The 1,153,433-nt window shown below is 36.6% G+C and overlaps 1 protein-coding gene, 1 long non-coding RNA gene and 3 pseudogenes across 13 annotated transcripts; 2 read left to right on the plus strand and 3 right to left on the minus strand.

The window, feature by feature from the left end:
* The first annotated feature begins 58,383 nt into the window (after positions 1-58,383).
* LOC144339499 (uncharacterized) lies at positions 58,384-153,761 on the plus strand. Its single transcript, XR_013414504.1, has 5 exons — positions 58,384-58,586; positions 60,026-60,141; positions 145,461-145,523; positions 151,689-151,759; positions 153,622-153,761. It is a non-coding gene; the product is annotated as an uncharacterized LOC144339499 (long non-coding RNA).
* Positions 125,620-871,697, minus strand: RBMS3 (RNA binding motif single stranded interacting protein 3). 12 transcript variants are annotated; one of them, XM_077994133.1, is made up of 15 exons: positions 870,984-871,697; positions 721,607-721,776; positions 669,867-669,925; positions 571,803-571,894; positions 417,502-417,659; positions 394,250-394,329; positions 283,815-283,921; positions 262,490-262,536; positions 249,270-249,366; positions 246,961-247,011; positions 210,712-210,822; positions 157,413-157,574; positions 154,145-154,225; positions 150,944-151,071; positions 125,620-132,178 (listed from the first exon to the last, which is right to left on the minus strand). In XM_077994133.1, exons 1-15 carry the CDS (start codon positions 871,056-871,058, stop codon positions 132,172-132,174), a joined length of 1,425 nt encoding a protein of 474 aa, XP_077850259.1. In that variant the 5' UTR covers positions 871,059-871,697; the 3' UTR covers positions 125,620-132,171. The 12 variants fall into 12 exon arrangements, with proteins under 12 accessions (XP_077850259.1, XP_014987822.1, XP_077850258.1 ...); XM_015132336.3 differs by lacking the exon at positions 157,413-157,574 and adding an exon at positions 202,686-202,733; XM_077994132.1 differs by having other exon boundaries at positions 721,607-721,779.
* Positions 151,091-154,130, minus strand: LOC106997150 (uncharacterized; annotated as a pseudogene).
* On the plus strand, positions 836,972-837,362 carry LOC702961 (small ribosomal subunit protein eS24 pseudogene; annotated as a pseudogene).
* A 205,643-nt stretch (positions 871,698-1,077,340) lies between the features above and the next one.
* On the minus strand, positions 1,077,341-1,078,558 carry LOC100429489 (mesoderm-specific transcript protein pseudogene; annotated as a pseudogene).
* Positions 1,078,559-1,153,433: the final 74,875 nt, after the last annotated feature.

Genomic DNA, 1,153,433 nt, shown 5'->3' on the forward strand with positions numbered 1-1,153,433 from the left:
CAGAATCAAATGTCACATTTTATAAATTATTTCCTCTTCTCACATTTCAAAAAATTTAATAGCACATTCTTGTTCCGGGGAAACAACCAAAGCACTCACATACTTACCGCGATGGTTAGGCTAGCTTTGTTTGAAATATGATGTCCCAAAATAGGCATATGCTTTTTCCAACCCTCTAGAAGTGAGCCTGGCTTCCCCTGAAATCTGAGCGTCCACACCAATGACTTTATGGATAGATTCTTTTGGCTCCTAATCTTTCCACTCATAGTTTTCCTCCTGAATACAATGCCCTGAGCTTAACAAGCTCCTTTTAGATTAGTAGCAACAAAACTGGGACTACGGTGAAACACTATCCTTAGACAAAAATGTTTAAGGGGATGCCAAAAAATAGCCAAGTAATCAAGGTAGGTAATATTGTGATTCAATATTTTAAACAATTAAATTGACAAACTATGGCTCGCTGCCTGTTTTGTAAATAAAGTCTTATTGGTCCCAATATTCTTCTTTGTCTTGCCTCTTGGGTACTGCCCACTGCAGCACCAGCAGCTTTATCAGACATATCCTAAATGTCCTCTTCCTAGTAATTGGAAATATAGTTTTCAATAAACTAACTTAAAAAATCTTTAACTTATAGCATACAATATTTGAAGAAAATCAAATATTTCACATTAATTCTCTGGATTATTAAAAATTTAGAAGGAATATTTAAACTTATGATGTCTTTTAATGAAATTCATCTGAAAGATAGAATGACCCCAGTGGTAAAAATATTACATTAATTCCAATCTTGAATGTTGTCTAAAATCTGATCCATCATTTTTCTGCTGTGAAGGAAATGCAAGAGGTATCAGATTTGATAGCATTTCTACCTAAGGGGCAGAAAAAGTAAATTATCTACAAAGAAAGAATGGATTCAAACTCAGTCTTGAGATACCTCAACATATCAGTAAATGATCTTAAAATCCATTCAATCATCAAACTAGAAACTTTGATGCTGTTGTTCATTTTTCCTTTTTGGTTTCAATTGGCCATAATCAATTGGTTGCTGAATTATTTTAATTACATTCCTCAGAGACCTTTGGATTTGCCTTTTATCCTTTCTAACCCTTTTTTTTTCTTACTATTATTTTGAGACAGAATCTCAGTCCGTCGCCCAGGCTTGAGTGCATAGGCGTGCAGCTCACTGCAGCCTCAGCCTCCCAGGTTCAAGTGATTCTCCTGCCTCAGCCTCCCGAGTAGCTGGGATTACAGGCACATGCTACCACGCCTGGGTAATTTTTGTATTTTTACTAGAGGTGAGGTTTCACCATGTTTTCTAGGCTGGTTTCAAACTCCTGACCTCAGGTGATCTGCCTACCTCAGCCTCCCAAAGTGCTGGGATTACAGGCATGAGCCACCATGTCTGGCTCATATCCTTTCTACTCCTATCACCAACACTCACCTGTGCTGCTCTTCAATAATCTAGATTCTTCCAATTCCAATTCATTCTCCACATTGCTGTCAGAGAAATCCCTCTAAAATAAAGCTCCAGTCACTTCATTTCACAACTTTAAAACTTTATAAAACTTTCTGTGATGGGCTAAATGCACAGTATTTAGTTTAGTGCTAATCAGACTGCCTAGCCTTATCTTCCACTGTTTCCTATATACCTGCTACAGCCATGTTGCACTGTTTGCTGAAGACATTGAGAAATACGTACTCTCTGAAGTCATGAATCTCAAAAAATATATAAGCCTGCTATAACTTGGGGTTTTGTTCGTTTTTATAGAAAGAGAGTCTGAGTCTAAAGCCAAATGCAAAAATAAAACTCAAGAAATAGATAGATGGAGATAAAGATGGAAATGGAAATAGAGGTAGAAAAGTGGGGAAAAGAGGGCAGTATGAGAGCTTACAGGATGATGTGACACTAGGATGTAGCCATGTCTGAACTAGTTCACCTCTAGATATAAATATCTAGATCTTTATGCAAATTTAGTTTTTACAATAAATTCATTCTCCTTGTATAGACTAACTTGAGTTGCATTTTTGAGGTTTGCAACTAAAAGACTCTTAAACAATACTAATAAAAATCGAATTCTGGTGCTGTTCATTATTATAAAATTGGTATCTGTGGTTTTCTAGTTTCTAGTTGAGATTAGCCAAAATGAAGAGCAGACAATGAGCATTAGTAGGGGCAGGAGATGGAGACAAGGAAATACCCATAATTAAAGACAGGCAAATAGTTTTTTTTTTTCTATGAAGAATTTTCATTTTCTGATTGGCTCACATTTTAGAATTGTCCAAATAAACTAGACATCTACACTTACACATATATAAAGTTAAAAAGGCATGCATTATATGTACATAACACAATGAAAACAAAACAAAAGAATATGTGTTTTTCAGAGCTGGTGACTTCCGGAAGAAACTCATATTGTACTGGAAGAAACTAATATTGTCAGGTGTGGGCTGAAGGTAAAGGACAAGAAAGGATTTATCTTGATTACTGTTCTTCTAGTTAAGTTTTTGCTGAGTGTCACAATGACCTTCCCAACGCAGATGCTCACAAGCTGCCAGCTTCTCAACATCTGTTACTATTGCTACTTTGAAAATTTAGAAAATCAATGTACAGCTGGACTCTGCATTTATTATGGTCACAAATGGAATCTCCAAAGCCAATGGGGTTGATTTTGTCTAATGATTCAACCCAGAGAAATATATGCCTTAGGCCATTTGCTCCAGCCTGCACTATTAGGAAGTGTGAGATGACCTTGGATTTTTGATCCCCTCTAACTTGCTGGCCACAGCAAAAGCACTCATGGCAATCAACAGGAGTTATTTAAATCATATATTTCTCCTTATTTTAATAACTTTATTCTTTTATGCATCATTATTAACTGCTTGAAAATCACATGTTGTTATCTGAAAAAGGCAAGTCTTGTCAAAAATTAACCTGCAAATTGACCACAGCTAATTTACTAACAAAAATCAAAGGCTGGTGGCATACTTTTAAAATAAAAAAGTAGGCCTAGTGATGATGTTTGGCCAAATGTTCTTGTATAAAACTTTTGTTATATTTGTGGACTTTCCATCACTGTTAACATTTCATCAGGAAAGGAAATGAGGTGCTTTCGTTTTGGGCATCCACAACTCAAAGCAGCAATCTCTAAAAAGCAAAACACAATTTCATTCATGAACAGAACATTCTTTTCTCATCAACAAATTGGTAATGCAGGCAGGATGCTGGCTGTCCTAACGCTACTGGGGCATGGACTTTGGCAACAACTGTCTGCAAGTGAGCCTGTGGACATGCTGAGGGTCACCCTTACTTATCTTTTTCTCTTAATTTCACTCCCATACCTCTCATTAAGATAAGAAGTCTCACCACTCCTACACGTGGCTTTCTCAGCAGCTTTCTGGCCTGTGCACTAGTTGGGTTGATTTATGATTTAATTTTATGGATGATATCACACAATTATCTCCAGATGGAATAACCAGGATGAAGAGCTGCCAACCAACATTAGCAATGAAGCAGGTTCATCCAGCACCAGCCATTTCTTCACTGTAATTATTTTTTGTTTTGACTTCATAAATTTGTCCAGAGACACTGGGTGTTCTTTTTCAGCAGGGCCCCATTTGTCTAATTCAAATGAGATTATCTCACCCTGTTCCCCACATTTCCCCATATTTTTCTTATCATTTTGCATCCAACAGAGAGACTCATAAATTATGATTTGTGGAGCTAAAAATATACAAAATCTAATCTGCCCAATTTATGATGCACTAACAGAGTCATCTTGATGAACTGTGAATCTTGAAGTTTTGATTTAGGCCAGTACTTAGACAAGAGGGAAGAAGCAAAGGAGAAGCAGAGTTGGTGATCTCCCCTCATCACTGAAATCACCTCAATAAAACTTGCCAAATTAAAGCCAGAAACGTACGACCAGTTGTAATGACTGGATATGTTCCATTCACTGAGCATTCAATTGGTATGTGATCTGTGATACTGAAGGACGTTTGTTCTTTTTTTTTAATGGTACACTGAAGAGTTATGATGGATCAACTTGACCAAGTGTTCTCCATCTTTATTCTTTCCTCCTATGCATAAGAAAATTGCATGCTTTATTCTAGCCAAAATTCATAATAGAAGCCTATGAGAGCATCTTAACCACAAAGATCCCTTAGTTGAATGTTGGTATTTACAAAAATGATAACACAAAACTACAACAGCAAAACATACTTCTGAAGCTCTGGACACTTGCCTATTTAGTTATTCAATAAATACCAATTGTTATGCCAGACTATTTTTATGCTTGTAGGCTTTAGCCAAAGAACAATGTAACTCTATTATAGTATCTAAAGCAGGGAAGAGGAAGCAGTGAAGAAGGACATAATTAGATCTTACACGCTGTGGGTTATGGAGAAATAACTGGACTAGAGAGAGGTTCTCTAAGGGTGGCTCTTGAACCAAGCCCTTCAGCATTGCCTGTGAGCTTGTTAGAAATGTATATTCTGAGCCCCATCCCAGACCTATTGAATCAGAAACTCTGGGTAGGGATGACTACTTTGTACTTTAACAAGCCCTCCAGGTGCTGTACACTCACTGGAGCGTGGCAAGAGTGGCTGTGGAGGATTTCAGATGAACATCCTTATTAAGTAAGATACAGCTAACCCTTAAACACAGGTTTGAACTGTGAGTCCACTTGTCCATGAACTCCTTTCTCTCTGCCACCTCTGAAACAGAAAGACCAACCCCTTCTCCTTCCCCTTCTCCTCAGGCTGCTCAAGTGAAAATGATGAGAATGAAGACTGTTATAAGGATCTACTTTTAGTGAATACATAGTAAATATATTTTTTTCTTCCTTACAATTTTTTTTTCTTTTTTTTTTTTTTTAAGAGACAGGGTCTCCTTATGTTACCCAGGTTGGATTTAAACTCCTGAACCCCTGCCTGAGCTCAAGCAATTCTCCCTCTTTTGCCTCCTGAGTAGTTAGGATTACAGGTGCAGTCATTGAACCCAGCTTTATCATTTTCTTAACAACATTTTTTTCTCTAGATTACTTTATTGTAAGAGTATAATATATAATGCACATAACATACACAATATATGTTAACTGTTTATATTATTGATAAACCATTCTGATCAATAACAGGCTATTACTAGTTAAGATTTGGGGAAGTCAAAAGTTACACACAAATTTTTGACTGCCTAGGAAATCAGCACCACCAGCCCCTGAGTTGTTCAAGAACCAACTGTACAGTCATATCTTGCTTAAAGATGGGGATACATTCTGAGAAATGCATCACTAAGCAATTTTGTTCTTGTGTAAACATCATAGAGTACACTTACACAAACTTAGATTGCATAGCCTACTACACCCTACAGTCTATGGTGTAGCTTATTGCTTGTAGTCTACAAACTTGTACATCATGTTACTGTGCTGAATACTGTAGACAGTTGTAACACAAAGGTAGGTGTGTATCTAAACATAGAAAGGGTATAGTAAAAATATGGTGTTACAATCTTATGAGCCCATCAATGTATATTCAGTCTGTCATTGAAACATCATTAACCTATGTATGGCTGTAATTCGCTTTGTTTTGGAGTTGGGAGAGCTACAAAACCTTAAAAAGTTAACTTAGAAAACTTTAATTTTCTTGAAAAATAAATTATCTTAACTGTAGGGCAAAAGGAAATCCAAAGAATTATCCCCACTTGACATGGCAAAATTTCACCAAAAGCAGGCAAGATCGATAGTATTTTAACTGCAAGGTTTTACCATAGTCTTTTGAACTACTCTATGCCTCCAATTGTGAGTGTGATGATAGTAACTGTTGTAATTTTTAAATTATGAAATAATGCTGATCAATCCAGTATATAATGATAGCTCAATATGTTTTAGTTCTCTCCACTTAGTCCATTTAATAATAATCCTTAGTCTCATACCACTTAGCTTCTTTCCATGTACAGATTCTACCTACAGTGTTAGTGTGGTGTCACGGGAGAGTTGTTCAAAAGCAGATATGGGTCAGAGTTTGCTGTGCATGATATTTATTAAGGATCAACACCTATGAGAGGAAGTAGACAGCAGCAGAATTGGGAAGAGGATAAAGTTGGACTATACTGAAGGTCCAATAATGTCTTAGCTGATCAGGCAAGAAACACAGAAATAAATATTACTCACCAGAGTTGTCCCATGGTCAAAATGGCTATACTTTTATATCCCCACTTCACTCATCATTGAATCTAGAACTGTACTGGGAACTGTGTGACCTTGAGTAGGACAGCTGTCTGCTGCAGAGGTAGACCATAAAGTTGATGTCAGTTGAAGGCTTCTGCTGAGGTTAATATCCACAGCTGGAAAGCAAGCCCTTTCTTGAAATGAGATGTGGGCAGTACAGCTTCATGACCACCATATGTGAGTTCAAATCCTCACTTTACTGGTTACTACCTGTGTCACCAGTAATAATAATAATAATAGCCAACTCTTATCAAGCTTCACTATGTTCCAGGCACGGTTTCCAAGTGCTTTATATCTCTTACACACAATAGCCCTATGAGGTATGTATTATAAGTTTGCTCTTTTGTAAAGAAGCACGAAGAAGATAAGTAACTTGCCACAAGGTCACATAGTTAATAAATGGCAGAGCCAATTTTCAAACTTTGCCTAATTTAACTTTAGAGCTTGCAGTCTGTTGTAAATATCTAAATCTAGTTGCCTCACTTGTAAAATACACTTGATATTGAGAATTTAATTTAGATAATTCATCACCATTGTTTGAACGTTACTGTCCCTCTAAATTTCGGGTTGAAACTTAATCTCTAATGCAACAGCATTAACAGGAGGGGCTTTTAGAGGCGATTATGTAATGGGGGCTCTTTCCTTGTGAATGGGATTAAGAACCTTATAGAAGAGGTTTCACACAGTGTTTGGCCTCTTTTTGCTTTTCTGCCTTCATCCATGTGAGATCATGGTGTTCAAGGCATCATCGTGGATTAAGAGAACAGGCCCACTAGACACCAAACCTGCTGGAACCTTGATCTTAAACTTCCCAGGCTCTAGATCTGTGAGAAATAAATTTCTGTTATTTACAAGTTACCCAACATATGGTATTTTGTTATAGCAACACAAATGGACTAAGATACCTATGCAAAACATCTAGCACACTGTGTCAATTAGAACTAATGGTTATTATGAAAATGAAAGTTACAAATTAGAAAAGTTAAGTCATGTATTTTTCTTTTCTTTTCTTTTTTCTTTTTTTTTTTTTTGATGTAGTTTCGCTCTTGTCACCCAGGCTGGAGTGCAATGGCGTGATCTTGGCTCACTGCAACATCCGCCTCCTGGGTTCAAGCAATTCTCCTGCCTCCTGCCTCAGCCTCCCAAGTAGCTGGGATTATAGGCATGTGCCACCACGCCCAGCACAGTTTTGTATTTTTAGCAGAGACAGGGTTTCACCATGTTGGCCAGGCTGGTCTCAAACTTCTGATCTCAGGTGATCCACCCACCTCGACCTCCCAAAGTGCTGGGATTACAAGCATGAGCCACTGTGCCCAGCTGTCATGCATTTTCAATAGGAGAGATATTGCCACTATTAGAAAACAGTTGGATCTTGTGGGACAAACATTATTTCCTTTTTCCTGGTATTAGGGGGAAAGTATTAAGTCATTCATCATTATATTATGTTAGCTGTGGGTTTTTAAATTTCAGACTCAATCTCTTTATACTTTATGGTCTATTCAGGTTTTCTATTTCTCCTCAAGTCAATTTTGGCAGTTTGTGTGTGTGTGTGTGTGTTTTTGTTTTGTTTTGTTTTGGTTTTTTCCCTGAATATGTCTGTTCATCCAGGCTATCTTATTTGTTGGAATATACTTATTCTAATGTTCCCTTAAAATCGTTTTTATTTCTGTAGGATCAGCAGTAATGTCCAGGATTTCACTTTTAATTTTAATGGTTTGAGTCTTTTCTTTTGACCAGTATAGCTAAAGGTTTGTCAATTTTGTTTTTTTCAATTAAAAATTTTTTAGTTGTATTGAATTTACCCATTGATCTTTTAAATTCTGTATTTTATTAATTTTCATACTAATCATTATTATTTTCTTCCTCTTATTTGGTTGGGTTTTCTGTGCTCTGTCTTTATACTTCTTAGAGTGAAGGTTTAGATTCCTGATTGGAGAACTTTCTTCTTTCTTTAAATACAAGTATTTGCTCCTCAAATTTTCCTTCTAAGCACTATTTTAGCTGCATTGCATATGTGTTGGTATGGTTCAGTTTTTATTCATCTCTAAGTATTTTATAATGTCCTTGTGATTTTCTTCCTTTGGTCCATTAATTATTTAGGAATATTATTTAATTTACACAAATCGATTAATTTCTCTAATTTCTTTTGGTTAATTATTTGTAATTTTATTTCATTATGATTAAAAAGCAAACTTGTATGATTTCAAACTTTTTGAAATTATTGAGGTTTCTTTTATGGCTTAACATCTGATAATTTGGTCCCTACAAGAAAACATTCCATATGCACTGGGGAAAACAGTGTATCTGCTGTTGTGTGTAAAGCTTTTTTACAGGTATCTACTGGTTTGTAGTATTCTCAAGTCTTCTGTTTCCTTGTAGATCTTCCACCTATTTGTTTTATCTATTATTGAAAGTGAGGTAATTGACTCTTCACCTATTATTGTTGAGTTGTCTATTTTTCCTTTTAATTCTGTCAGGTGTTGCTTCTCGTATTTTGGACTTCTGTTATTACCTTCATACATGTAATAACATTTTTCTAACGGGTTCATTATTTTATCATTAAAAGATGCCCTTTGTGTTTGGTAGCAATTTTTGCCTTAATGTCTATTTGTCTGATAGTATCATTGATGCTCCAGCTCTTTTTTGGATATTGCATGATAGGTCTTTTCCATTCTTCTATTTTTTAACTTATTTATATCTTTGAATTTAAAATGTGCCTCTTGTAGATAGCATATAGCTTGATCATATTTTTTTTTTTGGTATTACCCATTCCGCTGATCCATCCTCTTTCATTAGACTGCTTAATACATTTAGATTTAATGTTCTTATTGATGCTGTAATATTTATATCTGCCATTTGGCTATGTATTTTTACATTTTTTGTCTCCTTTTCTTCTATTTCTTTTTTAATTTCTTTTACTACATTTTGAAGTTATTTTTCTCATAATTGTTTGGGGACTATAATGAGCATCCCAACAACTTAATTTAAATTAATACCAACTTAATTTCAATAATATAGAAATATATCTTCATTTCTCCACCTTATTTGTGCTATTACTGCCATACAAATTATATCTCTATTTTAGCCCCATCATCAGAGTTTTATAGTTATTACTGTATGCAGTTGTCTTAAAATCAGATAGTAAAAAGTTTCCTTTACATTGTCTTTTATATTTACTGGATTTTTTCCTTTACTGATGCTTCTTTTTAGTTTGTATGTATTCAAATTATTGTCTAAGGCCTTTTATTTCAGCCTGAAAGACTCCTTTCATATATTTTGCAGGGCAGGCCTACTAATGGTGAATATACTCAGTTTGTATTCATTTGAGAATATTAATTTCTCTTTCATTTTTGAAAGTAGTTTTGTTAGATATAGAATTTGAGGTTGACAGTGTTTTATTTCAGCATTTTGAATATGCATCACATTGTATTCCTTCTAATGAGAAATCAACTGTTAATCTTATTGACAATCCCTTTTATGTAATGGGTGGGTTCTCTCTTTCTGCTTTCATGATTCTCAATTTGTCCTTTGCTTACGTGGTGTATTATGATATTTCTAGGTGTCACCCTCTTTCAATTTATCCTACTGCACACATTTGAATGTGCAGATGAATTTTTTTCATGAAATTTGGGAAGGTTTCAGTGATTATATCTTCAAACTTTTTTTTGAATATTATTTTTCTCATCTTGTGGTACTCCTATTTTGCATAGGTTAGTACACGTGATGATGTCCCATAGACTTTTTAGGTGTTGTTTATGTTTCTTCATTCTTTTTTCCTTATGTTTCTCTGATGGCATCATCTCAATTGACCTATTTTAAAGTTCACTGATTCTGTCTTCTAACTGCTAAACTCTACTGTTGAACCCCTCTAGTTATTTTTAAATTTTAGTTATTGTACTTTTCAACTCCAGAAGTTTTATTGGTTCTTTTAATAATTTCTAGCTCTTTATTAATGTTTCTTATTTGGTAAGATATTATTCTCATACTTTTCTTTAGTTCTTTATACATGATTTCTTTATTATCATTATTATTATTACACTTCAAATTCAAGGATTCATGTGCAGAACCTGCAGATTTGTTACTTAGGTATACACGTGTCAAGGTGGTTTGCTGCACCCATCAACCCACCATCTACATTAGGTATTTCTCCTAATGCTATTCCTTCCCTAGCCCCCTACCCCTCTACAGGCTCCAGTGTATGATATTCCCCTCCCTGTGTCCATGTGTTCTTGTTGTTCAATTCCTACGTATGGGTGAGAACATGCAATGTTTGGATTTTCTGTTCTTGTGTTAGTTTGCTGAGAATGATAGTGTCAAGCTTCATCCAGGTCCCTGCAAAGCACATGAACTCATCCTTTTTTATAGCTGCATAGTATTCCATGGTATATATGTGCTACATTTTCCTTATCCAGTCTATCATTGATGGACATTTGGGTTGGTTCCAAGTCTTTGAGATTGTGAATAGTGCTGCAAAAACGTATGTGTGCATGTGTCTTTATAGTAGAATGATTTATAATTCTTTGGGTATATACCCAGTAATGGGATTGCTGGGTCAAATGGTATGTCTGGTTCTAGATCCTTGAGGAATCACCACACTGTATTCCACAATGGTTGCACTAATTTACACTCCCATCAATAGTGTAAAAGTTTTCCTATTTCTCTACATCCTCTCCAGCATCTGTTGTTTCCTGACTTTTTAATGATTGCCATTCTAACTGGCATGAGATGGTATCTCATTGTAGTTTTGATTTGCATTTCTCTAATGACCAGTTATTATGAGCTTTTTTTCATATGTTTTTTGGCCACATAAACATCTTCTTTTGAGAATTGTCTGTTCATACCCTTTGTCCACTTTTTGATGTTTTGGTTTTTTTTTATTATTATTCCTTGTAAATTTGTTTAAGTTCCTTGTAGATTCTGGAGATTAGCCCTTTGTCAGGTGGATAGAGTGCAAATTTTTTTTTTCCATTCTATAGGTTTCCTGTTCACTCTGATGATAGTTTCTTTTGCTGTGCAGAAGCTTTTTAGTTTAATTAGATCCCATTTGTCAACTTTAGCTTTTGTTGCCATTGCTTTTGGTGTTTTAGTCATGAAGTCTTTGCCCATGCCTATGTCCTGAATGGTATTGCCTAGGTTTTCTTCTAGGGTTTTTATGGTTTAAAATCTTACGTTTAAGTTTTTAATCCATCTTGAGTTAATTATATATGATTTCTTTTAGTTATTTGAACATGTTCATAATAGCTAATTTAAAGTATTTATCTACCAGATTCAAAATCTAGGCTTCCTAGAAGATAATTTCTATTGACTACTATTTTTACGTGTGTGTATAGGAGATAATTTTATGTTTCTTTACATGCCTCTAATTTATTGTGAATCATATAGGTGGCATGGTCACGGTAGAATGAACCCAGACTTATTTTTCTCCAAGTATGCTTTCTTAGTTGATAACTGGATATTTTAATAATATAATATTGTCATTGTGTTGTTGCTTCTCCTCATTTAGTGACTTTTTATTTGTTTTTGTTGTTGTTGTTGTTGTTTGTTTAATGCCTTTCCAGAAGTAATTCTATAAAGTTTGTTCTCTTTTTTAGGTATGGCCACTGAGTTCTCTTCTCAGTTTTTCACTTGCCAACTAATTATTAGACAAAACTTTTCTTAAATGTTTTTAACTAAGTCTCTCAGCATTTTCCCAGGGACTCTGAGTGTGTCGGAGCATGCTTTCAATGCTCTAGCAGGCGGTTTAACACATTATCTTATCCTTCATTTTTTGCTTGCATAGAGCCTCAAGCTGAGAGATTAGGTCTTCTCTGATCTTTCCGGGAGTGTGCACAGACCTGTGCATTCAAACTGGTTTTCATGTCCTAGTTAATGTCAGAAATTTTCAAAAGCCCCAGTGGAAATTTTATTTCATAGTTTTTTCTTTTAAGCTTTTGTTTAACCTCTTTTTTGCCCTTACTGTCTTCACTACCCCAGTCAACTGCAATTTAAACAATTGCTGCTGATTTTTTAAACAAATACTTTAACAAAAGCTCTTCATCACTGAGTGAACCTTGAGTTGAGTCAAACAAGTACAAGTCCCAAGAGTAGACGTTTCTAGAGAGGTGGCAGGCAGGTTAAATACTGACAATTCTCTGGAGTTGGGGCTTCTTGGAGAGCTCCATTCCCATTCTGTTTCTACCAATTGATTTTTGTCCTGGTCGTGGTTGTCATTGTCCTATTTATTCCCATGTCTAGTAATTTTCTATTGGATGTTAGACACTAAATATTGTATTGTTAAATGTCTATGTTTTTATGTGTTGATTGAAAGCATGTTGAGTTTTGTTTGGCATGCAGTTATATTTCTTGCAGATCACTTTAGTCATTTCAAGTTTTGTTTGTTTGTTTGTTTGTTTGTTTTTTAGCTTCGTTAGCATATGTCTCAGTAGGCTTTACTTCAGGGTTACTTTAGCTCATCTAGTAATGTATAACCTTTCTGGGGTTTCTACTGAATGCCTCAGGCATTCATTGAAGTCTCTCTAGTCTGACTAGTTAGAGCTCAAACGTCTTTTAGCCCTAATGAACTTTGAAGATTGCTCAGCTTTCATATTCCTTTTTCTTTGTCCAGCCTTATAGATTCTTGGCTCATGCAAGTACAGCTATGTATTCAGATAAAGAAAAGCCCTATGCAAATCTCTGTAACTCTCTTTTGCACTCTGTCACAAATTTCAGTTACCTCAATTTTCCCTGATTGATTTCTTCCTCTTCAATTCCACGAGATTTTTATGTTAAATTTTGTTTACCTTTCCTTCCACCATTGTCCAGAAAGTGTCTCACAGAGTCAAGGTAAATTATAGGTCTCACATCATTTCTTTCCCTTTATTTAGAAATCACAGTCTGTATTGTCAGTTTTCTAATACCTGAAAATAGTCATCTTCCCTTTTGCCCCCCAGTTTTCTAGTTATTTATGGTGAGAAAACCAGTTCAGTTTCGGTTGTCTCATCATGGCTGTTGGCAGAAACCTCTCTGGATGCCTTTTGACATCCTGTCAAGGAGAACCTTACTAAGTTATTATAGGTCATGGTACCTTCTTTCCAATCTGTGGTAGGAGAATGGTTACCTCCTGGTGGGGTAGAATACTAAAATGAAAAATCCTACGACAAATTAATAACAAGCAAAAATCAAAGTTGTATGTCAAATTTGCTTCAAAGGAATAGATTCTAAGAAGATAAACTCAAAATTTTCTTTTTTATAAAAAAGAAAGGAGGTAGTAAAGAAATGTCTAGTTAAAAAATTTTAACTTCTGTCTAACATTTTGCAATACAAACAGGTACTTAACTCCCCTGAAGAAATTGTAATCTTATTAAGTCTATCAGAAAATTGCTTATTTTCTCAGAAATGCTCATTACTTTCCAGAAGAAGATAATATGTTATATTAGTTAACATACTTCTACTTTACACTTTGAACAGTTTTTTTTCTTGATTATAATCCTCACTTCCTTAAAACCAGTGTCATAGCTGTGGGAAGGAAAATGAAGCCTGGGGCAAGCAACGGTGATACCCTTCATTTCAATACTAAAGCAACTCTGTGGTCATCCCCAACCTCAAAAGTTCCAACATGTATACTATGATTCTGCTGAATTTCAGAGAAGGGATAGCAAAATGACTGGTATGTCTCCAGTGACAACCCAATTTGGTATACTGGAAGCAGATGAGACATGGCAGTTCCAGTACTTAGTGGTTCTAGGCTGTCCTCTAGCTGCAATTAGAGAAAAAGCTTATTTCTATCTTCTGATGCCTTGACAGCCCCTGGTGCAGAGATCCAACTTCACCTAGTGGGGATAGATCACACTTACATTAATTCAGCTTCTCAGGTTTTAATATCCTTACCTTTCTTGCAAAGAAGACTTTAGTGACTAGATATAGATAATAGGGAAGGAGGAAGAGAAAAGGAAAATAACACAAGATAGTAGGTATGATGAAAATTGAACTTCAAGTGACTGTACACTCATTATCTCAAAATTCTGTCCTGGCTCACTTTTAAAATTCCTATTCATGAAATAAAGCATATTTAAATTTGCTTCAATATTTTTTTTTTGAGACTGAGTCTCACCCTGTCACTCAGGCTGGAGGGCAGTGGCACGGTCTCTGCTAACTGCAACCTCCACCTCTCAGGTTCAAGTGATTCTCATGCCTCAGCCTCCCAAGTAGCTGGGATTACAAGCATGCACCACTACACCCAGCTGATTTTTATATTTTTTGCAGAGATGGGGTTTTGCTGTTTTGACCAACCTGGTCTCGAACTCTTGGCCTCAAGGGATCCACCTGCGTTGACCTCCCAAAGTGCAGTGATTACAGGTGTGAGCCACCATGCCGGGCTCCTTCACTGATTAGTTGTTATAATAAATTTGTATACGGTACATTGTAGCCAAAAAGAAAGAGTCTATTTGTCCTATATATTGAAAGGGAGATATATTCCAAGATTTCTGCCTTCTGTGTTTTGTGAAAAGAGAAGTAGCAGCAATATTTTCATTCTACTAATTTAAAAGTGAAAAGTTCCCATTCCAGTAAGTTAATCACAGGTAGGAACAAGTAGTCTGACGGAAATCATTAGTGAAAGCATCCACTAGCTAACTGCTGAAAGTATCTAGCACCAGATAATTAACTGGTGCAGAAATGACTGTATAGGTTCAACGAAAAAGAAAAAAGGTAAAGGTCCTCATGCCCAAATCAGGAAGACTGTCAGGAAAATTCATGCCATAATAGCAGGATTTTTCAACCTCAGCACTACTGAGATTCGGGGCTAAATGATTCCTTATGACTAGGGGTGAGGCGGTTGAGGGAGATGGAATTTTTAGGAGACTGTCCTGTGCATTATAAGATGTTTAGCAGCATTCTGGGCCTCTATGCATTAGATGCCAGCCGAACATCACCCTTACCAAATGTGGCAATTAAAACACCTCTAGACATTGCCCAACATCCCCTAGAGGAAGCAAAATTACCTGTGTTTGAGAACCACTTTTCTATACAAAGAGGAGTATCAAACATGGGACGCCAAGGCAGGTGGATCACCTGAGGTCAGGAGTTCGAGACCAACCTAGCCAACATGGCAAAACCCCATCTCTACTAAAAATACAAAAAATAGCCGGACATGGTGGTGCATGCCTATAATCCCAGCTACTCGGGAGGCTGAAGCAGGAGAATTGCTTGAACCTGGGAGGCGGAGGTTGCAGTGAGCAGAAATCGCACCACTGCACTTCAGTCTGATCAACAGAGAGAGATTCTGTCTCAAAAATAAATAAATAAATAGCAAATGTCACTTTTTTCCCCATTTATTAGTCTGCTAGGGCTGCCAGAACAAAATACCATGGACTAAGTGGCTTAAATGACAGAAACCTATTTTCTCACAGTTCCAGAGGCAGGAAATCCAAAATCACGGTGTCAGCATGTTTGGTTTCTTCTAAGGCTTCTCTTCTTGGCTTGCAGATGGCCTCTGCTGTGAACTGAATATTTGCATTTCCCCAAAATTCATATGTTGAAGCCTAAATTCTCAATGTGGTCACATTTGGAGGTGTGGATTTGGGAAGTAATTAGGTCATGATGGTGGAGTCCTCGTGAATGGGATTAGTACCCTTATAAGAAAAGACGTGAGTGATATTGATCTCTCTCTCAGCCACATGAGGATAAAATGAGAAAGCAGCTATCTGTAAGCCAGGAAGAATACTCTCACCAGACACCAGATCCAACAGCACCTTGATCTTGGACTTCCTGGCTTCTAGAACTGTGAGAAATAAATTTCTATTGTTTGGAACACCAAGTTTATGGTAATCTGTTAGCAACCTGAACTTACTGAGACAACTGCTTTCTTTCAGTGTCCTCACATGGCCTTTTCTCTGTTTACACACATACCTGGTGACTCTCACTGTGGGTGCCACAGATCAGCACATCAAACAAAGGCATATGCTAAAGCACAGAAGGGATCAAATAAACACAGTAAGTCCAATCTCTTTTTAAATTTACATCAGTCAGATTGGGTTAGAGTTCACTCTTAATTATCCCTTTAAAGCCCTCTTCAAATACAGTCACATTCTGAGGTACTGGAGGTTATGACTTCAACATGTAAATCTGAAGTGATAGAATTCAGTCCATAATACTCCCCTACCTTGGACAGTCAAGTATTATTTGGGGATGGTGGTAGAAAGTAATTCAATTTCTGGAAAAGAACAGAAAGTTAGTTTGAGAAAGCTAGAATTAGAGGCTTTTTTTCCTCAACCCACCTTCCCCTACCCAATCCTTCACCTCTGTGGCATAGCCAACTAATAAATGCTTCATTATCTAAATCTGTCTTAATTATAGATCCAATTTTCACATTGATTGTGACAGAATCAGTGGGAGACTTGGTTATCCAGAGATACTCACTCATTCTAGGTCCTGCTAATATATTCTTTTTCTTGCAGTTTATACTGACAAAATGAGAACACTGTTTTTACAAATCTTTACAGCAATTTGGGAATGTCAATCTAAAGAGTAGGAAATTAGGTTTGGTTATGAAGAGTGTTTTAAACTTGACTTTTTACAATTTTATTTTTAAAAATTCCAAACCATCTCTCCTTTAGGCAACAGATTTTCTTATATTAATTTTTCAATGTACATATATATGTGTGTAATATATATTTTAATATATATAATTGATGATATCAATTCATTATATATATGTATTAAAATATATACTGCTACTTAGATCTTTTATTAGTTTTCCGTACTTGGTAGCACTTTGCAAAGTATCACCTTGCCGAGAAAAGTCAAAGAAAATAAAAGTTTTAGGTGATGAATTTCATTCAGTGTAGAAAAAAGTGATGGCTATTTGGTTGTTGTTGCTCTGAATTACATCCGGTAACTCTGGTAAACAAAACACTGAAATATGTTCTAAGTGAAATTTTGAATACAATGTAGATTAGATGGAAAGGAGTAGCCAAATTGTTTTGGCTAATAAAGATTCCAAGATTGCAAAGGACTTTATAAATAACAAATAAATATAAGACCCCTTAATGTTGCAGTTTGTTTTAAAGTTTGACCTAAACAATGGGTATGTCAAAGTGTTATCAGTATAATTAGAGATTTAATTCTTGTCTTTATATTTTTCTCAGTTAACCATTTTAAATAATAAGTCCACATTAATTTCACAATCAGAAAACAGTTAAACATCCTCCATAAATATTTGTAATGGCTATGCCAGATTGGCTTTCAACAAGAATCTCATATCCCTTCTCATCTGCTTCAGTGTAATACAGAGCCTGACTAGCCATAAGTTGCATTTCTCTGACTCTTTTGTAGCTCCAAATCTTTTGTAGCTCCAAATAATTAGGCTCAACCTAAATTAGCAGGAAGTGGCTTAATATAGAGAATTAAGTTAAATTTAAAAATGGCAGAAGGGCTCAGGCCTTTGGCTGTGCCATGAATACCTCTTAGAACAACAATATGGAATTAGCCCACAGAGAAGCTATAACTCCACATAAAATGCATTTAGACTCATTTCCATGAGATTTGGAATACAAAAGTAAGGCAGCACATGGTTGGAATGATGTTGGGTTTTTCTGCAACAGCGTCAACATTCGTTGTCTTTGTGGGTGTCAAGAGGCAAGGCATAGAACATTTGTTTCTTTCCCCAGTAGATATCTAGAAGGCTTGGCATGTCTCCAAAGACATGGCAGTGGCTTCCTGACCCCTGGAACCTGGCCAAATGAGTTTGCATCTTGAGCTCACACTCCCAATTGGTAGCTTTCTGTTGAGAGTTATAGCTTCTATGTGGGCTAATCCCACAATGTTGTTCTAAGGGGGATTCATGGCACAGCCAAAGGCCCGAGCCCCTCTGCCAATTTTTTATTTAACTTAATTCTCTATATGAAGTCACTTCCTGCTTAACATAGCCAGAGAGCCTTATATTTTGTGCAAATGAAGGCCAATGTACTAAAAACTGTAGTATACCATTTTAAATAGTCAATTTATAACTCTTTGTTAGGTTGTTGTAAGTAAATGATACTGAAGAGAAGCAAAAGAGATCTTAGTCCTTGTTTCTTTTTTATTTCCCTAATGAGTGATCTGATTGTCTTACGAGCAGTTAAAATGCAAAGCACAATGCATGTTTGCAGTTAAAATAAACCAAATTCTGATCATAGTTATTAAGAAGGCTGCACTGGCACAAATGGTATATAAGATCAACATTTAGGGGTTTTCACAGCTGGAGGTAAGGACAGGGGGATTAAAAGTTAGAAAGAAAACTGACAGAATGACTGTAAAAAGTGGAGGAAAGGGAGCAGTCAAAGATGAATCAGGTTTTGCACTTGAGAGTCTGTGAGAATACTGATGTCTTGAAAGGAATGAAAAATGAAAAAAAGCCATGCAGTTGGGTTTGTGATGAAGATAATAAGCCCAGATTTAAACACATAAAGCACAGGTTTTGTTAAAGGGGATAGATGTTTCCAGTAGGGTAGTGGAAAAAATTGAGCTTATTGGAAATATTACCCAGGAGATTAATCATAGAATTATCCAACTAAACCAAAGTGATAAGATGAAGAACCAGGATTTTTGAAAAAGAGAGAAGGGGAGGAGGCCACAGATCAGCACATCAAACAAAAGTGCATCCTAAAGCGCAGAGGAGATCAAAGAAACACAGTAAGTCCAAGCAAGTAAAAGTGGGCAGGGGTGACTGAAAATCTAAGTGTGGGAATACTAGGCTCAAGCAAGGACATTTCTTTCACAAGAACCTTGGTGCATTTGTCCACGCCAGGAGCCTTCAGGAGCTGGGCCAAAAATGGACAAGGTGCAAGATATCTAGAAGAAAATGCCAGTAAGCAATTGACAATGGCTGGGTCTTTAGAGAGTGGTTAAGGCTACAGATTTGGATGTTGGGGCCATTCCTATTGAGGTAATAGTTGACATCACTGATGGTGACACACAGGGAGAAAAAAGTGTGCCTTCACAATAATGGGATGATAGTGGAAAAATCAGCTAAATGAAACTTAAAGAGAAGATGGTGAAAGATAAAAAAAGACAAACAGAGCAGTACTATTTACTGCACAAAGAGAGGCAGAACTACAAGTGGCTAAGTGTGGTTGACAGCATCAAGTGCTGTTGAAAAGTGGAAGACGGGATTGTTAAGTGACCATTGAACATAGTTAACCAAAAGGTCATTTGTCACTGATGACCTTCACGAAGAGAATTTCATGAATATAGCCTGAGTAAATAAAAAAGCCAAGATATTAAGGAAGTTACAGATGGTATTATGAGAGGCTATTTTGGGCTTCCAGCTTAATCAGGAGGGAGAGATGAAAAGTCCAAGCTATTCTTGTTCATATTTCTTTGTAATTGATGTCTTAGACTCCTGCATTTTTCTTCAATACTTTTTGTCTTAGAATAATTGACTTCACCTTTCTCTTTGTACAAAGGTAAAACTAATGCATTTAAAAATAGCATCCATTCTATTGAACGTGGGCAGGAGGTAGAAGACACAAAGAATACCATTTCTGCCAAATGATAAAATAACTTGGATCTTTCGGTGCTTATAGAGTACACATCCCAAGATGCCAAGAGCTGAAGAGGTGATAATGAAAGGTAGCTTCAAGGGCTAAAAGAGTTAAGAGCAAGCTTAGAGTGTCAGACTGATTTTTCCCTTTAAAGATCTTTCATTTTCCTATCCAACAATATAAATTTTTGTGTTAGTGGAGAGTGGAGGAGAATGAAGTTGGCAAAAGACTATCAACTTTCGAGTCAGAGAGTACTTTATATTTCCTATACAACCATGTCTAGAACATCCATTTGAGGCTGGCCAGGGACACGCAATACCCCAGCTCTCATAAGTTTCCCTCAGGCAACATAAAATCAGACCAATTATTAGACAATGTAAACCAGACTAGTCTTTAAGTTACCTAAGTTACCATGGCAACATAGTACTATGAAAATGGGTACTGAATAGGGAGCCCTTTAAGAGGTAATATTGGGAACTCAGGGTCAACGTGAAAATATGTATCTCTATGTATGTGTACATATAATATGTCTATAGGGATATGTGTATATAGACATGTTCTGCCTTGAACATTCTTCCTCCAGACCTCCACAAAATTGACTTCTTCTCTTCACTCAGGTTCTACCTTAAATGTAACCTCCTCAATGGGGTTTTCTCTAAGAATCCCATGTAAAGTAGCTCCACTACTCCTGCCTGTGTGCCTAATGTCATTCCTCATGACATTACCCTATTTTCTTCAAAGCATTTATCACTTTTTTAAATTATCTTGTTCATTTTTAAAAATGTATAGCCTTTTTCCTTCTTCATTTCCAGTGTTTATAACAGTGTCTGGAATATAGTAATTGATCAAAAAATAATTCTTAAATGAATACTCCTAAATTGTAACAAAAATTACCTCTTCAGAAAGATAAGAGGACACTGAGGGGAGTTAAGGAAATAGTCTCTTTAGAATAGAAGAAAATGAAATATCCTATAGATAAAAACAAGATATTGAAGATGAAAGAAAGAAAAAGCAGGTGTCTGATGGAGTGATAATTAGAGGATTGATTTAACTTTGGAAAAAAGGAACAACTTTTTTAGTTAGAGGAACCAGTGAGAAGGAGGGTTGAATAAGAAGAGATTAGATAAAGCTTTAGGGGGAAAGAAGTAAATTACTAAAGAAGCATTAAGAAAGAGGGAGGCTGAATATTAGAGAAATTTTATTTTCTTCTTTTAAAATTTTTTTTATTATACTTTAAGTTCTGGGACACATGTGCAGAATGTGCAGGTTTGCTACATAGCTGTAAATGTGCAATGGTGGTTTGCTGCACCCATCAACCCGCCATCTAGGTGTTAAGCCCCGCATGCATTAGGTATTTGTCCTAATGCTTTCCCTTCCCTTGCCCCTCACCCAGCAACAGAACCCAGCGTGTGATATTCCCCTCCCCATGTCTACATGTTCTCATTGTTCAACTCTCACTTATGAGTGAGAATTTGTGGTGTTTGGTTTTCTGTTCCTGTGTTAGTTTGCTGAGAATGATAGTTTCCAGCTTCAACCATGTCCCTGCAAAGGACATGAACTCTTTCTTTTTTATGGCTGTATAGTATTCCATGGTGTATATGTGCTACATTTTCCTTATCCAGTCTATCATTGATGGGCATTTGGTCAGTTCCAAGTCTTTCCTATTATGAATAGTGCTGCAAGAAACATATGTGTGCATGTGTTTTTATAGTAGAATGATTTATAACCCTTTGGAAATATACCCAGTAATGGAATTGCTGGATCAAATCGTATTTCTGGTTCTAAATCCTTAAGAAATAACCACACTGTCTTCCACAATGGCTGAACTAATTTATACTCCCACCAACAGTGTAAAAGCATTCCTATTTCTCTACATCTTCTCCAGCATCTGCTGTTTCCTGACTTTTAATGGTTGCCATTCTAACTGGCACAAGATGCTATCTCATTGTGGTTTTGATTTTCATTTCTCTAGTGACCAGTGATGATGAGCTTTTTTTCATACGTTTGTTGGCCACATGAATGTCTTCTTTTGAGTAGGGTCTGTTTATATCCTTCACTCACTTTTTGATGGGGTTGTTTGTTTTTTTCTTGTAAATTTGTTTACATTCTTTATAGATTCTGGATAACAGCCCTTTGCCAGATGGATAGATTGCAAAAATTTTCTTCCATCCTGTGGGTTGCCTGTTCACTCTGATAATAGTTTCTTTTGCTGTGCAGAAGCTCTTTCATTTAATTAGATCCCATTTGTTGATTTTGGCTTTTGTTGTGATTGCTTTTGGTGTTTTAGTCATGAAGTCTTTGCCCATGCCTATGTCCTAAATTGTATTGCTTAGGTTTTCTTCTAGGGTTTTTATGGTTTTAGGTTTTATATTTAAGTCTTTAATTCATCTTGAGTTAATTGTTGTATAAAGTGTAAGGAAGGGATCCCGTTTCAATTTTCTGCATATGGCTAGCCAGTTTTCCCAGCACCATTTATTAAATAGGGAATTTTTTCCCCATTGCTTATTTTTGTCAGGTCTGTCAAAGATCAGATGGTTGTAGATGTGTGGTGTTATTTCTGTGGCCTCTGTTCTGTTCCATTGGTCTATATATCTGTTTTGGTACCAGTACCATGCTGTTTTGGTTACTGCAGGCTTGTAGTATAGTTTGAAGTCAGGTAGCATGATAACTCCAGCTTTGTTCTTTTTGCTTAAGATTGTCTTGGCTATACAGGCTCTTTTTAAGAAACTCACTTAAAACCACACAACTACATGGAAACTGAACAACCTGCTCCTGAATGACTACTAGGTAAATAATGAAATTAAGGCAGAAATAAGTAAGTTTTTTGAAACCAATGCAAACAGACACAACATACCAGAATCTCTGGGACACAGCTAAAGCAGTGTTAAGAGGGAAATTTATAGCACTAAATGCCCACATCAGAAAGCAGGAGTGATCTAAAATCAACACTCTAACATCACAGTTAAAAGAACTAGTGAAGCAAGAGCAAACAAATTCAAAAGCTAGCAGAAGACAATAAATAACTAAATTAGAGAAGTAAGGTTTTTTGAAAAAACCCTAAAAAAAAATCAATGAATCCAGGAGCCGGTTTTTTGAAAAGATTAACAAAATAGACAGACTGCTAGCCAGACTAATAAAGAAGAAAAGAGAGGAGAATCATATAGACACCATAAAAAAATGATAAAGGGGATATCACCACTGATCTCACAGAAGTGCACTCTACCATCAGAGAATACTATAAACACCTCTGTGCAAATGAACTAGAAAATCTAGAAGAAGTGGATTAATTCCTGGACACACACACCCTCCCAAGACTAAACCAGTAAGAAGTTGAATCCCAGAATAGACCAATAACAATTTCTGAAATTGAGGCAGTAATTAATAGCCTACCAACCAAAAAAAGCCCAGGACCAGATGGATTCACAGCTGAATTCTACCAGAGGTACAAACAGGAGCTGGTACCTTTCATTCCGAAACTATTCCAAACAATAGAAAAAAGAGGGACTCCTTTCTAACTCATTTTATGAGGCCGGCATCATCATGATACCAAAGCCTGGCAGAGACACAGCAAAAAAAGAAAATTTCAGTCCAACATCCCTGAATGAACATCAATGCAAAAGTCCTCAATAAAATACTGGCAAACCGAATCCAGCAGTACATCAAAAAGCTTATGTACCACAATCAAGTCAGCTTCATCCCTGGGATGAAAGGCTGATTCAACATACATAAATCAATAAATGTAATCCATCACATAAACAGAACCAATGACAAAGATCACATGATTATCTCAATAGATGCAGAAAATGCCTTCAGTAAAATTTAACACCCTTTCATGCTAAAAACACTCAATTAACTAAGTAGTGATGGAACATATCTCAAAATAATAAGAGCTATTTATGACAAACCCATAGCCAATATCATACTGAATAGGCAAAAGCTGGAACATTCCTTTTGAAACGGACACAAGACAAGGATGCCCTCTCTCACCACTCCTATTCAACATAGTATCGGAAGTTCTGACCATGGCAATCAGGCAAAAGAAAAAAATAAAGGGTACTCAAATAGGAAGACTCAAATTGTCTCTGTTTGCAACGACATGATTGTATATTTAGAAAACCCCATTGTCTCAGCCCAAAAACTCCTCAAGCTGATTAGCAACTTCAGCAAGGTCTCGGAAAACTAATGTGCAAAAATCACTAGGATTTCTGTACACCAATAATAGAGAGCCAAATCATGAGTGAACTCCCATTCACAATGGCTATAAAGAAAATAAAATACTTAGGAATGCAACTTACCGGGGAACGTGAAGGACCTCTTCGAGAGAGAGAGAGCAAGAATGGAACAGCACCTGGAAAAGCTGAAGGCACTCAACACTAGCCTGGGAAAGCAGCCAAGGAGGCAGTACAGCTCAGAGCCACAGAGGCTGAGCTGCCCCAGGCCTTGGGAACCTACCCAGTACATCAGTATGCCCTGAATGTGAGTCATGAAGTCAAAGGAGATTATGTTGGAGTTTTACATTTTAATGAATGTCCTGCTGGGTTTCAGACTTGCATGGGGCCTGTGGCCCCTTCATTATGGCAAATGTCTCCCATTTGGAATGGGAACATTTACCCAATGCCTGTATTCCCATTGTATCTAGGAAGTAACTAAATTGCCTTTGATTTTACAGGGTCATAGGCAGAAGGGACTTGCCTTGTCTCAGATGAGACTTTGGACTTGGACTTTTGAGTTAATGCTGAAATGAGTTAAGACTTTGGGGGACTGTTGGGAAGGCATGATTGCATTTTGAAATGTGAGGAGGACATGAGATTTTGAAGGGGCCAGGGACAGAATGATATGGTTTGGCTCTGTGTCCCCATCTAAATCTCATCTTAAATTTTAATCTCCACATATCAAGGGAGGGACCCAATGGGAGATAATTGGATCATGGGGGCAGTTTCCCCCATGCTCTTATTGTGATAGTGAGTTCTCACACGATCTGATAGTTTAAAAGTGTTTGGCAGTTTCCCCCTTGCTCTGTCTCTCTCTCTCCTGCTGTTGTGTGAGATATGCCTTGTTTCCCCTTCATCCTCTACCACTATTGTATTCCCACAGGCCTCCCCAGCCATGCGGTACAGTAAATCAATTAAATCTCTTTCCTTTATAAATTACGCAGTCTCAGGTAGTTCTAAAGCAGTGTAAAAACAGACTAATACATAAGGTCTCTCTAAACACCACCAAGAGCACCAGGATAGGATTCTGAATAGTAGCGAATGTGTATCCATGGTCCTGATTGGTAACTTAAGACTTGATGCACACTCGGCAGTTTCCCTGTCCTTCCCAAGTGCCGCAGCCTCCATCCTGCGACTTTTATTCCTTACATCAGTGGTTCCCAAAAGGTTGGGGACCAGGGACAAGTTTCATGGAAAATAATTTTTCTACAGATCCCAGGCAGGGATGGTTTTGGGATAAACCGTTCCACCTGAGATCGTCAGGCATTAGTTATATTCTCATATGGAGTGCACAACCTAGATCCCTCGCACACACAGTTCATAATAGGGTTCGTGCTTCCATGAGAATCTAATACTACTGCTGATCTGACAGGAGGTAGAGCTCAGGTGGTAATGCTTGCTCACCTGCCACTCACCTCCTGTGGCTCAGTTCCTAACAGGTCATGGACTGACACCAGTTCATAGCCCAGGGGTTGGGAATACCTGCCTTATATTATTCCATACATACATTATTCCATACATGTAGATTTGTCTTTCACATTTTAAGGCCCTAGAGAAGCATATTTATAATTTATAAAGTTCTGACAACCCTCTACATTCCCCACACCCATAGTTCTAGAGAATGTTTTACACCTATTTTTTCTAATGGAATATATCCATCTAATAAACGGTAAGTGCATCAAAGGCCTTTGCTCTCCCTATCTGGTGATGCCAAACTGCAAGGGAATATTTCCACATTGACAGAGGGCGAGACTGTCCCTTCATACTATCATCATCTTTAAAGATGCCTAAGTTCCTAATTCCATTAGTCAAAGGTATATACAGGGTTAAGAGAAATGAGCAGGGAATCTTGCAGTTTCCCCAGGGTTGTTAACACTGTAGAGCTATTACCTAAGGTGCAAGGGAAAGGAGAAGTTTTCAGATTACAAAAAGAGTATCAACTCTCTACCAGAAGCTATGACCTTCACTAGAAAGCCACAATCACTCCACTGCAACAGAGCAGAGAGAGAGCCAGACTGACACAGAACCTGACACTCTCTAATCTTCTGCTAGTGTCTGAACACCTGCATTAGTCCATTTTGTGTTGCTACAAAGAAATACCTAACACTGAGTAATTTATAAAGGAAAGAGATTTATTTGGCTCATAGTTCTGCAGGCTGTATAAGCATGGCACCAGCATCTGTTTGGCTTCCGGTGAGACCTCAGGAAGCTTTTACTCATGGCAGAAGGTGAAGAGGAAGCAGGTGTGTCACATGGCAAGAGACAAAGCAAGAGAGAAGGGATCAAGAAAGAAAAGGAACATGCCAGACTCTTTAAACAACCAAATCTCATGTAAACTAATAGAGTGGGAACTCACTTATCACCAAGGGGATGGCACCAAGCCATGCATTAAGGATTTGCCCCCATGACCCAAACACCTCCCACTAGGTTCCACCTCTAATATTGGGGATATTTCAACATGAAATCCAGAGGGGACAAATATCTAAGATATCTAACACCCAACTAGGACACGTAAGTCAAAGGAGCTGTAGATGCATGCACCATTCAGGTCAGCTTCTTTGGGCAAATGACAAGATGGAGAAGAGTGAAGAGAGGACCTGGAGGGGTAAATTGAAAATTTTCTAGCATGCCCTTGCTCCATTAAGGGGCACTTATGTGTGTCCTGGACTAGAAAGAAAGGTATTTCCATGGAATGAACAAGAGTAATCCAAATGGGATGACTGACAGGTGGGGCTTACTAATGCTGAGTATGGGAGGGGAGAGGGATGCAAAGGGCAACTCAGCTTCCTCAGTATCAGGTCAGTGCTTATTCTGGGTTTCTCAGTCTCAAGTTCTCCTCTCCAAATGATCCTTCCCTCCTTCCTCTTTTTTAGCACCATTGTTTTCACTCATCTTTGAGAAAAGGAAACAAGCCTGCAACCAAATTTGTATGTCTTTCACTGTAGCCAGTAGTTTGTGGCTCAATCATTGAGTATTTTTTAGTCTTCATTCAAATTTCACAGTAGGTAGCCTAGGTCTACTACAACAGGGTCTTAGGGCACATAAAAAGGAATTCGTAGGCAGTGTTGGGGTGAGGAAAAATAAACTAAAACTTCAGTGTGCAACCATCCACATAAATTTTTATAGTAAGAGTAACAAAAATACGTTCGTGCTATTGAATGTAGAGGACAGAGGGAAGCATGCAAGGTGAATATGTGTTTTATGACCCCCATGAGACTCCTGAAATGTGATTTTTAAAAAAGAGTGCTTGCCCCTCATGTCTATTAGCAGCTATGCATGAAGGTAAGAAGACAGGAACATTTTGTTTTACCTTCAAAATTTCCAGTATGATAACTTATATTCAGAATTAAAGCTGAAAATAAAACTAAAAGTAAAATAAAATCTTGATCTTTTAATACTGGAAATGTACTTTGTATTTATAAATGTGAAAAATGACCATGAAAATGATTCTCTGATTCGTGCAGCATTAGTGTGGAGAGTAAGCAGTCCCACGCGTTGCTGAGTATTAGTATGCCCTATTCTGTTAACTCAGAGCCCAGGGGTATACTAAAGTCAACATCTGGTTTAAGCCAGGCCTATCTGTCTGATTTTCCCCTTCAGCTAATCTGAACTACCCTTTATTTCACCACCACTCTTTGCTCATACACTCTTCCCTTCTTAGGAATTCTACTCCTTCAAGATTTCGTACACATTTCTTTCACATATTTTCACAATGCCAATGCTATAAATTGTGTTTGTGATCCACACTGGAAGAAAAATGTTCTACATCTTTATATTGAAGGCAGTGTCTGATGAGACTCTCCTTGACAGCTAAGACTCCAGGCACACAGTCTAGAATAGGGATACTCAAGTTGCAGTGCAGTGACCATAACGTTTGCATCACCTGCAACCTGATTAGAGAAGCAAATTCATAGGTCCTACTTGCAGTGACTGTAGAAGAGGTTTGAGGATAATTTATAGTGATCCGTTTTACATGTCACTTAACTCCAGAGGACATTCTCAACTGAGATACCTACTTAAAAGATTTTTTTAACTTTTTTTTTTTTTTTAAGATGGAATCTCACTGTGTCACCCAGGCTGGAGTATAGTGTCATGATCTTGGCTTACTTCAACCTCTGCTTCCCAGGTTTAAGCAGTTCTTCTACCTCAGCCTCCCAAGTAGCTGGGATTTTAGGCTCCCGCCACCAGCCTGGCTGATTTTTGTATTTTTAGTAGAGACCGGGTTTCACTATGTCAGCCAGGCTGGTCTCGAACTCCTGACCTCAAGTGATCCACCCGACTCGGCCTCCCAAAGTGTTAGGATTACAGGTGTGACCCACCATGCCTGGCCTTTTTTTTTTTTTTTTTTTTTTTTTGCTATTTAATACCTACTCTCAAATAAAATTTGCTGCCCAGCATACAGTCCAGTGAAGGGATTAGTAATTTCAATGTGGCTTGCCCTGGACCCCAGTAAAATCAGTCTGACTTGTTGTTTTTGTTGTTTCCCAATTTGATCAGCAATTAATGATACAGAAAATACACATAGATCATAGAATGTTCAAGTTAAAAAGTCTATTAGAATTTCCATTTGAGGATTCTGAAATACAAAAGTCATGCAAAATGATTTTGCTAACATTACTTAGTGTGAACACAAGTAAGTATTATTGTAATCAAGATAGTCCTCATAACAACTATACTATTATTCTATTTCACAGATAAACACAGGGAGGGTAACTTATTTAAGGTATATCATGAGTAAATACTTTAAATGACACTCAAGCCTTGGCAGTCTGACTCTAAAGTTTCCAGTCTTAATCATTATATTATATCAGACAGGCAGGTTTCAGGTTTCTTCCTACTATTGCTGCGGTATTTTCTAAACACTGAAGTCAAAATGACCAAAAATCTAAATTTGCAGAGTGGGGTCACCACTTTAGCTTAAGTTGTGCCCAATGCTGTAATACAGACATATTTAGCCACATGGAGCCGACTTATGTGGCAAATCTGACTAAAGCTATACTATGTGTGGTAGTTTTTCAGGGTGGAAGAATAGAGATGGGCAGTTTGCTAAAGAGAAAGGGTTGGGAGTACAATATGGTCTTTCTTCAGAAACATGTTGTACCTGAAAGAGAGAGCTGACATAATTTAAAGATGATATTATAATGAGTGACTTTGTGATGCACTTGGACATAGACAGTGCTGTTTCATGTTTAAGCAAAAAAGTTAATTCCCAGTCACTGTCTTCATGGATCTTCTCTGGGTAATTCTTTTTTCTCTCACATTTAAGTTTGATAATAAATGTGGGAACAGTGGCATTCTCCTGATTCTGCCCGGGTTGCTATTTAGCCTTGGCACCTCACAGGTTTTCACAATGTTATTCTCAACAATTCGCAGCTCTTTGGAGATGGCAAGCTTTACATGGTTATTTTTGGAGCCCATGGACATCCTAGTAGGCACTGGTGATCTTAGGAGTGATGAGGTATCTTCGAAGGAAGAACAGCACAGCAGGTGATATGTGACAGAGAAGACTTTTATTGGCTCACTTGGATACTGGATGAGGACTCTTGGAAAGATTTGGGATCTTATTTTCAAGGTATTAAAGATCTTTGGATCAGTTAGGATTCAGTCAAGAAAACAAAATCACTCTGTATCCTAACTACAGCAGGTTCTTGAATAATGTTTCATTCAACATCATTTCACTGTAATGTTGATTGGAAAAAAAGTTAATTCCCAGCCAAGGCCACTGTCTGCATCGATTTTCTCTGGGAAATTCTTTTTTCTCTCACACCTCAAAGATGTGCATATTAAGTGAAATAGCCTGTCCAAATTGTCCCAGTCTGAGTGTGTGTGTGTGTGTGTGTGTGTGTGTGTGTGTATGTACCCTGCAGAGTATAGGCATCCTGTCCAGGGCTGGTTCCCGCCTTGTGATCTGAGCTGCTGGAATAGGATCCAGCCACCTGTGACTCTGAACTGGAATAAGTAGACTGGGAAATAAATGAATAAATATAAATTATTATCCAATATTAATTTGTTAAGTCTAGATAATCACACAAATTTACAATAAACGATGCAGTACAAAAGCATTCAGCGAGCTCATCTTATTTGTAATTGTTTATTTTTGAACTGTGTGGTGGTAGGAGGTGCTCTTTACAATTTTTGACTTGCAAATATTTATTCCTTGATTTAATGCACTGCCACTCTGAACACCACCACTCACTGATTCACCAAAAAGTAAATAATTATCTTTCTTGTTTTATTCATCTTTCTTAAATGTATGTATATCTCACATTTATTTCAACGTTTACTATTAGAAGCGTTTTGGGTCTTAATTTATGAGTTCGGTGATTTTTGGTGACCAGAAATCTGCCATAGGAACTTAACCCTTTTTGATATCAATTAGCCTATGGTAAAACTGGTTTCATTATATGTTGTTTCACTTAAAGTCACAGTTTGCAAGGATCTCACTTATGCACATTAGTGAGGGCTTCCTGTATAACAGATTTAGTATAGGATCGGGGACCTATGTGACAGTTAGAAAAGTGGCAGTGTCAGAGAAACTACTATGGAAGACCAGGGGAGCTGCCATCAAAGGCAGAGAAATTGATGCTGAAGACTTCAGACTGAAGTACCCAATTCGATTCTTCAAAATTTGCCTGGAGGCTGCTACAACTCTCGAGAATCATTAAGAAGCTCCCACCATCTGCTTTTTCTGAAAAGTGGGTCATATTTTGGAGTTACCAGAAAGCTGCTGTGAAACTCTCGTCTTCCTAGACATCTGGCTCTACTTGCCTCCAGAAAATAATGATTACTGCTTTGCGTTCACTTTTCAAATCAGACACCAGCTCTTTTCATTGTCAAACACCAGTCTGGAACCATACGTGGAGGAAGATTCTGAGAAATATAATTCCCAGCCTTAGAGTACGGTGGCGGTAGTGCCAAATTGACAGCAAATAATCTAGTTTATGACTGTGACTGCAGTAGGAGCAAACCCAAAAAAATCGTTAATTATTGTTAACATGATGCCAATCCTAAAATGTCTGGAAGAAACCAAACCAAAGCAGCACACATATAGAACAACAACAACAAAAAGAAGTTAAATAGTCTTGCTCTTAACTAGTAATGATAATAGTATATGTCAGCAGTAGAATAAAAGATTTATATGTAGAGGTAAATGCACAAATAATTTTGAAATTGATCAACATTTTAGAAAAAAAAATACTATGCAAGTGCAAAAATGACCGCCAAGGATTAGACATTAGGTTGAGTATAAAAAATAGGAATCTAACTTTAACTTTCAGAATGTGCATGAAAACAAGGCATACATATTGACTGGACAGATGCCAAAGAAAGTGTAAAATGAAACTCCTATCCATTGACTGAATAGTCATTTGAAAGTAGCCATGTGATAAGAATAAATTATTCTCATAGTTTTTGATGAATACTGAAAAGAATAAGGTTACTTCACGAAGCAAATCCCTAGTTTAAAAACAAAATTTCTCAGAACCAAGAAGATAACGTTTAAGTTTAATGGCTAAAATGTTTTCCATTTTAAGCTTTAGAATCAATTCCAATATGGTTGGGAAATAACCTATATTTTAAAATACTATTAATGTTTGTATTTATTGTCTTCATCTTTGTGTGTAATTGCATATTTTACTGACTTTCTATCTCCACTCTCATATTTGTTTCAAGTCAGTTCTACTCTTTGTACCAACCTCATGTTTGTTTCAAGTCAATTCTACTCTTTGTACCACTCTTGGATGGGTATCTGTCACCTTCTTCTAATAGCAATATATGCTATTTCATGGGCAAAATGGAATTGGAAATGGTTACTCTTGAAAAAAGAAAATGCAAAACCCAAAACACATGCAGCTGTCTTACATAGCCTGCTTGGGTATGCAAGTGATCAAAATGCAGAGTTCTTATTGTTTCAGATCCATAGGTCTTTAGCAGACGGGCTTGGGAAACATGCTCCTCATGAATAATGTAAGAAAATATTCAATATTAAACATTAAAAAAACAGCTACCACTTATGAAGTTCATACAATAGATTGGGTATAGTTCTATAAGCTCCCATGTGACAAACTTCCCTTTGAGATAAGGGCTGTTGTCATGATTCCTATTTCACAGAGTAGGAAACTTCAGATAGAGGATTGATGGAACATGCTCAAAATTACAGAGCTGGGGAGTTGAAGAGTCATGATGCATGGATGCAAACCAAAGCCTTGGACAATAAATACAAACTCATGCATTTGAACTCCACAGCCTGCACTATTCACCATCATTCTATCCTACTTCTCAAAAGAAATAAAATCAAATTAAAATGCTTATAAGAGACAAGGCCAGGGACAGCACAAAATAGAGAAATAACTTCGATTTTCTCTATTACTTATTGCTTTACATTTTGCCTTTAAGACAATGATCTTTTGGTTTGTTTATGAGTTTTTAATTGCTCCTATACATTTTATCAAAAAGACTATATTTCCTTCAACTAATTTCTTTGCACTTTTGTTGGAAAATCAGTTGGCCATTTTTGTTTGTGTCTTTTTATGAGATTTCTATCCTGTCCAATTGATCTATGGCATCGATCTTTCCACTAATATCATAGACTTGGTAACTGTCACCCTCCTACTTTATTTTTGTTGTCAATATTTCATTAGCTATTCTAAAATAGCTGTGCCCTTTCATATATGCACTTTACAATGATCTTGTCTGTCTAGAAAAAAAAATCTTGCTGGTATTTTGAGAGAAATTGCACTAAACCTAAATTTGCACTAAATTTGGGAAGGATTGACATCTTTACTATTTTGAGTCCTCCAGTCCATGAATATGATGCATTCTCTTCTTTGGTTTCTTTTAACAACATTTTGTAATTTTCAGCATACAGAACCTGAACATTTTAAAGTATGTGCCTGAGTGTTTCATTTTCTTTGAGATGATTACCAATAGTGTTATGTTTTTAATTTCAGTTTCTACATGTTCATTCTTGGTATATAAAATGTGATTACATTGTGTGTGTTGATGCTGTATTTGCAAACCTTGCTGACCTTACCAGTTCTAGAGTTTTGAGAGTTGTATGTTTCTTGGGGTTTTCTATGTAGACAACCATATCGTCTGCAAATAGGGACAGTTTTATTTTCTTCCAATCAGTATGCTTTTTTTCCCCTTATTGCAGGGGCTAGAAGTATGAGTACTATATTGAATAAATGGCGACAGCAGAAATCATTGCCTTGTTCCTAATTTTAGGTGAAAACAGCAGTCTGTCACTATTAAATATGATCCTAACTGAAGGGATTTTGTAGATGCCCTCTATCAAGTTAAGGTAATTCTCTTCTATTCCTAACTTGCTGAGAGGTTTTTTTTGTTTGTTTGTTTTGTTTTGTTTTGTTTTTTATTTTGCTTTTTAAAATCAGGAATGGAATTCAAATTCTGCCTAATGCTTTTTCTGTGTCAATTGATATGATTACACAATGTTCTTCTTAGCCTGTTGATATGATGAATTACATTGATTGATTTCAAATATTGACACAGTTTGCATGCTTGAAAAAAATTCTACTTAGAAATGATGTATAATTCTTTATATTCATTATTGGATTCAGTTTGCTGAAGTTGAAGGTTTTTGTCGAAGATTTTTAATCTAAGTTCTGAGGAGATATTGGTCTGTATTATTCACTTTTTGTAAACTCTTTGTGTGGTTTTGGTCTAAGGCAATAATGACCTCCTTAAAGAGCATTGGGAAGTGTTATTCTCTCTTCTGTTTTCGGGAGGAGACTGTATAAAATTGTTTTTAACTCTATTTTAAATATTTTGTGGAATTCTCCAGTTAAACTCCTGGGCCTGGAGATTTACTTTATGGGAGTTGTATATTGATTTTTAGTTTGAGGATTTGATATAAATGTGGTAATAAATATGGAGTGTAACACATAAGTAGCAATTTGCTCAATAGGGTGGTGTAGCAGGTGTGTTAGCAAATCACCTCATTTCTTTTGGACCTTTATACCATTTCTCTGCAGAGATGCCTGTCTTCCAATGGCCAGAACCTGCATCTTTGTTAGCAGGCTGTGCTGAAATCCGGATAGCTCACATGTAAGGTTGATAGGAAGGACTGAGAATTAAATCTCCCCTTGACCCCAAGCCTTTAACTAAAAACTGACAAGTACAGGAACATAAATACCCCAGTTTCCCTGCCCTTCACTAGGTAATGCTGAGGAGTATATTTTGCATCACTTCTAGAGTTTTTCTGCAGGATTAGGCTCCAATTATCCATTACAGAAATCAGCGTTATAATACCCCTTTATTGTTTGCCTTTCCTCTACCTAGCTCTCTACCCCTCACCTACTTGTGTTTCTTACACTTGCCAATAAACTGCCAGGACTCAAATCTTTGCTTCGGAGTTTGCTTTGGGAGACATCCAACATAAACATTTAATATCATATATGAGTATCCTATGCATATGGAACATGGTGATTGAAAATTGATACCATAAATTGCAAATCAGAAAATGCTATAAAGGGAAAAATATGGAATTTATACTTAGAGCCTATATTTAGGTCCTCTGTGTGTGCGTGTGTGTGTGTGTGTGTGTGTGTGTGCATGAGTTATGCACAAATGATAATTCTATGAGGTGCATTAAAAGTAAATTTAGTGGAAATAAGTGTGCTATTTCAAGCCACATTTAAATGGAACAGGATTCCAGGGTTCCAATCATGCTCTTGGCTGCCTGTAGGAACTTTTGTTCACGTCCTAGGGTGGAAATTTACTGAACGTAAGCTAAAATTTCTCCAGAGCCCTTCCTTTCCTTAAATAACATAGGAAAACCAAAACAACAACAAAAGTACTAGTGAATAGCACCAGTGGAAAGGCAAACATGACTACTATTTTTAAAGTATGAGATGATAATTTTGTGCAATAAAATTACATCAGTTATAAACTGAATATTTGGTATGCAACTTGGGTATTTTCCTTAACGAAAAGCAGAAAATTTTGTGCTTGTTAAGTGAAAGTATGAATAAACATTAAAAATCTTTGAATGGTTCCCTTCTTGGCACTCTTAAATACAAAGGGATCATGGGTACTTTTCTGGAATAATATGGAATTTTGAAGTTTGGATCAAGAATAAAGGTGACAGCTGTAATTTTTAGGGCTGATGAGACAATTCCAGGGGAGATGCTAACATATAGAATGGGTTAACATTCCAAATAGTTGTTAATCTGAAGAGCCAATGCTGGGAAGATAAATATAACATGAAAACAAATGAAAAAAGACTTTGGCCAGGCGCGGTGGCTCAAGCCTGTAATCCCAGCACTTTGGGAGGCCGAGACGGGCGGATCACGAGGTCAGGAGATCGAGACCATCCTGGCTAACACGGTGAAACCCCGTCTCTACTAAAAAATACAAAAAACTAGCCGGGCGAGGTGGCGGACGCCTGTAGTCCCAGCTACTCGGGAGGCTGAGGCAGGAGAATGGCGTAAACCCGGGAGGCGGAGCTTGCAGTGAGCTGAGATCCGGCCACTGCACTCCAGCCTGGGCGACAGAGCGAGACTCCGTCTCAAAAAAAAAAGAAAAAAAAAAGAAAAAAAAAAAAAAAGAAAAAAGACTTTGGAAACCAGATGACAGGGAGAAATAAGGAGCATAATATGGAGCTTGGATCAATGCCTGACTCTATGCTTCAAGGAGAGACGACATCTTTATCTAAATGCCTATAGACTCAGTATTGGGTGCGGATAGAGTGGTGAATGTGGATAATCTTCAGGAGCATTTTGTTTGTTTGAAATGCATGCAAATATTCATAAATACTGATCTATTTCCTCTTACAACCTGGACCTAGATCCGTTTAACATGTTTCAACTATGTCTTTTCTTATTACCTCAGCCCCTTGTAACCTAGATTCTTTTGCAAGAATATTTTGGGATTCTTATCTTGTTTCATTAAGGGCAAAACGTTGAGAGAAAACATCAGAAAAGGATTCTTACACTCTTAATACCTGGTATGTGAAATAATTAGATACAATTTTTTAATACATAGCAAAATGACTTTGGAAAAAACTATTGAGATAAAAATTGCAAATTTGGCCAGCTAGAAGTCCACCTGCCTGTATGATTTCAGGAGACCCTTGCCTCAAATGTCATGCTAATTCTATGACAGTGGTTTCTTTCTTCTAACTGAAGAGCTTTGGGATCTTCAATATAAATTGAATTTTTCATTAGTATGAACTTCAACACTACAATGGGATTGTACACATATTAACTAAATGATCCTCAAAATAGCTCGATGAAGTGGGTCCAATGAATTCTCCTTAATCTTTTATTACAGGTTAAAGAAAAGTAACTTATCAAGGAATTTTATTTTAAAATGCAAATATCCCTGGGAATCAGTGCTATAGTATAACTTAGAAAGAAAAGAATACTGACCAGGTGCCTACCTGAAATGAAGGTGAGAAAAGAATAGGACATGGAGAATGAGAAGGTGCTAGAAAGCAAACTTTTTTGTATTTTATAATTTGGCTAGGACCTTCCCTGAGTGAAATCTAGTGCTTCAAGGCATGACCACACTTAAAACACAAACGCTTCCATTGTAAACTGCTCAAAGCATCTCTCCAGATTGCCTGTTCATGCCATCCAAAGTTTCGAAAAAGAGGAAGAAGAAAAATTGTTTTTCTCTCCCTTAAATGTCTGTGGTATTTGGCCTTGTTGTTTAATTCAATTACTGTAGAAGGCTTGCTTTCTCCACCTAGTGGCCAGAAAACAGAAGATTTTTATCTATGGAGATGAAAGGAAGCAAGAAAGGGCAACAGAATATGTAGAGTAATAGCAACTATAACTTGTTGAGTATTTGTGCAGGTGCTGTGATAAGTGCTTTACATATGTTACCAATCCCCACACCCTGGGAGACAGGAATTATCATCCCACCTTACTAAAGCAAAGAAAAATCAAGTGATGCCCAGGTTCACATAGTTTGAATACAGCCAGAAATTTAACCTAAGTGTATGACTTCAAAGCCAGTTCTCATCTGCATTAATAAATTTGCTTTCTGGAACACATGGATGCTAGGCATTCGGTGATCTTTTTTGAAAATAAAGTCATATGATACAATGATCACCAAGCTTAAAGACAAGTCCAAATAGAGTGAGAAGAGGACCTAGGACTGAGCATTAAGGAACTCCAATGTAGCGGTGTGTGTGTGTGAGTCTAAGGGGAAGTCTGGTTCCTTATTTCAAAGTAATATTTTGTCACTTTTCATTATTAAGCAGTTGTCCTATTGATTCCACTTTCTCTTATTTGTCTTCCAAACATAATACCTCAATGGAAAAAATAGTTAAAACCAGTAAACCACACATTACAGACCTAACAGATTTCACAGAAACCTCTCCAAAGCAGTTATAAGATATGGAGCATATAGATTGCAGAGAATAAGAGAGGAGAGAAAAGAGAGAGAGAGAGAGAGAGAGAGAAGAAAAGAAAGAAAGGAAGAAAGAAAAAAGACAGAAAGAAAGAAAGAAAGAAAGAAAGAAAGAAAGAAAGAAAGAAAGAAAGAAAGAAAGAAAGAAAAGGAAAGGAAAGGAAAGGAAAGGAAAAGAAAGAGAAAGAAAAAGAAAGAGAAAGAAAAAGAAAGAAAAGGAAAGGAAAAGAAAGAGCAAGAAAGAAAAAAGAAAGAAAGAAAGAAAGAGAAAGAAAGAGAGAAAGAAAGAAAGAAAGAAAGAAAGAAAGAAAGAAAGAAAGAAAGAAAGAGAAAGAGAGAGAGAGAGAGGGAGGGAGGGAGGGAGGGAGGGAGGGAGGGAAAGAAAGAAAAGAAAAGAGAAAAGAAAAAGGAAGGAAGGAAGGAAGGAAGGAAGGAAGGAAGGAAGGAAGGAAGGAAGGAAGGAAAAAAAGGAAAAAGCTTACAGTCAGATAGGGTGGCCAGTGTTCCCTACCTCCAAAAAAGCTAAATTCCAAAAAGTAAAATGTTTTAAATTGTACCTGTACTGTGTAAGACTATTCCAGTACTTGCTCTGATACTAAGCAAAATGAGATGGCACATTTGGAAGTGGTTGCTTCAGATTCAGGAACGGTGATGAGATGAGTTTCATTTGTTCTAATCATTGCCCAAAACTTTTATTTTTCCTTAATGGAACACAGGACATATGATCCATTCTGTGAGTAAGTAGAGAGATAAATAAAAAGAGAACCAAAGTTTCTCTCTCTATCCTGGTCATGTTTCACTGATTTGTTTAGCTTCTAAAACTAACTAGCTAGCTGATAAAAAATAAAATAAAATTATGACCTAAGGTATATCTAAGCTGAAAACCTGAAATACACTTCTCCCTCTGCCGCACAGATCCTTCTGGAATTACTTTTTTTGGTTAGTGTTTGATACAAAACAATGGGGTTTCTCATGGCAAAGACTTTCCTTGAGCTAGATTAGCTCTCAGTAAAATATACCAAATCCAAGTATTTCATCTTAAGGCCAGTGGTCCTTAAAGTGTGGTCCAGGACCATCAGTATCAGCAACTTCTGGAAACTAATTAGAAAGGCAAATTCTCAGGCCCTGCCTCAGGCGAAGTGAAATGGAAACTCCTGGGTTGAGGCCCAGCAGTTTTTGTTTTAACAAGCCCTCTAGGTGATTCTGATACCTGTTAAGGTTTAGGAATTACTGTATTAGGTAGTAATGTTATCTTCTACAAGAGAAGAGCAAGGTCTAGTAATGACAAATGGCATAAAAGAATACATCATTTTCCCAACATTTTAAGATGACATTAGTACTCCAGAAATCAGATGCAATCCTGGAGAGAAGAAAACACAAATTGATTGTGATTAACTTTCCACCAAAATGTGCCAGGTAAAATTGGTGCTTAAAATAAAATTTAAATTGAGTTTGAGAAAAAGAAAATATTGTTTCCTGCATGTCTGGTTTTGTGGATTGAGATTGTGCCTGCCACACTATAGTGCCTCTCCTATTTACTGGTTATTAAGACTGCTGAGCCCTGTAAATTGTTGTTAAATCATTGCAAATCCCTTCCTGTTACTGCAAAAACATATTCTTTAAATCAATTTACAAAACAAGGTATAAATCTGATGATAAGTGACATGATCATTAGGAATGCATATCATGGTAACATAAGAACTGCCATTTCATTAAAAAAACATCTAATTTTGAACCACAAATCTTTGCAGGACTCACGTTGTCACTGTAACCATGCTTCCCTTATCATTCCACCCTAGATATAACTGACATTTTCTTAAGTATGGAGAAGATATAATAATTTCCCATTTTTACATGCTAATGCAATTATACACATTTTTCAATACAATAAAATATAGAGATGTTAAGTTGATTAGACAGAATTCACCTTCCTTCCCCCAAGCCCTAACCACAGAACAGAGAAGCCTTAGACAAGTGTCTGAAAACTCCTCAGTAATCTCGTTCATTGGAAGTACTTCGCATCATAAAAATTTCAATAATAACTCACAATTTTATGTAGTGTTTTATAGTACCTAGAGTTTTTTCCATATATTTTCTCATTTTCTCATTTAATCCATACAAAAGTCCTGCTCACAGGAGCATTTTCAATCTCATCATCCACATTTTCAAATGAGAAATCTATTATTTGGATAATTTGTCAGTTTCTTCTCTAAGACTGCAAAGTTAATGGAGGCAGAGCCAAGCACTCCTTAGAGAGAATGAGTTTCCATTGGAATATTCTATTCTTCACAGGTTGAGTACATGGGTCAACATTCCAAGTGTTCCAGTTGCCTCCAACTACACAACAAACCACCACAAATTTCGTGATATAAAACAGCAGCAATTACTTGTCAGTGTCATTTCTCATGGTTCTGGAGTTTGTTTGGGCTCAGACAAGAGGTTCTTACTGAAGGTCTTTTGTGTTAGGATCCATCACAATGACTGACACTGGACTTATCTTGAAGGCTTCTTCACTTGCATATCTGGTAACTGAGCTGGAAAGTTTTAAACAGATGGAGACCAGAATAGAATAGCTTGGTCTTCTCTGGCGTCTCTCTATCTCTATGAGATCTCTACTCTTGAGCATGGTGGCTTCACGGTTGCCAGACTTCTTATGGTTGCCAGACTTCTTACAGGATGCCTCCATACTCCAAATGTGTATGTCTCAGACAGAAAGTTAGACAGGCAGAACTATAGGCACCTTTTATAACCTAGCCTCTGAAGTCACTGAGTGCCATTTCCTCCATTTTATATTTATTAGACAAATGATAATAATATCAGCTCATATTAAAGAGGATAAAAATTAGACTGCTATGTCTTGATGGGAGGAGTGTCAAAGAATTTACAGACACCTGTGGAAGCAAGCTGTTTGGATGCATAAATCCAAAATGGACCAAATCATTGATTAAGACTTTATATTAATCATGTATATACTTTCTTGATCCCAATTAGCCAGGTTATTACCCTTCTCCTCCCACAAAGGAGACTTCAAGTTTATGCTCCAGAGAAGTTAGGTTAGAGATGCTATGGATTTGGGAACATAGAAGAGCAGAGGATGGATGTGAAACATAAGATGAAAAACTTAAGTATTAAGAGACCTGAGCCTATATTGAGACAGGATAGTTCCCTTGACACCTTAGTGGGAATCATGAAGGGGAAGCTCATTTACTCAGCCAGCAGTACTCAAACCCCTTGCAGGAGCGGAGCATGCAGGTGAGTGGATGCAGGAGCCAGGGCCAGTGGCTTTGGACACCAGCAGGAATGAACCCCATACCAGCCCATGGCAGTGTCTAGGGGTTGCCCACAACTTCTGGAGCTTTAGAAGGTGTGTGTTACAGCATGCACTTTTAGCTTTGCCATTTGCAGATGGTTTAAGTGTTAAACCACTCAGTGGAGAGTCAGTGTGATAGCCTCTTGCACCTGCACCTGGGTCCTTGTCCAGTGCCCAAGAGGAATGATGTCACACAGCCTTGAAGGTTGGTGAATATGGAGATTTTATTGAGCAGTGGAAGTGGCTCTCAGTGGGATGGGAAACTGCAAAGGGGATGGATTGAGAAGGCAGTCTTCTCCTGGAGTTTGGCCCTCCCCCAGCCAAACTCCTCTCCAACCATCCCTGACTGAACTCCTCTCTGACCACAGTCTCTGATGTCCAACTGCTTCTCCTCTTGACATTCAGTCGCTTCTCTCTCCTGTCCTTCTCTGCCATGCCACTCTGCTCCTCTGCCAGCGGAGCTTGGGTTTTTATGGGTACAGGGTAGAGGGTGGGGCAGGCCAGACTGGTTTCTGAAAAGGCAACGTTCAGGCAGGAAAACAGGGATGTGAAGTTCTCATTTGGGGACACAGGTCCAGGTTTGAGGGTGGAGCCCTTGCCAGGGACCACACCCTGCATTTCCCTGCCTCCTGTCTGTATCAATATTACTAGTTGATAAGTACACTACATCCCATTTCCACCAAGGCAAGAGCTGGATGTATTTTCTCCAGAAAAAGAGAAGCCCCTGAGCAAAGATCTTCAGACACTGACTTTTGAATGTCTTTCAGTCAAGAGCTGATCCATGAGCAATCACCTTGTCTTGCAGCCCATCTCTGCATGCAGTGCTTTTTAGTGCCTGGAACTTAGGTATTAATGACAATTAACCATTTGAAGAAAGTCTCTGACAGAGAGGAAATCAAAAGTAAACAGAAACAGAGAGCTATAAACTATCCAGAGCTCAGATCTACTACATGCTAGGCAGTTTTCAAGGAGCACCAAAAGCTGCCTATCTCTTATTCTTGCAGTAAACTTGTAAATAGCCACTATACTATCGCCATTTAATAACGGGCCTGAGGCACAGGGTTTGAAATGATTGACCCACAGTCACTCAATGCAAAGAAGTCAAAGCCATTTCCAGGACTTATAGCCCCTCCCCTGGATACTCTGTGAATTCTAGTTTTACAACCCTGTCCCATGCCCACCTTTCCTGAAGTGATTATATCTTTGAAATAATTAGTACATTATGTAGTGTTTCCTGTTTCCTAATTGCCTGTACATGTCTGTATACAACGTTGAGTGCAAGTAAGGTTTTTCCAGTTTAATTTGCTATTCTTTTGCAATAGTCTATCACTTTACTTCTTTAATGGAACCAGGTTGCAAAAGATACTATTTTCTCAGCTTCCCAGGAAAATCTGGCCCTGAGGTTTTATTTAATTAACCTTAGCCATTGTATGCAGATAACAACCTCCATTTTAATAAGAGAATAACAAAAAGAAGTCCTTTGGGAAGTGAAGATAGGTAAGTGGCAAAACATTTGCCATTTTTCCCCCTAGGAAAAAATAGACCTTACTCTTCACTGGTTGGAGGAAAAAAAATTAAAAGAGAGAAAAAAAAAAATCTTTGTGGCTGGAAGTTGCATTTCCATTTAGCAGATGTCTCTCTTCTGAATAATTTCAGGAACTGGAGAAGGATCCCCTACAGGAAGTAATTAAAACTTGGCAGTAGTGAAACATGTAGACTTTTAAAACTCCAAACCAGAATTATCAGTCATATCTCTTGGAAATGTTATGAGATAAAGTTTAAGATTCACGATCAGCACACACCTACAGTGAACTCATTTTTAATAAATGTGCCAAGAACATATACTAGGGAAAAGACAGTCTCTTCAATAAATGGTTCTGGGAAAACAGAATATCCATATGCAGAAGAATAAAACTAAACTTCTGTCTCTTATCATATATAAAAATCAAGTTAGAATGGGTTAAAAACTTAAATTTAAGACCTCAATCTATGAAACAACTACAAGAAAACAATGGGGAAACTCTCCAGGACATTGATCTGGGCAAAAATTTCTTGAGTAATACCCCACAAACACAGGCAACCAAGGCAAAATGAACAAATGAGATCACATCAAGTTATAAAGCTTCTGCACTACAAAGGAAATAATCAACAAAGTGAAGAGAGATCCACAGAATGGGAGAAAATATTTGTGTACTACCCATCTGACAAGGGATTAATAACCACAATTTATAATAAGCTCTAACAACTCTATAAGAAAAACAATCTAATAATCTGATTGTAAAATGGTCAAGAGATTTGAATAGGCATTTCCTGAAGGAAAACATACAAATGGCAAACAGGCATATGAAAAGATGCTCAACATCTGTATTAGTTCGTTTTCACAGTGCTGATAAAGACATACCCAAGACTGAGCAATTTACAAAAGAAGGAGGTTTAATTGGACTCACAGTTCTGTGCGGCTGTGGAAGCCTCACAATCATGGTGGAAGGCAAGGAGGAGCAAGTCACATTTTACATGGATAGCGGCAGCCAAAAAATGAGAGCTTGTGCAGGGTAACTCCTCTTTTTAAAACCATCAGAACTCGTGAGACTTATTTGCTATCACAATAGCACAAGAAAGACCTGTCCCCATGATTCAATTAGCTTCCACTGGATCCCTCTTATGACATATGGAAATTGTGGGAGTTACAGTTCAAGATGGGATTTGGGTGGGGACAGCCAAACCATATCAATATCATTGATCATCAGAGAAATACAATCAGAAATACAACTAGGTATCACACCCAGTTAAAATGGCTTATATCTAAAAAACAGGCAATATCAAATGCTAGAGAGGATGTGGAGAAAAGGGAATCCTTGTACACTGTTGGTGGGAATGTAAATTAGTACAATCACTATGGAGAACAGTTTGGAGGTTCCTCAAAAAACTAAAAATAGAGCTACCATATGATCCAGCAATGCTACTGCTGAGTACATACCCCAAAGAAAGGAAATCAGTATATGGAAGAGATATCTGCACTCCTGTGTTTGTTACAGCACTATTCACAATAGCCAAAATTTGGAAGCAACATAAGTGTCCATCAATAGATGAATGGATAAAGAAAATGTGATACTTCTACACAATGGAGTACTATTCAGCCATAAAAAGGAATGTGATTCTGTTATTTGCAATAACATGGATGGAACCAGAGGTCATTATGTTCAGTGAAATAAATCAGGCACAGAAAGACAAACATCTCATGTTCTTACTTATTTGTGGGATCTAAAAATCAAAACAATTGAACACATGGAGATAGTTAAAAGGTAGTTACCAAAGGCTGGGAAGGGTAATGGGGCAGTTGACAGGAAATGAGGTTAGTGAATGGGCAGAAAAAAAAAAAAAGAAAGAATGAGCAAGACCTAGTATTTTGTAGCACAACAGGGTGAGTATAGTCAATAATAATTTAATTGTACATTTTGAAATAACTAAAAGAATATAATTGTTTGTAACACAAAGGATAAATGCTTGAGGGAATGGATACCTCATTTTTTGCAACATAATTATTACACATTGCATGCCTATATCAAAATATCTTATGTACCCCATAAATTTATACACCTACTATGTAACCACAAAATTTAAAATTAAAAATTAAAGACAGATTCACTCTCCATTGAAGACAATCAACAATGAACTTGGCTCTCTCTGGGATCCTGAAAAAAAAAAGTGTTTTTGAGAAATGTTTATTGTTTTAACGGCTCTAAGGAAAAATAATTTCAGTTATGATTATTTTAAGGTCTTTTTGTTTTTATTGTTGTTTGTTTTTTGTTTTGAGACAGAGTTTCGCTGCATTGCCCAGGCTAGAGGGCAGTGGCATGATCTCGGCTCACTGCAACCTCTACCTCCCATTACAAATGATTTTCCTGCCTCAGTGTTACAAAAGCTGGGATTACAGGCATGTACTACCATGCCTGTCTAATTTTTTTGTATTTATAGTAGACTGGGTTTCACCATGTGGGCCAGGCTGATCTTGAACTCCTGGCCTTAAGTGATCCACTTGCCTTGGCCTCCCAAAGTGCTGGGATGACAGGTATGAGCTACTGCACCTGGCCTCAGTTATTAGTTTTAATCATATATATGTAAGCTCAATTGTATTTATTCTCTTAATTATTAGGGAGAGTAAGTGCCTTCCAGTTTAGAATTGTGTGATCATAGTACTGGACAGAACTGTCTCAAGATAGAACCAAGATTGAAATAAAACTTTAGGAATCCAGCCCCTCCACCCCACCTAAATAATTTCTTGCCTTTCTGTAGCACTTTGTAATTTATCAGATGCTTTTGCCACTATTACCTGTATTGATCCTCAAAATAATCTTGTGAGTTTTATCTAGAACAGTGCCAAATTAGTTAAGGATCAAAGAAAAAACTTTCACCTAGTTTTGGATTGTCAGATTTAGCAAATAAAAATATAAGATAATCAGTTAAATTTAAATTTCTGATAAATGATCAATATATTTAGTATAATTGTGTCCCATGTAATATTTGGGATTCATTTATTTTAAAAAGTGCTTTTATTTATTGTTTTTCTGAAGCTCAATTTTAACTAGGCATCCTGTATTCATTTGGCAACCCTAAGTTGGTACCATGGGCAGATGTGCAGAAGATATAAAAAAAGAAAATATTTGTCCAGTAATTTAGTGAAGGGCCCCTTCTTCATTGTTCACTACTTTGATTAAGTTTGAAGGCTACACATGGCTAAGATCAGTCAATCAAAGGACTTTATCATCCTGGCCAGAATGATTGCTCAGTGATAAGCATGTGACTCAAACTGGACCAATGGATACAGTCCCAGGAAGTTTAGTGAAAATATTGAGGAGATTATCTTTTCTCACGAGATTGGTAATGTCAGGACAATGTGAGAAACAGTGTGTTTGTGAGATTATTTGAGCCTCTGGTTCCAGCTGCACTTGAAATCAGGTACACTTCTAGGTATTTAAATCTCTTGCAACCAACAGATTTCTAATTAACATTCTGAGATATGTGAATTTGTTGGGAGAAAAGCTGAGTGTTGTGAGAGCAGCTGAGGCAGGACTTGCATGTCTGACATAATGTAAAAGAGTCTTGGAACATGTCTGTGGTCCAGGGTCTAAAACCCCTTATGGACTTTGGAACACCATGCTCTGTGCTAAAGGGTGGAAGGCTACTCTGACACACCATAATCTAAGTTCAGGGCATAAAATCCCTCATGGCTTGGATAGAGTCAAGGGCTTGCGGCCTCTGGAATGTGTCTAGACTTGCTGGCTCCTTGCTCGCCCATGATCGATTGTATCTTGAGTTAAAAGAACCTGCTCTCCATTATCTCAAATAGCAGAGCAAATGCTAAACAGTCACAGCTGTAAATCATGTGCTTAATACAACGCTCCCTTAGGACCCCCACTTTCTCACCACCTATTTCTTTGCTGGATTACCAATAAATAGTGTGGGCTCTCAGAGCTTGGGGCCTTCATAGTGCTGATTGCTGCATTCACAATCCTTTAGCTAGACACAGAAGTTCTCCACATCCCCACCCAACTCAGGAGCCCAGCTGACTTCACCTAAAAAACGGAATTTATGTGAATAGACATTTCTCCAAAGAGTGCATACAAATGGCCAGCAGTATATTAAAAGATGCTCAACATTACTAATCGTGGGGAAATGCAAATCAAAACCATGATGAGATGTTATGTTGAAAAGAGTTAACCAGCTTGGCTTAGGCAGACACTAAGGGCAGGGTCCCCAGAGAACCTCAGACTTACCCCACAAATATTTAAACCAGACATTTTTTGTATAAGGGAACTTGCACAGGAGACTTGCTTCAACATGCCCACAGTGGAAAATTCTGTTCCTTAATTCATGCACAGTAAGGGAAATAAATCAACGTGGAGCATCTCAGTCTATGAATCGGCGTGCACATGGGAAGGGTTGGGTGGAGCCACCAGGAATTCACGCCTTAAGCCCGGGTATTCAACTGTGAAGGGGGCAGCTGACTTTCAGGCCCCCTCTCTTTGCTGAGAGCATTCCTTTTGCATAATAAATTCTACTCCATTCACTCTCTGGGGTCCACACATCTAATTTTTCCTGGTCATGAGACAAGAACCCAGATCCAGCTGAGCTAAAGGAGCAAAATGTTCTGCATCATTTTGTTGGCTATATGGGGAACCTGAGGAAGGGTAAGTAAAAGGTGGACTCCCAAAAATCTCTGACTTTCGTTGCTGAACCTTCTCATCCTCAGACTTTTTCTCTAAACAGATGGAGCACTGGGCTCCTGTTAGCCAATTAATAACGAAGGGGACGGCTGCAGAGGCTGCCATCCACCCCCGTCACACTCGGAGGTTAATATGGGCCTCATCCCAATCCAGTCTTTTCTATGACATTTTTCTTCCTCCTTTTGGAGTTGTTACCTGTCTTTTCTTTTACAATATTGGGGGTGTTATTGCAAACTGCAGCGATATTAAGAGGTAGAAAGAGTCTTTGGCCCAGCCATCAGATATGCAATTTAGAACGACGTGATTTCCGTCTGTTCTTAAGCCTGTTCCCCTCCACTCCAGGCTGGGGTGCATGGCCCTGTCTGCCTCATGTGCATGCAGACCCCAAAGGCCACACAGCACAGGAATGAGCCTCAGCAGCCGCCCCAGCCCTGGGCGGTCTCCAGGGCCAAGGGTCCCATGCAGCTGATTGGCCAGTGTTTCCCACTTGTCTTCCCCTCCCACCACATGCCCGCAGAGTCTCTCTTCCCCTGGCCAAGCCAAAAGGAGAGTACAGCAATCAAGAGTTTCTCTCCCTGTTTGAGGAATTTATTTGTATAGAGCTAGAGGTTTTTCCCTAGGCACCGTTTCTGCCCCACACATAAAGCTGTTTTATTTTCCTTTTCTCTGTTATTTATTTCTCTGTTACTTATTTTCCATTTCTCTGTTAACACAGACCTGCGAATACAGGGAGTTTTCTATGTGAGAGGTTTTTTGTTGTTGTTGTTTTTTCCTTTTGGAAGGTGTCTTGCAAGGCCAAGACCCCAATTCACAGGACTCCCTTTTCTCTCCTTTATGAGGAGGGCCACGTGGGACTTAAGCAGTCCATGAACTCTCCTGAAGCACATTTTTTTGCCACAAACTCAATTCCAGGCTTTGCGTTGAAGCCCTAGGAGGGAAAACTGGATCTAAGGGATACAGACGCAGGCAACAACAGAAGAAAAGGAGCACAGCACAGGTGAGCATGACTATTTCCTGCTGATTAGCCACCCCACCCCCAACCCCCCAGTCAGTTTCATGGATAGAGGTCATGCGAGTGTCCGTGGTATAGACAAGGTCTAGGGAAATGAAGGGTTGCTAACAGCAGGGAGGAGGCGGCACGTGGGTAAATGTAGGTATTTCCCAGCCCCAAGGCCTCCCTGTTAACATGGGTGAAAATCTGCGTTGGCACCCACAGCTGGTACCCCACCAAGGTCGCTGGGACTCAGGGATATAAGGATTGAAGAAAAAAGGTGGACATCTATTCTTCTCTCCCTCACGTACCTCATGTATTCTCTGGGAAGCAAAAGGAACTAGGGAGGCCTTGTTCCCCTCTTTCTAGATGGGTTACCAGTCATCTTCAGTCTGTATTTCTCTGGAATGACTCTTGAATCACTGGGATTCCTTTGAAAGAAAAAAAAAAAAAACCATGTTCTTTCTACTTTTTCCTCCTCTGTCCTCTCTTCGCGGATGGTAATTGTGTCCTCATATCACAGGACACTCCCCTTGGATGCATCCCCCAAACTGGAAAACCTTAAGGACATTATCCTAAGTGAAATAAGTCAGACACAGAAAGACAAATACTGCATGATTCCATTTATATGCAGTACCTAAAATTGTCAAACTTACAGAATCAGAAATTAGAATGGTGGTTTCCAGGGGCTGTGGGAGGGGAAACAAGGAGAGTTGTCTTACAATGAGTATAGTTTCTGTTATACAAGCTGAATAAGTTCTAGAGACCCAATCTATAACATAGTGCCTCTAGCTAACATTACTGTATTATGCACTGAAAAAAATGGTTAAGAGACGGCCAGGCACGGTGGCTCACGCCTGTGATCCCAGCACTTTGGGAGGCCGAGGTGGGCGGATCACGAGGTCAGGAGATCGAGACCATCCTGGCTAACACAGTGAAACCCCGTCTCTACTAAAAAATACAAAAAATTAGCCAGGCATTGTGGCAGGCGCCTGCAGTCCCAGCTACTCCGGAGGCTGAGCCAGGAGAATGGCGTGAACCCGGGAGGCGGACCTTGCAGTGAGCCAAGATCATGCGACTATATTCCAGCCTGTGCAACAGTAGTGCGGGACTCCGCCTCAAAAAAAAAAAAAAAAAAAAAGGTTAAGAGAGTTGATCTCAGGAAAATGGGAGGTGGCAGCAGGAGAAATCTTTTAGAGGTGATAGGTATGTTTAGTACTTGATTGTGGCGATGATTTCACAGGGGTATGCATATTGTCAAACCCATTAAATTTTATACGTTAAATATCTGCAGTTTTGTGTATTAATTACCCCCCCAAAAGCTATTAAAAATGAATAAATTAAAGTAGGAAAAGCTGAGGAGAGAGGGAAATGGAGACTTGCTGTTCAATGGTGTAAAATTTCAGTCATGCAAATGAAAAAGTTTAGAGATCTGCTGTACAGTATTATGTTTATAGTTAACAATTCTGTACTATTCACTTAAAAATTGTGGAAAGCATGTATCTCATGTTACAAGGGTTTTTTTTTTCATAACCACAATAAAAGAAATAAAAAGAAAAAAAGGAACTTACAAAGGTTACGAGCTCTCACAACCCCATCTCAAGAAGTTCTGTGAACAAGGTCTGTAATATATCAAAGATAGAAGCCTCCATCAGTGATAATCCAACTAAATTGTTTGAGAAGAGATGAGTAACAGAACTTTGGCATTTAAAAACATAAAAGGTAGAGAGAGTTTGTGGACTCTGAATAGAGTGGAGAGTTGGCTGAAGGAAGATGGCAGGAAGGGACAGAGTTCTATAATGGAAAAAAGTAGATGGATCCTGAGCCCATCTGGTTGATATAATTCTGGCTTTCCTAATGGCCCCCCAAAATTTGAGGGCCAGTGAGCAGGAAAAAAACATATCCTATTACTGCCCCAGTTTCTTAGACTCAGAAATGGCAAAAAATCCAAATGTAAAGAAGCACAAATCATAGTGAAAAAATAAGGACTACACTTGTGCACTGAATTTGGCAATAACTTTTATATCAGCTGCCAATATTTAGTGTCCTTCAACCCTTAGATATTCCCCATCTCAAAAATATTTTGTGTCCTGGAAAGAACAAACCCTGTCAGCTCCCTAATTCAATTTTACATTCAATTAGATGCCCACAAGTAAGTGTTGTTTCAGACTTCATCTTACTGTTTGTGTATTTGGGTCCAACATGCCAGCGGTAGATGAAGAGTAGCTACATTGTTACAGAAGAAAAGTAAAAACCAGGAAGTGTTTATAAAGTAACTATTATTAGAAGCAACTCAATCCAATTATTTACTGTCTACTTAGACTAGTTCTTAAACATCTACCTCACTAGGATGAATTCTGGAGTGTCCTGAAACCATTTAACCTCAAAGAGTCCTGCTTTTGGGTAAGCCAGTTTGCCAAAATTATGATAATTTTAACTGATTTCCTTTAGCTTCCAAATAACTGTTTTATGGATCTATATTTTCTAACGAAATTTTAGATATAAGATAGAGTAAACCTATTTTGAAATTATAAAATTATGATAACTTTCACCATTCTTCATAGATCTGAAATTTGTACTTCATTAATCTGTTAAGTTATTGTATTCCATGATTCCTCCTAATGATTTCTGTGAGTCAAAATCCAATCTAGTCTTATTAAGTTTTCCCTGGAAGATGTGAGAAGAGGAGAAAATTATTTATTAGGGGTTTGAGTCAACTTGGACGTCCAGGGAATTTTTTTTTTCCCTCGTAGGAGCATACGGAATTAAGACTTTGCTTCCTCATTCACAATGGAGTTATGCCACTATCATTGTGCCATTTCCTGAAACATATGCGGCATATCTTTCCTGAAAAATGTTACATAATATCAGCAAATATCCTGCCTAAAGTATATTTGCATAAAACTATTTGCTTGAGCTTTTTGATACATTAGGGAATCATATTTTAATTACAGAAAAAGAAGTTATAATTCTACTTCACTGTAGGCTCCTACAATTTCTGCTCGAAACAGGCCCTCCTTTTGCTGCATTTGCTGAAAGCGTTCCATAGTGTATTTGGACACAGTCCCATATTTAATCCTAATCACTGGGTAGAAGGTGCCAGCCCTGGGCTTCAGGACCACATAAAGAATTGAAGAAGCCCCCTTGAAACCAAGTGCAAGAGGCAGAAGGACTAATGTCTGGATATTGCTTTTCATTGCATTTAATAAGGAATAAAAGGCTTGGACTGCCCTCTGCTCTTTGTTTTCCCACAATTTCCATCTTACTGTTATTAAAGGAAACAAAGCACAGTCTAAAAAGTTATGATTTGCCAACTGCTAACTGCTAGATCTCTCATGAGAGCATATATAATCCTTTCTATAGGAGAAGTGTACAAGTCCCCTTAGGAAGTCAGCATTGAAAGTCACTCTGATAGGGACAAGAGGCAGAGAAATTCTAGACAGAGAGGAGCGGGGAGGAGAAAAGAAGTAGCCAGACGTCTGAGAGAAGCAGCTTGACTTCAGAGGGACAGCTTGATGGCAGGACTTTGGAGAAAAGCCTTGCCAGGAGTGGCCAGACTCCAGGGGAAGACAACGTTCTCACTCTATCCCGTTCTCAGCTCCCTTTCCTGATGAAAGCCACTTTCAGTGGCAATAAATATCCTCCATATTCACTACCTTTCAATTCCTTCATGTGACCTGATTCTCCTGGACACTGAACAAGAGCTTGGGAGCCACGGGTACAGACGCTTTAGTCATTTAATTCTTAAGCCCTCTGCAGATGGCAAAGCTAAAAGGGCACTGTAACACATGCTCTCTGGGGCTCCAAGTGTCACAGGTACACCTCTAGGCGCTGCCATGGGACTGCACTGAGCTCTGCTCCTGCTGGTGCCCAGAAGTAGTAGTCCCAGCTCCTGAACCTGCTCACCTGTGTGCTCTCCCTCCCGCAAGGGGTTAAGGGCTACAGGCTGAGTAAGTAAAGTGCCCCTTTTGCAAGGCCCGTTAAGGGGTCAGGGAAATTTTTCTGTTTCAACTCCACATGGAGTTGACTCTTACTTATGGTCCAGTGAAGAAGCAACTACACGCCTAATAAAGACAATAGGAATTCAATGCAGCCCATTAGGGACATTGGAGCTACCATCATTAGCTAGCTGAAACTTCCTAGGTTGCTTTTAAGTTTTCTTCTTCACTCTGATTCTAGTACTGAAATTTTCAGTTTTTCCTTCCTTGTATTGAACTTTCATGTTTCCACTCTCAGGGAAATGATAGCAGATTGAGAACTATTTATAGAAAGTAGGTTGAGAAAATAGACTTGTGCAGAAAGGTGTAAGCGTATCAAGTCAATGCATTTTCAAACTTTAAAAGAAGGGCACATTTGACTAGGCACACTGGTGCATGTCTGTAATCCCAGCACTTTGGGAGGCCAAGGTGGGTAGTTCACTTGAGCCCAGGAGTTTGAGACCAGCCTGGGCAACATGGTGAAACGCTGCCTCCACATAAAAGACAAAAATTAGCCAGATGTGGTGGTGTATGCCTGTAGTCCCAGCTACTCAGGAGGCTGAGGTGGGAGGATCACCTGAGCCTGGGAGGTTGAGGTTGCAGTGAGCCAAGATCGTGCCACTGCACTCCAGCCTAAGTGACAGAATGAAATCCTGTGAAGAAGAGGAAGAAGAAGAAGAAGAGGAAGAGGAGGAAGAGGAAGAGGAAGAGGAAGAGGAAGAAGAAGAAGAAGGAGAAGGAGAAGGAGAAGGAGAAGGGGAAGGGGAAGGGGAAGGGGAAGGGGAAGGGGAAGGGGGAAGGGGAAGTAGGGCACTTTTTTTTTTGAGATGGAGTCTTGCTCTGTTGCCAGGCTGGAGTGCAGTGGCACGTTTCAGCTCACTGCAACCTCTGCCTCCCAAGTTCAAGTGATTCCCTGCCTTGGCCTCCTGTGTAGCTGGGACTACAAGCATGCGCGACCACGCTCAGCTAATTTTTTGTATTTTAGTAGAGACAGGATAGGAGGGCACATTTTTAAGAAGAAAACTTTGAACACATTGAATGATGCTCTTCACTTCTAGGACATTTTAAGATTTATAGTGAGCTCATTGAGTATAAACATAGCTCTATGTAAATCAACATAAGGTCACAAACTGTGAAGTCAAAAGTATCCGAGACAGGTCTCAATCAATTTAGAAAGTCTTTTTTGCCAAGGTTGAGAATGTACCCATGACACACTGCCTCAGCAGTTGCTTACCACATGTGCCCAAGGTGCTCAGGGCACACCTTGGTTTTACACATTTTAGGGAGACATGAGACATCAATCAATATGTGTAAGATGTATATTGATTTGGTCCAAAAAGTCAGGACAACTCAAAGTGGGGGCTTCCAGGTCACAGGTAGATAAGAAACAAGAGGTTGCATTCCTTTAGGTTTTTGATCAGCCTTTCACTGAATTCACATTTTACATGTCAGGCTGTGGGTAGAGGAATAGGTATTTATGCCCTAGTCTGGCTCAGTGAATCTGCGTTTTTACATAAATAATAGGGCAGAGGAAGGAACGAGATATGCATTTGTCTCAGGTGAGCAGAGGGATTAGTTTTATTTCTGTCTGTCCTTTGTCCCATACCTGTGAAGATAAGCTATTAATTTATACTGTCAGTGTAAAATTCAACAGAACTGTTTTATGGTAAAGATTTTGTGGGCAAATTGTGAGGGCAAATTGTGAGAGAGGTATATAGTTTGTTTTTTGTTTGTTAGTTTTAATCTTTAGAGCTATCTTATTTAGGAATAAAATGGGAGGCAGGTTTACCTGATGTAGTTCCAGCTTGACTTTTTCCTTTGGCTTAGTGATTTGGGGGTCCTGAAATTTATTTTCCTTTCACAATAGATAAGCTCTATCTGATTTTCTTCTTTAAAACTTTACTAGCAGATTTATTCAATGCAAACTCTTGCACACTGATGAAATTTAGAGTTGAGAGACTGCAGATTAACATTCAGAAAATTATTCTGTATGATAAAAGAGACACTAACTGGTTAATTTCAAACTTGACAAGTCTATGATTGCCTAGTACTTCTCAGGATGCCTGTGTGTTTCTACTAATTCGTAAACATGGTAGAACCTGGGCCAGAATGTGGGAGGAAAAAAATGATCTATTCTAACAGTTTCTAACTATCCAATCTTCTTTGAGAGAAAGGCTTCAAGAACCTAGTGTCAATTTTGTAAATTCAAAGAGTAGGCAAAAACATATATTGTAACTGAGAGTGTCGACAAGAAAAGAGTCAAATTCTGTAAAATATTTGAAGAGATTTACTCTGAGCCAAATATGAGTGATCATCACCCATGACACAGCCCTCAGGAAGTCCTGAGAACATGTACCCAAAGTGGTCGGGGTGCAGCTTGGTTTTATACATGTTAGGGAGGCATGAAACATCAAATACATTTGAGAAATACATTGCTTTGGTCCAGAAAGGCAGGGTAATTCAAAATGGGGGTCTTCCAGGCTACAGGTAAATTTAAACATTTTCTGGTTGACAATTGGTTGAATTTGTCTAAAGACCTGGGATCAATGGAAAGGAAATATTTAGGTGAAGATGAAAGATTGTGGAGACCTCAGGGTTCTTTTGAAGTCTCATAGTGGCTGCCCTTAGAGACAGTATATGACAAATGTTCCCTATTCAGACCTTTAAAAGGTTCTAGACTCTCAGTTAATCTCTTCAGGATTGGGAAGGCCAGGAAGAAAAAGATCTAGCTATGTTAATAGAGATTCTTTACAGTGCAAGCCTATTTCAAAATATGGTAAAGAAACATGTTTGGGGGTAAAATATTTTGATTTTCTCCTTTGTCACATGTTATCCAGAGGCAGATTGGAAAGTAAGTCATGATCTGTATGGTTAAATAAAACTGACTGATAGAATTTATGGTTTGTAAGGCATGACTTCCCAGACCCTTTAGGAATGTGGGCAAGATAAGAAAAAATCAGAGCTTAGTCATCTGGACTACCCCCATTTTTCTAAGAGATAGTTTATTTTCTCTCTCTCTTTTTCCTCCTTTACCCCACTTCCTACTTAGCCCTTCAGAAATGCAAATACAGCCTTTTACCTCCCCTTCACCAGACATTCCCTATAGGGCAAGTTCTAACTATGTGCTTAGGAGCCACAGAAAAGAACTCTCGGCCAGCAGGAGGTTTCCTGAAGAGATTAACCGTCTATTTATAATCCAAAGTCTACCTGCCCGAGAGGAAGAGGAAAGTGTCAGCAGAACCAGCTGGGTAGATAAGGCACCAAGCTAACATGTGGACCCCTCATCTGCTCACCCCCCCGACCCCCGTGGGCAGTTCATGTTAGGTCCCCTTTAAAATTGCTCACTTTCGGCCCAGCGCAGTGGCTGACGCCTGTAATCTCAGCACTTTGGGAGGCCGAAGCGGGTGGATCGCCTGAGGTCGGGAGTTTGAGACGAGCCTGACCAACATGGAGAAACCCCATGTCTACTAAAAATACAAAAAAATTAGCTGGGCGTTGTGGCTCATGCCTGTAATCCCAGCTCTTTGGGAGGCTGAGGCAGGAGAATCACTTGAACCCGGGAGACAGCGGTTGCAGTGAGCGGAGATCCGGCCACTGCACTCCAGCCTAGACAACAAGAGCGAAACTCCATCTCAAAAAAAAAAAAAAAAAAAAAAAAAAAGCTCACTTTCTGCTTCGAAAGTGCAGTGGTACCCTTAAAGGCAGGAAACCTGTACTTCTTCTCCCGAGCTAACTTTGAAATAAGAAGTCATTTTCTTTAGAACAGACCCTGCTCTTGTTAATTGAACTGTGTAAGTGGCGAGTGACTGAACCAGCATTTCAGTTCCCTCTTCCCAGGACCAAAACTATTTCTCTGAATATATTGCCATATTGTTCCCTTGACCATTATATCCAGGGAGCTCTTATATGCAACGATTGTCACTTGGCAGAAATGAAGGATTGCGAATGAACAAAAAGTAAAAGAAGAAAGAAAAAAGAAAATCGTTGAAGGGAGAAGTAGAAAAATCTCTAAAATCTGGGGAACCATTAGAAAGTAGACTACATGACTGTCAAAGTCAAAGACTGACAAGTCAAGGAGTCACTTGGTCAAGGTTTAGGTGAAAGTGGAACTAGGCCGGGCGCGGTGGCTCAAGCCTGTAATCCCAGCACTTTGGGAGGCCGAGACGGGTGGATCACGAGGTCAGGAGATCGAGACCATCCTGGCTAACACGGTGAAACCCCGTCTCTACTAAAAAAAATACAAAAAACTAGCCGGGCGAGGTGGCGGGCGCCTGTAGTCCCAGCTACTCGGGAGGCTGAGGCAGGAGAATGGCGTAAACCCGGGAGGCGGAGCTTGCAGTGAGCTGAGATCCGGCCACTGCACTCCAGCCTGGGCGACAGAGTGAGACTCCGTCTCAAAAAAAAAAAAAAAAAAGAAAGTGGAACTAAAAAATGAGTTGGAGATGGTGAAAATATAATCTATTCTCATTTTGCTGAATTCTTACTTGGTTTCTTAATTAGAACCAACAAGGGATGAATGTTGCTGTTTCTTCTAGATCTATATTAACATAAAGATACTTCTGGGCTGGACACAGTGGCTCATGCCTGTAACCCCAGCACTTTGGGAGGCTGAGGCGGGTGGATTGCTTGAGCCCAGGTGTTTGAGACCAGCCTGGGCAACATAGTGAGACCCCCATCTCTGCAAAAAATACAAAAATAAAAATTAGCCAGGTGTGGTGGCACATGTCTATAGTCCCAGCTACTCAGGAGGCTGAAGTGGGAGGATTGTTTGAGAGTTGGAGGTTGCAGTGGGGTATGACCATACCACTGTACTCCAGCCTGGATGTGAGAGTGAGATCCTGTCTCAAAAAACAACGACAACAACAACAACAACAAACTCTGGTGTTCTGCCTAAGGGCATACAAAAACTTGGAGATTCCCTACAGAATTGTTTCTCCAGTTCTTTCTGGTGAGGCAGTGCTGGGATAACAGGGAACTGCACACTGGATAATAGGCTTACACTCTCATTTAGTGCTGCCCCTTCAGTGGCCGCCCGGAATTGGGTATCTCAGCAAGCAGAAACCAACAGAAAAGGTAAAAAACAAACTGTGTTTGGGGATGATGGTATAACACAGTCATATTGCCCTAGGCTCTCTTGTCCCTTTAAAAGAACACTATCTCCATGGCATCTACCATTTGGAGGGCACTCATCAATGTAGTTTTATAATGTGCTATTTTATTTTAATAGTCAGCCTAAATTGACTATTCAAACACAACAGCACATTAAGATTATTGCTGCACTGCTAGGGGAAAAACAAAGAAGAAAAAGGACAAAGAAAAACATGTTCTGGCAGTTGGCAGAAAGCATGTCAATCCGGTAACAGAAGCTGCGACAGAGCACAAGTGAAATATCTCTGCTTCTGTTAAGGAATAACATGCAAAAAGAGTAGTCTTCTGAATCTAACACGTTGATAAATAGATGGCTCTGATCCTATCAGAAAAAATTCAACCAAGTAGTCACACTTTGGAACTGAAATACAGAGAGCTACATAGGGGGAAGAAGAGGATGAGTGAAAGATAAAAATAAAAGAAACTCATAGCTCATTCTGAAGTCAGAGAAAACCCTTAATTAATCGGCTTTGGTTCTTGTGGTTCTTCGTTCTGATTTGAATAGTAAAACCTGGTCCTTCTGTGAGACACAAACCACTCATCTGTATAGAAAAGCCAGTTCCTTTCTCAAGTTCCTAAGTTCTGGTGCCTGAAAATAACTAGACCTTCTCCGGTCACCCACACACAACTCAGCCTTAACCAGTTGCCTGCTGGATAGGGCTTTTGCCCCTTTCCTCATCCCTCTGAAATATTTAGAGGATCGCAAGAGGAGGCGAGTTTAAGAGAGATTTTTTTCCAATCTCAGGGAAATCCTAGCCTTGATTTCTGTGCCAGGCAAAATTCCAATTTCTTCAGGGAAGACTGAATTTTTTGAGTCTGAAATAGCACTGTGGAAGAAATCTTAATATCTGATTTCTCACCTAAGATCTTCTAAAAACTAGTTATTCAACATTTTAAAAGCATGTGCACTTTGACATACCAATTCCACTTCTAGGAATTTATTCCTCAAGCATTCTTTCACACATGTACAAAATATCATTTGGACAATATTAAATGCTACACTTTAGGAAGAGCTAGAGTTTGTAAACAAGAAAATTTTAGCAATATGGGACTAGCTAAATAAGTTCTGGTACATCCATATGTTGAAATATTATGCAGCCAGTAAAGTGAATAAAGCTACTCCATACACAAGTGCCGGGTGTGTCCTGCAGACCCTGGCGGACTGATGAAATGAGTACTCAAACACAGGTGTGCAGCATAAGAACAACTAGGTGACTGCCTGGCTCTAGTGACCAAAGATCAGCCCCAAGAAGCTGGAGCTGCTTGCTTTTACTCAGTGCAGGCGCAATGCTGAAAACCTGGAGCAAACGCAACCTGTAGGTAATTAACATTTATTGTTCCCCTTTCAGGGAACGTCTCGTGCATGGGCGTGGATGATCAAAGGTCAGTTCCTGGTCAATATAAATAAACAAGCCTGTTTAAGATAAATTTCCCTACACTCCCTTGTACTTACTCCTTGCCCTCTGCCTCAGAGTTATAGGACAGTTGTTTTCAGCTATTCTCCCCCAGGGCTTTGCAAAACCTGACCTTTCAGAAGGTTTGCGTCCTTTCCCTATAGCTTTTCCCACCACTCTGATCCACCACATCACAAGAAATATTATTACATGGGAAAGTTAAAGTGCCAAACAGTGAGTATCTTATAGTCCCTAGCATTTACGTTTGGATAATTATTTGTGGGAAAACACACACAAGAAACTAGTAATAGTGATTGTCTCTAGGGAAAACAATGTGTATGTTTTATGTTTCAGACTTGCTATGTTTTGAATACTTCATACTATTTAAAAATACAGTAAAAACATGAAATAGAGTAAAATGATCACGGTATTACTCAAAATCACTGACTATGAAAGTAACTAAGATGATAGATATGTTATTCTGTTTCACTGTAGTAGCCATTTTACTATGTACATGTATCCTATAACATGTTGTGAACTTCAAATATATACAATAAAATTTATTTTAAATTTAGATAAGTAATATTTTTATGTATGTATATCCATATATAGATTTTATATGATTATGAATATAAGAAACTAACACAAATTAGCCTAAACACAGCTTGAGGATGGTGTGGGGGGATGAGTAAACAGAGACAAGCATAGGAAGGGAAAAGTAAACCAAGACGGAGAGAAAGAGAGAAAGTGTATACTTAAAATTTTTTTCGCATTTATTCTATGAACACTTTTTTTGGTTAAAAAATGTAGTTTATGTGCATATATGTCTAAAGAAATTGGAAAAAAAAAGTTTGATCTATAGCTAATGGCTGGTATGAATGTCCATCCTTGATAAACTGTTGTTTTTTTTTTAAGTTTGCCAAAGTGAAAAACAGTATTTTTGAATTTTGTGAAAACCACCAAGCAAAAACTTATTTGTATGTGTGTATACATATGTCACCAGCATGCATACATATATACATACATAGATATGTGTATATATATGTACACACATATATATGTACACATGTGTGTGTATATATACCATTTTATTTAAAAAGGGTGAAATTACATAGTTTTCTTAATCTGGGAAGTGATATTTTCCTTCTTGTGACTTCAAAAATTTTGCCAAATCAAATGACCATAGATAAACCTGTTCTTCCCAAAAACGAGATTAAAATGGAAGACAGGTGCTGTTAACTGCCTTGTTTGGTGGTTAAGAGCAGCAGATTTTAGAGTAAAGCAAATTTGTGTTTTAATCTGATATTTACCACTTACATGGTAGGTGACCTTGATAGAGCTGAGTTATTTTATATCTCTAAACTTTAGTTTCCTCATTTATATAAATAAGGAAAATACTATTCCTTCATATACGTGTATATAAGTACACACATATATATGTACACATGTATATATATGTGTGTGTGTATATATATGTATGTATCCTGGCTATTACTTTTAAGGATGAAAGAATGAAAAAATACACATACTCAGCCATTGCTAGTGATCTTTTCAGTAGAATGTCATTGGAGAGAAGGATGGATGAAAGAGGTGATTAGCTTTGCCCTTGAATATCTTTGGTTCACTTGTTATAAACAAGAGTCTATGCCTTTCTTTTTGTGTGTTTGAGACAGGGTCTCATTCTGTTGCCCAGGCTGGAGCGCAGTGCAGTGGCGTGATCACAGCTCAGTGAAGCCTCGACCTCCCCGACTCAACAGATCCTCCCACCTCAGCCTCAAAAGTGGCCTAGGTAAGACAATTTTTTTTTTCTTTTGGAGATGGGGATCTCATTACATTGCTCAAGTTGGCCTTGTTACTCTTGGGCTCAAGCAATCCTCCTGCCTCAGTCTCTTGAGTAGGTGGGACTATAGGTACATGCCATCCTGTTTGGCTGATTTCTAAAATCACTTCCAACAATTACCTTACGATTGTATTCTATTTCTTAAAATTAGCAAAAGAAGAACATTGGGATTTTAATAGAATATGCATTTGTCTCTGTTTGTCCTGATGTGGTTATTCGAAGCACGTGCAGTTGGTGATGGTGGTTTTGAGTGAGCATTAGCATCAGAATGCTCTCAAATTCATCAGAATTTTGTGAATATATCAAAATTCCTTTTAAGGGTAAGTACACCAATATCCAAGAGTTCTTGTGGGTGGTCTGCCACTTTTTCTGCCCTCTAAAATGCTTTTCTATCATTAATATCTAGAAATGATTACATCAGACAAAAATGTTTTACTAGGTTACTCCAAGTGGATTGTATTTTATTTAAAAAGGGTGAAATTATATAGATTTCTGAATCTGGGAACTGATATTTTCCTTCTTATGACTTCATAAATTTCGCCAAATCAAATGACCATAGATAAACCTGTTCTTCCAAAAAATGAGATTAAAATGGAAGACAGGTGCTATTAACTGCCTTTTTGGTGGTTAAGAGCAGAGGATTTTAGAATAAAGCAAATTTGTGTTTTAATCTGATATTTACCACTTACATGGTAGGTGACCTTGATAGAACTGAGTTATTTTATAACTCTAAACTTTAGTTTCCTCATTTATATGAATGAGGAAAATACTATTCCTTCATAGAATTGTCATTAGGATTCCATGATATAATATATGTAAGTCACAGGAAGATTAACTGAACTCAAAGTGCTGCTATTGTTATTATTGACTACTACCACTGCTCTTGCTACAATTGTAGTCATTATAGTCCATGTTATATAACTTTGTAAATTTTAATTTACGAAGAAAATACTAGAAAAACTCAAATTTTCTAGTATTTTTAACAAATATATCTTTATTACATAATATAGTCATTTAGTAGGGCATATAAATCTGACTATAAATGTTTTCTATATAAGCTGATGAATTCATGAGTATCTGTGCTATTCGTATTACCATATAAATAATAAAATATTCTAGAAAATTTACTGTTTATTATAAAAAAGATACTACACATATATTATACTGTATTCTTATATTGTATATTTATATGAGAGAATGAGAGATGGGGAAATTGACCTGCCCTAGGTTGCTTTTTCTCTGCCAGAGTCATCTTTCCCAGCCCCCATAGTTGCTGCTATCTACTTATTCTTCACACACTTGAATTTAAAAGAGAGATGGAGAAGGGAGGGAGGGAAAAAGGGAGGAAAACAAGAAGGGAGGGAGGCAGGGAGGAAGGAAGGAAGGAAAAATAAATATCGGCAAAAGTCAACATGTTTGGGCAGATAGTGATTTAAGTTGCTCTGAACTTCAGGTCTCAGAAACGTGGATCCCTGAAGGAAAGTGTGAGTAAAACGGGGGAATTTAGGATGAGCCTTGAGCTCTCTATCCCACAACACAAATGCTGCTGATGCACCTTTTACAGCAGATGGAGGAAAGCAGGGGCCTATTGGCATATTGATGTCATTGTCTACCAGTCTGATCTGCTCAGCCTTGACAAGCTGTTAACACCTAGCAGGAGGAAGTATCAAGCATGCAGGCTGACTGTTCCACTGTTACTTCAGTTGGAATCTGGGTTGGCCAGATTATTTAAGAGCTGCAACAACCAGGGTTTGGCACGATGTGTCTAGGCCTAGTTGGGGCAGAAGTAGGAGAAGGATGGGAGTGACAGTCAAGAGTCACTGAAAGGGCAGAGGGAAGCCTTGCAGATTTGGCTCATTTTCCAATTTCAGAAAGAAATTACCCTACATATTTTTTTGGCCTGAAATTTGATAAGGTAATTTTTTTAGAACTGAAAGTAAGTCTCAGAAATTAAAAATATAAAAATCCAAGATTTAATTTTTATTCATAGGTAATAGTAAAACAATATTCAAGATTATGATTATCTGCCAATCAATATATAGTGCTTCAAGTTCAAAATTATTTCTAGGTGCATCATCACCTATGATATTCATTACCCTTCTATTATACATTAGTTCCCCTTACAGAAGTAGAAATTGAGGTTCAGATTATGCATGAGACTCAAAGTCATTATGCAGTAACTTCAAAATGAGGATGCTAAGAAACTAAGATCAAGAAGATATAATAATAATACAACTTATAGGACATTAAAAAGTTACTTCCTGCTCTGTTTCTTTGGTTGAATTCCCCCAGAAGCAGAGTCTGAGAGAAGGATTTAAGCACAAGCAGTTTATTTGGAAAGAGATTGTTGGAAGACATTTCTCCACAGGCATCTCACATTTCTATACATCTTGTGAGCCGAGCCACTGTCTTTCATCTGGACTATCTTTTCAAGGTTGTTTATATAGCAAACAACCTTGGGAGACAGAGATAATGTCTCCCTTCACAGAGCAAGAATGCCTTTGATTTATTTTGGTTTGGCTTGTCTTTTTACTTTCCAATATAGTAAAGATGTCTCACTTTGAAGTGAAGGTTCATCTCCTATAACATGACCCGAGTGTGCAGGTGTCACCTGGTTTTCTTGGTGTCACACTGTGAGGATTGGGGCTTGGAAAACAAGCTCGTGCACTAATGCTCTGGTCACTGTTATTGCTGTAATACATCCCTTTGTATCTGACCCAGGAATCTCGTATCTTTTACCAGCTTCCATGATATTGTGCTAAGCTAATTATTACCTTGCAAGTAGAGTAAAATCTGATACCCTTCATAGTCTTGCAGTGACCCCAGGAGGCACCAGTAGGGGAGTATGAAAGTAGGACATAGAAGGAAAGCAAGCCCATAAGGATGAGCACATGCTATGGGAAACTGAAGGCTGGAACTTTGGAAGACAGCATAGACCATGCCTCAGCTATCCCCAACCAAGGAGTAAGGGGACTAGGGCATTTATTCAGCAACATCCATCAGTCATTGGTTGAGTGCTGCTCCAGATAGTTACCTCTGTCTTATCTGGCCTGTGGTGTGTGTTGGTGTTTGTGCGTGTATGTGTGTGAATGTGTGTGTGTGTGCATGCGCCACCAGGGTACAGAGGCCAGAGAAAGCCCTTAGGAATACAGTGACAGGTAGAAGCTGTTGGTTAGCTATTCATGGGAATGATGAATGTGGAGGTGACAAAGAACGGGTACCAACATCACCTGCTCTCCTTTGGCCCAAGTGGTTTTCTTCAATTTCTAGGCCTCAACTTCCCTCTAACATTCTTACATATCTTTAAAGGTGTGTTTCTCATTGTCTGTCTTATAGCTCAGCCAAGTTTTGATGGGCACAAAGTTAGACAAAGAGTTACTGAGTTAGGCTATTTAATGTCTTTCGCTTAAGGTTTCTTGGATAAGGGATTCTTGCCTAGAAGGAGTTTAATATTTTGACCCTGAGCCAGGAAGAGTGATGAGATGAACTCTTGATGTCATGTTAGCATTTTAAGTTAGTAAATTATTGCTCCTTTAAAAAGTGTTTCATCCTAGGAAAAAAAAATGATTCCTGATAGAGTGTGCTGATATTAAGAACCTTCCAAAGACAAGCTGCTTTCACTGGGCTGTATTCTTGCCACCTTGTGGTTGGCTCTATGGATCAGATTCACAGTTCTTCTATTGACTGGTGTAGTGTGTCCTTATAGTTTCTATAATGGTTTCTGAGTCTTACAACCCATGCACCACAAACAGAAGTTTACACAATGACAAGATACAATATCTATTTCTCACTCCCTCTGAAGATATCAGTAGGCAGGAAATGCAGAATGCATTTATTCAGTCAGTTTTAATTTACTCAACAAGTATGTATTGTGTGTCTCCTATATGCACAACATTGAGTCCTGGAGATTCAGTGGTAGACAAAACAAGGCAAAATGAAACAAAATAGGACTATATATGATCTCTGACCCTCTGGGGCTTACATTCTAGTAGAAAAGGCATGTTCATCAAAATTTATAAAAAGTTTACAAAATTATGACTCTGATATGTGCTATAAAGGAGAAATTGAGAGCCTATAGTGGGGGAAGGGGGGAAGGAGAACTGGGAGATGAGGGAAAGCATCTTCAATAAAGTGCATAATGGATATAGACTTCCAACTAACTTTATGAAACATGAAACAAATATGTTCCAAAAATTTGGAACCCAAATAGTAAAACAGCTTTTTTTTTTTTTCAAATAAAACTGTTTTGTGTTGCATATACTTGCAATATTATAAAAATGTCTAGGCTATCTAGATTTTTGTGTTGCATATACTTGCAATATTAGAAAATCTAGGCTATCTCTTGTATTAGTTTCTTATTGCTACTATAATGAATTACAAAAAAGCCACTTAGTGGATTATTAAAACAATACAAATTTATCATCTTGAAGTTCTGGAGGCCAGGGGTCCACAGTAGGCCAGCAGGACTGTGTTCCTTTGGAGACTCTGGAGAAGAATCTGTTTCCTTGCCTTTTCCAGATTCAAGAGGGTGCCTGCATTCCTTGGCTTGTGGTCCTGCATCACTCTGACCTCTGCTTCCATGATCATATCTCATTCTCTGAGTCTGATTCTCATAAATGGCCTAGCACAGTCTTCTATTCTTCTTCTCGTTTTGTGCCACTTTTGTTTCTTCGCTGGTGACGGGGTTGGTGAAGAAGAGATATGGTACAGATGCAGCTTACTTGTGAGGTACATTGATAACCTAGTAGTTTCTGAAATACTTCTACGTCCAAAAGCAAACCTTGACTCTTCTCTAGGGCATTTTTGTGGGTATCTACATCTCACAGTTTGGCTTTTTCTAGATGACTAATTAACACCGACACCTATCCCAGCCACTGAATTGTTATGGCCCACTCCTTTAGCAGCTCCTCATGGACAGACTTGCTTCTAAGACACTCCAAGTTTAGTTATTCTCTGAGATCCACATCAGGCCTTCAGGAAGGAAACACACATCCTTGACTCATCAAACTCCGTAAGTACAGGCTCTTCCCACAGCAACCGTGCCTCTTAATTCTACAGCCCAGAAGGACACTCTGCCCATCCTCTCAGATATAGATATTTCACTCATAAGCTATCAGCCATTACATTCCACAATCTCTACGGAATATCAGGTTAAGTGAGTAGTTCCCTCAAAGTTTCTGATCAGTTGGCTTATGATAAGAGGAAATACCTCACCTTCTACAACAATGGTCTCTCTCTAAAGGAATCTTCTAATTTTCCAAATTGCTAATGAATTATTAGCCTTTTTCTCATATAACTTGGAGGACCAATATTGGCATAACTACCTATTTAAAAATACAAGTTTATTAAGATACATTTTATATACCATTAAAATGTACCCATTTGAAAGTTATAGTAATCAACCTTGTAACCACCACCAGAGTTGCAGTATAGAATATTTCCATGCTCCAAAATTTCTCTCATGCCCCTTGTCAATTAATCCCCAGTCTACTTAACCCCATTCTCTTAACCACAGGCAACCACTAATCTGCTTTCTATCATATTTGATTACCCAGTCTAGAATTTCATATACATGGGATCATGGGATATATATTTTTTGTTGTCTGCCTTCTGTTCCTAAAGATAATGCTTCTGAGAATTATTTTGCTTAGCTTTGTTTTGTTGTGTTTTTCAGTAGTTTGTTCACTTTTTAATTGCTGAATAGTTTTCCATTTTACTGATACACCACAGTTTGTTTATCCATTCACATGTTGATGTATATTTAGTTTGTTTTCAGTTTTGGGCTATTATGAACAAAGCTGCTGTGAACATTTGCATAATAGTCTATGTATGGGCACATGTTTTCATTTTTTTAGATAAATATCCAGGAGAGAAATTGCTAGGCCATAGGTTAAGTGTATTTTAATTTTTAAAGAAATTTCCAGTTTTCCAAACAAATGGTATAGCTAGCTTATGACTTCTCCAATTTACAGGTGCTGCAGAGATGGCTTAGTGTTTTACTTTCTAATGTGGGGTTGCTTAGCCACTATTATTCTTAATTCGAGGACTTTAGATGATACTCTGAAATAACAGAAACATTTCTATTTAACTAACATATGAAATGCTTAATTTAACTTTCTTCCTATACAATACCAGACTGAAATATTTGAGAGGGCAAGAACTATGTCTTATTTCTTCTTTGTTCTTTGAGACACAGTACCTGGCCACATAGTAAGTTTAAAAAAAAAAAGAAAAACAATTGAAATAAAAGCTAGTACCTTTGAGGATACTGCCCAAATGCTAAAACTATAATTATTTTAGTTATTTCTTTCATTGTCTATAATTTAATAATTCAGACTTGAAGTTAGTAAAATCCGTAAACCCAAGTAAAAAAAACGGCAGTGCTGTATATTCACCATTTCCTCTCTGGCTAGCTGTAAGAAATATTTTCAGTTCCCAAGCAGAGTAAAATAACAAGGCAAAAGGGAAAAGAAAGAACAGTCATCAAAGGCACATTTTTTTTTCCCCTCTATTCCTATCTTCTGGGCCTCTGAGGCTGAACCTTGAGTTTGAACATGTATTAAAATTGGCATGAAGCCATTTTCCTCCCAGGCTGTAATTTCAGAAAGCCTTGTCTGGGAAGAAATGACCTTTCAGCTACTTCAAAAGCAGTTCCTCCCTAACACCCTATGATGTCAGGGCTGACTGGGACTGTGGCAGGGCTCTCAATTAAAAGCATGACTTCTAAATAGTGTCTCATCATGTCACCTCAGGCTTGTGATGGTGACCTCTGTGGCCGGAGGGACAAATTGTGGCTACACAGGAGTCAAAGTTAGAGTCATGAGTTTGGAAATGAATAAAAAAATGAAAAGGAGAATACCACCACTTTTAGTGGAGGAGTTTTTCAGAATATGAAATGCAGGCAGCTCTGAATATACCTAGAGTACTCCAATTGGCTTCACACAAGTGGTAGCTAGCTTGTGCTGGGTTCTACTTCCCAAGCCTTGTCCTGCAGCTCTCTGATCCAAAGGGCATTTTGCCTTTTGAAGATCAAAGGCAACCTTGGGAATATGTCTTTATTTTTTCCCTCAGCCCACTTTCTCTTATTCAGTCTTCTCTGATTATATTTCATCTAACATTCTCATGCATCCTTTGGGCTTTAGAATAAAGTGAGGAAAGGTGGTTCCTGAGGAAACAGAAAGTCTTGTCACAAATTGATCCATCTAGATAAGCCATCCATTATCCTGTTTTGACAGTTCTAGTCAAATGCAGTTATTTAGTGTTCTATCACATGTAACACTGACAGATGTATGGCCCTCAATAGCCTTCTCATTAAAAAAAAAAGAAACAAAGAAAAAAACAGGAGATGCTTTTATCTTACAAATGTGGTACGGCGAATTCTGACCACTTATACAAGTGCATAAAGTCCCCTTGGAGAAATACTGAAAGGTTATATCACTCTATTCAGATGTCTAACTTTCAGATCTGTGGCTTAACACATGCCCATACAAAGGCTTGTATACAGATATCGAATTCAGTGAACTTTGCAAAGAAAATTGGTTAACATGTTAATTTAAACAAACAAACAAAACACACTTCATTTTAACCTCAGACTGTGCCCTGCATTCTAGCAGTGTTAAAGAATCGGGTCAAGGTCGGGCGTGGTGGCTCACGCCTGTAATCCCAGCACTTTGGGAGGCCGAGACGGGTGGATCACGAGGTCAGGAGATCGAGACCATCCTGGCTAACACGGTGAAACCCCATCTCTACTAAAAAATACAAAAAACTAGCCGGGCGAGGTGGCGGGCACCTGTAGTCCCAGCTACTCGGGAGGCTGAGGCAGGAGAATGGCGTGAACCCGGGAGGCGGAGCTTGCAGTGAGCCGAGATGGCGCCACTGCGCTCCAGCCTGGGCGACAGAGCGAGACTCCGTCTCAAAAAAAAAAAAAAAAAAAAAAAAAAAAAAGAATCGGGTCAAAAAATTAAACTATTTTTAACCGAATCTGACCTCAGGGTAGGAAAGAGTGAAAAATTAAAAGCAATGGAAGTAAGCACAAATAGCAAGATGAATTATAATAGATAAGACTACAAGCAACCGTAAAATTTTGTGTGAAAGGCTACAAGAAATAGTAGAAAGCTATTAATAAGGATTGTGGTAAATGTGAATGTGCTAAAATGGCAGGGTATCATATTAATTTTATAAAAACAAGTTGCATATAGGCTAATGAAACTCTATGTATGCTAACGAAATATATGCATACATACCTGTGTTGTTGGTGATGTATATCGTATATATCCTGGGCTTTTATATGTTAACACAATCATGGCAGCTGCAAATTTATCTAATTTATATATTTATGTATAAGATTCTGGAATAAGTTTAATTATATAAAATTAGTCTGATGGATGCAACCAACCTCGATATTTAGACACATTGTTTTAAGGGTTTTACTATAAAACCTTATAAAGGCTTTCAGAATACTAACTCAAATACCTATGTGTTTCCATAGGACAAACTTCTAGAAGTGGAATTGCTTGGCATAAACTTCTGTACATTGTAAAATGCTTCCTGTGTACTCTCCAAAATAACTTCTACCAGTATGGAGCAAGAGTACAATCCCACCAGTAAGGCATAGTTATAATTCCCCAAAACCTCGCCCCCAATCCATTGTGAATATAAGGTATTTCCTCATTTTATTATAAGTTTTAATTGGGACTTGTGAAAGCAAATGTGCGTATAGATATACTTTGCCCATTTTCATTTGGTGTTTTAAATATTTTTTTTTTTTAACTGTGTATGTTAAGAATTTAGTTGGCTTCAATTAAAAGACTCTCCATCATACAGTGCCTTAAATAAAAAGATTTTATTTTTCTCATATTAAAAGAAGTTGACACTCAAGCTGCTTCTCTCTTTCTACACATCCATCACAGTTTTTAGGCTCTTGCTTACTGTTGTAAATTGGCTGTGGCAGTATTATAAATGTACTCCAGCTAAAAAGAATGGGAAGGACAAAAAGCATGTGCCTGCCGACTTTGCACCATTTTGAGGTCCCACCCAGGGACTTCTACTCACTTCCTATTGGTCAGAACTATGTCACATGACAACTCTCCTCTGAAAAAGAGGCTGGAAAATAAAACCAGATGCACATATTACCTCCTAGCAACCACAAAATAGATAAATAAATAAAACCAAGTCTCCCATGATAAGAAAAGAAAGACCATGAATATTGGATTGGCCACCAGTCATGTCAGTCACAATTTCGAAATGTGTTTGCTTTTTGAAAATAGGCTTTGTCTCATTTTAAATGCTATTTATTGTTTTATTAACATATATTAAAATTTACATTTTTACTTTTATTATTGCTATCAAATTTGAAGATCTTTTTACTTAGAATTTTTTTTTCTCTCCCATTGTGCCCTTATGTTTCTGTGTAGTTATATTTGTATTGTTCACCATATTTCTGCTTTTTTTCCACTTCTATGTACCTCCCCTTAACATGGTAGGATTGTACCTCCCCTTAACCTTGAGTGAAGTCTGTGACTTAGTCTGGTCAGTAAATTCTAAATAGAAGTTTATTTTCAATCTTACATATATACATGTCTATTTTCCCACCTTTAATCTTTACTTGTATATCTAGTCATGATACTATCCACTTATGCTGAAATAACAACCCCCAAATCCCAGTGCTTTAAAACTACAAAGGCTTATTTCCCCCTCATACTGATTGCCTGAGGTGGACTAGTTGGTCATTCTTCTCTATAAAATTGTTCACCAGCTCTTAGCAATTTCCCATCTGAAGTGACTCGAATACCTTGCACTGTCATTTCATTGGCCAAAGCAAGTCCCCTGATCATACTCAACTTCTTGAAGAGGTAGGGAAATGTGATTCCACTATACACAGAAGACAGAGAGTAGTTGCCAGAAATTAGCAAATAAAAATACAGGATTTCCAGTTAAATTTGAATTTCATATAAATAAATAAATTTTAGAATAAATGTGCCCTGTGCAATATTTCAGGCATACTTACACCTAAGCAATTAGTTTTTTGTCTGAAATTCAAGTTTAACTGGATATCCTTGATTTTATCTGTGAACTCTTAACAGAATTATAACTATTTAGTGAAAATCACTAGTGACTACCATAGCCTCTCTTTCTCCATTTCTCTATGGCTTAAGGAAGAAACCTTGTGCTTTTCTCTGCCTTCACCGATTAAGGTTTTTGTGGCATTCCCATCAAGTATGTTTCTTTAGGAAGTCTTGTGTTTCTTACTCCTTTCACTAATAAATAAATTTTATTGAATTTTAATGTTTTTCATTGCCTTCATGACAGTTTTAAATTGAGAGTCATTTTCATGTAACAATTATAGAAATTTTTAAATTCTGATTTTTTTCCTTTTTTGTGCTCAACTTTTTCAGATATAGCATCTAATGATTATAGTAATTTCTATTCTCATTTTGGGAGAATACCAATTGCAGGTTTTTCTCTAGTTTTTCTCATTTTTATTCTAGTATCTCTTTTATAGTACTAATAAATTTGCTTTGATTCATTAGCTTTACATTAATTTAATCACCATTCATTAAATTATTTATTAAACATAGTTTTTATTTTTTTAACTTTTATTTTTGGTGATACATATGAAGGTTTTTTATATAGATAAGCATGGGTCACGGGGGTTTGTTGTACATATTATTTCATCACCCAGGTATTTAGCTCAGTACCTAATAGTTATCTTTTCTGCTGCTCTCCCTCCTCTCTTCCCCCACAAGTGGACCCCAGTATCTGTTATTTCCTTCATGGTGTTCACTTATAGCTCCCACTTATAAGTGAGAACATGCAGTATTTGGGTTTCTTTTCCTGTGTTAGTTTGCTAATGATGATAGCCTCCAGCTTCATCCACGTTCCCATAAAAGACATGATTTCGTTCTTTTTTGTGGCTGCGTAATATTTCATGGTGTATATGTACCATGTTTTCTTTATCCATTCTGACATTGATGGGCATTTAGATTGATTTCATTTCTTTGTTATTGTGAGTAGTGCTGCAATGAAAATCCACATGCATGTATCTTTACGGTAGAATGGTTTCTAGTCCTCTGGGTGTATACCCAGTAATGGGATTGCTGAGTTGAATGGTAGTTCTGCTTTTAGCTCTTTGAGGAATCGCCATATTATTTTCCACAATGATTGAACTAATTTGCACTTCCATCAACAGTATGTAAGTAATCTTTTATCTCTGCAACCTCGCCAGCATCTGTTATTTTTTTTTTACTTTTTAATAATTGCCAATCTGACTGGTGTAAGATGGTATCTCACTGTGGTTTTAATTTGCATTTCTCTAATGATCAGTGATACTGAGCTTTTTTTCGTATGTTTGTTAGAAGAATGTATGTCTTTTTTTGAGAAGTGTCTGTTCATGTCCTTTGTCCACTTTTTTTTTTTTTCCTGAAACGAAGTCTCGCTCTGCCACCCAGGCTGGAGTGCAGTGGCACGATCTCTGCTCACTGCAACCTCCGTCTCCCGGGTTCAAGTGATTGATTCTCCTGCCTCAGTTCCCTGAGTAGCTGGACTATGTGCCTGCCACCATGACCGGCTAATTTTTTGTATTTTTAGTAGAGACAGGGTTTCACCATGTTAGCCAGGATGGTCTTGATCTCCTGACCTCGTGATCCGCCCCCCTCAGCCTCTCAAAGTGCTGGGATTACAGGCAGGAGCCACCGTTCCCAGCCTTTGTCCACATTTTAATGGGGTTGTTTTTCCCTTGTAAATTCGTTTATATTCCTTATAGATGCTGAATGTTAGGCCTTTGTCAGATGAATAATTTGCAAATATTAACTTAAACATAGTTTTAAAATGTCTGACCTTTCTTTTGTCACTCATTCATTCTTATAGAGAAAGATTTGTGGTATTTCTGTTTGGTTGGTTTTTGGCATTGGGATTAGAAGTGGGTTTTATGAGAGATAAAGGGATCATTTAAAAAAATCATTTAGTAAATATGGATAAAAATAGATGTTTACTATTAATAGGCTTTGCTTTTGTTCCACAAGTAGAGGTAGAGGAAGGAATCAGAGAGGTATTTTTATTTTTGTTTGTTTGTCTTGATCTGGCAGCAGAAAATTTTTCTGCAGAACCCTTCTTTCATTGTGTGTTGGCAGCCCTGAATTAGGCAACTCAACCCTGTTTCCCTGGCATGCTGCCCTTTCCTGAAGGCAACTGTGGCACTTCTATTGGTGCCATATACAAATACAGTATGTACCATCCTGGTCCCTGATTCCTCTAGCCTTGGAAACCTGTAGCATGTCCCAGGGCCGGTTGAGATTGACATGTCTCTCACTCACTTTCCTCCTCACACTCCACCTCATTTCTAGGCATGCTTGCCACAAATTAGGAATGACAAAGCTTTCAGTTCAGTATTCTTCCAGTTACCATCTGCAAGCAGGAGGTAGGCCACAAATCCGTTTTTTTCTTTCAAGTTAGCGTCATTTGAATCAGAGGTGGATTTGGGGGGTCATCAAGCTTTATAGAAGGCTAGAGATACATCATTATGGGACAAAAATATCACTGAAAACATTAAATAAAAAAAGAAAATAGCATTTACTCATATTTCCCTTGGGGAGATGAATCTGGATGTTGAGAAAGAATACTTCGATGATCTGGTTGAAGTAGGGATTAAGTGCACAAGGAACCTACTCATGTCAGACAAGATCACCACGACAGGTCCTGGCATGGTGGGAGCTCCTATTCACTGTTGGACAGGATGTTCAAGTTGGAAGATGGGGAGACTAAGACTCCATATTGCCCCTCATTAGCTCTCCAATCCCCTGCCCCTTTCAGACAACCCCTCATGTCCTTTATATATAAATGCTTATCAGATATTAAAGAATATGGCATCGAAGGGGCACCAAATAACCAACTTCTGAAAGGTTATCAGGTGTTTTGGTCTGCCCCTTATCTGCATTCTGTATTGCAAGAGTTCCTTAAAGTTTCTGGCCTGTGGCTGAGACCATTTCTCTAGTTACCAGGGCTGTTACAGTCTCCCAGATCTTCTGTTTTTATATTCACATGGAGTTTCAGTGGATATCTGAAGATTTAAGCATATGATTTTTTAGGTTGCCACAATATTTGGATACATCTATTTCCAAGTTTTAAAAATCTTGGCTTTCAAAAGAATCTTGACTTTCAGATATAAAACTTCACACACTTTTCTGATCATAAAATAAGTTTGTGTAGTTAAGCTGAACTTCTAAGGATGTGATATAGCTGAGAAGTTTTATGCGGGTGGTCAGTATCTTAGGCAGAAGTTTTAGGTGTGACTTGACTTTGGTGTTCCCATATATTTTATGCTCTATCACAAAGGTTTAAAATCACCCAAGGTGGTATGATTTCAGAGTTGGTTTTAATATCAAGTGCACCAAAAGCACCCAGAGAGAGATAATGCTATACAACAACAACAACAGCACAAAAATCCATTGGAATGGATCTGTGACAATTGCATGATTAATACAAACGCTGGAGGTTTGCCATCAGTAAATTTCCTACAGCATTTAATCACTTTTCAAGTTAAATAAACTCAAACCACGTTTGAATTTTCTGATACGTGTACATATCAAAGAGTCACACAGTTTGAATTTTTCTCAGAGCCCTTATTGTCACAGCTGTACTCAGGATAACTTTGTCCATGGTTACATCCCATCATCCCTTGTTGTATGCCTTTCACTCTTTTGTCATGTAAACTGCTATGGTGTGAATGTTTGTGATCCCTCCAAAGTTCATGTTGAAACTGAGTCATCAATGTGATAGTATTAAGAGATGAATGGACTCTTCACAAGGTGATTAAGACATGAAGGTGGAACCCACTTGAATAAGATTAGTAACTTTATAAAAGGGCCAGAGAGAATAAGCTAGACCCCCTTTTGCCCTTTTCCATCCCTTCTGCCATCCGAGGGTACTGTTCAATTTCTCTGGAGGACACGGAGTTCAAGGTGTCATCTTGGAAGCAGAGACTCCAGACACTGAACTCGTCAGCACTTTGATCTCGGACATCCCAGTCTCCAGATCTGTGAGAAACAAATGTATGTTCTTTATAAATTACCTAGTCCTCAGATGTCTTTTTATAGCAGCAGGAATGCTAATACATTGACCCTTCTGTCATGTCCTCAGGAGCCTTTCTTCCTCTGGGTGGGGGCTGTGCTGTGCTTTGGGTGCCATGAGACCTGGCAGACTCAGCTCATGCCCCTTCTCTAGGCAATTTGTCCCCCATTGTGCTAAAGGGCAGCTTCACCCAGCCTCCCCTGCTTTAAAGAAGCTGCTGCCTTTTTCACATCTGAGGGCTCACATAATGGGTAGCACTGATTCACCCAGTGGGAAGATTGAGAGAACACCCTGGAGGGGAGGTCGATAAGAGGACACAGGAGCCTTCTAGCTTCATTTAACCTTCTCTCAAAAATTAGGAGCAAATTTCTCCCTACTAGAAGCAATGCGTTTGAGGTGACAGTTTTAGATATGATAAGATTGTCTTTTGAATGTTAACACAACAAAAGGTCATTGTTGAAGGCTTCCTAAAATAGAAAAGTTTGTATGTGAATGGTAGGGGATAATGAAAGAAATTCATATTATAATAAAAGTTAAAAGACAAATATGAATAATAGTTTTTACAAAGTTATTTGTTCTCATTAATACATCTAAGCATTAAAGATCTGAAATTATCAGGTTATTAGCACCTCAAGGGAATGAATTATGCCTCAGGAAATTCAATTAATAAACAAGCCCCCTGGGTATATTTAGACTTTATTAAAAATACACATACATGTATTAGGTATCAAGTGCAGAATAAAGCAGACTCTCAGATCTAATATATCATAAAAAATGTACACTACTTTTGAAGAAAGGAAATTAAAACACACATATACACAACACATTTGGGAGCTTGAAACTAGTGTCTTTTATTTGACGTTAAATCTTTGATTGATATGTTTATTCTTTTATCATTTCTCCCTAACTTGCACCTTTTTAGCATTCCTTCTCTGAGAGGGAACTGATTGCAGAATACATCATCTTTTACTTAGTCATACAATCCAGAAATTTAGGAATTAGTCTAGACTCTAAGCTATCCTTCCTTCTTCCTTTAGTCAGTTACCAAAGCTTGCCTATTTTAGTTACAAACAGCTGTCAAATCCACCCATCACATCTTCTCCTCTGTCGTCTTTGTTCAGTTCTGTTTCAGTCTTTGTTCAGATGATCAACAAAAATCTTAAGTGACCTCTTTGCTTTCAGTTTTGCTCCATTCAAGGTCAATGTCATTTACATGTGATAGCCAATTACTCTTCTAAAACAAAATGTGGTTTTTTCCTCTGCCTTAAGCCTTTAAATAGCTTCTTACTGGCACACAGAGATAACAAACTTCTGACACTGCAACATGGTTTGACCCCTCCAAGCTTTCCCATCTGATATGGTTTGACTCTTTGTCCTCAACCAAATCTCATCTTGAATTGTACTCCCATAAATCCCATGCATTGTGGGAGGGACCTGGTGGTAGATAATTGAATCATGGGGCAATTTCCCCCATACTGTTCTCATGGTAGTGAATAAGTCTCACAAGATCTGATGGTTTGAAAAGGGAAAACCCATTTCACTTGGCTCTCATTCTCTCTTCCTTTTGCCTGCTGCCATCCATGTAAGACATGACTTGCTCCTCCTTGCCTTCTGCCATGATTTGTGATAGCCATGTGGAACTGTAAGTCCATTAAACTTCTTTTTCTTCCCAGTCTTGGGTATGTCTTTATCAACTGTGAAAACAGGCTAACACAGTAAATTGGTACCAGCAGAGTAGGGTGTTGCTGAAAAGATACCCAAAAATATGGAAGCAACTTTGGAACTGCATAACAGGCAGAGGTTGGAACAGAAGGGCTCAGAAGAAGACAGGAAATGCAGGAATGTTTAGAACTTCCTAGAGACTTGTTGAATGGCTTTGTCAAAAATTCTTATAGTGATATAATAATAAAGTCCAGGCTGTGGTGGTCTCAGATGGAGATGAGGAACTTGTTGGGAACTGGAGCAAAGGTGACTCTTGTTATGTTTTAGCAAAGAGACTGGTGGCATTTTGCCCCTGCCACAGAGATTTGTGGAACTTTGAACTTGAGGGAGATGATTTAGGGTATCTGGTGGAAGAAATTTTGAAGCAGCAAAACCTTTAAGAGGTGTCTTGGATGCTGTTAAAGGCATTCAGTTTTATAAGGGAAGCAGAGCATAAAAGTTTGGAAAGTTTGCAGCCTAACAATATGATAGAAAAGAAAATCACATTTTCTGATGAGAAATTCAAGCAGGCTGCAGAAATTTGCATAAGTAACAAGCTGAATGTTAATCCTCAAGACAATGGGGAAAATGTCTCCAGCACTTGTCAGAGGTCTTCACAACAGCCCCTCCCATCATGGGCTTGGAGGCCTAGGAAGAAAAAATGGTTTCATGTGTCAGGCCCTGGGTCCCCGTGCTGTGTGAAGCCTAGGGACTTGGCTTCATGTGCCCTGTGTCCCAATCTCTCCAGCCACGGCTGAAAGGGGCCAACGTAGAGCTTGGGCCACAGCTTCAGAGGGTGTAAGCCTCAAGCCTTGGCAGCTTCCACGTGGTGTTGAGCCATTGAATGCACAGAAGTCAAGAATTGAGTTTTGGAAACTTCCACCTAGATTTTAGAAGATATATGGAAACACCTGGATGCCCAGGCAGAAGTTTGCTGTAGGGGCAGGGTCCTCATGGAGAACCTCTGGTGGGGCAGTGCAGAAGAGAAATGTGGGGTGGGAGCCCCCACACAGAGTCCCTGCTGTGTTACCACCTAGTGGAGCTGTGAGAAGAGGGCCACCATCCTCCAGACCCCAGAATGATAGATCCATGGAGAGCTTGCATTGTCTACCTGGAAAAGCTGCAGACACTCAATGCCAGCCAGTGAAAGCACCCGGTAGGGAGTCTGTACCTTGCAAAACCCCAGGGGTGGAGCTGCCCAAGACCATGGGAATGCACCTCCTGCATCAGTGTTACCTGGATATGAGACATGGAGTCAAAGGAGATCATTTTGGACCTTTAAGATTTCACTGTGCTGCTAGGTTTTGGACTTGTATGGGGCCTGTGACCCCTTTATTTTGGTCAATTCCTCCCATTTGGAATGGCTGTATCTACCCAATGCCTGTACCCCCATTGTATCTAGGAAGTAACTAACTTGCTTTTGATTTTACAGGATTATAGGCAGAAGGGACTTGCCTTGTCTCAGATGAGACTTTGGACTGTGGACTTTTGAGTTAATGCTGAAATGAGTTTAGGGGATGATTGGGAAGGCACGATTGGTTTTGAAATGTGAGGACATGAGATTTGGGAGGGGATCTGGGGCAGAATGATATGGTATGGCTCTGTCCCCACCCAAATCTCATCTTGAATTGTACTCTCATAATTCCCATGCATTGTGGGAGGGACCCAGTGGGAGATAATTGAAACATGGGGGTGGTTTCCCCCATACCATTCTCATGATAGTGAACAAGTCTCACGAGATCTGATGGCTTGATAAGGGGAAACTCGTTTCACTTGGCTCTCATTCTCTCTTCTCTTTGCAATGCCACCATCCATTAAGACAAGGCTTGCTCCTCCTTGCCTTCTGCCATGATTGTGAGGCCTCCCTAGCTACGCAGAACTGTAAGTCCATTAAACTTCTTTTCCTTCCCAGTTTCAGGTATGTCTTTATCAACAGCATGAAAACAGGCTAACACACCATCTCGACTCTCATTACCACTCACTTGCGGTATTTACTCACATGATGCTTGACTGATTTAAGTTGCCTATATGTATTTTATTCTCACACAGATCTTGCTCCTTTACCTGGGTAGGTCCTACTCACTCTACCCATATGAAGCAATGTCTCCAGCAGGAGTTCTTCCCAGATTTCCTCCAGACTGGGTTAGAATCCTTTCTTTATAGCCTCCAAAAGCACTATGTGATTCTCTCTCTCATAGTAGCTGTCTTACTATAGCAGATCAATATACTTTCATTGGTAGATTCAAGGTTAGGGTTAACATTTTATTCCTCTTTAAACCCCTGGATATAACACCAAGCCTGGCATATTGAAAAAACTCATTAATTTATGGCTTTGCACTAGCTGTTCACTCCGCCTTTATTGGTTTCCCCCAGTAGCTGCATGGCTCCCCCACTCACTTTCTTCACATTGTTGCTCATCTGTTACCTTCTCAATGAGACCAACCCTGACAGAGAGAAAGGGACTGATATAAATCCAGTTGTAATCTAACCCCAAAGCTTAAACACATAAGGTGAACAAGAAAAATTCTATGTGATCTCACTTATAAATATCTTTAAATATACTAATAAAATCCTAATAGCAGAGCAAAGGAGTAATTCATTCTGAACTATAGAAATGCAAAAATATATTATCTTTAAAGCATAATAGATAATATCATCTAATACAATTTTCAAAATTCTATTATCTCGAGAGATTCCAGAAAAGAGTCGTTTAAATTTAACTCTAATTCCATATAAAAATAATTAATAAATCATAAAATAATTGAATTAATTAGCCTGATGAAGATTTTGGCAAATCAATAGGCAATATCATACTTGAAGGTAAAACATTAGTGATAATTTCAATAAAGCCATAATGAAGGCAAAGATATGAAATATTGTTTATATATATACATATATATATAATATAGAGAGAGATAGGATCTTGCTATGTTGCCCAAGCTGGAATGCAGTGGCCAGTCAGTCATGATCGTAGTGATCATAGTGAACTACAGGTTTAAATTCCTGGGCTCAAGGAATCCTCCTGCCTTAGACTCCCAAGTAGCTGGGACTACAGCTGCATGCCACCACACGTGGCTTCATTAATATTTTTAATGTTCTGGCAATTATAACCAAAACAATAGCTAATGTAATCAAAATAAAAATTATAATTGGAAGATAAAATATTAGAGACTATAATGTTGAATATATAACATTTATTGAGTCAATTGGGAGGGTTGAAAAATAAAGATTCAGAAGCATATGTAAATATCAACAAATATATTAAATTGTCCTTAAATACCAAAAATAAATCAGTAGAAAATGTAATAGAAAATAATTGTGTCAAAATAGCAACAAAATGTAAAATAGTTAAAAATAGTTGCAGCCAATGTGTGCTAGACTTTTATGGAAAAAAAAAAGTGTAAAAAATATATCACAGAAATGTTAAAAAGTGAAGGGACTATCATTTTTTGAAAGATCAAAAATTATGTGTCAATATTATTCTTAGAATGTTAATTATTTTTAAATGTATTTATATGACATAATATCACTTAGAAGATATTTTGGAACTTGAAAGTATAATTCTAATTCTACTCCAGAAAAATTAGAGACAAATGAGAATGGCTATGTTTAAAAAATGAACTCTTAAGGATTTATATTTAACAGGATATGGCCATTAAAGTATCTTACAAAGTTTTAATAATGAAATGTCAGAAGCATTGAGAGGATTTATGAAACAAAATAATACCACTTAGATACAGTTGCTAATATACACAAGAAGTTAATACACAGTAAATAAGGTATATATATTGGCATGAAAGAGATTTATTTAGTAAATATATTTCAGAATATTGATTGTGATGCTAGTAAAAAAAAAAAGCAAAACAATTAAAATTGACAGTACAACACAAAAATTTAGATACCTTATATCAAAATAATAAGTAATAAAAAGCAAAATATTTAAAATCAGTCATGAAAAGTATAATGTATATATGGCTATTTAATTTACCTCTACAGAATAAAGGATACAGTAAAGTTAAAAGCAATAGAAAAAAATTAAAAAATAAAAATATCCTGATTTGAATGTTAAAAAGTAAATAGCTTATCAAAGAAGTCATAAAGTTACAAATTAATAACAAAAATGTATAGTAAATAAGCCACAGAAATCTTAACATAATTAATAGAGAAAAAGCTCATACCAACCACAAAATTATGGTAAATTGAAATAAAAGTAATTTTGCAAATAGTGCTGCATAACTGCCAATAAAATACAGACTGGTTCATCTCAATGGTGATCAAATAAATCTAAATTAAAATACAATTTTTGCTTATTAGTAAAAATGAAAACATTTTAAAATGCAGCTTCAGTAGGCCATCATTGAAATATGCACCCTCATATATAACTGAGAGTAGAAAATTACGTACTCTTTTTGAAAAGCAAGTAAAATATCCCTACCCCCTGACTTGGTCATTTCCCTTTTAGAAAAATCTACCCTAAGGAAATAATCTGACATAGAGATAGAGATTTATCTGTTGCTTATAACAGTGAAAATTTAGCAATAACCTAATTGTTTAACCTTGGGGAAACAGCTAAGAAAATTATGATGCATCCATATAATAGAATATTCTATACAGAGGTCACAAAGTCAAAATGAACAGAGACCAGTCAGTTAATATAAGTGAGAAAAACAGGGAGATGAAAGAAAACCTTACAGACAAACCAATACTTGATCTACATTAGAGGCTGCCATTCAGCTCTAAGTATCAATAAGTTTTTTGAGAGGATCCAGGCGCTTTTTTCTATAATTTCCTATTTTTTTTCAGCAGCTGGAAATCTGGATTAGTTAATGTTAACTCAATCAACTTTTACATTACTGGCAACGAATTTAAACTTTATGTCTATAAACAAAGCAAGTCTGCCGGCCCCATGTAATGCATGGAAGATTGCTTTAAATCTTTTGTTGTACAACTATTAAAATTAATTTTCATGGAAATCTTATTTATTTTGAAACATGGGGGATTGCCCATAATATAATAAACAGGAGATTTAAAATTTGAAGGCTGAAAACTGCCTCCAGACAAGAATAGTGTTTATTTTGGTCATCCTTGCCTGCCCAATATCCAGCACAAAGTCTGATACAGAGCAAGGAGCTGCTCAGCAAACATGCAAATGACTGTTGTCAGATGGAAATACTAAGTCAGCTGTAAACAAAAATGCATAAACTGACAGAAACTATATCAATATGCCAACATTAATTGCTTCTCGTTTTCCTTACTTGAAAGGAAAATATTAGATTCATTTTATTCATTGGTATTTCATTCATTCATTTCATAAACATTTATTGAGGACCCAGAATTTACTGGGGAATGTTCTCAATAATGGAGATACAGAAGTTAAAAAAAAAAACAAAAATTCCTGCTTTATGAAACTTGTATTCTAATTAGGGACAACGTGCAATAAACAGTGTAAATAAATAAACTGTATAGTATGTTTCGTACGAAGTGAGAAGACATAAGAAGTAAATGCCTTAACATTTGAACTTGAGATTTGTTTTAATCAGGTATGTTACGACACACAGACGTGAAGTGATTCCCATAGAGTAAGTTTCTGCTCACAGATACTGAAAACAGGAGACACGGCACACCATGCTGGGCCACATGTAAGGGCACCAAGGGAAGTCAGTGGGCAGAAGGGCTGAGAGACAGTCAGTCATAGGCTACAACCTTTATTGGGGTTTCAGAGGGAAAGGTGAGGTAGGGCAGGGTAAACACCTTTGGATTGCCTAGTTTGTATAACGCAGGTGGGCTTTGCGGCATAAGGTCTGTCCCTAGCTGACTTGGACCTGACCCTGGGTTGATTGAGGGGAGAGGCCTAGGTACGTAAGAGCTCGATAAAGGAGATGGTTAGGGCTGCGGACTCTGGATTGGTTAGTTTGCTTATGAAAGTTGTGCTCACTGAAAAGCCTTTTGCTATCCCTTAGAATTGGCTACCTCTGGGAGGGCAGTCTCTCCCTAATTAGTGACAATAGAAATGCCAGAACACCAAGAATAAAGAAAATAAATACAATGAAGACAGTAAAATATAGCAAAGAAAGGGGATAAAGAATGTTGGAGTGAGTGGGCTGGAATTTTAGACAGGAATGCCAGGATAGGCCTCACTGAGAAGATGAAAAATTGTGTGAAGACATGAAGTTGGAGAGGGAGTGACCCATTTGAATATCAAAGAAAAGTTCTTTCTAGGCAGAAGGAACTGCAAGTGCAAAGGCATTGATGTGGGAATGTGTCTGGCCATTTGGAGGAATAGCAAGTAGGACAGAATGACTGGATCTACATAAGTGCATGAGGGAAGTTGAAGGAAATAAGTCAGAGATATAATGGGGTGAGGCATAGAGGGGAGAAGAGTGAGCAAGGACTATAGGCTCTTGTAAGCCATTTTAAGGATTTTGACTTTTAGCTAACTGAATCCAAAAATGTGCTTATATGTAATAAATAATGGCCAAGTATGGCTTATTCCAGGAACATGAAGATGATAAAAGTTAGAAAATACCTTAATTTACTACATTAATAGACCAAAATGACAAAAGAGAGGGTATTATTTCATTTGATTCAGAAAAAAAAGCACTTGATGGAATTTAGTACATATTTAAAACATTGGAAAAGAATCCTAGGAAACTATGATTAGAAGGAAACTTTCTTCACTTTATAGAGGTCATGTACCAAAAATTTATAGTACACTACTCCTAGCAAAAGACCTTAAGTACATTCTCGTTAAAATTGAGAATGAAATTAGTATGCTCATTGTCACTATTAATGCTTAACATGGTCCTGGAAGTCCTGGACAAGAGTATAACAAAAGAAAAAAAAAAAAGTAGTAAACTTTTAAATAGAAGAAATAAAATTGTCATTATTTATGGAACTATTATCTGCCTTAAAACATTAAAAAAGAATTATTGAATCTAATAAGAAAGTTCAGTGAAACTGTCATGAACAAGATTAAAAAAACAAATTACTTACATAGAGAACATGAAGCAATACTTATATGGAGAATGTTTTAAATATCTAATCAGGCTACAAGAATACAATGGGAATCACTGGGTAGATGGTCATTATTACCCTTGGCTAAGACAACCTAATATTATAAAAATCTCAATTATACTTAACCTGTAAATTCAGTGCAATACCAAACATTTATTTGTATTTTGTTTGTGACTTAATATATTCATTTTAAAATTTACATGACTGAATAAATATCCACCATCCACCACGACTACATTCATTTTAACTTAGAGAAAAGAGGAATTATTTTCTTGACTGGATATTAAGATATATATATTTAAAACAATGCGGTATTGATGGGGGATAAAAGGCAAACTGGCCATTGAAAAGAACAAAAATGTAAAAGGCAGATATATAGGGTTATGAAAATTTGATATACAATAAAAATGGAACCACCAAATCAAGGAGGAAAGTATAGATTACATATGAGTCCATTTTGACACTGCTATAAAAAAAAAAAAATACCTGAGACTAAGTAATTTATAAACAAAGGAGGTTTAATTAACTCACATTCAATGTCTCCGGGCCGGGTGGCTCAGGAAACTTATAATCATGACAGAAGGGGAAACAGGAATATCTTACATAGTGGCAGGCAAGAGAGAGCTTGTGAGAGCAGGAAAAACTGCCTTATAAAACCATCAGATCTTGCGAGAACTCAGTCACGAGAATAGCACGGGGGGAACTGCTCCCATGATCCAATCACCTCCCACCTAGTCTCTTCCTCCACGCACAGGGATTGTGGGGATTACAATATGTGATGAGATTCGGACAGGGACACAGAGTCAAACCACATCATATTACTTGGGAAAAGTCCCTCAAAATCAAGAAAAAATGAAACTTTTCCCTGCATATCACTATATATAAAGGAGATCACAGGTAACTAAAGACCTAAATGTGAAAAATAAATCTATAAGCTTCATGGAGGAAAATAAAAATATAATTGCAAACTACAGGGAAGTAGTAATTCTTAAACATAACTTCAAGTGTACACACCACAGAGCAAAAAAAAAAAAAAAGAATTATACAAAAATTAAGAATTTCTTTTAAAAAACTGGTATCTTGGATAAAGTTAATAAATAAGTGACAGGTGAGAAATAATTTGCAATTGTTTAAAACCGCCAAGAAATTAGTATCTAGAATATAAAAAGAACTCTTACAAAATCAAAAAGACAGAAAAACCAAGAGAAAAATTGGCAATGGTTATGAATAAACAGTTTAACAAAAAGGAAATCAAATATTAAACATATGAAGTCATATTTTAAATAATTGCTAATCAGAAAATGAAAGTTAAACCACAATGAGATATTGCTTTACATCATTAGCCTGACAGAAAGCTGAATAACACTGAGCATTGGTGAGAATATGCACTTCTTGCACACTGCTGGTGGGAATGTAGACTGTTGCAGCCATTGTGGAGTGTGTGGTCTGTCATCAGTAAAGCAATCAAGAAAATGCATATTCACCTTACCATCTAGAAATTTCACTCCTTAACATATATTAGGGAAATCAGTGCTAGTCATCAAGTATTTCTGTGTCTCAATCTCCTAGACACATGGTAAGATTGCACTGATATGTTCTTCCATCTTTCAAGATAGATGTGGCCATGTGATTTACTTTGGTCAATGAAATGTGAATAGAGATGTGTTCTCTCACTACTGTTGCAGTGATAATGGAAACGATATGTTAAGATGGAGTCTCTATCAACCTGGGTCCTTGGGTGGTTACAATGAGCATATTCTCTACATTAGTTAAGACCTATCTTGGATCTCCAGGATGAGTGAAAAATAAACTTTTATTGTGTTAAGCCACTGAAATTATGAGGTTATTTGTTCTTGCAGCACAATTTGTAACTGATACAGTATTCCAAGGAATGTTTTATATAGGCACATCTTATGACCTGAATATGTATCTCCTCCAAATTCAAATCTCGAAGTCCTACTCCTCATTGTGGCTATATTTGGGGATAGGGCTTTTGGTAGGATTTCTCTCTCTCTCAATATATGCACAGAGGAAGGCACATAGGAGGACATGGTTAGAAGGTGGCCATTTACAAGTCAGGAAGAGATCCCTCACCAGGAACCAAACTGGCTAGCATTTTCATCTTGGAGTTTTAGCCTCTAGAACAGTGAGGGGGGAGAAAAAAAAAAGTATCTATTATTTAAACCATCCACTCTGTGCTAGTTTGTTATGGCAGACCTACCTAACTAATACAGTGCATAAGGTGGTATGTATAAGGGTGCTTTTTGTTGTTGTTGTTTTGTTTGTTTGTTTGTTTTGGAGGTTTTTAATAGTTGTGAGGAGCTGGAAGCAATCTGAGCCTCTGTTATTGACTAAATTATGACCCTGCCTTCAAATTAGTATATTTGAAGTTCTAACCCTCAGTACTTTAGAACATGACTGTATTTGGACATAGGACCTTTAAAAAGGTGAGTAAGGTTAAATGAGGCAATAGTATTGGCATCCTTATCAAAAGAGACACCAGCTAGTTCTTTCGCACTCTGTGTGCAAGCACCAAGGAAAGGCCATGTGAGTACACAGCAAGAAGGTGGCCATCTGCAACCCAAAGGAAATTCCTTTCCCAGACATCACCTTTCTGCCATCTTGATTTTGAACTTACAGCCTCCAGAACAGTGAGAAATAAATTGCTGTTGTTTAAGCTGCCCCATCTGTGATATTTTGGTTATAGAACCATGAGTAGATAAATACAACCTCCATCCTTGGGAGAACAGGCAGGTAAAATATGGTGGTGCAAAATCCCAAGTACTAATCCATCTTACTTAGGGAATTTTTCTTGGCTGTGCTATAACCACTTGATTCCCCTGGGAGTATCAGGTTTTCTTGTTATTTGTACTACCAACCCTTACTGCAACCATATCAAAATTCTTCCTCTGGAATTTTTTTTAAATGAGGAGTTAGATATGACATAAATTAGCACAGCTCTGGTACTAGTCTAAAAGGAAGGAGAATAAAAGAAACTGGAATTCAAAAAAAAATCAAAGATGAGAAGCAGAAAGAAAGTTTTGCTGTTATTTAATTTCTTAGTTCCAGGTGTTTCTGAGATCAGTTACGTTTTGCTCCACTTGCAGCTTGATTTTTAAGCCAGATATTAATACATCTCCTCCTTGAGATTCAGCCATATAAAATCAACTTTCTTTTATTTGGAATCAAAATAATATAACTCTTAAACAAGACTTCTTCAGGTTTTCTAGATTCTTCACATCTGAAAGTTTTAAGAACAGAACCTAAGACTTAGAGAACCCCAGCTGGTTCTCAGCACACAGAAGTTATTCTGCAAGGAGCAAATATACCTATGCTTGGAAAAGCTGCTATAAAAAATGAGACTTTTGTCTCTGACTTTGGAATCAGCACAGTACGAAAACACTTTAGAAACGCTAAAGCATTTTACAGTTGCATTGTGCAGGATAATTCTTTGGTTTACCTGTCAGCTACAGTAAGCCACTGAAATGCAAGTTTCCTCTAGTGCTATTAAATTGCTCCATATAATTCATAAGGTATGCTGTGGTATAATCTACCTGCACATAAGGGAAAAAAGTATCTCTCTCAAACAAACATAACACTTTCCAGGAGGGAGGGAGGGAGGGTGGTGACACGGTCAGGCTGAAAGCTGAGACATGATCACATGAAATTGCCTGTACAGGAAACACCTAAGACTTGCTGTAGTGCCCTGACCCTGACTTCAGATTTTAGAGGATCATTCTAGAAATCTCTGAGTGACATTTTGAAAATATGGCTGTAGTGTTTCATTCTCTTCCAAGTTCTTGATCATTCTTTTCTCTACCAAAGAGCAGACTTGATGCATCCTCCTGAGCCACTAGAATATTTCTAAGATAGACAGTAGTTCTGGAGGTTAACTTTTTTAGATACAAATTACTTGATAAAGAAACTCATTATCCTTAGTCTCAACTCACATGAAATCCTGAGGGTCCATCCTGAGCCATCTGAAGGTTCAGATATGTCAGTGTTGGTTTCACCTTTTGATTTAAACAGTACCTTATCCCATTCCTACAGTGAAATAGCTAAAATCTGCTATAGTGATGAAATGAATTGTTTTCGTGCTACTCATCATATATGTTATTCAGTGCCAGCAATAATTATGCCTCACAATTTTTTCCTTAGAATCTCAGAACTCAATAAAAACACTCATTTAGTACTTAATAAGTAGATAGCACCTAATTAGTTTTAATATCTCGAATGCTTTGGAGGAAAGGAGGCTTATTAGTAGGAATTTCTAAACATATATTAAGCCTTCTAATGCCCCTGTAAGTGCTATAAATGTTTTAACATTTTAGTACAAATGCTGAGAGAGAGTTACTTGCCATACCATCAGACATAAGTTAGTAAAGATGAGAGTGAATTATAATTTTCAATCCATTTCTTTCACTGCAGAACTCCATAGAATTCCTTTTAATGGTGGACAAAGTAGCACAATGCAACTTCTAGGATTGTTACGTGATTTGAATCAGATGCAATGCCTTTTATTTTGTGTCCCTGTTGCGGTTTTTCTATTATTACAATGGAAAATATGACAGTTCAATGCAGAAATGTTTTCAATCTAAAGTAAAACACATGCAGAAGCATCAGGACTGAATTCACAGTTCTGTTAATAAACATCACTGACAGAGTATCTTAGCTTAGTTAGCAAGTCAAACTTCTGTGACATTAAGGTATGTGCAAATCTGAAAAAGCCTTCAGCATTTCCACACAAGTCTGCAAGATTTAGGATTACAGCAGGCTGAATTTTTCTGAAGGCATTTCCCAGGTATAATGACATGCTGGCACATTCAAAGCACATTTTTCTAGGCAGGTATTTACTTAACTGCTATTTAATTCACCTTCAGACATAAAGTTCCCTCAAGTCAAAATGAAATTACTCAATAGCCGCAGACCAATCCATGAGACTTATTCCCAAAAATATAACCCAAACACAGCACCTCTTGTCACTGACAGAAGTTTAGAGAGAAGGGAAACAAACAAGTGACTAGCCCTTCTCTTTCTCTTCTGTTAAATAACATTACTTTCATGATCCTTTTTCTTGAGATTCATCCAATGGTGACCTTACAACCAATGCTATCAGCCAATTTCTGCGTACTTAAAAAACGCACCAACTATGCTCTCTTACAGTATTGTGACTCCAGTTGAACTTTTTAAATGTATTATGAAACACTTAGAGGTATCAGGAATAATATAGTCACCATGCTGCTTCACAAAGAAAATGCTAATACAGTTAAAGTCCTGTGTGTATTTCTATCCCATTTCCTCCCCAACGCCTTTCTCCCAGGAATAATCACTATATTAAAATTGGCATTTTATTGTTTCTCTGCATGTATTATTTGAGATTCATTCATACAGATATGGATTGTATTAATGTCACTGCAGTACTGCATTCCACTGCATTAAGATACCATATTTTATGTATTCAATGTTCTGTTGATTGACATTGGAATTATTCCCATTAGGAGCTATTAAGACCAATGCTGCAAAATGCCTACATGTACATGTCTGCTCAGGTATACGAGCAAGAGTTACTTTACAGTATATAATATCTAGGTTATGCACAGTCTGCAACTTCCTTCGATTATGATGCACTTCCTCAAAAGGTTGTACCAAGAGTCTCTGTACTTAAGAGCTTCGGTTTTAAGTAATATTTACAGAGTAATAAAATGTTTAATTTTCTAGTAAACTTAGTATCATCAAGCGTTTTAATTTTGCCAACACTAATAAAGTGGAGTAATTTTTCATGTTTATGGACCATTGTCTTCCCTTTGTAAATAGTTGTTCACCTCTTTTGTTCATTTTTCTTTTTATTATTGATTTATAAGCATTATTTACATATTATAGATTCTAAAAATATATAGTACTGATTGGACCATGAATATGGAGGGCTTTAATAGGGAAATTGCCCCCACAGTATATTTATTTAAATATCTAAAGTGGTTTTATGTAGTGAAAAGAATGTTTGGGTTTTTCTTTTAAGATATAAATTCATGATAGATATATAGTAAATTAAGTAAACACCGGGAAAAAGAAAAACTTGAGCAAGAACACAATCAGTGTACTTAAGAACCTCAGTTTTAAGTAATTACAGCATAATAAAATGCAAATATCATTATGCATTTAACCAAAATGAGTGGCATAATTTTATTGTCAAGTAAGTTTGTGTGGGGAAATAGGATGTAATAAAACTAAATTCTCATTTTATATAGCAGGAAGTCAGTAGATAATATATACAATTTTTAAAAAAATGAATTGCATGCCACTTAAAAAGATGGAGAAAAACACATCAATAATAAGTTACTAAAATACTCGAAAGCATTTGCCTGTAAGAAGTAGAATAGAAATAGGCAGGAATGAGACAGGGAACTATTGGTTTTCACTACAAATGCAGTGTTAATAATCAACTTTTAAAAGTTATACATGTATTACTTTGATATAAATAAAAATAAAATTTAAAATTTTAGATATACCTATCTATAAAATTTAGAATTTTAGGTATATCTATCTATAGGCATATAAATATATTATAAACACAAACATAAAAATAACATAGGATCCCATGAAACAAATGTTTAATAGTGCTTACATAGGGTATCAAAGTTGTAATTGACTTTTATTTTCTAGTTAATACTTTTCTGAGTTTTCCAATATTTCTAAAATATGCATATATTTATTTTTCTAGTTACTACTTTTCTGAGTTTTCCAATATTTCTAATATATGTATATATTTATTTCCTAGCACAATATTGGTGCTATTGAAGGAAATAATTAAAAAGAACATGATTATCCTTCAAAGGGTGTAGGAAATGGACTTCAAATGATGGGAGGGGAGTCCAAAAGCAAAGAACAATTAGGAAATCATGAAGGCCTGAACTAGAGCGTGTCCATGGTAAAAAGTTCAAATTAACATGTTTCAATGAGAAACTTAATGTGGGGAAAGTTTGAAGCATAAATTTTGAAAGCCTTTAAATTTTCTGCTTTGGGCAAACTGGTGTTCCCATTCACTGAGATAGGCAATTTGTCTTGCCGAGCAAGAGATACTAAATCCTTTATTACACTGCAATAGTTGGAATGGTTTAACTGCTGTAACTAACAATTGCAATTCTAAGTGGCCTAACACAACTTGACTCTTCTTTCCAGCAAAATCTGGTGCAAATGTTTCTGGGTGGTGAACCCTGTGACACTATCGTTTTTAATGCTGTCAGGGAAGAGAAAGAGCTTGGGTGATCACACAGACCATGATAGGGATGATACACAGAAGTGATCTGTGTTGATTCTCACCACATCCCATTAGCCCTGTGTCTATCATACAGCCTGCATAACTGCAAGGAAAACTGGCAGATGTCTAGTAAAATACAAATGTGAAGCAAAAGTTTAGGTGGACACATAGCATTTTCTCCACTCCAGACCTCCAAGTGGGGAAATTCAGGAGTCAGAAATGTGCAGCTGAATTAGAAATATGAACCAGAGTAAAGGTTCAATAATTTCATTACTTAAATGGTAGTTGAAGTCGGGATTAGGTGATTTAAGGGGTACATAGACTAAGAAAGACTTGGCATGGAACCCAAGAAAATGTATAAACATGAAAAGGAGGAAGGAAGAGGCAGGGAGGAAACAACCAGAGACAGAAAGTTAAATCAGACGAGAGAATTAGTGAAAGAAGAAACTCTGTGATGCCAGATGTTAGAGAAAGGCAAATCGAATTTGGACAGGAAGGCTTTTCTATGTTGACCTTGGCAACTAGAAAGTCATTGGTAGCTTTCACATACAAGGATTAAGTAGGTTTGGAAGCAGGAATCAATCACTGGGGGTTGTGGAGAAAGTGGGAAATGAGAAGTATGAATAACATCTCTTTCAAATCCTTAAATACTTTGAAGGGCAGGAGGGGGAGAGAGGAATTAGAAGAGTAGGGATGAATGGGTGATGGAGAACTCCATATATTTACTTAGTAACCATTTCATTTCCTATTTATATTAGTCAGAAATACTTAATTACCAAATAGATTCTGATCAGTGTAAGCACACTGGTTTTCTATAATTCCTATACAAAAGAAAATACTGCTTTACTCAGACCGAATGCCCATACCTAGAGTTTTCAATTATTAATTACAACTTGTCAATTCTATTTATTATTTATATTAATTTGGGGCTCCAGTTTGAGAGGCTGTGTTCCCCATTAAATTGCTCAAACATGTATTTGGCAGGTGGGAATTCTCATAAAATTAAATTTCATAAGGGGAGGATTGAGGCTTTGTAGAAAATGTAAAATAGTGTAGCATTGGGCAGGATTAGAATAAGAAAAACACTATGTTATGGGAAAGGGGAGGGGAGCCACAAGAAAAATTATGTTTGCTAATGAAATAATTAAATGCTCTGTGGAATATCCATTTAGTTATATATTTAAATGGCTTAATAATTTTTTTAAATTATAAAATACTTGTTTTTCTTATATTCCTTTGTTTCTGCTTTTTTGGTAGGAACATTTATTTAACATTGGGACTTACTCTCTTAACAAATTTTAGTAATTTCTTAATTGCTATAGAAAAATAGAAACAATTAGGATAACTATCCAGAGTCTCCGGGAAGGTGGGAGGGCCTTTTCAGGCCTTCAATGACCACTCAGCCTCAAAGCTGTGTTGTCTGTGAGACAGTGTTAGATACAAGATCATGTTGTTATCCAAAGTGATTGTGGGAACTATATTAAACTAGGGGAGAGGCTTAAACTGTTTAAGAGTATTTGCTTCTTTCTTCCTGCACCCCTTGGTATAGGATTCATCAGTTCATAAGCCTGAAAGCTATCTCTTGGTAAGCCTAAAAAGTCAGAGCCTGGAATTCTGGTACCTTTGTTCCTCCTAATTGTGTCTCCCTAGCAGTACCAGTGCAGACGTCAATGACCACAGGCTAGGAAACTCACTTAATACTTTGCAGCAGCTTACCAAGAGGAAACGGGGAGGGAAATCACATTTTCACATGAGAAATTATGATCAGCTGTGATCCTCTGTCAGCCCATGAATTTCAACTGGTGCTGCATTTTCAGATTTACGGTTTCAGTCCTAATCAGTCTATGGAAAGCAGCCGTGGGGGTTATACTTCACAAGCAAGTTTGGCTTACTGAACGCTCAAAGGAGACTGCAAGCGAGCTTTCAGCTGATAAAATTTGCCCCTCAGAGTACAAAGGGAATATAAGTAAATCTGTCTTTATAGGCTCAGTGTTTGAAGCAAACTAAAGGATAGCTTGCGAGCATTTGATTGTCAGAGATTTGAGGCAAAGCCTGGATTTTCAATAGGTGACGGGCTGGGGCATCAAGAGGGTAGGAATTTCTCAAAGTCCTACTGAGTTGGAAATGGATGGACACATTTTATTTCTAGTGCTAAGAAACATCTGGAGGGGAAAGCCTTGCTTCTTGTAGTTTCCTTGAATATTAGAACCTATTCTACAGAAACCACAAATTCCCAATACTTTTCCCAGATGAACCCCAACAGGCAAAATTTTAGGTGGACTTTGTCATGGAGTTACCGTATCTAAAACAGCTTTCCATTACCCGACTTGGAAATAAATACCCATGTGGAAGTGTACATATACATAAAAGATTAAGCTACTGTTTCCATTTTGTTTTTGTTTTCCATCTGGGGGTAAAAATGTCAGAAGAGTCTAGTCAAATTAATGTGTTTAAAATAAATCCTACCTTATTAAAAATGAATAATACTCATTGTTGACGTTAGAAATCTCTCCATGTTACAAAAATGCAAAGCCTAGAAGTAGCTGCTTTAAATTACTGCGTTTGTATACCCAGACCCACAGGCATGCTTGCTGGATTGTAGTCTGTGGTGCCCTCTGGTGGAACAGAATCACTGTCGTGTCCCTTAATCCTTAAAACCAAGTGTCAATTTTCAAAGAAATCTAGATTCACTTTAGACAGATGTGTCCTAGGATTTGAAAGACTTCCATGAAGTGTAAAGTCAGCTGTTTTGGGGTTTGTGTGTATGTGTGTGTTGTTTTGCTTTTTCTATGAATAGAAAGTCCCCTATTTTTGAGTACTTATCCTATGTTGATTTGTTCAGAATTTGAGGCTTCCATAGATATATTTTTGAGGTATGCTTAAAAAAAATTATTAAAAAGAATCCCTTTAATTCCCAATTCCATAGTCTTAGAAGTAGTAACACTTCTTTTTTTTTTTTTTTTTTTTGAGACGGAGTCTCGCTCTGTCACCCAGGCTGGAGTGCGGTGGCGAGATCTCAGCTCACTGCAAGCTCCGCCTCCCGGGTTCACGCCATTCTCCTGCCTCAGCCTCCCGAGTAGCTGGGACTACAGGCGCCCGCCACCTCGCCTGGCTAGTTTTTTGTATTTTTTAGTAGAGACGGGGTTTCACCGTGTTAGCCAGGATGGTCTCCATCTCCTGACCTCGTGATCCGCCCGTCTCGGCCTCCCAAAGTGCTGGGATTACAGGCGTGAGCCACCGCGCCCGGCCAGAAGTAGTAACACTTCTAAACTTTGTTATTGATAACTTAGTCTTATGACTTGTTTGGTGTTTTTAACCAAAGAATCTAACATTTACTACCAATAAGAGAAATGCCTACTTAAATGGAATCATTGGAAATGATGTTGTACAAACAAGTAAAATAATGCCACCAAAAATGAGACCTCTTGTGAATGCAAGCTTGATTTGCAGCATGTTTGCCCATTTTCACAATCATTGTAGGTTTGGGCCCTATTAATACTGTGAATGGGAGTTCATTCATGATTTGGCTCTCTGCTTGTCAGTTGTTGGTATATAGGAATGCTTATGATTTTTGCACATTGACTTTGTATCCTGAGACTATGCTGAATTTGCTTCAGGCTTGGGAAGGTGTACATATCCAGAAATGTGTCCATTTTTTTTCTAGACTTTCGAGTTTATTTGCATAAAGATGTTTACAGTATTCTCTGATGGTTGTTTGTATTTCTGAGGATCAGTGGTGATATCACCTTTATCATTTTTTATTTTGTCTATTTGGTTCTTCTCCTTTGTTAGTCTAGCAGCCTATCTATTTTATTTATTTTCAAAAAAACAGCTCCTGGATTTGTTGATTTTTTGGAAGGGTTTTTTTGTGTCTCTGTCTCCTCAGTTCCACTCTGATCTTGGTTATTTCTTGTCTTCTGCTAGCTTTGGGGTTTGTTTACTGTTGGTTCTCTAGTTCTTTTAGTTATGATGTTAGAGTGTCAGTTTGAGTTCTTTCTAGCATTTTGATGTGGGCATTTAATGTTACAAATTTCCTGCTTAACATTGCTTTAGCGGCATCCCAAAGATTCTGGCATGTTGTCTCCTTGTTCTCATTAATTTCAAGGAACTTCTTGATTTCTGCCTTAATTTCATTATTTACCCAGAAGTCTTTGAGGAACAGCTTGCTGAATTTCCACGTAGTTGTGTGGTTTTGAGTGAGTTTCTTAATCTTGAGTTCTAATTTGGTTATACTGTGGTCTGAGAGACTGTTCTTGTGATTTCAGTTCTTTGGCATTTGCTGTGTTTTAATTCTAGGTATGTGAACAATTTTAGAGTAAGTGCCATGTGGTGCCGACCTAGGAATACAGGTAACAAGGGAAGAGAGCCTCTTCAAGGAGAACTACAAGCCACTGTTCAAGGAAATCAGACGAAACAAACAAATGGAAAAACATTCCATATTCATGAATAGGAAGAATCAATATCGTGAAAATGGCCATACTCCCCAAAGTAATTTATAGATTCAATGCTATTCCCATTAAACTACCATTGACATTCTTCACGTTATTAGAAAAAGAACTATTTAAAAATTCATACAGAATCAAAAAAGAGCCTGTGTAGCCTAGACAATCCTAAGCAAAAAACAAAACTGTAGGCATCACATTACTCAACTTCAAAAATATACTACAAGACTATAGTAACCAAAATAGCGTGGTACTGGTACAAAAACAGACACATAGACCAATGAAACAGAATAGAGAATGCATTTATAAGACTGCACATCTACAACCATCTGATCTTTGACAAACCTGACAAAAACAAGCAATGGGGAAAGGATTCCTTACTTAATAAATGATGCTGGGAGAATTGGGTAGCCATATGCAGAAAATTGGAACTGGACCCTTTCCTTACACCTTATACAAAAATTAACTCAAGATGGATTAGACTTAAATGTAAAACCTAAAACTATAAAAACCCTAGAAGAAAATCTAGGCAATAACACTGAGGACATAGGCACGGGCAAAGATTTCATGATGAAGACATGCAATTGCAAAAAAGATGCAAATTGCAACAAAAGCGAAAATTGACAAATAAAATTTAATTAAACTATTTTTTTGTTGTTGTTGTCATTATTTTGAGATGGAGCTTTGCTCTGTCACCCAGGCTGGAGTGCAGTGGTACAATCTTGGCTCACTGCAACTTCTGCCTCTCAGGTTCAAGCAATTCTCCTGCTTCAGCCTCCCAAGTAGCTGGGATAACAGGTGCCCGCCACGACGCCTGGCTCATTTTTGTATTATTGGTAGAGATGAGGTTTCACCATGTTGGCTGGGCTGGTCTCAAATTTCTGACTTCGGGTGATCTACCTGCCTTGGCCTCCCAAATTTCTGGAATTACAGGCATGAGCCACTGTACCTGACTATGATCTAATTAAAGTAAAAAGCTTTTGCACAGCAAAAGAAACTAACAAATTAAACAGACAACCTACAGAATTGGATAAAATTTTTGCAATCTATCTATTTGACAAAGGTCTAATATCCAGCATCTATAAGGAACTTAAACAAATGTACAAGAAAAAAAGCAAACAACTCAATTAAAAAGTGGGCAAAGTACATGAGCAGACACTTCTCAAAAGAAGACATACATGTGGCCAAAAAACATGATAAAAAGTTCAACATCACTGATTATTAGAGAAATGTAAATCAAAATTACAATGAGATACCATCTCACACCAGTCAGAATGGCAATTAAAAAGTCAAGAAACATCATATGCTGGCGAGGCTGTGGAGAAATAGGAATGCTTTTACACTGTTGGTGGGAATGTAAATTAATTCAACTATTGTCAAAGACAGTGTGGCAATTCCTCAAGGTCCTATAACCAGAAACAGCATTTGATCCAGCAATCCTGTTACTGGGTATATACCCCAAGAAATATAAATCCTTCTATTACAAAGATACATGCACAGGTATGTTCCTTGCAGCACTATTCATAGTAGCAAAGACATGAAATCAATCCAAATGCCCATCAATGATAGATTAGATAAAGAAAATGTGGAACATATACACCATGGAATACTATGCAGCTATATAAAGGAATGAGATCATGTCCTCTGCAGGGACACGGATGGAGCTGGAACCCACTATCCTCAGCAAACTAGTGTAGAAACAGAAGACCAAACACTGCATGTTCTCGCTTATAAGTGGGAGCTGAACAATGAGAACACATGGACACAGGGAGGGGAGCAACACACACTGGGGTCTCTTGCAGGGGTGTGTGGCGAAAGGGAGAGCATCAGAAAAAATAGTTAATACATGCTGGGCTTAAAACCTAGGTGATAGGTGCAGCAAACCACCATGGCACACATTTACCTATGTAACAAATCTTTGCATCCTGCACATGTACCCCAGAACTTAAAATGAAATAAAATAAAATATATAAAAAATATTAGTGGCCAGGCATGGTGGCTCACACCTGTAATCCCAGCACTTTGGGAGGTCAAGGCAGGCAGATCATGAGGTCAGGATATCGAGACCATCCTGGCTAATACGGTGAAACCCTGTCTCTGCTAAAAATTCAAAAACAATTAGCCAGGTGTGGTGGTGGGCACCTGTAGTCCCAGCTATTGGGAGGCTGAGGCAGGAGAATGGCGTGAACCCAGGAGGCAGAGCTTGCAGTTAGCCGAGATCGCGCCACTGCACTCCAGCCTGGAGGACAGAGTGAGACTCCATCTCAAAAAAATATATATATATATATACACACACACACACACATATATATATATAATATATATATATATCAGTAACACTGGTTTCCTTCTTTTTTTCTCAAAAGCAAAGACAAGCTTTAGGAAAATAGAATGTATGTTTCTACACCAAAAGTCACTCATGCTTCTTTATAAAATGTCACCTCTAAAACACAGTTGAAGAAAACACCCCTTTATGATTCCCAACTTGAGAAAATTGCCAACTTTCCAAAATGTTTGAATCTTATCAGAAGAGATTCCACAGAACATGACACTCTGAATCAGAAATGCAAAATGTGCTTTTGAGAGTGACAATAATAAAAAAGCTTAGCCAAACAAAATTGGACATATTTGAAGACAACAATGGAAAAAACAAAACACAAGAAACAAACTTTGCCTCCGACAACCAAAAGCTTTAATAAGATGCACTAGTTGAGGGAGAAATGAAAAATTGTCTTAGGGATCTGGACACATAACCTGAGGCCCAGAGAGATGTAGTATCCTGGTCACGTTCTCTAAGTGGAGCAACCACTGTGACCTATGGAACCCAGGTCTGATTTTAAAGTTTGAGTGCTTCCATTCTGCCAGGATTTCTCCCCATGAGGCAAAGAGCTGGGTCCTATCTGAATAAGCAGGTGTGCATGAGCCCCTGTCTACAAATGTGAATGTGCATGTTCCCATTGTTCACGTTTTAATGTATGTGCATGAAAGGACATTTCCAACCAATACAGGCGTGTTTTGAGACAGTAGAACATGGTTCTGAGAAGCCTGAGTACAAAGTAAGGGCTTACTCACTGAACAGGTTGTTGGTTTTACCTTCCTAGTAAGACCATCCTGCCAAGCAACTATCATGCCAATGACAGCACTGTGGTCACATGAGAAGGTCTAATGACACTAAACTTTCCAATTTTACAACCTAATCCACTTTTACCCATTCTATTCTTACCCAGGAACATTGTGGTTATAATATGGGTTCCAATTTTCTCCAGAAACAAAAGAGTCTGATTATATGTTCACAAGAATCCAGTCTCCATAATGATCAGTGTCATTTCATTCAATAAATTAGCCTTTTCATTTTGTATCAATTTGTTCATTCACTCACATGTTCAAAAATTATTTATTGGTCTTGGCCTACAGAGAACAGCCAAAAAATTATTTATTGGGAGATTTCCAGTTTCCCTCAGGATAATGCTACTTGAATACAAATGTTTCTGCTTTACTTAACAAACCCATACAGAGCATTTAGAAAAGAGAGAGAAATTACAATCCATGCCTATAGCATCACAAGGAAAGAAAACATATTACAACCTAATATGTTTGACTCTTCGCCCTGGCATGGGCTTCTCAGGTAATTGTACATAAACTTTTATGTACATAAACTTTTATGTACAATTACCTGAGAAGCCCATGCCAGGGCGAAGAGTCAAACATATTACACACAGAAGAAGTAGATGCAACTGGGAAAAACGAACATCATCATCATCATCATCATCATCATCATCATCATCTCTGTCTCTCTGTGTCTCTGTAATCACTCTGGAGAAGCCAGCTGCCATGTTCTGAGGACACTCAAGCAACCCTATGAAGAAGCCTACATGAAGAGGAACTGAGATCTCCAGCTAACATCCAGAGAACAGAGGTCTCCTGCCAACAGCTTGGAAGAGAATCCCTCAGCCATAGTCAAGCCTTTAAGTGACTGCGGCCCTGGCTGACATCTCATTGCCACCTCATGAGAGGCCCTGAGCCAAAACCTCCCCCTTAAACTGCTTTCAAGTTCCTTTCCCACAGGAACTGTGATATAATAGATGTTTCTTGCTTTAAGCCACCCAATTCAGGATGATTTGTTATACAGCAGTAGATGGTAACTAATGTAGGGCGGGTTAAATGGAAAGGATTTGGATGTGCCTTTGACCAAAAGTATTCGTCTTGTGAAAGTAATGCTTTCTGGAAGAGATGAGCTATCTTAATACGGAAAGTCTTCCCTTGGAGGCTTGGCAGTGAAGGGAAAGAACAAAGCAAGTTTATAAATTAAGGGTCTAAAAGAAACAGATGAAAATTACAAAATCAGAACACACAGCCCTCTTCTATTTTATAAATACTACATTTAACAACCTGCATTTCACTGTGCCAACCAAAAAGTACATTCTTGAACTAAGAAACCTAATAAACCACCTAAATCCCAGACTCCTAACACAGAAACTCATGCTATTATTCACCCAGGAAAATTTAGGACATTTAAAAGCAAACAGAAAATGGCAAGCAATAGCCATATAAAGCTACTGTAAGAAGAAAACAGAATATGAACATCAAAACTCCTCGGCTAATGAAAATTACGTCCCCTGCATAAGAAACCATAAAATGGAAAACTTGTAAAACAGTACTCTGATATAGATTAAATATCTTTAAACGAACACTTGCAAATATGAAAGACCTTAAATTAGACAAAACTTCAGACTAGAAATGGGCCAAAATAGGAAGATGTGATATGAGTGTTGACCAATCCTAGGAAGTAAATCGAAGAAACATTCAATATTATCTCAGAAATAAAGACTAACATGACAAGGCTGAACGCAGTGGTCCATGCCTGTAATCCCAGTACTTTGGGAGGACAAGATGGGTGGATCACTTGAGGTCAGGAGTTCTAGACCAGCCTGGCCACCATGGCAAAACCTCATCTCTACTAAAAATACAAAAAACTAGCCAGGCGTGATGGCTGTTGCCTGTAGTTCCAGCTACTTAGGAGGCCGAGGCACAAGAGTTGCTTGAAGGGAGGCAGAGGTTTCAGTGAGCCAAGATCGCGCCACTGCACTCCAGCCTGGGTGACAGAGCCCGACCTTGTCTCCAAAAGGGAGAAAAAAAGGACAAAATGACAAATATCTTAGACAGTGAAGTATCAACTAAAATAGAAAAGACATTAAGGAGAGGAAAGAAGCAGACAAGAAAAAGAAAGAGTGATAAAGTGATACAGAAGATAGGCAGAAGATCCAATAAAAACAATGAAACAAACTAATATTTAAAACTGTTACTATTTAAAACTATAATCAAAGAAAACTTTCCAGAAGTAGAAAATCTCAATCTATTTATTGAAAGGGGTCACTATATCTAGGGAATCAAGGTTGAGACACATCCTAGAGAACAGACCTACAGGCTTTAATGCTATAGAAATAAAAAAATCGATTACTCCAGAATAAAAAGACCACATTTCTCTCTCTCTCTCTCTCTTTCTCTCTCTCTCTCTCTCTCTCCTTTCTTTTCTCCTTCCTTCCTTTCTTCCTTCCTGACTCCTTCCTTCCTGACTCCTTCCTTCCTTTCCTCTTTTCTTTTTTCTTTTCTGTCTTCCTTTCCCTTCCTTTCCTTTATCCTTCCTTCCTTCCTTCCCTCCTTCCCTCTCTCTCCCTTCCTTCCTTCTTTCCTCTTTCTTTCCCTTGTCTTTCTTTCTCTTTCTCTCTCTTTTTCTTTTCTTTCTTTCTTTTTCTTTCTCTTTCTCCTTCCTTCCTTCCTTCCTTCCTTCCTTCCTTCCTTCCTTCCTTCCTTCCTTCCTTCCTTTCTTCCTTTCTTCCTTTCTTTCTTTCTTTCTTTCTTTCTTTCTTTCTTTCTTTCTTTCTTTCTTTCTTTCTCTCTCTCTCTCTCTCTCTTTCTCTCTTTCTCTCTTTCTTCTTTCTTTCCTTCCTTATTTCTTTCTTTCTCCTTCCTTCCTTCCTCCCTCCCTTTCTCTCTTCCACTCTCTCTCTCTTTTTCTCTCTCTTTTCCTTCCTTCCTTCCTTCCCTCCCCCACTCCCTCCCTCCCTCCCTCCCTCCCACTATGTTACCCAGCCTGGTTTCAAATTCCTGAGCTATAGTGATCTTCGTGCCCCAGCTCCCAAAGTGCTAGGATTATAAGCAGGAGCCACCATGCTGTGCCAAAAAGACCACATTTCTTATGAAACATAAGATCAGTAGGATCTTGATAGTAATAAGCAAAATAAAGAATAGCGGTGTAAGAAATTTCAATAAATTCAAGGAAAATATATATGACTCACCATTTTACATCCAGACAACTGTCTTTCAAGTATTGAAACTGCAGAAAAGCAAATTTAAATATTCAAGAACTTGAGGGATATTATACTTCAGACCCTTTCTTGAAGGGTGGAACAAAGGAAGACCTTCATCGGATGGGGATATGGCAAGAAAAACCTGAACAGAAGGAGTAAGCATTGGCTAGACATTTTTTAAGATTTAGCAATAAAACAAAAGTGAAGACAAAGGAGGAAGAAGAGTACATAAGGTTATGTGACCTGATCAAGTAGAAATAAACTTAGAAGAAAGGGGAAAATTGAATAAATGTACTGGTTGCTGAATGGGTAACTTGTGGGAGCCAAAGGATAATATTTAGATTTCATAAATCAAATAGTAGAGTACATAAGATGAAAATATAATGATAATGATGTTAATACTAATAATAAAGTGTTTATTTCTACCAACGATTAGATATCATCAATAACAGTTTATTGTTTTTTGTTATTATCGTTACTTTATTTAGCCACATAGTATTTTGAAATAATAAAAATTGAGTGCCTTTAAACAGGACATATACCCTCCAGTTCCCACTGGGTCTGCACTTCTGTAATGTCACTTATTCACATTACCTGCTGAGTCCATGAAGGCATTTTAGTTGAGGCCATGGGGATATTTTATATATAGTGAACAAAATACATGCAGATTCTGATTCAAGAAGCTGACACATCTGTCTGTATCTGATTAGCATTCATGATCCTGATAAAATTTGAGGCACTGGGAAAGTGAGTTCCTACCTATGAAAGCCTGAGGTGGAAGCCTGAGGAGGAAGGATTTTGAAGAATTTGCTAAGGTGAACTGAATACTACTTCATTCAGTCAGCCTTCCTTGGCAACACCATATATGTAGATATCCGTATTTCCAATGGTGCTTTTAAGCCTCTTTGATTATGGTGGATTGAGATATAATATTATCTTAATGTATAAAAAGGTAATTTTATTATTTATCATGAAGCCGGGAAAAAAATGCTTTTGTAGTGTGATGCCAAAAGAGAGTAACAAAATCTTCATAAATAATTTTTCTAAACAAGGAATTATAGGTGACCTACCTACTATATAAAGTAGGATGTTATGAGAAATTCTATATATTTAGATGAGGACACAGCCAATAATTATGCCAAATTCTAAAATAATGGGTTAAATACACATACATCAACTAAAGGAATAAGTAATGTGCTTTGATGAGGGGGTAAAAATTCTTAACGTGTGCTGCAAGTAAGTTGAATGAGCTTAGATAATTTATTAAAATAAATCTTGAAGGTCAAGATACCAGATTCCTCTTGTATCCCTCTTACCTCCATCCCCTCAGCTTCATCTCTGATGTCCACTGTGGCTTTTGCCTAGTTCCATATGAAATTTAACTCATCTTGCTCTCCTAGCAGCTCACTCTTAAGTGTGTGTAGCACATCTTTTGCTTTTCGACGGAGGGTTTCTCTTCTTGGCATGCCTGGAAGTACACAGGAGTTAGTACACCCTAGGGCAACCTTCAGTGGGTACTGGAATTGATAAATGTTTCTCTTTGGGGATCATCTGGTGGGAAATTCTGAAAGTTGTTTGGGAAGCTCCTCAGAAGATCTGTTTATACGAAGTTGCCCGTGTTGTTTACCAATTCAATAGCACACCCCTTTTTTCTCCTTCTTTTACACGTTCTCTGGTCCTGTTTCTAGGAATCAACTCCAAATATAACTACCTACACACCAGACCTTGTTACTAGATTTTTGGAGATTCAGATGAGGCCAGTCATCTAGCAAAATATAGTCTAGTGATTATGGAAACCAGTATTGAAACTTCTCAAAAAAACAAAATACAATTACCATATGATCCAACAATCTCGCTGTTGGGTATCTATCCAAAAGAAAGGAAATTGTATGAAGAGAGATCTTCATTCTCATGTTTATTGCAGCACTATTCACAATAACCAACATATGAAATCAACCTAAATGTCCATCAACAAATGAACAAATAAAAAAAAAGTGTCATATATACACAATGAAATATTATTCAGCCATAAAAAAGAATTGAATCTTGTCATTCTCAGCAACATATATAGAACTGGAGGTCATTAAGTTAAGTTTAATAAGCAGGTGGAGAGAGACAGATATCTCATATTCTCCCTCAGATGTGGAGTCTAAAAAAGTGGATCTCATGGAGGTATAAAGTAGAACTGTGGTTACCAGAGGCTGGAAAGGGAAGGGAGAAGGGAGGAGAAAGACAAGTTAGTGAATGGGGATGAAAATACAATTAGATAGAAGGAATAAGTTCTAGTATTTGATAGTACAGTAGGAAAATTATAGTTAACCATAATTTGTTATATATTTCAAAATAGCTAGAGGGATTGTAATGTTCCCACATAAAGATAAATGTTTGTAGTGATGAATATCCCAGTTACCTTGCTTAGATCATTACATACATGATTATTGTATATCTGTATGAAAATATCACATGTACCCCCAAAATAGGTACAACTACCCTATATCAACTGAAAAAAAATATTTTTAGGTCCATCCTCCCTTATAAGTGGGAGAGAAGAACTTCCTTTGCTTTGTTGATAATTGTATCCTAAATGCCTTAGGCTACTTATTGTTGCAATTTTTTTTTTTTTTTTTTTTTTTGAGATGGAGTCTTGCTCTATTGCCCAGGCTGGAGTGCAGTGGTGCGATCTTGGCTGACTGCAAGCTCCGTCTCCTGGGTTCACGCCGTTCTCCTGCCTCAGTCTCCTGAGTAGCTGGGACTACAGGTGCCCACCACCATGCCTGGCTAATTTTTTGTATTTTTTTTTAGTAGACACGGGGTTTCACTGTGTTAGCCAGGATGTTGTCGATCTCCTGAACTCGTGATCCACCCGCTTCGGCCTCCCAAAGTGCTGGGATTATAGGCGTAAGCCACCGCACTCGGCCTTTTTGTTGCATTCTTAATGACCTACCTGTAATAAGCAGCCTTGAATCTCTGATTCTCAACACATGCAATTCTCTCTTTTGAGTACAGTGATTCCTACATGAGCATGCATAACAAAATTATTTGTGGAGCCTTATGAAAATTCATCATCCTGAACTTTATCCTAAAACTATAGTGTTAGAATTTCCTGAGCTTCTTCTGATATTCAGCCATGATTTATAATCATTGGTCTAGAGAGCCCAATCTACTCTCCTGTCTTTGTCCACCACCATCATTTATCCATTTAATTATAACTTATTAACCTTCGACTATGTATCAGGCACTGTGCTAGGAACTGGGGATAAGATAATAACTAGAACTGGGTCCATTTGGGCATCCTAAACTTCTCTTGGTGTATAGCCATACTACCCTGAATGCACCTGATCTTGTCTGAGCTTATCTTGGATGTCACTGTCTCTATAAACCCCTTACCAGACACTTTTACTACCATGAGCTTTAACTTTCCATTCCCTCTGCCCATAATTAGGGGTCTCATTCTTGATTCTTCCCCAATAACTAGGATTCACCTTGCCACAAAATTTGCTGCATTGCACTGAAATGATTTACAATTCTGTTGATTCTCCTCTACTCTGAACTCTCCAAGTACAGCAATTGTATTCATTATTATGATATTTTTGGTAATGTTAAAAGGAAAAAAGGGAGGGATGGAGAAAAAGGAGGAAGGGAAATAGTCAGGAAAGCACATTTACTATTATGCATGTCCATGACATCATCCTTAAACTTGGCCCTTTGCAGAATGCTTTAATTCAGATAGAAAGGAAACGAAAATAAATATTATGTGTTTGCAGGTTGGGCGCTCTCATATTTAATTCTCTCAGCAATCTTGTCTTAGACATATTATCATTTCCATTTTGAAGATAAGTAACCAGAGATTCAAAAGGATTAAGCGTCTTCCTCAAGGTGTCACTTACTTCTTAGTAAATGGAGGATCTGGGGTTTGAACCCAAGGCTCCCAATGAGAAAAAGGCTGAGTTTTTACTGGCCTTGCATATTCAGACTGCTGCAGTGTATGTCTGTTTGTAGACTTTCACCTCCGCTGAAACTTCTCAAAGGCAGAAATAACATTTGTTTCATCATTTCCAGTATAAGAGTCAGTGTTTAACAAAGTTACCATCAGGAGAGGAATAAATTCTTCAAGGGACTGTTCGTCTGTTTCTTTTGATTTTGGGCATTAAAGATCTTGGTAGTCCTGCTAGAAATTTTCCATCAAGGTTATTCTCCAAGTTCTTGTGGATGACTTTGAAATTTAAATGTTCCCATCATCTTCCAGAATGAAGGCTGAGGTTAAAAAGGCATATTTCATTTTTTCTCCTTTTCCCCATGGCCTTCAATGTCTTTTTTTTTCTCACCATTATCCTTTCCCTCATCTGTGATATATCTGAAAAATGTTTTACTTATATCTTCAGCTGGCTCTCCTCTTCCCATTTCTCTGTTCTTTAAGCTTCTAAAGCTGCATCTTCCCTGTGGAACTCATGCCAAATATAATTATCCTGCACTGTTTGGGAAAGGCTTAGATTCTTTTCATAGGTTGTTTCTTTAGCCTTAATAAGTACAGACACTTACTAGCTGGCCACAATTTCATTCTTCCCTCTGTGGGTTGCATTTCTTTGCTCACTAATGTGTAAATCATAGATTTCTCTAATTACACACTGTTGCCTTTTCTTTTCGTCTCAGAGCTTGAAAATTAGTACGGGGCTGGGACCCTAATAGAAATGTCTAGAATGGTTTCTTCACACACATTTGGGGATGCTACAGGGACAGAGTAAATTTAGCTTCAATGTGTGTGTTTGGATGTGTGGTTGACTGCACTGAATGTTCAGTTTGTCTGATTCTGAGGTTAAGAACACAACAGCTAGTGTTTAAGGAAAACATGTCTCAAGAACCTCAGCCTTGCAAAGTCAAAACTATAAATTCAAATGAACTAATTAAATGTTCAGTAAACACTAAAGTAATTTTGCCATTTTTCTCATGTCTCCTAATGATCTAACTCTGAAATTAACAATCTTTGTGTTTCTGGTAAAAAAGCTGGAACTGTTATTTACTTGATAATAAATTTATTTGAATCTACTATAGTAATTATTTGAACCAGTTTGTGTATGGAGAAACATACAAAGTTGATTATAATTAGAGTTATTTTTGAAATTCTTCTGAGTGAAAACTCAAAACACACTGTATCCTCCTATCCTTGTAACTCAAAGTGTAGTCTTGGGTCCAGCAGCCTTGGAGCCAGAATCTCAGGACATAGCTATCCACCACAGCCCAGACCTACGGAATTATAATTTGCACTTTTAACAAGATCTGGTAATCCTGTACACGTTAAAAGTTGAGAAACATTGTTCATTATCATGGATCCCTCCAAAATACTTCACTTTGAAATACATGGATAGTTCAACCAAAGTGCTTTAAGAAGAAAAATAAAAAAGGTAGCTAGGTAGCATGGATGTAAAACCAGCCATAGAGAGAATTCAAGTTCTGAACAGTTTCTCAGCCAATTTGCTTTGTTCTTGTAAGGGGTACTTCTTAAGGCTATTAATCATATTATCACATGTTTCTGTTGCACAGTATTTCTACTGGCTAAAACTTATTTCAAAGAGGATTATAGGGTTGAGGAAGAGAACACCACCACACAAAAGGAGGTAGTCATTAGAACCAATTACAGTATTTCAAGAAGTGAGGATAAAGTCATGTAGAGATGGGAACTTTTACTACCAAATATTTAGATTTCCAGCTTACATATTTCATGTATTTTACTATATGGATAATGATTTCCTTCTCCTTTGTAAGGAAACATCAGAAATACATCAGATACAATCTTTTATTCTCCTTTAAGAGCTGCTCTGAGTGACTAGTTTGCCATATTAATTTTGTCCTTTTCAAGCTAGCGGTGTTTTGAGCATGTGAACTGCTTTGGCAATGACTAAACAGTGGCTAAAATGGTAAAGGATAACTTGCTTATGAATAGCAGTGTGCCATACTGGGTCTTCCTACTTATTTCCTTATTTCTGAAATAGAATGTAGAAAACAAAGACAACCAAAAAATCCCACAAATTTAGCAGTATTGCAAATGACCAGAAAATATTTATCAGCACATTAAAAAAAAATTCAAGCTCTCTGCTCATTACCCTGAGTAATAGCACAAAGGTGAGATACACCAAAAGAATCGATCACTAAAATTTACCAGGTGATTGGACAGAATGCAATAGATGGACGGCATCTCTCATTGGAAACCTCTTAATCATCTTGTTCTTCCTTCCGATTTGCAGGCAGTTATTTCTGATCGAAAGAAGTCAGTGTGTGGAGTTGGATAAACAACTCAGTAAACGTGGTAGAAGTCTTTAATTCATACTTCTGTTGTACCCTTGTCAGGTGACTTTATTCCAAGTAGCTATTCTTTCGATATTGATTTAAGAAGGAACACTGTTAAACTCACATGCATGGAAAATACTAGTGAGAAAATTTTGTAACCAAGTTGAATAAATTTGTAATAGTTGGGAAATAGAATTTAAAAGCATGGCCATGTAGCTCACTTTCATCCTTTAAGGTTATTTTAAAAAAATGGCCATGTAGGAGCGAAAAGGTAATACTTTCTACTGTCCTTCATGAGGCTTATGGCTAATACTCCTATAACAAAAGACAGATTAGTAAGAGAACTACAAAATAATTATTTAACAAAATTTTACATGAAACAGAAACTTTCAGGAATGACTCAAAGACTCAGGGAAAACTGTGTATATTTATGCTTTGGTGGTGTAAAGAATGCACGGTTTTGTAGAGAGAAATGTGATTGTATAAAAACAATGTGATCTATTAGTTATGACCGAGAGGGGAAATTCAGCAAGGCCTGTTTATGCAGATTCTTCTTGGCTTCTTGGTGTAGCATTTCTTTCCCTCCCCAACCCAGCTCTGTGGCAGCACCCCTTTGGAACTAGGGTATTATGACCTATTTTGAGACAAGGTTGGTCAGAAAATTCCTGTATTAGTCCATTTTCATACTGCTATAAAGAACTGCCTGAGACTGGGTAGTTTATAGAAGAAAGAGGTTTAATTGATTCACAGTTCAGCATGCCTGGGGAACCCTCAGAAAACTCGCAATTGATGGTGGGAAGCAAAGGGGAAGCAAGAAACCTTCTTCACAAGGTAGCAGGAAGAAGAACCCAGTGAGGAAGAAAAGCACCTTATAAAACCATCAGGTTTTGTGAGAACTCACTCCGTATCACGAGAATAGCATGGGGGAAAACACCCCTATGATTCAATTACCTCCACCTGGTCTCTCCCTTAACACAGGGGAATTATGGTAATTATGGGGATGGCAATTCAAGATGAGATTTGGGTGGGGACAGAAAGCCTAACCATATCAATTCCTTTACAACCATGCTTCACACAGAACGACAGGAAAAATCAGAGTGAGCTTCTTGTTTCTGAGACCCCCACCAGTCTCCTTTAGGTCAAAATACTTAGTTGTAATGTTTTCTGAGACACAGCAGTTGCCAATTCTTTGATACTCCTCCCATTCAATGATAAGGTCTGTGTTTCTGAGTGGACTTGTGACTCTTGTAATCAATAGAATACATTAGAAGCAATGCTGTATGACTTTTAAAAGTCTGAAACAATGAATCTACTTCCACTTTGTTCTTGGAGCACTGAACAGATCTGTAAGAGGTTCAACTACCCTGAGGCTGCCACACTGTTAGGAAGCTGTGTCATACAGTTAAGCCAACATGTAGGTAGCCTGGTCATCAGCCTGGTCTTTAAATCCTCCCAGCTCAGGCCCTTCAAGTCTTCCCAGTTGAGGTCCCAGGCAACCTAAAATAGAGATGAGCCATTTCTGTTGTTCCCTTCCTGAATTCCTGACTGACACGATCAATGAGCATAATAAAATGGTTGTTTTGAGCCACTGATTTTTAAGGTGAATTGCCTCATAGCAATAGTAATGAAAATAACCTCTTTCTGTGTCTCCACCCATTTCCCCAAGGTCCAGAGTTCTATGATATAAATTATTTTTCAAAGCAATAGCTGAAAATATGTAGATTTTTTTCTATGAATAGTACCTTAAATTGTATCCAATCTGGATTTCCTCCAAATTGAGTAATTTCCACAGAGCCATATTTTGATACTACCTATATTATTATCAATTCATGATTTTCTTTCAATTCTCTTGATTATCTTTGCCTTATTTTAAGTGACAGTGGCCATGATGGAATCTTGATGCTAAGTTCTATTTTTCTAAAATGAATATTCATAAATATAAGAAACATACTTATCAGTGTATCACCAAATAACATGTTGTATACTAATAGTGTAACATGTATCCCAGTTTTGAAAATAATGATCTGATACAAACCTTCTGTTGGACAGACAACTCCATCTGACCTAGACTAATTATGCTCTGGGCTCTTTCCATTTCTAAGACCGAAGAATAAAAAGCATTCTACTGTTCTGCCAACTTCTTCTTGTTTTGACTGTTGCTCCAAAAGTACTTATTGTCTTTTATACTTTGTGCAAATTTATGCATTTTATTTATTTTATACTTTATGCAAAGTTATGCATTTTATTCATTTTATTTTTATACCTTGCCCTCCTCAAATACAATAGAGTTTACTTCCAATGGTAACTACTCCCTTAACTATTGACTTTGGTCTTCACAAACTTCTTCCTCTTGAAACCTATTAAAAAGGAAATAAGGCAGAAGGGATGCCTGGAACACATGCCTGTATGTATGAATAATGTAGTGGATATATCATATCAAAAAATGATGTTGTAGGCTGGGCGCGGTGGCTCACGCCTGTAATCCCAGCACTTTGGGAGGCCGAGGAGGGCGGGTCACAAGGTCAGGAGATCAAGGCCATCCTGGCTAACACGGTGAAACCCTGTCTCTACCAAAAATGCAAAAAAATTAGCCAGGCGTGCTAGTAGGCACTTGTAGTCCTCTGGAGGCTGAGGCAGGAAAATGGCATGAACCCGGGAGGCGGAGCTTGCGGTGAACTGAGATGGCGCCACTGCACTCCAGCCTGGGCGACAGAGCGAGACTCCATCACAAAAAAAGAAAAAAGAAAAGAAAAAAAAGATATTGTAGTATAGGGCTTCTCAAACTGTGGTATTGAGGCAGGTGCCAGCCAGTGGGTGAAACGTTTGTTACTGTCCTATGGGAAGATTACAAAATTTGAGAATTGGCATTTTTAAACTTTATAATTGAATGTCAGTTGAATCTAATAATAGTTAAAAATAGGGAGCTTAAACTGTGTGTCTGTTTAATTTAATTTCATCTAGCAAGTTTTTGTTGTGTTTTACAAAAGTATTGGTTTGTGACAGACTGGAAGTTAAAGCAAAAATAAATGATTATCACAGATCGTTTGAGAAGCACTTGTATAGAAAAACTAAATCGAATATAAAATCTTATTTTAAAAAGGACTCAGTAAATTGTAAGAGTATCATCTCAATTTTTCAATGATATAATTTATAGATATTCTGGGAAAAAGGTGGAAAGAAGCATATTCACTAACATAACCAGTATTCTAGCGTTAATTGTTGCTGTGTGGTAGGGACATGACCCAAAAATGCGTATCATAACCAGTAAGTTATTTAAAAAGTAAATGAAAATATTTGTTTTCCTACTGATTGTCTTACTCTTTTTGCTCTGCCCCAAACTCTGTCAGAATTTCAGCACTTGAAAAAATGAACACCACTGTCTCTCAACAACTTTTACCAATTGCTTTTGACTGAATTAATTTTATAAGACAGCTTTCAATTAAATCCAACATTGCTGGAACATAATGTTTTAAAACATTTAGGCAAAGCATAGTAAGACTTTAAAACAGAACTAGAAACATGTTTTGTCATGGCTTGATCCTAGATTACCTACATTTCTGCTTAACAGATGCAATAAAGCATAGTGACTGCTAAAATGCTCTTGTCTGCTTTCAGTAATAACCAAAGTGATTCTCATAGATCAAATGGGCTCATTAGATACTGAGACATGGAAACACACTCACACATAATTGGTATTCCACTTTGTAGCCATTATCTACATGATGTAATGTTGCTGAAGAAATAATGGGATTTGAAGCCGAATTTGAAGTTTGAGTTTGAATGACAATTCTTTCGTTGCTCCTACCTCCATGGTTGTTTCAAGAATCAGATATTAATTATGTTAAGAGTCTGAATAAATACTTTGTTATTTGATATGTAGGGTTTAAAGTGATCTATAAGATTTTGCTTATAACATTATAAATGGACTTACACAGAGGTAACTAATCTCCTGAATCTGCTATTCCATTACATAAAGGCCAGCTTGTGGTTGAGATGTATGGATGCCATTGCTAGTTTAGGAATATGTTTCTGACAAAAAGAAGATTTTCTTCTTAAAGTCACTACTCACCCCACTTGCAGTTTGGCTCTACACCAACCCATCATAGCCATATTCAATAATATTGCTCTATCTCTTCTTAAAACTCACTTCTCTCTTATTTTCTGTAACACTGTGTTTCTCCATCTAGCTATAAACAATTTTTTCTCAGCATCTTTTATTAGTTCCTTCTACTTTATCAAGAATTTCTTTGGATTATCACTGTTTTTCTTTGGCCCAATTTTATGTTCACTCTCCCCTCTCTCCCTGAGCCATCTTATTAACTTTCATGATATTAGCTACCAGCTATAACCTAATGACTTACACTTTTCTGACTTCAATCTTGATTTCTTTTCAAACTTTGACTTATGTATACAACTGAAAGTTAAATCATCTCATGTAAATGTTTCACCAAGAGTTCCAACTCGAAATGTCTCATACTGACCTCGTTAACTTCTACCACAAAAGCTGTTTCTCTTCCACTAATTCTGTCTCATTTTTTGAACCATTATATCCTCAATTACTCTAATCAAAACCTAGAGAATCTCTTCCAGTGGTTCCCCGTTTTCTAAATTCTATATCCATTCAACTACTGAATACTTCTAACTTAATATCTCTACTTATCACCTTGTATTACATAAAAAGCAACCGGAAAATCTCAGTGGCCGGCCACTGTAGGCATTTGTTCTCATTTGTATGGTTCTAGGGGGTGACTGTGGTTTTGCTGATTTAGGCCAGACCTATCAGGGATGCTCTGCTTCAGACTGCGAGGCAACTAGGTTTGACCTCAGACCAAGTGTGAGATTCAGGTGTATTCCCATCCTCCTGGAAGTAGAAGCTACCTAAAGTATGTTTTGTGGTGATAAATTCAAGAGTGTTAATTGCACACTCACATTTCAAACCTCTGTTTATAACAAGTCTACTCATATCCCATTGTCCAAAGAAAATAGTTAAGCCCAAAGACAAGGGGTGGAAAATATACTCTGCCTCTACTGCAAGGGACAGTGTTACAAGGCAAATGCTGTGGGTGTGTAATTCCAAAACAGGGAGAGAACAAAGAATTAGAGACTTATGACCCAATCTACCACAATATCTTAAGTATTTCTTATCTCTATCCTTTGTCCCCATTCTAAAAGTTACGTTCCCATTTCATTGCTGATTATCTCTACACAAACTTTGAAGTGTCATCCTCTCTGGTCTCCCACCAACCTAAACCCATCTTCTATAGAGCAGCCAGAGCACTCAACAGAACACACAATTCAGACAATGTAACTTGCCTCATTATAGTTCTTCAGAGGCTCCCCATTGCTCACTGAATAAAATCCAAGCTCCTCAGCAATGCATCCAGTGTTCTCCAGTGCACATTCCTGCCCTTCTCTGCAGACCCATCTCCCCCAACTCCTCCCTTTACTTCGTGCATCAGGATTAATGAAATACAGATAGTTGTCTCTGTGCTGCAGTTCCACAAGTTACCACACCCTTCTACTATTGTTCACATTGTTCCTTCTCTTGAAACATTCGTTTTTCTCCTTATTCACCAGGCAAATTCTTGCTTGTCCTATAAGACCTAGCTCACACCTTGTCTCTGTGGTGAGTCTTGGGATATCCTCAGGCTGGCTAGTGCTCCATTATAGACCTTACTATGTTTTGTTCAGTGGATTGATCCAAAGTTATTTCTTTTCCAGCATACCCCCAAAAACGCTTTCAGGAGTCCATGAACATGAGTAGAAAAAAAATATATTGCTTTATTCTTACTAACATCCAACAGAAATTTAACATTTCCTTTAATGACAATTGTAAACAACAAACCACAGTACTATTTAGAGTGCTTTATCATCAACAGAAATTACAAATCATTTTATATCACACTACAATTTTTGTAGATAATTCAAAATTTCATGTCAATAAATCTTATATACAGCATTAATAAAGAAGTTCATTTATTACTACATCAATAAATTTACAATATTTTAATTTTTTCAATATAACTTCTGTATTTTATTCCCATGAATTTTGATTCTATAAAGATTTCTAAAGTATTACCAAATGCCAAAGAGAGCCCTGACACTCAGAAAACCAAGAACCCTGAATAATGCTTCTCTGTTGGCAGTTTGACAATTTCATTGCAAGGAGTACTGGAGAGTTCAAAAGTCTGATGGATATCTGAGTCAAAAATATTCACCTCTTTCTTTTGAAATGTTTTCATTAGTGTTTGTATTTTCTTGTTTGTATGTGTGTTTATTTGGAAGAGTAACACATTCACAAAATAATGCAAAAGATGTGAAAAGTATATACTAAAAAAATTTCCTTTGAACACTAGCTCCCCTACCTCCATCCATAAACCAGTGTGATGACTTCCTTGTATCTGTTTCCAGAGAGATTCTATCACTGTACAAGCAGATTCTGTGTGTGGGTATGGATATGTATAAACATAAATGGAAAAACATAAAATATATCAAAACACACATACACACACACAGATTTTTGTTTTTTGTAACTCAGCTGATTGGTATACCAGACATTGTTCTTCACATTTTATTTTATTGAATACTCTTTTTTCTTATTTATTTTTCCATAGGTTATTACAGGTGGTGTTTGGTTACATGAGTAAGTTCTTTATTGGTGATTTGTGAGATTTTGGTGCACACATCACCCAAGTGCATCCATCCCCCAAGTGTATACTGCACCCCATTTGTAGTCTTTTGTCCCTCGCCTCCCTCCCACTCTTCCCTTCAACTCTCCCAAGTCCATTGTATCATTCTTATGCCTTTGCATCCTCATAGCTTAGCCCCCACATATCAGTCAGAACATACAGTGTTTAGTTTTCCATTCTTGAGTTACTTCACTTAGAGCAATAGTCTCCAATCTCATCCAGGTTACTGCGAGTACTGTTAAATTCATTTCTTTTTATGGCTGAGTAGTCAGATACTAACTGTCTCTGATCTGTTCTAAATTACTGTTGTATGTCAAAATAAGAACTTCTTGACATTCAACTTCAGTTGTTGTTTTCCTCATTTAAGGAAAATAAATTTGTAATCAAACTAAGAATTTAAAAATTAAGTATAACTCACCACATACTATCTCAAGTACAATTTGATTGATTGATTGATTGATTGATCGATCCTGAAATCCTCCACAAAAACCTGAGTGTCCTGGCCATTCAATGTAAGTAGCTTAAAGTAAATAACATGAGGCAGTCTTCTGGGTATTGCTAATGGATACTACTTTTTTAGTTAAATATTTTAAAGTGCAGCTCCTAAAAAGTGAATTGTCCATCATTACTCAATACTATCGTTTATGATATTTTTATTTTTTAATTAATTAAATCCAGAGGTGGTTTATAGTACATCTATTCTAGGGAATTTAATGTGATGTTTAAAACAGTGCAGTTGAAAATAATATAGTGAGTGTTCACAATGTAAGTGAAAAAATGACACATACTGTCATAGTATAAGTCTATGCATATAGGATTGCATGTAGAATTACATAGAGAAAACAAGAGTTAAACAAATTTCTCTGTTGTGTAGTTATGATAGGTATTTATTTTCTTCTATAAGTCAGTTTGCATTTTCCAAATTTTCTATAATCATTATGAACAATCAGAATAATTAGGAAAAAAATTAAAGAAATCAACAAAAATCCAAACTGAGAGAGCTAAAGACATGAAGACAGAAAGGCAATGAACCAGAGGAAAAAATAAATAAGGACTTTACAAAATAGCTAAATACAGATGAAAAAAAAGAAAGCTAATAAGAAACTCATTCAAAACGCCGACTTTTCTAGCAGCCAAGCCTGGGTGCAATTCACGAAATAAGACATAGAGAAGTGTTAAAAGAAGAATAGATATTTCAGCTGTGTACCGCAATAGGCAAGCATCACCCAGGAAACAGTATGTCTAACACAGACACAAATTCAAGAGCTAGGGTTTGTGGCATACAGGGGACCGGGACTCACCATTGCAGACAAATTTTCATGTGAGGAATGTACACATGCAGCTCAAGAGGGAGAAGGCAGAGCCTGGGAGGTGAGCACACATTGCCAGCTTCAGCATTTACCTCCTAGCTGTCCTCCAGAGCGGATGGGGAGGAGGAAAGTTGAAGGAGGAGGCAAAAGGTCAGAGTTTGCAAACAAAAGAACAGAAGGACAAAAACATCAAGGAGTACTAAAGATGTCATTTTTTTTTTTTTTTGAAATAAACAATGAATTAAGTAGTAATAGCCCAAAATAGAAGAGATATTTTAGGCATCCTGTAAGACGGGAAAGACTCTTATAATGTTTCAAAATTATAAGAATGCTTCAGAAGAAATACATAGAATGACATTCTTATCCATTCTTTTTAAGTTAAATAGAGACTTCTTTTCCATTCTCCACCGTGGATTAACAGTAATGTCTACCACCTAGAAAATCAGGTATCTTCTCTGAGCCTCAGTGTTCCCATCTGTATAAAAGAAAAATAAATCCCTGCTCTACTAACCATATGTACTAGAGAATATGAAAGTTACAGACCTATCATGATTTTGGAATTTGTTCACTGCTATAAAAAAAGGGTTATTAATTTCTCTTATCAGTAGCAAAAGGACACAGATGTCTTTTTATTTTTTGCTGCACTGGGTCCAGCTGATTCAAAGTGGACCTCATACCTAAGCACCTAGCCACTTGCCATACTTTTTGATGTTTCAGAGCAGAACCAGGTTCGCTTTCTTCACAGTTTTCACTCCTTTGTCAGATACTGAAACAACTGTCTTTTGTTGGTTCTCTTCCTCCATAATTAACTGGAATGAAAAAAACAAAAAAACAAAAAAATAAGTCTTAATCTAATCAGAAGCCCTAAAGAGTGAAAAGATTTAGAGAAGTAGTGTCTGAGAAAAATCCAACTTGCTGTGGGTCAAGTAATATAATCTTTGTGAACACGACTCCCTATTCACTTTTCAACCAGGGTCTATCTGGTATCTCAAAAAGGTTACCTTTCTAACCCTCTGAAAATGGTTGCTGAGCTAAACCACTATGTATTGATGTAGTTTCCTTGTACTCTTGACTTCAGCGGAATCTTTTAATAAAATAATAGCATTCAATGTTTGCTGAGCACTTACCGTATGCCAGTTACCCTTATAAATGTTTTACATGTATTTATTTCACTCACAAAAACTCATATGAGACAGATACTATTAGTTTACTTATTTTAGAGATGAGGAAAACAGGGTTTATAAAGTTAATAATGGAGAGCTGAAAATTAAACACAGGTTGCCTGATTTGAAAGACTGTACTTTTTACTGCTGGGCTCTACCTCTGCTACAGTAGTAGAGAGGGGCTTGGGGGGAGTTATTACCCCCTGGATGCCCTGTTTTTAATTACACTTAATATTTTTAGGTATATTTCCTGTTTAGAAGTGTAGTAGATATATTGCTCATGAATATGGATGCCTATGTATAAAGATTGTTAAAGTTTTAATGTTTTGTACTGTACAAAATACATTTACCTTGGTAAATAACCTAACTGAATATCAGACAAGGGAGTTGTCAAAAATGTCGAGAGTCTTAGAGGAATAAAATGTCTCTGCAGTGTTAGGTGCAAGTAACAGCAGAGTCTAGAGTGGAGAGGTGAAGGAAGTATGCCCCAATTGCTGTTGGAAAAGTCCTCATTAGTCAAAAAACTTCTGGTTTTTACCTTACTTTTCCTGCCATGATGACTTCCAATGCAGTAGCTAAGTGTAGCAAGAAAATCATCTCAATTCTGATAGGCCCTTTCCTATCAGAATTGTTGGCTACTGTCTTCCTAGACCAGTTCACTCTCGGGGGATCCTGACTTCACCAATGCTGAAGTAAGACAATGGAGAGCTAGAAAACATGGTGCTCTTTGTCCCGTCTTTCCTTTTGTTTTGAGGGTCTGGAAAGATCAAAGTACCAGTGAGGAAATAACAAAACGGCTAATACAGGAGTGAAAAGTCTTTCTTTTTGTTGGTTCCTAGTTAGCCTCAGAGTAAAATGTCTTATTTAAGGAAATTTGGTTAGGATTTTGAAATTAAAACTTCACATAATCAAGAATTCTAGTTTCAGCTCAGATATGTAGAATGATAGAGAGCTCCATGCTTACAACATTGAAAATGTTGGACAGGTTGCAAATTTGATGACTTTTCTTGAGGCCATCAGAAAGCTGAGGTCACAGGGCAACCCACTATAGTAAAATCTGAGAAAAGAGGTATCTCCTGAGAAAAACAGGTCCTGAGTAAGCATTTGCTTGCTTGCAGCAGTTTCTGTGCATGTCTTATTGCATGGCAGAGGCACCTGACAGTCATAACTGAATCATACTCTGAGAATGACCTTATGGTCTAAGAAGCATGTTGCTTTAGAGTTCTGAGTCAAGGAATCAGAAAGTGACCAGCCCTGAAATTCACTCCTTATCTATGAAGGAACCTGTGGCCCAACTCTTGGAACACCTGTGGTCCAAGGAAGAGAGGCCCTTTGTTTTTGGGGTAAGTGAAGATTGCTAGGTGAAGGGTGTGATCTGAAAATGCTATATAAACTGCATGCTTTCTACAAGCAGTAGTGGTCTTCCTATTCAGTCCACTGCCACTGAACCACACCATATGTCAGTCCCCCCAGTAAACCCTATGTCTCCTTCACTGACTCTGGTTCTTTGGCCTCTTGGACATGGTGCCATCTCCACTGGAGTCAGTAGGAGTCCAGCACGGCACTTATGTATTAGCTTCCCATGGCTGTCATAGCAAACTACCACAAGCTAGGTGCCTTAAAACAACAGAAATTTATTTTCTCACAGTTCTTGATTTTCAGGCCAGAATGCTGAAATCAAGGTGTCCCAGAGCCATGTTCCCTCTGAGGTTCTAGGAAAGAATCTGTTCCACTCCTCTCTTTCAGCTTCTGGCTGCTTCTGGCAATCCTTGGCATCCCTTGGCTTGCAGCTTCATCTCTCCAGTTGCTGCCTTGGTTCCCACATGGCTGTCTTCCTTCTGTGTGTGTGTGTGTGTGTGCATATGTGTCCAAGTTTTCCTCTTTTTACAAGGACAGCAGTCATATCGGATTTAGGGCCCACGCTAATCTCTCATCTCATTTTAACTTGATTACATCTCCAAAGACCTTATTTCCAAATAAGGTCACATTAGCAGCTTCTGGAGGTTACATCTTAGACATATCTTTTTTGAGTGGGTCTGGGGAGAGATACCATTCAGCCTAGTATACCATATAAGTTGAGGGTAATATGATTCCCCTAAACATTCTGAATGAGTTGCAAAAGACAGCCTGTGGGCTGGTGTGAGAATGTAGAGCCCAGGGAGTCTGCAAATATAACAGAATATGCTTCCTCTTGCAGGCTTTTCCTCCAAAACCCTACCAGGAAAATTGGAGAGGAATCTCCAGAAAGAGACAGAGAGAACGTGAGAAAGAGAAAGTGTAGCACTTGCTGGAGAAGAGAAGCAAAAGCCTCTGCCCAAAATATCACCCAGACCCACCTCCCTTGTGAGGGAGAAGAGTGACAAAGCAACAACAAGAAAACCCTGATGTTAATCCTTAGGAAGGGAAGAGTAAAACAAAAACCACTGCCTAAGGGCATTGTTGGAAGCTTTTTGCAGCCGCGGAGAGGGAACAGGAAAAAATATAAAAAGAAAAAGAGAAGCCTCCATGCGTGGGGCAGAGACAGGAATCCATGCTAGGACCAGCACTGCAGCAGGAAGGAGAGACAGAGATCTTGCAAAAGTCAAATCCCTGGTACCCAGACTCAGGCGTATCAGAACCTCAAAGAACTCACTCTTCTTACCAAAATATCTAAAATATATTAATAAATTTGATACCTATATATATATGTGTGTGTGTGTATATATATACATATGTGTATATATATGTATACATACATATACACACACACACATATATATCCTTTTTTTTTTTTTTTTTGGAAACAGAGTCTCACTCTATCACACAGGCTGGAGTGCAGTGGTACCATCTTGGCTCACAGCGACGTCCACTGCCCGGACTTGGGTGATTCTCATGCCTCAGCCTCCCAAGTAACTGGGACTACAGGTGTGTGCCACCACACCCAGGTAATTTTTGTATTTTTGTAAAGACAGGTTTTCGTCATGTTGGCCAGGCTGGTCTCCAACTCCTGAACTCAAATGATCCACCTCCACTCTGACTCCCAAAGTTCTGGGATTATAGGCATGAGCCACTGTGCCTGGCCAGAATGCGTATTTTAATAGAAACTCTGCAGAGGGTTCACCAAAGTAGTAGGTTTTATGTTAGTTTTACAAAGGCTTTGATTCCTGCTTGCAGGACCACAATGGCAAAAGGATGTATGTATGGTAATCCCACCACCCCAAATGCTATGTAAACCCCAAAGCACTTACCTGGGAAGTAGCATAAAGAGACCTGGTTGATCACTGACCTGAAAGATTCAGTGTCAGGAAAGAAAGAAAGTGATGGCAAAATCTAAGTAAGAAAGCCCCAAGCAATTTAAAATTATAATCAGAAGTCAAAGTAGTTGTCATTTCAGTCGGTGGGTGTGCATTTAATATATTCCATATGCTGTGCTTTTGTGTAAACAATGGTATATTGGCAACTTCTAGGTCTGGGGGGTCTCCTATTGAAGTCTGGAATCAGCTGTCCCATGTCAATTACTGTCTGAATAAGCGGACAATAAATGACATGCCGCCAAACCTTAAATGAAGCCTTACAACCAATCTTTCCTTAGGACTCAGCAATTGCTTTTAAGTATGGTTGACTTGAGCTCAGGAATTTGAGACCAGCCTGGGCAACATGGTGAAACCCCATGTCTACAAAAAATTAGCCAGGCATGGTGGTGCACGCTTGTTGTCCCAGCTACTCAGGAGGCTGACATGGGAGGATCACCTGAGCCCAGGAGGTAGAGGTTGCAGTGAGCTGTGATTGTGTCACTGCCTTCCAGCCTGGACAACAGAGTGACATCCTGTCTCAAAAAATAATAAAATAAAATACAATAGAATGAACATGGTTAATATTCTGTCATGGACATTTAGTTTAGGACTTTTGCTAAGCTATAAGGCATGTTAAACATTGAAGAGATGGTAGAAAGAAATTGTCTGATCTCTGAAACTGAGGGTCTTTAAAATTTGGGTAATATAGCTATGTGTGTAATTTTCAGAGGAATAATAGATATCTTGGGGTTTCAAACACAAGCAAAGTTGTTCTCTCTTCATGTATAACACCTATATTCTCATGAAAGCACACCGGCTTACATTTATGTAAAGTAAAATTCAGACAAAAGTCATTCCAGCATTTTAGAGTTCAAGATAGAGTTACCTTTGGAAGAGGGGTTTGCATAACGACTGAAACAGAGCATGAGAGAGTGGTATCTTTTTGGTTGCGAATAATATTCTGTTTCTTGGTTATTCTTGTGTGTTCAGCTTATGGACAACATTGCGTTGATCATTCATGGTATGTTGTTGTTTGTTTATTATCTTACTACATTTTAGCAAAAAGTAAAAGTTGAAACCAAAAACAAACAGGAAACAAATAAACCATAAGACAAGAGGGATGGGAGATCATGGCAGCAGGCAAAGAAGCAGAGCTATGTATATATCTCACAGCCACTATCTTATACTCATTAGACTTGTTTCAGGTGTTTTAGAGGCCAGACCTTATTACATTTTCTAGTAGAAAGAGTTTGTCTTAGAAATATTTGTTTGATGCAACCTACCTATTGGTGTGACTATATTGACATTGTCCACTTCTTGGGATAAACATGCCACATCAACTCAAGGTCTAAAGAAGATTCTGCCCCTAGTTCTTCAATCTTGTATCAGTTCACAATGTATAGTAGTCTTCTCAAATTGTTAACACCTGCCCCCTTCCATCAGTAGCTGCCTTTAGATGATATGCCAATATGTAGGAAGTTCCAAGAAGGTAGAGCGTGTCTGGTGATTGGATGATAATACAGGATTATCATTCAAAATCATGGGTGAATTTAGCTCAACCAGCAGCTATGTTTCTGTGTTCTCTTGTTCTTGTGGCCTGGAAGCTGGTGGTTTCAAGCCTGGCATTTGTGTCCTCCAGAATGTGAGCAGCATTGCAAAGTAGCTAAGTGTCACCTTGATTCTACCATTTCCTCTTTTCATCTTCTTAGATCTTAATCTTGTCTTCAACTCTCAGGAGTTACCCTCACAAAAACATCTCTAAATAGAAACTTCAGAACTAAACAGTTAAAATTATGCATAACATTTGATTGATGATAATTTTAGAGCATTTACACATGATATATGTATTGCCTGTTTTATCATCATAATCATTCTGAGAAATAAAAGGTATGTATGCATTTTGAAACATAAAAAAACCTGACATTCAGAAACAAAGAAAAAATGTTTTGCAGATAACATACCTAAAGTCAAAATCCAAGCTCTTTCACTGCTTGCCTGGTATTTTTTCTAAATTTTTGTTATCTATCTCCAAGAATAAAGTTATAATGGTGAAACACCAGGTAATAGAAAAGTTATTTTGGACAAACAGTTAATTCCTTCAAACCCTATGAGTAGATTCAGCATTGTTAGGAGAAAAATCATTGGCTTTTGTACCTGGCTGATCCTGTGTGTGGATTTTGTCTGTACCATGAAAACATGGCCAAGTCCTATAACTTTGAAAAGTTATGTCCAACTTACAATGGCATATTCCACTCTCCTTGCTGTCAAAAGAATTAGATGTCCCAGATCACTTAGGAAAAAGATAACAGACACTCTGTTAAGGGGCTGAACTAGGGAATAAGCAGCAGCAAGGGTTAAACATATTTCCCACAAAACTCTCTGATCTTGGCCGGGCGCGGTGGCTCACGCCTGTAATCCCAGCACTTTGGGAGGCCGAGGCGGGCGGATCACAAGGTCAGGAAATCGAGACCACGGTGAAACCCTGTCTCTACTAAAAATTACAAAAAATTAGCCGGGCGCGGTTGTGGGCGCCTGTAGTCCCAGCTACTCGGGAGGCTGAGGCAGGAGAATGGCGTGAACCCGGGAGGCGGAGCTTGCAGTGAGCCGACATCGCGCCACTGCACTCCAGCCTGGGTGACAGAGCGAGACTCCGTCTCAAAAAAAAAAAAAAAACAAAAAACTCTCTGATCTTATTTCACACCAAAATGTCATAAATGTCTGGTACTTACTAGAATACAATACCTTACAAACAAGAATGCCTACTCTCTTTTGGCATCATTATTTATGGAGGGTCCATATGCTAGAAACTGTTGAACAAATGAGTCAATGAAAAGTTAAACCTATCTATTTGGTAGACAAGTACTTTCCTTCCAAAGTAAATCAGACAGGCTCAAATACAGAGAAGGTTGAAAGAGCAAGTTATTTCTGGAACAGAAAATGTGAATTTTGTTGAGTTTTGTCACTAAGATGATTAGAATGAGTGTCCGATGCCCTTCTTCTATAGAAATCACAAATCCCAGGCCAAGTGAGGCAAACTATTAAAAAAAAAAAAATTGCTGATTAAAAACAAACAAGTAAGCAAACACACAAACAAACAACCGCCTTCCCCATTGGCATGTCCCAAAGCCATTTCAGAAGAAATTTTTGAAGCCAGGGGTTGAGAATTTGAATCTGTTTTTAAAGTACTCTCTAGCCCTTCCTAAGTATAGGTCCATGAGTAGGTTGTCCAACTCTCCAAGCCTCATCTGGGAAATGGGGAGAATTTTCCAACCCCTACCTCAGAGCCCTCTTGTGAAAGTTGTATGAACTCAAGTATGTGAGGGCACGTGGTGCAACTCCTGGCACAGAGTGAGTGTCCAGGTAATGATGATCCTCTTTCTCTTACAGCCTTATCTCACATTACTGGTTTTGTGTAGGAATAGAGAATCTGGGATTTGGGTTTGGAATCCACCAGAGACTAATACAGCAGCGCCACCTGGTGACCATTTTACCACAATAGTAACCTAACAACGTCCTAAAGGTCATGGGTGAGAAAGCTATCTCCCTTTGTTTCTGAAGATTTAAATAAAAATACAGTCTCTTGATATATTAGAGAGACTTTTATCATTATAGTAAGTGTCACTCCTTAAAAAAATCCAGAAATAATCAAATTCTCAGAGATTAAGTTTGAGTTATATTGTTTTTCATTCTACTGCCTTTGGAAAGCAGCTAAATATTATCTTCATCAGCATTGATTAAAAAAGGCGTAATGGAACATAAACCTTGTTAGAACTATTGAGAATTGACAGTTCACTCAGTTCTTCTTGGAGAAAATAAATTATTAGTAAAAAATGCATAGATATGAGGTCAGAAAACCATGATTATTTTATGTACAAGGGTCACCATAATAAATGTAGTGTTTCTTCATTTCCTAGTCTTCATTCTCTTGTGTTCGTTCCTTGTAACCAAGGGTTTTTCAGCAGAAACCTCTAGGTACATTTTAGGAAATTCCAAAATGTCTTGCAATTAGAAACAAAATTTTTGTGCATATTGGGTGGTGGTGCAGTACTATTGTTTTTTAATCCTAAACAAATAAACAAAAAAGAATTTCAGCTCTAAGAAAGCTTTGATAGAACATGGGTGTGGTGTTCTGAATGTTTATGTCTCCCGAAAATTCATACATTGAAATACCCCTAAGGTGATGGTATGAAAAAGTGGGGCTTTTCTGACATGATTAGCTCATGAGAACTCTGCCCTCATAAATGGAATTAGTGCCCTTATGGAAAAGGCCTGTGAGAACTTGTTTGGCCCTTCAGCCTTGTGAAGATACATAGAAAGTACAATCTATGAGGAACAGGCTCTCATCAGACCCCAAAACTGCTGGTGCCTTGATCTTGGACTTTCCAGCTTCCAAAACCGTAAGCAATGAATTTCTGTTGCTTATAAATTACCCAACCCAAGGCATTTTGTTATAACAGCCTAAACAGAACAAAGGCATTGGGTAAAACTAAGTTCAAGATCTTTGTTCCTTGCTTATTTTCTTAAACTATCCAATAAATCCATTCTTCCAGTTTTCTCTTCTGCCAGTACAGTGTGAACTGATGTTCAGAAAGGGAAAATGTATATATACAACATATTCTTAGAGCCTGGGCACCGGTTGTAGAGCTTTCTCCACACCCTCCCCTGGGTGCATGTATTCTAAAGCAAGAAGGTGCTGTGTGGGAAATCACCTTGATGTAGTGGTAGCTTCCAACTACACTATTATGCAGATTATACTAGAAGTCATAGAACAGAAAGACTCACAGACCAATAAAGATGCCAGAAGCACAGGGCTTATTAAATCAATTTTAAACCCGAGAAAAGAAACAAGGTGAAAGTCATGGGATAGGTTGACTCATTGAGGGTAAAGTGTGAGAGGGGTGGAAGGATCACAGTAGCTGAATGTTCTGCAATGTTGGTATATACACTCCTTTTCCCTCTGCCACATCATCCTTCTCCAGTGGTGGTGTGTTATACCAGAGTTGGGGTTTGAGCAATGAAAGAGGGGGCCAATGGAACATTCTTACTCTCTCCAAGACAATCAGGGGCAAACCACTGAAATTCACCATTTAGGTTGATGAGCTGGTATGGGTACCAGAATGGAAGTCAACAAAGAGTGAGCAAATTAAGACCTAATGGATAGTGAATGCTTAATTTTCTCATATATATCTAGTGTATCACATATAGTGTTTTCTTGGTCTTTCTTTCCCCTTCTATTTTTGTTCACACTCACATGCTCTACTTAGTTTTTCTGTCTTAAGGGTCGCTTTGTTGTTTAACACATCATAGGAATTTCATGTATCCCTTTGTTTTCCTGTCTTCTACAGTAGAATGGAATATTTTTGAACAACACAGCAAATGACTATTGCAGAACAGGATATTATTGGCTGTTAAATATGAGCTCCAAGTTTGCTTGGATGACTCTGGCCCAGAAAAAGAGAGTTTCTTTTTATGTGCTTAGCACAGTCTTCTGTAACTTGAGGAACAGACACTTCTGATTTTGGTTGACCTGGATTTAATCCTTGCAGGGGTACAAGCCATAGGTGTCAAATGAAACTGGCCTTCATCCAAGATTCATCAAGTAGTTGGCAGATGTTAGGCATGTTTGGAGATAGGAGTTCTGTGGTCTCTAAATCCCTAACCTTGAGAATGAGGAAGCTTGTGGGAGTCCCTGGGAAGACCTAAATGGTCCTCTCTTTCTAAATTCCCCCAAACAGTGCCTTTCTCAGGTCCCCTTGGCCTGTATTGAATGTTCCCTCCTCTCTCATTTTTTGTTAGCTGAGATGATTCTTTAAAAAATTCCAGCACTGTTCCAGATTAAAGGTGGACACCACTCCTTCCTAACAGCCCTCCTCCCCCAACCAGTCTCTGGATGAGTGCAGAAAAACACAACAGCCCTACTCAATTGATTTTATTTTCATTTTTTATTGAAAGCTTCATCAAAGAAAACAAGTTTAAACCTAACATCCACTGATCTACAGAAAGCCCAAGGGATGGGGGAGATAGTTGCTAATTTGACTGTGGTACAGATGAAGAAATTAAAAATAAAACCAGAAACACCTTAGAATTACAGAAGTTTCCATGACAGTCAGAGACAGCAGTACAAAAATGCTCTTAAATAAAGTTCAAAATTGAATGATGTTTCAGAAGTTCCATGAAGTTGAATAAGGACTGAAACAAGGGTTTTAAAAGAAGCTGTGTCCCATTTTTTTTTAGACACTGAATATCTCATAGCAGATACTACTACATATATTTTTTTAAATTAAGATTCCATTTTGTTTTCTTCTTCTTTTGAAATAAATGGAAGCATCTGTGTCCAGAATAGAGAAAACTTTTTCAAGTGTCTCTTTGAAATAATTTTTACAGTTCCTGAAAAGCAGGGAATAACTCATTTTTTAAAATATATATGAAGAGATAACATATTTGAGGGAGGAGGAAAGAACATCTTTCTCAATAACCTAGACCAGAGGGTTTGAAACAAAATATAACATTAAAGTTACATTTTGGACATTATTTAAATTTGATGTGATCATAAAAATATCCATGGGAGTGTCAAAGTCATTCAGCCTTAATACAGTAATGCAGTCAAAATAGAACGAAAACAGTGCAATAGTTTTGGTCAAAGATTAAAAAATATGAATATGACTGTGCCAAGAGCTACCATTATACTCTCTTTGCAGAAATTGTGTGGATCCATGCTACTGGTTCATATTTAGTGGAGTGAAGGAACCAAAAATAACTTTCTTTTGAGGGAAGCCGAATTCTTTGCTATGATTTTTTTTCCTGTATATTCTGCAAGAATACAGCCAACTCTCAATTATTTCTGGTAGATAGGAAAAGACATTATAGATAATCAAAATTTATGACATATAATGTACTGACATTAATTTTACCAATGATTTCAAACTCCCTTAAGAAATTAATACTTTATAAGAAATAAAACAATCAATTCTTATTTCCAATTGTTTGTCCCACCCTCAGAGTGACATGCTAATAAAAGGAAACAGAGCCCAAGGCCTACACATTGAAAAGAAAAAACAAAACACACCCACAAAGTAGATAATTAGCCCTTCAAAAATTGAGAGTGATTGTATTTATGCACAACTCAGAAATTGGGGCAGTAGTAAGAAAAGCTCAAGTATGACTCAGTGGCCTAGTGGTTCTTCCTGCAGATCCAAGCTTGACTGCACCTTTCCTTCAGCTTTAAAGCTTTCTGAGTGGAAGAAAATTTTCTTGATATATTATTTTGCCTCACAAAAATAAACAGAAATGAATATTGAAAGACATTCATCCCTTTTTTGCTACAGAGAGTATATCTACATGTTAGAGTATAAAGCCAATGATAAATTAATCTGGAGTGAACTCTTGTCTCTCACATCATACAAGGTCTTTGGGGTCACTTGGGGATTTAGCGTTTAGTTTTTGTACTTTCCTGAACGCTATGTAATCTGCAAAGGACAGCCATGACCAAGAGCATTTGGGATTAAAGGACCAATTTCATACTTAAGAATGTTTGGTAGGAAATGTTAAACTTGAGTCAGACCCAACTGTCTTCCAATGCCACAGTGGATGTCATTTGTAAAACAAATTGATTCATTAATGAAATCCCATTATCACTTGCCACAGGAAGGGTAGAGTGTACAGAATCAATGAGCCTGTTTAAATTCTGTCAATCCCTCAGATTGAAGTGAGAGGCTGTCAGTCCCAGTAAGGTCAAAATTTTGAAGCATGCCAGCTACAATAACATGAAAGACAAAATCTCATCCTTTACTTTTTACTGAAGACAAAGTAATATAGATCAAGGTTCTATGACATGTTAAAGCTTTATTATAGTGCATGATTCCTCAAAGGTGCTGAATGTTATACATGTACATAAATATTGTCCCTTTACTTGACTTCAAATCATATAAAAAACATGTATTACTGAAACCCACTTGAGAATTTCTCTCTGCTTATCAGCTCATCTGCAGTGGTTCATGCACTCAAAGAATGAAAATGAATTGCCAAATGTATTTTAATCTCCTATTAACATCATAATCTGTCTAGACAGCCTATTGAAACTTCTCCTCAATCGTGAAGATGACTGCAAGAGTCCTAATTAAATCAAATTTCACTTTTCATTAATAGGGGTTTTAGGCCACTGTAAAAAAAAATAAATAAATAAAAATAGGTATTTAGCAAATATCCCAATTATTTAAATAAAGAGGTTTTTTTTTGGGGGGGGGAAACAATTACTTTTCTGGGGTCATACATAAATTGAAAATAGTTTTTAAAGCACTTTGCAAGGGATCCAAAGATGTATTTTTAGGCATAGTAAAATAAAGTGAACTTCATGCTTTAAACAGCCTTCTTCGGTTGTCAGTCTTATATGTCTAATGGGAGAGCTTTTAACACCATGCAGTTTTTCATTAGAAGGGGGTGGAAGTGAGTCATATGCTTTCAAATGTGACAGATCTGCTAAGGTCACAGGAAGAAGTAATTCAAGTGAAATATGGAGGTAACATTCTGAAATGTTGAAATCTACCAAGGAAACAAACTAATCCTCGCAAAACTAAGGTAAGGATTTTTTTAAGAGTACTGTGACATTTGCAATATTCAAAACATGTCAGCATTCAAGGACAAACAGTCATCAGCACCTGCCAGTATTACCTTCAGTTCACTTGGGCTCATTATGTTGTCTTTAGAAGACATGGCCACGTATTGGGGAGCTCCCAGTTATCATGCACACTTTGCCTCCCTTGACAACGCCTTATCATTATTGAAAGAAAACTCACTCTTGCACTGACCATGAAACTAGCATTTACATGAGACAGTGTTTCTCTCATTTGGATTGTGGCTTTAGTTTGTTTCCTCATGTTTAAGCTAAATCTTGGCATTAAAGTCAAAAGGAAAAATGGAAACATCCAAATAAATGCTTGAAAATCTGGTGGACCAGAATGCATGGAAAATTAACTTCAACTTAAAAAAAAAAAATTATAGTCCTAACTAGGATGGGTGACAAAGACCCTATCTCAAAAAAAAAAAAAAAGAAAAAAAGAAAAAAAAATCACTACAATATATTTTGTTGATTAAATTTGAATTCTGCTGTCTGTATATATTGAAAACTTATTTTGGTTTATTATCACACAATGTAATGCTGCTTACCTGTTGATGCTTTTTTTTTTTCTCCCAGACTTGGCTCTTCAAAACAAGTCTTAGGTAAGACAACGGACAAAGCAGGGCAAATTTGAGTATGTGCCATTGTTTTCCTTCTATTTTTTTTTCTTTTTGGTTTGAAAACATATATTTTATAGAATGGCATGATATAAACTATCCAAACACAAAACACACATGAACACATCAAATGACAGGTCATTTCCTCTTGCAGAAAGTGGCTTAAAAAATTGATATTGAAATTTCATAGTTGAAAAAAATATTTCTGAATGTACAAATAAAGCAGCAGTTTTGAATAGAAACAGGAAGTTACCTAGGCACATTCATTAGCCACATGGTAGCTACCTCTTAGCCTCATTGTTGATTGTGTAAATGAGACTTTCTTTGTATCACATTAATACATGTTTTTGGTTATTTTTTCACAGAAATGAAAGAAAGTATATTAGTTTCATATTCAAATGAATTATGCCCAGGATAATCCTTATTTATACAAAGAGTTTAGAGAGTGAAAAAGAGAAACAGAAAATATGGTTCCCATATATGTCTTTTTGTACCCCAAAAAACTTTGGGGCCCACTTTTCAAAGATAAAAACTTCAGTGCCACCTTTATAATGCATGGGAAACTGAAGGATGGAACAAAAGATAGTATAAATCTAGCATTTTCTCTAAAGCATGAAAAACCATAATGGTGGGTGTGACCAGTTGGAATTTCTCTGTAACACACACTACATTTTCTTGGATACACGTTGTCTCCATTGTGACCATAAATATATGGAGTCATTCTCTGATTTGAGCTTCCAATTCATGGGGTTGCAAATAAGAGAACCAGAGTTTATATAAATAGTGGAATACTGACAATTTCACATGAGTCAACCTTATTACTCATGTTGACATAATGGGAATATGATTTATCTTTAAAACTTTTTAGTTTTTAAAAAGCCTACCCTGTTTTATAGTACACTTAAATACATTTCCCTGCTTCTTTTGGACTAAGACAGGCTCCTGTGACTTAGTTTGCGAAAAAGAGTTTCACCTATTTGATTCAAAGGATTCATTCAGAAAGCAATCTAGTGAATGGTTCACCTAACAAAATTCTATTCCATTGTCCTTAATTTCAGGTAAAACTGTAAAGGTTGAACACATATCTCATGAATTAAAAATGTAGATATATTTTACAGGTGGGTCAATTTAATTCCTTTTTGACAAAGTTTTGCATCATTCTAAATGCAAGTATTCCTCCTTGGTTTACATGATTGATCATACCTAATTCTTTTGGTTCTTTAATTATTGATATAAATCATACTGTTTCTTGATTGTCAACTAGCATTTTAAGGACTTCCCTAAACTCCACTAATAGAATTCTCATTCTTATTGGGCCTACATGCCTCAAAGAATTAAACTGAAAGAAAAAGTTCTTTCGGCAACACCAAGATATGAAAATACAATGAAAAGAGGCAAAAAGAAGATACCCCCTACCCATTTGCAAAACCAAGGTGTCTATTCATGGTAGGTGATAACAAAGACAGAGGTGAGAAGACAAAACCCAGAGGTGTGGTAATTTAGAGGGAAGACTATTGTTACAAATACAATGAGACCTTTCCAGGAGACCACTCACTGTTTCACAGAATATCACTAAGTTTTTTGACAAGTGACCTTTCAGACCAGGTTCAGAAAGTATCTTTAGCTGAAAATTCATACAAAGAATATTCAACCTGTTAAATAAGCATCTTGGTTTACTAGTGGCCATCAGTACAGGTTTCACTATTCAAGACAGCTAATGAGAAACCAGAAAAGCTCACAGAATTTAAAGCCACTTGGCTCTATCAATCAGTTGATACCCAGAACTGTTCATGCTGAAACTGCTAAACACAGCAGGTACAAGCTTCTGCTATCAATGAATATACATTTAAAGAAAAGAAAGACAACTCCCCCCACCCTCTTTTTTTGCACTATGTAAAACACCAGTGGAAGGTAGTTTAAACACAACAAAGTAAGAACTGGTCCGGCCATGTCGGTCAAATAAATTTTTTTTTGTTTTTTTTTTTTTAAAAGAAAAGAAATGAAAAACAACCTCTATCTTCTGGACTGTAATAGGGTGTCACTTCATCTTTGGTATAAAATAGGCCATCCATAGGCTGAATTTGATCACAACTAGGAAAGACTACAGAAATTGTCAACAATTTCTCTATCTATTGCTTTTTTTTTTGTTTTTTTTTTTTGCACTTTTTGACCATAAGCTCCTATCTACTTAAGTTTTTTTTTTTTTTTTTTAATGCTCTTAAGCTAGGTTTTGCAATGTGACAAGCAAAGCTGACTAAAAACTTTGTAAAGCTCATAAAAAAGACTGCAGATAAAAAGCACTAATGCTTTTGCTAGCGATCACGCTTTGTAAATTAAAAAAATCTGCATTCTGCCCCCCAAACACGCATTATTTCTAATGCAGTTGTTTTTAAACCAACATTAATAACTTTACTGTAAAATGTTTTAGCCTTTGAGAATGATTCATGTCAACACTTAAGACAAAGTTCATGAAAAGTCCCAGCATTTTTCCAATTCTTGCAGTTGCCATGGTTTCTTTTATCAACAAATTTTCTTCAAATGAAGAAAAACATTTTCATTTAAACTGTACAGTTTTTTTTCACCCTAAAAACTCAGTCTTAAACTTCTGTGCCAGTTAAAGCCAGCACAATATTTCAATTCTTTCTTGATTTTTGTTTTTAACAAGACGTTGACAGCTTGCCTCGAGAGCCTTTGACGTCCTTAAAATTAAGGCAATTAAGATTCAAGATAAACCTTACCTAAATATTTCTAAGAAAAAATAAAATAAAAAAAACCCACTAGATTTAAACAAGAAGGGAAAAAGAGAAAGTAGCTTAATTGTTGAGGAAGACCATTTGGTTCCATTTCTATTGCCCGCCTCTTGACATTAGGTTTTCTGTTTTAAAAAAAAAAAAGTATCTACACCTTCAGGAAAATTCTGAATTCAATTCAAATGTTCATCCACATAAAATATCAACCTTCAATGTTTTGTTTTGTTTTGTAGTGGTTTTTTGTTTTTGTTTTTTTTTCCTCTTCTGGAATATTTTTCTGTAGTTAAAAAAAAATGATGGCAAAAATAAATTGTCAGACCACATGAAGACCATTTGCACAGCACATAAAAACTGTTTTCATTGGGTAAGGTATAAAACTAAAAAAAAAAAAAAAAAAAAGCATTCCATTGACGTCTGTGCAAACTGGAAGCCAACTTCTTGTTCAATGAAGTTTCTTCATTCAAGGCAAAGATTCAGACGGACATTCTTCAGTCCTGTTTATGGTCTGTGAAAACAATTGAATAAGAGTGGTCATTAAAGTAACTTTGAAATCACCTTCTGTGCCCTTTTCCAATGAGGCAGCTTTAAAAGATACCAAGCTTTCAATATAACATAGTCACAAAAGCATCATAACATCATACTGAGTCTATGAGATTGTCAAATTCTGCCACTTTCACTTAAATACAGATTTGGGCCAGAGAGTTTGTTTACATTAAAAATCAAGGTTAATAGCTTACGTTGTAGCTCCTTACAGATCCTTTGAATAATTCTGTTCCTTCAAAACTACTGTAGGAATCATCACTAATTCCAGCAACATATATGAGATTCTTTACTCTGCACCCAAAATAACTGGGTTGTATGTTATCTCGTGGTATTCATCACGTACATTTACACAAGGCTTATTGCCTGAGGAAATAAGTGAGACAGTTAAGAGGCCAATGCAGTTTTGTTCTTTTTCTCTTCCCCTTCTCTTTTGTTCATTCCCTCTGTCAAGATTATAAGTTTGTGACAGCAGGAACTATATTTTACTTATACCTTTTGCCTTTTAGGCAGAGTGGTATATCCACAATAGGTGTTTAACTAGAAAAATATCATTTTACTACATGCCACTTTGCTTAGCTCATTTCGAATAGACTTCTGCTACTGCCCTTTCTACGTTGCAAGGTTAACCTTCCAGCAAGATGACTTTACTCTTAGCTCTTTTGCCCACAGATTAGAAGTTTGTAAAATCACTTCAGAGTTGTGCTATAGAAAGAAGGACCTTTATATTATCTGTAAGTCACATTTAGCTGAAAGCCTTTTTGTTCAGGGTATCGGATGACAGCAAAAAGTTATGCAAGTTCTTCTGATGCACAGTTGCTTAATTTAGTAAATATGACTCAGTGTTACTATGTGTAGTTTTACAGATTGTTTACTATACAAGATGCATGACTGAGGGAGTGGGGCCTAAATTTCAGCCCATTGTCTGTTCCCCAAGGTATGTACCCTGGAGGAGAGCTGTAACCCCAGTTCACAGTGCTTTAAACTGTGTAATGTGTAGCTTGAGACGGCCCAGAAAGGACATAGTTTCCTAATTTGCAAAAAGCCATCATATGAGCCAGCTTATGCTATTAGGAACCTGATTAATTTCTTCCTAAAATCATGTGAGGAAAGCTACCAGTTGATATATCGAATATTCAATTTTTATCAATAGGTTAAGTCCCTAAAAATATATTTCTGTGTTATATGAGGAAGTGAGATATCTTTTAAGAAGCAAAGCAATTACAATTTTCATACTGTAGCAACAATAAGAAAAATTTTATTAGCGGTAGTCATGGGAACCATGGTCTATATGTTAACTATCTCTAGCTTTGCACACTATAGACTTGCTCCATTTATCTCTAAAAATCTACATTACTATGGGAACAAATTTTTTTTCTTGGTTATATAGCTGTGAGTTGGGGGGTGGTGGGGGGAGAATCTGTTCTTTGTTCCCACTCCCATCTTCTACTCTGATATTATTGTGTACTGAACGGAAAATGCCTAAAACACCATGAATCTCTTTAGCAGCTGCTCAGTGAATGATGTCTTCTTCAGTGAACTACAGTGCATAGAAGACCTGATCCATCAAGCTCAAGTACTTGATTCACTGGTCTCAGAAGCATTGATATTTATGAGCTAGGCTGGAAGTACTTTAGGTTTTATAACTGTACACAAATGCTTCCAATAGCCCTCTCCCATAATTTGCTTGCTTCTTAAAGTGGCCCCATTGCCACATGAAAACAAATGATGGCAAATAGATGGTTGTACTTGACAAGTTCATGTTTGCTAGCTGAAGTTTGAAGGAAAAAGGATCTTGCCATTGAATAGAACTGAATTCACTCCTGCCCATCTCCTCTGTCCTGGAATAAATGTGAATGTGCACATTTACATAATACTTATGGATTGCACTGAAATTCATAAAAATAGAAGGGTTCTAATTTTTTTTTTAGGCTGGGATCTTTGGCAACAAGAACATGTTAAGTTGGACATTTTAGAAATAAAATGGGGTACAACTTGAAAACAGGAATTCATGTGAAGAAATAATGAGTATGGAAATCATTTGCAAACTGTAAAACACAGTGCACAATGTATTATTATAATATATTACAATACGTAAAATGTTGTATTATTCACAAGTGTAAAGGACATAATTTGCTCATCATTAATATACTGACAATGTATAGAAATTTGGTATTCATGGCAGTTCAGGTAGCCAGAGAAGATTTGAAGTATAAAAAGAACTTGCAATACCAGCGTTGAAATGAGGGCCTTTTAAAGTCAGAGTAAATGTGGTAGAGTAGGAATTTCACTGAATTTAAGAATACAGAGGCATTTTGAATCCTCTTATCACTCCTCCTCCCTCAAAAAAACAAAACAAAACAAAAAAAATAGGCACAGTGGATAGATTGGAACGTAACAAACCATAATCTTAGAAATCCGTTTTAGAGCAGGAGGAAGTCTCAGAGATAGCCAAATGAAGCAATATTTTCCAGAATAATTCCTGACAGACTAGCTTCATGTAATGCTATGTAAAAAGTGGGATTCTGTGATCCCGATTGTAGAAAAAGTCACAGTACATTCCCACTACTGGCTAAATTAAAGAAGTAGTTAGGGTACCCAAAAAGAAGGGCATGAATATTTTTAAAAAATTGTTCTTGAAAGAATATCATCTTTTACATAGGTATCCAAATTACAACATGTAGATGAAACTTTGTGAGACATCTTTAATCATTTAATTTATCTTTTCTTTTTTTAAATTATACTTTCAGTTCTGGGGTACATGTGCAGAATGTACAGGTTTGTTACATAGGTGTATACATGCCATGGTGATTTGCAGCACCCATCGTCTACATTAGGTATTTCTCCTAATGCTATACCTTCCCTAGCCCCCCACCCCCTGACAGGTCCCAGTGTGTGTGATGCTCCCACCCCCCAGTGTCCATGTTCTCATTGTTCAGCCCCCACTTATGAATGAGAACACATGGTGTTTGGTTTTCTGTTCTTGTGTTAGTTTGCTGGGAATGATGCTTTCCAGCTTCATCCATGACCCTCCAAAGGACATGAACTCATCTTTTTCTATGGCTACATAGTATTCCATGGTATATATGTGCCACATTTTGTTTATCCAGTCTATCATTGATGGGCATTTGGGTTGGTTCCAAGTCTTTGCTATTGTGAACAGTGCCACAGTAAACATACGTGTGCATGTGTCTTTATAGTAGAATGATTTATAATCCTTTGGGTATATACCCAGCAATGGGATTGCTGGGTCAAATTGTATTTCTGGTTCTAGATCCTTGAGGAATCACCACACAGTCTTCCACAATGGTTGAACTAATTTACACTCCCACCAACAATGTAAAAGCATTCCTATTTTTCCACATCCTCTCCAGCATCTGTTGTTTCCTGACTTTTTAATGAACGCCATTCTAACTGGTGTGAGATGGTATCTCATTGTGGTTTTGATTTGCATTTCTCTAATGACAAGTGATGATGAGCTTTTTTTTATGTTTGTTGGCTGCATAAATGTCTTCTTTTGAGAAGTGTCTGTTCACATCCTTTGTCCACTTTTTGATGGGGTTGTGTTTTTTCTGGTAAATTTATTCAAGTTCTTTGTGGATTCGGGATATTAGACCTTTGTCAGATGGATAGATTGCAAAAATTTTCTCCCATTCTGTATGTTGCCTGTTCACCCTGATGATAGTTTCTTGTGCTATGCAGAAGTTCTTTAGTTTAATCAGATCCCATTTGTCTAGTTTGGCTTTTGTTGCCATTGTTTTTGGTATTTTAATCACGAAGTTTTTGCCCATGCCTATGACCTGATTTTCTTCTAGAGTTTTTATGGTTTTAGGTCTTATGTTTAAGTCTTTAATCCATCTTGAGTTAATTTTTGTATAAGGTGTAAGGAAGGGATCCAGTTTCAGCATTTTGCATATGGTTAGCCACTTTTCCCAATATCATTTATTAAATAGAGAATCCTTTCCCCATTGCTTGTTTTTATCAGTTTTGTAAAAGATCAGATGGTTGTAGATGTGTGGTGTTATTTCTGAGGCCTCTGTTCTGTTCCATTGGTCTATATATCTGTTTTGGTACCAGTACCATGCTATTTTGGTTATGTAGCCTTGTAGTATAGTCTGAAATCAGGTAGCATGATGTCTCCAGCTTTGTTCTTTTTGCTTAGGATTGTCTTGGCTATGCGGGCTCTTTTTTGGTTTCATATGAAATTTAAAGTAGTTTTTTCCAATTCTATGAAGAAAGTCAATGGTAGCTTGATGGGGATAGCATTAAATCTATAAATTACTTTGGGCAGTATGGCCATTTTCACATGATTATTTCAATAGATGCAGTAAAGGCCTTCAACAAAGTTCAACAGCCCTTCATGCTAAAAACTCTTAATAAACTAGGTATTAATGGAATGTATCTCAAAATAATAAGAGCTATTTATGACATACCCACACCCAGTATCATTCTGAATGGGCAAACCTGGAAGCACTTCCTTTGAAAACTGACACAAGACAAGGATGCCCTCTCTCACCATTCCTATTCAACATAGTATTGGACGTTCTGGCCAGAGCAATCAGGAAAGAGAAATAAATAAAGGGCATTCAATCAGGAAAAGAGGAATTCAAATTCTGTTTGCAGATGACATGATTGCATATTTAGAAAAGTCCATCATCTCAGCCCAAAATCTCCTTAAGCTGATAAGCAACTTCAGCAAAGTCTCAGGATACAAAATCAAGGTGCAAAAATCAAAAGCATTCCTATACGCCAGTAACAGGCAAACAGAGCCAAATCATGGGCGAATTTCCATTCACAATTGCTACAAAGAGAATAGAACACCTAGGAATACAACTTACAGGAGATATGAAGGATATCTTCAGGGAGAACAACAAACCACTGCTCAAAGAATAACAGAGGACACAAACAAATGAAAAAACATTCCATGCTCATGGATAGGAAGAATTAATTTGATTTTTAAAAATCTTGGAGGCCAGGCATGGTGGCTCATGCCTGTAACCCTAGCACTTTGGGAGGCCAATGCAGGAGGATTGCTTGAGGCCAGGAGTTTGAGATAAGCCTGGCTAACATCACAAAATCCCATCTCTAATAAAAATACAAAAATTAGCTGGGCATGGTGGTGTATGCCTGTAATTCCAGTTACTCAGGAGGCTGAGGCAGGAAAATTGCTTGAACCGGGGAGGTGGAGGTTGCAGTGAGCTGAGATCACGCCACTACACTCCAGCCTGAGTGACAGAGTGAGACTCTGGCATGTGCTGTCTGTCTGTCTGTCTGTCTCTCTCTCTCTACATATATATTTTTTAAATATATACATATATAATATATAGATATATAATATATATACTATATATAATATATAGATATATAATATATATACTATATATAATATATATATAATTTAATTAAAACAATAATTTTAAAAAGCCTCTTAGAATTCCCTGAGAGGAAGGCATCACACACCCTAATCTTTCTGAAAGTAAAACATTTGCTGTATTTATCTGACGCTCCAGGAGGTCATGTCAATTAGTATTTTTATGACTTTGAAAAATAATGAAACAAGCAAACTATTTCACTTAGTTTAAACCAGTGTATCCCAACATAATTTGACCAGAAAGTACTTCCCCACCCCAACTCCAGGGCACAGTGACAAATCCTCCCTCAGCACTAGAGACCTAATTAACACTCTTTGGAGAACACTGATGTAATCCTCCCACTGTAGAGAAGAGTAAAATGAGGCTCCAAAGGGCTGAGTGATAACTAGGAAGTGGTAAAGGTGGAATCTGAACCAAGGACTTCTGATTCCACATATTACAATTTAACTTTGATTGAAGACATACTTTTCAGATCTAGCTATTTTTAAGGTTTCCTACATAGCACAAAGGAAAACGGATAACTTGGGTGGGAATTGGAATGCTCATAGAATTTCCAAAATAAACCACAGTTATTTCCTCCCTCTCTGATTAGAACCTGGAATCCTTTTGCATTACTGGCCTCTTTTGATTATTATTTTAATGGTTTTTGGAGTACAAGTGGTTTTGGTTACATGAATAAATTATATAGTGATGAATTCTTAGATTTTGGTGTACTTGTCACCTGAGCAGTAAACACGATGCCCTATATGTAGTCTTTTATCCCTCAAGTAGCCTCTTTTAACAATGGGGGAAAGAAAACTCCATAAATACTAAAATGTGAAGTCCTTTGATTTACCTTGAAATGTGGAATTTGGAATATTAAATATTTGTCAACATATATCCCAAATATAGTCCCTTAATCCATAGGCACATCATTTATATTTCTCAAACTCTTCCTTTAAACCATCTGTTGTGAAGTGTGTACTTTACAATGTCTTTAGGGTAGACAATTGTGATGTTAATTGTATGTATAATGGGTTAAGCTACTTTTCAGGAACACTGGCTGCCCTAATCAGAATTTCACACCCCACAGGAGGTCAGCTAGCATTTAATGAGAAAGGCCAGAGGTTTGTACAAGTACTTAAAGCTATTGTATCTCAATTAACATAATGATTGTTAGAAATGGGCTGCCTGATGAAAGTAGTAGCGTGTTAATTAGCATAATGATGCTGGAAATGAGCTGCCATTTGTGAAACTTGGAGTATTTAAGATAATGTGGATTGGTTACATTATTTTAGACATATTCTACACTTTACAAGAAAAGGGAAGGATACAATAAAATGTGTGGAAAAATCAGGCAAAGTAGCGATGCCTAATCATAGCTACTTGGGAGGCTGAGGAGGAAGGATCACTTGAAACCAAGAGTTCTAGGTTGTAGTGAGCAACTTGTAGGTTGATTGGACAACTTGCACCGCTGCACTTCAGACTAGGTGACAGAGTGAGACCCTGTCTATAATTTTTTTCAATAAAAAAGCTTTAAAAATATTAAAAATGTGGGGAAATTTGTAGCATATGACTAACTTTAGGACGTTGTTTGAGCTTGATCTCAAAATTGGACTGTCGTTGAATAATTTTCTGGTGGCTTCTGTAAGGATAACATCACCCTACCTCTAGAAAATGGTCAAATCTAACCTGAGTGAATTTTTCATGTAAGATAGGGTCAGGTTATTTCTAAAAACAGAACTGGGAATTCAAGTATACAGAGCAAACTGTATAAATTGTGTTGTGGCTACTTTCTAATCAATGCTTGTTACATATTTTCAAAGTGCCTCCGTGGGCGCTCTTGCATCCCTCAAACTTTTCCCAGTGATGGTTATCAATGAAAAGAAACCCAGTTTTTATGACCCAAATGCTAAGCTGAATTACCAATGTCTTCCTTGAATGATTGTGAAGAATCTCATGTCTTACTGTGGCTAAAATTGATACAAACTTAGAGTCACATTAATTATTCCTGTTTACAAATTTACAGGAGTGATTGCCATCCACAAATTTATTTTATTTAGATTATTCATTTGGTTTCATTCAATTTTGTGATGCTATTGTTGTTTTAAGTCAAAAACTTCTAGCACTTTGTATCATATCAAAGAAGAGAATATAAGTAGGACCTGTTAAAATTTTCTCCAGGTTTAATGTCCATAGGGCAAGGTAAGTGGTTTTCACATGCCACACTTTTCACATGTCACACCATTGAAATATTTTATGTTCCAAGTTACATTCACAATAATTAGATTCCTTGTCTTTCTCCAAAAATCAGGCCTTCCTGGGCTTTTAGCTCATCTGCCTCTGTTAATGGCATCAATAACTTCATTGTTTTGCTTGGAATTTTTAAGTCTTGTTTTTTTCTTTCTTTTTCTTTGGTCTCTCCCTATTCGGCTTCCCTACCTCACCATCATACCCACTACCATCATACTTCAGACCTTTACCTCCTCCTGTGTGAATAATTGAAATAATAGGACTGGGGATTTTCAATGCTTCCAAGTGCCTTGTCTACTTCAGCAGGAATAGCAGTCCTAGAACAAAGAAAATGCTGTCCAAGCACCGCAGTATGACACATGATACTAGAATCTGGGTCAATTCTGCCTTTTCATACTGTTCTATTAGTCTGTCTCATTTCTCAGAGAAATACTCTGAGCTTTCCCATCTATGCACTTTGGTCAAACTGTTATTCTGCCTAGAACATTGCTTTTTCCCATAAGACCTACATCCAGTTGCCAAAACTTCCATTAGTGTTTATCCAGCCAGAAAAGAAAAATGATGTGCATTCTATCACTACAGTACTTTTGAGGAGAGTTCTTTACATTTTCTTCATTGTAGTACATGGATAGCTAGATATAGATATGGATATAGATAATTCACATGTAGATCTAAATCATGTACTGGATTGTAAGCCTTGGAGGGCAGGGATCCTGTCTCCTAGTACAGTACCTGGCATGATGCTGGTACTACAAGTGAAGTTGGACCTGCGTATGGAGGTGATGGGGAGACTGTCACCAGAATCTGTTAGAGGCAGAGATGCTCTTTTTGGATCAGGCAAAACACCTGCTTCCCCACCACATCATACAATGACCAGGCAAAGGTACCTTACACCTAGTAGGGACAGCCTTGAGTGAGAAGAACGCACTTCACTGGAGGTTCACAAATGGAAGCAACTAAAGCTTCTTTAATCAGGCAGGGAGAGAAGGAGATTCTGGACAGTTGCAAGAAGGGGAAAAATTTGCATTCTGAAATTTCCGAAATCCATCCTTGAAACATGCTCCTCTTTACCAAGCATCCATTGGTAATAGAGTCATTAATGTTTAAATCAAATCATGTCATTCCTGTTTTTTTAAAGACTTCCAAAAGTTTCCTAGCTCACTTAGAATATAACAAAGTATAATCACTGGACCCAAAGCCAAGTAGCCAAGGGCCAAAGACTCTATAACAGCTGGCCTGTTTGACTCATCTCCTGTTACTTTCCCCTCTAGTTCAGAACATTCATGCCTCAGGTGGCCCCTCAGGGCCTCTGAACTTCCTGTTTCATCTACTTAAAATAATTTTTCTCCCAATTTCTCCATGATTAGCTTCTAATTATCTTGCAGATCTGAAGGCTATATAGACAGGCTTCCCTTGATCCCTAATCTTAGGTATGCGGTCACTTTGCATCAAAATAATCTTTTAAAATAATCTGCTTTGTAGCTCTCTTTTTGATTATTTTCTGATTGATCCATTGATTCTAAGTCTACTACTAGAAGGAAACTCCAAGAGAGTGCGGGAGGCATCGGCTTCTTTCATTAGTCTTTCCCCAGCACCTAGAATGCTGCCTGTCACATAGTAGGTGCTCAATCATTAATTGTTGGATAAATGAAATGTTTTTTTTTCCCCATTTATCCAGACATCATTAAACTGTTAGCTTGGTTCTGGAATCATTCATTTCCTTATTGTGTTTTGGCACAACCAAAGCCAGTTTCACCTACTCACTGAGTCTGGAGAGGTGTTTCTGGCAAACAGTATATTCATGAGAATTTTCTTAAAGAAACAAATAGGAGAGACTTATTATAAAAACTTTGCTCCAAGATCTGTGGTCAGCAATCCGGAGACCCAGGAGAGCCAATATGGATAGCGTAGTTCCACTTGAGTCTGACAGCCTGAGAACCAGGAAAGCTCACGATATGAATTCAAGTCCCAGAGCTGGCAGGCTCAAACCCAAGAAAAGCCAATGTTTGAGTTCAAATCCAAAGGCAGGAAAAGACCAATGTTCTTGCTTAATCAGTCAGCTAGGAGTTTTCTTTTATTCAGAGGAGGCTCAACTTTTTGTTCTGTTCAGGCCTTCTGTTCAGGTCCTAACAGGACAAGGACCTCCCACACTGGGGAGGACCACCTGCTTTACTCAGTCCACTGATTCAAATGTTAATCTCATCCAAAAGCAGCCTCACAGACATACCCAGAAATAATGTTTGACTGACTATATGAGTATGCCATGTTCCAGTCAAATTGACACATAAAATTAACTATCACAAGTGAACTTCTTGTCAACTTGGCGTTCATATGCATCTTCACAAACCATATTTAATCTTTAAAGACAATAACAAGGACGTGATTCATTATAACATGACACAATTATGCTACATATGACTGAAAACACACTAACCCCTTTCACAGAAATAGAGGTAAAGTCTTTGAGTGACGTTTACTCTCCTCTTTGATATTCTGTAACTTAAATACTGATGTAAAATGAACAATACTTAAATACTATGATATGAAGTCAATATACAATTATACATAAGAGAGTAAGAAAAGATATTTGCTTAATATATATGTTAATATATAAACATACACACACAAATGTATTCATGAAAAGGTAAGGAGATATTGATGGCAATTACAGTCTTTATTGCTGTAGCTGGTTATAGCTGATATTTAAAATAATCTTCTTTCACTATCCATTCTATGTTCCCTTTGCCTTCAGCAAGTACTTCAGCTGGTCATGCTTCTTTGGTGGGGTGACCCAAACCTCCATTCCTGAACAATCTAGGCCATTGGATTGAGTAGTCCTGTTTGGATTGTGTTGTAATTTTCCATTTACCTTAATCACAGGGCATGGTAATACTAAGAGACACACTGAGGGATCTCCTGTATTCCAGATATTCCCTTCCTTACCTCCATGGTAGAGTAGTAGTCCAATTTCCCTTTGTTAGTCAGCATTAATCACTCCAGCCAGCACAGTAACTCCCTTATTTGCTTGTTGATTTGGAAACATGAGGAGTCCAAAGTGGCTGAGCGGCAGTATTAACTTCTATTTCAGTAGAATTATTGTTGTCTCTCCTGGTGGAAGCATTCCTCCCTTAGCAACTGAGGTCTCTTGCCAGCAGAACATAATGTCATGGGTACAGGAAGCAAAAATTTTGCTGGTGAGTCACTAAGGGTATTAGTGAGTGGTGCCCCTCTCATTTTTACCTTTTAATTGCTGGACCCATGAAACCTGGCTATAGGAGAACAGCACCATGTATATATTGGGTACTCATTCGAAGCACATACATACAGCCTTTCAGAAATCCTTCACCCATCCCTGCATAGTATTGCCAGTTAGCTAGCATTGTAATTGAGTCTTCAAAAGGACATTCCACTGTCGTCAAGCCAGCTGCTTCATGGTGGTGGGGAACATAGCAAGATCAGTGAATTCTATGAGCGTAGCCCATTGCCATGCCTTATTTGCTGTGAAATGAGTTCCTTGATCAGAAGCAATGTCATGTAGAATAACATGATGGTGGATAAAGCATTCTTTAAGTTCACTGATGGTAGTTTTGGCAGAAACATGTATAGGAAAGGCAATTCCACATCCAAAGTCAGTTTGTTGTCTAGCAAGAATAAGATATTGCCCCTTTCATGATGGAAGTAGTTCAATGTAATCATCCTAGTACCAGTTAGCTGGCTGATCACCTCAGGGAATGGTGCCATATCAGGGATATGTTGCTGGCAGATTGGGCACTCAGCAATGCCTATGCCAGGTTTTCCTTGGTGAACAAAAGTCCATGTTGCTCATCTCACTCATAATCTTCATCTCCGTAACCATGGCCATTTTGTTCATGAGTCCATTGGACAATGACAGGAATGGCTGAGGAAAGAGGCTGACTCATATTCACAGACACATATTCATCTTATATCTTGATTATGAAAATTCTCTGTGGAGGTGATCCTATGATGGACATTTACATGGACTATCAACATCTTCTATTTATTATTCATAAGATTTTCACATACCTTTTCCACAAATGTCTTTGTCGCCAATTTCCCAATCACGTTCTTTCCAAGTCCCTGACCATCCAATCAAACTCTTGGATATAGCCCATCATTAAGTATATAATCATACTTCTGGCCATTTTTCCTTTCAAGCAAAGTGAACAGCCAGATGCACTGATATAAGTTCTACTCGATGAAAGGATTTCACTTCACCAATGTCCTTCACGAATGGCCCAGAAAGAGACTACAGTGCCTCAGCTGCCCACTGTTGGTTGTACCTGCATATCATGCAGAGCCACCTATAAGCTAGGCCTGAAGAGGCAGGATAGCGGGAGTGGGAAACATGGATATTTGGGCCACTTTTGCATGTAGCTTTCTGTGCCTTCAGGGTCTGCTCAAGCCTCATCATGTATATACCACTTCCATGTCCATCTTTATGGCTTGGTGAGTCAGATAACACCCAGTTCATGACAGGTAGCTCAGTTCACATGGTAACTTGATTGTGCATAGTTAAGTGTTCAGTTTCTGTTGAGGCCCAGTAGCAAGCCAAGAGCTATTTCTCAAAAGGAAAGTAGTTATTGATAGAGATGGCAAGGCTTTGCTCCAAAATCCTAAGGGCCTTCACTGCAGTTTACCTATAAGAGCCTGTCAGAACCTCCAAACAGCATCCCTATTTGCAACTGACACTTCAAACACCATTGGATCTCCTGAATTATATGACTCAAGCGACAGAGCAGCTTCCATCACAGCCTGGACCTGTTGTGAAACCTTCTCTTATTCTGAGTCCCATTTAAAACTAGCAGTTCTTTGTGTCACTCAATAGATGAGTGAGAGTCACATACCCATATACTGCCTCTAAAATCCAAAGAAGCCACTCAGCATTGTGCTTTTTTTGGTGATAGGAGATACTAGATGCAACAAGATTAAACTTATATTTCATCCTTAGGGATGTATTTTCACAAACCTACCACACTGGACCTCTAGAAATCACTGACAGAAGTTCCTTGAATTTTTGTTGAATTTATTTACCAATCTCAGACACACAAATGCTCTACTAATAAATCTAGAGTAGTTATTACTTCTTGCTCATTAAGTCTAATCAGCATAGTGTCATGAATATAATGGGTCAGTATGATATCCTGTGGAAGGGAGAGACGATCAAGATCCATGCAAACTAAATTACGGCCTAGGCTAATATACTCCTGAGGTAGGATATTGGAGGTATATTGGTGGCCTTGAAAGTTGAAAACTGTTTCTGGTGGGTCTTATTGACAGTAATGGAGAAACAAAGGAATGTGCCAGATCAACACATGCCTAACAGGTTCCAAGGGGTGTGTTAATTTGCACAAGCAATGAAACCACATTTGATACAGCCACTGTCATTGAAATCGCCACCTGGGTATGTGATACTGTTTGGCTCTGTGTCTCCACCCAAATCTCATCTTGAATTGTACTTCCATAATTTCCATGTGTTGTGGGAGGCACCCAGTGAGAGAGAATTTGAATCGTGGGGGTGGTTTCCTCCATACTGTTGTCATGGTAGTGAATGGACCTCATGAGATCTGATGGTTTTATCTGGGGTTTCCGCTTTCACATCTTCTTGATTTTCTCTTGTTGCAGCCATATAAGAACTGCCTTTCACCTCCCGCCATGATTCTGAGGCCTCCCCAGCCATGTGGAACTGTAAGTCCAATTAATCCTTTTTTTATACCCAGTCTCGGGTATGTCTTTATCGGCAGCATGAAAACAGACTAATGCAATATGCTTACAATAACCTACTGTCCTTCTCTAAGTTCCATCTGTCTTTTGCACAGACTAAATGGGCAAGTTAAATGGAGTTATAATGGAAAGCGACACTGCATGTTTCAAGTTCTTGATAGTAGCACTAATTTTTGCAGTCCTCTGGAAATGCATTATTGAATTTGGTTTACTACTTTCCTATGTAGAAGCAGTTCCTGTGTCTTCCATTTTGCCTGTTCCACCATAAAGGTCCTTATTCTGCAAGTGAGGGAACCAATGTGGGGACTCTGCAAGTTACTGAGCATTCTAGAACTAAAGAAACAACCACAAGATAGGCTTGGGGATTAATGGAATCCACTGTGAGAAGGACCTGAGCTAAAACTCCATTGATCACCTGACGTCTGTATGTCTATACTCTGGTGCACTATGGTGCCATTTTAGGTCTCTTGGAATTAATGTCAGTTGTCCAATAGACTCTGAAAGATCTGATTTTTTTTTTCTTTTCTTTGGCCAGAGGCAATAGGTCCCTTTTGGGAAGGCTGAGAGAAAAATTAACAGTATACATCTTTGATAGTTTATCAGTGTCTTTCTTTGAGGAAACCCAATCTCCTTTTCAGTCAATGGATTCTGGGTCTGTAAACTGGCTCAAGTCTGGGAATTGATTGAAATGCCATGAATCTCTCTCTCTCTATGATTCAAGTTAGACATTTATTCACCTGACCTGGAACTTTTCTGCTTATATAAGCCAAATAAGAATTTGGCAGACTTTCTATGTATTTCACTTCTAGGAACACCACAATCAACCAGCCAATGTCATAAGTCTGCATGAGCCACACAATTCTGATTGCTGTTTTAACTCTTTTGTCCTCTACAGTAACCATGCCACCCTCACTTTTGGTGATGGAATGTTGCCACCTGGCTCCAGTCACTCAGGGTCCAATCACTCTAATTGCATTTAGGTTTCCCAATTCAGTGACTATAGTTCCCACTGTAAGTTCTGGGCTACAGAGAAGAGCAATTACAGAGTTATTCAAGGATGCCAAGGCTCCCCTCACACATGTATTTCTTACAGTTGTGGTGAAATGTCTTCTGGTAGGTGAGTAGATCTTAAATGATAAACCCACTCTAATATTAAAATCTCTCTAAGCCTTTGAATCTCTTCCTGTAGGGCTAGCATTTCCAACTAGCTCACTGTGGGTCATCTCTTGACCCATGTTTTAGTCAACCAGCTAAGCTAAGCTATTAGAGTCTTTATAACTTCTTGAGTTGCAACATTAATTGCAGAATCTATGCTTAGTGAGCCCATGTCAATTACTTTGGGCTGATCCAACGTTATGTTCCATTATTATCTCACACCCTTGATATCCATTTCCACACATGTTCCATGAATTTCTGTCTATATAAAGTAAAAAAATCTAAGTAGTTCTTCTGAAGTGTAGTGCACCTCCTTATAGGTGATATTTTGCATCTCACCTTTAAGGGCTTGCTAGACTTGAGCCTAGTTATAGATCTAAAAGTGAAGAGGGGTGGCGGAGGTGAGTCCTAAGAGGACTCAGCTTTGTCTTACATGACAACTGACTCAGAGGAGGCCATTCCAGTTTTTTCAGGCAATGCAGGGTTAAAAATCACTCCCAATTGTAGTGGAGAAGCCACTGTCACTGGGCATGGGGAGGCTTCTTCCACTGGCAAAGAATACTCATCATATTTAGGGACTCACTGTCCCCAGCTTGATTAGATATTTTCCCCCATATATCCATGACAATTACAAGATCCCACTCTTTCCCAATCAATGCCTTCACTTTAACAGGAGATACTCAGGAAATTAGGAGTTCAACCTCTATTGTAACTCAGCCTGTCATAGGATGAGATTCTGGGTTTGATTTTCAGCAATCTTAGCCATGTGGCTCCAGGAAATAAAGGGCTTTTTCAAGGCAGCCATAGAAGCCTTCAAGTCATTTATACTGTGTTTAAGCTGAAAATTGAATCCCTGAATGCATCTTCTTCTTTCCCCACTATGTCTAGTGACATTAGGAGCAATCAGACAATCATATTCATTAATTTCACAAAAATGTTTGAAAATGTCATATACATAGTCACCCATCTCCTTGCTTCTTATAAATGGTTGATTAGGAGTATCTAATTGAGATATTTTGCATATTTCCATTGCCAGATCATGTCATGGAATATAAATGCTCTCTTTGCTACTAGAAATAGTCATTAGTTTTAAACCTAATCAGATCAGAAAACCAATTTCAGAAGTTACTGTCTGTGTGCATGTACATATATATATACACACACATACACATATGAGAGAGGGAGAAAGAGGAGAGATACAGAGATTTTAAAAAATAAACTGGCTTGCACAATTATTAAGACTGAGAAATCTGATGATCTGCAATGACCTTCAGTTGGCAGACTGGAGACCCAGGAGAGTTAATAGTGTAATTCTAGTTTGAGTCTGAGAACTGAAAGAGTTGGTGTAAATTCTAGTTCTATAGCTGGCAGGCTCAAGATCTAAGAAGAGCCAATATTTTTGTTCAAGTCCAAAGGCAGGAAAAGACCAGTGTTCTAGCTCTAGCAGTCAAGCTGCAGGAGTTCCTTCTTACTCATTCATGAGAAGTTCAATCTTTTTGCTCTATTAAGGGCTTCAACTGATTGGATAGAAGCCTTCCACAGGGGGGAGGAAAATCTGCTTTAACTGATTCAAATATTAATCTCATCCAAAATCACCTTCACAGACATACCCAGAAATATTGTTTGGCCAAATATCTGGGCACCCTGTGGCTCAGTCAAACAGTCACATAAAATTTCCCATTATCCACAGTATTTCTCATCTCCCACCAATGTCTCTTGCTATGCTTTACACGTAGCCAACATCTGCTTCTTTTCTCACATATAACCCATTGACCAGGCTGAAAAAAAAATTTCAATATGCTTGGACTGGAGTTCCAGAGTCTACCACAGTATTAGTTTTGCACATAAAAGTGATTCACACAGTAAATTAATAACATGCTGCTTTACTCAGTAACAATCTTTTCTGAAAGTCATTATTGATATTAATAATGGCAATCGTAATACCTTATATCTGTAAGGTTAAGTCATATTCTGAGCAAATTTAATTTGTAAAGCTGACTTTAGATCTGAACCACACATAATTGCTTTGATGAATCTAATAAACAACGTATATTGAGGTTTAAAAGTGACAAAGATTCTCTTCTTGCTCAACTTTTAGTCAGGCATGTCTGAGTCCCCATCTTGAGTAGGCATAGACTTTTGCCCCCATTCTTGTCAGTTCTTTATAGTCTAGTTTTAGCAAGAATCTTACTAAGTTTAAAGAGAATAGCCTATGGTTGATATGACCACCCTCAATATCTGATCACTTTTCTCATCCCCTACATTTGATGTTATCATTCCTTGCTCTGCCTTCAGCAAAAAGCCTGTCAAGTTAGTTTAGCAGTAATTCTCCTGTTCTTGATGTCTTCTCTTAGTAATTCTCCACTCACTGACCCCCTCACTCGGCTTGTTGGCTACAAATCCCCAGGTGTCTTTGCTGTATTCTGAATTGAGCATGTTCTCTCTTCCCCTATTGCAATCATTTTAATACCTATTTTTTAATTTAATTTTATTTTTTTTGAGATGGAGTCTCACTCTGTTGCCCAGGCTGGAGTGCAGTGGCACGATCTCTGCTCACTGCAAGCTCCACCTCCCAGGTTCATGCCATTCTCCTGCCTCAGCCCCACCAAGTAGCTGGGACTACAGGTGCCTACCACCATGCCCAGCTAAGTTTTCTGTATTTTTAGTAGAGATGGGGTTTCATCATGTTAGCCAGGATGGTCTCTATCTCCTGACCTCATGATCCGCCCGCTTTGGCTTCCCATAGTGCTGGGATTATAGGTGTGAGCCACCATGCCCAGCCTAATACCTATAGTTCTTAATGGCAAAAACCACAATTACTTTTGTAGCAACCTAATAAATAAAGTATTTCTTAATGTTTTAACAAATATCAGAATAAACTTTTTCTTTAAGAAGAAAATTTATTATCTTAAATAATGGAGCAGCACTCTGTAGATAGGCAGGATTTGTCTAGGGATTCTCTATTGATCAGGGATTTTATTGCTATCTACAAAGTTGAATAGTTTGCATGCCAAGACACCTGTATAAAGACTTTCCTTTTGTAAATTGTTTTGGTTTCAATAAACAGCCCTCAAACTTTACGAAAGTTTGCCAAATGTTTACTCAACACAAAGCCAAATGTACTTTGCATTATGGGTGATTTAAGGATTTTCAAGAGTAATTCTGAAAATCCTTGCCAATTTTATTCCTGAATAAGACCATATTTTCTATTACTTAATATCTTAATACCCTTTTTCATGGACATTTAACTGTGTATTCAAAGCAACCCTACAAGGGGGAGTGTTGCTGTCTTCATTTAAGAGTAAGGAGACCGAGACTAAAATGCAGGCTCTCTATTCAGTTTCAGGTTAGGAATAGTATAATTTTTCCAATAATAAATATGGTAGATTTTTTTAAATGGCTGCAATGCCTCTCTCTATATCAAGCAATTTCAAAGTGAACTGCTACAATGACTGTTTGGCCAAGTGACTTGCTTTGGCTAATGACATATTAGAAAATTAGCTATAGGCCGGGCGCGGTGGCTCAAGCCTGTAATCCCAGCACTTTGGGAGGCCGAGACGGGCGGATCACAAGGTCAGGAGATCGAGACCATCCTGGCGAACCTGGTGAAACCCCGTCTCTACTAAAAAATACAAAAAACTAGCCGGGCGAGGTGGCTGGCGCCTGTAGTCCCAGCTACTCGGGAGGCTGAGGCAGGAGAATGGCGTGAACCCGGGAGGCGGAGCTTGCAGTGAGCTGAGATCCAGCCACTGCACTCCAGCCTGGGTGACAGAGCGAGACCTCGTCTCAAAAAAAAAAAAAAAAAAAAAAAAAAAAAAAAAAAAAAGAAAATTAGCTATAAACAGAATTGAAGAGTGCTTGTACATTTGGGCTTGTTCTTTACTATTCTTGAAATTCTGAGATTTCCATGTGAATTAGCCTGCTGGAGGATCAGAAGCATATGGCCCGGTCACTTCCATCACACATCCAACAGCTAGCAACACCCAGAAGCAGAGACGCATAGATAATCAGCAGCTGTTCCTAGATGTTTCATTCCTCTCAAGATCAGAAGAACCATCCACCCAAAGTTAGCCCAAATTTCAAACCCACATAATCATGAGCTAAATAAATGCTTGTTGCTAAGTTTGGGATGGTTTGTATTTCATCAAAAGCTAACAGATACAACATTGAGAGAGTGATGTCAAGATGGCTGATCTCAAGGAAAAGAGCTTAGCACAGCCCAGACTTACTTAGACTGTTGGTAAGAATATGCAGGTGCATGTTCGTTGGATGTGTCCACTGCTATCTGTTGCTGCTGACCACTGGTGTCCTGGGATGAAGGTGCCACTGTCTGGGGAGAGGTATCAGCAACAACACCCTAAGGAGGCAAATAAGAACATAAAAGCCTTACTTGCAGCAAAGGGCCCTCTCTAGATAGGCGGTAAGTACCCCTCTTCTATTTGGCTTAAGTAGAGATGCTCTCAGCTACATGAAGTCACAATAGGTACTCAGAGGACACCCAGAGAGCACATTTAGATAAGGGCTAAGTAATTCACCCTAATGTGGCACCAAGAAACTTTGCCATTAGAAGTTGTTGAAGTAGTTAAGTGGTCAGAAAATAATTTTGCCTATACTTGGAACTTTTAAACCAGGTTTGCACATTTATCCACAAGAAATAATTTATGCTCATTCAGGATTCTTACAAAAACTTGTATGTTCAAACATTATTTTCCTGGCATATTTTACCGTATCATGTCTATATCCTTTGGGATAATAATGGAAACTGATCTTAATAAAAATATACATCAAAGTTTGGAAATCTTTTCAAAGGATGCTATTAAGTAGGTTTTCTCTTCAGTAATTTGTTTTGTTTTGCTTTGTTTTCTCGTATATGAACTGAAAGTCACCAAGAAGTTTTAAGAAAACAACAAAAAAACTTGTCCTTAATTTTGGTTTGCTTTTCCTTCACCCTTTCTATTTTTTTGTTTCTCACAGATGCTGGCAAGAGTGAATTTCTGGAATTCGTCACAATCAAGAATATAATTTTGGATTCCAGAGAGACATAGGTGATTTTATTTGGTTGTTAGGTGATTGTATTTGGTTGTTACTAGGCCTAAGAAGAGCACCTATCTTGATAAATTTTCCTGGTTTTATTTGTAGTCCTGGATACCTGCAGTGATGTCAAGTAATCTGTCACTGAGATTCCCTAAATTTCTTCTTTAGAATTTGAAAATTCTCTCTATATTTATTCAATATTTTCTTTCCTAATTCACTACTTGCTATTATTTATTTTTTGACACCTCCTACTACCTTTACTTTATAGATATTGATAAATGTTCAATAAGTGTTTTAATTAATGCTTTTCCTTATAATCACTGGTTCAAGGCAATGTATCAGTATATTTATATTTTTCTCAGTGAAATATTTCTTTTTAATCCCTAAATATAACTATAATTAGACTGTTTCCAATAAGCCACACTGTTAAATGTCTCAATCATCAAAATGGTCAAATTTTATATATAAGTATATGTTTTTCGTGTACACAGAAATGAAAATATGTGGCAGAAGTTTACACTTAAAGTGCCTATTTTCTCATGGCATAGGTGCTTTTTGATAGCTAAATATAGCAAAGAACATGGAATTTAATCATATATTCTTGAAATTCTGAAAAGACAAAACTGTTTAAGATTTGAGACCTATAGGTCTGGAACACATGAAAGATTTAACAATTGGAACTCCTTGATTTCCTAAGCTACATAACAGTGCCCTGTTAACTTGGTATGAACAAACATTTGTCACACACCAAAACCAGAAAACATTTGAGAAGATCCAATTTAGTCTGTAAAGGTCTCCCTCAATCTCAGAGATTGAGAGTCTTGGTGGATTTTTATGTGGAGTGGTACCAACATAGCAGTTGCTTGCCAACAAATGGAGTAGCAAAGACATCAACTGCAGAGGATTCCCAGCTGATGAGAAGGAATGCAGGTGACCATAATGCACATGTGCATCAGGAGAGGGGAAAGAAGGGCAGTCAAAAAGTAATGGCTAGAACCAGAGCAAAGAATATACATACCTAACTGTTTTACCACCATCTGCATAGCTCTGTACCCTCTCCATTTCTATGTGGTTTATGGCTCTGTCCAGTAGAATGATGTGTAGAGGGCATAGATTTATCCCAATGGAAAGAGAGAATGAATGCAGCAAAACTTCCATTAAGGACAAGCTGACATCATCATTCATGATATTCACAGCAATAAGAGTTGTACAACTTCTTTCTTGTCTGTAAGAAGCTGCAAGCCTGTGCAGGTTCATCACCTAGAGCAATGATTTCTAGTCTTTGGGTACATATTTTAAAAATATGATGTTCACAGTGGCTCATGCCTGTAATCCCAGCACTTTGGGTGGCCGAGGCGGGTGGATCACCTGAGGTCAGGAGTTCAAGACCAGCCTGGCCAACCTGGTGAAACCTCGTCTCTACTAAAAATACAAAAAACAAAACAACAACAAAAAAAACTAGTGGAGCGTGGTGGTGGGCACCTGTAATCCCAGCTACTTGGGAGGCTGAGGCAGGAAAATCACTTGAACCTGGGAGGTGGAGGTTGCAGTGAGCTGAGATTGTGTCATTGTACTCCAGCTTAGGCAACAGAGTGAGACTCTGTCTCAAAAAAAAAAAAAAAAATGTTCAGTCTATACTCCAGTCAAATTCATAATCTGTGGGAATAAGACCCAGGAATCAATATTTTTTAAAGCTCTCCAAATAATTTCAATGTGCAGAAAAGTTTGAGAACCAGTGCATTAGTGCAGTGTCTCTCAAATTTTTAATGTGCATTTGGATCACTGAGTGATCATCTTAAAATGCAAATTCAGATGCAGTAGGTCTGGATAGTATCTAAGAGCCGACATTTCTTTTCTTTCTTCCTTCTGACAGAGTCTCCCTGTTTCACCCAGGCTGGTCTCGAACTTCTGGTCTCAAGAGATCCTCCTGTCTCAGCCTCTCAAGTAGCTAGGATTACAGGTGCATGCCATCATGCCCAGCAAGTCTGCATTTCTAACAAGCTCTCAAAGGATACCAATGATGCTGGTCTAGGAACCACTCTTTGAGGAACAAGGCATTAAAGAACTAGTTCATTCACATAGTTGCAAACTTTTTTCCTTTTGTAAGTATTTGTGATTAAAATTGTTGGAGTTGTGATTTGGTTTCTAGAATTTTCTCTAAATATGAAAGAGACTCCCATCAAGAGACTCCCGTCGTGCCTCTGTAGCAGATGACCTCATTGCATGTGCAAAGCAAAACACAACCACATTCAAGTAAATGTTTATACTTTCATATACTGAATGTTAGAGTAGCACAAAAATTGCAAGTGAGGATTCCTACGGTTATGGGGGGACTACAGTGTATGCGACTGAGATTTATTTATTCTAACCTCTTTATTCGACAGAGATAGACTTACTTCAATAGAAACAGCTGTCGGAGGCACAGGCGTGTACTGGGGAATGTAGGTCCCTTGCATAGGAGCAGCAGCAGTCATATACTAGAGAGAATCAAAGAAAAATGCATGTGAACTTTGAGCTGCAACCAGTGAGCAAATTAAATACCACATGAGACTGCTTTGGCTGTGGGGCCCATAGCCAGTGTGTATTTTTTTTCCAACTCAATTTTCACTAAAAATAAGGCAGCTCCTCTCAGTATTGAAAGGCCTTTCTTACTAAATTTAGCACCCACATTAGCCCTACCTCTTAATTATCGATATGAGTTAATTCACCCCCATTTCCTCACTTTGTCCTTTTATACATTCTAAATAAGATCTCAAACATTTCACATCTAAACACAAACTCCAGGAGAGTAGGGATGATGTCTCGTTTTTACTATCTTTTATTGCTAGCACCTATCACACAGTAGGCTCTCAACAAGTATTTGTTGAATGAATGATCATATAAATTGTTAGTAATATTATTTTTTGAATTTAAAAAAGCAAAGTAATGCAATAGCTATGTGATACATTCGCATTACTGGCAAATGTCATTTTTTCATTTTTGCATCACTTTTTTAAATATAAAAGAGTATTACAGATAATATTGAAGTCTCTATTGTTCCCTTCTCCCATTTCATTCTCGTATCACTGTTAAAATTTCGTTTCCAATACCTTTAATCCACCAAATTTTTCTTATTGCGATGAATAATGAAGCCTAATCATTGTTTGTTAAGTTGTAGTAGTCAATAAATTGTGTATTGAGGATAAGTTGTATTTTTGCAATGAAGAAAGGGAGCCCCACTAAAACTACATGTTCAGTTACATAAGCATAAAGTATGACCCATATTCATAACACACATATCCACCCTGCAAATTCAAAGTTCTACTCTTCAAGAATTGAATTTCCTATGGAATCAAAACATCAAAACTGGAATCATCAAATGAATTCAAGGTTTCTCAATTCATAATTTTTTGTAGAAAATCAAAACCTCCTTATTCTAAATTTGCTGAGATCAAATACTAAGTTCATGTATAAATATGAAAAAGCTAAATTACTGTTTTGTGTATGTGTATGTTACTATATTCAGTATTTAAGAGACATACTGATTCTGAATCAAGGAAAGCATCTGAACACTAGTCCATCTTTTCTTTCTTGCTGTTGGAGTGCAGTGGCGTGATCTTGGCTCACTGAAAGCTCTGCCTCCAGGGTTCAAGCGATTCTCACGCTTCAGCCTCCCAAGTAGCTGGGAGTGCAGGTGTGTGCCACCACACCTGGTTAACGTTTGTATTTTTAGTAGAGACAGGGTTTTGCCATATTGGCCAAGCTGGTCTCAAACTCCTGGCCTCAAGTGATCCACCTGCCTCGGCCTCCCAGAGTGCTGGGATTACAGCCGTGCCCTACTGCGCCCAGCCGGCATCTGCCTTTTCAACAAGATTACTCTATAGAGTATGTTGTAGATAACAGTTCCCTGGCCATTTCAGGTAGATAACTTGCCTCTTATATAGGTTCTAAATATCCTTTAATTTAGCACTTTTTACAATATATTCCTTGGAACACTAGCTATACTGAAAGTAAAGCTTTCTGTGTTCCAATGTATTTAAGCAATGCTGCATAACATATCTTCTTCTTGATACTGACATCTGATTAAACTCTGAGAAATCATGTTTTACAGAAGCAGCCTATTTAAAGGGGATAAACTAGTATTTCTAAAACGTGTGTTTTGATTTTTGGTATCATTTATTAGTTTTGCTTAAAATTAAGAAATATACTCTGGAAAATGTTTAATTGAATTTCAAAAATCTAGCAGTTTTATAGCAAGTGAGAATATATTTTTATCAACCACAAATTTAATTAAGTTCAGAACTGATACATTTGTGGTTCATGTTCTACCCTTTGGTCATGGTATTCCAAGGTTTACTATATACTAGTAAAAGGATAAACCCTCACCTATTTGAGTATTTCCTGTTCTAAAGTAATTCTAAACTTTGCAACTTGCCCAGTAAGTTATGTACATCCTTTGCATAAGAGGATGTCACTAGCACCCTCTGTAGAATACTACTGGGATCCATCCCCACTCCACTCTCTCTATCTCTAAGAAGAAATACTGTGAATTAGAGGTCATTAGAAACATGACTTGTGGCCGTATACAGCAATGTTCACTAGTTCACATGAGTATCTATTCCATGATTTGGACTTTCCTTGCCACACTGTAGTTCCTAGGTAGTATGGTTAAAAAGAAGCACTGGGGGTGGCTGGAAAGACAGATGAATAGGAACAGCTCTCGTCTGCATCTCCCAGCAAGATCAATGCAGAAGGCAGGTGATTTCTGTATTTTCAACTGAGGTACCCAGCCTATCTCACTAGGACTGGTTAGACAGTGGGTGCAGCCCAAGGAAGGCGAGCTGAAGCAGGGTGGGGCATCGCCTCACCCAGGAAGTATAAGGGGTTGGGGAACTCTCTCCCCTAGCCAAGGGAAGCCCTGAGGGACTGTGCTGTAAGGAACATGCATTCTGGCCCAGATACTATGCTTTTCTCACAGTCTTCACAACCGGCAAACCAGGAGATTCTCTCGGGTGCCTACACCACTAGGACCCTGGGTTTCGAGCACAAAACTGGGCAGCCATTTGGGCAGACACCGAGCTAGCTGCAGTTTTTTTTTTTTTTTTCATACCCCAGTGGCACCTGGAATGCCAGCGAGACAAACCATTTACTCCCCTGGAAAGGGGGCTGAAGCCAGGGTGCCACCCTCACGGAGCCCAGCAAGCTAAGGTCCACCGGCTTAAATTCTTGTTGCCAGCACAGCAGTCTGAAGTTCACTTGGGATGCTGGAGCTTGGTGGGGAGAGGGACGTCTGCCATTACTGAGGCTTGAGTAGGCAGTTTTCCCCTCGCAGTGTAAACAAAGCTGCTGGGATGTTCAAACTGGGTGGAGTCCACAGCAGTTTTGCAAAGTCACTGTAGCCAGACTGCCTTTCTAGATTCCTCCTCTCTGGGCAGAGCATCTCTGAAAGAAAGGCAGTAGCCCCAGTTAGGGGTTATAGATAAAACTCCCATCTCCCTGGGACAGGGGACAGAGCACCTGTGGGTATGGGCAGCTGTGGGTGCAGTTTCAGCAGACTTAAATACTCCTGTCTGCTGGTTCTGAAGAGAGCAGCTGATCTCCCAGGATGGTGCTTGAGCTCTGCTAAGGGACAGACTGCCTCCTCAAGTGGGTCCCTGACCCCCGTGCCTCCTGACTTGGGAGTACCTCTGAACAGGGATCGACAGACACCTCATACAGGAGACCTCCAGCTGGCATCTGGCGGGTGCCCCTCTGGGACGAAGCTTCCAGAGGAAGGAACAGGCAGCAATATTTGCTGTTCTGCAGCCTCCGCTGGTCATACTCAGGCAAACAGGGACTCGAGCAGACCTGCAGCAGAGGGGCTTGACTGTTAAAAGGAAAACTAACAGAAAGGAATAGCATCAACATCAACAAAAAGGACGTCCATACAAAAACCCCATCTGAAGGTCACCAGCATCAAAGACTGAAGGTAGCTAAATCCATGAATTTGAGGAAAAACCATTTCCAAAAAGGCTGAAAATTCCAAAAACTGGAATGCCTCTTCTTCTCCAAAGAATCACAACTCTGCACCAGTGAGAGAACAAAACAGGACGGAGAATGAGTTTGATGACTTGACAGAAGTGGACTTCAGAAGGTGGGTAATAGCAAACTTCTCTGAGCTAAAGGAGCATATTCTAACACCATGAAAGGAAGCTAAGAACCTTGAAAAAAGGCTAGAGGAATTGCTGACTAGAATAACCAGTTTAGAAAAGAATATAAATGACCTGATGGAGCTGAAAAACACAGCACGGGAACTTCATGAAGCATAGACAAGTATCATTAGCCAAATTGATCAAGTGGAAGAAAGGATATAAGAGATTGAAGATCAACTTAACGAAATAAAGCATGAAGACAAGATTAGAGAAAAAAGAATGAAAAGGAATGAACAAAGCCTCCAAGAAATATGGGACTATGTGAAAAGACCAGACCAATGTTTGATTGGTGTACTGGAAAGTGACGGAGAGAATGGAACGAAGTTGTAAAACACTCTTCAGGATACTATCCAGGACAACTTCTCCAACCTAGCAAGACAGGCCAACATTCAAATTCAGGAAATACAGAGAACACCACAATGATATTCCTGAAGAAGAGCAACCCCAAGACATATATTCATCAGATTCACCAAGGTTAAAATGAAGAAAAAAATGTTAAGGGCAGCCAGAGAGAAAGGTCTGGTTACTCACAAAGGGAAGCCCATCAGACTAACAGCAGATGTCTCTGAAGAAACCCTACAAGCCAGAAGAGAGTGGTGGCCAATATTCAACCTTCTTAAAAGAATTTTCAACCCAGAATTTCATACCCAGCCAAACTAAGCTTCATAAGCAAAGGAGAAATAAAATCCTTTACGGACAAGCAAATGCTGAGGGATTTTGTCACCATCAAGTCTGCCTTACAAGAGCTCCTGAAGGAAGCACTAAATATGGAAAGGAAAAACTGGCACCAGCCATGGAAAACCATACCAAATTGTAAAGACCATCAACACTATGAAAAAACTGCAACTAATGAGGAAAATAACCAGCTAGCATCATAATGACAGGATCAAATTCACACATAACAATATTAACCTTCAATGTAAATAAGCTAAATGCCCCAATTAAAAGACATGAAGTGGGAAATTGGATAAAGAGTCAGACCCATCGGCGTGCTATATTCAGGAGACCCATCTCACATATAAAGACACATACAGGCTCAAAATAAAGGGATGGAGGAATGTTTACCAAGCAAACAAAGCCAAAAAAAAAAAAAAAAAAAAAAAAAAAAAAAAAAAAAAAGAAAGAAAAAGAAGAAAAGAAAAAAAAAAAAAAGCAGGGGTTGCAATCCTAGTCTCTGATAAAACAGACTTTAAAACAACAAAGATCAAAAAAGACAAAGAAGGGCATTACATAGTGGTAAAGGGATCAATGCAACAAGAAGAGCTAATTTCCTAAATATATATGCACCCAATACATGAGCACCCAGATTACTAAAGCAAGTTCTTAGAGACCTACAAAGAGACTCAGACTCCCACACCATAATGGCGGGAGACTTTAACACCCCACTGTCAATATTAGATCAACGAGACAGAAAATTAACAGGGATATTTAGGACTTGAACTCAGCTCTGGACCAAGTGGGCCTAATAGACGTCTACAGAACTCTCCCCCCAAATCCAACAGAATATACATTCTTCTCAGCACCCCATCACACTTATTCTAAAATGGACCACATATTTGGAAGTAAAACACTCCTCAGCAAATGCAAAAGAATGGGAGTAATAACAGTCTCTCAGACCACAGTGCAATCAAATTAGAACTCAGGATGAAGAAACTCACTCAAAACTGCACAACTACATGGAAACTGAACAACTTGCTCCCGAATGACTACTGGGTAAATAATGAAATTAAGGCAGAAATAAGTAACTTCTTTGAACCAATGAGAAAAAAGACACAATGTACCAGAATCTCTGGGACACAGCTAAAGCAGTGTTTAGAGGGAAAGTGATAGCACTAACTGCCCACAGGATAAAGCAGGAAAGATCTAAAATCGACACCTTAACATCACAATTGAAAGAACTAAAGAAGCAAGAGCACACAAATTAAAAAGTTAGCAGAAGACAAGAAATAACTAAGATCAGCAGAACTGAAAGAGATAGAGAGATAGAGACACAAAAAACCCTTCAAAAAAATCAATGAATCTGGGAACTGTTTTTTTGAAAAGATTAACAAAATAGACCACTAGCCAGACTAATGAAGAGAGAATAATCAAATAGACACAATAAAAAATGATAAAGGGGATATTACCACTGATCCCACGGAAATACAAACTACAATCAGATAATACCATAAACACCTCTATGCAAATAAACTAGAAAATCTAGAAGAAATGGATAAACTCCTGGACACATACACCCTCCCAAGATTAAACCTGGAAGAAGTCGAGTCCCTGAATAGACCAACAGCAAGTTCTGAAATTGAGGCAGTAATTGATAGCCTACCAACAGAAAAGGTCCAGGACCAGATGAATTCACAGCTGAATTCTACCAGAGGTACAAAGAGGAGCTGATACCATTCCTTCTGAAACTATTCCAAACAATAGAAAAAGAGGGAATCCTCCCTAACTCATTTTATGAGGCCAGCATCATCCTGATAGCAAAACCTGGCAGAGACACAACAAAAAAATGAAAATTTCGGGCCAATATGCCTGATGAACATCGATGCAAAAATCCTCAATAAAATACTGGCAAACCAAATCCAGCAGCACATTAAAAAGCTTATCCACCACGATCAAATTAGCTTCATCCCTGGGATGCAAGGCTGGTTCAACATACAGAAATCAATAAATGTAAGCCATCACATAAACAGAACCAATGACAAAAACCACATGATTATCTCAATAGATGCAGAAAAGGTCTTTGACAAAATTCAACAGCCCTTCAAGCTAAAAACTCTCAATAAACTAGGTATTGATGGAACATATCAAAATAATAGTTATTTATGACAAACCCACACTCAATGTCATACTGAATGGGCAAAAGCTGGAAGCATTCCCTTTGAAAACAGGCACAAGACAAGGATGCCCTCTCTCACCACTCCTATTCAACATAGTATTGGAAGTTCTGGTCAGGGCAATCAGGCAAGAGAAAGAAATAAAGGGCATTCAGTTAGGAAGAGGGGAAGTTCAATTGTCTCTGTTTGCAGATGACATGATTGTATATTTAGAAAACCCCATCATCTCAGCCCAAAATATCCTTAAGCTGATGAGCAACTTCAGCACAGTCTCAGGATACAAAATCGATGTGCAACTATCACAAGCATTTCTATACACCAATAATAGACAGACAAGAGAGCCAAATCATGAGTGAACTTCCATTCACAATTGCTACAAAGAGAATAAAGTACTTAGGAATACAACTTACAAGGGATGTGCAGGACCACTTCGAGGAAAACTACAAACCACTGCTCAAGGAAATGAGAGAGGACAAAAACAAATGGAAAAAACATTCCATGCTCATGCATAGTAAGAATCAACATTGTGAAAATAGACATACTGCCCAAAGTAATTTATAGATTCAATGCTATTCCCATTAAGCTACCACTGACTTTCTTCACAGAATTAGAAAAACTATTTTAAATTTCATATAGAACCAAAAAAGAGCCTGTATAGCCAAGACAATCTTAAGCAAAAAGAACAAAGCAGGAGGCATCACAATACCTGACTTCAAACTACACTACAAGGCTACAGTAACCAAACAGCATGGTACTGGTACCAAAACAGATATATAGACCAATGGAACAGAAGAGAGGCCACAGAAATGTGCCACACATCTACAACTGTCTGATCTTTGACAAACCTGACAAAAACAAGCAATGGGGAAAGGATTCCTTATTTAATAAATGGTGTTGGGAAAACTGGCTAGCCATAGGCAGAAAACTGAAACTGGACCCCTTACTTACACCTTATACAAAAATTAACTCAAGATGGATTAAAGACTTAAATGTAAGACATAAAGCCTTAAAAACCCTAGAAGAAAACCTAGGCAGTATCATCCAGGACATAGGCATGGGCCAAGACTTCAAGACTAAAATGCCAAAAGCAATGGCAACAAATGCCAAAATTGACAAATGGAATCTAATTAAACTAAAGAGCTTCTGCACAGCAAAAGAAACTATCATCAGAGTCAACAGGCAACCTACAGAATGGGAGCAAATTTTTGCAATCTATCCATCTGACCAAGGGCTAATATCCAGAATCTACAAGTAACTTAAACAAATTTACAAGAAAAAGACAACTTTATCAAAAAGTGAGTGAAGGATATGAATACACACTTCTCAAAAGAAGACATTTATGTGGCCAACAAACACGAAAATAAAAGCTCATCATCGCCATCATTTGAGAAATACAAATCAAAACCACAATGACATATCACCTCATGCCAGTTAGACTGGTGATCATTAACAAGTCATTAAACAACAGATGCTGGAGAGGATGTGGAGAAATAGGAACACTTTACACTGTTGGTGGGAGTGTAAATTAGTTCAACCATTGCAGAAGACAGTGTGGCAATTCCTCAGGGATCTAGAACCAGAAATACCATTTGACCCAGCGATCCCATTACTGGGTATATACCCAAAGGATTATAAATCATTCTACTGTAAAGACATATACACACACGTTTATTGTAGCACTGTTCACAATAACAAAGACTTGGAACCAACCCAAACGACCATCAATGATAGACTGGATAAAGAAAATGTGGCACATATACACCATGGAATACTATGCAGCCATAAAAAGAATGAGTTCATGTCCTTTGCAGGGACATGGATAAAGCTGGAAACCATCATTCTCAGCAAACTAACACAAGAACAGAAAACTAAACACCACATATTCTCACTCACAAGTGGGAGTTGAACAATGAGAACACCTGGGCCCAGGGAGGGGAACATCATACAGTGGAGCCTGTAGAGGGGTAGGGGGCTAGGGAAAGGATAACATTAGGAGAAATACCTAACGTAGATGATGGGTTGATGAGTGCAGCAAACCACCATGGCATGTATATGCCTATGTAACAAACCTGCACTTCCTGTACATGTATCCCAGAACATAATAATAATAATAAAGTAGCATTTTAGGTGAATCTTAGCTAAACTTCTTCAAATGACACTTGAGTTATTTAAAACTCCATCTGCATTTTGTTTTAGTAAAACGGAATCAGAGTATCTTTACTTCTTTCATCACATTCAATAAAGTTGTAAACATGACCAAAACTGAACTGCCTGTCATGCAATTCATACTCAAATTCTCTTCAGAACAACAGAGTCAAGCAAAATGCTTTATCTATTTTACAGATGGAGAAATATAGATTCTTACATAATGAAGATAAGCCCCAGTTTTGTTGTTTTTTTCTTTCCTTGTTTTCTTTTTGTTTTAGAGGCAGTCTTGCTCATGTGGCCCAGGCTGTTGTACAGTGGTACAATCATAGCTCACTGTAACCTCCAACTACTGGGCTCAAGTGATCCTCCAGCCTCACTCTCCCAAGTAACTGGGACTATATGCATGTGCCACCATGCCTAAATAAGTTTTTTCCTTTTATTTTTAATTTTGTAGAGACAGGGTCTTGCCCAGACTGGTCTTGAACTCCTGGCCTCAAGGATCCTCTGGCCTCTGCCTCCCAAAATGCTGAGATTACATGTGTGAGCCACCATGCCAGGCCCCCAGTTCTTCTAACCTACTATTCAGCACACTTTTCAGTCTACTTCATTATTTTTGAAGTAAACAAGGTCTTAAGATCTTCCTTCTGATAATTTCTATGTAATATAGATTTTAACTTGTTTTAATGGCCTTTAATAATTTAAGTAAGAAATATAGAAATATGTGCCATTGATAATTTTAGTTTTTTTTTTCCATACTTTTTTTTTTTTAACCTTCACTTTATAGTCAGACAACCTAATTTTCTTCTAGGCGAGCTACCTTATATACTTGGTAACTTATTTTTATGTTTCTTTTCTTAAAATAACCAGTAGAGATTTAATAGTATAATTGAGATTAGCTCAGTTCAATGTGTTATATGTGTGGGTATGTTTTAATGAAAAAAAATCTTTCCACTTTTCTTTTGTCACAGAAAACCTAACAGAACTTTAAAAAGTTGAAAATTAAGAACAGGTTATTTTAAACTAGTCAGTGCTATGGAGTTTTATGTCCCTTAAGACTATTATCTCTGGATAAAAATTTTTGTATTACAGTTCTTCTGTGGTAGACATATACTTTCTAAGGTAAATCCTCAAGAAGTGACAGTCTTGTGAAATTAGGAACAAGTGTTTACAGGAATTGGTTATAGCTATGTGTAAGTTCAATTCCCAGCCTTAGGTAATTGGTGACAAATAACTCTGAACTTTCTCTGCAAACTCATAGCTTGATTTTCTTCAGAGCACAGACGAACTACAGTCAGACTTAATAATACCGCCTGCACAAACGTGGGTTAGATCTGGGTGCCTCAGAGACTGCTTTCCTTTCATATAGTTAATAAATGGCAGAGGACTAAGAGAACAACCTGTGATAATCACTTCTGCCCTTTTAACTTGATAAATTCTCATAGATTACTTATTAAAACCACAACAAGAATAGATGTATATCCTTAAGCTATTTTTGTTTTACTAGAGCCTCACAAAAGCTAGAACATATCTGCCATAATTATTTCATGAACACAAGTTTTTTATTTTGTACTTTTCGGATATAGGGGCTAATGGGGACCACAGTACAATGAGATGACATATATTAATCCATACAATATTTCGTTGTATATTCACCAATGCTGTAAGTAGCAGCTTGAACTTATAGCATTAATGAATATATACATATATATATATTTGATAAACAGCTGGATGATTTTTACATATTCTGAAAACATTAGATTTTCACATGTGAATGTGTAGGAGCACTGAATAACCATTTTCAAACCCACAGAATAAATTCCAGACTCCATCCCTTGTTCCAAAAAGTCTAGACACTGCATCACCATGATGTGGCATGAAGAAAAAAAAAATTGTAAAACTGGAACGGAACCGTGTTTTTGCCTATTTTGGTTGGGACAAATGGTTTCCATTAATGTGGAATCATTGATTATTTCTGTGGAAACAAACAAAACCCCAAATTATTAGTTCTAGACTTAACACTCTTTTCCTCCACTAAAGCAAAACAAAACAAACATATTTTACATATTTCCTGTGAGGAAACTTTTCATTTTAATTATTTGTAGAGCCAGGGAGGGGCGAGGAAGTTCCTGCATTTCAATATTTGAAATTTCAGTTTTTGGAATTTCCTAAAATAATTGATCAAACTCATTTGAAGTTATCATTGTACCATTTAGATTTTAAATTGGTGCTTCCAGTCCTTGCCATAAAATTCATGAAGCTGGTTAACAAATTTCAGAAAGGAGAGTTTTTCAGGTCGTATCAAACCCAGAAAGTCAATGAGAACAATAGATTTGGAAAGTTGTAAAAATGCACCTCTGAAAGGAAGTCGAGTAGAAGAAAACAAAGATTGTGGGGGAGGCAGAGCAAGATGGCTGAATAGGAACAGCTCCAGTCTCCAGCTCCCAGCCTGAGCGACACAGAAGACGGGTGATTTCTGCATTTTCAACTGAGGTACTGGGTTCATCTCACTAGGGAGTGCCGGACAATCGGTGCTGGTCAGCTGCTGCAGCCCGACCAGCAAGAGCTGAAGCAGGGCGAGGCATCACCTCACCTGGGAAGTGCAAGGGGGAAGGGAATCCCTTTTCCTAGCCAGGGGAACTGAGACACACAACACCTGGAAAATCAGGTAACTCTCACCCCAATACTGCGCTTTACCAAGGGTCTTAGCAAAGGGCACACCAGGAGATTATATCCCACACCTGGCCGGGAGGGTCCCATGCCCCCAGAGCCTCCCTCATTGCTAGCACAGCAGTCTGTTATCTAACGGCAAGGCAGCAGCGAGGCTGGGGGAGGGGCACCCGCCACTGCTGAGGCTTAAGTAGGTAAACAAAGCCACTGGGAAGCTGGAACTGGGTGGAGCCCACAGCAGCTCAAGGAGGCCTGCCTGTCTCTGTAGACTCCACCTCTGGGGACAGGGCACAGCTAAACATAAAAAAAAAGCCACAGAAACCTCTGCAGATGCAAACGACCCTATCTGACAGCTTTGAAGAGAGCAGTGGATCTCTCAACACAGAGGTTGAGATCTGAGGATGGACAGACTGCCTGCTCAAGTGGGTCCCTGACCCCTGAGTAGCCTCACTGGGAGACATCCCCCACTAGGGGCAGACCGACACCCCACACCTCACACGGCGGAGTACACCCCTGAGACGAAGCTTCCAAAGCAAGAATCAGACAGGTACACTCGCTGTTCAGAAATATTCTATCTTCTGCAGCCTCTGCTGCTGATACCCAGGCAAACAGGGTCTGGAGTGGACCTCAAGCAATCTCCAACAGATCTACAGCTGAGAGTCCTGACTGTTAGAAGGAAAACTAACAAACAGGAAGGACACGCACACCAAAACTCCATCAGTACATCACCATCATCAAAGACCAAAGGCAGATAAAACCACAAAGATGGGGAAAAAGCAGGACAGAAAAGCTGGAAATTCAAAAAATAAGAGCGTGTCTCCCCCTCCAAAGGAACGCAGCTCATCGCCAGCAACAGATCAAAGCTGTACAGAGAATGACTTTGATGAGTTGAGAGAAGAAGGCTTCAGTCCATCAAACTTCTCAGAGCTAAAGGAGGAATTACGTACCCAGTACAAAGAAACTAAAAATCTTGAAAAAAGAATGGAAAATGGATAACTAGAATAATCAATGCAGAGAGAGCCATAAACGAACTGACAGAGATAAAAACCATGACACGAGAAATACATGACAAATGCACAAGCTTCAGTAACCGACTCGATCAACTGGAAGAAAGAGTATCAGCGATTGAGGATCAAATGAATGTAATGAAGCGAGAAGAGAAGTCTAAAGAAAAAAAAGGAAAAAGAAATGAACAAAGACTTCAAGAAGTATGGGATTATGTGAAAAGACCAAATCTATGTCTGATTGGGGTGCCTGAAAGTGAGGGGGAAAATGGAACCGAGTTGGAAAACACTCTTCAGGATATCATCCAGGAGAACTTCCCCAACCTAGTAAGACAGGCCAACATTCAAATTCAGGAAACACAGAGAACGCCACAAAGATAGTCCTCAAGAAGAGCAACTCCAAGACACATAATTGTCAGATTCACCAAAGTTGAAATGAAGGAAAAACTGTTAAGGGCAGCCAGAGAGAAAGGTCGGGTTGCCCACAAAGGGAAGCCCATCAGACTAACAGCAGATCTCTCGGCAGAAACTCTACAAGCCAGAAGAGAGTGGGGGCCAATATTCAACATTCTTAAAGAAAAGAATTTTCAACCCGGAATTTCATATCCAGCCAAATTAAGTTTCATAAGTGAAGGAGAAATAAAATCCTTTACAGATAAGCAAATGCTTAGAGATTTTGTCACCACCAGGCCTGCCTTACAAGAGACCCTGAAGGAAGCACTGAACATAGAAAGGAACAACCAGTACCAGCCATTGCAAACACATGCCAAACTGTAAAGACCATCGATGCTAGGAAGAAACTGCATCAACTAATGAGCAAAATAACCAGTTAATATCATAATGACAGGATCAAGTTCACACATAACAATATTAACCTTAAATGTAAATGGACTAAATGGTCCAATTAAAAGACACAGACTGGCAAATTGGATAAAGAGTCAAGACCCATCAGTTTGCTATATTCAGGAGACACATCTCACATGCAGAGACACACATAGGCTCAAAATAAAGGAATGGAGGAATATCTACCAAGCAAATGGAGAACAAAAAAAAAAAAAAAAAAAAAAAAGCAGGGGTTGCAATTCTAGTCTCTGATAAAACAGACTTTAAACCATCAAAGATCAAAAGAGACAAAGAAGGCCATTACATAATGGTAAAGGGATCAATTCAACAGTAAGAGCTAACTATCCTAAATATACATGCACCCAATACAGGAGCACCCAGATTCATAAAGCAAGTCCTTAGAGACTTACAAAGAGACTTAGACTCCCATACAATAATAATGGGAGACTTCAACACCCCACTGTCAACATTAGACAGATCAATGAGACAGAAAGTTAACAAGGATATCTAGGAATTGAACTCATCTCTGCAGCAAGCAGACCTAATAAACATCTACAGAACTCTCCACCCCAAATCAACAGAATATGCATTCTTCTCAGCATCACATCACACTTATTCCAAAATTGACCACATAATTGGAAGTAAAGCACTCCTCAGCAAATGTAAAAGAACAGAAATTATAACAAACTGTCTCTTAGACCACAGTGCAATCAAACTAGAACTCAGGACTAAGAAACTCAACAAAACAGCTCAACTACATGGAAACTGAACAACCTGCTCCTGAATGACTACTGGCTACGTAATGAAATGAAGGCAGAAATAAAGATGTTCTTTGAAACCAATGAGAACAAAGATACAACATACCAGAATCTCTGGGACACATTTAAAGCAGTGTGTACAGGGAAATTTATAGCACTAAATGCCCACAAGAGAAAGCTGGAAAGATCTAAAATTGACAGTCTAACATCACAGTTAAAAGAACTAGAGAAGCAAGAGCAAACACATTCAAAAGCTAGCAGAAGGCAAGAAATAACTAAGATCAGCAGAACTGAAAGAGATAGAGACACAAAAAACCCTCCAAAAAATCAATGAATCCAGGAGTTGGTTTTTTGCAAAGATCAACAAAATTGATAGACCACTAGCAAGACTAATAAAGAAGAAAAGAGAGAAGAATCAAATAGATGCAATAAAAAATGATAAAGGGGATATCACCACCGACCCCACAGAAATACAAACTACCATCAGAGATTACTATAAACACCTCTACGCAAATAAACTAGAAAATCTAGAAGAAATGGATAATTTCCGGGACACTTACACTCTCCCAAGACTAAACCAGGAAGAAGTTGAATCCCTGAATAGACCAATAGCAGGCTCTGAAATTGAGGCAATAATTAATAGCCTACCAACCAAAAAAAGTCCAGGACCAGATGGATTCACAGCTGAATTCTACCAGAGGTACAAGGAGGAACTGGTACCATTCCTTCTGAAACTATTCCAATCAATAGAAAAAGAGGGAATCCTCCCTAACTCATTTTATGAGGCCAACATCATCCTGATACCAAAGCCTGGCAGAGACACAACAAAAAAAAAAAGAGAATCTTAGACCAATATCCCTGATGAATATCGATGCAAAAATCCTCAATAAAATACTGGCAAACCAAATCCAGCAGCACATCAAAAAGCTTATCAACCATTATGGAAAACAGTATGGCAATTCCTCAAGGATCTAGAACTAGAAGTACCATATGACCCAGCCATCCCATTACTGGGTATATACCCAAAGGATTAGAAATCATGCTGCTATAAAGACACATGCACACATATGTTCATTGTGGCACTATTCACAATAGCAAAGACTTGGAATCAACCCAAATGTCCATCAGTGACAGACTGGATTAAGAAAATGTGGCACATATACACCATGGAATACTATGCAGCCATCAAAAAGGATGAGTTTGTGTCCTTTGTAGGGACCTGGATGCAGTTGGAAACCATCATTCTCAGCAAACTATCGCAAGAACAGAAAACCAAACACCGCATGTTCTCACTCATAGGTGAGAACTGAACAATGAGATCACTTGGACTCAGGAAGGGGAACATCACATACCAGGGTCTATTATGGGGAGTGAGGAGGGGTGAGGGATTGCATTGGGAGTTATACCTGATGTAAATGATGAGTTGATGGGTGCTGACGAGTTGATGGGTGCAGCACACCAACATGGCACAAGTATATATATGTAACAAACCTGCACATTATGCACATGTACCCTAGAACTTAAAGTATAATAATAATAAAAACCAAAAACAAACAAAAATAGAAAACAAAGATTGTGCTAGATGATGCTAACAGCATGCCATATGAATTACTTTCTAAAAGCATGTAGTTCAAAATTCTTTTTATCAAAGGGAACTTGGGGATATAGGGAATAAACTGAGTTATGATTTGTCAGAGTTAAGTGCGTAGCTGAAGGAGAGGAGCAGTATTATCTCAAGTAGAGGTATTTCACACTTTTGAGGGTCACATTTTTAGACGTGCACAATTCTATTATTTCTGAATTGAGGCACAATGTCTGAACTTGGGTTGGAAAAGTGATACCATTTCACATGCTTGCTTTGACTAATTAATTAGTAATATCTGCCTCAAGTGAAATTCTAAGAATGCTTTATATGTCATCATTTCACTCAAGGGATGACAGACCACACACAGAGAGGAGGAGATCTCGAGATATTTTCCTTGAGTGTAGGGTGTCCCTACTAGGGCATGGCAAGGATGGACTCCTACCTGGCCCCCTACTGCTGAGTTCTTCCTATATTCTTTCTACTTCTGTCAGTGGAATGTATAATGGATAATGAACTAGATCTCCATCCAGACTAGTAACAGTGTATGCATTCATAATGCTTTATATGAATTTTAGTATATAAAGGAAGCTATTTACTTAAGGTACGAATATAGAAATAACAAAGTAAACAGTTACAAGTATGAAATAATTATCCAGGAGATGAATACAGAGCAGGATAAACTTCTACTGGGAGTGAAAGTACTTGAAGAAGGAAGAAGGCCAGTTAGTGGGCTTGACAGGTATATTATTCCATTCAGTCTCCCAGAATATCACTAAACATAACCCACAGAGAACTGTACGTTAAACTATTAAAAAAAGAAATACAGAGAATTATTGTATTCAGGAGTGAGGGTCATTTGCTAATGGCCTACAAAATTGTATCTCTGTATGTCAACAAGAGACAATTAAAATGAAAATTCAATACTATATATATAGCATCAAAAAAAAAAAAAAACAAAATAGAAGCATGAGAAAAGACAATGAAAACTTCTATACTACAAATTAGAAAATCTTAATGAAAGAAATATAAGACCTCAATATATGCAGAGATATACCACATTCCTCAATTAGAAGACTCAGTACTGTTAAAGTGTTCATTTTCCCTACAAACTGCAATCCCAATAGAAATTCAAGCAGATTTCTTAGTAGAAATAAACAAGCCCTTTATGAAATGTGTATGGAAATACAAAGGACTTAGAATGTGGAAGAAAATTCTGCAGGCAAAAAATCAAAGTTGAAGGATGTATACTACTAGATATCAATAGTTACTGAAAAGTCATGGTAATTAAGATAGTGTGCTTAGTGTTGTATTGCAAGGATAGAAAAATAGACGAATGGAATAGAGAGACTACAAGGAATCTCACTATATGATTTCTTAGAACTGCATGTGAATCTACAATGATCTCAATAAAAAACTTTATTAAAAAACAAGACAATGAAAAATTTAAATATATATAGTTGATATAAATGGTCAATATGCATAGCTAAACATGATTGATCTCACTCATTGGTCATTAGGAAAATATAAGTTAAAAATATTATGATATAACACCCTACTCCAACACAGCTGGCAAAAATGAAAAAGGCTCACAATACCAACTGCTATAAAATTCACTAGGGAATTTTAGTAAGGATGTGGACAATAGGAACTCCCATATACTGCCAGTGGGAGTTTAAATTGTAAAATTGTTTGGCATTACCAATTAAGCAGAACATTTGCAGAACTCATGACCAAGCAATTACACTCCTATGGATGTATGCAACAGAAATTCTTACAAATATACACCAAAAGATAAGTATAACATATTTAAACTAAAATTATTTATAATGATTCTAAGCTGGAAGTTGTCTAAATATCATCTACAGTAGAGTTAATTGTAACATATGCTTATTGTATAAAATATAAAACAGGGAGAAACAAAGTACTGTATGGATGGGTCTCACCATGTTGCATTTTAAATGTTTTACACTGTATTATTCCATTTTTTTAAAGCTTAAAAACAAGACAAATCTTTGGTGATAGAACTTAGGATTTTTTATACTTTTGTGGGGATAAGAAAAGGGCAAGAATATAAGGGAGGTTTCTGTGATAAAACCCTTTTATATGTTGATGTGGATGATGGATCCGTGCGTGTTTACACTTTGTAAAATTTATTGAGCTGTACATTTGTGAATTGTGTATTTTTTCTGTACATATGTTATACTTCAGTAAAAGAGTATTTAAAAAAACTGACAGAAAACAAAAAAGAATGATTTTATATGAGAACGGGGCAATTTATTCATTCAAAAGGATATAATTAATAGATTCAGATGTGAAAAGATTGGGAGATTTGTAAGGTACCAATGTTCTCTTTTCATCATTTCTATATTTGAAACACGTTGTGAGGTGAAAATGAAAGGTGGTGGGTTTGGCAGTCAGAGAGAAGGTATAAAATGATTGTCTTGAAGAGCGGGGGAGTGAATGGACCAGGGTTATGTAATAAGATTTCTAGGAAGTGTTCAGGTAACATTTAAGTTGTGGTCACAAAATCAAGGTAAAGCCCATCAACATAGTGGCATTTTACTCTAGCCATATCCAGCTGTTCTAAAGAATGGAGCAGTCTGAGAATGGAATGCAAGTGAGATCCAAGTTTTACTGGAAGAAGATGGTGGAAGAAGAGTTAGCCAGGGTAGGTGAGGCACAGGAAAGACAGTGATTACCATCTTTTACTATGGAATCTAAGTTAGAGATGGATGTGAGAAAATGAAGAGGGAAAAATACTGAAAGAGGGGGCAACAATAAACAGAAAAGCAGGCTTAGTAGTGTCAAAGAACTGTTGCCATAGAGTCATGAAAGAAGTGTGTGGAAGGAAGGAGGGGGTCATCAGAATGTGGTATGCGTGAAATGGAATGCTTAAAATTGAGATTTAGAGTGAGCACAGTAATTGCTAATGATAAATTCTAGGATAGAATAGAGAAAGGTCACCAGAAATAAGGAGCTCAGGAAACTGAGAGGCCAAAGTGCTGTTTTGTTAAATTCCGATAAAGGATACACACACCGAATTCATTTACTAGCAATATTTAGTCAGAAATGTTTAAACCCCTATTATATGCCAAGTATTGTGTTGAGAAACCATATACTATAGCATTAAAGCATAGATTGGGTAGTAGGACATGATAAAGCCAGAAAAAAACTGGTTTAGTTACTAACACATTGGGTATCCTGGGGATACCCAATTCTCCTTGTTAATCTTATATATATAAAGCTATTTAATTTTAGGTATTATTTATTATTGCCAATCTTACATTCACCATAGTACCCAGGAACCAAGTAGATAATCAAATTCCTGCAAATTAGATCTTTTGTATTATTACTACTTTCTTCTGTTAGTGTTTCTATTTCACATTTGAATTTCTTGTCTGCTCATACCCTCTTCAGTGTTCCTTAACATTCTGTTTTCTTTTTGCCAGGTTAGCCTGGTTTGTGAATAATAAAAAATTTAGAAGTGCCTGTAAAGTGGTGATTTCCTTAAATAAGAGACTCTGTTAAGGTCAAACCAACATTTATTATCAGTCTTTAAATTTGAAATAATCAATAATAAATTAGTTTAACTGGCCTGACTGATCTATTATCTAGTTAGTTCTTTTAGAAACTAATATGAACACATAAACAACTAATGTCCTTAGCCTCTTTAGATTCATTTAATTTTGTCTGTTGGGTAGGACTGCTTCTTTACTTTGGAAACGAAAGAACTGAGGGACTTTTTCAAAAAGACAAAAGAACGAAGAAATTCTCAATGTGCCTGGAAGCTTTGTTGTTTTCTATTTAAGTTCTGTGACTAACGCATTAGATTGGGCTTGGTAAAGATGCTTTAGCCAAAGAGAAAGGGAACTTATTCAGTCTGCCACACACAGAGTAAATTCCATTTCCACACAAAACATTTCCTTTTGATGGTCTCCAGCCCACACATCGTGAATGTCAGTCATCCCAGTGGACTCAAGTAAATGATGCAACTTAACAAGAGAAAATGTTGAAGGTATTCCTTAATGTTTTCTGAAACAGACCTCAGTCTCTACAAGGGTCAAGGATATAATTTTTTTAAATGTGTTTTTTGGTCAGGAGATTTTCAGAGACAGGACTTGACTTCCTCAACTATTTAGAATATTCATATTAGAGGTTGCTCCAAGATGGGTGGGAAGCAAATGAAGACAGGGAGAAAATGGAGGGAAGAAAGGAAGAGGCAGCAACATTCTAAATAAACAGAAAGTAACAGAAAACAAAAAGTTGGAAACTGCAACAAATAGGGCATAAAGCTATTTGATTAAAATACCTCTAGGCACTGTGCATATTTAGAGGGAAACAATTAAATGGTACTACTCCCTATCCATGTGAGTACAATTTTGGCAATATAAAAACAAAATGAAAAAGTCTCTGCAAGCACTCTTTTTTCCAAGACTGTGAGGAATTCAAAATAAAGAACCAAAAGCAAAAAAATAGAAAGGAGAACTGGGAGGAAATCGACCCTCTGGTGCCAGAGTCCAGATTCCACTCCTTGCCAAAGGAATTGAAGAATAGCTAGTTTGATGAGAACTGTCAAACAATGGAGAAGAAAAGTATGTAATTGTGGGGTAAATTTTATTCCACTCCCATTCAATTCTTAGAATCGTTGTGACCTACATCATCTCACTTATGTTTGGCTATTCCCAAATCCACTTACTCACAGTTAAGAGCACTTTCTTCCCAGCCTCCTTCTTCTGTGCCTTGTTTCCACTGTGTTCAAACTTTTTTTTTAATCCACCTATAACACAAATCCAAAACCTGTCTCTCAAGCTGAGTCCAAATACTAAATTTCTGTATGATGCCTTGCTTCAGCCCCTCATTGGGAAATGGTAACTATCTCTTATGACATCTAACAGCTTTTTCTCTGTCCCTCTGCTAAAGCTCTTACCAGTCAAACCATGCAAACTAGAAAGACCATGCCTAATTCATTATGGTTGGTAGTTAATACATATTTGTTGAATGAATGAATGAATTAATGAATGAATGAATGAGTGAATGAATAAGCACTCTGGGTAAAAAGCTTAAGGTTTTCAAGGAGAACATAAAAAATTAAGGGAGAAAAAAGTCAGCTAAAAAAGTAGGCTTCTTTTTTTAAATGGAATAATTAAGGGCTAGAATTAAAGGAAAAACATTAAAATTAAGAGAAAAGGAACTCTGAACCAGTAAAAAGTATTGTCCTACACCTAATCTATTTGAGAAGAAACTGGAGCCACTTATGAAACAATTTAAAATTAAACAAACAAACAAACAAACCAAGTGTATTAGGACAAAAAGAAGCAGGATACCAAATGTATAAGTAAGATCTTCCATCATAGGAAGCTCTTGATAACATGGGGTGGTGGAGTACTCTGTTAAAAGGCATTCTGAAGTGAGGCCAAGGCTGAAATCAATGGTAATGAAATAATGTAGTTTTGAGGAGGTGAGAAGAGATGAGTATTGGGCCAGCATCGACAAGTGAGTCCAAGGGAGGAGGCAGTTATAAAGTGGGGAATGGGAGAATCTTGTGTTTCTAAGAAAGATGGGAAGAGAGAAAACCCTGGAGAAGCTGGAGAAGTGAGTCCAAGAGAGGAGGCAGTTATAAAGCATGGAATTGGAGCATCTTGTGTTTCTAAGAAAGATGGGAAGAGAGAAAACCTGAAGGAGCTGGTGGGAAGAGGGAGGAAAGAGGAGCCCATGAGTGGTATGAGCCTGAAATTACACTTTGGTGAAGCTATTAAAGGGCATTTAAACCACAGAGATGTATCTTTATATTCTAGTTAAAATTATTGGAATGGTCAGTATGTTTCCATTCCTGAACATACCCCAAATCTTCATTAATGTGACTCTGAGTGGGATTTTTATGAGAAATTGAAAAGAGAATAAATTTTACATCAAAATCAACGTAGAATAAAGAGAGCAAATAAGAGTGATTATAATGCCCTCTAAAACTCAAATACATGTTGCATTAAGCTTTGGACTTCTAAAGGGTATGGAATTGGGGATTTCAGACAATCATCTGGTTTCAAAATATTGAGAGACCCAGATATGTCTCGGTTACATTCTTTTTTTTTTTTTTGAGACGGAGTCTTTGCTCTGTCACCCAGGCTGGAGTGCAGTGGTGCGAACTCGGCTCACTACAAGCTCCGCCTCCTGGGTTTCAGCCATTCTCCTGCCTCAGCCTCCCGAGTAGCTGGGACTACAGGCGCCCGCCACCGCGCCCGGCTAGTTTTTTGTACTTTTAGTAGAGACGAGGTTTCACCGTGTTAGCCAGGATGGTCTCGATCTCCTGACCTTGTGATCCGCCCGTCTCGGCCTCCCAAAGTGCTGGGATTACAGGCGTGAGCCACCGCGCCCGGCCGGTTACATTCTTAAACAAAGAAAATAAATTGGATATAATCAACTCAAAAGGGCAAATCTTAATATTTCCCATTCATTGGAAAAATATGATATAAAGGGTCTGAACATTAAGAGAGGGATGTAAGATTTAGCTTCGAAAAGGAATAAAACTAATGAAATCAATAAGCAAACCAGAAGTGCACATTATTGGGTGGTAGCAAAGAAGAAGGCAGTCAAAGTCAAACAAAAAGCAAAAGCAATATAGATATCATATTACTCTTCATTTTTATCTCTGAATTTTCTTGATCTGGTCTCACCTAGTTTCTTGGTCCTTGAATGCTATATCCTAGAAAACATGAGTTTCTGTTTAGGGCCTGGGAACACTCCTTCACTAACTCACAGGCAACGATGGACACTTTTGTCCAAAAATGTTAACTACATATTTTTCTAGAGTTTTGCCCAATGAAGTCATGTTTCCTATATATTATATAAAATTTTTATTGAAAACCAATTATATTTAAAATGCTATAAGTTTTAAAGTGGTAGATATAAACTAACATCCTCTTTAATGAATTTCATACACACAGAAAATAAAAATATGTGGGTTTGAATTTCCTAAAAATACTCTTATGTCTTATCTCAAGGATATTTATAAAATAACATAAATTTTAAAAAAGGAATCAATGACTTAAGGTCAAAAGTAAAAATCAATAAAGTTGTACATGTACACTACAGACAGAAGGATATGAAGAATGATGATAAGGGTGAACTTCTATTTGTGTTTTTTTCTTACGACTCAGCATTCATTTCCTATTCTCCATGATAATCCACATTTCTTTTGAAAATCCTATGACCCCATTTGTGATGGGCCCTACAGTTAGTGTATCCTGATGATTTGTTCAGAAATAAATGAAAATAACCCTATCAGAGCCAATGAAACTTGATGTTTACTTGAGCTACAAAGGAAAACATTCTCTTTTCCATACAGAGACATCTGGAAATGACCTATTCTCTTCCCTATCATGGTGTAGTGTAAGCATGTGGGTCAGCGACTCTGCTACCATGATAGAGAGGACATAGATTTGTCAGATATGAGAATATGGGATGTGAAGATAAATGCAAATGAATATAAAGGAAAAAAACATGTAGTGATATCATTTGAGGCAGCTCTTGCTATGGCTTTTTATATACGTGAATCAATCCATTTCTTTTAAAATTAAACCATTTTGTGCTGGGTGTTTAACTGTTCTCTGTGGTTGGGGAGATCACATGAATTTAGAAGGGTAAATTAAGCAAAAGACAAAATCAGTTAAAAAGAAATACGCAACATTGTCAACTCGGGTAGAATTATCCAAAATCGTTATCAGACCAGGGATAACTTTAGAGCCTTGTCTATTAGGCATTTAATCTTCCTTTTTCCTGTCTATCAGACTCAATTGCTAATAGAACCTTCTCCAACATTGATACTTGACTATCCATTTAAAATGTTTATCCAAATCCAATTTGCCTAATTACTTTAATTATTTTCACCACTATCTATAACTTAAAACTTTTCATGATTAAGAGACTCTAATTAAGCACAAGTTTTTGAGATCTCTTAGGACAGCTATATGGAGAATGACCACTATCACTCTGCGTCTGTCTTACAATTAAATATCCATCACAGCGCCTGAAATTCCATCACTAGGGTCAAATCTTAATGCATTCAGGGATCATGGTGGACAGAAGGCAGAACTAGATTGCAGCTCCAGACAGAGCAGCATGCGGAGATTTGCACTGTGAATTTTAGCTCTAGATCGACTCCAAGAACAAACCAGCAATCATGAGAGGACCCACAGACCCTCTGAAGGAAGCAGACTCCTCCTGCAGGACCCAGGAGGCACCCCAAATACTGTGAGTGCTCCAACTGAGGAAATGGGAACGGGACACCCTCCTCTCCTGAACACACACCCCCACTGGAGAAGCTGAAGGTCTGTTTGTGGGAGAAGTTTCTGACTTTACCTGGAGCTGAGTCAAGCTAGAGAGCTGAGCTGAGTGAAATACAGGAATAGAGGAAGCAGCAGAAAGGCCCTGGGAGCTCACTGGGTCCTCAAGCAGCCCATTCCTGCCTGGCACCACAGGGATCCTGCAGGAGGGTGGCCAGAGGAGCAGGGGCTAAAGCTCCACTGGGAGAAGGAATTCTCTATCTGAAATTTGTAACAGTTTGAATGGGGAGAGAAACCCCGTGGCCAGAACTCAGGGGAGGGCATGAATCTGGTTAGCCGGCTTCACAGGGGGAAGATCTAAAGCCCTTTTCTTTTGCAGCTGGGAGGCAGAAAGCCTCGAGCAAGTTTGCAAACCTGTCTCATCCTCCACCTGGAAACAGGGGTGGGGAGGAGGGAGGGTGTGCAACCGTGGGAGTGAGCCCTGCCCTCTGGGATATCAAAACCTCTGGGATACAGCTAAGTAGTGCTAAGAGGAAAGATCAAGCCCTAAATGCCTACATCAAAAAGTCTGAAATAGCACAAACTGACATTCTATGGTCACACCTTACAGAACTAGAGAAAGAAGAACAAACTAAACCCCAACTCAGGAGAAGAAAGAAAATAACCAAGATCAGAGCAGAACTAAATGAAATTAAAACAAAACACAGAAATACAAAAGATAAATGAAACAAAAATCTGGTTCTTTGAAAAGATAAATAAAAGTAATAGACCATTAGTAAGATTAACCAAGAAAAGAAGAGAGAAAATCCAAATAACTTCACTAAGAAATGAAACAGGACTATTACAACTGATACCACTGAAATACAGAAGACCATTCAAGGCTACTGTGAACACATTTACATACATTAACTAGAAAACCTAGAAAAGATGGATAAATTTCTGGAAAAATACAACCCTTCTAGCTTAAATCAGGAAGAATTAGATGCCCTGAACAGACCAGTGACAAGCAGCAAGATTGAAACGGCAATTAAAAAATTATGAAGACCAAAAAAGTCCAGGCTGGGCTCAGTGGCTCACGCCTGTAATCCCAGCACTTTGGGAGGCTGAGGCAGGCAGATCACAAGGTCAGGAGATTGAGACCCTCCTGGCTAACATGGTGAAATCCCGTCTCTATTAAAAATACAAAAAATTAGCCAGACATGGTGGCACACACCTGTAGTTCAAGCTACTCAGGAGGCTGAGGCAGGAGGATCACTTGAACTCAGGAGGCAGAGGCTCCAGTGAGGCCAGATTGTGCCACTGCACTCCAGTCTGGCGACAGAGCGAGACTCTGTCTCAACAACAACAACAACAACAACAACAACAACAAGTCCAGGACCAGACGGATTCACAGAAGATTTCTACCAGACATTCAAAGAAGAATTGGTACCAATCCTTTTGACACTATTCCACAAGATAGAGAAAGAAGGAACCCTCCTTAATTCATGCTATGAAGACAGCATCACCCCCTAGTACCAAAACCAGGAAAGGACACAACCAAAAAAGAAAACTACAGACTGATATCCTTGATGAACATAGATGCTAAAATCTTTAGCAAAATACTAGCTAACTGAATCCAACAACGTATCGAGAAGATAATCCACCATGATCTAGTGGATTTCCTACCAGGGATGCAAGGATGGTTTAACATACACAAGTCAATAAATGTGATACACCACATAAACAGAACTAAAAACAAAAATCATGTGGTCATCTCAATACATGAAGAAAAAGCATTTGACAAAATCCAGCATCCCTTTATGATTAAAACCCTCAGTAAAATTGGCATACAAAGGACATACCTTAATGTAATAAAAGCCATGTATGACAAACTCACAGCCAACATAATATTGAATGGGGAAAAGTTGAAAGCATTCCTCTGAGAACTGGAACAAGACAAGGATTACCACTCCCACCACTCCTCTTCAACGTAGTACTGGAAGTACTGGCCAGAGCAATCAGATGAAAGAAATAAATAAAGGGCAGCCAAATCAGTAAAGAAGAGGTCAAACTGTCCCTGTTCGCTGACAATATGATTATTTACCTTGAAAACCCCAAGGACGCCTCCAGAAAACTCCTAGAACTGATCAAAGATTACAAGGTTAATGTACAAAAATCAGTAGCTCTTCTACACACCGACAGCAACCAAGTGGAGAATCAAATCAAGAACTCAACCCCTAGCTGGAAAAAAAAAAAAAAAAAAAAAAAAAAAAAAAGAACTTAGGAATATACCTAACAAAGGAGTTGAAAGACCTCTACAAGCCAAACTACAAAATATTACTGAAAGAAAGCATAGATGACACAAATGGAAACACATCCCCATGCTTATGGATGGGTAGAATCAATATTGTGAAAATGACCATACTGCCAAAAGCAATATTCAGATTCCACACAATCCCCATCACAATACCACCATCGTTTTCATGGAGTTAGAAAAAACAATTCTAAAATTCATACGGAACCAAGAAAGAGCCCATATAGCCAAAGCAAGGCTAAGCAAAAAGAACAAAATCTGGAGGTATCACACTACCTGATTTTAAACTATAAGGCCATAATCATCAAAACAGCATGGTACTGGTGTAAAAATCGGCACATAGACCAATGGAACAGAATAGAGAACTCAAAAAATAAACCCAAATGCTTACAGCCAATTGATCTTTGACAAAGCAAACAAAAACATAAAATGGGGAAAGGACACCCTTTTCAACAAATGGTGCTGGGATAATTGGTAGCCACGTGTAGGAGAATGAAACTGGATCCTCATCTCTCACCTTATGCAAAAATCAACTCAAGATGCATTAAGCACTTAAACCTAAGACCTGAAATTATAAAAATTCTAGAAGAACATTGGAAAAACCCTTCTAGACATTGGCTTAGGCAAGGATTTCATGACCAAGAATCCAAAAGCAAATGCAATAAAAACAAAGATAAAGTGTTGGGACATAATTAAACTAAAATGCTTTTGCACCGAAAAAGGAACAGTCAGCAGAGTAAACAGACAACCCACAGAGTGGGAGAAAATCTTCACAATCTATACATCTGACAAAGGACTGATATCCAGAATCTACAATGAACTCAAATCAGTAAGAAAAAAACAAATAGTCACATAAAAACGTGGGCCAAGGACACGAATAGACAATTCTCAAAAGAAGGTATACAAACGGTCAGCAACCATATGAAAAAATGTTCAACATCACTAATGATCAGGGAAATGCAAATCAAAACCACAATGTGATACCACCTTACTCTTGCAAGAATGGCCATAATCAAAAAATAAAAAAAAAAATAGTAACTGTTGGCATGGGTGCAGTAATCCACTGCTGGTAGGAATGTAAACTAGTAAAGCTGCTATGGAAAACAGTGTGGAGATTCCTTAAAGAACTAAAAGTAGAACTACCTTGATCCAGCAATCCCACTATTGGGTATCTACCGAGAGACAAAAAATAATAATTATTATTCAAAAAGGATACTTGCACATGCTTGTTTACGGCAGCACAATTCACAACTGTAAAATCATGGAACCAACCCAAATGCCCATCAATCATCAAAGTGGATAAAGAAACTGTAGTATAATAATGAATGAATTAACAGCATTTGCAGTGACCTGGATGAGATTGGAGACTATTATTCTAAGTGAAGTAACTCAAGAATGGAAAAGCAAACATCGTATATTCTCACTGATGTGTGGGAGCTAAACTATGAGGACAAAAAGGCATAAGAATGATATAATCGACTTTGGGGAAGTGGGGGGAAGACTGGGAGGGGGATGAGGGATAAAAGACTAAAATATGGTGCAGTGTATACTGCTAGGGTGATAGATGCACCAAAATTTCACAAATCACCACTAAAGAACTTACGCACGTAACCAAATACCACCTGTACTTCAATAACTTATGGAAAAATAAAATAAAATTAAGAAAATTAAAAAGAAATGTTAATGCATTCAGAAATTAGTATTTTACCATACAATTGGCCCCCAAGAAGGAGTTGGGAGAATCCTGAGAAAAGTTTACCAGTTAGTTTTCATGAAGGAAAGAAGAAACTGTAGACCAGAACTGATTAGATAGGCTCCAGAGCTATAAAGTTCAGGAAAAAAAAAAGTTTTTAGAAAAGTCCAGGAGAATATAAAATGGTGAATGAGTATAATAGAAAGGGGATATTGGATAGTCCCAGACTAACCAGTTTGTTTGAGCTTATCCTGCACATGCCGCTAGATCTAATGTATCCTGGTACTGTATATCCTCTATCATACCACTCTACTATCTTACCTGATTGGATTTCCCTTTCCAGTGATAATAAATGTTGCAGTCCTCTACATACCATTCATTTAATCCTTCTGCTCTGTTAATTTTTGAAGACTGACATTTTAAAACTAAATTTCATATGGTGCTTGTGATCCAAATACCCTATTTCTATTAGATACTTCACATAATTTCTGAAGTCTTATGTTATACTTCACACATTATTTTAAATATCAAATATGACAACAAAGTATAATAAGATCTGATATAACTGGGTTTTTAATAAGCATTTCAGAAACACACTTCATGGTGGATTCCTTTTAATCTCTATTTTCTGAATTATATTACAGAAAATAGATGTGTTCCAATAAAAAAAATCCAATAAACTTTTTTTACATGTGTTCTACATACAATGAAATCTGAGTAAACAAATTTGAAATGTGATGAAATAAGCCAAGCTAAATAGGTTTTCAGTTTTTCTTGGAGGTGTGAATTACTTATTTTCTTGTCCTCCTTCATTCTTTACACCCATTTTCTTTCTTTATATACTCAGTCTTTAATGTACTTGGTTTTTTTAGAGGGGTGCAGCCTAGTTCTGTTACCTAGGCTGGAGTATGGTGGTGGGATCTTGGCTCACTGCAACCTCTCCCTCCAGGGTTCAGATGATTCTCCCACCTCAGCCTCCAAGTAGCTGGGATTATAAGCATGTACCACCACACCCAACTAATTTTTGTACTTTTAGTGAAGACGGGGGGTTCACCATGTTACCCAGGCTGGTCTCAAACTCCTGACTTCAAGTGATCCACCTGCCTCGGCCTCCCACAGTGCTAGCATTACAGGCATGAGCCACCAAGCCTGGCCAATGCAAAAATGTTTATTGTGATTCTCTAAGTGTTTGTAAGAAGACAAAAACAGTCTGCTATATTTCCCAAAGGTGGTAAATCTTAGAAGTTTTTTGTTTGTTTAAGTACAACACTAATATCTCATAAGACTGAGAGGAATCCTTTAGGATCCTTTCAAACTTGGCTTTACATTGTAATCACCTGGGAAGATTTAATAAACTACTGATGCTTGGATCCACCCACAGATATGCTGATTTAATTGGCCTGGACTGTGGCCTGGGCATTGGGGCATTTAATGCTCACATGGTGATTTTACTAGGCTACAAAATTTCAGATCTCTTACTCTAGGGAATGTTTGGGAAATGATGTTTAAATATGTTCCGAAGGAAATCTATATGACCAAAAGGTAAATCAAATTTAAGTTATAAATTTGTGTTGAGTATTTTGCATTTTGATCATTTTTCCATGGGATTTTATCTTGCATTCTGAACAGGAAAGTAAAACAGGAAAAAAAAAAAAAATCCCCAAAGTAACTGGAAGCAATTGTGAAGGGCACAGGGGAAACAGAACTGGACGCAGTGTGAAGGGCACAGGAGATAAGTAAATATATGCACAATAAAATCTATTTCCAGTTCTATGTAGGATTTATTCTACAGGCACTGAGAGAAAAATAGAAAAAAAAAAGGAGCTGTCCTCATTAGCTGTGAGTCAAAGTGAATCAGTAGTCAAGGTAGGTTAACTTGACTGTGACATTTGGGCCTCAGTTGAGAAATTTATTTCTGGTTTTATATATTTTATAAATACAAACAGTAAGTAAAATCAGGATTACATGCTTTCAGTAATGAAAAGAGTCTTAATATCAAAGCACAATGTAATCCTCTTAGCTGGTATTGACACCAGTGGAAAATAAAGAGGGCCAATTTAGTTACTGCCCTAATTAGTAGAGGTTGAAAGGATCATGCTAGGGAGGCAGACGCTTGTTGGCATGGTATTATATATACATGAGTCTTGACCCATATTAAAAACAGCTTTAACTCAGTAAAACCTATATAAAGTAACCATGTAGAAACACTAGGATTTCATACCCATACACCCCACCTCAGTGCAGTTATGTTTATAAACCATTGTGGCTCCCTCCTCTTCAGACCAAGAGATGAAGACTGAGCTATCATGCTGGTTTTAGACCTCTAGAATTCTAAAAGTTATAACCAACTATTCCACAGTGGATACACACACTATGCAAAGGTGCTGATCGTTGGATTTCATTTTTTCTAGGACTTCCTATATATATCATTTTATCCTGGTAGTTTTTAGTATACTTGATAAACTCAAATAGGGATTTATTTATTTCTCTCCAAGGGGGACCAATACACTCATTTCCAACCTAAGTGAAATTATGTCAGTCTTTAAAAAAAGTCATGCAAAAGGAAGGAAATCATAAAAGAAAGACGTATATATATATAAAATAATTCTGGAAGGAAGGAGTTTGATAAAGGATAATTAACATTCTACACAAGACTAAAATGTCTACTGTCAGTTTAATTCCCTCCTGGTAAGATTTTGCTGTGTCCCTACCCAAATCTCCTCTTGAATTGCAGTTCCCATAATCCCCACATGTTGTGGGAGGGACCTGGTGGGAAGTAATTGAATCATGGGGGCAGTTACCTTCATGCTGTTCTCAGGATAGTGAGTGAGTTCTCATAAGATCTGATGGTTTTATAAGGGTTTTTTTCCTTCTTTCCTTGGCACTTCTTCTCCCTTCCGCCATATGAAGGATATATTTCCTTCACCTTCTACCATATTGTTGTAAGTTTCCCGAGACCTCTCCAGTCCTGCAGAACTGTGAGTGAATTAAACCTGTTTCCTTTATAAACTACCCAGTCTCGGGTAGTTCTTCATAGCAGCATGAGAACAGACTAGTATAGTAAATTGGTACCGCGTAATGGGGTGCTGCTGTAAAGATACCTGAATATGTGGAAGCAACTCTGGAACTGGGTAACACGTAGAGGGTGGAACAGTTTGGAGGGTTCAGAAGAAGACAGGAAGATGTGGGAAACTTTGGAACTTCCTAGAGACTTGTTGGATGGTTTTGACCAAAATGCTGATGTGATATGGACAATGAAGTCCAGCCTGAGGTGGTCTCAGAGATGAGAAATTTCTTGGGAACTGGAACAAAGGTGACTCTTGCCATGCCTTAGCAAAGAGACTGGAGGCATTTTGCCCCTGCCCTAGAGATCTGTGGAACTATGATCTTAAGAGAGATGATTTGGGTATCTGGCAGAAGAAATTTCTAGGCCACAAAACATTCAAGAGGTGATACAGCATAAAAGTTTGGAAAATTTGCATCCTGACAATGCAATAGGAAAGAAAAATTCATTTTCAGGGAGAAATTCAAGCTGGCTGCAGAAAATTGCATAAGTAATGAGGAGCTGTTAATCATCAGGACAATGGGAAAAATGTCTCCAGGGCATGTCAGAGGTCTTCAGAGCAGCCCCTCTCATCATAGGACCAGAAGCCAAGGAGGAAAAATATTTTCCTGAACCAGGTCCAGGGTCCCTTTGCTGTGTGCAGCCTAGGGACTTGATGACCTCTGTGCTAGCTGCTCCAGCCATGGCTAAAAAGGGGCCAAGGTACAGCTTAGGCCATGGCTTCAGAGAGTGCAAGCACCAAGCCTTGGTAGCTTCCACGTGGTGTTGAGCCTGCAGGTGCACAGAAGTCAAGAACTGAGGTTTGAGAATCTCTGCCTAGATTTCACAGGATGCATGGAAAAATATGGATGTCCAAGCAGAAGTTTGCTGTAGGGACAGAGAACTCTTATGGAGAACCTCTGCTAGGGCAGTGCGGAAGGGCAATATAGGGTGTGAGTTCCCACACAGAGTCCCCCCTTGGCACTGCCTAGTGGAGCTGTGAAAAGAGGGACGCTGTCTTCTAGACCTCAGAATGGTAGATCCACCAACAGCTTGCACTGTGTACCTGGAAAAGCCACAGGCACTCAATGCCAGTCTCTGTGAAAGCAATTGGAAGGGGAGCTGTTCCCTGCAAAGCCACAGGGTGAAGTTGCCCAAGGCCATGGGAGCCCACTTCTTGCTCTGCGTCCCTGGATGTGAGACATGGAGTCAAAGGAGATCATTTTGGAACTTTAAGGTTTGACTGCCCCGCTGGATTTTGGACTTTCACGGGGCCTATAGTCCTTTGGTTTGGCCAATTTCTCCCATTTGGAATGAGTATATTTACCCAATTCCTGTACCTCCATTGTATCCAGGAAATATCTAACTTGGATTTGATTTTATAGGCTTATAGGTAGAAGGAATTTGCCTTGTCTCAGATAAGACTTTGGTCTTGGACTTGTGGGTTAATGCTGGAATTAGCTAAGACTTTGGAGGACTTATGGAAAGGCATGATTGTGTTTTGAATTGTAAGGACATGAGATTTGGGAGGGGCCAGGGTGAAATAATATGGTTTGGGTATGTCCCCACCCAAATCTCATCTTGAATTGTAGTTTCCATAATCCCCACATGTTGTGTGAAGGATCTGGTAGGACATAATTGAATCATGGGGGCAGTTTCTCCTGTGCTGTTCTTGTGATAGTGAGTTCTCATGAGATATGATGGTTTTATAAGGAGCTTTTCCCACTTTGCTTGACACTTCTTGCTGCTGCCATGTGAAGAAGGACGTGTTTGCTTCCCCTTCCACCATGATTGTGAATTTCCTGAGGCCTCCCGAGTTCCGCAGAACTCTAAGTCAATTAAACCTCTTTCTTTACAAATTACTCAGTCTTGAGTAATTCTTCATAGCAGCATGAGAATGAACTAATATACCTCCCACTGTTTTAATCATTTTATCCTTTCCCTATTCACACACAGCCAATGTTTGTGATTTGCTGATTGGCTTAAGTGGTTCTCAATCTCATCATCAGAGTCATGCACCAGAGTCACCTGGAGGGCTTTTTAAAAATAAGATTGTTCCACCTCTACCCTCACCCCCTGCCCAACCCTCTTGGGTTCAGTAGATCTGGGTCAAGGCCTGAGAATCTGTATGTCTAACAAGCTCATAGGACATGCTGTGCTGCTAGACTGGGACCACAGTTTGAGAACTATTGGTTTAAAAAATTGAAAATGCTAAGTCAAAAACCTGGAATCTTGTGATGTGGGAAAGATTAAATATCTATTATGACTATGCCAATATCTCATCTGACTCTCGTAGTATATCTCTGTCGGTACTGTCATTATCTTCTTTACAGACAATAAGGCAGCTTTAGAGAACCCATACACAGAGTCCATTCAAGAGCTGGGATTTAAATGCTCATCTTCTTCAAAACTTGTATTCATTCTTTCACCATATGCTGCCTGCTCAGCATTGAGATGAGATGAAGTACTTCTATTGAGCTGTCAAATTCTCATGTCTTCTCATTATGTCTGGCCACTCAGGAATGGACTATGGTGAGAAAGAGGTAATGAAGGGAACCCACTGCAGAAATGAACACAAAAGCTGAACTTTCATGCCTTATTTAACAAGAATGCATCAGCTATATTGCCTACTTTAATACTCAGTTTTTAACACACAAATTACTGATTCTAGAATAAGGCCTGTGAAGTTGATGTACTTTCCTTTATCCAAATAACAGCATTTCACTCTTGGTGAGATTCCTAAGAAAAGTTATTTTAGGAACTGGGCCCTATACACATGTAGACACTTTAGCATCACATTAATTTAATTCTTCAAATGAACTTAAAGTCTAAATGGCTTGGTTGATAAGCACAAATGCCAGTAGTGTGAGTTTTAATGCTAACAGGCACCTTATAAAGCTAAGGCTAATATAATTCAATTGAGTTTAGAGGATTAAAAAAACTCTCAAATTTTGCCTAAACTAGCCAAGTTCAAGGGTATCAATCAAACATACTTTCCTGAAGGAATTAAAGTAACAGGGGAGATTTTTCTGCATGAATGCTAAAGGAATTTAAAAAATACCTAGAATGACTGCTTACTTTACATTTATATCCACTTTTATAATGAGAAAAATCACAGGGAAAAACATTTCTTTGAGAGTAAGGAATTCAAGAAACTGAAATCCACAGACAGGAACAATCAAAAAGAAAGGCTTTCAAAAGATTAATTGATATTTTATCCCTTTGAATACCTAATCTGCAAGAATTTTCAATGTCATTTAGAAAACATTAAATTCCTTGCAGACTGTCTGGGAAAATTAGGACAAAACAAATGAGAAGGAAAGAGGGGAAGAGAGCGAACTTTTCTGCTAGATGAAAGGGTGCCTTGTTTGATCATGGCTGAAAATTCTGTTTAAGGAAAACCAGCTCTATGTACACAGGCTGACTGCATTTTTTCAGTAAGCTCTCGATGTAATAGTGTATCACTAACAGACCGAATATGGTGCTATTCCATCTCATTAATGAAAAAGAACTAAAAGACTTCAGTTGTTCTGATTACCATTAACCATGATGGTGAGGCACCTGATGTGTGTCCAGAGAATCTGTAAAAGGCATAACATAGGCTATTGCAGAATCTATTTAAAAAAATTAAAATAAAGCAAAGATGCGATGTCATTGGGACCAGTGTATGTTTGCAATGGTGTACATATGAGGGATCTTGGCAATAAAAAGGGTAAAAAAGTACTTTCACAAGGTGACACTGGGGAATCAATTATGATGATGTTAGTAAGATAAATGAATATGATGGCTATCTAGGGAAAATAATTAAGAAAAGGAAACCTTTCTGATAAGTAACATTGCTGAAGGGGATTCATATTTCTAATAGACACATTGTAGATTTCCACCAATATTTTAAATTATTTCATATAAGAATAATTTTCCAATTATTCTACTGTCTCCAAATCCTTTCACATCCTCCCACCTCCATTTTCTTGTCATGAGTTTTTCCTATCCCGTTCAGAAAGCTCTCTATACTTAGTTGTTCATTCACATTTCCAGACTTCTTGGGAATTCTGAGTCTATTTTCCTCTTGTTATTTTAATCTTTTGAGGAGAAAGTTAGGATTATGTAGAATGTGTGTCTAGCAAATCAGCATTTTAACATATAGGTATCATTTATTCAATCAACAAATATTTATAATAAACACCTACCATGGGCCAGATGTTGCTGGATTATGGAGAAATAAGGTAAATATGAGTAGTCCTTGCTCTAAGAGTTTATAGCCTTTACTCTAGAGGGGAGAAACGATAAATAAACTGGAAATGGTGATTCAGTGTGCTAAATGTTACAATAAAGATATTCCCAGACATCTAAGGGGATAGAAAACTCTAAGACAAGACAAAAGGATAAGGGAGCCTTCCAAGAAGAAGAAAACATTTGAGACAATTGCTGTGAAACAAGCCAGCATTAGCAGGTTGAAGAGTAAAGGAAACACATTCTAGATAGAGGATTTGTTCATGTTTATCTATTCCCACTTACGCAAAGACCCTGCAGGCTAGTCCCATCCCAGAAACTGAAAGCAGTTCATTATGGCGGGAGAACAGAAGTAGGAAGAGATGAATGTGAAAAAGGAGGCATCAGGATCATGAAGGGCCTTGTTGCACAGGCTAAAGACTGAGGATTATGTCCTGAAAACTGTGAAAGGATTTCAAACATGTCATGTTTGTTTCAGAAAGGTAGATCTGGGGCTGTAGAGAAAATGAATTGAGTGGAAAGAAGGCTTGAATCAGTGAGACCAGTTAGATGGATATTCTGCTAGTCCTGCCAAGGGATAGCAGTTACCTAGAGTAACTTTCTAGAAAAGATACTTTTAAATTTTAGAACTGTGAGAGAAAATTCAGGCATCTGATTAGCCTAGTATTACCTTCCCTCGCTTTTTTCCTCCACATTTATTAAGAGTAAAAGCCAACATTGAAGTACATAATTGAGGATGAGTTCTTACTTAAAGATTTATTTATATCAAAATTTGAGCTTTAATACCATAAGGGATAAAACGAATGGCAGAGGCCTTGATCTCCAAACCTCCAGGAACTTATAATCTAAAGGTAGGTTGGAGAGAAGATAGTGAGGAATGTGCAAATATCTCACATAAGGTGGAATTCATCAGGTGCTAACAGAGAACTTTGAGAGTTTTCAAAATAAAGTGTGAAAATTGGACAGAAACTCACAGAAGAGATAGATCATTAACGATGGGTAAGATTCAATCCACGGAGATGGCAGGTGTGGCAGGGAAGAAATTCCAGGTGGAAAGTGAGCATGAGCAAAGACAAGAAAGCAAGCACTTTCTGCTAAACACATCCTACAGATAACTGTGACTAGTGAAAGAAGAGTCATGAAGTGGATAGAAAGAAAACTAGTTGGGAAAGTAGCTTGAAGATTATACTGTGGCAGGCCTTGAACACAAGGCTGATGAGTTCTTCTTAATTCTCGTAGCATTTGAGTTGTGGCTCTTGACAAAGAAAAATAATACACTTCTATTTATTTAATTATAATACATTTATTTAATATATTTATTTAATTTAATTTTATTTATTTAATTTATTTAATATTTATTTAATATATTTATTTAATTATAATACACTTCTATTTATTTAATTATAGTCCACCTTGCTGCTCAAAACTATTTAAGGCAGCTTCCAAGGTTGTATAAAATATTGCAGTGTGAAATAAGTGAGAAAAATGAGGTGAAGAGAAAGAGAGTAAGATGAAGTCAGCAAACAGGCTTATTAAATAAATGCTATTAAAACGTTATCAGAGTTAGTTAGCAATGATTTATACAAGTCGCTGTGTCCATTAGGTAAGAAAATAAGCTAGGTGCATTGAAGAATGATTCCTAATATGGAAGGAAGAGAGATGTTTCTCCTGTGAATCTGAAAGAAGCAGACACTATGCAGTCTAATGAACAACAGCCTTAATATAGCAAAGCAAGTTTCCAAGGGCTATTTATTATAGTGTCCTTCAAACATAAACAAATGGTACTGTGCCAAGGCATACTTCATGCAGAGCTGTTTCTCAGGGGTCCAGTGGAATGCAGTCATGCAGGTAAAACAGTTTTTTTTTTTTTAAAGCTTGATCCAAGGATCTAACTTAGAATATCCAAGGAAAATGGATATACTGCATAAGATCCAAATATTTCTCCAAAAATATCATTTCTCTTAGTCAAGGTTCTGAAAGGTATGAGTGGCAGTGACTTTGAAATTGTTATGCTTCTTGAAAAGTACTTGGAATGTAGCTTTCTTTGCTGCTGGGTACACACAGGTCCATATGTTTAAACTGTCAGCTGAAATTGGCATTGGATGATAGTCTCGAATGGAAGAAGTGAAGAAGAAGGAGAACCCACTGACTCCTTTCAACACATATACCCCTTCACTTTGAGGTTAGCTGCAGGAAGGGCAATATTCCAGTTAGAAAAATTTTAGGTCTTCTCTTATGCAGAGACCAACTAGCAACTATCATCATATTGTGGTTCTGCGGTATGACATAGTCGTTACACCTGCCTCCCTGTAGAACAATCTCCGTAAGCTAACTACAGCTTTGAGTAGTATTACATTTCTGGTATATACTGGTTACGAGTTTGAGGGCTGGTGTTAGAAAAGATGACTTTAGATTCAGAAATCTGATCTGTATCCTACTTTCTGGCAGTGATCAGATGGTAGGAATAGTTATCTACTAAGGTAACTCCTAATTGTTCTATTAACAAATTCTTGCAGATAAAATTTGTTAAACGTTAATCTTAAAATTTATTCAAGAATGTGTGTGAAGGATGAATAGGAAAGAGAAGTGCTAGGTGTTGACACCAAAACAATACTGAAATAATAAAACTAGAATGTAATAAGAACCCAGCCTGGACCTGGGTAATAGAATGGAATGGGTATAGCAGATTCAAAATACATTGTAGAAATAGAATCTACATGAAAAAGGAAGATTGCATGTGGCATAGAGTGCACCAAAACACCTCTGAGGTTTTAAGCAACATTGGCTGAAAGAAAAATAACTCACCAATTTGTAAAAAATTTCCTATCCTATTCCAAGCTTAGTATAACATTAAATCATATGGCTCTAACCCCAAAGAGAAGAGCTATACTCTAAGCTACTGTCAAAGACTCTTAACAATCTTAAACTTGTAGCTACACTTAAAAAATTTTGGCTTAGAGAAAGAATGCTTATAGAGGTTTGCTTGAACCCTAGGGAAGTCTGCAGAAGAAACTGGATTGAGAAGAAAGATTATGAGACTGGAATTGTGAATAAGAAGTTCGAATTATAAACGGGCCAGGTAAGAGTGGATGGGGATATCTAGGAAGTAGTTGGAAACATTGGCATGAAAATCAATCAAAATAGATGACTGGATTTAGCAATATAGATTTGGAGGTCATCTACATAAAAGTTAAAAGTGAGGAAGCACATGATGTCATTGAGGAAAAAAAATGAAGAAAAGCAAAGTGTTGTAAGACCAGCACCATGAGAATCTTGAGGCAGAAAGGATCTACACATTTCATTAAGCATAGGGAAAATCATCATTGAATAAATATGTATTGAAGAAGGTGCATCTGGGATAGAGGGCAATCAATGCTATAAGACCATAAAAACAGATTGAGAAAGATGAAATCAAGAACCTAGAAGGAAGAGTTAACACTGACAAAAAGAGGACTATGGCTTGACAAAAGAGGAAGATAGAAAGAAGGGAAAAATGAAGAAACAAACATTTGAAGATCAGATAAAATGTGGTACTGATCTTCTCATAAAGAAAGAGTCACTTTTTATCATAAATGGCAAGACTCGTGTTTGGAACTTAAGAAGGTGAAAAAGGTTAAAACAGCTGAAGGAGCATAAATATGAGTGTGGGTGCAGCTGAGCCTATAAAGAACCAATTTGCAGAGGACAAAGAAACTCCCTGTGGAATGATTGTGACAATCAAATGTTACAAATCAATCCACGTAAAGCACTCAGTGCCTAGAACATAGTATGTATGTGATGAATACTATGTGATGAATAAAACACCATTTTGCCTTCTCTCATGTTTGCATTTATATTTCATCAAGGACATTTAATATTCTGCTATATTTTTGTTAGGCAATATTATAATTGCCCTTGAGATAAGGAAAGAATTTATGGAAATCTTTCAAATTACCTTTAATTAGCTGGTAGCTCTTTGCAAGGTCATAGCATTTCTAACTAAACAATTTTCGAAGATTATCAACAATTATCAGACAAGGCCACTCAGGACTGTGGTGGATAAAAGAGAGACAGGTACATTCTGCAAACCAAAACAATCAAACATCCTTTTTTTGTCTAACATTAATGATGGCTGCATCTTTGCCAGTGACAACTCCAGCCTGTCTTTCTTCCTCCCAACTACTAAATAACACTTAAGACACACAATCATTCAATTGCCCCTCATTTCCAGATATCACTCAATGCAGAATAAATGATCACTTCTTCACGCCCTTCCCTAAGTCATATTACACGAGCTCCAATTCTGTAATAAGCCCTTCCAGATTTCCTTTTCTGAGATGTTCCATGGTTCAGCTGGTATAGATTCTCTCTTGTTTCAGCAAGCTAATTAACTTAAGTATGTTTGACTATAGTTGACCTTTGGTTTTCTTTGGCTAGTAGGCTTCAACCCTCCAGAACAAATATCTCAAAAATCTCAATAATTTTTACCAAATCTTCATTTTTATTTGCTAAAGTAACTGCTCAATTATGAATGAAATTCATATTTCCTGGATCTGGAGTCCTTTGCATTCCCATATCAGAGTCTCTTGGGCAGACTGCTAGACTCAGAGCAGGCACATAAAGTTGCCGGATAAAACATAATATACTGATATATTCCACATGATCAAAATAAATAAAACTTAGTGGTAGAAAAGAAGGAAGAATAAATAATATCTTGGGTGGCAAAAGCACTTAGAAGTTATATCAGCTTGATTGGGTAAGTATAAGTATTTTGTAATTATAGCTCAGGGAAACAAACTACCTTCAATGGCAGATTTCATTTTAAGCAGAAAAGAAAAAAAAAAAAAAAAAGAAAAAGAAAAAAGTGTATACAGTAGCAGTTTAATTTGCAGAAGTTCGACATAATATGTAATTAAAAGTGTATTATATATGGTCCCCTTTCGAATATGTCATACCAATTCTGTAAACCACAAGGGCCTTGATATCTCACATAATATAAACTGGGAAGATTTTAGGTTGTTACAATTGCTGCATGCAAGAAACACAATATATCATTTGAAATGCGATTCCAATATGAAAAATGGCATTAACAATCGGTTATAGAAATGTTGATCTTCTGGTAGGTGGAAAGTGGATTTACATAAAATTTAATGACTTTAGATTATAGAATCACTCAAAAATTCTGCCAATTCTATATAGAGATATAATGTCTCTCTTAATCTTGCCCTAAATGCCATAATGTAGAGATGTGATGAGCGGAGGTGGAGAAAATGTTAGCGGTTACCACTGCTACCGCTATCATCCATATAATCACCACACTCATCATCATCATCTTTATTTTCATTTTCATACAGTCATGTTTTTCTGGTACATAAATGTCTCCTTAAAAGTGTTGCCATTTCAAAGACTGTTACTAAAGTTTTAATAAATTATAAGTGTAGCAAAGCAATATTTCAAAAAGTTTAGGAAATAGAAATTGAAAACATATATGATAATTTTATGCATTTCTTTCTAGATTTTTTCATGTGTATGTTTTAGACCTCAAAATCATAACAATTGTTCACTTTTGTCATCTTTTCACTGTGCATTATAAACATTATTTTTCATGTTGTAATCAAATATTTATATTTCTCATACTAATTCACCTAATATCATAATAGTTGGCCAATAAGAAAGATAACATAATTAACTCTCTATTTCTTTTATTTTTAGATATTGAGTTTGGAAACTATTTCAAAAGACCCCTTTCTTTGGATCAGTTAATCTAATATGGCAAATATAAGATCAGTGATTCTTCAAAAAGTCCTAACACTTTCCTGAATGCAAAGAAAGGAAGCAGAAAGGAAGCTTCAATTATTTAATATCGATCATGAGTCACTCCCTTACTAGGTATTTTGGACATATCTTTTCAATTAATCCTTGTATTGTTGTGTATACATAAAGAGGTAATAGATTATCTACTCTCTACTCTTAAGGAGGGAAAAAGTAAGCTTCAGAAAATTTAGGTAACTCTAATTGTTAAATAATTATTAAATAATATGACCCAGAAGTCACATACACCCTGTGAATTCTAAAAATCATTTTGATTTTTTCTACCATACTTTTTCCTGTTCAAAATTGCATGTGTGAGAATGAAAACAAACAGTTTCTGGTGGTAAATTTTTAGATAAGATGATCACATAATCAAAATCATCTTTCATTTTGTCTTTCCCCTAACATGTTTAGCACACAAACTTCCCTTAGCACAACAGTATTTATTTATTTAGTTTTTGCTAAAGGAATTAGAAGCTTTGTACTTCAATGTTGAATTTGTGAAAGATTTACAAAATCAAGCCCTGCTTTAAGAAGCACAATTAAAAATACCAGCAAATCAACAAACAGTTAAAAGCAATAGAGAGAACATGCTACCAGGAACATTTGCAATATACTCCATCTAATTCCAACTATTCTGAAAACCAAGGCCAAGGGGAAATAGATTAAGCTTGGTATTTTACATTGTCAGCTAAAAATAAATATATTCGTTCATCTGGAGAGAGAGATGTGCTGAGACACTGAACTCAAGGATCTATTAATCATTTGCTTCTTTATATAAAAGACGTTGGGTAAAATAACAGACAATTATGTTTGCTGTGGCTTCTCAAAAGGCTGGTAACATTGTTTAAATGTTCGTGTAATGTATCACTGCTCTAAGAAAGAAGAGGTTAAAACGTTACATTTTAACTGAGAGAAAACATTTCAATAGGGATGTCCAATTACATGGTTCAGGCATTTTGCATTCTGATAAACTAATTTAACATAGAGTCTAGAGAACTGTTAACATGTTTGTTAGGCAGGATCTCTCCAGAATCAGATGTCGCTGGCATGCCTCTGGCAAGGGCTGAATCATGCATAGTCAATTCATGACTATATTCTCTGACAGGCTCCTCAAGTGCCCACTGTGTGCTGTTGATTTAAAAAGGGAACCATGTGATTTCAGTAACAGATGTGTGGATTCCTGCACATGCAATTAGCTTACTTTAGAGTCCATTGTTGTCTTGAAAGTGCTCTGCTGCATACTATGTAAGGCTCTGCCCTTTTGTAGACGACTGAGGCACTAAGTGATGCTGTGTGCTGCTGCTGTGGGATGCTTTAAGTCAGTCGCTGCCACTCACTGAAAGAGTCTACTGCAGAAAGCATTTTGAGAAGCTGCCTTTTGATTTGATGTGTGTGCTGCATCACCAAGCGTTGTCTTTCTCTGACCTTGCCACAGAGGGTAGTCCTATCTCCGGCCATCCCAGGCTTGCCGTGTGTAGTGTTTGGCTTTTAGACAAGACCAGGAAAGCTTTCACTTATGATCGGATTGCAAAGCAGCACACAGTACTCAGGGAAGCAGTTACCCAGGGGGAAACAGAATAGCTAAAATACTGGTAGATCGAGAGTAATTTCAGTGTACACTAATCAACAACCACAACAGTAACAGAGAAACCACCTCAGGTGGTGTGACAAAGATGTCAAATATATTTTACTACAAATCTTTTGAGATGATATATTTCTCACCTTTTCTCTAAATTTCTAAAAGTATAGGATTCTAAAGGCTGCCAAGAGGATATTAAACAGAATATATGTTTGATTTTCCTGGTTTTGGTGATCCCCTGTTGCTGCTGTAAGTCCTAGAAGACCAATATATAATGAAAAATTTTAAAAATTAATACAATATAAAAATAAACACTCTTAAAGGGTTTTAGTATGTCACTACCATAATCAATTATTCTGTACACACTTTTATGAAATAAAAAAGCTGAAAAATGCTAATTTTAAGGGCACTTCATACGTATTATAAAGAATATCAGTGATAGTATTTAGTTTGGAATACTTATAAAAATAAATTGACTAGAGAGAGCAGGGGTAGGTAAACTATAGCCCACAGACCAAATCCAGCTTGCTGCATATTTTTGCATATAAAGCTTTAATGAAATATAGCCATGCTCACTTATTTGCACATGGCTTGTGTCTGCTTTCACGCCACAGTGGCAGAGTTGAATAGTATGACACAGACTATATGGCTTGCAAAGCATAAAATATTTACTATCTGGACCTTTACAGGAAATGCTTGCTGGATTAGAAGATAAGGCATAGAATTTTACACTCACCTAACCCATCCTTTGAAAAAACAAACAACGAAAACAAAAAAACAACCTGGGCTAAATAACAGTTATGTTTACATATTAATCCAATCTAGTTTCTTACTTTAATACATAAATAACAATTATGGTCCCACAGGAAAAGTCTTAATGATTCAATTTTTATAATTTAGCAAACAAAATAAATGCACCAGCAGGAACACAATAACTCAGCGTGCACATGCCTATTCGTCAAATACTTGCACAAATATCATGTAAAAAGTCCCGCTCTGCAGACCACTCTTATGATATCTGTCATGTACTATGTTATGTGACAGTTCTGTATATCCTTTGACTATGTTAGAATCTTTGTTCTTTCGGGGCAAGAAATGGATCTACCCTTAGTTTTTTGTAGCACTGTAGGTGCTCTGTAAATATTAGTTGAATAAATGAAGAATAAGTGGAGCAAAGAATCTAAGAACTTATTACAAAGAAAAAAATCAATTCATTAAAGAAAGGTAGTTTTGTAGTCAATATAAATGCACAGTATTTGAGCAAAAAAAAAATGAAATTGATTTTCATGTGTGGCTTGTGGGAAACATAACAATGTGTCAGGTCCTTTACAATAAATACAATTTAATGGCTAATTGTTCCTAATTGGAGGTACTAATGGACTTAATTTTTAATTAAAAGATGGAAATTATTTGTAATTAGCTCATGGAATCTATGAAAACCAATGTCGCTTAGAGTTTGAAAGATGGTCTTGTTCTTGTTCTTTGAAGCAGCTAAAATACTGTGCCTCTCCCTCCTCTGGATAATAGAGGATAGTTTAACACAATAATTCTCACCGAAGATGCAGCATAAAAAATAGGCTTCAATTACATCTTTGCTTGGACATCACAAATTCCAAATGAATGAGGCTTTCCAATGCCAACTTAGATTGCTGAAACAAAAACAATGTGAGAGACTGCATGCTGTTCATAACAGTGAATTTTGTCTTAATTGCATCAAGTACTCCAGTGAAGCACTTTATTCGTAGAGCACAGCTCCATGGTTAGAAATCAGAGATTTAAAAACTTCTTATTGGACCAGTATATTGTGATTTATGCAAACTTTTTCTGTGAAATCTCATCATGAAGTTGTACTGATAACACTATTTCAGCCTATTTCAGCTGGTGCATAAAAGGTTAGAGCAAAGAATGAAAATGCTCCACAAGTTCTACAGGTTCTTTTCAGTGTATTTTTCAGGCCCCGTTTTTCTCTTCTTTTTTATTCTCTTGTTTTTCAAACCTAGGTTCAAATTCTGAACTCAAAGCTCTTTAGAAAAAGAGGATAGATTTTGATTCTCCTTTAGTTCTCTGGTGATAGTAGTCTTTTGCTTGATTTCATGCTGATGTCATTCAAGGAAATTAAGCTCAAAACAACTGAAATAAAAATTTGACTACAAATTATCTTCAGTTTTCATAAGTGTTTCATAAAACCCAACCATGTATAGAAAATGGTATTTTACTATGCCTTTACATATTTTTTCACTAACATTTGCTTAAGAGAGAAGGAGTTTTAAAGGAGTTATAGTTGTTACGGAAAAGAAATACTAAAAAGAGAATAGATTCCTGATTTGGTGTGAAAATGTAGAGGGCAGTTTCAGCCTTCTGTCTTCTCTCCTTGAAATGAGCTAGGTAAGGCCTCGCAGAGATGTAGGCAAGAAGAGGTGACTCCAGGGAAATAAATCAGAGGTGCTTCTGTTTCCCAAGCTTCCTTCTTTCTTTTGAACATCACCACTTTTGCTTTAACTCTTTCTTCCCAGATTATTATTACTTTTAAGGCATATTCATTGTTGAAGCTTAAATATTTACCTCAGATTCTTCCTAAGTAAAATATTCTTGAGCCTTGTATAATGTATTAATGGCAAAGAACAAACAAAACAAAATTAAAATATGCAAAAATACCCTCACTTCATTCATCACTTTTTATGTTCACATTAATTAACTCCCTTAACTTCTGTCACTTTCACCTCAAATTCACCGTGGTCACCTGCTCCCATGATTCAAACTTTGTCAAGAAATAGTTCATTATCCAAAATCTTAAATCCAACTATTTTACTAACTACATTGTACATCTCATTAAAACTGCTTATCTCTATATTTTGTTTTCTATCTCTCATCCACCACTGCCTTCTTTTTTCTTCCTTCTTTGTTTTTCCTTAAATCCAGTTTGCCACTCAACTACTTTCTTGCCAATGTCATAATTGCACACTCTCCTTTTCCTCACTTCACCTAGTAAATACTAACCCTGCATTAATTCACCTGTCTGCCTTCTTGGCTACTGATTACGACCGCAGAAAATCAAATATCCTCACAGATTAATCACACAAATACATAGTCCATAGCTTCAAATGAACCCCCACTGCTACCCCTCAAAATTCTATGGATTGTTAGTTGGCCTTCTCATGCCATAGTTTTCCAAATCTCTGTTCTTCTTAAATCCTTACTATGTGCCATCTCTCACTCACTCTCAGAAGTTGACATCACTTAATACTACACAGAAAACCAAATAGTATTTGTCTTCCTGAGGATTTCAAATATTCTTTCTAGATTCTTGATTCTCTGTACTTTATGCATTCAACATCACAAATAACAACACAAATAAATGTTGTTATTAATGTTATAACAGTCTATTATACCATAGTAAGTGGTATAATTATTTATATATATATATATATATATATATATATATATATTTTTTTTTTTTTTTTTCTTTGAGACGGCGTCTTGCTCTGTCGCCCAGGCTGGAGTGCAGTGGTGCCATCTCAGCTCACTGCAAGCTCCGCTTCCCGGGTTCACGCCATTCTCCTTCCTCAGCCTCCCGAGTAGCTGGGACTACAGGCACCCGCCACCTTGCCCGGCTAGTTTTTTGTATTTTTAATAGAGACGGGGTTTCACCGTGTTAGCTGGGATGGTCTCCATCTCCTGACCTCGTGATCCGCCCGCCTCGGCCTCCCAAAGTGCCGGGATTACAGGCATGAGCCACCGCACCCGGACAAAAATATATATTTTACTCAGGGGTCTATTTTCTGTTCATCTTTGTGTCCCCAGTACTTTTGTGTAGTGTCTAGCACTCAGAAGTTGTTCAATAAATGTTGAAATATTGATTGAATGAAATTAAGTTATGTATCTGTAAATTATCAAGCAGATATCTCAGCTTCAATAAATTAAAGCAATTTAGTTGGATTCTACACTGGCAAATGATTATTTGTTCTGTCCAATATTGACATATTGGAAGATTTTAGAAGGAGATATTACAATGCTATTTCCTGTTTCACTTTCCTGATGTGGCCAAGGGGTGAGAAAAACATATTCAATTTCTGAAAAGTCATTGAAGTTGTCCTACCAGCCAATTAACAAGCATTTTGGAAAGGCAAATCTATTTCTATTTAGATGTAGATCAAAGAAGTCTGTGAAACTTATTTCAAACTATCAATTAAATCTTACAAGGGAAAATAACTGTGAAATCTCCCAAATTTCATATTAACTCTATATTGGGTCCCTTCCTTTTTACTCCACTGCTGGGAACCTAGGATGATTTTTTATTATAAATACAATATATCATATCTAATCTTTTTAACTGTTCCATGTGATTTTTATGTCTTCCTGCTCCAGACCACACAAAATTTTCAGATTAAGTTTCTTAAAGCATTGCTTTTATCAAGTCGCTCATCTGCTCTACAACTTTCAGTGGCCTTGTGTATGCAATCAGGTGAGAACTCCTGAGCCTAGATTTTTAGCCAGATCTTCTGCCTCAATCGACTTACGTAGAGCCGGACCTATGACTGACATCTGATAAGTACTTTTAATGATTTGCTTGCTTTCTCCATTATGTTCTTGAAAGTAAAATCAGGAAACCTAGTTGAAGGTAAGTTCCAGTTTGTGTCTTTTATTTTTATGAATATTGGTAAATTATCAAGAGTAGATGTATCTTGTTAATCAAAAGTACCATGTATGAAATACTGTCTCTTCCCAGGGGCCCTAAACCCTAAATGAAATTGGCATGTTAAGATATGACAGGAAATACACTTTGGGAAAAACTAAGTGATATTTTCATTAGTGGCAATCTACTGTAGAGACCTTGAAGAGGACCAAAAGCCATTATTTTTCCTCAATGGGACATTATTAATTGAAGTTTAAAGATGAGTATTCAGCCAGGAACATAACTAAATAAGGCTATAAAAATTAAAAAAGAATTACCCTTCAGATGCTGGGTGAAGCAAACAGGTGGCTAAAAGCAAGATTTCCCCTGCTTGAAAACCACCATCAGGTTGCCAGATTCAACTGCTCCATGGGGTCTTTCAGTCTATTTCTGACCTTTGATTCTTCTTCTGTCTTCCCAATGCATTTTTGTCTTTGTATTTTATGACCTTGCTGTCTGACATGTCAAAGAATCAAAGAATCAAAGAATTCATGCTCTTCAGATTGCCAGTATTTAATTAAAAATTAACTGAAATAAAAAATTGTGCCCATTTTTCTCTTTGCAAGAAGTCAAAATTCAAAATTAAAATGAAAGCACAAGAGGATCTGTGCAGTTCAAAATAAAAATCCACCTCTTTACATAGACATATCCTATGACATACTGCACTACTAAATTTCATGAAACAACTTAAATACTGCTAATTAAAACCCTCAAGACACTAACATATTTTCCAATCAACCTCTGCCACTTTGTTGTATAAATGGAATAATGGCAGCTTTTCTTTCAATATCCGGAAGAATCATTTTGGGAACAAATCTGAAGTTTTGATTCATTCAACAAACAATTATATTGAGCACATACTATGTGTCAGACCCTATGCAGGGTGCTGAGCAAGCAAATGGGATGATTTTCCAATCTAGAAGAATTCTGGTCTCTAAAGCAGTGCTTCTCAAACTATTTTTTTTTTTTTTTTATTAACCTGTGCCCTCTTTTGCTATACATAAAATTATTTTCCCAGTTTTCAGGAATTTGATGACCGTGTCTAACACTGAGAATCACTGATACACAGAACACAGACTCTATCTTCTGTGTATCCTTGACAGACAAAATGGCTTTGAGTTTTTACTTTCTATTTAAAATGCAACACATTTATTTTCGAGACTTATAACAGAATTACAATATTAAGTTTATGTTTCTGAACTACACAGGCCCCCTTCCAAACTGGAATTCAAATTTCCTGCACCCACCTCTGTTGAGAATCACTGCTTTAAAGAATTTGGGAAAAAACCAGGCAACCTCCATCTCTCCCCTCCAATCCAGTCTTAAAAGAATGAGAATTTTCCTACCTGACACAACAGCTGGTGGAGTATCATAATCCTGTCTTGGGATTGAATCTTTGAATGAAAAGAGCATGAGAAAGAATGCAATGAAGTACAAAAGAAAATAAAATAGAATCAGCCCTAACGCGTGGAAGAGTCCGCTGTGTGTCATATGGTTGCCTGACCCCCCTGCCTTAGAGCAGTAAAGGCATTATGATTCCTCATTTGCATTTGATACCATGGTCCCTATTACCACAATACTGTACATGTGATTAGGTCCCGTTAGACTTGCTGGGACAGTACAGTTTGTACTGAAACATTGGCATCTTCCACAGCCTGTTTGGTACCTCCCTTAGGGAATCAATATAAACATTTTACCCTCTCTGGCTGACAAAAGAGTTCTACAAGGCAGCCCATCTAGAGGGGGCCCAGAGCATGATATCAAACAAAGTCCTGGAGAACAAAAGAAAGAACTAAAATTTAAAAGAGAAAAATAAAAAATTTGTACATTCTCATATTCTATGGAGGCTACCACATTTTGAAGGCAAATTTCATTATGTATCACTCAGCTCCAGCTCTGATCCCAGTGGTTGTCAGTGAGGCAGAGCAGAGGGTGCTTTCGCCTCAGGGCCAAAAAGCTTTATGTGTTGTAACTGTGGGAGCAGAGATACACAGAACAGAATCTATTGAACATGATGGTTATCTTTATCCCAAGTCTCCTAGCACTGAAGGTGTCAAATTCTAGATAAAGCTTAATTAAACTACATGGCAATCATTTCAAAATTAGGGGTTACATGGGACAAAATATATCTGCTTTTTAAAGATGAAAAAAGAGCTTTTGACTCACTGGAATTTCTTTAGCCAGGGATCTTAAAAAGGAGATTGCCATATGGCATAGGCCTAGGGTCCCCTTCTAAAAATGGAAAATTCTAATTTTGCCCCCACTCCCCTTGGAGGGGTAAACTCTAAAAGAAACTTGATATTGTTTAGATTCAAATCAACTGCCAACACATGGTTAAAGAGATGCTCTTGTGTGACTCTTATTCCATTTATATGACCTTTATTAAAAGCAAAAATCCCAAATTTTCTTTTTCAACCCATGTGACAACTTTTGGATTATCACGTATTTCTCACTTTCATCTCCTTGCCACAAAAGGTTAATCACTCTCTCCTGAGTAAATGGCATGTGAGAAGACAGATTAGAACTTGAACATTGCAAGGCACTTTGAGCAACAAAAGCAAACATGATCAAAAGATTCAAATGCAAATAAACCAGACACATGAGTTATTTTGTTTCTTGCAACAGGTACCTGAACTACTGAGTTGATTATAATCCCCAAATCTAGAATAATTAGAATAATTTTTAAAGTTTTTCCAAATTTTTAAATAATAGTAGTAATTCCTAGTACCTTTTGAAAAATTGCAATCACACATTACCACTCCAAACCAAAAAAAAAAAAAAAAAAAAAAAAAGTTAATTATTGGACCATGCTACTAGTCATTTTCCAAGAATATATTTATAACATTTTAAAATAAATAATAAAAGCCAATAATGTTTATTGCTGAATAGCTGGATAATGTAGAAAAGCAAAATGATTAAAATAGACGTTACTCCTAATCCTATCACTTGGAAATAGCCACACTTGTTTTATATTTCTCTGTGGCCTGATAATACTTCTTTATAGTTGATATTGAACTCCGCACATGCAAATTTACCCCCCCCCCCTTCTCTCTCTTTCTTTTGACAGGGTTTCACTCTGTCATTCAGGCTGAAATGCAGTGGCACAATCATAGCTTACTGTAACCTCAAACTCCTGGGCTTTATTTATCTTCCTGCTTCCGCCTCCTCAGTAGTTACATTATAGGGCACACAATAATGTAATGCCTAGCTAATTTTCAATTTTTTTTTTTATTGTGATGGGGTCTTGCTACGTTATCTAGGATGGTCTCCAACTCCTGACCTCAAGCAATCCTCCTGCCTCAGCTTCCCAAAGTGCTGTGGTAATAGGCATGAACCACCACAGCCTGCCTTACTTCCAATTTTTTAAAATTTAACATTATAAATCAACTTTTTCCTAATTAACACTCTTATGATTTCATGCTGCATTACGTTCTGGTTTATGGATGGATTATGACATATTTAATTATTCTTCTTTGTTAGACATTATAAAGAGCACTGTGTCAAGTATTTTTGAGGTATAATTACTTTTCTGATATTTTAGAATATTTCCATAGACGAGCTTCTCAAAACTGTAACTTCTTTTTAGTCAGTATAAATGTTTTGAAGTATCTCAATTGACTACCTTGCTATCCAACTGGTACTTACACAAACTGAGATTCCTATCATCAAGTAATCAATGCTAGAGAACACTTATTTTCCTACACCTTCATTAGCAATTTGTACTGCATTTTGATAGCTTTATTTGATGGGATATATGTACATGTATATTTGATTACTGTTTGTTTCTTTGATTATAATTTTTGTACATGTTCCTTGGCATTCTATTTACTCTTTTATCAACTATCTGTTCATGTTCTTTGGCATTTTATCTATTGAGGCTTTTTTACTATGGCGGTAACTTATTTGAATTCCGAATTCATTTTTTTAAACAACAAAAGTGTAATATTTACAAATACACACTCATAGCACTAGACTTACATTTAATGCCAGTTCATTTATTGTTTCTAAGACTCCCTTCAAAAGTCTTTCATTTTACAGTAAGGCTAAACCAATTTTTTAAAACTATTACCTTTTTAGACATATTTTCTGTTTTGTATTTGAGTGTTTTAAATTAATTAATATTTTTTCTTGAAAAACTATTTTAGGAGATGTACTCATTACCATTTATGATACAGTTTCCTGAATCAGAGTCCATTTAACATCCTGTTAGCTTTTAAAAAATTTGTCTTAATATTTATATTCATACCTAATAACAGAAAAAAGAACAATATCTAAACAAACTGAATAATTGAGGATTTTCACCTGATACCAACAAAATTTCAGAGCAGTAAAGGAGTGGTGTGACTGAAAAATGCTAGAGAACTGTGGGGACAGATGGAGTACAATTACAAGGTTATTTTTGTGAGTGACTATGGTTACACTGTGGAAATCAATGATCACAAATCATCAGTGACTTGGAGAACACAAACCAAACTGCAGATACAAAACCTGCAGAACAAAAACTTTTTATTTCTTCCAACAGATTCTGGTGACATTGTAAGCCGCTGGTGACCAGCAACTGAACAAATGAAAAGGAGATAAGACACTTGTAAAACAAGATTGTCATGCAATTTGGAGGTTCTCATAACACAGTAAAATCTCCAGTGGTTTCTGCTAAAGCTTATAATAAAGTGATAAGACGTTATGGATAATGGGGCTTTGGTTCCATCGAGGGAATACTGTGACAAAAATATAAACAAAAGTAGAAAAGCTATGAAAATCCTTCAGGGTCAGCAGAGCCCTGAAATAAAACAGTTACACTGCTTGCATAAAATGCATTATTTTTTGAGGCCTGCAGATTCTGTCTAGCTTAAAATAGAGAATTGAACAATAAACATTTGAGGTGGCAAATTGTAGAGAAAGGTTAATTAAACTACATGGCATTCATTTCAAAATTTGAGGTCATGGGAGACAATGATATCGTCTTTTATGAAAAGGAAAAAGAGGTTTTGGCCCAATACAATTCCTTTAGCCAGGGACTTTAAAAGGAAGAGTGGGACTAAGCCTGTGTTCAAGATCCCCCTTCTAAAAATGGAAAATTCTAATACAGCTACAACTTCCGTCAGCCCTGATCGTTTCCTACTCTAGATTATTCACTGGGTCACTCTCTGCTCTGCCCTTGGAACCTATCTGTTTCTAGAGTTTGGAATCCTATCTTAATCTTGACTTGTCACTGTTCACACCTTGTTTTGCAGAATTTCTGTGAGCTCAGATGTCTGAAATCCTCTGAAATGTTTCAGTTAGGAGAGAGACACAGTCAGATAGTTTTAGATTGACTACTTGTGACAACAGGGTAGAGAATGGATTGGAGCAAACTGAAATTTAAAGCTTGAAGAACAGTTAGGAAACTATTACAATTAATCAAATGAGTCCCAGGGCAGAGACTCCAGAAATGTGGAAGAAAGAATGTATTTGACCAATGTCTATGAGAGAAAACCAGTGGGACTTGAAAAGTAATTGTGTATGGTGGTGAGGGAGAAGGAAAAGCTCTCGCTCGGGACTTAGGTGTATGGTTTGGCTACAGGGAAAATGGTCATGTCATTGGTTTGCAGGGAAATGGAGCAGAAACATACAAGAAGAAGAGGTTTCAGTTGGAACGAAGCTCTGGAAAGCTCATGAGATTAGTTTGGGTCATGCTGACTTTGCGATGTCTGAGGGAGATTTCCATGGAGATACTTAACAAGTAGTTGGATAAATGAGTCTAAAATTCTTAGATGAGGTTAGCATTGGGGACTGAGATTTAGAGTCAACATGGAAGCCAGGGCTTACAACCATGAGAGTGAATCAGATTGCTTACGAAAATCATGTGGCATAAGTATGTTACAAACGAAGCTCTGGCTTACCAATCTGTGCAGGAAGAGAAGAAGGAGTGGCCAGAGAGGTTTGAGGAGAACCAGAAAAACCTTGGGCAGGAGTCACAAACTGGGAGTTCTTGGGACAAACTGGGCCCAATATTTAAATATAGAGGAATTTCAAATCAAAATCAAGAATTCAGCTTATCTTTAAAAGTTGGAAAGTGAGACCACCCTGGGTCTGTATGTCCATGTGGCAATAGCCATCACAATAGCTGTACTACTGATGGAGTAGTGGCTGTCCTCTTCAGACAAGGCATCCTTATTTCAGGCTGCCAAAGGCACCACCTCTCACTTCTATTTGCCCAAAACTCAGGCAGAGATAGTATTATTATTGTACGGAAAATACATCTTATCTAAAATATAATCTCCAATGTCATATATGTGTATATGGTATGAGTATGTTTATGATATAGGCAAATATTTAAAAATTGATTATGTATTTCCAAGGGTTTTTGCTTGAACTTGATCCACTTCATTCATTAATATGACTTGGCTGGACTCTACTGGCTTTTGAGTTTGCTACCTTAAAAGACTATGTTAGCAGCCAAAGAAATGGAGACGTTAAAGAAATTATTTATAACAAGTGAAATAGTGCCGGTAAGTGAGTTATACCATGGATTTTACAGTGTGCTACATCACTTCTGGCTACCTAAACTAGACTCCCACCAGTTAGAAGCCACTGGAGGTGAAGGGTATGAGCAGCTCATTTGAGAAGCACATACTGGGTATCACACTGTATAAGGAATGCTGCATATTGTCATTTCATTAACACTCACAACATCTCTGGGATGCAAGCATTATGTTTCCCATTTTGTAAAATGAGAAAGCAAAAGTTCTGAGAGGTTAAGTAACCCGCCTAAACATGCAGAGCTAATAAGGGAGCAAAGCCAGGTTTCGAACTCAAGTTTAAAAACAAAGCTGACTGATCTTTCCATTATGCCAGGATTCCTCCCCATCAATGAAAATGTTGGAAAGATGCAATAAGGTAGAAAAATCTGATTTTACAAAATCATCCTCAACTGGATAATAGTCACTCCAAATGCCAATCAAAATTCAGATAAAAAGAATCTATGAAGTCATATCAAAGAATTAGAGTGACAGTCTAAGAAAACAAAGTAACAGTATTCTGGACACCAACGACACTTAATTATATTTTGTTAAATGAATCAACAAAGTAATTCTGTTTTCTCTCTACCTCTTCAGAACCTTACTAAATTTTACACTTTTCCATAACATCAAGTAACACAAATATTATAATGTATCTAAACATTTAGTGCGAATGTAAAGGATGAAAAGAAAAAAAGCTAGTGGAAATTTGATGTGAATAATAAACCACATACTTAAAACTTTTACTCTCTAAGAAAGAGAGTGTTATATATTATTATTGAATTATTTGGCTATTACCAGCTGCCTAAAAGTCGTGGTCCCTTACAAATGTGCTCTTGTTGAAATGCTCAAATACAAAATCATAATATATGTTATTGATTCAATAACTATTATAATTCTGAGTCTGTTCTGTGTCTTTTAGCTTATTTTTTAATTCCCTAAAGGATTCAGTCATACACTTAGTTAACTAGCTCTTATATTTCTACTAGTTTGCAAACTTAAATTTTAGCAAGTCAATTGGCTTTACTTCTGAACCAAATAAGTAAAAATTATAAAGAGTTTCTATGTTTTGCATTATAATTCTCTCTTTAGTCAGATTCCAGATTGTTAGTCAATACAGTAAAATTACATTACATCACTCATTCAGAATTTACGATCACTGAAGGACACAAAGGCTGATATGGAAGGAAATCTACAATGTATTAATAAAAATAAAAAACTGCAGGCCTTCTGATACTATTCCTAGGACCTGCTTATTAGTAACACACAAAATAATTACAAATAATCCTTTGATAAAAGCAATATAGTATTTCTTCAAACTGTATCTCCATGATGAAAATTAGCTGTACCACAGCATACAGTGAAATATATCTTAGACATGACTTCTAAAAGTGTAGGTCAGAAACCTAAGAGATCATTTGATCCAGCCCAAGCATTCAGACAGGTAAGGTACCATCAACTGCTTTTTACAGGTTCTGCAACTTTATGTTACTAAAACTAAAATTTCTTTATTGAAATAATGTGGCTCTTTCCATTAAAGTATACTGACTTTCTTCCTATTTAGGACAGATTTGTGAGGCCTCAGTGGACATGACAGTGGACATGACAGAAACTTCTTATATTCTTAAAAGTCCATGAGTCAACAGGATTTATTTGGCAAGCAAGCCATTGCTATGGGGTAAAATTCCTGATACACAGCTAGTGTGCATATTGTACGTAGATATTTGGAGAAGAAGTCAGCCTAATTGAAGAATCACAGAGGTGGTAACTGTAAGACATATAGGTTTACAAATATAGAATTGGATATTCAAAGGGCCCCATATATGATCAAGTTCAATACTTCAACTAGATAGAGAAAAAAGTTCAGACTAGAGATATTATTTTCCCCAAAATTGACAGAAACAACAGTTTTATATCTAGGATATCTCAAGTTTTATATCTAGGATTTCTGACTCCTAGTCCAGTGCTCTTTCTACAATATTTAAGCTACCTCAGTCAAAAAAATGTATTTTAATTTCTATGTTTTATTAAATGACAAGATTATCTGCACTAACATTTGCCAAAATAAAACTGTTACTGAAGGTGTCACATGAGTGGTTAGGTTTCATGGTTTCATTGTTCTCTGTAATGGCAACTAATGAAGTTTCAGTATTCTAGATTGTATTAGGCTTTTGCCTCCTTGAACATTTGGGGAATTATCTTTTAAAAAAAAAACGAAGTTTTTCCCATGATTTAAAATGCCTCATTGATATAAAATCCAGGCTGCAATAGGCATTTTTCAGCACACTTTTGTTCTGAGGAGAAAGAAGGCTAGTCAAAAATATCATAACCTATAAGAAAAAATCAAGCACATTAGGTTCCCTTCCTTGTTTTCAACATTATCTATATCAACATATCAAAAAGAAGGATTAAAATAACTCGATTATAGCTCAATTACTCAATTACTCTTTATTGATTGAATAGTATCAGTCATAGGTATGGCCCCTCACTTGTGTATAACCTGGTAATAATCTCGTGGCTGAGCTGGTAAACAGCTGGTAAGAGAAAACCAGGATTGAGTATATTAAGTCACAGGGTCTAGATTTGCAAAAGGACACCTTTCCAAAAACAGACATTATATCTGGTACATTGAAACATAAAAAACAAGAAGTAACTGAATGACACAATAGAACTTTAGTCTTGCCACTGTGAGTACATCTGCCCGGGAATTGAACATACATGCAGAATGCAGCTTATTCATACTGAAACCTGAAAGGTGTGTTAGTCAGTGAATATGGTACAGACACAGTTTCACTGATAATGCCAGTAAAAATGGAGAATATCACATCTGATCCAAAAAGTTCAATGAAACAAAACAATCTCTTCAACTCACCGTTCCTGTTGTGCCCAATGAAAGGTGATTCATCTGCTGTGTCAGGGGGCCCATCATGTTGGTTGGTTGCATTGACATGGGATGGTCCATGGTTGGTGTAATCACAGCACCCTACAAGCATATACAAGGTCCATTTGAAAACATATCCTACAAGGAAGGAGACTTCTTACAAATAAACACAGTAAACTGTAAATGTGTGAACATCAAATATTTTTACTTTTTTACTAAAAAGGCTAAATTCAACTGTATGTAATTTTTATGTCCATTCATGTCATTTTGTGCTTGTCTGAATAGATGCCATTAACAACTTCCTTTCTTCTGAGGTAATTTACCTGTGATGTACCTAAAATATGTCACTTACATTTTCATTTTTTGAGGTAGAATGTATTGAAAGAAATCATCTATACCCTCTCGCCCATTATTCTAAATATAAACTTCTCTGACTGAAAAATATGAACATTAGTGGAAATTCTCTAATTTTCTTGTTATTTGATAAGACTTGGTTTATGTCATTTATCTATTATTTATTAATACATAGATAATTCTTAGTCACCCCAATGCAATCTACTGCTAAGAGGGATAATGCTGACCCACATGGGTTTCTGAACTAGATCTCTTTGAAGGACATATTAAAATCTATCATTGATAATCTAAAAATCAAAATTACTATTTCCCATTTGTTTTTCCCCTAACCTTTTGACCTGTTTTCTATCTATCCATATTTTAGACACAAGACAGAATGCCAAACTCTGTTAAAGCTGGTCAAATTTTTATGTCTATCCACAATTTTTTTAAAAAAAGTGTTAACTTTTAAATCAGATGTTAAGAAAAGTGGATGTCTATAATATGTTTTTTGATTTATTATCATTGTTGGGGATAAAAGAAATTACAGACATTTTAAAAAACTTCCATCCATATGCAAAGTGTCCTATGGTGAGTGAAGAATGGAGCTAAGTCATTTTATCCTTCCCTTTCTCTTTCTCTACTCTGGTACTTTCCTTGTAGTAATTAACTTGGAGAATGAAAAAATATTTTTAAAAAGCAAACTTAAAAATCTAGAATTGGATGGAATCTTTGAGAGTATATAATTTCAATGTTTATTTAAAGATTATGATAAAAGTAGAAACATGTTTTATAACAATCCATTTAAATACCCAGTTATGATAAAATGATTATATATCTGCATAAATTATTTCCCTAAACATTATTTTTCTCACCGGACAGATGCATGGAGATGGCCAGATCTTGGCACCCAAACTAATTACACACAGCAAGTGCTTCCTAAAATGCTTTTGCTCAAACTAAGCAATTCTTCCTGGTATTATCAAAATTCAACTTCCTGACTACATCTGTAAAAAAGATCAGGCTATCGCTCTGCCTTCCCTATGGGCTCCTCCCCATTAACTTTCAGAGATAATAGAAATTGAGCCAAATATTTGGAAATGCTTGATACACAGGGCCAGCTTTGTTCACAAAGACATTTAGACTTTTCAGTAGGAATCAATCATAAAACATGTATGTTATTTTAAAGGTCTATAGCTTGTAAATATACACAATTGTGCATTTGTGTCGTTTGAATTTCTCGATGCTTCTGTGAATTGTCATTCATCAGGATGCCTCTTAAATGAGAAACATAAGATAAGCTTTTACTAATTATAATTCAGAGACACAGCACTTTTCTTTCTGCTGCCTGAATCTTTTTAACAAAAGCATCTTTATTGTTTTCCTTTTTTAAACAAATACTTACTGGCCTTCATTTCAGGTATTTGTTGTGCCAGACCAGAAGTAAACACTTTAAGAAGAACTAGGGTTCTTCTTAAATCACCTAGGGATAAATTATAGAATAACCTCAGAGTTAAGATGGAAGTCCTGAAGCATTTCTTTTCAACCAAAAAGTGGCACTTTGACAACATTCTAATGCTTAGCAGGTGCGAGACTTCAATTCTCTTCTTGAACTCAAGACAGGTTATCATTTTAGAATATTTGCCCCTAGACATTCCAACATGCAGCGAAACTGTCACAATCCCAGAAACACCTCAATTCTAAACAGCTTGCTCTAGCCACAAAAAGGATCATTCATGTAAATCAGAGATAAAAACCAAATTGTGTTTGGTAAAGATACTTTCTTCTCAATGCCCTGGAGGTTGTCTCATTCCCCAGGGGTGTGTTTTGTTTTTAAAGGCAATATGCAAATGAGGTAGGTGAGCATGTGACAGAACAATCAAAAGTCATGCAAGATGAGAAGGATGGAATGCCTACACTTGGAATGAGTTTTGGAAGAATTGTCTGGTCTCTTTGAGAATCTTTTCTTTGAAAGCAGTGTTTGGGGACTCATTTGATTACAGATGTCACAGAGTGAGTGCTGCTTCTGTGTATAAACCAGAAACCTGACAATCAAAGGAAAGAGTAAGAAGGGATTTATCATTATTTGGAATTGTAAATAGCAACATTAGGCACAGAGTGGAAAATAATGTAAGGAGACCAGTTACTGCACATAAATGAACAGTTATTTCTAAGCAGATCAGTTACTGCACATACATAAAAAATAAAATAAGCATTCTTGGGGGAGGATATGTAAGAATGTAGAGTCTTATTCACATTCAATAAAAATATTCAGTGAAAAAAATCCTACAAATTATTAAGAATACAAATTTTTTAATCTTAAGGGAATGGAAGAAATGTACAGTCAGGGAGCAAACTGGAAGTAACTAGTAGGAACTCCTGGGAGAAATGAATTTTCTTAATGATACTTTATCTGAGACAGACAACTTAAAGAGGTTTAGTGTTGGTTATCTACAGCAAAGGGGGTGTTTGTCAGCCACTTTGCTTAGTAAAAACTACAGAATCTCTTTTGTATTGTGTATTACATGAATAAATAAATACAAAAGAAGAAAAGGAAAGCCTTATGGTTAGTTTGGCAAAGCCAGTACCCGCAACCTTAACTTTGACTTACTAAATGAACTGTCAAATCCACTCCAACTCAATACATTTAAGCCATAGGCTGAAGAGTGTTTGTGACAGATGTTGCCAACACATTAAGCATAACTTTGTTTACTTGAGATGCATAGGATGTGGTGTCTGATAGAGTTCACTTGGCAAGTGGCAAAGCAAGAATAAACTGATTTTTCATTTTAGCCATCTCTGGATGTCTGGGTTTGCTCAATGTTTAAGCTGCAAAGAAAAATATTGTATAATGCTATAATTCCACTAAAAAACACAATGACCAAACAGCTGATGGAAACGTCTGGTCCTTTCTAGCCACTGCCTTTGCAAAACAAAACTGCTCCCACTCAAGAGACAAAGGGTGGATCTGGTTGCCCTAGTTCTGAAATAAACAATTTCAACAGTAATTTGGGTAAAGTTTCCAAAGATCATCATGTGCGGCGTAAATATATCTGACCCAAGGCCAGAAAAGCATCTGTGTTGTTAACCTTCTGCCAATGCTTGAAAGAAATTTGAAGTCTTTGAAAGTTCCATATTTTAATTTCCCAACTGAAATACAAAACCACTGGCAAATCAGGGAAAAAGCACGTGTGGTTTCTCTCCCATCTAGAGCACACGTCACTGGCTTAGCACCTACATTAATCCCAGATGAAGAACCACAATAAGAAGAATTAGCTGCATTAATATTCCTGTGATAGTATTCTAGCTCAGTGCCACCCCAACTATGGTTTGTGGATCAGTAGCAGCAGTAGACAAAAATTAGATTCTCTGGGATTCAGCCCTTGAAATCTGTGTTTTAGCAAGCTCTCCAGGTGACTCTGATATACCCTAAAGTTTAAGAAGTTTGCTCTGTCTAAAAACTGCTACTGTATAAAGCCAGTGTTACAGTTCTTACACGCAAACAAGTGACTTTATTTTATTTATGCTGTTTCTCAATTATTTGTTTGAATTGTCTTTTTACAGGACATGGTCTTTTATGTGATAATCACAATACATCTTGTTAAAAACATTCAAAGGGGCTAAGCCTGCATTTTGATGGGCTGACCTAGAAATATTACCTGAATAATCACACCATATAATCACTGAATAAGTGTGATGACCTGACACGCTTCAGTTTGATGAGTTTGGCTTGTGTTATAACACATTGGGAATCCTTCTTATTTGGACTCTTATTAGCCTTGTATTTGAACTCATAGAAATGGAGAAGTAAAAATAAAATTATTTGGATATAAGTGAAAATAAAGAAAAAACAGCATCCCTTTTTTTCTCATCTTATCTAAATGCCTCACGTCAAAATGTCTGTGATCTGTATTATACTATTGCCCACAGTGATTCACACAAAAGTATATATGAATTTTTAAAAGGTGGTTTTAAGTAACGATTTCATTATTTTATTCATCTATCTGATTTTTGCCAGTTTTTAATATTCGTAGAATAAATATCTAATAGAAACAGAGATCTCATAATATAAATGGCATGAAGGTAGCTTAACTTGAGGAATAGCTGTCCAAACGCAGTGTTCTGCAATATTAGCGTGCAACATTCCTTGTCTTATAGTATATGTAGGGATGTCTAATTTCTTTCATTTGTTGATATCAGTAGTTTTGTTTTGTTTTCATGAGGGTTCAGGGTTTAAGAAAGGCTTTTGTGGGGAGAAAAAAACAAAAGGAGTAAGAAATGTCCCTAATTCTTAGAAACAATCATTAATCCTTGTCTACCTCCATAGATAAATTTCCAACCAATATGGTGGTACAGTCTGACTTTTAAAAATTATGTTTGAAACCCAAAAGCTGTGGCAAAGGTGGTAGCCTTTAACTTTGTAAGGATTTGACAAATGCTGGAGGTATGGGAAATGATAAATTACATGGTAAGCCAGAAGCCACACTGCCCCTAGAACTTCATTTTAGCACTTAATCTCTCCCTCCCCTTTATTATTCTCTACTTGCTTCTTTCCACATTACTTCTTTCAAGAGGGAAGACATTATGTTTACACAACTTTTGTAATCTCTACAAATAGGAACTGCATGCAGTAAGTACTCAAAAACAGTTTTTGTAAATTAATTTTATGTATCACTACCACTCATTTTCAGTTCAATGACAAATGGTAAATATTTACGAATATTTCTGATTTTGTTTATTCTAAAAGGGTTGAAATTATGTTGTTTTGTTCACCACTGTCTAGTGTCTATAGTGCTGTTTATAGTAGGAGGTATATAATATATGCTTCATAAGTGTTCACCGAAAGAATGATGAAAGAATAAAACTTCCAATCAAAAAGGAGTTAGAAATGTTATTTTGAGATTGCTAGTTAAAATGGATCATTCCAAACTCCTGAGAAAACTTGTTCTCCCAAGGGGCAGTTCAGTTTTAAAACCATAGTTTAACTCACACATGTGCATTTATGATATCTTCAATTACCATCCCCTTAAAGATGAAATCCAAAATTTGCTTGATGTAAAACGTTTGACTAATGCTATATAAGATATATATGTATACATATATATATTAGAATAAAAAGTATGTCCATATGTACATATGTCATTGGTTCTCAACCAGGAGTGATTTTGCAATGTCTGGTAATATTTTTGGTTATCATAACTGCAGAGGTGCACTATTAGCACCTAGGGGGTAGTGGTTGTTGATGTTGCTATACAACCTACAACACAGAGAACAGTTACCCAAGACAAATAATTGCCCAGCAAACCCAGGATTCATGCTAGGGTTCAGAAACCCTAGCACTAATACATACACATATCCATAAACTCCATTTATACAAAGTAAGGAAGAATTTGAAAGGCAGTAACTAGAGAAATGACACAAAGTATTCATCTACAGTCTCTTCCCTACAACTAATAGTACATTTTAGATCTATGGCAAGATTATGGTTATAATATACACCAATTTCCCAAATTCTATAATTGTGCAATGAAAGGAAACAGGACTGTGTCATGACTTCCAATTGCTTTATAATTATTTTTGATTGCCAACTTATTTTGCTATTTATTTTGGAAATGGGGCAAACTAGAGCTGGGTTTTTCTTTCCAATGCTTGGACAGGATTAGACTAATTGGCATGATATTTGGACTACTACATGGAGATATATAGTTATGGGCTAGGGGTATAATATTTAGAAGACATTTTCCATTGCTATATAAATGTTGAAGAGATATGTGCATGTACATAGATTTCCCAATGACAGAATATCTATTAATTATAAACATAGGGTTTTTTTCCTTGTACTCTTAATGAAACTTTTAATTTCAGGTTGATTTTTGATTCAGTTACTAGTAACTGGAAGTATTATTTTTGAAGTCATAATATTAACAGACACTAAAGCCAAATTAGTTTTAGCCATGGAAGTCCCTTTAAAAGAATCCTAATTATATACTATGCCTATTCAACTGTGAATAATGGTTTCAATTATTGGTTAAGTACCTATTAATATAATAGTGTCATTTTGAATGAGAATATAAAGTAAATATGTCACATTGAAGTATTTCTTACCAAAGCAGGTACATAATTAGGATTCTCAATAATGCTTTATTTTAATCCTTTAGACATTTGTGCCTAAAACTACAGAAACATGTTTATCAGTAGCTTTTGGTGTTTTCAGTAGCTTCTTTAGAATCCTAAAAGAGCGAGGTGGCTTTTAAATATATTGCATTATTGAGGGAGAGTTGAAAATTTGAGATTTTGAGGACCCTGTGGTCAAATGATTTTGCTGACTGAATATACAATAGGACACTTAATTATTTTGTCATTAAACTTGTACACTTGATTATAGAATTGATCCTGTTAAGATTATATATTTCTTACACAGATGGGTTACTATATTTTTTCCTTTTATTTTTCTACTTAAGGAGATCCTAGCTGCTGAGTCAATGGAAATATTGTTTAGAGAAAGCTCCCAGGCCACTTCAGAAGGACCTTACAGCTTCAATGACAAAGAGTGAACTTGTGTTCATCAGCTTCTGATTCCAATCGCATAACTAATGAGGAGCTTTCAGCTGGGGGTGTCTACCACTCACAGATATGTGTGTCATAAAAATCCATGTGTTGTGGTGTAGATGATGTGAAAAAATGAGACTATTTGTATGAAAAAATTAATGGCATAACCATAGTCCTTTGTCTTCGCTTTGCAGGGCCCCCGTGGTATATAGCTTTCCTACACAGATGTATTGCATGCTCCAAAATGTATTTAAAGGAATCAAAAACAACACAAGACAAAAAAATTAAAGACAAAAGACTATTAAGCTATGACACTTAAAAATGAACTGATTAATCGAACATATTTCAGCTCCTTCTATACTTTAAGATAGAAAACCATTGATCTCTACCCACCAAATATTTCATAATAGAAAATTATATTTGAAATATTGAGATTAGCTAATAATTTTTTCTACCTTAAAAACTATATATATATATATATATATATATATATATATAGTTTGAAGATGAGCAGACCAGTTTCTCCTTATGTTTTGTTCTGAGTGGGGATATAAGGGAAACAGTGTTAAATGACCTCCTTTCCCAAAGTGTAACCTAGAGATGAGTTAGTATTTCATAGTGGAAATGTCCTTTTTAAGACACTGGTACTGTTAAGTCAATGGCTATTCTACATTAAATGTGTTGGAGGAGTGTAAGGGTAGATAGGACAGTTCAGTGACAGACAAGACATTTTTTCTATTCCCGCTTGTCTTATTGAGAAACCAGTTAGAGTGAATGAGTCGTAGGGTCGCCCAAAAGCATGTGCTTTCTACTGTTTCAGCATTATCCCTGTTCAAAAGAGTCTTCTACAAGTAGGTCTGGGATGGCCTTGTTAGCATAGCACACATCATCTATGAGGATCACATAGCTTTCAATTTACTTTTCTAGCCTGATCCCCAGCCCATACACATGAAGCCTCTCTTTCCACCACACTGTATTCCTCATCATTCTCTGGCCCATCTTACCTCTTACCCTTGCTGTCTTGGCCTGCACTGCTAGGCTTCTACAGCAGTTTGCATGTGTCCTCTAAGATTCTTATCAAATAATACATTCTGGGGGAACATCTCCTATGACTGACCCAGGCTACTGGTCACTTGCTCCTCTCTTCTCCCATAACATTCTGCACACACTTCAATCATGATCAAACTTTATTTCTTTCCTGAATCCTACATTCACTGGTATCATTTGCAATACCTTATGTATTTATTTTTTAATGGTTCTGAGCTCAGCACAGTGTCCGTCATAAAACAGGTGCTTAGTTAATGGTGCTAAATGACTGAGTGAGTGAATGGCACTTGCTCACCAGCCAGGTCTCTGAGGACTTGAACGGTGTGTGAAACAATAACAGCCCCTCCTTGCTCAACCTGGACAAGAAGATTCAATGGAAATAACAGAAGCATTCTCTGGCCAAAAAGATGGACTTAAAAGATCCATTCATACATTTCCTCTACTTTCCTTTAACAATATCTCAGTCTGACCACTGCCAGCTTGACCTTCTCATCATTTAGTATGAAAATCCCAGGGCTTCTGAGAGCCACACTCCACCCAAGGAAGTTTAACATTGGGGTTCACGGCATGATTTCCACTCTGTGGAAGAATTATTTATGCTCAGTTAAATGCTGCAAAATGTTCGGTACGTATTACAGCCAAATGTACCGCCACAAATGTAGGTTAAGGTTTTTTAAATTAGGACTTCGTTATGCCATGAACTGTTTCAGTAGCCATGTATCTGCCTAAGATTCTTGTCAAACCTTGTCATGTGATAAGAAATGCTTTATTCATTTGTACAGCAATCACTTTGTATACCTCCAAACACATTTTCAACTTACGGAAGTTTCAAGCATACATCACATGCAATATTCAGGCCAGCCTTCTTCCAAATGATAAGGCAAACAGGGTTCCCAGCAGAAGTCTGAATATTTATGGGCCTCATCGTTTGTTTGGTAAAATGTTTATCTGGCTTTAACTAGCACTCAGGACTGTGAGCTGTCATAAAGCTTCTCATTAAAAACTTCTCCTTACTGACAAATAGACTGAAAGACCCGGTTGCAAATCCTTTTCAAGGTCTTGTAAGATCCTATTGGTGAATTGGCCTGGAAAATCATTGCTCCAACCACAGGGGTGATCAAGAGGAAAAGCTGTCTGTTATCTTACTTATGGCCATAGTTTATAGTGCAAGTTGCCTAAATATGTCACAAGGCACCTCAATTTTGGCTATTACTGGGAAAGCAGCTATTCCTTGTCCTGCAATTTGCTGCAAAAAGCACTTTATTTTGTGGTCCCTCAGAGAATATTTCTTTTCTCCTTTAAGATATTTTTAGGAATTTGCCTGGGTAGGGCTGGCAACTTAACTAGCTCTAAGGATACAGATGTGAAGTCACGACCCTATTAAAGAACTAATTTACTCCTTTTAAAGCACACTTTCTATTAGTATTATTATTGCTAACATGCTTCAAACTCAGTGTATACCCTATTGATGACATGTTCTGTAGTCTAATGCTGAGACAAAATATGTCTTGGTATAACAGGCATATTTTAAGATTAAAACTTATACATTAGCATCCAAACAAGTTACATTCTGAGGCCTTCAAGATTTCAATTAATATATTTAAAACTGTCCAGCTGTGATAAAAGACAGCTTTATCTTGTTATCCTTCAGTGTCCTATTTGCTTCAGGATTTATGCAAGATACTTAGTTACATGTTTTATTCCACCTCGATTTTATTGCCATTTCTCCTAAGCAGTAATACTAGATGAGTAATTTTATTTTTTTTGTTGTTGTTGTTTAATAGAATGTTCTTAAACTCTACTACCTTGTTTCTCAAAGTATGGCCTGGGACTGGATACTATCATCAGGGAGCTTCGTACAGAATCTCAGGTCAACCCCAGCCCCACTAAATTAGAGCCTGCGCCAGCTGAGTTATATTCACGATAAGCTTTGGAAAGCTTAGCTCTACATTTGGTCAGGGCTCTGAATGAATTTTCTATTGCATTGCTTCTAAAAAGATTCTTGGCTTTGACTCTCAATCATTTTGTTAAGTCCTTTGTTTGTTCTTGCTTGAGAGCCAGATAGCTTGGAATAATATTAGTAATATTAATATGACTCCTTGTTATAATCACAAACAACTAGTAATATTTAGTATAGTTCCTCAATCATCTCCATAGGATTTCTGCCTTTACCCATAAAATCTCCTTTAACAAAAAAATTCCCTTTCTTTTCCTATGACATATTTTCATGGCAACCTTCACACTGAAACCTCCATTCTTTCCAAATAACGTCATCTGCTTCACCAATGAGTTAGAAATAGCTATGACAGCCAAGCATTAGAAGAGATGGTATATGCTGTGTAAAATAGTAAGAGTTAGTAGAGAAATATTTTGGTTAGCTCAAGATACATACCATAAAAATAAGGTGTTAGAAGTAAAATTCCCAAATATTCCTGCCTGTTAAGACTTGATTAATCAAAAGTGCTACAATAAGTTTAAAAATTAAAGTTTTAAAAAAGTATTTCTTGCCTTGGTGTTTCTTCTGAACTCGTGATCCAAATTTCCAACTACTGACTGAATCCCATGTACCTCAAAACTACTATGTCCCACTCTGAATGTTGTCTTCCTCTTTCATTCTCAGAGTATATTCTTTCTTCTCTGCTTGATTCTCGGAATAACAAACAAACTGCCAAGTCATCTTGATTGTTTCCTTCTCCCTCATCAGCCATAACAACTCAGTCAGGAGTCAAGTCTTGTCAGAACGACATCATAAATTCCTTTACATCTGTTTTTTTCTCTCTCTCTCTCTCTCTCTTTTTTTTCCCTGAGACGGAGTTTTGCTCTTGTTGCCCAGACTGGAGTTCAATGATACGATCTCGACTCACTGTAACCTCCACCTCCCAGGTTAAAGCCATTCTCCTGCCTCAGCCTCCTGAGTAGCTGGGATTACAGGCATGCGCCAACACGCCCGGCTAATTTTGCATTTTTAGTAGAGACGGAGTTTTTCCATGTTGGTCAGGATGGTCTTGAACTCCCGACCTCAGGTGATCTGCCCACCTCAGCTTCCCAAAGTGCTGGGATTACAGGCATAAGCCACCGTGCCCGGCACTGTTCTTTCTTTAAGATCTCTTATTTTGACCAATCCAGTTACTTGTGGTGAACCTCTGCCATTCATGGATGCAGAAATTTATTTTTTAATACTCTTCAGATGTCATTAGTTCCCCCTAATGTGAATCCTACCTCTTCAATGTAGAATTGAATTAAAAAAAAAGAGAAAACCCTTCTAAAAACATTCCCTACACCCTTTTGCTGCTAGATATAGATTTGTGACTTCTGCTAATCAAAAGTACCTGCAAGGAAATTAGAGTTGAAAGACTAATAACAAATGAGCAAGGAATGTGACATCCATTTTGCTGGTGGGGTGGTGGAAAAGTAGCAAAATTTCAAAGTGTGCAGCAATGGCAGCAATTTCCTTACCAGAGCAGAGTGGAATGGTTTGGGGGACAGCAGTGACAGTGCTACCCCTTTGGTCATGTAACAGGGTATATATAAAATTGTATTGTGCAAGAATATTCAGCATTTATTTGCTATCACCTTTATCTGTTGCAAAGATTTCTTTTTCTATAGCAACTATATGAAATAAAAGTATGTGAATTTTATTGTTTTTAATTTATTTTCAAAGGCAAATGGGGTGGGAAATCAAACTTATATCAAAAATAGTTCACTAAGATATCTTTATTTTTCCTCACTGCTCCTTTAACAGAAACAAATAGGACTTTATGTCTACTAACTGGAATTCACTTTGAAATATTTATCATTATGTGGCCTTGATGACACAGCATTTTTATATTACCTTACAAAACTTCTGTAAAAAAATAACATGGGGATGCAAATACATTGAAGAAACTTACTGCAAAAACACGTTTTCTGACCTCAGCCTCCAGCCAAAATTATACTGATGTATTAAAGTTATCCAGGAGAAAATTATTCAGAACCAGTTTTTTTTTTCTGACATTATTTTTTCCTAGCACTCCCTTCCTTTTCTCATAGATTATACATGGGATAGGCAAGGAAATGAATGGTCAGCAGAATCTGGCGTTTTGACAACTGTCAGAGATTTTTAACATATACTTTTGCTTTACTGCATGCAAGAGCAAGCCTGAAGCCATCTGCCTACCAACAACACATCTTTCATTCCCATTATAGAGACAGAACCCCCCACCTCATCATTAAAACACAATCTTCAAAGGCACGTTGTTTTTGCTTATCCCTATTGTGACAGATGTTTTATATCATCTATCCCCATGTGCTAGTTTATCTGTGATGGACTGCCCACTCTTTGCAGCCAGCTGTGGAAATAACTCCATTGTCAACTGTGGTCACTCTCATTCCATTCCTGTGACTTCACTGAAGACCACATCCAACAGCAAGAAAAACAAACAGCCCTGATCACTTCCTTGAAAACATGTTCAGGGCAGGAGGTAGAGGCTGTCTCTAAACAAGCTCTCTTTATGATGTATGTTACAAGGGAGAGGCAATCTTATTTGAAACCCTCACGTGTCATCGAGTTAGCCAATGGAGGTGATCCCTAAATTAAGGAATAATGAAGCAATAGCATCTGTGGGCATGATTCAGGTGAAAACATCTCGTTGATTCAGTACCACTTCAATTAGTTTGAGTATGCATCAATCATTTCCTTTTCATTGTATAAAGTTCCCACGAGGAAATATTTACACCACCAGCTTATCCAACTTTTTGAAATACTGTGAAAAGACTATAACTATATTGTTTTAAATGGATAGACAATCAATGTGAATTCTCTGTGGTAGAATAATACCCTGATATTAGGATATATTTTTAGAAACAAAAATTGATCTGTTTTTAAAGAAGTCTATCTTAGCTGGCTTGAAATTGATAAAGCAATACTTTTAGTAGTAAGAATTGTGTCAACTTGAAATATTGAGGGGGGTACTCAAATTATAGTACATATACCAAACTGTCTGCAATGTTAGAGCCTTCATAACTTTTTAAAAGATATTTTGGTACTGTACAGTGTTTAGAATAAAGAATATTCATTAATTCATTCATTCACGAATGCTGAGCTTCTATTATATCTTGCTGTGAAATAAATTAGAGTTAACTTACAGTTAAATAACTTTAACAAGCTATAATAGAGTAAGTTTCAAAAATGCAATATAAAGTAATCAAAGAGATTACAATTTTCCACAAAAGTAAACATCATTGGAGATGCCATGTCATCTTCTGTCTTTTTTTAGTCTAACATATTCACTGGGTGATGCTACTACCATTCAACTGCTAGAGTCACAGTTGAGTCCCAAGACTTGCATCTCCCACTGTAAGTTAAGGGACTGTCTATGTTGAGCAAGCCTGGATGTGTTGCTTCAGCAGGAGGCTCTAGGTCCCCAGGAATAAGCCTGAGATTACCGATCATCAAGCTCAAAAACAGACTGTAGGAAGGAAATAGCTCTAAAATATGATGAAGACTTGTAGACCCACCAGATCGCATCTAAAAACATGGCTCAAGTGTCATCTTAGTAATCAAGAACAAAAATACCTTTATCGAGACCCTGAAATCTCAAGGCATGGATGGCTCATCTCTGAAGAGTTGGCTATAATTACATTTCGGTAATACCTGTTGTTATCACAGCTCATTATGGGGAGAGCCCTCTTTCTCCTTAGCTCTGACCAATGCCAGTTTTCAACCCACTGGTTAATTGACTGGTAATATTTTATTGTGTCATTCTTCCTGACAATTTTTCCTGTACCCTGCCCCCACCCCCCCACCACTCCCCCACCCAACCCCAGCCCCGCCAAACACTCTGTCAGTTGATAGCTTTTAGCATTTGCATGGCAATGGGATAGGAAATTCAGCTAACCCACATATTCTGAGTGGCTATTTTGACTATAGTGGGTATTTTATAAAGGGTTAAAAAAAACTAAACCAGGCACAGTGGCTTATGTCTGTAATCCCAGCAATTTGGGAGGCCAAGGCAGGCAGATCACCTGAGGTCAGGAGTTCATGACCAGCCTGGCCAACATGGAGAAACCCCGTCTCTATAAAAATACAAAATTAGCCAGGTGTGGTGGCGGGTGCCTGTAATCCCAGCTATTTGGGAGGCTGAGGCAGGAGAATCACTTGAACCTGGGAGGCGGAGGTTGCAGTGAGCCGAGATCGCGCCACTGCACTGCAGCCTGGGCAACAAGAACGAAACTCCATCTCAAAACAACCACAACAACAACAATAACAAAAAGTCAAATTATAATTCCATGATTTCTTCATAGGCTAGACCCAACAAATATTAATATCCAAAGACCTCAGTGTAAGACCTTCCTTTTAAAATGTATTTTTTACACAGCACCCCCAAATGTACACAATTCAAACTTAATTAAAAATAATAAAACTTCCTTGGTTTATAATCATAGCTGAGTTTTTTTTTTTTTTTTTTTTTTGAGACGGAGTCTCGCGCCCGGCTAGTTTTTTGTATTTTTAGTAGAGACGGGGTTTCACCATGTTAGCCAGGATGGTCTCGATCTCCTGACCTCGTGATCTGCCCACCTCGGCCTCCCAAAGTGCTGGGATTACAGGCATGAGCCACTGAGCCTGGCCTGAGGTTTTTAAGATAATTATTTTATGTATCTTCATTACGGGCCTTAATGAATCAGGAAATTGTTGTTAAAGTTAAAAAAATTATATTCCAAGGATATATCCAAATATGAAATGATGATTTCACCCCATCCTAGTGATACAGCTGTAGTGTGAACTCAGATGGGTAAATCATCTTTTTAGGATATTGTTTTTTGGATGAAGGTAGTAGTGTGCAAAAATTTCAGAAAAATAGAACACTTTTTATTTACCTATGGCTTTGGAAAACAACCATAAAATGCGGTGCTTAGTTTGGCATTCTTTTAAACATTTACATTGTGAAGAACAGTAATCATACTTTCCAATTTACTCATATTACAAAATTTCTAGCAGTCAAAGAATAAATGAGCTTCTCAGCTTTTCAGTTTATAGACATAAGAGGAGTAGGAAATCTGCTGGACAATTTCAAATGTCAAAACTTATCAGCACAAGTGAATGGCAATTCACATTTCATTTTATTTGGTCTCAGTCACCTTTCTTGATCTGGTTTGATTATAATCCCACGTGGCTAATTTTCAGCAGGTCTGTGAGGACCTTGCTTCTTATTACTGCCATGCATGACCTTTCCCTTGAGTCAGACCTCCAATAAGTAGTCATGGGTCAGTTTTTCCCTAAGTACGTTAAAAAAAAAAAAAAAAAAAAAGTAGAGAAATCAATAATGGAACAACTGGCTTTTCTAAAGGGTTCTGGAGTTAATACTCTAAAATCATATTATATCCACCAAATTATTTCATAATTATTTTCCTTAAAATCTGGGTGTAGGAAGAAGCAAAGAGATCATCAGGTGAACAACGTGGGAGCAAAGCTTGTGAATGAAGTGACAGAAAAGTTGACAATGTACAATGCTGAAAGCAGCAGGAGCAGCTGTCTCAGGCAGTGATGGCATTATGCAACCAGGGCTGCATAATTTTATAGGAAAATGGAACCTGCAGCTAGAATTCCTGCCCCTTGAATGTAGTTCAAGGCAGGATTCCCTAGGCCTGCACCTTGAAGGCATCCCAGGTATTAAAACAAAGATTGTCCAAGATAGAGAGGTTATTAAACACATGTATGTTTTGGTTATAATTACTAAGAGACAAGGATTTACACTGAAAATAGAGAGGGACAGCTGACAAAAATTAAAACTGGGATTAGCAAATGGAGCAATGATTGACTTCACAAAGTTCACATGAAGCAAGCATATACACACTTGTATGAGATAGAAGTGAGGTCTGCATGCATTGAAGTTCCACAGCTCGAACAGCTGCATTTCTCCCCCAGGAAAGCTTAATTTCTCTATTTTCGTTTATGCGAAATTCTTTTTGGCTCTTTATTTCACCTGTACATCTCTGACTTTCTGGAAAAGATGCCGTAGTCCCCCATGCCATGGATGGATAATTCAATATTGAGATTATTTTTCAACGGGAATGGTCTGGTACCTATCTTTTTCTTTCATCTAGTGAGTCAGTAGCTGGTCAATAAAATCCACTGGATTTGTTCCTGTAGTGTTATAATGTCTGTGTTTAGCAAATTATTCACAATGCCATTACATAAATGCAGGATTATAAGCAAAACTTCCTAAGTAGTTTTAAAATTTAATTAGGAAAAACTCTTTAAAAGAGTAGGAAATATTCCACCTTTATTAAAAATTGTTTTCTCATTTAAAAAATAATTCGAAGAAAATAAAAAGAAAAAAGATAATACTTTTTGCTTGTTTTTATAACTGTTTTTAGTTTTACAAGTAGATAATATCTAATATAAGGAAAATGAAAAAATATTACCTTAGAAGAAACTATTCATTTTGGGTTTGATTCAGAGGTCTTTGATCTTTTAGATTTAATATGTAGGATTTTGAAAAAAAGCCTCCTCTTAAAAAATTAAATAAAAATGTTGTATAATGCCCAAAATTAATTATATGCTGCAATAAACCATCTTACGTGTAGAAATTGAAAAGAATGTTAGCATATAGTTTTAGATACTTTCATATAATTTTCTCATAGCTATCTAATCTACTTTTTATGAAGTGCAAACAGTGTCATTAATTTGATAACCTGAAATAGCGCTACAATATTTATAATATTAAGGTGGATCTTATTCAATGATTATGAACATTACAAATAAAGCGTATTTACCTCAGACATATCACCCAGCATAACATAACTTTGAGACAAAAAGAATTAAATTATGGTACATTTAGATGCATGTGCCTGTCAGAATCAAAGCTTTTAACTAACTTTAGGACAGAAAGAATTAAATTATGATACTATTTGGATGAACGTGCCTGTCAAAATCAAAGCTTTTAGCTAAAACATAAAACTCCTTTCCACTTAAGGTATAATGATAGGATGGCTAAAATATTAAAAAATATCTTACTTTATATGCTAATGTAATTGGCATTAAAGAACATAGATAACATACTAATATTTTGTGTTCCATATACAGAAGAACCCAATCATAATTTTTTATTAATCTGCCAACTTGATTTACTCTAGGTTAAATTATGTAACCTGAAATATCAAAATTTAATGAAAAAATCAAACCAGATATAATGAAACAGAGTTGGTGTTAACTGAATTGAAACATACCTGTCCCAGCTCTGCCACTAACTTGTGTGATATTAGTAATGTCAATTAACCTCTCTGAGTTTCACTTCCTTCATCTGTAAATACATTATCCTATTACATTCAGGTTTATCTTTTGTGATAGCGTATATAATATTATATAATTGCCTCATGAAAAGACAGAGTGAAGGACTTCTCTGAACCCTGAATAAGTAGGAAATTATTTCAAAGTATAGAAGACTCCAAACCCAAAAGACCGATGAACTTCTTGCTGATGCCTGGAATTTTCTAGAAGGTTCACAAACGTTTTGTTACAAAGTAATAGGAAAAATATTGCACACACTTAAGTCTACTGATAACCTCATTTACCCCAAGATGCTAATAACTAGATCAAATTTTTCAGGAGAAGTTTTGGGAGAAGCACCCACTGTTAGTTTAGTGGGAGTTGACGGTTGTTTTCTGCCTCCAATGACCCTCTCTAAGAGGATCCTACCAAATGCATGCACAAACACACACACGCATGAGATTAGAGTCCCATGAATCTTTGTTCAATAGAATGTATGGCCAGTTTAATTTCTTATTCCTTAAAATACCGATTTGATTTATTTCTCTCTTTCCCAATACACTGGAAGTTTCATAAAGACAGGGACTATACGTAATGTATACTCCAATTAAATTTCTGAATATGGTGCAGCACATATCTGGCACATAGTGGGTTCTCTTTAAATGTTGTTTACATGAAAAAGCAAGAGAGAAAGAATGACCTTTTGGAATATCTAAGTGTCTTGAAGGAAGGACATCACCAAGTGGGAAGAAAAGATGTTGAAAATAATGGCTGGGGTTCTTAAAGACCAATCACAGCTGCTTGATATTTTTACCAAAATCTGGCTCCAAATATTTAACATAATTTGCCGTTGCATTTTTACTTTTTAAATTATTTTTCCCCTGCTGGAAGATACCTTCCATGAAAAGGGGATCTTTTTTTTGGTTTGGTTTTGTATTCGAACTGAATACAGAATGGTAGTGCCTGGCCATAGCAAACACCCAAAAAATGTTTGTTGAATGAACAGAGGAATGAATTACTCTGGTTTCATTTTTCCAATAAGTCACTAACTTCAGAGCAATTTAACATTTTCAGTGTTAAGGGAAAAAACTGGCAAAGAATATGAACTTTTTCATTTTTGTCATTCTTCCAAGGTCCAGGCAACAGAAATGTTCTTGATTCTGCTGAAAACATTTCAGGAATGAATTAATTACATGATAATTATCATTTGCAGCTCTTTAAAATTCTTTCAGAGGATTTTTAAATACCTTGAGATTAATAAAATTTAAAACAAAATTTTCTTCCCCTAAGGAATCTTTAATTTTCAAATACACATACATTTTTCTGGAAATACAACCCACATGTTTCTTATTCTCTTATAACATACATTTTTCTGGAAATACAACCCACATGATTTTGGTTCTCCTTTTGCAGTATTCCATCACAATACTGGCTAGACTGATATGATCATTAACAGCCTGCTGTAGGACAAATATGTGCTTCCCCTGAACAGCCAATAAGTAAGTTTTCTAATAAAAGCAATACAAGGAATATCTAGCTGATTTCAGATTGACTCGAAATCCTAGTTCTAATGACTTTTAAACAATTCAAAATGGGGAAAAAAGCATATTCTCTTTCGTGGATATTCACTGGAGATTATTAAACTTAACAAATTAAAGAAGAGAAGATATAATTTAAGCAATAATATGAGGTAATTTAGTAATTGTCTAATAAATTGAATCTGTAGAGCACCAAAAGTAAAAGGAGAGAGGGAAAGAGAGAAAGACTTATCAGAGAGTACAGGGATATGAGTAAAAGTAGATGGGCTTTCCTCCTTGCATAATTTTGACTCTGCTAGGAAACCAAAGCTGTAATCACAATTTATTTCATTTTCTAAGACAGTTATAAGATGAAATTGTGTGAGCCAGAACATTTCTCATCATATGCCTGACCATGTGTAATAGAAATGGACATGATCAAATGGTTGGACCATTCTGATTTACGTGAGACTGTCTATAACTTCCTAAGCAAGAGTGATTGCAGTAACAGGGCTGCCTTCTGAATTATTACAAATCAGAAATACAGGGAACACATCCTCGTCCATCTCAAGAGAAAAGACTAAAGCTACATGCTTTTGCGTTAGAAGTTTGTTCCAGGTGCAGAGTTAAGTTTCTTGCTTCTTTGTTAGAATTACAAAAGTGAAAAAGTGACAAATTCCTTGATACTGGTTCAGATGTCAGTAATTAGATAGCACAGATTAAAGGTTTATATTTGAAATGTTTAATCCTTTTGTATCACAGGTAATATTCCACTAAAAGGACTTCCTGCTGATTGTCTGTCAATGAATCCTCACTCTTGACAATTTCGGGCTGAACTTTATATTTAGAAAAAGACGCGAAAGAAAGTTAAATCTTGGAGCCACAATCCAATTTGTAAACATTTGTCTGGAGATACGGTTATACTGTTATGGATTCTGAAGAAACTTACTTTAAACTTCTGTGATTTAAAATGTCAAATAGAACAGAGAAAAAAACACTAACAAAAAGCATGTATAAAATATTCAGGGCATGGAAAAACCCCACAGGAAAACATGATGTTCTTCAATAATTTAGCTCTCACATCCCCCTTTTTCAAGTTGGCCATTTGAAACACACTGGAATTAGTGAGTCACTCTGAGCTCATACTTCTATGATCAGTAAAAGTGGTTCTCATTACCAGCGTCAACCAGAACGTTAGAGAAAAATACAGCGTAAAGGCCAAAGATGGGATTATCCAATCCAACAAAGCCTGAAATCATCTATTCTTGTCAATAAAGTGAAAGAAATGGATTGTTTTTAAGAAACACTCTATTCTAAAAGCAGTGGGAACCCTCCAGTGATAATAGTGTAGGGTTTATAAATCCCTACGTTCACAATGACTAACAATGAGATACATATATCTAAACTATAAGATAAACAAACAGGACTTTTAAAATTTTCTTAGAGGCTTGACAAAAGAGCTTATTGCTTTCTTGGTTTTTACTAGGCAGAGGCTTGTTGCTGTGCTTTTCAAATTTTGTTGTTCTTCCATTAGCTGGGCTAGTGGCTATGGAAGAAAGACAATTTATTTATTTTTTATTTTTTTATGCTATTTTGTTGTTGTTGTTGTTATACTTTAAGTCCTAGGGTACATGTGCACAACGTGCAGGTTTGTTACATATGTATACCTGTACCATGTTGGTGTGCTGCACCCAGTAACTCATCATTTACATTAGGTATATCTCCTAATGCTATCCTTCCCCCCCACCCCCTCCCCACAATAGGCCCCGGTGTGTGACGTTCCCCTTCCTGTGTCCAAGTGTTCTCATTTTTCAACTCCCACCTATGAGTGAGAACATGCAGTGTTTGGTTTCCTGTTCTTGCTATAATTTGCTGAGAATGATGGTTTCCAGCTGCATCCATGTCCCTACAAAGGACACGAACTCATCCTTTTTTATGGCTGCATAGTATTCCATGGTGTATATGTGCCACATTTTCTTAATCCAGTCTATCATTGATGGACATTTGGGTTGATTCCAAGTCTTTGCTATTGTGAATAGTGCCGCAATAAACATACGTGTGCATGTGTCTTTATAGCAGCATGATTTCTAATCCTTTGGGTGTACACCCAGTAATGGGATGGCTGGGTCAAATGGTATTTCTAGTTCTAGATCCTTGAGGGATTGCCACACTGTCTTCCACAATGGTTGAACTAGTTTACAGTCCCACCAACAGTGTAAAAGCGTTCCTATTTCTTCACATCCTCTCCAGCACCTGTTGTTTCCTGACTTTTTAATGATTGCCATTCTAACTGGCATGAGATGGTATCTCATTGTGGTTTTGATTTGCATTTCTCTGATGGCCAGTGATGATGAGCATTTTTTCATGTGTCTGTTGGCTGCGTAAATGTCTTGGAAAAAAGACAATAAAAAAAAAGTTTTCCTGAAATGTTATGCAAAATAGAAATGAAACAGCTTTTCATGGATATACAGGACAATTTCTGAAACATTTACATCAACTGCTAGACCTCATTGGGGGCTCCTAAGATTTCTTCTAATTTGAAGTATCTATCTCTATTTCCTAACTTATCACTGTGGTCAGTTCCCTAAGAGGAAACATCAAGTGCATATACATTTAATTAATTCAAAAAGACATAGTTAATACAATACATAATTAGCCACAACATTATAGGTATAAGAAAAAGCACAATTGGGTTGCTAAACAACCTTGTTTATAAGGGGCATATGCAAGCATTTAATTTAGTACATACAAGAGTAGTAAATTTAAGGTAACCTCATATGCACAATATTTTACATTTTTAAGTCTAAGAGCTATTGCATAGATCAAGCATGGTAATTACTATGAAAAGTAAGCGAATTGCTAGAAATCTCATCTGTTCTCTCCAACCAGAATAAATGACTCATGAGTCTATTACTACCCTTCTTGGGTGGCAAACCTGTATTTTGAGGTACATATTGGAAATCTTTTATCTGGCCTTGAAAAGTCAACATGCCCAAAAGGAACTACATATCCCTGATCCGGAACTTATGCCTTCTTTTACGCATCCTAATTCAGTTTAATGACACGACTTTCTACCTAGCCACCTAGGCTAAAATTTCCTAGAGTTAGTTTTGACCCATGCATCCACCATATTCTCTTCCTTTCTAAATAATACCACAAATCTCAACAGTGTTCAGTCTTTAAATGTAACTCTGAATTAACCTCATATAAACACACATTTGTATTACATGTATATGTCAGTCTTTTGGTTAAAGAATATCTATAATGGAGGTCAGCTTTCAGCATACATGGACAGTAATGTGTATGTAGTATCCATCAATCATTTATCAGTTTATGCCATGTATAATATAAACTCTTCCTTGAAATAAATTTCACATATTCATCTCAAAAAGTTAGGTTATTTTGGAGTGTGATATCCAAATCTGAGTATTTAGACATGTATCATGTAACACAAACTTGGAAGCATAATGATTTTTCAGTATTGATTGAAAATACTTAGAGATACAAGACAAAGAAGATAAAAGCCTTTATTGGAAAGTAAAATTGATTTTTAATATAGAACATTGTTATGCAGAAATGGTTCTACTGTGTATTGATTAAGAACCTTTTAAGGACAACTCTTTGATAAAAGGTTTCTCTTCTCAATGGAAGTTTTAAGGTTATTATTCAGAACCTAAGTTGATAATTAGCTTGATTTTCTCTGTGCTAAATAAGAAAAGAAAGCCAAGAGCACAATGTTCTTTTTAACATAGATGAGGACTAATCCTCTTTCTTGGAATTTGCTTTCAGTTTTCTCAGCTTGTTTCTACTATTTCTCCTCAATTATGTGCAATGAATTTATACTTATGTTAAGTGATATAAAAGGGAACAAGTACCACTCTAATTTGTAAAATATTATACATAAACAGTGTGATGCCAACTGAACTATTTGTATGTCTTCCTAGGTCAGCAGAAAGATGTTTTCTCTGCTGATAATGTAGTTTTTCTGTCATTTCTCAAGTGCAGATTTCAGAGTCAGCTGAACATATTGAGTAATTACTGCAAGATAGAGTGGTTTGATATCAGCTTTATCTGATGCTGAATCATCAATTTATGCAGACACTTTTAAATTCTCATGGTCCACATCAAATAGTTCTATTCTATCAGTTCCGTTTCCTACCATGGAGTACATTTTACACCTGACTCATCTTAGCAAGTGCATCAGAGTCTAGTACTGCTAAAAGCATGAGCACTTTATGAGCCACCTAGTGATGATAGCCAAGAAGTCTTATGCCTGCCCTCAATATTTTAGGTGAAATTTGCCTCTCAAGCACCCAACAGCACAGAACTACTAGATCCCAGTTGTGTACATGGTTGGGCTCCTGTGAGAGTTTTGAAGACATTTATTAAGGAAAATTCTGGCACAAACTAAACAATCTTGCCATCTTTTCCATGAGAGGTAAAATAGCCTGTACCTAGATGGTACTATAAATCAGATGGTATCAATTTAATAACATCCTGACTCAGACTAAATAAATTTAAACACCAAAAAAGCCACATGTCAGCCAATTGGATTTACTGAGTCGTTCTTATATCAAGATAGCTCATAAGAAACTTACATATCTCAAGAATATTAATTTAGTTGCCCTATACATTTCTTCACAAAATTGAAAGTTAACACGTGCTTGGCTTTTATTGAGAGTTAATAGAAGAAATGTCTACAAGAAAATGTTTCTCTCTACAGATGTAACTGTCAATTAAGACATTACACTGAATAACAACAGTTGTTTCAGCTGACATAAACAAATCTGCAACTGAAAAGGAATTAGAATACCACATGATGAACATAAGAGAACTTTTCCTAAATTGTTTTTAACAAACCTACTTACTGGCAATGACAAGATTTAATGATCAAACTTACAAAGACAAATTTAATATTAGCATCATTTTCCCTAGTAAGTTGGGTTTGGTTTCAGAGAAGATGCACGTCTTTAATTTCCACAGAAACCTTTGTCAGTATCCTTGTCTAACAGCACCTGGAAGCTTGTGTTTTAATATTTGCCAATGCGGAAATAGTCTATAAAGTGTAACCTATTCTCAAATATTGATTTAGAATAAAATAAAAAAGGGAGAAATATTGTGAACTATATGGAATAAACTCTCAAATAATAAAATTATACTGTAGTTGGGAAAGAAGAACTAGTTGCATGTCCCAGGATATCTATTACCTATATTCTCTCTGACTACCCATCCATCCACACATCCCTGTATCCATCCTTCCCTCCATCCATTCATCCACCACCTATCCACCCATTCTATCTATCTATCTATCTATCTATCTATCTATCTATCTATCTATCTATCTATCTATCTATCTATCTGTCTGTCTGTCTGTCTGTCTGTCTATCTATTTATCAATCATGTATGTATTTCTCTATTTTTCTGTCTATCATGTGAATATAACCTGATGAACTTGCTTTACTTGTATGATTAATAAATTATCTCTGAAAATTATTCCCAAAGAAGAAATTTTTAAAATGTCCCAGTCTAAGATGGCATCAATGGAAAAGGCCTCCCAAAGTAATTTCATCGCATGGAAAAAAGAAACTCATGTAGACATATAAGTTCCAGTATTTTTCCTTAGGGTCTCTATCATCTTACTTTATTGTTTGAATAACTTAGCAATGAAGCATTTGTTGACAGTGAAATGATGAGACACTAAGCATTCTTGGGGGTTCTGAGGAGAGTAGCAATCTCACTTTCACCTGGGGTATTCAGAGAATTAGAACTAATTAGCCTTGTGCAGAGGCTATAATGATTACTTTATGATACCCAAGTAATATCAATAACATTCCCTGCATATTACACTCAACTCTGAGTGGAGAGCTTGTGAAAGGGCACATTGGATATTGGTGAGGATACTTTGCCAAGAGATGCAAGCAGATCTCTAGGAGAAGATGCCATGTTTAATGGAATATAGGACAACAGCCCTAATTCATGAATAAGTGATACTTTCTGTGGCAGAACTGTTGAAGGGCACACAAATGTCATGCATATGCCCCTGTGTTAGAGGCACCTGGTACCCTGTAAAAATAGCTTGCTTTCTCTTAGATGTTCACCAGCTGTAGCACATGGTGGATAGGACCAAAACCATGCCTACAATCTACTGTTCACTTTGCTCAGAGCACCCTTCCTTCCTGACACCCAACACTTGCTGGTCTAAAAAATTCCTCTTTATTTTTCAAAACCAAGTTCAGGAGTTACCTCCTCTGTGAAGCCTCGTTCTTATTCCTCTACTCCCTCCACAATGAGTAACTTCCTCCTCTTTACTGCTTATAGACTTTTACATACCTTAATTGTTAACCGTAGATGAACATATTAGAATTATTTGTTTTGTGACAGAGAGTCTTATTGGGAGGGAAACCAATTGTTCTAAAACAAGGAGAAAAATGTAAGTTTAATTCCTATCTTTGGTAAGTTTCTTCTTAGGCAGTAGAAAAGTTTAAAGGCACTTTACTTGTATTTGTGTTATCATTTTGAAAAATATAACTCTAAAGTGCATAATTCTTTAAGGAAACCTGATTAATCCATACACACCATACACAAACACACACACGAAAATTATATACATGTACCTATACATATATATATGTATACGTATAGTTTTTCCCTTTCCATTAACTACTTCCCTCCCTTGTACACCCTAATTGGTTGACCTATGAAACTCAAGCCTCAAGCTAATCAACACCATTAACCATGATCCTAAATCGCAGACATAGCACCTAGGTAGAAATGACTAGGTTCTCTAGAACTAATCTAGTGAAGTCAAAATTCAGAGTAAAATAAAGTATCCCAATGACATACTGAGCAGTAAGAAATCAAAAATAGTATCTTTTGATATTTGAGAATACTCTCAATATTTGAACCCATTTAATGATCACCTATTTAATGAATACCCAAATACTTCACATAACTGTTAAAAGTTTTAAATATATTTGGACATTTTGTTCCAATGTGCGATGAAAGAACAAATAGTTCCATGGACTATCTGTACTCTCATCCTAAATCCTTCAGTGATTTCCATGAGTAGTTTCTGTTACCCTGGTAACATTTATAAAATAAATGATTTACCCTACCTCTATATGATTGTGTTGCCCTGGTAACTTGCTGCTTTCTAGAAAGTCTGTCAGGGACTTTATTTTAGCTGCATATTTTCTTTTTCTAGGAAATAAGAATTTAATAGATTGGATATTTAACATTATTTCTATTTGAATTATATTTAATATGTTGAATAGCTATTAAGGAAGTAATATTATCTACATCTTTATGAAGGAACTGGCAAAGCAGTGATACTCTGCTTTACTAATGATGAAGTAATGAAGAAATTCTAAATACTATCCAAGGACACATTGGAGATCATGTATGATTGAAATTTTGCTTCTTAGCAGCTGTCAGTTGTGTCATGTGAAGAATGCTGTGCCTGCCGTTCTAAAAAGTAATACATTGTATCTTGAGATATTCTTTCATTTTAAAGGTTGTTAGTAAAATAACATAAAACCACGTGCAGAAAGATAAGTCACATGCACACATACCACACACATGCACCCATATACTCCCATAGTAACAGAGCTAGAATACTTCAGTTGGGGCAATTTTTATGTTACTGGGTATGGAAACAGTGGCCATCTATTAATAGATGAATCCCTATGTACTCTGGAGATGTGTTGGTGCCTAGCACTTGGCAGCTTCCAACCACCATATCTGAGAATTTAAAAAATGTATTAAAGCATATTTTTGTATTTCAAAAGATTCTAGACTCACCACTGCCCCTAGACACTCCTGTGCTTAGGATGCAGGGATCTCAGACAGCAGGAAGCTTTCAGGAACTCTACTTGGAAGATAAACATTACCTCCAAAATTATTTAGGAATATAAAATGACTTTATATACAAAGACTTTGCATAATGGCATTTCATAACGTGGCAGAATTTATTTTTTCTATTTATAATTGATTCATACATTACTCCACTGCATATTATTACTTTTACACACACATCAGTGACATAACTTACTCTTTCTGTTTTACATTTTTCAAAGTACACCTAAATTCTAAACAATAGTACTGGGATTGTTAAGCTAATAAAAAATGTGTAGGAAAGTCTGCCAGATTTGACTGCATGAAAGTTGTACTTCAATACGTAGCAATTTAACTTTCCAACCAAATATTTCCCTCATTCTCTAATATAAACATTTCACTTAAGGCAGGCTATTTGCCTCCCACCGTAGTCCCCTTTGAAATAACTTGAGACTCTCCTCCCATACTTTTTGTGGATTATTTTCACTTAAGATATTCTCCTTTTTACATTTTAGCCCCACAAACATCACCCATCCTTTAAGGTCATGTTTCTGTCATTGTTCTTCCCTGTTCTTCACTGTTCACAGAGGCCTCCTCATTTTTAAGGTTACATAATTACCAAAATTTTGACAAATTTTCAACTGTACCTTTTAATTAAATTATCCTGAGCATATAATGTTTTTCTACAATTATATTGCAAGTCTTGAGGACAAATTATTTCTTGTTTTCTCTCCTCCATTTCCAACAATATCTAGAAAAATATCATACACATATTTGATGCTCAGGAATATTTGTTTTTATTATTTGTTGATTATTTTTTCATTGAACCCAATTTTCTCAATTTTATAAGATGAGGAGTCAAAGATTGGTATAGCTAGGGGATAAAGGGAAGAAAGACTGAATCGAGTGAGTATGTGAGGAAAATAGTCCTCAAGTTTTATGACAATGAAGGGCATTAAAAATTCTATACATTCTTAAAAATTACAAATTATTGATTTACAACTTGCTCATACCTAACAATTCCTTATTAGGCAGTTGGCAACTGATTATTTTTACTTGTACTATGTTTAACTTAAGAACTATATGACCTATGATCTAAATATCAACAACTAGTCATGGAGCAAAAGATAATGCTAACTTTGTTAAGACCATGGCATTTCACAATCCAATTGATTTGGTCATTCAACAACATGACTATCAACTATGCAACAATCAGATAGAGTTCTTCATGATCATACATGGTATTAACACATGCTTTTTTTTTTTTTTATTTTGAGACAGGGTCTTGTTCTGTTGCTCAGGCTGGAGTATGGTGGTGTGATCTTGGCTTACTGTAGCCTTGAGCTTCTGGCCTCAAACAATCCTCCCACCTCAACTTCCCAAGCAGCTGGGACTAAAGGCATGCACCACCATGCCTGGCTAATTTTTTGTACTTTTTGCAGAGACAAGGTTTTGCCATGTTGCCCAAGTTGGTCTCAAACTCCTGAGTTCAAGCAATCTGCCTGCCTTGGCCTCTCCAAGTGCTGGGGTTACAGTCTTGAGTCATTGCACCGGGCCAACCTTAACAAATTCTTAAATAGAGTATAAAGTTTTAGTCTCCTGAGAACATGTCTGGCTGGAGTAATAGATTATTTTTTAAACAGGATTTGGTAAAATAAATGCATCTCTTTCCCAAAATTAAGACAGTCTTGCATATAAAGATTTTATAATCTTCAAAAAGAGATTTTTTCAATGCTACTTAAAATTTTTCTGTAACTAGAGAAAAAGGAATTATTCCAAATTAACTTTATGAAGGCTTTGTTAATTGAATATTCAAACCTGACAAAAATGGCTTACTAATTTTATTAATAAAAACTGATGCCAAAATAATAAACTATTAACAAGTATAATCCAGAAGTATATTTTTAAGAGGGATATATCATAACCAAATGGAGTTGATGACAGAATGATTCTACCTTAGGAAAATATTAAAAATTATAATACAATTAATTACAAACATATTAATACAATAAAATTGGCAAAAGGAAAATAATATCTATAGTTTCAAAAAAAAACTTTGATTAAGTTCAACATCTATACCTGAATTAAAAAATAATTCATAGTGGCATTTCCATTATGATAAGAAATAAGTCAAAGGATACATTCCAAAGCCATTTGGCTGGAAAATGAATTATGAAATATAAATATTTAAAATCAGGTACAAAATTATATTATTTTTGATGACCTGGAAAAGCTGAGAATGAATTAAATATTCTATTGAAAACAACGAAGGAATTCAGAAAGATAGCAGGTTATAAAAATGGTTTCATATATGAGATAGAAGAAAAGGATAAACAGCATCATGAAGACTCAACCAAACATTTCACAAGAGTGGGATACATGGTAGGTCAGCTAACCATGAACCGGAAGGGGAAAAAGACTGCCAGATTAAAAGAGCCTTAAATGACCCAATAACCAAATATAATATGTGGTCACTGATTGCTTCCTGGATTGGGTAAACCAGTATAAATAACATTTTTGCTCAACTGGGAAAATTTGATTAGAGTTGATAAAAAATTTCTCAACTGAGAAAAATGGAAAATATTCGCTGAAAATAGCACATATTGTGTGATATCCTTTGACTGATATCATTGTGGTAAATGGTATATACACATACATGTGATATATATATAAAGGGTATATTGTGTGCATGTGTGTTTGTAGATGTAGATAAGTTGGTAGATATTGATATAAATACAGAAAAACATCTGGAAACATATAACATTAGATATTAACTGCAGTAATCTTTCCATAAGAGGAAATGGGTATTTTATATGCATATTTTAACTTATGTACATATTCTAAATTTTAGCAATACTTTTGAACAATTAATAGATTTTTTAAATTAAATGATTAAATGAATAAAACTAGTATGTACATTTTTATACAGCAAAGTGATCAATGAGAAAATATATTAAATTTTTATAACTACCAGGCTGAAGAATATTTATTTCATGTGTTAGAAAATTTACACATTAGAAATAAGTTTTGTGTCCTCATGAATGGATTAATGTTGCCATGGAATTAGATTTGTGGGAATAGCTTTGTTATAAAAGGAAGCTCGCTCTGGCTCTCTTGTTTTTGCCTTCTTGCCAGGTGATGTCTTCTGCTATGTTATGACATAACAAGATGGCCCTCACTGGCTGCCTATGTCAAGCTCTTGGACTTTCCATCCTCCAGAATTGTGAGCTATATAAACTTATTTTCTTTATAAATTACACAGTCTGTGTTATTTTGTTATAGCCACAGCAAAAACGAAGACATATAATAACAAAAATACTAAGATGCCAAAGAAAACATTAAACAATGTCTAGAACATATATGGAGGAAACCTGATACTCTATGAAGTGATCCAAAATACATAAAAGAATTCTTGGGTAGATGAAAAGTTCTTTTTCTTGTATAGAAAAATTCAGTGTTGTAAATATGTCATATTCTTAAATTTCTCATAAGTCAATATATAATTTGAAATTTTAGTACATTTTTAACTTGATACAATGCATTAAAGTTCATCTGAAAATGTAAAGGAGCTAGAAACATTTTTGAGAAACAATTAAAAAAAAATTGTGGACACGTCCTATCAGTTTATAAGGCAAGCTTCCCCAACATGCAGCCCACTGGCTGCATGCAGCCCACAACGGCTTTGAATGTGACCCCACACACTCAAATTAAAATATTATGAGATTTGTTTTATTTTATTTTATATTTTAGCTCAACAGGTATCATTAATGTTAGTGTATTTTATGTGTGGCCTAAGACAATTTTTCTTCCACTGTGGTCCAGGGAAGCCAAAATATTGGACACTCCTGATTAAGGTATTGTAAGTTATAGTAATCAAAATAGAGTAATGGTCAAAACAAACAGATAAGCAGGACAGAATAGAGTCTGGAAACAGACCCAAAGATAAAAAGATTTTTTTATGTGATAAATATTGGCATAAAATTTATATCAGAGGAGGAAATACAGATGGCTTATTTGGTAAAATGTGTTATGTAATTGGTTATACATTTGGGGGAAAAAACATGAAACTTTGGATCTTAATCTCATCTCATGCTATAAAAGAAACTTCAAAAGACACAACATTTTTAAGCAAAATTTACTATAAACACAGTAAGAAAACATATGGCATTTAAAATCTATAGTAAGTAAGGTATTTTACATGGAATACAGATGCTCTAAAGCAGGGGTTGTCAAAATGTAGTCTGTGGGTCAAATGTGGCCATACCTATTTCTGTAAATAAAGTTTTATTGGAACTCAAGCCACACCCATTAATTATGTATTGTCTATGGATGCTTTCACAATAAACCATAGAATTGAGTAGGGGTGACACAGACCATATAGCTCAGAAAACAGAAAATATTTACTGTTTGGCTTTTTACAGAAAAAGTTTGCTGACCCTTGTTCTAAAAGAAAGACTGATACATTTGAATACATAAATACTAAAAATCTGCATGGCAAATATTATACAATTAAAATTTAAACTGAGAGAATATTTAAACTATCTATGACACTGTAAACTTACTAATTGTAATAAGATCTTTTATAAATAAGAAAGGATCAATACCTCAAAAGAAAACTAAGCAAAGCAAACCAACTTGAAGTTCAGAAGTAAAGAAAATAAAATCAGTCAATAAGCATGTGAAAATCAACTCAACTCAGAGGATTCAGAAATGAAAGTAAAGTATCAGTGAGACATTTACCACATTAACAAAATGTCTAAAACTTGAGATCACCTGCTTTTAACTGAGGTTGTGGAGAAAAAGAAACTGCTATCTAAAATGCAGTTTGACAATAATATATATCAAATTTTAAAATGTAAATATCTTTTGTGTCAGCAACTTATCCGATAGATGTTTTCTCACTAGGGCGTAATATTACAGTCTTGAGTTTTCAAGAAATTACACCTTTTGGTGCATCTATACAATAGTGGATAATGGAGCTGTTATCAAAGTTGATATAGATCTATATGAGACTCACATTTATTGACATCCAGATCATTTAATTATTGAGGAAAAATAAAGCAAATTGTAATACAATATTTGTAGAATAATATTGTTTCCATATTAAAAATACACATTTACACACATGCAAATATATACTTTCATATGCACATAAAATTGACTGGATAGAAATACCTGATTTTGTTGACAAGGTTTATTTCTGGAGAATAGAAATGATGAATGAAGGGATCCTAGGAGGAAAATCTTTTATACTCTATACACTTCTTTTGAATTATAAGCCTTGCATTTCATTGTTTAAAGTTATTTTACTGAAGTCGCCTGAGATTATATTTAAAAAATTACTGTAAAATTTTGAAGTTATATTTAACAATAGCCAAGCCAAGACTATTTTCTACAGTAATTAGGGCAAATTTGGTGATAACGCCTTCTCAAAACACACTCCTACAAATTTGAAGGACACAACTCTAAAACTAGCCCTTAGGCCTTACATGTTTAAGGGCAAAGAATGACCAAATTAAGTATTCTGGGGTTTCTTAAACAGTCTGGTTGTAGAGAAGCAGTTTACATTTGCTCTTTAGCTGAAAAATCAGGGTTTATTAATCATAACAATTTCAATTTTTTATTTGCTTGCAACTTTTTTTGTCATTTGTTGCCATGGCAACAAATCATGTATTGATTCAATAAGGGCATCTTGCATTTCTTAGAATACTGTAATTAGATAACCAATTTGTAATTAAGTCAAAATGAAAACTGACCTTTCTCCTTGAGGTGATATAACACTAACCATATCAAGAACAGAAGATTTATGCTTCAAATGAACTTAAATAAAGTTTAAGAAAGTGGAACGCTGCTTCCTCTTGAAAACTATCATCTTTTCTCCTTGTCAGTAATACAGACATAATAAAATATCCAATGTATTGGAACACAGGAATTTCAATTGTGTATTCATATGACATTCCAATGTAACATACTGCTCTGTAGAGTAGATATTTGGTGCAATCCATCAACTATTAAAATTCTGTCAGTGCAGTGGTGAGATTTCAGCATGCAGTACAGACGTCTGTGCTGAGAAGCAGAAACAAATAACCAACTACATCGACAAAGTCAGCATTTTTACTTCTCAGCAAAAAGGGAATTCCTAATTTAGTCTAACAGTGCTGTCTTCTCAGAGTCTGTTCAGGTGAACAACAAAAGGCAAACAGAAATGCTCTTGCTTCCCTACATGGGGTGTGACAGCTTTCCAGGAGATCCAATAAGTTCCCAGGGTCCACTGAAAGAAATCTCTTTTCTTTCCAAAACACCAGAATTATAATCCACGCAGGGAGATGTCTATCCTTTCTTCCCAGAGTATTTTTTTCTAAATCTACAAGCACATTACTTAGAAAAGTAAATGTCCAAAGAAATAAACTTAAACGGCAAACTGTAGAAATGATATGCTTATGTTTTCTGTTCTTCTTTCATGCCTCTACTGTTCCCTTTCGTTCTCGGTGCTATTTCATTTCTCTCTTACCAACTGTTACCCCTCCAGTTGACGTATTCATCCTCCCTGGCAAAGAGATCAAGGACATTGTGCTCTATTTTAGAACTTTAAGGAAGCGCTGTTTTCAAATACAAACTAGATTGAGACATTAGAGCCCTTCAAGTCAAGCCTGAGAGAGAACCCAAAGGGCTTCTAGCCTAGGCAATACATCTTCAACTCAGGAGTCAGTATACGTGCTTGGTGATAGGGGAGGTATATTCCTGTACAATAAAACCTCCTGCATGAAATTATCATAAAGTGAGGAAAGAGAAAATGTGATAGAGAAGAAAACTTGCAAGCAAATTGGAATTATGGGCAATATATTTGAGACGTAGATTTTGACACCTTGAATTTATTTGTAAAGTAGTCTACAGTTACCGAAAAAATGAGATTCTCAATGGGCATTTTTTTTTAAGTTTTAGGTGTTGAATCTTTAGAAAGTAAGTGAAATAAGTACGAATGTAAGCAATTTGTCTTGTTTATAGCCACAGAGTCTCTCTCCACCAAACTCATTAGCAAAGTAAGGTAATTAGCACTATGAATGTGGTAGAAGTAGATGATTCTCAACAAAGTTGCTTATTTTTAGCTTTCTGCTTATAACAGCACTCATTTGATAAAATTGGGATAATTTAAAGCATAATGAGAAGTTTACTAATATAATTAAATAACAATTTATTGAGTGCTCTTTATCAGAAATTATTTTAAGAGCTTTAATGCCTTATGTCATTTAATGAACAAAACATAATTATTTATGTATTATTATGTTCATGTTACACACGAGAAAACTGTGTCTCAGAAAGTTTACGTAAATAACTCAGTACCCCCTTGCTAAGAAGGGTTTCCTATCCTAATGAGCTCAAACAAGAATCCATGCTGTTAATCGTCAAGTTCCTTATTAATTCTTCTCAGATTCAGATTTTTGATTTGTAGTCTAAGATAGCTTAAATATTTTTATATTTTAGTATCATAGGGTGATTTACCCTCACTTTGATGATAAAATTAAAGCCAGTTGGGTAAAGTTACTTATGTAATATGGACAGCCAACAAGATTATTACAGGGCAATGATTGATGGTACAAACTCTGTGTTTCCATGACAGTGTTTCGCCCTTTTCTCCATCTAAAAGATAGCAAAGTGGTGGGTGGCCCAGTCACTTCTATTTTTCCAGGAATCCACCCCAGCCATAAACATTACAGTTAAACCTAGTGGCCTAAGCTCAAGCATGATGCATAATCTAGTCATGGGAAGAGATATGATATCAGCTCTGAGTAGTAGCCACAGCAAGGAAAATCTAAAGGGACAAATTAAAGTACACACACATGCACACATACACTAATAATACACGCACAGAAATAATACATGCAAACATGAGGCTGAAGCTGTACTGGGGTGCAAAAGGAGGTACTTGAAAAACTTTGTAAAAGTCTTGAGTGACAGCTGAAATAAAGTCCCATACAACCATCTTCCCTGCCCCTAATAGATCTAGAAGTACTGAAGAATCTTACATAGTTTGATATCTGGTAAAATATTCAGATTTTGCCAGATGTGCACTCATTTTGGCCACAAAGAGATGATGTTAAAACTCAATAAGAGGGCTAAGTTAGCATTAGTGCTTTATGGATGAACACATTTTTGAGAAGGTGGTTGTTTCCTTCCAGAAAGTCTCCTCTTGAGAACTTGGCAGCACTTCTTTCCTTCTCCTCTGTTGGCTTAGTCTTTGCTATCCTATGTATTGGTTTGGCAGCACATACTGAATTTTGCCTTATGACTTGTACAGAAAAGTGTAGCCTGGATTTGTTGCATATGATTTATAGAACATAGACTAGATGAACTCAGAAAGCCCTGAAGGTGTGTAAATAATGGTAAATAAAGGGCTTTGCAAAATATGGTACAAAGTTCTGCTGTGGTAAACTACATATATTTTATTCTTTAAATAAAAAACCATCCAAATGTTTGGAGCAACATGAAAAGTTCCTTATTTAAAAAAATAAAATGGACACAGCTGAAATATGAAAGCAGATTCTCTAATTTTTTGAGTCCAGGAAATGAATGCCTATGTGTTTAGCTCCCTGGTCTTTACTATATACTAACTTATTTACATTTATCTTCTAAAGGGGTTAAAATTTAGCACTGCTTCTTCCTTGTATAATGAACATGTGCAATAATAATGAGGACAATGATAATAATAATGCACAGCATGTATACTTTTTTACATTGTCTTTACATATGATCTCTCATTTGATCCTCACAAAAGCACTATAAGGTATATAGTGTCAGAAAAGGAAACAAATGCACCGAGAGCATACCCAGAAGATTCACCAGAGACCTTGTCACACAACTTCCAGTCTAGGGCTCTTTCTCCTGCCTCACACTCTCACGAGTGTGTTGCTTTTGAAATCTCTATCTCACACTTCTATAGAGCTAGAAAACCTGGAAGACCTAGGCAAAGATAAACGCAATCATTAGCCTTCAGTCTAGATTCTAATGTACTACGTCATGCTTTTCACTTGGAATTGATGTAATATTGTGCCATAAAATGGGAAATCTAGCAAGTAGAAAATAGAGTTTGAATATTTTGCAGAGAGAAAATTTCCACTAAAGAAAAAGAGAACTGCTATAGTTAATTAACATGAAAATATTTACACTCCTTGCCATCTATCTATATAACTTCATCTATTAGCAGACAACTACCTTCATATTTGAAATATATTGCTTCAAGTCAAAATTTGTCTATGATACTCCAAATTGTCCCTAAAGCATATCAGACTGTGGCCAAAGAGAGAAAAGCATATCAGAAAGAGAAGGGAAACAAAGAGTTTCCTTGTAGAATAAATTTAATTGTCCGGAGTTCTGAGTTCCTACATAAAGCAGAAATTCCTCATGCATAAGAAATGGTAGACTCAGCTTGAATGGCTGATTGCTATTTCCTCTAATAAAGTTTCCACACACTCTCTCTCTCTCACTCTCTTGTTTTGTCACCCTCTCTCTTTATCTAATTCTATGTCTATGTCGATCTCTAGCTATCTATCGTACATGCTTTTGTAGAATTTCAGGAACAGCTTTTTATCTGGAGAATATGGCTGCCTGAAAGAGTTACATAATATAACAAAAGCTTTACCCCAAAGCTTCTATGCATTCCAAAAGCTTGTACTTGGATAATAGAAATATTAGCCTCAGGTGACTGAGAACACTTACTGTTGGTTGCATAACGTATGGCGGATGAGGCATCCATGAAGTACTCTGGACCTATGCATCAAACAGCATTTATTAGCACAAAGCAATCATAGAGAGAACTTGGTTCTTGTGTTCAGTGGAGTCACACTAGGTCATAAGAAAGTGGAGTCCACCTGACTTTACAGTTAATTCGTGCTCAAAACCAAGGGTAAGATAAGAAGGCAATTCTTGGACTTGATTAAATTGGTCACTGAAACAAGGTAAAAGGTAAAGCAACTTCCTATATCAATGGAGCTGACTTCAGTGCCCACATAGCCCAGGCTGGGTCTTGGAGCATATTTTGAGGTTGACGTTGAAGGCTAAAGTTTTAGGAGGCCTCAGAGACCATTTGAAGATCAGCTCTCAGGGATGTCATGGCAAGTAATGAAGGAAGCAAGAGTTGACTGCTAAGACTTTCTCTTTTTCTGTCATCTGTTGTAACTTCGAATGCTCAAGTGATCCCATTTTAGAAATATGTTCAAGTGGTAAAAGTTGTGGTAAGAGCTAAAGAGATAAACCAAAAATTTGGGGCAATTATTTTGGTTTAACCCAAGTTAAACACGTTTGTAATTATTTCCTCTCCTGGTAATTGGTATAACAAATAAAAATGAGATGTCAGCCAGCCAACTATTCTTAAATGTGCCACGTGTCAGCCAAATGAAAAAGTCAGCCCATATAAGCTGAATGTCACATGGAGAACTCAGAAGATTTTTTTTTTGTATACTCACACACACAGAATTGCCAAAGCACTTTGGACTGAAAAAACCTGGTGAAAGGTAAGCATCAACAACATAGATCATTGCTGCAATCTCTTCTTTTGAGAAAAGGGAGCTAGAGTTAAATTCCACTTATGAGCCCTCCCAAGTAAAATCGCTCTTCAGTGAATATTTTATTCATGTCACCAAAGTGCTCTACACTGTGGCTTAATGGGTGGTCTTGGCTGGAACAGAGGCCATGATTAGAAAAAAAAAAAAAAAAGAAAAAGGAAACACACACACACACACACACACACACACACACACACACACACACACATTACAACCAGGCAGGCCTGCAGGAAGAACAAAAACTGAACAGCACCTGCACATAGCCTCATGGGTCCCAAGGAAAGGCAATTAAGAAATCAGCCATTCAGAGACCCTCTAATGTAATTCAAATGAAAAATCTATTCCATTTGCCCACGGATATGTTTCAAGAATCTGAGTGCAGAAAAAGAAAGAAAATGATCTGCTTCAGGGGGAATCAGTTAAGGAAAAGTGCACATAGTCTTAAGTTTGATTCTCTGACAGCCGGGATATCCTGAATTGAAGTATATAGTGACTGAACAAGGCAAAACTTCACTGAATTAGTAGCAGTCAGCAGCATTACAGTTTTACCCATTATATAACATCCACCCCCACCAGCTGCAAAATTCAAGAAGCACATGCATACACACGCTTGCATTCTCTCTTTCTCCCTCCAAACTTTTCAGAAATGACACTAGACACTTTCTACATGCAGCATATATATAGGCATTTTCTAATTAGAATTGGAAGAACTGTTTGAAGAACAGTATTAGGTAGAGAGGAGATTAATATCACATACGTAATAACTCAGAGGAATAAAATAAAGGATATTGTTAGAGGGAGAAATGTGACTATTTTAATCCACCTATGTACTTGGAATTAACTGGCTAGAATATCTAGTTGATGACACACATTGAGTCTCAGACTTTCCAGCATTTCAACATGCGGAACCCCTGAGGTCTCTTTTGGTCTCTCTTGAACTGAGAATGAAATAACAGCAGGGAATAGGAACAACTTTTTACCACTTTGATAATTTCTTCTGTTTCTTGGGAAGCAGGATTTAACATCTATCTATGGAGCTTTACCAGGACAACCATGACAAAATGAGATGACAGTGACAAAATATCCTGGAGTGAGTGAAGGAATTGCTAGAAATGTGCTTTTAGAAAAGACACAATAGGGAACATGAACAACCAAAATAACAGACAACAAACAAACTAATTTCCCAGTGGTGACAGAGCTGTATTAAGGTTGGTTGGAAAGTAGCATAATCATGAAAACTCAGCAGGAAGAATGAAAAGCATACTGGATTTTATTATCCAGTGAATTGATGCAAACAGGCTCTTGAAAGTATAGACTAACTAATAACTTGAGTATTATTACATTAAGATGTGATTAAAGTGTATGAGAAATGTTTTCTTTTCATTCTACTGTGTCCTTTTTGCCTCTAAATAGTGTATTACTGCAAGAAAGATATCTCCTAAGGTGCAGGTAAATCGGACATACCTGGTATGTGGAGACAGGGGAAGCAGCAATGAATGGCGTGATAGATGTCTGTGGAATCATGCGGTTGGTTGCAATACTGTACGGTGAAGAATAAAATCTGCAAACAGAAAACAAAAAAAAAGAAGATTCACGAAGTTGCTACATGCCTGGCCTCTAATCAAATGCTCTCAAGTACCTATGGGAAAGACATATTTCCACCCGCATGTTTTTCCACCAACCATTAACAGGAATGTCCAGATTTACACTATTTGAATCCACTAAGAGAAATAAGTAGCTCTGAATGAAATGACCTGGAGTCATCTTATAAAATTAGCTGCACAAAATCTTCCTTATGCCAGGTAAGTTTAATACTGTCTCCAAACCAGCAGGAGGAGAGAAGCTGAGTGTTGTTTAAAAGGCTTTGAAAGAAAGTCAAAATGAAAGCACCAAGCTTTACAAAAGTGACTGATGTTACAGATACAGGAACTGCATCTGTGTCTTCAGTCAGGAAATAAAGACCAGTTCCTAGAAAGTTATGGATATTTTGTGTTAGGCATAGGTCCATGCCCTCATGCAGAAAATACTTTCTCCATGAAAAGAGAAGCAACAGGACAATTGGAATTGAGGTTGGAATAGGAATGCTTTCTGGATTACGTCAAGGCACTGGCAGAGACACTGACGACTATATGATACGCTCCTATAGACTCTGTAAAAACATTGAATGTTCTAGTACTCCAGAGCTCTTCACTGAACGATTGTAGAATGCTACAAGATCAGGAATTCACAAATCAGAGGAGGGATGATTCTTCTGGAGACCTATTAAAGGGTAGCTTTTGGATATGAAAATCAGTGAAATGTCCATTTCTGCCATACTATACTGTCGAGTCCATGAGTTATCGAATGCTCAAATCCTTCAGCAGAATTTTAAATTGTGTTTCCCCCGTGTCTTACTGGTAAGTGAAAGGCTAGAGTGACCAGTCACAGAACAGACAAAACCAGGTTGCCTGAGATGGAGTATGTCAGCGATGTGAGGATAGGTTGGAAAAATGCATGTGAGAAGTAACGGTATAATTCGTTCACTTTATTGTACTTTCAGCAAAACTCAATTAGTATGGTTTATTTTTCTAATAGTATGACTGAGCTTGGAATCTGTGAGACAAAGATTTCATCCAACCTCAGGGGTCACTGATATTTTAAATAGAGATTTTCATGAGTTGCCTTTCTAAGAAAGCATCTCACGAGACTCCCATTAAATATGGGAGGACTTGAATTCAAGGTTGTCAGGATTCAAGGAATAAATTCTTTAAGCTTATTTTGTATAAAAGTCTTCAAGCAAAGATATAGTCTTAAATGTACTTAAATTATAGTCTTAAATGTACTTTAACTCTTAACAATGATTTGATAAGATCATACTCTTTTGGGTAAAAAACATAGTGTAGATGAAAAAAATTATCCCATCATACATTACATTCTTACTATCCATACTCACCAGACCCATAAATTTATAGTTGTGATGTTTAAAAGAAGCCACTGACTATACACCTGATAGAATGACAAAAAGAGATAATGCAAAGTTTTTTGCTTTTAAAGACAATACTAACAGCTGACAAGGATGCAGAGAAAGTGGAATTCTCATTCAATGTTACTGGGAAAGCAAAACATTACACCCATTTTGGAAAACAGCTTTGCAGTTTCTTTTAAAACTGAACATATACATTCCCTATGGCCCAGCAGTCCCATTTCTCCATACTAACCAAAATTAAATAAAAATTTTGTTTATGGAAAAACTTTAATCCAAATGTTTATAGAGACTATTCATGCTTGCCCCAAACTGGAAACAACCCAAATGTCCTTCCTCTGAATTAATAATCAAATTGTGGCACATCCATACAATGGAACACAACTTAGTAATAAAAGGAAAATAACTACTGAAACATTCACCGTGAGGAATCTCAAGTAAATTTTGCTAAATGGAAGAAGTCAGACTCAAAGGGGTATATACTATGTGATTTCATTTATATCACACTAGGGAAAAGGCAAAAATATAGAGGGGTGGAGGAAGGGGTTGATTCCAAATGAGCACGAGGGAATTTGAGGAGGGGAGATACCTGTTCTACATCTTGATTGTGGTGGCGGTTACATGATTGTATGTATTTGTCAGAATCATCAAACTGTACACTAAAGAGAGTGAATATACTGTATGTAAATTATATCTAATAAATCTGATTTTTTTAAAAAGAATTACTATGTAAGAAAACACTCATCTTTTCATTTAAAAAAATTATTCAACATTTACTATATCTAACAAAGATGGGTAAGATTGTAAAATATCCCTCTGAGTTTCTTTATTTAGTCACTTAAATTGTACCATATTTAGGTATTAATCAGCCTAAAGCTCTCCATAGACTTTCCATTGCCATGAAAACAAATGTTCAGTCCTTGCACTGGCTAGCACAATCAGGCTATTGCCTACTTCTCTGATATTGTTTTCTTAGCCTTTTCTCCGTAGCGGACTAGGATTCAACCAAACTACTTTCTGTCCTGTGATCTCATCATTCTCACTGTCGTCTCTACACTGAACTTGCAGTTCTTTCTACCTAAAATGCTCGCTTCTTCAACATTTTATAAGGCTGTCTCTTTTTCATTTCTGGTCTCACTCCACTGTCCCTTTTTCAGAGAGGATTATAGCTAAATTAGCAACTGCCATGTCTACCCCAATTGTTTTCTATCCCCTTCTCCTGATTTATTTGTATAGTTCTCTTATCACTATCTGAAGTGGTAATTTAAAAAATTCTTTTTATATATTATGGACTGAATGTTTGTGATCCCCTAAATTTACATACTGAAGCTCTAACTCCTTCTGTGGCTGTATTTGAAGATGGGGTGTCTAAGGAAGTAATTGGGGTTAAATGAGGAGATAAGGGTGGAGCCTTAATGAAATAGAATTAGTGTTCCTTTAAGAGGATACATCAGACAGCTCACTCAGGCTCTCTCACATGCACACACTGAGGAAAGGCCATGTAAGGACATAACAAGCCCCGGGAGTTTGAGACCAGTGTGAGCAACATGGTGAGACCCCGTCTCTACAAAAATACAAAAATTAGTTGGGCATGGTGGTGCATATCTGTATTCCCTTCTACTTGGGAGGTGAAGTGGGAAGATAATTTAAGTTCAGAAGATCGAAGCTGCAGTGAGCCGTGATTGTGCTATCACACTCCAGCCTGGACAAAAGTGAGATCTTTTCTCAAAAAACAAACAAACAAACAAACAAAAAAGATGGCAGCCATCTACAATCCAGGAGAAGAGAGCCCTTACCAGAATCAGCTACACTGATCTTGAATTTCTACCATTCAGAACTGAGGAAAGATAAATTTTTGTTGTTTAAGCGGCCAAATCAATCAAGCCACTTTGTTATGGCAGCCTGAACTGACAAATACAATGTATTGACTATTTCTCATTCTAGAATGTCAGGTCCAAGGGGGCTGAGTGTATATCAGTATGGTTGCCTAGAACAGAGCCTGGGAGATAGTAGATACTTGGTAACTCTACGTTGAATGAATGAATAAATGCAGAGCAGCTTGTGGAATTCAGCAGTGATTATCATACAGGAAGGGCAATGCCATGGTGGCGGGACCATAGGAGAAAGGTCCCTGAAAGAGGTAGGAAGCTGAGGAATGACAGCCCGGAGAAGATGGTCCAACACCATGTATTAAATGCTAAGAGGAAGCTTAAATAATGTACCTACTTTCTAAGCATGCAGGGGCATTAGAAACTAGAAAAATAACAAAAACAAAAAAACAAACAGTCCTTTTCTATGAAAATCACGGTTTGCATTTGAAAATTCTTCTAAGTCTTCTCCTTGACAATCTTATTTGTGAGGCACTGAACAGCATTTGAGGCTCATAATGACACGTGAGGCATCCAAGGCCACTCAACAAACAGCCCTCCTTATACACCGTGCAGTGGTTTAACTTCTGGTAGAAATCCAGGTTCAGCCTCTTGTACAGACAAAGCAAACCACACATTACATTTTAGCATGGCTGGTCTATTTTGTAAAATGCGCCAATTGGAGTATTAAAAATGAAAGCAATAAAGATTGGATTGACAGGCAAAGTTTACAGGAAATTCTATGGGGAAAACAGAGAACAGAAACATAAAGAAAGCAGCCAAGTAAACTGATACTAGCAAAAGGAACCCTTGGGGGAAAATTTAATGCATTTTTGTTCTATCTGCTCTAATCCTATCCATCAAACAAGAATTACATTTCATACTTCCCAGCAAATTCCAATACTGCCACTCAACTCAGAGAGTCATTTAGAACTGAAAATGTTCTGGGAAGAACGGACTCGGCATGCCGTCTTGATCTCCTAATTCTAGTATTCTGAAATAAGCTCTTCTCAAGTCCAACTATACACCCTGTTTAAACCATGACAGGAGAGGCTACCATTGCATCTGAGGCTTAGAGGTACCATATCTAAAGAAAATACACGAGGCCAGACTCTAAGGAGGGAACTACAGAATGTGTTTCCAAATCTCTCAGCTTTTTCTCAGTCCCTGCCATGGTCAGGGTTTGAAAACATTTTCACACAGGCATCACATTAAAAAAAAATAAAAATAAATAAATACTTCAAGCAGAGATGTTATGCTATTGGGGAACTTTCTAGGCAGAATAACAAAATGAGGTAATTCAAAACATGTGAATTAATGTTTTTGTATTTGGTAATATATGCACTATTCATTACGCCTTGCAAATGTTACAGAAAATGGGAATGAGTTGTTTAACAAGTTATTTTCCTGGTAAAAGTTTACTTCTTCACGAAGATTCACGTGGCATTATGTATATACCAAGTGCCTCTTTTACACTTAACCCACTGGTTCTAAGCTACAGGTGATTTTGCTCTCCAGCAGACATTTGGCAATGACTGGAGACATTTTTTGTTGTCACAACTGGAGCAGAGTGGGGAGCTACTGGCATCTAGTGAGTAAAGGCCTGGGATGCTGCTACACATGCTACAATGCATAGAACAGCTCCTACGGCAAACATTTTCTAGTCCTGAATGGCAGTAACATCAAGATTGCGATACCCTGCTTAAGCACATGAGCATGAGCTAGTTACTTCTGGGGAGGTTTCTTTTACATGAGCAAAAGATTAAATACCAAAGTGGATAAGAGACGTAAACTAAGTGTGATCCACGGAAGTCTAAGCTAGTCTTTGAAAAACTTAATATTTTCAAGGAATGCAAAGAATTACTTGGTTCTTTGGCATTAAAGGCAAGTGTCCTCCAGAAATCCAGAAAATGCAAATCTAGGTCACTAATAGGACATTATTTTGCCTGCAGAAAAGTCATCTTCAGGGGATTTGGCAGTCAGTAGCAATATGGTAAAATCTTACTTCACTGACAATAAAAATAACATGAATATATCAATAACCCCAGGGTAGATTTTTTTTTTTTTTTTTACTGTACAAAAAACAAATCCTATTTATGCATTGAAATAAACAGCACTGGCTTGTGTTTCATGTCCACAGGCAATATTGTTAGGGCTAGAACCATGAATACTATCCTCAGGGTAACATAATAGTACAAGATTAATAAGTTATTGGTCATTTTTATTGTCATACCAACGTATCCTTCACATTAGATTCCTTTCCTAGTATAATAAGATAAGGTTTCCATATTGCTTAATATCAAATGCCCATATAAAGCAGCCAGCAAACCAATGCTGTACAAAACATTCTTTTTCACATCTCCCCCAAGAATATATTGTATTCAAATAAAACAATCCAAGAGGCTTTTACACAGCAGCTCTCAATGAAAAGGGCATAGGAAAGATGAGATTTTGAATATGGGAGGGAATATTTCCCACTTCCCCTGTTCATCTTTGAAAGGATAGAATTTCATATTGGATTGCTAAAAGAGTAATAGGGCAATAGTGAAAACAAATTACAGAGTTTTACCAGATAGTTCTAAGAGAATGGACATTTTTGTTCTTGTAAGTTAGCCTATAGTAAAAAGTGCTAAGATTTTTACTTTTCTGTTGTGACTCAGACACTTCTTCACTCTACCCTTCAGAGTCCTAGATAAAAGTGATATTAATCTAATTTTTTAAGTGATAACTTGGATAGATTCAGGCAGATGACAGAACTGACATTTTCTACTGCCTAAAATGCAAACAGCACAGATTCACCATAGTGTAGTTATGAAATGTTTGTTCTTCCTTACCTAACAATCAAGCTAACTTCGGGAGTCTTTATTTCAGTTTCATGTTTCTGTATTAATGTGAAAGTTATGAGATTCAGGCCATGTAACTCTTTACATAATTTAACCTACTAGCTACAACTCAGACACATACTTGCTTAAGGTACTCAAAAATCCCTATGGCTTAGTTTACAGCTAGAGGATTCCATAGGATCACAAAATACGTCGGTCAGCTAGGATGTGGCACCTCTCCAAGAGGAAAAGCTCATGTCAGTGCACTATCAAGAAGCCTTCCCAATTCCTCTTCAGAACACAATTGCCTTTCCTGCACGGTCCTACGGAAATAATTTGCTTTTTCTTTTTGAAAAAATATAAAAAGGCAAACATTAAAAGACAAGTTTCCCTCTCACCCTATTTCCCACTATTCCGTTGGCCCTCCCCAGATAATCACCATCATGCTTTCTTGTGTACTCCTTCAGAAACATTTTATACATACAAAAGTTAATATAGACATATATCTTATAGTACTTTGTGCTTTAATCATAATAGTTTTGCATTCTATCTGATAGTAGACTTGTATATATGTCCATTGTTCCTAATATGATGTGAACATTTTCTTTTTTCTAATTTTAAACTGTAGTATAGATAGAAAGTTGAAAAAAATGTGTTAAGCTTATTGAACTCAAGTGAATCAGCATTAAGCAATTTTGAACAATATTAACTGGATTGGAATAAGTTTCAACTACATCTTTGGATACCCTGTGTTCTATGTAAAATGGGACCAGGCTCTTCTCTACAGTAATATTTACCTTTCTGTTAAGTTACTTATCTCTAAGTTAGATTTGCTGGCTAAATTGAATACAGCAATGGGAATGAGGAATAATATACTTTATTATGGACACTTATGTTAGGCTCCTTGGTATGCTAACTAAGTTGTTTAAATCAGCTTCCACATCTCTAAGAGGCATGTCCCAATGTTAACTCAAGAAACAGTATGTTGAGAAACTATTTGTGTGACATCTCACACGCATAGAAATGTTGGTTCTACTGGTGTCCTACTATTGGGAATGTTACCATATAAAGGTAATGAAACCAAAGATAAGCAAAACCCTTTAAAAATAATTTCTATAATGAAGTATCAAATAAATAAGATTAATTAGCTACAATTCTCCTATTTCTTTAATTTCTGAATTAAACTTTCTATGTTCTTATTGCCAACAACACAATGGATAGCCAAGGCTTCCAAAATTCCATTCTTCACTCAAGACAGAGAAACTCATGGGCAGTTTGGCTGCTTTGGGTGAAACTAGAGGTAATATTTTAGGAGAATTAGGTTAATATGTTATATGGGGAAAGACTGACTTGATGGCTGGGGACGAAGATGGTTTCCCTGAGGTCAACTTGCTGGAGCCAAGCAGATGTCATCTGTCACATTTCCTAGTCCTGATTTAGCATTCACAATACTGAGTTAAACAGTCTATGAAAATGAATAAGATATGGTGCCTATCTTCACTGAGTTATATTCTAGCAGAGAACTATTATAGATATGGGTATCAAGAACTACATAATAAAAAAGACTAATTGTCAAACCTATCATGGTAATGCCAAACATAGGGCAACAATAATGTCAACATTTACATTGATCATTATCTTGTACCACACCAGGTTGGTTCCTTTAATCTTTACAAAGCTTTATGAAAAGGTGCTGATATTATTATCTTTATTTCACAGAGGAAGAAACTAAAGTATGGACAATGGATCCATGATCACACATCTGGTAAATGACAGAGTTTGAATGCATCCCTGGGCAGGATGATTCTGAAGTTTTCACTCTTAACCATTGCTTAAACTGTTTTTCTTATGACGAATAGCATAACTAGTTTTGCCTGGTATGATTTAATGATGTTCTTGAAATGAAGACAGTACTTTAAAAAAGTGTATTATACTTTTTTTAAAAAGTATGTTATTATGTAGTTACTGATACCCATATCTATATGGTGTGTGTAAATGTGTATGTGTGTGGTGGTGGGGTCATGGAGAGTGAGTTTTACCATATGGGAACTCAGGCAGAGAGAATTCCACGTTCAACAAGACACAGAGGTACAAAGTAGCATGGGATGTTCCAAGAATCACAGACAGTCCAGTTCAGTGGCAGTAACCAAATTATGAAGTTCTATTTGTACTATCTGGGGGAGTTTGAGTGTTGTTCTGTAGTTAGTAAAGGCCACGTAATACTTTAAGCCAAGTAGGCAGGTGATTTCTGTAGTTACATTTGCTTAAAAATTATTCAAAAATCAATGTGAAAATTGTTTGTTGGGGGAGGTATGTTAAAGGGAGTAAAAAGCTTAGTATAGGTAGGAAATGGTAATTGAAGAAATTCAACCAGTGGCAAGGAGGAAGGGCTGGGTTGAGAATACACATCAGATATAGATTGCACAAATCTTAATGACTAGTTTTATTGTGAAGAATGTAGGATAAGAAAGAGCCCGGAGGAGTGGAGATCATACCCTAATGGCTTTAGAGAGAATTTAAAACAAAGGAAAACAAAATTTGATATGTGTGTTTTGTTTGAATTTCTGTAGTTTGTATTACAATATATTGATGAGGATAATGATCTCAGTTTGGGACAAAGACATAGTAGCAATACCTAGTAAGCTAAAACCACAGGTCATTGATCTCTGAAGCTAGTTACACACTTGAAGTATAGACTCGGGAGTCTTACTTTCCTGAAAGCAAGAGAGGTAGACGAGAGCAACTAGAAGAAAGAAGGTGAGAAGAGACCAAACCCTGAGTAAGATTAGTAAAAGTGGGTAGGGATATTTGTTGCACAGGAAGTACTGAAGAGAGGGACTGGTGCTATCATTAGCAGCAAGACAAGAAAATAAAGTGAGGAAAGATAATATGCCTACTTTCAATGGACTAAAATTATTTATTATATGATATTAGATATATGAGATTAGATAATATAATATGAGATAATATAATAGTATATAAAATCTCTTGATTTGGATATCTTCAGCAGCTTAACTGTTTGTTTCTTGAGGAAAATAATATTCATTGTTGTAAATATCTAAGTGGGTAATGGCAGAGGGTGAACCATTTTTGCAACTCTTCAAATAGTTTAAAGGATACAATGTTATAGTGTTAATGTAAGGTATAGAGACATTTCATATTTCAGGTGATTTAAGGTTGACAGATGTACCTGTAGCAACCCCAATAGGATCCAGGGGTGGTAACCTGAAATGTCAGGTGGAGACTTTGAGGAAAAAAGAGAAATGTTCACTGTGTTCTAGGCTGTCCTCGCTGCCTTGAACATTGCACTGCCCAAAGTTCACTTTGGATTTCTCAGATTAGGAGTTGAAACCTCGATTTATTTTCTATTGTCGATTTGTAATAATTAAAGGTTTTTGGAAAATTATGTCTTTGGAGAATTTTAAACTGTTCATTAGAGAATGATTGATTAAAGTCATGCATAAGAAATTATCATTCCCTAACTTCAGTTCTACATTTACCACTGACTCTTGATCTTTTTTTGTCTTAACGAATCTTAGTTTGTCTTAGTGAGACTTCGTGAGTCTTAGTGAGACATTAATCAGGCATGTTTGAAATTGAGCATATCATCTCCATTAGTCCATTTTCATACCGCTATAAAGAACCGCCTGAGACTGGGTAATTTATAAAGGAAAGAGGTTTAATCGACTCACAGTTCAGCACGGCTGGAGAGGCCTCAGGAAATGTACAATCATGGCAGAAGGGGAAGGGGAAGCAAGACAACTTATCCACAAAGCAGCAGGAAGGGATGAGTGCCAAGCAAAGGGGGATGAGCCTCTTATAAAACCATCAGATCTTGTGAGAACTCACTATCATGAGAATAGCATGGGGGAAACCACCCTCATGATTCAATTACCTCCACCTGGTTTCTCTCTTGATACATGGGGATTATGAAGATGACAATTCAATATGAGATTTGGGTGGGGACATAAAGCCTAACCATATCATCATCTATCTTCACTTTATTTCCTTGTCTTTCTGCTGATAGTACAGGTTCACTTTCGTTTCTCTCTTTTGCCATCAAATATAACATCCAGTTTAGTTGGTCATTACATGTTGTCAGGGCTCAGCTCAAGGCATCACTTGTTTAGAGAAGTTTTAACCACTCAAGCAAGACTAGACCATTCATAACACCCTACAATTCACCACTGGGTGTTTATGGTATATAAGTAATAAAATACTTTTAACGTTGATTTCCTTTGCTACAATGTAGATGAGTAAAGACTGGTTGTGTCTTATTCACCAGTATGTCCCCAGCCCTTGATGGATAACCCTGAATGTAGGATTGTTTGGTGGCCACTTGCTTAATGCATGATTGGAAAGTTTCTTCAGGTTGTCTCTCCTTTTGGTTTCTTTCTTCCATTCATACATGGGCCACTCTAGAACAAACTCTTACACTTCTATAACTGGACTATTTTAATATCCTCTTAATGATGCTTCCTACTAAGAGGATTTTCCTGCTCCAATATAGTCTTCATTATTTATATCGCACCACTCTGTTGCTAAAAAAGAAACAATAATTACTTCCCAGGCTTAGGAAGTAAAAACTAAATACTTGAACTTCCAAATCTGGCACCAAAAAAACGCTCTAAACTTATAAAACTCCTTCACAAGAAACTTTCACCCCAGTAAAACTTGTTGGATTGTTAATCTCTACAAACTCCACTTCCCTTCATACCAGTCCACTTTCTCAATAAGCATTTTTCCTTATGTCTATCCTTGATAAACTAAGTCATCCTGGATAACCTATGTCAAATCTCATTGCTTCCCTATAGCCTTCCCTTTGTCCTAGCTGGACAAAGACAGCAGGCTCTATTTGTGTTACAGACTGGCATTTGATTCCCAGCTCTGCCTCGGACTACATGGCCTCATTTTCTTATCTGAAAGTGCGATATTAACACTCACCCAAAAGGAATATGATATAAATAAATGAAAGAATTCATATAAGGTATTTTGATATGACTTTTTGATTTTGCTTCAGAATCATCCAGTTGTAAAATACATTTTGGGGCAACTGAACAAAGTTGAAAAATAATCTGGATAATAGATGATATTTTGAAATTACTACTGATTTTATTTTATGTGACAATATTTTTATCATGTGACTAACGTCTTTAGTTTTGAAGACGTAGGAAGTTAGAAATATTATGTTTAAATTTTACTGTGATATGATCCAGCAAAAAGTATCAATATTTCTAATTAAAAATGCTTAACATCATTTTAATTTAATAATTGACTACATAATTGTGTATAAAAGTTAATTGTTATTTTATTTATATCCTTAACAATCTAAGCTTTATAAATGCAAAAACAAGTTATGTCTGGGTCAATGCTGCATCTCCAATCCTTGGCAAAGAGCCTTGGGCAACAAGATACTTTTTACAAGTAGATACATAGATAAATACTATAGACAGGTAGATATGTAGATATATACATAATACATACTATAGATAGGTAGATACATATGTATATATAACACACACCTGCATACATATGCATGCATGTAAAATATTCTAAAATATGAATACTTATTGAATCTAATTAGTGGGCATACAGGTATTTTTTGAACTATTGTTTCTATTTTCCTTTGTATAAATTTCCAATATAAATTTCTAATTGTAATCACATGTATTCATTTGAAACTATATGCCACTAAATTACAAATATAAAGTACTTTGCACATAATATGTGTTCAAGAAATGTCATTCCTTTCCATTATAACATCTATTTTCAGTCACTATCACACTATAGAATGCCTTATTTTTTACTTTCTGAGTTCATTATTTATCTCCAACTATATAATATAATTCTAGAGGACTTTCTTCTCCATATCTTTACTTCTTTCTACACACCAAGTTTATAGCACCTTGTTGGAAATAAGTAAATGCCTATTGGATATATGAAAAGGTATCCTTAATTTTCACTTCTAGAGGGAAATTTTAATCAACTCAAGGACAAAGGACTATAACTCCTACCCTAGTGTACCATTAATTTTTACTTTTTCATGGATGAGTAGACTGTGAGCCTCTTGAAGGAAAGGGTCTCATATCATACATGTTTTTTAATCTATAGAACATAGTATTGTGCCTGGGATACTTACTGGGTGTTTGTTGAATGACTGGATGTATGACTGCCTGAATGAATAATATAAGAATAAGAGGTAATTATTTAAATACTTTCAATATTGCACAGATTTTCTTTAGAGGCATTTGACAAAATAGAAAATGAAGTTTAATTCATTCTACCCTCTATGTTGATCTTCAATGAAGTCTTCATACCGAGAATGAAAGACAGACTACTGAAAGCCATGGAGATACCAAAATAAAAGACAGTGAAAAGAAATAAGCAAACAACCAAAAAATAATTATTGGCATATACAAGACAGCCTAAGCAAAGATATTAGGAAGTAAGAAGAAAGTTTCAACGAAAGATATTTAGAAGTCACAGAATTTTAGAGATGCCACACCATGTAGTTTCACACTTCTTTTTCAGAGGAGGAAGTTTAAGCTATATGACTTGTTCTAAGTAGGTGGATACAAATTTCCAGATTCTTATTAAAATGAAGATGCAGTCACCTGAGTTACTAACTTGACTTTCCTCCATTATCATTTCCCTGATCACTAGAAAGAAAGAATAAATTGACTTGGGCACACAACAAAAAGTGTTTGAAAGCTAACTCTAGAGTTATTATTCTCTCTGTCTAGCTTAACCTGTTCTCCAAAGACAGAGAAAGAGGGAGGGAGACAGAGAGGAAGGGAGGGAAGGAGAGAGAGACAGAACAGGGTTTAATGTGGGCAGAGGCATTGTGAGAATGGGAGATCAGAAAAAATTATACGAAGAAAAAAATTACAATGATGAAAAATGCTTGGTTTAAAGTTTGTGTTTAAGGATGTAAAACAAAAGCAAAACGAATTTGAACATTTTTCTTTGGTGTTGATTCAGAGCTCAAAAATCTATTCACAATTAAAACAGAGAAAAATGTGATCTACTTACCCATTCTGTATGGCAGCTGTGGGGTCATAGGTCAAAGCCATGCCAGCCTATATATAGGACAAAGAGGGAAGAAAACAAATCTTAACGTTTTTATTGTGGTGCCCAAAACATTTAGTACACACAAAGACTCTTATCATTACTTTCCATGATTTAAGTTTGTTTTCTTCTGTATATATCTCTATCCTTACTGCCAAGACTAGCATTTTTACTATCCACAAACCAGAATATACCAGTGAGTTGGGAGTTTATGTTATATATTCAGACATACCAAGAAACAATGCAGCTTGGAGATTTCCATTTTTATTTCTTAAAACATCCACTGTCTAACCTCACTTTCTTATAATTTCACACTATTGTCAAGAACACCTATTGTACGTCTCATGGCATGATAAAAAAGTAAGAACGAATCCTGCAGTTAGGATAAAAATAAAAGCTACTTAAAATGCATTCAATTTTAAAGAAGGAAATGTTTAAAAAAGTATTTATTTAAAAATAGACCATATGCCTAAAGGGTGTGTAGGTAATGACTCCAGAGTGCTTGTTCGATATATTGCTATTTCTTATCTTAACAAGAGTGATAGAAAGGGGAGGTCATTTACATATGATGAAAATTCTAGAACACATGGCTAATAAGGAGGTAGTTTTGTTTTGTTTTTAGGAATAAGACCACCTCAGAAAAAGTACACTTCTTTATAACTGGACATAGTTTCTGAAAAGAATATAATCTTCATGAGTGCTGATTCACAGTCTACCTTGTTCCTTCATGTACATCATCACATTTGATCCTCACAACAATCCTATGAAGTAGGCAAGAGGAGTATTTTCTCCATTTTATAGATGAAGACACTGAAGCTTGGAAAGGTCAAGTGACTTGCTCAAGGTCACATATTTGGAGGCAGAACCAGATTTCAACCCGTCTTCTGATATGGGCTCCTTTCCATTCCTTGGCTATGACATTGGCCCAATAATTAAATTAGACCTGAGTATCATATCCAACAATATGGGGACAGTTTCTCTGTGGCCATATGGGCATGCTATCCTTTGTTTACCAGGACTGTCAACATGGTTAATACTTACAAAGCTTACAATGTTGAATGGAATTTAAAACTGTCCAGGTTACCTTTAGGGTGGATTTTTTTTTTCTTTTTTCAAATTTAAAACTGAATTAGATCAACATCAATGTCCTGGCTTTGATAGTGTACTATAATTACTTAAAATATAAAAATTGGGAGAAACTTAGCAAAAGGTAAACAGGATATCACTGTACATTTATTTTGTAACTTCTGGTGAGTCTATAAATTCTCCAAAATAAAAAGTTAGAAAAAAAGTGGATGAGCTATGAAGACTTTTGTAAAGGATAAGAAACCATAGACATTTTAAAGAAAACAAAATACCTTTCCTGTTTGAGTTTTTTCATTTTTTTATTTTTCCATTGAGGTTGAGGATGGTTTTCTTGTTGGGCTCATTGAATTCTTCAAATTTAGCTTATAAATGACATGAAAATTCTCAATCTTCTAACAGAAGGCCTGATGTACAGTATAGCCTGCTGTTTTCAGCTTAGATTGCATGCATTCTTTCCATAAATAATAAATTTTAAATTATTATGAAGATTGGTATAAGGAACAAAAGTGTAGAGCCATATATGAACGGAATTGGTATAAAGGGATTGGTATAAATTGAAACGGAGTTCGCAAACAGAATTGAAATGACTGTCAGAAGTTAACAGAGGTGCACCGAGAACACATGTTTAATGATAACTGCGTGACCTCTTTAAATTTAAGAATCTCATTCATGTTAAAGAAATATGCAACTGATAATATGACAAGCTGGAGGACTGAGAAATGAGAAGAGAATACAACAACAGAAATGAAAAAAGGGATTTTGTTTTTTGGAAGAGGCAAAAAGATAGTGGTGTGAAGATGAACAGAGATTCTAAATTTAAATTCTTCCCAGGGATGAAGCCTCTGCCACATGACCGGCTCGAGGTTGGCCATAGGCTGAACACAGAATGGAGCTGTCCAGGGCTTAGCTGAAACTCTCTGGTCTCAGGAACTGGAAAGGGCAGTTGTAAAAGCTGTCCATTTGGAATTAGATTTCCCTCTTAGGAACACTAAGTTTCTCTCCCCTAATTTATCCAAGATGTGGCACTGCAGGTAGAATAAAACAGGTGGGCTTTATATTCAATAGAGATATTATTAGTGAATGAGAGATTTAGGATGATAGTCGTATCTTCAGTCTACTAATTATCTCAAATCATTTAAGTCCTGGGGACTTATAGGAAGCCTTCCCTAGTCAACTGCACATTTACTTCTTTTTCCTTGTACTTATTTTCCTACGGTGCTCAGAGAGACCAATGCTATCCAGCCCCTCCTGAATTATGAACTGTCTTGAACATTCACTTTTTATGTCATGCTTATTTGTTCTGGCCACTTAAGAATTTTTTCTTGCATTTTACTTGAATTCCTCATAGATTCTAGCTAACCAAACAATTCTAGCTAGGAATACAGTAATTATCAATAAACTCTCTTTATTCAACACACATTTGTTAAGGAAAAAATCCTACGTTGACCTCTTTCTTCATCTTAAACCCCCATCCTATCTTTCAGAAGATGGAAAGGAATTGACATCAGTAGGGTGCAGTGGAAATCATATGTTTTGAAATCAGACAGACCTGAGTTCAAGTTCTAGCTCTGTTACCTTGCAACAGTGTGACTTTGGGCAAATTATTTAACCTATTTGAGCCTCAGTTTCCTCAACTGTTAAACAGTTTAATAATACCTACCTCAACAGATTGTTGTGAAATTTAAAAGAGATTATGTTTGTAAAGCGCCCAGCACAGTGCCTGGAGACAAGACACATACGTAAATATTATAATACAAAGCAATATGTGCCATATGCTTTATGAGTGGTATGGATGGGGTGCAGATGAGAGAGGCTGGGGGTGAACAGATAAGGCATGTAGAGAAGTACAGGTGAGCAGAACCTAAAAGATGAGGAGTATTTCCACAGATGGAGATGAGAAGTCAAGGCCAGCTCAGCCAAAAGAAATACTATGAAAAAAAGTATATAAATAAAAATGGAAAAGTGAGTGAGCTATTTTCAGTAGAACATGTGGAGGGGAGAGTGGGAAATAAGACTCCAAAGGTAAGGACGGAGGATCTTGATTGCCCAGCTCCTCTTGCGGAGCGACTGAGTATTTTTGAGCAGGGATGTTATATACTCAAAGAGTGATTGGGGAACAGGAGTTAGCATGAGCGCCCTGGAAAACACAGGGTAAATCCAGAGGAATGAGCAACTAGAGTAGGTACCTTGGGAGAAAAAGGTGGGAAGAATCTAAGGTGAGATTTTCATTGCAAAAGGGTAGGTAATGAACACAAGATTCACCTACTTCATGATTTTGCCTAGGGACAGTCCTGTCTCTGAGTACCTTTGGCAAGAGGAGACAACAAGAGATAGTGTCAGGTCATATGCATTTGGAACATTGTGGGTAACAGCACGGCATGAGTTAAACAAAGGGTTGTTTGAACTTAACCCATTGGCTGAATATAATAGCACAATAACTAACACTTGGATACACCTGGTTTCCACTTCATGTGTAACAGATTGTTGAGTCATAATTCTAATATGGTCTTAATGCAAATTTTGCATTCAATTTCCTTTTGTCTCTTTCCACAAAAGAAAAAAGGAAATCGATTTTGCTGCTCTGTCAAGCTACCTTTATACTAAGCTAGAACCATGAAATCATCATTATATAATCACTAAATATTATGGCATGTTTACAAACTCAAGAGTCACACAAAAAGTAAAATACCTTGGAACAAAATGAAAATGTCACACCACGTATGTAGAAAAGTGATGCTTAATCATGTCACTTACTTTTAAAAAGGAGTTATTAGATTCAGAAATATTTTCCATGTTTCAGGTACATTATTTGTATATTGGAGACATTCATAGTTTATTTAAAATAAAATGGGGCATTTTTGTCATTTTCAACAACAGTTAAGTTTTAATTTACTATTTCAGCCATATTAGGACATTTCTAGGTCTTCCAGACAGGATTTTTACTATGGGACCTAAATATTTTAGAAGACAATATTTTCAATGGTATATTGCAATAAATAGGGGATTTTTACTTTTAACAAATACATCTTTATTTTTAATAAATTCACTGAGACAAATCAGTTGACTTAGGAGATAGCTATTTGATATTCATAACTGTAAATGATTAGGTTATATCAGGAGGTAATAATGATGGAAATACTGCTTAAAGAGTACACATTAGGGACCAGGCATTGCTACTTCAGAAAGATTCCCTAGACTGCAATGCTTAGTCTTACTTGAGGAGCAGAGAATCATTGACGACAACAAAGCCAATATGATGATGGCCTGAATGACTTTTTTTTTTTTTTTTTTAACCATTGTTGAAAGTATTTTTAGACTGCAAAATAAATGGGGATCAAAAAATTGGGAGCAGCAAAATTTATACAAACCGATACAGACTGCAGTTCCTGTACAAATAAAACATTGATATTTTAGCCTAATATTTCTCCTTTTCTGAAGGTCTGGCCTCATACATAATTGGGTAAATTACAAACAAATAATTATAAAGATTTCTCATCTTGTACAATCAGAATTAAAACAACACTTTAATAAATGTATAGAAAATGTTGAATATTTTATTAAATATTGTATACTGAATTAGCACAAGTTGAGTTCAAGAAGCTAATAAAAACAAATATAATATTGTTTTCTGGATGTTATATTTAAAGTGTTTATTTCTTGCAGTGAATTTTGACAATATTTACAACTGTTCACCGGTTATGATTAAAATTCAATAAAAATAAGTTGATTAAAAATTATGTATAAAAAGGGGCTTAACATTATGACTTATAAACAGCTAGGTACTGCTGCTGAAGTAAAATTTCACTTAACTTTGCTCATATTTATTTGATAGTATTTCTATTTAGAAAGCTTTAGTGAACAAGTCATGATACAAAATTATGTGTATAATATGTATTGAAAGCAAATATTTTAAAGATTGCTGACTAGAAATAAAACTAAAAATGAATTTCAACAAGATGTTAAAATACTGGGGTATATAACTATAACATGTATGGTTTTTTTTCCTTTAATGCATTGTTTTGACTTGTTTTTATTTTTACTTTAAATATTTTAGAGACAGGGTCTCACTCTGTGTTGCTCAGGTTGGAGTACAATATAGCTCACTGTAACTTCAAACTCCTGGGCTCTAGCAATCCTCCCGCCTCAGCCTCCTCAGTAGCTGGGACTAGAGGTGTGCACCATTAATCCCAGCTAATTTTATTAAAAAATTTTTTTTGTAGATATGGGGTATCACTGTGTTACTCAACTTGTTTTCAAATTCCTGGCCTCAAGTAATCCTCCCGCCTTTGCCTCCCAAAGCACTGGAATTACAGGCATGACTTTTGAGTTTTAAAAGTTGTATGTAATAATATTTCCATAATGTGGGGTGAGGGAATCCTTTAATTTATAATATGTCTTCTATGACTTGTCTTAAAATTTTTAAGAGGAAAAAAGGGCATATCATTTATGAAAGTAATATAGGTCGGAGGCCTGATTCAGAAGTAAGCTTGAAAATGTCAGGGTGCATTTAGCTTTGCTGGGTCAGTTGAATACAGAAGTAGGACGGAATGGGATTGCTACAACCAGAAGGGTCAAGGTGAGAAAGGGAAGGAGGTCAGTAATAAGGAAAGAAAATTCTGGGGAAATGATACAGTGTTTCTAGTAGTGGAAACCAGTAAGAATTCAGAAATTCAAATGGCTACACAATGGCTGAGAAATTGAGGGTCTCATATGTGATACTAAAAGTGTATATGTCTAAGATATTCAGAGAAACCAATAAAAATCATCAATGATCAGAAACCTACTAGATCATGGGTCTCCAACCCTGGAGCCGCAAACTAGTAGCCATCCGTGGCCTGTTAGGAACCGGGCTGCACAGCAGGAAGAGCAGCAGGCAAGCAAGCATTACCGCCTGAGATCCGCTTCCTGTCATTTCAGAGGGGCATTCGATTCTCATTGGATTGGGAACCCTATTGTGAACTGCACATTACGGGGATATAGGTTGCATACTTCTTTTGAGAATCTAACTAATGCCTGATGATCTGAGGTGGAAGAGTTTCATCCTGAAACCATCCCCCTCCCCAACACCCCTGTCAATGGAAAAATTGTCTTCTACAAAACCAGTCCCTAATGCCTAAAATGATGAGGACCACTTTACTAGATGGCCAACATTAATTGGTCAGAGAAAGAGTTTTTAACTTTCTTCCTGTTAAGGGAGAAACTAATCTTGGAAAAAATATGCCCAGAGCAAAACTGAGGGCAATTTATTAGTTCAGTTGCTGAAAGGGGATATGAGCAGATCACCTTCTGACCTTCATCAGAGTCAAGTGGTAGAATTTTACTGGGGAACAACTCTGGCACAGTCAGGGAACTACTGAATGGTTTGTTTCTACCGGGAGAGGCAGTCAACCATGTACAGTAGTTATCTACTCTCACCTGCTAAAGGGATGCTCCTTAGGCTACTGTGCAGTTATTTGCTCTCTTGAAGAGAAGATGAACCACAAATAAGATCATAAATAGAGCAATTCCCAAGGTCTATGCAGTCTGAGGTAAGAGGTAAGTAAAATATGGGCTAATGGTTCCATAAAAGGTTCCAACCAACCTGTGAAATGGCCCACACTATACTCTTTAATTTTCATAATTTCTGAATCCAAGGAATACTTTGATTCCAAATAATAATTACATTCATTTGCATCATCTGATGAGTGTATATTTCTGCTTTGGTTTCTGTGATCCTCTCCCCTTATTTTGTTCTGACCTCTCAGAAAGCAATTTCTTCTTTACTGTTACTTGACCCAACTGCTTATGAGATGCCAGAGTGCTCAGGGCCAGGGTTTTATCTCTCTCCTTTACTGCAATACAGTGGTGACATTCACTTTCTTATCCCAACTATTATTTATTTCCTGGTGACTCCCAAATGTTTGTCTCAAACTCAAGTTTCTATCCTGAATTCCAGAAACATATCATCAAGTTTAACTAGTAAGTTCAATGCATGATTACTGTCTTCTTACAAGTTATGATTTCTTGTTTGGGTGTTTATGAATATATTTTGGTATAACATCTTATCCTATATTCTCTTAAAACCTCTTTCCAATCCATCAGTCACACCACTGTGTTACAAGAATTGCTCTTGAGAGAGGCAAATCTGACCACATTATGGTCCTCCTTTCAGCGGCATCCTATTACTTTGAGATAAAATCTGGCCCACAGAAATCTCATGATCAAGTGCCTTTGTACCTATTGGTCTCCACGTCTTTTATTTTTTCACCTCTAGACTTCACCCTTTACCAAACTTAGACATACATTCACCTTGCCCTGGAGCATTACCCTTGGACCTTTGCAAGGGTGGCTTTTGGCTGCAAACTTTCCATCACTGTCTGTGGGAATATTTCTATTCTATTCTTTCAGCTTCAGACAAGATATCATAGACTCTTAAAGCCAGCTCTTTCTCCAGGTGGCATTAAAGGCATTAACTATTGCCTTTGTCCCGCTCCCACGACCCAGTGTGGAAGCTAATATGACCATGCTTTGCCATGTGTGTCTCCCAACTAGTCACACTCATCTTGATATCTCCTCTTTCTAGCCCAGTGTTTGGGACATTGCAGAGGCTCAATACATGTTAGTTAAATGAATTAATACATGAATAAATCACCTAAAGAAATGTTTGCATTTGAACTTTAAATTTTTATTTGAAAATAGTTTAAACTTTTTTCCATTTTGTTAGTAAAATTTACTTTGGAAAAGCTTCAGTTGGACTCAGCTGAACATTTAAAGATAATTTTTTCAGCTTTTGATTGGTCAAAGAGATAGGAGGAAGCGAGTTTAGTACAGAAATTGCTAAGAGACCTTCCTGATGATGTGGGCTCAAACCAAATTACAGGCGGGAACCTAGGAGGAATTAGAAGAAGCTGAAAACCTGGAGGCCCTTCTTCATGAAATTACTGGCCTAGAATCAGGATAAGAGAAAACCTATTAAAAGTCACTTTGACAGCTTCAATAAGTTTTACAAAAATCAAGCAAATACCATGCAGGGAATTTATCACTTTAAATTCAGCAAAACAGTCAGAGAACAGAGAAAATTAACTTCTTTATGTTTGAGAAAAGAACATCAAAGGAGTCTTAATATTGTTATTTACATGCACTATGTCATCACAATCTTTCTTCTTTTTGGCTTTTGCTAACATAGTACTATCAGGCAGAATTTTTCCCTATATAGCAATCAAGAAGGACAAGATAGGAAGATGCCATCAGAACTAATACTGGAAGCCTGAGAAAGCCTATGGCACAGAAAATGCTAGGCTAAAGAAGAAGCAGAAGAAAAGTGTAATATGATATAGTCAGCTAAAGTTCTCAGAATCTTGGAGAAAAAATGTTTTAATCTGAGTTTGTCATTAAAACCAAAGTTAAATTAATTAATTGATACCATAAAAAGACAAGACAGTGTTATCATATTTTATGTAGGTTCACCTGTTTTTATCTCAATTTAAATGGCTGAATTTCATAGATTCCAAGACACAGGTTTTATTTTTTTTCACATTTTAATATCTGTGAAGTTGGGATTTACATGATAATTGATAGCATTTTATAGTATGTCAAGTTCCTTTTCTTTTATTAGTGGTATTTAAAGTAATATTTCATCTTTAATCAATGGTGTCTTATAGTCAATGATGTAGTACCTATACTGTGAAATCCCACCATAATATGGTTAAGTAGGATGAAAAATATACAATGTTGAGATTGCTACTAAGATGAGTCTGTGTGGCTAGACAGAGGAAAGTTCCAGGAATTTGGCTAATTGACCCATATTCTTCCAGGTTCCAGTTATAGTTTGATGTTACCTGGAGGTTGTAAACAGTTGCTTAAACATTGATGGGGATAATTCTGAATCTTGTGGCAGGATGGGATGGCCAGGACACTACCAACAACTCCAGAAATCTACCAGTTGGTAGGTGCCACATGTAGTTGTCTTGATCCGTGGAGAATGGGTCAGGAGGCCCAATCAGGGTACAAAGATATTTATCGTCAACTTTTCCACTTGTAATTGCTTGCTGTAATCTTCCCAGCCTTAAGCCCTTCCTAAATTTCCCACTGCTAACCCTGCCCAAGAACATAAGTATGTTATACTACTCTATTCCTTGAGAACATAGGCTAGGCAGAGGACTGAAGCTCATCACCAATTACATTAATCCAAACTTACACTATTACAGGGATTTACATGACTTACTTTTTATCCTTAGTGATCATAGGTTAGTAAATATTGGGCCTAGTACCTTTAAAATAAAACACTTAACTAAATAAGAAAGTTTTCATGCTGAGTTACTGAGAATTCAAGTTCTTGTGCCAAAAGAAAGAATTATTTTAAGATTAGAAGGTCCATTAACCTTGAGCTTGCTCTCTAAATTGCAGATAAGGCATATAAAATAAATACAACCATATCTGGTGTGCTAAGTACGAAAACCAACTTGCAAGTGCTAACATGCATCATAATGGCAAAAAACTCTTTGCAAGATCACATATGTAAAAAATCTCCTTCAGTTTAAGGTTAAAAAGACCATTTGCAGAACCTGGCAATGTTGGTAGATATATCTTGATTTTTTTCAAGGTCATCTTAAACAAAAATTGGGACAACTAATTACCAAGCACTGTGATATAAACAAATAAAATAGTGATAAACTATGTAGATAATGCCCTTACCTTGGAAAATGGTCTAAAATGTTCTGAGCCTAGATAGTATTACCACATTTTCCAAATAATTCTTTAGATATACCATTTTCTAGGAATTGTGCTTCAGTTTCTCCTTATTTTTATCTCTAGTGGTTTAATTCTATGTCTCCGAAATATCAAGATTCCACTGTTCAGTATTGTAAAATTCAATTGCACCCCATATGCCTTCAAAGCTAATAGAAATGTTGTGTTCCCAGACTGCATTGTCAAGTTTTCATATTTATAAGAAGAATGCTGACTGGTGACTGGTCAAGTATTTAATGAGCTGGATGCACCATTAAGAGCAGATTCAACTAAAGACAAAGGGGCTATTTTACTGAGTGTGTCTTCTGTCCCTCACTTCTAAGAATGTCCCAAATCACATACTTTACATTAGCATTAGTAACAGCTAGTGACAGCCAAAAAAAAAAAAGAAAGCCATGATCAAGTAGGCTTCATTGCTGGCATGCAGGGTTGGTTCAACATATGAAAACTAACAAGTGCAATTAATCACATAAACAGAACTAAAGACAAAAAACACTTGATTATCTCAAATGATGCAGAAAAGAATTTCAATAAATTTCAACATCCTTTCATCTTAAAAACTCTCATTAAACAAGGTTTTGAAGGAACATAGCCCAAAATAATAAGAGTCATCTATGAAAAACCCATAGTCAACATCATACTGAATGGGCAAAAGCTGGAGGCATTCTTATTAAAAACCAGTACCAGACAAGGATGCCCTCTCTCAGTGCTTCTATTCAACACAGTATTGGAAGTCCTAGTCAGATCAATCAGGCAAGAGAAATAAATAAAGGGCATCCAAATAGGAAGAGAAGTCAAACTATCCCTGTTTGCAGACAACATGATTCTACATCTAAAATATCCCATAGTCTCAGCCCAAAAGCTCCTTCAGCTGATAAACAACTTCAGCAGAGTTTCAGGATACAAAATCAATGTACAAAAATTACTAGCATTCCTATACAGCAATTGCAGCCAAGTCGAGAGCCAAATCAGGAAGGCAATCCCATTCACGATTGCCACAAAAAGAATACAATACCTAGAAATACAGCTAACTAGGGAGGTGAAGGATCTTTACGATGGAAATTACAAAACACTGTGCAAATAAATCACAGAAGACACAAACAGATAGAAAAATATCCCATGTTCATGGATAGGAAGACTCAATATCATTAAAAGCAATTTCAATGCTATTCCTTTCAAGCTACTAATGACATTATTCACAGAACTAGAAAAAGAAAAACTATTTTAAAATTCGTATGAAACAAAAAAAAGAGCCTGAATAGCCAAGGAAATCGTAAGCAAGAAGAACAAAGTTAGAAGCATCATGTTACCTGACTTCAAACTACACTACAGGGCTATAGTAACCAAAACAGCATGATGCTGCTAGAAAAACACGCACATAGACCAATGGAACAGAATAGAGAGCCCAGAAACAAGGTCGCATACCTATGACCATTTGATCTTCAGCAAAGCTGACAAAAGCAATGTGGAAAAGACCCCCTATTCAATAAATGGTGTTCGGATAACCGGCTCACCATATGCAGAAAATTGAAGCTGGACCCCCTCCCTTACATCATGTATAAAAATAAACTCAAGACGAATTAAAGACTTGAATGTAAAACCAAAAAATATAAAAACCCTGAAAGATAACCCAGGCAATACCATCATGTACATAGGAATGGGCAAAAATGTCATGACAAAGATATCAAAAGCAATCACAACAAAAGCAAAAATTGACAAATGGGAGCCAACTAAACTTAAGAGCTTCTGCACAGAAGAAAAAAAGATCAACAGAGCAAACAGACAACCTACAGAATGGGAGAAACTATTTGCAAACTATGCATCTGACAAAGGTCTAATATTGAGCATCTATAAAGAACTTAAATTTACAAGAATAAACCAAACAACCCCATTAACAAGTGAGCAAAAGACATGAACAGACAATTTTCAAAAGAAGACATACATGTGGCCAATAAGCATATGAAGAAAAGCTCACCATCACTGATCATTAAAGAAATGCAAATCAAAACCACAATGAGATATCATCTAACACCAGTCAGAATGGCTATTACTAAAAAGTCAAAATATAGCAGATGCTGGTGAGGTTTCAGAGAAAAGGGAACACTTATAAACTGTTGGTGGGAGTGTAAGTTGGTTCAACCATTGTGAGAAGTAGTATTCCTCAAAGAGCTAAAAGTAGAACTACCATTTGACCCAGCAATCCCATTGCTGGGTATATACCCAGATGAATATAAATCATTCTACCACGAAGACACATGTATGCAAATGTTCATTTTTGCACTATTCACAATAGCAAAGACATGGAATCTACCTAAATGCCCATCAATAACAAATTGGATAAAGAAAATGTGATACATATACACTATGGAATACTATGTAGTTCAAAAGGAGAATGAGATCTTGTCTTTTGCGGGAACATGGATAGAGCTGGAGACCATTGTCCTTTGCAAACTTATGCTGGAACAGAAAACCTAATACCAGATGGTCTTACTTACAAGTGGAAGCTAAATGATCAGAATTCATGAACACACAGAAAAGAACAACAGACACTGGGTTCTACTTGAGGGTGGAGGCTGGGATGAGAGAGAGGAGCAGAAAGAGTTACTATTGGGTACTAGGCTTAATACCTGGGTAGTGAAATGGTCTGTACAACAAACCCGTGTGACAGGAGCAAACAAAATAACATTTTATAAATTGCATCAATAACATTATTTGTAAGGACACTAAAAATTCAAAACTCTAAAAATTACACAGAAGAATTTAGTAATATCATCCTTCATGTCTCAATTAGGATGTGGAAGCTGAAAGGTCATGTATATTCAGCACTATGGAGATAGTAAATTCGATAAGCCACTAGCTGTGCATCAGAATGCTGCTTCTGTCAAAGGCAAGTGCTATGAACCACAGTGGAAAGTACTTGAACATGAGGAATCCTTCTCATAGCCACCGAGGTTGCATAAGCACCTCTGGTATCCAAAATTTATTGTCATTATTTGCCAGAATAAGTAAGTTAATAATTCATTTCTTTCTCTTTGAAAATATTGACCATTTAACAGTTCTCATTTGTAGCTCAATCTTTGTTGATTTCTAGCAATAATTCATGTTTTTGTTTTACTTTTCTTTTTTCTTCTTCTTTTATCCTTTTATCCAAGCCATTCTCTTCCTGCTAGCTCTTTCGGTTTTTATGATTACATGACCTTCAAAGGAAAATTGGCTAGAAACTTGAAAACCACATAACATTCCAGTACTAAATAATGTTTTATGATTTGGAATGTGATCTTACAAAAATATTAATATAATGTGGGTCAAAGTTAAAATATATTATTTTCTACTTGCTTTTTAAAATGTGTTTTATAATCTAAGTAAAAATATAGTGGACAGAATATATTGGTAGCACATTTTTTTTTCAAATAAATGTATCATTAAAAAAATTCCTGTTCGGAAAATAAACTGACATGCCATTTAACTGAAAATCAAGGAATTAAAGCATACTAGTCATAGAAACTCCTAGCAAAGCTGGTTTTGAGATTTAAAAACTTTGAGTTGTGGTGATAATGTAATAGTTTAAATAAGTTACTATATAAGCACTTATCATTTGCCAGGCACTGTGTTTTACTTTTGTTACCTCTATGAATCCTTCTGGTCACTAAATATGCATTTTGAACCATTCTCAGTCTGCTGGCGAGGAATCAGAAACTTAAGGACTTTGAAAAACCTGCCCAGCATTGTCATAGTATTGTTACTCGGCTCAGAGGTTGTGGATTTGTGACTGGAATTGAGAGTGTGCTCTCTTAATCACTATAGTGCCTAGATAATTGTGAAGATAAGCACACAATACTGAGCACATCACAGATGGTGACACACTCAGTTCCTTAAAATTCATAAAGAATAACTTTTCTCAATGAGTGTATCAGACTACTCAGCATTCATGAACCATTCACACCCCAAAGCTCCAGCTTCTTCTCTAACTATCATTCTCTCTGTGCCACTCAGCACCCTGGGACATAGAGGCGTCTGCTGGCCCAGTGACAAGGTGAAGCTTTTCAACATTAGGAAACATTTCCTGTTTGTAAATGCACATACAGCAATTTCTTAGTTACCCACCCTGAAAATCAGACAAAGAATCAGTTCATATTTAGTAACAAGAGGAATATACACTGATGGTCTTGTGTCTGCTACTATAGTTCTTGTTATTTTTATCATTACTTTGACTTTCGTTTTCTTTTACAGTTGCATAGATATGAAGCCATTTACTGCTAATGATTTCATTCCTACAACACTAAATTATATTGTACTCCACTTTTGATCTCCTACTCTGCAGACAGAGAAGATCTTTGCCATTTTAAGCTCCAAGGGAGAAGGGAATCTGTCTGTCTTACACCACGTCCATACTACCAGACCTATGCCTCCCACATAATGGACACTCAATAAGTCCTTATTGATGACTGAATACTTTTTGCTTAAGTTGCTTCTTCTTTAATATTGTCTTTAAAACAAACTCTTTCAAATATAATTCTTCTCTTAAAAAGAATATTTCTGTAAAAAGTAGTCATACATGGCCGGGCATGGTGGCTCATGCCTGTAATACCAGCACTTTGGGAGGCCGAGGCAAGTAGATCACCTGAGGTCAGGAGTTCGAGACCAGGCTGGTCAACAAGGCAAAACCCTGTCTCTACTAAAAGTACAAAGATTAGCCAGGCATGGTGGCGGGCACCTGTAATCCCAGCTACTCAGGAGGCTGAGGCTGGGGAATTGCTTGAACCCAGGAGGCAGAGGTTGTAGTAAGCTGAGATTGTGCCACTGTACCCCAGCCTCGGCGACCAGAGTGAGACTCCATCTCAAAAAAAAAAAAAAAAAAAAAGTAGTCATACACTAAGAAGGTAAGAAAGCAAATAGGGAACCCAGGGGTATTAAAAGGGCTCTCACTAAGAATGTGCATTTCCAATGTGCATTCAGGGCGGGGGTTTCCTCATGCGTATTGAGGTGCACATCCTCACACATTGTCAGTGCATAACGCAAATTATTACTCAATAAGGGAACAAATGCCTGTGATAACAATAATACTGATGACAATGATGGTGATAAAGACATGGTTGTAATTCACAATTGTGATGCCAAATCTGTAAGTATTCACTATCCTTCAAAAAACAAACAGAACTAGAATGTATCCCTCAAGGAATGTTTACTCATCTAGAATTTAAATATGGGATCTAACTGTTGTATCATTTATATGGCTATCTGCCTACTTAGGAATCTGAAAAGACATCTTTGTTTTAATCATAAATGAATTTAGTCAGAATAAATAATTACACCCAAAGCATTGAGGCACAATGGGGAGGAAACTGGCTGTTTGGAATCAGGTTTTCTCAACTTCGCCTGCATTTGGCTATGGACCCCAAACAGCCTGACAATCCCATTCTCCCACATGACCTTTGCTGGCCTTCATTCACTTACTGGCACTGAAGAGAATTTTTATTAATAGTAGGTCTGAATGGGTAAGAGTTATAAAACTTCACAGCACAGGGGAAGTTTTCATTCATCACTGTAAAGAAGTTGATATCAAGTCTGAAAATAGACAACATATTATCTGGGTTATAGATCATAACAAATCACTTAGTGTAAGCTGGCTGCGATGAAACTGATAACAGCTTTCAGCTCACTAGTAGCAGATTTTGTGAGTGCATTAACGGGACCTACTAATTTAAGGAACTTAAACTACTCTATGTCAGAATATTATATCCCTTAAAAGTTTTCAAACTAACATTTCCAGGCAGGATCACAAGCACTGAACTATCCCATGCGGTGACATTCACATCTAGTTTGAGTGAATGGTGCCCTTAATATTGTGCAATGCACATACTGTACTCCTGTACCCAGAAGACTGTGATTTGGGGAAATAAAAATGCATTTAAATAAAATATCTTTAAGAATTACTATATCATCATACCTAACCTAAAACTTACTCTTTAATTAGAAATAGGTAAAGAATTCCAATTTTTTTTTTTTTTTTTTGAGATGCAGTCTCGCTCTATCACCCAGGCTGGAGTGCAGTGGCGCTATCTCAGCTCACTGCAAGCTTCTCCCGGGTTCACGCCATTCTCCTGCCTCAGCCTTCTGAGTAGATGGGACTACAGGCGCCCACCAACACACCTGGCTAATTTTTTGTATTTTTCGTAGAGTCGGGGTTTCACCATGTTAGCCAGAATGGTCTCAATCCCCTGACCAGGTGATCTGCCTGCCTCGGCCTCCCAAAATGCTGGGATTACAGGCGTGAGCCACCATGCCCAGCCAAGAATTCGAAATCTTAATATTCGTAGAATGCATCTCCAGAAATCTTATGTGATTTTCTCTTCAACATAACCTGTAAACTATTTCTGGCAACCTGAGTGTTGATTGTTAACGATATCACATTAGTTCCACTAGTTCATTTTCATGTTGAGGCTATGAAAATAATCTTGTTAAATGTTTCTATAGTAAGGAAAAAATCTCTTCAGAGCATCAGATGGAGAGAAAACGTTTAGTATTAGTCATTACTTTTAAACTGACTCCAGCAGAGAACTGTAAACAAGATAAAGGAAAGAAATGTCACTTTATTGATTTTTGTTTTTATCATAACACATTGGCATTTTTTCACTAGACATCTGAGTACTTTACTGGGTTACTTCTTGTTCACTTTCCATGTCTCTTGTTTGTGTCCATAGCCAAAACATCATTTCTGGGAAGTACAATTCCCAAAGCAATTGCTGTCAATGGCATTTACTAACTCAATTAATAGAGCTTGGGAAGATTTTGTGAAAGCTAGATTAGAGTTTTCGAGCCAGTGTGAAGTGGTTGGTTGATATTTGCCCTACTTAAGGATAAAACACCAGCATAAAAATTTGGTGAAACAGCACCATATTCTGGAATTTGAAACTTAGCATTTATCTACATTTGAAAATTCTTAAGGAAACCCAAAGACTACCCACAACCAAAGTTAACATAAAGCATTTTTTAAAATTTAAGTGTCTCTCATCATACTGTAAACATATCCATTCTTTGATTTAATCCAATCATCTTTACAACATAGTTCAATAAAGGTTGCAAAAACAGGCATATCACAAGTTCACATGTGTGTCTGTTTATGTGTTGTGACGGTATATTGGTAGTGGTTGAAGAAGTGAATGAATCAATGAATGCATGAGTAAATGTCTATTTTAGTTTACAACTATCTTTACTGGGGCACTAAGTTACCATCAATCAAATTTTGATCTGACCATCTCGAAAATTCTGCAGCTATTTGCTTTTGGATCAGCTGTTATTATTTGTGGTATAAAGTACAATTTGGTGACTTTTTGGTAGTCATTGGAAAAGTCTTCTTTGGGAACACAGAAAAAAGCAACGGGAGTTCCTGATATATTTTTGAACTGAATTGAAACATTCCTGATTCCACACCACTCCACCAATCATTTGGGAGAGCACAAACCTGGTTGATGCAGACAGTATTTTGCCTAAAGTAAGAAAGAGCCTCAGATGTATAGAATATCTGGCCAACACAATGTTACCAGGGGCCATCAGGGACACTGTGATGATTAAGTTAGATTAATTCTGAGATAGGGATGACATTAAACATATTTTGCCACCAATAGGTCATAAACACTGGCCAATCAGAATTTAAATGCACAAGTAGGATTTGGGAGAACTCCTGCTGTGCCAGCCAGAACCCCATTCTTGCTGGATCATGATGATCCTGGAGGAGCCACTGGAGAGGAAGGGGAAGTGGAGTTGCACTGATGGCCTAGGGACAGTGTCTACTTACCAAATGATAAGATATATTTTAATATGCCAACAAGTTGCATGGCCCTGCTAGTATATGGAAGTTGAAAATCAGCCCTGCCCTTGGCTTCAGCTTCTTTAGGACGGTGGTTCTCAAAGGGTGGCCTAAAGACACCAAGAATTCCTAAGATCATCTTAGGAGATCTATAGGGTTCTCCCTTTTTAAATGACTTATCTAGATGAAGGTAGATTTTTCTCTATATGTTTAAAGCAAGACAGTGTATAGCAAAAGAGAGAATGCTGAAGTACATGCACAAATCTGGCCATTTTTTACTGAGTCAGACATTAAGTGACTTGTAAAAATATAAAAGTGCACCATTTTTCCCAAAAAATTGCCTCTGTTTTAAAAAAGTATATTTTAATAAAGTATACTATTTTTATCAGCACAAAATGAGTTAATTTGTTATTATTTATTTTGTTGTGAGTAATAAATTTTTTAAGAGTGTAAAGGGATCCAGAGACCAAGAGTTTGAGAACTGCTGCTTAAGGAAATAAAACAATAAGAACTGTAGAACACCAAGGAGGAAGAGCCTAATAGCCCCAATCCCTCGATCATTTTACTCAGAGTTCCAATTGTCACTTGAAAGATTCGTTAATAATTTAAAAATATCCTTGTGTTTTTCACTTATGCAGAACATGGTCACTAGCATATATTTATATTTCAAAATCTTGCTAATTTATACTAATTTCTGTGTATAAAGTTTTCTGTATTAGATTTTTTTTCATAAAGAAATGCATTTATCCAAACATTGCTAATAAATTTTTTATCAAAATGCCATGAGGAAAAAACAGCTTTAAACAATAAATTAAAAATTTAATTAGTCTATTAATTGGCATGCTTATGGTATGTCTAAAATGCTTGTAATCTATTGGTTTTGTATCCTAAGAATTTCATCAGAAATCCCTTTCACATGACCATTTTTACTTGTCTTTTAGGAGAGAGGAAAAGTAAACATTAACCTCAGTCTGTGCAATTATCTTCAATTCCACAGCAGCATCATCTAAACTACCATCTTTCATTTTATCTAAGACAAGGATTGAAAGGTGTACCATTGTTTCATATATCAAAACAAACAAGCAAAAACAAACACCCCAAATGATCTCTTTATAAAGTTGGTATGCCAACCTTAGTATAATGGTAAATGAAAAACAAAAGTACCCATTAAAAACAGACACCAAAGAAAGTTACTTGTCTCAATCATGACACTGAATGAAGGAAGGGGTTAAAAAAATCCTCCTTTAAGAATCTGACCCAGATCCTGGCTTTGGTTAGTGTTTTTATTTATGAAACCAGTGTGGTCAAAGACCTTAACCAGAGAATGTAGGTAGTGCCCCCAAGTGACTAACAGAAGCAAATGCATTTTATCTTGTAAAATGCCACTTAGTATAAGAGAACCAATTTCAGAAGCTTTAAAGTGTGGCAAACAACAACAAAGGCATGTGTCTTAGGATCAAATACAGTAACCAGAATTGCCTGGCATATAAAATTAATTAAATATTGCTTATATAGGATTAATGTGTATCATGACATACTTTATCAACATGCTACTATACTTTAGCAAGTAAAATGCAAGGGGGAAATGGAAGCAAAAAATATATAAAATGACGGACACAGTTATCCAACACTCTTCGGGTATCTACTTCTAAGACCACAATCAAAGTGTACAAATTAATATGTGCATCCCCAAAACAAGAAATTCGATAAGCATGTTTCTAGGGCATGCTATTTCTCTGCCTAATCTATTTTCTCTTAATGTGTATATATATTTGAAATATATTTTACTGGTCACAGATAAATTATATTACAGTCCCTTGATTTTCATAGATCAACAGGAAAATTTATAGCTCTTAAAAATAAACTTTTGAAAACAAAGATTAGGAATATACCTTTAAAACCTATGTTTAAATTATAAGGTGCTCTGGGTCCTAAACTTCACTCCACAATGCTTCCACACCATAGTATATATCGCATTTATCATGCTTTGAAGCAAAGTCTTAGATTCTATATACAGTAGCCAGGTGGCAGCTGTAACTCTCTATATTTTGTCTTTATTGATTCCATTTTCAAGAAATGTACACTGAGGTGAAATGTCTTGCTGCAATTGCCATCTATTGTATGAAGGTAATATTATAGTTCCTTAAGGAGACAGAAACTGAAACTTCTGTCATAAATGCCAAGTTGCTAATTGAGTCTTGGGGCTTTATGATGATAATCTGTGACCCAAAGATATCTCTAATTAGCAGGCGTTTTATCCAACCAAATTTTAAAATGTCAAATGAGTCTTTCTAGATTATGGCTGTTTGGTAGGGGACATGTGATAATGAGTACTATCAGGCATCAGTTGTCTTCTGTGGCCAATAGGGTTATCTGCTGATGCACTGGACTCCATGCTGAAAACACATGGATCACTCCCTCCACCTCCTTTTGAGAACATAATATCCACTGCCTTTCTAAAGTTGAGAATATTAAAACTCTTGTATTTTTTTTATTAGTTTTTGAGGCCCAATGATGATTCTGTTTTTCATGTCTTAATGTAATGAGTTACAGTTTACATAGTACTTGAACACAACTATAACCTTTAAGAGGAGTTTTGAGACCTGCATGGAAACACTCAAAACAAAAAATGGCCTTAGAAACAGAAACTTAAAAAAGGCTAAAGGATTTGCTGAGAAAAATTCCAGCCTCCTTTCTTTCTTACCACTGTTCTGTCAGTATTCAAAGTGTAAAATGCTGCATCAAGTACAATGCTTCTTAAACGACAAATGGATGAAGTAGGTGCTTTGAATGAAATACTAAATAAAGCTCTTCTGTTGAAATTATGGCCTTGATACAAAATGGCATTTATTCAAGTCATTCAAACAACTCTATTCCATTTCACAAATAATGAAAAGACCTCATGGAAGCTCAGGCGCCTTTTCCTTGTCTTCTTAAAAAAAAGTAACAAAAAGAACACATTCCTAAGTGGCATTGGATCCATAAGCTGGCTTATCTACCAATTTGTATTGAGGGTAAATGGATAGTGAGCTGTTCAGTACTTTTCCTTCTTCTTGTTGTGAAAAGCAAAATGCTGTATGTATTTTTTCTTCCTCCCTTTTGACCAATAGACAATATCTTATTATATATATATATATACACACACACACACACACATGTACATATATATGTATAACAGATATCAAAACATTTATGAACATATGGGAATATGCATAAATATACATACATGTGCAAGTAAATCATCTCAATAGCAGGATGAAAAACAACCAAATTTTACCTGCCTGTTTCAAAACACAAACATTCAACTCTCCCTACTGATGTCACTGAAAATATTTTGTTAAGTAATTATACCCTCATTTTATAGCTATCATACAGATAGAAATCAAATCTTTGTAGATAAGTATTTCAGTGAGTTCCTTTCAGGTTCAAGTTTGGTCAAAGACAGAAGACTTGCTATCGTGCAGAACTGAGGTTAATTTTGCAGTCCTCTACTCCTTCTCAATAATTTCATCTAGAACACATTAACATGAGGCTGCTCATTTGCCCCTTTGAAGACACTGGGTATTCTATGGGACCCAATTTCATCATGGCACCATACGTCTGCCTTGCCACCTTCTGAGGGATATCTACTGCCAAATTTCAGAACAAATGTTGTCAGTTAGGACTCACCTCTCCTTCCCTGGGCCAAGGCCTCCCATTCTGGGTATATTTGCTTTGATTCTGTCGCTTCTTTTGTCCTCCATCAGCAAATTTGCACAGCAAAGGCTCACTGGGGGCTGGGAAGATAAGAAACCAATTCTACATTAACAAGTTCCCCTTCAAAAATAAGTGATTATGTGAGTCACAGTAGTGCTTTGTAATGAATATCGTTTGAAGTAACATCTTGCTTCTGAAGAGATATTTGGCCCCCTTTTAGTCTCAGCTCTGTTGGCCGCTGTTCTAACTAACTGGGCTTCAAAAAAGTACTGGCAGATCATAAAAGAATAGAACAAATATTGTTGAAAAAATAATCAGTTGAAGCAGAATGTGAAATTTGCTTTAGAATTAAAGAGGCACGCACCGACCCTTCAAGTAATGTCAGAAACATGTTCATAATCGGTATTTATATGTGGATAAATATTTCTTCCTCAAAGCAACCATGTTTGCACTGTAGAAACTGAAGCATTCAATTTTGGAAAGAGATGATTAGGAGCTTCTTTCTCAAAAGAGAGACATTTTGCTAACCGCAATCAAATTAGCTTTTTAAAAATTAGTCCTCTGTAATTTCTAAATGGCTAGGAGCTGATGCTCCACCCAACCCTCTTCACTCCAATTTTCCAGTAAAATCTAATCAGAATCCCGGAGAGAACAATTATTAGAATGTTAAGTGAACCCGCATGATAAAAAATATAGCCAAAGGATATGGCTGTAACTTGTGAGTCCCGGATTGCTAGAGGTGGTCCTACATGACTCAGGTAAACGTATTTCCCAAGAGAAAGTGACCAAAACTGATGTCTGAACTCCTCTTCCAACAATTACATTGGAAAATGACAATCTTTTAAAACCCAACAGGGCAAAATTATTCTTTGAGAACTGATGTTCTCCTTCACATCCCTGCTTTACTGGGAAATTGCTGCTTGTTATCACATAAATATATTTTTAAATGAATGAATACAATGAAAGCCAAAGTGGTCTGACCAACTTGGTTAATACATCAATGTGGCTGGGAAGGTTAATTTCTTAGTTTATCTGCTTGAATTAACCAGATATTAATTTGTCAGTTTATAGTCTGAAAACCAAAATGACCACCCTGCACAACTGTTACTCGTTAGGAAAAGTGTGTTTTACTAAAGATTAGTTATACTAAAGGCCCTAATTCTTGACCAATCCCTGTGTCCTTGCCTTTTGCTCTATAATATCGTGGAGCCCTCTCACTCTGACTCTAGATCTGACCCCATGTGATTGCTTTGGCCAGTAGGATGTTAGCAAATGAGACATGAGCAGAAGCTTGAAATGGGTTTAAGTTTTGGGAGTTGCTTTTTTTGCCCCTCTGCATGGCTATGTGAACACGCCCAGGTTAGCCTGCTGGAGGATGAGATGCGAATAAAGATGTGTCATCCTTAACATCCTAACATTCCAGCCAAAGCCGTACTAGATCATCCAATGCCAGCCACCACCCAGACATGTGAACCCGTACATCCAAGATCAGTAGTGGTACAGAGTTAACTTGCAGTTAACAACAGAAAAAAATATATAAGCCCAGATGATATAAATTGAGCCCACCACACAAACATGTAAGCTAAAGAAATCTTTATTGTTTCATGCCACTAAGATGTTATAATTGATATGCTGCATTATTGTCTTGTTAGATAACTGGCACAGCTTCCCCAACATCCATTTTTCCCCATTCCCACCCCAGCTAGATTGCTTGCATTTAACTTACCTGGTAAAGTTAAACATTTTTAAGGAATTAATGAGAATTCTAAAATTGTTTCCAAAATCAACAGTGGAAAAAGAGTACAATCAAACAGGTACCTACAAATAAATATTTGAAAATCATTTGGCTCTAAGGGGCAGTCATATTTTGTCAAATCCTTTTTAGCTCACTCTTTATTAGCAGCAACTCTGTTTATCAGTACTGGAGGAAACGGCTCAAAGAGAGAAGGGTCGCCGTTGCCCAAGAGAAATAAAAAGCAAAATGTCATTCCTGCCGTATACAGAGCACACAGTTCTGTATAGAGAGAGCACTCAATAAATATCGTTGCCACACTGAACACAAGTGGTTTTTCACACTGACTGCTCTGATGAGCCTCTGAATTCAGTGACTTGGGTGAAGCCAGGAAAATCACACGACAGAAAAACTGCATCATGGAATGTCTGTAGATAGTCACTGCCTTTATGTTAGAAGTACTGTAAATTCTGATTCCTGATTATTTATGTTAGAAGTACTTTAAATTCTGAGTCCAGATGAAAAACCTAAATGCTAAATGCAATCATTGTATCCCAATATTATCTAACATAATTTCCTGTGAGATTTCAAAACTATATATCACATGTAAAATCCTCCTTCTCTATATTTTCTCTCTTGCCATTTTAAAGGTTCAAGTACATATAGCTATTAAAATGGGATAGTCATGCTAACATATGAGTTCATCACTGTCAGTGGTACAAATTTCTCACAAGAGGTAAATCTAGAAGCACTTTACATTTCTTGCTGTAAAGAAAGTGGTTCCGGTTTCTTGTGAGGAGGGATGGCAGCTTTGTGTGCCTCTGTTAGGTAAGAAATTTTCCTAGCAACTACATTCACAGACACACACATAACACTCACAGGTAAGTTTTTTTGTTTGTTTGTTTTTAACAAACAACTTTATTGAGTCAACTGACATAAAATAAACTGTACATATTCCCAGTATACAATTTGTCAGTGCTGATATACGCATATGCCTATGTGACCATCACCATTGTCAAGATAATGTACATACACATCACCCTTAACAGTCAGAAGCTTCTTCCTACTCAAATATAGTCTTTTTGTTTTAACCAAGGAATGTTATCCAAGCAGAGGACTTTTTTTTTTTTTTTTTTTTTTTTTTTTTTTTTTTTTTTTTTTTTTTTAGTATTTGGTGTTAATAATAGGCTAAAGTTTATCAAGCACTTCCATTTTATATAGATCATTCATTTAATCTTCACTACAACTCTATGAGGCAACTAATTTTTTCCCTATTTTACCAGTGAAGGAACTGATATTCAGAATGGTTTAGTGGCTTGTGGCAGGTCACACACCTGGGATTTAAACCTAAGTAGCAGCTAAACCACTAAGTGCAGTTGTACCAATACTGAATTAGAAATCAGGCTTTATCTGCTAAGTATCATCCTTGAGGAAAAAACTATCTTGTTATATCTATTTGCACTGTGTCCAAATAAGCAGAATTGGCCCATACATAAGAACTTTTGTGTCCAGATTTATTTTTAAGTCCTACAGTCCATGCATGATGGGGCATCAGTGACCCAATATGGCATGAGATTGAATTTGTCCTCTTGGATGTCTGATTCATAGGTGAGGAGCATGTTTTCACTCCCTTCCTTAGTCCCATTGCCAGTTTTCCCTTAATATCATAATGCTTCTGTTAACATCAGATTTCTATTTAAAAAAAGACCAACTTGCTTATTTTGTTCTTAAAACCTTCCCTGATAATTTCCAGATTTTTATTCTGCCTTAAGACTATAAGAACACATTGAACAGTGGCTACAGAAAATTCTGGGTTTCTTTTTCAAGTTGTAAATGGTAATCAAGTATTTTTAAGTTTTACCTTTTATATATCTTTGGGTAATGGTTTTTATGAAACATATGTCTACTCTCTGAATCAGGGTTGTTTATTGTCCCCTAATCATGGTTCTTATAAGGTTTATAGGATAGTCCCTGGTTCTAATAGTCTAGAATATGACTTCTCTTTAGGTAGTTTCTATAGGATCATATTTCCATAGGCTTTATCACATACTTTGGGGGCACTTAATTGTTAAGGGTACCAGCTTCCTGGGTTTGAAGTCTGGCTCCCTTACTTACTAGCTACAAGATACTAGGCGCATTTCCTTCCTTCCTTCCTTCCTTCCTTCCTTCCTTCCTTCCTTCCTTCCTTCCTTCCTTCCCTCCCTCCCTCCCTCCCTCCCTCCCTCCCTCCCTCCTTCCTTCCTTCCTTCCTTCCTTCCTTCCTTCCTTCCTTCCTTCCTTCCTTCCTTCCTTCCTCTCTTTCTCTTTCTCTCTCTCTTCTTTTCTTTTCTCTTTTCTTTTCTTTCCTCCCTCCCTCCCTCCCTCCCTCCCTCCCTCCCTCCCTCCCTCCCTCCCTCCCTTCCTTCCTTCCTTCCTTCCTTCCTTCCTTCCTTCCTTCCTTCCTTCCTTCCTTCCTTCCTTCCTTCTACATTTCTGTAACTCATTTTTCTTATGTATAAAATGGGGAAAATAATGTTAAATACTTCATAGAACTGATGTGAAAGTTTTTTTTTTAAAGAATATTGTATCTAAATAAATACTGAATCCATTTGCTGCAAAGATTATGATCGATTAGAATCTCTGTCAGCCACTTTCCAGTTATCAACTGTGAAACCTGGTCATGTGTCAGTGTCAGAGAGTTTGGAACGTTTAAGCTTTATTTTCATCAGCTCTGTCCATTTTAACTCCATAGAGGCTTCGTCAACATACAGAACTTGCAACTATCTTCAACAACAACTGAAAGATGTGTTCATGGAAAAGATCTGTGTTTCTAAAATGGTTCCTGTTTGGATAGCTTGTCATTGGGTCATCTGGTCACTACAGCACTAGGTCCCTTTCCTGAGTCATTGCCAGGAGTTGGCTTTCATTATCTCCTGAGTATGAGGCATGTTATGTTATTATTATCTGCGTTAACCTCCATTTGCCTGTGATGAATGATCCCTGTTCCTTTGCTGTTGTTTCTGATCATTAGTACTATTACTATTATTTCGCCACTCAATTGCAAAAGCTCTATTGGCAGTTTAAATCCATCAGGGTTGTATTTTACTACTAGAAAAACTATTGAGCCATCTACATAGTAATAGATTTCACTGGGGTTTCCCTTTTTCAGGTCCCATGTTAAAATGTTAAATAATTACTGTTGCTAAAGCTAAGTTCCAGAAAATCTTTCCTCATTAAAAGAGACCATCTCTACCTTTCATTACCTCTCCCTAAAACAATTACATACATATAATTACGTACCTATAATTACATATCCAAAAAGGCAGGTCTTTCCCAATTCCCTTATTTAAACACTTATATTAAATAAATAAAACAAAATGCTCTAAATGAGTTATTTACACCAATATTTCTTCTACCGACTGGCATAAAAAAATTTAGCAGAGGCCTCACTTAAACAAATATTACCAAATAACAATGCTCTAGATTGCCAAGGATCAAATATATAAAGAGTATGAGATTCTGGATTTTGAGCCTACCTTATAATTTTCCCTTATTTTAAAGAGACCTTTCAAATAATTATTTTTGACACTAAGAAAAAATTTAAAAGTCATACGGTGAGATTTTCTTAGCTTTCAACTAAGATCTCTTTGTGAACTGTCTTCATAAATTTTACAATTTTTTAAAGTTCTCAAATATTAGCCACTCTGATACTTGGGGATCTGCATAAGCGTTAGGCTATGAATATTGATAATGACCTATTTATATTTACTGACATTGCTAAGTTAAAACATCTGATTGTATTAATTTTAAGATGATTATATATTGTTAATTTTAACATGATTATAATGGAAGACAGATACAGCCACAATGTTTTACTAGATACATTTTTAAAAACACCAGAAATACATTTTCAAATGTGCTATTTCAAAAACAAAGAATATATTTTCATATTATCCTTAAATTTCAGGAGTCAAATTCAGATTAATTTCCCAAAGAGAAATATTTCATTGAGAGTGGCAGAGAAAACATTAGTAGAATAGGTGAACTAAAATTCACATAATCATCTAGTTCTCTTCCTAAATGCCTTTAAGATAAAATTCAAATTCCTTGATTAGAAAATAAGAATTTATCCCCTGCATCATATCTTTATTAGTATCCTTCCATCCCTGAATAGTTTACAGTTCTGTCACTTCCTTTTTTTTTTTTCCAGACAGAGTCTTGCTCTGTCACCCAGGCTGGAGTGCAGTGGCTTGATCTTGGATCTCAGCTCACTGCAATCTGCGCCTCCCGGGTTCAAGTTATTCTCCTGCCTCAGCCTCCTGAGTAGCTGGGACTCAGCTACAAACTACTACATATGCCACCACACCCAGCTAATTTCACTCTCGTCACTTCTAAGTGCAGTTCTTTCCTGCCTGGAATTTCTTTTCCCAACTGCCCCCACCACACATGCACACACACACCCCTCCACCTGGCAAATGACAAGGAAGCCCTCTTTGACTCCCAGCTCAGAGTGATATGATCTGGTGTGTATTTGGCCAACTTTCACAGGTTGAATGCTGTTTCTCTTTGTGTTAAATAAATCCTTTGACAGGATTAATTTATTTCCAGGTCTGAGGGTAGAAAGTGATCATAGGAGAGGTTGGAGTGAAGTTTGCCATGTCTGTATTATGTGTGCAATGTGTGTGTGTGTGTGTACACTGTTAACAGCATTTTGAACTTAGTTATAGATAATACATGAAAGTGATGTTACTCACAGCAAGGTCAATGAACCCAGAAGCAACGGAATCATCACCTGGGAGCTTGTTAGAAATGTAGACTCTTGGGCCCCTTTCTAGACCAACTACATCAAAATCTGTATTTTAACCAGATCCCCAGGTGATTTCTGTGTATGTTAAGATTGGAGAAGAACTGTTTTGGTTATGACTGGCTCCATAACTGAAAGAGGAATGCATGTTAAATGTTAAACATGAAATGCTCTGAATAATTAGAAACTTCAGTAGCACAAAAATATTATATTGCTTACAATTTCCTATTTGCAGGATTATGGTGCCAATTACTTTCGTTTAGTCTCTTTTAACAGTAGTTAAAATAGAGACTAAATGAAGAAGAGGCCTTTGTGGAAGTGAGATGCCATTATAAGCCACAGACTTTAATGTTCTAGAAGACATTATGGTCTATCATGCAAATGGGGAGTATTTAAAATATAATTATAACAATGCACGGCAATAAAGTTGCACAGCAATTATGAAGGAGTAATTACTGTTTGCTTGCTTAGTGGAGTATTTCTAGTCTTCCAAACTTTGTATTAAACATGCAACATACAATGCATAAACTGATGTAATGATCGGATGGCTTATAGGATTTGGTGTTTTAAGCAAGCAAACAAAACAATGACAAAGATTTTGCTTACCAAAATTAAGGTATGATAATTTATTTTGATTTTCTGTTTACAATTTAAAATACATGCAGTTTGATAAGTCACTAAAATGTTCTTTAATATGTTATTGATGAGAAGATATTGACATCTAAGATATCAACAGCAGAATTCCTACTTTCCTTAGAGAAGTTGAACATTTTTAATTTTAACAATCAATTTATTTAAGCTATTCTAGTGTTTGTATTGGACTGTGGTCACGGTTTTAAATATTTGTTTATTACTATAACATTACTGGTCTGGTAATTTAACTATTAAATTTAAATATTCCTCATTTCAGATAGGTTACCAATCTAACTTCAAGAAAAAATAAGAGTGGGAGGAGCTGGGTGGGAAAGAAAAGAGAATGAAAACAGATGCAGTTTATTCGAGGTGAGTTTATAAAATCTTAGTAAAATAGTAGACAAAATAAAGGACTTTAAAAAAGAATCTCAATAATTAAAAGTTAAAATGTTATAAATGTTTGATCCAGGAGATACCTTTAAGGAAAAATTGTGAGGTTGTAAATTATATCTCATTTAAAAAAATGAAACAAATGATCACAAGGTCAGGAGATCGAGACCATCCTGGCTAACACTGTGAAACCCCATCTCCACTAAAAAAGTACATTTAAAAAAAAAAAAAAAATTAGCCGGGCGTGGTGGCGAGAGCCTGCAGTCCCAGCTACTCGGAAGGCTGAGGCAGGAGAATGGGGTAAACCCGGGAGGCGGAGCTTGCAATGAGCCGAGACCGCGCCACTGCACTCCAGCCTGGGCGACAGAGTGAGACTCTGTCTCAAAAACAAAAACAAAAACAAAAAACAAACAACAACAACAACAAAAAAAAAAAACAAATGAAACCTCTCCCTAAACTATTCCTGTGATATTCTGGGTGACTTGCACATTAAAAAGCTGTTCATACTAATGGTGCAAACATTATACTAATAGAAGGATGATAATGAAACTCAGTAGCATTTTTAACCCAGTCAATCTTTTCTTTATTTTTTAACCCACACGTATTCAATACCAAATAATACTGGCACTACTCTAAACTTTGCTTCTGGCAAAGTGGTCACAGTCTAGAAGGGGAGAAAGCCAAGTAAAAGGAAAACTGAAGATTACAATGGTTGCTATAATAGAAATATAGATAGGCATTTGTGGAGCATAGAATGGATGTCAACCTCCAGCACTACAGTCATAGAATCTCCTCTAGCTTAGAAATCACGTCCAATTCCACAGTTTGAAACAATAGTTTACATATATGCCCCACCTCCCACCCCATGCCAACTGCCAAATTATGAACTAGCACATGGAAAACAAGTCAACTGTCACTTACTCTGGATAAAAAGTTTTAATCAAATGTTTGTTAAATGAAAATATAAATAAGAAAGGTGGATGCAATGCTAAGATTTAGTCAAAATGCTTTAAGAACGTCTGGGGCCGGCCGGGCGCAGTGGCTCACGCCTATAATCCCAGCACTTTGGGAGGCCGAGGCGGGCGGATCACACGTCAGGAGATCGAGACCATCCTGGCTAACATGGTGAAACCCCATCTCTACCAAAAACACAAAAAAATTAGCCGGGCGTTGTGGCAGGCGCCTGTAGTCCCAGCTACTCGGCAGGAGAATGGAGTGAACCCGGGAGGCGGAGGTTGCAGTGAGTCGAGAGATCACACCACTGCACTCCAGCCTGGACGACAGATAGAGACTCCACCTCAAAAAACAAAAACAACAACAACAAAAAACGTCTGGGGCTATCTAGACCTGATATTGAGAACTGGTAGCCTTGCAACAAGGAATTAGAACTCCTTTTGTACTTGCTCCAACACTCCACAGTCCTTCCAAATGCAGACAGAATAGTTTATACTGATTTGGAACAAAAAATATTTATGGAAAAATGCTAGAAATAAGCATCTGAAGCTAACTGTATGCTGGAACCCATGCCTTTAATTATTTTCACTTATCCCAAAACACTATTTTTTGTTATATCCAGGAAGGTCTTGAAGAATAAGGCCTCTGAAATGTTTGCAAAAGGTTTTGTTAGAAAACGTCCACTTTCTTTTCCACGTGTGCCCCGTGCAGGATAGACTTCTGATGCCTACCAGAGTGTGTACGTGTGTACGTGTATGTGTATGCCACCGTGCATATGTATGTTTGTATTTATTTCTAGATATAGACTGGCAAGCTTTCAATGGAAACCATAATTTACATGGCAAAAATTACTTGAAGGTTACAACACAGAATTATTATATTTTGGAGTTAGAAAACCTGCATATGGCAAAGGAAGCTATTTGGTTACATTTTCTTTTGACTCTTAGCATCCTGCTTAGTATTTAATTATGTTTTGTGTGCAATAATAAGTGAGGCGTAGCTAGGTACGTAATTCTGAGTTGTAATAAAATCCCATGCTGAGTGGTGTATAGATCCTGTTTGCCGTATAACTGTAAACTTTACCTAATTCAAACTCTTAATTTTGTCAATAAGGAAAATAAAAATAAAAGTTTAATGAATTACTTGCTAATTTGTGGTATTTGGTGACAAAGTTACGATCATTTCTTTTGATTTTTAAGTGAACGCTTTCTCCAACTGCTTACTTTCTACCCTCTTTACCATCAGAAGGAATAGGGAATGAAGTTTGAGCAGTTCTTATGCCTGACTTTATCATTTTGGAATGGGGCAAAAAGATTGAGTACTCACAAAAATATAATTACAGTGGTTCTCTGGGCCAGGTTAGAATTAGAACCAAAAGCTAGGAAACCAGTTAGATCTCCTAAAAGTGTGTATGCTGCCCCTCTAATAATGGCTTGTTTTAAAGGAATAAACAAAACAAATCATCTGGATTATATTTATAAGTGTCAGGCTCATGTTTATGCCTATCATTTAGTCCAAAAACTGGTGAGGGAATATAAACTTAAAAGAGGAAATAAATAAAAAATAGCGTACATTGAAAAAATGTAATTTTCATGCACATGCCTAATTTTATCCCTCAGTAATGGATTACTGCTTATATTTGATATTATATATGTAATTCTCTACTATGTGAAATAGACTTACAAGAAAATGCCCCATAGTTATGATAAAAGCAGAGAACAGCTATTTGACTGAAACAACATAGAGGAAATCACCTTTTGACAATTGCATTATGGCCTAAATTGTGATCTCTAGATCTCCTCTCTGTTTTAAAGATTAAAACACCATTGTTTAAAAAAATTGTAACAATTCTCTGATAATTCCTTTCGTATATAAAAGGATGGTTCTAAAAGGAGCAACCATGCCCCCATAAGGGGAATAATGTAATGCTATTGTTTCAAGTGGAAAAAGTTAATGTTTCAAGTGGATGGCACACAAAGTTTTCACTGACAGTTAAATTTAGTTCGCTTTTTGGGGAAAAGGCTGGAACATTATCAGTGCTGAATGAAGGCAATGTTTTGACACCAAGAAATTGGAAAGTACCAGCACTTCCAAGAAGTATCAGTTGATTGATGTAGCAACAGACTAGCGAAACTTGTGTGGCTAGAAGGCAAAGCACCAAGGAAAAAGTTTCTAAGATGAAGCAGCTTTGAAATTAGAAGAATCTTATTTACTGACGAAGATAAACTGTTTCTGATCCTGACTCATTCCTCCCTTCTCCTTGGCTCCAGAGTATTCCTCTTTCCTCTGACAGAGCTCTTTGCATACTGTATTTTATATTTATAGATTACGATGTGCTATATATAAGTTGAAATTTTTTATTAGAAAGAGGTAGAGGAAAAATATCGCTATAATCTTACAGTGAACATACGCCTTTGATATTAGAAACGAATTAAAAGATGGAAAAAGGACATGTAAAAAGTTAGTAAATTCAAACTATAGAAAGGTTAAAAATAAAAATACTTCTTTAAAATCCCCCACCTTTTATGATTTCTTTCAAAAATGCGTAACTATATACATCTACTCTTTTGTTTATCTAGTTCTTTTTTTTAATTTCAAAGACAGTAGCATTGCTTAGTATGTTGGTTTTGTTTACCTTAATTGTATATGAAGAATTTTCCATATTAGCCCATATATCATGAAATGCTGCTTAGTATTGTGGCATAATTATGATGTATCATAATTTATAAATGTTCATCAATAGGGGATGAGCTAAATCTCATTAATCTTCCATAATGCATTTCCATGTTCCTCTCCGCTATTATGAGAATTTGATTTGATTGAGGTCAGGAGCTGGGCCCTATTCACCATTGCCTAGTGTCTACCTCACTGGTCCTGCAGAGTGGCTGAGGGTAATATACATGTCAATATCCTTTGAACAAATTATTAAATAAATGTACACAGACAGACAAAATAACTTCTTAATATTACTTCTATAATGAAATGTAAAGTAGTTGGAGAGCAGGGGTACAACCTTTTTTTTTTTAACAAAAAAAGTGCGTAGAGTCCCCACATTTCCACATGTAAATATAATTAGTCAAGCTACTTGAAAAAGAAAAAAAAAATAACAAGAAAGAATTCCAAGTCATAATCCCAGGTGTAACTCTGATTTCAAGTGAAACTCATGTTAACCACCCTAGGAAAAAACAAAAGGGGGACCCGGCAGGAGTAGGGGTGGGGGAAGACAGGGAGGAATATTTTAATGTAAAACATCAGGATCCTTTCTAATAGAGCATTCACTTAGGATTTTCTACCAAGGAAGCAAATACATGCTCACTCTTAGACTGAACTCCAACTCAGGTCAAGAAAACACATCTCAATTTCCCTCATGCTGTTCCTAAATATATATTTCCTGTGCTAGAGGCTGAAAGAATTCCCAGGATGCAGTGAACTCAGTTAGTAGAAATAAATACAATTCTGGTTTCAAAGTGAAAGCTATATGTTACAATGCAGGTATGACTTAACAAGGCTAGAGGCATCAGCTAGAATGAGAACCTTGCTTTCAGTAGGTAAAATATTTACAGGGGTAATGACCTGAGATGGTGTTTTTCCTAATTCAAGAGTCAAGGTACTGAAATTGTGACAATTTGAAGAGTGCTCTCATGTAACCTGAATCACATACTAATCAATACAATATAAATTTAATCCAGGTCCTAGAAACTGAGTTTTTCAAGGAGGTGTTAAAGACCATTTGTGCTGTAAACATCTATGGATAAATCAATCTAAGCAATCATAAAAAATAATAAATAACTTGTAAGCGTCGCCTATGAAGTTTAGTATAAAAACAATGAATACAAATGACTATAAAATACAATACCTACCCTTCTGTGCTATAGAAACAAAGAGATAAACTAGTTTAGTGCTAGACTACCCCAGGGGAAGGTTGAATAGCTGTCCAGAAATTCATATTTTTCTTAGATAGGTACCAATTTCTCCACTGGGAGTGAGCACTGAAGGTATCTTACATGGTTTCAAATTGTCAATAGATGTTTCTAAAGTGTAAATTTTACTTTAATTGCCCATATGCCCACCTATAGGATAACATCCAAACTCTTTAACACAAAAGGCCATCCAATGTCATGATCTAAATGAATGCATCTCACTTTCCACATACAGCACTTCTCAAAAAGGGTTCAGACCGTTCACACTCTCCCAGATTTGCTTACGCTGCTCCTTCTGTCTGAACTGGCTTCTCTCTTTTCCCACTTAATCACTTCCATAAAATATTTCCTGACTGCTTTTCCCACTTCACTAAATTGCCATAAAATAACTTATTATTAATTAATTTTTAATACATTAATTCAACTTATTTATTCACCCTTGCCTGAAATTCATTCAAAATTCATTTGAAACATGGGGCTATATATCAGGTGTTGTGCTATTCATGAAAGACTAAGTAATGAATAAAATAGAAAAAGTCCTAGTTCTTAAAGAATATTCTTTCTGATAGCAAAGCAGACATTAAATATTTTTTAAATTATAAGTCAATTTCATTTATTCTTATATGAGTCTATTATACACACTTCTCATTTGGCATCTGTGAAACACCTCAGCTCACTCATTTATTTATATACTTTTTTTTTTTTTTTTTACAATTTAAATGTCTCTCGAGTGTAGGGTTTCTGCATTATTTATCTTTGTCTCCCCCAAGTATAATGTAGTTCCTAGAATGCAGTAGATTATACACATACATGCACACATGCATGCACATGCACAATTTTAGCAAGCTTATGTATTTTCCAGGGTGGAAGGTACCCTGACAACTGTCCTATGGCTTAACAACAGCAGAGTACCCTCTCAGCTGAATCAGCCAAGACTGAACTTAATTCAGTCCCACGTTGGATATATCTGTCAGGCTTTTAAAATATCTGCACAAAGAGTCTCTAAATTTCTTAATAAAGCATTTAATATTTAATAAGTCTCTCAGGAAGGCTTTCTTACCTAAAATAGGCACTGGAAATCTTTCCCCTATTTTTTAAAAGATCACAGCAAATTTGTCTAGTCATATGTGGTACATATTCTAAATATAGTAATTGCAGGTTGGCAATATATTCATATTTTTACCTAAAATAATCATAATCAAACAAGTAGATATTTTGTAATAAACATAAAGTGTATTTTTGGCATATAATGATTAGATATGAAACATGTAGAAGCAGTTAAATTTAACCATCTAGAAATCTGTAAAAGCTTTCCTTATAGGAAAAAAGTCATATTTGATATAATTTTCATAAATTAAGTTTAGTCAAGGATTTGATATATATGATCCTTTTACTGATAAAAGACTTAATTTTTCACATCTCAGTTTCACCACTTACTCATTGTAAAAGCAGATCAGCAACTTAAAATTTCCCTAACAGAATTATATGACCTTACACTGAACACTTAATCCCAAATCTGGCATAGAGTAGCATGTAGTAAGTATTTGTTGAAAGAATTAAAGATTGGGAGTAACTTGAAGTGTTACATAAGGTAAGCAGGGGAATAACTTTTATGAACCATGGAAAGATACAAAACAAATATTAGATATTATTAATATTATTGAGGCACATGTAGAAATTATTGTTTTTAGGGTCATTTTTCTGGAACCATGCCTCTCATTTTATTCCCAGCATAGAAATAGGACAGTCAATTAAAAATAGACCTAAACTCTGCAGGCATCACAGTGATGCATTTTAGGATTGATGAGAGTTCAAAGGCTCTATTTTGGACTATAAAACTTAAAGTGATAAGGAGAGCTTTCTTTTTCTATGGATTATGATCTGTTTAACCAGGGTTAACTTTGTGAAAGGACTTAAATATGCTACATTACTATAAAGTTCTCTGATTTGTTTCACTCTTATAGACAAAGCCCATGAGAGACACTGTCAAATTTGCCAGGTAATATAAAGGGCGAAGTAAAACCATTCTTTACTTTTTCGGTTTTGGATTATCTCAAAGAAAGTTAGCTAACAATCAAGTCAACATCTACCTTCCTTTCTCTATGGCCAGGAAACAAAACAATCCTCCAACCAGAGTTGGTGAACTGTTCCTAATTTAATAATGGACATATCCTGAGACCTTTAGCAGAGGAGAGAGAAGGTCTCCTGAGGGTGTCTCAAATCTAGAATTAATTAACTGCTTCCTCATTTGAGAATTTGATTCTGAAGAAACTGACTTTATGTGGTCAGGAGGGAGAACCCTTTTCCTTTTTCAAAATTTGAGAACAGATGTGTCAGAATGTGCCCCTGCTTGTTATATATACAAATAGTTAGAAAGTAAATTTTAACTTAAGATACAATGTAAATTTTAATTTCTAAAAAGCAGATGAACTTGGAAAATTACATAGTAACCAATTTTAAGTTTTTTAAATTTAATTTTTATTTTAAGTTCAGGGGTACATGTGCAGGTTTGTTACATAGGTAAACTTGTGTCATGGGGGTTGGTTGTGCAGATTATTTCATCACCCAGGTATTAAGCCTAGTACCCATTAGTTATTTTTCCTAATCGTCTCCCTCCTCCCACTGTCCACTCTCTGAGAGGCCCCAGTGTGTTGTTCCTTTCTATGTATCCATGTGTTCTCACCATTTAGCTCCCACTTATAAGTGAGAACATGTGGTATTTGATTTTCTGTTTCATTACTTTTCTAAGGATAATAACCTCCAGCTCCATCCATGTTCCTGAAAAGGACATGATCTTTTTCTTGTTTATGTCTGCATGGTATTCCATGGTGTATCTGTACCACATTCTCTTTATCTAATCTGTCATTGATGGGCATTTAGATTGATTCCATGACTTTGCTATTGTGAATAGTGCTGCAGTGAACATACACATGCATGTTTCTTTATAATACAAAAATTTAGATTCCTTTGGGTATATACCTAGGAATGGGATTGCTGGGTTGAATGGTATTACTATTCGTAGGTCTTTGAAGAATTGCCACACTGTTTTCCACAATGGTTGAACTAACTTACACTCCCACCAACAGTTTATAAGTGTTCCCTTTTCTCTGCAACCTTGCCAGTATCTGCTATATTTTGACTTTTTAGTAATAGCCATTCTGACTGGTGTGAGATAATATCTCATTGTGGTTTTAATTTGCATTTCTCTAATGATCAGTGATGATGAGCTTTTCTTCATATGTTTGAATTGGCTAGATGTATGTCTTCTTTTGAAAAGTGTCTATTCATGTCCTTTGCCCACTTGTTAATGGGATTGTTTTATTCTTGTAAATTTGTTTAAGTTTCTTAAAGATGCTCAATATTAGACCTTTGTCAGATGCATAGTTTGCAATATTTTCTCCTATTCTGTAGGTTGTCTGTTTACCCTATTGATAGTCTCTTTTGCTGGGCAGAAGCTCTTAATTTTGAATTAGATTTCCCATTTGTCAACTTTTCCTTTTGTTTCAATTGCTTTCAGCATCTTCATCATGAAATCTTTGCCCATTCCTATTTTCAGAATGGCATTTCCTAGGTTGTCTTCGAGGTTTTACATTTAAGTCTTTAATCCATCTTGAGTTAATTTTTGTATATGTTGTAAGGAAGGGGTTCAGTTTCAATTTTCTGCATATGGCAAAGCTAGTTATCAAAACATCATTTATTGAATAAAGAGTCCTTTTCCCATTGCTTGTTTTTGTCAGCTTTGCTGAAGATTAGATAGTTGTAGGTGTGCGGCCTTATTTCTGGGCTCTGTTCTGTCCCATTGGCCTATGTGTCTATTTTTGTACAAGTACCATGCTGTTTTGGTTACTGTAGCTATGTAGTATAGTTTGAAGTCAGGTAGTGTGATTCCTCCACTTTGTTCTTTTTGCTTATGATTGCCTTGGTTATTCGGGTTCCTTTTTTGTTACACATGCATCTTAAAATAGTTTTTTCTAGTTCTGTTCCTCATAGGAGATTTTAATTCTGAGGAAACTGGCTTTATGTGGTCAGGAGGAAGAATCCCCTGCCTTTCTCAACATATGAGAACAGATTTATCAGAATATGGCCCTGCTTGGTATATATAAAAATAGATAGTAAATTGCAATTTAAGATCTGATATGAATTATAAATTCTAAGAAGCAGATTCACTTTTTAAAGGCAAATTGCATAGTTATCAATTTTTAAATGAAGCTTCCTTTGTGTTTGATATTGTGGTAGATGCTTTAATGTGTTCACATTTATTCCACAAAACTACCTGTTTTTGAGTTGAAACCCATTTTGAGATGGAAACAATCCTAAAGATGAGAGAGTTTAAGTAACTTAAGTATACCCAGCTAATAAGTGTCAGAAGCAGTATATAATCGCAGGTCTTGATATTCCATAGTTCATTCCCTACTGCTTCCTGGATCAAACAATCTCCGCCTCCTTATTTACCACAGTCTTCAGTGATTGCAGCCTGTTCTGAACAGTAACAGAAGAGCACTTACCATGTGCCAGGCATTATTCTAAATCCCACAGAACTAGATTAAGGAATGTTGCTGTCATGGAAATTATACTTTAGTAAAAAGGACAGCCAAAAGGCAAATAAACATATAAATACAATTTCAATTGTGAAGTGCTAAAAAAAGATAAGGTAACATAAGGAGCCGAGACTGACAGGAGAGGAGGTAATATCTTAGATACAGTAATCTGGAAATATCTCAGTGAAGTTCTAAAAGAAAGGAGGGAGCAATCTTTGGAAATATGAGGAAGAAAAGTGTGTAGGCAAAAGGTTAGAAGTACAAAATGTCTTGAGGTTAGTGTGTACTCAACTCTTTGGAAAAACGCCAATGAATGAAAAAGGGAGAGGGTGGTTGGAGAGGAGATAAGTGAACTAGTAGAGATCCTTTTTCGATCCCTTTCCTGTTAGAGTGGCAGGACCTCTAAAGGCTAGCAGGATGCCTGAGGAGAAAGGTGCAACTCAAGGGATGAGAATCAGATTTCAAGGTCTAGCTGTTCCTAATCAAACAGAGGTACTTTCATTACCAAACCTAAAGATCTGGGTTTTATTTGTTTGTAAAGACAGCAAATCCCTACATGTTTTCATATTTAAAAGAGGATGTTGGAGGAGAGACAATCTAAGATTCTTCATTCTAAGAATAAATAAACAGCATCCTTACACATGTGTCTCCCAACTTCCCAGCGAAAATGGAGAACAGGATAGAAATTTCCTTCAATTATACTCAAAGGAGCCCAGAAAACTAAAAAAAAAAAAAAAATTAATTAATTTCAAAAAATATCAGAGTGTCAGTGGAAGAAGCGATGGCAATAGGAAAATAAAGAGATTCCTTTGTGGGCATTCTGTCTTGTAACTTCAGTGAATATTAACCAAGTAGACTGAATATATTGAAGGTTATGTAACCTCAATAAAGATGGCCTCCTTCATGGTCCTGTCTTATCATGGAGTCAAGTGTAAAGAGAAACAATTAAGAAGCATTAAAAAGTTATTCAATCTACCCTAGTAGCTTAAAGAAACTAAAAGAATAGCAAGAAGTTCCCACTAATAAGCTCTTTTCTCTCTTTTTCACTTTTTCTGCATATCCCCTCCGCCCCAGGATTACTTCTCAGTCTCCACAGAAACTTGTCTTTGTACCCCCATGCCTTGTGCTCTAAGATCCAGTCTAATCTCTTGCCAGCAGCCTTCCAAAAGGGAAGATTGCCAGTCTGTCCCAGCTCCTTGCAAATCTTCACCTCTGCCTACCTCGTATCTTTACCAGAAATGCAAAAGGCAGGTAGGCATATTCTTTGTAAAGCAAGAAAGAAATAAGACTGTAAATATTCAGGCATTCATAAGTTTTCTCTGACATAATTGGCATGTTTATTGATTACTCCTCCAGTGTCTGAGCTGATGCTTCTAAATCTTTAAATGAAATGGAATCAAGGAAATTTTCTGTAACATAGGTGAGGTGCATTCTCATTCAGCATTGTTATGAAAATGGCCATCAAAATGGAAATGCATTGTAGAATGCTTCTTGCTGTTAAAATATTTACGTAAATTCAAGTTCTTCACTTATGTTTGTTGATTTTGTTCTTTTAACATTATTGGACCTTCCCCATTTGTTTGATAACTATATCAAACAAGTTAGTATATAAAAATCTAAATTTGAAAGAGAATGTGCAGCATTACCTGATTAACCCAAATACTACAGTTGACAAAAACAAACCTTTAGTTGGCCTGTTTTTTTGTTTTTTGTTTTTTTCTTTTTTTTAATTGGAACAGAGTCTCACTCTGTCACCCAGGCTGGAGTGCAGTGGCATAATCTCAGCTCACTGCAACCTCCGCCCCCTGGGTTCAAGCGATTCTCCTGCCTCAGCCTCCCAAGTAGCTGGAATTACAGGCACCTGCCACCGTGCCTGGTTAAGTTTTGTATTTTTAGTAGAGATGGGGTTTCACCATGTTGGCCAGGCTGGTCTTGAACTCCGGACCTTGTGATCCACCTGCCTCAGTCTCCTAAAGTGCTGGGATTACAGATGGGAGCCACTGTGCTCGACCTTGGCCTCCTTTTAAATGTGAAATACATGCACACACACACACACACACACACACATTCCTTTGGTGGGGGGGGTGGAGTGGTGTATTTGTATGGGCGTAAGTATGTGTAAAAGACAATATTCAAAAATGGAATAGACCTGAGTGTATATCTGATGTTATTTTAGTAGTATTAAAGAAAAAAAAATTAAGGTCTCTAAGGGGCTGCAAAGATATTAATAAACAAAAAATATCCTTTCTGATTTTACAAAAGATCTAGAAAATTATCTAGAAAATGGTTCCAGTTGCACTTCAAGGAGCAAATTCTAGCACTCACAATGTGAAATTGAACAATATCCAAAAATGGTAGCATCATTTTCTTTTTCTCTCTATGTAGGTTTTAGTTTGTCCCCATATGCTTTTGAGCCTAACTTATTAATAACAAAAAACTCTCTTAAAAGTCATTTAAAAACAAAACAAAAAACCTGCTCAATCATCTCTGGATGGTTGCTTTCACATATTTATTTTTTTTAAATAATGTCTCTATATGGAAATTTTCACACACACAGATGCAGAGGGAATAGCATAATGAATCTCCATATTCTCACCATGTAGTTTCCATATGTATTCATGGTTTGTCCATATTGTTTGATCCAACATCCCTGCCCTTTTTGGCTGAAGCATTTTAAAGTGATTCACAGATATGCGAAGATTTAAAAATAAAAGCCTTAGATTATTGTTTAACCCCCTGGACTTTTTTGTTGGATTCCCCAAGTTTTATAGTTGCTCTAGAAACAATAGTTATCCCTGGACAAAATGTAAAGCATATCATAACTATATACATAAGCTTCAAGTGAAAGAAAAGACAAAATAGAGACCTCTGGATTAATGCTAAATATGAATTATGAAGGAGTAAGGGAGTATGTGACAGCTAAATGGCATAGTTCATACAGCACAGGCATAGGAAGAAAAATGACTTATGGCAGATTGGAGAAAGATCCTGTAAATGCATCTATGCCTGACTGTCCAGGTGTGCTGGCTGACTGCTGTGTGAGACCTCACATAGACTGCCTTTGAAGGGAAGAACTTCTGTGAGCGCTCTTACCCTCTTTCTTTAAATGGCCAACAGAAACTGAGATACAATACAACAATTAATTCCTTCATTCAGAGACATTGGGGGATATCTAGAAAAAAGGTGAACAAAGAGTTGGCTCTATTCTGTATTGAGAATGGGTGTTCCAGCACTACACAAAATACAAAGGGGAAAGCCCACATCCCCTTGTGTAGGTTCACAGTGTTTCATTTAAAACACAAAACTAGAGCGGCCCAGATTTATCCCTTATCCCCTTTACTGGATTTAACAGAATGACTAGTCTGGCTGCCTCACGAGAAAAATAATTTTAAATGAGTTATTGATACCTCACTTTACCTGCATTATGTCACTGACTCAAGACTTAATATAGAAAATTATAGATCTTGGCCTAGGGTAATTTTAATCTTTGCCCATAATAACAGACCTTTAGCTGCCAAAGGCAAGGGCTTTGTGTGCTGAAATTGGAACTCTGACTCTGGGTTACAACTAGCAAGCACAAAGAAAGATTCCAGAACTTGGGAGTTAATATCTCCTTGCAGAAGTTGCATATAAACAAAAGTGCATCACATTAACTATCCACACAATGTACCTCTTGTACAACATGATGTCTTAGATCAGGAAAGAAGACAATATAAACTATTTTATTGGACATTATTGAAAACAAAAAAGGCACATTTAGTTCATCGTTCTAAAAAGCTTCATTCATTTATGTCTCCCAAGCAGGTTTTCCCAAGGCTGTGTCATGTAAATAACTTGCCTGAAATGACACATGTATTTACTCTTCATTACCTTATTATCTTGTGTCATGCAATATGGCCCCTTGCATCTTTGACTTCTTCCTGGGTACTATATCAGATGGTCATGGATGTGCTAGAATGCAACAAACTACTTAATTAATTAAAAATTTCACTCTAATGTTTTATTTCATTAGGGGAAGAAAAAAATCACAACACAGTTCTTTTTAAAACAAGGAAGCTATACAAACCTATTATTAGTAAGAACTACTTTGTTCTTGGCTAATCAATTCATTTGGGCTTTGGATGAATTGTCAATGAAATATTTTTGTTTTGTTTTTGACTCTGAAGTAAAATTTATCTTCCCGGATTTATAAGCTTATCTTTGTAAATTCTATCACATGTTTTTTAGAGAGTATTTATGAGCTTCTAAACTAAGAAGCTTTAAACTTTCTTGCAGCAGAGCACCTAAAAGAAAATATATTGATTCATCACATTACTGAATAGCATTCATAACAAGCAGTCATTCAAAAATAGGTATAATCTAAACTAAAATTATTGTATTATTTGAAAGGCCAAAAGATTTGCATGTGACTGACAGTTAAATGTTTAAGAGGTATCTGGAAATAACAGATGCAAAGTATGTCTCTTGATATCCCAAAGGAAGCCCATTCTTTGCCCAGTCTTCATCTCAGTACCATCCACCCAGTTGCTGAAGCCCTAAATCTAGTCTTTTTTCAGCTCTAAACTCTTACCTACCTTCTTCAAAATATATTAACTCTATCTTCAAAATATATCCCAAATCTTCCACTTCTGTCCATATCCCCCCACCAAATAATTCATTCAAACTTAACACCATCGCTTTTCAGAATTCTGCAATGGTCCCTTTTATAAAGGAACCATTCTTTATAAAGATCATTCTTCCATACACAGTCAGAATGATCTTTCAAAGCAAAAATCAGATCACATCCCTCTCCTGTTTGAAAACCTTCAATAGTTCCACATCAAACATTGAAAAAAAAATCAAACTTTTTTTCATAGACAAAAAGGTCACTACTTATCTACACAGTCTCATTTCTAACAACTCCGACTATTGCTCACTTTGGCTTTAATTACATTTGAACTAGTTAAAGTGTTCTTGCTTTGGAGCCTTTGCACTTGGAATTCCCTCTGCCAGAAAGGAAATCTTTCCTCTCAAATATCTTTACATCATTTATATCTCAGCTGAAACGTTGCTTCTTCAGAAAAGAGATTTCTGACTATCAAAATGTAAGTCTTAACCAGTCAGTCTTAATCAAATCCTCCTTTTGAAATATATTCATAGGAATTATTAGAACCAGAAATTACATAGCATATTTATATGTTCCAGATTTTTGCCTCATTTACTCTTCACTGCTCCAGAATTCAAATATTATGGGAATTCAAAATACTCATGTATTTTGTCCATTGTTTATCCGTAACCTCTAGAAAACAGTAGATACCTAATAAATACCTATCAAATGAATGATGAATAATTATAATATATTTGTCACAAATAGGAAAATCAATATTTTATTAGTTTATACATGTTAATATAAATGAAGAAATCTCAACACTGTTATAATAAAAACACACATATATAGGCATTTAATTGGGTTTAACCAATTGATAGATAAAATGAATTTAAATGCATGGTAGCAATGAAACTACCATATTTTCAGAGGGCTTACTAAATGGCAGCTCTTTATTTCATTTGGGCATTGTAACACTCCAATGAGGGGAGACCTATTTTTACAATGGAGATTCAGAGAGTTTTAAAAGTTTGCCTAAAGTCATAGAGTTAGTGTCAGATTCTTAACTATCAACTTGCCCTCCCTTTAAAATAATCATAGCGATGGTGAAAAAGACAACATTTATTGAGGTATTTTATGAGCCAGGCATCTTGCTAAGCATTTTAGATGTTGTAGGAAGGACTGTGCTTACCAGTAACCATGTTCCCAGTCTTTCCTTATAAACATAAGCCTCCGTGGCCTATAAACTACCAAATGTGACAAGTGTTACTTCTGAGCTAAGCCTTCAAGGCTGGTGTTCTCCTTTCATCTCTGATCTCCTGCCATCATGTCCTCAGAGGGCTGCAATTTCTACAGAAGCTGTGGTCTCCTTTTCACAAGATTCTGAATAACTGTGTGCAGCAGAGACAACAGCATCCTAACTTCATAATATGAACAAAGAATAACACTTTTTAATTGTTAAGCAACTAAGATTTGAAGACTTATTAGCACAATATGATCTATCTTATTTAGACTAATGCAGACACAATACCTCATTTAATTCCTTAAATTCTTCAGTAAAGGTACAGTATTACCTGCATTTCGTGGATTATATAAATAAGTCAGTGATTTGAAATAACTTACTCAAATCATATAATTAGTAAATGGATGGAAATGCTGGATTGTTTGAATCAAAAGTCTGAACCTTCCACTGAAGACTGTGTGCAGTTCCATTAATGGGATTAACTTCTTTCGAGAAAACACATTTACATTATTCAGTGGTGATATTAATCATACTGCTTTATGTTGCATAACCTCCTGGAGAAAGTTTAGATTAGAGGAAAGCAAAAAGTCTTATTATCTTATCAGGAAATATGACCAAATTACACATTAGGTAATGGCAACCTTTCCGTACTCTGTGTTCTCTAACAAACCTTAAATACAGTACTCTAATAGCTGATTTTGAGACTTTATTGACTAGCCTAGTCATAACTGCTTCATAATTTGTAACTCCCCACTGCTCTTCATTTTATCAGAATCATGGATTGTGCAGGTCCCCATGGGAACAGATTATAGGCAAAAACAAAACCAAACAAAAAAACAAAGCTTTCTCAGCCCACCTCGTAAAACTGTTGAGTTATTTTACAATTAGAATAATATTTATATAACCAAGGAATTTGTACCACATCTATTTGCACTCTTCCACTCTTCTTGATAGAGACAGAACTTCTATCAAAAGCAAAGAATGCAAAACTACATATTTTAATACAAACCAAAGAAAAAATGTAGAAAATGTTTCAGTCAACAGTTTTTCTTATCTCCCAGATGTATAATTATACTGTGAACAGACTAACCGAAAGCAACCAGCAACCTTTCTCCTCTCCTCTCCTCTCCTCTCCTCTCCTCTCCTCTCCTCTCCTCTCCTCCCCTTCCCTCCCCGCTCCTCCCTCCCTCCCTTCTTTCTCTCTTTCTCTCTCTTTCTCTCTTTCTCTTTCTCTCTTTCTCTCTTTCTCCCCTCCCCTCCCCTCCCCTCCCCTCCCCTCCCCTCCCCTCCCCTTCCCTTCCCTTCCTTTCTTTCTTGTCTCATTCTGTCACCCAGGCTGGAGTGCAGTAGAGCAATCTGGGCTCATTGCAATCTCTGCCCCCTTCCCGGTTCAAGTGATTCTTGTGCCTCAGCCTCCCGAGTAGCTGGGATTACAGGTGCACATCACAACACCTGGCTAATTTTTGTATTTTTAGTAGATATGGGGTTTTACTATGTTGCCTAGGCTGGACTTGAACCACTAGGCTCAAGCAGTCTACCCCTTGTGGTCTCCCCAAGTGTTGGGATTACAGGTGTGAGCCACTGCTCCTAGCTGAAAGCAACTTTTAATATTTGGCTCTGTATTCCCCAGATAAACAATAGCAGATACAGTTCATTTTCCACTAATGAAGGAACAAAACCCTGGTTAATGTCCATGGCTTGTTAAATTTTTTGTATGTCATGGCAAAGGATTTTGATTATAGATTATAAGCAGAGAAATATACCTTAGTGGCTACTGGAATAAACAAATGCAAGCTAAATATATACCCATGAATTTCATTTCAATAGTGTCAGTGTTTTAAGATCACACCTATACTGGTGACCATAGAAATCACTGGAATCTGGCATTGCTTATCTATATGACCCACTATCTCTAGATTTTAAACTCTACCTAATATTACTTTCCAGTAAAGAGATAAAGTTCTGTAAGGATCAAGTTCAATGAAAAATTGTCTTCTAAAAATATGCAACATATTTTCATTTGACTGTATTTACATTCTTGTGACAAAAACAGAAAAGACCTTGAGTTAATAGAAGTTCACAATATACATTATATAAAGAGTAAAATCCAATCCACTATGGCAAAGGGGTTGAACTTGAACGTATCATTCAATTTAAGTGCTAAGCACTATCATAGATGCTTGATTCTGTAACCAATATCTAATGGCATGGAATACAGAAAAAAATTGGAGAAAAAGAGGTATATTAGTTTCCTATGGCTGCTGCAACAAATTTCTACAAAGTCAGTGGCTTAAAGCAATACAAATTTATTCTCTTACTTTTGTGGAGGTCAGAATTCTGAAATTAAAATATCAGTAGGGCCGTGTTCCTTCTGGAGGCTTTAGGTGAGCATATACTTCCTTGCCTTTTCAGGTTCTAGAAGCTGTTACATTCATTGGCTTGCAGCCTCTTCCTCACATCACTATGATCTCTTTCTTCATCATCATATCTACTGATAACTCTGATCTTCTTGTTTCCCTCTTATAAGGACCCTAACAATTACACTTGGCTCATCTGAAAGAATCAGGGTAATCTTCTCATCTAAAGATTCTTAACTTAATCACATCTCCTAAGTAAGGCAAGATATTCACATATTCTGGAGATTAGGACATGGACATCTCTGGGCTGCAATTATCTAGCCTACCACTGGGGAAAAGGAAATGAAAGACAAGGCAAAAAAGACAGAAGACTTGCAAGCATTGGTGTAGATAATAATAATACTAATTACTGTTATTCATTCATTCAATAAATGCTTATTGAGCCATTAAATCATATCATATGAGGTCTTGTATGTGGTAGAAACACTCTGAAAAGATGAGCTCAAATTAGTTACATGGCCACGTATTCAAATGTTTATGGCCTGTCTATATCCGGATGCTCAGAGTGAGTACTGATAAATGAACTGTATTCTAAAGAAAACTTCAATGACAAGTTTTAAAAGTAGCTTTCTTTGCTTACTCAGTTTATCCAAAATGTAAGAAAAACATTTTTCAAAATCGATTTGGTCCCAGGATGCAATTAACAATTACAATAATGCGAATGGTGCACTGAAAACAGCAACTTTAAAATAATATGCTCAAAAATGTTTTAACTTAGGAATATCATTTTACTGGACAAAGATGTAAAATATTGCAAAAATTAGTTGATGGTAAAAGTGTAACTCAAGTCTAAGAACAGTCATTCTAAGGGGAGAACATTTTCTCCTTGTGGAGATCTTCATTTTTTGCAATCATTAGCAAAAATAAGAAAAGAAGACACTAAGTGGTTGGATGAAAAAGGCAAGTAATTACTAAGGTCTTCTCTTTTACGCCTACGGGAAAATTAGACTTGGTTTTCAGATTGTGTCTCTTCTTCCTAACAAGAAAATGGAAATGCTTATGAAAGTAGAACAAATTTTGCCTCAGGACAATTTCAGGAATTATTATAATTTTTGAATTCATCTATTTTGATAGATTACTCCAATTATAGAAAACATAATTTCCTGATGAGCTTTTTGAAACCAGAGAATAGTCTCAAAAGATCTCTATATCTAAAAGCATTAATTCCAGTAAACAGAGGTGGAGATAGGAGTGTTTAATTAATGTCACTGCTAATTATTGTTATTCATTCATTCAGCTAATACCTATTGAACTATTAAATTATATCGAATAAGGTGCAGTACATGGTAGACACACTCTACGAAGGTGAATGTAAACTAGCTACACTGGTCATGTATTCAAAAGCTTATGACCTGTCTATATCTGGATGTCCAGAGTTAATACTGGGACACAAATCATATTCTGAACAAACTTCAATGACAAGTTTTAAAATAGTTTTGTTTATTCAGTTCCTCTCATTTTACTGTTCCTTAAGTAATAAAGAATGTAGAAGAGAGGCATAGTCTATGAAATGTGTACATTATTAACATTCCAAGTCATTATATTGAGAATGGTCTATTGAAAATAGTAAATGTACTGATTAAGAAAAAATATTTGTGAGGCACACAACAAATCGAGGGCTAATTTGGTTAACATACAGAGTGTTAACAAGTCAATATGTAAAAATACACAACCCAAGAGAAAAATAATCAAAAAACTGGAACCACAGGTAAATGATGAAAGAGATATAATTGAACAATACATGCATGTAAAATGATCAAACTCATTAATAAAGAGGAAAATCATAAAACAAAATCATGACACTGTCTAACTTTTAGATTGGCAGGGCCTATAAATTTATACTTTCCTAGTATTTTAAAGAGCCGGGAAACAAGAGTTTGTATTGTTTTGGTGAAATTAAACATTTACAGAATCTTTTCCTTAGGAGGTCAATACATCATACTTTAAAATATGCTTAACTTTTAACCCTGCACTTCACTCTTAAGTTTCCATCATATACATAAATCCATGCACGGGAGCAAATATATTTTATAAGGATATTCATTGCAACATTGTAACAGAAAAAAACCTCAAAGCAATACAAACATTCATTTGCAGAGCAGTTTATATAAATATGATATATCCATTAAAATGGAATACTATCTAGGTACAAAAATAAAATATATCTACCATATGCCAGCAGTTCTCAAAGTGTGGTCTGAGGACCTTCAGGTATCTCTGAGACCATTTCGAGTGGTTCACAAGGTCAAAATTGTTCCATAAAAATACTAAGATGTTATTGGTCTTCTTTTACTCTTTCAAAAATCCTCATTCTTCACAGGTAGAATGAAGTTCTTTTAGAGTCTACGTGATATGTGATACAGGAAATGCAGAAGGAGATAAGAAAATTTAGCTACATTCTATTACGCCAAGCATTAAAGAAATCTTCAAAAATGTAAAATAAGCCCACCTTTCTCACAAATATTTTCATTTGTTTAGAAAATATGGTTGTTTTTAATAAAATGTTGTTTTAATTGATTTTCAATGCTTTTGTTATCTTTTAAGTAAATTTTTCATGTAACTTTTAATTGTCATTTTAACTTTCTAATATGGCAAACGTTGACATGTAAAACCAACATAAACAATAATTTTTTGGTGTTCTTGATAATTTTAAGACTGTAAAGGAGACCTGAGAACAAAAGTTTGAAACTCTGACCTCAACCAATATACTGTTGCCCCATAGAGATCTCCAATCTAATCTTCTTTCCCTTACAGTTTCATATTAAAAGTACAGATATACAGGAGAAAGAGAAATGGAGAAGGACAGAAAAAAGGAAAAAACCCTCAGACAAATGGAAGCTATAGAGAAGTAAGAAGTATTCCTGCATAATCCTCATTTCCTGCATATCGAATAGTCATAGGTAACTGGTATAAATGCTGTAGACAAAATTATTATAATAAGATTATTGAAAATCTTTGAAGATTTTTTTGGCAATTTTTTGCATTTCATGTTTAGTATATGTCCATTATTTTAGCATTTCAAACAATTTTTTCTAAGTAATAATTATTTTATAATATCTGCAAAGCACAGAACACACCGGAAGAAATCTGTATCTCTACTGCTGAGACCAATGACTACTACCATTTTGGTGTATTTGTTCTTAGTTTTTAATTATAACTGAGTCATTTATAAAGTAAAAATGAGTTCATTTTTATGACTTTTTAGGTAACATTTTATAAACATCTCAATATTATTCTAATTATTATTTTATTATTATTTTCTCTTTTTTTTCCTGAGGACTATTGATGATAATCAAATTCCAGTTCCATCTTTAAAAGCTTCCTCATTAATAATTTTAGATGTCTACCTCTATGAAACTTCATAGGAGTTTAACATTATTTTAAGGAAAATAACTAAAAGCATAAAAAGAAGGGGGTCTCCTTTTTTAAGGGAAGTTGCAACACTTTAAGCAAAATATTGGCAGCAGATGTTTGTAGCTGTGGTTCTAAAACAACAGAAGTTTTCCTGACTATGAGGGCCACAGCAGGGAAGTCATGAAACTGAGGGAATAAATGATTAGACCAAATGTCACTGCTGTCAGGAAATTCTTTGGGAAGTGACAGAAACCTCTCAGAAATTTAGAAGTGTTCCCTGCACCACACAGGAAGAAAACCATCTGTGCATTTCAGCATCAGGGGCCAGTTAAAATAATTATTGGCTGTCACCAAATTAATGGCTACAGATGAAGACTAGAGCTACCTTGAAAACGGTATTAATAATCCACTCGTTATGGTTGACACTGTAGTTCTGGAATGAAAGACAATTCTTCACTTTAGTAAGAACTTACCCCGTAATGAGGAGGATTCACAAAAGATAATTCCAACAGAAGCTGTCCCCCTGGCAGCCTCTATAAGAATGTTCATTAACATAAACTAGTGAATTTCAAATACTCATCTTTGATCATATCTATATTGTGAGAGCCACCTGATGGTGACCTAATCTCACGGAATTTATCAACCTATTTTCCAGATTGTCATACTAAACAAAAATATTACAATTGACAATAGAAATATAAACTTGATACTAATGGACACGTATACTATTTGCATTCAGGTTTTTCAGTAAATAAATGCTATTACTGCATAAAACAAAGATTAATAAATTACCAATTTGAAGTAACAAATAATTGACCAAATCAGATTTATCAAATATCCATCACTTAAAACCCTCCAGCGTTAAATGTGCGACAAATGTCAGATAAAAATATGATCTTATGGCATAAAATAAATCAAAACACTGCGAAAAAGTGGGACATTCACAATGTAATGTTTCTTATTATTATCAGTTAGACTGAAGATTTTCCATTTTAATACTTTTCTTTGAAATATCCTATTCAGGTGGGCCAAAATTAATATAAATTGAAGAACATATTGTTGCTTAAGGCACAAGTGTTCTCATCATAATCAAAGTGTTATGAATGAATAATGAATATATTTGTAGTAGAAAATATTGGTTTTATTTATTTATTTTATCTATTTTTGGACAGGGTCTCACTCTATCACTCAGGCTAGAGTGCAATGGCACAATCATGTAATTATCCCAAGTAATTATCCCATCCTGGCCCTCTCAGTAGGTGGGATTTCAGGTGCACACCATCACAGCTGGCTTTTTTCTTTTGTAGAGATGAGGTCTCACTATGTTGCCCAGGCTGGTTGTGAACTCATAGGTTCAACAATCCTCCCAGTGATGCTCCCATTTTGGTCCCCCAAAGTAGTGCGATTACAGGCATGACCCACCACACCTACCCAGTTTTATTTTATTTTTTAAGTAGTCTATTTCAGTATTTAAGCATTCAGAAGGAATAATTAGACTTAACGGCTACCAAAAACTTAATCTGTAACATAAGCTTAGAAAATGACAATTTGACACCTTTCACACATCATAAGGAAACATGTGGAAAGCAGTACCAGGGCTCTGTAGCATTTTTCTGTGTTTATAACTTAGAAGACCTCTGGGAGTATGAAGGAATGCACAAATACATCATTTAAAAGAACATGACTCAGCCAGCCAGAACACATGACCATTAAGACATAAAATCAACAAATCATACCACATTCCTCATCAAGGTTCACAGCTAGGCTAATAAACATATATATGATATATATATCTATATATATTAGATATATATATATATGCTAATTTGATCTTTGTGTCTAAAGTTACTGTTACCATTAATTAATGGAATTAATTAAATGCATGAGCAGCTCATGCCAGACTTTGAAGGGGGTACAAACTTTTATCCAACTCTGATTCTGATATTGATTCCTAGCTTATAGGTAAGGAGAAAACAGGGCTAAAGTTTGGGAAGTTTGACTACTTTTACCAAATAGTACAAAAACCAGGTTAAATGTTCTAAATGTATAACAATTATAACTAAAGTGTGAAGAAAAGCAAAGAAATTAAATATCCATCCCAGGACACAAGGAAAATAATTCACAGTTAAACTAGACTAAGTATAAGATTTTAACAAATAGAATAAACAACAATATTAGGCGTTTAAAAATATTATTCTATGCTCACTAAAGTATAGGTATCCATTTATTCAGCAGACTCATAATTATTATGGTTTTGGAGGAGAATCACCTGTGTTGGAACAATCATTTAAGTATCAAGACAAAAAATTACTCAAGTCGTTTACAACAATGATGATTGACCCCATGTTACAGTGTAATCAAAACTATCATTTGAGTGCAGCACCATTTAGACTGGGTTAGGCATTATGGCAAAGACTAGACTTGAAAGGTCATTTATCTTGCTTCTGCATCCACTGAATAGTAAGGTCACCATCTGGAGGTCATGAGAGGACAAAGATGGGCAAATTGTCCAGACCAAAATGTATAAGCTAGTTTTTGTCCTATACATAAGTTAAACATTAGAGGTTTCCTCCTCACCCCAGCTTTACTGAGGTATAATTAATAAGTAAAATCATATATATTTAAGGTGTAAAATGTGATGTTTTCAGATATAGTGAAATGATTACCACAGTCAAGCTAATTAACATACATCTCTCACATCGTTATATTTTATTGTGTGTGTTGTAAGGATATAAAAGATCTACATTCTCAGCAAATTTCAAGTATCCAATATATTATTATCAACTATAGTCACCATATGTATATAAAGTCTGCAGAACTTATTCATCTTATACTTACAAGTTTGTTCCCTTTGATCAACATCTACCCATTTTCCCCATTTCTATACCCCTGGTAACGATCCTTCTGGCTCTGTTTCTATGAGTTCAACTTTTCTAGATTCCATGTGTAAGTGAGGTGCTGCAGTATATGTTTTTCTGTGTTTGGCTTGCACCCCAGTGATAAATAGCACTTGATCATAGTGTATGATCCGTTTAACGTGCTGTTAAATTTGGTTCACTAGTATTTTGTTGAGGAGTTTTACAACTATGTTTATCAGAGATACTGACCTGAAATTTTCTATTCTTATGGTGTCCTTGTCGGGCTTTCCTATCAGGGTAATGACAGCCTAGTAAAATGAGTTTGGACCTACATCATCCTCTTTTAATTTTTTGCAAGAGTTTGAAAATAATAGCTATTAATTATTCTTGAAATGTTTGGTATAATTCTCCAGTGAAGCCATTAGGTCATGGGTTTTTCTTTGTTGAGAGATTTTCCATTAATGATTGAATCTCCGTCATTGTTATTGGTCTATTCAGATTTTCTGTTTCATCATGATTCACTCTTTGTAGGTTGTTTGTTTCTAGGATTTTTTTTCTATTCTAGGCAGTCTAATTTGTTGCCATATAATTGTTTATAGTAGCTTCTTATGATCCCTTTATTTCTGTGGTGTCAGTTCTAATTTCTCCTCTTTTATTTCTGATCGTATTTATTTAAATCTTCAGCACTTTTTTTCTTAGTGTAGTGAAAGTTTCAATTTTGTTTATCTTTTTTTAAAAAAAGCAATTCTTAGTTTTGTTGATCTTTTCTATTGGTTTCTTGGTCTCAAATTTCATTTATTTCTTCTCTTATCTTTATTATCTCCTTCCTTTTACTAAATTTGGGCTTAGTTTGTTATGTTTCTAGTTCATTGAAATGTAAAGTTAGGTTGTTTATTTGAGATGTCTTTTTGTTTTTCATGTAGGCATTTATCACTCTAAACTTTTCCCTTAGAAATGATTGTGTTGCATCCCATACATTTTTGTATGTTGTGTTTCCATTTTCTTTTGGCTCAATATTTTTTTATTTATCTTTTAATTTTTTTGACCCATTGATTTTTCAGAAATGTATTATTTAATTTTCACATATTTGTAAATTTTCCAGTATACTTCCTGTTATTGATCTCTAGTTTTATACTACTGTAGGTCAAAAATATGCTTAATATGATTACAATCTTTTAAAACTTGTTAACACTTGCTTTGTGGATTAACATATGATCTATTCAGTAGAATGCTTTGTGTATGTTTGAGAAGAATGTGCGTTCAGTTACTTTTGGATGAAGTCTTTTGTATGTCTGCTAGGTTCATTTATTCTAAAATATAGTTAAAGTCCAATGTTTTCTTATTGATTTTCTGTCTGGATGATCTATTCGTTATTGAGAGTTGGGTATTGAAGTTCCCTACTATTATTGCATTGCTCTCTATTTCTGCATTTATTTCTGTTAATATTTGCTTAATACATTTAGGTGCTTTAATAGTGGGTGCATATAAATTTACAATTGTTATGTTCTCTTGATGAACTGACTATTTTATCATTATATAATGACCTTTATTGTTTCTTTTTTCCAGTTTTTACTTAAAAGTCTATTTTGTCTGATAGAAATATAGCTACTCCTGCTATTTTTGGTTTCAGCTTGCATGGAATATCTTTTTCCACCCCTGTACTTTCAGTCTACGAGTGTCCTTAAAGCTGAAGTGAGTTTCTTGATAGTAGTATTTAGTTGTATCTTGTTTTAATCCATTTGGCCACTCTATGCATATTTAGATTGGAAACTTTAATTCAGTTGCCTTTAAAGAAATTGTTAATAGGTAAAGGCTTACTATTGCCCTTTCGTCAATTGTTTTCTGGCCCTTTTGTAGATCCTCTGGTTCTTTCTTCTTTCTTGCTATCTTCCTTTGTTAACTGATGCTTTTATATAGTGGTATGCTTTGATTTATTTCTCTTTATTTTTTGTGTATCTACTATAAGAGTTTGCTTCATGATTACCTTTAGGCTTACATAGTACATCTTGTAGTTATAACAATCTATTTTACATATATTACTTTGATTGCATACAAAAATTTTACACTGCTGCCCACCCAATTTTATGTTTTTATTGTTATAATTTACATCATTTTATATTATTCATCTATTAACAGGTTATTATAGCTATGGTTATTTTAAATAGTTTTGTTTTTTAACCTTTGTACTAGAGTCATAAGTAATTAACACACTACCATTACAATATTGGAGTATTATGTCTTTACTGGTGAGTTTTATGTTTTTATTGGTTTTCATGTTACTAATTAACATACTTTCCTTTCAGCTTGCAGAACTCCCTTTACCATTTCTTGTAAGGCAAGTATAGTGGCAGCGAACTTCCTCAACTTTCATTTATTTATTTATTTTTGTCTGAGAAAGTCTTTATCTCTCCATTTCTGAAGGACAGCTTTGCCAAGTAATTTATTTTTGTTTTGCAATTTTTTTCCAGCACTTTGACTATGTCATTCTACTCTGTGCTGGCCTGCAAGATTTTTGCTGACAAAAACCTATTTCTTGTCTAATAGTCTCATGCAGGCTCTCTTGTATGTGATAAGCATGTTTTTTTCTTGATGCATTCAAAATTCTCTTTGTCTTTGATTTTTGACAATTTGATTTTAATGTGTCGTAGTGAGTCTTCTTTGGGGAAACCTGTATGGGGGCTTTTAATCTTCATACACCTGGGTGTTCACATCTCTCTCCAGATTTGAAAACATTTCAGCCATTATTTCTTTAAACAAGAATTCTCTCCCTTTTCTGTCTCTTCTTCTGGAGCTCCCATACAGTGAACATTTGCTTTTTTGATATCGTTCCATAAATGCTGTAGGCTTTGTTCATTTGTTTTCATTGTTTTTTTCTTTTTTATCTCTAATGTAATATTTTCAAATGATATATCTTCAAGTTCACAGATCATTACTGCTTGATCAAGGCAGCTGATGACACTCTATTGCAATTTTCACTTTATTCATGCATTCTTCAGCTCCAGAATTTCTGTTGGTTTCTCTCATAATTTCTATATCTTTATTGAACTTTTTATTTTGCTTGTGTATTCTTTTTTCTGATATCATTTAGTTGTTTTTCTGTGTTTTCTTGTAGCACATTCAATTCACTTAATGAATTGTTTCCTTAAAACAATTATTTTGAAGGCAATTTGTCAGGCAATTTATAGATCTTAATTTTTTTGGTGGGCTCATTACTGGAATATTATTGTGCTCCTTTGATGGTATCATATTTCTTGATTATTTAATGTTCTTTGAAGTTTCACATTGCTGTATTCTCATTTGAAGAAGAGTTATCTCCTCCAGTTTTAATCCTTCACCAATCAACCCAGCCAGAGATTCTGAGCTCTCTTAGATTCAGCTAGTACACTTAGACATTTTCCATGGATGCATCTGCTCCACGTCACTTGTTCCCTCTTAGGGAGAAATTCTTAAGACTGTATGCTGTCTCTCAATCCCACAAAGCCAGGACAGGTTCTGATAATCTCCCACTTGTGTTCTCTGTGGCCGTGCCCTGAAATGTTCAAGTTCATATCCCTTCTCTCAATCATGCAGAGTCATGTTTGCTGTCTCAGTGAGACACTTGCTCTTGCTGTCCACAGTGGTATACCAAGGGAGTTGGCTTGGAGGGGGCTTGAGGTGCATGGAGCACTTGTGGTGCCCATGAGCTAGTTGAGGAGGATCCACAGCCAAGGCATCCTAAGTAGTTCATGGGTGGACTTCCTGGCAGAGTCTGTAGAGTGATTAGTAGGGTCTATAGCCTCCATTTCCTGTTCCCAGCTTCTTCCAACCACTCAGTCATGCTAATTACCTCAGTATCCTGGGTGGGGCTAGAAACAAGTGGATGTCTTGGGCAGCATCCCATATGGCTAGGGGAACTGGACACTTACTGACTACTTTCTTGTTTTTCCGTATGGGAAAAATTGCAGACTGAGGGAGCCTCTCTTATCTCTGAGCTATGCCTGGTAAAGGGGTGACATGGGTAAAGTGAAACCATTCTTCTTATTTTCTTCAATACATCTGTCCTTGGATACCTTTTGCTCCAACAGTGAACTGGGACATTTCTGCTAGATGCCCAGACTCCCACAAAGGTACTCTCATCCATTGGCAGTTATCAAAATGAATGCTTTTGTGGGATATTATGGTAGTATGTTTCTGTTCCACCATCTTGCTCTAATTATTAGTGCTTCATAGATTTATTGCCTAGACATTAGTTTGGTATAAGAGAAAGAGTTTCCATCAGACAAAAAGGGACCACACGTCCTTTCTCTTTCCACCTCTTTCTTTGTGTGTGTCTTTCTTTCAGTATAAATGTACTGATTGCATTTTTTAGAACATTTGTTTAGTCAAAGTATTAAATTCATTATGTGCATTATCTAATTTAATCTTTACAAACATCTTGTGATGTATATTTTGTTACTATTTCTATTTTACAGCTGGTTCAATAATTTTTTAAAACACAAAGGAATAGTATAGAGGGAAATAAAGGAAAAGAGGACAGTATTACAATGGAATAAGTCATTTCAGCCCTACTAAGGTTATGATGATCACACACCAAAGCTGATTTGAGATAACCTTTATCTTATATAAAAATTGCATCTTATTACATCAATTCTCCCGTTAATTTTTTTATTTAAGATAAATGTCTACCCTCAGAAATTTAGGGTGAATAAAAAATGTGTTAACACTATTAACAAATCCTATAGAACTTAAAATCTTAGAAAAACAAGAGGAAAAATCAATCTAACAGCTTTTGGTAAACCAGGACCTTATATAAAATTATGAAGAAAACTCCTGTAACAGATTGCTAAACATTTCTGCTTTTCTTTGGTAAAAGTATTTGATGAATTTTGAAATATTTGTTTTAACTTCCATGTCAGCAAATACTGAGTGATTTGTAATAGTTAATTACAGTAACTATATGATTGAGTTTTCATATAATTATTTTCCTTTTCTTGGGTTTTACATTTCCTTATATTAAAAATTCTTACTGTACATTTATCTTGAATTATGGATCATTCAGTATTATTTTTGAGACATAAATTCAGAATTTTTAGAGCTTAAAAATGCTTTGCACATTATTTTTTCCTTCATTTTTATTTTGTAGCCAAGAACACTGAGAGGCAAAGAGGTTCCACCATGTGGGACAATGACCAAGTTAACTTTAAAAAGAAAAGCAGGGCTGGAACCCACACTCTTAACTCCTACTCAGTCCTCAAAAGGAGAATTTGATCAGCATATTATGAGCAAACAAATACACTAGTGTTTCCTTTACTCATTCATCTTTGGCACTATTCAACCTGTAGTAAGAGTTAAAGTAAAAAGCATATAGTAGCCATACTTTAGTTCCTATGTATATGAAAGTTGTTTAAAATCCACTCTGAGTAAAGTTTCAGGCAGTCAAAAGTTCTCACAGAAGATCTGTTATTTTAAATATGATATTTTTTTTTCTCAGATCCCTGAAGAACTAGATACTTAAACATTGTTTGGTACAAGGTCATTGCGTTACTGAAATGACTTTAACTTAGCATTAATCAACTTAGCACCTCTGTATATCCCTTCTGTAAGGAAGGACATAGAAATCTGGAATCTACGGTCACATTAATTCTTACTTGTCCACACTTATTGAGGTAACAGTCTAGTACCCTGTGCTTCTATTTTCTGTTGGGTGTTTAAGATCAAATGGTGTTAAAAACATTGCTGGAAATGAATGCACAAGTGGCAAAGGTTCTGAACTGCAATTTGTGAGCTAAAAAACTTGCTTTTGTATTTGATGCATTCACCAGAATAAAATAAAAGAGAATAAAACTTCTACTGTCTGAGTAGAAGTTAAATTTACAGAAATAAAAATGAAAGAGTCAAAAAACCATGGTTTTTAGTTAAGTACTAAAATTATCAACGGAAAGTCTCTAGGGGGCTTTCCAGGCCTGTATCTCTATATTACATACATACCCATTCTATGTATTGTTCTCTGTCAAAGCTTTACTCATAACCACAATCAAAAGGACACATATTTTGAGATTTCTTTCTTTTGTTTTACTGTGCTGGTAAGAGCCTGCCCTGCAACAGTATTCTGTTGGTTGTCTGCTTGATATCTGCTCCAAAATAAAGTTTTTCTATGCACAAACTAAAATGTTCTGTTCTGAATTAAACCTTGACTTTATTTTTATGATCACCAATATGTTTAGTCAAATTGTTTTAAAATTAAATTTTTAATATAGTAAAACATACCTTTTCAACTTGTCCCCAGCACAATTTTATCAAAAATGTCTCAAGGGAGAAGTAACAAGTGGAGGAAAAATAATACTACCTCCCACTAAAAATATCTGCAATATGTAATTAGCTGATAAACATATAGAAATGTAGCCCAAAGAAACAGAACAGCTTGCTAACAAAATAGTATTCTCTTTAACTGAAATAACAAGGCTTTCGCAAACAGCTCCAAAATAAGGCAAACTTTGTTTTTTTATTAATTCCCTTGAACAAAGTAGTGAGTAGGGATAGAGGGACAGGAAGTGCCATAATAATTCTGCGAGTTTTAGCCAAATATGCTACAGATCTATGCATGAGAAATGGGACTGGAATGCAGTGTAAATAGATAATTTCTCTTAGCAGAGGCATTCTCCTCTTGATAGTCCTTTCTAGTCTGCTGTAAGACCATTGAAAAACATTGTCATACCTGCATTCTGACTTATTGCCTGACATTGAAATAGGGAAAGTGATAGGAATTTTTATAAAATCTTTGTCAGACTCAAAGTTTCATCAGCATCAACTCTAGGCAGAATATAAATATTTTAAAAAGTACATGCTCAATGGTTGGATAAAACAGGTTTTTAAAAAATTTCCCACTGTCTCCTCCCCCATTCTACTTCAGCTATTTCACAATATTGCACTATATATTGAAGATAAAAGAAGACTGTTGTGTTGGGAGCTCTGGAGAAGTGAAATAGAAGATTTAAGTTAGGTGAGAGAAAGAGAAGAAATGCCACCAGAGAGATAGAAAATATATCTATTTTTATAATAGCAGTGTGTTCAGTGAGTTGTACATCAAGACATGAGTAAAGAAATTCCAAGTGAACATTGTAGTCTAAGAAACTCACTTGTTGTCCTGTGCGGTGGCTCACGCCTGTAATCCCAGCAATTTGGGAGACCAAGGTGGGTGGATTACCTGAGGTCAGGAGTTTGAGATCAGCCTGACCAATATGGTGAAACCCTGTCTACACTAAAATTACAAAAATTAGCCGGGCATTGTGGCATGCCCCTGTAGTCCACTATTCAGGAGGCTGAGGCAGGAGAATCGCTTGAACCTGGGAGGCAGAGGTTGCAGTGAGCCGAGATCATGCCACCACACTCCAGCCTGGGTGACAGAGTGAGATTCTGTCTCAAAAAAAAAGGAAACAAAATCACTTGCTAACAGCAGGCTGGATGCCAAAGACACACATCTCCTCACCCTTCTTTCTACTATATGGGTTATTACTGAACACACAGTTATCTTTAGAATGGGAAGAAAAACAAATGCTTAAGTATGTAAATTGATTGCCAGGAATGCAAATATTTCCATTCTGCTTTGCTAAGGCCATTAAAAACACACACAATGGAAAAAAGAAATCGCTACTTTTTTACAAATTAATTTTCCATCTCTAGATTGTACAGTTTCCAATCCAACATCTGTTACCTTTGTTAGTCTGTGATCTGCCAAATATTGTTCTTTTTAATACCCATCTAGAGAAATGTGAAATTCATAATTTTAACTCTTTGAATGCAATAAAAATTTTAAAATATATATTTCTTATTTAAGGAACTAGGTAATGTTAGGAACAATGTTGATAATCCACTTGTAGAAAAGATATGTATATATGTGTTCTGTCCTTTTACATCACACAGGATTTGGGAAAAAATAGAAGAAAATATGCTTGGTGCATTGTTTTTTATGTTCTAAGTTACTTAATGCTAAACACTTTCAGAAGAGTAAATGTGCATATCAACTGAGCAGTACACATAAGTGACCTGAACGAATATTGTCAAGTGGTTTCTTTATGTTAAAACAAAATAAAGAATAATGTAATACTAACGAAAAGGTTCAAGTTGAAGGTACATATCTAAAAAAGGGGAAGGGAAGAGTCACCACAGGGGGAGAGGAGTCTATGGTACAGTGGCAACTCAGGGCTTCTTGGGATATAGGGCCAGTGAAATTTTCTGTGGCTGAAAAGTGATTTCCAGGAGAGCACGGCTAATAGATTTAGGTTGGCAGCTGAACAGTTGTGTGCTATGCTATTCCTCCATTCTCTCTGTCTCTCTCTCCCAGACACACATACACACACAAACACACACACAAACATACACACACACACACGCACAAAGTCAAGTGTCTTACTGAAGCAAAAACATATGAACTGAGCTACTCTTGAGAAATCAAGGGTAATAACAAGGGGGAACCAGAGAAATGACTCAATTGTGTTTGGATGCTGTGAGGTTACCATCAAGTGAAGCATTTACTATGATCCACGAGATTTAACAGAGACACAATCTTATTTCTTATTATTTCATTTATATATGACTTTTCCTATCATCTTTTTGGTCTGTTTTATGTAACCTACCATCTTGTTGACTCTCAGTTCTATGGATTACCTTGTAAATAGGCTAAGTTTGGATTCATTCATTCATTGTTTTTCTTAGGTAACTTACTTGTTCCTGCTACATGCAAGAGGCAGCGTGATATTTAAATAATGTATCACCTGTATTTCTGGTTCTAAGGAGCTTACTCAGGCTACTCTAATAGACATAACACAACATGGAATTGAGGGACAGTCTCTGATTCTAAGTCAGAATTCAGAGTTTCAGCCCTGGTTCAGTTGGCAACAAAGAAGTCATGAGATATAAATAACTGGTTAATCTGGGTGTATATTTATGAAACAAAGGGGGAAGATTAGATAAAACGAAAAAATCCTGGAGATCAAAAATTTTTATAATTCCAGGATATTTCTTCAAAGTAATATAGATATGAGAGAAAACAAGGCAATAATTGTCACAAGAAAGCCACTGACCATTGACACAGGGATCACCATCCTCACAGTCATATGGCCCTGAAAGAGCCATTGCATTAAAAAATTTCATTAACCTATTAGTTGTCTTTGCTGCAAATTATTTCTGCTAAACATGACTGATGGCAGCTCAAATTAGAATGCATCCATAAGTGTCTTCTAAGGGACGTACAGGGGACTTCTGAAATCTGTTCCTGTATGGAGGATTCTTCAGCAATTCAGAAAGGATAGCTAGGTTCTAGCCCCCACAACCACATAGCAGAGTTATCATCTCAGATCAGGCACTTAACCTCTCATAAATAAACACACTAGTTAACTTGCTGGAATGTATGTGGCTTACTGGAGGTCTATTTTAAGTCCACATTCTGTGAGTCTTAAATCATGCAATTCCCCCTTTGCCCCCGCTTCAAGCCTTGTACAACCAAACAACTAGGTAAAGATGTGTGACCCATCTTGGTACTCTAGAAATGTGTCATCTCATTATTTTATCATTTACAATTTTTCCCCACTAACTTCTAATTCTTGTGACTATTACTATTGCATAGTAGAGAAAAACAAATTTTAGAAAAGTGAAAGGATTGCACACTCAAATAAGCATTAAAGTATAAGTAGTCACCAAAATGGGCAACATGGAGGTGATCCAAGGAGAAATATTGATCCAGGGCTATGATCTAAGAAATGTAGGTGATTTCAAGAAACTGAAAAAGTTAAGTAATTAGATTATCTCCTGGAGCATCCAGAAAAGAATGCAGCCCTGGTGACAGTCCCGTGAGGGCCACTGCAGGCTTTTAACCTAAGGGATTGTTGGATATTAAGATTACATCGTTTTAAGCCACCCAGTTTGTGGTAGTTTGTTACACCAATAGAAGACTAATACAGTGGCTAACCAGAATATATAGTCAAAAGTTAAAAATGACACAAGAGTTGTATGTGAAATTAGGGACAGATTCTAACAGATGGGGATGAGAAGAGAAGTGTTCATGGAAGAAGCATAATTAATGTGGTACTGAAGGATATGTTGAATTTTGTCTTACAGAAATACATAAAAAAGGATATTTCAGGTAAAAAATGGTGTGTGTAAAGACTGCATGTGAGGAAGCATGAGATTTTATAGTGAACAATGACTGTAGGAGACTCGTGGTTTATAATGGCGTAAGTTACAAGCAGCATTTTAAGTAATGTTATTAATGTAAATTAAAATATCTATAGTAATAACTAAAACTAAAATTCATTTTCATAGCCATCTAATCATTGATATATATGCCATCAGTATATAACACTGACAAGCCACTTGGAGACTTAATGACTCTATTGACTCATACCAAAATGGAAAAAGAGCATTTATCTTTCAAAAGCTTTCAAAGGAATCATTTATAATCATGACAAGTATAAGAATAAGAAAATGGAAAGTAACATAAAAAGAAACACTGCATGTTTACTACATGTAGAAGACATAGTGCTTTCTAAACACTTTCTTATTTATTCTCCGAATTCCTTGACATAGATTTGATTATTAATATCATCTATAAGTTAGTATTAGTGCCTAATCTTAGAATAGTTAAGTAAATGACCTAGGTCTTGCAAATGAGTGGCAGAGCTGGGATTTGAATTTTGGGGAAGCAAGTTCTTAACCAGTGTATTAGTCTGTTCTCACACTGCTAATAAAGACATACCCAACACTGGGTAATTTATAAAGGAAGGAGGTTTAATTGACTCACGATTCCATATGGCTGGGGAAGCCTCACAATCATGGCAGATGGCGAAGGAGAAGCAAAGTCATGTCTTACATGGTGGCAGGCAAGACAGCATGTGTGGGAACTCCCCATTATAAAACCATCAGATCTCACGAGACTTATTCACTATCACAAGAATAGCATGGGAAAACCGACCCTCATACTTCAACTACCTCTCACCAGGTTCCTCCCACAATACATGGGGATTATGGGAGCTACAATTTAAGATGAGATTTGGGTGGAGACACAGCTGAACAATATCAACCAGTTAATATCTCTCATTGCAACACATACAAAACGAATAACTGCCAGGCACAGTGGCTTACACCTGTAATCCCAGCACCTTGGGAGACTGAGGCAGGTGGATAACCTGAGGTCAGGAGTTCAAGACGAGTCTGGCCAACATGGTGAAACCTTGTCTCTACTAAAAATAGAAAAAATTAGCCAGGCATGGTGGTGGTTGCCTGTAATCCCAGCTACTTGGGAGGCTGAGGCAGGAGAATTGCTTGAAGCTGGGAGGTGGATGTTGCAGCGAGCTGAGATCACACCACTGTACTCCAGCCTGGGCAACAAGAATGAAACTGTTTCAAAAAAAAAAAAAGGAATGATGATATAGTTTATCTTAATTTTAAGAACAGTTTGAAGACTTTGGGGCAATGAATAATGTCTTCATTTACTATCTTCCAAATGAATAAAAGATTAATAATTGAATTTCAGAAAAACCCAAGGGATAATAAAAAATGCTCTATATAAAATTAATCATACATTATTTGATGTAAATTTTTAATTTCTTGGTTCACTAGCAATCAGTAGTAGCTATATTTATAAAAACAAATACAGCATTACCTTTTTAAAATTAGTGTACTTTTTTCCTGTATGTTTTCTGAGCTAGATTTAATTGCGATTTATTATATAGGGTTACAACTGGAAACTGATTTCCAAGTTTGTACACATATAACCCTCACCATCAGTAGATGTGTTGACATTAACTTCCATCAGGGATAAAATTTCTGATGCTTAAATTGCTGTGAAGTGGTTATAATAAAGAAAAGAATTGGTGAGCATAACTCACCCTGATTAGGATCTGGATTTTATTGGAAAAACAATGGGAAGTTGAGTACAGACTGAAACAAAGGAGTTGTGATCTGATTTGTATTTTTTAAAAGATGTGACTCTTTTATAAAGACCAGTGTCTTAGTTCATTTTAACTGCTATAACAATAAACTGGATGACTTATAAACAACAGAAATTTATTTCTTGTGGTTATTGAGGCTGGGAAGTCCAAGATGGAGGCACTAGCAGATTCAGCGTCTGGTGAGGCCCACTTTCTCACAGATGGCAGCATCTCACAGGGTCATCATATGGGGGAAAGGCAAATAAGCTCCCTCAGAACTCTTTGGTAAGGACATTAATCCCTTTCGTGCATGCTCCACCCTCATGTCCAATTCACCTTCCAAAGGCCCTGCATCTTAATACCATTACCTTGGAGGTTAGGATTTCAACACATGAATTTGGCGTGGGGTGGGGTTGCAGGGGGTACATAAACATTAAAACCATAGCAACTAGATTAAATATAACCAAGAATGGATGTGGGGAGATTATGGAGGCAAAGCCATTAATGGCTAAATTTTCTTTTTAAATAGAAAATGTCAAGTATTATCAAGAATGTGGGGAAACTGGAACTCTCATGTGTTGCTGATGGGAATAAAAATAAGCACAACTAAACCCCTCCGGTAGAAAACTTTCTGGTAAAATCTATTAAAGGTATATTTGCATGCCTTATGACCAAGCAGTTTCATTCCTAGGTATAAAATAACTATTCTCAACATTTTCATTTCATTCCTAGGTATAAAATTCCCAAATAAACACATGTGTTCACCTAAAGACATGTTCTAGAACTGTACTGTCCAATATAGTAGCCACTAACCAAATATGACTACTTAATAAAAATTAGCTAAAATTAAAAGTTTATTTCCTCAGCCACACTAGCAACAGATTTCCAGAGGTCAAAAGCCACGTGCAGCTAAAAGCCACTATTATGGTGGTGCATATTAAGAACATTTCTGTCATTGTAGGAAGTTCTATTGCACTATGCTGTTTTTAAATGTTTTATAGTAGCATTGTTAGTAATGGACAAATGTTAGAAATGACCTAAATGTCTGTCAACAGATTGTAATATATTCACTCAAAATGATACTACACAGCTATGAGAATGAATAATCTACATCTACCAGAATTAGTAGGGTGAATCTCACAAAGATATTTTTGAGTGAAATAAGTTAGTCATAAAAGAGTACAGATTTTTCCAAATTATATAAGGTACCAAAAAGATAAAACCCATTTATTTTGTTAAAAGTCAAGATAGTGGCTATCCATGGTAGTTAGAGGGGTAACGACTGGGGAAGAAAATGAGGAGGTCATTGGGTGGGGGGTATAGGACTGTGTTCAGCTTAGGAAAATGTGTCTTACTGTATATTTACAGTATGCAGATTTTTCTCTATATACACAATGTTAAACTTTAATAAAAGTAATTTTTAAAGTTAAGCTGCAACACAAATTTTAAATGTGAGTTTAAAAATGTTAACATTCATTATCTCCTCAATGCTAGAAAAAGTGAAGTATTTAGTTTCCCGAACTAAGCAAAAAATTACAATGAAATCCTCCAAGTATCACGCTTTACTAAGCATTCCTTTCAAACTTTTTAAAATAGAACGTGCAATGTGCTTATGAAACACTGGAGGATTTTAGAATATTTCTTAGCACTAACCCTACCACCTTCCACCAGAAAAGATCTCTCAAATGTAATATGGCAGCCATGACACCATCATAGGTAGACATGAACAGTGATATTAATGAAGGCCTGCTAAGGTTGCCCAATGTAACACAGCAAATCAGTAATGGGAAATCAAATCAAATCCATATCATCTCCATGCACTCTCTCTAGTATATTGCTTTACCTTTCTACTCTGAAATTTTGGCCCTAAAGCCAATAATTTATGGCATAAATTGTCATTGGATACATTGAAATATGTAGACACATCAAATAGAGAGTGGAGTGTTGGAGAGAAACTCAATCTAAAGCCAAAATTAATCGAAGTGTCTCTGGATCTGACATTGCTAGAAGAAACATTACTGTGACTATCAATTTATTCCACCAATAAAGTGCAGTGTAATATGTTTTAATGCACTTTCTTTAGGTCTGCAATGCAAGTTTGATTTGTTTTTCCCAGAAGCAATTTACTTTTAAATTCCAAAGCCTTAGACGTCATTGAAGAATGTTTTGGACTACTTAATCATGGCAACAGGGATTAAACTGGGAAACTGGCAGAAATAGTCTGTTTAAAATTAGGCATTCACTGGTCTGAAGGAAGTGAGAAATAAAGTTCTCAAATACTTGCAGTCACACACTCAGACTCAGGAAGTGGTGAATGACACAGAGTGTTCTGAAGGATAAAGTGTGTCGGAGCAAACGTGAAAAAAAGAGGAGCACCTGCCACTGTGATGAAAAGCACACAAGAAAGCTTTAGCTCAGTGTTTTAGGATTACCATCCCGGTGCAGTTTGCAAAATTAAAATCATATATTTGAGTTTGAAGTAATGACCCAATTAATGAACATATGATGAAAAAATAATGCTCCCTAGGAATTAGTGACTTAGTTGAATTTTGAGAAGAAGAGCTAGACATATTTTATTTCTGGTCACTTCTTTTCAGATTTCTGTTTTCTAATGACAGAAAGAAACACTGGATATACTTTCCATCAGAATGTGATGTGGCTAGAAGCAAGCAGAAAGAAACAATGGCAAGAACTTAATGATATTCTGAAAACATATTTTCTTCTGGCACTCTGATATCAAAAACCTAAAAGGAGACTTAGTTGTTAGCCTACCTTTCAGCTTCTTAAATATTAAAATGTTCCTATCATTCGGATCTCCTGAAATTCTTCTGTTGCACTTTCCAGAGAATAATTGTATAGGAAACCATTCCAATATTCTGACTTCATAACATAAAAAGTGTTATAGTCTTTCACAGGTGGTTTGCTTAGTTTGTGATTGCAAAAACATGAGTTAGTTGAAGGCAGAAATTGTGCCTAAATATACATGCTTTCTTTCTAAGTCTATGAATGTCAACTTTGCTTTGCATAAGTCAGTATTAAGTGACTACTGTCCCACTTTGTTTCGGGGATCATGTAAAAAACCCTGATTCCTGTCCAGTAGCATTGTAGACTATTTCCAGGGGTAGAAATAAGCCTGAAATAAGACTGAAATAATCAGGAGGTCCAGGAGCTTACTCAAGATAGAGTCCATGATTATGAATTAAAGAGGTAAATACAAAATGCTGGGACAAAGGAAAGTAGGTAAAGTTGTAGAAAATAAATCAAGAAACTTCACAACCCAAGCAAAATTTTATATAAATAAAAGAAAAATCGAATTGTATCTGGATGCTTATATGAAAACTTACTCTAAAAATGTATTATATTGATAGATATGTATACTCGGCTGTATGGATAATGAATTCCATTTGGGCAGAAAAACAATAAGGGGATATATGAACTTGGATTTCACATTTGCAGTTCTATAGGAAGCCAGTGTATTCCACTCATAAAACAGGACGATTCTAGGCAATCAATATCTCTAGTAGAGGGTTGAAGAATCTGATAATAATGGTTGCATCCCAGGAGGGAAACTGGAGCAAGGTAAGTTTGTTTATTGAGACAGGATCTTGCCATATTGCCCAGGTTGGTCACAATCTTCTGGGCTCAAGCAATCCTCCCGCCACCTCAGTCTCCAGCCTCCTGATAGCTGGGTTTTAGGCACCTGCTACCATGCCCAGAGAGAATTACTTTTTACTATGGACTTTCTTGTATTCTTGGAATTTTCTAGTACCATGTGCATTAATCAGTTTGCAAAGTAACACTTTGAACTGTCTATCCAATGGCAGTTTACCTGAGTAAAGGGAAAAGGACTTTGAATGATATAATCTTGCAAAGCAAAGCCGAATTAGTGACAGAAAATATCTTAGGGCAAAAGGGGATACTTGTATTCTGAGTTTATAAATAGTTAAGTTTGAATAAAATGAACACTATCCTTTGAATTATCTGGTTTGAGCACAAGAGGAAAATATAAACAAAGTTAAGACATATAAAATAGCATTTGATTGAACTACCAGAAAAATTAACATGGAATCTATCAAATAGATTTAATCCTCTAATAGAGGATTTGATATAATTAATAGATTAAATCTATCAATCCTCGAATAGAAAAAGCCTGTGTTTTATAATCACAAAGGATTCAATTTATTTTTTGGCAACATTTCAGTTAAATAAATAGACCATAGTATTTAAATTTACCATTTCTGCCACCTATTTTTTTTTTTTTTTTTTTTGAGAAGAAGTCTCGCTCTGTCACCCAGGCTGCAGTGCAGTGTCTCGATCTCAGCTTATTGCAATCTCCACCTCCCAGGTTCAAGCGATGTCTCAGCTTCCTGAGTAGCTGGGACTACAGGCACGCACCACCACACCCAGCTAATTTTTGTATTTTTAGTAGAGACAGGATATCACCATGTTGGCCAGGCAGGCCTCAAACTCCTGAACTCAAGTGATCCACCTGCATTGTCCTCCCAAAGTGCTGGGTTTACAGAAATGGACCACTGCACCTGGCCTCACCTAATGTTTTATATAAGTAGTAGATATAAAAACAGTGGTGTCAACACTTTAATTCTGTTAGCTGATCTCAGCGATCCATGATTTTCATATACTAGAAAATGTTTTTTGAGCAGCTAATTTAGACACAGGGAATCTGGTAAGTACCCTGAATGTCAATACAGTACCACAGAGAATCTTCTGCGTATACACACAGAAAGAGAAGTTGAAGGACAACCCTTGCCACATTGCTGATAGTGGTGAAAAATGGGGGATGAAATAACTGCCCATAATTAAAAGATTAGATAAATAAATGATTTTACGTAGCATGTGAAATGAAGAGGCTAGATCCATCTGTAAATCTCAAAACCATGATATTCAATTAAAAATTTGCTAAAATATATTTTGATGCTATTTAAAAAATTTAAAAATACCCCTGCTAATACAACACATCAAGAATTGGTAAATGATGGCTTGTGGTCCAAATCTGGTCTGTCATCTGTTTATGTAAATAAAATTTTCTTGGAATACAGCCACCTCTATTTATTTACACCTTATTTATTGCTGCTTTTTATTGCCACCAGAGAAGAGCTGAGTAACTGTCATAGAGAGGTTATGACCCACAAAACCTAAAACATTTACTAGTTGGCCCTTTAAGTAAAAGTTTGCAGACCTCTGTAATACATGGCTATGGATATGTAATGAAATAACCTGCAAGGACAGGATATACACTACTTCAGAAGAGTAGTTGGCTACCTCTGTAGAAGGATGAAAAGATTAAAATACTTGATGTTTCACTTAATGTCATGAGTCTAGGAACATAATAAAAGTCCCTGACATATTTTTTATCTTGTTGGGTGGCAATGGAATGTATTCTTTTTCTTAATTTTCCAAAAATTTTCTGGGTCTAGAAAACTACTTCTTAAGAAATATTTAATGCCATTTTACAGCCCACTTCTTTGCATTTTAGTTATGTGGGTTTTCTACAGTAAAACTCAGCATTCATGCTTTTGAGAAAGGCAAAAGCAGCTACCATGGAGATAATAACTTTCATTGAATTACAGAGTTCAGCATAACTAATTTATGCTTATTCAACATTAGGTCAAATAAGGAGCCACATTATACATTTTCAGGAGACATGAAGTAAATAAAAGGCATACTGATTTTTATTTTACTAATAAAATGGGATGCCTGAAGAAATTAACCAATACTATGGTATGTTGGTTGATTAATAAATGGTGCATAGTAAATAAGTGTTTTTCTTATGTCAGTTCAGTTTCTGTGGAGGAAATCAAGGTCACATTGGAAGTTTTATAGTATTCATAAATATATAAAACTTTTCACAACATTTATGTTTAAAGATTATCATCATCAACAATAAAACATTTTATAAGGACATTGTTGATAACAATGTGTAAGCCTGAATTATTGAGAAATTCTATCAGTAGGGTCAAGCAATATCAAAGGTGAACTAAAAAAATTATATAAATTATTAAGTGAGAACTAATAGAAAAAAGATACACATCGACAAAAATATTTAAAAAAAACATAGTCTCACAGCTTTGAAAAAAATAACAGAATATTTTACTTATTAAACAAGAAAAATTTTATACTAGTAATTAAATGAAAGAAGAAAAAATAATGCTGTATACTGTCAGTAGAAGAGAAAAGTTATACAGCTTCTTAGGTCATTTACTAGTTATTGATTGAAGTTAAGATTTTCAGTGAAAAATACAGAACTTGAATATTAAATAAGCTTCTCATATTTAGACAACACAAAGTCAAATGTAACATTGATTAAGTACATATATTTCTCATTATACCTATATTCATTTATATATCTTTGTATATATAAATCTAAATTAGAAGATTGCTGAAACATAGTGTTAAGGACATAGTGTTAAGGACAACTTGTTATAAAAACATCTGACCTAACATAGAGTATAGCATACAGCAGGTGGCAATCAATCTTCAATAAGCCATGGAACAAATGAATGAATGCATGATTATATTGGTGGTTCAATAATAGATTAACTGTAGAAGGACTACTGAAGTAGACTGTTGAATCTACAATGGCTCTTTCTGCTTGTTTTATTTTTAATATTCTACTTCTTTTCAAAAATTATTTCCAATTGTTTATCATTTTTCCCTATCAGCCCACAAAGGCAAAGTTTCTGCTAGGAATACAATATTCCAAAATGGAAGGTGACATTGTATTAATAAACCTACTTTCTGTATTAAGCGTGCTGAGCAAAAGCATTTCCTTTTTCTGATATTTTCTTTTCCAAATGTATGTTGACATCTACTTTCAGATTCAATCAGAAATAATCAAATTCTAAGAAAACACACAATTACTAAATTCAATTTATGGCTTTCAAAAACGTGCCTTTAGAAAATTTGGAAATGCGGCCGTGTGCAGTGGTCATGCCTGTAATCCAGCACTTTGGGAGACTGAGGCGGGCGGATCGCCTGAGGTCAGGAGTTCGAGACCAGACTGGCCAACATGGTAAAACTCTGTCTCTGTTAAAAATACAAAAAATTAGCTAGGCATGGTGGTGGACGCCTATAATCCCAGTTACTCGGGACGCTGAGACAGGAGAATCGCTTGAACCCAGGTGGTGGTGGTTGCAGTGAGAGGAGTTTGCAGTGAGCCAAGATTGTGTTATTGCACTCCAGCCTGGGTGACAGAGTGAGACTTTGTCTCGAAAAAAATATATATTAAAAATAAATACAAGAAAATTTTGAAAATGCAACCCATTTTAATTTTTAAAAAAGAATAATAGATAACTAATTAGATGCATTTTATATATACTTCTTTCTTTCTTTCTTTTTTGAGATGGAGTCTCCCTCTGTCACCTAGGCTGGAGTGCAATGGTTCGATCTGGCTCCCTGCAACCTCTGCCTCCCGGGTTCAAATGATTCTCCTGCCTCAGCCTCCCGTGTAGCTGGGATTACAGGTGTGCACCACCATGCCCGGCTAACTTTTTGTATCTTTACTAGAGATGGGGTATCACCATGTTGGCCAGGCTGGTCTCAAACTCCTGACCTCGTGATCCACCTGCCTGGGCCTACCAAAGTGCTGGAATTACAGTCGTGAGCCGCCGCTCCTGGCCTATCTATTTTTAATCTACTTAGATGCCAATTGGGATCAAGCATGTCTTAAGTACTCTGTGCTAATTGTTTTGACTCAAAAAAGTTTTCTGTGTTTGAAAATGACTATTTTCCATGGGTCATTTTTTTTTGTGCAAAAAGGAAAAGAACTGCGCATTATAAGCATCGATAATAATATTTTTATATTAAAGGGTTTCTAAGCACCAGAAGAACCTTTGATTTCTGGACTTGGCTGCATTGAACTTCAACAGAGCAAATAACAATCAAAGGAAGAATGCTTAGAGGTTGTGCCAATTAACCACAAAAAGTTGGTTTTATATCCAAATGATAATAATAGCACAAGCTGGCTGAAATGTTCACCAGCATCTGTGTTGTGTTTCTCTTGGGCATACAACCAGATTACATTTCCCAGCTCACCTGCATGTAGGGGAGTGGGTCATATGATGGAGTTCTGTCCAGTGAAATATGTGTGTGTGTGGAGTGTGTGTGTGTGTGTGTCTGTCTGTGTGTGCGTGCACGGGGTGATGCACATGACTTTTTGGTTTTGCTAATCAGGCAGTCTTCTGTGTTTTATCTCTTCCTTTGCCTGCAAACTGGAAAGAAGAGGGTCCAGTAAAAGACTCAAGAGGCCCTTAAAGAGGTCGAACCATATGTCAGAAAGGTCTGAATTCCTGCATGTAGGTGTGAATTAGAATCCATACTCCCTACACATCCACCAAACTGGACTATGAAATTACGAAAAAATAATGTTTACTGAGAAATGGCAAGTAGCCAATAATTGCTACAGTAACAGCTAATATACTACTCAATTCAACCCTCACAACCCTCTCTTCTTTTTTTTTTCTTTTTCTTTTTTTTTTTTTAATTTCAATAGTTTTTGGAGTACAGGTGGTTTTCTGTTACGTGGATAAGTTCTTCAGCGGTGATTTCTGAGAGTTTGGTGCACCCATCACCCAAGCAGTGTACACTGCACCCAATGTGTAGTCTTTTATTCCTTGCCCTCTCCCACCCTTCTCCCTCCTTGAGTCCTTGAAGTCTCATATTGAAGTCTTATATCATTTTTATGCCTTTGCATCCTCATAGCTTAGCTCCCACTTATAAGTGAGAACAAATGATATTTGGTTTTCCATTCCTGAGCTACTTCACTTAGAATAATAGCCTCCAGCTGCATTCCAGTTGCTGCAAAAGACTGAGTATTATTCCATAGTGTATACATACCACATTTTCTTTACTAACTTGTTGACAACCCCCTGTTCTTAATTTTAATTTTAACCCTATTATAAGAAAGACAGAGTATTTTTTATAATACTCAGCATGACTGAGTATTATTCCATGGTGAGTATTTTTTTTTTATGGCTAAGTATTATTCTATGGTACATATATACCACATTTTCTTTAATCACTTTTTGACAACCCCCTGTTCTTAATTTTAATTTTAACCCTATTATAAAGAAGAATAAACTGAGTTGTAGAGGGATTGCCTTCAACTTCTAACCAGATGTTACTCCAGAGCCCATACTCTTAAACATTATAGTATATTGTTTACTAGGGTGAAATGTGAAAGCTAAGAGAAAGGAAAATGAGATATAACTATGGGTTTAAGTCTTTAAAGTTCTAAAAGAGATGACTATAAACAATAATTGCTGCAGGGTAGCTGACATGGGTGATATCTAAGGTTTTGGGTGTGCATGGAAGCTAGAGTGCAGGTATGAAACTTAGAAATGTTGGAATTATCTAAAATGACCAGTGTTAATGCTGGTTCTTGCATCTAAAGTAAAGTGGCAAACAAATGTGCTCTTATCTTGTGCTGCAGTTGAAGATGAGACACCAGGTCCCTTCAGAATGTTCTAGGGAGAGGGGAAATGAAGGTAAGCTAATATTCAATCAATTGTGCCTGGATGACCTTCTTTGTCATTACAAGGGTGTTGTTCCCCTCCTCCTCAGGATGTCTTTTTCCAAACATCAGTTCTGCCAAGTGATATATCCCCTTAGATTTTTCAAGGAAACACTCATTTTGAAGCTTTATATCTTGCAAGGAAGAATAGGAAACAGAGAGCTGTGTGTTAAATATCTGTCTTCCTAAATTAGTGATAGCTATTTTCCAAGCTCTTACTGTTCCCTAGAAAGTGATCCATAAAAGATGGAAAATGAGATATCAATTTTGAAGCTCTGCACAGCACACCATAGTTTTCTGAGGGACCAGTACTTTCTAGAAAAACATCACAACTCATGCCTTTTTGGAGCTATTTTGCCAAGAATATTATAGAAATGCTATTTTTATGTGAACAAAGTGTTCCAGAATTGGTTGTAAAATATTTACCATATTATGCCTTAGGCATGTACGATGACCCATAAAATATTGAAAAAAAGAATGACCTTAAGAATTTATCCTAAGCAATGAATTAAGGACCTATGAAAAGGTATGTGTCTCACAGCCTTATTCATAATACTGAAAATTAGAAACATCATTTATGTTTAATAAAAGGGTATTAGTTAAATATCATGGCAAATGAAACATTAAAATGCCTATACTGATATACAGAAGTTCATGATACACTACTGGATGAAAATAACAGGCAGTATAGCAATATATAATATCATTTTATATATGCATATGTACATGTACATCTGTGATATGCACACACAGATGCACATATGATTAGCAAGCTGAAAAATCAATACTCAAAGTATAATGACAATGCAATTTATTTATATGTTCTACCATCTCATTGAACTTTATTCATGGAATGGAGACATCATCTTCCCATACACCGAGAAGACATCAGCAAATGCATGCTCTAGACTTTCCTGGTTACTGTCAGGAAAAAGAAAAACTCTTTCTCACTTTTAGTAATAAAACTATTTTCATTTTAATACTTCAAATGCAAATTCCAAGTAATAGTCAAACCTTTGCATCTAACCGAGCTTTAAATATGCTTTCCAGTCCAAGTTTTAGGTGGGCAGACTGGATTCCAACACAGCATCAGTCTCCTGCTTTTGCAACCAAAATAGTTGGTCAGTCTTACCTAACCCTCTAGATTTTGGGAAACAGGGCAGAGCAAGTGCTTTTAGCTTTTTTGAATCTAAGTCAAGTACCAATACCCAGAGTCTTCCAACAAGAGGACAAACATATCAATGCACTCAGTGAGGGTCTCTTTAGAAATAGGAACACTTTTACACTGTTGGTGGGATTGTAAACTAGTTCAACCATTATGGAAAACAGTATGGCGATTCCTCAAGGATCTAGAACTAGATGTACCATATGACCCAGCCATCCCATTACTGGGTATATACCCAAAGGATTATAAATTATGCTGCTATAAAGACACATGCACACGTATGTTTATTGCAGCACTATTCACAATAGCAAAGACTTGGAATCAACCCAAATGTCCATCAGTGACAGATTGGATTAAGAAAATGTGGCACATATACACCATGGAATACTATGCAGCCATCAAAAAGGATGAGTTTGTGTCCTTTGTAGGGACATGGATGCAGCTGGAAACCATCATTCTTAGCAATCTATCACAAGAACAGAAAACCAAACACCGCATGTTCTCACTCATAGGTGGGAACTGAACAATGAGATCACTTGACTCAGGAAGGGGAACATCACACACAGGGGCCTGTCATGGGGAGGGGGGAGGGGGAGGGATTGCATTGGGAGTTATACCTGATGTAAATGACAAGTTGATGGGTGCAGCACACCAACATGGCACAAGTATACATATGTAACAAACCTGCACGTTATGCACATGTACCCTACAACTTAAAGTATAATAATAATAAATAAATTAAAAAAATAAAAAAATAAAAAATAAATAAATAAATAAATAAATAAATAAATAAAACTCTCCTCACTAAGCCTTTCCTTAAAGGTAGGAGTGGAGGTTGTGGGAGGGGAAAGATTCACAGGTAATCCCTCCCTCCCAAGATATCTTTTAACCAATCCCTCCCTTCTCTTTTCTCTACGACCTATTCTTACATTTCTAATTTACGTAAGGGGTTTGTATCCAAAAATGTTATCACATTCTTGGAACCATTTTCACTGTAATTCCATGTGTTAGGGAGGGGAGGACATCTGACTCACACTCAGTTTGTATCCTAACTGTCCTGTCAAATATCTCAGTGGAACTTGAAACCCCACTTTAAGAAATTCCACGTTAACATCTTATGTCTATTTCTATCATAAAATATGGACTTACAACCAAGTACCAAACATGACTTTTTCTATTGCACAGGGATTGACATGTAGGGCCCAAATCTGGGGACAAAATGTATAGTGTCATACGCATTCATAAAAAGGCCAAGCTCTTCCACAAGTTCCTAAGAAATGGCAGAACATACCCTCAGCAGTCACCAGCAACCATGGTTAGCTCCTCAACCTAACTCCAAATCAATGCAGGAAGTCTGGGGAAGTGAGGGAAAAAAAAAAAAAAAAAAAAAAGAACATTTTTGAGGTCACTCATCTTTATCCTAATGGACAAAAGATTTAGGAGTAACTTTGAGAAACAGACACGGAGATTTGAATCACTGGTTGGACATCTGCTTAGTGTGGGCATTTGATTGTCTGAGCAATGTGTAATTTAGTGGGAGAGAAAAAATAACTGGATGGAAGAACGGGAGAGAGGGAAGAAGTTTTGAAGCAGCCTCATGCCTTCTCTTCGGCATGGTAAAGATACATGCGTTTCCTATTAGTCCTTAGAATGTAGACTCCATGAGAGCAAGGGTTTGTTTGTGGCTTTGCGCTAATGAATCTCAAGAACCTAGAATAGAACCAAGCTCATAGAAGTTGCTCAAAATATTTGTAGAATAAATGTAGTTAGCATCACAGAAGAGAGCCAGTCTGGGCTGTCCTGCTGTACACCAATCAAGAAGGCTGCTCACTGGACAGCTGCCAGAGGCTGTGTGGGCTTCCAGGCATGCCCCAGGATGGTAGCTGGGCCAGTACAGGTGGACCTGGAGATAACTCTTGCAGGTCATGGAACTGTGAAGTGGAGCAGCTCCAAAAGACCACACTAGAGAGCCCCAAGGAGAGCCCCAATCTTTAGCGATTACCTGAAGATTACACCACCACAGAGAGAGAGAAAAAAATGCCCTCATGTTCCTAGGGACTGAAAATATTTGCCTTTCTTCCATCTTTTTTACCCTAACCCCAGTGCCACAGGATTTAGACTTGAATTTAGACTTAAGAGAAAGAATTATCCTGGGATCAGATGCCGCAAACTATTCGATAATGCAATTTTATGGAGACAATGTTCATTATCAAAGAAATGAGTTTGGGAAAATATACATACCTCAAAAGTAAGTAATAGGCTTCTCTACTAGGAGAGACTTTGTTATTACTTTGGTGTATTTTCTATTGGATTCTAAAAAATAAATCAATATTAGTATGTTCTAAAAACTAAATGTAACAAAAAAAAAACTCAGTATATCATGAGCCTGTTACTTGGAAAAAAGCTTTCAAGACTGTTAAGAGAAATATAATTACTTTAATTATTACTATGGCCTTATTCTAGAATAAAAATGTGTGGAAACACACATACACACATATGCATATGTGTACGTGTGTTTATATGTGCATTTGAAATGTCATCTGGAAGGAGATTCTTCAAATGCCAAATAGGTCCAAGGTAGTTTGAAGATTTCAACCATCCATTAATTAGAAATAAGCTGCACTGACATATAAGTATCTAATGCTCCCTGCATAATACATAATTCGTTTAATTTTTAAGTTAGAAATAAAAAAAATTATAACTGGAGATGTAGAGAATGTTGTTAGAGCTTAAAAGGTCACCTACCTCTAATTAGACATTACTCATCATGTCTCTTGTTCTTATCCACCTAAATTATTTTCTAAGATCACTGTTTTTTTTTAAAGGAAACATTGTGTCAAATTATAATAAAGATGAAAATAATTACTTCTATTAACCAAGCATATACCATAATGAAGGAACCATGCTATTTCTTTAGATTTCTAGCCATAATGACCTATTTAAATTGAAAACGATGCTTCCTTGATAAGAATACAAGCAAATTCCTTCACACGCCATGTCAATATCATAGTAAAATGAAGTAAAACAAAATTTGAAAATATCTAATCAATGAAAAGAAAATTTAAGGACCATGATGGTGGGGAAGTAGTGATAGAATTTTTACTTGAAACAGGTGTTTCTTAAGCACTTTTTTTCCTTCCTCTAAAATTCCTAAACTGAAAGTTTTTTTCTTCATACATGAGAAAGCATGTCAGCCTAAACTGCTGTCTTCACAGGAAATGTCAGTCTATACTGTTAATCATTACAGTCATCAAACCTTAGAGAGAATTGCTCAGAAACAGGTACTTTCTCCTAATTCCTAAAAAAATATGTGAGAAGATAGGGACAGCCTAGCAAGAGCAAAAGATGTAAGCTCTGAAATAAACTATTTGCCTTCTATTAAAGCAAACAAACAAAAAACAAACATTTATCAATCAAATATATGATAAAATTTAAGTTTAGTAATGAAAATTGCATTGGCAGAAGTATTCACATAGTTGAAGACCCTGTTACTAATATATCAATGATTTATTGTCTCACCTAGAATAAAAAGGTATACACACATGTGCATGCGCAAATGCTCAGTTGGTTTAACATGCACACACATAGAGACTGCCCATGATAAAAGAAACAAAAGTAAACTTAGGTATTTTAAAAGGATCTTTTTTTCCCCTCTGATCATAGTGCTGTCAGTGAAAACATAACTCATACTTCAAATAATTTCTATGTAGTTGTAGTCCTTATTATAATAAGGAAAGCAAAATAACAAGAATGAAATTCTCCAATGAACTTTTAAAAAAGGATTTTTAGATAAATTATTAATTTCGCATAACATGTCATTAAACTCTTAAAATCTGAGATCACAACAATTCTTTTGTGATTTAAGTTTTATTTTATTTTCTCCATTGACTGTTACAAAATAAAAGCAAATCGCTGGGCGTGATGGCTTACGCCTGTAATCCCAGCACTTTGGGAGGCCAAGGTGGGTGGATCACGAGGTCAGGAGATCGAGACCATCCTGGCTAACACAGTGAAACCCCGTCTCTACTAAAAATACAAAAAATTAGCCGGGTGTGGTGGCGGGCGCCTATAGTTCCAGCTACTCAGGAGACTGAGGCAGGAGAATGGCATGAACCTGGGAGGAAGAGCTTGCAGTGAGCCAAGATCACGCCAGTGCACTCCAGCCTGGGTGACAGAGCCAGACTCCGTCTCAAAAAAAAAGAAACGCAAATCAGTACTAACTAGATATTGGGATAATTTCATATTTAAGGAAAAATAAGGAGAATACACATTTAGATTTCTTTTCCATCACTGTGGCAAATCACATTTAGGATCAATGTTTCCTCACTAGTCATTTTTCCTTATTGTCCTTAACTGAACATAATTCAGCAGGAGTTCCTACAATATCTTTTGAAATAAAGTCTAAACTTTATTAAAATATCAGGATTGCTATTATCATTATAATTCTTTTCAAGCCACGGTATCCAATGGACAGATTCTACCCATTTCTAGGGCTTTTCTTATTCTTTTATCTCTTTATAATTTATAATTCTTAAAACAATTGAGCAGGTCTAAGTGACAATCAAGGAGGTGACAGGGTGGAGCATACTGTAATATTTTAAGAGTGATGGTCAACCAGATGTTAAATTATTTAGCCCATTCTTAGAGTGATGCTGGAGTAGGAGATCAATAGTATTCTTGGGTACTTTCCTATATATCTGATCAGAAGATCTACTCCAGGTATTATGTAAAATCCTTCCCGCCAGGGAGGAAATGAGTGTGTTACACAATAACCTCAGCAATGCATCCTTATTTTACCACTCTGTTTCAAATTGCGAAATCCTTTGGCATTTTCCTTTTCATTTGTCACTTGGCTTTAGAAGGTGAGAGATTTGCTACAGCACATTCCATTGTGTGGTTCACAATATTAGTTCTACATTAGATACATTAATAGGCAAAAAAAAAAAGAGAAGAAGCCAAATTGGGTATAAATAATTAAATCTGTAAAAGGTCAGTGAGCAAATAGCAGGAAGGAGAAAGGCTGTAGAAGTTATGCGGCTTTGATGCTTAGCTACAGAAGTATTAAAATATGAATATTATCTGCTGGCATAGCTAACAGGAAAAAATGAATAACAAAAAGGGTCCCAAGTAGCATGTGATCCTGAAGCATGGTGATAACCGAATGGTGACCTGTTAACTGCTTTGAGTAAATAATGAGAGTTAAATGCCATAAACCATGGATTACTATACTCTACAGTAAACCTGGTGTTGGAGCAGTAATTCACCCAATCAATGTGGTATGTGGGTTACGACAGCTTTGACTCAAGTGTTGTTAATATTAAATTAGGAAAACTGCACTTGGTTTTGCATATAAAGACAATTTCACTTATGAAGGGGAAAAAATGAAATTTCAGGTTAGGATGGAGGAAAAAAAAAGAGGAAGAAAATAATTAGAATTTAGAATAAGAAATTACTATTTTCCATTGCCCAAATATAGTTAGATATTGCACACACACACACACACACACACTCCTTCACATAGTACTTTTTAATGTTTTAGTATTTTATTTTTACAATGGGATTGAGCTTCATCTCATGATCTACACTTGCTTATTTTACATAACAATATGCTGGAGAACATCTTTCCAAGTCACCATATCACCATCTCATTTCTTTTTAAATATCTGTGTAGTACTCCATTGTATACTGAAAAATTTTAAAAATCATTTGCTCATTGAAAGACATCTGAGTTATAATACCAGTTTTTTATATTACTAACAATGCTGCAGTGAGTATCTTTGTACAAACATCTGTATGTACAGGTGCTATGATTTCTGTGGGACAGAACTCTGCATATAAGATTGTTGGGTCAAGAGGTTATGCATATTTTAAATTTTAATACACGGTGCAAAATCACCCTCCAATAAGATGTTCTGTCTTGGCAGTAATCATATTTCTTTTGTTTATTAATGTATGAGAATTCCTGCTTCATTCTGAAAAGGATTTGGAAAAGCTTAGAGGCTAGATTTATGCAGAGAAGAAAAAGACAGTTGCTTAGTTAGTGAGACAGTGACATTTTTGTCGCGTTGCAATGTGAAAAGCAATCTTGATACTGACAGTTTTATGTTCTTACTATTTTGTTACAGGTATTTTCACTTGTTTTCTTTTTCCTTTGAACCTGTTACAGCCCAGTCATGTTATTTGTTTCTCTATTTCTAAAAGATTTCCTGCTTAATTGTCTATTTGTAAATTGAAGCATATATTTTCACAGGCAACCAACTTACAGATTAATAATGCATATAGTCAAAGTAGATGAGTTTTGACATTTGAAAGTAAATACAGATGTTCAGGACTCAGATGTTCATAATATTGGAAAAAATCTATTGCAACAACATGGCAAAAGAATCCCAATCCTTTTTGAAAAAGCAACTGCAAATAGTTAATTTGTGAAAAATAATAGACCTGAAAAGCATAGCTCCTTGATCAACATTCCATACTCAACAAATAATATTCAGTAGGTGCTGTAAGAAATAGAATTCATGACATACTTGAATAAAGCGAGAGAGAATTTACCACAGTCCAGAAACCTGACATTACCTTGTAATAATTATTAATGAGCCATTATATAATAGGCTGGATTCTACGAACGGACATAGTGAAGAGACTAAAGCAACCTTTATCTTCCTAGTTTTCTTTGCTACATAAAATTTGCATTTTATTTGTAGACTCTGTGCTCGTTTTTGAGTGTGAGGCTTACTCAAGCAGATTTAAAAATTGTGCTGGCTTTCTTCACTATCCATCAAAACTCCATCAGTTGATATGGTCAATAGGAAGTGCAAAATAATCCTAAATTTGCAGCGCAATTTTGCACAAAATATGGTACATTTTAAAACACAGTTTTGTGCATAAGTTTTGATTATCTATCAGATCAGACTACCTGTGTCTAGGTTCTTTTTCATTGGATTAGACAATCAAGGGGAGAGCTCATAGCTGAAGCATTTTGTCATTTAGCTGATTTGAAATACTTGCACAGTGACATAGTGATATAAAAATGATAATAAATAAATGAGTGGTTAAAATGATTTCTGTTCTTCTAAACTATTTTTACTTTTTGTCTGGGTTCTTTTTCTGAGGTTCTAGTTTTACCTACAGGGTTTGAGTTCTCTGAGAAGGGAAATATGGTTCATGCATCAAATAGGTTTTAAACAATCAATTATGCTCTGGAATGAAAAAGAACAAGCTACTTTTCATTCTTCTCATATATTTTGAACAAAAATTAGTGTGGAAAACACAAAATAGTACAGTAAAAATATGTTATACAGTATTAAAAATGGCACACCTGTATAGGGTACTTACCAGGAATGCAGCTTGCATAACTGAAAGTTGTTCCAGGTTAGTCGGTGGGTGGGTGGTGAGTGAATGTGAAGGCTTAGAACATTGCTGTATACTACTGTATACTTAGGCTGCATTTACTTTATAAAACATATTTTTCTTTCTTTAACAATAAACTTAGCTTACTGTAACTTTTTTAGCTTATAAACTTCAATCTTTTTAAATTTTGACTCTTTTGTAATCACACTTAGCTTAAAACACAAACATATTGTACAGCTTTACAAAAAATAATTCTTTCTTAATATCCTTATTCCATAAGTGGTTTTCTATTTTTAAAATTATTATCTATACTGCTTAAACTTTTTTGTTAAAAACTAAGACACAAATATGCATATTGCCCTAGGCCTACACAGGGTCAGGATCAGCAACATCACTGTCTTTGCTCTCCACATCTTGTCTAATTGGAAGATCTTCAGGGCCAATAACATACATAAAGCTGTCATCTCTTATGATAACAATGCCTTCTTCTGAAATACTTCCCTAAAGACTTGCTTGAGGCTATTTACAATCACCCGTCTTTTCTATAAGTACAACAAGGGCACTCTCAAATAATCATAAGAAGTATAGCATAGAAAATATATAAACCATTAATGCAGTCATTTATTATCATGATCAAGTATTCTGTACTATACGTAATTGTATTGCTATACTTTTATATGACTGTAAGTCCAGTAGATTTGTTCACACCAGCATCACCAATAACATGTAAGTAGAGAATTGTGCTAGGACATTAGGATGGCTACAATGTTACTAGACAATAGAAATGTTTCAGCTCCATTATAATATGAGACCACCATGATATACACAGTCCATCATTAACCAAGAGGTCATTATACAATACATGATTAAACTTAGAAATCTAACCTTATTCAAACATAGAACAGATAATTTAACAAATACTAGTAGTAGTAGTTTCAGAACACGGAATTAAACTAATTCAGTACATATCACTCGGAATTTCAACAGAATTTTCACACACACACACACACACACACACACACACACACACACACCCAGATTCTTTGCCCAGAAAGCATGGTAAACTGTGGTAAGCTATGTTATTGATTAAACCATTTAAAGCAACTGGTATCTTTATTTATACGTAAGAAAAAAATCACAGATTCATTTTGTCATTTAAGGCATTATGCAAATTGAAGTTTCATTTATGCTCTGAATGTGAACAAACTGACTTTTTGACAAGGAAGAAATCAGAAATAGAGTGAAATTTCGAAGAACAACTAGCCTATGTCTAGTTTCCAGAAATAAACAGGAAGATAGGACAACATTTTTTAAAAACATACACAGCTCAGAGTGTTAGAAGTATAAGCTTTGTGTCGTAAAATCAGATTTTATCATTTCTTAAGAGTATTAAAACAGTAGAGTTGAATCTCAATGATTGGCACATAGTATATATAATTTTTAGCCTCTGTTATCAATGTTAAAATACATACTGGGTTCTTTTTAGCCATTTACCAAGCTCTAGGTGCCTTTGAGTTACTTGGCATGTAGGATTAAAGCAAATAGGATCTAAGTTTAGATATTATAAAGCTAATTATACATTATTTGGGCCTGTTTTGTGATTCTGTTTTCCTCCGTTAATCTCCCTAATATCATCTTCTAAACCAATGGCTTCTACACTGACATTTATGTATATATTTCACTTGTCAGCATTTTTTTCTTTTAGTTTTATATCAAACATGAATATGCCTAAACCACTTTGAAGAGAAAGAACACAAAGAATTTCAGTCTTACATTTTTTTGAGAGCAGCAGTTAAAATACCAAGTTTTGTCAAATCTGCTTTCATGAAGTGATTTACATGCAACCTGGTGGTCCTGGGAAAATGACTTAACTTGGTATAAATTTCCTTATCTGTGATGCTGGATTTGGATTAGGAGTTCTCTAATGATTTTGTATGAATTTTATAAAATACCAGAAGCAGTTTAGAAAAAAATACAGATAGAATAAAATAGCCTACATTGCACTCTGGATGCATAAAATATTGCCAAATTAAATGTGATTAAATTCTTTATAATTACTCATTTGATAATTATTACAATAATTGCAGTTTCTTGAGAATATACCATACCAGTAACTTGCTCTCAAGTGATTTAAAAATGTTTCTTATTCTTCACTTGCAATTTTTCTGTAGCTTGAGATTGTTTAAATGTGTGTGTGTATATTTGTGTCTATATTTCAACACACATTATACATTTTACATATCTAATGTATTACATATAATAGTACACATATAATATATAGTGTAATTGACAGGTGACAACATGCTAGCAGCCCTCACTCTCCGCGCCTCCTCAGCTTCAGCGTCCATTCTGGTGGCGCTTGAGGAACCCTTCAGCCTTCCATGGCACTATGGGAGGCCCTCTCTGGGTTGGCCGAGGCCGAAGCCGGCTCCCTCTGCTTGCGGGGAGGTGTGGCGGGAGAGGCGCGGGCGGGAACCGGGGCTGCCCGTGCTCTCATGGGCCAGCGCAAGTTCTGGGTGGGTGTGTGCTCGGCGGCCCCACACTCGGAGTGGCCAGCCAGCACAGCTGACCCTGGGCAGTGAGGGGCTTAGCACCTGGGCCAGCAGCTGCAGAGGGTGCACCAGGTCCCCCAGCAGTGCTGGCCAGCCCAGGCTATGCTTGAATTCTCGCTGGGCCTCAGCTGCCTCCCCACCGGGCAGGGCTCAGGACCTGCAGCCTGCTATGCCTGAAACCACCCCGGACCCCCCGCCCGCAGTGGGCTCCCTCGCACGGACTGAGCCTCCCCGATGAGTGCCGTCCCCTGCTCCACTGCTCCAAGGCGCCTGGTCCCATCAATTGCCCAAAGGCTGAGGAGTGTGGGTGCACTGCACGGGTCGGGCAGGCAGCTCTGCCTGCGGCCCTGGTGCGGATCCACTAGGTGAAGCCAGCTGAGCTCCTGGGTCTAGTGCAAACTTGGAGAAGCTTTATCTCTAGCTAAGAGATTGTAAATACACCAATCAGTACCCTGTGTCTAGCTCAAGGTTTATAAATACACCAATCAGTACTCTGTATCTCGCTAACCTAGTGGGGACTTGGAGAACTTTTCTGTCTAGCACTCTGTCTAGCTAAAGGATTGTAAACACACCAATCAGCACTCTGTGTCTAGCTCAGGGTTTGTAAATACACCAATCAGTACTCTGCATCTAGCTAACCTAGTAGGGACTTCCAGAACTTTTCTGTCTAGCACTCTATGTCTAGCTCAGGGATTGTAAATGCACCAATCAGCACTCTGTCAAAATGGACCAATCAGCACTCTGTCAAAACGGACCAATCAGCTCTCTGTAAAATGGACCAATTAGCTCTCTGTAAAATGAACCAATTAGCTCTCTGCAAAATGGACGAATCAGCAGGATGTGGGTGGGGCCAGATAAGAGAATAAAAGCAGGCTTCCCTGGCCCAGCCAGCAGCCATCTGCTGGAGTCATTTTCCAGTGGTGGGAAGCTGTGTGTTTTAGTTTTTTACAGTAAAGTTTGTTGCTGCTTACTGTTTAGATCTATGCTACCTTGATGAGCTGTAATACTAAGTGAGCTGTCACACAAACTGGGGAAGTCTGCAGCTTCACTTCTGAAGCCAGTGAGACCAAGAACCCACCAGAAGTAAGAAACTGGATGCGTTTGAATACCGGAAGCAAGAAACTCCAGATTACCATCTTTAAGAACTGTAAGGGAACAAACTCCAGACTACCATCTTTAAGAATTGTAACACTCACCACGAGGGTCCGTGGCTTCATTCTTGAAGTCAGTGAGACCAAGAACCCAACAATTTGACATATTACACCTGTATATTATGTAAAATGTGTGTTCATAAAATACATCTTTTGGCTTTATTCTTTTAAACACTACAACCAGTTTGCAAACTAGTAAGGTAGGTGACAGGTGCTCCAATGAATTCTAGCTTTTGTCTTTTAACACCCCTTTGTCCACAAATTTCCTCTTAATGGAAACTATTTGTGTTATGCTGTGATGGGGATGGGCAGAAGCAGGGTATTCTATTTTGCCATTTAGGTAATGTTTTGTATTCAGTATTTTGAAATTTTCATGAAGCAGTTTCAGAGTCACTATTTAATTTCAACCTAAAAAATAATGCAAGAAACATAAGCATAGCAGTAGGTTATTACCATACATTGTACAGGTGAAAATACGAATTTTCTGAAGTCTCTAAGGAAAATGGCAGAATGAAACTACAACTTACGTTTTCTGATTCCATATAACTAGTGAAAAGGGAAGGGGGTGTGGCAGGATGTTGGCTATGTCATTTATTCTCCCTGAGCCTCAGCTTCTTCATTTGCCCAAGATGGACATTACTCTTTTGCCTTTACGGGCTGAGAGTATCAAATAGAATCGCATCAGAGAGCTATAGTAGTGGGGCTTTCTGATAAAGCCATTCGTCATATTTTCAGAAAGTCAGCCTCCTTTCTTGTCCTGTCACTTCCAACTCCCTGGGCTCAATCAAGAGTCTGTGTTTTCAGTATTCACCATTCAGAGTGCTGCATCTTAAGGGCAGAAAGGGTCTTGTAGTAAGGATAAAATGTATGAACATACACATACCCATTTGATAAATGTTACAACTGCACTGGATGCTAATTTTTTCATTTATATCAGACTGCCCTAACTCTACTAGGCCACCAATCACCTGTCCCTCTTCTCTGTCAGAATTTTAGCCACAGCCAAACTTACTTTTAACTAGATACTGACATGCAAGTCTAGACTAAAAGTAAAATAAGTAGCATGTTACAAATAGGGCATAAACAAATTGGGCATATAAGCTAAAATAAGTTGCTTTATTTCATTGACATGTGGGCACATGCTATTTGTCAGGGGCAAACAATGTTCTTTGGACAATCCACGTTAAAATGATCATGGGTTATATGTAAGTAAGTATTGTGCTAGTCTAGAACTTTTAAAACGCCGCTATCAAAACAATCAAATAATTGAGCATATATATATATATTTTTTCTGCTGTAAGAACCGGGGTTATGTTATACAAACAATAGATACATTTATCCATACCCTTGGTCTAAAGGTCAGCTTTGCTGTTCATATAATATGAGAAACAGTAGAAAGTCTTCGAAGAATCCATAGAAGAAAGACTGTGGTTGGTGGTATTGACTTTGTCACTGCCTGGTCAGATAGATAAACAGCAGTATGTGAGCAAATAGCCCATAAAGTAGATTCCTGGGCTGATCCTTAATCTGATATTCCTAAGGGCTCCTGGTTTATACTCAGACTTGCTGTCAGGTTTTAACAATAGAGTAAGAGTGTTACAGGGGTACAAAAACACCAGAAAAAATAAGCACACTTTCCAGGCCTAAACATCCATGATGCAAAATATCCACAATGCATATTGTCTTTCAAATGATAGTTTGGGAGTTTCAAAAAAAGAAAAGGGAAGATGTTGGAAGCTGTGGACAACTTAATCCTAAAAGTCAATAAATATTACAGCAGCTCCCATTTATTGAATATACATATATGCTATAATTCTCACAACAACCCCAAAATGTAGGTACGAATGGCCTGATTTTATGGATCAGGAAATTAAGATGAAAGAGCTGGTAAAGAGAAGTGGTATAATTTGAACCCACGCCAGTCTTTAAGGCCTAGCGTCTTCCCACTTATGCTTTGTAAGGCATGAGAAAAAGAGCAGAAATTTCTATAAGGCCACCATATTTTACTGTGTCATAAAATAAATACAGTGAGAAGGAATTTGCTTTCGAATGTTTTTTCTTTTATGGCACAGAAAAACTTAGCTTATAAATGAGGAAGAAAAAATAAATGAAATATTTGGATTTTCTTTCACAAGCCAGGAAGTTAAGATTAAGAGCAATGATTTTGGCCAGGCGCGGTGGCTTGCGCCTTTAATCACAGCACTTTGGGAGGCCAATGCAGGCAGATCATTTGCGGTCAGGAGTTCGAGACCAGCCTGGCCAACGTGGTGAAATGCCATCTCTACCAAAAATACAAAAATTAGCCAGGCATGGTGGTAGGCGCCTGTAACCCTAGCTACTCAGGAGGCTGAGGCAGGAGAATTGCTTGAGCCCAGGAGACAGAGGTTGCAGTGAGCAGAGATCACACCACTGCATTCCAGCCTGGGCAACAGAGTGAGACTTTGTCTCAAAGAAAAAAAAAAAAAAAAAGATTCTTCAAGTTTGGTACTAGTAACACAGTTAAACCACAGTGGAGTTTCCTAGTAACCTGGAACTGACCTCCATTCCTGTTTCAACATAAGAAACATTACAGTTTTGGCTTTTGATATGGCTTTAAATAAATAATGTAAAACTTCTTCATACTACCCTATAGTAGCATATTAACTTACACTGCCTTTCAATAGTACAACTGTTATGACCCACTTTATTTATTCTGGTTACGGGTGTGTGTGTGTGCACACACACTTGAGCACATGTGCTCATGTGCTCATGAGGGAAGGGAACAGGTGGGGAAGCAAGCAGTGAGATACTAGGTATGTAGTTTCAGGTAATTTTTCTCCTGACAAAAGGGTCACATGAACTGAGAAAATTTGACAAATCATATAAAAGAGCAAAATATTGTGATATGGAAAAAACGTGTGTTCTCAGAGACTGGTTTCTATAAAGTAAGACGTCAACCAGTCACCATTAAAAGAAAAGGTTTTGTTTTGCTTTGTTTTTACACTTTACTTTTCAAAAAAAAAAAAAAGTACACTATTGAATAAACAGAAATTGTTCTGGATCCTCAGGGAAAAAAATACTACAGAGTTCTAAAACTGCATTGCTATGATTAGTTATTAATATAAAATTGTATATAATAATATAGTTCTTGTATATAACCTTTGAAATTTGATGATTTTATGATGTATAGCCTTTTTTCTAATAAGTAGCAATAGTGACAATTGTCAAATATTGTGACAAAGTCTTACATAGAAAATATCTCATAAATTATTTTATATTTGGTTCTATGTCATTCAAACTTTATGTGTAAGACATATGAATATGTTTTTTCCAATAACATATTTATAGAAAGCAAGTTTCCTTAAAGGGAATACTTAATACTGTGTCTTTAACTGCTAAACTCTTTTCTCTCATCCTCTCTCCTCTTGTCTCCACCCCTTCCCTCCTCTCCCTTCCTGACTTAAGACATAACCATAAAAATGGAGGAGGGGGAAATGCTATAATGGTAAAAAAAAATATTAACGCCTTTCTGAAAACCATTTAGATAATCAGTTAACAGAGTTCAAAAGGGCAGGGAGTGAATAAAACTGAATATTTTTCCCTGCACTGCATCAGACCAGCACAAATTGATTAATTTTCAAGAAGTTAAAACTGATTAGTATTCTCTGTGTTGGCTTTGATTCCTAAATGCCATTCAGTATACGTGGTGCATCTATTATGTGATGTGAGCAGAGGGAGCTAAAATGGACAAACACTGACTATAAATCTTGTTGAAGTTGTCCATGAGGAACAAAGGCTGTGGGAAAAGAGTATCAAAATATATCAGCTAACTTTTCCCACCTATTTTCTGATATAACTAAAGCTCCCAATGGGCCAGAGGCTGTGGAGATGCCTTTATACCATCATTGTAGGAGCAAATAGACAGAGACAGCTAGATATAAATCACAAGGAGTAACAAAATTTTAGGATTGGCTTTCTAACAGCTTTCATTTTTGTTTTCATCAATGTAAATTTTATATGTAAAAGACTGTAGATTGTTTTAATGAAGTGTATACTTTAAATGTATTAAAATGAATTATTCAGGGACACAGCAGGAAAGCAACAGATGTACCCATCTGAGGGGGGTCATGCTTAGTTTCATTTGATGAATATTTGTTTTGTTGCTTTGAAAAATTAATGCAATGAAATATTTAAAATGAATAAGAACGTTTTAAATTGACTTGGAGAAAAAGTGTTCCCTTCCAGGATTTCTTTTTTGGTGTTGTGCCATTGGCATTAAGGAGAATAGTATTACCATTGTGTGTTTTGATGTGTTAAAAAAAAAGTTGCAGGGAATATTTACTAGGTGTAAATATTTGATTACTCATCATGCATGGAGAAATCACATTTAAAGACAAGTTTTCAAATGTGGGAAATCTCAAGCATATCCTGTCACTCAGACAACTCAGAAAAAAGTGAAAGGCTTGACCGTTTGGAAACTTTGATGATTTGGTGGAGGAAGATAGAGGATTATGTAATACTTGAATTGCTTTGACCATCTGTGTTAGAAGTTTCTTCAATGGCCTTCTTATCTTGTAGCTTAGTTTAGCATTAAGTCAACTCCATTTATGGATGATTGAGAGGCATTGACCATTATTTCCTAAGTGAGATTTGGCTGCTGTCACTGGTAAATCAATGACATTGCTTAAGACTGCCTGTGAAATAGTTGCTAATATTTAAAGAAGTTGAAGAAAAAGAATAACTTCGTATCCTCAACATTAAGATTAGATTGTACAATCCCTTGTGATTACTTAAAAAAAAAAAAAAAAAAAAAAAAGCAGAGGTTACAAATCGTGCCAATTGATGTTGCAAAAAGAACTTGGGTGTATAAAATGATTTCGAAGATCCAAATGATGTACTAATTAAATCCAGAGTCATCAAAAATTCTACTGTTGCAACAATATCTGACAATATGTATTTGATAGATGTGGTTATTATGGGTACAGACACCGAATTGCATCACTATGTCATTTGGTCAGTTTAGTTTCAAATAGGCTTAGGTGAGGGTTCTATAAAACTTAACCTTCTTAAAATTTTTGCTAAATTCTTTGGTGAAAAGCATAATATGCCAAAAACAACAGTGTTAGCACATTTCCAATTCTGGGAAAAACCTCATATTCCATTCTGTATATGCTATAGAGTTAGTTGTTGTGTTTGTTTTTTTGCCAGTAAAGTAAAAGAAGAGACAAAATTGATTTCAGGACAATTTTGACACAGCCCTCTGCCTCTTCTTTCCTTCCTTTCTCTCTGCCACCTTTGTCATCCTTTCTCCTTCTCTTTCTTTCTCCCTTTCTCTTTTTCTCCTCTTCTTTCCTTTCTTTCCCCCTCCCTCCCCTTCCTTCCTTCCTTCCTTCCTTCCTTCCTTCCTTCCTTCCTTCCTTCCTTCCTTCCTTCCTTCCTTCCTTCCTCTGTGTCACACCTTGGTAATTATCACAATATTTCAAGCTTTATTATTATTATTTTATCTGTGATGGTAATCTGTGATCTATAATATTTATGTTTTGTGGCACCATGAATAGCACCCATTTAAGACAGCAAACTGAATTGATAAATGTATGTTCTGACTCTTCCTGACCAGACGTTCCCCCATCTCTTTCTTTCTCCTCAGGCCTCACCATTTCCTGAGATACAACAGGATTGAAATTAGGCCAATTAACAACCCTACAATGACCTCTAAGTGTTCAGGTGAAAGAAAGAATTGCCTGTCTTTCACTTGAAACCTGAAAACTGAATTGGTAAGTAGTTTAAACAAAAATAAATGATTTTGACTCATTAGATTATAATACCCATACCTACCAAATGCCCTCTATTTACATAAATATTGCATTAGCATTTACTATATCACTTCTGGGAGTATTAATCTATCAATCACACCGAATATCATCCCTACTATGCCTAGAAGGAATAATATTATCATTATTCATTATAAATACCCTCACAGCTTTAAATATACACTTCCTTCTAGCAAATATTAGCTAGGAATAATTAAGCTTAGTCTGAAAGACATGTCAAAGGTTGAGATAGTCTGAAAGCTAGGCCTTTGTACCAGTTAGCCAAGCTGTTAATGCAAAAGAAAAGTTCTTGATGAAAATTTAAAATGCAACTGCAGCGAACACATGAATGATAAGAAAGCAAAACCACCTTATTGCTGATCTGGAGAAAGTTTTAGTGGTCTGGATAGAAGATCAAACTAGCTACATTTCTTAATGCCAAAGCCTAGTCCAGAGCAAGATCTTAACTCTATCCAATTCTACGAAGGCTAGGAGAGGTGAGAGAAAGCTGCCGGAAAAAAGTTGGAAACTAGCAGTTTGCTTCATGAGGTTTTAGGAGACAAGCTGTTTCTATAACATAAAACTGCAAAGTGAAGAAACGTGCTGATGCAGAAGCTGCAGCAAGTTATCTAAAAGATCTAGCTAAGATAATTTATGAAGGTGGCTACACTAAACAATAGATTTTCAATATAGATGAAATATCCTTATATTGGAAGAAGATGCATCTAGGACTTTGCCAGTTAGAGAAGAGAAGTCAATGCCTGGCCTCAAAACTTCAAAGGACAGGCTGACTCTCTCGTTAGCTGCTAATGGAGTGGTGACTTTAAATTAAAGCCAATGTGACCAGGCTCGGTGGCTCAATCCTGTAATCCCAGCACTTTGGGTGGCTGAGGCGGACAGATCACGAGGTCAGGAGGTCGAGACCATCCTGGCCAACATGATGAAACCCCGTCTCTATTAAAAGTACAAAAAATTAGCCCGGTGTGGTGGGGTGTGCCTGTAGTCCCAGCTACTCTGGAGGCCGAGGCAGGAGAATTGCCTGAACCCAGGAGGTGGAGGTTGCAGTGAGCTGAGATCATGCCACTTCACTCCAGCCTGGGTGACAAAGTAAGACTCCATCTAAAAAAAAAAAAAAGATTCCTTTCAAAATATTACTTCTCATTAATTATGCACCTGGGTCACCCAAGAGCATTGATGGAGATGTACAAAAAGATTAATGTTGTTTTCAGGCCTGCTAACACAACATCCATTCTGCAGCCCATGGATCAAGAGTAATTTTTACTTTCAAGTCTTATAATTTTAGAAATATATTTCATAATGCTATAGCTGTCATAGATAGTGATTCCTCTGATAGATCTTGGAAAATTACATTTAAACCCTTCTGGAAGGAATTCACCATTCTAGATGCCATTAATAACATTTGTCATTTATGAAAGAAGATCAAAATATCCACATTAACAGGAGTTCGGAAGAAGGTGTTTAAACACTCATGGATGACTTTAAAGGGTTCAAGACTTCAGTGAAGGAAGTCACTACAGATGTGGTAAAAACAGCAAGAGAACTAGAAGTGGAGCATGGGGCTGGGCATGGTAGCTCAGGCCTGTAATCTCAGTACTTTGGAAGGCAGAGGCAGGAGGATCACTTGAAGCCAGGAATTTGAGACAAGGCTGGTCAACTAAGTGAGACCCTGTCTATAAAAACAAACAAACAAACAAACAAGAATAACAAAAAATGAGGCAGACATGTTGTCACTTGCCTATAGTCCTAGCTATTCAGCAGGCTGAGTTGAGAGGACTGCTTGAGCCCAGGAGTTTGAGGCTGTAGTGTGTTACGATCACGCCCCTGCACTCCAGCCAGAGCAACACAGTGAGACTCTGTCTCTGAAAAAAAAAAAAAAAAAGAAAAAGAAAAAAGAAGAAAAAACAAAGAAAAGAAAAAAAGAAAGAAGAAGGAGGAGAAGAAGGAGGAGGAGAAGGAGGAGGAGAAGTGGTGGTAGTGGTGCAGCCTAAAGATGTGACCAAATTGATGTAATGGTCAAACTTCAATGGATCAGGAGTTGTTTCTCATGGATAAACAAAGAAAGTGATTTATTAAGATGGAAATCTAGTGTTAAAAATGCTGTGAACATTGTTGAAATGACAGCAGAAGATTTAGAATACTACATAAACTTAGTTGATAAAGCAGCAGCAGAGTTTGAGAAGATTGACTCCAGTTCTGAAAGAAGTTTCACTGTGGGTAAAATGCTATCAAACAGCATCTCAGGCTGCAGATAAATCTTTTGTGAAAAGGAGTCAATTCATCTGCCAAACTTCATTGTTTTCTCATTTTAGATAATTGTCACAGCCACCCCAACCTTCAGCACCCGCCACCCTGATTACTCTGCACCCATCTACATCAACACAAGACCATCTACCAGTAAAAATATTATTACTTGCTAAAGACTCAGATAATTAGCACTTTTAGCAACAAAGTATATTTTAATTAATGAATATACATGTTTTTAGGCACAATGCTATTGCTCACTTAATAAGTTACAGTATAGTGCACACGTAACTTTTATATGCACTGGGAAACCAAAATATTATTGAGATTCACTTTATTGTGATATTTGCTTTATTGCAGTAGTCTGGAACTGAACCTACAATATCTCTGAGGTATGCTTATACATTGGTCATCCTTTACTATTGAATCATACAGAGTTATATGATTTGTTCATATCCATTTCCTACCCCTCTGGAATCAACCAGCATAGGAACTGTGTTTTATTCAAAATAGGCTGGTACACTGTAGCTACTAAATCTATTTAATTCCCTTTCATAAAATTCTATTCCTATTTTTCAATTAATCAGTGAATTGATGTGTCATCCTAATATTCCTTCCTGCTAACAATGCATAGAATTTTGGAAATGGACCTTTACGAGTCATCTTGTTGTCCCCTTCCCTCCTTCCTCCCAGTTTACAGAGGAGAAAGATGAGTCCAAGATATTTTAAGAAATATACTCAAGGTTAAATTTCTGTATTATGGACTCAAATCTAATTCTACTGCCATTTATCAGTTAATTAATTCAACAAACATTTGTTGAGCTTATGTGTGATATACGATATTAGGCTAGAGATATAACAATGAACGAAACTACGTTCTGGATTTCATAAAGTTGATGCTCTGGTGTGGGGAAATGGAAATTAATTAGTAAACAAATCAGTTAGTTATCCACTTAAATAACGAGAAGAAAATAATGCTCTATTTTGTCTTGCTACTCATGTATGTAGTTAACCAGGAAAATGCAAAGATACATTTTAAATATGTACTCAGCCTCGAGGTTTTCAGAGGTGGAGTATATCTCTGATGCACATCCAAGACTGAGCACGAATTTCCCAGGGTTACTGGCTTCCACTTTCTGTGAGAGCATATATACACATCTGTGATTTCTGTCCTCTCCCAGGAAATCCTGGATTGCTAACAAGCACTTACAAAAGAGAGAGAAAGTTACCAGCCATGCAGTTTTGTTCAGCTTCCTTCTTGTGCCCTTTCCTAATCCCCATCAAACAACAGCTGAGATAATGGAAGAGGCAAGGAGAGAAGTACTTCCTATGATAACACACATGAAGCCTACGGAATCTGATGGGGTCTGGTAATAGCAAAACTGAAAATGCCCATGTCAGCAAACAACCTACAGCTTCAAAAAATAGTACTGATGAGTTGAGAATGGGAATCATAGAGTTATGCTACCATAACACACATGCGTTTTAAAGGAAGACCTGCAAGAAAGAAATTGAATTTGTTAGATTATTTCTCCCAACCCTTTAGCAAATTGTTTTGTCCTGTGTCCTATTCTTTATCACCTGTGGATAGCTGTGTACCGGGCACATGACCATGTGTACATTCACAAAATGAATCTCCTACACTTGACGATTCAAGACAGTCAAAGGTCTCTTCAGAGGCCAGCAGAGCTTGACAGGTCCATGATTCACTTATGGTCTCAAATTGTTATAAAGTCATGTGCCTGAAAGTCCATTTACATTCATGATTCAAGGTCCATATCATGTGTGGTTTGTTTGTTTGTTTGTTTGAGATGGAGTCTTGCTCTGTCACCCAGACTGGAGTGCAGTGACGCGATCTTGGCTCACTGCAAGCTCAGCCTCCAGGGTTCATGCCATTCTCCTGCCTCAGCCTCCTGAGTAGCTGGGACTACAGGCGCCCGCCATCATGCCCGGCTAATTTTTTGTATTTTTAGTAGAGATGTGGTTTCACTGTGTTAGCCAGGATGGTCTCAATCTCCTGACCTCGTGATCCGCCCGCCTCGGCCTCCCAAAGTGCTGGGATTACAGGCGTGAGCCATCGTGCACGGCCATCATGTGGTTTTAACATGCTTCCCTGTGGAGAGAGCTAAGGAACAACTGAGAAGAATTGTGTCAGTAGGAACAGTCCATCAACAAAATCTCAGGGTCCAATGGTGTATTAGGTTGTTTATGCATTACTGTAAAGAAATACCTGAGGCTGGGCAATTTATAAGAAAAGAGGTTTAATTGGCTCACGGTCTTGCAGGCTGCACCAGCATAACTCTAGCAACTGCTTCTGGTGAGGGACTCAGGACACTTACAATCATGACAGAAGACAAAGGGGAAGCAGGCATGTCCCATGGCAAGAATAGGAGCAAGAGAGTGAGGAGGCAGATGCCTTCTAACCAATCCGATTTTATATGAACTTAGAGTGAGAACTCATTTATTATTGTTAGGATAGCACCAAGCGATTCATGAGAGATCCACTTCCATGACCCAAACACCTCCCAGCAAGCTCCACCTCCAGCATTGGGAATTACATTTCAACATGAGATTTGGAGGAGGCAAACATCCAAACCATATCAAACAGGATTCCACATTCACTAGGAAAGACCAAAGAATGACCATACATCTCTGAACAAGCATGTAAGTCACATCAGTGAAACTAAGCTTCATAGAATGCAATGTGCGCATGATTCTCATCTGATTACCAGCTTAGTTAAAGATACAACTGGCTAAAAGAGAGTTGGAGTTGACCATGTTTATAATGAGTCAAAACTGTTTTTATTAAGCTCTTCAAAATGGAATACATTTCTTGAATAAGATCAGGCATCATTATCCATCTTAAATTAGAGAGGATATTGTTTGGAGAAATGGATGCTATATAAAATTACTTTTTTTAGCAATAGAAAATGTGACATGCTGTTTTATTATTCACTGATTTCATAATTCACTTAATAAATATTAAATAAACCCAAATTATCATCTAAGAATCATTCAGGTTCTTAGTATACAGAAGTGAAAAAAAAAAAATTACAAAGAGTCTTAACTTCCCCAAAGGCTAACATTCTAACATTCTAGGCAGAATTATGTAGCTTAGTAGGTTTCTCTTTTTGCTTTTTTTTTTTTTTTTTTTTGAGATGGAGTCTCACTCCGTCACCCAGACTGAAGTGCAATGGTGCAATCTTGGCTCATTGCAGCCTCCACTTCCCGGGTTCAACAAATTCTCTTGCCTCAGCCTCCTAAGTAACTGGGATTACAGGTGCACACCACCACACCCAGCTAATTTTTTTTTTTTTGTATTTTTAGTAGAGTCAGGGTTTCACCACATTGGCCAGACTGCTCTTGAACTCCTGACCTCAAGTGACCCCCCCCCCTTGGCCTCCCAAAGTGCTGGGATTACAGGCATGAGCCACCGCACCCAGCCAGCTTTTCCTTCGAGGAAGTTCAATTATAGTTCATTTCCAGTCTTAACTTAGATGTCATGCCCATGCTCTACCAAAAGTTTAATGTTCCTTTTCACTACTTTTCTTTATTGCTTTGCTTTGGTTCCATTTATCCATATGTTTTGTTTTATCTGTGATTAAGTAAACTCAAATCTATTTTTGTTAAAACTGGAAGTTGGTGAGCTATAAATGATTATTTAATTAAGGAGTAAATAAGAGAAAAATAAACAGCATTTTTGCTCCCTCTTTTCCTGTTTCATTTGGCCAGGCTTTGATTCTCCTGTAAGATCTCAGCTGATATCAAATCCTGGCCCAGTCACTTATTAAGTGTTTGTGGCAAATACTTGAAATTCTGTAGAATTCTTTAAACTTTTAATCAGAAATGACAAAATTAAGTTGTAGGTTTGTGGGAACAAGATGTAATGTTCCACAAGCACTTAGAACAGTACTTGGCATCATTGGTGTTTTATCAATGTCTGTTCCATTTAACTCCCTCTTTCTCTATCCTATTTTAGTGAGCAATAGTTATTACAAAAGGGAGATAAAAAATACGCAGTGATGCTCACATGTAGCAAGCCAAAGTGGGCTTTCTATCATAAGAGCCTTTGGGTATGCTGTTGATCGTGTAAGAAGATATTCTGAGTTTCACAATATTTTGAGTCTCTAAACCCACCATTTAAAGTAGTAGGTTGCCTGTACTTTTTTACAGTTATGAAGACCTCTATTTAATTGGTCTTAAACTGAGTATATATTGCATATATGTTGCATTTATTGACAATTTACAATAAGCCAGTGGCTATGGGCTCACATGCCCATAGCTCATTGGATTCTCAGGAGAAATCTCTGGGGTAGGTGTTATTACTCCCATGACGCAAAGAAAGTACTTTGCCCAGGGTTCCACGGCTGTGTATCTGGTGGCACTATGGTCGAAATTCGAGGTTTAGTGCCAGTGACTACCTTCTTAGCTACTAACTAGTACCACTAGTACTAGTATCAAACTGAGGCAAATATATTGAAACTGTGCTTGCTTAAGCTCCTGACAAATATGTTGCTTGTTTGGGTTAGGTTACAGATTAAGAAGAAATACAACCACAGCTTCTACTGGGAGTTCCAGCCATGTTTGAATTCATGCAGGTCTTCCCCACAGCTACATCCAGACCTCCATTTAGAAGTGAGCCTAAACTGCTCATGGAAGTTACTCTACCCATTGTCAGGCAATCCTGGCTTAAGAGTCATGCCGGCATTACAGATAGACAGCACGGTGAGGAGGTTAAGTACAGTTCTTAGAAACATTTTGGTAAAATGAATCCTGTTTGAGATATATGTTTAATATGCACTAATTGATTGAATAATCATAACTCTGGTCTTGTCACCTTGAGGAGTGCTTGGGAGAGTAGTAGTATTTATTTATTTATTGTTGGTTTCTGAAAGCTCTTCTTCACATAAGACTTCATCACCATCCCTGGAGATGACAATCAGTTATTGAGAGTCCTTCTGTTTCCCCTTATACCACCCTTCGCCCAACCAAAATAAATCAAAATAAGTGACTTTTCAATCCTCTCAAATAGTTCCTCACCATTAATGTAGAAAATATGTTCTCCAGATAATTCTTTTTTATTTTTCAAAAAAAGTTTCTTTTTTATTTTTTATTTCCTTAAGGGATTTAAAAAATAATTTGCCTTCCATGTGACAGTAGAAAGTTTTTTTTTTTTTCAGAGAAAACTTTGTAGATGGCCTGAAATTCCCGTGGGGCCCCCTCAGACAGATGGATGGTGAAATCAAGCCCCATCTGCATCTGGGGCTTAGCATAGTGCTTGGTGCAAACAAGAGGCTCCAAAAGGTAGCTGTTGGATGGGTGAGAATGTTGAATGTGCCTTGAAGGAGTAGAAGAGTTTGTCCTCAAACATCAGTGTGCAGGCTAGTGCTTCTCTTGCTGCTTCTTTCTGATCTATGTTTATGGTAAATTAGAGGAGCAATGTGGCCAATACTGAAGTCTAGTCAATCTTATTAACTGTGTTCACAACAAATAAGGCTCTTGCATCTCTTCCTAGGAAGGAAAGTGTCCTCAACACACCACAAAACAAATAAAAAACAATAAGTAAGTGTCTCTGATGCTAATAAGCCCTTCTTTGTGTTTTATCAAAAATGTGAACCTGAAATCTAAATCTTATTGAAAATATATTTAACAAAATTTTTATTTTCTATATTTTTTAACTTTAATTTTAAGTTCAGGGGTACAAGTGCATAAGTAAACTTGTGTCATGGAGGTTTGTTGCATCATCCAGGTTTTAAACCTAGTACCCATTAGTTATTTTCCTGATCCTCCCCCTCCTCCCACCCTCCACCTCTCAAAAGTCCCCAGTATGTGTTGTTCCCTTCTATGTGTCCATGTGTTCTCATCATTTAACTCCCACGTATAAGTGAGAGCATGCAGCATTTGGTTTTCTGTTCCTGTGTTAGTTTGCTAAGGCTAATAGCCTCCAGGTTCACCATGGAATACTATGCAGCCATAAACGAGAATGAGATCACATCCTTTGCATGAATAAAAAATTAGTATTTACTGAGCATTTGCCCTATGCAAGTGTTTTACTGGATCTTTATATTGATTATTTTATTTAACCTTCAGTTTCATCTCCAGAAAACTTTTTTGATCACTTAATCTAAAGTAGACTGCATCTTATTCTTTTTCATCAAATCCTATTGTTTTCCTTTATAGAATTATCAAAATATATAACTATTTATTTACAGAACATTCCATTATCAATTGTCTTCCACCCTAACACTAAGCTTCACAATCCAGGGATCATAACAATTTTGTCTGTTATTGTATTTTCAGGGCCTCACATTCTGCCATGTTCATGGTAGAGATTGAATAAATATTTGCTGAGCAAAGGAATAAATTACAGCATAGAGGGGTAGTTTCACACAAGTCATTTTCCTAAGTACTGTCTTTTTTAAAAAAATTGCCTCATCTACTCTATAAAATAATTAGGGGTGCTAACAAAAATCGCTATACTCCACTCCAAAAGTCTTCATTGCAGAGTTTAGGACATACTAAAGCAAGGTCGAAGTAAATCAGTGATGTTGACCTATATTTGTGATGATAATGATGGTGATAAATATTGCTATGGCAAATATTTACTGAATACTTAACATGTGGTTGCTCTTTTTTAAAGGCTTTACATATATGACCTTATTTAACTTAATAATCCTATGAGGTAGATGCCTTCATTGTTCTTATTATATAGATGAGAATGCTGAGTCAAAGAGAGGGTAAGTCACTTGCTCCAGGTCATACAGCTAGTATGTGGTACAGAGGGGATTCTGATCTAGACAGTCTGGCTCCGGAGTTCATGATGTCTTTTTTTAAGATCAGCCCAAGATGCAACAATATGTCCACATTTTGGTAGATGACAAGACTAGAAAATTCAGTGAGTTTCAGAGGATTAAGCCAAAGAATGAAGGACACTGCATTTCAAAGTAAGAACTTCATACAGAACATGGACAATAATGAGACATATTTGAACTCCCTTTGCTACGAGGTGAAATGCAGTTTGGATTAGTACCTATTTTTTGATAACTGGAATTGAGACGATAAAAAATGAATGATAATTATGGACTGATGCAGGGAACCAATGTTTGGATATTGGTTTTTATCCACTTTCTCTCCTTTTTAACCCTCTGTCACTTTTAGATAGGAAAATATCAGAAACACAAAAAGACATCATAGTGTTATACAGTGAACAGTTGTGATTTTATAAAAATGAATTCTGGTCCCATGTACCTATGTTTTTATTTTAATAAATGATTTAAAGGTCAAGATCATAGATGTTTCCAGTTAACCTAAAAACATATGATAAACTACAATATAATTTAAAAAGCAAATTTGGAGATTAAGATTTGTCATTATGTTTCATTAAAAAAATGGTCATTTTAGAAAAATAAGTAAGTTGGTAATAATGATTAAATGTAAGAATAACCATTATAAGATAGTGGCAATTCAAGTTTTTTTTTTTATTTTATGCTCATGAAGTTGCAATACAAATGCAAAATTTATTGGCAGATATTGTCACTGCTTTGTTGTTGGAAATCTCTACCGAGATATCCACAAACTAGCTTTTAGTGAACACTGCCAGGATGTTCTACGAGAGGAAGAGGTCCTGTCTTGGTTTTCATAGCTGAATACGATCAAGTTTAGGGACAGAGGAGAGTTTTAGTCACTTAATGATGGGTTTCACCACACTATGTGTAAGGTAACAAAATCCTCTACTCCTAATGATAAACAGTAAAATCTATTCCTTATACACTTGTTTGAGTTCAAAGCCATCTTTCAAAAAGGAATTTTCTAGAAGGAAAGAAAAATAGATGAAAACAACACTGGGCAAAGCTATTTGAATAACAAATACCAGCTAAAGCACACCACTGTTTGTTCTTTTTATCATTTGCTGTTGTTGTTTTTTAATGACATCCTGAAACTCAAAAGATGATAGATAAGAGGCTTTTAAGTGTCATTTCAACATATTTGGTCAGTTACTTTCATTGTGGAACATGGAATTTCTATTAAAACAGTAATACATAAAAAATAGGATTGACTGCAAGGCTTGAAGATGAGATCAATGCAGGAAATGGAAATGCATTTCTATGAGGCAGCATTTACATAATACCTATCTTCTAAAGAAATCAATGTTATTCACCTGTTCACCCCACTTACGCATGAGAGCCTCTTTAAAAAACAAAAACAAAAATAAACGGACTTCTAAAAGCAAGATGTGTTACAAGACTTCTTAAACCTACTGGTATAGAGGAATAGGTGCACCTTCTATCAGGGTTGAGATATGAGCCCATCTCCCACCAAATCTAACACTCAAGGCAGGGGAGAAGTCAAAGCTAAACAAATAGAATGGGTCTGCAGAGTGCAGTATCAGGGGACATTCACCAAAAAGAATTAAAAACTTTGAAATGCAAATGTAAATCAAATTTGTATTTTAAAGATCATGCTAACTGGGAAATTGTTTTCAATATCAAAGTACGAATACTCTTCTATTGAAACTTTAAAAATCTCAGTATTTTAAACTTCAAAATCCCTATAACTGACTCAAAAAGCAAGAAAATGAGGGCAGATACAAAAAAAGGAGTCTTTTTGAAAATTAACACATTTTCCTGAATGTTTAGTCTCTTCCTGTAAAACACTTAGTAAATCACAATACCAGAGAAATGAAAGGTGGAGGGAGTATTGGCTGGGTCATTTTAGAGAATCTGTGACATCTGTGTAGGCTTAGTCCCAATAGCATACTTCTGAGAGCGTTGATATTCACAGAAAACCATCAAGACAGGATATTCTAATGACTATACAAGGTCTATGGTTACACATTACTCATGAATGAATCATGCTCTTTGAAAATTCATAGTACTGAACCACACAAAATATATTAATACCATCTACACTAAGTGAAAATGAATTGTGTAACCAAATACTCATAATGGCCTGCTATACTTTACAAAAGATGCCTCACAAAATTGAGTGCTATCATGTGAGTGCTAAGTATGAGATCTAACCTTTATAGCGCAATTGTATCTTGTTTTAATATAACGTTTTAAATTTCACATACTACTTTTTTACCTATATTTTAGAATAGATTTTTAAAGTAGTGCTTGAAATATTGAGCAAAAGTATTTTCTCTATGTCAGTGCAGAAGAGAGCTGTATTTACTTCTGTAAAATGTGTTTATCATCAGAGAAAAATGGAAAGGGATCTCCAGATGTTTGGATTGTCTTGGCTAAAATCACCTGTAAACATTCAAAAAGTTATCAGATAATGTAACACCTTCTGTCTTTAAGATTTTGAGTTGTGAGAGATAGAACATTGATAGCAATGCCTGTGAAGTGGAAGTGATTTAAGCCACACTTCTGGGGTAGTAAGAAACCATTTTAGAACATCTGGCTATAATTTGAAATGACTGCCAGATGACGTCATAGTTTTCCTTTGGTTACAAGCGTTCAAAGTTGAAAGTGTCCTCCAGAAAATGATATTTCCCTCTCACTTCGAATTATGGATGCACAAATCATCAAATGCCCATATATGCAGGGGGCAGGCAAAATATAAATTCTAAAGTCATTATAAAACAGATAAGCAAAAAAGCCAGAGATGTTATTTAAAAGAAGAGGAATGATGGGTGGTTGTGGGAATAACTCCCTCAAATATTCAAACATTATGTGAAATACTGATTATCAAAGATAATAACACATGATTTGACTAGTAGGTCAATTAAGACAATTGAAATTTCAGGGAAATAAAAAACACACATGGTGATTTCATAGAAGAAAATGTAACATTTGGATTCCATGCAAAGAATGTATTATTCAGTAGTAGAACAACTGACTAACCATGAGGAAATTTTAAAAATTTAAATTAAAGCTGATTTCTCCATCTTACAACTAATGCTAAAATAAATTCTAGATGGCTTAAAAATTAGAGAAAAAATCAGTTACATTTTAATATTCTCAGTATGGGCATTTTATATATATATATATATATATATATATATGAATGAGATATTCAGATTTTAAAAAAGGATAAATATGTCTATCACCATTCACTATGTTTCTCTTTTGCCATTCAAGTTTTTAAAGGACGTTATTTTAAATCATCTAAATGGCAAAAAAAAAAAAAAAATCATGAATGAAGTCAAAAGGTAAATAACTTATCAACTTTCATGTGATAAAGTTCTTGGAAATTAGGTTTTAAAAGGCCTAATTCAGTTGAAAAAATGGGCAAAGAATATGAACAATAGAGTTCAAGAACAGGAAGTATTAAAGGTCTAAACACATGAAAAAATGTTCAATCTTAGGTCACATTTCTCTTATTAATTTTAAGACTACAATGTGGTAAACTTTTCACCTATTATATTAGCTAGGAAAAAGATTCATAACCATTATTTTGGCCAGGGTGTTGGGATACAGGACTTTTCACGCTGGCTAGTGTGGGTGTGACTTAGGATAACCTATGGGGAAAATAATTTGGCAACAGTTATCAAAATTAAATAAGCATATACTATATTGCCTAGCAAGTGCAATTTATATATTTTCTTGTAGATAAGCTTGTATCAATGAGAAAAAAGATACAAACATTTAATTTTCATTTTTGTATTATTCACAGTAAATAAAGATTGGAAACAACCTAGATCTCTGTAAGTAAGGAAATGTTTGAACATTTAAATAAAAAATATTGTACCTATATTCAATGGAATACTATATGGCCATCAAACGTAATGTGACAGCTTTTCTTGTACCATTAAGAATGAACTTTAGGCCTGGCACGGTGGCTCATGCCTGTAATCCCTGCACTTTGGGAGGCTGAGGCGGTCAGATCACAAGGTCAGGAGATCAAGATCATCCTGGCTAACACAGTGAAACCCCATCTCTAGTAAAAATACAAAAAATTAGCTGGGCGTGGTGGTGGGCGCCTGTAGTACCAGCTACTTGAGATGGTGGGGCAGGAGAATCACTTGAACCAGGGAGGCGGATGTAGCAGTGAGCCAAGCTCGCACCACTGCACTCCTGCCTGCGATTTTAATTACCACTAAAATTACAAATTTTTAATTACCATTTTTTTCAAAAAAAAAAAAAAAAAAAAGAACTCCAAAGTACATTGCTAAGTGAAACAGACAAGGTTTAGAGAAGAGTGTGTACTTGCCACTATTGGAGTGAAAATATAAACATATGTTTGGGATTCAGAAACAGTCTCTGGACACAAGGAATGTTGACAATAGCTTTTCGATGGAGAAACTTGGTTGGGTGGCTGTATCACAGGAAAGAAAAAGTATTTTTCACTGTGAAGCTTTTGAATTTTTAAATAATTGTACATATTACCAACTCAAAATATAAAATAAATCAAATGTACATTAGAAGAATCCATCATAATGAAGTTTAAAATTTCCCAGGAAAAATAAATGACTAAATATTTTAATATTTTAATTTTTTTTATTTCAGTAGGTTATGGGGGAACAGATGGTGTTTGGTTACATGAATAAGTTCTTTAATGATGATTTCCGAGATTTTGGTGCACCCATGACCCTAGCAGCATATGCTGTACTCAATGTGTGGCCTTTTATCTCTTGCCACCACCAACCCTTTCCCCTGAGTCCCCAAAGTCCAATGTGTAATTCTTATGTGTTTGCATCCTCATAACTTAGCTCCCACATATGAGAATATACAATGGTTGGTTTTCCATTCCTGAGTTACTTAGAATAATAGTCTCCAATTCCATCCAGGTTGCTGTAAATGCCATTACTTCATTTTTTTTTTATGGCTGAGTAGTATTCCACGATGTATATATACCACATTTTCTTTATCTACTCATTGATTGATGGGCATTTGGGCTGGTTCTGTATTTTTGCAATGGCAAATTTTGCTGCTATAAATATGCATGTGCAAGTATTTTTTTTGTGTGTAATGACTTCTTTTCCTCTGGGTAAATATGTAGCAGGGGGATTGCTAGATTAAATGGTACATCTACTTTTAGTTCTTTAAGGAATCTCCACACTGTTTACCATACTGATTGCACTAGTTTACATTCCCACCAACAATGTAAAAGTGTTCCCTTTTTACCAAACCCACACCAACATCTATTTTTTTTTTTAATGTTTTTGATTATGGCCATTCTTGTAGGAGTGAGGTGGTATCACTTTGTGGTTTTAATTGGCATTTCCCTGATAATTAGTGATGCTGAGTATTTTTCCATTTGCTTGTTGGCCATTTGTGTATCTTCTTTTAAGAATTGTCTATGCATGTCCTTAGCCCACTTTTTGATGGGGTTGTTTCTTTCTTGCTGATTGGAATTATTTTAGATTCTGGATATTAGTCCTTTTTAAGATGTATGAAGATTTTCTCCCACTCTGTGAGTTATCTGTTAACTCTGCTCATTATTTCTTTTCCTGTGCAGAAGCTTTTTAGTTTAATTAAATCCCATTTATTTATTTTTATTTTTGTTGCATTTGCTTTCGAGTTCTTGGTCATAAAGTGTTTACCTAAGCCAATGTCTAGAAGGGATTTTTCTGATGTTATCTTCTAGAATCTTTATGGTTTCAGCTCTAATATCTAAGTCTTTAATCCATCTTGAGTTGATTTTTGTATAAGGTAAGAGATGAGGATCCAGTTTCATTCTTCTACATGTGACTTGCCAATTATCCCAGAACCATTTGTGAATAGGGTGCCCTTTCCCCACTTTATGTTTTCATTTGCCTTGTTGAAGATCAGTTGGCTGTAAATATTTGTCTTATTTCTGAGTTCTCTATTCTGTTCCATTGGTCTATATGTCTATTTTTATCACAGTACCATGCTGTTTTTGTGACTATGGCCTTGTAGTATAGTTTGAAGTCACGTAATGTGATGCCTCCAGATTTGTTCTTTTTGTTTAGTCTTACTTTGGCTAATGGGCTCATTTATGGTTCCATATGAATTTTAGGATTTTTTTTTCTGGTTCTATGAGGAATAATGATGGTATTAAGATGGGAATTGCATTGAATTTTTAGATTGCCTTTGGCAGTATGGTCATTTTCACAATATTGATTCTACCCATCCACAAGCATGGGATGTGTTTTCATTTGTTTGTGTTGTCTATGATTTCTTTCAGCAGTGTTTTGTAGCTTTCCTTGCAGAAGTCTTTCATGTTCTTGGTTAGGTATGTTTTTAAGTATTGGTTTATTTATTTATTTATTTATTTATTTATTTTTTATTTATTTATTTTTTTTTGCAGCTATTGTGAAAAGGGTTGAGTTCCTCATTTAATTTTCAGCTTCTCACTGTTGATGTATAGCAGAGATACAGATTTGTGTACATTAATTTTGTATCCTGAAACTTTGCTGAATTATTTTATCAGTTCTAGTACCTCTGTGGGTGAGTCTTTAGGGTTTTCTAGGTACACAATCATATCTTCAGCAAACAGTAACAGTTTGACTTCCTCTTTATTGATTCCGATGGCCTTATTTCTTTCTCCTGTTTGATTGCTGTGGCGACCACCTCCAGTACTATCTATGTTCAACAGAAGTGGTAAAACTGGGAATCCGTCTCTTGTTCCAGTTCTCAGGGGGAATCCTTTCAAGTTTTCTCCGTTCAGTATAATGTTGGCTGTGGGTTTGTCATAGATGGCTTTTATTACCTTAAGGTATGTCCCTCTGTGCCAGTTTTGCTGAGGGTTTAATCATAAAGAAATGCTGGATTTTTTCAAATGCTTTTTCTGCATCTATTGAGGTGATCATGTGATTTTTGTTTTTAATTCTGTTATATGATACTATATTATGTTCTACTGTGTTTATAGTATAGTTTGAAGTCACGTAATGTGATGCCTCCAGATTTGTTCTTTTTGCTTAGTCTTGCTTTGGCTTAGTGGACTCTTGTTTGGTTCCATATGAATGTTAGGATTTTTTTTCTAGTTCTGTGAAGAATAATATGGTATTAAGATGAGAATTGCATTGAATTTTTAGATTGCATATGTTAAACCATCCTTATATCCCTGGTGTGAAACCCACTTGATAATGGTGGATTATCTTTTTGATAAGCTGCTGGATTCAGTTTGCTAGTATTTTGTTGAGGAATTTTGCATTTATGTTCATCAGGAATATTGGTCTGTTGTTTTCTTTTTTTTGCTATGTCCTTCCCTGGTTTTGGTATTATGGTGATACTGGCCTTATAGAATGATTTAGGGAAGATTCTCTCTTTCTCTATCTTTTGGAATATTGTCAATAGGACTGGTACCAATTCTTCTTTGAATGTCTGATAAAATTCAGTTGTGAATCCATGTGGTCCTGGACTTTTTTTTGGTGGCAATTTTAAAATTACCATTTCAATCTCACTGCTTGTTCGGAGATTCTATATCTTCATGGTTTATTCTAGAAGGGTTGTCTATTTTCAGGAATTTATCCATCTCCTTTAGATTTTCCAGTTTATGCATGTAAAGGTGCTCTTAGTAGCCTTGAATAATCTTTTGTATTTCTTTTGTATCAGTTGTAATATCTCCCATTTTGTTTCTTAATGAGGTTATTTGGATTTGCTCTCTTCTTTTCTTGGTTAATTTTGCTAATGGTCTATCAATTTTAGTTATTGTTTCAAAAAATGAGCTTTTTGTTTTATCTTTTTATATTTTTTGTTTCAAATTCATTTAGTTCGGCTCTGATCTTTGTTATTTACTTTCTTCTGTTGGGCATGGGTTTGCATTGTTATTATTTCTCCAGTTCTGTAAGGTGTGACCTTAGATTGTCTATTTGTGATCTTTCAGACTCTTTGATGTAGGCATTTAATGCTATGAACTTTCCTCTTAGCACCACTTTTAGTGTATCCCAGAGGTTTTGATAGGTTGTGTTACTATTATCATTCAGTTCAAAGAATTTTTAAATTTTCTTCTTCATTTCATTGTTGACCCCATGATCATTCAGGAGCAGGTGATTTAATATTCATGTAATTGCATGGTTTTGAGGGTTCCTTTTGTAGTTGATTTCCAACTGTATTCCACTGTGGTCTGAAAGACTACTTGATATAATTTCAATTGCCTTAAATGCATTGAGACTTGTTTTGTGGCCTATCATATGGTCTATCTTGGAGAATGTTCCATGTGCTGATGAGTAGAATGTATATTCTGCAGTTGTTGGGTAGAATGTTCTGAAAATATCTGTTAAATCCATTTGTTGTAGGGTATAGATTAAGTCCATTGTTTCTTTGTTGACTTTCTGTCTTGATGACCTGTCTAGTGCTGTCAGTGGAGTATTAAAGTCCCTACTATTATTGTGTTGCCTTCTATCTCATTTCTTAGATCTAGTAGTAATTGTTTTATAAATTTGTTTTATAAATTGTTTTATAAAACACTAAAGTTTTATAAAGCTTTAGTGTTAGGTGCATATACATTTAAAATTGTGATATTTTCCTGTTGGACTAGTCCTTCTATCATTACATAATGTTCCTCTTTGTCTTTTTTAACTGCTGCTGCTTTTAAGTTTGTTTCATCTGATGTAAGCATAGCTACTCCTGCTCACTTTTGGTGTTCATTTGCATGGAATATAATTTTCCATCCCTTTACCGTAAATTTATGTGAGGCCTTATGTGTTAGATGAATCTCTTGAAGACAGCAGAAACTTGGCTGGTGAATCTTTATCCATTCTGCCATTCTGTATCTTTTAAGTGGAACATTTAGGCCACCTACATTCAATGTTAGCATTGGAATGTGAGGTACTATTCTATTCATCATATATTTGTTGACTAAATACGTTTTTTATTATGTTATTGTTATATAGGTCCTGTGAGATTTATGCTTTATGGGGGTTCTATTTTTGTGTATTTTTTTTTTCTTTTTTTTTTGAGACGGAGTCTTGCTCTGTCGCCCAGGCTGGAGTGCAGTGGCACGATCTCGGCTCACTGCAAGCTCTGCCTCCCAGGTTCACATCATTCTCCTGCCTCAGCCTCCTGAGTAGCTGAGACTACAGGTGCCCGCCACCACACCTGGCTAATTTTTTATATTTTTAGTAGAGATGGTGTTTCACCATGTTAGCCAGGATGGTCTCGATCTCCTGACCTCGTGATTTGCCCTCCTCAGCCTCCCAAAGTGCTGGTATTACAGGCTTGAGCCACCGTGCCCAGCCTTTGGTGTATTTTTGAGGGATTATGTCAAGATTTAGAGCTCCTTTTAACAGTTCCTGTAGTGCTGGCTTGGTAGTGACAAATTCTCTCAGTATTGGTTTTTTCTGGAAAAGACTGTATCTTTCCTTCATTTATGAAACTTAGTTTTGCTGGAACCAAAATTCTTGGCTGATCATTGTTTTGTTTAAGGATGCTAAAAATAGGACCCCAATCCCTTTTAGCTGGTAGGGTTTCTGCTGAGAGATCTGCTGTTAATCTGATAGGTTTTCCTTTATAGGTTACCTGATGCTTTTGCCTCACAGCTCTTAAGACTCTTTCCTTTGTCTTGACTTTAGATAACCTGATGACAGTGTGCCTAGGTGATGATCTTTTTGTGATGAATTTTCCAGGTGTTCTTTGAGCTTCTTGCATTTGGGGTGTCTAGATCTCTAGCAAGGCCAGAAAGTTTTCCTGGATTATTCCCTCAAATGTGTTTTCAAAATTTTTAGGTTTCTCTTCTTCCTTGGGAACACCAATTATTCTTAGGTTTAGACATTTAACATAGTCTCTTACAACATAGTCCCAAACTTCTGGGAGGCTTAGTTCATTTTTTTAAATGATTTTTTCTTTGTCTTTGATGGATTGGGTTAATTCGAAAGCTTGGTCTTCAAGCTCTGAATTTCTTTCTTCTACTTGGTCTATTCTATTGCTGAGACTTTCCAGTGCATTTTGCATTTCTCTAAGTGTGTCCTTGATTTCTAGAATTTGTTATTGCTTTTTATTTATGCTGTCTATGTCACTGAAGAATTTTCTTTCATATCCTGTAACATGTTTTTGATTTCTTTAAGTTGGACTTCACCTTTCTCTGGTGCCTCCTTGATTAGCTTAATAATCAACCTTCTGAATTCTATTTTTGGCAATTCAGAGATTTGGTCTTGGTTTGGATTCATTGCTGGTGAGGTGATATGATCTTTTGGGGGTGTTAAAGAAACTTGTTTTGTCATATTACCAAAATTGTCTTTCTCGTTGCTTCTCATTTGGGTAGACTACGTAAGAGGTAAGATCTGGGATTCAATGACTGTTGTTCAGATTCTTTTGTCCCACAGGATGCTCCCTTAATGTGGTGCTCTCCTCCTACCCCTAGGAAGGGGACTTCCAGACAGCCAAATATAGTGATTGTTATTGCTCTCTTGTATCTAGCCACCCAGCAGGAACTCCCAGGCTCTGAGCTAGTACTGAGGAGTGTCTGCACAAAGTCTTGTGATATGATCCATCTTCAGGTCTTGTAGCCCTGGATACCAGCACCTGCTCTGGTGGAGGTAGCAGGGGAGTGAAGTGGACTCTGAAAGGGTCCTTGCTTGTGTTTTTGTTTAGTGTACTGGTTTTGTGTTGGTTGGTCTCCAGCTAGGAGGCGGAGCTTTCAAGAGCGCATCAGCTATGGTCCTATAAGGAGGATACGAACTTGCCCTAGGGACACCTGGTTAAGTATTCAGACTTCTCAGGCAGTGTGCAGGACCACAGAGACCCCAAGAGATTATGACCTTTGTCTTTGGCTCCCAGGGTGAGTAGAGAAAGTCCACCAGGTGGGGGCAGGGATAGGCATGTCTGAACTCAGTCTTTCCTTGGGTAAGACTTGCTGCAGCTGCTGTGGGAGATGAGAGTATGGTTCCCAATCCTATGGAGTTATATTCCCAGGGGATTGTGGCTGCCTATGCTGAGCCATACAGGTCACCAGGGAAGTGGGGGAAAACTGGCAGTCACAGGCCTCAACCCTCTCCCACGCAGCCCATAGTCCTAAAGGCTGATCTCACTCCCACTGTCCCCTGAAAACAGCACTGAGTCTATTTCCAGGCAGCCAGTGACCAGGGCTGATAACTTGCCCTAGACCACTAGCCTCACCACTTAGAAAGCAAGCAGACTCATAGTTTTTCGGTATCTTGGGGAGCCTGCAGCAGTGATCCGATTTCAACATTTCAAAATTTAATTATATAAGAGGTAGTATTAGCAGGAATCAATGATCAGACAATGAGTTTCTCAGGTATTTCATAATATTCAGGATCCGATCCTGATTAATAATACCAAAAGTTTTATAAAACATTGATTTAGCACTAAAAGTGGACATTTTTATCATATTCAATTTCCAAAAACTAATAGCAATCAAAATATTCAACTGGAGAATAAAATGCAGTATAAAACCATTTAATGAAATACTATTGAGCAATAAAATGGAACAAACTAATGATACATACAACTGTGTGGATGAATTGTAAATACCTTATGCTAAGTGAAGGAAGGCAGACTTAGAAGGCTACACATTGTTTGATTTCATTTACATAAACATTTTGGAAAAGAGAAAACTATAAGGATGGAAGACAAAGAAATGGTTTCCAATGATTAAGGGTGGGAGGGAGGGCTTGACCACAATGGGGAAGCAAAAGGGAGATTTTAAGAACTGTTCTATATCTTAATATAGTATCTTAAGAATATATCATTTACATTTTGGAAAAAAATATGACAAAATAATTTTGAAGTAGATCTGGATAATGAAAACAGCAAGAACAGCTAAACAATAAAAAATCAAACTGCAAGAAAAATTTAGAGCAGGGACTTGTTCTTTGAGATAAGATTTATTATAAGGATTTGTAAGTTCTTACACAAAGCAAGCACACATATTACAGGTAAGTAAGTGGTATAAGCATGTATTATAGGAAAAAGTGATATCAAAGAATGTGAAAAGAATAGATTAATTTTTAAGTGCAGATAGGAGACTGGTTTTTGGGAAAAATAATCAGTTTAGATAGTTATTTGATACCAAATATACTAAAGAGTTAAATGTAGAGAAAAAGCAAAAGATAAAGAAATGAATATTAATGAAATCTCTTACATTTGAAATGAGTTTTTAAAAAGATACACTGGAAAAGTTTATTTCACATAAAAAGTAAACTATTATTTTTAAGAAATAGAAGTAAAAGTTAAAGAGCAATCAAGATAAAACACAAATGATAAATGCAATAGAGAAATGTTTAATATTCTCAATATATAAAGCATGTAGTCAAACCATAAGATTCACTTAAATTTATTTATTTTTTTGTAATCTGAGTGAATAAAACTTAAGTCAAGCAGTTTCAAATCAAAACTAACTAGACTAAACCAGCTCCATCTAGTTATAATCAATTCAGAGGGCTCAGGGGCATATCTGGTCCCCTTAACCTGTTTATTATCAGCAAAAACTAGTTCTCATCAATTTAAAGTCAAGCATATAGGATTAAACTTGTACTATATCAAGATGTCTCAAAAAGCATCAACCTATTTCTGCTTGGAAACATCTTTCATCTTTATCTTCGAATTTCAGTAAAAATGGATGCTTCTCCAGAATATTCCTTGATTCCTCTCCTTCATGCAGGATTTATCAATCCCTCCCTTTTACTGCCATTATTACTCCCTTTATTATAATTATTCCATTATATGCTTAGCCCTTATACTGAAAATGTTTTTCTATGTCTACCAGATATTCAAAGATACTTGTTTATTGAATTAAAAACAAAGCTAACTCAAATGTCTACAAGTGTAAAGGACATCAAAGTATCATAAGAAAAGCTAGGCTCTAAAGTATACAATCTTTTTGTGCCTTTGATCAGTAACCTGTTGTATCTTCCATGATATTAAGATTTGGGGTTTTGTATATATGTATATATATGTGTACATATGTGTGTGAATATATATGTACACACACATATGTACACATATATACACACACAATATATATACACACATATATATACACATATATTTCATCTTAACCTAGGATTGCTGAGATTGTTTTTATCCCAGTAGATGTGACTTTCTTATATGACTTTAAAATTTGCAGCTTCCTTGTAACCACAGAAGGAACTCTGTTGAGGTCTTTTGAATTAGATACCTGTGGTAATTGTTTTTTTAAGTGGTACTTTTCACCCTAGAAACAATACTGATAGCAAGACACTTTCTCTCCAGCATCTCAGAAATTCAAGGAATAAAAAGCATTATCAGATCTCACTCAGTGTCCATGGCTTCTTTGGCCCAAAGAAAGGATACTATACAGATAGAGAAAATATGGGTCTGACATTCCTCTAATTGGAGCTTTTTAATAGTATGCCTTTTCTTCGAGACTTAGCTCTTAAGCTTTATATACATACATGTATGTATATATGTAAACACATATATATATACACACACACATACAAAAGAGCATCATTTTACAGCTAAGTTTTCAAAGAAAGATTGTTTCTCTAAAGGGAGTTTCTATAAATAGGCTACCTTTCCTTTAAAACAAAAGAATCACTTATTAAACATCAGTGTTAAAACCAAGTTCATGGCTTGGGTTAAAGGGATGGCTCCATATTTGCATTCTGAAAATCAGAATGAGTGTTGAAGTATGAAACTGAATCTCAAGGAGGAATCTTTGATCAGACTAAAGAAATAATGTATTTAACCCAATACAGGATATTAATATTCATTCTATGTATCATATAGGGAAGAAGGTTGGTCCTCCAAGTGTGGTAATGGAGGGAAGTGACACTCGGTTTCTTGCTGTTTGTTTCTCCTATAGTATATCCCCTCTCCATCAAAAGAAAGACCTATGACATAGCAGTACAATGTTAACACCTAAGTAGCACTTAATATTTACCAGAAACATTCCAGTTGCTCTATGTAGTTTAATGTATTTAATCCATAGCCGATCTTGCAACACTAGTACAGAAGAGACTATGGTTATACCCATTTTACCAAAGGGGAAATTGAGGAACACAGAGGTTAAGTAACTGCTCATGGTCCCATATCTAATAAGGTGACAGAACTAAATCCTGGGGTCAATCAGCCCATTTACTACTGACTAGTATGTATGTATGCATCAAAGCAATTTATACACATCATGTAAAATGCAGCCTCCTCATCTGCAAGATGGAACAGTTTCTTTTTTCCTAAGGGTGTTTGAGAAATAAATTTAAAAATCTGTAAAATACTAAATACAAAATTTGACAGATAGTAATTCCCCAATCCCCTTGCAAAAAAAAAAAAAAGTTTATTGATAAGATTGGGAAGAGGGTATCAGAAACATTTCCTGGCCCTAACTATATCTCTTAGTAGATATTGGTGTGAAGAAGCGAAATTGAAATAATGATATACAAAGAGTAACAAGAGAACAAGAGAAACAGGCAGACAGAAGACAAAAAGACACATATGCAGAAAGTAGGAAATGCTTAAACCCTGAAATTAAAAAATGAAATTTAAAGAAAGAAATTTTCTTCTTTGCTGAAGCCAAAAGAGTATAGGGCGTAAAATAATTCTACTGAATCCAGCACTAATAGATTTCTGTGCCAAACTTAACTGAGGTAGCAAGAGATTACAAATGTAAATTAAACAGCTTGACGGAAATTGTCTGAATGAACAAGAGGCAAAGGTCAAGGGGAGATATCAGTGCTATTGATAAAGGACTTCACTAAGCCATCAGAGATAAAGGGTATAAGTATTTATTTGAACAACACTTCAAATCAATGTAAAGGTTAATGAATCCATTCTCCTGGTGGCGCAGGGCTCTACAATCCCAGTGTACTACAAGGACAGGACCTGAAGGAAACTTTGGGAAAAGAGAAACCTCTGAGAAGACAAAAACTATGTTTTCAAATGATTTTAATTGGAAAAAAGAATCTAATTGTTGTTGTAGAACTAATTGTAACAACCAACAGGATGTTTGGTATTCCAACACATTTATTTTATATTCCTTTTGCGTTTAATGTCCATAGGTCATTACTCTTTAAAAAATTTAATATGGAGAAAGTAGCAATAGAAAGCGGGAAGCAGAATGGAAAGATAATTTAATCTTTATGAAAATGAAAAGGGTTCTTGTGCTTTTAAACATTGTCTTCCATTTGAAAGAAGGCTTTGAGGTTTAAGTGTTTTAAAATGTACCCCAAAAGTATTATACCATATATTTCTATGTGGAATCATCATAGTTGATGGTTTCTGCATTCACTTTATAAGCATTTACTAACAAAATGCATTATTAAGAGAGAATTAAGGCAATATTAGAAAATCACACTAGAATAATATGCTCAACTTTTAAAATTCAATTCAGTGTGTCTATATTAAACATCATATGTTTAAATGGTAGGTATTGGAGGAGATAAAGAATAAAAAACGCATAATTCTGCCATCCAGTGCGATAAGGTAAGCATACAACAGTTGTTAAATGAGGCTACATGTCACAAATAGACACCCAGTATAGGAGAAAAGCATTTAATGCTGTACCGTGAGAGTTAAGGAAAGGGGAGTTGGAAATCAGGAAAATCTGCATGAAAAGTGTAGTTGAACAGACTTTCTTTGGGAAATAAGAGCGAAACAAGGGGAATACGGGCCCTGGGAACTAGAGGTGCAATGATATCCTGGGAAAACATTACAATAAGTTCGGGATCATACAAATTTGTGTATGACTACATTAACACAGCTGCCATGGTCCTATAAAAAAATAGGACCAGTGTTTATGAGTCTGAGAATTACGAGAGCAAATTCAAGGTAAATATTTTTCTGCTGCTATACTCTTTCCAATTATCTCAGAAAACTTTCAACCTCTAACATGGACATGTATAATTTACTGGATACCATTCTAGAATGAGCTATGATAACTGCACAAAAGGCTAAAAATGGAAGGGTAGTCCTTACCTAGTTGCAAAGGATGTGTACCTTATATACCCCATGTACGAGATAATGCTCATCAATGATGTCATTCAGAGACTTCAACTATTAAATTATACTTCTAGCCTAGAAGGTGGATGTTGATGAAATAATTCTCATGAGGTTAATAGATGCCTCTAATACTATCTACCATTTGCTGCCAGAATTCTTTGTGGAGCTGTATAAAATCTCTCAATTAATTCAGAAACACTTGTAAAGGAGATATTGTTAACATCAAATGGAACAATTAGGTTCTCTGAGGAACCTGGCAAGATGCTAAATAACTTGTTCAAGTTAAAAAGCAAAGAGGAGACAGCATCATAAGTGAAACCAAAGTCCATCTGATTCCAAAGGCAAAGGTGGTATTCTCTGTAACATGTTATTTCTGAAATTAAGTTCATAAACGGCAAAGGGGATCCTGGCCGTGAGGATCTCATAGAAAGCACATCATAAGCTGGACGAATGGTGTTCCTTTCTTTTCTTTTCTTTTCTTTTTTTTTTTTTTTTTTTTTTTGAGATGGAGTCTTGCTCTGTCACCCAGGCTGGAGTGCAGTGGCCAGATCTGAGCTCATTGCAAGCTCCGCCTCCCGGGTTTACGCCATTCTCCTGCCTCAGCCTCCCGAGTAGCTGGGACTACAGGCGCCCGCCACCTCGTCCGGCTAGTTTTTTTTGTATTTTTTAGTAGAGGAGGGGTTTCACTGTGTTAGCCAGGATGGTCTCGATCTCCTGACCTCGTGATCCTCCCATCTCGGCCTCCCAAAGTGCCGGGATTACAGGCTTGAGCCACCGCGCCCGACCTGATGTTCTTTTCCTTAACATCATATAGGTAGAGCAAAGATGTAAAATACTTGTCTTTGGGATATGAGAAATGAAGGGGCTGTTAAACGATGTAAGCAAATATTGAGTTGTGTCCTTTAAAAATAAATTATATGAGAATTTTACCTTAAATTCTTTCATCTATTACATGGATTCATTCAGATAAAATTACAACTAGTTACAAAAGGTGACTAGAGAATTACTTTCCTTAGAGATCGTTCAAATTAGGTGAAGATGCAATAATCTTAATGAAATCATGATTATGTGACTCTATAATAGGAGACTTTAATTTCTGAAAAATTTTTAAAGAGTTTATGTGAACACTAATAATATACAGGGTTCAATTAGTTGCATGGTAGTGTTTAAATATATTATTATTATTATTAATCATGTACTACAACTAGCAAACCTGGAAGGCCGTATTTAAGATATGTATTAAGTGAAGTCCGGATGTAAGATGAACATTATCTGAAATTAGCAGCGACTAAAAGAAGCAACACAGAACAGTTCTTACCATGATAACATAGCTGCCATGTGGCATCTGTGGTTAGCTTTCTGCCTCCTAGATGTTAGTCTTAAACTCTCCCTAAATTTTGGCAGACTCATTCACATGCCACTTACAAATTCACGTAATTCCATCCCCACAACTGCAGCACGCCACACATGCTGCTTAAATACGTTGTCTTAATAAAACATTCACATATTCTGTCAAACAATATGCTAGTTGCTAATAAAAATGAGAATGCAAATGTTCAGAAGACTAACCATTGCTTCTACATTTAAAAAATAAAACAAAATACTCACTATAGGCACCTGAATGCTTCTTAAAAAATAAATAAAAAATAAAAACTGGTAGCACGCATTTAATTGAAATTAATTAATTTATTTATTTATTTATTTATTTGAGACAGAGTCTCGCTCTGTCGCCTAGGCTGGAGTGCAGTGGTGCCATCTCGGCTCACTGCAAGCTCCGCCTCCTGGGTTCATGCCATTCTCCTGCCTCAGTCTCCCAAGTAGCTGGGACTACAGGCTCCCGCCACCACGCCCAGCTAATTTTTTGTATTTTTAGTAGAGACGGGGTTTCACCGTGTTAGCCAGGATTGTCTTGATCTCCTGACCTCGTGATCCGCCTGCCTCGGCCTCCCAAAGTGCTGGGATTACAGGCGTGAGCTCCTGGCCTGAAATTTAGTTTTCAATTGCTCCATTGAAACTAGCTTTCTAGAACATACATAGGTTCTCAAAATAAGACCAAAAAAAGTGAGAGCATATTTTAAGCTCCGCCTTTATCTTGGTTATCTTTCTTCATCTTTTCTAAGATGAAGGGCTTGAATTTGTTCTATATGGGCAGTTTTCAATGTTTGATTTTTGTTTTTGTCTCAGGGCCTCTTTACACTCTGAAAAATTATTGAAGATTCCCCAAAACTTGTTTAGACAGGTTATATTTATTGACGCTTGCCATTAAAAAATAAAATAAGTAGATGTTTATTTATTTTAAAATAATACTAGTTCTGTTCCATATTGACATAAATCATATATTTTTATTTAAAAATATTATTTCCAGAAGCAAAATAAAAAAGAGAAGAATGGCTTTGTCATTTCTGGCTTAATAGAAGACAGCTGGATTCTAATATTTGCTTCCATATTCCATCTTTTGCCACATCTGAAATCATGTAGCCCCTGGAAAACTCCACTTAACATTCATGAGAGAATCAGAGTGAAAAAGGCAAATAAATGAATTAGTATTATGAGAAAAATATTTTTGACCTTGTAGACCACCAGAAAGGATCTTAGGGACCTCCAGCAGTCTCTGTAACACCCTTTGTAGCGAGCTCACTATACCATCTTAAAACGATTATGTGTAAAAACATATTAGTTTCGGCCGGGCGCGGTGGCTCAAGCCTGTAATCCCAGCACTTTGGGAGGCCGAGACGGGTGGATCACGAGGTCAGGAGATCGAGACCATCCTGGCTAACACGGTGAAACCCCGTCTCTGCTAAAAAATACAAAAAACTAGCCGGGCGCGGTGGTGGGCACCTGTAGTCCCAACTACTCGGGAGGCTGAGGCAGGAGAATGGCGTGAACCCGGGAGGCGGAGCTTGCAGTGAGCTGAGATCCGGCCACTGCACTCCAGCCTGGGCGGCAGAGCCAGACTCTGTCTCAAAAAAAAAAAAAAAAAAAAATATATATATATTAGTTTCAATACTTTTCTTCAGTGCTTTTGTATACTTTGCTAAGATTTTTTTTTATTTCAAAACCCCATTATCTTATATATGGATACGATTTTGATTCTTTTGAATGGACCTTTATTAAGACATACTGTGATTAGCTCAATGACAATCAGCCGGTGATTGCTCACTCACAGGAGACCTGATCACATTTTTATCTGCCATTACACATGCTTTATCAACATTCAAATGGTGTATCCCTTTTACAAAGAAGCCAGTGACCTATCAACAAATACTGCCTTACTTAGAGTGTCTAGTATGTCTATTTCCAGTGAAGTGAGGGAATTTGAGGAATTTTCTATTCACTTCTGAAACCTCCCTCAATCTATCCTGAGGGATTCAGTTAACTTGAGTACATTTTATAGATGAGACTGTAAAACTCAAAACATTAATGAAAATAATAGATCATAGAATACACATTTAGGCTGTATATGGATATAATACCTTAGTTTGGGTCCACCAGAAACAGACTTTGAAACAAGGTTGCTTGTGAACATGAATTCTTAGGAAGTATTTTCAGGAAAAGCCAGTAAGAGAATAGGGAATTGGGACCAGGAAGTGAAGGAGTCAAGCAAGGATGTGGTGTTAAACAGTCTCACAAACTATAACTGTCTGAATCCTTCAGGAAAGCTACAGAGATAGTATACGTCACACACAGAGTATTCTCATCAGAAGCAGAAGAACTGGGATATTGATACTCTAACAGCTATCAGTCACTGTTTATGGACAGCCCCAAATGGGGATATAAATTTCCAGGTACTTCTGACTGTCACTGCTCACAGGCAAAAGAGGATGCTGCGGCCTGAGGGCAGTCCACCTAATGAAAGAGATGCAGGTGCTGGCTGATGGCCACGGGCAAACACTCCGGGAGCACTAACATCTGCTCTAATAACAAACAGCTAGAAATCAACTTAAATTATTGAGTTCTTTTTCTTTAGGGCATCTCAGCGGTTCAACTAGTGCAACTGTTTGATATAAACCCCTGGTCCAAAATGCGTCTCACACTCAGTTCAATAGAAAATGGTTATGTTTTCATATGTACAGGCTCCCAGTCTTGCTACAGGAGTAATATGGAATGTATAACAACTTTGGCTAAGAAACACATTTTTGAAAATTCACTTAATTTTTTAAATCATTTAATCATAAGCATTATCTATCTTTCTTAATATATAGTAAGTATGTACATTCACCACCTTTAAATTTTTAATTTGTATCTCAAAACTAAACTTTCATATGAAAGATTCAGGACATTTAGAGCTTTAGGACACTCCCTGTTTCATGGGACAATGAGTAGGGGTGTGAGCATGATCTATGCTTTAGATATAATCATCTAAAACTTAAAGTTGTTTTTAACCTCAAGGAGCTCCATTCTGTTTTTTACTAGGCCCTAATAATTTTTCAAGAATAGGAATTATTGAAAGCAAGTATTAAGGTTGAGACCCAAGAGATACACATTGGCATGGATTTACATTAGCAATTAGGATTATTTTCCTGACATACTTATGGTATCAGATAGTTTAAGTTCATATTGTATTTCTTTGAATAAAAAACAATGTGCTCTAATATATAAGGACTTCCCAAAGTCTCTTGTTTCAGACACTGAACAGTCTTCTATAGTAATATGTGCTTATGAGAAGGTATAAAGAAACTGTGAAGTTAAAATAATTAAGATTTTTTTTTTTTTCTGTTTAACACACAAGCAACTCTAATGATACTGAAAAGATTCTTTCTTTGGCCTTACTTTAGTCAGCTGACTGAACTTTCTTCTAGGAGATGTCTGATTACCCTTGCTTGTCTTCAGCAAGAATCCTACCCCTGATGCTTCCTCTTGGTAATTTTCCAACCACTGACCTCCTATGCTGCTCCTTGGCTGTAAATTTCCACTTGTCTATGCTACATTCGGAGTTGAGTCCAATCTCTCATCTCTACTGTAAGAGACTCCATTGCAGTGGTGCCTGTAACTATCGTGATGGTGCTGAGAAAAAGTGTTTCTTACTGTGCTTTAACAAGCATCACTGAATATTATTTTTCTTCAATAAAAACTCACAAAGAAGGTAAAAATTAGGATAAACTATGAGAGTTTTTTGGAGGCTATTTAATAATTAATATAGGAATAGTCTGAATGATATTCAGTGAATACAAGTTCTATACTAGTATATTTAGTTTGCTGTTGTTGCTATAACAAATTATCTAAGACTTAGAGGCATAAAACAACATAAACTTATTATCTCACAGTTCTATAGGTCAGAAGTCTAACACAGATCTCACTGGGCTAAAATCAAGGTGTCAGCAAAGCTAAGTTTATTTCTGGAGGCTCTAGGGGAGAAATCCAATTTTTTGCCTTTTTCAACTTCCAAAGGCTGCCTCCTGTCTTCAAGGCCAGCAATGTTGGGTTAATTCTTTTCACACTCCGACCTCCTCTTCTACCTTTCTCCTCCACTTTTGAGGATGCTTCTGATTATACTGGGCCCACCCAGATAAACCATGCTAATTGGTATGGATTGGATTTGTGCCTCTACCCAAATCTCATGTTGAATTGCAATCCTCAATGTTGGAGGACGGACCTGGTGGGAGGTGACTGGATCATGGGGGCAGATTTCCTCCCTGCTATTCTCATGATAGTGAGTTCTTACAAGATCTGGTTATTGAAAAGTGTGTAGCACCTCCTCCTTCACTCTCTTCCTCCTGCGCCAGCCATGTAGATCATGCCTGCTTCCCCTTCACATTCTGCCCTGATGTAAGTTTCCTGAGTCTTCTCCAACCATGCTTCTTGTACACCCTGTGGAACCAGGAGTCAACTAAACTTCTCTTTTTTATAAATTACCCAGCCTCAGGTAGTTCTTTATATCAATACGAGAACAAACTAAGACAATAATTTCCCTATTTTAAGGTCAGTTTATTAGCAACCTTAATTCCAGCTGCAACCTTAATTCCTGCTGTAACCTCGATTACTCTTTTTCATGTAACCTAACATATTTACAGGTTCTGGGGATTAGGACTTACAGATCTTTAGAGGACTGTTATTCTGTCTGCCACAAGTAGGTGTTTGCTTATTTGTTTAACAAATGATATTCATACTGTTCTGTGCCAGGCTTTGGGTTAGATGTTTGGAAGAAAGAGTAAGGTACAGTCGTTGTTTTCAAAGGGTTTGAATTGTTTAAGGAAGATGGGGGAGATAAACATCAAAGTTCTTTTTTAAAAAACCCACAATCTAATGGGACAAATGAATCTTCATAAGCATGCCAATTTCCTATGAAAGATTTGTTTTTTGTACTGAAAAATAACTAAAATATTACTCAAATAATTGACTCATCATTCAGGGCTGAAAGACATAAGAAATCAGAGAAAGCAGAAATAAGATAAACACATAATGACTAGTTCAGAACTTGCCTACTGTTTTCATTCACATTTCTCTTAAAATATTTTCTTAAGTTTTGCAGACTTTTCATTCTAAAAAATTAGATCATAAATAATGAGGCGTGTGTATAGCAGGCTTTTTGATGGTTACAGGGAGAAAGTGGTAAGTATTTAATTTTGAATACTATCCATTCATACAAAAATTGGTTAGAATGTATTCTTAAATCAATCCTATTAAATGAGATTCTAGATTCTGAAATGCACTAAGAACTTAATTATTCAATTTGGTTTCTCTGGCTTGTGTGTTAATTGGTCTTAAGCCACTCAACCCTCAGCTTGCTAATAGGACTCATCCAGACAGACACTAAATGGTTTAGCTACTCATTAGTGATGCTGACAGAAGGCAAAGCCCAACATGGTGTTAGAAGCAAAATTAGTGTTTTATTATTTATTTTGTAAGTTTTTACGTGAAATTTTCAGTTCAGAAACTCGTGCAGACCTGAATGGAGTCAGTATTTTAGAAATAAGTTATGAAGGTGGTTCATGATTTTGGAGATGTATAGAAAACCTCCTCATCCCTTTTCTCTCATGAAATTACAACTATTTTAATCAATCAAATTATGTAACCAAATGGAAACTGCAGACACATTATGCTGCTACTTACTGGTGCTTTATATGAAACCATGAAAAAATATGGTAAAGAAAGCATTAACCATATCTTATTGATTAAAAACTATAGAGTATGTTATATCACATAGCATTATAAAAGAAATAATAAGTTAATGTGATAATTTATCTAGGCAGAATTGAGCAACATTATTATGCCAAAAGGGATATAATATAGATAAGAAATTCTCTTTTTTGTTTTTTCTCAAGACATTTATCTTTTTATGTGAAGAAGTAGCAGGGGGAGCAAAAGTGCTGCATAATCATTGTGCTTAACTAGCTCCAGTGGCAAAAAGTTTAGAAACATTATTCCAGTATAATTAGGCAAGACCATTTGCCATGCCAGAAAACAGAATTCATCATTGCACTGTTCAATAATGAGTTATTTAAAGAAACTACAATTAGGTCCTCAGTGTACACCTTGAAAAGCAGTCTTAGAAAAATTAGACTTTCCGAAATGTAACTGGAATTTTTTTCAAATAAGTTTCTTACTCTTATAAACATTTCTCTCTCGCTTGCTCTTGCTTTCTTTCTCTCTCTCTCTATTTAGATATGGAGATTTTTAAAATTAAAACTTTAAAAATATTTTAAGATTTTCCTCAATGTGCTCCCCCAAATTGGTTGCATGTTTGTCTACCCAGAGCTGTGCATCCTCCCCATACCTTCAAAAAGTTCATTAAAAGCAAATATATGTATGATTGTCATTTAATTCATGAAACCATACAACTCCAAAGAGTATTTAGCGAGAATTTACAGAGCTAAGCATACAACCCTTGAGCCACGAAAGATGAAAAAGACTCTGGTTTGGAAAATTCAAAATCAGATAAATTAAAACAAACAAAAAAATAGAGAAACTCTTTGTCACTATTCACTTAACCTGCTCCTACCAAGATCAGAACTTCAAGAGGCAATCAAGGCAAGTATGACATTAAGTAATAAAATTAAAGATAATAGTGAAAGACCTTCCAACTTTCTAATCATAAGCCTCCAGCTGCTTGACTAAAGATCTTCTTCACTTGACTTCAGCCAGCTGTAGGCATTCACACACTGGATGTCATATTCGATGTCCACCTCTACATTTATCCAAGACCAAAACCTCAAAAAAATACCTTCTCTTTGATGATAATTGTCTATGCCTGTACCTCACCTTCACTTTACGGGCTTTATGGCTTCCCTAAATCTTTTCCATTTTTATCAGCCATCTAACTCTTTATGTCCTCAGTTGTTCTCAAGTCAGCCATGCCACCATTCTTGGCTTTTTCTTGTCCTTCTTGTCTTTCTCCATACCTCTCTTGCTAAATTTCAACCCTGGCTTGCTACCTGACTACTACCTCTAATGTTCGCCTTCATTAACCCTACTATGTGATTTATAATATCAGCTTTTTAAGAATAAAAGTCATAAAAACAGTATATTTGGGCCATGAAATTCACTTTACTACTTTAGTGAAGCGAATACCTTCCTTTATAGCCAGAGGTTTTGAATCAAAAAGTAGTTCCCTAACATAATTTCTAGAACTCCCAACTTGAATTTGACTTTCCCTAAAATCAGAGCATGGGAGAAGGTAGTTTAATTGGGAGCTGATGTCAGGAAGCTGATATGATAGAAAAGGAAAAGATGGGGAAGGGGGAAAATGCTAATAAAGGAAACCTCATTGAGCTTGTGACCACTGTGGATAACCTCTCAAGGAACCCTGTAGAATATGACTCAGAATTATCCTTCCAAAGGATGAGAGACCCAATATTATCTTCTGGCTCCTATACCCTGATGATTGAAGGCTATCCCAGGGAGTGATAATTCCCCCAAAATTTGTAGAAGACGTTTGTCTGTCTCATTTAGCAAGCTTTTATAGATTTTGTCCTGAGGTAGAAAAGTGAAGAAACTAGGTGGATACATGAGGTAAGATGCTTCTAGATTGCATCTCCTATGCAGCTGAAATCACAGGTGAGTAGAGTAGATGTAGCCCTGTCAAAACACTCATTTCAATTATTTCTATTCTTTTGAAGAGGAAACATTTTTCCCTCTCTATTTAGCTTCTCATATAAAGATGTAGAAATTTAATCACCTCTTCTTCCTTTCTTATATATCTAATCAGTTACCAGCACATAGCTTTTTTACCTTCACAATATCAGATGCAGCTCCACAGAAAGGTTGAAAACTGATTGACCTAATCAAATTCCATAGAATTCACATAGATGCTTAGACTCCATTAACCATGATATTGTCCAGCTGCTCTGTGAAGTTCATTAATAATATTCTAAAGGTGTTTTCTTCATCACGAAGCAACAAAGTATGTTTGATACATAGAAATAATCTGAAGACATCACCAACATTAAGAATGAAAAAATTTTTACTAGTGAAAAATCTAAAATGATACCCAATTGGGGATTACATTGTTCACAAAGTGTGTTATACAAGTGATGCTTTAGTTTCACAAAGATGAAACATTTGGAGAGAAGCAATGCTCCACCTGAGCAGAACAATCAAGAAATATTTTTTGCCCAACTACACACCATAGCATTTTTTATTTGTTACCTCTTCTCAGCTATAGTTTTATTTGTGGACTTAATAGACAGTTACTATTGAGCAAACACAGACTTTAAGGCTCTGCAACATTCCCCACTGATAAAAACTTGTAAATCTATTGCTTAAATATTCTGATTTTTGAATCACGTAAGATAAATTGATTTAAATATGTTGTCAATAGTTTACTCTGGCAGGAATGTTAAGTTTATACGAACACTTGTGTTCATCATTTAAAAAATCATTTTGTAAATATTTTTCCTTGCTTGCTCCCATAAAGTATTCATATACATACATAGTCATACACATTTTTATTTACATCAACACATGACATTAAAATTACTATGTCAAAACATCAAAAAGCTCCATGCTTTATTTATTAGAAAAATATTATTCCTCTGATACCTATTTGTGCAAAGTTCTGTCAGTTACAAGAGTTGTTAAATTTTATAAGATCCCATAATGTGCTAAGCTTTCTCTCAAATTTTCCCTACTTCAATTGAGATTAGAAACAATTATCTAAAGAATAAGGAAAGCATACCAGAAGTTAGTTATTCCATTTTATTCTGAAAAGACTGCTCCACTGACAGGAGCACGTGCTTACAGGAAAAAAAAAATGTCTAGTTTGAGAGAAAAACATGATTTATTTTTTCACAAACCGGCCTGCATGTTCTGTTCATCAATACATGTCCCTACATGTGAAAGCCTTTTCCGCATGGTGTATCATCCTGCTCTGGGGGCTCTTTGAAAGTGAGCCTTTCAAGTCCATGCCCTACAGATCCCTGAAGTGTCTGGGAACTAACCCTTTGCTTTTGCCAGAGGTTTGAAAATGGAACACTTTGGGGCTATACGACATTGCTGTGCAATTCATTATGGGACAAAGAAGTGTCTGGGGTTAGGCAGGCAAGCAACTAATGATCCTTCATTTTGTCCAGAAAAGCATCAAGATCGATATGTAGGACATGCAACATTTATGGAATGCTGTATTTTCTTTTCCCTCTAGGGAAGGCAGAAAACGCTGAATGATCTCTTTCTGCTGATGGCTACAACAGTCAAATGATTGACACTATTTAACACATGCTTTTGGTCTCCTTCTCATCTGCTGGCAGCAATACATGTGACTGATCTTTGTTAACTTCCTGTATACTAGTACTCAATAATTTGACTTTTGGCATGTATATTTAGCTTCATTGATCCAGGTAACCAAAATCTGGGGATAACATTATAATCTAAAATGAACAGAGGTAGTTCTGGGATGTGCTAAAAGACATCAATGATCCATGATGCATTCATTTAAAAAAAGATCTTTTATGAATAAATAGGAGGAGCCTAGAGAAATAAAGCGTGTTCCAAAAAGATATCTGTAAAGTTCTCTTCCAACTCACATATCTGTCAGGAATTAGAACCCAATACCAACATGAATCATATTTAATTAGCCAATTATTCCAACAATGGCTAAAATCGAAATTGGGCAGCAACATAAATGTGGTCAGTGTTACATGTCCTTGCAAATTTCCTTACCTATGACATTTTTAGAATTTGAAATTCAGAGCATTGTCAACATTTTAGATTGAAATAGATTTTTTTCCTTGTTCTTTTATAGAAATAATACAGTTGGGGACTTGGAAACTTAGATGATCATCTCAGGAAAATAATTAGCTTTGCATCTCCTTTAAGAGTAATTGTCATTGTCAACAGTGACAGAAACTGAATGCCATTATATTTGCCCAATAACACATGCGCATTTTCTCCACACTGTCCCTAAACAGAGAGGTAGACAGTATGAATATGGCACCAGTCGCTCTGTACTTGCTTAGAGTAATATTAAATGTAGTCAATATAGTTTGGCTGTGTCCCCACCCAAATCTCATCTTGAATTCCCATTCAAGATGTTGTAGGAGGGACCCAGTGGGAGATTATTGAATCATGGGTGCAGGTCTTTCCTGTGCTGTTCTTGTAATTGTGAATAAGTCTCATGAGATCTGATAGTTTTAAAATGGGGAGTTTGCCTGCACGAGCTCTCTTCTCTTGTCTACCATCATGTGAGACATGCTTTTCACCTTCCACCATGATTGTGAGGCCTCCTCAGTCATGTGGAACTGTAAGTCCAATAAACCTCATTCTTTTGTAAATTGCTCAGTCTTGGATATGTCTTTATCAGCAGCATGAAAACAAACTAATACAATAGGGCTCTAGTATGAGAAGAAGATGATTGACATAATATTCAACCTTTCAACAGCTTTCTTAAGGCCTGAGGATCTCGGGTCATAATTATTGGATCACTGTGAGTCCCTCATCGACATGACCTTAAGGCAATGTATTTAAACAATCAATGTGCAGTTCTATAAAACCACAAACTTCTGAATTCAAATATGTGAAATCTTGATAAGGCAGAACACTGAGATTTTTCAGATTTTAAAATTGTATTTTAGTTTTCAGTGGGTCACACTAATTATAGTGGAGTATATTCACAAGCAAAGACACACTCTCTAAAGTAATGAAAAAGATTAGGAAATTGGCCACTTAAAAAAAAAAGTATGAATATCTGATGCCATAGCTCATAGTGATATCCTACTCCCTGTTGTAAATATGGAATTGAATATTGGCTAAGACATATATTTCTGAAAGTAAGATTTCAGCTATTTCCAGGTAGTAAGTAATGAGGACCAATAAAGGCAGACAGCATACACCCAAATTGTAGTTATACCTGTCGTGACTTAATAATTCTACTCAACAAGGGCAAATTACTACTTTACCTTTCAAAATACCCATATCTTGTATTATATCCTCTTTTCTTCCACACCTAATTTAAGTATCAAAGATTAAATGTCTTTACTTAGCATTTGAAGCCTTTATTCAACTCTAACTTTCAAAGTAATTTATAAATAAGCAGATTCAAGCACTGATGATGATCAATATTGTGTATTTAGTTCTATTATGATGAGTGGAAATCTCAGAAGCATACAGTTACCTCTCCTAAGAGTTTTATAACTGAACATAATTATTTTGTCTTTCTTGTTCCCAGGAGATAAAAATGAGTGAGAAAACTCATAACCAAGTTCCTGCTATTCACGATGTTTCCATTGGGTGTAGCTATGATATTAGATAGGTTAATATCACAGCCTGCATATTCTGGAAGGATGCCCAGACATTTGGGGATTTGTAGTGACTTTCTTTGTCTTCAGCATTAAATTGTATTAGTCAGCAATATGTTCTATGGGGAAAACCAAATGAAATACCTTCAAATCAATCAGGGCAAGAAGGCTTTCAATATGTCTTTTTGACATATCAATTTTTTTAACAAATTAAAAAATTGAGATGTGCTAAAACTTGAATCATCCATAATTTCTACACAGTGTGCTCATTTTTATTTTTATATAATTATATAATTTACACCTAGTTTGAACAACTTCTATATAGATAGGTCTCTGTTGGATAAAATAGGACAAATAAGAGGAAAGTCCACAAACAATGCAACTCCTTTACTCGATGACAGGTTTGAGTAAAGTGTCTTAAAATGTCTGTTTATAAAAAAAAATATATATATATATTTCTGCTAAAATGCAAGGGCAGCTAACATGCTGAGATGAAAACTGCTAACTCTTTTCTTAACAACACCATATGTCTCCAATTGGATCATAATGCAGTCAGTTCCCAAGGGAACGTTACACATGGAAGCTAACCAAATCAAGGCACAGTCTTCACTATATGTTGACTCACTGATTAGCCAGCAATCAGCTACTTTAGATTTTCAGATTATGCAAGTTGTCTGTCTGAAGGGTCTTTCTGCATTCTTGACATCCCCCTTAAACAAAGCAAGTCATTACAAAACCCTCCACAAAAATATTTCTCTTTTTGTATACACTTCCTCTTATCTATAAACTCAATATATTTTAAGAAACTAAAATGCTCAACCTCTGAACTCTCTGATGGGTTTTAAATAGTAGATGCATTATACAGCAAACACTATTGAAATCAAGCTTATAAAGATGAAAGCCACGTATTGTAAGATGAAAGAAGTCACCTTAGTCTCCTCTGAGACTAACAGTATATAAAATACCAACAAATAAACCAACCTGCCTTATTCAGATGATTATTTATGTAATTTTTCTTAGTTTAATACTTCATTCAATTGTTAATTTTTATATAGAAATTATATTTAAAACTTTACTTAGTTAATATTAAAACCTTCCACATACATTACCGCCTCAACTTCTGGCATTTGTAGCTCTGATACACATAATAAATCCAATTATTTCATGTTTAATGTAATTCTTAATAGTATAAAGTTAGAACACTTTATGATGTATATAAAACCTTAGGAATTTTGCCTTGGGAAGTGTGAAATGCCCTGGGATAGTTCAGATTGGGACTTCTCAAACTAGCTCTGATAAATAGACAGTATTTTCTAAAATTTCCAATTTGTCAGTAACCGATATTTTTGTAAAAGAAAATTATGCACTCAGATTTCATGACATTATCAAATCATTATACAAGTTTCTAAATGTTTTCTCCCAGTTTCTGTACTTTTCTTGTCATGGACTGGTAAGAAATGTTTCAGGGCTGGCATCAATTTGTGGGATTCATTGTGAATATCATTGTTTAGGTATTTTGTAACTAAGAAATTGGAATTTTAATATTAATGCTGAGTCATAAACTTCCATCACTTCCAGCACATCATTATTTAACTATTATTTGCTATGGTTTTCTTCTAATCCAGTTTACAAAATTAGCAGCAGAGATTCAAAAAGCCAAAGAAGAATTACCAAAAAGTTTTTGAGAAAGATGAGTTGATACACAGTATTTTTTAAAAATACACATGAATAAAAGCAAACTCCCCAAATCTGCAGTGATCAACAAAGGCTCTACCATGTACTTATTCTAATAAGAGCAATTTAAGCCTCGGCATCATTTAGTGACTAATTAGTGACATTTCTTACCTGGGATGCCTGGTGGTGTTTTCAGATATTTTCCATTAAAATGTTGAATTACCACTTCACATTTTTCAGTAGACTCCATTCTGGGAAAAAAAGGTAAACCAGACGTCATATATGGCTGACAAGAAAAAGAAACTTAAGAAGTAAAGGAAAACCAGAAAGCCATAGAAATACTTGATTTAAGAAATGTACCCCAATTGCCAACTTTTGTCATGACCATGATGACCAGATTAATAAGAGAACATCGCAAACTCATCAATGCTGAGAAAGTATTATTCACTCTTTGAAAGGTGTCTATGTGGAGGGCTCTGTTCTGAGCCTTCTTTCAGAGGTAACCCTGAGGCATTATCTTAATTCACTCAGCAATGTTTGGCAATTGAAAGTGTTCAACAAATGTCTGTTGAATGATGAATTAGCAAACCTGATGGGTAGATCTTGTTATTGTCATTCATATCCATAAGGGCACTGAGGCTTAGACAGATAAACTACCTTTCCAATAAGAGGTAAAGTCAAGATTTGAACTAACACCTCTGCAACAGTAAAGCCTGTGCTATAGCTACTAAGCTATACTACTGATGGATTCCACAGAAGAAGTCGACAAGATGTGTTTTACTTGAACAGCTTGCAGCCTAAAGGACTGATTGGTATAGTAATGTAGTCGTCAGTGTTATGACATTTTTATTGAAAATCCACTGTATGTAAGACACCCAAAGAGTTAGGTGGGGTCCTACATCTTGAAGGAAGGTATGTATATATATACAAACCTTAGGTTCCGTACTTTCTCAATATTGAATTTTGGACAATGTCTTATTTTTTCATACTATCTTATCAATATTCCTAAACTGGTGTTCTTGTGCCAAATTTTGGCATCTCACATACAACCTGAAGCATGAACATTTTGAGCCAGACCAACATATTTTAAATTTTGGCAATGTTACCATATCTTAAGTACAGTAATATTTGTAGCATTTTCCAAATAATGAATAATATCTGGCCTTTATTATTTTATAAGCTTGGATGGGGAGGATAATAATTAAGGATTAATTCTGATTAAAGGAAATTAAGTCTTCCAAAGAGTATACTAGAGGCAAAAATAAATTTAAGAAACAGCACACATACACATGAAAGAATGTGTATGAAATGTGTAAAATTTGTTCAAAAGGCAAAGTATAATTTTAGATTTTCTGCTGTTATTAATACGAGCTTTCTTGGAATGGTGCCCATCAACGCCAAGTTGTAAAACTTTCCTATGTCTAAATTTTATATGTATTTCAGGACCATATTACATGGCTATATTACAGGACCATATTACATGGCAAAGGAAACAAGATATGAAAAAAATATGTTAACAAATGTCAAGTCAGTTATACGTATTTATTACAGTTATAAGAATTCAAATGTGAGAGGAATCCTAGAAGTCAGAGATGATGCTGAGAAGAGGCACAGAATCTAGGAAAGGCTTTTGGAGAAGTAATTAGGGCAGGGGGCTGAGCTGGGCAGCTTGGAGGGCATGCGTCCTTATTACAGTGTGGTAGAGAGAGCAAGCATATGGCTCAGTGGAAGGTTTGCCCGGGAAATTCTTAAAAATTAACTGAGAGAGGAAGTCAGGGCATCTGTATCACCTGTTTAACAAGTTTGAAGATGATATCAGGAACAAGTTACATTTTGGAGCTATAATTATTTTCTGAAGAAGTTTTGTTTTCAGATGTACATTCCTATGAAGCATGGGATGAGTGTGCATCTGTCTGTATTGATACATATGACAAATCTCTACCGCCAAGCAGGGCTGAATTTACAGGAATGAGGCCTATGTCTTCACACAGAGTCCCACACTTAGAACAACTCTGCACTTGGTTTAAAGTTCTGCCGTCGCCACCTTGAACTTCTTAACAGTGCTTTTAACAAAGGGATCTACATTGTCATCTTTCACCCTAATTTATGTAGTTGATCCTTCTATGACAATAGAGTGCAAGAACCTAACTTAATATAAACGGTTAGTATGTATATCATCAGGTGACCCAAGGGATGCACATAAGTATTATTTTGAAAAAAAAAATTCAGAATGCAATGTTAATAGATAAAAAATAAAAACCCAAACCGTATTTTGTTTACTACTCACTCACAAGTTCCCCTGTATCAGAAGATGTTTGGATAAGAAAGGCAAGAGGAGTCTTTCCTCATTCTAAATATTTAGGAACAGCTAAGTACCATTTTCCTAACTCTTTCAAGTTTCCTTTCCAGTGGAAGCTTTTACTGTAAGTCTTTCAATTGTTTTTTAATCTTTCTTTCTTTTTTTTCTTTTTGAAAGTAGAAAACTTCCATTTCCATGAAGAAAAGAATTCTAACTGTTCTTTCTCTCTTCCCACAGGATCCACTATTGTCTCTTAGGCAAAATAACCTTCCCTCCTAGCAGAGACATGAATGGGAGAGGAAATGTAAGCCCTTAATTACTACAGATGTTACTTTATGGAATTTTTATTCGAGGAGAGCGACAGAATGCAAAGTTTATGCCTCAAAGCCCCCTCTCTGTTCAGTCTCTCTCTGGGTACTCGCCTGGATAAAAGGCAGTTAAGAATCTAAAGCTTGCTTGCAAGAGTCCTACAAATCAAATCCCTTCTCTTTGTCTTAAAATGGCATGGAATTATAAATGAAGACTAATACTAGGGGTGTGTGCGTGTTTATTCTACATAATACATTTTAGGGAATAGAGAGGAAGCTAAAAAAGGAAATCAAGTGGCTAACCCACTCCACCCACTTAAAATATTTTTGTTCTTGTTTGAAAGCCTCAGGTCCTCCCTTCTGTATTCTAAGTATGATCGTCTTTTCTTAACACTGTTTTACAGTCATATCAAGCTGGATGGAGGCTGTTTCTATGAACACAAAGATAGCAGCATAGATTGTTCACTTTGGGTTCATTCAGATTTAACTAAGTGAATGTCTGCTGTGAGCCTTTAGAGACTCCCGTCTCTGAAAGAATAAATGCAATAAAAGTCTGTTTTCTGTAGCTGCCGGCGCTTAGTGTCAAACCATGTTATGCTGCACCACCCAGCAGTGACAATTCCATTTTAATACACGGGGCACATTTTAACAAGGCAAAGCAGTCCCAGCAAAGATGGCAATATAGGAGCTGCCAAGGGGAAAAGTCCCACTGTTCCTCATGCATTTTATGTGGAAGCAGAACAAAAATGAGACTGAGACCCAGAAAGCTCTCGTGGGGGGCGGGGGGGGGGGCGCGGGAAGAGACTATATTTGAATAGCCATCTTAGGAAGAATGTGCCCATTTTCTTCTCAAGTTTCACAATTAACCTCTCTGAAATGCCAGCTCAAGCTATCTGGAATCTGGCACACGCTTCAGTTGAAACTGACACTAGCATTATCAAGTGAGTCTGAAAAGACAGCACGCCAGACACAGCTGCCTTTATAGGTCCCTTTCAGATGGGCCACTGAATCACTACAACTGCATCTTTTCTTCCTAGGTGGTACCTGAAACCCCTTGTGTCCCTCAGAACATCTCGAGTGCCAGTCCAACCATTCACCTGACAATACATTAATTAGGTTCTTACAAGGCTCTAATCATTGTATAAAGCTTCAGGGTTTTCTGTTAGGTCTGATGTTTAAATATAAATACACTTTAAAGGTCCTGTTTGACATTCTTTCTTGTCTCAGTACCTAGGAACCCGACTTCAGTCATTTGAAACACACCACAGAATTGTGCTGCTGCTGCTTCCTTTTTTTTTTTTTTTAAACAGCTACTAAGAGGAGCTAGTTTAACAGCCAATACAATTCCCACAGGCAAATTACATCAGATGAGAGGCTGATACAATATTAGTAGAATGTTCTGGGTCAGACTAAATACGCAGAGGTAGAAATATACTTTGCAAAACCATTTGCAGCCTACCTCTGTCACCTCCATAAAGAATCACACAGTTTTTGGTCTTAAAGCAATAAGCATTATTAACCATGTGTTTAAAACAAATCCATCCTGTCATTTATTATGGTTAATTAGAGGTTTCCAGTATTGTGAAATGTTTGTGGTTTTGCAATCACAGGCTCTGTACAAACTATTGGCAACTTAGAGTATCTGACTTTGTAAGCCAGTCATCCTCATTTCTGGTAAGATTTACGTATGCACAGGGTCAACATTAAAATATTTTTTAAAGTACTAAACTGTGCACTCCTTCCGACATTTCAAAAACAAATTATGTCATTTCTTTCTTAAACCATTGTAATGGAAGGAATAAAATGGTGAGTCCTAGAAACAAAGATGAATGAATGTGATGAATTTTCTTCTCAGTTTTTGCAATTTGTTTTCTTCCTGCCAGGCACCTGACATTCTTAGGATACAAATGGCTTAAGTACCAAACAGTGAAGCTGAGAGGTCTCCCTTATATGCCCTTTTGTAGAAACCAGACATTTTGAGATATCCTGCTCAGCATTACAACACATTCCTCTTAGGAAATGAAACTGTGGATGACAATATTTGACTAATGAAAACACATTCCAGAGTTTGAGAATCACATAATTTCAAGACTGGAAATGGCCTCAGATATCAACTTCTACATTGTACAGATGAAGAAAGTAACACTAGAAGACTGTGAATGGCTTTTTAAAAAACTATTTAGTGGATGAACCTGGAATAGAACTTTTGTCTCATGACTCTCAATTGAGACTATTTGGAAGAGATGCAGCTCCCTTGCTGACCTCATGTCATCCCTCCTGATTTTCTCTACTGACTGATGTACTTCAATCTGTTCAAGGGTAGGATGGGTCCTGTTAGCTCCACTCTACCCAGCCACTATTACTTCAAGAAGTTGTTTTCAAAAATGGAATATAACCTGATATGAGATGTCAAGGGTGTTTCACCTCTGTGGTATTCTCGCCCAAAACCCATATAAACTAAGGGTCCTATCATGAGGCAAATAGCTGACAAACTCAGATCTAGAGACATTCAGGCTACCTGGCCAGTACTATTCAAACAAACAAAGCCTAAGAAATTATCACAGATCAGGGCAGGCTGATGAGACAGGACAACTAAATGCAATATGGTAACTGGATTGGATCCTGGAACAGAAAGAGAATGTTAAAGAAAAAGTTGGCAAAATCCAAATAGAGTCTGGAATTTAGTTAATAATAATATGCCAATGTCAGTTTCTTAATTTTGACAAATGTACCACGGTAGTTTAAGGTGTTAATGGGGAAAACTGGGTGTGCAGTATATAGAAAATCTATATTATCATTACACTTTCATGTGAAGGTAAACTTATTCCAAAATAAGAAGCTTACTTTTAAAATCAGTGTACATTAAAATTATCAGAAAACTACTTTTAAAAATACCAGTCTCTAGGGCCCAGCCCAGGAGATTCTGACTTAATTGTTTTGGCATGAGGCCCATGTACAAAGATTTCAAAGATACCCAGGTGATTTCAGTGTGCAGCCAGGGTTGAAAACTCCTGTTCCGCAGTTCTGTGTCAGGTATGTGAGACTGGAAACCACGGGCCAAACCCAGTCTACAGGTATGTTCCATTTGGACTGCAAAGAGATTTTGGAAATTTTGAAATGATTGTCAACATTTGAAACTTCGGAGATTTCACATGAAAATTGAAATTTATGATTCCTTTTAATAGATGGGACAGTTTAACCCATGCTTTCTGCATGGCAACTATGACATAATAAAAACTATATTTAGTCTTTTTCTCAGGTTGCTGACACACAGCCTCTAAAACCATTGGAATTTCCTGAGTGATAGGGGTATGTTGTGTTGTTCAGAATAGACTATTTTTAACCACATCTGAGTTTATGCTAATGAGGTCACTCAGGTAGCTTCAGGATGGGGACTGGTCACAAGAAAGACTAAAACTTGATTAGTGGGTTGGAACTTTCAGCCCCACCCTCTCTGACTTCTGAGAAATGGAGAGGGGCTGGAGATTGAGCTCAAACACCAAGGGCCAATGATTTAATCAATCAAACCTAGAAACAACAAAGTTCAGGAAGTTTTCAGGTTGGTGAAGACGTTGATACATGACAGGAGGGTAGTGAGCTCAGAGAGACCACAGAAGCCACACACCCCTTCCCTGATACTTTACCATATGCGTTTCTTTCATTTGAGTTGTATCCTTTATAATAAACTGGTAAACATAAAGTGCTTTGAGAGTCATTTTAGTGAGTTACTAAACCTGAACTGGGGAGTTGTGGGTACTCCCACATTTTGTAGTTGCTGGGAAGAAATGTGGGTAGCTTGGTGATATGGTTTTGCTGTATCCCCATTCAAATCTCATCTTGAGTTGTAGCTCCTACAATTCTCATGTCCCATGAGAGGGACCTGGTAGGAGGTAATTGAATTGTGGGGGTGGTTTTTTTTCTGTGCTGTTCTCAGGATAGTAAGTCTCATGAGATCTGATGGTTTTATAAAGAACAGTTCCCCTGCACACACTCTCTTGCCTGCCGCCATGTAAGACATGCCTTTGCTCCCCCTTCGCCTTCCGCTATGATTGTGAGGCCTCAGCAGCCATGTGGAACTGTGTGTCCATGAAGCCTCTTTTTCTTTATAAATTACCCAGTCTCAGGTATTTCTTCATAGCAGTATAAGAATGGACTAATACACCTGGGCACTCCATTTGCAGCTGGTATGGAACTGAGCCCTTACACCTGTGGAGTCTGATGATGATCAGGTAGTTTGTGTCACAACTGAGTTAAATTATAGGACATCCAATTGATGTCAGAGAATTGGAGAATTGATATGCAAAAATAAGGTATTTGATGTTAGAAAAACCCACACATTTGGTGTCAGAAAAAAAGACATCACAGCAACCATGGAATAGAGTAAAAGAGCAATTTTGTTCTTTAAACGAAGTCACTTTGTCATTATTCCTACCAATCTGTATCAATTGCCCATCCTAAGGCAAAATAGTAGGTGCTGTTTGTCACTGAACTTGCATTGTTTATTTTTAATAGTTAAGAGAAAAGAAAAAGTATTTAACTTAATTTATACAGGGATAGTGGTGTATTTCTGTTCACCCTTTCCTAGATGTCCTCTCTGTCCTGCTCTATGCCCCAAGAAAGTGACCCTTCTATCGACTGTGTAATCTTCGCTCTTCTGTTTACTGGTTTTCCATTGGGTTCCGCCTATGGAAGCTTGAAAGAACTTCAAAAGGCAAGAGTAGAGAGAAATCTGAGTGATTTTCCCTCTTTCTCTCCCTGTTTTGGCCCTTCTGTCTAGTAGGTGTTGCATCTCTCCCTGTCTACAGTCCTTCCAAGCAAGCCCTCCTCTGAGGCTCTAGCTCTCACTGACCTCTGGAAACACCCCTCTCTGGTGACTCCTTTTTTTTTTTTTTTAGACGGAGTCTTGCTTTGTCACCCAGACTGGAGTGCACTGGCTCAATCTTGACTCACTGCAACCTCCACCTTCCGGGTTCAAGCAATTCTCTGCCTCAGCCTCCCAAGTAGCTGGGATTATAGGCGCCTGCCACCACGCCTGGCTAATTTTTGTATTTATTAGAGACAGGGTTTCATTCTCTTGGCCAGGCTGGTCTTGAACTCCTTACCTTGTGATCCACCACCTCGGCCTCCCAAAGTGCTTGGGATTATAGGTGTGAGCCACTGTGCCCAGCCACATCTGGTTACTCCTTGAGCTCTCAGGGTGGTAAGGGTCTCCCTTTGCTGCTCCTCTCTGGGAACATCAACATCTCTTTTCCAGTTCCCTTAACACTGCTTCTGTAAATATTTTGTAAATACTCTTTAATTTTCTTCAGTAGAATCATCTGGAGTGAAACTCTGCTTCCATTCAGCATCTTGATGCCTACACTATAAAGCTATCAACAGCATAGGAGTAAAAAAATTATCCCAAAGACTGTGTGTTTCAAGAAGCATATAAGAAATAAAGTTTGCCTTATACTCCATCTAGAAACTACTTCTTTCACTTGGATTACCTGATTACCCCAGTAGGGACACTCATCTGTGTACTCATATAGAGGCATAATTATCTAAATATATTTTTTTTAGCCAGACTAATGTTTCTAGAAGGAATTTTCATAAAGAAATGGCAGAAAATTAAACTTAAATAATCTGAGATAAAGTGAAAATTAAGTATAGGTCTAGAAAAGTCATACCATAAATGACTCTGGAATACATTACCACTTTTAATCAATCTCCTAGCTACAGCCATATTTCATTCCTAGATATTATTGAGAAAAGAAAAATAGCTCAGAGCAGGCTGAACAACGTGAGATATGCAACATTTATCAGGCCCAGAGAGACATAAGTACAGGACTTCAGTCATGGCTCTCTTCCTTGAGTACCCATGCCTAGGGGCAATTGTTTAAAGGCATTTTTGTTCCTTACCAGCTTTCTCACTCTTTATCTTCATATTCCTAGAATTTGTGACACAAAGAACAAGGAACCAATTAATAGCTTATGTTATTTTAATGTAAAGTCTTGAAAACAACTTCTTTTTTCCTTTCAAGATCCACTTGTAACTATTGCCAATTGGACTGTATATTCAGGGCAACATGAATCTAGGTTCCTGGGTGGCAATCTTCAAACTTTGAGCTCAAATAAGCTCTGTACTTATGTTATGTAAGGTGGACATTTTGGTGACTCAGGTGGAACCTGAAGCAGACTTTCAGTGATCTCCTTCAATTTGCTGACAGCTGGAGCCCTGGTATGAGCCTAACTTTCATTCATCTAACCTCACCAGAGTCAATGGAGGTCAGTCAACAGGGTAAGCCCTCCTCAGATTTCAATGCTCCATTCTTGGTTGAAGATTCAGACCAATTCACTTATTGAAACCACACACATTCCTGCCTCAACGTGGTTGGAATTGAAGCTCCACTGTAAGGTAGGAGTTCCATTTGTTATTCTCTAGAGTTTCTGCTGATTGCAGATTTGTGACTTTCACTTTTTCTTTTTGAGCTAGTGTTATTTTTAATTAATTCTTAGAGTTTTTCTATCTTTTGGCTAGGCACGGTGGCTCTCACCTGTAATCCCAGCACTTTGGGAGGCTAAGGCAAGAGGATCACTTGAGGTCATGAGTTCAGACCAGCCTGGCCAACATGGTGAAACGCTGTCTCTACTAAAAATACAAAAATTAGACAGGCATGGTAGTGGGCACCTATAATCTCAGCTACTCAGGAGGCTAAGCCAAGAGAATCCCTTGAACCTGGGAGGCAGAAGTTGCAGTCAGCCAGATGATGCCACTGCACTCTAGCCTGGGTGACGGTGTGAGACTGTCTCAAAAAAAAAAAAAAAAAAAAAAAAAAAAGAGAGTTTTTCAATCTTTTATCTCATTTAAAATTTTGGTCGGGGAAAAAATAGTTTCTCTCTGAAAAGAAAAAGTGTAATCTTATGGCTGAAGTGAAAAATTTGTAATCTTTAAAATTGGTGAGATTCCACAGCTCAGTTCTATTGACAAATCTAAACATTCTTCTTGGGTGACCAAAGTTCCTCTCACTGGGTCTTTTTGATCATTCGAGAAGGAAGTATAATTATGGGCAATCGTACTTCCATAACTGAGTCTAATAATAAAGATTTGCAAGAGCTGTTAGAAGTAGTAGCTGATCTGTTTAGCTTTTGGGGTTCCAGGGGTTACTCTGCACTATTACAACTTGAATTTTGTGTGTGCAATGACTGACAAGTCACTGGCAAAAACTGTGGTTTCTGAAGTAGCTGAAATCAGTTACAGTGAATGATTATAAATGTACGGGGCTACTCATTTCTTCGGGTGTTTAGATAGAAAGACAGGTTTGAACACTTGAAGGTGGAGGAAACACTTTCCCTCAAGGCATAAAACTCCTCCTGTGGGAGGGTGGTCTGATCACAGAGTGTGCTGATGGGCACTGGGTCACCTACCAGTCTTGAGGGAATGTCTTTGCAGTGAGGTGCATTGTGGAAATATTGCATAGCCCGGTCTTGTGGCATTTCTCTCTTCTGACAATGAGAAGATTCTCATCTCAGAATTCAGTGTAAAAGTGGGACCGTTCAATTTTAAATATCTAGGTGCACTGCCATTCAGTTTTGCCTGCTTTTCACATATGTCAATATTAGGGCCCCAAAACTGCAAATGCTTTCATTTTGCTATTCACTAAAGGGCTCAACCCTGAAGTTAATAATCTAATCAATACATAAGCTAAGTTGAGAATACCACCTATCTAACTAGATTGATCTCCAAAATATGACTTTCTGGCATTTAGCTGGCTATTTTGAAACTCTTTGTAAAATAGATTTACATATATAAAGGAAATCTCTGCTTGCAGAAGCATCTCCCTTACTGCACCTAAGCCACTAGAAACTTTTATGATAGGAAAAACAGTGCCTTAAAGTTTATAAAACACACCTTACTTTTGCTTAAGATATTTTTACTGCTAATCTTATCTTGACCGGGCCTTTACTTATGCCCTTCTTTGTCCCAGTAAATAATGGTGTTTAGATCTAAGTTCTGTGCCTTTGGGATGTAAATTTTCACCTGAGTCATGTCTTTGGGATTGTAAATTTATGATAGCCTAGCTAATAATTGTTTGGGGCTTGACAGTCTAAAGCGGAAAGAAACTATTTGCAAACTGGCAAATGGAGAACCTTATAAAGCTATTAATACAAAATTTGCTTCCATGTGTCCTGGATGTCTATATGTTTATATGTGGCACGTGTATGTGACATTTTACTACCAACATATATGAACAACCTCCAATTAACTGTCTTAAAGAAAATGTAAGTGGTTAAATCAGGTATTTTATCAGAAAGATAGAAACTACATACAGACAGGAGGCAGGGAAATACTGGGTAGAAGAGGGTGGTTCCCTGGCGAGGGCTCCACCCTCAAGCCTGGACCCAAGGCCCTAAAAGAGAACTTCACATCCCTGTTTTCCCACCCAAACGTTGCCTTTTCCAAAACCACCCTGGCCTGCCCCATCCTCCACCCTGTACCCATAAAAACTCCAAGATCCACTGGCAGAGAAGGAGAAAAGAGGAACCAGCTGGATGTTAGAGAGAAGCAGCTTAACTTCAGAGGGATGGCTTGACAGCAGAATTTCATAGAAGAGTTCTGCCACAGATGGCCCAACTCCAGGGGAAGATTATCTTCCCACTCTATTGCCCTTCCAGCTCCCCTTCCTGCTGAGAACTACTTCTACCATACAATAAAATCCTCCACATTCACCACCCTCCAAATTGTTTGTGTGACCTCACTCCTCCTGGATGCTGGACAAGAACCGAGGTGAGGGCGAAGAGGCCGTCATACTAATTGAGCTATTAAACACTTAAGCCATCCATAGATGACAAAGCTAAAGGACCACACAGTAACACACATCCTCTGGGGCTCTAGGCGTCGTAGGCAACCCCTAGGCGCTGCCATGGGCCCGTACAGTGTTTTTTCGTGCAGGCGCCCAAAGGCACTGGCCCCGGCTCCTGCACCAGCTCACCTGCTTGCTAACCTTCCCACCAAGGGTTTGAGTGCTGCGGGCTGCCTAACCGAGCCACCCCTTTGTGAGTCCCACAAAGGTACCAAGGGAACTATCCTGTCTCAAAACCAGCTCAAGTGCCTTTTAGTTCACTTGATTTGAGTAAATCTTTGGTAAATAAGACTAGTTTAATATTGTTGGTTTAGTGAAAATAGCTGTCTTCTGATCAGGAAAATACCAAGGTATTTATCCATAGAATTTTTGCTTAGGTAGTGGCAGAACATTTTAAGCAAGTTGTAGAGGGTTTGCAGAAGATTAATCTTGGGAAAGAAATTTTGTGTGTGTTCAAGTTGTCTAAAATTAGAAAGAAATTATGTATATGTTTTTCTAAAAATTGAGCATTAGTATCAGAAGCACACTGGTGCAAGGTCACAGTCTGTGCCCCTATGTTGCCACAGGGTTTTCTCAGAAGACTGATCATTTTTAATAGAAAATTCCAAAAGGTTATAAAAGGTTTATGGAAATCTTATCTTGTGAGGTCAAAACTGATTTGAGATTGGATGGATTTGGTTATAGCGTTTTATTAAAATTAGCTTTAGTATTGATAATACACTAAAAGTAAAATGTGGTTTTCTCCTTGGAACAAGAATTTTGTGTAGTATTAATAAGAGGTAGTAAAAGATTTGTTTACTTTTTGAGCAAACTGTAAAATAATTAAGTTGCAGGGAGAGTTTCCCTCATGTTGTCTTTATTAGGTCCCTTGATTGGGTATTAAACCTCTTCTCTATCAAATAATAACAAATTTTGCTTTCTGAAACCTTTGAATTATCATTTCCACAAAATAAATGACTATTATTATGCACTGACTTCTGATCCTATTTTGATCATGTGTTTTAAACATTTTTTTAACTTCAATATCGAGTGTTTTAAACCTTTAATACTTTGAATATTTCCAAAAATTAAATTTCAAATTCTAAAATTATCTTTTGATCTGTACTAACTTGGACATAAAAGAGGAACCCCCGGAAGTCCAGGAGAGACATATAACGCTTATTTGGTATGTTAAAATCATACAGGAAACATTGTCAAATAAGAAATGCTGTTCATATGGACACATAGAGGGGAACAGCACACACTGGGGCCCTTCGGAAGGTGGAAGGCAGGAGGAAGGAGAGGATCAGAAAAATAACTAATGGGTACTAGGCTTAATATATGGGTGATGAAGTAATCTGTGCAACAAACCTCCATGACACAAGTTTCCCTATATAATGAACCTACACATGTGCCCCTGAAGTTAAATAAAAGTTAGAAAAATAGGTTTTAGTTATATTAGTATACATGTATTCCAGAATGAAAAAAGAAACCTGTTCCACTGGTGAATCCACTAAAAACATCCTCTTGTCGTCATCCACAAACAATTATTGTTTCATTTTAAGTCTTCTCAAAAAGTTATTTATAATCAGCTATAGTCCAAAATTTACTTCTTCTTCAAGGAAATTCATGGAAAAGAACCCCAACACGAATTTTTGAATAAAGATTTCCGATAACTTTAGCGATCTTACCTTTGGACTAAGTAAAATCTTCCAGAACTCTAATTAAAATGCTGATACATTAATGAAGATTGCTAACTCAACATCAATCAAAAGTTATTTCAATTTGCTGAACTGATAGAGGACTAAAATGATTTTTATGACTTTTATATTTGCAACATTACTGACTCTTTCATATTCTGTCTTATTTTCTTTTCAGCTATTCATAGCTTATAGCAACTGGGTAAAGTATACATTTGCAAGCAAAATCGAAACGTTTACCTTTCTCTTTAGCTGATTTCTTCAAAATATGGAAACTAAGAATGAGTATTCTCATTTTATGGCAATATAGTTATTTGCATAAGTTCAATAAGAATATATTTGTTTTTTGCTAACAGGCACATTGAACACTGGTAATTTTACCAAAGCTTTTATTGGAATGGCATATTTTTAGATATCACCAGATTGCTTTGAGGAATTATAGTTGACTTTATAAACTCAATAAAAAGCCCCTTGAAAAGAGTGGCATTATACATTTTTACATGGTTCTCTTACAAGGTTCCTGACCTTATGATAAGTAAAGAATATCACTTTCTGACAGGCCCAGAAACCTCAAGATATTCTGGGACCTCAAGAAGAGAGGATTTTACCCAATTCATACAGGTATTACAGGCACAACCAGACGACAAATCCTTGGCTTGTTTTCCTAGCCTTAGGAGGCTTTTAAAAATGTAATTTGAGATTCCTTATGAAAAAGTTCTAGCAAAGCCAACTTAAAGGAGCCTATATGGCCATTCATTATTTTTGTTATAATTTGTACAAATAATCAGGCAAAGTATACTACAAAAACTTATTTTGTAAATAAATTGATTAGACTAAGAATTATCCTTGGTTTACATGGGGAACTGGAGAGAGAAAAATTATGTTTCAGAAGAAAACTATAGCACACCTGCTATTAGATTCCAGCACTGACTATTGTTTTTGAGTTTTTATAATTTTCCTATATTTTAGACTAAATCCAGAATTATTTCCTGGCTATGACTCTCTAAAGGAAAGGGGTTTAATTTTCTTCAGGATGTTTTTAGTGGACTCACTAGTGGAACAGGTTTCTTTTTTCATTCTGGAATACATGTTCTCTTCTTGATTGTAATCCTTATGTGCAATATGTATCTCTCATTGTTTTACTGCTTCTGAGAAAATTAAAGTCATAATATTCTAAAGACCAGGATGATTTAACAAGTGACAGCAACTATATCAATACGTTGACTGAGATTTGGCTAAAGTCTCATTTTGGCACCCTGTGATACTATTCCAATTCAGCTTGAGGCACACTTAAAATTTCTTACTGAGATGTATTGTCTCCCCTGCCTCTTCCCCACAAACCCACCTGGGTGGGCCTGGATCATTTGGGAATGAGCCTTCCTAATGATGCAGAACTAAGGAGTCAAAATGCTTTTAGTTCATCTACTATGCTTTCTTCAAAACATCTCGATGAAATGGAGGGAAATGAGAAAACAAAAGTAGCTCAGATCAAGCTGAGCTCTGTGAGGTATGCAAAATTTATTCTACTCAGAAAGCCAAGAATATGAGACTTTCGGTCATGCCCCTCCTCACAGCATCCATGCCCAGGGTAATTTTTTAAAGGCATTTTTGTTCTTAATTAGCTGCCTCTACCATTATCTCCATGTTCTTGGAATCTGTGATACAAAGAACCATGTATAGCCAATCAATAGCTTATGTTACTTTAATGTATATTCTTAGTAAAAACTGGAAAACTGCCTCTTCTTTTTTCCTTTCAAGACCCACTTGTAACTACTGCTAATTGGACTGTATATCCAGGGCAACTTGAATCTAAGCTCCTGAGTGGCCGTCTTCAAGCTCTGAGCTCAAATAAACTGTACTTAATCATATTTTCTGAATCTCATTATTTAAGGCTGATACTATTACCTGTTACATCTCTTTCCCTTACTCAGTGTTTCACAATTTTGTTTCCTTTCTATTTCCCAAACGTGCCAAACTTGGCCCCACCTTAGATTTTCTACTTCCTTTTCTCTTTGCCAGGATTGTTCTCTTCCCTCCCTACTCCCACTAAGAGATTTTCTTGGCTGGTTGTTTCTGATTTATATTTTAGTTTCAATGTTCCTTCTGAAAACAGAACATAATTCTCTTAACTCTTGCTTCCTATTGCCCTGTACTCTCTATTACATGCCTATGTTTGGTGTGTTTTTGTAATACTTTCATTATCTGATGTTTGATTATTTGTTTATTACATACTTATTGTCATCTCCCTGATAGAGGCAGGAGGCAGACAAATACCTAGGCAGATAGGGAAGGGTCCCCAGTGAAACCTCACGTTCAAGCCTGAAACAGCCTGAAGGCTGAAAGACATGACTGCTGGTTCTGACTGAAAGCTGTGACCCAGAGGGAAACTTCTGCCCCTGTTTGCCTGCTCTTTCCTGTTTGATTCTTTCTGAATAATGCCTTTTAACCAATCAAATGTTGCCTTTTCCAATACTACCTAGGGCTATACTACCCCTTTCTGCTGAGACTTTTCCTTTTGCTTAATAAATTCTGCCCTTCTCACCCTTCAATGTATCCACATGCCTAATTTTTCCTGGACATGAGACAAGAACCCAAATTTAGTTGAACTAGGGAGAAAAATCCTGCATCATCCCCAATCCAGTAGAATATTGGTCTGTAAAAGCAGATATTGTTTTTTGTGTGTGTACATCTCAGAATTACTTCATCTATAACAATTACTGGAATACTGACAAAGCCAGTATTGGATAATAGTGACCAAGCATATTTATTCAATAAACTAAAAGAAAGAATGAAATGATTACATATATATATGTGTGTGTGTGTGTGTATATATATATATGTATATATATATTTGAGCCAAATCTCAGTCAACTTATTGATATAGTTGCTGTCACTCGTTGAATCATCCTGGTCTTTAGAATATTATGACTTCAATATAATTTATAATTATAATTATATTACGTTACAATATAATTGTATTGTATTGTATTGCAAGCTAAGTTATTTCAAACCCATGTAGAACCATGTTTATAACCATAGAGATACAGAGAATAAATGTATTAGCCCAATTCATAGAAAGCTGAGAGTGTAGAAAATATACTAAATAAAAGAGGCTGAAACTTGTTGTCCAAACGATATTGGGCTATATTTCCACCTATTGGCCGGAAGCAGACTAGCTGCCTCTAACGCCACCACTTTTCTGGATGCTCCAATAGTCCTTGTCATGCTTTGTGTTTACAGCAGGTACAGGTCAAAGACATCTTATGAGCCCTAAGCATACTGAATGGCCACCATTTCTAATCTGGAGGTAACAAAGCTCCCTCAATTCCATTTTATAGAGGTAAATGATTTTTCAGAACTCTCTTCCCATTTCACAGAGGGCATTATTTGGTATGTGGTCATTTTTATTTTATAATAATAAAGCAATAAAGTATATATTGTATCCCCTTCATCAGATTTTTATAAAGGCATATATACAACTAGACTGGAGTCTCAGAGATTTCAGAATAACAAATTATTTGATGCAATGTATTTATTTAGTTGGTTCACTGGTTGGTTAGGGTTTTGAAACTCAGGGCTCTGAATGTATGAAAAAGAAAGTAGAATGTTTAACACTCTCCAGCTATGATTCTGACTTTCTGATGGTAAGAGAAAGAGAAAGAGGCAAGGAGAAGAAACAAACGAAGTTAAAAGATGAGACACACAAAAGAAGAACAAAGATGAAGAAGCTGCAGGGGGTCCAGGAGTATACTCTCCAGCAGACCACATCTGATGGCAATTAGAAGAAGAATTAAAATTACCAAAAAGAATGAAACATACAACCTTTACTCTCTTCAATCTCAGAAAACACAATTGTAACCTGTTTCTGTACAAACACAGCTGCAGTTTGGAGATTACTAATCACTAAGTTTACACTTTAGAGTTTTTCCTTAGTCGCTTTTGATTTCCTGGTTCCATGTGTTTAAAATAATAATGGCAAAAGGATTGCCAAAACAGCAAGCGAGAAATTGTTACTGCAGTGATGGATTCAAGACAGATACAGTCAAAACAATATTCCAAACAATTCCAAACAGTTTTTAAAAAATTTGATAGACTTGATGGGCATTTTAAAGAGTCATATATTTGCCTTCAAAGAAAGTAGTTATTTAACATATTCTTAAAAATTCCCATATTTTCATATGATTATTCTGTTTCTGTGGTCTCATTATATTTCAGCAGATGGAAGAAGATAGAGAACAAGAAGTATCAGGCAGTAGGAGGTAAATAAATAACATTTTAACAATATTCAAAGTCATTAGTAGAAAACGCAAAAAAAGACGTGCTATTTACACTGATTGATATTTAATAAGCAGGCTAGTATTTGTATGCCTATAACCAGCTTTTTTTAACTTAATGAAAAGAAAGAAAATCTTAAGTGATTTATTTAGAAAACTTGCACATTCAGTAGGGAGAGGTAGAACACAGGGCTGCCCATGTGTTAGAAGTTGTTCAAACAAAGCTCCATGAGAATCAAATTAAGAGTACTGAAGAAGGGCAAAAATACTACAAAACACAAAGGTCTCTCTGTTCTGCAGTCTCTCACGCTCTTTAGCTCACCAGGGGACAGTAAACGCATTGCTTAAAGAGGTTCTATGTTCCCAGATGTTGAAGCTGGATTAATGGTGAATGCTCACCCGCCTCCCCCTGCCCCCCAACCATTGCTTCCCCACTTTGGGTCATTCTTTACTGGCCTCTCCTAACACCCTCTCAATGTGATTTTTGCTGGACAATCAGTCTCATGTTTCTGGGAGTGGGAAATGGATAACATGAACACACGGTCATGGCCCTCCAGACTCTGGCTGATTTATGCTCTGATCCTTCCCCTCCCAGGCAAGGTACTCTGTTGGCATTCACTAGCTCTGCAGTAGTGGGGCCGACCGTCGGCATTCCCACCGTAAACTTCTGTTTTTAGAGGTTTATAACTTGGCTATAAAATGCTGCCTGGAGGGGGGTGGATCTTACAAAATTGTTTTAAGTTACAAGAGAGTAAACACACACACACACACACACACACACACACACAATACAAATAAAATGTCTGTAATTTCAGACACTATCTTGTGCTTCTGGAACTTTGAAAACCCTGTAATTGTGCTGTCTGTGCGCCCTACTGGCATTCAAATCAATGCTTTGAAGTTCAGCGTTTTAAATATAAAACGAAGATACTTCTTTTACTTTGAAGAGATGGTTATCAAAGAAGATTAATGTATAGTTGCAAGAAAAATAATAATGGGGGAATTCTTTCCAGTCAAAGGAATTTTGAAATCCCTTGTACATGAATTAAGGATCACATCTGATGGTTAGAAGTCACCAATAGTAACATTCAAAATGAAGTCCACTGAAAGAATTATTCAGGTTTTCTGAATTGAGATAGTCATAAATTCAAGAGATATGTACAACAATTTACTAGACACAATAATTGACTGGGTATTCTCCAAATTAAATAAATAAGCACATTCTTTCTTTTCTTCTCTCTTTTTTTTTTTTTTTTTTTTTTTTGTCTGAGAAGGAGTCTCACACTATCTTGCGGGCTGGAGTGCAATGGTGTGATCTTGGCTCACTGCAACCTCCACCTCCCAGGTTCAAGCGATTCTCATGCCTCAGCCTCCCGAGTAGCTGGGATTACAGGCATGAGCCACCACACCTGGCTAATTTTTTGTATTTTTAGTAGAGATGAGGTCTCACCATGTTGGCCAGGCTGGCCTCAAACTCCTGACCTCTTGATCTGCCCACCTTGGCCTCCCGAAGTGCTGGGATTACAGGTGTGAGCCACCGCACCCAGTCAGCATGTTTTGTTTTGTTTTTGGGTTTTTTGTTTGTTTGTTTTTGAGACGGAGTCCTGCTCTGTCACCCAAGGTAGAGTGCAACGGCGCGATCTCTGCTCACTGCAAGATCTGCCTCCCGGGTTCACGCCATTCTCCTGCCTCAGCCTCCCGAGTAGCTGGGACTACAGGCACCTGCCACCATGCCCGGCTAATTTTTTGTATTTTTAGTAGAGATGGGGTTTCACCGTGTTAGCTAGGATGGTCTGGATCTCCTGACCTCGTGATCCACCCGCCTCGGCCTCCCAAAGTGCTGGGATCATAGGCGTGAGCCACCGTGCCTGGCCACAGTCAGCATATTCTTTTAATAATGCCTGTGGAACTGTAAACTCCTACAGGAAGAAAAAATTTGTGAGCTAATACTAGTTGGGCTGGTGCTACCAAAGATTTTTCTAATATTCCAGTACTCTATCTTACAATTGGTTTATCATTATCATCAAATGTCTTTCTGCATATGGCTATATTTTTAAAAAACCCCAAACCTTAAAGTGATTTCATTTATTTATCATAAGAAATTTGCTCAAGTTCAATTATGTGTCAATATTCTAAGTACTGGACAGATATAAAGAAGAAGGCATGAGGAACAGGAAGGGGGATAGTTCCTTATTAGTAATTTTGAGAAAGTAAAACAATGTAAATCAGGCATCAACAGGAATCAACTCCATCTGGAAAAATCACAGACAACTTCAAAGCAGTAGTTCTCAAAGGGTGGTTCCCTTATCTGTAGTGTAAGTATCACCTGGAAACTTGTTAGAAATGCAAATAATTGAGTCTCACCCCAAACCAATTGAATCAGAAACTTTAAGAGTGGGCCCAGCAATCAGAGTTTTCACAGATCATTCAGATGGTCCTAAGAACAAGTACTAATGCCGTAAGGCAAAGCTTCTTAAGCTTTAGGGTGCTTTTAGAGTCATCTAAGGTGCTTGTTAGTACACAGATTACACACTGCTGAACACCCTCACCACCAGATTGTTAATTCGGTAGGTTGGGGGCAGGAAATTTGCATTTCTAGCAAGTTTTTAGGAAGCACTGCAGCTGCTGATTTGGGAACCACACTTTGAGAACCACTGTCCCAAGACATCTTTATGTAATACAATAATTTCTCTCACTTGCTATGTACTATTCTTGGAAGAATCAAGAAATGGTGACTGAAATCATCTCTGTTTTGTGGTTCAGAGGGAAAATTTCAGATGAGAAAAGCTGAGTGGAAAAGGGACAGGATAATATTCTTAAAAGGAGAAACATTTGTGCAAGGATTAAGTTGTGAATGATCAAATTAGTTAAGGCAAAAGCCATAATTGCTTGAGAAAATGCACAGCAAATGTTATACAGCAAAGTAGGAATTTGGGCAGATCTATTTATGGTACAGCTAACGATATTTTCTCACCCCATTAAATTAGGTTAATCATGTGGGATTCTGATCCTCAAATGTTAAAGTCTAAGATACATGGAGAATGAAATACTTTTTCTGTGTCGGTTTCCTGGCTTCTTTCAAAAGAGAGTCAGACTCACACTTCATTTTTATTTCTTAGGCATAAGAAATCAGTGACTGGTCTTGAAACTATGTTTGCCTTTTCAGTCCACATACCACTTTCTGAAATTGGAAAAGATATTATTTAGAGTACAGAGACCTAAATTTCAGAATTGTAATGTGACTGCTAATTCATATTTGAAGCTCAAAGCTGTAAAAGACCAGTGAATTTAGCTATTCTGAAACTTCACAGAATGGTAATCACGAAATCCACTAGCCACATATCCAGTTATCCATCCAACAATGAAAAAGAAAACTTGACTTAAGGAAATGTACAATCCATTTGGTGAAGACAGAGATTAAACAATGAATTCATTGTAATTGTGATCAAAACTTTTATAGGAGCTGTAACAAGAGCTAACTTTGTCTAAAGCCAAAGATTGGAGGTCAGTGAAAAATTCTTTGAAGAAAAGATGTTTAATCCAATGCCTGAGAGATGAGTAGGCAGAAGTCAGGAGAAGAGCCATGCAAAGTATAACCAGGCAAGAAGGGTGGCTTTTGCCTGAACATGAGACAGAAAGAGTCAAAGCCAGGATGGTGTGCAGTATCAAGAATGATGCTGGAGAGGCTGGCAAGTGAAACGTTGAAGGATTGTAAGCAGGACCCTGACATGATGAGATTTGAACATTGAAGCGCTCACTGTGGCTTCTATATGCACAATGCAATGGAGGAGAGAGAGAGACTGCATTCACAACAGAGATAAAATGTAAAATTCCCATCCTTCCTCAGTTCCTAAAGAAAAATAACTTTGTAAGTTTTATTCTTTCATGATCTCATATACCAGCATTATAGTTTTGCCTTTTAGAATATATATTACTTGACTCTGTCCTTAAGAAAAGTATGCTTCATTTTAAGCAAACTCTCATTGTATAGAAAAGATAAACGGGAGAGAAATGAATAGTTCAATCTTTGTGTTATGAACTGAATTGTGTCCCCTACAAAATTCGTATGTTGAAGTCCTAACTCCCAATGCTTCACAATGTGACTGTATTTGGAGACAGGGTCTTTAAAGGGGGAATTAAGTTAAAATGAGGCCATTAGGGTGGGCCCTAATGTAGTATGACTTGGTGCTCTTATAAGAAGAGATTAAGACACAGGAATGCACAGAAGGAAAGCCATGTGAGGACAGAGGGTGCACACAGCCATTTACAAGCCAAGAAGAAAGGTGTCACAAGAAGCCAGCTATAAAGACACCTTGATCTCTGGCTTCTAGCCTCCAGAATTGTAAGAAAATAAATTTATGTTATATGAGCCACTGTTCTGTGACATTTTATTATGCCAGACTTAGGAAACGAATATACTTTGTACCAACACATCCTTTGTTTAAAGAAAAAAAAAATCACTGTAGGTCTTTTTGGAAATATGTTCTCTTAATGAATTTGAAATGCATTTATTTCCCAGCAGGAGTTCAAATAAAGGAGAAACTAATTTATTGGAGAGTTTTTGGAGGGCAGGGGATGGGGGAAGAACCAAAGGAATGTGCATGGTATGTAAAGTGAAATATGGCAGCTGGTTCAGTGAACTCCCACATTGCTCAGACCTCCAATAGCCAGTTATACACTATATAAGAATGATTACATTGGCTAAATTCAGAGATCCAACTAGTGTCATAGGCTCTGCCTTGGCCATGAAAATCAACAGGTGTCAATGTCCTGAAAGCCTGAATACCTCATATGCACACATTCAAGTTAGGGAGATTTTCTTGATTCTGTTTATTTCTATTCAAATCATCAAGCATGTACCTTGCATATGTCTACTGGTTTACTATGTATACATTATAGAGAATAAGAAGAATTTTCACATGTGGTCCACAACCATAACTCCAAGGAAATAGAGTTAGAGATTAGTTAACATATACATGGCAATTTTTTATCTTCTAAAGTGAGTTAATGGAAGTTAGTTTGGAATGGTTTTTCATTTTTTTCTGGTCTCGAATTCCTGACCTCTTGATCTGCCCGTTTCTGCCTCCCAAAGTTCTGGGATTACAGGCGTGAGCCATCGCTCCTGGCCTTGGAATGGTTTTTCAAGTGACAGCAGAGTTTATCCTAGATGAACAAACTTGTCTGCAATGGGCTGACTTCCACATAACACTTAACATCCATCCATTCATCCATGTTAAATCAGCTGGAGACACACATAAACCAAGCCATAGAGACAAGACTTTTATTTTTCTTCATTGTCTTTGAGCAGTTTCTTTCACTCTGTGGTTTCTTTAGCTTTGTTTTTCATGAAAGCACAGCAGGTACAACTATTTAAACTCCATTCCTGGCTGAGATCCTCTTTTGTAAACATTCCTTCGAAGTTAAAATGAAAATTACTCTTCCTTTTCTTACAATGAAAGGAATACATTTTTTTTCCCCTGTTCTGCCAGGGTCTCTTAAATGCAAATGGCTTCTTGACCTCCCTTGTATTTCTGGGTTTATTGGGTCTTCTCAGTAATTCCTGTTTCTCTAAATGTTTCCTTTCTTTTATTTTCTCTTTACTGAGAAATGCTAGCACCCTTTTTTGGAAATCAATGCCAAAACATTTAGATACTTTGTTCACCACATGGGCTGTTTTGCTTTGGGGTACTGGGCATTTATTATCTCTGTCAGGTATTGGCAGCATCTGATTTTGTTGATCTACAGGCACAGAGAGGACTGGGAACTGAGTATGTATGTTACTGTGACTCAAGACACATAAACACATTCTACGTACATTTTAACAACCACAATTTATTCATAATTACATTGAAATTCTTTAGCTCCAAGCAAAGACACAAAGGGATGACAGATTTGATAAGCTACTTTTAATTTTTTTTTTTTCTGTGTGTATTCTATTGCTTTGGGCTCTAGTACTAAAGAAGGAATGGAATTTTAAAAGAACAATGAGGAAAGATCGATTACATATAAAGAAAGAATTTTACCTGGCAAAGCCAACACCTCTGCTGACTCCATTAGCGTCTCTCAGTATTCTTGTGGAAATGACATGTCCAAAGGGTTTCAGCATATTCTCAAGTTCCTGCTCATCCATAGAAATGGGGAGATTTGAGATGTATAGGTTTGTTGGGTCTTGCTCTTGTTGCTAAGGGAAGGGAAGAAACAAATGTGGTAAGTTCTGAGTATTGAGAAACATTGTACACATGGAGAAACTTTTGTTTAAACTGCAATGTAGATCATAATCTCCAAAGTGCTCTTGAAAGTTCTTTCACTAGAGGCATTACTTCTTTTTACTGATGCATTGTGCAGAATGTTTATCACAGACAAAATGACCACTGAAAGCCAAGCTCTCTGTCCCTCATTCCTTAGAAAGACTAATACACTTTCTTTCTTTGTTGTTGTTGTTTTTTTTTTTTTTTTTTTTTTTTTTTTGAGGTGGGGTCTTGCTCTGTTGCCCAAGTTGGAGTGCAGTGGCATGATCTCGGCTCACTGTAAGCTCTGCCTCACGGGTTTATGCCATTCTCCTGCCTCAGCATCCCAAGTAGCTGGGACTACAGGTGCCCGCCACCATGCCCAGCTAATTTTTTTTGGATTTTTGGTAGAGACAGGGTTTCACCGTGTTAGCCAGCCTGGTCTCTAACTCCTGACCTCAAATGATCCACCCGCCCTGGCCTCCCAAATGCAGGGATTACAGGCGTGAGCCACGACGTCCAGCCTACTAAAAGACTTTTAATGCAATTGAACTAAGGCAAATGTGTATATTCTTTTTTATTACCATTAACCACTACTTCTATGACTACCACTCTTACTACCATCACAATTAGTTACTGATATTGCATTTAGTGAGAGTTCATAATATGCTAAGCATAGTTCCAAACACTTAACATACATTACTTCATTCAATATTCTTAATAGATATAATTACCATTTTATGGATGACAAAATGGATCCCTAACTTACCCAAGTTACACAGCTCATAAGTGCCAAAGTCAGGGCGGAAATCTGGGCCTATCACCAAAGTCCATGGAATTTATTACTCTGGTCTACTGCCTTCCATTAGACCAGCGAGTCTCAAAGTATAGTCCCAGAAATGCAACATCAGCCTTAACCTCACCTGGGAACTTATTGGAAACACAGTTTCTCAGGCCTCATCACAGAACTACTGAAGCAGAATCTGAGAGTGGGCCAAGAAATCTGTGTTTTGACAAGCCCTCCAGGTGATCCTGATGACGGCTTAAGTTTGAGAACTGCTGTCCTAGACCAAGCCTAAATATTTATATACAAATAAGATTATGATGTCTATCATCTCCTATTTCAGCAGCAATAATGCTTAAATAAGCTTTGCTTAATAGAATGGGAAACAAAACCACAATTACTAGAGTTATTTCTGTGTGTATCAATTTTCTCTATTTTATATAATGAAGTAATAATTTAGAACTTAGTTGTATTTATGTCTCAAATAAAATAGTCAAAAATTTGACAGATTAGTCATTAATATCAAAATGTACCAGATAGTTAATTGAACTATTATATTTTAACCAAACAGAAACTTTAGTTTCAAGGATAAGCCAGAGATTAAATTAGAAAAAGAAATCCTGAAGTCTATAGAAAATGGTATTATGTAACAGTAAAATATCTTTTGTGAAAAGAGATCATATTATTAGATATTTATGGTTTTAAAAACAATAAACAAGTACAACAAACAAGAATCCAAATATTGTTTCAGGTCAAGAAATAATTTTTGTGTGCAACTAAATTTCTGTATTTTTAATAACTAAATATTCAGATAGGTTGTGATACTTTTATTAAAACTTGGAGTGAATATGATGTATTATTAGTTTCATTTTAAACCTAGTTTACTTTTCAAGCTTTTGAGTACTGTGGGAAATAGCAAAACTAAAATATAATCTGGAAAAGATGACTAGAGTCTTAATATTTAGGAATAGTTTACATATAGAGACTGAATCAGTGAAGTCAATCTCCCTCTCTCTCTGTCACAGACATATACATAAACACACACACGCACACACACATACACACACCCCACTATCACCACCACCATCATCACTACCACCACCAATAACTGTAATGGTCCTAGAGAAAAAAACAGAGATAATATTATTCTTCTTTAAATAGTTTTGATCTTGTTTTTGTTTCTGTGAGGCGATAAATTAAAAAACAAAGGGACATTTCAGATACATAATAATGAACCTTATCTACATATAACTTCCAGTTCATAGTATTTCACCATTTATCATTTAATCTTCACATTGTCGCTCCAAAAGTAGTTTGGCAAATATCATTACACTTAACGGATAATGAGGAAATGGAGACATGAAAGATTCACCATCTTGCCAAAGGACAATCTAATAATTAGTGATGGGGTTAACGGGATATTTAGTGACTAATTTTCCTATCTTCCAGCTCAGTGTATTTTCCACCAGTCCAATGTTTCTCAAGCTTCAATTATTTGAAATACCAAATGTTAGAAATTTTTGACAGTCATAGGTTGTTACTTATTTTAATTTTTTTTCTAAATAAACATACCTCTGGGGCTTAAATAAATCTATTTAAAAAAATAACTTTGTGTTGTTACCACAACTAAAAGGCCAGTATTACTTGCCGTAAATAGAAGGTTACTATAAAAACAGTGAACAAACTAATGTTTTCAAATTATAGCTAGATACTGTTTGCAGAAGGCTTTGGAGCTCCCGCTTGACTCTCTGTTGCAAAGGGAATTAATAATTAATGGAAGAGTTAGAAGCACACTAGCACCAGACTGAGTCTTTTTACTGGGAAGAATCAGAATTTAAAAAGAATCGAGAAATGAACAACTTTCTTATGATGTGATTTCTGAGTCCCACATGTCTAGAACTACTAAAGTTATACAAGAAATACATGCCCCAGAGCTTTGGAGTTCCTCATCAACCCAGAGCTTACCAATGAATGGGCCACAGCACATGACAGTCCTATGAATGGGTTGGAATTTGCTCAATATTCAATACCCCTTTGCCCTTGATCAGGTTAATAATCACAGTCTACGCCATTGTCTCAGGTACTGTATAGATCTTAGAATTTTCTCCAGGCATCAGTGCACCAGTTTATCCAAATTCAAAGTCATTTCCAAATTCCCTGAGTACTGAATGCATTGCAGCTGCTCAAAATGGTGTACCATAAATACGCAGGGCTCAGTACATAAGGGATTGCCTGGTAAGCTATTTTCTGAATCCAAATTCAAACAACAAGGCCAACTCTTTAATTTGTATTCACAGAGTCAGTAGCATATTGGATAGTGTCATTCCTTAATCTGTATTCACGGAAAGAATATGACATTGGGGAGTGTTATTTAAGTAATTCTGTTCTTTGAAATGAATGCAGTATTAGTCTTGAATATATTGGTTGAAAATAGAATTTAAATTATGCATAAAATAAACTTTAAAATAGTATATACATTTATATTTTTACTTTCAATTATATTTATATATCAGGTTTATGTAAATGGATGGTCATTTTCAAAAGGTTCATTGGCACTATGAAACAAAGAGCACTTTCCTTTCAATTTTCCAGAAAGGTTTTTCACAAGATAATTGCAATCAAAAAGATCTTTTTATAATTTTTTAACTTAAATTTTTATGGACAGAGCTCCTAAATGGATCTCAGGTGGCATCTTATCCAGTCTTATCATCTAACAGATGGAAAAAAGCAGAAACTAGTGGTGAGATTATGACTTGCCCAAGGCCACTCAGCTAGAAGAAGAGGCTAGAAATAGAGCCCAAGTCCTTTTGTACTTGAGCTGATGTTTTTGCCAATTTACAACACTGACTTTGTTCTTAAAATCCAATGATTAATAAATAGCAGGTTGTGGTTCAAAAGAATATTATACAGACAAAGATAAATATATCTGAGTTCCTTGTTTTATTCACTTTTGCCTGTTCGTCCATAAGCTTGAGTTAAAGAGTGAAGGCTATGAAAAAAGAGCTCCTAGCCTTAGCTAGTATTCTACACATAGTCATTGAATGAATATTGTGCAGTGTATATTAGATGGTAAAAGTATATGACTACAATTCATACATCTATTACATTTGACTGTCCATATCACTATAAGTAACTCCCCCATTTTGGTCTGTTTCTACATTTTTTCATTTGTATAAGGATTTCTTGGTTTATTATTTAGTTTTGTCAAAAGCTCATTAAAAGTTAGAAAAGTATCCTCTCCATTGTTAATGGGAGCCCAGATCTGTCATCTTATGCAAAAATATGTAAATAATTTATGTTCCCTGAAACGACTTCCTTTTTCTCAGGTTTTTAGTGTACATATGCCATCAAAATCAAATTTATTGGCATTCGTTTGCTTTTGAGCAGTTTAAGACAATTTCATAACTTCAGAACATTTCAAGGTGGCTAAGCAAATGAATACTTGTAGAGGACAAGAAAACACTGCCCTATCTAGATCAAAGGTTATGTCTGGGTTTTTGAGTATGCATTATGGCTATTATAGAAACACAATTCTGAAAAAAGCTATTAGAACACAATTTTAAAACTCAAAAACAATCTAATAACATTCACATTTGATGGAATGACATTTAAATGCTCTGGAAGTAGCTACAGTACTAACACTAAATTGAGATTTTAGAGTAATTTCTTAAACTCCCTGGAGCGTGAACTATTTTTATTTCCCATATGCCATTGATCAATATATTTGTAGAATATAATAAAAATAAATTAATAGGAAATAAAAGGATATGCAAAATGCAAGTCCAACTTTTTATTATTACACTCAACAGACACCAAATTACATATCGGATTAGATATTATGTTAATGTCAATTGTTATAAAAGATTTTAAATGCTTTCTCTCAATTTCTGTACACATTTCATTGTGGACAAGTAGCAAGTAACAAACTTTGAGTAGAACTGCTTTATGGGACTATATTCCTACTATACTTATTTCATAATGGAACACCCTATGGGTCTCAGTAAGTTATTAGTTCTTGCTTACTTTATATACTATTGAATCCTTTTTAAAAAACATTTTTAATTGGCAAGTAATAATTGTACAAATGTATGTGGTGCAAAGTGATATTCTGATATATGAATACAAGTATAATGATTGAATCAGGGTAATTAGCATATTCATAACCTCGAACATTATTTGTGTTGGGAACATTCAAACTCCTTTCTTCCAGATATTTAAAGATATGCAATAAATTATTGTTAATTATAGTCACCCTACAGTGCCATCAAACTCTAGACCTTATTTATCCTAACTAGTTGTAATTTTGTACTTGTTTATCAAAAGACCCCCATATCCCCACTTCCTGCTACCCTTCCTAGCCTCTAGTACCACAGTTCTACTCCCTGCTTCTATGAGTTCAACTTTTTTAGATCCTACATATGAGTGAGAGTATGTGCTATTTATCTTTCTGTGTGCCTGACGTGTTTCACTTAACCTAATATCCTCCAGGCTCATCTATGTTGTCATGCATGAGAGAATTTTATTCTTTTTTATGAATAAATATTCCACTGTGTATGTGTGTGTGTGTGTGTGTGTGTGTGTGTGTGTGTGTGTGTGTATACACACACTAAATTTTTAAACGGTGCTATAAAAACTGGAGAGCCACACACAGAATAATGAAACTAGACCCTTATCACTTACCATATACAAAAATCAACTCAAAATCTCAAAATGGCTTAAAGGCTTAAATGTAAGACCCCAAACTGTAAAACTACTAGAAGACAATATAAGGGAAAGGGTTTAGGATATTGGTCTGGACAAAGATATTTTGTGGTTAAAACTTCAAAAGCACAAGCAACAAAAGGAAAAATGGACAAATGGGACTATATCCAACTAAAAGGAAACAATCAACCTAGTAAGGAGACAACCTGCACAATGGGCGAAAATATTTGCAAACTATTCATCTGCCAAGTATTCGTAATGGCCAACAGATATATGAGAAAGATACTCAACATCACTAATCATCAGGGAAATGCAAATCAAAACCATAATGATATATCATCTCACCCCTATTAGAATGCCTATTGTCAGAAAAAAAAACAGAAAAAAATAACCAATGCTGGTGAGGATGTTGAAAAAAAGGAAATTCTTATACATTGTTAGCCAGAACGTAAATTAGTATAGCCATTATGGAAAACAGTATGAGGGTCCTCAGAAGACTGAAATTACTAACATGTGACCCAGCAATCCCACTACTAAGTATCCAAAGAAAAGGAAATAAGTATATCAAAAAGATATGTGCACCTCCACGTTTATTCCAAGTTCTTTTAAATCACAAAATTGTGTATAACCAATTTATAGAAATTTTTTAACTATTGGGTGAAAAAATGCTATCTCAAGATGAATTATCCTAATCAGTGGTGACAAAACATTTAGAAATACCCTGAAGAGGTACGAAACGACTCTAAAGCAAGCTTGCAACTATAGACATGTTTTAAAAACATTGAGGAGGATGTATACATAGACTAAAGATAATAATGTTACCTTATATAGAGCAGAGTTTTTAGTATTTTAAATGTTTCAGGGTCATTTTATATCATGTGGCCCTTTATCTACCTTGTAAGGTAGATAGGGAAAGAGTTATTATTCCAAAAATACAAATGAGAAAACTGGGTCCTATATCTTAAGCTAGTAAGTGAAGAAGCAATATCATAAGTGATATTGTTTGACTTGATGTAGTACTTTTTACTACACTACAACAATTCTAGAGATTGCCTATAAATATCATTATTCAGTGATTCTCACCTGTAGAAAAGAAAATTAATGTGGATGCAAAGGAGCAAGATTTTTTAATGGAACAGTCTATTTTATATGCTGCAGCAATTTAAAAATTAATAATAAAAACTAAATTTTTTTTCTCACTTTGAAAACAGGGAATCAGAGCATTCTATGTTAACAAACTGCCCTAAAGGCATCAGATATTTTGGAATTAGTTTAACACCAATTTGAACAAAGATGTCTTCACTTTTTTGGTGATAGTTACTGCACCGCTAGATGAGAACTGATGGAAACCTGCCGTTTTGGCCATACTTGCTTCACTATTATATATTTGTATGATAGTTAATTTTATGTGTCAACTTGACTGAGTCACCGTGTGCCCAGATTGGTCAAACCATTTTCTGGGTGTTTCTATGGGGCTATTTTTGAATGAGTTTAACATTTAAACTGATACACTGTGTGAAACAGATTGCTCTCCTCAGTGTGGGTGGCTCTCACCCAATCAGTTGAAGACTTGAATAAAACAAAAAGGCTGATCCTCCCCAGAGTTAAGAAAGACTTCCTCCCGTCTGACTGAGGTGGGACTTCATTTTCCCGCCTTCAGACCCTGACTGAAATATCAGCCCTTCTTGAGTCTTGAACCTGACAGCCTGGAGACTGGAACAACCGTGTGGGCTCTCCTAGGACCCCAGCTGCCAACGGAAGAGCTTAGGACTTGTCAGACTCCATAATCTCATGAGTCAAGTTCATATGATAAAGAGGGGAGGGGGGAAGATGGAGTGATGTGGGGGAGGATGTGGGGGAGAGAGGAAGGAAGGGAGAGAGGGAGAAGGAGGAGAGGGACAGATGGAGGGAGAGGGGGGAGAAAAAGAGAAGGAGTGAGAGACTAAGGTAAAGGGAGGGAGGGACAGAATGGGAGATGGGGAGAGGGAGAAATGGGAGACAGAGGGAAAGATGGAGGGAAAGAGGAAGAGAGGGAGATGGACAGAAGGACAGAGAGAGACTTGTGGCGGGGAGAGAGGGGGGACAGGGGATGGGGTGGTGCGGGAGAGGGAGTGAGAGAGAGACACATCCTATTGGTTCTGTTTCTCTGGAGAACCGTGGCTAATACAATGTGTTCGTTTTGTCAAATCTGTATTGCTACAAAAAGTAAGGACCTACGATCAGCTCTGACCTTCCCACTAGGACTTCTGCATTCCTGGACACAAAGCCAGTGCTCTGACTAGGCAAAGTAAGATGCCTTACCTCAAGATAGGCGCTCCAGAAGCAAACATCCAAGGTAAGGCATTAAAGACCAAAGGGAAGAGTAAAGAAGGACTGCAGAGAAGTAGGCTTTCACCCTTAAATGGTGCCTAAAAACATGCCCTCTGTCCTGTTTGCTAAGCAGTGAAGGTGCCTCTATATTTTCAATTGCCTTTTATCTCTACTAAAAGAGAAAAGGTGATTTCTCTTTTGCTAGTTCTGCATGGTGATTCAGTTAGAGGAAGGTGACTCCCATTATTTTCCTTCCAAAGCAAAAATAAGAGCAATTTCCCTAAAATAAGAAACAATAAGAACAATGTCCCCAAGAAACACTTTTTAAAAAAGAAGTATTTAATTATTTTGGTTATAAAGTAAGCACAGTGTCAGGAACTGGAGTTCATGTCCTCAAGTTCAATTGGAGGGTTTAATTCTGGAGAACAAACTCAGCAGAGATCTGACTGTGAAACAACACCCAGTGTTGAACCACTGATCATTTAGGCTATTCTTTAAGGCTTGGGCTGGCTTTTATTTCTAGATCAATTGAGCAGCCTTGAATTGAGTTGGGCGGTGAATGATTCCGTGAGGATCTTCAGCCTTTATGACTAAATTTGAGTTACCTGTGGTCCTGGAACAGGTGGCCAGATTGGATGCCTGGCTTTCCTTGACTTCTCCCTCCACATACACCTCATGAACTTGAGCTCAGTATCACCAGTTATCAGCCCTGATGTGATGGTTTCTCCTGTGAGAAAATGCTAAATTAACATTTTACAATATTGAGATCTCTCTATAGTTTTATTATATTACTATATCACAAATATATAATGTTTTGTACTCATAGTCTTGATGGTCAAAAATGAGAACAGGAAACAAAACTATAGAGAACTACTCAATATTGTAAACAAATCTCACATTTTCTTAGAGTCTAATTCACTGCTCAGAAAGAGGCTCCCCAGGAATGTCTATTTTATCCATCTGCTATGAACTCTGAGATAGAAAGCTCTAACTGATTTATCGATAAAGACTATGATGCTCCGAACAACTATGGAACTGTGGAAATAGCATGAAGGCAGCCATAGTTTTACTATGATACACTACTAATTTCTTCTTAAATAATCACCACAACACATACAAATATAGAACAGATGCAAAACATTTTTGTATCTTCTGCCTAGAATATGACAGCTTAGGCTGGCTGAGTCTCACCCAGATTCACCTTCGGTAAACTCACAAAAACATACCACTGAAATGTAAAAGGTATTAGGGGCATTGAGTTCCTCTCAAGGACAACCATTCTCACTGTAGTGGATTGACAACTCCGCCCCCTGCCCAGAACACAGCACAAATGATGACTCTGGGAATTATGCAACAGAGCTTATGTGACAAACACTATGTCATCTATATTAAGGCTGCCAAATAAAATATAAGACATCTCATTAAATTTAATTTTTGATAAATAACAAATACTATTTTTAGTATTCATGATAATACACAAGACATATTTGTACTAAAATTATTCATTGTCATATAAGATTAACATTAATATCATTTTTAATAAACTGTTGTTAGGTAAGATATGTATCATTACCTTTACCTTTTTATGGTATGATATTATCTAGTATTTATACTGCTTACTATATGAAAAATACTACGATTTAATGTCATTTAAATTCATTATGTTTATATTCCTTAACCCTTGAGGTAGATAGCCCCATTTTACATGTGAGAAAGCTGATGTTATAAGAAACAATCGTTCTTTTTGCTTAGGATTGTCTTGGCTATGCGGCCTCTTTTTTGGTTCCATATGAACTTTAAAGTAGTTTTTTTCCAATTAGAAAATGCTCATCTTCATTAGTCATCAGAGAAATGCAAATCAAAACCACAATGAGATACCATCTCATGCCAGTTAGAATGGCGATCACTAAAAAGTCAGGAAACAACAGATGCTGGCATGGCTGTGGAGAAATAGGAACGCTTTTACACTGTCGGTGGGAGTGTAAATTAGTTCAACCATTGTGGAAGACAGTGTGGTGATTCCTCAAGGATCTAGAACTAGAACTAGAACTAGAAATAGCATTTGACCCAGCCATCCCATTACTGGGTATACATTTATAATGTATTTCTGGTTCTAGATCCTTGAGGAATTGCCACACTATCTTCCACAATGATTGAAATAATTTACACTCTCACTAACAGTGTAAAAGCATTCCTATTTCTCCACAGCCATGCCAGCATCTGTTGTTTCCTGACTTTTTAAGAATTGCCATTATAACTGGCATGATATCGTATCTCTTTGTGGTTTTGATTTGCATTTCTCTAATAACCAGTGATGATGAGCTTTTTTTCATAATTGTTGGCTGAATAAATGTCTTCTTTATATCCTTTGCCCACTTTTTTGTTGGGGCTGTTTCTTTTTTCCTTGTAAATTTAAGTTCCTTTTAAATTCTGGATATTAGACCTTTGTCAGATGGTAGATTGCAAAAATTTTCTCCCATTCTGTAGTTTGCCTGTTCGCTTTGATGATAGTTTCTTTTGCTGTGCAGAAGCTCTTTAGTTTGATTAGATCCCATTTGTCAAGTCTGGCCTTTGTTGCAATTGCTTTTAGTGTTTTAGTCATGAAGTCTTTGGCCATGCCTATATCCTGAATGATATTGCCTAGGTTTTCTTCTAGGGTTTTTATGGTTCTGGGTTTTACCTTTAAGTTTTCAATCCATCCTGAGTTAATTTTTATATAAGGTGTAGCCAGTTTTCCCACTGCCATTTATTAAATAGGGGATCCTTTCCCTATTGCTTATTTTTGTCAGGTTTGTTGAAGATCAGATGGTTGTAGATGTGTGGTGTTATTTCTGAGGCCTCTATTCTGTTCCATTGGTCTATATATTTGTTTTGGTACCAGTACCATGTTGTTTTAGTTATTGTAGCCTTGTAGTATAGTTTAAAGTCAGGTATTGTGATGCCTCCAGCTTCGTTCGTTTTGCTTAGGATTGTCTTGGCTATACAAGCTTTTTTCTCATTCTATACTAAATTTAAAGAAGTTTTTTTTTTTTTTCTAATTTTGCGAAGAAAGTCAGTGGTAGCTTAACAGGAATAGCATTGAATCTATAAATTACTTTGGGCAGTATGGCCATTTTCACCATTTTCATTATATTGATTCTTCCTATCCATGAGCATGGAATGTTTTTCCATTTGTTTGTGTCTGCTCTTATTTCCTTGAGCAGTGGTTTGTAGTTCTCCTTGAAGAGGTCCTTCACGTCTCTTGTAAGTTGTATTCCTAGGTATTTCATTCTCCCATGCAATTGTGCATGCGAGTTTACTCATGATTTGGCTCTCTGCTTGTCTTGTTGGTGTATAAGAATGCTTGTGATTTTTGCACATGGATTTTGTATCCTGAGACTTTGCTCAAGTTGCTTCTCAGCATAAGGAGTTTTTGGGCTGAGATGATGGTGTTTTCTAAATATAAAATCACGTCATCTGCAAACAGAGACAACTTGACTTCCTCTCTTCCCATTTGAATATCCTTTATTTCTTTCTCTTGACTGACTGCCCTGGCCAGAACTTCCAATACTATGCTGAATAGGAGTGGTGAGATAGGGCATCCTTGTCTTGTGCCAGTTTTCAAAAGGAATGCTTCTAGCTTATGACCATTTGGTATGATATTGGCTATGGGTTTGTCATAAATAGCTCTTATTATTTTGAGATATGTTCTATCAGTACCTAATATATTGAGAGTTTTTAGCATGAAGGGGTGTTGAATTTTATCGAAGGTCTTTACTGCATCTATTGGGATAATCATGTGATTTTTGTCATTGGTTCTGTTTATATGATGGATTATGTTTATTGATTTGTATATGTCGAACCAGCCTTGCATCCCCGGGATGAAGCCAACTTGATTGTGGTGGATAAGCTTTCTCATGTGATGCTGGATTCAGTTTGCCAGTATCTTATTGAGGATTTTTGCATCGATGTTCATCAGGCATATTGGCCCAAAATTTTCTTTTCTTTTCTTTTCTTTTTTTTTGTTGTGTCTCTGCCAGGTTTTGGTATCAGGATGATGCTGGCCTCATAAAGTGAGTTAGGGAGGATTCCATCTTTTTCTATTGTTTGAAACAGTTTCTGAAACAATGGTACCAGCTCTTCTTTGTACTTCTGGTAGAATTCGGCTCTGAATCCATCTGGTCCTGGGGTTTTTTTGGTTGGTAGGGTATTAATTACTGTCTCAATTTCAGAACTTGTTATCGGTCTATTCAGGGATTTGACTTCCTCCTGGTTTAGTCTTGGGATGGTGTATGTGGCCAGGAATTTATCCCTTTCTTCTAGATTTTCTAGTTTATTTGCATAGAGGTGTCTATAGTATTCTCTGGTAGTAGTTTGTATTTCTGTGGGATCAGTGGTGATATCCCTTTTATAATTTTTATTGTGTCTATTTTATTCTTCCCTCTTTTCTTCTTTACTAGTCTAGCTAGCAATCTATCTATTTTGTTGATCTTTTCAAAAAACCACCTCCTGGATTCACTGAATTTTTGAAATGTTTTTTGTGTCTCTATCTCCTTCAGTTCTGCTGTGATCTTAGCTGTTTCTTGTCTTCTGTTAGCTTTTGAATTTTTACTTGCAATTAAAAAAAAATTGTAAGTTAGAAAGGGATAAGTCTTATGTTTAATGTGACTCAACAATGAGTTAAATAATTTTACTTAGAGTGCCTAGACTATCAATGAAAAAGTAATGCATACATCTTAGTTTTTCTTAGTTACATGTTTTCTCCCTGTAGGAGTCTTGTGATTCAGTAAGTAGCTCACCTGAACAAATGGAAGTACTCGTGGTCACAACACTAATCCAACTCAAAGTCACTTGTCGATTTCCATCTCTTGACTTGGGCAAATTACTAAATGGATCATCCACTTATGTTTTTATATTTGCTCTTGATCATTCACTCACTCATTCAACAGTTCTTTCATCTTCTCGTGTACGTCACCCCTTGAGCTAAATCCTGAGGGTACAGATGTAATAGGACATGATCTCTGCCTGCCTTAGAAAGTTCAGACTAGTGGATGTTATACAACTAAATTTAAATAATAGAGTCCTATTTTTTGTTAGCTGACACATTAGGGCAGCTAAGACTTAGATATCTGTCTCCTGACTCTTATAGCCCATAACTTGAAATTCTATTTTCCTTAAAATGATGATTTGACAGTCTAAATTATTTTTAAATGGTGTCTCAGCTACATGATATGCATGAAAATTAAATTTTAAAATGTAAAAGCCACTGAGAGACATTAAGCCCTAAAACAATGACAAACATCAATTTGGACTGACTATTTAACTATATATTTCCATTTGAATAAAAATGATTTTGTTTGTAATCCTCTAGAAAACTTTGAGTAGGCATGAGCTGTAAACATGTAATGACATGGTGACCCTGACACTAACTGTTATTAACACTTCTCAGCAAATTTCGTGGACTGAAAAATAGAAATAATAATACTAATAACCTCAGAGGGTTATTGTAGAAATTCAATGTTATGACATACTAAAAACTTAGCAGAGTTCCAGGAATATAAAAGCTCAGTAAATCATGATTATTTCTATAATTTTTATTACATAAGGAAATTTAGAACATTTTACGAGGATAGCTACTAACTAAATATAAGTCATGCTAATTAAAGAACAATTATCACTATTTAGAATGTGTCCCATTGTGTTCCTCGTAAGTATAAACTTACTAGATGTTTTATTAAATTATATGGAGGTAGGCATATTAAATTGATAATGAGATCCTTAAAATGTGGCCACTGTATTAGCAAGAGAATCAAGAAATATATTACGGGATGGGAAACATAACACTGTTCCTATCATTTGCGAGCTACAAAGATTAATGATTTATTACTGGGCTCATTAATCAAAACTGTGTGGCTTTTTTTTTAAGGAGCAATTCCACTGTTCAAGTCAATTAGCCCACCAAAGCTATTACACCGAAGAAGCTGCAGTGTTATTCAGACTTCCCTGGGAGTATTTAGAGTATAAAATAAATGCTATTATTCAGAAGATACCGAATTGCTAAGCTTCTTAAACTTATACAATTGGGAACCTGCAGTACATTAAAATGCTGAAACTCATTAAGTGTCTTTTTTTTTCTCTCATCTTTCGAGTCATTGGCATTCTCAGCACTGTTAAAAACAGTAAAATGCTCCTGGCTTCCAAGGATAGGGTGACTTCTGCTCTTTCACCTCCACCTCAATGAATCACTGAGGCAGAACTGGCACCCAGCCTTTGAAACAGCAACAGATTCTGCTGGATTATCCTAATATTGGAACAGGACAACAATATTAGCTAAGATGTTATAGGAGAGGGGGAAAATGCAACTAGCACATAACTGATCACTTACCTTCTTAGCTCTATTTAAACTGTCTGAGCATCTGTACATAAAATGTCATTAATGATTTTAACCCATATGATAAAATAACAATCTATGAGTTCCTTCTTATATAAGTGAATTACTAGACAAAAGAGAAAAAGATAAACCTGTACTTAAAGTATAATAAAAGCTAATAAATGTAGAAGGAATGTTGACATGAACAAAATCACCACATGATACCCCTGAAAGTAATAATTTCTTTAGATTAGAATGATCAGTATATCTAAAAACTAGTGAGTGAGGTTGGACATGGTGGCTCAGGCCTGTAATCCTAGCACTTTGGGAGGCCGAGGAGGGTGGATCACCTAAGGTCAGGAGTCGAGACCAGCCTGGCCAACGTGGTAAGACCCCATCTCTACTAAAAATATAAAAACTTAGCCAGGCGTGGGGGCGTGCACCTATAATCCCAGCTACTCGGGAGGATGAGGCAGGAGAATCACTTGAACCTGAGACGTGTAGGTTGCAGTGAGCCAAGATCATGCCATTGAACTTCAGCCTGGGCAACAAGAGTGAAACTCCGTCTCAAAAATTAAAAAAACAACAAACGAGTGAGTAAAAGTCTGAGAGGAACTAGGAAATGTACATCAATCAAATAATCTCCCTACAAGACATTTATTAATTATAAGGGGGGAGATTGTAACTTTTCCATGGAGACATTTGGCAAACATCACCGTAAACAAGTGATCAAGGTAGTATCAGCAGAATGGGATGAATGAGTACCTTGCACCTCTCGATATGATATACTGAGAAGCACAACACAGCACTATATGGCATTCCTTTCAACAAGGCATAACCTGAACCTAATCATAGAAAAACATCCCACAGATCTAAGGTATGGATGCTCTAGATAATAATTGGCTTACAATCTTCAAAAATGTCAAGATGAAGAAAGTCAGAAGAATGATTGCAGATTGAAGGACACTAAGAGACTTATGAATGTAACATTTGATCCTGGATTGAATCCTAGATCCCAAACCCTCCCCTACAAAAATTTTTTGTTTATTAAAAGGACATTCATAGAATAATGCAAAATTCAACTAAGTTCTATAGATTAGACATTTCTATTGTACCAGTGTTAATTTCCTGATGTTATTTCACTGTTGTAATGTAAATGAATAACCTTGTTATTAGGACATATAAATAAACTCTTTATGGATACAGGGGCATCATATCCTTAATTTACTCTCAAACATCCTAAAATAGTAATATGTGTATATTAATAGAGAAAATGAGAAAACAAATGTAAGAGATGTTAATATGTGGGAAATCTGCATGAAAAGTATTATTGTATTTTTGCAACGTTTTTATAAGTTTAAAAGTATTCAAAAATAACATGAAAAAAACTGAAAAAATACAATAAAGAAGCTGTTAATTTTGATAGCCAAAATCCACAAATATAAAAGTATTCCTCATAAGTGCTTTACCTTATATATAAAATTAAGACAGTGTATATTTGGTGTCTTGCATTCAAACTGCCCTCCCTTGAGACAGAAAGAATACCAAACATGAAATTCAGCATCTGCTTCTCCTAATATTGTACAATTAACATACTCAGCAGTACCTTGGACAGTGTTTGTTTGGTTCATTTGTATACCACTCGTTCATGGTCTCCACTAAGGGTTTTAGGAAACATTTCTGCTTAGGTGATTGCACAGAGAGAATGAAGATGGAGATTCAAACTGGATTCCAGGCATCAATAGGCAATAGTAAATAAAAGCAGAGCCAGATAAATTCTCTTTAATTACAGATATATTTCTCTTCTACTATCCCCATGCTCACCGGACTCTACCAGATTTTCTTCTCATAATGTAGCCTATATATGCACTTTCAGAATTATTTCCTCATGAACAGTTGGAAAGATCATAGTTCTATGAGTTTATAACCTCATCCACAGCATGGAATAAGAGAGTGGTTACTATCTTAGAGAAACGGATAGACCTGTGATCCCGGAACAGGGCAATTTTCCCCTCAGAGGACTGTTGGCAGTATCTGGAGACATTTTTATTTGTAACAACTGCACTGAAGGGGCTGCTACTGGCATTCTACACACAAAGGAATGTCTCCTACGACCAAGAATTATCTGTGAAAGAATCTGTCATGCCAAGGTTGGTATACTCTACTATTAGACCACTTATGAAGAAAGAAAAAAACACACATATAATGTTATTATATGTCTGCTGTTATATCACCATATATCATATATATCTTATATAAATATACATAAGGCTTCCAATGTTGATTTGGGTATTTTTATTACTAAAGAGTCCTTACATGTGTGCAAGGATGTAGCGAGGCATAAATGCCTCCGTTATAGTTTGAGTACAACTGTTAAGCCAAATACATTTTAAAATTTCATAAAAGCTAACTTGTATAACCAACACAATTCAATTAAAATATTAATTTAGTATCCTAGATGTTATTTTGCCAAATCTAAATTGCCACTTGCAGTGTGAATCTGCTAGTATCTGCTGCAATACTAAATATTTTTGAAATTCATAGGTTGTATACTTTGTGCCACATGACATTCGGATCCTTCCACTACTTTTTCTATAAAACCTTCATCTGAGTGTAGCTTGCCAGGGTAACAGCTTTCATTTGGTTTAAAAGCATCATTTACTTATTTAGTCAGTCTCTTTTCTCTTTCCTTCCTCATTAGCCCCAGACAATGACAGCAGGCCTCTTTGGCACCGGATAATTACAGATATAAATACAGACACAGACAGTGACATTGACCGATCCTCCACATGATCTCAAATATGCTTTCATAATTTTTAAAAGATTGCCATAGAATGAAAAGTCACACACATACACACACACACACAGATTCTTACAGGGAACTCATGAATTCTTAAAAATTATTTCCACACACTTTAGTGAGAACAATGCCAATACAACAACAAACTGCCAGAGATTTGCATGGATAATTAATCTGCTTTCAAGTCCAAAAGCACTTAACATATTATTTAGGTATATGTTTATGTATATAAACACATAGATATGTATGTAGACACTATCATTCCAGACTAATGAGTTCACCTCCTTGAGTTTTTATTTCACTGTCAGTTAAAAGAATACTACTGCTACCATAGGGTTACTGTAAAGATTAATGGACAGTTTGTAAATGTTAATATCTTTCCTTCTCTTCCTGTTAATTGGCTGTACACATTCACTGGGTGCCTGTCTATATTTTCTTCTCAAGTAAATGAGAAAATGCTTACAATGGCTACATATGACACAATTTACATAGAAAAAGGATTGATGAATTTCAGTTTCACTAAAAAGTACTACAAAAATAACAGAATTCAAAACATTTTCAAGGAAGGTGAAAAAGCCAAGTTTCTCAGGCAAAAAAGAGCTTCGTGCATCCTGGGTAAATAAAAAAGGCCAGTGTGGGTGCAACTGAGGGAGCTAGCGGCTAATGGCATGAAGTGATTTTGGAAACGTAGGCAGGGGCCAGATCACATAGAGCCTTGTGGGCCTTGTGGATCTATGTACTGTCAATTGGGATTATGCTAAGTACAATGAGAAGATATTGATGACTTTAAGTGGGGAAAGACAAAATCCGGTTTGCCTAAAAAAAAAAAAAAAAAATGTAGCTGTAAGAGAATGTAGGGCTAAGAAATGCAGCCGACTTCCAATTAGGTGGGGAGCTGTTGTAGTGGATGAGGAGAGTCCTTCTGGATATATTAGTGAAGATAGTTATAAAGAAAAGCGGAGTAAGCAATCTGTTTTACAGGTAAATTCTACACACTTTCTGATGCACAGAATTTGAGGAATTTGAGACAGGAAAGTCCAAGGATGATCTCAGGGTTTTGACATTTGCATCTTTGCCCACAGTTACTATTGATTGTCATAGAAGATGGAGGGCCAAATGTGAGGGGGGAAATCTACAACTCTCTTTTGAATATTTTAAGTTTGATATATTCATTAAACATCTAGGTTTGCAATCTGACTCATCTAGTTTCACCTAATAAGAGTAGTGATTATCTATAAATATAAACATGCAGGAACCCTGGAATATCTTAAATCTGGTTTTTATAGCTTTGGTTTGGCTCATCACAGTCATGGAACTGAGTAGACAAGAAGCATATTCTCTTTGCAAGTAAAAAAATGAATATATTGGATCATAAAATATTACCTAGGGCCAAGGCACCTGAGTGATAACCATGATAAGAAAGACTTGCCCAAGGTCTCAAAGCAAATTTATAGCTGGAAATTACATTCTCTTAGCTCCTAGCCCACTGTCTTATCTTGTGGAAAACTTTCTAGACTTTTATAAGGAACATTTTCACAATGTACAAGTTTCTTTGATGTTGTTTCATTTTAGAACCATGAACTCAAAGCCTGATTTATGGATCAGTAAGACTTGGGGAATCATTAGACATGGAGAGTCTTAGGCCCCAGCCCAGATATACTAAATCAGATCTGCATTTTAACAAGGCCCATACGTGATTCATGTGTACATAAAAGCTTGAGAAGGAAAAATCACTCTTTGTTTTATGGAGGAATATTTAGCATACCTGTATGTTCACACAGTAAAATGAAGACAAAAGCTGGCATTGTACTTACTTAAATGATTAGCTAGCCCACTCTAATATTCACGGAGGAATGCTGTCATTAAAAACAAAAAGAATGTGTGCATGTACTGACTTGGATATGTATCCAAGATACGTTGTTATATTTTTTAAAAAGCTAGTTGAAGAACAGCATGCAGGTCAGGATTGCAGGGGCTCCTGGTATGTGGCAGCACATCTCCTTGGTTTACCTGATTACAATGGAAATGTGGTAGAGAGTCATAGACTGTTACCAGTTCCATACCAAGTATGTGCTGGGTCTCTCTGCCCTGCTTTTTCCAAAGCCGCAGAAGGTTGCTCGGCTGTGCACACATGCAATCCAAGTTGCAGGGGAGTTAACACTCTGGGGCAACTTCCAACCAATGGAGTATGGAAGTCGAACAATAAATGCTCCAGACTTTTCATCTTGGTGCTTTCTACATGGTTCCTCAGAGTTTCGAGCAGAATTGAGATCCAATTGCCCACAGCCAAAACTTGCTTAATAGAACATGGTTTTTGAACATTTTCCCCATCCCTATCTTATTTTCCCTATTCCTTTACTTCTGTTTTCATGGATCACTTTCAAAATAAACTTAATGAACTCAAATCTTTGCCTTATAGGCTGCTTTGAAAGAAAAAAATATTATTTAAAAAGTGTATGTAATACAGACATGTGGTATATAGAAGTATATAGACTTCAGTGTATGGAGAAAGGACAAAAAGTCTACATAGGAAAATAATAATATTTGTCTCTGGAGGCAGATTGACAGGAGAATTTTACTTCAGATATTTTTGTATTTTTATCATTACTATTATTGATTTATATTTTAATAAACTTAAAAAGAAGGAAAAATGAAAAATATCCAGAAAAAGAGATCCTTTAATCTCTATACTAAAGATAGGAAACCAAATGTCAGTATATACTACAAAATTACATAATCAGAACTGTCATTTATGATTGTCCTCCTGTGACTTCTATTTCCCATGAGAATCTGGCTGATAACGACAATAGGTCTCTTCACAAAGCGTGGCCCATTCATGATCTTTATGAATTATTTTCCCTGAGAAATACAGAACGCCTGCAGCAAAATCTGACGTTAAGGATGCAGAAAAGCCACGGGGCATAATGAAGAGATCTAAACGGGTTATTATCAATTTGCCACGCAGCTAAGTCATTTTTCTGCTTCTCCTCCTACTGCATTTCGAAGTTTACACTAGAATCATAAAGTCTAAATTTTACTACTTATGAGGTAAGTAAGAGAATTTTAAGAGTTCAAGCCCCATATTTCTGCACAATTCTAATAGATCAATGGCTTAATTACTGCACACACTGAATAATGTGCTTCTAGAAAAAATGTTAACAGATTTTTAAAAATTAGCAATCTAGTATCTCTGGTTTAAAAGACACAAATTCATATACATATGAAGGAAACTGGGATCTCATGGTTTTGTCAAAAATTTCATTTTAATGCTAGCAGTTTACAATTCATATTTTAGCACTACTTGGGGTAGAAAAAGGGACAGAAGAAGAGAAGGGAGAATGTGCTCATTACAGAAATGAATGCTTAAGATTAATACAATTCATAGCTAAGAAAATTATACTTGCCGAGAAGTAAAGAGAAAGTGTGGCAAGAAACAAAGCAAAACTACAATAACATCAAAAGAACAGTGTGAATAATGAGCAACGAGTAACTCTAGTGACAGTGACAACTCTTTATTAAGCACTTACTATGTATTGAGCATTGTGCGTTGCATTATCTTTAACACTTATATTTAGCCCCCAATGTAGGTATTATTGTCATCACTATTTTGCAGAGGAGGCAACTAAAGCTGTGAGTGGGTAAAGGATCTACCTCAAATCACATAGCTACCAGTCAAGGTTCAGACTAAGGCAGTCACTATAGAATGCAAACTCTTAAAGGATACCAGACTTCCACCAATAATGTAACTTGTGCTACTCCCAAAATATATGTGCCAAAATAAAATGCTATGGCTAAAATAAAAAGAAAATACGTATTATATGTGCATAATATATATATGTGTATGTGTAATACATATGCATGTATATGTACTACAATGATTATAACTAGCTGACTTACTCTACCAGCCATAAACATTATTTACCATGAAAGAAACAAATTAGAATACACTGACTTAGACTATTAACTAAGTTTCCACAAACCCAGAATCTATCAGCATAAGTGGAACAGAAACAATTCATTAATAGAAAAGGAATACGTAGATGCATTTTTTGTCTGCTTCCATTATAATACTTGAGGCAAAACTGGAAACAACTAAGTATCCTACACAAGGAGAAGGTTTCATTTACTGTACTTACATATAACAGGGAATCTTGTGCTTATTAACAATGATTCTTAAAGTTTTAATAAAAGGAAAATGGCAGTGTTGCAAAGTTATGCGGGAAAAGCAGGAAAAAAATGTGTGTTGGCACATCATACTCTTGGACAGAAAATAACTAGAAGGAAAACACATCAAATTTTTAATAATGGTTATCTATGGGTGGTGGCACCAAGAATATACTCCTTTCTTCTTTTTTCTAATTTATCTGTGGTTTCAAACTTTTTAACATACAAAGGATAAGACTTGCATTATTAGTAAAATAACTAATATCAATTCAGAGCTTGTTCTACTTGTTGTTTGTTTTAGAATGACATGTAAGTGTCCTTTGCTTCTCAACACAATTGTATGACAATAAGCAAATATTTTGACCTAGTTACTTCTGCCCAGATATCTTAATTCTGGTAACTGTGTAAGTATATCTAAAGGATGCATTTCTAGCAGTAGAATTATTAGATCAAAGGAATTACACATTTAATGTGTTTTAGATATTCTTCTAAATTTGTACAAATTTATACCTCTATCAACAATATGCAAAAGTTCCATTTTCCTCACAGACCTACTATAGTAGTGTGATCCATCTTCTTAATCTTTGCCAATCTATCTGTTGGATTCAACAGCCATCTATGCCTCCATCTCTTTGAGTCATTGAAATTCAAAGGTCATATTTTAAGATATCCCTTCCCTTTTTATTAACTTCTCAGAAATAATATGGCAGAACAAAACATGAAAAGGCATCAAAGGGTAATCAGACCCATTTAGGATTTGTGCAGGTCATGTGAGCATATACATGGAAGAGGGTGCACAAATATGATAAGGCATTGATGCACTAAATTGGACAATCCCCTCATTGAACACTTACAATGTCTCGGCAGGTAGTATATCCTGAACAAAATGATTTGTCACTAGAGAACAGGCTCTGTGCTTTTACCTCTGACACTGAGATTGGTTTTTCACTCCTCAGTTAGCAGGTCTATGAAATGAAGTTAATCAGAAAAACAGCCATTCATGGGCAAAGAAGATTAAGGTAGTTTCACATTGAACATACAAGGGAGTTCTCCAAGGGAAGATGCTGTCAACAGAATTCACTATTAAAATGTGTGCTTAGTCACATGGTTGGAAGAGATGAAGCACTGATTCCATGGAACTTACAGTAGATATATTTGATCTGCTTAACTTAAATTGAAGGCAGAAATTTGGAGGGGAGCATGAAAAGTTCAAGTTATAAAAAAGATGCAGTATGATATACAGAGAAAACAGCATAGGATTTGAGTTACAAAAACTCATTTTACTAACTTAACCAGTTTCTAAGTCTCTCTAATCTCACTTTTCTCAGCCACGAATGAAGTATGTTATACCAATATCACAGAGCTGCTGGCAAATTAGGTACAGACATTTGTGAAATGCCCAGAGAATGCTTAGCACATACAAGCACCCCTGAGGTAGCCCCTGGATTTCACATTAATTCATTAAAGAAATAAATCTTGCCTGACTGGAGGAAATTATTTTACAATTCATAAAGGACAGGGAAATCACCTTCTGGAAAATATCTTCAAACCATAATTTCAAAGAAAACCACAAATTGGATAGAGTTGGGGGCACAAAGAAGAATGGAATTATCTTCAAGAAGTTGTTGCTTTTATTTTTTTCCATGAAATTAAAACTATTGTCTATTATCTATGAGGGATGAAACTACACAAGATCCCCTTGTGCTTTATGACATGGGAAATATATAGCTCACTACCCAAATAATCAGACTAAGGCCCAGGAAAAAAAGATTTGCCTCAAGGCCTGTAACTGCTAACTGCTGTCATATTCATTACAGGCCAAATTTCTAAAGCAGCCCACTCAACATTGCCTTCATCTTTTCGGAGCTATTGTTGAGAGAGAGAGAGAGAAAGAGACAGAGAGAGAGAGAGAGGTGTGTGTGTGTGTACATGTGTGCACATGCATCTGTGAATATCTAAATTATTTTCCACAACCTAATCCTACCTTACATGTTAAATGGGAAAAAACAAAAAGTAATTTACTACACTTGCTCTTTGTGCTTCTAGGAAGACGACAGCTAAATATTCACTCTCGTGTACATCTGTCTTCCTTCTCCTACCTGTGATCCCTACAAGGTTATGTTACCAAGTCTCATGATTTTAAATTCTATCTGTAAGTCATATCTCCAATCCTGTCCTTTTCCTTAGTCTCCAGACTCATATACGTGGTTGTCTATTCAACATTTCCACTTGGATGTCTCATAGATACTGTCCCATCCTATCCTCAACTTACTCTTTCCCAGCCGGTCTGTCTCATAAATGGTAACTTTAACCCATCTGTTGCTTAGGTCACAAAACTTGAAGTCATCCTTGACTCCTCTCTTTGATATTTCACATTCAAATAAATTGTGAACTAATTCAAATTAAAGGACTCATTAAATCTTTTAATTCTACCTTCACAACTGTTCAGAATTTAACCATTCCTTCATATGTACACCACGGCTCATTGGTCCTAGATTATTACCATAACCTCCTGACTGGTCTCTCTGCTTCCACCCTTGCCCACCGATGGTGCCGTTTCAGCACAGCAATTTGAATAATTCTTTTGAAACTGTATATTTTATCCTATCACTTTTTTGCATAAAATCTACAGTGACTTTCCACCTCACTCAGAATGAAAACAGATGTCCATAAAATAATTTGCAAGACTCTGCCCTGCTCTGCTTCCTCCTTGACCTCATCTCCTATTAATTTCCCCTATTTTGCTCCAGCCACTGAGGTTTCCTTGCTGCTCCTCAAACACCCCAGGCCTGTTTCTGCCTCAGGGTTTCTGCACCCTATGTTCCCTCTGCTTAGAGTCATATTTCTCCAGGAAACCACATGGCTGTCTTGCTCAGATCTTTGAAAAAAGTCTTTGAAAAATATTACTTTCTCAAAGAGGCCACCCCTAACCACTTTTGTACACATACACCTTTATCTTACCCCCTTGACATGCTTTAACTTTCTCCAGAATAGTGTGGTACCATATGGCTTACTATATAATTTTCTTATTTTGTTGACTTTCTCATGAAGGGACAAGCTTCAGAAGTATAGGATATTTGCCTGCTTTGTTCATTTGCCCCTAGAAGAGATCCTGGCTTATAGTGGATGCTCAATAAATATTTGTTAAAGAATAGTTTTTTGTTTCCTTCCCTTCCTTCCTTCCTTCCTTCCTTCCTTCCTTCCTTCCTTCCTTCCTTCCTTCCTTCCTTCCTTCTTTCCTTCCTTCCTTCCTTCCTTCCTTCCTTCCTTCCTTCCTTCCTTCCTTCCTTCCTTCCTTCCTTCCTTCCTTCCCTCCCTCCCTGCCTCCCTCCCTCTCCTTCCTTCCTTCCTTCCTTCCTTCCTTCCTTCCTTCCTTCCTTCCTTCCTTCCTTCCTTCCTTCCTTCTCTCTCTCTCTCTCTCTCTCTCTCCTTCCTTCCTTCCTTCCTTCCTTCCTTCCTTCCTTCCTTCCTTCCTTCCTTCCTTCCTTCCTTCCTTCCTTCCTTCCTTCCTTCCTTCCTTCCTTCCTTCCTTTTTGAGACAGAGTCTCCCTCTGTTGCCCAGGCTGAAGTACAGTGGTGCAATCTTGGCTCACTACAGCCTTTGCTTCCTGACTTTAAGCAATCCTCCCACCTCAGCCTCTGGAGTAGCTGGGACTACAAGCATGCAACACCATGCCTGGCTAATTTTTGTATTTTTTGTAGAGATGGGGTTTCACCATGTTGCCCAGGCTGGTCCTGAACTTCTAAACTTAAGTGATGTACCCACTTCGGCCTCCCAGTGCTGGGATTACTGGCGTGAGCTACAGCACTTGGCCCAATAACAGATTTTTAGCAAAGTTTTTCATCATAGAATGGTTCCACTGCTCTCAGGACAGTATATACGCTTGGAGGAAGCAGAGACACTGTGTATCAGAATGTACTAAAGTATAAAACATTTTCTTACTCACATTTGTGGCTAGAATGTTTGAAGAGAATGTGGAGAGGCAGGACTAGAGAAGTTTCCTGGACATAAACTAAATCAGTATGTGTATAAATATATTGTTGCTTTTCTCATGGTATAGAAATGACCAGTCTTTTTCTAGAATGGAGCCAGCACAGGATGTAGCCAGCCAAGTGAGTGGCATCCTCACAGAACCAGGAAGAAATAATTTCCTCTGGGTACTAGGCTACCTGTAGGTTTCCATTACAGACTTTTCTCTTTGACTCTGGGAATGGTATGCTAGGTAGTGTAAGAGAAGGGCACATTATGTGTCTTATCTTTCTTTTCAGTGAGAAGCAGCTTAAGGGTTTTAATCATCCTTATACGGGATCAGATGGAAAACACTGAACAAGGAGAGGGTGAATATATTCTACCAAAGTATGAAAGTGATCATTAATGAGGGGGAAAATGAAGAGAAATTTCATGCAATTGAACACTTTTCTAAAGTTTGATACTGTAAGGAATATGTAATCTGTGGCATATATAATATAAGCCACAATAATCAATCACTAAGAAGGTCTTGAGGAATTAATATTACCAAAATCACATCCTCACAGGGAAAATATATTAAGGTTCTCCTTAGAACCAGAACCAATAAGAGATATCTCTCACTTTCTATCTCTGAAAAAGAAAATGGGATTTATTATAGGAACTGACTCACATAATTATGGAAGCAAAGAAGTACAGGATATGCTGTCTGCAAGTGGAGAACCTGGGAAACTGGAGATGTATTTCATTTCTAGCCCAAAGGCCTGAGAACCTAGGGGGCGCCTGGTGTCAGTCTCAGAGTGTGAAGTTTGAACCTGAAGTGCTGAAGTCCAAGGACATGAAAGGATGGATATTCCAGCTTCAGAAGGCAGCCAATTTACCCTTCTCCATCTTTTTGTTCTATTTGGTCTCCCAGCAGGTTGTATAAAGCCTGTCCATATTGGTGAGGGCAGAACTTCTTTACTTAGTCTACTGATTTAGATGCTAATCTCTACAGGGCATCGTGGCTCATGCTTATAATCTTAGCACTTGGGAGTCTGAGGTGGGCAGAGTGCTTGAGCCTAGGAGTTTGAGACCAGCCAGGGCAACATGGTGAAACTCTGTCTCTACAAAAACTATAAACATTTTCAGGGCATGGTAGCATGCATTTGTAGCCTGAGCTACTTGGGAGGTTGAGGAAGGAGGATCACTTGAACCCAGGAGGCAGAGATTGCAGTGAGTAGAGATTGCATCATTGCACTCCAGCTTGGGAGACCCTGTCTCAAAATAATAATAATAAATAAAAATTAACAAAAAGAACACCCAAATACAAATCTTTCCCAGAAACACCCTTACAGATATACCCAGAAATAATGTTTTACTAGCTATCTAAGTATCCCTTAACCCAGTCAAGGTGAGATCTAAAATTATCCAACAGATCTAGGGATGACTTTAAATCTCATTTTGCAAAAACAGAGAACACCTTTTTCTCTTATATAATGAGCCAAAAGAACAAATTTGGGGAGAAATGTCTGATTCTTTAAGCTGTAGGCTTTATTCGAGGGGAAAATGCTCTCCTATCATGATTAATCACATAAAGAAGAAAAAGGAGCAGCAAAGTGATCACTTAAAAGCACAGTGTCTCTGTTATTTATGAGCTATCCAAAGATATATGAGCAGTTGTCATCCCTTGAATTTTTAACCTCTTTAATTGTTATGTAAGTATTCACTTTCATATTGGTAAATCATGTAGTTGGTTTGCTTTATTATTTTCCTTTTCTTCAGTTACTAGCATTGACCCAGATGTTTGCTCAACCACAAAAGGCAATAGCTAATCCTCATTATTACCCTATCCAAAGTATTTACTAGGTTAAGACCAGGGTGTGCCAAAGATTAGAGTGTGTGTATGGAGCCATGGGAAGAAAGTGACCCTTGAAGGAGAAAATTGGATTCTGGCCTGGCTTTTGCCACAAGCTCATTCTGAGATCCTGGGTTAGTAGTTTGACCTTGCTTGGCTCTGAAGTTTCTGCATCTGTTTACAATGGTCGGATTAGGTGGTCTCCAACGTCCCTTCAAGTTCTAAATTTCATGACTGTATCCATCAGGCAATCTCTTAGGCTGTGCTCCAAGTTTCTTGGAGGTCAAGAACATGACCCAGTTATTCATACTCAGGCCAAGTCCACAGACTCAAACCATAGAAACTCTCTTCCCAAATTTGTTCACAACAGCTGAGAGAGCCAACAAATGTGGAGAAAATCATTTCCAGGAACGGTCTAAGGAACAACATGAAAGTGGACACAATGTCCATTTTCTTTACTACACTAGTCCCCTCTTATCTGTCATTTCACTTTGCACACTTTCCATTACCTAAGGTACAGTACAATAAGATTCTTTGAGAGAGGGAATCACAATGACAACTTTTATTATAGTATATTGTTGTAATTGTTCTCTTTTATTTTTCATTGTTGTTAATCTCTTATTATGCCTAATTTATAAATTAAACTTTATCACAGGTATGTATGTATAGGAAAACACATCATATACATAGGGTTTAGTACTATCTGTGGTTTCAGGCATCCACTGGGGGGCTTGGAACATATCCTGTACAAATAAGGGGGGAACTACTGTATTCTATATTTAATGCCTGCAACAGTGCCTAACACATAGTAGGTACTCAAATATTTTATGATGAACTAATGTCTATTGGCATGTATACTAATGTCTGTATAAGCAATTATTTATACTGAAAATTTCAGAAATTAATGCATTTCCATAATGTATAGCACTGTCAGTACCAAGTAATAAAAAGATATACAAAGAGCAGCCTGATACCTCTGAAAGCCTCTAAAGAAAATGGTCATGATTTAAACTGAATCTCAGAGGTTTAAAAACATGCAGTGAATGCATGGCCTGACAGTTAAACTGGATGAAGGGAATTCACTCAAATGAGATGGATTATGGTTTTCAGTCTCTGAACTAGCACACTGTGTTTTCACTTGAAGCTGATTCTATTCCTTTTGAGGACACAGAGCTGTCACCCATAAACGTTGAGTATATTGGGAAGAGTATAGTGCCAGTCAGGCTGCCTGACCCTGAGTGCTGTGCCTGCTACTGTATAACTGTGTGACCTGTGGTAAATTACTTAAATTTTCAGAGCCTTGGCTCTCACGGATTTACTGAGAACTTCCTTATAAGGCTTCTGGAGAAACACAGAGAAAATACATGTAGTAGTGCTAGTATAGTGCCTGAACAGAGAACACATGCAATGAAGTTTAGCTGTCATTATTACTGATATTATTATTTGCTATTGACATAGGGGAGAAAGAGAATATTTAAATTTAGTATTCCCAATGACTATCACCCATCAAAGAAAAAGATAAAAATATACATTAATAAGACCTGGGTTCTTTCTATTCACAATCCAAAAAGGCAAATCAATAAAAGTTCTAAAAACAGAGAGGTGAACTTTTAAAATGGAAATAGCCTAAAGGGTTTTTCTTTAAATATTATTTATGTGTATCAACCAAGTTTGAATGGGTAATGCCAATTGCTCACATGAATCATCTCCTTCAATTTGATTCATTTCCATTTCACAAGAAAGTTACGAATGTAATCTGAAACATGGTAACGTGTTTTTTTCCTCAAGTGTCTTTCAGCTATTCCTTCACTTAACTGACCCTGTATCCACTCTACTTCCTTTTAATATGTTTTATGACTGATAAAATATCAAAAAGACTTTTGTGCAAGATAATGCTTTATCTCTATGATTATATATAATTATAGCTTTCTTAGAGAAAGAATTAAATATAAATATAGACTTTTTCCATTATCCACAGGCAGTTTATTTAAAAGTTAGGTTTCTAAATGTGCATTAAATAGGCATTTGCATTCAAATGTAAGTAAAAAGTACTTCAGGGACAAACATAAATGATTCTGGATAAATCATTGTTTTAGTTTGTATTGGACACCATTGCCCTCCATTGTAGATAATTGAATTGGCAGCATCAGCAAGTACTGATAATGAAGGCAATCATTCTTTAAAATCTTAAATCAGAGAGAAGAAGTTTTTTAAAAGACAAAAATTCATAAGACCATACACAAAACTCAAAAACTATACAAGCTTCTTCATTACACTAAAGCCAACATATTTCTCACAACATAGAATGTACTCTTTTCATTTTCTCCAATACCATCAGGAGCTGATACTTGGTCCCAAGTGAAAAGATGAAGGCTTGGGACCTTTCTGAGACTTATTCACAGAACATTTCTGCCTTTCAATGTCAGCCGTGAAGTTGCTGGCATTGCTAACAAGAGCTACCAAAGATAAAGCAGGGTCACAGTTCTACAATGTGACTGTAATTGCACACAACCAAGTACAAGAATTCTAAATGGGACCGATTACTCGTTGGCTGCAGGTTGGTTTCCTTGGGAAGCCAACCCTGAGACAGAGTTTAGAGGGTGTCATGTGTATTAAGGAGAGGTTTTGGGGTCATTGCCTGTGAAAGGGAATGTAAGGAAGCAGGAGTGAACAAAGGGAGAACACAAGCTGTGATGCAGGTCGGACTTCAGCAGGCCCCAGTGGGAGCTAGAGTGGTCCTTAATTGAACTGAGTTGGACTGAGATGGCCAGGCATAAAATACAATCACACTGATCAGTTGTTGGATGTGGCCTACCCCATGAAAGGCGTGACCTTGGGTCAACCAGCTTTCTGTAGCTGAGGAAATTCCCTTAGGGATTGACAGTTGTCCGTCAGTAGCCCTCCCAGGAGCTGAGACAACAAGTTCTTCACTGAAGGATGTGGGGATGGCATGTCAGTGTCACACATCCTTTAATACTTCCAAAGTTAGATAGTCCTCTTATGATGATTCCTAATAGATCTACCAGAAACAGGTGTAGGGAGCCCACCCATAGTCTCTGCTTCCCATCAGAGACGACTGAATTGAAGCCACCCACTTCAGTGCCGATGAGCAGTCGCCTCTGCTGGAATCACCCCAATTGCTGGTGACTTCTCCTAGCATCTTGGGTGGGAGTATCAAATCCAGGAAATGATAATGAAAAAGAAACTAAGTTTGTACAGCTTTTAATACTTCAGCAAAGAAAATCATTTGTTTCTTACATGATCTAATTCTAACTCTGTAGGAATTACATTATTTATTATTTTATTTTTCCAAAGGGAACATCTGCAGCAGTCAATAACTTGGGATAATTCTTAATTTTCTTGCCTACATTTAGAGCCAAAAATAACCGGGTCCCTGAAACGGTGGCTACTTTATCTTTCAAGATATAGGCCAGTGACTATTTTACCACATAATCAGCATGCTTCTAAACTTTTCATCTGATATTTAAATGAAAACAAGAGATAATCAGTACTGAAAGTCATCTTCAATCTGTTATCTTGCCTCTTCAATTCTAAAGCAAGGTTGTTTTGGAAATTGGTCTTCTATAAGGTACCATCTGAGAGTGTCAAGTGTTAAATAATTAAATACAAAAATAGCATATATTGTTGCCAATCAGTAGGGGCTTTAATTTGCTTTTTGTTGCAAAAGGCATGATACTCTCCAAATGGAACATGCAATCAGCCCTCGGCAGGACTACCACCAGTAACCAGTATTGTTTGACTCTGTCACACTTGAGGGCCATCCCACAGGCTGAGCCAATCACTTGATGTTCAATGAAACTTAACAATAAAACACACCACAATAAAAGTGTCCACTGAAAGCATCACAACATATAACTATAAGCTGTTCCATATTTTGTAGGCTTTCTAAAATGAAAAACCTTGACCTGTCTTTTCTCAAATGGGCTTACTGGCACTTGATAGTCTTTCCATTCCTACCCTCGTTTGGCAAGAAACACAGTAAGAAATTGTCCCATGACAGAGAGAAATGGCAGGAGACCATAAAATAAAAGTGTCTTTGATTTCTGTAAACATGAATTGTGTCTAGCTTGGCCTTATGTGGTTTTGAAAGGATAGACAAAGAAAAAGCAAGGCATACTTTTTCCTTCTGGGAAAGACAGAAAAACTGTCAGCTTTTTTGTGTGTGTGCAAAAGAATTATTTGGTAGTTTTTCTTGTCAGATGTTTCGTTTGTTTTTACAGTAAAGACGGTGATAACCCATTGCTACACTTAAGAAGAATCATGTTAACATGGAACCATATTTTCAAAATTAACAGGTCTGGAAAATATGGGTCTTAACTTAAAGTAGCAATGGAATATCATTAATCCCTGATTTTACATCTAAATGTTCTAGCTATAAGGATGAATGTGTTTATTAACCCAATGAGTAAAATCTACCCAGGCACAAAAGTAGACTGATTTATTTCAAACATCTTAATTCACTTCTCACAATAATAATCTGTAAAAGAGAAACTAAATAGGCATTGGCATAATCTATGTAAAGTTCACATGATAAAATTTTATAGTTATTTGGGAGACAGGAATATTAATATAAAGGAAGATTCTCCAGATGTGAAAAAGTTATCTTTTATGAAAGACATTAATTTCAAGCAGTTTCTTCATGTCTCTTAGATCTGTTAACCCACACAAAGGAAGAGACAATTAATGTATATACCCCATTTGAATTTGAAAAGTACAAAGCTCACCCCTCTCCATTCATTTGCCATCTTAAAAGGAGGCAATAGTGATCTCTTTAAGATCTCAGGATTGTGTCAAGAATATGTAAGTAGCAAACCATCTTTTAAAAAAGTCTGCATTTCCTTTCCTTCCACTCCAAGAAAATGGATGGAAGATATCTTTGGGGACTTCAGTTCTCTTAACACCATATTCTATTCTTAGGGTAACTTGGAAAAGCAATAATAAAAATATCCTGTGCACAAAGGTTTCTGGGAAAAATACTGTGGTTTTGCTAAGGCATCCTTCTGTCACACAGAGAATGTTTAAATGATGGTGATGGACTTCATGAACATCTTTTTCATTTACGGCTTTATCCCTGAAGATCTGCAAAATGTTTCAAGATGTCACTCGTTCTCCCCGAAGAGTTTCTTGTGGGAGAGTGGTGTAGTGGGGTACATGTTTTCATACTATGAGTTCTGCCAAATCCTGAGTCTAAGCTTCACTGAAAGCGATCCTTGGAGATGTCTTTGGTAGACAGCTCTCCCCTCTTCACCTCCTGCTCCAGTGCTGTCTGTGAAATAAACAATGCAGCACAGCAGTTGAGCCTGCTTGGATCTGGAAGTCTTGATTATGTGTCACTTTTGATTGATATCATGACAATATCATAGCCCTCCTTGCAGAGCAGAGAAAATCAGGGTTATAGATGCTTAATTTTCAGAGATTTTATTAGAGGGAGGGAACTACAAGTATCAAGGCAAGAAATTACAACACTGGAATTATTCTATAGAAAGCAAGTAATTATGAATGTCAGGACTAGAATGCCTTTGTGAAAGGGATTTTCATGACAAATGTAGGCAAATGGCAGATTCTCTTCCTGACATCAAGTGGCAGTGTTCTTACATCTAATGGCATATGCTTCCTTTCTGCCAGGGACCAATTATTCTGTCACAACAGACTGGAAGCCTTCAGCAGGTGACATCATGTCCTTGGAGCTTCAGTGTCTCACAATTGCTAGTACCAGCTTGATGTGAATGACAGCCATGGAAGGGAAGGCAGAGCCCTTGCCAGTACACCTGCTGTTTTGTTGAATAATAAGGGAAAAGTCAGCCAATACCCGATACTCTCTTGTTTTCAGGCAGTAAACAAACCTGATATTACCACAGTTTGTTACGTGAGTAGTGACATCGACTGTATGGAGTTAGTGCCACCTTAGTTCTTAAATCTGAATACCAATACTAATTCCTAAGATTTGCATGAATTGTATATCATATATGTTATCTCAGTTTTTCTTCACCACAACCCTGTGATGTAATTATGCTATGATAGTGCTTCTCTGTGAATTGAGGTTGCATGGGAGGGTATAAATACAAGAGGAGATGTGTGGGAGGATGGGCAGGTGAGTCAATGTAGGAAATAACTAAAAAATAACTCAAAAAGTAAAATCAACAAACTACAATAATTCACAACAAGAAAATAAATCTGGTGAATGTTTATATTAATTATATTTCATTTTAAAACACATTTCCCATTTCATTACGTTTTCACTTGTGCCTAAGTATAGCACTTAAGCACTGTCTTATGCTCTGGAGGGACTTCTCAGCTCCTGGCTTCAAAGAAAAGGATGAGTTCCTATAACGTGTGATTCTTTATATTACACAAGCAAAAAGAAAGGAGGAGAAAGTAAACTTCATTTGCATTATGTGCCACTTTTATAGACCATGTTCTGGTCCAAAGGTAAATTGGAGGATTTACTCCATATACATTTTTCTGTATAAAAGTTATGTTTCAAGCTTCATATGAAACTGGATTTAAATGACACACCCTGTGGATAACAAGTGCTAGAAGATCTTTCAACTCCTTACCCTGCAATGTGTCTATAATGGTTGGTAAACTGTAATAGGATTGCTATTCACTGTGGACATAGGCAAGAAAGCTATTGTTTTATTTGATGAAACAAAAAGCCCCTAGCTAAAATCTAGGGTCTCATTACATGCACAAGGGAATTGACACCAGAAAGCATTCCCCTTGGAACACCATGGGTTAACAGTTTAATTAAGCCAGTGATCAGGTAACAAGAAATCTTGACAACATTATGAATTTGGAAGTAAGAACTAACCTTGCCAAGCAATGGTCAAAGCTAATAAATGCCATGTTGGCTCTTTTCTAAAAAGTATTTTACTTTTGTGGGTAAACCTTACCAGCTTTTATGTTGAAACAATGTTCAGTAGCATTTTTTCCTGTCAAAAAAATCTGCATTCTTCTGTTAATGTTAGATTTAAAAAATCTAACAATTTTTAAAATTATTTCAATCAGGAAGTCTGAAACCAACACAGCAATTCAAAAAGTAATGTCAGCATTTAAAACTAATAATGCAACTGCAGAGCTAAGGAAGAAAAATAAATAAATGATCCGACATTGGTTGAATTCCCACTAGATGCCTGCTACTTTACATGTATTTTATCACAATAATCCTATAAAATAGGCAGTAGTATCACCGTTTTACAGATGAGGCAACAGTGACTTTGAGAGGTTAAGTCATTTGCCCAATTGGGTAGAAATGAGTTGCTTCTGTTGCTCCTGGAAAGTTGTTTTTATCTTTCAAAAATAACTAGACATTTAAATGGAAATGTGGTAAGGGCCAAAATTCATCTGTATTTCAGCACTGGAAACACTTATCCAATAAAACGTTCTTTATATACCAATCTCTTTCTGGAATACACACATGTGTTTTACCCATTTTTAAGTAATTGAAATAGAAGCAAAGATTAAATCAGGGGTCCCCAACCTTTATGGCACCAGGGACCAGTTTTGTGGAGGACAATTTTTCCATGAACCTGTGCGGAGAGATGGTTTTGAGATGATTCAAGCTCATTAAATTTATTGTGCAGTTTATTTCTATTACATTGTAATATATAATAAAATAATTATATGACTCATCCTAATGTAGAATCAGTGGGAGCCCTGAGCTTATTTTCCTGCAACTAGACAGTCCAATCTGGGGTTGATGGAAGACAGTGACAGATCATCAGACATCAGATTCTCAGAAGGAACATACAACCTAGATCTCTTGCATGCGCAGTTCACGATAGGGTTCTCGCTCCTATGAGAATCTAATGGTGCCGCTGATCTGACAGGAGGGAGTTCAGGCGATAATGTGGGTGATGGGGAACAGCTGTAAATACAGATGAAGCTTCATTCACTCACCCAGCACTCAACTCCAGCTGTGTGGCCCAGTTCCTAGCTGTGCAGCCCATTTGTAATACAACATGTGGGTTGGGGATCCCTGGATTAAATGAATATTTAAAGATTTTACAGGTCTTTCAGAATAAGACTGGGAATCATCAATTCTGGCTCTAAATCTTCTAAATCCATTCTATTGAGGTGAGTTTGTATCTACTTCAATAGCAATTGACTTGGTAGAAAAGGAAGGATAATAAACCATACTTTGTTATAACATGGCACTACCAGGGTAGAACTTTAAACCTACTACTTGTACAAATACTCTGGGCATTGCAGAAATGTTAGCACATGTGAACCTACATGTACTAAGATAGAAAGTTCTCAACTATAATAGCTCCCATCTGATACTCAGATATTCTCCTTAAATAGCATTCATTAAGAAGTTTCTGGCAACTGATCTCGTCAAAATGTTTCCTATAGACAATGTTTTCTTACAATTTCACTGGACTTTGAGCCAAGTTCTTCCCTGCGCATTGAATTAATATATGTACATATGTCAATCAACTTCAAGCAAAAGAGTTATGCCTACTTTCTTCATCATAGTTTCCATGGAGAAGACAGTACACTCCAAAGTGAAGTGAGTGGACCCCGGAAACAAACTACAAACTTCTACAACTCCCTAGTTCTATGGCTTCAGAAGTGTAATACAATTATGTCTGTGTTTCAATGTACTTAAATGTAAGAGAGAATTATTATAATAAACAATCACACCTAAAAGAGCTGTTTTGAAAGTTAAATAATATTTGTAATAGCTCAAATACCATCTGCATCAGTATTAGGTACATCTAATAGCATCTAGTGCTAACATAAACACTTACAAAAGTTAGTCATCGTTAACCACTCTAGGACTTCCAACAAACTTTTTAGCCTCCTATGGGCTACCAAAAAATCATTCTCCAGACTGCAGTGAGTGAGCTCTTGTAATTCCGGATGCTTGCTTGTTTTTCTATGGAGGTGACATTCACTACCTAAATCTTTTTTTTTTTTTTTTTGAGACGGAGTCTCACTCTTATTACCCTGGCTGGAGTGCAATGGCGCAATCTTGGCTCACTGCAACCTCTACCTCCTGGGCTCAAGCGATTCTCCTGCCTCAATCTTCCAAGTAGCTGGGATTTCAGGAGCCCACCACCACACCTGGCTAATTTTTGTATTCTTAGTAGAGACAGGGTTCCACCATGTTGGCCAGGCTGGTCTCAAACTCCTGGGAGGCCGAGGTGAGCAGAGCACTACTTAAAACTTTTAAACAATTCTTCATTGTTCTCAGAATTAATTTCAAGTGGTTTAGCTAGCTTAACAAAGTCCTTAAAGTTCAGGCCCTTTCTAACCTTTCCAACTTCTTCACCTTTCTCAAAAGTGCAATGTCAAATCTCCAACATATATATGTGCACATGCACACAAGCACACACACACACGCTCATAATCTCCCTCATGTGTCCTCTAACCAGATTACTTGCAGCTCTCTAATTTCTCGGTTTTTAAATTCCTCTTTCCTTTTTGAACCTCTAGGCTTTCCTGGAAAATACTCCCTTCTCCTCTAACTCCCCGTTACTTTCCTTGGCTAATTATATCTTGTCTTCACTTTTCTGGAAAAAAAAATGTCTGAAATATTGAGTTAGGATTCCCTCTTTTGTACCTATTCATATCTCACTATTTACCATACATGTTCTATTATTACCAATTTTCTTGTCTGTCTGATCTATTAAACTCAAAGGCCCTTGAGAGCAAGTAAAATTTGCTATTTTTACTTGCATTCCTATAGCCAGCCAGCTGAGTATTTGTATAATGATTAATTTGGGAATACGAGCCCTACAAGAAATGTAGGAAAGATGTATTCCAGGAAAATTCTGGAGCCTCATAAGCTCATGTTCTACAACCTGCCTCAATGGAAAGGATTTAGACCCAACACAGTTTGGCATTAATTCTGCAACATATGGAAGAGAGTGAAAAAGAACTCCATACTATTCCTGTCTTGACTAATAAATCACTCTCTAGCTTATCACAGCAAAGAGCCACCATATTTTGATGTTTAACTGTAACACATCTATAATAGATCTAGTGGTAGATACTGAAAAGTGAGAGAAAAGTGTTCCTGGAATCAAAGGATTCAGAAAAAAAAAAATGATATCCAGAGGTCACACAGTCCAGTATTCTGACTTTATTTGGGATGTGGCTAAAATAGGCTAAACCGAGTATCTACCTTAGAAAGTCTCTTAGAGAGTTCAATAAATATAACTACTAGGGTGCCAGTGCATCTAATTTAAATACGACAAATTCAGTCCCTTTGTTCAGTCTTAAAGGAGGTAAAATAAAATACTAGGCCATCATCATCCTTTATACCCCTGCTATTTGAAGTTTTGTCCAAGGATAACTGGCATTGGCTTTCCTGTCCTGCCTCAGACCTACTGAATCATAATCAGAAGGAAGTTACACTTACAGGTAATGTAGGTACATGTGCACTGTGGTTTACTGTACAAATCAGTATATCTTCCCTTATATGTAATATAGCAATATGTATGGGGGTGTAATATGTCTGTACATTATGGATAAGTGGTCAATTATAATATTACCATACTATGCAGACACTAAAATCATGTTTATAGAGGGGAAAATGTTTTGACATAGGTAATACTTATATCACAATGTTAACTGAGAAAAAAAAGGCTACATGAGTTACATACATCCTAATCTACGCTTTTAGAGTTTTGAGTATGTGCAAATAGAACAAAAGCTGGAAAGAAAGAGTTAGTAATAATTATCTCTGTATGGTAAGATTATAGTTTTCATTTTCATTTTTGCAGATTCTGAATTTTAGCCATTAGAAAATAGCTCCACAGGACAGGCATGGTGGCTCACGCCTGTAATCCCAGCACTTAGGGAGGCCGAGACACGTGGATTACCTGAGTTCAGGAGTTCGAGACAAGCCTGGCCAAGTGAAACCCTGTCTCTACTTTAAAATACAAAAATTAACTGGGTGTGGCGCCATGTGCCTGTAGTTACAGCTACTTGGGAGGCCGAGGCAGGAGAATTGCTTGAACCTGGAAAGCTGAGGTTGCAGTGAGCTGAGATCGTGACACTGCAATCCAACTTGGGCAACAGAGTGGTACTTCGTCTCAAAAAAAAAAAAAAGAAAAGAAAATAGCTCTACATTTGAAACCAAAACGTACTTATTGAAAGATTCTTTGCGTATGCTTAAGGCTCTTCACTAGGATAGTATTTCATAACAAATATCTGGAAAAAAAGCCAATTGCTTATCAATTGGGAAATGATTTATTAAACTGTGAAGTATTCACAAAATGGAACTTTATGCATTTCTCAAAAATGAATAGAAAATGTTTACATTCGTTATTATAAAGGAGCGCCAAGATATGTTGTTATGTGGAGAAAGCTGGGTGAATAAAACTGTGAATAGTATGCTACCATTAGTCTAATAAATGGTGATAAATATTTTATAATACTCTTTAATATGGTAATATTAATTATATACATTTTTCTTACAACAAAAAACGTGTAATTACATCCAATGGGTCAAAACAATAATTAAAAATAAGCTCTATAAATTATGTAAAATGTCCTGTCCTTAATAAACATTAAGAATGGCATAGTCCACACAGAGTCTTTCCAAAATTTTCAATGCTTTTAAAAAAGCAAATGAGAAGACTTGGGAGATGGTAACAATATCTGATTGTACTCACTTATCCTTCATGTTTTGGGAGATATGCCCAAATTCTTTTCATGCTCATTTTATTATGAAACACTATTCCACTGAATCCCCCATCTTGACCCACCATCCATAAAAATAGGCACATTTGAATGAGTAAATGGAGTGTTGAGAAGTCAAGATTCCTCCAAAGACTGTATTTCTCCATTTACTACTTTCATGGCAATGTCTGTGATATCCTGGCTATAGAATTTACATGAAAAAAAAAAAATCTGGTTTACAACACATTCAGACACAAACTACTCCAGTTTTATTATTCCAATAAAAGCAAAGGATTGTTGATTCTCTGTTTTCCTCTCTCACCAGGGACTACATTTTGCTATGGCTGCATTTGCTGTGTATGTAGAATTCTGCGCATTACTCAGAACTTTCTGGACTCTTATAAATTGAAGTCCTGTGGCCATAAATAGAATAACAGTAGTCTGAAGAAGGAGCATTAATTTCACCAGAATGTCAGCACAACCACAAGCCTGTCCCTTCAGGGAGCTCACATAAAATGAAGCACCAAGTACAAAGATTTCTGTGTTGCTTTTCCTCCTTAGTTTTTAAGACTGAGGTGCACGTGGAATATGTCAGAGGAATAATGATTATCAGCAGTATAACAAAAGGACAGAAGTTGGTAGAATCCGCAAATGAATGCACTACTAAGCATATCAGGCAGGAGAGTACTTAAAGTTTTTTTATACAGATTAAGCAACTCTAAATAAAAATCTGAAATCCGCAATGCTCCAAAATCAGAAATTTTTTGAGTGCTAAAATGATGCACAACTGCAAAATTCCACATCCGATCTTATGTGATGGGTCATGGAAAAAAACAGTCAAAACTTTGTTTCATGCACAAAATTATTTTCAAATATTGTATAAAATTACCTTCAGATTATACATATAAGGTATATATGAAACATAAACAAACTCTGTGTTTAGACATGGGTCCCATACCCAGAATATCTCATTGTGTATATGCAAATATTCAAAAATCCAAAGAAATTCAAAATCTGAAACACTTCTGGTCCCAAGAAGTTTGGATAAGATACATTCAAATTGTAATAAGTTTCTTCCTTTGAAAAGCAGAATGTTAGATTAAAATAAACTCCTGTCAGTTCATGAATACCATTGGTAAACAAGGTAACTCAGATAGGTGGATTAAACAATGGAAAGAAAAGTAACCTGGGTGAAGTTCTGGCCATGTTCCCCCAAAGTTTCAGAGAGATGGACAAGCACGTAAGTACAATGATAAATAGGATTGTGCAAATGGGCTCATTAAGAAGCAAGTGTGCAAAGATTAATGGTTTTGAGGAAGTTGTCTAAAACTATATTTGTTTCAATAGCAAATTCTAATATAAAGCCATTGTATTGTTAACAATATATGTTCAGGAAGATTCTCATTAAAATTTTCCCAAACTTAGATCCATATTACTGTATAAGAAATAAAAACAAATGCTTTTTGTGCCTGTTTATATTCCCTTGTCCTTACCATGCTGAGCACCTAGGCCCTGCATTTCTTTATGTAAGAACTTCTCTGGCTAGATAATCTCTGTTGTCCTCCTTTATAGCAAGTTAGAAGTTTTGGAGAAATAACAAATACTAGGGGTACCTACAAAAATTAAAAATTAAAAAAAAAAAAAAAAAAAAAACGACCAGGGGAGACATTACTGGTTAGTCGGGGGTTGGTGTATAACTAAGCTAGCTCCCTCACCCCTTGTGTGTGATGACTCTAAGATGTGTACCCTACATTTCTTCTTGGAGTTGCCCCAGGGGATTGACGTCCAGTCACCCACAGTGATAGCTGAATTAATAAGGTACCCTTGTCCCAATCCCCATCTACCAGTGTTGTTCCTTCACATGCTCCTGAACCTCCCCAGAAGCCTCTGCTCCTTGGGGAGCAAGAGCTAAAACAGAAATTATCATTAACTCGCAAATATTATGAAATAAGCAACTTTATAAATATCTAACTTTTTATGTTCTGGCCTTCGTGCAGAAAAGAGGAGTCAGCAGTCATCTATGCGCAGTGTGACTGATGTAACAAAAGACCTCTCCTTTTCGGTTCTCGTACAGTGTGTGACATTGCTACTCCAGGGTCTCTCAGAAACACATGCTTCATTGGTGAGAAATGACATTACCTTTCTTGAGTAAAAGATAAATTTAGTATGAATCATCATTATTAATTAGCTTGCAATAATAATGGCAGGTACCATTTATTCAGCACTTACTATGCTCTGCATTGTGTGCTAAGTGCATTTATCTTACCTCTGAGATAGACACTATAATCTGTATTATAATCAGGTACTAGAATCAGGAAATATAATCCCCATTTTAAAGATGAAAAAAACTGAGAGCCTAACTCACGTGAAGTCACACTGCTAGTAAGGGGCAGATCTGGGCTTGGAAGCCAGGATTGCTTGAATTGGATGCCTGTGAGTGTCCATAATTAAGTGTCACCATCCATCATTGTTAGAGAGATCAGGATCCTAAGGGAGTTAACAGAAGACATGGAGAGTTTTTAAAATGTCAATGCCTAGGGGATCTTTACTGACGGCAAGAAGGAGGAAAGAAACATTGAAATCCTAGAGCCTGGTCTTGGTTTAGTGACCCCTCTGACCTTACACTTTGTCCCTTGGCCATTCACTGCTCAATTTGACCAGTTCAATCAACAGAGGAATGAAAAAGAAATAAAAATCAACTTGGAAATTAGCACAACTTTTACTGTGGGAACTGGTTTACATTTTTGGCTAAAATTAAGCTTGGGATTGTTTGTGAAACTCAATGAAGCAAGAGTTGGCAATGTGTACAGGCAGAGTGTGTTCTCCCATGCTGTCCACACATGATTTCCTAACAATCAAAAGAAAATGCTTTATCTGTTAGTAAAAGTTAGCAAAGTTTCATAACTTCCTGTAATTACTACTCTGAGAGTTCACAATGGTTATTTTTTTTCACATGAAATTGTTAAATGAGGGTTGCCCGAGATTTCACTTAAAATTTTGCACTTGGAAGAATAAAAGGGGAAAAATGGGAAGCCAACAGAATAACAACTCTAGAAGTGAAGAACTAATATTTAAAGAGTGAAAAAGTAGGATCTATATATTGACTAAAATGCCCCTCCTCAGCAAACATAAGGATACATACTCTACACAGAGTTCTAAGAAGTTCACAGTGAGCTTACATTTGCGGAATGCCTACCATGTCTTCAACCAATTGTCCATTATTATTACATTTAACCTTTCTAGGAATCCAGTAGCATTAGTATCACTAATCCTTTCTTATTAATAAGGAAAAAGTCATGAAACCTGAATTCATACCATTTTCAAATTCATTGGTTTGTTTTATTTATCCTTTCTTATACTAAACCTTTGCAAAACTAGGCAAGAATTCATTGCTTCTATAAAGTATGTGAGATCCTAACATGAACAAACTGCTACAGTAGTAGTAAGAGTAAAACTCCAAAGGGACTTGGAATTTTTCATGTTATTTGAGCAAAAGTTTTGTTTAAAAAAAATGGCCAAACGTGCTTTCAAAATGAGAAGGTGAGTAACCCAGCAGTGGGCAATGAGAGACTCTCACCAGCCTATAAGAGCAGTGATAAATAGCAGACATTGCGTAGCTGTTATGAACAACCACATCAGGAATGTTTCTGCTTAGGCTCCTGTGCCTGACGATTGTTATATGAATATACAATAATCTGCCTTGTATTTTTTTTTAATTTGCATGCATCTTTTTACTTTGCTAGATTTTAAAATGTAGGGCTGGGGTGGGAGGTAGGTAAGAACAGTTTTTTGTTTGTGTTTTTAAAAGTTTTTTATGCTTCCTCCTTTTTAGCCATAAGATTTAGGACAGTCACTTGCAGAGAAAATGTGTTTAAAATATAATTGAACTCTAACTATATGCAAATCCTGAAATACCTGGAAATTCAGAAACTACCTATATTAATTGGAATTCAAAAAAAATCTAGCAGGAAATTACTGCGACCACCTACATCCATATATGGGTTTAAAAACTGTTAGTCATTGCTAACAGCAAATCCCAAATAACCCAGAACAGAGTAACTCTTGCTAGCTAGTTCTACAGTAATAACTTTTCAAAGAATAAGAGTAAGACAGCCCTATGCAATATTTTTAAAGCAGATTTTTCCTTATGACAAACAATTGTAAAAAGTTTGTCTTTCTACAATAGGACCTGTTCCTCTCAAAACAGTAGAGAAGTTTGTTACATAGCCAAAGGCTTCCATGAATGATTTTGGGGATGTGAGTTGGAAATGAAAGAGAAATATAGTTCCAGATTTGGGTGAAAATGTATGTGACAAAAAGATGACATAATCTATCAAAATGTAATGAAAAACAGATATCAGAAGCAAAGGCAACTAATACAGCCATGCCACCCCCTTGCACACCCCTTTCCCTCAACACACAAACCTGCCTCACTCTCCAGAGGCTGTCTTGGCTGACACAGAGGATGCATTCCATACATGTTTCAAATACCAAAGATCAGGAAGCAAATCCGAGTGTTCACTGCATAAGTGTTCCTGTAATTTTGTGGTATTTTGAAGAAACCACTGTGAAGCAACTTGATTCAACTATTGCTTTAAAACTCAAACACTGGTCATGTTGACCCTGTCTACAGTAATCAGTGTCTGAAAAATAATGGATAAACATTTTACTATTTGCTTTTAAAGAACAAAACAAGAATAGTATTTCCAATCTAGCTAAGAGGGGACAAACAGAAAAGATAAATAATTCAAAGGTTTGTCTTAGGATAAACAAAAATAAATTTGAAATTATTGATCAAATCATTGAAATTATTATTATGTACAGCTTCAGTCTCCACCTAGTTCACTGATGTTACCCATTTCTCTACCAAGGGCACATTTATAAAACTGAAGAATGACTGTATAAATAAAGTATGTTAAGCTTTCTTGCATGCTAATTTTAATCTTTGCAATAATCCTGTGAAGTAACATGATTTATTTTACAAATAAGTAAATTGAAACACAAGAAAACTAAGTCATTTACCCAAGATCATAGTCAATAAATGAATCTGGACCCTAAATCTTAGCTCAATGGAAATAAATTGGCATGCTTTTCCCATTCCCCAGTTTATAGGATAACTATTTGCCCATGACTTGGGCTGTTTATTAGATACAGGACATCATCAGAGGCTTCCATGTATGCATATGCATTCATAAATGACATTATTCCTCAAGCAAGAAACCACCTTAAAATATCTTTCTAACTATCCAGAGAAAATTATATTCATGAATCTGAGGTCTATGTATTAGTCTGAAGTTGCTCTGTACAGCATCACACATCACGATTATGCATTTTCAGGGAATGTTTTCTGATGGGTATTTCTCTTTAATTCATTCTAAAATTTGGGAAAAAAATGAAAAGAAGAGTATTGTATTTTTATCAGATATCATAATGTTGATTTGCCATAGAGAAAAGTATCTCAGTAAAAGACCACTTTAGTCTCCATGTAAATTATGCAGAAGTATCTTAGCCATTAAACAGAATAAGTTATAGTATAAGCTTCTGGAAATAAAAATCTAGACACATAAATCAGGATGTCTAGTCAGTGATTTAAAAAAATACTTGGTACAGTGTTCATAGAAAGGATCTGTCCATGCCAAAATGTACATGAGCACCACGTACATTTTATAAAGCAAATACAAGTACTAAACTTAAACACTAATCACTTACCCTAAAGAAAAGAGAGCATGATTATATATGTAATTTATCATTACGCTTAATGTTATGTACCCTGCTTTATAAAAGACCTATCTTAACTTTCAGCTCCTTCGGACTTAGCAGTATACTCATTACCATCATGCAGGAACAATACAGCTGTTCACATTTGTGATGTGCTTTGCAAGAATATTATTAGGTGGTCTGGTAAAGGATTGCAGAAAGATATTATGAAACAGTTTCCTCTCCTCCTGTTTCTTCCTTGAAATGAGACCTGAGGCTATGGATCATGAGGATAGATGATGGGAGAGAAGATGATAGAAAGGGAATCTGAGAAAATGATAGGAAGAGGAAAACACACAGTCAGTTTTTTTGATTAGGTTATCAAATAAAGTCTCTTAATGTAAAGTTTACAAGAAAATCTCTAGATCACTCCACTTTTTCTACTGTTCTGTTGTTCCATTTTTAATGTGAGCAAGTCAGGTCACTCAAGCATATTCAATTTCAACTCACTAAAGTGTAATAATGCTTATTGTTATACTTCATTATAAATGGGGCTCAAAACAATGAATACTGGCAAGCTAAAATCATACCTCTTTAAGTCTTAGAAGCTTAGCTAAATGGTTATATACGCAAGATCAAGTTAAAATGGAAACATGAGGCACTTAAAAAATATAGAGGTTGGGTGCGGTGGCTCACACCTGTAATCCTAGCACTTTGGGAGGCTGAGGCGGGTGGATCACCTGAGGTTAGGAGTTCTAGACCACCCTGTCCAACATGGTGAAACCCTGTCTCTACTAAAAATACAAACATTAGCTTGGCATGGTGTCAGGCATCTGTAATCCCAGCTACTTGGGAGGCTGAGGCAGGAGAATTGCTTGAACCCAGGAGGCAGAGGTTACCGTGAGCCAAGATCGTGCCATTGCACTCCAGCCTGGGCGACAGACAGCCTGGGTGTATGTATGTATGTGTATATATATATATACACACACACACACACACAGATACATACATACACACACACACAGACGGAGAGCGAGCAAACGAGAGAGAGAGGAGAGAGAGAGAAGGGTCACACATAAATAAGATTTATACTTAACTTGTTTGATTGCTACCAGTGTTATATTTGAAGGCTATCCATGTAAACTATTGGGAGCAAATCCACATTGTTATGTGTCATGGAGAAGATGGCATCTAGAGGAAGAAACGTGCTATTTATTTTCGGTGTTTTTGTCCATAAGATTTAACTCTAGGGCAGAATTACGAGTCTCTGTCAGAGAAACCAACCAAAAATAAAAATTTAACCTGGTGCTTGTACATCTTACATGACAGATGAAACAAGACTCAATAAATCATAAGTGTCATGAATTAAGCCATTTTGTTTTATTTTATCTTTTCCTTTGGGGCATTTCTGTGGGACTTCTTGACTTTTATTTCTAAGATGAGTAGAAATGAGGCACGCACTAAACAAATGATTGGCTATTACAAAGAACCACTTTATTGGTGTTGACAGAAACCCACGAACAAGTCATGAAAAGAGAAGTAATAAGAGCATGTGCTATTATTTCTTAATAGTAGAAAAGAGAAAGGTCACTTTCAAGCCATATTTTGGGTCAATCTTATCAGGAAAAAAAGTTATTCCTCAGGTCAAGGGCAGGTATTTTGGAAGAAGGTACAGAACCCATAATTATTTAGTCAATTTTCTTCTTGATGCTTTGTGGCCTAGAAGATTTAGTACAAATAGAAGAGAAAACTTTTGCTCTGCAAAATACTTACAAGCACTTGTACCTCAAGATAAATGCTCTGTTCTCCCACAGTTTGATGAAAGTGTCAATACAAGACTGCGATGTCGAAATACGACTAGCATATTTATACAATCTCTTTCTTCCTGCAATTCCATGGAGTTAAACTTGCTGAAACCATAAGATAAAAGAACTCCCTCTAGCAGATTATATTTTCTAGGTGTACCTAATCTTCTAAACATGTATAAACCTTGCTAAACATTGCACACAAAGAATGTAAAAACCCTTTTAAACGCATGCTAATTATGAAACCTAAAATATATTCTCATTCTGTTGTACTGAGACATGAGACAGATTTTCAGTTCAATGAGTTAAACTGATAGAAAAATTCCTAAAATAACATCCTTTTCTAGGTGATAAGTTAACACTAGTCCAAATAAATTGCAGCAAAAATCAGAAAAGGAAAAGTAGGAGTTTATGACGGAGCACAAAATTCAAACTGTTTAGGCAAAACAAAAATGGAAAACTAAAATACTGGTATGGAAAGCACAGAACTTGAAAGAGAATTCTGGGCCTCTACAATTTCAGATAAGTATACTAACTAATAACAATTACTTTCAAAACTCTTGGCAACATGCACACAGAGATTCAATCGAGCACTTGAATATTGTCAAAACTGAGTCATAAAAACATGTAACAAATTTCAAAGATATTGCAAAGAAACATAATTAATTGATTAGAGAGTCCTGGGAGGTGAAGAACAATTTGAACCAGTTATAACAGAAAAATTTAATAATATACGTATGTCATTTGTTTTTCACTTTTTTGAGACAGGGTCTCATTCTGGCACGAACACAGCTCACTGCAGCCTCAAACTCCTGGGCTCAAGCAATCCTCCTTCTTCAACTTCCCAAGTACCTGAGACCACAGGCACATGGCACCATGCCCAGCTAATTTTTGAATTTTTTGTAGAGACAAGATCTCACCATGTTGCCTAGGCTGGTCTTGAACTCCTGGGCTCAAGCAATCCTCTCACTTCAGGTTTCAAAATGCTGTGATTATATAGGCATGAGCCACCACTCCTGGCCAGATATATCATTTTACTTTCTCTCAAAAAGCTCTATCAATCTCTTACAAATATAATTTATATTAATCTATATACTGTGAGATAGGTGATTAATAAAATGTACACTTTCCACATATACCAGAATATCAATACCTTAAGCAATGTCTCCTTTCTTTTGGTTAGCCAGTAGCTAGATTACGAAAGAAACAGTAATAGCATCTCCCTTTCTTTCACTTTTTTTCTTTTTTTTTTCGGTACAGATAGGATTTTTTCGGTACAGATAGGATCTTGTTATGTTGCTGAATCTGGTCTCAAACTCCTGGGCTTAAGTGAACCTTATGCCTCAGTCTCCCAAAGTGTTGGGATTACTTGCATGAGCCACTGCTCCTGGCTATACCTCTCTTTCAAAACATTTTTATAAAGATGTAAAATATGGATGCAAGGCAGAGATTTCTTTGTAATAAAAGTTATTTTTGTCTCTTTCTTAGACAAATAACTGAGAAAAAATAATTTGCATAGTGCTTCCTTACAAAGTAAGCCTTCTAATTAATCAGTACATGTAAACAAATTGTATCTAGGGCTTTATTTTGCAGGTTTAGAATAATTTTTTGTATATTTTCCACTCTGCTTCCCTGGTAAACTTTCTTTAATAAAATACCGTAAAACTCACAAATTATCAACTCTTGCCATACCAGTAAAATTAAACTCCTGAGACTATCTACTGCTTTGTCAGCCCAATTTTAAATATTCAAAATGTATGTCACAAAATTAGCTTAAAATCACATTTTTTCATAAGTTCATTCGTGTACTTTAAAAAATGTTTAAAGAAAAATAATCTTAAATATTTTTAATTTACTTTTTAAGAAAAAATCTCTCCATCAGTCTTCATCAAGAAATATCCTGGGCTGGGCACAGTGGCTCACGCCTGTAATCCCAGCACTTTGGGAGGTCGAGGTAGGTGGATCACGAAGTCAGGAGTTTGAGATCAGCCTGGCCAACATAGTGAAACCCTGTCTCTACTAAAAATGCAAAGAGTAGCTGGGTGTGGTGGCACGCGCTTGTAGTCCCAGCTACTTAGGAGACTGAGGCGGGAGAATCGCTTGAACTTGGGAGGCAGAGGTTGCAGTGAGATGAGACCACACCACTGCACTCCAGTTTGGTGACACAGTAAGACTCCATCTCAAAAAAAAAAAAAAAAAAAATCCTGTAACTTTTTGTGCCTGATGTGACTGTTTATATTAATCAAAATAAGAAACAAATTTCTTTTTGTGCCTGATGTGACTGTTTATATTAATCAAAATGAAAAACAAATTTATATACTAAACTAGAGGTTAAATTCACAATGTGGGATCTGCCTTCTTCCAGAAAGATGCAGATGATAGGAGTGTATGAAGTCTTTAGAAGGATTACAGTTTGTGGATAGAAAATGTCCCCTCTCTTTGCCCTCTTCTAAACTGACAAAAGAACTATTAACAAGAATGCATTAAGCTCTTCAACTTGTAGTAAGAATTTTTTTGGAATCACTGCAAAGGCAAATAATCTCTCTGCCCTCAAGAAAATGGGAATAGGAAATCAATGCACATAAAAGCATTTGAAGATTGGACATTGTTTCCGGATGTGGTACTGGCTAAGAATAACAGGAGGTAAGAGAAAAAGAAGAAAAGGCAAACTAGGGCTGAATAACTCACCTTCATCAAGCAGAAAGATGAGAAAGCTAGCTCTTGCTTTGGGAAAAGCAATTTGCACTTGCAGTAGAGCTGGGTGAAAATAATGTCAGTTTAGATGTTCCATGAAACTAACAGTAATTATTCATGCAGCTTCCTCTAGTACCACTGAAACATAATATGACTCTGGTGTCTTTTGTGGCAAGAAGTATCAAAATATCTAAAATCTGGGCATATTCTAATAAATGCAATTATCATCCTATATTCTACTACTTGATTTCAGTTCATGGGTCTAATAATCCCTTTGAAGCTAGTTGCTACAATTAATAGGCAGGATATTATTTTATTATCCCTTGTAACTTATGTCTAGCAAGTCGCAATTGTGAAAATATTGGTTTCTTCTCAGCATATGGGAAAATAGGAAAGCAAAATGTGAAGGGTCCAAATTTTTTCTTCAAATTAATGTTTTCGCTGTTATAATGTTTTCTGAACATTTCCTATATGAACCAACACAGCATACCCCAAAAACCTTTGTTTCTAATTATCATTAGTTATTTTTCATTCATTTCTCAAAATAATTAGCTTTGCTTGTCTAACGAAGGAAAAATGGGGATTAAATTGAGATAGTTTGTGTTAAATATGAAACAGATATTCTCTGCTCTACAAATCTGAACTTAATGTCTTCATGTTGAAGGAAAAAGAAATTCTGTAGATAATAATGTTTACATGCCTAGGTAACCTTGTCAAAACTACCTAAATAACATAATACATGTTGCCTATGGACTGGATTCTTTGAGGATTCTATTGTTTTGATTATTTCAAGACAAACACATGGCTTTAAATATCAGAGACATAAGCTACATTCTAAAGGGGTTGGATTAAACAGAAACCTAGCTGTTCTGGGAACTTAGAAAAATCTTTTTATGCTTTGTGGCTTTTAAAATCACTTCTACTATCTGTAGCCATGTCCTCAGTTGACACAATTTAGAATATTTTGCATAAAAGTATAAGTGTGACCTGAAAAGGAAGGGAAAAAACTTATCTGACTCAAAAAGAAAACACACATAAAGAAAACCCACAAAATATGCCGCACTTTCAAAATGCATGACCTCATTCTTTCCTAGCACTAGTCTGAAAGCAAAACAAAGCTGATGATATACTTGTAGAGTGCAGCATCTAGCCAGTACCTGACATTTTATCTTAGAGAAGAAAGATAAGGGCTACGTTTACTAAGTCTAGCAGGCCCCTTCTCCTTAAACAAAATAATGACTTTATTTCTGACAATACTAAAGTTTCGTTACACACGTAGAAATTGAAGAAAAAAAATAATAATTTTTTTAAAGTTATATCCTATTATTTTAGAGTTTATATGTATCAAGATAAGCGAACATAAGGAAAGACATATGAAAATGTAAGCAATCATTGGTTCTTATATTTAATTAATTTCCTATTCTTTGTAATTATTTTTGTTTTTGAATTTTTTTTACAGACAGGGTTTTTTCTGTGTGGTCCAGGATAGAGTGTGATCACAGCTCACAGTAATTTAGAACTCCTGCACTCAAACAATCCTCTGGCTTCAGCCACTCTAGTAGCTGGGGCTAGCGGGGCATGCAACCACAACAGGCTTTTTAATTTAATTTTATTTTCACAGAGATGGGGTCTCTTGTGATACCCAGGCTGGTCGGTCTTGAACTCCTGGTCTCAAGCAATTCTCCTACTTCATCTTCCCCAAAATGCTGGAATTACAGGCATGAGCCACCACGCCCGGCCTATTTTTTATTTAAAATATCAGAACTGTCCATGATATGCTATCAAACCATGAATATGCACCAAGCCCTTCAGAGACACAGTAGGCCTACAAAGATCTAAGAAAATAATTTTGATATGGGGGGACTCAAGAAGACCGTATTTTTAGAGAGACATGCAAGTAATTTTATTAGAATGTACTGATTAAAGTAATAGAAATATGGTTAAGATGAAGCAAGCGAAAACTCAAAGGAAAAGAACTGTTGGCCTACATTGGCCAGAGAGTCTTGGTATAGAACCCCTCCTGAATATGTCCTAAAGGCAAGTTGGTACCCACTTTTTAGGCCACCCGTCTAAGGTCAAAAGTGCTTTCCACAGTAAAATGCTTGCCTCCATCTCTAGTAATGAAGATCCAGAGAGGGAAAGCAAAGTTATACAACTTAAATTTGGGCCCACTTTGGAAGACTTGTTGGTAAATATGGGAAAACAAACATTAGAAGTCTTCCTGATTCACCCAGCTGCCAGGCACAGTGATGCTGGTGGTGGCAATGGTGCAGAAGGTGCAGGGCGAGGTAGGAGTAACTGTGACAGAGAGTGCACATAAATGACTGGCAGGCAAGGTACAAAGTTCTTACCAAGGTGATGATGCAGGGACATCCTAGATATGTCCTAAAAGAATGCATTCAAGCTCTCAAACAAATATTACAGTTTCCCGCTTATTTATGCCTATTTGTTCAAGGTTGAGTCCCATAGTTCCTGTCTATTGCTTAAGCAAGTGATTTTTTTCTAATAAGTATATACCTCTTTGTGTATCTACTTGTCTGCTCATATGCATACCTGAGGAAATGCATATGAGGAGGAAACCGGAACTTATTTAGTACCAAGTAATGACTAAAGAACGGATGTTCTTCCCTTTTTTAGAGGATGGAATAGACTCCCATGGGATAAAAAAACAAAGATGGACTTAGAATAGAGCTTAAATAGCAACTTGAGTATCACATCAAACATACAAATGAAAAAACAGAAACTCTTATAGAAAGTGTTAAAACTACCTCTATAAAAAAATGTTTACCGGGCCGGGCATGGTGGCTCACACCTGTAATCCCAGCACTTTGGGAGGCCGAGGCAGGTGGATCACCAGGTCAGGAGATTGAGACCATCCTGGCTAACACGGTGAAAACCCATCTCTACTAAAAATACAAAAAATTAGCCGGGCGTGGTGGCGGGCGCCTGTAGTCCCAGCTACTCGGGAGGCTGAGGCAGGAGAATGGCGTGAACCCAGGAGGTGGAGCTTGCAGGGAGCCGAGATCGCGCCATTGCACTCCAGCCTGGGCAACAGAGCGAGACTCCGTCTCAAAACAAAACAAAACAAAACAAAAAAATCGTTTACCAGAAACTCTTTTACCACTGAAAAATATAAAACTTATATGTACACACACACCCATAATAAGAGGAACATTAAAATCTAAGAAAATGAAACAACAAAACCTGCAACACATACCAACCAGAATTCTGTTTGTGTTTACCAATAAACATACCAACGGGAAAAAAATGTTATTCTTTTAAGTACACAAAGACCATCCTCTTTAGCTCAGAGTGTGTGTGTGTGTGTGTGTGTGTGTGTGTGTGTGTGTGTACATAACAAACCTTACATTTTACCTGTTTGAATTTTGTGACATTCAAATTCTGAATAATATATAATGTTAAAAAATTGGTTTCTGATGGCAAAATAAATAGAAGGGATCAATCATATGTGAAAAGTAAAATTATATCCAAGGACTTATAAGGAAAATTTTTATCTCTATCTAGCAAACAATCAGAAAACTAACAAAACAATGCTTTCAGGGAAAAAAAAAACTATTCATTCCATAACTCCCTAAATAAAATTCCATACACAGTTGAATAAGTTCACTAGAGGTTTTTTTTTTTTTTTACCACCACAGTTGGTTTTAATTGATTCTATAAATGATACAACCACGTGATAAAACTTCTTATCATATAGATAGGTACCTAAAGAAATACATCTTTCCAGAACTGTATTTTTGAAAATCCCACTTATTTTAAAACATTAAAGTGTGTTATAATAGGACATTTTATGTTTTTCAGAGTGTCCACAAATAATAAAAATATTAAAAGTAAAAATTTAAATACGATGACTCTTGTCTTCGTAAAAGTAGGGACTGTGTTTATTTTTGAATTTTAGTTGATAGGCCTCCCAGTACACCACCATACCTATTAAAATTACTGTGCAGGGTATTATTAAGTATATCTCCTGAATGCATTGAGAAAATTCTCTGTAATGGAATAGTCAAAAGAGAAAATGAACTGTACTTATAACATATTGGTGTGAATAATTAATTGGTTTCTCACAAGAATATCCTCTGTGGCTTCTTTTGTTTATTACACTAGTCACACCTTTCCTGGGCCAAGCAATTCTATTCTTAAAGAGCTACATAAATCTAGACAGGAAGAAAGATCCTAAATATATGATTGACATCAAAACCAGCAAGCCAGCAGCTCCAGGGATAGTCATTTTACAGAACTGCTTAGTCATTCCTATCCAGCCCTGTAATGTCCAAGTATCAGCTGCTGAGAAACCATATCATGAAAAGTTAATTTGGCTCTTAAAGATAACATGCTTTTAAAAAGTGATAAGAAAGAAAAGTAGAGCTGGTTTCAGACAGACTGTCTCTGTTCCCAAGTTCCGAAAATGCACTCCCAGAAATATTTTCTGTCGCCTTATCAGCAGCAACATTCCTTAGCAATCCTGATGAAATAAAATTTTTCCTCCTTCAAGGAGGTGGTGTGTGTGTGTGTGTGTGTGTGTGTGTGTGTGTGTGTGTCCCTATATATTTCTGGCCAGGAGTTAGCATGAGACTGGGTAGAAAGCCAGTCTTATAGGCATGTCTCCTTAAACTTCACACCTTCCTAAAGTTGTTTTTTCTCTTTGCCTTCATCTGAGTCCTGTCTTCCCTCCTCCCCTTTATTCCCCTCTGCTGTTGTTCAATTTGGCAGCACATTTATGGATACAATCTTTATGAGACCTGCCATGTGCAACTCACACTCTATTCTCGGCATCCTCCCTTCTCTTGTCTATCCCCCTTGGAAAATGTGATAACTTGTGTTTTTGAAAATACTACTGTCTTGTGTGTATATTTGCTTTGAAAATTGAGTCTTGGAAAATGATCTTGAGCAAAGCAACTCACACTTGGGGAGCACTGCGGTGAAGAGAAAGATCACATAGAGGCTACGAGGAACCAAACAAATGGTCTTGACATCTGCTGAAGTGTTATGAAGGAAGCCAGGTAGTAAAAAATGAAAGCAAAGCTTGATTTTTCACCCCACCATTCTGCCCCCGACACACTAAGAATAATTGTGACTGACCCAGTATCTATTTGCTTCTCTGAGAAAAGCAGTGAAGTTCAACTGGGCATTATTATCCCACAGTAACCGTGATCCAAATACTTAAACACTTAGAATTGTACACTTTGCATAAGAAGGGTAATTCCTAGAGTATATCAGCTTTAAGGCAAATGGTGACATGTTTCCATTCTTACAATGATAGAACATGCTAGTTTTTGCCAATCTATCTCCTTCTCTCTCTCTCTTTCATACTTTGTGTATCCAAACCCTACTTGGACAGCCTTTTTGTGAGTTAGCACTGTTTCAGAGAAACATTGGCTATTTTGATAGCACACGAAAATGAACCAGAACAGAAATGTTTTAGAGTGGTACTCTGTGCCCTTCTGTTCCTTTCAGTTGCCAGGTTCAGCAGTTCACTCCCCAAACCTACAATGGGAAAGGAATGTCACCCACTCCCTTGCTTTCCAGTTTCAACTCCTGCCTGTGGCAAAAACTGTAAGAAATCTTGGTACTCTTCCATTAAGTACAGATAGGATCCTTCTTAACACAGCACGCCAAGCAGCCAGAAATCATTATCAATGAATCAGAGCTTGTTTAAAAACTAGTATCTAGCCGGGCGTGGTGGCTCACGCCTGTCATCCCGGCACTTTGGGAGGCTGAGGCGGGCGGATCATGAGGTCAAGAGTTGGAGACCATCCTGGCCTACATGGTGAAACCCGTCTCTACTAATAAAATAAAACAAAATAAAAAAATTAGCTGGACATGTGGTGCGTGCCTGTAATCCCAGCTACTCAGGAGGCTGAGGCAAGAGAATCACTTGAACCAGGGAGTAGGAGGTTACAGTGAGTCAAGATCATGCCACTGTGCTCCAGTCAGACATCAGAATGAGGCTCTGACTCAAAACAAACAAACAAACAAACAAATAAACAAGCATCTAATTGCCTTCCTGCATCAAGCCATCCTTTCTTAAGATAGGTGAGCACAAAGAAAGTTGTGGATCCAGTGAGATGCTATCTCACACCAGTCAGAATTGCTATTATTAACAATTCAAGAAACGACAGATACTGGTGAGGCTGTGGAGAAAAAGGAATGCTTTTAAATTGTTGGTGGAAGTGCAAATTTTAGTTCAACCATTGTGGAAGACAGTATGGTCGTTCCTCAAAGACCTAGAGGCAGAAACACCATTTGCCCAGCAATCTCATTACTGGGTATATACCCAAAGAAATATAAATCATTTTGTTATAAAGATACATGCATGCGTATATTCATTGCAGCACTATTCACAATAGCAAAGACATGGAATCAACCCAAATGCCCATCAATCATAGACTGGATAAAGAAAATGTGGTACATATACACCATGGAATACTATACAGCCATAAAAAGGAAGAAGATCACGTCCTTTGCAGGGACATGGATAGGGTTGAAAGCCATTATCCTCAGCAAACTAATGCAGGAACAGAAAACCAAACATTGCATGTTCTCACTTATAAGTGGGAGCTGAATGATTGAACACATGGACACATGGGAGGGGGAACAATACACACTGGGGCCTGTCTGTAGGGGATTGTGGTGAGGAGGGAGAGCATAAGGAAGACTAGCTAATGGATGCTGGGCTTAATACTTGGGTGATGGGATAATATGTGATCCAAACCACCACAGTACACATTTACCTTTGTAACAGACCAGCACATCCTGTACATGCACCCATGAACTTAAAATAAAAGATGAAGAAAAAAAAATAAAGTTGTAGATCAGTCAGCATGGGGCTATTTTACTTATGTTGAAGCTGTTGGTAGGAGAAGCAGCTGATTAGTTCTCTCTTTATACATTTTTTTTTCATTCTTACACTAATTTTAAGGAAACATTTCATAAAGAACATTTAAGAAATCATTCAGTAAGTGCAGGATCAATTAGGCTGAGCAGAATATAATTTTCATTAAGAGAGTAGACAAAGACAGCAGAGAGATGAACATGTCAGCCCCCACACTTACCCTGTAATGTACTAGTGGACTCTCTTTATTAAATGAAGAAAAGTGGCAGAGGTCTAGCAGCATGTATGTGTCAATGCAGACATATATACATTATGTACATGATGATATTTAGGGTGATGGCAATGTTTCTCCAACAGGGCTTTAAGTTACACAGGTAAATACATTTGGCAAAGCTCATTAAACAGCGTACTTAAGAAGAAAAATACAAATTAAACATATTGTTGTACTTGCATTTGAGTAATGTTTTGCCTAACAAAAGTGCTGGGTTAAGATACATTAACTGAAGAAGAAAAACTTAAGAAGAAAAATACAAATATTGAACTCTAGTTAGTGATATGCAGGCTGAATGTTTAGAAGTGAAGCGTACTGATATCTGTAATAGATGCCTTATTGAAAAAAATAGGATGAATGAAAGAGCGATGGGTGTATAATAAAACTAGTATAGTAAAAGGTTCATTGTAGAGTTAAGGCAGTTGGCTCACTGTAAACTCCTTTTCACTTTTCATTGTGTTTGGGAAATTTATAATAAAATGTTAGGGAAATTTTTACAATATATGCCTATCTCTTCATGCAACTCTTACAGTCTAACTTTCTTTCTCTTCCTTTCTTCTAATTAAAATCAAGAAATATTTCAGTCACTGTTTACACCAAGTGAAATTAGACAGAATGATTTGTTACTGGAAAGTCTTGGTTTTCTTTTTCATAAAGAAGCATTAGGAAATGCCTACAAAACTCTACACAGAGAAGAAAAATACACACTATTTTACTTAGAACTCACTATGCTCATCACATCTAGAGCAAGAGAGAATAGAATTGGACTCAAGTTAATGTATCTTAACTCAGCACTTTTGTTAGGTAAAACATCACTCAAATGCAAGTATAAAAATATGTTTGTCTTAGCTTGATTAGAACATCACTGATCTTATTTATTTATTTTTTTTCCTCAGGCCACATAGGTATTAATGCTGACTTGGCAAACCATGGTTGATAAACGACTGTTTTGTCAAATCTACACTGGGGATTTCAGAGTCTAAATGATGGATACTGTGAGGCACAAAGTATTCAAGGCTTGAGCTTTTGTAAAACAAGTGCAAAGAGCTCAGTGAAAACCTATTATCACTGGCAGAATGGAAGAGGCAACACAAAGGTATTTTATCAGCGGTGGCCATCATCAAATTCACATGAAATATGTTCCAATTCTAAATCACACTTCTCCCCAGTTTAGCAGTTTAAGGGCAGCTAGACAGGGCATGCTAAAACAAGGGAATTTTAAATAAGCAGAATTAAGATCATAATATTTAAACCATTTTATTAATGCTGATCACCCATTGCATATATATACAGTCAAGCGTTATCTATCCTCTAGTCTGGCTTGGGGAACTAAAATTCCAAAGGAGCAGGATGATATAATATGGCTAATGAGAGTAAGTGAGCACACTGCAGTATCAAGGGTTCACTGCTCGGCCTGTGATTCCATACTTTTTAATTTCCTTGTACAAACAGGGAACTGAAAAAAAGGAAAATCCATTTGGCTGGTATGAGCTACAAATTAAATCCTTGATTAAATTTTGGCAATTACATCTCCAGGTCGTTTCCATTTAAACATTTTAAATTCATTTTAATAAGCTTCTTAATCATGATCTTGGCAATCTATTGTATGGCAAAAATGACTCTAATAAATACTATTAAGAGATTGGCTCAAAAAATAGAAAAATCGACAGATAATGCAAAACCCCATTTTACTCTGCTTTTTGGTTGTTTGCACATGGGTATATGTTGAGTCGAAAAATAAATACAAGAAGCTCATATATATTCTTCACGAGTAGAGAGTAATCAATATCAGTGGTTTTTCAAACTTCATCATGCATAAAACTCATCTGGAGAGCATATGAAAACACAGAATGCTGGGACTCCATTTTCAGAGACACTAATTTAGCAGGTCTAGGTGGTGCCCATGAATTCTCATTTCTGACAAGCTCACAGGTGATACTGAAGCTGTGATTCTAGGACTATTTGGAGCAGTGCTTGATCAAACCATTTTGATGTAGCCACCATACTAAATGGTTGTCAGGAAGTTTGGGAAATAATGTAAGATACCTGTAAATTATTTGTTCAGTTTTTAAAAATGTGCTGAAAGGTGATTCTATCATCTCAGTCAATAGCCAGTCTGTGGCTAGTAGCTCCTACTGAGGGTTGGATCTCAATAAAATGGGGTAGATGGGCCCCTGGACTCCATGCATTACACTTTGCCCCTCTGACATGATGGAAACTTCTTCCCCCTTCAAGAATCAGTATCCTGTAGCCTTCTCCAGTAACTCATTCTCTCAAATTTTTAATTGTTATACTATCTCTTTCTTGGGTGACTGCCTCCTCATGGGTGACAAACTCTTTTGTATGCTATTCAAACCATAAAACTTGTATATGGAAATAATGGCATCAATCCTTGAGATCACAAGTGACTCTTCCTTACAAAGATGCCCGACCCTATTTTCACTCTGTGGAGACACTATTGATGCAACTAAAGCCAGTTTTCATTTGCCCGATAATTATTGGAGACAAAGAATCTTGGTTGGTTATTAATCTCAATTGTATCACAAATAATAGAACATTAAATCTCCTTTCTGACTTTTCTCCTCAAAGCAAAATACCATCACTTTTTCTTTACTGTTTGGTGTAAGAACTACTTCCTAACCTCTAATAATATATATAAATCTCCTCTGAATTATTTTCAAATTGAGAGCAGGTAAATACTTGAAAGCAAAACTCCTATTTAATATATATTTTGAAATTCCTTCTCTTCTTATCTCCCACCATCCCCAAGTCACTAGAATATTCTATATCAACCAAGGTTTCAATGAATCATATATTGACAGGAATTGACAAATGAGGCAGAGAACTTGAGCACAGGCCCAACCAGAGCTGAGCATGATGGAAGGACTGGTTCCTAGTTCCTTTATGTATTAACCTTACCTTCTTTAGCCCCATAGTTCCTTTTAAATAAATAATTGCTAGCATTCCAATTTATACTTTTCATGTAACTTACTCATGGTTTCAGGCAGGTTCTTTATTTAATTCCCACAAAAACTTTGTAAAGAAACTGAGGCTCAGAGTATTTGGTGATTTAACCAAAGCCACAGAGCTGGTATGTGACAGAATCCTAGTTAAAATTCAGCTTGTCTGACTCACATTCTGGTGCTTTTTCTATTACATTACACTAACCCCAAGAGTGTAACAACTCTTATTAGGTTATCCTTCATTATATCTAATTTTCAAGAAAATAGTCCTAGACTGCCTGTGGAAAAAAGGGCCTATTTTCCAGAAAACCCAATAAAAAGAAGAAAAGGACAAAAAAAAAAAAAAAAATTCAGAAGCTGAGGCTGTCTACAATAAAACTGGAAAAATGCCACAAGTTCAGAGAGCAGATGTTGAAGTATGTATGTGAAATGTGGAGAAATTTGCAATGAGCGTTTGACTAGACACTCCTGAAAATGAGTCACTCATAAAGTGCACAGGCTTTCAAAAAATCACACCAAAAAAAACATTCAAATTTTCAAAAGCCATTTCTAAAAAAACAATTAATGAAGACCTTCATAAATCTACATATGAAAATTGGCTAGCAAACTTTAGAAAAATTTTGATGCAGAACAAGCAATAACCATTTAATTTTAAGAACAGAGAAAAAATTCTTGAGGTATCTAGCTTGTTAGCCATTAGGTAGTAATTCAGGATCACTTTAGCAACACTGTCATCAGAAGAAAACAAACAACAAAGCAAATGATATGGTTTGGATTTGTGTCCCCATCCAAATCTCATGTTGAAATTTAATCTCCATTGTTGGAGGTGGGGCCTGGTGGGAGGTGACTGGATTATGGGGGCAGTTTCTCATGAATTGTTTAGTGCCATCCCCCTTGGTGCTGTATAGTGAGTGAGTTCTCTTGAGATCTGGTTGTTTAAAAGTGTGTAGCACCTCTACTTTCTGTCTTTCTTGGTCCTGCTCTGGCGATGTAACACACCTGCTTCTGCTTTGCCTTCCACCATGAGTAAAAGCTCCCTGAGGCCTCCCCAGAAACAGATGCTGTCATGCTTCCTGTACATCCTGCAGAACTATGTGTCAATTAAACCTCTTTTCTTCATAAATTACGCAGGGTCAAGTATTTCTTCACAGCAATGCAAGAATGGACTAATACAGCAAGCAAAGAAATTAAAAACAAAACTAAACTATGCTGCAATTAGTTTTGAAGGGGGAAAAATGACATGTGTTTTATACCCAGTAAAGTTGTCATCATGTTTATTTTTTAAAAGGCATTTAAAAATATGCACATATATTAGAATATAGCAATCACATGGTTTCTCTCAAAAGCTACTGGTTGACAAAATCTAGAAAATTGTGATATCAATATGAGAATTTAAGGATTACACAGTCATTACATAAAATGATTCAAAGTTACTACTGACTTCATTTAAATGCAGAACTAAATTGAACAATTTTGGTTATGATGGTTGTATAATGAAATGTAAATCTTATAAAACTGAATGTAGGAGCAGTAATAGGAATAGTTGAATTTGGAAACTGGAAGAGGTGGTAACAGATGAAAAATTAAGTTTACTATTTTCTTCTTTTTAAATTTATTTATTATACTTTAAGTGCTAGGGTACATGCGCACAACGTGCAGGGTTGTTACATATGTATACACGTGCCATGTTGGTGTGCTGCACACAGTAACTCATCATTTATGTTAGGTATTTCTTCTAATGCTATCCTTCCCCCCTCCCCCAACCCCATGACAGGCCCTGGTGTGTGATGTTTCCCACCCTGTGTCCAAGTGATCTCATTGTTCAGTTCCCACCTATGAGTGAGAACATGCGGTGTTTGGTTTTCTGTTCTTGTGATAGTTTGCTAAGAATGATGGTTTCCAGCTTCATCCATGACCCTACAAAGGACACGAACTCATCCTTTTTTATGGCTGCATAGTATTCCATGGTGTATATGTGCCACATTTTCTTAATCCATTCTGTCATTGATGGACATTTCGGTTGGTTCCAAGTCTTTGCTATTGTGAATAGTGCTGCAATAAACACATGTATCCATGTGTCTTTATAGAAGTATGATTTATAATCCTTTGGGTATATACCCAGTAATGGGATGGCTGGGTCAAATGGTATTTCTAGTTCTAGATCCTTGAGGAATCACCATACTGTCTTCCACAATGGTTGAACTAGTTTACAGTCCCACCAACAGTGTAAAAGTGTTCCTATTTCTCCACATCCTCTCCAGCACCTGTTGTTTCCTGACTTCTTAATGATGGCCATTCTAACTGTTATGAGATGGTATCTCATTGTGGTCTTGATTTGCATTTCTCTGATGGCCAGTGATGATGAGCATTTTTTCATGTGTTTGTTGGCTGCATAAATGTCTTCTTTTGAGAAGTGTCTGTTCATATCCTTTGCCCACTTTTTGATGGGGTTATTTGATTTTTTCTTGTAAATTTGTTTAAATTCTTTGTAGATTCTGGATATTAGCCCTCCGTCAGATGGATAGATTGGAAAAATTTTCTCCCATTCTGTAGGTTGCCTGTTCACTGTGATGGTAGTTTCTTTTCCTGTGCAGAAGCTTTTTAGTTTAATTAGACTCCGTTTGTCCATTTTGGCTTTTGTTGCCATTGCTTTTGGTGTTTTAGTCATGAAGTCCTTGCTGATGCCTATGTCCTGAATGGTATTGCCTAGGTTTTCTTCTAGGGTTTTTATGGGTTTAGATCTAACATTTAAGTCTTTAATCCATCTTGAATTAATTTTTGTATAAAGTGTAAGGAAGGGAGCCAGTTTCAGCTTTCTACATATGGCTAGCCAGTTTTCCCAGCACCTTTTATTAAATAGGGAATCCTTTCCCCATTTCTTGCTTTTGTCAGGTTTTTCGAAGATCAGATGGTTGTAGATGTGTGGTATTATTTCTGAGGGCTCTGTTCTGTTCCATTGGTTTATATCTCTGTTTTGGTACCAGTACCATGCTGTTTTGGTTACTGTAGCCTTGTAGTTTGAAGTCAGGCAGCGTGATGCCTCCAGCCTTGTTCTTTTTGCTTAAGATTGTCTTGGCAATGTGGGCTCTTTTTTGGTTCCATATGAACTTTAAAGTAGTTTTTTCCAATTCTGTGAAGAAAGTCATTGGTAGCTTGATGGGGATGTCCTTAAATCTATAAATTACCTTGGGCAGTATGGCCATTTTCATGATATTGATTCTTCCTATCCATGAACATGGACTGTTCTTCCATTTGTTTGTGTCCTCTTTTATTTCATTGAGCAGTGGTATGTAGTTCTCCTTGAAGAGGTCCTTGACATCCCTTGTAAGTTGGATTCCTAGGTACTTTATTGTCTTTGAAGCAATTGTGAATGGGAGTTCACTCATGATTTGGCTCTCTGTTTGTCTGTTATTGGTGTATAGGAATGCTTGTGAATTTTGCACATTGATTTTGTATCCTGAGACTTTGCTGAAGTTCCTTATCAGCTTAAGGAGATTTTGGACTGAGACAATGGGGTTTTCTAAATATACAATCATGACATCTGCAAACAGGGAAAATTTGACTTCCTCCTTTCCTAACTGAACACCCTTTATTTCTTTCTCTTGCCTGATTGCTCTGGTCAGAAGTTCCAACACTATGTTGAATAGGAGTGGTGAGAAACGGCATCCCTGTCTTGTGCCAGTTTTCAAAGGGAATGCTTTCAGTTTTTGCCAATTTAGTACGATATTGGCTATGGGTTTTTCATAAATAGCTCTTATTATTTTCAGATATGTCCCATCAATACCTAGTTTATTGAGAGTTTTTAGCATGAAGGGCTACTGAATTTTGTTGAAGGCCTTTTCTGCATATATTTAGACAATCATGTGGTTTTTGTCTTTGGTTCTGTTTATATGATGGATTACTTTCATGGATTTGCATATGTTGAACCAGCCTTGCATCCCAGGGATGAAGCCAACTTGATCGTGGTGGATAAGCTTTTTGACGTGCTGCTGGATTTGGTTTGCCAGTATTTTATTGAGGATTTTTGCATAGATGTTCACCAGGGATATTGGTCTATAATTCTCTTTTTTTGTTGTGTCTCTGCCAGGCTTTGGTATCAGGATGATGTTGGCCTCATAAAATGAGTTAGGGAGGATTCCCTCTTTTTCTATTGATTAGAATAGTTTCAGAAGGAATGGTAAAGCTCTTCTTTGTACCTCTGTTGGAATTCGGTTGTGAATCCGTCTGTTCCTGGACTGTTTTTTGGTTCGTAGGCTATTAGTTATTGCCGCAATTTCAGAGCCTGTTATTGGTCTATTCAGGGATTCAATTTCTTCCTGGTTTAGTCTTGGGAGGGTATATGTGTCCAGGAATTTATCCATTTCTTCTAGATTTTCTAGTGTATTTGCATAGAGGTATTTATACTATGCCCTGATGGTAGTTTGTATTTCTGTGGGATCGGTGGTGATATCCCCTTTATCATTTTTCATTGCATCTATTTGATTCTTCTCTCTTTTCTTCTTTATTAGTCTTGCTAGCAGTCTATCAATTTTGTTGATCTTTTCAAAAAACCAACTCCTGGATTCATTGATTTTTTGAAGGGCTTTTTTTGTGTCTCTATCTCCTTCAGTTCTGCTCTGATCTTAGTTATTTCTTGCCTTCTGCTAGCTTTTGAATATGTTTGTTCTTGCTTCTCTAGTTCTTTTCATTGTGATGTTAGGGTGTCAATTTTAGATCTTCCCTCCTTTGTCTTGTGGGCATTTAGTGCTATAAATTTCCCTGTACACACTGCTTTAAATGTGTCCCAGAGATTCTGGTATGTTGTGTCTTTGTTCTCATTGGTTTCAAAGAACATCTTTACTTCTGCCTTCATTTCATTATGTACCCAGTAGTCATTCAGGAGCAGGTTGTTCAGTTTCCATGTGTGGTTTTGAGTGAGTTTCTTAATGCTGAGTTCTAGTTTGATTGCACTGTGGTCTGAGAGACAGTTTGTTATAACTTCCGTTCTTTTACATTTGCTGAGGAGTGCTTTACTTCCAAGTATGTGGTCCATTTTGGAATAAATGCAATGTGGTACTGAGAAGTATGTATATTCTGTTGATTTGTGGTGGAGAGTTCTGTAGACGTCTATTAGGTCTGCTTGGTGCAGAGCTGAGTTCAATTCTTGGATATCCTTGTTAACTTTCTGTCTTGTTGATCTGTCTAATGTTGACAGTGGGGTGTTAAAGTCTCCCATTATTATTGTGTGGGAGTCTAAGTCTCTTTGTAGGGCTCTAAGGACTTGCTTCATGAATCTGGGTGCTCCTATGTTGGGTACATATATATTTAGGATAGTTAACTCTTCTTGTTGAATTGATCTCTTTACCATTATGTAATGACCTTCTTTGTCTCTTTTGATCTTTGTTGGTTTAAAGTCTATTTTATCAGAGACTAGGATTGCAACCTCTGCTTTTTTTGTTTGTTTGTTTTCCATTTGCTTGGTAGATTTTCCTTCATCCCTTTATTTTGAGCCTATATGTGTGTCTGCATGTGAGATGTGTCTCCTGAATACAGCACAGTGATATGTCTTGACTGTTTATCCAATTTGCCAGTCTGTATCTTTTAATTGGGGCATTTAGACCATTTACATTTAAGGTTAATATTGTTATGTGTGAATTTGATCTGGTAATTATGGTGTTAGCTGGTTATTTTGCCCATTAGTTGATGCAGTTTATTCCTAGCATCCAAGGTCTTTACAATTTGGCATGTTTTTGCAGTGCCTGTTACCAGTTGTTCCTTTCAGTGTTTAGCGCTTCCTTCAGGAGCTCTTGTAAGGCAGGCCTGGTGGTGACAAAATCCCTCAGCATTTGCTTGTCTGTAAAATATTTTATTTCTCCTTCACTTATGAAGTTTAGTTTGGCTGGATATGAAATTCCGGGTTGAAAATTCTTTTCTTTAAGAATGTTGAATATTGGCTCCAACTCTCTTCTCGCTTGTAGGGTTTCTGCCCAGAGATCAGCTGTTAGTCTGATGGGCTTCCCTTTGTGGGTAACCTGACCTTTCTCTCTAGCTGCCATTACCATTTTTTCCTTCATTTCAACCTTGGTGAATTTGACAATTATGTGTATTGGGGTTGCTCTTCTCCATGAGTATCTTTGTGCTGTTCTCTGTATTTCCTGAATTTGAATGTTGGCCTGTCTTGCTAGGTTGGGGAAGTTCTCCTGGAGAATATCCTGAAGAGTGTTTTCCAGCTTGGTTCCATTCTTCCCATCACTTTCAGGTACACCAATCAGACATAGATTTGGTCTTTTCACATAGTCCCATGTTTCTTGGGGCTTTGTTTGTTTCTTTTTACTCTTTTTTCCTCCAAACTTCTATTCTTGCTTCATTTCGTTAATTTGATCTTCAGTCACTGATACCCTTTCTTCCACTTGATCGAATTGTCTACTGAAGCCTGTGCACGTGTCACATAGTTCTTGTGCCATGGTTTTCAGCTCCCTCAGGTCATTTAAGGTCTTTTCTATGCTGTTTATTCTAGTTAGCTATTCGTCTAATCTGTTTTCAAGGTTTTTAGTTTCTTTGCGATAGGTCCAGACATCCTCCTTTAGCTTGGAGAAGTTTGTTATTACCGATCTTCTGAAGCCTACTTCTGTAAACTCATCAAAGTCATTATCTGTCCAGCTTTGTTCCATTGCTGGTGAGGAGCTGCATTCCTTTGGAGGAGAAGAGGTGCTCTGATTTTTAGAATTTTCAGCATTTCTTCTCTGGTTTCTCCCTATCTTTGTGGTTTTATCTACCTTTGGTCTTTGATGATAGTGACCTACAGATGGGGTTTTGGTGTGGATGTCCTTTTAGTTGATGTTGATGCTATTCCTTTCTGTTTGTTAGTTTTCCTTCTAACATTCAGGACCCTCAGCTGCAGGTCTGTTGGAGTTTGCTGGAGGCTCACTCCAGACCATGTTTGCCTGGGTATCACCAGCAGAGGCTGCAAAACAGCAAATATTGCAGAAGAGCAAATGTTGCTGCCTGATCCTTCCTCTGGAAGCTTCATCTCAGATGGCCATCTGGCTGTATGAGGTGTCAGTCACCCCCTACTGGGAGGTGTCTCCCAGTTAGGCTACTCGGGGATCAGGGACCTACTTGAGGAAGCAGTCTGTCTGTTCTCAGATCTCAAACTCCATGCTGGGAGAACCACTACTCTCTTCAAAGCTGTCAGACAGGGACATTTAAGTCTGCAGAAGTTTCTGCTGTCTTTTATTCAGCTATGCCCTGCCCCCAGAGGTGGAGTCTACAGAGGTAGGCAGGCCTCTTTGAGTTGTGCTGGGCTCCACCCAGTTCGAGCTTCCTGGCCACTTTGTTTACTTAGTCAAGCCTCAGCAATGGTGAACGCACCTCCCCCAGCCTTGCTGCTGCCTTGCAGCTCAATCTCAGACTGTTGTGCTAGCAGTGAGCAAGGCTATGTGGGCGTCGGATCCTTTGAGCCAGACGTGAGATATAATCTGGTGTGCCATTTGCTAAGACCATTGAAAAAGAGCAGTATTAGGGTAGGAGTGTCCCGATTTTCCAGGTACCATCTGTCATGGCTTCCCTTCCTTAGGAAAGGGAATTCCCTGACCCCTTCTGCTTCCCAGGTGAGGCGATGCCCCACCCTGCTTCAGCTCATACTCCATGGGCTGCACCCACTGTCCAACAAGTCCCAGTGAGATGAACTCGGTACCTCAGTTGGAAATGCAGAAATCACCCGTCTTCTGTGTCACTCACCCTGGGAGCTATAGACTGGAGCTGTTCCAATTTGGCCATCTTGGAACTGGAAGCCTACTAATTTCTTAACTAATTAAATCTTCAACAACCCTATTTCCAAATAAGGTCAGATTTAGAGATGGGGGTAGGAACACATTAATTTTGGGAGAACACTATTAACCCATAATAAGGGTCCTTTTAGCCTTTTATGTAGTTAGGAATATATTAAATATCATTTACTGTGTAGGAAAGTATTTGACTAGCACCAGAGATCTATCAAATATAAAAAAATGATTATACGGAATGATCTCTTTGTTAAAAGAGATCAGAAGCTAATAAACAAAACAAAACAAAACAACAAAAACTGACAAATCTCAAGTTGAAAGCCCTTATATAAGACCTGTAATCTGAAAATGTGAAGCTTGGCAAAGGACACCAATGTAAGATTTATTCAGAAAGATGCCTAGGCATGATTCTATGAAAGAGCAGTTGCTAGCTGAATCAAAGTGATTGCATACTCATGTGTGTGGCTGCCCCAGTAAGAAACCAGTCCTTCTTTGGCACAGGTGGTTTAAAAAACAACAACAAAACTAGCACTGAACATGAAAAGGAACATGAACAATGAAAAGGAGGAAGAAAGTGGAATGAGGAAGAGAACCTACACTCATGTGAAGGCTGAAAAAAATCACCCATGGAACTCCCACAATGTTTCTAGAAGTCATTAATGTATAACCTCAATGAGAGCTTTGTTTTCAAATGGATAATTTTTATCTACCAGTCACTCTGGACTTTCATTTTGTGGATCTTAAGGGAAATTACAAAAATATCCTGATTTTTTTTTTATTTTAATGAGAGTTAAAAACAGTATGGTACAATGACTCTAGGGTTGGAAAACTAGGTTTAAAGCAATACGACCTTGGACAAGGCACTTAAATAGATGACTTTCTGTGACTCAGTTTTGTCTACTGTACAATGAGGCAATTCACGTGAAGCTCAAATTAGAGAGTGAGGAGAGAGTGTGGATACCATCTTAGGTTGGAGTACCTAGAAGCAGAACCTGAGACAAGTATTCAGGACATGTGATTTATTGAGGGAGGGAAGTAGGTGAGGTAAAGCAGGAAGGGGAAGAAAGAAGAGCTAGGCAGTGATACAGTTTAAGGTAAAGTCTAGCCTTGGCCTCTCCCATGAGGGTTTGGTAGCACACTCCACACCACATGCTGGCTCTGCCTTGAGACAAGGAGAATAGCTTTCTGTCAGAGCAGCAAGCCCACCAGAGGGCATGGGGCACCTCCATTCAGACCAGGGCAATTTTCCAGAGAACAAGGCAACTGTGAGGCAGAAGAAACCAACACTTCCATCAACTAAGCGGGAAAGGCATCGATCAATCTGGCAAAGGGGAAAAAGATGGGGTACCATGGCATCCCAATAGTGCCCACTGCAGGTAGGGATCTAACCTTTCAACATCACTTTCCACACAGTTTTGCCTTTATCTATTTTACAATGAACTTATTCCTCAGATTTTCTTTCAAAACCTCAGTTCTATAACTGAAAAATATTAATATTTCAAAAAAAGCACAGGCAAAAGAATATAAAAAACATCAAGGATCACATAAGCTCTTAAACTCTGTGACTCTGTGAAATCCAACTAATTTTTAAAAAATATGTCCTCACATCTGTGTAAGCATTGTACCTCCTTTCTTTTAGCTTCATTCCACCCTTTTGTGTATTATTTTGTATTCCATGGGCTGAGACCCTGGAAACAACACTTTTCCAGCTAACTTCTGATTACTTCTGCCAATGGGAGTTACTAGTGGGATACTGAAAGATAGGAAAAAAAGAAAGTGCTATTCTTTTTTTCTTGGCTTCTAGATTTGTCATCAGTATCAGTAGGCAGCTATAGGTTCCAGCAAACCTGCAGTTCCAGTTTAGCTGCTAGCTTGCTCTAGCACTATTGACCAAAATGGCAGGGCCAGCCTAGGCCAGCAGTAGTATTTGGCAGCTCTCAAAGTGGGATTGGTGGTGGTTCTGCATAGCAGAGTCCTACAGCAGTGTTAGACAGGTGTGTAACTCTGTGATCTGCTAAGACAACCTCCTCAGTTTTGTTTGGCTAACCTTAGGGGAGGTAGCAATTTCTTGTTTCTAATCTCTGATTTATATTATCCTTTGCTCTTTTCTCCTCCAGTCCTAACATTTTTGTAAACAATTCCTGTATTAAAGGCTCTTAGTCTGAAATACCTAGAGTGTTTTGTGTTTTTCTGTCTGGAAAATTGACATATAATATCAAATGTATCCTATCCATGAAGAAGCTAATATAGTTTACAATGTGAATGACATGAAAGAAATTGAGACAGTGATTAATTGTATAGTTCAAAGAGAGTAAAGGAAGTATCTTGGTGATCATCTCCATCCTTATTCTGATTGGTTACTTCTTACTCGATTTTCTAAGTCAAAATTTATAGAGGTATGATAAAAAAGAACATTTTATTTTGTGTTACAATTGTACATGAATATGATTTGTCATCCTGACAGGGTTACTAATGTTTTAAAACTCTTTTACCTTACAAATTCAAATTTATAAATATGGGCTTAGAGATTTCTAAAAATAAAACAAAAGCCGGAGAAAGACTGGGTTAGTGCTTCATTTCTTCAAAAATTATATTCATGGGTGCTAGCAGAATTTCATTTCAGAAGACTTTCCTTCAGAATCTTTATAGTAATCTTCAGTTTAATTTCTTCTATTGGAGGAAACATATATTTTGTATCTTTGTGTTCTGCATAAGACATAGTATCTTACACACAATAGTGTCTACATATTTATTTACAGAATGGGAACAATCAGTGTTTCTCAAACTAGTTGCATGAGAATTATCTGAAATAGTTCTTTAAAAAACTGATTACTGGGCCCTACTGTCAGAGTTTTGATTAAGGGGTTTGGGGTAGGGTTCAATAATTTGTATTTCAAATAAGTTCTCAGGGGTATACTGATGTTGTTGGTCCAGAGACTACACGGTTAAACCACTGGGACAGAGCAGAGAATGCCCGAGAGTTAAATGCAGCCAAGTAATGGTTCTTTACCCAAGAAAAATGGATATTTTCCAACCTATGTCAATGTCAACCTAATAGTAGGTAGCAATCTATTCAAAATCATATTTCATCTCATTCAGATTGCCAGAGCTTGTCCAGTTATCACCAATGTTTTCCATTTGTTATCTTTACAATTTATTTGGGGAAAGGAGGGCAAGAACATTATTTTCCAGATTTTTTTTTTTGCAGCAGGGTAACAATTTGGTTAAATATTAAATATTAATTCACATTTTTAGATAACTTCAAACATTGGCTTATTAAGTACAAGACAGGACAGTAAAACTACTTTTATTCTTTTTTGCCCTATTTGGTGGTAGTCAAATCCTTGAACTTAATAGTAGATTAATAAATTAGACAGGTGAGTAGGTGTTAGGTAAATGATTGAACTTCAAAGCTAACAAATTGAGGGCTACTCATTGACAACTGTGATAAATTCATTCCCATTTGTATAAGCATGCTAAATATTAAAATTATTTCTATACAAAGTAACCTGTTATTTTTTAAAAATTAAATATTTTTGGCTGATTCATATAGCTATTCCTAAAAAGTTATGAAATTAATGCCAGTGATGCAAGTGATACTGCTTTCAATTATACTAATATTAACTTAATATAATGATTTAATGATAAAATTGGTTTTGCATAATCAAATCATATATTTGATTATGTATGTGCCATTCCCTCCATTCAAGTATAAAAAAGAGTTACCTTTCTCATTATCCCAAATGTTAGTCATATAAGATTCTGGAACCCAAAAGTACACATTTCTACTGACAGAATGGAAAAGTCTGAAAGTCCTGTGAAAACATAAGATGCAGTAACTGTGCATTTACTCATTCATTAAGCAACTATCAAAACATATAGTGGGTCCTTGCTAGGTGCCAGACACTGTTTTGTGCCCTGGACATACAGCAGTAACAGTTGCAAAAATCCTTGCCCTCATGCTTTCATTCTAGTGAGTGAAAATAGACAATCTGAAAAGTAAAACATTTAATATATGTGCTGTAAAGAAAAATAAAATGGGAGTAAAGATAGGAAGTACTGAAGTAGCAGAGACATATTTTTCCATAGGATGGTCAGGGTGGTCAACTTATCAAGTGACATTTGAACAAATGCTGGAAAGAGATGAAGGAGGCAAATGGATATTTGGGAGAATAGCTATCCAGGCAGAGGAATGAGAACGTGCCTTGGAAATTTTCAGACAGCAGAGAACCCTAGTGAATTGAACAGAGTATGCAAGAAAATGAGATGAGGAGAGGGTTAACTGCAGACGAGCCTTTTAGATTATTTTGACTGGCTTTTACCCTAAGTGAGATGAGGAGTCATTATAGGGAATTTTATTAAACAATTAGATATGAACTGGTACTTTCAGATAATGGAACTGGTATTTAATTAAGATTAGAAACTTTATCTGCACTACACAGTTGGAAAGTTTCATATAGAATCCCTACCACTGTACCAGATGCAAGTGATAATTAATTAATATTTTTGTTCTGGGAGCATATAAAACATTTGAAATAAAAAAGATCAAGCTAGTTTTAACTGGTTAATAAGTCGTTCTCAACATGAAATGGGTTCTGAGTAAGTTATAAAGCCTAGAAGGGAAATGTTGGCAAACTCAAATGCTTACTTATTTAGAGCAATTTTTTATATTGCCACGAATTCTGTTTGCAAAGAGGGACTATTACCAGAATGTTTATGTTCATGACACCATTCCTGAGAAATTAACTAGTTTGACTGGCAGGGGAAAAGACAGTGTTTGGGAAGAGGAGGAGGAAAAAGAACACTGAATTATTAAAATAGTTATTTGGTGAAATCTAATAGAACATTACATTCAGTTAAAGCTAAATTATGTAAACTATTTTATTTTCAAACTATATTGATTTTTTATGAAAGAAGAAAAAATGACAAAATTAAACAAATCACTGATATATAACTGGCTGTATCTTTCTTGAGGATAATGTAGAATTTGGTTATTCTTCAGCAGCCTCATGTTTAAAAAATAACAGTAAAATTAGTAAGGAAGAGGTTCAATCCACATAGTCCACCACACAGAAAAAAATAGCTAAATATTTATCTTTTGGAAATCTGGTAAGAACTGGTTTCTAAAAGACTGGATATGCTTAATTCTGGTTACTAGCATTTTCATTATTTATTATACACATTCCTTTAGCTGGTATTATCTAGAAAGCTAGAATGTTATTTTCATTAAACATTATTCTTCATAAGTTCTTCTACTCTTCCTATTCCTATTGGGCTTTAAATATTTTTTATTTCTTTTTCCTCCCATTAACTTAAATAAGAAATTTCTCTTTCTTTTTTTCCCCAATGGGTTCCTGCATTATACAGAAATCTTGAATAATCTTAAATGTGTCCTCTAAGAACTCTTTTCTGTTTGTTGTTTAGAAATAAACCACATTTACCTAGAAGTATCCCAAACTATGCTTCAATCCACATATAGAATAGGGTTTTAATTAACATCCAAAATGTTTAATTATCTTCTAAAGACTTTTTTCTTTAATGCCTATTGCTCCAAAAAAAAAGTATAAAATAGTTAAAAAAAAAATCATCTGAGCCTATTATCCAGTTGGTGTTTGGGCAGAAGTGTTTGCCTCAGTTCTATTTTTTTGTATAATGCTTATTATACCATTTCCATTTGACTGGCTATCTACCACATTTATAAAAAACCATTGGTTCAACTTTGGAAAACAATGACAAGTGATAATAAATGTATACAGTATGATTAACTTTTTTTTTTTTTTTTTTTTTTTGAGACAGTCTTGCTCTGTCGCCAGGCTGGAGTGCAGTGGTGCCATCTTGGCTCACTGCAACCTTTGCCACCCGGGTTCAAGTGATTCTCCTGCCTCAGCCTCCCGAGTGGCTGGGACTACAGGTGCACACCACCACACCCAGCTAATTTTTGTATTTTCAGTAGAGATGGGGTTTCACCATATTGGCCAGGATGGTCTCGATCCCTTGACCTCGTGATCTGCCTGCCTTGGCCTCCAAAAGTGTTGGGATTACAAGCGTAAGCCACCGTGCCTGGCCCAGTAAGATTAACTTTTACCAAAAATGCACTTAATACCCAGTTCCCTTAAATCCAGAATCTCAGATTTCTGGATCCAAATTAGAGACATTATTCTCTTTCTGTCTGAAAAGTGGTGAAATTCTTGATCAGAAGTGATTACCAGATAATTTTACTATTTTCAAGGGATTCATACTTATATATCAATTCAATGACAGTATTTAGAAAACTTTCAATACTTCTGTTGTTAAAGGTTTACAATAATAGGTAATTGAAGCCATAGACATTTTTCAACTGAGCAATTAATTCATTCCTTTATTCAAAATATCTATTGAGTTCCTGCTCCTCCAGGCACTGTTCAAGACACTGGGAACATGGCCATGAACAGATGGACAAAACTTTACTTCCAAAGACCATATATATGAGTTAGCCAAAACCGTAATATTCTCTCTGTCTGAAATATAATTTTTTTAAAAAAGAAATAATCGACGAATGTCTGATCATAATAGATTGTGAGGAGCCTCCCAGTGATGCCATGGTGTAGCCAAAATAATAACAGAAACTGTTAGATAGTATAGTCTTCTGGAGGCTATTGGTGTAATTATAGATCCGCAAATTGCCTCTTACCTTTAATTTATCAATTTACTCCTCAATGCTATTGCATTATTCCAGGTTCCAAGAGGAGTTTAGTTTTCCCTTTTGGAAGAAGGCTATCAAATTATAAGAAGAATCAAAAAAGAAAGTTCATTAAAGGCCACAAAGATATCTTCATCGCCACTTTATTAATCAAAACTACAAAAAGTTGCTATTTCTTCAGACATGTCCAAAAATGTCATTACTGATAATCCAGAGTCAAAGTCTTCACTATGCAAGAAATTATACTTGGATTACATTAACACAGGCTACTAAGGAATTTTAGAGGTTACTGACCATTTGTATACTTCATAGGAGATGATAGAAATTAAAGTCTCTCTCTTTCATGAAATGTTCATGAAGATGATTTAAAACTAAAAGCCATTTTTAAAAATTTATTCCACAAGGAGAAGTTGTGGGGAGGCAACATTAATTTCACACACATGTTTTGAGTACCTACTCTATGAGAGGCATTGTATGACTGACATTGTTAAAAAATAAAATTAAAAAAAAAAACAAAAAAAAAAACAGAACTTTTACCTCCAAAGTACTTTCTGTCAGACAGCAACCTCTGCCTCCAAGGATTTTACTGCCTTCCATCTTGTTGGATAACACATTTACACGAAAAACCCCAAACATTTATTAAAACTAGGTTAGATGTATATTCACAGCTAAAGATACTCTTAGAAGAAACAGGTGCTTTATGTAATTTATTTTAATATTAATACACAAAATATTAAGATGGGCACCACAAGCTTTCTATTACCAAACCATTGGTGGCTATCACTCATTCTTCTTCAAATGTCTATACTGCCATGTCTCTCACTTCTGGTTTCCCATGGAGAAGAAATCTGTAGAAGGGCAGTTTAAGAGGAGAGTAGAATCACGTGGATAGGATTCAAAGATAGTTATGTGGAGACAAGCAGAGACATCAAGTTAGTACGATCAGAGAAGTTTTGGGTGTGAGCATTTACTTTCAGTCCCAGTTTTCTCATAGTGTTGGAATTCAGTGTGGTTTTGTTGACAGGTTGGTTCTATCACTAACTTTTGGTCACTTTAGGTATGCGTCATAGTTTGCCTCTTCTTCCTTGTCAATACTTGTACCACAAGAATACACGCTTTTTCTACTACATACAGTTGAAATAGGCTGAGTTAACATGTATAAGGTGATGCCCAATTTTCGTAAAAAACTAAATATTTATTTATTGTCAGTTAATCTTAATGCCCTTTCCCCCCTTTCAGTATCTATAAACAGGTAATATAGAATGGTTCTTCTGTTGAAAAACTAGGAGATGTCAAAGTGTGTAACTGGGCTGTCTTTCAACATTTTTATTTCCCAAAGAGTCATGACTTTCTAAGTTTTCATATGTACATGTATACATGCATCACTAAATAAAATCATAGTTATCACATTCTTTTTTCTCTATGTGTTGTATTTTTAACAGAACACTCCCCTATAAATGAACCATTAAGTACAGACTATTTTTCCCCCCAAAATGTCAATGTTGTCACAAAATATGCATAGATCATTTAGCTGACAATTATAATAAAATGATAAATAGAACTGTTGGTTGTAAAAAATGAAAACATATGCAGTGAGGATGCACAATGTTTGCAGTGCATTGTGACAAGAAGTGGGAACTGAGATGTTGATCAGGTGAGTGCTCTGGGTTCCTAGGCTCTGGGAGTTTCACCATCCACCTTCGCTAAGTTGTAGGCATCATGCCATTTACTATGGAAATACAGCAGCAGGATAGGTGCAAGGAGAATGAAGGGCAACCCTCTTGAGAGACTTCAAAGCCTACTTGCAAGCCATCACATACATCATATACAAAGTCTTGACTTGGCTATAGAATTCCATAAAAATAAAAACAAGCTTACTTAGAAAGAAGATAGGTGGCCGGGCGCGGTGGCTCACGCCTGTAATCCCAGCACTTTGGGAGGCCGAGGCGGGCGGATCACAAGGTCAGGAGATCGAGACCATCCTGGCTAACACTGTGAAACCCCGTCTCTACTAAAAATGCAAAAAATTAGCCGGGCGAGGCGGCGGGCGCCTGTAGTCCCAGCTACTCAGGAGGCTGAGGCAGGAGAATGGCGTGAACCCGGGAGGCGGAGCTTGCAGTGAGCGGAGATCGCGCCACTGCACTCCAGCCTGGGCGACTAAGCGAGACTCTGTCTCAAAAAAAAAAAAAAAAAAAAAAAAGAAAGAAGATAGGAAAAAGTGAATATTCAAAATAGAGATGACCAACGGATTTAAAATCTGAATATTAGAGCACTCCCAACAATGACATACATTCAGCAGGATTATACATAGTTAAAAGGACAATTAACGGGAAAAAAATAAATGATATTAACAGAAACAGTAGTGACCTAAATTAAACAATCTAGCAGGAATCCCAAGACAGGGCTCTGAAAAATAGTGCAATGAGATCTGCCAAAAACAGGAGCAAAAAAAAAAAAAAAAAAAAAAAAAAAAAAAAAAAAAAAAACTATGCAAACTTAAAAGCTAGTTATTGTCTACCATTTAAATCTCTAGTCTTTTGGAGGAAATAGTAATGCTAGAATAATACCAAAATGGTAGACAACAGCTCAAATAGATTCTATACACAACCAGCAGATAGGGAATTCTGGGAAGGTGGAATATGAAGAACCAAGAATTTGTTTCCCCACCTGGACAACAATTGCACAGGCAGAATCTGTCTCATGTAACTGTTTTGTAACTGTGAAGTCTGTTGAAGGCTTGCATCTTCCAGGGGAAGGCTTAGATGATAAATTGTGGTTAATTTCAGTGAATTCCAGCATATACTCAATAGCAGCTACCCATTACCCAACCCTATCCTCATGGCAGGTAGCTGTACACACGTTCCTGGAGCAACCTGCAGATAGCTAGTAAGAGTCAGAGTCAGAAAAAAAGGATCACACACTCCAAATACTGGGTATCCATGCACCGATTGCTGATTATTGCTTTTGATTACAAAGGTGCAGACAAAGAATCTAACTGTCATAATTGTTGCACTTCTTCCCATTGGTACAAGCCCCCTTCCCTCCAGCTGAATGACTTCTGTGCCTTATCCCTATTCCCTTCATTTTTCTCTTTATCTATGCATAGGAGGCTGACATTAAAGACTAGGAAATTTGAAAGAAACTGCATATGTACGGAATATCAGAGAATGACCACACATACCCAGAGAAAGGTGTAAGTTCAGAAAAGATCTGAGAAGAATTTAGGTTTACCCACCAGGCTAATCCTTGGTACCTCAACAACATTTTGAAACAACATTCAAAAACCCAAAAGGAATAGATTTAAAATCCCAGCTAATCCTGGGGAGGCAACAAAAAAGCTGCACAGCATATAGAAATCAAATAGCAAAATGACAGAAGTAAGTCTCTCTTTATCAGTAAATACTTTAAATGTAAGCGAATTAAACTCTCCAATTAAAAGACATAGATTGGTGGAGTGGATTGAAAAACATAATCCAACTATCTGCTGTCTATAAGAGACTCATTTTAGGTTCAAAGACACAGATAGAAAGTGAAAGGATGAAAAAAAAATGCAAATGTATCCCAAAGAGTGCAAGGGTGAGTTGTGGCTACACTCTCAGACTAAATTGACTAAATTTTAAAAAGTTTACGAGAGACAAAGAACATTACAAAAATTTTAATATAGCAAGATGATGTAATAATTATGAACATTTATGCACATAATAACAGACCATCAAAATATACAAAGGAAAAAAAAAGACAATTGAAGGGGTAGACAGTTGTATAATCATAGTTGGAGACTCCAATACCCCACTGTCACTAATAGTGAATACACTGAAAAGGGAATTATAAAAAAACTATTTTCAATAGCATCAAAAGGAATAAAATATTTAGGAATTAATTTAACCAAGGAAGTGAAAGTCTTGCACAATAAAAACAATAAAACATTGCTGAAAGAAATTAAAGATGCTCAACATCACTAATCATTAGAGAAATGCAAATAAAAACTACAATAAGATATCGCCACACCCATTTGGATGGCTACTATCAAGAAAACAGAAAGTAATAAGTGTTGATGAGGATGTAGAGAAATAAGAACCCTTGGTGCACAGTTGGTGAGAATGTAAAGTGTTACAGCTGCTGTAAAAAACAATATGGCAGTTCCTCAAAAATATTAAAAATGGAATTACCATGTGATAAGTATTACCGACCCCCCTCCCAAAAACTGAAAGCAGGGTCTCAAAGAGATTCTGTATGCCCATGTGCATAGCAGTATTACTTACAATAGCTAAAACATGGAAGCAATCCAAGTATCTATTGACTGATGAATGGATAAGGGAAATGTAGTATATACATATACTATAATAGATTCAACCCTATTATATGCTACTACATGTATGATCTTTGGGGATATTATATTAAATGAAATAAGTCAGTCACAAAAGATACATACTGTATGATTCCATTTATATGATGTATGAAAAGTACTCAAAATCATAGAGACAGAAAACAGAATGGCTGTTGCCAGTGACTGGGGAATGGGGGAATAGGGAATTATTGTTTAATGGGTATGAAGTTTTAGTTTTAAAAGATGAAAAGATTCTGGAGATAAATAGTGTTAATGGTTGCACAACATTATGAATGCATTTAATACCATTAAACTATACATTTAAAAATGGTTAAGATGGTAAACTTTATGTTACATATATTTTACCAATATAAAAAATTGGAAAAAATCTCTATACATTTAAAATGTGCATTTTATTCTATATAACTTATTTCTCAATAAAGTTTATTTAAAAACAGTAAATAAAGGCTGGGCACTGTGGCTCATGCCTCAAATCCCAGAACTTTAGGAGGTTGAGGCGGGCAGATTATGAGGTTAGGAGATCAAGACCATCCTGGCTAACATGATGAAACCCCATCACTACTAAAAATACAAAAAATTAGTGTGGTGGCACGTGCCTGTAGTCCCAGCTACTTGGGAGGCTGAGGCAGTAGAATTGCTTGTATTCGGGAGGCAGAGGTTGCAGTGAGCCAAGATCGTGCCACTGCACTTCAGTCTGGGCGACACAACAAGACTCTGTCTCAAGCAAATACACACACAAACAAACAAAAAACAGCAAATAAGAAATAAATAAGAAATCAGAATGTCAAAAAGCCTCCTTAATATTGAGGCAGATTACTCTTATTTCACTGGCTCTTAAAACTACATTCCTAGGCCATAATAATTATTGTCACCAAATTATGTCATGAATGAGAATTTGGATAACTTCTTTTGTTCCTCAGACATCTAGTTCAACAGCACCTTTTGCTTACTTATGGAAGTTTCTCAAGTATTTTGCATCATGAAGAGTAATTTTTTCTTTCTCATTATTTGCCAGGAATCAAATTATCACATTCATAGACAAAGAGCAGATCACCCAAGATTTAGATAAAGATATAACTATAACTAAAGTTTAATTCATTGATATTCACAGTGTGGTTCATGAACCAGCAAAATCAATATCATCTGGAAATTCGTAAGAAATGCAGAATCTCAGGCTCCAAGCCATGCCTAAAGAACCAGAATCTCCACAGTAACATGATACTCAGGTGACTGGTATGTCCACAAAATTTTGAGAAGTATTGTTTTAAGTTCTTTTGCACCATAAGAAGATGGTTTTCTTCTCTGTGTGATTACCACAACTAATCTTTATCGAGTGTTTTCTACCCGCCTTGAAAAATGTTATAAGATCTTCATGAACATCATCTTATTAATTCTTGCTAAGACATCACGAGTCCTATTTTTATCATCTTTCCTTTACAAAACAGGGAAATAAGTTTCTGAATTAACTTGCCAAGAATTACAGGTAGGATTTGATATACCTAGGATTTAAACCTGGGTAGTCCATTTATTGAGCTGTTAAACACTACACTCTATGACCTAAAGACAGACAATCATTGGGGGATATTTTTGTTCATTTATTTTCCTTGAAGCTTTCTGTTTTCATGAATTTTTTGAGAAGTTCTGTCAAAGGTTAATCAAACCTATGCTTTTCATAGATACTTAGGTTGCCAATTCTTGTGACAAGCAAACACACACACAAACAAACATTTGGGTGGATGTGTATTTATGTTTTCTTTCGTATCGTTTATCAATAATTAACAGCCACATCATATAAAACATTGAGTTAAAAGAGCAAGAACATTTGTATTTCTTTGTGTGTGTTGATTAGTATTGACTGCCTACACTAATCAAAGTCACTCCATAATTTCACAATGTTCAATCATTTTATTTTTACATTACACATCACTCCAAAGAGAACCCTGCCCCTCCCTTGAAAGTCTCAGAATAAAAAACTAAAAATCACAAACATATTTTTAGATTTCTATCCAGGAATGAATAACTTCCACCAGGACATACCTAAGGAAATCACAGACAGTCACAGGCATGTTTGTCACCATCAAAGCTTACTGACAATAAACATTTTCAAAGTTAACACTTTCAATGTTCAATGGAGAAGAAATCTTCCTTCTTCTCCAATAAGGTGGAGAATGCAGTTAGTATACGGAGAAAATCTTCAAAACAGTGTGGGATATATTTAATGAAAACCAAGAAGCTAGCATAATAGCTGCAGAGTTGTAACAGAGTAAAGAGAATGACAAACTCTATCTCTAACATCTTCTGTTAAATGAATCAACCATATACCTGGCAGATGATAAAATGGGAAGACAGATGACTGCAAACACTTCATGCTTGGCAATGTCTGTGGCTGACCAAAATCATGTCCTCTTTCTTAGGGCAGAGCTCTACCACATTTCACAGCCTCCTGTGTGTGGAAATGTGACTGAATTCTAGCCTAGGAAATGTGAGTCAAAAATCACATGTGCCACCCTCAGACTTCGCTTGTAATCATCTTCCACCTATAATTCACTGCATTCTTATCACATTTGCTAACTAAAGGGGAGGCCCAGAGGATGATGGAGCCATAGGATGGAAAAGGCTTGCTTTCCTGAATCATTATATGAAAAGTCACCCACTTGCTAGAAATATCTGAAAGAGAAATGAACTGTTACTGGGTTAATCTAATGATATGTTGAGGTATGTTTCAGTAGTTAGTCTACCCTAACGAATGTGTGAGAGAGAGAGAGTCCAGTGATTAAAAAGACAATTTGATCAGAGTATAAAAAAGGATTGTGAGTCAGAGCCTTAGGTAGGCAGGTCACATGTTATTTCCCATACAACCCTGCTAACCCTACTCCAACAGGAATAAACTCACGAACTCACATTGTGAGGGTTTTGATCTCTTTACATTATATTGCATACAGAGTCTTTACAGTTATCCTTTGCTTCACAACAGAGATCTGGTCTAACACATGCATCATTAGGTAATTTCCTCCTTATGTGTACATCATAGAGTGTACTTAGACACACCTAGATGGCATAATCCTCTATACAGCTGGGCTATATGGTGTTGTTTATTGCTTCCAGGGTGCAAACTTGTATAGCATGTTACTGTACTGAATATTGCAGCCAGTAACACAATGATACTTATTTGTGTATCTAAACATATCTATACATTAAAAGGGTACAGTGAAAACATGGTATAAAAGATTTTTAAATGGTGTACACCAATGGAGCTTGTAGGACTGAAACTTGCTCTGGGTCAGTCAGTGACTGAGTGGTGAATGAATGAGAGGGCCTAGAACATCGCTGTACACTGCTGTAGACTACCATATACTTGGGCTACACTTAATTTATCTTAAATTTTTATTTCCTCAATAATAAATAAATCTTATCTTACTGTAACTTTTTTACCTTATAAATTTTTTAATTAAAAAATAACTTTTTGACTGTTATAATAACCTCCTACCTTAAAACACAAATACATTGCATAGCTGTAAAAAATATTTCTTTCTTTATATCCTGATTCTACAAGCTTTCTGCTATTTTTTACATTTCTATTTTTATTTATTTATTTATTTATTTATTTATTTATTTATTTATTTATTTTTTGGTTTTTAAGCTGTTTTGTTATTAATAGCCTACCAATGAAAAAAAGTCCAGGACCAGATGGATTCACAGCTGAATTCTACCAGAGGTACAAGGAGGAGCTGGTACCATTCCTTCTGAAATTATTCCAATTGATAGAAAAAGAGGGAATCCTCCCTAACTCATTTTATGAGGCCAACATCATCCTGATACCAAAGCCTGGCAGAGACACAACAAAAAAAGAGAATTTTAGACCAATATCCCTGATGAACATCGATGCAAAAATCCTCAATAAAATACTGGCAAACCGGATTCAGCAGCACATCAAAAAGCTTATCCACCATGATCAAGTGGGCTTCATCCCTGGGATGCAAGGCTGGTTCAACATTCGCAAATCAATAAACATAATCCAGCATATAAACAGAAACAAAGACAAGAACCACATGATTATCTCAATAGATGCAGAAAAGGCTTTTGACAAAATTCAACAGCCCTTCATGCTAAAAACTCTCAATAAATTCGGTATTGACGGAACGTACCTCAAAATAATAAGAGCTATTTATGACAAACCCACAGCCAATATCATACTGAATGGGCAAAAACCGGAAAAATTCCCTTTGAAAACTGGCACAAGACAGGGATGCCCTCTCTCACCACTCCTATTCAACATAGTGTTGGAAGTTCTGGATAGGGAAATCAGGCAAGAGAAAGAAATAAAGGGTATTCAGTTAGGAAAAGAAGAAGTCAAATGGTCCCTCTTTGCAGATGACATGATTGTATATTTAGAAAACCCCATTGTCTCAGCCCAAAATCTCCTTAAGCTGATAAGCAACTTCAGCAAAGTCTCAGGATACAAAATTAATGTGCAAAAATCACTAGCATTCTTATACACCAGTAACAGACAAACAGAGAGCCAAATCAGGAATGAACTTCCATTCACAATTGCTTCAAAGAGAATCAAATACCTAGGAATCCAACTTACAAGGGATGTAAAGGACCTCTTCAAGGAGAACTACAAACCACTGCTCAGTGAAATAAAAGAGGACACAAACAAATGGAAGAACATACCATGCTCATGGATAGGAATAATCAATATCATGAAAATGGCCATACTGCCCAAGGTAATTTATAGATTCAATGCCATCCCCATCAAGCTACCAATGAGTTTCTTCACAGAATTGGAAAAAACTGCTTTAAAGTTCATATGGAACCAAAAAAGAGCCCGCATCTCCAAGACAATCCTAAGTCAAAAGAACAAAGCTGGAGGCATTACGCTACCTGACTTCAAACTATACTACAAGGCTACAGTAACCAAAACAGCATGGTACTGGTACCAAAACAGAGATATAGACCAATGGAACAGAACAGAGTCCTCAGAAATAATACCACACATCTACAGCCATCTGATCTTTGACAAACCTGAGAGAAACAAGAAATGGGGAAAGGATTCCCTATTTAATAAATGGTGCTGGGAAAATTGGCTGGCCATAAGTAGAAAGCTGAAACTGGATTCTTTCCTTACTCCTTATACGAAAATTAATTCAAGATGGATTAGAGACTTAAATGTTAGGCCTAATACCATAAAAACCCTAGAGGAAAACCTAGGTAGTACCATTCAGGACATAGGCATGGGCAAAGACTTCATGTCTAAAACACCAAAAGCAACGGCAGCAAAAGCCAAAATGGACAAATGGGATCTCATTAAACTAAAGAGCTTCTGCACAGCAAAAGAAACCACCATCAGAGTAAACAGGCAACCTACAGAATGGGAGAAAATTTTTGCAATCTACTCATCTGACAAAGGGCTAATATCCAGAACCTACAAAGAACTCAAACAAATTTACAAGAAAAAAACAAACAACCCCATCCAAAAGTGGGCAAAGGATATGAACAGACATTTCTCAAAAGAAGACATTCATACAGCCAACAGACACATGAAAAAATGCTCATCATCACTGGCCATCAGAGAAATGCAAATCAAAACCACAATGAGATACCATCTCACACCAGTTAGAATGGCAATCATTAAAAAGTCAGGAAACAACAGGTGCTGGAGAGGATGTGGAGAAATAGGAACACTTTTACACTGTTGGTGGGATTGTAAACTAGTTCAACCATTATGGAAAACAGTATGGCGATTCCTCAAGGATCTAGAACTAGATGTACCATATTACCCAGTCATCCCATTACTGGGGATATACCCAAAGGATTATAAATCATGCTGCTATAAAGACACATGCACACGTATGTTTATTGTGGCACTATTCACAATAGCAAAGACTTGGAATCAACCCAAATGTCCGTAAGTGACAGACTGGATTAAGAAAATGTGGCACATATACACCATGGAATACTATGCAGCCATAAAAAAGGATGAGTTTGTGTCCTTTGTAGGGACATGGATGCAGCTGGAAACCATCATTCTCAGCAAACTATCACAAGAACAGAAAACCAAACACCGCATGTTCTCACTCATAGGTGGGAACTGAACAATGAGATCACTTGGACACAAGGTGGGAAACATCACACACCGGGGCCTATCATGGGGAGGGGGGAGGGAGGAGGGATTGCATTGGGAGTTATACCTGATGTAAATAACGAGTTGATGGGTGCTGACGAGTTGATGGGTGCAGCACAGCAACATGGCACAAGTATACATACGTAACATACCTGCACGTTATGCACATGTACCCTAGAACTTAAAGTACAATTAAAAAAAAAAAAAAAAAAAAAAGACACAAACACACACATTAATCCAGGCATATACAGGGTCAGGTTCAGTATCACTGTCCTCCACATTCACATCCTGCTCCATGGGAAGTCTTTGGGGGCAATAATATACATGGAGCTGTCATCTCCATAATACTGCCTTCATCTGGAATACCTCATGAAGGACCTGCCTGAGGTTGTTTTATAGTTAACTTATTTTTATAAGTAGAAGTAGTACATTCTAAAATAACAAGTATAGTATAGTAAGTATGTCAACCAATAACATAATCTTTATTATCATGATTAACATTATGTACCAGGGCCGGGCGCGGTGGCTCAAGCCTGTAATCCCAGCACTTTGGGAGGCCGAGACGGGCGGATCACGAGGTCAGGAGATCGAGACCATCCTGGCTGACATGGTGAAACCCCGTCTCTACTAAAAAACAAAACAAAACAAACAAACAAAAACAACAACAAAAAACTAGCCGGGTGAGGTCGCGGGCGCCTATAGTCCCAGCTACTAGGGAAGCTGAGCCAGGAGAATGGCGTGAACCCGGGAGGCGGAGCTTGCAGTGAGCCGAGATCCGGCCACTGTACTCCAGCCCGGGCGACTGAGCGAGACTCCGTCTCAAAAAAAAAAAAAAAAAAAAAAAAAAAAAAAAAAAAAAAATTTACCAGACACAATTGTATGTTCTATACTTTCACATGACTGGCAGCACAGTAGGTTTGTTTATACCAGCATCACCATACACATGTGAGTAATGCATTGTGCTTTGATGTTATGGCAACTACGATGTCGCTTAGGAATAGGAATTTTAAATTTCTATTATAATCTTATGAGACCACTGTCACATATGTAACTTGTCCTTAACCAAAACATCTTTATGTGGTGCCTGAATAAAGCATCACGCAAACAAATCTCAGGATTCTCAATGCTACTTCATGCTTCACCAGAGGAAATAGTCATGAAGAAATATTTTCAGCTTCTTCCTGCCTAGTTTCTTCTTTTATAACTCCCTGCAGACGGGGAGCTAAATGGTCCAGCTCTCTTTGCATGAAAGCACACATGATTCAAATGCCACTTAGTATTCACAAGCCATTGTTCTTCCACCCAGGGAGAAGCTTAACCAGATGATCTCATTAATCTTCACATGCACCACAATCCTTGGTCTTTTGAAAGCAAAAAAAACACAAATGTTCTTATTCCTATTTCACAGATGAAGATACTGAGGAAGAAAGAGTAAGGGGGAAAGGCTACAGAATAAAACAAACGGGCATCAGTTAAAATGCAATATGAAATGAAGCATGTGGTTTAGGAGATAAAACCCTAAACTTCTGAAGTCACAATCTCTATCAGGTCACGTTTTCTTTGGCTAGTACTGCCTTTAAAAATAGTTGTTAATGTTTTGGCCAGGCGCAGTGCCTCACGCCTGTAATCCTAGCATTTTGGGATGCCAAGGTGAGTAGACTGCTTGAGCCCAGGAGTTTGAGACCAGCCTGGTCAACACAGCAAAACCCTGTTTCTAAAAAAAAAAAAAAAAAAAAAAATACAAAAATTAACTGGGCGTGGAGATGTGTGCCTGTATTCCAGCTACTCCAGTGGCTGAAGTGGGAGAATCACTCAAACTCAGGATGTGGAGGATGCAGTAATCCAAGATTGCACCATGGCACTCCAGCTTGAGTGACAGAATGAAACTCTGTCTCCAAAAAAAAAAAGTTTAAAAATCAAATACATGCCCAATACATACACACACATACACACACATACATACACCTCCCCCCCCCCAATCCAATTCATGTATTCTGGCTTCTGTTGAAATATCCAAAGATACGGTCACACCAGTTCCATATTCCTGCATTTCAGGACCCATTATTGTAGATGAGTAGTGATATCCCTCATTCGTCAATTATAGGCTCCAATTTGGTAGTGTCTACATGATAACATGTTTCCCATAATTACCGGTGACATATGAAAGTTCGTAGTCCAATACTTCAAGTATGTATTAATAAGGAGTTAAGAAATCCAGATTCTTTCATCACTAAATCTCTCCCTACTATATTCCAGGTTTATCATTTGTAAAACAGGTTTAAAACAATCAGAATAGGAATTATATGTAGAGTGTTTTCTGCTAATTTCCCCTACCTTTTCCTTTCAGCATTTTGTCTGTAGAGGCAGCTGTTAAAAAAGAAAGGGCAGAAGTGCCAGCTAAGTAGTACCTTCAAATGGACTTACTACCAATATCCTGTTTGGCAGAAACGTAGACGGGAATAAATTCCACTCAGAAGGGACATAATTCATCAGATCCTTATGAATTCTTGTGCAGAGAACAGTAGATATGTGCTGAATAAATAAATGCCTGACAAGGTTTATGAAGACGTGGAAAACAGGGCTTGACAAGGCAGACCTTGGAGTTGAGGACTAACAATTTCTGCTCCATGGAAAACATTAGATCTTCCCGAGCATGACACTGTAGTCAAGAACCTTGACTCATGACAAAATTAGGAAGAGCAGAATTGTGAGAGGATGATTACTAGACATATATTGCGGTATTTGCTAATGGGTGGAGGAATTGCTGGAGGCCTGATTTGGTGAAAAAATAAAAAACAAAAACAAAAATACCCTCAACTGTTATGGGTTAAAACCATAATGAACGTTTTATTCGTGTGAGAGAGTGTTATGTTAATTAAGGTTTAGACACAAGAACAGTTACCACCTAGAAGCCCATAAATACACATCCTCACTCTGGTTCACAGCTTAGAATCCTTCATTTGGAAGAAAACAATATTAATTCTGATATCACTGTGTGTCCAGTCTTGGGCAGTTAAACATGGTTCAGAGATGTTTACCTTTAGTTCTGTATCATCCTTTAAACTTTAAATAGCGTTATGCATCTTCAGTGATAATGACGACAAAGAGGATAAGAAAGTGAAGTAAGAGTAGATGTAACTTACTCTTTCCAGGTGTGAGGGTAAAAGTTTCTATTCAAAACCTATAATCCTAAAACAACCATGCAACTTAAGTATACTTATCCCAAATTTGCAGAAGAGGAAATGCCACTCAGAGTTTTAATTAGCTTATCTGAGGTCTAATGGCTAACAAGCAACAGATTTAGAATGAAATGCTAAATCTGTATTGATCTAAAACTCCACCGTGGCACCACTACCACCACAATTTCTAAGCAAATCTTAACAACGAATGGAGTTCTTCACCAAGACTTTTCGTTTTATCTTTCCCAATAATTTCTCTTTCCCATCATTATCTCCAGACAGCTAATTCTTCTAATCAGCTTATTTGGAATTTGACTATAGAAGTTGATTTCTACATTGCCATTGATATAAAACCATCTGCTACCCATTTCCTTGCTTTCTAAAAGTTGTCTCTTCTAACCTTCTTGTATGTTTACACCAAAGAGATTGAAAGAGGTTTTGAACTTCAGAGGTCAGCCTTACACTTCCAGGAGCAAAACATTAATACTTGTGAAGTTTGCATTTCCATAGAATCCAGAAATTCACAAAAGAGCATGTGGCTTGGTAAAAAGATTCCTTCAGGACTCCTGAGATTAGCGACCTTTAGTCACAGAAACAAACCTTAAAGACATTTGAGAAACAAAATTCTAAACATTTTGCCTGCTTAAACACCCTTAGCTTTATTTTTATTTGTTTGCATGGATTAATTTAGAAACTTCCAAAAAGAAATTTCTTTAGGAAATTTTAATTTTGTCTCTGATTCTGTGTGTGAGCAATACATTTCTGCTAGAGCCTCTTAGTCAACTCCTCCCCAGATCCACGCCAGGCATGTAATTATAATCACTAGCAGGAGGGCCTAAAACCATTGATTTGTGATAAATATTAAATGGGTAAATGTAGGCATGGAAATTATAAATAATATTGGTTTTCTTATCTAATATTCAGTGTTTATCTAGGTTCTATGTGCTTTGGAGAGCATCCTAATAATGCTTAAATAATTGCTATTTATATGAGTTTTTGGCTTTTTCTTTAATTCAGCTCCTATCTCCCTACAAGTGTACAAGGTAAGGGAGAAGTTTTTAATAACATAAGTGTGTGTGTATATATATATACACACACACATATATATATATATACACACATATATACACACACATATATATATACACACACATATATACACCAGACAGCTGAAATTGAAGTTACAGCTGAGGAAATCATAACCACATTGATCTCTGTACATTTCACTGGTTTACAAAAAACTTTGGGAATTTGCCAACATGTTGAAATTTCTGCATTTCTAAATTGTTTGGGATGAAAGACATCCTCTGCCTATCACATCATCAGAAAGGTGGATTTTCCACTCTCTTCAGAATTTTATGGTCAGTGGTTATCCAAAGAGAAGGAGGAGAATATAGTTACATATTTATGTACATGGAAGCAGGAGTATGCTAGAGTTAGGTTTAAAGTTGATAAAAAATGTTTTAAAACTACCTTTTATTCTGCAAAGGCTGAAAATATAAGTATGGTAAGTGAAATTATATTATTTACTTATTTCTAGAATGTATTTAAAATTACATGAGGCATGACAACTTGTATATAGGGCCGAGTTGGATGAGATCTTGCAAAGCTATCAATGATCCAAACTGCCATTGTTGTAAATCATACAGCTATTTGCTCTGGGAGAAACTAAGTAGTCATAATAGGACTTACATCACTGAAGTTCTGATGGATAATGAACAAAAGGAGGTCTCTATTTAGGATTAGGCAAAAGATTACTATTTCAGGATGGGCAGTACTTAAAAACTAACCACTTTCAATCAAAAACTGTATGTTTTGTGTGTATGTGTATGTGTGTGTGTGCATGTACTCATGTGTGTATGTTTTCTTAATTTTGAAAACTGGTAAAAATCAAAATGAATTTTTTGGTTAATTCTGAATATGCATGTACCAACCACAAGTGACCCTTCCACTTTAAATTTATCATGAGATAACAGAGAAGAAGGTTTTCTTCCATTATGTCAAAATCCACCAATTGAACTTGTTCAAAGAATAATAATCAGGTTAGACACCCCTGGTTTCCAGTCCATGATAAGGCAAACTGATTTCCTTCAAAACTGTATTCTTGAGTTTTCTCCAATTTTCTAAGTGCAATATTAGATGCTGTTTCTAATTAAGATAGAACACACTGAACATGTTTTACATGTATTAATTCCCTCAGGCAGGTAGAGTCCTATGCAAGATCTCTATTCTGATTTCCATATCCTGAAATCAGTAGCCTCTGTAGCAGGGGAAGCATTTGTTGTTGATCCGAGGAGGTTGTGATTAAGTCAGTCTTGTAGTCTTTCATGTGACAGCCTGATGGCCTATTGGTTTGATAAAGTAATAAATATAGTTTTGATTTTTTAAAGGCAATACCAAAAGAAATCAACAACTAAAATAGTTGAGATTTATCCGGGGGTATAGAAACATATAAAGACTTCAGGCTTTGTAAAATAAATTGCATTTATACCCTAGTGAATAAACCAGCATTCCTAAACACAACATGATATTAATTAAATCCCTGAAATGTGGTTAAGACCCTTAGATTTTCCATACAAATAGATGGTTGAAGCATTGGTCTTATAAGAATGCAGCTTCAATAAAATGTGTACTTTTAGCTAACATACCTGAAAGATTATTTTAGTGCTGCCTTTTAATAACTTAAGCAGTGTCTTACCCAGTAATTAAATTGCCTTATCTAATTCAATTCATTTGTCAACTGGGCAAGTACCTTGTCAGGCACTACATGTAAGTGACACTTTGGCTGCCACAATGAACCTCTCTCTTCAAAAAGAAAAAGCAAAGAAGGAGACCAGGTGTGGTGCCTCATGCCTGCAATCCCAGCACTTTGGAGGGCCGAGGCAGGAGGATCATTTGAGCCCAGGAGTATGAGACCTGCATGGACCACAAAATGCGATATGGTGTCTTTAAAAAATACAGAAAAATAGCTGGGTGTGATAACATGGCCATGTAGTCACAGTAACTTGGAAGGTTGAGGAAGGAGGATTATTTGAGCCCCAGAGGTTGAGGCTGTAGTGAGTTATGATCACACCACTGCACTCCAGCCTCCAGCTTGGGTGACAGAGCAAAACCCTGTCTCAAAAAAAAAAAAAAAAAAAAAAAGAAAGAAAGAAAAAAAGTAGTAATTGACTTATTTGGGTTTAAAATATTGTCTAGGCATCTCAAAAAGAATTCAAATACACTTCGTTTCTGGGTGTTTTCTGTTTGTAAAATATTGCTTTTTAAGAAAATATCTCAGACAATCCTTTTAAAACCAAATGAAGTAACATCTATATGAGGATGTGAAACTAAACACAAGGTAAACCACTCTTCTCTGGACAGTCTCTGAAATGCCGATCTTCCTGACTTGCTCACCACAACCGCATCCTGAGGGGCTTGGCCAATAGGGAATCAGTCCTTAATAAGAGTGCTTGGCCTTGTGCAATGTGATACTGCTTGATTATAATGATCTTTGCCAGTTTAATGTGGAGTTTGTGGCATCCAATAGATATGGATGGCATTTACATAATTATGGTATGAGAGACAATACTGAGTATCTCCACATTGGATACTAACTAATACATTAAAATTTTATCTTTGGGGAATATATGCAAATATATAAAAGATAGTAAAAATGTTTTCTTGTGGAAGATAAGAAAATATGGCAAGTAAACTTGTCCTTGTTTCATGAATGATGATGTGTCATCTCCACCTTCCCCAGTTACTTGATAAACATTTCAGACAAGGAACCTCCGAGACTCAGAGGTACTTTGCAGCTGCCTAGAAGGTTCATTATGCTTCCTCAGTTCCCACATATGATTATAATAAGCACCCGTCACCCATGACAGCACTTTTTCCCTTATGACTTGTAAGAGCCTAAGTAATGCACACCTTCACAGGCCACAAATCATATATTTACTTCACTTAGCTTGCCTCGTTAGTGAAAATGTGTAAAAAAGTAAGAATATGCTCGTATGAGTTTTTTAAAATGTCATGTGTTAGAATTTGATGACACAGTCTGAAATGTGATGATAAATTCACATGACATTTGTACAACTCCATCAAGTGCAAATTGTGCCCCAGAGCTGCAGAGCAAGATTCCATGGATTCTTAAAGGAAGCTATCTTAATGATGGGGGGAGATGAGAAGGAGACACATCTTTTCATGTGCTGCCATGTGAACATATTACCTATTCAAAAACTCAATAAATTTGCAAATTAAAAATTAAGTAGAGAAAAAAATAACATGGGAAAAAGTAGTGTTTATAAAAATGGAATGAATCGGTAACAGACTTTGAAAACCTTAGACCAAAAAAGTTACACTTATTAAAAATCATATTAATTCTGAAGTAGGGAATGCAGACAAAGTTACCATGTTAGTTAGGCCAAAAGGCTTAAGGGCACCTTCTTTACCCCCAAAACAGGTGGTGAAGTTGTTTTGGTTCCCAGGGGATTTTCCTAAAGCTGGAAAAAATGAGACAGTTTGTTCTGCTGTACTGGGTATTTCAGTGACATGAATTAGCTCATATGCCTTTGAAAATGAAGAGAATGATGTAAGAATAACATGGAAGTCTTGGTTCCTTGGGGACTTTTTCAAGTTTGTTAATGTTTAGAAGTGACAGGGTAAGCTTTTTTACAAGTAAAGAAAAAAAAAACTAGATATTTAGACATGTTTAGGGAAAAAATACAGTAATTCTACAGAATTGTTTTCCTTTAGTGCTAAACGTTTCCTTTAGTGCAAGAAGTTTCAAGAATCTCCTTGCTTTCCTTTAAGCTAATTCACATAAGCCGTGCGTTTACATTAAGAAGTGTAAAGTCATTTCCCCTAGCCAGTTGTGGTGACTCATGACTGTAATCTCAGCATTTTGGGAGGCCAAGGTGGGAGAATGGCTTGAATTCAGGACTTCAGGACCAGCCTGGGCAACATGGCAAAACCCTGTCTCTACAAAAAATATAAAACTTAGCCAGGTGTAGTGGAGCACACCTGTAGTCCCAGCTACACCGGGGGTCTGAGGGGAGAAGATCACTTGAGCCTGGGAGAGAGTCTGCAGTGAGCCATTATTGTTCATGCCACTGTACTCTAGCCTGGGTGACAGAGCGAGATCCTATCTCAAAAAAAAAAAAAAAAAAAAAGACATTTTCTATTTTCTCTATGTTAGAACAAGAGACTAATGAAAATATAATTTAATATAATTTTTTAAAATCTAATAAGAAGAGTCTCTAGGAGAACTGAATGCCATCCAACATCTACATCCAGAAGGAGCAAGAGCCAACGCCGGGGTGTAAGGTTGTATTGCAAATGTATTTATAAATATTCAGGTTACAAATTGTTGTATGTTTTATGTGATCTGCCCATCCCAGTGGTTTCCATGTCTCATTATTTTTACTGCACGATTTTGAAGAACATGAAGTCTTTCAGGAACTCATACATGGTGTTACAGTAACGCCTCTGGATGATTTTCCATTCAGTAGACCCAATAGATCATAACCATTCTTACGCAATTCTTTATAATTGAGATTGGACAGGACATTCACAAAAGATTTGAAGATTTTAAAAAGTATTCTTAATAACTTTTATCTAAATTTTAACAGAAATGTGTGTGACCATCACACACATTAGTTAAACAACATCATGGCAGGAATCATATGTCTATATCAGAGTGCTATGAAATCCCCAAGTCTTAAACTTTCAGGTTTGCCTACACATGTATTTGAGATGGTTACCTCCTGCTCTGAATACCCAGTCTGGGAGAAGTATAATATGTTCCAATCATACCAAGTTCTTGAAAATCCTAAGCTCTTAAGATACTACGGAGTAACACAACATCTTTTAGTTTGTGAATTTGTTTCCACAGTGAATTATTCCAGCATATTTAGCTGTTATGGTTTCCACTTCTATCTAGAAACATGACAATGGAACATTTAGGCATCTGCCACGTGGATGTCTCATGGGAAAACTTTGAAGCATAGTTTTTTTGTTTGTTTTTTGTTTTTTTAAATTTGATGAGTCCCAGCTTTCAAAGAGAACAGGCAGCAGTATCCACAAAGTGTTAAGACACTTCCTGGCAAGGGTCACCAATCTCCCTGGGCATTCAGATTTCAGCATTTGATAAAAAAGAAAAGGGGCCAAGCACGGTGGCTCACGCCTGTAATCCCAGCACTTTGGCTGACTGAGGCAGCAGATCACCTGAGGTCTGGAGTTCGAGACCAGCCTGGCCAACTTGGTGAAACCCCATCTCTAGTCAAACCACAAAAAATTAACCTGGTGTGGTGGCATGCACCTGTAGTCCCAGGTACTTGGGAGGCTGAGGCATGACAATCACTTGAACCTGGGAAGTAGAGGTTGCAGTGAGTCAAGATTGCACCACTGCACTTCAGCCTGGGCAACAGAGTGAGACTCCATCTCAAAGGAAAAAATAAATAAATAAATAAAAAAGAAGGAAAAGAGAAGAATGCTTTTGAAGTCTGGTATTTGCCTCCAGATTATCCTGCACATATACACACACACATTCAGAATGAGGAAGATACATATGCAAGATAGCTGACTTGCCCCCAAAGACTTCTCCACTTCACCCAAATCATGTGGGAGATTCCAAAAACAGAATATCTACTTTAAAAGATTTTAAACTCTTCTCCCTCTTTTTCCTCTATCACCTAGACATCATCAAGACAGAATTGCAGGAATAGGAGACAGGGAAGGGAAGGGAAGAAAAATGAGGAGGGAAAACTCTAGTTAGGATGAAAAAAAAAAACAGGAGAAAAAATGAGCCCTTGGCTGGCATGGCATAGAAATGATTTGGTATGAAAAAAAAAGCATAAAAAGTGTTAAGAAACTGAAACCAGTATTTAAATGTAGACATACTTATAAGAGTCATTAAGTAACATATTAACTGTAGTGAAACAAAAAGACAGAACTGTCAAGTGGCCATTTTCCCTGTTCCTTTTAAAGAATTAATAAAACCAACATTTGAATGATTTCATTTAATTGCAGCAAGCACTCATGATGAGATGCAATTATAAGTGTGCACCTTCTGAGAGTCTCAGCCACTTTTATTGACTTTGCTGTTTCTGGTATTGAACCTGAAATTGTACAGCCACGATTGTTCTCTGCCCCTAAGCCAATGTAGACATTCTCCTTTGTAAGTTTATCAGACATTTAAGCTAGTGTTCACCAGAACTTTATGCAATATCAGCAATATTCTATATTTGTACTGTCCAGTCTGGAAGCCACTACCTTTATGTAACTATTGAGCACTTAAACTGTGACCAGTACAATTAAGGAATTGAATTTTTATTTAATGTGAATGAATTTAAATTTCAATTTAAACAGGCATACAGCCAAATGATTACACTATTGGACAGCATAGATTAAAAGGAATATCAAAGACGACAGCAGGCTTGTATGTTACCAATATAAACTACCAATACATAACCAGCAAGATTGCCTAAGCAGATTAGAGGTGATGTAGGGCTTTGTAGGTATTTCCAAATATCGGCCACGACAAATCACGTAAACAGACAATATAAATTTAAAAGACTATCTATATGGACGGGTGATAAAGGGCAGTGATCCAATGGTAATTCACCTAAACTACCATTTGTTTTAATATTACCAAAAACATTACACAATGCCAATATGAGATGTATGACATTCATGCTGCAAAATATCAAAAGTCCTCTTGGAAATTTTTAATTATCTAAGGACAAAAAATTAGTACAAACATAAAGTAGACTCTGCCTCAAAATCAAAACATGTTATACAAGCTGACTTTTTAAAAGAAAAACCAAATTAAAAATGACAGAAAATGAACAGTATTAAAAATGATACAGTAAAAAGGAAGAACCTTTATAAAATGCATCAAAACTTGGAATCATTGTCTCATCACGATTTAACTAAAGTTTGAAGTTGATAGCACTCTTTGTACAGAAGTTAACTAGATCAAGGCAGCCTGATAATTCATATATGGCAATAATGGAATTTATTATTGTTCCTTATACAAAGACCCTTCTGTCCTGGGACATTCCTTGGACAGCACCAGACACCCTGGCAGAGAATGAATATCACAAAGCCGAACTTCTACAAAGCCCAACTCATTCAGCAGATATTAATTTGAACAGAGAAATCAACAATGTATACCGATTTGCAGATCACAATCACTCGAGTAATTCAAGATCTAGGTTTTAAAGCAGAGAAAAGAGTGCCACATTTGTAAATACATAGATATTCCATTGCTCAAACAAGCTGTTAATATGCAGCCTCTTTTTTGCATCTCCTACATTCCTGAATCATTTTAACTTGTATTGAGAAATAGCCTTGAGAAATGTAGGAACTCGTGTTCTTTTTATTTGTGACAATGATGTCTTTGCTATAACATTTTTATTCTGTCATTTTGATTCTGTGAGAATTGAACCATGGTTAAGCAATACTTCTATAGGGATTAGTGACCATGTCATTAATTTCTCATATATGTTGTTATATTCTCAGATGGAAGATGTTATATAAAGTGATGTAGTATTGATATATTTAAATGTAATTTTTATTAGGTAAAAATTTTAATCAGTGACCTTAGTGGACTGAAGTACACATTCAGGTTCATGGAACCGTTGATAAAAATGCCAGCCATGAATTACTCTTCAGATAACCCTGCTTTCACCTGTGCAATCAATACAATCAGAGTCAAACAATATAGTGCCTGTAATAAAAGACTAAAATTGGCATACTATTATAATATATTGGATGACAGTTCAAAACCAGGGTTTGTTTGTAGTTTTACTGAACCTTTTAGGCAAAGTTCTATCAATAGCATTTGTGGGATCTAAACCTAGAATGAATGCAGACATGACATAATTAGAAACAGAACAAGAAGCACTGAAACCAGTCTAAGTGTTCCATTTGAGACACGTTAGGGTCTAGGTCCACAGGCTTCAGACAGGAGGCTCAAATATACTTATGATTCAGCAACAGTTCTTGTCTGTGCATAGAGGCACACCCAAACTATGCAGCCCCTAGTGGCATATACCTCCTACAATTACAGGAGTAAAAACATGGTTTAAGCCCACAAAAATTTCAGTTGAGAAGATGAAAATTGTGATTAAAACCTATTCAACATTGTAACACAACAATTTAACACAGGATTTCAAATTTCCTTTTTTTGGAATGTTCCACCTAATGCATTATGCCACGATTGCTAGAGGCTATTTGGGAAGTCCCTTTATCATGGATAACTTTGGGGGAAATTACTATATTGTAAACCTATTAGTGAGTAGAATTCCCTTCTATTAGATTCACATGTTTGTATTCAGACTGACCAAGCTGTGATTATGAGAAGTTGGAGAAATGTTTGAAAGACGGGAGTAGAAGCTGCAAACTGCCATTGTTACGTGTTTCAGAAACCTCAATTTTGGAGTATCAGAAACCAATGCACTTGAAAAACATTGTGCTTTAGAGGACTAATATGAAATTATCCTAAACGGAGGTTTTCAGAGAAAGAAAATGGCAGGATATTCATTAATGCTCCCCACTCCCTGAATGTGTGTGTGCGTTTTCCTTTTTTTTTTTTTTTTGTCAATCCTTACGTTCCGTGTTAAAATTGTGATTACAGAAATGAGACATGATCAATATTACCTAGAGCTTGACATTCAGAGACAAGGACAGAACTAAATATCTGTTAACTGTCTTTTCTCCAGCCTTTTCTCTAGAAACCTCTCTCAAATCACCCACATTGATAGAGACATGACATAAAAAAAGGTCCACAAACAACAGCACTTTCCTTGAAGCGCTGTTGTTTCACATTTTTCCTCCTTTTTTTCCCTGCAGATTGTGTTACACTCCTTAACTTGTCCCTGCACAGGAAAATAAGCATCCACATCCTCGAACGTACCCCTCCTGGTCTGCTGCACTCTGAAAGGAAAGTCAGAAGCTCGTCAAACTTCCAACTTGAAGCTAAACGAAGACACCCTCGACAATGCAGGGGAAGAGTAGAAATGAGAACAAAATGAAAAATCCTGAAGAAACCACTCTGGGGGAAGAAGTCGACAAAGAAATTATACGACTATGAGGCTCATGAAGCCCGTGCAGGCCAAAAACCTTGTTCCTAAAAGCTCCCCATGTGTGGCTGCTAATGCACAGGAAATGTGATTAGCTGCCTGAGAAAGGCCTAGAATTACTCCCATTCTGACTAGATTACTGGATAATTAGATTGGTAGCACTCTTCCCTGACTGTGGCTGTCAGATTAAATCTGGCTGGTTCTTTTTAGATAACTGTCATGCCCCAAAATAACACAGACTGACACGGCAACGAACCTTTTAAACAGTGTTCCAAGAATCAAAGTGCCTATTTTTTCTTAATAATAAAACATGAACAATGTTCAATGGACTTGAGTTTATTCAAATTGTCATTATATTTGATTAAGAAAATGCTACCAGACAAAGCCTGGCCAGACAGGCTTAATCTCTGTTGGTAAATGAACATCGCCAGGCTTGACTAGCCACCTCTGGGATCCACTGAGAGAAAGGCAGACTTGAATTACACAGAGAATAAGCCGGTGGTTCTGTTTTAATGCTCTGAGTCAGCAGCCCTTTATAGCTCAAATCAAGATCAACAAGATATGTAGAGCACCTTCTCTGAGCACTAGCTGGAACACAGCCGCTCTTCTTTCCTCCACTCTGAGACAAGAACACATGCACTTTACCTGTAATTGTTGTCTCCCCAGTTATCTGGGGACCATCCAGAAGAGAATGAGAACAAAGAAACCAACAGAAGAAAGGTCCCAGGTTCTTACCAAGTTCCCATAGTCTTGTTCTGCTGTCCCTAGTGACTGCATTTTTGCAGCGACTGGGGCAGTGTTTCCTCAGGTGTTATAGCCTGGCCTCTGGCAAGAGATGGGAAAGGGGGATAGAAGGATGAAATGCTTTTCGGTGGCACACATGAAACCATGCATTTTTATTTTATTTTTATATGGCAAACATAATTGATTTTCCATTTATAATAGAGATATAAAGTTTCCTTTTTAAGGAAACTAACAATAAAATGTTAAAAAATAAACATAGATGATCAATTTGTTTTAAGAAAAGGTTCACAGGCAGATATGGCAAAATGCAAATGTAACAAAGATGGAAAGTTGAGAAACCTGGGTGTAAATAAGAGAAGAGAGAGCAGAGAATCACATCAGATGGTGAATCCCAGCATTTCCACTTAGAATTGCAAACTCTTGGGCTAGTTCATTCGCTTCACCTACAGTCAGAATCTGCTTCATTGGCAGATCTACGTGTTATAACCTTTCCGATGACAGAAAGTTGTAAAATATCAGCAGTGCGCCTGCCACAGTGTTCACATTCAGTAAGTGAAAACAGTTATTGTTTTAAACAAGTGGAACTGGAGTTCTATCTACCTCTTCATAAAATGCCCAAGAAATGTCAGTTCCCTTTGGGTAGGACTTGCCAAATCTCCTTGTTGTTTGGTTCCCTCTCCTTTGGGAGGACAGCTCTAAGAAGAATCCCTTGGCTTCAAATGTTTAATATGCATCTCCAAAGCCCCTAGAAGAACCAGGCAAATTTCCCTGTGCCTCTGGCTCTTCATGGAAACCACTGACTTTAGCACAACTGTCCTGGTCTTTACATCTCTCACCCTATGCACTGTGCCTGTCTTGAGTAGATGCTCAACAAATGTTACCTCAGTGAATGTGACAATTAAAGAAGCAGTACAATATACATTTTTTAAATTCAAATGTTCATACAGCACACAAGAGAAAAAAAACAAGTGACCAAATTTTTTCCAAACTCAATAAAATAAGCTAAAAAATTAAAACTCATTGTCATTTCTTTTGCAAAGAGAAAGTGAATGTATCTATTGTTTAAAAAGTATTTTATATACTACCCAAAGTAATAATTGGTACACACATTCTGGAAGGCATTTTAGCAGTACATAAAAATGTGTATGAAATATACATTGAAAATATACCATTTGTTTCAGCAATTTTAACTTTAGAAATTGATTCTAAACCAATTATTATGAATATGTAGAAATATTTACTTATAAGGATGTTCAGTGCAGCCTCTTTGAAATATTGGTGGTTTGGAAGCAACCATTGTGCTCAGCAATATATTTTTAAAATACAGTATGATATTTCTTTACAAATGGGAAAGCATGTGGCCACTGAAAATAAGGTTTTTGAACAATATTTAGTAACAGAGAAAATGATTTAGTTTATACACAACTTATCAGATTAAAATACAATATGTATGAGTAGATTCATTGTATTTTGTGTTTAAATAAAGAAGAATAAAATATACCAAAATGATAGTACTGCTTGCTTTGGAGGTGAGACTATAGAGGATTTTTATGTCTTTCCCAGTTATTGTTCTTGAAGTTTCTATTATGAACAAATACATTTCATAGCTAATTTATTTTGTACAATTGGCCAAGTACTATGCTAAGTTTGTTACATGTATTATCATGTAATTCTCACGAGAGCCCTATGAAGTAGGAAGAATCATTATCCCCATTTAAAGATGGGTAAACACAGCTGTAGAGAGAGTAAATAACTTACCCAGGGTCACACAGGAGTAAGGGGTAGAGGTAGCCTTCAAACTCAGTTTATCTGACAGCAGAAATGGAATATTTTAGGGTGAAATACAATACTGTTTCATATGTATTATTCTTTATATAGGGTAAAAAGCCACTTTAAAACAAGGAAAAAAAAAATGCCAAAGATCACTATATGATTGATAGCAGAAATAATTGTACAGATGAATGTAAAATCATTACAATGTTTTTCCTCCACTTTGAATCAGTGGAATCTATGCATGATCCAATAGTTCAGTGTAAATTATTTTGTGTAACACATCATCTTTCAAAAACCCAGGGATTTTGTTTACAACAGACTGACCAATAAATGTGTTTCTAAATATTAACTAGTGAAGCAAAGCTCTTGGTCCTATAGAATTTTAAATTATCAAACTTCGCTTATCTTCTGTTAAATTTAGAATTGTGTTTGTTTAAAATGTCTAAGAATTATCTCCGAAGTTTAGTCATTTTCCTCTTTGTTATACAGGTAATATATGCTCAGTTTTAACATCCAGAGATAACCTTTCTACCTTTTGCTGTTTTCTTTTGGTCTTTTGTGTGTGTGTGTGTGTGTGTGTGTGTGTGTGTGTGTGTTTGTGTGTGTGCGTGTGTAACCAAAATGTCAACAAAATGTTTACTGCATGAGACTAGCCAGATATTTTAGATTTCTGGAGTCATTCTAGTACATCTGGGGAAATACTTGGCATAGTTACACACCTGTCTCTGCTCATATGCCGTTCTGATTTGCTAGTGTTCTTTTCTCTCAGCCTTGTATCAACCTGTATACAGACTATAGTGATATAGCAGTGGCTTTTCTCTTAAGTGCTTCCAGAACATTCTTACTGATGGTCAGGGCATAGAAGGGGATTATATCACAGTTCACAACAACACTGTATAGCAAAAGGTTTATGTTTCAATAGTAGATATCCTTTTTTTTTTTTTTTTTTAAATCTCCCCATCATCTGAATACCTCGTTGAACAGTTATTCAATTTTCTCCTGGATCTTTATTCTCTTGTTCAATGTCTCTTCTTTTCCCTTCAAAAAAATATCTGGCCTTATTCCAAGAAAAACCCAGGGAACTAAAAATCCCTGTTGCTCTTCGGTTATGCTTTGTCTCACACTCGTCCTTCTCTCAGGCAGATACTGGGCTTCTCTATTTATGTGCAAGTGGTTTTCTAAACAAAAAGAGGACTTCCAAGGTCAGCTTTTACAGTGACACTTTTTATTTACTCTGTGCTGCATTCTGATCATTCTATCTATCGATCGATCAATCTATCTATAGACTATCATCTATAGTGTATATTCTGGTTTTTGCCATATAGTATTTTATTGTGAACATTTTCTCATCTTAGTACAAACACTGGGAAGCAGAATGTAATGGCCAAATAAAATGCAACCTTACAGATGTATTAGTGTGATGTTTCCAAAGTTTGCAGAACGATAAGTATCACCAGGCGTGTTTATAAAAAAATACAATTTTCAGAAATTTACCCTTGGATATTTTGATTTGGTAGGTCTGGGATAGGACCTAAAATTCCGTAGTCTGTAAAAAATGTTTCCAAATTATCCTTCCTGTATATGACCATTTCCTTTCCCTTAGACATGAAAGTCATTTCTAACTTTTTGTAAATGTAGATAAATACTATTAATTTCTGGAAACTTTCAGGAAGAGATTAAGTTAAATCGTTTGGAAATTCAGCCAAGGTAGACCATGTAAACATGCCTAAAGCCTCACCCAGGCCTCTTCCCTCAAATTTAACTATTCCTTACAATGTCATTTTTGTAGCTTTATAAGTAAACCAGAGTAAATAACTTGAAAGGAAATTTGTAAGATTTCAAAATAAAATACAATAAAAGAAACTTTTAACTCTTAAAGAAAGGATTATTATGATTCACACTTATAGCAGATGCAGGAATCAAAATGTTTTCTAATGTTTCAAATAAAAAATGTGGTCTTAATTTACAGTGATGTACATTAAGAAAATTTTCCAGCTTGAAGCAATGTCTGATCAACAACAAAAATATACCTAACTTAGTAATATCTAAAGAATAGTCGTTTTTCAACCTTCCCTACAATATTTCAAGTTAAAAAATGTCTATGATGAAATTTTAGAGTAGGAGTAATTATGGAATGTGTTGGCTTATTTCTTCCTTGCAGATCTTTGTAGATTTCAAATGCTTTACAAAACATTCACCTGAAACACAATTGAGCATTTTAGGATTAAGGTTATCTTTTAGTAGTTCCAGGATGGCAATAATTGGGAATTGTACTGCAAATAGTGACCATGAGATACTCATCAAAAGTTTCTGAGTGCTGCCAAATAACAGAAGATGGTGACGAATAAACCATCAAGTAATTTTTCAGCTGTGAGAGAAAATCTTATAAGCCACATGATCCAGGGAGATTAAATGAAATTCTCAGAATAATATCAGAATATTAAGAGTTGTGAGTTACAGCCTTGGTGGATTAATAATTTTAACTATATAGCCATCACATACTGTAAGATAGGCTCATGATCTATTCTTGACATGGATTGAAATTCAATACATGTTCTTATTACAGAGGATGATATTCCTCATGAACCTATCCTGGCATGTTTTTCAAGATAGACACAATATGTTAAAAAATAAAAATATAAAAAATAAAAAAATTACTACAAGAAAACTCATTAGCGCATCCTTCTCAGTTATATTAAAATTGTGTTTTAGGCTCTGATATCTTCTTATTTGGTGGGGATGGGGGAGGTATCTTCCTGCGCTTTCCAGGAACATATTTTCAAATTGCTTAACACACTCAAACATACCTTGACCTATGTGGTATCCTACTGAAATAAACATAGCTGTTTAAGACAAATAGTATCCTTTTGCAAACCATGATTCTTCCAAATGGATGGATGTTCAAAAGAGATGAATATATTTTTTTTTTCCATTGGCAAAGAGGAAAGAAGATGGTATCTAACTACTACCAGTGACTTCTTAGGGGTCTTTCAATACTTGGAGAATTTGAGTGTTGTCAGGCAAGTTTATTGCTTTTAATGCTATTGGTCCTATTTGATAAAGAGATAAATGGTTTCCTCCAGTGCCCATGTTGTTATGGGCACTAAATGCTCTATACATATATCCCGGTAATAAATACTCCATAATGAGGAAATGAGGGACTTACAAAGATAATACATTACTAAACTTAGCATTTTAATATAAAGTCCATTATGCTGCCTGTATATACAAGAGAGGTGCTTCTTAAACTTGCCTGATAACAGAAATTTAAGATGCTTATTAAAAATATAGAAACTTGGATATCACCCAGGCCTTAATCTCCAAGATAAGAAACTGAAAATCCACATTTTAATAAGCTCATATCTCTTGTAATCAGACTATTTTAGAAACACTGAGTTATAGCAAAGATTGGGGTTCTGAAAAGGTTGTATTCGAGAAAGACATAATGAGGAAGGATCCCTTCATTTCCCTTTAACCAGCCTTAACCAAATTAACTTAGGTGCTGCTTTTTTTGGAGGTGGTGGTGGGTAGAGCATATCAACTAAGGTTTCAATATTGTTTTTAGTTTCTGCCTATGGAAACCTAAAATCACCAAGAAATCCAGAAAACACAGAACTTCTGCTTGCTGCCTTCATTTGCACAGGTACCAACAGGAAACAGCAGTCCCCAGGGATGTCAATCTGGCATCCCTTTGGATCAGCAAATTAAGTAGAAATAAACCCACAAATGAGCAACAACAACAAAAAATGGAAAGTGTTGCTTCCTGCTGAAACAAACTTTGAGTGGCATCATTGTAAATAAAAGGTGGGGACGCTCCTGTGTGAGAAACTTTCTCCAGCCTCATTAGGAGCTTCCATGCTGCTAATAACCTGGGTCTGAAATTAGAAACCGTTACATTTCACACATACATGATATGTTGCCTGATGTTTAGTTGCAATGACCCATTTGCTACTTTGCATAACTCAGACAAAGAGTTGCCTGCTCTTTCTATACTGATAAATCTTGTATTCTTTGTTCAGTCAGTTACTTTACTCATTAAGGAAAATAAAACCTAATTAAAATGGTGCTCCATATACCTATTTGGAAAACCACATCCCATGACAGAAAGACTGAAGCAAGTAACAATGCCTTCATTTACCATGTGAAGTCCTGCTGTGCAAATACATTTATGCCTGAGGTGATGCTAGTATTGCAAGTATTTCCAACACAAATGGTCATACAAAATATCTTTGCTTCTAATATGCTACCCAACAACTAGAAACCCATCAAATGCCTTAAATTTCATTTCCAAGGGGAAAACTTGTTGGGCATTCTATAATCCAAAAGGCAAAACAAAACAAGACAAAATAACCATGCAATTCTAAACAGATTACCAGCCTTCCACCCTCCCCTCACATATACATTAATAGTTTCAGTGACAGAGCATTCTAGTGACAGCCATTTATTGGCTTTAAGGTGTTTGATTTCCTTTAGAAAAAAAAATTATTTGCACTTTACAACTATCATTAACTTCAAAGGATACTGACAGTTCTCAAGTTATTAAGTTAAAAGGCAGCCAGCTTTCAGCTGGAGTCACTGCAAATTAATTCTGTCTTACAAGGCCACACTGGGTCATTTCCTGAGCTGGTGGCAATAAATAGTCCTTATTTTAATATAAAAACAAGTGAGTATAGTAATGCTTTTCTGATTAAAATGCTCAGAACTGGGAAAGACCTAGATTCGGTGTAAACTATGGGTATTTTTACACCATCTGTGGTAGAAACTATTTATCTACACAGTGTACATTTTCTCTTTCTCCCTAACTGAAAACACAGACACACATATACACACACACACACACATATACACACACACATATTCTTGATGACAGTATCAGACCCTTCTAAATATTTGCATTTCCCAGGATCCCTTGCAGCTACAGTGGCCTTATGGTATTGTAACAGGATTTCTTAGTTTTGCTTTCTAGTTATGGGCACTGTTTCTTCCTTGCTTAATTCTTTTCCATTTTCCCACCTGGACCCATAGGTAGGAGATTTGGGACATGGATTCTAGTGAGAAGCGAGGGAGGAAGAGAGCTAAGAAGTACAGTTAATTAGGATTATACCTTAAAACTATTATACTTTAAAAGCTACTAGAACCCCTAACATTTCAAGGGAAGAGGAAACATGTGTATCTTGATCAATATGTAACCCCAGTTCCTAGCGCACAGCTGACACAGGACCAAATGCTTAGATCTGCTGCATGAATGAATACATTAATTAAAATAGCTAGAGCAAAGTGAGTGAGGGGGCAAGTAGTACAAGAAGAAGGTCAGAGCAGTATTAGAAACTCTTCAGATGAACCCTTATAGGTCATCGTAAAGATGTGGATTTTACCTGAGTGAGACACGGATCTATTGCATGCTGGCTTTTTTGCAGTAGAAGGCTATGATCTGTGACTCAACAGTTTAAAATGATCTCTCTGTCTTTAGTGTTGAGGATAGAAGGCAGCAGAAACTGAAGCAAGGAGAACAACCAGGAGTTGTATCATTCCAGGTGAAAGCTGATGCTGGCTTGTGCCAGAGTTTCACCGGTGGAGAGGATGAGAAATGGTCAGCTTCTGAATATATTTTGAAGTTAAGAACACAACGATTTCCTAATGGATTAGGTCAGGGTATATTTAAGAGTGAATAAATCAAGGATATCTCTAAAGCCAGTAGAAGGATGGAACTGCCATCAACTGAGATGGGGAAGGCTGCAGAAAGAGCAGGTTTGTCTGAGGAGATTAGGGGTTTAGCTTTGACATTTTAATGTGAAATGTCCAATAGACATCCAAGTACAGATGTCAAGTAGGTAGTGGTATCTAAAAGACTGGAATGAGAGAAAGATTTGATATTAAAACATAAGTATTGGGAGTCTGTGGCATATAAATAATATATATGAAGCCATAAAACTGAATGGTATTACTAAGGTAGTGAGTGTAGAAACCTCTGAAGATTTATAAATGCTAAAACCATGGATACAGTAGAAGATTAGTAAAACTTGTCTGGTAGTGATTTGTAAGATTGCCTGAAAATTATAAAAGCAAGAAGTAGAAATGCTTCTATTTAGAGTACTTCTGCAGAACGCTTCTAGTTAGAGCACTTCTGTGGAACTCCAGGCCTGGGAGAAAGAAGCCTCGAACTAGCGTACTTCAGAAAGATGGGGCTCAATGGGCCAGGGTCAGTGAGGAGCAAAATGCTAGACATGGAGAAGGAAATGGTGGTGCTTTGGAAGAACCTATTTTTCTAACCTAAAGGAACAGGAAGTATTAGAAAAGGTTATTGTCCTGGTTAGGGTTCCCCCAGAAACAGACCCTGAGATGAGGATTTAACTACAAGTGGTTTATTTGGGAAGTGATTCTAGGAAACACCTAGATGGGAAAAGGGGAATAATTCAGGAAAGGAAGAAAGTCAATAAAGGGTGTATTATCAAGTAAGTTACCAGTGTGGGAAACTAGAGATCTCTGAGACATAGTATAGAACACCTGCCTTAAAATCATTCCAAAATAGGGGTATTTATTTACCTCCTTTCCATTTGTTAGTGACGAGGGGCTGCTGTTCCCAGAAAAACAAGGCTTGCAGGTAGAGGCTCCCACCTGTTTGCAACAAGCTATTTTCTGTGTACAGAGGTAAAAGACAAGGGAATATGACTGGAATATCCATATGTCTGGGAAGTTACTAAATTGTTGGGGAAGGTAAACTTGGTGTATAAAGATAGTTCACGATCTCTCTTCTAAATGAGAAATGTGTCCATATTAATACAGACAATGACACGTAGTATGTCTCTGCATATGAAGGCAATTTCAAAGGTGAGACAACACGGTGTACTTCACACATGCTAGGTAGTAAAAATCTACCTCAAAGAAGAGCAGCATCAAGGAATGAATGTATCTTTCTCCCTCTTTTGGATACCCACAATGCATAGTACTATGATAAAATACTGTTGGTGATAAACAAAATACCTATCAGATTATTTATTTTTAGTTATTCGGATGCTATAAACATCTTCCTTTGTCAGAAGCAACAATTAGTACTGCAGGTATTAAACTAACGTTTATAAAATTTCTTTATAAGTTATTGACAGGTTAGTTGACTCTATTTTGCTAAATGCTCTTTTAGAAAAAAAGATGAGATTATTGAGTGGGATTATTTAAATGAAGTCTTTATATACTCATAATTATTAATATTCAGCAGATAAACTGTGGAATGGAAGTCAGAAACCTTGGTGTCCGATCTTGATCTGTCAAGGAAATTGGCCAAAAGTAAAAACTGGATCTTTGATCTGATTACAACAACATGGCAGGGTATTCATCTGTGGATTCCTCTCTCTGTTTCTGGGAATTTGAGCAGGTAAACATGTCTTCCTTTACTTGTACTCTGGGCTGGAGTTCATGGCTCAAGTCATTTTCAGGGTAGAAACAGGTTTGTGCCCATTAGCCACATCAGTAGTTGCCCAAGAAAAAACAAGTTGGAAGCCCTAAAAAGTTTTGTGATGATGTACAACATTGGGGATAAATAGGTAGATGAGATTCAGATGCCCAAGATAGCAGTAAACTTGCATTTAGCACTAACATTAACTCTGGATTCCAAAATACAAGATAATGAAACAACAATATCATCCTATATAAAAATAATCTGATATGCCACAGCCCCTCTTACATCTCATGATGCTCTTCCTGCATAAGTTTCTTAATTTTAAAATGCACGATAAATTATATAGTCTTATTGGATGAATTATAAAACAAAACCAAATTCTACCATTATTAGAGGGTATATGAAGATACAAGGCTCTATTCCTATCTACTAATTATCCTGCTTTTATTCAACTGCATTATTTCCCCCAGTACAAATAATGCTCTTGAGATTTGCACAGAGAGCCATACAAACATTCTATTGTTTCCGCATATTGATATATGGAGATAAAGGCAGCTATGGTTATGTATTTGAAAAAAGCAGCAGAGGCAGAGATCATACTTCAGTAGCCTAAGCGCAGCAAAAACCTAGAACTTACTTGCCTGGAACATTCTTAAGTGTAATGTATATGAGTACAGTACAATATTTGCTTAGACATCTTTATAAAATTGCTTTTAGCACACACTAAACCTTATTAGAATAAAAATGAAAACATTTCATTGTGCCGGTTACTTAGAATAAGTAAAAAGTGCCAATAGAAACTGTATCAGGCGTGGGGAAATAAGCAGAGAAAGGATCTGCAGGGCCTTGTTCTTGCACTGTCCACAGAAAACCTCTTAGATTTAATGTTGGGAAGAAAAAACACAAAGATACATTCTTTGCTTATTAAGTTTTCTACATTCATAAATCTCGTTCAAAGAAGTTACCTTTTGGTGTTTTTAAAATGTCACAAAGATCCATTTAGTCATTTCCCTTGGCTTTTGGATCGCAAAATGCTATTTACAAGACTGCACATTTTCAAAGCCACCAAAAAATCCTCTTTATAATTATCATCAAAAGCATGACCCACACAAATCAAGACAGGACTAAGATTCTCAAGTGGCAAGATGCTCAAATGCCCAAATATTTAGTAGCTCTCAGTTTTTAAATGAAAGATAGAATGAAAAACTTTCTAGAATTTCAATGTATAAAAACAACTTGTCATTATCAACCAATAAATCTTAAACAATTATAATCATATTCAGTTGCACACACTAAGTCCTTTCCCATTTCTCCTACTCTCTTTTCCCCCCAGGACTGTTAAAGAAAGTTGAAAAATGACAAAAGAGATTGAATGCAGAATGAGGATAGCTACACAAAAATAAAAATTCTTATTTTTCATACTGGGTATTTAAATGATTGATGGTTTTTAGAAAGTTGCTAACACTTTGAATCATCTGTGCCTATATCTGCACACAAATTGGTTAATACAGAATTTTTCTCTACTCGAATGGAATTCCATTGGTAAAAATCACATCAAAGTACATGCCCGGGCTCTGAACAGAAGCAGCTCTACAGAGAAATACAACAGGCACCAGTCTATACAGCATAAGGAAAGTATCTAATCTAACTGCTATTCATTTGCAAGGAGGTGTTGTAAACACACTTTCTGCACACTGGTTTGCTCCTCTGGTTGACATGCAAATGCACACATATGTGTCTCTTGTTCTTCTTTTTGGTTGTGAAGATTTTTTGGGAGTGAGGAGGTCAGAGGACAATTGCTTCTTGCTTACCATCCACCCAGAGTAAAGAAGTTTTGAAAAGTTAACCTTGCCTCTGCCCCCACTTTCTGTTTAATTTGCACAGATCATTAGCAAGTAAAAGGTACTCTGCAAACAGAACAAAATAGGTTTTCAGCTAGACAAATAGTGATTTACAAAGACTAGAAAAAAATACGCATAAACTAGGCTATTCATTGAAGAAAGTCTCATTATAAATGAATCAACAAGCACCAGCAATATGGGGACGTGTGTGATTATTTTGGTTAGGGTCAAATTTTGTTCTAGTGGGATTCTGGTGTTTGACGTATAGTGTGTCAACATGTCTTACTAAAGGATAGTAATAATATTCTAAAACTATTGAAAAATAATTATACATTTATATGAATGTTAATAAAAATCTTCTACGGAAATTTGAACCTCTTATTTCCCCTGGGATTGAGCTATCAAATGACTCAAGAATATTTATTATTTATAATGCTTTATCTGACTGACTGAGACCCTAAAGATAACAGAAAATCAGTCACAGATGAAATGATGGCACCAAAATTGTACATGTCTAGAGACAAAAAAAAAGAACAAATATAACTTGACAAGGTTATTATTCATCTATTTATCATACTGTAATAGAAAGCTGTAAAAAAGTAGAGCCTCAAGGAATGTTCTTATTTTTACGTGATCTTATATATTCACAGTATTTAAGAAGTTTTGTATTATTTATTGTCTTTACAGTGATAGTTATAACGCAATTAGGAGAAAGAGAAAAAGTTTCTGACTTTCTGAGTCACTTCTCTTAATACCAACTAAACACCTTTTAAAATACTCAAATTTTGCTAAGCATTAGAGGATATTAGGTCTTGAGTTTCGAATAAAACAGTATTTTTCTGCTGCCCAATAACGGGCAATAGAAAGCTCTGAAATAAGAGTGCAATTATGGTTTTGAAATCAATCCTAAAACAAGAAAACTCCCTTCCCAGTCATTGGCTACCCAGCACCACATTCTAATATTCCCATTGGTCTGAAATGTTCAAATGCTAAGTTGGTCTAAAATGAATCATTACTTGTTTTACCAACTTAAACATTTTCTAAAAAGCATCATAGTATTCCATTGTTTAAAAAATTTGCTTGAACATAAGAATCATCAAGAGCGATCATTATAAATCTACATTTCCAAGACTTACTCTTGAGGATTTGAATTCAAAGGCCTGGGATGGGCCTTCAACATTATATTTCTAACCCTAAATGCCGGTGATGATGTCTATGATTAAACCAGCTGCTATACTGTATTGATATGATTCAAAAAGGATTCAAGAATCTTCTCTAGTGAGCCAGTTTTCTCTCTCTTCCTTTTTCCTTCCAATTCTAACTAATTTTTGTGACAATCAACAAGAATTGACTGAATTTCCTATGTATAGCAGGCACTGTAGTAGACACTGGGGGAAACTGACAATGAATTATTGTCAGTCCCCAATTATTTCTATCAGACTGCTCATTATCTGTTACTGGAATAATGTAAATCCATAACACAAAAAACAATAAAACACATGTGAATGAATAATGACAACATCCATTTCTCTAGAATTCTCCTAACTCGAACAGTTGCTGTTAGTGACTATGACAACATCATTCACCAGTTTTTCTATGCTGTATGACAGAAGAAAAAAACAAAACTGGGTTGGCATTCCATCAAAGTCCTACTCTACATTTTGTGAAAGGGACTATAACCTATTTCTTGTTCTGTGGAAAATGAGATGTTTTTTCCAGATTCTTCAAGGGCTGGCAAGATGGAAGAAGTAACAGAATTCAAAGAGAAAAATAAAAACTGCAAAGGTAGACTGTGGCTACTAAGTTTCAGTCACCTCCTAGAAAAAAACATATATTGGTTTTTAGTTTCTGACATCCCATCTTTTTCTGTTTCATAATATGAGAAAGGGATGATTTACTGTGACCTACTATGAATTTAATACAGAATTAACATCAGTAATGATAATGCTAATCCTTTGGTTTTAATTTTCAAGACTTGTACTGGAAGACGTTAGTGCTTACATTGAGAAATTCATGTTAGTCTAAAATAGATAGCAACCTTGTCAGGTCAACTGTATTTTAAGCTGTGAATTAGTTTCTGAGTTAACATTTACTTAAAAATTTAGTGTGAAAGGGCATAGTATAAAAAATAAAATCAATTGTTGACCAGCTGCTGATTCTCCATTTGGCCTTAGAAAAAATTCAAATTAGTGATAGGAGAAAGAAAAAATAGTTCACAACTATGGATGAGTTCCCTGTTAGACAAACTGTATTAAAAACAGTGCTATCTGAATCTGCTCATCATCTTGAAATGTAACCAATTCATTAAGACATAACATTTTTACCAAGTTTAGCAGTCTCCACTTAGAACATCACATAGAAAATGTTCAAATACAGAGAAAATGCCAGTTTGAATTGAGCTCTTGTTTTAAAAAGAGAACATATTTTTGTATAACTACTCAGGGCAAAGAGGTTTATTTTTATTTATTATCACCAATGTTCCTTTAAGGCAGGTTTCACAAATGAAGAAACTGAGACACAGAAGAGTTAAATAATTTGCCTTCATTAAAATAGCCTGCAGATCGCAGAGAAATGTGATTTTAGCTCCGTCTGGCTCTGAATTCTCAGCACTTTTCACTTTGAATCTTTCAAGCCTTTAAAGTAGAAAGTAGACAGTCCCATCATTAGGATGTAAATTACTTATTTCATCAATTCTAAAATGCACATTTTTTTTTCATGTTTTAATGGTCTCTGAAATTAGGATTCTTCTTAAAATAGCTACCAACCAGATACAATCACTATGTCATCATGATGGCCTGCATATGCACTTCACAACATCAAGAATGGTGGTAAGAAAACCCCAGAGACATCAGTAGAGCATCCTTCCAAGCAATTCTATGTCAACGATAGTCTTGATGACACAGCTGAGCACACTGTGTGGGGGAAAACACACGGACAATGACAATTCTCAGTCAAAAAATCACTTAGAATTAGATTCTGATTGTGAAAAATAGTTTAGAGTGATTTACCTTAATTTGCTTATCCTTTCCTTTTTATGAGCACACAAAAAGATTTTTAAAAATCTATGCCTAAATAAATGTAAAGGAACTACATGAAAATATCTTGTTATGAAACAGTGTGCTGTCAGCATAAAAGCAATGTTTCTGCTTTTCTTGTGGTATATGAAATGATGATGAATACATGAAACATATACTTATGGACATGAATAATGTGCATCTATAATGGCACATGTACAACATACATATATAGCGTTGCCTACATGAAATAAAATAATCACATCCTTTAAACACTTCAAATGTGAGGGTTTCATGTGAGACGTCGTTGTACCCATTTAAACTTTCTGTAGTCTCTAAGAATTGGATATGGCAAGTACCAGCCCCTTAGAAAAACCACAAGTCCCCTCTGAAGTTTACTCCCACTGAAGTCCGTGCTGAGAGGTAGGGGGGAAAGGTAATCTGAGGAGAGAATCACTGACACAGCCAGTTTTATAAGAGGAAAGCCTCTATCCCTCCCTTTATCTAGCAGGGAAATGTTTCAGTTTCATTGACATTCAATGTGGACTTCAGCCCGTTTTTTAAATTGTTGTTTACACAAAATCATGAACTCATGGTATAGCTGAAGCATCCCTCTGTTTCATGTTTATATTGAGCATTAATCAGCCAACTAGTTGACCTATGCAAGAGTTTCCTCTCATAACAGATGCATTACTCCCTCCACATTATTCTAAAACAAGGGCTAGTTTCAGTTTCTGTTTTATATCTGACTGATGATGGTATTGGGGTTTTAATCCAGTAATTTAAGATGTCTGTTAAATATAGGGTTGATTTCCATATAAACAATAATGGACGAGCTTTTGCAGAAGCTGGGCCTCTCCTTAGGAGTATGTAGTGGTTTCTTTACACTGGCTCCTTAGGAATCAAGTTACCCCCTCATGTTTGCCACAGCAGAGGGACCTGAAAGATACATGATGGAGCATTAGACACCACCTATCTTCCTTCCTTCCTTCCTCTGTCTCTTCCTCCTTCCCTCCCTCTCTTCCTTCTCTCTTCCTTTCACAAATACGCATAGAGTATTTACCACATGAAAGCAGATGGTAAGTAGGACACAATTCCTGACCAAGATAAACTTACAGTCTATAGGAGGAAATGGATATGTAAACTTTACAAAAAGGCAAACACTTATTTCGAGGGGTACATTCAGGAGCACGTCGGAGAGATTGAATTCTATCTGGGATACAGAATGCCTTCCTGGAGGAAGTAGCATCTAAACTAACATCTAAACAATGCTTTAGAGTAGTGGTTCTCAACTGGGGGCAATTTTGCTTCCTAGGACATCATGACTGGTGCAGGGAAGATGCTGTACTACTGGAATTATTAGGTAGAGGCCAAAGGATTGTTATGCTAAATATCTTACAATGCAAAAGACAGCCCCCTACAAACAGGCATTATCCAGCCTCAAATGCCAATAGTGCTGAGGTTAGGAAACTCTGCTTTAAAGTTAGTGAGGCAGAAAAGGTGGGGGGCGGGGGGGGAGAGAGAGAGAGAGAGAGAGAGAGAGAGAGAGAGAGAGAGAGAGACTCACTTTATACTAGGTGAGATGTTCATCTATGGGGAGCGGTGGTAGATGTTCTTGTCAGCACTTTAATGCCAACTGCTGCAATAAATATTTTTTAAACTAACATTCGGATCGTTCCTGAGAGCTACAGTACAACTGAAGTCACTTCATCTTATTAAATCCTTCACAGTAATGAAAGAGGTAGATATTCTTCTTACTACTTTTCCGATAAGGAAGAAGACTTAGAGAAAAAAAGTGACAGAACGAGGGTAGCAACTATACTATGATAGCCACCTTCTTCTTGCATTCTGAACTGCTCTTGGCATTTTGCACATACTTACTCATTTAATTTTATTACTGTTCTCATTTGGACATGTAAAGAAACTGAGGCACAGAAAGATCAAGTAACATCATCAGTGATTTAGTTAGTAATAAATCTGAGATATCAGGACTTCTTGTTTCAGGGCTCAAAAGCCCTGAATCTCAACACTATGTCCTAGTTCTATTTACTATATCACACTTTGTAATATTTATGAAACATTGGCATTTATATCCATCCTGCGATACGCAGGGGCTTTGTGGTTTTTAACTCCTCATATTGGTGTTTCCACTACAGTATCTGTATATTCCCATTTTATTGCTCAATGATTACCAAACAAAAATAGTACCAAAATACTATTCATATACTGACCAAAAATTTTTCTTGCAGGTCATTCTGGATAAATTATTATTTCCTAATGTTTTAGATATCGGCCACTCATTGCCACTTCGCCACTCACATTGCAATATTTATCCTTAAATTTTATCTTCCACAGGCCAGAATGGCTAACACTGATATCCAGAATTAGGAGAGGTTGATCACGTTTTGCCAAAATTCATAGGCTTTTACTTTCAATCAGATGTTCCTGACTCTTCATAGTCTTCTGTTATTATTATTATTATTTTTTGCATTCTTTCTCCTTTGAATCACAAACTAAGTTTTAAGAATGGGGTAGGCCAAATATTGGTCTCCCCATTTTACTAATGACCCCCAAAGTCAGAATTTAAGTGACTTGTCCTAGAACAAATTATCAGCTAGTGCAGAGCTGCTAAGCCTGTTCTACATTTTACTACATGATGCATTGTGTCCAGATCAGGAAAATAGCTTGCTGAGAGCCATTCTTCCCTCTTTATAATCAAATGTTCATGTAATTAAGCATAGGCACCCATCACATACACACTGTTATATTTTTAAAGGGCTTTTTGTTGGTTGTCACTAAAATTAGTAATTAAGTGATATTCTGGAACTATTCTTTTCCCAGTAACTTCAAAGGGGATGCATATCCCCAGGATGGCTGTCTTCTTATATCTCAGCAATGAACTAGTTTGGTGACCTTCTTAACACCTGGGAAGCACATTTGCTGTTCTGGAAGAGTTTACACTTTATAGATTAAGCAAAGATTACTGGCCATAGATCATAAAAAGCTGTCAAACTGATGGATGGTGGTTCTAAGGAGGCTTCACCAAGAAACATCTTTTTTTTTTTTTTTTTTTGATGGCGTTTCACTCTTGTTGCCCAGGCTCAAGTGCAATGGTGCAATCTCAGCTCACTACAACCTCTACCTCCCCGGTTCAAGCAGTTCTCCTGTCTTGGCCTCCCAAGTAGCCAGGTTTATAGGTGCACGCCACCACACCCAGCCCAGTTAATTTTGTATTTTTAGTAGATATGGGGTTTTATCATGTTGGTCAGGCTGGTCTCAAACTCCTGACCTCAGGTGATCCACCTGCCTTGGCCTCCCAAAGTGCTGGGATTACAGGTGTGATCCACCATGTCCAGCAAGAAAAAACTTCTTGCATCAAATCGTCTTCTCCAAGGATCAAAGGTTTTGCTTACACTTGTTTTAAGTTGATTCTATGGGGTCCATCACAAAAATGCCACAGAAATATTAAAAATAACTGTGATAAGTAATGCCACAGCTTGCTTGAGTGCTGAGAATTTTAAATAATTTGTAGTCAATTGTATGAGTCCATTTTCACACTGCTATAGAGAACTACCTGAGACTGGGTAATTTATAAAGAAAGAGTTTTAATTGAACCACAGTTCTGCAGGGCTGGGGAGGCCAAGGCAAAGAGGAAGCAAGGCACATCTTATGTGGAGTCAGGAGAGAGAGAGGGTGGGAGTGGGGAACAGCCAAACACTTTTAGACCATCAGATTTTGTGAGAACTCACTCGCTGTCAGGAGAACAGCATGAGAAAAACCGCCCCCATGATCCAATCACCTCCCACTGGGTCTCTCCCTCAACACATGTGGATTACTATTCGAGATGAGATTTGGGTGGGGACACAGAGACAAACAATATCAACAATTTTGTAAATCAAGAAACAATCTGATGAGACCAAGAGATACATTCTTTTCCTTAAAAAGAGATCGTCATACACCGAACCTTCCATATTCCTTTCCTTCAAAAGCTATCATCATATACTGAAAATTCGTTGGAAAACAAAGAATATGTTTATACCTATTTATGCTCATATATGTGCTTCTTTTATTGTTTTAAAATTTTAAAATGAACATAAGACATATATAACTATGAGAAACATAAATGAACTGTAGCCCTTTGGAGTTATCAATCTCTTATATTGCTCTTTTCTCTTACTGCCTTCTTCTTCCCAGTGATCAGAAAAAGAGTTCAGAAATGAATTCTAAAGCATAGTAAGAGTCAGAGGTAGAATCCGGCCAATCAAAAGCTATTATACTAGTATTTATGGACTCTATTTGCAGCATATTCACAAGTAAATTTTCAATGACTTTGAGGATATCCAAACTGAATATAATGCAATAGCAAAGGCCTTTAACTTTCATTCTTACAATGTCACTTTGTAGCAACAAAGCTTTAAAAAAAATTATTGCTTTATACATTTCAGGGGTTTTTGTTATTTCAAAGTTTTGGGGAACTAGACTTCCATATTACTAACCAGGGAATTAAATCATGAATAACTTCAATTTGTAATTCTATTTGAAAATAATTTAAAAGTGCTTTCGTAAAACCCTCATATAAAACAATTATTCATTTTGGCAAAAGTTTCCTTGGGACTCGTGTACACATGCCTGAGAGCATATGTACAGGTAACTTGAGGTATGCGTTGGAAGTCTTGGCAAATATGAGATTTTGTAGTTCGAGTTTGATATCAATGTAACTCCTGGGATGTTAGGGTAAAAATAAACATTATTATAGGCATATAGTATAGTATACAGCTAGAATAATAGCCATACTAGCCGTCCGCTTTTTTTTTTTTTTTTCTCACAATTCGAGTAAACTATACTCCACAAAACTAATTTGCCAGACACACATTTAAAAATTCGGTTTTTTCCAGTGGGAAGTTTGACAAAATGTTACACTTTATTTATAGTCCATTGTTATCTTTCCATTATCCATTAGTCTATTGATATCTGTAACTAAGGGAGCATTCCATTGTCCCATAAGATGATGAAAGGCATTTGGGATTTTTTTCCTCTAGCTGAAGTTTTCTTAGTTTCTTCAGCACAATTCATACATTTTCAATATAATCTTTTAAAAAATGAATTGTGTAACTCAAAATGTCGTTGTTGGAGGTAGTGAGGAAGAGAAAGAACTTTTATATATTTTTTTCTTGCTTGCTTTCTTTTGAGACAGAGTCTCACTCTGTAGCCCAGGCTGGAGTGCAATGGCACGATCTCGGCTCACTGCAAGCTCCGCCTCCCGGGTTCACGCAGTTCTCCTGCCTCAGCCTCCGGAGTAGCTGGGACTACAGGCGCCCGCCACCTCGCCCAGCTAATTTTTTTTGTATTTTTTTAGTAGAGATGGGGTTTCACCGTGTTAGCCAGGATGATCTCGATCTCTTGACCTCGTGATCCTCCCTCCTTGGCCTCCCAAAGTGCTGGGATTACAGGCGTGAGCCCCCTCGCCCGGCCGACTTTTATACTTTTATAAAGTTTACTAATTGTCTAGTACTCAGCGCATATTTAAAGGTAGTGCTTTAATTCCATTATAATCATCTTAAAATTAAATAGATTAAAATACGATATTAATAATAATTTAGACCCCCCTCCAAATTAATTTAATCCCCTTCAGTCCTCAAGGCCACTTTATGAAATACGGACTACTTTATTTTTTTTGAGACGGAGTCTCGCTCTGTCACCCAGGCTGGAGTGCCAGTGGCCAGATCTGAGCTCACTGAAAGCTCCACCTCCCGGGTTTACGCCATTCTCCTGCCTCAGCCTCCCGAGTAGCTGGGACTACAGGTGCCACCACCACGCCCGGCTAATTTTTTTTTTTTTTTTTTTTTTTTTTTTTTTTTTGTATTTTTATTAGAGACGGTTTTTCACCATGTTAGCCCGGATGGTCTCGATCTCCTGACCTGGTGACCCACCTGCCTCGGCCTCTGAAAGTGTTGGGATTACAGGCGTGAGCCACCGCGCCCGGCCGGGACTACTTTTTAAATTCCATTTTACAGGTGAGCACACTGAGGCACAAGGAAATAAAGTAACTCCCGTAAGTTTCCACAGTGGCAGAGTTGGAATGTGAACTGGGGCAGTCTGGCTCCACAGTCTGTGCTCTCCATCACTGCACATTGTGTCTTCATGTTTGGCGTTACTTTTATGGCATTTACTATTCATCTAAGATTCAGGTCCTCTCCTAGACACTTAATGTTTCATATCATAGATGCTACCACTATATGGGACATTGAGGTTAGCCAATTTTATTGTACATTTCATCTGATAGAAGATTATTTTACTGAATAATTCTCATGAGCCCATTATTTAAAGCTGTCTCTCAAAATGTCTTCATGTATTTATTTTATAAACCATATTTAGATTCATATTATAAAAACTAATTGTACATGCACACTCTCAACAATACAAGCTCGGAACAGAGCTTGTCCTCCAAACCGTATTCTGATAATACACATAGATCTTCCAGGAATATCACATCACCCCATGCGCTTTCTTTCAATACATTTATTCCAATGCAAAATTCTATTATATTTATTTGGATATTTTTTCAGGCTCTGTCTTCACTTCCGCAGATGTAAGCCCTATAAGGGCAGGAACATTTTATGCCTTGTTTACTCTGTCATCAATACCTACAGCACAGTTTCTCAATTATAAGAAATATTTGTAGGAAGACTAAATGAATATATTCATTGATTTTGTTTCCATAGAATTTTAGAGCTGGAAGAGTTTAGAGTTCACCGGATCCTTTAATTTTATAAATGAAGGCACTATGGTCTTATAAATGAAGAACACAGAAGCCAGATCTTATTTTTTATTTCATCCCTAGGACCTTGCCAGTGCCTGAAGTATAAGTTTTCCACAAGTATATGTAGATTCTCCTACAGCAAAAGTGAAGACTAGATTAGGCATCCCAATTTGAAGATTGGAGCTAATTCCATAAAGCGCGTTTTCTCTTTTATCCACAGGTACATGATATCTTTTCAGATTTCCTCTGTTACCTGAGAAATTTTTTTTCTTTCATCTTTTTTTTTTTTTCTCTGTTGTTTAAATGGCATTGTGTATACATTTTACTGCTACAACAAAGTAGCATGCTTGAACCAGGCATCTTTAATCTTAACCAAACCAAATATTTGTAGCCATTTTATTTTCATTCTAGAACTTGGTATTAAGTTGTCAGGAGATTTCTGATAAGTTACAGGTTGTCGTTTCCAACTAATGGAAGTAAAACTCTACTTACTTTTACTGAAAGGTTTAATACAAATACAGTGAGGCTCTCCACAGATATAATATCCGTCTTTTACATTCATTATTTGATCAACAACAGAGAGAATTACAAATAATCTGCAGAGTCCCTGATAGTCAGGAGTCCCTTGTTCCAGCCCTATCTTGCGCACCAATCACTGAGCATCTTTCTGAAGAGAAGACTATTTCAATTTTCGAAAGTTCGACCTTTATAACTACATGAGTGCCTGCATTTACGTTTTCATTCCAGCCTTTACAATGTTTTCAGAGGGCATAAGAATTTACAGTTCTGCCCCATTATGTATGATATCAGTTGCATTTAAATACATAGAATTATTATGCTGTCGTTCACCCAATAAAAGCTTTAAAAAAAGAAGCAGGCATTTGGAGCAAGAACACATGAAGAAATAACCCCAGAAGACTCACCAAGATGAAAATTCAACTTTCAGAGACCCTCTATTGGTTTAATTCTGACATGGGCCTGTATGTTCCAGCAGCCTTTATGAGCTATGGGTTTCCTAGGTATGATGTAAGGGCATGGAATAGAGCACTTCATCTAAACACAAGACATATTCTATTTATTAGACTTAATAGGTATGTTCAGATGTTAAAATAATTGGCATGCATATTTTATCAAAATTAAAAACAACAATAATAAAGTAATTGGTTAATCACAGTATTTCAATTATTAGTAAAGCCATCAAATTCAATTCCCTAAAAAGATAATCTTTTTAAAAAGACTAAACTAGTAACTTCAGATTGCTTAAAAAAATTTCAAAATAGCCAGGGAATGATTTCTAGGATGACTTACTAACAAATAACTCTAAGGAAAAAGTTAATTAGGCACATTTTTTTTTCTCTGTAAGTGAAATTTCTTTAGAGGATGCCAAAGTTAACTTATGGAATTGGTGCAAAACAAATTTTAGTTAAAACACACTTTTGAATGCCAATATGGAAATCAAGTACATAAATATAATATACTTATAAATATTATTCAAATTGATTTTTTGAAACATTTGTACAGTAAGTGGACCACCTCAAAGAACAATAACCTATGTCACAAGAGTTTTATCATAATTATAACCCCTAAGACTGTTTTAGTTATAATTTAAAGTTACTGGTAACTTCAATGAGAATTGAGATATAAACTTAAACTTCAACATATGAAAGAAAAATCAGGGGCTAAAGTGAAGACTCAAAAACTGTGCAAACAAGTCTTTGAAAAGTAGCCAATTACATAGAATATGCAACCTGGAATGTATAAAAAATTGTTGTAAAATCCTAGAATTGTAGTAAGTGGCATATACAAATATGTCAGTAAAAAGAAGGATGGCATGTTAATCCAAAAGACAAAAGTTTATACTAGCCAAGAAAAAAATTATTAAATTTATTCTTGCCCTTAGTACCTCCAACATTTTTCATTTGTTTTCTGGAACTGTAAGCTATCCTCACCATTATTCACCCTTATTTTAACTTACAGAAACATTTTCTCAGGATTCGAAGCATTTTTAAGCTTTTTATCCCGCTCCCCGATTTTTATTCTCTAAGATCAAGGGTTTACAAGCTTTCAACAAATACAATTCAACATACCAGAGTTCCTTGGGAGTATAAAACATTCAACAGGAACTACTTAGGAAGACAAGAATAAACGGCCTCATGTGCACTTCACTGTTAGAATGTGCCACACTCAGCAACTTAATGTAAGTTGTGTATAAATTAGATTCTATCCAATAGGGTTTTTAACAGGAGGTATAAAAGTTAAAACTTTCCTTTATTAATAATATAGACCAGCAGTAAAAAAAAAAAAAAAAAAAAAAAAAGTCTATGTTCCCAAATCTCACAGCACAGAAATTTTGGGGTGTTCAGTTGAATCAAGTGAATCGTATTTTATAACTGGCAGAGGTTAATCAGAGCATTGTGCCCATTGTATAGATGGATCCACCGAGGCTTAGCGAGATAAGAGATTAGTCCAAGTTCAGCAGAAAGCAGATTGCTTTTCCATGTACCTCTTTCTCTATTGCCACATTGCCCATCTGGTCTCTTAAAAAGATCCTCCAACTACATGCCTATATCCATGCTAGGAGAGATACAAACGAAATGGACACAGGGTTCTCACCATAAAGAAACTTACACTATCATGTCTATCATTGTGATTTTTACAATTTACAACTATCCATAATTCTAATAAGTATATCCGAAATTTTGAAGGAGTATTTCTTTGTTTGCGTTTTTGTCCTTTGTGTTTGACTAAAACTGTTTTCTTTATTCATTTTATTTTATTTTCTTTTACTTTAAGTTCCGGGATACATGTGTAGAACATGCAGGTTTGTTACATAGGTATACGGATACTATGGTGGTTTGCTGCGCCTATTGACCCTTCCTCTAAGTTCCCTTCCTTCTCCCCTCACCCCACAACAGGCCCTGGTATGTGTTGTTCCCTTTCCCCCACTGTGTCCATGTGTTCTCATTGTGAAATTGTTTTCGGACTCTCACTTCACCATTTTCTACATTGAATGAAAACATTTTATCCACATGTGCATTTTCTTTCTTACATACTCTCTCACACACTGGAGAAGATCTTGAAAAATGTGTTCTCTGCATAATTCTTTCCCTACCTACTTTTGTTTGGGCTTGGAAATAATCATCACTCGTTCCAGCAGATGCTTCTCTAAGTTAATTTTTGTTGTTGTCATTGTTCTTGTTGGAATAGGGAAAAAGAGAAGCAAATTAAAGCAGCATCTAGAAACTTGCTATGGGCTGCAAGGTAGGTATTTTCCAAAATTATTATGGCATTTAGGAAGAATTGTTGAGTTGTCAGACATTCCTCATAGAAGCCCCTGGAAGCCAAAGTGTTTTTACTAATACTATGAATCACAAGGGAAAATAGCCTTTGTTTTTTTCTGTCAAAAAGTTATTTTTTGGGGGACTAAAACTTTAAGGCAGGGTCATCATTATACTATTACCTATCCCTACTCACAAAGGACCACGCTGATTGAGAAATGACAAGGAGGAGAAATGGGCTTTGCGCTGTGCTATTTTTTTTTTTTTTTTTTCTTTTTTTGAGATAGAGTTTTTGCTCTGTTGCAGAGGTTGTAGTGCAATGGTGCGATCTCGGCTCACTCCGACCTCTGCCTCCTGGGTTCAAGTGATTCTTCTGCCTCAGCCTCCCGGGTAGCTGGGATTACAGGTACCCACCACCACACCTGGCTAATTTTTGTATTTTTCATAGAGGTGTAGTAGAGATGATGTTTTGCCATTGTGGCCAGGCTGGTCTTGAACTCTTGACCTCAGGTGATCCACCTGCCTCCGCCTCCCAAAGTGCTAGGATTACAGGCATGAGCCATGGCACCTGGCCTACTCTGTGCTACTTTTAAATTTTTATTTAATTTCCTAAATAGCTAATACATTTATATCCTTGAAATAGGCAGAAATGTTCTGAGGTAGTCTATGAATAGCCCCTGTCTTCTATCTCTTTTACCCAAACAAACAACCACTGTATTTTTTTTTTTTTTTTTTTTTTTTTGAGACAGAGTCTCGCTCTGTCGCCCAGGCTGGAGTGCAGTGGCCGGATCTCAGCTCACTGCAAGCTCCGCCTCCCGGGTTCACGCCATTCTCCTGCCTCAGCCTCCCGAGTAGCTGGGACTACAGGCGCCCGCCACCTCGCCCGGCTAGTTTTTTGTATTTTTTTAGTAGAGACGGGGTTTCACCGTGTTAGCCAGGATGGTCTCGATCTCCCGACCTCGTGATCCGCCCGTCTCGGCCTCCCAAAGTGCTGGGATTACAGGCTTGAGCCACCGCGCCCGGCCAACCACTGTATTTTCTAAGAGATATCTTTGAGGTGGTTTACAGCATCATACAGGAACATATGGATGTAGCCTCCCTACTTATTTTATCTAAAAAGATACCGTGTATCATTTAACTAGTGAATATATATATACACACACACATACATACATGCTCCCATGACTTCACTTCCCCAGATATAAGCCCGATAAGGGCAGGGACATTCTCTGCCTTGTTTACTCCATCATCAATACCTACAGCACAGTCTTTAAATCATAATAAATATTTGTAGGAAGAAGAAATGAAGATATTCATTGATTTTTTTCCATACATAGAATTTTAGAGCTGAAAGAGTTTAGAGTTCACCAGATCCTGTCATTTCATAAATGAAGGTCCTATAGTCTTATAAATGAACAACACAAAACCCAAATCTTATTTTTAATTTCATCCCTAGGACCTTGCCAGTGCCTGGAACATCACAGGATTTCTGTAAGTGTACGTAGGTTCCAATATGGCAAAGCAAAAACTAGATTAGGCATCCCAATTTCAAGACTGGAGCTAATACTAAGTGAGTGAACTACTCCTCGGATAAAACAGTAAAACATCAACAACTCAGAAGCCTCCCCCATGTTCCTTCCTAGTAACAATCTTCCAGTTAAAGGTAGGACCTGTTCCAACTTTCATCACCCTAGCTTCATTTTGACAGTTTTTTAGCTGTATAAATGAAATCATAGTGTATGTTCTTTTTTGTCTGGCTTCTTGTACCACCTTCTTGACACGAATGATTTAATTTAACCATCAAGTCAACTCTGCAATATCAATATCATCTTCCTCATTGTACAAGTCACAAAAATGAGGTTCAGCCACCTCAGTTTTGGAGCTGGTATTAAAACCTGACGCTCGTCAACATTAAGTCTGTCTTCCTGCCCAACAGGCAGTATAGTCTTACAAAGATATTCTTTCTCTTCCAGTCTCTGAATATTCTGAATTATTGCAAGTTAAATGACTTTGATGTGGTCTTCTCTCCCTTCCTCCTTTCATCCATCTATCCATCTTTTCATTCATTTAGTGATGTCCCCTTTATGCACTACAGTGAAAAGAAAAATGACTTTTCCTCCCACCATACTGCAGGCAGCTATGAGTCATATTTGTAGAAACTGATCTTCCTGGGACTTTTCCACCTGTATATATTTCTCCCAACCAGCTTGGATTTTCAATTAGGAACCTAGTTTTCTTGGCTTCACTATGGAACATTTTAAATCATAAACATTGATTCCTCTATATAATTGCTTCTAATTATTAAATACAGCTGGATAATTACCTATGAAACATATTCTATTTATTTTCCCAGGAATATAGAGAATATACTGAATAAAAAAAAATCGCTAGAGAATAATAGCAGCTAAACTTATTGAGGGACATGCGAAGAGATATTATTGGGCTCCAAGGTTCAAGGCCTAATCTGTAGTTACAGCACATTAGGGAGGAAGGAATTGGCTACAAAGAAGCACAAGGAACCATTTGGGGGTGACAGAAATATCCAGTATATTGACTGGTGGTAGTCTCACAGTTGTATACAAATGCATTGATTTGTAATTTTTTTTTTTTTTTTTTTTTGAGACAGAGTTTTGCTCTTGTGGCCCAGTCTGGAATGCAGTGGCTCCATCTCAGCTCATTGCAACCTCCGGTTCAAGTGATTCTCCTGCCTCAGCCTCCCGAGTAGCTGGGATTCCAGGCACCCACCACTACACCCAGCTAAGTTTTTGTATTTTTAGTAGAGACAGGGTTTCGCCATGTTGGGCCAGGTTGGTCTCGAGGTCCTGACCTCGTGATCTGCCCACCTCGGCCTCCCAAAGTGCTGAGATTACAGGCGTGAGCCACCGCACCTGGCCAATTTGTAAATTTGTAAGAAACGCCCTTTGTTGTAAACAAATTAGTTTTCAATGAAGTTAGCTTTAAAACAGAAAACTAGAGGAAAGGAGAACTGGCTCAAATTTTCTATACTTTTCTCCTGTAACCACTTCTCATTTTTTCCTTGAGCCGTCTCCCTGTCATATGAACATGGTCGTGAACAGGTGGCTTCTATAATTGCTCAGACTTTCTTTTCCTCAACTGAAATTCTTTCAGTTCCCTTAGACCTAAATTAAAAAGTCTACAAAGCAAGAACTTCTATTCCTCATTTTGAAAAGTTGTGTTTCCTCTCATCATGTTACGTCTCTTAACATTAAAACAAATCAAAAGTAAAGACGTAAGAGAGATGTTTTAATTACATGAGTTATACAAGAAAATAAAAATTGAATTTAGTTATGAGCTTGCCATTTTCTGTTGAATATCTCTGGGTCACTTAGGAAACGGAATTCAAAATTACAGAACTCTATATTCATTGCTAAAGATAACAATGAGACACTGTAGTCCATATACCCACTTTACCACAATGTCTCCATTTTTTAATAAAAATTACCATAATCTTGATGTGCAATCTGATATTAAATACTAAACAACTACTCTGGGACTCAGCTTTCTCTTTGGTAAATAATGTTTCTAAAATAAATGACCAATAATGTCTTTTACTGCAATTTAAAAAAAGTATTCCAAAGAAAGTACTGTGACCCTCAAACACAGGTTCTCTGTCTAGCAATTAAATAAGGTCATATGAGCTGTCTGACATTCTGTTCATCAAACGTAATATTTAATTTAGAGAAGTTAACATATTACATACATTGTAAAAATGTCAATCAAATATGTTAGAAGATGCTACAGCAATATATTATTATAATATTTCAACATTTTTTAATCCAAATGTATGTGCATTGTTTACAAATTGTGGTAAGCACCAGAATTTTATAATTTAGTTACTGTTTTCATTTCTCCTTACCCTAATCTTAAATTGGTTAATGAAGTCATACATTTATTTATTTATTTATTTATTTATTCATTCATTCATTTATTTATTTATTTTAGAGACAGGGTCTCATTCTGTCATCCAGGCTGGAGTGCAGTGGTAGGTTCATAGCTCACTGTGGCCTCAAACTCTTGAGCTTAAGTGATCCTCCAACATCATCTTCCCAAATAGCTGAGACTACAGGTGCGCACCACCATGTCCAGCTAATTTTTTAATTTTTTTTTTTTTTGTAGAGACACGGTCTCGCTATTTTGCTCAGGCTGATCTCAAATTTCTGGACTCAAGTAGTCTTTTTACCTCAGCACCCCAAAGCTCTGGAATTAATTGAAACAACAAAATATGATTTTAAATGCATCTTCTTTTTATTGTATTTTATTTATGATATATGAAAAAATTCTTTATGCGAAGCATCGTTTTTTTGGTTTGTTTTAAACAATCTTTTTTTGTGCACTAACTGTGGTACAAGTCCATCATATAGATAATATCATTAATTTTTTTGGAAAAAAATGGCTATGGTATAGATTTTATTAACATCCTATTAATATCAGGAAAGTTAAGTTCAGAGATGGTCTTAAGATTCATGATCACAGACAGGAGACCTGAACCCAAGTATTCTAATTCTAAGATATGAGCAGCTCTCATCTTCCACGGTTGTTTGTAAGATCTTTAATTGCTTTTGATTTGTATATCAGGAAGGAGAATCCAGTCATAGAATATTATGGTGACAATTGCCTCCAACTGGAACCAATTATCAAAATGTGGCAGGAAAATCTGGCATGGTGAAGAAAGAGAAGGTGGCAAAGCTGACTCAGTTCAAGATCTGCTATTAATGTGCATGTCACTGAACACAAATCATTAAATTTCCCTGAGCTTCAGTTTTGTTTTTCAAATTGGAATAATTGGATAATTAGATCTCTAAAGCATACATCATCAGTACAAAATGAGCAACTTCTCATTTGGTCTAACACTTTGAATGGGAAAATATACTCATCTATGTATAGTGATATTCTACTACAGTCTTATAGAGTAAACAGTTATGTAAATGCAAGTCATTTTTATTGTTCACAAAATAGGATCCCTTTAAAATAGATCTATATCAAGTCTCATTCACAATTATTTTCTCACAGCTCTATATTATTTGGCTGACACACTTTGAAAACAGAGTTTCCAGAGATCTCACATGTTTATTTTATATTTATCTCTTTAACCAGCTAGAATTTATATTGGTGTATGAGATAAGGCTATTACCAAATTTAGTTTAATTTTTCTACAGTTTTCAACCAGTTGTTTCTGGGCTACTTAAATAGTCCGTATTTCTCCCATTGATTTATTATATTAACTTACTAAATTTTTATTTTATTTTTGTTTCATAATATGTATACATTGTGGAATGGCCAGAAAAAGCTAATTAATATATGCATCACCTTACAGGTTTATCATTGTGCGGTGAGAACATTTAAAATCTACTCTTCCAGCATTTTCAAGTATATAATAAATTGTTATTAACAATAGTCATCATGTTGTGCAATAGATCACTAGAACTTATTTCTCCTGTCAATAAAATTTTGTGTTATTTGACCACCATCTTCTAATTCCTGTCCGCCCTCCTTCAGCCTTTTGCGACCATCATTCTACTGTCTGCTCTGATTCCACATGTAAGTGAGATCATGCAGTATTTTTTCTGTGCCTGGTTTATTCCACTTAATGTATTGTCCTCCAGCTTCATCCATGTTGCAAATTACAAGATTCCTTACTTCTTTGAGGCTGAATAGTATTCCACTGTGTATATACACTTCATTTTCTTTATCCATTCATCCTTTGATGAATATTTAGGTTGATTCTGTATCTTGGCTATTGTGAATAATGCTGCAACGAACATGAGAATGCAGTTATCTCTTTCACATACTGATTTTATTTCCTTTAGATAATACTCAGTAGCGGGATTGCTAGATCATATGGTAGTTCCATTTTTAATTTTTTGAAAAATCTTTATAATGTTTTCCATAAAGACTGTACTAATTTACATTTCTCCCAACAGTGTACAGGGCTCTTTTTTCTTCACATCCTCTCCAAAACTTGTAGGATAGCCATTCGGACAGGTATGAGGTGATATCACATCATGATTTTAATTTTCACTTCTCTGATGATTAGTGATGTTGAGCATTTTTTCATACACCTGTTGGCCATTTACATGTCTTCTTTTGAGAAATGCCTATTCAGGTCCTTTTCCCATGTTGTAATTGATTATTTGTTTTCTTACTATTGAGTTGTTTGAGGTTCATATATATTTTGGATTGAATGACACTCCTTTGCTGATATTCCATATATTTTAAATAGTGCTATTTTCTCATAAATAAAGTATGAGCACAACCACAAGGCATTTCTCAACAGACAAACAAATATTCTGTGTTTCAACTGAGCCAGGCTAATTAGTAGGAAATGTAATTATTGCTCATCAGGACTGGCTATAGGAAAATTATGGGACCCATTGCAAAATGAACATGAGGGCCCATCAAAAAGATAAACAATAACAAGTGTTGGAGAGGATGTGCAGAAAAAGAAACACTTGCACATGGTTAGGGAGAATGTCAATTAGGACAGCTATTATGGAAAATAGTATGGAGGTTCCTCAAAAAATTAAAAACAGAATTAACATATGATCCAGAAATCTCACCACTGGGTATATATCCAAAGGAAATGAAATCAGTATGTCAAAGATGCACTCTCAGGTTTATTGCAGTATTACTACATTAAAAAATTATTAAGTATTTCAAGATGAAAACAATGAAGCATTATTCATGTGTGGGACCCTACTGAGCATGGAACTCTGTCATACACACATGAATCCAGTCCTGGTGCTAATAAGGCAAGGCAGATAGAGAAGAACATGAAATAAACTTGATTCAAATTCCTTATTTCATGTCCTTAAAAATTAACTACAATAATTGTAAGACTAATATGATATCTATGCAATTTTAAAATAGCATATTAAGGTTGTGAAAATTGTCATTTATAATATTTCTTTCAGACTTGAATGAAGTTGTATGTTTGGAATATAATTCTTCACTGAAGCTTTGGTTTATGATGTGTGACTACCGGCCAAAAAAGCAAAAGCAATCGTGTGTTACTAATTAAGCTGATTTCATAAACTCCATAGTAGCCTCTTCTGTCTTGGTGCCTCATTCATAACCATTTATTCTAAAAACGGTCTTAAAGGAGCAGTTTTCAAAACACCTCCCTTACATGGCAACTTTTTCAACTTGGTGGTAGAAGAAAAACTTAGCACAAATTTTGTAGAATATTTGTCATTAACCACCAATAATTTAAAAGCATATTCCCTTAGACCCACCTCTATGCATTTATCTTACAGATACAGTTTTATAAAAGCACAGTCATGTACAAACAAAGATGCTACTAAAACATTTTACATAGAGCAGAGGATTGGAAAAAATTGATATTCATTAATACAGGGCTCATAATTAAATGATGACATATCTTTAAACTAAGATTCTATATAGTGATTACAAATAAACCTTTATATATACTAGCATGACAACATGTCCAATCTAGATATATGTCAAAAGGCAAGTTGCAGACCAGTATCTACAGGTATACATTTGTATAAATATAAAAAAATATATATGTGCAGTCACTATTTACATATATATGCTTTTCTCTTGATTTAAATGAATATTATGTTGCTATTCATAATAGTAACAATCAGTAGTTAACTTTGGTAGAATACTTCTTCAGTAAAGTAGGCGCTCTTCTAAGTTAGATTCTTACAGCAACCTTATGACATAGATATTATAATTTTCCTCATTGCAAATAAAAAAATTGAGGAGTTGGGAGGTTCAGTAACATACTTAAGATCACACAGCCATGGGTGAGACCCAGGAATTAGACTGTAGGCCTTGCATTCATAACTGCTATACTGTACTACCGCTAACATATGCACACTGGGGAGGATACATCTGTGTTTGAATAAGTACAGAAAGTGTCTGGATCTACATATGAGACCTGTTAACATTGATCACCTCGGCAGATGGATGAGGAATGAAGTTGAACTTTGTATTTCATACTCTAAAAACTGTTAGGTTTTTTAACATTGGAAATGCATTTCCTAAAAATATGTTTTAATATACAAAATGTGTAATAATTCTGGTTTTCTACCCTGAAACCTTGACTACAGAATTTTTGAAGTTGTGTATGAGTATGGAGCTCCTGCCCTCTGGCTTTATCCATTGAAAGATTAACTTGAATTACAAACGTCTGAAGACTCTTTGACTCACTCAATACCTGCATTCTTCTGGCATATAAGATTGACTTTTTATTGCTTTGTACAGTATGCAATTACATAAAATACACATCAAACTCATCCAAATACCCAGTCATTTAGCTGTCTGTTTGGTGTACTTATGCATTCTGTCATATACTGTGAGCAGAATACAGCCGAATTCGATCAGGCTGCTGTTTACAATTTACAACAGGGACCTCTAAATGACTCCTTTTTGGTATGTTTCTGGAAAGGTCAGGCACCAACGTGTTTTACCAAATAAAACTCAGGTTTGAAGAATATGCCTTCTAAACGGATTTTTACTACGTGGACTTTAATAAGTTTTACAGGGCTTCTTTGTTAAATTGCCCTGACAGTTTCCATTCCCAGTTGTTTCAATCATATTAACAGAAGGTAAAGTTCACAAATAGTAAAATATGTCATTGCACTGCATTTGGGTTTTCAGAAATAGATCACACACCTGACAAACACACAAGACATAATGTTCAGCATTCCAATTCATGTTTGGCTTGGCATATCTCATTTGGGGCAGAACAAGATGCCCCACCACAAACGGAAGTATCTCATTACTCAGGAAATAAAACATGTCTGCACCAAAGACTTGACAAATCCCATTAACTGTATAAGAAGAAGGATGATTTTTTTTTTCCCCTTAAGGAAAGGCAGAAAGGTCAGGGATGTGTGGTAGAAAATATGTGTGTAGATATATTAATACGTGTGTCATTTTAAAAATATATCTGTAAAATTATACCAGAATGCATGACTCTCTTACAGAAGTATTTCTCCTTCAAAAATATGGTGTCATGCTCTGTTCACAGCTGGGGTCAGCAAGAATGAGAGCAGAGTGTTTTCTAGGAATTAAATAAGACCATTCCGTTTTTGAAGGCTCATTAACAGATCCACAATCTACTATGTATCTTTCTGTTGATATATATTATTTCAGCTCCTATATAGCAGTTATGGGACTAACAGTGTGGGAGAGATCTAAAGTAAAGAGTCAATGCCAAAATGCTTTAAGGCCTTTGAGAGGATAATTACAAGAGGCTAGAAAGGATCGGGGAAGGCTCAAAGAAGGAGCAATAAGTGATTATGGGTGGAGGGCTCAAAGAAGGGGCAATAAGTGAATATGGGTGGAGGTACTGTCCCTCAAAATGGTCCTGCACGAAGTGGCATCTACACAGACATCTGAAAAATGACTTTGTGTTACTTCATCAAGGTGGGTAACAGAGGATGGTGAGAGCCCGTCTTATGCATAGGCCTGGACTTGAGAAAGAACATGACAACTTGTGGTGACTACTGTATAAAATTTATTTTTTGTAGGTATTTAGCCTTACGTTAGTTTGCTACTGTTTCTAGCTGATGTTTGTATATTAATCTGTCATATTCATTCTAGAATGTACCTGTATTAATTACAGAGTCCACATTTATCACGTATCATCTTTCATCAGTTAATACTCCATATCTCCCTGGATAGTTATCCTCAAATAAAAAATAAATCATCTAAAATATTCAGAATAAAGATTTAAAGAGAACTTATTTTAGAATAGGCTTTGATTCAAAGTAAAATTGATTTTTAAAATTAATGTTTCTACTTATGAAAAAAGGCTGAAATATTTTAGCAGCATACATGCAAATAGGATTAGGTCAAATGAAGAGAAAAGCTCTACGTGCACCTCAAAGCAAATGTACATTAATAATTCTTTGACTTGGACACGGGTTCAATAATAATTTGTTTCCCTTTTTGTGTATGAATCTCCTTACGTCTATTAGAAAGGAAGCTCTGCACATCCTGACATTGACATATACACACCTTATTTTAGTGTCTGAATTACCATAGCTTAATACAAATTTTAAAAGGGAAGAATCCCTTCTACAAACCTCTTTCAATCAGTCACCCATCAACTCAACAAATATTTACTCAGCATCTACCATGTATCAGGCCTTTTGCCAGGCACAGAGGCAACAAGAGGCTCCCTGTTCTCCAGTATCGATAAATGTAGAGTTGACAGCAGTACAAATTATCCACTGATAGGCACTGGTATTGTTTGTGTACGGTTATACTGGTTGTTTACATAGTGAAATACCTCCACCCACACCTGTTGGAAAACAGCTTCTGACTGAATCCTCCCCCTACCAAGTGTCATCTGGACTGCCTCATTCACTTGACTCCTGCTTTAGGATGCCCAGAATCATTGCACAATCCAGTTAAAACCTAGGATAGATAAGGGTGCATCCAGGACCCTTTCGTTAGCAATTTCACTGAGGTCTGTGCTTCCTGGTCACTGACAGTGCCATACTGCCAATCCAATACTTGTATGTAGAGTTGTCACCTCTACATACAGATCAACAGTCTGGACCAGTAATACATTAAGTATGGTCTTCAGACTAGGCTTACGTCACAGAGTGTTTGTTAACCTGTCTCAGAAGAAACAGAGGCAGAAATGCAGAGTAAGCATTTAGAAACTTTTATATTCATTCAATAGATGAGTTTTATGTTTATATCTTTGTTTTCCTTTATTTCATTTTTCGGGTAATTTATTTTTATTATATTTTATAAAAGCATCAGTCCACAACAGTTTGGAAATAAAAACAACTAGTTCTACAACATACAGATAGTGAGAAGTAAGCAATCCATTCATCCAACATTCTGCAGTGAGTGTTGCATATAAAGAACAGGAATGAAATTTATAAAGAATACATAAACCACACTTTCTGTTAACATAAGAGAAGACTCCTGGCTCCCCTCTACTATTCTCCCTAATGCAAACAAGGAGCACAGAAGACAGACATACTTACACACAAAAATATGCCATTAAGGACATTCAATTTTTACATTCACTCAGGGACTATTTGGATCTCTTGTCCTCTCAGCTACTCTAGTTAAAGGGTTATTAAGCTGTACTTTCCCTAAGCAGTTTTGGTGAATGTATCCAGCTCCCCATTTTTACCTTGACTATATTCTTCTCTCATCTCAGCTGCTTCATGCAGTTTAATACATGCTGCATGCATGTATTAAACTATGTGTAAAACTTAGATGAGTAATTCATATAAATTAAGAAGTATATTCTGCTATCTTTGGTCATCTAAATAATAGACTATCAGCCAAAATGAACCCCAATGGGATTAGCTTGGAATGTTTTCTGTGTAATTATATAATCTTGACTTTAAGCAGCATAAAACTAATCCTTATATCACAATGAAACTAAGAATGTAAGAAGAAATGCATCATGCCTTATCTTTAATATCCTACTAGCTTTATTACACTAAGTTTTAAGTCATTTTTCTAGCTAATTCTCAATTATTTAATTGGAAAGATTTAAGTTTGATTTTAACTCAGAATATTCCATCAAATTATGATACTTCCACAAAAGTTAATGCTGTTTTAAAACAATACCTCAGTGTGGATGATGAATACATGCCAATTCTTAGGTGGTAGAGGCAAATGGTAAAATATTTATAGGTGAAATAATATGATGTCTGGGATATAGACAGACATATTATTCTATCTATAAATATCATAAAATAATATAATGTATTCTTGTAGGGTGAGAAAGTGATAAAATACTTGGATGAAATAAGATTCATAGTAGAATAAATGTTGAAGCTGGATGATGGGCATGTTGAGTTTTCTTATACTATGTTAATTACACTGTTTTCTCTACTTTTGTGTATGTTTCACAAATTCTATAGTAAAGGCAAAATATACAAAAAATATGTATACACCTATCTTTTTCCACAAAGTTAATTTTTTTCTTAAAACTAGCAGCAAAGAATTAATATTGTAAAGGAATAGACAAAATTTATAATCAAGATAGTAAGAGCAATTAATTAATTGTTTAGATTTTGTTGTAATATGTTCTGATTGGGAACTTTAGACAAAGAATAATATGAAATTTACAACAGAGAAAGACGTGAATTTTTTCCATGTAAAGTAAAAATGTAAAATGCTTAAATTTTCTTTCTAGTAAAGGCATTTGGGAAAAAAAATCAAATTCAGAGAACTGAAAACAGGCAAGCCTTTTGCCAATTGTACAGCTGCTATGGTCTGAATGTTGTGTCCCCCCAAAATGCTGATTTTGAAATAGTAACTCCAAAAATGATGATATTGGGTAGTAGGGCCTTTTGGAAAATCATCAGATCACAAAGGCAGAACCCTCATATATGGAAAAATACCCTTATAAAATAGGCACAGAACTTGTTTGCCCCTTCCACAGTGTGAGGACACAGCTAGAAGGCTCCATCTGAGACAGGAACCAAGCCCTCAGCAGACACTGAATCTGTCAGCACCTTGATCTTGGACTTCCCAGCCTCCAAAACTCTGAGAAACAAATTTCTGTTGTTTATAAGCTACCCAGTCTATAGCATTTTATTATAACAGCCCAATAGGACTAAGGCAATAAAAAATAGAATGGAACTTTAAATAAAATATTTAATGGTTTATTATTGAAATCTCCATAATCATAAATATCTAAAATGTGTAATAACTTGACACGATAACTAAATCTTAAAAAAAAATGTACCCAATACAGCAATTCTGAAATCCACACAAAATGTTTGTCATTTTCCAGCATACTCCACACACTGACTTTAATAGAATATTTACATTGAGTGAAACTGAAGCAAACAGTATTTTTTTCTATGTCAGATTATTTTATTTATTAATTTATCTGGCATAGTTTGCCTATTGCTTGTATTGCATATTATAGAAAGTTTCACATGAGAAAAATTTCACTCTAAATTAATACAATGGAAATATTTTCAATTCAAAGAAAAAAATAGCACATTGATGGATATAATTTTTTCTACGTTTTATCTCATGTATTTTCTTAAACATTGGCCTGGGCAACATTTGTCTGCAAGTGAGCACTAGAAGATAAAAGAATGAGTAAATAAATAGTAAAGGAACAACACAGAGAAACTGAGAAAGAGCTGTCAATGCTTAATCTGGTTGCTGTTTCTTTTTCCATGTCCACTTATGCCTGGTTGTGATTTTATATTGCATACATAAAATACAGTATATGTTCTGCTCATGAAATTGACCCTACTTATTATAAGAAATTAGACATGACAGCTTCTCATGGATGCTTTATACTTAGGGAGTCTGAGAAAGTCTGAGGAAAGAGTATAATGACATTAGCAAAATGTCTCCAACTCCAGCTCTGATTCCAAATTCTACGTGTTATTGAAATCCTCTGGGATCCAGTAAATTTTGTGTTGATGTTCAGAATAAGTCAAACACACTTGAAATGCTTGTCAGCAAAATCTTTTGGTGTACAAGTGACCATGCCAGAATGTCTACCATCCTGTAAGCCAAGTAGTGATACATATATATATGCATAAACCTTGATGGGAATCAGGTTCCAAATAATAGGGTTTTTAACCATCAGTTATATGACAATGCAAAGGGATTGTTATAACATCACTGAGTGTGTGGTGAACAAAATCTAGAAGTGAGAAAAGATAGCCATCCCTATTTAATTTATCATTAGACAACCTAAAGACTTAAGGAACAGAAAATCTGCAACCTCACAGTACTGGAGTATGATTCAGCAAAACTTCTATTTACTAAGAAAGGTCAAACTCTGTGAACTGTGAGTTTCACCAAAGCTAGGTTGATATAACTCATAAGATATCTATACACTTCCAAGGAGTTAAAAAAAAAAAAAAACTACGTTGTTTCATATCTTAACAAAGCCAGAAAGAGGGGAAAATGCAAGAAGACCACATACTAAAGTCAAACTGCTATATCTGACCAGGTTCTAAATAGTTGTGATATCTCATTGGAAGTGCAATGAACATGTTAGCAACATTAGTATAAAAGGACATAAATCATCAGTACTAGCATTCTTGACATGGTACACTACATCCACCCACTAAAATCGAGTTAGGGAGAACATTAAAAAAGGGTCCCAAAGCTGGACTGTTTCCTCACCATGTAGAATCTGAACTGCCAAAGTCAAGTATAATTAAAATTCATTTTTATCTTCACAAGTTCATCAACTTATGAAATAATGTTACATTATCTGCCATTTCTACTTTTTCTATATTCTCTTGGATAACCCTTGCTATCTGAGTTCACTCTCAATCTCATTTATTTTTCTACCAGGATCTACCATGAAGTACTAGCCAGTCAATGCCTATAACACCTAAACAATTGTAAAATGTTTCATTTTTCTTCAGTTTAAGAATTTTTTCTCTGCACAGGTGCTCCCTTTAATCCATAACTTGTTTTCAGAATGTATTTCAAAGGAGGAAAAGTAAAGGAGGATAAACAATTTACAAAAATACAAGCAGAATATAAATACTATGTTTGAAATATACAAAGAAGGAATGGAACCATAATATTCAATGCAAGTTACAAAACAAGCTATAAGAAAGTTGTGGTGTATGAATAAAGGAAAGAAAGTCACTATAAGATTTATTTTTACTTTATTTTGGAGGAGTATGTCAACATATCCAGTATGCCAAAAGATATCTTAGAGCACCTATGGCTTAATTGCCATCATTCTCTAACCCCATTAAAAAGATATGCTGGTAGACGAATGCCAACCAAATTTCCACTCCGCTAGTAGTCTATCCCTGGAAGAAAACTAATGATCGCTAACTGCTAAGATCCACTGAGTGATAAATATTAAAAACTAAATGAACAGAGTTATTTCCTCAAAAAAAATTTTAAACATCCATTTCAAATTATCCAGAAGCATAATCATATATGGTTTCCAACTCTAATTGAGGGAATTTTTAGTGATCAAAAATTTAATATCTTAGCTCATTTGCAGGTACTGTAGCATAATATCTATTTTAGCCCATTGGTTTCTTCTTTCCCATGGACGTTTAGTTGCCTAGCCTCTGAAAGAGAATTAACTTGCTTTGAGACATTCAGTAAAAATCAGAGAGACCACCATGTGCAGGAAGAGAGCCTTCCCTGCAGGAAGGATGACGAGGAGCCAGGCATGGATTCTGCCTCCACAGGGAATAGCATCCAAGGACTAAACTTAAAAAATAGAAGTGTCACAAAGGCTTAAGATTGGACTATGATAGAAGTTTAAGAGAAAGGAGGTACAATAAACTACAAATGCTAGTATGACATGTCATTAAAGACATTAAAAATGGTGTTTCCAATAAGCAATCATATAGTTTCTTGTCACTTATACGATGAAATATTATACACTCACAATTTTATCACTAGTTACAATATGTAAAAAATAATTATGGAGGGCAAGAAAATTAAGATTGATTTTTTAAAATGCAATGGCAAAAACACAATGATCTGGCTTTATTATTCTAAAATAGGGTTTCTCGACTTTGACATTATTGACATTTTAGATCAAATAATTCCTTTTTTTTTTTTTTTTTTTGAGAGGGAGTCTTGCTCTGTCGCCCAGGCTGGAGTGCAGTGGCCGGATCTCAGCTCACTGCAAGCTCCGCCTCCCGGATTCACGCCATTCTCCTGCCTCAGCCTCCCGTGTAGCTGGGACTACAGGCGCCCGCCACCTCGCCCGGCTAGTTTTTTGTAGTTTTTAGTAGAGACGGGGTTTCGCCGTGTTAGCCAGGATGGTCTCAATCTCCTGACCTCGTGATCCGCCCGTCTTCGCCTCCCAAAGTCCTGGGATTGCAGGCTTGAGCCACCGGCCAATAATTCTTTATTGTAGCAAAATAAAAAAGAATACAATAATTCTTTATTGTAGCAAAAATGAGACACTCTTTAATGCATTGCAGTATAACTAGCAGCATCCTGGCCTCTACCCACCGAACAGATGCCAGTAGCAACTTGTGCCCTAGCTGTGACCACCATAAATGTTTATAGATGTTGCAGTTGAGAACCAGCGTTCTAAAGCAGTGGTTCAGGTGTTAGCTTCAGTATTAACATAGTGGCCAGTTGAATGTAAACCTCTAGATAGCTCCTTACCATGTATAACAATTACCTATTTACTTATCTGCACTTCCCTATAAACCATAAGTTTCCTCAGGTCTGGAGTTGTATCTTACTCATTATGGGTTTTCTATACACTAAGCACTATATGAATATACTTTATGCTGAATGAATCAATGAAGGAAACTAGAAAGAAAGGAAACCAAAGAGGAAGGCAGTTGAGCTGACCAATGAAGTGTGCAGGGGCCCTGGCATGCATCATGTAGTGTCAGTGGATGCCAATATTAACTTTCCTCTCAGTCAAGACAACCACAAATGTCTCCAAACATTGCCAAATGTCCCCTATGGTGGGCAAAATGCCTCTAATTGAGAACCACTTCTCTGAAAGATTGCACAGAGAAGGTTTCAACCTTGTTATAAAAGGAAAGATGAATTTTGCAGTACTTTCTTTCTTTGTCCTACTCAATTAAAAAGAAAGAGCTCTAATACACTAATGGCTTCAGAGTTAGACATGAGATAGGATACTGACATCTACTTGGGTGTACGATTTTAATAAATTAGTCTCTTTGAGCATTAATTATTTCATTTGTAAAACTGGGACATTAATGACTATCACATAGAGTTCTTTCATTGAACAAGTATTGTTACTTGCTACTTGCTGGATAGACGTTGTGGTTGGTTCAGAAGATACACAGTGCCAGTGGTAACAGTTATGATCTTTGCATTTATATTTTATACTCTAGTCTGGAACAGCAAGAGTAATCCAATAGTCTCTCATGTAAAATTTAAATTACAAATTGTTACATAAACTCTATGATGATGAAGAAGCTTCTATGAGAAAAGATAAAAAGGGTAACGTGACCTAGAATTGGGTGTCAGTAACATTTTCCCAAGGAACTGCCACTTGACCTTGGGCCTGAAGGATTCATGACAGTTAACTATGAAAGAGGAGCAAGGGGTGAAAAACAGGGGGATTAAATGAGACAACATTGAAAGCACAAGGCTGTCCTGATAGCTGGATACTCTGTAGATAATCAATTAATGCAAGCAATAGGTTATAAATAATCATCACTGTCCCTAACAAAATTAACGGAGAGGAATAAGATGTTAAGCAAAGTGACATTGTATTTAATATCTTTATCATAACAAAAGGTACACATAATTCATTTTATAGAATTCTGAACTAAGATATAGTCGTAAGAAAATTGTGATACTAATAATGTTGACACAAAAAAATAAGTTCTTTTGGAGTATAGAATGTTGGTGCCTTTAACATCTTTACTTTCTGGATATACAATTTCCCATTGTATTTTGCATTATGGTTACATTCTTCAACTAGGGAACAATAAGTATTTAGCACATAGTCCAGTTAATAAAATCCAACTATTACACTGTGCTAACAGTTCCTATGAAAACTCCAGCCGTCAGTTAAACAAATCATTTGGCTGGGATTGGAGCATTTACCATATGCACAAGTTACTAATTTCCTGGACATTATCAGCCATTAGCTGGTTTCCTGCATCCCAGCAAATGCTGAGGTGAGAGCCTTGATTGCCAAGACTGAACATTTCAGACACTGGTCCATGGACCATTTCCTCCATCTAAGATGTAACAACAGTCTATATTTGTAATTCTTCTGTCAAATGCATGTGGAAAATGGCCAAAAAGTTCAAGTGAAGGAAAATGTGTAAAAAAGAAAAACTAACTTGTGTCAGTGTACCATGCAATTATGCTGGCAAAACTCTATTAAAATTTGGGGAACTCAGTTGCCCACAGCAAGAGGAGTATGAAACAGAACAAATCACCAGGAATCTCCCACACGCATTTAGGGATTTACTTAGAGATCAACCTGTGTCCAAATGAATGACAATTGTCATTTTCTTCATTCCTAATCTACAAATGCTGCTTTCTGGCTAATCAGAGTTCCCAAGGTGGAGAAGGAATATATATGGTCCCTCTTAACTCTACTCAAGAGCTCACGGCCTATGTTCACCCATAAGCAAATGTCACCACTGTCTCCTCTGTTTTATCTTGGTGACCTGAAGGCATAAATTTAAAAGTACATCATCAAACAAAAAAGACTGAGCGTCTGAATTCAATATTTAAGTGACCAGAGCATTTAGTCACAGTATTCTAATTAATGGCTTATTTAACGTGCAGGATAGTGCGACAACTTTGTTTACAATTAGAAATTATTTGCACAGTGAAACATTTGAACAGTAAAATAGGAGGGTAGTCTGTTTTTTAATATTGTGAGGATTATTGACAATATTTTATTAAGGCAAACACATGTCCCTTAATTTTTAGCATACATAGTGTTCACCGTTGGACCTTGGCATATCACTTCATCATACTGAATATTTCTTTATGCTCTCTTCCAGCTCAAAAGTCTGTCTCTATATGGAGACCATTTGAAAAGTTTCAAGCCTTTATTAGTAATGTTATTCATTGTCTTAGACATCCCTTTAGAACCTAACAGCTTACTAATTAGTGTAGGAGGGCCCCCCAATTTCATAATTTCAAAGATGACATATACACTTTTATCATTTAGATTCAGCATGAAGAATTATATGAATTTCTTAGTTTCTGTGATGATTATTAGCAAACATCAAAATTACATTTCCTAAGTAATATGTGCTTAAGAAACAATGGCATTGTGTAAAAATAATTTTCATATATTTATATTTATATTTATATATTTATGCACCTGTATTATGTAAAATAAGTAATAAATATTTTATGTTATTCTATTTTATTTGGATGAACTCAATTGTCACAATCAGTACCTAATTAAAGAGGCTGCTTTGCCTCAGCATTTGATCAACAGAGTTCCATCACTGTTCATGCTCTGACAGTCCATTAACCAGTACATGCCATGTGACAGGTTTGGTTTCTGAATAATCAGCTAGGTAACTTTTTGTAAATCACATTTATTATCTTTTTTATTATGATATTATCATTTTTATGTTACAAAGTAGCTAATGTTCATTCTAGAGAGTTGGAAAACACAGATATGATTATTGAAGAAAAAAATCACCACACTTCCCTACCTAGAGAATGACATTTACTATGATCATTTTCCCCTAAGATTGAATATGCTTCGAAAAAATGCTATTTAAGTGGCAGCAGTTGATGGCTTTGCCATAATTTTCAAGCTACTACACTACAGAGACTTTGTCGAGTAGGATTATTTTTGGCTAGTTTATGTTGTTCAAAATTTTACCACTTACAATTCATGCTACAACAGAGTGTGATCTGTGTCTTAGTCAGTTCTGTGTTGCTTAAAAGAAATATGTGAGGCTGCATCACTTCTATTAAAAAAAAAAAAAAGAGAGAGACTTATTTAGCTAATGACCCTGCTGGCTGGAAGACTGGGCATCTGGTGAGATCCTCAGGTTGCCTCCACTCAAGACAGAAAACAAAGGGAAGCCAGGTGTGTGCAAAGGTAACATGGCAAGAGAGAAAGCAAGAAGTTCAGGTGGCAGGCTCTTTTTAACAACCCAGTTCTGTGGGAACTAACAGAGCAAGAGCTCATGTATCCCTGTTAGGAGGGCACTAAGCCATTCTTGAGGGATCCACCTTCATGACCCAAACACCTCCCAGGAGGCCTCAACTCCAACACTGGGATCGAATTTCAGCATGAGGTTTGAAGGGACAAACATGCAAACATTAGCAGTCTGAATCTTTGATTTTTATGTAAGGTAGGTTTCTAGGAGGAAGTTAATAGTTCAAACACTAAAAGGAATTTTCAGAAAAGTCAAACCAACTCACATTTCCACAACAATTAGTAACTTTAGCACAATATCATTATTCTATTTGTTTTAACTAGTGTACATTTGATAGTAAAAATAGTATCTTGGTTTTTCATTTGCATTTATTTTACTATTAGTAATATTTATGATGATTTATAATGTGGATTTTCATATGTGACTTGTATGCTTACATCTTTTTTTGTTTACTATATTTGTCTTTTAGTATATTTGCTGATTTGGGTAAATACTTTATGTATTAAGATCAGTTTTTGCACTTCAAATGGAGAGTCTTTCTGTGCTTCACTCAGAAGTCTGAATATACAATTTTGTGGTCATATCTTCCATAATCAGCAATCACTATTCTATTATCTTCTGGGTTTTAAGCCTATATTGAACATATACAAAGAGCTAGGTTTTGTTCCTTTTGAACCAAGCCTCCCTGCTACGTGAATGTTTGTACATTTTTATTTTTAAAGTTAGCTATGTTTCTGAAAAGCCTAAATACCTGTAGACATATGTCTTTTCATGTTGATTGGCATGTGGTCAGTCCTTTCAAGCTCCATGAAAGGCTATGTCATCTCTGGAAAGATGTCTTTAGTTTCTGTATTTGCTTATTGCTTCCGTTTCAGATCTTCTTATTTCTTCTTCTGGATGATGTACTCACTGTTATGTTAGACCTCCCCTCACTTTTTTTTTTCTATTTTCTTTTTTGTAGATTTATCTTTATTTTTTAAAAGTTTATGTGGGTACATAGTAGGATTATATATTTACAGGGAACTTGAGATATTTTGATACAGGTATGCAATGTGAAATAAGCACATCATGGAGAATGGGATATCCATACCCTCAAGCATTTATGCTTCAAGTTACAAACAATCTAATTCTACTCTTTATTTAAAAATGTACGATAAAGTTGATATTGGCTACAGATACCCTATTATGTTATCAAGTAGTAGTTCTACCAAAAAAAAAAAAAAAAAAAAAAACCAAAAAACTCCACTCTCTGTCCATCATGCTTGCCATGTTTTCTCTCATTCTTTTGATAATTTGACCTTTATTTTCCTGCATACTGGGGGAGCTCCTTTAATCAGTTCTTTAAGACATTAATCTGATTTTCTGTGGTGTCAATTCTGCCCCAACTATCAGCAATATGGGGTTTAGTTCTGTTACTGCACAATTTTTATTCTTTGTAATACTTCACTTAGTTCTCTTTGATCCTTAGTTTAATGTTTCTTCATTTTGCCCTATTGAATTTGCACTCAAGCTGGCTTCCTCCTTGTCGGTTTTTGTTCCTTTTCTTAAAAAAAAAAATCTAAGTTTATAAAAAATACAGTTAAGCATTAGGTATTATTGGAGAAATGTTTTTTAAATACAGATTTTCAGATTGTGCTCTTAGAGATTCTGACCTGTTGGCTCTTAGAGGGAGATGGGGAGACAAGGGAAGAGAAAATTTAAAAAGATGAAGAAGGCACCTCCTCAAATGAGTCATACTCAGCAGGAATGATTGCAATATCAGATGCCTATATTTTACAATATGATATGGTTGATATGTATTTGTGTGTAATCTTATCTTCTAGAAATTAGGCAAGGGAGAGAGAATAAGGAAAACAGGACTTTTGTATAAAATAATTAAGTAAAAAGAGATATTAAGAATCTCAATTTTGCTCTAAGATTTTATCAGTAATTATAAAATCCTTGGGTGTTTCTAGAAATCCGTTGCCTATTAACCTTGGTCTTTCAAGGGTAGTTGTTGATCATTCTTTACTGTATTCTCTGCATATTTCATGGAGAAATTGGGAGTGGCTTCCTCTGGAATATATAAAACCAGAAGCTGGGTAGACACTTCTAATGATTTTACATTAGCAAATCAATATTTTCCGGGAGTTTAGAACACAGACTTTTGTGTGCTGCATTCTTGAATACAATAAACTTCACTTTGTTTGATATTGTATCTTTATAAGGTAGTGACATTTCTTACATTAATGTCTAACTATGGATGTTTCTGAAACCAGATACCTAACGATACACTGGTAAGTGTTGGTCCACAAGTAACATGTCATTCTTCTCATGGAGTGTGATTTATATTTTTTATGATGATGATTTCAGTAATGTCTATCATCTTACAAGAAATTTACCTTTGAATCAGAAAAAAGTAAAATTCATTTTGTGCTGGTCTCATCAAGCAACTTTGTTTAGTTACCTTAAATACGAACACCAGGGAAGACAGTTTATCTTTGATATATGAATATAATTTCCAAATGGATCCTTAGGCTAAAAGTAATTCATGAGCATGAAAAAATGAGCTCTTAGTATGGCTTCATGTAAAACTTTATTTCCTTTATAGAAAGGTATGATATTGTTAATGTCACTTTCACAGAAAAGTGAAACAAACCCATTTCAATAGGGAAGAAAAGCCTGGTTTTATTTTTAATTTTACCATTTTTCTAAAGTTGAATATTTTCTTAAGTTTGGAATACTTCTTAGATATGAAGAAGGAGTTAATATGCTTGCAGATGTTGGAATGTCAACTCCCACTGATTCAGCCAGCAGACTCTAAGTTTCATGGTATGGTTAAGTCATTCAAATAGCAGTTAAAAAGTGTGTCTTGGACATGGTGGGTAAAGAGGATCAAACTGAGTATGCTGCCTTCTTGTTCACAACACTCAAGTTTCTGTTTTGTTTTTGTGTGTCCACTGTAAGCATTTGTGAACAACTCTCACAAGTGCCCACCCAAGTGATACACATCATAGTGTAATAAATATAGCATGCACACAAAACCAGAGATCACAGAGGGCTATCATTCAAGTTTGTTTATTACTTATCTTTAGGTTTCACTTTCAATAAAAGGCAGATGTGCTGAGGAGCTATCAGACATTTTTTAGTTGTTGTGTTATTGCATGGAAAAATTATAGCTACCTGTGATAATTAAACATCTTTAAAAGACATGTATTTTGTGAATGTATATGTGTGCATACACATGTAAATATATGCAAGTGTATACCCAATTTCTTTAAGACTTCCAAAAGATAAGAGTTATTGGTCTTTCCAAATTCTTGTCATCTATTTTCTCAGAAACAAAGATGTACATCTTGTCCCATTCCACCAATCAATAGTTAGAAGGATTACATCGAACCATTGTCTGTGAGCTCAGGAATTATGTTCTCCTGAATAATTGGTTAGGATAGTAAATTAAAGGACTATTTCTGTGCAAAATTCAGTTTGAGGTCACAAAAATTTATCAGAATTGAAAACCATTAAAATATAACAAATACTGACTATTCATTTGTTCATTTCCATATTCATTAATTCCACAAAGATTCATGAAGCCCCACTATGTATATCAGAGACTCCAACAGATTCTGCAGTCCACTGATTTAATAATTTTATCCAGTCTGTAATTCCATTTTAGAAATTCAAAAGCCAAGCTCTGCTGAAGAGACTAGAAAACAGCATTAGCAGACTTATGATCTCCTTGGAAAGAATAAGGCGTTGGAACCAGAAAGGTTTGGGTTCAAGACCACTGACTATGTTAGTGAATGTGGGACATCCCCTATTTTTTCACCTTTACAATTGGAGTAATAACATCTACCTCCAAGGATCCTAATAATAATTAAATGAGATAATAATTATAAAAGCACTTAACCTATTCACTAGCATAAGGCTGATGTTCAAGAAATAATTTCCTTTATTCCCTGCATCATTTTGTCTGTTTCCTTGCCTTTTTTCAGAATAAATATAGTTAAAGGACTTGAAGAGAGTCTCAGAGCACACCAGAAGTAAACACAGAAACAGAAGGTGGACCATGAACCTCGGTAGTTTGTAGGTTTCTCAATGTTAAAATGTTCAACCTTTAGCATAATTCATATATTACATAATTCTACCATTCCAATTCATCCAATCATTTTCTTTAGAGTACAGTACAAAAATAAAATGCAGAAAGCAATTATAGTTGGTTAAGAGTTGGGGCCAGGAAAGCAGGAAAGCCAGTTACAGTTGGTTATATACTTGGGGCTAGGAAAGCTTCCATTGCTTCTATTTCTTATGGAAAGATAGTGGTGTAACACTCCTGGTCCTTGTCTTACTTGTCCACTTACATAATACTTCCAAATGGGAGAAATAATAACTCACCTGACTTGTGAGTTTGAGAGCAAGAGCTCAACAAGTGTGGCTCATTGCTCTCTCCCTTCTCCTTGGGATCTAACTGCCAGTAGAGAGCATATTCACTATTTCCTCCTAGGTATCATAATAAGAAAATATCTCATCCATGGGTGGGGAGACACATGGTTGTCCGGCACTCCTTGTGACTGAATGGCTAACCCAAATTTTGACATTCACTATTGAAAGATTCATTTTCCACACAAACCTAAGTCACATTTTCCTAATATAATACCAGCAGTCATACAATCAATAGTTTTCTTATTTTGACATACTTCTTTGTCTTTTTCAATGGGATCAGAATTTACATGGGACGAAGCAGTACTTTTAATTAGGCACACCCCATGTACAACAATGGTGATTAGAGAAAATACCTTTTCCTTTCAACTTTAAGAACAAATTATTAAAGCCATGAATGAAGACTGTTCATTATTTGGTTTTCTCAACAGTACATCAAGAAATGAGTAATTGACTGAGATCAGTCTGTGGAGACACATTCTCTTCAAAGAGGCAGGATGAAAGTGTGAAAGTGTTGTCCTTCCTTCCTTCCTTCCTTCCTTCCTTCCTTCCTTCCTTCCTTCCTTTCCTTCCTTCCTGCCTGCCTGCCTGCCTGCCTGCCTGCCTTCCCTCCCTCCCTCCCTCCCTCCTTCCGTCTTTCCTTCCTTCCCTCCTTCCTTTTTTTTTAGACTAAGTCTTGCACTGTCGTCCAGGCTGGAGTGCAATGGTGCGATCTTGGTTCACTGCAACCTCTGCCTCCTGGGTCCAAGTGATTCTTCTGCCTCAGCCTCCCGAGTAGCTGGGATTACAGATGCCCGCCACCACGCCCAGCTAATTTTTTTTTCTTTTGTATTTTTAGTAGAGATGGGGTTTCACTGTGTTGGTCAGGCTGGTCTTGAAATCCTGACCTTGTGATCCTCCTGCTGCAGCCTCCCAAAGTGCTAGGATTACGGGCGTGAGCCACTGTGCCTGGCCAATATTTCTTATAGGTTGAAAATAACTTGAACTCCACACATATCCTTCAGTAAGCAAGTGCCTGGTCAACTGGTAGGGATCCCAGTTTAAGACACTGAGGCAATTCTTTTGTTGATTTTTGTTTTTGTCCAATGTTAGGAAAGCAGAGAATTTTACTAGTATACATATGCACTGTTTCACTTAAGATGACACAGTAAAGTCCTTGTAAAAGCAGACGGTAGTAGCCACAGGCAGATTATGGAAATCATTTGATATAAGCTAATACAAATATTTAACTTTAGATGAGTCTGCTTCAAAAACTTCAAATAATTAATGAATAAGATTAAGATCAACCCTGACAATTTCAATATTGAGTTTAGAATCCCCGCATTCAGCATTTGGATCAGGAAAAAAATTGAGCCAAATTGACACAGCCAACAAAGCAGACATTCACAAATATTTTATAGACATATAAAAGACCAGCCAATAAGTATTTCTTTTCCACAAAATTTTAAAATTTTCAATCATGAGAAAAATAATACTTATATATTTTTAGAGAGATCTGTCTACTGAAGATGTATCCCACAGGAGCAAATGATAGAAACATTCACTTTAGGAAATGAGATAGAGCAAGGTTTACATTACACAGCATCAGTCATTCAAGAGTAATGAACTATGTGAAAAGCAACATCAGAATGCTTTCCTTTGGAATCACAGTTATTTAAAGTGCGTTCCACAACTGTAGAAGAGGGGGTCTTGTCATGTTCTCACACCCACTCGTACAACAATAGAACAACATCATTTGAAGAATTTAAGTGTTGAAATAAAAATTTACTGACCAATTAGAATTTGACTTTAAACAAAAAACGAAAAAAAAAATCTAAACAATGCAATATTAGGATGATGAAACCAGACAACTCCCACAAAAGGGAGGGAAATGATGGTAGTTTATGCAACTCTTCTATTATTATAAAGATGCAGGATATAGACAATAGTAAAACACAAAGATGCTATCTCACTAAAGAGTCTGATCTATTTTAAATTACTATAGAAATTTTTCATAACTATTGCTTAAATATAAGTATAGTTTTCTCCTTTCTTTTAGATATATGTTCAAATGTCACATGATTTGAAAGGCTTTCCCTGACCACTGTACCTAAAATACTACCATCCCCATATCCTATTTAACCAGCATCCCCATCTCCTATTTTGTAACTGTAACTTGTTTTAATTGTCTTCAAACCTATTGTTACAATCTAATAAATTATATCTCTTTGTATAACAGCTACTTTTTGTAATCCCCTATGTGAACTTCATGAAACTTTGTTTGGCTCAGTACTATGGCTGTAGCATGTAGAATAATCCTTGTGGATAGTAGATGTTCAACATAAACGTGGTGAGAAAGTAGGAGAATGAGAGATTCCTGCTTCAATTCGAGGCTACAGCCCTTGTCCCCATGGGGGAAAAATGGGATACAAGCAAATGATAGCATATAGGGATCTCTGATCCTTTGATCTTATTGCAGAACAAACAAACAAAAAGACATGGACACTATTCTAGGAACATTAGTATCCCCAGATAGCCCTTGTACATTACTATATAAAGTATTGATTGTTTCCCACCCAGTCTCAGGAAACATCTCTCTAATTGCCTGCTCAAGTTACCCTGGAACAATGCCTCTTTCCTTCCTACATAAAGAGTCCTTGAGAAGCCTCTATGTTTAACAGTAGGCTCCATCCCACTGTAGTGACCAATAAATATCAAATAGCTTGTTTCTTCTGCTTTACCTATAAATGATAAAAACAAAAAGTACTAATACGATCTTATGCTACAGGAGTGTGACTGACAATGCCTGTCATATATCTGTGCATTCATAAGAGTAGCTTTGGTAGACAATAAGCCACATTATGAGGCCAATAGTTGTACTTTTGTAAAATGTTCAAGAATATTCTATTGAATACACCCTTTCTTTTTTTTTTTTTTTTTTTTTTTTGAGGCGGAGTCTTCACTCTGTCGCCCAGGCTGGAGTGCAGTGGCACCATCTCGGCTCACTGCAAGCTCCGCCTCCCGGGTTCGCGCCATTCTCCTGCCTCAGCCTCCCGAGTAGCTGGGACTACAGGCGCCCGCCACCGCGCCCGGCTAATTTTTTTTTTTTTTTGTATTTTAGTAGAGACGGGGTTTCACCGTGTTAGCCAGGATGGTCTCGATCTCCTGACCTCGTGATCCGCCCATCTCGGCCTCCCAAAGTGCAGGGATTACAGGCGTGAGCCACCGCGCCCGGCCCACCCTTTCTTAATTAACTAAAATTCTTCTACTGGAATATAGCTGATATGGCTTCACTGTGGTGATATATTTTGTAAATTCCTTCTGTGTGTGTGTATGTGTGTGTGTTTGAATTTAAAATATTTGCTTTGGTATATTCCTTGATTTTGACTTTTCGTCTTCTTAATTTCAATTAAAAAAATCCACTGATTTTTTTTTTCTTTTTTTCAAAGACAACTGCTATCAAGGTCATTGATTTATAAGAGAAGTCCATTCCTCTGGTCTCAATCTAGTTTTCTGTCATGGTAGATATAATATTTTTATATTATGCCTGTCAAGGTACTTGACATCCTCTGGGAAACTTAGTCTCTTTTGTGATTGCTTAACTGAGATTTACTCTACAAATCCCACTGGAAGCGAATCACCTTTGGGAACTGTAATGGCAGTCTGGTAGTACACCTGATGAAGTCTTATCTGAAGACCCTGAGAGGAAGTGACTTCTTTTCTGCAGACTTTTCCTCTAGAATAAGATGCACTGTGTTTACTCATATTTGGAATCGACAGAAAGCAAATAAGAAAGAGACCTGTTAAGGCTGAGATTACTCAAGGACTGGCTGGTAATAATTCATGACTGTTTAATATGTAGACCCATTCTAGTGTCTCTAAATATATCCAGGAAAAGCCTCCAAAGCTGTGCAGTTCTCTAGCGAGGACCCAATGAGGCCACATAGAATAAGGGGCAAGTAAGATCTCTCTGTATGACAGAATCAGGGGTTATGTGATTGGATAACCAAGGAACTTATTGCCCTGACAACGCAAGAATTCTATTTCCACCTAACAGGATTTGATATGTACTTGAGATCAATAATTTAGGCTTGCTTCCCATTTTCTCCTTTCCTAAATAGTCATTTTCCTTTAAATGCATGTATCCTGTTGTTTCTGGGTCATACTACATTGTGGGAATTCAGACAGGTAGCTTCTCTTTTAAAGTTATGACTTGCTGAGCTATGAAGAGGAGCCATGGGCCTGTTGGAGATAACGGAATCACCAGATGCAATCACAGGTTTGAGGTGGGTTCCTTTTGGGAAAGAATGCATGCCACCTAAAATGCATCTATGCATGCCACCTTTAATGATATCATGGATGCTGGATAGCCAAGGGGATGGATTATTCTTAATTTTCTCTACTGCAGAGGCAAAGAAGTCAAAACACTCATCATTTCATACTCTCTTACAAGAAAGGGGGAAACCATGTGACTCAGTTTTGGCTTTTTGAGTTGTAAGCACAAGTTGCTGAGTTGAGATTCTGGAAAAGCCTTTAAAAGGATGAAATCAGCCATACTGCCCCTTCATCTATTTGCTTTTTTCTCTTTTTCCTGGATTAACTGTGGATACAAGAGTTGGAACTTTAGAAGCCATCTTATAAATGTGTGACATAAAAGCCAGAGATAAAAGATGGGAGAGCTGTCTTGATCCTTGATGGTACCCCAAAGAATTGCCCTCCGCTGTCTATCTATGGCTTTCTTCATACATGAGTAAAATAAATATCTGCAAGTTAACGTATCGTTAGCAGGGATTTCTTCACTTTTTTTTCATGCTTATAGAGACACATATTCCTTGGCCAATAAGTTTTTTCTCTATATCCTGAAGTTGCCAGAAACAGTAACAGCCAAAATTCTTAGTCTGAAGCTGCAGCAATTCAGGAGATACAAGAAATGTTAAACATTCAGAAAAAAAGAATTTTTATTCTATCTTCATTCTCCAATACTCAGTACACTGCCTAGACAGAATAAGCAATAAAAATGTTTGCTGACTGATGCTACTTATTATATATTTTAAAGACACTAATTTGGAATAACACACACTTAAAACATGTATTAGGATTTATAAAAGGTTTAGTAGCAAATTTGAATTTAATGTATAACAATATTTATTGAATAACATTGACTAAATTCTTACTATGATCTAGGCTCTATGCTAAATACTTAATGTATTTTTTCTAAATTCTCACAGCAATTCTATAACCTGAGAGTTATTATTAGAGAAGTTCAGAGATATTTAAATAACTTAGCTAAGGTCACACAGCCAGGTGGTACTACAGTCAGGATTCAAGGCAAAGTTTACTTCCCTCCAAATGTATGCTCCTAACCACTATGTATTACTAAAATATTCTGAATCTGATTTCCTAAAAGAAACATGTCTTTTGATACCAAAAACACTCCTTTGTGGCAGAACAGTAAATATACAGAAAAATGTTCATCTGCGTTAATGGTTATTCATTATTAATCAATTACCACTTCTTGGATGACTTGCTATTTTGGATTTTCCATATGAACACACTGGAATAAGCTAGCTAAATAAGACAATTCACAGGGAGAGTTTTATGTTAGCTGAAGGTTACTACTGGGAAAGTAGAGTATTTGTAATATTTTGGTTTTAAAATCCTGGAGTCATTAAAATGTGACACCACAACCTGCATAGTAGGATATTGATAAGAACAAGGATGCTGGAGGTGATTCAGTAGATACTTAAATGGCAAAAAATATAGTGCACGTTTCACACACCCTGCAGACTGCAGGTTTATATGATAATAAATAATAGTTATCACCAGGACAAAGGAGGAAAATGCCATGAAATCCAATAGCTCAGTGAGAAATCTGCTAATACAGGTGGTCAAGCTTGTCCTATTTCATTGTCAAAGGGAGCCTATTTATTTTCTTATGGATAGTTAAATTACAGAGTCATTCATTGCTGAAAGTTTTCCAGTAGGCAGATACGAGTCTGAAGCTAAGAGAATAAGAATTAACTTCACAGGCAGCAGAATTCATAAGGTAAAATCTTTGAGCAAACTACAGAAATAAAAGTGACTTTACACATTCCAATTGGAATATCTTTTTTTGTACAGTGGGCACGAGCCAACAGCCAAAATGCTGGCTAAGAAAAATAATCATTTTAGGAACTCTTTAAAATATTTATCCAAATCAAATAGCCTTCTGACTAGGTGAGATGTCAGTGATTAGAGAGAGAGAACGAAAGAGTCAGTGGGTGTGTGGAGGTGGGTAAGAGAGAGGGAGAAAGAGGGATTCTTGCTGCACCAGAATACTGGGAAACTTAGGAAAAATATTCATAATGGTTCCTCAGTAGTTATAAAATCAATGTCAATTTTCTTTTCCTGTTACACAAGATGGCAGTGGTTTTTATCTAACAACTAACTATACATCTTCTGAGGACATTCGAAATGGTGGAGATTATGCATGCTGTTTTCATTACTTCTAAAGTGCTACAATCTGCTAACTTCTAGATTTGGGAGTTTACCAATGGAATAGATCAAGAAATTCCAATAACAACTTTTTCGTTAAGCATTTTATATTCATTTTCTTGGAAGTAGGTGTTGCTTTCAGTCCAAATTCAAGTTATATATTTTACATATACCTAACAGCTACATTTCATCATTTGTTTTCTGGGTATAGGAAGTCACTACTTAATGCCATTGACTCTTTGCCAAGTAATCTTTAAACCAAGACATGTATATAATTTCCTTATTAATTAAAGATACTAACTTCATCAATCTTAGTTCATGAAAAAAAATCCAAAGCTTCCAGGCATAATCTTGATGAAGAATACATTACACAGCTGAAAGAATTCAAATTTATACTGCCTTGGACAACTATTCATGTGTCATAAAGGACAATGAGTTCACCAAAGTAATCTATATGGGAAGTGACTCGCAACAAAAGGTTAACAGATATGGTCTGTATAATTTACTATAAGACAACCGAAGATGAAGAAACCAAATATCTTACCTCTAGTTATTTGAGGTCAAAATTGGAAAATGTTATAAAATAATGTTAGCAATCTCAATAAAATCAAAATAACTGAAAATTTGACTACTTTATCATTATGTCACTCAACTCTTATGGGAATAGTTAAGTTTAAGTGTATACATGAACACAGCATGAATATATTAGATCAGAATTTCAAGGTCTGTTGACAATTTCACCTAAAATTTACAGAATCTGGAGATAAGTAAGTTCACTATTATCAATCAGAAAGCATATTTGAAGACTTAGGTTGCAGGTGAATAAATCCTAAATGGCCATCATTTTAAAGCAGACATCTAACAAGCATCCATGTTATAAACAATTGTTTTGAGTTTTTATCTAGAAATAATTATAGATTTACAAGACGTTGCAAAGATAGTACAGAGAGATCCTATGTTCCCTTCATGAGGTTTCTAAAAATTTTACCTTTTATATAATTATGCAATATCGAAACCAGGAAGCTGACACTGGCACAATGTGTGCATATAGTTCTATGTTACTTTATCAGGTATAGATTCTTGTAACCACCACTGCAATCAGGATACAAAAGGATTGTAAATAATTTAACTTCTTTTCTTAGAAAATAAAGTATATGACAGCTTCAGGTAGAGGGTTCTAGAATACATATTCTATTTAACAATAATTATTGAAAATTATTAATATCCAAAATTATCTTAGAAAACTCTCTATATAAAAGCCAAAGTGAAATTCTAGCAATATAGACACAGTACACTTCAATTAAGCTCATTTCCCTGCACAGATCAGACAACCCCATCATTCAACAATCAGCTCTCCCCAGCTAAGAAAACACACACATTTTTTAGCACACAGTTTATCAAAGACAAGTTGCTGATAATTCTACTACTCCATTCTACTACTCTACTGTTTACAAGTAGAAGTCCCAGACACACACACACTGACATGCCCCACCTTTCTCAAGCAGAACAGAGACTCACAAGTGTCCTTAAATCTCTAATGAGGTTACCATAACAAAAGATACAATAATAAATATACATAAAGAAACAATGAAATAAGCCAGACAGATTCTCCTAAGCCAAACCTCATGTGGAGTTTCTTATTTTCCCTAACAAGAAAATATAAACCAAATTGTTGCAAACTCCAAGTTTGAGTGAGCTCAGAGCAAAGGAAAAACATTTCATCTCCCCTTCTTCCTTCCTCCTTCTCTCTCTTTCTCTCTCTCTCTCTCTCACATACATATACACACACACACACACATACACACACACACACCCCTAAACATCAATCTTACCTTAGCCATCTGTGCCTGCACGCCGTTTGCCTTGAGAGATGCTACCGCTTTCTGTGCGGCTGCAGGACTGTCAAAATCTACAAAACCATAACCTGTGAAAACACAAAATCCCCTTGTTAGTATTCACAAAAAGCTGAATCTCTATCTTAACTGATGAAGTACAAGCTTACAGATAGACTTGCATTCGTTTCTTCTGACATATTATCCTGGTTGAACATTAGGCTGTTAGATTAGTGGTCCTTAACGCTTTGAGAGATATACCATAATATCTCTAGACATAAAATAGTAACTCTTATTTTCTACGCATTGTTTTGGAGATTGAGTGTACAATCAGTAACCCAATTTAACCTAATTTGGTGAGTAAGATAATAGACTGTTTAACTGTGTTCTTTCTTCATAAAATGCTGGAAAATACAGAAAATTGTCTCCCTAAAGTTAATTTTCAAAACTTCAAATATTGATGTTAACAAAAACAATAATAAGAACTTGCAAAAGGTTATCAGCAACTGCAATAGTGCTTGGCACACAGTAGACATTCAATAAATATATGTCTACTTCATGAATAAGTAAATATTGTGAATGAGAGGGTTTAAAACCTGGTTCCATTTGATTACTAAGCCCATGCTCCTCCATTATCCTGTCTCAATGATAACATCTTAAATTATTTTGACTATTAAGGATCTGTGAAAAAGAATTATTAAATACATAAATATCCATGCTTCTTTTAAAAATAACCACTATCTGCTTACTTGTTTCTAGTGTACAGTCTGAAAAGGGTATACAAATTCCCTATGCTATTCTGATTGTGTGCTTGTGTGGATGTGTATACATAGTGAAAGCAAAGAAATAGTAAAAGAGTCAATGAAAAGGCCATTTTGCATGTCCTGAAGCTAGCTAATAGTCCAAGGCTTAGCCTAACAGCAATGTCAACTGCCAAGAATATTGTGAAATATAAATTCTCAAGAGTGAGTATAAGGACAGCTTTGTTTGGCATGCTTAAAAAGCTCACCATATGTATCCTATACTTCTTCTCATCTGTCAGGCAGAGAATCATCTGTATCCTTATACTTGTCTCATTTAGAAGTTCTGAGGTGAGCCACTGAAGCAAACCTCCTAACCATGTACTGTGACACCTCCTCCCACCCCAAAATAACCAAAGAAGTGTGCAAGGATGAATCCAATTACCAAGTTGTTTCTTTTAATTAACTTTTTAATTCTTTCCCCTGAATTTCATCTTCTTTTTCTCCCTCCCAGCATGTTATCCTAAAATGAACTTGTTACACAGCAGTGTACCATAAAGTGCTCTTGAAAAGCTGGGCAGAGAAGCTGTGAAGTTTGTATTTCTAATCCAAAAGGAAGCCTGTTCTGTAAGTACTGCTAATTCTTCTCTTCCTACAAAGTCAAACTAAATGGGTAATATAAGTATTACCACCCACTAAGATGAGTAAGATAGAAAAAAAAAGTAGGAAGTTATAGTCAAGAAATAGGGTCAAGGGGAGAAGAAAGCAAAACTATAATCTGGATATCATCTCTCACGTGCCAGTTTCTGTGCTGGGTAGTTGACACATTGGTGAAGTCATAATAACACCATGTACTACTGGCTTCATGCGCATTATACACATGAAGAAACTGACGCTCGGGTAAGGTGATCCAACTGGACTAGAATCACAAGCCATTCATTGAGCAGATCCAGGATTTGAAGTAAAGTCTGCATGTGTCCTTTCAAATACACCATACCATGAATTGCTTTATATTCCCACATTGTAAACTATTTCTACTAGCCTCTGAAGCTCATCAGAGAAAGGAATCAATTCTTGAAAATTCCTTAAATGGAATGGAATAAAACAATTCCATATAAGATGATTTAGTTGAGCTTATATGATCAGTGCATTTGTCAATGAAGTGGTTGATGAGTTAAGATGAGATTGAGATGGGAACCACCTTGTACCTTATACTTTGGCCAATATTCCTCATCCATTCATAGGCTCATTTATTCATTCAGGAACTGCGCTAAGCAAAGGGTATACAGTCATGGAAAAAAACCTCAGTTCCCACTCATGCAACTAATAGTTGTGTTGGGAGATGGACAAGAACAAATGATCATACAAATGAATATATAATTGCAAAATTGTAGGTCTTCCTCGAAAGTAAATGAGAGCATATAATATAGATTTTAATTATTGATTGTTCATTATTGAAAGTTTTAAAGAAGCAGTGGTGTGAAATGATCTGCATTTTTAAATTGAGATTGCCATGTTGTGGGGGAGCTGGGAAGCTAGAATGGAATCAGGAGATGACTTAGGGGCTATTACAACATTCCAGAAGAATGGCAGCTGGCAATGAAATAGGGTGAAATGGATGGTTTGAGTTGTATTTTGGAGGCAGAATTAACAGGGCTTTGTAAATGGATTGATTGAATTGGGAAGAAGGAAGACATAAAGACATAGACAAAGGTTACTACTGGTTTTGTTTGTTTGTTTGGTTTTGTTTCTGCCATAAGCCACTGGGTGAATAGATACGTGATATACTGAAATGGGAAGACTCAAGGAAGAACCAGCAGGGGAAAAGGAAAATTAAAATATTGGCCTGAGACATGTTGAGTCAGAAATGTTGGAGATATTTCAATAGAAATGCCAAATCACAGTTGGATATATTAGGTGGGTGCTCAGAAATGGAGATGAAATTGGAAATACAGGAGGACAACAGCACAAAGATATAGATGTTATTTACAGGAAATAGTCAAAAATGCCCAGAATAAGTATAAAAAAAAACAGATCCAGAATTAGAACTCAAACAACTTCAGCATTTAAGCATTACATAAGAAGAAAAGACTGCAAAGAAAGCTGGAGAGTCAGAGAGGAAGAAGGAAATGTAAAGGGAATCAAATATCTCAAATCCAAGGTAAAAAAGTACTCTGAGAAGGAGGGAGAGATAAATTATGTGAAATGCTACCGAGAGTTTGAGCAAGACAGCTTCAAGATGCCCAGTGTGTTTAGAAACATGATGTCATTATCATGATTTGCTTTAGGCAAGTGGTGGGGATTGAAGCCTGCTGGAGTAGTTGAAGAGTATGAGCAAGATGAGGAGGAGGATTTACAGGCCTCTTTGCAGTTATCTTGGCTGGGAAAAAGGAATTAAGAAACAGATTTAGCTAGCAGGGGATCTAAGGTCAACTGAGCTGTTTCTGTTTGTTTGCTTTAAGACAGGAGATGCTATGGCTGTGTGTGTGTGTGTGTGTGTGTGTGTGTGCGCGCGCGCGCGCGACCTGATTCCAGCGTGAAGCTAGGGTAGGAAACTGCTGAGTATTCATGTAAATTATTCAACAAATAGTTATTGACCACTTTCTATAGGACAGATACTGTTCTTGGCATTTGGAATGTTGAATATTGATGGGAAAGATCAAGCAGAAAATAGATTAAAACTTCAGGAGGACAAGTGGATAATTTATAGAATAACATCCCTGAGAAGGTAGAAGGGTGGGCGTATCTAGAAACTCCATGAAAGTGTTGCCCTTCTCCAGACAAGGATCCTCCCCTTCACCCATTGTACCTGGAAGATAAAAGAGTACTCTCCATTACCAGGTGTTGTTTCTTTGTATTGCCCCAGGTACTGGGACCGTACCTAACATCCAGCCTACGCTTAATAAATATTTGTGAAAATAAATGGAAAGCACGTTTAAAAAATGTTAACTTATTTCATGGAACTATGACAGGGATTAACTGATAAAAATGTCTATTAATACTGTTGGGCTATAAAGAGCACACAATGCTAAGTGGTCAAGGTTCTGTTTCAGCCATGCTGCCACCCAGCAGGCAGCCCCTTATTTTATGACTCCCACCCTTGACTCTAGCGTGCCTTCTCTCTGGCTTCCGCTCTTCCTTTCCAACCCCACATGGTACACAGGATATTACAAAATGAAGATGCTGACCACCAGGACTAAACTCCAATCTGAACAGAGGACATTTCTGTGAGGGTATGAGACACCCTGAGCTTTCTCTAAATCAGGGACATTCTAGCTAAACTTGGAGAAAAGTATACTTATAAAGAGTCATTCTGCCAGCAAGGAGAGAGAGGTTGGCCCTTTTGTACAAAATATCTGTATTGATGGCTCCAAGCCAAGGGGATAAAGATTTCATAAATAAAATTATAAATAGGGGATAAGCCACCACATCAGAAATATTTCACTGAATTATGTGTTTTTCATATATACTTAGTTTTACTAGTTACAATGAAAGTTTATGTAAAAATGTCTCAAGTAACCCTAAAAAATACTCCCACCTGGAAATAAACATTGCATTACTGAGTTTTACATGACAGCAGATACTACATCACAATCAGAAGAAAACAAAATGAAATAGGAGACTGCTCCTAAAGAATAATGATGCATTTAGCAAGGAATAAAGCCACTTCAATTTGCTTTCAATTTGTTTTCCTTAATGACAAATAATCAAGTCTGGGAACAGCAACCTCTGTACCTACATCTGGTGAGGAGAAGGGTAAGGGGAGATTAGTTCAGCTTCAGCTAATAATGCTTTATGGTAACTGCTAAAATCCTCAACACAACACTGGCAAATGCTAACCATCAGAAACTCTGGCCCAAGTGGCTGTAAGCCCACCCGTCTCACTCTCTCAATTACATAATTAAGCTTGGCAGCAGGTTCAAATGAATTAAAACTGAATGTCACTGTTTTCTCCACACACCCCTGTCCTTGTTTTTCTTCCTTGTCAGGGGGAGAAGGCCAGCAGTTATGCAATTAGCGGGAAGTAGAGCAGTGAGAAAGAACCAACTCTGTGATAATTAGGTCATTTGCCAAATACACTCATTCCATTGGCAGATATAATCAATGCTTTCCTGAAATGTTTTAAACTCTGTGTGTTAATTTACAGTTTTGCTATTTTTATTGCACTACAAGCCTGGTGACTTTAGAGAAAAATGTGTATGCATGTGTGTGAGTGTGTGTGTGTGTGTATCTATCTATCTATCTATCTATCTATCTATCTATCTATCTATCTATCTATAATGGAATTCTACAAAGAATAGTCGTGTCCAGATGGTTCTTATATTGTTTCCTTTAGTGCATTTGCTGGCAGCATCTTCCCTGAGACCTTTGCCATTCAGTTGAACCACTGTGTGACAATCCATTTGAAATGTCATTAAATGTTTCTTTACCATCTTCAAAAGCTTATTTTATGCTTCTGCATTGGTGTGTGCTCCTTAAGTTCTCTATTTAAACTGCTTATTTATGTACCAACATTGGGATTGTTCTTTATGTGTGCATTGGGGTGGATTGCGGGGAAGTAATGATAAAACTAGAACTCCTGCTTTAGGTTTGCAGTGCCATCAACAGTGACCCAAGGAGACTTGCTCTCAGAGTGTAACTGCACACTAAATTTCACAACATTTGTATTGTTCCTCCTCTTCAGAATGACTGTCATAAAAGCTCGCTTGAAACACAGATGGCTTGGTGTAGCACCCAAATTCTTTCAAAGACAATCCAGCCATGAGTCAAATGTGACTTCTAAACAGAATAAGCAAACATTTTGGCTAAGAATTGTATATACATTCAGTTGAAATTCTACTTAAGTTTAACAGTTGAAGATGTTAACAATGAATCACCTTTCCATAAATCCTTCCCCACCTTCTATTTGGGTTTAGCAATATTCTGTGGCTGTTGTCTGGGCTCAGAATAGGATGACTGAGTTGCAGGGAGAGAGGGGTGGTTTGCAGGCTGCCTGGAAGTCTGGTGGCACTTAGACTGCCTCCATGCCTCTGTATTTCTTCTGGATTTCTACTGTATCCCTAAACTATTCAGTTATTGTTGACTATCCTTCCTTATCGGATTTCCTAGTTCTTTGCACTATGTGGTCACAGAAGATAATGAAATAACAGCATTGATATATTTATTGCAACTTTTCTACTTAAAACAACAAGAAAACCTACTAATTTCTTCAATGTCTTCTTTTGTATCCATTTACTGTGAGTGATCATTATAGTAAAGCCAGGATACCACAGGGGAACCAACATGATAGCCACATGGTCTACCTTAGATTTGTGAAAAAATAAAGGCAAAAGATAGTTTCTGCTGAAAAGCAAAAGCCAGAGACAATAGAGCATACTGTGAGAAAAATTCCAAGCCATTATAATCTGAATCACCTATGATTTCAAATGTCTTAAAAATATAAAATGCAGGGAGTTGATACAGAAAAGAAACCACATATGGACTGCCTGAGCAGAGAGGGTTGCAGCCTCAGGCACTTAGCAAACAGAGGAAAATAAGACGGGTAACAATATCCACTGTACAGAAAACAGGTTGCTCCACTGGACTCCCCTCATGTTCCAGTTTAATTGCCTAAGCATTCTGAAATTTTTGTGCCAGAAATACTAAAACAAGACATCAGCTTTTGGAACAGGAAACTGCCTATTATTAGTGACATGTTTGAACCACGGTGTGATCTCTCATTATTATTATTATATTATTAAATTTACTAAACATCTACTACATATGAGGAAGATAGTGCCAGATGCTGTAAGGAAAACAAAAAGTCTAACATGACTTTTCTTGACAAAGAGTTTATGGTCTAGTAGAGTTGATGAATCGATTTAAATACAGTGGGGTTTATGTTTAAATGGCATATAGACACAATTATCTTCACATTATTGAACTAATTTTATACTGTATAGTATGTATGACTTAGGCTGTACAGCTCTGGTCAACAGAGCTGAATAACTGAGCCAGGTTCCGTTCAACAAGTGCCATGACGGTAAAATTATCCATATTCTAAATTTATGTATATATTACGAATTAGTCTTTGTGTCTCTCAGTTTGTTTGAAATTAAGTACAAGATATAGAGAGTAATCACTACCCTATAAATTGTGGGGAAAAAAAGTGCTAGTATTTTAAAATGGCAACTGTTTCTTCCAGGTGGGGGAAAACGCGATATATTTTGCACATGAATGACAAAAATAAGGACTGGGGAAAAGGAATAGGTCCCAAATGGTATTTCCTAGCAGAATAAAACAATTACAAAGACAGACAAATTTAGAGAGCAAAGTATTTAGTAGTATGCCACTTGAAAATTGAACACGTTCTCTTTCCATTTATGTTACACAAAAAATCTTATTAAACTAAACACAAATTTAAATCCCAAAACTCACTTTCCTCTTCACCATGTTCAGTTGATTTTTAAATGAGAGAAATTGCTTCTTTATACTGAATAAAGTCAAAATTAGTATCAGAATCATTATTTATGGGCTTAGTGCAGCCCCTATGCTTTATTGAGATTAAAGAAACTTACTGATTTGCCAAGGACCAACAATTATTTTATTATACTATTACACAGATTAAGGGAGCAGTGTATTTGGCAGTAAATGGGCAGATTAACCTCTGTGAACCATGTAGCAAAGCTTTGCTTTGCTAACAGACAGTGTTCAAGTATACAAAGAAAATGTATGTCTTGTTTGAGCTATTGGTCCTGTGTGTCTTTGACATCAAAACAGCAGGAGGCACAAGTTGTAATGGTGACTGCATGAGCAAACCCAGCATATTAATAAAACAATTCAATTGAATTTATAATTATAATAAAAGTCAGCTATAACTGAACACTTTAATTATAGCTCTACAATCTCCAGCCCCAATTTAGGATAGGCAAACCTAACTAAAATTTCATTCCTGGCTGCCCCATTCTTCCCTCCCATTTGCTCTAGACTTACAGATGGGTAGAACGCTAGACTATTCCTCCACACAAGGAATAGAGGTAATGACTTCAGTGTATCAACTGGAGGACAAGCCCCCTACCTCTTCCCAGGTACTTTAATCCATATTCACACTCAACAGCTTTACTCTCCTGCCACAGTGGAGAGTAAAGCTGTACTGGGCTCAGCCAACAACCACACACAGAGGGAGCATTTGGACCAGACCTAGCCAGAGGAGAATCATCCATCTCATCCGCTGATACTCAAGTTTCTTGGCAAGCTTTGCCATCACAGGCCAAAGTGCTCTGGGGACCTAGGTAAACTCTGAAAGGCAGTCAAGGGCACAAGGACTGCAACTCTTATGCAACTCCAAGTGTTGGGCTGGGCTCAGAGCCAGAGGACTAGGGTGGCATGGCATGAGACCTAGGGAGACACCAGCCCAGGCAGCTAAAGGAATGCTTGTGCCATCCCTCCCTTAGCCTTAGGTAATGCAGCTCACAGCAATGAAAGTGTCTCCTTCCTTCTGCTTAAGGCATGGAGAACAAAGAGTAAAAAGGAGCCTTGTGCCTTGAATACCAGCTCAGCCATAGCAGAATAGGGCAATGGGCAGAATAATGAGCCTCCCATTCCAGACCCTAGCTCTCAGATGACATTTCTAGACACAGCATTGAATGGAAGGACCTAGTCCTGGCAGGATTCATAACCTGCTGACTAAAGAGCCTTTGGGCCCTGAATAACCAGCAGCAAAACCCAGGTTGTATGCTATGGGCCTTGGGCTCTGAGATGTACAGGAAGGAAAAGTAAAGCAGACTTTGTCATGTGTCTTAGGTACCAGTTCAGCCACAGTGGGGTAGAGCAAAAAGCAGGCTCTTGGGGTCACTAAGTCTAGGCCTAGGCTAGTAGACAGCATTTCTGGTCCTGCCCTGGGCCAGAGGATATTCAAATTCCCAGAATGGTGAGTCTCATGCTTGGAAGCGTTTACCACAATCTGACTGAAGAGCCACTGGGGCTTTAAGGGAACATGGGCAGTGACCTGGCAGAACCCCTCAATAGGCCAGTGGTGGCAGTGGCCACAGGAAGAGGCTCCTCTGTCTGTGGAAAGGGGAAGAGTAGGAAGAACTTTATATTATGAACTGAGTGCCAGCTTACCTGGGGTGTAAAAGAGCATCAGTCAAATGTTTAAGGTTTTTGACTACAATCCCTGGCTCCCAGACAATATCTCTGGACCCAGGTGGGGCCTGGGGAAACCTGCCATCCTGAAGGTAGGGACACAAATGTGGCTGGATTTGCCACCTGTTAATTGTAGAGGCCTAGGGTTTTGCATAAACATAGGTGATAAACAGCTAGTGGTTAGAGTGGGCCTTGGGGAAGACTCAGTGCTATGAAGGTTTCAGGTCTGATCCATTAGTCACATTGATGGCAGCCACAGGAACCTAACTGGGTCAATCCCAGTGTGTCACCACACCTCCAGTTTCAGGTGGCTCAGTGTAAAGACAGAGACTCCATTTGTTTGGGAGAAAGTAAAGGAAAAGGACAAGAGTCTCTGCCTGATAATCCAGAGAATTCTTCCAGATCTTATCCAAGACCACCAAGGTGGTACCTCTATGAGTCTGCAAAAACCACAGAAATATTGGGCTGAGGGCTCAAGTCCCTTCAAATACCTGGAAAGTCTTCTCAAGAAGGATGGGCACAAACAAGCCCAGTCCATGAACATAATAGTAAATACCTAACTCTTCAATGTCCAGACAGCTATGAATATCTAAAGCATCAAGATCATCCAAGAAGACATGACCTGACCAAATGAACTAAATAATGCACAAAGGACTAATCCTGGAGAAACAGAGACATCTGACCTTTCACAGAGAATTCAAAATAGCTGTTTGAGGACATTTTTAAAAATTAAAGATAATACAGACAAAAAACTTCAGAATTCTATCAAAAAAATTTAAGAAGTTGAAATAATTTAAAAGAATCAAGCAGAAATTCTAGAGTTTAAAAATGGAAATGACATACTGAATAATGCATCAGAGTCACTTAATAATAAAATTGATCAAGAGAAGAATTAGTGAGCTTGAAGAAAGTCTATTTGAAAACACACAATCAGAGGAGACATAAAAGAGTAAAAAGCAATGAAGCAGACTGACAAGATCTAGAAAGTATATCAAAAGGGCAAATATAAGAGTTATTTGCCTTAAAAAATGAGGTAGAGAAAGAGATATGTGTAAAAAGTTTATGAAAAGGGAGAATATCAGAGAACTTCCCAAACCTATAGAAAGGTACCAACATTCAAGCACAAGAAAGTTATAGAACACCAACCAGGTTTAACCCAAAGAAGACTACCTCAAGGCATCTAATAATCAAACCTCCAAAAGTCAAAGATAAAGAAAGGATCCTAAAAGTAGTAAGAGGAAAAAAAGATAATGTACAACAGAGCTCTAATACATCTGATAACAGACTTTTCAGTAGAAACCTTATAGACCAGGAGAAAGTGGCATGACATATTTAAAGAACTGAAAGAAAAAAAAAAAAACCCTTACCCTTGAGTAGTATATCTGACAAAGACATCCTTCCATGAGAAAAAGAAAGACCTTTCTAGATTTAAAAAAAGCTGATGGATTTTATCAACACCAGACCTGCCCTACAAGAAATGCTAAAGGGTGTTCTTCAGTCTGAAAGAAGAAGATGTTAATGAGCAAGAATAACAGAAAAACACAGAATTGTATAACACTGTAATTGTGGTGTGTAAATTACTCTTAAGTATAAAGGCTACATGATGAACCAATCAAAATTAATAGATACAATTGCATTTCAAGACATAGACAGTACAATAAGACATAAAGAGAAATAGCAAAAAGTTAAAAAGCAGGGAGATGAAGTTAAAGTATAGGGTTTTTATTAATTTTCATGTGTGTGTATGTGATTTCTTATGCAATCAGTGCTAAGTTATCATCAGTTTAAAATAATAGGTTATAAGGTAGTATTTGAAAGCCTCACTGTAACCTCAAATCAAAAAAAAAACACAGAATGGATACACAAAAAATAAAAAGCAAGAAATTAAGTCATACCATCAGAGAAAATCACCTTCACTAAAAGGAAGACTGAAAGGAAGGGAAGAAGGAAGAGAAGACTGCAAAACAACCAGAAAACAAATAACAAAATGGAAAGAGTAAGTCCCTACCTATCAATAATAACACTGATTGTAAATGGACTAACTCTCTAATCAAAAGACATAGAGTGGCTAAATGGATGAAAAAATAAGATTCCATGATCTGTTGCCTACAAGAAACCCACTTCACATATAAAGACCCACAGACTGAAAATAAAGGGATGGGAAAAAAAGATGTTCCATGACAATGAAAACCAAAGAACAGCAGATGTATCTACACTTATATAAGAAAAAAATGGATTTCAAGACAAAAATTGGAAGGAGAGACAAAGAAGGTCCTTACATAACGATAAAGGGGTAAATCCAGCAACAGAACATAACAATTGTAAATATATATGCACCAAACCCTGGAGCACCCTGATATATAAAGCAAATATTATTAGAGCTAAAGAGAAAGGTAGACCTTGATACAATAATAGTTAAGACATCAATATCCCACTTTCAGCATTGGACAGATCTCCCAGATGGAAACTCAACAAAGAAACATCAGACTCAATCTGCAGTACAGAAAAAACGAAACAAAACATTTCATCCAGAGACAACAAAATGCACATTTTTTTTCTTCTCAGCAGGTTGATCATTCTCTAGGACAGACTATGTATTAGGTCACAAAACAAACCTTAAAACATTAAAAAATGGGAAAAAAAAATCAAGTATCTTTTCTGATATATTTAAAGTACAATGAAATGAAACTAGAAATCAACAATAAGAGGAATTTTGGAAACTATACGAATATATGGAAATCAAACAATATTCTCCTGAATAACCAGTGGTTCAATAAAGAAGTTATGAAAAAAATTTAAACATGTATTGAAACAAATGATAATGGAAACATAGCATATCAAAACCTATGTAATACAGCAAAAGCAGTACTCAGAGGGAAGTTTATAGCTATAAGTGCCTACATTAAGAAATAACAAAAAAATCAAATAAATAACCTAAGGATGCATCATAAAGAACAAAAAAATGCAAGCACAATTTACACACAAAATTAGTAGAAGAAAAGTAATAAGGATCAGAGTAGAAATAAATGATTTGAAATGAAGAAAAAATACAAAAGATCGATGAAACATTTGTTTTTGAAAAGATAAACAAAATTGACAAACTTTTAGCCAGACTAATGAAGAAAAAAAGGAAGAAAACCTAAATAAACAAATAAGAGATGGAAAAAGGAGGCTGGGTGTGGTGGCTCATGACTGCAATCCCAGAACTTTGGGAGGCCGAAGTGAATCACCAGAGGTTGGGAGATTGAGATCAGCCTGGCCAACATGGTGAAACCCCATCTCCACTAAAAACACAAAAATTAGCCAAACATGGTGGTAAGCACCTGTAATCCCAGCTACTCGGGAGGCTGAGGTGGGAGAATCACTTGAACCTGGGAGGCGGCGGTTGCAGTAAACTGAGATTGTGCCACTGCACTCCAGCCTGGGTGACAGAACAAGACTCCATATCAAAATAAAAACTAAAAAAGAATAAAGAGATCTTACAACTTATATCACAGACATTTAAAGGATCATTAATGGCTACTATGAGCAACTATATGCCAATAAACTGGCAAATCAAGGGGAAATTAATAAATTCCTAGATATGTACAAACCACCAAGATTGAATTATAAAGAAATCCAAAGACTACACAGACCAATAACTAACAATGAGATTGAATCCATAATAAACAGTCTCTCAGTAAGGAAAAGCCCAGGACCCAACAGATTCACGGCTGAATTCTATCAAACATTTAAGAAGAATTAATACCAATCCTCTAACAATTCTGAAAAATAGAGGAGGAGGAAATAATTTCAAATTCATTCTATGAGACTAGTATTATCCTGACACCAAAACCAGAAAAAAGATACATCAGTAAAAGAAAACTACAGGCCAATATCTCTGACTAATATTGCCACAAAAATCCTGAACAAAATAGTAGTAAACTGAATTGAACAATACATTAAAAAGATCATTCATCATGACCATGTGGGATTTATATCTTGGAGGCAAGAATGATTCAACATTCACAAATCAATCAATGTGATACAACATATCAATGAAATGAAGGACAACAACAATATGATCATTTTGATTGATGCTGATAAAGCATTTGATATGAACATCTCTTCATACTAAAAACCCTCAAAAAACTAGGTATACACAGAAGATATCTCAACATAATAAAAGCCATATGTGACAGACCCACAACTAGTACATATTGAATGGGGAAAAACGGAAACTCTTTACTATAAGAACATGACAAGGATACCCACTTTTACCACTGTTATTTAACATAGTACTGGAAATTCTAGTTAGAGCAGTCAGAAAAGGAAGAAATAAAGGGCATCCAAACGAGAAAGGAAGAAGTCAAATTATCCCTGTTTGCAGATGATACAATCTTATATTTGAAAAAAACTTAAATAATCTATCAAAAACAAAACTATTAGAACTGATTTAAAAATTCAGTAAAGTTGAAGGATACAAGATCAACATACAAAAATTAGTAGCATTTCTATATGCCAACAGTGAACAATTTGAAAAAGAAATTTAAAAAGTAATTCCACTTACTGTAGCCAAAAATAAAATTAAATACCTAGGAATTAACCAAAGAAGCAAAATATCTCTATAATTAAAACTGTAAAATACTGGTAAAAGAAATTGAAGAGGACACAAAAAATTGAAAAAATATTCCATGTTCATGGATTGGATATTGGATAGCAATGTTGCTAAAAATGTGCATACTACCCAAAACAATCTACAGATTCAATGCAATCCCTATCAATATACCAATGACATTCTTCACAGAAATAGTAAAAATAATTCTAAAATTTCTACAGAATCACAAAGACCCTGAATAGCCAAAGCTATTCTGAGTAAAAAGAACAAAACTGAGGGAATCACATTACCTGACTTCAAATTATACTACAGAGCTATAGTAACCAAAACAGATGGTACTGGCATCAAAACAGACACATAGACCAATGGAACATAATAGAAAATCTAGAAGCAAATCTACATACCTACAGTGAATTCATTTTTTACAAAGGTGCCAAAGTCACACATTGAAGAATGGACAGTCTCTTCAATAAATGGTACTGGGAAAACTGGATATCCATATGAAGAAGAATGAGACTTGACCCCTATCTTTCACCATATACAAAAACCATATAAAATGGATTAAAGACTTAAATCTAAGACCTCAAAATATGAAACTACTAAAATAAAACACTGAAGAAGCACAGGCAACCAAAGCAAAAATGGACAGATGGGATCTCATCAAGTTAAAAAGCTTCCACACAGTGAGGGAAAACAATGAACAAAGTAAAGAATCAACCCACAGAATGAGAGAAAATATTTGCAAACTACCCATCTGGCAAGGAATTGATAACCAGAAAATATAAAGAAGTCAAACAACTGTATAGGAAAAAATATAATAATCCAACTAAAAATGGGCAAAATATTTTAATAGAAATTTCTCAAAGGGAGACATATAAATGGCAAACAGGCATATGCAAAGGTGCTCAATATCACTGATCATCATCAGATAAATGCAAATCAAAACTATAAAGAGATATCATCTCAGCCCAGTTAAAATGACTTTTATCCAAAAGACAGGCAATAACAGATGTTGGAGAGGTTGTAGAGAAAAGGGAGCCCTTGTATACTGTTGGAGGGAATATAAATTAGTACAACCGCTATGGAGAACAGTTTGGATTTCTCAAAAAAACTAAAAAAAACTAAAAATAGAGCTACCATATGATCCAGAAATACCATTGGTGAATATATGCCCAAAAGAAGGAAAATCAATATATTGAAGAGATATCTGCACTCTCATGTTTGTTACAGCACTGTTTACAATAGCCAAGATTTGGAAGCAACCTCAATGTCCATCAATGGATGAATGGATAAAGAAAATGTGGTACTTATACACAATGGAGTACTATTCAGCCATAAAAGAGAATGAGATCCTGTCATTTGCAACAACATGGATGAAACTGGAGGTCACTATATTAAATGAAATAAGCCAGGAACAGAAAGACAGACATTGTATGTTCTCACTTATTTGTCAGATCTAAAAATCAAAACAATTGAACACATGGAGAAAGAGAGTAGAAGGATGGTTACTAGGGGCTGAGAACGGAGCAGGGGTTAACGGGAGGTGAGGATGGTTAATGGGTACAAAAAATAATTTGAAAGAATGAATAATATCTAATATTTGATAGCACAACAGGGTGATTATAGTCAAAATAATTTACTTGTACATTTTTAAATAACTGAAAGAATATAATTGGATGTCTCGTAAAACAAAGGATAAACAAAGGATATTATGCATTACATACCTGTAACAAAAGTTTGTTATATACTTGTAACAAAATATCTCCTGTACCTCATAAATATACACATAAATATACACAAAATATCTCCTGTACCTCATACATATAATTAAATTAAATATTTAATTCTGTGTACTCACAAAAATTAAAATTTTTAAAATAAGAAAATGGTTGATTTCTTCTAATTTTAAAAGTTATATACTTTTATTATAGAAATTAAGCCAATACAAAGAGAAATTAGCTATGATGTCATCATCCAAAGATAATAAATTGTTAATAAAATCGTTTTCCTTTATTTTAGCCAAAATGATATCAGATTATACATATAATTTTAACATCTGATTTTTCCCTAAGCAACACATGCAACTGCTTTTCTTGGTCGATAAATATGGATCTCTATAATCCCATCAATCTAATATTTTCAGCATTCCACTTGCCTAACTCTTTCTGAAAGATTTCTGAACTATACAGTTTGCCTTAGCTAAATGTTTCTTAACTTGCAAAACTGATTTTATTCCAAGATTTGGAAAGATTTTTAAAATTAATGAAATGGAAATAGGCAATGCTTTCAAAGCCTCCTAGACTTTAGAGAATGATTTTTCCTAAGTTTTTTTTGTTTCATTCAAAGATCTTTTTTTTTTAAAAAGACTTTCATGCATTGCAAGCCAAAGATATAAGAAGCCAGTTAAATCAAATTCAAACACCCAACTCCTGAAATACAAGGGATTGAAAGCCCGTTTTTCTTTTCATTGTAATTAAGTTGGATCCATCTCAAAGGATTTTTGGAAATATATTAGAACCTTATGAGACAAAATTGGAGATCTGTGATTCAAAAAGGATACCAAAAGTTTGAATAGTCTTATAATTGTACCATGATTACATATTTATTTATAAGTTGAAAGTAGAATTTTTTTTTCAACAAAGACATGTTGTCCCCAAGAAAATTTTGCTGTAATTTGTAAATTAGTATGCTTGCTGATGGTATCAGCTCTTTTGTATCCCTTTAAATTGCTAGAGGTTCATGACTTACAGAGGAAATCTCTCTAGGCAGTATCCTAATTGTATAAGGAAAATAGTGTTTTAGGATCCTAGAACATGCTGGTTTGGATACAGTTTAGAGAATTGTTTAGTTTAGGATGTTTTTATATACTTGTCCTAACTACTGTCAAGACCTGAATCACTAGGAAAATGGCTCTGCAAGCAGAAATCAAAAGCATCTCACCTGAGAAGTTTTCTACTTTGCTGCTCAGATGTGATCTGCGGAAAAGCAATGTTGGCATCACTTGGGAGCTTGTTAGAAGTGCACAATTTCAGGCCTACACCAGGTCTACTGAATCAGGCTGTACATTTTGACAAGATCCCCAAGAAAGCCATATGCACATTAAAGATTGAGACTCCCTGGACTGCAACAAGCCACTCATCAAGTCAAGATTGCACCTGCTACTCTCATAAAACTACAGGGAGAATGGGAATCTTAAAATTCATCTTCTTCAACCTCTATTGGATCTTCAAATCTTCCTACAATCTCTTTGCCAAACACTCCTCCAAACTCCTCCTGGACAATTCTAATATTAGGGAGTACACAGTCTTCCAAGGAGGTCCATGAGAGACAAGTGTATTTCATAGAATACTGTTGTAATTGAAAGGCACAGATGTTGCCTTCATGCAATCTAGATTCAAATACTAGCTCCACTATTTGATAGCAATGAGTCCTCCAGCACAGAACACTCAACCCAGAATAAGGGTAATAATAACACTACCTAAATTCTACGTTGTTCTGGGCATTGAATAAATTTACGTGTATTTAAAGCACCTGGCCTAATGCCAAAGGCATTTTCTCTCTCCAACTCCCTCATCTTTTTAGACTGTGCTGAAATTTAGCACCTTAATTTAATTCATTTGTTTTAAATACATTCTAAGAGAAACCAGACAAATGTATTCCTTTCTTCACATAACAAATCTTTATATTTTTAAAGACAGCAATTCTTCTCCTGTTTATATGTACAAAATGAATATTGAAAAATACAGGACTAGGGCTATTTTCTCATAATAGCCTATTTCAGAACAAGTATCTGCTCTACTTCCCTGTCTCTTTTATGTTTGTTCTTCAGAGATATACTTAATTCTGTTTAGTTACTAAGTTCAAATTGGCCCTACATTAATTCATCTCTTTAAAAAAGTAATGTTCATCTGAGGAAGCAGGTAACCAATGTGAAGAATGATTATACAATAAGTGTATTATGCAAATTCCAGTGAACATTTTATGTACATTGGATAAAGAATCAAATTAAAGTCTCATAACCCTCGGAAAATTAAACTTAGCAAGCACAGAGGTTGATTTGCCCTTGAACACAAAAACTGCTAAGGGCAGACATTCCCCCATCATTTTCACAAAACGGAACCATTTCTGAAGGTTTCAGATTAAAATGAGAAATCCCCTAGGAGTCATAAAGATCAGCTATTTTTACAGGAATAATTTGGAATTGCAATTTTAAAGTGTTATGAGTTGGAAGGAATTGGTGAACTTCTGTGTCATATTTTGAAAAGCTAATATTCCAGGTAATCGGCCAGTTGAGAACACCAAAAATTGCAGAGAATAGCTATGAGGGAAGGGGAAAAAGAATTTCTCAAGGATAAGCACACAAGGACTGATTTACACAGTTCTCCTCATAACAACCCAAGAGCGGCAGTTATGCAATAGACCACTATGCTCCTTCGATTTTCCTTCACTCGATGTAATAATGGGGCATAAGAGTCGCCTTCCTATAACACTTTCATGTCCCCTCCTTGCAGCTTGACAACGCTGATTCTACCACTGAATTCCCTAAAGAGGAATAATGGACTATTAAGAAGGATAATGCAGAGGGTCTGTATAGCATTTACCTACTGGAGAACAAAGAAACCATCACAAGCATTTCATTAAATCAGTCAGTAAACATGAGTTTCACACTCATGGTGTGAAGGTGGGTCAAAAACCCCTTTCTGCCCCCAATTTTTACACATGGAGACAGGATGTGGTCTCCAGTGCCAAGAACAATCTATTCATTCATCAACTCTTGGAAATAAATTCTTTTCCTGTTCATCCTTTTTGGGAACCAGGCAGGATGTAAATATAAAAATATTGCTGTTGATTTACCAAATGCTCAGTGAGGTTCTTTTATCTATTCTCAGCTAGGTGTTGGGGGCGGGGAGAAAAATACAAATGAGACATGGTTTCTCTCATAAGGTAATACGCAAACCCAATGGAGAAACAGCCACTTTAACATCGTGACACTCATTGAGGGCTCTATGTGGTATGCTTATTACAAATACAAAAACCTGTAACACATGAATAGCACACGACATGATGATAGAAAGAAAGCTTATTTCTTACTAGAGAGATAATGGAGAAAATGAACTTAAGCTTTTTTATTGTTTTTCTTATTCTATAACTTTTTAATCAACTTATTTAAGGTATAATTTGCATATGATAAATGCGATTTCAGTGTACAATTTGTTGAGTTTTGACAGATAATCCACCTGTATAACCACCATAACGATCAAGACACAGAACTCTTTCACCATCCCCCAAATTCCATTTGCATCTCTTTGCAGCCACTTCCATACACACACCCCCGGCAACCAGGCATCTGTCATTACAGATGAATTTGGCATTTTCTAGAATCTTCCATTAATGGAATCACACAATGTATACTCTTTTTCTCTATTTTTTTGCATTTTGCTTAGCAGAATGACAACATTTAGACATGAGGGGGCAATAGCATTGAAGTATGAACAAATATTTGGGGACAGGTAAGTAAAGGGTGAATTCAAGCAATTAATGGGGACATCTAATCTAGACCAAAGTGGAGACACTGGGGAAGGTATCATGTAGAACAGTGCAGGACAGGCAACATCACCTAACCACGTGTTACGTAGAGCTTCACAATGTTTACATCAATTTTCATGCTACTCTTCTACTCCCTTACTATATTTTGGCCACATTGAGGCTTTTGCACCTGCTGTTGCTTTTGACTGGAGCACTCACTCCCCAGGATTGTACAGGAGCTGAATTCTTCTCCTCCATTAGTGTCTATCACCACATGCTGTTAATGTTCTTCATTGCAGTGGCCACAATTTGTGGATTATTTTGTTTATATGATTATTGTATTTTACCCTAAGAGGCTGTAATTGCCAAGATCATAAAGAACTGGATGGTTTTGTTTGTAACTATATCATCTTACCACACATTCTGGCTCATACTAGCCATTGAATGAATGAGTCAATGAGCAAGTGAATGAATGAGCAAATTCCTAACAAATCAAAAGCCTTTCATCGGTCACATATATAACTTCAGGCATTATAATTCTCACAACTTTCTGACACACAATTCCTGCGTCTCTTATTATAAAATACTTTTATATTATAATATAATTTAAGGAGCATCATAGAGTCTTATAAATTTGCAGCTCCAACCCTACAATCATGACATTGGCCTGACCGTATTTTTGTGCTCTTTGGCACAACAGGGCAAAACATTTATCTTCAAGAGAGACCTGGAAGATGTTGGATATAAAAGTTTAAAACTAAAAAGAAAACTTTTTTTTTTTTTCATAAAGAATTACCTTTTCTAAACTGTCAAATATGCACTGAAAACAAGGATGTCTAGTGTTTTGGTGTTAATACTTTGGCTGTTTTTGAGGAAACAGAGTTTTATGCTATAGGATTTTAAGGTGAGGTTAGCACAGTGTGGTTTCCAGATCAATAAAGGACTTTGTGTCAAGGACCTGCTGGTTGCTTGCCTAGTTTATTGTGACTTAACAAAAGAGTCCAGGAACAGTATTGCTCAGCAGAAGGAAAACAAAAATAGGTGAGCTGATAGCTCATCTTGAAGAGACAAAAAATATCAAGATCAAGGATGCTCACAAAGAAGTCCTGTTTAGAGAATGCCAGAATTCCATAGTAAAATCACTGTTTCCAAGTCCTGCCCTTATAAACATGACCTTGGAAATGTTTTCAAACACACAAAAATTCACAAACACTGGCAGAAGTCTTTTCTTTCTGGTGCATTTATAACACATTAATAACTCATTCCCTCTAAGTTTTTGAGAGCTCTCCTTTACACTATACAATAAGCTCCTTCAACCACTTATCAAATACCATATACAAGATAAATAAACGTTTGGAACATAATTTAAGTTTCCTTTCCTAAACTGGTGGTGAGGGGAGAATAAATTTCCCTCTTCATTTTATATCAATTTATTTTGCTGATGAACAGGAAGCTTGAAATTCCCTCTGGTCTTGAATTACACATGGAAGAAAAAGATCAACATAAGAATGCTTAATTTCTGCCCTTAGGAGAAAGGAAAGGATGAAAAAAAATCTAAAGGAAACTCCTGCTGCCTAAAGCATCCTCATCTAGAAAGCAAAGCGGCAAGAGGTTCAATGAGATATTTTGAGATTGATTTTTAAAGATATTCTTTTTTTTTTTCTTGGAATTGATAGAATTGACTTGTAGCTAAGCCCAAACCATGGCATTGTCCTTCAAGAAACTGACTTGCCTAAGCTGACATATTACAGCAGGATGAATTCTATTCTGAAACATGAGGTACAGCTGGAGGGAAATATTCCAACACTTCTCCCATCAGGTTTCTGCAGGGTAGTTTAAACCTTCTGGTTTGAGGTAGACAAAACCAAACTCCAGTGCCCAAAATATACATATCAATATTTACATAATAATAAAAATGAAGGCTACATACTATATGCTGTATAATGTACTAATTTCTTTTCCTAGTTTAACTCATTTAAGTCCTACAACTTTATAAATATCATTACTTCCAATATGTACATAAGGTAACCTAGTCTCAGAGAACTGATTTTTTTTTTTTTTTTTAAATGAAGTTTTGCTCTTGTCACCCAGGCTGGAGCGCAATGGCGTGATCTCAGTTCACCACAACCTCCACCTCCCAGGTTCAAGTGATTCTCCTGCTTCAGCCTCCAAAGTAGCTGGGATTACAGGTGCCCACCACCATGACCAGCTAATTTTTTGTATTTTTAGTAGAGACATGTTTCACTATGTTGGTCAGGCTGGTCTCAAACTCCTGACCTCAGGTGATCCACCCACCTTGGCCTCCCAAAGTGCTAGGATTACAGGCATGAGCCCCTGCTCCCGGCCTAAAAAAACAATTATTATAATATAGATTAGCTACATATGCAATGTGAAATTATACAGCTGGGTTTCATGTGATATATATATTTTTTAAAAGACTTAATCACAAATATAGGAACATTTTCTTTCCTTCTTTTCTTTCTTCCTTTCCTTCCTTCTTTTCTTTTCTTTTCTTTCTTTTTATCTTTTTTTTTTTTTTGACAGCATCTCACTCTGTTGAGAGCAGTGGTGTTATCATAGGTCACTATAGCCTCAATATCCCAGGCTCAAATGATCCTCTCACCTGAACCTCCAGAGGAGCTGGAACCACAGGCACATGCCACAATACCTGGCTAATTTTCTGTAGAGACAGAGTATCTCTATGTTGCCCAGACTGCTCTTTAACTCCTGGCCCCAAGTGATCCTGTCTTGGCATCCCAAAGTGCTGGGATTATAGCCATGAGTCACCATGCTCAGCCAACATTTTCTATTAAATATACATCCAATTATAATATTTATACATAATGGAAACAGGAAGCTTTTTAAAAAATTATGTTTTGGCGTCTTGTATTTAGAAGAGTAACTGGTATAATGTAAGCCCTCAATAAATATTAATTGAATAAATAGGTGAAAAATACATTAAAGTGTTCTGTTCCTGTGTAATTAGTACTACGGGCTCCTTTTTTGATAATAAAGATCAAAGATGTAAGAATTGCCTGAGACTGGTTGAGGTTTCAGCTAGCTGTTGAATCTCTACAGTGTCTTTACCCCCTGCAGAAATGTCTGGAATGTGGCAGGTACTAAAGAAATATTGGTTGAATAAATGAACAGACCCATGCTGGTCACAGTCATTTTAGGTAATTGACAGTAGAATTAAAGCTTGAAATATCTGAGCAATTTAGGAGAGTGTTTTGTCTGTTAATATGTATCTGTCCTCTTCTACATCTTTCAAAGTAATGGAAATAGTTCTGGCTCAGATTTATGAAATAATAGCATTCTTTCCTGTAGACCTATAGGTTACTTTTCAGGAAGGTTTTTGGGAATGGGATAGAAGAGAGATTATGAATGGGAAAAGGCAGTCTTTTAAAATGACCTGCTATTCTAGAGGGTTATCTGACTATCAATTCATAGGCCAGAATCACAGGAGACCGTGTCCTGCACTGTCTTTTCCAGATCAAAGCGTTAAGTCTACAACCATATAAACCCCGTAACTTTGTCTCTTTCTGCCTTTTTTTTTTTCCTTCTCTGCTTTTCTTCCAGACATGTCTCCATCCTACAGTACTTTAAGTGGCATCTTTAAGCTAAAAACACAAAACTATCTAGAAATCTCGATATTTCAAGAATGGCTTCCCCTGTAGGAATTAAATTTTTAACATACAATAATTTTGCCTAGAGATTGATTTGGTCTTTTACTCAATGACAACCTATGCTCATGATGAGTGAGTGTGGGTTAGAGCAGCAGACAGCTAAGCTGGGATACAGGCACAAGGAACAATCTATGGAGAAGGAGGAAAGGTGATACCAGCAGATCCTCCCTGAGGGCAATTAACAACTCAAGGTAGATTCTCAAAAGGTCTAATATATAAAGGTCCAAATATAATTCTAGTATATTTGGAACTTTATAATCAAGTAACCATATATCAAGTATATTGAAGGAAAAATAAGTTATTCCTTGGTTCAGGGAGGCCCCTAGAATAGTCCTTGGAAGGTAGCAAGTCCTCACTTGACACAGGTGACTCCATAATCAACATCATAGTTTCTTCCTTGTAGACCAGTGGCCCATGTAGTACAGCCAGTGTACAGATGCGATCTCTTTGGTGAGCACTATTTTTAAAGTTTTTAAATACATTTTAGTTCTCTGAAACATACTTTCAAAGTTGAGAAATTTCAGATAAGAATTCAGATTTTCAACTTCTCAGAAGATTGGGCAGCAGTGAGCCTGGGTGAAAATAATTAACTATCACGAGTACGGGCTGCTGTTTTCTTCAGTTTGCTCATGCTTATATCAGTGTATTGCAGGGCCCATTCAGCCACGCCAACTTCTATTGCTTGCCTAGGATATGTCTGGCTGTTGTAAACAAACAAAAATTACTCAAAAACTTGGATTTCTAATATTCTAAGGCTTCCAACTCCGAAAATTAGAATTACAAGATGCTAAAGTTGAATAACTAAATCATGTTTAAAAAGAAAAATAACTTCACAAAGCCTTCTCTTTATTATCAGTTAATACTACACTATGTTTCTCATGCAATGTGTCAGTATATTTTTATACCAGTGTGCATACATGGATTTCAATTTCTTGCCCAAACATGTATCATTGAGAATCAACCAGCAAAGCAATCTAGTTAAGCACTTGAAGTCAGGCCAGAATATGTGGTGTCAAATCCTGGTTTTTTATCCTCTCTTTTGACTCCATTTCCTCATTGGTACCATAGGGATAATCATAGAATCTATTTACAGGTCATAAGATTGTCGTAAATGTTAAATAAGTTAATATATGTAAATCACTTAAAACATTGCCTGCCACATTAAGTACTAGACCTATAAAGCAATGTTATTATTTTTCTGTCAGTAAAAACTTCCAAAGATTTTAGATTAAAATCCATATTTTAAATAGTTTTATCAATTACAAAAAATGTGGCCCACAAGTGAACCACAGTGTGCCTGAGTTGCCTCTAAGCTATCAGTATAAGTATTCAAACACAATGCATAGACAGTGTAAATTTTTTTGATGTTCACTTTAAATCTAAATGGGATCTATTTCATTGTTTGTTTATTAAAGGAATACAGTCATTTGTTAAAGGGTTTTTTATTTTTAAAACATAATATTCCATATTAAAATACTTGGTTTTCATAACCACATTTTCAAGGAAGTAACTGTACTCATTAAGATGTTTAAAGTTTTGAGTTTTACATGTAAGTCTTTAATTGATCCTGAGTTAATTTTTGTATATGGTATAAGGAAGAGGTCAAGTTTCAATCTTTTGTATGTGGCTAGCCAGTTATCCCAGCACCATTTATTGAAAAGGTAATCCTTTCCCCATTGCTTTTGTCAGGTTTGTTGAAGATCAGATAGTTGTAGGTGTGTGGACTCATTACTGGGTTCTCTATTCTGTTTCATTGGTCTATGTATCTCTTCTTGTACCAGTACCATCCTGTTTTGTTTACCATAGCCCTGTAGTACACTTTGAAGTCGGGTAGCATAATGCCTCCCAGACAGTGCCATTCAGGACATAGTCACAGGCAAAGGCTTCATGACAAAGACGCCAAAAGCAATCACAACAAAAGCAGAAGTTGACAAATGGGATCTAATTAAACTAGAGAGCTTAACCTAAACAAACAACCTACAGAATGGAAGAAAATTTTTGCAAAGTATGCAACCAACAAAGGTCTTATATCCAGCATCTAAAAAAAAACTTAAATTTATGAAAAGACCCTCAAATAACTCCATTAAAAAGTTGGCAAAGGACATGAACAGACATTTCTCAAAAGAAGAAATACATGTGGCCAACAATCACATGAAAAAAGCTCAATATCACTGATCATTAGAGAAATGTAAACCAAAACCACACCATCTAACACCAGTCAGAATATCTACTATTAAAAAGTCAAGGGCCATGCATGGTGGCTCATGCCTGTAATCCCAGCACTTTGGGAGGCCGAGGCGGGTGGATCACAAGGTCAGGAGTTTGAGACCAGCCTGAGCAACATGGTGAAACCCCATCTCTACTAAAAATACAAAAATTAGCTGGGTGTGGTGGTGTGTGCCTGTAATCCCAGCTACTCAGTAGGCTGAGGCAGGGGAATCGCTTGAACCCAGCAGGTGGAGGTTACAGTGAGCTGAGATGGCACCACTACACTCCAGCCTGGGCAACAGAGTGAGACTCCATCTCAACAACAACAACAGCAAAAGTCAAAAAATAACAGATGCTGGTGACATTGTGGAAAAAAGGAAACACTTTATACAATGTTGGTGGGAGTGTAAATTAGTTCAGTCATTGTAGAAGACAGTGTGACAATTCCTCAAAGACCTAAATACTTTGGTCTAAAGAAATATCCTTTGGTCTAAAGGGATTAGACCCAGCAATCCCTTTACTAGGTAAAGGAATAAAAATCATTCTATTATAAAGACACATGCACATGTATGTTTGCTGCCACACTATTCACAATAGCAAAGACATGGAATCAACCTAAATGCCCATCAATGATAGACTGGATAAGGAAAATGTGGTATATAAGCACCATGGAAAACTCTGCAGCCATAAAAAGCAATGAGATCCTGTCTATCACAGTAACATGGATGAAGCTGTAGGCCATTATCTTCAGCAAACTAACACAGGAATAAAAAATGAAATACTCCATGTTATAACTTGTAAGTTGGAGATAAATGATGAGAACACATGGACACATGTGGTAACAACACACACGGGGACCTTTCAGAGGGTGGAGGGTGGAGGGTGGGAGAAGGAAGAGAATCAGGAAAAATAATTAATGGGTACTAGGCTTAATACCTGGGTGACAAAATAATTTGTACAACACACCCCCATGACAAAAGTTTACCTATGTAACAAACCTGCACTTGTATTCCTGCACTTAAAATTTAAAAGCAAGACATTCAAAAAACAGAGTTTATACAACAAAATGAGCATCTTTAACTTCAGTCACCTCCAGATTCTTGTTCTCTTTCAAAGTCACAACATTCTTTAATTCCGTTGCTATGTTATTGAACAAACTTGGGGCCACTTGGGGCCACTACTTGGGGCCACTTGCTGTATACGCGGTGTTGCGGGAGAAGCATTTGGCAACCCTTACATGAAATACTAGTGGATTTAAATTTTAATAATGACTTTTCCCTTATTTCAGAGACTTTTGTTTTTATTTGTCTTTGGTGATGTATGTTTGTGCTGGGAAGCATGCTGTTTACATCTGATTGCATTCCATCCTACTTTTGTTGCTAAGTTATCAAATATTTCCATACTTTTAAAATATTTTTATGTAACTCCTGAAACACATAAAGGACCATAAGAAATCCCGTGATCCAAGTTAGTAATGGGATGGAATACAGCCATTACAGTGGGGAAGAAATTTTTTGGCAGAGAAAATAATTAATTATAAAATTCCAGATGGGCTCTTATTTTTGGCATACAATATTTGTTTGGAAATACAGTGTCATCAACTTTCAAAATGCAGGGAACTCCATCTGGTATTTGTATGTTTCTGTGAGAGGATGCTTGGATTCTCCTATTATCATTTTTTGACCATATTGTATGAAATTATCACTCTTGGTTAAATTTAAATAATGATCATGTAGATACACAATCATCTATAACAAGTGATTTAAATATTTTTGAAGGTTGAGATAAGTGAGGATGTAATGCACTAACACTTGGCTGACATAAGACCATGTAGGCCGGGCGCGGTGGCTCAAGCCTGTAATCCCAGCACTTTGGGAGGCCGAGATGGGCGGATCACGAGGTCAGGAGATCGAGACCATCCTGGCTAACACGGTGAAACCCCGTCTCTACTAAGAAATACAAAAAATAGCCGGGCGAGGTGGCAGCGCCTGTAGTCCCAGCTACTAGGGAGGCTGAGGCCGGAGAATGGCGTGAACCCGGGAGGCGGAGCTTGCAGTGAGCTGAGATCCGGCCACTGCACTCCAGCCTGGGCTACAGAACGAGACTCCGTCTCAAAAAAAAAAAAAAAAAAAAAAAAAGACCATGTAAAATAAGATGCTTTTGCATGTCAGAGTGCCCTGCACCCAGGAGACATTCTATCTGGAGTACTTTGGAAATGAGAAGCATAAGTAAACATAAATAAAATTGTTAATGCCCTTTGAAAGAAAGCTCTTTATTTAGGTTCACCACTAGGAAACATATTAATAAATAGGTATTCTGCATATTTTAGGCAATGATTCATTGGTTCATTGATTTCATTCATTCATTCAATAAATGCAAATTGGTGGCTAACTCTACTGTGTGGACCACTTATTTGCAGAACATTAATAGATGGTCTCTATAGTTTTGTAGACAAGTTTGGAAAATCCTGGAAAAAGCAACAATAAACAAGCTTTTTAAAAAACTGAGACTCTTGAGAACTTTTACAATACTAACATGAATAGTCATTTTTTTTTTTTTTTTTTTTTTTTTTTTTTTGAGACAGAGTCTTGCTCTGTCACCCAGACTCTGGTGTAGTGGCACAAACTCAGCTCACTGCAACCTCCACCTCCCAGGTTCAAGTGACTCTCCTGCCTCAGCCTCCTGATGTAGCTGGGATTAGAACAGTCAGGTTTTAATGAACGACAAAGAAGGTGATGAATGCTTTTGTGGTGCGGTAAAAGAATTCACAGCTGGCACTTGAGTTAATGGTATAGGGGACTGGTAAAAGCTTTATCAAGAAAACATTTGAACTGGGTCTCCTGGAGATTTTTTTTTCTCTTCTCAATATAAAATTCATGCACGATTATTTAGAAAATACAGAAAGGTAAAAAGATGAAAATATTTAACTATAAGGACATAGTCTAGAGATAATCACTGTCAACAATTTATGGATTTCCTCACAATCTTTGTTTACTGGATATCTATCCCTTCCTTTTTCAACCATTTTCTGTCAAGAGCTTAATATGTCAAGTCTCACATACTGACTTATCTATGCAACATTGTGTGATTGTGATTTTTATACAGTATTAAATAATATTCAAGGTTGTTCATTTCAATGACTAAAATAATGTAATAATTCCACCGCAGTGGAACATTTCTGTTTTATTCCCTCGCAAATTTTTGTTAATGCAAATCAGTGGTTCTCAGTGTGTGATTCCTGTACTAGCTACATCAGCATCACCTGGGAACTTGGAAATACAAATTATTGGGACCTGTTCTGGACCTACTGAGTCAGAAACTGCAGGGGAGAGCCCAGCATATAAATAGTTGTGCTGCTTATACCTTTACATAAACCTGTTATGTAATTGTGATGATGACTAATTACCTTTAATTCCATATACAGATCACTTCAGGTTCTAAGAGTTTACATTATTGTATTTTCAGTACCCAACACAATACTGGGCAAACATTAGAAGCTTATTTGTTGAATGAATGAACACTACTCTAAATCTGCTTCATCATTCTTTGAAATTTAGTGTTGCAAGTTATTCTGTGGGGCCAAGTAAATATTAATTGCTTTATAGATAACTTGTATTTTTGTTTCTGAATGCATCTCTATCTATTTTCTTATAATTTAAAAATATCAGGATATATGTCCGATTGTCCTTTAAATAATGTTGCCTGGATCATGGTCAGCTCCTATAATCTGCATTGCTAGTTCCCCCACCCCTTTCCTCTTCAACCCCCAGTTTAGGACAGGTTTCTTCTGCATCTTTAATTACTACTTCTGTTCCAGTTAGTTTCTTTCTAGAAACGCAAAATTTTTAGTTTGTATCTCCTTCACTTGTCCTGTATATCTATTATTACTTTCTTCTGTTCTTTTATGTGCCGTTATGGGATGTGTATGTGTATGGAGGGACTGACATGAAAATGATTTTAATTTTGAATTTCTGCTGGACTCCCTCGGCACCTCCTTTATCTTACTGTGAGCTCCCATTTCATCCCGGCTTGTTGCCTTGGCCTCATATCCTGTCTTCTTTTCATCTCATCCTGTTGTCCCTTCATCTCAGCTTGTCTATTTTGTGGCTTTCTTTTCCTGTTTACTAAAAGCAATGACTTCTTAAATCAGATTAAGTATGATAAACAGTCTTTTAAATTTTCTCTGGTTCCTGTTATAAATAATCTTCAGAGGTCTGTTCTTCCTCTTGTTTTCAGGACATTGTTCCTTTTCATTTTTGCTACTGGATGGCTTTCATAGGGTGCTATTTTTTGTTGTTGTTTGTCTGTTTACCATTTATCCAAAATTAGGAGAAAATTACCCAGACTTGGCTTTATAAATAGACAGGGTTAGTAGATTTCTTTGGGTCACCTGTATGCTCTAAATATCTGAATTAAAATCCCAATCAGATTTGTAGCTGAACTGCAGCTAGATGAGCTCCAGTGTCAGTCACTTTGTGTGAGTATCCTGAACAGTGGTTTGCTCTTCTCGCCTCTGGTCTGCATCTGATCTCTGAATCAATCAAACACATTAAAATCTTTAGTTCCAAGGAAGTGCTTCTACTAAGTCTCCCTTTCTATCTTGCTACCTAAGCATCTTACTTGTGAAAACTAGACCTCCAGTCAGAGCTTGCTCTCAGCAGTTTCAACATCTTGGAATTACACTCCTTTGGGTATGGAAAGAATGACATTGGTAGAGATGATCACGATGCCTTGGCTACCTTAAAAAACAACATATGCACAGGCAGTCTGGTTGTTGAATTTTAGTTACTGGATCTGTGGTCATTTTAGTTTGTTGGGAATGTTCTGTTTTGTTATTCTTCTCTCTCTGAGGGTATATTTACACAGCTTAGAAGATTTACTAACTCAGAATATATCTGCAAAATGTGGAGCACAGGAAAAAGATGTTTTAAGCAGAAATACTTTCTCAGACTTCCCTGGATGCATACCCTGAAACAAGTTATTTATATTAAAGCTGTTTATTAAGGACATACTTCCAGGAAAACCTACTTTGGAGTGACAAAAAGAAGCAGACAGAGAAGCAGTCAAGCAAGGGTACACTTTCAAACAAAGTTTCATGGAGGGTGGTTTTAGCCTAACTTTGCAGGGAGCTGTGGAGTGTAAGTCGTACCTCAGAGTTTATCCCAACCCAAGCAAGGTAGGTGAGCTTTCATATTCAGGCAGTAGACAGTCATGATGAGCCACTGCTGGCAAAGACAGAGGTGCTTAGACTTCTAGAGGCTCTTGGATCTGTGTGTCCACAGGCAAAGCAGCCCCAGTAACCTAAGAATTGCCCTAGGAAGAAGAGTCACAGGTGCTCGCATTTGGAAACAGAAATACACTGAAGTCTGGGGAGGGGCTCACAGAAGACATAAAAGGTGTTCAAGGGCATCTGTGCAGAGCACTGAGAGTGTTTTCTCTAAATACCTTGTTCATTTTCTTATCTGCACCTAGTCAGCTCCTCCAGAGACATGGGAAGCTAATTACACCAACAGAAAGGTAGTTAACTCCTGCCTTGACCTATCAAATAAAGTTACATTAATTAGAAAATAATTCTGAGAAATAATTTTGTCTTTTCAAAGCAAAAGATGATTTACCTGGATATAAACTTTTTTTTTTAACTTTATTGTAGCTGATAGACCACTCATGATATGGCAGAATAATACAACGCATATTTTGAAATCTTTAATGTAGCTAATCACTTTCAATGTGTCTTCAAATTAAAACATATTTTCCCAAATGATATAGTTCATATGTAATCTGGTTTGAGCTTTCTTATAGATTATCAAGCATTTGATTTAGCCATAGCAGGTAATATATAAGAATGAATTACTATTGCTACATTAGTTCTGAAAACGGCTTTTGAAATATGTCTTTTCTCAGAGCAGTTTTCTTCTGAGCAGTGGTTGATTCACGATTATGAAACCTAAGTGATGGAGTAACAATAGCATGGTATCCTGGTGTATGTCTCAGTGAGAACAAAGTTCAGGGCAACCCCCAGATGGGAGGAGCAGGAGACAGAACCAAATTCCACTTTAGACTGGGAGTAACACTGTTAAAATGCACACTAGAAGCTCAATAAATTCTTGAGATTTTTGCCACTGGGTGTGCATTTTGATTTCTTGAGATTCTATTGTGCATTTTGATTGCTTGATTTCTGGCACCTTGATTTCTCACAAAAGTAGAAATGTTTCAATAAACCCAGCAACACAGCATGAACGGTCTCAAAGTATTCTAATTCCTTCCAAATCCTCAAGCAGTCAGATTACTTGATCTTCATACTGTATCATTTAAGTTTAGGTTTCCCGATTTGGACTTTGTCTCTGTTTGTAGATAAGAGCGGAAATATAAGCAAATGGAGATGCTTCATTGAAGAGAACAGTTGGGATGAAGGATCATTTAGAGGGCCTGTATAATCTCTTCTGCGAAATGTCACATAGTGAAGGACTTTGGTGTTCTATTCCTATCTCTAACGCAGTGGCCTGTAATCACCAAATGCTACGCACAATTCAGACAGAGAACTCAAGCTCAACGACTGAAGTAAATTCTGCTCTGATTCATTCATGTAGCACAAAGTAGGCTCTCAATTTATATTTGTTGAACAAATGTATAATTTTAAATAGATATTGATTTTTATCTTAACATCTCCAAGGTCTTACACCCTGCTAAGGTGATTATATACTCATTAATTACGAATGAAGGAAACAATAAAAAACAAAAGAATAAGTTAATAAACTTTCCTTGAACTGGGGCAATATCTTTCTAACAGGGAAATAAGTCTACCTTGCTTCATATCAATGCAACCATCTTTCTTCTGAAGCACTAATCTAATCATAGCCCTATTATTTTCAAAAAGGTTTATTTTTGCTTACAGAGGAATCAAAACTCTTTAAAATATGGAGGTCATGTTCCTGGAATATACGACTCTAAATTATTCTTTCCTGTCACCTCTTCATCTCATATAAGCCATCTGTACCAGATGACTCATAGTTTCTTATATCTGTAAATTACTTTTATATCCTTTTATCTTGCTGTTACTTTTATTTTAGCTCAAAACGCCCTGATCATCCTTTTTCCTCGTCTAAATTTTACACATCCTGAAAAGCCTATCTTAAAATCTTCCTCCTCTCTGAAGACTTTTCTTCCTGCACAATTAGAAATAATTGCTCCTATCTCTGCTGCAGCATATCATTGGTCATGTTTAATTTTGTGGATACTTATTTACTTCCATTTATAGTAAATAAGTCTCTTATTTTCATTCATAAGTACTTTTGAGGAAAAGATTAAGTTTTATGTTTGTTATGTCTGCCTTCTTTTAATAACATGAGCCAGCATTGACTCTCGCTGCTTAGTGAATCTAATTGAATTGTTGAGTTAGAAAATTTATAACTTATAGTACGGTTTTGTAGGCAAAACCTGGTAACAGGCTGAAAGCCAAAGGCTAAGAGAATAGTTAAGCAATAGATAGCACATCAGTTCACTGGACTTTTGTGCTTCTCTTAAAATTACTATTGTAAAAACGAGTCACATGAAAATATTTAGGATGTAATGTTAAGTTAAATAAAAACTAATGTTAACTACATACTATAAATATGCCTATATAAGGTACATTAGCATATTAGGAAGGAGAATGTGGTAATTAGAAAAAATAAATACAGTTCATATCTTAATATGGAATAGTGAAGTTTAATTTGAAAGTCCCCTTACTGTTCTTATTTATGCCATGAAAAATGAAAACAAAAGGCTCATAGGAAGCTAGATTTGGAAAAGGTTACAGTAATTATAAAATGTTCAAACATTAACTCATAAATTCAGAGATTGTAACCACACAAGATGACAAGCTAAAACATTAAAATTCACACAGTGTACCTTTCAGAAGATAAAGATGCAAATATCTAGGAAAATGTTTTCTTTTTTTTAAATTAGACAGTTAATTTTGATATTGTAATAAAAATTGTTTTATGTTTTTCTAAATCTGAGCCTGGGAGATCTATTACAAAACAAATCAAGACATTAATAACGAATGCAAATAATATTATACATGCACATGTGATGGTGCACTAGTGTGTCACTAGGTGCCCTGTTTGGGACTGGACACTCATTCTTCCAGTTCTTGACGGTTTTGGTGAATGCCAGCTGCCAGATGAGTCACCATCTGGGCAGTACCCTCAGCCCAAAAGAGCCACCTGGCCCAAGATTATTCCCCTTCCCATCCAGAGCTGCATCTTGCATTCAAGGACTCATCAACGTGAGGGGTGTAAAAAGACCTAATCTCCTCTGTGTAAACTGGGACAACCTTAAGAGCCATTCCAACCCATCAGATCAAGGGATTGTGAGGTATTGTGTTAGCTCAGCCTCTCCTTCTGCTGGTTCCTGCTTCCTTCACTTTCTGCTACTACTGTTGATCCAAATGATACTCCATAATAAACTTCAACTGCAAATCTCTGCCTCATAGCCTGTTTCCCAGGAAACTTGACCTTAGACAGTATTTATAACTAAATCTGCCTAAAACCTAGAAAGTTGAAAATAATCACATATAGGAAAAAGGTTTCTAACATACACCTTAGTAACTTGGGAATAAAAGCAATATGTTTTCATATTTTCTAAGAACTTATGTGCAAGACACAGAAAGGGCCAAGAAATTCACAGATATTAATGTACTTAATGCTCAAAACTACCTATGAGGTTGATTCTATTCACTATCAGCCCTATTTGCTGGTTGCAAACTGAGATTAGAAGAGTAAGTTAACCTACCCAGGGTTATATAGTTAGTAGTAGAACAAGTTTTGAACTAACTCAGAGTCATACAGCGTCATTGAACTTCTACCATTTACTATCTCTAGATAGTATTGAGAGATACCATTTACTATCCGGATACTATCTAGAGATACATTTTATTAACTCTAGAGTGTAATTCCCTAAGAAGTTGAACAAGCAAAAAGAACACATATATTTTGTGTTCACCATTTCCATTTGGTGTTATAATGTCTTAGGAATTAACAAAACCCTTCAGTTCTGAGGTGCTGAGCACTGTGATTATATATTTTTCTTTTCTTTTCTTCAGCCAATATCCAACAAAAGTTGTTAAGAAGGAAAAGCTCAATGAAAATCCATCAGAATAACACTACTGCTATTCACTTTTTGCTTAGAGAAGACGATTGATGTATTTTATTACCAATTAACTTTATTCTCAGTGTGCTTTAAAGAGAAATATAACACTTCCTCTGAACACTTCTGGGGTTGTAAAAATAAAATGAAAAGAAGACCAGGCCATTTTCAGAGTCAGGCTGTGGGGAAGATTCTAGAGTACAAAGACTGTTTTCGTCAAAGATATGCATTCTTAAAATACATACCCTGACTATGGATGTCTAGTTCAGAAAGGGAGAGTGTGGCAGTTTAGATCTTACAGCAAATCTCCTGAGACTCTGGAATAAGAACTACAACTTCTCAAAGGGGCAGGAATGTGAAACGTCAAGATAACATAGTCCTGAGTCCTGAAATATATTTTCTTCATGATGTTCTGAGGAGATTTGCCAACGAACTTCAGCAAGAGTAAACATTCCTTTCACCTACAAAAACCATGGTTTGCTGTGTCAAGATTTTTATTTTTAAGCTTCATTTTCAGAATTCCATCAATTAGTCCCTGAAATATACTCCTGATTCAAATTTGCATTTAATCTTGAAGTAAATTTGTCATGCAGTGTTTCTTTTTTAAATCATTTGTGAGTTAGAACAATTTTTATTTGTGAAGATTGCAAATATATCTTACTAAGACAAACTAACATTAGGTTCAGCAGACACTGTGTCTGCAGCAGTGAACGGGAAGGCAAACCTTTCTTTCTTTCTTTTCCAGGAGCAAAGGACCTGTGTTCACAGGATAAAGTGACATGTACATCTTATAAAGTGTCTATGATAATTCCTTTTACTTTATGCTGATACACTGAATGTCTCCAGAAACAAAAAGATAGATTTGGATACCTCTTCACACTTGAATTATCAGATTACTTTTTAAATTTTTCACAAAGTAAAACATGTTTTTTACTAGCATCTTCCATATTATTCCTCTCACATTTCAATAAGAACAAGACTTATGTCCTGTAATAAAAACTCACCACTTATGAATTGCTGAATTTACAATGAATATGCAAGTAAGACCTTAAATACAGTTGAGCCTGATTATTTTCTTTACCCCTATTGTATTTTTCTAATTTTTAAAGCATTTACCCAAAACTTCCAAGAACTTCAGATTTCTTCATCTGACAAGATCTTCAATGGTTTTTACGGATAGAAGCGTAAGTGAATACATTTAATTTGGGGCTTACAATCTTATTTTGTTATATATATTATATATATTTTGTTTTATATATATTATTTGTTATATATATAATAGTGATAATATATATATATAACAAATAATATATTGTTATATATATAATAGTGAAAATATATATAACAAATAATATATATACAATTTGTTATATACATATATTATTTGTTAGATATATATATAATCACTCTCTTGACAAATTTATCTATAATCTGCAATGCTCTCTCCCATGTTTCCTGATCATCTTCAAGGATATCATCTGTCACTCTAACATTAAATCCTCTTTCTAATAGGATGAGAATAGAGATGATGAACAAATCTCAAAAGATCTATATGTCAATCAAAATGTGATCAGAAAAATGTTCACTTCATTTCTATGTTCTGCCTTTCTTACCTCCATGACAATGTTTATGCTATTTTACTTCTTCTTCCTACCCGCCCATCAAAGCTTAAATTCCATCTCCATGATAGTATCCCAGCTGAAAGACATTGTTTCTTTCTTTAAATGTCCATAGAACTCCCAGACCCCTCTACGGCCAAGTAATCACTCTCTTGATGTATAAATGTCATAGAGAGAATGCAGCAGAGACTTTAGTGGACACCACTTCTCCATAATCTGCCGTAAATTCCCGTCTTTATTGCAGGTATACTTGGGCCACGTGACCAGTTCTGTCCAAAGGACTGTGAGCAGAAGTGATGTGTGCTGCTTCCGGGCCAAGGTAGATAAGGTGTCAGTGATGTCCTCCATTTCTTTATTCTTTGGGCTGCTGTAACCTTGAAATACACTTGCCAAAACATGTTGGGTTTGCAGATAAAACACAGGACTCCCATTTAAACTTAAATTTCAGAGAAACACCAAAAAAATTTTGTATAAGCATGTCCCAAATATTGCATGGAACAGATTTATACCAAAAATTATTATACAAAATTATTACACTATTACACTATAATACTGTATACTATATATTACACTATATTATAAACTATATAATAGTCTTATAATGCTACATTATAAATATTATATACTATATGTTAAATTATTTTATTATACTATTTGAATACTGAAAACTATTTATACTATTATTACACTGAATCATTTTTCTAAAACATTGAACTTTAGATGAGTAATAAATACTTTTTAGTATAAATCTGTTCCAAATATTGCATGGGACATACTTACACTAAAAACATTGTGTCTACTTGAAATTCAAATTTAATTGAGCATCCTATATTTTATAAATCTGGCAGCCCTATGAAATGTAACATTACAAAGTGGTGAGAACTTCACTGTTTGACTTACCAGATGGAAGGGAGTATCTGCTGATCCATGTCAAACTTTGTGTTGGTGAGAAATAAATGTCCCTTGAATTCCCAGAAAATAACTGAAATGTTACTGCTGCAAAGCCTGTGCTGTCCTAACTAAAACAGAACCAGTGGAGCTTAATGTTGGAAAGGAAGAATGAGATCAGATATTTGAGAGCTTCAACTGGCAAGTTAGATGTTTCCGTTTTACTTTGGAGCAATGGAGAAGCAGTGAATGTTTGGAAATGAGAACTGACAACACCAGAGCTGATTAATTTTATGGTTTTTCTTTTTTTTTTTTTTTTTTGTAATGCCAATACATATAAGAGTAAGGACAAGCACAGAATAAGCAATAGGACAAAAGAGTAGTATATAATATAACCTTCTGCCAGGGAACTTGTTGTTGGGTCATGTAAAGCTAGAAAAAAGATTTTGCTACCTTAAGTCCAAGAACCATATATTAGATTTTTTTTTTCCTCTGTGGACTAGCATAGCTGCTAGCCTTGCTAAGTATTCCATATATTCCTACTAGCTTAAAATATTTTTTTCTGGTTAATGTTTTTAAAAATCAATCCACGGTGGCTCATGCCTGTAATCCCAGCACTTTGGGAGGCCAAAGCGAGCAAATCACCAGAGGTCAGGAGTTCGAGACCAGCCTGACCAATATAGTGAAATCCCGTCTCTACTAAAAATACAAAAATTAGCTGGACGTGGTGGCGGGTGCCTGTAGTCTCAACCACTCGGGAGGCTGAAACAGGAGAATTGCTTGAACCCTAGAGGCATAGGTTGGAGTGAGCCGAGATCATGCCACTGCACTCCAGCCTGGGCAACATGAGATTCTGTCTCAGGAAAAAAAAAAAAAAAAATCCAATTGTATTTCTTTTCTTTGATTTTTCTCTGAGCCCAAAATGACCAGGAATAGAGGACCAAAAGCAGTCTTTAATCCTAGCTCACCTTCTTCTGTAAACACAGCACAAATATATTATTCATCCCTAAATTTTGCATCTGCCACCAGTACAAGTCCAGATGTCACTGAGCAATACAAAGAAGGCACAAATGTTGGCAATGGAAAAGAACGAACTGGGAAAAAAAGGAGGAGAAACATATAAAAGGAAAGAAAGGAAATTCAAGTAAGCCATAAGGAAGATATAAGTATAGATGTGAGGGTGGAATGGAGAGGGATGGCGGGGGGGGGAACAGAAGTAGGAGGGAAAAAGGAGAATTTGGGCTTGTGTACACATCTTTGTTTTCCTGATTATTTGTTTGGTGATTTTTTATTCAAAAGAAAAGACTTGCTCAAATTTGAAATAATTTTCATTCCGTTTTACCACTTTTACATTTGAGAATTAGGTTTACTGTGAAAATAACAACAAATATTGGCCAAAATTCTCTTTCTTAAGCTTGGCATATTGTTTTTTCTATATTCTTGGTGGTAGAAGTATTGGGTAAAGAGCTTTCTTGGTAAACTGAGAAGATTTCTTCTCTGGGAAGTGGTTACAGAGTGAAGAGTTGGATGTTGAGGACAGGAGACAGGTTACATGCACTGGGTGACTTGAAGCTTTAATACTAGATGACTTTTTGGAAGCCAGCATGTGATATTTGAAAATAAGTTTATAGAAGCCTGTTTGGTTTTCAGGTTAGATACAGTTTTCCTTTTTCTTATAAAGTATTGTTGTTACTGTTTTTGTCATTTTTTTTCTTTATATTTTGTTTTTAATCATATATCATATATATTTATTTTAATAAACTTTATAAGCATTCCTACTTTACATCCTCCATTAACTTTGTTTTATTTTTTTTAAGAGACAGAGTCTCACTCTGTCACCCAGGCTAGAGTACAACGATATGATCATAGATCATTGTAACTTTGAACTCCTGGGCTCAAGCAATTTTCCCACCTGAGCCTCCTGAGTAGCTAAACTGACAGGCATGCCACCATGCCCAGCTAATTTTTTTTTATTTCTACTTTGTAGAGTCAAGGGTCTCACTATTTGGTCCATGCTGGTCTCAAACTCCTGCCCTCAAACAGTCTTCCTGCCTTAGCCTCCCAAGCACTGGGACTACAGGCCATGGTGCCTGGTCACCTTCATTAACTTTTTATGGATGGATTTCTTCCTAAGAAAAATTTCAATCTGTCTGGGTGCTGTGGCTACAACTGTAATCCTAGCACTTTGGGAGGCTGAGGTGGGCAGATCACTTAAAGTTAGAAGTTTGAGACCAGCCTTGGCCAACACAGAAAACCCCGTTTCTACTAATAATACAAAAATTAGCCAGGGGTAGTGGTGCACACCTGTAATCCAAGCTATTCAGGAGGCTGAGACATGAGAATTGCCTGAACCCAGGAGACAGAGGTTGTGGTGAACTGAGATTGTGCCACTGCACTCCAGCCTAGAAAACAGAATGAGACTCTGTCAAAAAAATAAATAAATCCACAAACAAGCTTACCAATCAACTGAATTTAGTATGATCTGACTCTGCTCCTAGTAGATCTATACAGACTATTCTCTGAAAAGACTTGGATTAAGAAATGACAAGTGGTTCCTTAAAAAATATACCTTTTAAAAAATTCATTTGGAGTATGTTTAGCTATTTGGCCATGTAATTATGGCCAGTGAAACCCCTGAATTAGAAAATATACCTCAGCAATATGAAAATTTTAAATATAAATAATACTATTAAGGATTGGATACTTCTTTTTTTATCATCTTGTCTTTGCTAGTGGAGGTTATAATAATTGGGAGGGGGGGTGGATTTTGTTTATTTTCCAGTTGCTTAATACAACTTATTGATAGAAGAGTAATGATAGATCAACTGCTCAGGATCTTTCTGAAAGTGAGAAGCAAGTTACTACCTACAATGTATTGGTGAATAGTGATAATGAAAATTGTCACCCACAGTAATTTGATGACTCTCTGAATGTCATTTAGGATGAAGAAGGGCAAATTATCTGCAAAACTTAAAGGGGGTATATAATTCCAGTGCTTTGGGAAGCTGAGGCAGGAGGATTGCTTGTGGCCAAGAATTCAAGACTAGCCTGGACAACGTAGTTAGACCCTGTCTCTACAAAAATTAGCCAGGTATGGTGGTGTGCTTGTAGTCTCAGCTACTCAAAAGGCTGAGATGGGAGGATTCCTTGGGCCCAGGAGTTCTGGGTTATAGCGAGCTATGATTGTGCTTTTGCACTCCAGCCTGGGTGACCAATGGGACCCTGTCTCTACAAAATACAGTAATAATATAAAAGATAAAACTTAATAAAATGCTGAGGTCCAAATGTCTAAATAAAGCATAATTTGTTGTTACCAGAGACATTTTGTAAGATTTCTAGATAGATTCCATGTCTACAAGTGTTATAGAGCTACTGTTATCAAGTATCTCTGATTCAGGTAGGAAAGAGATGCCAAGTCTCTTAAAACACCTTTAATTCTAAGGTGGAATGAGTCTACTAAAAAAACCAAACATCTCTTGAGTGTTCCTAAGTAGCAATTTCTGTATCCCAGCCCAATGCGATCATAGACTAGCAAAACTTGCACTTGCAAGGCATCATCACTGTGCTACTAGCCCTCATATATATTTATACTTTGTCAAAAATTTAGCTCAGGTCTGCAAAAAAAATATTGTGGGAAGTCAGGGACCCTGAACAGAGGGATCAGCTGGAGCCGTGGCAGAGGAAAATAAAGTTTGAAGATTTCATGGACATTTATCAGTTCCCAAATAATACTTTCATAATTTCTTACGCCTGTCTTTATTTTAACATCTTAATCCTGTTATCTTCATAAACTGAGGATGTATGCCACCTGAGGATCACTGTGATGATTGTGATAACCATACAAATTGATTGTAAAACTTGTGTGTTTGAACAATATGAAATCAGTGCACCTAGAAAAACAACAGAATAACAGCGATTTTAGGGAACAAGGGAATACAACCATAAGGTCTGACTGCCTGCGGGGTTGGGCAAAAAGAGCCATATTTTTCTTCTTGCAGAGAGCCTATAAACGGACATGAAAGTAGGAGAGACATCGCTAAATTCTTTTCCTAGCAAGGAATATTAATATTAAGACCCTAGGAAAAGAATTGCATTCCTGGGGCGAGGTCTATAAACGGCCACTCTGGGAGTGTCTGTCTTATGTGGTTGAGATAAGGACTGAAATGTGCCCTGGTCTCCTGCAGTAACCTCAGGCTTATTAGGGTGAGGAAAAAACCCCACCCTGCTAAATTTGTGGTCAGACCAGTTCTCTGCTCTTGAACCCTGTTTTCTGTTGTTTAAGATGTTTATCAAGACAATACGTGCACAGCTGAACATAGACCCTTATCAGTAGTTCTGAATTTGCCCTTGTTCTGTTTCCTCAGAAGCATGTGATCTTTGTTCTCCTTTTTGCCCTTTGAAGCATGTGATCTTGTGACCTACTCCCTGTTCTTGCACCCCCTCCCCTTTTGAAATCCTTAATAAAACTTGCTGGCTTTAAGGCTCAGGTGGGCATCATGGTCCTACTGATATGTGATGTCACCCCCAGAGGCCCACCTGTAAAATTCCTCTCTTTGTACTCTTTCTCTTTATTTCTCAGACCCACAACACTCAGGGAAAATAGAAAGAACCTATGGTGAAATATTGGGTAATTTGTTGCTATACCAGAAGACATTTTGTAAGATTTCGAGATGGATTCCATGTCTACAAGTGTTATAGAGCTGCTGTCATAAAGTATGTCTGATTCAGGTAGGAAAGAGATGCCAAAGTCTCTTAAAACATCTTTAATTCCAAGGTGGAATGAGTCTACTAAAAAACCCAAACATCTCTTGAGTGTTCCTAAGTACCAATTTCTGTATCCCAGCCCAATGCAATCATAAACTAGCAAAACTTGCACTTGCAAGGCATTCCTACTGTGCTACTAACCCTCATATATATTTATACTTTGTAAAAAAATTAGCTCAGGTCTGTGAAAAAACAATTTTTTTCTTCCAGAACTGTAATAAAATCTCAAGTTTATTTTAAGGTAAGCACATCAGTGTTTTTGTTTGTTTGTTTTAGATGCATATAAGCAGTTGTACAGCACAAACATTTTTGCTGCATATGGCCTCTTAGCCATTTTTCATGTGTATCTGTCTCATCAGTTAGAGTCATACAGTTGTGGAGACTACATAGCAAGTGTTGTGAGGCAGTTGAGGGAAATATTTATACCATAGCCTACATGGGCTTGAATCCTAGCTCTGCTACATACTAGCTGTGTACCTTTTTGCAATGTACTTTACCTCTCCATGCCTCACTCTGTTCCATAAAATGAATGATAACTTATGACAAGCGAATGTACCTTCTAGGGTTGTCATGAAGATTAAATGAGCTAAAGTAGCTAAATTAAATACAAAATAAATGTGTTTGTGCATATTTCATATGAAACACACACACACACACACACACACACACACAGACCCATCTCATTAAACAGTGCCAGCAACATATAAAGCACTAAATAAAGCCTTTTTAAAAAGTTATTGATTTTTTTTTTTTTTTGCCAGCGTTTTCTTCTGGTAAAATTTGCTGCTAACAGCAAAGTTTTCCTTAGAAAGACTAACATTACAAAGTATACTTAAAAAATAATTCATAAAAAAGAAGAGTTCATAATAAGAATTTCATTGTGTAGTTAAAATCAAAAGACTAGAGATGGCCATAGCTGTGGGGATTTGGACAGCCTTTGAGCTTTCTCTAGGAATCTGAATAACTCATATTACAATGTTGGATGAACAAACTTGTGAGATATTTTCTTCCCTGAATCTGAGAAAAACTAAAGAATGTCTCAATTGGCAGTGGCTACAATGGCAAAAATAAATAAATAAATAACAAGAAGCATCTTTGATTTTCTTTTAAGACAAGCTGAGAGGAACCTAAATTGTCATGTTAAGTACAACACACTATTTCTTTTTTGAATAGTTTGTGTGGCGATAGTTGTCTTCAACATAGTGCTGAAATGCCTGTTTCTTTGAGAGTCTAAAGGTGTGAATCCCCATGGGAAAAACTAAATTAACAACATGTAAGATTATTTAGAGGCCTATGAGACTTTTAGGATTTTATTGAAAGTATCTGCTTCATCATAATTTAATAATCTGCTTAGTGTTACACATTTTTTCCCAAATTGAAATATCTTTGTTGTTTTTTTATTCTAGTTATAAAAGCAATATACTACATGCAAAAACATCATAGAATTTTAAGAAAATGAAATTACTTCTAATCTTATAATCTGGAGATTATCATCAAATCCAGAATTATATTATACTTAATGTGTTATAGCTTATTTCTTTCCAATTAAGGATGTATTATGGACATTATACTACATCAGTACATATAAATATGTGACATCATTTACTGAATATGTAGCATCTTACTATATGAATAAACTATAATATACATAATTTATTTCTTATTGAAAGGCTTTTAGTTTCTTTTTATTGTGCTGCCGTCATAAATAATGTTACAATAAATGTCCTTACAGATAATATCTTTATTATCCAAATATTCCCTTAGGATAAGTTACTAGAAGTGACATTGCTTTGTCAAAGGCTAGGAACCTACATAAAATCTGATTTGGTCTCAATATTGCCTATCCAAAGGGCTAAACCAGTTGACACCCCTACTAGCATATATGTCAGGGGTTGGCAAACTATACCAATGGGCCAAATCCTATCTGTTATCTGCTTTGAAAATAAAATTTTATTGGAATACAGCCACACCACTCCTAAATATACAGAAAATGTTTGATGAACACTAATACAGACCATTCTTTTGTCATAAAAGGCTATCATCAACTACACACACACACACACACACATACACACACACACACACACACATTTACATTTCACTCCCTTCTTTTTTCTAATCTAAGGATATTCTCGGGTGGAACTCCTAGCAATTAGAGGGCACTGGAAATCTTATATAAACTTATGAAGACTTAGCCTCACCTTTTTGTTCTACAGGCAGATCACTGAAATCCAGAGAATATCACTGAGACAGGTAACATTTAACAATTACTTTCACAATAAAGTTAAATGTTTGGATTCTCAGCTTAGTGATCTTTCTTTTATTTCTGAAAATTTCCAAAGAGAGTTTTTAATATAAAAATAGGTGACCTTTTGGGGTGACATCTCCTAAAAAAAATAAATTTGTAAGACTTCCCAAGAAAGCCACTTGATTTTATCATCAGTGAAAAACAAATTTAATTGAACATGAATTAAAAAATAATTTATAAGATATTATTTTCCCCCAGACTTCCCGTAGTGTCCTTCCTTTCTATTACTTTATTCATCACATATGTAATATTAAACTCTAGCAAAAGTGAAACTGAACTAGTAGATAATCTTTAACCCTTTGTCTTTTACAACCTAATTGGAATACTAAAGTCACAATGTAAGGTAGAATTGGATCAATGTTCTCTTCTTCCTTTGTATACTGTGTTAGGGAAGCAATGACAACTTGGCAATTCTCTCATTATTATAAAAAATTACATTACTTTAAAAAGTATTCGCTATTTCCACAATGATTATGAAAATAAACTATTAAATATCAGTAGGATGATGAACAGTTATTTGATACCAATCTCTTTCCAATACTTTTATTACCCAAATAATTATATCCTAATTATCCCAATAATTATATTTTCTATTTTAAAGAATATTACAACTATTCTAGAAGACAGACAAGAGTCTGAAAAAAAAAATGTATCTTATAGTTCCTTCAAGATCAGATTACAGAGCACACCTCAAGCAATGCACTGTGACCTTTTGTGTGACAAAGCAGAGAATCAACTACGTGATTTATTTTTTTATTTTTTGAGACAGAGTCTTGCTCTGTCGCCCAGGCTGGAGTGCAGTGGCACAATCTCAGTTCACTGCAATCACCGCCTCCTGGGTTCAAGCAATTCTCCTGCCTCAGCCTCCTGAGTAGCTGGGATTACAGGCACATGCCACCACACCTGGTTACTTTTTGTATTTTTAGTAGTGATGGGGGTCTCACTATGTTGCCCAGGCTGATGTTGAACTCCTGAGGTCAAGCAATCCACCAACCTCGGCCTCCCTAAGTGCTGGGATTACAGGCATGAGCCACCTTGCCCAGCCATCTAAGTGTTTTTGATCCTTTTATTTATTTGGTAAATATGAATTGTCGAATTATATTTGATTTTTTTCAAAACATTTTTCAAAAAGACAATCCAAACTGTTCAAAGACTATGGAGAATTGTGGTTTGATTGGCCTTTTATTTTTCTTGCTTCATATTATTTGTTCTAGTTTTACCTCAAATTGCATTCAGAAAAATATAAATCTTTGCCTGGTTTGTGTAACAGAACTTACGTTTATCTTTGGATATTAATACTCGCCTCTAATCCTAAACTTGATGGAAATGTCTCTTGGAGGTCAAAGAGAAACATGGCTTTCACTCTGCTTCCTTCCCCATATGTGGTGGTCTCTGTCCTCTGCCCATTTTCTAGAAAGTCTCTCTCATTCAAAGAGGGGACACTATGCAGTGGATTCTTTCCCACAGTGACTATAACCCATGTTTTATCATTTCTCTTAAACTTAAATCATTTAAAAATATTTTTATTCCTTCTGAAAACTCTTATGAACTATTAAATTTTACCTTTGCCAAGGATGGTGAACAGTATTTTACAGGTTACTTAAGAGATTCTCTGATCTTTTTACAAAAAGCAAGAGGCTGGTCTTTGACATAAATGCCCCTGGGTGATATTAAAATAAAAGAAAGGAAGAATTATTTAAACTTTACAACTGTCAGACAACCTAGAAATGGTTCAAGACTTATTAGAGGGAACCGAGTATTTAACAGGGAGAAAACTGTCACATCCCTTTCCATTTAGAAATTGGGGATGGGCTGGGCATGGTGGCTCATGCCTATAATCCCAGCACTTTGGGAGGCCAAGGCAAGCAGATCACCTGAGATCAGGAGTTCAAGACCAACCTGGCCAACATGGTGAAACCCCATCTCTACAAAAATACAAAAAAGTAACCAGGCGTGACGGCGGCTGATTGTAATTCCAGCTACTTTGGAGGCTAAGGCGGGAGAATCGCTTGATCCTGGAAGGCAGAGGTTGCAGTGAGCCGAGATTGCACCATTGCACTCCAGCCTGGGCAACTGGGTGAGACTCTTTCTAAAAAAAAAAAAAAAAAAAAAAAAAAAAAAAAATATTGGAGATGATAATTCTTGATTTTGGGTGAAGAATACCACCTGCTTGTTAGAATAAGGGACAATAAATGGCAAAGTATTAAAAATGAAAAGACATTGTTTTCTACAACATTTATTTTAAGCAAAAAGGGGGATAGTTATTATTTTCTGATGAATTATTAATCTCACCCAGTAATTGTTCATTGTTCTCTCAACAAATATTTGAGAACCCACCACTTTCCAGAATGTTCTAGATCCTGGACATACAGGGTCTGTTGCAGAAAGAAGTCTTTACCTTCATAGAACTTACATGACAGTGGGAACCCAGACAACTGATAATGGGAATATGCTAAACACATATTTGTGATAATTTTCAAGGGGAAAAATAAAGTGAGAAATGGAACAAGACTTGACACTTTAGCTAGGGTGGGACGGGGAGGACTCACTGTGAAGAAAACCCCTTTGAGGAACCACCTAGAAGAGGGAAGGAGCAAGCATGTGCACCAGGAAGGGGCATTGAAGCAGAGGGGCAGAAGGGCTGAGGGTTGCGGCAGTGAACAGAGCAGATGAGCTGGGGGCAAAGTGATGAGGTCAAGGGGCAGAGGAGGTGAGGGACAGATGATGTAAGACCTTGCCAGCCATGGCCTAAGCCTTGCATTACTCTATGTGAAACAGGAAGCCACTGGAGTTGTTTTGAGGATAGGAATGACATTTTGACATGACCCCTTAGATTGTCAGTTGAGAAGAAAAAGAAGAGGGGCAATGGATGAAGCCAGACACCAAATTAGGAGGCATCTGCAAGGTCCCAGGTGAGAGACACCTGTGCTTACATGAGGGTGTGGCAGTGAAGGTGCTGAAATGAGGCAAGATTCAGCTTGTGTTTTCAAATTAAGGCCAGCGGGCTTTGCTGTTTGCTATAATGTGGTGAGAAGGACAGGAATGAAAAAAAGAATGAAAGAAATTTGAGGCTAACTTGAGACATTTGGCCTAAGCAACTAGAAGAGCAGAGCTGACTTTTACTAAGTTAGGAAAACTTCCAAGAGGAGCTGGTTTGGGAAGGAAAACTGCTAGATGGGTTTTGGCTTGTTCGAGAGGCCTATTGGTCACCTAAGTGGAATTGCTAACTGGACAGTTGGGCATGTGTGGCTGCATTTCTGGGGAGAAGTCTGAGCTCTGAATACACTTTTGGGACTTTTTCACATATAGATGGCATTTAAAGTCATATTCTATATTCATTTGGTGCTAAATAATATAAAATTTAGGCCTACCCACCTAAATGGTTACAGGTGACACCAAGGGTAAATTCGGTTAGGCCACTTCACATCCCTGTGAGCCACACAATGGGCTATGTAGTTTTCTGTGCCTAAAATCAGGGGCAAATACAAGAGTAGTTGCTGGTATTCGCATGAGAGTAACAATGCAATTTAGGTGAGTAGGGAAACACTTCCCAAGAAAACTCACAGATTGTGAAGAAATCGATCCCTATGTTAAACTGAGTTGAGCCCAAGGCTGTATCACCACTGCTCTTTCTGAAAGAAATATTATGGGTATAGCTAGCAGTTTTCTGCTCCCAGACATCAGCCAAAACCCTGTATCAGTAGCACCACTCAGAGTACTGGCATAAAGGAGAAAGTCCACACAGCCTGGGCGCAATCTTAGCTCACGCTAAGTGATACAAGTTACCCAACCTCTCAGGCCCCAGTTACTTCATCTGTAAAAGGAGGATTATAATTTCACCTGTGTTCGACAGTTACTGCACCAATATAGTAAGATCATGTATGTAAAGCCTTGATTCCAGAGCTCAGTACAGATCAGAAAAACAATATATGTTAGCTAGTAGAGAACTAGAAAAATTCTAGTTACTAGAAGTATCTAGAAGTATTCTATAGTAGTATCTAGAAGAATTCTAGATACTATTCAGGATGTTACAAGCACATCAGAAATATTAGGTGGAACCATTGCTTCTTAATTAACAAATGTTGTATAGAATACAGAGCCTTATAGTGTAGAGTCAAATGAAAAGAAGTAATTTAACTGCCTAATGGAAATTTCAATAAAGGTATCAATAAAAAAACATAAACAAATTTTAAAAATAAAAATTCTGTTGTCCTAATATATCAGGGAATTATACAATTTGTTACGTCCTTAGAATTTGTTTGCCATTTGGGAAGCACTTATTACAGTTTTGAGTTGAAGAGAAGATGAGATATAAAAATATCCCCTTTATAGTGTACTAGGAAGTATGGCCTATGGACAAGAGAATATTTAAATGTATGGTAGTTAAAATGAAATATAAAACTTAGACATTTAATAGTTAATTTTAAATGCTTTAGGGGTTGTTTTAAAATATATTTCATTTTTACCATGAATGAAATCCAGAAAAAAAGAAACAGAATATTACCAAGGGCATCTAGGTGAAACATAAGAAAGAGTGTTTGGATGATAAGTATTGCTAAACCTTTGAGCAAACCTACAAAGAAAAATGTGAAAATTTCCTTGTCTCAAATTCTTCAAGAAATAAACTGTTACCTTCTGTGAATAATCCAAAGTAAACTTTAGTAAGAGAGCTATAATTATTAGTGAATATAACTGAATATTTGAGTATTCAAAAATTTTAATGATGTTGAACTTTGTGCATGTGGGGTATTCCCAATGTCTTGTCAGTCTTTAATAACTCCTGGGGAAAAATAGAATAACATTTCACCTTTTGGAGCACAGTGAAAACTAGCAATTAAAAGTCAAAAAGAGCTACAAAGAACTAAGAGAGAAGTCACAGAGTTCATGCATTAAAAACTCGGATACTTGATACCTAGATGACCAGATTCTGTTTATTCTTCTTTTATTCACAGTTAAAGTTAGCTTAGTTATCTGATCTTGAGTCCAGAGAAGATTAGATGTAATAAGCTGGAGGGAGGTAAAAGGGCTTCAAGGGCTGGTAAATGGAACAGACTGACCTCCAAATAACCAAATGCACAGGAGGCTGAGGCTACTTGTGTAGGACCAACTTTTCAAGGACCATAAAGTACTCAGAATTTTCTGTGTATTAAAGCAGAATAAAACCTGATGATTCTAAATTGCCACAAAGGAGTTTATTTTGCTTGGTACACTCACTTTTAAAAACAAGGAAGGCTACAATCCAATTTGAAACTGACTTTCATTATAAATAGTTACCTTTATTTTTTTGCATCAACAATATATTTTGTTTCCAGAAGGGTAGATGCTCAGCTTTAGAAGCCTATATCTCCATAACTCATTTCCTGTAAGACCCAAACAGCTGTAATAGTGTGTGCAGAATGGAACTGAGTCAGAAGCCCAGACTTCAGTTATAATTTCTGTGATTATATTCATCCTTTTGTGTATGTTATTCCTCCACTATGTAAGTTGAAATTAGTGACAAGAAGGGAAAATAAGCATGAAAATGGAGTTATTTCATCTTTAGCTATTAACAGTTAAGACAGTACTGTGATAACCTTAGCTCTTTTACATATATTTTATCATGTAATCTCAATAACTATGTAATTGAGCATTCTTATTTTACAGAAATAAAAATAAATCACTGAATGTCACAGAAGTCATAGAACTTGACAAAGGACACGCAGCTCAGTATGAATCCAGGTTGGCTTGACACGATACTGCCTGCAGGACAACATGTGCCTTCATTAATCACAAGCACTAAGTCTTACCAAAGTGAGCCACTTGATGCTTATTATCCTCTCTTTATAATATGATGGCATTTATAAAAGTAATACTGAGAAAATCAAAAGCTTTTAATTTGGAAACATTAATCTACCCATAGCACTGTTTTTAAGCACCAGACAAATTCAAACTCTAAGCTTCTAATTCAAATTCAAACACTAGCTTCTAAGCAACTCTTACTTAAATAAATTAAGAACATCTTTTAGACATTTCTGCCAGGAAAAACTTTGGCATCTGCTGAGGGACTTCCTCAGTTATAATAAGGCTAGTGATGTTCCTTATTTGTATCCCTTTTTGTTTGGGTTGCCAGGAAACTTAGCACTCAATAACCATATATATCTCTTTCCTCTTCCTGTTAGTGCTCTTGGTTTACTATTTCTAATTTGAGTTTATCGTATTCATTGTAAAGCATATTTTTTGTAAGTTACTTCAGAACTTCTGTGGGAAAATCCAGGGCGCATAAATTGTACAGAGGCCAAAACAATTTATAAATGTGTTTATGTGCTTGATAGCACCATAAATGTTCCAGTATTTGATTATCTTCTACCTATCCGCATTTATCTTTATTCATGCTTCTTGAGTCAAATCCAAAGTAAGTCTATAGTGCTTTCTATGACATGTGACAAGATGCCCAAGAATGTGAATGACAGGTTACACTAGGGCCATTCATATGCAGAGGGTTAATAGGACAGGCTCAGGTTATTTTCCAAGACATAAAATTATTTGCTCCGTTTCCAAAATTTTGCAAAATTTAAATATATATGCAAAAAGCAAATACAAGGCTTTAAATGTTGCCAGTACATTATATTAATAGTTCATCATGACTCACATTGTGAAGATGAAATGGAAAAGATTCAAACTCATGGTATCGGGGCAAAATTTGTTTTTATAAAGCCTCCTGCATTGGTTCCTGTGACAAGGGCTCAATTGTTTTTTGAAACAACTTTCACCTAAGATATTTAGTTTAAGGTATTTTGATAACTTCTTAAGAGCTCATGGCATTCAGTAGCATGTACTGACTTCAAATTGCTGTGGCCAAGGGAGCAGATGTGAAAACCAAAACCAAAATGTTCTTCTATTAAAATACTTATTATTTACCAAGTAAAATAAAACAGTATTTCACCAAGTGCCTTTAGGGCCAAAGTTAGGGTCCTGACAAACCATTTCCAATTCCACTTGAACAAATGAAAATGTGCCAATAGTCCATTCAACTGATAAACCACTTTCCCCCATGTGTCAGTTTCACCTTTTTTTTTTTTTTACCTTTTCTTTCATTCCCCTTTAGTAAAAACCTAGAAATACTGATTTTTATTAATCTAATAAACATTCCAAATCTATTTGGAAAAATCAGTTTGGAAATTTGGGGAAGCCATCATTTTCTGTCTTTTCAAGAAAGAAAGCACACAGGATAGGCATGAAATAAGAATTATTTTCCTTTTTCCTGTCTCATAACATTCTCTCCAGAAGCTACAGGTAGTAAAGTCTTAGTACAATGTCTTGAAAGTCATTCTAAAATGCATCTCTGAGACACACTGACCAACACCAATTTACGTCCAGCCTGATTCTCATATTTTACATTATCGCTGGCAGTCGGGGCAGAAACTGCTTTTGTCATCCTAAGTGGTAAGAGACACAGGCACAGAATGTGACAATTCATTTTCTTGCTCTTTCTATTTACAATTTAGGGCAGCATCACAGCAAAACAATTAATTGGTCTGCCCAGAAAACAAATAAATCACAAACGCAATATGTTGCTTGGAATTTGCAGCTCATTTCTGCGGTACTGCTGTGCAATACGGCTAACATACGAGGTTGGTAAGCTCTTCTGACGCGTCTCCAAGTTTGCCTATCCCCTTGCAAGGTTATGGTAGTGAAATATAAGACAGATTGTGGTGTAGTTACAATAGCATATGTTCCAAGTCAGTAAACATCAGAACAGAACAAAGAACAATAACAAAACTGACGCAGCACATGATGCGGTGATAAGGAAGGTAAAGATAAGCAATCTTAATATTCATTCAGTAATCTTGGAAGTTACTTATTTTTGGCCAGTCTGAAAAAAATTAATATATGCTGATTTAGCATGTTATTAATCCTAGTGTTACTTGGGTATTGAAAAATAGTCACATGCACATACAAAAACTTTTTCCCTTGCATGTCAAGCTTCCATTTAATGAAATTACCATAAATGATTGGCTCCTACTGTATATGTGTGGAGCAAGCCCGCCTACCAAGAGATTCTTGGCATTGCCTTTCCCAGACATTTTTTACTTAGGAAAGTTATGCAAATAAAAAAAAATAGTTTGAGAGTACCCACCATGCTAACTGTTCAGGTCTTTTTATTCATCCTTGTTAAGAGATTCAGAGGTCATTTGTAGTGGGTAACATACATGTCTAGCTAATTCTGTGAAGATTCAAAACTTCAGATGAAATTTAAAGAGGAGTAAGATTAGTACACTATGAAAACTATTACAATGACTATTTGCTACTTATTCTGAAATGTATGTAATTAATAGACTATAAATAGACCATAAATAAATCACTTAACGAGTAAATGGGAAATAACTCTAATAAAATATTTGTTTAAATTATAAATGAGCCCACGAAGTGAGCCATGCAGTCCAAACTCACCATCCTAAATACCTCTTGATCAGTTGCAATTGAACTGCTATTTACCAGCAAAAAAAAAAAAAAAAAAAAGCAATGATATCAATCATTGAACTCATATTTAAATGCCTGATTTGATAGACATCTGTTTTATAGGTCTGACAAATTCTTTACAACTAGTGCATCTAGAGAATGTGGAAGGAACTGGGATGTAGACTAGGTTTTGTCAAACTCCAGATCCAAGAAAACTCCATTATCCTGAATCTCCAGAAATCTTGAGAGGGTAGAAAAAGTTAATCAGGAGAATTTTATACCCAAAAGGCAGAATGAATTTACCGGTGATGGCAATTAGCTCCTTTTTAGCCATAGTCAAAGAATTTTAACAGTTTCATTACAGTTTAACATGTAATGAAAAACTTTTAATGGAGAAATGATGTTACAATCCAGCCAATGAGATTACAGGATGATGTATTTACAATCTCACACAAATTATCAAGATGCAAACAAACACAAAGTGACATTTTCAAAATCTTTATTGTAATGTAGTCATTACCATCTCTAGCACACAAAGATTTTTGCTATATAAAGGTGATATGTTTTATTGCTTCAATTCAGACTTGTTCTAAACACCCCTAAGGAAAATTGGTAAAAACACCTAAACCCCTTTTTCTGACAATGGAATTCCATAATAAAGAACTCTTAGGTAAATGACCTTGTAAGTGTTGTGCTAAATTACTCCATTATTTGCAGTCAGTTTTATTCACAGGAATAAAATACACCTTTGGTATTTAGTTTAGCAGCGTCCATAAAACCAGTTGCTAATATATATCCTATTGTTGACTGTGTTTTTTTTTTTTTCTTTTCTCAATTTGCGTTGGGCTTTATTTTCTTCAAATTACTCCATTTAATCAATGATCTCTCCCATCATGAAAACTTTTATCCAATTAATGTTACAGTTATAATTCACGAAGTTTGCATGATGACATATGACATGAGTGCATAATATGTCAGCTATGCTGCTGAAAGCTAGAGAACTGAACTTGAAGGCTGATGAATGATCAAGGCTTATTTAAAGTATGATTAATTTGTCACCATCTAGAAGATTTGATATAAATTATTCTAAAGCCCCACTGCTAAATATCTTCATGATCCAAAAGGTTAAACTAATTCCAACAAAATCTATAAATCTAAAATAGACCATCTTAAATATCTTAATGCTAACTCAAGGTGTAAAGAAGTTTTGGGAAAAAATTATCATATTTAACAGATGTAAATTATCTCCAACCTGTGATATGCCTGTAAGAAAGACAACATTTTTATTGTTTTCTTCCCTATTACAGAATATGAATTTAAATAATAATTATGAAATGAGATAACTCTTAAAATAATGAGATAAACCCATGACCTTGTTTTACTCAACCAAGACAAATGTGAGGGAAAGCCACTTTAGTTACCAATTTCAGAGGCATGACATATCTGGCTATTTCTCTCTTTCCTTCCGCAGAAACTCAGATTTCTTGTTTAAGGATAACTGATTGAGTTTCAAAGTCGAATCCACTTGGTAGTAAAGGCTTAGCTCAGGATGTTGCTGCAACATGACCTTTGTCCCCACACTGTTGAGAAGAAAAAAGACTATGTCCTTCAGAAACACTGCTGCATCTACAGGTGGCAGGTGCTATTATTATGTGAAGCTGGAGCCTAACGGAGTAAGATAAATAGGAAACTGTACTCATGGAGTTACAAGGACGGACATCAGCCAGGTCACCTTTCTTAATTTGAGTCATAGCGTTTAATTACTCTTGTGTTTACATTTCCATGAACAAAATGGACATGAACATGCAGCGGATATAGGAGTGACTTAAGGAGTGACCCACAATGTTGACAGGGAAATGCTTGGTGAATACTTACTTGGCTTTTTAATCACAGGGCATTTAATGTTCAGCAGAACAAACAGGTTAGAAATAGATTTTTTTAATCTTTATAGTAAGAAATGAGTGAAGTATAAACTCCAAAAGGGGCTTTATTTATTTATTTGTTTAGAGACGGAGTCTCGCTCTGTTGCCCAGCCTGGAGTGCAGTGGCGCAGTCTCAGCTCACTGCAAGCTCCATCTCCCAGGTTCAAGTGATTCACCTGCCTCAGCTTCCAGAGTAGCTGGGACTACAGGCATGCGCCATCATGCCCCACTACGTTTTTGTATTTTTAGTACAGAAGGGGTTTCACCATGTTGGCCAGGCTGGTCTTGAACTCCTAACCTCGTGACCCACCTGCTGCAACCTCCCAAAACACTGGGATTACAGGTGTGAGCCACCGTGCTGGGCCCTATTTTTATTTTTTTTGAGACAGGGCCTCACTCTGTCACCCAGGCTGGAGTACAATAGCGTGATCACAGCTCACTGCAGCCTCAAACTCCTGGGCTCAAACCATCCTCCCACCTCAGTCTCCCAAGTAGCTGAGACTAAGGGCATATGCCACTATCATAGATATGAGTTCTTGTTCATGTTGCCCACTCTGGTCTCAAACTCCTGGGTGCAAATAATCCTCCTGCATCAGCCTCCCAAAGTGCTGGGATTACAGGCATAAGCCACTGTACCTAGCCCAGAGGGGGAATTTAATAGCTAATAGTTTAAAATAACTGCATTTAAATGAACCCGGAAAGGAGAAATTTCCATTGACCATTTAGGCTAAATGCTTTTGGTTTATGATAACTTCATAATTGACTGGCATAAAACATAGCACTTTAAAAATTCTAAAAAAAAAAAAATCTATGTAGAAATTCAAAAATCCAAGTAATACTACTACATAGGTATCTAGTGGCTTAATTCATTCAAAAGACATTTTAGGAGCCATGCTTCTCTGATTTTTTTTCACTTCACAGAGTGACGACTAGAAGGCCACACACATAAATGTGTTCTATTGCTTCTCTTTACAGTGTTGTTGAGTTGCTTTGCACTAATGATTTTTTAACTTCTTAAAGAATTATGTTTCACAATTATTCTTGTTGTTATTTTTAGAGAACGGGTCTGGCTATGTTGTCCACGCTACAGGGCAGTGGCACAATCATAGCTCATTGTAACCTGGAACTCCTAAGCTCAAACAATTCCCTGCCTCGTACTCCTGAGTTGCAAGGATACAGGCATACGCCACCATGCCTGGCTAATTGAATTTTTTTTTTTTTTTTTTTTTTGTAGAGACAGAGTCTTACTATGTTGTGCAGGCTGGTCTTGTACACTTACTTGTAAGAGCTTGGAAACTTTTTCGAATCAAAATTTTATAAAGAACCATAATATGTGCAGTGGGCACAGTGTTGGCAAGAAGGAAACTGATCCCTGTTCACTTAGTTTCCCCCAAATCAGAATAGGGGTACCTAAGAAATGTATGTTGAAAACTGGTAGTCCTAGGAACTCTTGTCTTAGGACATACCAACCTAAAAAGCACCATGAAAAATATGCATAACAGGTCTGTGGAAATATTATATACATATATACGCAAAATTAAAATAAGATGGAAAGATCATACATAGATAGATCATGAATGATCTTTCAGTCTAATTTTCATTTTGCAGACAAGTGAAAGATAGAAGACCTAAACAGTATATCAAAGTGACTACCTAGTTACTAATATTAAGAAAAAAGAGAGGGAACAAGTGACATGTATTGAATGGCTGCAATGTTATCAGGCACTATGCTAACTCAAGCCTCCTAAGACTTAGAATGGTTCCCTTTCTGTTATTCCAAGGAACACTGTAAATGGACTGGAGACCAAAATAGTCAGCCAGGCTCCTAGATGAATGTACAAGTAATGGAAAAAGAGGGAAAATACTAGGGAATTGGTACGTGACAAAAGACAGTTTACACTGATCCCCAAATGGGTTAACCAAATGTGGCTTAACTCTCTTGGTCCAAGTTCTATTTTTGTTCCTGAAGTTTGTGTCCAAATTTGATAAATACTGAGAGGGATAGAGGATGAGCATCACAGTCATTACCAGGAAAACATCCTGCAGACACACAGAACTGCATTTTCCTTGCTGCCACAGCAAGAACACTTGAGATGCTCAAACACCAAGGGAAGGGCGCTTATTAACAACAAAAACATCAGACGCCACAACCAAGGACACATGGAACATCAGTGTCTCATATTCTATAAATACTGTCGCTACAAAATTCCGCTCTGAAAGAGATGAGTTTTTCTTTTCAAATCGTATCATTTGTGTCTCCTCATAAATGAAGTGAAAAAATTGAGCAAATAAAGAACAAAAGACATATCTCATAACAAGCATAAAGGTGGATGGCATCACCGCGCAGTCATTAGTTGAAATAAACAAATGAAAACAATCCACGTAAGTCTCATGGATGAAGCCTGACTTACGTAGCATTTGACTAGAACAGTCCTTCTCAAATTTTATTGTGCATAAGAATCATCTAGGGATCTTGTTAAAATGCATATTCGGATTCAGTAGACTTGGTTTGATACAAAGCCTGCCTGTCTGGCAAGCCCCCAGGTGATGATGATGCTCCTGTTTGGCAGACTGAGTAGCAAGGAAACTGACCACCATTCTCCTGGTAACAAAATATGAAGTTTCCATTCCTCAGTGGATGAAACTGGCCTCGGGGATGGCACCATCGAATTGTCCCTGTTAATTTTTCACTTTGTTAAACTCTCACATTTAACAAATCTGAGCTCTGCAAAGATGTAAGTATCCCTGGGAGGAATAACCCATTAAGCTCTTGAGAGGAAAGGGTATTCTGATCCCACCATTTCTGGGACATTTGAACTACATGTTTATGGATACAAAACCTTTTAGATCAGATTATGTAAGCATTGAAACACTTTCATAACGTATATTCCAAAATCAACTGCATTTAGCCAAGTGCATTTCTTTATTAATTTTACGTACATGGCATTAAAACATTTCATTTCACTTTTTGGAAATTATTTTCTGTGTCAGTTGTTTTTCACGCACGTTTTACAAATTGTATTTTTTTAGTCCACATCGAGTTTTATCATTGAGATTTCCTTTGGTGGCTATTACTTCCACATTTCCAAATTTCTGGGCTGGAAATTTCACAATTCTAAATTTGGTTTATATTATTTTATTTTTCTGGAATGTTTACAATGTGCTCTTTTAGCTGTTGTCAGAATCGGTGTTGATTAATTCCTGCACAAATATGAATTTTATAAAAGAGGGTTTGCATTTATTTCTCAGACAAACAGCCTAAAACGGAAAAGGCTCTGGATCCGGCTATACAATAGGTCAGCTTGGATGAGTATTGGGGTAAAAATGGCTTTTGAGGTGAAAGAAAAAGTTCCCAGAGTGTGTACGGCAGGGGATGCCTAGCGGAGGGAATGCAAATCTCAGAGGACAATGAAATATATTGGAATGAAGAAAATATTTACTTACTATCCAATAAAGCATATCATCCACCCTACCCAGAGTGTTGGGAAGTGAAATCAATTCTCTGTCTATCCTGTAGCATAGCATTTTTTTTTTCAGATATTTGCTTCTTCCAATGATTATCCATATACAGTTATGAAGGGCTACTGGAATTTTATAAACAATTTCATAGATGCCATTAACTTCAACAATCCCATAATTTCATAATTATAATATTTGTGAGTTTTGTTTTCAGTTCACAAAGTAGAAAATGAAGCTTTATTCATTCTTAGATAAAGCACAATTAGAGAATTGATCGTTAGACCTCACCAAAAAACCCACATCTATAGTGATCATGTTATTTTGCTATTTCCCAGTGGAATGGCCTATATGAAAAATTTGAAATGTATTTTAAATTAAAAAAAATCAAAGTATCTATGGGATATATATACTCTATGATTATCTGAGTTTATACTGTCTTTAAAACAGAAAGGTATTTTTTAAGATTTAGATTAAATAAAGTAATAAAAAAGACTAAATTCTTCTCACAGAATCATGCATTTTCAAAAAAGTAAAATTTTATGAATTTATAAAACATGTATGCAAATTGTGCTCATCTGTTTTGTTCCTTCTTTCTCTCTCCAAATTTTGCCTCTCTCCACCTCTTTTTGCCCCCATGGCCATAAACTACATTCATGATAATTCTAGAAGTTATAGACACAATTTGGAAGATTAGATCCTGTTTATGATGAAACCTCTCAAATATGGTATGGTTTCTGGGTCTTCTATCACAGAGTGCATATACCCTTGTCTGAATAGTTACAATAGATCAATAAATACACTCCCATAAGCGCACATTTTTTATATTCATTTTCAATTCTAAAATATGAGTACCAAATCAATGACAGATTTTATTTTTTCTCAAAGACAACATAAGAGCAAATGACTATTCTGCCACCAAAACAATTTCTAGAAAGCAAATTTTGCCGGGCACAGTGGTTTATGCCTGTAATCCCAGCACTTTGAGAGGCCAAGGTGGGTGGATCACCTGAGGTCAGGAGTTCGAGACCAGCCTGGCCAATATGGTGAAACCCCATCTCTACTAAAAATTAAAAAAAAAAAAAATTAAAAAAAAAAATGAGCTGGATGTGGTGGCACACACCTGTAGTCCCAGCTACTCAGGAGGCTGAGGCAGGAGAATCACTTGAACCTGGGATGCGGAAGTTACAGCGAGCCGAGATCGCGCCATTACACTCCAGCCTGGGCAACAAGAGTAAAACTCTGTCTCAAAATAAAATAAAATAAAATAATGAAAGCAATTTTTAAAATTTTCAGATGTTTTTCAATATGGTACTCCATCAAAAGTAAGGTTTTAAATCTCTAGACAAAAATACGTAAAGTTAAAAACAAATTCTGGAGTAAGCATGAAATGGCGTAGAAATTACAAGTATAAAATAATCACGAAAATGTAATTGATAATATACCTAAGGTCAGGAGCATTCTAAGTGACCAACATCTGACATATCAAAGACACTGGAATAATGTGTGCTGATGTGGTTGGTATAAATTTTTAGAAGATCTGAAGATCTGGTACGACATATAGCACTTAAAGGTATTCGTTATGCTTGCTTGCATTTGTGGGACGGGCACAGTGGCTCACACCTGTAATCCCAACACTTTGGGAGGTCAAGGCAGGCAGATCACTTGACGTCAAGAGTTTGAGACCAGCCTGGTCAACATGGTGAAACCCCATCTCTACTAAAAATACAAAAATTATCTGGGTGTGGTGGCTGGCGCCTGTAATCCCAGCTACTTCAGAGGCTGAGGAAGGAGAATTGCATGGACCTGCGAGGCAGAGGCTACAGTGAGCCGAAATCACTTCATTGCCCTCCAGCTTGGGTGACAGAGAGAGATCCCATCTCAAGAAAAAAAAAAAAAAAAAAAAGGCTTGCTTGCATTTGTGGATGTTTCAACATGTTTAGCATTTCTTGATCATGTAACCTGATTTGTTTATGCTTCTTTACAATCAATCACCAGTGCAGTGTTTGAGTATTTGAGGGTAAAAAAAAAATAGACTAAGAATTTTTAGATCATGTCTGCTATTTATATGTGAAAAGTGTAATTATAAATCAGGAAGCATTCCTATATTAAATTAAAGTGGTGTCATCTTTAATTTATGGTGTCAATTGATGACACCACTTTAATATAAACCAACAGTTAAGAAAAGCGATATAACCTAGGACTTTAGGATGATGGATTTATGCAGAATATGAAAAGTGTACAGCAGAATTTTACATAGAAATTAAGATACCCCTCATACATACTGAGCCCCTGGTTATGGAGTTGCTCAGCAAAAATTCAGTCCCAGATTCACACAAATATCTGAGTTCCAGCCAACTGCTTCCTGATTCTGAAGCTTAATTTAATCATCTTAGTGCAATGCACTAGATCCGAAAAGAATGGTCTAAATCCTACTTTAGGACTTTACTTGTTTATATGGCATTAGGTAGTGAATGTAGCTAATGGAGGTTCAAATTGTAATTCTGTTTTTTAGTACTGAAGTTTTAGTATTATTTAGCATAGTTTTCATTTAAGTAGTTACTTTGCATCTTCTTCTTTTTTTTTTTTTTTTTTTCACTATACCTAACAATCACATCTGAAACACTATTGTCACTCACTGGGTCCTCCTAGATATCGTGGCCTGGTACACGCCAAGAGAATGCTTTTAAATATTTTAGAATCAGCAGCAGTAGATCTCTGTTCTACAATTTTAAACAGTCCCTGCACTTTTTTACAACACATATAATAAACTGACAGGTAGGTAACTAGAGTCCATTAATAAAATAGGAATAGTTACGTTGAAAAGTTTGGAGGCCAAGTAAAACGGAACAGCTGAAAATAAATGCTTAGCATGTAAAGAGATAAAAGGGAGGGGTGAAGGAAGAGTAAGCAACAGGCAATGAAAGAGAGATGAGAGAGAAAGAGAGGAAGGCATTGGATGCAAGGAGTTGGGAAATATTATCTACCTTCAAATATTAATTAGATGGCTCATATTAGACTTATTCATTTGCTCTAAAGAGATGAAATAAGGACTAAGTATAGAAATTATAAGTAGGCAGAGTTTAGCTGTCCAGCAAATTTTACACCAGTGGCATCTCTATTGGAAGTACTAAAAACAGGCTCTAAAATCCCTCTCAGAATTGCTTAGAAGACCAGATGTGGCCCAGATCACTGCTTCTCAAACTTTACCTTGCTCATGAAACAAGAAGGGGTCTTATTAAAATTCAGATCTACATCAGCATTTATGGGCTGGAACCTAAGATTGAGCATTTTTAACAAGCTCCCAGGTGATGCCCAGGCTGTCCCTCTGTGGACCACATTTTGAGCAGTTAGGGACTCCCTTAAGGTGCCTGCTCACTGGAAATATTAAAGTATTTCCTCAGGTAGGTGGTAGAACAAAAGAAATGAAGAAAATCACAAGAGTCAGCGACACTACATGCTCAAATTTCATTGATAAAATAGCTAAACCATCCTGTCTTTTTAGAGGCAGAAAATCGCTGGAAAACACTTCAGTAATAATAGCATAAGCACTGAGCTAATGATACTAAAATGCCCTCAAAGAAAATTGGCAGCAGTTCCAGATTCATACCCAGTGTAGACAACGGTGAGGAGCTTGAAACTGAATGGAACCCCTAATACTAAAATTGAACCCTGCCAGCTAATACCACGTTCACACAAACCTGTGTTTAGGGGCAAAGATTGAAGATTGAAGAATTCAATGAGACAAGTATCTGAATATGTTGTACCATTGAGCCATAGTGGGAATGGAATTACAAACCAATACACTGAGCTTTTCTGTGTTCCTACTGACCTTTGGACTCAAGGAAACCCAAAAAGGAAAGAGAACTGGCATCTCAGTTGCACACCATGCTACTTTTAATAAGCTGCAAGATTTTGCTGCCCTTGAGAACACTGCTCCCTATTCTGTGCAAACAGCTTGACTGAGGGCCAGCTGAAGGGATGTCACTCGGTCAACAGGAAGTGAGTGTGGACAAAAGGTCCAAGTTTAGGAATGCTTCTCTGGATTTTATTTCGATACAGAGCCTAGTCAAACTTGGTTCTTGTGGCCAGAGCCAGAATAAAAAAAAAAAAAAAATGTGCTCACAGCCTAACCACGGCCTTTTTATTTTTAGTTTTTCATTTTTAAAGGCATAGTCCTTAATAACACAATCATATGCAGAAACCCGACTCGAAGAAAAGCTGGAATACAAGAGAAGAGCATGAATTTCTTAAATGTTCTTTCCCAGTTACATTTAAAATGTTTGTTAATGTTTTTTCTCGCTAAAGGAAAAAAGGTAAATATATTTCAGATACTTTCCTTTGCTCTCTGTAGCTTGAAGAGGTCTTTTTTTCTTTTTCTTTAGAGACAAGGTCTACTCCACAAGCCCAGGCTAGAGTGCAGTCCCGTGATCATAGCTCACTGCACTCTAGAAATCCTGGGCTCAAGCAATCCTTCTGCCTTAGCCTCCTGAACAACTGGGACCACAGATGCATGCCACCATCATGCCAGCTAATTAAAAAAATTTTTTTTTAGAGACAATGTCTCACTATGTTGTCCTGGCTGGTCCCAAACTGCTAGGTTCAAGCAATCTGCCCAGCTCAGCCTCCCAAAGTGCCGGGATTACGGCATTAGCCACCACATCCAGCATCTCAAGAGGTCATTTTTTCAGAATGTAGGCTGGTCGCGATAGCTCATGCCTGTAATCCCAGCACTTTGTGAGGCCGAGGAGGGCAGATCACTTGAGGTCAGGAGTTCAAGACCAGCCTGGCCAACACTGTGAAACCCTGCCTCTACTAAAAAAAAAAATTAAAAAAAAAATGCAAAAGTTGGCCGGGCACAGTGGCTCGCACCTGTAACCCCGGCTATTCGGGAGGCTGAGGCAGGAGAATAGCTTGAACTAGGGAGGCGGAGATTGTGGTAATCCGAGATGGCGCCACTGCACTAAAGCCTGGGAGACAGTGCAAAGCTCTGTCTCAAAAAAAAAAAAAAAAAGAATGTAAAGGGAGTCACTCATATCTTCCAGGTTAAAATGTTTTATGAAATCAGTGTACAGTGTGTACATAAAAAAGCATCATCAGTTCTTAGGCATCATGAGGAAAACCTGCATTTCCCTCATCACTGCATGATTTCATGTTGTGGGATATTGAGTTTCACGGAAATCTTTGCAGGTTTTGTAGCTAGACAGATACCAGTTCAAATCCCCTTTCTACTACTTACTGGTTGAGGTATATAAACCTGCTTCCTCATCTTGAAATTTGACATGGTAATAGTTGGAAAAAGAACTGGGTAACAAAAAAAGGATATACAGTAAACAAATTGGAAAATTTTATCAGGAAGCTCATAGGGTTGTACTGGGCATTTAAAAGAGATTATGGACTGGGTGCAGGGGTTCACGCCCATAATCTAGCTAAACCATCCTGTCTTTTTAGAGGCAGAAAATTGCTGTAAAACAACACTTCAGAGATAGCATAAGCACTGAGCTAATGATACTAAAATGCCCTCAAAGAAAATTGGCAGCAGTTCCAGATTCATACACAGTGGAGACAACGGTGAGGAGCTTGAGGCAGAAGGATTGCTTGTGGCCAAGAGTTCAAGACCATCCTGGGCAACATATGGGGACCTCATCTCTATTAAAAAAAATTAAAATTAGCCTGGATTTGTGGCAAATGTCTGTAGTCTCAGTTACTCAGGAGGCTGAGGTGGATTGCTTGAGCTGGGCAGGTTGAGGCTGCAGTGAGCTATGATTATGTCACTGCACTCAAGCCTGGGCAACAAAGTGAGATCCTGTCTCCAACGTTAAAAAGCAAAAAGAAAAAAAGAGGTCATGTATGTAGAACTTTCAAAGTCTAGTAAGCCATCAATAGCAGAATGACAACAGAAAGTAGCTGTTTAAAGACTGTCTTAATAGTATCAAGGCTACACAAATCATAACTGGTTTTGTTCCTATCAAAGAGAAGTATTTTTTATCACTTCCCTAGGTAACATTGGAGATATCTAAAGAAGATATCCAGGAAATATCCCTGGATATTTGACCCTGTGGATGCTGCTTTCCAGACAAAACATTCAGCTATGAAGCTGAAAAAGTATAAAAATGAACAGTCAGACTGGTAGGTAGGATTTCTGAAACATTAAAAATTAAAAAAAGGAACAGTTTGGAAAACACATCCTAGTGACTGTAAAAATGTAAGATTCTAAGCAACTACAACATAATATTAAAATTAGAAAATCATTTTGTTCCAAAAAGTATTTAATAAGCATCTGCTACATCGTGCCCAGTATTTGGTGCACATTGAGTTAGAAAGGTGAAGGAGACAAAACATCTTGAGAGGTAGTGGAGGGTAGTTCTTAGGAGAATGGACACTGAAGCCAGGCAGTCTGGGTTTGAATTCAGGTGTTGCCACTAACTATGGGATATTGAAGAAAACGTTACTGTGCTTCAGTTTCCCCATCTAGAATATCGAGATAATAGTTTTTGTTACTTCGCAGGGCTCTTGTAGGGGTTAATGAGGTTACTAAATGAATGACACTCATGGCAGTGCTGGTAGGTAATAAGTGATTGTGTGCCCAGCACTATAGTAACACCTACAGTGCTGCGAAAGAGGAGAGGTACTAAGTAAGGGCCATGGGAATTCTGCATTCAGAGGACCTCTAAATGAGAGTGCCACATAACAGTACCTGGTGTGTGCTGGCCAACTCCCTGTTGTTCTATAGAACCATTCTCATGCTCTGTATCCTGCGAATCTACCTTTTCCAGACTCCTTTGTCAACTAAATTCCAGTAGGATTGGCCAATGGGTAGCACTGGCAAAAGAATAAAAGACTGAAGCAAAGGAGAAGTCAAGGTCTTTCTTCCTCCTACAGTGTTTCCTCCTGGTCCCAACTCCCACCAGGCAGCCCTGTCATAGCTCTAGCTTTCATTAGATGGCTCCAACTTCTGACTTAATAGTAACCCCATCTCCTGCCACCATCCTCTAGACCTAGGGTTGGTAGCAGCTTCCTGTAACCCCACTTCCTTCCACCATCCCTCAAAACCTAGATGTCAGCCTGGCGCAGTGGCTCACACCTGTAATACTGGCACTTTGGGAGGCAAAGGCGGGCAGATCACCTGAGGTCAGGAGTTCGGGACCAGCCTGGCCAATGTGATAAAACCCTGTCTCTACTCAAAATACAAAAAAAAATTAGCCGGGCATGGTGGTGGGGGCCTGTAATTCCAGCTACTTGGAAGGCTGAGGCAGGAGAACCACTTGAACCCAGGAATCAGAGGTTGCAGTGAGCCCAGATCACACCACTGCACTCCAGCCTGAGTGACAGAGCAAGACTCTGTCTCAAACAAGACAAAACAAAAAACTAGGTGGGCCAGTGTTCCCTGTTATCCTAACCCCTGGATTGCTCCTCTAGACTGTTTAGCTTCTTAGATTTTCCTCTCTGTGCAAACAACCTTCTTCATAAACTGCCTAGATATGTTTCCGATTTCCTGACTAAACGCTAATTTTATAGCATGCTAGGTCTTGTAAAATGAGCTGGATTATGTTAAGATGAAGATAAAGAACATTCCAAACTGACTGCATGGCCAAACCAAATTAAATAACTCATGATCTTAAACTTTCAATGAAGAGGTCAACAGTAGTTATCTTTTAGTAAATACTCAAGGTCAGCTGCATTAACCTTATGTATCAGGGTTGTTAAAAATTTCCAAAGCTAACCTTTCTGGATTCAGATTATGGCTCTGCCAAATACTGATTGTATGACCTGAGCAAGTAATGCCTTCGCTGCTTCAGTTTCCTCAACTGAAAAATGAGGATAATGAAAGCACTCCATGTTACAGTGAGAATAAATGAGCGAATGTACATAAAGAGGTAAGAACAGGCTGAACACAAAGCATGTGTCCGTATTTTATTAAGTCCACTTAAAAAGTAGCAAACAAAATTTTTAGCACAGATTTGTACATCCTGGATTCAATTTTCTGGCATGCCAGGTCAGAAAGAAAGTTTACTTCCAGTAACAGTGAGATTTTTCCAGGAATGCAAGCTTGTTGAGCCCTGGAGACCTGGCTATAGGATGACTGCTGTATTCCCAGTATCTACCGTGTGTCTGACTCAGTATAGAAGCCCAATATGAGAAAGCAAATGAACAGATATTCAGAAGTTACATTTTCCTGATTTTCAAAATGGGAAAGACACAGTTTTTGAGATGTCAACAAAATATTAAGTAATAAGTAATGATAAAAGATAAATGTACTAGGAAATATCAGAGCACTCATAGGATCACAATACGACGTATGAACTAGGGTTCATACGTTCTGTGGGTTCGGAAGATACTGCAGTGAATAACTTTGCCATCATGGAGCTTTTCTGGGGAAACAGAAAATAATAGAAACTACTTACTACAATTTAAAATATTAATACAATAAAGGATGCGGTGGAATAAAATAGAATGTCAGTATTATGGGAAAAAATAAGAAAGCAGGGTAAGAGTGAGAGAGTGACAGGGTGCTATTTTAGATAATGAGTCAGAGTAGGGCCTCTTAAAGAGATGACATTTGAGCAGAGACCTCAGCACAGTAAGGAACAACCCTTGGGGCTCTCAGTGGAAAGCACGCTACAGGCAGAGAGAACAGTTAATATTAGTTTTGACATGAACCTTGACCTTAGCAGGTATTTCATCAAATTTAGGTGTCTATGCTACAATATTCTTTAACCTCATTGAATAGAATTAAACACCAATGAATTATGACTGGAACCCCATGAAGAAATACTACATGTATTTTTAATATCACAAAGAAATTAGCACTTCCAATGTTTTGCTGAAACACAAGAATAAAGCATAATATATCCTTCATATTAATTTATATATAGTGCATATGTGTTTTCTGATCTAAAAAACCCTCCCTAGGTGTTTATTAAACTATTTGTATCAAAATGAAGATATACTCTCCTTTTTCTCAGTTTATGTTGGCTAGATTTGTTTTGTGTCAACCTTGCACAACTTTTATTCACTTTCTATGCTGTTGGTATATATTCAACTTATTGAAAACATCTTTTGCAAGATAAAGGCGCTAACAAAAACCCAATATTTCCCTTAAATCTAGAAAATCAGTACTGTCCAATAGAAATATAGTGCAAGCCCCAAATATTTCAAATTTTCTAGTATCCAAAATTTTAGAAAGTAAAAGAAACAGGTAAAATTAAATATTTTTAATTTAACCTTCGCTATCAAAAATATTGTTTTAACACGCAATCAATTTTAAAATTATTACCACGATATTGCACATTTTTTAATAGGAGGTTTTTAAAACTTGGTTTGTACTTTACACTCACAGCACATCTCAATTCGGACTAAGCACATTTAAGTGCTCAGCAGCTACACTTGGTTCCCTGACTACCATCACTATGTCTAGATCATTAGAATGAATGGACCTTCTTAATATTGGGACTAGGTTGCCAGATTTAGCAAATAAAAATACAAGACGGCCAGTTACATTTGAATTGCAGATACACGATGAAAAATACCTGCATGCGACACATTATAATAAAAATATTTATGTGAAACAAATACTAAAAGTGTATTCATTATTTATCTGAAACTCAAATTTAACTGGAGCATCTGTATTTTATCTGGCAACTCTGATTAGAACAGAAGTGTCAGACTTTTGGCCACAGACTCAATAAATCACAGTAAACGTTATTATGTGGTGTAAAAAAAAATCACCATACTTAAGAATGCCATTGTAAAGCTCCCATTTTAATAACAATAAGGCGGTTTTATACTATTTTGGGGGGGAAATGAGGTCCAAGCTTGAGATTTCCACAGTAAGATCTGTCCCCTAATGCTATCCTAATTGGTCTAGTTGACAGGAAGTGTGAAAGCCAAGTAGGAGATTTTTCATTCAGATAGAAACCAAATAGCAACAGAACGGCCAGTCAATTAGTTAACTAAGATTTGAGTTCCATTGGTTGACCTCTGAGTTTCACACCCTGATCTGAGGAGAACAGCATAGGACTGAGTGGTTTTCAGACTGTTTTCAAAAGCAAAACGTTTGTGACCTTTCTAGTATATTTTTTGCTCCTTGTACATTTTGTTTCTCAATGAATGAATCAAGACAGTTGCTTGGAGGTCATTCTAGGCTCCTTCCTTTTCTTTACCTTGTATTCCACATCTGTCCCTTCCATCACCCAATTGGGTCAATGTGCCTTTCTAACCCGTCCTGAATTCCCTCAATCTGCACTGACACAGCCCTCACCGTATTTAGTCCTCATGATTCCTCATTTAGGTTCTACAGATGGCTTTCCTCTTCTCTTGGATTAGTTGCTATATGAAAATCACTTTGCAGTAGTGTAAATGCTGAGGTAACACATCAATGGAGCTTGAAACATGGACAAATTGCTTTCTAGAAAGGTTGTACCAACTTACATTACAGATATCAATAGAATACATTTTTCACTGCTGCATTGCCAGTTCATGCTATTATTACTTTTTCCTTTGGAACATGAAAATATACTCAAAGCACAGAATTTGCTCTATGCATATTCTACTTTCTTTCAAATGGTTCATTACAATCTTACTAATATAAAATGTCAACTTTCAATCACTTGCTTCCCATTTCTCTTCTCACTCCGGGCCCCCGTCAGCTTTGCTCACATAAGTAGCCCTATCATGTACAGTTGTTTTTTGTTTTTGGTGAACATCATAATTAATTCTTTATAAAGGAAGTGGATACTTTGCTGTTGAGACACAAAATTAGAATGTCATCTCTGCTACATAATAACACACAGTATATAAGTAGACCTCTGCCTTTGGCAAACTGCAAACTGTGAATGAGTTGGAATATTGTACCAAATTTGAAAGATGAATGAAGAAAGTGGTATGAAATGTGTTGACAAGATGAAAATGTCTACTTAAACTTTAGACATGTCCTGCCAAGGTGAAAAGAGTGCTAATTGATCCTGAAAACATAAATGTTTTCATATTCTTTTCTGTTAAAGGATGCACCTTTACTAAATGACTTTCTTTCACTATACAATAGGTCAGGAGGAGACATCCATGCACATTTATTAACAATAGAATCTCTGTATATTTCCTAAGGCATTTTTGTTATTTACATGTCCACACATGGCACTGGCTACTTTATTGACTAAATCAAGAAATGGAAGCGTTAGTTTGGTACCCAATGTCATGACATGATAACTCATAAAATAACAACTGTTCGATCTATAAGTTTCAAAAAGAAATTCATTTCTAAGTGGGTATAGGCCCACAGAGGGAGGATGGATATTTGTTTAGTATTTCTCCAAATTTCACCACAAAGAATTGCAGTTCTTGGTAGTAATACTGGTGCTAGCTACACCCAATGACCTGTCCTTAGTACAGTGTCAGACACCTGATGGTCACTCAGTATATACCTGCATGCATGTGAATGAATGCCCTGCTCTCAGAAAGAGGTAAGAGGCAAGGATTATCTAAAAAATGTAGGCATTGTGAGTTGCTCTTACTTATGCATGACAGGCCTACTTTTTGCCTTTTTAGCTACCCTAAGATAAGACAGTTTTACAAAAGCTACAAGAATGGTTATTTAAGGGGTGGGGGGAGGTGATAAACAATTTCTGAGGAACAGGAAATAAAACAGAAAATTCAATGACTTCACTTAGAACTTTACTCACAATATGTACCCATTTCCTTGACATTGTTTTCCCACAACTACAACTTTTGTCTTTCAATAGGTTTTGGATCTGCCTTGACTTCTATATGATTTCTTCTCTTAACTTATTGAAAACATCTTCTGTAAGATAAAGCAGCTAACAAAAACCCAGTATTCCCCCTAGGTCTAGAAAATCAGTACTATCCAATAGAAATATTGAACAGTAGACAACTAGTCTCTGCAAGGATATGAGATCATCTAGGGCCGGGCGCGGTGGCTCACGCCTGTAATCCCAGCACTCTGGGAGGCCGAGGCGGGCGGATCACGAGGTCAGGAGATCGAGACCATCCTGACTAACACGGTGAAACACCGTCTCTACTAAAAATACAAAATATTAGCCAGGCGTGGTGGAGGACGCCTATAGTCCCAGATACTAGGAAGGCTGAGGCAGAAGAATGGCATGAACCCGGGAGAGGGACCTTGCAGTGAGCGAAGATTGCGCCACTGCACTCCAGCCTGGGCAATAGAGTGAGACCCCATCTCAAAAAAAAAAAAAAAAAGGGAAATAATACACACACACACACACGCATACACACACACACACACACACACACACACACACATATATATGAAATCATCTCACATACATAGATGAGAATTTCACGTTTTTCTTTTCTTTTTTTTGAAGACATGGTCTCACTCTGTCTCCCAGGTTGGAGTGCAGTGACACAACCAAAACTCCCTGCAGCCTTGCCTTCCTGGGCTCAGGTGATCCTCCCATCTCAGCCTCCTGGGTAGCTGGGCAACAGACACGTGCCACCACACCCAGATAATTTTTTGGTATTTTTAGTAAAGACAGGGTTTCACCATGTTGCCCAGGCTGGTCTCGGACTCCTGGGCTCAAGTGATCTACCCGCCTCAACCTCCCAAATTGCTGGAATTACAGGATTGAGCCACCACACCTGGCTAGAAGTTCATGTTTTAATGAATTTATTGTTTCAACATGTATTGAACACTAATTGCTAACTCAACATCTCCTTTCATTCTTAAATCTTCTAAAGTATTTGATACTGTTGAGCAAATATTACTTCTAATTTTTGTGATATTGCTTCCCTTTCTCCGACATTTTCAGCTTGCTCTTGAAAAGTTTCTCTCCTTGGCCAATGTGGTAGCTCATGCCTATAATCCCAACACTTCAGGAGACTGACGTGGTAGGAGAGCTTGGGGCCAGGAATTAGAGATAAGCCTGGGCAACATAGTGAGAACTCCTTAGTCAGGCATGGCGGCATGCACCTGTGGTCCCTGCTATTCAGGAGGCAAAGATGGGATGTCTTGACTGCAGTAAGTCATCACTGTAACCACTGCACTCCAGCCTGGGCAACAGAGTGAGACTCTGTCTCAAAAAAAAAAAAAAAAAAAATCTTCCTCTCCAGTCTTCAGGCTTTATGCCATTCTATGTGTCTTCTTAGTGATTTCATCAGCCTCTGTGGTTTAGTTTATTCTGACACTCAGATCATCATCTCCTGACCTCTAGGCCTGTTTATATCAACTTACCAAATTTTTCATTGGATGGCCTAGAAATACATCAAACTCAATATATCTTGAACCACATGTATTATTTTATTGGTAAAAACTGATCTTACTTTATTCTCATCACCTCAGCTAAAACCATCATCACTGGCACAGTTGCCAAAGTCAGAAACAACAGTATCTCCCTTGGTCACTCCCGTTCCCAGCCTGCCTCATCTGATTGGTCCCCATGTCTTCCTGACTCTCATTCCTAAATCCTGTCCCCACTTTATCTTTTATACCCTGAAAGTCCCTGGTCCATGTCCTCTTCAACTCTCACATAAACAATTCCAGTATCAATTTTGACAGAATTCTCTTCCCTACCGGTGTTCCATTTTATTAAATGGTTGGCAATGTGCCCAGGTATAAAAACTACAATTTTCAACATCGTTTGGGTATTAAGAACCCACAACCATGTCACAGTTTGGGGCCAATTATAAAAGCACAAAGCTTTTGAACAAGGACACACTCAGCTGGCGCTTGTCTTTTGCCCTTTAGCCTTCCTGGTCTTCCTGCACGAACTGCAAATTTAATGCTAAAGTGGACTAGCCCTCTGCAACCACAAGGCAAAGGCATGAAGTGAAAGGTACACACCAAGGAAAAATGAGTGCTGAGTCTCTAGATGGAGTCATCCTACTGCTCTGGATTGCTTACCTTCAATCTCCTTCTTATGTGGTGTGAAAAACAGTTTAAGTCAGTGTTTAGTCATTCTTTCTATTATTAGCATGTGAATACATCCTTCCAGCCTGTCTTCCTGCATCTAGCTTTCTTCCTTCTTTGTCATTCCAAATTCTTTGACAGAATTGACTTTCCAAAATATTGCTCTGACCATATTATTTCCCCTGCCTATAAACCTCTCCTCGGTTTCCATTGCTTTTATAACAAGCTCTTTACCCTAGCCTTGATGCAAGACCCTTCATCATAAGACGAGCTTGCATTCAGATAGTATCACTTACTGTTTCCTTATGCAAGCACTATGCTTTTAAGACATCAGAAAATGTCATGCACTTCAACAACTTTCTGCCATTTCCATGCTCTTTCCTCTTCCAGGTAAATCTTTTCCTGCCATTCCTGCTAGATAAACTTCCATTCATCTTGTAGAGCAAAGCTCAAATACTACCTTCTTCCTGCAACTTTCATCTAAGCCTTTTCCAAACTTAAGGTCGATTTGACCATTTCCTCAGTCTTTCTAAGAGCATGTTATTTATAGCACTATTGCATAGTAGTTAAGAGCATATATTTGGGAACTTCCTGGACTCAGGCTCTATGACTTTGGAGGCTGATTGATCTTGAACATAGGGGCTCAATATCTTCATCTATGAAATACTGATAACGTTAACATCTACCTCAAAGGGCCTCTGTAGGATTAAATAAGATATCTGGAGTTATTAGAAGAAAATCTGACATGCATAAAGTACTCATTGACCATTAGATATTATTTTTAGCTATTATACTCATAATATATATACTCATTATATACACACACACACACACACACACACACATATATATCCCTATCTCTCCTCCCCTTGATCATTTAGGGATAACCTGCTTCCTTTCTCTTATCCTCAGTGCCAATTACAGTGTTTTTTAAAAAGCACATGTTTGACAAATGTTGGATCAAATTGCATAGATTGAGCAACTAGTATGTGTAAATCCCATTCAGTGCTAAATGTTAGGTTACTAAAGTTCATTTTAATATGTGTTGCAGATGTTAAATGAGAGAACTACTACCAATCCCCATCAAATCCAAATCATTCTTGTCAAGAAAGCTTTTGAGATAGAGGAGCAACTACCTCTAAGGAAGTCTGAGTAGCTTTAAGTTGCCAAACATGGCAAGAGAGCATTTTGCCACATAAATTCCCATGAGATGAATATAGGGAAGTACTAAAAATTTTAGAAGAATGGAGAATTGTGTCATTGCTACATCCTTAACAATGTTTAATTCAGACAACAGTCCCTGATTTTTTAAAGTGTGCAATAAATCCCTTCCTTACATACTCTATGTTTTACCAATCTATTATATGCTACCTATTCTAGTCTACTTCACGTTTAAATATATATCAGTGCCTTCAAACATGCCAGGCACTGTGTTAGGCACCAGGAATAGAAAGATTAATAAAATTCTCCAGCCTGGGCAGAGTAGCCAAGGGCAGAGAATGCTTTAGAGAGTTATGAATATCATTCTATTTCTCCAGGGCATGATTGTGTCAAAGGAAGTTAGGAGTGTTGAATTTTGAGACCACATCCAACATTTTATTCATCTCAGCTATGGAAAAGCTAGGCAAGAAGGAAAGTATAGAATGAAATTAGAAAGGGAAAAGAGCACATTTTTGTAAGCTTGACTGTGGCCCAGCAATATTTTATTTCAAATAGAAGGCAACAGAAATGGGCAAAGTATGTGGTGTCTCACAAAGACAAATTTTACAGGCACCCTGCATACTTCTCTCACAAACTCTGTGTCCTCCTCCGAAATGAAATTTTATATATATACACACACACACACACACATATATATATACACACACACACATACATACATATAAATGGTTTAAATGGTTCTAAAAGAACTGTAGAATCCTGGCAGGGTAATTAATGAATGACAGATCAATCACCCATGTGAAAAAATAAAATGTGGCAAGAAATCATGGCTTTGTCAAGAACTTTGAGGTTTTTAAACTGAAAGCAATTTGTACAATGACTATTTTGACCATACAACTTCCTAATCTCGGTTCCCATAAAGTCTGGGTGGGGGCCAGTTGGAATGGTTCATCTCAGTTGCAGAGATATCGTTCACAGAGGAAATAAAAGGATTTTAAACATTGGAGTCATTTCCTTTGGTTCTCAGCTCTTCGAGAAAAAAAATTCCTTTCAGTTAGTGATATCTTCGGCTCGATTCCTGCAGCCTAGCTTAGAAAAATAACGAAATCTGTTCCCTGAAACATTTTCCAATCAGACAAGTGCAGTTTTCAACTCAAAACATTTAAGTCCAGTGAAAGATTTTCCTTTGCCAGAGGGTTGTAGGAAGACTAACACCTTTCTAAGGTTCAGACTGCTCTCTAACGAGTTACATAAAAATCCGCAACCAGTGTAAATGTCAAATGCGAAAGGATGTGTTCAGGAGAGAGACCTATATCATCAAATCTCTAGCTGCTCCTTTGGAACTGCTGCTGAGGGTCTTGCTGAAAATAGTAAGGCCCATTTATGACACTAAGTACAAATGGTAATAGCAAGTTACCTCTCAAGTGGAACCTAAGAACTCTGGAACGGTTACCTGAATGTGGTGAGAGCAGACAAGCAGCGCTTTCCAAATATATCCTTGACTTAAGGACTTTTGGAACCGCTGCAAGATTATAAAGACAGGATAGACTGTTGGAATTTTCCTCTGCTCATATATATGCATTCTAAATGCCAAGGTTGGAAACCCAGTGCACACAGTATTGTTCACATGCCACAGAATTTGAAATATTAGACAGCCTTTGTCCCAGATTGATCTACAAGGAACAGGAAGTATTATAGCTCTACCACCACTGCTTTTTGTTTGGTGTGGTTTATTTTTATTTTTTAATTTCCCTGAAAAGTCCTTAGTGGTAATCCTCAAGTCTTTGGGTCAGTTTCTTGATGAAAGGAAAATCATAAAGTAGGTTGGATCAAATATCAAATGGAAAATGTAAATATATATAATTATGTTTATATCTTGATATCAAATCTTAAAGTTTTAAGACTTTTAAAATTACTTATTCCAGAAAAAGTTGTGAATAGTTATAAGTCTTAATTATTAAATTAAAGGATTCATGCAACATTTATAATCTCTAGATAATAATTTATTTCTGACTGTAATATCAGGTGAATCAAAATTTGTTCATTGCACTTATCGCATGCTGCAGCTAAATCATAAATTACTGCTTTTAAAACCTTTTCAAATGCCTAAATCTAACACTTAGAAATCTTTGATATATATATTTATAATTAAATTAGTATAAAAACGGCGGAGCAGTCCTCTACTTGGCAAATACTCCTGCCTAACTGATGAAAGATGAGGAAGACCACCTTTTCACTGTGTAGACTTTCCCATTTCTTTCTCTTGACTCTTATTTTTAGTAAATCTGAATAAAAGTGTCAGAAATGATAAGAAAAAGGAGGCTTTTTCTAAATGTGTCAGAAACATCTAGTGTTTCTGAAACCAGAAAAGGGAAAAAATATTAGTACCATAACATAAAAATTTTAATTGCATGCACATTTAAACCAAATGTTACTGGGAAAGCTTGCCTTTTACTTTCCAACTTCTTCTCTCCAAGGAATTCCAAACCCAGGAGCACAGTGTTAGCAAAGTGACTCTGAATATGAACAGAAATGAAATTTCTGTTTTCAGTTAGTCTTGTGACACATAAGCTTTCATTTTTTCCCACGACATAATTGGATCCTTCAGCTTTAAAGTCATAATGTGAAAATCCCATTTTGTTATTATTCTTATAAATGGTGAAGTGGTTGAGTGATATACTCCAAATAAAGGCAAAAAGGGTGTTATTCTTTATATATGATGGTCCTATGAGTAGGGTCCATAATTTTAATTATTTGTGCTGATTCAAACTCTTTTGCCTGGCTCCCCTTTATTACCAATAGCAGACATTGGCCGTGTCAGGCTAAATATAAAGTTGAGGTCTTTTGACATGAGTTAGAATCAATAGACCAAACATTGTGACTCACAGAGACACCAAGAAATAACATGGAATTTAAAACATTTAAACATGGAATTTAAATAACATTTAAAACATGGAATAATTAAAACAGTTCTCCACATAGGTTATATACTGAATATTAAAGTGACACAAAACACCCATGCACAGAACTTGTTTTATGCTATCACTTGTTCATATACCTTATTAGGATCACTGTTAAATTTGAGAATCAAACTTGTTTTAGAAATTTGGTTTAAAAGAAACTTCTTCTTTTTTTTTTTTTTTTTAATTTGAGATGGAGTCTTGCTCTGTCGCCCATGCTGGAGTGCAGTGGTGCGATCTCAGCTCACTGCAACCTCTGCTCCAGGGTTCAAGTGATTCTCCTGCCTCAGCCTCCTGAGTAGCTAGGGTTACAGGTGCGTGCCACCATGCCCAGCTAATTTTTTTTGTATTTTTAATAAAAGCAAGGTTTCACCATGTTAGCCAGGAGGTCTCAATCTCCTCACCTCGTGATCCACCCGCCTTGGCCTCCCAAAGTGTTGGGATTACAGGCATGAGTCACCACGCCCAGCCAAAATGAACTTTTTATTTTAATCAATTCTCGTGATATCTATTGAAAGATTTTCTCCTTTGTCATTAACAAAAGGGAAACTCAAATCTTATCATAATAAAATATTTGTAAAACATGCAGAATAGATTTTAGCACAGAGTGGGCACACAATAACTTGTAATTTTAAACAAGAGAAATGCATAGCATCTGTTAATATCTTTACAGGAAAAAAAAATGTTAACATAACTAAAGCAATGCTGCAAATCATCAACAATGTTACAAGTTAAGCATCCCTAATCCAAAAATCTGAAATCCAAAAGTTCTAAAATTTGAAATGTTTTGAGTTGCTTATATGATGCTCAAAATTCATGCTCAAAGAAAATGCTTATTGGAGCATTTTGGGTGTTGAATTTTTGGATTTGAGATGCTCAATTAGATTGTAAATATTACATTATTTGAAAAAAAAAATCTGAAACCTGAAATTCTTCTGGTCTCAAGCATTTCAGAAAAGGGATACTCAACCTGTATTATGTGGTAAATTATTTGACATAGGCAATGGAAAAGAGATTTTACCAAGAGCTCAAGTAGACAGGGAAACCTCTATAAAGTACGTAGAATTTGAATTTGCCTAATAATCTAAGTCAGGTTTAGAATGGAAGAAGAATAATTCTGGAGAGGGAGTATGAGCTGAGAAAGATTGAATGGTGGTGTAAGTAGAGTGAGTTGTGAGAGTAAAGTGCCTGGTCTTCTTAGTGTCAAAGGTACATATTAGAACAAGATGAAAATCACTGTGGGTTGATCTATGATATTAGTGCTCTTTAAATCTACACTGAGGAATTCAGACTTGATAAAGAATGAAATAGGCCGGGCGTGGTGGCTCAAGCCTGTAATCCCAGCACTTTGGGAGGCCGAGACGGGCGGATCACGAGGTCAGGAGATCGAGACTATCCTGGCTAACAGGCAGGAGAATGGCGTAAACCCGGGAGGCGGAGCTTGCAGTGAGCCGAGATCTGGCCACTGCACTCCAGCCTGGGCGACAGAGCGAGACTCCGTCTCAAAAAAAAAAAAAAAAAAAAAAAAAGAATGAAATAACAAGTCACATACAGGTTTGAAGCAGCCAAATGTTGTGATGAAAGCATTGTTTAAAGAACCAGTGTATCTGCAAAAATACGGAGTCCACAGTAACAAGAAATTGTGCTTACTCCATCTCTGTAATAAATGGCTACAATTTTATCCGAGTTTCTAATCACAGCCAAAATCACATGCATGATCATTTGTTGGTGCTATATCCATGAATTGAGAATCTGAGATGTGGTTAAGCCATTCATCATTTTATTCTTTTAGACATGCATTGGATAACTACTTCATGTGTAAAGCATGTGCTAAGCACAAGTGAACAAGAAATGAATATGATACAGTCCTTTGTTGTTGTTCTGAATAAGTGTATACTTCTCACTCTTGATAAGCCCATAGTTTAAGTGAAACATGAAAAAAGAAAAATCACCGATTACATACAGTTTGCTAAATTCTGTGTATACTTTTGGGAGAATAGACTTGTATTAAGGGATATAGAGGAAGGATATCTAAGGCAGCTTGGGCTAGGGTGGAAGGCACAGGGAAAGCTTTGAAGAATTTATCAGCTGAGTCTCACAAGTCAAGGAAGAGCACACATGCAACATAAAAGAGGGATGACATGTGAGACATTAAATACCCAGGCTTTAAAACAAAGCAGACCTGAATTTATACCCCAAATCTGCTATTTCATGTTATGGCAACTTGGGCAAGTTCTTTTTCTCTTTCACCTAGAAAATGAAGACAATAATTATATCAATTTGAAAAAAAGCCTGCAATCATATATGTAAAACTCTTAGAATAATTTATGTACATAGAAAATGCTTAATATATATTAGTTATTATTAGTAAATGTGGGGTGCTTGTTACATTACAGGCAAAAAGAACAGGCACCAAAGTATTTTTGCATGTGGCACGTGAGTAATTAGGTATGGTTGGATATGTGGTAAGAGATAAGAATTGACCAGGACCATCACGATGGCCACATAGGTTGCTCATTGTATAATTCTAGAGGTGCTATTCACATGGAGTAGAATGTGAATACTCCCTACACTCAGGAGTTGGACTTTGCAATCTACCCATCTGACAAAGGGTCAATATCCAGAATCTACAAATAACTTAAACAAATTTACAAGAAAAAAACAACCCCATCAAAAAGTGGGCAAAGGATATGAACAGACACTTCTCAAAAGAAGACATTTATGAAGCCAACAAACATATGAAAAAAAGCTCATCACCACTGGTCATTAGAGAAATGCAAATCAAAACCACAATGAGATACCATCTCACACTAGTTAGAATGGCAATCATTAAAAAGTCAGGAAACAGGCCGGGCGCGGTGGCTCAAGCCTGTAATCCCAGCACTTTGGGAGGCCGAGACGGGCGGATCACGAGGTCAGGAGATCGAGACCATCCTGGCTAACACGGTGAAACCCTGTCTCTACTAAAAAATACAAAAAAACTAGCCGGGTGAGGTGGCGGGCGCCTGTAGTCCCAGCTACTCAGGAGGCTGAGGCAGGAGAATGGCGTGAACCCGGGAGGCGGAGCTTGCAGTGAGCTGAGATCCGGCCACAGCACTCCAGCCTGGGTGACAGAGCGAGACTCCGTCTCAAAAAAAAAAAAAAAAAAAAAAAGTCAGGAAACAACAGATGCTGGAGAAGATGTGGAGAAATAGGAACACTTTTACACTGTTGGTGGGACTGTAAACTAGTTCGACCATTGTGGAAGACACTGTGGTAATTCCTCAAGTATCTAGAATCAGAAATACCATTTGACCCAGCCATCCCGTTACTGGGTATATACCCCATGGATTAAAAATCATTCTACTATAGAAACACATCCACACCTATGTTTATTTCCGCACTATTCACAATAGCAAAGACTTGAAACCAGCCCAAATGCCCATTAATGATAGACTGGATAAAGAAAATTTGACATATATACACCATGGAATACTATGCAACCACATAAAGAATAAGTTCATGTCCTTTGCAGGGACATGGATGAAGCTGGAAACTATTATTCTCAGCAAACTAACACAAGAGCAGTAAACCAAACACTGCATGTCCTCACTCGTAAGTGGGAATTGAACAATGAGAACACATGGACACAGGGAGGGGAATATCACACACCGGGGCCTGTTGAGGGGTGGAGAGATAGGGGAGGTATAGCATTAGGAGAAATACCTAATGGAGATGAGGGGTTCGTGGGTGCAGCAAACCACCATGGCACATGTATACCTATGTAACAAACGTGCACATTCTGCACATGTACCCCAGAACTTAAAGTATAATAATAAAAAAAGAAGATGATATGGGGAAGAAATTGGTTATATTATACAAATGTACACTATCTCTGGTGTTAGAGAGGAGAGCACAAGCCAGGTGACGAGAGGCCTTATATTATGATTAGTAGTTAGAAGTTTATCTTTTTTGACATCTCATTCCAAATAACAGAGATTCAAAAATTTACATATATAATTGAATTTTAATGATAGTACGAATTTGGTACTTTCTCATTATTGAAAAAATGAGTTTTTCTTGCATCTCAATACTGCTAAATTGTGCTAATACTTTAGTCTTTATTGTTGTTTTCTATTATAGATAGGACAATTTTTTAAACATTTAACGAATGCTGAAAAATCAATATCTCACCACACAAGAATCCTTGTAATCACTGCTATACAATTCCTTTAGACCTTTGCCTTCTAAATGCATTATGTTTAGAGAATTGTGGTCAGATCATGGATACAATTATATAATTTTCTTTTTTTTTCTACCTTTTCATGGGCTAACTGAGAAATATTTATTATCTCATATTATGTGCTAGGTAGGTCTTGTTTTTGCAGATATGGCAAAATATGCTCCCCCCATCAAAGAAGTCACAGTGCAGAGGAGACAGACATGTCAACTGATAATTACACATATCAAGCAAAAACATTGTCAGAAGCCATCATACTTCACATTTTGACCTAGTTAGTAGTAGAGTATACATGGATTTGTCTTTTTTTTTTTTTTTTTTGCAATTACTATCATACTATAGCTAGGTTTCCATGCTACCTCAGAGTCTTAATAATTTTTCCTTTAAATAATTAAAAAGTACTCTATTGTTTTAACCAGAGCTTAGCCATTTCTATTTGTGCGTATTTAGGTTATTTCCAAGTTTTCAGGAATACAAAGCAAAGGTTACAGTCATGTGTATAGCTTTTCTATGCGTAAAATACTATTTCTGTAGAAAAAAATTACATAATCTAGTTTATGTACCTAAAGAGAATGGAAAGTTTATTGACTCTTGAGGTCATAAAAGAACCTCAATTTTTTTTTTTAATACAGCTGATAGTAAAGAGGTATCCCAATGTTAAACTTCAAGGAATCAGAAAAAGAAGAACAAATGAAGCCCAAAGTTAGCAGAATAAAAATAATAATAATAATAAAGAGCAGAGCAGAAATAAGTGAAGCAGAAACTAGAAAAACAATAGAAAAGGTCAACAAAACCAAGAGTTGTTTTTTTGAAAAACAAACAAAATTGACAAACCTTTAGCTAGACCAACAAAGATCAAAAAGAAAGAAGACTCTAATAATATCAGAAATGAAAGAGGAGACATTATAGCTGATACCAAAAAAACACAAAGGATCATAAGTGACTGCTATGAACAATTACATATCAACAAATTAGGTAATTTAGAAGAAATGGATACATTCTTAGACACATAAAACTAAAACATAAAAACCAAGACTAAACCATGAAGAAATGGAAAATTTGAACAGACCAATAACAAGGAGATTGAAACAGTAATAACATTTTTCCCATGAAAGAAAAGTCTGGGGCCTGATGATTTCACTGTTACCAAACATTTAAAGAAGAACCAATACTAATACTTTTCAAACAACACTTCCAAAAAACTGCAGCAGAGGGAATACTTTCAAATACATTTTATAGGGCCAGCATTTTCCGTCATCAAAGCCTGACAAGAACACTGCAAGAAAAGAAAATTACAGGCCAATATCCTTGATGAACATAGATGTAAATAACCCCAACAAAATACTAGCAAGTCAAATTTCACAGCACATTAAAAGGAACATTCACCATGATCAAGTGCGATTTACTCCAGTGATGTAAAAGAGGTTCAACATACACAAATCTATAAATATGATAAATTACCTTCACAGAATGAAGGACAAAAACCATATGATAATCTCAATAGTTGCAGAAAAAGTATTTTACAAAATCCAATCCCCTTTCATGATAAAAAATCTTAACAAATTAGAAAGAATGTATCTCAGAACCTAAAAGGACAAATATGATGAACCATAACTAATATCTCATTCAGTGAGGGAAAGTTGATTTTTTTTTCCCCCTAAGATTAGGAACAAGACAAGGATACCCACTCTTACCACTTCTATTGAACATATTACTGGAAGTCCTAGCGAGAACAATTAAGCAAGAAAAAGAAATAAAGGGCATTCAAATTGGAAAGGAAGAAGTTAAATTATCCTTGTTTGTAAGTAATTTGATTTTATCTATGGTGTAGCCTAAAAAATTCCACCAAGAAAACTATTGGAACTAATAAACAAATTCAGCAAAATTTCTGGATAAAAAAAATCAACATACAATATAGTAATGTTTCTGTACACTTAACAATGAATAGCCAAAAATACAATTTTTTAAATCCTATTTACCATCACTACAAACATATCAAATACTTAAAATTAAATTTAACCAAGGAGATGAAAGGCCTGTACACTAAAAAGATCCAAAATTGATAAAAGAAATTGAAGGATACACAAATAAATGGAAACATGTCTCATGTTCATTGATTAGAAGAATACTATTAAGATGCCTATGCTGACCAAAGCAATCTACAGATTAAATGTGACTGATATAAGAATTCCAATAACATTTTTCACAGAATAAAAAAAAAATCCTAAAATTCATATGGAACCACAGTATTCCTCAAACAGCCAAAGCTATCTTGACTACAAAACAAACAAACAAACAAACAGAAGCAAAATTGAAGGCATCACACTACATGACTTCAAAATATACCACAAAGCTATAATAATATAGTATGGTACTGGCATAAAAACAGATACATAGATCAGTGGAACAGAACAGAGATCCCAGAAACAAATCCATGTGATTACAGTCAATTGAGTTTTGACAAAGGTGCTGAGAACACACAATAGCAAAAAGACAGTCTATTCAATAAATATTGTTGGGATAGCTAGATGTCCATAAGCAGAAGAATGAAATAAGACCTTTAATTCACACTACATACAAAAATCAACTCAAAATTGATTAAAAATGTAAATATAAGACCTGAAACTATAAAACTACTAGAAGAAAACATAGCCGAAAAGCTCCATGACATTGGTCTGATCACTTATTTATTGGACATGACCCTAAAAGCACAGGCAACAAAAGTGAAAATAGATAAATGGGACTACATCAAACTAAAAAACACAGCCAAGGAAACAATCAACACGGTGAAGACATAACATATGTCTGATATGGGAGGAAATATTTGCAAACCATAGATCTAATAAGGAGTTAACATGTATCAACTCAATATCCTAATTTTAAAAATAGGCAAAGGACCTGAATAGATATTTCTCAAAAGAAGACACACAAAGAGCAAACAGGTATATGAAAATATGCTCACCATGACTAGTCATCAGAGAAACACATATTAAATCCACAATGAGCTATCATCTCACACCTGTTAGAATGGCTATTAGGAAAAAGATGAAAGATAAATGTTGATGAGGATGTGGAAAAAAGGGAATCCCTGCACACTCTTCGTGGGAATGTAAATTAGTATGGCCATTATCGAAAACAGTATAGAGGTTTCTCAAAAAATTAAAAACAGAACTACCATATCATCCAGCAATCCCACTACTGGGTACGTATCTGAAGGGAATAGAATCAGTATGCCAAAGAGATCTCTGCACTTGCTTGTTCATAATAGTAATTATTCACAATGGCCGACATATGGAATCTACCTTCAGATCCTTTTTTAATTTTTAATTTGCCAATTAAAAATTTATAAATAAATAAATCGGACAGAAAAAAAGGCAAGAGACCTGCTCACTATCTCTTAAATTATTTTTATGGTTGCCTTCTCACAGACCAATCATCACAAATTTCCACTTTATTTGGGTTCATGTTTTGTGGCCCCCTGAAACTCACAAGGTCCTGTGCACTTTAAATGAGCTGCTGCTCCCTGCACTAAGACAGAGCCAAGTCTTCATGACGCACAAATTACCCAAGAGGTCATTTTTTTCCCCTACTAACTGGAACGGCTCAGACATATGTGTGACCTGGGCAAAACATCAGTCCCAGATCCTGGCTAGTGGGAGGGAAGCATTTCCTCTCTAAACTTAGAGACCAAGTTTGTATTTCTGGAGTGGATCTGAAGGTCATAGCCTCTCTGTGTTTCCACATGTGTGCAGTTAGCTAATGAGGGCTGGGAATTCTGAACACAATCATCTACAAACTGTTTAGAGAACAAAGCCCAAACAAGGCCGCACCGAGCTTCAGGTAATGCTTTAACTCTTAAGTTAAATCCAGAAGAGAAAGCCTTTACGTTTTTTTCCCCATAGCCTCTCCCAAAAATTCAAAAATTCTGGCAATGTCAAAACTAACTGTGGTTTCCATGGAGGAACAGGGATGTCATGCCACATAGGATGTTATTTTTTCCATTGCAGAGGTACTTCATAGCTACCTATTGCAAACGATCTTCAGCTTCAAAGAAGCAGGAAAAAATACATCTGTGGTCTACCTGAGAATTACTTGATTTTGGTTACAAATACGAAATGACTGCCTTGCTGTTATGCTGCTTCCTGTAAAAATCCTATTAGCAAAATTAACACAGACAATGGTGTCGGAGAAATAAAACAATCCTCCTTATAGCTCCCAAAGCAGGATCTAGTTATATTAGGATTGGTGCCTGGAAGTAGAATGTCAGGCCTGACAAAGATAACTCAGGAACTAGGCAAGAAAGAAATGTAGCTAGAATTTAAACACTGTAAAAATTCAGACTCAAACATGGACAAGGGAATCTAGAGTGAGTATGAGGAAATAAAGCATGTGCTTGAATATAGCTGTTGAAAAAAACTGAGCACAGATGTTTAACATTTCCGTAAAGGACAGAAGGGAATGAAAGACGAGGTAAATTTCAGTAAGAATACAGACTGGAGGGCAACTTGAGACAATAGGAAACTATGTGGGTGAGGGAAGAACTTTTTGAGAAAAAACAGATTTCAAAAGAAATAATTGGCCCTAGCAGGCATTTGGATGTTTTGCTACAAGAATTGGTGCCTGGATGAATTCAAAACATGAAAGTCTTTGGATTAAACTTTATCATACCTTTAGAATTCAAACAGAAAATGATTGTTTATCTCTGGGTTCATCCATCAAGAAGATAACGACCCCCAAACATTCTCCACAACTATATGCAAGCTATTTGAAGAAGAGAAAAGAGACTGGGTAAGTAACTGGGATAGAGTGGCCTCTTCAGAGGTCTTAACCTTATCCCCACTGAGCAAATATGGGAGGCAAGCCAAACAGAACTTAAATAAGATGAAAGAGAGCATTTGCTCTGAAACGACCACATATGCCCTTTAAAGAAGCACATGGTTCATTCTGAGTCCTGAGAGTAAGAGAAAGTATCAGCTGCACCTTGCTTCCTACCACAATCATGCTGAGGCTATTTTCCCACTTAAAATTTATTTAACTGCTGCTCACTTTAAAGTTAACCTAGATAGAAAGCTAGACATTTGCCAACATAAGTGCAAAATTGAAGTTAGCAGAAAACCATTCTCAAAATATAAAAAAGGAAAATGACTTTAAATGGAACAAAATGATCAAAATATTTTCAAAAGGAACATGTGCTTTCACAGTGCAATCTCCATGTTTTTTACATCTGTATTAAGTGACAAACAGAACTAGAACCCCTAATCTGTTTATAGTGGGATGGAAGTGGGAGAATAAGAACTACTACATGTTTCTATCAAATTCTCTGCCTTTATATGAACTCAAAACATTGTGCTTGTGTCTGATTGTCATTAAAAACATCCAGGATCATTTACTTCTAGTCTTACATATTAGGATTATTTTATGAGAGAAAGAGTGAAACAGTGGGGACACCTATGCTTTGGGAGTTAGACAGACTTAGGTTTGGATGACTATTTGATGTTTCACACATTTCGCAGCATCTCCTGGTTTGTTTCCTCATGAGTAAAATGGGAATAATAATAATTTTGTTAGTTACTTGATATCCATTCAAAAATGGTATAGGCTATTCAAAGTTGAAGATGCACATGTCTTCAATGGCCAAGCTGGTATACAAATGAATTAAGTGGGCTGGTTTTAAGAAAATAAAGTATAGTTTAGGTTTCACTAAAAGGCATTCTAATTTAAATACTTTTAACAGTATTGTAGCCAAACGAAATTCCTTCACTAGACAAAGTTGCCCTTCTGATGAATTACAGGAATGTTCTAAGAGACTTCTAGACTCAGTATGCTCACGGGGCTGAGCTGCAGAGTACATTAGTATAAATATATCTCTGACACCATAACTACTGCTAACCATTTTTCTGAGGACTCCATAGCTCTTTGTTTACTCATTTCCTACTCACTGTTAAGTAGGGCTTCTCTCCTGGGCAAGCAAGCCAAAGACACCATGCATGATCCCTCCCCTTAAGATTGACTTTCCCCTCTTTCTAAGTATTTCTCTGTTTATGTTTTGAGGTTGGGTATTGGTTCTTTAGTCTGTTTTATTTGGTCCACTGATTGGTTGGTTGGTTGATAGGCTGATGGGAGATAGGTTGAAGAGTTTACCTTCCATATTTCTGTAAACTCAGACGGGAAAAAAAGGTAGAAATGTTGGTAAATGCTAATGCAGATAGGGCTGACCCTTGATGCAACAAATGCCTGCGGTTAACAGACGCACCGGAAGTCTTCCTCCTAAAACAGATAAGCTAACCTCTGGCTTGCAACAGTGTCAGATGTTTTCACGAATTTATGTGTCACGCTGCCTTTCTATTGTCTACAGAAGATCACTTGTAAACCGGAACCATCTTATCTGGAAAGATATATTTTATATGAATTTTTAAAAATGTCTGCAACAGTAAACAGAGACAAAGGGTTGGCTTCAAACTAGTAACTTTTGAAGGACACACGGAGTGGAAATATAGACTGAACTGGATACCATAATGGAATCTACTTAGCTGTGTTAATAGTCCATATTAATAAGATATAATACATGACAAATACAAAGTAGACACGTTAAACTTTCATGGAGATTTTAAACATATACACATGATATCAGTGCTTGAGCAAGCTTTCATTAGATAATTGTATATGCAGTGTTAACTTGTTATTACTTATCTTAGATTATTTCTCACAACAGCAGACAACCGCAAAGAACCTGACGACAACCTAAGGCAGAACAACTTCCCCAGGACTTTTTGGTTTATGTAACATAGCAGATGCTTAATTACAAAGAACTATGGGGATTTCATTTCAAGATTCCTTTTTATATTTTATTAAACTAAAATATAAACTATTAGGTAAATCTTTATATAACAATTTTTAAACTGTCTTTGAATAAAAATACCTCATAAATGTTTTTGTCCCTGTGAAACACACACACACACACAGATTTACTGACATACACATGTAATTATATACAGTCATGCATCACTTAACAATTGGAATACATTCTGAGAAATGTATCCTTAGGTGACTTCATCATTGTGCAAACATCACAGAGTTAATTTACACAAATGTAGATGGTATAACCTACTATGCACCTAGGCTGTATGGTATAGCATATTACTCCTAGGCTACAAACCTGAACTGCATGTTGCAATACTGAATACTGTAGGCAATGGGAACACAAGGATAAGTATTTGTATATCTAAACATAGAGAAGGTACAGTAAAAATATGGTATAATCCTATGAGGCAACTGTCATATGAGAGTTTTGTCAATGACCAAAACACCATTATATAATGCATGACTATATATGTATAATAAATATGTAAATATATTTTTATATACTAAAGTTATATATATATTTATATTTCACTTGGCGTTATTCTTATTTGGTTCAAAACAATGGCTAGAAATTGAGATAGACTGTCATATCATTCTCAATTGTATCATCTGCTTCCCCATAAAAAGATATAGTATTATCAATAATTTCCTTATATCTTACATGTGAAATTAGGAATTTTCTGACCTTGAACCCCTTGTCATTCAAAAGAATGTATGGGAAAATTGATAAAATTTTAAGCCACAGTGTGTTAATACTATTTTTTTTAATGAGCCTACAAATTCTACTTTTTGTAATTTTTCTTTTTTAGAGAAAAAAAAAAATCCTTCTCATTCATTAAAAGCTACAGTTTTTGGTTTATCTATTGTAGCAAGTGTCCCAAAGACATAAATTCCAAGGTGCTTTATATTTCCCATGGAATTTCACCACATGATTTCATGCAGTATATCTCAAATATGGTTATTTTTCTCATCACCTTTAAGCACAAGGCCCAGTGTGTTCTTTGACAGCTGCTTCCCTAAAATCATTTGTTTCAGCTGCTGCTCTTTGTATTGTGGACCAGAACTGAGAATATGAACGGCTGTGATATCTGCAGCTTAAGCTTCCTATTGTTTATCGAAAAAAAGTGTGTTTTTAAAAGTGGTATAGAAAAAGTGTTCCAAATATGCTTCATGAGTATGGGTTTCTTCTAATTCAGGACTGATGTCCGCTGAATGACCAATAGGTCTATCTGTATGCTTAGCAGTGAAAATGAACTGCCTTCTTCTTAAGAGAAGTAGAAATTAAATGAAAACTGTAATTTTCTCTTATTCCAAACTCAAGGAGAAAATTATACCTGTTTCTAAAATGATCATATTAGAGTACTTATATTGCCAATATGTTATAGATAAATAGGCATTTGAGCTCACTTATAGTCCTCTGAAGAAGCATAACAAGTGGTACATTCACCTTTCAAACTCAATTTAGGTTTTTGTAGTTTTTGTGTTTTGTTTTGTTTTTCAGCTATGTACATGAGTTTTTCTCTTTCATACCCCAGAGTCCTCTTTTCTTTACTAAAGGGAAGAAAAAAGAATAGCTATTTAGTATCAATATGATTAACCAATAAGTTAATAAGAGCAATGGCTAGCATCAAAGCAAATGATGATTCACCATGCTTAAACGTTAGATGCTTTCACCATAGTTTAAAGCATAGTTTAAAGACCAAGGAGTCAAGAATCTTCAGGCATTTTTTCCTTTTTCTTTTAAACTTGTAAAACAATATTAGAGTGAATAGTATAATAAAGGAGTGAACAAAGAAAAATTTTTTACCAGAACCTATACAACTCAACTAGAATGAATTCCATCACCTGTCACTGTGACGGAATGTGCTTTATCTCAAACACATCAGGTTTATAGGCCCTAAAAAATCTTGAGAGCTATCATATAGCCAACACCAAAAGGTATGAAAGAGACACCCTTTAAGTACTTATACTTTTTGCTATTAACAAAGCTAATCTCAACAAACACAAGTCAATTCATAAAACACACATTTCTTACACTTAAAATGTACTCAGAATGGCATCAAATTATGTAAAATACATACAAGTGCCAAACAAGTTGGTTCCTAGGAGAAATCCAAGTCCAAGGCCATAGAAACATTTGCCTGATGTATGTGCCTGGCATATAACAAACATGGTTCCATGTAGTTCGGAAAATACCTTTGTATTGTAGGTGTAGACAACCTTACTTGACAGTTGAAAAACAGATGTTTAGAGATGTTATGTGACTTGTCCAAGAAAACTAAGATCATAACTTAGAGAATTTCTTGGTATAGACTTCAACTGGAAAATTTTTGAAGAACTGTGACCTTTTTATATTTGAAAGGTTATTTATTTATATAGCGTTACAAGTTTACATAAATTTTAATAAACTGAATACACACATATATATTTGTGCATTACACATTATTATATTTTATATATCATTTTAAATATATATTAGTATATATAATTTGCCATATATTAATAAAATCATTAATGAACAAAAATAGCTTTAAACCAGTAAGAAGAATAACTCCACATTAACAAAGTAAGCATTCTGAATTAAGAATGAGTACTTTTAGAGAATAACTCTGGGAAGCCACGTGCATCTGTATGTCTTTGGTACTCTTTGTGTTTGTACAGGCCTATGGAACACATACCTGGCCAAGCTTGTGCTTTCCATTGATGCAGCATCAAAGGGTCTCAGAGACAGAGGTAAAGCACCGGAATCTAAGTGACTACTCAGAACTGTCCTGCATCCTCAATACTTCAGCAATAATCCTCACTACCTGGGTCCCAGGGAGTTTATAATCTAGAGGAAGAACACAAACTAATCATGAAAGCATGAGAGATGGGGTATCCTTAAATCTAAGCACCCAATTGGTGCCCAAAGAAGGTGGTTTTGTAAAGGTGTTTAGATAGGATGAGTAGAGTCTTGGAGGACTTTTTGAGAAGGTGACTTTTGGAAGCAATAATTGACATAGACTATTAGAGGTAGGAAGAGAGAGCATTTTATGCCTATCGACATGAGTCAAATTCTAAAAATAGGGAAGTGAAAGACAGGAGCAAGGAAGCAAAGAGAATACCTGGACGGCAGTTTCTGTTTAGTCAGATAACATGGATTAGTAAAAGTAATATTCAGTTTATGGGTGAAAGTAATGTAACTCTATCATTTTATTTTTAAGCCATTTTATATTCCTCAACAATTATTTAAAAAATGTTTTCCCAGGCTGGGCGCAGTGGCTCACGCCTGTAATCCCAGCATTTTGGGAGGCTGAGGCAGGTGGATCATGATGTCAGGAGATCAACAACATCCTGGCTAATACGATGAAACCCCACCTCCACTAAAAAGACAAAAAATTAGCCAGGCGTGGTGGAATGTGCCTGTAGTCCCACCTACCCGGCAGGCTAAGGCAGGATCATCACTTGAACCCGGGACGCGGAGGTTGCAGTGAGCCAAGACTCCAGCCTGGGCGACACAGTGAGACTCCATCTCAAAAAGAAAAAAAAAATTGTTTTCCCAATGAAATCATTTCTGCATGTTCTGCATGTACAAAAGCATTAGGGAGGTAGGTGACAGTACTAAAGGCTGTTGAATACAAGTTGATGCTTTAAACAGCAATGCTGGTATTATATTTCATGTTAGTGGATAATTTTACTTTTGTCTAGTATGTATATTAAGTGATTACAAACAAATGCTGAGGAAATACATAGCTATAAAACACTGCTGAAAAACATGTAGCTGTATGACTTCCGAAACATAAATACCTATTTTGTTTTATATTTATATCAAGGACTTCTCAAAGTTAACACAAAATAATAACATAATCCTGTAAATATTTAATATCCTGATATTGGAAATAATAAGTTTGGAAAAGTAATTTTTGGCAGAAGTATTGCCTTTAGTTGTAGTTGTCTGGTTGGGTTGTAGACAACAAATAAAGACCATTTACCAGCAAAGTGGATATTCTTGGCTATAAGACAATAAAAATTGGTATTTTCTTAAAAGGGGCACAGGCTAAAATTTCTATGTAAAAGGTACCTACAGGACAATTCTGAGTAAACTTGATTCATTAATGAAGGTTCCAAAGTTCCTGTATATGCTAACCTTTTCTAAAATGAAAACAAAAGCCAATACCAAAATCAAATAATGCGAACTTTCAAGTTTATATATTGATGACCTATGACTTGTGGTAAACTTAATACTAGAATAGAGTAAAATTCACACACAAAAAAAAAAGGCTAGGGAAGTATTACATGTTTCATATTCCAAAGAGAAATATAATTTAAAATAAAACTTTTATCTTTTTTTTTTTTTTTTGGTGTGGGCAGGGGATAACCTAATCCCATTACATGAAAATTGAATAAATGCGTTTTTCAAGCCATTTTGCTTCTCATGAGCTTCTTGCTCAATAGACTGTGAGCCCACCTGGTGGAGGTACTTATTCTTCTCAGAATGTAATTCCTCACACTCATAAATTTCACAGAACATTTATTTTAGTTTCCACTGCTTTCAGAAAATAAAGGTACTAGAAAAGAGACTTTCCATGGTGTTGGTTTCTTCCTTTACTTGCTTGATTTCCATGTGGACCAGTCCAGGAAAGGTCTGTCATCTGCCAGAGTTAAATAGTTCCACTTAAACATTTCACCACGAATGCATGTCAGCGTCACTTGTTAAAACTGATCCATAGGTAAAGGATACCTCATGTCCTGTAATGACTCTACCTAAACATATAACAATATATAATATCCCGCCCTCCTTCCAGGTTCAGGGGGTTCAACACAGAAATCTGTACTTCTAACCAGGCGCAGTGGTTCACACCTGTAATCCCAGCACTTTGGGAGGCCGAGGCGGGTGGATCACCTGAGGTCAGGAGTTCAACCGGCCTGGCCCACATGGTGAAACCCCATCTCTACTAAAAATACAAAAAATAGTAATGGAGCGTGGTGGTGCACACCTGTAATCCTAGGTACTTGGGAGGCTGAGGCAGGAGAACCACTGATGGAGGTGGAGGTTACAGTGAGCCAAGATCGCGCCACTGCACTCCAGCCCGGGCGAGAGAGGGAGACTATGTCTCAAGGGGAGGGGAGGGGAGGGGAGGGGAGGGGGAAAGAAAGAAAGAAAATAAAGAAAGAAAGGAAAGAAAGAAAGGAAAGGAAAGGAAAGGAAAGGAAGAAAGGAAGAAAGGAAGAAAGGAAGAAAGGAAGAAAGGAAGAAAGGAAGAAAGGAAGAAAGAAAGAAAGAAAGAAAGAAAGAAAGAAAGAAAGAAAGAAAGAAAGAAAGAAAGAAAGAAAGAAAGAAAAGAAAAGAAAGAAAGATGTACTTCCCTCACATGTATAAATATTCCATCAGTGCAAAAAAGAGAAAAAGTAAAATAAAAGAGATGAATTCCAAAGTCATCCAAGTGTATGGCCTAATATTTATCCACCTAGAAATACTTTAAAAATGTGTAACATGATTGTGAGTCTAGAACTCCTAAATAGATTCAGTACAGTAACAAAGTCATGCCACTCTCTGAGACAACCTAGATGGGCTCTACATCCTCTCTATAAAATAAGTGTCATAGGCAGAATTATTTCTCTTATAGAAGAAATAACAATTTATGATTTTATTTAATAAAGAATGAATGATATCCTTCATGGATGATTTCAGAACTTTTGTATACTCGTCTCCAATTTTGGTTTTAAGGGCTCAATGTAAAGTCAAAAGTAACATAAGCTCCATAAATATAATGTAACCGGCCTGTGACAACAAAGGCAAAAGAGAGTATTTCAAACCCTCAGAAGCGAGCTGGTATGTTTGGCACACTCTATCTATTCTTATATCCTATGGTTAATAGGCATGGAAACTTTCTATGGAATATCCATTACTCATTTCCTCTACTCTAAACATACAGCCTGTCAGAAATATGATGGTGGTGAGGCTGGTGGTTGCAGGGAGAAAAGGGAAACCAACCTTCAAAAGCAGGAAGGCACAGACAAGTGAATTCATTTAAGATTTACACCTTGTTTTCAATCGTTTTCATTTAATTTTCCCTGACTTTTTAAATTAGCAAATACACTGATCCGGAAGGAAAACACATGGGGAAAACAAAAACCAAACAAGCAAAAAAAATGCAGTGCAAATCTCTGTGACTTGTACAATAGCTCTTATTTCGTCCTTGTGTTTGAATATCTGAATGAACTGTGGTCTGTTTTTCATTACTCCCCATCTGGAGCGGTTGCTCGCTTTGTTCAGCAATTTCTGGTCATTTTGGCTCGATGATGACTGTTTTGTTGTAGGTTGTCATATTATACAGAATGAAAGCTGATGCAGCCACCACCCAAGAAAGAATAATCTTGAAAACGAGAGGTTATGTTGAAAGAGCTCCTGATAACCTCTTTTGGAATAAAGAAGTAAGTCAGCTTACCTAGGCCTGACTACTGTCCTTAACTTAGAGGGTGTGCTTGGGATTCAGGAGAGCATATAAGCTTTTCTTTCAAATACTAAAATAGGATTAAATTCTGCTGGTTTAATGCATCAGGTTACTTTTCATACCTTTTCTTTTTATCTCTAAGGAGACAAGTTCATGGACTTTCTCATACCTTGGTAAAGACTAACTTACACAAAATATGCTGTACGTGCAACAGCTAATGAAGAATTGGATTCCTATCATGTCTTTAAAAATAAGAATAAACAAATCCTTGAGTTCCTAATGTTCAGATTTAATTGTATAGCCTTTGCCTGGAGATAAAGTTGCAAAGTATTCAAAACCAAGTGTCCCAGAGAAGACCAAATCCAATTTGTGTTCTCTAATGATGACAGTCTTGATGCTCTTAATGATGTTGTTTGAAAAAGCCGCCTCACACATCCTAAACAAAACAATGGTCAAGAAGTACTCAACCTCCGCCTATTATTTTAAAAAGCAAAGCATGCTATTCTCTCCCAATTCTTCACTATTTTCATCTGGAATTATTTTACAAAAACGAAGAAACATATAGTCATGAGTTACTCAGGTTCCATAGAAAGAACAACCAAAATATAAGCATAATTAAAACCAGCTTAATTTTTCCAAGAGCTGTATTTTTTTTTTCTTGCCCAAAAAGACAACAGAACAGATTTGGAGAAATGTTAAGATAATAATAATAATATATCACCCATAATCCCACTATGTTAAAACAAACATTTTTGTCTTGCTTGATATTGCCAGTATTTTATACAAAAGTAACAGGAGATATCGTCAAACATTTTCCATGTATTAACGTTGTTAATCATCACAACACCCTGTGAGTGAGGCTCTGTTATCACCTTGCTGATGTTTTTACCTTGCAGAAGGCACAGTGCGATTGATTAATTTACCACAGGTCACACAGCTACTAAGTGAAGAGGCAGTGTTCAACCCAGGCAGCCTGGATCTACCACAGACATCACCACACTGATCCTGACTCTCAAATATTTACAGAGCTCCATATTCAGTGTACACGTTATTTTATATACTTTTATATTGATTTAACTTCATATAATAAACATGTTTCTAGGCTTGGCATAGTCTAGTCTTTATGACTACCATTTTAACAGCTACATAACAGTTGTATATGCTCCATAAGCTAGAATTTGGATGCTTCCTATATTTTTTCCTAGTAAGGAAAATGAGAGTGTTCAGAGTTGTACAGAGATACATAATTTAAAACATATGTTTAGATAACATATTTGAATAAATATTCTCAACAGACTAACTAGTTTCAACTGTATGCCCTTTATGGCTGTTTCCATACTGACTTTCAAAAGACTATACCAATTTAGCATGGTACCAATGAAGAATGGATGAACCAGTTTCAGAGTGAACAGCGTTGAACGGCCTACATGTTAGAATGTTTGCTACTTCAGTGGTTATAAACTATCACTGCATATTGCTTTAATTTGCATGTTTCCCATCATTACCTAACTCACCCTGAGGACACTACTTCCCTTGTAGCCCTCTCAACTTTGAGTTTTGTTTCTTTTTTCTCTCCCACATCCCTCCTCCCACTGGATTTGTAAGTGGCAGGCCTCTTGCCTCCTTTCTCAGTATGGTTTCTCCCCTACCTAAACTCTCCAATTTAGAATCTCACATCATCAAATTTTATAACCAACTAGTCTTCATTTTCATCATGGTCTACAGATCCCTAGTATCATTTCCCATCCCATTATTTCTCCACAGATACCTTTTGGATTAGTCGCTTTTTCTAATACTACTCCTGCTTCATTTCTTGGCAATTCCAATAAACATTTAGATGATTGTTGCAACACTCGTTCTTACCAGTTCCTTGAACCTTTCCATGACCTCACAGCTTTCTCCTAACTTCCGCAACTTATTGAACAATTATACACAATTTTCTATAACTGCTGTCTTTCTAATCATATCTTCTCATAACTATGTCAAGGTCTATTTTTTGAAAGGAAATACTCTAATAGACATCAGCATATCATTCAAATAGAATTTTTCTAAAAACATGAAAGTGATAGTAGTAAATTTTTTATCAGAATTTGCTGACTTACAGGGCACCTCCCCCATGATGTGCTTGATGTTGTGATTCACTCACCACTGCTGAGCACAGACTCCGCATGCTGAGGATAAGCAAGGCAACGGGAAGCTTTTATAAGAATATAATGGACACATGATCACTTTGCCGGCTTCATATTACGCTCAGTGCAAACGGTCTAACCGCTGTCCAATTTCTTTTCTTTTTTTTTTTTTTTTTTTTTTTTGAGACTCAGCCTTACTCTGTCACCCAGGCTGGAGTGCAGTGGCACGATCTCAGTTCACTGCAAGCTCTGCCTCACAGGTTCACACCATTCTCCTGCCTCAGTCTCCCAAGCAGCTGGGACTACAGGCACCCGCCACCACGTCCGGCTAATTTTTTATATTTTCAGTAGAGACAGGGTTTCACCGTGTTAGCCAGGATGGTCTCAATCTCTTGACCTCGTGATCCACCCACCTCGGCCTTCCAAAGTCCTGGGATTACAGGCAAGAGCCACCATGCCCGGCCTAACCACTGTCCAATTTCTTACAGATGCCTTTCTATAAGTGATTTTCCTAGGCTATTCCACAGCCCCTTCTTTCCTCCCTCCCTCTCTTCCTTCCTTTTTTACCTCCTTCTCTTACTCCTTTTCTTCTTCCATATTTATTGGTGAGGTCATTATTCATATCACTAGAGATAAAAGTATTTTGAAGCAGCAAACTCAATATTTTCATATTTATTTGAAATCTATGTATTTGTAAGATTATATTAATATATATTATTCACAAAATGTTGATATAAAAACAGAGAGATGTAAATTCTAATATTTTCTTTTAGTATCTCCAATAAACAGTCTTGTACCACCCTTCACACATCCCACTTTGGAGATAAGTTTTCTACAGTACACAGGCCCTGTTTCCACTGATTTTAGGAATCTCTCCACAGAACGAGAAAATTAAATAATCTGTTGCAAAAAAAAAAGTGTGGATAGGGATTTTAGGAGCTGAGGTAAGGATACCTATAGTATAATTCGTCCTGATAAACACCCACACTCCCACTATATAATTTGCTTATGGAGACCCTGACCACCCATTTTCAGTTACATCCCTTTTTCTTCAAACCTTCACAATTATAGAAGGGTACAGTTTTTGCATGTTGGCAATTTACATTTTCATGGTCTTCAGTGTTGTACTGTAACCATAGACATCTGCATGCTTGAGCAAAACTCCGCATAGGGAAGTATCCCTTCATATTGACCATTCCAGTTATGAATCTATCTATTGAGGTTTCCAGGTGTTGCTTATCTGTGCAGCATTTTTGCTCCTGATTGGTGCTTGACCAATATTATGAAGTGCCTAACCTAAGACTTTGTATATGGGCTGGGCAGGTCTAGATGCAATATAATTAGCATTCTAATGCTTCAAACATGTCACATGCTTCCCACAGGCAAAGACTGACAGAACATCCCTTCGTCATGGCCCAGCTTTCTTCTTACATGTTCTCCAAGTTCTCAGCTGCCCACCCTAATTCACTCCACTCGATTTCCCCTTCTACACATTATTCCTTGGTAATCTTATCTACTCCCTTGACTTCAGTCAGCATCTGTAGCCCTGGACTTTCTGACAGTTCCCTCTTTGACATCTCCCACATGGTTGCCATGCCAGAGACTCTAACTCAGCATGTCCAATACCTTCTCCCCAGAACCTACTACTACTACTTCTGGACTTCTTACTTCAGCAAGTGGCACGGGCATCTTTCCCAATCAGAAGACTCAACATGGAGTCAATAGCCAACTCTACCTTTAAAAACTTTCATGGTGAACCCCTTTCTATTATCCTAATAGTAATAGTTAAGCTGATTTTTTTTTTCTAATTTCTCTCTTGTACTATGGCTTTGAAGCCTACATTTTTTTGTTGTTGTTGCTTCCACTCTCTCCTTTTATAATTCAATTTCACACACTTTTGCTGAAATAACTTTATTAAACACCTACAGAATCATATTTTGTCTTCTCAAAAACTACTAAGAGATCCATGTTGCATATGGAATTAAATGTAAAATATCCAGGATATCATTTAAAAACCTACAAAATTTTAACCTGTCCTTATTGGTCCTTGTTTTTTCTGTCCTTATTGATACTTTTTTTTTTTTTTTGAGAGGGAGTCTTGCCCTGAAGCCCAGGTTGGAGTGCAATGTAGTTCATTTCTAAGTTTATAGAAGACATGGAATGTTTTTATTTTTTTAACTGCTGAATTGAATCTGACTACCATTATTCAAGTAGGTAAGGAGATACATATACAGGAGTTTCTTAGTGTTCTTTCCTAAAACTTGTGCACATTATATTCGTATATGAAATAGGGGCAGTGTTTAGAATGAACGTGGCTCTACTATACTTCTTGATTTCAGTGTTACTTCAAAGACTAGATTAAAGGAACAACAAACAACATGTTATAAGAAGCATTCTAATTTTCTGAGTCACACAAGAGAGACCATACAGGTTCCACAATTAATTTAATACAACTTTTAAAAGAACACAGGATTCCCAGACATGAAGAAACATGAACCACAGATATAGTCAGATGACTTCAGAAGTATTTCCAGGAAAACCGAAGTCTGTCTTAATAAGATACCAACTCTGAAATCCCGTGAGATGCTTGTAACTGAAGCTTAATACAATAGGCCCATCAGTAAATTTATTCCTAGCCAACCAATGTTGCTAAAGCTTTAAAGAACAGATAAATTGAAATGTGTTTTGCATGGGGAAGTTTTCCCCAGAGTTCCTCATTATTATATAGGAAATCAATTTGCATCACTGATGATACCATTCACATCAGACACCCCAAAGTTGTTAGGAGGTAATTTAGTTTTATGCTGAAGCAATTTGATACTTGTTCTGATTTGTGATTTTCATTTTGTTTGCTAATGAAAAAAATTAATGAGCAATGTTACTAGAAATACAACTTATCAAAACATTGGCACTGTGATCACTGCGGAGCTGGTACCTGGACCTCTACAATGGAAGAGCCATTAATCAGATAGCATAGGCAAAATTTCAGGGTACAGATGCCCTTACACATACCTTTGCACTGATTTGTGTTTTTGTCAAGAATTGCCTTTGTAGATACAATTTTTCCATACCTGAAAGAGAGAGAGAGAAAAAATCCATGTTATTGTAACCCAGTGAAGACACTTAAAACACCCTAATGAACATCAGGGCACACACAACTGAGCATGGATAAACCAAGAAAACAAGCTCTGAATTCCTATTTCACACCTGGATGATTTCCTTGCACCAGCTCTTCTTTATAACTTAGGAATGTTCTTCCCTATGTAAGCAATGGGTTGAGCTTCAAAAATAAACTTGTCAGGTTGTCACAAGCAGCCAAAAGAAGATCACATGTGATTGTGATCACAGTAAATCACACTCTGTGGATCCATGGAAGAAAGCATGGACCTTGGTGGTAGACTGAACAGGGTTTGCATCCAGCTCTGACTCTCACCTTGTGTTGTAACACTATAGAGTTTAACCCAACTTCACTAAGACACAGTTTCTTCATCTGTAAAAATGAGAAGCTAAAAATGTCAAATCTCCTAGTTCAATCAACATTTATATCTTTGGGAATATTAGACTCCAGGAGAAGAGTAAAATGAAGGTAAAATGGGGTAAGGTAAAATGGGGTTTACCTAAGGTGCTGAGGACAGTGGCCGACACAGAGCAAGTGTTATCAATGTTAGCTCTTCTTCCAATGATGCTCTCCCTGCTATCAGCTATATAAAAATGTCTCCAACCCTTTGGCATTCTCTGAGAATGATGAAAAGTGGAAGGGGGTAAAGATTCTGACCCAAAAGCTTCAAATGTTACTACTTAGACTGTCAAAATCTTCCACTGAGAAAACTGACATGTAAAATTATTTGCTAAAAGATAATTACATTTATACTTTACATTGTTAGTTTTAAATGTTAGGGATTTCATTATGTTCTCACTCTACCTAGTTGTACAGATACTCACCCATTCAAAGCTTTTTTGTTTGTTTCATATAATCAAAATGACTATTACCTCACGCCTATTACCACAAGAGATTATTCCCTTTAAAGACTCCCAATCCTCCCTTTCCCATCTCCCCCAAAACACTCTTTTTGGAGCTCTATTTCACCCCAAGAGTTTCTCTGTGGGGAAAATAACCAGTAAAATAATATCATATTTGAACAGTCTCTTTACTAGACAATGATTCATGGTACCTACAATCATGCCCATTAGAAAGCTGTAATGTTAGCTAAGTTTGAGCTATTAAGGTAAATAAATATTTGCAAAATTATATGTATTTTAGAGTAGAAAATAAGGGAAAAGAGAAGAAAATGTCACTGCATCTTTTTTTTTTTTTTTTCCCCACACCAAGCACCATTAATACAATATGTGAGAAGTAAAAATCAGAAAAAGAAAAAAAATTAGACAGGTATAACTATCTTACACCAGACACATAAACCCTTAAGACAAAAATCCTTCTTAATTAGTTTATAAAGGTGTTCCTGAAATTTTTATATAAGAACTTTCTAAATTGAAATTTAGTTCTGTCTTAAATATGAAATTAAACATTACTGTGTTTCATGGTGGATTTCATCTCACAACTGGACTATTAACAATAGTCGGCCGGGCGCGGTGGCTCAAGCCTGTAATCCCAGCACTTTGGGAGGCCGAGACGGGCGGATCACGAGGTCAGGAGATCGAGACCATCCTGGCTAACACGGTGAAACCCCGTCTCTACTAAAAAATACAAAAAACTAGCCGGGTGAGGTGGCGGGCGCCTGTAGTCCCAGCTACTCGGGAGGCTGAGGCAGGAGAATGGCGTAAACCCGGGAGGCGGAGCTTGCAGTGAGCCGAGATCGCGCCACTGCACTCCAGCCTGGGTGACAGAGCCAGACTCCGTCTCAAAAAAAAAAAAAAAACCAATAGTCAATGGCATGCATATTGTCCTACTGTATCAATCTTACAAGAATGTCCTCTACTTCATTAAATGTAGTATATGTAATCATTTTTACAGCAAAAAAAAGTCAAACATTTTCTTATGGAAAGCATTTGTGAGTATTTTGACAAGTAACATTTTTATAAACAAAGAAGAAGAATTTTACTTCTCAGAAATTATTACAATATTACTATCAATGGAAAATCACACACACAGTCCAAAAAAGCAAACTGTGCTATTTCTTAACTTCCCTATTTCTAAACACTCTCTAGGCAAGACTTCCCAATAGCACAGAATCACAAAACAATGGAACACAACTCAGAGTACTTGACACAATCTCTACTATGACTGGAGTACTAGGAATTTCATTCCATGGCTCCGTTACAACATTCTGCATTAACAATTAATTTGCAAAGCCAGGATATGCTTTAAACAACAAGAGAAGGTACTTAATGGGCCACTGGTTACAGTTCATGTCTGAACTCTCAGGATGACGAACAGGTACTTTCTGCATGACTGGCTATGTATTCTTTGTGATCTGCAAAGTCAACAACTGATGTAGATAAATAAGATTTAGATTTTTTTTTTTAAGACCTAACCACTATAAACACAAGTCCCATGAATGTAATACACCTATGAAATTATGCTTTTATCAAAGTATACTAGCAGATTAGAATGAAAACTACAGATTAAAAGTACACAATTTTATACACTCTGGAGGAAAATAAAAATTTCTGAAGTAAAAAGTGTTCCTTCATGTATATAACCTCATTTACTTACTCTTTCCCTTCTTAGGGTTTAGATCAAGACCTTACGTCTTCATAAAGTTTTTTCTTCAACTATGCCACTCACCAGTTGAAAAAAAAAATCTAATATTAGAGAAAATTATGTGACCAAATTGCTGAATAATGCCTGGAAATAGACACCTGAGCACCAGTCCCATGTGCCTCCTGGCTCCAGAAGCTTTCAGACAAATCCAATTCACTTCTCTATCCTTTCATTTCTCACAGCTAGAGGAGATAAAATACTATCCACGGTCTACTTCCTCGGGGGTTTGAACTTCTCAGCGGAAACAAATAAATCAAGTAAATACATTTTATACTACAGTTCTTTCCATGTGGGCCTTCTCTAGCCAGTGTAGGAACTTCCTAATACAACATTGTAAAGATGCTTTTTGGCGACTCCATACCTACATATTCACCAACTAGCCTGAGTGCTCATATATTCTACAAATATAGCCAGGTCTCTAATGACATTTTCTTTATATTCAAATACAGCCAGGTCTCTAATAAGATGTCTTATATTCTATTTTCTTTATATTCTAAGAGTACGCTTTAAAAGAGTAGCCATTCTACATTAACTATTTGCTTATTATATTTTTGAGTTTTCATAATTGAATTTTATAAATTTATATATTGTCTATCAATTCTTTAAAACACTTTTACCCTAGCTTGTCAATACAATTTTCACATTTAATTTTTTAAAAGAACTAGCCAGTTATTTTCTGGCATTTATTCTTAGTCTTAAACAGCATCTGAGTCAAACTATATTTGTTGATACACTTGATTATTCCACATACAAGCCTAATTTAAACTAATGGCATCTTTTATTTTCAAAGTTGAAGAGAAAATAGAGCTATTATGGGTCTACTCTTCATGAATTATGAAGACATCAAATTGGTGGGATCCTTCAATAAAGAATTTATTTTTAAACCCTTTTGCTGAATCACCCACTGTGTATATTAATTCAAAAAATACAGGCAGAGACTGAAAATAGAGTCTCCGCAGTCAATTAACTCTCAGCTAACTCATTTTTCACAAGCCTTCTATATTGATACCAGACTAGAAAAAGGTATCACATTTATTTAATGGATGAAACATTATCCTTTTAGCAAATGTGGTTGTTTGCCTACTTCTAGATGGCTCATTCATTCTTTGGCATTTGGGGATGGTAATGGAGCATATCTGTAGCTTCAGGGACCCAGTTGGAATGTGGTAGGGCTATCTCTCTAATGGAATACATCAGCCAGATTTCACCTACAAGTTTACAACCCATTTATATTCTGAAGTATTAACAAGTTCAATCTACAAATGAGTAATCAAAGCCATGCACAATTGTTATGGACTGAATTTTGTCCCCTCAAAATTAATATGTTAAAATCAAAATCCTCACTACCTCAGAATGTGACTGTATTTGGAGACAGAGTCTTTAAAGAGGTAATTAAGGTAAAATGAGGTTATACGATAGGCCCTAATCCAGTATGATTGTTGTCCTTATAAGCAGAGACAGGCATAAAAAGACTATGTGAAGTCATAGAGAGAAGCCAGCCATTTACAAGAAAAAGAGAAAGGCTTCAGAAGAAGCAATGGTGCCAATACCTTGATCTTGTATTTCCCACCTCAAAACTGTGAGAAAATACATTTTCATGAAGTCACCCAGTCTGTGGTACTTTGTTATGGCAGTCCTAACAAACTAACACAATAATCTTCTCTCCAAGGCCTCCTGAGCTTTGCAAAAAGGAACAGAGGTGAGAGGATTCATCAGACAAGACTCCTTTTTAAAGTGCTTTGCTCAATGATTTGTCCCCTCCAAGCTCTTACCTAAGACCTCCAAGCTCTTTCTCATCTAACATTTGTGTATGATAACAGAAGCCTAGAAGTATCACAGGGTTACAAAGAGCAGGTAACAAATAATCCAGAACCTGGTCCTTGGTCTTATAATCTGGGCAGTGTTTCTTTCCCCCAAGAGATAGTCAAACTCTGTAATCATGCATCTACACCAAGTAAATTTTACATGTCTATTGTGAAAAGTAAAAAGTCTTTTATTAACATACTATTTGGGGCTAGTACCTTACAAAGAACACAACATAAGAATATCTATGTGGGAGATTTGGAGAAAAGTGCCTAGAAGAGGAAGTGTTTGAAGAAGGGGCAATATTTTATCAATGAGGAATGATTTTTATATGTCTTAGAGATTAGAAAAACAATTGTTAAAAAAAAATGAGTCTTTTTTCAGGTCAGTGTATTACTACTTAGCAAATTTCTATTTTCATGCTACAAATAGCTTCACCAGGAACCTAGGAGTACAAGCAGCATTTCAAGTTTGATATACTCAAAGAAAGTGGTTCTCCATGTTTAACGGGCAGCTGGACCTCTTAGGGGGCTTATCAACACAGGTTGCTAGACTCCACCCCCAGAAATCTGACTCAGTAGATATGAGGTGGGCCTGGAGAATTTGCATTTCTAACGAGATGCCAGGTAAGGCTGATACTGCTGCTGATGCTTTGAGAACCACTGCTCCAAAAGACTAACACACAAACAGCAAAGAAGGTGGTTTGTTATTTGCAATACTCCAGAGACTGAAGACTAAAGGAACTTTCTTTTCTTTTTTTTTTTTTGAGACGAGGTCGCTCTGTCGCCCAGGCTGGAGGGCAGTGGCGCCATCTCCGCTCACTGCAAGCTCTGCCTCCCGGGTACAGGTCATTCCCCTGTCTCAGCCTCCTGAGTAGCTGGGACTACAGGCGCCCACCACCATGCCCTGCTAATTGTTTGTATTTTTTTAGTAGAGACGGGGTTTCACTGTGTTAGCCAGGATGGTCTCGATCTTGACTAAGAGAAGTTTCTATCGATATGGGGAACAACCTTTAAAGCTTCAAACAAATTTTTGTTCATATAATACTTTAAATTGAAAATGGTAGGCTGGGGGCAGTGGCTCACATCTGTAATTCCAGAACTTTTGAAGGCCAAGATGGGTGGATCATGAGGTTTGGAGTTTGAGACCAGCCTGACCAATGTGGTGAAACACCATCTCTACTAAAAATACAAAAATTAGCTGGGCGTGGTGGTGTACACCTGTAATCCCAGCTATTCAGGAGGCTAAGGCAGGAGAATCACTTGAACCTGGGAGGCAGAGGTTGCAGTGAGCCAAGATCGTGCCACTGCACTCCAGCCTGGGTGACAGAGTGAGACTCCGTCTCAAAAAGAAAGAAAGAGAGAGAGAGAGAGACAGAGAGAGAGAGAAAGAAAGAGAAAATTGTAGTCTGTGTATTTTTTCAGAGTTTTGCCTGACGATATTTTTCATTTAGCCAAATATAGTAACAACTTACAACTCAAATATAGCTGTCTTGAAGTTTGTTTTCAGATACCTTCTAGAAACAAAGTCCAAAGAAAACATTGGCAATGCCTATGTAAATCTCTTCTGCCACTTGAAATAACTAGTTGCTAAGTAGTAGTTTGACTGAATTAGAGTGAAAATCGTGTGAGAAAAATGGCAAGCAGATAATGATTATTAACTGGTTTGTGCCTTACCTGTTCTTTAATTAGAAATAGATGTAAATATGGCACAAAAATAGCAGGCCAAAAATGCATACTTTCAAGTTCTTAAATCAAAAGAAAATCAATTATTTGCTAGTTTTCAGAATTAGTAACTCTTGGGTTATACTTTAGGTTATATAGTTGGGTTATGTAGTTTGGGGATATATATAAGCTGTCACCTTAGCAAAAGTTTATGAGAAAGGGATTTCCATACCAATAGAGTCAGAAACCTTGCATGCATCTGAGTACCTTCTACAACTGATTCCAGTGCATTTCGGCATATTTAATATTCTTTAATATTTGGACAACTAGTATAGAAAGAGGATGAGGTTTAGAATCAACTAATATAGACTTGAATCTGAACTCTCTACCCACATGACCTAAGGCAAATTACTCAACCCCTCAGCACCTGTTCCTTGATCTGTATGATTACTATGTTCCGTATTCTATAGCAACTGTAAAAATGAAATAAAATAGAATGTATTAAAACTCCTAGCACAATGTGTGACATGTTAAAATTGACTCCTTTCTCTTATTAAACCCTCCCTTATTACCTATACATTTAGTGTATAGCATAAAATAATAACTCAGATACTACTATCTTATGATCATTTGATAAAGCCAGAATGTCCCAGTTCAATGCTTCCAGAGGACCCAAGAAAGCACATGATTTAGCATTTATGCTTTCTAATTTGTACTCCAAGTCAATTCACAGTTTCCTCTTCACTCACTTAGCCTCCTTCTGACAATACCTAGTTACTTGCTCAGACTGTTCTCCAGGCCACTTGAATGCTGTCTCCACTACCTTCCCATATGCTTGTCCCTCCTAATCTTTCCACCAGGATCCACCACTCTACTTCAGTACCTCTGTTCTACCCCGTTTTCTATTGTCTCCTTTCCTGGCCATCATCCAAGAAAGCCATTAAACCTGGTCGACTACACGTTGACCCTGGCATTTCTTGGTTCTCACTGTCATCAACTCCTCATTTATTCATGCATAATCTTGAACAGTACCCCATCTCCAGAACCATTTGCCTTCTAGAGCCTAACCATGTAGTATCAATTCTCAAGTTCTTATGTAAGTGGTTTTCAGATTTTGGAGGTTTTAAAGGTCTCTCAGGAATTCATGGGTCTCCCTTTCAAAGCCTCTCATCTCCGCCCCAATGTGTTTCATTTAGCTGGCACCTACTTTTATAACACTTCCTAGACACTAACCCTTTTTCTAAGTTCTCTACATTTTTCAACTCATGTTAATCATTGCAACAAACCCCTGAGGGAGGCACTGTGTCTAGCTACCTTTTACAAATGAGGACACTGCACCAGCCACAGGGTAAGTAACTTTCCCAGGGTCACGTGACTAGGAAGTACCAAAAGCAGGATCCAATCTCAGACAGACCAGCTACAGAGCCCAGGCTCTGCCAACACTTGTTGCCTCTCAGCTCTAGTGCCACCTGCCATTCTCCTGTCTCAAAAGAAGGCCTGCCTCTCCTTTTCTCCCCCATTAGTATTCATCCCTGTTATGTCTGTGACCTGTTCCCCTGTCTCTCACCTATATTTCTCTGAAATGTACACGCTTCTTCCCAAATGCCAGGGCTCTTTCCCCTCTGCCTGCCCTTAAACATTTGCAAATCCTATCCATCCATACACTGGTTATCATAGGGTTTCTCTCTTTTCATTTACTGCTAGACTTTTCTTGAATGATTGCTCTATTCAAGCTGCTTCTTTCTTTGCATTATCCCGTTTCTGCTTAATTCCTAAACACTGACAATACTTTGAAAAGTGACCAGTAACTTCCTAATTGGTAAAAATATTCAGTTACTAGCAATGACTTCTTGGCACCATTTGGTCTCTGAAATAGCTTCCTCTTGAAATATACTTCCCTTGGGATTAATGAATTACCTTCACCTGTTTCTTTTCTTTTTTTTTTTTTTTCTTGCCTATACTTTTTCCCTTATCTCCATCACTTACCCCTTCTCTTCCACCATGTTCCAGAGAGTGTGTGTAGATGAAGCTTAATCCTCAGTCCACTTGAGTTTCAGTGCTACGATGTGCATTACACTAATAATTCTCAAATTGTAATGTGCATTAGAACATCTGGGTGGCTTCTTATAACTATGGGGCCTCAACCCCAGAGTTTCTGATTCAGTTTGTCTGAGACTGGGCATGAGTTGATCCCAGGATCACAGTATAAGAACAACTGTATTATAAATATCCTTTATTTTCATGCTTTGAATTCCCATTTTTTTTGTGTTTCACTCTCAAAGTTTCTTCTCCAGATCTGTCTTCACACTCAATCCTCAGTCCTGAATATCCAGTTAATTAGATATTTCTCCCTGTATGCTGAATGATCATCTCAAATGACACAACAAAGTTTAACTCACCATCTTCCCCTTTTTCTTTTCTCTGAAAGTATTTTTAGGGCAGAAACTAGTCAGGTATTGAAATGGATACTGGATAGAGACTGTGATGGCCTGGAGAACTTAAGCTTCAACTGAAGGGACGCCTGCTTGTCAGCTCAACCAGTATTACCATGAACAAATATAATCCCAGCATTTGCAGGCCTTCTGATTTTTTTTTTGAAAGGAATTGATTTTTAGGCAAAATTTCCCAATTTTTTAAGGTTGGCTTAGAGATTTTACAAAGCAATGTAAAGGCCAAAGAAAAAAATGTCTAAGTTGAGTGAGCCTGAAGACTCTGTTTGTGATCTTGGCACTATTGTCTAATTTCCCCTTTTCTTGCTAAATAATACAGGTCCTTCAAAACTTAACTGCGTGTTTTGGCTTATTTGATCACCGGTTATTTCTCTCAAATCTGAATAGCTGCTGTGCTCACATTCTGTATGAAATCACCTAGGACTTTATTTATATATTTATTATTTGATGTGTTGTCTATTGTTTCCCCCATGAGATTTTCTCTTCAATGAGACCTTCATTTTAAAGAGGCTTAGATCAGAATAGAGCGTGATGCATAATAAGCCTCCACGAACATCTTTAAATTTCTCAGTAATTTTTATGGACCTGACAACATTTCCCAGATCAGAAACACCCACTAATGATTGGACTACATGTATATACACATTGTATGTTTTATATATATATACACACACACACTCACACATACACATATACATTATATATGCTATTAACTAAAAACCTGCTATGTGACAGAGAGCAGTAGATATTTTATTGCACATTCTCATGCCTACATAATTAATTGATATTATTTTCATTTATTTAACATGAAATCATTAAATTTAGGTATATTAAGTTACCTGGCTAAGTTCATGCAGCACTTCAGTTATATTGCTTATATTTAAATTCAATTACATTTGGCTTCCAAAGCTCTACTCTTTCTTTGATTTCATGCTGTCCCTATGTATAGTGAATAAGCTCAGATAAAACTCAGTCCTCTGGCCAGTCAAGATGCCACACACACACACACACACACACACACAAAATGTGTAAGGTTTGCAAATTTTGGACATGATTAGTCCTTTAAAATGCAGAAAAATTACCAACATTCTTTGGAAATAATATAGCTGCATATTTACCACTGCTTGTTAGAACTTCCTTTTAAAGAAACTTGTTCCTTGAAGCAGCTTATGGCTTCACAATATGTAGCACATTCTAGTACAACTGTGTATCCAACATCAACTGAATACATAATGGAAAACATAGCTTCACAGCAGATTTTACATTTGCTATTTGAGAAGACATCAAATCTGATTCTGAATATCCTGACATCATCTACAGTCTCAGTTTTAAGAGAAAACTCCATTAAATCTGCAACATATGTAGCCATTTTTAGAGCCACATTTCAGTAGAGTGGAAGTCAGCAGTTTATAACACATTCTTGGTGCTTCAATATGAATGTTTGTGTTTTCCAAAAATTCATCTGTTGAAACCTAATCACTAATATGATGGTGTTAGGAAATGGGGCCTTTGGGAGGTGATTAGGTCATGAGGATGGAGCCCTCAAGAATGTGATTAGTGCCCTTACAAAAGAGTGCCCAGCAAGCTGCCTTGTCACTTCCATCATGTGAGGACAAAACTGGAAGGCACCATTTAGGAACCAGACTATGGGGCCCTCATTAAACAATGAACCTGCTGGTGCCTTCATCTTGAACTTCTCAGCCTCCAGCACTGTGAAATATAAGTTTCTATTTTATATAAGCCACCAAGTTTGTAGCATTTTGCTATAGCAGCCCAAATGGACTAAGGCAGTTGGTTCTCACTGTATCTGCAAGCACAGTTCCAAACCACATATTAGATTTTGAAATAAGTTATATGTTGCTAATGAGGTGGTAGCTCCCAAGTCTGGCATGGATCACTTAGTTTCATTCTAACCTCCTCCAAACTGTCTTTGGGCTGGGTGTGGTGGCTCACACCTGTAATCCCAGCACTTTGGGAGGCCAAGATCAGTAGATGACATGAGCTCAAGAGTTTGAGACCAGCTTGGGCAACATGGTGAAATCCTATCTCTACAAAAAAAAAATACAAAACTTAGCCAGACATTGTGGGGCATTCCTGTGGTCCCAGCTACTTAGGAGGGTGAGGTGGGAGGATCACTTGAGCCCAGGAGGCAGAAGTTGCAGTGAACTGAGATCGCACCACTGCACTCCAGCCTAGGTGACAGAGTGAGACCCTGTCTCAAAAAAGAAAAAGAAAAAATAAACATTGTCTATGTCACTAACCTCATTCTCCTCATCCTTACTGAACTGACGTATTTCTGATTTTTTTTTTTTTCTCATCCTCAAGTAGCTAATTTTAATTCTGGTTATGATCCAATGGTAGTTTGGGCATATCTTTATTATTAGAGTCGTCAATTGGATCATTAATTGTATCAATGATAAAATGCTGTATTTTATTATTACTGTATTGTACTGTACTATATTGTATCTTTTTTTATCCTAACAGTGGAGTTTTTTTTTTTTTTTTTTTTTTTTTTGAGACGGAGTCTCGCTCTGTCGCCGGGCTGGAGTGCAGTGGCCGGACCTCAGCTCACTGCAAGCTCCGCCTCCCGGGTTTACGCCATTCTCCTGCCTCAGCCTCCCGAGTAGCTGGGACCACAGGCGCCCGCCACCTCACCCGCCTAGTTTTTTTTTTTTTTTTGTATTTTTAGTAGAGACGGGGTTTCACCGTATTAGCCAGGATGGTCTCGATCTCCTGACCTCGTGATCTGCCCGTCTCGGCCTCCCAAAGTGCTGGGATTACAGGCTTGAGCCACCGCGCCCGGCCCCTAACAGTGGAGTTATTCAAACCTTACACACAGGACTCAATACATATTCATTAAATGAGTGAATAGATTAGTGAATACCGTATATTACACCTTGAACATTAAACAAGATGATTAGGACGGCTATGGGAGTCAAGTGTGTCTAGATACAGTGGTATGTCTCCTGTTCTGCAAAGTGACAAAGTGCATACTCTGCTGATAAAGATATAAAGATACATTGCTTTTTACATATTATGTTGAGCACATTTCCTTCATTTCATCCACAAAGAGAGTGAGCTATAATATCACTCAAGGGTCAAACTAGAAAAGAGTTTAAAAATACTGATTGTAAAATACTTTATGAAACTGTATTATTTTAAAACTACAAGGACACTCAAAGGAAAAAAAAATGAGTTTAAATGCTAAAAGAGAAATTCCATATACTATAGCAGCTGCTGTAAGCTTTTTAATAGATACACAGTTTTGAGTATTACTATAAATGCCTAATACAAATAACTCAATGATGTCTGTAAAAGAATGACAGTTTTGAGATGTCTGTAGAATCTTTCTGAGCTTCGTAACACTTAAATTGCATTTCTGTGATTAAGTAATACAAGAATGCATGCTTCATTTAAAGATTCAGAACCCACAAAAGGCAAAATACACAAAGCTATATAATGCAGAAATAACTAATTCCATGAAGGTGATTTCTATTTTTTTTTTTAAATTACATACATAGAGAAAGCAGAAAAGATAAAATCAAGGCCAACTTTAATTCAAAACAACTCTGTTTTTCTTATTTCTAAAAATGTATAAAACGAAGTACCCATGTGAAAGAGACCACAGCTATTTTGTCAATACATTAATCTCCTCGTATTAAATTTTGAGATGCATACTAGGTAAAGCTGTTATTTGTCACTCCAAAAGATCAATCCTTGTGGAACTATACTAGGGAGTCCATTGTCCAGTCTGTAGTTAAATACTTCATAATCGCATAAATCAATGGTGTAGTTCAACTACCTATGTGAAAATTATTGGCTTTATAGACTCTTTATAATCCAGAGAACTTTAGAAATTCTATGTAAAATGTATATAACGACCTCACTGGTAGTGAGGTAGGTGAGAAGACCTAAAAGAGTATGTAAAGTCTTCTAGCTCAATAAAAGGCTTATAGTAGATACTCAAAAACAATAGTTGCTGGGGTCATGCATAATCTTTTAATTGCTTATTGGTCAGAAATTTCAGACTTATGTTAGAATTAGATTCCATAAAGCATAATCAAGAAACTGAGTAGATTGCGAAGTTTGTGAAATGCTGTCTCAAGCGAAGTATCAGTGACTTCTGGTTCACTTATTTGCCTTAATCCTTCTCATTACTGCAGGCGTGCACACTCCCCTGAGTGCATGCCTTTCATTCCACAGGGAGTCAGTGGGGATTTTTTACATGACAAAGAACACACCTAGGATGCCTTTTGGTTTGTGCCATTTAGGAGGGTCATGGGATAAAGGAAGAATGCAAGAAAAATTCAGCTGCTCCCTGCATGCCAGGAAAAATATAATGTTGTCTTATAGATCTTTTTACCAGATCAACTCTTATTTAATAAGCTTAAATACATTCATCTAACTTCCAACACAAGGCCCCACATAATGCTCTCAATATGACCTGATTTCTGTACTCTCACAATCCAAAGCACTGTTTTCATACTTTCTTGAAATATCTATGACTATGAATCTTTGTATTTAGGCACCCATCACATCCCATAATCCTTTAGAAGATACCTCATGCTTTATACATTTATGATGCAAAGGATATTTATGTCTAGTAGATATACCGTAAACATTTCATGGTTTGGTAATGTTCCTGGAGGAAAGATGAGACCAATCACTCTTAATTGTGGTGTAAAATAAGAAAAGGAAAAATTGGCTGGGTGCAGTGGTTCATGCCTGTGCCAGCACTATGGGAGGCTGAGCTGGATGGATTGCCTGAGCTCAAGGGTTTGTGACCAGTCTGAGCAACACAGTAAAACCCCATCCCTACTAAAACTACAAAAAATTAGCTGTGCATGGTGGCGTGCACCTGTAGTCCCAGCTACTCCAGAGGCTAAGGCAGGAGAATTGCTTGAACCCAGGAGGTGGAGGTTGCAGTGAGACAAGTTCACGCCATTACACTCCAGCCTGGGTGACAGAGCAAGACTCTGTCTCCAAAAAAAAAAAAAAAAAGGAGAAATTTATTAAAGCCCGTCACTTACTAACAAATGCATTGTACTTGACTAATTTTTCTTCTTAATTTTGGTATTTAATTATGCCTTAAGCATCCATTAGAGACACTATTTATACCATAATAAACCTTTCATTACCATATGTATCACTTTGCTCAGCTGGGTTGCAATATTATCTCAGTGAACTATGCAAGAACCTTCTTATGTTTTAATAATTCTTTAGCCCTTCACAATGCTTCACATATCTTATTTATACTATATCAGTTGGGGAGATACTAAGCTCAGATTCTCCTTCTATTCTTTATTTCCATCACTCCCCAATGTGACCCCTTAAATACAACCAATTTTAATCATGGGAAGTTTCTAAAATGTTCCCTGCTATGTTACAACTCCATCAGCCAAGAATTTTCTTCCTTTCCACCTGCCTCTCTACTCAAAACTTCTTTTGTCTAATTTCTGTTTAATGGTCTCCTCTAGAAATATTTCACTCACCATCTTTCTTTAAGCTGAATTAAAAGCTTCTTCTAGACCAGTATGCCTCTTCGTAGCACTGTCCCTACTACACGGTAAGCACATACTTATTTCTGAGAGTTACTTGAAAACATAAATTGTGCCTTCCTTGTCTGTGTCACCCAGTCATCACACAAAACACAGCACAAAATAGGTTTTCAACATACGTTGTAAAATAGGCAAAAATGAGGATGTTAATCCTATGTAAACAATCAAAAGAAAAGTTAAACTTGAATATTTTTTCTGCTACGTCCATATCAGATAAAATTATTAGGGAAGCTGTGTTTCTTTTTTCTTGTAGTAATCCCTTGTACTAAACATACTATTTACAAATATAAGAATATTCATCAGCAGCCTAAAACTGGAAACTACCCAAATGCTCATAAATAATAGAACAGATAAATATTTTGGGTTTATTCAAACAATGGAATACCATACCATTATGAGAATAACAAACTAGAGCTACAAGCAACAATTGTGGGTGAATCCTCAAACAATGCAGAGCAAAAGACACCAGATAAACCAAAGTATATGGTCTACAACTGCATTTATATAAATTAATGTATTAGAAGTCAGGATCGTGGTTATCCTTGGCAGAGATGAAAAATTAGAAGAGGCACTGGGCGTGGTGGCTCACGCCTGTAATCCTAGCATTTTGGGAGGCCGAGGCAGGCAGATCACTTGAAGTCAGGAGTTCGAGACCAGCCTGGTCAATATGGTGAAACCCCATCTCTACTAAAAATACAAAAAAATTAGCCAGGCATGGTGGCAGGAGCCTATAATCCCAGCTACTCAGGTGGCTGAGGCAGGGGAATCACTTGAACCAAGATCATGCCATTGCACTCCAGCGGCCTGATTGACAGAGCGAGACTCCATTTCAAAAAACAAAAAACAAAAAACAAAAAAAAAAACAAAAAAAAAAAAAAAGAAAAGAAAAAGAGAGAAGAGACATAAAGGGTTTTTCCTATGCTGGTCATGTTCTGTTTCATGATTTGGCTGCTGGTTACATGGGTGTGTTCAGTTTGTGAAAATACAACAAGCTATATACTGACGATTAGTACAATTTTCTATCTACTTACTACTTTTCAATAAAAATGTGCAGAAAATAGTAGCATTGATGACAGAAGCTAACAACGTTTTCCAGTGAGGATGAGATACATAGCGATGGAGAAGTATGAAATTCTTTCTATTCATCATTCTCCCAGGAAATTTTACTGTTATGTTTAAAGTTCCTAAAATCTTTTTAAATTTAGAACCATTTGACACAAGCTGAATAAAGAAAAACTATGCAAATAGAAGTACACATTAGAGATGAGAATAAATTATCACATAACATGCTGGATTTTATTGTATCTAAGAAGACATTTAGCCATATCAAAGGGCAGTAATTACAAAAAAAAAAAAACACTAAGTCCTTGTGATATAAAATTAATTATAGCAATGAATATAGTAGTTTTGAGATTTATAGTATATAACTTGTATGCCCATACATGTATTTATTTTTTACAAATAAGCCTGATTCTATTACCAGGTAGGTTCTCTTCAAGGCTACATGATTTTTCCCAACTGGATTACAGGCTGTGGTTACAGATGTGTATTACACAATGGAATTCACCTACCAACAAAATGAAATATATTCTGCTCAAGAGGTGACCTCTTGTTCGCTTGTCTTAACTTTAACCATGGGGTAGCCAAAGTAAAATTTAGTATATTTATGTAGTATGTGCTTTTCATATGCCACAGGAACATAATTGCTTCTACTTTCCTTAACATTAAATGAATGAAAAACTACATTTCATGCCCATAAATATTAAATTATCTTAACTGTCTTCAGCTTACTCCTTACCTGAGTACTGACATAAGTTGATTATTTTTGCCAATATAGAGGGAACATATTCCATAAACTCAGAGTTGGAAAATGTAGAAAAACAGAAACATGTAAATTAGTTATAACTCCTTCACACAAAGACATGCTACGTTGTTTTCTTTTCTATATATTTTTTGTTTGTTTGTGTGTTTCACACAGTGGTAATCATATTACATAAATTATTTTGTATCTGGCATTAACACTTTCTGTACCTGTCCACATGACTTTTAAGTTAGTACTCTTAGAAAATTTTTATCAGGGCAAGTTACATACACAAACAAGCAGGCAGCGAGTAAGCAGTAAGTAATGAGACTCACTGGGTGGTTTATAATTTACACACTTATGAGGGAATCATTAGTTATTATTAGTTATTAAATTTATTCGTGTGTTTATTGATTGATTGATTGTAATAAGTTACTAAATACCAAAAAATGTCAGGAATATATGTGACAATTCATTTAATTCATTTCTACAGTCATATTTGTTTCAAGTAGGTCATCATTCCAGGGTATATAAGCATACCAATAAACTTCAAACTAATACAAGTATCAGCAGCTGATTTCTACTAACGTACATGTCTACTGGTTATTTTATAATTAGTATTGCCATAAGTATCTTTTGAGCTAGCATATATTGCTTCCTTCTATAAATTACATGTTTCTTGAAAAAAAATGAGAAAGCATGGAAATCTGTGGTGTTTGTATGAATGTGTACTTATAGAAAGACTTATTCCTACAACCACTACAGTGGAGTCAATGAACAACTAGATTTAATCTTGTTGGAGAATAACTGATACAGCTATTTAAAGTTGTTGATACGATGAAATAATTCATTTACTACATGTAAGAAGTGACATGTCTTCTGAGGACTCAAAAAAATCTTTGAAACTACAGAGTTTCAACTGCATGTTAGGTAGTTTCTGGGTATTTTAAAGTATTTACTGCCAAATTGCAATTTTAAAACAAATAGATGTTCAAAAAAACTTAAAACATGTATTTTCTGCATCATGATAGGCAAAAGGCAAAAGTTGGGGGTTAGTCATGGGTATTTTTAAATTTTAGTTTATTTATATACAAATACTACCTTGTTTATCTGTGTTATAATTTATTATATTTCAGTATATTTAATTATTGAAGTTTAAATTAAATATAATCGGTTTATATTATGCTTTTATATTCTTTGGTCATTGAATTACATAACTGTATAATTTTACATAATATAGGGTTATATATTATATAATTTTATAAAATATAGGGTTATGTATTATATAATTTCATGTAAATTATATAAATGTGTAAGTACATATTTCTATATATATGAGTATTAAATATGTGAGACTTTTTATCAATATATGAAAGATATAAAACACCACAGAATTTAAGAAATACATGGCTTAGTTGTGAACTGTCTTCCTCGCCTCTGTCCAACCTCATTTCTTCCACTTTCCCCTGTAGACACTTTATCTACTTCCCTGTGTTCTGTAACGAAATATCCCTTGTCTTTCTTATTGTTGTCTTATATGCATATATATAATATAGCTTAGTTTTCCCATGTTAGTTGTCTATTTAAATGAACCATAGCTTACATATTTTACTACAACTTTTTTTTTACTTAACATTTTTAATCATGAATTCAACCATGATGGTGTAAAAGACTGTAATTCTGTTATTTTCACTGGTTTATAGAGTTCCATTAAACAAGTGATTCACAATTTATTTATCCTATCTCCCATCTGTTTTCACTTAGGTTTATCCAAACACCTTCCCTTTATTTTTGTCCTTATAAACATTGCTGTTATCAACATTCTTGTATCTATCTACTGGTAAAAATGTGCAGAAGTTTTATTAAGGTATCTGCTCAGGAGTGGGATCGCTGAAGCATGCAGCACACATTTCCCACAGTAGTTGTCTTACCAGCAGAATAATAGTTTCTCCACAGCCTTACCAATGTTTAACGATGCAGAATTCTTTAATATTTCCCATGCTATGAGTTAAAATGCTATCACTATTTGTAAGATTTCTAGGCTTTAGAGAATAATTAATAACACATTAATGAAACTTGATGGACAAATCTAAAGTAGGCATTTCAAGATAGGCCTCCCTGCTATTTACGAGAATGCTGAACTTTATTGAGTCATAAACTAGTTCCAATATATGGTCTGATTTTTAGAAGGAACAAATGTTTGTAATATTATGTCCCACCATTTCGCTATAATTCACCATGCTTTTGGAGGAACATCTTGAGAGACAGAGACAGAGAGAGAGAGAGAGAGAGAGAGAGAGAGAGAGAGAGAGAGAGTGTGTTTGGTTATAATACAGACAAAAATAGCAACCAAAAAATGACTTTATCTAGAGAGCATCCTTGTTTCCAAACACTTTTTCTTTAGATGGTTCTGTCTCCATAAGATTTTTTGTTAATTTGAGGTAGCTTATTTACATTAGGTCTGGAGAAGATTTTTCTAGCTTAGAAAACCAATTTCATGAGACTGTCAAGCAAACATGAGTAAACAAACAAACACACAAACAAAAAACAGAAAAAGGAAGCCAATTTTATATTAAATCAACTAGTTAGAAGCGTATGAAATAATCCAAGCAATAAATATTTAACAGTAACAATAAAACCATGTTTTTGGTGTTAATACAGCAACAAAATTAGAAGATACAATAAGCATCCATCTTAAGTTATTTCTCAAATATTATATATTATAAGGCTTTCTATATTAGAAAGCCCCGAAGCCCAGTCCTACAAAGTTACTATATTTCACCACGTACTTAGGATAAGTCCCATCAAACCACAAGCCTTCTGGGGAATCTGCCACCACAGAAGTCAGAGGACATAGAGATCTTCTGGTCCACTGTTTCCACTGTTTCTTTTTGATGAATGGAATATTTCAAGCACATCAGCAATTTTAGCATGTAGAGTGCGGTAGACTCTTAAGTTCACTTAAAAACCATAAAATTTATAAAAGCAACCAAATTAATGGAATTTTTCATGGTCTTGAAGCAATTTTCATTGTCACATATATACATTTATATAGATGAGACCACACTAACGGGGAGAAACCAAGTTGCCGAAAATGTCAACAGCATTCCTTGAAAGATTAAACTGTAGCTAACAGGCAAAGAGGTAAAACATTATTTAGTCTTCTACCAAGAAAAAAGTTCTTAATAGATCCTCACTTATTCAAGTGAATAGTATCATATCTGTACATATTTTTGTAAAGTCAAATACTTCTACCTACAAAAGATATGTTTAATTCTCATGTTTTAAGACCTTGCTATTCAAAGTGTGGTCTGTGGAACAACAGCTTTGGCATCACCTCAAGATTCTTAAAAATGCAGGTTATAAAGGATCATCCCAAACATACTGAATCATAACCTGCATTTTAATTTGATCACTAAGGATATTTTCTTATCACTGTCTGAAACACAGCTTCATGACACACAGATGTATATACACACATAAACACAAACTCATGAAATTCCATGCATTGTTGTTGAACTTAGGAACAAAGAGAAATTAATTGTGTGTTAAGAGTCAAGATAACTTTTCAGGTGAGTAAAACCCTTCAATTACTAAAACTGAAGTAGCTAAATGGTACATTTGAACTTTACATGAGACTCTTTTCTTAACCTTTTGCAAGATTTTGTACAGCTTTCAGCTGACAGGTTCACATTAATCTATAGCTAATATAGAAAGACATTTCACGGTATGCCAAAATTTAAGCAAAAGGCACTTTGATCTCATTTAGGGAATTTGGTAAAATATTCAAGGGAAAGAAAAGCCAAGCTTAGAATATGTGAGAACTCTTCACAAATTAAATTATACATTTTCACTTGGCCTAAAATTTCCCTATAGCCTTTGGCCAAACAATTTTAGAGTAATCTAGTAGAAACAGGACATGTGTTATCAAGACTAAATCAATGTCAGTCTTATGTGCATAAAGATTTAGGGACATAGAGCTAAATTTCACTGGCACCCTGTATTCGTATCAGAGAATACAATGGTAATAAAACAATTAAGCAGACATTCAAACTGCATAGAGAGTTAAAATTATAGTGCAATTATTACCTAAATCACAGATTAAGAAAAAAAAATAAGGCCAACTCTGTCTGTATATAAACAGTGTTTAATTTGTTATTGTGTTGAGCTCTATGTGTGGGTGCCTTGTGTCTGACATGCCGTTCAGCCTCCTGCTTTCTTAAGTAGGTTTTACGGTTAAATTATGGCTAGAATTAACCAACATGCCAGTACACCATGATATTAATCTCCCAACTATTCAATCACTTAACAATAGCATCATTATTCTGGAGAACTCTGTTTCTTCAGTGTTTGTTCATGTTTTCAGATGTTTCATTAAGAGCAATTTTATTTCAAAAGAATTCAAAAGCTGCACGAATGCATGATCTAAAAAAAAAAAATCTTAAATATTTAATCTTCCAAAGCAGTTAAAAAAAAAGATAAACAATCACTAGGTCCGTGAATTCAAAATGATTTTTAAAATTAAAACATTTTGGAGAGTTCACTGTGAGGGCACTTAAAAGAAGAGTATGAAATACAGGAGGCTGAATCCTGCTTTTCATAACGAAATCATCAGCTTCCAGGTATGTGCTTTGTCAGTTGTCATAATTCAGCTGCTGTTGCAATAGTGTGTGTCTCCTGCTTGTTACATATCTATAGTCTTTAATTGGCATTGGTGTGCAGAAATGACTATAATCACTGTATCAGAAATGACCTTCTCTTCAGACTACTGATTTCTATAGTTCATTAAAAGCATTTCTCACGAGGCATTCATATTGAATTTTGACTTCCAGAATGACCACAAAGAAACAGCTACAGGCAGTGAGTGAGGTCCTGCGGTGGAATCATGCTGATCACTGAATCATATCCAAAAATCGTGAGCCCGGTATTTCCAGGACCTGCTGCTTATACAGCTGTTTGGATGGCCCAGGGCAAACCAGAACGACCAATCTTTCACTCCTAGTCCCTTCCACTATAATATGCTCAGACCCAATTTAGGATGGAATTTAAGGAAATAAAATAACAAAACACATCTGTAAGATCCCCTTCAAATGACTTCAGAATTTGCATGACTAAAAGAACACTTATAGAAACATAGCTTTAGAAAGTCAATACTATGAACTACTTGCTCTAGAAAAATAAACCATCTAAATAGCAATGATTTCTGTCTTTGAGAACACATTTTTTAGAACATTACATAAGGTATTGCAATTGAAAGGATTTTTCAGTATTCAGATACCTGAGCCTACAAATACAAAGTATACATTCTGAAAGACCTCTCAGCTCAGGGGCTCACTAGATTTACAGGAAAAAAAAAAAATTAAGTGTACATTCCCCTCTATTTTGGTCCCAAACCCTAAAGTCTTCTTTAGAAGATAAATGAAGACCATCCAATAGGACAGAGATAATAGAAGGAAGAACATATTACTCTGGAGGAACATATTAACTATTTATTATTAATTATTTAAGTGATACAGTGTTCCTATCTCTAAGTATACACTTGTAAGTTAGAAACACTCATTAAAATGTATTGCTTAACTACTAATGCTCAAGCATTACACCAAGAAGCTGGCACAGTTAAAAGCGATAAATCCATTAGCTAACATTTATGTCTTTTATTCACATGACTTCTTCTGTGGCTTTTTAGAACATAAGAAAAAAATTAAAAAGCATCAAGATTCACATTTTCCACTTTCTATCTTTAAAGGTGCTTGTGTTATCATCATCATTCATTGTTGATACTGTACATTCCTTTAGAGAAATGAGATTGCACTAGAAAAATTAATGTGTTTATTGTTATGTTTATTATTTACTCTTCATTTATGTATTTTAAACTACATATCTGGCACCTTCTCTGTTCCAATCATTGTCCTCGTAATACTGAGATTAATCAGATGTGAGTTCTGTCCCTAAAATGCTTATAGGCGAATTCAGGTTCACAGACATGAAAATAAATCAGTCCAATATTCTGTTATTGATACAAAGTGGCCATGATTGAAGTACATGAGATGAGACATCACGAGGGAACAAAGGCAGCCATGGATACATCTATGCTGGAAGCTAGGAATAAGGTGGGGGTGAACAGAGAAGGACAAGTCTCAAAGGCCTCCCAGAGAAAGTAGCACTTGATCTCAGTGTATTTTTTTTCTTCTGATGAATAACATTCAACCTGTGATGTTCATCAATTACCTGTATCCCCTGACAGTCATAGAGAGTTCAATCCATCTGCCAAATATTTCTTTGATACCTATAAGGTATACCAAATGCCATAGATTTTTTTTAAAAAAAGATTTCAAGATAAGGCTTTAGATTATTTCTAGTTTACTTGTGAGTAACTATGGTTTAACAATGCATTTGAAAGCCCTAGTCAACTAATAGTCTGGTTCCCTTCAAACTCAAATTCGATATTTTAAACAAAAGGCTTTAGGTACTGGGGAAAAAAGAAGGAGAGTAAGCCTCAGTCTATCCTCTGCTGTATTAAGCAAACGGCTCTTTTGACAGTCTTGAACCAAACTAAACACCCTGCAGTTGGCTATTTAGGTACCTTAGAAGGTGGTTTACAAACCACCTATCGTTTCTCAAGACCATGAAGAACCTCGCCTCCTACCTCCCATTCTTACTGATTGCAACCACAGACTTACGCATGGTTTTTCTAATCTTCTTACATTTCTTTATATTTTAGAAAACCCTAGAGCCGCAGGTAGTGATCAGGCTGGTTTTTCATTAAATTGTGGTCAATTTGTACACAAGTTAGGGGTTGCAGGTACCCAAAGAAAAACAAGATCACTAAAGGTCTTGAAGGTCTCCAAGACCTTAATTACGCATTGTGTAGAAAATTTTTCACTGGTCCATGTTTCACTAAACAGTGTATTTGACAGCCTTAGGTGACTGTCAATTCTGAATTGTATCTTCATACTTACAATGGAAGGCAGGGCAGCATCCAGTTAGCCAGGAATAAAAAAGGCAACAGGATAACACTCTATTTTCTTATTGTGTTTACCTAAGTGCCACAAGATAGTTTAACGTAGTATGTAGTGTGGGATTAGGTTAGGGAGTAAAGGAAGAAGAAATAGGGAGTGTTGACTGTAGTGGATTTTTAAGTAATGAGGATGTCTGCTCCACTGATGTTACCTTGGAGGAATGCTAAGGGTTCCAGCTGCCAGGACCTAGAGTAGTGCTACAGAGTCCTCTCTCTTTGAGAGCATTTCTACTTCCATGCGTTTTTTTTTTTTTTTTTTTTAATCAACTAACCAGAAATACGTAATCTTAGTATTCTGATATCTTGACAAGTGGCCCTGTATTCTTTTTGTAACCAAAGAACCATGAGCAATCACTGATAGAACTGGGATTGGCTGGAAAGGGAGCAATGGGGAGATTCTATGCATGGGAAGGAACATACTTGTCTCTGAAGAATGATTCAAAAACCACACATGTAGTTCTGGATTTCAACATATTTGCCTCAACCTTTTTAAAAGCTGGATTCATACACAGTTAAACCAAATGTTTGAATGGTATTTCCCATTAGGGTAGGGCTGTTAAGTGAAAAATCGCTATTTTTTTCTTTGCTAATGTAAAGCTACATTGCTATAAGTACAAGTACTCACTGGCTGTTTATCTGAGCACCAACAATGCCCTCAAATTTACCTAAAAATAGGTTAAATGTTAACAAATATGTGATTGTGCTGAACAGAAGCCCTGGAGATGCATATTGCCTAAATATCACCTTGTCATGGAAGCCTGACTGTGAGGTCCCCCTCCTCTCCAGCTTAAATCAGATCTCTTTAAAATATACTGTGGACTTTTCTTCCACAGATTTTAGTAGTGCATGTGCATTTCTCTTCATCAGACTTAAAAATTCCTCACAATATCATTATATTTATAGTTTTCCTTTACATTTTTAACACTTAACAAAACACTACTCATGTACATTTAATACAAACTTGTTGAATGACTGAAGACTATATCTAAAAAACTGTAGCTATCTGAAAGATAGGTTTAATTTATAATTGCCACTTCAGTTTTCTTAAGTCATTGTGTCATTTGTCTCTTAAGACAAAACCAATAATTAAAGAGCTCTAATTTACAAACTCTATCCCTCTGGGTATAGAGTTATCATTCTCAACAACTGAGCTGTGGTAGCAATCTATGAATATATATTTGGCATCATCAAAAATAGCTTTATTGTTATTGTTAAATGAAAAAAGAGAAACAGGGGTAAAGTCAGTATTATATCCATTCTAAGGTCTGAGTAACATTGGGAAACACAGAGAGAGTGGGTAGCATTATCCCAGAACTGATACTTAAGAAGCAGTCAAGAAAACTGAGAAGGATCAGCTCCAAGTCCACAGCCAGGCAACTGCCAACAATTTAGCCTAGACTGCTCAGAATGCTTAATAAATACACAGACAACAGAAGTAAATGAGAATATGATACGTCATTGAATTAGGAGGTGACATATGATAGTGTACAGTCAAGAAAGCAGCCACTGATTTATCAGTAAATATTTGGAATTGACAGCAAGATTAAATGAATACATAGCACAGATTGAAGACAGCCTCTTCTAAAACGGGGCATGCAGCCTGAAGCTGACATTAACACCATTGAGAAAGAGTCTGTAAAGAAATCAGATTTAACTTAACAAAAGAACCCATAATTCAGGAATCGAACATTGTTAATTAGCACAGAACTTTTCAGAAGTATAATTCTTTACATTTTATCATGTATTTAAATCACTCAGTCTCATCATGTATTATCACCCCATTTTAAGGAGAAAGAAGTAGAGACTCATAAAATTAAGTCCTTACTCAAAATTTACAAGCTCATAAGAGGCAGGTATAAACTCACAAGTTTAGACTTCCTAGTGCTATACTCCAAAATATTAAAAGTTCACAAATAACTCACAAACTAAAAATCACTTCCTACTCTCAGACACATATTTCAAGAGTTCTGTTCTATACCATGTTGCAATATTAAGATGTAGGCCATTTCAATTTGTGTATATCAAAGCTTCTTTCTGCAATTGTTAACAGTTTGTAAACAGTTTTTGGAATTGTGTGAAACTAAAATTGGCATTTTGTTTTTGTTGTCTGCACAACAGAAGAGTCCTAGAGAGAGGAACTATGGCATGGAGAGTTGTGAAGACTTGGAAAGGTAAGGCCAAGCAAGGTTCTGAATTTCAGGAATGAAGAAAATAAAACAGTGAGGAAAGACGCATAGGCGTAATGCCAAGCATACATCTTTGAAAGGAAAGCCAACTTTAGAAGCTGGGGAAATCCCTCAAAACTGTAAGCATATTACACACTGAAGGTGCTGCCAAAAGCAGCCCTTGGATGATTCTAAGATAAAATGAGGCACACAAGAAGGGAAGAAGAGGAGAAAATTAAATGTTATGGTAAATCATTAACAAGCAAATGAGAAAATCAACTTGGAAATGACAAACAGGGGGTAAAATTTGTGAACTATTTTGCATTGAATTTTCTGTTAAGGAAAATCAACTTTGGACTGGAGCAGTTAGATGAAACCAATGGTGAGATGGTAAAACAAAGCAAACCATTGAGTATACATTGTCCCCCAGATTAATTAAGGGTGGTTTAGGGAACATACATTAGAAAACTAAGATGGGTTAGACTTTCTCTGAGGTCAGCAAATCTAAATTAATAACTCCTGAAGATCAGACACTGTTCTCTAACAGTCCTAGTGTTTGTATCTCTAACCCAACCTCGCTCTCTAGCACTGTTCCTACGTCTCCACTGTCTCCAAAGAGGGCTGCGAAGCACATTATTACAATTTCTACAAGTATTTAGTTTCACTTAAAAATACAAAAGAAATTAAGCATTACTAATAAATTTACTAAGCATTAATAAAAATTTGCTATATAGGTTGACACCTTTCTCCTTACTCAGCTTAGCTCTTATGTAAGTTGGTCATGTTGTCACTTAGTGCAACAGTGCTCAGAGTGGGCTCTACAGATCATCATCAGCAGAACTTGGGAGCTTATTAAAAATGCAATTCGGCCGGGCGCGGTGGCTCAAGCCTGTAATCCCAGCACTTTGGGAGGCCGAGACGGGCGGATCACGAGGTCAGGAGATCGAGACCATCCTGGCGAACACGGTGAAACCCCGTCTCTACTAAAAAATACAAAAAACTAGCCGGGCGAGGCGGCGGGCGCCTGTAGTCCCAGCTACTCGGGAGGCTGAGGCAGGAGAATGGCATAAACCCGGGGGGCGGAGCTTGCAGTGAGCTGAGATCCGGCCACTGCACTCCAGCCCGGGCGACAGAGCCAGACTCCGTCTCAAAAAAAAAAAAAAAAAAAAAAAAAAAAAAAAAAAATGCAATTCATAGACCTCACCCCAGATATATCAGTGGCATTTTATTTTATTTTATTTTATTTTATCTCTTGTGACCCACATTAAAAAATACATTTTACTTTGGGAGTCAGTATACACAGAAACACCACTCTGAACACATATCTGAAACAAATTAATATTTCTTGAAACAATACCTATGCTTACTATGTGGAAAACACACAAACATTTTGTATTTTATTTTACTCACTTCTAAATCTCATCCACTGGACTGAAATCACTACCCACTGATTGCAACTGGCACACTGAAAAACTCTGTACTATTGTGTATATTCAGAAAAGACTTTGGGATAGTGAACATATTTCTACCAATGGTGTATCGATTTTATTTAGAATGGAGAATGGGCTCAACGTCACTAACAATTACCTCGTTGTATTTGCAAGGCTGTTATGCTGAAGAATTAACTTTGTTCTGTGTGGCAAGATGTATTTTGATTCATTACAAGAAAACAATTCATAAACAACAAGAGTTGATCAAGACCCACATGAAAGGAGATGGGGAGTGTGTCTTATAAGAAGTATTCAAGCCAAGCTAGTGGACTATTTGGCACTTGAGTAAACTCAAGCTTCAGCAAATAGTTTGAACTGGATGTTTCAATGCACACTCTAACTCTAGGATTCTATGATTCCCTCAGTTCTAAGGTCTTGCTTCATATTAGCAAATTTCGGCTCTAAATTCTCTATTGTACTTACCCAAAGGGCCTATATAATGGAAGTGTATCTAAGGCAAAATTGTTTGGGGTTCGAAATCACGCGTTTTGCAGTTAGCACACTACTGTGATTATGTCCTTCCCTTTGTTCCCCCACTCACCTCTAGGGTCCTCATGGGCTGGGCCTTTGCTCTAATCACTTTTTATTCCAGCACCTATGACAGAGGCTTAAACAAGCTGATGATTAGTAAGTTTTCTAAATGAGTGAAAGACTGAATGAATGAGTATTTCTCATGATGATAAACACCTACAACTAGGAAGCAGAAGACAGTTTAAGAAGAGTATAATTTGTCCTTATGGAATCTTAAACAGGTGGATAATAAATAATGCCATCCGTTATATTTTAGATGATTGTTATATGCTTATGAAATTATTCAGATGATAAAGGGACAAAAAGAGAACAGAAATCAAGCTCTTAAATGCTAGTCAAACTCTACATGATGAGACTACTGATAAAGAGAATCCTTACCTCTAATAGTTTATCATGAAATTGTATGCTATTAAACTGTAAAACCATAGGGGAAGGAGTGAAATTTCAAACCAAGAAAACTTCTCAATTACTTCTTAATGATAATTAAGAAAATATGATGTATATTTATCACTGAATCTTGGAAAGTGTCTTGCACATAATAGGGTGGTAATAATATACACTCATCTGCAGGAATAAATGACTTGCAAGTTCTGATAGATTCATCCCAGCAGCTTCTTCCGCAGACAGTCAGATTAACTTTCCCAAGGTAAGAGAGGAAGAATAAGATCTCCTGATTGCCGTTTCATTTGATTTCTCTATCCAGTCTCTCTCACATCATGATGTAATAGGAAAATGCATTAATTGTAGAGAAAAAAAATAGATAAATTGAATAAAAGAAGATATAATACTAAATGTTTGTAAGAAGTAATGTAATATAATATGCTTAGCTGAAAGTGTGGTGGTAATATTCATCCCGCTTCCATCTGACCACTCAACAAAGGCATAAGTAACTTGCAAATTCAATGTATATGTTGAGAAAAACAATTTAAATGTGCTTCCATTAGTATTATCCAGATTTATAATAGGTCTTTTTATGTACAGTTGGTTCTCTGTATCCCATCCCCATATTTAATCAACCATGGATTGAAAATATTTGGAATAAACCCAAAACAATAAAAATAACAATACAATAACTTGAACTTTTAAAAACCCAGCATAACAACTAATGAATAGCATTTACATTTTATTAGGTATTACGAGTAATCTAGAGATGATTTAAAGCATTCAGGAGGATGTGTTTAGGTTATATGCTAATACTGTGCAATTTTACATAAGGGATTGGAGTATCTTAAAATTTTGGTATCCAAGGGGGTGATCTTAGAACCAATTCCCTCTGGATACCCAGAGATGATTATAATTACTATCTAATTTAAAAAATAAACCATGAGTCATTGTGAACCATCTGAGTGTCAACATATAATATACAGATAAATACTGTGTATCTCTGGCTATATATCTATGTTTAGCACTCTCTTTCCATCAAATATCTTCACTAACCCATTTGCCAGTCACTGTGTTATTTCAATTTATACTGGAAAGTACTCAGTAATAAATAAAACATACTCTTCACCTGCAGGAAACTTACAGTCTGATTGGAAGGGAGTCAATAATTTAAATATATAATCATAATGAACTGTGAATTAATTCTATAGGGACTAAGCACAAGGTGCTATGTGAAAGATTCAGAAGGCTATGTGATCAAATTTCCAAGTCAGGAAGAGCTTCTTAGAGGAATTGGCATGTAGGTTAATATCTGAATAGTTAAGTAGAAGTTACCTAGATAGGAGAGTGGTGGGGAAGATAAAAAGCTCTAAGCAAAGGAAACAGCAGGTATAAAAGCCTGTAGCCAAAAGACAACACGCCAATCATAGTTACTTGAGGTGAGGGCATAATGTCAAAAAAAAAAATGCAAAGTGAGAAATGTTAAGAGCTAAGGTTGGAGAAGGAAATGGGGAGGCTACCTGTTTTTAATTGTCTTTGTAACATGCAAGAACTGTGAGAATCTTTCTGTTGTTGAGACAGAATCTCACTCTGTCACCCAGGGTGGAGTGCAGGGGCAAGATGTCAGCTCACTGCAACCTTCTCCTCCTGGGTTCAAGTGATTCTCATGCCTCAGCTTCCTGAGTAGCAGGGTCTATAAGCATGCACTAACATGCCCAGCTAATTTTTATATATTTAGTAGAGACAAGGTTTCACTATGTTGACCAGGCTAGTCTCGAACTCCTGACATCAAGCCATCCACCTGCCTCGGCCTCTCAAAGTGATGGGATTACAGGTGTGATCCTCTGCTCCAGGCCATGTGAGACTCTTTAAACGGTTCTGGGCTTACCGATAAAATTATATGGTTGACAACAAGAGAAGTTGGTTCTAACTGCAGTGTGAAGAACAGATTGACGAGCCTTTATTAGAGACAAGGAGAATAGTCAAGAGGCCATTGGAGTAAGAGATAGCAGAGACCTACGTGGAGGTAGTCATAGGAAGGATGAGGATAAAGGCATGAACAAACTCTACAGATGTCGAGGAGATAGATATGTTAGGACTTGGCAACTGGTTGACTACGGAGGTGGAGAAGAAGGGAGATGTCAAAGATGTCTGCCAGATGACTGATCTGAGTGAGTCAAACCTGACTGTGCCAACTCATGCCACAGGCTCACACACAGTATTCTACCTGAGATGAAGTGTGACTCTGAGCATGCCTGTGCTGTCTTATGAGTGTGCTTTTTCCCTGTGGCTCACCATAACCCTCATAATACAACCTGTCTTACAAGAACCATTACAAAAGATCCTATCCATATCTTCTCATTCTGATTCAATCTTTATCATAGTACTTTATGTCCATCTTCCTTGTGTAAAAGTTAGTTACATCCTTTATAAATTCCTATGCTATGCCTTTCTTCGCCTGTGTATTGTCAGGACTTACGCCCTACCATGTATTTCTTATATCACCCTCACATGCAAACACTTGATTTTTAAATTGAACACACTAACTTAAAGATAAGAGTTTAATTTTTTTTTAGTTCCCACAAATACTAATGTAGGCAAATATTTTTGAATAATATCTTAGACATACAATATCCATTTTTTCCTATTATGTAAAATACTCTTACTGTGAAAATGGTCATTACTTTCCTAGGCATCTTAATGAATCCTGATATTGTTCATAGTCCCACATAGTATGAATAAAAAGATGCACATAATATATCCAGTGGCACACAGCGGATTGGATAAATTGCAGAAGATCGTTCTCCAGAGTGAATTATCATCACTAGGATGCATATCCATCTTCTGTTCTGAGCCCACCTCATTGTTGCTGCTGTGAATCCATTGTGCAGATATTTGTGCTCACGATGTGCCTTTATGCATTCTACACTTTCTTTTTAGTATAATATTATATTAACTTCTATATTAGAGCAAATTATAGGGGGAGTAGAGAATACATGTTTTAAAATTTTCTCACTCTGCTGAATTAAACAGTCAAGATAAATAAAGGGTACTTTGGATATCACATAAGTAAACTCTACTTCAAATAAAATTTTTAAATTACTATTTATAAAATACTCCACAGAAACTAAGTCTATTTCCACGACACATTTAATTTGGATTAAATAAAATGGTGACTATCGTATTAAATATTAGTGATACATAATAGAGTTGATCCTCATTATTCACTGATTCTGTATCTGCAAATTTGCCTACTCGCTAACATTTATTTGTAATCCCCAAATCAGTACTCACAGCAGTTTTGAGGTCATTTGAAGACATGTGCAGTGTGGTGAAAAATTTGACAGCCTGATGTGCACATTCTTATCGGAGGTAGAACAAGGTGATGATCTGCCTTCTTGTTTCAGCTCTCTTATCGTAAACAACAATCCTTTTTGGGATCTATTTACTGCCACATTTTTCACATTTTTGTGATTTTTTTTTTTTTTTTTGTTTGGTGATTTTGCTGCTGAAAACGGTCCCCAAGTGTAGTGGTAAAGTGCTCCCTAGTGTGTTCCTAAGCGCCAGGAAGCTAGGATGTGCCTTCCTGAGACAGTATGTGTATTAGATAAGTTTTGTTTTGTTCACGTATGAGTTATAGTGCTCTTGGCCTTGAGTTTGTAAATTATACACTTAATTTTGATTTGATTGACAAATGTCAATGAATTAAAAACATATATTAAGTAGGTTTCTTTAAACAGAAACATGCACATTACAGTTACTACACATTAACTGGTTGATGAGAAAGTTGTGATCAGAGGCTTGCAGGAATCTTACCCTATACTTTCCACAGGAGCTCTGGTTCAGTATTTGCTAACTCAGTGTTTGCGGCAACTTCATAGAAAAAAATTCTGTGAATAACACGGATTGGCTCTATCTCTGTATTTCAAAATTTAAATGTGCTTGCTGACTTTTATTTACTATACAATTTAATTTCCCTAAAATCATAATGTATACAATAAAGGATAAGATAATTCCTGCTTTCAGAATCCTCAGGGATGAAATGAAATGTAGAAAAGAACTAGAACACAGGGTGAAAGGTGTGATGATCGAGATAAAGGCAAAGTGACACGGGAAGATAGATGTATGTTGTGCCAAACGATCCTGCAAAAATGGGGGGAAAATGTAGAGTGAATTATGAAATGCATTTGAGTTTCTTAGGTATGAGTGAGTGTTCAACAGATAGATAGGGAGGGAGATGGGGTAAATACGGGCTCAAACACAAATTATTCGACTATGACTTCATGAACAAAAATGCCAAATACCAATGTGTTATTTTGACATTGAAATGTATAGCTACATTTTAAAAAACACTCAGATCTAATATTATAAAATTATTTGGAAATGAAATATTCATTAAACCACTAATAGAATTTTTCCTGAAACTATATATGTGAGTCTGCTTTGTCTGTGACCCAGATGGCCCTGAGGGTTGTTTTACATGTTGGGCTACAACATTAAGGTTTCTTGGATAAATGGCCAAATAAGTAAGAGTTATCAGTGTATCGAATCAAAGAAAACGTAAGAGAAAATTTTTACCATTGCAGAATACCATTGAAACTATACTCTCATTCTACTTACTCCATTTATGTAAAGTGCTAGATATTCTAGTCGTAAACTTAGTTCCAGAAAGTGATCAAATATGAGGAATAAAAGACACGTTTCATAGAAAGCGTCCTGTTGGTGCTTGTCCTGGGTGGTGAGGCGGGAATCCCAGCAATTAGAGACAATAGAGTTCTTGTTCTTCCATGCCAGTATTTTTAATAGATCCACCATTGTAGTATACTTCAACTTTCCCTGGGAGAAATTACCAGATCCTTTCAAAGATGTTGAGAATTACCCAGGAATCAACATAGAGGCTAGTGCTGAAAACAGTATTATGGTGTCTGTTAGTGAACAGTGGGAAACTAATCTTGCCAGAGTCCCTTCTCCTCACTTCCACCCCAACAAAAGAAGAGGGATGAGTGCTTTCCAAATATGCTGTGCCCAACTCCTGCTAACTCAGTTTAAATTCATCAGCAGCTGCAGCAAACTTACAGATGGTGCCAGACCCCAGGAGGGGAATACCTACAGGGAGCTGGGGCCTCCTGGAAAGCTGTGCTTTCTCCCTTCCAAAAGCTTAACATCAAACTATTCTCAAGGTCCAGAAGTTCTGGCAGAAAAAGGGAGTTGAAATGCCTAGGGAAGAATTTTTTTTTCCACTTTTGAAATACAGAGAAAATTTAGTTAAGACTGTGATCATCTATTGCTACTATCATTACACTCAGTGGTTGTGGCTCTATCTTGTGGACCAGTTTCTCTTCCCTCACCTCCTCCAGTTCATTTCCCCTTGACAAGTTTGCTCACCAGGTCCCTCAGTCTTAGCACTTTTCACAAAGAACAGTGCAAAATAGATGCCAGCAGGGCCAAAGGCAGATGCCAGCAGGGCCAAAGGCAGATGCCAGCAGGCTGTCACTTCTTCACCCCTGGCTAGCCTGGAATGCCAGCAGCTCATATTGATTCTGCCCTCTTCCAGCCAGCCTCTACTGCAAGCATGCTCTGGCCAGTGCCCCCACAATGTCAGCCGCAGCTGCCAAGAATTCTCTTAACTTTAGGTGGTCTATAAGCATTCTAATTTCAGCCAGACACCACAGTTCAGGGCCCATGCAGGATAACCTGCTGGAGACAACCCTTGCCAGGCCAAAGCCCACCATGAGGCTGGAAGAGAACAAACCCAGAGAAAGCCTCAAGGGTTTGGTTACTAACTGGGTTGGGGGATCTGGCAACAGAGACATGGCCTCAGGCACACTGCTCAGATTCGCTGCAATAACCAGCTGCTTGTCTGGCTGCTTGTTGCCAAATAGCAATCTTGGCATCCAGCCATTAGGCTGGCACCAGGTCTGAAATGCTGCAGTTCAACAATTTTCACCAGGCTGTGCCAAACCAGAGACACAGAACACTTCCTTGTCTAAAATCCAATCCAGTGGTATCTACTTCCTGTGGAAGCCAAAAGTCCCAGTTTTCTTTACCTAAGTGGAGTAAAAGCATTCCAGAGAAAATGGCTGAAAAGCAAATGCTACATACTAAGACATATATTCCAAATGAGTTCAAAGCCAAACATTTGAGATTAGCTAAATTTCATGTCCTGGAAACAGCTGCCCTTGTCCCTGAGGCTTCTGTCTTAGCAAGCAAGGGAAACAGTGGGGATTCAAAGAACTTTCAGTGTAAACTCTATGAATATGTAGATTTTCTTCAATGTATCAACATATTAATAGCAAGATTATAAGTATTAGGTTCTGTATATCCAGAATCCATTAAAATTCACACTAATTTTTAAAATATTTTCAGGCTATGTAAACTTGACCCTGAAAAATGTATATTCAAGCATACTTTCAAAATTTTGCATACAATTTTAGTGACTCCTTAGAACCCTTGTTGAGGACCCAGCTTTACCTTAATTTATTCTGTTTAATATAAAATTCCTGGTTTGAGCTACTCAAGCAGGATAGTGACAATGTATGTTTCTTTCAATTTTATTGCAAGTTTTTACCTGTTTTCATAAACTATAACCTAGGTCCCCTACATAAAATCAAGCCAATAAATGTCAAATAATTTGATGGGACATTAATAATAACTAATTCCTGTGGCGCAACAGCTGAAACTCTTTCTTGTCTCCAGCTTTCCTGGACTGGTTTCAATTCTTTTTGCAAAATACACTGAACAACACTTGAAGTTGGCCTATGGGCATTCTAGGTGTCAGAATAATGTAATTATTGACATTTGAAATCCTAAACCTCTCTTTTTTTTTTTCCAGTTATTTCAAGAAACTTTGCTTTTGGTATAGATTTTGCAGGAATTTGTTGATTCTACATCACGGAGTAAAATACATGAGAATGGTCTTAATTAGAACCAGGTCAAAGGCTCCAAAAAAAGGAGGCAGGTAATAAGCTATAGGTTTTCTCATTTTTGCTTCCATTGATCCAGATGGAAAGAATGTATATCTATACTTTGTTTAAAACTCATCCACACACCCTGAGGACTGTTGAAAATAGGAGGTACAACAGAGAGGTAAATAAGTTGAGAATCCACTGGGAGGGATATTTCCTATTGAGAGGGAGCCAAATATTGTACATATCACAGCCAAAGACTATGAGCTTCTTACCCAGGAAAATCCCTGTTATCTGATGTCATGCCTAAATGTATAACTTGACATCCTGCAAGCATAATGGACACATCTAGATCCAGAAAACATCTGCTCTGAAAGTCTCATGGCCTAATTTGTGTTTGTTCATGCAAAATATCCCTCATAACACTCACTGTGCAATTTTGATTTTTCCTCCTTTTTTCAGGGGAAACAAAGGGGATTCGCAAATTGTGTTATTGCAGTTAAGGTGGAAGACGCCATGATTTGTTCACACGATTCACATAACATATGCTGCAACAACATGAACGTGGTATGCTTGGAAACTTTCTTGAAAAACAGTTACATGTTTACTGTCTAAGCTGGCTAGCAAAGAATATCCAGGTACCTATCCATTAGTCCATCTCAAATGAAGCATTGCAGGCATAAATGAGTAAGCACACTGCCAATCAATTCTGATCCAAGATGAAAAAGTGACGGCATCCTTCCTTCCCCAGTGGTTTTGTGCAAAACCTGCCATGCCTGCACTCTCAAAAAGTGAAGGATCCTGATCTACTTAAATATCTGGAAAAAACAAAAACCACAAAACCCTCATAAGCAGAAGGGAAGGCTGGGGATATTGTAGGTAATATTGAATCTTGCTTAATTATACATCAGGGAGAGACTAAGATGCTGGTGGAGTGGTCTTTTGTCTGTGGACCGTTTCCTGATGTCCCCAAATTTTACCTTTACTATTTTTATTTTAAAAAGCCCAGAGAGCGGGGAGTTAGCACTAATTCTTGCAAACACCTAAGACAATGTCCCATAATAATCTTTGGCTTCTTCATCTTCACCATCACCTACACCCTTCCAAGTATTTGGTTCAGCATTTTGAGGTTATAAAAAGGTTGGTCCTATAATTTTAATACAAAACATGTTCTAACACAAATTGAGTTTTCTGTAAAGTGTTGGTTCTGTGGAATGCAATTTCTTTCCCTCCGTCTTAGGAGTGAAATTGATAAGAGTTTAAGATGTAAGAAACATTCACAGGATCTGGAAATTAATTCCAACAGTTAACATTTGTTGACACAAAGTGTTACTGGGCACTTGGTATGTGGTAAGCATTGAACTAACTTTTGGGGAGTCAATGAAGACAATGCCATGCCTACCATTGAGGAAATTACAACTCCCAAATATCAAAGTGTTGACAAGCATATAGACACCACGTGTGGGGTGTGTGTGTGTGTGTGTGTGTGTGTATCTATGTGTTGAGGTAGAGTGTTATGATCTGATGGGTACTGGGCATAGTACTTGCTTTGAAAAACTAACCACAGATTTCAAATCTGCCTCACAATTTTTGACACATTAAGTATATGCTTCCCTTATTCCTTCATAATCTGCTATTTTTTGTTTGTTTTCCATTTACCACCCCCGTTTAGGCTTAGGATACCTACCTTTCATCAGGTTTAAAAGTTACTCCTATGAATAAGGCATTCAAAAACAAAAGATGAATAATATCCTTGCAGTAATTTCAATGTTTTAGCAATTAGCATCAATGCCAAGCACTACTGCGCAAAGAGGCAACATAGGATTTTGAATTTAGGTGAAACCACTGTGACTAAAATCCAGGTAAAACTTAATGTTGTGCTTGAAAAGACAAATCTACTAATTCAATAAAACTGATTAATATTTTAGTGTGCACTGTTCATTAGCAGAAAGCAGGGATCTTAAGAGAATTAGAAATCAAACAGTTTTGTGTTGAGTTATGAAAGGAGTTTGGAAGGTCATAAAATCATTGGGGCAACTGAAACTTAGGCAGGTAAAAGAACTTGCCAGACCATGGAGCCCTTTGGTGGCTGACCTGGGAAGAAACTCCAGATCTCCTCATTCCCGGCCACTATACTAGTGGCCAATCCTTGCTCACCTTTTCCCTGACCCAGTGGATGTCTTACAAATTCATTCCCTCCATACTGGCAGTTGAACACTCTGGATGGAGTGGGGCATAAGCGCTTCTAAGCTAAGAACCCATTCTCCCCTTGGCCACGTTAGACAGATGCTAGGTCCGCTGTAGTTTGTTTCCTTCTTGGCACTAGCTTGGGGGCTCTGGTTCCTCTGCTTCTCAGAGTTTCCCAGAAAACTCTCAATTGAAATAACATGAAATATGCAGCTCCATTTCTGTCAACATGCAGATGTGAAATGGAATTCTACATCCACTGTGGTAAAAATAGGAATCTTTGCAGCAAGTTGGAAAACTGACCCCCATGTAATGTTGCACTGAATTTAGTGTCACAAACTAACACACAGATACCAAAAAAACAAGTGCATGTAATACAACTGTGTGGGCCAAATTATTTTTTTGCAACATAACTCCTATTTTTGAAGTATGCTTGGATATGATTTGACTTTCAACCATGACACTAATATGATGACTCTTTTAGTGTTAAAATGAACTTTTAAGAGAAGTGTGCCAGTGATGGTAAGTTTAAAGTCAATCTGTGTGCTAGTAAATAATAGTGTTTTGTTTAATTAACATTGCTTAATAGAATTAAAAGGGTTAAAAGGGGGTAATACCATGCTGACCTCCTCCTCTTATTTTGTTATTTTATTGGTTTTCTAAATCCAGATGTCTGAGAATTATTATACTATACTAAGAAGATTTGGTTGTTTACACAGGCAGTGAGTGATAGATTTAAACTGTATCAATGGGCATTTATATCACATTGGTATATAGGAAATAGTAAGTTCCATTTGAAATGTGGTTTTATATTTGCAGATATTTTATTGTGATTTGTCTGAGTAGATTTTCATGTTCTTTTTTTGAAAGTAAGAAAGGATATAATACAAACAAAACACATTTTTGCTGAAGAGTTTATTCCCCAAACTAGACATAACACCATTTCTGAAGTAGTTGCTATGCAAGGTACTACACGACCTGCAACTTACAGGTATGTGGTATCGTTAGAATTCTGTACTTAATTGGTTTCCTATTAGTGGTTCAGAAAGACAGTCCTTTGTAGCCACTGACAAGCATTTATGAGACAAGTTAGCATTATGATTTGGTGTCACCCACAAATGGTGTGGAAATAATTTTCCTTCTCTCCTTATATCCACAAAGACTGAAGTACCCAAGTCCAAAGTTCTAGTGAGTAAAGTCTAGCTGAACAACTTAAGTGTTTATTACAATAGTTACTGCCAGGTAGGGAGAAGGAGAGTACACTCTAATGTCTGGGTTTGAGTTCTCATTCAGTCACTTTTAGTGAATGTCAGTAAGTATTAAAACTTCAGAAATTATTTAACCTCTTAGTGCCTCAGTTCTGTTAGTTTCAAATAAAGTTACCTCATTGGGAATTGGAGGGGTTGATACTTAAATGAAATAATACTTGTAACGGGAGGCCTAGTTTGCCTGCTACTTAGAGTTTCCCAGGATGTAGGACTTTCATGGTAAAACTGAGACTGTCCTGAGCAAACCAGAAAGAGTAGACCACTCGACCTGTAAAGTGCTTATAACAATACCAGGTACAAAGCACCCACTAAAATGTCAGCCCTGACTATAATTGTCCTTTTCACTGCAATTCAAACATGGAGTGAATACAAATGCATTATTCTTCCACAGAATTAGCGTAAAGTTGTATCCTAATAAATCCTAGCCTTTTGCTTCAGAGTTAGAGAAAGAAGAGTCACACACGAGAGGCAGAAAACCAAGATCTGTTTATTTAAAGCCCAACAGCAAATCACTTTCTGCTCAGACAAAATGACTGTGACATAAAAGCGTTCCCTGGAAATATGCCTCCTTTCCCTTCCTCAGAGGTGTCATTCATTATCAGTTCAGGATGACTCCTCTCTTAAATTCTGAAATGGGGAGAGCCTTTTACAGTCCTCTGATAACCTCATTTCAAGTTCATACTTGAACTGTTTATGGCCTTTTTCTGGTTTGTCATCATGAAAGTGTCCTTAGGACACCTAATATCCAATAAAACACACAGGTGATTGTTGCGATCAGAGAGTTCACTGTGCAATTGCACCACTGTTCTGTGTTCAGACATGCAGGTCATCCACAGATTATGTCTCTTGTTTGTCCCATGATGTTGAAACATGAATCAGTGAAACAAGTCCATTCTTTATCTTAAATTTGGTTGCTTTCCCAAGATTCCTGTGCAAGAACCAGCAAGGCTCAGTTTTGCAGGTAACAAACTAATAATGTTAGGCTCAGTGACTTTGAAAACTCACGTGTGGAAGGCTGCAATGATCAAAAACGAAGGTCTGTGGCCCAAATAATAAAGGCCCTTCTGTTTATATACATAAGGTCTAGAATTAAAGAATGACCCAACACAGGTGCTAGAAAGGACATTAGAAGTATATTTTAATACAAAGTTTCAGTACAGCGCAAAAAAAAAAAAAAATCATTTGAACAAAATGGCCATTAGTTTTACACATAATTTTCAAATTGGGAGCAAATTAACTTCAGTGTATATTGGGGAAGTTCTCACAATCCTAATACTCACTGGGTACTCACTCCATGCCAGGCTTTATTTAAGTGCTTTTTTGTATTAACTCATTTAATTATCTTTACTATTCAAGAAATGGAGGTAGCATTACTATATCCACTTTTTAGAAAGATAAATTTTGGAACAGAGAAGTTGCATAACTTGTCTAAGGACACATAGCTAAAAATTGATAGGTTTGAGAGCTGAACTCAGGCATTCTGGTGACAAAATGGCCTTCATAATGATGTGACAGAGAATAGAAATATTAAGCTCTCTGTATTTTCTGAGAAACAAGTCAACCTAAACTAAGTTTAACATGCATCTGAATTTATCTATTTATAATTGAATATTTCAATAATTGATATTATTTAAGCATCTATCTTCCTGATTCTAAATTTACTGTAATTATTTAAATACATGTTTTTAATAAACAAAATTTTTTTAAAAGACTGCTGGCTGGGCACAGTGGCTCACAACTGTAATCCCAGCACTTTGGGAGGCTGAGGTGGGCAGATCACCTGAGGTAAGGACCTCAAGATCAGCCTGGCCAACATGGTGAAACCCCGTCTTTACAAAAAATACAAAAATTAGCCAGGCATGGTGGCAGACGCCTGTAAACCTAGCTACTTGGGAGGCTGAGGCAGGAGAATCGCTTGAACGTGGGAGGCGGAGGCGCAGTGAGCCAAGATCGCACCATGCACTCCAGCCTGAGCAACAAGAGTGATACTCTATCTCAAAATAAATAAATAAATAAATAAATAAATAAATAAAAGACTGTTGAATGGAAGCATTGAAGAAATGCTCCTTAAATATACACTATGTAAAAAACATACCTAGTTGATAAGAACTGATTCACCCTAAAGTCAAATTCAACCTATAGATTCAGGAATAAAATCTAAGTGATATCAGCATATCATTGATAGACACATATTAACTACGATTACCATGTTTTAAACTGCTTTATTATATTGAAGAACTAAAATGCTTGGTATCCCTTTGGTCCAAAAACTTCCCTTTTACTGTTAAAGCGTACTATTATGACATGTTTATGCACTATAACTGTGCTTTTAAATTTGTTTTGTACTGTACTTTAATTTTAGTCTTTTAACTGCAACCTAAATTGTATGTACTTATTCTGATACTGTGAATATTCATATTATAAAATATACCAGTGTACTATGGATAGTGGTGATGATACATAATACCACAAGATAATATAAGGATCTATATATTATAAGGATCTTATATATTACTAAATATGTATAATCTCAGTTAATATAAAGATAGGAATATAAAAATCAAGATATGTGCTGTTGGAATATAGGACTTTTAAAATTACAAGTGAATTTTATATAACTATTCCTACTATATAAAAATATGAATTACAATAAATATTTCTGATTGTATAAGTGAGTAACAGTAATGAACAGTTATTGAGGCCTTAATATGTACCTGAAACTATTAAGCTCAGAAGGCTTCAATGACTTGATTAAGATTTCACAATGAGTAAGTGGTCAGCTAGAACCCACAATGGACTCAAAATTCCATGCTACTCTCGCGATGATAGCATGGTATTTTGCTGTCTCTTTGTTTTCTTAAGTAGGATGATTTAAATTGTGAACTTCTTAGAATATGATTATATTTTTAAAAATCTGTGGATGATAGAAATGTTTTATGTCTTGATCGCTGTGGTGGCTACATAGGTACATGTATTTTCAAAACTCATCAAATCCTATGCTTATGATGAGTACACTTAATTTTACTCCTTGATAATGTTGGCTTAAAAAACTAAAACAAAAAATCTGTTTTCAAAAAACTCTGTGGACACATGTACTGTGTAAAATAAAGTGCTTGTTCCTCAAGAGATACTACTGTGTTAGAGATATAATGAATATGACAACAGATAAGAAATAAAACAAAAATTTGTTTTTTAAAATTTTATTTTTAAGGATAATTTTAACTGTCCCTTATTCTCAATCATATGATTAAACAATGTGTATATATCATACTACTGCCAATCTGCAGATAAGAGGCTTTCATTTTTAGTATGAAAAATACACAGATATGCTCTGTGTGTTTTTTCACCAACAGTTTCTTATTGTGTGCCCCTAAAAGTCAAAGGTTGCAAAGAAAAATCTGTGAAAAAACAAAATTCAGCAAACACCATTCAACGAGTCCAAGTTACTTTACATTAGGCATAGAATTAGCAGATTTGGTGGAACACTGTGACGTGTTTTACAGCTGAAACCTGATGGCTCAGGCAAAAATAAACAGTTGTGTTTTTTTTTTTTTTTTTTTTTTTGTCTCAGCAGCAATATTGACTGAGTAAGCAAAGTATTGATCCTTATTTGTTTCCTTTGATTCAAGTTATCCTGAGGCTTCCCTCCAAAACTCTCTTTGGGATCTACACAATAAAAGAGCTTCATATTCAAAACCTTCCTTCTTTCACCTCAGTGGCACAACATTGGATGTAGCATCTAAGATAAAATGCTGTTTCCTGTATCTCCCAATATAAACTCAAACTTTACCTTAGAACAAGTTTTATGATGTCAGTCCAATAAAATCATTTTTATATTACTGATGAATTTGGGCTTTATTCCATCATTAAATATGTATCAGTTACCACTTAAGAACCTGGAAGTGTGCTAGGAACTAGGGGCACAAAAATGAATTGAATAAATCTATTATCCTCAAAAGTTTTCAGTTAAGGATACAGTAGAGATTGGTAGGGAGTGGGGAGGGAAGGAAACAGATAGAAAAACAGAGAAAGAGGAGTTACTGAGATGGAACTTGATAGAAATTGAGATAGTGATAGAGATAGAGATAGATGGAGATGACAGAGTAAACCAGAAGATCAGGGAGAATGTTAGGAAAGATGACTGTTTTGGTACAGGTAGAGCAAAAAAAAAAAAAAAAAAAAAAAAGTATATATTTCCACTTGAAAGAATTTTTGAGTGATGAAGAAAGGACCACTTCACTTTCAGCTTTTACTTGTCTACAAAGGCTTTCCTGCTCAGGTTTTCCAATGACCATGATGTTGCCAAATCTAAATGTAACTTCTTTCGGTATATTTCTTGACTTTTCAACAAGTATTCAACACATTTCATCATTCTATCTTCTTTAAATACTTTCTTCTCTCAGCTGCTGTGGTATAGCACACTCCTGCCCTCCTGGTTGTCCTTTACCATACTGATTGTTCCTTTATAAACTTCTTTCTTGGCTTCTCATCCTCTTAGAACCTCAGAATTCAAGTTGTGTGAACATTTTGTTTTATTGTTATACACAATCCCTACATATAGGTCATGGTTAAGAAATGGGGCTCTTAAACAAAACTTCTTAATTTAAAGCCTGGATTTGCTAATTACAGCTGTGTGACCTTGGGAAAGTCACTTAACTTCCTTGTGTCTTTATTTTTTCACCTATAAAATGGAAATTGGCATAACATCTAAATGAGTTAACATATATAATATGAAGTACTTACATGCAAAATACTTAGAACAGTCTGTAGTACATATTAGATACCACACTATTGTCTCATCCATATGGATTTAAAAGCCATTTATAATGCTTATGACTCCCATTTTATTTCCTTTACTTTTTCACTTTGAAAACTAGAATCACATATCAAACTGCCAATGTAAAACTCATTTCAGATATCTAATACAATCTCAAAAATAACAAGACTGAGAAGAGCTCTTGATTTCTCTCTACCCAAAATTGCCTCTTTCACAATCCTTTTCATTTTCTGAAACGGCTCTTTATTCACTCAAGCCAAGAGTTAAAGAGTTATCCAAGATGCCCAAGCTAAGAGTTAAGGAGTTATCCCTAATTTATCTTTCTCTTAACCCTTTTGTCATATGCCATTCATGAGTAAATGCTATCAAGACTATCTCCAAAATATATTCAAAATTCATCCCATTTAATCTCTTCTACCATTGTGATCTTATTCCAAGCCATCACCACCTCCTTCTTGGACTTCCACAAAAGCCTCCTTGCTTGTCTTCTTGCTTCTTCTCTTTTACTCCCCTAAAATCTATCCTTTGAAGAAGAATACCCAACCTTCCTTATGATCCTTGTATACAACAAGCTCATTTCTTTCTTCAAGCTTTGGCCAAATTTTTATATATGTCTGTAATGCGTTATTTCTGAATATTATCTGCCTGACTCCTTCCTGCAAATGAGGTCTCACATTAAAGAGAACACACAGTCTAGAGTAACCTCCTAGTCATTATTTACGACCTGGTTTTCATGATATTTACATATTCTAATGTTGTTTAAATTATTTATTCATTTATCATTTTTATCCATTATAATGCAAATTCTATGGAAAAAACTTATCATTCCTTTAGATATCTGCAGTGCTTAGTACACAGATGACAATCAATAAGTACGTTTGAATAAATGAGTAAAAAGACCATGACAGTACTGAAGCAGAAGAGCTATTGGGTATCATAAATATCAAACAGTTGAAGTCTTGGAAATTGATTCTAGATTGGGGAAAAGAGTTACCCCAAGATTTTTTATGTGGACCGCTATTCACATAGAGAATAGTGGGATCCCTTAAAAAAGGGATAAGTCCAGGAATAACCCTCTTTGGACAATGAATTTGATAACTCTTGGGTTACAAAATGGAATTGTCTAGGGAATAATGAGATATGGACCCAGAACTAAACAAAAAGTTGATGGTAGGCAATATAGAATTAATAGTCATTAAATAGCTGAAGTTGTTTGTGTAATAAAGAGCAGATAGATTATAGAGTGAAAAGAGGTGTTCAACCTCCAGAAAACTCCAAAATATTCAAGAGGCAGGTAGAAGAAGAGAAGGTAGAAAGAGTAATCTCCAAAAGGTAAGAGGAAATGCAGGCAAAAGGAATTTACCATCCATAGGAGAACAAAGGAGGAATCAACAGGGTCAAGTAACAGAGAGCTTAATTAAAATAAGCACTAAAAAGGGTCAGCTGTATTTATCAATTAAAAAATCACTGGACAAATTGAAAACCAGGATGCCATCTGAACTTGCCAGAGCCCTGCCCTTGAAACTTAAGTCCCTCAAACTTTCAGGCATTCGGCATGAGATCTGCCTAGAATTGCACCTCTCTGGGCTCCAGATCTTTACTCAGCACATCCGGAAAGAATTGATCACACCCTTTTACATCCCCATCTTTTTTGTGCTACCACCAAGATCATAAACTAAGTCAACTGGTCCTCTCAATGATTTTTTTATTTTTATTTTTCTCCTCTGTTCCAAAGATAAATATGGAAAAATATCGTCAGCTATCAGGAATTTAAGTATATTTTTAAATTGATCATAAGATACTTAAACATTTAGCAGACGATTCTTCCAAGTAATAAAAACAATAATAAATGAGTGATCAGTGAATCAGTGGGACAATAATTTCTAGGATGCCCCCAAAACACTAGGAGATGTAAATTATTTTTTAAGACTCATTGGACTTATGTTCACTAAACTATAGTCAGCAAAAAAATGTAAGTATATATAGAAATTTAATAACATGAGTCAAAATAGGAAGAGTTTCTTGCTTAATCATCAATTAAATGCAAACATTATTAAAAAGTAGAATGCTGAATAAATGTTTGACTTTTGGAAATTACATAAAGCAGGAAAGTAAGATTCTTCCAAGGACATCCTTGAAAACACTTGTAGAGGCATAAATCAGGACTTTATTATCCATGTGCCTAATCTGTCAGTTTGTTATCAGAAAATCAAATTCATCCCCAAATTTTCATAATATTCATTTTTAATACTTCTGGTTAATTGAAAGCACAGTGGTAGGTCCTATGAAATTGGGAGAGCCTCTGAAAGTCGGAGTAAGAAAGCTAAAACACAGGATTAAATTATGTTTTCAGATTTGCGTGAGCATCATTAATTCGAAAAGTTCTCAATCTTTGCTACATACTAGAATTATCTGAGTAGGCTTCAAAAAATCCCAATATCCAGGTTGATTCCATACTGGTTAAATCAGAACACTGAGAGAGTGAGGTCCAAACCTATTTTCTAAGGGTCCGTAAGGGATTCTCATGAGTAGTCATGGAACTGAGAACCTATGATTTATGCCACCCTTGTTCTCATTATATGAATGTTTCAGTGATTATGAATACTGGCTTTGAAGTCAGATCCAGATTTTGAATCCTGGTGGCTATGGTGGCTACATAAATTCGAACAAGTTTTTTAACCCTTTTGAGTGTCAGTTTAAAGAAAGTATTATCCCCACTTTGTAGGGAAGTTTTGAGCATTAAATAATTTAAAAACTTAATAGAGTATGAGGCATGTAATACACAAAAACTGTGTTAATATAAATAATATATAAATATAACAACCTATTATTAATGACAGTTATTTAGTACTAATCAAATACTATGTCTAGTTTACAGCAGATGCTTGGCAAACATAATTTTCCCCAAATCTGAAATAATATATGTAACCCATTGTCAAATCTCTGCTGAATTAAGGAATTCCAATATCGTGTTTTGAGTCTTTAAAGCACTCCCTCATTTAAAATACACAAAGGCAGAGTTTAAAGATTCTAGTATTCACTTCCTGCTCACACCTGCCACCACATAGATTTATAACATCTCAAAAGCAGCTGCGTAATTTGAGTCTGACTCATAGAAGAAAGCTACTAATAAATTTCCTAGGGTCTTATTAGAGGAAACTTTTAAATCTTCAATGACACAGTAAGAAAGAACTCTAAAAATTTCCAGTCACATTTTTCTTATTTACTTGGTTACCCTGGAGTGCATGATGACTTGTTTTCCTTTAGTTGTATCTGAACAGTCTGACAGATTACTGTGACAAGGTTACTTTTAAATTGATAAAAGGTTTGATTGTGTCGGTGCATTTGTCAAAACCGTCTGACACCATGTATAATGGACTCTGCACTTGGAGCCTGGATGGCACTTGAGTCTGGCTCTTACTATTCAGCGTTCAGCACGCACCATAATGAGATATCCAACAGGGTTGTGTAAAAGTCTGGGAGATTAGCTTGGGCAGACCCTTCAGCTCTCCAGCGCAAACACTTCTATTTTGTTCCTCTGGCTTTTCATGGTGGGTGTTTCTCCTCTCTTGTTAAATGTTAAAGTGACATTCAGAGTTTCATTTTAAAGGGGGAAATGCTAGGATGTCATAACTTGAGCAAAGAAAACATTTACAGAGAAAAGTGAGGGGCAGGGCAGTTGACTTTCCTGCTCTTCTGGTAAACACTGGAAATATGTATGTACCTACCCAGGAGTTTCCCTCTATTTTCCTGCATTCTGTTTCAAGTGGCCTTAGCAGCAGCATGTTTACTTTATAACAGAAAAACAAGTCACTCTGTTCCTTCACAATATTTTAATTAACTCCAGAGTAGTTAATCACAGGAAAGTGGGGGCAATTGGCTGGGGCTTCCTGAGAACATTGTGTTAAATCAAATTTATAAGCCACAAAATGGTTAGATAAAATATGTTGTAGATGTAGAAAATATAAACACAATAATGTTTTCTTTTTCCAATTTTAAATGCTACCCATTATGACGCATATTTGATTTTATTTTTTAGGAGCAATTTAAATGTGTTTCAAGGGCATGTTCAGAATCATAAAATAGAAGTTACCAATTTCTTGGAAAGACAAAATATAACTTAACATGTAAAAAATCATTACACTACAAATATTTTATTTGGCTCACAAAAGTTACAATGCTCTCTCACTTTATTAAATCAAATCTATCTTCTCCAACTTCCATCTGGTCTTCCTAAGCATAAAGGATATATGAATCCAAGTGTTCCATCAATAGTCTTCAACTGATAATCCATCCATGAGTAAATTTGTATAATCAGTTGGATTTCTAGTTTTTATTACATTGCCTTTAGTGCTTTTAATATTACAGCCATTTAATTGTTTAATAGTATATTGATGACCCATTCATGACTGGGTAAGAAAATGGATGAACTAAAAATCAACTCATTTGGGTTCTATTCTGTGCTACTTTGCTGTTTCTTTTGAAGTTCATTTGGTTAATTGTTCCCAGGTCGCTGCTTTTTAATGGAAAAACGAATGCATATGACAAAATCTTTCACCACACATAATTTTTCTACCACCACAAATATTACTTCTCACACCCTCCTCTCTGAACAAAAACCATTCTTCTTTCAGCTTTTCAACTATTCCTACTCTAATTGTTCCTTGATCTCAGAGGATCATTTCTTGCTACTCTGCAGTTGGAGTTACCTATTTGAAAAAAATATATATATAGCTATGCTACCTTCCTGTTTATGACAATTCAATGATTTCCTCCATGGTTCTTAAGATAAATCAAGCTTCTAACATCATCTCTAAAGGAACCATCTTGTCCTTCCATGTTTTCTAGCTCATTTTGCCCCACACTCCACCTCCTTCTCTCTACTATAGTCACATGGCTTTTTCTCAGCTCTTTGTCTTTGGCATGCTCCCTCCAGCCCTTGGTTCTGAACACAATGTTTCCTCTACCTGGCTGCTCTTCCACTTTTTTCTTGATTAGTTAAATCTATTCATCCTTCTAATCTTAGCTCAATTGTCACTTCCTCGGACATACCTTTGCTAATCACCCTACCTAGGTCTAATCTTCTGTTATAAAATCTGTTAGTACCATGCTCCTCTCCTTTTTGCTCTTATAGTTGCAATTTTATATCAGATCATATATTTAATTGATGCCCATTTTCCCTAGTAGAATATATTTCTCCTTTGTCTAAATTTACTCACCACTGACTTCTTACCACAGGCATGCAGGATATATTCTGTAAATATTTCTTGATTGAGAACAAAATAAAGTTCCTTAAGGTTTCTCAAGAAAAAGACATTACATGGTTTTTAACTATACTATTTTCTATACTACACCCAGTATAATGTATTCATCCAAAACATAGGTATAACTAGAAAGATTTTTCCATAGAGTAAAATCATTCTTTATATCTATTATTCTTCAGTCTTATCTTCTTTTCTTTGATTTTACGTGTGATCTGAACATAGAAGCTTTAATGATGAACGTGAATAGATCTCCTTAATAAAAATTTGCTCTCAGATTATGTATTGAGAAATAATGCAATTTCTTTTTCTTTAATACCATTTTCTTACTGTTCATTAGCATTAACATGGATATTATATACTCATACCAGAAAATCCAATATGTCTATACCTTTTTTTAAAAAAAGGCAATATGTTGTTTTGTGTATCTGTTTTCTATTATTTTATTACAATGGATATTAGCAAATATTGCATTTCCTTTAAGGAATATTAACTCTAAAAGTACTTATAATTTCATAGAAATAAATATGGAAAATGAATCTTGATGGCAAGTTCATTTAAATCTACTAAAATTATCTGTTTTGTGAGTGAAATTATTTTAAAGTGTGAGATGAGTTACAGGAATGGAAAGTGAATTTAATCTTTGGAAGACTGCTAATGCAAAATGGTAACAAGCACTGTGAGAGGACAACACTAGGAGGGAGAGAGAGAAAGAGAGAGAGGGAGAGAGAGAGAGAAACAAGGTTTTACAAATGACCTACATTGGTCTCTTACTAAAGGTTTTTTCAGCCATCAGGTCACATCCATGAAGCTGAATAAATTCTGACTGTGCCCCTGCCAACACTGCATGAGGGGATTGGAGAAAGATATAAAATGTGATCTTGAGTAAGTTTTGCAGCTAAATAATGAGGTCCTCAATCAAATATCAGAATTTTAGAATGAAAAAAACATAAAAGATTGTTGAGTTCAAATCCATTATATTGTATATGGGGGAAACCAAAGTTAAGAGGCAGCAAGTCATTACTCTAAGGCCACAGACTCACTTGATAGCATAGCCAAGATTGAAAGATAGATCTCACAGTGCACAGTTATTTCCACTACATTATGTTGCCCAATCACATCGGTTCTTTAAGATTGTCCAGGAAAAAGAATCTAAGCAATAAACCCCAGTTCTAGATCACTGCAGTAACAGGAGAACCCACAAACATTTGTACAATAACAATAAATGGGCCAGATCTTATTAGTGGACAAATATTAATATGAACAAGTAACTATTATCCTCTGTTCACTTAATATTCTTTATCAAATGCACATAAAAACATTAACAAAACTTGTTCCCTCAATAAGAATGTTTCTGTGTTACCGCATCTCTTCTCTGAGTTAAAAATGGCAATATAGGCTTTTAAGTAATAATTTCCATTTACAAAATTCTGGCACTTCTATGCAGAAATGGATATTGACACAGCAATTCATAGTATGATGCTACATCAGTGGTGTGTTCATACAGCAGCTCTTCAATAAAATAAAAATTTAAAAAGCTCTGATTTGCAGGATGTGCTGATTCCTGTGTTATAAATACTCCCACAAGGGCCAATTTCATGCTACCAAGTCTGTAACAGATTGCTCACAAAATTCTTGAATATTTAACAATTAGCTCAAGTGTGTTAGTCAGAGGCAGCTCCAGCACACTGCTGATATTACAAGTAAACACAGAAATAATAAAAAACCAACCCAGTCTTTTAAGAAAGAGGAAACTGAGGCTTAGAGGGAGGAAGTGATTTGCCTCAAGATTACACAGTGGTTGAGCAGGTTTTAACACTCAAAATTCCATCGCGACTACCCTCATCAGTTAGTGAAACTTTATACAATAGAAATAGTTGGTGGTCTTCAAGACTGTTGAGAGGAGTGCTTCACAAAAGATCAACAACACTAAATAAAGATCCTGTTTGAAATACATATTCTTGGGCTCTACCCCAGACCCAGTGAAACATAATTGCTTGGGCCCAGACATCTGTGCGTCACCCAGCTCTCCAAGTGGTAAAGAGCAGCAAGAAAGAATCTTTTCCTAATAGCTACCTTTAAAAAAAATGAGTTTCAAATATAAATCAAGAACAATAGCTATTTTGCTTTTTACTTCATCCGAACCTTCTATCATGAAGTCTATAATCTTTTACATTTTCAAAGACCTTGCTTTTCAAAATAGAGTTTAGATTTTTTAAACAACAAAAGAAGTTGAATTATTTATCTTCTGATTCTCAACCTCAATATTCTATAGGCCAAAATCTAACGTATATTTGTATGTCTGAGCTCTGGCACATTTAACATTTTTTGAACAAATTAAAATATATATATATTTATCTTTTAAGGTTCTGCCTTGCCTTTTTCACAAATCAAGGCACTCAATAGTAACAGGGTACTCCCACCCTAATCTATCTACTGTTTTGTCAAACAATTGGATAGTTACGTATTTGTATGTTGGTTTATCTGCCACTTTCCGTTGTGTTGATATGTACTCCCAATCTTAAAATCTAGGACAAAGGCACATAAATATTGCCTGCTTTGTTTTCCTCTTTCAATATTTTAGAGGTCAGAACATTTACAAAATAAATATTCTCATGGCTTATTAAAAAGCATTGCAAAAGAGAAAAATAACAATTGAGTAATAGTTTTTTAAACTTTAAAAATACACAGCTAAGTCACAATCAAATGACAAATATATGTTCTAATATTATTTTGAAAATAATCAGATACTAACCTAAAAATACAGCTCTGTTGCCCAGGCTGGAGTGCAGTGGCTCAATCTCGGCTCACTGAAAGCTCCGCCTCCCGGGTTGACACCATTCTCCTGCCTCAGCCTCTCGAGTAGCTGGGACTACAGGCTCCCGCCACCACGCCCGGCTAACTTTTTTGTATTTTCAGTAGAGACAGGGTTTCACTGTGTTAGCCAGGATGATCTCAATCTCCTGACCTTGTGATCTACCCGCCTCGGCCTCCCAAAGTGCTAGGATTACAGGCGTGAGCCACCGCGCCCAGCCAAGTCTATGATTCTTAATTCATTATTAATTGTATGGGAAAGTGTACTTAAATATGTTTTTATTTGCACAGAAATAAGAGAACTAATGACTTAAATGTTGGTAGATAATAGATTCATGAAAACATTATTGAAGAGGATTTAATAATTTTCAAGCTTCCAAGCAAATATCAAACTACTCAGTAAGTGTGGTCCTTAGTCTTGGTAGGAGATGGCTTCACTGGACTAGGCAGTAGATGTTTTCAAGGAAACTAGAAGATTAGTCTTATGCCTCTCCAAATACATGATCCTGGCTGAACGTACATTTACCAAGCACTGGCCAGAAAAGCTTTGTAACACGAGGTAATCCTGAAATCTACCACTTCTGAGTTTTTGAGATTCCCTTCACTAATACTTCTCAAGAAAATCCGTTTATTTCATAAGACTTATCAATGACTCCACTGGCCACATGGTTTGAGAGTGTGACTCTTACTGATCTTCATCTTGCAGGTCAAATATCTATGAATCAGCCAGCATTTCCACGTATATCTGCTCGAGAACTTCACTCAACAACAAAAAGTAAACTATTTCCACTCCCAAAAATAAACTAGCATTGAGTCTCAAATTTAAGTCCTGTTTGTAAAGAAGAGTCTTCCTCACTGAGACACCAGTGGATGAGTACATTGAGTGCAATAACACATCCTGCCCACCAAGGCAAGTATGTGAATGAGAAACAGCACAGGCAGCAGAAGGACACTTACGGTTGGCACAGCTTGATTAGGTCCTGGTCAGTGGTGCCTGGTGGGAGGCCTCGAATGTACAGGTTGGTTTTACTCAACTGTTCCCCGCTGCTGTTGTTGCTGCTGTTGTTGCTGCTGCTGTTTGTGCTGGGGCTGGGAGGAGCCATGGGGTGGGGAGCTGGTGCATAGGACTGCTGGAAACAGAAAAAGCTGTTACTGGAAAAACAAAAGCCAGCACCTATTCACAGGCCAGCAGCCAACTCGAAAGCAATGTAAGCTATGTGTCCTCTCCAATACACACGCATACACGCACACACACACACATTTCTATCACAACTCTCTGTTGCATTCGAGAATATCATTTGCTTCTCCCACCCTGGCCCTCTGTTCAGATCAGCATAAGTCAGCCATAAAAGGGACAAAAAGCAGTTACCAGGTGTTCCTGGCAGTAGCATATGGCATTTGAACTTGTCTCTGACTACAGTGACTCTCCTTAGCCTGGGAAAGTAGCACATCTTCCTCCCTAATAAAACCGTCACTTTTGGCAATAAACTCTGACCCTAGCTTACCTTTAATACCCTAGCATCTTTGGTTTCCCTCTATAACTTTGTTCCTTCCTTTCTCCAAAGAAACTGGCTCCTATTGTTTTCCTCAACATTACTGTTCAGCACAATTCCTGATACAAAGAAATCATTCCTACAAATAGTGATTCTATGGATGACTGAATGAATGAATCCATCTTAGCTCTTTCTCACATTCCCAAAATTGTTTCTTTATGTTGAATGTTCCTTGTTTGCAAGATGGGGCTACCATTCTTTCCTAACCTTCAAGATCCTCTTTAAATTACTCTAATCCAGGATCTCAACGTAGGCACTATGAACCATCTGGACAGGATAATTCTTTGTTTTGGGCACTGTCCTTGTTCATTGTAAGATGTTTAGTAGCATCGTTAGCCTCTATCTCCCAGATTCTAGTAATGCCCATTCCCCAGATGCGATCACCAAAAAATATTCCCAGACATTGCCAAATGCTCCCTGGTGCTGGTAGAAATCTCCCCCTGGGAGAACCACTGTTTTAATTCATTACATTATTATATGGCAAAATTAAAATGATAAAATGACTCCTAGAAATTTAGAATACACAATGTGAGGGTTTTAAAAATTATACATACCAGAATTTATAGATATATTTACTAATTATGCTTATTCCTTTCTTTATACAGGCATACCTTCAAAACTTCTCAACTAATGCTGACTGTCTAGGTTGAGGCCCTGCTGTGTCTATTCTTGGCTCTGTGACCTTTAAGTGGTGACTTAACCTCTCTGAGAAGCAGCATTCTCATTAATATGAAGGAGATAATAACGGTACTCTCTTAAGTTATAAGATTTTTTTCAAAAAGTTGAGTTAGTGCAAACAAAATGGTTCCTAGAAATTAGTAAGTGTACAATATTAGTAAAAATAACAATAATGTTAATACTTGTGGTTTGTATCTGTCTTGTAGTAGTATCAACCTATATAACTATCCCAAATTTTCTCAGTTGTGACCCCAAGTGCTACCCCAAAATAAAATAAGCACATTCATCAAGATTCCAGGGGGGAAACTTTGGGCTGGGTTCTAATCTGAAGATGAAGAGTCTTTAGCTATTTTATCAGTTGGAAGGTATGTATTTCTCAAACAGCATATTTTTGGAACATTAGCAAGTAAGTATTCAGATGAGGTCAAACTATAATACCTTTTGTGCCATGGCATAAAGGTAAGGAATAATATAATCTGAGGGAAAGAAATGTACTTTGTGTCTCTACAGTTTCATTCTTAAAAAAAACCTCAAGAAACATATTCAACATGAAAATAATATGTCTTTTCATTCCAAAACCTGTGCCGCTGACAAAATTGACAGGCCCGTTGGGTCTGGGTAAATAATGAGATATCCTGGAAATAGAGCTGACTGTGGCCTTAATCACAGACAGCTGAACTTTCTAGGTAGAATCCTGCAGTGGCTTCCCACCAAACTTATTAAAAAGTCCTAAAAGCTCCACATGATTTTTTATCAGACTTTTTCTCCAATCACTTCTTAGACCAGACACTGTGGTACTCCCAACTTTTCACCCTTCCCATTCTCAGCCCTACTCTACTTGGCTGGCTCTAATCCATCCTTCTGATTTCAAATTTAGTATCATCCTACAACACTGGTATTTTCCTCCAAAGCTTTCAGCATATTTGGTCTTATTTAATTATTTTTGGCTTATTTAATGCCTGTCTCTAGCACCAATCTGTGTGCTTCCTGAGAGCAGGGAATGTGTCAAACCCATACATGATTAGCACCTAGTCTAGCGCCTGATATACAGTAGGTGCTTGAGAAATATTTAGGCTATAATATATATAATAAAAAATGGAATAAAGACAGCACTTAGCATATAGAGAAAGAAGGCCAAGTTTTAGCAGTACCCAGCTTCGTTTGTTGCAATAGTAATCTTTCACACCTTCCAGGATTTTAAATGTGGTCAGTCCCTATTTCCCACTATCTATAAGACAATGTGCTTTAGATTCAGTATATCAAATGCAACTCACTGCACCTGTTCTCTCATTCCCAATTCCCCACACTAGCCACCCAATACAATTACCCCATGTCTTTCAGTGTTGCTGTTGTTCTGCCAGTCTCCATGCTAGAAAACTTGGTGTTAGCTTTATCTGCTTCTTAATTCTAAATCTCAGAATACAGTCAGCCACCAAAATCTCAGCCAGCCTCCTGGAAACACCCTTTTCTCTGAATTCCCATTTTTCCCCTCAGCCAGAGTCTGTACCATCTCATATGCAGTGGGCTTCAAGCTTTCTATCATGTTTCATCTTTTATGCCCCTTATTCATTGGGAAGTCAGGGTAGGTTGGGGATAAGAAAATTGTCCAGACTGGGCACTGTGGTTCACGCCTGTAATCCTAGCGCTTTGGAAGGCTGAGATGGGTGAATTGCTTGAGCCCAGGAGCTCGAGGCCAGCCTGGACAACATGGAAAAACCCCATCTCTACAAAAAACACAAAAATTAGCTGGGTGTGGTGCCATGTGCCTGTGGTCTCAGCTATCCAGGAGGCTGAGGTGAGAGGTTCACTTGAACCCTGGAGGCTGAGGCTGCAGCGAGCCATGATGGTGCCACTGCACTCCAGCCTGGGCAACAGAGCAAGACCCAGTCTCAGAAAAAAATAAAATAAAAATAAAAAAGAAAGAAAATTGTGCAATGCAAACACACCTTGACCAATAGATAAGAAATGCCAAAGTGAAAGAGTAGACATGACAGGAGCAAAACCCAGAGCCTCCAGATTTCTTCTTTGAAATAAACATTTTTCAGCTGGGCGCGGTGGCTCACGCCTGTAATCCCAGCACTTTGGGAGGCTAAGGAAGGCGGATCACAAGGTCAGGAGATCAAGACCATCCTGGCCAACATAGGGAAACCCTATGTCTACTAAAAATACAAAAATTAGCTGGGCATGGTGGTACGTGCCTATAATCCCAGCTACTTGGGAGGCTGAGGCAGAAGAATTGCTTGAACCCAGGAGTCAGAGGTTGCAGCGAGCCGAGATCGTGCCACTGTACTACAGCCAGGCGACAGAGCAAGACTTTGTCAAAAAAAAAAAAAAAAAAAAAGAAAGAAAGAAAGAAAGAAACATTTTTCTCAACTATTCTTTAGAATTACTTTAGTATCAACATTTTTCATGTAGAATTTTAAAACGAATTACACCGGAGAAAATTTTCTTTTCCTGGTATTTGGATTAAATAGAATATATTCATTGCTTTTTTGATATTTAATATCTACATAAAGCTTAAGTTTCTTAGCTAGCATAAAAAACTATGACTTATTTCCTAACATAAAGTATTCTGGTTAGCTTCTTGGAATCCTCACAAAACTTACGCTCTACCTCTTTTACAAGTCCTGCACACAGTAGGTGTTCAGTACATGCTTGCCGAAGTGGCTTCCTGGTGTATCTCATAATGGGTCAGATGGGATTTCTCTTTACTTCACTTATATGCCTTATTCTCTTAAAATTCCCAGGGCCTTTTTAACGCTGTTTGCTACCACTTTCACATCCCCTCTCTCCAAATTCTTTGAATTCCATTCTGTGCTCAGGCTTTTTCAAAAATGAGACTTTGTTTAAAGCAGTTTTTCCCATTGCATAGCCTTTAAAACCACCAGGGAGCCAGAAAAATGTCTCCAGCTTTATGTATCACGGATTAGAAGGACCAGTTCAGACTGAGTCCTTGACTAATCAAATAAGAAAGCACAAGCTACAGGATGATCAATATGTGTTTACTTCTTTTCCCTCCCAGGGCTCTTTGTGAGCATTTCCATAACCCGAACACCATTTAGTAAATTGCATGATGCCTAAAACAATAAATGTGTCCTCCAAAAGACCCAGCAAATTCACTGGGAAAAAAATTAACAAAATAGTCAAAAGCCAATTGAAGTTGGGATGAGGATCGGGAACTTGTGTGCACTGAAGTGAGATACGTAATTTATACTTAGGAGTGGAAGCACCAGACTTGTGAAGAAAGAATGTATTTCAGAAGCTTTCTGAACAAAATACAAAAAGGCAGTTTTCTTTGTTATATCCTTGTTTGTAAATTCTAGAAATTCTGCTGAAAGTGGTCGATGTTCTCAGTGTTATTGAACCAATCAATCCGCAGATTTTAACACCCAGTGTGGGAACTCTTCCTTATCTTTAGTATTTCATTTATCTGTTGATGACGCACTGATTGATTCAGGTAGCAGTCAGCATTATAAATCATTCTTTGCTTTTAAGAATTATAAATTCCTTCCTCTCCACCCATTTTGCAAATACACATCCTTTAATCAACAAAATGTTGGCAGAAAGTTCCAGGAATGCCTGACAAATGCACAGACCTAAATGAATTAATTTGTGAAAAGCAAAAGCGATTTTGTATGTTCTTGCTGCCAAAGACATATGACCAAAGAACAGTACCTTAAAAAACAAATAAACAAATAAAAGAAGTGTCAATGATCTCTAGGGGTTAATGAGTCACAGCAGCCACTTTACTGATTAAAGTGGCTCTGCTTCATTTCTCAATTCTTTGTCTTTAGAGGGATTTGGAATTTTATCATTGATTAGCTTTTAAATCATTTTGGAGCACTGAGGAAGGGATTTTAAAATGTTAGTAAAGAAAAATATTTTCCAGCAGATAAAATTGACTTTGCTATATTGCTCAAAGTCACACTTTATAAATCCTATTTAGGAGTAGAGAGTGTTTACGGTCTGGGGTTGCTGAACACTGTAACACTGCGCTATAACAGGGCAAGGGGTTGCTATGAATTTGCAGTGTCAGCTTAGAAGCGGTGGAAATGGCACATTCAGAAGGGGATTTTGGATGACACTCTGATTGAAGAAGAGAGATAGAGGATTTCTCTTGCAGCTGCATATGCTTGGTTAGTATGCAGATTTTTCTTAGATGTTTATTCATTGTAGCTTTGCTGGAAGGTTCTGATAGGGATTATGGAATAGGGTCTAAAGCCCCTCAGCCACACATTAGGGAGGCTATCTCAGAGGATCAGTGCCAATGTCCTCTTTAGAAAAAGAAATAAGATGAATTAGCATCCATTGTAAAACATGCTAGTCCTAAAATAGTAATCCTAATAATTACAGGTAGCATCTGTTTCTGCTTGCTAAGCATTTTATACGCTATCTTCATAACAGCACAATGAGGCAAATAATATTTTTCTCATTTTATGAATGAGGAAACTGAGGCACAAAAAGTGTAAATGACCTTCTCAAGGTCACACAGCTGGAGCCCAACTTGAGGCCAAGGACTCCAGAAGCCATGCAGTCTCCCACAACACTGCAGAACTTCAGCTCTTAATTATATGGACACCAATAAACATAAACACTTCCTTGAAGTAAACACTGGAGGATGACGCTCTGGCAAAAGCTCTGGAGTGTCTAAGTATCAGCAGGAGGGAAGGAATGATGATGATAAACAGCAGACAGTCAAGATGAAGGTTAATAGGCTCTTTTTCTCTATCAGAATTTAAATGAAGTCCATCTTAAAATTTAATTTCAAAGGGGAAGTGACCATCAGAACCAAGCATGTTATGAGTTTTTCAAATAATGTCAAACAAGTGGGTTCATTTGTCAAGATTCATGGTTTGTTATTTAATAACAGGAAAATGAACTGGCTTGTAGATCATCCTAAACAGCTGGTTCATTTAGTGTGCTTTGTTAACATGCCTCATTTTTCAAGTTTGAAAAGTGAATCAACTGGGTCCTACTACATTTGTAAAATGTGTGGTTTGGGTATATAGGTTTGGAGAAAGGTTAGTTGTGTTTTCTTCTATATATATATATATATATATTTTTTTTTTTTAACAGAAAGGATTTGGGACATTCAATAAGTGTTGCTCACACATCAATAGAGTAAAACAAATTATTTAACAATCTTCTTTTATACGATATCAAACTATATTTGATGAACACTTGTCTGCAGGCGGGGTTGTAGTTAATATATATGAGCCAGATAATTTTAAACCTTAGTTCCATACTTTGGCAACACTCACATTTTGGACAAGGTAATTCTCTCTTTTAGGGAGCTGTCCTGTACATGGTAACATATTTTATAGCATTCCTGTCCTCTCCCTACTAGATGCTAGTTGCACTACCCTCTCCCAAACTTGTGACAATCAAGTATGTCTCCAGATACTGCCATATGTCCCCCTGTAGGATTGGGAAATCTCTTCCAGTTGAGAATCACTATTTTAAGTAGACCCAGACCCTCTTTTGAAAGGCTAATACAGTATCCCTCACAGAATGATACTAACTCAATGGCCTAAAAACCATAAACAAAACGTTACCACCAAACCAAAGTTCAGCTTCGCATGGCATTCACCCCCTCCAATATACTTACTTCCACCATCTGCAACCAAGATGTCAGTATGCCACATTTCATTTTCAGCAGACTAAGTCTGAAACATACTTCTCCTTCTGATTGAAAACATAACTCTTTACAAAGAGAATTTTAAATATTTTTTTGCATGCAATCCCCCTTGGCTGGGAATCACAGAGCCCTGATGCCAAACTGCAGTCAGTTCTATTGCCGGCATCTGGTTGCTGGCAGGATCCTGAGGCAGTTGGTCTGGTGGTTTTGGAGTAGCCTTGGACTCCATCACACAGCAGTCTGTTCTGCTGATGGTATCCCCAATTTGTTTTTATTCATCTCCTATGCAATAGAATTTGTACTCTTTTTATCCACTCAAGGGTAAAGCCCTGGATAAAATCTCCCAAGGGACTGACATGCCAACCCTTTTACTATCCAAAAATGAATACAAACTACATTATTGTCTTAAATCATACATTATTTAGCTTGCACGTACACATGTAATCCATTGCTCGCTGGATAACACTGCTACAGGCTATTGGATTCATCTCCTTGACAGTGTAATTTCCACATAACCTTGATTCTTCAGACCTCTCCTCTAGTGTGAACACAACATTAGAGAGTGGACATGGTAAGAACTGTGGCAGTCACTAGTGTGTCTATAATAGCCTTAAATGAGGGCGAATATGAATACTCTCTGTGCAAGTAATAACAAATACAGCTAAATTAATATCTAGGCAAGCCATGCAATTATAGCCATGGTTTCATGAACCACATACATTATGGCTTTGCAATTTTATGCTAGGCAATTGCCTCTCCATTATCTAGAATACAAGCATAGTACACAGTTGTTTCAATTAGGTCTTTTATAACAGTTTGGTGAAAATCTGTCCTACTTCTCTTTTCCTACCCAAAGCTCAGATGTGGAAATAAGCAATAAAAGACAAAACTCCTCATAAAAGGCAATCATTTGAATATTCTCTATCAACTGGCCTAGGTAATAGCTGCTGTCAACAGTGGTAACACGGTGCTTAAGAGCTCCAGATTGCCCACTATGAATCCAGCTCCACCACTAACTAGGCACTTAAACCTCTTGTCTTGAGTGAAAGAGGAATTATGATTATTTCACTTCATTGGAGTGTTGTGAAGCTAAAATGTATAAATCATGCGTCAAATGTTTAGCACAGGGCCTGGCACAGAGCCAATATTCAGTAATTTTTTCTTGTTTTCTCATCATTATCATTGTCATTATCATCACCACGAGGCAGATCCACAATATGAGCATTGCCTTCTCAGTTCTAGTTGGAGTAATTCACCTTGAAGGGGGTGCTATAAGAGCCAGTGATGTTTTAAACGTGAAAGCCACTATTCTTGAAATGAAATTATGTCATTAGAATGGTGGCTTGCCATTTTCATCAAGAACTAAGCTGTGATGAAACAATCATTGTGGATGGAATGGCTAATTTGTTTCAAAGTATTTACAAATCACTACTGAATTTTTATTAAAATTCTGTTAGAATGGGATTCACTTTTGCTCTAAATGTTAGTTTTTGAAAACCTCAGCAGATTGCATAATCACACATTGCTCTGTGCTATTTACAAATAGGTTTAATTTAAAGTCATTGAATTCCATTCAGAGGCTTAGATATTAAATGACATTTTAAAATTCATGGTACTTGGAAACACAAATTAACTAGTTATTGTTCAGTTCAAGCACCTATAAACAAATTTGATTAATAAATTTATAAGCTAGCAAAGAGTGGTTGCTATAAATGACATCAATGGAGTTTTATAAAGATTCTCAGTTTTTCAAATGCCAATGACATCTGGTCTTTGCCCAATTCTTCTTTTAATTTGACTAAATTTTTATCTCTTTAAATACAAACAAACAAAATTAACATATATTCAGACATTGCAATGCTTATGGCATTAGTTTAAAAAGTCAAGTGTATATCTTGAAAATAACCCAAAATACTCAGGACTCCAATGTTGATAATGGTTGGTTCCTTATGGGATAATGAGACATGATGTGTTCCCCAGCTGGAGATTACAGTATTAGCTACACTATGGAAAATAATTGTTAGAATCAGAGCATTCCCCCAAAATACTGAAAGTGACCATAATGGAATATCTGCTTTGTTTGTCCAAGGAATACCTAGAGATCAACCCAAATGCCTGCTTTCATGATGAACTAGAATCAGTGGGCAATGAGTGAAAACCCAGAACAGGTCACCAGAAACTCTTTATGGAGATTTCTGGGCTAGCCAGCCATGTCAATGTCAAACGCAATCAGAGATAAAGAGGTCTTCCGAAATGTACAATTATGCTTAGCGTAACATTCTTACACTTAATAAGAAAGACGTATTTGCCTAATTTTTTAGTTTAGTTTTCCCCCCATAATCTCTATATTTTTTTTTTCCTGAGACAGAATCTTGCTCTGTCACCAAGGCTGGAGTGCACTGGCATGATCTCGGCTCACTGCAACCTCCATCACCCTGGTTCAAGCAATTCCCCTCTCTCAGCCTCCGTAGAAGCTGGGATTACAGGTGCACCCCACCACATCCAGCTAATATTTTTGTATTTTTAGTAGAGATGAGGTTTTTCCTAATTTTGTGTTTTACATAATATTATGTTTCACAGTCTAATACTCTTATTTCCCTAAAATTACAATTAGTAATACTGCCAACAACTAAAATTCCCCTAGCTTTTTTTGAGATGGAATCTCACTCTGTTGCCCAGGCTGGAGTGCAGTGGTGCAATCTAGCCTCACTGCAACCTCCGTCTCCTGCGTTCAAGCAATTCTCTTGCCTCAGCCTCCCAACTAACTGGGTGCCACCATGTCTGGCTACTTTTTAAAATTTATTTATTTTTGGTATTTTTAGTAGAGACAGGGTTTCACTGTGTTAGCCAGGATGGTCTCGATCACCTAACCTTGTAATCTGCCCACCTCAGCCTCCCAAAGTGCTGGGATTACAGGTGTGAGACACCGCGCTCAGCCTCCCCCAGCTTTTTTTAAATGGATACCCTCCTAAATAGAAAGGAGACCAATGGATGTAGCTTAAAGAGCACCAACATAAAATATGCAGTGATAATACTTTATTGCAACTAAAAGAACTCTTCCAAAGTTTCCTCCAGTTATGAAAGTCATGGCTTCAGACAATAATGAGGCATTTTCCCTTTTAATTGACTAGTTTCCATATTAACCAATTATATTACTGATTTGGCTACTGGTAGCAAAGGGATGATAGAAATAACACACTTTGTTCCCCATTACATAAAACAAAAATTACTGTCAGTAATGGACATACAATCAGAACACATATCAGAACATAGTATCAGTTTTTTTTTTGATACACCAAATATTTTTGTCCAATTAAATGAGAACTTTGCTTTTCTGAAAGTGAATCTATGTTGACACAGGAGCAATTCAATAATAGCACAAATAGCATATACAATCCTTATACCAGTTCTCATCCCAGCTCCATAATGTGTCCAGCCTACACGTATCCCTGTTTCCTTCTACTTCCCAGTATTCACCATTCAAACCACACCATAGTCACATCTGCATCTATACCTTAATATGTTATCTTCTCTGCATCTGAAATGCCTGGGTTGTACTCCTGTATCTGATTCTATGGTGACTTAATATTTTTCTTACGAACCGGGAAAATGTGAGAGCAAAAGAGGGGGACATTAGTAATGAAACCAGGACACAAGGAATAATTGAGGCTGTCTGAAGCAAATCAGGATGTATGGTCACCCTGTAATTACTTTCTGTTTATCCAAATCCCACATATTCCTCAAGGATCACCTAGAATTATACCCACTCAGGACATATTCCTTTTATTACTTTAGAGCTATTTCATTTCCATACTTTTTCAGTTTCTCCTTCATCAATATCTACCAAAGATTATAAAATAAGAATAGCAATGGCTAAAGTTTATTGAGCATACATTATATTTCAGGCACAATTCTAAGAGCTTTATGCTCATTGATTTATTTTCTGATCTCAGAACTCTTGGAGGTAAGAACTATTATTATCTCTACGTTGAAGAAGAGAACATTGAGAATTAGGGAGGTTAAATGACTTCTCAAGGTTGTTCAGCTGCTCAGCATCATACCCAGGACCTGAAGCTAGGCAGTCTTCACTTCGGTTAACTCCAGGTTTAAATCCAGATATGTACAGTCCAATCTAACAGTCATTAGCAGCATGCAGCTATTTAAATTCACATGTAATTAATTAAAATTAACTTAAATTTAAAAATGTATTTCTTCAGTTGTGCTAGTTACATTTCGAATGCTGAAAAACATATGTGGGTACTGACTGCTGTACCTGACAGGTAGACACAGAACATGGTCATCATCACAGAAAGTTCTACTGGACAATGCTAATGTGTATCATTCTTATATACAAGGTATAATCGCCCATACTATGTGCTGATGAAATAATGGTCACAGTTTCTATGCTATGCTACTATTTACAGGAATTTCTTAAAATGTAATTAATCTCCTTTTAGTAGAAACCGTATTCAAGTTTCCTCCCACGCTCAAGAAGTAGGTTTATATTTTGGCATATGAAACCTATCTTTCAACACATACCTGCCCTGACCAAACATGCACATTATTAAAAGATTTGTAGGAAGTAAAAATATAATTTGAGGGGAAAAGGTGTATTTTATCTTTTTAATCAATAACCAAACTTTCATCTAAACTGTAAAATTGCTAAATATCAAGAAAAGATAGAAATTAAGATTAGCTGTAGGTACAGAGTAAATGTGTCTCTCTTTGGCAGACAAGCTTCCTTCCTGGGGCCGTCAGCATTTTCAATACCATATAGTCTACTTTACCTGCCATCCCCAAAGAAAAAACAACCCCGCAACTCCGCCATCCTCCATGTAACATACATGCAACCAATTTTGTTTCTGTCTAAACAGGACCAAAGCAAAAAAAGGAGAAGGTTTTCTTACAGTGAATTACCAGGGTGATTCAGCAATTTCATAAACAATAACCTATATTCCATGGCATAAAATAGTTTTGTTGTTTGATGAGCCAATTCATTCATATTTTATTGATGTAGCAAAATTAAATGTGAACAGAACCTAGGCCTTTAAAGTCCTAAATCTAGGAAATGTGAACTATAAAACATAATAATTTCCTCAAGAAGACAATGTTAGAGCACAGATCAAAAATGTGACAGAAATTAATACATGTAAAGTAATTGCTTCATTATAAAAATTGAAATAAGCACTTGCACAGATAATTTTCTATAAATGCATTTTCAAAATTTATTATGTTTGGGGCTGTGAGGTGGTTAACTATGAGAATAAATTAATGTTCAAGTTTAAGAAAAAAACCTCATGATAAAATGAATATTAGGCAATTTATACTATTATCAAATTTATAATTTTTATAATAAGAAACTTATAAAATATTTAAACAAACTTCTATTGCTCATAATTATAAACCTCTATGAGGACCCCCATTTTCAGTATATTTTAAGTCAATCCACCTCAAACCTTAGAGATTTTCTCAAAAGAATATAGGCACGTCCAATTCCAGATGCATCTTTTCTTTTTTGTGTGATTATTACTGGAGATTCTTTTTTTTTTTTTTTTTTGCCTGGTGATATTCTACATAAGAGAAGGAACTATCCCCAGTGATAAGATAGTCCTGCTTTTTCTTCTCCAAATTGCTATTGTCCGTTTTTAAAGAAGTACTTGAGCTTCAGAGATTGGCAGTGAAAGGGCATTTGCCCTTCACTGGTATACTCTTTATAGGCTTGGAAGAAGAAAGGAACATTATTGTCATTGTATAGTGACTAAGAACATAGATCCTGAAGACACACAACCCAGGCTCAAATATTGCTTTACCTCTATTGCCACCTCTTTTGTCTCAGTCTCCTCATCTGAAAAAATTGAAATAATAACTACCTCGGAACTCTGTTAAACATTTCAAATGAGTGACTGTGTGTAAAGCACTGAGAATAAAACCTGGCACACAGCATTCTATAGGTGCTAGCTATTATCACATAAATCCTAAAGCAGTTTTATAATATCCATTGTTTTCATAAACAGTAATGTTCTTTTGGTGAACAGGTATATTGGTTTGTTGACTGATCTAGCCAACTCTGGCTTGCCTGGTTTAAAATCTCATGATACAAAGTAAAAAATCCATTGATGCTTGTCAAAATGAAATTATCTAGATTGTAAGTTAAAGAATGTCCTTCTTTAATGTGACATTAGTTTTAGTTAGTATTATTCTAGCTACTAAGAGTAGCTACTGATAGTAGCTAGAAAGCTCTCAGATAAGCTGATGACAAGACTCTTAGAAGAATTTTTTAAGATAAATAAAAACTTTGATAAGGGAAGTCATTCTTAGAATACATAGATTCTGAGAAATATCTAAAAATGGTAAAAGTGCTAATTAAAATAAGACATATCTTACTGTCAGTGGAAAAAAAACTTATAGGTTAAATAACACACCAACTACTAAATATCCATGCACTTAATTAAAAGGAGTTTTATACACAGGAAATAAACTATACTAATTTCATGGCTCCTAACACTAAAAATAATTAGATTTAAAAAAATTGTTCCCCTGCAAGAATATTTTGTGGGTAAACAATGGCTTAAATTGTTTTTTTCAGTTTAATTATCTACTTAATTTCTAACAAGTCATAAGATAGATGCTCTAGGGTAGCTGAAGCAAATAGTCCATAGCATAAGAATGGGATAGTAATACATTTATACATTCCACAGTACTTTCTACACATCTCCAATATTCAGAGGATGCTTTTGTTTTGTTTTTGCTTTGGTTGAAGAATACTATGTAAAACTTGGCAAATAGTGATAACAGCCTTTTCTTTTTCTTTCTTTCTTTTTTTTTTTTTTTTTTTTTTTTTTTTTTTTTTTTTTTTTCTTTTTACTTTTGAGATGGGAGTCTCGCTCTCTCGCCCAGGCTGTAGTGCAGTGGCGGGATCTTGGCTCACTGCAAGCTCCGCCTCCTGGGTTCACGCCATTCTCCTGCCTCAGCCTCCCGAGTAGCTGGGACTAGAGGTGCCCACCACCACGTCCGGCTAATTTTTTGTTTGTTTGTTTCATTTTGTATTTTTAGTAGAGACAGGGTTTCACCGTGTTAGCCAGGATGGTCTCGATCTCCTGACCTCATGATCCACCCGCCTCGGCCTCCCAAAGTGCTGGGATTACAGGCGTGAGCCACCGTGCCCGGCAGATAACAGCCTTTTCTAAAGTACAATCACTAAAATAAAAAGTGTTCCAGGAGTGATAATTTATTTGCTTCCCCTAAAGAAGCCTCAGTGCTTGCTCTATGCACTAAAAAGCAAATTGCATGGAGTGGGGAATCAAAACAGAAAACTATTCACAATTAGTGGTGTGCAACTATTCTGAAACTCTGAGAGAAATAAAACAGGGAAAAAGCCCTGATTTATAGCTATGCTGGTTTTTTTTTTTTTTTGTTTTTTGTTTTTAACGTAAGTACACGGCTGATTTTTACCTTTAAGCAGTCTAACGTCATTTCCGGGATAACAATCAGCTCTTACAAGTGGTCCTAGCCAGCTCTAGGATCCCACCAAATCTCATCAGGATGTGACCTTAGGTGAAATGCTATGCAACTGCCCAACATCCTAAATGATATACACAGATGAATGGAATTACAAGAACGAATAGTAAAGAAGCAACTAGGAATATCTTGGGGGAAAAGAAGATTTATTGATGACCCTGGCTCAGCTACTAGGACCAGAAGGCACCATGAGAGAATATGTGGGCAGAATTCACAGGCTGAGTTAGTAAGTTTCCACGATATAACAGAGGAATAGTACAGGAAACATGAAAATTTCTCGAAGAAAGGTGGAACTGAAAGAGAACGTCCTTATTTACCAGCCAACAGAGAACTCGCCACAATTAACATATCTTTACTAACATCATTTCTTGCTTTACAAATGCTCAGGGTCTACTTTAAGCTCTCAGAGGGCAGACCAATAATGCCATAAAATTGACTACATCTTAAGCAGAATGAAAACAGAGACACCAAATGTAAGAAGCTAAACTGAGACAGCATCTATCGTCAAAGCAAAAAGTATAGCAGGAACTACAATAGTAATGATACAAACTGCCTTCTTAAAATCATGTTGGTAGTGATGTAAGTATTCCGTAAATTCTGGAAATGGGTCTTAATAATAGCTTGTGAAATTCAAAATTTTAATAAGCAAGATTTATATATTAATCTACACACCAACTTACATATGTATCGCTCTCCCCTTCTACTATAGCCAACATCATATGGAACCCAACACTTTGGCGAATAATGGATAATTGATCTGCCTAAGTTTACAAAGTGTGTACACTGCAGTGAAGCAGCCTAGAATTACAGCTCATTATATTACCATATTACTATGTATTATATCACTATAATGACAGTTTTATAAGTAGAGAAAATATTTTTATCTATAGATCAACTTCCTAAGGCTACTGGCATTAAGATTTTCCATCCAGAATTTTGACTTGAAGAAGAGATCTAATTAGAGAAAAGTTATGATAATATAATGAAGACCAATGATTTATAATTCTCAGATAACTGATAAAAGTTTAACTTACACTATAACGTGTAAAATAGAACAGATCATTAGAATTCATCAGATAAATTCAATGATATTATAATAATAAATGTTATTATGAGAAAATATTTTAAAGATTAAAATATATCCAGTGACAATTACTGCTTAAAGTCCTAAGGTAATGAAAGTAGAACAGTTTATACAGATGGGGTTAATACAGAGTTATCTGCACACAGCACAGCATAGAAAGAAAAGAAAAGATAAATAGATAAACTTGAAATACTGAAATATGGTCTATACTTACCTGTATTACGAGTATAGCAGATTGCTTCTTGGCCTTTTGGCTAAGATCAAGCATAGAGTACAGGAAAAAATGGCACCTGCATCCAATGCTAATTCTTGTGAAAATGTCCAGTTATTGCACTGTAAACTATATTCTTTATAATAATGGAAAACACATTTTACTACCCAGAGTGACAGTTTTTAGTATCACAATGAATACAATGATAGAATGGTCTAGTTTATAACTGGAGTTCTCAAATATAATAAATGTAATCAGTTTGACTGCTTTTCCTTGTGGTTTACAGTTAATTGGAGAAAACTGCTTTAGTAACAATACAGATAAAAATAAAATGAGAAGAGGACTAACAACATAGACTTTTGCTATTAGCATGGTGACTTTTACTCAGATGAATTAAGGTCCATCAGTAGACTCATATGTAAGACTTTTTTTAGCAAAGGAATATTTTTCACCCAATGAAAACAGGCACCCTCTAGAGTTATGTCCTTATTTCAGCAGAGGAAAGCAAAGATTCTCAAAGGATACACTACATCACAGAGACAGAGCTCTTTTTTAATGCCTAAATCCTCCTGGTTTAGTCATGCAGAAGAGTGAGATTCTATCACACCCACCATTGGCCAAGAAACACTTTCTGGAGTATTACAATATTCTGCAACATTGACTGTCTATTCATCCTGAATCTGGCTATGCTATGTGCAAAGGCACATTTCCTTTTATTTATTTGGATCCCACTGGTCATTAATTTCATTTAGTACTGAGGCTTCTGACAAAGTCAGTTAATGTCATATGTTAGCCATTTCAGAAAGAGAGACAAATAGACACACCTCTAATTTTGGCCACCAGTTTCTATCCTGGACCCAACTTACAATTTTGTGCAATGACACAGATTGTAACAAAAAAGAAGTATATTCAGCACTTACTTTCTTCTTGATTAGAAGACTGAGAAAGGCATGACCTAGTGTGTTCCATTTACTTTGAACTACTTATCACATCCTAGCAGGTCAAATAATCACTTGTTTATGAATGGAAAGAAAGTGAAAGTTATGTCTGTAGCTGATATACTAGTTCTAGTGACCAATCAATATCTCAGCCCTGCCTCATGATATAAATTATTTTTGATTGAAGACACAAAGGGGGAAAACTAGAAAAATAAACACTGACATTATAATTTTGCCGATTATACAAGCTTAAATTCCAGTGGTTGGAGTTCCTGTTAGTCAAGAACACATCTTATGTGTTCCATTATGAAATGGAGTAAAAATAATTATTACATTTGTTTTACTAAAAAGCAATAGAGTATTGATAAATGATAGACAATTCCTTTCCTTGTCAGATTATACACTTCTGATTACATACTTTATTTCACAGGATTGTGTAACTTGTGAAAATACTTTTCTGAAATGAAACTAGTTTAAATTCTCAAACTTTTCTAAATGGAATAATATTACATGTTCAGATATTCCCGACTTTGATATATATTCCACTGTTGTTTTGTTTTTGAACCACATATCTCTGTTTTGAAACAGTTTTAAAAGTCTGCTTAAATATATTTCTCAAATACCATACCATGCAGAAAGGGGGACATTCTTTTTAACTGGAATTAGGGTATAGCATACTAAGGGATACTAATATATTCCACTTAATATAAACCCATAGGATATTCCCAAGTTATAATAATTACAGAATTAAGATATTATTGGGTAGAGCTAGCTGAAGGTGAAAAGGGAGAACACCATAAAAGTTGAAAGCAACAGGTATTTAACTCTACATGGATTCCATGGATGAGCCAGAGGTTAAATTTACATACTTGATTATGAAAATTAAGGTGTCCCCTGAACCCAGGGACAAACTCAGGTCTTGTTGTGCCTTAAGTTTATACAATGTTGGAGACCCATTTAAAAAAAAAAGAATAAAATTTATAAATATAAAAGTACTTTAAAAAATGAGTATTTGTTTAGAATAGAAATGAAATTTCAACACATCACCAATATTAAAAAGCTGATGAACATGAAAATAAAAATGTAGAAAATAATATTAATTCCCTGACACACTTCAGAAATAATCCCCTCTCCTTTTTTTGCTGCAAACCTTTTGATTGTCTCTTTATATGACAGTAATTTCATACTATTTTCTCTAGAGAGAATTATCTAGAGACAGATAATTCTGCCTGTCCTCTAATGACTGATAGGCATTTTTTTTTTCTAGTGATAGTTCAGAAATGTTTTCTTCAGCTTCACAACTCATAAATGGTAACAGCTATTAAGTTGTTATAAGGTAAGAGTGGTAGGAAGGTTAGGATAGTAAATTTGAGCACAACATTGTGGATGCATTTTGCATAGAGTTGGCTTCTGGCTTGAGATTTTTTCTTCTACTTCCCACATCTTTCCAGTGTTGGGCACCAGAGGCCACATTCCTAACACAATAGAACCTTGAGTTGGCCCAGCATGTTCCTGCCACAATGCCCAAGACACTGGTACAGTGAGGAGTATGAGTATTCTTGGAAACCATTCAGACCACAAAACAGCTAGCAATAATACAAACATAGATCCCATTGAATCCAAAATAAATGCATCTCCCACCCAACTTACCCTTAGCTAAATCCCAAAATACCTGCCACCACTGGAAGAAAAAATATATACAAATAGGGAAACTAGTGTGAAAACAGACAAGGACCAGTTGAGATTAAAACGTATTTCTTTTACAAATTTTCCAAATCCATGTAACCATGTAAACACATTGCTAGTTAATGAAAGAATGTGGATCTTGTGGGATCTAAGTTTTATACACTTTGGATGGCCATTGACCATTTTTGAGGAGAAGAATACAAAATGGTTATACAGGATTAGATATAAGATTATAGAAGAGGTTGGGGAAAAGGAGGGACCCTAAAGCCTAAATTTTATCAGCTTCTAAGTAAAATTGCACTATCCCACCTTTCCAGCCACACCTCCATCTCTCCACCTCTCCCACATACCAAGAGGTGATCTGAAAATTCTACCTCTCTGTCATACCAAGAGGTGATCGCCCATTTTCAGATGTAAGTATCTCATGTGATAGAGCTAAATGACTTAAGGTAAATAGGGAGAACACCAAGAAAGTTGAAAGCAACAGATGTTTAACTCTAAATAGTCTGCAGGAATGAGTCAGAGGTCATGATTTTCCTATGTGTTTCCACTTGTTCTTTCTGTCTACAATGTGCTTTTAGCCCATGCCCTTTCATGTTCTTTTCTGGACACTTTTCCTGATGGCTCTGCATGATGAAGGGTACTTCCGAGTGCTGTATCATGGCATGAAAATTTCATCCTACATTATGCCTTGAATATTCACTTGAACTTAGCAATCATTTTCCACAGATATATAGGATACTGATAATTTAACATCTGGATACATCTTTAAAAAAAATTTTCATTGTCATGACTGAGTCTCATCCAGGCCCCAAGTCCTGCCTATGCTGCATTCTCTGTGTCTCCCACATCTGTCTTTTCCATCCATTCTACTATGTCTTTTTGGAGCACTTCACTTCACATATGGATTAAGGTAACTGTCTCCAAATTGTATTTCCTGTTCCCAAGCTCCAAGTACTCTAATCTATCCCACATGCAGCCTTAAAGGTTTATCTTCCCACAACAAAAATTAATTTTCACACTTCATCCCCATGTTAATAAAAGCAATCCTGAAATTCTCTTCACCATCTACAGATCACCTTCCTGAGACTGACATTCAAGGGCTCTGGGCCAGTTTCACAGTCTCGACCATTAGCACACAAAAATAAATTTCTATTTTCAAATGTTCATTAAATTTACTGTCTTGTGCCTGCAAGCTATTCCATTTATTGTTGCAAATTTGTAATAATATAATGCTCTTTCCTGAAAAAGAAAAACGATTGCTTCCTGATGCACGCCTGAGTACCTATTACTCAATAAAAGATTTAATTTCCAAATTGCCGGTTTCTACAGTTTGCTTGTTTTCTGCCTAAAAATCCAACAGAACTGGACACTTATGAGGCCCCTGTTGAATAATATCATCTCGATGGGCAGAAATGTATTTGCATAATTTATATTTACAAAGATGTGAGTTATATAAATCTTTCTTACACAGGGAGAACACTCCAGTGTGGCCACTCACATCTAAATAGTCTGAGAATTGTCCTTCTCAGCATTTATCAGCCATAGCCTTATTTTATTCTATTAGGGGAGAAAAAAGAGCAATGCTAGGCTGATCAATGTGCCAATGAATCTTATGGCTATATTTTAGAATGACCTATATTAAAAGAGTTAGACAAACGTAAGAGAAATTTACTACTCATGGGATAATGGCTCACTGTAGCATCACGGTGCCCTAAACATGGCATATTCTTGCTTTATTTATGCCTCGATGCTTGACTGATAGTCTTTCTCATATTTTGCCTTACTTTTGAAAGCACAGATTTTCTTGCCTTATTGATCTCTTTATACCCTGATCATTTTTCCTTGAGTTATTTGGCATGATGACAGCAGTGTGTCGCGAGGCTGATTTAACATTATCTTCCAAGTATGCAGCACTGAGCTCAGAGTGGAATATTTTAAGACTGAAACATGTAACACATTTGTCAAGCAATGATACAAATACAATCTTTTGTCAGAACTAATGAATGAAGTAATTTGAAGTATGGATAAATAGCAGGAAAATGGAAGATGCTAGAAACTATTCTTCACCAAAAAGCATTTCTGAGTAAATTATTTGGAGAAGAATGTTGTGCCTTTGTTTTTGGTTCTAACTCACTTATTTTCACTAAAAGACCCTGGTAGTTATTTTTAGAGAATGAAAATGCAGTAAGAAGCAGACAGCTATCCACATGTTAATGGAGAAAGTGGATGGCCCTTTGTGGCCTATCTCATGGGATAGATATATTTTCCAATAAATGTTTTGTAAAGCTTGTTAACCAGGTAGCTCCCCTTTATTTGATTGCAGTTCAAGACTTTTTCGGTTTCTGAGTTTGCACAAGCTTCATTATCAAATGTGATCAGGCATAAGAATAAACACAGAAACTGCAGGGATGATTCAAAAGTGATTAGAAATGGACACAAGTTACCTGTCAATAATGCTTCCTCCTAAAACCTTAAAAGACTCCTGCCCAAGGAGAAAATGATATCCCAAAATGGATTGTTTTTACTAAGTGTGTTTAAGCACATTCTGAAAGGAGAAAGAGGGTGGAAGTGTAGATGTGTCTATGTGTAATTAGAGAAGGGAGGATAGAATAGCAGCCAGTAAGGGAGAAGGTTAAGTAAAAGGAACAAAAAGAGAATAAGGAACATGTCCCCGATGCAGGCATTTATTATTTTATGGAAAAGGAAGTTCCCAATTTCATACAGGATCTACTCAGTTATTTATAACTTTGATACAACATTTTAAGCAGTGATTAAGTTCTGTGGACGGCCCTTGCACAATTCAGTTCTCTTCACCTAGAAACAGAAATGGAAATCCAGCACTGAGGATCTAAGAGAAAAATTACCTCCGAAGTCTTATGTGAACGAAAGTTATTTCTAATCTTACTTAACCCTGGATGTACCTAGAATCCTACTACACCATTGTTTATCCTACCATGTTCGACATTCTCTTGTAACACCAGTGTAACTATTAAATAAAACTAGGATTATGTTTCCAAATATTTGAGTTATTAAATTCTTCTTAGTATATACATATACATCATTATCTGGTATTCTTATCAAAACTATACTGCATTTCTCCTGGCTTTTCCACTGCAACTCTATGTATGTGTGTATGTGTGTATGTATGTATGCATGTATGCATGCATATATGTATGTATGTATGCATGCATATGTGTATGTACGTATACATGCATGCATGTATGTATGTATGTATGTGATGGAGTTTCACTCTTGTTGCCCAGGCTGGAGTTCAGTGGTACGATCTCGACTCACTGCAACTTCTGCATCTGGTTTCAAGCAATTCTCTTGCCTCAGCCTCCAGAGTAGCTGGGATTACAGGTGCCCAGCACCACATCCAGCTAATTTTTTGTATTTTTAATAGAGACAGGGTTTCACCATATTGGCCAGGCTGATCTTGAATTCCTGACCTCGTGATCAGGCTGCCTCAGGCTCCCAAAGTGCTGGGATTACAGGTGTGAGCCACCGCATCTGGCTTTCTGCTGCAACTCTTTTTCTTATGTGAGAAGAGAAATAATATTTATGTCCAAACAGGGCCATCTTCTCTTTTCAGTGCCATCTAACCTAATAGTACTATTTGAGCATGCTCTGAAAAAGCCATTTGAAAATGAGCAGTCTACTGCCTCCTGATTCCTGCTGTTGTTCTACATTAAATGCCTTCCTCCTGGTTCCCCAGAAGCCAAGCCTATTCATCCTGAAGGCAGGATTCAAATTTCACCTCCTCTGAGAAACCTTTATCGTAGACAGATTTATCTCCTCCCTGCTTAAGGTTCTAGGAGACATTTTTTCTCACGTCCCTGCTGGTGATAAACATTTTGTCCTTCAGTAGATATTTCTAACCCTGGCGTGCTGAAGAGTTGAGGAGGGACCACGCAGTCAGCCACACCTCTGATTGTCGGCACTTACATATACGCTCTTGGAACAAAATCTTTCCGTTGGCACTTAATTAATCTTTTGCTGGAAGGTGAATTTTACCATAAAAGTCCAGTCAACAATTATTATTCTTGGGAGACTCAGGGATAATTCATCAGCCTAACCCCCAATTATATTATTAGTTTTATTTAGATAAGTATATGTTGCCTTATGTATCTATGAAAACATGGCAACTTGAAGAGTGGTTCCACTTGCCTTTGTGCTTCTGGGGCTGTGGTAAGAACAAAAAAGGGAGCTATAATAAAAATATTTTCTCCATCCTTCCCCTTCTGCAGTTCTCTGCCAAAACACCTGCCAGCATATTGCTTACAGACACAACCACAGCACCTGGGCTACCCGAAAAGCATGCACAGTGGCTTATGGAAATGTATGTGCTCATGATTGGCCAGGGAGAATACACCCACTCATTTTAAGCATAGTCATACATGACTGTCAAAACTGTGAGGAATATGAGCTCCTTATTTTTGGACTCACTATATATGTACAAAGTGAATTTTGCCTGTTACAGAAATAGAGGGCTAAGAGAGCTCATAAGATTTTTGCAATACATGTAAATAAGTGTTTTTCTATTATAAACTGACTAAATGCACATTTGAATTGTAAAAATATTTGACTATCAACATTGACTTTTTCACAAATCTTGATTTAAATAAGTTCAAATCATTGTTACAATGTCGTTTTTCAACTATTTTAGTAAATAACTTATTTTATTCACATCCATTGACAGACATGGGGCATTGATAAGAGTTTCTTTCTGCTTCACATCAGTTTTTTGTGTATGTGTTTGAAACAATAAAACCTCCAGTCAATTCAGTTGCTATTTATGAGTGGTGATGGAAAAGATCCATTCTTTCCTGGAAAAGAAATATATTTGTAGCAAATAGCTACCAACTTTAGTAGAGAAAATTATTTGCACACTGAACAGGGAAACTGCCAAAGCGAAGAACAGAGCATCTGCTGTGGACAAGGGTGTAATTATCTTGCTCATCCAAACACCGTTGGGCATAAAAGTTTTTTTTTTCTCTCTCTCTCTCTCTGGCAAGACACTCTGCTCAGACTTTTAACACAACATTATTAGCAAATAATAACTAGTTTGGAAGTCCTGTCAATAAAAACAGTATGTCTTTTGGGCCATTTCCTGAAAAATGGAAAATAGGCACTAATCTGATAAAATCATGAAACATTTTAGTGACAAAATGATCAAAAGCATCATTTCTGTCATGTCTTAAACATGTCATATGTCTTTGTATGTTGTTTGCTATATGAGGATTTGTCAAAAGAAGAAATATCTATCTTTCTGATTCCAGATTACAAGTTATTGTACGTTTCTAAAAACGATTTTCTGATTTGTAATGTTTTCTTTACCCAGGAGGTGAGATTACCATTACTTTTATGCCACCTTACCTTCAGTTAGAATGAAATATGAGTAGATCTTTCTGCTAGGTCAGACGAATGAAATGAAAGGAGCCTGTTTATGATGAACAGATATCAGTTATCAAAGGGATAGCTGCTCTTCTGATTCTGTTGTTGCCACTTCTAACTTTTCTCTGGGGATTTCAACCTGAGATGGGCAAGAGACTTGAGTCTACTCATAAAACCACCAGAAAAAAACGTGGTTGAATTTCCTTTTCCAATTGCTTACATGTAGTTGTGTTGCTTTTTTTTTTTTTTTTTTTTAAGAAGAAGAAAGGGATAGGAATCATGAAGTCATTTCCAGCAAATGTCCTTAATAGGCAAGCTTGCTAAAATATCACTGGGCCCCTGTCTTTCCCAAAACCTTCCAACAGCTATCAGCAACAGCTGACAAGCACTGGCTAATTTGAAATTGTATGTTCTCTCCTGTCAACACCAGACCACACACACAGTGTTGAAAAACACCCAGTGAATACCATAATTTTTAAACAGAGAGCTCATCATGTCCCATTTTCTTGTGCTTAAAACGTAATACGTCCTTTCTATTGAGAATTTAAAAACCTTCACCACCCTTTGAAGTTTTAGATTTAAAATTTTATTCTTTGGCATCTGAAAGAAGAGGACATCAAATATGAAAGGCAATAAAACAAGTAGAAGTGACACCTTCCCCCAAGGTTGGTGTTACCAGACACTGGCGCAAATGCATCCATCTGCGTGTCTCAAGGACATATTCCCACATGAGGATCTAGGAGGGAAAGTGTCACAGAACTAACAGATGGGCTTCCCTTGCCTAGACTAGCCTAATGGAGCTTTTCGGCAATTTGCATACTAGCTGTCAGTGACACAGGTGTGTGTCAAGACTTGGGAGAAGCTAAAAGAAACCTTATATAGGGTATAGTTTCACGGCTGATTCAGGCTTGCCTTTATTATGAATGCTAATAGGTGATATTTGTTAGAAGGCCAGCAGTTCAGTGGCGGCACTTTGATTTCTCCTTCTAATTTACAGGCTGCAGGCAGTTTAGTGTGGGTTCAAGTGAGAATAATTTCAATTCCAATAAAAGGCTAATACTGAAGTCTTGCTCGTTTTATTAGTGAAACGTATCCAAAATAGTATTCCCATGCCTTCACTTTTTATTAAATATGTTGTATATTTTCTAGTCTTATGGTCAAAAATTTGAATGTTGAAATGTTGGGAGCTGCCTGGCTCCAGTACAATCTCACTATCTAAAGAAAGAAACGGTGGCAGCCAAAACCAATGTGAACATTCCCAGGGCTCATCAAATTCTGGAAAGTTTCAACTTGACCACAATCCAGTAACAGACCCACAACAGTGCACAGTATATTGAAGTAATGAAAAAAATAATCAATTAATTTAAGTAACATTACATTATGTGTTACACACTGCAACTTGCTCCTTGACCTTGACCACATAAATTCTCTGCCATTTTGGTAGGCAGGCACACTGATGCTTCAAATGAACCACATCATCCATAATTCACACCCCAGTCCAGTGTACCCTCACATTAGTTCTGGGTTTAGCCATAGATTTGCTGCAACCGAAAGATTGTCACAAGTATGATACAAGCAGTAGTTGGATAAGCACTTCCACACATTGGAGCTTATTATCTTGGGATGCTCCCAAGAGAATAACTAAGTAGTTGAGAACCCAGCTACTCAGCCTTTTGGAACCCATCCACTATACTGTAAGGAAATAATCCCAACAAGATAATTTCCTGATGTCGATTTACTCAGACAAGCTTTGGGGACAATAAATTGTACTTACTGCAAGGAAGACTGTTGAGTTAGGGCTGAAACATATGTCATTTCAGGCCCAGAATATCCTGCTAGAGAGGGAAGCCACATGGAGAGACTCTGGAGGATGAGAAAATATATGAAAAAAGAGTCCAGGTAGAGAAGTACTGAGGTGCCCCAACTGAGGTGTCCCAGCCAAACTCTTCAATGACTTGAGAAACCTCAATTGGTACCATGTGGAGCAGAGGCCTGCTATGTCAGTGAAAAGAATCATTAGAAAAAATAAATTGTTATTGTTTTTAGCTATTTTGTTATCTATTTCTACTTGTTATACAGAAAATAACTGACATTTTATAAAATGAAACTTATTTCTGAGATTCTAATGGAAAACTAACTTGCTGTGTGACATTGAAACTGACAGAGGCTGTTTTCTCATCTATATTATGAGCAAGTTGAACTAGATGGTCTCAGAGGTTCCTTCCAACTCTGATAGTCTATTGCATTCTATACTAAGATTAAAATAAAGGGTGCAAGTATCCCGACTGCAACAGCAGACTAATTACGCAACATGGCATCCTTAAAAGAAAGGAATTTTAAGTGGGCAGTCATGGTCTAATATAAATTCACCAGAAAACAAAACAGGCTTTGTGAAAAAGCCTTCTAGCTCAGACTCATCATAACTGATCATTTTGATATAGATTCTTCAACTCTGTATTGTATATATTCTGACGAAAAAAATTATTTGGTACAGTGATTACACAATATAATGGTGTGGATACTTCTCAGAAAAGCTGGGGTCTGCTGCTGTAAACTCATTTTATGATTTAGAAAGGAAATACATATAAAAAATAGTGTATCATAATGACATTAGAGAGTTAGAAGTCTGTGCCTATGACATATAAGCCCCCTAAAAGTACAGGGTAATTTAAAGACCATTATCAAATGTCTGTTCTGCAACAATTAAGTACAAAGAATAGGTCGTAATTTTTCTTGACACTTAAGAGATTTTTTTTTTCCTAAACTATCAGTTTTATAGTGCTTATGGTATGTCATACACTGTTACAAACATTTTACAGATGAGGAAATTGAGGCACAGACAGATTAAGTGCTTAATAAAAAACAAGTCAAAAGAGATCTGTGATTCTGATGCACATTAAACGGAAACATTTTATTTACATAATTTTCCTAATTTCCAATGACTTTGAAAATTGAGTAAATTAGGACTGCTCTCCTCTGAGTTCCATAATGTCTCTTAAGGATATTAATATTTATTCACGAATTTTATTTTCATTAATAGTGTGAATTCTACTATTATTAGTCAAGTTAGAATATTTATGCAACAAAAATATTCCAACAGCATAAATTCATGATATTGATTTATGCAGATAAGCTTTGGGGATAATCATTTGCATTGACTGTAAAATAGACTGTGCTAACAGGGCAGAAATGTGTACCATTTCAGCCACAGAAGCAAGTGCACTGCTCAAGCCTAACTCAATCATCTGTTAGAGGGAAAAGGGAGAAAGATATAGAAACATTTAAGTATCTGACTAAATGGCCTGGCCCTGAAAACAGCTTTCCATATTAAGGTTATTTGACTCTATATAATTTAATCACATTGCATTTATTATATAATATGCATATTTTAATCAAATTATAAGCATAGTGTAACTGCCTTGACTAAGATTTTTGACTATGTATATTTTAACCAAATTATCATGAGTAGACTGATAAGACAGATCACTCTTAATGTTCAGCCACAGAATGCAGTGGTAAGAAATGGGGACTCTGAAACTGACTGCCAAGGTCGTCTACGTACACCTCAGTCGCTAGTCAGGTGACCTTGGGAGAAGTTATTTAACTTTTCTGTGCCTCAGTTTCCATGTCTGAAAACTGACAATAATGATAGTAGCAACCTTCTTAGGCAGATGTGATAATCGAGTAAACTGAGCAGATGTTAAACCACTTTAGAACAGTCCCCAGCAGTGACCAAGTGTGCAGTAATTGTTGGTCATTGTTATCATTTGTATGACTCTTAAGTTTATCACTGAACTGTACTGGAATGTACATTGAGCCTACAAAATGTATTGCATAGCTTCTGCATCAAGTCAGGACTTCAACCTGGAGACCCACCTGTAAGGAGATCAGCATACATCTAATTTTCATGAATATGAGATTGAAATAGTAATCTCATTCACAAGATTAAGGTCATTTCTTCCTTGGCAAAAGAAACCTGGATATAGGTACATGACTGATGCAGACAGCAAATGTGATTTTCAAATTTTAAAAATCTGCCTATTTTAATTATTGTTTTACTACTTAACAATTTCAAAGGAACAGAATAATATTTTGGTATTTCTAACTGAAAGTAGTCAACAAAAACTAAAAAATTAGTTTAATAAAAAAAATTATTAAACTATAAATGTATGTTTGTGTGTCTGTATGAGCATATAAACCTGTATTTTTTAACACAGTTCAGGGTTTAGCTTAGGATTACAAAAAACAGTTTCAACGTCAAGCCCAGTCCTGGCTCATGACATGTGTGCTATAAATATTTGCTGAAATATTGAATGACAAGGCAAAGGAGTAGAACTTAACAAATCATGTGTAAAAACTGTTTGGCTTGATTATTCAGGGGAGTTGTGATGTGGTTTAATGAGCCAGACCACCTTTCAGCCAGAAATAGAAAGGGGCTTGGTTTGTCATTTAGGGAGTTGTAGCAGTTTGAAATAAATGAATTGCTCTGTGTCAGTTTTTAAAATTACAGTCATAGCTTTTAGTACAGATTTCATTTTTAATAATCTCCGTAAAAATCACTAAAAATATCACCCCACCGTGTAATTTGTTTCTTTCACACTGATGGCACTCCTACTGTTTATAACTAATTGCTTTTTTACATTATCTTAAGGTCAGTCTCAACAGAATGAATTTGGAGATAGCATAACTGTGAGCCACAACTGTTTAACACATCAAGAGATCTCGATGCTGAATGAATGTCTTCTTCAGAATTGCACCGAAGACACCTACTTTAATTTGCCTCTAGGCAAACATCACAATGACTGACAGTATAACTTTAAGGTTTGTTAAACATAGTCTAGGTGTTTATTTGCATCTTTCTGGAAGACAGTCCAGAAATTATGTTAGTTCTTTAATATGTAACAATTAGGATATGAAGCAGGGGAAAAATCATGTGTGGGTTTAGTTGGAATTTTTGTGAGGACATTCAAGTACTGTTTCAATCTATACAACCCAATACACCTATTAAGAGATAGCAAATACATTCAAAAGTTGCTTAGCTTCTCCACCTTTCCCAGATAGTGGCACATCATACAACCAAAACAATCAAATACATTTTCTAAATCAATCCCTAGATCACTAAGTTCACCTTAGAATAACTGTAAACAGACGAAATGGCTGAATTTCCCCCATGTTGTAGGTGAGAAATGAAACTTAACAATGGCGATAAAATTTACAGATTGAGGGTGCAAGATGCAGTTAAGCAAGTTTGTAAGTGTGTGTGTGTGACCCATTCACCTGATTAGTACATATTCTCTCCTTCCCACCTTACCAAAGATACATTACAGCCACATATGTGGCAAATGGCATTACAGCATGACAGCAATCAATGATATCCGCTATGAAAATAATGTACCCTGATTTGCCACAAAATAATAATATATGGGCAAGAATATTTATGAATTCAGAAGTAGTGATAAAAAAAACATTTTCTCTTCTCAGAGGCACACAAAATAAAGAATTCTTAAAAGTATGACCTGGCAAATAAATTTTCTGTGACTTTTTTTTAACATAGGCACAGGATTATAGACAAAGTCTGGAAGTTAGCATTCAAAAGTATAAACATGGTTAAACTATGTGCAGTATCTGTATTCTCAGAGAAAGTTTTGATTCTCTTGGATTCTGAGAGAGAACATAAAAGTTTCCAAATAACTTATTCATGAACAACACCTGACCTACCTGTTAATATCTAACTCTCTTTTGAGAAGAACTTTTTAAAATCTATGAAAACTTGGGTTGGGTCCTGGAAGTAAAACACATTCTAAATATAAGCCCTAGGCAAGAAGTGGCAAGCACAGTCATTTATCCATGGTTATTGTGACTTTTAACTCTAGATAAATGTTTTCTTCCATTCCTAGTTTTATTACCATTCATTATAATTCAGAAAGGGTTAAAGAGCAGTCTGGCTTTATAATCTTTCCACAGTTAAATTCCCATGCGAGACTATATTTGTCAATTGTCATAGTCACATATTTGTTGCTATATTTTTGGTATGTCCTTTTTCACCAGAGGTATTGAGAGAGAAGAGGAAACCAATGTATTCAGCTTGCAGGTACTTTGCCATCTTCAGAACTGACCTATTTGTAACCCAACAGTCATGTCTCTGTTAATAAGGCAAATTGAAGATTTATCACTCAAGGCCGACCTGCTAACCATCATCATTATCCTACCTAGGGCACGGTGGTAAGGGGTTTCACTGGAGAGTCCGGACCTATCCAGGAGGTAATATTTTTCCTCAAAGTAGCTTGATGGAAAAAAAAGAGCTCACTACTCTGAAAATAGTGTTGCAATTAAGTGAAAATGCTGTAGAAATATAGCCTATAAACTCTCAGCTAAAACATGCTCTTCACTCAATTATATAAGTTGGACCTCACAAAGACCATTTAGATAATAAGCTGCACCTATAACGTATGTCTCTTAACCAGCGAAAAGAAAATAGTATCAAAATAAAAACAGAATCATTATATTTCAGCAATCATTTCATGTGTTCCCACTTCATCTTATAAATGGGGAAAAGAAGGGTAAATAACTGTCCCAAAAACAAATAGCAGAGCCAGAAACCTAAATCAGTGTTCTCAGTGTGGTTCACGGGTTGGTGCCACTCAGCAAACTGTTAACAGACTGCAATAAGATCAATGATAGAAATTGAGAGTAAGGACTTAAAAACTTTTAAGCTGCTTTGATATCATAATGTCATCCAAGTGCCTGATTTCATTTTAGCCTGCAAGAGGTTGAAAATGAAAATTCGATTTTCATCTTCGATAGTCTGAGGAGCACTGCTCAAAATCAGCCCTCTTGGGCCCAGGATACTGGCGTCTCTACAGCATATTCATGTTCTCATCCAATCTATGATGATACTACATATAATCCACTTGAGAAGAATGTTGATATCATAACAGAGTCATTCAGATTTCTATTATCAAAAGTTTCATATGGGAGAAGAAAAATCACTGGGCAGTTTTGGAACTACATAACACGGTCTGTCTTGGGGATGGATTTGTATACTTTTAAAAATATGTTGGCTCCCTTATTATTTTCACAGATGAAAAGCAGGAGCAAAGAATTTCTTTTTTATTAATAGAAATCTTTAATCTCATGTCTGCAATCACTTTTTAGTAATGGCAGAAAAGAAGGAAAAATATTGTTTTGTTCTCAAACTTTAATTGCAATTTATTGTTCCATCTACTTCACTATCATCTTTCCAGAGATTCCAACAGTTCAAAAGCCCTGGAATGTCCTTTTAAAAATCCCATTGCTTCTTCCAGTCTGATCTGCCTTGTGACTGGGCCTAAAGTTGGAGATGCTGTTCTTACATGTTCTAGATTGGCTTTTCCCCAGCTCATCTTCCCTGGTTGATAGAAAGATGGCAAAGTTAGCTATGCAAGTGACTCTAACTCTTCCTAAAGCCAAATCCGGTTTGTACACTCCACAACTTTGTTCAACGTAAAGTGACATAAGGTGGTTCTCATGTTTGAGCTAAACAAGCACCTTAAATGAAACCAAGAAATACATCCATCTACATTACATACAGTTTTTTTCCCTTTTGACCTCTCCACCTGAACCTTAGCTTAGGTGTGATCAAGAATTTTTCTTGCTAAGAAAATATATTCAATATATGCTCAATTCTTGATTAACTATAGGAAGGTAGAAGATGAATACTTTTTTATGTTTGTTTTTTTATTTCTAACTTTGTTACTTTTTTATTTGGCTTGAGAACAGATCTTATCTGATTTATTTATAACCAGAAGCTCAGCACCGCCTCTTGTGGCCTGTTTTACCTTAAATTATTCTACCATCTTCTTACACTTTTTTTTTTTCAGTTGTTGCAGGGTCTCACACAAGTTAAGTGCTCAGTAAATAAAGTATAAACAGAAGATAACTATTATATATGATCACTGTGCTTTTTGTCTCTTACTGTTTAGAACTGCTGAATTATTTTGTATCAATAAACTCCAGTTTATCATCCTAGCCTTCAATCTGAATTCTTATCAATCCAGCTTCAATATTATATGATGTAGTTTTGTGCCACAGAATGCAAACATTGTACAGAACATCTTTCCTCCCCTTGAAAAATGTAAAATTTAATACCAGTCCTATATCAAAAAAATGCTACATTTTGGAGTCAAGACGGACTACACAGAATCAAAATCACCAGATCTTTGACCAGTGATACTTCTAATCAAGAATACATTTTAAACAAATGGAGAAATATTTCTAAGATATCTCTGTAAAGATTGATACAGCTAACTCATTGCCATCATTATTAGAAAATAAAGGAAGTCAAAGTACATTTCATAACTACTAGATAATTTTACTCACATCTTTGATTTCTGGTGTTGTAAAAACCTACATCGCTGCTTAATCTGTTCATTCAAGAAATGTTTATTGCACACAAAATCTGCAGGGAATACAAAAACAAATAAGACACAATCCCTTAAAATATTTGGACTGATTTCTAAAATGGGCAATTGAGCTGTTTTTGCATTTGTCTTATATCACGGTTTTCTTGGAGTATTCAGTACTACCTTGAATTCTTGGTTAAAGATACTCCAGATAAGTTTTTTCTTTATTAGAATAATGTTTCCTACATAGAAGCCTCTTATGATTTGAAGGCCACAGCATTTACTACTTTTTCAGGCATGTATCCACAAGCCTAGTCTTCAATATATTACCAAGGGATTTTGTTCATCACTGTCAATGTAAAAAGTCAACACTGTGGCATAAAATAAAGAACACTGAAAGTGGCAATCACCCACATGTCTCAACAACCAACACACACCAGCTTGGTATCTGCGCTGTTATCTAAATTACAGTATAGGCAGCTTCACTAACGTTCTTGATGTGTAAAATGCTTTACTCTTGTGCAACTTGTTCAAAGCTGTCTTTCTCTAATTCGAAGCAATTCCCCCTTTTCAGGTTTAAAAAAAAATCATCATCACAGCCATGACTACAAGATAGTAAAGAATTGTAGCAGCTGTCTGAACACTGAAAATGCTACAAACCTAAGCACTAAAGTTTTTCTACAAAGGGAAACTACCTGTGTCACAAAGTTTAAATAAAATTGAATTGTTTGGTTTTACTTATAAGCAGTATTTGAAAAGAAGGCAGATTCCAATCCCTCATCTTCATTCAGAAGTTCCCACCTATGTCATTCTATATACCTATGCTCCTTTATGACACCAAAGTGACTAGCACTGTTTAGATGAAAAACCAACCTAGTCTAGCTATAACTTTTCTTCTTAAAACATGCCCTAGGTTTAAGAAAGCAGTAGTCAGCAGAAGCAACATCCCTTCCTGTAGCTCTGTACTAGTGAGGGCATTAAATATCTTCTCATGATGAAGAGGTATATATTGTCCTGAAACTCTTCATCCTTCTGAGAAATGTTAGGCTGTAAACGCAGAGACTGTAAACACAGGAGAGCCTAGTTAGATTTCAAGTTTCTTTTGTAGAGGTAAACATAACAGTTTATAACTTCACTGTATTAATGATTTGATATCTTACTGAAACATATTTTGTACCAACATAAAATACAAAATTTTAAATAATATTAATGTGAGCGATTTGACAATAAATGAGGGAAATTTCTGGAAACTCTTTCTTTTTAATAGGTATGCCTATTGGGAGAAAATGGGACCACTCCTAGCAAACTGGATTGAATCCTGAATCAATATTGAATTTTGCTTCATCTTATCCCATATGACACCAGCAGTTAAAATCAAGAGCTGTTATTGTATCTTGCTCTCCCTCTCACACGTTATTTGCACTGCTTCACTAATTAAGTTCCCAGCAATATTGATTATATCAAGATCTTACCCTAAAACTTTCCATGGTTTCCAACTTTGCAATGAATTACGTTTTTAACTCAATATTCTTTTATTCTCCAAACTCAACTTTCTAGTCCACAACTCTCCTGTTTACAATCTATCCTACAAACTCAGGCAAAGGAGTGGACTTATTCTTCCTTGGAAGTGTCATGGAGTTCCTGATATTTCTCATCATCTCCCCAATCATTTCACCTGTAAAACTTGAAAACATCTATAAAGATCCATTTGGCTAATCAGATAAGATCCTTTCAACTTGTTGATCCCCACAGTCATTTCTATCTTCCATTTTCACCTATTCATTATGCCACCTGGTTTAAGAATAAGTAGGTCCTTTTCCCAATTGATGGCAGCTACCTCCCTTTTGTTCTGCTTGTCTTTGCTTTTTATTCTGATAGAATATACATAAAATCTACCATGTCAGCCACTAATACATGAATAATTCAGTAGCATTAAGTGCATCCACACAGTTGCACAATCACTACCACCACCCATCTCCAGAACTTTTAATCCTCCTGAGTTGCAACTCTTTACTCATTAAATTACACCCATTTCTCCCTCCTTCCAGCCTCTGGTAACTAACTGCTCTTCTACTTTTTGTATCTATGATTTTGACTACTCTAGGCATCTCATGTAAGTGGAATTGTACGGTACTTGTCCGTTTGTGCCTGGCCTATTTCACTTAGCATAACGTCCTCAAGGTCCGATGTATTGTAACATATGTCAGAATGTCTGTGGTGTCAGCACAGTGCTTTTGAACTCAGTAGACAGTCCATAAATATGCCTTGAATTTAATTTAACTCTTTATATCAGAATGAAATACAGTTACCATTTAATTGTATCAATAGGTTTATCAAGCCTTTTTACCCAGATGGGCTGGAAAGTGGACATGTAAACAATTTATTACCCCTCTAGCTGAATATTCTGCTCTGTGTGCCAGTCTTTCTGCTTCTGCATCTACAACACCTTTGCCATACTTTTGCTCCATATCTTTGAAACCTGAATTCAGCAACCTTGTACATGTATAGAATTTTATCCCTACAGTTTTTTTCCCTTGACCATTCTAAAATAAAGCAAAACAAACAAACAAAAAAAATCAATTTTCTATAATTCTCTTGGGATCTGTGGCAAATACAATTAGTTTGCGGATGTAGCCATTGTCCTTCATTCTACTTCTCTACCTGCCTATCAGTGCTTTAGCTAGGAGTGGCTTTATGACACTTCTGGCCAACAAGGCATAATTGAATATTGGCTGAGCAGATACTCTTGGGTTAAAAAAAAATCTTACTTTTCTAATCAAGGTAATAGATTGAGCTGCCACTTGGCTTTTGTTCCCCTTTGGCTTTATTGAAGCCTTTAACATGGGCAAAATTCAGGACATTGATGTAATCAGGCCATGATGCTGGAAGTTCGGCAGCTATTTTGAGACCATGAGGCTAAAGCTGAAGTGCCATGGATGTTTGCAACTTTTCAGTAGCAATTCATTCCTGAAGTATTTGTCTTAGCCTTCTTTTATAAAAGGCAAATAAACCTCAATTTCTTCAAGCTCTTAATAGATTTGCTCTTGCTTATAGCCAAGAGTCTGTATTTGTTAATCACAGTGCTCAATTACATTGCACCTAAGTCAACAAAATGGAAGAAATGTATTTTTGAAATCCACCTTGAAATTCAGGTACTTTGCCACCAAACTATTACTGATATAAGCCTGTGGGTTGAAAACATATATAGATGTGTGGATTTATGCATATTTGTGTGTATATATATATATATATATATATACACACACATGTGGGGCCATAGCTGTTTGAGACTTGGACTTTATTTGTTTGAAGTCATTATGCCCTGCAGTTTACGAAAGGAGGTTAAACTTTCAGAGGCAAGAAAGCGAAATGAGGCAGGGCTAAAGTAGAGAAGAGGCTTGATAGGAAAAAATGATTTTTCAAAGCTTCAGCCAGAAACACTGCATAGCACTGGCAGCCTGGAAATATCAAAATGGAAATGCTGAGGAGAGCTACAGAGTGATTCACACTCACAACAAGCATTTCCCAGATGTACAGCAGAAAGTTCTAAAAAAAAAAAAAAAAAAGAAAAAGAAAAAGAAAAAAGAAAAAAACACATAAAACCAAAACCAATTGTCCTCTTAAAGCTGAGTTCCCAGAGCCTAAATTACATTATCTTCTTTGTAAGTGTCCCCTTGTATGTAGATGCACTATAAAAATAGGCTGGTTGAGGTTCACATTTTTCATTTTATTCATGCCATGTAAACATTTTTTGCATCACTTGGCACTTGCGGCACATGACAAGGATCTTGTAAGCACTAAGAACGCTATTTCACTGCATAGACATCTTGACAGCATTTCTATACATCCTGGTTACCAACAGTTATGGTGGTCAATAACCATGTGTTCTGGCTGCAACTTTGCCAAAGGGAAGATCTGAGAAAGATCTTTTCATCTCTAATTCAGAAGAGTTTTCAAATCACACACACAAAAATTTGACTTTTGCCAAACTAATATCTGTTTATTATCAGTTAAAAGATTATTTTATTTACTCCAATAGCTGGCACATGATTCTAGGATGTGCAGTTGAGGAGACACTGGTCCTTGAGAACTTCCTGACGACCAGAGAGAAAAAGGAAGAGGAATTTGCCTCACTTGTACGTAAGCTCCTTTACACAAATTGTATCCATCCTGCTCCCTAGCCAAAAAGGATCTGTAAAGAGTGTCTTGGTGTTGAAGAAGTAAACTCTCCTAAAAGTGAAATTAAAGAAATAACACTGCTGGCCAAAATGACAATATAAATAGCATGTTAGACATATTTTACACCCCTCAAGAGTCCTCTGAATGAGTCTGATCATTACCTCTATATGATGGATGAGGAGTCTTTGACTCAAAGAGGTTGATTCATGATGCTCATATAGCCACTAAGTTGTAAAGAAGGAATCTGGGTTCTAGATTCTGCAAATTCATTAACAGCACTGAGAATAGCTATGTGTATAATTTCACAAAGGCCGTAAGGAGATTTAGAAGTAATCTCTTTCATATCCTTCCTTATCATAGATTGAATACTTGCTCATCATGGAAGCATCTCTTTTATTTATTCTGTCACTAATCGGAGACTAAGACCCTATGGTTACAGAATCACCTGTCTGCAGCTCACTTGTGGCTAAAATAGAGAAATGTAGCCATGCACAGTGACATGCATCTATAGTTCCAGCTACTCAGGAGGCTGAGGCAGGTGGATTGCTTGAGCCCAGGAGTTCGAATCCAGCCTGAGCGACATAGTAAGATCTCATCCCAGAATACAATAGAGAGGAGTTTAGAGCAGAAGATTTGTAAGGGGGTGGAGTGAAGAGCAAGTTGAAGAACAAAAGGATAATAGGAAATCATGGGAGAATAAGGACATGTGAGGGGGAAGAGTTTTGGGACATGGCTATCTTAGGGGTCTGTTCCTCTCTTTAGGGTTAAAACTAGTCTCACTTCCTCATTCCAAATTATCCAAGGATAGATATTATATTGAACATACTGAGTACAATGGTAAAAGTTGGGAGAACCATTTAACACAGTAAGCATTTAAAACCAAGGCCAATTTGGGGCATCGGACCATTATAACTTAAGAACTAATTGATGTGAATTTACATAAAAAATCTTGGAATTTTAAGGAAGAATATAATCAGTTTTTGAAACTGAATAAATTCAATCATAGACTATAGGAAACATATTCCTAAACCATGCTATACTATGAGGACTTAAGTAGATGTCTAAAACCATATAGCTAGAAGCTCAATGAATAAGTACTTTACATATAACACACAAACTCCTAATCTGCCATGTCAACCTGGAAATTGTGTATATAAACATGCATTTAAAGAGAATCAGTTGGTTAACTTTATCTGTAGTTCTCTCTTTATAAAATGATTTGAAATGCATATTGAATTCATGTTCCTAACACATATGGGGCACAGACATTTGAAAATGAATGATGCACAATTTCATTATTAAACACTCAGCAGGCTACAAAGACAACTGCATTTCATTAATAATAAATAATAAAAAATGAAAACACAGTAAAATATTATCATATCAAACACCTCTGTATTGCTATTTTTATGCACGAAACATCTTACCTTCCCAGGAGACAACGTCCCTGCCTGATTTTAAGTTAGGTATTTACTAAAGAAAATAAACTCTTTCAGATGAGTCAAATAAACTGAAGCCTCAACTACTGTGCCTCGTTATATTTAAAAGTATTTTATTTGGAAATAATTTCAAACACAGAAAGGTTGCATAAATAGTACAGAGAAAATGCAAGAATATATCTTTTCTCTAGATTCACCTACAACATTTTGCCCTATTTACTTTAAAATGTACTGCTCTGTCTAGATTTAGATTTATTTGTTCATCTATCTAAAAACTTTTTTTTTTCCTGAACCGTCCAAGAGTAAAATTGGTAAATCATGGTTCTTTATCCCTAATAACTTCAGCATGAGTTTTCCAGGAATAAGGATATTCACTTATATGACTATAGTACAGTTATCAGTATCAGTAAATCTAACATTGATACAATAATCTAGAATTAGCACTCCAATTTTGCCATTTAATCCCATAATGATAACAGCATTTTCCATCTTGCCATACAGCATCCAGTTACAGCGCATTTAATTGTTATGTCTCTTTTGTCTCCTTTAACCTGGAACATATCTGTGGTTGTTTTCTTTTTTCTTTTTTTTTTTTTTTTTTGTCTTTTGTGATATTGACATTTTTTAAGAATATAGGCTTTTTTTTAATTTAAGAATGCTCTTTATTTTGAATTTATCTAATGTTGCTTTGTAATTAAATTCAGATTATGCATGATCCCTGGCTGGAACATACATAAGTTATATTGTGCCCTTCTCAGAGAATCATATCCATAGGTACATGATATCCACCTGGGCCTCAATGATGATGTTCATCATCTGGTCAAATTGTTATCTAATGTTTCCATTATATAGTTACAATTTTTCAGCTTGTAACTAAAAAGCAATTTATGAAGAGATGTCTCAAGACTATGCAAATATCTTGCTCCTCATCAAACTTTCTTCCCTAGAGTTAACGTCCATGGATATTTTTTTACTTTGATTTCCAATAATTCCAGCCTCCATCCATATTTACCCCATTATGCGTCTCATTATTTATGTGGGAAGAAAAGTTGGAGCAGGAAACACACTCAACACCAACAGAGAACCCTTTATTACTTAGTAGCAGTTTGCTCACAGATAAGTCACTGACCTTCTCTGAATCTAAATTTTACCATTAATACCTGAAACATGTCTTTGTTTTTAATTTAACTATTAAAAGAATGCCAACAATGTTTTTGAGAAAATTAAGACAATGATTCACTTGAAAACAATGGTTACTTGCTTATTGCTTTTGAAAGTGGAACATTTTATAAAAATATAAGGTGTTATACTAACTCATATTTATCTAATAGAAATTCTGTGCATTAGCTAGAATAGGAATTACCCCCATTTTACAGATGGAGATTTGACCCTAAGTATTTCTTATGACCACTGACCCAGGGTTTTTCCCATACCCTACATGCCGTTTTACAAACACATACATAAAACGCACTCACACACAAATTTCAGATGCACATCCATGTGGGTATTGTCAGTTGACAAGCTAATACCTAATTCCAGAAGTTTGCTGTAGGTTAGTTCCAATGGTGGCTAGAAAAAACTTATGGTAGAAAATGCATTGCTAGCAAGGGAGAAGAGTGGGATACTTTGATAAATGGCTCCTGATGCTTTTCACATTCAGATAAGAAAGCGGTAATGAGGATTTGAACAGATCATGTATTCTTCTTTACAGATTAACCCCCCAACCCAGCATACATAAAACTAAACGGAGTAATACTGGGAGATTGGGAGGTGGCATTGCTGAAAGGTGCCAGACAGGCAGTTTGTGAATGTAAGTGGGGTGGCCAGAGCAGACTCCATTGACCTTTTAAACAAAGTCTGGAAGGAGGTGTGGCTATGCGAGGAAAGAGCATTCCCAACACGGGGAATGCAGCGTGCAAAAGAGTTGAAGCAAGGCCAAATTTGAGGACCGGCAAAGAAGCCACTGTGGCTGAAACAGTCTGAACCAGAAAAGTAACAAGAGAGGCAATCAAAGAACTGGGGGGAGGGGGCGCCTGGAAAGATCACAGAGGGCCTTAGAGGCCACGGTGAGGACTTAGGGGAATTTTTAAATGGTTTGGGGCACAGGAGTCACATAACCTGACTTATATTTTAATAGAATCAGTGGAGTTTTGTCCTATGTGATAAACCTAGTTTTGCTGAATATGATACTATTAAGTGGCATCAGGGTAGTTCATCATCCACTAGCCCTTATTTTCTCCTTCTGATGTTTTTCCATTGAATAATTAAATTAATTGTGTGTGTGTGTGTGTGTGTGTGTGCATACAGTTTGCAATATACACCTCTTAAGCCATCTCTGCCAGATTCTTTAATTCTTCAACATTGTACTGTATTTACAAAAATTTCAAAAGGCTAATTCCTTTTCTGGAATACATTATGCTGTATTTATCTGCATATTGTTATCATATCCTGGACCATGAGTTCCTGGAGCATAGTCCCATGCATTTTTTAATTCGCAGAATCTAAAATAGTTTCTGGGTCACAGATTGGACCTTATAATGTTGAATGAGTGACTATACACACATAGAGATGGGCTCTATCCATCATAAGTCCACACAGTACATTATATAACAAGTCATAGAAAAGGTTATGTTCTGCTAATAGTTAAGTACAAACACCGTGATGCTACAAAATAAAGCAAACCAGATTGCCTTGAAGATTGTCACTGAAGTACATGAAATTTTAAATCAACTTTCTGGTTTTGTAAGAAAGAAGAAAAACACTCAAATAAAACATTTTAAAAGATTTACTTTTTCGGAGGCAGTATTAGAATGCGAAGTAACAGAAAGTTTAATATGGTCCTTTGTACATATTCACATATAAAAACATTTTGGAAGTTTAAATTTCAACTTACGATAGAAAACAACATGGGTCATATCGTTGGGCTGCCGAGACATCGTTTCATCCCCACTGACTTTCAAAGATGTAGCTTCACCTCTGCAGTGTAGTTTTCACACATAAACCAACAAAAGTTTACTCACTGTTAAAGCAACCTGTGGAAATAGTGGCTCTTTCACAAAAAGGAGGGAAAAACATTCAGCAGGGTGAATCTGACCCTGATCTTTAGATGAAAAATTATAATGGAGAGAAGATAAGTCTTCATTTTTTTTTTCTGCAGACACTATGCCATTTTGTAATGTGGCAAAGGGCAACTGCAGTGAAGTGGCTGGCATGATCTCTTTTCACTTGACCCAACATAGCAGTAGATTCTCTTCTGTCATCCTTACCATCATGGATGTATAACTGTGACCAAACATATTAAGGCAATTTATATGTGTGTGTGTGTGTGTGCATATGTGTGTGTGTGTATGTCTGTGTGTGTAACATTCTCTCCACTGTAGAGTCACGGTTTGCAGTTTAAAATATTTTGTTATTTGTGATTTTAAAAAATTCCAAAGAAAAATGTTATCTACTAAGCAAAGGTTTAAAAGCTTTAAGGAGGACACAGTATCAAATTATAATAAATAGTAAATGGTGGGGTTAAATTATATGTCATTACTGTATTCATTTACTTTGCAACTATTTTATAAATATTTACTGAATGACTCCTGTATTCCAGAAACTAACCATAAGAGCTGGGATACAGTGATGAATAAAAGAAAGTCTCCACTCATGAGTGATATTTTCCAGGTGGATGAGATGGAATAAACAAGTAACCAAAAAATAAGATTATTTCAGGTAGTATCATGCACATATTCATTTGGTTTGTATATGTTTTACATATATTTGGCAATAGATCTTACCTTTTATTTTTCTCTACGTTTTCTTTTTCTTTTTCTCTTTTACACAGGAACTCGCTCTGTCACCCAGGCTGGAGTGCAGTGGCACGATCTTGGCTCACTGCAGCCTCCGCCTCCCAGGTTCAAGTGATTCTCATGACTCAGCCTCTCAAGTAGCTGCAACTACAGGTTTGTGCCACCATGCCTGGCTAAATTTTGTATTTTTAATAGAGATGGGGTTTCACCATCTTCCCCAAGTTGGTCTTGAACTCCTGACCTCAAGTGATCCACCCTCCTCAGCCTCCCACAGTGCTGGGATTACAGGTGTGAGCCACCATGCCTGGCCTCTATGTTTTCTTAATTTAACTTTATTTATCATGGCTATAATTTCTCTATTATGTTAAAAATCAATCTCATACAACTCATTTAGTTGTCAATGAGTTGCATGTCATTGATTTCCATTTCTGTAGTTTTACAAAAATAATCATATTTTTATATAATATGCATGACTATTTTTGTAAAACTAAATATCTTGTTCAATTTTGCTCATCCCTAATTTACAGATAAGACAGTAGAGACTGCAAAGTTGACATGAACATCTTTTCCCAAGGATGAGCCACATCTCTCCCTCCCCCAACCCTTCCCATATGACTTATGCAAATATAATTTTGGTTGTCGTCTGGTGTCAGATTGAATAGCATTCTAGGAAAAGGTATATGCTTACAGCTAAGACTGTATTAATAACGATAATAGCTTTTTCAATTGTGTCACTCTTCATAAACTCTCACCAAAGTCTTAATCTCCTTTCTACCATTTTTCTAATTGAACTCTTCTCAGTGAAGTCATAGTTTCTCACACAAATTTGATAGCTTGTTTAGAATAGTTACTTTGATTTTTGTTTTTTTCTGGATTCTTTACAGTTGTTCTACCTGGCTTGCTCCATCTATTTCCTTTCAAGTTTGTCTTTTATTTCTTTTCTTTCTCAGAATTTCTTCAAATCTTTCAATAGATAACTTGCTTTTGCCATGCTTGTATTGGACAATATTCCATGTTGTTTTCAAACAATTTTTTTGAGCCAATATTTTATTTGTTCATTTCTGGCTTTGAAGCACTCTTTAATGACATGGTTGGCCTGAGATTCTTTGCCATAGACCTTAACTACTACACAACTGCAATCAACCATTTTGTGGGGTTTTCCCCCTCTGTTGATTTCTAGTCTCTTGGTGTCATCAGTCTTAATTAGGTTGATTTGGTGTTCAACACAAACGGCCTCCACCAACTTGACATACAAAGCTCATAGTTGAATGTAAACACACAGAGATGGGCGTGGATTTTGTCTAAGACTGTAACTACTTTACAAATTCCCCATGGTAGCTGTCATGGATGAGGCTGGTCTTCAGCTCCTCTTGTAAAGCAGCGTTAGTGTCCACTACGCCTCCAGCAGCAATGCCTTCGTTGGGCATGGCAGTGAGTTATGGGCGAATCCCAATTTTCAATGCCTCCTCACAATAAGGCAACTTGGCAGTGAAAGAGCCAAAGAAATTCTAACAAATGTTATGAGGCAGAGTGGTGTGATAAAAACTCAAATGCTAATCAGGTGGTTTGGGAAATGCTAGTATAAAGAAATCTTAGCAGATATTTTTACCGCGGTATTTCTCAAAACCGAAGATATACTAATCAACCACGGGGCTCTCCAGAAAGGCTGTATATATTATATTTCATAAATTCAAAGGCATGTCTTTTCATTTTTTTTACAAATAAACTTTGATATGGAGATGCTTCTTATAGTTGAAGCGGAGGCTAATTGGCAGAGTTTTTTCTTAGCAGTACATTAAAACAGGTTACATTATAATCAAAAGCATCTTAGATTTAATGAAATGCATTAATAGGCAGGGCCTTCCCAGCTTATTTGACTTTTTTAAATAATAAAATATCTCTTTAAATATGTAGCAATAGAACTTTTTTTGGTAAATACAATGTCAAAACCACATTTCCGAAATCTATTTATTTTAGAACAATAACATTTCATCTTGAATTTGGAAATCCCCAAGCTGTCTAGGGGGATTCCTACAATCTTCAATTTTCAAAAGAGTTTCAAAAGTCTCCCATAGCTTTGTTACTCATTCAAAATGGAATTTGATAAAAGCCATGCAAACAAAAATCAAAACTTTATTTTTTTCACAGGAGTGATATCAAGGGGTTTTGTACGAGGGGTCTTTTAGAGCCTCTTTTATCTCCATCAGCACATGCACTGCCTATCAATCCCTACCAAAGTCATCACAAACAAATATAAAATCCAAATAAAGCATAATGACCACTTTCAGTAGCAGTCCCTTACCCTTCCTTCCACCCACCAGGAGCCCTCCTGTTCCCTATTTCTACCCCTATGAAGCAATTCTGGAGCTACCACTAATAAACACTCAATGGCCCCCAAGCTGAGTGCTCAAACAGCAGAGCCTCATGAGAGAAATAAAACTAAACTACAACTTCCATTTAGTGAACAAGAATAAAGACTGCCACTACTCAAGCAGTCTGGGGATTATTGCTATTGTTTTATTTGGGGCCAACTTCCCTAGTTCCAGCCAGTGTTTATCACCACAGAGAACTTCAGAAGCAATGAAGATACTTTGGCTAAGAGTATTTATCACCATCCAACTCAATGTAAAATTCAACTACGGCCAGATGGGAGATGCTGAATCAAGATAGTGAGTGTGACCTGCAGTGCCTGGTAATCTGATCATGGAGTCAGAATGTATTTAAGGATGCCCAGTTCACATAAAAATTATGCCTAAGGATCTTCGATGCGTTGTGAACATCCTTCAACTGTTCATTCTCTGTGATAAAACACTTGTTCAGGTACCCTAATGCCGGTGAACAGTCAGCAAACATAAAGCCAAGTGCAGTTCTGCAACAGAAGAGTAACCTTTTTTCCCATTTTTTCCTCATTAAGTTTATAAACTTGTCTTATCAGAGGTTGAGATCACTGTTACAGCAATCTCAAGGGTGGAGTGCTTTAACAGAGAAAATAAAAAAGCCGAACTAATGGCAAAGAAGAAAAATGAGAACCCATGGCTCAGAGATATCCCTGGGCAGTCAGAGGGGAAGAGAAGACAGTGAGAGTCAGATCTTCTGTACACTTGTATTTTTGGCTTGTCTAAAGGGAGCACCAAACTGATTCTGCTGTTACGTCTTCACTATTTTTCCTAAGGTAGGATAATTCTCCAAAGGATTCAATTAAATAAAACTTTTAAATTTTAAAAAATCAAGAGAGGATTCCTCTCAAATTCTCAGATCAATACTAAGCTAAACTGCCTGACGGTGTGTCTACATAAATGGGAGGGAGACATGAGGTCTGCAAGTTCTTTCTGTAAGAAAATAGTAGTATCTTATTTCAACAGAAAAATTTTGCCAGTGCACAGATTGGCGGCGGGGGGCAAAGTGGTGTTTACTCAGTGCCAAATTCTCTAACACTCTAATTACACTGTTTCTTTAACTTGGCCTTCCTGGAAACCAAACTTGGGTTTCACGCTGCAGTGATAAAAAAAGATAAACAGTCAAATCTAAGCTCATACACCTTCATTCAGTGAGTTATACATGCACCAAATATTTATGGGGCATCTACTATATCTCATGGACTCTTCTAGGTGCTAAAAATCTGGCAATGAATAAAACACACAAAAGTTTATACTTTTCTGAAGCTGATATTCTATTACACAGAGTCAGACAACAAGCAAACCATTTATTTCTCTATCTTGAGTGATTTTAGAATATGGAGATAAATAAAGCAGGTAAAGGTATATGAAAAGCTAGGGGTAAAGGGAGTGGTGATACACATGTAATTTTTAATATACATACATACGTGTGTGTGTGTGTGTGTAGACAGTTTGGTTAGGGAAGTTATTTCTGATGGAGTTACATTTCATCAGAGACCTGAATAAATAAACCAAACAGATAAATGAGGGTGGGACTGGTAGGAAAAATGTTTGGGTTTTCTTAGCCTAAGAAATAGGTAAGAGATCAGCACTGTTAGAATGCAGTACATTAGGAGAGAAGAAGGTAACACAGAAGAGAAGCAAGGTTGTGTGGATATTTATAACAGTTTCTTTTTTTACTTTGAATGAGATGTAAAACTTTTGGAAGGTTCATGGCAGAAAAACATGGCATGAATTTATATGTATTTTATTTTATTATTTTTATTTTTCTGTAATTTTAGTAGTGATGGGGTTTCACCATGTTACCCAGGGTGGTCTTGATCTCCTGACTTTGTGATCTGCCCACCTTGGCTTCCCAAAGTGCTGGGATTATGGGCATGAGCCACCGCACCTGGTCATATATATATATTTTAAAACGTTTACTCTGGCTGCAGGTTGGAGCACAGATTGTAGTGAGGAAGGGATATAAGCAGGTTTAGCAGTTAAAAATGTACTGCCATACTACAGGCAGGCAATTATGTAGGTTTAGGTCAGGATTATAGAGATGGAAATGTGAGAAATGGTCAAGTAGAGCCATTGATATTTGCTGACAAATTCTATGTGACAAGTGAGAAAAAAGGGGACAATCAAACTTTTAGCTAAATCAGTGAAAAGGATAGAGTTGTTTCTTCTTTGTGATTGTAAAGACCAAAAGTAAAGCAGGTGTGGGGAAAATAATGACTTGCTTTGAACATGTTAACTTTGGAATTCCTATTTAACATCCAAAATGAAAATGCAGTTTTCAGTTTTTTATAAGTCCGGAGTTTAGGTGAGAAGTCAACTATAGTGATACAAATTTGAGAATCATCATGATATAGCTGGTATCTAAAGAAGCAAATTTATATATGCTCCTCAAAGAAATGAGTGAAGATAAAGACATCCAGAGATCCAAGGACTGAGAGCCAGAATCCCCTACCACATTGAAATAAGGCAAAGCAAGCCGACGAGATTGAGAAGGGGTAACTGGTAAGCAATGAGGGACACAAAAGAAGAGTGTCTCGCAATCCAAGTTTTAAGAAAAAAGAGTTGATCAAGGGTATCAAATATTACCAAGATTTTGAAGTAAAATGAAAAATGGGAATGGTCCATTGGATCTGGCAACATAAAGATCTTTGTTGACATTAACAAAAATCATTTTGCTGGAGTAGTGGACATGAACACATGATTGAAGTGGCTTTAGGAGAGAACAGGAAGAATAGAAGTGGAAATAGTGAGTAGAGACTTCTTGTTTATTGAGTTTGCTTTAAAATGGGGCAGAGATTAGGCAGTCACTGAAAATGAAATGGAGCCAAGAGCTTTTTTTCTCTTAAGATGGGAAGTATTGCAGCATGTTTGTATGCTGGTAGAAATAACTCAGTTGAAAAGGAAAAAAAAATCAGTGATGTTTCAGGAGAGTAACAATTCCTGCTCTGTATAGGGAAGAGGTATGTGATTCCGTGCACGAGTAGAAGAGATGACCTTTGCTAGGAAGGACACTCATGATTCATCCACAGCAACATGAAAGAAAGAAGAGTATCAGGATATAGATGTTGGTAGTATGGAAGGGTTGGGAGGTGTTATAGTGAGATTGTTTTGAAGTTCTCTTTCCACTGATTCTCTGTTTTTAATGAAATAGTAAAGTTATCAGCTGGAATAATTATTGAGGAGTAGAAAGGAGAGAAAATGTACGAAATAGTCATCATTATGGAGTGGGAGAATAAACAGACTATAAAAATGTAATAGGTTGTGTGGCAGCACCGAGAACCCACTTAAGGTGAGTGAATGGTCACGCTGTTAAAATGAGACTGTTAGGCAGGATAGAGTGCTTTTCTCCAGCTCTGTTCAGGTGTGTACATACAGTTAAAACAAAAGTCAATTGGATATACCAGAATTAGTATTTTACTAGAGTCATTCAAAGGAAGGAGAGAGAGGGACAATGGAGTTTATATAAGGAAGGGTATAAGGATACAGACATTGGTAGTTAGGAATGGTTCTTCATGAAATAATGGCTTTTCACGAAATCTAAGCAGAGTATAGAAAGATGCTGGGACATGAGGAAAATTAGCAACAAAGAAAAACTAATAGATGCAATAGTTCATAATGAGATTTTTTTTAAAAAGTGTTGGTATCAGAATGGTCAAAGTGTTGAGCTGCTAAAACAGGAACAAATGACCCAAAAGTAAGATGCCTGAGATAGGAATTATGAAGGGTTTTAGTACTTGGTAATGAGAGAGTCTAGGATATGTCCATTGCATGTGTGACTGAGGTAGAATATGAATAAAATCAATGGAGGAGAAGTCAAAGAATGGAGAGGCCACGATGTAAAAATTTCCAAGAATATGACAAGGTCAGTACAGGATACAGTGAATGAAGAAAGGAGAGGTAGTGAGTGACATAGTCTGAAGACTCACGAGACTCATAGTGGAGGGTTGCACAGAAGATGGAATGAGAATGATCTGAAACTACAATAATGAAGGCCCATTGGCACCAGCAGGTATGCTCCCCCAATTTGAGGTGGCTTAGAGGAAGTAGTGTCTTCTGGGGTATCCAAGTTTGAATTTGAGTGAAAAAGTGAAACCCAGAAATTCAGGAAAATTTGAGGATCAAGGAGATTTTGTGTATGACTGAGTTCCAGAGAGCCCAAGGGAAGGGATTGGTTGTGAGGTCAGAAAAAGGAGTGGACAAATCTGTGAGGATTAGAGCCTGAGTGCTAACCAGACAGTCCTGGGAGTCCTGTGGTAATAGGATTAGTTGTGAAGGTCTGCTGGGCATTAAAAACAACTGTGGTCACTTTAACATGTGCTCCAGAATAGCCTGCCAAAACAAATCTGCTTAAGTTTTCTCTTTAAGGGGTTTGCTTTCTGATCATCTTTCAGAACGGCAAATACTAGATACCATCAGGTAATGTTGGACTAACCACTCACTGAGGAGTATCTATTGTTTAGTCTTTACCTTTTTACCTTCCTGTCACACGCAACAGCCAGGAAACAGGGTGTCAAAGATGAGGAGGTTTGCTCGGCAACACATTTCGTTTTTAACCTCAGGAGTTATAAGATCATACATCTCTGCTCCAAAAGCACTGACTGGGACAGCTGGAATTGTGGTGACAAGAAACGTACGTTAATACTTTTTCATTTAACCGGAACAAGGTAATCTGAGCCAACTAAAAAGCATTTTTCTCTTCCCCGCTCACAACACTGAGGAATGTCAGAGGCCCTCAGAGAGCAAGGATGCTTTATGCAGAGTGGCCTGGGAAGGCCGGAAACCACTTATTGGCTTCACAGCTCTAAACCTCTGAAACACTCATGTCTCTTCTCAGACCTTTTTATTTAGACTCCAGACATCCTTGAGTCACACTTGCTATATTAATATAGTTAAGGCATTGAATTATCATTATCGGTAGCAAAACTTCTCTCCCTGTTTTATGACACAGGTAGTTCAATAAAATGTTTTAGACCAGAAAAGAGGAGCTGTGGGCCTCTATTTCACTTCACTACTCTTTTTCAAATTCTGTCAGATGTTATTTCCTATGTCTGGAGTCTTTCTGGCTTATTATTATTTATTTTTTTGGTGTATATGCTTTACTTCTTAAGCAAGGTTAGAATTCCATCTTCAGGTTCCGATTCTCTTCCATTATAATTTCTTTTCTTTTCTTTCTTTCTTTCTTTCTTTCTTTTTTTTTTTTTTTTTTTTTTCCTGAGACAGAATCTCACTCTGATGCCCAGGCTGGGGTGTAGTGGTGTGATCACGGCTTACAGCAGCCTCGACCTCCCAGGTTCAAGAGATCCTCCCACTTCAGCCTCCCTATTAGTTGAGACTATGGGCACAGCTCACCATGCCTGGCTAATTTTTGTATTTTTTGTAGATATGTGATTTCACCATGTTGCCCCAGCTGGTCTTGAACTCCAGGGCTAAAACAATCTACCTTGCTTGGTTGCCCAAAGTGCCTAGCCAAGCCACTGTGCCCAGCTCTCTTCCATTATAATTTCATAATTACCAACCACCTCAGGTAACAGTTTATTTCAAAATTTGGTGAGTAAAGACTTATTGTATAGTTAACTTATACTGATTGCTCACTATGGGCTGAGTACTTTACACTTTGCCTTTTCAATCTTTATAATAATTCTATGAGTTAAATAAAACAGTATTGCCCAAAATTTACAGCTAAAGACACTGAAAATTTATGGTCACTGAAAACTTATGATCCAGGATCATATTGTTAGTAAGTAGAAGAGCAAAAATTTGAACCTGGATAGTCACAGTCCAGAGCACACATTTTCTTAGCTACCACAATACAATACATTGCCAGGTACTAAGTGAAGTGACAGGAAATGAAGTTGAAAGAGATGAATGACCTGAAAGGGTTCATAAGTTAGTATGGAACTGGATATTTTACACTAACAATATATCCCTATTCCTTGGCTCCAAGTGTACATCCACATACAACAATTTGAGTCTGAACCACAGTAAACTTAACTAGCCATCTGCATTGATTTGTTTACCCTTCTTTGCAAATCAATGCACAAGTGTCATGAAAGAAATATTAAGATTACAGAAATAACTTTCTTCAGTGTTTTCCCCATCTTCGAGGGATAAGTAGCATCAGGAAAGACTGACAGCCAAAATATTTGCATTCAATGTCAGTGGCAAAATCAAAAAGGACAGTTCTGCATTGTAACTCTTCCTACAAAGACAAGTGGTGAGAGAAAACCAAGCTAGTCTCATCAGAGGAATATTTCCACTCAAGTGTCAATTCTTAAGATGAAAAAACGTAATTTTTAACTTATTTATGGATTCACATTGGTAATCGCTATCTTGGAAAAGATCATTTTCCCAATATAAGTAGTGCCCTAAAAATAAAAGGCATTGTTATTTTAACAGAATATATCATCTATGACCTTGCTGCCTTAGAGGCTGCTTGTGGAGCTGGACAGGCCAGAGCACAGGTGAAGTGTATAGTTCCCCAAGCCATTCTCTGTGACAGTTGCACCTGACCCACTGAACCAGCGAACAGGTTTTCTCATTTTGCTGTTTGATTTCCTGATCAGAGGGGTCATTCATAATATGTACATACAGATGAGCCTATGAGTATGTGCGGCTTTTTCATTAATCAACCCAGATATTGTTAATTTGCTTAAATAGGGTTATAAAAAGAAACAGGAGAAAAAATAAATCCAGGATGTCATCTCTGGATTCTATATTAAAACTGTAAAGAACAACTTTGTGTTAGTTTAAGCGGTGGTAGTATAGGACGGATATATAAATGAAAAAAAAAATACTGAATTGGTACATATTTAGAGTCTATGTTAAAATTGGAAAGATGTTAGATGACTTTATAATTTCGTTACTGTTTCTTAAAGTCAAAACAACGTGTTGCTTTTAGGACTTTGGTGAACACAGCAGTGTGAGTTTCAGTGCTTTGGTGCTCATAGAAGAATTTCAAATACTTCAGAGCATTCGTTTTCATGAAACCCTTCCTCTCCCCCATACATAATGGGCACATTTCTTAAGTGAGGCAATTTAAATACTAAAACAACAGACAAAAGCTTGCAACACCAAAGAGGCAGGAAGTAGTAAGCATGGAGGAAGAAATCAATACTGTACAATTCCATGCTTTTACATATACATATTATATATGTGGGAGCATTCATGCCATTGTGTGCTGCAGAATAACTGCTGTCTGTTTCCATTTACTATCCATGAAGCAAACTCCCCAAGGAAGATGTTCGTCTTCTACTGAAGGTAATTGCTAGTTAACTGGAAATGAAATTTTCATTGTTTTTGACTAAGACAACATGGGAACTAAACGTCTTTCAAAAATTCCACATTTTACCTCCATGTGTGCCTTGTTTATAGAAACATCTGGACTTTGTGCGAATTATAAGCCTTCAGAATGTCCTTATTAGGGGTATGATTCTATTCAAAACTGCAAGGAAATGCCCGTCTACTCACAATATTTACTCAAAACTATGATACTGATTTTTCATCAGAAGTTTCCTAATTCCCCAGTTAAGGAAGAAAGAAAGAGATAGACAGGGAAGGAAAGAAAGATAGAAACTGTTCCTGTGCTAGGCCCTGTTTTCTTTCAGGAAAGGAAGAGGAATCTGGTTCGACAGCCAACACACAATACCAAACACATGAGGTGATGTTAATAACAATAACAAAAAGACAAAAATGAACTCATCACTTCCACCCAGGTGCCACATATGTGATGTCTGACCCAGAGAGAGTCATTAGCTAAGGGAACAAAATCAATGTCTCAAGTTAGAGCAACAGGGCAGAGGCAGATATGTTAAGGGTTAGCATATTAAATTAAAAGATAAAGATTTCTGAATAATGTGCTGCTGACACTAATTTTCTGCAAAATGCTAGAAAAAGCACTACTTCTGGTCTTTTTACATTATTTCTTCACTTGAGGATAATTGAGCCATTTTTACATACAAAGATGGCACTGTGAAACTCTCTTCAGCACTCCCCCACCCCTACTTCAGGGTTATAAGATTACAGGGATCTACCCAAACCTCAAAACCAACCCCATTTCTGTAAGCTGGTAGGTTACAACTAGAAGAGTATGTTATTACCTCAGTAGAGAAAAAAGGTAGCACATATCATTGGTCCAATTAACACTATGCTCAAATTTTCTGGACCACTTGACCAGCTAGGATGTTGATAAGTATTTAGCACTTAACACTTTCTTGCTTCTCTCATAGGCTCACAATTTCCAGAGGTATTGCAGAATGATTGCAGGAAAGTGACTATCATACTATGGAACCCAAACTACTACTTGTTACTGCCAGTGGAGAGTAGGAGGTCATATGACCTCTCCCCTTTCTGGATCTTTCTCTCATATTCACTTCCTCATAGGTCCAAGAGATGAGAAAAATAAAATAAAATGAATTCCACAAGGCAAATTACAAATGGCACTTTTTGCACAAGATGTATCATGTGGCGTATCAAGAGACACAGGAGACAAGATTTAACACCTTATTTCATCTATGGTGGCACAACATGTAGCTTAGAGCATTACTTTTGAATTATCTGAGGTGAAGGACCATTTATCTCCAATCCATCATGAACGGAAATGTGTTCCTACAGTTCCTGACTCATATGCAGTTCACATCACGTGCAATTCCACACTATACTCAAAGTGGTCTATACTTGTTCAATAGGACAAGGCCAATCATCACACATTTACTTCCAATTTCTGTATTTATCATAGACTAGTGACAAATAATTCACAAATTGGCATCAATCTGTGGACTACACTTTGAGTACCACTGATTTTGACTATGGGATTTGAGCCTTACTGACCTGCCCTAATCCTGGCTCCATCCCTTACTTACAAATGTGTGTGACATGGCAATTTACTTAATCCCTCTACGACTCAGTTTCCTTATCTGTGAAATGGTAACAAAACAATACTTATGTCACAGGCTTGTTGTGAGAATTAAAATTAGGTAACACATGCAATGTAACTTACCACAATTAGAACAATACCAAGCACATTATAAGCATTACGATTTAGATTTTTTACAATTATGCCACTTTAACTTATATGGCTGGCTTTGTAACTAGTATATATCAAAATATGTAGAGCAGCATATAAAAGACAGTAGAAAATATTGGCATTCTTTGTCATACCAATAACCATATTTATAATAAGCTAACATGTTATAAAAATTACAGGATATTTTTAAGAAATTTTTAAGAAATATCCTGTAATTTTTATAACAGTATTGCAGATGTACGTGTATGTGTATGATTCCCCTACTAAATACCTACTAGATTCTTACTATTCTTTATTCTTTAACCTGGCTGAAAGGCCTTGAATAATATAGTACCCACTATTCATTTTAAACTTCGTAAAAGCCCCACATTGTCCTACTCCTTTTCTCTTCTTGCAAGTCCCCATACTCTTTTCCTCTTTCCCCCTGTCAGAAATGTCCTCCCTCTGCGTTTCTGCAAAGCAAATTCATTCTATTTCTTCAGGTTTCAGTTGAAAGGCCATTTTTTAGGCGTATCCTTCCTGACTATGCTGACTAAATTAAGTCTTCCTCATTATTTTCTATTCCCACCCCTTGCTTATTTCCTTTACAGCTCTGATCACAGACTGAAATGATTTATTAATGTGTTGTTTGTCTACCTCAATGCGGATCAAGGCAGGCTCTGTGGTCTTCACTGATAAATCTCATAACCAGCTTGATACCTGGTATACAGTATATTCAGCAAATACTTGTTCAGTCAATGAGGTTGATATGGTTTGGCTGTGTCCCCACTAAAATCTCATCTTGAATCCCCACTTGTCGTGGGAGGGACCTGGTGGGAGGCAATTGAATCATGGGGACAGGTCTTTCCTGTGCTGCTCTCGTGATAGTGAGTATCATGAGATCTGATAGTTTTAAAAAGAGGAGTTTCCATGCACTGCTGCCATGTGAGACGTGCCTTTCACCTTCTGCCATCATTATGATGCCTCCCCAGCCACGTGGAACTGTACGCCCAATAAAACTCCTTCCGTAAATTGTCCAGTCTTAGGTATGTCTTTATCAGTAGCGTGAAAATGGACTAATACAGAGGCAAATTTCTCTATTCATCTAAAATAAAAGACCCATTTTTTCTTGTTACTCTAACTTCTTATCAACTTAGAAAATTCTCTAATTCTATCATGCATTCAAGATTTACTGGATTACAAGTATATAACCTCTTAGGTACAAGAGGTTAGAATAACACATTGAGTCATTCCTTTTAAGAATTAGATAAATACCATTTAACAAATTACCTTTATAAAATGTAACTTACACTATATGCAAGGACCTATGTCCCTGCATTCCTGTATGTACATATATATGTGTGTGTTTGGTGCTCAGGAAACTCAAGAAGAAAGCACAGAGAATGGCAAAAGGAGTTTTACCATGGAAGATCCAAAGAAGGCTGTAAGTTTGAGATTGACCTCAAAGGAAAATCTCTCTGCAGATAAGATAGAGATAATGCCCTGGAGGCTGAGAAAGTTAAGTCAGCAAACTTGTTTCAAAGGTTATAGAAATCAAATGAGAGACAGTATCCCAAATACCACTGAGCTTATTTGGAAACTAAATTGAGTATATTCCCATATGAATGCAGTTTGGTTTTACATATTTTTTGTTTTAATTTTGACATCATAATGATTAGGAATGATTACTGGAAAAAATCATTTTAAGATTTTCAATACAATTCTGTTTTAGCAAAGACAGAATATACAACCCAATCAGATCTGCAACTAGAAAAATACATATCGGGAGAAAATGTATATTAAAAATAATCATCTGAACATATGCATTTGGATGTTTACCTTTACTTATAACAGCTAATACCATTTGGCTAGCCAGTAAATACGAATAAAACTTTATGGCTGCACATTGATGCACTTTTCAAAATTACTTCATCAACACTATCTCATTTAATCCTCACAATACCTCTATAAAATAGACAGGTATTTTTACCTCTATTTCACAGTGTAAGCAGCTGATAGAGAACTGTTAAAGGACTTGTCCAAGACCTCAGAGCTAGTTAGAGGCAGACACGGGCAAATTAGAGAGGAGACCTCAGTAGTTTTTCCACTATAACTTTTTGCTTTCCCTAGCAATCAATGCTCAATAAGAGGAACTGGGGCTGCTCTATACACAGGCTGATTAAAAATACAGGTAGCAAGAGCTATTTTACTCTAGTAAGATTCTTGCTAAAAGATTAGTTTTGGTAACATTTTAAAGACAACAACCACTTTTTTGCAGATGATTAGAATGAAACCCTTAACATATGCATTAACAATAGTGAGCACCAAACCCAATATTGGGGGTCATATATCAGTTAGCCCAATATCTGTCACGGCAGTGCTTCTCTGCTATAGGAGCATGGCTGGGCAAAGGGATGATTGTCCCGGCTACAGTGATTGGTTGAGAGATGGGCACATATGGTCCAAAGTCAGGCCAATTAACTTCTCCTTTGGACTTTTAATGAAACTCATGGAAAGGAATACCTCTCTTTAGAGACAAGTTGCTCAGAGGGGCATGCAGTCTTGAAGTTGGCAGCCAACATGGAGGTAAAGGAAGATTCACTGAGAAAGTGGACGCCACTGAGTCATGTAGGCAGCAGGGTCATAAGGGGAAGAGGACATCGATAAAGAGGTGGAAGGCAAAAATTAATCACAGTTCGGCCTAGATGTGCTTTTCAACCTTGGCTTATTAGTATCATTGGGAGCCTCTAAATATCCCATCGTGCAGGCCTCACCCGAGACCAGTTAAATCAGACACTTTTCCTCTGTTCATGCTCATGTTCATGCCCAGCACATCCCACAACCAGTGGTTCCCCGAAGTCCTCCTGCTTTGGTAGAGGCTCTGCTGCTATAGCAGGAACTTCTAAGAAGTTGCGCCACTAAGGATGAAGTCAACAAAAGACCCATAAAGAGGCCGATTTTAGCAAACAGCATTATGTATTTTTTGTTTGTTTGGTTTTGTTTTTTTCCTGAGACGGAGTTTTGCTCTTGTCACCCAGGCTAGAGTGCAATGGCATGATCTTGGCTCACTGCAACCTCCGCCTCCCGGGCTCAAGTGATTTTCCTGCCTCAGCCTCCTGAGTAGCTGGGATTACAGGCATCCGCCACCACATTTGGCTAATTTTTCTCTGTGTGTTGTTGTTGTTGTTGTTGTTGTTGTTGTTTGAGTCTCGCTCTGTCACCAGGATGGACTGCAGTGGCGCGATCTCGGCTCACTGCAACCTCCGCCTCCCGGCTTCAACGATTCTCCTGCCTCAGCCTCCTGAGTAGCTGGGTCTACAGGTACCCACCACCATGCCTGGCTAATTTTTTGTATTTTTAGTAGAGACAAGGTTTCACCATATTACCCAGGATGGTCTCGATCTCCTGACCTCTTGATCCGCCCACCTCAGCCTCCCAAAGTACTGGGATTACAGGCGTGAGCCACTGTGCTCGGTCATTTTGTGTGTGTGTATTTTGTAGTAGAGGCGAAGTTTCACCATGTTGGTCAGGCTGGTCTTGAACTCCTGATCTCAGGTGATCCACTTGCCTCAGCCTCCCAAAATGCTGGGATTACAGGCGTGAACCACTGCACCAGGCCCACATTGTGTCTTTTTAACTGCTCCCGTGAAACATTCAGAATCACCACCCTGCTGCTGCTTTACATATGGATAGGGGTAAGGGCAATCAAAGTGGTAAATGGAAATCCAATTTATTTTATTTTTTTTTATTTCCAACTTTTAAGTTGAGGGATATATGCACAGGATATGCAGGTTTGTTACATCATTAAACGTGCTCCACAGTGGTTTGCTGCACAAATTATCCCATCACTTAGGTATTAAGGCCACTACCCGTTAGCTATTCTTTCTGATGCTCTCCCTCCTCCCCCTGCCCACCCTCTGACAAGACCCAGTGTGTGTTGTTCCCCCGTCGTGTGTTCATGTGTTCTCATCATTCAGCTCCCACTTATAAGTGAGAACACATGGTATTTGGTTTTCTGTTTCTGCATTAGTTTGCTAGGGATAATGGCCTCTAGTTCCATTCATGTCCCTGCAAAGGACATGATCTCCTTCTTTTTCATAGTATTCAATATTGTATATGTACCACATTTTCCTTATTTAATACATCATTGATGGGCATTTAGGTTGATTCCATGTCTTTGCTACTGTGAATAGTGCTACAATGAACATGCACATGCATTTTTCTTTATAATAGAATGATTTTGATTCCTTTGGATATATACGCAATGGGATTGCTAGGTCAAATGGTATTTCACTCTCTAGGTCTTTGAGGAATTCCCACACTGTCTTCCACAATGGTTGAACTAATTTACACTTTTACCAACATGTAAAAGTGTGTTCCTTTTTCACCATAACCTTGCCAGCATCTGTTGTTTTACTGACTTTTTAATAATAACCACTCTGGTTGGTGTGAGATGGTATCACACTGGTTTTGATTTGCATTTCTCTAATGATCAGTGATACTGAGCTTTTTTTTCATATGTTTGTTGGCTGCATGTATGTCTTCTTTTGAGAAGTGTCTGTTCATGTAATTTGTTCACTTTTTAATGGGGTTATTTTTTTTTTCTTCTTGGAAATTTGTTTAAGTTCCTTGTAGATGCTGGGTAATAGAGCTTTGTCAGATGGATAGATTGCAAAAATTTTCTCCCAATCTGTAGGTTGCACTCTGATGATAGTTTCTTTTTCTGTGCAGAATCTCTTTAGTTTAATTGGATCCCATTTGTCAATTTTTGCTTTTGTTGCAATTGCTTTTGGTGTCTTCATCATGAAATATTTGCCTGTGCCTATGTCCTGAATGGTATTGCCTAGATTTTCTTCTAGGATTTTTACAGTTTTGAGTTTTACATTTAAGTCTTTAATCTGTCTTGAGTTGATCTTCTATATGGTATAAAGAAAGGGTCCAGTTTCAATTTTCTATATATAACCAGCCAGTTTTCCCAGCACCCTTTATTAAATGAGAAATCCTGTCCCTATTGCTTGTTTTTGTCAGGTTTGTCAAAGATCAGATGGTTGTAGGTGTGCAGACTTACTTCTGAGTTCTCTATTCTGTGCCATTGGTCTATGTTTCTGTTCTTCTATTAGTACCATGCTGTTTTGGTTACTGTAGCGGAAAGCCAATTTCAAGCCACCAACATCACATCATGGAATGCAGGTTTGGAAAGAAATGTGCAGTAGCACCTCATTATATAGTATTGTCATCATACAGACACAATATATGTAAATAGTTGCAGAAGCATAGATAATGGTAAAACATAGTACAGTTATTATAACATGATGAGTTTTGAGTATTGCCTTTTCTATATACTGTAATTTATTCAAACACAGTTGCTCTTCAAGTTATTACTGGGTTACATCCCAATGAATCCATTTTAAATAAGAAAATATCACAAGTTGAAAATGCATTTCATACATCTAGTCTACCAAACATCATAGCTTAGTCTAGCCAAACTTAAACATGCTCAGAACACTTACATTAGGCTACAGTTGGGCAAAATCATCTGACAGAAAGCCTATCTGATAATAAAGTCTTGAATATCTTAGGTAATTGATTGACTACTGTACTGAAAGTGAAAAACAGAATGTTTGTATGGGTGCCCAAAGTACAGTTTCTACTAAATGCAAATCGCTTTCAAGCCATCACTAAGTTACGTACTATCTGTGTAAGTTTCTATGATGTAACTTTTCATATTGGTTCTATTTCAAAATCAGCTTGAAAAAATTCCTGGGAAATCAAAAACTCATGTCTCACAAGTTGGTCTGAGCTATCTGTAGCATACCCGTACCTTCTACAACTTTACTGATACATTCTCCTTATAAAACCAACTCACATTTTCTAAAAGGCTATTTATCTAGGTCGTGAATGATCCATCTTCACAATGTTAGTATCTTCTTCTTGCTGATCTCTGCCATTTTGGATTGGTTGTTACATGAAGATGGAGAAAAGTCAAATGGTTATAGTCCCCAGGCTGATACATTTCCCCTTCTCTGCAAGCCCATTGCTGTCCCACTCAGCCCTCACAGTAAACTCTCTTTCCCAGCAAAAGTGCATAGCCTTCTGGGTTTCTTTGCCCCAGTGCCTTGTGTCTAGTGCTCTAATGCTGACCACCCATCCACCAGCAGAAATTTTAAGGCTTCCACATTTACTAGGCAGGGTACTAATAAGCCATTCGATTTGCATCATTGTGCCTCTAGCTCTAAACATTCCACAGTCATCTTTAATACTAAAAAAGCTTTGATTACTTCTGAGAACACTACCCACCACTATCTAACCCTTTTCAAACAGCAAAGCCTAGAATTTCATTTCCTGCAAACAGGCACTCAGAAACCAGCTAGATGAATATGAAAAATGCATCCTTCTAAATGACAAGACGTTTTCCAAAGGGATCCCTCAAGGCTCAATTACTTGCCACTTCTTTGCTTGGTTTCATATGTTAGCATTCTTTCTCAGTCTCTAGCACAAATCATAAGGACCTTAACCACTGATAACAGTCTGGAAACAGAAACTGATCATTACCATTTTTTAAACCAACACCAAGGGTTTCCTTCCCACAAGGTCTAGGGGTCAAGTCTGACTCTTGTTTCCCTTCTGCATCTTTTGGTTAATTGTTTCAATTTGTTCCATTTCCATTCACTTTCTTTTGCTGAATCACAATTATTTGTTACATATGTGCATCCAGGAGGTTAGGGAGAACACCCAGCTGGTATTATTGGGAAGCCAAAATTTCTTTTAGGGGGAGGATTATCCTTGGCATGATCGAATAGTATCTTTTTTTTTCTTTTTTCTCAGTTTCAGAAGCTGCTTCTACCCAGAGTAACAGTGCTGAGAATTCACTGGATTGCCCATGATCAGTGGGTTCTGGAAGCAAATGGACAGAAGGAATTCAAGACTAACACAGAAACAGACCACGACATCACCGCCCTATGCATGTGGCCTCCAGACAGTAACTCGAATATGAGAAACATCACACAATAATTCAAAAAGTAATTTCAAGCACCTGCTTTGTGGTATTAAAAACCCGGAGAAAGTTATGTGTGCCCCATCGTAGAATTTTTCCTACTAGTTTTAAAAATTTATATTTAGGTTTACTAATATGTAAGCATAAAATAGAGATAACATACATGAGCACTTATTATATACCAGGCACCACTCTAATGTTTTCAAGGTGTATTTTTGTTTGTTTGTTTGTTCTCACTGAAAACATCACAATAAAGCCATTAGGCAGGTTCTATTATCATTCCCATTTTATAGATGAGTAAACTTGAAGACAAATCTGTTTGTCCTTTTTCCATTTTATGCAACGGTAATTTTAAGCAGAGCAGATATTTCAATTAGTGGTTTCCCTTTTCCCATCACACAAGAGAGATGTGCTTTGTCTCCCTGAGACATTTATTATTAGAGGAATAACAGTAAAATTGAGAGAGGGGAACAAAAATCCAATACATAAAAACAGTGCAATTTAAAAAATCAAGTTGAATTATTTGTTTGCTTATTGGCTCAAAGAAACATTGGGACTTTGCCTCCCAACAAAGTCATTTTTTTTTCCAATAGTTCCCAACCTAAATTTCTGAAATATTTCTGTTTTATTATTTACTAGGTAACATCCTGTTTATCAGAAGGGGAAACTAATGACACTGTAGCTTATCTCATTATGAACAAATAGAACTCAGAATTATTAAAGTTATTTTTTAAATAAAATAAAATCAATGCTTGGTAAACTTTTCTGTTTTTCTTTTTTAATTTTTTTTTTTTTTGAGACAGAGTCTTGCTCTGTCACCCAGACTGGAGTACAGTGGCGTGATCTCGCTCGCTCACTGCAACCTCCACCTCCCGGGTTCAAACAATTCTCCTGCCTCAGCCTCCTGAGTAGCTGGGACTACAGGTACACGCCGCCACACCCAGCTAATTTTTTTTTTTTTTTTTTGTATTTTAGTAGGGACGGGATTTCTTACTTAACTGTTTCACACATTTGAACTTGCATTCTAACGGCAATCATTGCAAGCTTATGTGCACTTCTGTGGTGTCTTCCTTTCTCCCTACTTACCGGGTGCCTTTTGGCTTTGCTTATTGTCCTGTGATCTAGAACAGTCATCTTTGAATCTCTGCCATCAAACAGAATGTTGATACATGCTTGTTGCTTAAAAATGTTCGAATGATTAATAAATGAAGAAATAAATGAATAGAGGAATCTTTTAAAGGTGACGACGATATGGAAAAATAATTTTAAAAAAAACTTTTTGTAAATGAAACTGATTGGAACATAGCCTAGTTCTCCAAGCTCTGGGTTAGTCAGGTTTGCTGGTTTTAATTCCTTTCTCCTCCAGAGTATCATATCTATCTTTACTATGGATCTTTCTTGAGAAATTTAGATCAAATGTAAAGCCTTCCTTGGAACCAATAAAACAAACTTACTTATGTTACATGTGCCATCTCCTACCCTCCTTTAAAATAACACCCAGACAAACACAGTCACATACATGTTCTCATGTACACTCATACATATTCACACACGCTTATATAAACAACAAACTATCACTATCATGTATTAATATGGTTATTATTAGTGCATGGCGTTTCTTAATTCCTTGCAAGCAGTGACCACGTTTTCTCACTCAGTAAAGCATGTGTGTGTCTGTGTGTTTCCAACACAATTTTACAGCTAGATATTTAAGTCCCATTCTGGTGCATAAACTTGTCTGGACCATCAAGTACATGTTTTTGCTTTTTCAACATCAGAAATTTCCCAGGCTCACTGACAAAACCAATCGAATGTCTGTTTCTTTTTCAAAGACGAACTATTCAAACTTATTGACTTGTACCTGCCTTCTCCCTGCCTCTCCTCTATCCCTGTGTCATCCAAATAAAACCTACCAATCTTAAAACATTAAGTATGTTGAAATGATTCTCGGTCATCCAAATAAAACCTACCAATCTTAAAACATTAAGTATGTTGAAATGATTCTCAGGTTGGGTGGCAGAAACGACAGGTATGAGTGAACAGCTTTGTCAGAGAAGATACTTCCCACTCCATGAACAAAACCACTGAATTTTCACAAGGAATTTTTAACACAGCGTTTTGGGAATTCTGACCCAGCTCATTGCTGGAGCACTGAGTAAACAAAGATCGCTTAAAAATAAAATCATGAAAATGGCATCAGCAATCATGATATTCAGACATTTTTATACCTCTCTTTTAAAATGTCAGCTCTTCCAGACAGCTGGATCCAGCCATCGGAGTTAAGAAATGTTACTATTTGTGAATTCCTCTAGCCTCTGCCATGTAGGGAGACTTCAAACAGCCATCAGTAAACAGCCTTCTCATCACTCCAGCCCAGACTGAATTCTAATCAAGGTCTTTTAAATGCCATTGAACAAATCTATATACTATAGATTGTTTCTTGTATGCCTCTGGCCAAATGCTACTCACTGGGTCATTTATTATTTTTAGAAAACCAAAACAATCCACACTAATAGTATAAATTACAGCACATCTAGAAGCAGGGTCCAGGCAATCTTGTTGATTTAATACTAGAACTGAAAGAAGCTTTTAATTATTCCTCCTCTGGTGATTTATTAGACACTTGGAATCTAAGAGTCTCACAAGTGGAAGAACCCAGTGTATACCACAATTAACCAATAGAAAGGGTCTGGTCTAACTATGCCTTAAAAGCCAAGTACTAAATCTAAAGGTTGTGCATAGTTGAGCCTAAAAATAACTAAAATATAGAAATTAATTTTCAGACATGAGACGCAAGATATGACTATATCTCACACAGCTTCATAGGTTCAACGAAGTCCAATTAAAACCAATAAATGACATAATAACATAGTTCACTTGTTCTCTTGAGAAAAGTCCCTCAGGAAAGTGATAGAGAAAATACCAGACAACTTGGTTGTTCAAATTCTTTACATCTATAGACAAGTCAATTAAAAAGACCTCCCAGAACACCTGTCAAGAGGCCGGGCTGTCCATCATCCCTGAATGTATGTAAGGAAAACCACAAAGTCATTTCTTTGGGCTATTTGTTAGAAAAACATAACTTTAAACTTAAAAATAATATCTGAAAGAAAAACTGGTGCCTACATTGCATCTTCGGATTAATTAAGCCAAAGTCTTGGAGGTTTGGAATTGAAGTTTCAGACAAAGCTGCTTCTTTCCTAGGATACTTATCACTGTAAATCGGGGTAGAATTGGAGAGTGTGATAAGAATGGCTGCCTTTAAAAGTCCTAACTATCACCAATTTGGGACCTCTTCACTGGAAAGAATTTTAGCTACATTCATTTCTAGGATCAATAATCTATTCCACATTAGTTCCCCATATTTTCTGTCTCTCCTTTGTCCCTTAGCTCTAGACTCTGAATCATTTTCCCACCTGTCCTTCCTACATTCTCTTTTTCCTTGATGTTATTTCAACCATCACCAAGACTAGCTGAAAGGAAACTTCAGCGGTTCCCTTAATTAGCAGAACTTTTTCTTCATTGTTCCCTCTCCTCTCCTTATCCTCACTCAAAGTGTGTGTGTGTGTGTGTGTGTGTGTGTGTGTGTGTGTGTGTGTGTGTGTGTGTGTGTGTGTTAAGGATTGATGATCTGAGGATCTGAGTTGCGGACACTGGCTTAAGAAGTTTCCTTTAAATGACTATTAGGTTGGTGCAAAAGTAAATGCGTTTTTTTGCCATTGAAAGTAATGGCAAAACTTTTGCACCAACCTAATATAAACATTTGCAAGATTTTTAAAATTTATTTTATTTCAGGCATACATGTGCAGATTCATTATATAGGTAAACTTGTGTCATGGGGGTTGGTTGCAAGATTATTTCATCACCCAGGTGTTAAGTCTAGTATCCATTAGTTATTGTTCCTGATCCTCTCCCTCCTCTAACCCTCCACTCTCAAGCAGGCCCCAGTGCATGCTGTTCCCCTCTATGTGTCTATGTGTCATCATTCAGCTCCCTGTTATAAGTGAGAACATATGGTATTTCGCTTGTTGTTCCTACATTAGTTTGCTGAGGATAATGGCTTCAGCTCTATCCATGTTCCTGCAAAGGACATGATCTTGTTATTTTTTTTATGCTTGTACAGTATTCCATGATGTATATTTACCACATATTCTTTATCCAGTCTACCACTGATGGACATTTAGGTTGATTCTATGTATTTGCTATTGTGAATAGTGTTGCAATGAACATATGCATGTATGTAGACAGATTTATATTCCTTTGGGTACATACTCAGTAATAGGATTGCTGGGTCGAATGGTATTTCTGTTTTCAGGTATTTGAGGAATCACCACACTGTTTTCCACAATGATTGAACTAATTTACATTCCCAGCAACAGTATATAAGCATTCCTTTTTCTCTATAAATATTTGTGAGATTTTTTAAAAAGATTAATACAAATTGAGACTGTCACGGACTCAAAAAATCTAAAAAAATCTCATTTTTCTTCATTCTATTTAAAGTGAAGACCTTTTTTTTTTTTTTTTTCTTTTAACAGCTCCTTGTGAACTCCCACTTTTCGGTAGTGATGTGAAAAATAGCTCACATTGAAGCCTTTTAGAATTCAGGAATTCATACAACAAATATTTACTGAATACTTATTAAGTGCCACTAGATACCTAGATACTAGGCACTTGGGATAATGTGATGACAAACTTTCTACCCAGCAATACTCCAATAAATATAGATCAACCTGTTTCACTTTCGGCCTTCCACATCTCAGTAAGGACAATTTCATCTTCCCAGGTGATCAGGCTAAGTACTAATAGGATTTGCTAGTTCACAGAGCTGCATCAGCTTTACTCCACAGACCTTGATGGTCTTTTCACCAAATAATGGAATGTCAGACCCTCTTCTAACTTCTATTGGTTAGCTATTTCAGGATAAAACTTTTCTATTTTGATAGAAAGTCAACTAAATTGATGGCCACATAAGTATTCCAAATCTATATTCAAGGAGACATTTTACAATTATCTGACTACTAATGCAGGATTTGAAGAGCTAATTATAGTTTCAGTGAGCTCTGTGTTCAAACTGGTCTACATGTGTAAAAGAAAGATGTAGCAATGTTTCACTTATTTCTATCCAAGTTAAAATCTTGATCTTTTTTTCTTATGGATGTTTGAACATATCCTTCTTTATTTTGTTTTTATCTATTGGCTTAGAACAGAGGAAGAAAGCATAATAAAATAAAATGTACTATTGTCCTTCCTGATTAGTAATAATCGAGTTGTAGGGAAAAGTGCATTAGTGTTTTATTTTTCTAACTTCATCAAAATATTTGATTAAGCATAGGGGAATATTATTTGCCTCTTTTAAAAAATCAACTTTATATTTTCTTCTAAGAGTGATACATGTTCTTTATAGGAAAAAATAGAAACTACAGAAAGTCAAAAACAAACAAAAGGCAATTATATCCCTACATGTACAAACATTATTTAAAAAATAGTACATTCTTTGAGTATTATGCTTTGTTTGTAAAAAATATACTATTTATTGTGGTTTCTGATTATAAATCTAAATATACATTAACAGCTGATTTGGAATATGGAGCATTGTATTAAAAATATCTGTGATGGCCGGGCACAGTGGCTCAAGCCTGTAATCCCAGCACTTTGGGAGGCCGAGACGTGTGGATCACAAGGTCAGGAGATCGAGACCATCCTGGCTAATACGGTGAAACCCCGTCTCTACTAAAAAATACAAAAAACTAGCCGGGCGAGGTGGCAGGCGCCTGTAATCCCAGCTACTCGGAGGCTGAGGCAGGAGAATGGCGTGAACCCGGGAGGATGAGCTTGCAGTGAGCTGAGATCCGGCCACTGCACTCCAGCCTGGGCAACAGAGTGAGACTCCATCTCAAAAAAAAAAAAAAAAAAAAAATCTGTGATTATACCAATATACCAATGTTTTTATATTGGCACGTTTCCTTTCAACATCATATTAGTATTAAAAATATCTGTGATTATACCAGTGCTTTTATATTGGCACATTTCCTTTCAATATCATATTAAATGTTATTTCTTGTCTCAATCTCTCTCTCACTCACACACATATACACTCACATTGTATGTTGCTTTCTTAATATATCCCAATTGTTTTCCAGGTTATTAAAAACATTTTTGAATATATGTTTTAGCAGAGATATAATATTCATACAGATGTAAAATAACTGAATGCTTACACATTATTTGAATTAGGTAAAATCATTTTTCTATTACAATTGATGAAATGAATATTAATTTTTCTTTAATTCACATTGCCCAGTTTTTTCATAAAATGGAAAAACATATCAAAATTTTAAGCACATTCAAATCTCCCTATAAATACTGCATATTCAACTCAGAAGTAATGTTTACACAATTTTCACCAGATGTTATATACAAATTTGTAGCCTTTTTCCTTTTTAGTTCTTCCATGTGTTACCAAATATCATTTTGTGTTCTATATAGTATTTTCCCCATTATTAGACATCTAGGTTGCTGATCAGCCTTTAGAATTGTTTTGATTACTTGATCAAGGACCAAAATGCTTTTCTATTAGAGACTGACTTTCATTTTCATGTCGAGCTATAGATTTTTTTAAAATGGCAAAAAAGTCATCAAAGAGTGACACAGCTCTGCTATAGAAAGAGGAATAAAATGATGCAGGAAGATTAATTTTATTTGTGTTAAAGTAGTTGATTTGTTCTTCAAGGTGTACAGGGAACTCTTGGCCCCAGAGATACCACATTCCCTGTCGTTCTCAAAACAGTTGGATACTGCCAGGTGTGGTGGCTCATGCCTATAATAGAAGTACTTTGAGAGGCAGAGGTGGGCAGATCACTTGATCTAGGAGTTTGAAATCAGCCTTGGTAACATGGTGAGACAATGTCTTTACAAAAACAATTTTAAATTAGCTCAGCCTGGTGGCTCATGGCTATAGTACCAGCTACTCAAGAGCTGAGGTGGAAAGATTGAGCCCAGGAATTTGAGGCTGCAGTTAACTTTGATATACCAACTGTGCTCTAGCCTAGGCAACAGAGCAAGACCCAGTCTTGGGGAAAAAAAAAAAAAAGGATTCAGAAACACAAATTTGGAGACACTGTTCATTAGGATTCTAAGTTCATGTTATAGTTCTCAAATTGATCAATCTAGATCTAGGTGTTTGGGTAATGTCTGCATGGCAATGATAATACAACTATCACTTAACAAAGTAATCATATTTTTATATTATTATATATCCTATTTGCAATTCAAATTCCACAAATTATTTTAGTCACTTTATACGAAGAAAATAAACCTGACTTCAGTTACATTTTTACAAAGAAGGATTTCTTTATCTGTCTCAAATTTATATGCATACTACAGTGTGGAATATTTTTAAAGCTTACAGTTGGTTCAACTCTTACTTCATATCCTCTCTGCTAAAATTATACTATGTGACTTTTTTCCTTCAATGAAAATAAAAAGAGCAAATGAGTAAAATCACTTAAGTCAAATATGAGGTTCCCAGAGAGTCCTCAGTAAACTGGTGAGAACCTGTTGCAGCTCACACATGTTAAGGAGGCAGTGTTCAAAAACTGTAAAAAAGTCGATGAAAATGTTGGGTTCAAGAAGTTTCAAAATAAAATATAGGGAACTAGAAAGAAAAATTGGCAGCTAAATTAAGGTAATTTCTTTTTCCATTCAGGAACAGAGGAAATACAGTAGACAGTTGCATGTACCTAACGGCAGAAGTGAAGGAGAATGTTTTGAAGGCGGCCAGGGCAATGGACATTGCGTGCACAGGAGAAATTAAGGACTAACAGAGACACCTAAGAGAATAAAGGTGATCTTTTCTAAGAGCATGGGCTGGAGGGAAACAATACATAGAGATTTAACACAAAGAATATTGTATTTTTGTTTCACGTTCACTGTAGTTTAAATAATATTTTTTTTCAAATTTTAGCCTAGAAGATCCAGATGTCGATCACTATTGTAAGAAAGTAATGTTGTATTATTTTCCCTTAATTCTTTGATAGAAGAGAGAAAATAATCCATGCTAACATTGTGAAGATGGAAAATGTTTTTTCCACTGAATTTCTTAAATTGAATGGTAATATCTAAACAAATTTTGAAGAATATATATATATATATATCCTAATTTGCTTTGATGTTATTACTTTTAAAAGGCACAACTTAATGTTAAATTTATGTGTTATTGCTCTCTGAAGTCTTCCCCACAAATATTGTTCCACTTATAAAATTTCCATTTGGTGCAGCCAAGGCCTCTTCTAAAATCTATGTGAAAATTGAAATTTTATGCAATAATTTCCACATATATAAATAGGTACTATTGAATAATCTTGATATTGACATTAGTGGAACCTGTAGTCCTATCCTAATATAAAATATCAAAAAACAATTTTAAAGGATCTTCCATTTTGACCGTTGAGAAGTTTATTATCATTAATTAGGCCTTATCTTTTTACTTAGCTCTTAGGAACTGGGAAAAAAGGAAGCCTGTGTAGAGCTATTTTAACCCAAACTCCACAAATTATTTTAGGCATCAGTGACTCCACGAACTCATTATGCCGGCAAAACTTTGGAGGAAGGAATTGGTCGACAATCTCAATACTTCAAGCTATAAGAAAATGGAAAAGGTATAAAAGGATATGCACCTGAAGCTTAAAAAGCCTGTGTACAAAGAAGTTTAATTTATTATTTTAATGACTTTCACAGTATGAGACTCTCACCAGGAGACACACATCTATGCATCTAATAAGGCTGCTGAGACTGGGCCACTCCTGAAGGACTCTCATGGCTGTTTCCAAAGCATCTTTTTATATATGGGAAAATGTAAAGTATGTGAAAAAGGCCCAAGACTGGTACTATCTATGATGTTTTCCTGCTAGTTACCTTCATATATATTCCTCAGAAAAGAAGCCAACTTTAGCCAGCAAACTTCAATTAATATATATAGGTTGTTTTCATTAAATACTTATTCATACTTTGCTGTGGAAGCATAAGAATACCTAGATAAGACATACTGTGTTTAGGATTAAAACCCCTGGAAGCTCTGCTTAGTTATAAAATATAGCCAGGGTCTGCCACAGTTAGGTCCTCTGCTGATGTTTGTTCTTCTCCCCTTTATCACCCTTCCCTGAATTCCCCTTATTCTCTGCTAATGTTTTTATGCAATTGTAAATGTTTATAAATCAATTTTTTATATAACATCATTCTACATGCATTGTTTTGCAGAATTGTCTTTGATTAATGATATATTTGAGATTTTTTAACGAACATATGCATCTGTCATATATGTAATCATCCCTCCCCCTCACTTTGGACATTTAGTGGTTCCAACATGCATGCAATAAACATTCCTGTACCTATATAATTCCACTTCCTAGAAATACAAATATTGGCCCTAAGATACATGCATTTAAAAATCTGGGCCGGGCGTGGTGGATCACGCCTCTAATCCCAGCACTTTGGGAGGCTGAGGTGGGTGGATCACGAGGTCAGGAGATCGAGACCATCCTGGCTAACACAGTGAAACCCCGTCTCTACTAAAAATACAAAAAATTACCCGGGTGTGGTGGCGGTCGCCTGTAGTCCCAGCTACTTGGGAGGCTAAAGCAGGAGAATGGCATGAACCCAGGAGGCGGAGCTTGCAGTGAGCTGAGCTTGCACCACTGCACTCCAGCCTGGGCAACAGAGTGAGACTCCGCCTCAAACAAACAAACAAAAATAATAAATAAATAAATAAGTAAAAATCTGATGAATATTCCCAAGTGGTAACACAAAAGTTTTTCTAAGTTATACTTAATAGTATATGAAAGTAACTGTTTCTGCTTATCTTTATCACATTAAATAATATGTTTTAAATTTCTATCCAAATTGATAGCAAAAAAATTATTTTTATCAATTAAAATATTTGTTGCTTTTAATTGTTGTTAAAACAACAGGGTTTTGTTTGTTTGTTTTTGTTTTTGAGATGGAGTCTCACTCTGGCACCCACGCTAGAGTGCAGTGGCGCAATTTCAGCTCACCACAACGTCCACCTCCTGGGTTCAAGTAATTCTCATGCCTCAGCCTCCTGAGTAGCTGGGACTACAGGTGCATGTCACAATGCTCGGCTTGTGTATTTTATGTTTTTAGTAGAGATAGGGTTTTGCCATGTTGGCCAGGCTGGTCTCAAACTCCCGATCTCAGGTGATCCGCCTGCTTTGGTGCCCCAAAGTGCTGGAATTACAAGCATAAGCCACCACGCCCGGCAAACAGTTGTTTTAATTTGAGCGTCAATTGACTTTGTGGTAATGTATAAATATTTTCACTACATAGTGAAGCCTTCATCATCCTTTTCACATTTTGATGTTTCATAAAGCCTTGGATTAGAGAGTCTCTGTAGGTGTCATATTAGATAGTAATCAGATCTTGCTGATCTCTTCATGATTATTTGTAGTAAAGACACTGGGTCAAAAAGTAGACAAACAAAAATAAGGAACAATCTAGTTTCAATTCTTCCCAGGCATATTTCTGCCCAAATGCACCATAAAATAAACGTATTGTATCCAACTCTTTCTGAATAACACACTAAGTCTCCTGAAGGATTATAATAAGGCAACCCTCAGATTTAGGCCAAAGCATGAAGAGAGGCCAAGTTCAGCTAAAAAGGCCTTGAGGTGAGCACAAAAATAAAAAAAAACAGACACTGAAGCCATTATCACATATTTTGGATAGACTTGCACGTAGATGAGGTCAACCTTAAGGATAGATAAGAGAGAGGAAAAATTTCTACTTAACCCAAAATGTCAAAAGCAAGGGAATCACCTGTTTATTTCTTTGTACATAGCAAGATCATAGATAGATAGATAGATAGATAGATAGATAGATAGATAGATAGATAGACAGACAGATAGACAGACAGATAGATGGATGTTGGAATAATATCCCAAATGGGATTCTACAAAAAGGACTAAAGAATAGCAATACAATGGCGTTTACTTTTACCAGCGAGTAGATTCTAGCTCAGTGTTAATTAGCTCAAGTACAGTCAAAATTACTCCTAAAAATACCTTAAAATATCTTAATCCATTTGTGCAGTATACTATACATGGTTCAATCTAAAAAGTAAGCTGTAGAATTTTGGAAGAAATCATATAGGTTAAAATTGCGATTGTACCCACTAATTTTCCCTTTCTAAACGGAACATTTTTGTTTATATGTAATCATGCATGGAAAATATGTTGTAAAGCTGCACTCAATGTAAGACCTGCCCTTTTAATCAATTTCCAAACCAAATAACACGCAACATTTCTGAATGCATTATCTCATTTGGTCCTCCCAGCAGCTTGATACAATAAATGCTATCATTAACCTCAATTTATAGCAGAAGAAAATGGGGTCCCTTGTGGTCACATTGGTTGTATTAGGTATCTGAATATATGCCACTGACAAACACACATATCTTTCACAGTAAATATTATTCACCATGTAAACTTCAGACCAATCACATGAATGTGTAGACACTACTAATTTTTTAAAGCAACACAGTCCTTGAGAAAAAGTGGCTGACTTAACAATTACAGCAGCCATGCTATTTTCATATGCATATTTGGCAAGAATGGTTAGGACAATCATGAATGTTTATTTAATAGAATGAAAGTTACTCAGATCACATTTTGGCTAGTTTTAGCAAGTGGAGGGAGGTTAACTAGGCTCTCTGAAAATAAAAGATACTACTATTTATTCACAGGGTTCTTTGGCCCAATAAATTGCCTTAAGAAAATATTCATTATTATAATCTAATTGCTTGACAGCTGGGTAACAGAGTTTACCACTAGGTCAACAAAACATAGAATAAAAGTATTTTCCCATCAGTACTTTACTGAGAGGGTTGTGAAACCACAGCACACAGTAGATATTCAAAAGAAAGAGACAGCCGGGCGCGGTGGCTCAAGCCTGTAATCCCAGCACTTTGGGAGGCCGAGACGGGCGGATCACGAGGTCGGGAGATCGAGACCATCCTGGCTAACACGGTGAAACCCCGTCTCTACTAAAAAAATACAAAAAACTAGCCGGGCGAGGTGGCGGGCGCCTGTAGTCCCAGCTACTCGGGAGGCTGAGGCAGGAGAATGGCGGGAACCCGGGAGGCGGAGCTTGCAGTGAGCTGAGATCCGGCCACTGCACTCCAGCCTGGGAGACAGAGCGAGACTCCATCTCAAAAAAAAAAAAAAACAAAAACAAAAACAAAAGAAAGAGACAATGCAACAGAGGTGAGAGAAACTGTTAGCCTGAGACCTGTTTCTCAAGAGTAATTTTGAAACACCCTTCCATGTCTACAGTCAACATTACCTGTGAATTCAACTTGCACTGATTATACTTTTATCAGGACTTTTCTCTGGATGCTATATCTACGTGTAGTTAACTCGTGGTCCTTACAAAAACAAAGATGGTTACAATCACATTTCTTTCAGTAACTTCTGGTTTTGTAAGGTTCAAACTGAAGTTCTTGAACAGGCAGAATTAAGTTATTGTGATAGGTATCATATCAGTGATTACCAAGGGGTGGGACTGGGGAAGATTCACTGGGAGGGAGACTATGGGAACTTTCTGGGGGTACAGTATGAGTCTATATCTTGGTTGGGTTAGTAATTATAGGTTACCTGTATCAAAAGTCACTGAACCAGAAACGTAAGATTTGTGTTTTTTTGTTTTGTGTAGATTATTCTTCAATGTAATTTCCACTGTGTTTTTTTCTTTGTGGGGGAGAAAAGGAATTACTATACACTCAATGCTTTTCCCCTCATTTTGGAAATGAAGGCATATACTGTGGAGTCACTGATATTTTGGAAGACGAAATGCTGCTATAATGAGTTGTACATTTTTTTCTGAGATGTAACACATATACAACCATATTTCCCAATTAAACAAGGATCATCAACAATTTTTTTTTTCCTTTTTTTTTCTTGATGTATATATTTTCCCATAAGGAATCACTTTGTTTCGTTAAAAAATAGGTAATGTGTTAGGAAGGTCCAAGCTATTAAAAATAGTAATTTTTCAAAATAACTTTTTAAGTGCAGTGATGACAAATGAGAACTAAGCAGTAAGCCAGATGAGGCATAAGTTAGAAAAATGTGGTGCTGTTTTTCTTTATCACCTCTTCTTAACCAAACCTCATCTTTTCAGCTTATTAAACAGGTTTTTATTAGGAAGATATATGAAAAGGGATCTTATAGAGACGAAGTTTTACTTTAATTCAATTTAAAGTGAAAACCAGTTATGTATTCCCTATTACCTACCAGGCATTACGATGACACAAGATAGAAAGACAGGCAAGATTGACATGGCCCCTAATTCATAGAGCATGCAGTCTGGCAGGAGCTCATGTAATTAAATGAATAATTACAGCAGGATGAATGATATAGTACTGCAGTGGATAAGAATATGGGCTCAGGAACCAAAACACCTGGCTTACATCCTAGCTAACCAAGCACTTACTAGCTGTATAATTGTCATTGCACACGTTGCCTAAATGCCTTATGCCTCAATTTCCCACCTGAAAATGAAATGGATAAATGGTATCTATCTCAGAAGTCTTTTTAATGGTTCAGTAAGGTAATATAGTTGAAGTTCTTAGAGCACAGTCTGACACAGAATGAGTGCTACATAAGTAACACAGAGGCAGAGACCATAAAGGAAAAGTGAAATTAGCCAACACTGGCATTGCCTAAATAAGCACCATCTGGGCAAGAATACTTCCCCTTGGTCAGTATCCACTCTGTTAGGTGTCTTGATTTTGGCAATGAATGTGTCAGGTTTGCAGGGCTTATACTGTTCAGTAGTAGTAAAATATATTGAAATTCTTGGTTTAACTTCAGGAAAGTCCCTAAAAACTTGACTTGCTATATAGTGTATATATATGTGTGTGTGTGTGCCTGTGTGCATGCAGGCATGTGCACCATGGATACAAATAGTGAATTATATATATATACACACACACACACTCACACACATATACACACGTATGTATGCATGCAACTGGGTACCACAGAATTTACCACTGGGTTAACAAAGCTCAGAGACAGAGAGAGAAAACATGTGACCACGAGAAGCAAGAATACAGTTTGCTTCAGAGTTAATTTTTGCATCATAAATGAACAAAATTCTATTATGGCATGAATATTTATGGGCATAAAGTACTTGTGGAAATTAACGTACACAAATATGTAAACACATATACACACCATACACACACATATGTAGCATGAGAGAGAGTAGTAAATGTTCCAATATGTGGGTATTCCTAATTGCAGAGTTTGAAGAAAAACACTAAGAAAGGGAGAAAATATCAATAATTAAACAATAAATTGTAAGAGTAATTTTAAAAAGTGTTTCGTAAAAGCACCTACCACTAAACAACAATCAGAAATGAAAGCAAAACCAACAAACCAAAAAGAAAACAAAAATGAAAGCCTCTTACTTTTACTGGAGACTAGAAGAATTACTGGCAAAGCATCCAGATCTAATACTAGTTGTTGTCAGCAGATGTGATTTCAAATGCTGTAGAGATCAAATGTAGGACATATCTACTTCTAAAGAACTTTTGGCTCACATCTAAAATAACTTAGCATATGTTTATCAATGAAATTTTTCTAATAAGAAACTGTATATGTGTTAAAATACAAGTGTTGAACTCTCTTTTTCCTGGTTTATAATTTTATCTCATAGAAGTCCATCTGTCCCTTGGTAGAAACTTTCAAGCAATAATTAATTATGTTGTTTTAAAACATTATTGGTTGTTTTTGGTTGCTGAAGCTGTGAATATTAGAACAACATTAGCAAAATAATCAAGTAAAAAATACATAACTCTGTTTGATTTGTTGTACAGAGATTCCATGATGAATAATTAAAATATTCCCACCAGACTTTTCATTTCAGATGGCAAAATGAAGCATGATTACAAAATCTTCCTTCCCATAGACCTAATTATAAGTAAAAGAACAGCAAAAATGCCCAGCTTCAATCAAGCAAAGAAAGTAGCTTATAGCTATTTAAGAAATAAATGTTTTTTTTTTTTTTGAGATGGAGTTTCACTCTTGTTTCCCAGGTGGGAGTGCAATGGAACGATCTCAGCTCACCGCAACCTCCGCCTCCCAGGTTCAAGTGATTCTCCTGCCTCAGTCTCCCTAGCAGCTGGGATTATAGGCATGTGCCACCACGTCTGGCTAATTTTGTATTTTTAGAAGAGACGGGGTTTCTCCATGTTGGTCAGGCTGGTCTCGAATTCCCGACCTCAGGTGATCCGCCCGCCTCGGCCTCCCAAAGTGCTGGGATTACAGGCAAGAGCCACTGCACCTGGCCAAGAAATAAATGTTTCTATAAATCTATATTCCTTAATGCAAAATGGCACAGAGTTCGAGTCTAATATTGATAATAAAAAACTCCTAATAATAAAAATATCTGGTTTATTTGTACCAATACACACAAAGTCAAATGCCACCATCACACTTAATGAGGAAACAAGAATTGTTCTCATTACAATGAAGAACATAATAAAAATGTGCCATAATTTTATACTGCTCCGGAGGTACTAGATAATGCAATCAGACAAGAAGAAAAAGAGTTACAGAAATGGGAAGCCAGAGCCAGAGACATATTTATCATTAATCCTAGGTGATGTGATTACACCTAAAAAAAACCCGACTATCAAATTAAGAATATATTAGGAACACTAAGATTATTCTATAAGAAAGCAATATATAACATTGCCATTTAAATGTATTAAGTATAATGAAGGCAAGAAGCAATTTTCAATAGCAAGCAAAAACATAAAATACTATATACACAATGAAATGCTGTCCAGCCATTAAAAAAAAAAGAAAAAAAAGAATGAATGTATGTCATTGACAGCAACATGGATGGAACTGGAGGTCATTATGTTAAGTAAAATAGGTCTGGCACAGAAAGACAAATACTGCATATTCTCAGTCACATGTGGGAGCTAAAAAAGTTGATCTCATAAAGAGTGAGAGTAGAATGATAGAAACTACAGGTTGGGAAGTGTTTATGGGCAGAAGAGGGATAAAGAAAGGTAGGTTGATGGGTACAAACATACAGTTAGACACAAGGCATAAGAGTGGTTATCCAACAGCAGAATAGAGTGACTTTATTTAACACCAATGTATTGTATATTTCAGCCTAGCTAGATAACTTGAATTGTTCCCAACACATAGCAATGATAAATACCCAAAGTTATAGATACCTCAGATACGTTGATTTGATCATTACACATTCTACTGCATGTAATAAAATATCACATGTACCTTATAAATATGTATTATGTATCAATTAAAAATAAATATCATATAAAACACTAGGTATGAATGTAACATAAATTTATATCACTTATGTGAAAAAATTTAAAATTCAACCACATACCATAAAATATTTTAGTGAATGAATAGATATGTCATGCACTATAAAAGGGGGACCTGAATGTATAAAGAAGCGAAAATTGTTCAAAATTAATTTATAAGTAAAATGTAGGCCCAAATGAAATATCCAGAAATTAGTGTATGTTTCTGAAAATGAACAAAACATTTGTCTCAAAAAAAGACATAAAGAGTTGCAGAAAATTTTTGAAAATTAAGATTCAAGAAGTGAGAATAGTCTTAAAAATAATTATAAAATTTTAAGTTATAAAACTCTTTTTTGGAGGAGAAGAAATAGATCTATAGTAAATGTAAAAAATAGAAGAATTCAGAAATATAAACAAAACATAAGGGAATTAAATCCATAATGACACAACCAAATTTTAAATCGGTACAGAAGAAGGAGTTATTCAATGATTACAACAATTAGTGTTGGGACTCTAGGTCCAGTTGACTGGATTGAAATTATATACATGTACATATTTGTGTGTGTGTGTGTGTGTGTGCGTGCGTGTGCAATGTATGAGCATGTATATGTGTATTTCATTGCTTACACTAAAATATAAAAATAAATACAAAAAATCTAGAAGAAAGAATGGTTGCATTTATTCATGAACTTTGAGTGGGAAAGGTATTTAAGTAGACATCAAAACCTAGAAAGCACAAAAGAAAAACATATCAGATATCATCATACATATATTTTAAGCTTCTACATGGCAAAAATATAAACAAAACCAAAATGTAGAAAACTAATTGGGGAAAATCTATGCAATGCCTTATCAAATACATATGTATTTTCCTAATCTATAAAGAACTAAAAAAAGTCAATAAAAGACAACACAAAGTGAAAAATCTGTAAGGAAGGGTAGGTTTCTAGGAAAAATAAACAAATATTTTATCCTTCTTTATGATGAAGTAGATATATAGTAAAATTAAGAGATTGTGTTTTTCACAGTTCAGATTGGAAAACATTTGTAAATACGGTGATTGTAATGTTAGCACCATTATGAGGAGAGACAGAAAACTGTACTGGGTAAAGGGTAAATGCATGGATAATTTCTTATGGGCAATTTAGCAATTTCTATTACAATAACAGAAAACTCAGGATTTCTTTGATGTAATACAGTAACTCTTAGAGAAAGCAATCCTAAGAATACAATCCTAGAGGTTCATAAAGATATTTGCAGAAAAATGTTCGTGACATCATTATTTGTATTACCAATGAAATCATCCATTAAGAGTGGATTAATTATAGCAAACACAATGTTGCTATTAAATAGAATGAGGTAGAGCTTTAAGAGAAAAAGCAAAATGAATAACTTAGGGAAGGAGGGAAGAAATCAAGTAAGGAAGTTGATATAGGCATATCTATAATAACTTTATATATATTCAAATATAAATATACACACGTAATATTTTCTAGAAAAACAGAATTGTTAATGTTAGATTTGGAAGGAGAAAATGGCACAGAAGATGTCCACTTTTCCTTTTATAGCTTTCCATAGTATTAATTTTTTTTTTTTTTTTTTTTTTACCATGCACATATATAGTTTTTTGTTTTTACTTAGTTTTTGTTTTCCCTTTTATGGCAAAAGGCTTATCTGTGCAGTAGACTATGAAACATTTTGCAGGTCCTTTTTTATATTCTTTAACATTAAAAGAAAAACACATTATTTAATACATTTAAAACTATTCCCCTAAACAATCGATTACCATTCAAAATAAACTAAAATACTCCAATTTGCGATGCTGATTAAGGCTCACTCAAGACAGATACTTTGAGAGCAGAGCATAAGCTTTGTCCCAGGACAGAGGGGGCTTAGTTCTATCCATCGCTGTGGCCCCTGTACTGTCTATTTATAGTGCCTTACATATATGAGATGCTTAGGGCAATTTCATCACATGAAGACCTTTTAAGATTGAATTATGTTTTCACTCATTTTACATGAAGTAAACTAACTGAAATTAGTTTACTGTATATAATTACTTATATGATTTTCTGTTCTGTGGACATCAATCCATATCTAGACAAAATTCACATATATTGGCAATCTCTAAAATTAATGAACCAAACCTAACTCAGTTGATCATTTCAATTTGCAAACAAACATAAAACAACCAATTATGAACCATGTTAACTAGCAGGAACAGCCATCCCTTAATTCTTAGCCATAATTTTATAACGACAGTTTTTTTAAAAAAATCTCTAACTTTCGAAAATGTTAAAAATGAACAACTAGATTTTTTTTTTTTTCTTTCAGATGGAGTTTTGCTCTTGTTGCCCAGACTGGAGTGCAATGGTGTGACCTCGGCTCACTGCAACCCCCACATCCCAGGTTCAAGGAATTCTCCTGCCTCATTCTTTGGAGTAGCTGGGATTACAGGCATGCACCACCAGGCCCGGCTAATTTTGTATTTTTAGTAGAGACAGAGTTTCCTCCATGTTCATCAGGCTGGTCTCGAACTCCCAATCTCAAGTGATCCGCCCGCCTTGGCCTCCCAAAGTGCTGTGATTACAGGCATGAGCCACCTCACCCGGCCTGAACAACTATATTTTTATGAATAAATCGAGATTCATTGGATGGATTCACAAAGGGAAACAAAAAATAAGAAGTTCTGAAGGCTACTGGAATTTAACTCATTTGCAACAGCATGTTAAATTGGATGATTCTTTAACTGAGGCACCAAGATAAAACAGACAGCAGACAGCTGAGTTGGTAGACACACCATACAATACCATTTGCAGAGTAGGATGACAGAGAGCTAAATGGCCTAAAGTCTACATTGAGGGTTAAAAATTAGTGCAAACCAATGAAACCAGGAAGGACTTGTGTTAAAGATCTGTTTGGAGAAAGCTGTTCTGTGCTTGCTTCTCAAGTTAAGAGAGAGGAGCTTCAGAGGCGCCCCTTGAGAGCTTCATATGTTCCTTTGAGTTAATATAGTTAATATGGCACAGTGAACTGTGATTGGTCCCTATACAGGAAACACAGAGGACAAAGCAAGCAACTGATGAACTGCTTTGGGCACAAAGTGGAAAGGTGCAGCTGTACTGGAATTGGCCTGCATCTCAGACTTTGTTGGAGCCAGGGATCAATGTCCCTGGACAAGATGTGGGTTACAGAGGAATAGAGAGAGTAAGGCTGTAGCTTTTTTGTCTCCTGTCCAGGAAAACCACTGGAGGCTAATGAGATTCTTACAGAGAGAATTTTAGGAGTAGATCTCCATAGGGCGCAAAGGGAGCAGAGAGCTGGAGAAAAGTCTATCATCAATGTCACAGATGTGCTTTCAAACACTCATAGTAAAGGCCTCAAAGGAGCCTAAGAAAGATCTCACGAAAGAGAGAGACCTGGTAAGAATATACAAAGCCATCTCAAGAAAGTCAAGTAGGAACTTCCCTACCTTCCTCACCTCTCCTCCCCCACCCTCTCACTTTGACACTAGCACGGTTAGAAATGAGAGCCAGCAGTTGAAGGATGAGTTGAACTGCAAGAGAGGAAAGAAAAAGAAGCATCAAGCGTCTTACTCTCAAGTCCCTTCTACTGCAGACTTGGGCTGGGAGGATGGGGCACATTGCTAATCTACATTTTTATTAAAGTTGGATTATTGAATGGGAACGGCACGTTCTAATTTCAGAATTGAGCCTCAATTTGCTACTTAAAGTAGATCCTGGTCTCTGTGACCTCATTTAATTAAGGAGGAAATTGGTGCTCAGAGAGTTTACGATTTTTTGGTTTTTGCCAATTGCTACTCAACTTATTAGTGAAAAGCAGAGAGTAAGCCACATTTTTATTATTGTATTGTAACCATTTTTAAACATAAAGAGTGGTTTGATTTGATATTTTTTTTTTAGCAGAGAGAAGTCAAGAGTGAAAAGTTCTCACGGCCTTAAGTCTACCACAAATATGTGGCACTATAATAAAGTCTGTTGATGAAGTACATAAATTAACTTTCATTTTCTGGAGACAGTAAATGCAGTGTTTTGTCTGACTATATGCTCGATGAACAATGTAGCATTTTATAGCATTTCTTTTATGCACAACCCCACTTGCATATTATTAATATTTCCTGACTAGATTAAAAGTTTTAGAAATAAATTTGCCTGAAATATTTTAGTTCAATGTCCCCTTTGGGGAATTATTTTCAGCCTTAATAGCTTAAATGGCAAGGCAGTCAAGAGACTAGAAACAAGAGAAAACAAGAATACTGAGGAAAAAAATTAATTTCCAACTTTATTGATAAAGAGATCCTACACTCAGTAAATTTCAAGTATGCAGCATCCTGGAAAACTCATTTGTTGTTTGTCATTTACTTAAATGACAAGACAGTCAAGAGACTTGAAACAAGAGGAAAACAATGGAAAAAAATTAATTTCCAAGTTTACTGATAAAGAAATCCTACACTCAGTAAATTTCAAGTATGCAGCATCCTGGAAAACTCATTTGTTGTTTACTGCATTAGCATTTCCTGTATATAGCCAACTTTGTTGAGTATATTAATGTTTCAGTTCCTGAAATGTTGTGAATAGGTTATTGTTATGATCACCAACCTAAGCTTTAAGGCCCTTATCATCTGGAATGTTTCAGTACTCCATTCTGCCAGAAATTTTGTGTTAAAGAAAACAAGTTTGCATTCTCTCCCTCTTAAGGATGCTGTCACGGAGAGTTTTGTTGGGAGAAATAAAGTGAACATTTAATCTGTCCTCCCAAAGTAAACCACTTGAATTGTAATTCCATCCAAACTCCCTCCAGACTATGGTTCACGAATTTCAGGGGTAAAATCTTTGTCATAACCTTGGAAACTGTGTGGAATCCACATAATTGACTATTTCCTGTGATTTGTCAAAATGCCATTCTTCCCAATAGACCGTTTTCCCCCCCATCATGAATGCACACACCCATAGATAATAACTTTAATTATCAAGAATATACAAAATAGACTATAATTTAATAGGATTACAAGTGTATTTTTGTTTTATTAAATTAAAATAAACAAACTCCTAGACCTTTCCCCTATCTGTCAGCATCCTGCATGCAATGAATGGAACCTATTTATTAAACATCTTTAAAAATTATAGACCTAGAAACAGAGCACTTACCTACACATATTTGTGTCACTTGAAGAATACTGATTTTCATTAAACTTAAAAGTGCTAGAAAGTTAACTTAATGCTTTTCAAAAATTCTTTTAAACAATTTCAGATATTATGTAAAAAGAAAATGAAATAAATGACAGGAGTTGGCATGATGTTTATGGCTTCCCCATTTTTTGTCTCTCTCATCAGCCTCCCGAGTTTTCATATTTCCTTTTGGGCACCAAAGGAATTCCCAACGTTCTTGGTGAAACTCCTTGTTCATGTAGCCAAAGGCATTAACTGAAAACCCACCACCAGGCTTCAAAGAACACAATTAGAAGAAAAACCTGAAATCTGGCAAGAACTTGTTTTTTATAGTGCTTTTAGTTAGAAATTTATGGTTGATAGCCATTTAAATGTTATGTTTGTAAGCCAAAGGAGTTCTTTCATGTAATGTTTACTTTGTATACAAAGAGCTTCAGCACCACAATAGCATATATTTGCTTTTAGAGAAACTAAGAAATGTTTTAACTAAATTGTGTCTGTAAAGAGTTCTGAAGCATGCCCCTGCTAATGCTCATTAATAATCTCTAAAACTGATTGGTCCATGATAGGTCAGGTTTTCTGAAGGTATAAGAATGAATTGCTGGCCAGGCGCGGTGGCTCACGCCTATAATCCCAGTACTTTGGGAGACCAAGGCAAGTGGATCACCTGAGGTCAGGAGTTCGAGACCAGCCCGGTCAACCTGGTGAAACCCCATCTCTACTAAAAATACAAAAATTAGCTGGGCATGGTGGTAGGCACCTGTAATCCCAGCTACTCGAGAGGCTGAGGCAGGAGAATCACTTGAACCCAGGAGTTGGAGGTTGCAGTGAGCTGAGTTCGCGCCACTGCATTCCAGCCTGGGTGACAAAGCAAGACTCCATCTCAAAAAAAAAAAAAAAAAAAAAGAATGAATTGCCCTTACTAGGATTCACAAATTCACAATATAACAGAAAAGATGAAGAAAATGAAAGCGTAACTGGAAGAAAAATGTCTCAGTCCTACTATTTAGCCATACTTAAAAATATGGCTTTGGTTGCCTCAGCAAACACACAAAATATTGAGGCCCTACTATGTGCTAAGTCATCTGATGGTAATTTAGGGCACTTGTATTCTCTCTGGAGAAGCAACATGCAAGTAAATAGTTATTGTGATTGAGAATTGTCTTATGTTAATATGGGCCAACTCCAGTTTGATGCAAGTATTCCCCCTGTTTCTTGAACGTGGCTACACCCCTATGCCCAGTCAGCCACCTGGCAAATGGGGCTGGGATAACAGACCTAAAGACTCATAGAAAAATCAACATAACAATAATCATAGTTTTAAACTTTGCAGTATCCTCTTAATAAAAGAAGAATGACATTGTTTTAACATATATCTTCACTTTTCCCTTCTCTATATATATAAAAAAATTGGCTCCTCTGGCCACATGTACAGTCTGGGTGTATAACCAAACCATTTTTCTAATTAGTTTGAAACACTTCTCTTACTCCAATTAATCATTTTAATTATGCTGTCAACATCTGTGTCAGGACTTCAATCAAACCTGTTTCCTTAATGGCCTCCTCTGGCCATGGATTGTCAGTCTGTCCCTTAAAACATCAGACCCACAAATAAACCTGGTTACATGAATTTTCTGGGAGTCTCTAGTAAGTTTCATTAGAGCCTGGTGAGCTTTCCATTTGGATGAAAAAATTACACGCAAGGCAAGTAAAATACACAGATGGAAATAGCTGTCTCCTATGACAGGGTTTTTTATGGAGATAGGCATTTTATGTCTTTCAGAGGAATCCTCATAAAAGCAAGGGGGAAACTAAGGTTTTAGGTAAAGTATAGCTGAGAGTAAAAAACAGTGAGAGAGAAAGAGTGGGAAAAAATTCCTCCTCCTTCGAAACCGCTAAAATGTAGAGCTTCTTGTTATTAAATATTCCTCAGTCAAGAAAACTGAAATCTATAGCATTTCTGTGACAGAAGCAGATAAAGCCATGAGTTTTCAAGAGACCATTTATTCATTCTTAGTCTTTCTGTTCTCTTCACAAGGGAAATTATAGACAAGACTATCAGGTAGAATTCATTGAATAAAGAATGCAAATTGCTGCCCCTTAGCTCTAGAGATCATTTAAAATAATAAAGGAAGTCTAGATGAATGGGAAGATCCCAGTCAATAGCTCACTTCCACCATAACTAACAAGTCGGCCTTGAAGGAAAACAGTACAGCAGTAATTTAACTTCAGGGTCTTTAACAAGACAAATATCGCTGCTATCACAGTTGGCTAAATGGTGTACTCAGGATGACTGAAATTCTACAGAATTTGATAATTAAGAATCTTACAGTCCTTTGTGGAAAGATATTTTGTTGAGCTACAGAGAAATCTGTAGGTCCTGGGCTTGAGTTAAAGGTGATAGCCACTGGGAGTGTCTACACACTGTCTTTTCTGAAGAAGTTCCTTGTGGAGAAAATGACAGGATAACCTATTTTATTTATTTCCTCTATGTTTAAATATTGAAAAATTTAAATCATCCTTTTTGGAAAGAGAGAAAGGGAAATATGTACATAAAAACTATCAGCTTAAGCTACTCCCAGAAAAATACCAGTGACTACTTCAATCCCTTGCTTTGTGGTCCAGGTGCCAAATACTGGTAAGTATATACAAAAAAAGAACAGTCACCTTTCTAATGGGTAGCCTGGTTGCACATAATAGCTAATTGATTTTGGACTGCATTTAAGACATTATCCTCAAAAAAGGTAATATCATTTATAGACACAAGAGTCTTATGAAACTAAAAATAGTAGCTATGATTGGGAACTTGCTCTCTACCAGCAATTCCCAAAAGAAGATTCAAAACTGCTGAACTGAAGCAGAACCAAGGACAATTTCAATTTGCCCTTGTTTTGTTAAGAGAAATACTAAGTTTTTAGGAGTGTCTGTTCTACTTTTCAGGAAATAAGCTACTGCTATTGTGTGATAAAATTCTACAGACCACATGGTACTGTGGCAGTGTTCAAAACTGTTTAGCACTCCATGGTGCCTAGCACAGCACCTGGTCTACAACAAGCCTTTACAAATAATGGATGAATAAAAGTGATACGAAAAGGCTTTCCTTACAAATATGAGGGAGCTCAGTTTCTTTGCTTTAATGAAAGGAAGGACGATGTAAGGAAGGAAGGAAAGGAGGGAGGGAGGAGAAAAGGGAGAAAAATGTAATTTCTTCTGTCTGGGGTCAACATAGGCAATAATATATACTTAGGAAAGAGATCTAAGTCCAAATGCCAGCTTCACCACCCATTATTGTATGCCCTTAGGCAAGTACTTGTACTGTACTCTCTCCCCATTTCTGTATCTATAAAATGAAAACACTATTATTTATGTTTGCAGTGAATTATTGTAGCGAAGGGCAAGGATAATAGCGGCAAACTACCAGAGTGCAGCCCAGTCCACTACATAGCATAGCAAAATAGGGAATGCAGAGAATGGTCTCAGCTCAAATTCTGGCTCCGTTATTACTAGTTGTGACCTTAGGATCAAAAGCAGTGGGAAAGTTAAATTTATGCCATCATACTTGGTTCTTCATTCTGTAAAGGGACTGTTTTCTAGCGGACAATGAGTTAGAATTGGCTCTCCCCGGTGCCTTCAGTTCACCAACATTCCAGCCAAGACCTAAGTCGTATTCCAGTTGAGAGGCATGTTGTCTTCCATTTTGAAGTTAGGAGCATATTCTTCTGTGATTTGATACTACATACAAAATAAAAACTGTTCATAAATAAGGGTAAAATACTAGCCGTCTATTTAAGGGAAACTATAGTCTATTAATTTGACAGATATGTAAATATTTTTTTCAAGTAGCAAGTTTATTTTGAAAGATCCAAAAATAATTCACTCAGACTGAAGTCGTTAATATGTCAAATTGCATTGTTCTTTTTTTGTCAATTAATGTAGATTTCTCAACATGATCAGTGTCGGTACAACTAGATAAATAGAAAACACAATATTTTCTTATATAACTGGCTCTATCTTAAGAAATTTCTTTTACAAAACTCCCCAAACAGCATTATTTATGCACATACTTATTTGTTATAAGCCAATCCCAAAAGATATTTCACTCAGAGCACAACTCATAACCTCTATGTACACATGGAAGCTCTTCTTAGGTTGTTTTTATACTACCACATTAGATCAAAAATATGGATACAAACATATTACTGAATTGAGAGATATATATAGATAGAAACTTTTCACCATTTCAAAATTATCCTACTGAATAGCAACTATATAAGAAACCAGTTGCACTAAAATTCTTTCCTAATAGCCCAACTTTTAGAATAGCTTAAACATATAATACATAACATTCATCTAATTAGAATTTCAGTCCCTACTTTCACACAAGCCAGTAAATCAGATTTTCCATTAAAAACTTTTATTTGGCGTTTTTGTATCTTATAAACTTAGAATCATATAATTTCATGGTGAGAAGTGGCTGGAGGATCTTCCTCAACTCTTTCTCAAACAAATGAACTGTTTGTATAATGTGTGAAAAACTGTGTAATTCAATCACTATGTATAGATTTTAACATATACTTACCTGATTATATAATTGACCAAAGTATGAGTAAAACATAAGTTTCAAGGTAATTATATTTTTTATAACTATGGAAACAAATCCCTACCCACATGATAATATCCTCAGCATATAGCTATGTTATACTATAACTATTTTATCCATTGTGTTTTCACAGTCCAGGCTTTAAATTAGCTATTTATTGTACTGTGATTCTTAGAGATACTTTAAACAATTCTGTTTTCAATTATTCTAAACTTTCAATGCCTTATTCAAATAGAAATGAGAGGTGCCAATAATAGACACAATGGGTAAGGCACAGGTAAATTAATTTTTAGCATATTCCAAATAGAGAAAGGCGGCCGGGCGCGGTGGCTCAAGCCTGTAATCCCAGCACTTTGGGAGGCCGAGACGGGCGGATCACGAGGTCAGGAGATTGAGACCATCCTGGCTGACACGGTGAAACCCCGTCTCTACTAAAAAATACAAAAAAACTAGCCGGGTGAGGTGGCGGGCACCTGTAGTCCCAGCTACTCGGGAGGCTGAGGCAGGAGAATGGCGTGAACCCGGGAGGCGGAGCTTGCAGTGAGCCAAGATCACGCCACTGCACTCCAGCCTGGGCGGCAGAGCGAGACTCTGTCTCAAAAAAAAAAAAAAAAAAAAAACAAATAGAGAAAGGCAACTGGCTAAAAATATAATCAAACCAATAAAAGATATACCATTATCTGTCCATTTGGAATTAGCCTCAAAATTGGTTTTATGATTGGGCAGCTCTTCCATATATCTGTGAGTAGTAGAAAGAACTAGGTCTCAAATCTCCTTGGATGATCTAGTAAATCAATTGATAAGAAAACCAAGTATCCATTTTCTGCTCACATCTGAAGCCTCCATTTCTGGAAATAACTCAAAATTCAGCACAGTCTATTCTTGATTTATTCCACATTATTACTTCAAAAACATCTTTCCTTATCACACCAAGAATCGTTATCTTACTTTCAGACTTCTCTAGAGTCACCAGCTACCCAAACTGTATCTCCAGGGATGCAATCTGACTAAATATATGATGTTTTATGAAGATCAAGCAAGACGGGTGAGGTTGCACATTCAAGAAAATATGTATCCCTTCAGTTTTAATCTAATTAAATGAAATCCAATTAGTACTGTTTGGCATCATCCTGAAAATGAAGAATTCAGTCCTACATTTTCAGAATAAAAAATGACTTTAGTTTGTCTTCCTTGTTTGAGGGTAATTATTATTTTAGATGGTGGGAGATGAAAAATAATAATTTCATATATGTTAAATAGGCAGAAATTCTTACAAAGGATTATAAACCACTAAAGCCAAATGCATGCTGTTAGTTAAGAGAAGTAAGAGGAGGAGAAGCCAAGCGGAGGTCTAGGGACAAGACCATAGAGCCGGGGGTCATCAGTGCAATGTTCCAGACTCTGATGGGCTCCCAGAGAAATGAGCAAGCTCAGACAATTCACCTTACTTCCTTGAGCTTTAATAACCTTGCTGGTCAAATTGAATATTTATTATATGACTTAATATAAAAAAGTAGAAATAAAAATAGATGATAGAATAAAAATACGTAAAAGATTTATAATGTTATGCTTGAGATGGCAGGGTGGTATGGAAAGGCCATGCATTTTGGAATTAATACAAATGAGTGTTCAAATCCTCCAATGAGTGACAATGGGCAACACAATGAAATTTCCCTGGATCTCTTTTTCTGACCAAGTGGTGATAAAGCCAACTTCACGAAGATGTTAATAATTAAATGAGAGAATATACAAAACATTTTGATTCTTCTGTATTTCACAATTTTGTATGGAATTACCACTTATAGGCTTCATTACTTAAGATTTCGTTTATTTATATCTGCATACGTATAACAGCATTTTATGTGTATATTAATTTTTATATATGGATTTTTATTTCTATAAATACAGGGATTTTTCGTATTTACATGGATTCATTTTCCTTTAACAAGCAAAAGGATTATTGCTAGTGGCTAGCTTTCCTTAATCATTGCAAGAGTGGTATGGAACTTATGATAATGATACTTCACGTGTTGAAAACTAATAAAACAGACAAATATATTAAAAATTATTAAATTAAGTTTAAATTAATTTGAAAAGCATTAAAGATAGCATTTTATCTATTCAAAAAGGATTTAACTTAAACTTTTAAACAATGATATATATATATATAATGGGGAGGAGGGATAGAAAATCTAAAATGTACTTTATTTGCTACCATTTCTGCTATGCCACTGAAATACTATGATCTAATAATCTTGTCAAACTGAAAAAGTGAAGCACATAGAGAAAACCAAGATATTTCACATCTCCTAAAAAGTAGAATTGGTTTTAGGGGATTTTACGGTAAGACCAGCTTTTCTTTTGCTATAATAGACTCAGGCAAAAGGTATTCCTCTCTTTTAAGGATACTTGACTTTTGAACAGAAGAAAAGATTTGGCATTTTGTCAAATCTCACTAGTACAAACTTGGAACTGATGCTATAAAGAATATGATGAACACATATGATTTTGAGATTCATTAAACTCAATGTATTCGGCAACTAGAGAGGGTATTCAAAATCCTTCATTAAATCCAGGGGAAAGTTTTAATACACAATTTTAAAATTAGACTTTACAGAATTGCATTCTGTCATAAGGTAACACCCCAATGGCAGTGTCCATTGACCAAATAAAAAACTGAAAAAGTAGATGTGCTAAAGGAAGACAAGGCCAGCTTCATGGGCATGAGACTCGTACAAAGAGCTCTTCAGTTAGAGGGCCACCATACTTAGTTTAATTATTTGCTACCACTTTGGAAATACTTATTTTTGTTGTTGTTGTTTTAACCAGAAGTCTCACATTATCATTTCGAACTAGGCTCCACAAATTATGTAGCCAGTCCTGGGACAAGACAGACAACCTCTATCAAAATATCTTCCTATATGTGCTTGACATTACTTTGATCTAGGATTGTGCTTTAATAGAAGATATCTATCAGTAGAGACCTGTCCTCAGCAAAAATGCACGGTAATTTTTGTGTCTGACCCCATCTCGGTTTTTTTGCACAGTATTTTCCCTTGGCAGCCATCTCCTTAGGTGCAAAGGATGCTACTTCTCTCATTTCCCTCCTACCTGCAGGCAACAAAATGTGCTGCTCACCCTACACTGATGCATAGTCAGACAACATACTCTGTACTCTCTTGTGACTTTAAGGCAATAGTTCATCTCTTCTCAAGGCATTTCTATTATCCTTCAAATCTTCCACGAATGTATTCAAATTTTTTACTCTATTAAAGGGTAACGTAACTTCTGAGACTTGTGAATAACATATTATTTTAGATAGCAGTTCTTGCCAGAACTCCAGGAATTGTACTTGTGCGGCAACTGCTTATTTCATACCACTGTTCCCCTCACTAAAAAGATATGACTGTTCTGACCACATCATTCTATTCTTCTTTTTAAAAAAAAAAAAAGTGTTAAAGTCTACTTGAGATCTAATCACTCTGCAGTGTCATTAGGAGTTAAATAACAGCTGTAAAGCTCTCTTAATCCTTTGCTTAATAATCATAATTAATGATTGCAAATAGTACTGTCCAACTATTTTTGGACAAAAGATCAGAAACTCAGATCAGAAATTCCACATCTGCGAGGACCTGCAGCCACTTCCTGGTGCTCAGACCAGCACACGAAACACTGAGAGAACAACGGATTTCTTATTAGGCATACTTTAATGATCCTGCCCCCAAGATTTTCCTTTGTAAATGCCATTTGTCTTTGTCTTCAGGCAGACAAGGATAATGAAGTGAATTCAGTGTTGGTGAAAACAGAACTTGGGCCTAGAGTTTGAAGAATGAGGTTTCCCTACTTATCTCTAGAAGAATTATGCCATGGGCCCTAGAGAAGTCAGGCTTCCTCTACTAACTCATCCTTTCCACAGCCCTGTCAGGGGGTACCACAGGTGGGGGTGAGAGGGCAACAAGAGTTAGAGGATCCTGGAGTCTCCTGGCTTACAGTGGCTGACCTCTGAGTGAGGTCTGCCAGCAAAGATGACAATTAGTAGCAAGGGTGGCAGAGACAAACAGGTGAGGCAATCATTTGAAATTAGCAAGGAAAACACCTGCCAAGAATCATATCAAAATTGATGATGCTGTTTCGCTCAACCATAACATGGTGACAAAATTTGTTCTAAACCGTATCAGAAGTCTGGAGTAATAGCTGATATAGTGGTTCTTAATAACTATATATTTAAGAGACATTACTCATGCAAAAATAAATTATTTATATAATCATAATTGTGACACAAATTATTTATGGAATAAGTATGAGGAAGGAAGGAAGGAAGGGAGGAAAGAAGGGAGGGAGGGAGGGAGAAGGGGGGAGGGGAGAGGGGAGGGGAGAGGGGAGGGGGGAGGGGGGAGGGGAGGGGGGAGGGGGGAGGGGAGGGGGGAGGGGGGAGGGGAGGGGGGAGGGGGGAGGGGAGGGGGGAGGGGGGAGGGGAGGGGAGGGGGGGAGGGGAGGGGAAGGGGAGGGGAGGGGAGAGGGGAGGAAGAAATTCTAGACGGCATAATCTAGACCAGTAGACCAGTAACTCACACATTAGCATTTATCAAAATTATGTGAAGAGCTTTTCACATACAGATTGCTTGACTCCACCCACTGTGCTTCTGATTCAGTAAGTCTGAGGAGAAATCTGAGAATCTGCATTTCTTACAAGTTCCCAGATGGAGCTAAAACTTCTTGTCCAGGGACCACACTTTGAGAACCACTATTCTAAACCTTTACAGGAGAGATTCTATTCTGTAGTTTACAAAGGCCATATTGTTGGGCTGAAGGCAAACCAATTACTCTTTTTTTGTGCTTTAGTTGACATCAATCTGTAAATTATGACACATCTTATTTGCTTTTATATAACTCATAGATGAAGTATAAAATACATTCTAAACCTCATTTGTGATATTTAAGATGCTAGAATTGATACTTTATAACTGGCGTATGAAAATGAATGCAAATCAAAGATAAAAGAGAAGTGGAGCTTGGTTTAATAAAAAGTATAAAGAGAGCCAATCACAACACAGAAGAAACAGCATAGACCATGGCATGCAGATTTTGTTCCTGGATCCCTACACCTTTAGCTGGCCTTAGGTCTTGAGACTTTCTGTTCACTTGATACTGCTGAGCCTCAATTTTCCCATCTCAAAAATGGAGAGGTCAAAATAGATGAGTCCGTTCCATTTACAACATTCTAGCCAAGGTTATAAGGTAGTTAACAGAGTTGTTTTCCAAGTGACCTGCTTTTTCCTAAATTATAATTACCAGAAACCATTTTGCACCACAAATGTAATTTAGAAAGATCAACCTTATCAAACATGTCCCCTAACTAGGCTACTGGAAACACAGTGTTTGCAGATTCGAGTAGTATTGTAAGGTTGTTTTGTACGTATGCTTTATCAGATGGTTGTATTATTACGTTAGTCTTTGATTCTGTGCAACTTCATATCACATTAGAACATCTAAAACATAACCTTCCCTTGTGTATTCCTATTCCCGAGTCTTTTTAAAAAATTAGATACAGAGTCTCACTCTGTCACCAAGCCTGGGTTGCAGCAGGATGATCATAGCTCACTGTTCCCTCAACCTCCTGGTCTCAAGCAATCCTCTTGCCTCAGCCTCAGCCACCCAAGTAGCTAGTACTAAAAGGCTCATGCCACCATGACCAGCTAATTTTTCAATTTTTTGTAGAGATGGGGTCTCATTATGTTGTCTAGGCTAGTTGCCAACTCCTGGCCTCAAGCAATCCTCCCACCCCTGGATCCCAAAGTGCTGGGATTATAGGCATGAACCACTGCATCTAGCCATATATTCCTAAATCTTATGGATTAGTTGGGCCATATAGGTACTATTTTAGTACTTAAATGGTGACATATAGAAAAAATAATTTTGATCAATACGGAGAATTTTTTTTAACACTTTGTATCAAATATCCCAAGGACATTATGCCGGGTGCTAGAAATCTTCCAGTGATAACAATATATTCATTAGTTTACAAATATTTCCATAAATGACTATCAATTTTAAACTGAAATCATCTTTACAAAATAACAAAAGGGATAAGCTTTGGGAGTTAAGAATAATTAACCATATTATATATAAGTTTATATATAAACATTCTAGAGTTAATTTTAGAATTTTAAACATGTTACAATGAAATTATAATGAGAGCATTTTTAAAAACAGTTTCAGATTTGCTAAAAGTGTATACTTTAAAACACCAAAGAGTATTAGAAGGCTAGGAAATAGGAGAAGGTACATGGAATTTGACTTCATTTTATTTCGAATTATTTAAATATGAATTTGACCCCCCAAATCAACATATTGTCCTTTTTATCTTTCCTAAAGGAAAACATGATGGAAAAGCAGGCAGTGTCAGGACTGGGTTTGAATGTCTATACCAATTTACCTTTGACAATTGCTCAACTTTGCAAGCTTCAGTTTTTTTAATATCGAGTGACTAATAATTTACTTTTAGGATTAAATGACAAGATGTATCTCTGTATAAGAATATTCACATATGTATATTTCGTTTCATAATTCCTAAGACATGGTAGCTGATGAATAATTTAGAGGAAGTGATGCTGTTCTTAGAGGGGCTTAGCTTTCCTATAAAGCAATCCTTCGGTTCCACAGTAAAGTCATTGCCATCAGGATCTTTGGGGTTTAGGCTGCAAACAAAATCTCAAGGTTGATTATGTTTTTTTTTTTTTCATGTAAAATTACGTAAGCAAAATCAGTATTGGCATGTGCCAGTAGATCTTAATTGAGCATTTTATTTTGAATACTTGTAATTGAGTTTTATGGAAAAGCTGACTCGTGATAAGAATTGCGCCTTGAAAAAACAAAACAAACAAACAAAAAAAACAAAAAAAAAACAATTACCATGCTATAGTTTGGATCAGAAAGCATCCTTGAGCAAAATATGTTGTACATGCATGCAAAAGTACATCGACTCCTAAGCCTATGAAAATTAACAGAAAGCCTGTTTCAAACCGTGCTTACCACACAAAACATGAAGAAAATGTCAAAATATTTTTTTTCTTACTTGTTTGAGAACTATTTTTAGATAGTTTTTGAATAGAGAACACATATTTGTTAAAGATGCCGAATTCATTCCAGATGGAGGCTTTGCTATGAAGTTATGGGATGCAAAAGATCTGGTTTTCCTTTGTTAAGAAAAACCGGAAAGGCTGATCAGTTGAAAAATTAAGGTCTGCCAGGCCCAAACCTAAGAATTTCCATGAATATTTAATGATCATTTTAATACATTTAGAACAGAGTACCCCTCAAAAACAAAACAGAATAAAAAACGAAATGAAAAAGAGGGAGGGAGGCAGGAAGTGAGGAATTAAGAGGAAGGGAGGAAAAAGGAAGGAGGGAAGAGAGAAAAAGATATCTTGACAAATTTCACAAAGGTATCTTTTCGTCTCTTTCTATTCAGGCTGACCCCTGTTCCTGTCTTCCCTGCTAAGTTCTGAGCTGGGTGGCTGTGAGGCTTTGGAATGCTCACACTTCAGACGTGACAGACACCCAGACACCGTACACTGGGCAGTCCCAGAGTTACGAGTTTCTCCCACATACCAAATACATTAAGTAGCAGTAGAGTGCTTAGAAGAGCTTTGGCACCAGGCCACTCTGTAACAGGAACTTGCTTGGCAAAGAGCTGCTTTAAGCACATTTGCTGTGTATGTGTTTGTAACAATTTCTTCCCCTTTTAGACCCTTGAAACTGACATGGCAGGGGGGTTCTTTGAGCATATCTGCCACTGACCAAAATACAGATCAATGCTTAACCTTCTAGAATGTACCACATGAACTGTATGCATAATTTCTGCTAATTTATTATCTCACTGCTTGCACCAACAAGCATTATATGGGCACATACCACACAATTCTCTTCTGTGATGAACTGAGACTTAAAATATTGTATCAGTAAGCATTATCATTGGAGTCTGAATCAAAACCAGGAAGGGGGTAAATAATGTTTGCTCTATCACAAAACTGGCAAAATTCAATAGGATAGTCTTTTGTAGGAAGAACAAAAACATCTACAACACTGACAGTGCAATCTAATTGTAACAGTTAACCACTGAAAAAAAAAAAAAAAGTCAAACATAACTGAGAAGCAGGCTTCATTTTCCAGTATGTTAACAGCAAAAATAGCAGACCTATAGTCAGGAGGAAAATGCCTGCTATTAAAACATAACTGATGAATGTTACAAAAACCGTATTTGTCATCAAACAATGCTTCCATTGTAAAACAATTCCAACCTATGCATGAAAGATTCCAAATGCTAGTACAGCATTCAATTTGATACTGGAGTTTTATCATATCATTTCATGCGAAGAAGAATTATATACTCAATCTGTCTGACAGCTTTGCATATAAAGAACAGTTTCTGCATGACAAATGTGGTGAGCTTATTAAGTTACCAATACACTGCCAAGCCATATTGTCTCAGCAACAGCAGACCCAAAATATTTTCAAATGATTCTTTAAAGGGCAATGCAGGAAAGCCTGAACAACGACATGTTCTGACTTTAATAAAATTTGCAATTGCAGGAGCATTTACCTTATATCTAATTAGAATAAATCATCCATAAGCCTCATTTAGTCCATATTTAGTCTGTCAGACTTCTATTTTTTGAGATAGTTGAAAATATTAGTTTTTGATTTATCATCTACTGCTTCACAGCTGCAAAAAAACCCATTAAACTATTAAACTTAATATAAAAACAGAACACTGTTTCTTAAAAATATAGAGACATGAGAATATTTATAAGCATTCTTATAGGACAGGAAAAATCAGCTACTAAATAATGCAACATATTAAGAAAATACTTGATTAAAATTAGGAATAGCAAGTAATTTAAGCAAACTAACCTCTTAATCTTTTTCATGTTAGTGAAGACATCTTAACTCTCAATCTTGGAATGAACCTAAAGGATTAAGTTATATTTGTATTGCAAATAGGAACTGTGAAAAGCTTAAATAGTAATAATGTATAATAAAAGCAAAAGGCTAATGCAACAACTATGACTTTACTGTTCACGGCACCATTATTAAGAAACATTTGCTAGTTGTTGGGTCCTATGCTAATAAGCACTTTAGACATAATTTTTAAATTTTCATTCTTCATCAATTCTCTAGTATAGTCCCACTGTACAGATGTGGAAAATAAAACATAGAATTGTATGAATTGTATAGCTTGCCTATGGTCATAATGCTAGATGCAAGCAAGTCAGATCTCTCTGATCTTGGAAGTACTGAGCACTTAACCATTCTGTTTCACTATATTTTCTTGCCTCTTGCTCCACTGAACAAGAAATTTTCTTTGCATAAACAAATACTAAATAGGATTTTCAGAGTACCCTATAAAGAACTGTCTGTCATATCAAAAATCATAGCCTAATCCTACTAGGAAAATAAAGACAACTTTGCATCCCTGTTCTTACTTGCTAAAGATGCTGAATTCATTCCAGATGGAGGCTTCATTACACTGTAGCAATGGAGACTCAACGACTCAACTTAGTCACGTGGATCACTCTTCGTTGAATATTTCAAGCCTCACCCACCCCAGTTCCAAAGGGAAGTTGTTAACTGAGAATAGGGACTATACTAAATTGCCTTAATTGTAGCTTCACTATAAATTTAAATTTTAAACTGCCCAGTAGGTTGAAAGCAGTTTTGTTGTTTTCCTTTTCCCTCAGTCTGGTCCTAGAGTTAAAGAAGAATGGGTTAATGTAGTGGATTTTCTTTTTTTAACTATACTTTTTATCAAGCCCCATGAATTCTTAAGCCACTGTCTCAGCACTGAATGTTATACGTGCTGATGCTGCATTATAGTGCTACTGCTTTCTAATTGGGCATAAACCCTTGAGAGGGCACTGGACTGGACGCAAATGATCACTGACTAGTTCACCTCTGGGAATAAAGGAAATAATCTACCAGGTAGGATCATGCCGTGAAAGAAACAGGCAATTGATTCAAAGATGGACTACATATAGTTTTAGAGTTTGCCAGAACCTTTTCCCTTAATTTCTGTCCGATATAAAAGTAACATATACAAATATTACTATACATACAGATTGTGTACACACGTAAACAAATTTAAGAGGATACCAAATGAAAAAAAGTACATGGTTACTAGGTGAAAGGTTAGATTTTCCTGTTTCTAAAATGTTTCAATATTTTCTGCTACTGAAATTTTTCTATATTTAAGAGACTAGCTGAGAAAGCAATAACTAGTAAAATCATATGCTAGTCTACAACAATGGTATGAAGTCATCCCAGAATAATGCCATTATTTAATAATACTTTGAATTCTCATTTCAAAGTCAGTCTGCTAATGATTGCAGGAACATGAGACATAAGCAAAACTCCCTTATTTATTTTTCAATGTTATCAATTATGTATTTGGGGCAAGATTCTGAAAAATAGCTTTTTGTCCTTGTAAGAAATATAGTGCCAGATTCATCTGATCATTGTTTTATTTCATCAACATTAATTTGAAAAACTTGAGGAGCACCAAATATGTGCAAACACTCTTGGAAAGAGGGTGTATATCTGGATGTTTCAAGTATTCATTTCAAAACTTCAGAACTGAAGGAGGCATTGACACCACATTGAGGGTGCTGTTCTAAATTTCAGTAATAGCTTCCGGAACAATCATGCCCAGGCAAGCTGCCTTTGGTGCCTAGGGTAATTCCACATTATATTCAGGTCAGCATTCATTCTTGAAAAGATATTCATTTCTGAGATAAAGCATGTTCCTCAGTTAATATTTCTAACGTATTTGAGGATGACACAGAGTGAGAGCAAGAGAGAACTAAAAAAACAGTAACATTTCATTTGTGAATAAAGACCTTAGGAAAACAACAAAAGGAGGCAAGAGAATGTTCATGACTGCTTCTTGTCATTTTATCTCCAAATGCATCACTTCCTAACTTGCCATTGGTTCTTGATTATCTTGATATTCTGATACTCAATGGATTGGGGATAGAAAATGTATGGAATTTAAAAGAGATCAATCAGTCAGTGTTTTCAGAGCTGATCTGAATAAACTGAAACAGAAGAGGCTAATCAAAATGAAGCAGTCACAAAGACTGTTACCACAAACCTAGGTATACTTCAGTCCTTTCATCAGTAGAAGGCAGCAACCAACTATGGAGGAGCTGTGGAGTGGAAGACACCATGTAAGTTGCTTGTCAGGGATTCTGATGACCAGATACTCCCCCAAAGAGTTCACGGTCCAGTTTGAGAGACAAATTCTGTAATGGACGTAGTATGTGGCCTGAGCTCTAATAGATGAACAAGTCAGTTTCAGAAACAGCACAGGAAAGATGTGACACTTGAGAAAAGCAAAGAGCAAAGAGGGGGAAAAAAAAAAGGAGCTATGAGCTATCCTGGGTTTGAATAAGTTTTGTGATTTCAGAAAACTCAAATCACTATTATGGACAAGGCCCTGTGAATCTGGATAAAAACCTTGTGATTTCCATGGGCAGGATGAAATGTGTGTACCATGAGAGAAAAACAGTCACAGAAATCTGGTTAGCCACTCGAGGCTGAGAAGCCTGCCTGTAACATTCTACGTAGATCACAGAAAAAGGAATGATGTCTCAAGTCTGGTTTCCTGGAAGCAAAGTCTGAAATGAGGATTTGTGGGTAAAATGTATCAAAGAAGTGCTCCCAGGATAATTGGTAAGGAAATCATGGGGAAACAAGACAGAGAAGGGAAATAAGCCAAGCAAGAGTACTTTTTCAAGTGAAGTTCAACGAAGGATAACTTTAGTTTGGTCCTACTGGGAAATTACAGACTGTAAGTTACATATTGGAGTATGTCTTAACTTAAGGAAAGGGAGCTGGGCTCTTATAAACACCAGGGCGGAAGTGAAACTCACAGGTACCTCAGGTCTCCAGCTGTCCTAAGACAGTCCTCTGAAGAAAGTCACAAGTGCTACCCTGCACAAGTCAAACACCCAGAAGCTGAGAAAGGGAGTGCAGGAATAGTAAAAAGGGATTCAAAGAGATATGGGTAAGAGCGCCAACACCAGGCAGCGCACAGACTGATGGAAAATGGGAGAGGACAGGCTTATCCCATCAGCATAATCAATGCAGTTTCTGGGAAAATTTGTGGACCACACCCTCTAGGAAATGTCCAGCCAATACTCTTGTCCCAGCCCCAGCACAACTATGCCAAAATAGCCCCTAAATCACTGCATGAATATAAAAATACAATTAGAGCATGCAGGAAGGGAAGGTCACTACTAGCTGTGAAATTCATATGTCTGCAAAGCAATTTTATTCCAGTGGCACAAGCAATTCAATCACCACCCGGGTGCTGCAGATTTAATAGCTTAATTTTCTATGGACTGACAACGTCCACCCTAACAAGCCCTTTGTGGAATGCCTTAGGACAAGGCTGCACAACACATTATTTGGTGCTGTGTGCTTATATAATTATTCCCCCACTAGAAGCATTTCACAGGGTGGGCAGGGAGGAATGAGTTAGCAGGGGAAACTTAAGCACTGCTTCAATATTTAGAGAACATAAGGTATTATTATAGGATTAATAAGCAAGGCTAGTTCAGCAATAGGGAAGGCTGCCAAGGGAGACTGTGGAATTGCTATCACTGTAGATAATGAAGGCTGAGAATAGATACCCACCCAGAATGGATTTTATAGACAATAATAAGCTATCCCACTATTCCAGAAAAGGGCATGAGCTATGTATTTCACTGTAGGGCTCTTCCAGCCCAAATGATTTCATAAATTAGATAAAGTAGTTTAGTTTAAATTATTACTTATTAAGTATTACTTATTCCAAAGTGTATCCAGTACAGAGATAGTTGAATGCAGAAGCTGTTGAGTGACAAACATAACTGGAATTACAAACATACTGCTAGCACCTACAAACAAACACCCACTCTGAAAACAGGAATCCAGGAAGGCAGATTTTTGTTGTGTGGAGAAATAGAGACCAAAATCCCACACAGTGGTATATTCAAACGTAGGTATTCAGGGGTCAAAAATTAGCAATAGTTGCCAGTGTCAGATCTGTGCTTTGTTCAAACACTGTCTGATGTCTACGTGGTACAGACATAGAGCTCTGAATGCCTGGTCTATTCTGGCTATAGTCCCTAGTGATGTCATAGAGTAAGATGTATATTTCACAAAGATTTGAATAGTTGCACTGGATAAATTGTTCTAGAAGTTGGAGAAATGAACAAGATTTTAAAGTATCTTGTGAATATAACAAACGTTTCAGATTTTTCACGTGACTTTTTTTCATGTCAAGAACAGAAATTCCATTAGGGAGTAAAAGACCAGTTTACCACTCAGATGCTTGAACTGTGCTTAAATATGCATTAAGCTTGACTCAATGCACGGCACATCAAAATACTTCATTTTCTTTTTTTTGTTTGTTTTTTGTTTTTTGTTTTTTTGAGACGGAGTCTCGCTCTGCCACCCAGGCTGGAGTGCAGTGGCGCGATCTCAGCTCACTGCAAACTCCACCTCCTGGGTTCACGCCATTCTCCTGCCTCAGCCTCCCGAGTAGCTGGGACTACAGGCACCCGCCACCTCGCCCGGCTAGTTTTTGTATTTTTTAGTAGAGACGGGGTTTCACCGTGTTAGCCAGGATGGTCTCGATCTCCTGACCTCATGATCCGCCCGTCTCAGCCTCCCAAAGTGCTGGGATTACAGGCTTGAGCCACCGCGCCTGGCCCAAAATACTTCATTTTCTTTGAATAGGTAATCATGAAAATCTATATCTAGTTAATATTCTGTAGTACCCTCTGCCCAAAGAAGAGTCAAAGAGTAAGATACTTCTCTAAACCTTATTCAGTTTTCTATAAGCTATTCTGTGATTTAACTCCTAATGGAGTATTTCTTTCGGTTTCATTATGAGTCTTTCAATAAATGCTTTCTGTGGTTTTCACTGTATATCAATTAGACACATGCTAACTATAGATTCTCCTGTGATTTTTAAATTTTTGATTCCAATCTTAGAGTAACACAATAAATTACTAGAACTTCTCAACCACCTGCTCTTCCAAATTTTAATTATATCATGAGCTTTGAAGAATTGTATATACATTTTAAAGTTCATATACCTACAACACTTGTAAATGGGTTATAAAAGTATGGATGTAGTTATGCCCTAAAACCAAAAGGGTTATCTTACAATCCCCCACCCTCTCCCCAACGAAAACCAACTAGAGAACATTTAATTGAATTTTAGGGGTAAAAATACACGTTATGGAATTAAAAGCCAAAAACATATATTGTACCTGTATAGAGGCATTAAACACTGAACCTTAATTTACATTTCAGAGTAAAGAAACAATACTGATTTAAATTGAGGAAAATTAATAAAATCATAACTAAGTATGCATTTGATGGAGATACCCCAAATTATATTCTATAGCCAAAAATGAGTGTTTTTACATCTGAACACTCTTTCATGTTTCAAAAATATTTACTCAGTGACTAGTATGTGCAAAACATTACACTTAGAATTAATAATGCAATAGGGAGTTAAAGACTGCCCTCAGCTTTATAGGGCTTTTGGATTAATAGGGAAGGAAGACTAATAAAAATAATCATGTAAACAAATGTGAATTTGAAGGTGTGCCAAGTAAGCAGTGCTCTGAGCAACCCAATTGAGGAGGTCAGGGAAGCTTTGCATAGTAAGGAAGACCTGAGCTCTCATTAGTAGGAAAAATAGAAGTTAACTAAGTAAAGAAAAGAGAGAACAATTTTCTAGGCCATGAAAAGACTAGCAACATTAACTACCAATAAATTTACCTGGAGGTTGAGGGAAAAAAATGACATATTCTAAAGTTCTTAAATCATCTAACTATTGCATGGAACCTGTGGAAAGCAACAGACCAATCCTAATTCTGGGGTGAAGGGTTGGGTGGTAGGGATGGTGGAATTGAAAGAAATTGTGTAATACTAAATGTCCCTTTTTTGTTTCATCCCACAAGCTTTAAAATTTCGTTTCAGTTTATTCACATTTACAGAAAACATATCTATCACTTCTAACAGATAATGAAACAGTTAATTGTTATCAAAGACTTTTCATTTCAATATTTAAAGTCATGCTCACCATTTTATATACTCTTGTGCTCAACAGAAAATTTTCTAAGTTTTAAAGTCTAATGTACAATAAGCCAAGAATTTTACAGTAATAGTAAACTACTTAAACGTGCCACATTGTTTAAATGGAGAGGCACTCTGCAAACAGTTGAAGGAAATGCACTGCATGATGCCATTAGCTGATAAAAGAAAAAGGAAGGCATCCAACAACTAAGATGCCAGAAACTAAGATCACTTTATTTCATCCTCAAAAAATTCTAGCATTCTACCTGCCTCACTCTAACGTGATCAGTAATGGCTCCTTGGTGCTAATCTTGATGAACTGAAATTGCAACAGTGAATTACATGTAAATACAATCTTTTATTAGGACCTAGGAAACAGGGCATGCAAACCTTGGATAAAATAAAGACATGATGGCTAAAATACTCCCTTACAGTAAAACGCACTGCAACTCTATGTGCCACTCAGAAATGTGTCTGTGCAATACACAAGACTACACGCCATCAAATAATTCTCATTTTATGATGAGTACTTACTCCAAAGTTATAGCTTAATATTTTCAACAAATATACAAGTCCAACTCAGCTAGGCTAGGCTATTAAGCTATTGTATTTCCAGATTAGAAGAAAATAATGATAATAGTGATAATATTAAGTAACAGAAGGGGAAGGAAAAGGAGGAAGGGAGGAAGTAGGAGGAGAAAACTGTCATTTGTCCTCCACTCCAAATTTGTAGGGCATTTTTGGAGAACACTCTATCACATAGAGGTAGCCTTAACTTTTACAATTAAATATATACATAAGACTTCAAAGCAACAGGAACAATCATGATTTTTTCAGGCATAACTTACAAAAATACAGCACAATTCTTAGTAGCATAGTGCCTTAATCATCATCAAAATAAACACTAATATGAAGCAAGGGAGATAAAGAGAACCTGGTAGAATACATTCAAAACTAAATCATGTCCTATGGTGAATAATGAACAAATTAGAGGGTGCGCTTTGGACTTTCAAGTTTCAGGTCCTTAATGTAAAGGCATTTCTTTCCCCACTCCCAAAGCCTTCCTTAACATTAATCTCCTAACTTTTTCAAAAGGGATTTTTAAAATGCTTCCTTCCATATAGAAAAGGATTCTAGGCTGGGTGCGGTGGCTCACACGTGTAATCCCAGCACTTTGAGAGGCCAATGCGGGCGGATCATGAGGTCAGGAGATCCAGACCATCCTGGCCAACACGGTGAAACCCCGTCTCTGCTAAAAATACAAAAAATTAGCCAGGCGTGGTGGTGCACGTCTGTAGTCCCAGCTACTTGGGAGACTGAGGCAGGAGAATAGCTGGAACCCAGGAAGTAGAGGTTGCAGTGAGCCGAGATTGCGTCACTGCACTCCAGCCTGGAGACAGAGCAAGACTCCATCACAGAAAAGAAAAAAGGATTCCAGTAGTAAGACTGAAGCATTACTCTCTAATCACGAAACTCTATACCAAACACTGAGTTCAGGATGAGGGAATACAAGGATAACCAAGACCTTTACCTGTGCTGCCAATCACTCAGAAGCTAGTGAGGAAGGTAGGTAGTCACATAAACAAATATCTGGAATAGGTTCTAATGACTAGATTTATAATAGGGGTAGTTACATAGGACCATGGAAACATAAATAAGCAAGTGATTAATTGTGGATATTTGGGAATCAGAACTACAGAGAGAAGACTTATTTGTGTAAAACCTTTAAATGGTAATAAGATGCTTGCAAGACATAGAAGGTGAAGAAGCTCATTTTAATAAACAGAATGTAATTAGCAAAGCCATGGAGACTTACTGGGGATCATAATTTGGGGAAAGAACAGGTTTAGAGAGTTTATGAAAAGATCGGTGGGTGGAGATAAGAATGAGGCTGAATTGCATGCTTTCCAAGGAGTTTAGTCCATATATATTCTGTAGCCAGTGAGAAGACATGGGATGCAATTAGTAAAAAGGAACAGGAGTGAAACTGCATTGTATAAAGATAAATTTAGTGGCAATGAAGACATTAGATCTTCAAGGAAAGCCTGAGATTCAGAATGACTTCTTAGGGAAAAAACACCATACTCTCAGTGGTAGATTATGACAGTTTAATCTACAGCCAAGTGTAAAATTAATAAAGCAGGGATGGAAAGGTGATTCAGGATTGCCACACCTCATAGTCCTATCCAGGTGACCTGGGAAAATTAATGAAAGTTTCTATAGCACAGGAGAAGAATGAAGTTAAAGATAGTAATAGTTCAGGCAACCTGGTGATAGATTTTTGATGCCTCAACTTAAGACAAAGAAAGATTAGGCTAATAGTATGAAATTGCTAATATTTAAAAGGGTTTTTAGTAAAAAATGACAATTTTACATAATTTAAGCCATAGATAGCTAATATTCTAGAAGAACACCTATGAGTTTGGATAAATATACCAGGCATGTCAATTTTATATATATATGTGTGTGTGTATGTATGTGTGTGTGTGTGTGTGTGTGTGTGTGTGTCTATGAATTTAATGGGATAGTTTTCTTTCAACTGAGTCTTACATTGGCTTCCCAGGCTTACATTATTATATTTCACTTTTTGAATGGATAATATATTAACATACTTTTGAAAGTTAATAAATACAAAACGGTATAACGATAAAATCTCCCTTTCTAATATTCCTCAGCCCACCTATCCTTGACACCCAGGAATAGTTTGTTACACACATTTTTTGGTGTTTACTAAGAGCAATAAAATGTAAAATATAATCTTATTTCCCACCACCACCTTTTTTCACAAAGGAAATATAAAATACAAATGTTGTACATTTGGTCTTTTTTTTCCCTTCACAAAATATTTTGGAGATATTTATAACTTAATACCTAGAGTGTTTCCTGATTCTTTTCCGCAGTTACAGAGTGTTCTGTTTTACAGACATGCTATAGTTTATTCAACTCGTCCCATATTAATGGACATTCAAGTTGTTTTCAATATTCTCTTGTTAAAAAGAATGCAGCAATCCATCATTATATGCATGTATCCTTTCATCTGTGTGCAAATACGATAAAGTTCCATTAATTGGGATCTATTTTTCATAACAGAAATGACATGAAATCAGGGAAAAAAAATAACAGAGTGGGGAAAAGGAAAACAAAGGGAATAACGAGAGTAAAGAAAGAGGAGAGGAAGGAGAGAAGGAAGGCAGATAGGCAGGCAGGCTGGAAAGAATTACTAGGTAAGCAAAGAGAAAGAAGGAATGAGAAAAAGAAAAAGGAGAGAAGGAAAGAATTAGGAGAGAAAGCTCTTGTCTTCTTGAGGATATTACAAGGGAAGTGATTAAACTTTAGTGCAGGAGGTTGTAAGGGCTTAATGGAAGGGCACATGGGAAACATCTTGGAGCTCTACAATGCTGGGAGAGCATAACAAGGAAGTGACTCTTCCTGTTCAAACAATCCTACCCACTCCAGCAGGACAGAAGAAATATATTCCACGGCCAAACATGAAGCACAGAGAGGCCCAGGACATGGCCGTTCCAGATTACGTAGCAAGCCAGTCATCCAGGCGGAGGCCACATGTTTTGAAAGAGAACCAGTTACATGCAAAGACCTGGCTCTTACGGCAAATGTTAATCATATTAGCCCAAACTGTGCATAATCCATAAATAGCGACGAGGCTTGAACAATAAGAAGCTCACAAGAGCAGTACAAACAGAAAGGAACAAAAAAAGAAACTGAATAAGGAAAGAAGAACCTAGACCAGACCAGAATACTGTGCTTTTCCCGTCAGCCACAGTGACTGCCGGTTCAAACTGGACCCCTCCTGAGGAAAATGAAAGGTTGAAATCAGTGTTCATGACTTACTTTATAGAAGTGCATTTAAATTCATTGCACAGTAAATTCTGTGTTATTCCCACTCCAGTGAATTCCTTTGTCCTCTTAATAAAGTGAGCGTTAAAAATAAAAATAAAATAAAAATATCTCTAGGTATGTTAAAGACAATAATTTAGCCTGCAGTGAATTTTTTTTTTTTTTTCAGAGTGGGCAAATCCAAGAAAATAGGACCCATTTGAGAGCCTTGTTTGAACAAGGGTAATATCTGAATCGGTATGTTATTTTATTGGCCTCATCAGTGTTTTCCAAAAATTCCTATAATGGCATAAAGTCTTAAAAAGCTTAGTTCATGCCAAAAATTGCTTACATGCTTAAATAAAAATCATGCGGGATGTAAGAAGGGGTTTGAATTATATGAAGAGATACTAAATTATTGATTTTTAAAATTTCATCTAGAACTCAGTCCATCTAAGGGGTGTGTATATGTGTGTATGTGTGTGTGTGTAACTGTATGTGTACAATATCAGAAGGAATATACATTTCAGAAGAGAAGATAGAGGGGTGTCAAGAGCACCACAGACATATTACATATGGCTTCTGATGTTTGGTTTTTTTTACTGTTAATTTTACTATGTGCGCTGGAGTTAAACATGCATTTTTAGGCCATATAACGATCCAGATAATGTAAATAACATAGATTTAAATTTCAGCATTTTCTAGTTACCCTAGTTACATGTTTGCCAAATTATTAAATCGGTTCTGTCCAAAAATTCAAAATATAACAGTAATAATACGAGCTAGTTTACAGCTTTTTCTCTTTACTATGGTGGTTGTAGATAATCCTGCAACTAGCATAAATTCTATTGTTATTATCCAAAAAATCAACTTTGTGTGAAAAATAAGCTGAAGTACATACCTGATTTTACTTCAAAAAAAACACATAAAACACAAAAATAATTTATGTCTGTTAATTTGTCAAGTGTGTGTGTGTGTGCGCGCGTATAAAATTTGATATCAGAGCAGCACCTTCAAAGGTGGAGATTACACCAGTGACAATGTGTCTGAGCTTCAGTCTCTCTTGATTTCTTGATTTGCTCTTGACATTAACAGCACCAACTTCTGCTTGGTTCTGATGGATGAGACTAGAATTTTGTGGTCTCCATCTCCATGGTGATGCCAAGTCCAGTTCTTGGCACACTGCATGCACTTAAATAACACTTATTAGACGAATGGATGACTTCTAGCAAGAAAGGTCAAAAGCATAATCTTCAAAAAATAGGCTGCCCTAGAGTTCTAAGCAGCCCCACAAATTCTCCATACTACTCATTGAATGGCTAAGAGGTGCTACCCTATTTGACTTAAGTAGCTAAAGAGCTTATGGCAATCGTTTATAAACCCTCTCCTTAAGTATCTTCTAAAGCCCATGAAAATTAACTCCAAGGAATCATCCACAAATCCTTTGCATATAGTGGGGTTTTCTTATATGACAACTTTCCTGAAATAGAAAGACCAGTGTCTGGAGTATGGCCATTTGTTTGTTTGTTTGTTTTTTATATGTGAAAACTAATTAGCATGGCAACTGACTTGATCTGGACTAGGTACTTTAAAAGAATTATAATCAAGAATAGCGGCCGGGCGCGGTGGCTCAAGCCTGTAATCCCAGCACTTTGGGAGGCCGAGATGGGCGGATCACAAGGTCAGGAGATCGAGACCATCCTGGCTAACATGGTGAAACCCCGTCTCTACTAAAAATGCAAAAAACTAGCCGGGCGAGGTGGCGGGTGCCTGTAGTCCCAGCTACTCGGGAGGCTGAGGCAGGAGAATGGCGTAAACCCGGGAAGCGGAGCTTGCAGTGAGCTGAGATCCAGCCACTGCACTCCAGCCTGGGCGACAGAGCGAGACTCCGTCTCAAAAAAAAAAAAAAAAAAAAAAAAAAAAAGAATAGCAAGACTAAGGTTTTTTAACTCATAAAATGTACACTTTATTTTCACCAGATCTATTTGAATGTTAGAGGATGAGCATTTTAATCATGTCTACAGCATGTGGAGGATTACATTAGGTGATAGAGGCAGCAGAATATTATTGTATTTTATGGCATCCAAAGTGATTATACACTCATGTATGGATATATAAATAAACATAAACTCCGGATAAATTAAAAACACACACACAAAAAACACAGAAAACATTTTTTACTAGATTATGAACTCCTTAATTTCTCGTATCCTTAGTTCCTCCTATGATGTCTGGCTTTTCATGGGGATACAGTAAATGCTGGTTGACTCAAATAAGCCAGATGGTAGAAAAGAAGAAAATGAAGAAAGAAAACAAATGGGAAGGACAGAAATGAAAAAAATAAAAGAGAGGAAGAGCCTTTCATAGATGGAGCATCCTACAGAAAATTCTATATAGCCCTAAGCTCAGTGCCTGGCAAAACCATTGTTATTTCTTTTTCTACAGTTTTATCACATATTCTTGTACAGTCTCATTATTAAGGGTATGATTGGGATCCATTATAATATCTAGTTTTGAAAAATCATTGCATTAAATAACACACCACACATGCTTTTTCTTCTTAAAAGGAAACCATTTAGAGCCACTTAGTGTTTATTGAGTGAGCATGCACAGCACTTAGAGAGGACAAGTGGGCCCATAACTCAGGACTTCAGTAGTTACCGCCCTCAGCTGAATATCTCTAGCCAGCTTGGTGGCTTTGACCTTCATAGATGTACAAACTGCTTTCATTTTTGGTCTTGTAATTTATTATTTGGATTGATGAAGGAGCTCTGGTTAAAATGCAAGAAGTATATGGAACACTGCTTTCCAGAATAAAATTGGTGCTCATCTTACACAGAACATTAAAATGACCCTAGTATTTCATAGGGAATTGCAAGAGGGAAAACTACATATGTACGTATTTGAGTCTTCATGTCAGCAAAATATAACAAGTGGAGAAAGCTCACAACGTGAGTTTCTTTATTTCATCCTTTAGAAACAACTCAAGAAAATTATCGAATTTAGCCACATAACATGCATTGCAATCTGATATCTTTGTGGGTTCAAATTATTGTCGTATTTTCAAATATTTTATAAGTTGCTTACAAACTTAACTTTGAAGTAACTGAATAGAGCACAACATTTGTTAAATGGAAAGCAATGAAAATTTGTCTTATATTATTTTTCAACAGGTAATACTGTCAAAATGATTAGTATTTTTAATTTCCAAGGAAGTTGCTAGAATTACGTTATTTCAATGAAAGGGGCTAATATATCATAAAAGTTTGGGAAATCCATGTCTAGTACAATAAAATACTTAAAGCAAGGTAATTATGTGTAGGTTATTCAGGTTATAAGTGAAAGAAAGAGCTCTATGAAATTCTATCTTAAGGTTCCTGCCCTATGACCTGAGCAGGTGATGTATGAGTCATTTGGTACCTTCATTAGCTAATCATATGATATCTTAACTCAATGCATTCCTCAAAACTCACTGTTTTGCGTGACATAGAAACAAAATTTAAAGATTTTCCCCAAATCTTAAAAACAGAGTACTGGAGCCATGGCTCATATTTTGCCCTCTGACTTCAAAGTTTATTCTTTCAAATAAGTCACATTATATTTAACTGACCTTTCTATTAAGGAGTATTTTTATCTGCATTTCTGTACCTCTTAATAGCCCTCCACTTCAAAAAAGGGCCACAGTTATTTATTCAAATTCTTAATAACTAAAAATAATAGCTTTTCTGTAATACAGCTCTTATGACTCCAAGCTGCCTGAATAGCAAAATTATGAGTTCACTAATAAATAGCTAACACAAAATAGAAACTCAATCTGCTAGCAAATCCTTCCTTTAAAAATATTCCTCTGTAAGTGAATACATTCTCTTTTACTATTATTTCTTGGGATTAAATATCTCCAAGTTACCTATGTCATGTTTGTCAATTTTTCTCTGTGATAGTATGAATTTCTCCATTAATATGCCATAGAATGTTTCTAGGAAGGAAGATGATCCAGCTTTTATTCTGTATTCATTTATTTATTTTTTTACTCAGTCAATGGCTACTTTCTTCACCTTTGGAGAAAACATTTTTCATGACATTCCTTTAGAGCATTTAAAAGGAGTTTGATATTTAAGAGTTATAATAAAAACAGGCAGTCTGAACCTTTTAGAGGTCTCCGAGAAAGTTCTCTTATTTTGTAGAACTTCTGTTCCTTCATATTCGCAGCTGACTGTAGTCTAATCTGAGAGTGAAATTAACTTCTTGATATCCATCAGCAACAAAGCTGGCAATTTGTGCAAAGGTGATCTAAATAGCCCATTTAATGTCTCACCTGTGAAAATAAAAATCTATGTACTTCGAGGAAAAGGACTTGATGAGGTAGGTCAGTTGCCTCCTTTTACATGGCAGACTAAATCCCAGAGAGTTTAACTGACTCGAGTCTGATCTCAAAGATTGTTATGGTCAGCACCAGGTTTAAAACCCCGCTCCAGAATCTGAAAACAGATTCTTTCTACCATGTGTCTGCCAGAATATTAGCACAGAAAGTTCAAGAAGGCAGTGTTTTAAGGGGAAAGGGTGCTTACTATGTCCTTAAGAGCTTTGATATGTGCTGACATGACCAATTTAAATATAATAGAAGCAGGTCTAGGTATTAGATTTAATTACTATTCTAAGTACTTTGGACTTAGATCTGGGAGAATACTGCCCAGACAAAGGAGTATTAGAATATGCAAATAATGATTTTCTAGAAACAGATCAACTAAACTTAAAAACCCAAATTCCATATTTACTGTGCAATTTTAAACAAGATACTTATTTTACCTATCTATAAAATGGAGATGAGAATAATATCAATAGACATGGTGAGGATTAAATAAGGTACTGTGTAAATGGTCCAGCACAATGCCTGGCCCACAGCAGATGCTGGCTTTGTCTTATTTTCGCTTATGCCTCCCTTACGGCATCTCTGCATCTTTTTCTATACAGTCAAACCAGTATAGATAAAGGGGAAGTTGCTCACAAAAGAAGGCAGGCTGAGTAGGCCCCCAGCTTAACAGAAGAGATACAACTAAAATAAGTTAAAGAAGTCCTGCCTTTACTTTTAAGCTCATATCCCAAACCCCATAGAAATGCACTGAATGAGGCAAGGGAAGAGCTTTGTGGTTGTGTGACATGGAATTGGCATGGTGCTGGAATGCTGTGAAATGGGAAACGTGAATCCTTTCCTTAACTTATGTCAGTTTGTCCTAAACTGTACTTCCTAGTTTAGCATCTTCATCTTTGGTGATCTGGTCTCTGGCTGGATCCTAAGCTTCAACATCTACCACCTATATCCCTTAGCTTCTATCGCTCAAGCCACGCTGAAGTATTTGTCATTACTTAAATACCTGGTCCTGTTTTATATCTCTTAGATACATGCTACAATGCTGTCTCAATAGTCTGTAACTAGCAATCCTACTTGTTCTTCAAAATTCAGTCTAAATATTGTTTCCTCTAGGGTATCTTCCCTGAATCTGATTTTTTTTTTTTTTTTTTTTTTTTTGAAACGGAGTCTCGCTCTGTCGCCCAGGCTGGAGTGCAGTGGCGCGATCTCGGCTCACTGTAAGCTCCGCCTCCCGGGTTCACGCCATTCTCCTGCCTCAGCCTCCCGAGTAGCTGGGACTACAGGCGCCCACAACCGCGCCCGGCTAATTTTTTGTATTTTTAGTAGAGACGGGGTTTCACCGTGGTCTCGATCTCCTGACCTTGTGATCCGCCCGCCTCGGCCTCCCAAAGTGCTGGGATTACAGGCGTGAGCCACCGCGCCCGGCCTGAATCTGATTTTTATACTCATATGCCCCCCTAGTATCCTATTCATGCTGCCATTAGAGCACTAATAAAATTGTAATCATTGATTTGCATATTTATTACTTACTATAAGTCTCTCAAGGTTCCAGATCTTGTCTCATTCAAGTTGGCATCCCTAGCACGTAGCACAATACCTGGCCCACAGTTGGCACAAGATACATGATGAATGTGTGAATAAATTAATTAAATGTCAAAGGAAAGAAGCTAATCCATGATGACCTACATTGGTTGTGACTTTTGGCAAATCATAAACTCTGTCCAATCATTCAAAGGTAATCATTCGGAAATAATTGCTAATCAGTGCCAGGGGAGGATATGTTCCATGGGAAGGCTCTCTTGTGTTTGATGAGTTAAAACAGTAAGGACCTTGCATTCTGAGGGTGATACATTAACCAGAGTGATATGTTAGCCAGATACCAAATAAGGCCATCCATTTGACTTATGCAGTACATCTGATTCTTCCTGCTGTTGCTCACAGAACCCAGGTTAGGGCTTCTGCATCTCTGTGAATGATCATTTTGTCTTGCAACAGACACCTCAGTCTGTTACCTCAGTCACTACATTTCTAGTTTGCAAAATTCTTGGCAGCCTAGTTTATAAACCTAAGAAGAAGTAAACCAACTTAGCCCACAAAAATATTTTAAGATGCTTAAAATACAAGCTTTTCTTTGAAATACAGTGAAGACACCAGATTATTATGAATGTTCAAATGGTTGTTTTTTCTAGTTAGATTGATATGAACAGAAAAAGAAACAGGAAATTAATACCAAAGACTTGCAGGACAATAGAAAAGTGTTTAACATGATCTCAAATAGGGTAATTTGATCTTTCCTATTATTATCTTGTATGTACCTACAAATCAGAACAGGAAAAGGAATTCTTGGGAAAAAAATTAACTAAGATAAAATAAGATTGCATTCATCACTGAAGTTCAACTACAAAGAGGTTAAAGCTGTCCTGTAAACTCCAGATAAAAGGCTCATAACTCATTTCCACTGGAGGGTGATAAGACAAGCTGTTCTTTCCATGAGTGGATGAAACGAGTGTAGTCTTGTAAGAAGAAAACTAAAGATGAGTAAAACAAACTCCTTCTACTACTGGAAGATGAACTATACAGTTTAAATGATGTGACATTACTGTATTGTTTGACCTTTTCTGATAAATAGGTAGAATTATTTCTTCTCAAATCTTCACTGTGTAAATACACAATTTCTTTCACATTTTATAATTTTTAAATTCGTTAATTATTTACATAGAGTTTCTTTTATTTTTATGTATTTCTGTGTGTGCATATTATGGGTGTTTATTAACTATTTTCTTTTCCATCCAATTAATAACAGCTTATATGTGTTTTGCCTCTGCAGCTTCTGAATGCCTATAAATTTATTACACATTCCTTCCGTTGTTGCAATAATGATAGAATAGGTGAGATTTTCATGTATAGATTATTTAAAGCTTTTAGGTTCAAGCAATGCCAAAAACCAGAGAGAAATACCAAACAAAACTCAATATGCTACTATAAGTCTCCGAAAGAATATCATATCTGGAGGTTAAAAAAAATAAGAATAAAAAAATTCATTCACCAATTATGTTGGTTTTCTGAATATATAATTGTTAAACTCTATCATAGCTTGGTTTACTAAGCCAAAAACAAATTAACAGCCTGCATAAAGCTTCCTAAACAAGAATAAATGTCACAGTCTGCAATATGAATAGGCTTCCTTTAAGATCTATCATATTTTGACTTAAGGCTTTTTCAAATATTTGACAGAGTTTTTACTATACTGCTTTTATCCCTAAAAGCATTTTGACAAAAGAATAAACTAAAGCTAGCACACAAGCAAGGGAATAATTTACATACAAATTGGGCATCAAATTAGAGTTTTAGAAAAATTTTATGCTGGTATGTCAATATCTCCAATATTCATTGTTTATATTAGAATCACTAACATTTCTACAGGTGAATAGCAATGGTATTAACATTTTTCACTTATCCAACAAATGTCTCTTGAGTGTACAGGAATTAAAGGTTAAGCCACATCGCCACTTACACAAGCCTCATTTCCAATAAGTATATAGTCCAGAATAGATGATTAGAGAAGTTTATAATAGCTATTAAATAGTATAGCTCAAAATATGGAAATCAGTAAAATATGGCCCAGAGGCGAGACAACTGTTTTTGTAACATAATTAATTTAATAATTTAATTATAATTTATAATTTAATCAGGACAGATCCACCTAAACTCATTTGTTTAGGTATTGCCTAAGCTTGCTTTCATGTTACGTAGAGCAGAATGAATACAGTGGAAAGTGCATACATAGCAAGCAGGAAATATTTACTATCTGGTCCTTTACAAGAAAGTTCACTCATCCCTAATGATGATAACAGTAACTACCATATGAAGTTCAAACCAAATGACAAAATTGTTCATAGAAGAATGATATTTTTGCTAGGGAGTTATCATTTAAGCTGAACTTTCAATTATTAGTAAGAATTTTAATGAACAGATTCATTGATAATAGCCATCCCAGAAGAAACAAAACAAACAAAAAGTCGTATCAAAGACATACAAGCAATGATATTTGATACATTTAGAAAATACCATGTTGTAGAGTTTGGTTGGGTGATAGGCTGGAAGAAGTGAATTCTAGTGAGAGTCACATGTCTGATATCTGGCAGATTCACCGCAGGACAGTCATACCAGTTGTTTACGGCTAGACTCGGCAGTGATGGCCTCTTTCCTGAATTTTTTTACCAGTTCTTAGATATTCTTAATATCATCCCTGATAATACCTATCAAAACCAATGAGAGGTAGCCAAGAGAGCATTTGAAGGACAATTTATAGTCTAAAGTAAATTTATCATAAAACATAAAAGATATAGCATTGATCTCAAGAAGCTAGAAAAAGAACAATAACAAAACCTGAAGTATTCTCACATGTTGTTTATGGGAAAGTGAATCAGTAGAGCTGTGTCAATGATAGTGGTAGGGCGGAGATGCATTTAGCCTGATCTATAAAAATTCAAGTGTCCTTTCGACTCTGCAATTCTACTCCTAAAATTTGATTCATGGACATGCCCCTATACATGTACCAAAAGATAGCAACTGGTGTGTTCACTGCAGCATGATTGTATGATCAACATTGGAAACAATCTTAGTATTTATGAAGTTTAATGTTTAACAGTATATCCTGACTCTAGAATACCATCTAGTTGATAAAACAATTATGTAGATCCACGAGCTCTCTCTCACACACACAAATGCCCATAATATGATAAAAAAAACAAGTTACTGAACAATATCCATAGCCTTACAATTTTCTTGGAAATTATATTTTTGTATGTAGCTAAATGTGTATATACATGTGCATAAATATATGTATGTGTGTACATGAATGCATGTGTGTATGTGTGTATACATGAGAAGGGGAGGAAAAAATATAACGAGGATGAGGTTTTGAAGTATATACAAAACTGTTAAAAGTGGTTGAACTTTTGCAAGAGGAATCTTACATTTTACTTTATATATTTATGGTTTTTCTCAACCAGAATATTATTCTGTAGTTAAATGAAATAAATGAAGAACAAATAAAACTACGACAAATATCTCTGAATGTATACATTTCCTACTATTTCAGATATGAAGTTATTAGATGAAAGCTTATAAACATTTTAACGTTATTGATAAATAATGCCAGACTGTTTTTCAATGGTGTCAATAGTATCTAATTTATCTGTTTTCTTTTTCAAGTTAAATGTTAGCAAGGACTATGTTGAGACCAGAGATTGGCATGCTCCTAGGCATAAAAGCTTCAGACTATAAACTTTGGAGCTCTACATTTATGGCCACAGTCATTTAGAATGTTTCCCAATCCTGGGTTCCCCAAAGCTAAATCTAAATGGAGGATCCAGTGATTTTTGGCCTATTTCTTACTGATCTCATGCCAGCTACTGGCATCACTTTACTGAGCAAAGGCACATGACATTTTTAGGTACTTAAGGAAAGAGCAACTCTAATTCAGAAAAGCACGACACAAGACAACACTCATGTTCGATACATGAAGTTAGGCTTGCTTCACTTCATATAACCCAAATTGGGACACAACTTGAATACTTAAATCAAAGTCAAGGCCACTTGAGAAACCAGCTCCTGGCTTCAACCCCCCAGTAGGTTTTGTGCACACCATATCTGCTTCCCTCCACCCCTGTGCACCTGAGATAAAAACAGGATGTAATGCTGAAACCCAGGGTACCTGTAATTAAACCAGGGTCAGAGCCATGGTCTCTTAACCTTTAAGCAACAGCTTTATCCCTCCCTTAGATATCTTTATAAACCTCAGCCTCTATCACAGTGATGGAAAGCATGAATTCTGGAGCCACACCAACTCTATATGCCTGCTGCCTTCCAGCAGTGATCTTTAAGTAAGTCAGACGCTCTTTTCCTTCCTGACTGTCTGAAGATAGGCCGCCATCATGAACGGCACCGTAACTATCCACACTAGAAAGTTCATGACCAACCGACTACTTCAGAGGAAACAAATGGTCATTGTTGTCCTTCACCCCGGGACGGCAATGGTGCCTAAGACAGAAATTCGGGAAAAACTAGCCAAAATGTACAAGACCACACCGGATGTCATCTTTGTATTTGGATTCAGAACTCATTTTGGTGGTGGCAAGACAACTGGCTTTGGCATGATTTATGACTCCCTGGATTATGCAAAGAAAAATGAACCCAAACATAGACTTGCAAGACATGGCCTGTATGAGAAGGAAAAGACCTCAAGAAAGCAACGAAAGGAACGCAAGAACAGAATGAAGAGTCAGGGGGACTGCAAAGGCCAATGTTGGTGCTGGCAAAAAGTGAGCTGGAGATTGGATCACAGCCAAAGGAGTAAAGGTGCTGCAGTAAAGGCTACCTGTGTCCATTTTGGATTTTTCACGAGCAGATTAATAAACTAAAAACTTTCAAAAAAAAAAAAAAAAGTAAGTCAGACTTCAATTTTCTAATGTGTAAAATGAGGATACTAATAGGATAGTGAGTCCTATCATATCTTTGTTCATGGAATCCAAATATTCAATCCCATAACATACGAGAAGGTATTATTGCCAGATTAATGAAATGACCAAAGTTAGCTAGCTGGCTAATAAGTTCAAGGAATCTGGAGCCAACTGCCAACCACATTACATCTAAACTTGTAGGACACAGTATCATGGGATTTTTACCACAAGGTTGCTATGAAGACTGAGTTAAACACCAAGAATAGGGAGTTGCATAAAGTATGATGAGTATATAATGTTGCCTATTATCCATTATGACTTCTGTTACTATCACCACTCCTACACCTCCACCACCACAGCACTGCAAAGCAGACAAAGCCAAGAAAGAAAATTTGCCAATGACCAAGCAACCAGAAGATGATAAACAATAACAGAAAGGATATTTCTGTGTATTTGTTAAAGGATAATCTATCTAATTTGTGCTGACTACTCTCCACTCATCCCAAATTTTCCTTTTGCCGAAAGTCAACTGCTAAACCCTGGGAGGGAATAAGGCCAAGACTTGAGGCCGGCGTTCAAGAGAGACTCTGTAAAAGTGATTGGATTTATATTAAGCATACTATCCATCTATAAACCAGTCACCTGGTTTGCCACACATGGCTAGCTCTGGAGACCAATGCTGTACTCTAGTAAGCATCATGCCGTTTTAACAAATATTGACAACCTGAAGTCTGTGTACCATAAGGTATAGAATTTTGTTCCTACATGAGAGTTTTAGGATTTCTGAGGGGAAAAAGTGCTGTTTTGCGACTGGAAAACTTGAGGGCAGCAGTGGCCACATGACCCTTACTAATATCGCGACATTTAACCTGGTACTGTTGCAAATAAATCATGTCACCATAGACTCCAGTGACCTATGCCTCAAATTTCCTCGTTCAAGGCAGAAGTCCCAGACCAGAATGTGGAAAAGCAATACACACAGTGCCTTCATGCCCATGGACATGCAAGTTACTCTTGGCAAATATAGTTATTGTGGAATTAACTTCCTTTCTCTACTCGAGGCAGTGAGTTTCATAATACAATGGCAATAAAAGAAAGCAATCAGAGCCGAGGGCAGTGAGGACTTTTACATGTTTCCTACCTCTTTCTTGTTGTGCATTAAACAAGACCAGATGTTTCAACAAAGAAATGAAACCAAAGTCACACTACATTTGATTTGTGGGACCACCCTTACTTGAAATGCCATCTCATCGTTCCAAGGTTTGAAAAATGATGTGCATAACAAGCAAGATAAGAAATGTGAACATTCCTTCAAAAAAGTCATTCATTATATGATCCACAGATGGTAAGAAAATGCTTTCCAAGTAGGGATAGAGAAATGTAACGATTATTTGCTTAGGGATTGAGACAAGGCAGACTCTCTCATCCTTCTCCATGCCTGTGTCCTGAAATGATGGAGTACATGTGAATGGCACTGCAGGGGCAGTGAAGTTAAAGGTGAAAAGCAGAACTGAATCCACAAAAGCCAGGAGAAGAGTGAGCAGAGCAGATCAAAGCAAAAGATCTTGGGATTATATAGAGTGTCCACAGTTTCCAGGGAAGCACAGTTCTACGAAAGGTTAATACAGGCAGTCACAGCACATGCGCATTTAATTTATGGCACTTCAGCTCTGTATTTGTGGATGGACTCCTTAGGGGAGAGAAAAAAAAGGAGAGTGAAGGGAAAAGATGACAGAGAGAGAAAAGGAGAGAGATTGACAAAGGGACAGATAGAGACATATAGATATACAAAGAAAAGGAGAGAAAAAGATACACAGATATAGATGCAAAAAAAAAAAAAAAAAAGAGAGAGAGAGAGTGCAAGAGTACAGAAAGAATGAGAAGCAATTAGTGATTTAAATTTGTGGTCACTTACTAATTCCACCACTATTTCATGAATACCTTTATAAAAAAAAGTAAACTCAAGTCCTGAACTATGAATCTGCCTTCCCCTGATCACTCTTGGTTCTCTTGTGTCCCTACGTAAGTGAGCCTCTTGTCAGGTTGAGATCAGTTCAAGCTTTTAAAAATACAGCATGTATTCCTCAAAAAGCGCATTCATAAATTATCTTATGTGCAGCAACAACAACAAAACAGAATGCTAGAAAAAAAAAATAACTGGCTGTGTTGGATTTTAAATTTCTGATAGTTGCCTTAAAATTCAGAATGTAACCCCAGTATTAGATGAACACTAGACGTGTTATTCTCCACAAGACTATGTGTTCACAAAGTTTGGGAAAGGGTGGGTTCAGGAAATTTAAACAGGTGTCCTGCCTTCAGACCTTCTCAAATCCCTTAGTATACTATCCAGCATTAGGACTCTCTACCATGCAGGCGGACTATGGGAAACCAAACTGACTTGATTATAGAACCCTTTTCTTTTTCAGAGTGTGCTTCAAAGCACAAGTACGCTGTGGAGCACACTTAGGAATCTCTGATGCAACTCAAGCATTCTCACTTCCAAATAAGGAAAACAAGCCCTCTCTAAGGGCATACATCTGGCTATCCAAATGCCGCAACAGGATGGATGGCCCTGATTGATTTAATGATTGCTATGGATATGTTTTATTTCTTCATACCCTTATTCCTTCACCCCTAGGTCACTAAAATGGCCAATCCCCCTAATCTTGTCTTCTGCTAGTCAAGTGTATATGTTAAAATCAAGCAAACCTTTCTAAATGTAGATTTCATTGCAATGCTCTTATGCCTGTTACTCTATAGTGGCTTCCAATAGCCTATAAGAGTAAATCTCAAACTTTCTCCAAATACATGAATTAAATAGTAAATCTCAAACTTTCCCCAAACACTTGAATCTAAATTACATGGCACCCCAGGAACACATGCCATATTCACATATCTTCTAGCATAATGCCAAAATTTTTTGGTGGTTTGCATACTGTGGTATGAGACACAAACTTAGAATATCAAGTGCTTATTTCTCAACCAATCTGGCAGTGCACCTCACACTCAGACCAATTTTCTGTTCTACCTATATCCTTCTCTCCTTGAAGGCTGTCTATAGAACATGTAGCAGTCTACAGAAAACATTATTAGACTCTTCAAACCTAGGCTGATCGGAGATCTCAATTTCAATTCATAGAAGAGCTATTTTGGAGAACTGGAGAATGATATTCTCCTGTCAGAGCTCTCCGGAGACAATAAGAGAACCTAACAAACAAACCCACCTCAAATCTGTTTGCACATAAAAGATAATGTCTAGCTTTGCTTATTAGCTCTGTTTATCAACCAGTGCCATGCTCACTGGCCCCATTAACCTACTGAATCAAGGTTATGATTTGAAAAGAAATGCCTATGACATGGACCACAGGAGCAGTAGCACTCAGGAGTGATAACACAGTAGCACTGTTGATATATAACATCAGAGATAGATTTGGACTCACTGGGAGTTGGACTGTGCAAACTAAAAGCTTTTATGTTTTGTTTTGGTTTGCTTAGCTTTGCTTTACTTTTATCTAATAACAGAAAAACTCAGTGGAAATAAAACACTAGTTAATCTATGTAAGAAAAATAGAATAACAGATGAACGTCAGAGCCATCAACATGGACGAATATGCCAGATGCTGCTCCCTGAAGTGCCACGTGACAATAAATTTTCATCACATCAATTTACCCCAAGGAGCACATCTTGAGTGATTTTCCCCTCCAGCGTTAGCCTAATAACAACTTGGAAGGTGGGGCTGAAGGAATTCACTCCTGTGACTTTCTTTGGTTTCATGTTCATCAGGAAGAGAAAATCTTCCCATAAAACAAACAAGCAAATCTTAAAGTGTTAGCACACATATATGATTTACAGGCCTCTCATCCTTAACCACGGTTTTCAGAATTTCACTAAAAATAAAACATTTAAAAAAATACAGAAGATTGAAATCTCAGATTCAAGTGTATTTAAATATTTCAGTGGAAAGGATCCAATTCTACCATACATGTATTTCCCATGCATTTAATAACAGTTTCCTGTGTTTCAAAATCCTTAATTATTGAATTATAAAGCCTGAAGTTTTACTAGAAAGACATGTTTGACTTTGCCTCTCCAGATATGACCTTATCCGGGTCCCCCCAGCTTATTCAGAAGATGACCTACTTTACTGAGATTAAAGTTTTCAGACATGATCTATTTCTACTCCATCCCAACACAAAATTTATCTTTGTTCTTATCACTGTCTCTTTCTTCCTCTCTTAAAGAAAGAAGTGATTATGGATTAGGTTTTCTAAGGACAATTGCTCCATCTGTGCCCTTGATCTGTTCAATATCTGCCCCCTCGACCCAGGATTTACCTTTAATGGCATTTTTTTTACCCACGTTCTCACATCTCCTATTCTTCACTGCCACCTCCTCCTTCGACTCAGATCACAAATATGCTCAAGCCTCCCTATTTCACAAACACGTTCCCTTAATTATGTTATCCCACATCAGTATCTGCCCCTTTCTTTTCTAATTTTAAATCTCAAACTTTTTTTAAAAAGTAGGCTATACTAATGCCTGTAGTTCTCACTTCTAAGTTTTCACCCCCGCTTCACCTGACCTCCAGCTGAAACTATTTTCCTGAAGATCAACAATGACCTAAAATTATTAAATGCAATGCATCTTTTTCCTCAGTCTTCAGATACCTTAAACTCTTTCCAATATATGAAATCACTAACAACTCCTTTTGGCATGACATTTCATATTCCCTTTGCTATAATAATATTCATTTCTGTTTCTTCCATCTCTCTGACAAATTCTTACCATCACCACCCCCACCGCATATTCCCTAGGATTCTATCTTTCAATTCTTTTATTTCTGTAATATCCCTCTTAATCTTGTTTGTGCTATGATGATCACTGCCAAATATCAGCAAAATGACAAAATAAATCATAGTACCCACCTTATAAGTTATTGTAAGAATTTAACGAGTCAGTACATTATGATACAAATACCCCCAAAGGGTTTCTTGTTGCTGTTATTGTTTTCTCAATATTATTAAATCTAAATATTTAAACTTCAAGATAAATTTCTAGCAGACTTCTAGACAGCTACAGATGGCTGACAGACTAATACACACTTCCAAATTCACATGCCCAAAACTTAACTCTCTGTCCTGTCTCCAAAAACCTGTTCTTTCTCCTATACATCCTCTTTTCTCAGGTGGAAATACCCCATTTTCAGTGTCATTCCAGCAGGAAGTGTTTGGACTCACTTTAGAAAACTCTTTATAACTTCACGCCCATGATCAAAGGACTGCCCACCCTCTGCCAATGCGGCCTCCACAGTTCCTTTTCACTTTCAACAGAGCTGTCCTAAGCCAGATATTAATGTTCTGCTACCTGTGTTATTTCTATAAATTCAATCCCAACTTGTCTCCAAGTTGTCTCCTTAGCTCTCCTATCCTAACCAATACTAGGGTAACAGTTTGAAAGCACTGTCAGATAATATCACCTGCACTGGAAGAATAAAAGGATTAGAGTTCATCATCATCCGGATAAAACATGTCAGCATTCTTACCATGGCATTCAAGGTCTTCCAAGCTTCCAAGATCAAGCTTTCTTTTTTTGTTGTTTTGTTTTGTTTTGTTTTGACTGAATTTTCTTTCCTAATTTTATTTTCCTGTTTTCTGACACTATGCTATATTTCTTTCAGGAACATACATTTCCAACTCCAGACCTCTGGCCATACCATTCCTTGAGACATTTACATGTAATTCTATAAATTCTTTAAAATTCATATCAAATGGCACATCTTCCATGAAATTTTCACCAATATTTCAGACTGACAAAATCTCTAAATTTTTTTTAGCCCTGGGAGGTTCCTATATCAACTCTAACACTAACCATATTCTACATCACATAGTAAGCATTTATGTTCTGGTCTTAACACCATGTAGTGATTTAGCTCCCTTATGCATTCATTGTTGACTAAGTGCTTTCTATGTACCAAACACTGTGATATACTCTGGAAATGTAATGTAAAAATAACTCTGTCTTCTCCAATGAGCTTCAGCCTAGCAGAGCGCTTGATATATGGCAGGTGCTGAATAAATGTTTATAGAATGGAATTGTCCCCAACCATACAGGTGAATGAAGTAAAGCCACCATGAATTCAAACACTTCCCAAAATCTCTATGACAAGTTTGTAACTCCATGAGAAGTTAAACTCAACATTTATTTGTCTAAGTATTTATTCCAATTGCCAAAACGTACTGCTGACAAGCAGTTAAAAATAACAGAAATTTATACTACTTAACGGGCTTACAAAATGCTAGTTCAAACAAAAAACAACTTGGGTTTCCAATACATAGAAAGTTTTAGTGGTGAGGAATCTAGTGCATTTTTAGTAAATTTAACTCAAAAGCAAAAATGTGAGGGGTAATTTTCTTGATTTATGTAATTTACCTATTTATGCATTTACCATTCATTCACTCATTAATTTTTATATAACAAAATGAATTTAATACATACTATTAAATATCTTATATGAATAACAAATTATTTACAAATCAAGTTGATTTATGCTCAACACACTTGCTCTGTGCTCTCTCATATCATAGACAAGCAATTAATTTACAAAGGATTTGTTTTCCACACTGCCAGAATAAAACTACTTTTGGACTATTGTAATATTATTCTAACCCATAAATAATATGTTTTTCTTTTATTTTTTCTTGAAATCCTACCATCAAAGGCAGTCACTTACTACATGTCTGTCACTCTAAATAGTGTCTCTCATCTGTTCTTCTCAGGCTTTAACCTTCCACTGAACATCATGGTCCCAAGGAAACAACAATAACACACTGTGGTGAATCACTTATATTTTCCTGGGTTTCCCTGCTCTTTAGCCACATAATCCTGACCTCTAGAAAATCCCTCTCTCAATATAGACCACTATGTATAGTTGGCCTATCATGGTGAGAGATTAGGGGGCTACTTTATAAATAGAGAACCACATGCTTACTCCTTGCTCAGTACCAGCTGTAAGTGAGCTACTTAAAATAGGACGAACATACAAATGTAATTGCTTATATGCAACGCAGAAATATTTACATTGGAGAAAGTTGGATCTTCCTCCAACTCTCAACTTATAATTTCTGTAAAGTACAATGCATTGAGGAGCTCTATGACCGGCTGTGGAAAGAACATCAATGCAGGTGGAAACATTTGGTCAGTGGAGGGAAGTAATGATTGAGAGGACAGATTTAAAGCTGCCTGAGTTTGAAGAATGAAATGAAAATAGTGGGCATAGAACTGGCAGCAATTTTAAACAAGGTCAATAAATTAAGCAGTGAATACAGTTTCAAAACAGTGAGTTTTCTTGTAATTGTGTGTTTTTTCATTAATTTAACAAATAAATTTAAATGTGGCTTTGCCATAGAAACAAGATGCAAGGCTTTTGGTTACGTGTTATGGGGTCCACAAAATGAATAAGACTCAGTGAAGAAGAGGAAAAAGGTTAATTTTAATATCAGAAGCCTTAGTTATAAAAGGTAGTGTGTAAGCAGAACATGGAAAGTAGAAACAGGGCAAAAAGAACTGAGAAAGACTCCAATCAAAGGGGAAAACATAATCAAAGTCAAGCAGATACAGCCTCAGCTTGGTCAACTGAAAGGAGCCTCTGTGGGGAGGCTCTTCCATAGGAACACTCTACTTTCTTTGGAAGTAATTAGTGTTTCTTCCTTATGTATATGAACATGACATAGCTCTGGTTCTGGCAGAAATGTAGAAGGAAGAGAGGAAAAATCTGAGGTTCTGCTGTATTTCCCTATCATACTAAATATCACTTATTTATCTTATTATTATCCAACATTACTTACTTTCTGTGAATTAAGGTTTTATGGTTGCAAGTGGTACTAATTGATTCTTGTTAGTCAAAACAAAACAAAATCAAACAAAAGCCAACCTGGTTAACTAAAGCAAAGGAAAATCTGAGGAGGCAAGCTTCTGAGAAGGAACAAGAGAAGGTCTGGGGACCTAAACTGAAGAAGCCAATAGTCTCTTTTAAATACAAAAGATAACATGGATAAATCCACATATATCTTCTTGGAAAAGAACAGTTGCTATTCCTAGATTGAGTCAAGAGTCCACCTTGGGTCCAGGTGCCTTGCCCTTTGATAAGCAATTGAACCAAACCCATATTCAATGGGAGATTAGTTTTCCAACAAGAAAATTAGTATGCAATTATGAAAACAAGGAAATACTAGATGCTGTACATGCAAAATCAAATATCCATACTGTGTGACTTTCAGAACAGAGATTTTCTAAAAGTCTAAAAGAAAAGACATGTCAAACAACAGATGGGCATGGGAGTGTGAAGACACATGTGCCATTGTTTCTTCATGTGTTTTTAGAACAAGTAATGAATGCTCCCTGGTCTGTTGACGTTCATTCTTCCTTCTGACTATTCTGTGACAGCTGAGTCAGTGGGACCCAAACTCTGAATCTATACAGTTTACTATTTTGATAACTTCCTTCAGGTAGTTTTAAAATAAAGCACAAACTTTCCCTAAGCAATTTCCTCTGGAAAATCACTTTACTTAAAGAGCATGTGCATAATTAACTTCAGGTGTCATCAGTTCAATTTTGGTAAAATGGAAATCTGGAAACAACTTCAAGGATCAACAATAGATAAGCCATTATGATTTCATGCTCAGGTAAACTCACGGTGCCTCCTGAAACACTATGAGAATTCCAGAAATTTGGTGGGCATGATCATCAAATATCAATGTCATCCTTGCTATGGTATGTGTGTGGGTGAGGCTGGTCAATGTATCTAACTTGAGTAGATTCATTTTTGTTATCAGAGACAAAAGGATTACTACCCTGGCATACAATTTGGCATAAGAACTGGGAGAACAGAACCAGGTCCGGACATAAAACTGAGGGGCAGCTGGTTATTCACTCAACAAATATGTATTGAGCACCTGCTATATACAAGCCATTGTTCTCGACTCTTGGGATATAGCAAAGAATGTAATAGATCAGATCCCAGCTCTTGTAGATCTTACATTTTAATAGGAAGGCAATTAGCAAACAAGTAAGAAAATAAACAACAAAAATACGCAGTAACAATAGGGAGTTGCATTGTAAGAAATTAAAATATGGTGAAACAATGGAGATTGACTGGGGACTTCTCTTAAACTAGGTGGTCAGCAAAGACATTTAAGCTGGGGTCTGATAAACAAGAATCATCTATGTTAAGATTAGGCTTAGAGAGTTGGCCACTGAGAAAGAGGGAGGAGCTCTTGCCAAGGTCCTGGGGCTTGAAAGTTCTGGGCATATTGGAGCAATAGAAAGGCCATTGTGGCTGGAATTTGAAAGAGTGAGGAGGAGAAGAGGTCATAGAGCTGGGCAGGGGCAGAGAAGGTGGCTGGTAAGAGCAAACTTGGTGTTTCAAGAAGCAGTCACTGAATATATATATTGTGATGGTAGAGAAATCAAGAAAACACAGTCAAGTTGGTGAAGAGCCATATCTGGGAATTTGAGGAGTGAAAAAGGAAGGCTTCAGCAAGGGACTAGATTGCATTCAGGAGGAAGATGGCTATGAACAATGCAAGGGATCCAGACCCCACCATGAAACACAGCACATAACACAAAGTGGGTGGTAATATCTGGTGGAATAACCAGTTAATGAGTAGGGACTAGGAGAGAACTACAATTCTATGAAAACTCAAGGGCAACGTGGTTTCCTAGGGGTGCTCTTGTGGAGAGTGCTGGGGCATTGCTGGTATTTGTGACCAGATTACCACATTCCCATACATGGACAGGTAATTTATTTCTGGAATCTTCTATATGGCGAGATTAAAACTGTAACAGCCTTCCTTAAGTCAGTCAATATAGGGGCAGGACTTCGTCAGCATGATTGTGTTATCAGTTGATCCAGCTGTAAAAATCTAAAGAAGGCAGAGGCAACACTAAAAAGTGGTGAGTCCAGATAATAGTCTCCTAGTGCTTTTAAATCTATCTTCGCTCAGAGTTTCACCACTCATTCCAAATATCAGTTTAACTTAGAATATACTGCATAAATATAATCACCATTACTTTAATATGTACAAAGTACCATCCACTGGGCAAGTTGCATACATTATCCCTAGTCCTTGTAACTAATCTCCTAGAGAAAAAAACTGAAACCCAAAAATTATAGCACATGATTAGAATGTTTTTATGATCGCTTTTTTTTTTTTCTATTATAACAGACTCTACACAAAAGCGAACAAATACCGAGTTCTGTATGTGATATGGTTTGGCTCTGTGTCCCCACCGAAATCTTATCTTGAATTGTACTCCCATAATTCCCACATGTTGTGGGAGGGACGTGGTGGGAGATAATTTGAGTCATGGGGGCAGTTTCCCCCATACTGTTCTCATGGTAGTGAATAAGTCTTACGAGATCTGATGATTTTATCAGGGGTTTCTGCTTTTTGCATCTTCCTCATTTTTTTTTTGCCGCCACCATATAAGAAGTGCCTTTCACCTCCCACCATCATTCTGAGGCCTCCCCAGCCATGTGGGACTGTAAGTCCAATTAAACCTCTTTTTCTTCCCCGTCTCGGTTATGTCTTTAAAGTGTGAAAACAGACGAATACTCTATGAAAAGGAAAAGAGTTTCTCTATTCCCCCTTATTCATTAATGAATATTTGAAAGCATGTTTTGTGTCTGTTAATGCAGTTAAGTACACAATCCATTTAACTTATTTGATGCTTTGATATGTATTTTTCTCTCGATATGTTCTTAATAATGTATTCCTCTCAACAGGACTTATTCTTTGCAGTTTTTATCAAGAAGTGTCATCCTATGCTATAACAGTTAAAAAGGGAAATTCAATGAAAGTTCACTTGAAAAGGTAAGCAAAATAGGCAGGTTTTATAATGCAGATATGTGACTCTTAAAGTAAGGAAGGGGCCTAGAGGTTAGGGTTGAATGGATTCTCACTCTACATTAGCACCTGAACCTGCTGCCAAGCACCACACTTCAGACTAAGATAATACAAAAGGGAAACACCTCACAACACTGTGAAATATTTCTGAGCAGTGAACCTAGCCTTTGAATTATTTCAATTACCAGGTTCATAAGAGTCAGACACCAATGGAAGGTCGTGACCTCAACCTCACAATGAAAGGGCTGGCCCTGATGACTTCAAAGTTCCTTTCAGTTTTAGAAAATTCTATAGCTCTGCTTCCTAGTGAATGAACAAATAAACAGCAGGTAAAGTGTTCAGAAAAGTAGACGAGTCTCCACTGGGGTGTGGCTTTGGCTGTTCCGGGATCCACTACTTGGCTGTCATGTTGTTCTCTAGCCCCGAGGCTTTAGGAAATAGACTTTTCAGCACACACTGAGATCATTAGAATCCTGGAGGCAGAGTCACCTTAATTCATCTGAGACTAAGGTATAACCCAGAAGACTAATTTGTCGATACACAACAGAAAACATCCCTTTATGATCAACATATTCACATTTTGTAGAAATAAAAACATAAGAAGTTTGCTGATAAAATGTAATTAAAAGATAAAGAAAGCGACCAGCAAGAAGCATTTTCTTCCCCCAGACCAGGTTAAGAAGTGAGAATGAATCCCAGCCACATAGCAGAGAACTTCTCTCTATTGGCAAGAAAGTTTAGACTCTGGGATTCAAATTTCTTCTCCCTGTGCCAGGGCAATACACATCTATCCTACTGTCAGTACCTTCTATGGTGTAATCTTCCTTTAGATGTATTTTAAAATTACTAATTAAATTGGATATTCATATACACCTGGATAAATATTATTTCAGCATCTATTGAAACCAATTCATTTTAACTCTCAGAAGACAAACTATATATATATGTGTGTGTGTGTTTATACATATGTGTGTGTATATATATGTGTGTGTGTGTGTGTATATATATGTTTTGGGGGGGGGTTGCCAAGATTGTGGGGACAATCCACTGTATTCTCCCTGAAATTTTCTTTCCAATCACATGATGAAAGTCTGAAGGCACCTGAGCCAGGGAGGTTAAGACATAAACAACAACTTTTGTTATTTAAATTATGAGCAAATTAAAATCTAGGTAAATGGCTATTTTGTATACAGCAATAATCAGAAAGTACCACCAGTGATACATTTCAACAGGTCAGGCACAGTAGTTCACGCCTGTAATCCCAGCACTTTGGGAGGCCAAGGTGGGAGGGTTGCTTGAGCCCAGGAGGTCCAGATCAGCTTGGACAATATAGTGAAAATTCATCGCTACAAAAAATGTTTAAACATTGGATGAATGTGGTGGCATGCACCTGTAGTCCCAGCTATTCAGGAGGTTGAGGCAGGAAGATCACTTCAACCCAGAAGCTCAAGGCTGCAATGAGCCATGACCATACCTCTGCACTCCAGTCGGGACAACAGAGTGAGACTCTGTCTTCAAAAAACTTTTTACCCAGGCGCGGTGGCTCACTCCCGTACTCCCATCACTTTGGGAGGCTGAGGTGGGTGGATCACGAGGTCAGGAGATGGAGACCATCCTGGCCAACACGGTGAAACCCCGTCTCTACTAAAAATAGAAAAAAATTAGCCTGGCGTGGTGGCGGGCGCCTGTAGTCCCAGCAGCTCAGGAGGCTGAGGCAGGAGAATGGCGTGAACCCGGGAGGCGGAGCTTGCAGTGAGCAGAGATCCTGCCACTGCACTCCAGCCTGGGCGACAGAGCGAGACTCCATCTCAAAACAAACAAACAAACAAACAAAAAACAAACAAAAAACAAACAAACAAAAAACAAAACTAAAATAAAAACTTTCAAAAAAATTTTAATATTGTACTTGGTGATAGAGATGGATATGTCTTTGTGTGAAAAAAGGGTTACGTGAAAATAAAAATGGGCTTCAATATAGTGTTTCCTCTAGCAGTGCGATTTCACCTCTGCTGTGCAGACCCACAACATCAGCATCTCTTAGGAGATCCCTAGCTCTCAGGACCCATCCCAAACCTACTGAGTCAGAAATTCCAAAAGAAAGAAATATAAACCAATGTTTTAACAAGTCTTTCAGAGGCTTCTTATGCATGCTGAAGTTTGAGAACAAATGGCCTAAAATACAACTTCAGAAACAGATCCCAGATAAAACAGTCAGTCGGTCATTCAAGAAAGCAAACAAACAGAAACAAACAAAAAGGTAATTCAAACAAGCAAACAAAGAAAATATGCCCAATTGTCTCATTCTTTCTGAAGAAAATTCCTCAAAACTGGGGAGATCCACACTAAAAGATCATTAGAGCAAAACAGGAAGCGGATGTCAGGGGCCAATTGCATGTAAACATCAAACTAAAACCTGGAAAATAACATTTTAGACGTTAAGAGGGGTTAAATTTCTGCTAAACAAGTTTTCTACACTTTGAGACTTTTCACTCAAATACTCGTTAGTTACTAATTGTTTTCTTAACAGAATCCTCATTATGTTGAAGACAATCTTAAACCGTAAGTAAAGCATAGCATAGATAGAAGAAGAGTAAAGCTCTCTTGTTAGACTTTTCCGATAAATTATCACTCTCTATTATTGTAGCTTGATATCCTCACTTTTGGTAATCTCATTCATACTTATAACTTCAAATGTCACCTCCATGGAGACAAAACTTAAGTCTCTTTTTTAGCATTGGATTCAGATCATGCTTCAGTTTTCTCTTTCTATTTGTCTAGAGCACATCTTTATCTGGATGCCTCATTGTTATATAACTAATATATTTAAACCTGGATTAATACCTTTATTTTCAGGGTTATCACAGACTCCATTTTTCAAATCTTCATATCATCTACCACCTTTTGGCCTTTCTCTGGTCCCACATGTTTTGTGCTTCCCTACCTACTCAGTATTACCTTGATTTCCTAAATGTTACCTTTCTGTTTCATTGCATTGTGTAAAATACTAGCAATCAATCAAAGCACTTTCTATGTATGTTACTTCTCTCTTTACTAATCAACCTGCAATGGCTTCCTTCTACGAATTGCATCAAGATCCTTACTTCTTTGCTGGGTTTCCTCTTAATTTCTTATTATCGTTTTTTGGAAACAACTTAATTTTCAATATTAATTATTTGCAGTGATAATCAATGCATATTCAAACGTATTTAACAATACCTGCAACTCCGAAACTCACACAACTTTTTCTGTATTTTTTATAAGAACAAATAAATACAGATACAAACATAAACGTGTACAAACATACAAAGATTTCAAAGAAAGGTTTGGAATCATATTATCAAACTGCTCCATAATATTTTAAAATCTAACAGTATGGTATTTTCCTCAGTCATTATATCCATGTTCATTGATTTCATGGCTGCATAGTGGTGCTTTGTAAAGATATAACATCTTTCATTTAATCTATTCCCTTATCGATGGACATTTAGATTGCTTATAAACTTCTCTGTTAAAAGCAGTGCGACAATAAGCATCTTGTAGATATACACTTTAATCCCTTTTCAAAAATCTCTAGAATTGGTTTTGCTATATAACAGGGCATGTATGTTTTTAAAGCTTTTGATACATTATCTCTCACATAAATATCCAAAATTCACCTATTCAGTAATATTCCCCTCCCCTAAGGATGAACAATGAGTGAAAGTGACTGTCTTCCTATATCTCAGTCTACTCTGGTTGTTAGGAAATGTTTAACTATTTAAAAACCAAGTAGGCAAAAATAATATCTCCCTCTTATATTAGTTATCATTTCTTTGGTTATCAGTGACATATATTTTTGAGCGCTTGGTAGCTATTTCTGTTTCTTCATTTATGCTTTTTTGTGTCTTTTATTATTAGAATGTGTTCTCCCTTTTTTTCCTATTGAGTCATACAAGCAAATTTTATATCTAGGGTATTAAACTTTTGTCATATATAGTGCAGGCCTTTTTTAATAAGACTATTTGCTAGCTTTTAATGTTTCATTGTACTAGGTTTTTTGCTATATGAAGATCTGTAAGTACAGTTGCCCCTCATTATCCATGGGGGATTGATTCCAGGCACTCCCACCCTCATACTAAAATTTGCAGATGCTTAGATTCCTTATATATCATAGTGTAGTGTTTTCATATAACTTATGCACATCTTCCCATATAATTTAAATCATCTCTAGGTTACTTATAATACCTAATACCATGTAAATGCTATGTAAATAGCTGCTATACTATATTTTTATCTGTATTATTTTTATTATTGCTTTATTTTTAATTTTTTTTTTCAAATAATTTCTACCCACACTTGATGGAACCTGCAGTTGATAGAAACCATGGGTGGTGGAGCCCACAGATGTGGAGGGCCAATCATATTCATTTAGTCAAAATGTAGGCATTTTACTAAAACAATAAAGAATTAAAAATCGATCATTGTTTGCATTCATGGTTATGCCTTTCAAATGAAACTTACAAAATCACTTCCTTACCCCAAAATGAAACCATTATTCACTTTTTCTCATCTGCCCTCTTAAAGCCTTTCTGTCATTGCTGTGCTCTGACTTTAGAACCTTATGCCTCTCTGATGGATTGTTTCATCTAAGCCTGTTTTGTCCTTATATTGTCCGTTCCCAATTCCAATCTGTGTTATGTTTCTACTTTTATTCTAGCAAGAATACCTTCTCTTCCAGCTCTTACTTAAGCAATATACCAAATGCCCAAATATATGCCCACCTCAAACCTGGCCCAAGACTGTCTTCTCCCTCTAAGGGTCTACTTGCTCCAACAGTCCTTGCCCTTTCTCCTCAATTTGTCAATGTCGCACGACTTAGCATTTGATTACCCTCCTTTGTTCATGAGTCCTCTCTGTTTTCTCAAATAAATTATCAACTTCTGAGGGGCAAGAATCACGTTATAACTACTATCTTGTCCAAACCACCCCCAACCAGTTGTGGCCTAAGGGAGAGCTCCAGAAACATGTATTGATTGAAAGAGCATTTTATTTCACGTTCTAATATTCCAAGTACCAAACTCAATGTTAGTAACTATAGGATACATGATGAGTAGGTACAGTACTGGACTACAAGGTCTTAAAATTCAACATTCCACAAACACTGAAAAATCTTATTTCCCTTTTTCACAAAACGTCATGAGACCAAACGTACATAAAAGGGTGGGAGAAGGTAGATGTACTGAGACAAATGTTTTATATTGAGTCAATGTTGCCTTGAGAGTAAACATGTGAGTAAGCAAAAAGAAACCAAATATTTCCCAGAAAAAAAAAATTGCCAAACATCTTGAGGAGAATTTTACCTTAACATTTTTGTCTGAGCTTTAGTATCTTTATAATTGGAAGTGAAATATTATTTTGAATTATCAAAAAGGAAGAAAGCAAACTATAAGGGCAGCACAGATAAGTATCAAGTAGGTTTTATTAAGTTTCCTGAAGATTATAAAATCAATTAAAGGATGTCTAGGGTAGAGAATTAGACTATACATTCTTTATTCAGTAGGTACTGACTAGCACTGTTGTAAGATCTGAGGGCAGAAGAAAGATGAAGTGGAGGATCCTCCATTCTGAGAGCTAATAGGATATACCAAAAGGAAGGAAAAAAAGGTTAAGTGTCCAGAATATATTGCTCAGTGAGTATTATTTGAGTTCAGGATGTGGAACAGCCACTTTCATGTAGACCAATCATTCAGTCAATTGACACTAAACACCTACCACATGCAGGGGGTGGGGATCACACCACTTGAAGACCTTTGAGATTGCCCTTGGGTTTTCAGGATGAAGAGCTTGGTAAAGGCAATCATAGTAATTGAAGGAAGATTAACAAAAGGGTAAAATTAAAGTTTAGCAATGCTAAATGTGAGCAAGTTTGAAGGATATTTGAAAGTTCAATGCTAAGCTGAAAAAAACTAAAAACTCTATTCCTTCATTTTCCAATGAATAGTCCGAAGAATTATCTAGTTAAAACCCAATACCACACCCAGAGCCAGTGCTGGCCTCACTCACAGCATTTTTAAACATGAGATTTCACTCTAGAAGGCAAGGGCTGACACTGTAAGCTGGCTGCAGGACAATGACACCTTTTCTCCCCTCTAATTTATTTACTCCAGGGGACAAAAGGCATCCTAGAAACTTAAATGAGGAAAGTGCAAGTATTGTGAAATATAGCAATGTAAGAACCAGACAATTTTCCAATATATTCATCTCAGACTATACGGTGAGTTTTGAATAGAGTGCTGAGACAGACTTGCACTCCCTTCCACAACAAAATAACAATAAAGAAAATTCATGTAAGAAGTATAAGAAATACTGAGAGCAAATATCTATAAGATTTCAGTCCAGCTGATTGCGGAGATGGATGTGGAGAAGCATAATGGAAGTGCAAAGAAATGTTTCAATGAAAAGCATTGATCTGAGCCATCTTAAGGATTCGTGCTCCATTATATTCACGTATCAAGTCAATTCCAAGCTTTTCAATTGCCCTCTCCTTACCATTATCACTAATAACAATCTCTTTGAGTTAATGGTTCTTATTTATATTTTATCACCTTCATAATATGTTAATACACTGGCATTCTTCACAGAACATTGAAACACATTACTATTAGTCTAATATTGATCCTCAAGACATTTTTACCAAATAACTAAATATTCTTATAATGGGAAGAAGTGACAAGAAGCTGAAATATTAGAAAGTAAAGTAACTCTGAGGAAATGTATTAAAGCAAGTTGTAGAATCAAAAATTGGACCTCCCACAACTATTACTCTACTAGCACACTCAGAGTCCTTTCACCTAACCACACTGTTTTTGTTTCTGATTACTAAATTCCTTTTCCAGACTTTGTTAAAATGTTTCTACTTGCACTAAATGTATACTAAGCATAATATACTAACGATTTTTTTAGCGTGGGTTAAAAAATGGTGAGTCTTCCAGTAGTCAAAAAAAATGCTAATTTGACTACAGTGTTTTTTGTTTTTTTTTTTTTAAAGTTCATCTTTTCAGGTCCTTGGGAAGGAAAAACTCCCTAAGTTTCCAAAGCATGTGAGATTTGGCCATCAACTTGGAAAGATATGATTAAGTTCTGTGAAATATGACTATGTAAAGAGGATTAACTACTATCAGAAATACACATTCTTGGTCTCACTTTTCTTCTAGGAGAAGAAACTGTTGAGGCTTTATGATCTCCTGTCTTCTAGACATATTTTAGGTAGTAAATATTTCTGTGTCATCCCAGCATCACATCTTAAATAGGTTAACTTTTGTATTATTCTTTTTATTGTCATGCTCTGACCTTGATTAACATTTGAATTAAAAGTGAGAAACATATCAAGTACAGGGGAGAAAAAAGAAATAACAACAGATTTAACCTAGGTTCATTAGATTTACCAGAGTCAGTTTTTCCAGCTCAATTGATAAACCATGACATTACTTGACATTGACTAAGTAGCACCAAACAACTTCAACAGATGAGGGTTGTTAAGAAATACAACTGTACACATTCCCAAGATAATAATGCAAAAGTAAAAATTCTGATGCCCAAAGTCTTTGGAAAAAAATAGGTGTTCTAGGACAAAAATATTTCAGTGGGCTTTGAAATTTATTAGGAAGAGTTGGGCTGCTTAACATTGTCCTTGACTGCTGCTGCCCTTTTAACTTTGTATGTAAGGTGGCAGACAAAGGAAGCTCACCTTTCACACAAGAGCAGCCCACAAGTAATGAGATTGTAGAATTGCTGACCCCAAGCACTTGTTGGGATCTATGATAGTGTCACAAAGGAAGGAAGACATTCCTGTTTCTGCCAAATGTGAGGGTTCCCTCTCAGCTTGCACTTCAATCAGGAAGTCCATCTTCTTACCAAAAGAAGCAGAGTATAACCTGTCATCAAAACACAAAGGGGCAGGATAACTCTGCAGAGCACAGAATTTTGGGGCCAAGGAGAGACGTTAATCCTTGTGTAATACAAAACTCATCAAGGCAATTTTCAGTGTTTTAAAGGAAGCAAACTTAATCAGAAGATGAAAGATTTAATTTTTAGTATTTATATAAGTACCTTGAATATATATTTTAGAATTATTCATATTGGCAAAATGATGGCAATAAAATGCATGTCCACCTACAGGCAACACTTGCATAAAACGTGGTACAAATAAAGTAGGAACAATTAATCTGACAAGAAAAAAACAGAAATATCTAACAACTTGGTAAGAATATCTAAATTACGTTTGTCATTGAAAAAGTAGTTAACCTGTTCAATTTGATCTCATATAACATATGTCAGATTGCATATTTGCAAGAGCATATAGAATTCTGTAAAAGACACACACCTTTCTATTAATACTGGTTATTTCAGAGAGCTCTTGAAGACCTGTGTAGTGTATTGAGGGAGATGATTAACATTTTCCTGCTGTATATTGAATTATTTCCCTAGATATGCAAAGTATGCATTAATTTGAAATTAAAAAATTCCTAAAGTTTCATGAAATATATATATTATATATAATATTATTATATATAAATTATATATAATCATTATTATATATTATATGTAATATATATTCTATATAATATGTAATATCTATTATATATAAAATTATATATTTTATATATATATATAAAATTTCCACAATTGGGAATAAGGACCTCAACGCAATAAAAAAGTATGATAGAGGAAAACACTGCAGAAAAAACATAGGAGATTCAGCACAACTTGGAAAAATCAAGAGAAGTCCAAACCAAAATCACAGTTTGTAACTCTTAGCCACAACAGGGTTATTGTTTTCAGATATCCCTTAGCGAGAAAAGCTTTGAAGCTTACATCAGAATTTCATCTAACATCATCTTGCATTAGTTTAGATACGTCTTTATACCCACGTAGTTAATTGTATAGGGAAATTGTGTTTCGTTTTCTATCTAAAATGGGAATTTTGTCATTTTTACCTGATACTTGAAGTCCTTTCAAAATTCTGAGTTAAAAAAACCCATCTGGGTATTGCTTTGAATAGGTATATGGCATGGCTGGTCACTCTTGGACTTGGTTAGCAGTTCAATATTTTTATAAGAACTATTTTAGTCAAAACCCTGAATTTTGAATAAACAAAACTGACAAAAAGATGGGCCTAAAACTCAGACCATCTCCCAGTTCTTCAAGCTAAGTTAATTTCCTGATATGTCCAACTTTCTGCCAACCCATAAAAGGAAGCCACATATAAAGGCTGATATTCTTGGCAATTGCTGAGGAATTCCCTCTCCAGTCTTCTCCAGACCACCACCACTACCATTTAATCCTGACATACTTGCTTACTTTCATCCCCCAGTTCCAAATCCTGGCTACTTAGTCTGTCTTTGAAATCCACTTCTGCCCCTCACTGAGTTGGCACGTGTATTGACTTTCTTGCTAGCAACTTATAATGCAGTACTATGTTTGGTTTTTTTTTCTTCTTTTTTTTAAATTACAGTTTCTGACTTAACTCACCTTGTGTTTTATGGTTTGTCCCATTAGGTAGGGATGTAACCCAACTCAAGCCAACAGCCTCAGGGTACTAGCTAAGTGACCCATGTGCTTAAGGTGAAAAAGGTAGGACCCCAAGAGATTGTATCTATGTGGACAGGCAAAAAAGATGTCTTTTGACATAAAGCATCAGAAGATGACATTAAGCAACTCTGGTTCAAAACAGCATTGCCTTCAGCAATGGAGCAATGTACAAGACGCACAAAACAAGATAGACTAATACCTTCTGAAAACCTTTTCTTATGACGTTAATGTGCATCATAAACCATACTATATATATTGCAGGACATTCAGAGATGAAAACTGTGGTCCCAGTTCTCAGATTGTTTACAGACTAACTCTGACACAAATATGATCCAGAAGAGTGCAATTATGTTTGAAAAGCCAAAAATAAATTTACAACTAAGCAAAAAAACGATAAAATCAAAACCCAATCCCACTGTACCTTGTAAAAAGAAAGAAAGAGAAAGAGAGTGAGAAACATATAAAAAGCAATCAAACAAACAAACAAACAAACAAAAAACAACAAGAAAAGACTGAAAGCTGGGAGAACAAAAAGAAGGAAGCAGAATTTAAGGATCAGAGGACAGAGAGACAAGGCAAGTCCATAGCAGAAAACTTGAGCATAGAAGAAAAAGGGGCAAGCATGAAAGAGCTAAGGGAATAGAAGCTACAACAAAGAAATAAAAACATTTGCCCTGTGAAGGACAATCTGGGAAAGGCAGGGAGATGGAGAAGACACAATGTTAAAGCAAAGTTACATCAGACAGCCATCCTAAATAAAACAAGGATGGATAAATGCATACAATGAATTTGGCAGAAAAGATGGACTACGAATAATAACAATAACAGCTAGTCTTTTATGGGCCATGTTGAAATCTAGACACTCTTTTACCAGGCTCCTCCCCTCTAACAAAGGCTTATGCTAGCCCAGAGGAAGTAAGCATGACTGCACCCACACCCTCAACTGACCTGCTCCTTGGGTCCCCAGGCACATTAGTGGCCTCAAACTTCACTCTTGTTGAATAAGCAATTGGTACTGTGTGGTTCTCATGGCAATACAGCTTTGCGGATTTCACAACTAATGTTGCTTTTTCCTCCTCAGAACGAGATTCTTTCCACACAGAACAACAACAGCATTGCTCCTGGTTATATGTGTGAGCATATACAGATCGTATATGAATATGTTATATACAGAAAATCATAAATACACATTAAAACTTGATTCCAATGACTCTTTCTGAAAAACACCCCTCTTTCCAATCAAAAGCATCAAGAAGGCTTTTATACAGGTTCTCCTTGAGAACTAGTGATGAGTAAGTCAAAACAACGAAAGCAAATGCTGGCTATTACTGAGTGCCGCAACAAGTGCAAAAACAAAATAAAGCACTAATTGTCTACATAAGCATCAGTTTTCTTCCTAAGAGACCAAAAGTCTCAACTACAGGATTCCTCCACATCAAATTATGTATTCACACTGACGTTCTCCCCAAACATGTTTCTTCGGTTTGTAAATGACCTTTTCCTTGCCAAACAGCTCTTACCCATTGCCTTTGAAAGGAAAACAAGTTGTCAAATTCCAGAAATGTCTGAAAGTACATTGAGCCCTGACACCCTTAATTTTTCTCTTTAGTTCATTTTCTCTTTCTTCTTCTCTGTTTTATCTTTCTTGGTGTTTCTTATAAATAACTAGTTACATTAACGTTGTAGAACTGTCAGCTTTTTTTCTTTCTTTTCTATGCTCCTATTGACAGCCTCATCACTAAAAGCTTTGAAGCTCATTAGACTCTTCACAGTTTAAATGACGATTATGAAATTATTTGAAATGAATTAGAATTAATCAATAAGATTTCCAAAAGATGCTATCAAGAATGACATGAAAAGAGAGTAGATAGCTAACTTGCGTGATATACTGTCAGTGTATCTCAGATCATGAGAAGATACTATAATATTTGTGAAAGAAAGTAAAAGAAATAGTAGTTACTTCTATTTTGGTAAGACTCACCCCTTTGTGCTACCAACTAGCAGCAAAATAAAATAAAATAAAACAAAATAAAATAAAATAAAATAAAATAAAATAAAATAAAATAAAATATAACTGGGAAGAACAGGAATGTGTCTTCTTAGGACCACTTTGCCCCTCCATGTTTCTCTGTGGTCGTAAAGCCTCAGACAAAATCTAAACCATTAAAATAACCGTTAAGGTTTTCAGGAATGTATGTGCGTGTGTGTGTTGTTGTTGTTTTATGTGTAAGAGAAACCATCAAAGCTGATTCATTGCATCTGCTGATGAAATTCAGTGAGATCTGTCTGAGGGCTGGGAAGAAAAATTGAGTAATTAGATGGAGAATCAAAACATAGGGTGATTATGAGAGAATTCTCCCTCCAGCATTGGGGGATGGTGTGAATTTTCAGGTATGAGGATATATATGGGGCTACAGAGAGAAAAAATTCTTTCCTGAATAAGATGGGGGAGGATGGATATGTCTAGGCTTAGGATCTTGATTTTCTTGTAATACTGGGATAAGAATGAAAATGAAGGAAACCATCACACTTGGCTTATGGCTGGAGTAGCAGTATCTTCAGGTTGCCCAACCACTTGTGAGAGTGATGGTGGGCCTAGCTGCAGTGTGCACACCTGTAGAGATATGTGTTCTTTAAAAGGCACGTAGATTCTCTAGGACTGAGAGAGACTTCTAGACACCAAGAGATGTTATCCTAAGTAAATAACCATGGGAACTGGAGAAAAGGAAGAAATGTCAGTTTTAATGCATATAAAAAACCTATGTCCCTATTTTGAGACAGAAGAATTTAGAAAAATTATGCCATATAATAAGTATTGTGCCACTGATTTGCCTCTTGCCTACTCCCCTAAGAGGGTGCCCTAGGGAAACACCTGTTACATTTAAGCTCTGTCTCTAGTAAACAATTTCACCAATTACGCAATAAAAAATTCTGTGAACCTGGCACCCAGACCTGGAACTCCCAGTTGCTCTCACTGCCAAAGGTCAATCCAATGTGTCTGCTTTTGAAATATTTTAGCCAAAGAATGTTAATGACATTTTCCAATACACTGTGCTGTTCTACCACATGTTCCTCCCCGGAAATTTGGGATTACTAAAATACAGAGATATCTTGAGTGCCAAAAGGCCACAATAGTGAAAGATATGGCCAGCTTTTTAGATGCTGTGACCATCTTAAGGACCTACAAAAACACTGGTGCAAGGAAACAAATGCATTGCCTCCAAACTCTGAAAAGAAAAACTACAAAACCCAAATCAATTAACATTTATATGCATATCTACAAAACATAACACATTGTCAACTTTATTCATTGTTCCACTTAGTCTTCTAATAATCTCTTTGTACCTGAAAAAGATTTGTAGATTAGGTTTTTTTCACTTTGCAAGAATATTCATGTATGCAAGATGTTTCCAAATTCACAGATACATATCAATTAAATACACTTGGACTAAGAGTTTCAGAAGCAAAATTATAAAAGTTTTTTCAACACATTATTGTGAAATAATTAAATCTGGTGTTGAATGTTAGTGCACTTTAATATGTGTCTTTGGATGTGGGATGGAGGCCTCAAAAAGTATCTGTTGTTACAGGAAATAGGAAAACTTGAAGAGAAGTTCCTTAATGTTCTTTCATCTGTTCCCACTGGCCTTTTCTTGTGTTTTTCCAGCTCAACAACAAAGTTAAACATGAGTCTGAAAGAGAAACTTCCATTGCTTACATGAAGCCAAATTGTCCTAAGCAGGTAAATCATAAAGTTTAAAAGTAGTGGTTAATTGTTTGAAATAAATTGAGAAAAGGATATCAGAGTTCTATTCTTTCCAGGATTCTCTACCTACCTTAGACTAAAAATGCAACATTCTTGTTTCTAAAGATGCAGCCTGAATTGGTGTACATTGGTAATGGACAGGAGACCAGGGTTAATCCATGAACTGTCACCACCCTCCAAGGGTAGTCCCACCAAGTTAAAGAAAATAAAATGTTGTTTTCTTATCTTTCAAGAAGAAATTAAAGGCCATAGGTCTGTCACATATTTATTTGTTGAGTATCCCAGAAAACAATCTCTGAAATTTTACATAAATATGGAGATGAGATGAATTATTAGCAAACAAAGTCACCAAAATTATTCCAAGTCTCTTAAATACTTCAAATACTTCACCTACTCAAAACTAGTTAAAAAATATATTTGCTTGAATTCTAAGTTACTTAATTGTAAGTTATATATTGGGTGTCAGAATACGATTTATATGCTTGACAAGTGTTAAAAGAAGCAACATGAGAATTTACAGACATCAACAATAGCTTCAAATATGACTCACATACATAAGGAAAGCATTCAATATATTTTAACCAGTTCCAGAAAACCAGATAGCTAGTATTGTTTTCCGTTTCACTTTTTATTAAATGGTCATCAATCAGTGAAAATGACTAAGTAGCAGTACACAGGATTAAAAAGCAATAAGATGTCTCTAAAAAATCCTTATTAAACTCTATGCATGATCAATATGCAGCTTGAAAATTATCAGCTAAGAGTGGGAGGAACACAAGATCATTTGCATCTAGCATATTGAATGTAATATATACCACCTTCTTAACCTCACAATATAATGATAGGAAAGTTAAGTCTAAAAGAAGTTTAAAAATCAGCTCCTAAAACTATTATTATCAATATTTAAAATATTGTTAGATTTACTTTTCTCCTATTATACCTTTCTTGGCGCACAACAGGAAAGGGCACTATTAGGGTGCCCTTGACTAATAAGGTATGTAGTCGAGTCTCACTTTTGTATTTATCATTCATGAAACAAAATTCTGGGTTCCATTTACTTTTTATCTTCCTTGAGAATTTGATATATTTTCTTTAAGTCTTTGCATATGTCTATATTTGGATTCTTTATGCTTTTATAATATTAGGAACATAATTCCCTGTTTTAACCATTTGATGTATTATAAACATTCCCCCATCACTAAATATTCTTCTACAACATAATTTTCAATGATTATGTGGTGAAGAGCTATGCTTCAGCAAACAGAAATGGCTTTTACACATTTGAGGAGCTCCTAAACTCTCTTCTGTGTTAAAGACAGACTACCCGCCTCAGAGCTGAGTCTGTAATAAAGTAAATAAAAACATGCACTTGGGTTTCAGAAATGATAACATTGCTACTTATTTATGAACCACCCTCTCTTAACAGCTCAGCAACTTCATGCCTTCCATAGCAGAGGCCACTATGATATATTGTTGAGGTCAGGGTTATTTCATTCATTTCGCAAATGAATAAATGAACACACAGACTGATATGAATAGAAACTCATTTTCCTAAATGATTATCTTCCTTGTTTTATACTCCAAATATACTCAGAGAAGCAAGCCTAACAGCAACTTATGGACTAAGTGATATGAAAATAATGTATGATTTTTCAAAGTTTAAATAATAATTTAAAATTGTATATGTCATTTGCTTTCATTAATTCAGCTAACAGGAGCTTTTTGAAAAACAAGAAGGGAATCTTAAAAGAAAAAGTAGAAAAGATAATATTCTTGTTTCTATGTTCTTGGGAAGTTATTTCCCTCCTACAATACCCTATACTGTAGTAACCACAGTATTCAGTTCCCACGTTTTCTAGGCTACTATTCTGAGACTCAGAGATTGTAGGTTTTGCAGATTTGTAGGTTTTGGATCCAGTCGAAATAATATTTCATTAATTGTTATATTTACACCGAGTACTGATAATCATTCATGAAACTAAGGTTGTCAGTATTTTAATGTGGCAATTCTAGTCTCCTTCATTACCTCAACTGGTTTAGCCAAACATGCAGAACCACTTAGCTCCACACCACCTGCAGACAGGAAGTTAAATGTGGAAAAGTATAGCATCATACTATCGCAATTAGGTTTTTGGATACACCTTAATTTTACCCACTCAGAAGAAAAATTGTAACCACCACAACAAAGCTGGAAAAGATCATGATTAAAGAACGTCTGTCATTTTGTTCCACTCCTGGGAACTGCTATCCACCCACTCCCAAGTGATGGACATGTTTCTCTCAGTGCACTGGATTTCGATGTATAAAAGGATGAAGACAGTTATATTTTTCAAATCACCAGAGAGCCAATAAAGCAGCATTTGATCTGCTCTGTGGAAAGCATCTGGGAACCAAAGAAAAACTCATGAATGACACAAAACCGAGGTCACCTGAAGACACCACTAAGATACCAAAGCAGGCTCAGCTATCTCACAATGGAAGGGATCCTAGTGAAGGAATCCAACCTAGAAACCAATGCATTGACATACAAATCAGATAATTCCACCACATAAGGATAGGGTCTATTATCTTTCCTTTATTATCTATACTTTTGAAATTTGTTATTTATTAGGAATTGGTTTTGAATTATTAAAATTTTATTCCTGATTCCACATAATATATACTCCCTGATTAATCAACCTACAGGGATAAAACAAAACATTTTTAATGAGACCAGATTATCTGCCAGTGTCAACTTAAAAGAAAAAATAAAAACAAAACCAAGCAAAATTTAACTCATCTCAGTCCGCCCCTCTCTTTTTCTTTTTAAAATTACTTTTGTCTAAAATCTGAAATCTAAAAATAGACAATTCCATGAGCTTTTTCAAGACCCTGAAAACAATCACATATGAATAGTGGTGATGATTAGTATGACTAATCCTATAGATTTATTATTTCTAGGAAGCTAGAGGTTATTAGTTTTTATTAACAAATATTATTTCAAAAATACTGTATTAAATCACCTCATAAAAACCAGACACCTCTTTATGATAACATCTCTGTTACAGAAATAGAAGAAGAAGTTGTATGTCCTTGTGTAGCTTTGTAATTTTTAACACTGGTAAGAAAAGAGCAATATTTATATAACATTGAATAGCATCATATATCCAAATATCTTTAAAAAGCAATATACTGCTGCCTATTTTGCCATCTGTAAGTTGCTGATTCTTATTGTCTGATACTCTTCTTTAGATATAAATGGGCTGAAGGTTTTCTTACAATTGTTCCATAAAGTAGTAAAAAAAAATTATAATTTCAAAACAGAAATGAGAAAGTCACTTTTGCTTTTTGAATGTGTGCTCAATGGGAATAATTTTCATTCTTCCACTTGAATTGGTTTCAGTTCTATTCAGCACCTATGTGTTTTCTAATTGAATGGCATGATCCACTCCATATTTTAAAAATGGTATTATATGTCTGTTTCCGTTTTCCGAGAGGATATTTTCTAAGCTCATCCAAAATAGTTCAACATTTTCCCACTACTGCAAAAAATAGCAACACGTATCCTCAACACACGTATTACACCACATGAATACATTTTCGCTTTTGGTCTCCCTTCAGTTCCATCTGCACTCTTGCTGTGCAACAGCTATAGCATAAAAACGTCTATTCTCACATGCTTTTGATATTACACTATTTAATCACATACAGCTGTGGCTTATGAGACTGTTACAAAACAATTTCAATGTAGTACTTGAAGCCAATTTTGAATAAACATCAACCATTTACTCTGAATAAAAAGTTTGACATTAAAAAAGTTTTATTTTAAAAGAAAGTACTTTTTTTGTTGTTGTTTTGGTTTGTTTTTAGAATTTGGCATAGACATAATTGTGACTGAACTCTCTCTCTGCCAAAAGACTGATAATGTCAAAAAGGGTTGTGTAAAATCTTATTAGTGCAAAAATGAAGTTTTCCAGAAATCCTGAAGCCAGAAAGACCTGGAAAGAACTTGCATCCTCCCTTCTATATTGTGTCCCTCCCTGCAAATGACCCCACCCCCAGCCCTCAGATACATTTTATTACTTCATGTAAATAATTCTGTGCTGTAATTTTGTGCTATATTTTTCCAAATTGAAAGAAAGTGAAAGGAAAATGCTTTAGAAAGATGCTGCTAAATATACATGATATTTTCCTTATGTTTGACTCATTCTGGAGAAAAGAAAATACCATGAACTTTTTTCTTTTCTACTCCTTTTAAGTAGGCACCAAACTTAGTGTTGTAAAAACAATGTCTATATCATGGAAAAAAAAAATAGCAAAACATGCATTGGAATTGTATCCAATCCCACTGATAATGAAGGCTTGGGGGAGTTAAGGGAAAAAAAAAAAAAAAAAAAAACTGAGAAACAAGAATGGCCCCTTCCTTCTATTTTCCTCTTATTTGAAACCAATTAAAAATTCTATACAGTCTAAAGTGAGACAAACAGGATTTATCATAGTTTCACGCTATCATAGTTTCATGCTATTGTATTACCCCCTTGAAGCGAAAGAAAATATTTGTAGTTGTACCTAAAAATTCCATCGCTGGAAGATTTTAGAAAACCAGTTTTGTATGTTTCAGGCTTTCAAAGGAAAACAGAACTTTGGAGTTTTCAAGGCTGTTTTAAAACAACTGGCACGTTACCAACTCTGGATATCAATGCAAATCTGAGGCAGGAAGTACTAAGGAAATTCTAAACTCATTCCCTCCCTCTGCAAGATTTTCTACATTTTCATGTGTAAGGAGTGTGTTACAGGGTTGTTTTGTTTTGCTTTTGAAGGATCTGTACATTCACATCTTTAAGAATATCCTTCGCCCCATAGAAGCCTCTCTTCCTTCACTTACTTGTGTTTTCAAGTGTTTGCTCATTCTATGGCACAATCAATTGTGCTTCAGCTAGACTTTTAGAGACGGGTGGCTGCAGATGGTTGAATATTCAGCCTGAAATCAATGTGCAGTTGATTAATTACTCCTTACCTGGCCCCTTCTTCATACCAGGCTCTAAACACAATCTGAGTACCACCAGTCAAAGAAATTCTGTTTAGGTCCACTAGTCTGAACCCCTTTCTTCAAGACCTTCTGGGGGAACCGGACGACCAAAGAAGGGAATTCAGTAAACTCATGTGAGAGCAACATCATTAGAAACTGTGCACTGGATTGGTAGAAACATAGTGAACTGGTAAGGGTGTGGAAAAGGAAGAAAGAAGAAACTCGCTGTGTATGCTTAAGTGACTTTTTAAGTTTTATGAAGATGACTAAAGTTTTCCAAATATATGTGAGAGAAGTATCTATTTCTCAGCTGGAAAAAAAATCAATTCACCAGGCTGTAACCAGGTTTTCTTCTTTTAAGCTTACCTAGTTCAACGAAATTTTTTTCAAGAACCCCCTACTACCCACTCCCACACCTTTCCCCCCATCCCCCCAGCCCTGCACCTTCCCCCCCCACCCCACCCCCACCTGGTAAGTACCTCAAAAATTCAGAATGAAATTCACCTGGAATCTCATAATTCAACAGCAACAGGTTGCTTTTTTTTTTCGGAAAGGGTGATAAAATATTTGAAAAATGTTGGATTACAACTAATCAAACATTTTATATTTTGTCATTAAGCTAATGAACTATTTTTTGAGCCCCCTTTCTCTAAAACTTGCTGATTATTCTGGTTGCCCCTTCCAAACAGCAAATTTGCCTTGATAAACTATTTTTTTCATCCAGCTGTTTCTTATTTAAATATTATAAGATGTCACTAAGATTTCTTCATTATTCCTTAACCAAAGTAATGTTCCTCCTTGAAATTGCTTCTTTTGGTAGGAAAAAAAAATTCATCAAAAAGAAAACTGACAAATGACAATGTTTTAAAGATGTGAGGTGTGAAAGAGGGAGCATAGGATGATAATATTGTTACACATTATAGCTACGAGTCAACCACTGGGTTTTCATCTTAACTTACATGTATATTTTTCTAATATAAAACATTTTAAGGATTTGAAAAATTATTTGAAGGAGCATCAACATTTATTTTTAAAGAGGCAAAGTTGAGAGATTGGTTGCAATGCAATGTTAAATAACAGGAGCAGAGAAGGCAGGGAAGTGCCACAAGTTCTTCTAAAACTTTACTATGTATTCCAGGGAATGGAAACATCTGCATTTCTTTCTTTTTTTTTTTTTTTTTTTTGAGACGGAGTCTCGCTCTGTCGCCCAGGCTGGAGTGCAGTGGCCGGATCTCAGCTCACTGCAAGCTCTGCCTGCCGGGTTCACGCCATTCTCCGGCCTCAGCCTCCCGAGTAGCTGGGACTACAGGCGCCCGCCACCTCGTCCGGCTAGTTTTTTTGTATTTCTTAATAGAGACGGGGTTTCACCGTGTTAGCCAGGATGGTCTCGATCTCCTGACCTCGTGATCCGCCTATCTCGGCCTCCCAAAGTGCTGGGATTACAGGCTTGAGCCACCGCGCCCGGCCTGCATTTATTTCTTAAATCTCATTTTCATTTTGTTTTATCATTAAAAAATAGCAGAGGTATTTATCATTACATAAGAAGAAAGAGTTCAGCATGTGTGCATTCTCTGAAATAATATAGTAATAAACATTTCAATCCTTTAAAATCCCATGAAGATTTTCCCCCAAAAAAACTAATGATAGCAAACAGCCTTTATGGATTGGCAGGAAGAAAACCCACCTCAATTAAGAGAAAAATTTAAGATATGTTATCACCAGAATGTGATTTTGACCTACCGTAGAATTCTATTTTCATCAAATGTAAGTGTTCTTGATATATCAGCATCATTTAAAATAGTTATGAATTTAAAATTAGATTATAACTCTAAGCCAAGGCTACAAAGAGTGGATTTTATGAATTCCACCCAGGTTTACCAAATGAATATAAGCAGCATGTACTTCATTTAAAATTATTATAAATTATATTTTGAGGTATAAGTGTAAAAGGAACAAAAAGAGATATGGAAATAACCTAATTGTTTTCCTGTTACACTGAAACATGATGGTGCTTCATTGTATACTGTTAACCCTGTCAGAAACTCCCCAGCACCCCCATTTTAAAATATGATTGCACATTGACTCTTCACCTCATTTCCTCTCTATGCAAGTTTCAAAACAGGGCACGTTTTCACATCTTCAGCTTCCAGAAATGCTATTAATGTCTGTCATTTCAGAGCCACCATAACAATATAGGACAACTTCAAAGCATTGTCAACGTTTTACAACATAATAATCAATATGAACTACCATGATAGGCAAAGTAGCTGATCTTATATTCCCTACTATCCTGATCTGATTATCCAAATATCAACATAGAATGCCTAATGGATCTAACTCTTTAAAAATGTTCCAGAAGTTGATGGCGTTGGCTAGCCTGAGAGTAACAAGATCCAGATGCTGCCTGTCTATACAACACTAAATTACATAGAACTCCAAAGCAGATATCTAAAATCTCCCTATTTTTCAGGCTCTTCTCTTTTCCCTCACTACTCCACTCTCCCTCTTTAACCCCCATCTTTCTCTCTCTCACACACACACTTTCTACTAGTATAGCTCATCCAGCACCCTGTGTCTTTGAAAAAAATGTGCATAACATTCACTATTTCCTGTTAGTAATAGGTTAAAAGAGGTCTCAAACAGAAAAACAATTATGTTATTCATTTCAATCTAAAGTTTCTTTTCTGAATATACATCATAGTAGAAAACAAGAACCCAAAACAAACTATAATTTTTGAAATGAGTAAAAGGGATGGAATGTCTGATATTTTTCATGCAGCCTTTGAGTTTATTGTTTTTGTTTCGTTGAGGGATGAGAAATGACTGTAAATTTTCCCCTTTTAACTTGTCCTTGCTCTGCCATTTCCTTGACGAATGGCAGGCAGCATTCTCTACCTAACACCCCCAAAGAGTTAAAACTCGAGGCACCAAGCAGGAGGGCTAGTCTATTTAAGCATCAGCAGCACAAACTAAATGCTCACAAAGGCAAATAGCAGTGTGAGTCGACCTTGGAGGGGCAGGGTGGATTATAAAGCAATTGAAAAAGAAAGAAATAAAGCAACAATCTTTCATATAACACTGAAAGTCAGCTTGCCAGTCTGGTATACAAATAGGCATTGTTGGATGAGACAAAATAAATGAGACATAACTACAGCATGAATTACCAAACCCTAATCACATCACCGAGTCCTGGTGACAGCACAGATCATTCAGGCATGCCTTGTTCACTCTCGGCATATTTATTTATTAAGGAGATGGTAGAGTCTGGCTAATGCTAATGCAACACAAAGTAATTATCACCCATAGTCTCGAGGTGGTCACTCCGCTAACATGTTTTCCCCTAATCAAGTCCAATGTAATTGACAAATTGGAGCAGTGATTTCACACCTGAGAGTCTTTCATGTCTTAACTGCAGGATAAAGTTCAGGGTAGGTACTGCCCACTGCTTACTTACGTGGGCTTGCCTCTGGGCCCCTAATGGTCATTTGAGCACACACACATAAAGCCTAAAGTATTTAACCAATTCAAGTCCAACTATTATCAGTTACATTTCATTCCTTTTCAAGACTCAGGCCTCCTCATGGCAGCTACACAGAAAACTAGATCTTCTAAAAGTAAAGAACATGTATTGTAAAGCTCCGAATGCAGTCTATAGCATGCTGATCATCTTCAATATAAAATAAAATATGCAAGGCAAATTAAAAACAAAAATAAACAAACTCTCAGAGACTCTGGTAGGAGCCCTATACCTTCTCACACCCTTCTTTCATTCTATACTCTGTGATTAAAAGTTTGAGTTACCCCCACCCTGGCACGTCCTATCCAGTAAGAAAAACCCTTTAGAGCCACAAACAAAGAACAGCTCACCAGAAAAGCCCCTGAAATTATATTCTTGTGCCTGATAATCACTGTTGTGATCTGCTTTCTAAAATCCGTGCCCATCTGCAAAAGACTTTCCTGATATCAGGACCATTTATGCTGCCAAATAACAACAAAGGAAACTGAACTCAAGTGAAACTATTATCTCTCCTTAAAGAGAAAGCTACAATTTGGGGTTTGCTGCTTTCTTCTTAGGTCTTCTTCTGCCTCATTAACTCCATTGGTATGTCACTAATTTCAAAGAAGCAGGAAGAAGTGATGGGGGTGGGGGTTAACTAATAATTCACACGCCTGTCTGTTTCCCATCCCAAGTACAGAAGGATACCACACTGATTGCCAGACGGTGGGTGAAGCCATACCTTGGTTTGGAGATAATGAGGATAGTAGTAAGTGTACTGGGGGTACATTTGTGGCTGATCCAGGCGTTTGCCCATGTAGCTGGAATCTTTATCTCCGAGGCAGGGAACTGGATGACAGGGTATAGTACCCCAGGCCGAGCTTCCTCTTAAACCACTATTCCTGACAGTCCCGGTGACTGATGAGGCTTGAGACTCCACCACTCGCTAGTTCCAACACAGCAAGATTTTTTTTTAAAAAACAAAACAAAACAAAACAAAACAAAAAACACACACCAAAGGAAAAAAAAAAAAAAAGGTGAGGAGTGAGATCTGTAGAAAAACACCCACACACAGCCTTCCCAGATCTTGCCTGGCTTCCCCCAGCTGCCGGGGTCCACTTGGGATGAGGCAGTTTGTTCTCTAACCGGGCTGTCTGTAGTGATGTCAATTGCCAGCGTTCGTAAAGGGGGAAAAAATCAAAGTCCTTTTAACACAACTCCAAATCCTTGCAGATCAGCTTCCTGTCTCCTGGTTGTCTCCTTCCCCACCTTAAAGAAAAAGAAAAAAAGAGAGAGAAAGAGAAAGAAAGAAAAAGAAAAAAAGAAAGAAAAAGAAAAAAAAAGAAAAAGAAAAGGGAAAAAGAAAAAAAAAAAAAGGAAAAAAAAAGGAGAAAAAAAAAAAAAATCTTGTACAGCTTAGTTGCTGCTGTCTCCCTCCCAGAGTGACATGGTGTTCGGGGCTTGTCCTGTCCTTTCATTCACTTCCCCTCCTTCCAGCCGGTGGGTGGAACCGAGAGAGCCTCTCCAGGGAGCAGCGTACGCAGTCCAGAAGGCTGCAGTATTTCCTCCAAGAAAAAAAAAAAAAAGGCTGCTTCAACCCCTGCTGCAAGCAAAGTTCCGATTCCCTCTGCTGGCTATCTCGAATAGCAAGCGATTTTTGCAGCAACGCTGCTGCCGCTGGAACTGAACCTGAAGAACTCAAATGCGGGCGGTGGATTATTTCTTATCCGTCCTCCATCTACCCCACACAAGAGCTGCTTTTTGTTCCTCTTTTTGCCAAGTTCCGAGGTAAGCCACCCTGCTGAACAAAACACAGAAGAGAGGGAAGAGAGGACGAAAGAAGGAAGGAGGAGAAAGGAAAAGAAATAAAGGCAGAGGAACTAACCTTGCTGGTTAAAGGGGAAAAAAGTAAGTCCCGGATGCTTTCAAAATCTGTTAACACACTAGAGCCAGACGCATCCAAGAGCTGATTGAGAAACTAACCTTTTACTACCTGGAAAACCCGGTGGATACTAAGTATTGAAGAAATTTTGGAGTCTACTCCAGGACTACTGTTAATGCCACATGTCATCAGATTGGACTGATCAACTGAATATATCAAAAATAATAACCCTTTTTATTACATCCATTTTGTAAAAAAAAAAAAAAAAGAAAGAAAAAGAAAAGACATGACCCCTTAGGTTTATCAGATTTTTTTTTTACAAATAAAATATGTTTCTCCCATTGTCTCTCTCTTTATGATTATTTTGATGCACTGATGCTTTAATCACTTTACATCTAAAAAAAAAAAAGAACAAAAATCATAATTACTTGGCGGAGTTTTTTCCCACCAATGATAATATTCTGTCATGTCTATCAGCTGCTACATTATAATACAAATTGTTTCAGAGAAAATATATTTCCTTAAAGGGCCCCTTTTCAAGGCGGGCGAGGCTAAAATTAGATGTGCCAGCTGTGTTTTGCTGCGAGTGCTCACGCATGCCCAAAGCGTGGGCAGACCAGTACTGAGCTCTTTTCTACTTTGTCAAGTCGGCTCTGTTCTCCTGAGCCCAGAGTCGCCTATTAAGATAAAAAGTCCCTGGTACAAATCCAGCTTCCTAGTCAAGAAGAACAGAGAATTTGGGCTCGGTGCACACATGGTGTCCATCCACATACAAGCCGCACCACCCCTGAAGCAACTGGCTTCCACAGAGGGAAACTGGTTTCCGGAAGCTGTGTGAGTTCATACGTGTTCCTTGGATACAAATAAGGATGGCAGATAAATAGTTTTATGTTTTACTTTTGACAAGAATAACAATCAGAAGGAAGGAAGGATGGAGGGTGAGAGGGTAAGAGAGTTAGGAGGCCCTGACAACATGGTGACTGAGAATATTAAATCAACCCCACCTATCTCTTAAATGTGTTATTTGGGGCCTCAGTTGTCCCATCGATAAAATAGAAATACTGCCAACTCTCCCGGCTGAAGGCAGCACGCTGAATCAGATACTTAAAATGACACTGATTTAAAAATCCTCCAGTGGCGTCACATTTCTCAGACAATAAAGTCCTGACTCTTTGGAATAGTTTTCAGGACACTTGACGAGCTGTCTGGCCCTGGCTTTCTACTCTAGTCTCGGACCTTCAACTCTGCCCCTCACATCCTACACCGGAGTCACTCTGAGCTACTTTCAGGACAGGAACAGGCTCTCAGAGCCTTCTGTCATTCCCTCTTCCTGGAGTGCTCTCCCAACTCCATCTCCACCTCTCTTACCCTTAAGCCTGTCCTTCAGGTCTCAGTATGGATATCATCTCCTCACAGTAGCTTTCTCTAAACCCTTCCTTCTCTGCTGCACTTTCTATTTGCCCTCATAGAAGGCTTATTCTACATGTATTTGCATGCTTATTGTTTGTTTCTTCCAAGATGTTCTAAACTCTAGGAGAGCAGGTCACATCGTTCTCATTTGCCTTTATATTTCCAAAAGCTTGCATAGAGTTGAGCACAAAATGGGTGTTCAGTAAATGTCTGAAGAACAACATGTTAAACATAATAAATAATTTTTCAACCTGACTTACATCCCTTTTTCAGTACATTTCAGTCCCTTTTACAGTCAAGAATTGACCTGGGTGCAGGATATAGAGGTACATAAATCAGAATAAGGTCCTTCTTTCATCGAGTTTGTATTTAGCGGGCAGGGGGAGGGGGGACAAACAAAGGGATAAACAAGTAAATATGCAGTATAATGTCAGGAAATACATAGTGCTGTAAGGAAATATGAAAGAGAGTAAAGAGAAACAAAGTCACAGAGATTCTACTTTAAACAAGATAGGAAAATGCTCTCCAAGGAACAGCCTTGGAAAATGCTTTCCTAAGGTCAAAGCAAGGGTGTGAACCATTCTCTGGGTATTATGCACTGTGAGAATACTTAGTGTTAATGCCTTGGATCCCATCCAGACTGCCTGGGTTCCAATCCTGCCTCTTCTGCATTCATCTCCCTCAGTTTCTTCATCCATGAAATATCACTATTCACTTCATACATTTATTTTGAGAACCAACCCAGATAAACACTTGAAGCTTTTAAAACACCTTGTAACATGTTGGATCTGCCTAACAAATGCCAGCCTGCATATGGGGGAAAAGCATCCCAGTCATAGGGAACAGTAAGTACAGAATGGCCTGCAGTGGGACTGTGTCTTTGGAATGTGCAAGATCTGGCACAGAGAGGCTGAAATGAAGCAAGAAAGGAGTAAAGACCATAAAATGGGGTTAGGGAGGTACCCTTGGGCCAGATCATATAAACCTTAGTAAAGAACTAATATAGAAGCTAAATAACTGATATTTAACAGTACAGCAAGGACTCTATCCAAATATTCAGATTCTACATCTAGTCATCTTCAACTATAGAATGCTGTCATTTAAACAACCTACTAATGTTCCTCCAAGTTCTGTCTCGTAACACCAAAACCCAAGATTGCTTTGGCCCATTCTGTCACCATGGGCAAAGGTGGTCTTTTATTAATACATGGTCTAGATACTCCTTAAAGGGAAAAGAATACTGTCTTATTTACAAATGAAAGGCCAAATAAATAACTCCTCAGCCAAAACTGATATAGCCCATTATCTGTAAAGTTCCCAGCATGTGTTGATGCTATCGGCAATTTCTACACAAAATTGTTACTTTTTTAAATGCTATTTGATTTCATCGGATTATTGTAACGTTTTAGGCATAAATTGTCATTAGCTTAAAAACCTTCATTGCACCTTTAAAGCTTTTCTTAAGTAATGCAAAGTAGGTTTACCACCTGTGGGAATTGTAAAACCTGTGTTTTTATTTTTTATTTTCTTCCCTCAGAGACACCAGTAGCCATGGCAATTCAGGAGGCAAGATACATCAGAAATAGTTTTTATATCATTTCTGCTCTGTTGGAGCAGTAGCCCTTTCCATTTAAGTGATCAAGTTAAGGTAGGAGGTAGCTGGTTTAAGGCATTCTCTAAATCAGAAGACAGCTGCGTCCCATTTGCCAACTAACCAACAAATTTCATACAAATCCAAGAACAGTAAACTGCATCAAAGGGCATAGATTCTCACTGAGTCACATGATTCACAGAACAGACAGAAGAGGCACTGATTGATTGATTTTTATTTTTTATTATTTTTTGAGATGGAGACTTGCTCTGTTGCCAAGGCTGAAGGTCAGTGGTGCAATGTCAGCTCACTGCAACCTCTGTCTCCCAGATTCAAGTGTTTCTCCTGCCTCAGCCTCCCAAGTAGCTGGGATTACAGGCGCCCACTACCAGGCCAGGGTAATTTTTATATTTTTAGTAGAGATGGGGTTTTGTCATGTTGGCCAGATTGATCTCAAACTCCTAACCTCAGGTGATCCACCTGTCTCGGCCTCCCAAAGTGCTGGGATTACAGGCTTGAGCCACCATGCCCGGCTGAGGCACTGATGTAGGACAAGTTTTTGACTAAGGGGCCTGAGATGATGCCTCAGACCTGCCATTGGGAAATGGGGAAGCGATGGCACCAAAATGCTGAAATGAAGGTCACCTGGGTAGAGATGAGGACGCTCTTCCAGTTCGCTCTTGACGTATCCACTCAGAGAATAACTGAGTCCTTTGTTTAGATGATTTGTGTCTTAAATTATAAAGATTTAGTCAAGGTTGGGCTCAGTGCCTCACACCTGTAATCCTAGCACTTTGGGAGGCCAAGGCGGGTGGATCACCTGAGGTCAGAAGTTTGAGACCAGCCTGATAAACATGGTGAAACCCCGTCTCTACTAAAAACACAAAAATTAGCCTGGCATGGTGGTGCATGCCTGTAATTCCAGCTAGTTGGGAGGCTGAGGCAGGAGAATCACTTGAACCTGGGAGGCAGAGGTTGTAGAGAGCCAAGACTGCACCATTGCACTCCTGCTTGGGTGACAGGAGGGAAACTCTATCTCAAAAACAAAATAAAATAAAATAAAATAAAATAAAATAAAAAGATTTAGTCAAAAGCAAGAGAAAAGAACAGAAGTCTAAAGACAAACCATAATTCTACTACCCTAAAATCTACATACATACCCTTCTATCTTTAAGAAGGACATGCATGACCTTGAAAGAAATTTTTTAGATCTTGGCATTTTATGCCCACTTAATTTAACTTTATGAAATCCCTCTCCAACACAGCAGTTGTCAAAGGAATGTTAAACATAAAAGTTGTTTAAATAAAAACAAAAAGATAAAATGGTAGATTTCAAATTCCAACATTAAGGTACTGTTACAACTTTTTATTATCTCAGCAGAATATTTATCAATAGTTTAGGAAAACACTCAAGACAAATTAGGAGAGACAACTAGTGATTCAAGTGTGTGTGGTCCAAATTTAAACAATAGTTGAATATAAAAATATTTATGTAAAGATGATTAAAATTGGCCTTGAAAGACAATATCAAACCTCAGGACAAAATTATACCATAATTTAGTTTGAGACATTTAATCAGGTAGAAAAGCAAGAAGAATTTAAAACAATGAGAATTATTAATTTCTACAGAGTTTTATTGAATACTTACTTTGTGCCTAAATAATCGAGGGTACCAATATAAATATTATTGTCCCTGTCCTCAAATGGATTTAACAACTCTATATTTCTAAACACCAGCCATTCATGGATAATCTTTGTTTTTTTCTCATATCTGAGAACCAATTGGTAGCAATAGTTATTAAATAGTTTTCTTTAAATTGACTTAATTTTTTTCTGAAATATGTACTTTGTTAGAAAGCAAAAATGCCCATGAAGGCTTATGTCTATTTTTCTTCTATCATCTTTGCAAAAACTACACAGCCTGTATCCTCTGTTTATATTTCCATTTTTCATAGCATTTAATACTTGTAGTAGGGACATCCAGTTCTTTGTTACCACTGGGATTACCAAGATTCACACTTTCTCACTCCACTGAAAGTAGGCCTGGCCATGTGACTTGCCAAAGCCAATAAAACATGAAGCAGCAGCGACACATGTAAAGACGTTTAGCTGCTGCTGTTTGATTCTTCTCTAGTGGAAGCACGTGCTGACATGAAGGAGCCATAAGAAAGGAGCATCCTGGAAAGCTGAGGGCAGCAAATTTGGATAGCTGCCCGGACTAGCCACTGTGGACGTCTCATAATCAAGAAATAAACCTTTGCTACAGTGTGCTAGTAAAATGTGGTGATTGTTACCACAGATTATCCTAGGCCACCTGTTTAATACAGCAATACTTATAATTTGGTTATACATTTTTGGTTTTCTTATTTGGCTATTTCTCCCGCTAATATCTAAGCTCCACAGGGCAATGAATTTATTTAACACATTATATTCTGACACACAGAACAGTCCTTGGGATTTAATACACACTCTTAATATTTCTTAAATAAATAAATGGAGTACTTCCCTCTTATTCATAGGGGATACGTTCCAAGACTCCCAATGGACGCCTGAAATCTTGGATAGTACTGAATCCTATATATAATGTTTTTTTCCTAGGCATACATATGTATGACAGATTTATTTATTAACTAGGCACAATATGAGAATAACAACAATAATAATACAAAAGATAATTATAACAATATACTGTAGTAAAAGTTATGTAAAAGTTATATGAGTCTCTCTGTCTCTCAAAATGTTATACTCTACTACTGGTAACCGAAACCTGAAGCCACGGAAACAAAACTGGGAAGAAGCTACAGGGGCAGGAAACTACTGTAAATGGTTTCTCTAAAATCATCTCATTTATGTGCTAGTGGTTAATGGACACTATTTGGTGAAAAAATAAAAGGGTAAATGAGGCTTATGCCCAAAAGGTAAAAAAATGTTAGATTTTCTGGGAGGAGCACTGTTAAAAGTATTAGGTATTCTGAAGAGGGAAAGGTTTTTGTAGACTGACTGTTAAAAATGGGTACTGGAGTTGATGAGCTAAAAAACCAAAAAGTTTGAGTGTTATGAACTGAATGCTTGTATCCTCCCCAAACTCATGTGTTGAAATTCTAACCCCAGTGTGATGGTATTAGCAAGTGGGACCCTTGGGAGATAATTTGGTCAGTAGAGCAGAGGCTTCATGAATAGGATTAGTGTCTTTACAAGGGGAGACAGTGAAGAGGTGATCTCTCTTTCCTCTCTGCCATGTGAGGATACAATGAGAAGACCTGCCATCTGCAAACCCAGAAGCAAGCCCTCATCAGACACCAGGTCTGCTGCCGCCATGACGTTGGACTTCTCAGCCTCTAGAACTGTGAGAAATACATGTTTGTTGCTTAAGCCACTCAGTCTATGGTAATTTGTTATAGCAGCCTGAACTAATTGAAACAAAAAAGAAAAATATACATTAATAGATGGCCTACTACACAGTATATACTACTAGGAATATAAATGTTTCCTCAATAAATATTCACAAGTACCTGGGAAATAGGTACGATTTTTCACTCTTTACAAGAGAGAAAATTGAGAGGAAGAGGATGTAACTACCCTATCCAAGTTTTCCAGTCACAACATGGTAGAGGAATAATCCTGACTCATGTCTGTATAGGGCCCACAGGCTTAGTCCTCAGCATCATCTGATGGCAATCTTAAATGCTTTATTTGAAAATTGGATAAGATAACCTTCGTGTTTAAAATGGAAAAACAGTATAAATAAAAGTCCTAAATAAGTCAATTGTGTCTGCATGGAGACAGACAGAAAACTGGAAAGAAACAGAGAGCATGGCTTTTTATCACATAGCATAAACTCTGTTTGGATGACAAATGTGATGGTTAATTGAACCTGTCAACCTGGCATAGCTATGGTGCCAGTTGTGTGGTCATCCACTAGTCTAAGTGTTGCTGTGAGGTATTTTTTAAATGTGGTAAACATTTAAATTAGGGCACTTTGAGTAAAGCAGATTACCCTTAGTAATGTAGGTGGGACTCGTCGGTCAGTTGAAGGCCTTAAGAATAAAGACCAAGATCTTTAGAGAAGGAAAAAATTCTGCTCCCAGGCTGCTTTTGAACTCAAGACTTTTTACCAACTCTTCCCCAGGTCTCCAGCCTGCTGGCTCGCCCTGAAGGTTATTGTGGCGACCCTCTAGCTCCCACAATAATTGTGTGAACCAATTCCTTGAAATCTTTCACATATATATATATTATATATATGAAGTATAGTTCCACTACTTTGGAAAATCCTAATATAATGAAAGATAAATAAGGCAGCTATAAAAGTCAGTGAGATGGACACTCTAATATATTCCTAATAAATGTCTATAATGCTTCTTATATAATTTAAACAAAATATACAGTCTTAAAGATCATTTTCCAGTCATTTCAGTTCTAAGAATCTAAAATAGATCACCAGATAACATTTTAAGTGTAAGTAGTTGGAGTAACCTGATGCCCAGGCCCAGCAGGTTGGTTAAATAAGTCACCAATGAATAGATTATGATTCAACCATTGAAATGATACTGAGAAAACATTTATCAATATGGAAAATGTTCAGGTTGAATGACGAATGGAAAAAAATCAGAATATAATATTATACATGCAGATTTTCAACTATGAAATACAAAGAGAATGGAAGAACAATACCAAAATAACCACGGTGAAATTTTTCCTCTGTGGTTAGTTATTTTGTGATTTTACTTTTCTTTTTGATAAATTTTGGCATTTTCTAATTTATCTTAAAATGAACATGTTATTTCACTATTTAAAGTAAACATTATTTTAAAAGAAATTTTAGGATAAGTATATTCCAAAGCATAGATTTTTATTATTACGTGAGAAGACATTTTTAAAAGCCCAGAGGTGACAGAAAAATAAATTGTATGTGTGCTGTAGTAATTTCATCTCTATCTGAACCAAACATCAGTTTAAGAAAAGTTTGTCTTTCTTTAAAATCTGGGAGCATTAGTTCTACATCCAAATGATGTCAAAATTCTCATTTAAGACATAAAGACAAATATCACTTAATGATATAATAACAGCTACCAATGAATGGCAAAGGATAAGTCTTTGAAAGGTTTAAACCTGCATAAATATGAAACATTTTCACTTTTAACATTCTAATTCTACCTTTGCACTTGATATAGTTTGGATATTTGTCCCTGCCCAAATGTCCTGTTGCATTGTAATCCCCAGTGGGGCATGGTGGTAGATGTTTGAATCATCAGGGCTGATCCCTCAAGGCTTGGTACTGTCTTCATGATAGTGAGTTCTCACAAGATCTGGTCATTTAAAAGTGTGTGGCATCTCTTACTCCATACTTTTGATTCTACTTTTGCCATGTGATGTGCCTACTCCTTCTTTGCCATCCACTATGACTGTAAGCTCCTTGAAGTTTCCCCAGAAGCTGATGACAGACCTGTTTCCTATACAGCCTGCAGAATCATGAACTAATTAAGCATATTTTCTCTATAAATTACCCAGTCTCTGGTATTTCCTTATAGCAATACAAGAACAGCCTAATATAGGACTTTTGCCATGTACTTCTCACTAAACTTACATTCTTTCAAATATTGATACATCTCTTGACAGTTTATTTATAATGTGTTATAAGAATGGTGGGTTTTTTTTTTTCAGTCTCTCACTATGCCTTCTGTATGTTTTGATACCACGAATTCCACTACTTGTAGCCCATTGAGTGAATTTTGTCCTGATGGAGGTGGTAGGTTCCAAGCAGTCCTTCTCACAAGCATGCCTTCTACCATGATTAGTACCATCAGCGGAGCAGTGCATTAGAAAACATGAAACTGAAAGCCTCAAGGTAGGGAAAAATATGTAACTTCTTTGCCGCGAGGGAAACACATTTTTTCTGAAAGAAATACCTTCACTTTTATTGACTTCTAGCTTCCAGCTGCCAATAGCTAAGCAAATATGGTCGATATGGCTAGATTTGATTTGGCAGGGTCAATTCTTCTCCCCAGAAAAATGTAGAGTGGCAGAAGTTCATGCCAAAAGGCTAGTAATTAGAATTGCACATAAAATACAGGAGAGCTGGTTAAATTTGAATTTCAGAAAATAATAAGTTTTAAAATATAAGTATGTCTAAAATATTACATATGGTATGCCTCAAAAAAATTTGAACCATACTTATAAAAATTATTCATTGCTTGTCTGAGATTCAAATTTAGCTGGGTATTTTGTATGTTTACAGCCTAAATCTGGCCACCCTACTCCCAACTGATGTACTGAGACACTTTATAGGCCTTTCAGAGGACACAGAGGATTTGACGGAGTCTCTAAATTGAATGACAATTGACAATGGTTAATATTTTCTATCCTTTTTACACTTAAACTGTGTAAACCAAAAGTGTCCCCAAATTAACTGCCCTTTAAGAGAGACTTAAACCACCAGTGGTGTTTCTGATATAAAGCGATACAGTATTCCAGGAGCTCTGTTTTTGTTACAGTTTTAAGCTGATGTCTTTCCTTTTGGCATGATGGAAAATTTAAACTGTTTTCTTAAATTGTTATTCAACACAACAAAGTACTATCCAGAATGACAGAAGTCCAGATCCCCGTCCCTGATATCAGAAACGTACAGTTTAGAGAGACCAGAAAAATATGCAAAACAGAACAGAAAAGGAGATGAAGGGCAATGCTTCCCAAACTGTGGTCCGCAGACAAGTGCTGACTGGCAGACTTACACATCCCTGACCAGTGAGTATAGGGATAAAGAATTCATGTCTAGCAACTTTATGGCCATTTGTCTAAAGAACTGTTTGTCTCTTGTCTATAAGTAATAAAGGTTGGACTTGGATTTTGGAAGTCTGCTTTGTGCTTTTTCACTTTCTAGTAATTTTCATTCTATTTTTACAAAAATATCAGCTGGGGTCAATTAGGGATTAAAAACACTAGTCTTTCACCACTGATAGAAAAGTGCTGAAATTTCTCTTATTTTCGTTTTTACACTTCTAGTGGTAAAAAAGTTGCATTGATGTGTTTTCTTAAATAAAAAATTAATTTTTTAAATTTTTGTGGGTAGACAGGTGTATATACTTATGGGGTACATGAGATATCCAATTACATTTAAAAAATTATTTTAAAATATCCAGTTATTATTAACTATAATCAACTTATTGTTCTATAAAATAGTAGGTCTTGTGTTTTCTGATCACAGTACAAAGAGTAAACCCACATGAACTACAAAGAAAAAATTTAATTTCCTCACATTTACTTTACTTGTTTTCTTAACTCTGTTTTCTTTGTCTAGTCCTCAGTCTCTAAGCTACACCACATCTTCCTGACCCCGAGGAAGAAATTTAAGAGTATCAAACCCAAAATCAGGACATGCAGGGTTTCTTGGCTGTAAGTGACTGTCCCTGGCAATATCAATCCCCCAGCTGGAGCCTCAGTTGCCCTGTGTGTAAAATACAGGTTGTACTTAGTCATTGAAGGTCACCTTCTGATTCCAAGAGTCCTGGATGGCTACAATACACTTGCTATTAAACTAAGATGAGCTTGTGTCTCTCTGCCTACAAGGGTACACTCACTGGCCCCAGGGGGTGGCTGGCGAGGCTCACATCAGCAACATGAGACTGTCGCACCTGAGCCAGAGGGTTTGCCAGACTCCTACTCCTTCCCAGCAGCTTTACACCCGACACCAAAAAAAAAAAAAAAAAAGCACCACAAATTATGTTTTGCCTTGTAGAGATGACATCCCCGTGAACAGCACTAAATCGTGGCCATACAGTTCGCCTGACCCTTATGCCAGTGCCTCAAAAACAGTTAAACCCTTGGTAGTCCAGATGCTCCATCCGTCCCACTAGGGCTTCAGTATTCTCGATGTTTATGTTCATTATGCAGTCAGGAAATGTAATTATTCTTCTTTCTTTAAGTAAGTTTATGACCGAAGGTAATGGGGGCACATAAATGGACTGACTGTTTACTGAGACTCATAAATGCTAAGAACACAGACAAATAATTGTCACTGGAGATTTGTTCCTGTAGTGTGGAATCTTTGCTTTTAGCAATTTCACTACTAAAAGTTTACCCACCTTGAGGAGAATTATTTAGCAGGAAATAAAACTTAGCACCTATTTCATTCCCTGCTCCTACAACTCTCATCCTTTCAGAAAATCAGCTTTCACATAAAATATGCAGAAGGTAGCTTGTTATATAGGGCCGGTAAAGCTAAGAGGTAATTAGTACAAGCTAAACCTCTAAAGAATGCCAAGTTTTAACGTTTGTGAGTTCTGGATCAACCTTAACTAACATGTTCTCTGTTTTCCTCTGTGAGAGATGTACTCTGGTACTCACCAATTAACAAGAATCAAAAACAGAAATGTTAAGAAATGTGTTCTGTCCAACTAGTAAAAATGTGGCAAAGGTTAGCATTTAGCAAGTATGATGAAATGCTTGTACCTCTTAAGAGTTCAGAACAGTATCCATTTATGGCCAGGATGGGTTGTACTGAGCTCATTTTAGGAGGTTTTCTGGGAATGTTTACTACTGTGTGGTAGAGAAACCAGTATGAATGTGAGGCCCCTGAGACTTTGGGACTCCTGTTTATTTTATTTTATTTTGTTTGTTACTTTTTGTAGAGATGAGGTTTCATTATGTTGCTCGGGCTGGTCTCAAACCCCTGGCCTCAAGTGATCCTCCCACTTCAGCCTCCCAAAGCACTAGATTACAGGCTAGAGCCACCACCCTGGTCTTGACTCTTGATCTTAACTGCCATAGTGATGAGTAAAAGGTGACATTATTGGGGGAAGGAGACAGTGAGAGACCCAGCCTGGAGATAGCCTGCCTCTGACCTCTTCCTTCTCATAGTGGGCAGCTGCATTAAATTTGACAGTTAAACTTGTCTCACCCCTTCCAGCTGGGGCCACTCTCTCATATTCCCCCACATGCAGCCTCTTAGCCAGCAAAGACTGCAAAGTGAACCACCCTAACAAAAAAAGAAAAAAAAATTGTTTTCTTTTGATACTGACTAAGATTTATTACCCAGGTCACTCTTTTCCTTCCTCTTTCCATCCAACGGGAAAGAGATGTGAGAGTTTTTCAGGATTAGCAATGTGCTCTCAAATAGCAACTTGCAGGGACGGTACAGAGAAGATTCCCTGGCACCCACTTTGGGGTGTGACATGTGGGAACCCGAGGCCACCATATCTTCAAAAGGCAGCAGCTGGAAAAGAAGGTGTCTGGCCCAGAGGTGCCTCCATTATTCCTCCTTTGGGCTGGAAATGTTGGGTTCTTAGTCCCCCAAAAAGGCAAATTCTTGAGAGGGATCAATAAAAGAAAGTCAGTTTATTTGCTCAATGTGATGGACATGGATTCCCCCCAAGCCATGATCTAGTGTGAAATGCTTTATTCATTTATTTCTAAAGGGCTGTGCGGACCTTATGCCAATACTCGGGTTTACAAGGGTACAAAGACCAAGATAAATTCATCTATTCCCTCACCAGTCATCCTCCCAGGAGAAAGGTACAAATGTTACCAAGGACAGGGATTACAGGCAGAAGATCCCTGTAACAAATGGACCTGCAGAGTCTATGGTTCTGATGTATAGTTGTCACACAGGAACTAGTCAAGGCCTGTACAACAACAGCTTCTTTATTTTTGCTGCAAACTCTAAAAATTAGCTTATTTTTCTGGTAAAGAAACAATGCTTATGTCAAGGCCCCTAGAAAAATCGAATGGTGTTGTTTCATAAGCTCATAATGGAAGGCTCTATCCATTATACAGAGGGATAAATGTATTGGATTCAATATGTTTGGTTTGGGAAATCTCTTTTTGTCACTTCCAGTATAACCAATTGTCCATTATAGCATGTCTTTGCTAAGAGTAGCTGATGTAGAAATATTTAACCACCCCATCCATAAACATTTCTTTTCTCCCAGAGCAGGCAAGGGCTGAGCTTCTCAAGGCCCTAATATTATTTATTTTCCAGAGAAGGGATATGATTTTTATACCAGGTGCAGTTTTCCTTTGGTATATTTTAAATTTTCTGCTTTGGAAATGATTCCTAAAGCTAAGATTCTGACCACTTGCCCTCAATAAATATCTGGTGAGCCTTTTCCCCAACAGATGGGAAGGGCCTCCTGATATGCCCCTGGCCTAATTTCAATTTGGGTAATTGCATTCTGTCGACTTGAAATTTCCTCACCAGTTTCATCTGCCTGGGATATGATGTCCCATTCTTGGTGCTGAACTGCCTGGCGTGCCGTTGGAGACTGGGAACAGCTGGTGCATTCCACCCCAGAAGTGAATGCATTTTAGTGGCAGGTGCAAAGGTTTTCTTCTGCAGAATACAAATTGTGCCCTAGGAATAAGCTTCATGAATGCTTTTTATTTTTGCAATAAATATAGGTACCAGAAAACCAGAAATATAAAAGTATCAAAAGCATAAATATGAATTGGGAGAAAAATAAGAAAAATACACTTCACTGAAGCCAATATATAGTGTGATCCTTTATACTCCATAAATCTTAAAGTGCCTCTAAGTTTGAATTTGGATAATAAGGATAAATAATTCACATGATGCAGGCAATCATTACTCTGCCAATGTATACATATTACACAGTTGTACACACACACATATATGTATATGTGTGTGTGTGTCCCAACTCTTACCTGCTGAGAGCCTTCATCAGTATGGAATAAAATTGCTTTCCCCGTGAAACCTCACGAGGCATCCTATGCATGCCTCAGTACAGTAGGTCACACATTTAACTTTAAGGATATTATTTGCTGCACTAAAGTAGAATCTTAAAAGGGATCCTATCCATTTCTGTTTCCCCAGTACCTAGAACTTAATACTCAATAAATGAATTAAAATATAGACTACATAGGCCAAATCCAATTTGTCCCAGCTCTGACTCCCAAAATGCTATTTCTAAGGGATGTAAATCACCAGGATCTCTAGTAGCCCATGTCACATCCCCTTGGCCACTTTAGCTCTAGGGAACAGCTCCATGAAAGCATAGCCTCACCTTGCGTAAAGTACCCTACCTCAAGCAAAGGCCACATAGTGTTCTATTTCTGTCCCAGGACCTTCTCCCAGAGTTAGTTTTCAGAGATGCTGGATACCTGGGTAGAGTGTAGCCTGAAACTAGAGAGCAATTGCACCAATGCGGCACCAAAGAGTGTACAAAAGGAGCTGGTGGGGAAATGGGCCTGTTTCGCAGCCTGCAGGCCGACAACTCTGGGAGTCCTCTGCACCTTCTCTGGAAGTTTCAATGACACTGGACCGCCATGACCAACTTTAGGTTTTTGTTTTGGTTTGGTTTTTGCTGAAAATCTTTTAGCAGTGACTTTGACAACACACTATTATATGGGATTGTCCTCCTTCCACCATCCCCACTCACTATCTCCTACTTCAGGACATCACATCCCAAGCAAACTATCTGTACCCATGTCTTTTCCTCAGACACTGATTTTAGAGTAACCTAAACTGTGACAACTTGGGACATCACTATGCTGATAGTCACACTAGTATACTGTCCCCATAAAAACACATAGTATGCCTGTTCAGCCACCATTTCATTTTCTTTCCTATCATGAAACAGATAAACAATATGCCAAGAGTGCTCTGTTACATACAGGCTGACAGATTATATGCTATGCTTATGCCAGGAAATAGGAAGAACAAGACTGCTGCAATGTGTATTCTGAAATACTAAATGTTAGCTCTAAATGTTGTGTTTTACCAATGACTCAGCAATTATTTTCAAAGTCTTATAACTAGCGGAAAAGTCTAGATTCTGCCGTATTTTAGCCTCTGCAGGTCACCACACATTAGCTTAGAGGCCCCAAGCCCCTGTGTGACTCAAGCTGACTTGAATTCTAATTTGTACTATGCAGCAATCCTGGCGATATCATCTGCATGCTCAGCCTCATGCTGCCTTAGCCCTGGGGATAGAAAAATATTTATGCAGTAAAACTTGTCAGTACCATTCTTGTTTTGTGTGGATCATCAGTAGGTAGTGTTATAACCTAAGAGAAAGGTCTTATGAAGTCCATAGTCCACCATTTTAAGCCTATGCAGTTTACGAAAGTTAGGGCAGCCTAAGAAGGCCAGGCTACCCCTGAGTTGACAGTTCTATATTCACTGTAGGGAGAGCCTGTTGGCCCCATGAGATAGAGAAAGGCAGTGAATGGGTGAACTGCAGAGAATCTCATCAGTTCTTTGGAACAATTTAGACACCAACTTCCATGAAGTATTCAAACTGAAGCTAGAATCTGACTTAGGAGCTGGACTGGGGCAAAGGTTAACTGAGGGCCTCTCTCAGTTTCAGAAAAAGGACTCTCAGACTTTAAAAACTCTATAAGAGAAGGCCTGCAGGACACCTGAGATCATCTTTCTTTGATCTTTGAAAAATTGTTAATTTTTACTTGACTGTAGAAGCTCTACTTTACTATAAAATGTTGAAATGAAAAATTATATAAAAATAAACACAAACATTTACACATATAATCCCATTTGATTCTATCATCCAGAGGTAATTGCTATTAATATTAAGTCCATTTGCTTCTGGCATTTTCCCATATGAATATATAAATATATATTTCTCATTTTCTCTCTCTCCTTCTCTCTCATGTGTGAGATCTAGATAAAAGCATTTTTTTTTTTTTTTTTTTTTTTTTTTTTTTGAGACGGAGTTTCGCTCTGTCGCCCAGGCTGGAGTGCAGTGGCCGGATCTCAGCTCACTGCAAGCTCCGCCTCCCGGGTTCGGGCCATTCTCCTGCCTCAGCCTCCTGAGTAGCTGGGACTACAGGCGCCGCCACCTCGCCCGGCTAGTTTTTTGTATTTTTTAGTAGAGACGGGGTTTCACCGTGTTAGCCAGGATGGTCTCGATCTTCTGACCTAGTGATCCACCCGTCTCGGCCTCCCAAAGTGCTGGGATTACAGGCTTGAGCCACCGCGCCCGGCCAAAAGCATTATTTTATTGAGATTTTATAAAATTTTCATATAATTCTTTCTTCTGACAACAGATTGTAAGCATTTCTCTTGCAGACAACATTTTTGGAGTATGCAGCATTCAATGATATTTGATGATTCTCTGTTGATAGATGAAAAAATTATTTATGTTTGTTATCACAAGTGAGACTATAACTTCCAAGTATCTTATTTATCTCTTTCTAGGAGTCTTGAGACTTCTTTTGGTGTGGATTCTGGAACTCCTTTCTGAAGCAAGAGGCAAATCTCTCTCAGCAGAGAGTGCCAAGACCAATCACTTAATCATGGCAATCCTCCTCGGCATGTTAATTCCAACCCTGATGCTACCAAGATGGCTGCAGCAGTTTCAGTCATGTTATTTTAATCCACCAACATCTAGAGGTATCTATCTTTTCCATCTCCATCTGTTAAAAATGTAGGATACTTTTACCAGAAGGTCCTCCTCTAGACTCCTACTCATGTTTCATTGGACCAATTTGGTCCCATGGAATTTCTTAAGTCATTTACTGATGAGGGAAGTGGAATTATCATGACTGGATTAGACTACCTAAGATTCACCACTACTATAAGCCCGGAGAAAGATCATTTTCTCAGAGCAAATGGCTGCATATGACTGAAGATAGGAATGAACTATAAAACAAAATTGGAGTCCTCTAGGAAAGAAAAGGGGATTTAAAGGGAAACGATTGGGTAGGTAAAACACAATAGTCTCCAATGCCAAATAAACTTGGTTTTGTTACTCTCCCATCTACTTTATCATATTTTTTTTTCCTTGTTACCTTTCTCACCTTAATTCATCACCAATAAACCTTTTTAAATCAAATTTTCGCTGGTCATCCATAAATCTCCAAGAAATTAAGTGATAATTAACATTACAGTGATAATGAGCTTAAGGTCTTGTTTCTTCTTGAAGGCTGGGAGGGTAGGGGAGGAGTGAATGATGAGAAATTACTTAGTGGGTGCAATATACATTATTTGGGTGATGGTTACACTATAAGTTACCATTATACAATATATTCATGTAACAAAACTGCATTTGCACCATTTAAATGTATACAAATTTTTATAAAGAAAGCTCTAGAAGATATAAACCTTTTCAAGATCTATAGGAATAAAGCAGTAATGGGGATATGTCAGGCAAGAAAGGATTCAAGACCCAGTGTACTCCTATGACCTCCTCACTTTATCTCCTACCACACTACTCTGCACACTCTGTTATGGCCACATCGGCCTCTCTGCAGTTCCTCTAAGAGGCCAGCATTCTCTCACCCTGGGGCCTTTGTACTTTACTTCCCTATGCCCACACCAAACTTTCTTCATATAACCATGTGGCTTAATTCCTCCCTTACGATGAGTTTCTGCTCACATGCCACCTTATTAAAGAGGTTTTTCCTGACCATCTTATGTGACATAGCAACTTTACTTCATTCTTTGTCCTATTACCCCAGTTTATATATGCTTATGGCCCGTATAACCACCTGACATGGTATGCATTTATTTATTGTCCTTCTTATAAGTAATTATCCACGAGACAAGTGTTTGTATTTTGTTCACAATTTGTTCCTCTGAGCCTAGTATAGTGCCTGACACATATAGGCATGTCATAAATATGTGTAGAATGAATTGATGGGTGACTGCTGGCCATGGGAAACTTAGATGACCTTTCCATTCCTTAACGTGGATCACAACAGAATTCAGGAGGTACCTAATCCTGTGCAGGCATCTTTCTTGATGATAATCAGTGATACCCATAGTAAGCCCAAGTAGGTCAATGTTTTTCTTCTTTCATCTACTTTCCTCTAAGCAAGACCCTCATTTTTAGGGTGAGCTGTTTACATGAAAAGCTGAACAGCATCTATTATTCTAATAAGAAATAAAAGGCAAATCCCAACAGAGTAGTGACTGAGACTCATCCTACAACTTATAATACTCTAATTAGAAAATGTGTTTTAATTCTGATTCAAATTGATGTGCCAGAAATAGTCATAAAAATATATGTCAAAATCATGAAGAAATAAGGTAATATAATTAGTCAATAATGATTTAAAAAATAAGTTTAGTATGCCTTGGAATTTCCATTTGATGTGGTACTTAAACCACATGTGCACAGAATGTTTCAGAGACTTCCAGACAAAATGGCAACATGAATACTAGACATAATTGCCAGCAGAAAGACATGGAAAAGTCTATATACAAGATTGAAAGGAAGACAGCCAGACTACAGTGATAGGCAAGTGAGGGAACAGCCTATGTGCGACACAAATTAAAGAGATCCCCGCAGAACCTAGTAACGTCCACTGTCTGTGTGCAGGCAGTGGTGGTAGGTGAATATCTGAACCCCACTAGTATTGCTGGGAGGACTGTGAGACAGGGACCACGAAGACCAGCCTGTCCAGGCCTGTGCTAGGTGAGAAAAGCCCAGTCAGCATGGGAAAAGAATCATCTTAGAGCGAGGTCACCCTTGCCCGGCAAAGAGAAGGACGCTGGTCCCCTACCTTTGAGTTTCCTCACCAAACTCAGAGGATAAACTCTTCGGGAAATTTCTCAAGCTAAGGAGCTTGAGAAAAAGTGGTAAGATAAAAGCATAGCAAACACAAACAGATTTCTTTTCTGAAAAGAGCTCTGCAAACTGCCCCTCCATCTCTGACAGAACCCATTTTAATTCTCAATTCTGAGTATTGGGTAACAATTTTGATTTGTGAAATGCTATGTAACTTTTGCTTTAAATATCACATTCTCAACTAGCATTTGAGGATGTAAGAGATCCTTTTATTATATGTGTTATATTAAGTGAAAAATGTATAAAGGAGTAGGTGATTTAGGATGACAACCTCAAAATATTTTATACAACTAAACACACAAAAATTGATAGAAAAGTGTGGCACAGATACACAGTTTGCACTCAGCATCCATGGGGGATTGGTCCCAGAACCCTTTGTGATACCAATATCTGTGGATGCTCAAGTCCCTTAATAGTGTAGTATTAGCATACAACTTATGCACATCTTCCCATATATGTGAAATCATCTCTAGATTACTTATAATGTCTAATATAATGTAAATGCTATGTAAATAGTTGGAATACTGTATTGTTTAGAGAATCATTACAAGAAAAAAAAAAAAGTTTGTACCTTTATAGCACAGACACAGCCATCCATTATTTCCTCCCAAATCTTTTCAATCTGTGATTGGTTGAATCCACAGACGTGGAGTCCACTGATATGGAGGGCAAACTGCACTCCATATGGCAATGGTATGAAAACCGTGAAGTTATTTTTATTCTGACTATTTCATACGTTATGTGAGAAGAAACTTAACTGGCCTTTTATTCAGGATATATCCAGAATCCAAACACTATCTACAGCTGCTGCCACCCTGACCTGAACCATCATCATTTTTTTTTTTTCTCAAATTGTTGCATTAGCCTCCTAATAGGTCTACTGGCTTCCCTTCTTGCCCACTGTGTGCCCCATGGTGTAGTCTTTACACAGCAGTGAGAGTGGCCTTTCAAAGACATAAGTCAGATTTCTCTGCTCAGAACTTCCCAGTGACTATATATCACCCGCATTTCATAAGCCTCTCTATTAACTTGTCAGACATTATGTTCTGCTACTGTTCTTGTACTGACTCTTGTCCAACCACACTGACCTCCTTGTGGGTTCTTAGATTTGACAAACATGTTCTTCCCTTTGCACGGGCTGTTCTTGCTGCCTAGAATTCTTCCTTTAGTTAGCACTGTCTTCAAACCTTTAATGTAACCTTCTCAAGAAATCCAGCCACCCCCTCAACACACCCCCTCCTCCTTCTAGTCTTGACAAATGTCTGCAAACTTCCTTCCCAGAGCCACGTTGCAAGTTCCAGGGGATGGGTGTCTCATAAAACAGAATGTGAAGGATACTTTCTGAAATTGTGTGGAATGTGAAGACCTCACTTTATTTTTCTCCATAGTTCTTATCACCTTTTAATACATTATATCAATTACTTTTTAAAAATTGTCTATCTTCCCCTCTAGGACTGTCAGCTCCATGAGGGCAGGATTGTCTGTTGTGCTTACTGCTATAACCTCAGTTCCTAGAACAATGTCCGGCACATAGTACACGCTAAAGAAAAAATGAATCACAGGGTAGTAGAAATAAATGTGATTTTAATTTTCTTCTATAAACTATATTTTCCCAATTAATATTAAAACTAACAAATGAATAAAAGGAAAAAAAATCACATGTGCTCAATTCATTGCCTTTATGCTTATCCTGGAAAATAAACGAAATTTCTTTTGTATTCATACTAAAGAACAACTAAAGAAAATCTGTACACCAATAAAACATATCTAAACTCTGCAGTTATTTCCATGGGTTGTTCCCACTCCCACTGATTTTGGTGTCGTTTCTGATCAATCATGATGGTGAGAGATGACCCAGTTTCATAACATCTGAAGCTATTCAATTTTTCTATGATACAATTTCATCATGGGCCAAGTCAAATGGTCCAGCAGAGAGATGCTCTCACATTCTCTTAAAAGGTTACCCTTTTGCCTTTCTTTTGAGATATTGTTTCTTAGACAGGAGAAAAATTGAAGCTTATATCTAAGAGCAACACTACATGATGAAATTTTTTTTTTCTGTGTTGCCAATCCTCCTATGCCCACACAAGGGAGGAGCAATTCTGAAGACTTAGACTTTCAGTGCTAAAAATGTTAGTGATTATAAATGAATCTGAACTCTATCTTTAAATCTGCTTTTGAGGATTTTTTAGATCAATTGAGGCATTAAGAAATTTAAAATATTGATTATTTGTAAAATATGTCAAAACTGACTCTGACAATGCTACATAAAACCAAAGCAACAAATACAAACAATAAGTAAGACATGTTTTCTTTGCAACTCTTAGCTTTATTTAATGATGCAGCAGTTTCCTCTATAATAACTCCAAACAGAGCAAAGACAAACCAACCACACAGGAGAAAATGAATCTGGTCAACAGAGATTTGGGACCCACCTTTAATCCTTTAATAATGGCCCAGAAAATAATTTATGTCTTGCTGTTACTTCATATCTGGCAATTCTACCAAAGACATCATTTTGTCCTCAGCAGGGGCAGTAATTTTTATGCTAGCCTCTGTGGATAGCTTTGTATAATTTATGTAGTTTTTAATATTGGTAATAGCAACTAGCTGGCTAAGGCAATAAGCACTTTTTAACATAGAATAAAGAAAGAAATCTCTCACATTTCAGTTAACTAACTGAATTCAGCATGACCAGTATGGCTGTTTCATTTGACTGTTGCTCAAAGAACATTCATTAAAAATGTTTCATTGTTAATATTTACAGTGTTCACACTATTATAATGAATATACCGTTCACACTAATATTGAAAAATTAGGAAAACACCAATCTGCAATAGAATAACCCATTACACTAACCCAAAAATATTGTTTTTATCAAATTGGTGGCCTTGTTCTTCGGTTTTTACCTTTTGAAATGTGACAAGTACCAGAGAAGTAAAGAGCAGGAATTAAAGATGGTGTGATATACAAGATCATGGATGACTGGCCCTGTGTATTTAAAAATCCTTTGAAATGATCAATAACTTCTCTGATTTTACACTTTATGCTGAAGAATTTAAAAATATATGAACAAGAAGACACTATTTCCAATATATTATATGCCATTCTAATAAATCATAATGCTCATTGACAAACTATTGATAAATATAATTAATAACCTCTTCTCAGACACAGCATATAGTAATTGTGTGTAAGAACACCGTACAGTTGTCTTGGACTAAATATGTTTTGGAAAATATATACAGAATCTATCAAAAGTCTATCCCTGTGATTGACTTAGAAGCACGTAGAATTATTACAAGTACTTGTATATATTCCATTATTTTAAAAACAATAAGCACTTTAAATAACATTTTTAGAACTAATTTCAAATATATTAATCAATGATCTAAAAATGTGTACATCTAAACATAAACTTCTTCCTACTTGTCATTTGGTCATCAATATTTATACATTTCCAGATTTCATGCACATTTTTTCCCTATGTTTCAATGTATCTGAAAGCAGGTTTGTCACACAATGGACAACATAAAAGCACTACATTACAGTTTGGTAGGAAGCTTTTTTTTTCCTTCCTAGTGGAACACAAACTAATGATGGATCTTGCAATCAGCATTTCCCGAATTCAACAAAATGCATTGTTTCCCTGGGTGAAGGCCTGGATTTGTTTTATAATGTTATACTGAAGCACCTGATGTTGTACTGAAACATCTGAAAGTGGTTAAACACACTCCAGGACAGCCCACCGAAGGGCCCAAGTTCATGCATGCATGTAAGACACTTAGTACAGTGCTTGGTAAAAAGCGAGCGCTCAATAAATGACAACTATTGCCTTCCTTTACATTAGCTTGGTTCAAAAGTAATTGCGCTTTTTTTCTATTAAAAGTAATGGCAAAGACTGCAATGACTTTGGCACCAGCCTAATATATAGAGAGAATATTTGGTTGTGTGTAGCAAATTCTGTCTCTGCCCCTGCCAGAACTCCTTTAACAGGTCCATGTTCTCTTCCTCCCATCTTTTCTGGAGACTTGCTTCTAGCTCACAGGAACCACCTCACTCAGAGTTGCCTGAAAGGTTATAACACCCTACCCCATCCTACATCCTCCACTACAGGACCACCTTCCTGACCAGGAAGTATAAAAGCCCAACTACTTTGCCTAAAGGCAGGCAATGCTTATGCTCCAGAGCTCCCCCAGGGACCAGGCTGAAGCTAGAATTCCGAAACCACTTCTTTGGCGAACTCTTTCCCCTATTATACTTGGCTTCCCTCACTTCCTCCCAGGTTTCTCCTGAGAGCATTCCGTCAATAAATCACTTATACAGGAACCACCATCCCTGACGCTGCTTATAGGCAATCCCACCTAATATGTTTCCTCAGGTTTCTGCTGGGTGTGGTATTTATGTTTTCGCTGGTTTCTACAATGTGTTTGGCTAGCATAATCATGTGAAAACAACAACCAGATGAACCTTGGGGAACCGTATCTATGTAGTTATACGGCTGCCCTTAGGGGCTCAGAGGAGAAACAGATATGCAAATAGACAATTACAAATGATTAAAACGCACATATAAAAAAGGTGTGATTGAAGTACAAGGAAAAGTGAATAACTAACACTTCTTGAGAATTCAGCCAAAGCTTCATTGAAGAGGTAAGATTTGAGTTAATCATGAGGACATGAAGATGCCTGAGATTTGCTCAAGTAGACAAGGCAGAGAAAGCTTAATGGAAAAAAAAACATGCCATGTGTTAACACTCAGATTTGAGAAAGCATGGTGTGTTCAGAAATCTGCAAGTAGTTTGGTGTGCAGGGTATAAGATGTAAATTGGCACAAGATGAGGAGATACACACAGCATACATACAATTACATATATATAATTCATGATCATTACATGATGGAGACCTAGTAAAACATAAGCAGAAAAATGACATAATTCAATTTGTTTCATTTAATTTTAATTATTTGTTTAACTTTGTGTAAAGCATACAGAATGAAAAACTCAAAACATAGAGATATAGAAAAATTGGGTTTTGTAAACAGGATTCTAGTGAAGGTGTGGAGAACGTGCAGGAATGGAGTAGAACCTGCAGGGAGGGAGACCAGGTAAAAGATGCCGGAATGGGGTGGAAGGGCCAAAAACTCAGGGTGTTAGGGAGACACAGGATCCTAAAGAATGAATCTAAAATTAACTCTTATCATAAGCAGATGTACATTGGACTTGTTCCATTTCTTGCACTTAGTAGGTAAGCGGTAGTAGGTAAGACTCTCTAAGTAAGTTAGTAAGTAAGCACTTAGTAGGTAAGACTCTTTAAGACATTCAAGAGAGGCTAGAGGATGGAGAACATGTGAGAAAGGTAAGAATACATTCTTGAGCAAGTGAACGGCTCATTCATCCATCAGACCCAATTACTCATGACAGGTCCCTCTGTGAAGTCAAGAGACATTTGTCTCTCCAGTGGGGTGAATGTTTCTGAATCTCCAGCTTTGTAAAGTCATCTCTATGCAGTTGATATCTTGCCTGTTTTACTTACATTAAAGGGACTCATATCCTTTGATTTCTCAGTAAATCACCATTATACTTTAGACAAGCACATAGCAATCTATTCTAATATCCCAGGGAAGAAGTGAAAAGGATGTGAACTAAAATAGTGGTCGAGGGAAAGAAAAAGCTGGGTAAGGGAAGAAATACTGAAAAATGTGGTTGATATAAAGAAAACAAATGCAGATAGTTATCATTTGGATGCAAAGGAGAAGAAAATAGAAAATACCTATTTACACCACCTTAAAAATCCCCATGAATAAAAACACCTCAGCGTTAGCACACTCAAATAATATTAAATAGCCTGACGCTGGTTAAACCACAAAAGTGTATCAGTTCACAAAATTCAAGACAAGCAGATAAGGAAAAGGAGAATAGGGACATAAACAAAAGCTATCTACTCAAACCATAAAAGTAAGATATGAAAGTTTAGGCTAGATCTGCAAACCAAGAAAACAAACAAAAAAGGTACTATTTTCCCTTACAAGATTTCATTGTTAGACCACAGTTGCACCAACTACAGCGGTGAATCATGGCTATACGGCATTGATTCTACTTTATTGTCTTTTAGGATGAGCCCTCTGTATTATTACAGCTATGGAAGCAGGCTTAAATCCAGCCAATGATGAAGCCTTGCCCCCACTGCCAGGAATTAGCAGGCTCAGCTGTGAGGTGAATTTTCCTATTAATAAGTAGGTTTCCTGAGGAGTAGAAACTTTAGTTGGTGCCGGGCATGGTGGCTCATGCCTGTAATCTCAGCATTTGGGAGGCCAAGTGAGGTGGATCACTTGAAGTCAAGAGTTCAAGACCAGCCTAGGCAACATTGTGAAACCCCATCTCTACTGAAAATACAAAAACTAGTCGGGCATGGTGACTCACACCTGTAATTCCAGCTACTCTGGAGGCTGAGGCACAAGAATTGCTTGAACTCGGGAGGCGAAGGTTGCAGTGAGCACAGATCACACCACTGCACTCCAGCCTAGGTGACAGAGGGAGATTCTGTTTTTATTTATTTATTATTATTATTATTATTATCATTATTAAAAATAAAAGAAAGAAATGAAACTTTTCTTTAAGCGAAATCTAACCTATTTTGACCAGAGGGGATACGCCAAGCAAAGATTCAGCTCCTGAATGTCAAATAAGAATAGACTCTGTTCATGACTGGCCTGGCTTTATTTCACGGATCTGGTATACCCATCTGCCAATTTCTGTGAATACCCTCCAATAAAAGGCTCACAGTTGCCCTACTCTGGATAATTACCCTCATCCAATATCTTGTCTGATTCCCCCCTTTCAAGGGAGAAATATCTTATAGGATGGTATACTTTAGAATGCCTTGTGGATCAGGACTAGGCCCCTTGTTTTTACCTGAGCACACATCCTTACTTGACTCTTTTCCCTTCCCTTGCTTCCTTTAAAGTATTTTGTTCAGTTTTTTTCCTGTAAAGCATTCTGTGATAAATCACATACACCTGAATCCCAGTATCAATCTCTGCTTCTAGGACACCTGACCTTACACAAATGGATTAAAAACAGCATGGCTGGTTGTAAATAAAAACTGACAACTGAGATTTTCATCGGGAAAAGAGAATATACCATTCACTGATAATATTCACAATCATAATGATATTGGCAGGAAAAGAGATGCTTATAGTTGATTAGGTCTCAAGATAACATAACAATCCAACAGAGGGGAGTTAGGCAGTAATTATCCGTGACAACTGCAACATCATAGCAGCAAGACAAACAATTACGTGTTTTCCTTCAAATTTGTATTACAGTAATTCAAGACTTGTACTGCATCACTATAGCTGTATGTCATTAAGTATGTGACCTTGAAAAAATTGCTTAATCGCTCTGATCCTCAGTTTCCCTATCAGTGAGATGAGTTTAAGAATGTCTTCCCCTTATAATCATCATGAATATTAAATGAGAGGCTCCCGTAAAGCAATTTGCATAGTACTTCGCTCTCTCCAAATATTAATTTACTTTCACTTTACTACCTTGTCACCATCAATTAATATTTCTTTTTAAAGTACTGGCTGCATTGTACTTTAATCAACACTAAGATTTAATCTAAGTTTATTCTTTTATCATTGCTCAAGGTGATGTGATTAGCATGAGTGACTATTTCTCATCCTGCTGAAGACAAAACATGAAAAACTGATGGGATTAGCTTAGTTACTGTAATGGACATTTGTATTTTGCCTGCCCTGTGTCTCTTTTACTCTTTTGTTTCCATGCTAATTTTCCCCTGAGAAACTATCTATAATTCTGAATTTGTATTAAAGATAGTCTCCTACCCACACAAGCAGTGGGTACCTGACCCTGATTCAGCTGAACCAATCAGATTCACTTCCTGAAAATGTATGTTTTACATGAGCTCAAAATCAAAAATAACTGTCATGTCTTCCTCAGCACTCTGGCGCCTTGAAGAGAGTCTTCACTGATTCCTGTCCCTTGGTCTCTCAAATTCACCTTGTCTTTGAGAGTGCTTTGATTTTCCAGTCCACATATTACTTCAAAAAACTGCTGTTACTGCTATTAGCCAGGAATAGTCTCTGTTGCCTGCCACCACAGGGCTGGACACACAGTGACTCTAAAATTTAAAAACCAATAATTTAAAAAATGTTAAATGATGGATTTTGACTTTCTAAAGTAGAATGGCCTAAAGAAAAGGCAACCAAACAGAGTGGTCTCAATTTTATATGAAGAGAGAAATGTTATGATTCTTCATAAACATGCATGTTTGATGTTTAGGGACACTTGCCAGTTCAGATGGCAATTGATTACATATCTTAATTTAACAATTGTATGGAAATACATTACAGCTGTCAGAAAATTTCAGATACCCCTTTATGTCACTTTGATATTTCATTTGTGTGTTTTGTAACATAAACTCCTCCCTCAGGCTAAGAACAAATATATTAACAGTTACTATCTTTACCCTTCAGGTCAGAAACATAAGTATTAAGATGATTGTCAAATTGTAATTAAGTTAGGGTAGGATTTTAAAATATTGTCCCAGAGCTTTTGAGTACAGATGAATACCTACAAAACTAACAAAGATTATTCCACAGGGTATGTCCTGGTACCTGTTGTTAATCTGCCTGATATCATATTAAGGGAATTAATACGGTGGCAGCAGACACTGAACCGTATCAGGATGATTCTCACAGGTAACAGGAGCGTCTCTTACAGACATGTCCTCCACCCATCTTAACCCATGTCATCCCACACCTGAACTGCATACAAATCTGCTTAGACTACATAGGCAAAAAGGAGACCAAGGTTTCTGGGAAATTCTTGGCAGGCTAGCTCCTAACCCAGGGAAATCTAGGAGGTCCATAGTATTTTGCAGACCAAGTACGGGTCCCTAAACTGCTGTAACATTTTCAATAGATCTCAGTTAGATTTTAAGCACTGAGAGCTCCAAGTTCTCCCCCGCAATCCCTCACATCAATCTGTCTCTCTCAGAGAAGCTCCTTCAAGATACTTAAGCTTAAAAAAAAGTCCAAATCTCCTTGAATGGCACACATTTTATCTGAGTTGTGGTGTGCTTTGTAAACATGGAAGATAAAATGACTTGGCTACCTGAATGCTTTGTTCCTTGAGAAGAAATCATTCTCTTTCCCCCCTTTTGGCATATTGATTACTCATTAATCCAGCAAAACAAAGGATTAATTAATCTCCATGGTTCAATGAAGAATAAATTAGCACAGTTTAAAATGGGCCTGATCCAATATTACAAATTGGAGGAACTATTCCCCACTCTCTCTTTCCATTCAGTTCTCCAAACTTCATCTCCAGAGAATGGCATCAGAAGGCTAAATTTAGTTTGTGTGATATTTGGTATTCAGTCTCCTTCTTTAGAATTCAGTCCCTTGAAGCTACTCATTGCTTTTCCCAAAACCCACTTTAACTATTTTGAAACACGTGAAGAGCAGCATTTTTTAAAGTGCTTTAGATATATCACTTATCTGAAACAACCCTTTTTTATCTAGAAAACAATCTTTATAGCCAGTTTTTCAAAAATGAAATTAATACAATAGCTGCATACATTCAGACATTTACATACTTGTCCTATTATTTCCCCTGGTACATTAAAAGGGCTCTTACATACCATGATACTCAGTCAGCAGAATTTTATTTCATAAAACATGAGTAAGGTACAGTCTCTCTGAGTATTCCCAAAGAAAAAAGAAAAAAAAAAGTGTGTAAGTGTGTGTGTGTGTGTGTGTGTATATATATGTAAATTTTTGTGTGCGTGACAGTCTAGCTCTGACACCCAGGCTGGAACTCAGTGGTGTGTTCTCAGCTCACTGCAATCTCCTGTCTCAGCCTCTCAAGTAGCTAGGACTACAGGCATGCACTACCACACCCAGCTTTTTTTTTTTTTTTTTTTTTTTTTTTTTTTTCAGTAGAGATGGTGTTTTACCATGGTGACCAAGCTGGTTTCAAACTCCTGACCTCAAGTGATTTGCCCACCTGACCTCTCAAAGTGCTGGGATTACAGGTGTGAACCACCGTGCCCGGCCAAGCATAGTATGTTTTCTAATGCAATATTTTTTGTTGTTCTAAACTGAGTACTTTGAAAGCTATAAAACAAACCCATGTCAAATTCTCAGAATGCATTAAAGGTTAGGAATCTACACTTGTAAAGAAAGTATCTCTATTTGAAATGTCAATATCTAGGATATGATGTCCCCACTGTCCTCTCTCCAGTTTCTGTTGCAATTATATCAGTTTTTTTAAAACTATGTATGCAGATTTAGCCTCTAGGTTCTTGGCCAAAATTCCTACAAAACATATAACACTTGAAAGAGTAGAGAAAGAAAACCTCACCACCAGTCTTGGTTTTCCATAAGCTAACCTTTATTGTAAGATATTCTAAGACAACAATTTCATTTTCTGTTTGTCTCTTTGAAGGGAGATGATAAAGAATTTTCGGCCAGGTGTGGGGGCTCACGCCTGTAATTCCAGCACTTTGGGAGGCCATGGTAGGTGGATGACCTGAGGTCAGGAGTTTGAGATCAGCCTGGCTAACATGGCAAAACCCCATCTCTACTAAAAATGCAAAAATTACCCAGGTGTGGTGGTGGGTGCCTGTAATCCCAGCTACGTGGGAGGCTGAGGCAGAAGAATCACTTCAACCTGGGAGGTGGAGGCCACAGTAAGTCAAGATTACGCCACTGCACTCCAGCCTGGGTAACAGAATGAGAGTCCACCTCAAAAAAAAGAAAAAATGATGCATGGGATTGATGCTACATTACTTGAAAAGTTCAGTGAATGCTGCTGAGTTTCAAATGTATTCCTTTGCCCAGGAACCTTTCCTCAATTTGCTATGGAGAATTGTTACCATAACAATTCATAAAGGAATGCATGGATTTAAAGGTCTATCTTTTTAAAAAAATAATAATTTTATTACAGGGACATTTATGTCTTCCTTTAAAGATTCTGAACTTTAGTTTATGTCAGGATTACTTGTAATCCTGGTGTTTTTGTAGAAACAAATCTTGCTCCCATGTACTAAATTTGTAGGGAGGGCCCTGAAATTCTGTATTTCTAATGCATGCCAAGCTAGTTTTGTGCTTTGGATCTTTGTCTCACTAATAAAGTACTCTTCTGGTTTGTGTATAAAAAAAAAAGAAACAAGTGAATTTTCAAGTATAAAGTTTAAAATGATAAATGAAAAGCCAGCTCTTTTCTATAAAGATTAATAAATTAAACTTATATTTCTTATTTCCATAATATAGTATCAACATAGTAAAATATAGTGTCAAGAAGAATATCTGTTGCAGAGGGAAATTTCAGGGTGTGTTCTGGCAATACAGTATAAGGAAAAGTTCAGAACTGGGAGTGAATATATGTTGTTTCTTATTCCAGAATACCCTCCCCACTTATATAGCTTAGTAAAATCCCCCCAACTCCCTGAAGGCCAGCCTCCTCAGCTGAAGATGGAGGGGTATAGACCACATGAAATTTAAGGTCATTACCAACTCTAAAATTGTATGACTCCATAATTCAGCTGACCACTCCTGATGACATAGTTAAAATGATGTTGGCACTGGATCCCATATTTAGAGACTAGGTAACTTTGGCAACATAAGGCTTTCCTTTTTCTTTTTCTTTTTTTCTTTTTGGACAGAGTTTCACTCTTGTTCGCCCAGGCTGGAGTACAATGGCACGATCTTGGCTCACCGCAACCTCTGCCTCCTGGGTTCAGGCTATTCTCCTGCCTCAGCCTCTCGAGTAGCTGGGATTACAGGCATGGGCCACCATGCCCGGCTAATTTTGTATTTTTTTCTAGTAGAGATGGGGTTCCTCTACGTTGTTCAGGCTGGTTTCAAACTCCTGACCTCAGGTGATCCCCCCGACTTGGCCTCCCAAAGTGCTGGGATTACAGGTGTGTGCCAGCGCACTCAGCTCATAAGGTTTTCAAGGAACGAAGTTGGCAACTAAATGAGAAAGGCAAGTGGAACTGTTGTGCTGTTGCTGGAAAAGTGCCACTCAAGTTTCCCCATCGATGAAGCCCCAAAGCATCCCAGGTTGTGCCCATAGTCACAGGGGCCTAGAGGCCAGTATTCACTTAGGATAATTCGTTTTGAAGGAGGATAGGGCTTCACTAAAAGGCTCCCCTATCTATATGGCTTTGTGCTTAGAGGGACCTGGGATCAGAATAGGGTTAAGGACAGACTCGACTGGTAGGGAGGAGGGATTCTGTAAGTGGAGAATGAAACCCATATTCCCTCCTTGCCTTTTAATTTTGAAGATTAAATGAAATAATTGTTGAAAAGCAGTTAGCATAATATCTCATATTACTGTTAGCAGTTGTTATAAACCTTTTTGACCTTCAGACAAAAATGAATCTGCATTTAGGCTCACCTACAGCACATGTTTTAGAAACACTAAATCATTCCAACAGCAAGTCAAAAGATTTCTCCATAGGTAACAATTTATTTCCTTAAACTCAAGTGTTTTGTTTTATTAAAACAAACAAAACCAAAGTAATAAGGTTTCGTTACTGCTTTCAACTGAGCATTTGTGTGAATGTAATTACAGCCATGCTCCATAAATCTGACAGCCATTTCCAAACGTGATTGGTAGATTTTATGCAAGTGTGTGCTCTGCACATTCTGCTGCACTGTTTGGGACACAGATGATGTACAAATGCAATAGCACTGAAATTTAAAGAACCACTTCGAAGGCCCATGCACAACCAAAACAACCTCAAAATACACGCTCCAGGCCTGAAATACCCACAAACTTTATGTTTTTCATTGGTCATGCTGGGCAGGCAAGCCTCTGCTTTCTGATCTAATCAACTTCAGAATGACTGTGAAGCCAACAGCTGTGTCAGAGCAATTGGAAAACTGATTCAGAACAAAAGGGAAGACCCATCTCTCTGGGACTTCTCTCTCTAAAATATACACGAAACTTCAATGGAATGTATAAATATTTCATTCACTATTTTGTACTACATTCCTCCCATGATTTATAGGTCAGACCCATTACTTTTAAAAGTACATTAATGTCCTCTTAAAGGCATCTCTTCTAATGCCCATCTCCCCTACTTAATGGGCCTAAGGGAATTGGAACCCTAAGTAGAATCTCTGTCTGTCCTGTATAACATCACAGGCTACCAAAATATAAACTCATCGATTTTTATTTTGTAGAAGTGTACCTTCCCTCAGGAGCCACTATCTAGGATGTTTTCTGCCTTGTGTTTTCTTTTGTTTTGTCTTTTCTGATATATGATATTTAAGTGGAATGGGGGTGGCTTCTGAAACAGTGGCATGAATAGGTAAGATGTCTATTAGTCTATTTTTGCATGACTATAAAGAAATACCTGAGATGGAGTAATTTATAAAGAAAGGAGGCTTAATTGGTTCACAGTCCTGTGGGCTGTACACCAGGAATAGTGCTGCATCTCCTTATGGTGAAGGCCTCAGGAAGCTTCCAATTATGGAGCACGGGGAAAGGAGGTACATGGTAAAAACAGCAGCAAGAGAGAAAGAAGGGGGATGTCCTAGACTCTTAAACAACTAGATCTCGTGTGAACTAACTGATGAACTCACTCATCAGCAAGGGAAAAGCAGCAGAGAAAAATAGAGGGACGGGTGGGCAGATGAAGGGCAGGAAGAAGACAGCAGATGAGAAATGGCCAGAAGAAGCTGGGGGTCTGCCATCTAGTTCACTGATCCCTTTGCAATCTCACAGTTGAGCCAGCAGTGTAAAGGTTATGGCACAGACTTTGACTTTGCAAATTATAAAAAAAGAAACTTCAGTGTTCAAGTAGGTTAAAATAAATGAAATATGTGAATAAGCATAATCCCCATTTGGTAATTTTCATGTTCTAATGGTGATCATACTTAAAAATTAGAAAGATATGAGTGGGCTAGAACACTACAGGGTATCTTCTAAGTCTGGAAATACAGAATAAAGAGTAAGTTAGTTACATTTTTAATAATATGATCAATATAATTTTTCTTAATCTCCAGATACCTTTTCAGCTAAAGTAGTGCTAAGTTTTAAATAATGGGTTCAATTGTTCATTGGGAAAAAAGCACAACAAATAATATATTAAATTTCGTCTATTACCAGCCCTTTTAGATACCCTCAAATGTTTCTGTTCCCATAAATATAAGTAGAGTTTCACTGATAGAGAAGAAATGCTTCAGAATGGATTTGTATTTCTCTCATCCAATGAAAAGTTTCCGGCATGTGTAGATCCCTGGTCAGTTCTCCCTTGTGTCCATTCCTTGCCATCCCATCTTCCATTAGAGGATGACTCAATGTGCAGCCTGTTTCCCAGGTTTCTGTGTCTACCAGCATCTGCCTTGGTTCCACCAGTGGGCTTCTGCCTTGGCTCCATCTGGCTGAAAACTAGAAGCAGGAGGATGGAAAATGTAGGTTATTTACTCCTTCTTCTCTGCTTTTGGAGGCTTCTCCATTAGAAGGAAGCTTCTCTGTAGTTTTTGCTTCTACTAGTGGACTCTGGTTTGAGACTCCAGCAGCACAACCTTTTCCATTTGCCATCAGCCCTATGCTGATATTCCTGCTATTGATAATTTTTCAGTGGCTTCCCAGTACCCTGTTTGGCGTCTCAGTTCTTAACACCACCTGGGTAGCAAATTCCCTGCAATAAGTTTTTTTTGTTTTTTTTGGTTTTTTTTTAATAATTGGCATAGATTCTGTATTCTTGGCTGGGCCCTGACTGATGCAACTCCACTATTTATTTGTCTTAATTCATTTAATATTTATTGAGTACCTATAGAGGCAGGTATCATTTTAGTTGCTAGAGACAGAGCATTGAACAAAGCAAGAAATATCTCTGTTCTCACAAAACTTTATAAGTTTCAGGAAGATAAAGAATCAAAAAATGCAAAATAATGGTAACAAGTGTAATGCCGAACATTTTAAAGCTAGGCGATATGAGGGTGAAAAAGTGAGCACTACTTTAAATTCGAGCATCAGGGAATGCCTCACTGAGCTGAGATGTGAAGGACTAGAAGGAACCAGCTATGTGATGGAAGAGGAAAGAGTATTTCAGGCAGAGACAGAGAAACTTGAGCTGGAAGAAGCTTAAAATAGTTGAGCAACAGAGAGGTGAGGAAGGTACAGCTCAGAAGAGTAGGCAGAGGTCAGAAATCAAGGTAGAAGACTGATCATAGAGGTTGGAGTTTGAATTATATTTTTTAAAGTGAGATGAAAAGCCATTGGAGAGCTTTTAGCAGGAGTGGGGAGCACAGTTTAACTTAAAGTTTTAGAGGATTACTAGGACTGCTTTTGGGAAGAGAGGAATCTAGGAAAACTGGGGTGCAAGCTAGGACATGAGTCATCCCTGCTGCTGGGTGATGTGATTGGACTCAGGTGGCAGCTGTGGAGAGGGAGGCAGTTTATTAGATGTCAGGTATGTTTTCAAGGGAGAGGAGACAGGATTGTTGATGAATAGAATGTCAGGGTAAGAATAAAAGAAAAAAAAAAGAAGGACAATTGCGGTTTTTGGGTGAGCAACTAGGTGGATCCTTAAACCAAAACCATTCTCAACCATACTTCTGTCATGCCTTCTTACTTGAGTTAACTTTCTTGTCTTGATTTCAAGTATTAATGCCTGAAAATAAAAATGATACTTGTTTCATTGACTAACACTTATTTTGAAAACTTGAAACCTCTTGAAAATGTTGCAAGGGTATACTATAAATGTCCCTATTTTCCTTTACCTAGATTCACCAATTTTAACATTTTGCTGCATCTACATGTACATACACATATTTCTGATGAAACTTTTAAAGCAAGGAGCAGACATGACATTTCCCTTCTGGATTATACAGTATATCTCTTAGAACAAGGGTATTCTCCTGTAAAACCATTATATTATTATTATTATTATTTATTTTATTATTATTATTATTTTGAGATGGAGTCTCGCTCTGTCACCCAGGCTGGAGAGCAGTGGCGCAATCTCAGCTCACTGCAAGCTCTGCCTCGCGGGTTCACACCATTCTCTTGCCTCAGCCTCCTGAGTAGCTGGGACTACAGGCGCCTGCCATCATGCCTGGCTAATTTTTTGTATGTTTTAGTAGAGACAGGGTTTCACCGTGTTAGCCAGGATGGTCTCGATCTCCTGACCTCGTGATCCGCCCACCTCAGACTCCCAAAGTGCTGGGATTACAGGCGTGAGCCACTGTGCCCGGCCCCCTGTAAAACCATTATATTATTTTCATTCCCCAAAATGTTGACATTAATGTAGCATTATCTACAATACAGTTCCTACGGAAATTTCCTCAATTGTCCCCCAAAAGTGTTTCTTATGGTCCTTTTACAGCTTTAAAAAAATCCAGACTCTAACGAAGGATCATTTAGTTTTCATGTCTCTTTAGTCTCCCTTAGTCTAAAATAAACCCAGTCACTTTTGTGTGTGTATGTGTGTGTGTGTGTGTGTGTGTGTGTGTGTGTGTGTGTGTGTGTGTCAGTTTCATGATCTTGACATTCTTGAACAATTCAAGCCAGTTAAGCTGTTCCTCAATGGGGGTTTAATTTTTTTTTGTGCATGTGATTAGATTTAAGATAAGCTTCATTTGGCAGGGTTACTACACAGGTTATATTGTGCTCCTTCTGCTATATCATGTCAGCAGGTACATGGTATTATTTGGGTCCGATTATAGGTGACATTACGTTTTATCACTTGGTTACAATATGGCATTTGGCTTAAAACAAAACAAAACAAAAACAGCACTTAGTAACTCTTGCCAACTGCTACCATTTTTTTGTCTTTTTTTTTTTTTTCCTTTTTGTGGAGAACGGGGTCTCGCTATATTACCCAGGCAGGTCTCGAACTCCTGGGCTCAAGCTATCCTCCCGCCTCTGCCTCCCTGAGAGTTAGGATTACAGGCATGAGCCACCGTGCCCGGCCAACTGCTACCATTTTTAACCAACTCATTCCATTAGAGAAATCTGCATTTTCTGTTTAATATATGAGAGTAGCCACTGTACAGAATGCATATAAAAATGTCCACTGCCTTTAAGAACTTTGTATTCAAGGTGGATAGCCCTCTGGAAATATAGGGAAACTAATAGCAGGGACAGTGAAAATAAAATGGGTGTGTCACTTGTCTTAAACAGGCTGGTTTCCATTGTCAATAACTTTGGTAAGGCATTGGAACATAGTATGAGTCGAAAATGATATGCAGCTCTATATTTAGATGATCACAGAAAGTGGACTCTTCCATGTGTAATATCATTCATTTCCTTGAAATAAGTGCCACCAGCTAATTCTGAGAAAGGACACTCATATGTAGCAAGCAAAAGTTTATGCCAATATGATTGATATTCTTCTATTTGTTTTATCATTCATCCTCAGAAAAACCTTTATTTTTTTCATGTGGAGTAATGGAGACTCAGAAAGTTTCTACATGTTTCAATTGGTCTCAAAGTCAATATGATCCCATTTATTATTTGAATCAATATGTATATTACTGTAAGATCCAAGTACTTCCCAGTCATCCCTTGCAGCTCCACTCGGTAACAAGAGTCATCACACTTTTCCAAGATTACTGTCATGGAAGGGAATGGGAATAAACTAAGAAGTGAATTGGAATATGCAAACCCTGTTTTTGTTTTACCCTTTAAAAAAGGGGGAGAAAGAAGTAGATATTTACTCCCCTTTCCTTTTAATTGTAATAATTTCTGGAACGTAATAAATAATCAGTGAAAATTTTAAATAAAACACTATGGTTAAAACCTCAATATAAGTAAAAAGAATTATGTAATAAATTCAAGTTTTAGTTTCTAAAAACATTTTGATAATCATCTCTGTAAAATTCTTTCCTATAATTTTTAATTCATGGGAGTAATTCTTGATGCTCGTTTGGTATTGTTAAGCTTATTTAATGGTTTAGCACTATGTACTTAAATCCAAAGACATTGACTGGTTTGCTGGTGAATATGGTCTATAGGAAATTGGTCTATACTATTAAAGGCAAGGGAAACATTGGCAGGAACAGTAGATACATGTTGTTTGCAATTACTACTGCTGAACTATAGGTCAATAACAGTTTAGGCAAATAATAACTGTTGAGTATTCTATGTAAAATTCTTGAGAGGAAACAAAATCAAATAAAACAGGGAACCTATCCTTAAGCAACTTATAATCTATTTAGCTCTTAACTTTTTGATCAGAGAATCATAGCAAGAAATAATCCAACAGATTTTTTCAACACATTACAGTGGGACTGAAAATTCCCTCGGTTTTTCTTGTAATTCTTCGATCATTTCTTCAATCGTCCTCAACTTTCTCAGGAAATGTGTCTTTAAAAAAATTTTTTAGCAAGTAGTGAAAGTTGAAAGCTTGGAATAAAAAAAACAAGACGCATAAACATTTTCTTAGTGCAATCAGTTTGGGTTTTTCTTTTGTTCGTCTTTACCACTTCCTAACCTGTCGGGAATATTACAACCTTATGATTAATGCAACAACAAGCTTTAAGGAAAGAAAAAAATTGACCCTCATTCTTCAAGTTTCCTCACCTTTCAATTTGAGGTAGTTGTCTGCTTTTCAGTCATTTGATTTTGCTTTTTTTACTGTTTATCTTTCTCAAAGCATTATAATTAGGTAATAGATTAAACATTTATAAAATATTAAATATTTAATTTTAAAAGAGAAGCATTTCCCCTCAAGGATCTTAAATTCTTTAAAAAATTGGCTCTCCAGTTTTCATAATATCTTCACATGATAAGCAAAAGGCCAAAGGTTTTGATATTCAGGAGGAGGAAAGCTTAGATATGCAGAATATTTGAATAAAACTACCCAGCCCATGGCATAATAGTCAGAATGGCAGGGGGTAGAGGGAAGAGAGAGAAAAAGAAAGATTATAAGACAAAGACAGGGAGAACAATAGAGGCATTTCTGAATTCTCCTTCATTCTGGACTTTACTGAAGTATGACTTTTCATATTTTCTTATAAACATAAAGCACCAGTTGAAAATGAATAAATACAAGAACACTGAATAGATACCCTTCAAAACAAGATATTTGGGTTTTAGTCTAGCTCAGAAATTACCCAGCTCTACGAATTTAAAAAATTTTTGGATACTCTCTATGACTTTTTTTTTCTTTTTTTTTTTTTCTTGAGACGGAGTCTCACTCTGTCGCCAGGCCTGGAGTACAGTGGTTCCATCTCGGCTCACTGCAAACTCCGCCTCCCAGGTTCAAGTGATTCTCTTGCCTCAGCCTCCCGAGCAACTGGGACTACAGGCATGCACCACAATGCCCAGCTAATTTTTGTATTTTAGTAGAGACGAGGTTTCTCCATGTTGGCCAGATGATCTCAATCTCTTGACCTCGTGATCCATCGGCCTCGGCCTCCCAAAGTCTATGACTCTTTTGATGAGGAGACGGAACAACCCCCTTTCCAGCTCTAAGATTTCATGACTTCATGATTGAAAATTTATAGAATTGTCTTTCTAGTAGCCCACTGCACAAAGTGCTAGATATAAAGTATGCCTGACCTAGGGAAAATGTGGAATTATCTGATATGGCTTCATAATTTTCAAAATAAAAGCTAGGTTTTTCCATATATTTATTTCTTAACTGTGTGTGTGTGTGCACATGCATGTGTGTGTATGAGTTTGTATACCTTTATATGGAAAATAGTAAAGCCCTACCAATCCTACATCCTGCAACAAAGTTAATTTGGTTATAACACTGTTGGTGACTGACTCTTGGACCCTAAAACTCCCAGTCAGCTGGCTAAGCTAGTTAACCCCAAACACATCATTAAGCTCTCAATAATATAAACAAACATTATATGCATTTAAATTTTTGGTTCTTACTTATGCTACTATGTTGGAATTTTGCTGATATCTCTGAGTCTGTGTGTGTGTATTTATCTCAGCAAATATAAATGCAAGGGTGGTTGCTTCCTTTCTTGCTGTGATGTACAATGACTGTTCTATGTTAAATGTGAAAAAAAAAAAAACTGTCAATAGAAGGGTCGGGATACAGGCTACTATTTTAAAGATGCCACTGGACTTTCTGGATGCCTCCAAGTCCTTTCTGTTGCAGGAGCATTTCCTGATCAATGGTTTCATACCTGCAGGACAGTGATCAGATAGTCCCCAAAGAGCTATCATTGAAAATCCATTTAAGAATGAAACATATTCAGATGAAATGAATAAATTCTAACATCTAACTACAAGAAATTCTCACAGATGCAGTACAAATGGGCCTTTAAAACAATTCTTCATCCTAGTTTCTTTCTCAGCATTTTTATAGACAGAATTTTTCCCTCTCCCCAGTTGAACAAGAAAGAACAAAAGTAGATTCCCCAAAGGAGGAATCATTCGTACTAAGTTTCTTGATGTAGGTCACCTCTGATGTGTTATTGGTTGCATTTCAACAGCTAAATTTCCCATGTCAAGCTTTCCATTCTGATGGTTCTGCACATAAAGCTATTGCTTTCAAATAGAATAATTGTCTAAATTCCCTGTTTGAATGTTGAAGTGTACTACATGTTCTACAGATGCTCAATACATTATGGGTAATGTTAGTAGCGTGATAGAAAATGGCACAATATTTTAATTTGAGGTGTCTCTGTGTGTGTACCTTTTAATATGTTAACAGGAAAAGAAGTTTCTCATTAAGCTAGTCTAATTTAAAGAGAAGTAACTATCACCTACACTCGAATGATTATAAATGTATGACTTTTGTTTTCAGCCTCTGATTTACCACACCAGTTTTCCTATCCTTTTTTCATCTCCAGATATCAGTCTTATAAATATCTCTTGGGTCTATTTCCTACTCTCTATTCCAACTGTCACTGTCATGGTTCAAGCCTTTGGCAAGCCATTCTTCACCTCTAAATCCATTCTCTACTCTATCAATTGTTTCTAAAAATAGATTTCGTCAATTTACTTCTGCATAAGAACAATCCCCAGTTCCTCACGGCCTATAAAATAAAATTTAAACACCTTAATGAGGCATTCAAAATCTCTGATATTCTTTCACCAACTTATTTATTTAGCCTAATTTATTCATGTGCTCATGTAATCATTCAGCAATAGAATGAAAGTACCTCCCTAAGATATTAAGTGTCCCACTAGAATATGAGCTCCAGGAGAGTAGGCATGTATATATAGTTGATTTTATTCACTAGCATTCACCAAATATCTAGAACAGTATTGGCATTAAGTAGATGCTTCAAAAATACTTTTGATACAGACAAGGGGGCAGAATAGTGGGTAGAAGAGGTCAGTTCTTGGGCAAAGGCCCCACCTTCAAGCCTGGAAACCACAGCCCTAAATGAGAACAGTTATTCCTGTTTTCTTGCTCAAATGTTGCTTTGTCCAAAACCATCCTGGCCCGTCATGTCCCCCAATCCTATACCCATCAAAATCCCAAACTCCGCTGGCAGAAGAGCAAAGCAGTATGGCAGAAAAAGAAAGAAGAGAAGTATCTGAACATTGAGAGGAGTTCAGCTGGGGACAGTTGAACTCCAGCAGAAGATTTTCTTCCCACTCCATCCCCTTTCCAGCTCCCCATCCCACTGAGAGTCACCTCCATCACTCAATAAAATCTCTGCACCCTTCAAATCCATGACTTGATTCTTCCTGGATGCTGGAGAAGAACCTGGGTACCAAGAAGGCAGGGTGTAAAAGGCGGTCACCTTGACTCTCCACTGAGTTGGTTAACACTTAGTCATCTGCAGATGGCAACTGCTAAAAGAGCATTAATTGTAACACACTCCTAGATGCTGCCATGGGGCCAGAACCCAAAACTGCTTGTCCCAGCCCCAGCACCTGCTCACCTGCATGCTGCCCCTCCTTCAGGGGGTTTGAGCATGGCAGCTAAGTGAGCCACACCCCTGTCACAAATCCCGTGAAGGAGGCAAGGGAATTCTCCCATCTGACTTTGAGAATTAGTGAATTCAGCAATACTTGCTGAATGGTTATTATATTTCACATAGCTTGACATCGAGAACTCAGTGATTGAAGCCATTGTCTTTATTTTTATTTATTTATTTATTTTTTTGAGACAAAGTCTCGTTCTGTCGCCTGGGCAGGAGTGCAGTGGCTGGATCTCAGCTCACTGCAAGCTCCGCCTGTCGGGTTTACACCATTCTCCTGCCTCAGCCTCCCGAGTAGCTGGGACTACAGGCGCCTGCCACCTCGCCCAGGTAGTTTTTTGTATTTTTTAGTAGAGACGGGGTTTCACCGTGTTAGCCAGGATAGTCTCGATCTCCTGACCTCGTGATCCGCCCGTCTCAGCCTCTCAAAGTGCTGGGATTAACAGGCTTGAGCCACCGCGCCCGGCCCCATTGTCTTTATTTTTAAGGAGGTAGCCAGGTAAATTGACATTATAGTAAGTTCAGTGTGCATATGTAAACATTAGTCTGGTTTCTGTAGTGATAAGCACCTACAAGTAGGGTCATAGTTTATTCATCTCTATATTCTTTGTTGTTAACTAAAGATTTATTAAATGTTGACTAAATAAATTGATCTAAGAATGTAATTAAGGCAGAATATCTGAAAGTTGTGATAAACAAAAATAATTCCCCCCAAACATGTTTAGATCCTAATTCTAGGAATCTGTGAATATGTTATATTATATGACAAAAGGGATTTTGCTGATGTTATTTAAGGTTAAGGACCCCGATATGGGGAAATTATACCAGATTATCCAGGCAGGCCCAATCTAATTACATAAATCCTTAAAAGTAGAAGAGGAAGGAAGAAGAGTGATTCAGTGAAATGTAATTTGAGAAAAGAGGAAGGGAGGCATGGGCTAAGGAATATTGAGGCCTACAGAAGCTAGAGCAATTCTCAGCTGACAGCTAACAAGAAAATGGGGACTTCAGTCCTATAACTGCAAGGAACTGAATTGTGCCAGCAACTCAAATGAGCAGGAAATAGAACCTCTGAAAGAGACATAGTGTTGCCTATACTTTGAGTGTAGCCTGGTGAGAACATTACTAGACTTTTGACCTATATAACTGTATGATGATAAATCTGTGTTCTTTTAAGGTGCTAAATTTGTGGCAATTTGTTTGGCAATAGTAGGAAGTAAATACAGTGCTCATTTTTGGAAGGCTGGCCAAAGTGAGTCTCTGCCATGAGTTCTCGTGACCAAAAATAAAATGATTATCCTTGAAAGTTCAACAATACAACTTACCTAGCAAAGAACATGCACAGATGGAAAATCAATTACACAAGACAAAAGAAAACTGTTCTTCACAAATGGAATTTAGATAAAGCCATTTTCCAAAATAATGACTGCTGATTGGATCAAGAGATTTAATATCTTAGGACTTCAAATGTACTATGAAAAATCTGCACATATGTAGCCTTTGGAGTATGTATCTAAATAGTTATGCCCTTGAAGTCTAACTTTGACATCAGGAAAGTTCTGAGTTACAGTCTTCACCTCAGTCCAATGACCAGAGTGGTGCAAGAACAGTACTTTACAGGTAAAGAAGCACAAGGATATAAGTCAAACAGAAAATCTTCTTAGCCAGGAAAGAACAAGTTGACCCAAGACTGACATTTATATCTGTGTGAGTCATTCACTGCACAATGGGCAAGTTGTGGCTAAAACACAGGCCACACTCTGCTCACAAAGCCATGTGCTCTGTCATAGAGCAGTGACCTCTTGGAGGAAGAGGCCCCTTGAAGGCAACACCGTAAAGATACACAGGCTTTGCCTGACATAACTACAGAAGTTGTCCTTTATGAAGACCACTGTGAGAATGGTATTCCCTAGAGCTGTGCTATGCAGTGGCTCTAGACATCTTTTTGTAGTTTGCTTGCCAAGAATTGTCTATACAAGCTATTTTATCAAGGAGGGTGGCATTTTCCAATTCTTGCAATGGTGTCGCACATGCTAACGGTGATCCTGGTTGAGCCTGATACTGGGAATGGATACATCTTGACTTTTTATGCTATTGATACACAAAGTAGCCAGTAGCCAGGTACAGAAAAATGAACAGGGAAGCTAAGGTCTGGATTTGCCAGTGTTTTAGGACAAATGAAAGTGATCTCTGTGTCCTATTCACAGGAAACCATATGGAGATTATAAGCCTCTGTCCCAAACAAAGGTAAAGAAGAGTTCAGAAGTTTTAGTCACCCAGCAAAGGCACATACTGTATGTAGCCTATTCTTGGGCTAGAAGCCATGAAAATGAAAAATCCAACCAAACCCATTCTCTATTCTCCTCCGGAATCTGCCTGCCTTGAGTCTTTGTCCAGTGCTTTCGGTTACTTGTTCTTTGTGTTTTGCCCAGCGTTTTTACTTTTATCTTCAGAAAGGCTGGTCTAATAGGAGCTATTCTGCCACACTAGGAGCAGACTTTTCACTAGCTTTACTTTTCTTAAATGTGTCCGGGTGTTACTGGTTTGTGCCAGAAATGTTAATTATAAATAGCACAAGCATGACCACGTACCTTAGCGTGCATATGTAAGCCTTTGTCCTGGCATACCATGCAGTTTAGCGTTTGTACTGGACTAAAGTATTCTGGCTTCAACAATAGAAAATATATATAGTCACTCTACATATAAGATATTTTAGCAAAAGAAAAACTGTATCTTCCAGAAGACAAATGAAGAAAAAAACAAAAAAGGACTCATCAGATAGCGAGGAAAGTTTGCTTCGATACTTATCTACCTTTTACCCAAGGAGAGAACATTATGTGTTTGAAGACACCCTTGGGACAGTAACCTATTTCTATGTTAATTATGATAATACTCTGCCTAAGCACTCTTTTGTTGAAATTTAATCCCATTTTCTCTCATCTTCTACTTTGTATAAATTGATAGTGTGTTCTTTTCTTCCTTAAAATTACCCTTTATATACTTCAAGAGAATTAGGAAATCACCTCTTAGCTGTATCTTCCAGACTGAGTAACCCCAATTTCTCTTTCTCCATCAGAAGTATGCTTTTACTTCTTTTTAATAATTTGACGTGCTGTCCTCCATTCTAAACAGCATTCCAAATAGCTTTTGGAAAATATAAGCCTGACCCTATCACCCAACGATTCCACTCACAGGCACATATTCAAGATAAATGGAGGTCTGTGTCCACACAAAGACTGGTCACAAAAATGCAGACAGCAACTTTAACCCAAGTATCTACTTAGGTGTATATGGAGGAGTGGGGATTTAGGGTCATGTTTTGCTTTGGAATAGAAAAGGGATGACAGAACTCCCTGGGGAAGATAGAAATGTTCTATATGTTGATGTGGATGGTAGTAACATGAACATACATGTAAAAATAACTTAGTATATATTTACTAAATAAATTAATTTAATATTTATAGTAGTATATATAGTGTATATATATTTACTAAATTACTAATTTAATAAATGAGTAAATATATGCTGTTTCTACATGTCTATATATAATGAAATACATACATACCTATATGTGTGCATATATACCTACAAATACATGTATATAGATGCCTACGTGTGTGCTTATGTGCATATGCATATGAAAGCCAAACGTTGCTTCACAAAGTTATCAATGATGAAAGATCTTGAAACTTAAATCCGTAGCCTTCCAAACTGTTCTTTGCATGACAGAACAGATTGACTTTCTAACAGGATGGACAAAGAGAAAAAGCCTCAGAGACTCTTGTGGAAATAGGGACTGTTTAACAGCAGGTAGCTGAACACACCAGTAAGACACCTCCAGAGGTGAAAGCCCATCTACTGGGAGAATGCTGTCCACAGATGCTTCACAGCACGTCTGCAGGTGACAGAAGAGTCGTCAAAACACTCAGCAATGAGTTATGCCAACTTGACTAAGTTCAATATCTCTGGGTCTCTGACCTAAAATTTCTGGTTATGGGAGTTGCTGTAAGCATAGAACAAAGATCAGGGGATTGAGATAGGATAACCCTGGAAGTATGTCCATCCCATAGTGTTCTCTTCCTAGCTATGTGACCCCCAGAAATTCTGTTCACCTCTGAGGTGTTCAGTTGCCTCATTAGGTAAATGGGATAATGTCTAACCTTTTCTGAAAATTAAGTGAAATAATATCTAGGAAGTGCTCAATAAAATGGTGGCAGAGAGAAGAAAAATTAATAATACCTTAAAATTTTCATCTGTATGAAATCTATGAAAAGATCATAATTATCTTACCAATTTGATAAGTGCTTTTATGGAAAATCCTGGATTTTACAAAAAAGTCAGCATTACACTAAGCACTGAATGCTACTAGATTGAACGTAGTTCTAACAAGAATATGGAGCCTCATAGGAGTCAATTTCAATTTGGTTCATGGTCAATGGCCAAACCATTAGCTAGAGCCAACCCTCTGTTAATTCTAGTATCTGGCCACAAGTGAGAACAGATGTGAGCTCATGAAAGGACCACTGCAAATCAATCTACCCAGACCAGAGAATGATTCAAGCTATGACCTGCTTACCATGGATCAGTTATATCACCATGCATAAAGAATAGGTTTTCTTATGCCCAGGGAAAACTCAGGAGACTCTAGAAATGGCTGGTGGAAAAGATGTGACAAGGAAAGAACAGCATCAAGATGGCACAAAGGAGCTGCTACTTTTCATTCTCTCCCACTCCCACTCAAAAATTTAAGCATCTGGCCAGTGACCAATAAGAGAACTGCTTGTAATTGTTGATAATCCAAACTCATTTGCATAGTTTCCCATCTGTTGGAGACAGTATAACTGTGGCTTTGTATCCTGCCTGCATCTGTGACAGACAGGAATAACTAGAGAGAACTGGCATTTCTACAGCGCAGCTACCCTCCAATATGAGACCACTGATTTTTATCCACTGACTTTGCCTCCTGATATATAGACCTCTGGTCCTTTTCCCAAGAGACACCTAACTAGTTTCCTAAGGAAGATTATATTTCTTCCCAACTTTTTGATGTGTCATTTTCTAATCAAAAATTTTTCACTGAGCATCCACTCAGGACCTTTTAACATACAATCATAAAACACTAGAAAAACAGGGCTGGGCGTGGTAGCTCATGCCTGTAATCCCAGCACTCTGGGAGGCTGAGGTGGCTGGATCACAAGGTCAGGAAATCAACACCATCCTGGCAAATACAGTGAAACCCATCTCTACTAAAAATGCAAAAAATTAGCTGGGTGTGGTGGCAGCCACCTGTAGTCCCAGCTACTTGGGAGGCTGAGGCAGGAGAATGGTGTGAACCCAGGAGGCGGAGCTTGCAGTGAGCACTGCACTCCAGCCTGGGCGACAGACCCAGACTCCATCTCAAAAATAAAAAATAAAATAAAATAAATAAAAAAACAAACAAACACTACAACAGGTGCTTTAAAAGAAAAAATATTTATATGGGGACCAAGAAAGCCTAGAAAATGAAGCATACACTGTTTATAAAATCTATATCCACTGGTGTCCACGGTGAAAGAATTCAGTGTCATGGCTTTAAAGAATAACCATAATCCCTGCGTGGTGGCTCACGCCTGTAATCCCAGCACTTTGGGAGGCTGAGGCAGGCGGATCACGAGGTCAGTTCAAGACCAGCCTGGCCAACATAGTGAAACCCTGTCTTTACTACAAATACAGAACATTAGACGGGCATGGTAGTGGGTGCCTGTAATCCCAGCTACTTGGGAGGCTGAGGCAGGAAAGTCACTTGAACCTGGTAGGCAGAGGTTGCAGTGAGCAGAGATCCAGCCTGGGCGACAGTGCGAGACTGTCTGAAAAAAAAAAAAGAACAACTATAAACTGATGACTTCTACATTTTTAATCTCCAGTCTAGCCCTCTCTCTCAGATTCCAAATTCAATTGGTGATGATGACAATAATGATAATAGCTAATAATAACTAAAAGTATCCAGTGATTAATGTATTTATCTATAGGCATATATGTCTATAGATGTGTAGATAGCTATATATAGATATATAAAAATTAATCTCTATATATCAATTAATTAAACAATTTAAGACACTTGTTAGCTAGATGGTGTTATTGACAACAAATTAATCAAATGATAATATAATTTGAAAAATTAAAATTGGAAGCACAAAGAAGCCAAATGGCACTTTCAAAGTAACATAGCTGGCCAGGAAGTTGCAAAGGTTAAGAGTTGAACCAAGACAGATTGGTTCTCATGTCTACCTGTGTTCTTAATAACTCTACTTGGATGTCTAATAGACATTCATCTTATCATATCTAAAACCAAACTCCTGGTCTTTTTCCAAAAGCTTGTTTCACCCACAGTATCCCCATTACTGTATATGGCACCTCTATCTCTCTAGTTTCTCAGGTCATAGAATTTGGAATCATCGTTGACGCTTTTCATTGTTTCACACACCATATCCAAGCTATCAAGAAATCAGTTCACCTCTATCATTAAAAACATCCAGTATCTGACCGCTTGTCACTGCCTTTACTGCTACCACTTTGGACTGAACCACCCTCTTCACTACCTGGAATGCTGTATTACCCTCAGATAGTCTTCCTGTTTCCACTCTTGCTCCCCTAGTCTAGTCTCCAAAGAGTAGCCACACTGACCTTTCTAAAATAGAGTTAGGAGGCTATATTACTCTTTTATTTAAAGTCACTGTTTTTTCCCCCATCTCACTCAGAGTAAAGCCAAAGTCCTTGCAATGACAAGTAATACCAAATCCCATTAGCTCTCAAACCCCAACTACTTCTCTCACCTTATTAACCTCCTCACGTGGCCTTCACACTCACTTCAGCCACATAACCTTCTTGTTAGTCTTCAGATACTCCAGGCACAATCCTACCACAGAGCCTTTGCATGGGCTATTTTCTTTGCCTGGAATGTTCTTTCATTCTAATTTCCTTACTTCCCCCAAGCCCTGATGAATTGTTACATTATCCATGAGGCCTGCCCTCACTAACAGTATGTAAGCTTACTACCTGCTCTCCTCTATCCTTGCCCAGTCCTTTTTCCCTACTCTATGTGTTCCTTTATCTGTAGCATTTATCACCTTTGAATTCAACATATATTTTACTTCTCATATTTATTTTTAATTTTATTTTTAATTTTTGAGACATGGTCTCACTCTGTCACTCAGGCTGGCAGACACTGTTGCTATCATGGCTCACTCACTGCAACATCAACCTATGAGGCTCAAGGGAGCCTCTCACCTCCCAAGTAGCTGGGACTGCAGGAGTGCATCACACTGAGCTAATTTTTGTATATTGCATAGAGATGGAGTCCACCATGTTGCCCAGGCTGGAATCAAAGTTCTGTGCTCAAGTAATCTTTCTGTCTTGGCCTTCCAAAGTGTTATGATTACATGTGTGAGCCACCACACCTGGCCTGTGTTTGTTTTATTTATTTATTTATTTATTTATTTATTTATTTATTTATTTTGAGATGGAGTCTTACTCTGTTACCGAGGCTGGAGTACAGTGGCACGGTCTTGGCTCACTGCAACCTCCACCTCCCGGGTTCAAGTGATTCTCCTGCCTCAGCCTCTTGAGTAGCTGGAATTACAGGTGCCTGCCACCCAGCCTGGCTACTTTTTGTATGTTTAGTAGAGACGGGGTTTCACCATGTTGGCCAGGCTGGTCTCAAACTCCTGACCTCATGATCCACCCACCTTGGCCTCCCAAAGTGCTGGGATTACAGGCACGAGCCACTGCGCCCAGCCCCCATATTTATTTTTCATGTCTGTCTTCTCTTACTAGAGTGTATATGCCATGAAGTCTTGGAATTTTTGTATTGTTACTGCCATAGCTCAAAACCCTAGAATGGTATGCAGCCTGCAAGACTATTAGACTGTTAAAGGCTCGGAGAAGTTCTTTACAAAGATTTTGTATATTTTTTCTTCAAAATAAAATCTCTCAAATTTATTGATAACAAGTCCATTTCTCTCCCATAAAATAACCACTAAAATCTCATCATATTAATGCTTCAAGGGAAGGAGTTTGGTGATGGTTGCTGTGGAAGATACAGGAAAAACATATGTAAGATTGTGGTCAGCGTTCCAGAAACAGCTCAGGATATAATTAAATAAAATTTGCTATAATTTGATAAAACCACCTTTGATATAATTTGATAGAATTTAAATTTTTGCAAATATAAACAGCAAATTACTATCTCTGGTGTTATACTATTGTTTGCAGTAGGCCACAGACTGGGAATACACCAAATCAGATTCTGAACACATATTTACTATCATGTCCAATTTAACCTTCATAGGCTTTTCTAAATGATCCGAATAGTGCACCTATGTGAGCTATGTTTTATATCAAGGTTTTACAGTACGTCCCAAAGGAGTCAATTAAACTAAGGAATTATCAAAAAGAAGTAATAGAGTTATAAAAAGAAAGGAAAGAAGGAAGGAAAAAAACAAAGGCTTTGTGATATATGTAGATTATACAACCTATTTAATTCATTCTTAAATAGAAAATTAGGTTTAGGTTTCAAATATATATCAGTACTCAAGGAATATTTAAGGAAAAGAACTTTGGATTGAGACATAAGTTTTAGTTACGGTTCTACTAACCAGCTGGGGGGATTTGGGGATGTTATTTCAGTCAGGCTTTAATTTCCTAATCTGTGAAATAGGGGGACTGTAATAAGTCTCAGATTATTTTCAACTGTAAAACTCTTTAAGGTATTTTAAATTGAAATCTGATGAAAAGTGATAGCCATCAATATTTCTGTAGGTTTTAATAACAAGATTACAATTATCGAAATGTCTACTTACATGTTCTTTTGATAATTATTTGTCATAACTACTATTACAATTTAAGTTGTTATGGTATAACAGTATTAGAAAGCATGATTTTGAATTTCTGAGAAGGATGTTGGTATTTGAAAATTTTAACGTAGAAACAAGAAGCCATAATGAGATAAATAAAAGTGATTAGTCACAAAATACTGCTGAAAACAATGAAAGAAGACCTAATAAATGGAAAGGCATACCATGTTCCTGGATTATAAAACCAATAGTAAAAAGATGCCATTTTATTCCAAACTGACCCATAATTCAATACAAATTTAACTAAAATCCCAGGAGGATTTTTAAAAAACTGAAATTGACAGGTTGATTCTAAAATGTATACAGTAATGCAAAGTAACTAGAAAAGACAAAACAATTGTGAATATGAAGATCAAAGTTGGAAGAATTGTGTTATCTGATTTCAAGACTTACTATAAAGTTACAACAATTAAGACAATGTGATATGGAAGAAATGCAAACACAGATTAATAGTGCATGTTGAAAGTCCAGAAATAGATACACACAAATATGGTCCATTAATTTTCCACTAAGGTACGAAGGCAAATGAATGGATAAATGATAGTGTTTTCAACAAATGGTGCTGGGATAGTCAGGAATATAACTGCAGAAAATTAAACTTGTTCCTTATTTTGCACCCTGTATAAAAATTAACTTCAAATGTAAACTGTAAATTGATAAAGTTCCTATGAGAAAACACAGAAGAAAATCTTTTAAGAAATTTCCTAGACACAATATCAGAAGCATAATACATTTTTAAAAAGATGACAATTAGGCTTCATCAAAATTAAGAACTTTTAGTCCAGGCACGGTGGCTCATGCCTGTGATCCCACCATTTTGGGAGGCTGAGGCAGGTGGATCACATGATGTCAGGAGTTTGAGACCAGCCTGGCCAACATGGCAAAACCTCATCTCTACTAAAAATACAAAAATTAGCTGGGTGTGGTGGCACACACCTGTAGTCTCAGCTACTTGGGAGGCTGAGGCAGGACAACCTTTGAACCTGGGAGACAGCGGTCACAGTGAGCCAAGATTGCACCACTGCATTTCCGCCTGGGTGACATAGTGAAGACAAAAAGTTAAGAAGTTTTACCTTTTGAAAGACATTATTAAAAGAATGAAAAGACAAGTCAGAGATTGGAAGAAAATATTCACAAATCACATATTTGCTAAACTGCTTATCAAAATGTATAAGGAATTATGAAAATGTAATAATATTTAACAAGCAAGGGACAAACTATTTGAACAGACATTTCACTAGGGAAAATATATAAATGCAAATAAACATATGAATAGCTGCTTACCATCATTATGTATTAGGAAAACACTAATTTTTAAAAAAATCCACAGTATACTACACTTACATATCTATTAGAGAGAGAGAAAGACAGGAATACAAGAAGGCAGAAAGAGAGAAGGATGGATGGATGGAAGGAAGGAGGGAAGGAGAGAGGGAGGGAAGGAGGGAGAAAGGGAGGGAGGAAGGGAGGGAGGGAGGGAAGGAGGGAGGGAGGGATGGAGGGAAAAGGAGAGGAAAGGGAAGGAAAAAGGAAAAGAAAGGAAACAAAAGAAGCCTGACATGGTGGCTCGCATCTGTAATCCCAACATTTTAAGAGGCTGAGGCAGGAGGATTGCTTGAGTCCAAGAGTTTAAGACTGGCCTGGACAGCATAATGAGACTTCTTCTCTCAAAAAGAAAAAATTTAGCATGCACTTGTAGTCCTAGCTACTCAGGGGACTGAGGAAGGAAGATTGCTTGAGTGTGGGAGGTTGGGAAAAACTTACAAATGAGAGAGAGAGAGAGAGAGAGAGAGAGAAAGAGAGAGAGAGAGAGAGAGAAAGAGGAAGGAAGGAAGGAAGGAAGGAAGGAAGGAAGGAAGGAAGGAAGGAAGGAAGGAGAAGAAAGGGAAGAAGAAAGAGAAGAAAAGAAATAAAGAGAAAGAAAGAGAGAAAGAGGGAGGGAGGGATAGAGAAAGAAAGGGAGGGAGGGAGGAAGGAAGAGAGGGAAAGAGAGGGAGGGAGGGAGAGAGAGAGGGAGGGAGGGAGGGAGAGAGAGAGGGAGGGAGGGAGGGAGGGAGAGAGAGAGGGAAGGAAGGAGGGACCGAGAGAGAGAGAGAGAGAGAGAGAGAGAGAGACAGAGACAGGAAGCAATACCAGTTGTTGGTGAGAAGGCAGAGCACCGAAAACTTTCATACATTGATGTTGAAAATGCAAAATTGTCCAGCTATTCTGGAAAACGATTTGGCAAATTTTTTTAATAAAGTAAAACATACTCAACCATGCTATCTAGCAGTTCCACTCCTGGGCATTTACCCAAGGGAAATAAAAAATTATATTTATATAAAAGCTTACACAAACATCTTTTAAACAGCCTCATTTGCAATTTTAAAAAGGTGGAAACAATTCAGATATTCCTGAACTCAAAAATTCATTAAAAAAAAAAGTGGTACACACATGCAATAGAATATTACCCAGCACTAAAAAGGAATGAACTACTGATATATACAATAACATAGATAAATTTCAAATGTATCACAAATTAAATAATCTGAATTCAAAATGCTATGTATTTTATACTTTCATTTACATGACATTCTAGAAAAAATAATTAGCTATTAACAAGACTTGAAGGTGGAAATAGAGGTTGACTAAAAAGTGGTATGAAAATTTGGAGGCGGTAATGGTTACGTACTCATTTGTCAAAACTTATAGAACTGTACCTTAAAAATAGAGATTTTTTAATTGTATACAAATTATATTTTAATAAAAAATGAAAAATATGATTAGTCATTTTTCAAATCTTGGCTTTTCCATGATTTTTTTTTAAACCTAGAAATACACCAAATCTACTGGGAAAATTATTTTCCTAAAAACAGATTCAGTGTTATTAATATTACTCTTTGGGCAATTCTAGGAGTACAATGATGGAAGCTAATATTACAGAATTTAGAACAATAAAAAGGATATACATGTAAAGTACGGTACAAGCTAGATGTTGAAAGTTGTCTAAAATAAGATAATGAAGGCAAGTGCCCCTACAAATCAATTTATTTTTCTAAAATTTAGAAATGTATATAGATAATTCAATAAAAAATGTGCTAGCGAGACTCCGTCTCAAAAAAAAAAAAAAAAAAATGTGCTGCTCTTTAATCCATGGAATTACATGAATGGCTAGAATAGTAACATCTGTGAGTCCTGCTGTCAAAATGTATTATCATTGTACAAGAGTTGCAGAGTTATGTATTCATTTTAAACTGCGAAAGATATAGTAATCAAAGTACAGTGTAGAAGATAAGGGTAATGGAGAGAAATACTGTGTATTAGACAAGACCTATCTGATTATGCTCTTTCTCTTATCTGGCCCCTTCTCTGACACTGTGCATTCCATACCTCATTATATACAGAATCACTGTAAACAGAAGGTGAGGAACAAGGACAAAGGACAAAATATTCTTAAATAGAGAAAGGAAACTATCAAAAGCTTCATCTCTGCTTGGAAGGTAACTATTATCCTGCAATCCTCTCTCATTTTTATTGAACTTTTCAAGTCAGTATGGATTATTCAAAGTTTTTCAAAGGAATAATACAGAAAGGACCACACTCGGTATGAGAAATGCTACTCATAAATAAATAAAAAAACAAAATCTAGGAATATATTTGTTTATTATGTCAGGAATTCAGGATGCCGTGTTTTACACAGTCAAGAACTCACTGGAGAAAGAAACTATGAGAGAAAAATTAATATTATCAAAAGGCCCTTCTTTCTAAGCCACACTATTTGTAATGCTCTTAAAGAGTCTTGAATATTATATAATCATGGTGACTGAAATCACAATTTGCTATCAATTCTATATTTAAAGAAAAAACCTGGGTGGTTTCCCAGCTCATGTTCAACTAATAAAAGAATTATCTGCATAGCTGGAGTATTTTTCTTATACTTTTACTTGAAGACATTTTCAACAAAATGTCACCCTATGTTCTGATCAAGCAAAGTATAAATTCCCCATGACATATCACTGTGTTAGTTGGCACCAGCTCAGATAACAGGCACTTTAAATCACTGACAGCAGTTCAAGTCCTTTGCCCCACATATTTTGGATTTGCCCATTAAATCTCCTTAAATTGTTGTTCTGTGAAAGCGATTCAAAAATATTGCATTTCTATACATAGTTTCAATCAAATGTTTTCTTGAAAAAAAATGTATAGAGTGATAGCACAATTTAGACATCTATTTGTTATTCACTAACTTATTTATTCAGCTAATATTTAGTGAATATGTAATAATATGTTCCAGGCATTGTTTTAGGAACTGGAGCAAAGCCAACATAGGACATGCTGCCTAATGGGGAAAGACAATAAACAGCACAAAACAAACCAAATTAAAAGAATCAACAGGGACGATAAATACATCCACTAGACAACAAAACATCTAACAGCAGCCCAATTTAATATCTCTGTACAGCAAGCAGTTTATATTTTACATTGCCAGTACAAAACATGCACAGCTAACTGAAGATATTCTGCTTACACCTCTTCTCATGAACGTTATTGAATTCAAATGAGATTCAAATGTGCTGACCTGTCGCATAGCTTGCAACAAATCACTCTGAATTATTTTAATCTTTCATCCAGGACTACTAAAAATTCTGCTCTCTTCTATGCTTTCACCTTCATATAGATAATAAATTACATGATTTCCATTGTGTTACCTATTTTGGTTGTTTGGATTCAGCTTTGTATATTTGTTCTCTCACTTCTTCTTACGGCTCTTCAGTAAACAAGAGAACCCCAAGCAAAACAGCTTGCTGTTACAGCCTCATAGTCTTATTGTATTGAAATAACAGCCATTACAACAGGATTGAATAACCAAAGCTGATCAATATATACTCTGGTACTGGCAACATCACATGACCTAGATGTGTTCACCCTCTTCCACCTTTCCTATGTCAAAATTCACAACCCAACCTCATCAAAGATGAGGAGGTAAAGGGAAAGGAATCATGCCTTTTTAAATCAGGTATCCAATTTGTGGCAGTTTCCAAAGGCTATCACTAAGATGCTCAATTTGACCAGGTCAAATTTCATTTGTCTTGTACTTTTATTACTCTCAAAGCTAGTAAAACGTGTTTGCAATAGAAATAAGGAAAACAAAAATGACCTGCCCGATTGGCTTGCCAGGTTTTTAAAACTAGATTGATTTTGTCCTTTTGAAATAAGCAGCTAGCTTGACAGCTCTCTCTTCTACTTTCTCTGTTTAAAGATTGTTATACTTTTTGGACTCAAGGAGAAGTGTTAGGCTGGATAAACGTAGAATATAATTCTATTCATGGTGATGACACCATTTAACATTTATTGAACACTATGTGCTGGAGTAGTTTTATATGTTTTTATTTTGGTATCTTATTTAATATTGAAAACAACTATTATTACAACTTCTGCTTCTGTTCTCTGGTTAGACTGTTCTCCCCCTAATTTACCTTCTACTTTCTTTCAATCTACTGCTTTCTTCAGCTCATTTTTTATTTAGCTTACATCCTGTGGTTCGTTATTTTAAAAATGCACTTGGAGAGCCATAACCTCTCTTACTGCTCATCTAGAAACTCAAACAAATCATTGAGATTATACAAGTAACTGAGCTTGGCTGAAGTCCATCAGAAGGATAGCTGGGTTTCCCTTGTAAATTTATGATCACTAATCTTAAACGGAAACATAGCACGGGCTGGCAGTCATGGTACATTTCCTTGGCCAATTCACTTTCACATTGTCTGCAACAACATCAACCTTTTCTACTCTTTTCAAAGATCTAATTTCTAACCCTTCCACTATGTCTTGCCCCCTTAATCTCAGAAGACCCTACCTTATACTTTAGTGAAAAAAGTAGAAGCAACCAGATGGAGATGCTGTCAGCTCCCTTGTATAAAAACTACAAATTCACTGAATGGGAGCTACAACTACCATTTCTTTGACCTTCATGATCCCTTAAGTTACTGCAGTGGGGTGCCCTTTCTGCCATCCCAGCCAAATAAGTCCTTTTATTTCTTCTTCAGTTGCTATTATCTTCTTGCTTCTTAGTAACTTTTATGCGTCTCATCTTTCATATATCCAACCAGTTCTTCTCAACTGGATCACGTTCATCAGAATTTAAACATGCTCAAGCCTCTCCCACTTTCAACTATCCCTTCACCTATCATCCTAAGTTCTTTACATTCCTTCTTTCATTTCATAGACACATTTTTTTTGAAACAGGGTACTCCATATTTAATATTTATTTATACCCTCAATCTACTTGATATTGGATTAAAAGCCCATCTGTATGGAAATAGCTCTAGCTGGGCACTGAGAGGTAGAAAACACCTGCTCATTTTACAAAGACAGCAGTGGCAGAGCTGAGGTTTGAACTCACGTCAATTTGATTCTAGAACCCAAAATATTAATTCTAGTAAGTTTGACAGCATTTAAAAAATTAACCAGGCCAGACGTGGCAGCTCACGCCTGTAATCCCAGCACTTTGGGAGGCTGAAGTGGTGCATCACCTGAGGTCAGGAGTTTGAGACCAGCCTGGCCAACATGGTGAAATCCTGTCTCTACTAATATTACAGAAAATTAGCCAGGCATGACAGTGGGCACCTGTAATCCGAGCTACTCAGGAGGCTGAGCTACTCAGGAGGCTGAGCTACTCAGGAGGCTGAGGCAGGAGAACCACTTGAACCTGAGAAGAGGAGGGTGCAGTGAGCCAAGATCGTGCTGTTGCACTCCAGCCTGGGCAACAAGAGCAAAACTCCACCTCAACAACAAAAAACTCCATTTAAAAAAAAATAAAAATAAAAATAACCAATGTTCATCCAAATTACAAAAACATTAACCTTTTGATCTAATGATTTCAGTCTTAGATATTTACTTTAAAGTTATGTTTTCACAACTGCAGAATGACATATGTACAGGTTTATTCATTCTTCATAGCAAATATTTAGAAACAAATTAAATGCCTCTAAATAGAGGACTGGAAAAATAGATTATGTTATATGGATAAAGCTGAATACTATATAATTGTGTAAAACAATGAAGAAGCTGTCTGATAACTGATACAGAAATATGCGAAGATATGTTAAGTTTTTAAAAGTGAGATGAACTTGTATGCATGATTTGTATAAAAATGAGGGAAAATGAGAATACTTATATTTTCTGACTTTTGCATAAAGAGACATATGCAAACATTTATAACAAAAGTGTTTATCTCATGTTGGTGGATGTTTCGAACTGGGAAAATAGGAGAAAGTGAGCAGGCGTGTGACTTATCACAGTACACCATTATATGCCTTTTGATTTTTGAACCATGATATTTTGATAGATATTTAAACATTGAATTTTAATTGTTGCCATATGGATTTTCCATGATGAGTAGAAAAATACTCAAGCATGATGTAAAACATTATTAGTATCATAGTTCGATTTATGTATTTGCTGTTTCACATCACCCTCTATAACTTTTCCAATAGCTTCCTCCTGCAACCAGAGTAAAAGCCACCTTTTTATCAAGGCCTATGAGGCTCTATCGGCAGTAAATTCATCAAAATATATGCAAAAGTATTTCCAGAAATGACAACATGATTTTCCCAATTAAAAAAGTACTGACTCTTTAGAAAAATGGATGAAAATTACTCATACTAAGCCATGTTATTGTGGATTTCAGATCACATATATAGCATTGAGAATTAAGTGTCATCTGATTTCTGAACATCAGCATTCAAAACTGGGAGACAATGCAGAAATGCATTCCACATTCTAAGAAGAAAAATGATTTAGAACTTAGAATTCTATATCCAAACTATCAATCAAATATGAATGAAGAATAAAGCAAAATTAACCTCTCATATAACCCTTTTTGGATTATTGGAAGATATATGCCCCCTAAACAAAGGAGTAGTAAGCAAAGGGAAAGGAAGACATCAGTGCCAGAAGACAGAGGATTCAATGAAGGAAAGAAGGAAGAAGAAAATCTCCAGAACTGTAGAAGGAGATCCCAGGACACCAGCTCTGCAGCAGGTTAGGTGAGCAATTGTCCAGAGTAGAACAGGAAAACTAAGCAAACAACAACAAAAGTGAGATTATTGATTTCAGGGTATATAAGAAATTACAAAAAAGAATGTATAACACTAGTATAAGACATGGCACAGATGTTTGTTAAGTTTTTTGTTTTATGAACCCTAAATCATCATCTAACAAAACATTGAGATATAGTTATTTTTAAAGAAGCTAGAGAAGTATGTCTACGAATGTGTGAGAGTTAAAGCTTAAACTTCTATAACAGAAAGAACCAGTAGATAATATCAAAATGGAAACATTAAGACATAGAAGGGGAGGTATATTACTGAGAATGATTCAGAGAGTTCTCCAGGAAATTACTGGAACATTTCCAAGTAGTTGCATCCTAGAAGCAGCAAGCAAGGGCAGAACTAAGAACTGCCATTTTTTCTCATTTTTACAAAGATATATTGGATTAACTAAAGACATGAATAGTGATAAAATATTGAAAATTAGAGAAGGAAAGGAAAATATCCTCAACATCTAAACTTGAAGTAAAAAATATTAGCCAATAGTTATGTCTCTGTCTTCGTTAAAGAGGAGAAAGGAGAAATTTAACAACCTTATTTCTTTGGCATTCCTAGAATGATATAAAATTTATAAAAGATCTGCTAAGAAGTATAATTAATATTCTTCTGGGGAAAAATTGAGAGTTTATTCATTCTTCATAGCTGTTTTCTAATTCATCTTCCATTCTTAGACTAGCAACTCTCACTAAAATGAATGGTAGCTATTCGAGTGTAAGAAAAAGGACAATATATTCTTCTACAAACTGAGAGGTACTTAGTGAAAACAATGAGGAAAGGGATTGTTGCTGAATTAAAAATAATTTCTAATGGCCACATAGCATTCTTAAAAATTAAATAACACTAAATACCTCATTATTAACCAGCATTATTACTGCTTCGGAGGAATAAAATAACTTTCAAAAATTTCCTAAATTCACAAGCATTTATATGTTAACTAAACTTGAATATTACCGGTGGTACACACTAACATTATTTCATCTCTTCATATATTAGTTGTGTTGGGAAAATTTTTATCACCACCTCATTTTATTTAAATTCTCAATAAACTCAAGATTTTAGCTGCAATATTACAGTATTGTATGATTTTTTAAATTATTACTAAATTTCTTGAATTTTGTGCTCAATGATGAAACAAAAGGACTACAGTTATTGTAGTTACTATAAAGAAGAAAAATGTTTCTTCTAAATTAAAATATTATTAAGTAATTCCCTTTCTCTTTTAGATATTATGAGGTTTCCTGTTTGGGGTTTTCTTTGGTTTGAGTCCGTTTACTATAATTGTGGCCAATTTATTTTTAAAATAAGATTTTTTTTTTCATTTCTAAACATTTTAAAAAGTTTAATTTTGAGAATACAAAGAAATTAAAAGAAGAAAATAAATCACCAGTGTTTTCTCCGTGGCTCCTCTGAACACTGACGCCACATGATGAGACGGTAGAACTTCTAATGGCCTAATTGCCTGAGATACTATTTGGAGTAAAGTTCTCCAGGAAAGTAGGAGGACAGAGCAATAAATAAATCTTTTTAAAATTAAACCACTAAAATATCAGGGATATTTTGTTTCTACAGTAACGTCTAGCTGATTCTGACAAATTCCACCTCCGACTCTAACTCTATCAACCTCTACAGAAGAGGGAAGAAGAGAGAGAAGGAGAAATGAAGAGAGGGAAAGTCAGCCAACCTGGATCCATTTGCTCTGTAGAGGAAGATTTTGATGCTAACCTGTGCCACATATACTAAAGCATGAAAAGGCATAAAGATGATCCTAGTTCTAGGGTAAACTATAACCAGGTCTAGTATTACAAAATGAAACAAAAACTCAGACCAAAAACTTCTGAGATAATGTGTCAGACAATACAAAAGGTATTAATAATTGTAGTAATCATCAACAATGGCTGAGGGGACTATTTAATACCAGATCCAGTGCTAACCATTTTGCAAATGTAAACATATTTATTTGCAAAACTCTGAGGCAGATACTAATGGTATCTCCCATTATCAAATGAATAAACTGTGACACAGGGTGGTATGTAATTTTGCAATGTCACATAAGTAGTGAATAACAGAGTTGAGATTTAAGTCTAAGAAGGCTGACTCCAGAAAATGTGCTCTCATCCGCTAGGCTATGTTGCGTTATAAGTAATTAGAGGAATGCAATTTTTCATATGAGAAAACGACACATCAATGGAGTTACCTGTAAAACAGATGTAGATATATATATAGTAATTTATGGAGAATCCAATCCCATTGCTTGTATTTCCTTTAAGCCTTGTTGACTTCCTTATATTTCTGACATGTTCTCCCACTAGAAAATAGATTCCTTTCTACAGGTAAAGCAGTAAGTGACAGAGGATGAACAAGATAGAGAGAAAAGCAAGGACCTCTGTTGTTGCTACTATGTCCTCTTCCATTTTGGGGGAGGGAAGGAAGTACAAAGGCTAGGAGTTTTGAAGACAGAAAGATCTAAATTTGAATCCTGGATGTTACTGGGCAACTCATTTTATAAATGAAGAGACTGAGGTTCTATAATAGTATCAAGCCTTGGTTTCCTCATTTGTAAAATAGTAATTTAAAAGTCTACCTCAGAGATTTACTATGACGTTAAATCAATATCTTATGGAAGGTGCTCATCACAATGACCAACTGAAACAGCAGTGAACAGATTGCTAATAAGAAACCATCATATTGAAACGTGTTTGGCAAAAAGGGAATTTATTAGTTCCTATGATTGCTGCTTTAAGAAGAGGCTGAAACTATTTACAACAGCAAGGACTTAGAACCAACCAAAATGTCCATCAATGATTGACTGGATAAAGAAAATGTGGTACATATACACCATGGAATACTACGCAGCCATAAAAAAGAATGAGTTCATGTCCTTTGCAGGGACATGCATGAAGTTGAAAACCATCATTCTCAACAAACTTACACAACAACAGAAAACCGAACATTGCATGTTCTCACTCATAAGTGGGAGTTGAACAATGAGAACACATGGATACAAGGAGGGGAACATCACGCACTCGTACCTGTCAGGGTGTTGGGGGAAAGGAGAGGGAGAGCATTAGGACAAGTACCTAATGCATGCACCTAGATGACGGGTTGATGTGTGCAGCAAACCATCATGACACCTGTATATCTATGTAACAAACCTGCACGTTCTGCACATGTAACCCAGAACTTAAAGTAAAAAAAAGAAAAAAAAAAATGCTTCATCTGAGGGGCCCTCTGTGCCAGCTTCCAGGGGCCCTGAGGTTCTGGGCATGGAGGGAGCTTCCGCGGAACGACATCCACAACAGGGGCAGGTATAGAGGGAAGCTGGCTGCTCCTGCCAGGCCTGAATGCTTCCTCTTCCTTCTCCCCTGACTGCGTCCTGGGCCCCTTGGATGGAGCCCCCAGGCTGTGTCCAGGGCTGTATAAAATGCTGATTGGAATAGAAGCGGAGGGTGGAATGAGAAAGGGGCAGGGCGCGAGCCGCACTGCATCCAGGGAAAAGGGCGGAGCTGAACTAAGCAGCCTTGTGAGTGGCTGGAAGTAGGAAATGGGAGGAAGTGAGGGGGACTTTAAAGGAAGAAATATTTCATTTTAATTTATCCACTGCATGATACTGCAATAAAACTCTCCTCATATAAATAAATCTCTGAAGAGGAAAAAAAAAAAAAAAAAAAAGAGGCTGAATCAGTCATCTTGTTCTGGTCTCTATCTTTCAGCTCTGCTTCCTTCAGAAGCATCTCCATTCTCAGGCACGTGGAACTCTCGAAGAGGCAAGATGTCTCCCAAAGTCTCCAGGACAATACTCTAACTAATAATTGTCCCCAAGGAAAATGAAATGCCTCCTTGCCAGGTGGTCAAAGGAAAAATCTTAAAAACGCTTCTGACTGAAATTGATTGATATGGTTTCATGATGTGCCTATGTGTAGTGCTGTATTGGCCAGACCTAGATGATATGACCACCTTGAGAACAAAAATTGTGATTAATTCTACCCCAAATCACATCCCCAAATAAGAGAAGAATGAGTCCAAAAAGGGAAAAGAGGAATGAATGATGCATGAAAAGAACTAATATCAACTAAAAGCAAACATTTATATTATAATTCATAAATAAATAAGGGGAACATTATGGAATTAGTAAAGTTCTTCTTGTCAAGATGAACTGATATTAATTGGTTAGACCTTAGAATACTGTTAAGGCAATGCCAAGAGTTCTTTCTCAAAGCACTAAAATGCATAAATAGTAATAGTAATGAAGTGTTTTACAGAATGTAATTTTATAATACGAAAATACTTAATTTTGACCAGGTTAAATCAAGCTAAGCATTGTAGGAATTAATGTATTTATTTATACTAAAAAATTAAAATCCTTGGAAATAATTTATATGTATAGCATGAAACATTTTATCTTAGCTAAATTCCATGGCCCTCAGTTAATTTGGGAGTAATGCCCTCGCTGTTTTATTATAAGTTTTCTTTTTTTTCTGAGACAGAGTCTTGCTGTGTCACTCAGGCTGGAGTGAAGTGGCACCATCTTGGCCCACTGTAACCACCACCTCATGGGTTCAAGCGATTCTTCTGCCTCAGCCTCCCGAGTAGCTGGGAATACAGGCATGCACCACCACGCCAGGCTAATTTTTGTATTTTTGGTAGAGATGGGGTTTTACCATGTTGGCCAGGCTGGTCTCAAACTCCTGGCCTCAAGTGATCTGCCTGCCTTGGCCTCCCAAAGTGCTGGGATTACAGGCATGAGCCACTGCACCGAGCCCCAGGTTTTCTTTTTAAAGAGCTACATTCCTTCCAACAATATTCCAATGAGCCAAGCAGCTTACAAATGTAGGGAAAAGCCCACAACTCACAAGGCTACTTAGGGTTCTTTGGGTGGTTAAATATAACATGACAAAGCATTTTAACAAACTATATTGTTTTTTGTTGCATATTGGAAATAACTACTAATCATTTAAGAAATACTAATAAATAAATGTTTTCATTTTCCAATTTTATGTTAAACAAGGATTAGGAAACAACTATATACCCTGCAGACCAAATCTGGCCTGCCACCTGTTTTTGCAAATAATGTTTTATTGGAATACACACCTATCTATTTACGTATTGTCCATGCTGTTTTTTGCATTACAATTGCAAAATGGAGTGGTTGTGGCAGAGACTATATGACCCACAAGTCTAAAATATTTACTATTTAGACCTTTATAAAAAAAAAAGTTTGCTGACTCCTTATATGGACAAAATAGGCAAACTACATCAATGACTCTAGGTCAAAAAATTTTCGGCTTTGTAATATAGAAAAGCAAAATGTTCTTTTCCCTGGTTCGATAATATTATGGCAGCTGTTTCTACAAGCCATCAATAGCATCTGTGTTTTTAAATGATTTTGTATTTGTTTTGCTACATCATGGAATGTACATTGTAATTTTAAAACTGCATAGAGGTTTCTATGGGTCCTCACATAATTTGTAATCTAACAGCAAAAATACTTGCTTCTGAAACACTGCAATGATATTTGAGGACAGAATACCAGGAAACACCAATATGATATTCTGATGAATATTTATGAGCACCTCCACCTGGCCTTCAAGTTTTCCATGCTTCAGTGCTAATGTATTTGTGTCTGCATAGAGAAGTGTGTGTGTGTGTGTGTGTGTGTGTGTGCGCGCGCGTGTGTAGGTTGAGGAAAGGGAGAACTATTCTGATCCAACTTTTCATAAAACAACCAGATATGTTATGTTCAAATTATTGCCCTCCTTCCCCACTTTTACATTCTAACTGGAGATCATTATGGATTCATCAAACTCTTATGAGCATCTTTAGATCCTAAGTGTAGAATTCTCTTCTGATTCTTATTTACTCACTGTCTCCACTTATGTAATTTTCTCTCCTTTCTTGGAACATTTTTTTCTATTTCTCTTACATCATTTCCATTAGCACACAAGCATGCTACATTAACTCCCTCCACTTTATACTAATTTATTTCATTATCTTTAGAATTACACTCATTGAAAGACCTTTCTGTATTTGCTCTATTCCCTCGCTCTCTTCCATTCTCTCTTGAATTCATTCCAATCTGATTTTTGGCCCCCTGCTTCATGCTCCATTGAAACTGTCCTCAAGTTGTTAAAGACTCCCACCTTGCTCAAATTTACATTCAATTCTCAATCTTTATTTTACTCAGGCTTTCAGCAAAACATGAATGTCTACCAATACCTTCCCCTTAAAACACCTTCTTTGCCTGGCTTCTGAGATACCACTCTCTCCTTGTCTTCTTCATAGTTCTCTGGACGTTTCTCAGTCACTCTGACTGGCCTAGTCCTATTTATCTGACTTCTAAACATTGGAGTTGCTCTAGATTTATTCATCAGATATCTTCTCATTTTCTATACTCCCTTTCTAGGTGAATTTATCCAGTCTCATGATTTTAAGTAATTTTGTTATACTGATTAACTCCTATACTGGTTTTCAGTTTTCAATTGGCATGAACAGCAGGATGCCTTTGCTGTCTTTCTCAGGGATATGCAGCTGTCCTTCTCTCTGCTGTAATCCCATAATCTAGTCCACAGGGACCTTATTCTTCTGGACGTTCTGTAGATCACCATATTGGTCTACCACACTGATGGCATAGTGCTGTTTACACCTGGTGAACATGAAAAACAATAAACTTTAGGTGACTTACTGGGACACATAAATGCCAGAGGATAGCAAAACACCACAACAATTCTGAAGCCCACTATCTGTGAAGTTTCTAAGACTCCAGTGGTCTGGAGCAAGTTGAGCTACTTCTTCCATAGTCAAAGACAAATTGTAGCAACTTGCACTACCTGAAATTAGGAAAGAGGCAGAGTGCTAATTTGGTATCTTTGGGTTTTGAAGGCAAAATATAGCATGTTTCAGTATGCTGTTCCAAAAAATGTAAAGGGTAACTTTAAGGCTGCTAATTTAGCTATCTTGGTTCCCAAGGGAAGAGTGGTTTGGCCAGGTAACACAACAAGAGTTCCACGTGACTGGAAGCTGACACCACCACTTGGTCGTTTTGGGCTCTTTGTACTACTGAAGTAATAGGCAAAGGTGATTAAATATTGCTTGGGTACTCAATGTAATTTGCCAAGAGGGAATCAGGTTGATGTCATCCAATGGTGGCAATGAGTAATATGTCTGGCACCCAGGAAATTGTTCAAGATACCTATTCATGTTTTTATGTCCAATAGTATAACTTATTGGAAAGCTACAAGAAAACATAAAGTCACAGACACTGAGAATTCAAGCCTTTCAGAACTTTCTGAATTGAAGTCTTCATTTAACCCACCAATTTAAAAACAGTTCAGATGAAGTACTGACTGATGGAATGAGGAATATGTGATGGGTAATGGAAAGAGGAAGTTATAAATATCAACAACATCCTCATGTTCAGTTATGGAAATGGGGACTGTAATAGAAATTTATATATTATTTTATCCTTATTGTCTGTTCATTAATAATATATTAATTGTCTCACCCTCCTCATTTCTTTTATCACATAAGGACCTTTAAATTACAGAATATTCAGGTGGGACATAAATGAATTAGAAGAAGACTAAACAATAGATAGAAATACTGACTGTTGAGTTTGTCTCTTCCCTGTATGGGAGATCAGAGAGGGTCATGGGTATATAAAGAAAAGTAAAAGACACACTAAAAACCCTTCAATAGATTCCTATCTTGTTCTGAATTAGATGCAAAGCATATAACTTGGCTGGAAGGTGACTACAAGATCTGCTTCCCGGAAAAATTTCAGGCCTCAACTCTTACCAGTCCCCTTCATATACCCTCGGCTCCAGTCACATAATCTCCTTAGTATTCCTCGAATACCCAAGCACTATCCCAACTCAGAGTCCCTGCACTTGCTGTGACCTCTGCTTGACCCATTCCCCATTTCAATGGGGTCTCTACATAAATGCCCCTTATAAGAGGCCCTTTCCTGATCACTCTCTCTAAAGAACCCCATGTCATTTCTCTCTAACCTTTACCCTACTCTATTTTTCTTCTTAGCATACCACCATATTACAGATTAAATCTTTATTATGTATCCATTATTTTTGAAAATATTTTATTTTAATATTTAATAATATTTATTATTAGATTATTTGTATTCTCCTGTCTCCAAAATATAAAATCCACAAAGACAAGGATGCTATTTTTGTTCATTACCTAATATAATGTCTGGGATACAGTACCAGAATCAGGATATCTTTTTACCTTGCACCACCCATCTACCCACTATTTACTGTTGAGGTAATCAAGGGATTCACTGATGTCATATGTTATGCTGCTCAACAAATTTAACCTTGTCAGATGAGCGCAGTATCAAACACAGCACTGGATTCATCATTTAATAAGTGACACACTTACAACTCTATAAAAACAATGCCTCTTCCTCGGTGCCAAATTTAACACTTGACTACTTGTTCACCTTTTTCAGAGTATTTACCTACTTACCAACTCTTGCACCAGGATCCAGTGAAAAGAAGTGAAAAATTAGTGTCCCATTAAGAATGAAAGGCCAAAGGCTTCCTCTAAATATTATCAGCTTGTCAAGCCTCTGGTCTCTGTTTTTACCTCCCTAAGAAAACATATGCCTGCCTACGTACGCTTCTGTTCCTGACATGAGCAAAATCATAGGCTAACTCATTGTCACAGAAGTAGGTTGTACTTGTGGGTATTATGGGCACATCTGTTCTCTTGTGTTGTTTTAAGCTGGAAAAAAATTACATCATTAAATATTCCACCCAAATGATTCCACATGTCCATGTTCTGCAGAGATGGAGGTATGAAAATACAGAAAGACAAAACGAGGATGCATCTGCTGTATCTGATTACTCTCAAGGTTCTTTTGTAACTCAAACCTGCTGTGAAACTATTCAGAGAAGAAACGACTGTTGAAATAATTTGAGGAAAAATATGAAGCATGAACACTTCAGGACAGGTTACTGGTTGCCCCAATATCTGCTCAATATTTACATAGGGTTAGAATTTTAGTTGGCACATGATCATCAAGAGGAAAACATGATTTATCATTTTATCTTTGTGATTAAATATCACCATGTGACTATATTCTAGCCAATGGACATGAGATGTCATGTGTCAGCTTTACAGTCAATGGATGTGAAAGGTGATGGGTTCTTCTTACACTTTTAAATGTGAGGAAATCTATTCATAACTTGCTTAAATGGCTATTATTTTGGATGTCTCTTACAACTTCCAGACTGTTACCCAATACATTCAGAATACTCTGACAGACTCAACGTGTCATCAAAGCCCACTTCTTGTGAAATAAAGTATAGAATGTAAGAGCACAGATTTAAGCCAATCTTTGGGTTTGCATCTTGGTTCACCATTTATTAGCTGTGAAACCTTGGTGATATGATTTTACCTCTCTGTGTTTTCAGTAAAGTCAGAAAAGCAGTAGTGCTACCACACAAGTTTGCCGCTAAATGCAATGAGCTACAATCCTTTACATGCTTATAACAGAATGTGGCACTTAGTAAGCACTCAATAAGCATTATCTAATATTATTTATTTAGAAATTACCCAAGGCAAGTCATTTATTCAGCCAAGTTTGCATCATCACAATGAAGCTTTCTTTGTGTCATAAAAGTTTCATTCCCTTAGCAGTTTGTCTGACAATCCCTGCTTGAGGGAGAACTGCCTTTTCTGAGAAAATTTTCTTATAAGCCCAATTAAGATAGGTGAGTATGTTGGGGCATGAGTGGAAACTGCTGCCAAAATTTTTAAAATGTGGTTTGATTACTCTGAAGAGAGCCAGAAGAGATATTTCCTTTAACCCGGGGGTGTGTAAAGAAGGAAGTGGCAAGTCAAGGAAATGGTAGCAGGCTGTGTGACATCTGTCATCCTCTCTCTGGGGCAATGAACTACTCAGTGAATTTACTCAAGCCTAGTATGGTGTATTAGTCTGTTTTCACGCTGCTGACAAAGACATACCCGAGACTGCGCAATTTACAAAAGAAAGAGGTTTAATGGAGTTATAGTTCTACATGACTGGGGAGGTCTCACAATCATGACGGAATTCAAGGAGGAGCAAGTCACATCTTAAGTGGATGGTGGCAGGCCAAAAAAAAGAGAGCTTGTGCAGGGAGACTCCAATTTTTAAAACCATAAGATCTTGTGAGACTTATACACTATCATGAGAAGAGCATGGGAAAGACCCATTCCCATGATTCAATTATCTCCCACAGGTCCCTCCCACAACATGTGGGAATTATGGGAGCTATAAGGTGAGACTTGGCGGGAGACATAGAGCCAAATCATATCATTCCACCTCAGCCCCTCCCAAATCTCATGTCTGCACATTTCAAACCAATCATGCCTGGGTAGGTCTTCAGGTCATCTCAATGCTTGGACCTGGGCAATCCAGTCAAGTTCAGGTAAACATCCGCTTGCAGATGCCCTTCCCACCTCCCCATCACCATTCCAGGGAAATTGACCACATTTTTCCTGGTGTTTCCCTTGTACCATGTACATGCCTCTTTCCTCTCAGCTACTATGTTGTACTGTGTTGCTTTTTGTTTTTTAAATACCTTTTCTCCTATTAGAATGTGGATCCTAGTGGTAGGGATTATGTTTTATTTCTCTCTGTACTCCAACTTATTGCAGAGAATGCAATTGCTTGTTGAAGGAACTATATCAAATAATGTGCAGGTTTCTACTTTTCCACTCATATTCACAAACAAAGAGAAGAAGGTAGTGGGCACAGCCATCTACGATGATAAGGACGATAGTGAGAGGCAGAAAAACTACAGCTGTTCCATTATATGCCAGTTGTGATGATCACAATAACTTGTCTAACATGTTATATTTTGTCAGTTGAACCTCCCAATGCCTAATCATTTTTTCAAAGGTAGACTTAGTTTAGTAAGAGCATCACGTTTATTCAAAATACCTGTCTATATACTTTTAGTAGTATCTTTTTTTGCACTGCTCAATAGAAGCAGATGAAACATCTTAGAATCCCAATTGGGAGGAAATCTTTAATTCCCACACTACGTTATCTGCTACATAGATCATCACCTTTCTTCCACTTCCATAAGCTTTTCAGGATCTCTTGACTTATTCAATTTTTTAAGATGAGTGGAAATCTTGCTTAAAAATATATAGAAAACATATGTTAGTCATTTGGGACCAGGGAGGGTGAGACATTCATGGGAAACATTTAAATGATGTGTAGATGATGAGAACAACTATCCCTCAGCACTATTGACACTGTACCCTTCAAGGAATCAGGGCATTTGGAGAGATTAGAGAGATTGGTTAATGCTTTCATATGTGTAATTATGTGGAGATCAATTTTTTAGTTTACACGTGGGTACTGGTAATGCTCACAAGAAAGAAAATAATGGGAAGTATAAAACAAAATTCTCGGGCTGTGAGCTCTCCAGGGAAGAAAGATGGATTTATGATTTGCTGTGCCCCTGTCCCTGCTAACTCCAAATGGAACCACTGGAGATTGTTAATTCAATAATTATCAAATGCATTAAACATGACTTTTTATTACTCTCATTTTGGAGTATTACATTTTATTTTTTGGTTTAAAAAAATGAGAGTCCATTTGGGGATTTTGATCTTAAAATCTGATAGAATTCATCTGTAGCAGAGTAAATGCAAATAATATTCAACCTAACTTGTAAAGGACAGTATGTGTGGCTTAAGAGCAACTTATGGTGGAAAAAGAGAGCCCTAGTGTATTATGCACAGAAAAATCTCATTACTTTCTATTGATGGATGATGTTTCTTTGCAAAGCTGTTTTGCTCCTTCTAAAATGAGCAGAGGTACTACAAATTCAAAATTTTAAGGTGGGAGAGAAAGGGACTTAGATTTATGCACAGCAAATGCATGGATGATTTAGGTAGACCCAAAGGACAAAGAAAATTGACAAAGCCACATGAGGGATATAGCCATCCAATCATTTAGCATTTATTGATTTAGTTTCAATCTGCAGCACAGCTTTTCATTTATAATACCTCACTCACCACTGCTACTGAATCACAGTACTTCTAAAGTTGGTTTTAAAATTCTTATTGACTCCATAGACCCTGCCCCAATCACATATCATTTGCATTTAGAATCTTTTTTATTTGCAAGGCCTCTCAGCGACAGCAAGCAGATGTAAAAAAGCATGAAAAGGAGCTGAAGTGGTGACAAGTGAGGCATGAGGGACTGGAAGAACAGGACTAAAAGGAAACAAGTGTGAAAGTATGGAGAAAGCTAGACCTGGCCACAGTAGGAGGACATCTGAAAATGCAATCGCAGCAGAAAGAAATGAGTTTGGCCAGCATCCATATACAAAAGGCAGATTCTTTGTTTGCTTAACTTACTTTGGTAAATGTACCATTAACAAATTAGAACTGCTAATCATTTGATTTGTGAAGCCCTACAGTTATATTTAACAGCTCTGTGCTTGTGGTAATACCCAAACCCAAAAGGATTAAATTATAATGTAGGATCTTAATCTGATGAGTTACTTGGAAAGTTTAATTATATTTGTGCAACAGTAATTTAAAGAATTATAACAGGGCTTTTACAATATCCTTATTAGTGATAGGGTTTGTTCTGGTTTTCGTCTTCAGCCAAATTTTTCTAATGGCACAGTATATTGGTAGAAAGCATCACTGGTTTTAGAATATAGTATCTATCAGTTTTATTATAATACTGGGTCAATTTCCAGTCTTTAAATCTACATTTCCTTGTCTCTAAAATGGTGACAACAGGAGCCTCTATCTCATAGGTAACTAATAGAATTAAATGAAATAATAGTTTAAAATTTTTATTCATTGCCAAACATAATTAGCACTCAATAAATGTTAGCTGTTCCTGCTACCGTTATCATCAGTCTCATCTCAGGCACAATATGTTTAAGGAATGTTCCCATCTGGGAATACATTGTATAAGAATGAGGAGGTCTGTTTAAATGCTGTGCCTTCGAAGACAGAATTGTTCCCACAAAAAAAAAAAAACTATGAACTAATATTTACTTAATTCCCTTCCCCCAAGTCCTGGGTTATCTAAGGTAAGCCACTGAAGCCCCTGTTTCTTTACATCTATCACATTAGAAAACATAACACTGTGTGCTTCAAAGAATTCCTTTGATAAATATGAAATAATGACTTTAAATGGTTTAGAAAATATCAAGTACTTATGCCAGACTAAATGATATTGACCTAGAAACATATTTAGCAATTATGCATAGCTTAGATAAGATAGAGAAATTATTTAAATCTTCTTCACCATACTGCTAAAGATTTTCAGATTATAGCCTACTTATTTTGATTAATTTTATCTCTATCTAAACGTGATAAACAGATAAAATAGCGTGCCTTTGAATCTTATGCTGACACTAACAAAATATGTGAAATAAACAGTATAATAAATGTCAAATGTCTATTTAAATATAATAAATTTTCATGTGATTTTTCTTAAAATTGTATGGCTTTCTTCTGAGGCTTTGGGAATTGTTCTTATCATGAGAACATAAATTCTAATGTGTGCTAACAACAGATACTAAGATAATACAATTCTTTTTGAAATATACAGAAATAAAACACATTTTAAAGGCATACAAATAGTTTCCTGTTAAGTATGATTTTCAAGAAACACTAATACCTATTCTCTAACCATCAAAGAAAACGAACTCCAGGGGAGCAAAAAGAAAATCCATTTTTCAGCCTCAAACAAGGGAGAAACCATCTGTGCTAAATCATAAAACAAATGCACTGAGAGTTTATATCAATATACACATGGGAAGGAGGTTATTTACTCTGTGGAGGAAAAATCCTCCTTATATTTAATCATGTGAATTTCACGGGCAAGTAGATTCTAGACTATTTTTATATTTTAAAAAAATGCTTGAAGTTTTCATCTTAAAGAAATATAGTCAATCCAATGTCAATTAATCCCCTCAAATAGAGCCAAGTTCAGGAACCTCCTTATCTCTGTCCATAATGTTCTGAATTTAAATTGTGCAAGCGGATGTTAGAAAATGCTTTATTCACATCTTTTCAAGTTAATTATTTCTCTCTAGCAATCTTTCACATTATCCTTTTTGCACATTAACTGATTCTGCTTATAAACTCCCAAAGGCCTAACCCAGATTAAGAAAGAATACAAAAAAAAAAAACACTGCAGTGAGAACGTACTCTAGAAGGCATCATTGTTTTTAATTAGGTTACTTATAAATTGTTCCTAATAGATAGGTTTGGATATCTGAGATATACTCAAATAACAAGACATTTCTCTATTGGAGCTCAGAATAAAGCTGGTCCATCATCAGCCCACTCAAAGGTGTTTATGCCTGAAGTAATAAAGGGCCCTTGTTATAACTCTATCCTATGGTAAAAGGTTCAAGGATAGCTTTCTTACAAAGTCGCAAATTGTGTCTCTGAAATACTAAATTTGGAGAAAAGTAGAATAAGGAAAAACTTACTGAAAAGCCATTGCAATAAAATTCAAAATAATTTGCTAATGTTTGAAGGTGAAGAGGCTGACTTAATAATTAATAAGCATTTAAATTGAAGCTTTCCAATTCATAGAAATTTTTCTAATCAATATTTTAATTTATAATGTTAGCCTAAATAGGAGTTTTGCTGCCTTGGTGAGGGAAGAAATGGTTTTCTAACTTTCCAAGATTATGAAGTTTAACTGGAAGGAAAGCACTTCCTAGAATTGAAACAGTTCTCTAAACTATTTAATGAATAACGAAATGTCTCTGAAAGTTACATCCAACAATAAGAGTAGCCTGTATAACTAAGTTAAGGGAAAAATGGAAAGATGGAGGCGCAAAAGAAAATTATAAATGTTTTGGAGTTTTTATTAGACATGGACTAAAGGTATTTCTAGAATTCTAATGGGCTATTCCATCAGAATCTGCATAAATTAATTTTATACCCATGGTCTGCATTGTATGCATCAACATTTGTTACATGCTGAGATAAATCTATAAAATATATTCATTCTTTGCATTTAAAACTTCACTCCACCAGAATAACTTTTTATTTCTCCACTAGTCTTTATGAATACTTTAACATTCATTTTCATTGTGTAAATGGAAAGCCAGCTTGTTATTTGGTTAAATGCAAGATTCATAAAGTTTTATTTCTGAAATAACATCACTTCTAAACTCTCCTTCCTTATGCATTGTTGACTTCAGTTGAATATCTGACATTCCCTCACATCTTGTTTATGATCTACAGATGTGAACTTTCTGCGGGACCTTGATGAGCCAAAAAGTTACACAAACTATCTCAGAGAACTTTCATTTTTTTGCCTGACATTCAGGAAGCAAGTACGTACTGAATACCTCCCAGGAAGTGGTGCTTTGCTAGCTGCCAGGGATACAGGAGTCAATATACTGATCTGGTGGTTCCTGCCCTCCAGTAGTACATACCTTAGTGAAGGAGACACATCTAAGGGCTGTTGTAATGGAATATAGGCTCTTTGGAGAGAATATGAAATCTAATTTGTCCAAGGCAGTTTAAACTGCCTTTACTCTTTGTATCCCTAAAATACATAATCAACTTTATTGGTTCGGGATATTGGGCTAGTTGCTAAAAGAACAAGCCATTGAGTCGAGGATTTTGTGTTTACAGATATGAATACCCATAAAATAATACTCTGGTTTTGGGGGTAAGGGTTTTATTTTTTAATTCATTTCTTCAAATTTCTACTTTAATATGATTTTGAGTAACTTAACTAAATTTAACCTCTAAAACTAGAACAGAGGTGGTAAACAGGTGATGCACATACCTCCACTTCTTTCTCCCCATCAGAACAAACATCAGTCATTGATAATGGCTTTTGTTAGGATAAACCTAGATAAGATCTTATCATCCTTCTCAAGGCAGCATTTCAAGTACTGCTATGAGTTAACCAGCTGAAGAAATGGACCCTCTTTTACCATGTCTTACTGGAGGATAAGTTACTCAAGGGCAGCACTAACATTTTCACCACTGAAGTCAGTACATGTTGTACCTGTAACGGGTATTCAGAACTGTACAAATCCTAGGAAAACGGAACTTAGAGAGAGACATGAACTCATCTAATTCAACTCTCTCATGTTGCAGATGAATTTGGGCCCAGGGTGACTAATGATATATGAGGAAATAGGCCTTGCCCTTACTGTGCTGTCTGTTTTTAATGACTTCACCCACACATGGCTAACTCTTGACTTTCCAAGATTCCCCTGATGTATCCTTTCTTCCTACAGTCATCTCTGGTTAGAAAGCAAAGATTGTCGGTCGGGCCTGGTGGCTCACGCCTGTAATCCCAGCACTTTGGGAGGCCGAGGCGGGTGGACCACCAGGTCAAGAGATCGAGACCATCCTGGTTGACACGGTGAAACCTGTCTCTACTAAAAACACAAAAAATTAGCCGGGCATGGTGATGGGCACCTGCAGTCCCAGCTACTCGCGAGGCTGAGGGAGGAAAATGATGTGAACCCGGGAGGCGGAGCTTGCAGTGAGACGAGTTCGCGCCACTGCACTCCAGCCTGGGGGAGAGAGCGAGACTCCGTTTCAAAAAAAAAAAAAAAAAAAGAAAGCAAAAGTTGTCATCTCATATTTGGTACTTCTATGACACTTTCTACATACTTTGATTTCCCCTTGTCTTGCAATTCTAATAATCTGTATGTGTCTCCTACTCCCTTAAGCTACAGACTCCTTGAATGATTACATCTTACTCATTTCTGCATCCCGTGTATCTGGAACTACATGTGGCATGTAGCAGAGGCTCAATATTTTTCAAAAGGATGAATAAATGGATGCATGAATACAAAGCCATTCTCAATTTAGAAATAACCTGTGTTTTAAAACATATTGCTAAGTACTTTGTAATTTAAACTACACTTACTCCAGAAACAAATTTATGGAGGGCCATGCAATCATGTAACATGGATCTATAAGCCTGTGGCAATGTTTCAATATAGAAGAGGGTAGAGTCAGGAAGGACCTGCTGCAAGAAGTGGTACCTCCACTAAGTTCAAAATTATGGGATTTCAAATAACTTCCTTCATTCTTACAAGGAGAGCACCATTTGATTCAAAGAGTTGGGAAGTATATCAAGTCCTTGGAAATAATAAAAATGCATTTACCTAGAAGAAGAAAACAGTGGGACAAATGGGACCAGGAGAAGTAAGGATAGTGGAGAAGGAGGGAAAGATGATAGTTGCTATTGATTCAGGAATGCATGAAAGAAAAAAAAAATCATGAATCTTAATCGAGCAAAATAAAAGACACCTTACAAGTTAGAATGGTCCAGGCATGATGGAGAGCTCAGAATAGACAGAGATTGTGCAGAGAATAGGAGAAACTGAATAGTTAAGACACTAGATTCAATCAAAAAAGTTTGATTCTAATGTCAACATGTTCTCATTAATATAACACTAAATATTTATTAAGTGCTTTCACTTATGCAACTTACCATAATTTGCAGAGACAAAAGCAAGTCAAGATTTACAAATGGTTTGCCCAGAGTCATCAAACAAATAATTGACAGAGTCAGGACCCACATTTAGATCTTCTGATACTACATTCTCTGCTCATTGCACATGTCAACCTTACAAAATACCATAGAAGAGGAGAATAGTAAAGAGGAGATAGGTATTATGTAAGCACAGATTATCTGGTTTAAATCTTTTTGCTTTTTGTCTACAAAATATTAGTCAAATTTTGCTTTCAGCCATTTTAGAGTGTTTATATCTGTTTATTTTCCTCCAAAAAACAACCACAGAGTCCTCCCTATCTTTAAAGAAAAAAATTAAATATCGAGTCTTTTGTGCATTAGTAGAATAAGGAAGAACAAAAGGGAGACTTTTTATTCTGAAGTGTACATATCATATAACAATTGTTTTTTTTTATTATTATACTTTGAGTTCTAGGGTACATGTGCATAACGTGCAGGTTTGTTACATATGTATACTTGTGCCATGTTGCTGTGCTGCACCCATCAACTCGTCAGCACCCATCAACTCGTCATTTACATCAGGTATAACTCCCAATGCAATCCCTCCCCCATCCCCCCTCCCCATGATAGGCCCCAGTGTGTGATGTTCCCCTTCCCGAGTCCAAGTGATCTCATTGTTCAGTTCCCACCTATGAGTGAGAACATGCGGTGTTTGGTTTTCTGTTCTTGTGATAGTTTGCTAAGAATGATGGTTTCCAGCTGCATCCATGTCCCTACAAAGGACACAAACTCATCCTTTTTTATGGCTGCATAGTATTCCATGGTGTATATGTGCCACATTTTCTTAATCCAGTCTGTCACTGATGGACATTTGGGTTGATTCCAAGTCTTTGCTATTGTGAATAGTGCCGCAATAAACATACGTGTGCATGTGTCTTTATTAGTGGCATGATTTATAATCCTTTGGATATATACCCAGTAATGGGATGGCTGGGTCATATGGTACATCTAGTTCTAGATCCTTGAGGAATCGCCATACTGTTTTCCATAATGGTTGAACTAGTTTACAATCCCACCAACAGTGTAAAAGTGTTCCTATTTCTCCACATCCTCTCCAGCACCTGTTCTTTCCTGACTTTTTAATGATCGCCATTCTAACTGGTGTGAGATGGTATCTCATTGTGGTTTTGATTTGCATTTCTCTGATGGCCAGTGATGATGAGCATTTTTTCATGTGTCTGTTGGCTGCATAAATGTCTTCTTTTGAGAAATGTCTGTTCATATCCTTGCCCACTTTTTGATGGGGTTGTTTGTTTTTTTCTTGTAAATTTGTTTGAGTTCTTTGTAGGTTCTGGATATTAGCCCTTTGTCAGATGAGTAGATTGCAAAAATTTTCTCCCATTCTGTAGGTTGCCTGTTCACTCTGATGGTAGTTTCTTTTGCTGTGCAGAAGCTCTTTAGTTTAATGAGATCCCATTTGTCAATTTTGGCTTTTGCTGCCGTTGCTTTTGGTGTTTTAGACATGAAGTCTTTGCCCATGCCTATGTCCTGAATGGTACTACCTAAGTTTTCCTCTAGGATTTTTATGGTATTAGGTCTAACATTTAAGTCTCTAATCCATCTTGAATTAATTTTCGTATAAGGAGTAAGGAAAGGATCCAGTTTCAGCTTTCTACTTATGGCTAGCCAATTTTCCCAGCACCATTTATTAAATAGGGAATCCTTTCCCCATTTCTTGTTTCTCTCAGGTTTGTCAAAGATCAGATGGCTGTAGATGTGTGGTATTATTTCTGAGGACTCTGTTCTGTTCCATTGGTCTATATCTCTGTTTTGGTACCAGTACCATGCTGTTTTGGTTACTGTAGCCTTGTAGTATAGTTTGAAGTCAGGTAGCGTGATGCCTCCAGCTTTGTTCTTTTGACTTAGGATTGTCTTGGAGATGCGGGCTCTTTTTTGGTTCCATATGAACTTTAAAGCAGTTTTTTCCAATTCTGTGAAGAAACTCATTGGTAGCTTAATGGGGATGGCATTGAATCTATAAATTACCTTGGGTAGTATAGCCATTTTCACGATATTGATTCTTCCCATCCATGAGCATGGTATGTTCTTCCATTTGTTTGCGTCCTCTTTTATTTCACTGAGCAGTGGTTTGTAGTTGTCCTTGAAGAGGTCCTTTACATCCCTTGTAAGTTGGATTCCTAGGTATTTTATTCTCTTTGAAGCAATTGTGAATGGAAGTTCATTCATGATTTGGCTCTCTGTTTGTCTATTACTGGTGTATAAGAATGCTTGTGATTTTTGCACATTAATTTTGTATCCTGAGACTTTGCTGAAGTTGCTTATCAGCTTAAGGAGATTTTGGGCTGAGACAATGGGATTTTCTAAATATACAATCATGTCATCTGCAAACAGGGACAGTTTGACTTCTTCTTTTCCTAACTGAATACCCTTGATTTCTTTCTCTTGCCTGATTGCCCTAGCCAGAACTTCCAACACTATGTTGAATAGGAGTGGTGAGAGAGGGCGTCCCTGTCTTGTGCCAGTTTTCAAAGGGAATTTTTCCAGTTTTTGCCCATTCAGCATGATATTGGCTGTGGGTTTGTTATAAATAGCTCTTATTATTTTGAGGTACGTTCCATCAATACCGAATTTATTGAGAATTTTTAGCATGAAGGGCTGTTGAATTTTGTCAAAAGCCTTTTCTGCATCTATTGAGATAATCATGTGGTTCTTGTCTTTGGTTCTGTTTATATGCTGGATTATGTTTATTGATTTGTGAATGTTGAACCAGCCTTGCATCCCAGGGATGAAGCCCACTTGATCATGGTGGATAAGCTTTTTGATGTGTTGCTGAATCCGGTTTGCCAGTATTTTATTGAGGATTTTTGCATTTGATGTTCATCAGGGATATTGGTCTAAAATTCTCTTTTTTTGTTGTGTCTCTGCCAGGCTTTGGTATCAGGATGATGTTGGCCTCATAAAATGAGTTAGGGAGGATTCCCTCTTTTTCTATTGCTTGGAATAGTTTCAGAAGGAATGGTACCAGCTCCTCCTTGTACCTCTGGTAGAATTCAGCTGTGAATCCATCTGGTCCTGGACTTTTTTTGGTTGGTAGGCTATTAATTATTGCCTCAATTTCAGAGCCTGCTATTGGTCTATTCAGGGATTCAACTTCTTCCTGGTTTAGTCTTGGAAGAGTGTAAGTGTCCAGGAAATTATCCATTTCTTCTAGATTTTCCAGTTTATTTTCATAGAGGTGTTTATAGTATTCTCTGATGGTAGTTCGTATTTCTGTGGGGTCAGTGGTGATATCCCCTTTATCATTTTTTATTGCATCAATTTGATTCTTCTCTCTTTTCTTCTAAGTCTTGCTAGTGGTCTGTCAATTTTGTTGATCTTTTCAAAAAACCAACTCCTGGATTCATTGATTTTTTGGAGGGTTTTTTGTGTTCCTATCTCCTTCAGTTCTGCTCTGATCTTAGTTATTTCTTGTCTTCTGCTAGCTTTCGAATGTGTTTGCTCTTGCTTCTCTAGTTCTTTTAATTGCGATGTTAGAGTGTCAATTTTAGATCTTTCCTGCTTTCTCTTGTGGGCATTTAGTGCTATAAATTTCCCTCTACACACTGCTTTAAATGTGTCCCAGAGATTCTGGTATGTTGTATCTTTGTTCTCCTTGGTTTCAAAGAACATCTTTATTTCTGCCTTCATTTCGTGATGTACCCAGTAGTCATTCAGGAGCAGGTTGTTCAGTTTCCATGTAGTTGAGCGGTTTTGATTGAGTTTCTTAGTCCTGAGTTCTAGTTTGATTGCACTGTGGTCTGAGAGACAGTTTGTTATAATTTCTGTTCTTGTACATTTGCTGAGGAGTGCTTTACTTCCAATTATGTGGTCAGTTTTGGAGTAAGTGCGATGTGGTGCTGAGAAGAATGTATATTCTGTTGATTTGGGGTGGAGAGTTCTATAGATGTCTATTAGGTCTGCTTGCTGCAGAGATGAGTTCAATTCCTGGATATCCTTGTTAACTTTCTGTCTCGTTGATCTGTCTAATGTTGACAGTGGAGTGTTGAAGTCTCCCATTATTATTGTATGGGAGTCTAAGTCTCTTTGTAAGTCTCTAAGGACATGCTTTATGAATCTGGGTGCTCCGGTATTGGGTGCATATACATTTAGGATAGTTAGCTCTTCCTGTTGAATTGATCCCTTTACCATTATGTAATGGCCTTCTTTGTCTCTTTTGATCTTTGATGGTTTAAAGTCTGTTTTATCAGAGACTAGTATTGCAACCCCTGCTTTTCTTTGTTCTCCATTTGCTTGGTAAATCTTCCTCCATCCCTTTATTTTGAGCCTATGTATGTCTCTGCATGTGAGATGGGTCTCCTGAATACAGCAGACTGATGGGTCTTGACTCTTTATCCAGTTTGCCAGTCTGTGTCTTTTAATTGGAGCATTTAGTCCATTTACATTTAAGGTTAAGATTGTTATGTGTGAACTTGATCCTGCCATTATGATATTAACTGGTTATTTTGCTCATTAGTTGATGCAGTTTCTTCCTAGACTTGATGGTCTTTACATTTTCGCATGTTTTTGCAATGGCTGGTACCGGTTTTTCCTTTCCATGTTTAGTGCTTCCTTCAGGGTCTCTTGTAAGGCAGGCCTAGTGGTGACAAAATCTCTAAGCATTTGCTTATCTGTAAAGGATTTTATTTCTCCTTCACTTATGAAACTTAGTTTGGCTGGATATGAAATTCTGGGTTTAAAATTCTTTTCTTTAAGAATATTGAATATTGGCCCCCACTCTCTTCTGGCTTGTAGAGTTTCTGCCGAGAGATCTGCTGTTAGTCTGATGGGCTTCCCTTTGTGGGTAACCCGACCTTTCTCTCTGGCTGCCCTTAAGATTTTTTCCTTCATTTCAACTTTGGTGAATCTGGCAATTATGTGTCTTGGAGTTGCTCTTCTCGAGGAGTATCTTTGTGGCGTTCTCTGTATTTCCTGGATTTGAATGTTGGCCTGCCCTACTAGATTGGGGAAGTTCTTCTGGATGATATCCTGAAAAGTGTTTTCCAACTTGGTTCCATTTTCCCCCTCACTTTCAGGCACCCCAATCAGACGTAGATTTGGTCTTTTTACATAATCCCATACTTCTTGCAGGCTTTGTTCATTTCTTTTTCTTCTTTGTTCTTTTGGTTTCTCTTCTTGCTTCATTTCATTCATTTGATCCTCAATCGCTGATACTCTTTCTTCCAGTTGATCGAGCCGGTTACTGAAGCTTGTGCATTTGTCACGTATTTCTCGTGTCATGGTTTTCATCTCTTTCATTTCGTTTATGACCTTCTCTGCATTAATTACTCTAGCCATCAATTCTTCCACTTTTTTTTCAAGATTTTTAGTTTCTTTGCGCTGGGTACGTAATTCCTCCTTTAGCTCTGAGAAGTTTGATGGACTGAAGCCTTCTTCTTTCATCTCGTCAAAGTCATTCTCCGTCCAGCTTTGATCCATTGCTGGCGTTGAGCTGCACTCCTTTGCCGGGGGAGATGTGCTCTTATTTTTTGAATTTCCAGCTTTTCTGCCCTGCTTTTTCCCCATCTTTGTGGTTTTATCTGCCTCTGGTCTTTGATGATGGTGACGTACTGATGGGGTTTTGGTGTAGGTGTCCTTCCTGTTTGATAGTTTTCCTTCTAACAGTCAGGACCCTCAGCTGTAGGTCTGTTGGAGATTGCTCGAGGTCCACTCCAGACCCTGTTTGCCTGGGTGCCAGCAGCAGAGGCTGCGGAAGATAGAATATTGCTGAACAGCGAGTATACCTGTCTGATTCTTGCTTTGGAAGCTTCCTCTCAGAGGTGTACTCCACCCCGTGAGGTGTGGGGTGTCAGACTGCCCCTAGTGGGAGATGTCTCCCAGTTAGGCTACTCAGGGGTCAGGGACCCACTTGAGCAGGGAGTCTGTCCCTTCTCAGATCTCAACCTCCGTGTTGGGAGATCCACTGCTCTCTTCAAAGCTGTCAGACAGAGTCGTTTGCGTCTGCAGAGGTTTCTGCTGCGTTTGCTATTGTTTACTGTGCCCTGTCTCCAGAGGTGGAGTCTACAGAGACAGGCAGGTTTCCTTGAACTGCTGTGAGCTCCACCCAGTTCGAGCTTCCCAGTGGCTTTGTTTACCTACTTAAGCCTCAGCAATGGCGGGCGCCCCTCCCCCAGCCTCGCTGCTGCCTTGCCCGTAGATCACAGACTGCTGTGCTAGCAATGAGGGAGGCTCCGTGGGCGTGGGACCCTCCCGGCCAGGTGTGGGATATAATCTCCTGGTGTGCCCGTTTCCTTAAAGCGCAGTATTGGGGTGGGAGTTACCCGATTTTCCAGGTGTTGTGTGTCTCAGTTCCCCTGGCTAGGAAAAGGGTTTCCCTTCCCCCTTGCGCTTCCCAGGTGAGGCGATGCCTCGCCCTGCTTCAGCTCTCGCTGGTCGGGCTGCAGCAGCTGACCAGCACCGATCGTCCGGCACTCCCCAGTGAGATGAACCCAGTACCTCAGTTGAAAATGCAGAAATCACCGGTCTTCTGTGTCGCTCGCGCTGGGAGTTGGAGACTGGAGCTGTTCCTATTCGGCCATCTTGCTCCACCCCCCCCATCATATAACAATTTTAAGGTTTTACCAACTAGGTCCTCAATTCAGTATTTTCCATGCATAGCAACCCTTTGCAACATTTCTTGTTCTCTGATAATTCTATATCATTTATTAAAGATGAGAAAACCAACTACTCTTCCACATAAACATCTCATATTGAATTACTTTTGTATCCCAAGTTACAAGAGTGATCTTGTACCTGTCCTCCTTAGACTGATAAAAGATGCCAAGAGTAATTTATAGAAGAAAATAAAAAGAAATGGCATTGAAAGAAAAATCAAATAATAGGGTTAAAATAGGACTCCATGCAATCTTTCATCCTTAACTGGTTGAAGATTGCCAGATTTTCTAGATTTTGAAAGAAATATAAACGAATCATGACTTAACCTGTGCTTAAGAATAAGTTCCAAATCAAATAGCTAAATTTAAGGAAAGTTAGATGCCAGGAAAGTGTAAACAGGAACGATGGTAAGCGCACTTTCAACAAATATAAACCCTGAAAATAACAGACTAGATGGTAGTAAAAAATGGAATAGGTTACCAAAAGGTGCATTAGATATTCCTTAAATTTGGAATGAGGTTGCTATACATTTTCGGGGAGGAAAGTACATAAGAGTAATATTCTCGTATGAATTGACTGGATTGAGGTAACAAGTTCCGTTAGATAAGAATTCATACTTGACGATGATAAATCTGACTAGAGTTGTTTGTATAAGAGCAAAGCATGTTTATTATAGAGAAATTTTAAAGTGAAAATATTTTAAATGTCTTTGCTAAATATACATTGGCTTTGGAACAGTCTTAGTGGTTTCAAATTGTCAGAAAGTTTAAGATGACAGAGGACATTCTTTTGCATTATTTCATGAATGAAAGAGAAAACAGATTTTTTCAGCATTGACTAAAAATTTGGTTAAAAACATGGTTGCATCATGGTCAGAAGCATGAGTTTTGGGGTCAGACAGACTTGGGTACATCTGACTCTGCTTCATCAGCTATATGATCTTGCAGAAGTTATTTAAACTCCCTAAACCTCCATTTACTTGTCTGCAAAAGGAGGGGTAATAATATCCAGATTTGTTGAAAAGATTAAATGAGATAAAGCATTCCAGATACTTAGCAAAAATCCCTGTATATGACAGTAAAGACCTCCAGGAACTGCATAACATATTCCCTGCTTCTCCTCTGCTCATCCCATCCAATTCCAACCTCATTGAGTAAGTTTTGCCAGACTTACCTTCTTTCTGCCATCCATACATACTAAGCCTGTTCAGATTCTGCCCTTTGTCCTGTCTGGAAAGCTTTTCTCTAGGTCTTTACATGGCCAACTTCTTCCCTTAATTCAAGCTTCAAAAGGGATTTCATTGCAACAGACATTTGCCCTCTCATCATGCTACCTAAAAGAGCTCTTTTCCCTCTGCTGTTCATCCTAAATCCCACTACCCCTTGTTGTTTACTTTCCAGCACTCATCACTACCTGCGATTCTTATTTATATATTTGTTTTCCTGTTTATCGTCTATCTCACTATACCAGAATGGTTGCTCCATACAAGTAGGAACCTCATCTGTCTTACCAAATATAATAGCACATTTGGCAGAGATTAGCTTAATACTCACCAAATTTGTTTCCTCTCTTCCAAGAAATATGGTTATGCCACATTTCCCACTTTCTTTGAAATCAGCATGACCATATAGCTGAGTCCTAGAATACAGAATGTGGAGGCAGTGATGTGTGCCCCTTCAAGGCCAGATTCACGAAGACCTCTCAATGGCAATTCCCTATTCTCTCATCCATTATTTGCTAATTGGAATGAAGAGGTTCCTGGGGATTGCCCCAAGGCTAAAGGGGGTTGCAAGTTTGAGACATATAATGAAACTAGTACCCTAATTCCTAAGTGAAAAAACTTCTGACCCCCTAGTGGACTTCACATGAATAACAAATAGATTTCTATTTTAGTTCGGCCTGAGATTTTTTAATTTATAACAGCAATCCGCCATGTAAATAGCAGAACAAATGCACTATAGGACCTAGAAAACTGCCTGGTGCATAGTAGGTTCTCAATAAATGTGCAATGGATATTAGCTTATTAAATGGATATTAAATTAATGGTATTATGTGTCATATTACATCAAATATTTAGCCCTAAACTATTTTATTTCAAAGTGGTTCAAAGAAGACTATCAGTCTGCAGTGAGAAATTCCATTCAGATGACTCTTAGAGACCTCCAAGGTATATATAATACTTAAGATTCCGAAAACTACACATCCTGGGTTTAGAAATTTAGTGACTATTAACATAAAAATGAAAATCAAAGAGATTTTGGTGTATAGTGTTACTCATTCCCCACACGGACATTTCCTGTTTGGGGTTATAAAGGGAATATGAAGGACTCGTAAAAACCTAAATGAATTGTGCCATAAATGTTAACTACCACTGATAGCAATGTCGAACACCACTCCAAAGCAATGCGACTACAGGGTAAATTTCTGCTGTGGTACCTGAGAGTGAATGCAAAGCCAACATCAGGTCCAAATGTGTATCTGTTAAATATGCACTACCTCTCCCCTACAAAATGAGGCTACATCTTTATTCCTGTCCATCAGTAAAAATCTTTGCCAGCAAAAGTTTTATTTGTTTAAACAAGACAGACCTCCTACCCTGAAGAGTCAGATTCACAAAATATTCCTAGGTGTTTTAATTAGTAAATCTCAAAGTGACAATTACCCTTTCAGTGTGATCTAGATGATCACGAGAAGTCCATGACACTTATCCTTAGGTTTCAGTAACATGCACATTTTGGGAAAATTCAGAAATTTACTCTCTCAATTTAGGAAGCTGTGGAAGGTTATGAGCATCAGATTTATAGTGTAATATATGCAAACTATCGATCAAGGAGAACAGTTGGCTAAATTAAATATGTGTATATATTTTCACACAAGCGGTTTGGAGTAGATTTGTTGAGTCATGTACTATGCCTATTTTCATTCTTTTCAGCAAACTCTTTTAAGAACTTTTATTACTTGTGGGGCGATATGAACTCAACAAACTGAGAACTGAAGGAATTGCTATCATCGGAGTGTTCCCTCTGCCAGATTAGGTTGAGGCATTGAGGCTACTCAGAACTGGAGAATTGGCTCCGCAAACCCTGCACTGAATTGCTGCCAAATGCACTGGCATTTGAACCCCTTGGATGTGATCATTAAGCTTTAGAGTGGTAATCCTTTTTTATATGCCACTGTAAAAATGAAAAAAAAAAAAAAAAGCACTGAGGTTTTAATTTTTTTAAGGATTTTACAAATATGAGAAATTATAAAGCATACATGCAAATACTTGTGTTGATATCATTCAGCTTCAGAAACAGAACATTACCAGGAAAGTTAAGATGCCTATATACTCTCCTTAGTGTTTCCTCTTAATTTTAATTTTGTAATTTTCCTGGATTTTATTTATGCCTTTGTTACATTTGGTCATAACACTTACAAATATTTTCACTAAAAGCTTGCTCTCTGCAACAGAGATTAGAATCTTGAATATATGACACCTGTTTAAGTACTTTTGCAGCAATAAATAGATAAGCATTCTGTTGTTCTTTGTTTTGTTTAATTTGACATCTGTTGATATAACGATTTGTTAGAAAGATGCAATGGATCAGATGAGATAACACTGGTGAAAGTGTTTTGAATATTTGCTGCTATTTTATTTTATTTTAAAACACCCAACTAAAGGTTCAGGCAGCAAACCCAAATTTGTTCATTTTTAGCATGGTTAGGTTTGTGATTTTGTAGATGAAGTACAAATAGCCACAAAAATGCCAATTTGCAGGTGATACAAATTTAATTCTATCGCTTTTATGATGAAAATACAACTGCAGTGAAATGGCAAGCATCTCTTCAGTTACACTGCTTTACATTATCACTCTATGTTTACTCATGGAAGGAACTCAAATGTTAAAAAGTTATAAATAGCTGAGAAACATTCAAAAACAAGATTGGCTAATGCAGTGATAAAAGAAATACAAATTAGAACAATAAAATACTATTTTCACTAAAATTAGCAAAAGTCTACTTAACTGACAATATCTAATATAAGCTAGACTGTGATGAAGCATATCCTTGTCAACTTTGGTGATAAGGCAATTTAGCATTTCCATAAAAATTTTAAGTGAAAATATCATTAGTCATAGCAATTCTACTTCTCTAAAACAATTATAAAGAAGCCATATCACAAACATATGGAGATATATACTTACTGACATGTACATATACACATAAACATATATACACTATGTTACATACACCCTCATTCACTGTATCATTATGAAAATAAAGAACAACTGGAAAACACATTTTGGTTCTTACTAAGGGAAGATTTAAATACTTTACTATAAAGCTATATTATTACACTTTATGCGAAAATCCAAAGGAAGATATATTCTATATATCTAGCAAGAAAAGAAAGTTCACATATGTTGTTGATTGAAGAAAAGGAAGTCCTAGACTAACAAATGTGATGGCCTTCCATCTTTGGTAAGTCCTATGTGTTCTATCTATCTTGACAGAATTCTATCAGGAATAACACTGTACTTGTTCCACAGAAATTCTTTGATAAGCTTGTCTGGAATAGAATCTGAGTTAAATGTGCCATTGTTCTTCCCCAGATAACTTTTTGGTGGCTCCATAGATCACATACAAAGAGAGAAGAGAGAAACAAGCCAACAGATTGGGACATGCTGCAACACGCTGCACTGAACATCTGATTTCACTTAGCCAACCCTCAATTTCCAATACAAAAATCACAAAAGGAGTTCTAAGGGAGAATTTATAATGGAAAAGAGGTGAAAAATGGCTTATTTGTTTCAATTATCCTGTAAGGGAGACAGAGGAAAAAACACACAACCACTATCTGCCTTGTGGTAAAATATAATTTATCAAACAACACACAAAATATATTATCCATTTTTAAAATAATTTTACTACATTCAAATTAAGAACGCTGTTCATCAAAAGACACCATAAAAATGAAATATAATGAAGAAATTGATAAGAGATATTTGCTATATAGAGAGCTGACAAAAGATTATTATCTAGCTATATAGGGAAACCCTACAAATCCTAAGGAAAAAGACAAATATTGCAATATAAAAATGAAGAAAAGGTAGTAGAGCATTTCACAGAAAAGGAAAAAAGGCTCATGCTCAACCATAAGTTATAGTATAGCCACAATCTGCCTAGACAATTTGATTATGCTACACCCTACAACCCAGCAATACCAATGCGTGGTATAGACAACATGTGGACAAGAAAACAGGGATTCGGCAGCATTGCTCATTATATACTAAAAACAAGAAACAGCCTACATTCCCTTCAACATTAAAATGGCTAAATCAGTCATGATATACTCAGACAATGAACTATATATAATCAAATGTCCTATAGCTAATCACATCATAATGAATGGATCTCAAAAACATAATGTTGAGTAAAACCAAAAAGATTCTGAAAATACCTGTAGTGCCTTTTGCATTGATAGAAAGTTAAAAATGAGTCAACAATATATTTAGGTACCTAAAAGTGGCAAAACTATGAATAAAGGCAAGGAAATGCTTAATAGAAAATTCTGGATTAGGGTTACCTCTGGGAGCTGGAAAGGGGATGCTTTAAAGGAGAATAAGAGAGCTTCAAAAGTGTTGACAATATTCTGCCTCTGCAGCTGCCTGTTGGGTTTAGAGGGGTACAATTATTATATATATTATATATTTTGTTTTTATTAGTATTTATTTTAAATATGCATCGGTTTAAAGAGCTACTGAGAAATAACAATCCACAACCAAAAGGTGTTTAGGAGAAAGTTTGAATTTTCACTTCAACTTTAAAATATATTTTAAAAGTTTGAGCGTTTGTCCCAAAAGAATCTACACCAATGTTGTAATTGAAAGAAAAAAAAAAAAAGGTCAATTCAGCCTTATTGGGTCTTCATACACGAGTGATTACAGAGATGTTCCAATGAACCCAGTTGATAAGTTGATGTAATTTAAGTTCATTGCCTGTGACTACTACAAAGCTTGGTCTTAACAGATTGCATTGAAAGTCTCTTCATCAATGTGACTGATAGAATTTGCCTTCCCTGAAAGGGTGAAGGGAGCTAATCAGAAGCATTTTTGTTTTTAAGCTTAAAATTATTTTACTTTTCAAAACAGACCTCTTATAATGTAAATATGTTTTGTCATTGTTTCTATCAAATACTCAGCTTTATAAGATTGTGTTTAGCAGGCCTCATTCATAGATTAAAAAAAACAAAAAACAAAACAAAAAACCAGATAAAACTAGTAATATATGTCAGCCACAGCATTGAGAACACCACTGATCATAAACTAAAACCTTTCCATTTCATGTGCCTTTTGTAAGAATGGTACCATGTTTGGAAAAAAAAAATCTTTAAACTCTTCTCATGTGTCAGATTCCCTGTTACGAAGAGAGTTTAATCTTGTCCCAGTGATCATAACCAAACTGTATAAGACACCATGCTAGCAACTAAAATATTTGCATCTAGCTTATTTCCATAAGGTAATATTTTATTGATAATTTTAAAATTTACTATTTAATGTGACACATACTGCATTTAATCAACTTCAATGTTAATTTTTAATAATTATCATGACAGGAGATTTTTTAAAAAATCAAACATACAAAACTGGGTAGAACAGCATAAAATACCACGGCCTGGATTTCCAACAATGTCTTACAAAATTTAATCATCTGCCATGGGAGGTATAGACCAAGCCCAGATGGATGGCTGAATCCTTTCCCCAGAACACCTGTTTGGAACACTCAGAATTGAGTAGTATCGAGTCATGCATTATGGAAATGGTGTAAGGGACTATTAGGAGAGAGGAAAGGCCGTGGGAAAGGAGACTCCATCATGGCTAGGAACTAAACGAAGGGAATGAAATATACCAGATGAAATCTCAGTCTTTCAGACCATGTGTGAAAAATAAAAGTCATAAGGGAGAAAAGCATAACAGGAATCTCAATTTTATCTGGAAAACACTGCCACTTGGAAAAAAACATATGAAAAAAAATAGCATTTAAATCTTAGACTTTACTATAATTGACTAAATCTTGGCAAAGTTTTAATGCTTTCATTGTCTTGGTCTACTAAAGTATGAATGTTAAACAGCAGATAAAGGAGAAAGGTTGACATTTCCAGGCAGACACAAATAAGTCTTTTTGTACCTGAGGGGCTCTCAATAGTTTAAAGCCTGTGTCTCAGGATCTTAAAAACAGATGCCACCCTAAGAGTATAAACTGGGAGTCTGTAAGCCTTCTTTGATGACTCAAATTGAAACTGCTTTCCTATTTTAATATGATTTGTATTTATTAAGTGTTTTATAACTAATAATTATGTGTTCAACAGCTTTACACATATTATCTCGTTAAAATCTCACAATGACATTAAAAACCAATGTATACTTCTCTTATTACATAAAGAAGGAAGTTGAATCTGAGACATTTAATAGCTTTGCTCTGGGTCAAACAGCTAGAGCAATGATAGTTGGGATATGCACCCAACTCAGACTGGTTCCAGGGTCCCAATACTTAACCATAACATGCCTGCAACTTCCTCAAATTATAGTGTTTAAAGGGTCCACATTTAACATTTGGGAATCATTGGTTTAGAACCTTGCTACCATCATCTAATATCTGTCTGTTTCCTCAGTTCTCTTCTCCACTAGATTTTAAGCAACTTGAATATGTGGACACTTTATAATATTCATCATTCCCTTCGTCTTCTACTCTACCTCCTATTGTTGTGCCCACGCAGCATAATGCCCAGTAGATAGTATGTACTCAAGTTAATGTTTGCTGCATTGATGATGTGACCTCATTCAAAGTTCAAGAGCATTGAAGGGGTCATTGCTGGGAATCAGCTTCTCCAAAGATATAAGAATACTAGACAACTTAAAAAGTATAGTCAGGAAACAAATTTCCATGAATCAAGTCCTGGCCTCTGAATAATCATATAAAAGAAGGGACAAAGTTTATGACAGGAAAACCTGGAAAACCTGTGTGTTCTCCTAGAGCCGTGCGCAAATGAGCATTGACAAACCATACACATGACCAGGAATCACAGATTCTTTTAAAATATTATGAATATTTAAATAGTATAATCACAGAAAAGAATACAAATTCTTTTAAAATATTAAAATAACTCCTATAAATAGGAGCTGGCTTTCAGTCTATGATTTTAAAACTTTTGTTTCAAGAAACCTGTATCATCTAGGAAATACCGCAGGGTATGTTGAGGAGGTAAAATAGCATAGGTCTGGGCACCTATAGCAGACACTGTTGGTTATTTTCCAATAGTCATTCTCCTTTCTTGGCACTTACAGAATCCTGAACTTAATTAGTTAACAATGTACTAAGGCTGAACCCTGCAGCACCACACACACTACTGGAGACCCAGGGCCCAGCCCAGCTCCAGCATACCCAGAATCTACATCTGTCCCAATAGACCTTAGGATTGGAGTAGGCCCACACACCCTGGATTTAGGACTACCTCTGTATACCCAGGTCCCAGGCCAGCCTCCCAAGACCTTAGGACCCAGGCCATCCTTCAGAGATCTAGCCTCTAGGCCAGCACTATATAAACCCAACATCCAGGCAGGTTATCAGTGGCAAAGGCTCCAGGCTAGCCCCCATAGCCCCAGCCCCAACCTCAGCCTCAGGTAAGCCACAGTGGTTCCAGGTACTAGGCGAACAGTGGCTATCCTAGGTTCCAGTCTAATCCTCTCAGATCCAGGCTTCACGCCAGTCCCAGCATCAGGCCAGCTCCAGGCACCTGTCCAGTCCATGTGGCCCCAGGTTTCAGAAAGCTCAGGGCTCAGGCTTGCTTCAGCAGACCCAGGGTCCAGGCCAGTCCCTCAAGAACTCAGGTTCCAGGCCAATCCTATTCAGCCCAGGTGCCAGGCTCACCCCAGTGCCAGACAAGTCCCTGTAGACTCAGACTGAAGGCACATGCCAGTGAACTTAGGCTCTATTCCCATCCCTGCTAGGATGGTTAATATTAGGTGTCTACTTGATTGAATTGAGGGATGTCTGGATGGCTAGTAAAGTGTTGCTTCTAGGGCATCTGTGAGGGTGCTGCCAGAGAAGACTGGTATTTGAGTCGTTTGCCTGGGAAAGAAAGACTCGCTTTCAATGTGGGTAGGCATCATCCAATTGGCTGCCAAAGCAGCTAGAACAAAGCAGAGGGAGGAAGGCGGATAACTTTGCTTGTTGAGTCTTTTTTTTTTCTTCTCTCCATGCTGGAAACTTGCTTCCACTCCTCCTGCCCTTGGATATCAGACTCTAGGTTATTTGGCCTTTGGACTCTGGGACTTGCACCAATAGCTTCCTGGGAGCTCTCAGGCCTTTGGCCATGACTGAAGGCTACGCAGTTAGCTTCCCTAGTTTTGAGGCTTTCAGACTTGGACTGGCACACTACTGGCTTCTCTCTTCCCCAGCTTGCAGATGGCCTATGATGGGACTTAGTCTTTTAATCAGGTGAGTCAATTCTTCTTAATAAACTCTCCTTTATATATACATATATCCTTTTGGTTCTGTCCCTCTGGAGACCTCTGACTAATATACCTGCAGACCAGATCAGTAAGTCTACCCCAGTGTCTCTAGAATTCAGGCTCAACCCTATGAAACCAGGCATCAAGCCAACATACCCGCTGATTCAGGCATCAAGCTGGGTTACTACAGGAAATCTGAGCCTGGAGCCACCAGGGTAGACTTACTACCTAAGGATTCAAGGAGGAAACCCACTCTCAGACTCTACCAGAGACATGCTCAGAATCTCTAACTAAGCTGACTACTACTAAAGAGCTTTCCCAGAAAAAGTGAGTCTGCAAAGACTGGAACAAGTCCCTAATTCTTTAATGCATAGACATAAAGGTAAGGCAACAAGAAACACAAAAAAATAAGAAGTCGTATCACCACCAAATAACACAATCTCCTAGAAGCAGCAATATACAAACTAAAAAGCAAAGAATTCAAGATAGTTATTTTTTCAGAAAGCTAAGCAAACTTCAAGAAAATAAAGAAAAATAATCCAAAAAAAATCAGAAAAACCATAAATAACCAAAACAAGAAATTTAACAGAAAGATTAAAAACACTTTTAAAGAGAAATTCTAGACCTTAATAATACAATGAATGAAATTTAAACTATGTGGTAGAGAGCATCAATAGCAAAATTAATGAAGCAGAAAAAAAATCTGTGAAGTCAAAGGCAGCTTATTTGAAAATATATAGTCAGAGAAGAATAAGAAAGAATGAAAAATAATTAAAGCTGATAGAATTTATGGGATAGCATCTAAAGAGAAAATTAAAAGAGTTCAGGAAGAAGACAAAATGGTACAAAGCTTATTTAAAGAAATAATAGCAGAAAATAACAGAAAACTTAAAATGTGGAGAAAGATATGAATATCCAGTGGTAGAAATGTCTCCATTCAGATTCAATCCAAATAAGACTACACCAAAATATATTATAATCAAACTGTAAAAAATCAAGGATAAAGAAAGATCTTAAAAGAAGTAAGTGAAGAGAAACAACATATAAGGGTGTTCCCATGAGGCTAACAGTGGATTTCTCAGCAGAGAATTTACAGGGCAGGAGAGGGTGAGATAATATATTTAAAGTGATGAAGTACCTGGCAAAACTGTCCTTTAGAAATAAAGGAGACACAAAGACTTTTCCAGATGAATAAAAGCTGAAGGATTTCACTGCCACCAGACCTGTCTTATAATAAATGTCTAAAGGAGTTCTTCAAGCTGAAAGAAAGTGAAGCTAAGTAGCAACAAAAAACATATGAAATTATGAATCTCACAGTCAAATCCAGACCACTCTAATACTGTAAGATTAGTGTGTAAATCATTTATATCTTTAATATGAAGGTTAAAATAATAATCATTACTATAAATTTTAAGGGATACATAATATAAAAAGATACAAATTGTGACAGCAAATATTTACAATGGGGTCAGGCACAGTAGCTCACACCTATAATCTCTACACTTTGGGCAGCAAAGACGGAAGAATCACTTGAGCTCAGGAGTTCAAGACCAGTCTGGGCAACATAGTGAGACCTTATCTCCACAAAAATAACAAAATTCTACAGGGAGAGTGAAGTAAAATCATAGTTATTTTATGTAATAAAAGTTATTGTCAGCTCAAAATAGCCTGTCATAAGTATATGATGCTCTTTGTAAACCTCCTGGTAAGCAAAAATCTATAGTAAATACACAAAAGATAAATAGTAAAAAATCAAAGCATACCAGTAGAGAAAAATCACTTAATCATAAAGGAAGACAGCAAGAGAGGAATAAAGGAATAAAGAACCTATGCAATAACCAGAAAACAATTAACAAATGGCAGCAGGAAGTCATTACATATCAATAATTACCTTGAATGTAGATTATAAGACAAGAGACCCAACTGTATGCTACTTAGAAGATACTCACTTCAGCTATAAGAACACACGCAGACTGAAAGTGAAGGGATGCAAAAACATATTCCGAGAAAATGGAAATCAAAAGACATCAGGAATAGTAATTATACTAATATCAGATAAAGTAAACTCTATGTCAAAAACTGTAAAATGAGGCGAAGAATTTCATGTTATGATAAAATGGTCAATTCATCAAGAGACTATAACAAAAATATTAATATCTATGTACTTCACATTAGACCACCTAAATATACAAAGCAAATGTTAATAGATCTAAAGGGAGAGAGAGACTAATTAAAATGATAGTAATGAACTTAAATACCCCATTTTCAACTACTGAGAGATAATTCTGACAGAAAATTAGTAAGTACATATGAAATAAACTACATTTTAGAGCTAGTCAACCTAACAAACATACAGAATATTCCAACCCACGACAGAATACACAGTCTTCTCAAGGGCACATGAAATATTCTTCAGGATAGATTCAGACAGACATCACAAAACATGTCTTAACAAATTTAAGAAGACTGAAATTATATCAAGTATCTTTTCCTACCACAATATATGAAATATATTTTTCCATATATATATATATATGTGTGTGTGTGTATATATAAAAACTAGAAATAACAGGAGGAATTCCAGAAAATTCACAAATACATAAAAAGTAAACATGCTTTTGAAAACCATTAAGTCAGTGAAGAAATTTAATGCCCCACTTTAAAAGAAAGCATACCAGTAGAGAAAATCACTTAATCACAAAGGAAGACAGCAAGAGAGAAAGAAAATGGAACAACCAGCAAACAATGAACAAAATGGCAGTCGTAAGTAGTTACATATCAATAATTACCTTGAATTTAAATGAATTAAATTCTCTAATCAAATAATTAAAAGGGAAGAAATTAAAAGGGGTATTTAAAAACATCTTGAGATGAAAATGGAAACAAAACATACCCAAACTAGTGGGATGCCACAAAAGCAGTTCTAAGAGTAAAATTTATAGCAACACACACTTACATATATCAACAAAGGAGAAAGATCCCAAATAAACAACCTAGCATTACACTTCATGGAACTAGAAAAACAGGAACAAACTAATATCAAAGTTGGCAAAAAGCAGAAAATAATAAAGACCAGAGCAGAAGTAAATGAAATAAGACTAGAAATACAGTAGAAAAGATAAACAAAATTAAGAGTTGATTTTTGAAAAAGGTAAACCATATCAACAAATCTTTAGCTAGACTAAAAAAAAAAAAAAAAAAGAGAGAGAGAGATACGACTCAAAATAAGAAAGGAAAAGAGGAGGAAAAGAGGAGACATTTTAACTTGTACCACAGAAATATAAAAGATCATAAGACTACTAGGAAAAATTATATGCCAAGAAATTGGATAGTCTGGAAGAATTTGATACATTTCCAGACACATGCAACCTACGGAGACTGAATCACAAAGAAATGGGCTATCTGAACAGACTAATGATGAGTAAGGAGACTGAACTAATAAAAAGTCTTCCATCAAAGAAAAGCCAAGATCTAATGATTTCACTGCTAACTTCTATCAAACTTTTAAAGATCTATTTTCAATCCTTCTCAAACTCTTTCAAAAAACTGAAGCAAAGGGAATACTTCCATGCTCCTTTTTACAAGGCCAGCTAATTTATCCTGATACCAAACCAGACAAGGACACTACAAGAAAAGAAAATTACAGGTCAATATACCTGATGAACATGGATGCAAATATCCTCAACAAAATATTACCAAACCAAATTTCACAGCATACTAAAAGAAAAATATTCAAAATCACTAATCACAAGAGACATACAAATTAAAACCACAATGAAATACCACTTCATAGCTACAAGAATAGCTATTATCAAGAAGACCAGTGATAACAAGTGTTGAAGAGAATGTGGAGAAAGGGGAACCCTTGTCCACATTGGTGTACAGTCATTACAAAAAAACAGTATGAATGTTTCTTTAAAAAGTAAAAAGAACTGCTATGTGACCTAGCAATCCCAAAACTGGACATAATCCAAAGGAAGTAAAATCAGTATGTTGGAGAGATATCAGCACTTCCATGCTCACTGCAGCATTATTCACAGTAGCGAAGATGGTATCAATCCGTGTTCATCAACAAATGAATGAATAAATAAAATGTGTGTACATGTATGTATAGATATACACACATATATGTGTATGTACGTGTGTTTGTATGTATGTATCTCCATGTATGTCTATCTGGGTGTGCAGGTATATGTGTGTGTATATATGCATATACACACATTTGTATACATATACACACATATACACAAAATGGAATACTATTCAACCTTTAAAAAGAAGGAAATTCTAGCATTTATGACAACATGGATGAACTTGGAGTATATTATGTTAAGTGTAATGAGCCAGGCACCAGACGAATACATGATCTCACTTATTTTGTGGAACCTAAAACATTGAACTCATAGACGTAGAGTAGAATGGTGGTTACCAAAGGCTGGAGTTGGTTAGAGGAATTGGGGAGATGTTGATCAGAGGATACAAAATTTCAGTCATACGGTAAGAGTAAGTTCCAGAGATCTATGGTACAACACTGGGACTACAGGTAGTAACAATGTACTATACTCTTAAAAATTGCTGGGGGCAGTTCCAAGATGACCGAATAGGAACAGCGACAGTCTACAGCTCCTAGCCTGAGCGACGCTGAAGACGGGTGATTTCTGCATTTCTAACTGAGGTAACGGGTTCATCTCACTGGGACATGTCAGACAGTGGGTGCAGGACAGTGGGTGCAGCCCACCGAGCGAGAGCCGGAGCAGGGCGAGGCATCGCCTCACCCAGGAAGTGCAAGGGGTCAGGGAATTCCCTTTCCTAGCCAAGGTAAGAGGTGACAGACAGCACCTGGAAAATTGGGTCACTATCACCCTAATACTGTGCTTTTCCAAGGGTCTTAGCAAACAGCACACCAGGAGATTATATCCTGCTCCTGGCTCACAGGGTCCCATACCCATGGAGCCTCACTCATTGCTAGCACAGCAGTCTGAGATCAAATTGCAAGGCGGCACTGAAGCTGGGGGAGGGGCGCCCGCCATTGCTGAGGCTTGAGTAGGTAAACAAAGTGTCCTGGAAGCTCGAACTGGGTGGAACCCATCGCAACTCAAGGAGTCCTGCATGCCTCTGTAGACTCCATCTCTGGCAACAGGGCATAGTCCAACAAAAGGCAGCAGAAACCTCTGCAGATTTAAATGTCCCTGTCTGACAGCTTTGAAGAGAGTACTGGTTCTCCCAGCACAGAGTATGAGATCTCAGAACAGACAGACTGCCTCCTCAACTGGGTCTCTGATCCCTGAGTAGCCTAACTGGGAGGCACCCCCGAGTAGGGGCAGACTGACACCTCACACAGCCGAGTACCCCTCTGAGATGAAGCTTCCAGAGGAACGATCAGGCAGCAACATTTGCTGTTCAGCAATATTCGCTGTTCAGCAATATTCACTGTTCTGCAGCCTCTGCTGCTGATACTCAGGCAAACAGGGTCTGGAGTGGACCTCCAGCAAACTCCAACAGACCTGCAGCTGAAGGTCTTGACTGTTAGAAGGAAAACTAACAAACAGAAAGGACATCCACACCAAAACCCCATCTGTATGTCATCATCATCAAAGACCAAAGGTAGATAAAAACCACAAAGATGGGGAAAAAACAGAGCAGAAAAGCTGAAAATTCTAAAAATCACAGCACCTCTCCCCCTCCAAAGGAACACAGCTCCTTGCCAGCAATGGAACAAAGTTGGATGGAGAATGACTTTGACGAGTTGAAAGAAGAAGGCTTCAGATGATCAAACTTCTCCGAGCTAAAGGAGGAAGTTCAAACCCATTGCAAAGAAGCTAAACACCTTGAAAAAAGATTAGACGAATGGCTACCTAGAACAAACAATATAGAGAAGTCCTTAAATGACCTGATGGAGCTGGAAACCATGGCATGAGAACTACGTGATGCATGCACAAGCTTCAGTAACCGATTTGATCAACTGGAAGAAAGGGTAACAATGATTGATTATCAAATGAATGAAATGAAGCAAGAAGAGAAGTTTACAGAGAAAAGAGTAAAAAGAGACTAACAAAGCCTCCAAGAAATATGGCATTATGTGAAAAGACCAAATCTACGTCTGATTGTTGTACCTGAAAGTGACGGAGAGAAGTTGGAAAACACTCTGCAGGATATTATCCAGGAGAACTTCCCCAACCTAGCAAGGCAGGCCAACATTAAAATTCAGGAAATACAGAGAACACCACAAAGATACTCCTCCAGAAGGGCAACTCCAAGACACATAATTGTCAGATTCACCAAAGTTGAAATGAAGGGAAAAAACTGTTAAGGGCAGCCAGAGAGAAAGGTTGGGTTACCCACAAAGGGAAACCCATCAGACCAACAGCAGATCTCTCAGCAGAAACTCTACAAGCCAGAAGAGAGTGGGGGCCAATATTCAACATTCTTAAAGAAAAGAATTTTCAACCCAGAATTTCATTTCATATCCAGCCAAACTAAGTTTCATACGTGAAGGAGAAATAAAAGCCTTTACAGACAAACAAATGCTGAGAGATTTTGTCACCACCAGGCCTGCCCTACAAGAGCTCCTGAAGGAAGCACTAAACATGGAAAAGAACAACCAGTACCAGCCACTGCAAAAACATGCCAAATGTAAAGATCATTGATGCTAGGAAGAAACTGAATTAACTAATGAGCAAAATAATCAGCGAACATCATAATGACAGGATCAAATTCAGACACAACAATATTAACCTTAAATGTCAATGGGCTAAATGCTCCAATTAAAAGACACAGACTGGCAAATTGGATAAAGAGTCAAGACCCATCAGTGTGCTGTATTCAGGAGACACATCTCACATGCAGATACACACATAGGCTCAAAATAAAGGAATGGAGGAAGATCTACCAAGCAAATGGAAAACAAAAAAAAAGCAGGGGTTGCAATCCTAGTCTCTGATAAAACAGACTTTTAACCAACAAAGATCAAAAGAGACAAAGAAGGCCATTATATAATGGTAAAGAGATCAATTCAACAAGAAGAGTTAACTATCCTAAATCTATATGTACCCAATACAGGAGCACCCAGATTCATAAAGCAAGTCCTTAGAGCCTGACAAAGAGACTTAGACTCCCATACAATAATAATGGGAGACTTTAACACCCCACTGTCAACATTAGACAGATTAACAAGACAGAAAGTTAACAAGGATATCCAGGATTTGAACTCAGCTCTGCACCAAGCAGACCTAAGAGACATCTACAGAACTCTCCACCCCAAATCAACAGAATATACATACTTCTCAGCACCACATCGCACTTATTCCAAAATGGACCACATAGTTGGAAGTAAAGCACTCCTCAGCAAATGTACAAGAACAGAAATGATAACAAACTGTCTCTCAGACCACAGTGCAATCAAACTAGAACTCAGGGTTAAGAAACTCACTCAAAACCACTCAACTGTATGGAAACTGAACAACCTGCTCCTGAATGACTACTGGGTACATAACGAAATGAAGGTAGAAATAAAGATGTCCTTTGAAACCAATGAGAACAAAGACACAGCACACCAGAATCTCTGGGACACATTAAAAGCAGTGTGTAGAGAGAAATTTATAGCACTAAATGCCCACAAGACAAAGCAGGGAAGATCTAAAATTGACACCCCAACATCACAATGAAAAGAACTAGAAAAGCAAGAGCAAACACATTCAAAGGCTAGCAGAAGGCAAGAAATAACTGAGATCAGAGCAGAACTGAAGGAGATAGAGACACAAAAAAAATCCTTCAAAAAATCAATGAATCCAGGAGATGGTTTTTTGAAAGGATCAACAAAATTGATAGACTGCTAGCAAGACAAAGAAGAAAAGAGAGAAGAATCAAATAGATGCAATAAAAAATGATAAAGAGAATATCACCACCGATCCCACAGAAATACAAACTACCATCAGGGCATACTATAAACACCTCTAAGCAAATAAACTAGAAAATCCAGAAGAAATGGATAAATTCCTGGACACATAAACCCTCCTAAGAATAAACCAGGAAGAAGTTGAATCCCTGAATAGACCAATAGAAGACTCTGAAATTGAGGCAATAATTAATAGCCTATCAACCAAAAAAGTGGAGGACCAGACGGATTCATAACCGAATTCTACCAGAGGTACAAGGAGGATCTGGTACCATTCCTTCTGAAGGTATTGCAATCAATAGAAAAAGAGAGAATCCTCCCTAACTCATTTTATGAGGCCAACATCAACCTGATACCAAAGCCTGGCAGAGACACAACAAAAAACCAGAATTTTAGACCCATATCCCTGATGAACATTGATGCAAAAATCCTTGGTAAAACACTGGCATATCGAATCCAGCAGCATTCAAAAAGCTTATTCACCATGATCAAGTGGGCTTCTTCCCTGGGATGCAAGGCTGGTTCAACATACACAAATTAATAAACATAATCCAGCATATAAACAGAACCAAAGACAAAAACCACATGATTATCTCAATAGATGCAGAAAAGGCCTTTGACAAAGTCAACAGCCCTTCATGCAAAAAACTCTCAATAAACTAGGTATTGATGGGATGTATCTCAAAATAATAAGAGCTATTTATGACAAACCCACAGACAGTATCATACTGAATGGGCAAAAACTGGAAGCATTCCCTTTGAAAACTGGCACAAGACAGGGATGCCCTCTCTCACCACTCCTATTCAACATAGTGTTGGAAGTTCTGGCTAGGGCAATCAGGCAGGAGAAAGAAATAAAGTGTATTCAATTAGGAAAAGAGGAAGTCAAATTGTCCCTGTTTGCAGATGACATGACTGTATATTTAGAAAACCCCATCATCTCAGCCCCAAATCTCCTTAAGCTCATAAGCAACTTCGGCAAAGTCTCAGGATACAAAATCAATGTGCAAAAATTACAAGCATTCTTATACACCAAGAACAGACAAACAGAGAGCCAAATCATGAGTGAACTCCCACTCACAATTGCTTCAAAGAGAATAAAATACGTAGAAATCCAACTTATAAGGGATGTGAAGGACCTCTTCAAGGAGAACTACAAATCACTGCTCAATGAAATAAAAGAGAACACAAACAAATGGAAGAACATTCCATGCTCATGGATAGGAAGTATCAGCCTCGTGAAAATGGCCATATTGCCCAAGGTAATTTATAGATTCAAGTCTATCCCCATCAAGCTACTAATGACTTTCTTCACAGAATTGGAAAAAACTACTTTAAAGTTCATATGGAACCAAAAAAGAGCCCACATTGCTAAGACAATCTTAAGCAAAAAGAACAAAGTTGAAGTCATCACGCTACCCAACTTCAAACTATACTACAAGGCTACAGTAACCAAAACAGCATGGTACTGGTACCAAAACAGAGATATAGACCAATGGAACAGAACAGAGCCCTCAGAAATAATACCACACATCTACGACCATCTGATCTTTGACAAACGTGACAAAAACAAGAAATGGGGAAAGGATTCCGTATTTAATAAATGGTGCTGGGAAAACTGGCTAACCATACATAGAAAGCTGAAACTGGATCCCTTCCTTACACCTTATACAAAAATTAATTCAAGATGGATTAAAGACTTAAATGTTAGATCTAAAACTATAAAAACCCTAGAAGAAAACCTAGACAATACCATTCAGGACATAGGCTTGGGCAAGGACTTCATGTCTAAAACACCAAAAGCAATGGCAACAAAACCCAAAATTGACAAATGGGATCTAATTAAACTAAAGAGCTTCTGCACAGCAAAAGAAACTACCATCAAAGTGAACAAACAACCTACAGAATGGGAGAAAATGTTTGCAATCTATTCATCTGACAAAGGGCTAACATCCAGAATCTACAAAGAACTCAAACAAATTTACAAGAAAAAATCAAACAACCCCATCAAAAAGTGGGCAAAGGATATGAACAGACACTTCTCAAAAGAAGACATTTATGCAGCCAACAGACCCATGAAAAAATGCTCATTATCACTCGCCATCAGAGAAATGCAAATCAATACCACAACGTGATACTATCTCACACCAGTTAGAATGGCAATCATTAAAAAGTCAGGAAACAACAGGTGTTGGAGAGGATGTGGAAAAATAGGAACACTTTTACACTGTTGGTGGGACTATAAACTAGTTTAACCATTGTGGAAGAGTGTAGGGATTCCTCAAGGATCTAGAACTAGAAATACCATTTGACCCAGCCATCTCATTACTGGGTATATACCGAAAGGATTATAAATCATGCTGCCATAAAGACACATGCACACGTATGTTTATTGTGGCACTATTCACAATAGCAAAGACTTGGAACCAACCCAAATGTCCATCATTGATAGACTGGATTAAGAAAATGTGGCACATACACTCTATGGAATACTATGCAGCCATAAAAAAGGATGAGTTCATGTCCTTTGTAGGGACATGGATGAAGCTGGAAACTGTTATTCTCAGCACACTGTTGCAAGAACAGAAAACCAATACTGCATGTTCTCACTCATAGGTGGGAATTGAACAATGCGAACACTTGGACACAGGAAGGGGAACATGACACACTGGGGCCTGTTGTGTGTGGGGGGAGTGGGAAGGGATAGCATTAGGAGATATACCTAATGTAGATGACGAGTTAATGGGTGCAGCACCCCAACATGGCACATGTATACATATGTAACAAACCTGCACGTTGTGCACATGTACCCTAGAACTTAAAGTATAATAAAAAAAATTGCTGATGGAGTAGATTTTAAATGTTTTCAGCATAAAAAATAAATATATCAGGTAATGCATTTACTAATTAGCTTGATTTAGCCATTCCACAATTTATACATATTTTAAAACATGACGATACATACCATAAATGTATACAATTTTTATTTGACAATTAAAAATCTTATTTAAAATGTTTCTAAAAATTGTAGCACAGGGTAAAATCCCCTGCTTTCTTCCTACCTTCTTGGAGCACTGTACTGCATAAATGAAAGGTTTAGAGTTATAGATTTCATCTTGTTTCAAAGAGAGGTGACATCACCAACATACAGAGGATGGCAAAGAGGAAAGGCAGAACAAGCCTGTCTCTTAGATGATGTTGATCAACTGCTGCACCAAATGTAGAAATAGTTATTGTTTCTGTTACTATTGTTGAAAAATAAACCAACCCAGGTTTAGCGGCTTAAAACTACAGCCATTTTGTTATGATCATCATTTCTGCAGGTGAGAAATTTAGATAGGACACAATGAGAATGATTTGTTTCTTCTCTCTCATTCCTAGGACTTTAGATGAGAAGAAACCAATACCTGAAAGTGGCTCAGACAGTTAGAGAATATAATCATCTGGAGAGTCATTCACGCTCATGTCTGGTACCTCAAGAAGTAGGCCCAGGAAACTATTGCCCAGAGAACCAACATATGGTCTTTCCATGTGGCCTGGGGCTTCCTCATTGCATGGTGATTGGAAGAGTGTGGTGACAGTTTCCGGAGAGAATGCATTCAGAAACTAAGCTTTTCAAGAAAACCGGATAGAAGCTGCATAGCTTTTTCTAAGCTAAAAGTCACACTGCATCACTTCTACCACATTCTATCAATTAGAAGTGAGTTACAAAGGTCAGCCAGTTTCAAGAAGTGGACTTTGAGACCCCATTTCTTGGTTGGGAAATGGCAATATCATATTGCAGAGAGAAATGTGGACTGGGTGGCATTATTGAAGTCATCTTTGACTAATATAAATGTGCACCCCTACATGCAGGCTTTTCACTCAGGCAGTGAATATAAACCTTACCATTTGAAGCCACTGTCAGTTGGATGTTCTGTTATGAGTAGTAAAATAATTTTAATTGACAAAGTTTTTTAACCCACCTTAAATGAAGTCAACCATGTTATTATCTGCCTTGTATATTTAGTCTTGGAGATTTTTGTTAGGGGAAAAAATTATGACCTTAGATGTGCTATGAAAGAGATACAGGTGTGCTGAGTATTTAATCTCTTGGCCTTTGGGAAAATTGAGCAGAGTTGGGGGCAGCTAGAGTTCTGAATGCTGAGCAGCTCCTTTCACTAAGAGTGGCCTCCGTGATGTAAAAAATGGATGAAGCTTAGGGAAACTACCATCGAGCCAAGGTCTTCAAACTGTTCACATATGCCTAGAAGAATTTTGAAAAATTACATGTCCTGTATCCCATTTCTCAGTTATCTAAAAATCTCATTATAAGTTTAAATAATTGCAAAAGATTTAAGTTCCAGACTATCCTTCTCCCTTAGCACAGAGATATATACATGGCTGGAAAAGACTAGAAGCCCCATTGGTTTATGGTACTTGATTAATCATTACATGAGGCATCGCCTTTGTTGGTGCTCCCTGGGGAGACTTTAAACCCTGCAGCAATGAATCACAGTAAGATTTATGTGCAAGGAATATGGCTTTTTTGTAAAGGACTGTGGTAGGGAGACCATATAATATAACTTCTAAACCTAAATACATTTTAGAGTTAAAGAGGGTATCATTAATAACTGTACTATGAAATAAGCATAAACTAGGAAAACTGGGGAATATGTTGACCTTAACTATTGTAATACTGGTGAATTTTCAGGCAAATCAGTTTACAAAAGAGAATTTACAGTATCTGGAGATATGTTCATTTTATCTTTGAAAACTGTCTATTTTCAGTACTTTTTGAAAAATTTTCCATAGCTCCAAGAGTCTAGGTAAACCTACTATTAAGCTAGTATAGAGCAATACTGATTGTTAGTGTTGATACACTTCCACACATCAGTAAATAGAATAAAATAATTAGAATAACCAATGAAAATTAATAATCTAAATCCCAGCATTTGTGTATCATTTCAGAAACTACAAACAAGTAAGCTGTGATTCCAAGATCTCTTTCTGGCTTAGGCATTGGAGCGCAGAGATAGAGGACCTGTGACAGAGGATTTGCTATTTATTTGCAAAGTTGGTGATCTTGATGCATAAAAGTCCTCATGTAGAAGAAAGGAGACTTGCTATCTCTTCCTATCTTTTCTATACACTTCAAAAAAAAAAAAAAAAAAAAATTGCATGTCCCTGTCCATGGGGGAAAGCATGGTCTAGGTGGAGGAAACAGCTATTCAGGCATTAGGTGTCATGGATATAGGCAGTTGCCATGGATATAGACAGAAAATGCGTTTACCGTGGGCTAATGTCCTTTCTGGTAGGTTTGGGAACCCTTGTTCCATTTGACAACCTAACTCTTGGTGAAAGGCAGTTGTCTCTGAGCCTTGTAAAGAAGTTTATAGGGAGGAAACCTCCTGGAAACCTATTTAATGACTAAAAGAGAAACTCTTCAAGCAAGACAGTACTAGGTCTGCACCTTTCCCCTTTCACATCTTTTTTTTTTTTTTTTTTTTTTTGGAAAGAGAAAATTACTACAGGCTTCTCACTTTTCTTCTCCTTTGTGCCTCCTATTTTCTGAAGGGATAGACAAAGGCTTAGAAGAAGCCTCCACTATCTGCAGGGAGCATGAACCTCTGAGCGCATTACCATCACTCTTCTGTTTTCTTTACCTCTTTCTGCTTTGTCTCCCTTATTAACTGGGCTACACTTGGGGCACTGTCTCCTGATTAACCTCAATGAGGTGAAAAGTCATATTGTACTTCCTCACTGGAAAAGGAAAAAAAAAAAAAAAAAGAAGGTACACAGGCTCCTGGCCTCAGCACATAGGATCAGATCATTCCTATCTACTTTCCATCTCTTTCTAATTCCCTTCTTCTCCATGTCCCTAGGATCATATAAATTACAATAATTTCAAATGTGAGAAAAGAAAAAGAGTAAGAGAGGAGTAGAGGCAGGGAGACCAGAGAGCTAGTATGAAGGCAGCCAATGAATCCTCTTCCTTATAATTAACATTATCCTCACATAATGGTTATCAATTAATAGAAAGTTGTTGGAAATTTGATGTTATTCCATATGTTGTCATGAAGCAGACAGAGTTATCATTTAGCTACTAACAGAAGTGTCAAATGAAAGATCACGCCCACATACAAGTCCATATACTATTTGGAAACTTGGGAATGATTTTTGGAACAAAATGTACTACAAATAATATGACTAAATAAGTTCACTTATATATTAGTAGCATCCTTGGATAACAAAAGGTATTTCCATATTTAATATGTGGCTTAAAAGTTATAATATTCCATTACTTGAATATTTTGAATATTACTTTTTGCCACTTTTTGAACATTATCCAAGATGGTGAGGGCGTTCTAGATGCCTGGAAATTGTTTCTTCATTTATTAGTGCAGTGAATAAAACATTGGTAGAGCTTTAGTAATTCTGTCTTTGTATTTTCTTTTAAGATATGTATTGGAGCAGTTACCAAGGGGATAGTTATCATCGACTTCATTTTAGAAGTGGAAAAACAGTGGATTTCTGGAAAATCAAACTTATATTTGTGAGTTTCAATAATTTTGAATTGCCACAGGGATTTCATCCTCCATCACTCAAAGAATCCCTCTCATATTATCTCCGTCAATAAGATAAGCCTCATTAATTTCAAGAAGTCCCAAATAGTTACCTAATGACTCAGAAATTAGTCGTTGAGTCATGGAATATTATGATCAGCATAAGGTGAATACTGGTTCACCAGAATGTCTATGACCCAACCCCCAGAACCTGTGAGTATGACTTTATATGGCAAAACAATATTTGCAGATGTGATTAAGTTAAAAATATTTAGACATGGAGATTATCCTGGATTAGACAGGTGGACCCTTAAATGAAATCACAAGTGACCTTGTAAAAGCAAGGCAGAGAGAGATTTGACTATACATAGGGAAGGTGATCTGAAGATGAAGCAGAGATAGATTTGAAGAAGCTATGCTGCTGGCCTTGAAGATAAAGAAGGGCCTATGAGCCAAGATACGCAATGAATATAGCTCTGGAAGCTGGAAAAAGCCAAGAAATATATTTTCCTCTAGAGCCTCATGAGGGGGCAAAGCCTTACCAACACCTTGATTTCAGCTCAGTGAAACTCATTTCAGACTTCCAACCTCCAGAACTATAAAAGATAGACATGTTGCTTTTAGCTCAACATTGGTGGTAATTTGTCACAGCAGTCATAGGAAACTAATACAGTGACATACAAAAGGGCTCTGAGAAAATCCTTACTTGGTCAGGCAGAGGCCTAACTGCATTCTCAGATAAAATCTCAGATTAAATCTGAGAATAAAATTTCAAGGTTACCAATTCCAAGTTAACTAACCAGACATTCATGGGGTATCAGGATTCCTTAGAAGCAGGGGAATAGAGGCAAAGGGGGAACCCTTTGAGTCATATATACTTACTACACAAATACCACATTGGCTGACACCCTTGTAACTCCAGGAAATCCAGTTAAAAAACTGGAAATCTTCAATCAAACTAGTGACTTGGAGAAAAGGACATGAGTCTCACAAGGCAGGCAGAGCATTTATAGCTCCATTAAAGGCTACTAAATTATATGACTCAAGAAAATCACTGGGAATCTATTCAGACAAGAATTCCATTTCTGTGGTTTTTAACCACGAAACCACTGTGGATCTTAGGCTGCATAGCAACTATGGAATCCACTCTCACATTTTGAAGCTCCGAATATTTCTCTTGCAAAATGAACTCAAGTAAAAACTACGAAGTAGTCAACATTTTTGCATGTTGTCTTCCAAATCCAGCCCTCAAAGTCTCCCTATATTGAACCTCTGGTATATTTTTAGATTATATAATTCCTTACACAAAGCAGTAGCAGAGTTAAATGAGCACTGATGGCTGAGTCAAGAGTTTAATGCCATCTGATCAGGCATAGAAGGAAATTTGAAAGAAAGTTATAATGTGGGAATAATGAAAGAATGCCAAGTAGGCTTTAAAGTTGATCCTCAGAGTGTCCTTGAAATCAGAAGTGTATCGCCCATGACTATTTTTTTAAGGATTTTCTAATCTTTTGCTTCTACTTTTCTTACTTGACTCACTTGACTCACTTGACTCACAGCAGTGGGACAAAAGAAAGTATCAGATGCTGGGCCTTAAAGTACAAAAAGTAGCTAGATAACCTGTAATTTTCCTGGTGGTTTCTAAGACATGATAGCACCTATTGTTTCCTCCTACCCCCAGAGCTAAAATCAAGTATCCTGTAAACGCAAATATTTCTCTAAAGAGTAACATGCACATTTAAACTAAATGATTAACAAGGGTTCTATCTAAGATACAATCATGTAATTGTCCTTGGCATGTAAATAAAGACACAGTGATTCAATGTCAAGGGACAACATAATACAATGGATAAGAATACTAGTGGGAGGCTAGACAGCCAATCTTTGGAATCTCAGACCCCACTTCTTGTTGTGTCACTTAGGGAAAAATACTTAATATTTTCTGAACTTCATTTTGCTAACCCTTAAAATGATAATAATAGTAACTACTTCCTAGGGTTGTTTTGAAAAAAGTGTGTGTGTGTGTGTGTGTGTGTGTGTATGTGTGTGTCAAATGCATGTAAAAGTACTTAGTACAGAGCTTGGAAAACATTAAGTGCTCAATTAATGTCAGCTACTTTTAGATGACCTTGAAGTCAATAAGAATATGAATGAAAATACTTTATTAAATCAAAATTTGTCAACTTCTAGCTTGACAAATAACTACTCAAGAAGAAACTGAGACTTTAGATATGAAACGGGTTTCTAAAGAAAAATTTATGCAAAAATAAATGCAACTTGGTTTTTCATTAGGAAAACAAGTTCCATATATTTTGAACATCAAATAGGTCAAAGGATATTACAAGAAAATGTATTTTTTTTTTTGCAGTCACACACATGTGTGTGTAAAACTCTCCTAATTTGACTCTGTGCTTTACTTCTTATTACTCCACCAGAAATTTTCCACTTAGCAGCCAGACTGAGTCCTAAAAAAATTGTCACGTCATTTCCTTGCTTAAAACACTCCGATGGTTTTCCATCACAGTTAAATAAAAATACAAACTCCTTACTTGGTATTACAAAGTGCTACTTTTCAATCTGAATAAAGTGGCCCCTGTCTCTCTCTCTGACTTTATCTCTCTATTCTCTCCTACGTTCCAGTGACTTTCTCCCTGTGTAGGGAACCAGGCTCATTCCTGCCTCAGATCCTTTGCACTGTTTCCTCTGCTTAGAATGCTCATCCTCCCGAACTCTGCCTAGTGATATCTCTTTTTCATTCAGATCTCAGATAAAACCTGGCCTCCTGAATGAGGACTTGGTAGACCACACAATCTCAAGTAGCCACCCAGTTATTCTCTGTTACTTCAACTTTTTTTAAGTCTCTATGTAGAATTTATTTTGCTTAGCATATGACATTGTGGCATAATTTTCTTTCTTGTTTGCTTCTTTGTATTTATGTTTATTTACATAATAACCAACTTCCCCATTCCCTAGAATAGAAGTTCCGTAAGAGCAAGATTTTGTCTTGTTCACTCTTGGGTTTCTTTCACCTGGAAAAATACTAATCATATTAAATTGTTAATAATGTTTAATAAATTTTTGTTACAAGAAAAGATAAATGAAAAGAAAAGATGGTTATTTAGGTCCAAGTAATTTCAAAACTGTTGTTAACACTATCCTTGTATATATATCCTGCAAATGTCCAATTAAATGCCAAAAGTTTAATTATTGAGTCAAAAGTATGTGCAATTTAAATTTTGTTAGTTATTTCCAAATTGCCTATGAAAAAAGTCATACTAATTTACATTTTAAGTGAACTCCTTGAGTCTTCTTTTAAGTGAAATGACATGATATTTGAGACACATTCTCTCAACTTAGAAGCCCTGCATACTTTATAGTTCCATAATCTTAAAATGCCAACAGGATAGCCAAAGTACAGAAGTCTACGATAGGTCTTCTGAATGAAATGGCTGCAGAATCTATGCCTACTGTGACTCACCAATTAGACGATCTGCTACGAGAGGCATGTGTGATTCACTTTCAAAGGTCTTTCACTTTCTAGGAGTCTTGTACATGGGTTCTTAGCAGTGAAGAGAGATTTACTAATCAACATTAATCATGACGTTTTCCAAGTATACAAAATGTAATTTACAATCAAAGAAAAATTTTATGTCATGAGAATTGAATCAAAACACAGAAAAACATACTGGTGGAACAGGTACCCTATTATAAAAGGTCCTCAAATTCCATGAGTTGATTTTTCCCTTACTAGAGGTTTATTTCCCTTGCCCTTTGAGTCATCTATGCCAACAACCTCAGATGTCTGTGTGATAGCAACTGGAAAATACTCTACTGATGAATAGATTTCCACATATTTATGTCTGTATAAATATGTCAACTAGGCCACTGATGAAAGTGGGGGCATCTGGGATCCCCCCGCACTGGCTTCTTATGTCATTTTGAAAGGCACTCTGTCTTAGCACAAAAGCAACCAACTAAATTCATAAGCAACAGTCAAAAGGAAACCAGAAGAATAAAACTAGAGATATATGTGTATCCAGTCTCCACACCAACACTACATCACTTAGAAATAACTTTTAGTGCAATATCCGTTTTCAGCAAAAATCATCCAAATATGTTACTTAAACACTTAAAAGACTTCTTAAATTCTTATCTCTTTTACTCAAGAGCAGCCTATTCTTACTGTAGAAGGGTTATGTTATTAGAAAAAAAAAGCCCAATTAATAGATACCCACTCTAGATTGAAAACATAACTTCATAAAGCATCCAATTTTCAAAATACAGAAAAATGAGGTACTTACAGCAGGGTGTCCAGTACAGTAGGTATAGCTGGCATGGGACTGGTAATGCAGGCTGGCTCTTGGAAAGGAGTATGTGTTCCAGGCTGGTTGGCTGCTGTTCCACTGCGAGCTGAAGCCAGGGCTCATGGTCACTCGTGACTTACTAGTTTGATAGGCTCTCACTGTGGAGCTAGACTATCAAAAAGAAAGAAATGCAATGTGAAGATAGCTCTTTATTAAACTTGAGCCAGCAATATATCACAGCATGTGTTCTCATGCATGACCAAAGCACAGGACTCAGCTGATTAAGAGAAATGGCTGATGGCTTAAGAGGATGCATCAAATACTGTTCAAATACTGCATCAAATACTGTTCTGAATAGGATAAAAGTATTTCTCACTATTCGAATTTTGACTGGATCACAAAGCACAAAGGTTCTTTGAAATTGATCTTATTGAAAACAGTTTTTTTTTCTCGTTGCAAGATGCAACTTCAGCCTTCAGAAGTAAGATATGTTTTAGTGGTGACAGCAACAGTGAAATTTTCGATTATATAAATGACCTTTTATTATAGTGTTCACCTTAGAAATTCACCATTAGTCTCATCTGAAGGCAGTAAACAAAAGTCTTAGTTTATAAGGATTGGATTAAGGCACAGGCCTTCTCAACTCTAACTAGTCTTTAAATTCCATAAGTCTATGGCTATCCTGGGAGGCATCAACAGGAATCTGGATACATTTATACAGGTCACCATTCTACTTTCTAAACACAGCAAAATGGTGAAGGATTTGAAATCGTCATTCACCCCCAACCTGCTCTACCAACATAACTGAAAATAGAGGGGTAGGAAAATATGCATTTTTTGCATATTAAATATATCTGGTTGTTCGTAACTGTGCATAGGGTAGAATTCACTGAAAACAAAACTCACTTGTATCTTCTGTCCTTCTTTGTCCTCAGATGGCCGTGGCATATAAGGCATATAATAGTTTCTTTTCAGAGAACACTTTCTATCCTCAAATTGCAATAGCCACTTACCCCAGTAGCACAGTAACTTTCACAATAAATTCTATTTATAAATCTATGGGCACATGCCAACTCAATCACTGGGAAAATGTGCTAATCGCATTGCCATTATATTCAGGAAACCCAGCGGGGAAGAAACTTTTATCCATTATTGTGTTTCCCATTGGGGTAGATTCTGATACCATTAAATACTTAGAAGAACAATTTTCTGAAGACAGGTTTGAGCATCTTGGGATAACCAAAAGAAAGTGAAAACCTCAGTGATTTAAATGCTCTAAGTGCGCCATTTCTCTCACAATGACCTTAAAAATATTAGGAAAGTGAAAAGAAAATTTAAATCTGTGATTTAATGGTAGTTAATAATTTAAAATATGTAAACCAAAAACTGGAGAACACAGCCTTGCTAAGGTAGCCAAACTTATTTGGTGATCTGTCTTTCCCCATTAAAATTCTCCATCACCACTCTACCATGTACGCTGTCCACATGATTCGATAGTTCAATAGTTCAATGAGATCTGCAGATACAGCATTACAAAGGTATGCATATTGCATACCTTCCCAGGACAGACCTCTGTTGAAGAAGTAACAGTGGACTTTTGTAAAAATAGACATTTGTGCTTGAAGTATGTAAGCCCTGTATTTATGTAAAAAAACAAAACAAACAAACAAAAAAACCCTGTTATTTGTATGCCATACACAGTCACTTCAAAGAATAAATGAGCCCACCACAAAACTTACCTTTGGCCTTGATAGTGTCTTGATTTCTGCTCTGCAACTACGGTCACTAAAATCAAACACTTTCACTTTGGTTGCTTCTGTAAGTAGCTATTTCAAGACTAACCCTTGTAGTTACATGTTTGTCTCTTACCATGTTTTCACACTTAGATTAGAAGAGAGGATTTAAATTTATGCAGAAATAACTTTGTAAATACTCTCACCTCTTAGTTTCCTTATGTTCCCAAGTGGCATTAGTCTCTCCTCAATGATTTTAATCACAGTGGTCCTTTGCAAACTTTCCTTCCCTTCTTTTGTAAAGCTCATGCTCAAGTTGTACCTTATACTTGTCCCCACTTCTAAGGCCTCCAGATTATGTCCTTCTCCTTCCTTCTCTCACAGAGCCTATATGGTGTTGCTCAAATACTTCAGCATATTATTATGTTGTTGTAGATTATTCCCTATGTGCATAGAACTCAGCTTCCCAACCAGGCTTCAGAGAGCCCACTTAGTTCTAGACAATATATTGTCTCTTCTGTGGCTCTAAGGAGTATCTTCCTCCTTGGCTTTTGAAACCTCTAACAGTGTTTACCCCCTCCTCATTACAATCATCTTTCCCTTAGACTCCTTGTCCCTTCTGATGGTACCTTGTCTCATGTCTCACTATCTGCATCCTTTTTTCCTTATTCTCCCTAAATTAGGTTATTTTTCAGGCCTTACTTCTTGGTTCTGTATTCTCAACTCTCCTAACTTTTCTCCTTTGTGAATTTATTCATGGTCAAAGCTTTAAGTATTACTTCTAAGAAGATGACTCCCAGATATAAATGAACAGTCCAAACAGTCTCCGGAATACCAGTGCCAAATCTTAAAACACCTGCCTAATACCGAGGTGTAACTATGAAGCGTCACAAGAAGAACCAAAGTTTAAATTACCAGGCATAAAATTAAATGAATTGTTTTACTCTAAGACTTCACCTCCCCCACAGTTCATTTTCATTTACTTTTGTTAATGTTATGATCACCTTTAAAATCAGTTTCCTCAAAGACAGAACGACTTTGACTCATTTATCTCTCTCTTTCAACTCCCGTTGTCAGTGTCACCAGATTCCATTGTATTTATCTAAGAGTTCTTGAATTTATGTTGTCCTTTTCATTTCCATTGTCACTAACCATTTTTTAGGATTTAGTCAATTTATGTCAGAGCCACTAAAACTAAATCGAGAACCTTCCACTTTAAGCCTCGATTGACTCTCCACAATGACACTAGATTTGTCTTTCTAAAAGCATGCTTTTACTATATGACTATTCCTTGCTGAAAAATATTCAATGCCTCTCTACCATCTACTAGACAAAATTAAAACTTCTTAGTCTCTCATTTGAGAGTCTAATGTCATTCTAACTGACATTGCAAGGTTTATTTTTTGTTCCTTTCCATATAATTTCAGCATCCAGATAGAGTGTTGTTCCAGATAGTTTGTTACTCCAAATATGACTTACATGTTCATGCCACTGTCACAGTCATCACTTTCTTTTTTTTTTTTTTTTCAATCTTAAAAAAAATCATTTATTGTTTACAGTTCTATAAGAGCTGATTTCCAGACATAGAAGTTAGTTGAAGGAAATTTATTTTTAGAAAACAAGAAGGAAACTCCAACCCAGGAAGCAGGTAAGTATTTTCATAGTGACTTATAAGACAAAGAAAAGGGGATGGAGATAAGACCACTTGTAAGTAAAGGAATATCTGATTCAAGATTATTCTTAAATAACTACACAATTCATTTATAGGTTTATTTTTATCCATCTATTTTTCTTTCTACTGTATTATGTGTATTATGGTGTCTGTCACTAAGACATAGGTATAACCTGGAATTGCATTAGTGAAGTTGTTTTTTCTTTTTTTTTTTTTTTTTTCAATTCACACTTTGATGAACCTGCCAGGCTCAACCTTCTATAAAACCTATTCTAATAGCCTCAGCCACCAGCCCACAGGGAATTTTGTTTCTACAACGTACTGACATTACTGATTTTCTGTCATGATCATCTGATCTTTTCCTCTCTGTGGCTACCCAGGAAATTAACATAATAATATCATCAGCATAACTCACCAAATTTCTTAATTAGCCTTTCATACTACAACTCTGATGTCCCAACACACATCTTTTAGAATAGGTGCCTATTTGTCTTTCTTAAGAAGCATATTACAACGCAAGAACTTGTGTACAAGTAATTCATTTTGGAACTGATCCCAGAGAAAATCAGTAGGATAAATCAGTAGGGATAAAGAGTGAGCCAGTATGTTTGCATCACTGAATAAGTTATTCCTGTGGAAAACTGAGGCTCAGTTCCACTGAGGACTCTGGGAGACAGTGTAGAACATGCTGTGGAATTATTCCCCTCAACATGTGAGGAAGCTAAAGTATCTAACCTCCAGTTCTCATTTGCACTGGCTAAGGGTTGTTCCTTGAAACATTGATTTCTTGGCACTTCTGGTCTGTTCCACATACAGGCCAAAAGAAAGTTCTCAAGTAGAGTGTCCCAGGACACTGTAGACATGCTCTAGAAAAGTAAGTGTCAAGAAGGTATGACCAGAGTATTGGTAATATCTGATACTAAATAGATGACTCCATGAACGTTTTTGCATCTATCATAGAACTCAAGGCACTCACATTTTTATTCTGGGTGACTAAGAGCAAGGGCTCAAAAACATTGGTCAAACTGTCCTGACCACACTGCCATTACAGACTTGCAAAAGCAATACACAGAGGAAGATATCAGAATGGCCAGTAGATACAGTAAAAAATGCTCAAAATCATTAGTCATCCAGAAAATGCAAAACAGAGCTACAATAATATACCAGTTCATACCCACAAGGATGGCTGAAACTACAAAGACTGATAACACTAAATGTTAGTTAATCATTAAAGACCTAAACTTCCCAAATATTGTTCATGGATGGGTAAAATGATACAGCTACTTTGAAGAGCTGTTGGGTAACATTTTCTTTTGTTTTGTTTTGAGATGGAGTTTCACTCTTGTTGCCCGGGCTGGATTGCAATGGCGTGATCTCGGCTCACCACAACCTCCACCTCCTGGGTGCAAGCAATTCTCCTGCCTCAGCCTCCCAAGGAGCTAGGATTACAGGCATGCGCCACCACACCCAGCTAATTTGTATTTTTAGTAGAGACAGGTTTTCTCCATGTTGTGGTTTTGAACTCCCGACCTCAGGTGATTCACCCACTTTAGCCTCCCAAAGTGCTGGGATTACAGGCATGAGCCACCATGCCTGGCCTGAGTAGCATTTTATAAAATTAAACAGGCAGGGCTTGGTGGCTCACACCTGTAACCCTAGCAGTTGGAAGGCCAAGGTGGGCAGATAACTTGAAGTCAAGAGTTTGAAATCAGCCTGGCCAACATGGTGAAACCCTGTCTCTCCTAAAAATGCAAAAAAATCATCCAGGCATGGTGGTGGATGCCTATAATACTAGCTATTGGGGAGGCTGAGGCAGGAGAATCTCTTGAACCCGGGAGGCAGAGGTTGTAGTGAGCCGAGATTATGCCACTGCACTCCAGCCTGAACAACAGAGCGAGACTCCATCTTAAAATACATAAATAAATCGGGCGTGGTGGCTCATGCCTGTAATCCCAGAACTATTGGGAGGCTGAGGCAGGTGGATCACGAGGTCCGGAGTTCGAGACCAGCCTCACCAACATGGTGAAACCACCCCCCCTTCTACTAAAAATCAAAAATTAGCTGGGCGTGGTGGCACACGCCTGTAATCCCAGCTACTCAGGAGGCTGAGGTAGGAGAATGGCTTGAACCTGTGAGGCACAGGTTGCAGTGAGCCGAGATCATGCCACTGCACTCTAGCCTGGGTGACAGAGCGAGACTTGGTCTCAAAAAAATAAATAAATAAATAAAATAAACAAAATTTTTTTAAAAAGATAAAAATAAAATTAAACATACTTCCACCTATGACCCAACAATTATACCCCTAGTTATTTACCCATCAGAGAAAATATATATACAAAAACATTTTATAAGAATATGAATAGCAGCTTTATTCACAGCAGCTCCAAACTGGAAATGGCCCACTGTCTATCAACAAGAGAATGGATTTTAAAAAATGGAGTACATTTATATAATGAAATACCCTTCAGATAACAAAAATAAACTTCTAATACATACAGAGACATGGATATATCTTAAAATCATGCCAAATAAAAGACAGAAGCAGAAGAATAGATGTGTGTTATTTATTTATATGAGGTCTAAGATGAGAAGAAAATATTTAGTCATAGAAATCAGAAAGTGGTTGCTGGGCAGTTAAGTAGTCAAGCCAAGAGAATAAGGTAATAGTCTAGAGTGACAGAAATGTTTGCTATCTTATTTTTAAGGTACTCATTACAGGAATGCATATACTTACCAGACCTCATCAAATTGAACACTTGAGATCTTTGCATTTTGTCTTAAATATATTTCAGTTAAAAAGTATATACTGCTATTGCAAAAGACTCTGAATTTTCCAAGATAAGAAAGGTTAGAGATGACTCTGAAACTGAAGCCCATTGATACCCAAATTCTAATTTTATAGACTCCATAATCAGTTAATCTGAGTTCTACTATCTTTCCCCTCCTTGGCACGACCTCTGAGAGCAATGCCAGGGAGTATCTAACAGCCAAAAGGCAGGCAGCCAGAAAGAAGAGCAAAGAGTCTGGATAAAGAGCCTCTGAATAACCAAGAGCTGGCAGCATTATACGGTGTCTGCCAACAGATCAGGGGTCAGGGCTGTTGGAGCAAGAAAAAATGGAGCACAGCACAAAAGAAGAGGCCTCTTACATGCTTCCAGAAATTACAGAGCTCCAGGGAACACTTGCTGTTCTATCTACTCAGTCAGCACCAGCAAACAAAAGAAAGAAAGGGAGGGGCAGAAGGACGCTGCACTAAGGAAAAAAAAAATGCAATGAGGAAGCAGAAAATAACCAATACGATAAGATTCCTAGGCACAATTTAATAAGTGTTGGGGGAAATAATAACAGCTAATACTTACATGCAACCTACTATCTATCAAATACTATTTCAATATATTTATACTGTAGCGACTCATGTATTCCTCATAACAATGTTAAGAAGTAGTTATTATTATAATCTGCATTTTCTAGGTTAGGAAACTGAGGAAGAAAGAAATAAAATAACTTTAAAATTTAAGGTCATATAACTGCTAAACTGTTGAGTTGGGATTCAAATCCAGGCAGAGACTTCTTTCTTGAATTGGAATTCATACTCTCAAATATTCTGCTATAATGCTGCTTAGCTTGGGTTCTTCCAAAGCAGATTCTAAGACAAAGACTGGGTTGGGTTTGTTTGTTTGTTTGTTTGTTTGCTTTGTTTGGGGGGAGGGGAGAAGTAATCCTGAAAAGCAAATAGGGAGGAAGAAACAGAGAGCAAATGAAGAATCAATATAAATGTGTTACTGAGATCTATGTTATAAGTTATAATCCAAAAATATAATTCTAAACCTTCCAACCAACTAAATGGACCCCTCCTCTCAGCCAAGGGCATTCCAAAACTAACCTGAAACACTAGTTCAGGCCATGATAGGAAGATGGAGTCAGACATACCTCATTGTACCCTCCTCCCTTTGGAATTCAGGCACAACAGAGCAGCATTAACATTGAAACAGAGACCTTAAGACTGACAAAGCAGACCCTTTGTAGCAAAAAGAGATTAACATGACAGGTATCAGGCCCCGAAATAAATTGAGAATTTAACCCCTCAGTATATTTAATATTGAGTTGTAACCAATATTAGTAACCAATTACTTTTGTACCAACCTATTATGCCTAATATTTCTTTGACATATTTTGAAATGGGCCTGCAAATCCATCTCTTGTGGGAAAAATCTATATTCTGTAGAGAATCCCCTTCCCTTTCCAGGTCTTTCCTTATCCAGGAGATAGTTAACTAAGAGTGTAGTAACTTTTTACGTTTGATAAAAACATTTACAATCTATTGTCTCAGAAGCTTGCGACCTGGGACTTCATCTTAATAATAAGAACCTTGGTCTCCATAACTCTTAATCTTAAACCCAGACACTCCCTTCTATTGATTCTATGCTTTTAGGTAAACTCAATCACCTGCCAACCAGAAAATCTTTGAATCTACCTATGGCCTGGAAGCCCCACCCACCCACTTCGAGTTGTTCCGCCTTTCCTGACTGAAGCAGTATACATCTTACACTTACTGAATGATGTCTTATGTGTCCCTAAAATGTATAAAACCAAGCTGTAGTGTGACCACCTTAGATACATGTTAGGACTTTCTGAGGCTGTGTCATGAGCATGTCCTTTATCTTGGAAAAATATACTTCTGAATTGAAGCCTGTCTCAGATACTTTTTGGTTTACAAAGGTAAAGATCCTGGATCCTGCTGAGGTCTCTGAGAAGTATTCAAAATGTCACCCAGAATTGTCCATTGAAAGATGAGAGCTAGAGATTTTGCCACTGGGTAAGGGTTGCCCTCAAAGGAATCATCCCACTGGTACTTCTAAGCTGTGTCTGGGCATGAGAAAACAAGCTTCCCTGGCATCAGAGAAATCCATGGGCAGAAAGTGGAAAGGCACACAGGTGAAATCAGGCAGGATGCTGTCAAGTGCTAGGTGAGTTAGAACTGTCCATCATAGTTGCAGTTGAAACCAGAGATGAGCTAGGGATGAGGATGGGGTAATGTGATAGTTACTACTATCAACCAAGTAACAATAATACTTAGAATACGTATTCTAAGAATGCTTACTCTAAAAATAATGAGTGCAATGGTGATAATCATAATATCAATGCTAATTGAACACCTGCTTCTACACATCTTTCATGCATTGTCTCTCTGACTCATCAAAACAATCTAATGTTGTAGGTGTTATTATCCACATTTTACTGATGAAGAAATTGGAATGTACAGAGTTCGGGCACCTTAAGGACACACCAACTAGTACAGATACAGAGCTAAGGATTAAAGGTTTAAAGGAAACATAATTATGGTTCCTGATCTTATTAACAATCTGTTGTGTCCACAGAATAAAGCTCAGAAATGTACCACGCAGCCCACTCTGAAATGGAGATTAAAAGATAAACCATTATAGGTATATGGTAACATAAATATATAGAGAAAGTCAATGATCCAAAAAAGCAGAAGATTGTTATAAGATGCAGGAATGGGAACTGCTTGCTGTTATAGAATAATACCATCTTTGCTTGTTGCTAATATGAATATCATGTGATAATGTGCTAAAGTTACCTCAAGTTCAACTATCAGTGACAATGCAATAGCCCACTCATATTGCCCACATTTGTCTCCTTAAAAAGTTACTCAGGTCCGGGTGCGGTGGCTCACGCCTGCAATCCCAACACTGTGGGAGGCCAAGGAGGGCAGATCACCTGAGGTCAGGAGTTTGAGACTAGCCTGGACAACATGGTGAAACCCCGTCTCTATTAAAAATACAAAAAATTTAGCCGGGCGTGGTGGCACATGCCTGTAATCCCAGGTACTCGGCAGGCTGAGGCAGGAGAATCGCTTGAACCTGGGAGGTGGAGGTTGTGGTGAGTTGAGATCGTGCCATGGCACTCCAGCCTGGGTGACAAGAGTGAAACTCTGTCTCAAAAAAAAAAAAAAAAGTTACTAAGTCACTACTGATGAAGGTCCTCAGCAGGAAGAAATTGCAAGATAATTCTAGAAATAGCCAATAAATTTACACTGAAACCACTTTAAGTATATTCTAATTAAAACTAATGCCTTAGTCTTAAGGAGAATTTATACCCTTTCTGGTAAGTACTATTAAAATATTTGGAGTATACTGCATGTACTAGTAGACCAGAGTATCCTATGATAATTATTTTAGTAGACATGTTTCTGCAGCCTTTGCAGTTCAGCTAGTCCTCTTACAGCTCCTGCTGAAACACATTTTTATACACACATGGTTATTCCATGTGACTTCCCCAACGTGAGTCTGAGTGAACCAGGCAGTCACCTGAAGAAGACTGAACCAATCAGATGTCTTTTCTGGAAATATAGAAACGTCACGCAATGAATTGTAAATCTCTATAGGGAATTTGAATTAAGAAGTGATGCCAAGGAAAAACTGGGATTTAGTTGTGTGAATGAAGACACAGACAAAAAAAAAAAAAAAAAAGCCTATCTAGGAAGGGATAACAGAGAGCAGGAGTGAGAGAGGCAGGGGTCTAAGATGGGGAGAGGGTGAAAGAAAAAGTATAGACAGTAATAGAGATAGGAGAAGATCTTATTCAAAGGTGGTGAAAGAAATATTTCACTTCTGGATGGTTTCTTAGTTTTTCGCTCCAGTTTCTTGCAATACGTGGATCCACTACTGATTCTGAGCTCCACTTGGCATTCCTTTATCCAGATATTAAGTTATTCTTTTCTGCTTAGATGATCTTGAGTAGAAATTGCAATTAAATGACCACTGACTAGGCAAAGTGGAAGGAGCAGATGCACAGAAAGAAGCAGAGCTGAAGGACCACGTGGCTCAGAGAGAGAAAAACCAAGGACTTTCTGGTTCTGATAAGATGTATAACATGTTTCATAGGAATCCTGTGTATCATTCCAGTGACTCCCGCTTTGTCTTTGCTAGCTGGAATAATTTCTATTCCTAACAACCAAATGGTTACTTTTTTTTTTTTTTTTTTTTTTGAGATGGAGTCTTGCTCTGTCTCCCAGGCTGGAGTGCAGTGGTGTGATCTTGGCTCACTGCAAGCTCTGCCTCCCGGGTTCACATCATTCTCCCGCCTCAGCCTCCCAAGTAGCTGGGACTACAGGTGCCCGCCACCATGCCTGGCTAATTTTTTGTATTTTTAGTAGAGACGGGGTTTCACCGCGTTAGCCAGGATGGTCTCGATCTCCTGATCTCATGATCTGCCCGCCTCAGCCTCCCAAAGTGCTGGGATTACAGGCGTAAGCCACCACGCCTGGCCAATGTCTACTTTTTAGACACTGGTAATCTTCCCCTTTGTTCATGTCCTTTCATTTTCCACTGTAAAATGCATTGATTGTCCTTCATCTTTGGCTTTCAAATCAGCGTTTCCAGTTCACATTAAGGATTCAGTGACCCTCCATTGAAGATGTTAACGTTGTTTCAGTTCTAAAGCCAGAATCACGTAAGTAAAGATAAAAAGCCTGAACCAAACATTATACATAAATAATGACATTATAAGTCAAGAAGTTATTATAAAACACTGCAAAGAATATGTGAGAAAGGCCATGCGGCAGATTCTTAAATATTTACTTAGAAATGTATCATGTATATGTAGCTTCTACTCCAAAAACATAGTGTTATAGGTTTCCACACCTATATTTTCGGTACTAATTCTTTTTTTCCCCCATTGTTGGTTTTAGCAGTATTCATTATGAACATCATGATTTGGGAGAATTAAAAAATGTTTACATACGTGTGTGTATATGTGTGTGGTGTGTGTGTGTGTATTCACACACACACGTACATGCATTTTTTTAAGTACCCACAATGGACTTTTTGGTAAGCAAATGTCAACATGAAGTTCACAGAGAGGCTAAACGACTTCCTGTGTGTGTTTATTTCCCGTACTGCCTGTGAGGAAGTCTAAAAAGAACAATTTCTACCCAACAGCTCTCAGAGTTTCAATAGGTTTTTCAAAGTTACCTCCCCACCCCGTGCCCCAAGCAAAGGATTCCCGCTGTGTGGTTTCTAAAGATTTCACTTACAACTTGATGAATACAGAGCCTGAATGGACAGTAAAACCCACACCAAACCTCTCTTTGCACCCTGTGTGGGACAAGTGGTTACTTTGTTCATTTACAAAGGCCTAAAAAAGAGAGAGACAAACTGCCCCTATGGTATAAGAAACTTCTTTCAAATAAATCCTTATAAAGGGATCTAAATCATGGCATTCAAAAGGAAGGAGGCTGCACAAGGAAATGGGTAGAAACTTTTAAGTTCTTCTCATACCCTGTCACCCCAGAGGAACAGAAAATATATCTTCTCTTCTTTGACATTATCTTTTGTAACATTCCTCAAAGATGAGTCTCTTGCTTGGTCTCTGTAGATTTGCTTCTCTGAGGAAAGTCAGGCTTTTTTTGTTATTGTTACTCCCTTGACATGGGGATTGTCTTTATTTTTCCAGCATCACTTGTTTTATGACTTGTAAACATAAAGTATCTGAGTGAGCTTTGGTTATCAGAGGCCCTTTTTATAAAATAGTCATAAAACATGGTGCTTTCTGGCACTTAATTTTATTGTTGTTGTCAAGCTTCAAAACTTCAAAGGGTGGAATGTGATAGAATATTTTTTTGTGCTCTAGCAGACATGTTTTAGGGCTCTTACCAGCCATACTGTGCTTCCAGAGCTCCCACTGAAGTCTGTCCCTAGACCAGCAAGGTTATCCCAGGTGCCCCTTCTACTTACATCTGATAGGACAATGCAATCTCCTGATCTGCCTTGACTCCTCATATTCTGTCTCCTAAAAATTGGAAATTGCCACTCAGTGACGAGGAAACCTCTATTAGGACAAAATAAGAAAAAGCTCTGTCCACTATTAAATACTAATTATTACAACGACTCAGAGTTCTTCAGAGATTAGAACAAGGGTTTCTGGTATGAATGTGAATGGAGAGGCAAATTCAAATTCTTCCAGTTGTTTTAACACAATTAGCTGGAAAAGGATAGATAGATATTAAAGCCTAGACACCAATTTTGACCATGCCCACTCATACTTAATGATCCTGAGTAAGTCACTCCAAAACTGCACCCTCCCCTTCTCTGAAAATCCCTGGCTTATTGGGTTACTGTGAAGGTTGAAATAAAAGGAGGTATGTGAAAGTGTGTCCGGAATTGGTGGGTTCTTGGTCTCACTGACTTCAAGAATGAAGCCACAGACCCTTCTGGTGAGCATTACAGTTCTTAAAGATGGTGTGTCTGGAGTTTGCTCCTTCTGATGTTCAGACATGTTAGGCATTTCTTCTTTCTGGTGGGTTCGTGGTCTCGCTGGCTTCAGGAGTGAAGCTGCAGACCTTCACTGTGAGTGTTACAGCTCATAAAGTTAAAGCGGACCCAAAGAGTGAACAGCAGCAAGACTTACTACAGAGAGCAAAGGAACAAACCCTCCCGTGTGTGTAAGGGGAACCCTGCAGGTTGCCGCCCACTGCCTGGGACAACCTGCTTTTATTCCCTTATCCAGCCCCACCCACATCCTGCTGATTGGTCCATTTTACAGAGAGCTGATTGGTCCTTTTTGACAGGGTGCTGATTGGTGCATTTACAATCCTTTAGCTAGACACAAAAGTTCTCCAAGTCCCCACTAGATTAGTTAGACACAGAGTACTGATTGGTGCATTTACAAACCTTGAGCTAGACACAGGGTGCTGATTGGTGTGTTTACAATCCTCCAGCTAGACCTAAAAATTCTCCAAGTCCCCTCCAGATTAGGTAGATACAGAGTGCTGATTGGTGCACCCACAAACCCTGAGCTAGACACGAGTGCTGATTGGTGCATATACAATCCTCTGGCTAGACATAAAAGTTCTCCAAGTCCGCACCCCACTCAGGAGCCCACCTGGCTTCCCCTAGTGGATACCACGCCAGGGCGGTGGATGGAACTGCCTGCCATTCCTGCACCATGCGCCCACAGTCCTCAGCCCTTGGGCAGTCCCCGGTCCCAAAAGTATCTGGTACATAGATAATATTCCATAAAAGCATGTTGAAAAAGAGAATAGTAGAGAAAAGTGGCTCAGAGCACAGGTTCTGAGGGCTGACTGTTGTGATCAGCATAGCTGCTTACCCCCAGCTCACTAATTCTGATAAACTCCCGTACTCTTCCTGTGCCTCAGCTTCTTTATCTGTAGAATTGGACTAATAATAGAACCCACCTTCTAAGATTGCCATTTGGATTAAATAAGTTAATAAAGCATTTAATAGAATTTCTTGTACTCATTACATGATGCTAATAACTATTATTGAATTTAAAAGCTACTATTATGTTTTATTCTTAAAACAATATAAACATATAACCTTAAGGACAGAAATTTGTGAAAGCCTTGTCTCCTCTCCTTTTCTACTTCCTTCCATTCCCCCCTCCTTCCTCTCTTTCAATTTTCCTCTCTCCCTCCTTCCTTCCCTCACTCTCTTCCATCTTCGTTTTTTCTTTGTTCCTTCCTTCCTCTCTTTCTAAATGAAACAAACAAACAAAAAAAACCATAGCATAGGCTAATTTCTTTATATTTGAGGAATTGATGCTAATACTCATTTTCCTTTCCCATACTAAAAGTCACTCTACATCTAATTCTGGCTCAGTGCACATTCAATGAGCCCAAGCACACTAGTGCTCCTGTGTGAGTGTGTTGGAAGTTAAAGTCATATAGAGCATCCCTGGAGGACAGTCCCACAGCCCCAGAGTAAGTGCGACTGAAATGGGCTGATTCCCCAAAATGAAATTAGCCTATAAAAATGACGATAAATTGAGAATGATTCTTACAAGTCTTTTAATAGTTTAACATCAAGAGGTAAGCTAGTTTATCTGTTTTAAGAGAAATTTCATTATGCTAGACCATAAATGATTCTAGGGCAGGAGTTAATAATCTTATCTCTGCACCTAATACCATGTCTGGTACACGATGCTCCACAAGAAAACCTATTCATTCATTAAACACTTATTTAATGGGGCTGACAATGGGCCAGATATTGTGTAGAAGCTGGCAGTACAACCATGAGAAAGAAAGACACAGACTCTGCATTTATAGATATTAATAATTAGCAAGAAAGGTAGACATTTTAATAAAAAAAGTGATATATTTGATATTTCTGTGGGTCTTGAGCTCAGTAGAAAGCTCTGTCCTGGAGATTTAGAATTCATCAGTGACTAAAACCATGCAAATGGACAGGCAGAGAGCTTAAGGCTATCACCAAATTTATTAGTATAAGCTTAAGGTGATGAGCTAATTCAATTAGGCCCAGTATCCAAAAAATTAATTCCCATTGGACAAAGACATAAGGAATGGCTTATTAGTGGAAAATTCTATAAAATTACTGTTTCCATGCTGCAAAGTATGGCAAAGTACCATGAGTAGTTTGCCCTTGGCAAGTTCATTCTAATATTAGTACCACTTATTGAATCTCTACTTCAAAGGGCACAGATTATTGGCACTTTTCATTCTCAAGCACAGAATGTACTCTCTACCAGTCATGAAAATCATTACAGACTAAAAAACTGTTTTGAGTATCAGAGAAATAAGAATAGAGGAACCACTAAATCGTAGTAACAAATGATAATCCTCACCCAAGAACTATCCTATCCACCACAAAACTTTAGTTGCAATAACCCCCTCCTGCATTCTCTCTAAGGAATCTTGCCAGAAGTTATGTGTCTTCAGCATTGTATGATTTATGCTGTGGAATGTTATCATGCATTTGTTACAAACTACTTCATCAGCTATTGAATAATAGGCATTTATTGTCAACTTACCATGTGAGCAGTACTATGCTAGATCTTGCAGAAGGCACAAGAAGGTGACTGATACTCATGTTAAGTAAACTTTCCATCTATTGGAATATGTCAATAGACACTCACTAAATAGTTATTGAAAGAACTTTCTGTGCTCACCTGCTGTTACCAAACTTTACTGATTTCAGATGTTCTACTGACATTTGAGCTAGTCTGTAAAATATTACCCAACTTGTAGTCCTTCGGCAGATTTTATTGTTCCTTCGTCTTTATTATCACATCATTTTGGAATTTACATTTTTTTGCAGCAGATGTATCTAAGTTCAAAAGCATTAAAATATGTGTTTATGCATGCACTTAATATCTTACCCTATCTCTTACATACACACAAAATTCAGAATCTTTTAGACCAGGGCTTGGCCATTTGTTTTACGACAAAGGGTCAGATGGTAAATATTTTAGGCTATATGAGCTATACAATCGTAATAGCAACTATTCAACTCTGCCATTGTAGCATAAAAGCAGCCATAGACAATCTGAAAAAAAAAAAAAAAAGGAGTGGCTAGGTAACAATAAAACTTTATTTACAAAAGCAGGCAGTGGGCTGGATTTGACTTGCTGGAGTTTGCCAAATTCTGTTCTAAACTGTCAACTTTTTAAATTTATCGTACTTTCTTCACCAACAAGCATAATGTTATGGAAATAGAAGCTGGGTAAAGAAAAGACTTTGAATCAATTCATAAATTACTTTATGCCTATTGCAGAAAGTAATTGAAGTTGAAATTCAGAGGAAAGGATCATCAAAATAGAAGGTCTTTAAAACAGTATGAATAGTGATATTGATGAGAGTAATGGGGGAAAGGGAAATTGCTTTCTTCCTTCTATATCTACCAGTAGTTTGCTCCATATAACTACAGAATATCCAATTAGAAATACCTTACAGAAACAAAGAGGAATAAGTATAAAGTTAGAGAACCATAGGTTGAAGAAGTTTATTTTTCACAATACAGATGCAGAATTCATTGTATATATCTCACAGTTGTGTTACACAGTCATGAACCGCATAATAGAGTTTCAGTTAACCACAGATCATATATATACAGTGATCCCACAGAATGTTGTAGCCATCATAACGTCATAGAGCAATGCATTACTCATGTGTCTGTGGTGATGCTGGTATAAACAAACCTACTGCACTGCCAGCTGTATAAAAATATTACACATGCAATTGTGTATAGTACATAATACTAGATAATGATAGTAAACAACTATGTTACTGATTTATGTATTTACTATGCTATACTTTTTATCATTACTTAAGAGTATACTTCTTCTACTTATAAAAATAGCTGTAAAACAGCTTGAGGCAGGTCTTTCGGGATGTATTCCAAAAGAAATCATAGTTACTGTAGGAGATAACAGCTCCATGCACATTATTGCCCCGGAAGACCTTCCAGTCGGGAGAAGTAGAGGTGGAAAACCTCCACATTGATCATCCTGACCCTGTGATAGCCTAGGCTAATTTGTGTGTTTGTGCCTTTGTTTCTAATGAAAAGTTTTTAAGTAAAAAAATAATAATAAACAATTTAAAAATAGGCAGGGCGCGGTGGCTCATGCCTGTAATCCCAGCACTTTCAGAGGCCGAGGCAGGTCGATCGCTTGAAGTCAGGAGTTTGAGACTAGCCTGATCAACATGGTGAAACTGTATCTCTACTAAAAATACAAAAATTAACTGGGCGTGGTGGCTTGCACCTGTAGTCCTAGCTACTTGGGGGGCTGAGGCAGGAGAATCTCGTGAACCCAGGAGGCAGAGGTTGCAGTGAACCGAGATCATGCTACTGCACTCCAGCGTGGAAGACAGAGTGAAACTCTGTCTCAAATAAAAAAATAAATAAATAAAATACAATAAAATAATTTTGAAAAAAGTATGTAGAATAAGGACATAAAGAAAGAAAATATTTTTTCTATAGCTATACAATGGTTTTTAGCTAAGTGTTATTACAAAAAACCCAAAAAGTTAAAAAAATTAAAGTTTATAAAGTAAAAATATCCAAGCTAAAGGTAATTTATTTTTGAATAAAAAAATTTTTTAATAAATTTAGTGACGCCTAAGTGTCCAGTGTTTATAAAGTCTACGGTAGTGTACAGTAATGTCCCAGGCCTTGATATTCACTAACCGCTCACTCGCTGACTCACTAAGAGCAACTGCCAGTTTTGTAAACGCCATTCATGGTATGTGCCCTATACAGATGTGCCATTATTTTGTCTCTTATATTTTTACCACACTTTGACTATATGTAAATATGTTTAGATACACAAATTGTACCATCGTGTTACAATTGACAACATTCAATACAGTAACATACTGTACAGGTTTGCAACCTAAAAGAACTAGGCTATTCCATACATCCTAGGTATGTAGTAGACTATACCATCTAGGTTTGGGTAAGTACCCTTTATGATGTTCACGGACAAAAATAGCCTAGCAACCCATTTCTAAAAATGTATCGTTGTTGTCCAGGGATGCATGACTCTCTCTCTCTCTCTCTCTCTAGCAATCTCTTTGTGTGTGTGTGTGTGTGTGTAACAGTTCATTGTATGACACATATACATATATATACACATATATGGAAACATACAGAGTGAACAAGAGAAACAGCAAGAGTGAAAACGTGTGAGAGAGAAACAGAGCGCTTATCAACCCTCAGCACTTTGCAAACATTATATAATTCATCTTTACAACAATGTGCATGAAGTCTATATTAAGGACTCTGGGGCTTGGACTAGCAAATAGAGAAACTCAGTTTCAAAAGTAAGTATCTCTAACCTCAGTGCACATGCTCTTCAGCCCCTTTGCCAAATTGCCTTCAACTCAGTGAATAAATGTCAGAAGCAGAAGTAGCAGTAACCAGAAGCGTCCAGAAAGACACTTGGAACAAATGAGACAGTGAGAAAGATGAGGTTTTTTTAGCTATGGGAGAGGGCCCTCAAGAGCTCTGCTTCCACTTGGGGATTTATCATATGGTGGAACAAGCCGTTATCTGTCATTGTACAGTGACATTCTGAGAAGCCCTTTACAGTGGCTTTTCTGGTGCCGCTCTGTGCTAACTGGTTGAATAGCCACAGTTTTCTAATTCTTGACCCCCACACCACCAGTCCAGTCTTACTCCCAACCTCTATAGTTTCTACTGACATAATGAAGAAAGTATCTGGCATGAAGGGCATCCACCTTCCACAAACACACTAAGGCTGATGGAAGGCAAGTCAATGAGAGGCTGCTTCTAGAACATCTGCCTTGAGGTTGCAAATATCAACATGACTGATAACTGTTATGGGATGACTGAAGCTTAAATGAGGAGCTTTAGAGTGGAAATCTGCTTCAAAAATAAACTAGCAATTGTTTGAATGTTGGAATAAAACTGACAGCAGAATTTCAGTGATGCCTCAGTCACTGCACATGTAGCAGATGGTGTCTCTGTCAGCAAGGAGGGAACTTGGCAGAAAAGAAACTAAGAGAAAGAGGAATTGTCGGTTCTTGGAACAGCATTGAGCCGTCCAAGTAAAGTGGCTGAGAAATGCCTAGACATTCACCACATTACTTTTAAAGTTACTGAGTACGAAAAATGGATAGGGATTATCTCTATCTCCACAGTTAGAAAACTGCCAGTTTTGCAAGATGTTTTGCAGCCTACACATCAGTAACCCTTTCAGGAAGAAGCTTTGATTTGTTAAATTGATTCTAAAGATTTTTGTTTTTTCTTTTTCGGGATGCCTAAGTAGATACCACAAAATGGATTTCGCAGTCATAAGAGAAAACATATGTGGCCCAATTAAAGAATCTAATCTCATATTTCCTGTCAAATCGGAAGTCCCAACTTTGTAGGCTATAACCCATAAAATTAAAAATAAAATAGAAGAATCCTCAGTAACTCATGGTTCAGATTAGGCAGGGAATACAAGTTTATTTGTGTAAGTTGAAATTTAACCTTTAAATTAAAAAATGGTATATATTTAGTCTGACAGAAAACTTAAGATAAACATTTTGTGTGTGTATGTGTATGTATGTGTTGACTATTTTTTTTTTCTTTTTTTTTTTTTTTTTGAGACGGAATATCGCTCTGTCGCCCAGGCTGGAGTGCAGTGGCACGATCTCGGCTCACTGCAAGCTCCGCCTCCTGGGTTCACGCCATTCTCCTGCCTCAGCCTCCCAAGTAGCTGGGACTACAGGTGCCTGCCACCATGCCCGGCTAATTTTTTGTATTTTTAGTAGAGACAGGGTTTCACCTAGTGTTAGCCAGGATGGTCTCGATCTCCTGACTTCGTGATTCACCCACCTTGACCTTCCAAAGTGCTGGGATTACAGGCATGAGCCACCATGCCCAGCCAACATTTTTATTTCCTCCAGAAGCTTCACAGTAGGAAAATCTACAATTTGGGTAAATTATATTAAAGTACTGAGCTTGTAAACTTCCTAATTCCCCACCCTTACATCATCACTGTTTCCACCATCAACTGGGAATCCCAGCCATTCTAGGGTATCAGCAATAACTATCGGTTCTTCAAATGTTACACTTTCTCATAAACGAGAACCAAACATTAGGTACATATGGACATAAAGATGGGAACAACAGACATTGGGACCACAAGAGAAAAAACAGAGGCACAGGGGCAAGGGTTGAAAAACTACCTATTGGGTATAATGCTTGCTACCTGGGTGAGGAGTTCAATTATACCCCAAACCTCAGCATCATGCAAAACATTGTTGTAACAGTCCTGCACATGTACTACCTAAATCTAAAATAAAGATTTAAAAAAATGTATAAAAAAGATAAATGAGCCAACAAGTCATGGAAACACATGGAGAAACATTAAATGCACATTGGTAAGTGAATGAAGCCAATTTGAAAAGGCTATGTTCTATATCAAACTATGTAACATTCTGGAAAAGGCACAACTATAGAGACAGTAAAAGGATAAATGGTTGCCATGAGTTCAGGGAAGAGGAACAGAAGACAGATGAATAGGTAAAGCTCAACAGATTTTTAATGCAGTGAAATTATTCTGTACAGTACTTTAAGGGTGGATACATGACACCATGCATTTCTCAAGACCCATAGAATTATACAGCACAAAGTGTGAACCCTAATGTAAGCTATGAACTTTAGTTAATAATGCATTGATATTGGCTCATCAACTATAACAAATGTACTGCACCAACACAAGATGTTAATAATAGGGGAAAGTACTGGAAGAAGGAGCGAGGTATATGACAACTCTCTGTACTACTTGCTCAAGTGTTCTATAAGCCTACACCGTTCTAAAATTTTTAGAAAGAACTATAGGTTTTGTGTCCACGTATGTTTTTGTAAATGCATCTCAACTCAACTTTATAAATCTTGTTTTTCAGAATGAGAATTTTTTAAAGTCAGGATTTAAAATTGTGATTATACACAGAAAAAAGCAATGGTTATGAGTAAAAACCAAAGTTGTTATGATGACTTTCAAGGTCCAACCTTATCTGAGTCTCTCGCATGAATCTCTCTCTGTTCTCTCTGTCAATCACTCTACCTCAGCCACACAGGACCCCTTGTTGTCTCAAACACATATTCGTCCTGCTCTTGCTTCAGACATGGCACTTGCTATTCCTTAATCCTGGAAAAAACTCTCCCTCCAAAAATCTTACAGCTGTGTTTAAAGGTCACATGCCAGAGAGCTGCCCCCTATCACCCCACATAAAGAGCATCAGGCTTATCTCACTTCTGTATCCCCTTATCCTATGGGGGAGACAGAATTCGAACACGGCATCTGTGATCCCCACCCCTTTGTGTCCATGCTCTGCATAATTCCCAGGAATGTGAATAGATTATGCTAAAAGGCATAGTTGAGTTTAAGAAAGGGAGATTTTCTGTGAACTAATCATTTGAATCCTTTGACTCTCCATTTACAGGTCAGAGATAGGCGAAGTCAGAACTTCAAAGCAGCAGGGAGATTTTTCTGCTGATCTTAGAGAAGCAATTGCCATATTGTAGAGAGAATCACATGGCAGAAAATGGGGGGCAGCTTCTAAGAGCTGAGAACAGCCCCCTGGTAGATAGTCAGTAAAGAAACAGGGATCTTATTCCTACAAACATGAGAAACTGAATTCAGCCAATAAGCTAAATAAGCATGGAGGAGGTCCTCAAGCCTCTGATGAAATAGCAACCTGATTTTGGCCGTGTGAGATCCTAACTAGAGAATTCAGCTATACCATGTAGGATCCATGACCAAAAGAAACTGAGATAGAAAATGTGTGTTACTTTTAAGCTGTTAGGTGGCAATTTCTAGATAGGTGACAATTTATTACACCAAAATAGAAAATAAATAAAACCTTTTTTTTTTTTCCAAAGCACTTATCCCTACTTGGCATATCATCGATCTGCTTCTTTCTTTCTTTCTTATCTGTCTCCCCTCACTGAAATGCATGCTCCATGAAAGCATAGACTATATTAGTTTTGTTCACTGTGGTATCCTTACCTTCTAAAACAGTGTCTACAACATAATAGGCTCTTACTGAGTATTTACTAAATAAATGAAGGAAACTTTGCACTTGGGGAGAGTGGATGCTTTCTTCAGGAAAAAAGAAAAAAAAAAAAAGGCAAGGCAGAATGCCTAGCGCTTAGTGACACTCAGGAAAAATGGGAGAGCCCCTTCCCAGAAGATTGGCTATTGTCTTGTTACATGTTTCAGCATCCCGCTCTCTTCTCTTGCTGTCCATAGAAATTAAGCTGAAACATGTCTTTCCCAGAAATAAGGCTTACCTATATCTCTAGACCAGGTGTTGGGAAACAAATATGGCATCTACTGAAGGGCTCATAGGAGATCTTACGAACAAAATTGAACCCCTAACCGCAATGTAAGTAAAAGCTACAATGAGATGCCACTTCACAAGCATTGGGATGGCAACTGTTAAAAAACCAAAAACAAACAAAAAACCCACAAGTGTTGGTGAGGATGTGGAGAAGTTGGAACACTTGCACAGTGTTGGTAAAATATAAAATTGTATAGTCATAATGTAAAACAGTATGGCAGTTTCTCACAAATATTAAAAATCAAATTATTATTTGATTTTGCAGTGTCACTTGTAGATTTAAATCCAAAATAATCAAAAGTAGAGTCTTGAAAAGATATTTGTACACTCATGTTTATAGCAGCATTATTCACAATAGCTAAAATGTGGACGCAACCTGTCTATCAATGGGTCAATGGAGAAGTAACTAATATTCCATTATTCATAAATGAAATATTATTCAGCCTTAAAGAAGAAGGAAATCCAGATATACACTACAGTATAGATGAAGTTAGAGGATATCACAGAATGAGAAAAAAGCAAATCATGAAAGGACAAACACTATATGATTCCTCTTGTACAAGGTACTCAGAGTAATCAAAAACATAGAGGAAAAAAATAGAATAGTAGTTACCAGAAACTTAGGGGAGAGGAATGGGAGATTATTGTTTAATGGGTACACAGTTTCAGTTTTGCAGGATAACAGTTCTGGACATGGATGGTGGTGATGATTGCACAATATAAATGTATTTTATACTACCAAACTGTATGCTTCAAGATGGTTAAAATGATACATTATGTATGTATTTTACCACAACAAAAATAGGAAAAACATAAACCCAATCATAAATTGCTAAATATATATTTTTAAAAACCAGAAAGAATGACACTTAAAACTGAAAACAAAAACAAAAACACAAACAAAAAACATACCCAGAGAACCAATATACTGATAGGAAATTCAAGGATAAAACTGTTACAATCGGCAAATGGATATTTCATATAGATTAGGGAAAAACCTACTCAAAAGATGAAACCTTAGAAACCTCAAGCACAAAATATAATTAAAATGATTTTTTTAATCAAAAAGAAGAAAAATTTTAGAGAGATGCATACCTATATAACTATAAAATTTTGTTTTATCTCTAAGAAACTCACAGATTACGTAGGCCCCCAAAACGTGGTGCTATAGAGGATTTGAATATAAGAAGAGACAAGACACAGATATATATACATGTATAATACTTTGTTTTCTAAAAATAGGATATACATTCTCTCTTTGGAAATACAACTTATTGACTAAAAATATGTCTTAGGTTACCAATCAGAAGAGTACCTACAAGTCATTCTCACGGGTCACAATGGAAAGATTATGGAAATACATAAAAGATGTCTTCCCTTTCCCTAAAAAATCTGATCTTCAACTAAATAAAATATAAAGAAGGAATTAATGAAAGCAAAATTATGAAACACATACCTGAAAAAATTATGATTTAATGAAGTTGAAAGTTAGTTTTCTGAAAAGCTCACTAAAATAGAGAAAAAAAATTTTGAAACTACAGTATTTGAAAGAAAAAAAATAAGGTTGAAAGAAACCAACTTTAGGTAAAAAGAAAAAAAGGGACCAAGAAGCCAACTTTAGGGGGAAATAACTATAGATAAAAGGGATGACTTAAAGAAAAATAAAAAGAAGGCAAGAAAGAAAAAAGGACAATTATGTTTAATGTTAAGCTAATATATTAGACAATATTCTTTGGAAAAAATATTCTTACCATCATTAACTCATAAATGAAAATGAAAACAAAGTCAAGTTTTACCTTTAAAAGTATCACTAAATCCAAATAGACTCAAGGTTGGCTTTCATTAAAGCTTTAACGAACATAATATCTACCTCACAGTTATATGCATATACTCATGCACACATACATATGTATTCCATGGCACGTCAATTCCTTGTCATTGTATTTCCATAAGATAAATATACCACACATGAACCAGGAAGCACATACGATAATTTTTATTGAAGTTTATTTTGTTTTTGTTTTCTTTGAGACAGAGTCTCCCTCTATTGCCAGGCTAGAGTGCAATGGTACGATCTTGGCTCACTGCAACCTCCGTCTCCTGGATTCAAGTGATTCTCCTGCCTCAGCCTCCTGAGTAGTGGGACTACAGGTATGCACCACCATGCCCAGCTAATTTTTGTGCTTTTAGTAGAGATTGGGTTTCATCATGTTGGCCAGAAGGGTCTCGATCTCTTGACCCCATGATTCGCCTGCCTCAGCCTCCCAAAGTGCTGGGATTACAGGCATGAGCCACGGCGCCCAGCTTGAAGTATTATTTTTAATAGCACAGATTATACATAATCTAAATGTCAATGAGTTAGGAAAATTAAATAACTGCCTTCTATGACAGATTATGTTAGCAACCAATTTGTCATCCCTTTCTTCTTCCTTATAAGTGGAACAGTTTTGTTTCAGCAATATGTGAAGTCTCAATGATATGTCATTATGGGTCTAATTCAATGAAAACTGTTTGTTTCCCCTTTGCTGGATGTTCATGTCTCCACCCTCCCTTGCAACTGGTGTGGAATTGACCCAATTTTGGTGATTAAGGTTCTATGGGAAGTTTGCGGAAAGGTAGTGGGCTTTCTAATAAAATAAAAGCTATTTTGTCCTGGCCTCCTTGCTCTTGCTTTTACATGCAGAATAAACAGAGCCTAGAGCCAAAGTAGTCAAAAAGCATGAAGCGCCAACATGTGAGGATGGTTAGGAAAGATAAAATGAATATTGGTCCCTGAATAACATTGCCAAGACACTGACCCAGCCCTGAACATATTCTCTTCAGTTATTGTGTTAGTGAAATAACAAATGTCTATATTGTTTGAGCCATAGCTAGAGGATGTTTGGCTACTTTCAGATAGATGTCTGCATTATACATTCTGTGGAATATTATGTGGTTGTCAAAGGGAATCAGACAATCTGTATTTTCTGATATTTTGTTAATTGTTAAAAGGTATAAAATTACATATATATATGTAAATATTATGAAAACATTTATGAGGATGTATATATCTCTATATATCGATATCTATATAAACGCTTAGAAAAATGTCTGAAGGTTTATACCCCAAACTGATATTTGATGACAATGGTGTCTAAAGAGATGGAAAAAATTGGAGATGAAGGTGCAGATGGGGATATATTCAGTGTAATTGTAATTTCTTGTATGACTAAAGGTAGATAAATCAAGTTAAGTGAAATAAAATAATCTCAAATAAAAACAGTGAAGAGATGAAATATGCATTTTGTTGACTTCAAAGTCTTACCAAACTGCATCAAATGGTCAGAAACTCTGAATAAGTCATGAATGCAAAGTATTTTCAGGATCTATTCATATTTTAAATGTGTGGAGGGAGACAGACATGGTGGTATACGTCTATAATCACAGCACTTTGGGAGGCTCAAACTGGAGAACTGCTTGGAAGCCAGGAGCCTGAGAGCAGCCTAGGCAGCAAAGCCAGACCCTATCTCTACAACGAAATTAAAAAAAAATTGCCAGTCATGACTAAAGGTAGTGTGTTTGCCTGTTGTCTGAGCAACTTGGGAGGCTGAGGCAGGAAGATCTCTTGAGTTCAAGAGTTTGAGGCTGCAGTGAGCCATGATCATGCCACTGCACTCCAGCCTGGGTGACAGAGCAAGATTTCATCTTCAGAAATAAATAATTTTTAAAAATAAAATATTAAAAATATAAAATGTGTGGAGGGTATTGTGTGTATATATGTGTGTGTGTATGTGTGTGTGTGTGTGTGTGTATATATATATATGGAATATTTATACATTTTCAACTATCCTGTGGAAAATAAATTTATTTATGCTAAATAAACAAAGTCATGGACAAGTACATCTCCTAACCATACAGAGGTATAAGGGAAACAGATGCTTTCCTACACAAAAGGATTTATTTCTCCACAGATGTTGTCACAGAAGGTCTTATGTTGTCCTGTTGTTGTGGTGAGTACACTGTGAAAGAGAAGTACAGTGTTGCCTTAATTCATATACACTTTCCCACAAAGCACAACACACAATATTTTCCCGAATCCACCACAAGATAGCAGATGGTGATGCTACAAATTACAGAAAATTGTTAAGACATTACATGTTGAATACATTAGAACATTTATTCACAAGATTAATAATGGAGCTAGACAGACATTTGCAGATAGACAAGAGAAAAAGATACGTTTAAAAATGAGATTCAAATGAGATAGAAAAACAATATGATAAATCAGCAAAGCCTGACAATAACTTCATGAAAACATAGGAAACTTTAACTTATACAGGACAAAATATAAGTTATTTCTCTAACTTAGTACCTCAGCACTGAGGACTAGATGTTTATTCAATATTCACTGTACATCGCTATGTGCCAAAGATTGTGCTGGGTGCTTGGAACTCCAGAATGAAAAGGCACGGACCTTCTTCCTATGAAATTATATCTAGTTGTTACAACCAAGTAATATTAGAGTACAGTGAAAAGAATTTCACTAAAAACAAGTAAGGTAGAGAAAGTGGCCCAATTTGGGAATAATTAACAATGTTAAAGGAATAAGTAAGTAAAGAGGTGATACAGGACAAATATGGTGGTGTGGGGAACAATTAGCCATGTTTAGGGAACTGAGAGAAATCAGGTTTGATTGATGCACAAGTGAGAAGGAGGCATGATGAGTTCTGCATGTTCCTAAAGCCAAACTCAGAAAGGCTGATAATGCAAATCAAAGTGTTGTCCTGTGTCCTTAGAGTTAGGATGTAATCGCACTGACATGGTGAAACTTACATTTTGAAAAGTTTAGACTTGCATGTCACTCCAGCATGGGTGGAGAAGAGGAACTGAAGAACTCACTGGAGACATGGAGACAATTTAAAAAGCTGTTGCAATAATCTGTGCAAGCAATGATGACAGCTTGAATTCGTGCATATGTCAAGTGCTTAAAAAAGATTTGGTGAATAAAATAATTTGAATGACACTGCTACTATATTCACTTTAATGTAAGGAGAGGGGAGAAGAAAATAAAGAAGACAGGAGAGAAGAGAGAAAGGAGGAAAGACACATAAAAAGAGAAAGAGAGTCTGTCCATGGCATAGCAATTCTAATGTTTATTTCATTGGAAAGGTAAGCAAATAAATTTTGTAGCAGAGGCTGCTAGCCATTAGGCAAATCTAAGTTCCATTGAGATCCTAACAGAAGATATAAGAGGGAAGATTGCTAAATGAAAATGTAAGAGATATTGTACCTGAAAACTCCATCTCTTTACTAATGAGTAGGAAAAGATATGTGCTAGATGTACAAAAAAGGAATGGATTCTGAACACTGTAAAAAGGTGATCATGATCCAGCTCATGGAAAACTCTGAAGTGAGGAAAACAAAGAGTGTACTATAAATCCTGCAACACTCAAAGGAAATTCTCTCTCTCCTGAAAGCAACAGTTAAACTAATTGCAAAGAACTTCGGGTCTTGCACTTGAATTAAATATTCATAGAACTCCATTTTTGTGCTGCATTTAGAAGTTAAGAGACTTTAAAAACCCTTCTGCATTCCCAATAGTCAGCTAATCCATTAGAAATGTGATACCCACTCTAACCCAAAGAAACAGAGTGCCAGCCCAGGCGGCCAGCTGAGCTTGGGAGCTTTTTCAAGGGCTTCAGGAAGGGGCTTGAAGATGCTAAGTCATTCTGGCAGCAAATCTCTGGCCGTTCTCACAAGTGAGGTTTATCGCCAGCAGTTAAGTAAAAGAGAGGGATATACTAAGAGGAATTATGTTAAGGGGGAGGACAATGTTTTGTGGTGACAAACGCATTATTTTCTTATTTGGTAATGGCAACTGATTCACATGCGGTCTAGGGGAAAAAGATCTAATTCTCAAGAAATTTAAACATGTAAGTCGAATTTGATTATAAATGTGGTTACAAAAGACGTTTGGATATATAGACAGGTGCTTCTTTCCCATATTACCCATTTTGCATTTTGTTAAAATAAAGATCATTAAACTACAGGCCTGTGGGCCACGTTCAGACTGCCACCTGTTACTGTAAATAAAGGTTTATTGAAACACAGCATGTCCATTCCTTTTGTATTGAGTAGTTTCAACAGAGATGGCATGGCCCACATAACCAAAAATATTTACAATTTGACACTTTCAAGAGAATTTGCTGATGCTTGCTTTAAAAGATATCAATGATATATACAAAGTTCAAATCTTTTTTTTTTTTTTTTTTTTTTTTTGAGACTGAGTCTCACTCTGCCGCCCAGGCTGGAGTGCAGTGGCCGGATCTCAGCTCACTGCAAGCTCCGCCTCCCGGGTTCACGCCATTCTCCGGCCTCAGCCTCCCGAGTAGCTGGGACTACAGGCGCCCGCCACCTCGCCCGGCTAGTTTTTTGTATTTCTTAGTAGAGACGGGGTTTCACCGTGTTATCCAGGATGGTCTCGATCTCCCGACCTCGTGATCCACCCGTCTCGGCCTCCCAAAGTGCTGGGATTACAGGCTTGAGCCACCGCGCCCGGCCACAAAGTTCAAATCTTTACTTGCACTAAGACACATGTGACTTCACTGTACTTAAATGTATTAATGAAAACATCTACACACACATATTAAGAAGGGAAAATTGATACAACATTCAAGAGGATTCAAAATTCAGTGAAGTTTCTTGCAACCTGCTTTGTCTTAAAGGGCACAAATGGGAGAAGGTTTTCAATCATAATGTAACCATTACTGTGTAACAATATTTTCTATCCTGTCTTCTTGAATATCCTACCACTTGTCAGCATTTTCACAACTTACTGGTAGAAACCACATTTTACTCTCATGATTCCTTCTACCCAAAGGGGGCGGGGTAAAATAATTCGTGGGTACAAAAGAAATTGCTTAAGTTAAATCTGGTTGTTATATACCAGATGGATTGGAGAGCTTGATGGAAACTATCCTTCGGAACCTCTCTCGCTATCCTCTTAATGCTTTATTATTTATTCAGAGTAAGTCTTCCATGGCACATAAGAAATACATATATTGCTTCATTTATTATTTACCTGACATGTTGTTAGCAACTAGAGTTGGAGACCAGTCAGAGCACAATTTCTTAAGGAAAGACCAAGCAAAAGGAGCAGAAGAATCAGGCCAACATGGTCACTAGGTACACAATTCGTACTGGAGTTTTCCAACTCAGATCCCTTTGGGAACAAGATGAGGTAGAAATCAATAAATAGAAACACTGGGGTTCACTGTATATACGAATCTTTCCTGGCATGGCAGAATTAAAGGGAACAGGACTGAATAGGGAAGCCAACCACATTCTCCCTAGGAAAGAAAGAAGTGCTCAAAGAAACACGTGTGCCTTTGCGTCTCTGGAGAGCCAACTTTTTAGATAATCTGACAACAGCTATCTCAGTCATCTCTTAGGCAGTGGGAATGTAACTTTTTATAGAAAGTAAACTTATGTAACCTAAACTTACTTTTCTTTAATTACAAACAGATCACATAACACATTTCTAAGCTTGGTTCAGTGTGGCATTTATTGAGCTCTACTGTATGCTAGACTGTGTGGTTCCAAAGATGAATAAAGCATGGAGCCTGCTCTTGATAAGTTCATCTTTTAGTGGAAAAGGAAGATATTACAAAATATGTAATATATATTCAATAGATCAATATATTTTATATATATATATATATACACACACACAGACACATATATTTCTCAGGTTATTTCAAAATAATATGGTAAGAGCTAAGAAAAGATATATAAACCATAATCCTCTTTCAATAATTTTGCTAAGAAGCAGGTAATGCAAAATAAATGAGTTAAATCTATACATTAAAATAATGCTTTTAACCATTTCTTTTCAGCCTGAATATTAACAAGACCAAAAATAAAAATTCACTGGTGTCTCATGAACAGTTTTCAAGAAAAGATGACTCTCTCTTGACTATTCTTCCTAGAGGGCCTAATGTATTAAAAGCTCCTAAAAGACAAGGAATGTGTGTTGAACATCGCTGTACTTCCTATAACACTCTTGCAGCACATTGAGTGAACAAAAGGAGGCACTCAAGTTTCCACAGTGAAAGAAGGACAAAACATTGGTCCACTTCTCAAGACTTTTAGCTTTTCATTACATCATCTTCAGGACCAACCTTGATGGTTTGGGAGACTAATCAAATTTCAAGTGATGGTTTCCACATGCCAACACTTCTGACAGCTCATTCTCATAGAGCATATATGCTTGGTTTTGCTCAACTTCCCCTGCAAGAGGAAGAAATGGTTTCCATGCTATGGTTACGTAAGTCTGCAAAGAACCAATAGCTTCTCACCACAGGTTATTCCAGTGTCTAACCCAAACAAATGCCCTGGACTTTTGTTACAACTTCTCTCATTAAAGCTTAGTGTTGTCTTTTCTTTTTCAGTTTTGCTTTAATAAAACAGGGACAAAGGATTGTGCTGCAAGGCACATTTCCAGTTGTAAATATTTTTAGCAACTCCCCAATATTTTTCTCTCCCTTCTTTCCTCTTTCCTTCCTTTCCCTCCCTCCCTCCCTTTTTTCTTTATCTTATTGTGTGTGCACACACACATGTGGGCTTGAAAAAAAAAATCAATGCTTGCCCAGTGGATTTATTTTTGAGCAGACAGTTTCATTCTTTTAGTGTTTGGGTCTAAACAATAAGAACTAACATGGAAAGGTGAAGATAACCAGTAGAGGAAAAAAGTGAAATGTAAAAATATGAGCAAAGCCAATTTAAAAATTACAGCGTGCTATTAATATGACATGAATTTGTCAGATTTTAAAGATGATGCTAACACAGTGCCTTTCAAGCAGTTCAGGCACACAAACATGATCTCTCCAAGTTTATAGATGTACAGCATTAATTTTATAACTTGTTTCTACTAGTTCACTTTTATAATTTTTAAAAATCATCCGAATCTTCTTCAGTAGAAAATAAAAACGTGGACTCAAGAATCTGGGGTGAAATTTCAATACTGAAAATATCTTATTTGTCACTGTGCTTAGCATGCTTACAGGCTGATTTTCTTTAACCTGACAAATAATTAACTTTATTAAAAGAGCAAATGATATTTATATTTTTCTCACCTAAGTAAATATTTGCTTGTGAAAATCACATATGTAAACAAATCATTCAGACACCTTCCCAAAATGTTTCTCAAATTTCATTCCCTTGGTCTATACATAGAAGATTCTAGAACATATTCTTCTGTAATTTAATAACTATATTAGAAGTTATGGCCTAAACTCTTGCTACAAGTTGTGCTCTAGGAAGAGTGGAAACTGGGAACTTCTGCATAATTTGGATTTTATAATAATGAATTAGACTGCTACCAAAAGTGAATTTCTTTCGAAATAGTATAGTAATAATATGAGCAGAAAGCTCATAATGAAAAAGCCGTATTTTGCAGCTCATTTCCAGATGAATGAATCAGGCACTAGGTAAGTGGTTAAAGCTCAATTCACAAATCTTGAAGGAATGAAGAAGCATCCAGGCAACAACATAACAAAGGAGCCCCACAGCAGAGCTATTGGTCCAGTGGTTCTCAACTGGGGATGATTTTGACCTCCAGGGCACATTTGGCAATGTCTGGAGACATCTGTGATTGTCACAACTGGAGGGGGGATGCGACTGGCATCTAGTGGATAGAAACCCGGGATCCTGCTTTACTCAGGACAGCACCCTGCAACAAAGAATTCTCTGTCTTAATATGTCAATTATGCTGAGGTTGAGAAACCTTGTGCTGGCCTCATGATCCATAATCCTTGCAAGTTGCTACTCTCTGATTTCAAAACACACTTCTAAACATGCTGTATGGCATGTATTTATCTTATAAATGGACATAAACAAAAATTTATTTTCTTTTTAGTATTTCAGCAACATCCCTTAACATCACCAGACCACCATCGGCTGTTGTGCACCAGGACCATGGATTAATGATCTTAACTCAGAGCTGACCCAGTTAAACAGACATACTTTGGCATATCTCAAAGAATTTAGAAGGGTAGTATTTTATTTCTCATTCGTCTGCCAACTCCAGAGAAGTCTTTACAAAAAAATAAACTCAAAGTTTAGAATATAAGGTCATAATCACTTTATGCATATATAGTTTTTCACCTTTAAATAGAGAAAGAACATTTTATAGAGGAAAACATTCTTTGACTTTTGATCTTATCTTCTTGTGAAATTTCCCATGTCCAAGTCAAGAGTTGAAATAACATATTAAGTTTACTAAGTGCTACTTAATTTTAGCTTTGAAAAGTCAAGAGGACAGCAAAGGTCCAGGAAACGTATTCCCAGTGTCAGCTATCTATTGCAGGACTATTCAGAGCCCTTAATATATTAACGTGTCCTATGTATCTCCAGTGGCAGACCATACCCCATAGGGTCTTCTGAACTAGTTTCACTACAGAGCCCTTTTATTTGGTTGCATTTTATAAAATTGGAGTTCCACAGGTCATACTTGGAAAGCACTGGAATGGTAACCCTGGCCTCTTCCCAATGAAATTTCCCTCCATGTGGAATAAAAGCAATGGCTCTAGCCAGCTTATCTGATGGATCTATTAGCTAGCTTGTCTCTCATTTAACTGGACCAAGTCAAGCCTATGGAAATACAGTTCATCAGCTTGTTCTAATCGATTTGAGTTGTTCTCATTCTTTAAGAGCCTAAACCCTTCCAGAGCTAACTACTCACATTCTATAGAATATAAAGCACTGTAGATACTTATGAAGTGGTAGGTTTTCCATTTCCTTTCTTATTAAAAAAAATTTCCAGTGTATTGATTAATATATACTTAAAGCAGTGATGCCACAGAAAACACAAGGATATACATTATAGCTTTCAAAACAGCATTGTTTTCCCAACACCAAAAGACAAGGGAAGTTTATGTAAAAATCCCCATGTACAGACAAGTATAAATACAAGTGCAATAATGACATTTTCAGTGTTCAGAAGAGATTTTCATTAACTAGGATGGATTCTGTGTCCCTGAATTAATCAGATTTTTCTGAATATGTTATCTTTCACTTATATAATACCATTTATCCACTGTACAGAGGATATGTGCTGTCAGGCACATTTTCAGTTACAGGGAAGGACACATTTTCATTCACCAACATTCTCTTCCCTAGATCTTCTTATCAAGAGTAAGCATTTACTGAGCGGCTGTTCACGTTTTGAAGTTAGGTCTATTGCTGTGTGAACTGTTGGTGTACAGATTTGAACCAATAACTTCAAGATTATTATTGGCCAAATGAACCATCCACATATAGGGATGTAATTTCATTGCACTGTATGGCATCTTTTAAAAAAGAGCAAAAATGTTTTTTATTCTGATTTGGACACAGAAAAACAAAACCCACTAAAAATATGAGGCAACATCAAAGGACACGTAGGAGGAGCAATGGATTTATATCTAATTTAAAAATTTTTCTGTTTGGACACAATATAAAAGTACTGAAATGGGAACACACAGATGATCTCTTCTTTCAAAGAACTTATTCATATTTATTTTTCCACTTCACCAGTTATGAAACTGTCTCCATTTTAGGTGCTCTCTTTCTTCCTTCCTTTCTCCCCATCCTCTTTTCTCATTCATTAATTCATTCACTCAACATTGTTTGAACACCGTCATTCATTCTACCAGAAGTGTAGTGTAGTGTCACTAAAATACCAGTAGAAAGGATATTAGAGGACAGTGGAAATGGGTCTGATCTGTAAAAGACTACAGTAGAAAATATGAATGAGGGAGAGAACAAACTAAGCACTTTAGGATGACAAGATACATTGAGGCTTAATAAATATTTTCAGTGTTTAAAACCCCCCTTTTCATATAATTCAGGTGTCAACAAACTATAGCCCAAGGACCAAATCCAGTCCACTGCCTGTTATTGTACCATCTGCAAGCTAAGAATGGTTTTTACATTTTTTAATAGTAGGAAAAATATCAAAAGAATAATATTTTGTGACATAAAAATTTTATGAATTCAAATTGCATATAATACCTATAAATAAAGTTTTATTGGGACACAGGCATTCTCATTCATTTATATATTGTCTGGGGCTACTTTCATGCTATAAAAGCAGAATCAAGTAATTGTAACAAGACTTCAGGAACTACAAACCTAAATTATTTACTATCTGGCTCTGTAAAGAAAAAGCTTACCAACCTCTGATATAATTGGTCTGAGAAAAGCATTATATGTACACACTATAGCTTCAAATTCTATACTTTTAAAAGCAATCAGTAAGAAGGTTTCATATTTGTCTACCAACATATAAAACAGGCTGGAAAAAGATAAAATATCTAAATCCACATGTAAGCATCTGAAGAACGGATAAAGGCATCAGAGTAATCTATGATTTTTGTAGTGTGACTCTGGGATATAACAATAAAAATATATCCAAGAATCATTAAGTAATCCATCTACCCACTCAGGTTAGCACTGTCTTGATCCTGCAAAATAATAAATCTGTTTTATATGAAGAGTTTAGAGAGAATTAAGAGAAATGTACAAAGCTAGAAACAGATAGATGGAAAATGAAGAAAGAAATCAGGATAACTGCGTAAACCGACAAGAAAGCCAAAGGATGATTTACCGCTGAACTTTGAGGCGTGAAGAAGGCACGGCATAGACAATGATCTTGAGATATAGTGGAAGGCACTGAGTTTACCCATTAGGGAAACTTTCTTGACAAAGTGTGATATTAATCATGGAACTGTGTTATCTGTAAAGACAATGGTTTTTCAAGGCTAGAAGTCCTTACAAACAAACAAACAAACAAACGAACAAACAAAAGGCATTCATCCACACTACCCTTTAGAGGAATTAAGCAAATAGGCTATATTAAGTGATTCTCAGGATGATTGGCCCTCTAATTATTCTAAGACTATTTCTGCAAATAAAGTAATGCTAACAATTTCCATTAGCAGTTGGGAGAAGGAAGCCAGAGGGATGAGCACATACATGAAGATTCCGGTGTCTGCCAGTTGTCACTAATGAAATGGGAGTAGGGTGAGGTAAAAGCCCTCCTGAGTACCTTTGCTGCAAGAGCTCAAAACAACTCAGAATCAAGAGTCTTCTTGCCAAAAGCAGCTTTCCAAGCAAGACCTTGATTTATACTGATCAACAAGTATATGTCTTTAGGGATTAAATTAATTAGAGGAGATTTGCTGGATAATGTTCAAAGACAATAAAATTCCTCAAGGTTTATAGGCCATACAAGTTGAAGCACAAAATGGTACACCTTGGGGGAGGATTAAGGAACTAATTTTGTACCCAGAGTACTGTCATTTTCTAACCTCATGCAAAAGGGGGACTTTGCTTCAACACGTTTCCAACTGGAGACTAGGTTAATTTCTACAGAGTTACATTTGCTGGGAAATAAATCTTGAAAAGACAAACTTAGAAACAAAGGATTACATGAAAAAGCATGAGTATAAAAGGCAAGTAGACTATTTAAAATACAAGTTTTCCTGGCCAGGCGGTGGCTCACGTCTGTAATCCCAGCACTTTGGGAAGTCAAGGCAGGAGAACCACTTGAGCCTAGGAGCTCGAAACCAGCTTTATCAACATGGTAAAACCCTGTCTCCACTAAAAACATAAACATTATCCAGGCATAATGACACACACCTGAAATCCCAACTAAAAGGGAGGCTGAGGCATGAGAATCACTTGAACCTGGAAGGTAAAGGTTGTAGTGAGTCAAGATTGCACTACCACTTCACTCCAGCCTGGGTGACACAGCAAGATTGTGTCTCAAAAAAATAAAATAAAATAAAAGTTTTTTTTCAAGTGTTCAAATGAAAGGGGGGGATATTAAGCAGTTTTCCATTAAATTTGTTTTAAAATAGAACAACAGTGGTTTGCCTTAATTAAGCCATATAATAAATTTCCAGATGAAGAGGGCTGTTAAATTTGGGGCAGATTAATTTTTGAAGCTGTGGAATCTTTAAAAACAGTTTAAAATAATTATTTTCAACTAGGATGACCGCATGTGAGTGTAGTCCTTTCCTACAAGGTGGGAGACAGAGGTACAACTTGGCAAGATTTCTTCTAATCCTAAACAACCTCAAGGCTGCCTGCGCTCTATGACTTAAGGGTTACCCAAAGGCCCACCTGCAGGAAGACACTTTAAAGATCCTGTCTCTCTATCATTAGAATCAATCAGGGAAGGGCCCTAAGATTTACATTTCTAGCTAAGTTCTCAGATGATGTCCCTACTGCTGGTCCAGGAACCATTTTGTGAGAACCACTGGTCTAAAGTCATCTCTTTTTCCTTTTTCCATAACACAGAGGGAAAGCACCAAAGACCCAACACTTTAACTCATAGTCTGCCACTGCTGAACGTGAAAATTTTTACATTAAGCTTAATTGGCACCTCCTGTGAGACTTATATCAAATTAGTTACTGACTATGCAATCGAGTTTAGTCATGGCCCATTCTATTAAAAAAGACACAAAGCAGACAATTTGTTCGAGTTCTGAAAAACCATAGGACAAAAAAAGAAATATTTCTTTGGATAGTGCTAAAACATAACGAGTCCACCAGATCTTCCCCACCTACCTCCTAGTACCCCAAATTCAACTTTTAAAAAGTACACAAATAAAGCTATGTCAGATTCCAAATGACATTTCACATTTCAGAGCCTTCCACAGGCAATGTGAAGGAATGAAGAGATGTAATGACACAAACAACTTAGAAGCCTGACCTTAGAGAATACAATCTTGAGAAAGTGAAATGCAAAGTAATCATTAGGGCCTTGAACATACCAAAATATGCATGTCAACATGTGACTATTTCAAATGCTATTTTCCCCAGTGTTATAATATGCCCAGTAACAAATATTCTTGTTCATTCTTGTTAATGATGATTTACAATTTTGTTTTTTGTTTGTTTTTTGTTTTGTTTTGTTTTGAGATGGAGTCACCCAGGCTGGAGTGCAGTGATGCAATCTCAGCTCACTGCAACCTCCGCCTCCCAGATGCAAGCGATTCTCCTGCCTCAGTCTCCCAAGTAGCTGGAATTACAGGCATGTGCCACCTCACTCAGCTAATTTTTTTTTTTTTTTTTGTATTATTAGTAGAGACAGGGTTTTGCCATGTTGGCCAGGCTGTTCTCGAACTCCTGACCTCAGATGATCCGCCCGCCTCAGCCTCCCAAACTGCTAGGATTACAGGAGTGAGCCACCACACCTGGCCTACAATATTGTATTTAAACCTGTAGAAAGTACCATCTCTAAGACTGATTCCTTTATCCAGTCAATATTTTACAACTAGCTAAGACGCATACTTTTATAGAAAATATATGGTCTAAAAGCATCTTAAGTCAATTGTATACATATAAGCTGAATTATTATATGTGTAGTATGAATCTTTGTTAAAGTAGTTTACAATGAATCTTTTGATTCGTATTGATTAGTGTTTTTAAGTTAAATAATTTAACTCTCTATTCAACATTGACAAGTTTTAGTTTTCATGTAACAGCTTGCCATATGAGAAACTGACACACGACAATTGTATGTTCTTTACAGAAGGCAATTCTGCTTTTCATAAAACTTGGCCCTTTATTGTGAAAACAACTTGAATAAACAAAAGAAAAGAAAGGGCTGGGTGTGGTGGGCCACGCATTTAATCCTAGCAATTTGGGAGGTTGAGGCAGGTGGATCACCTGAGGTCAGGAATTCGTGACCAGCCTGGCCAACATGATGAAACCCTGTTTCTACTAAAAATAGAAAAATTAGCCAGGCGTGGTGGCATGTGCCTGTAATCTCAGCTACCCGGGAGGCTGGGCAGGAGAATCACTGGAACCTGGGAGGGCACCACTGCACTCCACCCTGGGCTACAGAGCAAGACTGTGTCTCAAAAAAAAAAAAAAAAAGAAAAAAGAAAGAAAGAAAAGGAAGGAAGGAATGATGTGTGGAAGGAAGGAAGGAAGGAAGGAAGGAAGGAAGGAAGGAAGGAAGGAAGGAAGGAAGGAAGGAAGGAAATTTATTCTTTTCTTTAAATGGGAGGTGATTCTAAACTCTATACTTTGAGATTGCTCTGTCAAGGTTTACCATAAATAACTTCCTAATTGGATACTAGGAAGTTCATGAATACCAGCTAAAGTTATTAATAATGTACAACATCTCCAGTGCCCCACATACACCACCAGTTAGGTCTTATCCAGTGGATTTTAGTTAGCTACACAAGAATGAGGGAATGAGAAATTTTGTAATTTAAATGAACTATTTTATCTTCATGTTTTCAAAGCATTTGAGTTCAAATTCTTATAGATGTATGCATGTTAATACCTGTGACCAAAATGCTACAGATCCCATCTTGTGAAATGGGATAACATTTAAATGGTTATCACTTTCCAAAAGTCTTAATTACCAAGACCTGTTAAAAGACATAGCTGAATCCAAAATTCTCTAATTTTACAACTGTGCAACACATCCACTTCAAAAGTTTGTATACTCATAGAAGTCTGATAACTCTGCTGACTAGAGAGTGCAATGTCTCACATAAAGTGAAAAGACAGGCAGATAGTAACACATGTCCCTTTTGTAAGATGCAGTTGAGTTTAGAGCTCCATCTGTTCCCAGACTTGAAAAGTCTGGGGTTTTCTCAGAACCACCACAAAAGATTTGTATGTTGTACCAACAGAATGTACATATTTTATAAGCATTGTCTGGGCCAAATAATCATTTAAAAATAAATCCCCATTCTCATAACCAAGAATATTTAAAACATTCAGTAAGAATGCTCCAGCCTTTAACAAAATACCATTAGTCCCTCATATATTGTCACTATTATCATTTGGGAAGCACCACTTTTCTTATATAAAGAGGAAAAAGGTGATAGCCAGTTTTCCCAATCTGCAGGGTTATTGTCAGGACTTCACCCTTGAGAAAAGTGGATTTCTCTGTAGTTTCCTCGCCAAAATTGTTTCAAGCTTTTTCTTGCAATTTTCTGCAAGAAAACACTGCAAAGCAAACATCAGTGATCTAACATCAGGCAAGCTTTCCTCCTTGATAATAAATATGTTAGTTTGGAACAGGCTCACGAAGAATCCAGACAGCTCCAATCTGGCCCTAATCCAGGAGAGAAGCGTCTGGTGTCGGGAAGAAACATTCAGCTGTCTTTCAGATGTGTACTTCTATCTACCCCTACTGTCTGCAGCTTGAAACAGAAGTGGTGGCTAGTAAAGACCTGTCTTTTGGGCACTGGTGTAAAACATCTTTGCTAAAGACTATGTACAATCAACTGAAAACATCCTGTATTTACTGGGGATTGATCTTTTAAATGGTATGGTATATGTCAGGTTAGATACTAGTGAGTTAACAAGAATTGCAGGCCACTCTTTGTCAGGATTAACAGTCAGAATTATAGCATTAGTGTAGGTAATCCAGAGTTTCTTTTTGAACCAAATTTACATACTTTCCCTATGGGCTTCAGGGATGCCAGTCAGGTGCTGAGCTGGCAGCTTCTTTTATGTAAGTTGAATGTGTTAGAGCTTAGCCAAAAGCCCAAGCATGGGGCATTTGGCCAACTTCTCCACATATGCAGTACACTGACTTAGGAAGGAAGTAAGAGTGCTTCTACTACAACACCTCACTTAATGCTTGATAGAGGGAATGTGCTCATAACTTATTGCAAAGCACAAAGCAGATGATAAGAACAACATTTAGCAAGAACATTTAGCAAGAGACTCCCAGCGGCTTTGCTTGTGCAGTTCCTCAAGACTGACTCAAATGTCACAAAAGGTTAAGAGACTGGGTTGAAAGGGAGAAGCAGCCTTTAGGTGCTGAGAGTGCACCAGAAGCCCCTAAGTCAGCAGGGTTCAGAAGCAGCAGCAGATATGGTGGCTGCCATGTAGGGCAAGCCTGGAACAAGGCAGTGGAATGTAATAAGCACTGGGCCCAAGTCAGGGACCAACAGCCAGTGAGGAATCAAGACCTAGTTACGACAGAACAACAAAGATAGTTGGGAGTCACTCAAGAAGTGGGGAAAACCAGAGTCAGTTTGAACCCAAGACTGGTTTGATGGTGAAGTCAAAACAAGGTGGAAGGCAAGTAAAAAGCAAAGTTAGAAACAAAGCAAGGGGCACCAAGCATGATTGAAACTCAGTTACCTCTGGATATTCAGAAATCCAATGCTAAAGCATTTATCACAAATTCAAATGACTGCAGCTCCAGGCTGGTGACCTGAAGGTAGGGATCTGGTGGCTAAGAGTATGACAAAGAGAGTTGTAGTGCGTAGGGCCAACCCTAGAGAGAGGGTTTCTCATTCCATTTTAAAAACATATCTGATTTTATATTCTGGTAGCTGTATTTATCTACCATTGTATGTTCTAAGACAGGCACCCTGCTGGGTCGCACTAACTGGGTGACCTTAACCAAGTTAGTTAACCTCTGTGTAGTCCATTTTTCTTCTCTGAAAAATGGGAACACCCACACAAATAAGGTTCTCTTATAGGGCTATTATGAAGAATGAAATCGTATTTGCAGAGCACTCAGACCCTGCTTGGCATACAGTCTTATGTAAGTTTAAATATAAATGTGCTGGGTAATTTACAAATATTATTTTACTTAATCCTAGCACATCCACAAGATCATGATTCTCCAATCACATTTTATAGATAAATTAAGGTTTAAATTATATCAGTAACTTTCTAAGGATCACAGAGCTGAGAGTTGGCAGGGCTGGATTAGGAGTCTCACCTTCTTATTGTATCACACCACCACCAGCTCCAGGGCATAAAAAATGTCGCATTCCAGAAGCCTGCATGATGACTTTCTCCACATTGAGGTTTCTGTTTCCTAACCGTTTATTTTCTGGAATACTTCTTACCTTTAGAAATTGACCAAACTCTTTACCAGGACTGTCAGAAATTGTTAAATCACATGCAACCATGTTGGGAATGAGAAGACAGGAAGGGAAATAGATTTTCTCATGAATATGCAAATGAAATGTACCTATATATTTAAAAACAGGCATTAAGAGGAAATGTGAGTCTCTGTCAGAGACAGAATGATGCTGGATGTAAGTCTGTGGAATTCACTATCTTAACTATTGTGAAATAATTATACTGTCAACACACTGAAGTTCCTTATCTAAATGTGAGCAATTCCAAGCCATACATCAGAATAAAGGTCCAAAAGAGGAAGAAGAAAGTTATAGAAATATTTTCCCCCAATAATTATTAAAGGCTAAGTTTCAGATTTGCTTTTGTAAAGGCAAACTGACTGCCCATAGCCCTAATATCACATCTGGAAATTCCGAGTTCTGCCGTGCAAGCATTATGGACAAGACCTCTGGAAAAATCTCATGCCAGGGAGAATTGTGGATTCTCTGCCATTCATGCTGAGCTTGGAATGTTACTGTCCTATTAAAGTTTCCAAGCTCTTTTGCCTAAGAAGCTTTGCGGGCACCCTGAGCGGGCCTTGCCCAGAGCCTTAGGACTCAGAAATAAATCATAAAGGGAGGATACCTAAAGAGGAAAGCTAGAAGGAAATATACAATGAGAGAGAAAAAAGGAGAAACGTGACCGTATCAGGCTGTTTGAGAGTAAGCTTGAAAAGGCTACTTAAAAACAGGAAGGAGAGTGAATGAGAGAAGCAGAGAGGAGAGAGGCAGATGGAAAATTTAAACACAGCCAAGAGAAAGGAAGGCAAAAGAGGAAAATTATGAACTATGGAATTAGATTTCATGCAAGGGAGTCATCAGTGTGTGGACTATGGCACGTTTTCAGAAGAAATTCCCCACAGTTTCTCCTACTTCAGGACAGAAAGTAGTACAAAGCATGAAGGAAGAATAGAAAGGAAAAAAGGAAGGGGAAAGACCTATGATGATACATTTGTTAATCCTTCTATGCCCTTCACTCTTATTCCATTTACTTTAGGATTTATTCCCATCTACCCAGTATATAGAGAATAAACAAAAATACAGGAGACTTATATATGTATCTTTTACTCAGAGTTCAAAGCAATCCACAAATAACTCAAATGTTTATCATGCCTCACTGTCTAAAGCAGGATGTAAATGGAAAAGCAAGTCTGAAAGGGAAGAAAGCAAAAACCAGGTCATCTGGCTTTCTTCTCTATTTCAAGTACCATTTGGCTTCTACCTTTCCCCTCACCCCCAAAGCACACTAAAAGAATGTACTGCTAATACCAGCTACACCGGGCAGGACCTCCCTAAGGGGCCCAGATTTTCTCTCCCACTTTCTCTTCTGCTTCACTTCATGATTACACATGAGCAAGGTTTCTGTTCACACTTAAGAATAAGATAAAGAAGAAAGAATCATCTCACATATCAATTGGCAGTGATACCCCCCCACTCCCTTCAAGCCAGAGTGCCCTCACTGAATTCGATGCTGAAATTGTGGTTTTCAAAGAAGTTTCCTGGTTGCTGTACAGTTAAAAAGTTGTGCTTCTCTTGTCCCCTCCCTCTGACTTCAAAGCCTGCCTATTTGTGACATTAGCAGCTGCTGAGATGAAAGCAGTGAGGAAATCAGTCTACAGTGAGTGGACTGGGGCTGGCGGTTATGTGTGTCGCTTTTATCCTGAATGAGAAGACTACAGAGAAAAATACAAATGATTTATTGTACACTGAGCCAGACAATTCTTACTAAAAAAAAAAAAAAATCTAACAAATGCATGTTTCTCTACTCTCAGAAGACTCTATTGGGGTGAAATGGAGAGATTCCACTAGATTCCTCACATGCTTGCCTTACATATATTTATTTTAAAAAAGCAGTATTTCCACGATGAGAGGGCTTTCTACTGAAGTTTCTATTGCATAAATGACACAAAATTATGCCCTCAAGTCCACAGAAGTGCTGTGTTGATCTCTAGTATATTCTAGTTTATTGATTCTCAAATTCTGTTGAATAGCATGAAATTTAATTTTTAGTATCATTATGAGAACTGGGAAGAATTAAGATCGTAACTATGACCTCACATTCCAGGAAAAATAAACTACTAAATCAAAGTGTATGCATTGTTTAGCTCTATTTTAGTTGCAAATGACAGAAAATCCAAAATGAAACAACTGAAGCTGAAAAAGAAAAATTATTGTGTCTTGTAACTGTGGCATCCAAGGAGAGATCACCTGAGATATAGTTTGATCTAAGGTATCAAGGGAGTGACAGGAGCTGGTTTATCTCTTTCCACCTCTCAGCTCAGCTCAACACAGCCCATCTCCATATTGGCTTCTCTATGAAGCAACCTTATGATGGCATGATAGCTACCAGCAACTTTAGGCTTTAACTGTTACAAGCCTAAGTGAATTGGGGAAGAGAAAAAGTGGCTCTTACCAAATGCTCCTTAAAATCCCAGGTTTCACTAACTGGATTGACTGTGGTCACATCACCCCTGAAGCATTCATTGAGATTAGGGAAGTTCTGTGCTCTGAGTTATAGGCCGGCCTGAGTTATAAGTTCCCTTCTTTGAGGTCCACACAAACCTCATGAACTGAAAATTAGAGTTTTTCAGAGGGAAATTGTGTTGTTACTCAAAGTAGGGTAAGTGAAATCTGAGCAGGCAAAACAAAAGACATACTAATGCATATGTATATTATGCATACACTAATGCATAACAGATTATTTCAAAGATGTATTACTAATATGTGAATGTCATTTCTCTATTAGTACTGAAAGACAAATGAGTGGTAACAGGTTACAAAGGGATTTCAAAAATAAGAGATAAAATGTACCACGGATAAAATTCTATTTTCTCGTAGATTCCTATAAAATAAATATTTTATTTCTAATTTTTTTTAGCTGAACCCATCTATCCAGCATGATAAACATTCAGCATGAATGTTGTTCAACTGATTGACACCTACAACACTGACTGGGCAATGTGCTAATTGGGCCAATGTCCAATAAAACAGGGTCTAAGACACAGTCACCATTTATTCTGCTTAGTAATGACCAGTTATTGAGCCCCTATATGCATTAGATACTGTGCAAAGCACTCTTCAACATAAAGTCTCTAATTTTTACTCCAAGAAACTTTGACACTTAGATCAAAGTCACAGTTGGTTGGTACTGGAATCAAAATGTGAACCAAAATTTACTAAAGGGCCTGCCTAGGCCTTTTCACTTACAGTAAGGGGTCTTGAACTCACGGAATATAATTCTACCAGGTTGTCATCTTTCATACTTTGAGTTGAACTTATCCCATTTTACCAATTTTCATCTTGGAGATGCTTGTACCACCCCTTGTGGCTTGTGTTTTACCCGCCTATATAATTTGATCTTTCCATATGTTTCTTGTCAAAATCTTGATTGTAACATACAAATACAAACATACTTATGCATAAAAGTGGGGAAAAGGCTTATAACAATATGCTGCAAAAAACCGACAATGATATCTCACTAGGTGGTAGGATTATGAGTAATTTGGATGGTTTTGTTCTTATGCTTTTCTGTACTTTCCAATATTGCATAATCAATATATAATACTTTTGAAATTTGAAATAACTACAGAAATTATGTTCTTAGAAATCTTAACTTGTGACAAATGTTAGCTCTTCAGTAAATCTTTCCCTGATCACACATTCTCTAAACTTGCCACTTTCTAAACTGAATTCTTTTACTATGTATTTTGCATGTTATTTATATGACACTTGTAACTTCCTGGTGGTAAAGCTGTGTTTTAATGCATATTTATTTATACCAGCCTTTCTCAATGGGGATTTAAGATGGTATGATTTGTGCACAGAACTCCTCTTTTTTGGGATAAAAGTTTTCTGGAGGGCAGGACTGTGCTTTATGCTCTCTCTATCCCCTACTGTACCTATTATGCAGTAGACAATCAATAAACATGGATGGAATAAATGAAATCTATAGAAGAGATTTAAAATCTCATTTCTGTCATTTCGACTTCCTTCCTATCAACTCTCCTCTATAAGCAATAAAAATGAATTATTTGAATTCCATTTCTCTAGAGATCCATCTTTTAGTGAAAATCAGGGATAAAATCTCTTGAGGCAAGTCTGAGGGACAGGAGAGAAAAAACAGGGTGGCAAAAAGCCACTAGGAAAGTGCAATGATGGGTTCTTGGGTAATCAAGATGTGGCTAAGTTTTAAGACTGGTCTTTCTCATGGATAACACATCTTGAGGTTCTGGTTTTATAGTACTAAAATGTATCATTGGATGAAAAAATCTCAACAACAGCCTTCAGATTAGTTGGGTCATCATTATTCATTGTGGGAAAGAAAGCAGGTAGGCTAGGATCAGCCTTACAGAAGAACCAATTGTGACCTGATTCCTTAAAGCGCTAAGCTTTACTTGCTATTTCCATTTTTCCCAACCTCCTAATATAAATATTATGAAGTCTAATTAGGTATTTGAATATTCACCAAATGTAATCTTCTTTCAGCAACTGTTGATTAGTGTACAACTGAGACAAATAAAATGATATTCTTGGAGTTTAGAGGGGTGGCTTTAGTCAAAACTGAAAGAAAGAAACATAAAAAAGAAAACCTCTAGATTTTCGTCATCTTCTGGAGACATCCTTGCTGTGCTCTCCATTTCTGATTATCTTAACCCCACTGGGTGTGTCACTCCTTCCAGGATGGTTACAAGTAAGTGGGAAACAGGTTTTGACACAAGCTGCATGGTGAAAACACAAACCCAGTATCATCAGCCAGTCCACATGAGTCACCAGAAGAAGGAGCTCCTGGTGCCTCCTGTTTCAGCAAGTGAGGCAAAGGTGAGGCAAAGGTGAGGCAAAGGGAAAGCACAATAAGTACATCTAATTAACTTGCATTCATGTGGGTGAAGAAAAAAGAGACAACTTGTCTTCAACACCTCCAAGAAGTTCTGGACCATGCTGTCTCATGAAAATTAATTTTATTGCAATCCAAATTTACATACTCCAGCTTTCACTCTCTATAATACAATTGCCTTTCCCAGACCACATGTTTTTTGGCCCTTTATACATGATTCTATGGGACTTTTTAATAACTTCAATACTTTTATTACTTTAAAAATAACTTAAAATGGCATTTTCAAGAGGAAGAATCTCCAGGAGCAGTGACAAGCAGGCATGTCCTGGTGAAACCAGTATTCTGATTCATTTTCTTGAGCTCCAGTCATATTTTTGCCTTACCCCAGGTATCTATTTCCACACAATATCTATTTTCCTGAATTCAGAGATTTAAGAACCTACTTTATTCCTACCAACTGAGTACATAGCACAATGTATACGTTTTCCTCTATAAATCATTTTACTATTCACAGTTACTGTTTTCAGCTGTTATGACAAATTCCCTCTTCTAATGTAATGTCTCCTTCCTAACCATTCTTCTTCATTGCTACCATTGTTCTGTCATTTTTCCCAAACCAGTAATACTCCAAGATAATATAATTCTTCACTGACCCTTTCAGGATGCAGTTCCCATTATGAAAATCTGCACTTAGAATCTGATTAATTCACATAGAACTATATATATCAGATTAAAAAAATGAATCACATCTTTCCAGATCATTCCATTTTAAAATATAAAATGTTTAAGGTAAAGTTAATGAGTCTTTTAAGGTAGAATTTCAGGCAATAGAGGCAGGTGGCGAGTTGTTGGGGTGGAGGTGGTAGTATTTTTAGGGTAATACCTTCATGGAGTTTTGTCAACCATAGCACACAAGGTTCATGAAGGTTGCTGTCAACCTTACTTTTGTGTCAGTCTGCCAGTCTGCCCTACATAGTAACAGCAATCATAACATATCCATAACAACTTTGACTGCTATTACTCATACTATTATTTTTAAGTGCCTTTTTATTCAAAGAATTATAATATGAATTTTAATATTATTTCATGTTCCGTACAACCCTGTGAAATTGCCTTATTATCAAGGGATAGTGGGGAAACAGCTGGGTCAAAACCACCCAGCTAATAAAAGGCAGAGCTGGGATTCTAACTCATAGCTGTGGAATTCAAAAACCCATGGTCTTAACCGTGATCTGCTTATGGTTATCTGAAATAGATTGAACTTTTAAGATATTCATCGAACAGACTCATTCTTGTCTTCATAATTTCTTTGTTGTTTTTCTCAGTATTCTCTGGTCAGGCCAGGTGATTAATGGCACTTAAACTTCTCAAGTTTTTCAGTAACTTCATTGCTGATCTGATGACTTTTATATTTCATACAAAGCATACTTGGTATAGATTTGCCATTAAAGGTTTCCCCCGCCCCCAACACACCAAACTCTTAAAAAAATATATTGAAAGGGAAATTAAAGTTTAATTAGAGAAAAGAAAATGGACCAATGAAATACTATTTTGTACCTGCCTTAAGCAGATGATGCTATGGAAAAGAGGGCTTTTATTAATTTATTTTTGAAGTTACATTATATTTTATTTTTTAAGATATTTACTATCCACTAACTAAAACATTTCTCATTAACTAATTTACATGTTTTTTTCAACTTTTATTTTTGATTCAGAGAGTACATATGCAAGTTTGTTACCTGGGTATATTGTGTGATGCTGAGGTTTGGGGTACCAATGATCCTATCTCCCAGTACCGAGCGTAGTACACGACAGTTTTTCAACCCTTGCCTTGTTCCCTCCCTCCTCCCTCTAGTAGTCTCCAGTGTCTATTGTTATCATCTTTATGACCCAAGCGCCCTGTTTAGCTCTCTGTTGTGTGAGAACATGCAGTATTTGGTTTTCTGTTCTTGCATTAATTTGTTTAGGATAATGGACTCCAACTGCATGCATGTTGCTACAAAGGACACGATTGCATTCTTTTGATGGCTGTATAGTATTCCAAGGTGTATATATACCACATTTTCCTTATTCAATCCACCATTGATGGCCACTTATGTTTATTACACGTCTTTGCTATTGTGAATATTGTCCCAATGAACCTGTTAGTACATATTCTTTTTGGTAGAATGATTTGTTTTCTTTTGGATGTATACCCAGTGTTGGGATTGTGGATTGAATGATAGTTCTAAGTTCTTTAAGAATTTTTCAAACTGTTTTCCACAGTGGCTGGACTAATTTATATTCCCACCAACAGTGTATGAGGGTTCACCTTTCTCTGTAGCTTTGCCAACATGAAGAAAAAAAAAAAGAATAGTAAGTGAAAGAAAGCAGATACAAAACATATGCTTCAAATATACCTACAGTTCTGAGAATAAAAGATATTACACCAAAAGATTTATTGTAGTTGTAGCTAAGCAATGTAATTATGGACAATGCATTGTTACTTAGTGAAATAATTTTTAAAGTTCTCACAAATGTTCCAGAAAACAAATATTCTTTAAGTCAGAAGAAAATGGTTAATTTCTAAAACAGTACTCAAAGTAGAGTTTTTGGTTATATAGAATAGGAACGATCAGGTCTTCTTTTTATTTGCAACCATTTTCTACGTTTCACAATTCGAGATTCAATTCCTTTCAACAGGTTGCCTACATTTTAATGTGTAGTCCAAATAATTCAATTCTGACTTCCACCGATGAATGCCAGACTCACTCCCCTATTGTTAGCTGTTAATGCCAAAGAATAGGAAAATTAATACAACATCATTAAACCATTCAAAACCAATTCTAAGAGCTTGGGATGCACAATGAGAATAAATGTTTCACTCATCCATTTCTTGTTACAAATTCCCTTTTGTAAAATTCAGTATGCTGATTAAATTGTGTGGAATGATGACCCTAGTGTGGCCTGTATTCTAAAATATTGCTGGCAAAAATACTGGAAAGAGGAAACAATGGCAAAGGGGAAATTTTTAATCATGTGACAAAGGAATTATTTCTGTGTGTCTGCTTTGTTGCATATGCAGGTAATAGTTAAATGCCATGCATTTAGTACTTCGTCAGTAAGAGAAGCTACTAAATATCAGATATACAGACATATATCAATCAGAAATAACCAAATATGATTTATATTCCACATTAATCCAATCATAAGCTACTAAAAACCAGATGATTTCTACTTCTGTATCTGTAAGTACTGAAAAGTAACATTAATTAAGTCATAATCATTTGAGTATTCACCCAGAAAACATGTATTCACTTGTTCACTGATTATTGTGATTTATTCATTGAAAAAATTGTTGAGCAGCTGCTATATGTGAGTTCTGTAAGAAATCTAAATTAAGGCACTAAATGGTCCCTATGCTATAGTAACCAATATATAATGTAGTACTCCTAGGATATTTGTTAAAATTGAAATTGCTGAAACCCACTACAGACTCTTGGAATCAGAAATTCTGAATGTAGGACAAAGAAAGCAGACTTGTTACCAAGATTCCTGGGTGATTCATATGATCACCACTTTTGAAAATAGTAAATTTTATTGTTTTTATACAGACAAGATTTGTACATGAAACATAGCAAGTAGTAATGAAAAGTAGTAGTTTCCAAAATGTCAAAGGAATAGATCCCTGGTTGTAAGCAAAAGTACAGCAATTAAGGATATTAGTTCAGTGACTTTAATGCTTTCATCTGTCAATTTAACTTGATTATATTAGTGTGTTTTTGGCTAAATATAAACTTTTACTTATAGTTAGTCAGCAAAGTCATAAATCAACGTCTTTAAATTAGCATTAGATTTGCATAGATCAATGACTAAATCAGAACACAACTATACTGAAAGTGTTTAATCAAAGTAGTATAAAGGGAATGATATATTTTGAGGCATAATTTCTAAACCACCATTTTTGAAGCCACAGAAAGGAGTATGTCTTTTCCAGAAAATGAAATAGGCGATGCTACATTTTATTTCTGAAGAGATAGCCTCCAGGTTCTGAAAAGCAAGTAATCAATATTTAGTTTGGAAAAGAGGAGTGATCATTTATTCAGAATTTATAAACAAAATATTCCTTGTAATATTCAGTATATAAAAAACTTTATTAATGATCTAAATTATCTACCAACAATAAAATGTAGATAATATCATTGTATTACCCTCATTAGAAAGATAAGTAAATTAAGGCACATGGAGAATAAATATCGTTCAGGTCCACAAATTAATAATCCACAACTTGTGCACAAGCTATTGTTTAAAGAATTAAAATAAAAAATTCTGTAAAGAAGCAAAAAACAACAACAACAATCTTGCAGCTTAGCAAATTAGGCAAGAACCATGAAAAGAATAGTCACACTGACAGGCTGTCTTAGTCCTTCTGTGTTATGACTAAGGAAAACCTGAGGCTGGGTAATTTATATTGAAAAGAGGTTAATTTGGCTTACAGTTCTACAGGCTGTGCAGGAAGCATGGTGCTGGCATGTCTCAGGCTGCTTTCACTCATGGCAAAAGGTGAAGTGGAACCAGCATACAGAGATCATATGGCGAGAGGGAAGAAGAGTGAAAGGAGGATATGCCAGGCACTTTTTAACAAGCCTTCATGGGAACTAATAGAGTTAGATGTCATGCATTACTTCAGGAGAGCACCAAGCCATTCAGGAGGAATCCACCTCCATGACCCAAACACCTCCCACCAGGCCCCATCTCCAACACTGGGGATCAGATTTCGACATGAGGTTTGGGTATGTCCAAACTATATCACAGGCACAAAGATTCAAAGCTTATTATTATTATTATTTTATTTTTGTAGAGACAGGGTCTCACCATCTTCCCCAGGCTGGTCTTGAACTCATAGGCTCAAGTAATCCTCCCACTTCAGCCTCCCAAATTGCTGGGATGCAGGTGTGAGCCACTGCTCCTGGCCCCAGGGCTCTTAATTATATGCCATTGATCAAGGATCATAGAACTACAGAGTACTCAAGAAGGAAAGCTGAAAAGTCATCTTGTGCAACTGTGTCTGCTATCAATGAGTAAACTGAGGTGCTAAGAGTGGAAGTGCTAAGTGGTATAGTTGAGCTATAAACCCAGGTATCTAAACGATTTATGAATGGCACATCCCACTTTACAGTTCCATCTCATAGGTCCTAGAATTCTTCCTTCCAATCAATATGTCACACAAATGAGACTTACAAAGTCAGTATGATGGAAAAATAGATAACATTTTTAGTTCAATGTGTAATTTTCTCACAATAGAATAATTGTGGGAAGCATTTGAAAGGTGAAATGTATAGGACACATTCATCTGGCTTGTCATTTTCGGAATCAAATTCCTAGCTCATGTCCTGTTCATCTCTTCTTCTCTTTTCCTAGCTCTTAAGTAGGTAAGTTATCATTTGCTCATTATTATCTTAATGTTTGTTGATAGTTTAGGCTTTTAAACTCTTTATGCATTCTCCAGCTCCCTTTAGCATCTTCTGTTTGAAGCCCATTGATGCTACTTAAAAGCTGTAAGCACTCGGGGGAGCTACTCAACTTTCTAAGCCTAAGTGTTATTATGTATAAAAAGAGACATAATGCTAGCTCATAGAGCTATTGTGAAAACTAAAACTAGGTAAAATATCTACTTTACTGGCTAGTACAACAGGTGTTTAAAAATAAAAATGACTTTTCCTTGCCTCCTTTGCCTAAATGTTTAATTTCAATATCTACCATCATTCTGCTATTGTCTACATTCAGCTACCATCTTTTTTCTCTTGCCTTTTTTCTTGCCTCAGAAAATATCCTCTTGCTTCTTCAGCTTTGACTTTCTAAATTTTATCTTTGAATGTTTTTCTATAGTTCTGTGTGGCTTTCAAAAGGAAAAGGAGGTAGAGAGAGAGGAAAAGAGGTATGAACAATTTAGATGTCAATAAGTTTTTCTTATATTTTTTCCTTTGTTTCAACCTTGTCTCATTCAATTTTTGCTTAAGAAAAATCCTGTTTATTGTTTTCCCATGATGTATGTTGCTATCTGAGGTATTCATTGAAAAATAAGAGTGTTTCCCCATCCCCCCGCCCCACTGGCAATAATCTACAGAAACATCTGCTGGATAACCGGCTCTAGTCATGTTATTGACAGGAGTTGGTTTAATTACCACCTGGAGATAACCTCCCCCAAAAAGGGATTTTTTTAAGAAGCCTAAACTTTTGATATTTTACATAACTATGCTCCATGGAAATGGCTTAGTGTTCCAAGTCCCTTCTTTTTAACAGTAATCAACTCTTCAAACCTATGTAATATAAATCATTTTAAAATTCACACTGTTAAGCTGTAGGGATAAAAGAAAGATCTGAGAGCTGGAAGAGGGAGAAAAACATGTACAAAAGGCAGGGGGTAGGTCATGGAAACTTATATAAAAAAGGAAAAATTATAGAAGTACAAGAGTACAGAGTCCAGGGCTGAGGTTTTAAAAATAAATTTTACCCTCTATAAAATAATATCCTGTTCCAAGTAAAGAGACTCAAGACCCTTTTTCAACTCTGTTTCTCTGATATTACGGAGATACAACTCATATTCAGCTCTTGCAATCATAATTCTAGGTATAATTTCAGTCAAATTTATCTGTGGCCAGAAATATGGTTCTAAATAGCAATTGTCAGTCACTAAAGTTTGCAGTCAACCATAAAGATAAGAATAGCCAACAACAAAAAACTCTTTTTATTTCCAGATCATCCATACTCTGGAATCTTAACTTCAGAGTAAAGTCAGTCAAAGAGAAAATATTAGTAAAGATTAAATTAGAGCCTTTTTAATGATATGTATATAAATATTCATTTAGATGAAATGAACCAGATTGGCAGACCTATTGAAAACCTGCTTGTCTCAGGCCTGCAGCTGGCCTGGAGTCTGTGGGAAGCAAGGTCAGGGAGGCACGCTTTCCTTCCTGTCTGCCAGCTCTGTCTGCAGCTGATCAAGACGGGAGGGCTTTGAAGGGAGGTCTGTGGTGGGAAGGATGACTTGGCTTCTCCTCAAAGGTCAGGTGCACAAATGCAGCTGAAATTGTTCCTCTTCCATGTTGTCATTTGCTTCACAAATGCTCATAATTTGGGAGAGAGTTCAATAACCTATTTTCTGTCATTAATTTATTCACTGAAGATATTTGCTGGGTACCTACTGGGTGAAAGGCGCAGAGAAGATTAAGTCCTTAACTTCATATAGCTTACATTCCATTCACTGTACTTTATTCAGCACTTCACAGTAGGCCATGAAGTAGACAAGGCTCTAGGTACTGTGGATTTAAAGATGTAACAAAAGATTCCTGTTGCCAAAAAGCGCATAGTTTCAGTCAGCAGACTTGTATGTAAATAAAACTCCACGGTAAGATAAATGCTAAGAGTTGTTTGTACAAAGTGCTTCCTAACAATCTAGATAATGGAAATTGTACCATTATCCCTCCAATATTTCTAATATTTTAAAGAAAAATTGCATTTGTAGGTTTCAGTCAGTAGTTGAATTTATGAGCTAGGAAAACAGATACTCTAGTAAAATCAATAATATGAAACAGAGAAATCATAAAATGACATTAGGGACTAATATCTCCATTCTCTCTTCTCTATTCTGATGGAATACATTTTAAAAATGCATATAATAAGTGATCACACCAAGGCTGTCAATAAAAAGTGCTATTTCCCAATACAAGCGCTTATGGTGATTTAAATAAGGAATAAGCCTTATGAGAATGAAATGTTAAGACCTAGGTAGTAGAGATTCCCCTATAGATGTACATTAAATGGTTTTCTCAGGGCCAGTGAATTTCTTGTAAATCATTCAAGGAGATCGCAAGAATATTAGATCAAATGTGGTCTAGGATAAGTCTGTAACATACTTTATGAGACATAAGCACTTATCCAAAGTGAAACAATACAATCTGATTAAAATGAGAGTCAAATAAATAAAGGTGTCTGGCTTGGTTGGGTCAAGTTTTCCCCTGCAATTAAATCCAAACAAATACAAACAACTGAAGAGCTGGTATTAGAGATGTAACAAAATAAAATTTCTGACTCATCTTATATTCAGGCTATGTTCACTAATCTTTATAACTTAGTAAGCAGTATGTGGAGCCAGAATTGACCTTACAGAGATGATTCCACAAAATTCCCAGTTAAAAAAAAAAGAGTTTTACTAATATCCATTTTACTTAGCACGAAAGAGAAGCCAGTTACAATTTTTCATCAGTTTTCTAAGGTGCTATTATTTGCATTATACACCATTATATATTTCATGAATGAATTTAAAAGCTGCCAATTAAAAAATGACACAAGGTTTTATTATCATGACTTGGAATTTTTATTTTACACTTAATAAAAGAACTCTGTTAGATTTACTTTGGCATATAATTTTGACTCTATCACTCTTGTGTAATCTTAAAAAGAAAATATAAGTAAAATAAAGATACTTTTAACACTATTACATTCTGACTTTGAATTGTCTATATCACTTTTCAAGTCAAAGTTGTGACTACATATGTTTGCTTTCTACAAATAACATTCTCCAAACAACAAAAGAGTAAGTGATGCAGCTTCTCTTAAGAGGATGTTTCAGTAGTATCTTTGATCTTCTCTCGCAAGCTTTAACACCCATTCTACCAGTCTTGATATCAAAGTCTTGATATCAACAAAAAGTTATTGGAAGAATTTAAAACAACAAACAGATGTTGGCAAGGATGCGGAGAAATAGGAACGCTTTTATACTGCTGATGAGAGTGTAAATTAGTTCAACCATTTTGGAAGACAATGTGGTGATTCCTCAAGGATATAGAACCAGAAATACCATTTGATCCAGCAATGCCATTACTGGGTATACACCCAAAGGATTAGAAATCATTCTACTCTAAAGACACAGGCACACATATGTTTACTGCAGCACTATTCACAATAGCAAAGACTTGGAACTAACTCAAATGTCCATCAATGATAGACTGGATAAAGAAAATGTGGCACATATACACCATGGAATACTATGCAGCCACTAAAAGAATGAGTTCATGTTCTCTGCAGGGACATGAATGAAGCTGGAAACAATCATTCTCAGCAAACTAACACGGGAACAGAAAACCAAACACTGTATGTTCTCTCTCATAAGTGGGAGATGAACAATGAGAACACATGGACACAGTGAGGGGAACATCATACACTGGGGCCTGTGGGGGGGTGGGGTGAAAGGGGAGGGAGAACATTAGGATAAATACCTAATGCATGCAGAGCTTAAAACGTAGATGATGGGTTGATAGGTTGATAGGTGCAGCAAATCCCCACGGTACATATATACCTGTGTAACAAACCTACACATTCAGCACATGTATCCCAGAACTTAAAAAAAAAAAAAAAAAAAAAAAGTCATAGTTAAAAGTGAAAAATAAAATAAAATAAAATAAAAACAACAAACAGGATTTATATTCCCATTGTATTAGTTCGTTTTCAGGCTGTTGATAAAGACATGCCTGAGACTGGGAAGAAAAAGAAGTTTAATTGGACTTACAGTTCCACATGGCTGAGGAGGCCTCAGAATCTTGGCGGGAGGTGAAAGGCATTTCTTCCATGGTGGCAACAAGAGAAATTGAGGAAGATGCAAAAGCGGAAACCCATCAGATCTCGCGAGACTTATTCACTATCATGAGACTAGCACAGGAAAGACCTGCCACCTTGACTCAATTACCTCCCCCTGGATCCCTCCCACAACACATGGAAATTATGGGAAACACAATTCAAGTTGAAATTTGGGTGGGGACACAGGCAAAGCATATCACCCTCCTTAAACAGTCCTTAAATGATGTGCAGAATGAAACATTGAGAGTTGAAGTTGTCCAGACATACCACTGTAGATCATAGCACGAGCAACAATCATTATGCTGACACTATTGCCTTATCAAATGGCTTCTAAGGCATATATATTGCAACTTCAGAGATGTTAGGATATGAAGGTAGGCACCTTAGTCTCAGTGAAATACAGCACCCTCCAAATTAAACTACTCAGAAAATCACATTTCTCTAACATTTTTATTTACATATTAAAATTTATGTGTACATTAATACAATTTATACATTAAATTATATATAATCATAGAACAATAATGTATCACCCGATACTTTATATAATGTTAACAAAACCAATGTTCTTTTTTGTCATTATGAACAAAAAAGAGCAACAACAGTATCCTCTCTGAGGGATCAAAGCAATAATTACTAACAATTTAAGGAATATTTGACTTGAGTAAAACACAATTACATATTATTAAAGGCAAATAAAATAGAAATTGGAAAGGGAAGCCTCTCTAAAAAAATTCAAAAACCTGGAATTGGAAACAGCCAATTAAAAGAGTATAAAGCAGGGCACATTGGCTCACGCCTGTAATCCCAGCACTTTGAGAGGCTAAGGCAGGCAGATCATGAGGTCAGGAGATGGAGACCATCCTGGCAAACATGATGAAACCTCGTCTCTACTAAAAATACAAAACTTAGCTAGGTGTGGCAGCACGTGCCTGTAATCCCAGCTACTCGGGAGGCTGAGGCAGTAGAATCGCTGGAAGCAGGGAGTTGGAGATTGCGGTGAGCCGAGATAGCGCACTGCACTCCGGCCTTGTGGTAGACTCCGTCTCAATAATAATAATAATAATAATAATAAAAAAATATATATAAATGAGGGCTTTAATATGTAGAAATTTTGCTGTATTCTTTCTTTGAAAAATTCCTATGAAAGACACATGTCTTTCCTTTTTAGTTTCTACAAGAAAGCAATCTCTGAGCAGCACCATATAGAATTTATAGAAGGGGGACTATCAATTTAGAACAACAATTGGACATTTGAGTGATTTACATGATACATAATATGCTAAGTTTTCCATAATAAGCTTATATTAAGGACTTGTCCTGTGTTTAGATTCCAAAGCACATACTGGAGCATGGACAAAGAGCATTATAACAGGTTTTCTAGCCCAGTACCAACACTCTTCTGACATCTACTAAGCACATCACAGAATACGAAGGTTTTCACCTGTTTAAATCTTCTAAACTATCTCAAGGGCAAAGGCTCTCCCACCTTTGAATTCCTACATCATTGATAATATGTGTCACATAATTAACAATGATATAGTCCATCATTAAATTTTCAGGACCATAATGGGATATGTGTAAGAATAAATGAAGGATGAGGTCAGAAATATGAATTTAAATTGGGAAGCTCTGCTATCATTTCTCCCTAATAAATGTTAGTAAATGTGTCTAATTAGTAGCTCAAATCCTCATTAGAAATTCCCTGAGTGTTATCTGAATTGATAGGAATTTGTAGAACTTTAGATTTGTTCAGGCAAAAAATGCCGCAATATTTCAAATATCTTCAAATGTGTAGATATGACACCTAATAAGCAAAGGGAACTGATAAATGTAGACATTCAGATATCATTTAATACATTGAAATATATTAAATATTCTTAGTCAATATGTGTGCTACCACATATAATTTTATGTGTGTGATATAAAACATATATTCGGCCACGCACTGTGGTTCATACCTGTAATCCCAACACTTTGGGAGGCTGAAGTGGGCGGATCACCTGAGGTCAGGAGTTCGAGACCAGCCTGACCAACATGGCAAAACCCCATCTCTACTAAAAATAAAAAAATTATCCGGGTGTGGTGGCATATGCCTGTAGTCCCAGCTACTCAGGAGGCTGAGGCACAGGAGGCTGAGGCATGAGAATCACTTGAACTCAGGAGGTGGAGGTTGGGGTGAGCCGAAATTGCGCCACTACACTCCAACCTGGACAACAGAGTAAGACTCTGTCTCAAAAAAAAAAAAAAGTCATATATTCATATCTGTTTCTCTATGTGCCTATACCCATCTGAATATCTCCTATTACCTAGCTAGTAAATTATGAAGTGGTATCAAAGTTTCTACATGATGTTGCTCCTCTCCTGTCTACTTTTCCAGGTGTAGGAATTGCTATTGCTTCTTGTACCTTAGGATCCAACCATACATAAAGCAGCCTAGTTTTAGCCATTCAAAACTACTCGCTTTACCCAAATGTAGCTGCTATTTTGGACCTACATTTGGATCAAATGTAGACTTTTCTTGCACTTCTCTCTCTACTGGGAATGCCTCTTTGCTAGCTGCTGAGCACCTCCTCATGCTTCAGGCATTGCTGACTGGTAACATGAAGTCATTGTAGTTAGTGCTTTACACTGGGGCCATTGTGATGTATGGTCTATGACATAGCAGTTTTCATTTATATTTGTTGCAGACATTAAAGAAGTTAATACATTTGAAAACGAAATTGATCAAGAAAAAATAAAATTTTAAATGTATTTTCTAAAGACTGGAGCTGCAGATTTATCACTCTGATATACATACTTTATTTTGGCATGGGGCCCTCATGACAATAGAGTAACTAAAAACCCATAAGTAGCTTCTCATTTTTATCATCTAGGCCAAAAATTCAAATGGTGAAAAATGCATTGTGAAAAATAGAACAGGTGTTACAGAAAAATTTAAGTCTTCTCAACATTGTTATTGATATAATTACTGCTTTAAATAAAATCACAAGAGTATTTAATTTAAAAAGTATCCGTGAAATGATTAAAGTAGTTATCACAGTAGTACTATATGAGAGGAATAAATTTCTTTCTGAAATGTGTTATTTGGTCATTTATCTCTAACTAGTCTTATGCATGTGTCCGTAAAAGAAAATTCCTTCTCTGAATTGAAATTGATTTAAACTTATTTATAGAACAAATTTAGGATATAATGCTAAATACAGCTGGCCCTAATAGAAACATATATTTCAGCAGCTAAAAGGATGGAAATTGCAAAATGTACGGTGATTTGTACAATACCAAATCAAGGTGAAGAATAAACTAAAAAATTATATCAAAGGAGTATTATCTTGCTTTAATAATTTCCTTTCGATGTTAGATTTTAAGCTAAAAAATTTTTATATAGAAGCTTTCTGCTACAGCACATTTTATTCAATGAAGATATCCATAGCTATTGCAAAAGAAAGTCTATTTGTTGTATTTACGTGTACGATTAGTTTGTGTGAAAACCCTTCTACTAATTTATCTATCTTCTATGAAGATTCTTGAAAATGTTGTTAAAAGTTTAATACATGAACATATGTTCCCTACAAATGTAAACTCTGCAGTCTATAGATTTGAAAGTAAAATTCCTTTTTCAATTCCCAGTTTCACTACTGATCTTACTCCCCTCTCTCAAAGTAATTGCTGGTAACTGTTTAAATGCATTCTCACAGAATTATTTATTTACATCATGAATATATATATATGCCTGTATGTATAACAAATATATTTTGAGACAAAAGCAGGTTTAACATATACATTTCATAAAAATTTATGCATTTAACATATACAGACCTAATAAATTCTATTTTTAAAGCTGTTGAGGATCCTGTATGCCACAATATGAATGGTCTGATACTTACCTATTTATTTAGCATTCATCTATTGATGGAAATTTAGCTTATTTTCTAACTTTAATCATTATGAACTAGGAAGCATTTTATATCTCAACATGCTGTACAAAGTACATCCCAGTAAAATCAATAAAAAATACTTGGTAGCATGTTTGTTACAATGTTCTTGTTACATCAATGACTCACAATTGATAAACTGAAACTCTAATCTCCAATATGATGGCATTTAGAGATGGGGCCTTTAAGAAGTAATTAGGTCATGAGAGCAGAAGTCTCAATGGGGTTAGTGTCCTTATAAGAAACGACATCAGCTCTCTCTCTCTCTCTCTTCTCTCTTTTTCTTTCTCCCTCTCTCCCTGCCTCCCTCCCTCTTTCCCTCTCTCATTGTCTCTTTCCCCCATGCCACGTGAGAATACAATAAGAAGCCATTCACTCTATAAACCAGGAAGAGAGCCCTTACCAGGCAAAAAATTGGCCAGCACTTTAATCTGGACTTTTCACCCTCCAGAACTGGGAGAAATAAATTTTTGTTGTTTAACACACTCAGTGTATGTTGGGTTTTTTGTTTTGTTTTGTTTCGTTTTGTTTTGTTTTTTACAGTAGCCAGAACTGACTAAGTCATCAGGCCAGTACCTTAAGATGATTTTTTTCCAAACAGAGTAAGTGCCACTTTACAAATTTATAAACTGAGAGAGAATCTTTCTCTAATGGGGCATTGTGTTAGTCTATTTTCATACTGCTATGAAGAAATACCTGAGACAGTAATTTTTTAAAGAGGTTTAATGGACTAACAGTTCTACATGGCTGGGGAGGCCTCACAATCATTACAGAAGGCAAAGGAGGAGCAAACGCATGTCTTACACAGTGGCAGACAAGAGAGCATGTGCAGAAGAACTACCCTTTATAAAACCATCAGATATCATGCGATTTATTCCCTATCATGAGAACAGCATGGGAAAAACCCACCTCCATGATTCAATTACCTTCCACTGTGTCCCTCCCATGACACGTGGGGATTATGGGAGCTATAATGCAAGATAAGATTGGGGTGGGGACAGAGTCAAGTCATATCATCTATCCCCGGCCCCTCCCAATTTTCATGTCTTCACATTTCAAAATCAACCATGCCTTTCCAACAGTCCCCCAAGTCTTAACTCATTTCAACATTAACTCAAAAGTCCAGAGTCCAAAGTCTCATCTGACACAAAGCAAGTCCCTTCTGCCTATGAGCCTATAAAATCAAAAGCAAGTTAGTTAATTCCTAGATACAATGGGGGTACAGGCATTGGGTAAATATGCCAGTTCCAAATGGGAGAAATTGGCCAAAACAAACAGGCTCCCAACCTCATGCAAGTCCAAAACTCAGCAGTGTAGTAAAATCTTAAAGCTCCAAAATGAACTCCTTTGACTCCATGTCTCATATCCAGGTCACTCTGATGCAAGAGGTGCACTCCCCTAGCCTTGGGCAGCTCTGTCCCTATAGTTTTGCAGGGTACAGCTCTCTCCTGGCTGCTTTCATAGGCTGGTGTTGAGTGTCTACAGCTTTTCCAGGTGCACAGGGCAAGTTGTTGGTGGATCTACCATTCTGGGATCTGGAGGACAGTGGCCCTCTTCTCACAGCTACACTGGTCAATGCCCCAGTAGGGACTCTGTGTGAGGGCTCCCACCCCACGTTTCCCTTCTGCATTGCCTTGGTGGAGGTTTGCCATGAGGGCTTCATCTCCGCAGCAAAATTTCCCCTGGACATCCAAGCATTTCCATACATCCTCTGAAATCTAGGCAGAGGTTCCCAAACCTTGATTCTTGACTTCTGGATACTTGCAGGCTCAACACCATGTGGAACTGGGGGGCTTGCACCCTCCAAAGCCATGACCCAAGCTGTACCTTGGCACCTTTTAGCCATGGCTGGAGCAGCTGGGATACAGGGCACCAAATCCCTAAGGTGTACACAGCAGGGGAGCCCTGGGCCCATCCTATGAAACGAATTTTTCCTCCTAGACCTCCAGGTCTGTGATGGGAGGGGTTGCTGTAAAGTTCTCTGACATGCCCTGGAGACATTTCCCTCATTCTCTTGGTGATTAACATTGGGCTACTGGTTACTTAAGCAAATTTATGCTGCTGGCTTGAATTTCTCCCCAGAAAATGGGGTTTTCTTTTCTACTGCATCATCAGTCTGCAAATTTTTCAAACTTTTATGCTCTGCTTCCTCTTGAATACTTTACCACTTAGAAATTTCCTCTGGCAGGTACCCTAAGTCATCTCTCTTGAGTTCTAAGTTCCACAAATCTCTAGGACAGAGGCAAAATGCTGCCAGTCTCTTTCCTAAAACATAGCCAGAGTGAACTTTACTCCAGTTCCCACCAAGTTCCTCATCTCTATCAGAGACCACCTCAGCCTGGACTTTATTGTCCATATCACTACTGGCATTTTAGTCAAAGCCATTCAACAAGTCTCTAGGAAGTTCCCAACTTTCCCACATCTTCTTGTCTTCTTCTGAGCCCTCCAAAGTGTTCCAACCTCTGCTTGTTACCCAGTTCCAAAGTCAATTCCACATTTTTAGGTATCCTTATAGCAGTACCCCACTCTACTGGTAGCAATTTACTCTATTAGCCCATTTTCATACTGGTATGAAGAAATATAAATAAAAAAAAGAGGTTTAATGGACTCTTAGTTCCACATGGATAGGGAGGAGTCCTCACAATCAAGACAGAAGGTGAAGGAGGAACAGAGGCATGTCTCACATGGCGGCAGGCAAGAGAGCTTGTGCAGGGGAACTCCCCTTTATAAAACTATCAGCTCTCGTGAAACTGATTCTCTATCGTAACAGCATGAGAAAAACTCACCCCCATGATTCAATTACCTTCTACCAGTTCCCTCCTACAACATGTGGGGATTATGGGAGCTACAATTCAAGACGAGATTTGGGTAGAGACACAGCTATACCAGACCTTCTCTAGGAGAGGGATGTAACAGAAGGTATTATGTAAAGTTTGGAACCCAAAGAGTATACCCTTGTTCATAAATCTGTCAGTGCTCCCAGGCAAATAAGAGAAACACAGAATTTGTTTCTGGTAAAAAATTCATTCTGGAATTTTAATAATTCCACCATAAACATTTACAGGTAAAAATAAAACAAAGCATCTTACTGTGAAAATTTTACTAAACATGCAAAGTCCCATGAGAAACGGCAAAGGGAAATGACAGCAGAATCAGACCCACTGGAGATACAGATATTGAAATTATTAGGTAGAGTATATGAAACTATATGTTTAATAAGATTCAAAAAAAGAAGAGTTCCATGTTTTGATAAAATAATGGAAACTACATCAGCTTATATCTTTCAAGAAATTCTTTAAAAATAGAGTAACAAACACATAAATAATCATCATCTATGACCTACCTAAGAGACTACTTTAGAATTCAAATTATGTGAAAGTAATTAAATGAAAATGAAATAGATACTTTCCTGGGAAAAAATCTAGAGCCCACAGAAATAAAAATACATGCTGGGTTGAAACATTAAAAGAGAAAGGACAGGGGAATAGTCTTACAAGGTCAGATGAAATATATGTAGATATAGTAAATATGGAATGTACATATTTATATATGTATCTATATATCCATATCTACTTGAAGAGAAGCTGAAAATTAACAAGTATCCATTTCAAGTATTAGGAAATAAACAGATAAATCACAAATAAAGTAGAGGTAAAGGAATAATAAAAACAAGAACCAAATATAATAACAAAGGGGAAAATGATTCAGTGATATAAACAACTTTGCTTTTGGAGAAACCTTGTAAAACTGACAAATATCTGGTGCAGCTTATCCATAAGAAAGGTGAGAAAGGAAAAACAGGACATATTAGGAATAAAATGGAGACACAACCATAGATACTGAAGATGTATTTCTCAGAATATTAGAAGAGGATATTAGAAAAAATTTTAAACCAAGAAATTTAAAGAGCTACACAAAAAGGAAAAATACTTAGAACAACAACAACAGAAAAGAACTACCTAAAAAATGGAAGAGTTGTAATTACATTCAGGTGAAATATTCGTATAGAAAATCCAAAGAAAACCACAGATTAATCATTAGGATGTTGAGAAAAGGTTTATCAGGTTTATCAGGTACTTATTGTTACTATTTACATTTCTTTACACAGCAATAGACAATTAGAAAATAAAATTCTAACAATGTATTATATATACATGCATATATATGTATGTGTATTCTAGCAACACACTGGGAATTGTGTATATACATATATAGACTAGCAATACAGTGCAGAATTCTTGCACAATGGAAGTAGCAATGGCTTGTACATTAGCAATGATAGCTTCAGTAGATGCTCAAGCAGCCTCAACAACAAAGCAATCATGAGTTCCAGTGACATCATGTTTTTCTACTTCTCTTTCACACCTAAGGGTGTATTGGAGCAGCTACAGTTATTACATTGAGAAGCTTTCCCTTCCCCTCTTTGTTCCTCTTATCCTTCTCCCTCTTTTGTAACTAATTATCTGTATTAAATTTCTTGTTTGAAATATCTGAGTAGAGAATATTGATTGATATCAGATATTTAAGGTATAAGAAAACTTAGAAAACCTAGAGAAATCTATTGATTTGCTAAGTTTATTATTCTTTCGGTGTACTTTAGCAAGCATCTTTAATGGTTACCTTTGGACTTACATAGTATGAGAATAAATTGTTTTAGTGTTAAAAATGTTTGTCTCATGTTCAACATCAATCTGCTCTTCTTGTATTAAACAGATAGGTTCGGATGAACAGAAACAACTTGAAGAGCAGCAAATTATTGTCTTGGAGAAACAGATTCTTCAGAGGCATTCTAGATTTAGCAAACTAAATAATACGTAGACCTAAATGACTGGGTAATTTATAAAAACAATAAATTTGTTTCTCACGGTTCTGGAGGCTGGAAAGTCTAAGATTGAGGTGTGGCATTTGGTGTCTGGTCAGGGTATTCTTGCCTCACCTTCACATGGCAGAAGATGAAAGGGCAAGAGAGATGAATTCCATCTATGAATCCCTTTTATGAGGGCATCTAATCCTATTCATAAGGGAGAAGACTTTCTGGCCTGATCACCGCTAAAAAACCCTACCTCCTAATACTACATTGGAAATGCCTGAATTTTGGAGAGGACACATTCAAACCATAGCAATATGTATATATTTCATATTCATGAATTTATCCATCTTATTGGTACACATGTATATTTAGCATTTATTTTTAAAATATATTAATGTATGTTCACATATTTTTTTTTCTTTGAGGTGGAGTCTCGCTCTGTCACCCAGTCTGGAGTGCAGTGGCATGCTTTTGGCTCACTGCAACCTCTGCTTCCCGGGTTCAAGCGATTCTTCTGCCTCACCCTCCTGAGTACTTGGGTTACAGTTGTGTACCACCATGCCCAGCTAATTTTTGTATTTTTAGTAGAGTCGGGGTTTCACCATATTGGCCAGGCTGGTCTCGAACTTCTGACTTCGTGATCTGCCTGCTCGGCCTCTCAGAGTGCTGGGATTCACAGGCATGAGCCAATGTTTAATCACCTTAAAAAATATTATTAAGCTCTTACAGAAAAGCTTGTATTATCTTTGCTTGTTATCTCTCTTTTTTGGGTAAGTCTAAAACTCATACATTTTTTAAGAAAATTGAAAGAGTAGATTATTTCAACATTTCTATATTGAGTCATTCAAATATAGACATCAAGGCATTTTAGTTCCTATTCAAACTCCCAACTTTTAATTCTCCATGAGGACAGTTTCAGCTCTGGGAGGACAAATATTTACAAAGTCTTTTTTAAAAATAAAAATATGGCCTCATCAATCAAATATAAAATAACAGAACTAATTTAACTCAGATAATGGAGACAGTTTTTGGAACATAGTGATAATGGACTTACAAAACTGTCAAAAATAAAATATTTTTAAGTAATAGTAAGTGGAGGTAAATGGAAAGGAACGCATTGATTTTATATTTTAACTGTTTTTCAGTTTTTAAATTTCATGCTAAAGACTTTACCTTCCAAAGGAGAATAATTTTCCTTAACGCAGTCACGTTTTTAACTAGGTTGACACATTCGGAAACAAGCATGAGTTTAAAGCACTTAGACAATAAATCTAACAATGTGAAATTTAATTATGAGTATTGAGCACAGAGCTCTACTTTTAATATTTTATAACAAAGATAATGGTCTACTCTCTACTTCAAAGTTTTTTGTTTTGTTTGGCTTCTAAAAGTTGTCAAAAATTTAAGAGCCTGGAATTTACATTATTTGAATTTGTATTTGTTATTTTAACGTGATTTCTTCAGTTTAGAAGTCCAATGAATTCGCATTATTTTAATTTTATGACAGACTTAGATAAGATTAAAATTAAATAAACTAAGAGAATCATTATTTAATATGGAAAGCACAATGGGACTACACTGAATGTCTTCTATAGACCCTAGATTCCGGTACAATCCATATTATAAGCATAACTTCGGGTCAGATAAAAAATAATTTGTTCATTCCTTCTTCAAGGATATTCATTACTTTAGCTAAACTGGAGCTGCATTATCTCAGAAGTTAGGGTGGTGACAGAGTGTAATACTGAAGGGCCAACTCTGGTGGTAGAGGGGATGGCTTCAGAGAGTCATCTACCACTTACCAGCTATGTGACTCGGGATATTACTCAATTCTCTGAATACCTCATCTTGTTATTAGTTAAGTAGAATAATAACTCTTTCAAAAGGTCGTTTTGAAGATTAAATAAGTTAACATACCTAGTTCTTCAAACAATGTCTGCCACATAGCATATATTATGTGCATTTATTATTATAAAGTGATGAAAAATACAGAAAAGTGCCTGCATAAATAACTTGGATAAATCACCAAAACACATATTTTTTTCATATTCTACAACCTCATATAAGCATCAATATGGCCAACATAAAAATTACATCCTTTTAATGTGTAATAATGATTGGTTTAAAAAGTCAACTGGGGAGTGGGAAAACATGTTTGTTAATTTAACCAGCTATTAGCTCATTAGTAGTTCATTTACTTTTTCTCCTCTTGGAAGACACAAAAAAATGACTACATTGAATGTTAATTGATTTGTCTTAACTTGTCACCAGCAATAAACGAACTAGACCAGGATCATTTATGTGGACAATCTACCACCTTCCTGCAAGAAAGTTAATAAACTGCACAGGAAAGAAAAAAAATAAAACAAGAGAAACATTGACCCCTGTTCCCAAAGCAAAATGTGTGACGAACATCTCTTCCCTGTTTGGTTCTATGGTATATCTTCTTCCATGCCTGGACATTTCTTTTATGAGGTACAATAGGAGGTTAATGGATCAAATGAGCAGATGGTAATATTCTGGAAAATAATGATAATACTTACACTACTGCTAGGGTCTCAACCCTGCTAAGTGATATGGCAGCTCAGCAGTGGGGAATTGTTCCTGGGGGTACACAGACAATTTGCAGTGCTCCTTCCATTAAGTGACTGATTAACTGCTGTGTGCATGCACACACACACACACACACACACACACACACACACAGAACCCACACATGAACATATTGTGTAAAATACATTATTAAAAAATTATTCTAAGGAATGTCCAGGAACCATTAATTTTTCAAGTCAATAAATATCTAAAGAATGTCAACCTCACACTGAGTGATATTCTATAGCACTTTTCAAAATACATCATGCTTAAAATTAAACATTCATAAAATAATCTTGGACATTATGAGGGCGGTTAAAAAACTGCTGTGTGTTTATTTGCTGCGCATAACTAAAACATAGCTAAACAGAAAAAATATTTCACAAATATTGCTTGGTCTAAAGCAAAAATAGTTACTTAAGTTAAAAAAATAGGAGAGGATTAAGCAAGTTTATTTTGATGTATTACTTCTAAATAAAATAATGAAAGATGTTTTATGTTATTATTTCCCTATTTTATTTATTTATTTATTTATTGAGATGCAATCTCACTGTGTCACCTTGGCTGGAGTGGAGTAGCTTGAGCTCCACTCAGTGCAATCTCCACCTCCTGGGTTTAAGTGATTTTCATGCCTCGGCCTCCCAAGTAGCTGGGATTACAGGCACCTGCCACCGTGCCTGGCTAATATTTGTATTTTTAGTAGAGACAGGGTTTCATCATATTGGTCAGGCGGGTCTTGAACTCCTGGCTTCATGCAATCCATCTGCCTTGGCCTCCCGAAATAGTGGGATTATAGGCGTGAGCTACCATGCCCAGCCATGAAAAATATTTAAAAAGAAATAAACTTACAGAAGCAAAAAGAAGTAAAAAGACAACAGAAACATAACTTTGACAGTTTGAGACCAGAAGGATTAGGGGAAGCTTGCATATGTTGTCCTAGAAAAGCTGAATCTGGTGGCTGTGCTTAGAAAGCTACGAAACTACCCACCTTTTGCTATAGACTTCCCACAGGCTTAAGAGTCAGTAGTATGAAAACTTCAGAAGAGGGAGTGATAATGGAGAAAAACTGGCAAATACTGTAATTTTGTTCAAAGAGAAGTTTGATACCCCAATTCCTTCTTCTACATTGCATAGCCAGGCAATTGTGGATTTGTGTCCAAAAGGAGCAAATAAATAGGTCTATGAGAAGTGAGGCAGAGATAAAAACAGTACATTACTAAAACCAGGGAATGAATACAAATTCATCTATAAATTTTGAGATGGCAAAAAGTAATGGAAGATTCTTCCTTGGTAATTCTGACGAATGTGACTGAAAGGTCATCATTTTGGGGGTTCTCCAGTAAACTAATCCCGCCAACTCACATTTAAAAATTATCAGCTGCATGTAATAATTTCCAACCAGATCTGTTACCATGTACTTAAGTTTGAGCAGTTAGGGAAGAAAAGGCAGATATTTGTAAAAAATAAACAAACAAAACAGAAAATCCTCTAATGTGCAAACAGAAGTTTTGCACATACAAAAAATAAATTTTAGGAAAGCAGAGATGATTCGTGGAGAGGAAAATGTCAAAAATATTGTTACCATCTTCCATCAGAGAAGAGGAAATATTATATTCATGAATCAAGAACAAGATGATATAAAAGGTCATTCAACGAACAAAAAAGAGCTCTATAAAATTAAAAGATGGGTTTAGAAATTACAATCTCAATAGAAATCCTGAAAAAAAAATCTCAGAAAACAGAACATAGATTAAAATATGAAAGAAAATATAAGACATTTACAGAATGAATCTAGAAGATTGGACATCTAAATAACAGTATTTTCAGAAAGCAAAATTCAATTAATCTAGGATGGAAGGAAAGTATCAAGAGAAAATACAAAAATATTTTCATACATGAACTTAGAATTTCTAGATTTAAAGGGCTTTCAGTTTTTCAGAATACATTAAAATAGGTTATCATTAAGACCACACATTTGTTAACAATGTGACAAAAAAGATCAAAATCTTAAAACCACTCACAGAGGGAAAAAAATTTAGCATATAAATGATCAAGCAGCAAAATAGCTTCACATATCTTAATAGAAGCACAAAAGTGAAAATACAATGGAGAAATAGCTTCAAAGTTCTAAAAATAAAAGATCAGCAACCCTGAATTTACAGTCAACAAATTATCAATCAAATGTGTTATAAAAATACATTTTCAGCTATATATGGCTGCAAAAAAATTACCTCAGACGTATCATTTGCCACAAAGATACTGGGTATTTTATTCCACAAAAACAAGTAACCCAAAAGAGGGAAAGTCCTGGATCACAGAAACAGGAGACCCCAGAGAAATACACTTTGAGAATAAAGGAGATTCTCAAAATGATAATGATGGGAGATCCTATAATAACAGCCCTCAGTAAAGAGCAAGTAATATAGAATAAAACAGTAGGAAAACTCAGTGAAGGATACCTTTAACGGGATGAATTAATACAGAGCCCAAAGAGTCTTAACCATATTGAGAGGAGAGTTCCTAAATAGGGAAATTGTGTAAGCTTAATTAGTGGTACATATATTATTAAGTAAAAAAATAAAGCAAAATACAAAATTATTAACTCTGGAAATAACCAATGATTGTACGTAAAACAAAAGCATATTATTGGTTCAAATGTCAAAATGATGTAAGCACTAAACATAGATTTAATCCAAATCATAAAATATACTGAGGAAATATACTGAGGAAAAGGGATGTGGACCTTTACATGGTAGAGTAGGATAAGAAAGAGAACCAACTCTTCACTTTTCAGAATGGAGAGTTTATACATAATACTAAAATCAAAAGTAAACAGCAATATAAATATGTTATTTAGTGAAGTAAAGGTAAACATAAAAGAACCAACTGAAAGAGTTGAAAGTAGTTTTCCCTGCAAAATAGGAAACGTGCATGTGTGTTCAGGAAAAATTATTCTTTTTCTTATTGCTGCTTTTTGTTTTCAGTTTTAGAGGTTATCTGCAGACATTTAGAATTTTTTTCTCTTTAAAGTATCTGTATATATATTTTTAATTTTTAAAATTATTTTTATTGAGATAAAATATACACTTATAACTTATCTCTACTATTTTAAGTATAGAGTTTAGTGTTAATAATTAGATTTATATTCTTTTATTCCCCTTTATCCCCTCCTTCCCAGCCTCTGATAACTATTAATTACTCTCTATCTTCATGAGATCCACTATTTTAGCTCCTGCATCTAAGTGAGAACATCCGATATTTGTCCTTGGCTTATTTCACTTAACATAATGGCCTCCAGTTCCATTATGTTGCTGCTAATAAAATGATTTCATTTTTATATGGATGAAAAATATCAATAGTGTATACACATACTGCATTTTCTTTATCCATTCATTCTTTGATGGGTAATTAGGTTGATTCCATATTTTGACTATTGTGAATAGTGCAGCAATAAACATGGGAGTGCAAATACCTCTTTGACATATTGATTTCCTTTCTTTTGGATATATACACAGTAGCAGAGTTTCTGGATCATATGGAAGTTCTTTTTTTAGTTTTTTGAAGAACCTCCATACTGTTCTCCATAGTGGCTGTACTGATTTTTATTACCACCCACAGTGTATGAGGGTTCCCCTTTCTCCACCAGCATCTGTAATTGCCTTTCTTTTTAAATAAAGCCATTTAACTGGAATGAGATAATATTTCATTGTGATTTTGATTTGCATTGCTCAAATGAATAGGGATGTTGACTTTTTTTTTTTCATAAACCTGTTGGCCAACTGTATGTCTTCTTTGAGAAATGTCTGTTCAGATCTTTTGCCCATTTTTAAAACAGATTATTTTTTTGCTACTGAGTTGTTTGAGCTGCTTCTATACTCTGGTTATTAATCCCTTGTGAGACTAGTAGTTTACAAATATTTTCTCCCATTCTTTGGGTTGTCTTTTCACTTTGTTGATTGTTTCCTTTGCTGTGAGAATGCTTTTTAGCTTCATGTAATTCTAATTGTCTATTTTGGCTTTGGTTTTCTGTGCTTTTAGACCTTACATAAGCCCAGAACATCATCCTGGAGCATTTCCCCGATGTTTTCTTCTAGTAGTTTTATAGTTTCATGTCTTATATTCAAATCTTTAATTCATTTAAAGTTTATTTTTCTATATGGAGAGACAGAGAAAGAGAGAGAGAGATTTAGTTTCATTCTTCTGCATAGTGTTGCCCAGTTTTCCCAGAATCATTTACTGAAAAGATTGTCCTTTCCCCATTGTAAATTCTTGGCACATTTGTTGAAGATGAGTTTGTTGTAAATGCATCAATTTATATTTGGGTTCTGTAATCTACTGCATTGGTCTATGTGTTTGTTTTTATGCCAGTACCATGCCATTTTGGTTACTATAGCGTTGTAATAAATTTCAAAGTCAGGTAGTACGATGCCTCTAGCTTTGTCCTTTTTGCTCAGGATTGCTTTGGCTATTCAGAGTCTTTCATGATTCCATATAAATTTTAGGATCTTTTTCTTATTTATGTGAAGTATGTCATTAGTATTTTGTCAGGGACTGCATTGAATCCATAAATTGCTTTGGGTAGTACTGTCATTTTAACAATATTTATTCTTCCAATCCATGAGCATGACATATCTTTCCGTTTTTTAAATGTCCTCTTCTATTTCTTTCCTCAATGTTTTATAGTTTTCCTTGTATAGATCTTTCACTTCTTTAGTTAAGTTGATTCCTGAATATTTTATATTTTTGTAGCTGTTGTAAATGGAATTGCTTTATTGGTTTCTCTTTCAGATTGTTCACTGTTGGCATATACAAATGCTACTGATTTTTGTATATGCAAATATCTTTGATAAAAGTGACAATAACTGATTGTACAGGGAGAAATATGTCAAAATAATAGAGGCAGCATGTGCATGACTGAAGTTGGGTAGCACTGCTATAGCCTTAACAACAATCGAATATTAATAGGTGGGGGTCATGAGAGAGGTACTACCTGAAATATTATTGGTTTCAGGGTTTTGAGACTACACATTAATTGGGGCATACAGGAAGGTTCCTTGAGGGAGCCATCAAGAGAATTTATTGTCTTGACAGGTGAAGACTGGAGGAGGACTTTTGTTTTTAGAAAAATGGTAGTAACAAAAGAAAGAAAGAAAACTGTGGGTGTAGCATGAAGAGAAACATAGAAGATAATAACAAATTTGGAGAAAAGAGATATGGACAGAGAAAGACTAGAGCACATACCACATCAGTTTTGTAAGGATTAAATATGACTTGCCTGGGGGACTTTCAGAAAGAAACCTTTAGCAGAGTAGGTGGTGTGGGAGTGTAATTCTGTAGAGAAGATCTGTTGATAAACACTAGGAGTTATTCACATGAAATATTATCCTACTTTCCTGCCTCCTCTCCTTCCTTTTTCTTTTTCCAACAAATATTTACTGAACATTTAGATATAACAAGACTAATAAGATTCCTGCACTCACAAAGCTTTCCTTCTTGTAGGATGATACTAAGGAAATGCATGAGTTCACTAACACAAGAGAATGTTTCAAGGACAGAGAAGTATGATGTTGACAATGATGATTATGAGAATGACAATGATGATGATGCTAACCCTTCTGTAGTGCCCAGCTTGGTTTTAAACACTTTTCCTTATTGCTACTTGCAGTGGTCTGCACACCAGCAGCATTAACATCACTTGGGAATAATAGAAACAGACTCCAAAGCTCCACTCCTGAATTACTGAATCAGAATTTGCATTTCATCCGGAATCCCATTTGATCTGCCCGCACATTAAAATATGGAAAACCCGGATTACATATTTTTATCAGTAGAACTTCATAAACCTAATATGGTAAACACTATTATTGACCCATTCTAAAGTTGAAGAAACTGAGGCATAAAGGGTTAAGGAACTTACCCATGGTCACACAGACAGTGACCGGCCAAACTGGGATTTAAAGCCATGTCATCTGGCTCAGACATCTATGCTCAGAATCATTATGTAATTCTGTCCTTCAGTGAGCATTAAAGTAGGTTAAATCCTTAAAGGATAGGAAGATTATGGAAGGAGTCTAGATAATTGATAGAGTAAGAAAAGAATTTGGAAGAAAACAAAAGCACAAGTCTTTAGGAATCAAAGATTTAAGTTTTTAAGGGAAACTTCATATACCACATAGCAGTCAAGAAAGAAGAAGCACAGGCAGAACAAAAATGAAGCACTTTGCCCCGGTGGTGCTTGTTTGTTAGAAGTTATGGTGAGCTCAGAACAGGGTGTTCTATATGTCAACTCATTAATCCAAGAAAAACAAAATAGTGGATGAAACTCTTATTGACCTGGAATACAAATGCCACTGACTTTGGCTCTTGACCTTTAAATCTTGTTGGATTTTGAATCACTCCTTCTGTATTTTGGTATATACTATCATTCTAAAACATTGTAGTTAACGAAATAAATCTTAAACAGATGTTAAAAAAAAAAGAAAAAGAAAAACAGAAGTCAAATCCCTTGGAGTTGCCAGTTGGGAAGTTATTAGTGATGTCTAAGAGAGGAATGTGGGAGAAAGTCTGGCTGCAAAGCAAAGAGGTAGCACTGCAGTGGCAGTGAAAACTTCTCATTTATAAGTAGCACCCAAAGAGAGTCACCTGCCTCAACAGCAAATAGAAGCAACTGACAAAGCATGGAGAATCAGCCTTGCAGAACATGAATATTTTCCCTTCCTTGGAGGCTCAAACCCTACACCCTAAGGTTCACTGCCCTTCTAAGACAGCTTCAGAGCTGCATTTTCTCTCTCCAGTTTGCATACACAAATGTCAAGCTGAACATTGAAGTTAAAGGGATTTTTTATTGGTGTTCAAGTATTGCATGGATAAAATGAAAGAGGGAAATATAATCTGCTTCTGTCACAAATCCACCTTAGTAAATGTGTGGAGAAAGTATGTTTTCAGCAACTTTCTGATCCATTTCAACTTTAAAATATTTTATATTATAGCTACTCTACACACTTTTGTCCTCTTCCTGACTCCAAGTTTCAATATATGTTTCATTCAAGGAAAAGTGAGATGAAAGTGATTGTGCATCACCATTCATTTCTGTGCTTTCTTCATTTGTGAATTTACCATGTATGTATGACATACAATTCTGGTTTTCTAAAGTTAATTTTGGAGATTTTACGTTTCTTCTCCTTTGCATGTAAGCATGCTAATTTCTGAGGAAAATATTTCTGATATTAGGGTGTTTTACACTACAAAATGTTGTTTAAACGCTGCTTTCATTTTGTAAAGAGCAAAGTCACAAGAAGCCCTCTAGAAATTATCATTCATTGGTGCAAGAAAACAGTAAAACAAAGTATTTTGTGGGTATGATGCTGTGCTTTTAAAATCTGCATTTTTCCAATGAAAATGTCTTTAATATCTATTGACAATGAGAGATTGAGAGTTGAAGCAAGTTACTCAATATGAGTAACTTAGATGCATCCCCGAATGCTTCACTCCTTGTTTCTTGCTGAAACTGTCAGCGTATTTTCCTTCAGCTCCTTTCATGAAAACCAGGGATGGGAAAATCGTGCTTTGTTGAGCAAATCTGGCCTGCCACCTTTTTTTGTAAATAAACTTTTATTGAACACAGCCACACTTGTCTCTTTATATATTGTCTATGGCTGTGTTTGCACTACAACAGCAGATTTGAATAGTTACGACACAGACCTTACTATCAATACAGCCCCAAATATTTGCATCTGCCCCTTTATAGAAAAAGTTGGCCAGCCCCCAGTGTAGGCAATGTATATTAAACACGGGGGAGAGGGCGGAGAGGGGAACTGGCTATAAGATTTTCTTTGCTTTTCCTTATCTAAAATATGAACTAAACATTGTAACAAAATAGTGTCTTAACAGTCCCATTTACCTCAGATTCCTTTTAGAGAACCAATGAAATGATAACAAGGACATGCAAAGATAATTCATCTGTAAGAGCATAGAAAAAAAGAAGTATGTAATCAGCAAACCAGAAATGTTGACTAATTTCTGGAAGATAGCAGTTAGATGGGCCTTATGGATGCATAAATCAGATCAGAGAAAACAGTCAAAAGAGGCTGCAGTGAAGGGGGACATACTGCTTTCTGGTGGACCTTCCCCTCATATCCTTGGAATCAGCAGGTACAGAGAGTACAAGTGGACTGGGGCTGAGAATTAGGATAATTAGTCAAAGGATTTCCTATGCACAGCTGGAGCTGGTCAGTGCCTTCAATTTCATATTCTGTTCAGTTGGCAGTAACAACAAATCTGAAGCTTCAGGCAGGCTTTCTAATGAGAAAGATTCATCAGTAAGGGGACCATTTGTGTGTATTTTAGGACTAGTGACAGGTATAAAGCCAGGTATAAATCACTGGATCAGTGCAGTTAAAAGGAAGAGCACCTGGACCAGAAGATGGAAATAGACTCAAGTATGCTTTTCCACATAGGGGATCTCTGACACTTGCGACTGCTCTGAATCTTTTGAGCACTCTGCTTTTGATGGTTCCCCACACTGTGAATACTGCTACCTGAAGTACAATATTTAGTCTTTATTTCCTAGTCTCCATTGCAACTAGAATGAAGATAGGTAATGTTAGTTCCCCCAATCAGTTGTATCCATACAAGACTTTGATCTGGAAGTGACCCACATAAGCAGCAGACTGGGCAGAGGGCATCTGTTCTGTTGCTGTGGGAGGCAGCAGAGGGAAAGAGGTTCTAGGGAACAAGTGACCTTTTTGTGAGTTCCCTAGTTGGGTCAGTTCTTCAGTGAGGTTCTGTCAACCGTTTTTTTTTTTTTTTTTTTTTTTTTATCTGACAGTTTCTTCTAGAAACGAATCCTCCAATTCTCTCAATAGTTAGGTGAATTATTTAACATCTTTTAATAAATTCCTTCCTGATTCAACTAACTGAAGTGAGTTTTTCTTTCGCACCTAAGAATTGTAATGAATAATACCTCAAAATAAAATGTTCTTTAGCTTGCTAACAACAGTGGTGCTGGGCCTGACAATATACTTCCTGTCCACATAGTCTACAGGGAAATCCGCACACTGACAGGTTCCTTATTTTGTATAGAATTGGCCTTCTATTTCAGAGTATAAGGCTTTGGGACAACCAGTCCACAGCTGTACCTGAAATGCAGACCAGTCTTTACACTAACCAATGTATTCTTCATTTATAATTATGAATAGGCAACAAAGGTTCACTTAGTATTTGAAGAAAATTCACAAACTCAAAGAGAAAAACAAAAGTAGGCAACAGAAACATTTACCCAGAAGAGAGTAAATGTAATGTAAAAAATAAACACAAGAAGCTTTAAACAAAAAAAGCTACCTCTTTCCTTAGAGAAATCTGATGAAATAGTCATCTATAACAAGGCAACTATTAAAAAGGATCAATTAAAAGAATAAATAAGATCCTGAAAATGAATAAAATGATCACAAAATAACAAATCAACTAGAGACTGAATAACGGAATGGACACAGCTGAAGGACATGTTAATAATAGGTAACATAAATTCAAAGAAAATTAGAACATAGTCCAAAAAGAAAAAGAGAAGGGAAATATTAGAGAAACATTTAGAGACATGGTGGATAGATTCAGAATACCCAAACCCTAATTCAAAATTATTCAAAGAGAAGTGAATGAGGAAAATGAACAAAGAGAAAATTCATCTCAACTCTTCAAAATCCATGAGAAAAGTTTTGGGCATATACTTCTTGATAAGATGTTAGCACTCCGCTAGAAGAATGTCCTAAATCTTCATGAAAAAAAAAAAAAAAAGAGCGTGTTATTTATAAAGGAATAAGAATAAAAATGGCGTGAAAATTCTTTCTCATTGTCAACATTTTATTGAGGAGCAATAATACTTATTCATAGAGAGTTACATGAAAGAATTCTGAAAATTTATTTTCTGTCTTTTCTTTGTCATATTTAAAAAAAACTTTAAAAATTGACTTTAGCAAACAGAGAAATATAGGAGAGAAAAGTTATGATGTCTCAAAAATGATGGAATTACTTTAGAAATGAAATTAAAAATAACAACAAAGACAGAATGGCCATGGAACCATAGGCCTAAACACTAAGGCACTTTAATTTAGATTAGGAAGTTGGAGGATTGTGTAAAAACTGTCTTCAAGAAGAACAGATACTCCATTCCATGAGATTAGACATTCTACTTTTCATTTTGATCCTAAGATTAATATATTATTAATTACTATTATACTATTATAAATTCTATTTATAAAACTTTCAAAGTTTAATATCAACTTATGGATAAAGCCTTGAAGAATTATAATTATAGAACAAGATTTAAAACACAGAATTTTCGACATGTTAAGCCTAGTAGTATGAGGTGAAAGAGGATGAGAGAAGGGTCGTGGAGGACCACTAACCTTCTTACATTATGTAGTAGAACTGTCCAAAGTTTAGGATCAAGAAATAGAGGATTAAGTGTTTTAAAACAAAAATAATAATATTACTAACAAAATCAGGAAGTATGGGAGCTAAAGGAGGTGTTAGAATTATAACTCTGGCTAAATTCTCAATTTTTCTTAACATGAAGTCAACAGATACTATATAAAGGTGATAAACAAACCTAGAAATTAGTATAACATATTAAATTTTTGGATTAACCACCAAAGAAACTCTGGACAGATTTAAACACAATTGTCTCTAAAATGTGGCACTAGGAATGGAAAGGTGAAGAAACTAAAAGGCTTTGGGGCTTTTAAATATATAACTTTCTGTGTAGTTGGAATATTTTATACTATGTGCATACTTTATAATTGAAATAAAGTATTAAAGTAAAATAAACATCACATTTGTGAAGATAACCAGAATTAGATTTGGATCTTCCAAAGTATAAAAATTACAAAAAAAAATAGTTTTTCTTTCAAGATGACTGATTAGAGGCATTGCTAGCATAACTCTCCCACTTAAAAGGACAAAATATTGTGCAGAGATTCACATTATGAACTTTTTATCCAAAAGTGACACAGGAACGTACAGGAAAACCAAAGGAATCTACAGACACTTTGAAGGAAGCAGGAGGCTGCAGCGTATGCTGTGAGTCAGGCTAAAGGCTGTGAGTCCCCAGAGTGTGAGAGGGGCACTCTGCCTTCAGGATACACGCCCCCAACAGGGACCCGGAAAGTCCAGGCTACGGGGGAAGGCCGTAACCCTACTCAGCACAGGAACCGGCTTGGCGAGGGTCTTGGAATATAAAAGCAGGAGCAGTAGCGGGTAGACCCTTGCATGCACTCCCAGATGCCAGCATGGACTGAGGGCAGCCATTCCTTACAGTTCTTCACAGGGGACCCTGCAGAGGGCAGCCAAAACGTTCAGGTAGTGGTTGCAGGTTGAAAGAAGCCCCCAGTAGGGTTTCATGCTATAATCTTGAGTGAAGGCTAATTCCCTTGACCAGGCCCGGGGCAAGGGAGAGTGAAAAGGGGCAAAAGTGCAGGAGTTGCAACTGCAGTAGCCAGGCACCCAGCTTTGCAACCAACAGGGAGGGGAAGGCAGGTGGCCTGAAAGCTCCGTTGCTATCTCCACTGGGAAATCTTATGACTCCAGGCAGTTGGGAGCTCTGATTACAGGCTGACTAGAACTCAGCTTGCTGCTGCCAGTGGAGCACTGTGAGAGTGAACTGGCCTCACCAAGTGTGTGGGAACTGTGTGGAGCCTGTGTGGGGCTTACCGCTGCCTGCTACTCCCCACTCCTTGTGCCAATTCTTCTATGCAACAGAAGCAGCAATGTTCCCCTCTGGAACATCAACCCAGTGACCTGAGAACCACTCCCATCCCCCAACACACACAGGGGCTGCTGCTTGCCCTCCTGTGGAGACTCAGAGCACAAACCTGCCTGACCCAGACCCCATCTGGCTTTGCCCTGCCACCTTCCTTGGGAGCTTAACACAAAGGATAGAATCTCTCGGGAGCTACGTGGCTCTGACCGTTGCCTTAGAAAACAGAGGGCCCGTCCTGTGCAATATAAGGCAAGCAAAAATCCCACTGCTACCACAGCAGGGGCTCTTTTGAAAGTGCCACCTCCTGGCTGGAGGCCAACGAACACAGTCCATTGTAGTATCTCCTGAAAGAATAACACTGTGCCCAGGAAGGAGAAAACTGCGGCACACTGCTTGTACCACTGTCGCTGCTTGTGTCAGCTGTCACCACTGCTTGTACCACGCTGGTTAACCAGGAGGTCCCGAGTCTGTCCACGTGACAAGTTCATTACTAATATAACCAGCATTCAAGAAAGCCAACACACTAAGGCTATCAATAACCAACGAATTTCAGAGTCTACATCACTCCCCTGCCATCCCCATTAGAGCTGGTGCTGCTACCTTCTGCTGGGAAACTTGAGGACAGGTCACATCACCAGATCAGTTGCAGACTTTTCCTAGTGTGAGCCTGGAGTGTGGCAACTTCAGCTAGACCCAGAGGAGCAACAACACTCACAGCAGTCTAACTACCAGGGATGCCCATTCCTAGGGGAAGAGGGAGGTAACTACATCAAGGGAACATCTTGTGGGACAAAGAAATCCGGATGGCAGGCCTTCAGCACCAGAGCCTTCCACTGGTAGGAAGCTTCTTTTAGCAGAGGCACAGTTGGGCTAAGTAGGGAAAGTCTTCAGCTCTGTCCCAACAGTCAGACATTCCTGGTGTGTGTGAAAGGTCTTGGAGAAGAAGACCTGCTTGTCCCTGCTTATCCACCACTTTAGGCACAGTTGGGGTTTTTCACACAGGAGCTCGGCAAGGGTGCAACCATAGACAACCTTTCTGGAACATGTCAGGGTGACTGCATTCCCACAGGAGGAGCACCCTCCAGGTTCAAGCTTGCCCGAGAAACAGTCACAGTTCCTCTGTACTTGGAACATCAACATTCCTACAGAAGAAAAGAGGGGCCTGTCTGATCTGAATAGCCAGAACTCTGGGACAGGAATGTGTCTGTGAGGTGGATAACTTTCCTGCATACCTGGAAGGGGAACTGAGGTGGCTCCAACCCTTCTCTCTGATACGACCTCAGTACAACTCACCGAGAGCTCCTTTAGCCACTTCTGTCAAGGCTGGGACTTCATTTACCCATCTGCTTTAGCCACAGTTGGTTCCTACACAGGGACAACTCCCCTACTGGCCTGAAGACTAAACCATCAAACAGTAAATACAATGGAGGGGGAAAATAACTAAATAAAAAAGTACACACCATCAAGGAATGAGATAAGCTTTTAAAAACCTACCATTCCAACCCACAGAAGATAGTGTACTTGCTCATACATCAAGTACATTGATTGCCACTACAACCAGCATATGGGAAAGCCATCATACGAAGACTCTCTATAACCAAGGAACTCTACAAAGTCTTCACCCCTGAAAGCACCAAGAACCAAATTAGGCTATAATTAACTATAAGTATTAAAGTATCACCTTATCACCTTTAAGGGAAAAAATCAATTTAAAAACAAACAAAAAAACAAAAAAGGAAATACAGTCAAATCAAACATAAATTCAAGAATAATTAGAAGAAATAGTCTCTCCAAATGAGAAGGAACAAAAAAAAAACTGGTTATATGACAAAACAGGGTGCTATAACACCCTCAAAAGATCACACTAGCTCTCCAGCAATGAACCGAAACCAAGATGAAGTCTTTGAAATGCCAAACAAGAAATTCAGAAGATCACTTATTAAGTTACTCAAGGAGATATCAGAAACAGGCGAAAACCATCGTAAAGAAAATTTTAAAAGCAGTTTGAAAAATGAATGAAAAATTTTCTAGAGAGCTAGATATCATCAAGAAAAACCAGTTAGAAGTTCTGGAAATGAAAGACATACTGAGGAAATTACAAAATGCAGGGGAACGTGTTAAGAATAGACTAGAACAAGTGGAAGAGAGAATTTTGAGCTCAAATACAGGCTTTTGAATTAATACAATCAGACAAAAATAAATAAAAAGGAATCAAAAGAAATGAACAAAGTCTCTAAGAAATATGTAGTTACGTAAAACAGCCAAACCTAAGAATAATTGATGTTCCTGAGGGAGAAGAAAAAAATAAGTCTGGAAAACTTATTTGAGAGACTAATTGAGGAAAACTTCCCTACTCTGGCTAGAGATCTAGGCATCAAAATCCAAGAAACTTACAGAACTCCCGGAAAATTCACTGTAGAAAGATCTTCACCAAAGCATATACTCATGAGGCTATCTAAAGTCAACATGAAAGAAAGAATTCTAAGAGCAGTAAGACAAAAATATCAGGAAACTTACAAAGGAAAACCTATCAGACTAACCACAGACTTCTCAGAAGAAACTTTACAATCTAGAAGGGATTTGAGTCCCATCTTCATAAACAGAACAACTGTCTACCAAGAATTTTGTATCCGCAAAGCTAACTTTCATAAGTAAAGGAGAAATAAAGTTATTTCCAGACAAACAAATGTTGAGAGAAGTTGTCACTACCAAACCAGCATTATAAGAAATGCTAAAATAAGTTATAAACCTTGAAACAAAAGCCTGATGTGCACCAAACTAGAACCTCTTGAAATCTCAAATCTCACATAACAATAAACAATAACCAATAAGATGGTCACTATATAATAATGAAAGGATCAATTCAACAAGAAGATATTGCAATCCTAAATGTATATGCTCCAAACACTGGAACTCCCAGATTAATAAAACAATTACTACTAGACCTAAAAAATAAGATAGACAGCAAAACAATAATAGTGGAAGACTTCAGTACACCACTGAAAGAATTAGATCTTTGAGACACAAAGGTAACAGACACATTAGACTTAAGTGACACACTAGAAAAAATGGACCTAACAGATATTTACAGAACATTCCACCAAGATCTGCAGAATATACATTCTTCTCATCAGCACACGGAACATTCTTTAAGACAGACCATAGGATAAGCCACAAAATAAGTCTCAACAAATATTTAAAAATTGAAATTATATCAAGTATCTTCTCAGACCACGGTAGAATAAAACTAGAATCAACTCCAAAAGGAACCCTTAAAACTACACAAATATACATGGAAATTAATCTGCTCTTGCATGATATCTGGTCTAACAATGAAATCAAGAGAGAAATTAAATAATTCTTTGAATTGAATTATAATAATGACATAAGTTATCAAAACCTCAGGGACACAGCAAAAGTGGTGCTAAGAGGAATGTTTATAGCACTAAATGCCTACATCAAAAAGTCTCAAAGAGGACAGATTGACAACCTAATGCCACACCTTAAGGAACTGGAGAAACAAGAACTAAACTGAAAGCTTGAAGAAAAAAAGAAATAACAAAATTAGAACAGAACTAAATGGAATTGAAACAAACAAACAAAAATACAGAAGATCAATGAAACGAAAAGCTGATTCTTTGAAAAAATAAACAAAATCAATAGACCATTAGCTAGATTAACCAAGAAGAGAAGAGAAAAGATCCAAATAAGCTCAATTAGAAACGAAACTGAAGAAATTATGGCCGGCACCACAGAAATACAAAAGGTCATTCAAGACTGCTATGAACGTTTATGTGCACAAACTCGAAAACCTAGATAAAATACTCAAATTTCCAGAAACGTACAACCTTCCTAGTTAAAACAGAAAGAAACATAAGCCTGAACAGACCAATAACAAGCAGCAAGATTGAAACAGTAGTTTAAAAATTGCCAACAAAAAAAAGCCCAGGACCAGATAGATTCATAGCTGAATTATTCCAGACATTCAAAGAAAAATTGCTACCAATCTTACTGAAATTAGATTGAGAAAGAAGGAATCTCCCCTAAATCATTCTAGGAAGCTAGTATCACCCTAGTACCAAAACCAGGAAAGGGCACACACAAAAAAGAAAAACTACCAATTTCCCTGATGAACATAGATGCAAAAATCTTCACCAAAATACTAGCTAACAAAATCCAACAGCACATAAAAAACATAATGCATAATGATCAAATGGGGTTCATTGCAGCGATGCAGGGATAGTTTTAAATAAGCAAGTTAATAAATGTGATACATGACATTAACAGAATTATAAGCAAAAGCCATATAATCCTCTCAATTGATGTAGAAAAAGCATTTACTGAAATCTAGTATCACTTTGTGATACAACTCTTAACAAACTAGGCATAGAAGGGACCTACCTCAAAAGAATAAAAGCCATATATGACAAACTCCCACAGTAAACATTACACTGAATGTTGAATAGTTGAATGCATTCCACCTACGAACAGGAACAAGACAGTGGTGCCCACTTTCACCATTCCTATTCAACATAGTTCTGGAAGTCCTAGCCAGGTCAATTAGTCAAAAGAAGGAAAGAAAAATCATCCAAACTGGAAAAGAGGAAGTCAGACTATCACTGTTTGCAGATAATCTGATTGTATTATACTTAGAATACCCTAAAAACTTCTCCAAAAGACTCTTAGATTTGATAAACAAATTCGGTTAAATCTCAAATTACAAAATCAATGTACACGTATCAGTAGCACTGCTATCCACCAACAATGACCAAGCCGAGAATCAAATCAAGAACTCTTTTTTTTTTTTTTTTTTAACAGCTGAAAAACAAAACAAAACACCTAGGAATATGCTTAACCAAGGAGGTAAAAGATCTCTTTCAAGGAGACCTACAAAATGCTGTTGAAAGGAATAATAGATGACACAAACAATCCCATGCTCATGGATTGAAAGAATCAATATTATGAAAATGGCCGAACTGCCCAAAGCAATCTATAAACTCAATGCAATTCCTATCAAAAGACTAACTTTATTCTTCACAAAATTAGAAAAAAGACACTCCTAAAATTCATATGGAAGCACAAAAGAACCCAAATAGCCAAAGCAATCCTAAGCAAAATGAACAAATCTGGAGGTATCACATTATGAGACTTCAAGTAATACTGTAAGGCTATAGTTACCAAAACAGCATGGTACTGGCATAAAAGTAGGCAAGTAGACTAGTTGAACAGACTAGTGAACCCAGAAATGGAGCCAAATACATCCAGCCAGCTGATTTGCAACAAAGCATACAAAAACATAAATTCGGTAATGGACTCCCTATTTAAAAAATGGTGCTGGGAAAACTGGCGAGCCACATGTAGAAGAATGAAACTGGGTTCCTATATCTCTCATTTTATACAAAAATCAACTCAAGATGGATCAAACCTTAAATATAGGACCTGAAACTATAAAAATTTTAGTAGACAACATTGCAAAAACTCTTCTAGAAATAAGCCTAGGCAAGAATTTATGACTAAGACCCCCAAAACAAATACAAGAAAAATAAAAATAAATAAATAGGACCTAATTAAACTAAAAAACTTCTGCACTGCAAAATAAATAATCAGGAGAGTAAACAGACAACCCACAGAATGAAAGAAAATATTTGTAAACTACACATTTGACAAAGGAATATACAGAATATAATATATAGAATACATATATAATATACAGAATATACAAGGAACTCAAATCAGCAAGAAAAAATCAAATAATTTCATTAAAAAGTAGGCAAATGACATGAATGGACCCTTCTCAAAAAGAAGATGTACAAATGGCCAACAAAAAATGTGAAAAAAATGCTCAACAACACTAGTCATCAGGAAAATGCAAATTAAAACCACAGTGAGATGCGTACCACCCAGAATAGCTATTATTGAAAAGTCAAAAAACAATAGATGTTGGCACAGATATGATGAAAAGCAAAGTTTATACACTGCTGGTGGAAATACAAATTAGTACAACCTAATGGAAAACAGTATGGGGACTCCTTAAAGATCTTAAAGTAGATCTACTGTTGGATCCAGCAATCTTACTACTAGGTATCATCCTCCCCAAAAAATAAGTCGTTATATGAGAAAGACTCTTGCACACATATTTTTATAGCATCACAATTCACAGTTGCAAAGATGTGGAACCAACTTAAGTGCTCATTGACTAATGAGTGGATAAAGAAAATGTGACATATATACACCATGGAATACTATTCAGCTATTAAAAGGAACACAATAATGCCTTTTGCAGCAACTTGGATGGAGGTGGAGGCCATCATTCTAAGTGAAGTAACACAAGAGTGGAAAAAACAAAAACTGTGTGTTCTCACTTATAAGTGGGAGCTAAGCTATGAGTATGCAAAAGCATACAGAGTTATATAATAGATTTTAGAGAGTCAAAGTGGGAGGAGGGAAAAGTGGGTTAGAAATAAAAAATACCTACACATTAGGTATAATGTACACTACTCAAATTACAGGTGCACTAAATATCTCAGAATTCACCTCTATATAATTCATCCATATAACAGAAAACACTTGTACCTCAAAAGCTATTGAAATAGAAATTAAGAAAAAAGTTATGAAGAACAACACAAGTCCCTCTATTACCTAAATTTGGCTATCAATCTGGATATCATATTCCATGGGAATAACCCTGTCTAATAATTTGGATTTTCCATCCTTGACTTCCTCATCTCTGGTGACTTTTTTTTTTCCTGTCACCCCATTCCTATAGTAAGGTCCTAGAATTTTTTTTTTTTTTTTTTGAGACAGAGTCTCACTCCATCACCCAGGCTGGAGTGCAGTAGCATGATATCGGCTCACTGCAACCTCTGCTCCTGGGTTCAAGCGATTCTTCTGCCTCAGCCTCCCGAGTAGCTAGGACTATAGGCATGTGCCACCACGTCCGGTTAATTTTTGTATTTTTAGTAGAGACGGGGTTTCACCACATTGGCCAGGCTGGTCTCGAGCTCCTGACCTCGTGATCCACCCACCTTGACTTCCCAAAGTGCTGGGATTACAGGCGTGAGCCACTATGCCCAGCTGATCCTAGACTTTTCAACACCTCAACCTGTTCAGTTTCCAAAGTGATTAATTCAATCATCTCACTTGCTGACAACAAATTTAAAAGAGGGATAGATGCACTCTATTTGTCTCTTTCCCCTTCTTGCTGATTGGAACAGAACACCATCTTGGCCTTGAAATGGAAGTCAAATGATGGAGAAAGTAGAGTGCCAAAACAGAGTGGGTCTGGGCTCTTAATAACTGTACAAACAGTGGACCAGCCCTGGATATAATATCAAGATATTTGAGAGAGAAACTGTATGTAAACTACTCCCATTTCAGTTCTAGGCCCAATGAAACTCGATTCTAATTTGCTGATCTCACTATAAATTCCTCGTCGTTAGTTCAAATGGTTACCCAACACCGGCTGGCATACTTACCATTCTCTAAGTACACTTTTCCACTCTCTACAACCATCCTTTACTGACTTCAAGGACTTGACCTTTCTTTCTCCCGATCTCCTACCCTTTCTCATTCCATATTAAATATATACTTCATGCTTCCTAAAAGACATAATTGATATTGTCATCAAATATACAAATGACCTAAATCTTTACTCATCTTTTCTTTCTCTTTCTAACAACCTTGGAGTAAGTGAGGCTTCTTCTAGCAGAGGCCACTGCCTGTATGGGTATCCAGATACTAACATTTCTACCACCTCAGTTATCTCTTCCTACTTGCATTTTCAGCCTCTCCCTCTCTGCTAGATTTCTGAAAACAGCATTTTAATTTTCTATAATTGATCTCAAGCAAAGGAAAGAAGAACTCCCTGAACGCACCTTCATTTCTACTGACTGTTCTATCTTCCTTGCATATTCAACTTCTTGTAAATATTATCTACACACACCTTTGATGACTTTCCCATCTGCCATTAACTAGACACTTCTTACTCAGAACCCTGAGAACAGTGTTCTCGATAAGAAAACATGCACTTGAAATTTTTTAGAAAACCACTTAAAACAGCCCTTGTGTTAATGCTGATATCAAAAAATGAAAGGTCACAAACATCCTCCAATGGACCTTTTAAAAAATCTTAAACTTACTTGACCTTACATGATCATATTTCTCTTGATTTTTGTGACAACAAATTCTCCTGGCTTTTTTCCTATCTCTCAGTCCCGTCATTTTTCATTTCCTTTACCAACTGAGCTCTTTATACTTTGAAACCTTCAAATTCTTAACCTCCTCAGTAACTCTGTATATGGTGATCACCTCCCTGAAATGACCTTTCCTCTTTTCTTTGCAATGTTAACTTTTTCTCATCCTCCAGGTGTCACTGAAATATTACTGCCTCACAAAGAACTTGGATTTTAAAACTGTTTGCCACATTGTCTTTTAATGTTTCTGTCTTTTGTAATTAGATATTCATTTCTGATACTGTCTCCGCCAAGGTTAATACTCTACCATAAACTCTATAAGGTCAGGGTTCATGTCAGTTTATTCATCATTCTTTTTGAGTAGCCTGACACATGGGAGAGGTTCTGTAAGTACGTGTGGAAAGAATGAATGAATAACTTAGGATGATGGAAATTTTCATTTACTTCATTATAATGCAAGTACAGAGAAAAGAGAGGGGATTTTCTTTAGGTATACTAGTGTTTTATGCATTTTCCATTGCTTTCTGCATCAAAAGTCAAGAAAGATGATTGAGCAGTGAATGGATTCAGAATTGTCTGTAATTTCCACTCAGTTTTTCTGTAAGCCCAAAATTCATCTAAAATTAAAGTTAATTAATTTTTTAAAAGAAAGGCACCACAGTGAAGAGCATGGGCTACAGAGTCACACAGTCTAGATTTCAGTTCCAGCTCTGTCATTTAGGAGATTTGTGACTTCAGGCAAGTTCCTTAAACTCTCCCTGAGAGTAGGATCATTTTTGTTTTATTTTGCCTTGTTTTAATGTTATTCACTGCTGTATCCATACACCTAGAACTACACCTCGCACATAGTATGAACTCAATAAACAGATGCCTCTCCTTATTTTGAGGTATGTTCCTTCAATACCTACTTAATTGGAAGTTTTTAACATGAAGGAGTGTGAATTTTATTGAAAGTCTTTTCCGTATCTATTCAGATAATCATGTGGTTTTTTTCTTTAGTTCTGTATATGTGATGAATCACACTTACTGATTTGCATATGCTGAACCAACCTTGCATCCTGGGGATGAAGCCTATTTGATCATGGTGCATTAGCTTTTTGATGTGTTGCTGGATTCAGTTCGCAAATATTTTGTTGAGGATTTTTGTATCGATGTTATTTAAAGGTATTGGCCTATAGTTTTCATTTTTTGTTGTGTCTCTGCCAGATTTCGGTATCAAGATGATGCTAGCCTTATAGGATGAGCTTGGAAGGAGTCCCTCCTCAATTTTGGGGGAATAGTTTCTGTAGGAATTATACCAGTTTTCCTTTGTACATATGGCAGAATTCAGCTGTGAATTCATCAGGTCATGGGTCTTTTGTTTTTTTGGTTGCTAGACTATTTATTACTGATTCAATTTCAGTGCTCATTTTTGGTCTATTTAGGGAGTCAATTTCCTTCTGGCTAAATCTTGGGAGGGTGTATGTGTCTCGGAATTTATCCATCTCTTCTAGGTTTTCTAATTTGTGTGCGTCGAGGTGTTTGTAGTAGTTTCTAATGCTTGTTTTTTATTTCAGTGGGGTCAGTAGTAACATTCCCTTCATCACTTCTAATTGTGTTTATTTGGAGCTTTTCTTTTATTTTCTTTATTAGTATAGCTAGTGGCCTTTAAAAGTATTATTATTATTACTTGAGACAAAGTCTCGCTCTTGTCACCCAGGCTGGAGTACAATGACACAATCTTGGCTCACTGCAACCTCCGTCTCCCAAGTTGAAGCAATTCTCCTGCCTCAGCCTACTGAATAGCTGGGATTACAGGTGCTTGCTACCACACCTGGCTAATTTTTGTATTTTTAGTAGAGATTGGGTTTCATCATGTTGGCCAAGCTTGTCTTGAACTCCTGACCTCAGGTGATCCCACTGCCTCAGTCCCCCAAAGTACCGGAACTACAGGTATGAGCCATGGTGCCTGGCCTGATTTTTATTTTTATTTCTCATTTTCTGCTAGCTTTGGGGATGGTTTGTTTCTGCTTCTCTAATTGTTTCAGTTGTGAAGTTAGGTTGTTAATGTGAGATCTTTCTAGCAGTTTGATATGGGTATTTAGTGCTATGAATTTCCCTTTTAACACTGCCTTAGCTGTGTCCTACAGACTCTAGTATGTTGTAATATTTTTGTCACAATTCATTTTCATTAACAGAAAATAAATACTTATTCCAGTTTAAAAGTTGTCATACTTGAAGTTGCTAATTTAAAAACTGAATTTTAAATAATCACTTAATAATCCTGCTTTGACTAACACAATGAAATGTGGCTTAAAAAAAAAAAAGTATTCAGCACCATTTGCTCATAGGCCTCTCAGAATTTGTTCTTAAAGTTTCTGGAAATTTCCTGTCTATAAAGTACAGGAATTACCAAGCTACATGAGAAAGCTTCTCTGGGACAGGCAATGGGGAATTAAGCAGTCATCATAAAGGAATCAATGTACATTGCATATAGTGGCGTGGACTACAAAACTATCCCTTCTCCTCTACAGTAGCTCAGGAGAGACATGCTTCTAAGCACTGAGGTCTGTGGAGTCTCAGACTATAATCTGCTGTTAAAATTGATCTTCCTGGCAATAATGGTAAATCTCTGGCACAGATGGTACTGGTCCTTAATGTCATGTGATTTCAGTATATTCAGTAAATAGTTAGGATCTACTTCAATTTATTCAGAAATGAAACATGTTTAATTAGGTTCACTGGCAGAGTAAGGGTATGCTGGTTTAGTATTCTTGTAAAATATGTATACTATGTAGGTAAATCATAGTTTTTTTTTTTATAAGATGCATTCAAAATGCAAATTCAATTTTAGCTTCCAATGTCCTTTTTTAATTACACTTTAAGTTCTAAGGTACATGTGCACAACGTGCAGGTTTGTTACATGTGTATATGCCATGTTGGTATGCTGCACCTGTTTACATTATTTACATTAGGTACATCTCCTAATGCTATCCCTCCTCCCTCCCCCCACCCCATGACAGGTCCCAGTATATGATGTTCCCCACCCTGTGTCCAAGTGTTCTCATTGTTCAATTCCACCCTATGAGTAAGAACTTGTGCTGAGAACATGTTTTCTGTCCTTGCGATAGTTTGCTGAGAATGATGGATTCCAGCTTCATCTATGTCCCTACAAAGGACATGAACTCATGCTTTTTTATGGCTGCATAGTGTTCCATGGTGTATATGTGACACATTTTCTTAATCTAGTCTATGATTGATGGACATCTGGGTTGGTTCCAAGTCTTTGCTATTGTGAATAGTGCTGCCATAAACATACATGTGCATGTGTCTTTATAGCAGCATGATTTATAATCCTTTGGGTATATGCCCAGTAATGGGTTGGCTGGGTTCAATGGTATTTCTAGTTCTAGATTCTTGAGGAATCCCCACACTGTCTTCCACAATGGTTGAACTAGTTAACAATCCCACCAACAGTGTAAAAGTGTTGCTATTTCTCCATATCCTCTGAAGCACCTGTTGTTTCCTGACTTTTTAATGATCGCCATTCTTACTGGTATGAGATGGTGTCTCATTTTGGTTTTGATTGCATTTCTCTGGCCAGTGATGATGAGCATTTTTTCATGTGTCTGTTGGCTACATAAATGTCTTCTTTTGAGAAATGTCTGTTCATATCCTTTGTACATTTTTTGATGGGGATTTTTGATTTTTTTCTTGTAAATTTGCTTAAGTTCTTTGTAGATTCTGGATATTAGCCCTCTGTCAGATGGATAGATTGCAAAAATTTTCTCCCATTCTGTAGGTTGCCTTTCACTCTGATGGTAGTTTATTTTGCTGTGCAGAAGCTCTTTTGTTTAATTAGATCCCATTTGTCAATTTTGGCTTTTGTTGCCATTGCTTTTGGTGTCTTAAACATGAAGTCCTTGCCCATGCCTATGACCTGAGTGGTATTGCCTAGGATTTCTTCTAGGGTTTCTAAATGTTTTACATCTAACATTTAAGTCTTTAATCCATCTTAAATTAATTTTTGTATAAGATATAAGAAAGGGATCCAGTTTCAACTTTCGACATATGGGTAACCAGTTTTCCCAGCACCATTTATTAAATAGGGAATCCTTTCCCCATTTCTTGTTTTTGTCAGGTTTCTCAAAGATCAGATGGTTGTAGATGTATGGCATTATTTCCGGGGACTCTGTTCTGTTCCATTGGTCTATATCTCTGTTTTGGTACCAGTACCATGCTGTTTTGGTTACTGTAGCCTTGTAGTATAGTTTGAAGTCAGGTAGTGTGATGTCTCCAGCTTTGTTCTTTTGGCTTAGGATTGTCTTGGCAATGTGGGCTCTTTTTTGGTTCCATATGAAATTTAAAGTATTTTTTTTCCAATTCTGTGAAGAAAGTCATTGGTAGCTTGATGAGGATAGCCTTGAACCTATAAATTACCTTGGGCAATGTGGCCATTTTCACGATATTGATTCTTCCTATCCCTGAGCATGGAATGTTCTTCCATTTGTTAGTGTCCTCTTTTATTTTGTTGAGCAGTGGTTTGTAGTTCTCCTTGAAGAGGTCCTTCACATCCCTTGTAAGTTGGATTCCTAGGTGTTTTATTCTCTTTGAAGCAATTGTGAATGGAAATTCATTCCTGATTTGGCTCTCTGTTTGTCTGTTACTGGTGTATAAGAATGCTTGTGATTTTTGCACATTAATTTTGTATCCTGAGACTTTGCTGAAGTTGCTTATCAGCTTAAGGAGATTTTGGGCTGAGGCGATGAATTTTTCTAAATATACAATCATGTCATCTGCAAACAGGGACAATTTGACTTCTTCTTTTCCTAATTGAATACCCTTTATTTCTTTCTCTTGCCTGATTGCCCTGGCTAGAACTTCCAACACTATGTTGAATAGTAGTGGTGAGAGGGCATCCCTGTCTTGTGCCAGTTTTCAAAGGGAATGCTTCCAGTTTTTGTCCATTCAGTATGATATTGGCTGTGGGTTTGTCACAAACAGCTCTTAGTATTTTGAGATATGTCCCATCAATACCTAGTTTATTGAGAGTTTTTAGCATGAAGTGCTGTTGAATTTTGTCAAAGGTCTTTTCTGCATCTATTGAGATAATCTTGTGGTTTTTGTCTTTCTTTGGTTCTGTTTATATGCTGGATTATGTTTATTGATTTGTGTATGTTGAACCAGCCTTGCATCCCAGGGATGAAGCCCACTTGATCATGGTGGATAAGCTTTTTGATGTGCTCCTGGATTAGATTTGCCAGTATTTTATTGAGGATTTTTGCATCAATGTTCATCAGGGATATTGGTCTAAAATTCTCTTTTTTTTGTTGTGTCTCTGCCAGGCTTTGGTATCAGGATGATGCTGGCCTCATAAAATGAGTTAGGGAGGATTCCTTCTTTTTCTATTGATTGGAGTAGTTTCAGAAGAAATGGTACCAGCTCCTCTTTGTACCTCTGGTAGAATTCGGCTGTGAATCTGTCTGGTCCTGGACTTTTTTTGGTTGGTAGGCTATTAATTATTGCCTCAATTTCAGAGTCTGTTATTGGCCTATTCAGGGACTCAACTTCTTCCTGGTTTAGTCTTAGGAGGGTGTATGTGTCCAGGAATTTATCCATTCCTTCTAGAGTTTCTAGTTTATTTGCATAGAGGTGTTTAAAGTATTCTCTGATGGTAGTTTGTATTTCTGTAGGATCTGTGGTGATATCCCTTTTATCATTTTTTATTGCATCTATTTGATTCTTCTCACTTTTCTTCTTTATTAATCTTGCTAGCAGTCTATCAATTTTGTTGATGTTTTCAAAAAACCAGCACCTGGATTCATTGATTTTTTTAAAGATTTTTTGGGTCTCTGTCTCCTTCAGTTCTGCTCTGATCTTGGTCATTTGTTGCCTTCTGCTAGCTTTTGAATGTGTTTGCTGCTGCTTCTCTAATTCTTTTATTTGTGATGTTAGGGTGTCAATTTTAGATCTTTTCTGCTTTCTCTTGTGGGCATTTAGCACTATAAATTTCTCTCTACACACTGCTTTAAATGTGTCCCAGAGATTCTGGTATGCTGTGTCTTTGTTCTCATTGGTTTCAAAGGACATCTTTATTTCTACCTTCATTTCATTATGTATCCAGTAGTCATTCAGGAGCAGTTTGTTCAGTTTCCATGTAGTTGAACGGTTTTGAGTGAGTTTCTTAATCCTGAGTTCTAGTTTGATTGCACTGTGTGTTTGTTATAATTTCTGTTCTTTTACATTTGCTGAGGAGTGCTTTACTTCCAACTATGTGGTCCATTTTGGAATAAGTGTGATGTGATGCTGAGAAGAATGTATATTCAGTTGATTTGGGGTAGAGAGTTCTGTAGATGTCTGTTAGGTCTGTTTGGTGTGGAGGTGAGTTCAATTCCTGGATATCTTTATTAACTTTCTGTCTTGGTGATCTGTCTAATGTTGACAGTGGGGTGTTAAAGTCTCCCATTATTATTGTATGGGAGTCTAAGTCTCTTTGTAGGTCTCCAAGGACTTGCTTTATGAATCTGGGTGCTCCTGTATTGGGTGCATATATATTTAGGATATTTATCTTTTCTTGTTGAATTGATCCCTTTACCATTATGTAATGGCTTTCTTCATCTCTTTTGATCTTTGTTGGTTTAAACTCTGTTTTATCACAGACTAGGATTGCAACTCCTGCTTTTTTTGTTTTCTATTTGCTTGGTAGATCTTCCTCCATCCCTTTATTTTGAGTCTATGTGTGTCTCTGCACACGAGATGGGTCTCCTGAATACAGCACACTGATAGGTCTTGACTCTTTATCCAATTTGCCAGTCTGTGTCTTTTAATTGGAGCATTTAGCCCATTTACATTTAAGGTTAATATTGTTATGTGTGAATTTGATCCTGTCATTATGATCTTAGTTGATTATTTTGCTCATTAGTTTATGCAGTTTCTTCCTAGCATTGATGGTCTTTACAATTTGGCATGTTTTTGCAGTGGCTGGTACCAGTTTTTCCTTTCCATATTTATTGCTTCCTTCAGGAGCTCTTGTAAGGCAGGCCTGGTGGTGAGAAAATCTCTCAGCATTTGCTTGTCTGTAAAGGATTTTATTTCTCCTTCACTTATGAAGCTTAGTTCGGCTGGATATGAAATTCTGGGTTAAAAATTCTTTCCTTTAAGAATGTTGAATATTGGCCCCCACTCTCTTCTGGCTTGTAGAGTTTCTGCTGAGAGATCCACTGTTAGTCTGATGGGCTTCTCTTTGTGGGTAACCTGACCTTTCTCTCTGGCTGCCCTTAACATTTTTTTCCTTCATTTCAGCTTTGGTGAATCTGACAATTATGTGTCTTGGAGTTGCTCTTCTTGAGGAGTATCTTTGTGGAGTTCTCTGTATTTCCTGAATTTGAATGTTGGCCTGCCTCGCTAGGTTGGGGAAATTCTACTGGGATGATATCCTGAAGAGTGTTTTCCAACTTGGTTCCATTCTCCCCGTCACTTTCAGGTACTCCCATCAGACATATATTTTGTCTTTTCACATACTTCCATATTTCTTGGAGGCTTTGTTCATTTCTTTTTACTCTTTTTTCTCTAAACTTCTCACTTCATTTCATTCATTTGATCTTCAATCACTGATATCCTTTTTCCACAATCAAATCAGCTACTGAAGCTTGCGCATATATCACATAGTTCTCGTGGCCTGGTTTTCAGCTCCATCAGGTTATTTAAGGACTTCTCTACACTGTTTATTCTAGTCAGCCATTCGTCTAATCTTTTTTCAAGGTTTTTAACTTCTTTGCCATGGGTTGGAACATCCTCCTTTAGCTCAGAGAAGTTTTTTACTACCGATCTTCTGAAGCCTTCTTCTCTCAACTTGTCAAAGTCATTCTCCATCCAGCTTTGTTCCATTGCTGGTGAGGAACTGTGATCCTTTGGAGAAGAGGCGCTCTGATTTTCAGCTTTTCTGCTCTGGTTTCTCCCCATCTTTGTGGTTTTATCTACCTTTGGTCTTTGATGTTGGTGACGTACAGATGGGGTTTCGGTGTGGATGTTCTTTCTATTTGTTAGTTTTCCTTCTAATAGTTAGGACCCTCAGCTGCAGGTCTGTTGGAGTTTGATAGAGGTCTACTCCAGATACTGTTTGCCTGGGTGTCACAAGCAGAGGTTGCAGAAGAGCAAGTATTGCAGAACAGCAAATGTTGCTGTCTGATTTTTCTTCTGGAAGCTTCATTTCAGAGGGGCACCTGGCTGTATGTCATTTGGCCCCTACTGGGAGTTGTCTACCAGTTAGGTCATTCGGGGTCAGGGACCCACTTGAGGAGGCAGTCTGTCCGTTCTCAGATCTCAAACTCCGTGCTGGGACAACCACTACTCTCTTTAAAGCTGTCAGACAGGGACATTTGGTAAATCATAGTCTTAAATCATACTTAGAGTACTACATTATTCAAACCAATATCTATTTTAACAAAATGTTTATAATTAAAAACAGCTGATGAAACTAAAGCCAAAGGTATGACAAATAAGACCCAGCTCTGTGTTGCTTAAAGAACTTTTAAAAAGCATGTGCCCATAAAGCCATTCAAGGAGAGGGAAGGAGTCCCCCTGCTCATCATTCTTACTGTAAAGTTCCTACTGGGGCTGGGCCAGAAATTAGCACTACTAAATACTTCAGAAACGTCCAAAGTGTTAAAAAGTCTTTCATGCAAAAGAACGTCTTTCAGTGAATAGTAGTGCTCATCAGAATTTCCTAATAACACAAAAACAAAGGCAAGTCTGTACATTTGATGAGATGTCAAAGTAATGGGACTATTCCGTGAAGACTATTATGTGAACCTTAGCCAGAGCTCCTGCTGGCTTCGTCCTATATACTGTCGACCAATTTGAGTACAGTGGACTTTGTGAGAGAATAGTGTTTGATAGCCAGGGCCTCTTTTGGGCATTTCTTCTTAAATGGAATAAACCACGGATAAGAGAGTAGGGGAGATAATACAGGGAAGCTACTCTTTCCAGCTCAAAGGAATTGATGAAGCCCATGTATGCATTCAGGAAGCCCATGGGATCTTCTAGCTAAGGATCATGGCTAATGTGGTCATCCAGAATCCACATCATGGACCACGACAGCTTTTTCCTGTACAGCTCCAAAAACTCTGGATGGGATTTACAGGATCCAATGGCTCATAGATAAAAAAAATCAATGGGGGTAGTTTCAGAGGCAAGAGCTCCCACTCAGCACCTTCTAAATTATTTCTCTGATTTATGATGTACCGTAAGAGACGGTCAATGACTAAGTTCCCGTCATTATTGCAGCTGTGGGATGGGACTGCCCACATACCCCATCCCACAGCTCACTCTCACAGGGCCAAGTACATGGCCCAAATACTGGGGTGAGACATCGAGAGAATACAAAGAAGTTCGTCAGCCATGTGAGGATGGGTGAGAGCACATCTCCAGCTTTAAGTAGCTTTTGGAGAAGGAGGGGACAGTGAGTCTCAGGAAAGGTAACTCCATTTCACAGATGGATACTCTATGGAGATGGATACTGTATGGTAAGCCTACCAGATTGATTCTGTTGTACTTTTAGAGGAGCTCCTGAGTAACAGTATCTCCATAGTCATGAGACAAAAGATTGGTCCTGTGTTTCTGGAGCCCCAGATAACATAAAAGTGCTTCCATAATGCTAGCCCGCTCAAATATGGAATAGAGATGTGGTTGTGGTTTGTCAGTGAAGCCAAAGTCTAAGAAATCAAGTGCAAGCACTTGATGAAACCTCAAAGTCAGACCTTCCTAAATCTTGTACCAATCATAGCTGGATGTTAGAAAGCTGTATAAAATCACAACTATCTCCAGACTTCCAACCACACCCACAGAGTCTTGGTAGAAGATATGCAGTCCCTCATAAGTGAAAAATTTGCCTGAATATTTCCAAGAGTGAAGGGCTGGGGAGACCTGAGGGGGTGGGATCTGCAGGTATGCAGCAAATAGGCATACGGCCAACAGCGCCACTCGGACGCACCATACCCTCATCCTGATTCAAGTAAGACCTGGACTATAGGACTCCATGTTTAGGGGAACCAGTTGTGCATGCTAGTATATTGTATTTTATAGTGTATTTTTGTTCTCATTATTTTCAAAGAACTTCTTGATTTCTGCCTTAATTTCATTATTTACCCAAAAGTTACTCAGGAGCATATTGTCTAATTTCCATCTAATTGTTTGGTTTTGAGCAATTTTTATAGTCTTGACTTCTATTGCTGTGGTCCTAGAGTGTGTTTGATAAGATTCTGGTTCTTCTTCATTTGTTGAGGATTGCTTTATGTTCAATTATGTGGTTGACTTTACAGTACACGCCATGTGGTGATGAGGAGAATGTATATTGTGTTGTCTTTGGGTGAAGAGTTCAATAAAGTTTACAGCCAACGGTACACTGAATAGGCAAAAACTAGCATCATTCTCCTTGAAAACCAGCACAAGACAAGGATGCCCTCTCTCGTCACTTTTATTCAACATAGTATTGAAAGTCCTAGCCATAGCAGTCAGGCAAGAGAAAGAAATAAAGGGCATCCAAATAGAAAGAGAAGAAGTCAAACTATCTGTTTACAAATGACATTATTTTCTTGCTAGAAAACCCCATAGTCTCAGCCCAAAAGCTCCTCCAGCTGAAAAAAAACTTCAGCAAAGTTACAGGATACAAACTCAATGCACAAAAATCACTAGCATTCCTATACACCAACAACAGCTAAACTGAGAGCCAAATCAGAAAGGCAATATCATTCACAATTGCCACACACACACACAGACACCCCCCTAGGAATATAGCTAACCAAGGAAGTAAAAAAATCTCTACCATGAGAACTACAAAAGATTTCTCAAAGAAATCAGAGAAGTCACAAACAAATGGAAAAACATCCCATGCTCATGGATAATAAGAATCAATATCATTAAAATAGATATACTGCCCAAAGCAATTTACAGATTCAATGCTATTCCTATCAAACTACCAGTGACATTCTTCACAGAACTATAAAACATTATTTTAAAATTCATATGAAACCAAAAAAAGCCTGAATAGCCAAGGCAATCCTAATCAAAAGGAACAAAGCCAGAGGCATCAAGCTATCCACTGTCAAACTATATTACAAGGCTACAGTAACCAAAAGAGCGTGGAACTGGTACACAAACAGGCACATAGACCAATGGAACAGAATAGAGAGCCCAGAAAAGGCTGCACATGTAGGATCATCCTGTCTTCAACAAAGCTGACAAAAACAAGCAACAGGAAAAAGACTCCCAATTCAATAAATGGTGCTGAGATAACTGGCTAGCCATATGCAGAAGATTGAAGCTGGAGCCATTCCTTAAACCATATACAAAAAGCAACTCAAGACAAATTAAAGGCTGGGTGCGGTGGCTCACGCCTGTAATCCCAGCACTTTGGGAGGCCAAGGAGGGCAGATCACTTGTGGTCAGGAGTTCAAGACCAGTCTGGCCAACATGGTGAAACTCCGGCTCCACGAAAAATACAAAAATTAGGTGGGCGTGATAGCAGGTGCCTGTAATGCCAGTTACTCAGGAGGCTGAGGTATGAGAATTGTTTTAGCCTAGGAGGTGGAAGGTATAGTGAGCTGAGACAATGCTACTGCACTCCAGCCTGGGTGGCAGAGCGAGACTCTATCTCAAAAAATAAAATAAAATAAAAGATGGATTAAATATTTAAATGTAAAACTCCAAATTATAAAAACCCTGGAAGACAACCTAGGCAATATTATCCTGGACATAGAACAAACAAAGATTTCATTTCAAATATACCAAAAGCAATTGCAACAAAAGCGAAAATTGGCAAGTAGGATCGGATTCAACTTAAGAGCTTCTATACTGCAAAAGGAACTATCAACAGAGTAAAGAGACAACATGCAGAATGGGAGAAAATATTTCTAATCTATGCATCTGACAAAGGTCTAATATCCAGCATCTATAAAAAATAAATTCACAAGAGAAAAACAAACAACTCCATTAAAAAGTAGGCAAAGGACATGAACAGACACTTCTCAAAACAAGACATACATGTAGCCAACAAACATATGAAATAAAGCTCAATATGACTGATCATTAGAGAAATGTAAATGAAAGCCACAATGTGATACCATTTCACACCAGTTAGAATGGAAACTATTAAAAAGTCAAGAAAATAACAGATGCTGGTGAAATTGTGGAGAAAAGGGAACACTTAAACACTGTTGGTTGGAGTATAAATTAGTTCAATCATTGTGGAAAGCAGTATAGTGATTCCTCAAAGGGCTAAAAGCAGAACTAGCATTCAACCAGCAATTCCATTACTGGGTATATACCCAGAGGAATAGAAATCATTCTACAATAAAGACACATTCCCAGGAATGTTCATTACAGCCCTATTCACAATAGCAAAGACATGGAATCAACCTAAATGCAACCAATGACAGATCCACTAAAGAAAATGTGGTACATATACACGATGGAACACTATGCAGCCATAAATAAGAATGAGATAATGTCTTTTGTGGTAACAAGGATAGTCCTGGAGGCTGTTATCCTTAGCAAAGTAACACAAGAACAGAAAACCAAATACCACATGTTCTCACTTATAAGTGGGAGCTAAATGGTAAGAACTTATGAACACAAAGCACAAAACAACAGACACAAGGGTCTACTTGAGCGGGGAGAGTGGAAAGAGGGAGAAGAGCAGAAAAAAAAAAAAAACTATTGGTTACTAAGCTTAATACTTGGGTGATGAAATAATATGTACAACAAACCCCTGTGACATGTGTTTACCTATTTAACAAATCTTCACATTTACCTCCAAACTCAAAAGTTAAAAGAAATAAGTAAAATAACATTTCTATACACTGAATTATTAAAAAAACTCACTGAATACATAAATGAATACACTTTTTCAAAAATCAACAAACAGGTCAAATTTTGCAACACAGTTTTGTTGCAAAATGGAGAGCTCCTTATTTATACAACTCACATAATTTCTTCATTTGCCAGATGAACAGCTAGCCCCTATGGCATCAGTACCCTTTGTTTTATCTTAATATTTTCTCTAGTTCATGTTCTCAATGTTTCCATTTTTTTCTCCTTAAATCCAACAATGTAGATTTCCACATTCACCTAGAGTTATCATCAAGAAGGTACTTCTTGTGAATAAATATGGAAAAACATTTTTTATGTCTTTATGGACAAATTTAACAGTTCAACTTACTTATGTTTATTGTGATTGAGTGAAATAATAAACTGACAAACACCAGCTGAGGGTGAACCACGGATACCAAGTCTCCAACTTTCAGAAATTCTCAGTATCATCCCAACTTAATATTTCTCAGGGAAAATAATTTACTGGCATTGTCTAGTAATTTCATATGTTTAACTCCCAGGAGTGCAAAGGAAAATAATTAACGTCCCTCTCTGGAAATTAGAAGGAATGGGATAGCTAACATGCAGGAGATTGCCAAGACCAAAAACATGTTCCACAAAACTTGGCAAAGGAATCAAAGTTGGCAAAGAAATCAAAACATTCTTACTATGCAGGTTGGGATCATGTTGAATTCATGTCAACAAATCATAGTTCTCTAAGGTCTAGCTCAGCAAATTTATGTTGTTTAAGAAAGAAAATCAGTGTGCTACAGGGGTCCAGTTATATTAAACGCCTTAAGCTTCATGCAGCACATGGTGAACATTTGTCTTGCTATTTCAAAGTTGAGCAAGGTTTTTTCAAGATTCTGCTTCTAAAATATACATAAATCAAACAACCAGAGGATACAATTCATTCTATTTTAAAATTTAACTTTTTTTGGAAGAAAAATAAAATCATTCAGTACAATTACCATAAGCTGCCAGCCTTATTTATCATCAACATCATCATCAACAAATACTTGTTGACTATATATTATGTGCTAGGCATTTTGCTAACCTCTGAAGACTCAGAAATATAATTTTTATCTATACTGCACCTGGCCTGGTCTATATCTAAAAATGATAAAATATAATTGAAAGAAAGGCAGCTTGCACTTGTCTATTAAGTCAGACAGTTATGCAGTCATTCTGTCATCATTCATTCATTTTATAGTTCCTCCTATACCACTCTACACAGTGCTGGACATGTAGAAGTAAATAAAACAGATATGGTTTCAGCTTTCCTGGTGCTAGATATTCTACTATATATAGTATAAATATTAACTCACTCACTTTAAGACTCAAGGTTATAACTATGAAAAAACCAGAAAACTAAGGCTTAAAGGAACGTTGCCTAAATAATGAATAGATATAACTTCAGATGTATCCCATTTCTTTTATTTAGGGTTTCAAGTAATAATGAGAAAATGAAAGCAATATAAGAAGAAAGGAAACTTATCTGACACTGTTGACTGGATAACGTAGCAGCTATACACTTACTAAAGCAGCTAAAAAAGCTCAATATTCACTTCCCCACCCAGCCACCCTAGCAGCTAGAAGTGGCCAGATGACACACACTCCTTTCTTTTTGAGACGGAGTCTCACTCTGTCGCCCACGCTGGAGTGCAGTGGCACGATTTCGGCTCACTGCAAGCTCCACCTCCCGGGTTCATGCCATTCTCCTGCCTCAGCCTCCTGAGTAGCTGAGACTACAGCCCGCCACCACGCCCAGCGTTTTTTTGTTTTTTGTTTGTTTGTTTGTTTGTTTTTTGTATTTTTAGTAGAGACGGGGTTTCACCATGTTAGTCCGGATGGTCTTGGTGTCCCGACCTCGTGATCTGCCCACCTCGGCCTCCCAAAGTGCTGGGATTACAGGAGTGAGGCACCACGCCCGGCCGACACACTCCTTTCTAATAAAACACAGCAGAGGTCTGGTAAGGATGTCTGACAGGTGTTCTGTGTTTACAATGAATAGAACAGAAGCAGTATATATTTTCCCTTCATCCTTCCCTGGGCACAGATAAAGGTAGAGCAGTCCCTATGTCATACATAGAAAACTAAGATATTAAAGATAGAAAGCCCCTAGATGACATCATCAGTCCCCTGCATCAGGCTTGTTCTACCTATCCTTCCACTTTTTGTCACATGAAATTTTAAAAAAAAGGAAGAAAGAAAACTTATTTGAAATACATGTTTACTTATTAACCTATAGTCCCAAAACTTAATGGCTTTAGTTGCATTAATTAGCACATGACCAGCAATTTGGGCTGGGTTCAGCTGGTGGTTCTTCTGCTTGTCTTGCCTTGGTTCATTCATATGACTTTCCTCAACTGGCAGCTCAACTGAGGCATGATGGTACAAAATGACCCTACCTTCTTGTCTGGAGGTTGGTGGTGGCTGTCAGTTGGGATATGTGTCTTCAGCATTTTAGCCTGAGCTTCTTCACATGGTGCCAATGCTACAAGAGAGCTGGTCACAATACACCTGTTAATGTCTTATTGACTAAAGCAAGTCATAAGGCCAAGTTTGGAGTAAACATGGGAGTGAGCTACACAAGCATGTGAAGACAGGGAGGTGTGACACATTGAGAACAATTACTCTAATAATCTACCACTTATATTAATGTTATTTACCTCCTTCTCTTTAACCAATTTTTATGCCCTATGTAACAAATGAGTATAACTTCTGAAAGTACTCTATCTCAAATATGACCTATTTTCTTTATTCTGAATTATCTTTTGATATTTCAAATTTTATTTTCTCATATGTCTATGGACTAGACAATGCACATCTATTTTACTATTTGATAACGTGGCTAAGATATGTAAAAGGAAGAGCAAATCCTATTGTCTGCTAGAGTTACTGCTGACTGAGGACTTCCTCACTCTGTAGGCAGTTTTGAGCTGCTTGCAGATAACTAGCATCTCATTATAGATAGCTGAGATAGAATAACAATGGACAACAGCAGGTAAAACTGCCCAAGGATTTGGAGGTCAGATGCAAATTGTAGTAAGTGGGTCAAGATATGTAAGCAGTTGCTTAATAGCACTGTCTCTATTGCATTAATAATGGGTAAAAAGTAATCCTGTTTCATAAATGTAAACAATTTGTATTGCAGTGTCATTATTTGTGTACTTTAAAAGGGATAAATGAAACATCATATGTACATTTAACTAATAGAAATTCTACCTTCTGGGAAACATTTAAAAAATATAATCAGTGACTTGTTCATGCCATCATTCACTCATTGGGTGTATGACTCAGAGTCAGGTAAGTCAAAAGATATAAATCTTCCATGGCTTAGCTCATGCTACAGTGAAAGTGACATTCAGAGCATGAGGTCTTGAAATTAAAGATGATTTTTTTAAAAGAGGAAATGTTTTGGGGTGAGATTTCATTATACACTAACTTTAAGATGCCTGTGTAAAATGTAATTCCAATGTGAAAACATGCATAGAATTGTAGTTATCACCGAAGTGTTCTAAAATTCCAATGGATTTTATTTAGAATAAAAGCCATTTTTTTTTCCCTAAATGTTTCACGTGATTCTCTGTAAACAGATATTTTAGCAGCCAGGATATTGTTAGTGCCACTACTAGCATTAACTTCACTTTCAACCCAAATGAATTTATTTTGTGTGGAGTAAGAAGTGTTGATTAAAGATGAACATGGAGAAAGCATCTATTGCTAACCCTTTTCCTAGCATTCAATTAAAAACACTGGAAATGCAGGGGAAAATTCCCATACAAATAGTTAATAATATAAAAAGAGACGTACTACATTTGTCTCACACAAATGCTAATTTTTAGCCCCTGTGGCAAGGCCTGTGATTGGCTCCATATGTTTCTACAATAAGAGACATATTAAGATTCTTATGGTTCCATTTCTTTTATCCAACTTGTCTTCCTCCCAGCCTCTAGCTGTGCCTCTTCTAAATTCTCTAGCCTTCAAGAAGCAAGTACAAGAGGTGGTTCAGTTTCTCAGATATAATTTCCTCTCTTTCTCTCTAAAACCAATGACATGGTCAGCTTTCCAGACATTATAGGGTAAAAAGAGACTTTAAATTTGTTTTTGAGAGTATTTAAATTGGCCAGGGAGTCACTTTTGAATGTGTGCTAACATTCAGACTAACTTTCTAAATAACATCTTTTCAAAGTGTGACAAACAGATATTAATGATTGCCTCTCAGTCCTAAACTTCCAATTTAATAATTTTACCATTTAAGAATGTATATGGAATCACAGTAAACACAATAAAAAAATGCCAAGGAAGTTAACAGACAGAAAATGTTTTTCAAAATGGCTGTAATTTCTATCAATAGAGTATAACCACTGGTCAGATGAAAAATCACTTTCCAATACATTTCCCAATGTATTGGCAAATGTCATTTTTCCAGGACAATCTGTTTTCTTCAAATCACTTATCAAAAAGTTACTGAAAGTCACACATCTGCCTATTCAACGTTAGAGGAAAATCTTATTTTGTTTAATGTCATATGTAAGCGTGATAAAGTTTGAATAATGAAAGATAAAGCGAAAGACCCAAAGAAAAATCTCTATCACAGGGATGACTAATTTCATTACTCTTATTTCTATTTACAAAGTATTTTCAGAAGAAAGGAGTTGTTGAAACTGCTGTAACCTTTATAAAGAGAAACATTAATATAATATGGCTGCTCCCAAAGCAAGAAAACTATCTTCCTCTGAAGAACAAGAAACAAAATTGTCTTTTTAATTTTTTATCTAGTAGACCTTGGTTGAATTAACTTAATCTTCAGGTGCCCCTGCCTGAAAACTGAGCAACTGGTAAATAAGTCTAATGGAAACTTAGGAAATCTGTGCCAGAAATAAGATGCTCGACTCATCTAAGACTGTGTAAGAGCACATTTTTAAAAAAACACTTGGCAAATTGAAATAACATGAAGAAACGGTGAAACTTCCTACACTACTCTGGGTGAAACACAAAATTAAAGGAGGGAGAACTTCTATTCAGTTATGGATAATAGGGATATAAGGACTTTCCTTTTAACTCACATTTTTGTTTCTCATATGATGATGAAAAGTACAAATTATTGCCTATGTTTGGCATGACATTCAAATCAATGTGAACTATTTCCCATGTTCAAACCCCACAAAAATATTTAGCTTCTGGCCATAAACTTGTGCAGTTACTGCCCGGCTAATTTTTGTAAGGATACAGAAAATGGGTTTTGTGAGTGTATGATTTCATTTAATTGATTTATCTATTTTAATTGATATGTAACATCTGTATATATTTTCCCTATACATGTGATAATTTGATACATCTGCATAATCAAATCGGGAGAGTTAGACTATCCATCACCTTAAATATTTATCTTTTCTTTATGCTAGGAACATTTGATTATCCTCTTCCCGCTATTTTCGAATGTCCAATAGATTAATGTTAACTATAGTCACCCTATTGACCTATCATGTTATTTATAATAAAGCTTGGTAATGGAAGGATATTGCAAATGCATTACTTTCTAAAATGTACTAATTGAATGTATTATAGATTATGAAAACTATATACATATGGTTATTTTGATTTCCTATATATAATCAACCAATATTCCTCTCTCTCTCCCTCAAATGCATGTTAATACACACTGACCAAACATATACATATCTACACATAAACTTTTTCTTCTCATAATATCAGATGAATTTAAGTCTTCTTGCTCAATTACACTTGATTCCCTGAAGCGTGGAAAATATGACAATGGTGCATAGGACCAACAGGTTTCATCTCACCTGCTAACTCTCTTTCATTGATAGTGCTGTCTGGAGCAAGGAGATGAGAAGGATTTGTAGGTCAGCAAAAAAGGGTACTATAGTCACTTGGTAATGGCTTCCATGGTAAGGCATGAGTAGCTAGATATTTACTATTTATTTTAGATGATCTCCCTCTCAATGTTCTTTGCAATAAGACACACAGAAATCCAGACTTCAGAAGAAAAACTATCAACTAACAAAAAGTAACAGGTGCTGGGTCTCTGGGGGTGTTCAGTGTGTTATGTTAAGAAGTGGAGAGATATGGAAAAGCAGGAATATCCCATCAAGACAATTCAATCAGTAGCTGCATCATTCAGTTAAATATTTATTAGCTCAATTCATCACAGGTAAACCTTTTAGACAGGGCACAGTTAGTTAGCACTAGCAAGTCCATTGTGATCACTGGAAGCAAGTGCACAAGACGGGGTCAATACCCAGAAAGAAGCACACTTATCTTTTCTACAGATAATGAATCTAAGAATCATCTCTACACCTGACAGGCATGTTAGCATTCAAAAGAAGTAATTCTAACCAGGGGTTAGGCTTGGTCATCAGAGCTCCTTACATTTCCTACAGAGCCTATACTCTCACTAAAGAGCTTAACTTCAAGGTTACAAGCTCTTACACAATCCTAAAAATCGTCTTCTATAAAAGAGAGAAATACGGACCCGCCACTACTTTGTCTTGTTTCTCTAGTACTTTGTAGGGTTCTCCACATAGAAGGTTGACAGCCTTTTATGGCTTTCTTTGGAGGCCACCTGTGTCAAGAAACTCTTAAAGAAAGTTAACTATCTATGCTGTTCCTTGAAGGGAAAGGAATGACAGCTAGAAAATAAGGTACATAAAATTTCAAACTCCATCAGCTATTAACAAGTTGTAAGTTTTGTTGTTGACATTTAGGAAAGTTACAGACTGGTAATAACTTTATTTTGAATCTCAAAGCTATTAAATATTGCCATATCAAAAAACTAAGTGGCAACAGCAGTGAGTGGATTCTTTAGATATGAAATTCTAATCCTAATAAAAATAACCTGGACAGAATAAAGGGGGTTGGGAATTCAAACTCTGTTTAACATTCCTTATAGTTGCTACACAGGTTTGTGCAGTGGTGGCATGCTTACTGTACTTACCTTAAAATAGATAAAATATATCTGAAGAGGACAATGGTTATAAAGCACCCGACTTCAGTGTTTGGCCTATAGTGAGTATTCAGTAAGTAACAGTCACTATTATTTTATTAAATTTTGTACAAGGGCAGAAGTTAAACCAGATATTCATAGCATTGCCTAAATAAGAGCTGCCCAATGAGCTATTTACTCTTCAAACAGGTTCTGATGTCATACAAATTTGTGCCAGAAATCAAGTTCAGTTCCTGTGACATAATCTAGGCTTTTAAGTTTTTTGTCTGTTTGTGCTTGGTTTGGTTGTACTTTTTAGATTACCTTATTCTTCTTATGTCTGTACATAGAATAATTTTCTCTTCACTTTGTGAACTTCTTGTCCACCATTAAGGACTAAAAACTAGACCTTGCTTCCTCCAAGAAGCCTTCTCTTTATTCTCTTCTTGTCAACACAGAGGGAAGGTACCCTCACTTTTTCATATTGTCTTGGCCACATCTTTACCCATCACAGTTAGTCAATTGTGATATAATCCTTCATTTTACTATATCCTTTCTATATTCTGGGTTGCTTAAGGGCAATGACCTTAAATTATATCCATAATGTTACACATGTCAATTCCCTTTTATGTCATATAATCATATTTCTATTTTGGTTAGAATTTTGCTGAACGTTTGCTCAACATCTTTATCAAGATAAAGAATAAAAGATGAAATTTACTGAGCATTTAATACCCGGCAAGCACCATGCTAAGGATTTTATTTGCAAGATCTCATTAAACTCCATCAAAAACCCTACAGAGAAGACTCTATCATAATCACTATTTTAAGGAAGGAGAAATTGAGTCTTGGAGAGCAAAGGTAGCTGGCTAAAGCAAAATCAGTAAATGGCAGAGTCATCGTTTACACCTATGTGTTCTGACCCCAGAGTTGTACATTTAACCACTAAGTCATATTGCCTTCTATAAAATGTTCCATTTGCAACCTAAATCCTATTTAAGGTCAACCATAGTGTGCATTAAAATACATGTCTATACACATATACCACCACACACCCCCATGCACATCACATGCTAAAAAATAAGTCAACACATAATAATAACACAAAAGATTACATGTAAGAAGTCTTTCAGGCAAGCATGACTAGTTTCAAGACTTCTGAATCCTGTAGGCATCTCAAAATCTGAAGTAAGGTGAAAGATGACAATTGAGAAGGTTTCTGATGATGCTAACTTGCCTTGATTTGATGGGAGGGGAAAATCAACACACAGACGATCTAAGGGAACTCCAGATGGACTCCACCAGAGTGAGTGAAGAGGCAGATTAATGGCAGATGAAAATTAAATCCAGAAAGAATGAAATAATGTATGGATAAAACATCACATCAACTTTCCAGTGCAGCATTCTGGATTTTCTTTTAACCTCAGTATAAAAAATCAGTTCGTAGTATTTCACTGTCACAGGAGCCTAGCGTGAACTTAAGAGAGTAAATATTACAGAAGGATAACTTTCCCCATGTAACCTGCATCTGTCAACAGCTGGACTGCAAACTGACCAAATGTTCTATGGAGAAAATAGTTTGGAATTATTTTGGAGTTACTTTGATGATGTTCTTCACTGTGAAAAACCAATTTTCAAAAAGCAAACAGGATACTTAGCAGAATGCGAAAAAGGACAGATCCTAACACCGTGCTGAAGCATCACATTTGATTTTACTGTGTGTGCCGTAGAACCAGACTGAAACAGTCCTAGTGTGAAAGTAAATAATCTTTTCCTATATAAAGAGCACTATCTGGACCAGAATCCAAGGACTTTAAAGAAGTACAGTGTGATATGTAGTCATGCATTTAGATTATATTAGATGGAAAAAAGTTACTATTGTCATTTCTGCTAATAGAAGCGACTGAGAAGTACTATTTTAATATTACCATGTACCACAGGGCAAGGGTAGTGAAGATATGCTTCTATCCTGTGTTTATACAATTTTACAAAGCAAGAACTGGAGTCACAAGGAAGTAATGACAAAATAATATAGAAAAGGAAATGTTTCATCTCTGCAGAATATGATCAGCTTGGGGCAATCAATGTCATTGAAGGTCAGGATGCCAAATACTGTGGCTGGAGTTATAAAGAAGCTGACTAATTTTAAGATCAACAATAACAACGACAATAGAATAGCTAAGTGAGGAGTGCTCAAACCCAAACTCAAGATACAGGAAAACATCATATCTTAAGTGATACGTTATCATTAACATCACATTCATATTATATTCATATTATAACATATTATATGATGTTAATGATAATATCATATATTAAATAATATTATTTGTGATATAATGCTAATTGTTCCTATCTTGAGTTTGGGTTTGATCTTAAAAAGATTTGTTTTAGTCTTCATTCATTGTTCCTAAACTGGAAATTTGAGCTATGGGCATTAGAAACAAAGCACAGTCTCACCCTGCCTGCATTAACAGTTTGTTTTTTTTGAGATGGAGTCTCGCTCTGTCACCCAGGCTGGAGTGCAGTGGCACGATCTTGGTTCACTGTAAGCTCCGCCTCCCAGGCTCAAGTGATTCTCCTGCTTCAGCCTCATGAGTAGCTGGGACTACAGGCACACACCATCATGCCCAGCTAATTTTTGTATTTTTAGTAGAGACGGGGTTTCACCATATTGGTCAGGCTGGTCTTGAACTCCAGACCTCATGATCTGCCCTCCTCACCCTCCCAAAGTGGCATTAACATCTTTAAAGGCAGATTATTTCAACTTAAGTATCAGAGAAATGACAGAGCATGGGACATTTCCATTTTCCTACTAATACAAAGATGATCTTCCCTTATTGTTGACAGACTTCTATGAAGAATGGTCTTTCTTACTAGTGAAAACGTAATAATAGTTAAAGCCATTTAGGCTATGAATATTTCAGAAGTAGTTATGAATTCAAAGAGACTTATTTAAGAAAATAGCAAAGGATATGAACAGACACTTCTCAAAAGAAGACATTCATACAGCCAACAGACACATGAAAAAATGCTCATCATCACTCGCCATCAGAGAAATGCAAATCAAAACCACAATGAGAGTCCATCTCACACCAGTTAGAATGGTAATCATTAAAAAGTCAGGAAACAACAGGTGCTGGAGAGAATGTAGAGAAATAGGAACACTTTTACACTGTTGGTGGAACTGTAAACTAGTTCCACCATTGTGGAAAACAGTGTGGCAATTCCTCAAGGATCTAGAACTAGAAATACCATTCGACCCAGCCATCCCATTACTGGCTATATACCCAAAGGATTATAAATCATGCTGCTAATAAAGACACATGCACACGTATGTTTATTGTGGCACTATTCGCAATAGTGAAGACTCGGAATCAACCCAAATGTCCATCAGTGACAAACTGGATTAAGAAAATGTGGCACATATACACCATGGAATACTATGCAGCCATAAAAAAGGATGAGTTCGTGTCCTTTGTAGGGACATGGATGCAGCTGGAAACCATCATTCTCAGCAAATTATTGCAAGAATAGAAAACCAAATACCACATGTTCTCACTCATAGGCGGGAACTGAACAATGAGATCACTTGGACACAGGAAGGGGAACATCACACACCAGGTCCTATTGTAGGGAGGGGGTAGGGGGTAGGGATAGCATTAGGAGATATACCTAATGTAAATGACGAGTTAATGGGTGCAGCACACCAACATGACACATGTATACATATGTAACAAACCTGCACGTTTTGCACATGTACCCTAGAACTTAAAGTATAATAATAATAAAAAAGAAAATAATATGGGGCTCATTTTATTTTTCACTACTTATCAATTACTGATAAAATAATTTTATCAGTAATTTTTCTTCCTCTTTGGAATCATAATTTTAATATATACATGCAATTTTTAATACCTATGGAAAAGTGCTATTTGGTTTTTCTGCCTTTTATAGATCTGAATTTTGATATTGAAGGAAAGCTACTGAGAAGGGTAGTTATGGTAGACAGAATAATGTTCCCACCCACCCAAAGATATCTATGACCTACTTTTACCTTCAATTGAAAAGGGGACTTTGTTTATATGATTACACAAAAAATCATGAGAGGGGAAGATCCTCCTAGATTATGTAAGTGTGTCTTATATAATCACAAGGGTCCTGATAAGAGAGAGGCAGAGGTTTCAGAGTCACAGGAGGACATATGACAAAAGCAGAGGTAAGACAAACACACACACACACACACACAGAGAAAGAGATTTGAAGAGGCTATGCTATCTACTTTAAAGCTAGATTAAACAATCATGATGTCAAGAAACGGAGGTGTCCTCTAGAAAATGGAAAAATGCAAGGAAATGAATTCTCCCTTAGAGCCTCCAAAAGGAATACAGACCTGTCATCATTTTGAATTTAGGATTTCTGACCTCTAGAAAGGTAAGATAATAAATTTATGTTGTTTCAAGCCACCAAGTTTGTCACAATTTTTACAGCAACAGTAGTAAATAAATACAAACTATAGCACTGGTAGTGAGGTGCTTCTGTAAAAAAACAAATAAAAACACGGAAGTGGCTTTGCTTTGGAATTGGGCAATAGGAAGAAACTGAAATAATTTTGAGGACAATGACTGAAAAGTTTAGATTTCCTTAGACTTTTAGTGAAAATGTAGACAACTTTTCTAGTGAAGACTTAGATGATAGTGAAGAACATGGTAGAAAAATCTGTATTTTCTTACAGGATATTTAAATCTTTGTAAACAAACTTTCGGTAGAAATATAAACTTTAAAAGTATCTCTGATAAGGGTCCAGAAGAAAAGAAGGAGCATGTCATTGGAAACTGAAAGAAAGTGGATCCTTGTTATATAGTGGCAGAAAGCTTAGTTGAATTGTGTCCTACCAACACATGGAAAGCAGAACGAGTAACAATAACTTTGGATATTTACCTGAAGGGATTTCCAAGAAAAGTGTTGAAAGTATGGCCTTGTTTCTGATCGCTGTTTATAGTAAAATATGAGGAAAGAGACACATTGAGGGAAGAACTCTTAAGCAAAACCAGCACTACATAATTTTGGAAATTCTCAGTAGATCCAGATTTCAAAGGATCCATCATTTTAGGACTTCTGAGCTCCAGAATTGTAAAATAATAGAAGTGTGTTGGTTTATGCCATTAAATTGGCAGAAGTTTGTTATATCACCAAATGTAAACTAATACAGTGGTTAAAATAAGGAGCCCTGGGTAAATGTAGAATGTAGTTATTTTGAAAGGAAAACCTCTGAAAATTAGGATTAAGTTGATGAATCTCTTTGCGACTAACAGTCACTTCTTCCTTCACTTATATATGGAAAGATTAAATGTATCAATAGTGCATGTAATAGTTAACAAACCACCCTAAAATTTGGTGATTTAAACACCATGATGTATTAGTTTCTGTAAGTCTACATCTCCTGGGAATTTTTGATGTGCTCACTCTTGGTTGGCAGTCAGCTGCAGACTGGTTGGATTCTAGTTGATCTAGTATGGCCTCAGCTGGGATGAGTTGTCTGTTTTCCACTTGGTATCTCATCTTCTAGCAAGCTAGCCTGGCTTGTTCTCAAGAAAGTGCCAGTGTTCCAGGAGAGAAAATAGACACATGTATGGTTTCTTGAGTCCTAGACTCTGAAGTAGCATACCATCACTTCTACTTACCAAAGCAAGTCTCACTCACAACCAGTCCAGCATGGGGAGAGACTCCATATCTTAAAGAGAAGAGCTGGAAAACTCCATTGAAGGCATGGTTACTGAAATGAGTGGAAAAAATGGCAATATATTTCCATGAATCTACTACTATGCTCAAGACAAAAACAATGATAATAACTCCTCAAATAGAAGCTAGGCCTAAGGACCTACAAATCATCAAAGTTCTTCAACTAATACCATAAACCCAGACAAAAAGGGAGAGAAAGAGGTGGGGTGTGGGGGGAAAGAAGAGTAAGAGATTGATTCAGTGATTTTTTTTTTTTTTTTTGAGGTGGAGTCTAGCTCTTCCACCCATACCATCTCAGCTCACTGCAACCTCCACCTCCCGGGCTCAAGTGATTCTTGTGCCTCAGTCTCCTAACTGGGATTACAGGTGTGCACCACCATGCCCGGCTACTTTTTGTATTCTTAGTACAGATGGGGTTTTGCCATATTGGCAAGGCTGGTCTCAAATTCCTGATCTCAAGTGATCCTCCTGCCTTGGCCTCCCAAAGTGCTGGGATTACGGATGTGATTCACGCTACCCGGACTGATTCAGTGATTGACTCACTGTAGAGCAGGAATGACGGACTACAAAGCTTAAGTGTTGGCCTGAATCACTTCTGGGTAAATAATGAAATTAAGGCAGAAATCAAGAAATTCTTTGAAACTTTTGAGAACAAAGACATAACACACCAGAATCTCTGTGACACAGCTAAAGCAGTATTAAGAGGAAAGTTTATAGCACTAAATGCCCAAATCAAAAAGTTAGAACGATCACAAATTGATACTCTGACATCACAATTAGAGAAACAAGAACAAACCAACCCAAAGCTAGTAGAAGACAAGAAATAATCAAAATCATAGCTGAACAGTAGGAAATTGAGATGCAAAAAAACATAGAAAAGATCAACAAATCCATGAGTTTGTTCTTTGAAGGAAATAATAAGATAGACTGCTGGCTAGACTAATAAAGACAAAAAGAGAGAAGATATAAACACAATCAGAAATGACAAAGGGGACGTTACCACTGACCCAACAGAAATACAAAAACCTTCAGAGACTACTATGAACATCTCCATGCACAGAAGTGAGAAAACCTAAAAAAAATGGAAACATACAACTTCCTAAGGTTAAACCAGGAAGAAACTGAATTCCTGAACAAAGCAGTAATGAGATCTGAAATTAAATCAGTAACAAAAAACTGCCCTAGCAGAAAAAGCCCAGGATGAGCCAGATTCACAGCCGAATTCTACCAGGTGTACAAAAAAGAGCTGGTACCATTCCTACTGAAACTAATCCAAAAATTGAGGAGGAAGTACTCCTCACTAACTCATCCTATGAATCCAGCATCATCCTGACACCAAAACCTGGCAGAGACACAACAACAACAAAAAAAACCTCAGACCAGTATTTTGACTAACATAGATGCAAAAATCCCCAACAAAATACTAACAAACTGAATCCAGCCACACATTAAAAAGCTAGTCCACTATATTCAAGGAGGCTTTATCCCTGGGAGGCAAGGTTGTTTTAACATATGCAAATCAATAAATGTGATTCAACATATAAATAGAACTAAAAGCAAAAACCACATGATTATCTCAATAGATGCAGAAAATACTTTCAATAAATTCAACATTGCTTCATGTTAAATACCCTCAGCAAACTAGGTATTGAAGAAACACACATCGAAATATAACAATAAGAGTCATCTATGAAAAACCCATGGTCGACATCTTACTGAATAGGCCAAAGATGAAAGAATTCCCCTTGAAAAATGGGATAAAAAGGATGACCTCTCTTATCACTCCTTGTCGATATCATACTGAAGTCCTAGCCAGAGCAATCAGGCAAGAGAAAAAAATAAAAGGCATCAAATGGAAGACAGAAAGTCAAACTATTCCTGTTTACAGATGATTCAATACCTAGAAAACCCCACAGTCTTTGCTCCAGAGCTGCTTGATCTGATACACAACTTCAAAGTTTCAAGATAAAAAATCAAAATACAAAAAACAGTAGCATTCCAATATATCAATAACATCCAAGCTGAGAGCCAAATCAAGAATGCACTCCCACTAATCATTGCCAGAAACAGAGTAAAATATCTAGGAAAATAGTTAACCAGGGAGGTGAACAATCTCTACAATGAATTACAAAACACTGCTCAAAGAAATCAGAGAGGACGTCAGCAAATTAAAAGGCATTACATATTCAGTGCTCTTCCTATCAAACTACTTCACATAACTAGAAAAAACTATTTTAAAATTTATGTGGAACCACAAAAGAGTACAAATAGCCAAGGCAATCTTAAGCTACAAAAAAACAAAGCTTGAAGCATCATGTTACGTAACTGCAAACTATACTACAGGGTTACAATAACAAAAACAGCATGGTACTGGTATAAACACAGACACATAGCCCACTGCAACTGAATAAAGAGTGCAGAAATAATGCTACACACCTACAACCATCTGATCTTCAACAAAATTGACTAAAATAAGCAATGGAGAAAGCATCCCCTATTCAATAAATGGTGCTGGGATAAATGGCTAGCCATATGAAGAAGAATGAAACTGGACCCATTCTTTACACCATATACAAAAATCAACTCAAGTTGCATTAAAGATGTCAGTGTAAAACCTAACACTATAAAAACTCTGGAAGATAACCAAGGCAATACTATTCTGGACATAGGCACTGGAAACGATTTCATAACAAAGACGGCAAAAGCATTTGAAACAAAAATATAAAATTGATAAACAGAATAAGCTAAAGAGCTACTGCACAGCAAAATAAACTATCAACAGAGTAAAGAGCCAACCTGTAGAATGGAAGAAAATATTTGCAAACTATGCATCTAACCAAGGTCTAATATCCAGAATCTATAAGAAACTTAGACAAACTTACAAGCAAAAAACAACTCCATTAAAAAGTGGGCAAAAGATATGAACAGATACTTTCAAAAGGCATAGACACAGCAAACAAATATACAAAAAAAAGTTTCACATTGCTAATCATTAGAGAAATGCAAATAAAAACCACAATGATATATGATCTCATACCAGTCAGAATGACTATTATTAAAAGGTCAAAAAATAACAGATGCTGACAAGGTTTTGGGGAAAAGGAAGTACTTATACACTGCTGGTGGGAATGTAAATTAGTTCAGTCTTTGTGGAAAGCAGTTTGGCAATTTCTCAAAAAACTTAGAATTACCATTCAACCCAGCAATCCCTTTATTGCATATGTACCCAAAGGATTCTAAATTATACTATGGTAAAGATATATGCATGCTTATATTCACTGTAGCACTGTTCCCAATAGAAAAGACATAGAATCAATAGAATCACCCCAAACATCCATCAGTGGTAGACTGGATCAAGAAAACGTAGCACATATACATCATGGATTACTATGCAGCCACTACAAATAATAAGATCATGTTCTTTGCAGCAACCTGGATGTAACTGGAGACCATTACCCTAAGCAAACTAACACAGGAACAGAAAATCAAATACTGCATGTTCTCACTTACATGGGGGAGTTAAACACTGAGTACATACAGACACAAGGAAATGACACACACTTGGACCTACTTGAGGGTAGTGGGTGAGCAGGGGGTGAGGAGCAAAAAACTACCGATCAGATACTATGCTGATTGTCTGGGTGTTGAAATAATCTGTACACCAAACCCTGATGACATGCAAATTACCTATATAAGAAATCTACACGTCTACTCCTGAACCTAAAATAAAAGTGAAAAAATTAAAAATTTTTTAAAAACTGGAGTGTTACTCCTATACGGACTGGGAATAAGTCACTGATACATGTTTTACTACTGCTGGGTGCCTTTTCTGTTGCCAGAAAGACAAAATTGCCTGATCATCAACAGCATCTGGTATTTCCGCAAATAATCTTCTGATATATTATTATTAGGTTTAGTTTGAATATATTAAGTAATCTCTCTTTTAAAAAGAATTAACCTATATAATAAACTCTTAAACAGAAAAAAATATGCAATTCGCCTGAAAATCCACTGAAATGAACAGAAATTTCAAATAAGAGCCACCATATTACATTTTTAATTTCCTAGAAACAATATTACACTGTATTCCAGAACAATAAATACCTAAGTGGCATCACAAAATGCCTTAACAGAGAAATGTCTGAAAGACTAGAAACATTTTTACCCAAAGGAGAAATTTGATAATTCATATCCTCCAACTACCATGATTGCACGAAGAATTCAAAATCTGTTGGCTAGATCAACACCAACGGACAAGATTATAAAGATGCTTCAGAATCTACCATGGTTCAATAGCTGAGTACTACCTAAATCAATACCAACATGTTAGATTTTTTCAGACCCAAAAATATTTTTTGTAAGTTGAGCTAAAATTATTATTGCCTAACAATAAACATTTTCATCTGCCTGCACTTAATAATATGAAAGTTACTTGTTTAATGAAGGTTATCCAACTTAATCTTCATTACTATCCATGATGTGAGCATTACTATCTCATTTCAAAGTGATTAAATAATTTATGTATGGTTATACCACAGCTAAGATGTAGGGTTGGGATTCTATCTAAAGTCATAGGAAATCGTCTCTCAGCTTCCCTATGCTGCCTCCTATTCGTATGAAAATGTGAAAGTGATATACTAAAGAGAAAAACCCAAGGATTAAAGGCAAAAATATGTGCTTAATAGTAATACCCAGAAGCTTTCAAGTGCCATAGCCATTAATGGAGTTCACCAAATCTCTATGAATCCCTACACCCTGGGCACATGTTAGATTTGCACTCCTTTCTTGCATGGTGGGATAGGGTCAAGTGGTAGATCTGGCTACTGAGGGGAGAGAAGTGCCATATGAATTAGTTACCTGAAGAAAGAATGGCCAAAGTCTTTTTTCCTCCTGGCAGTAATCAGCAAAGTTAAACATGGTAGATGCTCCATCAGCCTGAGTTCTGGACTGACTAACCTGGAAACAATAGGAAAGTCCCTGCTTGCCCATGATAGACAGGTAGTGTCAGCCAGAAATAAATCATTGATTTAAGCCTCTGATATTTAGGGTTGTTGACTACAGCGGCATAATCTATCAGATCCTGATACTCATGATGTTCATTTTTCTCTAAGAGAAGACCTTTTGTAGGTGGTACCAAATCCATACATTGCTCTACCTATAAGAAGTAACTAACTAACCTCAACATTGCAACAAATCACAGGGAAGGCTAAACCACATGTATCCAAAAAGCAGAACTGACTTTTATCTGGACATAAATAGAATGAGAAGACATTTCCAGGTAATAAAAATGTAGTAAATATGATAGCGTTTCTCATATTAGGGAGTTTCAGGGTTTGTTGTTGTTGTTGAGATGGAGTCTTGCTCTGTTTCCCAGGCTAGAGTGCAGTGGTGTGATCTCAGCTCACTGCAACCTACACTTCCCGGGTTCAAGCAATTCTCATTCCTCAGTCTCTGGAGTAGCTGGGATTATAGGTATGAGTCACTGCGCCTGGCCGAGTTTCAGTTATTGTTAAAATTAATTTCCAATCGATCACAGACCCAACGCATTATCTCACTATGTGAGTTTATATGATCACATTGGTTCATAGCTATAGATCATGCTGACTAGTTCGTAGCTAGTGAATCCATGACTCACCACATGAATTTGACAACACCTCAAGCTGTTTGATGAGATGTGCTTAGATGCTGTGACATTACCAAATTGTTATTAAAATTTCTAAAAGCTTATTTTTAATTTCTATACCTAGTTTGTTACAGACTAGTAATCAAATGATTGTAGTCATTCACCGGTTTAGGAAATCATACTTTGAGTAGCACTGTTGAACATAACAAAACTTCCTTGGCTTGTATTTAAGTAAACTTTGCATTTGGGTAACCAGAAAATCAGGATTTTCCATAACTGGTTAAAATAACTGATATAAACACTGTGCTGAATATTATGGGATAAAAACAATATAAATACCCTGAAGAGTATTAGCAAAACCTTGGAGATGAAATGAGCAATCTGGATGCTGAAGACCATAAATATTTCTCTTAGCCGTAATTATGAAGCATTTTACTAATTCCTAATGGGAAAGAATTAACTGTTAAGGTAAAAAAAAAAAAATCTTGTATATGATGTATAGTTCATTGCATAGAAAACACTCTTAGAGACAGTAAACTACACATAGATCTTACTCCCTAGGCTAGGCCTGGTATTCTCAGGCATTATTTTGTAGTCTTAAAAAACAACTGCTATAGAGATACTAAATACATTGTATAGATAATCCTGGACAGTGGACTCTAGATTGACAGTTGTCATCAGAGTTCTGGTACTCAGTTTGAGCAGACGGAGCAAAAACAACTTAGAAAGGTGCCTTAGCATAGTTTATTCCTATTTAAGCTCTCTACACATTATAATCTTTATTTTTAAATTGGTGTTTACGTACATACACACATATATAACATCTATGTATGTATACTAGGGTTTTCCAACCATGGTATTATTGACATTTCAGGCCAGTAGTCCTTTGCTATGGGAGCTATTCTATTGATTGTAGGATGTTTAAAAGTTCCTCCCAGACTCTACCCACTAGATACTAATATCATGGCCCCAGTTGTGACAACCAATATCTATTGAGATATTGTCAAGTGTCCTATGGAAGATTGCTACCGTTTGAAAATTACTGTTATATATAATACATATTATGTATGGTGATATACTATAACTTTTAATAATTTTATTGATTTCTTGGGAAAACTTGCATAAATACATTAAGATTAGAAAGCAGACACATTATTTTTATGAAAGCAGAATGGTTCAAGATATTTGTCTCACTTTTTCAATATTTTACATTTTATACAAGTATTTTAAAGGTACTTATATCACATCCTGATTAAGATTTCAACACACTGTATTAGGCAATGGTCTCTGTCAAGCAAATTTCCAAATATCACTAAAAAATAAATGCTAAATATAAAATATTCAATGTGGATGGGAAGGGAAAAATAATGTCGAGACATGTGGGTTGTATACTATATTCCAATATATGGAAACACTAGTCAGAAGACATTTTTAAACTTTCCTCCCAGGACTAGAGGCACTGCACCTTTAAATGGAGCTAGATGGAGTAACCTGCCGAACTCTCATGGAATGTGGAGTGTTCCGGGATTCTGTCTAGTCAGGCCTCTGGCAGGGCTGTGGCAGCTTTGTTTGTGGGCAGGCGGCCTCCTCACATTTCTGTTACTTTATCCTTAAGGAAGTTGCCATGGAGACTGGCATGGAGATGGCAGTCGGCCAGGCAGAGAGAGAGAGTTTTAAGTTGAAAGAAACAACACACACACACACACTCAAGCTCTTACTCACACATACTCCCAAAATAAACACATCTCTGTGTGTACATAATCAACTTTAAAAAAATACACTCAGCGTCATTGCCTGTTTGGGTAAATGGTTAAACCATTGTTTCTTCTGTAACTTGCCCCAAAAAACAACACCAGATAAAGAGCAGTTAATGAAGTAGGAAAATAGCACCTATTAAAAGTAATCCATCACAGCTCATGAACACCCAGCTAGTAGGCATCTGATTGCAAAATCTGTTTGCTTGGCAAAGGAGTCATGAGAAGGAAAACTAAGGTGATACAGTAAATGAAGAATTTCTTCATTCGGTTAAAACAAATGTGATTTGATCAACTTAAATATTATCAAAAGGGGTCAAACATTTTATTTTATTTTCATACACAAAATGTAAAAACAACACAGAGCTTTGAAGATCTGCTTTTTAATTTTGTGAGGGCAGCAGAATTGAGATCTTTAGCATTCTGAAAAGTCTCAGATTTTATCCAATCTTTCTATATGGCGTACTTTCTACAGCGTCCTTCAAACTCAAGGTATTTTGTCAAAAACAATGTTAAAATTCTGAAGTACATCTAGGTTGGTTAGAGGGAAATTCACAAAAGTCATACATCCTTGAGAATAATTCCAAAACAGCACCAGAGATTTGAACGCTACTAGTGCATACATTGCTTAGTGTTTACTTAGAAAATAAATCTCTGTATGCAGTATGCACTTCAAAAAACTAAAGCTTTCTATGTACTTTTATTCCAGCATGGACAATATGCAGGAAAGTATTGCTGTAATTCAGATTATTAGATCACAAACTGTACAAACAAGCATCAAACAGTAAAAGAAAATGCAAGAAAAACTTTTCAAAATGAAATGTTCCTTTCTGTTATGAAAGTAGTGTTGACTATCCAAAGATTTGCGTTTCCATATGTAACCCACTGAATAACACAACACTGACTATTGTGAATTTTATGTTATTTTTCTCTCTCTCTTCAAAGGACAAATTGCCTTGGAGATATTGCTGAGTGGGCTTCTGCGTGCTCATGATAAGCCAAACCAAAACAGTTCACTTAAGGATTAAGTTGAAGCTTTGTTTTCAAGATTTAGGGAACACTGCACAGTCTCACTTTATAATTACCACATGTATGACAAACCCTAGTGTTTTATAGTCCTTCTGATGACCAGCTGTGCATGGATTTTACATGGTCCTTTTGTCAGTATATAAATACAACCTGCTGAGGTTATGAAGAAACCACACAGTTATTAGTGTTGGTATGCACCATGAAAATGCTATTCAAATCAACTTGTGGTTGACGTATTAGTTACTACATCAGAACCACTCATCTCTATTTCATTCCTTCCCTGATGAATGACATAACACAACAAAAAAGTAGAAGTCTGCCTAGACAGATGGAATTTATCCAAACCGTCTGTTTCTATAGCCCACAGAAGGAGATACTAAGTATTTTCCCCTGCATACATGACCATGGAAAATGACTGTTAATAACATGAAATGTTACCACAGTGTTAATGACAATCCACTATACTGAGAGAAAAATCGATTAAAATCAGTTTTATTTTTCTTTTAAGGTGAAAGGCATACATTGCAATAAAAAGGTGTTGGGCTTTATAGAGTGCAGAGTGAAAATGAAGTTTTCACTCTTTGACATGATAATTCTAATTGTTTCCTTTCATAAATTTACATGTACATGATTATTAGCTTAATTTTCACAATGCAGTATTCAAAGACCTCTTGGAAACCATGTTTAGAAGTTCAATTAAAACACCACCACCACTGCCATTACCACCCTCCCTCCTCTCATACTCATCTCTAACCTTTGGGCATTGTTCTCAGCAGGAACGGATCTGAAGACGTTCAATAAGGGCTATGACTTTTAACTTTTCACAATTGAAATGAACATTGTGCCTGCAAGTCTCCACTGACACATTAGACTTTGACATTCCTTCAATTAAAAGATTTACAAGTTAAAAGCTTATGAAGTTAGTTAACTTAAAAGGTATGCTTTCCTTCCCTGATATAAGGAAAAAAAAATGGATAGGCATTTTATCACAAATTATTTAGTTTATATAAATAGAAGCATTTTTTTTTTTCTTAAAAGGGATGTTAAAACTGGAGTCATTTCAAAATGTATGTTTCCATTGAAAACCTTGGCCATCATTAGGATTAGGATTTTGGTTTGTGCTTAAATTACTCACTGTCCTACATATCCTCCATCTTTAAACATTTCTTCAGATCGCTGGGACCTCCATTTCACCTACCACCTCTATCCTCACCCCTTGAAACCAGATTGAAGTTTTCTTTCATTAGGCCACATTCAACCATTTTGTCTTTTCTAATAAAACTTACTTGCCTTACATTTCATTCCTCTAGAGCTTTGCTCTCCATTATCTAAAATGGGGTCTAATTGTGTGATCATGTAATCTAAACATGGCTAATAGCTGAGAATGAATTGGTTGGCTTGCTGTCCTGAGTCAACATAGTGGCCAGGCACAGTAGGCGCAGTGTTGAGGGGCTACAATATTGTCGGAACCTACAAAAAAACTTTCATGTTTTTAATTAGAAGAAAAAAAATGAACTTTTCGGTCACAATAACTGTTTTACTACATATTATCAGTACATTTGTCTTCATAACAGACCCTTAAAATATAATTTTTAATAATTTCTTATGGAGGAAGAGCCCCATGAAGTTAGAAGTACCTGGGACCCACAAATTCATAATGCAGGACTATTACTATCTAGTGACTTATGCCACTGTTTGGTTGGAAATCCTCATTTATTAAATCCTCTATTTTATGACACATGTTTCTAATCATTTTCAGATAACTTTTATGGGATGCAAACAGTTTTCAGAAAGAGAAAAAATTCTGAGGGAAATATCTTGAGAGATACTTTTTAAAATGATTTTTTTCAATAACTTTAGAAGTATAGGTTTTGTGTGTGTGTGTGTGTGTGTGTATTGGTATGTGTGTGTTTGTGTGTGTGTATTATGTGGATGAATTGTATAGTAGTGAAATCTGGGATTTTAGTGTACCCATCACCCAAGTAGTATACACTGTACACCTTTTCCAATAGGTAGTTTTTCATCCCTCATCCCCTCTTTCTAAGTTTCCAATGTCCATTATACCTCTCTGTCTACCTTTGCATACCCATAGCATTCTCACTTATAAGTGAGAATATATGGTATCTGGTTTTTCATTACTGAGTTACTTTATTTAAAATTATGACCTCCGGTCCCATCCAGGTTGCTGCAAAAGACATTATTTCATTCTTTTTATAACTGAGTAGTACTCCACGAAATATATATACCACATTTTTCTTACCCACTCTTTGGTTGATGGGCACTTAGGTTAATTCTATAGCTTTGCAATTGTGAATTCTGTTGCAACAAACATGCATGCAGGTGTCTTTTTTTATATAATGATTTTTTTTTTCTTGCCTAAATAGATAGCCAGTAGTAGGTTGCTGGATCAAGTGGGAGATTTACCTTTAGTTCTCTGAGAAGTCTCCATACTGTTCTCCACAGAGATTGTACTAATTTACATTCCCAGCAGCAGCGTTAGCACTCCCTTTTCACCATATCTGTGCTAACATCTATTGTTTTTTGACTTTTTAATAATGGCCATTCTGGCTAGGGTAAGGTAGTATCTCATTGTGGTTTTAATTTGCTTTTCCCTGATGATTAGTGATATTGAGCATGTTTTTCATAATTTTGTTGGTCATTTGTACATTTTCTTTTGAGAAATGTCTGTCATTTGCCAACTTTTTCATTTTTTTATTTTTGTATTATTTTTTATTTCATTTTTTATTTTTATTTTTAAATTTTTTTTGTAATACAAAAAAAATTTTGTATTTTTTTATATTTTATTTCATATTTTGTATTTTTGGGGAACAGGTGCTTTGGTTACATTAAAAAGTTCTTTAGTGGTGATTTTTGAGATTTTGGTGCACCCATCACTCGAGCAGTATACACTGTACCCAATGTATAGTCTTTCATCCCTCTCCCCACTCCCACCCTCCCAAATTCCCAAGGTACACTGTATCATTCTTATGTCTTTGTGGCCTCATAGCTTAGCTCCCACTTTTGAGTCAGAACATACAATGTTTGGTTTTCCATTCCTGAGTTACTTTACTTAGAATAATGGTCTCCAATTCCATCCAGGTTGCTGTGAATGTCATTATTTCATTCCTTTTCATAGCTGAGTGGTATTCTATGAGATAGATATATATATATATGGCATATATATGTATCATAGAAATGTGTATATATACATATGTGTGTGGGTGTATATATATGTGTGTGTGTGTATATATTTATGTGTATATACTTGTGTGTGTGTATATATACATATATATATATATATATGTATCACATTTTCTTTATCCATTCATTGATTGATGGCCATTTGAACTGGTTCCATATTTTTACAATTACAAATTGTGCTGCTGTAAACATGTGTGTATAAGTATCTTTTTCAAATTATGATTTCTTTTCCTCTGGGTAGATACCCAGTAGGGAGACTGCTGGGTCAAATGGTAAATCTACTTTTAGTTCTTTAAGGAATCACTACACTGTCTTCCATAGTTGTTATACTAGTTTACCTAAAGGTGTTCCCTTTTCACCACATCCACACCAACATCTATTATTTTTTTATTTTTTTTTTTATTATGGCCATTCTTGCAGGAATGAAGTGGTATTGCATTGTGGTTTTGATTTGCATTTCACTGATACGTAGTGATGTTGAGCATTTTTTTTTCATTTGTTTATTGACCATTTGTATATCTACTTTTGAGAATTGTCTATTCATGTCCCTAGGCCACTTTTTGATGGAATTGTTTTTTTCTCACTGATTTGAGTTCCTTATAGATTCTGGATATTTGTCTTTTGTCACATGTATAGATTGTGAAGATTTTCTCCCACTCTGTGGGTTGTCTGTTTACTCTGCTGTTTATTTCTTTTGCAGTGCAGAAGCTTTTTAGTTTAATTAAGTCTCATTGATTTATCTTTGCCTTTGTTGCATTTGCTTTTGGGTCCTTGGTCATGAAGTCTTTGCCTAAGTCAATGTCTAGAAGGGTTTTTCCAATGTTATATTCTAGAATTTTTATGGTTTCAGGTCTTAGATTTAAGCCTTTGATCCATTTTCAGTTAATTTTTGTGTAGGGTGAGAGATGAAGATCCAGTTTCATTATTCTACTTGTGGCTTGGCAATTATCCCAGCACTATTCGTTAGAGGATGCCCTTTCCCCACTTTATGTTTTTGTTTGCTTTGTTGAAGATCAGTTGACTGTAAGTATTTAGTTCTGGGTTCTCCATTCCGTTCCATTGGTCGATATGCCTATTTTTATACCAGTACCAGGCTGTTTTGGCATCTATGGCCTTATCGTATAGTTTGAAGTCGGGTAATGTAATGCTTCCAGATTTGTTCTCTTTGTTTAGTCTTGCTTCAGCTGTGCAGGCTCTTTTTCGGTTCCACACAAATTTTAGGATTGCTTTTTCTAGTTCTGTGAAGAATGATGGTGGTATTTTGATAGAAATTGTATTGATTTGTAGATTGCTTTTGGCAGCATGGTCATTTTCACAATATTGATTCTACCAATCCATGAGCATGAGATTATTTCCATTTGTTTGTGTCATCTATGATTTCTTTCAGCAGTGTTTTGTAATTTTCCTTGTAGAAGTCTTTCACGTCCTTGGTTAGGTACATTCCTAAGTTTTTGTTTGTTCTTGTTGTTTTTTGTTTTTTGTTTTTGTTTTTGTTTGCAGCTATGGTAAAAGGGGTTGGGTTCTTGATTTGATTCTCAGCTTGATCGCTGTTGATGTATAGCAGAACTACTGATTTGCGTACATTTTGTATCCTGAAACTTTGCTAAATTCATTTACCAGTTCTGGGAGCTTTTTGGATTAATCTTTAGGATATTTCCAGATATACAATCATGTCATCCGCAAACAGTGACAGTTTGACTTCATCATTACTGATTTGTGTGCCCTTTCTTTCTTTCTCTTGTCTAATTGCTCTAGTTAGAACTTCCAGTACTACAGTGAAAAGAAATGGTGAAAGTGGGCATCTTTGTCTTGGTCCAGTTCTCAGAGGGAAGGCTTTCAACTTTGTCCCATTCAGTATAATGTGGACTGTGGGTTTGTCATAGATGCCTTTTATCAGTTTAAGGTATGTCTCTTCTATGCCTGTTTTGCTGATGGTTTTAATCATACAGGAATGCTGGATTTTGTCAAATGCTTTTTCTGTGTCTATTGAAATGACCATGTGGTTTTTGTTTTCAATTCTGTTTATGTGGTGTATCACATTTATTGACTTGCATATGTTAAACCATCCCTGCATCCCTGGTATGAAACCTATTTGATCATAGTGGATTATCTTTCTGATATGTTGTTGGATTTGGTTAGCTAGTATTTTGTTGAGAATTTTAGCATCTGTGTTTATCAGGGATATTGGTCTAGTCATTTTCTTTTTTTTGTTACGTCCTTTCATGGTTTTAGTATTCACAGAATGGTTTAGGTAGGATTCCCTCTTTCTCTCTCTTTTGGAATAGTGTCAATAGGATTGGTACCAATTTTTCTGTGGATGTCTGGTCAAATTCAGCTGTGAATCCTTCTGGTCCTGGATTTTTTTTGTTTGTTTGTTTCTGTTGGTAACTTTTAAATTACCATTTCAATCTTGGTGCTTGTTATTGGTCTGTTCAGAATTTCTATTTTTTTCCTGGTTTAGTCTAGGAAGATTGTATATTTCTAGAAATTTATCCACCTCCTCTGGGTTTTCTAGTTTATGCACGCAAGGTGTTCATAGTAGCCTTGAATGATCTTTTGCATTTCTGTGATATTGGTTGTAATATTTCCTGTTTCATTTCTAATTGAGCTTATTTGGATCTTCTCTCTTCTTCTCATGGTTAATCTTGCTAATGGCCTACAATTTTATTTATCTATTCAAAGAAACAGCTTTTTGTTTCATTTATCTTTTGAAATTTTTGTTTTGTTTTGTTTTGTTTCAATTTCATTTGGTTCTGCTCTGATTTTGGTTATTTCTCTTCTGCTGCTGGGTTTATTGCTTCCTTCATTGGCTTAATAATCGACCTCTGAATTCTTTTTCTGGCAATTCAGAGATTTCATTTTAGTTTGAACCCATTGCTGGTGAGCTAGTGTGATTTTGGGGGGTTGTTAAAAAAAGCTTATTTTGTCATTTTACCAGAATTGTTTTTCTGGTTCCTTCCCATTTTGGTAGACTATACCAGATTCTTTTGTCCCATTGCAGTTCTTTCTTGATGTGGTGCTCTCCCCTCTCCCCTAGGGATAGGGCTTCCGGGGAGCTGAACTGCAGTGATTGCTATTTCTCTTCTGGATTTAGCCACCCAGAGGAGCTGCCAGGCTCTGGGCTGGGACTGGGGAGTGCCTGCAAAGAGTCCTGTGATGTAATCCATCTTCAGGTCTCTCAGCCATCGATATCAGCACCTACTCTGGTGGAGGTATCAAAGGAGTGAAGTGAACTCTGCCAGAGTCCTTGGTTGTATTTCTGTTAAGTACCCTGGTTTTGTGCTGGTTGGCTTCTAATCAGGAGGTGGCGCTTTCAAGAGCTCATTAGCTGTGGTTGTACAGGGAGGATACAAACTTGCCCTAAGGTCACCTTTGCATATGTATTCAAGTTTTTCAGGTGGTGGTCAGGGCCTCAGAGCTCTTAAGAAATTATTTCCTTTGTCTTCAGCTACTCAGGCAGGTGGGGGCAGGGTTAGGTGTATCTGAGCTTAGACTTTCCCCAGGTAGGGTTTGTTGTAGCTACTGTGGGGGTTGGGGGTGTGGTTCCCAGGCCAACGGAGTTATCTTCCCAGGGGATTATAGCTACCTCTGATGCATCACACAGGTATCCAGGGAAGTGGGGGAAAAGCTGGCAGCCACAGGCCTCATCTAGCTCCCAAGCAGCCTGCAGCCTTTTGAAAGGCCAGTCTCACTCTCTCAATAGCACTGAGTTTATTCCCAGGCAGCCAGTGAGCAGGGCTGCGAATTTGCCCCAGGCTACAAGCCTCCTAGCTGAGAAAGCAACCTGACTCACAGTTTCTTGGCTGTCCCATGGAGCCTGCAGCAGCAATCCACCTCCTTCAAAGGGTCTGTGGATTCTCTTGGCTTTCCTGGTATGTTCCTGTGGTAGTTCTTGGAGAACAAGTTCATGATGTGAGTCTCCACATGCTGCTCTGTCCATGTAAGTGGGAGCTAAAGCAAACTAAATATGGCCTGAGAAGGACTCCATATTTCTGTATTTGAGTCCTTGTGAATAAACTGTAACCTAGCTTAATAGTCAGACAAAACTGAAAACCTAACTCTGTAGTATGCACCCATAACAATAGCTGAGTGTTGGCCAATCCAAGTGGCCATACTTCAACCATTCATAGACTGCTGAGTGTTCAAACTGCATTCAAAAAAGGCAGACACCAAGCTATAACCAATCTCACTGTTTCTGTACCTTACTTCTAATTACTGTACATCACTTTACCTTTTTTGTCTATAAATTTGTTCTGACCACAAGGCATCCCTGGAGTCGCTGTGAATCTGCTTGATTCTGGAGGCTGCCTGACTCACGAGTCATTCATTGCTCAATTAAACTTCTTTAAATTTAATTTGGCTGAATTTCTTCTTTTATCAGATGGTGTCAGAAGTGGGATCTGAAGCAGAGCTTCTAGCAATCCCCAGGAGTGCCGAGTGAACATGCAAGGTACCTTCAGGACCCGCTGTGTCCATGAATCTCTCAAAGCAGCTGAGGATTGTGGGTAAGCTCCCTCTCAGATTTCAGAGTTCCGAGGATTTGTGTTTTGGGCTCTACAAGTTTCTTTGAGCAAATTTCTGATCTAGATTGGGTTTGGAGTCATGACACAAACTGGACTGGGTCCAGGAACAGAGATGTGATCTGGGAATTAACCGGCTTTGATCCAGGTAGAGACTTCTTACATCTGACTAGGTCATAAAGGAACTGGTAGTAAGCAGTAATATTGCAGGGGTTATAAAATTTGGCTTTTGAAAATTCATGGAGATTTTTGTGTTCTACCCCTTTGCTTCATTTTTCTTGTGTGCTTCAATAGGAAAAATGATTGGCTGAGTTAATCAACAGAACCTGAGAGTAAAGACAGTATTTAGGTAAAAATGAGATCCTTAATTTCTGGAAAACTAAGTTCTTTTGGGCTTACACTTCAGACCTGGGAGACAGTGAAGTCTTATAGAAATGGCAAAATCTCACTAAAGATAGCTTACAGTGGAACATTCCAAATGAACAACAGTGCACAGAAATACATTTAAAAATGAGGGCTCTCGGTAAAGTCCCTTTCAGCCAGAAACAGGTTTGGCACTACAGGATGTTAAATGCTATTCTCTTTGGAATAATCTGCCTTGCACTCTTTGCTGATGGCTGTGGGTGACAGGATTAGGCATATATAGGATTGCGGGTTATGGGGGGTTTTTTCCTCCCTAAAACGGGAAATAAGAGCTGATGAGACTGCTGGAAAAAATCCCTTTGCTACTGAGAAGCAGCCACCTGAAATTGTCAGTGTCACTGCCATGGATGAGTCTTTCCCTGACTCCCCAATCATTTCGCCTTCCCCACCCTGCCATAGATAATGCTTTTCTCTCTCTCCTTTCCCTTTCTTATCTTTTCTGTTACTCAGGGCAACCATCTTGTCCAGAGACCAAATACTGAAACTCCTACACTGAGGTTGGATTAAAGATGATGGGGCTTACACTGCAAAAACATACCAAATTGTAAAGGCCATCAACACTATGAAGAAACTGCACCAAATAACGAGCAAAATAACCAGCTAGCATCATAATGACAGGATAAAATTCACACATAACAATATTAACCTTAAATGTAAATGGGCTAAATGCCCCAATTAAAAGACACAGACTGGCAAATTGGATAGAGTCAAGACCCATCAGTGTGCCGTATTCAGGAGACCCATCTTACATGCAAAGACACATATAGGCTCAAAATAAAGGAATGGAGGAATATTTACCAAGCAAATGGAAAGCAATAAAAAAAGCAGGCATGACAATCCTACTCTCTGATAAAACAGACTTTAAATCAACAAAGATCAAAAGACACAAAGGAGAGCATTATATAATGGTAAAGGGATCAATGCAACCAGAAAATCTAACTATCCTACATATATATGTACCCAATACAGGAGCACCCAAATTCATAAAGCAAGTCCTTATAGACATACAAAGAGACGTAGCCTCTCACACAGTCATAGTGGGAGACTTTAACACCCCACTGTGAATATTAGACAGAGCAATGAAACAGATAATTAACAAGGACATTCAGGACTGGAACTCAACTCTGGACGAAGCAGACCCAAAAGACATCTGCAGAACTCTCCACCCCAAATCAAGAGAATATACATTCTTCTCAGCACATCACACTTATTCTAAAATTGACCACATAATTGGAAGTAAAACACTCCTCAGCAAATGCAAAAGAATAGAAATCATAACAGTCTTTCAGACCACAGTGTAATCAAATTAGAACTCAGGATTAAGAAACTCACTCAAAATCACACAACTACATGGAAACTCAGCTACCTGCTCCTGAATGACTACAGGGTAAATAACGAAATTAAGGTAGAAATAAAGATGTTCTTTGAAACCAATGAGAACAAAGATACAACATACCAGAACCTCTGGGACACATTTAAAGCAGTCTGTAGAGAGAAATTTATAGCACTAAATGCCCACAAGAGAAAGCAGTAAAGATCTAAAGTTTACACTCTAACATCACAATGAAAAGAACTAGAGGAGCAAGAGCAAACAAACTCAAAAGCTAGCAGAAAACAAGAAATAACTAAGAACACAGCCAAAATGAAGGAAACAGAGACAAGAAAAACCCTCCAAAAAAAATCAATGAATCCAGAAGCTTTTTTAAAAAAAAAAAAAAGAAAAAGAAAAGATCAACAAAACAGACCACTAGCCAAACTAATAAAGAAGAAAAGAGAGAAGAATCAAATAGATGCAATAAAAAATAATAAACGGAACATCACCACCAATCCCACAGAGATACAAACTACCATCAGGGAATACTACAAACACCTCTACAAAAATAAACTAGAAAATCTAGAAGAAATGGATAAATTCCTGGACACATACACCCTCCCAGGTCTAAACCAGAAAGAAGTTGAATCCCTGAATAGACCAATAACAAGTTCTGAAATTGAGGCACTAATTAATAGCCTATCAACCAAAAAAGTCCAAGACGAGATAGATTCACAGTGGAGTTCTATCAGAGGTACAAAGAGGAGCTGGTACCATTCCTTCTGAAACTACTCCAAACAACAGAAAACGAGAGAATCCTCCCTAATTCATTTTATGAGGCCAACATCATTCTGATATCAAAACCTGGCAGAGACACAACAAAAAAAGAGAATTTTAGACCAATATCCCTGATGAACATCAATGCAAAAATCCTCAATAAAATACTGGCAAACCGAATCCACAGCACATCAAGAAGCTTATCGACCACAATCAAGATGGCTTCATCCCTAGGATACAAGGATGGTTCAACATACACAAATCAATAAACATAATCCATCACATAAACGGAACCAATGACAAAAATCACATGATTATATCAATAGATGCAGAAAAGGCCTTAGAAAAAAATTCAACGCCCCTTCAGTGAAAACTCTCAATAAACTAGGTACTGATGGAACGTATCTCAAAATAATAAGAGCTATTTATGACAAACCCACAGCCAATGTCATACTGAATGGGCAAAAGCTGGAAGCATTCCCTTTGAAAACTGGCACAAGACAAGGATGCCCTCTCTCACCACTCCTATTCAACATAGTATTGGAAGTTCTGGTCAGGGCAATCAGGCAAGAGAAGGAAATAAAGGGTATTCAAATAGGAAAAGAGGAAGTCACATGGTCTCTGTTTGCAGATGATATGATTATATATTTAGAAAACCCCATCATCTCAGTCCAAAGTCTTAGGATACAAAATGAATGTGCAAAAATCACAAGCATTCCTATACACCAATAATAGACAAACAGAGAGCCAAATCATGAGTGAACTCCCATTCACAATTACTACAATGAGAATAAAATAACTTAGAATACAACTTACAAGGGATATGAAGGACCTCTTCAAGAAGAACTACAAACCATTGCTCAAGTAAATAAGAGATGACACAAATAAATGGAAAAACATCCCATACTCATGGATAGGAAGAATCAATATTGTGAAAATGGCCATACTGCCCAAAGTTATTTATAGATTCAATGCTATCCCCATCAAGCTACCATTGACTTTCTTCACAGAATTAGAAAATACTACTTTAAATTTCATATGGAAGCAAAAAAGAGCCCACATAACCAAGACAATCCTAAGCAAAAAGAACAAAGTTGGAGGCATCACGCTACCTGAATTCAAACTATACTACAAAGTTACAGTAACCAAAACAGCATGGTACTGGTACTAAAACAGATATATAGACCAACGGAACAAACAGAGGCCTCAGAAATAATACCACACATCTACAACCATCTGATATTTGACAAACTTGACAAAAATAAGAAATGGGGAAAGAGTTCCCTGTTTAATAAATCGTGTTGGGAAAACTGGCTAGCCATATGCAGAAAATTGAAACTGGATCCTTTCCTTACACCTTATACAAAAGTTAACTCAAGAGGGATTAAAGACTTAAATGTAAGACCTAAAACCACAAAAACCCTAGAAGAAAACCTAGGCAATACCATTCAGGACATAGGCATGGGCAAAGACTTCATCACTATAACACCAAAAGCAATGATGACAAAAGCCAAAATTGACAAATGGGATCTAATTAAACTAAAGAGCTTCTGCACAGCAAAATAAACTATCATCAGAGTGAACAGGCAACCTACAGAATGTGAGAAAATTTTTGAAATCTATCCATATGACAAAGGGCTAATATCCAGAATCTACAAAGAACCTAAACAAATTTGCAAGAAAAAAAAAAATCTCATCAAAAAGTGGTCAAAGGATATGAACAGACACTTCTCAAAAGAAGACGTTTATGCAGCCAACAAACATATGGATAAAAGCTCATCACACTGGTCATTAGAGAAATGCAAATCAAAGCCACAATGAGATACCATCTCATACCAGTTAGAATGGCAATCATTAAAAAGTCAGGAAATAACAGCTGCTAGAGAGGATGTGGAGAAATAGGAATACTTTTACACTGTTGATGGGAGTGTAAATTAGTTCAACCATTGTGGAAGACGGTGTGGCAATTCCTCAAGGATCTAGAAGTAGAAATGCCATTTGACCCAGCAATCCCATTACTAGGTATATACCCAAAGGATTATAAATCATTCTACTCTAAAGAAACATGCACATGTATGTTTATTGTGGCACTATTCACAATAGCAAAGACTTGGAACCAACCCAAATGCCCATCAATGATAGACTGAAGAAAGAAAATATGGCACATATATGCTATGGAATACTATGCAGCTATAAAAAAGATGAGTTCATGTCCTTTGCAGGGACATAGATGAAGCTGGAAATCATCATTTTCAGCAAACTAACACAAGAACAGAAAACCAAACACCACATATTCACACTCATAAGCGGGAGTTGAACAATCAGAACACATGGACACAGGGAGGGGAAAATCACACATCACATACCAGGGCCTGTCAAGGGGTGGGGGTTTAGGAAAGGGTTAGCATTAGAAGAAATACCTAACCTAGATGACAGGTTGATGGGTGCAGCAAACCACCATGGCACGTGTATACTTACATAACAAACCTGCACGTTCTGCACACGTACCCCAGAACTTAAAATATAATAATAAAAAACAAAAAAAGATGACCGCCCCACTGGAGGGCAAATTTAAGCCTCATCAGTTTAATATTGGGTGCTAAACAGAGTGGCTAATATCTGTTTTATCACATGTATTTTGCTCTGGCCAGAACAAAAAAAAAAAAATTTTTTCCTTTATGATGAGGCTTGCCCCAGGTCAATGGTGCCGCAAGCCAGATCACTAGGGTCGCTCAGAGAAAGGGAATCCAGAAGCCTGGTGTGCTGGCAAAAGGGTAAGAATTTCTTACCAGCCAGATTTCTGGCTTCTACCTCTCTGTGAAAATGGTTGAATGAATAGTTAAAAAAAAAAAAAAGTGTTTATCTCCTCTGTAAAGTTTTTATTAATGCAAGAAAAGAAAGGTGACAGTCAGTTGGCCTCATGCTACCTTCATTGGGTCTTGTTTGGAAAGCTGAGTCTCCTCTCTATCGAATGTTTTTTTCTTTAAAAAATTTTCAAGTTATCATTTTGGCTAAATGAATGACTTATGGTAACCTAAGATTCTATTTTGCAATAGCCAATGTTTAAACCTTTGGTATTTAACAAACTTTTCAAAATCAAGCTCTACATTATGTTAATTCAGCCAATACTGAAATTATTTACATACACAGTTTGAATGAACTCCATGGTCTAAGTCAAATTACCTATGAAACCATAAAAATTCTAGAAGAAAACCTAAGAAAAGTTCTTCTAGATGTTGGCTTAGGCAAAGAATTTATGATGAAGAGGTGCTTTTTAATGACAATCTGTGAATAATCAAACTGGAAATGCTTAATCTTTACCAAATGTGAGTGATTATTGTCAGGTCTAGGATATACTCCTTAATCATGATGATACAGATAGTAATAGTCACATTTGCAATAGTATTTTCATAATCTTTATTTAATATACAGTGAGAAAATGTATGCTTTTAAAATGTCTCCCAAAATAGTGAGTAGTATAACTCCCTGCCCCCGCATGACCAATTTCTTAGAGTTACCCTTATAAAATCTAGGATTACTCTTATATTTCCTATTATTATTTTTGAATGGTAAGTAATAAGGCTTGTATGATGGTGATCTTATGTTTAAATATTGTTAGAAATCATACTATCTTAGAATTTTTTAAAAACTTTGAAATTCAACTCTCTTATCTTTCCTTTTATGTGACCAATGACATACAGCTTCAAAATGCAAAGTAAAATAATAAAAAGACAAAAGGGAAATCAGGGAGAGGTGAACATGAATATAAACTTTCATCAGTAAGCATAATGTATATGTCAGGACTGAGTCATAAGCACCAGAAATCCAAATTGTACTATATAAAGGAAGAGGAGAATTTATTAGCTCATAGATTCCAAAGAGAGGGTCAATAACTGAACCCCAAGAGGGAAGATATACAAAGGCTTTGAGGACCCTTGGAATGCCTTCAGGATTTATTATCTTTCTTAATCTCTTCTGCTTTTCTCTGTGAAAGAGGGGCCCAAATTTACAAAGAAAGTGGTAGAAGTGGAATTTTAAAGCAGAGTTTTTAATCACTGCTACATAGAATGTTACTAACCGTGAAAATGGTGAACAAATTCCAGGAATCACATCAAAATTGAGTATTTCAGGAAATTCACATACCATTAATTTTCTAGACCAAAATTGAAATTTGTAATTGAAATTGTCAACAAAATATCAGGTGTTATGAAATTTAGACAAGGGTATTTTTCCTCTTTGAAATGTGGCCTTTTGGAGCTATATCTATATGGCCAGCTGTTAGTATTTCCCAACAGTGATCAACTTTTCATCGGAAGATGGGACCTTGGAAACAATTTACCTCAGATTTAAAAGTTATTGGGAAACCCATGTTTATATGCATAGGAAATGAAAGTACAAAGATATACAGTGTTTCATCATCAAAGTCATTACACTGGCATACCGGTTTTCTAGAAATGGTCCTTTCTTGCATTCCTGTATTTAGGTTTGTATATGATGAGAAAACAAAGCCTTTAAAAATGAATTGGTTAATAAATGTGCAAACAAATATCACCATCTGGGACTAAAATAGCAACTGCTGATAACTTAATTTGTCTTAATATTTTATTTAGCCATAAACATGTATCAGTCATATGAATGGATTTCAATCTAAATATTTTTTTTCAGTTGTATTTATTATTTAAGGTGATTAACCAATCATATTAAAAAGAGCCAATTAAAAATTTGAGTGTTTTAAAAGACAATTCTTACATTCTGTTAACATAAACTTCTGAGGAATGTCTACTGGGTTGGTTGATCAATTTAGTTTTTATAGTGGAATAAAAAACATTTTAATGAAAGTCAGCTCAGTGAGTAATATGGGAAAAACTGGTTCCTAAGTGGCTAGCAGCGGGAACTCAAAGAATGGGACAGATAAAGCCCACTCTAGTAAATGTTGAAGACAAAACCTTATTTTAAATTTGACATCATTAATTCTACACTCTAAGTATATTTTGTATTCATGTGAATAAAAACAATGATTGCACATCCAAACACTTATCATTCTGTAGCATTTTTATGCAGAAGGGTGGAGTTTTTTTTTTTAAATCAGTTTCCCATGATAGCAGGGCTTTAATTTAGATTATACAGAAAATGATTTTGCTTAACAAACACAAACCAAGACTAATTTTCTTTTCCTGAATTGATATATTTGAGCACATAAGCTTCCCTTTTGCTTTTCCTTGGGCTAAGATGGGGAGGAGTTGCAAAGAAGGTGGGAACATAGCCCTGTTTCTACTAAATAGATGCCATTTCAAAAAAAAAATTTTTGTTCATCCCTCTCAAAGTCCACTATAGAAGCAGACCCATGATGGCAGTTCTTTCTCATTTTGACATGGATGGATCCAAAATGAAGTGTGCATCAGAGGCAGCCGAAAGGCAGAACAATACTGGATGAACCATAACCAAAAAAACCCCATCATAGTCATAAGAGCTGCAAATCAAAGCAAGAGTAAGAGAGAAGGAGAATGGACACTGAAGGCCTTTGCTTGGGGCCAGACCTCACTACAGAGCAGGGTAAGCTTGACTTATGTTCAGCTCAATAAAAAATGTGCATTCACTGTCTTTATTTAAAAAATGGAGAGTCAACAAAGCAGAAGGAATAGGTATCATAAAATAGAAAAATGGGAAATGGACTGGTGGTCAGAAAGCAAAATTCCAAAATTCTTCAGAATTGACGGCACTGGGTTTGGGGACTGCACAGCACCAAGCTACAGGCCTGAGGGCCAGTAGCTCATGCACACATCTGAGGTGCTCTGGATCACATGGCTAAGAGCAAAGCTTAAATTCTGCAGAACAGTTCACAACTCATGCTAAAGGTGTCAGACCAAAATATTATCAATTTAGTGAAGATTTTACAATGTGCTTAACCTCATGAGTCATCAGGGAAAAGCAAATTAAAACCACAGTGATATACCTAAACATATCAAATATGTCGCAAACATTTAAATAACCAACAATACCAAATGCTGTCAAGGCAGTTTACAAAATGGAACTTACATATAGTACTGGTATAAAACCAATTTGAAATATTTTTGGCAATATGCATCTTAGCTGAATATATGTATACATATAACCCAGCAACTCCACTCCTAGAAGTATAACCAACAGAACTATATATGTATGTGAATCAAGGGACTTGTTCAAGCATATTCATAGTAGCATTATTTGTAATAAGCAAAAACTAGGAAAATAACAAAAGTCTATCAAAAGTAAGGTGGCGTGAGGGGGATGAGGGAGTTTAAGGGGCTTCTGATATTAATAATGTTCTTGATCTGGATTGTGACTTGATATGGGTATGTTCACTATGTGACAACACATCAAGATATACACTTATCTGTGTGCTTTTCTATATTTAGGTTTCTCTTCATAAAATACATTTTTTAAAAGTCACCAATAAATGTCCTAGGCAGATGAAGGAGAGTAGACAGTAAAAATTGGAAAGAGTAGCAGGGTAATGCCTATAAAAGGAGGGACCTGGGTAGCCAAGCAGGAGTACTATCTGTACCCATTCTGGAAACGTTGGCCAAGAGCACAATTTCCACTAGGAAATGGACAGCCCTTTCATATCAACTTTGCTCTGTCTCTTACCGGCTCTGCAATCTTGGGTTAGTAAGTTGAACTCTCTAATACCTATTTTTCTCATCTGTAGAGGTAGCTTGTAGTTTTATTGAAAAGATTAAATGAATGAAGAAAAGTTGCAAGTGAATACCTAAAACAACTCTTGGTACACAGTTGATAATCAACAAGTGTAAGATCTTTGTCACTTTCTCCATTTATTCAGTTAGTTCACAGGAGAAACTATTGAAGAAAAAAAAATAAAATCTCATTTTCTCAATTTATTAACATCATAGAAAATACTTTTCTATGCATATATGTGAACAAGGAAATCCCAGTGACAACAACAGCAAAAACAAACAAACAAGCAAGCAAAGAAACCATGGTATGGGCTTGTCCTCAATTTCTTAGACTAACTTGGTTAGAGAGGAGGACAAACATTTTAAGCAGTGTCCATAGGCAACTACAAACATGAATAACGATATCTCAGGGCTGAGGAGGTAGAATTAGATTTAAAGATAGATGGACTACAGCAGTGAAGAATAGCCAATAATTTAAATTTATTTTTCCGATCACAATGTTCTTAACTATCACTGGAGAAATCTTTTTGCATATGTGGAAAAATATCAACTTTTGTTTTCTTTTTCTTTCTTTCTTTTTTTTTTTTTTTTTTTTTTTTTTAGTCTTGCCCTGTTGCCCAGACTGGAGTGCAGTGGTGCAATCTCAGCTCACTGCAAGCTCCGCCTCAAAAAAACATTAAAAAGGAAAGTTTATATTGCTAAAGTTACTTTGGAAAAACAAAGTTAATCAAAAACTCACAGTTAATCAAGCATTAGAATTTACGACTTCCAAGATGGGTCTTATTTTGAAATAGCCTGCTCTAGAATATGCTGTTGTGTCTTTGATTCTTTTCACAATTCTTTGTCTCATACATAGCAAAGTTTTCGAAGGAAAGAAAACGCTGAGTTATAGCATTCTGCCTTCCAATAAAGTGTCTAACTATAAATGGAGGGGAAGATCAGTTCCTTTGTAAGAAAACGTGTTGACTATTTGCATATCAGGGGGACCAGTGGTCTCCCAAATCTCCTCTATCCAGGAGGACAGTCAAGAAAAAAAGAATAAAACAAAATCATGAAATGGAAAACATACTTGCACATAGATAGCCCCACAGTTCAACACTATGAGAGACAATTCTATAGAATAAGAAAGAATAACAGAAAAAAGTTCTCAGCTCCTGAGAAGAAGAAAACTGAAATATTCACTTGGTTCAAAATCTAGTACCTGGCATAAAAGCTCCCAGCACATGAAAAAGTGTCCCAGAGTTTGGAAAAGCACAAATTAAAGTGATAGCTGCTGCAATACAGCAGTCCAAGTACAGGCAACAGGCACCTAGATTTGATGAGGGTTAGGCCAAAAAACCAAACTCAAAGCAAACTTTGAGTTTTTGGTACGAACTCGAACAGAGCTGGAGTTCTAGCAAATATATTGATAGGATTCAGCTATAGGGTAACAATGTATTGCCTTGCATCCTTCCAATTACACGCAGTTCTGATTCATTACTTCCTGATTCCTCGTCCATGTTCAAGGAACAGACTAATAATCTGCATGGCTGATGTGGATTTTTTTTACCTCAGCTTCCTCCTCTTTGGGCATAGCTGTGTGTTCCAAGCTCAGAGGCCAAATATATATCTACTTCTCTCTCTTCGCACACTATCTCAGTGATTCCATTGGAAAAGTGTGGCCAAATCGGTCTAGCCCAATTTGTTCTTTATAAAGTATGTTGTTTATTGCTAATGTTTTGTTATTCCCTGGATATCTACAGACTTTTCCTTCTAATTTTGGTCCCATGACTTTAATTAAATTTGAAGTTAGATTTAGTGGTCACTAATTTTGAAGACCACAGGTGTGGCTTTTTGTTTTTGCCGATACTAGTTTTCTTCTTATTTATGTAATAAGGGGAAAATCTGTTATAAAACTTTTTCTGGTAGATCTTCATTGATGATTTAAAACTGACAACAAATATGGGGATATTTATATTTCAATTAGTAAAATAGGTAAAAATCATGAGTGGCACACAGGAAGTCACAAACATCTAATCTCTTAGTGAAATGTATTTTCTCCCTGCTTCAGTTTATGTCTCTCTCCCTTCCTCTCCTCTCTGTATCTTTCTTTTCCTAACACATTCAATGAGCAATTCACATCACTGTGAGGAAATCCCAGAAGTCAGAGACAGTAAAAACATAATCCATAGAAAGTCTTCCCAAGTCTTTATTTTCACTAGTAAGCACTTGCTTGTACAGTGGTTCTGGTCCTTTGGTATAATGGAAAAAATACAGAATTTAAAGTCAGAGAACCTAAGTAGCTACCCCAGGAACAGTTTACTTAACCTCTTCGAATTGTGTCCACTTGGGTGATAGTAAGAGGTAGTGAAAAAAAGTGGCTGAAAAAGAGAGTAACAGGAGTCAGACTGCCTGAGTTCCAAGCCACTTACCACCGAGTGTTATTAGTGTGACCTTGGAAAGTTTCATTCTCTGAAAAATGGAGCTGATAATAGCCCCTACCTTATGGAATTATTAAAATTAAATGAGTCAGATTATATAAAGCACAGTGCTTCCCATAAAGGAAGAACTCAACCCATGTTATTATTACTAAAGTGCTCATAAATATAATTCATGAAATGAAAAGCACTATCAAAATTCTAATAGTTTTGAAATTGTTTTCTGAGAGACATCAACAACCAAAGTCTGGATATATAAAAAGATGAGAGACATAACCTTGTCCCTGACCTAAAAATAATGGATAAACTGATAATGAGACATGATATACTTATATAAAAGTAAGTATCAAAGTCCAAGTAAAAACCATGGGTCAAATCTGCCCTTGCAACAAATCAGTGTTGCAGGAAGTGATAAGAGGGTAAGATAGGAATACACATAGCAAGTTCCAAGGCTTGTAGACTGGAGTGTGTCAAAGGAAACACTATTACAGTGAAGTAGTAGAGAGTGGGTTTCAGGAAGTTAGAAGGGAACAGATTTTAAGAGGCCTAACTTACAAAGATTTAATTTTTTTTTTTTTTAATATGTAGTCAGGTAGCCATGAAGGTCAGCAACTCTGGAGGGAACAAAGGAGGTAAGGAAGAAGGATGGATTTTGTGTATGTAGTATGCTAGAACTATTTAACTGGGCAGCGGTATATGGAGGATGGACATGTCATAGGTACCACAGAAACAAGGGAGCAGTAAGGAGACAATCTCAGTGTTTTACCTTGCTGGGATTCCCTAGATTTTCCTCTACAAATATAGTGGAAGCCAGTTGGCTTACACATGCACACATCTCCTTACGCATACTTGTCTTGTATACAGAAATCTCTCCCACCAGAGAAATATAAGGTTGATATTATACAATAGCATACAAGTCAAATAATTCTATACCACTGAATTCCAGTGAAATTGGAAATACAAAAGAGGAAAATAAATCAATGAAAGGTATCATTTTTAGCTATTGTAATCACACTATACATTTTAAAGAAGAATAGCTAATATCAGGAGTTAAGTAGGTATTAGGCACTACTACCTTTATTTAATATTTAAAATAATTTTCAGAGGCATATCCTATTAATTATCCCTTTTTATAGGTAAGGAAACTGAGGTAACTAGACAATAAAGTTGACACAGCTTAGAAGTGGTAGAGCTTGAAAGAGCAATGAGGTTCCAAAGCCCAAAGAACGCCTACTCACCTTGCCAAAGGTGCATATAAGAATCACCTGTAGATCCCGAAAATGGTTAAAAACACAGATTTTTGGGCCCCATTTCCAGAAATTTTGATACATTCAGTCTAGGGTAGAGCCTCAAAATTTGCATTGGTAACAAGTTCTCTGGTGATACTGATGCTGTGGTCTATGGACCACAATTTGAGTAGCATCACCCTGTTAAATTATTTTAATTGTTCAGTAAGAGAAAGTGAAATACCATAATATGAACAGGTGATATCTCATTTTCAATATCGTTAAAGCAAGTTTCATTTCAAAACACTTTTTCCAGGGCACTGATATGCATATTATAGGTTTATTTTATTTAGTACAAGCTTGTTCATTGTGTATGATGATAGAACCAGTTGAACTTACACCAGTATTTAGGACTCAAGCTGCGTTTTGCATTACTTCTCAAAATTGTCCCAGTATTTCTGATTTCTTTTCTGTATCAAATAACAACATGTAGATTCAGCATACTAACTGAAACTTAACAGTATTGTAAAGCACTTCTTAATTTAAATTACAGGAGACAATCCAATTGGACACATTTTGAACAGCTTCTTTTTATACTTTATTACAACTATCAGAATTGAACATGATAAATTTAAAAAAAAGACACAAATCTGCACCATCTTTCATGTGAGTGGAGAGAAGAAGAAAGGAGTAATAGTGAATCTGATTTAAAAAATCTGTTATGTTCCTTCATGAGGGAAGTTCTAAATGTTTAAGAGAAATGAATAATGTGGACTTCTGGGAAAACAGATCAATGTATGTTTTCTCTTTCTTTCTGCTATGTGTAACCGAAAACCATAATATTATATATAAAAGTAACATAGTAAGACTCTGAGAAATTGAGGGAAGAAGGAAAACCCAACCAGGGACCTCAGGACCTAAGAAATGACCCTGTGGTAGGTTCCTTAGGTTTACTTTCTGTTTCATTCATCCCATACTTGATGCCGAAGAAGTCAGCAACTCAGAAACCACAATGGACCCACACAGCCTCCCCCAACAGCCTACTGTCTATATCCAGAGAACTGGAATAGACTAGCAAGACAAAAGATTTTAGATAATAGCTGCTTTACACCAAACAGTCACCACAGGAAGAACTGTAGGTCTGTCCACCACTAATATCAGCAAAGATGGAGCAGGGGACCTGAGCTTCCACACTTGCCAAGCTGTAATGAAGCACATGATGCCTTCCTGGAGTGGTCAGCGAAGGCTGAGTAGAGAGCTGGGGCTCATTCTAGTCCATGATATCAGTGAAGACTATCTGAGAATCGTGGATTTTTATCCCCACCAGCAGTAAAAAGGTGCCCCAGCTTTCTGTGGGAGAGTGTCAGAGGAGGCCAAGTAGAGTCAGCTTTTACAACCACCTAGGGTTAACAAGGTTATCCTTCTCTGACTATGGTGTCAGTGAAGGCCACAGGGAAGCAATAATGAGGGACTTCTATCCCTCACAGCCAGGGTAGTACTGGAGAAGTCTCATGAGGAGCTGGAAGTCCCATTCTCATCCAGCAGTAATAAGGAGCCCCTCCTCTCTCAGGGTATAAACAGGGTCTGAATGAGGATCCTGGAGTTTTAGCCCAACTGGTCAGTAATGAGGCAGTTCTTCCTTTCCCTGACCAGAGGAGTATCAGAGGAAAACAGTTAAACAAAAAGTATAATTAGGATCCAGAGTCTCAAACAAAATACACAAAATACTCAAGTTTCAATTGAAATTCACGTCATACCAAGAGTCTTGAAAACCACAGCTCTAATGAAAAAAGACAATCAGTAAACCCTGATACTGAGATGACAGAGATGTGAGAATTATCTGACAAATTTTTATTTTTATTTTATTTTATTTTATTTTAGACAGCATCTTGCTCTGTCACCCAGGCTGGAGTGGAGTGGCATGATCATGGCTCCCTACAACCTCAACTTTTCCAAGCTCAAGCAATCCTACCACCTCAGCCTTCTGAGTAGCTGAGACTACAGGTGCACACCACAAAATGCTGGGCTAATTTTTGTATTTTGTTATGTGGAGAAACAGGGCATATTAGTCTGTTCTCATGCTGCTAATAAAGACATACCCAAGACTGGGTAATTTGTAAAGGAAAGAGGTTTAATTGACCTATAGTTCCACATGGCTGGGGAGGCCTCACAATCATAGCTAAAGGTAAACGAGGAGCAAAGACACATCTTACACGGCAGCAAGCAAGAGAGCGTGTACAGGGGAACTTCCTTGTTTCCCCTCATGAGGAAACTTATTCTCATGAGACTTATTCACTATCACAAGAACAGCACAGGAAATACCTGCCCTCAATGATTCAATTACCTTCCACTGGGTCCCTCCCACAACATGTGGGAATTATGGGAGCATAATCCAAGATGAGATTTGGGTGGGGACAGAGCCAAACCATATAATTCCACCCCTGACCCTTCCCAAATCATATGTCATCACATTTAAAAACCAGCCATGCCTTCCCAACAGTCCCCAAAAGTCTTAACTCGTTTCGGCATTAACTCAAAAGTCCATAGTCCAAAGTTTCATCTGATGCAATGCAAGTCCCTTCCACCTATGTGGCTATGAAATCAAAAGCAAGTTAGTTACCTCCTAGATACAATAGGGGTACAGGTAAATACACCACTTCAAATGGGAGAAATTGTCCAAAATGAAGGAGCTATAGGCCCCATGCAAGTCTAAAACCCAGCAGGGCAGCCAACTCTTTAAGCTCCACAATGACTCCTTTGACTCCATGTCTCACATCCAGCTTATGCTGATGCAAGAGGTAGGCTCCCACAACCTTGGGTAGCTCTACCCCTGTGACTTTGAAGAGTAAAGCGCCCCTTCTGGCTGCTTTCACAGGGTGGTGTTGAGTGTTTGCTGCTTTCCCAGGTGCACAGTTCAAGCTGTTGACTGATCTACCATTCTGGGGTCTGGAGGATGGTGGCCCTCTTCTCACAGCTCCACTAGGCAGTGCCCCAGTAGGGACTCTTTGTGGACACTCCCACCCCACAGTTCCCTTCTGCACTGCCCTAGCAGAGATTCTCCATGAGGGCTCTGCTGCAGCACATCTCTCCCTGGGCATCCAGGCATTTCCACACATCCTCTGAAATCTAGCCAGAGGTTCCCAAAACTCAATTCTTGACTTTCATGTACCCACAGGCCCAATGCCACATGTAAGCCACCAAGGCTTAGGGATTGCACCCTCTGAATTAATGGCCTGAGCCATACATTGACCCTTTTTAGCTACAGCGAGGATGCAGTGCACCAAGTCCTGAGACTGCCTAAAGTAGCAAGGCCCTGGGCCAGGCCCACAAAACCATTTTTTCTTCCTAGGCCACCAGGCCTTTGATGGGAGGGGCTGCCATGAAAAACTCTGACATGCCCTGGAGACATTTTCTCCATTGTCTTGGTGATCAACATTTGGCTCATTGCTTATGCAAATTTCAGCAGCTGATTTTAATTTATTTTCAGAAAATGGGGTTTTCTTTTCTATTGCATCATCAGGTTGTAAATTTTCCAAATTTTTATGCTCTGCTTCTTCTTTAAACATAAGTTTTAATTCCAAACCATATATTTGTGACTACATAAAACTGAATGCTTTTAACTGTACCAAGGCACCTCCTGAACATTGCAGTTTACAAATTTCTTCTTCCAGATGCCCTAAATCATCTCTCTCAAGTTCAAGGCTCCACAAATCTCTATGGAAGGGGCAAAATGCCACCAGTCTCTTTGCTAAAGCATTTCAAAAGTCACCTTTGCTCCCATTTCCAACATTTCCTCATCTCCATCTGAGGCCACCTCAGCCTGGACTTTATTATCCATATCACTGTAAGCATTTCAGTCAAAGACATTCAAGAAATCTCTAGGAACTTCCAAACTTTCCCACATCTTCCTGTCTTCTTCTTAGCCCTCCAAACTGTCCCAATCTCTGCCTGTTACCAAGTTCCAAAATCACTTCCACATGTTTGGGTATCTTTACAGCAGTACCCTACTCCTGGTACCGATTTACTTTATTAGTCAGTTCTTCTGCTGCTAATAAAGACTTATCCAAGACTGGGTAATTTATAAGGAAAAGAGATTTAATTGACCCACAGTTCCTCATGCCTGGGGAGCCCTCACAATCATGGCTAAAGGCGAATGAGAAGCAAAGTCACATCTTATATGATAGCAGGCAAGATACCATGTGCAGGGGAACTCTCCTCTATAAAACCACCAGATATCTTGAGATTTATTCACAATCATGAGAACAGCATGGGAAAGACCTGCCTCCATGATTCAATTACCTCCCACAGGGTCCCTGCCATGACATGTGGGAATTATGGGAGCTACAATTCAAGATGAGATTTGGATGAGGACACAGCCAAACCATATCACAAGTTTCACCATGTTGCCCAGGATGGACACAAACTCCCGGACTCAAGCAATCCATCTGCCTTGGCCTCCCAAAGTGCTGGGATTGCTGATGTGACCAGCATGCTGGCCTTGGAAAAGATTTTAAACCCATCATCACAAAGCGGATTTGGTAAGCAATTATGAATACAACTGAAACAATTTTTTAATTCCCCTAAGAAATAGAGAATATACAAAAGAACCAAAGGTAAATATTAAAATTGAAAGGTGAACCCTAAAAATAAATACAAAACAATACACTCAAAAACACCATAGACAAATAAAAAATTCATTCTAAATGTATGTTAAAGTAGCCCACAAAAAGTAAGGATACACTGATTAAAATACAGAAATTGCAAAATGGATTCAAAAACATGACTCAGCTATATGCTGTGTATAAGAATTTCATTTCAAATATAACACTATAGAAAGGTTGAAAGTAAAAGGATAAAAAAGCTCATATCATGTAAACATTAATCAAAGGAAGCAGAGGTAGCTATTTTAATATCAGATGAATTAGACTTCAGAGCAAAGAAAATTACCAGAGACATAGAGGGACATATGTAATTATAAAAGGTCAATCCATCAAGAAAACATAGCAATCTTAAATGTGTATTCACCAAACAGAGGAGCTGCAAAATATATGAAGCAAAAGGATAGAACTAAAATTGGACAAATCTACATATAGTTAGAGCCTCAACATTGCTCTATCAAAAAATACTAGAACTAGAAAAATTAGCAAGGATATAGAAAACTCAACAACACGATCAACAAGCAGGATCTAATCACATTTGTATGAAGGATTTTCAAGTTTCTGTGGAACATATACCAACATAACTATATCCAGGGACATAAAATAAACCTCAAAAAGTTTGAAAGAATTAAGATGATATAGATTATATTTTCTGACTACCATGGAATCAAACTAGAAATCAGTAACAGAAAGATAAGAAAATCTCCAAACATTGGAAAGCTAAATAACACACTTTTAAATAATTCATAGATCAAAGAAGTCTCAAGATAAATTTTTAAAAAATACATTGAGCTGGAAAAAAAGAAAATACAGCATAACAATATTTGTAGGACACAGCTGAAATACTTGGAAAAAATAAATTTATAACATTAAGTTCACACATTAGAAAAGTGAAAATGTCTCAGATGAATAATCTGGGTTCCCATCTTAAGACGTAGAAAGGGCAAAATAAAGCCAAAGCAAAGAGAGGAAGAACATAATAAATTTAACAGCAGAAATCAATAAAATTGAAAACAGAATGATGACAAAGAAAATGACACAAAAAGATGGTTCTTTGAAATTATAATATACAATTGGCAAACCTCTAACAAGACTGACAATGAAAAAAGAGAAAAGACACCAACATCCAGAATCAAACAGAGGGGAACATTACAGACCCTAGAGACATCAAAAAGACAAAAAAGAAATGCTATAACAACTCTACTTACATGTATTTAAGATGTCAGATGAAATGAACTAATTCCTAAAAGAAAGAAAAGTACAAACTACTACCACTAAACCAATATGAAACAATTTGAATACTCCTATACCTACTAAGAAAAATAAAGCCATAATTTAGAAAATATTCACCTCTCTCCCCACAAAAATCTTTAGGCCCAGATAGTTTCACTGGAGGATTCTACCAAATTTTTAAAGAAGAGCTAACAACAATTCTGCACAATCTCTTTTATAAAACAGAAGACGGAAACATTTCTCAATTGATTTTATGAGCCTATATTATCCAGATATGGAAACGAGATGAAGAGAGTACCAAAACAAAAAAGAAAAATGAAACAACAATGACCATGGAGCAATATCCTTCATTAATATAGAAGCAAAAATCCTTAATAAAAGATTAGGAAATAAAATTCAGCAATATAGAAAAAGAATTATACAAAATGATCAAATGGGGTTTATAATAGGAATGAAAAGCTGACTTAATGTTTGAAATCCAATTAAGGTAATCCACCATATAAACAGGAAAAACTGGGGGGAAGGGGAATCACATGATCAATTAAATGCAGGAAAAACTTTTGATAAAATTCAATACACATTTATGGTTGAAACTCTTAGAAAAAAATGAGAAAAGAAGGACTTTTTCAACTACATACAACCATCTACAAGAAACCTATAGTTAACATCATAATTAATGTTGACAGTAGTTCTCTGTAAGATCAGGAATTAGGCAAGAATATTACTTTCATGACTCATTAAATATAGTACTAAAAGTTATCCTAGTATAATAAGGCAAAAAAATAAAGCATGTAGATCCGAAGTGAAAAAATAAAACTACCCTTATTTGTATATTACATGATTATTTACATAGAAAATCCCACACCCGGTGTGGTGGCTCACGCCTGTAATGCCAGCACTTTGAGAAGGTGAGGCAGGCGGATCACTTGAGGTCAGGAGTTCAAAACCAGCCTGGCCAACATGGCGAAACCCTGTCTCTACTAAAACTACAAAAATTAGCTGGGAGTAGTGTTGTGCGACTCTAGTCCCAGCTACTTGGGAGGCTGAGGCAGGAGGGCAGGAGAATTACTTGAACATGGGAGGCAGAGACTGCAATGAGCCAAGATCGTGCCATTGCACTCCAGCCTGGGCAACAGTGTGAGATTCCATCTCAAAAGGAAAAAAAAAAAAAAAAAAAATCCCAAGGAATCTTAAAATAAAAGCTTCTGGAATTAATCAGTATGTTTAACAAGGTTTCAGGGTATAAGACTGACATAATACAAATCAATTGTATTTCTATATATTAGCAATGAAAGAATACACACAGAACCTAAAAATGCATATCATTTACAAATACTTTAAAAAGTAAAACAGTCAGTCTACCAAAACATGTGCAGTGCTTGCACGCTAAAACTACACCTTGCTTATTATTGTTTTTTTAAATTTAACCTAAATATATGGAGAGACATACCACATTTGTGGATAGGAAGATTCAACATAGTAAATATATCAATTATTCTCAGTTTCACATATAAGTATATTGAAATTCCTATCAATGTCTCAACAAGACTTTTACAGACAAAGAGGAACAGTTTTCAAAAATTTATGTGGAAAGGCAAAAGAACTAGAATAGCTAAGACCATTTTGATAAATAAGGGTAAATTGGGAGGAATCACTCTACTTGATTTCAATATCATACAGTTACAGTAATCAAAGCTTTACGATAGTGGCAGAGGGAAAGCCACAAAGATGGATGGAATAGAATACTCAGAAATAATCCTATGTAAATATACCCAACTTATTTTTGACAAAGGTACTAAAGAGAGTCAATAGAGAAAAAAAATAGTCTTCTCAACAAACATTGATACAACAAATGGACATCACTGACAAAAGAAAAAATAAACCCAACCTAAACTTCACACCTTATACAAAAATTAACTCTATATGGGTCACAAACTTAAATATAAAATATAAAACTATAAAATGTCCAGGTAAAAAGGAGGCAATCCTCAGGTTCTAAACAGTTTTTAGATTATACCAAATACATGAAAAAAATTGATACATTGGATTTTATCAAAATTTAAGATGTGCTCTGCAAAATTCTTCCATTGAGATGAGTAGACAAGCTACAGAGTAGGAGAAAATATTTGGAAGCCATAGATTCCACAAAATACACCCATACGGTCTGGCTCCACAGTCCATGCTCTGAATGCCCATACTACACTCCATCGTCTCATCAGTGCATGAACCTCATTCTATATTACTATAGAATGAGGTTACTATTACTATAAAAAAGACTCACGAAACCCAAAAGTATAAAAACCAAAAAAACCAATTAGAAAATGGGTAAGACAGGAACAGACATTTTACCAAAGAGGATATCCAGGATAAGCATGTGAAAAAATGTACAAGCCAGGCACAGTGGCTCATGCCTGTAATTCCAACAATTTGAGAAGCCAATGTGGGAGGACTGCTTGAGTCCAGGAATTTGCAATAAGCCTGGGCAACACAGCAAGACACCATATCTACAAAAAATAAAAAATTAGCAGGGCTTGGTGGTGCATGCCTATAGTCCCAGCTGCTTGAGGTGTGGGTGACATGGGATTAGCCCTTGAGCCTGAGAGGTCAAGGCTGTACTGAGCTGTGATCACACAGCTGCACTCTAGCCTGGATCACAAAGTGAGATCCTATCTTAAAGAAAAAGGAAAAAAAAAAAAAAAAAGTTCAGTATCATTAGTCACTGGGGAAATAAAAGTGATGAAAACAAATTACAGTGAGATATTACTACCTACTAGAATAGCTAAAATAAAAAATGGTGGTAACACCAAATGAAGGTGAGAATGGGGAGAAACTGGATTACTCATACATTATTGGTGAGAATGTAAAATAGTACAGCCACTCTGAAAAGTTTTTCAGTTTATTTGCAAAAAGTAAATGTGCAACAACCATGTGATGAAGCAACTGCAAACCTCGGCATTTTTTTTCCCCTCAGAAAAAGTGAATACTTATGGTCACACCAAAACCTGTATGTGAATGCTCCTATCAGCTTTATTCCTAATAGGTAGAAACTGGAAACAACTTAACCACTGAAGGACATAAAGAGTCAATGACTATCATTTTACAGTTGATAAAGCGAGGCCTAAAGAGATCAAGAATAGAAAAAGAAAGAAAAAAGCTTACGCCAGAATCACACAGCAAGTGATCAGTAGTGTCAGGATTCACACCCATACGGTCTGGCTCCACAGTCCATGCTCTGAATGCCCATACTACACTCCATCGTCTCATCAGTGCATGAACCTCATTCTAAATTCATGTTAGACCTGCCTCTAATGACTAATTTTTTCTTCACTCAAATTTACTTTGACCTCTGCTTGATCTCAATTCATGTATAGCAATTACAATCGTAAGACAGTGATATACAAGACATCAACACATTTTTATTCCTTTCCTGGTCAATAAACAGCATTTAATCACTGTATCTCTAATCAAAAATCAGGCAAGTAAGGTCTTGGGAGTGGGGCTAAATTGATTTAGACTGAACGGTTCAGATCAACCTGGCCATTATCTGTACGTTGGTAGCAAAAGTTGGGGCCCTTAACAGAATCCCTTGAAACTCACTAGTAATTTTTTTGTGCTCTAATTGTGCAACTGAATGCATATCAATATGAGGTCACTGTTCACTTTTGCAGTATTTTCATACTCGTTCCCTTAATTTGTGTTGCCTTAAATGCTAATGAAATTTAGTAGGGCAGTGATAATAAAAAACAAAAGCCAACATGCTCATGGCAAAGAAGTTGCAATTCCAAATTTGCATTTTCCTGATTCTGTGAAATAATGCATCCTGGTATTCAAAATAATTTGTTTTACTATCAGGGAATAAATAACCTGCTAACCTTTTTTTAGTTAAAAATAAATAATAAGATTAATCCAAGGTTGTCCCAATGTTATTTTCTTTTGCTTGCTTTTATTATGTCTTCTTGAGTGGGAAGGAAAGACTGAGTTAGAGCTCCTGCATAACCAACAGCCTATCTCATCTATGCCGCAGTCCATAGGGAGCACATTGTTAATAGTTATGAAAATTGCAAACCATTGGAATGCTTGTGAGTTGTACTTTTATAGTTAGTTTTGCTTTCTTTTTAATTTTCCACATGGGTAATTTTTTAATAAGGAAGAAGGCTAGGAAAGATGAAGAAAACTAGAGAAGTGCACCCACATCCACATCTAAAACACATTGATGGTGTGAAAATTGTTCAGTAATGAAAATATGATTATCAAAGTGATGGCAAATAAAGATAATGATACGAGCCTAGCATTTTCTTGGACTGGGGAGGACAGCTGTTTCTTTGTGGAGGAGTCATTTTGTTGAATTAATCCAGTTGTCCCCAGGAGATCTTCAGCATTGGTTGATTGTATTAAGAACTAACAAATGTGTTTTGAAAAAGAGTAACATTTTCTTACATTAATAAATCCTTGGATTGATGTCACCTAGTCTCAATGATTTGATCATGCCCAATTAGTTAACTAGATTTAAAACATATTTTATGGGAATGCTTGGCCCAGTAATTTTTTACTAATACATAATAGAGGTACATATTTTGGGGGTACATGTGATAATGTTTTCCTATAATTTCTAAATATCAAGTCAGTATAATTGGGATATCCATCACCTTAAAGCCTAGTTATTTCCTATCTACCTATTTTAAAGAACAAGTGTTCATTTTAGCAGAAGTGGTTATTCATTCATTGTTTATTCAAAAAGTCATTCAACAACTATGTTATGAACACCCACTCTAAGCCCCAGATATACAATACTGAATGAGCACAGATAATCAGGAGGCAGAGAAGAGGTGGGTAACTTTTGAAAAATAAGCTCCTGGAACTTCAAGTCTAGATATGGAGAGCAAAATAACAAAATTAGGCAGGGTATGTTTAAGTATCAGAATAAAAAGTGTACAATAAATCAGATAATAATTACCATGCAAACAGGTGGATTTATCATAAAGGTAAGGAAGCTTACACTTCAGGATTTCTCACTTGAACAAGACCGTGTAAATACGTATTTACTCCTGTAACTAATTTTGTATATGTAATCTTAAAGTGTCTTTCTGAAACAGGGCCCCTCATATTGTTTAGCTTCAGTCCCCACAAAACCTTGATCCACCTCTGCAAAGGAATTCTGAAGGCAGAGCAACAATTTTTTCAAGGTAGTCCCCAGCAAACATGCTTTCTTTGTGTTTCTTTACCATTTTTACTAGGGCTAGTGACTACTTTCATTCTCTACTCAGTTTATAATATCTAAAGAACAGCTTGTGTTTAAAAACACTTTCCTAAACGTTTGTAGGAAACACCTGGGGCTATGCTTCATCTCTGAACATGAAGAGAGACCTGCAACATTCTCCTGGGGTTGGGGGAGCACAGGAAAAAAAAAAAAAAAAAAAAAAAAAAAAAAACGGGTTGATTATAAAATCTACAACCCAATTTTTTTTTTAAATCAGCAAACAAATTCAACATGGAACCAAAAGTAAGCCTTCCTTGGACAAGAGGAATAGAGGTGTGAATTATTATAGGATTAATCCCAGAGGTGATGGCAGAACTCAGTCAGGAAGATGGCATTTCATAGCCCTTATTTCAAAGGTGAAAGAATTTTGGAAACAAGAAACCAAATCATTACAAGTTAGTAATGTCAAATACACACACACACACACACACACACACACACACACACACACACACTCTTACATTAATTCTAGTAAATTTATTCTGTTTTTGTTTCCTGGCTTCTTGACTTTGTATCTTTCTTAGACTTCACCTATGTCATAACAATGTAATTTTTATTCTATAATTTTATAGCTTAATTTATACATACAACGCTTTCCTTAATCTTAAAATTATTTTAGCATAAGATTTTAAGAAGATATACAGCTTTATTATTTATCTAGATGTTCAGTAAATTTTATCAAAAAATTATTTAAAAGTGTATTTACCAGTGACCTAAAAACTCACCTTAATATATATATAAAATTCTCACAAATATTTGGATCTACTTCTAGAAATTCTTTTCCATCCATTATGTTGCACCATCTATCCATGCATGGGTATAAACTATTTTAAATATTGTCATTTTATAACATGTTTTAGTATTTGTTAAGGTTATTCTAATGCAGGTTTGGCTACATAATAACTGCCACTTGAATCTATTTCCCATAGTAGAGGTTCCCTCTTAATGTGGGAAGCTTAAAATGAAGATGTCAATCTTGTCCCTTCAAACCAGTTTAATAACAGTCTCCTATTGTTGCAGAACTTCACCAACTTATTGAAGTCAGCTGTCTCCTTGAGAGTTCCATTACCTTTGACTGTTTTCATTATTAAACAGGAAGCAAATGCAAAATGTCTAGGATTTCAAGAACCAAAGCAAATGCTAAGAAAAGAAGTGTTTTGTTTTAAAAATAAAAAACATTGTATCTCTTTATATTTTATGAGGGATATAAGAAGTAATTGTCATCAGTTGCATCTTAAATTTGCTTAGAACAAATTATCACTATTAATAAATTACTGCGATATGTTTGCTTGGTCTTACAAAATAAATATTTTTGCTTATGAATATTAATTATGTTTATCTCTATTGTTGACTAAAAAGGATTTGATGCAAATGTATTTTTGATTTAAAGTTACTTTTGAAAAGTAAAATTAATGAAATAAGTTTTACATTATTATCTACTGAGATGCCCCCTTCTTATTTTTGGCTCAAATCTGGGCAATATACTGAAAATTAAATTTCCTGGCTCCCTTAAACTATAGCAGAATGGAATAACAATATGTTCAGCATAAGGTTAAAATATTCTATTTGTTTATTCTTCTCATTAAGTTTTTAACTACTTCTCTGTCAAATACCAAAAATCCATTTGAAAACAGTGACATGACATATAATAAACCCAATTAAAACACTCACACAAAGAAACTCAGAGTCATATACATTTGTGCAACCCTTTATGGTGCTAATAAATCAACTCAAAACTATAAAAAAGCAATTAGGAACATAGAAATTACCTCATTTTATGTTGCTTTTTTTCTTGATATGATTCTAACATGATTATGCATGCATATCTAATTACTATGTCTGATGACCTATGGTCATAGTTTGATTTTTGTATTACAAATGGCCTGACATTTAATTAGTTTGTGTGATTAAATTATGTAAATATCTACATGGTGACCAAATGATTAAAACTTTTTCTGTATCTCTAGTTTTTCTCAGCATTAGCGCTAATTATATCTGCCCACATATACTGTATGTGAACAGACACACACAGAAATCTTTACAAGTAGACAGAAAGTTGCAGTTAACCAAATTAAGATCAAAAGATATATTGCTGAATACATCTTACAGGAAGTAGCGTGGGATGGCGTGGGATGGCGTGGGACTTTAATTATTGCAAAAACTTCAGTCTAAATTATAACTAGGACAGATCTTCTAAGCCTGATTTTCCATTTTTCATTCATTCTGGTTTCATTGTCTTTGGAATTGATGGCCTCTGATTCCTTTTTTCTTTCATATAAGAAAAGATGATTTTATATAAAATTTAAATTAAACTTTGGTTATTACTGCGACCCTTTTAAGCTTGTTTCCAGTCAACCATGGATTCGTCACTGCTTATTATTTGAATTGCAACATCTCCATTCTCAAAGTACAAATATCAGTGAATTTAGGTGTTCTGACTTTCTGCAAAATGTGGGCTTGTTGTAAGTCCCAAGCAGAGGTGAGAATAGCAGTAAGAAAGTAATCCCTACTCTCATTTAATAACCAAATTTAATGAAACAGGGAACAAAGATAGAATGCCTTTTAAGACATGTATATTAACAAAGGACATCTGTTTGACATCCTAGCATCCTGGAAGTATGTTAGAAACATGTCTCATGTGAAGATGGTGAGTACAAAGGCTCTTAATTGCCCAGAGAGTACTGAGCTACAGAGAAACTCCCTCAAATCCAGAGTTAATCCTCAAATCTCATTTAGACAATGCATTTAATGATTGTTCCATCAGAAGTTTCCTCTGTGACAGATGATAAAGAGCAAAGTTTGTTGGTATGTGATCTAATAGGTACAAACTAGTCAGTCAGAAGAAGGAAAATTTACAGATTTGTCTTTGTTTCATTAGCTAGTTATTTCCTAAACAACTACTTATATCATTGTTTAGTAGGATTCAATTAGTTATTTTCAAAATAGTAAATTGCTTAATGAAATCCCCATGTCCTCCAGAAGCTCTAAGCAGGTATAAAGGCATAAGCAGGATTAACTTCTTTTCTCCTGATTTTATGGAAAAAGTACTAGAATTCTTCAAATGGCCAGTATGTGAAAACTATCGATGTAAGCAATCTAGAGATTAATTAATATTCAATTAATGGAAGTCATGGCTTGAAAAGAGAGAATGAGGCCAAAAAATGTGGGGTATGAACAAAAGCAAATAGAAAGAGAGACAGACAGAGAGATAGACAGAGTGTCAATAGTTTTGGACAATAAATACATAAGAGGTAAATAAGATATGTTTTAAGTCAACGCTATAAAATTAAAAGGTAGAAATGATTTAAAAGAATAAACTAAAACAAGTGAACTCATTGAATTTTAAAAAGTTGTTATTTTGAAATAATTATGGATCCACGGAGTTGCAAAACAAATGTATAAAATTTTCACCTAACCTCCGTCCAAGTTAACATTTTCCATGTATAATAGGAAAATCAAGAAACTGACAATGGTATAATACATACAGAGTGCTCAGATTTCACCAGTTACACATGCATTTGTGTGTGTGTGTACATGTGTGTGTAGTTCTATGCAATTTTATCACATATATAGTTTCAAAGAACCACCAAAATCAAGATATTTAACTTCACTATTACCATATGGATCCTACATCCCACCCCACCTCTCTCTAGCCACACACACCTCACCTCTTCTGCCCCTAATCCCTGCTAACCCCTAAACTTCATAATTATTTTATTTTATAAATGTTATATACATGGAATCACATAGTATATATTTGATTGAGATTGGCTTTTTAATACAACATAATTGCCTTAAGGCTCATCCAGTTTGCTGCATATATCCCATTTCTTTTAATTACTGAATTACAGTCCATGGTATGTATGTGGCACACTTTAACAATTTGTCCATTGCAGGACATTTATGTAATTTCCAGTTCAGGGTTATTAAACTACTGAGTATTCACTTACAAGTTTCTACATGGACGTAGGTTTTATTTCTATGGGAAATATGCTGATGAGTACAATTGCTGAGTCATATGGTAAGACAGTTCTTAGTTTTCAAAGGAACTGCCAAACAATTTTCCACATGGTTGTATTATTTCACATTGCCATCAGCAATGTATAAGCAATCCAGTTCCTCCATATCTTCACCATTTGAAATTATTCCTATTTCTTATTCTAGCCATTTGATAGGTGTACAGTGATATTTCATTGTAGTTTTTATTTGAGCTTCATAATGGCTAACGATTTTGAATATTTTTTAATGTGACTACTATCTACATTTTGTCATAACTAAAATGTTTGTGCATGTCTTTTGCTTATTTTCTAATTGGATCTTTTCCTTTTTTAATGTTGAATTTTGGGAGCCCTTTATACATTCTAGATACTAGTCCTCCCTCTGGCATGTGATTTGTACGTATTTTCTCTCGGCCTATAACTTGTTTATATTTTTCAACTTTTATACTGTGGCAAATATATATATAATATGAAACTTACCATCCGAACCATTTTTAAGTACATAGTTCAGTGGTATTAAATACATCTACAATGCTGTGCTACTGTTACCACCATCTGGCTCCAAAACTATTTTCATCTTGTAAAACTGAAACTCTGTATATATTAAAAAATAACTCATCATTTCCCTCTCTACTGAGCCCTATCAACCACCATTCTACTTTTTCTGTATGATTTGGTCTACTGTTCAGTACCCCATATAAATGGAATTGTACACTGTCATTTTGTGACTGGCTTCTTCACTTAGCATAATGTATTTAAGGTTCATCATGTTGTAGCAAGTGTCAGAATTAGTTTCCTTTTTAATACTGAATTATATTTCATTATATGCATATACCACAGTTTCTTATCCATTCATCTGCCAATGGACACCAGGGTTCTTTTCATGTTTTAGTTATTGTGAATAATGCACCAGTGAACATAGATGTAAAAATACCTCTTAGAGACCTCGATTTCCATTGTTTTACATGTATACCTGGAAGTAGAATTCCTGGATCATATGGCAACTTACATTTAATTATTTGAGGAATGGTCATACTGTTTTCCACAGCAGCTATATAATTTTATACTCTCACCAATAGTACACAAGCATTCCTATTTCTTCATACCCTCACCAACATTTGTTATTTTATCCTTTTTTAATAGTAGTCATTCTAATGGGTGAGAGGTAATACCTCATTATAGTTTGATTTGAATTTCTCTAATAATTAGTGATGTTGAGATCTTTTCATGCACTTACTGGCTATTTGTATATCTTCTTTGGAGAAATATCCATTCAGGTCCATTGACCATTTTTGAACGGAGTTGTTTTAAGGGTTTTCTATTATACTAGATATTAATCTCTTATGATCTGTAAATACGTTCTCTGACTCTATGAGTTGTCTTTTTACTCTGTTACTCTGGTTGTTTTATTCACAAAATATTTAAATTTTTATGAAGTCTAATTTGTCTACTTTTGTTTTTCTTAGTATTTTAAATATATTAGCCCATTTTCTTCTAGCCTCCAAAGTTTCTAATGAGAAATCTGCTGATAATCTTATTGATAATCACTTGCATGTGATTGTTTCTTGCTGTTTTTGGGATCCTTTGTCTTTAGCCTTTGAAAGTTTGATTATAACGTGTCTTTGTATGGTTCTCTCTCAGTTTGTCTTAAAGTTTGTTGATCTTCTTGGATGTTTATATTCATGTTTTTCATCAAATTTGTGGAACTTTTTAGCCATTATTTCTTCAAATATTCTCTCTGCCCCTTTCTTTCTCTCTTCTCTTTCTGGACTCTCCATAATGCATATGTTGGTTCACTTGGTGATGTCCCATGGGTCTCGCTGTGTTAATTTTCCTCAATCTTTTTATTTCTATTCCTCTTAATTTCCATTGTTCTAGATTCAAGTTTGTTGGTTGTTTCTTCTGTATGCTCAAGTTTGCTTTGAACTCCTCTAGTAATTTTTTTTATTATTATTCATTTCAGTTACTGTAGTTTTCAGTGTCAGAATTTCTTTTGGGATTTTTTAGGTTTTCCATATCTGTATTGACATTTCAATTCTGTTCATGCTTAATTTTCTTACTTTTTCCATATCTTCCTTTGCTTTTTTGAGACAGTTTTATAAAGTCTTTGTCTAGTAGCTCTGCCATCAGTCATTTGTCAGGAAGAGCTTCTGTTGATTTATTTTGTAGACGTTCTCTGTACCAAGAATCAGCCTGAGGTATAAATTTAACGTCCTCTCAGGCCTTTTCTTGTCCTGTGTCATTCCCTGGGCATGTGTGGTCACTTTCTAATATTCCCCATATATGCAGTTTATTTTGAATGTTCTAGTATTTAATGCTTGGCTACCCCAAAAAGAAAAAGAATAAAGGGGAGAGGGAGAAGCATGTTAGTCCTTTAAATCCCCTGGAGTTCACTTCAGCCAGAGGCAGAGGGGCCTGCAATAGTGGGGACAGGTATAATAACAATGACCACCTGCCTTCTTATCTGCACCTCTGTGATCATAAGGTACAATCTGCTATCAGAGGGAAGGTTCCACTATTTGGAGGATAGGATCCTTTTTTCCCACACTGGCTACTGCAAGCTATGTGCAACCGCTCTAAGAACATGTGCAATTGCCTTCCATGGGTGTGGATGGAGGGTTGCTGCTACTGTGCAAAGAGTTGGAATTGTCCAAAATTAACCACAATTTACCGTTCAAGTCCTCCCTTGGAAGTTGCAAGCCTTCGATAGACTCTAAAATTCCAAAATAGTTACATCAGGCAGACTCTGCCAGTGCAGTTGTTGTCTAGGTGGAGAGGCAGCTTCCTGGCCCTTCCTATCCTGTCATCTTCCCAGAATCTTCTCAAATTTGTTGAATTTAAAATGAAAGAAAATGGACTTCTATTTCAAGTTGGCAGACTGAAAACCTACATATATCTCATGTTCCTTATGAAATACATTAAAAGATGAAATGGTAAAGATATATGAAAAAATAAATTCATAAAGATAATAGGAATGGGGATCATCATGAGACAAGACACGTTAGCAAATTTCAGATAGCTATAAAATAGGTAGAACAAGCAGGGGCTTGCAACCCTTTTCTGTATTGGGACACACAGTAAATATTTAGACTTGTAGACCATTTGGTATTAGTCGTAAGTATTCAATTCTGTTTTTGTTGTTGTTGTTGTTGTTGTTGTTTCTCTTTTTCTTTTTTTGAGACAGAGTCTCGCTCTGTCGCCCAGGCTAGAGTGCGGCAGTGCGATCTTGCCTCACTGCAGCCTCCGCCTCGTGGGTTCAAGCAATTCTCTGCCACAGCTTCCCGAGTAGCTGGGATTGCAAGTGCCTACCACCATAACCGGCTAATTTTAGTATTTTTAGTATAGTCAGGGTTTCAGCATCTTGGCCATGCTAGTCTTGAACTCCTGACCTCATGATCCACCCACCTCGGCCTCCCAAAGTGCTAGGATTACAGGCGTGAGCCACCGAGCCCAGCCTCAATTCTGTTCTTATAACACAAAACAGCCATAGGAAATACCGGAAGGATAAATCGATGTGGTTGCATTCCAATAAAACTTTACAAAACAGGCAACTAACCCCTGGCTGTAGTTTGTGAACCACTATAATTAAGAAATAGTTCAGCAATCACTGTAGTAGCTGCTCTGCAAATATAAATTCCATAGATTCTGGTCTTTAAGTTAATAGAAAAGCAAAATAAATATAAAAAATAAAGGTAGGATGATTAAATGAGACTTAATATAGAAAAACTGTGCCAGTTACCCCTTCTATCATCTTTAGTTCACATAAAAACAAGCAACTCAGCTCCAATCCTTAAGGAGAAGAATTCAAAGGTTCTTCCTAGAAGAAACCATATGATTTCTAAAATGAGTGTTGCTATCTTAAATAAAGCCCTCTTCTTCTGGTGTTTGCACTCTGCTTATCCTAAATCCAAGTCTGATCTGTTACGTACCCTGTCAACCAATATGGTCAGACTCGTTACATGTGAGAAAGGCCCATTGTGCAATAGAAAAAAGTTATTCTACCGTAAACAAGAATTACAATACCTCCCCTGTCCTTTATTCTTAAATATGAATAAACAGGCAAGGATCATCAGACATGTGAGATAATCCAATAAAGCAAACAAGGAAGATCAACTTAGCCCTAAATACATCCTAAATACATAATACAAGACGATATGGGAAATTAAAGATAACTTTTTATAAAGGATTCAGTATACTTGTGGAGATTTCAAAAGATATTATATATCAAAAAAGAAAATGAGAATTGAAACAAAAATTAAGGAATATGAAATAATTCAAGATTAAAACATAATTCAAAAAATTCAATGTGGTGAGAGGATGATAAAATTAAACAGTTATACCAGATCATAGTTAGAAAAGAATAAGAGATAACATCGGTGAAGGGTTATATGTGTTAGGCACTATTGTAAACATGTAGACAATTAGGTAGGATAATACACATAAGATGTTTATAACAGCACCTGGCACATATTTCCAATTTACAGTTAAGAAAAGAGTTACCTATCGGTTTAACAGATAGAAAAAGTCAGGTCTTAGATTCAAATGGAGTGAGATTGATGCCAAAGCCCTTGCTCTTAACTACTATGCTCAAAAGGTAAAACACAAGAGAGAAAATATGAGATAGGGAGAAGTAAATGGATGTTGCAATACTAAACAAAACTAAGAAGTTTAAGTAAAAGTAGATTAAAAAAAAAATTGGCGGAAGGAAATTATCACAGAAATAAAGAAATTTTCCCCGAAGTGTAAAAGGAAATGTGTTTTCAGGCTTAAAGGGCATCCGAAGCACCAAGAAGATCATAAGACCCGGCGCGGTGGCTAACACCTGTAATCCCAGCACTTTGGGAGGCCGAGGCGGGCGAATCACGAGGTCAGGAGATTGAGACCATCCTGGCTAACACGGTGAAACCCCGTCTCTACTAAAAAATACAAAAAATTAGCTGGGTGTGGTGGCGGGCGCATGTAGTCCCGGCTACTCGGGAGGCTGAGGCAGGAGAATGGCGTGAACCTGGAAGGCGGAGCTCACAGTGAGCTGAGATCCGGCCACTGCACTCCAGCCTGGGCAGCAGAGCGAGACTCCATCTCAAAAAAAAAAAAAAAAAAAAAAAAAAAAAAAAAAAAAAAATCATAAAAAGGACCCTTGAAAAATTCTTATTAACTTGAAATTTCAAGAACAATAAAATCCTAAAAATAATTATATAAAGAAAAAACATTGCATGTAAATGCATTACCTATAAAAGACTCAGACATATAACATAATTTTCCATTTGTCTTTCTTGATGCTAGAAGAAAATGGAGTAATCCTTTCAAAGTTACAAGAAATCAAGAAATATTATTTTAATCCCTGAATTTTTAGCTTGATAATCAATCAATCAAATGTGACAGCAGAATGAAATCTCTTTTAAATAAATGTATAGGAACTCAGAAAATTTACCTTTTGGTTTTGGGATACTCTCTGGCAAAACAAGAAAACAGAAAAGAGAAAATAAAGTTTCTAGAAATAGAGCTCTAACCCAGAAGGGCAGTCAAGGAAATTCTCATTATAACAGCTATATAGCAGGTCTATACTGTATCCAGTAATGAATGAAGCAGGAGGACAAGTATTTTTGAAATAATGTCTTGGAGAAAAAATTTCCGGAGCAGAAAACATAACTGAGATTCCTGATTAACCTGAGATCTCTTAAAGCGCAACATTTATTTTGGTCACCATCAACAAAAAACCAAAGGCAACTAGAAATTCTGAAAAAAAAAAAAAAAAAGAAAGAAAAAAGAAATAGATGTGATGGCTATAACACAAATATGAATTGCCTGAAAATTTCCAAACATATGTGGATTGTCTTTTAATTTTTATGTTATTGATTTCTATCCACACGTCCTTGCCATCAGAGAATATACTCTAAATAATTATAGTCATTTGATATTTGATGAGATTTGTCTTTTGATTCCTTTATGGTCAATTTTTATGAAAGTTCTATGTATGATTTAAAAGAATGTTGATTTAATACTTGTTAAATATAATACTATTTTTGTGTTCATTAGGTCAATATTGCTAATCATGTTATTTAAATATTTTTTATCAGTTACTAAAAGCAGTTAAAATCTCCCACTGTGGTGGCCTATTTCTACTTTTTGTCAAATATGTTTTAAATATTAAATATTTTGAAATCATATAATAGTTTCACTGCAGTCATATCTTTGAGCTTCAAATAAAGTATGACATATTTACTCTCTTCCCTCTTATTGTAATGCCCTTGTATGTCTTTTCTATCGTTTTGTCTTGCTATAGTATAATCTGTTTAATTTTTTTCTGATCCATCTTTTTATTCACAGCTTCTCTCTTCAACTATATCCAATCTTATGTAAAACATACCCGCCAAATTATTTCAGTTATTGTGTTGTTTGGATCTCAAATTTTTATTTCCTACCTATTCAAATCATGTAATTTATTTTCTACAGTTCATTTCCTATTTGATTTATATCTTTGTTTCTTTGAACTAAGCAGTTTGAGCCTGATTAGTTCCAATACTAAAGTGTTTGTGACTCTTTTCCATTCTCTTTGGTGTCTACTAGTTATTATTCCTGATGTCTTCTACTCTTGAGTGTCTCATTGTCTTTGACTGTGTCTTGAATATTTGATTTTAAAAATTACTGGTAGGAACAATTTGAAGCCTGAGATTACGTTAACTTCTTTTAGAAAGATTTTTGTTTGCTTTGTTTTATTTTGCTTTGGCAAAGTGTTAGGAGTTCTTCCAGTCTGGGATCACTTTAATCAATAGAGGTCCCGGCCACCTAAATAACAGAAAGTCAGTCTGAAAGTCTATCTCCAAAATCTTGCTTGAAGTAGAAGTGGCTTTACAGATGTCTCCATTTTTGATGGGCCGTAGGCATTGACGTTTGAATCCTGCTAGCTCTATGCAGCTGCCAAAACACAGTTCAGTTCAACAGCTCATTTTCTGGGTTAAAAAAAATACCCCAAGGTCAAAGCAGCTTTATGTACTGGTCTAATTGTTATGGGTTTTTATCTTCTTCAAGAATTTGGTGTAGTATTTCCTTACTATATTCTTAGTTATTTGATGCTTTCAAGAATTTTAAAATATATTTTACCTGACATATGTTTGTCCTCAGAAAGATAAGTGACCCAAATTACCCCAACATTTCCCTAAAACTTAACCTATTTATCTTTCATTACTGGTATTTCCTGTTATTCAGTAACTTTCCCTTCATTCAGAGTTGTTATAATGTTTTATGCCCATGTCTAAGGGAAGAAATGAACAGTATAATGCAAAGAATAAAAAGTCTAATTGTTTACTTTTGCATTTTAGCATTGATAAGGACAAAAATTTATTAGTTTTGGTAGATTACACGTTGAAGATCAAAATCGCTTACTCATAATCTCTCAAATGGAAAAAGGAAGTCTATGGGAAAGCTAAAAAGTGAGATACTAGTCAATGTACCCTTAAAAGGAGCAAAACCTGAAACCTGCAAAATCTCCCTACTGGGCAAAGCAAATACTCAAATTCCAAAACTAAGAAGGTGACATAGGGAATCCAGAAATCACATATAGATTTCCAACCACACAGAGCCCAGTAAAGCCCTTCTGTGCCCTTGCCAGTCAAATGAGGTCTGTGTCTCTCCATATTTCAAAGAGGTGGTCAAAGCCTTTGTGCAGCCCTAATCAGTGGCCTATAACCCCAAAGTGGGCTGACAAACTAAACTATTTCCTGCAACCCAAAGGATAAAGAAAGTTATTGTCAGAGATTTGGGCTTGCTGAGGTCTTATTAGAATAAGAAACAATAGGGCAGTAATCTGCAGGTATTGATGACCAAGGACCAGATGGGACAATGTTCATCTTAACCAGGGCCAAACTGAACAGACGTTAATCTAAACTTAGATGCATTTCTTCCTTAATGCCTCCAACATACTGAGTGAGCTCTTAAAATTTAGAAACAAACTCCATGGTTTTGACAAAATGTAAAATCATGATTTAAAAAAAAAAATAGAGAACCATGCACTGTGCATATCAACATGTATCATTAGTTCATACATTATCTTTGACCTCTTTGTCATTCCACTCTCCTGTGCTGTATTAGTTTCTGGGCGCTGCCCTAAAAAAACCCCACAAACTGGGTGGCTTAAGCAACAGAAATTGATTATCTCCCAATTCTGCAGGCTAGAATTCTGAGACCAAGGTGTTGGCACAGTTGGTTTCTTCTGAGACTTTTCAGGGAGAATCTGTTCCATGCCCCTCACGTAGCTGCTGGCAAACTTTGGCATTCTTTAGCTTATAGATGCATCACCTCAATCTGACTCTGTCTTCATGACATTTCCCCAATGTCTCTTTCTCTTTATGTAGTCTTCTCTCTGCACACATCTATCTCTGTGCCTAAATTTCCTCTTTCTATAAGAGCACCAGTCATATTGGATTAGGATCCACCCTAATAACCTCATTTTAATTTGATTACCTCTGCAAAGACCCAAATAAGTTTACACACTGAGGTACTGGGGATTAGAACTTAATACATTCTTTTTGGGGACACAATTTAACCCATAATATGTACCATTCCCCATTTTCACCCCAACCCTTCCTCTCACCTTCTATCCACTATCCGCATCAGAAGTGAGGTGAGGACATTAATTTGACACATTCTTTGGTAATGAAAAAAGCTGAAATTAAAGGTTTAAAGTTTTGTTTTTTAAAGCTATGCACAATGTACCCAAGACAAATGGCTGTAATCTTTCCATGATACCATGTTCTGCCTCCTGACAATTGTTGAAAATGAAAAATACACAGATTTGGAGACTATAATGTTAACATTATTTAGATATTCAATTTGAGGAGAATCACTTGAGTACTGTACTTCCTCATTAAAAACATTTTAAAAGCTACAGAAGACAAATTTATTTTTGTACTAATTCAGTGGGTTTATTTCAGTGAGAAAAAAACGGAAACATCTAAAGTTAACAAGATTTAGTGTATGGCTGAACTGTAGCAGAATGGTATTAGCTATTAAAGGAGGTGTTAGGAAGATTGGGAACAGAGAAAGTTTGTAGGCCTTCATATGTTAATCTACAGGTTTTATTGGAATTAGAAAAGATGTTCATTAGTCAACTACTTCTTGACAAAGGAAGGTTGGTTAACTTCTTTTAGGAAAATTCCCCTGTGCTACCAGCTGAATGCCCAGGGTTTACATAAAGAGACTAAATTCTGAAATGTTGCTTTACACCTGTCAGTTTCACCTATGAGGAGTGTAATTTCAACTGTTTCCTATTAAAGGAGATAATTTTGACATATTTTATATTCTGTGTGTCCTTTACAGTACCTATCACAAAATCTTATATGCTTTAGGACTTTTGTAAATCATTTAAATAAATGTGTATATATATATATATATATATATATATATATATATATATATATACACACACACACACACGAAGTAAATTTTACATAATTTAACATTTTGAACCTTAGTTCTACATTCTAACTCTTCTGTACAGAATTTCTTAATTAGTTCTACTTTTGAGACTAATTCTTTCCCAATTGAGTTTCACTGTGTTTTTTAATCAACTTAAAAGACTTCATGAAAAAGAAAAAGAACAAAACAATTCAAATTAGAGGGAAAAATGGGCAACAGATCAACGAGGGAGGTGTTATTTTATGCTATTACTCAAAAAATCATGCTCTGTACACAGCAGAAAAATGCATATCATTTTAAACTTTATAAAAAGCATAAGACTGGATAAAATCTTTGCAGTCTTGAAGAATTATACTTGTGTAGAGCCATGCTTATAAAACAGATCAACTAATATTATTTTGAATAAAGATTAATTCAATCAACAACACACATTTCCCAAGCTTCTGAACTTATGTTTTTCTCAAAGCATCCTTGGTAAAAATTTTTCCAGAACAACAATAATGGGCCAATATCTTTAGGCTTTAAGATATTTTAGGCCAGGTGTCAACGAACTCTAGTCCATGGGCCAAATCTAGCAGCTGCTCATTTGTGTCAATAAAGTTTTGCTGAAAAGCAGTCACATCTATCTGTTTATGTATTGTTTATGGCTGCTTTTTTGCTGTAAGAGCAGAGTTAGTAGTTGTGACAGAGACTGTGTGGCCCACAAAGACTAAAATATATTCGATATGGCCATTTACAGAAAAGGTTTGCTGACCTCTGCTACAGACAATAGCAGATACACTAAGCTGGTTTTTTCTCTTTGTAGACAAATCAATAAAAAATGATTTCACTTAAATGTTTGGTTATCCCTTATCATATGTGGACATGCACAGAATCAGTTTGGATTAAATTGTGTGCGTGAAGTTACTCCTCTGATGAAATATAGCTTGTCTTAGCTGCCTTCTAGAAAAAAAAGTTTCTACTAAAACAAGAGTACAACTTCGTTAGAGATCGCCAATTCCATTCAAAAATGACGAGTTGATGGGTGCTGACGAGTTGATGGGTGCAGCACATCAACATGGCACAAGTATACATATGTAACAAACTTGCACATTATGCACATGTACCCTAGAACTTAAAATATAATAATAATAAATAAATTTTAAAAAATACAATAAAAAAAAGAAGCTTTCTTGGAAACATGCTTGCCTTTGACAGTCATGTCCAGGTTCTCACTGTGAACAGAAATATTATTATTCCAGAAAACTAAATTACAATGGATTTATTTTATCCCCCCCTCAAGTTGAAAATCAGAGTTGTAAACTTATGCCCATACCCTTTTCTTTTTCCTCTGTATCTTGCTCTTTATCACTTTCTAGCTGTTAATATTGGATGTCCTCATTTTTCTTATAAAGTGCTCTCGTATATCCACTTCAGAATTAAAATTAGTGTATTTTCTTGTTCTCTTATTAATGGGCATTCTTTCTGCTACCCTGTCTTTCTTCCTACACATAGAGAAAGAATTCTTTTTTAAAACATTTTTTTAAACCACAAAGTTGAGATCAATTCATTCAGCTGCCTTCAAATATTCCTTCATTTTAGGCCACACATATAAATTTGTGATTTGTTTGTCTACAGATCACTCTAAAACTGGTTGTCTCCTTCACAACAGAATTGTAACCCCTTGTATTAGTGCTGGGGAGAATTTCAGACAACTTCCATATCAGTATTGTTTTTATACTTGCTTAATCTTTGGTTTGGAATATTGGTTTTGTAATTATATTAAGGGAAAAAAAGGTTTCTAGAATGTCCCTTTTCCTCTCTTATATCAGAAATGATCAAAGCCCATTGTGTGAGGTTATGCTTGCAGGGACAGCGGACACCAAGGAACATGCAATGAATTGTGGAGGTAGAAGCAGCTCAGCTCAGGGACAATTTGAACATGAGTCTTGGGGGATGTGCATAAGTGTCCATTCCCTTGCACATCGGGACAGAGTAAGAATACATGGCTATGGACTGTGAGCTGCTGACTGTGGAAAATACAACGGTGAGAGGTGTCTCTTGGATTGTTGGAGCAGCTGGACAGAGGAGACAGACACCAGAGACTTTCAGAAGAGGCGGCTGTGATACAGGTGGTGAACACCACTGATAAAAGTCTAGTTACTTCCCAATTTTTCTAGCACCAAGGAGGCCAGAAAACTCGTAAAATCCTGTATAGCTTAGGGAAGAATCCCTGAAATGACAAGATTGTTTCCTGCCAGATTGGCAGGGGGGATGCCTTGGGGCAAAGTGATTTAGAAAAGAAAAAGAAAAAACATGTTCTGGGCTAAAACTACTGCTCTGTACATTTTGAACTCCAGATGAGTTAAATTGCAAGGATAAATTATACAGACAATGCAGTAATGAAATCTCATTTGGTGACAAATAAAAACTAGGCAATCTAATCGATTTTTAGTTTCACATTTCTTTAGAATTTTCTTCTAACTAATCTAATCCCATTATAATATGAAAAAATGTTATACATCCATGGTGCTTTATATAGCTCTAGTTAAAATACTTTTTCATTCTAATTATTTCATTTTCATGTAGTAAAAATGAAATTAAATTTGTTTGTAAGTTAAAGTAACTTTTACAGAACCAGAATGGTTCAATTATGTAGCCTAGCTAAGCTAGGTTACAGTAACAGTATAATTTATCAAATATATTCATTTGTGTGTATTGAAAGCATTAATTTTGAAATATTTCCACCTGAAGGAAAAAACAATATACTATATACATGTATGAAAGTAACATATGACATTTTACTATTTTTATTTTAGCATCATTTTTTGAAAACACACACAAAATATAGATACAACTAAGGCTTTATCACACTCATCTATTTCTATTTTCTTCCTCTTTCCTTAAACCTAGGCTTTATCCCAAAACTGGTGTGTATTATTCCCATACATATCCCTATACTTTAACTACTTACATCTTTATCCACAACACTGCATGAAATTGTTTAATCTAGTCATAATAAATGGCATCTTTAATGTGTACAGTGCATCACAACTTACTTTTTCTAAATAAGAAACTAGAACACTGTCAACTTGCAGCATTATTATAATATAATAACATTATTTTAAGAATTTGATTCTGCATAAAGTGTTTCCTCAATACTTAGGGTCACTTTTTTATCTTTAAAAAATTAACTTTTAATTTTGAGATAAGTTTGAATTCACTTAGTAGTAACAAATAATACAGAGAAAACTCTGTGTTCTTTACAGTCTTCTCCAATTATAATGTCTTGCAAAACTATACTACAATATACTAATCAGAATATTGACATCGATAAAAGCCATAACCTCCATTTAACCATGAGAAAAATAGTAAAAACCCAGTTGATGGGGATTCTACAAAATACCTGGAAATATCTGGCCCATTCTCCTCAAAGCTGTCAAGGAGATCAAAACCAAGGAACGTCTGAGAAATTGTCACAGACAAGATGAGTTTAAGGTGGATGAACTTTACTTGTGGGGCGTATGGGAACTCTGTACTATTTTTACAATGTTTCTATAAATCTAAAACATTTCCAAAATATGTGCCTTTGGCTATCGTAAGGAGCATGAATCGTTTTGAGGACTACCAATGATCTGTTTCTTTGGTCAGAGCCAAGGACTCGAGTAAATATAACATTCTTTCTGAATCAGAACTGAGAACTCAAGATTGATACTTTTCTTTCACTAAGGAAACAAAGGGAATTTGCCCTAGTTTGCATTCTTTTGAAGATGCGGGTAATGAGTGGTAAAAATCGACTTTTTTTAACCACTAAGGCAGAAAAAAACCATAAGAGAAACTCTAAATTTTAAAGAGCTAATTGTGACTTGAATATATTCTTGTAATAGAGATGAAACCAGAACACAGTCTAAAAATGTCTCCAGAAAATAATAGAAACAGAGAAATCTGCCTTAATGGAAAGGTTTGAGAAGAAAAGTCTTATCTTCTTGCTAAACTTAAGGATAATGTAATTCCATCACCACTTCCTCATTCACAAAAAAGTAAAAATTACAGAGTAGGTTAAAAAAAATACTTTGCTTGGTAGTCAAGTGACAGGCATTGAAAATGTCCTATAAGGACTCAGTGTTTGCTTTCATCTGAGGTACAAAATCAGGCCTCTGCATGTTGAGCTCATAAACTGTGCCATAACCAGTGGCACATCAACATTGATCACAAAGTCTTCTTGCTAGGCCATTCTGTAGCTCAGGATACAGGAAGAACCACTTGGCAAGTCAGACAGAAGTCAACCTAGATAGCTTCCCAAGAGTCAATATTCAAGCTGTATTTAACAGTCAATCCCTATCTATTGTTCTGATCTGTCTACTAAACTTTAAGTTTTCTTTGGAACATTCTTGAACACCAACACAAAGTACGTTCGCTATCATCTATGTTTATATTAATAGCAATGATTTTGTTTTTTCCATTAATGTAGAAATGTTGAGTCTTAGTGCTTCAAGATATTACAAAAGAAGTTGCTGACCTGGAATTTACCATGAGAAATATTGGAGTGATTCATGGAATAATGACGCCCTAGCTCTATGAACAGCAATCTGGTTTAGAGCTGGATGATCCTTAGAGATTTCTTTAGAATCAATTGATTTTCCTGTGTTTCTTCATACTTTATACCACCGTCTTCCTGCCTTTTTTTTTCATAACCAATCTGAACCTAAAGTATAAGTGTTTGATACTTGGCCATGCTTAATATCCACCTTGTAGTGGTGGCAGATATATGGAATTGCTTACTCGCTAAATCATAAAGCCGAACTTCTTAGGAAAGAATAAAGTGACAATGTTTAATATAGCAACAGATTCTGAGAAAACAGACTTCACCTGATAGCTGTAAAGGTTCACTTTATGTTGTATGTAATATATTTTCCTTTTTCTTTTCTTCATTCTTTCCTTCCTCCCTTTCTTCTTTCCTCCTTCTACCTTCTTTTTTCTCATGTTTTCTTAAGAAATACTTTTTGTGGATTCCTTATATTGCTTTAGAAAATACATCTTGCTCAGAATTTTTCTGATTATACAAATAAGCTAAGAATTTCTCCTGACAAGAGTAGTATTCAAAAAATAACACAGTAAAGTGATTTTAACATATCATGATGAGAAATGGTAAGATGGTAAGCAGGAATCTTGCAACCATGAATAATTAAACAGATCACAGAGCTCGGATACAGGCTCTTATTTCCTATAATAAAAGGATACTTGATTTGAGAACTCACCAGAACCAACCTATGTGTAGCTTGAGGTCAAGTTACTTTAAAATAAAATTATTCTTGCTTTCATGAAGTAGACCTATACACACACTCAGCCAGCAAGTTCAATGTTTCTATACTTAATACTGTGTAACAGGATAGCCTTAATCTGCACAGAATACTGCAATATATGTGGGTAAAAGCAAAGAAATCCATTCCCTATTATCCCAGGGATAGGAAATAATAAATCAATAAGCGTTTTCCAATGCCTGAAGGTGGTAAGTTAGCTATTTTAAATTGAAGTTCCAAACACCAGTTTGGTTGTTATGAGAACAATGCTGCATTTCAGTGCAGAAAAGTCATCTGCTATTCCTCTGGGTAATATACTGTCTATCCTCAAATTTGGAAAGGAAGCTTTTTCTCTTTCCCAAACTTTCTACAAGCCACAGTCAATTCTGAAGCAGTGGAGTAGATACAATATCCAGTATTGTTAGCACTGGATACTGTATTATGCAGAACACGCTCACCATTTCCTTTTAATATGCTTGAGTTTACAAGGCTCAGGGCAATGGAGAACACACAGCTTCTGT

Source organism: Macaca mulatta, chromosome 2 (assembly GCF_049350105.2).
Source record: "Macaca mulatta isolate MMU2019108-1 chromosome 2, T2T-MMU8v2.0, whole genome shotgun sequence".
Taxonomy (NCBI): Eukaryota; Metazoa; Chordata; class Mammalia; order Primates; family Cercopithecidae; genus Macaca; species Macaca mulatta.

Excerpts from the sequence above, each read along its gene's own strand:
- RBMS3 (XM_077994132.1), bottom strand. The coding sequence starts at position 871,058 with ATGGGCAAACGCCTGGATCAGCCACAAATGTACCCCCAGTACACTTAC. Across the intron at positions 669,926-721,606 it reads CTAATCAAGCTGTGCCAACC|GTATGGAAAAATTGTATCTA; the intron begins GTAAGTGTCCTT and ends TCTCTCTTTCAG. Across the intron at positions 417,660-571,802 it reads TGCAGGCACAGATGGCTAAG|CAACAAGAGCAAGACCCAAC; the intron begins GTAAGATTGATG and ends CCCTTCCCTTAG.